The 1,139,647-nt window shown below is 30.3% G+C and overlaps 34 protein-coding genes and 5 long non-coding RNA genes across 92 annotated transcripts; 14 read left to right on the top strand and 25 right to left on the bottom strand.

Moving 5' to 3' along the window:
• The first annotated feature begins 1,250 nt into the window (after nucleotides 1–1,250).
• Nucleotides 1,251–20,270, top strand: Dnah3 (dynein heavy chain 3, axonemal). Its single transcript, XM_088185686.1, has 60 exons — nucleotides 1,251–1,615; nucleotides 1,672–2,204; nucleotides 2,263–2,477; nucleotides 3,150–3,340; nucleotides 3,409–3,593; nucleotides 3,653–3,915; nucleotides 3,986–4,143; nucleotides 4,202–4,394; nucleotides 4,573–4,799; nucleotides 4,919–5,096; nucleotides 5,358–5,620; nucleotides 5,803–6,004; nucleotides 6,082–6,252; nucleotides 6,316–6,463; nucleotides 6,536–6,734; nucleotides 6,798–6,966; nucleotides 7,028–7,221; nucleotides 7,282–7,410; nucleotides 7,485–7,686; nucleotides 7,754–7,906; nucleotides 8,231–8,308; nucleotides 8,367–8,512; nucleotides 8,571–8,739; nucleotides 8,819–8,924; nucleotides 8,991–9,160; nucleotides 9,224–9,338; nucleotides 9,399–9,613; nucleotides 9,706–9,912; nucleotides 9,985–10,056; nucleotides 10,125–10,268; nucleotides 10,329–10,514; nucleotides 11,500–11,726; nucleotides 11,786–11,960; nucleotides 12,027–12,174; nucleotides 12,235–12,323; nucleotides 12,386–12,625; nucleotides 12,692–12,849; nucleotides 12,908–13,051; nucleotides 13,119–13,238; nucleotides 13,299–13,717; nucleotides 13,791–13,917; nucleotides 13,982–14,189; nucleotides 14,244–14,439; nucleotides 14,504–14,608; nucleotides 14,667–14,828; nucleotides 14,886–15,193; nucleotides 15,261–15,428; nucleotides 15,486–15,721; nucleotides 15,784–15,967; nucleotides 16,045–16,181; nucleotides 16,240–16,377; nucleotides 17,370–17,607; nucleotides 17,677–17,884; nucleotides 17,949–18,199; nucleotides 18,263–18,420; nucleotides 18,683–18,842; nucleotides 18,902–19,093; nucleotides 19,168–19,376; nucleotides 19,438–19,648; nucleotides 19,904–20,270. Exons 1-60 carry the CDS (start codon nucleotides 1,368–1,370, stop codon nucleotides 20,198–20,200), a joined length of 11,442 nt encoding a protein of 3,813 aa, XP_088041812.1. The 5' UTR covers nucleotides 1,251–1,367; the 3' UTR covers nucleotides 20,201–20,270.
• A 471-nt stretch (nucleotides 20,271–20,741) lies between these two features.
• Nucleotides 20,742–27,611, bottom strand: Tbc1d15-17 (TBC1 domain family member 15/17). Its single transcript, XM_088185687.1, has 9 exons — nucleotides 27,555–27,611; nucleotides 27,028–27,214; nucleotides 26,551–26,961; nucleotides 26,312–26,471; nucleotides 23,851–23,947; nucleotides 23,138–23,554; nucleotides 22,876–23,063; nucleotides 22,681–22,807; nucleotides 20,742–22,614 (listed from the first exon to the last, which is right to left on the bottom strand). The coding sequence occupies exons 1-9, from the start codon at nucleotides 27,573–27,575 to the stop codon at nucleotides 22,315–22,317; spliced, it is 1,908 nt and encodes a 635-aa protein (XP_088041813.1). The 5' UTR covers nucleotides 27,576–27,611; the 3' UTR covers nucleotides 20,742–22,314.
• A 2,450-nt stretch (nucleotides 27,612–30,061) lies between these two features.
• LOC148234995 (gem-associated protein 8-like) lies at nucleotides 30,062–30,867 on the bottom strand. The gene has a single exon (XM_088185576.1). The coding sequence runs from the start codon at nucleotides 30,790–30,792 to the stop codon at nucleotides 30,136–30,138; it is 657 nt and encodes a 218-aa protein (XP_088041702.1). The 5' UTR covers nucleotides 30,793–30,867; the 3' UTR covers nucleotides 30,062–30,135.
• A 7,271-nt stretch (nucleotides 30,868–38,138) lies between these two features.
• ds (dachsous cadherin-related 1) lies at nucleotides 38,139–324,734 on the top strand. Its single transcript, XM_088186423.1, has 17 exons — nucleotides 38,139–38,254; nucleotides 47,420–49,206; nucleotides 270,217–270,397; nucleotides 276,631–277,113; nucleotides 299,500–299,678; nucleotides 301,085–301,317; nucleotides 301,385–301,571; nucleotides 302,392–302,806; nucleotides 308,721–309,068; nucleotides 309,765–309,919; nucleotides 309,990–311,073; nucleotides 311,150–311,482; nucleotides 311,548–311,917; nucleotides 314,640–315,769; nucleotides 317,802–318,095; nucleotides 321,547–321,841; nucleotides 321,906–324,734. Exons 2-17 carry the CDS (start codon nucleotides 47,443–47,445, stop codon nucleotides 324,589–324,591), a joined length of 10,137 nt encoding a protein of 3,378 aa, XP_088042549.1. The 5' UTR covers nucleotides 38,139–38,254; nucleotides 47,420–47,442; the 3' UTR covers nucleotides 324,592–324,734.
• LOC148234994 (uncharacterized) lies at nucleotides 132,603–134,382 on the bottom strand. The gene is made up of 2 exons (XR_015809684.1): nucleotides 132,960–134,382; nucleotides 132,603–132,654 (listed from the first exon to the last, which is right to left on the bottom strand). It is a non-coding gene; the product is annotated as an uncharacterized LOC148234994 (long non-coding RNA).
• A 1,322-nt stretch (nucleotides 324,735–326,056) lies between the features above and the next one.
• LOC148234992 (dipeptidase 1-like) lies at nucleotides 326,057–565,513 on the bottom strand. 5 transcript variants are annotated; one of them, XM_088186421.1, is made up of 11 exons: nucleotides 565,472–565,513; nucleotides 561,278–561,449; nucleotides 522,622–522,792; nucleotides 439,824–439,974; nucleotides 379,580–379,808; nucleotides 368,265–368,361; nucleotides 353,917–354,049; nucleotides 347,446–347,663; nucleotides 341,665–341,926; nucleotides 329,884–329,959; nucleotides 326,062–327,752 (listed from the first exon to the last, which is right to left on the bottom strand). In XM_088186421.1, the coding sequence occupies exons 3-11, from the start codon at nucleotides 522,667–522,669 to the stop codon at nucleotides 327,515–327,517; spliced, it is 1,452 nt and encodes a 483-aa protein (XP_088042547.1). In that variant the 5' UTR covers nucleotides 522,670–522,792; nucleotides 561,278–561,449; nucleotides 565,472–565,513; the 3' UTR covers nucleotides 326,062–327,514. The 5 variants fall into 5 exon arrangements, with proteins under 5 accessions (XP_088042544.1, XP_088042547.1, XP_088042546.1 ...); XM_088186420.1 differs by lacking the exon at nucleotides 565,472–565,513 and adding an exon at nucleotides 562,971–563,551; XM_088186419.1 differs by lacking the exon at nucleotides 565,472–565,513 and adding an exon at nucleotides 561,940–562,645.
• An 8,344-nt stretch (nucleotides 565,514–573,857) lies between these two features.
• Nucleotides 573,858–594,658, top strand: LOC148234991 (betaine-homocysteine S-methyltransferase-like). Of its 4 annotated transcripts, none has more exons than XR_015809724.1 (7): nucleotides 573,858–574,058; nucleotides 585,959–586,132; nucleotides 590,773–590,934; nucleotides 591,010–591,115; nucleotides 591,219–591,380; nucleotides 592,766–592,980; nucleotides 593,895–594,658. XR_015809724.1 is itself a non-coding variant. In XM_088186877.1 (7 exons), the coding sequence occupies exons 2-7, from the start codon at nucleotides 585,961–585,963 to the stop codon at nucleotides 594,079–594,081; spliced, it is 999 nt and encodes a 332-aa protein (XP_088043003.1). In that variant the 5' UTR covers nucleotides 573,979–574,058; nucleotides 585,959–585,960; the 3' UTR covers nucleotides 594,082–594,658. The 4 variants fall into 4 exon arrangements, 2 of the variants coding, with proteins under 2 accessions (XP_088043003.1, XP_088043004.1); XR_015809725.1 differs by having other exon boundaries at nucleotides 573,859–574,058; nucleotides 591,010–591,120; XM_088186877.1 differs by having other exon boundaries at nucleotides 573,979–574,058; nucleotides 591,010–591,110.
• Nucleotides 593,992–596,441, bottom strand: LOC148234990 (uncharacterized). The gene is made up of 2 exons (XM_088186885.1): nucleotides 596,274–596,441; nucleotides 593,992–596,211 (listed from the first exon to the last, which is right to left on the bottom strand). The coding sequence occupies exons 1-2, from the start codon at nucleotides 596,368–596,370 to the stop codon at nucleotides 596,111–596,113; spliced, it is 198 nt and encodes a 65-aa protein (XP_088043011.1). The 5' UTR covers nucleotides 596,371–596,441; the 3' UTR covers nucleotides 593,992–596,110.
• On the bottom strand, nucleotides 596,350–597,951 carry LOC148234989 (uncharacterized). Its single transcript, XM_088186882.1, has one exon. The coding sequence runs from the start codon at nucleotides 597,301–597,303 to the stop codon at nucleotides 596,470–596,472; it is 834 nt and encodes a 277-aa protein (XP_088043008.1). The 5' UTR covers nucleotides 597,304–597,951; the 3' UTR covers nucleotides 596,350–596,469.
• Nucleotides 597,952–603,053: 5,102 nt separating this feature from the next.
• On the bottom strand, nucleotides 603,054–605,086 carry LOC148234988 (uncharacterized). Its single transcript, XM_088186881.1, has one exon. It carries the CDS (start codon nucleotides 604,062–604,064, stop codon nucleotides 603,231–603,233), a length of 834 nt encoding a protein of 277 aa, XP_088043007.1. The 5' UTR covers nucleotides 604,065–605,086; the 3' UTR covers nucleotides 603,054–603,230.
• Nucleotides 605,087–608,038: 2,952 nt separating this feature from the next.
• On the bottom strand, nucleotides 608,039–609,557 carry LOC148234987 (4-vinylanisole receptor-like). Its single transcript, XM_088186044.1, has 5 exons — nucleotides 608,728–609,557; nucleotides 608,561–608,660; nucleotides 608,388–608,489; nucleotides 608,169–608,324; nucleotides 608,039–608,098 (listed from the first exon to the last, which is right to left on the bottom strand). The coding sequence occupies exons 1-5, from the start codon at nucleotides 609,555–609,557 to the stop codon at nucleotides 608,039–608,041; spliced, it is 1,248 nt and encodes a 415-aa protein (XP_088042170.1).
• Nucleotides 609,558–613,093: 3,536 nt separating this feature from the next.
• On the bottom strand, nucleotides 613,094–614,613 carry LOC148234986 (odorant receptor 70a-like). Its single transcript, XM_088186043.1, has 5 exons — nucleotides 613,784–614,613; nucleotides 613,617–613,716; nucleotides 613,443–613,544; nucleotides 613,224–613,379; nucleotides 613,094–613,153 (listed from the first exon to the last, which is right to left on the bottom strand). Exons 1-5 carry the CDS (start codon nucleotides 614,611–614,613, stop codon nucleotides 613,094–613,096), a joined length of 1,248 nt encoding a protein of 415 aa, XP_088042169.1.
• Nucleotides 614,614–618,552: 3,939 nt separating this feature from the next.
• LOC148234985 (odorant receptor 10-like) lies at nucleotides 618,553–619,350 on the bottom strand. Its single transcript, XM_088186886.1, has 4 exons — nucleotides 619,249–619,350; nucleotides 619,073–619,174; nucleotides 618,859–619,014; nucleotides 618,553–618,787 (listed from the first exon to the last, which is right to left on the bottom strand). The coding sequence occupies exons 1-4, from the start codon at nucleotides 619,309–619,311 to the stop codon at nucleotides 618,728–618,730; spliced, it is 381 nt and encodes a 126-aa protein (XP_088043012.1). The 5' UTR covers nucleotides 619,312–619,350; the 3' UTR covers nucleotides 618,553–618,727.
• LOC148234984 (uncharacterized) lies at nucleotides 619,255–620,145 on the bottom strand. The gene has a single exon (XM_088186884.1). It carries the CDS (start codon nucleotides 620,095–620,097, stop codon nucleotides 619,408–619,410), a length of 690 nt encoding a protein of 229 aa, XP_088043010.1. The 5' UTR covers nucleotides 620,098–620,145; the 3' UTR covers nucleotides 619,255–619,407.
• Nucleotides 620,146–622,435: 2,290 nt separating this feature from the next.
• LOC148234982 (odorant receptor 10-like) lies at nucleotides 622,436–631,550 on the bottom strand. The gene is made up of 7 exons (XM_088186042.1): nucleotides 631,546–631,550; nucleotides 630,660–630,707; nucleotides 623,169–623,861; nucleotides 623,011–623,110; nucleotides 622,844–622,942; nucleotides 622,619–622,774; nucleotides 622,436–622,545 (listed from the first exon to the last, which is right to left on the bottom strand). The coding sequence occupies exons 1-7, from the start codon at nucleotides 631,548–631,550 to the stop codon at nucleotides 622,486–622,488; spliced, it is 1,161 nt and encodes a 386-aa protein (XP_088042168.1). The 3' UTR covers nucleotides 622,436–622,485.
• Nucleotides 625,305–628,192, top strand: LOC148234983 (betaine-homocysteine S-methyltransferase-like). Of its 2 annotated transcripts, none has more exons than XM_088186880.1 (7): nucleotides 625,305–625,450; nucleotides 626,365–626,527; nucleotides 626,595–626,750; nucleotides 626,815–626,915; nucleotides 626,988–627,149; nucleotides 627,220–627,437; nucleotides 627,593–628,192. In XM_088186880.1, exons 2-7 carry the CDS (start codon nucleotides 626,377–626,379, stop codon nucleotides 627,738–627,740), a joined length of 936 nt encoding a protein of 311 aa, XP_088043006.1. In that variant the 5' UTR covers nucleotides 625,305–625,450; nucleotides 626,365–626,376; the 3' UTR covers nucleotides 627,741–628,192. The 2 variants fall into 2 exon arrangements, with proteins under 2 accessions (XP_088043006.1, XP_088043005.1); XM_088186879.1 differs by lacking the exon at nucleotides 625,305–625,450 and adding an exon at nucleotides 626,012–626,171.
• A 946-nt stretch (nucleotides 631,551–632,496) lies between the features above and the next one.
• Nucleotides 632,497–638,654, top strand: LOC148234981 (uncharacterized). The gene is made up of 12 exons (XM_088186036.1): nucleotides 632,497–632,728; nucleotides 632,809–632,984; nucleotides 633,435–633,590; nucleotides 633,655–633,917; nucleotides 633,992–634,209; nucleotides 634,277–634,423; nucleotides 635,218–635,402; nucleotides 635,467–635,622; nucleotides 635,927–636,027; nucleotides 636,145–636,306; nucleotides 638,108–638,325; nucleotides 638,385–638,654. Exons 1-12 carry the CDS (start codon nucleotides 632,718–632,720, stop codon nucleotides 638,542–638,544), a joined length of 1,953 nt encoding a protein of 650 aa, XP_088042162.1. The 5' UTR covers nucleotides 632,497–632,717; the 3' UTR covers nucleotides 638,545–638,654.
• On the bottom strand, nucleotides 638,535–650,160 carry Mnn1 (menin 1). The gene is made up of 6 exons (XM_088186876.1): nucleotides 649,689–650,160; nucleotides 642,798–643,417; nucleotides 642,413–642,638; nucleotides 642,106–642,352; nucleotides 641,887–642,036; nucleotides 638,535–641,815 (listed from the first exon to the last, which is right to left on the bottom strand). The coding sequence occupies exons 2-6, from the start codon at nucleotides 643,371–643,373 to the stop codon at nucleotides 641,290–641,292; spliced, it is 1,725 nt and encodes a 574-aa protein (XP_088043002.1). The 5' UTR covers nucleotides 643,374–643,417; nucleotides 649,689–650,160; the 3' UTR covers nucleotides 638,535–641,289.
• Nucleotides 650,161–652,554: 2,394 nt separating this feature from the next.
• Nucleotides 652,555–666,113, top strand: grp (serine/threonine-protein kinase grp). Of its 5 annotated transcripts, XM_088185787.1 has the most exons (8): nucleotides 652,600–652,779; nucleotides 659,794–659,993; nucleotides 662,038–662,261; nucleotides 662,336–662,536; nucleotides 662,611–662,753; nucleotides 664,492–664,701; nucleotides 665,036–665,346; nucleotides 665,409–666,113. In XM_088185787.1, exons 4-8 carry the CDS (start codon nucleotides 662,373–662,375, stop codon nucleotides 665,616–665,618), a joined length of 1,038 nt encoding a protein of 345 aa, XP_088041913.1. In that variant the 5' UTR covers nucleotides 652,600–652,779; nucleotides 659,794–659,993; nucleotides 662,038–662,261; nucleotides 662,336–662,372; the 3' UTR covers nucleotides 665,619–666,113. The 5 variants fall into 5 exon arrangements, with proteins under 5 accessions (XP_088041912.1, XP_088041914.1, XP_088041911.1 ...); XM_088185786.1 differs by lacking the exon at nucleotides 659,794–659,993 and having other exon boundaries at nucleotides 652,555–652,779; nucleotides 662,359–662,536; XM_088185785.1 differs by lacking the exon at nucleotides 659,794–659,993 and having other exon boundaries at nucleotides 652,568–652,779.
• Nucleotides 652,606–659,235, bottom strand: LOC148234979 (uncharacterized). The gene is made up of 2 exons (XR_015809555.1): nucleotides 656,417–659,235; nucleotides 652,606–653,731 (listed from the first exon to the last, which is right to left on the bottom strand). It is a non-coding gene; the product is annotated as an uncharacterized LOC148234979 (long non-coding RNA).
• A 5,599-nt stretch (nucleotides 666,114–671,712) lies between the features above and the next one.
• Nucleotides 671,713–677,625, bottom strand: LOC148234976 (gem-associated protein 6-like). The gene is made up of 3 exons (XM_088185983.1): nucleotides 677,435–677,625; nucleotides 672,202–672,365; nucleotides 671,713–672,136 (listed from the first exon to the last, which is right to left on the bottom strand). Exons 2-3 carry the CDS (start codon nucleotides 672,336–672,338, stop codon nucleotides 671,770–671,772), a joined length of 504 nt encoding a protein of 167 aa, XP_088042109.1. The 5' UTR covers nucleotides 672,339–672,365; nucleotides 677,435–677,625; the 3' UTR covers nucleotides 671,713–671,769.
• On the top strand, nucleotides 673,538–675,670 carry LOC148234977 (testis-expressed protein 10 homolog). The gene is made up of 2 exons (XM_088185982.1): nucleotides 673,538–673,964; nucleotides 674,029–675,670. Exons 1-2 carry the CDS (start codon nucleotides 673,605–673,607, stop codon nucleotides 675,637–675,639), a joined length of 1,971 nt encoding a protein of 656 aa, XP_088042108.1. The 5' UTR covers nucleotides 673,538–673,604; the 3' UTR covers nucleotides 675,640–675,670.
• A 230-nt stretch (nucleotides 677,626–677,855) lies between the features above and the next one.
• nompC (no mechanoreceptor potential C) lies at nucleotides 677,856–767,836 on the bottom strand. Of its 3 annotated transcripts, none has more exons than XM_088186367.1 (17): nucleotides 766,917–767,836; nucleotides 717,800–717,901; nucleotides 714,556–714,657; nucleotides 708,067–708,183; nucleotides 695,807–695,899; nucleotides 692,168–692,381; nucleotides 691,899–692,095; nucleotides 691,428–691,829; nucleotides 688,946–690,173; nucleotides 688,688–688,887; nucleotides 688,085–688,621; nucleotides 687,784–687,990; nucleotides 687,025–687,715; nucleotides 680,028–680,242; nucleotides 678,986–679,114; nucleotides 678,773–678,905; nucleotides 677,856–678,701 (listed from the first exon to the last, which is right to left on the bottom strand). In XM_088186367.1, exons 2-17 carry the CDS (start codon nucleotides 717,890–717,892, stop codon nucleotides 678,493–678,495), a joined length of 4,767 nt encoding a protein of 1,588 aa, XP_088042493.1. In that variant the 5' UTR covers nucleotides 717,893–717,901; nucleotides 766,917–767,836; the 3' UTR covers nucleotides 677,856–678,492. The 3 variants fall into 3 exon arrangements, with proteins under 3 accessions (XP_088042493.1, XP_088042491.1, XP_088042492.1); XM_088186365.1 differs by lacking the exon at nucleotides 766,917–767,836 and adding an exon at nucleotides 755,629–755,984; XM_088186366.1 differs by lacking the exon at nucleotides 766,917–767,836 and adding an exon at nucleotides 755,629–755,984 and having other exon boundaries at nucleotides 677,856–678,692.
• Acsf2 (Acyl-CoA synthetase family member 2) lies at nucleotides 762,339–777,708 on the top strand. 3 transcript variants are annotated; one of them, XM_088186399.1, is made up of 23 exons: nucleotides 762,339–762,556; nucleotides 764,059–764,275; nucleotides 764,342–764,470; nucleotides 764,535–764,755; nucleotides 764,824–764,945; nucleotides 767,866–767,972; nucleotides 768,039–768,166; nucleotides 768,370–768,538; nucleotides 768,620–768,733; nucleotides 768,798–768,940; nucleotides 769,679–769,820; nucleotides 769,883–770,016; nucleotides 771,405–771,567; nucleotides 771,637–771,765; nucleotides 772,522–772,742; nucleotides 772,808–772,929; nucleotides 772,996–773,102; nucleotides 773,222–773,346; nucleotides 773,409–773,577; nucleotides 773,854–773,964; nucleotides 775,898–776,040; nucleotides 776,103–776,244; nucleotides 776,301–777,708. In XM_088186399.1, the coding sequence occupies exons 1-23, from the start codon at nucleotides 762,486–762,488 to the stop codon at nucleotides 776,526–776,528; spliced, it is 3,357 nt and encodes a 1,118-aa protein (XP_088042525.1). In that variant the 5' UTR covers nucleotides 762,339–762,485; the 3' UTR covers nucleotides 776,529–777,708. The 3 variants fall into 3 exon arrangements, 2 of the variants coding, with proteins under 2 accessions (XP_088042525.1, XP_088042526.1); XR_015809678.1 differs by lacking the exons at nucleotides 773,409–773,577; nucleotides 773,854–773,964; nucleotides 775,898–776,040; nucleotides 776,103–776,244; nucleotides 776,301–777,708 and having other exon boundaries at nucleotides 772,988–773,102; XM_088186400.1 differs by lacking the exons at nucleotides 762,339–762,556; nucleotides 764,059–764,275; nucleotides 764,342–764,470; ... (7 more) ...; nucleotides 769,679–769,820; nucleotides 769,883–770,016 and adding an exon at nucleotides 770,302–771,323.
• Nucleotides 777,702–894,926, bottom strand: toc (toucan). Of its 2 annotated transcripts, XM_088186362.1 has the most exons (11): nucleotides 894,777–894,926; nucleotides 885,575–888,759; nucleotides 885,313–885,449; nucleotides 845,722–845,895; nucleotides 826,842–826,997; nucleotides 787,201–787,355; nucleotides 781,534–781,654; nucleotides 781,179–781,330; nucleotides 780,790–781,104; nucleotides 780,010–780,212; nucleotides 777,702–779,943 (listed from the first exon to the last, which is right to left on the bottom strand). In XM_088186362.1, exons 1-11 carry the CDS (start codon nucleotides 894,783–894,785, stop codon nucleotides 778,728–778,730), a joined length of 5,823 nt encoding a protein of 1,940 aa, XP_088042488.1. In that variant the 5' UTR covers nucleotides 894,786–894,926; the 3' UTR covers nucleotides 777,702–778,727. The 2 variants fall into 2 exon arrangements, with proteins under 2 accessions (XP_088042488.1, XP_088042489.1); XM_088186363.1 differs by lacking the exons at nucleotides 885,313–885,449; nucleotides 885,575–888,759; nucleotides 894,777–894,926 and adding exons at nucleotides 854,367–854,811; nucleotides 880,748–880,892.
• Nucleotides 894,927–896,736: 1,810 nt separating this feature from the next.
• Nucleotides 896,737–913,053, top strand: LOC148234972 (uncharacterized). The gene is made up of 2 exons (XR_015809681.1): nucleotides 896,737–896,812; nucleotides 912,797–913,053. It is a non-coding gene; the product is annotated as an uncharacterized LOC148234972 (long non-coding RNA).
• Mad (mothers against decapentaplegic homolog 1) lies at nucleotides 898,867–913,053 on the bottom strand. The gene is made up of 4 exons (XM_088186405.1): nucleotides 912,864–913,053; nucleotides 902,089–902,217; nucleotides 901,314–901,475; nucleotides 898,867–901,243 (listed from the first exon to the last, which is right to left on the bottom strand). The coding sequence occupies exons 2-4, from the start codon at nucleotides 902,200–902,202 to the stop codon at nucleotides 900,176–900,178; spliced, it is 1,344 nt and encodes a 447-aa protein (XP_088042531.1). The 5' UTR covers nucleotides 902,203–902,217; nucleotides 912,864–913,053; the 3' UTR covers nucleotides 898,867–900,175.
• Nucleotides 913,054–915,208: 2,155 nt separating this feature from the next.
• On the top strand, nucleotides 915,209–922,267 carry LOC148234970 (uncharacterized). Of its 2 annotated transcripts, none has more exons than XM_088186231.1 (14): nucleotides 915,209–915,274; nucleotides 915,347–915,521; nucleotides 915,680–915,828; nucleotides 915,894–916,108; nucleotides 916,168–916,288; nucleotides 916,359–916,490; nucleotides 916,890–917,797; nucleotides 918,217–918,376; nucleotides 918,442–918,813; nucleotides 919,771–920,096; nucleotides 920,171–920,350; nucleotides 920,505–920,643; nucleotides 921,294–921,384; nucleotides 921,454–922,267. In XM_088186231.1, the coding sequence occupies exons 2-14, from the start codon at nucleotides 915,436–915,438 to the stop codon at nucleotides 921,509–921,511; spliced, it is 2,937 nt and encodes a 978-aa protein (XP_088042357.1). In that variant the 5' UTR covers nucleotides 915,209–915,274; nucleotides 915,347–915,435; the 3' UTR covers nucleotides 921,512–922,267. The 2 variants fall into 2 exon arrangements, with proteins under 2 accessions (XP_088042357.1, XP_088042358.1); XM_088186232.1 differs by having other exon boundaries at nucleotides 920,171–920,233; nucleotides 921,454–921,878.
• Nucleotides 922,268–926,664: 4,397 nt separating this feature from the next.
• Nucleotides 926,665–933,478, bottom strand: LOC148234969 (trophoblast glycoprotein). Its single transcript, XM_088186407.1, has 2 exons — nucleotides 931,887–933,478; nucleotides 926,665–928,191 (listed from the first exon to the last, which is right to left on the bottom strand). Exon 2 carries the CDS (start codon nucleotides 928,188–928,190, stop codon nucleotides 927,006–927,008), a length of 1,185 nt encoding a protein of 394 aa, XP_088042533.1. The 5' UTR covers nucleotide 928,191; nucleotides 931,887–933,478; the 3' UTR covers nucleotides 926,665–927,005.
• Nucleotides 933,479–936,580: 3,102 nt separating this feature from the next.
• LOC148234968 (8-oxo-dGDP phosphatase NUDT18) lies at nucleotides 936,581–938,861 on the bottom strand. Its single transcript, XM_088185579.1, has one exon. It carries the CDS (start codon nucleotides 938,834–938,836, stop codon nucleotides 937,826–937,828), a length of 1,011 nt encoding a protein of 336 aa, XP_088041705.1. The 5' UTR covers nucleotides 938,837–938,861; the 3' UTR covers nucleotides 936,581–937,825.
• Nucleotides 938,862–939,810: 949 nt separating this feature from the next.
• Cul5 (cullin 5) lies at nucleotides 939,811–945,104 on the top strand. 2 transcript variants are annotated; one of them, XM_088186401.1, is made up of 4 exons: nucleotides 939,811–939,880; nucleotides 939,949–940,501; nucleotides 943,118–944,748; nucleotides 944,811–945,104. In XM_088186401.1, exons 1-4 carry the CDS (start codon nucleotides 939,872–939,874, stop codon nucleotides 944,946–944,948), a joined length of 2,331 nt encoding a protein of 776 aa, XP_088042527.1. In that variant the 5' UTR covers nucleotides 939,811–939,871; the 3' UTR covers nucleotides 944,949–945,104. The 2 variants fall into 2 exon arrangements, with proteins under 2 accessions (XP_088042527.1, XP_088042528.1); XM_088186402.1 differs by having other exon boundaries at nucleotides 939,949–942,905; nucleotides 942,962–944,748.
• Nucleotides 945,105–948,242: 3,138 nt separating this feature from the next.
• Nucleotides 948,243–958,526, top strand: LOC148234966 (histone-lysine N-methyltransferase Su(var)3-9-like). The gene is made up of 11 exons (XM_088186035.1): nucleotides 948,243–948,356; nucleotides 949,505–949,679; nucleotides 951,916–951,928; nucleotides 952,083–953,440; nucleotides 955,263–955,499; nucleotides 955,573–955,790; nucleotides 955,859–956,044; nucleotides 957,694–957,876; nucleotides 957,946–958,083; nucleotides 958,153–958,301; nucleotides 958,371–958,526. The coding sequence occupies exons 1-11, from the start codon at nucleotides 948,297–948,299 to the stop codon at nucleotides 958,426–958,428; spliced, it is 2,775 nt and encodes a 924-aa protein (XP_088042161.1). The 5' UTR covers nucleotides 948,243–948,296; the 3' UTR covers nucleotides 958,429–958,526.
• Nucleotides 958,527–958,603: 77 nt separating this feature from the next.
• LOC148234964 (uncharacterized) lies at nucleotides 958,604–1,086,557 on the bottom strand. 28 transcript variants are annotated; one of them, XM_088186373.1, is made up of 11 exons: nucleotides 1,086,279–1,086,557; nucleotides 1,060,173–1,060,481; nucleotides 1,044,205–1,044,289; nucleotides 1,043,965–1,044,136; nucleotides 1,041,950–1,042,067; nucleotides 1,008,225–1,008,320; nucleotides 970,988–971,168; nucleotides 966,743–966,864; nucleotides 965,918–966,011; nucleotides 961,941–965,602; nucleotides 958,604–959,877 (listed from the first exon to the last, which is right to left on the bottom strand). In XM_088186373.1, exons 3-10 carry the CDS (start codon nucleotides 1,044,275–1,044,277, stop codon nucleotides 961,941–961,943), a joined length of 4,518 nt encoding a protein of 1,505 aa, XP_088042499.1. In that variant the 5' UTR covers nucleotides 1,044,278–1,044,289; nucleotides 1,060,173–1,060,481; nucleotides 1,086,279–1,086,557; the 3' UTR covers nucleotides 958,604–959,877. The 28 variants fall into 28 exon arrangements, with proteins under 28 accessions (XP_088042499.1, XP_088042510.1, XP_088042494.1 ...); XM_088186384.1 differs by having other exon boundaries at nucleotides 961,941–964,051; XM_088186368.1 differs by having other exon boundaries at nucleotides 1,060,173–1,060,249.
• On the bottom strand, nucleotides 1,009,938–1,021,187 carry LOC148234965 (uncharacterized). 2 transcript variants are annotated; one of them, XR_015809679.1, is made up of 2 exons: nucleotides 1,021,003–1,021,187; nucleotides 1,009,938–1,010,924 (listed from the first exon to the last, which is right to left on the bottom strand). It is a non-coding gene; the product is annotated as an uncharacterized LOC148234965 (long non-coding RNA). The 2 variants fall into 2 exon arrangements; XR_015809680.1 differs by having other exon boundaries at nucleotides 1,009,938–1,010,927; nucleotides 1,021,003–1,021,169.
• Nucleotides 1,086,558–1,088,800: 2,243 nt separating the features above from the next.
• LOC148234963 (endoplasmic reticulum-Golgi intermediate compartment protein 2) lies at nucleotides 1,088,801–1,090,182 on the bottom strand. Its single transcript, XM_088186408.1, has one exon. It carries the CDS (start codon nucleotides 1,090,065–1,090,067, stop codon nucleotides 1,088,949–1,088,951), a length of 1,119 nt encoding a protein of 372 aa, XP_088042534.1. The 5' UTR covers nucleotides 1,090,068–1,090,182; the 3' UTR covers nucleotides 1,088,801–1,088,948.
• Nucleotides 1,090,183–1,091,949: 1,767 nt separating this feature from the next.
• On the top strand, nucleotides 1,091,950–1,099,300 carry Lamtor1 (Late endosomal/lysosomal adaptor, MAPK and MTOR activator 1). Of its 2 annotated transcripts, XM_088186411.1 has the most exons (5): nucleotides 1,091,950–1,093,452; nucleotides 1,094,337–1,094,406; nucleotides 1,098,246–1,098,391; nucleotides 1,098,456–1,098,690; nucleotides 1,098,758–1,099,300. In XM_088186411.1, the coding sequence occupies exons 2-5, from the start codon at nucleotides 1,094,365–1,094,367 to the stop codon at nucleotides 1,098,848–1,098,850; spliced, it is 516 nt and encodes a 171-aa protein (XP_088042537.1). In that variant the 5' UTR covers nucleotides 1,091,950–1,093,452; nucleotides 1,094,337–1,094,364; the 3' UTR covers nucleotides 1,098,851–1,099,300. The 2 variants fall into 2 exon arrangements, with proteins under 2 accessions (XP_088042537.1, XP_088042536.1); XM_088186410.1 differs by lacking the exon at nucleotides 1,094,337–1,094,406 and having other exon boundaries at nucleotides 1,091,950–1,092,040.
• On the bottom strand, nucleotides 1,099,295–1,102,007 carry LOC148234961 (protein arginine methyltransferase NDUFAF7 homolog, mitochondrial). The gene is made up of 6 exons (XM_088186406.1): nucleotides 1,101,529–1,102,007; nucleotides 1,101,337–1,101,474; nucleotides 1,101,157–1,101,276; nucleotides 1,100,815–1,101,087; nucleotides 1,100,584–1,100,754; nucleotides 1,099,295–1,099,511 (listed from the first exon to the last, which is right to left on the bottom strand). Exons 1-6 carry the CDS (start codon nucleotides 1,101,958–1,101,960, stop codon nucleotides 1,099,341–1,099,343), a joined length of 1,305 nt encoding a protein of 434 aa, XP_088042532.1. The 5' UTR covers nucleotides 1,101,961–1,102,007; the 3' UTR covers nucleotides 1,099,295–1,099,340.
• Nucleotides 1,102,008–1,103,044: 1,037 nt separating this feature from the next.
• On the top strand, nucleotides 1,103,045–1,126,538 carry REPTOR-BP (REPTOR-binding partner). Of its 6 annotated transcripts, none has more exons than XM_088186414.1 (4): nucleotides 1,103,045–1,103,146; nucleotides 1,125,409–1,125,508; nucleotides 1,125,579–1,125,700; nucleotides 1,125,773–1,126,538. In XM_088186414.1, exons 1-4 carry the CDS (start codon nucleotides 1,103,102–1,103,104, stop codon nucleotides 1,125,863–1,125,865), a joined length of 360 nt encoding a protein of 119 aa, XP_088042540.1. In that variant the 5' UTR covers nucleotides 1,103,045–1,103,101; the 3' UTR covers nucleotides 1,125,866–1,126,538. The 6 variants fall into 6 exon arrangements, with proteins under 6 accessions (XP_088042540.1, XP_088042542.1, XP_088042543.1 ...); XM_088186416.1 differs by lacking the exon at nucleotides 1,103,045–1,103,146 and adding an exon at nucleotides 1,115,390–1,115,509; XM_088186417.1 differs by lacking the exon at nucleotides 1,103,045–1,103,146 and adding an exon at nucleotides 1,115,487–1,115,653.
• Nucleotides 1,106,024–1,115,817, bottom strand: LOC148234960 (uncharacterized). The gene is made up of 2 exons (XR_015809682.1): nucleotides 1,113,198–1,115,817; nucleotides 1,106,024–1,112,872 (listed from the first exon to the last, which is right to left on the bottom strand). It is a non-coding gene; the product is annotated as an uncharacterized LOC148234960 (long non-coding RNA).
• Nucleotides 1,126,539–1,139,647: the final 13,109 nt, after the last annotated feature.

Genomic DNA, 1,139,647 nt, shown 5'->3' with positions numbered 1-1,139,647 from the left:
CAAAACATAAAAAATGAAGTCTTTGAAACGACCCACAGTTCAAAGAAAAGTGGCAACTAAGAGAAATAAACCAAACTTCTCGCCTAGTAATAATAACAAAACTATACATGAAGAAGAGTATCATGAATTCTCGTCAAATTTACATATTGATGATTTGGAAAATAAGTCATCGTTTCCACCCTTGTTTGTTGAGAAACCTTGGGCTCAAAAAATACTTTATAGAGATAAAACTAATCAAATTAACGATAATGGTATGTATTTCTTTTTAATCTAAGCATGTGTTAAATAATTTATTTTTTAGTGGTTAGATACTTCTTTACTTAGCGTTGTTTCTGAAACGTGGAATATTAAATTATTAGTTTATATCAATAAATTAATTGTTTCTATTAAAAGATGAAGGATTAATGGAGATTCGATATACTGTATGTCGGAAAAAAAGAAAGAAAAAACCCTATGGACCAATTGGGGAAGACGGCGAACTGAGATTTCCAAAAGCAAAAACTCAATCTGAAATTGAAAAGGAAAGACTTGAGCAAGAAAAATTACAGAGAAAAAAGAAAGAGGCCGAAATGAAAGGTCAGCATATGTATATGTTACCATTAGTTAATATTAATATTAGTAGAAATAACTAAAATATATATCAATACACCAATGGTTTATTTTTATTATAAAATATAGCAATTCATAAATATTTTAAATTATATTAATATTTTTCAAATTTATTTATGTGTAATAAATATATAAACCTTGCGGTTAATTTATACTACTTTTATGTATTGAGTGTAATAATAATAAATCAGTAACTAATACTTTTAGGATTTGTACCATTGATGGATTTATTGAACGGAGAGTATTTTAAACGCAAAGAAGAAGAAAAGAGAGCTAAACTAGAAAGATTAAAGAAGAAAAAGCAAGCGCTTGCTGAGCTCAAACGAAAACAACAGAACGAAGAAGCTATGTTAGTAGTTGATTCCCACTTATTTTATGTATATATATTTTTATTACGTAATATGTTTCATTATGTAATTTAGAAAGATGATGAGAATGCAAGCTGGCTTACCTAGCACACCTGAGGAACAGAAAGAACTCTTACTAAAAGAAGCCATTCTTGAGTGTTTGCATCAAATTGAAGATGATGAAATAGAAAGAATAACTTATTATACAAATTCAGTAATCACATATTCATTATTTTATATGTAATATAAATCAATATTTATTATATTTATAACGCAATTCTTTTTCAGAAGACAATCAATAGATTTGTTTCACCGTATCCGGTCAGATTATACAACAATGTGATCAAAAAGCTTGCAAACGAGTTCAAAAAAAAACATTTGGTTAAAAATTTTGATGATTTTGTAACATCAATGAAATTAGATGTTTATGATATGTTCTGTATGTCGATCAAAGAATCAATTTTACGATACATGCTAAAAAATCCATTGGAAAGAAAGAGATTGCTGATATCAAAGTATCCGGAAAACTGGCCAACGCTAACAATCCGTGCTCCAATGCCATGGCATAATCCTGTGATAGTTTCTAAGCAACAGATGTTCTATAAATTTTTTCAAGGAAACAACATCATTATTGAACTGAGAAATCTATGGGAACAAAAGTAAGATCATATTAAATATAATTATGTATAAATTACTTGTTATTGGCATTTTTTAGGTATGATAACATACTAATTTGTAATATAAACGAGATGCAAAAGGAATCATCATTGCCTTTGTATTTAGACGTATTTGAACAGCGCCTCATTGAGTTGTGTGAAAAAACTCGTTCTATATTATTAAATGAATGGCTGTGTGATGTTGCCGATATCATGGTTCGTTTACGCAATGATTGGGGCTGCTACGCACCAAAGAAAGTCACCGATCAAACATCTCGAGTTGAAGGATTCTTCAGAACCGTATGCGCCGTAATGTCGATACAGCTCAGAAGCCTTGTGATTAAAAGTCTAGGACATTTCTCTAAAGAGTTCTCTAACTTTGAAAATGGCAACAATTATGGATATGCTTATAAAGATTACATGTTTAATAAAAATCCTATATTTTTGGTGAAAGTGACATGGAATTCTAAAACACAAGAGAAAGAATTTTCCCCAACTCTAGACAACTTAAAACGTCTTCTTCATTCATGGCTGATTAAGATTATCAACGTTAATAAAAAAGTGCCAAGAATAGAGCTGTTATTATTTCCTGGTAATATCATACAAAATGGTTTTGTTTATAATATTTACTAAGAGCATATATTTTGCAGAATTTTCTAATCATGAACTTTATTTACACTCGGTCGACGAGACTGAAGAACTGGTCGAAGAAATTATGAATCAGACCTTGAATTATTACAACGAAAATTGCACTGGTCCGATCAATTACTTAATAACTTACAATCAATTCAATTTTGTACTTAACGGTGAAGCGAAAAAGGATCTGATGGAAATGTATGAAATGAAGCCGTTTCCTCTTTTGGATGTAAATATTACTTAAACGCTATTTACTTTTATCTTTCTTTATACATTATGTTATTGTTAACTACCATTGCTGCATGATTCAATTTCTTGACAATTCTTATTCAATTATCTTGATCTTGAAGACTAACACTAGGTTTATGGGTATTGACCTGGCAATTTGACGGGTGTCATTAAAAATATGTATATATTATAAGTATAAGTGAACAGGTTTTCAAAAATAAAAAGTTTCCGAAAATAAAAATAGTGTTAATATATTTGCATTGTTCAAATATAAAAAGTCGTAAAAAACCTAGCAAAAATACTGTCTGATACAAATCAAATCAGAAACCCATCAATTTGACGGCTACTGTAAATCTAGTGTTAAAAGTTAAACGAAAGGCCCGCAGGCTTGAACGGAGTGTTTTCATTAGGGATCTTACTCTTATTTTTCCGACGTTTGTGTGTCTGATATACCAGATAATGTTTCTCCATCATCACATTTTGCCACTTACAGACAATATTGTATTTTGGAAAAAATTATGAATTTTATTAGATATTTTTGATGTTATAGTTGCTTTCATCATACCGATGCTACTTTATATGAGTCAATTCAAATCCATGATTAAAAAGTCTAGTCATAAAAAATAGGCATTACTGCTTATAAATCAATATAAACTATCATTATTCTCAACAGGAATTTAGTAAGAAAATCTTGTACTACGAAAAGCTTCGCAATCAAATAACATTTTTACGGCGTTCCATACCGTTGAATATGATAATGCTGGATTGCTCGGAAATCAACAATTACATGTGGAATGAAGTGACAATGTTGAGACAACACATAGTGGATTACTTCACAAATTTGAATCAAGAGTACAACAAAGAGTACGTATACTTGGAAATAAAATTTTAGTTACAATATCCATATGATTTAGAATATTCTTTTTCTTTAGAATATGCCATGTATATCAAAACATGTCTCAGCGAGCATCGGAAATGCCTGAAACTACTGCACAATTAGTGGAATTATTAAATTATATAGTAGATTGTCGTGACATAACTACTTACGAATTAAAAGAAAAATCTAGAATTACTGCTGCTTATGTGTTATTTTTAATGGAACACGCTATCCTGACACGTAAGAAAATTTTGGAATTTTACAATAATATAATAGGGCTATATTTATATTTATTTTAGCTGAAGATATAGCTTTGAATAGTAGGGTTTTCGTATGGCCAAAAGACATGGAGACAATCATAGATCTTTCGTTAAAAACTCTAAGCACAAAGAGAAAGTTGGCCGACGAATCATTGACTACGAGAAGAATTGCTTTTGAAGAGAAGCTGAAGAGACACGAACGTTTGTTGGATGCATTTAAGAAGCTAGATCCACCTCTTATTAACATTGAACTAATGAAAGACTACGTGACAAGAATTGATGAAATTTATAACAAATTACAGGTAATAATAGATATTTTGTATCTGCCATATAAAAATAAACAATTTTACAACTATAATTTATATAAAACAGGAAGATAAACAAGAAGCTATAAATATAAAGGAAGAAGAAGAGCTTCTGGATCAGGTCATTTCCAATTTTTCTAATTTGGCTTCAATGTTGGTTTCTGTTGAGCCATTTTATAAATTGTGGCATACGTCTTTAGATTTCCACGTCGGATACGAGAAATGGTATAATGTATATAATCGTTAAATTTTTATGGTGTTTTAAAGTTTAAATTTAATCTAGGTATTATGGTCCATTTGCTGGATTGAATGCGGATGAAATAAAGGAAACGGTCGACGAGCAGTGGAAGCTTCTGCGGTCTTTGAATAAGCAACTGTTTGATTATCCAGGAGCTAAAAGTGTTGCATCTTTAGTGCATTCAAGAGTTGATAAATTCAAGATTTTGATTCCTGTGTTGCAAGCCATATGCAATGAAGTATGTTAATTATTATTATGACTATTATTGTATCATTAACTGGAAGATATTTATATTTAATACCAATGGAGAGTAGAATTTATTAAATTATTATTTTACCTGTGACTTACTTCAGTGCGTTCTACATATGTAGATATTGTAGTTTCTTACACTAATGGTATTAATGGAACTTGCTTAGGGCTTACAAGCACATCATTGGGAAAAAATATCTGAATTAATAGGAAGACCAATCGAGCTCACTCCCGAATCAAGTCTATCAGATATGATTGAAATTGGCTTACAAGATCATATTGAAAAATTGGAAGAAATTAGCTCTGGTGCGTCTATGGAGTATTCATTACAGAAAGCACTCAAAAATATGAAAGAAGATTGGATTGGTGTTAAATTTGAATGCATGTTATTCAGGTAATCTTAATAAATCCATCTCTCATATACTACAAATGACACATATGCTTAAGAAAGATTTTTACTTATGTTTTTTTTCCTTTTACACATAAATAATGAATGATATTATAATTTTACAGAGAGACAGGTGTTTCAGTACTAAGTGCAGTAGACGATATTCAATTGATGCTTGATGAGCATATTTTGAAGTCTCAAACTATGAGAGGCTCTCCATATGTGAAGCCATTTGAGGCTGAGACTCAAGAATGGGAAGAAAAACTCGTCTCAATGCAAGACATTCTTGATCAGTGGTTACAGGTATTTTATATCTGTTACATTTTTATTTATTTATATTAAATATTCACTGCTGCAATACATGGGTAATCTAAGATTGAATAAGTCTGGAAATTGGAGACAGATGTTTTTATTTATAATATATTTTCATATACTAGATGTCTCTGTGTAACACAAATCAGTATTTTTATGATAAAAATTCGATTCTGTAGCTGGGAATCGAACTTGGTATCTTCACATTATGATAAGCTTATGAATTATATTATTCTAATCTTTAAATTTTAGGTTCAAAGTATCTGGATGTATTTGGAACCGATATTTTCTTCCGAAGATATAATGCGTCAAATGCCAACGGAAGCTCGGAATTTTAAAGAAGTGGATAAAGAGTGGCGTGCGATCATGCTTGCGACTGTTAAAAATCCGGATGTACTAGAAGCCACCAGTTACCCTGGATTGTTAAATTCGTTGAAGTCGTCCAATAAGTTCCTCTCCGATATACAAAGAGGGTTGAATGACTATTTAGAGAAGAAGAGACTATTCTTTCCCAGGTGATATGTATTTTATCTTCTTATAAATTATTTGCAATGTTTGTCTATCTCACTATATACTCGTGATACAATATAACAAAATATTCTGATACGTATCCAAACTACTAATTTTCATTATTTTGTCGTTACTTCACATTTATGATCCTTTAATTAATTTAATATTGTCTTGTAATATTTTATAGATTCTTTTTCTTGTCGAACGACGAACTTTTAGAGATACTCTCCGAGACAAAAGATCCAATGAGAGTGCAACCTCATTTAAAAAAATGCTTTGAAGGTATCTTCACTCTGGAATTCAACGAAAATGATGAAATTACAGGAATAGTTGCTTTTGAGGGTGAAGTCATAATATTGGCAAATGCTGTAAATCCTGAGGACGCCAAAGTAATACAATTTTTTATTATATTATATGCTAAAAATAATTAAATCTTTATAGTTACTATTGAATTTATTATCAAAAGGGTATGGTTGAGCGGTGGTTGTCCCAATTGGAAGAGCAGATGCTGGTCAGTTTGAGGAATATTGGCCTTGAATCGACGACGGCTTACTTGAACGAAGTCAGAACTGAGTGGATCTTCAAGTGGCCCAGTCAAATAGTTCAAGTTACAAATTGTATACATTTCACGACAGATGTAAGTACACATTTTAATATATTAAATAAAAATCCATTTTAATCATCTCGCTTAAATAATTAGGTTACGGACGCTATCGAAAAAAATACCATAGCTAGTTACTATGAAAAGTGTAACAAGCAAATAGAAGATCTAGTTCTCGTGACTCAGGAGGAATTGGAACCAGGAAATAGAATTACACTCGAAGCTCTTATTGTGATTGACGTCCATGGTTAATATTATATCAATATGTGTAATATAAGAATTGTAATGATTTCTTAATTATGTATTTTTTATGTTATAGGACGAGATATAGTTAAACACTTGCTCGATTCGTGCATTCGAAATCCAACAGACTTTCAATGGATATCACAGCTTAGATATTATTGGCGCGATAATGCAATAGTGTGTTCTATGATAACTACGGATGTGATGTACGGTTTCGAGTATTTGGGAAATACAGGCCGCTTAGTTTCAACGCCTCTCACCGATAGATGTTTTAGGTTGATTAACTTATTGATGTATAATCTGTGTATATAATAAGTAATTTTGTGAATTTATTATAGAACATTGATGGGTGCATTTAAGCTTAATCTTGGAGGAGCTCCTGAAGGTCCGGCGGGTACTGGTAAAACAGAAACGTGTAAAGATTTGGCGAAAGCTGTTGCTAAAAAGTGCGTTGTGTTTAACTGCTCAGATAGCTTAGATTATAAAGCTCTAGGAAAATTCTTTAAGGTAATCATTTCCTTAGATTTTTGTCTCAAATATATTTTAATAAGAAATTCTTAATCTATAGGGTCTAGCTCAGTCCGGTGCTTGGGCATGCTTTGACGAGTTCAACAGAATCGAGTTGGAAGTGTTATCGGTGGTGGCTCAGCAAATTTTGAGTATACAAATGGCCGTTATGAAAAAAGTTACCAGATTCAATTTTGAAGGCACGGAAATATCTCTCAATCCGACTTGTACTGTGTTTATAACTATGAATCCTGGGTAAATCTCGAATAGTATAAGCTATAATTTCATATAAAATTAATATTTTAATATGTTCAGATATGCTGGTCGTCAAGAATTGCCCGATAATCTGAAAGTTTTGTTCAGAACTGTCGCAATGATGGTCCCTGATTATGCCATGATAGGAGAGATTACGCTTTACTCTAATGGATTTGTTAATGCTGGAGTGTAAGTGGATTATAAAATATATACAAGGAGCTTTAATATGTAGTTATTTATAAATACAAAAATGTTTTATACAGATTATCCGAAAAGATTGTTCAGACGTATAAACTGTGCTCGGAACAGTTGTCGTCTCAAAATCACTACGATTACGGAATGCGTGCGGTCAAATCAGTTCTACTTGCGGCAGGTTCTTTTAAGAAAAAGTATCCTGAACAAGACGAAGCTGAATTAGTATTACGAGCGATAGTCGATATTAATTTACCAAAGTTTCTGCAGCAAGTACGTATCATTTAAAATACATTTTACTTGTTTTTTTTTTTAGTTTTAATTATGAACATAATTACAGGATGTCTCACTTTTCAATGGAATATGCAACGATCTCTTCCCTGATACTGCTAATCTTGAACCGGAGAGAGAAGAGCTTAAAAACCACGTGATTGAGAATCTGATTAGTAAAAATTTACAAGCTACCGATTGGTTCATTGAAAAGATCTTCCAGGTTATATTGATTTACATTAGTTCATCCATATGCGATTTAGTTGGAAAGCATATGACTAGCTCGCAGGATTGTTATATATCTAAAAACCTATTTATATACTCTTATTTCCTTATTAAATGACTAAATTTGTAGTTCCATTCATCAGATAAAATTAACCATAGAAAAATATACATTCTAGAAAAAACCATAGAAAAATATACATACTAGTATGTCACATAAAAAACTAACAAATCACCGCATGATATCATATTACGATTTATAGTCGGATAAAATGTTGTCTTGTTCAAAAAGAAGAATATTTATAACTTATTATTATAATTATAGATTTATGAGATGATTTTGATTCGACATGGATTAATGATCGTCGGTGATCCAATGTCCGGAAAGACTTCGGCATATCAGGTAAATAGTGGTATCAAAACATAAGTTGTATACTATTGAAATTGTAATCAATTTTCAGACATTAGCTAAATCACTATATTCGCTACAAACGCAAAAGCCACTTGCAAAACATAAAGAATTTGGAGCAACCTATAAAGTAGTAAATCCAAAATCAATAACAATGGGGCAGTTGTATGGTCACGTTGATTTAGCATCTAACGAATGGTATGACTTAACCAAGTATATTATGATTACCATATTTATTTATGACTTAAAATTTTAGGCATGATGGCGTTCTTGCTGTAATATTCAGGGAATTCGCTTCGGCTACAACGTCGGATAGAAAGTGGATAATATTTGATGGACCCGTAGATGCTATTTGGATTGAAAATATGAACACAGTATTGGACGATAATAAGAAATTGTGTTTGATGTCAGGAGAGATAATACAAGTGCGCAAATATTTATTATATCTTTTGTATTTCATTTTCAGTCTAATTTTGAGCAAATTCTTTAATTAAATATTTATAGATGTCTTCTAAGATGAATCTGATAGTTGAAGCAGCTGATTTGGAACATGCATCGCCTGCTACAGTATCACGTTGCGGAATGATTTATTTTGAATCGACAAATTTAGGTATGGGGCTACATTTTTTATTTTGTAGTGTATATTTGTTTTTGTTAATATAAATTTGCCTTTTAGGTTGGAAAGCGTTGCTTGATTCATTTAATACTATATTCATCAAGAAAGTAACGACAGAAGATTACGAATTGATACAAGATTTGATCGAGTGGCTTTTCCCGGCTGTGTTTGATTACTTATCGGAAAATGGTATATTTTTCCTCAAAACCAATATGCAACACTTATTTAATGTATGGCATTATTATCTATCATATATGTTCAATTGATTTTATAATAATATTTTATATATTTAGTCTTTCAGTCGATTGTTTATGACTTTATTACAAAATGAAACGCAAATTGGAACAGTATGGTTGCAGTGTACATTTTTGTTTAGTATATTTTGGGGATTGTGCTGCGGCTTAAAAGGTATTTATTGTTAATTTTATTTTATATAAATATATAATAATTATTTTTAATGCTTTATAGTCGAAGGAAGGAAAATATTTGACGTATTTTTTAAAAAATTGATCGACGGCAATATAGATTCTCATCCGAAACCGAAAGTGTTCAAACTAGCTAAAAATCAACTATTTCCCGATAAGGGCACTGTGTTCGATTATGTATATGATAAGCAGAACGGAGGTACCTGGATACATTGGATGGAGCTCAATAAAGATATCGTTCTTCCCAAGCATGCAAAGGTATTTGTACACGTTTTATATATTTATATGTAACAGTGTGCTTTGAAAGTATTTTATATAAGAAATTTATCTTTCAATGTATATTATTGTAGGTCGGAGAATTGATAATAAGCAACTATGAAAACACATATATGAATTACTTTATGCAACATTTGGTATTGGAAAAAATACCAGTTTTGCTAGTAGGACCGACAGGCACAGGAAAATCGTGTGTTGTCAAGAATTTCTTCATGTCTCTAGCTCGGAACAAATTTATAACAAACACTATAAATTTCTCAGCTAGAACTAGCGCCAATCAGGTATTATTTTACTTTCTAATGTAATGAATATTTTATGGTATGTAATGTAATGATTATAATTACAATCGACAGACTCAAGAAGTAATAATGTCTAAGTTGGATAAGAGAAGAAAAGGAGTTTTCGGACCGGCAATGGGAAAACAAGTAATTTTAATTTTATTTTAATAAATAAATATTAATTTATTATATTTCATTTATAATATTATTTTTAGTGTATTCTGTTTGTCGATGATTTGAGTATGCCTCAAAAAGAAATTTATGATGCTCAACCGCCTTTAGAGTTGCTCAGGCAGTTAATCGATCATGGTCACTTGTATGATTTGAAAGATACTACTAAACAAGAATTGGTCGATGTCGTAAGTATATTATATATTTGCAGTATATGTGTGTATAGTATAATAAATAATATTTTATAGCAATTTCTCGGTGCCATGTTACCGCCCGGAGGAGGCTCCAACTCCATCACTAGCAGACTAGTCCGACATCTTCACATAATATCCGTAGATTCGTTTGAAGACATTACTCTCAGTAAAATATTTGGCACGATAATGGATTGGCATTTTCGTAAGGGATTTTCAGAGTCGTTAGCGGATAGATCTAAGGTATATATAATTTGTAGCTCCATATCTGTAAAAAAACAATGACTGACTTTAAATTATGTATGTAAAAGTAATACAAGCTAAAATAAAAGTATACACAATTTGAGAAACACTGGCGAATAAGCTTGTTTTTGAGCGATATCTATTGGTGTAAAGAATGACACATATTGACCAGCACATTATACCAATGGTATAAGTCAGTGACTAATACCTGAAAGACCTAGCTTGAATCATACATGGACTCTAGTATTTTTCAACTTCTATTGTATCTGAAAGATTAAAAAAATAAATTAGTAATTATTAAATAATTATAATTCCGATTAGGATCTGATATATAATTCCGATTGATATATAACTATATATAATTATTAAATACATGATACATGATATTAGAAACTACAGTGATATGACCATATTTTTATTGGTAATTGTAGCTATACTAGTCCAGGACTAATATTTAACGCGAATTATTATATTCTTAGTTTAAGAGAGGTATAATTGTTAAATTTACGTCAGAAGACAGTTCTTTAGAAATAAGATACAAATATAACCTTACTCGACGTCAATGTGTCAATAGAAAAATAACAGAATAATAAAAAACAAAAATACTTATGTGTTATGTTTCCTCGTTAATAAGGGATTTCCTAATTTTGTGCAAGTCATAAAGTAAGGATGTATGCACAATTTGGTACAGGTGCAACGAGGATATATTTTCCTTAGGGTCTTAGGTGCAACTGAGTAAAATTTGAAATAGATTTTGTTGAATATATTCAAGAAGCTATTTATCTTTTAATCAGGGTCTCAAAAAGTGACTATGAAATATTTTATTTGGATAGCTAAAGCATACAGGGTTATAGATAGTCGCTTTTATTTAAACAAAAATAAAGATTTATATTCCATTACCTATCTAAAATAATAATAATTTATATATAATTGCGGAAAAAAGTATTTGGTATATGTATATATTTTTATATTTATCAATTTTTAGGGAGTAGTATCAGCTACTTTGAATGTATATAAAAACACAATAAAAAACTTTTTACCAACCCCGGAAAAATCACACTATACATTTAATTTGAGAGATTTCTCGAGGGTCATCAAAGGTATTCTCTTAGTACCGGCGACACATATGAAGAACGTCGATAAATTGATTATGCTATGGGTTCATGAGATATACAGAGTGTTTTACGATAGATTAGTCGATAATAATGACAGGTATTATCTAATTTTATGCTAATTAAATATTTAGATCTATCAAATATGTCATATTACAGGATGAAATTCTTCGAAATAGTTACTAAATCAACATATAAAGGCTTTCAAATTCATTTGACTAAGCCCTTGAAAGATTATATCAAAGAAGGAGACACTTTGCAAGATAAGCATTTGCAAAATATAATTTTTGGAAATTATATGGAGCCTGACGCCGATCCCAAAATATATGATCAAGTAATTTTACTATTGTATAATATATAATATTAGATTTTAACTGATTTATAACTTGAATTGTTTTAGATTGTCGACATAAATTTGATGACGGAAAAAATGGAATATTATTTGAAGGAATATAATCTAGTGAATTCGTCTCCGCTGAATATGGTGATGTTTAGATATTGTCTCGAGCATATATCTAGAGCTTGCCGTGTTCTACTTCAAGATGATGGTTATTTATTTATAGTTATTAATTAAAGATTTTATTTTATTAATTATATTTTAACTTTAGGTCATTTGCTACTTGTTGGAGTTGGTGGTAGTGGTCGTAAGAGTGCTGTAAAATTAGCCGCTTTTATGTTGGATATGTATTGTTTCGAGGTATGGACTCTATTGACTTTATAAAATTGATTTTTACTACTTTTTTAATATATTTATTGTAGATCCAAATTACGAGGGCTTATAGTAGAATTGAGTGGAGCGAAGATTTAAAAAAGTTGCTTATGAAAGCCGGAATATCGGGAAAACCTGTCGTTTTCCTGTTCGTTGATAGCCAAATAAAATATGAAGATATGGTTGAAGATATCAATATGATCATGAACGCTGGTGATATACCTAATATATACTTACCGGAAGATAAGAATGAAATTATTGACAAGATGCTACCAATCGCTAGAGAGACAGTAATTTAAATGACTTTCATGAGATTTTTTAATGTAATTGATGTTTAATATAAAGTTGAATTTAAGGGTCAAGCTGAGACTACTCCATTTGCATTGTTTAATCTGTACATAGACCGTGTGAAAGCTAATCTACATGTTGCTTTTGCAACGTCTCCGATTGGTAATTCGTTCAGGGACAGATTAAGAATGTTTCCGTCTCTAGTGAATTGTTGCACTATTGATTGGTATGATTCAATCTGTACTGTATTATTTATGTATTATTAATTTAAATTAATAATTTAGGTATACCGAGTGGCCGGATGAAGCATTGGAGAAAGTTGCTAATTTTTATTTGAAGGATATAAATATAGGTTCAGATACCATTCGAGAAGCTTGTATTAATATCTGTAAATTATTCCACACTAGTGCCAATGATACAAGCATCAGGTAGATTTATTTATGTTTTATGTATAAAATTAAGCGATACAAAAACATAATATGTTTATATTTTTAGGTTTTATAAAGAACAGAAACGAATTAATTATGTGACACCAACTTCTTATTTAGAACTGATAAAGATGATTAAAGTTTTGTATAATATGAAAGTGGAACGTATAACATTGGCTAGGAATAGGTATACTGTTTTTAATTGTTAATTAAATAATGTCGACTTAATGTTTAATAATTTTTATAGATATATTTCTGGACTTGAGCAATTGGAGTTTGCGGCTGGTCAAGTGGCCGTGATGCAAGGGCAATTGACTGCTTTACATCCACAACTGCTGGAGACGTCTGATCTTACTGAAAAGCTTATGATCAAGATTGAGCAAGATACGGTGATTGTCGAAAAGCAGAAAGAGATTGTAGGAGCAGATGAAGCTTTAGCTAATGAAGCAGCAGCTGTAGCCCAGGCTATCAAAGATGATTGTGAGAGTGATTTGGCTGAAGCTGTGCCAGCTTTAGAAGATGCTGTTTCTGCTTTGAATACATTGAAGCCAGCCGATATAACGCTCGTAAAATCAATGAAGAATCCTCCCGGTGGAGTTAAATTAGTCATGGAAACTATATGTGTAATGAAAGGAATTAAGAGCGAAAGGAAACCGAATGCGGAAGGTTAGTATTAGTAGATAGTATCAATTATTAGATGAAACGAAGAAAATATTTATTCAAATATTACTTTTTAAAGGAATCATGTTTGAAGACTATTGGGGACCGTCTCAGAAACTTTTGGGTGATATGAAATTTTTAGAATCACTGAAAACTTATGATAAAGATAATATCAATCCGGCAATAATGAAGCGTATCAGGGAGAAGTAATGTTTTTTAATTTGCTTTGAAGATCTTGCAGTTATAAAATATTTGATTAATGTGTCTTAGGTATATACCGGATAGAGATTTTAATCCGAACGTTATCAAGAAAGTTTCGACGGCTTGCGAAGGTTTATGTAAATGGGTGCGCGCTATGGAAGTGTACGATAGGGTTATAAAAGTAGTCGCTCCGAAGAAGTTGGCTTTGGCTAAAGCAGAAACGGAACTTCAAGCGCAAATGTTTACTCTCAACCAAAAGAGAGCCCAACTGCAAGGGGTGAGATTGTATTGTGAATGAATCATAAGGTTTCATATTATTGGTTATTGCTAGGTTTTAGATAAATTACAAGCTTTGAACGATGAGTTTGCCGAGTATACAAGAAAGAAGAAGGGACTCGAAGATGAGATTTCTTTATGTACAGAAAAATTGGCGAGGGCCGAAAAGTTGATCGGTAGTCTTGGGGGTGAAAAATCACGTTGGTCTGAATTAGCTGTACAGCTACAAAGTTATCTTACGAATGTAGTCGGTTAGTGTTCGTTTGATTATAAAATCAATGATTTATCGGTTTTTAATTTGTGTTTATTTTTTAGGCGATGTTCTATTGTCAGCTGGTTTTATTGCATATCTTGGTGTGTTCACTATGAATTTTAGAAATGAACTAATTGCATTATGGAACGAAAGTTGTTTAAAATTGGGTATGGTATTAATTTGTATCATTCAATATAAAACATTGAAATAAATATTTAATTGTAGGCGTTGAATGCTCTAAGAATTTTTCTTTAATTGGTACACTCGGAGAGCCTGTCGTTATTAGAGAATGGAATATTGCTGGACTGCCAGTAGACAATTACTCAATAGAAAATGGTATAATTGTGAATAAATCAAGAAGATGGGCGCTCATGATTGATCCTCAAGGTATATCAAAATACTTATCATACAAATAAATACATATTAATTATTTTAATATTTTAGATCAAGCTAATAAATGGGTGAAGAAAATGGAAGATAAAAACAATGTGATTGCGGTTAAATTCTCCGATGGAAATTACTTAAACATCTTAGAAAATGCTATTCGAAAAGGCATTCCAGTGATTCTAGAAAATATTCTAGAAACTCTCGATGCTGTTTTAGAACCATTATTATTATTGAACTTTATAAAGTGTGCCGGTAAAGATTGTATAAAGTTGGTTGATAATCTCGTCGAATACAATCCAAACTTTAGACTGTACATCACAACGAGACTGAGAAATCCTCATTATTTACCAGAAACAGCTGTGAAGGTATGAATTATATATAGTAGATTTTATGTGCATTCAATGGTTTGATTAACAAATTCTTATTATTTAGGTTACAATTGTCAATTTTATGATCACTCCACAAGGTCTTCAAGATCAGCTCCTCGGAATTGTCGTCGCTAAAGATAAACCTGAGTTGCAGAGAAAAAAAAATGTGTTAATCGTCGAAGGAGCCAGCAATAAAAAAATGCTTAAAGAAATTGAAGATCAAATTTTGGAAGTAAGCTTTTTTATGAAATAAATTTGTGATGCGATAATAAATATTATGCATATTTAGGTATTATCATCGGAAGGGAATATATTAGAAGATGAATCGGCAAATAAGATTTTGACGTCCAGTAAGGAATTGTCAGAAGAAATTCAGGAAAAGCAGAAGGTTGCAATTGTGACAGAGAAAGAAATCGACGACGCTAGATCGGAATATATTCCAATTTCAAAGCACAGTTCTGTTTTATTCTTTTGCATATCTGATCTGGGTAATATAAATCCCATGTATCAATATTCTCTGGCTTGGTAGGTATTGAGTGATTTTTATTTTATGTTATGGAAAAGTATTATATATATTTTACTTTTAGGTTCATAAATTTATACATACTATCAATTCAGAACTCGCCCTTTAGTGAAGATCTTGAACAACGCTTGGAAGTGCTCAATAAATATTTTACAAAAAGCATCTACGAGAATGTTTGTCGTGGTTTGTTTGAAAAAGACAAACTGGTATTTTCGTTTGTGCTCACCATAGGAATTTTAAAATCACACGTGAGATTCACTTCTTTGGATTTGATCTAAATCATTTTGGCTAATCATAATATTGTATATTATTGTTATTAATATAGGGGAAAATAGACGAGGAGCTATTTTTCTTCTTGCTCACTGGTGGAATTAGCTTAGAAAATCCATATCCAAATCCATCACCAGAATGGCTTTCAGATAAATCGTGGTCTGAAATTGTGAGAGCTTCTGATTTGATCGGGTGAGTATCCGATCATCTACTTTGTACAGAATAGTCAATTTATAATTAAATATTTCAGGCTACAAAATCTTCGAACAGATTTTGAAGAAAATATTGCGGAATGGAAAAAGGTTTATGACTCTGCATCGCCACATACTATTTTACTTCCACCTCCATACGATGATGTTACAGATATGATAAAACTGGTGCTACTAAGGTATGCGTGTATTATTATAGCAACAATATTTTGATGTCAATTTTTCACTTGGTTGATATCTCTTTTTCTTGTTCATTTCTCAGAACCATATTTAAAATATGGCTTTAAAATTTCAAATTACTTAGTCCAAGACTATGAGCTATAGAATAATATAGTAGAAGACAAAGGAGAGTTGTCGTATTGAAATCAAACTGTCCCAAAATATTTTATCAAAAGAAATCCCTTTGAACATGAATACGATTCCTACCCACGCTGCTGCCATACAGTCTTAAACCACATTGCTTCCCCCTACATTTTTGCCTACCTTTGGGATTTAAGGGACTTGCTATGCAAAACAATAGGTTTTTTCTACACTTAATTTTTCTGAAGAGTCAGTGCACAGAAACAAATACACTCATAATTAATATAATTGCTGAGAACAGGGCTAAATAAAAAAAAATTGTAAATAAATAAAATTGGAAATAGTATGTAAAGCAAGGCAAAGATTATAATAAATAACACATAAATAACTTTGACAATAGTGAAAAGAGCGATATGATAATAATGTCGACAATTGTACTTTGAAAACAAGAAACCAATACTGTCCTGTGTACTTCCATATACCGGTACCGCCCCTCGAGGCGACCAACCAATTACAGGGCAGAAATTTAGGAGCACATAATGTTCCCGTGTTGAACAATGTCTTTAGGCACTGACTTTTTAAATTTAATAACATCTCAAACTTTTATCGTCAGAGGGTTATAACAGCTAATGTGGGTCAAATTAAATTGTTAATACGATACAAAAATGACTTTGTAAGATTATGATTCTTTTTAATCAATCAATAAGCAACAAATCAATTTGTATTATGTATTAGAATAGCAATTAAAAATAACTACTAAGAATATTTTGGTTAGACTATGTGAAGAATTATATCATATTTTAAGATTGAAGACTGCATGATTTTAATTAGACAAGGTTTAATGTATACTTATTATGTTCTTATTTTATAGATGTATTCGACCCGATAAATTAGTGCCAGCAATTCGACAGTATATAGTATCTCATCTTGGACAAATTTATATTGAACCGCCGCACTTCAATCTTGAAGAATCATTTGCAGACAGTAATTGTGGTGCTCCTTTAGTGTTCATACTATCTCAAGGCTCTGATCCAATGGCCGCATTGATGCAATTTGCAGCTGAAAAGGACAAAACAAATTTAAAATCTATCTCATTGGGACAAGGACAAGTATGTATTATAAAAATAATATTCAAAGAAGTTAATTTAAAATATAATGTATATATGAAAAAAATACAGGGACCATTAGCATCGGCGATGATAAATAATGCGTTGAAAAGTGGCGGATGGGTTGTACTCCAAAATTGCCATTTAATGGACAGTTGGATGCCAGAGTTGGATAGTATATGTTCTGAAGTGATGACGTCGAGTGTCACTCATCCGGAATTTAGATGCTGGCTGACGAGCTATCCTTCGAATGCGTTTCCAGTGTCAATACTACAGAATGGTAATGATGCACGATAATGTTGTCGATAAATGATGATATATTAACATTATTAAATCGATTTTAGGCATTAAAATGACAAACGAGGCGCCGAGCGGGTTGAAAAACAATATGTATCGATCTTACATGTCTGATCCGATATCAAATGATGAATTTTATACGGGGTGTCCTCAGAAACAAGCTTGGGAGTGTTTGTTGTACTCTTTATGTTTTTTTCATGCTGTCATATTGGAAAGAAAGAAATTTGGACCACTCGGTTGGAATATACCATACGAGTTCAACGAATCTGATCTTAATATTAGTATCATGCAGCTTCATGTAAGTGATTGTTTGAATATAGATTTATTATTTAACTTTATTTAAAATTATTTTTGATAACAGATGTTTTTGAGTGACTATGAAGAGATTCCGTTCGAAGCACTGAATTATTTGACTGGTGAATGCAATTACGGCGGGAGAGTCACAGATGATAAAGATCGAAGACTATTGAATTCTCTCTTATCAATGTTTTATATATCAGATGTTATTGAAGTGAAAGAGTGAGATTGAATAGATGAGGTGTGGTAATTTAATTCCCTGATTGTTCCAATAAAAATATCCACGATTTATTTAACATATGTTTTAATAAGTAATCTTTGTTTATTATATGCCGGTTACATTTTCCATAATATGTTATACGTTTATACTTTAGAGTAAAGCATATTTATTCTAGGCTACATTGTCAATCCAGGAATTAAATTACATCACCATATATTTTATAATATAATGTAAACTTTGAATAAATTTCTTGTTTATCTTCAGATATTCCTTTTCTTCGAGCGGATTATACAAAATGCCTAGTGTTTTCGATAAAACCTCCATTATAGATCATATAAATGGATTGCCAGCAATTCAACTTCCTGAAGTTTACGGTCTTCACGAAAATGCTGATATTACAAAAGATAACTTTGAAACATCAACGGTAAATCTTATGATTGCATATTATTAAAATTAAGTGGTATTAATAACGAATTTGTACAGCTTTTAGCAGAGACATTATTGACTCAGACTCAGATATCGGTAGCTCAAGCAGACGATGAGTCATCAGAAGGTGGTATGGTATATCTTATTAAAGATATAATGGAACGACTTCCGGAAGAGTTTAACGTAAAAGCAGTGTCTGAAAAATATCCAGTGATTTATTTGAATAGCATGAACACGGTTTTAAGACAAGTTAGTGTAAAGTGTGTTTATAATTATTGAAATCTAGTGCAGAATTATTTTTTGTCTTTATTTTCATCAATTAGGAATTGATCCGTTATAACAAATTATTACGAGTCGTAAAAGAATCGCTCAAAGAAGTCTATCTAGCGATCCAAGGTTTAGCGATAATGAGCGTCGATTTGGAGAAGTGTCTCAAATCTATTGAGAAAGGTGCCGTACCTGATTTGTGGATTGCCAAATCTTTTCCGTCTTTGAAACCTTTGGGTTCATACATAGCTGATTTTATACTGCGGTAAATAATGGAAGTTATATTGTATGTATATTTATCAGTTAATATATTTAATACTGTTTAGATTGAAGTTCTTTCAAGATTGGATCGATAATGGTCCACCGAAGATCTACTGGTTTTCTGGTTTCTTCTTCACACAATCATTTTTAACAGGAGTGCTGCAAAATTATTCAAGAAAATATAAGATACCCATCGATCAGTTGCATTTTGAGTTTGAAACATTGAAGCACGAAACGGAGGTTGCGGAAGATCCTGAATTCGGAGCTTATAGCAGGGTATGTGTGACTATTATTAAATATAAATTCAATTTAATCATTTTATTTTATAATTTATGTTTACTTTAATCGAATACATTTAATTTAATTTTAATGCAGCGTATAATGGAAAAATATGATGAAAGTGTATTTGTCGAGGTTTGTTATTAATTAATGTGGTATTTATTATTACTGAAAGACAATCACTATTAGTTTTTATTTGCACTATAGATAACTTATAAATAAAATAGTTGTTATAAATATATTTTTTATTAGGGATTATTCATGGAAGGTGCAAGATGGAACCGCAAAACACAAATGCTGGATGAGTCTTTACAAAAAATTCTATTCGATCCAATCCCCGTCATTTGGTTGAAACCATCCAAGAAGGAGAAATTTAACCCTTCACCGTGTTATCAGTGTCCAGTGTATAAGACGAGTCTGAGACGAGGAGTGCTGGCTACGACTGGTCATTCAAGCAATTTTGTTATAAATATAACGTTTAAAACAGATAAACCGGAAAAGCATTGGATAAATAGGGGAGTTGCATGTTTAACACAACTTGATGATTAAAATATATATATTTTTTGTCCATTTTTTACCTGAGTTTGAGTGTATTGTGTGAAATAAATACCTTATTTTTTACATATTGTTTTAATAATTTTAGATACAAGGTTAACTCGAGTTATTTGTTTATATTAACTATTTTTTTATAATTATACTATGGGCTGTATTGTAGCTTCATACGAGTCATAGAATATTTTTTATGTAATATATGACATAACTAGTTATTAGATATTTAAAAAATGTTTTACTAGGACATAATTATAATTTTTTATAGTTCACTAATGAATGGTACTTCTTAAGATCTACCTCTGTGGAGTGAAACGACGCGGGATAAACAGATATATTGGGTTTTGCTGCGTTTTTGTGTGCCAGCAATCGATTCATTTATAAAACAATCTGTGACATACTCTTCAACAGTTTTCAGTAATATTTTTATTTTGTCACACAGATAATTCTGGGACCTGCAGATAAAGCGTTAAAGGAAAAGCTGTGTATCCTAATCACAAGCTAGCATTGTTTTCAATCATAAAATTAAAATAAAAACATATTTCTTGAAAATTACTTTTATTGAAGATCCTGATTGTGTAAATTGTATATGAAATTTATAATATTAAAATACAAAATGTTTAAAGTGCAGTTTTTTAAATATAATTATTGATAGGTGTGATGTCTAGAATCCATTCAAGGCATTTCTCATACTTCTTCTTGAGTGAAAGGTATTTTTTCACTTTCATTATTTTTTGACAGAAATTAAATGAAAATCGCGAAATTGTGTTCTAAAATGATTTTAATTTGAATTTTAGTTTTGAACATGTCTTCATTTGATGTTAATCTAAGTAGATTATTTTGCAAAAAGATTTATAGAATGATATAGAGATATCAGTGAAACATTAAAGCACCCAAATTTTATACTACTGAATGGTTATTTTAATTTGTCTGGATTTAATATAAATATTTTTGGGATTAGTCTGCATTTGAATTATCACAACTTTCTGCATTTAAATTATCACAACTGATTTCTTGATTTTAAAACTAATATATGCTTACTTATGTATATACTTAAAATTGACGTGTTTAATATTGATTCTATATATCACATACTATTTGAACAGACAAATCATTTATTAAAAAATAATCGATGATATTTTTCAAGAAAAATATTATCAATTATTTACAGCATGATTAAGTCTATTATTTTGAAATTAAATTACGCATAGTTTTCACAATATAAACGAGTAACTAATTAATGTTATTTAATCAAATTAATAAAGAAAAAAATTACAATTTTCATATTGCCAAAATCATATATTCAATAGCTGCTCAAAATAAACATAAAAATATCAGCTATTTAGTTTACATTAACAAATTTGCATTTCGGTAGGAAATAATAAAAAAAAAAAATTATTATAAATTTACAGTTTTTAATATTAGATATTTAATTTGATTTCCAAATATATAAATTATTCGATATCTACTTTACATATAAGTAATAATAAAACGAAAGTGCGCAATGGAAAAATTTCTAAATATAATTTAAAAACCTACTAAAACGGTATGAAATAATGTTTAATATTGTGTATTTAATTTATTATAATATACTAATGCAATAATTTTCCAATACAAAAATATGAATCTTAAAAATATCTTAAGATTTTTTATTTTTACACTAAATTAAATCTATATACACAAATTCAATAATTCAAAATTATCTAGAAAAAACTGTAATATTTTACAAAAAAATGGACTTATGTCCTTAGACGTTTTATTGTATAAAATAAGTAATAATAATAGCAACATTACCTTTTCTTTGAAATTATCATTCGAGTTTCGCATATATACATATACATATACAAACAAAATAAATGCAAATTTTACATTGTTCACATATATACATTTCCGAAATTATTATGGCATTAAATTTTGACATTTTGACAAAACATTAAAATATTAGCGTAAAGTTTATTGTTTCAATACATAAGGCAAGTCTAAACATTACAACTAATATTTATAAATACATACATATGTGTATTTTATAATGTACGGTGTAAAATACAGGCATATTTAATTTCAGAATTAATACATATTTGGCAATATAGTGAATTATTTATTTTACTTTAGTATTATAAGTGATTCAACTCTAAGGATCTTTGAAAGGATACTTCATCTATGCCCGGTTGTAAATTAATACCGTTTTCACTTTTTATGCTGTTATCCAAGCAAACGCTTTCTTGCAATGAAATCATTTCGTTTGTAGCATCTGGAACTTCGTTCTGCGGCGTATCTTCAGGCAAGAGTTTGAATCCAAGAATGCTTCTGATGTTATTCGGAAGATGATTTGCATTATATAATTGTTGATAAATAGCTTCAGCTTTTATCAATACGTGTTCCAAATTTAACGACATTGATAAATCATTTATATGCTGAAAAAACATAATTTGTAAATTTATGCTGCTGTGCTCATATAATATAAAACAATAATGTATTACCTTCAATATTTTCGAGAATTCATAATCGCGTTCTATTATTACATTCTTTTCAGTGTCAAGTATTGAGATACATATTAACAAATGGAAATTTTCACAAGGAAGTCCAGTCCATATAACTTCCCAAAGTCTAAAATTAAAAAAAATGTTTATATCGTATATGTATTTTTAAACTTATAAATAATTTATAAATATTACCTCATAATATCAGTCTGTGAAAACTCTCTCTTAAATAACACTAAAAGCCATCTAAAGCAAAAATACATGTTTGCAGAATCGTTCTTAGAAAGATACTTAGTTAACTCTGGATTAATAAACGATAATAATTCGAATAGCTGCTGGAGTTGATGTTTCATTCCTGCTTGATCAATATCGAAGTTTGTGTGCTAAAAATATTACATAAATTAAAATAACATTGTTCTATTGATTCGTAATTAATTTTTGACTTAAAGCAACTAACCACTTTATCCATGAAGCCAGAGAAACACCAAAACGCGTCCACTTCGTTGTTCAAAAGGCAAAATATCGGCGACAACAAATCGCTCATTCCTTGTACGTATCCTAAGTCAAAGTTGTACATTATGTACGTCAGTAATATGTCAAACAACGTGTTCAAATTCGGATTGTTTTCGCCGGCATAAAACTGATATGACCGATCAGTCCTATTGACGTCTTTCTCGACTAAACTCTTGCGTTCGTGATAGTCGAAAAATCGACTCTCCTGCAATGGCGAAATGGTCTTCCACTGCTGTTTCATTGTGAAGTATTCCTGTGCGCGTTCTTTACATATAATTTTGCGCTCTTCGCTTGTCATATCCCACGGGTAATAATTCAACAAGTATTTCCACACTTCTCTGCGAATTGATGGATGTATTCCCTAAAGTTAAAAATGTTAATATAAAAAATATTAATATCTATAAAATATGGCAATTTAATTTCTGGATTGTTACTTTAGAACTGGAGTCGTGTGAAATTGAAATAAAAATAAAATATTGTTATATCAATAATGTTCAAATTGATGGCTTTAAAATCATGTAGTATAAATTTATTAGAAGTAAATACGATTACTGCGAATAAATATAAAATATCTTAATTACATAATTTGTGGTTCTTTCTATTGTACCTGTCCAAAAATTAAATCACCACACCTCGTATATACAAAAATAACATTACCCCACGAAATATAATTTTTTTGACAGCATCAACATCTGTGATCCTTCCAGTATTATCTTGATACATTATCCATTGAGTTTCATTTAAAGGTATGCCTCTAAAAAATAAACAAACATTTTTTATGACTAATATATGTAGGATAAAAGAAGTTACGTTTTCAATGCTGATATCCTATGAGTGACCTTTTTATCAATGTTATCGTTGGCAGCTGTTAAAAAACAGCACTACAAAAAGTACGTTGAAAAAAACCCACACAAAGACTGTCTGCATCCATGACATCTAATACAGTAATTTTAACATTTTATCTACGGGTCTCGGAATATTCCGTTTTTTTTTTAAATTTTATGCGTTAACAGCGGGTTTCGGAATAATTCGTCCGACAAAATTAAAATATTAGTAGCACATATACTATGAACGTCATAATTTTTTTATAAATGGATCACTTGTCGGCGCACAAAAAATTGAAGTGAAAACTGAAACATACTTGTATCCTGTGACGTTTTTCTCCAGAAAAAAACGTTTTAAGAAGTACCATTCATTGGTGAACTATTAAAAAACATATTTATGTTCCTGTAAAACAAAGTGTGCAAAAAGTTATAGCCAAAATATAAGTTTGGTTTGGACAAAACAGTTTTGTGATTTTAGAGCAGATTTACAGATTTTACAGAAACTGGTTAATAAAAATAACAAAAGGATAATCTGAATATCATGTAAATTGAAGATGCTAGAAATATTTTAACATAACACTATTAAAATTTTAAATGTGCTCAGCTTTTAGTAATTAAAACATGACATCTGTTGAAAAACTGACTCTTATAGCAGTCATAATAATTACAATTAGTTGACCTACTTCAGATAATAATTAAAGATATAAAATGGCTAAGTGCCATATACGTTTGAACAAAAGTACAAAAGCTAACATCGCTTAGAAGACTGACTCCTAAGACCTTTATTTATTCCAGTTTGGTGACCAAAAACAAATAAAGGGCAGAAGTAGTCTGTTTTAAATTGAATTAGTTGTTAAAAGTGCACTTTATTACCATTATATGACCTTTAAATTATTCATTGACAATAAGGACTTAAAAATTCCCTTTCCTCCACTTCCCCTATCCAACTCACGTCTCCATAAAGGATAGTAATGCCGGAAACCATCAGTAGCCAAATTGCGATGGTCAACCCGACCGCGGTCGTAACTCGGACGATCAAGGAAGGAGGCCTAGCCTTTCGCGCCTGTCCACGCAGCGTGCAGGCGCGAAAGCTAGGCTGGGTAATAACCGGTCGCCCATAGGCCGAAACTCCCGAGCCTAATGCGACCGTGGGCCCATTTAAAAATGAAAGACATGAAAATTGTCATAAAAAATATGCTTTGTCATTCTCTATATTAAGATACTATCCATTATCTAGTTTTATCAGATCGATACTACACATCCATCACGAAATAAATGATACAATCGGGAAATTCATGAATCATCTAATATTTGATAAAGTAAATAAATAAATTATTAACATCAATAATTTAGATACAATTAAAAATAATATGTTTTTACTTGTTCCGAGTAAATCATACTTTCCTAGATATCAATATTTATTTGCACCTTTAATATATAAACTATATTAAATTAAATATATGTAATATAACAATAAATTTAAAATCAATATCCGATTAAAAAACTATCCAGCTATTTGTATGAAATATATCTATCTCTGCAGATACTACATTGAGTAATCGGGTAGCTCTTAAGAGAAATTTATAAAGAGAAATTTAAAAGTGTGTTTGATTTCACAAATATATACTAAAACAGTGCCAAACATACAAGCATGTTTCAAATTTAATTTTGGTATGTATAAAACAATAAAAAATTTAAATAATCGGAAAGTAATGAAGATTTTCTTCTTTTGACATTGTGGTAAATTTCGCAGAGCTTCTTAGAATGGTTAATAATTTACCATCTCCACAATAAATATAAAGAAACTTGCCAAGGTGACGAAATATTAATGTTTTTAATTGATTTTAATATTTAAATCGTCAGCATATAATAAAATAAGCAAAAGAAACAGTTATGTACCAAAATGTAATCCTTACAGAACCTAATACAGAAATAAAAAATCGTTGACGATTGTCCAAATAGTTATGAAAGAATCTCGTTAGGTCACCGGAAAATTTTATCGATTAGGTTTGAACAGTTCACTTAATCTAAAGCTTTATTGAAATCTGTTTACATTACATCAATGAGATATCAGTTATTGCGATTTCGATTAAGAGTCAATTTTAAGCATTCCTAAACATCTGTGCATACAGAATTCTGTAATGATGGAGTATTTAAGACTTTTTCACAAGCCTTTATAACAAAATAAGGTGTAAGTCTGGACTAGATGATAGACTCGATAGATGCAACATATTTATGTAAATGTGTACTAAGCTAAGGTATGGTGTATATATAAAAAAAATAGGAGTACAAACCTTGAAATATCTGGACGAGGTGGTAAATTTTGTGGTTGTCGAATCACTTCATATTCTGCACTGGACTTATTGCAGGCTTCTTCGTTGTATTCATTGATTCCGTTTGGTTTTCCTTCCGTTTCCATTTCTACCATATATAAATTTGGTATTCCAAGAAGTGCTTTATTTATTATATCATTGTAAAACATTAATAAATAAAATAAAAAATAAAATCATACAATTAAAAATATAATTATTACCATCTAAAACTTTGGTACCGGCTTCCCACGCAGTTTCGACTGGTCTTTCTTTTAAATTTTTAACAATGCTTCCTACTGCTCTCCACGGATGATGGTATTCGATATCTTCGAACATATCGACGTTTCCCAAAGAAGCAGCAGGCATTTTTTTAATGTTAGCTCTGACTATCTGTAGCGAATCTCTACCTACTGCTTTTGTTTCGCAATACAAATTAATAAACCGCGTGAACCTGTCTACGTTTCCGTGTTGAAAATAAAATTTTGTCGATACATTGTCCGGTTTAGTAGTGAACGTGACCATTTTATTTTTGTTAATTACTTTGTCTACGTCTTCGAGCATTAAACTCAGAACTCGAACATTGTACAGGTCGTTATGATTTAATGATTCATTAGAGTCGGGTTTCTCTGTAACTAATCAATTCAATTTTATTGAATACAGCGACAATATTTGAAGAAATAAAAAAAAAAATATGTTACCATCGCTAACTAATGTCCATTCCTGGTCAAGCATAGTTTCAAACATTACAAAATTGTTCGGTTTCCAGTCGATCGATATCTTGAATTGTGGATGTTCGATAATCGATAGTGAACCGGCTGTGTCAATATAATTTGTGTATTTCGCATGCGCTGCCTTGAGTGTGACCCCATCTTGCAAATATATGAGCTAAAAAATAATTAATTATAAATTTTAAATCAATACAAACAATTATATTAATAAACAAAAATCCAAATAGATTCTGTTAAAGGGTAAAAAGAGCAAAAGCACTTTTATTCCATGCAGAATAACGAAAAACTATAGATTTTATGACTAACGTAGAGGAAAATTGACTATCTATTTACACCACAACATATGACTATTGCAATAATAAGGATATACGTCATAGTTAAAACGGGCCAAGATTGATATTCATTTTTTGCCAACTAAATATGGTCCATAACATTTTCAAGTATATTTTAAATATGAAAACATAATAAAAACTATATTTAAACATAATGCGCAATACCTTCGCCTCGTTTTCCTCCATGGCGAGATTGACAGTAGAAACACTCGGCCTTAATACATTCGATTCTGACCATTAATGCTATTATAAGAAAAACTTTTGGCCATAACAATTCAATTCTATACATGTAATGTGGATATATTTAATTATTTATTTTTAAAATAATTTATAAATATATATAAATATATATATATATATATAATCGATTATAAAAATTAAAATTATTCATACAATAAAATAATTATAGAACTTAACTATTATTTTATTCGAAAAATTATTAAACCTTATACTTATTTAAAAAAAATATTTATTATATTAATAAGTAGAAAATAAATATAAGAGTGAATAAATTAACATTACTGCAGAAATTTACCCGTCTACGTGAAAACATAGATTCACCCTCCTTGTACACTACTATCGGAGGCAAAATTATAAATATTAAGAAATATAAATATATATATATACACACACAAAAAAAATTATAAAAAATATTCTTAATTAAAAATATAATTCATAAATGAAAATTATATAGTATTTTAATTTTAAATATAATTTGATTTATTTTATAAGTGGATGATTCTATTTATCACTACAATTATCATTTCTTCCTGCTTCAAGTTTATTAATAGCAGACAAGCTGTAGATTATTAATGTTTTTATACTTTCCGAATAATTACTTTCGTACCAGTTAACATGTTATTGCCTTGTGTTTATAAATTAATATACTTTAAACAATATATATTGTATAACTTCTACCTTTAAGAAAAAGTTAGGGTTGTTTTTTATTTGCGTGCAACATTGACTCTCGCCGGAGTGCGGTCCTACGTGTATTTATTTTTATATTAGTGCAACTAAATGTATTTAGTAAAAATATATTGAGGTGCATGGTGCCTAATTTTCTTGGCTGAACATGCTATTTTAAAGTTGTAATAAAATGTATATAAGAATGATTTTTTAATATTGTGAAATTTACAAAATGTAATGAAATCAGTAACATTGTATTTTTTTTATTGCTGGTATTTCTCTTCGAATGGAATTATATAATTGTTTTTTCCTTGCAATTTTTTGCTTAATGCATTTACATACTCAAATATATCAGCTAACTATGTAATACGTGCAACCTGTGCAAGTGTTTGTGAACTTATGTGCGAGAACATTTTTTTGATCGACCAAGAAAATTTTAACTTCAGTCTTGAGATTTCACACTGGGTTCAGAACATTTTCTTGTGATGAGAGCCACCTCACTTCTGTATGATAATGTAGGTTTGTATATTCAGTTTCACCATCTGTACATAATTCACGAAATTGTCGCGTGCTTAATGCATGTCCTTCGGCAAAATTGACAGCCTTGATAACAGCATGCATGACGATTTCACAAGCAATGCCTGGCGATGAATCATAGTGATTGATATCAAATTATGGATTATTTTCTCTCGCCAAAGCCGAAAATCCACTAACATGACCCAACATAGGTAGTTACATCAACAGATACAGCAATGTAGGCTTTTCATTTTAAATTAACGTTATTAAAGAATTCATTAACTTTATTGTAGACATCAATTCCCTGAGATCGCAACTGGAGAGGAGAACAAAAAAAGAATATCTCTTTAATGGATGTAAACATTTTTTGTAGTTTGTTGTTTTGAATAAATTGAAGTGTACTGGCGATTGTTTTCAGGATTTGGACTTAAATAGGGATTCTTGGAGGCGTAAACAAAATTAAATAATCTTTAGAGTCCATAAGATTGGTCCAAAACGGCTATTTTAAAATGTCAGTGTTGTTTAAAGAAGATCCCGTACGGTTAGACAATGCAGTTTGGGATTGAATTGTCTGTTGCAAAAAAAAAAACAAGAGTTATTTGCATTATATTACCAGGAAAGACTCGTTACATGAATAGACCAAAACAAGTGTGAAAAAAATTACCCAAAAAATATTAACAATAGGGACGGCCCTTTGTGATTTAGGATGTCGCTAAAGAAAAAGTTTAATTACTCAGGAAATTGCACATTCGCAATAAAGAAACGCTCTTAGCGTTTCGAAATGTTAAAACATCTTTTGTTGATTTTGGGCCTAAAAAAATATTTCAGAAAATGTCAATTTTTAAATGAAATAATGCTTATAACTCTAAAAATTTCAGTTTTACTCCATTTGGGGTAATTTACTCCAAATAGCCGACCACTGACTTAAATGAAGGCACCGTGAGAAGGAACAATCAGTTACAGCCGATTCCACAATTGGGCATTAATTTGTAAGTTGGTTCTTTGTAATATTAGGTGGTAAATAAATATGTATACCATCCCTTCAGGCTTCTTCATTATTGGTCATCACTGTTTAAGTGTTTGAGGTAGCCATATAATCCATATGTATTATAAAAGTAGACATTACTCGTACATCAATCTAATATACTAGTTTTATATTACTGGTGATATTTTTATTTGAGAAACACATAGCAAATTGTAAGTTTTAGTTTTAATATTTCAACGATGATGATTATCATAAAAAAAGAATGTTTAGAAAATATTTTGTATTAGAAGGTATATTAGTACAATTAAATCAATATTAATAATATCATAACTCTATAAGTTAAAGATTCAAAGGTATATTCGGCCAATATCTGGGATTATATGAATCAACATATTTATTAACGTTAGCTTGAATTACAGCCTCCAAGTTTATAATTGTTTCAGCTTGTGAACCGTACAAAGCCCTCATTTTGGATAAATGAGTTACATGAGCTGGTATTTCTGGCGGTTCTGCGCTTTGTTCCTCTTTTTCCTTTTTGTTTTTCTCTTTCTCGCGCTGCATCCTGTGTTCAACGCTCTTTTGTAGGAAAGCCAACATCTCTTCGCTAATTACTACTTCATCATTTTCTTCCACTTCATTCTCTTCTAACTCTTCTTCTTCGCAATGTTCAGTCGGTGCAATATTTGCATGTAAGTTCTTTATGGGTATAGCTTTATTTTTATACAAATCAGCTATGATTGCGTGTAAAACTTTATTTTCGTACGATAGAGCCACAGCCTTAGACTTCCAATATGCGATTTGATGTTGAAGTTGCCACGATAGAATGTCTCCGTAGGGATTAGGCGTCCATGACGAAGGTTGGCCGGATTGGTCGTTATTAGTTGATGATTTATTCGATGACAATGATTCCTTTCTTGAATTTTGACTTTGCGAATTACCACGCCTCTTTTTTGCTTTTCTTTTACGCTTCTGTCTTGGTGAGCGAAAGTTATCCATTTCTTAACCTCAAAATGTAGCGGGGAACTGTCAAACAATGTATTTCCGTTGTTGGTTGAAGAAATAATTTATGTTGGCCATAAACCAGTGCTGCCAGAGAGCCCGTAAAATTAATTTATCCCGCAAAAAGGGCTGTATTACTAGTGCTGACAGGTGTTGAGAAAAAATAAAATATGTGAAAAATAATATTCATAGCAATTTTAATTTTCTAAAATAATTTTAAGATTTATAAACATAATAATTGCACATACAATTTAAGATGCGCTTAATAATTAAATGCAGTTAATTTAACTTTTTATTTGGGTTCTTTATTTTAATAACACAATTCTAAACCAGAAATATTTTTATTATCACAAACTACGTGCAAAATCTCTAATTGTAAAAATTTACTGTCTGCTGATTATTGACAACATTTTTATTATATATTGAAGACAAGAAATTAAAAACAAATAAAAGTTGGGATTGCTTTATAAATACATTTATATTGTAAAACTCATTAAAATACATTGCATAATTCACAACTTTGTTTTTAGAGGCAATTTATACTATCGAATTTTTAAAATATTCCTACCATTTTTTTAAGTCAATTCATGTAATTAAAATTAAAATGATTTATTTATGATCAAAAGATTATGATCCAAATAAAAGGGTAATGAATGTATATATTATTGTATGGACATATATAACATTTATTTTTACTTTAAAGTATTTGATTAAAAAGTGTATAACTAAAAATAAACTAAATTAGAAAATAATAATTTGAATAAAAGAAAAAACAATTAATTAACATAAACAAAATTTCTCCAAGTACTTGGAATGGGGCAGAAGCTGCTACTACTGTGAGTTTGCAATCAGCACTAATTTGGTTATAAATTACAACTCATTTGGTTATAAATTACAACTCATTTTATGGTGAAGTAGTGAAGAAGTGCATTAAAACAATTGCAATTTAATTTGTCCGAAGGAATATAATTTGTTTAGCAACATAATTTGTCAAGAATTATAGTTACACAAAAAATGATGAATTGACATTTGATTTGGAATTTACTTTATGGGCTAAATTATTTCAATACTAATTAATATGTATTATAAAATATATTGAATAAACAAGTTGTGGTTAATATGGTTTACATAAAAAAGTTGAGTGGCACTCAAATGTATAAAGCGGATTTCGCTCAGTAAATTTCAACGCTGTGCTTACTACACTGATTTATAAATCTATTGCTAATTCGATGGATTTAGTAAATATTATAAATTTTAGACAGATTATATAGTTTTTTTTCTATTGAACGCATTGCACTATAACGCAGTATATCGCGGCACAAAAGTGATGGATTCGCTATTCGGCGAATGTGTGGAGGAACCATTACAAGTCAGTGAAAACCGGGCTACGACTGCAAGTAATATTATTCAGTCGTGAATATATAGACCGTCAGATTTTAATGTGTTCAATATGGTCGCCCACACCCGTGGTTTTATTGGCCTGTTGTGTTCAGACCGACGTTATATTGCATTGTTTCCTTGGTATCGGATTGACCGTTAACCTTTTTGTGAGGTATCTCTCCCATCTTTATTTATCACCTCTGCGCTTTCTTCGAGAACCATCAAACGATAAAAATTAAATAAAAATGTACATAATCTAATCTAATCATCATAATTGTTGATTTTATTGATTTGAGGGAAGAAAATAGTATATGTTTGAGGTATTTCGAGATGCGTGATAATACTTAGGAGTAAATTGTTAAAATAATTTTAACGTCGTGAAAATTTGTTAGCTGTAATATAATAGGGCAATATTAAAAAAAGCAATTATTATATTATATATAGACTGTTTAAATATACACTTTTCTTAAAAGTTAGCTTCTTTTATATGTAGAAAATAAAAACTTTACATATGTTAAATTTATTGCATACTCTTCGTATTTGGATCTAAAAAATATATTTAATGGAAAGTTTTAAAGTTAACTAACAAAATTGCATAATTTTAATTGATTAAAAAGGCTACAATTTAATAATTAGTGTAAAACAGTGAAGCTTTAATAAGATTTGTGTCTAAAACGTCGTAAAAAAAAAATCATGTGTGTATGTTAATGTTTTTCATAAATGTGTGTATGTTAATGTTTTTCATAAATGTGTGTATGTATTTATATACATAAGTATATTAACATGAACATATCTTTTCTTTCCTGAAATGTGATTTGAAAATATCATGACAATTGAAAAATAATCAGAATTCTTTTTGGTTCAAGAATTAAGAAAATCGGTTAATTCATAATATTTTTTATTCTTAGTTGATTGCAAAAATACAAAATATTTAACCTTATTTTATTCGAATATAATAAACTGTCGTGTTAAATCAATAGCATTTGATAAAAAAATATCTGTTTCGTATAAAAATTAAGCAAATCACTATTTTATTAATTTTATTAAATTCTACTTATTATTTGTGGTATGTTAAAGTTGATATTAAATATGTATAAGGTTTAAGATATGTATATATGAATTATAGTTAGGAAAATTGATAGCAGATGGCAGCACATTCTTGTTCGTTCGACTATATACAGAGTTTTCCAATAGTAGGCGTTTTCGATAAAGCTTTTCAGTTTTAAACACAAATTCAATATAAACACACAATTTTGTTGCAAAATAGCAAATTGCTACAAACAAAACACCGTCTTCGTGTCTGACTTGTCGCAATTTGAAGTTGGACTTGTGCAAGAGCCTGAGAGTTTTAAAGCGACTCCTAACCGAGATACGAAGGCGTTGCAAGATTTATATTTTTTCACTACGTCGTGTATCAAAATGTGAACTGAATAACGCGATTCAAAGGACGTTATAATCGTAAATCATATATGACCACGTTATTATTGCTACGACAAAGAAGACAGAAAGGCTTCCGCGACCATAAAAACGTCCCGGATGATTTAAGCGTGCGTAAAGTTCATTTTAGAAAAGATAAAACTATTACGGTGTTTTTGTTCGGCGCAATAAAACCACGGACCGAAGAATAGCAAAGAATAATTAAAACTGATCATTAAATGTTTTATATGCTTAATTATAGAAACGATGGATTTTGTGATAGTGCAGTCAAAAAATATTAAGCGAAATAATTGTAAGTCTATCTAAACTGATATTTTTCAACTCGTTCTCGCTTAAAGTTTTAGCAAATTATTTATATATAACGAAGTAATAATTTTATAATTTAATTTAATTTGTTCATAAACTAATCTTTTATATGTTTATTTATTATTATTACAAATTTTGCTTACAATGTATTTACGACAGACTTTTGTATATTTATACAAAATTTTTATGAAACATTATCGTGGCTCGATTTTTACAACGGCCGGTTTTTAATGAAGATTCGTCATATTAAACAATAAAAGTGGTTTGGTTTTATTTTTAGTGCAATAAAACATAATTATGTCGGAGCATAATAAGAACCTCGGGCAAATACGCGTCGCATACAATGGTTTATATGTATAAAATTTGCATCGCCTACACCATTAGATGAGGTTTTGGTAAATCATTTTAAGTAATGTGCTATTTAGATAGAATATTAGGTATTATTAAGGTTCTTTGTATTGAAACAATGAACAACATGCATATTTTTAAAATTTATTTATGTAGTATATGATTATTTTAAATACGAAAATTCATGAGAAAAATTCTTTACAGGATCAATTCTGACGCAATAAGTCAGCACTTTCATCGTTCATTTTAATTAGTTGGATCAAGAATTTTCCAGTAAAATTACTCGATCAAGCATTTTTAATTAAAAATAATATACTATTTTAAGTAAATTAAAATGGAATTAAATTATCAAGGAAACATCATTTTAAGCGAACAAGATTAAAACACATCTTTATATTAGGTTTATTGTCTGTCCGCTCGTTGAAGTCTATTGAAAATCTGCGTACAATGTCGTATGTTGTAAATAGCATTCATATAATGAAATCTACGTATTTTAAAACTTGTTTGTCATTCTATTAATTGATGTGACTTTTATTTTTTTAGATTTAAAAAAAATTCTTAGTTCATATATTTCAGATTTTTCACCGCAATATTTCGAAGCATACTTTTTAATCGTTATCTGTATAAAGAAAACTATGCTTTTCTTTACATAAACACCATACTAAAATTGCGAATAATTATTTTTAAAAACAGAATAAATTATATTTGCTCTTAATTCGTTGATCACTATACAACACATTCTACATAATAGAAAATGGCAATATAATAAAAGAGTCAAGAAATATTTATTACTTTTTGTTGTAATATGTGAGTGATATATTGTTTTGACCTGAGTACTGGGATGTTTATTTTTATATAAGGCACACTTATTTAGTTATAAATTAATATTATTGTGCAACATTTTTGAGTCCATATTTAGTTTGCGCAATTATCTAAATATGTTTTGCCTGCGTTCTAGGAGTGGATCGGCAATATTTTAGGTTTGGCGGCCAGAAAGCAAAATGTAAGTGAGCTTAAAAAAGGATAAAAACAAATTAACTCATTAAAATAAACACAGCAATAAAGTAGTATATTTAATGCTCTTAGTTTCTAGAGTCAAAGTGCCTTCCTTTGAAGCACCGCTATTACTTTTTTTCTTAAGTTTATAATTTTCATTTCTAATTCAATAACTCACTTAGTAACTAATTGTTTGCATATACTTCTAAAAATAGTAATGTAATGTTACAAATTTTTACTATAATTTGAAATAGCGCGCCTTGGGAACACATGGATTAAGTAAAGGAGATAAGAGTCGATAAAGTTTGGAAACCAATATATAAACAAAAATCATTTGCTTTGCTATTAAATTGGCTATTGATGTTACCCACAATGTGCTCAACACTCTCCAAAAGCCTGATATATGGTTATAATGCTGCAAAAATCATACGACTTTATTATTTCGCCATCGGTATATAAATTTATTTTATTAGTTAATAAATCAGCTACTCGTAAACTGAATTTAGCTCATTTTCCTTATTTTATTATTGCATAAAAAGCAATGTGATAAAAAATTCGAATATGATGCGGTCCCGAGACGATTTTACAAAATATTTTAATTTTAAAATATATTAACTCCTTCAGCTCTGAATACAATTAAAGCTTTGAAAAAATATTTCAGGTCTTATAAAAGTCTGTTAATGATAGTGTTTTGGCACAGAGTTTTAGCACGTACAAAGATTTTAACAGAAAATGTGGTTATACAAAGTGAAGGAATATCCTTATCAATTTTATTAAGATTTAGTGCAAGAGATGCAGCATTCACGTGACTCATGGGAAAGTATTTTTCAAAAAGCAAAATTAGTTGCTGATGTAATAGGAATGCAACCTCACAAACTAGAATATTTTAATGTTTCCGTATTTTTACCAGTACATATTATATTTTATCAAGAACGATATAAAAACGATGTATTACTGTGAAAGCAATAAATCTTTTCAATATTTATTAGAAGAATTGATACAAGAAGATTTTTTATTAAAAAACTATTTACATGGCAACCTTACTTTCTGAAAAATGCATAAACAAACTTTTTAATATAATATTTGTCAAAATCTGTCTCACCATAAAATTATTTTGCGCAATACCTGTTACTGTTTTTTCAGCAGAACGATCGTTCAGTAAACTGGGAAATTCATTAAAAACTTGGCAAAGAAGCTCAATGACCCAATAATGACTTAGCTCTTTTGCGTATCTAGAATGATTCACCAAACAAATTATTTTAGCTATGTTATAGAAAGGTTTGCTTCAATAAAATTAAGAAGGCACAATTTTAAATAATTGTTATGTATGTTGTATACATTAAATAAATTTTATTTATTTTTCATGTATCGTTTTTTAATAAATATATTGCTGACGGTTTCGCGTAATATTTTCATTTTGTTCTCGAGAATTTTTTTTCGTCTCCTTCTTTATGTACGTGATTTTTAATACTGATCAAGGAAACTGAGAATTCAGATCTTAAATACGGCTTTGAGAAGTTGAATACTTGTTTTTCTGGACTTGATTTAGTTCCCGTTTTTTTATAGGGTTGCGAAGTCAGTCTCGCTACTTAAAAACGTATTTTTAATCTGACTCTCAAAACATCATCATTTCACGATCTTTGAAAATGCATAAAAGTCATTCCTATTCATACCAAGCGTGAAAAATTGTGCAAAAAAACTATAGACCAGTCACAGTGTTGTCAGCTCTTGTTAAATTGTTTGAAATAATTATCCATAGATACGTCTTCAATCAAAAGTTTCGTTGGCAATAACAGCACGAGTTTCGTCCCGCTCGTTCTACTGTTATTAATCTTCTGTCTTACACAAACCTCTCGATGTGGGAATTCAAGTAAACGTCGTATATTTAGATTTTGAGAAGGTCTTCGACAGGGTTTGTCAAGAGTTATTAAGAAGCAAATTTTCGGACCTCGGAGGCTCGAATGATTTAACTCGGCTATTTTAGAGTTATTTGAGTGATTGTTAATACTATACAATTTATAACAATGGCTGCCGATGGTCTTAATTTAATTTAAATAAATAAATTGCTTTACCAAGTATCATTTTACTTTACTGAAAAATACATATTTACTGTAACATTTATAAGTCGCATGTAAATATGTAATGATAAGTAATGAAAAGTTGAAATCATATAATTTTACTAGCACGTGCCAGATAAATTATATTTTCACTGGTAAAAATATATAGCTTCCGGTGAAAATGTATTCCGATATGATTTCACTGAAATAAGATTAAAAAAATATATTTTAGGGATAGATTCGCGACTATCATTAAGATTCATGGTATTTAATTAAATGATATGCATTTTTCTGCCCAAATTCAAAGGGAGCAACTGTAACCAGTTGCCGTCCCCCTCAAATGACGTACTTGTGTACAATATGTTTCTAAATAATACTACAGGAAAAGAATTGTTCAGTTTCTGAGCAACTTCTAAAATTTTTCACCAGTTTTGAATTTACAGAAAAATTCCTTTTATTTGATTTTTTCCACCATTAATTCAACGGCCTATATTGAAGTAAAATTAGTGATGTACATTAAAATGATATTAATATGTACAAGATGAAATTACATTTTCATTGAAAGAAATATTTTTTCATTTTTCATTAGTTCAAAAATTCGATTGTTTGATAACGTTCTTTTGTTTAGTTCGCTTTTATTATTCCGGATATAAGTGCGTTTATAACCACGTGGTCGTACACGTAAAAAAGTCTAGAGTCAGCACGTAGATTTGAAAAGTTCCCGCGCGGGCTCAGCACCAGCACCGATGGAGGCTTGCGAGGGGAGGGGGTCGGCGGGGCCTCGGAACCTGTTTGGCGTCGTCGGCTCTCGGCATCCTCAGTCTCGCTGGGATGGTCGAGCGCGGCGACCGTTCGCCCCGGGCGCTCACTTTCGCGGCCCCGTGGCCCCTTCTCCGCTAGAAGGACCGGCTGCCCGAAGGAAGCGTATCGCCAAGGTACACACCGTCAACTTGTCTTCTCGCATCTTCGTTCCGGGAGCCCCCAGAAGGGGCTCCGGGTCTCAGCGTCCCGCGGTGCCGGGCACGTTGAACTCGCGAGTCGCGATCCTTTTACTATTCCGCGAGGAAAAACGCGCGCGCGTGTGATCGTGCCTATATTTACTGTGTGTATGTGTGTGCTGAAAATTTTCCGCGAGAAAGCACAGCGGAGCTTTTTCATACAGATATAGATGTGATGAATCAAATAGTGTTGTGCCACGGAATGTTGTGTGTCGGATGAGGCTCTGGAGAGCCACGGCCGAAATGTTGATGTTGTACAAAAACTACGTTAAATAAACTTCACTATACTTTTAAATGCGTCTAAATTGACTTTTAAAAACTTCAAAGTATAAAGTACAGCTTAATTTTTTTAAGGATTTAAAATGCCCCAGCGTTAAACTTATATTTTTAGCAAATAGCTAATGATTAGTAAAAATAATCTCGAAATAATTAGAGCTACTTTTAAATGCATTAATAATGATCTTTTGAAACATGTAAAATTATAAAACCACGATCAAGCAAAATAAATAAAAGCCTTAAAATATCCCAGTTTTAAATTGCTATTTAAGCGACTGCCAAATGCTTAGATAATAAATTTTATCTTGCACATATAACACTGATTAATTCTAAATGCGCTATTAATGATTTTTGGTAACTTACATTATTAGAAAAACGCCGTTAATTAAACTCTTGAGTCAGTATTATCAAAATCTTTAAAATTCCTTAATAGTAAATTTTTATTTAAGCAACTGCTAAATGCTTAGATAGTAAATTTTATCTTGCATAAATCAAATTAATTTAAGCTACTTCTAAATGTGCTATTAATGATTTTTGGAAATTTGCACAATAAGAAAACCGCCACTAATCAAATTTTTGACTCCTTAAAAAGCCTAATAGTAAATTTAATTTTGTAGAAAGCAAATTAATTTGGGCTAATAATGATTTTTAGAAACTTGCACAATTAGAATACTGCCACCAATCAAACTTTTGGGTCAGTATTATCATAGTCCTTAAAAAGCCCCTATAGTAAATTGTCATTTAAATAATTGCCAGATGATTTAATAGTAAATTTAATCTTATAAATAGAAAATGATTATAGGCTACTTTTAAATGCCATATTCATAAATTTTGGAGACTTGCACAATTACAAAACTACCACAAATAAAAATCACCTTTAAGTCAATATCATCCTCAAAATGCCTCAATACTAAATTTCTATTTAATCGATAGCCAATTGTTTAGATAGTAAATTTTAGTCAGTCTATTTTTTAATGCTTTATTAATGAATTTTTAAAATCTTTCACAATTATAAAAGCACCATCAATTAAAGTCACTTTAAAATCAGTATTAAAAAAGTTTTTAAAATTTCCAAATACTAAATTGCTTTTTAAACAACTGCCAAATGCTTAGATAGTAAAATTTATCTTTACAGAAGCAATCTGAGCTTCTTTTAAATATGTTATTAGTGATTTTTAGCAACTTGCACAATTAGAAAACCGCTACTAAATTGTTATTTAATCAATTGCCAAATGCTTAGAAAGTAAATTTAATCTTATACAGAGCAAATTAATTTGGACTACATTTAAATGTCCGTTTAATGAATCTTAAAAACTTGCACAGTTACAGAACCACCATCAATTAAAGCCACTCTTAAATCAGTAATCATACTATAAAAGTCATTAAAATACCCAAATACTAAATTTCTATTTAAACAATTGCCAAATGCTAAGATAGTAAATTTAATATTGTACAAAGCAAATTAATTTGAGCTACTTCTAAATACACTTTTAATGATTTTTAGAATCTTGCACAATTGGTATTCGACTTCCAATTAAAATCCCTATTGAGTCAGTATTATTATAGTTCATAAAATGCCCCTAAACATATTTTAAATGCGCGATTAACATGTTTTAGAAACTTTCACAATTATAAAACCACCACTACCCAAAATCCTTCTTAAAATAATATTATAAAAGTCTAGTACTAAATCACGACTGCCAAATCTTTTCTTTTATATGCGCCATTAATGAATTGGAAACTTTAAAATATAATACAATATTTGCGCCAATATTACATAATGCTTTTAAATTTATATTAAATATGTAGTAAATAGTGAACTTTATCTTCTGTATTAATTTTAGCAATTTTGGGGCAAAACTATAAAACTAACGATTAAATGTTACACATAGTTTGAGGCTATTTCTAAGTGCACAATCAATGATTTTCTCTGACGAAATGATAAGGTTTTCAAACTTTATGATACGCAAAGATAAAGGCAGACAATCTCAGTACTCTTATTATGTAACGGATATTAAAGCAATAATATCTTTTCATTACTATTTTTTGCCGATTAAAATCAGTGCAATAAAGCTATATAAACGTATTAAAATGTTTAGTATGCTACTAATTAAACTTATGTAATAACACAGACTTCAATTGCATTAATAAAATGATACAGAATCACAGGTCAATAAATTACTGTTAAAAATAATAAAGAATCACGTAATGATTAGATAGTTAGATTTTAAGCTAAAATTTTTAAATAATTAAAAAAACGTTATGAAAGGATTTTTTTTAAATGAGGCACAATAACTGAACTTTTAGTTAAGTTCAGTTTTGGCAGCATTAAATGATTACGAATATGAATTTTATGACTCATACATAAATTGTAAATAATATTTATTATTTAAAATATTATTATATTAATGAAAAATTCTGCTTAATGGTGTATGTAGTATATATTATTAATACTGTGTCGGTATTAAAATGTGAAAAATGAAATGACATGGTCTACGTTTAAATGAGCCTTTTATAAGATTTTATCTTACCTTGAAAGCCTTAATTGAGAGTTGTGTTTATAATTAAATTTTGCCTTAAAGTAAAAGCTAAAAGCTATTCGTCGAGGACCATTTAAGTATTAATGTTATTATGTTATTGATTGATATGTTAACCTAGAGGGTTATTCTATTAATTGCTACCATAAAAAATAGTTAAATTTTTGCGCCAAATATTCAACTTTGAAAATATGAAGAATAGTAGGATTTAATTATGATTAAAAAAATATGGCAGTATTCGTCAAATTGCAAATAATATACGAATGCATATTTTATGTAGACAAAGGGAAAAAAGTTTGAGAAATACTTTATTGCCTGTTAAATATTCTTCTCAATCGAATACGAAATGAATCAAACTAGTTATTTATCCTTGAGTGAACTTAGTTTGTAAAGCCTTTCTGAAGTATTTTTTCTCACGGGAATTGAGAATATTCAGCATTAAAATAATATTGAAAATTGTGGAATTCTTTTATAAATTATGGACAACATGAATAAATATTTAATTTCAGTTAATATCTATATGTATATATGATTAAAATATAAATAATTTGTAAAAAACACATCAACGTATCTAATTACTTCTTAATGTTAGTATAAATGCATAAATATTTAGATATTGCCATAAACGACATTTCATGTGTATTATAAATAAATTTTCACCTTTGCATTCCGGTTGATTCGAGCGTGGGTTGCCCATATACATATATTGATACATTTTTACGCATACATTACATTACATTGTATTTTATAAGGTTATTTAAATAATATATGATTTATGATGTCCAATATTTGGGATATATTATACAATATAACCTTACAAATAAAATACAATTGGATTGCATCGAAAGCGGTCGCGTTTAACGAGATAAAGATTGTTCATTATTTTCATCGGTGAACAAGAGAAAAAAAAACACTAAGCCGGTCCTGTGTCGCTCTTTATTATGCGCGTATCGAAAAATAGTTAAGGTGAAAAGGCAGGTAAGAAATAATGGGCTCGGCTTATTTTTGTTTCGGGACCAAAACGGGGTTTGTCTTAGGTCATTATTTTCTGGGTGCCCGTTTTAAAAATGTTCAACGCGGATCCCTTTTTTTTTGGCTAAGCGCACACAACTTACGGACATCCTCTATGTGTGTATGTGAATAATATAATGGAAATGTGTATGTGTAGTAGGTGTATCTGGCCCGCTCCATAAATACGTCTAATAACCGCTTGGGAGATTACCTGTCCCAGGTAATTTGAAATCCTTCAAAACGACAGGTCGACGCGTATATCCATACGTTTTGCTTTTGTGTGTTTGTTGTACAAACTATACAAGTTTTCATAGATGTTAATGAACATTCTTTCGGTTAGTTAGTAATTTGTACAATGTATGTATAAGAATACCAGATTAGTATTGGTGCGGATGCTTTGTTTCGAGTTAATTGAACACATAATTTAACACCAATCGAAATCGACGTTAAATCGATATTAATATTTATTGAATACGCAGTTTATTATAATTTTAATTTATGTGTGTGAAAGTGCGTAACCATAAAATGCAACGCGACCCACGCTCATGTCCACAGGAATGCAAACAGTTATTGAAAGTGGTTTAAATGTTATAAACGAATATTGTGTGTGACGATGGCGAAATTTTTAGATGGTATAATATCAATATTAATATATTGTTAATTAGTCACTTTTTAAACAATTCGTCAGAAAAAATGCAATTATTAATTGTAGAAATAGTACTTCATCTGAATTTAATACGTTGTAAAAAAATTAATTAAAAGCAAAAGTTCAAATATGTATGTACATATGTATAAGTCATTTTTTGAATATTTAGTATTGCTTGTAATTATTTTTATTGCTTATTTTTATAAAGGGTTAATAGTCGAAATCAAGATTTTACTGACCATTGGTCAAAGAGTTACTGATTAAAAAAACTTTATAGGGGCAAGTAAAGACGGATTTGCAATAGTGCATTTATTGTGTTAGTAATTTATTAAAATCATCAGTTTTTTAATACATAAATGGTAATGGTAGTTACATTTTAAATAGTAAATTATATTTTACTTAAATGTTCTAATCGATGATATGTGTTTACATATTTTAAAATCGTTTCGTATTAATAAAATTAAAATATTTTATGCAAAATATCATAGAATCTTTATATTGAAAAATAAATAAGTTTTATTTATGTAGTATATACAAATGTTTCTGACCGTTAATCAAAAAGTTACTGATTAATAATTCTTAAAAAGAAAAATATTTTAAATTAACGTTAATTTTTATACGAAATATTTAAAAAAAAAGTATTTTTTTTATTTAATACCAATACAAAAAACTGATAATATTACAATTTTAATTATATGATGCTTGTGATAAAAATTATTTATTATATTTCCAAAACTCTTTAACCTATAATAAATTATATTTTTTTAATATATTTCGTTATATATAATATAATAATGCTTTTATTAAGAAAATTATTATGTATACAATTATTTTTTCGCATTATTGTAAGCCATTAATTATTAAATTTAAATGCAGTAAATAAGAAGAAGTAAAATTTGTGTAAGAAATGATATGGAAGTAATTTAATATTAACTATAATATATACGTAGTAAATTATATGTTTTATTTTTAATTTGATATGTTATTAAATATCTTAAAAAAATCATAATAGTTGATTTAGTGAAACAACAGTAAATTTAAGAATTATAGTAACCATTTAAATCAGAAAAGACGATCGTTTTCTATAAATACAAATTTATTATATTTTTAAAACGTATACATATATCATCGTGGAATGCTATAATTATATGACAGACCGTTAATATTACATTTTTCCGTATAAATTTGATATTCTTTAATAACGTATCAAAATATTTAAATCGATTAATATATCTGATCGATTCAACATAACGAGAAATTAATATTCAATAGTAATTTAATATTCAATAATTTATTTGTGTTTTTTACTACACACATAGAGCGCGGTGTGTCATTTACATTATTATATTCGACGAAAGTTTTGTTCGGGAGATAAAATCTCGAATAAAAAAAATAGAATGTAAAAACTTAATTTAATAAATAATAGTGAATAGCTTTGAGGATGACTCGTTTGCGTTAATTTAATTAACCGATTTCGCTTTTTATACAGTATTGTATCCGAGCGCGCGTAATAAATATGAAGAAATGTCTTTTTTCGAACATTTTAAAAATAATTTTCTGAACATATTCTAAAATTATTACATACGAACTGTTATGATCTATTGTGACCGCGGGCGACGCGTTTTGTGCAGTGTTTTCCAACTGTGCGATCGTAAATTTGAGTTTTTTCTTATTCGTCGTTATTACTGTGAATCGAAAACGGGAATGTGGATGGCATAGAATAAACGCGTATTGTGTATTAAAATATTCAGGACCAATTATCCGAGGGAAGGTGCGTTTATTATCGCGTGTACCTTTGCCGCATACTACCAGGATATCCAGCACTAAAAGCGGCGGCAAAGATCAAATGGAAACTGCAAATTGCGTCTAAACAACGGGCAGTATACTTTTATGGTTGACACTTTATGCATTTTTAGTTTCGGTGCGAGCGAGAGAAGAAATCGGTGAGCTGATGCACCTGCGGTTAAAATTAACAAATATCGCTTATTCGGCCAATTAAAATTTAACCGAATATTTAAGTATCCGATTGCAAGAATGAGCTTTTTCAAAAAATAATTGACGCGTCTAAAAATATCACGATTTTGATAAAGCATTTTTTTACTCAATGTAATATATGGAATGACCATTGCAAATGTGACACAATTATCCGGTACAAGTCGAACGGCAAATCTGCTAATAAGCAGGTAAAAGCCGTGGTACAGGTGTTCTGCGGCCTTTGTGTCATTCGTTACATTGAACGGAGATAAAAAAACGAATTTTGTCAGACAACGATAGTCTTCGCTATCTGTTTTATATATCTGCGGTTTATTTGTGGACCTTTCTGGTTATTCTTTACTCCTAATTGACTGGCTTTATGTGAGTTTAACACAACTCACCATTGGCCTTTCAGTGGCATTTTATTATATACTATGTGTAATATTTATTTATTTTATTATTTCTGAGGCATCTTGTTAAAAATAATTATTTTTTGAGCCAGTGTTAGTAATATTCTGCAGCAGTTAACGTCAATTGTGCGTAAAACTTGATCTTGTCGATGGTTTCATACTTTATTTATGGGGTTCGTATGAAAAGTTAGCTAGACGTAATTACAGTCCTATTATAAATTCGATTCGCCTCCATATACATCATCTCAGGTGTACCTGAAAATGCATTTCATTTAACGTTGCACACGTGATAAATTAATCTTTACGTTTGACGCACAATAATGTCAATTAAGATTTTTAAAATTAAAATAATATATTATTCACAACAACTACAATATTATTTATCAAAAAATATTAGCTGTTATAATTTAATAATTTAAATCATATATTATTTATATGATATATTTATTAATAAATAAATTGTACTTTTTCAATAATAAAAAAATAGGGAAAATTACGTGTTATGAAAAAAAAAAGTTTTTATGTTTGATGATGGACGATATTACATAATATAAGTTATAGCTGAGTTTTTGCCTTTATATTGCAGAAAAAATATACTCTGAATTATAGTTTTTGTTAATGTGGAGTTCAATAAAATCAATAGTCGTCCATATATATTTTATCTGCAAGCGCATTTTTTCTTATTAATTAAAATATAATAATATTAACGCATAATGTTACTATTGAAACTAAATCGCTAAAATCTTGAACTTCTATAAATATATAAGTATATTATATGTATTTTTTGTAACCTATATATCACTTCATGCTTACCAGATTTTAAATTAATATTTTCATAAAAGGGTTATAAAATATCTTATTGAACATGACCGAGCGCAGGGCTTTAATGCATATTACACCATATAAAATAAAATAATGAGATGATACTATATATTTAAAATTAAATTAATTACGACAAAAATAGATTCTTCATTAAGTAATCCAATAAATCTCATTATGGTCAAATTATAATTGCTTGTTTCTACAAATGGGTCGAAACAGTGTGCGAAATTGCAATGTACATGTTTATTCTAAGGGCAATAAATTAGAGTTGAGCAAGTATAAAAGGACAATGCGTTATGCCTCTTAGTGCCTTAATTGTTAAGTTAGTCATATTTGCTTTAATAATATAAATATTCATTACAATACAAATAATATAAAATAGTGTCATATAAAAAACATTGTTGTGATACATTTTGTATTTAAAAAATTTGTATTTTAGCTATTATTAGAATTATTAAACACGTGAAAGTATCAATTAAACAAAATGATAAAATCGTTGGAAAGTATTTTTCATACTTCAGTATAATTTATCAAAAATCGTAGGGTCTAAGTGCAGTTTTATAAAAAATATTCATTCATTGTAATTCTCATTTTCTCGAGAAGTGAGAAATTGATCATAATTTCTTCATAATTTTCGTGAAATTTAGACATTTAAAAACACAATGCAATATAATGCATCCATTTGAAAACCAAATACAATCATATATTACAGTATATATTTTTGTATGTGGATTTTTAACTGATTTGTTATATTATTTATGCATATTGCATTTTTAATTCATTTCAAATTCTTATATAAGATAGTATGTATTATAATACTAAATAAAATATTTAATGCATGTTTAAATATTTATCTTAAGATATCTTCCTATTTTGTAAAAAAATATTTAGAGCATTTACATAAAAAAAAAATTTAACCGGCGAATGAATCATTGCTAGAGACTTAATAAAATAATCATTTTTCAGTCATGGGTTCTTGTAATATAATTTTTGTGTTGACATTTTGTTTCGACTTCCTTGAATATTCAAGGAAGTTGAAACGAATATATAATCTTTAACTCTTTCACAAAAACTACAAATAAAAAAATCACAATAATATTATGTTTATATTTATTCACAATAGGAGTTGACGCAGATTATTTATTTTATTGCCTTTTTATGGTGATTAACTTATTTTAACATTATAATTTTGTACAATATCATTATGGCAACGAAACACACAAGCCGTGCTACTTTGGCGCATTGTTTGATTTGATTACGTCTCGCGGATTAATTGCAACATTGTTTTTTTTTCTTAATTGCATCCGATATCGGCGTCACGTTCGCCCCGCAGCCGTGTACGCCTAGTTGTCGCGCGTGATTTTTTCCTAACGATCTAATTACTATCAGGTCATGGTTATATCGATTGTTTTTTTTGTGATTTCAGTGAAAAGACCTTGAAAATGCTATATGAACAGAAGAAAAGGTGATAGGACGATGGATGCGAGGCGGTGGTGGTGCATCCTGGTGGTGGCCGCGTGCGCTTGCGCAGGCGCGCGTGCAGAGCAAGTGCGCGAGCTGGAGGTGTCGGAGGGTGCCCCTCAGGGTACTCGAGTTGGATACATCGGAGACGGAGAGTACCAGATCCTCAGTGGACCACCATATCTCATTGTGCCAGTGCCCGGCAGTGCTGTAGATGCCGATTTAGCCATCGATCAGATGACTGGAGAAATTCGCACCAAAGTACCTCTGGACAGGGAAACCAGGGCTTCGTATTCCCTGGTGGCCATACCTCTGAGCGGCGAGAACGTCAGGGTGATAGTTCGCGTCCTGGATGAGAACGACAACGCTCCTACGTTTCCGTCGCCCGTCATGCACATAGAGTTTCCCGAAAATACGCCTAGGGAAGTGAAGCGGACTTTGAACCCCGCTAGAGATTTGGATCTAGGATCGTATAACACGCAAAGATACAATATAGTATCAGGGAATACTAAGAACGCATTTAAATTGTCTTCTCATCGGGCGAGGGATGGCGTTCTTTATTTGGATCTGCAAATCAATGGGATTTTAGACAGGGAGACGACTGACGCGTATAGTTTAGTGATCGAAGCGCTCGATGGAGGCAGCCCTCCGTTGAGAGGACGAATGACAGTGAATATAACGATTCAAGACGTAAACGACAACCAGCCGATCTTCAATCAGAGCAGTTATTCAGCCACAATACCTGAAAACGCCACAATAGGAACTAGCGTGTTGCAGGTGTTCGCCACCGATGCGGACGCCGGCGAAAATGGGCAAGTCAATTATTTCATCAACAGGAGACAGAGCGACAAGGCTGAAATGTTTAAGATAGACCAAGAAACCGGATTGATCTCTGTGAACAAAACGCTCGATTTTGAAACGAAGGAGTTGCACGAGCTGGTAGTGGTGGCAGTCGATCGCGGCAATCAGCCGCTGGAGACTACGGCGTTTGTGTCGATCAGAGTGACTGACGTGAACGACAATCAGCCCACGATCAACGTGATATTCTTGAGCGACGACGCTACCCCTAAAATTTCAGAGTCGGCGCAACCGGGAGAGTTCGTGGCGCGAATATCTGTGAACGACCCAGATTCTAAAACGGAGTACTCGAACGTGAACGTGACGCTTTCCGGCGGAGACGGTCGGTTCGGGCTGACGACTCGGGATAACATAATTTATTTAGTGATAGTTTCTTTGTCTTTGGATCGCGAAGTGCAACCTACTTATACGTTGAACGTAGTGGCTACGGATACAGGGTCTCCGCCGTTGCACGCGTCACGTACCATCAAATTGCAAGTGACGGATGTTAACGATAATGCTCCGGAGTTCACCAGAAGTGTTTATCATGCTAGCGTGCCCGAAGTGGCCGAGCCGGGGACTTCTGTCGTCAGGGTCGACGCTTTGGATAGAGACGAAGGAGCCAACTCTGTATTGTCTTACTCTTTGGAGGAGACTGCGGGCGCTGCTACCCGCTGGTTTGCGATCGATTCTAAAACAGGGTTGGTAACGACGAAAGCTCGGGTCGATTGCGAGACTGACGCTGCTCCCCGGCTCACAGTTTTAGCTCGCGATGGAGGTCGCCCTCCCCTATCGTCTTCGGCTACCATTCTAGTCACCATCCACGACGTCAACGACAACGAACCGATCTTCGATCAATCGTTCTACAACGTGTCAGTTCCAGAAAACGAGGCAAAAGGACGCTGTATTTTAAAGGTGAGTCAAAATTTATTCATTCAACTACCCATCATAACAGATCTTGACAAAATACAATGTTTTCATCTGCAAGCATAATACTTAATTACTAGTACTTTACTAAAAAGATTTTTCATGTTGTTCCCTTAGTCTTTGCGTTTTTTAAGATGCGGGTTAAATGAGCTAAAATAAAAACATATAATACTTTATTGAATTATATATTCTTCACATGTTAATTATATTTTACATCTGTTTCGAAAAATAATGTATTTTTGGAAGCAATAAATGTAGTTTTTTATATCAGTTTTTATAAAATACTTTTTTCACCTAAAAAACGTTGCAGAAATATAAATAGATTAAAGTCGTTTGGAGCAATGTCTGAAGAGTACGATGAGTGAAAAAGAGTTCCCAAGAAAATCGATTAATTTTTTTGTCGTCTTCTTGGATAGGTTAAGCACTGTTTTAGTGTAAAATTTTCGTTCTTTAATTTATAAAGAAAGGTTTTAATTCCTGGTCTAAGTCGCTTTTAAATCATTTAGCTGAGCACACTAGTGTCTGTATTAATTGTCTGCTCTATGAATGATGGCCTTCATATCCTAGCAAATGCATAGCATTATCTTAATTTAAAACTTTATTTTTATAGTATGTTTACAGGCTATATTAGAGTACTGAAAACTATTTGTAACAATTAGCACAAAGCAAATAATGTGCATTTATTGTTAATAGAAACAAGAGCTTGTGAGATTAAATACTATTTTTGATCTGAAACTCAGTTTGTACTAGTTACTTAGAAAAGCATATAAATTAGGTTTTCTTTCTAGAGTCTATACTATATTATTGAAATTCAAATATATATTTAAGTATTGACTTACATACTTTTATTTGAAAACAGGTGCTTTGATCTATAAATTTTCAGCTTAACATTCTGTAAAAATGTAATTCGTAAGTTTTTGGCAAAACAAACAAATCTTAGAAAAATGCAGTACAGAATAGAATATCCGGAAACTGGGAGCTTGCAAACCATACAAACTTTTGTTGAGGCTCGCGTGTGTGTACTCGTGAAAAAAATCGATTCATCATCCGAGTCAGGCAAAGCCGAATGCGAGTTCCTTCATTCTTGACCCGTAACGCCGTGATCTGTCAATCAAACAGTAACGGAAGTCTGCTTCGTACCGAGGGTAAGGTTCTTTTATATCGGCAATTGATTGGCATTATTCGGATCATGTTCGAATCCTATTCGTTCATATCAAAAATGATATGCAGCAGATCGCTACCAGTGACTATATTATGTATGTACATATGCACTCACTGATGCAAATCTGTGGGAATTTAAACACAATTTCACTTTTGGCATGTTCCCAGACAATATAAAACTGCCTCAGTCTTTTTATGCATCATAATTACAAAGCTTAGACCATTGTTTCATATCTTATATACGTAACTTGTGTTTCAATATAATACTGTGTTCACGTAGGCATTGTTGCAACTGCAGATGAAGAAAATCTGTACCGTAAGATGCATGTTTTATCTTATATGTCATATTACTTTTATAATGTAGTAATATGCTATTTTTTAAAAGATTAGGTATTTAAATCAACTAAATAATATAAATTTTAGAAAGCGATGCTGTTTCTATATTATATTACATTGTATTGAATGAGCTATAATTAAAATACTATTTTATTGTAAGCATATGTAAAAAAATCTTGATCTTAAGTCACTAAAAAAACGATTGTAGTCCAATTTATTACAGGTATTTTTACCTGAAAAATCCATAAGTATAATATCATGCATGAAGTTCAGCTTATGTGCTATATAAATAAAAATATGTGTATTTAAAAAAAGTTGAATTTTCAAAGGAAAAAAATATTAAAATCCATGATGCTCTAAGAATAATTAATTAAATAGTTATACTGAGCACAAAGTTATAACCCTTTTTGTATTCTAAAATATAAAAATGTAATTTGCGAACACTATGATCCGTGTAATCCAACAAAGGTATGAACGCATCCGTGTCGAATTAATCTATCCTTTAGCCACGTCAGATAACTTGTCCGTCCATTTGTATATATATAAATGTATGTATATGTGTGTATGTATATAATAGTAATCCCGCGCTAAAGAATGCGTCTAACGAGATGTTGGCTGTCGATAGACGAGCATCGATCCGCGATTGAGATAGATGACACCCACGCGAGATAGGCACGTGAAATTTGTACACGATTTATGCGTTCCCCCAGCCCTTCGGTTGAGCAATTTACAGCCTCCGGTTAGGGTCACACAGGGACACATATCCGCGTGTTTAATTTTCAATTTAGATTGTAATTTGCGATTTATTCGTCTCTCGGACCGGCCGGAGCCGAGCACAACCAAATTGCGCCAGAGTCGATATTTAATTTGTTGCTTCGCGCTTCGTCTCTTGGGGCGATGGGGAAAAAAGATGGATGTGTCGTGGAGCAAATGAAAATGCCAATCCCGAAGCGTTCGGGCCGACCGAGCGCTGATAAATTCTATTAAGGCCGCGGATCCACCTCCCGAGGCTCCTGGTCACAGCGACGTTGATGTTTTTATAAGTGCCATCAGATGGTGTGCCACTTTCTGGTGAACTCACACCAAAAATAATGAGACATGATCTTTGAATTGGGAAGATACTGGAATTTTAATCAAGAAACATATGCTACTTACACTCACAATACATCTCAAAAAGTTGATAACTTACAATCAATACAGAAAATGTACGAACTTCCATTGTTCATATGTCACATTAAACATATATTATAGATTATGATAAGCATTAATTAACGGTACACATTAGATGTATTTAGGGCTTGGTGCATATGTTGGCTTTCTGAATTTTTAGTATATTAAAAGATACGCTCGTTACCGAGCGTTCCCACTGCGACAGCGCCGACACGGTTTTATTGCTTTTGACGTGAATTTTTGCCTTCTGAGAAGTGATGCGCCCTCCTATTGAGCAAAATTCGGTTTAAATATACTTTGATCAGCTTTCTTATATTATAAGTCTATAGAAATATCGGTAAACATAGCTATCATATTTTTAAAACATAGTGTAAAATCGACACGCAGACAAACTATGGAGCAATATGTGAGATACGATGTCTGTCTGTACTTTTTTCCCCTGAAAGTTGACTTAGTTTGTATTTTAGACTTGCCATAATAAAAGTTCTAAAACTATAATTAGTTTTAGAACTTTCAATAGGTTAGGTTTGGGTTTGAACAGCAAATGAACGTTTCGCAACTGTCAAATTGAGCTTCATACACATTTAGCACCTATCAGTTAAATTATATTTTACTAGTAGAAATATACATATAATGGTGAAAATGTATTTGGACTTTATTAGTGAAAATATAACTTTACCAAAAAATACACATTCACTGAACATTTATACATTGGATATAAATAAATAATGATAAGTATGTGAATATATATATATTATTACATAGTATAGAAATATTAAAATTACATAATTGTACTAGCACTTGCCAGGTAATTTATATTTTCACTGATAAAAATATATATCTACTGGTGAAAATGTATTCCGATATGATTTTACTGAAATGACATATTTTAAAAAATATTTTCTGGATAGATTTGAGACTGTTTTTTCTAGATTTTTTTTTAGAAATAACCACTTCTGCTTCTTCCTAAGGTATTCGATCTGAAAATTCAGATCGAATACCTAAATTAACTGCTACTAATTTACATTTGTTGAATATTTCCTCTCATGTCCAATACTTTTAGGCGTTCTAAAAGCAATAAAGTCAACAATAATTTTAGCACAAACGGAGCCGCTTTAAAGAATACAATTTGTCCTTTTGAATACGAATGTTTAGTGTGAAAGTACTACCTAGAAAGTGGGTGCTTTTGAAGGCAATGTTCCGCTGTTTTTATTAAATCAATAAAATTAAATACATCAGTACATACATCTCAATCAACTGTAGTTTAATTCAGATTCTTTATTTGAGAACATATGCTTCCAGAGTCGGGCCCCGCAATGAAAATGGGCCCCGGAAATTTGTCCCCTCTCCCCCCCCCCCCCTCTCGACAGGCTTGAGTATACTGACGGAGTTGAGGACTTTGAGAATGAAATTAAAAAAAGCTAATATAGAAATCCGACTGTACTTTCTTAAGAATTTTCAAGTAGTCCGCATATAATAAAAAAATAAGTGATTCATTGAACAATATAAGCAGTAGTAGACCCAAGTTAGATCCCTGCGGTACTCCATTAGAGATATTATATTGTTCTGAAAATGAGTCCATATTTCATGAACTGATATATATCGGTTAAGTAATTTAATAATAACTTCGTAAGACTTTGTGAGTAATTAACTTTGTCAAACGTCTTTTCAAAATATGTGTTTGTAACATCCACTTATACACCAGAGTCCAATAATTTCGAAACAAAGTATGAAAAAAAAACACTAGGTCAGTGACACATTGTTGTTCAATTTTGAAGTTCGGGATTTGTGATTTTTATTTTACTATCGATAATTACTGATTATGTAATTAAAATAAAATCGAGATAGCTGTTACAGGGACATTTATAGATTGTAAGCTGTAATAATACTAAATAAATAATATAATATATGTCTCACTACTTACTTAGTAGTTGTTGATTGTCGCTAAAGTCAATTGTTCAGTATCGGTTAATTATATGTTAATTTAAAGCAGTTAATCTTTTCGCAATACAAAGAAAACAATCGGCATTTAATGGTGATTTTAATCGTGTCCAGTGCGCATTTAATTGACTAAAAACTCCTTTGAGCGATGTTGAAATTCAATATTGCGCCTATATAGTCAAGTGTTTATGATCCGACGCATTACGTATATATGAAAAGATTTAGGGTAATTGCGCTGGCTTTAGATTCGACATAGTTTTATGATGATGGTAAAAAAATTCAATCCACATGCATGCACTAACACACACGCGTTTAATTATAATAGGCTCAACAATAAAGTCATATATACATCAAGTTTTACGAGCATTCCAGCTTGTTAGGCCCGAAGAGGCACAGAAGCTATACACTACACCTACTTTTGCTTACTGGAGAAAGCAGAGTGCGACACCTCGCTTCGCTGCACGATCGCTCATTTCAAATATCAGATAAACGCAGATTGATATTATCGTTACCTTGCCATGATATCGTGTTTTGATTTCACCGGACACGATTCGCTTATCTCGCTCCTTTGCTAACCGAACTCATTGTAGGTTAATTAGAATAAGTGTAAGTACACACTACTTCTTGTCTTGTATAAGTAATTAACACGGTACGTGATTTGCCAATTCTATTCCTGCATTGAAGCAACGTAAATAAACAATGTTTGATATTTATTTTTCAATATTTTTCTTAACTTTTTCTTTCCCTTTTAAAACAGTTTTCACTTTAAGTTAAGTCATGCATATAGGGTGGCTAATTGATCTGAACAATACCGTGTTTTATGAGATGTGATTTCACATCGGTGCATAATGAGCATTCATGCAACAATAATCTATTTTATTGGAATATATTTTCATTTAAATAATTATTAATGTTCGATTTATCTATTGTGTTATTCGGAAGATAGTTCGGCAAACTTTTGTCATCGAAAGTGCATTACAGTAAACTTTTATATTCATTCGCTGATTCATGATTTGTAACCGGAACAAAATATCATTTTTAATTTGAAACAATCTGTTTTTATAAAATAATCAGAAATTCAGAAATTCATAAATATTTAAGGTTAAATTAATACTTTTTAAATTTAACTGAACATATTTCGCATGTATGTTAATACTAATTTAATGTTTAATAATAAAACCCATATATGCTATATCTCTTTTATATAAATAATTTTATTGAAAACCATATAAACTAAATGTTGTTTTAAAACGTGGCACAAATCAATTAACACTCGTCTTTTGTGGACGATCGTAAAGCTCAACGCCTGGAGAGAAAAGGCTTCTCAAGCGCGCGGATAAAAAAGGTATCCGGCGTAAAAGCTTTAAATCCTCACAATAATTCGGAAAATATTTGCATAATGCGAAATCGCGTCCCGCAAAATCTCCATCGCGTCAATTCGCGACGCTCGCACAGCTCATAGTATTTATTTAATCGTCAATTTGTATGAACATCGCCCAGATTTTATCTCCTTTGGACTTGAAACCTTTTCGTTCAAAAAAAATCATACATCACTGCTTTTATGTGTATAAGCGACCGAGGAAAGGATTATATTTATTTATCAATATATACCTACACATATGTTTATTCATACTATATATTATACTTACTACATATTCATACAATGTATTTAATTATAACTTATGTTAATCATATCGTTCTTATACATACATATATAAATTAATGGATGATCAATCTTATTTATTAAAATTATTTCTAATCATATTTATATGATTATGAATATAGCTTATTTTGAGATCAAAGTTATGTTTGCAATTTAGTTCTCTTGATTTAAAAAATCGGAAAGTTTGAAGAACTCACGATTTGATTAGACCGATCCATCTCTTTAACTCCGACATTGTATAGCAAAATCTAATAAACATGCGCATATATTTTAGTATCTTAATTGGCATCATTACCAGTGTGGGTATGAGTACAACCATCTAACATGTACTCCGACTAGGTAACATGTGGTGGGTGCATCCACCGAGTCATGGGCGTCACCGTCAGAGACTTGTCTCGTAACCTGGCGAATTTGCGAGACAAATACTCTTAATCCGACGTCGTTTGGCCGGTGGACACGAGTCTGTGTGTTCGTTACGTTGAGCCATTGCGAAAAATTCGACACATAACCTCGCTTATGGCCATAAATACCGTTCGGATTATGTCCTTGCGTCGTTGAGCGCTAGAATCGCCCACGCTTCGCCACAACCTTATCTCGGGTTTATCTTTTGAGAATTTTCATGCAAAAACAATAACAAGTTTTGATTTTTTTGTATCACCTGCATCTGCGCTATGCAACGATACAGGGTGATTCCGCACGATACCGATAAGTGTGGCGTTGTGGTGAAAAAAACCGATCGGTGACAAGTGGCAGTCAATTACAGTGGCGCTGATGAACGATCAGACAATGGTTAACGGTATAAACCGGTTTTAATGAGTTATTGTTGTTTTTTGTAAGTGAGTTATCTATTACATTTTTATTTTTATTAAATTTAAGATTATTGGGATATTTCTAATCAAATACATAATTTGATTTACAGGTAAAAGTTTACGCTGATTAAAATAAATTATTATTTGCCAAAATGTACGTAATAATAAAAGTTATTGCATTCGTTTTTAGACATATAATGGCTTTTCAATGTTTGCATTAATTAAAGTAAAATAATTTTTAATTATGTAATGAATTTTTAAATAAAATATTGATTAATTTACAATGGGTATTTCATTACAGGTTATATAAACACTCGTGCGTTGAAATCACTTTTGCTCAATAAATTACAATCTACAACAATTTTGAACATTAGATCATTTGTATGTATTTTAACTTTTACAATTATTTAAGGTATTTAATAAAATGCTACAAAAATGATAGCAAGTTTTTTACTGGATAATAAAAGTTATGTTCTTATTGTCATGGTTAAGTTATTTTATGGCTTCTTGTGAGTATTTATTTGCATTATCACATAAATTACAACAGATTTTTTGCCACAAATATTCAATAAAATGATTTAAGGAACATGTAGCTTTTTGTTATAGACGATTACAGATTTTTGGTGTAATTATATGTTACTGTAACACAAATGTGTCGGCACCTTCAAAATCAGATTAATTTACTTTAAACTAAGTATTTTACTATCAGGCTACTTTAAAGCGCAACACTTGATATTCAACAACTGGGATAAAACTTGTTTACAATTTTTGCTATAGAGATTCAATAACCTGATATATATCTTATGTAAAATATGTGCTGATTTCAAATCTCACGGAACGTAGCCGTAAAAATGATAAAATCAGCAATAAAAAAACTAGACATACTAGCAAAAATTAATTACAGAAGTAGATTTAATACATCATTTCAGTAAAAATAATAAATTAAAAAAAATATATATTTAATTTCATAAATTATTATTTAAAAAGTAGGAATTAAACTTGGCTTTAAATTAATTAAATATGTATAATTCACTACATCACATGAATCATGATAAAAATGAAGGATATAAAAAACTGCTAATGAAAAATTTTAATAAAAATCGAGCATATACATATATTTATCCTATCTTTGTGGCAAAAAGTGCAATTTTTCTTTGCATTGTTATTTTTATAAAATATTTTTTTCGCTTTGAATGATTTTAACTTTAGATATGTCATTATATTTTATATTCAGATTTATTACAATTCCAAGTACTATTTATTTTACTTAGGAGAGTTAATGTGTTATTGTGATACTAATAAGTTTATATACATTTGTAATATTAATTTCGAAAACTTGTGATAAGCTTTGGCAAAAAGCTTACCAATAGCACTGATCCACGATTTTGTATTGGCCTGAAAAAATAAAAATTAATTGACTTTGCTTTGAGTAACAGCACTCACAAAAGTCATTAATGATTTTACGCTTTCCAAACGTACGTACGAATCGATCGAACGTGTGTGTGCTCATTTATAATTGTACGTTAGGGTACGAATTCGTGTCGAATATCTATCCACATTACGCAGTGTCCATATCCAAGTTTTAAATTACACATTTGGACGTACGTATACATATAATATATTTTTTACATCATCATAGTCGATACTCGAATTAATTTCGTAGAACAATTTTTAATTATTTGTAATCTATAATTAGCGACGTTTATCGGACGTTTTCAGATATGTGTGTTAAAAAACGTAATTAAAACGACGATAATATGTAATATTAAAAAAGCAGACACCGGTTGATTGATCTATCAGTGTCGTATATTATTTTTAGTCATTCCGCGTCTTTTTTTCGGGTGGTATCGCAATAAATAAGATTCCTATGATTAAAATATGATATAATGGCTCTTAACTGATAAAGCATCGGCGCGTTTTTTTACCTTCCTTTGTAATTAAAATTCTCTACTTATTACTGGGCCATACGGCCATTAAGCCACGCATGAAGTTATTATGTCTGGGAGGCGTACAGTCATGGTGAAATTAAAAAGAAGAACACAAGAAGAACGTCCTCGCGAGAGACGGGGAGAGCGAGAAGAAGCGGAGAAGAACTTGTTCGATCCGCAGAAATCGATATTTTTATTGGCCCCGGTGTACGAGGAGAGCACAATCGGAACCCGTTTTCCGCCCGTGATCACGGCAAGATTCAATTAATTCTAAATTATAGATTATCATTAGGAATTCCACGCCGAAACGGCGTTCTCCATATTGCAACGTTAACGGCGTTACCGAACGACTCCCGCCCAGTCGTCGTTCGGGGCCCAACGCAAATATTTTAATTATACACATAAAAGACGAGCGAAGAAATACACGTATTACGTACCCACACATGCATAGATGTATAAAATAATAAAAAATAAAATAAAAACGAAACCTTCTTGTTGGCGGAAAGCCGCAATGGTAGCCGATCTTTTATGTCTAAACGTTGTAGACGCACTTTAACGATTCGTTGTAACGTATGTCGAAAACGCTGCTTTACGACGTTGCGTTAAAAAATAATCCAGAAGTGACTTTAAGGTGTCTTATATATAATCTAACTTGATATCAGAAATATTACATATTAAGGATAATTTTATTTCGTAATTAAGTGTTTCTAAAATTAAAATCCAATTTAGTGTACTCGAAAGTAGAAAAATAAAAGTTAATTAATTTCATCCATAAAATAATAAATATGCTTTTATTGCCTTACATAAACTAAATTGCGTTATCATTCTTTATGTGAGGTCACACCCACCAGTCACCCCTACATCCATGATCGTTTGACCGTGTCTTGTATGTAGCTTAATTAAAATTCAAGACCCATCAGCAGCAAAACTCGCGACGTTTTACGTCGATATTGGCACATTATGCATTCCTGAATCACAATGAGACATTTAATTGTATGATAATTTGCAGATATACAATTGAGCTACCTTTAAAAACAGATTAAAATATATGTCTTATAAGAATAGATTTTTGGTTGCACTTTTAAAAGAAATTATATATAGTAATAATAAGTAACTTTTTATTATAAACAGTGAAAACTTAAATTTAGCATAACAATATTTTATATTTAGATTATTAAATGATGTTAAAATACACATAATATTAGTTTCTAAGAGAATAAAAAAATCTATTGCGTATAATTTTTAGTAACAATTGTTAAGCCTAAGATTTTTATTTGAATTTTTTCAAAAGTATCCTGAAATATATTTTTTTGTAACTAAAATATCTATGTAGCTTAGTATTGATGATTATTAAAAAAATATTATAAGTTTCATAAATACTAGTGCATTGAAATCACTTGAGTTAAAAAATAATTAATGTACGATTCATTACATCGTACATATTATTAATAATTCGATTTTCATGTAAAATTACACGTATAACTTTATTTGTATCAATACTTTTTTTAATCGATGTCTTATGTTGCTGTTCCTTAAATACTTATTAGATAATATTTTTCTCTTAGAAAATAAGAAAATTAACATTAAAAAAATTTGTACGTCAACATTTTTTTTTTAAAAGCAGAATATTAATTTTTATATATCTTTTTATTATTATTTATCACCTATATAATTATTGCGTATATTTAGTATTACTGATTAATTAAAAAAAAATGCTTTCGGTTTCATGAATACTAGTGCGTTGAAGTCACTTATATTGAAAACTTAAGTATGATTCATTATACAAAATATTCGATTTATATCTATAATTATTATTATTTTTTATTACAAATCAGGCTATTATGACCCAACAGGTTTTCCTAATATGACACATTGGGGAAATTTGTGCATTATACAAACAATAATAAACATTTTTTTTGATTTTTGTTAATGACATATATGCAGCAATTATTAACTCGAAATATTTATTATATGCTGATGACCTGAAAGTGTTTCAGAGTATTCGCACAGATATCCCCAATGCGTCATATTAGGAAAACCTATCAATGAATAAATAATAATAATAACTATAGATATAAATCGAATAGTGTGTGTGACTTCAACGCACAAGTGTTAATAAAATATATAGCATTTTTTTTAATTAATCGGTAATAATATTTTTAGCTGATTAAATATACTTAATAATTATACTACATTAAAATACAGGTATATATGTTATAAATAAAAATAATTTTGATGTACAAATTGTTATTTTCTGATAGAAAAATATTATCTAATCAGTATTTAAGGAACAGTAACATAGGACATCGATTAAAAAATAAAAAAAATGTACTGCAAAAAAATATTGATACAGATGTAGTGTGCTTATAATTTTACATGAAAATCAAGTTATTAATAATATGTAGAATGTAATGAATGATATAGTAATTATTTCTTAAATCTATAATATATTTTTTGTAAAGTTATTCCCCTTTATATATCGTTATATATAAACAATATACGTCACTAGATCCTACATAGTGACGTATATTGCTCAACAGTTGTAAAAATAGTATAAAATTAATATAATCCTGATATACAGACTTTGATTTTAGTTTGGTAACACACTTTTTATTGTGTAATTAACGATTGTTTTCACTTCGTTATTATAATATAATAAAAATTGAATTAAATTATTTTTAGTATTTTGATAAAAAATAGCATTTACTTTTTAGTTCTTGTTGCTTATATGTTATGACATCATATAGATCCTCTGATATTTTTATTTGTATTACATCTAGATTTTCTGGTATGCAATCAAGCATATGCAGTAAGTATTTTATTATGTAGGTTATGTTGTTCGTCTAATTATCCAAAGTTAAATACGCTCCATTCAGGTCTTCAGAGATTTGATGATTGATGCTCAGCGGTGTTTGACTCTCGAGCAAATTTGTCTAGCAAATCATCAGCCATTAGCCTATTCGTAATCCGGTAGATTGGAGTGATTGGAGTTGCGTAGTGCGAGTGGGCAGCCGTTTTATTGGAGTGAAAATATTTCGTCGCCTTCGGGACGGCGCAGACGGAGGCAAGTTTCAATAACATATTTTTTGTTTCTAATGGCCTCGCTCGGCTTCGCAGCCATCCCGAACCAGTTGTGGTTGTCCAACGGAGCTTCCAATTTAAGCTCTCGGTGATGTTCGGGCGGAGGGAGAGAGAGAGAGTTTTGAGAAGCGCACACACCGGTGGCATTAAGTCCATTTCGTGTTTTTAACGATCGCCATGCTTTGATTTTATAACGCTTAAATAGACTGCACGCGGCCGGTGTGAAATTTGTTACGTTCGTTCCTAATGCATTTATTAACATGTTATTAAAAAATGAAATAAATAACACAAACACGGCGCTCAAGTGAGGATGAAAATAAAAACACACATTGCACGGTTGAGCGTCGCTGTCACGGTCTCTTGATAAATGCGCGTTCGTTTTCTTTCTCGTACGCTTATCAAAGTGTGCGCCGCGCACTTTATTGCTGAAAAGGTTCCGCGAACGTCAGCTTCGATTAGCATATTTTTATATTTACATTTAAATTTTCATCTCATGTATTTACAGACGATTTAGGATAAAAACAATAAGAAATTAAGTCATTTTCAAACAGAAAATTAATAATGATTTTATGATGCGATATATAAACTCAATAAAACATTATTACTCTTGTAATTATTGTGATTATAATATAAATATCATTTTGATCAATAATTACAGATTCAGGCTTTCTAGATATAGTAACGTATATCTTTAAAATACTAATCTAGTCATTACAGCTATACATATAAAAATATAGCAAATAATATGTTTATTTGCATATAAATATAAAAATAAACATATGTTTATTTTCTCTACATTTTAAGCATATATAGTAAATAAAATATTGTTAAAGCACTTCTCAAAGCTATGTATAGTATATAAGTAGAAAAAATTAAATACATAAGCAACTTTGTAAGCACTTACTATCTTACAACTTTATTCTAATCGTACTAAAAGCTTTAATTTCAGACTAAATAATAAAAATAAGGCATAAGTATGTAACGTGTTTCTAAATTCCATAACAGAAAACTTGATAATTTAAAAAATAATTAACCATAGTTTATCATGATTCATCACTTTCTTATGTTACAAGCAGGATAGACACAATCAATGACTACTTAGTTATTAGTGAGACATTACACTAAAATCAAAGTATATTATTGACATATATTATTAATTATAAACTGAGAGTTTATAATTAATAATATATGTCAATATGTGCACGAATTTGAATAATAGCTATTTTGGTACATTTGGTAAATACTCGAAAGTACTCGAGTACTCGAGTATTTAAAAATTTTAATATTCGATACTCGAGTAGTTGATGGTTCGAGTAATTGGAGACTCTAGGTGACACAGAACAAACTAAGTTGAAAAAGCAATGACAGCTCATTTGATCACACGTTTAGCTCTGTTTGTTATAATTTGTCTGGATTTTTTTTAATACGAATATCCTTAGACTTTTTTTAAATAATAATTTGATTTATATTTTAGTATATTATACATATTTTACATTCATTGTAGAAACTTAATGTTAGCAATAAATTGAAAAAAATCATACAAATATTTATGAAGGTATAATAATATATTGTTATTTGATTGACTATTTAAATATCCTAGCTATTTTTAAATGCGATAATTTGTGAATATTGATATAGATTTTTCATATATATATAAAGCTTTGATAATATATATGTATTTTTATTAATAATATTTATAAAGCCTCGAAGAGTACAAACATAGAGTAAAATATGTCGCTAAAGATTTTTAAAATAAGAAGTAACCTTGAAATGCAGTAATCTTATGTTAAATAGTTATCAAAAGAATATTAAAATAAAATTCCCTTGTTTCTTAAAAAAATATTGAATAATTCGAAACATTCAATTGTTTTGCTACGTATATAGTATGTATTATTTCAATCTGTGTAATTGTTAAGTGTATAAAAGTGTTAAGTGTATAAAGTGTTAAGTGTATAAAAGTGTAAGTCTATTTTAATTGATTTTTATGTAGTGTATAAAATCAGCGTTGCAAGTAAAGTTTAATTGGTTCAATGTTACACTATTGATTTCCATGTCTTCAATGGAAAGTTATGGATTTGTCACGCGTTTTCGCTCAAAGCTCTCGAGCGTGCACCGATTTTTTCCGCCGCTTTCGGTCGCTCTCGCTGTTGTTGTTGTTGTGCGTTTTTTTTCTTGACCGTTGTGTCTTGAACGTCTTCATAAAGTCTAAGCACGCTGGGAATGCAAAGTGCGAAATGTGCTACATTCTCGCATTTTCTCGATTGCGTACGAACAACGGAATGTCAACGGAATCGCGCTTTCGACGTTCGACTCCCAAAAGTAACGACCGTTCTGGGATATGTTTTCGAAAATAATTATTTTGCGGAGGAAACGATTCCAATGGACCCAAATCGGACCGGTCTCGGTCCGACGTTTGATGACTTCGGTGCGATCATCGTAATGAATTCGAGCATTTTATTGCCACTAAGACTCCTTTGAGTCGAACGTTTCGAAATAATAACAACGTCCCATACATTGCCGTCGAATGTTATCCTCGTGCTTTTGCTAAATGCCATTGAACTATAAGCTATACGTGCGAAACACATAACTTGCAAGTGTAATTGTTTTACCGTAGCATCTTTGATGATGTTTATAGGCAATAGGCGACTTTGCCTATAAACGTTGGATTAGAATATTGAATTTTATGAGTGATATGATTATTATGTTATTATTTCAAATGATTGCACACAAAGTTTAGTGCAGTATTTACAAACATTTAAATTTATGTATAGAATTTATCTAAAGTGACTATATATTATGTTTAAGTTAGTTGTTCCAAAAAAATATGTTGCCATATTATTATATATGAAAATCGAGTAAAACTATTTGTGAGGGTAGAAAATAATAATTGAGTATTTTATTTTTCAAAACAGATCTAATTAGTTTTTAGACTTCTGATAAAGCAACAAATAAAAATTAAAGAAAATGATTCAATCGTATTTTTTAGTACATACATTTTCTTCAATTTTGAAATATATGATTTAAGGGATTTTTTAGGTAGGATTATTGATGATGTTATGTAGGGCCGTTAGATCTTCTTTCTCATAAATTTTCATAGAGCCTTTTTTGTTGAAAAATAAATTTGTAGACATATTTTGAAATGTTTTAGTACGGTTGCAATTTTTTAAACGACCGCACAAGAAAGGGTGGGTCCGTGCAAGATGTTTGAAAACATGCATGCTTTCTTGAAAGTATTTGAAAATTTAAAAAATATTCATGATTATCTAAATTACTTTAATTAGTCTTATATTACGAACCATATTAACAATCAGATAAGAAAAAATCGCTTCTCGTAAGAATTGGCAGATTGATAATATGTATAGGAGCTTTCCACAGAGTTTATTTTTTACTGAAAATTTCCTAATGTCTGAATCTATTTTAAATAGAATGTGCTAATTGAAAAAAATAAGAATAATATGTGATAGCTCACTTATCAATATGTTTTAATAAATTTATTTCACATGCTTAAATATTAGCAAAAATTATTGCAAAAATAAAAACAGTGAATATATTATATTATTATAATCACATAATATATATAAAATATATATTTTTATTTAGCAAAATTTTTTTGAGAATTCTCGAGAAAATCGAGAAGTAAAAATAAAAATTCTCATTTCTCGAGAAACTAGAATGCCTGGTTATTACTATCTCAAGCTTATTTAATTACTTTAATCTCAGTTGTTGAAGTGCAATAATCAATTATAACATTACTTTGTAACTGAATTATATTAAAATAATACGTTTAATCCTCAATAACAGAAACAAATTATGGCAAAATAATATTATTGAGTCGAAATCTAGTAATATTTAAACAGCTACGCGTCACGCGTTGCCGTAATAACATCAACACTTTTTTAATTACAATAGTAATTAATATTATTTAGTAAAAAAAAATACTTTTGAATAAAGTTATTCATTTATTCAGTCTATAATTAAAATCTGAAACCAAAATTCTTTAACAATGATGTATAATAGCCAAATAGAATTAAAAATAGCGTGTTTTTTGTGTATTATCCAAGCAAAATTATTTAATAATATGACTTTTCACGATTTTTTTATAAAAAATGTCGAAATTGTAAAAAAAAATTGTACGATCAAAGTGATTTCAACGCACGGGTATCTACATAACCTGACATTTAAAAATAATCGTTAATACCATTTTAAGCTTATTTAATTTCTTTAAGGAATATATTTAATTAAAAATAAAAAAAATTGTAATTTAATTAAATACTACCATACACTGCTTAATGCAAACCTTGAAACGCAAGCAGTTTCTCACATTGATTACCATTATATGTCAAAAAAAGAATGCAATAACTTTCATTATGACGTACCTTCGTATATGTCGGCGTTGATGACGCTTTTTCATACCAATGTACCAAAAAAATGTATGTACGTACATTCGTTGTTAACAAAATAGCAATACGTATTCTTGAATAAGATCGCTCTTCAGATATTACTCGAGTGGCGTTTTCATATTATACCCGTGTTCGCATTATCATCTGGGATGTGTACGTATGTATATATATATATATTTATATATAGTATGTACATATATACTATCACGCAGATTTATGACAAACTGGTTATGTCTTCCCTATTTGTTAGTCTGGTACCGTGCGCGGGTCGCTCGGATTACTCGGATAGTTGCATATAGACATATTGCAAATAATTGAGTTTTTTTATATGAAAAATCTATGGGAGGCATTTTTTTGCTCTCAAGTCCGAACTTAAGGGGCAATAATCCTTTTTCGCTTGATAAATAGCATGAATATATGTAGAGGATTTGTTTTAATGCAACTTTGTTGCTGTCCTCATGAGAACAGAATGACTGATTTGAAGGATCTCGATCCATGTCCTTTGCGGCATCGTAAACTGGTTTAATCTCGGTCGTAAACTTTCGATCATGATGCTTTAAGCGACCCGCGAAATTCGGGAGTCGCCAAAGATACGATTTTAGCTTTTTAAAATCTTTATGGAGGCTATATTGAATAGTAATTCAAATTTGTGCATACAAAATATATTGTATATTATATGAATTAAATTACACATATTTATGTTTATTGTATTTCTGAAGCATCACATACAGATTGATTAATTATCTTATTTTTCAATCGCATCTAAGATGGATGTTTTTTGCTCTAGTAAGCGCTGGCTGGATTGGAATTGCTTGAAGGTGTTCTTAGGACTGAGTGTTTAAAAACATTTTAAATACGTATATATTTGCTTTGCGTATTTAGTAGGAGCGGGGGTTTTTGAAGGTCTTCCGATAATCAATTATCTTCCACGGCTTTGCTTTACTATAATATGGATCCCAGGTAATATATACCTGTGTTTCGAATCTAATGCATGTCCATCCCTGCCTATTCATGGTTACTATTTGTGCGTGAAATCTTCGGCGCCGATGCATGCGTCTCCAGACGATACCGAAAGATCTGGAATTTATTGTGTAAAAAAGAGACGTGAGAAAATAACGCATTGTGTGCATCGCAACCCAAAAATACGGAGAATTCGTTACATATATATTTATATATATGATAAAGAAAAATCTGACCATCTTGTGTTGTGTATGCATTAATAATTCATAAGCTGAAATATTTGGGAGATTAGTGCGGGGGCCGTTAAGTAACATTTGATGACTGAAAAATGTCGAGGGTTAAAAAAAGACTCGCGCGGTGATTAGGCCTTGCTCCATGAATACACTTATTCCCACTTCCTTTAAACGTAACGACGTAACCATAAAAATTTATATATAATAATTTATATGGTTTTTGTATCGGAGTTTCGACGCGCAGCGAAATCGCTCGCTTATATCCGGGATACGCAACCTTTTCTACACCAAGCTCATTTATTAAAAGTGAGGGCATTGTAATACTGAACAGCATCTTTTAAAGATTATTTTTATGATTTTTACATAGCGCAAGATATAAATATTTTATGCTATTTAAGAGACAAGATTTAAAGAAATATTTCGAATATCTTAAACTCTCTTTTGTAAAACATTAATTTAAGTATGTTGATTATATGGTAAATTGTGTAGAATACAATTTAATAATAAAAAATAGAATAAATAGTACGTTTATTTATTATGTTTCGATAAATTAGAAAACTCATTTATTTTTAATTTAAACTATGTTATTTTTACTGTCACTATGAATTTCTTAAACGTGACCCAATAATTAAATGCAAGAACGTTATGATTGAATGACACTAACAATATGTTGCTTACCATAAGCCGGGATTTGCTCATTTTATGACTAGAGCTTTCTTAGATTTGTACTTCTTTAGTTCAAAATTATTTATAAAAGGTATGATGCGGATGCTTGTTTATCAAATTATTGTTAATTTATATCTGTGTTTATGGTTTTACCAACAATACGCAATTTAAATGTTTATTAACTAAGTAATGGATATGAATTGCTCTTCTCAGAGAATTTTTAGATTTTATAAATTATAAATAAGCAACCTTAAAAGGTTAATTTATAATATAAACATGAAAAAAACATAATTTGCATTTAATCTTCGCACCGTAGTGCTAACTATTGACATTGATTGTAGCACATTTTTACACGACCAAAAAAGTAAAACTACACAAAGAGCTTGGGAAATAAAAATCATTTTTAATGCGTGAATATTTGTTTAAGAATACAATATTATTTTCTGTTTGTATATATATATATATATATATGAATGCACACGCGCTTCGAATGCCACATTCTTGATTACAGTACTCACCACCACGCACAACCATAAATTACAATATGATTTTTATAGAACTTGTTGACAAACGATAAAATATACGACCGTGAGCTTTTCGTCCGTTATTGAAAACTTTATTGAATAATATATAAAAAATATTATATGCATCAACTCGGATCAGCGTTTCGACAGGTGGCGTTCTTTGCATTATTTTTTATTGGCGTTTTATTGTTGGGCGCGTGCGAAAATGTGTCGGTTAAGAATATAACTCATATCATAAATTTTAACCCGAAGTGTCGTGGTTCTAACAAACGCGAAAATATATGCAGACTTTCATTTATACACAGGGCCTTTCGCTGTATTTTTATTTTATAGATGCAATACAACCAATAATAATGGTTTATTTATATTATTCGAAACTATTTTTACCAATATAATAAAGCTCTATCTAGCACTGCAGACTTATATAACCCATTCTAAAGTTCGATTTTTATTATCATATTAAAGCTTTAATTATTGATTTGAAATATGCAAGTTTTACAACTGAGTTATCATGTGAATTTTAAATGTTATATATTATATATTATAAAAAATAGGGTGCGTAAATAAAATTAATCATGGGTTTTATAAAGCGGTTAGTATTTTATTTTAGTAATATTTCGTATATAAATTGTCATGGTTTCTTTAAAATATATATAAAAATATAGTATAAATAAATAAGCATTCAAAATACTTATATTTTAAAATCAAATTAATTGTAAATTTTACAAATATAAATTTATAATATTTACCAACACTATAGATTGATTCCCATATGTTTTTAAATATCTTCTATCGTGTTTAGTAGATCTAATTAGTAATTATTATATATTTATATTTCCGAATGATCATCACAGATTAGGTTTTCTTAGATTTTTCTAGTTTTACGGTTAAATATAAAGTAAAATTGAGTTAGTTTGTGCATAGTTTAGAATTAATAAAATAAATTACTGATTTTAAAAGATTCTTATTTATGTATAGTGTCTTACTACTTACTTAGTAATTTCTGATTGTGTTTATTTTTTAATTTGCTTAATCTCATCCATTCATTAATATGGATCAAGGCACTCTGCATGTCTTTGTATGTTTTATAATTATATATTTGCACTATATCATTAGCATATAGTTGAATCTTTTCTGCAAGTTTACGTAGAGTTAAATAATTTATGTATAGAATAAATAATAAAGGTCCTGAAATATAACTCTGTAGAACTTCACACTTTGAAAACATGCATGTTTTCTTGGAGGCTTTTGATTTAGGTAGTATTTGAATCCCAATTTTTTTTACGATTTTCTTAACTCTTCTAGTCGACCTTATCTTTATTTTAATATTTTAAAAACTACAATAATAATCAGATAGTCTCTTAATGAGAAAATCGGAAGATTGCAAAAATGTATGGGTGCTTTCTATAGAATTACGCCATAAAATTTGCATGTCGGCGAACTTTAATCTCGTTTTTATCCTGTTCGAAATATGAAAAATGTCAAGTAGCATTAGCTGTTATCGACAATTTTCTATACGATTTGGGTATAAATACGAAAGCCCAAAATTCATTCGTAGCTTGACGCTCTGTAATCAATCGAAGTAGATTGATCCGTTCTGATCCTTTATTTATTTCATTAAGTACATACTAATGTTTTAATAAATGATGATATTGGCCTCTCAAAGAATATTGGCAATAAATAAATAATGATATATAATGTGCAATTCAATTTGTATTTTTTATAAATATTAGTAAGTGTGGCATATCTGATTTTCGTTTTAGACGTAAAAATCTTATATTTAAATATTTATTATTATTATTACAAAAAAATAAGTAATCGGTGATTCGATTTTATGATTTATTAAAATTTAATTTTGTCGTTTGTGTTTACAGATTGATTGGTTAATATAACTTGTTATTATATTTTTATTTGTAAAAAAATTTGATTGGTATTATATTTAGTACAAAATATTTTAAAATATATCTTGTTGTATTGGATAGACCATTTTTTTTATAAAAATCTGTTCTAAAATTATAATTGTTGTACGCCAGCTGATATATTGTTATATATACATTTTATAATTTTATTGATGCATTATAAACGCTGTTCCAATGTCGAAATCGGCTGTTATATTGCTCCTGACCCCCTTCGTGGTTATTCGGTGGTCAACCGGTTGTGCACCATTATACGGAAATGTTATTTTTCTTCTTTCATTACTCTGCTCTACGGCCACGATACTATGTGGGCAATGGAGTTGGGCAGATAGAGAATGGTCGACCATCTGTCACGGTCAGTTAGATGCCGGAGCCGGGCCTGGAGATGGAATTGGATGATTGAAGTGTTGCGTTGATGATAACTGTCATAATGATTTATCTGGCGAAATCACGCCTGAAAGTCGCCGCGAATACTATGAGCTCATTGCCATAAACTATCCTAACGGCAATAGCACGTACGACGTTACCTATTGCCTATGAGCATGCACGATTTTTTCTTAAAAGTTAATTTTGTTTATTTACAACCGCCACTACGTTTAAAATTATTTTATTATATTATTAATATTAATTTATTTGATATAAATAAGGTGTCGAAAATTGTTTATGTTGAAATGTTAAAAGCGACACAGTTTCGGCACTGCGGATAATCGTCTCAAAACCATCGTAAACCGATTGTAAAACAAGGTGTATTGCAATGAGCCGAACACAAAAAAAACACGAGGCATAATCGGTTGTAAACATTTTTTTTGTTCTGAGGCCAAACAATTATAGATCTTTTGCATTCTGGCCGCAAGATAATGATATTTCTCCGGCATAAATTACGCCTGAAGATCGGACAGATAAAGACAACGAGACATTGAATAATTTTGATAAAGATACTGAGAGAGAGATCTCTAATAGCAAATGAGCTTTCGGCGTACAATCGTCGTTAATTAGTTAAAAAATCGACATTTTATTACATAGACAAACGCCGAAGGCGGCGCAGTATACTTTTTTATTGCATTTTATAGCGATGAGGGTATATGTGTGTGTGTATATATTATATAAACAATTACGTGCTTTATAAAATCATCAAATATCGATTGTGCAACGGATTTTTTTGTTCGTAAAGCGAGTCAATCGGTCGTTAGTTGGGCAATGGCTCACGTGTGAATGTAATGATAATTCGATTATTTTAATATATATTAAAAACTAATAGGTTTCAATCAGACAAAAGTAAAATGAAAGTTAGCTTTTTTTTGTAACAGTAAAAAATAAAAACTCTCGTGAATAAAATAATATAAATAATATTTTCGCTACAAAGATAGCTCAATTATTAGTCTTTTTTATAAATATTATTGAATCTTTCAATTATAAAATTCGTTTTAAGATCAATTTTGCAATGATTTATAAATCATTGTATACTTCAGTATCAGTATCAGACTTTGTAATCCGAGTTGTTTGATGTCATATAGCACATCTCTTATAATTAATATTATTTTTATTTTCAATAGCTTACAATATTGCCAGTGATTATTATATACTTTATCCAAATTTTAATATTATTATTCATTTTTATTATACTGATTTTTTAATATATATTTAGTAAAGTTTTCGTCAATTCGGTTTTCGTCAATTTTCCGCAGAGTTCAAGGCCGCCTATCTCCGATCGCTTCGGTCGCATCGCAATCGTATAATTCGATATTTATTAGTTCTCTAATCCGGCGGCAGAAACAAAGTATCGGTCGATTTTTTTGCAACAATCGTAAACCGATCGCAAAAACGCGAACAAAGAACGGTTCGGCGGTGAGTGCGTACCCTGTCGGTTTGAGTGTAAAAAAAGAACACATTCGTCCGCGGTGACTGGCATAAGCCCGCCATGTTTTTTTTTGTATTTTATTCTTGTGCGACTCTTTGTTGGGAATTTCAATCAGTGTAGGTAACCAATGTATGCCGTTGCTCTGATATTAATTGCTTCCCTAGTATTTGGAACGTCATAACGCCGAGAAGATGATGTTGCATCCGTTGCTCCTTTTTATCCAAGCTCCTAACAGTGCTTTTAAAAAACTCTCTGAGTAAAATAACATTAAAATTACTTAGTTATTCAAAATTAAGGCAATCGCATATGAAATTGATTAAAAAGATCTTTCATAATATGCTATTTAAGAACAACATTTTCTACCGAATTGATATAACCTTTTGCTCTATTTATATTATGCACGATTGTTCCTTAAAAACATTCTATATAAAATTAATTTAGAAACATACTTTTCTGTGGAATTAATCTTAACTTTATCAGCAAAGTTGAAGCATTTATACGCTCTTTGAATATACGCAAATAAACAGTATACTAAAAATTAATTATGTTTTATATGCTGCTCAGTGTTATCATATAGTGAATTTCCAATCCAGGTCAAAAGCAATAAAATCGTACGTATGTGAACTAATCGAGTTTTTAATTGAATAATAATTATTTTCTTATATTTTTATTACTTGTTAGCCTTTAGATCGATTAAGTTTTTAGAAACGTAGTATATATTTATTCTAATGCTATTTTAGAACGTTTTATATAAAGTTTATATTAGTCTCTTTTAGTTAAATGAGATGTTTTAAAAGCTTATTTATTATTATTAAAAATTATGTTTTGTTTCAAATCAGTTAATTAAAAATCACCTTATAAGGCCTATATTAGGTGCTATTTAATTTATAATTTAATTGTAGATACGTTATTTATTAATCCATTTAATTCGACCCTTACATACAAAAATATTTCATATATGTTTAAATTTATTGTTAAAGTAATTAGAAGTTAAATTACAATTACATATTGTGAAAAAGCATAAAGTATTGCTGACAATAATTGTCCAATACGAATACCATAATCCATTATTTTAAATGTTACGTAATACATAAATAGATGTTTGTCGTCTGTAAGGATTAAAATTTCTCTCTTCAGAGAGCGGCTTCTAAATGTCACCTTTTTAATTCCCGATGCATATATAATACATATTATAAACCCACATGCATACATTATAGAATAGGTACATATTGTAGCGATCTCACCAACACACGTCTTGGCGCTAATCTTGATTCTGTGATCCATTTGTTCTGACACTGCTTGATGAAGCAAAATAATCATTATGAAATAACAAACAGTTTTTGTGAAGCAAAGACGCTCGGTCACAATGTCGATTTGCATTTTATCGCGACTCTGATCTGAGATTACGAAAAATAATGTCACGAGATTTTTTCACATTCGACCACGTCTGGCGGCGTCTCCCATGCATGCCGGATTTTCATGGGTGTATTATTATAATATTATTTAATAAGTTCAGGAGTGGTCAACCGGTAATACACATACGCGTGAATATAGTATGTAATTCATCCTATGCTGAAAGGCTTTCTCGTTTTAAAACGGTAATTACGGAGTCAGCGTCTGACAATCAACGTGACGGAGAATTAATGACATGTCAGTTAAATCGCAGTATAGTGTATCAATTCTAAAATTGAAAATTGCAATAGGTAAATATGATCAGATAAAAGAGGATACGTATTAAAATGAGATAAACTACTGACACAGCTCATTTATATTTTCAATAGAAAATGATTTACTTGGGAAAATTGTGCCAAGCGATAAAGTAAATAGTTGTAAATTGTACAAATTGGCGTTAAAATATATTAACCAAATTAATTACCAAGTAATTTTTAATTTCGATTTGAAAATAAAAGCAATTCTATATTCAATACTATAAACTGTTGAGTTTTCGTATATTAACTATTTTAAACAGCATAGGACTATATTTATGATCTTTTTAATATCTCAGAAGATCATGGCTCATCTTTTCGGAAGACTTGAACTTCTTAAAAACTCCTTCTACAACTGACTCTTGCTTATACCAAGTTCATAATGAAGAACCCGTGTTTTATTATGTATAACACTTTTTGCTGTTTTGAAAGTCACTCAGCTCTGCCTGACCATTGAAAGTTGTTTCTTCCTTAGTCTGTCATATTCTCGTATTATTTTTTTTCAACTTGTGTTTTATTATAGTGTAGTTTGATTTTCATATTCAAACTACTCAATATGCTATTTGGTTAAATGGTTAATACCTTTTAGCAATTGTTCTAAACTTTTTAAATTTGATAAAGACAGATCTGATTGTTAAAAAATTGTGCTTTAAAAAAAATATCTTTAGCTTGGAGTTATTTATATTAAAATTTTTTTTTTCAGCGATGTATGTCAAATTTCAGCTGCATTTCTATATCAAGCTTATGAGCTCTCTGCATTTTAAATTATGCTAATTAAGTTAACGCTTACGTTTTCGTGCTACACATGCACGACTTCAAAAAATCAGTATTCCACACCGAGAGTCTATCATTAGATGAATCTGAACGCTTTTATAAAACGTTCGAAATATCAATTATTCATACGCAGATATCATCGTTTCGTGTCACGTTTTTCATATCTGCTCACGCACGCTTAGAACTCAGGCACGTAGGGGTTCGAACATGATTTTTGGCCAAATTGAAGGTTCGAATCAGAGCTTTTTACCGGATTCGGACATATAATTGCGGTTGGAATCGTACGCGAAACCGGAGTAGACTCCTCATATACATAGATATGATGTATGTATATATATGTATATACATATATAGATCGAACAACCGTTAGGACAGGTATGCAGATAACGTGTAAAGGCTGTAGGTAGGCTGTTGCGTACGAGCCTTCTCGCTTGACTCATAAAGTGTAATAAATAGTAAAACTATTTCGATACCACCAAAGCATCTTGGATGTTGCTTTTATGGCCGTTTATTGCCGGACGATTTGATTTATTCCGTTTAATGTGTGATTTTTTTGTATTGTAAATTTTTGGACATGCGCGCTCGTATAAATTGATTCCGTTCGAAAGCATCTGATTGTATCGGGATATATGGGAATAAGTACGATCGAGTTCGCACGGCATTGAATAGTTCATCTCGTTCGTAAAAGAACTAATCGTTTTTTTTCGTGCCTCTCTCTCTCATCTCCACCATCTAGCATGAGTTGTAATAAGACAAGCACCACCACCTGCCGATTCTAGGAAATGAGCAGTTTATTAATCTGCTTAAAAGTGATAACAGATATTCTTCCCTCCTGTGGTTAATGGCAAAAAATGGCTACCGCCTCTCTCGGACGTGAACTCTCGGTACGTCTTCGAACATCCGCGTGATGAGCGAATGTTTAATAATAATAAAAAAATAATAATATGTGCTTTGAAATATAAATACACAACGTTGCACTTTCCGAGCAATAAATGTACAAATTATTGGCTTGTCAATGGTTCTGTAACGATTCAGAGAGCGTTGCTCTATAATGCAGAGCGTCAATTCTTACCATTCCATCATTAATACTCGATTCGGACGGCTCATATATACATTTTTTTTACCTAAATAAATATAGTGTTTTGGGCAGTAATTCATCATGTATTTCTCGTCCGACCGATCGAAATAGAGATATTAGCCGGCATCGGCGACCTTCGAACGAGTGAGATGCAAAAAGTCTAATGGATTTCTTTGAACGGTCCAGGCCGGTGTAAAAAATCGGACTCGAAGAAAATGGACACATTTTTAAATGAGTCATTATTAAGTAATTAGCACGGCCGTTTCGGAGTGCTCCACCAATTCTCAACTCTTTAATTACCGAACAGCTTTCAGCACATCCCGTTCGGGTGAGGTTGTTGCTCTCGCGTCGTTCGAAAGCTTAGAATGGTATTTGGAACATGCACCGTATGCGAAATGACGGTGGCAAAAGCTGTCATCAATCAATTGGTTGTGTCGAGCGTTTAACCCTCGAATGACCCACGACAACCTTAAATGACTCATGCGGGATAATATTCACGACCGCAAATATGTCGATGGTATCGAGACAATAGTGTAATTATATATATATACGTGTGCGAATAAATAAGATGACACGAAGTTTTGATTGTTACGGATCGAAACTGGATGAGCTATTACATCGCGGTAACAATATCATATAAATTAATTACGTTGCATAATATTATATAGGGTTGGCGCGAGATTTTTATTATTTTTGATCTGTATCGCTAATTTAATTTCTATACGTAATTAATGTTATTCAATATGTAATAAAGTGTCTGAGCCAAAATGGAATATCGTAAATTAACGACGCGTTGCATTATGGACAATTTTATTTTTATTTTTTATTTAACAACATCCAAAGTCGTTTATAATGCTTGAACCATGCACTATAAATTATTATCGACGATAAGGGCGTAACCGTTCGGTAATTTCGTTTTTTAAGATCCGGTGCACAAAGAAATTAAACTGTTTGATTCGATGTTAATAACGATATTACTAAATCGATTAAAATACAAGTTCATGTATATATTATATAGATACATGTAGTGTGTATTCAAACATTTTTTTATAAATATACATATTATCTATTTCCGTTTATTCAATTTATAATGCACATCTATCTTATGTGTTCATAGTTCTTCTCAAACTTTATTGTAAAGGATGTGTTCCCAAAATTCTTAAATTAATTTTAAATAGAGGCTTTTGACTATTTATCACATAAATCTGCTTTATTATTTAATATGTGGATTAAACGCGCAAGTTCTTCCTAATTTTTATTTATATTTATTAATATATTGTACACATTTTTATTTATTTAATTAGTTGACAAGACTATATTTCATGCTACCTTACTTAATCTTTAATGTAAGATCTATGTACACCTTTAATGTCATTACCAGAGAATTAAGCTATCTTCTTTTTTGTATCATTTTAAAAACGAAAGCTTTTTATTTCATTAGATTTGCCTCATAAATCATTTTTTAAATATAAACATACTCAAAAATTGTCCAATGAGACCATAGGTTGCCATGTAAATATCAAATATATACATCAAGATAAAAATAAGCAATGAGATTATTAAAACGTTTTGAGAATAATTTGCTTTAATTTCTTTGTAGATATAAAATACATACTTGGTATTACTTATTAATATTACATACTTTTACTTATATATACATGCTATTACTATATACTGAATTATTAAATTAAAATTTACATTAAAACGTCAACATATGTATGATCAGATCCAATTATTTAGCCACAAGTATAGCTCGTCTAAAATCATTAATGCTGTATCTCCAACGAGATGTTGTCGATGCACCCGAGGTCATCCTGACGTCGCGGTTGAGGGGTTCAGATCACACGGGCAGCTGGTAACTTGCAACAGCATCCGAGAGAGTAATAACTGATCCGAGATAATGAAGCATAATAGATAGCATTAATCATGTGGCTTTCTGGCGTGTCGGGCGTTGTGTACGGATATGAGTTGGGTGCATAGAAGTTCCGTGATCGTGGCTATACGCTGGGGTCGTTCCTATTTACAAGTATTCGCTAGCCGAATAACGAACGATGGACCTATCTTTGCCGGGTCATAAGTTCCATCGGTAATCAATCTATACACACCGGTCGGACAATGGCCTCTAAAGTTCACGAAAGTGTGCCTTGACCACCACGCGTTCCGAAAAAATGGATCCTATTAAGTAACGAAATTTTATCTTTAACTACTTTCTTTATGACTACTTCTTGTATCGTAAATCCTTCATAAACAATACTTAACTATACGGCGATGATGTTTTTTGCCCTCTTTCATAAAATATGTAATCCAAAAATCATATTGGGAGACAGCCTCGTAAAAATATTTACTTTCGTAATAAAAACCTTAACGGCTATACATTGAGATTCGACCTTTATACTCTTAAGTGATTTTTAAAACAAAATTCGATAACATAGTGGCTGTATTTTTTTCTGGACGAGCTAATTTTGAATGCAATTTTAGCAATTTCGAAAGCATTTTAATGACATTCGATCACAATCGAAGATCGTTAACTGTTTGGTTGTAGGACTGGAGTTTGTTGCGGCCGCTTTTTGTACCGCGAGCCGTTATGACTGAAACGATAGCTCATCAGGCCTTCGGTCAAAATCGAAAACCGACATTAGAACCGCGATACGCCAGTGGGTGGACACACACTGGACCGGTTACTGGAACCAATCATTCACAGCCTCCGATCTCGCGAGATTACGAACAGCGTCTATTCCCCCCCGAGACAAAATCTGGGCGCAACAATTTTTGACATTTTAACGCCTCCGAAATCTTAGGATTGAAAAAATCGGATAAATTTTGAACATAAAGCTGCAATAGAACTGTCATTAATTATAAGACGTGCATGAATGTCGTTGGACTTAGATCAAAGAAGGGTCATATTTACATCGTTATCTCATTTAGCATAAGCACTTTATTTTTTATTTTCAGCAATTATAATGCTACAGAAAAAATTTTCTAGTGAATTCAAACATAAGATTTTTTAAAGAAATTCTGTATTGTAACCATTAAGAATGCTTTACTTTCATCCAAATTATTTTTTAATATGTTTTCTATAACAAAGTAAAAAATATATTTTTTTACATTTTTATTATTGATTTTGATATTCATACATGGTACTGAATAATAGGTTTCAGGGTATACACATGATTATATAAATGATTTTTATGATAATAGTTTGAGAAATCACTGTATTCAGTGTTTTGTTCGAATTTACAGTTTTATAATATAGATTTTATTATAAAAAAATAATAATATAGTCGATATTTCATATTTATGAATAGCGAAAAATATTAAAAATTACTTTTTGCCTTTATTAAATTCTCGTTAATATATATTTATGGTGATAGTGTGTTGTTATAATTAATTTTTTTGCTAAAATAAACAGTTTTTTATAATAATTTCAGTCATAAAGATTTAATAATATGGTCGATATTTAATTTTTAAGGTTAGTGTGAAGAATATGTAATTGTCTTATTAAATTTGATGTATGTTTTCTATACCTGTATTTTTATGCGGTAGATACGTTTTATAGAATACCGTATAAAAAACACAACTAACGTTTAAAAATTAGAGATGCTTTCCATAATTTTACAAAACCGCATAACTCTAAAACAATACAAAATCGTATAAACTAGTTTATTGAAAGGTTTAAAAAATCTTTATTAATTTAATTTTAATTAAAAGTAACATATTTAATCATATATATTCATCAGACTTATGGTCGCTATATAACATGTGTCGGTCTGGAAGAAAATTGTTCTTCACAATATTGAATATCGTTCTGTGTTGATTTTTTTCTTCTAACTTACCTTCTTGTAATCAATGATTAAACTTAGTAATGATTTTCTTTATTTGATATTTTTTTATGCAGTTCCTGATATCCGGACATTTCTTCTAAACCTCGCGTTGGAAATTGAAAGCTCGTTTAGAATTTGTGTCATACACAGAACATAATTTTCCAATTTACTGTAAAGTTGAAGACATGAATGGGTTTGGATTTTCTTCCGCTTCATTATTGTTTTCTGGTTCTTTGCATATATCTAAATTTATAATAATATTTTAGGCAATATTCGCAAATAATCGCCAAAGTAATAATTTTTGCCGTGATTTTCGATTATTCAATGGTTTCACTGGCTGTAATACTTTGGTGTTTTATTTTAGCGATTGTAGATAAAACATGATTTAAAGAGTCTAAAATAGAAAATGTTTTCCAAAGATCAGTTGATGTTGATATTAATACCTATTTTTTAGTTTATTTACAATACATTGATAGGTGCTCATAATTTATTTTTTAATTTGCATTTATGCTTTGATTTAATGGCTGAATAATGCTTGTTGTATTGTGTGGAACACTTTTTAAAATTTAGTTTAAATAAAAATGTATTGCGTTAAAAAACTAATTATTAGATTATAAATAGAGTTCCTAGAAATTTCAACTCTTAGTATCTTATAACTTGATTAATAACAGTACTCATATTAATATCTCTACAATATATACATACGCGCATCTTCAATTGTATTTTCTCATCACATACCCATACACAATCGATAAATATAATAATAATGTGTAACAAAAAACATATCGTCATCCAATAAATATTTCGCATCGTGGGACCGTCGCAAAAAATTAAGATTTTAATTAGTTTTTTCGCCGTACGTACTAACACACACGGACACACATGCTTTCTTGTTATAAATATTTTTTACGTTTCTTCCGTAATTGATATTGACATTCTAATCCCGCGTCGTCGAATGGAACGTTATCTCGTATAACTTTTTTTGGTGTCCATTATATTATTCTTGAACTTGATCGTCTCAATGACATGTGAGCAACGATAATAATTTGTGGGCGTAACCCTTTTGAGCGGTGATTCTTCCCATGACCGACAAGAAATGCAATTGCATCAGATGAAAACAATGCGAAAAGCATGATTAGTGCCAACACCTAGTCGACGGGCTTGTACTTCCTCAATGATATAACCAGCTAACTAATGGTAACAACGTCCACCCACGCATCTCGGATGACTGGCATACAATGGGATCGAACACATTACAATGGATATTATCATACAACATCGAATGAATCTGCAACCCTGTGTAGACGAAAGGTTAACGCGTCGCAATGGAGTCGAATTCAATTTGCGACGGCGAAATCAAAAGCTATTATACACACGTTGATTTCGAGTTATCTCAACGTGCATCGATAGCAATAACTTTATTTTAAGCATGAAATGTATTTCAAATATCCTTCAATCTTAAAAAAATATTAAGATAATTTATTTAATGTAAATATTATATTAATACAATTCAATAATTAGCCGTTGTTTCATTTCCTATAGTAGAGCAGCGCTCTGTCATTTGATTTAAGAATATTGTATAGTGATACATCAATACAATAAGAAATTTCGCACAAAACCTTCTGCGAAAATCAGCTTCGACCCACAATAAAATCAAAGTTACACCAATACAATATATGCATTTATTTTAAACAGGCCTTCTATGGAGGTCCGTATCTGATTATTACATACTTAAAATATCAGATGACTAATTCTCGTCATAGGCAGCCCACGTAGTCTAATGGGGTAGTTAATTTACAATAGTAGTAGAGCAATGTAGGGAAAGCAGTCACCCTATTTCTTCATTAGTGAGCGTATTAATCATAACTCGTGGCAATTTGTTACGTTTGTATGGACAGCGGGGCATTGTTCCGAGGCCGTCGAGAATGGCGCTGGCCGGTCAATGTATATAATATAATAACATAACGCACTCCGCCGGTGGTTGTATTGTTGTAGGCTATTGTAACTTTGTGTTGTGTGTCAAAATGTTGTTTCGAGCGCCGACATGCCGATGGTATAGTGGTGGCCTAGGTTCCGAAGTTTCGGCGCAGGTGCCACCGTCATTTACCTGTCACCCGAAACGGCGTCTTAGGATATGAAAAAATATACCCTTTTCATCTGTAATTATACACGTGGTAGTCATGACGTTGTCAAAAAAATATTATTATAATATGTAAGTAATGTAATTCAAACTTTGAATTTGTAGCTTTAAATAGGCAAAGCTTTATTCAGTGGATATTTGTTGCATGTAAATATAATAGCACTATGTGATTTACTTTAAATCGCTACTCAAGTAATGGTAATATCCTGTTGCTTTCAGTTATTTATTGTGACATGTTGTAGTGTAGCTTTCAGTGACAATATAGTTGTATCAGAATTGTTCCAGAAAATGGCACTTTTAAGTTATATTCAAGATCATGGTTTATTGAATCATTTCAATAATCTTATTTTTTTACCGATGTTCTAACTAATTTTATCAGCTCCATAGATATCGTTTTTAAAGTAATATTTAGGAAATCGCATAATTTGTATATCCTTGATTGTGTTTCTAAAAACGTATTATTACTTATATAGAGATATATCTATTTTATTTTTGAGTAGTTAATTAGGCATTTGACCATTAGATTTGGTGGTGAAAATGCGTATAAAAAATATAATACTAAATCGTCTACAATTTAAGTAAAAAAATCAATATTTAATTTATTTATTAATTAGGGTTTCAATTTGATAATTTTACAGTCTAGGTTAAAACCAATCATCCGTACAAAAAAAAAATAAAGTGTGTTAAATAAAATGATCTAATGGTAAAAATATCTATCCTTGGTGAAAAACAAGTAATAATATAAACGTACTTCCGTAATAGACGTAAATAAATGAGTAGTGTTTCTTTTCAAGAATTGTCATATCGATAGTACTTATTATTCGAGAAATTTTCTGATTTCTTAAAAATTTTCACTGAGCCTTAAAAATCAAGTCTATAAAAATATTGTTAAATGTTTCAATCGCTGTATAAAAAAGGGTGGGTCTGTACCAGATGTTTGAAAATAAGCATTCTTTGTTGTAAGATCTTAATAGAGGTCGGAAGTATTCGAATTGCAATTTTTTTCATGATTTTCTCAACTCTTAAATATTTTTTTTTTGCTTTGGTAATTTAAAAAACTCAATAATAATCGATTAAAAAGAAATCGGCAGATTGCAGAACTGTATGGGGGTTTTCCATTCCCTGTCGGTAAACTTGAACCATGTTTTTTATTGTTATCTTTTTCGAAATATGAAAAATGTAAATAAGATACAGTTGTAATTAACTTTTATTTATGATTCTGGTAAAAATAGGGGAGCCCAAAATTCCTTCGTAATTCGACGCTCTATTATCAATCGAAGAAAATCGATCCGTTTTGGTTCTTCGATTATTCGCGTCCATTATAACAAATCATCCACTCATTGAAGTTTGTTCTTTTCAATGATCACCCAATTCTCTATTCATCAATGGTTGTTATATTCACGTACTATATAGTACGTTTTCTTTTATACACATCGAGAAATTAAAAAACTCGATTAACTGATTGCCTATCAGTAAGTATTTGCAAATATTTATTAGATAAATACATTCAGACAACTCTTATATATGATTATGGAACAGGTAAATGAATTCGAATAACTTAAGAAATGCTCCTAGCACTTGGAAATAAGCCAATTGACACAAATTGTGGATTATTTTGTATTAAGCATTAATGATGCTCTCTGGTAAAAGTAAAATATATGTATAAAGTTAAATGGGTTCGCCAATTTCTTCAGGCAATGGTGCAAAATCCAGAGCCTAATGATCTAAGGGTGCTTCTTATGTTCCTAAATGAAAGGTGTACCTTAGGAGTCGCTTAGTTTTACTAACAAATTATCTTTATTTATCATCCAATGGCTTAATTTGCTAATAATGCTTATTAATTAATAATTTTACAACCTCTGCAATTTCATATTTATAGTATAATTTAAAGTGAAATATGGTGTATTTTTTTTATTAAATTGTTTTAATTAAAAAAAACTACTGCTTTAAATACATATTTAAAAATCATTGTTATTATTTTTTTGGTGCTTTTAATCCTGACCTTAGTGTAGTTGTGTTTTAATTTTTATTACTTCTGAGAAATCTAAATTTGTATCATTAATTATAGAAAAAATCAATCATTCTTAGATTTTAAAAATCTTGCAGTTGCACGTTGAGGTGGGAATTTTAATCGACCTAGGTGGGTTCTATATATATGCTATTAAATTCACAGTTGTACTTTTTTAGTTAGAAATTTGAGTAAATGTGTAAAATTAGATAGTTTATATTCATAGTAACAATCTAAAATTAGGATGTAATTGTATAATTTATATAAACATACAATAATATATACAATACTATGGTAGTAAATACAATAAAAATAATGGTAATAGCAATAAAAATCACTAAATAAAAAAATTTTGGCTTAGAAGTCAATTTACTATTACTCTATTTACATTTACATTACATTACATATTTGATTTGGTTAAAAATAGTTTCGGAGATCCCAACGCACGAGCGTATTTAAAGACAAAAACTGTAATTTGACAAAATATTTTATTATATAATATTTTTTTAGGAGCTTGGTAAATAATATTCAAGTGCTCTTAAGATCAATTTAATAGATATACATACATAAAATATTCATATTTTTTTAAAATATTCTTTGTATTTTTGTGGCAACCGTTCATATTTTTATATATTATTAATAGCTTTTATTTTAAAGAACATATCTATAGGTACTTATATAGAATGTAAATATAGATTTATGTTACATATAACCTACACATTAACTATTCATTTATATATATTTTTATAAACGTGTGATAATTCAATGATTTATAATGGTTGATTATATAAAAAAATCGCACATGTGGAATACATATCGCGTAACACTTGTATCAATTAAATCGTCTGAAAGCTCATCGATCGCAAAGTCGATTCGATTACACGCTCGGATATATCACCGTTGTTGTCGTTGCATTCTTATGCATGCCGACTTGATCCCGAAGGCCTGCAAGTTAAAATTGATTCTGGCATGGACCGTATGACAATAATTAACTGAGAATGTAAAATAATACATGGAAATGCATCGCTTTTAACAGCGACGTCATTAATTACACCTGCCCGAACTGCCCACACGAATTTCTCGCCACGACCGAGATCGAAGTGTTTGCTTTGTAAAGAAAACGCACGATGCCGTACGCGGATATTTATAATGTTTGAAAATATCGTTGTATATATATATATATATGTATGTACACACATAAGCGATATGTCACACAGGACCATTGCTTGTTAAATCGTAATTTGCGAGTGTTAAGAGATCGTGAATATATTCCAGGCAATCGCCTTCTTCGGCGACGTCAACGAAAGCTGGATTTAACTCGCATTGCAAAAGCGATTTATCTATGATATTTTGTTACGTATTTACATTTATTAGCCACTGCTGCACTATGACATTAGGAAAAACATGTTTTAAATAATTGGCAATAAAATGTTACCATTGCGTATTACATAATAAATAGTTGTGCATACAAGTTGGGAAATTTTAATTCCCGGATTCAATCCAAAAAAGTATAAGTTATCTGACACATAATATGTTAATGTACATGTACTTTAATATTGCAGTTTAAACGTTCTTAAATGTCTTGAAAGCAATAGGCAAATTAGTCTATAAACACTGCTTTTAATTTAACGTATCATCAACGTCTTTAATTGTTTATTGGATAATATTTTTAATTTTTGTTGATGATAAGGCATACAAATGATCTCAAAAATACTGTACTTTGCAAGAAGAGATCACAAACATTCATGCAAAATACAAAGAATATATCTAAAATATTTAACTGTTACTTTATTTCAATGAATACTTTCTCTAAAGTTAGTAACTATGAGGTTAGCTATTATTATCGATGCATAATTTATTTACGATGGTATATCTAAGAATAAATAAATTGCCACATCCATACCTTGTACTTATTTAATGATTGATTTATCTGTTAAATTTGCCATTAGACTTTATATTAAAATTTTAGTCACATCCCCTATTTTTACGTTTTAATAAAGTAATTTAAATTATTTTCTGTTTGTTGTTGTACGTTAGTAAGTAATTTAATTTTAAACACATGTAATATTAAAGACCTGAACTAATTATATGCTTAAATATATATTATTTTTATTAGCAATTTATAATTTATTTTTAATATAAGGTATAGGAATCGATGGTTGTAGGCTTAGCAATTCTAAATTGAAGTTAATCAGGCGTATGATATGTTTTATATCTGTGTTTAGTTGCACAGTAAAACTTAACTGCGTTAAAATTAAATAGTTAAAGCTGTGCAAATTTAATTTTAGCACTATAGAATTTAATTAAACACAACTAGAGTCGAGATAAAAGCCGGTCGCTATCTGTTCGGTTGCAATTTTTAATTGATTAATGAAACTTTAATAACAGTATAGATGTATCCAGATACATTATACACAACCGAGAAATAATTCATCATTGGCAGCCAATATTTCCGCAGATCTCCGAGAATGTTTCTCGGCTGGTCCGCGTTCCTCGATTAGTAATTAACGGCGTTTCCTTTAGCACGGCCCAGTCTCTGGTAATTTATCAGCTCTTTCCACTATGCCTACTGCGACCATGGAGCAGACGACTGGTTTTCCTCTGACGTCGAACCGAGACATTGGTCCTTTGTCAAATCGGACGTGGTTTATTAGATATAAGAAATCGCCGTTGACAAAGTGAAACGGGTAAGACACGGCACCGATGATTTATTTTATTGCTTTATTTATTATGTGCCATTTTGCATATTCAACACACGTGCACGTGCCTCTGTGTGTGTTTTTAAACTCATATTTTACATGTGTAGAAAAAGATACATTTGTATTCGCTGTAAAAGCTTGACCGAGAAACGTCTGGGGCGCTAAAAGCGAGACACATCTGCCGACCTAATGGCGGACTTAAGTATTGCAAATTATACAAATCGAACATCTTATTATTGAGCGATAAAATTATCATGCGGCTACTGCAAAATGACATCGTAAAACATCACACATAAGATCTTAATACATTATCAACACGTTATGTGACTTATGTATTTATTATGAAATTATATAATTACTCTGTACATAATTTCAATACGCTGATTTAAATTTTTTTTTATTCGAAAACCAAATAAATTACATATAGAAAAGCTTCAGCATAGAACAGCTAAAAACTTTTTACCGTTTTTTTAGAAAGCCCCGAATTTTCTATTAGTTAAATAAAAATTTGCAAATATTTCCTAATAAATTTGTTGTCTTTTTCCTCTCAGAAATCAAAAACCAAATTTCTCTACGTAGCATAAAAATTCCTATAAAGCCAAAATACTTTTTTCTTACTATTGATTGAAGGTAATAATTTAAATGTATGTTCCATAAATATACACAATGTTTAATAAATCTTATTAAATAAATTAAAAATAAGGTAATTAGTTGATTATTTTGTTTTAATAAAAGGCAATATAAATAAAAATCTTAATAAAAAACTTAACTATAAATTTAATCAGTACTACATATTCGTGAGTAAATTGTTAAAAAAATTGACAATGCGTTTGTAAAAAAAGACATTGCTTAAAAAATATCGTTATAATTAAAATCTTATCTTTATGGTAAAAATATTGATGGAAAGTGTAATTTTGTTGGATTTAATAAAAAAAAAATATGAGTAGTATTAATTACAGTACAGTTTAAATTACTTGAAAACTCTTAATAGACATCGACGCGTGGAGTTAAAACAGACGCGCAAATCCTAAACAAATATAATTAATATTTAATTGGTTAATGTATTATTTTTTTTCTTGTTTCAGGTATGTGCTATTTTTATACAACAATAAAAGCGATCAGTTAACAAGTAAGTAGTATTTTTTTAACCTAATACATAAGTTATGGTCATTAGCATAGCGCCTATTGTATATTACAAACTAGTATATGATATTATATCTATGTATAGTATAAGATCACGACTGAACTGACTAATAAGGCTAACGCGTGACTTTCATGACCGGTCACATCAGTGTATAACCACACTCATAAATTAGTTCAAAAAACTATTTAGACGACATGGGAAATTATTTATTTTTTTAATAATTAAATTGAAATAATTGACGTTTTTACTATGTATATAAATGGCAATAACGATTCAACACGTTCTCACAGTCAAACTGGCTAGCGGGCTTTATATTATACGAATTAGTTTATGGCGTTTCTTCTCCGACACTAATCAACTTATCAATGAAGTATGCGATAACCGTTAATCGAACGCACGCGTTTGTGTAAAAAATATTTTTTGAGTTAAATTTATATAAATGTTAATAATTTATTTGAATGTGTCTCAATTGCGTACCTTACAAGTATTGGTCTTCAGGGTCAACAAGGTGGAATGCTTTTTTATCTGGAATGTTGTCTGTCGACAACGTTTTCACGTCAGTTTGTGATGGACTACCGTCATCGCAAAAGCATGTGTTTCAGGCTAGTATTATGGGAAATTGTGTTCTAAATCTTGATCATAAAATAAATATGGATTCATATCGACCATATGGCTTTTTATATCTCTCTATTTTTTCTAGCCAATTAGCGATAGTAGAATTTTAAAGTAAAATATTATCATTAAATGTCTAACTACTCAAACGTTGCCAATACATCAATTATCCGCTGATAGAATTTATAAAGAAAATATGTAATAATTACGGTCATATTTGCGATTTGTACAGGAAGGAAAAAAATACGTAATTAATCACACATAGAGCAATAATCTATTGCCAATTTGAGCAGTCGGTAATTGCCTGTTACCCAATTAGTTTTGTACCGTTGCATAATGACTCTCGCACAACGCACTAATTAGAAACTCTAGAGGCGAATCACGCATTCGTCTACATCTGTCAACTGGGGATGGACGCTAAAAGCAGTAGAGACGAGATCAGCGCAGATACCTGTGTTTGTACACACAAATACACCTTGTTGTATGTATCGCACAGGTTGTTGTCTTCTCGTAAAGCTCTAGGTCTTGATTGTGGCCGGCGCAGGCTACCAGTTGTGGTGCAATAAATTAATGGCGCCGATCTTGAAGCGAAGCCTTCGAGCAGCTGAAGAAATGTGTTGCGCCCCGCTATAAGATGTTTATAGGCAATCGGAGATTTCTTTCTGGCCATCATGTCTAGTGTTTCCCGTCGAGAGACGTTGACGTCTAGGATTGATTCGAGCTCGAACGTTTGTGCGCACCGGGAACGAGTTGTAATGGCAGAATCTAATTAAGAGCTTAATGACGGGACAATAAATAAGTCATTTCGCTATAAACATCGCGTATTAAATATATATTTTATAATTGCGTACAGAATTTAAACATTTAATTTATTATATCAATCGCTAATAATTAAAGAAATTATATTACGATGTTAAAAAATACATAAATACCATTTTTGTCATGAGGCCTGGGTATAAGTCGCTGACTATTGACCTGACAGAGCTGGGTTAACATCCTTTTGTTTTTTTAATTTCTATCGTGTCTAGGAGATTAGAACTAGTAATTATATAATATAATTATGATTCCGATTGATCATCATAGATTAGATTTTCCTTACCCCATAAATGAATATCGTGATTATTAATTAAAATTGAGCTAGATCGTACTTGAATATTTTCTAATAATTAGCTACATCAGCTCATAGGGAATATCTTGTATGTGTTAAAAATAAAAAAAATAATTCGGACGTCATATATCAATATATCCAATTATTCACTCACTTTCATGATGATCTGAATTTCTTGAAACTTTTTCGGCACGCAAGAATGAAGTGCAAATATGCATATAGATGTTTTTAGATTAGCTCTAACAAAGTCTTTAATTGTTCTTAAACAATGACAATTAAGGTTCTGACTTTTTGTTCGTATTCAAAATTAATATCATTTAAAATATGATTGAACAAATATAAATCGTACAAAATATATTGAATTATACAAATAAGGTGACAATTACAGATAAAAACTCCCTTATTAGTTTTTAAAAGCAACCATATTATTTCTCAGTTGGTGTGAAAATATCTATTGTAGTTAAAATTTAATGGCTTTTTTTAATATTGTTATATAAAGTTAAAATAGTAGATTGAATTTCAGAATATTTATTTACACAGTTCAGCATATAAGTATAAAACTTTGTGGAAAGAAATAAATATGTAACAATTGAGAAATATCTCTATGCTTTTTAATTACATTATAATTATTATTTATGTACTTGTTGAAATGTAATATGTCACTTTTTAAAAAATGAATGAAAAATAACATATATATTTAAAAGCATGAGTTCAATACTTTATTTAAAAGCTTAAGCTAAATAATATTGATTTATGTAACTTCATGCGTACGATAAAATACTGTTATCTTTATTTAGGTTCTCACATCCTATTCACATGCAAATAAAATAAAAAGCTCGTCCTCAATTTTACGCCCGTCGAAACTTTAAAGTTATTTTAATTACTCAAAAAGGATTTGAAACGATTTTCTCTTTCACCGTCGTTAAAAATCACCAGATAATTTAAATTCGTAAATTTTACAATCTCAAAAGCTCAATCAAAGTGTACAAAAATAAAAATTCCTCGAGAGCAATAATAAAAAAAGACATTAACAATTGCTCGTTTCAATTAATGAATTTTCCGGTCGTGTTACGAATGTCGGACAAGTCTCATTAAATTCGAGTCTGTTTTATACAACATACGCACATCTTGCGCCATCGTTATCCACCAATATCAATGGTAGATACTACTATTATTATTTTTTTTATATTTAATTCGATACCAATCTAGACGAGGCAATCAAATCGGGTGGCGCAAGCGGTGAAATGATTGAGAAACAAGTGCATTGAATGAGCGTGCAATCCTCGCAAAGATAAGATAGGCGTTCTCTCTCTATATAATCTATCTGCGTGTAAAGCTTTATCTCAGTGGGTTATCGATTACGTTAACTCGCCGACAGGTGAAAGTGAAATTTTGCAAAAAGCGTGATTGACGTTAATTGAGCGAAAATGTGCATATGAAAATGCATTTAGTGTATAAATGAAAAGAGAATGCATAATTGCGTTTTTTTTATCTCAGAGTTTTGTTGCAGTGGTGGTTCTAGCTGGATCATGGGAGTTCCATACTTAGGTACTCGCTCCGGACAAGGTTCTAGAATGCGTACCTTAAATGGAGTTTTTCCTCACGACTCACTCTCCTTACAATATTATTAGAGTGGATTTAACGTGCTATTACCGGTGAACAATGAACGCCGGCTTAATTCTTATTTATATTTTTTTTTATATATTTTTTGCTGTCTTTGAAGGTTATTCGTACAAATGTTTGCGAAATAAAAATAAAAATTATTTTAATCCTATAATACGTATATGTATGACGATGAAACCGAGATTATATCAGTTATTTTTGCGGTATTTTACCTTCTGTTTATAAACGAAAATAAACATAATATTGTTATTTATTGTTAATTATATCTGAATTTGGACTTCAGAATTGGGATAATTCTATAATTTGTATAATTTTGTTAAATAACGTAAATTTTTTTAGTGAGATTAATTTTTTAAGACGGATTAAAAAAATGTAATAATTTTGATTTGAAATCATCATATATGTATTATAAGTTTTATGTGCAAATTTACAAAAAGCAAATTTAAATTATCTTTATTCTTAGATAAAGATTTTGTTGTTTGTAAGTAATCGGTTTTTCAATAAAGATTTTTCTTTAAAAAAATATGGTCCAATGATGCTACCATGCCAAAGAATATACAGTGATCTTTTGAATCTTCTGTAGATTATTTTCACAAGAAAAAAACAATAATTTTGTTTATTGACAAAGACATTTTACCAAAATAGAGCTTCATTAAAAAATATGTTTTTTTAATAAAGTTAGGATCAATTTTGAATTGCTTTAAAAATTAGTTCACTAACATTGGATGGTGTCGATGATCTAGTGGCTCAAGTTATTGGGTCAACACAATCTTATAAGGTTGTAAACTTAAGTTTTTCTTACAAAATACGCCAAGTTGTCATTATTGCAAAGCTTAATTTTCGATACATTGGCATATTCTCTTATAGGAAAAATATTCGCTTACATCTTATATTTCGATATCTTATTGCTGACTTAGTATCGTGAAAAGTAAAATGCTTAAAGAATTTTGCAACGATTTAGGTTAATTACGGGGATATTATTTTCATGAAGTGCTTGTTGAATATTCGCAAAAGGACAATTATATTATTAACATTTCTGGATAATTAGTAATCGTTGTAGACACGATGAATTGTCAGAATATATTAAAAATAAATGATAGCTACTGATATACTATTTATTTAAAAAAATTGTTGCAATGACATTTTAAAGTCTTATTGTCGGTATTGAAAAAACCCTCTACATATTTTTTTAATAGATTGATAGTTGTAAAACTATTTTTCTTTATTAGTGAAAATATACTTTACTTCAGTATATACATTAACTGTAACTTAAACATATATCTATTGATTTAATGGTTATTTCGAAATATGTCGTTATTACATTTCAACTCAACGTTAGGTTATTTAACTTTTTATTAAACTAAATTTGTAACTAAATAAATTTTAACAGGGTTTATGCTTGTCTTTTAAACGTTTGTGCTTGATTCAAAATTCTGCATAATTTACATGATTGCTCACCGTCTCTTTTGTGGCGGGCACCCTGATTAGCACAATAAATGTGCCGTTACTCAGGATGAGAAGAGACATAACAGTCCTTCTTTGGTGGTCAACTTCTCGCAGAGGTCACAGTGTCACGTCAAAGAGCAAGCACACCCAGAGAGCCATACCAGACATTAGCAACAACTCCGAATCGATCCGCACTTTTTTAATCGCATTCGCACAAACGTAATCGCTTTAATGCTTTGCCGTGGAATGTTTTCGTCGGCATTGTAAATTTATGCAAAAGTTTTCGGCTCGGCCCCGCGACACGGTGGCTGTAATATAAAAATCAATTAGGTACACCTGTTGGCGAGGTGGGGGCCCCCGAAGATCGAGCGAGAGAGCCGAAAACGAACAGAGAAAAAAACGTGTCCTATTGATTAATAAGTATGTTGAAGTATTCGATTCTAATGGGCCGCCGAGATAAAATGGATTAAGCTATCATCGGCACATTTGCGTCCGATGGCCCCTATCGCACCGGTGAAATGTCATTCATTATGGCGGCCCCGGTGCGTGTAAAGAGCGGGCCCTCAATGATAAATTGATTTAATTATTCTGGTGTAGTGGTAGTGGGGTCTCGGAGTGGATGCATGTTCGGAGACCTATTGAACTGAACGAGGGACCGTACAGTCGGATGTTAAAAAATCTTCCGAGGTCGACCGTATGATAAAATGGAAAATTCCTACTTCATTTGCCTTTAAATAACGTTATTTACCTACTTCGTTGCGTTATGAGCATTTATTCTCTCTTATTTAGGACATATTGTTTAGAGCTTTTATTTAATGTCTAGTGAGGAAAGTCAATACACAGGAATATGCAGCAATTTTTCAACAATCAAAAAGCGTTTTTTTATTTCCCTCTCTTTGTTCGAAATTTTATTCCTAATTTTATTCTGAATCAATTCAAAAGCTTCTATAAAAATGATCAGACATCTCTGGTGTTATAGTGTTTGAGTTAACTTAATAATGTTTGTACTTCATCACTTTTTGTCTAGTAGAATATAAATCTAAAAAGGTTTACCAATACAAAGTGTTGAACAGTTGACGTTTTAAATTTCATTAAAATTTTGCTTACTCACTTTTATCACTTAAAAAGCAGTGCAACTTTATTTTTTTTGTTATTATAAATACAATAAAAAGTAAAAGCTACATAACGACTTCCAGCAGAGAAACCAAATCATTCTTCACTCAATTAACTTTCTCTTAAAAAAATAAGAACGAAAACCATTCATTCTTGATATTTTTAATCCTGGTGCTTATTTCATTAGCGTTTTTAAAAATCCAATAACATCACACAAATATACCAATACACATACAACTGTTTTTAATTTCATCATTGGTAAAAATTACTACATGTAGTTTAGTACTGATTTAAAAGCATACAACTGAAACTAATAAAAAACATTAAGCACTCACATCAGCACATAATTAGTATACGTTAAATTATAACGTTATTTAAATAACTCATTACTAATAGCGACCTTCGTGTTTTATCAAATTGATTGACGTTTCCGACCCGACTAGATATCGGATTGCTTTTTCATATGGAACTTCTCTTCTAGCTTGTTGACACATTATTGTGTCAATCTGTGAACACGCTAATAACCTATCGAAAATTCCATCGATAAATGTTTATTTTTTATGCACAAAGCAATTTTTTATTAATGACGCATGCGTGAGAGGTTTTTAAATAATCAATGGCAATAATCTATAATCTAGTTACGAGGTGTGAAAAATAAATTAAGTTGGTTTAATAATTAGAAGCGCGTTTTTATGGTAATAATTAAAATATATTATATATATAATAATGGCTAGATCGAAATACGTCCAACTGCAAGTACCAGGATAAAAAAAAACAATAACTTTCTATCATATATATTTTTTCTTTTTTATGTATTGGAGTCACTTTTATAATTTTAAATTAATCATTAAAAAAATATTGTTTTCAATGAAAGATTTGATTTTCTCAAAACTAAACCATATAAATTGTAGTTCAGTTATATGTTAAGTACATTAAAAATTGAAGTCTAGTTATATAGTCTATACTCATATTTTTATAGGGTGTGTTAGATTTACAAATGATTTTATAATCATCCCTTTTTACCGTTGCTTTTCTTAATTTGTTGAGCAGATCATTCAAATCGGTCTTCGTATGCGCATATGTCAAACTTTTTCTTTCCATCTTCTAGGAACTGATCTCTTGCATGTCTCTTCTTTCGCGGAATCGTGAAAAAGCGGACATTGCCGAATAAATTAGCCGACATTATTGTATCGTTGAAAAGTGTGAATCGAGGCTCCCGTTGCCTCCGACACACAACTATGCGAAGGCGGATTGTTGGCCGCGTGCTGGGATGGATTGTTCCCTCCGAAACGGTGGCCGGAGAATGCCGAGCAATCATCACGTCAGAAATAGATATATGATGATGTGTAATTTTTACCTGCATTCATCTTGAGCAATAAAGAAATTAATTGAAATCGACGCCTCGTGATGCTGTAAGTACCTACGTATATACATATGTATGTATGTACTTACATAAGCAGGACTTTTCACATTTGCGCTGTGTTGTGCCGTATTGCGAATTCATCAAGCATGAAAGTCGTAAATGTTTGATTTGCGAAGATTGGTGTTATTTAACTTCATGTAAGGTATTCAATTATGAGACTTGTATTTTTTCATTTTGAATACTCTTCTTATATTATTGTAGAACCGACATCTCATTTGCTTCTTACGAGAACTTGTAAGCTTATGATAGTAAAAGTTATATCTAATAAATCGAAGTATATGGCTTTTTTGATTTAATTTAATTATTCATTGTGCTTTTTTTGTAATATTTTTGTTCAATTATACGCATATAATATGTTAACATAATTATATGCATATTGTTGCTATAATCATTATTGATTGAATGATCTTTTTTCATAGCCCCTAATTTGTGAAATAAAAAAAGTGATTAAAAAACCAAAGAACTCTCAGGAAAGAAACAGAGTAGTAATTTCCTGTTGCTATTTTCACCAGATTTGTTGATTGAATATGTGTGAAGAAAACATGTAAAATATATGTATTTTTCAAGAGCTATAGAATTTTTTTCAATTATAAATACTATTTTATATTAAAAATCAAACTAGAGATCACTTATACATTAAAAATAGTGTTTATCTTCTGTCCCATAAAAAATAAAACTTTTATTGATCTACCTCGATTTTATATTTTTTTTTTCACGACAATCCTTTGGAAAACATCCAGCTAACGAACGTTAATCCTTTGAGTAGCAAGTTAATTTATACCTGGGAGTGAGTTAATTTTAGGAATTTTTTCATAATTATTTTATGTTGCATTAATTATTCTATGTATGTACTTGCGGTTGTAACTTTTTTGGTTCTCTCATTTATATTATTTTCGTTATTCTTAGTATTATAGGTACATTATACAATAGAATCTTGAATTGCGATTAACTTAGTCTTCGAGTGTTTCGTAATACAAGCAATACATTTGATTTGATAAACGAGCAATATCTTGAAATAAAAGCAGTACGTATTGCGTAATTTTCTCTCTAACTGAGCCGGTGAATTTTATCGATGTTTATTTTGCAGTAACATATCTTTTGAAAAAATATTTGTCACTCAAAGTATTGTTGGTTATGAATAATGCTCCTGCTTATCCTGCAGACCTTGAAGACGGTTTACTGAAGAATTTTGAGTTCATTTATATCAAGTTTCTTTCTCACCACACCATTCCATGGATCAGCATTTCGAACTTTAAAAAGTTTTATACCAAATCACTATTTCGAAGTAATTTAAGGAACAAATCTTACCCTCAAAGACTTATTGATAAAGCATGGGGTGAAGTTACTAAGAGAACCCTCAATTTTGCTTGGAAAAAACTGTGGCCTTATCGCGTTGACAAGTATATTCGTGAAAAGAAGCCGCTAATTGTCAATGAGATTGTGTTCTTGGAGAAAAACATATTCAAGAGTTAGTAGAGGAATATGGCCAGGAGCTGGTTTAATATATCTGCTTCAAGATCAACAGCACATAAGATATTTCGTCTGAGAAGAGAAAGAGGATGAGAAACCTTTCATTTCAAATGTGATCTGTAAAATGTGGAAAACATTGCAATTTTTGGTGGAAAGGCACAACTCAAGCAGTGAATCTCAAATGAATAATTAATAAATTAAAATATTTTATTCAAAAAATAAATACTAATAAGATACTTTCATCAATTTGTAATGATTTATAATTTAAAATTTAATTAAACATTCAACTCTTCTAACAGACAGACATATTTTATTAGTACTCTTTCATCATAATATTTTAAAATTATTATCTTTATAATAAATTACGAAGCGTACGTGACACGATGTGTGTGGTTGTTATTTTTTTAACGCTCTTTTACATAAAGAAAAAATGAATATGCAACTTATTAGAACATGTTTAATAATTAAGAATGTAAATAAATCAAGCACAAAACTTTCACGGTAAAAAATGTAAGCATCTGTCATGAATAATATTAATCGAAATCTGTAATTTATTATTTTATATTATCAAAATATTCATTCGTGTTTTATTATTCGTATAGTCCTGCTCAATCCTCATATATAAAAAGTGTATTTTTTCTCTTACGTTTCATGTGTACAGAGAAGAAAGGCGTTCGATGTGCCCCGCGGCCGTTTGATTGACCAAACCAATTTTAAACATCATTAATCACTGCGAGTAACGCGTTAAGAAATTTCTACAAAAACAAAAGTGAACTCTCGGTACTGCCCCAAAATGCTTTGTTCCTCCACCATTGAATAGATAGATAGATATAAGGCTGCGTTCACAAGATAAGCTCGGGTCTGGCCCGGCGGATGGTAACTAGTTTTAGCCTCTTAGTTAATATCTCAGGCCGTAAAAGCTCCTGTTGGCATCGAGCGATCTCCAGCGCTTATCAAACTCGAACTCGCGATCAATAACGAGTTTATTGACACCTCAATTTGCAATTATGTACGAGGTCAGCGCGAAATTGACGGCCAGATCATATTTTATTACGTATTTTACGGCAGCGCAGCAGACGCACAAAAAGAAGACTACTATAATGATTGAAATTAAAAAAAATAATCATCTAAATTACAACTGACTGAGATAAATATGCAAAAATAAAAGAAACGAAAATTTCGTCCAGAAATACAATTGGATCAAAGTCCATAAATCTTACAGTAGAAAAATAATAACTATTTATACTGAAGATTTTTTGAAATTTTGAATGCTTACGCCATATTATGAAGAAAATCTGACTATAGGCGTTAAAATTGTCGCTCGCGTTGAATTCCAATTTATCCTTAATTGATTCGCCGTTTGCTTTCTCACACTTTGTTGGCGAGCGCTTAAAGGGTCGCGGGATTGTCCTCAGAATTGGATATCGGCGTAACGTTGACGGGTTATCTCAGAGTCTGCATCTATCGACTGGCGGCTAACTGTAAACTCCTTGTCAATTTGCGCGCACATTACAAATTCAGTGGCGGAGAACGTGGCTCCCAGGACAGATAATCTGACTCGACTGGACCGCTGTGTTTTAACAACGTACATACGAAGAGAAGACAAGAAATACCGGGTGCTCGATCGTTACGCGTATTTGAGTATAAATGAGGAATATCAAAGCAAATGGTACGCATCTGATTTAAGTGTGCTATTAAAAAAATCTCTGATTCACTGAGTGTATGTATATAATATTCCATATTTGTATATTATATGATCGATGACTTACATTAGTATCAATAATCATACGTGAGCAAACTAACATTTTGATTATAATATAATATATTTCTTGAGAGCTTAATTGATTTCAATACAGGATAATGGGAGAATGCTGCTGTTTGTAGCCCTAAAATATAAAATTCTTACTTGATTAACGCTTCTAAAAAATCTCAATCGGAAAGCAGTATATAATCTACGTTAATTTATTTTTTTGTGTGCGCGTCGGGTTATTTGGCTCCCGTGTATGATTCCTACCCTTTTTTGGGGTAGGACTGCCGCCCGAGGGTATTATCTTATACGCTTCTGAATCGAGCGGCCGCTGCCCTGGGTGGGCCCTTTCGTTTTACATTGCTCATTCGTAATTTATTTTTTCCCTCGTCCGTCTTAGAATGTACGAGCGGGTACTTATGATGTACGAAAGTTCAAAAGATCAATTTTCGAACCAAATGGAGCATTTCATCGAAAACGTCATTAAGGGTACGCTCTGCTATTTTTTCGAGGAACTCCTCGTCCAGCCAAGGGGCTTATGGTAATACAAACGAAGCTGGAGGTTCGAGTCGTGATGCTGCGTGTTGCTGCTATTTGCATTTTATCTGTATCGATTCTCGGAGCCTTGGACCTCGACTTTTTATGTGTGCATAAGCGCTCGTGTTCTAGTTTATCGGTAAAAAGCATTATCGTACGTAGGTACATACGCACGATCGTAACAAAACGTAAAATGCTAACGGTGCTAAATATAAAGTCTTATCTTGGACTTTTGTGTTTAAAATTAAAATTAATATACACAATTTATGTAAATTTTATATAATGCATTGTTTATGAATGTGACCGGTTTTCTTATATACCTGCGCGTTGATATCTATTATGTCTTAATATCAATTTCCTTTCTAAATGCAAAATGTTTGAGAACAGTCATTATCTACTTATTTTTCGTAACCATTCGTGATTATATACATACAATATTTTAATTAAATATTTATTAGCTTGCTATATACATTTACTTTAGAGTTAACATTGTGTAAAAATTAAGTGATGGTATAATTTGCAGACCTCGACCGACTTTGTAAAATTAGTTTAACGTTTCTTTTGGGCAATCAGAGAGAAGAACGGAGAAAATTTGTTTGAGAGATAATCAATCATAGATAGGATCTACCTGCCAAATTAAAATTGGTCAGACCGTGAAAAAACTCATATGGTCGGTGTTGGGATTCGAATTATCGATTCCGACCGCTACAACGGTTCGTATTTCAGCCCAGCATAACAAAAAAAAAATATTTCTACCCAAATTGAAAACAATGTTTTTATCAGTTTCACATTGTTTATATTCATATCATTCAAAAATATGTAAACATGTTAAAAATATCATATGACATACTTATATACTGTTTTATTTATAGTACAAAATTATTTTTGTGTTTTATAACGTTTCATTAAGTATTGAGTCTGGGTTTTACGCTACTCCGCGCGTCGATATCTTTTACAGTGTCAAATATTTGGGTCTTTATTATAAACTGATTTTCGCTTGTGTGCGTGTTTATGTTTCCATCGAATCCATAGATATTGTTGCAATATACTAATATCGTATCATATTAGTTTAAATTAAAATATTATATGATATATTTCGTTTCTTATAAAAATATATTTATTTTATTTTGTATTTTAAATAATAACTAAATGAATCTATTCTTATAATGAACTAAAATACTTTGGTCGTATAAACATATATCAAAAATATATTTTAAAACCATAAATAAGAGAGGAAAGGTATTATAGAAGTTTACTTATTCGTAGTTAATTATGAATGAATATTTCAAATTCGTGTTCTATTTTCAATAACAACTTTTGCTGTACATATCCGTATTTAGAAACTAAATGTTGAAGATATTTACGCAAATACATTCTTATCGTGTATAATAAAAATAAAAATGTAGAATTAGTTTCATCGAAGTAAAGCGAAAATTATCTCCACTTTAAAAACTTAATCTAAGATGATTGATTAGATTTATTATTATTTTATTAAATGATTGATAACGGTTAATTTTTTAATGTAATATATTTTTAGATTTATAAATATATAGGATTTGCAACTAGTTTTCAATCAATTACTTGTACCATTAATTTATTAAATATTATCTTGCTGTTTTATAGTTTACAAGGAGAAAACTTATATTGCTGTTCTGATATTATACACTAAATTTAAACAATATTTTTATTATTCTAATTAGCAAGGGAATATATTTTATAGACTACTTTTAACTGCGCGTTTTTCTAATAATGTAATATTAATTATTTTTTTATAATATTTTAATTAAAATAAAAATAATATAAAATGGTTTTAAATTATTTTTAATAGCAACATGACGTCATGAAAATATTTGAACGTGAGTCGTGAGTGTAAATTTTTCGAGCTTTCAATAATATTTTTTTAAATAAATACTTTTTTTAAGTAATAGTAAATGTTATAGAGCTTTCTAACCCATGTTTTATTTCATTTTGAAAAATTTTTTCAGTTTCTCAATACCTATCCGCACACATTATTTTTTAACATTGTAGACACTTTATAGGTAGATTTTGTTAAAAAACTATTTTTTCAAAGGATCTCTATTTGTATATGATGTGTATTAGAATGGTGGGATCGAAGTGGCACTGTCAAGTTATTTTCATTCAAAGCATTCGGGATTTATTTATGTCAATATTATCATTGCGCGTATGAGTCAGTCAATTGATTTAGCGAAAGACTTGTAGCGTGCTACTATTTGGTTTGTTTACATATAAAATTAAGTCCTTTGAGCCGTTCCACGCGGCCGTCCCGCTGTAACGAGTGACGGACGCTTCGCAGTAGCGAGCGCCAGCACGTGAGTAGTCCTCGCGGATAAGCCGAGTGTCCATCTTCATCGGCGGCCGTAGGAATCCGAGTACATTTGTCAGCGATAGAGCGAGAGGGCGCTATGCGCGCTCGCCTCAGTGGCGGCGCGACGAAAGCCTTTTGTTTTTTTATTTCGCGCACCTGAGACGGCCGCGACCGGGGCGCGCATGCGCGAGACGCAGACGCCAGATGCCGAATCGGGATTCCTGATGATGCGGAGAAAAACATGCGCTTATTTGAATACGAACCGCGGCGAGAACGGCCGAAAAGCGAGCGCCGCGGCGGGCGCTTGTTACGTTCTAACGCCGAGGAGCCGCGCGCCTCGCGAGCCCAGGGGCGAGGGGGGCGGAGGCCGGCTCGCGGCCATTGCCACATCCAGCGGTTGTCAACTGTTGTTGCATAACGCATTTTATGAATGAATGCCGATTTTTTACGCGAGACGACCTCGTATTTGTAACAGCGAGTGAATCGTATTTGTATCATGAGTCAATTCGCATGCAGTAATAGTTCGGCAATCGATGTGACATTAATGTGCGCCATTAAAAAATAATTAACGGGACATTACTGGATTTTAATCCTTTTGTTGCGGCTTAAAGCATTGTATTCTCCGTGAAGCATGTATTCAATGAAGCAATAAAATGGTGGTGTCGACAATCCAACGATACACATTTTAATCGCGTCCTATATTTCGATTTATAGAGTTTTATAGCACACATTTTATGCGTGTATATGTATGTATTTTATATATTATATCACTGCTAATTTTTGCGTAACGCACATTTTCTTCCTCTTTCATTTTGCCCTCTAATACTGGTACGTTAGACGTACGTTAACGTACTGAAGTACGTTAAATTAAAAAAATACGTTTTATTGTAATACACATATTCAGTATGAACAGTGTGTATAAATATTATGTGTACTATATAGATATAAACGTATATCAACAAAATATAAAAAATCATTAAAAAGTCTTAAGAAAGTATTACTGCTTTATGTATTAGATGAATCAGGGCTATGCAAATTTACGTCCAAACATTCTTTTGCACTGCACTCTATATACGCTTTATTTATTTTGCGTGCATCTTCTGTAAGCAGTTCAAATATTATCAGAAATGTTTGCACTCAAATATATATAAACTTTTTAACCAAATTTAATTTAATTAAATTAAATTATTAAAAAAGTTTCATCTGGATTTTGCCAAAAATATGTCAAAATCCCATAGAAACTGTTATGTGATTAAACCTGTAATATACGGGAAAAATAAAAAAACTGATAGAGAGAATGAGAGTTACCGATAATATTCTTTCTCGTTCTATGAGAGAATGAAATGAGAGAGAATTACATAATGTTTCACTATTTGATACTAGATTCTCAGTTATTTAAGTGAATTTAATTAAAATTTATTACATCATTTACAGGTTTAAATATATATAAAATACAATTTTATATTTACAATCTTTCATTTAACCTTCCTCATAGTTGCGTAAAGTGCGTAAATCTATTTGCTCTCAACTTGAATGTTACTTCAGCATTTATTTAGTATGGTCATAAGAGTTTTTTTATTCATATTTCTCACTAAAGATGTTAATATTAAATTTATTTAATTATTTTATTACAATTCTGGTAATTTTACAAACTTATTTATCATTTAACCTACATACATAAAAACATATACAAATATAACATTTACTCGGTATCGTAGATGATAACCAAAATACTTTTCGTTTTGTGTAAATAGTCTAAAGTATATGTAAATATTTTTATTTGCGTAATATTAAATGCTGTTTTTAATAGTATTGGAAAATAGCTATTTCTTATTTCATAATAATTGTAAAAAAATGATTTTAATCGGTCTCATCCATAAACATTTTGCATGTAATTAATGATTACAGTATACTGCAATATGGAAAATGTTGTATTATAGTAAAGGCCTGTATTTTTCTATTTTTTCTCCAATAGATAGTTCATGGTTAAGAAAAGTATAAAGCCGGTTTTAAAGCTATATAAATATTTTTTTGCTAATGAGCAATATTTAAAATAATTGTTCCATAAAACGATTTTTTTGTGCATTACTGTTGGACAGAATATCTTATAAATAAATCTCTGGAACGAATCCTTTTCATAAGAAAAAGATTTACGTTACATAAGTGCACAAACAATTTATTAATTAAAATTCACAAGTTTTAGACTAGGATGACTAGTGGTGTAGTCAATGGCTAATACCCAATATACTTAGGTTAGAATATCATATAAATCTTTGTGCTTAAAAAAAATCTATCGTGGCTGAAAGCTCAAAATTAGTGATTTATATATAATTAAAATTTCGATCAATTATCACAAATTTTGTTTACCTAGATTTACCTAATCTCACGGATGATTAATTCAAATCGAGCTGATCGAATTAAGTATAAAACATGATATATTTTTAGTTTTACTTCAAATAGTGATATCAGTCAAATTTGTCGCAGTGCAAACCTTATCAGTGTCTCATTTGTTGATAGTTTATTGGGTATAAACAGTTTTTTACCCCTGGCGCATGGTTGCCAGGTCTCTGGCGAGTGCGAGCGCGGGGCACTTCGCGCCGCTGCCGCCAGAATTGGACTCGTTGAAATTCCTGGCATGACACGCCGCTACAATTACACTTAGACAGTGCGCGGGACCCTTTCCATAATAATTGATTACGGACCGGACCTCTAACGCGCAGGACTCACGGCGATGACAACCCGACACCACGAAAACCGCTTCTGTGCGATGGCACACCGCCCGGAGATTCCTATCTCTTCCGGGCTCGGGGGAATGTGCTCTCATGGCTCCGTGACCGTGACCTTCCTCTTTGACGCGAGATATCGATCAAAACTAACCCCGGCCGAACCTGGCACAATTATGGATATTCAAATCCTGAAATTTGTGTGAAAAGAAAAATCTCAATTTTTAGATTTTCATTAGGGTTGAAAACCTCTTATATGTGTATTGGTACAAACAATCTATGTCAGGGATTAAGTTTTAAGTTTTGATAATAACACCCCTAATGGAATATAATATCGTTATTTTAATGCGATTTAATAGTCCTCCAAAAGCTAAACTTAATAGATATTACTATATTTCATTTTATAAGTTATTTATACATTTAGGAACTGTAATAGTACTTGAACCATTAAACAAGCAAATTATAAAGAATTTAGCAAATAAATAATCAAAAGAGAACTATATACTCTTTAATTGCACATTCCATAATTGTCAATACAATATATGATATTAACTTTACATCCATTTGAGCTATATATTTTTTTTGATAATTATGTTTTAGTGGATATTAAGTGCTGTCTTTTTTGTCTAGGTTTCTTGTTAAAAAATAAACTTATAACTAAATCTGGTTAATATGAAGAATTTTAAAGCAATAAAGATTCAAAGTAGCTCGATTTTTAAATCAAAAGTAACTTTTATTTTTTCTCTTTTTAATAATGTTATTTTCTTCTTGTATTATTACACGAAATTGTAACTAAATCTAATTATATTTAATCAAAAATGATAAAAATCTGAATAGTCTTATTAACTTCATAGTTGTGGTAATAATTATCATCATAACTCCTTATCGACGAGCAGCAATTAAAGTTCTCGAAATTGTTATTTTTATTGTATTGCGATAATATATATATAGTATATATATAAAAAAACACTTTTCCCACAAAATTATAATACTATAAAACAAATAAACACGCAACGTTAATTAATCCCACCTGAAATCTATTATATTTCAACTGTAAGCTCGAATTAAAAAATAATACAGTAATTATGAACGAGTTAATTACATGTACATATATCTTATAATAATATAAAAAGCGATAAAATAGATTCATATAAATATATATAATATATGTAATATATACTTCTGTATTTAAAACAAAAACAATGAATCTTGGGATTATTTCGTTAAACAAATCTCTCAGGATGTGTTATTTTTTATTCGCTTTTATTTTTCAACAAAGCTTTGCCGGTCTAAGCCTAGACAAAGGATTTATTTATCTGTTTCATTTGGCCACACTTTTATATTTCACCCTCTCCTGTCGGGATAAGATTTGTGTGTAAAGAATTTTCCATTAGGAACACGGATCTAATAGGCGAGTGTTTGTCTTGGAAAAGAAGAAAAAAAAAACAGATACAGTTGTGTGGCGTCCATTGAAGCCGTGCACCCAGGTGCAAATTGGTCGGTCAAATCAACACAATAAACATAACCTCACTAAAAAATATTGGTTTAAAATATATAAGAAGAAAAAGTATCAAATCTCTATAGAAGCTACCGTTCACGGAATAGTTGTCGAGGCTAGGGGGATCGTTTCACACGACCCACGTGACGTATGAATGGTTTTTATTGCGTTTCGGTCAAGAAAAACGATCGATTAAACGATGATTGAAGAGCAACCTTGTTTCTTCAGGTTATTTTTTGGTGAGGTTGCCGGGATTGGGTGTATGGAAGAGGCGTGTGCACAGTAGCACTGCCCGCGGGCTGCTATCAAATCTATCACGACGATATTACGCGTCGATATGAGCTTTCTCGAGAGCTTTACATAAGTTGAACGACTTGAAAAATATTCAAACATAATTTGTTTACGAGAAAAACATTTCAATATTGCTTTTAATATATTTTTGATACGATCCAATATTATTTTGGTTAATTGATAAAAAATACTATTACTATGTATTTATTATATATACTATTCTTATTAAAATATTTCAAGTTATTATTTTTTATGTTTTAAATTTTTGTCTAGCTGCTTTTTTTTAGCAATATAGTATACATGATATGTGAAAATAAATTTTGACTATATCGATATAGTTGCATTAGAATGCAATTATATCGAAATACATTTTCACCTGTAGATATGTATATATAAGTGTATGTGACAGTGAATTTATATTTTCACTAGTATAAATTAAATTCACTTACTCAGCCTATTAAAATATATTGCAGAGTATCAGTAATTGATTCACATAATTGTGCTGTCACATCGTTTGATAAAACACTAGAAAATTAAAAATATTTAAACTAAAACCAAACCTAACCAAAATTAATTATTCTAATAAAAGTTTTAAAACTATAATTAGTTTTAGATCCTTCATTAGGTCAAGTTGGGTTTGGTTAATCCGTTTAGGTTAGGTATGGGTTTGAACAGTAAATGGATGTTTCGCAACTGGCAAATTGAGTATAGTGGATATTTTAAAATAGCATTTAATTTCGCTAGCGACTATCTGTTATATTATATTTTTGGTAATATAAATATATGTATATTTATTACAGTTAATGAAATTATATTTATACTAGTGCATATATTAACATTACTATAGAATATATTAGGTAATACTGAAATGAATATTGTTTATTTAAAATTTCAGTGAATAAGCAGACAATTTGAGTACTTTTTTATTTAATCTGTGTTGGCTAATAATTTGACTACACATTTTGATATTTAAAAAATAAATTTGGCTGCAAAATTTATTATTACAAAAAAAATACTAAGTAAACATTTTATGCAAATTAATTTATTAGATGCCAGTAATTTTTTTTTATAGTTTCATTCATTTCAGAATTACCTAATATGTGCTACAGTGATTGTTAATTTTTTCATGAAGTTATATTTGGTAAATAAAAGTTTTTTTAATACATCTATGTAATTGTAATTATTTTGGAATGTAATCTGAATAATTATTTAGCTACCTTAAGTAATTGCTGTTAAAGCAAATAATACCCAATGTACTAATCAATATAAAAGTCGATTTAAAAGGTAATGGCATAAGTATAGTTGTTTTCTAATCCGATTTAAAGTAGCATAAACCGTTTTTCAAGGTTTGTAGTCAATTATTCTACAATGGAACTCGGTTATTTATAAAAGCATAATACATATGTGTTATAAATAATGATTCCAAGTTGCACATTAAATGGTGTGAATGCGTTAGTTAAATTTTTTGCTTTGCTTTTTGCGTTTCAATTGATAGTTATTTATTCTTGTATTTTATGACGCTTGAGAGATGAAAGCCCATATCATTAAAAATGAAAATACTTCAATAAAACACATCGTTTATGATTAAGTGAGGTAATATACGATATCACTAGGAATATACATATATATTATATATATATATTATAAATATGTAGGTTTTAATGAGTTTATAGCATCATACAAATTAAATTATATTTATTAAACTTATTAGTATTTAAAATCAATAGCTAGGTTTAAAGAGTACTGTTGTTTCTTTTTAACTAGCCTAGTTATATTATTGTATTAACGGTTCAATAATAAATCAATTGATTGAGATAGGCATGCCATTTCGTGATCTCGTTTATGGCACGTTCTTGTCATTGTCCTCCACGAATCGCTCGGTAAACATTCTGCGCAAACTCATCAAAATTCGCTGGACGCGTTTACACACAAAAAGCTCACTAATTATCGATTAACGCGCGAGATAGCGCTAAAAGCTTTTAATTTATAAACACGTGTTTGCATATATACATATGTACATATATATATATATATACATATATATGTGCGACGTCTGTATATTTTTTATACAGACGTCGCTTAAGCAGGGGCGAGCTTGAGACGTATGAAAAAAAACCTAATAGATGAGACATATGCAAACACATTACGGACAACATGAATGACACATATAAAAGACAGTCGACGTGTCGGAGATATGCATGAATGCAGGGGCCTGATCTTACAGATAGTAGTGATCGTGACGGCGAAAATGCAAATAGTTGTGGGGAAAAAAGGAAAAGTTAAAAGTGGGAAAGATAAGTGTTTTGCAGCTTTTCATTAGATCTTTTTTCATTTTCGACTGGATTAAAATTTCTCAGATTCTTATATTAGTTTTAAGGACATTTTTGTTGCAATTATTTATTAGATATGTTCATTTTGGATGAGAGCTTACTTTTCCTCCCTGTAACAAGCCTTTCATATTTTTTGTGTTAAACTGCTTCTTATGTTCAAAGACGAAAGAGCAATCCATATTCATCATTCCCTTAAGATATATATGAAGGGTTAGGAAAACAATGATTCTAAGCTTCAAGACAAAAATGGTATTTTATATGTTTTTTAATATCGTAATATAATTTATTGAATAATTAATAATAGGTACGAGTTAATTCTTTCTACGCTACAAATAAATATAAAAATTAGCCATCGTTGCGACATATTTTCTAAAATCATATTTTATGCAAATATTTTAATTAGTCATTAAAAATATGTACTCATTATATTTACCTGATAATTAGTCGTGTTTTATTTGCTGATCCATATTGCCATATAGTCAATTTCCGCTCCAGGTCAAAAGAAATAAAATCGTGATATCGCAGTGAAAACGCTTGATTATCAAGACTTTTTATAACAATATTACGTGTGAGAATCAAATAAAGTACAACTAAACCGAATTTTGTTTAATAGGAGAATGCAAAAAATAATTATCACTTCTCAGAAGGTAAAAAATTACGTCAAAAGCAATAAAATCGTGCCGTTGCCATCGCAGTGGGAACGCTCGTTACTGATGGTTCTCACTGCGACGGCGCCAACACGATTTTATTGCTTTTGGCGTGAATTTTTGCCTTCTGAGATGTGATAATTGTTTTTGCGCTCTTCTATTGGCTAAAATTCGGTTTGAATATACATTGATCAGCATTCTTAACTGTAGTTTAGTACAGATTCATTATTTGAGGTCGGTTTTTATTTTTTTTGTACATATATTTTTGCTATGATTCGGGCCCCGAAATTTTGTTCCTTCTCGACAGGCCGTATATACGAACTATATGTTTATTGACGTGTTGTATATGTGACACAATTCCATATTAAGAACGATGAGTCCAATAAAAAAATATACGTACATATATTTACCATAATGGTTGAATAATCTCGTGTACGCTACAGACCATAAGTTAGATGTATTTGACGATCTGCTTCGTGTACTCCCAGCAATGGGTTCTCTTTTCTCTCCAAGAAACATTGAGCATCCTTTTCTAATATCACGTTTCAAATGCATCTTACGTTTGATAATTAGACATTCTCTATTCTTTGATACCAGTTTCACAGTTACGTAAGACTTCAGAATAGCAAAGATTGAATCACTGTTAAGTGGAAAGTTTCGCATTTATGTTCAATTTCGAAGATGTTTTTCTGGATTTGATTGGCCACATTGAAGTCGATAATTGCAGAAAACACACTTTTACAGTTACCAGTCGCATTTCGCATGCGCAAACCGATCGGATCATTTCCGAAGAGCGCGTGTGGGACCGCAATCCGAAAAACCGGGCCCTCCACACCTAAAAGAACGCTGCCTTCTGCACGGCTGCCCGAGGTAATGATACCAACGAACGGCAATAATAACCAAGAGAGTCGAGATGTGCCCTATAGTTAGGCAATGGTAATAATCCAAATTTGATTCCGAAATGTAATTTCTACTCGCGGCTCTCTCTCTCTCTCTCTCTCTCTCTTCTTCGGCCGACATGTAATGTAATGATCGGCTGGGCACTGGTCGACCGCTTTCCGATCACACGTCGCTCATTATTTGATATCCATTAGAGATAAAGCATCCTTGTTGGGTGAAGCTTTTCCTTTTTTAACCTTTGGATAATACGCGAAGATCGTACAGAAAGAAACATTGCAATTAGAGCTTGCGAACGGAAATTCTCGAAAATAATATCCACAACCTTTTGAGATTTATTTTTATTTTTATATTATATATTTATTATTCTATAATTTTTGGCATATATTAATTTTGTGTTTATTTAACTTGTTTTATGCTGTGTATTTTATTTGATTAAAATTATATAAATTAAAAACGATTTTAGAACTTATATCTCCAAGTTTTAATACATTACAATTTTGTATAGTTTAAAGGTTAAAACAGCATTGTTGTTGAAACGTATTTATTTGTATTGAAACTGTTCGTAAGTACATGAAAAAAAATATAAATCTCAAAAAGAGATTGAAATTAAAATTTATATTATGTTTTTAATTTTAGCATGAATGTAATTTTCTATTTATTAAAAACAATTCGTATGAGTATTGCACATGAGATTTTAAAAGCTTATGTATGTGGGCAATATCAATATTTACTGTTTCATAAGTTCAGACAACTCACGCGTGACTTCATCATTGAGAGGGATGACAATCGCATCTCATTTTAAAAATTAAAAATGTCTAGTGTAATGTTTTAAATAAAATAAGTTGAAACAAAAAATAAATGTTGTATCTATATTTATATAAATAGGTATTAAAATTAATTGATAATATAATTATAAATTATTTGTAATTATATTATTATAAAAAATAATTACGAGCTTCAAAATATAAATAAAACATTTAACGCAATTTATATAATAATAGTTAAAATTAGGGTTTGTTTGTATACATAAGTTATAATAGTTTTTTTGTAAATAAATTATTTTCCACTTAGATGGGTAAAAAAGCTCGTTTTGATACTGTGGTAAATATATAAACTTTATATATTATTTGATATACTATGGATTTTGCAAAGTTCTACTTTAAGCTAAAAAGTAAGAGCATTATGTAAATTATTAGTTCAAATGATCTGTTCCTTTATTGTCAAAGTTTAATTCTATGCGCGTTTGGACGTTGGTAGAATTTTTTTCCACTGAGACTTCGAATACCCTGACACTTGTGACGTCACGACAAAGCTGAAGCTGAGCTGTTTGGCCTTTATATAAATGATATTGGTATTATTCATACGCGTGCAAGCATGCTTATCTCATTTTTAAATGAACGTAATATATTCGTCTAAAATTATGTTATTACTTCACTTTGTGTTTATATATGTATATATTATTTATATATATACACTTTATTCACAGTATGGTGTATTTATAATATTATGAAAATCAATTGTATATTAATATATTTTTTTTTATTTCAGGTAAATTTTGACTATCTATTCCGTGATAATAACAGTAAGTGAGATTATTTTTTATTCAAATTTACGGTTTTTGTACGTTAACAATTGTTATAAAAAATGTTTTTTTTTTAATTATAAAAAATTTCCTAAGCTATTTTATGTAACTTTTATATACATTCAATATACGTATTATATAGTAAGCCATATATGTACTATTAATTAAGAAGGAAAAACATGTTTCTTTTACCCAGTACTATAATTAAATTTTACGTAACACACTTCAAGAAAGTAGTGTAAAAAATGTTAATTTATAGATGACATTAACATAGTTTATTGATTATTTTATGCCACATATTTTTGTATAGAATACGTTCAACTACGAAATTATCGCGCTCGTTAGTGTTAATACTTCCAGGTTGTACATATTGAAAGAGCGAATTAACGACACATTACTTTATCGCATACTTTGTATTCTTGTATTTCTTCGAACACTTGGATGGAAAGTCGTTTTTAAATGATTCAATTATAAAAATGAACTCTTTCGTCCGGCGTATAATTACACGGCCATAAAAATATCTAAACCGTTATATAAGAAACCGACCCGGTGAACTATCATTTCGATCTCATTTGGTAGCGCTTATTAGAACGGCGGTGGTTATTTTTTCTCCTCGATGTGTATGTAATAAATCGCCTTTCAAACGCTGTTAGTTCACACAGCTTCAACTCTTCAACAGATCGTCTCCGAGGAAGTGGGTCGGTGAAATCTTCCCTACATTGTTCTTGCGACCCATTGAGAACGATCTCTGGCCGTTCTTTATTTCTCTCTCGTTCTGTGGTCGTGTGTCTATTTAAAATTGGACCTATTTTTCTTTCGAGTTTTCAAAGCAGGCGCCGTCTGTAAATTGCTAGCACAAAGAGACTCGGACCTGGTAAAAATTCTACTTGTCGCTTATATGGATGAATTAGATCTTGATTGCATTTGAAAAAGCCGACTCACATTCATCGAACTGTGACTTTTTGTCTACAAATGTATTAAAACAAAAGTCGAATTTATGCGTAGCGAAATTATGTCGTTGTTTATTCATTCATTCATTATTTATTGCAGAATTTAAATAAACAGTTACATAAATAAATAATTAGGAGTTTTATATATGATTATGGTATTATAGAAAGATACTAAGAATCTCTTGTATCAAATTTAGCTTCGCTTACATTTAATCTGATTTATCGTAAATTAAATAAGCAATTTTATTGTATATAGTAGACACAGTAAAATTACACACAAATTGCATCTGAAAATACAGTTTGTTGTTCATAATTATTTTAAAGCTCACTCATGATACAACAATAATGAAATTCCTAGCATTTTGTGGTTATTTTTACAGCAAAATTAAAAAATATAAGCATATTCTAAAATAAAAAAAAATATAATAAGTTTTACAATTTATCTTAATCAGTACTTCTTAAGCAAAAAAATCTGGACATTTAAAATAAAATTGACAATAACAAAAAACATAAGATCTTAAGTAGTTTAATAAATGACACAGATGAAAAATTAATGTGTGTTATTTTATATACAAATCTTTGTGGCAAAAAGTTAAATTATTGTATTAGCAAACTATAACGCTACATTGTACATGGACTTTTCTTAAAGATATTTTAATTTAACGCTTCGTTGCGCTTTTTTTGTAGCTGATTTATAAAATAATATCACTCGTTACTATGGTTATGGTTTTAGTGAATTTTTCATAAAGGCAACAGTAGCACCCCAGTTTGTTTTCGCGGCTCCACGCTTTGTTAGATTACAAACACAACCGTGTTATTGATACCAATTTGACAATGGAAAAATTAGTCACAGCGGGGCTTTAACCTTCCAATTTTTATCTGAGATCTGGCGGCGGCGGCAATAAAAATGTCATTGATCTTGATTTTGGTGATAAACCTGTGAAACAACACGAGGTCCGAACACGATTTGGCAGAGGCACAATCGTCATGCGGCCATATATCATCGTGACACGGACCGGTGGTCGACGAACCCGTCCCTCACATATGATATAATACACACTTGACCTATAATATATGGGGAATTGTGGCGGTCTTTTTTTTTCTCTCCTTCTACGTTTTAGACCGCCACTAGGTGGTTGACGAATAAATTCTCAAAGAATTTCGAATCAATTAACAGCGTCCAAGAACGATGTATCTTGTGTGAATTAAACGATCGTATATTACCACCGCCGCTGGGTCCTTTTGTTGCCGATGCGTTATAAAAATATTAATATCTCTATTTATATGCTTTTTCTCATTCTTCTCGTATGTGTCGTGCTTATTATGTTGTATGGTACAACTAGTTTGATCGTAAATTAACACGATCAAAACACGCACGGTTTGAAAATTCGCTACACAATGCATATTAATTCATTATTAGACAAACTACATAATGATGAAGATCCCAAAATATATAGATTATATTCTTATACGATTATCGATCTTGGATAACATCTTTCAACTAATCATTTTGGTTTTTTATTCTATCTTCAGTCAAATTCCTTCAATAATTTTCGTATCAATGACATGTGTTAATATTTATAGGTATAATATTGTCAAATATCCACAGGCTTCTTTGGTGACATTAGTGTTTTGGTACCAAATACTTTTTTCTCTTAGTTGATTGTATCACATGAAGCGTAATTTTATTAGTGTTGCATATTAAAAAATCTATAATTATAACTTAGATCCCAGAAGTGAAATATAATTGGCTTTAATATAATATATACTATACGAGTTGTGAATAAAATAAAAATAAAATGTAAATAATTTTATTATGAACAAAGTAATAAACTTACTTCAAATTTGGATTAATCTCCTTTAAAATACTCTCTTTGATTCCATGATTGAAAGCATTTCTGGAAGGCTTCAATTGAAGGGCTTTCAGTTGCTTCGTCATGACCCTCTCAATGTCGGGAATGGTGGAAAAATGTTTTCTTTTAGTACGATTTTTATTTTTGGGAAGAGCCAGAAATCACATGGTGCTAAATCAAGAGAGTAAGATGGTCGTGAACAGACAAGAACTTTTTTTTGGCCATAAAATCGTAGATCAGAAGCGAAGTGTGCCATGGCGCGTTGTCTTGATTAAGGAGGAAGCCATTTTTGTGGTCTCTTTCTTCGTACATCGTTTCTAATGCCTGCACTACACTCTCTGGAAGTTGTCCGAACCGAAATTACAACTGAAGTCGGCCGAGACCTACGACTTCGAGTAAGCGACCACACAGTCCCAAATTTCATATGCCGTCCGGACGGCGGCTTCTGTCACGTACAGCTGGCATATTTGCGCGCGATAGAAAAATGTACCAAATAATCGCAATTTTTAAATTGTCATTTTATTAAGTTTGTGTGGGCACTAACCAATACAATATCAGTGAAAACTTTTCGGTCGTAAATATTCAATTTACGCAAAATCTTTGTCGACTTTTGCAAAATGCCATAAGGCATAAAAATGATACTTCAGAATACAAGCACTACATCTGTGACTATCCTAGAATTTGTCTCCATCGATTCTAAATAAGAATTCGTTATGATGTGACATTTATATAAATCTATTCGAAACGATTTTTTTTAACAAAATCACTACTCATTATTTTTTAATTATTTAATTTTATATGATAAAAATATAATAACGACATCTGTTAGCAAAATATACTATCAAAAATATAGTTAATCCCTTTTGGTGTCCTAAAATATTCAAAGATGTCAGTAAGAGTCTGTTGAAGTCCCCGATAAGTATGTGGAATTATAGCTTGACCACATGATCACGATGCAACGCTCGACATGCGTGTTAACCATAGGACGCCTACGCGCATACTGAAATTGAACAGAGTTACTCGTTCTATCTCAGTTTGCGAAAAACCATATCATTAAGGCCGGTTTCACACGTGCCGGGTGGATTTGCCCGGCACCGGGCCGGCGCCGTTTACAAAGCTTTCACACGTAGCCGGTCTCTGGCCGGTTTCTGGCCGGTTTTTTCCCAACCCGACCTATACCCCGTCAACTGGTGCCAGTAATTTAGGATTAACGGCTTCACATAAGTCCTTCCACACATTTCGCGTTATTTTTTTATTTTTGTATGTATTCTACTAAGATAATTAAAAGAGATTACATTAAAATAATTAAAATTTCGAGGTCTATTTCTTCCGCTATTGCCTAAACACGAGGAATATATATTATATTTTATTACAAGATACCACAATCACTGTCAACGGCCCGGTTCATGTTTGAGTTTTACCCCCACCACACTCAATTCGGTACCCGGCGCCGGACAGTTTAGTGAGCGCGGCCGGCGACAACCCGGCAGCCAGCGCCGAGCCGGCGCCGGGTAGATTTGTCCGGCACGTCTGAAATGATAGGTACTAGCCCATACAACACCATCCCCACTACACGGCGCCGGCCCGGTGCCAGGAAAATCCACCCGGCACGTGTGAAACCGGCCTAACTCTCTCACTCTCGTCACTTAACACGCGAGAGAGCGAAATGGGAAGTATCTCACCGCTCGCGCTCGAAAGAACAGCTCCGATTTCGGTTACTTTGACTTCGGTCCGTTTGCCGACAATGTTCGGAAGCGCTCGAAGCTGGCCAAGTCGACTGAATTACCCCCACTTTACCTCCCGCTCTCGGTAGCCTCGGACAACTTCCGAGAGATTTTAGAGCGGGCAGAACCAAACTCAACCGAAGTAACCCACTATATTCTCCGTCCTTGGCCAACCTTGGCCAACTTCCAGAGAGTGTAGTGCAGGCAATAAACGTTGCAGTACGTTCTTGTAATGCTTGGAATTTACAGTAGTTTCCCTTGGAACGAACTCTGATCGCACTATGCCCTCATTATCAAACAAAGCAATTAGCATAATTTTGACGCGAGGAGAGCCACTCGTTTTTCATTAGAAACCCTACATTTTCATCTCAGGGTCATAGCCATACACCCAAATTTTATCTCCAGTTATAATTTTGCCCATAAAGTCCAGATCTGCATCATGACGGTCCTTCAATTCCGTGAAAACTAACACACGATTTTCCTTATGTTTGTCAGTCAACAAATTTTGCACTCACTCGTCTCATTTGCAAATTATCGGTTAAAATGGTTTGTATGGACTCGTACGAGATGTTCAGTTCTTCGGTAAGCTCTCGAATAGGCAATCGCATGTTCAACGAAGCATTTTTGAAACTTTTTGCATGTTTTTGTTTGTTTTTGAGGTCGAAGGACGTACCGACCGTTGCTCGTTTTCAACCGACTCATTTCTTCTTTTTAGCTAATAATTGTAGTTACAGCCGTTAAAGGTACATTTACAATTTATAAAATTTATTTTATAGATAATATTGATAACACCAAGAATATCATCAAATCGTATTTTATATATACATGTGTATTAAAAAAAATTTGACATGATCTAAAGGGCAATTTATAATAGGCTATCTCGCTCTCTTTGAGGATTTTTCAAAACGCTTTTCGTGTACGTCTATTGTCGACCTCAAACGTTTCGAACCGCATACTTGGCGCTTGTAAAATATATATAAAAACTTACGCCATCGTTTTACAATCCGGGCGCGCGTTTGGGTGTAAGAGTACAAGCGAGGCAGAAATTCGATACACCGGATCCGTATTCATAACTGTCGAGAAAAAACGTCTGGGGTATGCCTCTCGTGAAAGAAAATCATCAACAATCAATCATCATAACGATATGACTGTCCGCGGGTACGTGTGGAATATAAACAAATCACGTGACCGCGGAATAGAAACGAGTTTTTCGTCGTTGCAATTTGAAATTGAAAAAGCTTACGTACCCATTCGTGTACAAAATAAAATATAAGACGTGAATATAAGCTAGCTAGCTAGATTCGAACGTCTGACGCGTGGAAACGTGCGGATGTAATAAGAAATAATAAATTTTATGTACAAATTTATAATATCTGTCGGTTTATACGAGTATATACCTATCTATCTGACCTGCGATAAACTTGACTGTGGAAAGCAGAGCCGGTTGGTGATTAATTCGAATATTAAAATATATATTTTAATAGCGTAAGAAATGCAATAACAATCTACATATATAGCTAAAGTCATTCTATAAAAACACACTCATTTTAATAATGGCTTTGAAGAAATATTTCACTTTGAGCAATCACGGCAATCGTGATTCCATTAGCGAACTGTTTCACATATAATAGTGAAAAACTTGAGTGGGTTCATTAAAAAAGCTTTTATTGATAACTAAAAGTTTAACGAATGCATTATTAGAATATGTAATATATGTAACGATAGTAAGAGTACTTTTTTTGCTCGTTACGCATTTAATAAAATCCAATTATCGATCACGCAACGTTCGATTGTTGTGAGGCAAGGTGGTGCTTTTTTTCTTGTTGTTATTTTTCAAAGCAAAGTAATTAGGCTGTTTCAATTTTTCATCCGCTTCGGGGCTCATACCTGTGTTTTGGTCATATTACTAGGAGGTGCCTTCTTGATTAGGGTTAAGGAACGGCAACAGTGTCTGCCGGTTAACGCCGACGCTGACCCACTGTTACTATATCTAGGTTTAAATATTAAAAATAATATATATATACAATATACTCCTAATAATTATGAAGCATTAAAATTACGAGCGATTATAGAAAATCAATTACTTCGCGCCATTTTAACGAGATCTTGTGGGGTCCGTTAGTGATTCGCTACGATTATATCTCATTATACGATAAGAGAAGAAAGCTATATGCGCCGAGCCGGCGCTGACAAGTTAAACCGGCGTTATTGATTATAATGCGCGTGTAATTATCTATTTTCATCGAAAATCTAAAGATCGAAATTATTATTGCAAGCGCCGTTCATTCATGATGATGCGCATTGCGTGCAAGGGGTTAGATTTAATGGTTATGTTACATCGCTCTTTTCACTTCGGCCTCGGGCATCGAGAGGTATTTGGAGTAGTGCTATCTCAAACGAGAATAGTTCCTTAGCCGTTGCATGCGGAGGTTTTCTACTAAGCCTCTTGCGGCAATCACGTGATGTTATTCAATGGTGGGCGAGAACTCTAGATACCTATATCCCAACTGACTACCGCTTTTTTTTACTTAATTCGGGTCTTAAATTAATTTCACAGCAACATATGCATAAAACAATAATAGGAAGATAATTTATGTATGTCTATACACTTTTTAGTAGTATCAGTTGCTGACTAAGATAATATTTGATTATTGAAATGTATTAAAAAAACATTTAGAGCCCTTATTATGATTTTTATTTATTAGTAATAACTATTTTTGATAATTCATTATAGACAAACAATTATTCTAAAATATTTTTACAGTAACACTATTCAATAAAATGTTTTTATAACATTACACTGTTTTTGCTACAATAATAAAATAATCTACAGTAAACAAGCTATATTAAAAGTATATGTAGCAAATGCCTTAAGAAAGAATAACACGTGCGTTCGGGATTGTCATCTCAAACAGTCGTTTGTAATCTGCTCTAGTGGCCAACGGCAATCTAAAGTAAAATTAAAATTAACTAATGAAAAATATTATCCAATCTTTTGTAATTGGCCGTCCCTCCGAAAGATGCGGAAAATAAAATCTCGCATGACCGTAGATATAAATACAGAAACGCGGGAACCCAACGATCATTTCACATAAAGATATCCCCTTCGGAGCTTAAGGTATCATTACTCCAAGAGTTCTCTAACTCAGACTCACTATTTCAAGGATACAATTTAGGTCCATTACTGTTTCTATTGTTCATTAATGAGATAGAAACAGCAATGCATCACTTAAAAATTTTCAAGAAAGAGTAGTATCTTAATTTTTTATGGAAGTGGGCTTGCTATAACCAATTGCCTTTCAGTGTAAAGAAATGTCTCACAATTTCATTTTCAAGGTCGTCGATGCCGGCAAAATATTCCTACTTTCACGGCGTATATATTCTAGACAGGTCTTATTTTACCTAGAATTTAGATATGACTTTCGAAGAACGTTGGAAATTTAGCCAGCACATTGCAGACTCACAACAGATCATTAAAAATGCTCGGTTTTATCTTAAGGAATGCGTGCTACTTCAGGAATACTTTAGTATTGCGCACTCTTTATGATGCTCTAGTCCGTAACATACTAGCTATATTATTTGGAGTACAGGCGTAATGAGTCAATGTAATGAATTGAAGCTGGAAAAAGTACAGCGTAAACTCCTTCGATATTTATACTTGAAGGAATACGTTCTTGTTTCCCAGTGCTTTTATTTTGGGAGCGCTGGGATATGTTTATTTGTCAACTCGCAGAAGTGTTTATATAATTAAACACTTCTGGAAATTGCTCAAAGGCATCGTAGACAATTCTTTGGTGCTCGAGCATCTCCAAATGTGTGCTCAGGAAGGTGGTTATAGTTCTCGATCGCGTCCACTGTTCTTGCCTGTAAAGTCTAGAACTGGCAAAGGCCATTGGTCTGCTCAATACTGTGCATAGATATATTGACAATATCTGGAGGTATTGACACATGGGGTTTTGGTTCAATTCGTGTGGGACAATGTACATCTATTGGAGTGATTTGTGTCTGTTCTTTTATCTTGTTTTCATGTTTTTACTTATATGTGTATATGAATTTGTATGCATGCATACACTTATATTTTATACTTTTGGTAATCGTGATGCATTAGGTTATCCTTTCTGGTTACGATTATCCTAATTTTAATAAATAAATAAATATAAACTTCAACTAAGAGAAGGCCTTTAGACTATTGTAAATTAAAAGCTGTTGCTTTTTTCTTTGGATTCTCTAGATAAATTTGACGTCCAGAATCCAGAGTTGCATCTGCTTCAATGACGCTTGGAATATATGGACGCACCCATGGAAAACTTCACGTATCACTAACATATTCACTTGTACAAAAAATAAATAACAACAAACTTATTTAAAATAAAAATATACACCCCTGAAACGAAAGTCAGAAAATTACCTATCGTTTTTTAATGTTGGTTTTTGATTTCATCGATTCTACGATTGCTTTATGGATGTAGCAATCTATAGTACTGAAAGACATCGACGCGCGAAATTCGCAAAACCTGGCCGCTCTTTTGTTCACCGTTATTCAAAGCTGTTTTAATTAATTTTAATTCGGCCGGACATTACGGTTTAAAATTAATATACACAAACGGTCTATACTTAATCACGAATCTAAAAATTCCGACCGATCCGAGATTAAATCACGCGTCGTACTCGTTATTGCGTCACAACTATACAAGAGATAGGGCAGACGTTCCGGTGAGTTTTACAACGTTATTAACGAATCGGTAGGGCGTAACATCGATTTTTACTTCAGAATATAACAAACTAAGCCAAAGTGCCGATCTTAAGTTATTTATAATTGCTCAACGAAAACGTACGATCAAGTCTTAGAGTAAAAAAAGCTTTGTTTCTCATTAACATAAACGAAGGCGTGTGTGTGTGTGTGTGTGTGTGTGTGCATTATTTGTATTTATATGTATATGTATTTTTTTTTGATGTGTGAACAATTTGCTTTTGTGCGTTCGAATACGCTTTCAATGGCGATGATAAATGATTTTCGGTTATTATTTAAAGCGACCCGATAGAAATTATTCTCCACCGTGTATCTTAGATCAAAATACCATCAGGGAAACCGACGCTCTTTTTTAATATATTAGGTCATTTATATGCTTCAAAATATATTATTTAATTTGTGTACACACACGAATAGTCTTTTGAAAATATTCACACAGGCCAAAATAAAGCGTAGTAAAATCGATTCAGCGTAATTATTGCATAACGTGCCTCTATGTTGTTCTTTCTGCGTGTATGCTTACTGTTATAAGTAAATATACGTAATAAAAATATATCATCGCGTTGTGATATATCATTAAAGGCGATTTCGACGCTTCGGATTCAAACGCGAAAAATATTTTTTTTCGCGTACGTCCGTAGTTTCGTACGTTTTCTTTAGCAATTTACCACCCGTTTAAACCGTTTCGGTGGAACAACCGACAATCATTTGAATGCGATAAGGCAATAACCCGACTCGCATGGAAGGGTCAATACGTTTTAATACAGAGGTATCATAAATATAATTGCAGCGTTTACCCATGAGCCGGTCAGGCGAGCTTATTTCTTGGCTGAAAAGCCGACCGTGGTATATAACTACTAGAAGCGCTTCAAAAATAGTGTATTATACTACAAGATGTCCATGAAAAAAAATCGCGTTTGTCTCATTCCTCCTTTCTTCTCAGTGATGTTTGAAATGTGAATTGCGTGTACTTATTGACTATAATGGGCTGACTGAGTTATGCAATTTGTGTTTTAAACATTTTCTAAAAATATTATTTAATTTTATGGTAAATGCTTTTTCCGTGTCTTTGATATAAACCTATTAAATTAATTTATTATATATAGGGTTATAACATAAATAATATATTATTATTTTAGTGGAATTAAAGACGCGGTTGTGCGTTTTTGGAGATGTAGGGATGTGCAAGAATTTGGTTGATTTCTATGATTCCATGTAAATGGGAGTGTTAATACGATCTATAAATGCAAACATATTTTTTTCATTTAAAGTACTGTATATAGCTTATTTCTGTTATTAGTTTTTAGATAGCATATGTGTATTTTTTAATATATACACTTTAATATGCTTTTTTACGCTTTTACAGAATTAAATATGTAAAACATTAGCATATGCAATAATTTCTTCATCTGTCATTTCTTCTATACATTTCCTTTTGTAATATTGTTTTTTTTTTATATAAATACCAACTCCTCGCAATAATTGAGACATTAATTTAATCGAAGAATTATATCCTTCTTAAGAAATGTCAAAGATAAAAACTTCATTGCGTGATTGTTACGATTAATCAATTCGAATCGATAATTATGCAGAAAAGAGCATCGAAGATGTCTCTCTCACATGTCAATTAACTGTCAATGTCATTATTATAAATGCAATATTTTATAAAATGGGTTTAATACGTACATTATCCATAATATATATATATATGTTTAAATTAACACAAAAAAATCCTCTAACTCAAAGTTTACTTTGCACCTGATAAATGACTAACGAGAAGTCGTGTATTGATTACCAGCAATCTTTCCCGTTTAAAATTTATACGCAACTTATTCGTGTGGAGATTGGGGTCACCGCTTCTCACTCGAAAAAGGAAGTGTAGTGAGAGATTTTTTATTTTCAAAGAATATTCTGTTATAATCTGAAACTGGGTGACAGGGACATATCGCCGCACGCGGTTGGTGGTAGAAATCCACATTTTTCAAACTGCCCCCGATACGGACTTATTAATGATTCGCTCGTCGGAGAAAACGTGAAAAAAACAGACGAGTTGCATGTTTAAACGAACTTTGTGTGAGTTTCGTACAAACCCGGAACGAAACAGAAAATTCGTTATTTTATAATGATGATAACACAGTGGATCCCCCCTTGCGTAATAAATGCTCCCGATTAACAATTTTAGAAGTTATATTGTAAGTAACCGGAAAAAACACGAATTATCGCTGAATAAATTCACGGGCATTTAACACTACATTAATGACTTTACGAGGTTCGTTCAGAAGAAGCGACAAATATAAACATTCACGAATAAAGACAATCGTAAAACGCAATATGAGTATAAAAAAACACATAATTAAGTTGTAAAAATTTGATTGAAACACGCATTACAAAATCCATATATTTGATCTTTATACTGCATATTCATATTATTTAACGATCGTAAAAGATATTTTAAATTTTCATCAATGGATTGAAAATACTAAAGTGTTCCTATTATGGATATCTTACCGAGTTTTTATTCTTCGACTGTGATATGTTCTTATAATTTACAAACGCTATATAAAATTAACGTTTTACTGCTAAACAAGGCGTATTCAGACGTGGAAATATTACGATCGTAAAAAAGCAATGTATTAATTTATGCATAGAAATACATATGATCTTTTATATTATAAAACACATATAAAATATATGTAAGAAAATTGAAATTGGATTAATTTTATATGGTTTTCTACAATAAATCAGTTGTTATATTGGTAAAGTTTATTATTACCGTCTTTAAGTTATTAAAAAGCCGTTGACTTCGGTTTTATTATATTTTTGCTATGAAAGCCTTATATTATAAGTATTAATTTCAAATTATTTAGTACTCTTTTAACAAAACGATAGTTTTGTTATTTCAGTAAAAGCTTATTGCTTTAATAAGTCACTTTTATAGTTTTTTTTTTTTATGTGATTAGTAATACATTTGCTAATCATATCTAATTGACACTTATATATTTAAATGCATTGTTGGTTGATATAAATTATACTATATAATTTATAAACGTATAATAGTTTATGATTTATAATATTTTCAATCTTTTATTGTCTAATAGGGATTCTAACACGTATATTAAAATATTCGATTTGACCTCTTCTACTATTCGATACCCAAATATTATTATAGTTATAGTAAAACTTTGGTTTCTGGAAACGTCGCGTAATTTAAAACACCCGTATATCAAAGAAAAATTCCCTATATTAAATAATAGACACATAAATTGCTATGTTATACAGTAGACCCCCCGATAACACGGTAAATTGGGTGCCCGTTACTTTATGCATGAGCGAGCAAAATGGAGGATATCTCACCACACGCGCTTGATTACAGTATTTTTTAGTCTCCCCACTACACGCACCCAAATTGCACGTCCCAAATTTACCGTGTTATTGTGGGGTTTACTGTATATTATTTATTCATATCGGAATTACTGCTGCCTTTTCGGAGAAATGCTTCTGCCTCTTTTGAGGATTTATCAATAATGTGACATTTCATTGGCATTCACTAGATTCAGGTGTTTTTTGACTAAATTTTGCACTGTTCCCCACATTGTAGAGATATACTTAGATATAAGTGAGGGGTTTTTCAGACATTTTCTACTCTTTAGACGAGATCTCCTCTGTACTGTCAGCTACTGATCATGTTTCTTCATCAACCATGTGCTTTATTGATTATCTTTAGGCAGCTCACGACGTGAAAATATTTTTTTCTAGAATCTCTGAGATTTGATCCTTCGGAAAAAGTGATTTGGTGTAATGTTTTTGAGGTTTGAAATGACCTGCTGATATGAAAGACACACTTTTTGGTGTGATAAGTAATTTAATAATTTTTATATTGTTTCTCCCTTTGAGGTCTAGACCAAAAATTCTGTTTTTGCAAATAATTTATTTGGGTTATTTAGATAATTTCTAAAAAATACTGAAATGTTGGACTTCTATTTTAAATACTTCTAATAATTAAACTTCAACATCAAATGGTACTAAACATGTGTTTTTGACATCAGGAACAATTAAAATAAAGTAAAGAAATAATTTAAAATACAAAATATGCGATGGGTTGTTATTTTAAAAATATCCGTTTATTATAAAATTTTATTTTTCTTAGATATTCATATCTACTTATGTATAATGTGATTTATTTTAACTATTTAAAATGAAATGTTTTAATGCTTTTATACTTTAAAAATGTATTAAATATAGTTCTAGTTTATGATTTCGAATAGTTTCTTGAGTCTACTGAAATAGTTGTTCAATTAATACTCTTTATTTATTTGTATATAAATTTTAATAGTTACGTATTTTATTATTAACATGCTTAAGGCACACCACTAAAATTTTAAAATTTATATGATGAATACTATTTATTAGAAAATTTATATTACTGATTCAGGCATCTGAAAAATGTGCTTTTAAAGTCACATGAAGTACATAAATATCACATTTTTTTGTGTGGCTGAGAATTATATGTACACGTATAGTGTATGTATATATTTTTGTATTAATTTGATTTATTGTTTAACTGAAATAAATAAAATAACACGATTGTCAAAATCTAAGATTCGTGTCGTATCTATTTGTCCGTCAAACTTTAACACCGCTCGCGTTGCCCATTTACGGAATTTACACTTCCGTCGATGGAAAAATAAATAAAAGTCACATTTAACACGTCGCTCGTGATATCCCGATTAATTTGATTATGGCCCGAAGCGTTTGCCCAAGCCGCATGATCTCTTCATTCCGATTATAAATTACACCCTCGTTCGGAGCCCGAGTGCACCGCGGACCGTGAGGATGCGCTCTTTTTTGCGTTCGTTAAGAAGTTTAACTGGAAATTATCGCGAGGCTCGCGCTAATGACCCGTCGCCGAGATAAGCCGATACAATAACCCACCGGCTCGTATTTTATCGCCTTTTTATTGCTCAACTTATGGAAATTGTTCCATAACGAAAGAACAAGAAGAGCCGTCGTTGGATTAGTGAATCGCTACGAAACCAAAGGTTCAACTCCCGTTTGAACCGCCCGCGTCAGATTAATATTGTGCAATTTTATGGCGCAATAAAATGTGTTTTTTTTTTATTTTGTGATAATATATTGGTGCTGTATAAAACTGTATAAGTAAATTCGGGTAAAATATAGACGGGAATTAAAAACATGCATTATAATTGGCGAGAAGGCGTAGCTCATCTGTGGAGTCGTTGCTTTATGAGCAATAGTCAGCGACATTCGATATTATCATTTAATTGCGCTATTTATCATAAACAACGCCATTTATTTAATCACATTATTCGTTGCAAAAACACAGGTATTTCACCGTTTCCTGAATATAAATTTAATTATAATTTGAGGTATGCGTGTATAAATAAAACATCTCATTCACGCTTTTCAATCGTTTTTGTGATAAAAAATAGACAGTGTGCTACGGTTACGATTGTTGAGGTGTCAGCAAGTTTTAGCCGGAACGTTTTCACCGTAAAAAGATCGATCTTTTTTCAATACGGTTCGATTGAAACGGATAAAGGCAGAGGTCTCCTTTTAGATCATTTCATTGACTCCCCCACAATGAGAGCCGTTGTAGGGATCTGAACCTTCATCATGAAAAACATTCCAAATTGTATTCCCCGCAGACTGTGAATTGATTTTTTTTCAATTGAGAAGTTTATTAAATTATCATTTAATACGAAAATAAATCGATTATGTTATAATATCGGGTTATTTTATTCATGTTTTTAAATTTGTTGCTATTTTCAAAGCGGTTGCATGTTAACGATCAAAAAGGATCTCAGAAGATTGATGAATATATTAAGACAAAAAATCAAAATAAACGATCGTAAAAAAATAATATTTTTTTAATAAATATTATTTAATTAGACTAAATAATAATCAAAATTAATAAATCACTGGATTATTCAATTTTTTTTTAATAATCGATTTGACATTGATATTCAATATGATTGATGTTTTGCTACCGTTTGATGTAGATCTAATTACCTTGTCTTTGTGTTGGATTTGCTCAATCGTCTTATTATAAGCATGTTTTTTATCTGTCCATATTCGAATAATACCTTACAGGCTTACGAGTCTTCTACATCAGATATTATTATTATAACATACATACCTACATATTGAAATTTATTTAACCATTGCGCTGATCGTTCGCTATGATATATAAGCCAGACAATGGTAATGATACATCGGCGACTATACATAAAAGGCACTTTAACGGTTGAACGTGTTGCATATTCAAATTATGTAAACAAATTAAAGTTTGAATAGGCTAATAGAAGACAATGTGTCAAGCAGCGTTGACGACCGGCGCTAGGAGAGACCCTCTTGGTTACTACCATTCCTCGGTTGCCCTTTCATATGGTAATGAGGTGAAGAGCGGGACCACAAAGAAGCATCGTTGGTCCGACCCTTGAAATGGTTCTAAAAAACTAACTACTATACATTAATCCAGTAGGGAACAACTGCGTAAACAGTTGGTGAGACGACGACACGCACTATTTTAACTACTGTGAAAAATGCGTATAACACCTAATAATGAGATTGAACGACGCGATAGCAGTATAGAGACAGGTAGATAAATATAGAAATTATACTTTGAATGAATAAATTTACGTTATTTACAACTGCTTCGTATTTTGTAAACTGATTAAATTATAATAAAGAAATTTTAAACAAATAAACCATAAGATTAATTTAAAAAAATCTGTGTTTATTTTTAGCAATGTAATAATATTTGCTGCTCTCTGCAAAATTTTATTTTCTGCAGTTTGTCATTTTGTGTGTCTGTCTCACTGAAATTAACGATATGAATTTTATAATGCGTCTGGTTTAAGTGTATTGGTCATTTTAAAATAAAAAATCATAAATTACTAATATCTATAAATAAAACTATTTGTGCAAATCAAAATAAAAGTCTTAGAAATATTTTGAACTATTTTCAGTACGCATGTTTCACTCAATTAATGAGATAAACAAGCTATTTAATTGAGTAAATTATCATTGCGCAATTTAATATTTTATGTTGGTAGGCCCATTATGTATCTGATAATTTTGATTTACTAAAAATGTTCGATGTTAGGAATTAAACACAATGTAAGTAGACGATCCTGACTGCCCATTACCATTAAATTGAAATAATTCCCATAACCATATTGATAAAAATAGTCATATTTTTAGCTTAATTTTACCGTTAACATAACATAAATAAGTCACAAAGATAAGCACTAAATTTGTGGCACAAAATATCTGGATCATTGACCAAACCATCGTCCAGGTATAAAGCACTCAGTTGTTTGAGGTATTAGCTAAAAAAATGCTATTGTATTGCTTTGACAAGCACAGCAGATTGAATGCGAAATGACAAGTGCAACGTTGCCAAAAGTCCACATGCTTAAATTCTGAGAGATACGCAAATAATATAATAAGATAGAATATGGAAATCTGATGAAACTGTTGAGAGTATGAGTATAAGGAAACTTAGTCAGACAAAGTATATATAACTGCATACATAGCTCATAGTATTCACTTCCATTCGGAAGTAACTTCCAACAAGAATTTTCACGTGATAACATCACAAAATACAGTTCATACAAATTGCATTGCATCAAATAGAGCTATACTGATAAGACCGAGAAAACAGCTGCTTCTCTCTTCATGCTAACTCTGGTCCAGTTATGATTCGAAATTCAGAGGTAACTGATTTTTAGAGACAAATAAATTCCTCAAAAACAGACAAGGCAATGATCACACAAACTATACGTGGACTCAAAAATTGTTGAACAATAATAATAATTTATGTCTAAATAACTTTGCTTTATATAAAAATAATCTCGCTGATAGATGGATCAGGATAATGCCATATCATTAAATTTATATAAATAATACTCATTGTTTTATATATCGTCGCTTTGATTTTGGCAATTTTCGATAGTATATATATTGCATTTTGTGTTCTAAGTTCTAGTAATAATTTAATTTACATGATTTCTCAGGTTTATATAATTATATAATTATAAAATTATTATATTTTAATTGTAGTAGTCTGGAATACACCACTACTGTGAATGTATGTCACTAATGTGGTTTGTGTGCACACCGCGAAAATAAAACAAGCAAAAAAAAAAAACACGTGGGATATCAAATGTTGTGCACACTTCATTGCCGACCCATTGAAAAGCTTCTTGACAAGGCGTCCGCATTTCACACTCTGTCCGTAGAAGAAGGTTCTTTTTTATGCTTTTCATTCATTATAATTATTTTTTTGCGTTGTTTGTCCTTGCTGTCGACAATTCACAAACTGCTAAAGCAAACGATTTGTAAAAGGGATGTTTAAATTATAATTTCAACTGAATATATGTATATACATACATATATATGTATTCAATATAAATATAGTATATACACATGTGATGTTATATTGAAAAGCAAAGAATGTACATATCTTTTCTCATGATCTCTCTTGTCGACGTTTCGACCTTTAATGCCAGAGTCATAATTTGGGGCGAAGTGTCAATCTTATCTTATCAGACGAAGATTTTTGGATTGATTGTTTTTTGGCTGCTGTTTATCCTAAGCTTTACATTATTTATTCAAGTTTAACTAGACTTTTCATTACGAGGTGTAATCTAGACCTATGTTACATCATCAGATGTTGTTTCTTCGTAATATAGAATAAATAAAAAATATTATAAGCTATATGAAATAAATATACATAATATGAAAATGTAATTAGTGACTCGCCTAGTTACATAAAATTGTATTTTAATTTATATACAAAATAATTAATAACCCCTGATGAAATATACGCCTTTCATCCGGCGCATTCACGGATCGCTTTATTTAAGACGGCGAGCTTGATATTAATACCATTAAAAATATTTTATAAGCCTAGTGAAACGCGACGCAAATCGAATGATTCGAATCGGTATTAAGATTAATTACGGTGAGCGAAAATTAATTTTGCATTATATTCCCAAGTCTTGAGAGTATAACGCTTATTAGAATGCAAATAAAATGTTATTAACGCTATAATAAATTTTTATTTTTAATTAAAATAAAAAAAATGTACGCAGTAATACCACGCAATCGAATATGATACGTTACCGGATTTTTTCGACATGAGCAACATATTAAAAGCGCTATTTATAAACAATTCAATACTCTTAATTGTGCCATTATGCTGCCGATTTAATTTAATGTTTTTTTTTTATTCGCGTATTTTTACTGCTGTTAATATGTGTTATTATTGTAACGCGGAACGGATGTGACGTGTTATAGTTTTGGTTTTATGGTTGTTCGGTTGGATTAGGTTCGATTTTAGATCACGAAATTCAGTTTATAATCATATATTGTCTATGTATTTAAATCTAGTGTGTCAGCCCGTTGAATATAAACGGGATCCTGATCAAATTTAACCTAACCTAACATTATTTTTCTTAGAGTGCTGACACTTAACTGTCAAATATTTTAGTAACATATATTCAATTTTTTTAATACCAATTTAGCCCACACGACTTGCCAAATTTCTGCAATGTATCATGAATAGCCTTTAAACAAAAAAAATATTTTTACATATACATGTAATGCAATATAATACGTCTCCAAATATTCCCAATCATCTTAATGTGTCTATGCACTCGTTTAGTTTTTTTGCCATTTAATGGATAGTTTGAGAACAATTTGCTTCAATTTCTGCAGCCAGGATAACACTACCTCTAGTAACTTTAAAAGGTGCTTTATTTAATATACGTTATGCCGAAAATGCAATGAGTTGTAACTCAATGCTCATAAAAAAAATGTCACTAGGGTATAAATATAATGATAAAAAACAGCAGAGGACCCAAATGAGATCCCTGCGGTACTCCAGATGAGCTAAGACGATTACCATGGTTCACATACTGACAGTGGCCACCTAAGTAAACCGTAAAATCGAGGGACTTTCTCACCGTAATTGTAATGATACTATTTTATCGTAACATTCTACGCTAAATTTATAAAATCTGCAGGTAGTTTTTTTATTAAAATATATGTTTATTTTAAAATTTATATCTGACAAAAATTTTGGAAAATTTATTAGTTATAGTTTATCAACATGCTTTCTCTAAAAAAATACTGTAAAATTATTTTTATTATTGCCTATACATTATATAATTTAAATTTACTTAAAGCCACAATTTAGCTTAAGATTATTTTAGTTTCAGTAAAAGAAAGTTATTTAAAGCTAAATTTTGGTTAAAGTAAAAATTAAAACTATTGTTTATAAAATGCAATATAATATATATTAATTAATTTATTGTTTGTTGCAGGTATGTTCCAACATCATATCTTCATTAGAATTCGGTAAGATTTTTTTAATCATTAAAAGGACTAACGTCAGTCGAGCGTTACTAAGAAGGGATGAGCATATTAGCTCTTCGCGGCCTTTTCACTATCGCCGTTCGATTGGTTATAATTTAATATTTTATCTTCAATATTAAGTTACAATTTGGGTACGTTGAGTTTTTGCTGCCTCTATTTCTCATCTGGAGACATCGTGTGCGGTAAATTAGAAAATGACCCATGACAATTATGTACTGTTGTTGATAATGCGAAGTAACTCGAAGTATTCGAGTGAAACTCTCATTAGACGCATGCAACATGACGAAGAATTCCTTCTTTGATGCTGAAGAGAAAATTCATACAAAACCGCCGGATGGAGAGAACATTGCGATGAAAATAATTTATCACAATAAGTGTCGCAGATAAAAAAGAACCCCACAAATGATACCGTTCTTTTTCTGCAAACGACACAGTAACACAATTGCGTTAAATTAATAAGAGCGCAATATGTCTAATATTAAATTTAATAAAAATGAACTAGTTATTTTATGCATCGATATTGAATTAATTCACCATAAAAGTGGACGTTCTAATTTTTATTAAACCAACAACTTATTATTAGGCCGAAGTATATTTGCATAATGATCATGTGTAAAGTTTGCTCTTTGCATGCTGAGAAATAAAATTTGATATTCACGCATAAAATAATGATATTATTTTTTAAATAAATGTGTCAAGTGCTTATATGCTGTCATAAATGTATTAAATTGCTTATATTTTTTTAATAAATAAATGTTGTATTAGATAATTGTAATAATCACCGCTTTGCCTGTCATTAGTCGTAAATAGAAAAAAAGTTGGCGGTGGATTTCAGCAGCAGATTCTTATTTTAAATCTGTTTATATATTTTTTTAGTACCCGTTGCATAAAAAATTGATCATAAAGTCCATCGATTGTTAAACGAAGATTAAAGAGTTTTCATAATTTGTTTAAATAAGTTAATCATCATAAAAGTTACTTGCTCTTACTTTTTTTATTAACGCCATAAATATAAAAACTGGTGATGTATTTCTGCAGCACTTTTCATTTTCACACATAATCAGTTTTTGCCCTTTATTTATTTATTTTATTAAAATTGTCATTACAGCTTAAGATGAAATGAGCTTTGTTTGAACTACTTAACTACCGAAATTTATTTCATGTTCTAGAATTAGATTTGTATATATATTAACGTTGTATTATTTATCTTTAAAGCATGCGGTTTCTAAACTAGAAAAAACGTTTAATCGAATGCTTCGATAAAAAAATAGACGGCGATCGCAACCGGTATATCGAAACATCGGATAAGGTTGGTTTCTTACTATAGACGTTTTTCACACACATTTTTTTTTCGATTTTATTTTTTATAAATATTTTTCTCTGAGATATTTGGAAACGGGCACATCTTTGGCGAGCAGTCGTCGTTGGGCCAAAATTTACGATTTGCGATACAAATCTCAACTGTTTCGGAGCACTGTTGGCCGCGACGAAAGGAGGATGTCCTTTTCCTCTTCTTCTTCTTCTCCACCGCTTTTTGTCCTGTCCCGACGTCTTTCTCCTCGACATCCTCTCCCAATTTTCTCACGAGACGTACGCTCGCCGGCGACAGTACAATGATGCGGGTTTTAAATATTCCGATAAGATAATAATCCCCGAAATAACTGCCGAGACGACTGCTGAAAGCGACTGAAGAGCTCGTTAATCGATAAAGGATTTAATCGATATTGTTTTATGCGGCAAAGGTGGTGTCGACTAGGGATCGCGATGTCGGAATACCGGTATTTCGGGCTTTATTGCTGTGTATTTATTCACGTACAATGCCCCACTGCAAATTTTTTCAATAATGTGACACTACATTTAATTAACGAGATAGCAAGATAATATTTTATGTTGATGATGGTCATTAAACAAACAATAAGCATACTATTAAATATTTAAACAAAATAAAAAAGTTTCTCATAATAGCGTAGTCCGTAACGTCTCGGAGTAGTAACTCTGAGGTTGTGGGTTCAAGCCCCGGCAGCCGCACTTGAATTTTTATTTATAAATGCACTATTATAAAAAACAGACCCCAGCTGCAGCGACTTCTATTGGTTATAATTTAAATTACACATAATAATTTATAATTATTAATATAGATGTCACCGATTCCCAAACTTTCAATCTGGTGGTTAATACTTACTTGTAGGTATTAATTATATCTAATTGACTTACTCAGTTGGTGCAGATTTTTCTATTTGAAACGCATTGAGCTTACGCCTGTCAGGTTACAACCGAAGATTTAATAAACAAAATAAATAAGATAAAGCATAGTATTTTGTAAGATTTTTGTAGACGTCATTTACGTGTAGAGAGAATCACACCTGTTCTCAATAGTGATTTTAGTGAGTTTTTTTAAACAAAACGTTTCCAACGAGGTTGTAGGAATATTTTAATGGTGAAAAAGATCGGAAAAATTACATAATATGTCATTTTTTTACACTAAAAGGCAGACGGTTGTCGGAAGTCCATAACCAAAGAGAATCTATATCAGTTGGTACAGATTTACCCCGTTGTAACGCATTGGGCTTACGCGTGTCGGATTACAATTAAAGATTTAATAAAAAAATAAAATAAAATAAAGCCAAGTATTTTGTAAGATTTTTGATTTACGTGTAGAGAGAATCACCACTTGCTCTCAAAGGTGATTTTTAGCGAAATTTTCAAACAAAATATTTTAATGGTGAAAAAGATCGGAAAAATGGCATAATATGTCATTTTCTGACACTAAAAGGCAGACGGTTGACGAAAACCCATAACCAAAGAAATTCTATATCACAGAAAAATCTAAGCAATTTTAAGTTATAAGCATACATGAAAACCATTGCGTTGTTATACTAAAAATTGATTCAGTTTTTGATATGATCCTGGTTTATTGGTGATTGTAAAAGTTAAAAATTTACTTTCAAGGATATTATTTAAAAATAAAACAGTATTGCAAATTTATTTTGTTGCTAACCATTAAACTGCATCGCTTTGATACCCGTATTGTATTCGTGCCTATATTTGTATAGGTATTTACTTGTGAGTCAAGTCGAAATAAATGCAAAACGCTATGTTAGTGCATGTACTGTTTCGGCCGATCCTTTGCGGCTATCGACATTCGACGCTGATTAATGCTGACCCCCGTCCTGTCTCCTTTCCGCGACGAGCGCGAACGCCGCTCGTAATTTTCGTCCTGCCACCGCCGTGTGTGCGCCGTTTCGTTTTCGTGTCCCATTGTCTATAATTAATTCTTCAATTAAAGCGCCCTTTGCCTTTAGCGGCGGTATTGCTTTGCATACTCCTCGTTTAAATACCGCATCATTGGCGACCGCGCGGCATGCATCACAATTATCACAAATAAATTGTCAGCATTTACATTTCTGTTGCGGCCGGGCCGCCATTATTCGTCCGCGGCCCGAAATTTCGCGAAAGCACACCGAATTAAAAAACGGCTGACGTCTGAATACGTGTACGGCCCGTATAAAGGTAAAAGTTTCGTCCGGTGCGATTGTGTGCGGCGGCGTGGCGTGGTGTGCGCGGCTGTCACCCTCGGCTGTCCGCAGGAATGAGATCGGATTGTCGGACGGAGGGAAGCTTTTTTAAAAGAGGACTTTTTTGCGCATTCCCATGGCCTGGCCCAGCGGCGAATTCGGGCCCTGTCGCCGCCGGGGCCAAGGGCCAAATTCGCTCGGAGCCCTTTGCGACCGCGCGCCGCCGGCCGAGGACAACTCGCCGGGGCCCTCTTCCCTCCGCCTCACAGACCCGGGTACCGCATTCTTTGTTTTTATATGGACTACTATTATCATTTCGGAGATCGGGTTTTTTTCCGATTGTTTATATATTTTTTGGCGGACAAAAAGCCGAGCAGAAAATATTCGTTGCCCCCTTACAGCGCTAGTCGAATACTCGTATGTATGAATGTATGCGCTTACATCGACACCATCGGGTGATAAATAAATATAATTGATTTTTAAATCTACAAATTTTATATTGAAATATAGCTAAGAAAAACATAAAGAGCTGCTTTTAAACTAGCCAGTATCAATAGATAAAAAAAATAAAAAAAATGCAGTCTCAAATCCCTTGAAACATTATTTAAACCCTTGGTTACCATCACTTTTGTTGGTACATGTATTTTTACAAAAAAAAAAATTTTTTTTATTAATAGTATTCATTACATTGTAGTTCTTTTGTGGGTCATTCATCCTTATTGCTACATACAGTAGATTTTTAAGGCTTAAAAGATGTATTGTATATACAGCTTAGAATCTAAGTTGTTGACAAGGCAGATTAAAAAATGTGTGTATTTACTTTCGGTATCCTTCAATCATATTTTTTAAAATATAGTCTTATCGAAATTCTTTTTTTTATAAGTAATGTATGCATTGAAAACGATTATTTCGAATATTCGAAACACAATCCTTTCTATTTTTTTCAGTTTAACATTCATAAAAAAATGATGAGTGATATTTAAAATTGAAAACATAAAAACCTGCGGATAAATATGTACAAAGGCATGATAACCATGTCATATTTCATCATTTTATTTATGCAATTGAATGAATTTTCAGTATCCTCAAACACAACTGGGTTGATAACCCCTGCTTTAAAGGTTGACTGACTCAATATATTACATTTTACATATATTTAAATAATAAATATGTATATTGACGTTTGTTCTCATAAGAAAAAAATAATTTGCGGAATTTTTGCGTCTGGTATTTTCGGGACTTATTTTAGAAAGAATTTAAATTTAAAAAATCAGGATGTGACAATAATATATTAATTGATGAAAATTCTAATGATTTATATTTATAGAATTTACTTTACATTAAAATTACATGAGTCATGATTTTTTTTGAATAAAAATAGATGTACGTAATTACTAGTAAATAATAAAAGACGCAAAAGCGGTTCAATAGTAAGCAAAATATTAACTTATAAATTGCAAAATATTTTAATATCATCCAAACTCTTTAATTAATTGCAATATGGACTGGATAACAAAACGACATATAATAACTTAAATTTATTTAGTATTAAAGTAGTAAAAAATATTTACCTCAAAAGTGTAAAATAATATAATTTAACTTGAAACCCATTTTGATTGCCTTAGGCTAATGAACTTGATTTCATATATTATAAACTATAAAACACAATTCATTGATATGCTTTAATTACATCTTAATAACCTTTAGAGCATAACTAAAGTATCGATCTACATCCATTTATTTTTACAAAAATTAATCATTACGAAGTTGTTTTTGGTATTAAAAACAATTAAAACTTATTCATATATTTAATTGTACCTTCAAATACAATTAATTTTTTCAGATGGACTACCATTAGAACACTAAGCATTTACTTCAAAGCATATGGTGAGCCTTGTAAATATAAAAATATGTTTTTATCACTTTTCAGTATCAATTTATTTACATTATTTTTTATATATTAGCAAAAAAAATATTATAATAAATTAAATAAGTATCTAAGAATATGTATTGAGGGATTATAGTCAATAACTGATTTTTTTGTTGTAATAAACTCACAACTATATTAATCATAATAAAATAGATTTATTTAACTTAAGTTCTTCGTGTATTTTATTTTTATAATCAACTTTTACTGTACACATATCTCACACATACGTGTTACACCCTGGGCAATGCCGATGAATCGATTGCGATGATGCATGCTCACATTGTGCTGATAAAGAGTGCGATTATGTCTCACTTCAATAAATAATATCATTTTTAGTATTATTGCCCTGGCACCTTTCCATTGCTATTTTTATCGAAAGAACAATCATTTCGATTAAAGATATGTATTATATACAATAAACCAATTGTATATTAATCTTGTGTGATAATTGAAATATATATTCATTGCACTATAGCGAACGATCAACGTTAAATTCATTTGCATGCTAGTTAAAATGCAAAATAGTCCACATTCGTAAAAGTGAAAGGGCGCATTATTCCGCAATTAAGCAATAGGTATACAAGAGATTTCCATATTCTTGTATGTGCTATATACTCTCTAATATGCATTCGTTAAAGCTGAAATGTCAAATACGTAGGATTGCAGTTATTGGTTTATACATAAACAGGAAATAACAGTTTATTATACTTTAAGCAAATTAATATTTTTGAACTTACTTTACAGTCAATTAAATTTCGGTTTAAAAAAACAGTATATTTTAAAATTTGAGTCGTTAAAACACCTCTCAAATAATGAATATGCGTTTATTAATTTAAAAATGATTTATGTTTATTATTCAGGTGCAATGAAAGTTTTAATAGGTTGTCAAATAATTACTTATGGTATGGCTTAAAATTATGTTACAATTAGTTTATTAAAGTATATGTTAATTATTTTTTGTGCTATTGTACATATTGTATTTTAACCATTCTTAAATGTCTTTTATAATCGATATAGTTGGTCTATCAAAAATACCTTAATTCATATATTTAATAAGTCTAAGATTTTCAATCATATGTACAACATATCAACATCATAATACGCATTTGGTGGTTAATATATTCATGAGAGATATTGGATTCGGTAAAAAGTGATATTATTATATTTTTAGTTGGTTTAAATAAAGTGATTCGTCTTATATGCGATGATAAGCAAATACTTCTTGACTTATGTCTTATGTCTTTAAAGATGCTGTTTTGCATAACGAGCGTGGCTCGGTTTCGATTGCCGGCTTATCCCCCGGAATCTATGATTCACAAAGGACGAGAGATGGCGAGTGGCGAGCGCCGCCGCTGAGAGTCCTCTTTTTGTATTTTCGGGACTCCTTAATTTAATTTATTGCGGTATCAACGGCCACTTACCCGCCAGCCAGAAATTTATTTCTCAGCGCGTCGTCCGCGGTACCTCATCGCGACGGACTTTTCAATGGGCAAAAATCGAAACGTCCAATTAATTAAAGCTATTGATTTGTGGCTTATCGCGGATGCTGGATCTTTTTAAGAAAAAAAAAAACGACCCGATAAAGATCCGTAGAGTTTGTGTTGTCGTTGAGGTCCCGGACGATCCTCGAGGGGAGATTGCGTCGTTTGCCTAATTCATTGACGCGTGAGTGAGATCATCGCATTAGCGAAACGGATTTGTACGTAAGCTTTTCTCAGTTCAATGACCCGTTAAGAAATTAATAGAAAATTAGACAATAATGTGAAATTTACACGCTGGAGATTATTTTTTTGTGGAGATACTTCCTTAATCATCTAGATTTAGATTAAAAAAGACTTTATTAATAATTAACAGCTTAGTAAAATTTAACGAAAAATAAACTTCTGATCAGTCTGAGATAACCATTCATATATTTATGCTTACGCACTACATTGATGCGATTCTTTTATTATTTAAAAAAGTATTTTGACAATCTTTTTTTTAGTGACATAAGGTGCAATTAAGAAAATTTTGGAACGGATGGCATTTAATATAATACAAGGTCAAGGGGAGATAATGGTCCAAAAAATAAATATGATAAAAAGCGTAAGATTGCAAATTGTGAATTGCATACCAATAAAATAAAAATAAAAATTTAGTTTGAAAAAAATTATAAGCGACAGAACTTCGTAAAACCATCGAAATAAGTTAGGGGTTGATAAATGTGCATTGAAAGGCCGACAGATGGTGATAAGATGTAAGTAAAAAAGGGACTCGAAGTGTGTTTATTTTCTAGTCACAAGATCAGGATATCGGTTTTGTAAACAATTTAATTAACGTAGTTTAATATGTGTTTTTGTATGAAATTGAAATGATACATATTTTAAAGTCTTCAACATATGTTTTGCATTAAAAATATACTATGCTCATTTGGGCTCACATTTTTTTGGATATTTCGCCCCTATATCTATACACCATCAATACTTTATAATTAAAGATTTTGTAGTTAGATTTATATGCTGTATTTTTTTTAATATTGGGCATTGTTTAGTTGCTTACTCTGTATACGATGCAGAAAATAAAAATAAATAAATAATGTATGTTTCGGGTGAAAAGTTGGACAATCGTCGATATTTTGAAGGAAATAAATACCGTCTACGTTATTTCCCATTGAAATTCATTCGACATGTAAACGGCTTGCTTGCAATTTAGATATGTAAATATAAAGAAACCGAAACCTTTTGTATGTGTCCTTCGAAGACGCGGTGGATACCTTTGTTTCGGACTTATCGAGGGAAATTGGCATTTTTTTTATATGGACAATCCCGGTCGTCTGTGTGCGTTCGTTTGTGTTATATATACAATGTATGAATGTGCGTGTATATAGATTCGTACGCGTTTCGCCTTTATCCTTTTTATATACACATTTTTTATGTCCATTCATACGTCGCGCCGTAATTAATTGCCGTCAAAGGAGAAATTCGTTTATTAGCATAACGAGAATTTGATCGAAAATGATACATTAGCGGCGACAAGATGCGACCGGTTTTACGCCACACTCCGGTTCAATTATCGAATCGGTGATAGATTTTCATAATGAAAACTACAATATGGCTACTGAGCGTTTTATGGGCCGCCGACACGTAATCGATCATGGCGAAAACGACGGCAATAAATTAATACATAATGTGGACGAATTATTTTTTTAAATAAACATGCATACATATAAAGATTTATGATATAACCCTCTTGAGATTTTAACCGACACATATAAAGACCCCAAGAATATGTTTATTGGAAATTTTGTCGAAAATAAGTTTAATTTATCACAAGACAAAATTTATTGTATTGCTTTAAAGTTAAGTACACTAGACGCTAGTATATCTAGAAACAACAAATACAATTATTAACTACCCTTTCATATGTCATAAGTTTCTAAATTTCCTGAATATAAATTGATTATCTTGAGAAATGCGCGTTACTTTAGGAATACTTTAGTATTGCGCACTCTTTATGATACTCTAGTCCGCAGCATACTAGAAACTAGCTCCATCATTTGGATCCCAGGCGTAATGAGTCAATGTAATGAATTGAAGCTGGAAAAAGTACAACGTAAATTTCTTCGATATTTATACTTAAAGGAATACGGGTATTATCCGTTCTTGTTTCCCAGTGCTTTTATTTTGGGAGCCCTGGGATACGTTTCTTTGTCGACTCGCAGAAGTGTTTATGTAATTAAACACTTCTGGAAATTGCTCAAGGGCATTGTAGACAATCCTTCAGTGCTCGAGCAGCTTCAAATGTGGGCTCCTGAAGGTGGATATAGTTCTCGGTCGCGTCCACTATTCTTGCCTGTTAAGTGTAGAACTGGAGCACTTGCCAACTCTTCTCTGGCCAAGGCCATTTATCTGCTCAATTCTGTCCATAGTAATATTGACATTTTCTCTTGCACTTATGGAGTTTTGGTTCAATTCGTATGGGACAATGCACACCTGTTGAGGTGATTTGTGTCTGTTGTTTTGTCTTGTTTATATTTGTATGTATTATGATGTATTAGTACTTTTGACTATCGTGACGCATTAGGTTTGCCTGTCAGGTCACGATGGTTATAATTTTAATAAATAAATAAATAAATCTTGTTTATGCTACTAAGAAATTTGTGCAACGAGACGGAAAACGTTGAACCTAATTGGAAAATTTAAAATCGATTTTTTCATATCTTGCTGTTGAGTCATTAAATGTAACAAGGTTGCCTTGAGGGAAAAATGATTCGCTGTGTCACAATGTCACGAGCTGAGCTTCCAAAACACACATGTAAATAATGTTGCAAAGCACATTATCTACGATCAAGATGCGTTACAGAAAAATATAATTCTATATATAAGATAAATCAGATGTCAATATTACTAGCGGCATTATGAGAAAGGCATGACGTTAGGCGTTTCAGATTAAAATAATAATTATAGTATTATTTAGCCGGTTCGATGTGACGTCACAAAGGCGGCTCTTCTCTCAATGATTAATTAGATTCACTTCGCACAGTGATTACGGCGGTTTCCGCACAATGCCACTCACAAGTCAACAATGCTTGGTTCGAATCCCGTGCGACTAGGATTGATCCGCGGGAGTTCGGTTCACCGACCCCCAGCATCATCATCTCGCTCCTTCTGGTGGGCGTACAAACAATTAGACAATCGTTCCGAAACGTATCTATCTTCAATGTGCAATGACCGAAATAAATTCAGTTCGAATCCAAGCGACGTTCTCGTGTTCCAAATCCGACCGGGAAGAGCGCTAAGCCTCGTGGAATTAGATCTTAATAAGTCATAATGCCGTTCGAGCGACTTTCTAATGCGATCCGTTATGTCTCAATCCAGATTATTATTAAAAATATATACACAAATCAATGTACATTTTTACGGGGATTATCAATGCTTACTATCAAAGATGAATCACAATTTGATATACCTAAAACATTGCCTGTTTAAATTGAATCTCTCTTATTTAGATTCAAAAACCGTTGCTTTTTCAAAAATAATTGTAGTAGTTCTAATCACACGGAGGTTTACTTGGCATGATTTTATTGCTGTATTAAATCTTGTGAAATATTTCTAGTTAGTTTACGTCTTTTGCAGCGGCGTTGTTGTAATTAATCCCGATAGGTGCATAAGTTTCAAACGCAACAGTCTTGAGGTCCGGTACTCGCCATCCTGGCATTTTTTCTCTCAGGCAAATGGTCAACGCTCGGCTTGGAAATGTGGTCAAGATTTATGCAGATTATTTGAGGATTCTACTCGTTGATATGCGAATATATTCCCTTGTGCCGTTTGCGGTGCCCACTATTTTTTAAGTCACATTTTTCCCTTCGCCGCCGCACCGACGTTCGTTGCGGTGATCGCGGTTTAACGATGGTCGACAGGTATTCTTTCTGTGGATTTCGACGGTGGAGACAGCAATCGGCAACATTTAAAAAAATAAAAAATAAACCGAAGAGGGTAAAACATATCAAATAACGTTCGAGAGTACGCCGTCAGATGTTCGAATCGATTATAACGCGTTTATGTGTTTATTTATTGTGTTTAAACGAAACGTATGTTCCATCCAAGATGTACAGTTAACTTCAATTAATTCGTAATAAAATATCACACTTCAGTTGTTGATAAAGATATTTTTATCTTAGATTTTAAAGGACTCAACAAGTATTTAAAACTTCAATTCCAAATAAACCTAATATAGGCAACATTATATATTCGATAGTATTAATTTTCTAAGTATTTAATGAATCTAAAGAACGATTAATTGAATTTATTTAAATGTTGATATGAATTTAGAATTATATATATGTATATTTTATTTTTCTGGAATTTTAATTAGGAACCTAATCAATGACGCTTTTTACTCCTTTTAAGAATGTAGCGAAAATGTGACATTACATTGTCATTAAATAGATTCAGCCTTAATTACGTGGTGCTTTTTAACAAAATGTTGCACTGTCTTACACATTTTACAGATATCCTTAATTTAATTTGAAGTAAGAGCTTTCTCAGTCTCTTTCTCCTCCTCAGACGAGATCTCTTATGCAGCTTAATGCTGTTAATCTCGATGTCAATCAAAATATATAAAGAAACATATAAAGTCATGATTGGTAATCAAAAATAAATAAAATATACTTAAAAAAAATTTATATAATTATCAAGGAAATGTTAACACAATGCATATTTATTTAATTTAAAACTAACATTTTGGCCTTAAAACATTTTTTATGTATGATGGTTTTTATATGCTACGTTTATAAAAATAACTAAAAATAAATGTTTTCTTACAAAATAATTGTGAATTTTGTTATTAGCAATTGTTTTTATCGGATTTTATACGACGATATTTGAGCTGCAAGGATTAAATAATTTAATTTATAAGAATATTTAAATAATGAAAAAATAAGTGAATTACTTTGAATTATAGTAATTATAAAAACGTTCATTTGTTCATAAGTGAAGTGTTTTTTTATAAAATAGGTCTGTGTATAATTTTATAAATCAATAAATCAAGATAGCATATCTTTGTAACAAAATTATTGCTGTATAGTGAGCTCAAAAATACGCCGATTTGATAGGTAATTCAATGTAGTGGTTTATTAAAGAAAAATACATTTTAATGCCTTGTCTATTTATCTATTACATACGTTTACCGTTATAAGCAAGTATTTTATTAAAATATACAATATCTCCATGGTAACATTGTAACATATTAGCTCGAAAGTCACGATTTTCTAATGTATTGTATCGGTAGGCAAAACTGTTCATGAAAACAAACACGATAAATATTATAGAATTAAAATTAATTTTATTTAACATAATAAATATCGCCTTTTCGATTCCGGCATATATAACGAAACACAATTCGAGGCTTAACCTTAACAATAGGTGTAAAAGGATCTCTCGTTAATCTTCCGCAGTGCCGAAGAAATGTATGGAGGAAAGATAAATAAACTCTGCTTTTTCTCTTGCCTTGTTTCTTTTTCACTTCACGCTTTTTTTTTTGTTCTTAAATTCGGCGACTCTCGTATAAGTTGATACTTGACTCAATATTCAAGTCTTACTTGTGTATTTACATCCTTATTTTATTTACCAGTTTTCGCATAAATATTTAACCGGGTCTGATTTAAATCGAAGCGGAACGCTCCGGCAATAATTTAACATATTAAAGAATAAAAAATAAATAAAAAATGTATTTTCTTCAGCCTCGATACAATATATAAATATAATAAGCTTTCGAATCGTTACCAAAGTTAGGATTTTTATCGATCAAATTTTTTACCCTTTGCAAACCCGCGTAACGATCTTGCGGTAAACCCTAATCGGTAAGGCATCTCTCTTCTAAACAAGACTCGTGTATAAATTTTTATTGTATTCGAACGTGATTTTTATCGGATGGAATACATATAATAAAATTCATACTCGAGCAATGATCGATATTTCTATTGTATTGTGTAACCCATAAGGTTTAACGTGCGAGCGGTTTCGATTAAAGATACTCGTTCATCTCTCTGTTTTAATGATCTCGCTGCAACGAGTAACCGGCGGATACTTACTAACATGTCTACAAGTTATAGCGCTCTCTAGTTTATTGTTATGACTTTATGTTTAAGATAAAAACACTTTACGAACTGCATTCGGAACTGCGGTGCAAGAAAAGCATGAGCTATTCTCGCCTCGCATACTCATAATGAAATTATTATATTTTATATATTATATTACACTAATAAGTATGAAGTATTTATAGATGTATAATATATGCATATAAAATAATTACAGGAGCTCATATCGTTGGTCGAATTTAATACCAGAGACGAACCATAAACGTTATGTAGAACTATCGCGACAGGCTTTCGGCATTAGCAGGCCGCTTCTATAGTTGTAACCTACCCAAGAAAATTTACATGCCTTGCAATCTAGTGGTATACTTAGCAATAGAAAGCGCTTCGTGTTCTTCTACACTGCGTTCAGATCCAAGGTTTGAAATTTTAATATTTTTGTACTAGAATTAAGTTATAATTAAAAGAGACCAGCGATTGTTTACTTTGACGTTGTTATATATTTATATTGCTAAATATTTTGCTTCTATTATAATTAGACTAGACTAATAAATTTTCGTTATCATATGTAGGTTAATATAAAAAAAATATATTTAAAACTAAAACTATATCAAAATACTAATTTGGATTTTAAATTCAATTCAATAAATGTAGTAGTTTTTGATCTTGATTTTAGAATCAAATATATTATCACAGATTCAATTTTAATAAAAGATTTTAAAGACATAATTTGATGCAAATACAGAAATATCCATATTTTATAGATGCAAGTAATAAAGATTACTTACTAATATATTTATGTGAGATATTCTGTAGGACATTATAACGTCATTTATATGTTTGAGATTTAGATTATGATGCAAGATCTAATTAAGGCGCTTTTGACTTATATTAAAGTTGACATTCCATAACAGAAAAACGGGAAAATCCCACCTCGGTTTCGGATTGATATATTGGACAGGATTAAAAGGCCAACGACTCAATATTAAACGAATGCCGATTGAGGCTTATCTCGTGCATTGTATCTACTTATTCGCGTTAATGCCGCCTTTCCGCCTCTATTGCAAATTTCGTTCGAACACAGCACACCCGTGTGACGGCTGGCACATTGGTGGCGTGCAGAGTTACGCCGTGGCCCTTGACCTCCCCGCCTGCTGGTTTTCTAGCGAGTGTCGCGGCTCTCGGGGCATTCCTGCTGCTTATCGCGAAATGTTCTAGTTACTTAGATAATCGAATGCAATATACCATCATTAGCGACCGATAAATGCACCTGAGTCACGGTCTGACACCGCGCAAATATTTAAATAAACCCGGCGCAATCCTCCCGCGGGATCAGATTAAACCTTTTGTCGCTCATGGTCGTCGTCGTTGTCTCCGATTGACGATCACTGCGCATAAAATATGTCTGAGACTTTGTAGAGGAGACTACATACTAAGTTAATAGTCGAAGTAGATGCGTGAGTTATTCTCTTCATAGATCTGGCTTTAACTTTCCTGTGTTGAAAAATTAATTAATATATATTTTTGACACTCATAGCTTATTAATATTTGTAAATCAAGTGCAAATTGATTCTAATTAATGTTTTTTTTTTGTTTCAGGTATGTTATTTTCATGCTTAACCCTGATAAATTTATTCGGTAAGAATGTATAAAATTTATATTAATGTTTAAAATAACTGTATAATTAAAAATACATCAATGGTAAACTATTTTAGTGCTAAACAGAGAGATAATTTGATTCATAAATTTAATTCAGAATTGCACTTATTATTTATATAAATGATAATGATCGATAATAATACTGTAAATATACTTACTGATATAAATATACTGTTGATATCCGAGAACAGAAAATTTTAAAACACGGATAATCCAAACTATAAATTTTTATATTATTTTAAAATATGTATAACAGACTTAGGATATAAATTATAATTTTTTTTATTTATTAGTTATATATTAATTATTATCTTTTATGAATATCGGTACGAGTTTTTCTAAAGGCTCTTATATTGCTATATTCGAATCCTTTTTGGTTGATGTAGACCAGTACCGTTTTGAGACTAATATATGTAAATGTTAGTATCTTTTTAACTTATATTCTCACTATTTTATTTGAGAGACAATATAAACAATATTTGCATCATTTAAGCATTGAAAATCCAGATAATATGAATCAAGTTCAAACAACTCTTCGATGTTTTCCAATTGACATTTTCAAATGATTTTAAATTTTTCATTTATTTACATATTTCAGATATATTACTTGCTTCAGTCTCTTTAGAATCCCATACGTTTATTTCCACGTTATGAAAAATCTTTCTTTACTTTTGACCAAGATTGTGCTATTATATGTATAACAGTTTTAGAAAACCAGTACGGTAAAGCCGTTTCATTAGTACCTTGGTCTATGGGTCAAATTAAGGTTGTAAGATTAGGCGGTAAAATTTTGACAACCATAAGACCGTCGTCCGTTTTCAATATGATTTTATTTGGATAGGAAAATAATTCGGAAAGCGATCATTTGACGAGTGCCATTATTGCTACTTTTTGTCATCCTTCTGTTAATAAAATAATGAAAGGTAATTTAATTAATAATTTTAAATGATTATTACTGATCTCAAATTTTATTTTATTTATTAAATTTGTGAAAACTACTTTCTGTGGCAACTGCTTACATTTAAAAAAATTCTATTTAAAGGAACCCATTTGGTTTTGAATCAATTTTCCTTTTTGGTTAAAATAATTAACAGTGAAACTTTTTATTTCGGTCACCTTAAATATTGAAGGTTTTTTCTGTCCAATCACCAAAAGTTTCATTTTATGCATTCCGGATGCATTTCTGCAACACTTCTTTATGTGATTTCAAAATTTAGAATTAATTAGAAAAACTTGAATTTATTTCAAGAACGGATAATTCACATCCGGATAAGAAAAAGTACACTGTATAATATTTAATAACTATTAAATTTGTTTAACGTTTCGTTTAAGACTCTAGATTTGACTTATACAATTTGAATACAGTAAAATGTATATTTTAGCATTTTATTTTAATACAGTGTATTGCCATAAATATTAAAAACCATCATGTCTAAATTGTGTAGAACTAAACATTTAATGAAATATTCGATACATAAATAGACAAATCTCTGTGCCAGAAAGTGTATAATTGTTGTAGAAGTATTAACTCCCCCCTCGCTTTGATTTAATTTTTGTATAAGAATAATTTTTAATTGCATCACATTATCAAATTGGTTGTAAAGTATTTTAATAGGGTATAGTAATAAGCTTGGGAATAATCTATCAAATAAAATTAAGTAATAAATAGCAAAAGATATAGAATATAGATATATAAACGCAGAAAAGTAGAAAAATCAAATTGTATGTCTAAGATTTAGTAATGGCAAAAAAATTTAATTTACAATGTTTTTTAGGCCTTGAAAGTTTACATATTTTTTTAGTAAATTATATATTATAAGTTTTAAATATATAATAATATATATATACCAGTTTTTCGAATATTTTTTAACTAATATTTATGTGTAGTTTTACTGTCGAAATTATAATTTAACTGATTAATGAAAATATATGCAGCTCTAAAATATCTATAAAATTCAATTTGCCAGTTGTGAAACGTTCATTTACTATTTAAATCTAAATAAATTAATTTAATGAGAGTTAAACAAATTATTGTTTGGTTGAGTTTGATTAATTTGATTAGGTTAGGTTTGATTTTGAACATTAAGTGGATGTTTCGCAACTGTTACTGTGAAAGCTATATTTTTACTAGTATAAATATAATTACATTAACTAGGCCATTTAAAACGTTTTTTAACAAGTAACGTGTCGCACTACAATTATTTAAAAACAATTAAATTTGCTGGTGATGTATAGGAATTCACAAGTGGCGTTTATAAAGTTTACCATTAACGTCGCTTTTTTGTGCTTTTTTGTAGCATATAATTTCTATTTAGATAAATTAAATTTTAACTAGTAGAAATATTTATATATTTACATGTGAAAATGTATTCCAATGTGATTTTACTGAAATGCATGTAAAAATATATTTTCACTGATAATGTTTATTGTGCCTTAAGTGACTTCAACGCTTGGTGCCGCTGCAAGCCCAACTAATAATATGTATTATAATATTAATATTTTTTACATTATGGCATTTTTAAAAGTAGTTCAAAGATTAGTTTTATAGCATCATTATGGAGATACCGTATTTATATTTTTTTATTGCAATCACATATCGAAATATTAATCGGCGCAATTAAGCTTCGAAGTCGGTATTAGCTTATTAGCCACCAGGAAAGGTTATCTCCATCTGGATTTTGGTCAGCGTGAGCCGCTCGTCGGTTTTATGGCCGAGCTAGAGGAAAAAATCATGTTCAAAGACAGCGTAGGAGCAAATGCGAGCGCGCACCGTTATAATTTGTTTGGGATAGCAAAAATTATAACGAATCGGTCGTCGTATCTGAAAAGAAAAAAATCCAGTATATTATGAATATTCATATTTGATAAATTAACCTGGCGCTCAGATGGGTTAACGCGAGTTCGTATAAAAGAAATTAAGTCATTAGCGCAATAAAATTAACATAAACAAACCTAATGACTGGACAATAAATAAATTATGAAAATTATATTGAATTGTTAAGTGGATTTTGGTGTTTTTGGTATGAGCAAAAATAATTTATCCCGCGAGTATCTTGGCAAAATATGTTATTCGATGCGATTCAGAGTATTTTAATTTTTATGAAAAAGTATTTTAATTTGTATTGGACTTGTTTTTTTTTTTGTCAAAATCTAAACCTAATAGTTGAAATAACATTTGATAGCATTTGGCTCTCCAATAATTTTCTTGTGGTTCAACTGATAAATTTCTGAATCTTGTCTGAACCCGAACCATAAAGGATGATTCATTTAGTCGTTTGGTATTCTTCAGTTTGATCCAGTTCAGTAATTCAGCGCTGGATGGATCTATGACTAAGTGCTGCTTATTGATATAATGGAATATTTGAAACAATTGTATTTATTACTGCAAGGTAATGACAAGATTTCATAAATAAGGCAAAGAATCAGAAACATAAGTTTAGCCAGATGAATTTTAATGAAATCAAAATATTAAACCTTTGCCCTCTTACCCCCATGGAAAAATTTGAAATGACATCGCTAATTCTAAACCAAAATTTTCAGGTTTTCCTTTAAAGAAAATATAAAAACAAAACAGTCTCGAATTAATCTATTTTTTTTTAAATGTGTAATTTTAGTAAAATCATATCAGTATACATTTTGACTGGTAGATATATATTTTTACCAGTGAAAATATAATTTACCTGACATGTTTTAGTAATATTATATGATTTCATCTTTACCATACGTATTAATATATACGTTTACATACTTATCATTATTTATATTATTTATATACATATGTAAAAATTGTCAAAATATAAACATTATGTTTCAGAATCTTTTTAAATAAAGAAAAAAAAAATTAAAAATTTAAAAGTAAATGCAGGTCCCAATATTTTCAGATAGGTAACTCTTGCTGCAAAAAAATGTGGCCACTTCTGGTATTTACATTTAAACCATGGCTTTGCAAAAAGTTTGTTTGAGTACGATTTTTTTTAGGACACTTCTTTAATTGAGATGACGAAAATTTAAAATATTTTAAATGTTAGGGATTGACTTAAAATATCGTTAAAAACACTTTTATTTATTTGTTAACATATTCACCATAAACCTCTATAATTGTAACAATATATAATATAAGTGTTACGTATGTTCTCTTATTTGGCACATAGATTATAATATTTCGATAATCGTTTTATAAAGAACGATTTTAGATATTTAATATTGTTATTATAGTTCAGATCATTAAACGCGATTTTAAGCTTTTTCAGTGAAAATGGATCGGTTTTTATTATTTCTTCATTATAAAGGGACTTCTATAATAACAATTTCACACTTGAATTAGGAAGTTTAGTTTAATGTTGCTGAAACTATAGCTTGTTAAGCTTTACCATGAATCTTGTTCTTGAATACCTTGAGGATATTTAATATATACAAAGCACATACTTTTACTTTTATCGTAGATATATACATTGTATGTACACAACACATACTTATCATACTAGCATAAAACCTCTTTTAGTATTAAGAAGAATATTCTATCCGTATACATAGCAATCATTTACCTTAGTAACAATACATATTTTTAAAACAGTTGTACGGCAATTATAGAGCTTTGAACATTCCCCACAGTTTGTAAAGTACTAGGGTCTAAGTCAAAGAACATTTTAAACCCTTTGGTAGGTCGTCACGGAGCAGTGGCAAGAGCACTCACGGCGACCGGCGCAACATCTCCTTATTAGGTCTGAGCGACTTACCATCGCCGCTGCTAATGTGCCAATATTGTCACCGGGACGTGTGTTATTGTGCACAGCCGCGGGATGTCCTTCTGTATTGCACTTGCAATGAGACTGCGCAGCCTCCTTTAACCTTTTAGGGGACGCACACCTATGCTTATGCATGTTAAGTCCCGCCGCGAGCTTAAAGCTCTTCGTCGCTTCGCTAACTAGCCGGTACAAAAATTCACACATACGTAATACATTTTGTTCGAATACCTTTAGATTTATGTCTGCTAGAAATACACACTAGTTTTTCTTGTGTTGATTGAACTCAACACAGAAGATACAATAATTTAATATATACAGATTATTTCAGTATTGTAAATAATGATTCTTAGCTTTACTGTAAAATACACAAGGAAATTGAGAATCTTTTTTTTTGTATTTATTATAAGTATAGAGTAAAATTCACATGAATATAAAAAATATTTTATTATGATAATTAGAAACGCTGGAGTTAGTCACAATATGATTTATTGTCTGCTTTAGGACTTTTAACTTTAAGGTTTAGCTACAAAATATTGCTTAGTAAGATTATTGGTATTATAGTAATACATATATTATTCTGCTGCTGTAATATTTTTTTGCTTATATGTGTAGATTTTTGTTCTAGTCGATTTTGTAGAAGTTAAGTTTCAGAAAAATAATGTTATACATACTTTAATATTAAGACTTCAAAACTGATTTAAATGAAGTATTTTGTTGATTCAAAAATATTTAAATAAGTATTTTTTTAATTCAAAAGTGTGGAAGAGCAATGATTTTTTACCGATTTAAAAACAAACCAGACGATCAATAAATATAGCATCTTATATTTATAACAAGCTTGTTGTACACAGTAATTTTTATAGGTTTTGAACTATCGTACTGTATTATCATACATTTTTTTACCTTTGAGAAGATCTAAGCATTTCTTCTTAATTATCCTGATGTGCACCGTTCGATCGTTAACGCTAGAACCACGATTTAACAATCGGTCGTTAAATCTGCGCTTATATTATATTTAACGCGGGTAATTACGGTTGTAAAATATTTTATTTCAAAGCATTTTAATGAATTTTACGCTTTTATAATTTGCAAAAGATTAATTATTTTAAAATGTATTGTGTAAACGAAATGTATATATGTATACAATATATATATTGGTATGTGAATTGTGTTTCGACAAGTAAATAATTTATAAATACCTTAGTATGTATTTTCTATAGGTATATTCGAGGCGGGCATGGTGGTGTCATAATTTTCATCTGACCGTGTTCGTAAAATCATTACCAAGAGTGCAACGGTGCCTGTGTGTACCTTACGGAGCCTGCGCGCATTTTATCCGTTCTAGGATGCCCTTTTGACATTATTACCTGCTCTTCGCTTATTAGGCACTATTTCACGCTGGGTGTTGAGAGCATTAGAGTAACATTGTCTTGGTGCTTCGATGAGATGAAAATAAAGATTTTGTATTAATAAAATGATTTCTATCTATTAGTATAACATTTTAATGGTTTTAATCATTAATGTCTTTATAATGTGGTGCCATTGAGAGGGAGATTTTCATATGTGTAGAGTTACACCCGACTTGATATTACCTTAGACAAGACAAGATCTTCGAACCGTGTCATATTGTATAGCATGACCAGTCGAGTGGAATGCCAAAGCGTGTTCGGTTGTGCCATCTCGCCCTTTTTAGAAACTGTCGAACTTACTAGATTTCAATCGCATGACATGCATTCAATGATAGGAATTTCAATTACACACTCACTCCAGCTTCGGATAGATCCATCATCTATAATTTCAATCCTTACTATTATAAATAGCACTCGTGGGATATCCACGAAAACTTATTCATGACTATAAGAAACCATTAACATTTACCGGTGCGTAATTACGGCCTTGCGCTCAATACTGTAATAATAATGGTCCGAGGTGAAATCATTTGAACCGATTTAGTAGCCCTCTTCTTCTGCCATTTCCATATGATTGATGCGCATCGACAAAGAGTGAAAAAAAATCAGATGTAACGACCGTTTCATGAAGGCATTTTCTTATATATCAAATCGCAATCACCTTTTGTATAATTAATTTTCACTGTATGCGGCCGAATCGGAACCATTACGAACCGAATCAATCTTATATCGTTTAACTTGAACACTTTTTAAGTACTGTATGGGTGCATGTAATATAATAGAAATATTAAAAAAAAAAAAGATTTTTTCCAATATTTTCAAAAGCTTTCTTTCCGGATTTTCTATTCGAAATTGATCAATAAAATTTTCTATGTTTATAAAAATGTAAAATAAGGAAAAACATATCGCCATGCGCGCGCTTAATTAAAATATAATCAATATATCATAAATTCGTCGACAGAATTTTGATTCGGCATAATTAATATGACAAGTTTGTAATAATTTAATTTTTACGATCATATCCGAATAATGCGCGGTCGGATTTGCATTTTCATAGGAATCCAATTGAATGTTTAGCATTTAAATGGCCGTTTTTAGTCGTAGAAAGTCTAACGCGGACGCCCATGACATACGACCGTTTTCTGGTTGATTTCTTACGAAGTTGCTACAACTTTATACGCTTATGTATCTGCATACGGATGAAAATGTGTGTTTTCGTAATTAACATGAGATGTTTAGTCGTAAATTTTGTAATTAGTTGTTTTGTGTGATTGAAATAAATCGATTTTCTTATTTTTAATTATATAGTACTTCAATGAACTAGATTTAGTTATTTTGGCTTCAATTTTTATAGCGCTATATTTTTACATGATTTAAAAATCTATTAAACAGTACTACAAAACTATGTCGGCAATAAAAGTACGGGCGAGCTTTCTTTATATGTATATTAATAAATCTTTATAAAAAACTTAGATATTTTCGAAACTTTTTAATTTAATATTGAAGTACTGTGGTTATCTCTGTTTAATTCATTAATAAACCTGTAGTATCATTACTTCTTGTTATATAGAGCAAATTAAATACATATTTTATTACTTATCTTATTTTGTTACTGTTTCTCTCATTCTGTTTTAGTAAAAGTACAAAAATATATTAAAAAAGATATGCACAATATTTAATGGATCTAAAAAACTACTCATATAAATCTCGTAACAAATTGTGTGATCATAGATGTAATACATTTTTATATTTATTTAATAATAAAAAACACAATTTTGTAAATAATCATGATGTCATACTTTATTAGGAAATTCATAATCACTGCACTGAATGTTTGGTGAAAAGTTTTTCTCGTTAGATGTTTTATAAAATAGTAAAGGTATATGTGGAAATTCTAATTAAATAAGTATTTTAAATTTAGAAAAATGCAATCGTTACAAAAAGCATAAAGTAAGGGTAGACTATATGGGATTAAGTTATTTTTAGGATTTTATGATCTTGCTGGTAATCAGCAAAAAACGCCACTGAAGCAAAATATTTTATTTAAAGTGGTCGAACCAGAAAAGTCAATTTTTATTTTTAAAAATGCGCTATTATTAAGAACCGGACTTAGCTATAGTGACATTTATTATTAATTATATAGAAGTCACTTATTCCCAAACTTACAGTCTGTTGATTATTATTTGTAGGTATTTATTATGTCTGGTTGACTTAGCAAGTTTGTATTGTTATACCCCGTTGTAATGTATTGGGCTTATGCCTGTAAAGTTAAAATGGAGGTCGCATAAATTAAGGCCGTTATGGTGTTTCTTAGAGGCTTAAGTGCTGTGGTGTTATCCGTTCGTCTTCGATATATTTTCCTTTGCTGTCAGACACTTTTACTTCAAAAGTCGTACTAAAAAGCGTTGATTTATATTAATACATAGCTAATGTTGAGCTAGATTAATAATATTAACTAAATACAGCTGATTGGTGTAACATTACAATACCATTTATAATTGGCTCTTGTAATGTTTACATATAGAATTTTTATCAAATAGATCTTCTTATTTAAAGAAGATTTTTTGATTTACTTGTTTAAAAAAAGGAAAGCTTCTTGTTATTATTAAAGTATAAAAAAATCAGAGGTCAACGCGCGAATATATTCATTAAAATTCGTCGATTTTTTTCATCTTTCGATGAAAAAAAGCTCGAGTCGCTTAGACGCACGAAGCTCGACGCATTCGGTAAAAAAGGATCGAGTAATTAATCGATTAGGATCGAAAATTCGGTAGTCGCCTTTTTTGTTGCGGGCGCATGCGCGCCACCGTGCGGCTGGAGCGTGAACCGATCCGCGCATGCGCACCGCCGACCAGGGTACCGGTCCGAGCACCGAAATTCGTTACAAGACGAGCGACGCCCACTTGCGCGTATAAATAATAATCTTTTAAATTTATCTATTTAATTATACGGCGGGCGGGAGGGGGCGGAGGGGAGCGGGGAGGGTCGTCTCGGGGCCTCGCCCCGGTCGCGGCAAGGAAGAGACCGGCGTCGTGGGATAAATTTGCATTTTTTAATTATTTTTACCGGAGCGGGAGGCGTCATTTGAATATTCATACGGACAATGTCTCGCTGCAGATGTGGCTGCGCAACAAAAGATGTGTATGCTATACGCTGTCTACTGTTGGTGAGAGATGTGCAATGTTGTGCCGGCTTGACACGATGATCCACATATTGGCGAATGAGAGTTGGAAACCCCTGACTCCATTACGAAAATAATATACGAGATTAATATAAACATTCACATTACCGTTGACCTTGTTGATCAAAGAAGGAAAAGTGTGGGTGCTTTTCCAGAGAAAGTGTGGTAATAATTTAGGGGAGGTATTTTCTTTTAAATATTAAATCTTCAAAGCTTCCTCTGACACTGATTTATATTTCTTTAATTTTTCGTTTATTGATAGAGTGATAAAACATTGATAATGTTATATAAAATGGTAAAGATTTAGTGATCCATTATCTAAGGTTTTTTTTTAATCTGGTAGATTAACTTTATCATATTTATTACTTGTAAACAAGTAGATTCAATTTATACTGATTTCATTGAGGCTTTTGACAGTGTTAATTCCCAAATTTTGTCAATTACAATTTGTAGAGCACATAATACCAATAATAAAATTCTTAATCTTACGGATGCTAGTTGGAATAATTGATAGTAATGATATTTTGATTTCAGTCTGATGTCTCATTACCTAACTTTTATTTTTATATTGTGTTTACACCATTGTAGTGTTTCTTCATTATTTCTAAATGCAAAGTCAAGAATTCTCAATTCTTGATAAATTTTCAGAATTTTTATAGCGCCTTATATGCCTAGAAATTTTATGAAAATTCTTTTTTATGAAAGAGATTTCCGCAGAATTACGCCATAAAATTTGCTTGTCAGCGAACTCGAATCCCGTTTTTTCAATAACATGACAGTTTTTTAAGTATGCCTTATTTTAAAGCTATCCATTATTCTACATTGAAAAAATGACAATTAAATAAAAAAAAAAAAATATTTTTTTATTTAAAAATTAAATATGTTATGAATATCTTAAAATGTTTACTAATCACTTAATTTTTAATATCACTGCATAATAAAAGGTGGCTTCTTGCAAGATGTTAGAAAATATGCATACTTTTTTGCAAGCTTTAAATAAAAATCAGTAGTATTTAAATGGTAAAAATTTACTTACGACTTCTTCTACTTAAATTGGCATTGTATTTGCTTTGGTACTCTAAGAACTTTCATTAATAATTATTTGATAAAAAGGAATTGTTCGGAGCGGGAACCGGCATTTTGCAAAAATGTGTAGAGGCTTTCCACAGTAACACCAAAACAATTGACAGTCGGTGAACTTAAGTCTCCCTTTTTCAATATTTTTTTTTATCTTGATCAAAATCTGAAAAATGTAATGTAGCAAGACTGTGATTGGCAATATTCTCTAGGTTTTAAGTATTAAAACCAGAGCCATAAATTCGTCTGTAACACGAGGCTCTGTAACCAATCAAAGTAGATTGATTCGTTCTGGTCCTTTGGACCTTTTAATCTATTTAAGTTTTTTCTTCAACGATCATCCAGTTTTCTGTTTATCAAAAATATAAAAAATCTACGATAATATAGTGTATTATTAAATTCACATATATTATATATTACACATATTTCTCGATAAAATTGTGAAGTGAAAATTCGAAATTCTCATTTTTTGGGAAATGGAAAACATCGCGAAACCAGATTGCTTACTCCATTTTAATGCGATGGGCTAACGCCAAGCATGTTGCACTGAAAAATAATAATTATTAATTAAAATGAGATTAAAAGTTTTTTTTGGGTTAAAAAGTCAAAATATATTAAAATTAATATTATGCGGGTTAAAAAAATAATGCATATTGTGAAATACTGCTATTTTTAAATTATATCCTTTGCTGATGACCTCAATTTTTTTAAGTGATTAATAACATAAAGGATTGCTTGTGTTTCCATCAAAATCTAATTAGTTTTTTACAAAAAATAAATGTTAATATTGAATAGTAGTTTTTTTAGAATAAAAATTATTTTAGTAATATTCTTAGAATGGATTAGTTATATCTATAGCGAATATTTTTTTAAAAATGTTAGGTTCTCATTTTAAGAACATTAGAGCTATTTAAAAATGTTCAATAATTAAAAATGTTATATATATAACTAGTTTTCGCATTCTGTTTTTTTTTATCAATATCTGAATCAGTTTATTGTTGTAGTATATACTATATCTAGAAACTTTCTTAGAAAGCATTAAGATTTGACATTTTATAAACGTTGATAATAAAATAAAATTGTGAGGAGTTGCTATTATTATATGTAATGCAAAATATTTGAGCAATAGATTAAAATATAAACTAGCTAAATGTTTACTTAACTTCTAAATAATATATTTCTTTAATATTATCTGTTATGTTCTTGAGGTTTTTAGGTATTAGATGCAAAATTTGGATAAAGGGTGTATCTAAAGGTTTTTATTAAAGTGATTTTAATGTCATTTTAAAATGAAAAAAAAGAAACACAATTTTTATTTACCATTATGAAGCACAAACGATTAAATTATATTTTGTATATTATGCGAATTAAATTTCCACTTTGGCTTTATTTGATAAACCCAATATTTAATAACTTTTTAAAAGAAATCAAGCCTAATGTCATAAATGCAGTGTTCGATATTTAATTTTAAATTATCGAGTGTATGTGGTAATCTAAAAGGGTTATATCACAACTCCTTGAAGAGCAATTAATAGTAGTATTTTTTAAAACTATCGGCTCAATAAACTTTTTTGCAATAATTTTTTGCAGTATGACAACATGTCAACGAAATTAATTTCATCCAAGTTCGGAAATAACAATTCTGTTAGCATCGATCAATACCATTCACTGCATGTTCTGCATTATTTTGAATGTACATATATTCCATGATGCCACTATGCAAAAAAATACACCATGCAGTGATTTTTTGCGGAGATAAAGGCTTTTCTTAAATCTTTAGTGAATTCTTTTTACATTAAAAACGACAATTTTATTCAATGACAAAGTCATTAGACGAAAAACGAGCTTCACTCAAAAATATGCTTTTCACCATAATATATTGTTTTCAGTTCCTGGATCAACATAATCTCTTAAGGGAAGCCTAATTCTTGAGAACAACAATAAGTCGATAAATTTGTCTAATCTCTTATAGTAGGAATATTCGCTTCACTTTTTGTTTTTCGATGTCTTATTGCTGTTTTAGTATTGCGATGAATAAAATCCTTTTAGAATTTTCTAACGATTGACAAACGTTATGTGATCCATTATTTTCTCAATTTGCTCACAAAATTATAGACATGTTGAGTATTCTCAAAAAATTATATTTTAATGTAATTGTTAGACATATTGAGTTGTAAGTATATACTAAAAATAAATGACAGCTTTGCTTGTACCATTTTAAATATGTTTATATGACATTATTTTATTTTTATTCAAAATTAGATAGTATATATTACCACTACGAACAGCTGTAAGACTAAATATATAATAGATTAAGACGTTCTAGTTAAATATGTTTTTTTATATAAATATGTTTTTTAATACATTTTTCAATAAGAACAATGTTATGTTTTATGGGTTGTAGGTAGAAAAACACCATTCTTTATTCTCCATGATTTTGGAAAACTAAAAAGCCTACCTAGAAATACATAGTAACAAGCTTTTCAAACTAAATTAGATATTATAGTTTTAAAAATAGATTCGTGGATCTAACTCCCTTAGTTTGATAGGATAATATTGTATATACAATATATAATATATTAGGTTTTTCCAATTATTGCACGAATTGGCAATCAACTACAAAAGTATTTATTGTTTTGCTTCTTTATAAAAATGGCCATTCTAGTGTAAAATAAAATGCAATGCTAAGGTTTTTATACTTTATCTTATTTTTACGACGCCCATTGAGCAATCACTGTCAGTACTAGAGTTATTACAAATGCCGTGAACATTAAACATGACATTTTTATGTTGTTGCCATTTACTGATGTTTACAAAATTACTGTATTGAGTTGTATATCGACTCATAGATTATTATATTCTTGCACACATATCGAATGCTGAATCATTCACGTCTGATTAATATTCAAGCGCCATTTAATTGCATAGTTACGCAAATAGAGTCATGTATGTTTTTTTAGAACTTTCAGCTTTCAAATATTTATTCTTCGATTTAAACTGGACTCTCCATTAGATGGCGAGCGAATATCGCAAGTATTTGAGCGTGTAAATATTTGATTGATTGATCACCATCACGTCGTTATCTTTGAATCACCATACTTGAACGACTTCAAAGATATCCATAACGCGCATGTGTGGATACACGTACACGCACATGCACATTGTCGTCCTAATGAACGATTATCGATCTAAAAAGCGTCCAAGCAGAGGGAAATTGTGGAGATTCACACAGGTCTTGTCGAAAAAAGCCAAAAGACCGTGATAGTTTCCGCTGCAGATCGTAATCGACCACTTAGCGTACGTGTGATCTAACATTAAATAATGTTAATGTTGCCATAAAGCAACGCGCATGATTAAAAACTACACAAATAAAAATCATCAATTTAATTTTATCGGCCGGGAACTAATAACGAAAAATAAATTGGTTTCGTGTACAAAAATAAAAGCGCCCGCGATACCAGCTTTTATTGGTCGGTGCCGTTATTCAATCAAATTCTTCTGTGTTTAATCACATTATCTGTGGACTGATTACGCTCTTATGTGAGCTCACGTATCATCACGCTTGAATCCCGTTTCGTAGGCCGTTCTTTGACGGGCGTACCTATGCACGTACATATATATTAAAATACGTGATATGCTGTTGACATTTCGACGCAAAAAAGGACAACTGTACATAAAAAAATATCATCGACGATTATTTAAAGTTTAATCGCTAGAAATGATCTGATTAGAACGTAAAAAAATAAATTAATCAAGCTTTGGAGCAAATGTATTATATTCTATGTATTTAAACCAGATTAATACTATAGTTATTTGTAAAAAAATAATTAGGAAAGAAAAAAAAAATAGGTATTAAAATTGCTAAAAAAATTGCTCTGTATTTTTAAAAATAAAATTCTACTATTTTAATAATGAATAAGCTGATTAGTGTATGTTATAATAGGTAATTTATTTTAAAGTTTAAAAAAAAATCAAGTAGAAATAAATCAATAATTGCTAAAAAATTTTAGTATTTGCATTTTATTTTTTTTGTTAATAGTATATTTATGTAAAATCATTTTTTTAAATAATATATTTACTTTTTTTGGTTATAGTAGTTTTACGGCTGCGTATGATGTTTATTTTTTGTTTTTTCGTCAGGATTTCTGTGTTACATGTCCGGATTTCTTACCGTGTCCGTTTCTTCCGTGAAGGTTTTACTCTGCGACCTTTTTACCGTGTGGATGTTTTAACGTGCGACTTTCTTGCCGTGAAACATTTTACAGTGTGGGAAATATTTCAGTTAAAAGTTACTAACCCGTATAATAAAAATAGCCATGTACAGGAATATATTTAATTTCAGAATTAAGGATAAAATAATAATTTAAAATTTTGCATATGCAATATTTATATTTCTTATCAATATCTGATAACACGCGAATTTTAAAATAAATTTAAAAAAATAATAATGAAAACTTACTATACAAAACATAAGAGCGATTTAAATAAATCCACCGCTTTTAATAGGATACCTGATATAAATCAATTTTAAGATTTCACACGTTAACATAATAAATCTGAAAGTGATCGATTAAAAGAAAAAATATATACAAACATGTATTTAAAAACTGCACTCTCTATAAATTATCATCAAAGGCGGTACAGGTAGATATGTAGTGAGATGTCCGGTAGATAGTAGTTGTAAATTAAAGGGGGTAGAAGGGGGGAGTGTGGAAATTTTCTTACCAAATATTGACCGCTTGGTAAAACTCCATAGTAAAAAAATTCACAGTAAAAAGGTCGCACGATTAAATATACACGGAAAAATGACCGTAAATCACATTTTTTGCTAAAAAGCTACTTAAAATATTGCTTTTTTATATTATGTAGTACATACATATATATAAATTATATGGTTACGGTGATGATATATACGTTTTAATACTTCAAATAGACGTATTATAAATTAATTAATGGTAATGAATAGACTATCAGCTTATTATTATTAATCATAGTATCGATTTTTATATAATTTATTGAATTTATTTAGGAGTTACAGTAGCTGAAAAATACTATAATTATTCACCATTTCTATTTAAAAATCTTTGTAAGTTCTAACTGAAAAAATGTGGTACTTTGAAAATTAGTCTTGTGATAAACCTTTACCTGTAAAGCTAATTGACAAACAAAGAGGTCTTTTCTGCACTGCTTCACGATACCTAGATGGCATAGGAAAGATAAAAAAAATAGACAAATGGATATCGCACGAACTGACCGAAAGGCAAAAACAGCATATTTTCGAAGGTTATTATATATTATTAAAATTATTATTATTCATATTTCGTTTTTTAAAACAGACGAGACTATTACAGTGCAATAATATTGTAGTAAAATTAAAATCACAAATAAAAATAATCATCAAATATTCGATATTGATACACAGTTTTAAAGTTATATTATTGAATGGTAATGTGAAATATCTTACTTCTCTAATCAAACAAATTTGGATTGAAAATTACATCTCACCTATAAAAACATTTACACTTATTTCTGTGGTATTCACGTATCTTCACAGTCGTTGAAAGTATTTTTTATAAACAAGGGATTAATTGTAAAAACGTTGATAAGCCATTTCTGTAAATGAAGTATATTTTGAATAACATTGTAGAATTGTAATTAGAAAATTATAGCATTATATATCTCACTAAAACATCACCATTTCATGAAAATAGTATGTAATAAATTTCATTAGTACTTTGCAACGGCATTTGAAATATTTGGTAAAAGTTAAAAAGTACGTTGAAATTGCTCAAAATTTACCAAATCTAAAAAACATTATATTTTTTTAAACTAACGACAGAAATATAAATTTATTTAAGTTATTTTTGTAATTTATTAAAGTATTTCTATGCATCAATTATTCTTTTTTTAATAATAAATAGCTGATTATTCTTGTGGAGATAGGATGAGAGATCATAATATCTATACAGTATATCATCGATGTTTTCATGGTAAGAGGAAAGTAATAGGCTAATGTGACGTTTATTGCTGCATTCCACAGAAAAAACTCGATCGATGACGTCACGCACATAGTGGAAGGATGTGGCGTCGAGGGCCTGGAAGTGTTTTGTGGTGTAGAGACGCCACCATGTCGGTTCACAGCTCCGGGGAATGACACGGGCCTTGGAAACCTGTGATTATGGATCCCTCCTGGCCCCGCTCCCCACACCCTCTTTCCTGGGCCCGTCTAGTCCAAATTACACCGCATCGCATTAGCCACACTATTTGGACGCCATAAAAAACGGCAAAGGCCGAATATCTAAAACGCTCCTCAGACTTGTTACCGCCGTCAAACGCCAAACCGATGCTTCAATAACACCCAGTACGAAATATAACCTTTTTTATGCTACTGCCAGTAATGGCCCTGCGGTTCACCCTAATTGGTGCGACTATGCCTTCAAATGAAAAACGTTCGTGAAATTATGAGCAATAAAAATCTTTTCATCGAGAACCCACTGCTCATTAACCATAGATCATACCAGTCGATTGGCAAAATTAACTAATACAGTTTTTTATTGGTTTTAAGCCACAAGAATTTTAATTATATAATTCAACGTATATAGCAAGTAGCTACATATTCACTGCAAGCTTTTCGCGCATCATGTATGTGAATATAAGTATTCTGATTTATATTTTCCTCTCAACCTTCTAAGAGCTTTTATGATACGTAACATTGTATATAATCGATTTCACAGAAACCTTTTTATAATGCATTAAACCCAACAAAGGGAATTCGATAGCGTAAGAATGCTTCAATCCCGTGAATATATACGTGATCCTACCGAATTTTACCGAATTCCGAGCGGTTAAATCTAACGTCACAAACACTCAGAGTCATAAGAAATGATAGTTGTATAATGGCGGCGTGAAAAAAGGCGATATGGTCGAGAGCGTTTTTATCAATGATTACACGGCACTGAACAGAAGGCATCTGGCATTTGGTCCGGTGGATAAATTGAAGTGTTCGACGTTAGTACTTCTCTCTCTCTCAAATAATCCTCGCACATTGCAATGCCTCAATTATCCGCCATCAGCGACCACTTTGTTTTATTACCGGTGCGTCGATGGTGAACCCCTTCTGCGGTTGGATGCGGTTTCCGATTCGGCGTTTCCGAAGACGGAGAGACCCACAAACCGTGATGGGAACATAGACCATCTAAAAATATGACCAATCGTTTTTGTGCGCCCGAATCCTATGTATTATATGTATAGAGCTGGACGCGAATCTAGCTTAATTATCAAATAACACATTGCGAGCGATATAAATGCGAATTTAAAACCCAGCATTAAAAATTATTTGAAAATGATAGATTCGAAACACCTTTCGCTTTCATTAAGGCGGCCCATTACGTCAAATCGAAAACTAATGACATATTGCGGACGAACAGACGGGGAAAGATAAAAAATCATGCGGGATATAATTTCAATAATTTCGTAAAACCCAACGAAATGACACAGTCGATGGTTGAGTAGTGGGAATTCTGAGGAACTTATTTCGGTTGAAGGAATCTGAAGGTCTGACCCGCTGAGGCCTATTTCCACGCCCTCTATCTACCTGCCCTTCAACAACACGATTGTTTGTAGCCATTTTATACAACGGCAATAGACGATAGCTTGTTTTTTATTTGATAGAAGCCAAGGTATTTTTTTATTGTGATGTGTATGCAGCACCATCACATAAGATCACTTTACATATTGAATATGACAAGAAAAGTATTTGACAGAAATTAAAATTCAATGCATCTATATTAGGACATGATGTATCTTATTCTTTATAATGACGATCCTGATAGAAATTAAAAATAATATTTTTTATTGCCATGTTTTAGGATTGTTATAAAAAAAACTAACATGCTCTAAGATTTGTTTATTTTGCACATTTTGCAACACAGATAAGATATTAAAGCCATCTTTTAAGTAATCTATATATTAATGATCTTAAAAAATAGAAAAAGTGAGATTTCCGGCTTAAAAACTCTATAATAAATTGCTTTAAATATTATAAAAAAATATTAAAACTCGTATTTAAACGAGTTCAATATATATAAAGTATTATAGTTTATCAAAAATATACGAATTAAAATGTTTTTTTTAATACTTTAGCAATATAAAATTTTGTCAGATATTTTTAAGAAATAAATCAACAAAATTTAATATCTTTTTTTTTGTATTAAATAGTATAGGCAAAATCGCAGTGCATGAGTAAGTTTCTTGATTAAAAATTTAATTTCTTTATCTTGTAAATATATTTTTGTATGTGGTAATTAATTCACTTACAGTTTGAAAATAAATTACTTTAGTAGATGCATATGTATTTAAATACTGCCGAAAGTTGAAGTTACTAGTGTGTATTTTTTTATAAATACCAAACTACAGAATGTTGTAGATCTACTTTCAAAAGTAAATCATACGTTGTAAGAACGAAAATGATTCATTTCGCCCATAAAAAGTTTTCTCTATTTTGCAATACTGTCCAAATAGCAGCATGTTAACATTTTGAGCCAGGCTATATATCAATCGTCGATTGTATCTATTGTTGCATAAAGATATCAAATAAGAGACACGTTTTTTTACTCTTGAAGATATTCATGACGCACGATCAAAATATTATTTTTATATCACGATGCGTACAAACAAAATGGCTCCCCGATATCTAAAATAAACGAACTGTCGACACCGCCGAGATGGACATCAGTCGGATGTGGTCCGTACCTGTTTTATTGCGTACCTGTATTTTTTCTCGTGTTATTTCGGGACCCTATAAAAACAAGAGTCATGGGGCAACAAAGGTCCGCGATATGAACAGTCATTATATGCAGTTCAGAGTGCTTTTTGATCCCCTGATCGTATTTTGTGACTATAATAAAATAAATTGGGCTTCAAAATAGAATTTGACAAATTATGACGCATAAAATCAAACCATTGCTTATTTTATTCACCATAAAATATAAATATAATAGTGTCTCAGAAATGATTCAGTCGTATAGTTGATGATTAGAGTGAAACATCACTGTCATCTTGTTATTATGTGTCATATAATTTTAAAGTTTTCTCACATGCAACGGATGCAATCGAAACAATGTCTCGTGTGCTGCTGTAAAACACGAAAAAAGAATCGCTAATGATAGCTAAAGATTATCGCGTACTTCTGCGAATGTGTAATAAATATTTTATATACCTGCCTGCATATGTTATTTGTATTATATTATACACCCACAGTATTAAAGGTATGTTCTGAAATTTCCGAGAAGTCATCACGGTTCTGGCTTTTGATGATGAATCCATCTCGAAGGAGGCGATATGCAATTACAACGAAATTATTGTGTCCTTGTTTGTGTATAAGAAACGCGACGTTAAGACAATTTAAAAACGACGAAAATATTTTTTTATTTAATGCTATGTGATTAGTGGTTATCTTCCAAGTATTTCTCAGCCATCAGTTAATATGCTTATCCGTAAATTTATTGTTTCTTTGATAATGTTAGTTGGAAACATGTTTATTTTTATAATAATAATTAAAAAAATAAATTACAACAATAAAGTAATGATATACAGGATTAATAAAATAAAACGATCTCCTTGTTATATCCCATTGTTAATTTTATTTCGCCTCGTTTTATTGACAATTAAAATAATCTCAGAATCTCGGTTGCGAGAGACGCCGATTGAGAAACACAGATACGTATATATAATGTCATAATATTATGATATGTAACTGATGCAGTTTCTCACAGGCGTGCATAGTTTTGTTTCACGATCTTATCGAGTTGTTCACACAATGGCGTTATTATGAGATATGACACAGGTGAGTTGTCACCAAAAGTGGTACCTGCTCATTTGACGTGGGAGCACTCTATTCAATTTTTTCTTCACTATCAATCTGCTATTTTCGTATCGAGACTTCTCATAGTTGTATTACAACGTTACGCAAACGCTTTGGAAAGTGAAAGGATATTTTTAGCTAGAAAAGACGCTAATGTATAAATTTTATGCAAATCATGATCTTATTTATTAATTTTGTGCATTGAATGCAGGATAGTTAATTGAGTGCGTTTGATACTATAATGAGTCGTTAAGAAAATAATGGCGGGTATAAATCTGTCTAATTTGCCCTTTCTGGTAATACACGTAATTAAGAAATTGTAGTAAATGCATTATATAGATTGTTGATATTACAATTTTGAGAATAAATTTTAATATTTCCCTAATTAAATTAACTATTTCAATAACTGAAACGATTATGGTAGATTGCGTTTTAGGGCAGGTGTGACTTACAGGATCTTATAATGCAGACTTGTATTGCCAAAAACTGAGTTAGTAACTTAATAGATTCGATAAGGCTACACAGCAATTGTATTAAATTGGGTTACAAAACTTCTCTACAATATTTAATGTAAATACAATCAAACAAGTATTACAATTTTAAATTATTGGTAACAAATACAGTTTAAAAGAATCATTCATTTATCAACTACGATGAATAGTAATTTTATTTTCATATTTATCAAAGTGGGTAATTGATATTTCATTTGTAATATAAACAAATATATGCTAGTGATTCTTGGCAAGTTGGATGAAAAAAAAATCTAGGAATTTCTAGGTAACAAGATTGTTGCTTGCTTATTGGTAAAATCATAGCAAAAAATATTTTTATTAAATATTTGTATTTACTATATGTGTAAAAAGCATACATATTATTTAATATACAAATGAAAAGGAATATTTTTAATAATATTTATTTGGTATTATAATACTACAAAATATTAAATTTTAATATATATATATATATATATATATATATATATATATATATATATATATATATATATATATATATATATATATATATATATATATATATATATATATATATATATATATATATATATATATATATATATATATATATATATATATATATATATATATATATATATATATATATATATATATATATATATATATATATATATATATATATATATATATATATATATATATATATATATATATATATATATATATATATATATATATATATATATATATATATATATATATATATATATATATATATATATATATATATATATATATATATATATATATATATATAAAAGAGCAATTGTAAAATCATATCATAAAAATAGGAATATATATTTTTTTTTAACAAGTTTTTAGTAAAACCAAGTCGTTTAGCACTTGATCGCTTTCCGTTGATGTTGGCTTAATTGAGAGCAAATATTAAATTACAAAACTTAGATATTGAGTCCGTTTTTCGGCTATTTACAAAATCTTTAATTAATATCATTGACTACATTTAATTTTTTTTATCAAAAAAATGTTCTAAAGGTAGATTTTGTTTGCGTAAAAGTTATTTCATTAAAATCGTTATCATATTATCTTATATATAATTGTTCTAAGTTTTCAATAATTATTTTAGTATCCATTCTGAAATATTAAAATTAAAAAATATTGTTCTAATAAATCTTTCCCGTTATTCAAATATTTTTTTGAAACAACTTCAAAAATAGTTTTCACTAATAACCTAGTGGTAATTTTGTAAAATGTATTTAACTAATTAGTTGTTTATTTATTTTTTGTTTGATTTTTAATTTTAACGGTGCATGTTTTTTTAGTGATAACGTTGTATATCAAACAATTTTAAATAAAAAGAGCATAAAATCTCGAGTCTTGGTTAATTTTTATTAATTACCAGGACACGAGACGGTACAAAATCCAGGAATTTCTGGGTTGTCTCAAAATATCTATCCTTAGTATATACTCACTGTATTATAAATAATCAAGCAATAAAAAGCATCTACACTTTTCCAAAGTATCCAAATTTTTAATTGTTTAATTAAAAATTTGGAATTTGGAACAAATTAAACATTTAATAATTTAATTGTTTAATTTGTCAATTATGTGCAAACGAATCTGTATTCTAAAATTTTACTGATAACAAAAACTATTATGTTCTGTGTGATTTCTAACAGAAACACGATTTATATGACCGATGTTTGATCTTGGTACGTTTATTATCTATTTATTAAAAGTATACAAATTCACCCTTAAGTCAATTTGGATGTACGATATTCAACTATAGAGATCAGCAAGTAACTCAGACAGGTTCCAAATAAAATTTTAAGAGTGATGTTGCATGCTCTGTGGTATGACCCAAACTTTATTATTCAAAAATCTGAAATAGTCAAAGTAAAAAGACTAAAAATATTGGCCAATAAATTGATAGCGGAGAAATCAACTGAAAGTTTTATAGTTGTCTAAAAATGATTGATTTATAGTTGTCCTAATGAATGAAAGATTTGTTTTAGAAGTTTTGCAAAATTTCTGTATGAAAATTTAATTAATTGTGATCAACATGCTACTTTACTTTTAGTTTATTTTTTTAAGAGTAGGTCAAAGCTCATCGTTTCTGTTTAAATATTCAAACGGCAATGAATAAAAGACGAAAGCAGTTACCCCGCAGTTTGGGATTGCATGATCGATGGTAATAAAAATTCGAAAGGCCCAAATGAATCGGGAGCCCGGCGGTAGTAGCGCACGGCGAAAAAGAGGCCGAATTAGATGGGTTCGCGGAACGATAGGTCCGTAGGTTCGGAAGGGCCAGGATACCCTCTCAGAGGTCTAAATTGGCCAACAGGGCAATATTACCATTATTAGCCCCCCTCGCTTCTCTGCCGCCCCGCCCCGCTTGGGACTCCGGATGAGGCAACCATTAAATTTTTTATCGTGCCGCTGTAAAAACGGTCAGACTGTGGTAGGCTTTTGCGGATATTCAACTCTCGCACATTGTGACAATATATCCGGGCTATCGATATGTTTAAAAAATAAAAAATATACAGGAGTATATGAAACGTTTACTATAAAGCACTGTACAAATAATAAACGATCGTATACTTGCAGGTATGAGATTGTTTATTTACGAAATATTTTTTGTGCAACCATTAAGCAATGAACCATTTTTTTATAAAAGTAAACAACTTTTATCTTAAATCATATTTGATTTATATCAAAACGAATAAAACCATATGCTTATATATTTTTATCGATAGACATCGACGCGCGGTGCAACATCAAACCTATCTTAGTGCTTATGTATTTATACTAAAGTTAATATTTGAATATGAAAAATTAAAGCAAATACTATAAAACACAGTCCAGTTACATCATATGTTTAATAATAAATTAAAAAATATATTATAGCTTTATTGCTATATAAATACACAATTTGAGTTATTAAGTTTGATAATAATTTATTGATAATAACTGTGGAAGGTATTTTATGAATGAAGATATTTTATGTTCACATTATAATAAATAATAATATATTATTTTATTTGTTTCAGGTAAATCGTTATAAAAATGTGCAACACACATACAACTTGTTTACGATGCGTGAGTTTTAATTTTGCTTATTTAAATACATGTTCAAACCAATATTGGATAATTTTACAAAAGCTTAATTATAGGTTTAGAATTATTTACTACGCTTTATGAATATTTCATTTTAATTATCTATTCTTTAGTATTGCTACAATACCTAAAACACGATTTATTTAGTCATTTTCTTTGGGTTGTTAAAAGTTTCATTAAAGTAAAACAGCACAAAACTACTTACAGTTTAACAGTTATATTAAAAAAATATTTTTTAATTCCTAGATCGTATTAATTTAATTTTATTTTTTTATGAGAAACAGGAAAAGTTTTCTAGTGTAATATTAGTTTAATAGGTTGAGTAAGTGAACTCCATAACGCAGTGTTTTATTAGAATGGATTTATACACCGGTGTATAATAATCTCATCTATATTCCTTCTTTTAAATATTTATTAAAAGATTGTCTAAAATGCATAGTATGAAATCGATAAACTCTGATTCTAATATTTACAAAAACACGATATACACGTTAGCTTAATGCTCAAAGACATAGGCTCATATGTTAGATCTCTGCTCTTTTGATAAACTGTGATCTATTTTATGCTGCTATAGCGTCAATTAGAGAATTAAATTTCCTTTCTGTATAAGGCAATAATTTTTGTGCAATCGTAGCTTTAAACGATTATTACTTTATTATTAATTAAAACAAAATTGGGCAAGATTCCGCATATATAATAAATATATATTAAATTTTCTCTATACACGCTACGTGCAAAAGCGATCGTATCAGCAAATCGGCCTTGCGTATTTATAATAAAAATAATTTCGGCTTATAATAGTTATTGCCGCGTCCCCGCCTAACAATCTGTGGCGGCGTATCTCAAATTTAAATCGTCGGATAAAAAAAACACCGCCCGATTCGGCCCTGGGTCCGAGAAGTTTAATAATCGAACCGAGCGTTATCGCCGCAATTTAACGGGGGTTGAGTCAAGTAATCGACTCGATTTAAATTGCATCGCGATATGAATCCGCGAAATGTGCACTTGATTATTCGAATTATTATTAACACGTGCGCGATAATTTGCAACAATAATTCGCGTATGTGTTTTGGTCTCGGTGCGGTGTTAAGATAATGCGTGCGAGTTATTTTTTATTCGCTATACACCTGTCCGAGGTCGGGGTGGGATGGTTAGGATACTGGACGCGGTTGGCTGACGGTTCATCTTCAACGGATGAGATTTTTTTTGCTGTTGTTGATGTAAAGTTGTTCATCATTAGGACTGTATACTTAATAAATACGTATTTTTTGCTGGAAAAACATGGTTAAACTTATTTTTACTTATACATAGAATCAATATTGATATATCCAAATTTAATGGTTTCTTTACATATACATATATAAACAAATAAGATTTGATTTTTTGTCTGAAGAAGACAAAATTTTATAATCATTATAAGAAAAGTTTTTTTATGTATATATTATATCAATATTATGGAAAAATTCTGCTGGTTGAAATTACTCTAGTGCTTCCAATTTATCAAAAAGAAAATTATATCATATAAAACTTAATTACTAAATTGATACAGGATATGAAATATTTTGTCGTAGATATTGATACTGGAGTTTCTATATATCATTAAATTTCTCACATTATTTTAACTAAAGAACTCTATAAATATATATCTCATTGTTTAGCTACTAAAAAATATACTAGGGCGCAATTATGCTCTTGTTATTGAACTTTAAAATTAAACTATAAACATCAACTTCCGTATTATTATTTTTGACGGATGAAAATTATTACATTTATTTATGGACAATGATAGAATGCATACAATACATTCGCTGTATTTACGATAAAATTTAATACTTGGGCGAGTAAGTTGTACATTAAGACATTCTGGTTTTTTGGTGTTTTTTCTTTCTCAAGAAATGAGAATTCTCATTTTCACTACTCGATTTTCACGAGAAAATTTTTAATAAGTAAAAAATATACGTAATATATAGTGTATGTTTATAATAATAATTATTAATGTACATAGAATTGAATGATCGTTGAAGAGAAAAAACTTCAATGGGATGATGATTAGTTATAATGGACGCGAAGAATCTGGACCAGAACGGATCGATCTACTTCGATTGATTACAGAGCGTTGAGTTTTTGCGCTCCTGTATTTATACATAAATCGTAGATTTTACAATTTTCATATGTCGAATAAGATCATTTTTCGAAAAAATCCTTTTTATTTTATTGAAAAACGAGATTCAAATTCGCCGACATGCAAATTTTATGCCGTAGCTCTGTGGAAAAGCCTCATACATTTTTGCAATCTGTTAATGTCTACGCGGAGAGATTTCTTCTTATATGATTTTTTTGTATTTATTGTATTACAAAAATAAAGATAAGACCGATTAGAGTATTTGAGAAAATCGTAAACAATTTTTGGCTGTTCGAATACTTCTGGTCTCTATTAAAAGCTTCCATGAAACGATGAACATTTATCATGGATCCACATTTTTAAGCATTTAAAAATTGTACAAATTTAATTTTTAAGAAAAAAAGGCTCTGAAAATTTTTCCGTTTCCATTTGACAGTTTTCTCGCATAAATGGGGGTAGTTTCTTATTATTTGACAATTTTTTACCTTCTTAATGGCGTTCGGATGCCCTGAAGCTATCTGGGTTATTTAAGTGCTGTCAATTTATCAAGGCATACACATAATTGTTTGTTAATTAAGTGAAATAATTCACAAAAAATAATCCATTTCAGGGAGTCATTTTATTAATTCACTATTAATTTAAATATTAATAAAAAATATACAAAGCCAGCTAGTGATGTATATTGAGCGATAATATATTTCATGTTGAAATTTAATTAGAATCGCTATACAAAATTCGCGATACAATTTTCATATTTCGCATCACATCGGCTCAATTAATCTGATTTTGAATATTATAATTAAAACGTCGTGCATCGGGCATTAAGCCACTAATTTTTTAACCTCCTGCTACGGGATAGCGCTTAATAATCGCAAAAATGAATTACCGTGCACTGGAGATTATCTGAGTTATCAGCTGGGGAAGAAGAGTATTGGGGCGTAACGCAATGCGAAAACTCATTACAGATTATTGGCATCGAACACCGATGTATCGAAAACACCCTCTCGATGGCCCCTCATCGTCATCATCTCTCCACGTACTCCGGACGTTATTTGTATAAATCACGGAGATTTTTTTAATTAAATACGCAACGGGCGGAGACTTGGGAGCACATGGATAAGGGGTTTAATTAAGTGAAGACTAGTAAAAACGCAGTCGATTTTCGCGGTGATTTTATTTTTTTCTCACTCTTTACGATCGATCTTGACGATTGGGCGTGTTGTGAGAAAAATATCTCGAACAATGCTCGTTTCGATTAATTGAATGCATTTTTCATTATAAAATGTAACGTTAGTGATGGAATTATTTTCAGGACAACATAAATAATGACCCCATCAATCAAAATCATTCTATGATGACAGTTAATAATAGAAAATGCGTTACTATAAGTGTTTGCCGTTTGCAAAGGTAAAATTACTAAATAATGTGTATTATAAATAGAGTCACTAAAAGGAATCTTATTTATTTGACATTTTATGTGAATTTAAATATGACGTTTTAAAATGACATTATGGTAACGTTTACCGTTAAATTTATACATATTAGTTAGCAGTTCTATATTGTATACAAACAGATTTATCCATATATTATTATTGCTAATGTAGTAAACATACATACCAAGATATTTTTGCATAAAAAATTAGAAGTTAGTAAGTAGAAAATTAATAATTACTTGTATAAGAAACTGCTGTTTTTTGTATATTTCAATAGCGTTATTTTATTATTTGATATCATTTTAGTGTAATTTTAAGCATATACTATTTTTTTTTAATTTCATATAGATCTCTATAGGCTATATATATATATTTGTTATTTATTAATGGGCTCAAGTGTAAATTAGCTAATCCCATCATTGTCAATTTTGGAAAAAGAGTAAAAACAGTATCATTTATTTTGATGTATTGAAATAAAGTAATATTAAATTATCATGATTTATCTTCTCACATATGTACATACATCTTATTTCTTTTTAGTTATTTTTAGATATCTTATATTGCAATTTTTTCACTCATTTGCTATCTTGCAGATATGATTTTTATAGCATATATATTATTACGGTGGAAGCAAATGTGACGGTATTTTTTTATACATTCAAAGCCATTTATTTATGGTATTGTTACGAATAGTTTTATAACCAGCACGGTGATATAACGGTATTGTAGTGTTTTTCAATTTCGATCGTGTCTGGAAGATCAGAATTAATAATTATTATATAATTTTAATTCTGATCGATCATCACAAATTGGATTTTTATATATTTCACTAATCTTACGTGCATACTATGCATGTAAGATTAGAAAAATGCATAGTGAAAATAATTTAAAATAGATGTCACTAATTTATAGACTTTGATTTCAGTTTGTTATCTCACTACTTACTTAGCAGTTGTTAATTATGTTTACCTCATTGTAACGCAATTGATTAACACTTGTCAGAAATAAATATTCTTTTGGACAATTTTTAATTAGAATAGTATTTTTTAACTTATTTAGTAGGTGTCAGATTATAATTGAAAATTAATATAAGTGCTGTAAAAAGTAGCATAATTTATTTTATCCCAAAGTAAAGTTTTATTTATATTTAAAGTGTTAAATGCAATTTAATTAATCAAGCTTTCTTTAGTATCGATCAAAGACAACATTATTTTCCCATAATTAATATGAAAATTTGAGCTTCGGTGTCTCGATTCTCATCCTTTGAACAGCTTTTATTAAGGAAATAATCTAAAGTAAAGAATAGACTGATAGTTTCTAAGGCGAAGATGGAAAACGTTTGATTTGAGCCATAACATTTAAACATGACATATTGATCATTTGTATTTATATAATTATATAAAATGGATATGTATATATAACAAATTCATGACTAACTCTAAAATATCTCTTTCAACTATATTTTATAACAGAATAAATCATTTATGGAAATATTGGTGTGACAATTCAACTTTCAGATTGGCGCAATATAAAGGTCCACTTTGTAACACAAAATATATTTTGTGTTTATTTTAATAAATATTAAATCATGGGCTATTTATTACGCATTCTATATTCTATGCAAAATTATTGAAAATAAAACCAGTTTTACATTAGAAAATGCTATTATATATTGACATATTAAATCACCATGTTTTTATATGTATCAGAGAAAATGACAAAAAACTGCTTTCAATTTGTTTGTTACATTTTTTAATTCTAAAATCAACCCCTTTTGAGAGCAGTTTTTCCTTTAAGGAAAAAGCCTTTTTAACGATATTGTGTTTAATTAGTCAGTGCAGACATAAAGACAATACTATTTTCTCGTAATATTTCTTCTTAGAAAATATTAATATAAGATTTGTTACCAATCGATAATCAATCGATTCTAGATTCTTCATTTGCTGTAATTTTACGAAATTGTCTATTTATTTAGCATTTTAGTCATTTTATATGTCTTAATATTTGTGTGTTATCAGTAAAGTTATATTTTCACTGGCGTTTAAGTTAAATATCCAAATTCATTATCTCCGGTATATTTTGAATTTGCTTGTTGAAACTCAATTTACTAGTTTCATAACAATCATTTTAACATAATCTTTTCAAAATAACCAAATCCATATTGACCTAATGAAAGTTCTAAGTCTAACTACAATTTTAGATTTTTTTTTATAAGGTTAATTCGTTTTAGTTAGGTTTAGTTTAATTTATTTTGAATATTATAGTATTTTGTCGAATGATGTCTCTGATCATGTGAAAACACGCGAATGGGATTATCCGTTTGTAAACAAATACAGTATCATAGATACTGAGTTGTAAATCAATTGTCTGATACATTTTACCTGGCTGAGTGAGTAAAATTATACTTATACTAGTGAAAATATAAATTCACTGGTAATATGTTGTACTATATAATACATTAACTGTAATATGATTTTCGATGTATTTTTTTTAAATACTTATTTTATCTGAGATATTCCAATAAAGTAATATTAAAACTATTATTTTAGATGAGTGCGCATGAATTATTACTTTATAACATACTTAAAAAACATAATTGTATGACTCTTGAACACTAGTTAATATATTTTTACAAGCAAATTCTCGGTCGTGTGAAGTAAAGTTGACGACTCCTGTTCGTTTCCTCCCCCACCATGTATTAATGCGCTTGCGCAAGTAGTTTAATTAACATTGGCAGGCTCGATTATAATGTGGCGGGGGACGGGCGGAGCCCCCCTCGCACCCCGCGCCACCCCTGGCCCCACCCTCCGGCCAATCGCCTTGCGCAAAAGCAAAAAGAGATGGCAGGCGAACTTTTGTTGGTGCGAATTTGCACGAAATGCAAATTTAATAGACCACCTGTGTATTTTTTTGACCATGCGTTGCACTTTAGATAAATTGCTATCTCACCATCTTTGATCTTAAGATTTGACTCGATTCCTTATCTAGGATAAGTTTACAGCGCTACATGAGCAAGTGTTCTTTAAAAAAAAAATATATTCAATATTGTATTGCAATTAAGTCAAAATTAATAATAGCTAGTTTGCATTATGTGCCCAGCGTCCTACTTCCCATAGAATTGTTCTTAATTTTGTAATCGCTTTTTTCATTTTCTAAAATCATGTTGCCCGATTCTCAGAAACGTGAAATTGGATAAATCTACTGATTCGTTCAGTCCTTGACCCGAAACACTCTTGTCAATTTGTTGTGTCGTAAGTGATTGTTATTGATTGAAGATCGACGGTCTGAGAGTCAGATAACTCGATAGATTGATCTCACGGTGTCTTGGTATATCTATCGGCGTTTCAAATCGAACGGTATCCTTTCTAATGTATATACATATATATAAGACGTGAATGTCAATGTGTATCTATTGTGTCCTCCATGTGTAATATTTAATTCATCAATCGATTATTAGCATGCTACTATACGCGCGATATAATACATGGCGATTTTTAATTAAAATTGAAGTACGATTTTTAATTATGTTTTTTTTAGTCGTTTACGATCGAACGGTGGATGGATGGGTGAAAAAATTCGCAATTATTAAGTCGGTGCCGACAATGCGTTTGAGTAATGAGACGGACATTGTTGGCACAGACGTGTTGCTAAAAGACGCACCTGATTAGTCGGTCAGAATGACGTGACATATGGTTGACGAATTAATTGCGGATTTTCTGAAAAAATCTTGAATAAAATGTCTTATTATTTAGGATAATCTAATATTTGCAGTAAATTACAAGGATATTGACGTTAAGCATATTTATAGCTTAACGTATGGCTAAGAGGGGTTATTAATCAAAGCTATACAATGGACACAACAATGCGAGATACGTACCTGCATAGTGTGAATTCTCCACGTTTGAGCATTCCCAGCGTTCATAGAATGAAATAAAAAAATGAGAGATGAATATAAGGAATGTTAATAATTGTGATCACCCCCTCGATGAAAGAATGCCCGGAACGTCTAGAATGCAATTATAATTTATATTCTTGCATGTTTTTTAAAAAAAAAAGGGATCTGATAACGACAACCATTACAAGCGAATGACTAAATTATACGCCTAGTAGAAAATGTTAAAGCTTGTCGTCTTTGAGGATTTATGTTAGAAAAAATTAGCATTGTAACTAAATATAAAATTGTAGTATTAATTTAATAAGTATTTATATATAAAAAATACCATTTTTAAAAACTTTTGTGTTTAATGATAAATGATTCAAGTTTACTTACGATAAAGTTGCTAGTTTGCATATAATGTTATGATATATTATTACATAAAGAACTTCACAGCTGTTTGCGCTAACATGAACTTAGTAATAAATTCAGTTGTTAAATTTTATTATGATAGTAAAATATAAGGTAGTTCGATCATTAAAATTCAAAATATCACCACCAATTAGCCATTTGATTTACGAGTATTTATATGGGTTTTTAATTATAAGCAAATTTAAATAATATAAAAGATATTTGAAAACTTTAATACAATGTGTATTAATACAATTTAATATATTTTACAGTATTATCGTTTTACATAATACCTAGCTTTGGTACTAGGTTTCGTTTTGTTCCATAGATAAATTGTATACTACAATATTCGTATGTGTGTTTTAGATATTCACTTGTGAGAATAGAAGCATTCATTCACTCAAGTAAATTTATTATAGCACATTGAGCGACTGCCATTGTAAATTATATATTATCATGGCTAGTGTTTCTTCTCGAAAAATTTGCTTATTTCTCTTTTGATAAAAAATAAATTTGTATAAATATTTTAGAATATTTTACAACCACTGCATAAGAAAGATGCTTTTATCGAAGCTTTATTTAAATACGGTAATTTTAATAATATAAATAATTTTACAGACATACTAATTACATATAATATACATGTTGTTGGTTTATAACCATTTCCATGTTTATAATTATTTATTAGCTAAATTCAATAAAAAATAAGAATATAAAACCAAACGCGTGTGGTTTTAATTTAAGGGGAAAAAATATAAATATCTTTCCAATTTAAGCGAAGGAAAATACAAAATACAGAAAACAACCAATGAATTTACTGATAATTTGAGTACATATCATTGAAGAACTAGAAAATTGGTATGATGTCTTTAGCCTCTAAAACAATATGTGCTTTGGCATTTTGTGCTCGAATTGTAATTTAATATTGTTTTTATCGTAGTCACCTATACAAGAGATTAGTGGTTTCGCTCGATTTCGGTTTCGATAAGATATTTTTATAATATTTTTATATGGTATGAAAATTACAGTGTTCTTGAATTGTTAGTATTTTAAGGCTTATATGCAATTTTTTAAGGTTATTATAAAAAGGTGTATTATAAATTATTTTTATTTCTTTATTTAGAATGACAATGTAATTTAGAAAAAATAATATTAACGGACAGGCATATTTTAAATTGAGTTTAACCAATTGTTTATAGTTTAACATTTTATTTTTTATAGTTAGCGCTCATTTTCTAATAAATATTGGTCTAAGGGTTGCAATGGCGGCATGCCATTTAGAGCAAAGTTGTAAAATATGTTTACTAAATTTATGGTTTCTGTTTTGATTCGGTTGATTTTAATTTTCCAACTCTCTTATGAGGCTTTTGTTAGGAAGTATTTGAATGATAAAATATTGTTTACGATTTTCTCAAATAATCAGCCTCAGCGGTGCTTTGGTAATCTAAGAACTACATTAATTATCAAAAAGGAATAAACCATTCCGCGTGTAAATCGGCAGATTGCAAAAATGTATGGGGGCTCAGATTTGCTTGTCGGCAAACTTAAATATCATTTTTTCAATAATCCAAAGAGGCTTTTTATCTTTATCTTGTTCGAAATATAAAAACAGATGTTTTTGACAATTTTTTCTACGATTCGCGTATAAATTCTAAGCCCAATTCCTTTGTAATTCGACGTTCTGAAAATTAAACGAAGTATTTTCAATTATTCGCGTCCATTGTGATTGTTCTCTACAACGATTATTCAGTTTTCTGTAAATCAATAATATAAAGATATCTACAATAATATACCGTAGTATAATATTATAACAACATATTTTTATTATTTAACAAATTTCTTGAGAATTCTGGAAAAAATGAAAATGAAACACATTATGAAATCAAATTCCCTGAACACATAATTAAATAGCTAGGAATAAAAACCATTACAAATATGAATTTGTGCCTTTAAATCTGTCAGTTAGGATCTTTTCCTTAATCACATACGTGTTTAATACCTTCACAAATAGCAAAGTTTCTGTCAACAACTTTTATAGATCTAAATTCCGCAGGCACTTGGTATTAGTATGTGCTGTTTTAATTCATTTGGATTTAAAAAATTTTAAAAGTAAACTTGACTTATTCATTGATTGGTGCAAATATTGGTCGTTTTATTTACTTAAATAGTAAGTTATGTTAAAGCCAGATATTAAATATATTGTATTGTATGTTATATTATATATAAATAAGTACCAACCTACATAAATATATTTTTTTACAGTTGCGCGAAATAATATTTGATTTAATTTTATACCGCTGTAAGAACTTAATTTTTTAATGAAATTATTGTTTCTTGAAATGACATAGCTTCATTGCATTTCAGAGAAATTTTTACCTTGTAATACTGAAGTATATATCTCACCCGACAATATCGATACCAAGAAATATCGAACGTCATAGTATTATTCTTTGTACAGATAAAGTGCGTGACGTGTGAAGATTCACGCAAAAGTTTAGTCTCGCGCTTGCCCTCGTACAAAGGGCAAGAAAACTCACACATACAATAAGTAAATTTTCGATTATTCCGATGCGAATCAATTAAGAGGCGCACTTTATCGGCCTTGCACGATAATAATTAAATCATGGCCATGGTTCGACGTGGCCGGCCAGCGCCCCGTCACATTGCAGTTTTCGTATCTTATCTCTTTGACAATGTGCAATTATTGCTTCATTTAATTATAACACAGTGAGCATTCTGTAGGGGCCCTCGGTGCTGCGAGACCTTCGCCGATAGATTGAAAAACCAGCGCACGAGTGCCTCGATTAAAATATGCTTTCATCGTCACGCTTTCGTCCGAGCGCGCACAAAGATTATGTACAACAAAAGGTACGCGTACGCATAACGTCGAAATAATTACGAGGAGGACCGAAAAGTAATCGAAAAAATTATCAGATGTCTTGTTTTGAAATTGGTGTAAAATTGGCAGTGAGGCAATATTTATTTGAGAAAAGCTTTACCTTTGTAAAATAATATTTATAAAGTAACTTCATTAAGATTTTATATAATTCCTATCACTGCGATGATTTTTTTAGTTTGAAGAGGCGAACGACTTTATTATTACGCTTATTTTAGTGAATTCAATTTAAATCAGATTGGGGGAAGCAAATTTATTTTAAATTGAAGTGAGTGGTCATTTTTAAAAAAGGAATAACGGACGTTTCGTGTATCGCCAAAAACTTAATCTATGTCGACAATGTATCAATTTTGCTGTAATTAATTCAATGATATCTTCGAAACAGATTTAGGCAATTGGTTTAATAATAGAAAAGTGTCAAGTTAAATAGTTTTGCTTCTTTTTATCATTTCAAAAGACTACCATATAAAAATGTATTTGCGCTTTAATATTAGATTTACAAATAAAATAAATTGAGTATATATAATATTTAGGAACATATAATTTAGGCGTTTAATATTAAAAAAATAAGTAATTTACCAATACTCAATTTATTTATATTTCTTCTCGGTTTTCCTTGCCTTTTATCGCGGGTTTCTTTTATTCGATATAAATGATCATCTCTTATTAATAATCCAAGACCACCATACGCGAAACGTCCTTATGCATTGCGCACAAATTATTTTCACCTCAAGAGAAAAATATGATTTAAGCGTATATTAATTAAGCGCGAGTACCATTTAGCGGATTATTTAATTCTGACCTTTCCGCTTGACAGTTAATTATAATCACCTGCGATTCTCGTTCGGAAACAACGTGATTATTGTCTGCGATGAAGAAAAAAGCGCATGAAATGCTTTGCGTGCATCTAATTATTTCGTTCAATAGATCGTGCATGTCGCTAACGTAAACGAAAGTTCAAATGCATTGCATGTTGATCATTTTTAATTTTTTGAATACATTATGTACGTAATTAACCATCACCATGTGCATTTCATTTAATTTTCATGAAAATCATAACAGCAAAAATAATCTGAAATTATAGTGGAAAATAAATAATCAATAGTTTCATTTCAAAACAGATTTTTGTCGTACAATTATTATTAAATTTATAAACCGCGCGATCTGCCGTTCGATTAACGGTCGATTTTAATTAGTTTCGGTTAATTGTAGAATACAGTTTATCTGAGAGTATTTTTTCGATTATGATTATTATTTTTAATATAATAATTTTGTCAGTGTGTGTGTGAGTATATATACAGAAGAGGTCCAGTGGGTCCGGACCCGCAGTAGGAGGAGCTCGGAGGCCGGGTTACGCTCGCCCCGAATAATTACATTTGAGAGTTATGGGCCCGATCGGAATGCAATCTGCGTACAGCCACATCAGGATTACGAGAGGCCCATCGGGTTACTATTTAGCCAATAGTACATATATGGAAAATAAAGATCATGATTAAAAATCGCTATGGTTTTTGGCAGAAAGAAAATTGTATTCAATATAATTTAACACATACATTCAATGATGTTACTTCCTACATACGAAAATGGAACTAATCTATCAAGTTATTAAACCATGAAATGCGACGTCTTCCTGGATCTTGTATATTGGCTTTTAACTTCAGAAACCCATATATATGAAGATACATTGAATCTTATTGAATAGATAAGCAGTAGTTATACAATTTGACCTTTTAAATTACAGTCTAATTACGAGTAATGTTACCTAGAAAAGGGTCTGCAAATTCATATTTTTTGCTAAGACCATAAATTATTTCATGTAATAAATGTTCTGAGCAATTAAGTATTTTTATGTTAGTCAATAACGTTATTTTAATAACTTTATGCGGGTAGTTACTAAGATAATTATTTATATTACAACTACCAAGTATTACTTTATTAATTGGATTTTTAAGGACATAATATTTATTAATTTAATTTAAATATATTTTTATCTTTAGTACCTAAAACAAATTGCACCGAATAATAAATTTCTCAAACTAAAAGATGATGTTAGTTTTAGACTAGATAATGGATGAAAAAAAACTTTCAGTTATTTATTTCCTAAATTCTCAAAATCAATTTGGGTTGAGATAGTAATAACTAACCATGGATTTTGATCTATGCTTGATTTAATGAACGGTCCTATTTGGTGAGAACATGTTTATTACTTCGTTGATTTCTTTTTGTTTCAAACGGTTTTGATTTTCAATTACTCTTTCCATCTCTATGACTTAAAAGTCATATAATCGACATTGTAAAATACTAATGCATTTACTAGCATTTACATCATTATTGTATATGTTCAAGTAATTAGCAAACATAGTTTATTATGAATATTATAGATGAGAAAATTCCTCAGATTTTTTATCCTTACTTTCCAAAGTTTTTGCCATTTACACATTTGTTGTCTGTAGTACCTGGATTATAGTGATCATAAAAATATTTTGATAACATACACTTTTCGATTATCGTTTTTTGTAACAAAATCCGACATTTCGTACGCACCAAACTAATTAAAATAACAACGAGTTTAATTTATTTTTTATCTAAAATGACGCACATAATGATCGCGGGTAATAATCAGCGTTCGCAAAAATTGCATTCGCGTTTCGAAAAATCCAATTATTCGCGAGCGCTTATCTCGCTTTCATCATTGTATCATTTATGTTATTAGGCTTTTTACACAATTTTAATATTCTTCGAAACGAGAACGTCCCGAACGAAATTTTACAATAATGACTAATAATTATATAGCGTTGTGATAAGGTCGATCGGTACGAAATTAAACAACCGTCGTCCTCGATCGATCGATCCTCGAATTAATATCAAATTTCGAACGGTCCGCCATTTTTTTTATTATTTAACATTTTATTAATATATCGACGCTATCAACGACATTGATCATATATTATGTACTATAGCATCCGAGTTTACGATTTTATTTTATTTTCGATTCGCGTCTTGTTACTTTGGCAAAACACAATAAGTCCGTTTCGCGGGATCTTAATACTCTCGGCTCGGATGTTAACTGTCAAGGCGGGTTAAGTATCATCCGATGATTTAGTGTAATATGACTTTTAAAATTGCCACGAGAGGCCACATATCGCTTACCCGCGTCCGCCTTAATAAGAAATCCCAAGATGTAGTAGTGCGTGTATGAGGTTTATTATATTGCGAGAGAGAAAGAGGAGAGGATCATTAATGCGTGCAAGTTAGCGGATATTAAAAGACAGTGCAAAATTCAATACTCGGGGTACACGGCAAAAAGCAATAACCGATCTCGAGGGGCGGTACAAAAGATGTATGCATGAGGAGGCTAAAGATTTTCCAAGGACGATACCTTTAATTTTCTTCGAGGGCATTAGTGAGATCGTCACGCCATTACCATGTACCGCGGTGCTCAACGGCAATTTTTCCATTAACTGGACTAGAAAATAAAAAGTACATCAACATTCTTAATAACGCGAACATAGGTGTTCTTTGAGCTACAGGGTGATACTGTAGTTATCTTACTTTAATATTAAAACTAGGGAATATGGATAAAAAATTGAAAAAATATTGAATTTAATTATTTACTAATATAGTAAATTTAAAATATTTGCATTATTTAAAGTCTGGATCATGGAGACCAAATTTAGTTTCACCAAATCTTTTTCAGTAAGTTCGAAAGTCTTTGAAAGTACTTTAGTCTTACTTTTTAATTTATATTAATTTAATATATATTATGTTTTGATTTATTCTTTTTAATATTTTGTAAGATAGACACAGTAAATATAAATAAAATAATTTTAAATGTAAATAAGATAAAAAATATATAGAATAGATTGACTTCAAATAGTGTGCTAATTTTAAACATAATTATTTTATTTGGTTTTGTGTTTTCACTGGGGTATCGAAGTTTATAAATACAAATTAAGAATTACATTAGAACTTACGTGAGCAAATTATAGAATATACACAATAGTTTGTGATACAATTTATGTTTTATTTAGAAAAATGTTAATTTTATTAATAATCGTTTTAAAAAATATTAATAATTGAAATAGCATTGTGATCAGGCATTAAGATATTAGTAATTTTTACACTCGGTTAAATATATTTTGGAAATCGTCACCCACATTCGTCTTTGTTAACCCGTTTATAATTAATTTGCAACGCAGTCGGCGATGTCTCGCCCTTACCTCCATATTGATTCGAGTTAATTACTCTTTCCCAATGCTGTGTACGTGAGTGTACATACATAAAAAAACTCTCACATTCGCTCCGGATTCGCGAGATATCCACGTCAAAATAATAAAACAAAGGCGATATAAATAAGGCACTCCATTACAAGAACATATGAGAGCGTCGCAACTCTGACCCGTGGAAACAATGAATCAAAGCATGATCCCGTGCTGTACCTCTATCACGCGGTGAAGGATGATGATCTCAGTCAGGACTGGACCTCAGTCTTTCGTCAAGTGGCAGAAAGAATTTATTTCTGCATCACAAGAAAATTTAAGTAGACTCAAAACCATCGTCCCTTACTGTAAATATATTATTTTTAATTTATATTTATTTATTTCAACTACTTTAATATATGACGTAAAGTGTACTTGAAGAAGCAGTTGTGGGTCCGAATTGATATGTATAAATTGACTTAACTAAAGGTCAATGTCGCACTCTTCATTTGTCACTTTACAAATCCGACTGTGAGTAATGCCGAGGATTTAACAAAATCGTAATTTTTCGACGTGGTACACGCCATGATGATAACAATGAATCATAAGTGTTGTGAAACGCTCGATGGATCGGAGAAATTTGTGCATGGTATCCGTGAATAGGTTTATTGTGAGATTTTATCAGTATCGTGTATACTTTATAACAGATTTGAATTGTTATATTCTTTGTATCATTTACTACGTATTGTTAGAATAAAAATCTTCTTAAAAATAAATATGTATATACTTGTTGTATATTATCAATATTGCTCGTTGCAGAAGTAATATCGTTAGATTTAAACTATAGGTTCAATACTTATATATTTTTCAATAACTTGTAACCTTGATATGTATTGCTTCAGAGAAAATAGTTTTATGACAGACCGATTAAATAGTTATAAAACTAAAAGCTTCGTTTAATTGCAGCAAAACAGTCACTATGACAAAAAGTTATATTTATTAGTGAAATTAATATTTCTGGTATTAATAAAATTTATGTGATTTTTTAAAATTGAGTTAATATTAAGTATCATTCAGAAAAAAAATGTTTTTTATATAGACTACATTAAAGCAGTGATAAATAATTAGTTGGTGGGCAATGATACAAACAGTCATTGGAGCAGTTTTATTGAATTTCAAGAGAGCTTTTAAATACAGATTGATTATCTGGGATAACCCTAACTTAATATTATATTTGCAAACCATATTATATTTTTTTGTTATTTATTAAGAAAATCTGTGATTCTTGTTAGTTTTTGAGAACCCCTTAATTTTTTTTGAATATCAGTAGGAATTTTTCAAAGAGCTATTATATCGTCATATTCAAATCCCCTTTGGTCGATGTAATCCAGAAAAGTTTAAGCAGAAGTCAGTGCTGTCTTGTGACTAATGTAATTTGTTGTTAGTATCTTCTTTACTTGTATTTTCTGTTTGAGTGGCAATATATACATTATTGAAAACCCGGATCATTTAAATCGCGATGAAACTGAATGCATATATTTTCACTTGGAAAAAATCTTTTTCCACAATCACAAGTGCTGCTGGCTTTTCTTTTGAATAAGTAATTGTAATTGTATTCGGGAAATTTATATTCCTCAACAAAAGTTTTGAGAAGATCGGTACGGCTACTGACATTTAAATTGATGCCACTAAATCTATATATATATTTTTACATTTCTTATAAACTTTTAAAATTCGCCTTATCAACGAGGGAAAAAGATAATAGTTATATTTAATATGTATGTGTACATATATTAATTTATTTTAATTAAGTCCTGTTACTATTTATATATAATAATATACACATGTGCAGATATTTTAATTATATGAGAGTACCTCTATTAATAAACTCATTGATGATACTTCTGTCAATTGAAAATATTGCTGAAACAACAAATGTAACATAGATATATGGTATTTCTATTTATGAGCTTCCCACATATGACGAGAGGTAGAAAAACTTCTTGCATGCCACCTTCTCAGTCCGTAACAATCTATCCATCACCGCCGGCCGAAAAATAATAAAAATGTTTAATTATCTCCACTCTTTGTCTTGGCCAGATGATTATCGAGCTATGCGTTGTGTCAGCCCCTTGACGAGTATTGGATATTATTCAACGGTCAAAGACACACACGTACACTTTTTTAACTATCCGGAGCATTAACGGGAACTATTTACCTTTTAGTGCCTGCAGTGTAATTTAAAGTCGGCGCTCTGTAATCGAGTGCTTTGAATATATTCGAAGCATGACTTTTTTTCATTTCAGCTCGAGGTTATAGATAATTTCAGCTTCCGCGGGTGTTTTTGGGTTATTAGCGTTCTTTTTTTGCATCGACGGTGTTATAGGTAGCCATGGGAATTGCGCAAAAGGGACTTTGAGTGAGTTATGCGCTGCGCGAGGCGATCCGGTAAACGGTTTCGATTACATGCAAACTCTCGAATGTATCCATATATATTGATAACAAATGCTGGAAATTAACTTTAAACGAACGAATACGCCATCGAATAATTCAGCTCGAGCGCAATTAACAAGTCTTTGAGGTAGCCTTCGACGCAATTTATATGCATACATGTGGTGTACAATCTAGAAAATCTACTCGAATGTGCTTTGCCAACTGGACTTAAGTTTTTAATGATTCGTATATATGTACATCAAGTAGCACTGTAAAGACATTTTGAAAATCTCTAAGTTTCTTGTTAAAATTAGAGCTGAGCAAAGTTTTTTTTGTAGTCATTTATATATTTATTATTAAATACTTACTGAATATATTTTTAACAATTACTTTTATGGCTTCAAAAAAAATTTTTCTGCTTCGTCAACAAATCCTTCATATTTTTTATTTCATTTTAAACAGATGCTTATCTGTTGTCTTCGCAATGGGATATAACCTCTGACCCAAAATACATTAGTATTGAACACGTTCTTTCGTGACAACTGATTCATCTGTGCATCTAATCTTGTGGAATATCCGATACATGCAAATGCAAAGGAGTGTTTAGTCCAGCAAGGTGCTTGGTCTCATTTGCATGTGTCTCTTTGTCTAAAGACAAGTTTCTTTACTTTTTCTTATTATTTTATTTTGTACCGTACGTATTCTTAAAATGAACACATACATTGTGGCGAGTGTGCGCTTCTTGTACCTGAAATCATTATATAATATATACTTTTTGCATTATGTCTGTTTAACACGTTTTATGGCATTATTATTTACCATTTCGGCAAAGTTCTGAAAAAAAAAGTGTAGAGTGCACAAAAGAAACCACAAAGCAACGGCGCACTAACCGTTTCAATGAAAATTGTTATGAGACGACTGGGGATTTTTTCCGCCTTTGTGTCTGAAATAAAGCTGTGTGCGAAAGCTTCGCTTCCGTTTTAATAAATCACTTTATAAAAGTTAAGGTGAATATAAAAAATCAAGGTTTTATTGAGCAATACGCTAAGTGAGATATTACTGTCGAAATATTAAAAAAACCCCATCAAAATATGAATTTATTGTTACTGTCAACGATTTGATGCGAGTAATAAGTTATTTTCATAATTTCATTTTACATTTCTAATAAATATTAATGATTGTTTTTTTTGTTGTTGCAGGTATGTTACGGCTTTTCTCAGTTATTTGGTAAGAATTTCCTGTCAAACTTTTGGCTGAAATAATATTAGTAAAGAACTTAATATCTATGTTTTATGGTTTAAAGATGTTAAATTTAAAAAAATAGGGGTGTATTTAAAAATTTCTAAATACAATTTTTAATAGATAAGAATTTCGTTTGTGATTTTGGAGTAAGTTTCCGTTGCCATTTTAATTAATAAAAGCTGTTCTCTATTATACAATTTTATCTTGATGTAACAGCTATGCGCATCAAATATGTTATATTGATAATTTAAAATCTTCTATGCTTCATTACTCCGGTCGATTATTAAGGATCGTTAAAGCACTAGCAGCACGTTTCATCAATTTAGAGTATGTACACATCTACTCACATGCAGTGCAATTTTTTAGTGTTTAATAACCGTTGTTATGGGTATTTTTTACATAAATTCTAAACAATTTGCTGCTTAATCGACTTTTAATAATCTTAAATACTTTAAATTGTCAAGTACATTTGTTAGTAAAAATAATAAAAATAAATGTAAACACAGCAGCAGCATCCAGTGGTTTCCAAAGGTGGTACGGGTTCCGGTCACGACTAATGCTAATTTCGTAGCCGGAGTTAATCTGCTGGCGGGCAGCGGCGACACCTCACTCTCCCACAGAGGGTCTATGGGAGAGTTTATAAGAGCGGGTCTATAGGAGTCTCACTCGCAAGGTTAACAATTGCAGCCAAGGTCATCGCGGCAACAGCTCGCAGCACGAACTCGCCTCCGATGTTTGCTCTCGCACAGGTCCCTTTCAGGACCGATCGAGATTTATGCGAGACTATTTACAAATTGCCCAACATCTCTCGGCCGCTTATTGCCGATCGACTTACGTATGTGCATACGTATGTATGTACGCGAGGCGGAGGCTGTTTGTGTGAAATTATTGCACCCGAATAAAAAAGGAAATTTTATATATACGCATCGTTATTTTTTTCTCTGTATTAGGTGTATGTAATACCTAATTGGATGAGCCGTAATAAATATATATATATATATATATATATTATAGCTAAATGTTAACGTATTATATTCAATCTAAATGAGTTATAAAAATTTATATATTTTCATAATTTAAAGAAAATGCTCATTTTGCAATTTTCTTATATGTTTAATTTATTGGCTTTAATTAAAGCTCATTAATGACTTTATTTACTAAAGTGGTGCTAAGAAACCTTATACTTCAAAATCACAAATGGTATTTTGGATGAATGAATATTCGATCCAATTTTTGCCCGATTTTCAACTATACGAATATTCTAAGAATATTTTTTTATATTTCAAATAAAATTAGGGAAAAATCTTTTTGTATACTTGAGTGAAACAGGTAGTCGTTTTTTATTTTAATATACCCGAGTGACTAGTGCCTAGAGTCTCCAATTCGAGTAATCGAGTACTCGATACTCGAGTATTTTTGACTATTTTTCAAGTACTTGATAATCGAGTATTTTGAAAATTACTCGATTAATACTCGAAATTGAAAAATTTTGAAATATTTCAGAAACAAAAATAACTTTAGCTCGGTCCGGTAAAGGTTAACGTCTTGCTTTTATTTGGCGTTTATGCCGAAGTCCCGAGTTAGAGCGGTTACTATCAGGTATAATTTTTTCATAGTTCCATAGTTGCATAGTTCCGGTCGTCGGCTATGTTAGTGGGTACGACGGAGAAATTTCTTTTGTGTTTTCTGTTCGACAGTCCCGACTTATCTAATTTATGGCAATAAACAATATGAAATATCAACAAAAATTTTTTTTAGGTTTTATGACTATGCAGTTGTAGCGTAATTGTTGTAATTGTTTACTGATCCCTCAGCTTAAAATATAAATCAAAACAATTGTGTGTTTTAAAGGCATTTAAAGTAAAGTCAGTTCTTTGCGAACCGTTTAGCTCTAGAGTGAAAGGGATTCACCCAAATACATCTTCGAAGGATATAGATTTAAATTCTTCGCATTAATCAGAAGGAGTAGAATATTGTATATTGTTAAGAAAAAAAATCTATTCAAGAAGAATTATAAAATGCTATTTTGTCAATAGTCGAAGGAAATAAGAGAAAAGCAGAGAAGGGAATGAAAGAAGAGAATATAAAAAGAGAGTTCAAAAAATTTTATATCTATAAAAAGCGAACAGATATAAATTAGAAGCCTTATCCAACGCGTTAATGACAATAAGTCCAACATCAACAGCAACGGAAAGGGTTTATTCCATAACGGGAATATTAAAACCAAAGGTTAGCAGAAATATTAAATTCGAGACACTTTTTGCATTATTGTTTTTAAAAAGTATGTTCGTGAAGTTAAAATAATTGTGAAAATTAACATACTAAGTATTTTATTTATTTATTTATATGTGCACAAATTTGAATAATAGCTATTTTGGTACATTTGGTAAATACTCGAAAGTACTCGAGTACTCGAGTATTTTAAAATTTTAATATTCGATACTCGAGTAGTTGATGGTTCGAGTAATTGGAGACTCTACTAGTGCCGCTCTAAAATCCATAATCTTTTATGCACCTATATTTTGTTTCGAAATGCGAGACAATGAGACACTCCTACTCAACAAAAAAAAATTTCGAAAAACATTTTTGTTTGTGGCTGTATTTATTCCGAATTCGCAGAACTCTTTCGTTAAAAGAAAGAAAATGTTGAAAAGGCCCATTCTTTATTATCGTTTAACGTTTACCTCAAAAACAGGCGTGCGTCACAAATTTTTGTATATTTATAATTTATTTGTATTTATTGTTTCAAGACGCAAAGATTTTATTTCAATCAGTGCAATAATTCGATTGCGGTTTATTTATTTATATTTAATTAATTTACATGAAAATCCACACAAAACAAACGTGTTTATTAAATTCGTAATTGTATATACAATTAATTCACATTTAACATTTTTCTCGAATAATTCAGGCGAATTTTTTTTATTTAAAACGATTTTATAACTTACTTAAGTAGGCAACTGATAATAAAATCATAATTTACAATCATTTTTAGGCAGAGCATTTTTGAACCCAGCAAATATTTTAATAATTACATTCCTTATAGGGATGCTGAAAAATTTTCTGATTTAATTTAACAAAAATAAAAGATCATCATCAAACATAAAAGCTTTATTATAATAGGATAGCATAACGCAATTACGCGGTACCTACGATGATGATGGACTTAGTGGTGCGTGAAAGAGCTCCACGTCCGATTGCCACAGAGCAGCCACGGTACAGATGGGACGTGATGCTGCCATTATTGGCGTCATTATTAATATGCGAAATGATGACTGAAGCATTAGATTGGAATCCAACTACCACTTTTCTTCTCTCATAGATTCGAGCGCGTGTTTTAATTGCGGCCACTCATTAACCTTTGCTAATTGCGAAATTTTCTGCCAAATCATCCCGGCCGACAGCGGCTACTTATTGTATGGGAGTTGTTTTGGCATCAAGGACACGTCCGATCTGTTTGTTGTGCCGAGATTGATATCCCATCATCGACACAGAAGACCCGTCGACAAAACGCGGAACGTGACAATGTAATAATATTACATAGCCTAGTCAACTCCACCTTTAGTCGAAGAAAACTCCCCGTCTCCCTCTAACTCCAATGGAATGACATTAAAATTTATTGTTGTATCCGTGTATAACAACACTACAAGCACTTGTATCCGAATGTACGTGATCAAAATAAGCCGAGGTCAATATTGAACACCGCAGCATTTCGATCCAGATACGCGATCTTAAAAAAAGTGCGATCAATATAACAATAAAATTAGTTGTAAATCCATCAAAGAATTAAGAAGAACAAAAAAACACACCTCACTCATGTCTATAAATATAACGTAGGTTCTTAGTGGTGTTGAGTTTCATTTGCGTTGCTGTTAAATTATTGCATATTTTAATATTATTTTACAGTTTTCTCTGCTGTAAAGTATCGAGATTGGTGTGGTTTTAACTTTAAAAACTCGGTTATAACCACATAAAATATTATAAGTGTACAATCTCGATGTTTTAAACGTGCTTTTTATTGGATTCTTAATAACAGCTCTTATCGGTGGGTGCCATTAAAAAGACGATTTAAAAAAAATCGTTTTATACAATAATTTAAGTTAAAAATTTACATAAAAAATGTTTGTTTTTAACATATGCGTATTATTTAGTAAAATACTTAAGTTAATTTAAAATAATATTGCATACATACAATATTGTTAATTAGATTTACTACATGATTTCTATGATTGAAAAATTGCGTAGTTTTCGTAGAGTAAATGAAGTAAAAGTGAGATGTTCTGATCATTTTAGTTTGTCTTATTTGACACGTAACATAATTGTGGATTTATTTTTAGATATTTTCAATGTCGCTTTTAGTGACAATTGAGCTGTCATTTTATATGATTTCTTGAAAATTACCCAACTTACAGTCGTAAGATTTGTATATTGTATATATGGGAACGGAGGAAACCAATTAGGTATTTTTTTACACAGAATTGGTTAGCCTATCTACAGAAGACCATAAATAATGAAATTTATAAAGTTTTATCTATCAACATATTTACTTTTTGAGAACGCAACATTCATTATGATACCCATGCAATTATGAGTTGATTTGGAAATTCATGTGAATCTTATAAAATCTGATGAATAGTTAGAAACATTATTGTAATAACTACGTAAATTTATTTAAAAAAATACGCAATAGAAGTCTTGATTTTTAATTATTATAATTTGTAAAAATATCATTTTGTTATTCTTTAATTAAATAAAAAATATCTTTGAAGGAGTAAACAGGGAATTTTTCGGTGTGTTTTATCATTATTACTTAGTCCTCTATTTTTTTTAAATATTTATGTGAACTTGCTTTGAAAACATCTTAAGCCTTGCACTTAAACATTTAATTTATTTTGATTGAAAATGTTATACAAATATATGAAATATTGACTTGCCATTTTTTATTGAAATAGTCATTGCATGAGTCGACATTATCTTAAAATTATGGAATTATTTGCAAATATAGTTACCAGTAAAGGTTTTTTAATGGCGTTTCAGTGAAATCATATCGGAATATATTTTTACCGATAGATAAATATTTCCACTAGCGTAACTAATAGGCGTTAGTATAATTATATGAAACGTCTATTTACTGGGTTGAACCCAAATTTAACTTCAGGGCTGTCTGGGGATTTTGCAAAGTCAAAGGAGAATATTATATGCGGGACCCCTGAAACAAAGGTAGAAATAATTCAGGAACAAGATTTTATGTATGAGGCACCTCGTGAAAAATCTCGAATTTCCAACGTTTTTAACGAAAGTGCTAAACAATATTCTTAGAACTTTGATAAGGTTAATTTGTTTTAGTTAGGTATGGGTTAGATTTACTTTATTTTAAATATTCTAGTATTTTTGTGAATATTTGATTTCGGCTTGTAAACTGAAATAATGAAATTTAAATAACTTATTTAATACATTTATCTGGATCCTAGTAAATATATAAATTCACTGTGACATATACATTTTTGTGTATTTGTACCATATGTTTTAAGTTGACCCATCTACTTAGAATATCTTTATTATAATGGAAAGTTGTTTGTTATCAAAATAATCATTATATTGAGCTTTATTTTATTACTGATTATATTGTTCTTCTCAATTTTTCTATGAAACAAATCTATATAAATTAACTGTGTGACAGTTGAGCTTTTTTTAATTGCCCTAATCTTAACTTCGTTTTAAATTAATTTTATTACTTAATTTTGTATTAGAATTTTATTTCGATTTTCTTTTAAAATATATGTTACAGTTAATGTGTATTTGTCAGTGAAATTATATTTTTTACTTGTTGAAACAAAATTCCATCAATATTAAACAATTTTACATCAGTGAAACTGTATTATTATACGTATATTTGAAACATTTTGGCATTAACAGGTGATGTGCTGCCCTACTGTTGTAAAAACACAATTTGACAGTTGCGAAATGTCCATTTGCTGTTTAAACCCTGACTTAACCTAAACAAATAATAAAATGGTTAATTAATTTAGGTTCAGATATAATCAGAAAATTAACGTTTTACGGTTGTCAAATTGAGTGCAGCATTTATTTTCACTAGTGCATCATTGAAATTAAATTTTCGCTAGTTAATATATATACATATATATCTATAAATATGATTTCACTTAAATGCTACTGAACGTATATTTTCGCATCAGTAAGCTGTAATAAGTTATCATACAACGATACACCATCGCCATTGTAATGATAATTACGGTGTTCATAATCTACTTTATGCACTTACAATACTTCAAATTGTAAGAAAAAGTGCCGCGTCTAAACAGCAGTAAACCATAGAGGTATTCACGAACGATAAATACTGTGCCGCCAAGACAGTTGTTTGGACAGTTTTTCAGCACACGGCGTGATATGGCAGTACTATTTTGAATATGAAATTGAAAATTTATTTTTCACAAATGGCGAATATATCACTTAATGATTATCTTAGCGAACGTGCAAATTTAAAAATATAAATCTATTATTATTGAGTTTTCAAATGCGAATTACCGTGTAGGTTATTCTTATGGCAACTTCAAGTGTATCCCATAGTAAAAAATATAAAAAATATAACGATGATTGTTATCGCCGTGTCAGGGGCGCACGCTCGGCGCGTACACACGCATGCGTGTAAATAATTGAAATTATCATCGCCATTACTGCGTTCTGCGGTCTGCGACCGTCGGTTGGGCACCCCGCGCTTCTCGGACGGGTAGTAAACCGGCAGCGTGTGCAGGCGAGGAGCTCGCATAAAAGTAATTATCCGCGGGGCTAAATTATTCGGCGGCGGGGAGCGCGGAGGCCCCGCGGCTCGCGAGCCAATCGCGGCCCTGGAGGAGGGGCCTTAAGGGCGACAATTGCTGCGACGCTCTCGCGAGCCGCCAGCCAATCGCACCGCTTCGGCTCTAATTTCGCTCTTACCACCCGAAATTACACATCGCGGGAACCTCCGCGATAATCGCACAGTAACGAGTCTTCAGCGCGACTCCCGAATTGGCGGAAATGGCGGACGGCGAAGACGACATTTTCTCGTATGGTTTTGCCACATAAGCGCTACGGCGTAGTTTTTTTAATAACTCATACTATGGTGGATTCTCAATTATTTTTTTAAATTAGTAAGAATTTTACTTAGCGATATTATATCATTCATGACCAAAACATAATATAAGGGGGAAATCCCGCCTTTTCAAAAAATATGAGAAGTTGTTGTTGAAAAGTCGAGAAATCGATCAATTTACCACTACTTTAACGCTAGTTTTTACAGCGATAATATTCGTTTCACTATCAACACTTTTAAGTTTTATTGCTGGTTTAGTGTCTTGAATAATCAAATCCTTTTCAAATTTTGCAACGATTCGATAAAAAGCAAGCACAGAATATCCATTACGTGGACCATTATTTTCACGAAGTGCCCGTAGAGTATTTACAAAAATACGACTATATTTATAAACTTGTGGAAGCGTGTATTTGACATGGTGAATTGACTAAAAATAAATAGCATCTGGTAAAATCTGTACCAGACATTTTAAAAATCTTATTGAAAAAAACTAAGTTATTTATTTAGTTTGCTTAGACAATTATGTTGCTTTGTTTAGAACAAGTGTTTGTAATGGGGAAATGTTATTAAATTATCTTGTGGTACAAAAGTAAACAGATACCATCGCGGAAAAACCATTAGTTTTCTCTTTATATCTTTAGATAGCTATAATCGTATCACCTTTTACTATTTATTTGGTACATGTGCGTAAAAAGGTTATTATGTACAAATATATATAGCAATTATTTCCTTTAATAATGTTGAATATATGATACTAATGAAAGTCTAAATTGTAAATTAGCTTATTCCGTATTTATTAATTATATAAACAAGTAAATTAATATGATTTTTTATCTGATGTCATTTTTAAATCAAAATCATATCAGTATATTATGTTTTCTAATAGGTTCGCATATATAATATAATTACACATTTTACAGTCCTACTTTTAGTAAGAATTGCAGTAAAATTTTCTTAAAACACTAGGATTAGTCGAAATATGTGAGGATCAATGTGGCCTTATTAAATAAATTTCAGTTTATATTTCAGTCTATGATTACTCATTGACATTTCATTTATTAAGTAGCATTTTAGCTAAAGAAATTGACAATGATTATATGGACTGTGCTGCAATTTGGGAAAATATTATATAAACTGGTGTTTTTCTTAATTAAAAATGTGCTAAATTAGTATGTTTTAATAATATTTTCTAATTTTAAATGTCTGATCGATGTCAGAATAATATTAAATTATAACCATTGCCTGTAAATTTATTACATATACTAAGAATATAAAAGCTAATGAACAATTTCAATATGTAGCTTTTTATGGATTATGGATAATAAAATACTCTTTGTAATGTACATACATACATACAATCATATATTTTATCTTTGTTTATGTGAATTTTCATATAAATCAGGCAAGTCCAGCTTCTTACGGTTTTTAGAAATATATTAAAAATAAAGGTTTAGTTGACATGTTTACGACATATTGTCTTTCTTTGATTGCTGTTAAGTTGTTAAATAGTTTTGTAACGTTTCTTATTAAATAACGTTCATAACATTTGACGCCATCACCATATTTCAAAGCAGTACATGTACAATTTTTTTTTGCTATTTTAATTTAATAGTCTAAATATAGTGCAAAGAAGAGTATACAATTTTTTAAATCAAATTCTATAATTCTATATTTGTGAGCCCAATCATCGCGAATTTAGTTGTTTCAATTCTCTATATTAACCTTAATTTTATTATATAAATGTTTTATATATCTCTATAGGGCTCATAAAAGCAACGCAGTTTTTATCGTCGCAATATTAAACGATAATGATGGTATATTTTTCAGACTATTAAAATCACCCAATAAATTTGGTTAAGCCATTTATCTTTTCTTCGTTACATGTATTACATTTCAAAGAATTTTAATATAAAATAATGATTTACTTAGTATGTGCTATTTGTATATGTATTTATAATATTTATGGAATATTTTGATGCTGCAGCACTTGAAAGTAAAACCCTGTAAAACAGATTATTATTTAATGATCTGTTTTACAGGTGTCATTTTGATAACAGTCTGTTTGATTGGATTAAATTCGAAGATATATGTGTATATGAGTGTAGAGTGCCTATTTTGTGAAATTATAGTAGAATATAGTAATTATTATGAGCATGATAATGGATAATATAAAAAATAAAAATAAAAGAGTAACTGCTTCGTGTACCTGCATTCAAAATTAGCACAAAAAAAAATAGTCGAAAATCAAATAAATAAAATAGTTAAACCTCTTTAGTGGTGTATATGTGATCATCTTTGCTTTACTTTAAGACTTTAACTATTTTATTATAAAAGATCGTTTTGCTTATATAATATTATTAATAGTATACGAATATTGTGCTTACTTGATGATTTGTAGAATCGATTAAGCGCGTTGGTACTTTTTGTTAATAAAGCAAGATTTCTTATTTTGTCCATCAAATTAACACGATACACGACCTTTTCTCACTTCATTCATTCACTTATTCATGAATGAAATTTTTATGCCCACAAACATAGGTATTATAGTACGTCTTTGTCCTTAATTTTTTTCGTGTCGAAAACACAACGCCCGCATGATACGCCTCCGTCGTTCAAATGTCAAACGAATGTCAAAGGCGAACAATGGCCATTTTGTGAATACAAAAAATTGCTATCTGCGCAATGTGATTACAGGTGATTATCGCAATCTCAAAATTAGGGTTTTATGAAACTAAAAATACAGTGAAAAAAAACAATTCTCAGAAACGAGCCCGACAAAGGTAGCCAGCAATAATTGGTCGTCCGCAGATATTACAAATGTCGTCGTTTGCGCCGTTTTATCTTTATTTCGTTGGATTTTTTTATTCACTTACTAATAATATCTCGGAGGCATTTTCCCGTCTGGAAGGCCACAGTCGGTCGGTTTCGGTAATGGCGTCCACGGAGAATATAACCATTTCGGGTTTTACGTTTTGCGGTTGACACGCACGGTGTCCACCGGTAATGGCGGCACGTATATGCTGGCCGACGAAAAACCGAATCAAAATTGCCTTTACGTGGTTTATGCTTCCGTTCCTTATGTCTTTATCGGTCCAATTGATGGCCGGCCCTTGAGGAGTTTGAGGGTGTTACGGCCCACTCCTCGGATCCTTTGTTCCGTGTTCGAGGTTTCGAGATCACCTTATCGGAAATTTATGTTCCGTACGAACGGGCATCCTTTTTTTAGAACCGCTTTATCAATCGTCGCTGTTTATCTTACGATCGTGTATGCACTGCTTCATAAGCGTGGAATGTAAAAATTCAATATAAAATACTATAGTTTGAGAAGGCTGTCCTGCACAATCGTCACCTACTCGCACATATCATGATCTATGAATAGTGTTTATGACCGAATGTAAACAAACAACTCGCACTTTGTACGAATGTTGTTTCGAATGCGATTGTAATCTTTGAATTTATAAGCGAACACGACCGTAGATCATTTTTCTGCTCTCGTGAATCCATCGTTCTTTTTGTAGATCGCAAACCAATTACACAAATCTCATTAGCGTTATGCACGATTTTCATATATTATTTTTTTTTTGACGACAATGTGCGAAGACAGGCGCGTCTCGTCAAAGTACGACAGACGGATGCTGGCTTATCTGTTTGGAAATTGGCAACATTCCCGTTGGTGTGGTGTGTTTAAACCCGTTTATAATATGGTCGAACGGGACGGGCTTTATCTATAATATGATCGTTAATGACGAATCATCAGTTCTGCGCAACGAACCAATCTAATTAAATTACATAACAATCTCACGCGTGCAGCGAGCTTCATGGGAGAACCCATATAAAAATTGAAATATTATTTTGTAGTATCAATAAAGAATCAAAGCAGCATCGAACGAGCTTCTTTTCTTACTTAATATATATTGAGTTTAATAGAAATCCTCTAGAGTGCGTATTTTAATCACGTTTTGTATTTACTATCATCGCCTTTTTGAAGTATTCGATCTATATCCATATATGTGATAATCTCTGGTACAGATCTTTAAACATTGCGATGTTATCACTGATATAATCATGCCGTTACAGTAGTCATGTAGATTCAAAACTTTCTATTACAAGTTAAACATTAAATTGGTTCCAACTGACCAAAAACTGCTCCTACTTATCGCACGTAGGGATTGCAATACCAGTGGTACCTATACCAAAAATACCGGTATTGAGACAAAAATTGCCCTATGGTACTATCAGTATTACAAAATAAAATATCGGTAGTACTGAAAATATTTTTGTTTTTAAATCTGTACAATTTATTTGTTGAAAACGATATCTCCATGGCTTAGAACTATGAAAACGATAATGCATATATTGCTTTAAAGCAAAAGCGTAGAATAAAATGATGCTAATTGTATGGGTTCAACCAAAGTAAAATAATATTATCATTCTTAGCTCGAGGCCGAAATATCGACCCACCTTACTTATGCAAAATTTAAATTTAAAATGTTCGTGATTTTTATAAATGCATGATATTTCAATATAAAAGGAACACATTTGCTTTATCACAAGAAAATCTAACGGTACCTAGCAGTTTCCAATAATTCTGTTACGTAACAGAGAAATGACTGTGCCCTTTTATATGATAGGGATAGCTGGCGAAATGAAAACAAAATCAGGAATTGCAAACACGAATTTTCACAAACTTGCTTTATATAAAGTAAATAAATATGAAAAATATATGTTTAAGCTATTATTGTAACAACTAAATGTGATTGCTTTTTATTACCTAACGTCATTGAGAGTACACATTTTTTTAAATATACAAATTTTTCTTACATACATATGTATATTAGGCCAAATTGTCTAGGACTAAAAGGATTATGCAATACGTAGGTATTTTTTATTCTTTAATGTTTTCATAAACATTTGTAACTCAAATTTAATTAAAGTATATGAGTAGGGATTCCAATCCCGGGATCCCGAATCCCGGGATCCCGGGATCCCGAACGATTTTCAATACCCGATGAGTCCCGGGATTATAAAACATAATCCCGAATTTTTCGGATTGGTTGATTTATCAAGCACAATCGAATTATTATTGACAACATCGTTATATTTCGTGTACAAACTTGCGCGAGTTGCACGTGTCATCTGTGAATCTTTGAGGCTGTGAGTCTGAACGTGCTTTTTCAGCAGCAGGCTGCTTAGGAACCAAAATCAGATCAAGGCTAAATGATAAAACACTTGATGCTTTGATGTTACTTCGTGAGTTTTATTCAAAATAATGTTTTCAATTAATTGTGTATGAATGTACATACCTATGTGCATACATTGTCAAAAGTTCATTTTTTCTTTTCAAATAAATATATAAGACCTTCCCTTTTTTATTTTTATTATATTATTTTCTATTTTAAGTCCAAGACTAAAATTATACGTACTTTATACATTGTACGTTATAAAAAACAGATGTAAAAATTTATTGTATTATTCATTTTAAATTATTTTTATCGATAAAATAGCATGAAAATTATCCCGGGACTGGTCCCGGGATCCCGGGATCGACTAATTGCAATACCGAAATCCCGGGATCAAAATTTTGGCCCGGGATTGGAATCTCTATATATGAGAGATAAATATTTCGAAAATAAATATTATTGCGACATTCTATATGTGAAATATTTAATATAAAATAATAGAACGTTGTTTCGAAATCATTGGACTCTGGTGTGCAAGTAGACGTTATATTAATATATTTTGAACAGGCGTTTGATAAAGTCAATGACGATTTATTTATTAAAAATATCTAATTTTGGATTTTCTGATGATCTCACTAGGTTATTTTAAAATTACTTGCCAAGAAATATTTTAAGTTAATAACTGATTATTAATTTTACTACAAGGAGACTAGCCATACTGTGAATTTTTTTCCATAGTAAAATGTTGATAATTTAAATTAATAATAAAATAAAAACATAAAGTACATTTAGATACTCATTACAATATTCTACACAATAATGAATATTGGAAAGTGAAAAAATATTTTTAATTGCTGGTTTTAAAATTTACTTATTAATATAATAATTTCTTATACGTCTTAATTGATTCTGAACAGTTTATATAAAATAAATTTATATAACACACGATATTATTTCTTAAATATTTAGTTTTAAATAATGCATTTTACGAGTAGCTAATAAATACCAAGAAGAGAATATTGTAAAAGCAATAATAATATAGCTAAACAGATACTGATAAATTATTTCTATCTGATACTATAATAATGATTAAATAGCATGCATTTGATAGTATAAGACACAGAAAACACGTTTTATGCGATTCATCAGCTCGATGTACTTTATTATATAGAAAGTGAGCTTTTGAGTAGTAAGAGAAATTAGTTGTGTTCATAATATTTAAAACTTTTTTTATATGATTAATAATATTATAAAAATAGTTAAATATATTAAATTCTGATTATAAAATATAAGTACTGTATATATCTGTGTATGGGTGTAATTGTTATTACGTGCAAGTGCAGTGGAAGCGTTAGTTCAACTTTCTAATTCACCTGCTTATGAACGATCTTATAAATTTATATAGACACATATAAATACGCTAGCTCACTTTATGAATCCCACACGAGTGATTTCAAGAATTATTGTATTATAAATTCTATTACTACACGGCCGCGTAATAAATCGATATATTGTATAAATACATAATGTAAATATAGATCAGATTGTTGATGAAATTGAAATGGCTTGTCAAGCTGACGTTTATAGGGTTTAATTGACGTTTGTCTAACTGTGTGCATTGGCGCAGTTCCTTTTGATTTCATTACTCAATAATTATATGGAGTTTTACGCAACGTTACAATTATCTGGCGATGCTTCGTAGAATTCCTTAAAATTAATTCTAACGTTTATCAAGCCGTTGGTTTCGGCTCAAGTCATAAAACTTGATCACCTGAATCTCAATTAACGTTAAACGCAGTGGTGAACTGTTTTGGATTCTATGTACGACAATCGTTATGTATTTTTTTTTTATAAATCTTTTTCTTCATGAAAAAATACAAAAATTCTCACTATGTTACTACAACATTTCGTCACGTAGATGAGTGGGAATCTTAACACGTTCAACCCTGGCATTCTGTTTTATAAGAGGCGAGCTTGCTTGTTTATTGCCTCTGTACATTTTAATTGAGATTCATGCGTCGATAATGACTTAATACTTATATTAGACACTCATGAGTGTGACTTGTCGAAATGTCTGCATTACGACCTATTTTATATACTGCTCAGAATGTTAACAAATGCTTTGGCACTGTATAAAGCGGCAATAACAAAAGCTCGCCTTAGCCTTTGGAGACCTTTTGTCGGTGTTGGTGTTCGCGAATGAAATTATGCGATTGCCTTTCCCATTTCATCGCGTGTTTGCGTTGTGAAACAAGCTTTTATCTAGATAGCTCTTTGGAGTGAGCTTTATATAAAATGAATTACCGGTATAATTGTAATATTTTAAAGCTCTGAATCGGCGCTGCGGCTAACAATCGTTCGGAATTGGCGAAGGTTGTTTAATCATATCTCATGCCAGACGCAGCATGTGTATTAATCATTCGAAACGTTGTGTGATATTAAACGAAAGTGGAAATATAATATGCAAAATCGCATTGGAAATATCTTGCGATATTATTGAATATGAGAAATTGGTGTTCTTGGTGTATGTGTTATAAATGTACTTACAAACTTAACACCGAAGATATACTAGATAAACTGCTGAAGTTTATTCTATTTTATTGCTTTACTAAAACAGTGAAGATAATACAACTACGTTATATCTGTTTCGTGTAACACTTATTACTTGATCCAAAAATGGATCTGTATTTTACCAATGGAATCCATGAGTACGTAATTCACGCTTCTAATCTAATGTGCTTTTATATCTATATGTTTGCTTATTATGGCTGGTTAATTCACGCAAGGAATTTTCTTTAGGGTTTATTTAAACAATAAAAATATGTTGCTAGTCTTTATATATAGGTAGTCCCGAAATAAATGTCGGTTTTTATTCAACAAAAAATCACTTAAATATTGACTTCTTTTTTAATGATTAAAAATGTGATTTATTTTTAAATATATAATTTTAGAAACACCTCTCGATTATTTTTTTTAATTACGTTAGAAACTTTGGTTCAAAATATACCGATTTTTTTCCATCTAAGAAGTGTTAAATCGATCGAAATAAATTGTAGTCGGAAGCAGCAAAGTAGAGAATGAGGTGGATGAGATAAAACCTTTCAGACATGTTCCTTGATTTTATTAGGAGTTAATTTCGCCACATTCGAAAATATTCTACTTCTTTTTACAAATGCAGGTTTTATTTTATTTTCTCGTGCAAACAATTTAGATATTAACAATTAAATCATCATCGTCCAGAACTATTCTTGACATCTTCATTTTCCGTTCAATTTTCTTAAACTATATTTGATATTAAAGATTATATAACGTGCAATTTTGTGTAAATGATGTACTTAGTAAAATTTCTTCTGTCGTATTTTTTTTTTAATATCAGAATGTGAAGTCCAACTGTGCACCAAATTAGATATAACAAAATACACGACTAATTGGTAATACTTGAATTTGAAAAAACGACTTAGGATTATCAAATATATTGCTAGTTAGCGGACAAAATTATTTTGGTAGATAAACTTTGCCATTTTTTTAAATATTGAATCATTAAAAAACATTATTATATATTTTAGGAAAATGTCTGTGTTTCAAGCGTTTTGTTCGTTATTAAACTATTAGGGATATTTTTAAAAGTTCAGTAAATGTTCGTTGTGTAAATATACTATTTACTGTGTATATTTGTTTATATACCATATGGAAAATTAATTCATGGATTGGAGATGTGAAAATATTAATAATTTATCTGTATTTTATTAACTACATTATTTTCTAGAAATCTCTTTATTTTTATAATCTAAAGGTTTAAATATTTATATATAAATGATCTACCCTATATAAGACTTCTTTTATTTTAATTCAAGGGGCATCATTTGCCACAATTTATCATTTTTGCGATATAATCTGTATTTTGAGAGATTGATAAACAATTTATTTTAGCGTCAATATAAACATCTTATTTAACATTCATATACGAAAGAATATCTTAAGGTGTTCTCATCGTACATAGATTTCAATTGTATCTGTTACTAGAAAAACTTAATATTCAAACCTCATATTCGCCCTCTGTCGATAAATCTGTTATCTATATTGCTTCACTTTAGTTCTAATTTCCAGAAATTCAATTGCTACACTGTATATGTGCAATTTTATATAAATTTAATCAATTTTATTAATAAAAAATCTTGCTTGAGGTATTTAAATTTGCTGTAAATGTCAATAGTTTGATTTATAGTATCATTAAATATAGTAGGCGAATTGTTTCGAGTATGAAAAATGTCACAGGTGACATTTTCTCTTTGCCTCCACATTATATATTACACAGCCCATTGACAGATCCGAGAAAACAGCACATTGCGACACGGCCTTATTAATGAACATATCTCTCGTTGTATTTGCGAGAGTGGATTTTTCCTAGCTCACTTGTATTTAATGTCAGGCGTTTGGAAACGATTATCTTATATGGCGAAAAAGCTGGCAGCCAGTTTCATTCATAAAATCGCTTTTATTTATTTATTTATATATATGTATGTATACGTGTGTGTGTTTGAGAGACTCGTGACACAACACTTGTCGCACTTTATCTATATAAAGCGATTTTATGATGTCAAAATGGACAAGTGCGATTTCATAAAAGCAGACCCACCGCCACGTCGGTTAAATGCGGTGCGAATCGATCGAAGTTTTATTATGCGCGTGACAAAAGGCTTCATTTCGGTCATCTTATTTATTGTCGGCTACTCCGCTTTATGTCGAACACTGGGATCGGTACACACGCGTTGCCCATTGGATGGTTTTAATTAAAAACAGGCGTTTTAATAAGCAAAATAATATTTATATAAAATAAAAAAAATACTCGACACGTAATGATGCTGTAATGCTAATGCTACTGTAGTTTAAGTTAAAAATTACTTATTTTTGCTACGTTTTTCTTACTAACACGACAGATCAGTTGTTCAAGTCCGTGAATATTGACCTCAAATTCTGTATTATTATTGGTGTTAGGAAGACAGAAATTAGTGATTCATATATATTTACAATAACAATCAATCATCATATATTAGATTTTCCTAATAACGTTATGATCAATTATACTTGAGTTAGGTCATACTTATTTGGTAGACACAATTCTCTAATAATAAAGTACTTTAATTAATAAAGAATATCATATATGTATGCTATGCTATGAAAATATCACATCTCTAAAATAGCAAATAAAGTTATGAAGTGTCGTTTCGCGCCTTTTCCGTAAAATTTGCCAATTAAGGAGTTTACATTGGAGGCTATCGATCAGATAAATATATTTGTCACATACATATACTTACCTTTTTTGTTAAGCATACTATATATGTTACTATTTAATGATTTTTCTATAAATATATTAGTGATTTTTTTATAAGATAAGTCTTCGCTTAGAAACGATTACCTTATACTTATGTTAATGTTTGAGAATTAAAATAACTGTCTCCTTTTTTGATATAATATAGTTTTATTCTTAACAGAATCAAATTGTAAAATAATTTCTGATTATTGTGCAACGTCTTCATTTGAAGTAAGGTAGTGCAAGATAATGGCGTCTAAAACAACATTTTTTACAAAGACCGGCTTTTTATTTTAAATTTTGCATAAATGATAAAGCATCATTTTCATGCAATGGGTATTCCTTAAAATTTGTCTGATATTATGTGATGCTGTAAACTGCAAAATATTGTTATGATGAAATTGAGTTTATATCTGTCATTTATATAATTTGTATTTTAATGCTTTATTCAGAAAATAAGCTATTTGCTCATAATATATACTTCATTAATTGAATATGCGACGCGAATAACGTTATGAGTGATTTTGTGATTTCAATCAACTTCTTCAAAATATAAAAAAACTAGAATTTGAAAAATATCTACCGGCAAATGAAAAATAATTTAAAATAAAAAAATGTAACGTTTTTAATTTCTAGTTCGTTGTTTTCTAAAAAAAATTTCGTTTTTAAATGTTTTTGTCAATTTTTTTAATTAAATCTTTATAAATGACCACTATTATATTTAGTTTTAAATTATGTATTAGTGGATAGATTTTCGTCAAACGTTATAAATGAACCATAGGTACTTGCTGTCATACAATGGAACAACGTTACAACATCATAACTTACGTTATTCCACAATTGTAAATATTCGTTCTTGACAAAATACAATATCGTGTTATATATATACTAGTTAAGTATGAAAAAAGTTTTTGATGAATAAATTTTGCAATATAATATTATTAAAATCCAAAAATGAGCAAAAACGCAAACATTGTTACTTATCTTATTATCATAAACATGTTTTCAATAGCACTATATTTTATGACAGATGCTTGAATCTTTTACTTTATTAAGTGTAGGAGTAACACCAATTAATAATACATCAATTTAGCGCAAAAAATGAGCAAAATAAAGGCAAAAGAAACATATGAAGAAGAAAAAGAAGCTGGGAGCACCACCGAGAGTGGTTGGTCTGCGAGAGGCCGATCGATAAATAAACGGAAAACCAGTTCGCCGACAGTTCGACTGTCGCTGCTGCGGCGTTACCGTTACAGCATCACCACCGACGGTAATCTAACACACCTGATCTCCGTCATTACTTCCTCGCCTCGATAAGTCAACTTCGAAAGAGTCCCTCTAATTAAGCCACAGAGAAAGACCTACCCCGAGCACTCAGCCGGGCGACATTTCAATAGACGTCCACCGACAGCTTCAAGCTCACCATTGGCTCTTTTGATGGTTAAATTCTTTAGTTTCTCAAATTTGATCAATACTGCTTTATTGAAACATTCTCTCAAACAAGTATGATTCATGCCTTTGAATTGCGTTCTGCCCTTCTCGCATGCGCGTATCATGCAAATATGTAACAAAATTAAAACGTGAGCGTTTATTATATGCGCACAGTCGTCTTTTTATTGCCCGCGCGCATATATATTAATGCATGAAATACGCTAGAGATATTGTCATCTTTATGATTTATAGTACTGGAATAATTCCCCGCCAGAGATTCAGAGACACAGACATCCTATATAACACAAGTATGTTGTAGTCATTTGTTACAAGTGTGAATCGTACAAGGGGACGTTCGATATTCATGCCGATCTAAATCGCAATTATTATTACAATATGTTCAAAGTGACGATTTTATTAATAACACGCTTTGCCGGCTCAGTACTGTCGGGCTTTTTTAATTATTATTGCAAGCGTTCGCTTTTATTTATTCATAAGTAACATAAGGCGTGTGTTGAATGTGAAATTGGAACGTTGCGTAACGTTTGTTGGAAATGCATTGATTCGAATGAGATATATAAATGTTTTTTATAATTGCATGTAACATAAGTTACAATATTGCGGCGATATATCACAGTGACACAAATTAACGTATCAATTGGATTGATACGAAACAATAAATCAAATAGGTCCGTCCGGTTAATAGAGATTGCGATTCAAATCTCATAAAATTGCTGATTAAAAATATAATTGATCATTGTTAACAGTATCTAGGTTATTATTTTTAAATTTAAATAACTCATTAGTTTAATATAAGTAATAAAACCCAATCTGATTAATGTCAGATTATTTATAAATAAAATAGGCAATAAAAATATATTCTCACGATGTTCCAAAATTGTGAGAGTTTTTAGTCCATTTCTTTTTCCACGTCATTCATTCTAATGTTTTTTTTTTTTTGTAAATTTACGTTGTTTAAAAATTTCACTAAATTATTGTTATATTATATTTAAAAAAATATATTCATTGAATAATTTTATTGACATCTTCGTCTATTGAAGTATTTCTGACTTTAAACCGTATCTAATTTTCATGCGGATTTTGTATTTAAAAATATAAAATAGTATGTAGAAGCGAATAAAATATTTTTTAAGCTTATTTACCACCATTTTGATAAATTTACATAATTTTAATTATGCAGCGTTATTTGTAAATTTAAAAAAATACTGTTTATCGTGTTTATAAGTAGAAGTTAAGTCCTTATTATTCTCTGCATAATTTTTAGAAATAAATGTTTTTGTTGCACTCATAAAATTCCATGTAGACTATACATATAGTTACAAATATATTAGGTATTGTATTGACTGTTGGAAAAATAGAAAATAAAAAAGCTTTTAAGAAAGATAGGCAAGCGATCAGTACACTGATGATAAAAAAGCAATAACTATATTTTTAAGTTGAACTCAAAAATGACATCGTGTAACGAATAACGTCGTATGTGTTAAATAAATACATAAATAGTAAACTTTTGGATTTTTAAATTATTATATTTCACAATTTATTCATCAGTATATATAACACGAAATTGGATTTTGTCAAGAATGAACATTTTCAATTGTGTAAAAAAGTTATGATGTTGTAACGTTGTTCCACTGTATTACAGAAAGTACCTATGGATCATTTATAACGTTTGTCGAAAATTTATTTACTAGTACATAATTTTAAAATTAAATATAATAGTGGTCTTTTGAAAAAAATAATAAAAAAAATTCACAAAAAAATATTTAAAAACGATAAAATTTTCTTAAAAAACAACGAGGCTTAAATTAAAAACGTTACATTTTTTTAATTAAATATTTTTTCATTTGCCAGCCATTTTGCTAACTCTAGTTTTTTTATATAGGAAAAGCGGAAAGTAATAATAATTTTTTTTCACATACAAAAAATTTATTAAAAAAAATATATATACAATTTTAATCAGTAAAATAATTTCCATTGTTTTCTATTACTTTTCTCCAACGATCAGGCAGCTTTTCAATCCCTTTCTTATAGAACTCTGCAGGTTTTTCGTTAAAGAATGATTCTATGTGATTTTCGATACTGTCAAATGAAATAATTTTGTTATTTTTAAGGGAATGCTCTAAAGATCCGTAAAGATGATAGACAGAGGGTGCGATATCGGGGGAATATGGGGGATGATGTAAAACTTCAAAATCAAGCTCCCTGATTTTTTCCTGCGTGATCCGTGCCGCGTGTGGTCTGGCATTGTCGTGCTGCAAAATGCGCCTTTGATTGTTGACCAAAACTGAACGTTTTTTCAACAGCTCCGCTTTCATTCTGACTAATTGACCACAGTATACCTCTGCAGTAATTGTTTGACCAGGTTTTAATAACTCGTAATGGATGAGGCCAATCATGTCCCACCAAACACAAAGAAGGACCTTTTTTAAGGTCAATAAGGGTTTAGGGGTAGGTATGGGTACTTCGTTTTTAGAAAGCCATTGATTTTTTTCTTTGGATTGTTGTATAGGATCCACTTCTCATCGCTTGTAACGATCCTTCTCAAAAATGATGCCATTTCGTGCCTAGACAATAGCGACGAACAGATGGTAATTCGCTGCTTAATGGCCGTTTGTGAAAGTTCGTGCGGTACCCAAATTCCTTGCCTGTGTTTTTTTTCAATGCGCTTGAGATGGTCTTTAATGGTCGTCCAAGGGCAGCCAAGCTCCTCTGACAATTCTTTGATATTTTTTCTTGTATCCGCTTCCACTGCTGATTTTAACACGTCATCGTCTAATTTTGTAGGTCTTCCCGATTTGGGGGCATTTTTCAACCCCTATCACCACTTTTAAATTTTTTAAACCACCTGTGACATTTTTGAAGATGCAATACGTCTCCATAAATTTCACAGATGATCAGAGTGGCTTCTTTTGCTTTCTTTCCTTGATCGAAGAAAAATAGCATATAATAACGCAAATGGGTCTCCTCGATTTCTGGTCTTGACATTTTTTTCTATAGGGTAAAAAGAAAACCTTATGAGTATTAACAAAATTAGACTAACAGAGCTACAAAATAAGATCAAATCTTACATGTTAACTCGACGACAGCGGGCGGCAAACTAATTTTAAATCGTCCTTACCAACGTTATCCGCGTCGCATATTCAATTGATGATTAAAGATCGTTTTTATTTGTGTTGCATGTATAGGAAATTAGATTTGTTTGAATAGCTACTTATTGATTTTTGCTTTAAAAAAATAAGCAAGTGTATTTTATAATTGAATATTTACGATTCGAAAATTTTCGAGAAATTCCCAAATTGTAAAATTATGCCCTGATTATAACTATTTCATATCGTTTTTTATTACCGTAGTGCCGTAGTATAATAAATAGTACTGCACACCAACAGTTAAATGATAAAATTGACTATTACAGTGTTATTGCCGCATTACCTGATTTAAGTCAATTGTACTGCAAATATAAAATATTAGTTATGAAAAGGTACAGTTATAATTGCGGCATTTTTTACCGATTTTTTTTCGGACATTTTGATTTGTTTCTTTTCTCCTTTTCCTACTGGCGAGTTACAATCAATCACGGGCGCATTTATAATTCGTATTTAGTGTTTTATGAGTGCGTCGACGTGTTGGCGCGGAGAGAGAGAGAGAGAGAGAGAGAGAGAAAGAGACAAAACTTTACCCGCTCGGGGATATATAGAATTGAGCCGGTGCAATCAGCACAGTTCTCATGATAAATGCGAGCTGCTCAAATGAGCGCGCTATAGCTGCTAACACCACATCGGAGAATGCTAGAAATCTCTCCGAGAGATATAATTTATGTTCGGCCTGTGTAGCACGACTCATATCTGACCATGTTAGCATATTTCATGCGAGCCAACTCATACCCACGCTGTCTCTCCTCTGAATACACCCATGGCCCGATGAGCCAGGTGGACGCGAATTTACTATAGGCGACACTTTTTTTTATTGCTATAAACGTCATAAATGTATGCATGTGCTATCTCTCAAACAATATAAATTATTTAACAACTCGGACAAGATCAAACAGTGCTTAATAAAATAGCCTTTGTATATTTGTATTAAGTCCACTGGAGAATGAATTTATAATATGAGAGGCGAGATAAATTATTCATTTGCATTAAATTAGTAAAAGTGGCACACGACTGATTTATTTTTATACGTGTTCTTCATTGCGTTATTTATAAATCCTTCAGGGCTTATAAAGTACGTGAATTGTTCTAGAAAAAAATATATGCACATATTATTTTTGACTCGAAGAGGAAGTATGGCAAAAAGCTCATTTCTGAACTTTCTATTATCTTTTAATGAATTATATATATTCGCATCTTGCAGTGATTTCAAGCATAACTATATTGTTTTAATATTGTCCAAATTCTTAATTAACATTTAATTTTGCAAAATTTTCAGCTCCCAATAGTCGAGACATTTGTCCAAACTTTTTATTTTTAAACGTATTAAATAAGCGTTATTATATATAATCTAATTTAGTATGTACTCAAATGCATAGAATCATTATACATTTAGGATAGAATCACAATATGTTTTATATAATATAATTTTTCGATTAGTAACAACCATTTAATATATATGAATGTTTATAAAACAATTTGTATTTAAGTTAAAAAAATATAATTATACTTCTTTTTTAAATATGTAATTTGATGTATAATGGTGCATGCGGTAGATTCTCCTTGCATGAAGGTGAAGGAGTCACTCAATTCCTACCTTCAAGGTCGCTGAAAATTGCCCAATTGCTCTATTAAAGTTATAAAGTTTTTATCTATTGATGAAGATAAATTCAATAGTATGACGATACCAATGTTTCTAAAACATATATTGTTTTTAAAATAATGATATTTTTTTTATATCACAAAAAACGTTACATTTAAACAACAATGTAGTAAATAATCAATATTGATTTTTTGTTAAATATATAAAATTGTTATTAATGCATGTGTTATTAATGTCTTAATCAATAAACGAACGAAAACAGTTAAATATAAATATAAACACACCTAACCAATTTCAACATAGTCTGAGATTGAATTATACCGCATTATAGAAAGAAGATATGTTTTAATGCGATTGTGCCACTAAAAACAAATACGTCCTGTCGTGTCGTGACTATCTCGTTACGATTTCACCGATTTGTCAACTTATTAAGGCATTTTTAACGACACCTCTACTCGGTCGACATTCGGCTGTGTCATCAATAAAAATACACGAGTTTTAACACACATACACGCGTCGGGCAGTTAAAAATGTGTTGTACGAAACAACTATGAATTGCTTCCGCCACAGACGTTTGATTTTCGTTTTATGCACGCCCGTGAGATTTTTTTCACAAATTTTAATTGGACAAATTGAGCAACCAAATCGATCGAGTCGGTTCCAATTTATTATTGTGTATTATGCGAGCCCCAAAGTCGACTTCCTCATTCTTCGGTAAACTCGCGTGTGTTTCAGCTGGCATGCCGGCTTTAGTTTTAGCTTATACAGGACTTATTTTCTCACAAATGGAAGAGAATGTGGATGCTGCTGGTGGAGCGTGTAACTTGCGGAAAATAAAGACGCTTTGTTCCTGGCGAGGGCACACGAGTTTACCCTGTCGATACGTGACATAAGCACTGGATTGCGGCACTGCACATACTCTAATCTATTGTGGATTTAATCAGATATATTTATCTTTAAACGAATCATAGATACAGGTGGCCCAAAAATCAAACGATACTTTTATTATTTTATCAAAAATGTATTTTTTCAAGCTAAAGTAAATATACTAAGTCTAGAAAATATTTTATTGTAGTACCATTGATTTATGTTTCAACATAATAAATATTGTAAGGTATCGATTCTATTTTTATTTTGCCATCAAACATATGATGACAACCATTTCACAAAGAACAGAAATTATATTTTTATTACTATTTTTTTAAATGAGTTTTTTGATGACGAATATTTTTCACTATTAACGCTTTAAATTCACTACATTATTTTGCCTGTTACATGTTAAAGGGTATCAGTCAGAGGAATAGAGTTGATATGGGTATTTTAAACATACCTACACTTACCTAAAAATATGTTTACTTTTAAACTAGTCTTGTATCTTTATTTTCCGTTTATTCCTCGTATATCTCATAAATTATGTTGCCATATATTTAATTAGAATTAAATCCTAATGTTATTTTAATATCATTATTTAAATTAGTTAAAGTTTTCACATAATAAAATTTAAACAAGCGATATAAGTTATTCGTAAAACCGTAATAATACACTTCTTCGAATACGCAATTAAATTATATAATTCGCAATTAAGTCATTCAATAGATCTGATCGAGCAAACGGACTGAAAACCCGTTCCGTCCGTTCGATTCTATCCACTTATCTGCGCAAAATGATTATTAAGTTTGTATTCAATCTCAGGTAATTTAACTCAATTTCAGCACTTTTGTCTGATTTAATTCGTGAGAATTTTCATTAGCACAATGCAGCCGAAAAAATGGCATTGCAAAAAAGACAAATAAACTCTATGATTATGACATGCTCGGAGAGACCGTGAGATTTGACGAATATTATTGACAATAAGATCCATTATCTCTAATATATCATGTAATAATATTTGTGGCATATTTTCCCATACTGAAGATTTGGGAAATGTGAAAAAAATAACGAGCTTGCGTGTTTTCAAAGGCGGTGACTATAAAACACATCCGCACAACGATGTGGTTTTACAAGTAAATAATTTGACGAAATCTGTTGAAAGTAGCAATAATTCAGTTCTTGTTTTCATAGATGATGACGATTTCCTCTAAAATATAATAAACATATTTTAAATGAAACTCATCTTAAAAGCGTGCTTTTTTTAAATGCTTTATTTTATTATATTTAATCGTTTTATATAAAATTCTTCTACCTCTTTCTAATGAAATAATACTGCCCTTTTTGTAACTATTTTCTGATTTAGAAATCAAACAATCTAAAACAGAGGATTACACTTCATCTAGTTAATTGATATTTTTCTCTTAAGAATTTTTTTTATTCAATGAAACAAGTGGTAGGTTTTCAAAAGGTAAAATTAGCAGTTTGTTATTATGTTAGATAATATGTTTTTGCTTATTCTTTTTTTACCTAATGCAACACTCAGTCGAGTTAAAAGTTTATGATACAATTCTGCCATTACTGTATAACCATGTTTTAAAACATTAAATTTAATAATTATTTTGGAATCAACCATACACAGAGAAAGCATTTTTATTGTAGGATTCAATCCAGATGTATCTTTCTTCGTGAGATAGCCATTATTTTTCTTAGTCATGTTCAAGTAAAGGACATTTTTTGGGCTTCAGTGATCTGATATTAGAGACATGGCTGTAATTGTTATTTTTTACAAAAAAGTACATGTGTTGATTCTCGTTCTTCTGTAGTGATTGAAATCAGCTCTTGTCAATATTTCGACTATGAAGAACCGACCTTTTTGATAATTATTTGCGGTTCACTGTTGAATTTGCTTAAGAGGCAGCTCGTATCACTATTTAGTTAAGACTTATCCATAAAATCAATAACATTAATCTCTGACATTTAATATGTCGCCATAAAGCAGCTTTTCATATGAAATTCATAAAATTCGTAAGAAAATTTTTAAGGGCAAAATCTTTCACTATTCTTCGATTGGGTGAAAGAGTATTTTTTATTAATAAACAAAGGTCAACTGTTACAAATCACTAGTTAATTTGTAAGCTTTAATTTCTTTTATTTAAATGTTTATAATTGTGTAATCAAATTCATAAACCTGTCTCGGACGCGTCGTCTCAAAAAGCTCAGCTATAACAACGTTTCAATCATTCGAGTGACTCACGCGCGAGCTTTTAAGCTCCGCAGAGACAATGCGAAATTTAAATGATTGTCTCTCTGATGATGAATTTGGCTGTGGAGCCGTGGGCGCCTCTCTCTCACAAGCGAAGATCTCTTTGCGTTGTGTGCTAAGAGGTAGTTTGCAATTGAAATGGTGGTCGGAGACAAGGCTCGCGCCTCAAACACATTTCTCGCCGGTTGGCTCATTAGCATACAAAGTCGAGAGTCGTGACAACGTGTTTTGCTTGGACCGAAAAAAGCTCGGCTTTCGCAGCAGACCATCTAGCCGCGGACGTTATTTAACGCCGTTTCCATATTCAGCAATAGGCTTCGGCGGTGGTGGTGGCGGCATTGTCTTCGAAATGAACGCAAAGGTCGCCAGTGCATTAACCAATGAGCTACGGCTTCATCGGTCATGTGTATTCATGCTTGTAGAAGAGCAAACAAACACATTGCATGTTTTAATTAATTAGGGATTATCGCAAAACGTAATCGGAAACAAAGCCTGTTTTGTACGAGATTGAGACGACGCCAACGTCATTTGAAATGGTTCTAATATCAGACTATTATTATATATATAAGTTGTAATGATTCGTAAGATCTTACTGCGTGTTATTATATTTACAAATTTCTTTGTTTAGTCTTCTGCGCTTGAATGGCACATTTATGTGTTACTAAACTAAAAACCAAATAAGGAAGTTTAATTAATATGATTATGAGTTTATTTTACGTGGTTGATGTTTAAAGGTGAGCGATACTAAAAGCTTATTTCCATTAATCAATAAATCGTAAAGTTTTAAGAGAACTTTTAAATGGACTTGTTTTTCTGTTGCTATACATATTTAATTTAATAACTTATGACATCTTTTATATGAATTTATGCTCAGTGGTTGAAGAAATAACATACATTATTAAATTTAATTAGCTTACTGATCCCTGTTTTTTAATTCGTGTGCAAATCTGCAATCGCAATAAATCATTTTAACCGTCACATTTAAACTAACCTAGTTAAAAATTAATCGTCACCTACAATTATGATGTCGTTCAATTTCTTGTTTACGATCGAACATAACATGGATCGAAATTGAATGAATAATTAATTGAGCAAATATTAATTAAGAACACAGTTTCGTATCAAGCTTGCGAATACTTTTTCGTAATCGAAAAATATAGTACTCGCATGCATATGTGTCAGTCGGAAGAGATTGCACATACCATAATCGTCCACGATCATCGTGATGCCCTCTTTCCTGACAGGATGAAAAAGGGACCCCCGGAGGTGAAATCTGTCACAGGGGCGTCCAAATTTTGACATTTTGACATTCGTTTCGTTGCCCGTACGAAATTGTCAAAAGAAAGTCACAAACGCTCTGATATCATCCGGGAAATGACCGGTTTAGAACTTCATGATCACTATCTCTAATATGACGCATATAATCGTAAAGTTAAATTAGCAGTAGTATATATTACCTTTATTATGCTTCGAATCCCGTTACGATGCAATGTTTGTTAATGATGCGCTTTTTGTTGCAGGTATGTGTACAGCAATTTATTGTTAACAAAGGCAAAGGTTACGAATTCAATCAGCCGCAAGGTTAAAAGTGATGATGTGAGTTTATTATTTTATTTATTTGTATTATTTTTTGTGTGTAGAATATTATTAGAAAACGTTCGCTAGTAAAACACTTTCACTATGATATTACTATATATTATATATATGTAACCTTTATCCTTTCACACCTAGCAATTTGACGGGCATTATATGCAATTCTTCGAATGCATCGCCGTTTAATATAAAATTTATGGTGCAATTTGGTCGTATATTACCTGTAATGTGAATAGAAACTACAGAATTTATTGGTGTGATAAAGATTATTCTAACGCAAATTTGCGTGCAAATTTATTTTTAAATGTGTGCATCTAAATAATCAACTTACTTGTAGCGAGATAATGTTATAATCAATATATATATTTTTCTCAAGGAGTTCAAATAATGGCAAATATTTATTATGATGTATAAAATATGTAGATTTTATTAAAATAAATAGTAAATAGCTAAATATATAAAGTATTAGCTTAACATTTAAATTTAATATAATTGCATTACTTAAAATATTAAAATTTTGATTAAATTGAATAGGAAAATAATGCCCTGTATTTATTGTATGAATAATTTTATTAGCTTCTTGTTAGTTATTCAATAAAACAATCAGTATCATGAATATATGGTCAGTAACCATATTAAATCGATAGTAGTTATTTAATCAGTTTTACTTAAAGGGACTATTTTATAATATTATTTTTTCAATAAAATGGTAGTTCCTCTAATATTGATATGTAACAAAAATCGTCTTTAATCCTCTTAATAATATTATTTATTTTATTAATTAATTTAGCAAATAACTATTAAAAAAACATACACATGAAATTTAACCTAAATAGTATAAAAAAAGTATATAGATAATATTAAAATTTTGTTTCTTTTTCTTGTATCTATTTAATTTTTGTTGCAGTTTTATTATATCGATCTGCCATTAAATTAATAATATTTTTAGTAATAAATACTTGTACATGTTTATTTATAAGTAAATACTTTATTTACTACACCATAAATAAATATTACAACATTTATCTCTGAATATTACTTAAACATTCAACCATTTCAAACTTTCAATCATACTTTCACAATTGGTTATTCTGCAATTTGACATTTAATTTATTTTAATTAATTTATTGGACATTATATAACAATAGTATTTTTCTTAATTTACACTTAAAATATATCTTATTATATTGGTAGATAATGTATCATTTTTTATGTTTTGTGATATTAAAATGTTTTTTAAACATTTATCTTTTATATCACTCAAACATCCAATCATTGTAATCTTTAAATCTAACTAATTTTACTTAAAACTAGTACCATTGCCATATTTCGTAATTTTTGCAACATTGTCTTTTCTAATTTATGATTTTTAAAGTGTTATTTTTTAATTTAATATTATTGCAGATTTTTTTTTACAATTAACGTATTATTGTCCTAGATAACAAATCTATTTTTATATTATCTTTTCCATTAATAATTCTTCCTAAATATTTTTAATTATCTACTAGTAATTAGTTCTTTACAAATATGTTTAAATTATCACCTAACATATCTTTAGAATGAATAATAATAATATTCTTCAATTATCTTAATATTATACTCTATTCCCAATTTAAGTTATGAATCACGTTTGCATAATCCTAATAATTATGAATGTAATTAAAAGATAAATTAGTATCGTAATGTCGCTTTAACATCGTAGCTTTATTGACGATTTATCAAAAAAATACTGAAAATTTGTAATAAAACAGTATTGTAGTGATTTTAATCAATTATTTCATTCTGAAAATCTATTTATATAATCTGGAACGTAAAAATTAGATTTTAAATAAAATCTGTATGCATCTATTAAGTATATCTTTTTTTTTTAATAAAACACGAAATCACTTTTAAGTGTTTATTTTAATTTTATTGATTAAAAATAAGATATAACCTTCTACTATTTTACACATTTTACTGTATTTTAGAAGCTTTGATGCAAAATATTTCGATAGCCCTTTTCACATAGTCTGCATTTTGATTTTTTACATTTAAGAAATGTTACATAAATAAAAATAAATGTTAGTCGGAACGATAAAGAACTAAAAAATAAATAAGTTCCTTTATTTTATCGAGAGTTAATTTCGCCACGTAGAACTTTTCGAGTTCTGTTGAACTGTATGCCATTTTCTATTTCCTCATGTAAATGATCCAGCTGATCACAATAAAGGCCTACTGTTATTGTTTGGCTAGATAGAGAAGAATTTTGCTTTGCACAATCCCCTTGCAATTCCATTATATACGCAACATATTTTTTACAGTGACAATGGATTTTGATATAGTTTTTGCTACTTGACTTTTGGACGATCACTGTCTTCTACGAAGAATATTGCCACACAATACACATTTCTCATTATCGGTTATCTACTAATCGAGAAATGCAACCAGCTTCAAGACTCGGAAGCTCTTGGAATATGCAGATGCGAGTCGACTTCGTATGAATCCATACACCATGTCTCCCAACCTTCTCAATCTTTTGAATGTGTCTATTCCCTTTTAAATCAGACTGATTTAGTTACTCAAGTAGAGTTGATTCCATTTGCAACCAGGTCATATTTTCTTTAGGCATACAAAATAAAAATGAGTCTTACAATGCATTAAACTATAACAAACTTAGCACTCAATGAGTTTGTAGTCAATGATATTCTCATCGCTTCTTATAAGCTTTAATTTAATTAATCATACAATATAAGCAATCAGACATAATTTAAGTTATCCTAATAATAAAAATCTTCTTGTACAGTTTTACGTACATTAATAGTTGTATGTATTATTAATATCATCAGTATTAAACATTAACAACGTTAATTATATTTACTTATTGTTTATGATTCATATAAATATAATTAAAACCGCCAATCTACTAATTCATTCTTGCAGTAATCTTAAAGTCACATTGATAATCTGTTACTGTCAATTCCTCGTTCCGTAAGGATGCCTCAGCCTTCAACAAATTACGCGATGATGAGTTTTCTCGGCGCGTCCAACAGAATCGCATTACAAGCTACTATATATTTTTTTTCTGCCGCGCATGCGTACATCGTTTTTTTCCGCCTTTACCAGTCGCCATCTTCTTTCTCACCAGTTTCTGCGGCCATTTCGTCGACCGCAGACCACCCATTAAAATAGTTCACCAATGGGTAAATGATACACGATGCTACCACGTTTGCGTATCGACTTTTTTATATTTTACTTGATGGGGTGATTCGATGAAATTTTACAACTCTATATAATATAACCTATATGGGCGGAAGAGTCATTAAATTTTATATATTTATATTCATGCTAGAAAATACTAAAGAACTTAGCATATATATTATTATTTATCAGTGTAATTTAATAATAAAAAAAACAATTATAGTAAAACGTAGTATTTTTTAATACTGCAATCTTGAGAATCAATAATACAAAAACATGCACTAAAATATTATAAATTATTTTTATATCTACAATAATATTAAATATTATTTGTTAAGATATTCTAAAGTTGATACGTACAAAACTTACAAACATATAATTTGAAATTTTAAAAGTAATATTGAAAATCTTTTAAATTATGGCTTAAATTACTTTATTGGACATAAATATAACGATTATATGTGTTTTATTGCTCAATTACAATAATTGGCCGATTTTATTATAAGTGTTAACATTATTAATACTCGTATATCGCGGCATGAGGAGCACATCCGATATAAAATCAAAACTAAACTGTATATATGTATTTATATATTATTAAATAAAACTTTTTTCTTTCCAAGGTAATTCTAGATATTTTTATTTTTTTGGTTAATATACATATGTATATTTAGTCTATATAATAAACATAATATGACTTACTGTTAGATTTGCTATAAAATACGTGTATAATATATATTAAAATATTTTTGTACAATTGATAAATATTTAGGATTAGATAAGCTTGAACTGTTAAATATGAACCAATTATATTTTTCACGAGTAAAAAACATTCGAATCTTGCGGTCAATTAGTTTTTTTTATAGATAGAAAAATATCATAATCACGGTTTAACATCTTTGTAAATTATAAATTCATCTCCCATAGAATATTGTACATATTCTTTACATAAAATTAACTTAATTTAAAAAATATATGGTTTGTTTTAATTATGATTTTTTTATAATATTAGGTTATATAAATAACCAAACGTATAACCGTAAATTTCTGGATTGCTATTTAAACTTATTAATATCAATATTACCTATATGTAATGATTCTCATTTCGCGATGTGTTATTTGACATCCTTTTTATGTAATAGTTTCCAACTGTTGCATTATTGATAAGTGCACATAAGTGGAATATGCGCAATATATAAAGGCGAGGCGCGAAAACGAAAGTCATGCTTTTCCGTGGCATTTCAATTGAAATTACTTCGATAATAACACTTCTTCGAGCACATTTTGAATTCATCATTGTCGCTTATAATAAAATATATACACACACGTGAGTTGCAACACTTTCCGTGATTTAGATATATTGTAACGTTGAATATATCATCCTAGAGTGATTCTATAATGTAACGTATGACTATGTAGTGATTTCATTCATAATGTACTATGTCTATGTGGCGAATTCACACCTTTTAAAATTTGCAAAACAGGATAATAATATTGCAAGCTGCACAATTTTATTATCCTGTTTTAAAGCTCGTTTTAAAGCTCGCAAGATTTATGCGCGATATGGGCACGCAAAAATTATCGTAAAGTTGTCAGTCGAAGTAATTTTAATGCCTAATATGATGCTCCAAGCTTTATGACACCATTGTGCCACCAAGAGCAACAACCTTTTACAAAGCGCTTTTTTCGTCTCTGATAAGTATGCACACCTTAGACTTTATTACTTATACATTCACATTGTTCATTATTGTGGCCATCACAACATGCAAAGACGACAGTAGGCATTTTCATACATGCCAACATAATGTAAGGTATGATGTTTGTTTTTAATCCGCCGATGTTGAATAGTTACTGAGATGGTTTTCTTTTGGGATTTATAATCGGATGTATAGAAGGCATACGACACGATCGGAGACAAATCATTCTGGTTAAAAAGAAACGTTTCGCAACGCGATTGTCATCGCGGCCACGACGGCTATGAAAATGACAAAAAGTGAATCGTGACTATATTTCACGTAGTAGGTGTTTACATATGGGAAATCTCGGCTAAACACAATACGAGACAATGGAAGTCGGCGCAGGACTGTACCTACTACCAGCAAGTGTTTATTTTGAATATCAATCGTAGACACGGAGGACGCCATGTCCATAGCTAATAATATTATGTAATATGGCGGTGGTGGGAGTGAATAATAATTAAAGTGGTAACACGAAAGAGGACGACACATGCCACGGGCGGGGAATGCTTAACGGGCCTTGATAGTACTAAGAATATATGTGGATGTTACGAAAGTGTAGGATATGGAACTTGATGAATTATTGATCTGATCTAAAAATCTTGTGAGAATCGTTTCCTGTATATTTCCTGTAAAGCGTCACGCATTAGTGCATTCTTGGATTTACTGATAAAGTTTCTTACATATTTAAAAAAAAAACTTAAATATATTATAAGCATGTGTGTGCTAGGGATTTTGCGGGGCCTTGGGAAAATATAATATGCCCCCGAAACAAAGGTAGAAATAATGCAGGAACCTGATTTTATGTATGACATCTGAGTCAGACCTGACTACTGGTACTTAGGTTATGGATAAAGGAAGGTGAACATAAAATATAACAGCTTATATTATTGTAGTTTCTGAGCTACTGATTGCAGTGTAAAAGTCTATAGCACTATGTTTTATTTCTGTTTGATTGGTTATTTATTTTTGAAGACTATTGACTGTTTTGCATATATTTATCAAAAAGTATAGTGTAATTACACTATTTCATTTAATATTAATAGTTTGAGAGATAATGATGATTTGTTTAAATTGTATGCATTTGCATATTTTATGTTGCGCTTGTGTTTGTTTTTTAAATATTTTTATTTATAAACAGACATTAAAAATCACACAAAGTGGTCATGTTATATCAGAGTGTCCAAAAATATTCTCATTTGACACTTTTTACAACTCACAGCACTCCTCTTAATGCTGCCTTAATCTTAATTACACACATTCGCATTACATTACATTTCTGCCCCTTAGCCATAATCGAAAGATTCGACGAACTTTATTATAACACTTCAAATAAATTAACAATGCTTATAATAATAAACAAACGGCGCTTATCAAACTTAAGCACTGATTTAACGCCAATTTTTTACTCCAGAACCTTTTACGCGAGTCGATACAGATGTTTTACGTCCCTCGGGCTGTAATTAGTCTCGGTAAATATAACCGCTATTTTATCTCTTATCAGTCATCGTGGTATAAATGTACCTGTCGTCGACGATTGCTACCGCACTCTTATCTCAACTCAACTTTCATCCTATTACATAAACGCACTGTGAGATCTCAACAGATTCAATGAAACATCCTAGATGTACACACATACGTGTGTGCGCATATACACAGTGGCCGCAAGTCACGTCCATTTATATTTATTGAGCTTCGGTCAACTAATGTGGTCGGGTCAATAATTTATCTAAAAATTCTTCGTGGTCATATTTAAACTCGTGCTTCGGGGCGCCGTAAGTCATACTTATGCGAATACGTGGCTATGTCATTCGTAATATAAAGTAATTGATAAAAATAATGAGGATGATGACCCACAATCACTTTGCCTACTGTAAATGGAATGTCTCTTGTATTTTTCGCTTGTTCCGTTCATGTTAAGGAAGATCTTCGAACAGGAAAAATAGTCACCTGCATACCATAAATAAAATATTCATTATCTTACAATCGAAACACAATTTTTAATTTTCGAGTGCCTCATAATTTGTTATGATTCCTTTTTGTACAATGATATTGCTTATCCTCATTATATTGATACAGTGCATATAAGTTGAATTACATAAATATAGTCTATCATATACATTTTTCGCATCTTAAATAATATAACCTATTTAGTTTTTATGTTTATAGATAGAAATAAGAGCAAGCTATGTATGGCTGCAGTTAAATTTATGAAGAGGAAATAGTTATGAATTTTAATATTTCCTTTCATAAGCTTTGCGTGTATATATTTAATTAAGTTTAACAGTATTTATGAAAGCAATATAGCAATAACTTCTGTTTTACATAGCACGTATCAGAGTACTAGATGCTATAAAAATACTATCTGAAGTGTAACATAATTTAATTAAAGTCGATTTATTGGTTTGTTACAAAAGTTTATGTGTCCTTTCCGTTTTAGTATTGAATATTCACACAATAAAAATATTTATACCGTGAAACCCGCATGATAAGATTTACATTCATCATTCGCAGATAGCATCGGTCTAAATATAATAAAACTAGGTGAAAATTTTCGATTTTCTTACAAAACGTGAGCATATATCATTCATTGACTCCGCCGTAATTATACGCTGCCAACGAATTTATCAGCGCTATACAGTCTCTAACCGATGACTTATTAGCGAACGTGCAGACTTGTACGTTTTCTAATTAATTTTTCTAGAATTCAGGGTCAACACCACACACAATCCGCGAACCATAATGGCCGCATCTGTTCGCCCGTATCGTTTCGCGGTTCGTTAATAACGCTTTGGTCCAGTTTCGAGCAGATCAATCATTGGAAGCTGATCGCTGAGGTATTCCTCGCAGATCGATTAGGAGCTCGAGTTGTGATGTGTGCGAGAGAGATGTAATAAAAGAAAAAACAACAACATAAAAGCCGTTCTCCGATTGACTGACAAGTGATTTGGCTGTTTTTGGGCGGTCGGTGTGTTAGCATGTCGTACGTGTCCAATCCAATCACATGCGTTACATTGGTGTGGAAGATAGGAGGAAATTGCCATTAGATGGTGTTAAAAAACGCATTAGAGTGTTAGCGAAGCTCAAAAGACGATTGACGCCATAGAAAATTGCAGTTTAAGTGCAAAAAGCTGCGAAAATTTCTAATATAATTTTACGACTTATGTATGAATACAATAACCCATAATTTATATATTCGTGCTAAAAATATACACAATGAACTTAAAGAAAATACAAACGGTACAATATTTTACACTTTTTAAATATATAATTTATTTTTATTATATATATATCTTTATTATTATATAATGCTCGCGCGTTAGACGAATAATTGATTGTGCGAAGTGAAATTTTCTCGGCTTTTCTCTGAATTTTAAAAATATTTTTATCAAAAATAGATCCATTTCTTATACAGAGCTAAAAAATTGTTTAATCACAATGAGATTATATACATTTTCCCAATGGAAAGATTCTATAGGTGTTTCAAATATAATAAATCACTAATTAATAAATAATAATATGTTATTATTATTATTAAATAACTATTTAGAGCAATATTTTTTGTAAGGTTTCAAGGTTTTGCTAAAAATGTACCTATGTGTTTTTAGGGGACTTCCTGAAAAAATGTTAAAAATGCGCTTTAACTTCTCACATATTTTTTAAATATCTTTAATAAACTTACTTACATTTAAATGATAAATTTCTATAGCAAGTCATATATATGCGGAATAAAAATATTTTATTATTTATTTAATACAAATTAAGACCACAGGTAACCCTAATGCGTAATGATAGTCAAAAATAATAAACAATACATTTTATTATTACAATACAGAAGAAAATTATATTGAAATAATACACAAAAAAATCATCATAAAAGATTAAAATTCAATGTGTAATGCCAGTGTATTAAGGAATCAGATGGCAATACGGCTAGTTCGAACGTCCTTGTTGTAACGGACATTAGAAGAGGATGCGATCATGCTTCTCATAGACGGAATCCAAAACTAAAATTCCTCGAGAATAATTTGATTGTTAATAGCACCTTTCAGTATTTGGAAAAAATGCTTAGCGAATCGTATCACAACGCACCTAAAAAAGTGCTAGAATGATAACCAAACAGATAATAACCAAATATCTTATTATAAAAGTATCTTAATAACTTCTTCTGAAGTTATAAGAAATTATTGATCTACATTTTAAAATGCTGCATACTAAAGTGTCATTGAGGACACGGATAACTGATGGATCGACAACAAAGCCGAGCATCGTGGAAGATTTATGACAGAAGTCGTTTATGCGTAGAGAGAATCGCCACTTATTCTCAAAGGTGATTCCGGGATTTTTAGTGGAAGTTTCTTCAGCCAAAATGTTCGCACCGAGATCGTAAAAATAATATGATGGCGAACGGAATCAAGAAATTGATAGCATGGCACTTTCGTTTGAGATTGACGGAAGCCCATCTCCATAGAGAATCTAAATCATTCTGTAGAAAAAATAAGTTTAACAAGGAGCAATTTAAAATTATCTGCATACTTAAGAAAACTTGGATTTTAACTGCCGTATTTATGCTATTAATAAATAACGTGAAAAGCAGAAGGCCCAGGCTGGACGCTTGAGTAAATCCCGAAGGAAAAATCAAATAAGATTAAAAAAATTAAACATTGCTACTTATTGAATTTGGTTATTATTTTTGACTAATTATGATTTTTTAAATATAATCTATATATAAACATTATATTATATTTTTTTATTGTAAATTGATTAATTAGGGTGTTAATTTGCATAAAAATATGTTTGATAAATTATTGTTGAAAGAATATAATGTCACACGTAGTCGTAAATAAGATATAATCAATTATTAAACATATAGCAATAGTTTTTGTACATTAGTTCAGTAAAAAATATATTTTTTTATCTTAATCTAGAGCCAGCAATTTGCAATTTGCCGTCAATTATTAAATTAGTTTTTTATATATGACCTAATTTTTATTTTATAAAGTAGCATATTTAACTAATAAAATACAGTTTAGTTGTTTTCTACTTCGATATTCGTCTGCGCTTTTTTAATTAATAAATAAGAATTTTATTAAGATATAAAATCATGTCAGATTTTCATTAGGCAATTATTTTTTACCACAAATTTTATTCTGAATCTAAGCTAATTTAATCAATAATATAATAAAATAAAATTAATTGATCCAAAATAATAAAAAACATGACCAATTAAATATATTAATCCATTCAATAAATTTATAAAATAATTCATTATGTATTTCTTCTGAATGTCTCATTAAAAATATGAATGCTCATTATTTTGTATTTAGAAGTTTCTTTATATTTTATGTTAATCTATCGAAACTAAAATAAACATAAATTTTTATTCGAGGACTTTAATTAAACTCAAATAGATTTTTATCATTTATATATGAATGTTATAAAGCGATTGAATTTGTAATATTATAATAAATATTAAATCAGTTAATAGCTTAATTTAATCTCCAGTTGGATAAGAATCTGATATAGGTATTAAAATTTTATTACCCATCGAGATAAGCATTTAGCTCGCATAAAAACCGATTACTAATAATATCAATGTAAAAAGCTGGCGTTATTGTTGGCAATTACAATTTTAACGAAGCTCCCCTTGAGAAAGCTCGCCGGCTTGAAAGCCACCGATCGTTTCGTCTCCACCTCTTCAGATGAGATTACGATAAAGCTTGTTAATAAGCAATGTTGTTGTTATTTTTTTCATTCTCTTCGAAAACGATTCGATTATACATTATACGTTTGTTCGGATCTGAAGTGATGCCTTAAATATATAAAATTGGTAGAGGCGCGATACACACTCAAAAATGAAGTTGTCGCTCGAGTGAGCCTCCTTTACCTTATCTTCGGCGGACACGTTCGAGCACTTTCAAGAGGCAGATAAGCACTTCACGCCTTTGCCTCCTTTCTCACCACCGTTTTCTCTCTCTTTAGGGATCTACGATGCCGATGGTCGGTCGTGGCTTCCTCTAATGCCTCATCGTTGAATTACTGGATAGATTACGGCATATACGATCAGCTGGAAAGAGATAAGAGTATGAGATATGTGGCACGAAGCAGAGATAATTGTAACTAATCCACTCTCTATTTTTATCTTAAGTAAATATCAAATTACTTAAATTGCAATTCACCATTGTTCTAGTATTATAAAAAATATATAAAACAAACTAATATCAATCTATTTATTGCGTCCAGATTCGGCTTATAACTCACGCCATTTTGAACACGGCTCTAACTCGCAGCGCTGAGTGCTTGTACTTCTTATCGCCTAATTAGGTATTTTTTTGTTCCCTCCTTCTTATACACATATAGTATTTTTTCCTCTTTCGGCTCGCGTGAACTCGGATAGAGTCGTAATGGAGAACTTATCTACGAAATTTGTTGTTGGCTAATTCGTGATGAAGACCATTTTTTTGGTGGGTGTGTATATATTTTATTATTACACAATCGGTGAGAATTTGTTTACTTTAGCGGCTTGACCTTAGAGTGCAAAAACATTACGAGCCTCCAAGATGGATCGGGTGCCATCGCTTACAAGATAAACGAGGATTTAACCCATTAACCGCGACATATCTCACGGCGCGGCGTTAATTGCCGTAATGCTCTCGCGTCAGCCGAATAATTGATTGGCGAAGCGAAATTTTCTCGGTTTTCCTCTGAATTTTTAAAATCTTTTTATCAAAAATAAATCCATATCATATACAGAGCTAAAAATTTGTTTAATCACCATGATATTATATACATTTCTCAATGGAAAGATCCTATAGGTTTTTTAAATGTAATAAATCGTTGATTAACAAATAATAATATAATATGTTATTATTATTATATAACTATTTAAAGCTATATTTATTGTTAGGTTTAAAGGTCTTGCTAAAAATATACTAATATGTTTTTAGGGGACTTCCTGAAAAATGTTAAAAATGTTTAAATATTTAAAATCAATTTTTAGTTTCATTTTTATAATTCATTATAGTATATGTATATGAAGTGCTGGACCTTATTATGAAAATATATATCTTAATGTTAAATCGCTACACTTTATATTTTAAAGAAAAATTATAGTGATGTATATGGTATCCAGTTTTTGTTTGCAAATGCATTGTACTGTAATATACATTTAAAAATAAAAATTTATGTACTTTTCACAAGTATTTTCACAAATATCAATTGTAATAACAGTAAAAAATATGATAATTATTAAATTATTACTATCTTTCTACATTTGGGAAAAAATAGTATTTATTAGCCTGATACTAGATTAATGTAGAAAAATATAGAATAGCTTCTTCATGTTCCAAGAAAAGTCGGTTTAAATAATAATGGGTAACGCCATCGTCCTATTTCCCGTGTGCTAGTCGCTAACTTTCTGATTAGGTATTAGAAGAACTTTGTTACATGATAACCGCCTGACGTGTTTTCCCATTGGTTAATTGCCAGTCATTTTGTGTTGAATGCATGAATTATTGGTGGCAGATAACGTAGCGGTCTTCTATGACAGTGAACTTGTGAAGGACGTAATTACGTATGATCTGTCGGCGATTATGGCGTTTCGTATTAATTAATGTGCCGTAATAGGAGTTTAACGGTTTATTGTTGGTATGCACTTTGATTTTTTGCGTAATGAGCATTTGAGTAATTGATTGGGATGCTGCGCTCGTGACACGCAACGCTATGAGGTGATCCATTTAAATTCTATCGCTTTTCTTATTTGCTGTATGTTGCCAAGCTCAAAGCTATCATTATCAGTTTAAATGTATACACAATTAATTAAATAAGGTATTTTGTTTTGGGTTTCTCCGTCGAATTTTAGGTCAAGCCATTATATGATCTCCAAGATTAGCATTAATTTATATTCTAATTTATTAAATTGAAAAACTATACAAAACGACCTTATAATAATTTAAAATTTATAAGGTATGTGGGTTTAAATTTTGCAAATATGTTATATTTTTGGAATGTTTATAATATTTTAATACTTCTATATAATATTTTTTTCATGTCATGTATTTGATGAATGAAGGTAGAATTATATTCATTTTATGTAAAATTTCCTTAGTTTTTATTAAATAAAATTATAGCTTTTAAAAAAAACTTTTAATAAACTTCTGCTCTTTCTTCAAATTAAATATTGTATGCAAAAAATTGTATGTTTCACACAAAAAACACCTAAAACTGCAAATTTATTGTGACTCGATGAAGGCATATATCATAACTACAAGTATCATCTTGTAGCTATGATATATATGAAACAAAATTGATATTATCTTCTCAACATATATGTGAATTTTGAGTCCATTTTTTATTACTAACACATAGTGTTTCTTTTTGAAAATTATTTATCGATAATTTCTTTAAAAAATCCTAAAAATTTGCAGATTTCTTAAAAATTTTCTTGTTAAAAATTAATTTTTTAGGAATATTTTAGTCTAATTGGCTTTATGCTTTGGTAATAATTATATAAAAATAATCTTTTTTGTCTGGGAATCGGCAGATTGAAAAAATGTATGGGGCCTTTCAGAGTTACGCCATAAAATTTGCCTGTCGGCGAGGGTACCTCTCATTTTTTCAATAATCAAAAGAGTTTTTTTTATCTTGATCTGGTTTGAAATATTAACAAAATTAAAGTAGCAACAGCTGTAAATCACAACTTTTTCTATGATTCTAAAATTATTTTTAATTTGACGAAAATCAATCAAAATAGATCGATTCTGGTCCATTATAACAAAAAATCATCCTATTGAAGTTTGATCTCTAAGTCATTCAGCTCTATTTTCACTCATATTATAAATATATATATACAATAATATAATATATATTATATTATTAAATTTATTAAAATTTCTCGCGAAAATCGAGAAGTGAAATGAAAATTTTAATGTTTCGATCTTATAAGCTTAGAATAAGTTTTTAGCAATATGTATTATTGATAATAATACGGAAAATATAGCAAAATGTTCATAATAATAATAAAGTTGAAAAAAATATAAAATTGTCTAAAATAAAAACCGGATTATTTTACGTACCTATTTAAAATTTAAAGCGTACTAAAATGGTTAGAGAAACGTATATATTTAAAAAAAATATGATTTCTTAAAATTTATATAAACATACAAATAAAAATGATTTAACTATTACGTCTCTATATAATAGACGCAATAATTTGAGTAGCGGATTATATATAAATATGGCAATTATATTTTTTCTTAGTAATTTTGACTGGCAAAAAATTGCACGATAATTTGAATATCAATATATAGTTAACTTTTAGTGGAATATAACATATAAACACAATAAAATATGTTTAATTTGAAGCTTTTTTTATATGATAGCTATATTGTTTTAATGCCATGTCATGTAATTACAAAAGCATACAATAAAATGTAAAAAACATTGATATCTCTATTTTTACTTTTTAGTATATCTTACAGATGTTTAAACGCTTTACATGTTTGCGTTAATATCTTTAAAGAAACACTTTAAAATATTAATTTTAAAAATGTATCAATTTAGAATAAAATGTATTTTTAAGGTTTCTATAAATATATTAATGTAGACATGTAAATCGTTGAGCATATATTATAAATATTCAGAAAATAAAAATACAAAGACTAGTAAATACATTATCTAACAAATTTAATTTTTAGATTTTTCATCCCAATACATTGATTTTTTGCTCCCAAAGTTTGCGCCCATCTTTCGTTTCGCATTGTATAATGTACAGTTGAGGACACTTGCTTTTAAATATTTTAAATCCCTTCTTTATGCTTATAAACCACAATGCTACTTTTCTTGTTATTAACGTGAAAACCATAAAAATTACCAAATTGGCGGTGAATAGTTTCTCATTTTCTACAATCAAAATAGATCAGTGAATGCACCTTGCCTTTGCCAAGGTTATTTTATATATGTATAAACCGTAAGCATTATGCTGCTGCGATCTGCTTTGGCAAAAACCGCAGTGTTAATCGAGTAAAAAATTCACTTGTACTTCAAACCTTGTATCTCTACTTTTAGAATATCCTTATCTCACTTACATAAATTTTCCTTAATAGTGCGCATAATAGGATGAAATACCTCTAATGTTAACATCTCAAAAACAATCTAAATACACTCTTCTCAAAGTACCAAACCGTCTACATAGCGGCACATGTACACAAATCAACAATTTGAAAAACGTTCCCTGAGCACGGAGCACGTTTAGGCGCGTGCATTCGGCGAAGAGAGGCTGTATGTAGCCTGTTTTCCGAAGCGGCTCTCTCAGAGATTACTTACTGCGATGTTCGCCTAATGGGACCGTTGCTATTTGTTACCCACGTAGCACGCCGACAACTGGTATTCCAGCCCGTGGCAGGAGAATGGAGCGGATATCTGAGAGCATTTCACCTATCTCCGGCCAGAAGGGATATGCACACCAGATACCCGCAGCAGATATACAAATATGGACGTTCAATACGATGTGCTTAGACGAAAATAAAAATAAATCGCGGCAATGAAAAGTCGTCGTCTATGTGTAACAATTGGTCATTGAGCACATGCAACACGGTGGACCGTGTTCGAGTCATCCTGGTGGAATGTGCGTGTGACCGCCGCCGCCGCGCCGTACTAAATAACTCTTGTGTTGAGATGTTACGGTTCAACTCAAATTTGGATGTGTTTGAGTTTTGCTGTGCAATATAATGAAACCAGAGATTACAATTCAGATACAAATATATTCAAAAAGTCTGATTAATGGGAGAAAATAGCACTATTACAATTTTCAGGTGATTTGTAAAATAGTCTCGGGTTAAAAACTTAATAAAAATTTGTGATCAGCACAAATTAGTAAATAACTTTAAAAAAATTTTTATAAATAAATTATAGACAGGGTTATCAGATAATAAAATAAAAAATTTGGATAAAAGTATCTTAGTTCGATTTGAGTTCAAAAACATATTTTTAATTTGACTAAGTGAAATATTTAGTGTTGGATTTTTTCTGTTGTGATAATTTTAGTTATTGTGATTATATTGCTGTATTTATTTTTATGTATCATATATAATATTTGTATTAAATATAAACAATATTTTTATTTATTTTGCCTAATTTATGATTTTTTTATAAAGAATTTATCTGCTGTTTTATTAAAATTAAAACTAAAATTATTATTGCTGAAAAATCAACATTTTGTATTTATTTATGGATATAAAAAATAGCATAAGCAAAATACTATAAATTATTTTATCCTACGTATTTAAAGTCATTGTAGATATAAAAAAGATCATTGCCAAAATATTATAAATAATTTTATCCTACTTATTTAAAGTCATTGTTTATCCTGTTGCATTACTTTCACTGTTTTTTTAAATATAGAGAAAGTATAAACAAGCTTTAAAATTGCATCGACACTTTATAATTTATTATGTTTATATCATATTTTCAATGCATAGATAAGATCAATGACTGATTGTCTGTTCAACGATCGGCGTAACTTTCAAATATCGGCCTATTTTTATTTATTAATATATACTTTCAATAAATAATTTTGACATTTGCTCATTTCCAAATCTGTGAATACGCGCATATATATTTTTTATCAAACTTTCAACACTTTATATCTGCCATAAATAATTTTTATTAATCACGATCGGAAAGATTGTGTGATTGAAGGCATTGTCTTCGCGTCGATTCCGTACGAAATGTTTTTTTTTGTTAATGTTAATGTTGCGAAATGGTCCGAGAGTTCAGCACCCCGCGGGCCCATTTGCGATAACATCACAAATCGCGTCGTCGGAGTTACACAATTTTCACGCCGAAAAAAAAATCACGCGCTTAAAAGGTCCCCGATGTCCTCGGGTGAAGGTCCAAGATGTGATCTTCGGGGTGTGGTGCGAGGTGTCAGCAAAGTCTCGAGGTCTCCTTATCGAGATCGGTGGCGGTCTCATCCATCACAAGGTTGTCAACCCAACCAACGCGATCATCCTCGAGCTTTTCATGATATCAAATATTCGACCTTTCAGTACTTAACCCTTTGTTAAAAAAAAAAAAAAATAAGAGTCATCTAACCATAAAATAAATAATCTACTACATTAAAAAATGCTTTGAATGTTATATTGAATTACAAATAATACCCCATACACGTGTAAATCTATTTATTATGTTAACCTTGGTTTAAAATTATTAAAAAAACACGACACTCCCCAATGCTTCATCAAAGTGTTTGTTTCATGTACATAAGCGTTAATTACATATTTTCCGGATTTTCCCACGTTCCAATGCAATAGATACGATATCTGATTTTTATTATAATAAACAATAAATCAAGACGTGTCAGAATAAAGAGGAAGTTCTTGCGATGAACGATTTTTAATGATGTTTAATTAATAAAGGTTCTATAGAAAAAATATTCGCGACATGCATTTACGAAAGAAAAACACGGAATTTAAATTGATTCATTATTGTTTAATGTTTTTTTTTGGCTAATGTATACATAGATTTTCTTAATTAATTTAACACGAAAAATGCGTTTTCTTCGTAGGTTGTTTACTATATTTACGATGATACATCTATGAACATAATTTATTATGCACGTGATTATCTTATATGATTATATGTTTATTTTTTTTGTAATTTAAATATTAAATTATTACCACTAAAACATTGTTTTAACACAACTAGGTTTAATTATACATTAGCTTTATAAAAGACATTATTTATTTTTTATTTTAATTTAGTTTTTAAAAAAACTTTTCTTTGATAATCTAAATTATTTTTTATTGCATTGATATAATTGAATTTAAATTAAAATAAATATTTATTTATTTTTAAAATTAAAAGAGTATTAAAAATGTTCAAAGGTAATTGTCGGCATTAATTATTACTATTTCGTTGGAATTTGACAACAATTTTTACACACAGTAGTACACAACTTTTAGATGTTAATTAACCCAATAAGTATAATCGATCAATATCAACTATAAAAATTAGGTCACTGTAATAAAAATTTAATATAAAAATATTCCATGGAATAAATGGTGCATATAAATGACTGTTAAGTATGTTTACAATAATATAACGTAAAAACTATAGATACATATTTATAAATATATTATAATAATATACATAAAAAAATTAAGGGTATGAAGGTATTTATGTATTAGTTGTAATTGTACGTTATGATATAGCATATAGTAATATTATTTATATTTGTTATGAATTTTCTTTAATTACTTTCTAGGAGCATTGACTAGTAATAATATACAATAATTTGATCTTTATCTATATTATTTTAAGCTCGATCACATTAAATTATACAAAATCTAATAATCGTATTTATCGATCTAAATCGCTATGGTCATATAGCCTAATCGTTTAAAAATTCAAATCATTCTTTAAGCAAGCTCGTAAAGCGTTTCCAAGACATAATTTATGAGACACCTGCGCGAGGGATTGTTATGGCATGGCACACTCGGGCTAGACCGAGTGTCTTTGAGCAATGCAACCTTACGGAATGTGTTAATGATCACGAATTTAAGCCGCGACCATTGCACAAAACCATAACTATACGCTGTAAGCTTTATAAAACGCAACCACGTGAAAATTATACATCTTGTTTACCACCATAAATTGCCGTTGCTTTTTGAAATCGCCTTTTAACGCGCTGAGGGTAATCGATACGATCGCAAAAGTGAAATCCACTTCGAGTCACCTTCCTTACAAGTGTGTATACATGCAGTATATACGTTTGCAAACGAGCCTGTTGCCATTCGAATATTGTTTATGCATAATAAACGATTACGGCCGACATTATGGCTATTGAGCTCTTATAATGACGGGGGTATTTGCATGAGACGCTTCCACGTTACCCGGTCCGTCATGATCTTTCACTTAACCGCCTAGCTGACAGGTTGGCTATTTTGTTTTATTTGCATATATTGTTATGGATTGGAAGTGAATAACAAAATGTAGGTCTATCCCACTGGCCTTTTAAACGGACCCCGATCGTGTGATGAGGTCGCGTTTACGGGTTTAGCGCGTTACCGCTCGTCGATGTCGTTTGAATCAATTTACTTGCTAACCAGATAGAAAGCTCTTAACCAAGACTCTTGTTAACTGCGTAATCGATGAATATTAACTGTTTACAATGTGTAATTATTTTAATAAGACTTAAAATCATGGTGTGGGCATTTGCGTTATGTTGTTTATGGCTGCCGTGAGAAATAACTAATATTTTAATTTGCTTGCATATTTGCATATTGCAGAGTAAATATATATAATATATTATGTGTTGCTATTTAAAATTTATGTTAAGACTGTGACTTAGTTAGGCAGATATGTTTAAATATACTGTAAAATGAAATTTTGCATATATTTTATTTTTGTACAAATATAGGATAGATCGATTTGTAAGTATTAACTTTTTAGAATATGGTTTTGTTTTTCTTTTTAATAAAAACTATATAATTTAAATAAACAGCTACAAATAAATTTATTATATTCTATGTATCATAATCAAGTGGTTTTTCAATTTTCACATGGGGAAAATTAGAGAAAATACTGTTAAAAATATGTTTTTAAAAGTATCAGAAACAATTTACGAACTTAAATTTGATTGAGAATCAGCCACTTGTAGTACTATTAAAAGCGACAAAAATATGATCATCTAAAATATGAGATTAATAGAACTTATTTTTGCATTTACAACAGCGTAGTAAAATTATTTAATTAAATTCTGTAATGTTTACTGTAGTAACTATAGTATATTACATTAAAAAAATAGATTATCTCATCGCCAGTTAATAATTTATTTTATTATTATAAAGTACGCTGGCTTAGTCAAAAAAAATGTTAAGACCTTTTATTTTAGCTTTGAGATAAGATTTTAATATATGGGTTCGAAAAAATAAACATTCTGAATCTTGTTGGTGTTAGAATATTGCATTTTTAGCTTATAACTGAACATTAATTTATTTAGGAAATGGAAAACTTCCCCATGAAGTTTAGTTTGACATGAATTACACTCTCATTTAAATGATGTCTTTAAATTAATTTTATTAATTAAGTGACAAACATCGACCAAATAGTTGCAAGCAAAAAAAGCACATTAATCTTTGTTATAAATATAATTTTACTTTCTCAGATTTTTATTTACTATCTATATAAATATTAAAATGCATACATTTTATTTTTAATACCATTGTTAAATTTAATTATGTACTTATGTTAGATATAATTGTATACATGTCTTTAATTAAAAAAAAATATAGCATTGGTTATTTTATCTTATTTTATTATTATAGAACTGGGCCCTATAAGTGTATTATTAAAAAAAAATCCTATTTAGTCCTCGGCTGAAAAGTTTGAAAATCCCTGACTTAAACGATTGCTTTATCATGATAGTTATTATTTAATAAACTTTGTCTGACTCTTGCAATTTAAATTTACTGTATTAATTATTCAAAACGCTATTTGGGCTAATGTATGTTATGCTACAGAAGTAAATTTAAGTGTCTGGATGATTATTTTGTATTTTTTTAGTACATTTAAACTAAATATTAATTTGTCATTTTTTTGTTGCAGGTAAACCATTATTATACATGGATTAAGCATTATATAATATATAAAAAAACGATGGGGTGAGTTATTTGTAATTTAATTAAATATAATATGATGTCATTATTATCATACATGCCAAGTTTTATGATCAAGTAATGTAAAGCAGATAAGCATTAGAAATATTAATATTTATAATGGTGCGTTATTCTAAAAGTAAACATTTACCAAAATAAGTTATATTGAACTCCAAAAATAAATATAAACAACCAGCCATTACTTTATGTATTTTGCTTGTTTTTTTAACGTCTCTGCTTAACATAATTGATTTATTATATGGTTTTATTAAATTAGGATACGTCAAAAGCTAATAATTAAATAAGTAATCAAAATTTATATACTAGAAAGTAATAATTAATAAAGTACAATTTGTTTTGCATTTAATTCTATATTATTATCGTAATAAAGTAAAAGTGATATTTCATTCAATTAAATTGATTTGTAATCAACATAATTAATCATATATTTTCGATTAATTTTAAATTTTTAATAAACAAGTAGATCAATTAGTACTACCTTGTAATGATTTTTAATGTAAATGTGAATTGGTTTTTTAAGCTTATATTTTTTTATTAAATTTAATTAATGACCTGATATTACAAATTATAGATAATAATACAGCAATCCAAATCAATTAAATAAAATGCATTTGAAACTAGTTTTATGTAATTTACATAAAACATTTCAATATATGTACATATATGGCATTGAATTTTTTTAATAAGTATACTATCAATAATGCGTTCTAATAAACTAAAATTAGACTGTATCCAATTCTGCTACTGTATACACTCGTTATATTTCAATGAAACACTTTTTTTATATATAATAACTATCGAATTCAATTACGTTCGATGCAATTATATTTTATTTAATGCCTGCGCGTTGAAAGCATTAAGACAATTTCTCTTTTATTAATCGTTATTTTTTACATAATGTACATACGCTGTATAGAACGCGGTTCCGGTTGTATTTTTATTACCTACGAAGCGACCATCTGTATTTTATTGCCAAATTTGAATTTTTATTATATGTAATCTAGTTATGCAGAACGAATTTATAATTTAGAGCTTTTTAATGCGATCGTTTCCGCGCTAATATCAATCGTTTGTAAAGCACCGTCGCGGCGATGATTCATCTCGAAAGCTCGCGACTCTACTATAATGCAAACATAATAAATTTTATTTTTGTATGACAAGAGCGGAAACGTCGTTCCAAATAATGTTATCGGCGCTTATTAATTATTAATATTTATTTGGGTCGATTCCACTCAGATAGCGTATGAAATTCGATGTGTATTAATCAATTGCACATTAGATGATGGATGCGTTTTTAAACATTTTTATGCGATCAAAATATCTAGATATAACGGTATGCAAAATAATTTCTAATACGTGGTATATATTTTACCGCTTTTGGAATCGTACATCCGCGACCAGTTTCAATGCTCGGAAAGATACCGCCGCTGGAAATTGACATGCGTTATTTGTCTTCATAGAGACTGAAAACGAACCGGTACACTCAGTTTTTATTTTACGTACGTATCTACAACTCCTCTGTAGTATGTTTCTAGGCATTTACAGTCGACCTTCTTATTGCGCGTAATAAATTTTCACCGTTTTTCATTGCCTTATACCATAAAGCGAGCGACGTTTGATTTATGCCATCGACCCACATCTCATTCCACTGAGGTTTTACTTCCAACGAAATTCGTTTTGAATAAAACCGCATCCTCTCGGTTTGTATCAATTTCTTAGTAGTAGATCGTTGAAGGTAGTATAAAATAACATTCCATCGATGAACAAGACACGAGCAGCTTTCTTCGATCAGCATAATCGAGCGTTGATAGCAACAGAAGTTACTACGTATTTAGTTCTTCGACGACAGGATACTTAGCTTAGATATTTATTCAATTTTAAATAAAATAAAATTGTATTTAAATTGCTCTTTAAATCATATAAGACATTTATCAGCCGCACTAATGACGCGTGTTAAACGTCACCCGATTTTTTTTAATGGTATTTAACAATTTAAATATTACATGAATAATATGCAATATAAATTAAGCTCTAATGGCATCTAAATTAGTCAATAAATTAAAGCAATTACTACGCAAAATTTATTACTTTTATAATAGCTAGAGAAATTTCAATACCTTATATGTACGTATGATATTCATCCGTAAGATTAGGAAAATTAATCTGTGAAGATCGATTAGAATTATAATAATACTAATTCTGATCTCACAGATACGATAGAAATTGAAAATTCTTAGATTGGATCTTAACGCATGTCAAAAGCCAGCAACCACTCGTATTATAATTTATTTAAATTATATAAGAGAAGGGTGGAAAAAATGGTATTCATTCCCAATAGCAAATCTTATTAAAATAATGCATTTACAACGAAAAGCAAAATGGAAGTTCGTACTAAAAAATAAACTTTTTTACTTTTAAAATCCAAATGTAATAACATGTTTTTGTGTCTATTTGTAATATTAATTTTCTTTAAAACAGTAGTTAAGCTCCATTCTCCAATAATTCAATAAAGCAACTTAGCTATTTAGTAAATTAATATATTCTAAGACTTGCGTGATATAAGAACATTGTATTACTCGAGTTTATCAGAAATTACTATCGACATGAATGAGATATGTGTTCAAGAAAACATTCACTTTTGATAGTTTCATGTTAATGTCTATCAATTATGAATATATTTAGTTTTGTTTTATCAAATATGATACATAATAGCGTTGACAAATTGTCAGCTTCCACAAAATATATGTATTGCGTGTCGTTTATATTAACAAGCGCTCGTTGCCAATTAATCGCCGGGTGTGCGAATTAGAGTAATTAAAGCCATTCCAATAAAGTTGTCACTAGTGTTTATCGTTGCGATAAAGCCTTTTTCCACCCAAGTGGCTCGAGGGTCGCCGCTTTGCATAATTACTCGCTCCTTATCTATGTGGGCTCTGATTTTCTCCATTCATGCCCGCCCGCATAATAATAATTGCACGGATTCACTGTCTCATAATCGCCAATCCTACTACTATACACGTTTAATATATATAAGCTCGATTGTAGATTTTGACCTCGGGCTGTTTTACGCGAAACGTAACTGGGCCAACCAGAGCCGGCTTTGGATTGAAACGAACAACGAGATAACTGTAAGCGAAGGCGAACATAGACACAGTGTCTAGGTTCTACGATGAAGATTGAGCACTATAAAAATATAACGTATATGACTACCTTCCGGATATAATAATTAAATACAAAAACGTCACATACAATATTAGTAAATTATTATATAAAAATAAATTATAATGATTAAAAAATCGGTGATTTTGACAAATTTGTAAAAAATATTACGTTTGTAAAATAAATCTTGTACCATGCAATAAACAATGATTTGATTAATGGGACATGTTAAATTAGCTTTTTTAATTGTTATTATTGTTTATTGGAAAAGTTGTGTAAACTGTTATAATGACCATTTAACTCAGAGAAGTTTGATATTCTGTTCTTTTCATAGGAACAAAAATCATAAAAATTCAGAGATTTTATTAAATGGACTTGCCAAGATTACCACATATACTAAATTATTTTCATGTTATCTCGTAATACGTTTCTTGCAATTGTAATAGTATATTGCACATAATGTCGCTAAATTGATTCCATCACATGCCAAGGCATGCTTTGCTCGGACATTAACAATAATTGACTGTAGCGTTTGAGTATCGCGTTGCTTTTTTGCTTCTCCACTCATCCGTCTCAAGATTTCCTTACAGACCTCAGGGTCTAACGTTTATAATTTTTACGGAATACAAAGGAATGCAGCCATAAATGTAGGCCACCTTGCATCTAGAACAATTTTACATCAGATTTTATGCAAAATGCAACACATACCTTTGGAAATCATATTAACGGTGTATTTGATTCATATCACAATTAAAATTAAGCACGTGCATTTCAAAGAAGAATTTAATCTATTAGCGTTTTATTTTTAGACTGTTTTAAAAAATGTGACTCCATGCTAGAATAACGACATTTTAATAACGTTTCCGACAATCGAACCGGGTATCTCTCGTGGGTACTTTTTCACAATTAGGTGCCTAAATAGTTTTTTGAAAACCGGCTACGAGTGAAGAGACCGTGATGACAGGTATCATAATCATTATAATTACAAAGTGTCTCATGAGATCATTGCCGCTCGAGTGACCCGTGCTTGCGGACAAACAAATTCAAAAAATTGTTCTCTCGTTAGTAGAAAAAATGCCTCTCAGCGCTTGTCAAAGTGTTGATTATTAACATGTACATATGTATATTATATTTCACCACTATTTAAAATTATGGAATATTTGCTAGTGCGATCTAATAATTTGTCATAATTTGATTTGATGCTCATAATTATATCTTCCACATGATTTGCCTCTATCTACTGGTTGTTTGTTCCACATAACTTATTTTATATATTAATAAATAGACACAGATCCTTACTTAATAAAAACCCATGCAGATTATCGTCATCATCGTTGTTTAACGTAGATCTGATGTTAAAATTGGGATATGTTTATGGTATATTATTTTCATTTTTTTCTGAACAAACCACATGTTAAAATACAGACTATTTTTAAAACAACATCATAGGAATAACTGTCTGAGGTTGTTAAATTGAATAATATTGATTCTTAGTGCATGTAGTGATACACTACATAATTTCAAACCTGTTATTTAAATAAAATAGTTGCAATTTTGTGGTTTGTATTTGCTTATAATAAATGTTGTCCTCTACTACATGATTGTATAGAACAGGGTTTCCCAAACTTTTTCAGCGACGGAACACTTGGCAAAATCCGAAAACTTTGGCGGAACACTTAGCTTATTTTTAAGGTTGGGTAATTCATAATAGTTTAAATAAAAATAAAAAATGTTAAAAAATAAATATTATTTACTTAATAAACATAAAATTTAAATAAATAAAACTCCTAATGACTGATGATTTTGGGTTCTTAAATTACAATTTTTTTTATATCAGGCATAATATTGATCAGTTGTATTCTCAGTTTTTAGATTATTTTCTTCTTCGATGATAGATGTATCGGTAGAAGTATTTGGCCTTTCTTTCGTCAAATTTCCTGTTTTCAACCAAAGATCCATGGGTAGTTTTTGAATAATATGTAAATTCTGTAATTTTTTTTGTCAAAATGGAAAAAAATCTGTATTGTAAGCAACCAAACTTAATTAATGTACAAGAAAATCGATTCATTTTTATGCAAATTTTATTTAAATCATTTATATTTACAAAAGTATACACCCAATCCTGTTTTAACGCAATAAATTACAATATTTCCAAGCTTTTTTATCAGATTAATGAACAATTTTTATGTATTAGCAAGACTAACAATTTTTTTATTTTACTCCAAATTTTTGTGAAATATCTATTTAGGTTCCGCGGAACACTGGTGTTCCGCGGAACATACTTTGGGAAACCATGGTATAGAAAATATTGATACAAATGTTGGTCACTTGAAAACATAGATACATAAGTATTCCAAGAAAACTAAAATTAGGTATAATAGTTTCTTGACTATATAATAAAAAAAATTTAAGCAAATATAATATGTTTTATCATATAAATATACTTTTTTACCTATAAAATTACAACAAGAAACAATACAATAATGACATTTTTTAATCCATCAACCAGCTGCAAATTGACATCTATTGATTGTAAATTTTAATACATAATAATTTATAATTATTGCTATTATCGATTCCCAGACTTTTAGTCTTGTGTTTTAATATACTTAAGACATGTATTTTTGTCTCTGATCTACCCTGTTGTAACACATTAGGCTTACGCCTGTCAGGCTATAACGAAAGATTATAAAAAATAGTATTTTACACTATAAAAGCGTATTTATCTTTATAGATAATATTTATATTTTAAAATTACAAAGAAATCCTCTACCTGACTTTAATTCAATTCACTAACAAGAAATCTAGATATGTTACTAAAAAAAACTTAATTACATACTAGAACACTTACGTCACTATTTAAACTAGATGGATTATACTTGCAAAAAATACTTTTTTTTCAACAATTATATATCTAAAAAGTCCAGAATCTATCTCAAAATATTTTTTTATGTAATATGTATCTTATTATGTAATAAAAATTGCATGAAATACATTGTCTCAGAATTTTGTTTAAGCAAAAGATACAAAAAATCGTAGATTTTGCTGAAGATTTAAAAAAATATCAGTCATATATTTTATAACTAAAATCGGTGTTTAATATTGCATATTTATTTCGTTAAGCCATCTTTGTGTCAAAATATAATTTTATAGTTATATTATAATATTTTAATTTTCTATGCATTTTTCAGGTTGTGAAAGATTATTAATATAATAAAGTAATTTTCACTAACAACCGTGAATTGCATCCTAGGTCTTTCATACCATAAGTCTAACATAGATATCTTTTTGTCTTCTAAGATAATTTTAATATTTAATAATTGGTACAAGATTTAATAAATACCAATATCTAATGAGTTACATTAATACTATCACGATCGTTTTTTTGTCACTCTATATACGTTTATTCATTGTACGTGAAAATGATTATTCAATCAATTATTGTTGCGCCAGAGGCTGATACGAAAAACACAGGTTGTTTTACGTGCCTTAGATGGAATCTAGGTGTAATCTAGTCATTTTGCATAATTCGTAGTCAATGAATAAATTGCCGCTGTTACTGTAGTTGCTCGCTGTCGTTTTTAATAACATACGATTTTTCTGTAAACCGATACGTGTTATTATACGCAGTGTCGGCAGTAATGACTTTCGTGTCGAATTTATACTACACATATTCATGAATAGCGCACGTGAAAACCACATACGTACTTTCTAAAAAAAGTCATCATTCATTTCAATCACGCCACCAAAATATACATACATATGCATATGAATGACTGTGGATCATTACGCTCATTATGAACACCACAGTTTCATTTTTTTTTTTTTTTTTTTGAAACATTCGGTTATTATTTCCAAGCCGTGTAATGATACACCCATTAAATACGGATCTTAATGTGGCTGTGCTTAGAGAAGCGGTTTTGTTGTGTGATTGTTACTTAAAATGAATATTTCACTATCTGATCGTGAGTGAGATATCACATTCTTGGTATTGTCTTTTCTGAAGCTCTTCAAAAGTGGATAGTTTGGTTCGAGCGCCCATTCGAGCTAATGCGGTTTGAAGTTTTACAGATTGCTCTACTGATTGAGATGAGAGTGACAACGACACATCGCCGGTCAATTTAAATGCCTTTGAGCACTTATTATAATCGTGTTACCACTTTTTGTCGGTATGACGGGCTTAGAAGTGTCGCATGATTTCGTAAGAGATTAAAAAAAACATGTGTGCATTTTTTTACATTTTATTTATCAATTACATATTTATAGATATAAATCAACGATGGCCGATGTCGCATGTGTGGCACACTTTTATTGATTTATGAAAAATTCAATGAGGTTATAGAAAATCGAACGTTTTTTATCATAGCTGTTGTTCAGACAACCATGTATATAAAACAAATATACTCAAGTTTTATATACATCGTGACACATTTTTGATGCAAAAAATCTTTGGCGGATTCGGTAATAAATTATTTTATGCATTTACATTTCAATATCATAAACGTTTAGATGATTTATAGTGTATTTAATTAAATGGTTGTTTTATTGGCAAAATTGATTTTGTATTTATACATTAAAGATTAACCTAGATACAATTTATATTGATTTATATCGACGACATCGATTTTATTATTTATAGTTTTATTAAATTCAATTTGATATATTACTAACTTGATAATAATAGCAATGAATAAAACTATTTTTGCACATTTACGCTGATTTCTAATCTATCTATTTTTTAGTGAAATATCACTTTTTAAACATTAGACGTTTATTGTTTTAACACTGATTATAAAAATATATTAAATGATTGATAAAGGTAAAATATTACTGTAAAATGAAGCTTGATTCTCGGTATTTAATTTATTAAGCCTAAAATCTTGGCTTTATTTATTCTTGAAGTTATAAATAATAGATTGTCGTCTAAATATTTTACTAGATTTTGAGAAGAAGCGTTTTTAAATCCTTTATATTATTACAAATATATTTTTTGCGTATACTGTGGAATCTCGGGTTGCGAGTTATTTTGTTTATAGGTGTTTTGCAATACGAGCAAATTTTTAATCTAAGTAAATCTTACAATACGAGTAGTATTTATTGAGTCATAATCTGTAGTAATTCGAGTTAATTAAAATCGTTTTTTATTCCCAACACCATTCCATCATATGGATTAAAAAATCATTTCAAACTTCAAATAGATTTACAACAAATTAATATTTCAACAATGACTCGAAGTGACAGAAGGAATAAATTTAACGGGATGAGGTTACTCAGAGAACCCTTAATTCAGCTAGGATAAAACTGTGGCCTTATTTCGTTGACGAGCTAGCTCATGAACGGAATTCACCAATTGTAGATGAAATTGTGTACATGGGACTGGAGGTGAATAAAGATGATATTCAAGAGTTATATAACTTTTGAAGATCGTATATAAATCTATACGAATATATAAATCGGTATCTTGAAAAAAATTATGAAGCTATAGTGTAGAAATCCCACATTTCAAATTAGATTAGGGATATCTGCAAAATGTAGGAAACAGTGTAAAATTTTATGGGAAAATACCACCATAGTAATGTCACATTTTTGACAAATCTTCAAAAGAAGGCAAAAATAAATTAGATAGGTTCCCAGTTCTAGTTCCACGTATATGATTAATTACCAGTGATTTTGTAATGTATAATTAATATTCTTAATAATATATTAATAAATTTGTGTAATACAAATTATAAAAAATATACGTGGATTTTGTACTAATAAATTTTATATGATTATTGTTGTGTTTTGGTACGAATCAACTTAAGTTTCCAATATTGCTTATGTAACGAATCATGCTCGTAAACAAAGGTCCCACTGTACATATCGATAAGGTTAATTAGAAATTGGCAAATTCCAGAAATTTTCCACTAGTGGTATTTATTGAGGAATGGTGTATTCTAGGTTTTTTGTTTATTTTTATATCTGTTTTTACAAGCGAATTTTTCATTAAATAACCCATGTACAATTTATGTGTTTTTAATACATATTTTGAGGAATGCTTAAAGTGACAATATTGTGGTTAAATTTTTATGAGATGCTTTTATGATTATTTTATATTTTGAACACGTAAGATTTTCATAACATATGTTTTAAAATAATACATGTATCAGCATTGATTCATTATGAACTTAAAGTATTTGGAGTATTCTCTTATCATAAAATAGTCAAATCTGTTTTAAAATATTTTTTATCTGATTAACTTATGTAAGATCCGCGAATGTTTTTTTGGTTAAATGTTGTGTTTGCAAGAAAATAAGATATTCATTGTAAACTATTTTTAATTATTTTTTAATAAAAATAAAAACAATCACCTTCAACACAATAAATACGAAAGTTCAATGCGCCAGGCCAGTTCTGGTGCACATTCCCTACATCCTCTCGCATTTCCCCATTACGTGCACATACATACATACCGAGATTTTTACTCGCCATTATAAATTTATATTGCCGTTTCCGATTTATTTCACCGACGATAAATCGTCGATGCAATACGGCAAATTACCTATATACCTATGTACACATAAGTAAGCATATCACTACCATGTATATTACATAATTTATGTATATTTTAATGTCTCTTAGCCGTCTATCTAGTGGCGCGTTTCGAACGTGCGTCAATTGTAATTAATTGAGTTGTTAACGCGCGAGGGGTTAAAGGGTTATTTGACCGCGACCGCCCATTTATTATTATATGATAATATTATATAATACACGAAGAAAGAAAGGGACGGGGACGAGCGGTTCTGGTGCGTTCGTTGCATTGCTGCACCACTTTTTCGGTACAAAATCGTAACATTGGCGCATGAAATAACAACTTGAAGGTTAGCGTTCATTTTCATAACTGGTTTGCCTGGCCTGCGTACATACGTTATGACCGTAGCAGAAGAACCGAACTCCAAAGGCCCGAGGAGAATAAGTCATTGTATGCAATTCCGCGGCGTGTATCTATTATATCAACGTTAAAAACAATAGATTTTTAACATAAAAAATAATATAAGATCGCATTTATTTTATGCGATATGTTAATTTTATTAAAAACAACCACTGAAAATGTGAGTCAAATAATAAATATTTATTATCTAAAAAAAATATCATATTAATTTAGATAAAAAGCAGGGATGAGGACTCGTTGGAATATGACTCTGATTCCGAATTTTTAAAAATCGATAAGATAATTTTAAAATATTAAATTTATTTTATTTATTTATTTTCATGTGAATAACAACAAAGAAAAAATAATAAAAAAAGTGTAAAATTCAGAGAGCCAAATGATCTGAGTTTGCTTTTTACGTTCCAGAATGAAAAATATTCTTTTCATTATCGACCGTGAATTATCAAACTGTCCTAGATATTCTAAGTCCTTCGATGGAGAAACACATGAGCTTAAATTCTGATTGTAAGTTCTAAATAGATGTGTCTGCATCTTGTCATTAAGTAAAAATAATCAGTAATGCTTTTTCAATGCTGTAAAGACGAGATGATAAAATTATTATTTTATTAAAATATTTTAGAATATTAAATGATTATATAGATTAGAATATTAATTTCAAGTTGATAAATATTTATAATATATACTTACCTCTAAAATATATGATAAATAGTTATTGTAAAACTATTATTTGTACACTACATATACATATATTTAATTTAATGAAATATTTTTAGAATTTTATTTCAGGGTTTGTTTTAATTCGCTATTTGATAATATAAATGTCTTTTAATGTATACATTAGTAAAGTCATGACCTTAGTAACATCAGATTATATTACCAAACGCTAGCTTTAATTTGCTTAGGTTTGATATCAACTTTCTTGTGACACTGCATTTTAAGTGCTGTACAAATATTCTAAGTTTGAATACACATACAATTTATTTTAAATTTCTGTGTTTATTTTTTAATTTATTTGATGATGCTTTAAGAATATACATATGAATAATCAAAAAGGAAGGTGTTGCATTTAAATGTATTCCTGTAGACTTTAATTTGATAAAAATTGTTTATAAAAATATAAAATTGTCTTAATATGCTTTATTCTATTTTGCATATTTTTGTATAATAAATTTTCTGAATCCTGCCTAAAATATAGTTACAGTTTTAACTATATGTATTTCTTGTAACTTTATATTAATGTACCCTTTATGAAAAACCACATTCCGATATATTTATTAATGTATATATTGCCTTATTTGTGTTGATTTTAAATCTGGGAAAAGCTGGTTTCACATCACTGATTGTCATTGAAAAAAAATAATATAATAAAACTAGAGATTCTCCATATTTCTTTTATACTAAAAATGTATAGGAATGTAGCTTTATATCATCATGTGTAGATCAATGTGGAACTATTACATTTTTTCCGAGTATATAATACACATAAGTGACACACATTATTCCTCTAGAATAGGAGAATAGAAGAAAATAAGCGATAAAAACGGGTAATGAACAGTGCTTTGTATCGATCGAATTAAAACTGGGTGAAAGCACACATTAAGTCTTTATAAAATAACTTGAATGTTCTTTATAAAGAAAAAAAGCGCAACCAATGATAGTCAGACATGAAAATCTAGCAAAAAATAAATAATAATCGGCTCCGTCTAACTTCATGCAGATTGTATCTAAAGCGTTCGCATTTGCATGTGCATGTTTAACCGTGAATGCTCATTTCGAGATGAATGGTTCCGAGATCACGCCATCCCGGCCGTCTACCTGACGAAATCATTCTCCACCTGATAATGGCCACGCGTCGCGATTCAACATCATGTGAAGCGATCAAATTCTACCTGAGATCGCACCTGTGCCATGCGTATGAAGAACGCGCTCTCGTTTTGCATATCGATTCGATTGTGTTAGTTGACCGTCAAAGGTTTCAGCAGAGCAAAACGATTACAACAGCAAAAAAACAGTGGCGGTTTTAAATGTGGCTTTGTTGAAAGGCGTTATTCTGTTAACTTGATACGATTTGCTTTATGAGTCGTATTATGTAAATCTATACTATAATTGAGATTGTCTTGCTTATCTTTGCTGCTAAGAAGTCACAAATGGAAGCCTATAGCCTAGCAATATGATTTTTATATATCTATCTGCGCGAATTTAAGCAATATTATAGTTTTTGATTGTAGCTTTTTATCTTATTCTTTAAATTGCTTTATATTTGTTATTTTATTTGTACATATATATATATATATATATATATATATATATATATATATATATATATATATATATATATATATATATATATATATATATATATATATATATATATATATATATATATATATATATAATATGTAGTTATTAATTCTAGCTGGTAAAAAGAGCAATGTTAGATAACGATCTGTAATTGTGCACAAAGTGAAAATGTTCCTATTTTCACTCCAATATTCACTACTTTTCTGGCCTTTTTTTATCTTATGAGACCTTGTCATTCCTTTAACCTAGTCCATAGAATAATGCTTCAAAAAATATTCTTTTGGAGTATTGCTTTCTGGGCATTTTCCCCCCAACGAGATTTGTCTTAACTAGCATTTTAAAAATTGGGGCATTATTTTATGCCATATTGTTGAAAGCCTTTTTATAATGACTAGCTAGACCTGAAGTAATAGGAGTTAGTACCATTTTAAATTTACAGAATCGTAACATTGAATCAATGAAATATATTTTTCATATATTTTGCTTCAATGGTCCAATACTAAATATAGTATGATTTTTAATTTGAATAATTATTGATTTTTACAAGTGCTCTAGTCTGAGCTTTTCTGAGCTAATTTTTGGGATATTCTCAATGCAATCTCAATTTTCTAACGTCCTGAGTATCAATGTGTATCATCTGCAAATCTAAAAAAATTATATAATATATTATATATCACAATTGAAGTAGACTTTGTACACTATTTACCTATAGACACACATTTCTTTTAACCCGTGCGTGCGTTAACTAAAAAGGTGATTGATGTTTCGGTTAAGGGTTCCCTTCTGTTGTGCGATTACTGGCATTAATTCGGTAAGTGGCCACCGAACCGGGGCGCCCGGGTTTCAAGTCGCCCCGGGCGTCGCGGCGCAATCGTTTGGCGCAAATCGCTTTTCGGCTACCTCCGACGATTGTTTATTATTGTTAGAAAACACACTGGCCGGTCGTTGCGAGCAAGGTGCAATACGGTCTTATAATAACGGCTATTATTATGCGCCGGGGTGTAATTTCGCCGTTGCTCTCCGGCCCCGTAACCGCTTCCACATGATGACTGGCTGCGAAATGGATTGTTGGGAAACGATTTAGCGCGCCCTTAATTCATCTCAGACCGAACGAGATGAAATATTAAATTGTGTACGTATTAATGCAGCTCTAAATAACGGGCTGTGCTGACTGGCTTCAACGCCAGACATGCTACAATTGCATAAAACGATCGATCTGTTTATAATAGTTCTAATGCAGCTATTTAACTAGCTGCAGGCAGAAATATATATGAAACAATAATAAGTTATTACTTTTACCTTCAAATTAAAATAAAATTTAACTATAGGAAATGTGAATAAATAAAAAAATTCACAATAATTAGTGAGGCAGGTACAAAACTATCATTTGCATAACTTGTCAACAAGACAATATGCATTGAACACATCTGGCAATTAATGACGTATTTTAAATTTTATTTTATTTCTATTTAATACTAGACATGTATGTATTTAAATATATATATATATAGTAAAAAAAGCTTTTGTCGAAAACCATAGACTACTTGTCTATATTGCTTTCATAAGTCACATTTTAAGCCGTAGTAATATTAGTAGAAAATAAATGTTATATTTTTTATTGATTTATGTGCGGAATCTTATATTCAGTGGTTTATTTCTTTGAAAACATTGTTTAGATACTTAAAGTGATAATTTCTTTAGTTTATTCCGTTGCTCATTTTTGATTTTATTCTAATTAATATTTAACTACTTTGACGTTATATTTATATTGTATGTACACCTGTAAGTGGATAGAATCAGATTATTTGCTCTGTTCTAGTGTCAGGTTTGTACACAGCTATTATTTTTTATTTAAATTAATTAATAAATATTAAATTCCATTTAAATTATTTACTTCTTACGAATATATCAGTATACAACATTTAACAAATATTTTCGTGCTGATCCATTAATTTATATCGTTTCGATTGCTAAGCGTAAGTTTAAATAAAACATGTTTCACATATAAATCAGGTTGTTCGATTGTCCGTAACCTAAATTTAAAACTGATTGTCGAGATCAGGTTGTTGTTGTCTCGATGGGAGGTGTTCCCAGTCGGTAGCAGCGCTCGGGGGTGATCCACGCAATCAATGGCCGAGGCGCGCGTGCAGCCATTGTGGGCTTTTCACCACAAAACGAACACCTTGTAACCTTTGCCAACTTACGAGGTCATGATTTATCTGTTGAATAATTTTCGCCATCGGCGGCGATCTTATCGCCCAAGTATCACAGCGCGGATTTGTAATATGTCTTAATTATATAAACATTGATAATGCTTAGCGCTACACAGGGTTTATTATGGGCGATGACGAAACACATTTGTAATAATATAATTATGAATATATTGAGTACATACTAAGTTTTTGAGACAGTTGCGGCTTGCTATTGTGATTTTCTAGTATCATTATTTATGTTGGAGATAGGTTATTTCTATGGGAAGTTATATATTTATCTATTCCTCTGAAAAGATACTATCAAAGTCCTGAATAGGATTGGTTTAAAAACAAACATATATCTAGATAGCCCCAAAATGGGCATAGAAAATTATCATTAACAGGCAAACCACTTATTTGGGACAAAATTTGTCCCGTTTAAGCGGAATCGATTGTATTAAGATTCAGTAGTCACTTGAATGGATTTAAAAAAAATTAAATTAGCATATAATTAAACGTCTGAGTGAATATAGATAATTTCTATGTATAGTTTAAGGATAGAATTTTAATAACTGTTTTGAATATTAACTTTTTTCACATGAATTACCGTTGGACACTGGATCAAAAATAAAACTGACTGCGTTAAACGGTTGCCGGCCCTGCGGTTCACGTCAGACATGTGATAATTCCGGGTAATATTTGCATTTATTGTCAATAATGACGGCCAGGGTCGGGAGCGTTTTGCGAATTGACGCGAGACACGGGCGCAAGACCCGCGGGCGGCCATAACTCCTGATCGCCGAGCACGAGGCGCTTCTCATAAAAATGCGCGACCAGATGCGGATGGCGACTGATAGCCTTCAATAATGGCTGAAATACGATGCCCAGGCCAGGGGTGGCGGGTCCGGGATAATGCGGCCCGCGGGCGCCCCTAATGGAGGCCGCGAGACGGCCGCAACCCGCCCATCGGGAGCCCCCTCAATCAATCGGAGCGATGATGTATGGCCCGGGATCATGTATTAATCGCAAACTTTTTAGGCCCTTTTCGAGAAGACCGCAAGGCCAATACAGGTGGCCGATGTAGATCGCCGATCGATACTCTTATTGACGTATCGAAAACTTAATTCACAACAATGGGGCCGTAATGCGCGCCGACGGCGGCGCCTCTCGCCAGTGGTCGGCCACATTTTTCAGCTAATGGTAGCCGTTTAACGGCGCGTATGGACGTTATATGAACTTGAAGTGTCACATTTATTTTTTTATTTACTTTTCACTGTATAATATAGTAGGGAAACGTACACTTATTGATTTCATATATTTCTCCTCGGCTTATATTTATCCTCTTGTTTTCCAGAGTTGTGGGAATGCTCTAGCGTACCACAATTCATAGAAAGTCGCGCATTGATAATTACATGCCAGTAGCGTTGCTTTCAGTACATGCAAAAGTATTTGAAATTATATTATATAGATATATTTTTAATCATTGCAGACTTCATGGTTTCCGCCACTGTCACTAAACTAATAGTTTTTTTTTCTAACTATATTTCAAAATCATCAAAATCGATGTACAAGTGGACGTTACATGCATATATTTTGAAAAGGCGTTTGATAAAATCAATCACGATTTACTTGTAAAAAAACGATAAAATTTTGTATTTTCTGAATGTATCACAAAGTAATTCTCAAATATATAATATATAGATATAATACTTTTACTGGAATACCGAAAGGATCCATTGCTGTTTCTATTGTCCATCAATGACATAAAAATGGAAATGAATTGCTTGATTTTTTATTATATGCAGACTACTTGAATATTTTCAAAAGTTTTCAATCAGCTTCGGATTCCCTCGTCTTGTAGAAGGAACTCAATTTTTTTATGGAAGAAGGCTTTTGATAACTGATTGCTTTCAGTGTCGTAAAATATCACACAATTTTATTTTCGTGGTCCTTGATGCCGTCCAAATATTTCTATTATCTCATTAGATATATTCTATTCGGTTTGGTGATTATTGCGCAAATGAAAATTGCGCACAGCAAAAATTTAAAACATTAAATAATGTCTGTATATATGATTTTAATTTGAAAATATCATGTTTTAAAAATATTGTACATTTATATTAGTACTTTATATTGGTATAATATACTTAAATTTCCTATAATACATAATTTTTCACTTAAAAATAGAGTTAAATTTAAAAAGTAAAATATATTTGACAATCAATCAATCACCTATGTTCAAAAGTATCGTTGTGTAGAATTTTCGTGTGCGTAATTTTTGTTTACGCAATAATTTGGTCAGCATTCTATACAGGTCTAGCTTTTATAAGGATCTTGGTGTAACGTATATAGATTTTTAACGTTAGATTCAAGTTTCTACAATCTTCTGTAGAATCCTTTTAATTAAACATTTTAAGGTCATCGCTAAAAATATGGTCTTATGGGTTTTATCTAACTATAAAATTACTATCTAACTGTAAGAAACTATAGATTGACTGTGCTTACATATAGATTGCTGAGGATTGATAAACGTACTATTTAATTTATTTATTTTTAATACAGATGTACATGCATTTTATGCAATAATATAATAGTTTATGATATGTCGCAATATCGCTAGATGGAATTAGTTAATTACTAAAGGAATACTCATATAATTTATTCTGAAAGCCAAAAACTTTGGTATGCATCATCGATTTTTAGATACGAGCGACTTTTTGATCCCCGGCGAGATGCTGTCATTGACGAAATTGGATTAAGACTCAACTGACAAGTTTCGGATGTGTATGGCGATATCACTTTGACGATATTATCTTCTGTGGGTGGATCGAACAAATTCCGAACGGTACCCAAACTCTTGATACATCAATATTTAAAATATTGATTCTAAAAGAATATTTCGCTATTACTTTTAATTCATTAAAAAAAATACACGACTTTATTTTTAATGTAATATAATTTTATCATTCGAATCACGCATGACTTTTTGTCTAGTCATTTCCTGCATCGTGAAAATGCAATTTCACCGTTTTTATGTATATATATATATATATGTATATAAAAATTACTCTCAAAATTATCGGTTAAGGTCTAAAAAGCCCCCATTGTTTTCAAACTTAATTTCGTTAACAACAAGAACGAGGTCCATTATGCGTTTTAATTTTTTTCACCAGACACGACTTTTAATCCAAATAAAACTGCTCAACGAGCAATGTACCATTTTTTTTATTACCATCTTAAATATATAAAAAAAAACTATTATAATAAATCAATCTCAAAATTGTTACACGTCGCCGGCGTATTGTGTTACTATATTACATTAACGTAACAATTAAAAATTCACACGGAATAGCGTAAAAATATTTGATTAAAGCCACCGCCTTAAAAGAAAATATTAATAATACAAGTTTTAATTATTATTAAAGATTAATTGACTCAACTACAATTGTACCCTGTTGAGCTTCGATGCAAAAAGAAAAAAAAGGACATCCTCGCTCGGTCGGGTTTATATCACATTTGCAAGTTTGATAGGCAATTCTAGTTTTATATGAGAAATACAAGTTTTTTTATGTACATTATAAAGTACATAAAACAATTTTCAAATTAAAATTCTTTCCGCTTCTTCGTTGGTTGCTGATGTTTTTCTTGTACGCTATTGGTTTGCAAGCATTTTTTATTGCTGTATTGTTCCTGATATAATGACTATATCGATATGAAGAATATTATTTTTTTATCCTATCAGAAGTGCATTCGTATTGAAAATGCGACATTTATTTTGCAATTAGACATTGATATGAAACGAGAAACCGACGTGTGCTTTCAAGTGTAAGGAATGTGCGTGTTAGCTTTTATTTTGCGTAAAACATTCCGTGGGATTTAAATCTATTTGTTATTTTTAGCAATAATTATAATAAAGAAGACATCGTACAAATGTACGAAAAGACTTCAACGCGTGAGTATCTTTCAAACCTCACCAAAACTCATATTATATTTCTGGAGAAAGTGTTGTTTTATCAATTGATGTTATTCGCACATGTAATAATTTTCAGATCATCGGCAATTGTTCCTATCTATAGAGGAAAAAACTCTTTCTTTAGCTGGAAAATTAATTTTCTTACTCTCAATTCCATATTTTAACTTCAGCATAATTTTTTTTTTATTTGAGTCTAATCATATTTTAGCTTGTATTTGGTAGTGAAATAGTGTTTGTTTTTAATTATATATATGACGACACTCCGCCTCGAGATTCTGCTGACTTACATAGACGTAAATTATTTTTGTACTGCATAGTTTTAATCGCTGCTTATTTTTACCTCCCTCTACTATATTATATTATATACCTATCTTGTACCATTTACAATATGAACACATTAAAACGCTCTTCTTCGAATCGAAGCGACAATAAGTGGTCAAATCAAAAAGCGATAAGCCTCATACGGCGTCAAACGTATTAGGAGCTCTATCGAATATTTTCGATGGTCGTAAATTTCGAAATGAACGCTCGTTATCAGCGCGAACGTCTGCCGTTAATGACGCAGCTTCCGACGCGAGATGAACACCTTTGAAAATATTCCAATATACGTACAATGTAACTTTTATTGAGATAAAAAATTTCGCGCCGTGATTCATCATTTGATTGAGCTTGATATTAATCCTTTAAGCGGTGTGTCGAAGATCAGGCGCGATACGGGGCTTAAGGAGGAAAGAAATTAATATTTTATCTCTTGGAGTCTTTATTGCTGTATACGTTTTAATGTGTGTGCAAAATCTCATTTTTTAAAACCTTAAACATACGTATTAAAATTCCTGAACTGAATTTTTTTTATGGAGATTTATATTTACCAACTTTGTATTCATATTATGTACACATGGCGTTGCTTGCGATTAATATTCTTGTTGAATTTAACATAAATAGATTGGAAGGCGGTTCTTTAGATATAGAACACAAATATAACCTTGCATAACGTCAAAGCGCCAGCAGGAAATTAAAAAAGGATTAATGCAAAATTTAGTGCATGAAGATGAGAGTGATTATATTTTTCTCAGAGCCTTAGATGGCATTAAATGTAGTCTCAAATATTTTAATAATATAAATAGATAATATATTTATGTTATATGTAAGATTATGTATAGCCAAGTTTCAGTTCAATATGAAACTTTTTCTGACCAGTAATTGACCAGATGAGCGAAACACTTTAAGCTCACATAGTCAAAAATACTATACATTTAAAAGATACCATTAAGAAAATAAACACATTTAATACAGTCCGTCGATGTTATTTTTCACCATACTTTGTATATGTTTATGAGCGGGTTGTTTAAGATGTGGAGGAACAGCATCATTAGCGTCGCCAAATAAATCACACCCCGGCCGAATTGGACGAATGGCACATATGACACGGGTCAACGAGTGAATCATGCTACCAGCGAGTTAAGGATGATTAAGTTGTTATCTTCTCGTCCTCCGTTGAGCCGGGGACCAGTCTTGGAACGCGCACCGTCCTTTCGACACAACTGGAAAAGTGACACACACATACATATATACGAAATGGCTGAGGCAAGCTTGGCGAGTTTCTCCTATCTCGCCATCCTCCCGAGTATACCGTGCGACACATTTATTTGTATCCCTGGCATGTAGTTGCTTCTACCCACGCGTCCATGAATAAGTCCTCTGAATTCCTTTGGCGTATTTGCAGTGCGGTACCATCCGTAGATGTAGAGGCCAATAAAAATTAATGTTTGCTCACACACATACGTCTATATTACTTGCCGACGTGCACCGCGATGAAAAAATGTATTATCTTCGGTGAGTTTATACACAAACTTATATGATTTACAAGCGAATTCCGACTAAGCGCCAACATTGTGTGTCGTAAAGTCGAATAACGAAGGCGATATTAAATTATACGATCCCGAATTATGCGTTGATGGAAATTCGCGAGAGGTCGCGGTTACGAGATAATATATACTACATTTTAAAGTTTGACCGACAATGTGTTTGCTATATCTATAATGAATGTAAGTCGACTAGCGCCGTTGGAAGAAAACCGGCTCTATTTTTAACGCATGTCACATAACCGAGGTAGCTCACTTAATGCGCAATGGGCATTAACTTATACATATTTTACGTGATATATATATTATAATATATACATACACATTAATGTATGTAACAATGTGAAAAACTGAAATAAAAATTATAAATTTTACAATTTATTTCAGTTACATTATTAATTAAACATACAATGCAATTATAGTTTAATTTGTAAAACTATATTCACTACAACTAACGATTGCAGTTTATAAAAAAATTACAACTAGTATTATTTTTACGCATTCTATAGTTAAACATTTGTTTTTTTAACTCTAGATTTAAACTTTTAACCTATTTTTGAACAGAACGGTTCTTAAAAATATTTATTAGTGAAACAAATATTCACTTGACCCGAGAGATACCATCACTAGTGCATTTAGTTATGAGTATATCGAATAAATCAGAATTTCTTGAACTTTTTCACCCAAATCTGAGTAGTAATATGTGATATATTGGCAATACTGATATTTAGCATTGCTATATATTAAGCTTAATTTATATTAGCCTAGAAATTTGCCAACAATATAAGAATATTCTACTAAAAAGTTACAAATCTATCCAAAATGATTTTGTCTACTATGTTCAATGAAAGTTTTTTTAAACATAGATAATTTTCTCAATAAGCTATTTACTTACTATTTTGGTGTGATATTTTCATAGCTTATGTTTTTTTTATTTATTTATACCACTATGATATGCTTTATAAGCTTAATTAGCACATTATTAGAGGTTTTTCATACATAATATGTACGACCTAGCTTAAATTTCAATAATTAACATGATATTAATTCATTATTGTATAGTAATCATTAATTTAAATATTCCATAGATGATAGAAATTCATAAACACAAATGTTCATAGCATATTCGAACCAAGGTCTTTCAATTATTACTTATTGAATATGCTACTGGTCTTTGGAAAGCCCCCACACATTTTTGCAATCTGCCGATTCACACGTAAGGCGGTTTCTTCTTATCCAATTACTAATGTAAATAATAAATTAATATGTTTTAATAGCATTCAAGAAAGTATGCATATTTCTAAACATCTATCACGGACTCACCATTAAAAATGCAGTTATGTTATGAATATTTTTACAGTAGGTAAAAATTTTAAATTTTCATAACAGATTTAATTTTTATTAAAAATAAGACTTTATGTAAATATATAAAATTTTTGATTTGCCATTTTTCTCAAAAAGTAAGAGAATGTAAGTCATTTAACAGATTACCACTTTTTATTTAAATAAATCTCCTTTTATGATGTAAATAATAATCATTTTTTTAAATATGCTTTTGAATTTAAATTGTAATATTATTCAATTTTTTATTTGATTGTCATTTTTTTAACGTAGGATAATGGATAGCTGTAAAATAAATCATACTCAAAAATCTGTCATGTTTCATCGGTGAATTTCGCACTAACCTATCCATTCTTAAACGTTTGTAAAACATTAAAGAAAATCGTACAAAATATAATTTTTAGCAAATGAGACTATGAAAATTCTCGAGAAATCAGCAGATTTCTATAAAAAGAATAATTTTTGATATGGAATTTTTATTGAGAAATTCTCTAAAAGAAACAATTATACCTAAAGGACTTGGATTCGAATTCACTTAGACCCTAGTGTTTTTAAATTTATATCGTGTCTTGGAGATCGAAATTAGTGATTATTATATAATTATAATTTAATAATCAATCATCACAGATGAATATCGTGATAAAAAAATATGGATCGATTATTTAAAAACCAAGTTCCATGAAATAGTTCTTAATATTATTGCATACTAAGAAGATTATATTTAAAGAAATATGCAATATTTGTATATGATTCACTGCGCTCCCGTAAAAATGTAATTAAGTATATACAGAATGGCAGTTTTATGTCCTGGAAAACAGTTTTGTTTATTAACGATCTCACACACTGCTTTGACTCATCTTTTTAAAACCAATAACACTAGTAAAGTGTCCGGGAGTGATAGCAATCAATTTAGAATATTTTTTTTATAATATTTATATAAGAAATAAAAAAATAGAACTTAGGGCATTGTATAATTTTATGTTAATTTGCTTATAGTATATATGTATATAAATATATAATGCTCTATTTAAATTAAAAACTTTATTTTCAGTTAGATTAGTTAATTTAATATTGATTTTCTATCAAATCTAATTTTTATTTGTTTTTAGTTGTAGTTTATCATTTTTTTATCTATATAATATAATCGTTTATCGTAAGTGAAATACATGTGACATTGAAGTAAAATTCTTGTATTGGTATTATGTAGTCGAATAACTCAAAATCGCTAACAAGTTATCGACGGTGCGCAAAAAGCTCAGATTCATTATTTCTCCCCAAGCAACGACGTCTTATATGGTTTTGAAAACCTTTTGGAAATAGCCAACTCGCCGGCTTCCTCTCTTTCCTCGACTATCCTGCGTCTAGGGAGCAAGTTGCCTTTAACAGCGAGAGACCGGTGCGACGTGATATGAGAGATATCATTGAATAAAACATTCACAATCCATCATTAATACAAAGGACGATAGCGAAAAGTATTCGTATAGGAATTTATGACCGACCGCCCCAGCACATTGGCATATGGACGATTCGGAATATGTTGCTAATTGAAAGTCGACATTTTAACCATATATTTATAGGACACGTCCGGATAACAATTCAATTGAGGAAAAAAAAACCTGACTGACAATCGCATCGATTGTAAAACTAACTACAAAAAGCATTAAACGTTTGTACGTCAGTACGTTTGTATATGCGTGAGTTTTAAACCTGGTTACTCAATCGCAACCAATTATTATTCTACAATAATATTCGCTCGTCATATCATCACCACTATTCGCAATATGTCGGATGATTTATATGATTTTTTGTTCGGCTTCCTCTAAGAATACCATATAGATTTTTTTCGCGATAGCGGTGTGGTCTGTTGTGGATAAGAACCGCCATTGTCCTTTGGCTACCGGTCCCGGATAATATTATGCTAAGGCAAATACAATGCTTGCATGTCAAACAGCGTAAAGCAACACTATCTCATACGTGCATATGTACTATATTATGTGTGCAGTAACCTCTTATGGATTTTTATTTGCATTATAAAATGCAAAGCATTAGGCAGATAAAAAACATTTTCAATTAAATGTCTAGATTGAATTTAATTAATGCACATTTAAAATTAGTGAGCTACGAACAAATATATTAAATATTAATCAGTAGCTTATTTCTATTTACATAAACTAAAACACTCGTAACATAAATGCCATGGAAAAATAAGGCAGTTTCACGATGCAGAAGTAGGATTAATTTATTTGATATCCAATCTAAAGGACGATCGTCACATGCGATATAATGACGAATGAATATTTTTCTATTATGTCGACAAGTAGATTGTCTGCAGCAGGTGCATCATTGTTAATACTCGTAAACAGTCATAAGGGACGGACGTATCATATATATATTATATTATTATATATATAATATAATTGTTCTAAGCCGCTTCCGGACGCGCTTATTTTAAAATGAAACATTCTCTAATTCTCTACTCTATAAATTGCATTGCTTTGTTTGAACGGTGTATAATAAAACACGTAAACAAATGAAATATATTTAATTTTATTAATAAATATTAATAAAAATAAAAATTGAATTCGCTCCGATTGATTTTCGAGCCGCCGGTAATGCATTCGGTTGTTTCGACCAATGAAAAATAAGCATTCAAATATAAAACAAAATGGTAACGTAACAACAGAATTAAATAATTGTTATTTATATATAAAATTTTGCTACGCGACAATAATTTTCATTAATTCGTTATGTGCGTTGTTCCATTTGACTGAATATAAATAATCGGATTGCAAATTAACTAAGTGTGTTATAACTATGAAAGAGGCTCCGAGGTCAAAAAGTGAGTTTTTCCTTTTATAATACATAAACATTATCATTGCTTCCGATTTAATGCACATATACGTTAGATTTGACTGAACTTGGTACGTTTTAAACGTGAACATGTGATATATACTTAAATGTATGAGGTTAATGTCGATCAAACCGTATAAATGCTAATAAAACGTATTTTTCTATCTATTGATATTTGGGATTACTATCTTTAACGACGATCGCGTGATTGTGATGCAGTCGGTCATTTAGCTGAAGAAGCTTGGTTACTGCAAAATAAATTAAAACCATTATTTCAGCAAAAAAATCTACCTAGATCGTTCGTTCCGAGTGCCGACTCGCAATATACATATGTGTAGTTTCTTGTATAACATAATTGCAATATGCAATGCATTTTCTATTTTTCAGCACTACATATGTATATTACAATAATTTTTACATTTTCGCAATTTTAAATCGCTGATTTTTAAATATTTTTATAAGTACACTTAGTGCACATAACGTGCGTATTTTTTCCTCAGCGTAAAGAAAATGTTATTTCAATATAAAACAATAATATATTAAAAATAACCCAAAAGCTATTGTTAAAATATAATAAATGAATATATTATAACATTATAAAGAGTGGCTCAAAAGTCGCTAGACCATTTTAAAATGAAATATTTTTTTTATTTCTTCTTAATTCACATTTATTCTTTTATAAACAAAAGACACACTTCTTGGAAATAATTTTTATTTTGTTTTAAAAATTACATCATTACAATAATCATCGCCTGTCGTAATGTTTCTTGGCTTACTTTTTTAAATTTCTTCACGGATGTTAGTCTTCAATTGCTGAATGATTGTAGGATTGTTGGTTTGAATGGTTTTGTTCTTATCTGATTATCAATGAATTTCTTAGATTACCTAAGCAAAAATATTGCCGATTAAAGTAGAAAGCTTCCAATAAAATATGCATATCCATTAAAAATCTGGCAAGGGCCCACCCTTTCTTAAGCAGTGGTTGTCAAACATTTAAAAACATTCATAACATTAAATTTTTAATATAAAAAAATAGTTTTTGATTTAGCTTTTTCTCGAGAAGTAACAAAATAAAATGTAAGTAATTTAATAGATTACCTCTCTTTATATAAATAAATTTCTTTTATGATGTGAGTAATAATAATTTTAATTATATATATATATATACTTTTGTATTTATATTAAAATATTATTCAATTTTTTTAAATATTTTTTTATTAAATTGTCATTTTTTTAACGTAGGATAATGGATAGCTGTAAAATAAAGCATACTTAAAAAGCTGTCATGTTTCGTCGGTGTAATTAAACATGTAACTTTGTATACAGGGAGAGGCAACCGTTGGTTTAAACATATTTTTATGTATAACATAATGATAATAACGCAAAGTTAAGATGTGTACCATTAATATATTATTTTTAAGTAAAAGTACTAATATATTAATTGTTTGAGAAAATTTTATTATTTGTATAAATAGATAAGAAATAGCTTTAATTCATTATATTAAATTTTCAACAAAATTTGCTATTTATATATAATAGCTTTTTTTTAAGAACAAATCTATTTATTTTAAAAATAAATAATAAAATTATCATTTGATAGCACATCAATGATATAATTATACATATTTATTAAATTGTTTTACACATTGTCATTCTAGTATTTTTATATATTTTAATTTTATCTTAAAGGTTGACAATCCCACACATATAGCCCAATATACGCGTATGCGTGCAAGCGGAATAAAGAGGTACGATGTCGATATTGATGAATTTCTTGTCGGCGAATGTTAGGCGTGTCGTTAAAGGTGTACGCGGCCGATATTCGGAGTCGGGGCCATTTATTTAAGATAACACCTGTATATCATGTGTCAGTGTATCACCTTCGAAGAGAGTGGTAGAACCTTTGGAGGGTCCAGTGGGGCCCCCAAAGGACACCGAGGGGCCGTGGGCGACCCGGCCCGCGCGCCAACCCAACACGACGGTAATTAGTGGATTTTATGGCTAGTTGTTGATTGCTATCAGGCGGCCCAGCTCAGCTCTCTGTGGTATGCCTTTTTTGTCCTCTTCTCACGTCCTCTTTTTAGTTTCATTAACTACACAACAACAGACGATGGCACCCATCCGAGGACGTGCACGTCCCGAATGCCTCCGTGTCTGCGCAAGCGCCGGCGATTGCATTCTGACGATACCTACTGGCCGTAGTCATGATTCTAATTTTAATTAAACAGGACAATAGGCCAATGGGATAGAACTGGTCTGATTACGATGTTGTGGGAAAATATCTAAGATATTTATTAGAGCATTTCGAATCGAAGCTCATAAAGTTCATTTTTTGGTGCCATATATAATGTAACATATATAATGTAAAAGTGAAATTAATTTAAAAAAATTAGTCACAATTTTAAACCGAAAGCTCCATCTGCTATAACAGCTATATTTTTTTAGACATTACAATTTAATGTAAATAATATATACATACAAATTGTTAAAATATTTTACACATGCGAATAAATTTCAACGCTCATGTTTATATTCGTAGAACTAATTTGACTCTGTGTTTTCTCCCACATTTAAATAGTTTAATTGTGATTTTCCTGTCAGATTTACATATTTATGTGCGTTGTTATACGACGTTAAATATAATTGAATCAATTTTGTCATAAAAATAAACATTAATTTATGAATTGCCTGATATATATTTTTTAAGACGATTACATCGTAAATAAATGATAGCGGAAAATGATACGTTATAAACTAATGATAAACAATAAAAGTGCTGCATTAGGAATTAGTTTATATTATTTAACAATGAGTTTAAAACTACTTAAGTTTATTACAAATATTACTTTATGAAATTATTTTATTAAATTATTGTATATAGTATAGCAAAAATAATCTTCTTTACCATTTAATTTCAGTACAAATAATCTAAATATAATAAAAGGGGATAATACTATAAGTAGCATCATTAATTCTAATAACAAAAATATTTTAAAATAAACTAATAAAAATATGTGATTTTAAACGTAAAACCATTTAACCATATAAAGCTTTTATTACCTGTATGCTGATCAAAAGTTATTAAAAGTTTTTTTATATATATTTTTGATTCTCTAATAAATATACATTTCCAATTTTCAACTAAAATCAGTGTTTCTAATTTATTTTAGAATATTAATTTAAGTTTTAATATATTGTATTGTAAATTTATATAATAATTAAAACATATATTTTTTTCCATATTAATAGATTAATACATAAAATGTTTGAATTTCATATAGACCTTATTGTTTTTTAATTTATATCTTGTCCGGAAGATCAGAATTAGTGATTATTATTTAATTAGGATTTTGATAGATCATCATAAATTAGATTTTCCTAATCTCATGGATAAATATTGTAATGAATAATCAAAATAAAATCGAGCCAAGTCAAGTGTCATAATGTTCGATAAACAATAAAATTAATATTACTTATATGTGCTAATTTTATTAACCCGGTTGTAACGCGTTTGGTTAAAGTTTTTCATGTTATAACGATTGATTTATAATAAATAAATATATTCTTACCTATGAAGGCCACTTTTGAATCCCATGTCCCTTTGTATCTTCTACTTAATACGTGAAATGGCTAAATATTCCGATATCTCATGAGCCATGAATTATTTTAAAAGAAAATCTATAACAAATCCTTTATGTTGATATATGTTAACCCTTAAGGGCCAATATTATTTGTCAATAGCCACTTTAAAAAATAATACTGTAGTCCCTAAGTATAAATTAGCATTGTTCCTTAATAATTCAACTTTGCTTCTAACATTCTGATACAAATGCTACGTGAATTGCACATTACTAAAAAATCAATAAAATTTTGCTACTTAAAATCTATTGGTACTAAATTCAATAAAATAAGAAGATCTTACGCTTACATAATTTTAATGAATTAAAGTAAACCACTCATATTTTTGTCCTCCCTGCAAAGTTAACATTTATATAGTTAAGTCAATTCATACAGCTAAATGTCAGCATCTCGTGAACTTTTAAAGCTTTAATTTTGCTTAGGTTAACATAACTAGTATTAAGCAGTTTTCATCAAAAATTTTTGCGGATCCAAATTAAAATTAGCTCATTCCTCGCTATGCCTTACATTATTATTTTTTAATATGTATATATATATATATAGTAATAACAGTTTACCATATATTGTCGTTTAACATGTGGTTTATCATATAGCGTTGTCAATAAGCAATTTCGCGTGTTAATTGGTATTACTATAAATTAGTGAGCCGAGTCGAATTGTCACAAATTCAGAGATCACACAGATATTGATCGTGTTTTGTCTTGTTAAAATCATATTTATTTTATATATATATGATTTTAACAAGACAAAACAAAAATTGTCGAATAAATGCGATACATAATAAGTAGATTTAAGGATTATGTATTTTACTAAAGGGTTTAAAGAATCGTTCAAAATTCTGTCGAGACGGATTAGGCGTCGATCCGTGTCCACAATATTTAATCCTGATTAATCATCATCGGCGGGCCGTGTCGCGCGTTAATTGCGAAATAATTTAAAACACATTCGCTGATGGCCGAATCCCTTCTTCTCGGAATGTGTTAAAGGGCGATCGATAAGCGTTAAGATAGGGTTACCCAAGGCGGTCTGACACGCTCCCCGATGATGGATGACCAGCGCCAATCGAACGGACGTGTTCGAAACAAATGACGTCTCGTCTTGTAATCGAGCCCGTGTCGCCCGTGTGAATCGGCCCGTATATATATATATATTTATACGACCGCGACACCTCCGCAAACAAAGGTGACAAACCCCTGTAATTAAGGTCATCGCACGTAAGCGGGCGTGTATGGGCAAATTCTACTTTTTCTTACCACTTGACAAGCTACAGAATCTTTTGCGTGATTGATTTTGGATCGCTTTTATATTGTATCTGGATAAATGGATATGATACTAATTTTTAATGTATTTTTTATCCAATATTATTTGCTTAAAAAAATATATACATAATATATTTCTACAGATAAGAAATTGTTAGTGATTTTTAATCATTATTTGTTTTACTTCAGCAGTACATTTACTTTTTTTAGTACAGATTTTAATAATGTCTAGCACTAACACAATATGTTTATATATCAATATTTCGTTTATTAAATTGTCGAAATAAAATTTTTCAACATCCATTAATAGAAAATTTCAGTTGCTTTATAAATATTTTTTTACTTAGAAACTAAAAGCTTGTTATTGAAGTACAATTTAAAAAAATCAACACTTTTTATTATTTTTTAAAGTAAATGTTTATCTAAATTATTTTAAATCATATTTTCACGCATAGTGATTATTTTGCTATGTGGTAATTAATCAAATTTAACTTAACCTCTTAAAATAGTTTAGCGAGCTTTGGGGTCAAGATTGCAAGATGATTTTTCATGTAACCCATATCAGTTCGAGTTAAATTTGAAATTCTTCTTGATAACTGTGGCTCAAGTGTTGAAAATGTATCTATGTTTGACGTCAAAATATCTTTGAAGCAATGAATAATTTTATTTTTTTTTAACAAAATTTTAAGTTTGAAGTAATGAATATTTGATTCAAACCTTCCACAGTGAATAAAATAAATCTAGTATTTTTTTTTAGCAACATGTATTATTTTTCAATTTCTAATCAACTTTCGCTATTAAAATAATTTACAATATATACAAAGCTTCCTAGCGAACGATTACATAATAATTTATACAAATCAGCTTATTTAATTTATTCATACATTATACAAAAATGCAAGCCGCTTATCTTAAACGCAGCGAGTTAACAATGAGAAAAACGTCAGATATGAGAGATCTTATCTCGACGACGAATAATGAAGTTGTTTGACGAATATTTGACAAACTGGTCGGCCGTCGGAGATTTTATATTAAAATCGAACATAATCGAAATCGATTTCACAGAACCGGTATGCCGATTCAATTAGAAGACGAACGAAACCAAGAAGAGTTCAACGTATTCGGATTAATTAATTTGACTCCATGTCTAATTGGGACGATTCTGTTTTGTCCCCGCGTTGCTGTATTAGCATAATATATTTATGTGTGTGCGTATTATATCGATTACTTTGATATTTGCAATGTATTAGATCATGTATTTTTGCATACAATCAAATGCTGGGCGGAGCAAAATATCATGGTTTGAAAATTCTCAGAATTCTGAAACAGAACCTCCCTATTTTTCACTGCCGAGTCACAGGAAATGATTTTATTTGGACTCTGCCCACAAAGATTGCTTTTCACAGAAGTAGGGAGAGGAACAGCCTCTAAGGAGGATACTTACCCTTAATTGTTGCCACTGAGGTTTTAACTGCATTCGCTAATCGCCTCGGATGGAAAATGCATTCGTTAGTGAGTTAGTACGTTTCCTTTTCCAACGACGCAATCAAAACCACATTATCTACCTCACTTTTGATGCGATATCGTCGCTCTTCTTGGAAATCTCCGTAACAATCGCAAAATTGCATTAATAAAAGGCAATTAATGGCGCTCAAAAAAGTATAAGTGTACCACGCATATTTATTTACGTTATACTGGAGACTTTTAATGTTAAAAATTATATTCGCTTTCAAAGCGAATCCGACGTAGGAATCTTTGATATACAACGTAGATTTATCTCGAGTTTCTTAATAATATCCCTCTTGCGGTGGTCGGACCCTTCTCGTCGGGTTAATGCTATATTTTATTGCAAATGATCATAAAAAAATGCATGGACACACTCATAACCTTTCGCATTAGTATTTTATAACATGAAGAGAAATAAGTAATCCTTTCAATAGTATATGATTGATGAATTATACCAAGATTTTACTTGTATTTTAAACATATTCGATTGCACATGCAATTAATAATTTAATAATCATTAAAGTCAATAAAAATAGCGCTAAAGTAATAAAATATTTAAGCTTAGCTAAACCTATTTATCAATCATTTTTATAGAATAAGATATGTATACTTAAAAATTATTCTCACGCATTATAATTTTTTTTGCAATGAATAAATTACATTTATAAACAAAATTTTTGCTTAATTTAAACTACGTTTATGTGCTCTTTGCAAATGTTCTAGGTTAATATAAAGAATGACACATATTATACAGCTATATTTTTATTTAAATATATATATTGATAATAAATCCAGCAAAAAATATTATTTTCGAAATCATGTATATACGTATATAACAATGCTGATTTTAAAAAGATAAACATAGTATGTTAATATAAATCAACGATTATGCATTGCCTTATATGCACAGGTGTGACTAAAATGTTTTATTCAAATGATGATGTATGCGAATCGGTCTTATTGAATAGTCAAATAAATATTTTGTAATCCTATATACTGACACAGCATCCATTCAAAAACATATTTTTTTGCTATATTATTCAAGAAGATTATATATGACTACGTAAAACGTTTTCTACAGATTTAAATTATTAATTTAAAGGAACTTTTCCTCTATGCATAATGTAATTAGTTTATATTTGCTTTAAGCTTAATGCTTATTATAAAGAAGCATCCATCAACAACAATACAGCAAATTTAACGAAACATTCAAATAACTTTTATAGTCCTAATGTTTTTGTTTGTAATCTATAGCATCTTAAAAACGGAAATAATCTGTATTGTGGTGGTGTAATAATGAATATGTTTACACAGTGTCTCAAGCTTAATATTTATTGTAGAATGTAATCATAAGCTAAAGACTAATATTTTTCTCTATGACTATAAATATTTTCAATGCAAAAATAAATAAAAAAACATGAAATTCAATTGCATTATTGGCCTACCCTGTAGTCGTCATTGATTAAAAATTAGTACCAATATGTGATGGTGCCGTCACAATAACATTAATCTGAGCAAAATCATGTAGACAATTTATTACGTCGAGACGAATTAATTGTATTTCGCAATTCAAAATCGATTTTCAATAAGCCATCTCCGATTCACCACGGCCATCTTCGCTCAGAAGAAGATGGCGCAGCATCCCAGTGCAACGAATCAGCTGCCTCAGCGGGGTTCCGTTCGGATTGCGCAACAGCCTCGGGGTTTACGAGTTACGATCAAACGTTGCTCTCACTATCCTATTCACAATGCACGTGTGTTACATAATAATCGCAATGACCCACAAAAAATGTTTGACTGCAGATAAACCTTCCTATGGAAGTGAACAGTTTTTGTTACTCTTCTCGAATTATTGTCAAGCTTTACATTAAGATATGTTGGATCAAAACAACAAGAGAGCGAAAGATTGTATGCATTTGAACAAATTAATGAGCTTAATATTTCGGTGATTGTATCATAAGGAACGATTGTAAATACTTCCTGACATTGTTCTTAAAGTTCATCGATTGCGAAACGTCTATTGAAATTATGTGTTCTTTAATTTTAATAAATGGTTTAGCCTTCTACTCCTTTCTTAATCATAAACGTCACTTCGCAATATAAATTGGTACGACTATTTTAATCACACAATTCAAGAACAATAACGCCACGCAAACCCCAGCGGAAACCCTTTTTTTATTAGCCTTTCTTAATATTTGCTGTATTTAAAAGAATATTCAATTCACTACTTACGATATTTCCAAACTTTTCACGGTTTCACGGTTTATATGTACATATTTATGCTTATCTTAAAAATACCTTTAACCGCTCATTAATTTATAAATGTCAGGAAACCGAAAATGTGTCATCAGCTTATAACGTTTTTTATGCGCATTGATGGCAATCGACAATGACAACTTTTACTACCATTTTTTTGCTACACAAGCTGCAACTTTTACTATTTCGCAAATGTCACAAATGCATTTCAATCAGGACGATACGATAAGTGTTACGTTTGTTGTACGCTTTTTATCATGCACCTGGCGAATAATTTGCATTACCTGTTCGGGAATTAATTATTTGTTAATTCGTTTTCATGCATTTAGTGATAAATATTTTATGATCGTTTTTTAATAAATTTATCTTTATTATATTCACAGGTTTCTGCAACGGATCCAGATTGTGGCGTCAACGCAATGGTCAACTACACACTGGGCGAAGGATTTGGGAAGTTGCCCGAATTCGAGATCAAGTCAGGAAGCGGAGAAATTTGCATTGCGAACAACCTTGATTACGAGACCAGGAACGTGTATGAATTTCCCGTCATTGCTACTGACAGAGGTAAGCTTATCGTATTGTACGCTGCAATTTATTACCTACCATTCACATGATGACGTAAATAGTTGAGAAGTTTAACCCGCGTATTTGCATACGTCCTGACATGGTAACCGAACTAGACGCTCGTAGTAACCTTTAGTCACGATTGTTCTCTCTGCATAACCGGAAAGCGGAACGTCTCAATCGAATCAACAGTCGGAATTTGTCTTGGACATGCAAATATAGCGATTGATGTCCATCAATGATCTTGTTAATTTTATATGGCAGCCGAGAAGGCATATAAGGAAAGGTTTAAAGCGAGGTAAATCCAGATTCATAAGACTTGTTTCATAGGAGTTTTATATAATATATTTTACACTTGTTCATATATTATATTCGAATCTAAGCTGCAACACTAACATTCAAATCAAAGTTTTACTATCGCTCGTAAATGTTTAATGAAAAACTGCGAATTTTTTTCGCTTGGTTTTGTGGAAAATAGTACTTACAGTATTATCAGAATTTTTGGAAGTGACTACCCGTTGCTAATTATCCCAGATTTATTTTAATAAAGTGTATGGTTGTGTCTAAATACCCCTACTTTATTTGTTAAAATACACTTTAATTGTAAAGATATAAAAATCGGAATTCGGTTTATACTTTTGAATTTTTATTTATTTATTTAAATAAGACTTTCGTGATTTAATTTACAAAAATGTTTATTAAAAATCATAGATTTGAGGTTTTTCTGAAACAAGAAAACACTATGCTATATTTGCGTTAACACAGTCAGTTCGAGAGATATCCATTTTATCATTATTTATAATTGAAAAAGAGATGGTAAGCTTATATTTTAAACAAATTTATAGAAATTAAAGTCATTATTATATTTTTTATATTGATCAATCAATCGGAGTAATGATAAGTATCGTGTGCTGTAGAGCTAATAGTAGGGGAGTAAAACTTGCCATCTCTTTCTCAATAATGCTGAAATGGATATGTCTAGAACTGTTTGTGTTAGCGCAAATAAGGTATAGAATATATTCACCGGAATAATAGGAGTGTTCCGTTGACATCAAGGACCTTGAGAAGGAAATTATGTAACAGTTTTTGACACTAAAAAGCAGTCAGTTATTGAAAATCCACTTTCATAAATAATTGAGATTCTCCTGCACGTCGAGGGAATCCCAAATCGGTTGAACTCATCTGCATATAATAAAAAATTTGAGTGATTTTTATGTCATTAATGAACAGTAAAAACAGCAATGAACCTTCCGGTAATCGAGCAGAGGTTGCCAAACTATTTGTTAAGTAGTTTGAGAATAACATGAGATAATTATTTGTACAAGTATATTGTGATTGACTTAATCAAACCCTTATTGTGCAGCTTATTATATTTTAAAATAATTTTCTTTCCACTCCAAGAAAAGCAAGCAATGAATAATTTGTCATTAATAAATAACGGAGTAGTCACTTCCATGAAAATCCGACATTTCATGTGCGCCGTACAATGTTTTCGCACGATTTTCCCTTTTAAAGTTCGATTCCCTCGGTGCAAAAAAGCAGAGTCAATCCTTAATCGTGGCACAGTCGGGTCCGATACGTAAAATATATGATTTTTGCGGTTGGGCCGTCACGATTGTCGTGAGAGATCGTCTTCTCCCGTGACCCTGGGTGCGTCCGTCGCATTCGCACCTCGCACCTCCGGTGTCGTCGTCCTTTTCTCACCTCTCTGAGATAACTTCATAAATACGGCGACACATTCCGGTCTTGGAAGCCTCCCTCGCTCCTTTCCGTCCCGTCTCGTCTCTCGCCTTCGTCCACCACCTACCACCATCCCACCTACCGCTGATTTATCGAGTGAGAAATGTCAACTACTATTTTCGCCTTTTTTCGCGAGCCGCCGCGCCGCCTCAGTGCTCGCTTGCTCCCTTCCATTTGCACTCGGCACCGTCTATTCGACGAAAACGAAAAGCCTTAAATCAAAATCCACATTCGGCATTCCCGAAAGTCACTTGAGGCCTTTCGCCAGTAGCGGAGTATGACTGGTCACTTCCTTATATGAATTTTTCATATTCCATACAGTATACGTATTATTTAGCATCGACAGTGAGCATTCGATAAATGATAATGGCAAATAAGACTGCAGATTTGGCATCTGGTTTTTTAATGCTCAATAAAATAAAATATTTAGTTTCAATAAACAATATATTAATTTTATAAGTAATAAAATAGAGGTATTAGTTATACATATACATCGTAAAATAACCAAGTGTAGAAAATAGTGTAAATTGGCCAACAGCAAAACTATTAACTTAATAAGAAAATCAAAAAGCTTAGTTTTTTATTTAAATTTAATAAAATATAAAATTAGATCTTGTTGATTTGTCTCTTTTACATAGTTTATCCGTGTATACCTTATTTTTTGACAGGACCGCGAACCGTTTTGTTAATATTAATTTTCAAGGCAAAATAATATATATCAAAATAATAGTAACACAAAGGTGTCAACTAACTAAATTATTTGACACATAATAATATTAGAGTAAGAGAATCACGGTTTTTTGCTCTTATCGATTAAATAGTAGGTACAAAAATGATTATGTTCTCAGCATATTATGAAATACGATTTACTTTGTATGATATCAATATTATATGATTCAGCATCGAAAATAAGCAATTACTTTTTTTATCGCCTTTGATTAATTATACTTTATCTAGAGAGTCAAACTTTTTTACGTATTTCAACATAATAATAGTATTTTAATTTTTTAATTAAATATAAAATTCCAAAAAAATATTTATAGCCTTCTATGCGTTAAGTAAGACAGTACGTATAGTAATATAATTCGAATGACCTTTATTTATTATTTTTTAATTTAACAATTTATAGTTATTTAATAATCGTTTCTTAATATCATAAAGGTATAACTTTTCTTTGATTTAAATGTGTTAACCGTTAATTTAATGTAATTCACAAACAACTACATAAACTATTGTTTCAAAATATACATTCATAACAAAATAAAGGTCAGAATGATGGTTTGATATTAAATGATAGTTAACCTAATTTAGCTATCAGTAATACTTATTAAGTAGGTCATCATTAATAATTATAAATGATCAGTAAAGCCAATTCTAATTATATTTTATATAATAGTAACAATTGCAAAAATTAAAATCCTATTCCAATAATTAAATATGATGTTCATGTAAACAATGTTTTTTAAAGCAAAATATCTAGCAATTAATATTGACGATCTCTGGTGAATTATCAATATTCAAGAAAAATAAATATCCATATAATTTTAAAAGCATAGCATTCAGTATAAAAAACAGAACCCTAATTAATTACTTAACACGTATTTTTACACTTAAAAAGTATACTTCTTTATATTATTTATTGTTACATAAATTTTTAATATATTTAGTATATACTTTGATTGTTCCAAGATTGTATTACTAACCACGCACTGTAACAAATTGTTGCTGGAATAAAATATTTTTATTCCAATTGATACATTCTGAGATTAACCAGATTTAAAAAATCTGTATCGTAATTTGACAAAAAATAAAGCATTGAATAGTTCGTATATTATTTTTCTATAAAAAATCATATGTACATATATATAACTAAATTATAATTTTATATTTATTATTTTATAATTAAATTATAAAGAGCTTTATAACTTAAAATATCTGCAATGAGTCTAATAGTTTATTTTTTTTAAAAAGCAAACATTGAGTAATTGGTCATATTTCCAGCAGAAATAAATTTATTTTACGATGTATCCTAAATTAGTTTAATTTAGGGATTCAAAAGGCTCAACCCTAACTTGCTTTTATTGTTCACGTCTTTTTTATAATAACAACGGTTCATAAGATTTGTGTACTCTTATTTAACCTGTAAAATATGTAATAATTTTATGCATATTAAAATATATTTTTAAGTCATAATAATTTTTGAAAGAAATATATTTTATTTAATATCTAAAATATTTATAACAAAAATAGCATTAATTTTACGTTGTATTATGTAAATTATCTATTTTCAAAATTAAAAAAAAATTAGGGGTTAAAAGAGCTCAAACATAACTTTCTACGGATTTTATAGAATTAACGGTTCGTATGATTAGTCTGTGTTTAGCCAAACTTGTAGATTATTTAATTATTTTAATTAATATTTTTAAGAGAAAGAGATCTTTTAAAATAATTAAATGAATCATTTATTATATTGTATATAGAATAATGAGAACAGAAATATCATTTAGTTTTAGTTGTATCCGGTAAATTTTTGCTTCTAAGACAATAAGAAATAAAGTTTTAAAATAATTAAGGGATCGAAAAGGCTCAAATCTACCTTTATACTATTGATCATTTTTTCTAAAGCATTAACGGTTTATAAGATTAGTAAATTTTCAGCCATTTTGTAAATTATTTAAATATTTTAATCATAGTTTTAATTTCTTTAACTTTTAAAAAAGAGATATTTTGAGAGGGTTTAATATAATTTAAAGAAAAATTATACCAAAAATATCATTTATTTTACGTTGTACTCTGTAAATTCTTGATTTCGAAAATAAAAGAGAAGGGTTTAAAATAAAATTAAGGGATTAAAAGTCTCGAACCTATCTGCATATCATTATTTACGTTTTTTTCAATAGCATTAACGGTTGATAAGATTAGTTTATTTTTAGCTAACCTTTAATATTTTAAGCATAAAAATTAAAAATATTTTTTATTCTCATACATTTAAAAAAGAGATCTTTCAAAAGGATTAAAAGACTCAATATAATATCTAGAACAATTATAACAAAAGTATTATTTTTTTACGGTAAAAATAAAATAAATGGTTTTAAAATAATTTAATACCTAATTTTCTTTAATCATTCACGTTTACTGTTTAGCATTCAGTTTATTTACAGCCAACTTGTAAATATATTAATTTATATATTGCATTTTAATCATATATAATTTTAAAGAATTTTCTTGAAAGATATCCATTTAAGAAAAAGAGATCAAGAATTATGTTTTTTTTTTACTATTATAGATTAAATAGTAGGTACAAGAAATAGTTATGCATTTTGATTACCATCCTCAGTATATTATGAAATACGATGTACTTTGTATGATATCGATACTATAATATTTAGCATCGAGAATGCGCAATCAACAATCCCTTCATCGCCTTTGATTAATTAACCTTTACCTACAGAGTCAAACTATTTTACGCAATTCAACATAAGCAAACCCTTCCGGGTAATATAATACGTATTGCAAAGACACATGTTTGCCGTTTCGCTGCCATAAATTTACATAAAATATCCTGCGATTCACAAGACGTAATAAATATCCTATTGCTTTTTTTATCCTTTTTCTCCTCATAATTAATATTAAATTGAAAACCTCCGAATCCCTCCCTGTGTGTCGAAATCTGTCGCTCACGCCAAAGCCCGTACATAAATCAAGGCGGTGTCGCCTGAGGAATCCGGCCCCGACTGCGACTTCGGGACCCAACATTGTATGCACTGCCTTTATTAAATTACTCGCAGAAATCATTAGAAACATATCATTAATTTAGTCAATAATATTTGCAATAAATTATCGAACGCCCCTTTTATAATTAATTAAAATTAAAAAACGAAAAATCCGATTTTAAATTGCCATAAAACGAGTTACTACGCACATGTGTGTGTAGTTATTCGTTAAATACGAATGCTGTTATGTTCGTAAGTGATTTGATAATAAAATTTAATGTAATAATTAATTAATAAATATATTAAAATCCCAGATATAGTCAATCAAAAATCAAGTAACGATTATGAACATAAATGCATACGTATGAGATGTGGCAATTTAGTTTTTTGGGTAGACACTGCAGGTTATTTACATGACATTTAATAAAATTATAAATAAATATAAAAGCGATTTTATACTTTACAAAAAAAAATTAGAAATAATAAGAAATAGTTTGAAAATATGTATAAATAAATATGTTTTAGAAAATGTTGAATCAATAGAGATGGCGTCTAAGCGAATCTAGTAAATCAAACAAAGATTTGCGAAAAAAACGTTGCAATGTTTATTTTTCATCAGTTTTTTGTAAATTGTCGTTTGAACATTGGACAATACTACTACTGAAAACTAGACAAAAAAAAATAAACGAAGTTAAAATACATATTAAAGGAAAAAAATAGGGGACTTTTGCTAGCGACTATATTACTATGATTAATATTGATTAAATATTTTTATTTCAGGTGGCCTTTCGACGACAGCCATGGTCAAAATCCAACTGACGGACGTCAATGATAACCGTCCGATTTTCTACCCTCGGGAGTACAACGTGTCCTTGCGAGAGAGCGGAGGTGCTTCAGCCACATCTCCCATTCTGGCGGTCGCAGCATCTGACGCAGACGCAGGACGTCTCGGCGCCATCTCCTACCGCCTGGTTTCGGGAAACGACGCAGGACTCTTCCGCATCGACAGGACTTCCGGAGAACTCTTTGTCACCAGGCCTGGCGCCCTTTCGGCGAGGACCCAGCCCTTCCATCGCCTGAACGTTTCTGCCACTGACGGTGGCGGTTTGCGTTCAGAGGAGGACGCCCAAGTGTTTGTGAGTGTTGTGGATTCAGCTCAAAGACCGCCGATCTTTGAGTGGCCCCGTTATCATTATAAAGTGCGTGAAGATGTGAAACAGGGTACCGTCGTGGGAACGGTCAAAGCGACCAGCGTCGACACAGGTATGCGCCAATATTTACTTACATAGATATATAATTAACCAGGTGGGTTTTCTTTGAGTGCTCTCGAGAGAGAGGGACGTGACAATAGTAAAAGCAGTTAAGGTTTAGCATTATAATTTTAAATAATTATTCTTGAAGAATTTCCTTTCCGTTATAAAATGGCAATTATGTTGTAAAATTTTAACATATAAAAAAACATATTCAAACAGAATACAGATTAATATATACATTCCCCTACAAACCGATAATCTATTCGTAAAACATAGAAACAAGTTCTCGAATAACTGTTTTATGCTACAATGTTTTTTGTTACATTACTTCCATTTGCCAGTACATACATACGTGTTTCAAATGCTCCGTTCATGTAATTTTGACAAAATTTACTATGAGCAAATATCCTATTGAGCAACTGTATTCGTTACTTATTTATTATCATGGCGAAAGAAAAGTTATTTGCAGATTAAGCTGATTTAAATATCAATTACAGGTATTAATCACATGCATTTAATTCGTCACATTTTGTATTTCTAGAAAACGCCACTGTGAAAATATATGGTTAAAAATTGACATTAAATAATAACAGATATGTGTCTGAATATAAAAATATTTTATTAGCTTTATACTATAAGCGTCCTTACATATTAAATTATATACAGAATTAAATTTTATCAACTTTAAAGTAATGTTTTACGCAATATTAAGTCATTTTAAAACAAAGCTACATAATCATTCGTTACTTGTTGTAAATTTGCTGTCTTTTTACGAGTCGTTTCGAAAACATAAAATTAGTTTACTACTGTCCGATATTAATATTCATTATTTCCGGATTTTAATTACTTACTTTTTTATAGATAAATTGATCTCCAATTGAATTGGCATTTTCTTCATAAAATGTCTGCTTAACTATTAATATACAATCAGTTATTAAATACTGGATCGATAAAATTTATGCAATAGAAAAATAATAGCAGAGTATAATTTAGTAATATATTAGTATTTTTGTTTCTTTTTCTTAAGAAAAATCGCTATTAACCTTTGGCTGTTGCATATTCTCAGTGGATTAAAATTATTAAACCCGGAAGGTTAATTTGTGCTAGAAATATAAAAATCTAATTGCGTAACTAGTAGTCTTCTTTATCCATTATGTTATCAAATGCATAAAATTAAATCTAAAAGAAGCAAATTTATGTGTTATTGAATATATATATAATATTTTTTGATATAAAGTACTCTCTTGTAATATTAAAAAAAAGCACGTTGCAGAAAATCAAGCTTTTAATAAGAAGGATAAACTTTGATAATTTAAAATATCACTCCCATAATCTCAAGTGTCACACATCCCTTGCACGATGATTTGACACATTCCTGGTTCTTTATTAGGTATTTAGTCAGCCAAATCGCAAGGTTTCCCAGTGACGACTGCGACATTGTGTTGTCGTACTCGGTTGCCATAATGTGTTTCTTTATGAGCGTACAGCCGACCTCCGATGAGAGGTCCGAACAGATGTTCCCATCGGCATCTCGTACCACCATTGTGGACCGCAGCATCCGACATAGCTCCGCTTTATACGAGGCCTATACGCCCACCTGTAATTTATTATAGTTCGCTCGCCCCGAAGTAAAAGATACGTTAATTAAAAATCTGAATTGATATCCGTGTACAACTCAGAAATAAATTGATTTCGAATTGATCTTTGCTTGTCTTATTGCGGCGCCGATTTAAATACATAAATAAACCTGAAACGAATTTACGAGAGATTATATTATTATTTTTGGAAAATTAAATTAAAAATAATTTTCTTATAATAAAACCTTATTCACAATACTTCGATATGTAAACCAATAACATGACCAAACGCTGCTCTCTGATCAGTGGTTTGATTTTAATTTTTGACACATATCTGAATTTAATTTAATTGTACTAGTTTAGGTAAATCTTAATTTTCTTGCACACGTATAAAGATGTAACTTAATATCTTTTCGTTAGTAAATATCGTATATAAAATTACAATTATTATTAAGATAAACTACGGAAAAAATTAATTTAAAACATTTCATTTTGATTTCATAACTATTGTTATGTATTGCACTAAATTAAATTTTCGGTAGTGATGTAAGGATACTTTTTTTTATAAAGAAATGACAGCTTTAAAATCAGAATATAATTTTTACATATAAATTAAAATATATTATTCGTATTCTTTTTTGAGTTCTAAATTACTAAATAATATTAACCTGACCAAATATTACGTAATCCTAAAATAAATTTCGTTTTTTATGAATTTAAGGTTTAACAGTTAGTCATGCTTTGGCTGCTGGTAACTTAGTACTTATTTTTGTTAAATGTGTGTTGGTTGGCACATCTTGAATATTGTGAATATATAATGATAATGGAAGTAAAAAAAATATATTTTGAGTCATTAAAATAATAAAAAATATATTTAAAAGTAATTTTTAGTTTCGTTAAAAAACGATATTCATTTCGGGATTGAGACATTCAATACTTAATTACACTAATCTAATAATAATTAAAGTGATAAATAATATTTTTTATTTATTAAAAAAACCTTGTTAAACGTTTTAATTGTCTAAAATTATGCATACATTTACATGTCATTGAGCCAAGATGCCTTGAGTCCCTGCAGGGGGTCGCGCATCCAAAGCTCCCGTTACTATTCGAGTACGATACGTGACTGTTGACAAGTAGCATAGTTTCTCAACCATTTCCCATTTTAAATATCGTTAATTTCGCAAATGCAATAATATTTTTTCATAAATTAACACTGATGATTATATAAAAATACGTTAACCGGTTCTTATCTTAGCACATTATCTAATAGGATGTTGTGTTGTTTATGGAACGATCTGAAGACTTGCCAAATTTTTAGTTTTGCACCAAAAGAAATTAATATAAATTAATAAGATAAATTTAGCGCAATGGTCGTGCGTGTGCGGAATGTGTTTAATATATAAAGCAACTCGGCAAATTATATAAATTTACTATTTAATGATCGCATTCGATTTTATACATTATGGTGCTATATTAAGCATTCGAAAACGAGTTTACGCGATCTTTTTGTTAAAAATTCATTAATTATGTTAAGCATATACTAATGTTTGCAAAATACTTCTCGTTTTAACTACGGAACTTATTTTAAGATATTTTTGGGTTATTGTAGCAGATAAACCATAACTATACGAAGCTAGATATGATTTATACTACTTTTATAACTTATGAAAAAAAATAGAAAATTTTCATTGTTCACAATAATTTTACTATTTTTCTAAAATCTCTTATTGTCAAATTTTTTATATGTTAGAATCATCATCTATAGTATTTATATGAAAGCCAATATATTATATATTCTTAGAGACACCCATGTTTACTTATTTTATGCTTTATAAAAAATATATACCTTCAGTTAAATTAATTTGATATGTTTACAATATCAATTATATAAATTTACTAGCATATGTACCAATTCATAGAAAATTTATAAAAGAAACGAGACTCAATGCTATTTGACATATTAAGCTATATAGGGGATTTATATTATTGTACTGCAACCTTTATTTAATGTCTTACATTTTTGCCTTTAACCCTTGAAGTGCTGAATTATTTTTATAATTAGTCAATTATACAGTAAAAAATATATTTTAAGATTTAATCACGATTTTTTTATATGTTTATATTCATTCTATGCTGCATCTATATTCACCTTTAGGATTAAATATTTAATTTCATTTTTAATGTATAATTAAAAAATTACGTAATATTTATGAAAATAAATTTCAGCTCTTATAAAAATAATATTTTTTATTGAGCGTGGGATAAATCCGAATTTAACCCTTAAAATCACACGTTGATTTGCATATAAATATTTTAGATTTTTAAATACACCATGTGATGAAATAAAAAAAATAAAAATTTAATAATATCATGGAATATTTTTAACTGAAAGGATAGATTATTTGGTTTTTCCAGGCCTCTAACATATACATATATTTGATTCTTATCGATTGTAGCATGTTCCCTAGATTTTTAGATGTTATAATATTTAAGGTGAATAATTGCTCTTGTTTGTAAGAATTTTTATGAATGATGACTCGGCCTTTCTGTACCATAAAAACTATTTAAGTGGCAAGTTTTTTAAGTCTAATAAATTTTAGTAACCCATTTTTTTACTAAGCATGGTTTTCACTTTATTCTGCTTGTATGTATATTGTCCTCATTTTGTGTATGGCCAGTTATGAAGCATTATACTATATTCTATTCTAATTTGTCACTATAAAAAACAACATCTATCATTGCTTTCTGATCTATGAGTCACTTTATTTCTCATATATTATCTTATCATTTAAACAGATAATTCCACACGAAAGAGTCATTCCCTTTTCTTATTTATTGTGCTTCATTTCAAACATAACGATCAACTTCGATACTTTGTAGCTGATATATGATAGGTAAAAAAATAAAAGGATTCCCCGTTGGACCTAACACTGCGTGTAAATTTTAAATGGCAACTTCACCTTGAAGCTTACCTTCTTATTATCTACCGTAAAAGCACTTTCTACGTCCGATTTTTTGCCATAAAATGGTAGTACAAATTGCAACTCTCTTCATACAAAAATCTTTAAAAATATTTTTTTTGAGCTGTGGCGGCTTTATTACAAACCGAATATATATACATACATTTTCGTATTTATATAGTCTGATTTCGGTAACCAATCTTCACGTCCGCGCCAATATACACATATATGCTTATGTTTTATTACACGTGTATCGAATTTCGTTTGTTTGTCGTTTTCTTTGTGCCTTTTTTTGGCAAAGCAGTCAACAGGTCGGCAGTGAAACCAAACGAACGGTGTCGGCTGTTCATGAGCCGTGAATAACAACATTGACCCGAGCGACTCCCATGCGAACAAATTAATATTATGGTAATTCGTGTATATAGTGGCCGGTCCCTCCCGGTTGTGAACGGACCTTCCCGGGACTCCACGATCTCAACCGGCGCGTGAAAAGAATTACCACAGCGCTGATTTAATGCGAGGCACATGTGCTACGTGCACATCGACTCTACGTTTAATCGAAGGTGAAAAAAGTGAGAGGGTAGGCGTACATTGATATCAAGTCACGAGAGGTCAAGGTAGAACTTGTGATTTTGATCGTTATAGACATAGTATATAGAAGGAGAGGCAAAGAATCCATGCCTCAGGATATTTTAATGTTGGTGGAGAGTTAAACAACAGACAACCGTCAAACATCGCAATGACAGGCGGTCAAAAATTCTGTATGATAAATGCCTAAAGACTCGAATGCGAATTAGGTATCTAATACAATACCGATGTACACATAATGATAACGATGACAAAGAATTCAGCAAATCGTTGTATATTGTCATGATGTACAATTTTCAATCATTACTTCTAGTTTGGACAAAAAGTTTCAAATGCTAATACATACATTTGTGGAATAATGAAGAGAACGCAATGATAAATTTAAAGTTCCTTAAAAAAATAAATACTGTACTGAATTAAAAATACTATAAAATGTTCGATATTCGAACAATTCATATGATTTAAGATCCTCACGAGAAAAGGTTAAATTTAACTTGATATCGGGGACAAATTTACATGAATTGATATCGCTATTCTAATAGGTACTAGTATTGATGCAAAGGCAAAATATAGTATTGATACATCTATGAATGTCAGTAAGAATATTGAAAGCTTTTATCGTTAATTGATTGATTGATTTTTAATATGTAGGATCTCCTATTATAAAATAGCTATTTTTATTATCCAATTATCTGGTATTTCTGAGTTTCTATGCAATGTTTATTGTTATGACACAGAAGCAAAGAGAAACTAAAATTAAATTATTCGCAAATTCAATGACAACACTGCGACAGTTAGGATAAAAGTGCGTGATGTATAGTCACGATTATGGTAGTCGTTTGATGATTTGGCATGGACATCAATAAGGGCTTATAAGGGCCATTTCTCACCGAAAGCTGTTGGTCGTTTAAATGGCAGTTTTCGGCTTGTGTGCAGTCGGATCATTAAAGTGTGCTGGAGCCAGTTGACAGGCAGAGCAGAGGACAAAGAGGCAACGTTGAATAGCCCAACTTTTATCCCAGGGACCTCTCATGGATAAAATTCAGCCTCCGCTGTATCCGTCCCCGAATCATGAATCCCATTACGCAAATGAGCATCGAACCGTTCGGCCGGATACACGCCCGCCACAATTTATTTTGTCCTCTCTTGTGTTTTTGGCCATGGAGACCATGGACTGGCATTCAAATAACACTCAAAGATACATACATACGAAATACATTTTTTCTGTAGAATAATATAAAATATTATTTTATCAAAACAATGATACCAAACTTTAATTAAAGTTTACTACTGTAGAAAAGTAAGATTAACAAATATTTAAGTAAATGCAAAACCTTAATGTACTAAAATATTTATTGGTCGTTACCGTTAAGCAGAAATCATTTCGATTATGTGTGGTTATAAATCATAACTGCTTCTATTTAACTGTATCATTTTAACGATCGTTTGTATATATTACCTTCTTGCACTTTCTAGTAATTCAAAGGTTCAAAGGAAGTCATATACAAATTTAAATAATATTATTGCTAAAAAAGCTATAAGTTTATAGCATAAATGCTATAAAATGAATCGTGGAAATCAACAATTTTCTTTGTACTAAAGATATATTTATAATTTAATCAAATAATAGGCAAGCAATATATACCATTTAAAATAAATTCAATATAAATAAAAATAAAATATTTATTCACAAACACATGTATATGATTTATATAAATAAAAATATGTTTCATTTTAGTAAATCAATTAAAACATCTATTGCAACGTTGAAAATATTTTGTAAATATTAGACTAGTAATTTTTACATTTTTATTTTTTATATATTTATAAAAAAATATTTGTCTAGTAAACTTATACAGCTAGGATATTTGCATTTGTGATAAAGCAATTTGTGCGTTTACATTAAAACTCCACTTTTGTCAATAACCTTTTCCCTTATTTCAACACAAATTTTCATATGCTTAACTTAAATACGATTTTAAAAATACATTAGTTTTCAAATATAATTACATTACAAAACGAATTAGATAATAAAATTATAGCATATTTTATATATATACACATACATATAAATTGCAGAAACATTTCTTGATTTTGAAAATAAAAATGTTATATTAACGAGCATTAATCCTTAGTAATACATATTACAGATTATATCTAAAATATATAAAAAAAAATAATAAAACTAGGGATTTTTTTATATGTAACATTCCGCTGGAGTTATACATTTTTCATTTAATCCTTTTGGGTTTAATATGAGATTTTACTTTTAAATTTATGAAATCCTGTACCATAACAATAACCTTTTTAGTAATTGCTTTGCTATTATTATTTATTTAAAATGCATACATATTTACTACAGATATATAAATGATCATATTATCGTTATTCTGTTTATATATTTAATTAATATAATATAAAATTGCATACATTAAATAAAACAGTACAGGTCTACACACTAAATTGCCGAAAATGCTAACCGCCTCCCTTGTGTTGCGCTGTCACGCTGAAAATGTCGCCAACTTGTTAATGTCATCGATCCACGCCATTAAAATTTATTCTTATTTCTCTCTCCTCCTCTTCTTCTTTAAAAAAGTTATGCAGTTGGAAAGAAAAAATGCCGCGCTCATTATTTACCCTGTAAGATAATCTGGCCGTGATGCAGTCGAATCACAAACGCATTTTTCATCATTACCGGCGACCGAAACGGTCGCCACGATCAAAATCGCTATAATTTTATTTTTATCACATATGCGACTTCGGCGTACGTCATCAAATGACGTCATTGTATTCATTTTTTGATTTAATAAAAATAGCAGCTGCGAAATAGTTTTGATTCATGACTAACTTGCTGCAATATTTTTGTTTTATATTAGACATGAAAAAGCACTTCCTATATTTTTTATTCTGTAGAATTATTTTTTATAAAGTAAATACTTTATTTAAAACCATGATGAGCTACATTTACATAGCTTGAGTTTGATATATAATGAAGTACTAACAATAGTAATGACGAACGTCATTTTTAATTTAATTATAATATACGTAAAAGCTTGAGAGCACCATAATTCAAGGTCGATTCCAGAATATACATATATCTAAAAGCTTATAGAATAAAAAAACTGAATATTGGTAAATTGCCCAAAATCCTTATCGTAGAAAATGTGAACTTAAAACTCTTTTATATCTATCTTAAATGTACTGTAATGAGAAACAAGGTTTCGATGGATTTTATTAAATAAAAAATCCACTTAAATTATTTTATAATCAATTATCTCGAAAAATATAATCACCATCTCATAAACCTTAAAATATTGAACTAGATATTTATTTTGATGTCTCTCACATATATTAATGTAATTATTATCTAACCTCAACGCGGTGAACCGCAGGTAAAATTGTGATATGTTTTTCTTTAAGTTAAGCTCGTTTTATTGCATAGTTTAGATTTGTATTTTTATTACAATAACATTATGAATAAAAGGCAAGAGCAAGAACCAAAGATGTGCATAATTCATAAATTTATATTTTACCGAAAAAAATGATTCAAGTCTTCTAAAATTAAATGACTTGCTAGTTAAAACGAAAATCTTAGTATTGTGTTTTAAAACTATTAAATCTGTTTGATTTTTTTTAAATTACAAGGTTTCTTATCTAAAACTATTTAAAACATATATGTATAAATAAGTCTTATTATTTTTTTATTTGCACATAGCTCAAGTACACATGTGACTACACCAAACCAAAGCAAAATAAAAAAATATATTCCTTTTGGATTTACTATTAAGTACTTTTTTTTAATTGCGAATATATTATTTGTCGCAAGCTCTAATGAGTAGCAATGTATGAAAAAACTTAATAAAGGAAAAGGGCGAGACGTGGAAAGGGACTATATGTTCCTCAGTGTCCTAAAGTGCAACTGAGTAATTTTTTTTTTATATATAAATACATTTGAGAGCAATTGAGCAAAATTTAGATCAGATGACTTTTAATATAATACACGTGTTAATTAAAAAGTTTTAAAAATGCCTAATAATGTAAAATACTAGTTACAAAGAAGGAAATAACTTTGATTTCCCACATAAAAATTAGTATTAACCAACAGACAAAGTCTGTGAATCGGTGACAACTTATTATAAACTATTATGCATTACATAATTTACAATCAATATATATGTCACAATACAGCTAGGCCAGTTTTATTTAAAAATTCAAGTCTGTCGTGGAGACCCGAGCCCGTGTCTTCTTAATAGTCAGTCTACCTTAGGCCTTACGTACTTTCATTAGTAAATATTATTAGTGTGATAAATATCGGTTAAGGTGTTTAGAATTTTATACAATATTTTCTTAGTATTTTATTCAATAAAATGATACTCCTATGATCTTTCTTAACATTAAATTACAAAAATTTAATTAAAGAAAGTGAGCTATATACAAAAAACGTATTTATTTAGTGCTTTAGCTTTAAATGGTATTTATATCATATTAAGCAAATTAGTTTAAAAAAACGCTATTCTCCTCTTCACCTTCATTGTGTCATTAGGTAATAAACGCATTTTAAATCCTTTTTTTAATTACTTATATTCTATTCGCGTTAACACAGTCAGTTCGAGAGCTATCCATTTCATCATTATTTATAATTGAGAAAGAGTATATCGAACGTATATTAGAGCTAATAGTAGAAAGTAAAATGTTTTTGATTTTATCAACTTTTTTAATCCGCCTTATCTTTGTTTTCGTTATTCAATAACTATATTAATAATTAGATAAAAAGAAATGACTTTACCTGGGAATCAGCAGATTGCTAAAATGTATGGAGACTTTCTGCAGAGTTACACCATAAAATTTGTTTGGCGAACTTAAATCTCGTTTTCTTTAAAAATCAAGGAAGTTTTTTAACAAATTCATATTCGAAAATTTTGCAATTGTTATTATTAACAATTTTCTCTACAATTCGGATAGCGATACAAGAACACAAAATTTCTTTATAGCTCGACGCTCTGTAATCAATTAAAGTAGAATATTCACGTTCATTATAACAAATCATAATCATATTGAAGATTGTTCTATTAAACCATCATCCAGTTCTCTGTTTATCAATAATACAAAAATACCTACAATATATTACTGTATTAATATAATTACATATATCTTTTATTTATCAACGAAAATCGAGAATTCTTTTTTCTCGAGAAATAAAAAATATCAAGAAGGAAATATATTTTTTACATACATTCCGTTACAATCTTTTGGTCTTCCTACGCACATTCAGCAACCTCTAACTTATCTTTGTTTCGCCGCTAATATTTGGTATTTAAATCGTGTAAAATTGTATGAAGTAGGTTAAGCTTCCAACATTATCTCAAACACCATTTATTTTATTTCATTAGTATGAAAATAATGGCTTGCCATTTAAAAACTCATTTTAATAGTATTTATTATTAAAAAAAAATAGCTTTATAAAATAGTTGTTAGAATAAAATTAATCTAAAAAATATTGGTGAAACTTTATAAGTAAAACATTTTAATTTAACTTATCACTGGGTAGCCAATAAATCCTAGACATCTTATTAGCAAAAATTGTGATGCGCACTTAATTTTCTGTAACAAAAATACGTTGTTATAGATAATATAGTTATTAGATAATTTTATGTAGTATGTAAATATATTATGTTGTAAAATATGTTTATAAGAATGAGCTATTCGTGTCAAGCTCGCGCGTGCATAATGCACTGTAGGTAGCCGATACACGTTAAATTTCACACGAAGATTCGTCGTGGGGTGTTTTTGTGAGGTTGTTGAAGTTGACCGTGAAAGCCTGCACGGTGTTGTGGTTTGAAGACGAGGCTGTGGCAATATGATCCGGGTGTGTCGGGATGCTTGGTCTTTTTGATCTCGACTTGATATGAATACGGTTGGGGTGACAGGGAAGTAAGAAGAAGAAGTATGGGAAGACGAAGAAGAAGGGAAGAGGTCCGAGGAGGAGACGGGATGTCGATCGTCAGGTTTTCGGCAACGCAATAAATTGAACGGCCAACTGTTGTCGGCAAGGGAGTGATGTTGAGGCCGATAACGGCTACGACAGGGACCACTCGTGAGCTCTGCCCTCTGTGACATTTCAGCAGCGTTTTATGTATAAAAGTAAAATATTTACATTATAATGTTTCGAATGTCGATTCGAGAGTTTGTTAAATCGCAATGTGTAAAAGTGGATAAAAAAATTTACTTTAATTCGTATTTTCATTATTCATGTAATATTCATCATCGGGTATATTAGTAAATTAATTATAACCGCATTATAACCTCCTCGTTTTGGATCTACTAACTTTCTTTCGTCTATCAATTTTACCTAAGAAGATAACAAACTTTCCAAACGCACAACGTATGGATAGGATATAGTCTATAATATATAATGGAGCTAGTGTTTGTAATGCGATCTCTATTCACCTGTATTATATACATGTCACGCGCATCTAAAAATATCGACCTAATACAGTGCAAACTTTTCATTATTTTTAAAGCGAAGAAATACTATATAGTATTCATTTAAATGATTCAAAGTTAATTACTTTAAATCTGAAATCATCTGATTATCAATCAGTTTTTTATAATATGTTCTACCTTGTTTATCAATAGTCATCGCTTTCCATAACATTTGTATGTAAACATTAAATCAAGGATTTAAAATTGTGAGTCATAAATGCTATGCGATTTTTGAAAAGTATCACCTTCACCTCTAGAATTCTTAATTTGGTATGCTGACTTGAATCGTATGCTAGTTTCCGATCTTTATTGCTCAGTTTAACACGATAACTCAAGATTAGTATTATTTATACGAACATTATACATGCACAATATTTTTTTATTATTTAAATAGGAAATAATCATATTTATTTATATTATGTTATCAAAAAACGTCAACTTTTATGTAAATGTTCTTTATATAAATGTAAGAATTATCATATATTACGAATGAATAATATTACATTAAATCAAATATAAACATACAAGTTGTTGATTTGATACATAAATCTTTAAATAATTCAACATTTACCGTTTTCGCGCTAGCGATTGTGACTTGAATCACTATTTTATGCTTTTGTGTTTGTAAATATAAACATGCGTAAGAGAGGAGTTGTTTTGATATTTTTTTATTAAAAATCGCATCTACTATTATCAGAATATTTGTGACATTAATATTTCGGTCATGCATGAAAAAAATCAAGAGCAATATGTATGCGCGTCGCGAGTTTCATTTAATGTCGAACGTGACTCTGAAAACGACCAAAAATTTGTCCTTAAAAATCCCTTATGAGCTCTTTATATGCAGAATCACTTTTTTTGTTGCTGTATGTAGTTTATAGAAATTGCTCATACAAAATTACAAAGCGTCTTATATAGCGTCACTATTCTTAAACGATCAATCTTGGTGGTATCGCGTGAGAATTGGTATCCTTCAGCGGGATACCGTCGGTCATATTTATGGTATCCTAACAGGACGACATTCGAGATATTAACCCCCTGTCAGGATTCAGGCTATTATCGCCCTTTTTATTAATGCGACCTTCTTCGCCAGTTACTTTTTTGTTGTGTAATTAATTTCAAATGTTCAACGCTAAGCGCTATCCGACACGAAAATCGTTTGTAACGAAGATTTAGCTCCGATTAAGTAATATGAATTTACAAGTCGAGGGATGCTTCTGTATTGGCACGTAACATAATTATATATAAAAAATAATTTAACCTCTAATTGTAATGATACATAACAATTATTATTGCTACAGGATAAACACTCAAATCTGTATACAAAATCAATCGCAAGTAAAATAATACATATTTTATGTATATAGATTTTTACAAATTTAATTATTTACATATCGTTATATTTTTTAAAATACAACTTATTTTTTATTAAACAAAGTAAAATTCAGCATTAAAATTATACTTTTAAATTAAATTAAGTTCAGTGAATAAATAATATTTTCCATTGGTAAAAAATATATAAAATTTCTGTTAAATTATATTTTTAACAAGTTTAATATCTTCGATAAAAAACTTAAAAAGTTTTTATACTCTTAAAATATGTTTCTGTACATCTTCTTAATAAAATCTCATCTAATTCGCTTTCAATAAATAAGACTGAGATAAACTTAAGCTAAAGTACAAACTTAGTATATAGCTAGTGAAACTCTTAATTATGGTTTTCTCTCGATTTCACAGTTTTTTTATGAAAATTTGGAAAAGAGAAGTTTTGGAAAATGATTTTTTATTTACTGTTGCATGTCTGATTATGCAAATATTTTTTACCTAACTGGATGTTAGTAAAAAAATTAAATGAAACTGCTTACAAGAAACATATAGAAAAAATATAAAAATATAAATTTTAGGCTTTTTTTGAAGACCACCGACTATTAAAAATTCTATTTTATGTTTATTTTCATGAAACATATACAAAATTATTATAGGCTATCATATTACATTTAAAAGTATCTTATAATTTAATATTTATTTATTATTAATTCACGATTCATTAGAATAAACAATATAAATATTTTTCACGTTACTATTTTTTGCGTTATCCGGAAATTAAATTACTACACCTCGTATATCAAATAATTATGCTTAGATTTGCTTAATATTTTCTTATTAATAGTATTTTTTAAGATTGTAGTAAATAATCATATTTTTATTATATTATATTTGCCTCACTGAGCCCTTTGCTCTTCGCGTTATTTATAATGAGATAAATACGACATTTTCTGCTGTATGCATATGATTTTAAATTGTTTAAATGTATTCGATCTGTTGTGTGTATTTATTCTCTCTACAGAGTGTTTTAGATTATCTATGGATATGGGTTTCAGTCAATAGTCTGTCCTTTAATCTTGAAAAGTGCCATACTGTGTCATTTTCTCGGTCCCAATCGCTATCAGATTTTTCCTAAGATTTCGTTGAGGACATTTTGACTAGAGGAACTTTCACTAAATAGTAGTGATTTTTTCGTTAATGATTTCTTAAACATAATTTGCACATTTGCTTTGCAAAAAATATATATTCAAGTGTATTTTTTCACCTTCTTTACATCACATTCATATTTTCATCTCGAACTTTTATATCGACTTTTTTATAAAAGCAATCTACAACTGCTTAATGTAACACATGAACCATTGTCATATTTAATGGCAATTAAAATATTGCCAACTTATTTTTTTATCATTTTGATGATCGAAAAGTTTGTATTAATAGCAACTAGCTTAGGTATACATAGGCAAATAATTAGGTATTCGAATATTCGACTCGGAGTCCACCATCGACCCACTTTATACTGGTTCGTTCGCAAAGTTTATACGGCTGGACCGAGACGTACACAGTAATGAATTCCGAATACAATAGCAGCTTTTCGACAGAAATATTCCTCGAAATGAAGCAGCTTTGGGACCCTGTACGGCCGTTGGACCCGCAGAGACAGAGGCAATAGCTTACTCGTCTCTCGGTCCTTCGTTAAACCGAACAACGTTCACCGGTGTGTACCTGAGATATTTTTGCGTAGGAATAAGTTTAATTAAAAATAAAACAAGAAAGAAACGCTAAACTCACAATCGTCGACTTTAAAACATGTGCCCTGCGAGATGGTGACAAAATATCGTTCTGCAAATTGACCGACCCACGAAGTCGCAATCTTTGCTTTGGGATCTCATGTGTGTATAAAAAAACTTTTTTTGTTCGGTGATTCACAATTTTATATTTGTATGTGTGATTGTGTGAGGTTCATATACTTCACAATATATATATACAAATATAAAATCGTGGTATAAGCATCCATATTATTCAGTACGACAATAATTCTTATGGCATGCAGCTCGAAATCTGATCTTAATGAATTGCGTTGAAATACATGATAATATGTACAGTTTCTTATAAATTATATAAATAAATGGAATCATTGGAGAGTTTCGGAATTCGATCCCAAGTAAAAATGGAATAAATCCACAAAGATTTATCTGATCGATTCAAATGTATTCGATAATTAAACGTCAGATGCGGTCGAAACCTTCGATAAATTCGCTCCGATGCCAATTTGCTATTTTTGTTTACGTTGTGTGTAACATTTATGCAAATGCTTGTCATTCGCGCACGACCACTATAAATAAGAGCTTTTACGATCAAGATTGACCTTGCGGCAAATAATGAACAATTTTCGGTATGCAGACGACTAATATTGATTAATAATTTATTTAATTTCATTGCAAATTCCGAAACGCTTGCTATCGGACGCGAAACGATTCTAACCGTCCTTAATTTTCTCGTATAATAAACTAAGAATTTATTTTCGATACTTTCCCTGCATTAGTCGATGGACATTAAAGTCGCAATAAAGGCTCCGTTATATGCGAGTTAATATTTCAACCTGTCGATGAAACGATCTCAGTACCAATGGTTTAGGCGCATGTACAGGACATCCCATAAAAATATAAGCACGTATTAATGGCGATTCGCCATGGATATTGTCAGAGTATAAATTTAATGTAATGCTCGGTGAATTAGCATCATAGCATCGTATCGTATGATTTAGACATTTCATAAATGATTCTTTTAAGCTAAATTACTTTTATCTTATTTTATTATCATTAATTTTAGAATGTTTAGAATTTTGCGGTTTCTTTAATACATATGTATGCTTATTTTTTTTACTACGCTACTAATTTTAATCTCAATTAGTTTCATTAACATTTCAAGACGTTTCAAAATGTTACTTTTTTAATAATACTATTTATTATTTTTAATTTAAATTATATGACATAAAATTATTTTTTATTTAACCAAGTATATCATTGTTTAACTTCTAAGCTAAACATATATTTAAAAGCTCACGTTTTCTTTCGAACGAATGTTTTCAACTTTTTATTTTATTTTACGATTGTTTGCTGCTCATTGACGGAAATATCAGAATCCGGTTCAAAGTTAAACAATGATGCGATTTTTAGTGAGGGAAGATTGAAAACTGTCTAACACTCAAAGATATATTATAATATTTTTTAACATATTTGCTCTGCTCTGTAAAATACTGCGTTACGGCAGCTACTCTTTTGTGAACGAAAATATTTACGCTTCTAGGTATTCTTCATGGTTCAAAAATCAATGAAAGACTGATAAGTAATGGGGTACAAATACAATACCACACTTTTAAATTTGCTTATGTATTTGCTAAAGCGTTTTTCTGATAATAAAGCACACAGAATTCCATTGTTATTTATTTTTATTTATTCACGAAGTTGTGTTGTAAAATTATAGTTGGACCCCTAAGAGTAAATCAACAATCAGTATTTTCTTCACGTCCTAAAAAATATTTCGGAAACTTAAGTTTTTTGTAAGACGCTAAACTCATGTTCTTTCGCTGTTTTAGTTGTATACTTTGGTTCATACTAATAGTGGTAAGCTATATCTCAAATCAGAAGTTGTTAGTAGGAGAAAATTTGACATTCTTACGCATTGCTTCAAATATTATGAGCCAGTACATAGGACATGAGCACAAGCTTTTTACTATTTACAAAAGCTTGATTTGCTAAATTTCCATCATCATATCTTTAATCAAATTTATGTTTTCTTTAGTGGTTGTAGATGCGTGCCTTCCACTTCGATTATAATATTTTCAATGCTTTCCCTCCCCTGTTCCTAAAGGGTTTGAAATGCTATGGAGTTCTATTTTGTAAAAATTTTATGTACTGCTTAAATAAAATCATATAATAGTAACAAATTAATGGCTTAAAAAAAACTTCGCAAAGACTTTAGTGGCAGTTTAAATGACCTTAAAACATATGTGCGTCTAGTTTGTAATCTCAACTCGTATATTAGATTATTTTTGATGTGGTGCTTTCATGTATCTACTCATACATCAGATAAGCAACCTTATCAATAATTTATTATATTGATCCAAAGTTTATTCAGCAGTGATTTTAATATAATTAGGTTCCATGCAGGTTCTTTGATTATATCTAGTAGGTCCAAGTTCGAACACACTTCCACGATAGCCACACGCAGCGATCTGCAACAAAGTTGCCCCATACAATAACATCCGTAGAAAGTACGAGGACATCTTAATGAACACCGGCTCAATTACGATCATCCTCTGCGCATGTTTAATTCTTCTCTCCTCAGAGGGAGAGGGAGATGCTCTCTGGACCGGAGGCCGCTGCTGCGTCCCTACGAAACGCACCGGCCCTGTATCGGCTTGTCTCGTTTCGCCCATTGTCTTGTCCGTTCGTTTGGCCAATGTCACATGCCCGATTCACTCCCCCTATTGTTTTCGTTTTGTATTCTCTGTTTGTTTTCTCTCTCTCCTGTGTGTGTGTGTGTGCGTTGGTCTGTTTTCGTTTCAGTCGTTTTTCGCTTTTTCGCCGGCGATATATTTATTATAAACATTTAGCATGGTAGCGTTCATTAGCCGCCACCGGGGTCGGACATTAAGAGGCCGTTTGTATGTATATATGCGCCGGTACAAAAATGCATTTCAATGCATAATTGTTGGTTCGGATGCCGATCGTATCTGCGGAATAAATCGGACGAACGAGGCCGTCCCTTTGCCCATTTTGAACGTCGACTCTTTATGTGTGTGCAACGTATAGTACTTACGTAGTACGTACTTGCTTTTCGACCGGTGAAATTGTCTAATTTGTTATATGCGTGTACATCGTAAAAATGCAAGGGGCTTAAATGGCACGCAATTGCCTTTTAAAGCTTTTAAAGTGAAATATATAGACGGCGAATGTCCATTGTGTGCGTTTCATTAGCTACGTATAATATGGTCAAATGTATGCAAATTTTATATTTAGATAAATCAGGCCATATACTATTTAATGATGCTCGAGAGTTTTGAACAAACATATTCGTTAGCATTGATAAAAAGTACAAACAGTACTAGGCTACATTTTTATACCATCACACTGTATATTTTTAAATTATCCGATATATTTGTGTTATTGAGAAGACTTTGTTTTAAACTTTGATGTAAACAATTTATTTAACAATAGATTTTAATTTACAATATTTAATTATAAGAAAAAACGAGGTAAATGATAATCAAATCAAACTATAGAGTTATTCTGTAACAATTTACATGATCGAATCATGAAATATTAGCATTAATGAGGTCTTACTAACGCTTAATAAATGTATAATGTAGATAAAATTATACATAATTATAACCTAATTTTAATCAATTTTTTAGTATTATTTAATAAGATCTCTTTGTATAAAAATATTGTTTATTAATTATTTCACTATATTTATAGCATTTTTATGATTGCTAATGATAGACTATGATACGAGGTATATGTTGCGCACAATTGAAGTTGAGTGTTATGTGTTTTAAATCAGTGGTCATCAAATGTTTTGTATGATTAATTTTGTTGTTCGCGGCCAATTAAAATCGATTTGCGTCCATTTTCCGAATACATATTCACGTTTTCTTAAGAAAGTATCTTAAAAGTTTACATATAAAAAATTGAGCTTTTTTCAATAACATAATAAAGATTAAAATCTCGATTCACAAATTCACAATTTATTTAATCTTTTTGAGTATGGATTTTTTTCTGCGAGTTGAATTTTACTGTTCTTGAATCTAAATATCGATTTGAGAGAATGTTTTGGATATAATTTCACTAAAATATTTCGGCTAACAGTAAATAAAATCGAAATCGCTAATATGATAGATTTTCTTTGATAGAAGATAGTATAAAAAAATAATCGAAATAAATTCTTAAAACAATAAAATCTCAATACGTTGGAAAAAAACGAATAATTTTAATGAATATATTATATGCTTAAAAATAGCTCATATTATATAACCAATAATTATGTAAATCACTGCTCTATATTTTTACTTTATTATATTTAGTTAAAAAAGTTAGATTTTGATAAAAAAAGTATTTTTATTGTAGCAAGTATTTATTTATTCTATTAAGTATTTTTTTTGGCAAAATTATACGTAAATTGCTTTATAACATTTGTATTTTTCGGGTTTTGAGGTTAATTTGTTAACCCTTTGAGCGGAAACAATTCACAATTCTTATTTAAATTTTGTATTTGATCACACATACTTTATTGTTAATTTTTTTTATGTATTGGGATGATTCTTGGTTCCGTAATCTAATACAATACTTAAAAGTAAGTGCATATTTTAAATTCTAAAAATATGTATTCACTGATCTTAATGCATATGTAACGTTGATATCACAAAAGCACAATTTTTCTTTCGTATGAACTTTTAATTGTACTTACTAGTAAAACACTAAACAGCGCTAAGGTCATTGTATCGCATTGGCATTAGTCGGAAAAGGTTAGCGCTAATCGTTCACGGCGCGGCCTTGTACAAAGGATTATTGTCTAGCGCTCTGAGTTTTTTCTCAAATTCTTGAATAACTAATCGATCTCCCAGCAAATCAGCCGAAGCTTCATTAGCATCAGAGCGGCTGGCTGACCAATTAAACAAAAAAAGCGAAAGTTTTTCGTGCGCCCGCTTAATTTATTTTCCAATATGAACGTCTGGTTTCATTATCCGGTAAGGTTCATCGGTGGCAATCAAACTGTCCCGTGCACCGGTCATTCCGAGCTGCTAAACTTGTTTTAATTGAACCCGGGTCTGAGTCCGGCCCTCGTGAGTCCGATAATCTCCGTGTGGAGCCCATTGAACACTTAATAGACCAAAGAGGAGGTGGGTTTTATGCAAATACCCGCCGACCTCTTATCGACAGCCGACATCTTCCAATGTCGCTCTTCCCTCCGCTGCTGCTGCTTCTGTTTGCATTCAATTCCAATTGATTACCTCAAGCTGGCCTCATTACGACCAGAACGTAGGACGAGCCTTATGATATGGCCGTATTTACTGGGTCATAATGATAAATATGTCCTGGGAGAAACAGGTCTCGGATTCTAATGAAAAATTTGCGACGATTTGCGTCCAGAATCTTAATTATCGTGGAACGTGTTCGGTTTAACAAACGCAGATTTGATTTATTTGTGCGTTCACGAAGGTACATCTACCTATAGATGCCCACGACAAAAATAAAAATCAAAGATCGAATCGATCTGGAATACTGAACAAAGAGTCAGTAATTAAAATGAACCTTGCGAGGCCACATGTGGGGAGGATTTTTGCTCGTCATCGTCTTACACCTACCTATGCATTGTGTATGTATATTGATGTTGTGTTACAAGAACATAACAATCGCTTCAGAGGTGTCGCTCACATGATATACACACTAGTCCTTTCATTTGCGTGGCTAAACTGCTCAACAAAAGTAACATAAATTAAAATCACTTGAAATAGGTAAACGGCTACTTTCTTAACTCTGACTTGAAATATCTCTATCATTATTTATACACATGCTTTATTTTAAACATATTTTGATATTATTTACATTGAGAGCCGAGAAAATGGAGATTAACATGATTAGGGAAAGCTATAGATTTTATACAACAGTATTATATGTGTGTGCTCATGATATCTTTATATCGACTATTTCAACATTTTATACTTGTCTGTCAAATGATGGTTAACACTAGGCACCTATATAAATATATCATTCAATACATCCTCATACAAATCCTCGTCGTTGTATAGAAGTGTAATTTTCTTTCTGATATAGCAATATAAGTCAATTACGCCTTTTGAAGTAGCCGATGGATGGGTATTAATGCCAACCGGTAACATATTACGTTCAAATCTCTTATGCATAATCTGCTATCTGGCATTTTATTGTCCATTCACGTATTGAATTCTTTCCTTTGTCGCGCCAATTTAGTTCAACTGTCGTAAGGTCACACATAGTACATACATTATGCGTAGAATCGTTAAAGTTCAACGATTTGCACCGACTCTAACTCTGAATTCTTCGTTGAACAATTTCCTCGAGTATTTTCGCTACAGTTAAATATCGTACTTAACGAGACATTTGCACATTCTAGCAAAGGGCGTGGGCAATTCCACGTATACTTTATAACTTCTCTGCTACGTATATTTGTATGTTCAAATCTAATAAATGCCTTGAATTATGAAATGTCATCATCACTGATTTTTTTTTGAGTTATACCCTATTATATAACACAATCAGGCGAATCTATTTATAATACGCACGTATTTACGTATAATATTTGCACACAGAAATATGTGGAATATATATAGAGGTTTCTCTGCCACGCCAGTAACATTAATTGGGATCGTCATGCCGCTAGACCGGTTCGAATAGCTCTTACTTATATTTATATGTTTCGCCTACAAATATCACAGGTACACAGGGAGAATCTGCGTACTCTGTGCGAACAACCGTTATACGCCTAGATGTGCAACGATCTTGGTTAGGATATATCGAACGTTTGAAGGCCACTGGAATATAATACAATGTTGCGTGGGGCAATCGGCTTTGTTGCTTCCAGATGATAGATACAAGAGCGGCTTCGGATGCTGAGGTCAGCCATATATCAGATACCGTAAAGATTTTAGATGAATTGTGCGTATCAATGAGCATATATTTTTTATTAAATCACTTTGTGCAATTAGATTAATGGCGTACTATACGCTCTTGTGTAAAGATATGGTTGCCATAAAATAAATACTCCTATATAAATTTTATAAATGCTGCGAAGATACTCTGAGGCAATAAGGAAGGACAACATAAGAAATTTAAATGATCCTTATATATAGATGGTTAGATTAATACACCAATCAGTGCTTTTATCTATCCTATAACTAAAAGTATATCTGCTTCTTATATATTTATATACATATATATAGTCGAGTTAATTAACTGTTCGATAGTGGTATTTTAGAACGTTTACTTTTTTTTCTTAATACTAAATACAGATTTCATTATCATGGTGCCGCCACTGCAACTCGTGTTTTTGTTTCATATGCTTAGATTTTCCCGCAGCCTATGAGGCTGATGGCCGCAAAAGATACTGTGTATGAATATATTATTATACACTAACAGCACAGTCTTTATTACAATATGTAAAAGAGGAGTGTTTTTTTTTTAAATTCAGAACTAAATTGCGTTCTGCCTTTTCCGGTATTTCGAGGCATAACTATAAAAATTCTTGGCATTTCTATCATACGAATTAGAACACCTACCGATCAATAACGTATTCCAGTCGCGTCTCTTTGTAGCTTATTTTAACACTGCATTACTGATCGCGTTTCCAACTGGTTAATTGTATATTATGTGATAAAAATCGATTATGACATGATTTTAATCATATTTATTATATTTATAGGAAGTAGACATTACATAAAATACTCAATCTACTCCGGCGATCCTGATGGATACTTCAGCATCGATTTGGAATCTGGCTCAATAAGAACGGCGTCAATCTTAGATCATGAATCACGCTCAAGTGTTCTTCTCAATATTCAAGCATCAAGTGGGAATCCGCCAACGTATGGACACACACAGGTAAAATATAATCATTATGTAACAATCCACTTCATGAGAGTTTTGTTTTATTTATTAAAATGTATTTCTTTTTTGTCATTTTTTTTTTGATTTTTCGATCTTTCTTTGACGAAATATTAATGTTACATTTTTATTATTATTGTTTATTGAATTTTAATAATTTATTCAGCTAATATAGCTAATTGTTTATGCACTAAACAATTCATAGCAAAACATTTGTATATATAAGAAAGACTTTAATAATACAATTTATTTTTTAATGTACCAAGGTGTTTCTTTTGCGGATTGTCTTAGAAATATTATTATAAAATTCACATATCCGTACAATATTTTCTCGTTTTTTTATACCCAACTATCCTCAAATTATCAGAGCTTTTAAATGCTTATCAAAATACTCTGACACCATATTATTTTTTAACATTCCAATCTATCAATCATACTTATACAACTAGTACTATTTTATTTAAAACTACTCTCATTGCCCTATTTTTTAATTTTTGCAACATCATTTTACTTAATTTATTTTTTAATATTTATACTTAACATACTTTTCAGATTATTGTAGATAATATTTGATACATATTTTTCTACTATTTTTTTAAATATGTAATTATAATGTTCCTTCAATTTTTTTCGATCTACAATTATGATAAATATTTTTTATTATCAAATATTTTTAATATAGTAGTTTTAAACTATTTTTATATTAATATCTAACATATATTTATAATTATTAAAAATACATTATTTTTTAACCATATTCTATTATACTTAATTCATTATTTTAGTTATCTACTACTTCTTTAACATTTTAACCTATGCAATAAATTAAATTGTCGTCCTCACACTGATGTATTTTATATTTTTATATTATTATTTAAATTAATAATATATGTTATAAACAACAATGGTCATAATTTCAACCCCTGTAATACACTTTTTTTTTCATTATTGAATATGCGACACGAATAACATTTTAAGTCTTAAATACGTAAAAAGTCAACTTTACAGGGGGTAAAAAATTAATTTACAGATTTAATTTATTGGTATTATTTTTAATAAAAATCTTTTATATTGAATCAAATTAAAAATATAAATACATACATATAAAAAAATATTTTATAATTTTTCAGTACTATATGTAAAAATATAACTATTTAGGGTACATTTATGGCAATAGCTCTCAAAGGGTTAATATAATGATCATAGCGATAAATTCCATACTCACTACAATAACAGTAGTTATTAGTATTTGAGGAAGGGGGGGGGGAAAGTGTCGATAAATATTTTTAAACACATTTAAAGATAATTGATGCTATGTGTAAAAATATTTTATGCTATTTTTAGTTTTGGTAAATATTATTGACTTGTTTTTTCGACTTCCTTGACATTTTATATATTTTTAGGTTAACATTGCCGTCGAAGATGTAAACGATAATGCTCCTGAATTTGAATCTTCAACTGTGAGAATATCAGTAGCTGAAAATTTAGAATTAGGTACTCCTTTATATGCGGCTCATGCTAGAGATAAAGACAGTGGTGCTTTTGGATTAGTAAAATATCGACTAGCTGGTGGTAATGGAGCAGCTTCAGGACCGTTTGCTGTAGATTCATCTCAAGGACATATCACATTGACTAGGTATGTTTATATTTTAAAAATAAATTAATATAATAATTATCAATATTGATTATTTTTTTACCTTTAGGCACTTGGATTATGAAGCAGCCCAACGACACGCTTTGACTGTAATTGCTTTCGATGGCGGAAAACCTCCGTTGACCGCTAATCTGACCTTATTGGTCGACGTCCAGGATGTGAACGACAATCCACCAGTTTTTGAGCGTCCAGAATATGCAGTCAACGTCATAGAATCCGCTCCGTTAGATACACAGGTATGCGTTTTATTAAGCAAATTATGGTTACTTCAAAGTGAAACTCGCGGTCAATCGCAATGGATCTATGTGTGTTGCTTGTTAGAATGAATTAGTATTATATTCACACCTTTGCTCACGAAGTGTTGACCGTTACTCATCACAGAATCTCACTCGTGCATCTCTTCATCCTGTGTGTGGGTACAACCACGACCCAATCAGGTGTCAAAGTTCACTTGGCGAACGGCTAACAATTCATACTTTCTCTCTCGCGTGCAGCCTTAGAAGCCGATGGAGATGGAGGCTCGACGCTTGATTGATTGCTCATTACCCCTCGGGGGCTACGCCCCCGTGCGGCCCCCAGGTCGTTGCCAAAACGTCAAAGGAATTCCTTCGGACGGACGGACGTCGACCAAAAATAATTGGCTTTTCATCTATTTGCGGTCGTGATTAATAGAATGCCTTTGTTATGCGCTTCGCGTGGGCGTGTTCATCTGAAATAAGATCTTCACGGCTCGGATGCGTTTTTTAATAACATTTCGGACGTATCAATATTTAAAATGTATACTTCGTACAATGTTATCGATGCGAATTAAGGTTCTCGCTGGGTTCCAGAAAAAATACACGATAGATAAAATTAAATGACCGCCCTAACGAAAATTTATATTATTAATTTCTATAATAGCAAAGACCATTCAAGTTTTATTCTAAAAAGCACGATCTCGTTGACTATCATATTTAGAGTTTGTGATGAAATTCAGCTCCAGATATATTTTCAGGAGTTTTTTTAGTCATTTAAATAAATTTGTTTGTCTCTGCTTAATCTAGTTTTTCTTTTTAGGTTATCCAAGTAACAGCAGTCGATTTGGACACGGGAAACAACGCTCGCATTACCTATCGCTTAGTGGGCGGTGCTCAAGCGCCTTTCTCCGTGGAGTCACATTCAGGAAAAGTCACTCTCCGAGGACCTTTAGACAGAGAGCGGAGAAACTCATATAGTTTGGTCATAGCTGCTAGCGATCATGGCACTCCACCTTCCACCGCCACCACTCGTCTTCAAATCAACGTCCTCGATGCCAACGACAATGATCCCATCTTCGGTGCTTCGGCCTATGAGTTTTCCGTGGAAGAAAACCTACCCAGAGGCGCACTCGTGGGAACTCTACAAGCATCGGACGCAGACGTAGGTGACAACGCTGCCGTGAGATACAGCCTCATACCCGCCAACACTAGCTTCCACATCGATCCGGTAACAGGTGAGGAAAATCTTTTAAGAAACAGTCACGAACGTATTCACACGATAAAACAATATTGAACTAAATTCAATTGCCGCACCGGTGCGACGACGGCTCGTGTATTGTAATTTATGTGGGCATTATTGTCAGTGGAACAAAACTTGTAAATCTCGTTGTCGGAGACACCTGCAGACTAATGCACTCCTACTATTGCGTTGAAATACAAATAATATAGTACATTAAAGACTTTTAAAAATTAATAAAAATATAATAATTGAGTTTTGCAAGAATCTAATCCTACATAGTCATAAAATTTTAAACAAAGTTCATCTGAGTTCACACAAAAATCCACGGTTTGCTTTTATTAATTTAGTTTATAAATAAACTTCCTAATAAAGTATGTTCCGATGCATTAAATAATAGTTTAAAAGCATTTAGTCTCTTAGATTCAGTGATACAAAAGGAAGCAAATCACCTACCGGAAGCATTAACACATGATAAAATGGAAACATTGCATAAAAACAAAGTTTTTTATAGCTTTATCAAATATTATTTATGATTTTATCTGGTATTTGAAACCATGTGTTACCTTTTTACATATTTTCAACATCTTCTACCAGTAAAAATTATAGAAACTGGATCATTTTTTATATAGATTCTTATATAATATTTATTACAATTCATAAAATATTTTTAATTAAAACTGAAGATAGCTCATTTACACTTGAGAGTATCGATTTAAGAAATAATTGAGTGATCTTTCGATTTCAAAATATATTTTCAAAATCTGCATGAGTTCAAGCATGGGAAAGTAAAGACCGTCGAGAGCTTCACGTCCGTGTTCCGTCTTTGTGAAAGCACTACGGAACAGCGGCGACGTTTCGGAATTGCGGCCACAGCCCTTTTTCCCGACTGCGGGGACTTTTCGACAAGGTAAACCGTCTTGTTTGTCGTGGCCAAACACGCTGAGGGTCCGCATTAACATTAATAACACCATTTGCGTTTTAACGCACCAGACGTGAGCACACAAAGGTCCGAGCCGGCGAGCGGAATCGGAGGACCAAATAAAAAAAACATGCGGAAGAGCCGAGAATCTCACTCCAAACAGGAATAACTCATTTAACTAATCAAACAGCCCATTTGCATACCCTGCATAGCCCTGCGAGACCTCTAAGGATTCCGACACGTGGAATGCATTCATTGTTGCGGATGCGGCATCTTAAACAAGCGAGTACGAAATCAAATGTTTGTTATATTCCAATAGGTATTTCATAGAATATATACACTCAGACTTAAAAGTTTCTTAAACATATTTAATATAACTTTTAATCAGTTGAATACTTCAAATAGTCATTTTGTCATAAAAACGTATTTAGAACAATCTAAAAATAAATCGGATATACATACATATTATACATGTAGAGTGGAACCTCGGTTTGCGAGAATAATTTGTTCTGGAAACGTGCTCATATTTCAAAACACTCGTATATCAAAGCACATTTCTTCATAATAAATAATGTATACTCTAATTATTTCATTCCAAAACACAAAAATATTTATATAAAAATACGATGGTGCTATTGCTCACGATGCAGTTATATTAGTTCTTCGCTAGTCAGCTCCTGACCATGTTCATCCACCAATTATTGAATATCGTCAGGATTAGAATATCAGGAACACAATTGTATTAATAATTGCCGGCTCCGTTTCAGAATTAAGGATTCTCTTGATAACCACAACCCATACTAATTACGATGTAAAAATAAGTCTCTAAGTGTAAGATTTGTTTCTTCGGTCACATATGAAACATCGCTGAAAAATATAATTGTTATTTACCCCCACATATTGATTAAAATTCGGTTTAGATGTGCTTCATTAAATTCTCACATATTGTAAGTCGTAATTTTGTTATAAAAAGTCTTAGTATGAATGACAGCTAATGGATAACCGAGAGTTTCCACAGCACGATTTCATTGCTTTTGACGTGGATTTTAAACCCCCTTGAAGTTGGCCAGAAAAATGCATGTCATTTAATAAAATACTATGAAACTTGATGGAATGGAATTATTAAAAAAATTACCACACATCTTTTTAAATATGTTTCTATTATTATTTATTAAAAAAATATATTACGACGATAAAAAATACATAAAATGCATTTTTGCCATGTGGCCTAGAATAAATATTTTCTCAATACTGGGTTCGCTTTCGGCGGCCCTGCACATATTGCTCGTATTGCAAGACATCGCTCGCTTATCAAAGCAAAATATATTTTTTTAAATGCTCGTTTTGAGAACTACTCAAAGTAATCAAAGCAATCAAAGCTTAAAATCCGAAGCTCCATATGTTTAAAGTTTCTATAAAATTTTAGTATATTATATTTTACATATGTATAGACAATACGACTTATTTTTTTGTAACTACATTAAACTTTGTATGTATTTACGGCAAGATTCTTGATACAAAGATAAGATACACGCATATAACATTAGGTCGACGATTAACCTTGTTTTTTGTTTCAAAATACTTAAAAAAAAGTTTTGTTAATTGGTCTTAATACATCTTTTTCATATAATATTTTGCTTTTGTGGATTTTTTTATTATAATTCAAAGGCTCTCAATACTTTTTATAAAATATATATAAAATACTTTTTGTTATGTTTATTTATTTAGTACTCTTTAATTTATCCGATTTATTTTATAAAGAAATCATTTACATTAAAACAAATTTAAAAAAATATTATATTTATATAATGATTTTAAATATATAAATATATATGATAGTTAAATATATAAATATATAATAATCTGAAGTACTTTAAAACACTGAAAGATTGACAACCGTACGTGTACAGGATTACCGCTCAAAGGGTTAAGCCATAAACCTATCTTTGATAATGCTTATTTAATATAAATGATTCATATAACGTGAGCATATTTTAAAAAATCGAAATAATGCTGGAAAAGAACACATAAAAACTACTGATTTTTTTAAAGCTTCAATAAAACAATAAGCAAAAGCTCAATTGAAGCTTTTTACATATACATGTGTTTTTTTTAACATCATTACGTAAATATTTAATTTTTTGTGTAATCGAGAAGCTTAAAGATATATAATGTTAAATTATTTTAAAATACGTTGATACAAATCTATATTTAAATATATTTTGGTGCTTTTATGTTATTTTCTGTAGCACAAATATTTTATTAAAGATTAGATTTAAAGAAATTAGAGTAAGAAAATAGTGTAGTTATTTCAAGCCTTCGTATTTATTGTGTTCGTAAATATATTTATAGTACTGATACAGTTACCTTTTTTAAGGATATTGTTTACTAAAAATGTAGAATTTGTACGCTACAAAATTGCGTGCAAAACGAAAAATAACAGGAAACTCGGTATGATTTTCTATCTTAATGCCATTTATGTTAATAATGGATTTGTTATTTGTTTGAGTCTATTTCCGTCTCCTGTAAAATAACATTAATTTAAAGAACGTTCAATTAAGTTCTACCAGATCAATCTCGATTATAATCAAGGCATAAATAGCATAGAAATGACTACTATTAGAGAGGTGCCATTAAAAAACTTAAGAAACTCCAAACTCAGCAATTAAAAATCGACAATAGACAATTTGCATTCAAATTTTAACATTCAGAGCCCATTTTTAGCTAGCGCCCGCCTTCGTACACTTTATATTTACATAGTTCCGATTTACGGCAATAAAACCCGTCGATGCTATTGCAAAATTATGCATCAGAATATGTATTATATTAAACGCCGGGGGAATGCTGAGGTCAATTGATATGTATCCTAGTAATGTCTATATTGTACTACATGCTTTATCTTGGTAGATCGACCTGCGTCCGCGGAAATGTCGGCCATTCTAAGTCAAGCTAAAGCCCACTTTTGTGTTATGGTTATATACCTGATACTCGCTTGACTATATTGTTCTAGAGATGATATCTTACTGTACGTTCGTCGTCTGCGATCAATCATCCCCATCTTATCGCCGCAATCTTTCAACATTATACATATTTTGCAATCGGTTACTGCGATTTAATAAACACGAATTGGCGTTGAAGGATTCGCGTTCAAGAGCATTGTAACGGTATAGACGAGCTTCATAATCATGAAGGTTTCATTATATTATATTATTAAAAAAATAACTTCATTACAAAACTCGCTACTTCAAAATAAAATTATCAAAATCTTCGATCGTCAATATTTTATTGCCGTTCGAAATACAAACTTTGCATATTTTCATATACATAATCACGTATTGAAATTGTTAACGTTAATGGAGTCGTTAATGCTGGGCGAAATGGTCATATTTTGACAACCCACGCGATGACACCGCCGTGACACACTTGAACGACTGTCATATAAATTTATCTAATATTCACGATATTTATTCGTAAAACCATTAACTCGGCACCACACTGTGAAGCGAATTTAATGAAAATTTCCAATCGATAAGATGCGTGGGTGGGTGTCAATTCATTTTTATACGCGTATAGATATTTCGATAATACTATACTTAAATTGTTGCAAATTGTTTCTGATGAAATTTTTGTATTTCGGTAGTGTTTTCCTTAACCCAAGGCTGTAGCGGTTATCCAGAAAAGAATCCATCAATTCAATCTCGATTTCCTTCCTCAATCTAGTTCAATGTAAATTTTTATCCAGATCAACATTCAATTAGTAATGAAAATCAGGGGGCTAATTAACGATACAGATAACATTTTCTAAGATTGTAGTGTCATTCACACCATGATTTATCGATTAGTCTCAATTAACGAGCAGTTAAGAGTGATATATTATTTTATAAACTAGTTGACTTTCTCGTATTGCAACTGTTATCTTCGATGCCATACTTTATGCACAATTAATGTTTAAACCGAGCGATTTACTTTTATGTACGAATCATATGAAAATCCTGTTGCATAGACTTTGTTTCATTTCAATATAATGGATAGTAGTTTGTCCTAAAAATGCTTTTAAACAGTCTTTATTATAACATATATTTGAGTTTTTCGTTATTAACGATTTTTATTAAAAGACAAAATTTATCATTTATAATAAATAAAAAACTGATTATAAAAAAACTATTCATCGGAAAGTATTTTAACATATTTTACACACATTTGGCATTTATAACTATTATATAACAAAATCTTGCTAGAAAAAAACTAATAACGGCAGAAGAATTAAAAAATATGCATCAGAAAGCAAATCAATGTTTTTTTTTAAGTTTGCCAAAATCAGAAAGTCAATCAAACAGCAATTCGTAATTATTACAATGCTCATAAAATTTTAAAATTTATTCAAGACGCTCATTATCTACTGACCATAAATTATCATTCATAAAATTAATCTCAGCCCATCGAAATAACTATGATTATCCGGTGGAAAAAGTCCAACTGCTCGTATCCCATCCATGGCTACCTGAGTCCATCCCGGGACAATCCGCCATCACAATTTAGCGCCGCGCTGATTACGTCGGCCATCTTGGTGCCATGGAGATTGGAAGTACGTGACAGCCGCTGAAACAACGGCGTTTAATAACGACTCTCATAATTAAACACTATCCAAAAATATGCTGCATTATATGCGTGCGCCATAAAGAGGCGCGAGAGACGAAATTAAAAATTCCATACCCGGTGAATATCTTCGATTTTCTTTTTACCGATCTTCGGACGAGAGATAAGAAGCAAAAAATCTTACCGATTTCCAAAAGTTAATCACAGTGTACGAAAAATGATTTTCCGCCGCCGTGCGCCAAATTGTCGTCTTGCCTCGATCCCAACCCCACCGGTTAAGTTTTAATCGAAATAACCTTTAATATGACGTTGCGCCGGAGCTTAAATGGACTTTTTATCTTTCGAAATGCACAGGAAGTGTATACTGAAATACTTAAATATTCTTTTATTTCAGGAGCGATCATCACCAAAGAAGCCCTGGATAGAGAGACCAGAGCCAAATACGAGCTAGTGGCTGAAGCTAGAGATCAAGGCACACCTGCCAGAACTGCTCGCGTTCCAGTCCACGTTTCTGTCACGGACGTCAACGATAATGCACCAGAAATGGTAGATCCCAGAGAAGATGTCGTTAGCGCCAGAGAAGAACAACCACCTGGCACCGAAGTAGCGCGAGTCAGAGCCGTTGATAGAGATATGGGATATAACGCCACAGTTACATATTCGGTACTAAAAGGAAGAGATTCAGACGGATATGGAGTATTTACGATAGATCCAATTTCAGGCGTTATAAGAACAACAGTTGGTAAGTGTTTGTTTAAGTAATACATATTTGTTTATAAATATAGCTTTGGCTAAAACAGTGATGCATCAAAATTAATGTAATTCCAGAAAATAAAAAATATATTTTTTAATATATGTTAGACTCTTATGTGATCTTAATATCAAGTGCAAACATTTTTTCAACACCGTGCTAAATTTCTATAAAAAAATATTCCACAAACTTTAAATTGGATTAAGGTCTAATAATTGCGCAGACAGAATACTGGAAAATCTATCGAAATATTTTCTAAAATATATCCATTAGATCTTCAATTTTTATTTATTTTATTTCAAGATAAAGTTTTCAGCAGTATTTGAGCTTGGCATATAAACATAATTTTAAGTCTCTTCGGCACAAAAATTTTTTTTACATGACCATTATAATGCTTTATTTTTTTCAATCAGAGTTTTTTATGAAATGCTCTTTTTTCGCATATGTTTTTATTTTTCAGATATTGGTATAATTCAGTTTTTAACTATCCAAGCTCCACTCTATAAAATTATTGATCTTTTGTATATATAAATTTTATTTCGTTTCTATTATATCGGAATATCAGTAAAAAATATCAAATTATGCATTTCTCAAAGTTATGCAGTATTTAGATGTTCCATTATTATTATGGCCAAAGTTGTATCAAAATATACAAAAGTAACTGTGAAACTATATTATATTTAACAGTTTTAGACCACGAAGAACGAGCTATCTACAGATTGGCTGTTGCCGCAACAGACGCAGGAAAACCTCCTAAACAAACCGTTCGACTCTTGCGCGTTGAAGTATTAGATCTCAATGATAACAGACCTACGTTTACAAGTTCTAGTCTAGCTTTTTTGGTAATATATAATATATTTTAATAATGTATATATTTTGTATATATACTTTAATGAATATCTGATTTTTTAGATCAAAGAAAGCGTTAAAGTTGGCCATGTAGTGGGATCAATCGCTTGCACTGAGCAATCTGATCAAGAGAATCTTATATCTGGACGTTTGAGTCGCCACATCACTTACACATTGATCAATCTAGGCGGTGAGCATGCATCAGGAGCGTTTGACATCGATAGAAGTACTGGTTCTTTAGTCGTGGCTAGGCAGCTGGACAGGGAGCGATTGGGAGAGTATAGATTGGAAGTGAGAGCCTTGGACACATCGGCTTCGAACAATCCTCAAAGCAGTGCCGTCACTATCAAAGTGGACGTGGTCGACGTCAACGACAACGCTCCTAAATGGCCAGTGGATCCGATTATCATCCAAATATCTGAAGATGCCAAGATAGGTGCTGCTTTATACAACTTTTCAGCGACTGACGCTGATTCTGGACTCAACGGCGAAATTCATTACAGTCTTGCGTCTCAGTCGCCCAATATAACTCCGGTGTTTGCTGTCGATTCATTGAGAGGCACTCTTACATTATTAGAAGCGCTTGATTTTGAAAATTTAACAGAGTATACCTTAATCATAAAAGCAACCGATCAAGCAGTTAATGTTTCTGAAAGATTAAGTTCGGCAGCTACAGTTCGTATTATAGTAACGGACGCTAATGATAACCTCCCATCGTTCGTTGCTCCTACTCACAATAGTGTCAAAATCAGTGATGGGTCTTCAATTGGAACTGCTATTTGTCGAGTGATTGCTGTTGATGCAGATTCAGGAGATAATGGCAAAGTTTCTTATGTTATATCCAGTGGCAATGAAAATGGTAGATTCAATATCGGATATGATTCAGGAATAGTGACTCTTTCTAGGCCATTGATGGCTTTTGATGGAAGTTCATCGAATGGGAAATATACTTTAAATATAACAGCCAGCGATCACGGATCACCCATTGCGCATCAAAGTCACATGGTTTTAGAATTGGTCGTGAAAGGATCTTCAGATTATCCACCTAGATTTTTAGATTCAGTTTACCATGTCAATGTTAGTGAAGATCTCCCTATTGGCAGCTTTTTGGCTAAGGTTGCAGCAAAGCCATCTCCTAGTAATTCAGGTATGTTTATAAATATTTTGTTTTATTATATATAGTTATGATGTTTGTATTGAATAATTCACTACTGGTATTTCAGGCGGAAACATCACTTATTCGATCCCAGCTGGGGTCGGCGATGACAAGTTCACAGTGGATGCACATGGCGTGGTACGACTGCGAAGTGCATTGGACCGAGAAGAGTGCGACCAGTACACTGTGCCAATATACGCTGCAGAAGGAGATGAACGTTTTGATACGGCTCTTTTGGAAGTCACAGTTGTGGATGTCAACGATCACGCTCCTGAATTCAAACCGGGAACGTGTTACCCATTGGCCATACCAGAGAATAGCGAATTTGCTGTAATACACACAGTCGTAGCTCATGATCCTGATATTGGATTAAACGGTGACATCACATATTCTATAACAGGTAAATATATAAATAATAAATTATGCATGTTATAAAAAAAAATATTTAATTAAATATTAATTTAGGAGGAAATTTAGGCAACATATTCAGCGTTGAAGCTAAAACGGGAGCTCTAGCAGCAAGACCTTTGGATCGCGAAGCTCGTTCGAAGCATTGGGTCGTAGTGACAGCTCAAGACGGAGGCTCTCCTCCACGTCACGGATCTTGTAATATATCTGTCACAGTAGAAGATCAAAATGACAATGCTCCGAGGTTTGAGTTGGGAGCTTATGCTGCGATTGTTAGAGAAGATGCTCCACCTGATACAAGTGTTTTGAGGGTACATGCCTTTGATTCTGACCTTGGCTTCAACGCTCGCATATTATACTCCTTGGCTAACGAGAGTCAATGGCTGTTCAGGATAGACAACAGATCCGGAGTAATCACTACAGCTGGGTAAGTTAATTATAAATGTAATATATGATTTGCATTTTCTTAACATTTCTGAAATTAAAAATACATCATTAACCACTACTTCATTATTTATCACTTATGAAAACTATGACCAACACTGACCGTTTGCAATAATTCGCTTTTACTGACGTGTTATTGATCTCTAAAATAAAAACATAATGAAATCTGTCAAATGGTTAGAGCTGCTTTCTAATAACTTAAATAGGTTTTAAATTAAATTGTTTTTAATGATATGTAAATTAAATATACCGTTATATTGTTTCAAAAAATCGTAGTTTAGATATAATCATTGCAATAAATGATGCAGGGAAAAATCTGAAAACCAGTTTCATGAGATGATATTTATACAAAACTCAAGTCGATTTGTGTCTAATCAGTTAAATTCTATATGGAAACAATTCAAATGTTAGCGGAAGTTACTATTTTTAGTAACAGTTGTATTCAACGTCAATTGCTATGATATTATCAGCTGTATGCTGTATGATTTATACGTAAAATAATGCTTTGGCTTTAAATTAACATGTTTTATATTTTTGTTAAGTTTTTACCGGATTTATTTAACATGTTACATAGTGTGAGTTCTTTCATATCGTGAATTTTCTACTCGCATCTCGTTTGCCGATGTTTCAACACCAATGTTGGGGTCATCATCATTACAAAAATATTTGTAAATAGCTCGTATTTTAATACGGAAGCGGTCAGAAATTATATTACATAGATCATATCAGTCAGAATAAATATTAGATGCTCAGAATTTATATTTAATGGTCAGACTTTAAATTGGACTGGTTAGAATTTATATTAAATATTAAGAATTATTTTAACAGATGGTCAGAATTTTTTTTTTTTAGTTAAAAATAGTGTTATGTATAGTGTTTTTATTGCTGTAACGCTGAAGATTGTCATTCGCATGTCGGCAGTTTAATATCCTTATCATTACCAAGGTGTTTTAGGGCCAACTTGTTTGGTTGGGCTCGAAACATAACAAACTAAGCGTGCTCTTCGTCGCCGTTCTGTCGTTATTCCCGCTTCGTTCGTAAAACCTTCGCGTTCTACATACCTAACCTAACCTATCGAAACAGTTTTAGTGCTAGCGAGATATTTTATAAAATATTTTTAAAATAAATAATTTATTGCTTATTTAAATTTATAAATGTTATATTATTTTTTTAATTCACATGATCATCCTATGTTTTTATTCTGACTGTGTGCTATTTTTATTCTAACCTTTGATATTTATTATGACTCAAAGTTGATTCAAATTCTGTATTTTTAGCGCAACTTAAACATAAACTTTTATTTTCTTACGTTAAAAGCCTACTGCTCAAATTTGACTACCAAATAATTTCAATACGTAATAGTCAATCAATCAATATTGATTTTATGAATACAATTAAAAAATTGTTTGTTAAATGAGTGTATTTAAAAAATCGCTCATTTTAAATCAGTTAAAGAATCTAAAGTTATTTTATTTTTGAGGTGAAACAGTCGAAAGTTTTATTGTAAAACAAACAAATGCTGTAATATAAACATATGCGTTTGTAGCATAGCAACGGAAAGTAACTCGACAATAAAAAAGAACAGTGATTAACGATGATATACTCGCAGTAGTTTTAAACGCGCCGATTCTTATTTCGAATTCCGAATATCAAAGGCCGTTGCCTCGTCGACTGACAACACGTTCGATAAAGCTTTTCGAAGCTTTCAAGAAGCTCTCTCGGACGAGGGCACGACAGCGAGAGTGGGTCCGAAAGGCCCAATATGCAAAATATGTGTCTTCGTCTGGTGCCCCGTGTAAGTCCACCAGACGTACCGTAACTCAAATCTTAACAATGCCAACGCCATTTCAACCTGCGTCCGCCAGAATGTGACGTCGGTGGCCATTGTTGCTCAGCATCCCAGCTCCACTCTGTAAACAAATAAGATATCACTAATAAGAAGCTGAGTTTACCGGCCATTGTGTTCAGAACTCAGCTTTCGCGTAAATCGTCAACCGCCGCTCATCTTTTTGCAATGAAAAAAATAGGCAAGTTCGAGGGACTCGTTAACGTGTCGCATAAAACGTTTAACGTACGTCCGAAGGGAAATTAAATCATCACTAAAAGGCATTATTGGTTTGGCACCTTTAATTCGAACGTCTTGCACTCGCAATGTTTACGAGGCATTCTCCAATCTTAGAATTTATTATCATTGGCTTTCGACATAAGCACGAAGATCGTATATTAAAAAAGATTGTAAAAAAATAACCCCTTTCTCTGTTAACAAAATCATAGCGATTCTGCTTATAATACTTATTAATTCCGCAACTATCATACTTTAAAATACAACTAAGTACATTTTGTGTCGAAACATATATTGAAGGTTACTCAAATGTATTGAAGTTTAATGGCGAATCAAATTTAGCACACGTAATTTTGATTTAATTATAAAATGATAGCTTTAACGAATAAAATAATGCAATATTGTAAATTGTTATTTATATAATAAATTATATTTAAAAAGCATTGCCTTGCTATCCTTTAAAAAATAAGATAATTAATTACAATATTAGTTTTACGCTTAATGGATGATTTTATTAGATTGCCATTTTAAATACGAATAATTATTTTTATTAATTTTGCCCAGAAATTTAGCTTAGTGTTCCACTACTAATATCAGAGTATGAGTTAGCTATAATTTAACTTTGAATTTTTTTTATTTGCAGAACATTCGACAGGGAAAGTCAGAGCGTTTACGACTTTTTAGTCGTGGCGACAGACGGCGGCAAATACGACGCTAAATCACAAACTGTCCCCGTTCAGATATCCATAGGCGACGTCAACGATAACAAACCGGTGTTCACCAAATATCCTTTCACGGGACAAGTGGCAGCTTTGACGCAGCCAGGACAGAGCTTACTGAGGGTTACCGCCACTGACGCGGATGATGGAACGAACGCCGAAATATTATACAGCCTCATCAACGATTCGGCCAAATCTAAATTTCGGATAAACCCTAACACGGGCATATTGAGGGCGTCTCAAAGCCTAGCCAGCGAAAACGGTAAAATAATACATCTAGAAGTGCTGGCTAGAGACAAAGGGAATCCGCCGCAGAGTGCTACGGGTCTTATAGAGCTGAGAGTCGGAGATATGCCCGAAGGCGTTCCTAGCCTTAATTTTCAAAATTCTTCATATCACGTGAGCTTGATGGAGAATGCGCCGGAAGGTAAAGAGATTTTGCAAGTTTCGGCTGTTAGGAGCGACGGTAGACGACAGCGGATAACATATAGCTTCGGCAGCGGGAATGAAGATTCCACTTTCGAGATTGATACGGATTTAGGCATAATTAGGGTCGTTAACTCTGAAGGTTTGGATTATGAACAGCCGCCTGGTCCTCGGAGACGTCTCGTGGTCGTAGCTCGCGCAGAAGGCACGCCGACTTTGTATGGTTATTGCGAGGTGTGGTTGCAGTTACAAGACCGGAATGACAATGCACCCCGATTCACGCAACAGCAGTACACGTCCAACGTTTGGGAAGGGAATTCCAAAGGCACTTTTGTCATGCAACTCTCAGCCAAAGACGCCGACGAAGGAGCCAACGCTAGGTTGCTGTACCACATCGTCGACGGAAACCACGATAATGCTTTCATCATCGAGCCGGCCTTTTCTGGGTCGGTCAAGACCAACATCGTGCTAGACAGAGAAATCAGGGACAACTACAGATTGACAGTGATTGCTACAGACGGAGGTGCTCCACAGCTGACTGGAACGGCGACCCTGCAAGTCCACGTGGTTGACATCAACGACAACCAACCGACATTCCCGCCACGTTCTCCAGTCTTCATTTCTGAAAGTAAGTGCCGTTTTAACTTTATATGCCATTAATATCATAATTCTAAAGAAATGTATCTCATCCTTCGTATGCAAACATGCGCTTACATAAATATCATGTTTTATATAGATAATTTACATAAAACGTAACTGTGTATATTGTAGGTGGTCTAAATTCTAAAGAGCTGTTCCGGAAATGTTAACATTTTACGGTCGAAACTCGTATATTTATGTCTCATATAAACACGCAAATTAAAAATAAAATAAATAATTAACAGTATGTTAAGTTTCATAGTTCGTAACTATTTGACTGTTTCTAGAATATATGAAAAACCTATAAATTGTTTCGTCAAAATATCATACAATATGGTATAGCAATTTAATTCTCAGATTACCGCTGTAGCTTATGGGAAAACAATGATTCCGGGCCTCATAACAAAAATGGCATTTTTTATATTTTTTAACATCGTAATATAATTTCTTGAATAAATAATAATAGGTACGAATTAACCTTTTCTATGCTACAAATAAATATAAAAATTAGCCGATGTTGCATCATATTTTATGGAAAATATTTTAATTAGGTGTTAAATTTTTTTTAAATATCTGCTCATAATATTTACATGATTTTTTGCTGCTCAGTGTTGCCATATACTGAATTTCCAGTCCAGGTCATAAAAAATAAAATCGTACCATCGCGGTGAAAACCCTCGATTATCAAGCGTTTATATTTAGACTTTTTAAAACAATATTACGAGTGAGAATCGAATAAAGCACATCTAAACCGAATTTTGACCAATAGGAGAGCGCAAAAAACAATTATCACTTCTCAAAAGGCAAAAATTCACGTCAAAAGCAATAAAATTATGTCGGCGCCGGCGCAGTGGGAACGCTCGGTAACGAGCGTTTCCACTGCGACGGCGACGGCACGATTTTATTGCTTTTGACGTGGATTTTTGACTTCTGAGAAGTGATAATTGTTTTTTGCGCTCTTCTATTGCCCAAAAATCGGTTTTAAAATAATTTTATCAGCCCTATTATATTAAAAGTCCATAGTAATATTGGTAAGGATAGCTATCATATTTTTAAAACATAGTGTAATAGCCCTATGTAAAACATAGGGCTAAACCATTACTTTTGTCGGAACAAAAACCGGAGCTGAATTAAAAAAAAATTCGGTTCGTCTATATTTAAATACGCAGTTACAAAAAATGCAAAAAAATATATGGAACAAATTTTTTTTTTTTATATAAACCAATTTCAACTAAAAATGAACAAACACAATGATTTTTTAAGAAGTACAGAATTGGAAATAGAAACACATAGATTACGTATTTTTATTGATTGACTTACTGTGTAAATCTGTACCAATGTAACGTATTGGGATTACACCGGTAGATATTTCAAAGCTATTTTAAGAAATAATTTCTCTTCTATGTTATTTAAAAAATTAAGCATGAGTTAGATTAATTTAAAATATTTTTTATTGTATATTTTAATAATCGTTACTATAAATTAACGTTTATTTCTGATGAATTCCAGATTTTTTTTAAATGTATTTATGAATATCACTATACAACATACAATTTTAGGATAAGAAGTGAGGACTCTATTTATAAAATTTCCTGCTACATTAAGATGATCTTCAAATAGGTATTGTTGTGTTGTATAATACATGGGATATCTTTGAAAAAATATCACATTACCGTTTCAATACAAAGATTTTGATAACGTCCCATCCGACCCATCGTGGATTTAAGCCTTATAAATATATATCGCTGTATAAACACACTCACGGACCGAATATTTGTATCGTAAACAGATGAAATATCTTAAAAGCAAAATCACATTGTCGCCGGGTCTCGACAAACAGTATTTGACTCTTGTTTGTACTTCCCCAGGGCTTATTGACGTACTTAAGCGCACTACCTGCGGACACTTGAAAGCTCCCCGAAAGAAAGGGCCACGTGTTTTTCTTATCCGCCTATTTACCTATTCCGATCTTTCAATGTTGATCTTTGATCTTTTTCTAATGTATCGATATCTGTTTTCAGACACAGCCGTGGGCACGGTCGTCACTACGGTTACCGCCAACGACGTGGACACCAATCCGGCCCTGACTTATTCGGTGATCGATCAAGAGACGAATACTTTCAGCGTGGATCGTTACAGCGGTAGGGTGGTTCTGAAGAAGGCTTTGGATGCGGAAGACAGGCAAGAGTATCTGCTACACGTGGCAGCTTCTGATGCGGCCCACGTGGCACGGACAACGCTCGTTTTGAAAGTTACCGACGACAACGACAATTCGCCGGTGTTCGAGCAGCCATCTTACACGGCCGTTCTTCCTGGTGAGTCATATGTGGTAATATAAGTCGTGTAAATATATAAATTTTACGATTTCGAATATGAGATTATTGATTTACACCGCGGTTAAAAATATAGATTACCATTTATTGAATCAAATAAATTGGATGTTATTCAAATTCATATTTGAAATAGTCTACTTTGAAGCATTATGAAAAAATCACATTAATTATTATACTGACTATATCAGCAGCAAAAGACAGAACATAAAGTAACATTAAAAAAAAAACATTTTTATAGTAATTTTTGTACTAAAAATTTGCTTTTTTCATTTTTAAATAAATTAAAAAAGGTTTATAAATTATTTTAAGCTATTGTATAATGCTTAAAATACAGATAAACAATTTGTGCTATAGATATATGTATAAGATAGATACATGTTTCGTTATGTTGCGTCATAAGAGTCTTCTCGAAGATTCATGATTAAATTCTTGAAGATTCATGATTAAAGTAGAAGCAGCTGTTTTTTTCGAATGTTGAAGTATTTTTTTTCTTATGATAGCGTTTTGGCTTACAAAGAGTGGGGTTTAAATATCTCCCATATTTTTATATTATATTATAAACAATAAACAAAGCTATCTATAACATTTTTTTTATGTTTCTGAAAAGTACATATTATCAGTTTTGCTTTGATAGGTTTTATCACACAAATGATGGCCGGTTTTGGCAAAACATTCTGTAAGCGGTACTGAAATTGTACCATCACTCTGGCGTAGATTTTTTGTTTGATCCTTCTTTCTAAAATCATTAAAATTGAGGCCGAAGTTTAAAAAAAACTTCGGCCTCAATTTTTAAAAACCTTTTCCTTTAAGTACCCCCCAAAAAATCACATCGGCTTTAATATGGCGACCGTTCCGCCACCCCTCATCTTCACTATCTCAGTTAATTCTTGAGTCAACATAATTTGTAGAGATGCAGTTTTAAATCGGCATGCATAATCCTAAAAAGTTAGATCCATTGTATGCGTGGAACACATTGTCGATTTCTTAATGGATGCTCTTACTAATTAAGTGTGCCAGGTGATTATCTTTTCACTGTGGGTCCAATTCCTCGTAGTATAGAAATCCATAACAAAATTATTTTTTAGTCTGGTAAATAAGCATTTCGACATTCTCTCTGCGTAGTTATCATAATACGCTTGAACAACGAAGCCCGATTCACCAGTATAATTCATGACAGGTGCTGAAAACGGCAGAGCTTAAATTACCAAATCAAATTTACCTCACCTCTCTACCCGACTACAGCTTACACAGTGACCGCACGAAATATGGAAAATATTTATGCCCCACAAAAAAAAAAATTTACTGATTTTTTTTAAAGAAAAATGAAGTAAATGCTTGCTTTTTGTTTTAAAGTCGTTTAGTTTATGTATAACGTATATTTTATAGTCTACTGCCTTAATTTATATGTTGATACATCATAACAGTTTATTATAAAATACTAAATAATTTTTGTAGTGATAAATTATATATAGAAAAATAAAACTTTTTATAACTGAACTCTTGAGAATGAACGATTTCTCACAGTTCATCCTCCCAATAACCCGATCTTGATAGGGAATAGTTAGACCCGTGAGCTTAGTGTATTTTAATATAATAGTTAAATAATGTTTTAGTCAATTATTTCAAAATGAGCATTTGTTGAGTTTGTCCTTAATATTCTCAAAGTCTCATATACATCGAATTATCTTTGTGATCAAAAACAGCACACGTCATTTTTTCCCTTAAATAAAAAATAGAGTGGTTTGTACGCACAATTTAATTTAAAGAAAGTCTACAGTTTTTATCTACAGTTTATCTCACTTTTTGTGAAAAAAAAAAATCTCCTGGGATGCGAAAAGCCAAAGAGCTTTTGTCCGCCAATTTCGCGTCGTCCGTATCTCCGATCTGCTCTTTCCGCGAGATGACGCGCTTTTTGAACATTGCTAAACTTGACCGGTTCCCGTTTGAGTTACAATGGCGCACCGAAATTCAATTTGGACCCCAAGAAGAGCCAGCCTCCGCCTTCGTCTCTCCTTCCTTTCCCTCCCCCCATCCTCCGGTCCTCCTCCGACTTTGATCCCGAACCTCCCGCTCCTCTGCCGTCCCTCCCCCGGCCGCGGCCCTTTGCCGGATCAGTCTCTTTATCTTTGTGGTGTCAATTCCAGTTTGGAAAGCGGGGACAACATGTCTACTAAAAACCAGTTTTATAAAGCTCCTTCGTCCAAATTATAAAATCGTCCAATTTTGTTTGTTCTTTTGGCGTGTTGAAATGTTTATTTCTGCTCTTTTTTTTTCGCTCGTCATTATTATTACGTTCTTTTTTCTACCCATCTCCGATGCTTCGACACCTCTTTTTTTCGCTTTGCTCTACCGCGAGGTTAAGTATCAATATTCAGCTGAGAGATGATGACCTCTCTCTTTGGTCGTCTCTTTGGGCGCGGGCGACCATTGTTCGTCGGCGGTATGGTTTTGAATTCGAATTGAAAATTTGCATCGGTAGCTGAATTCTTTCCAAATTACAATAGTTAGATCGACTCCTCAGCACAATGGCTATTTGTAAGCTTTTATAGCGGTCAAACACGGACAAAGTTGCCTTTGATTTTTTTATTTAGCATTGATTTAATAATCCGTAATAAATAAATTTATGTTTCAACTCTTCAAAAATTAACTAAGCACACGTTTTATATAAAGCAGAGAATTTTTAATAAATATTATATATGAGAATACAGTTAATCTAATAGTTCAAAACTAAAATAAAGACTTCTAGGATTAATTCGTAGAGATAGATGTTCATATGAGAACAAACCCTTTCGACGCTTTTTAACCATGAAAAATAATATATTTGGGTAATACTGATGTTCCAGTATATATCAACTCTCGGTATCAAATAATAATTCAATATATTTTGCATTATTAAAGTATAATATTGAGAATCACCGAATCACAGTTTTTATAAAAACATATCTGCAGACACTTACTACTTAGATTGACTTCTATCCCTACTTTACTATTGCTTATACGCAAACATAAAAAAGTGGCCTTAACAACTCATTGGTAAAGATATGGTCTTTTGAAAGCCACAATACTGTGTAAGATTAAATTATATTAATTAATAATTCCCAGTCTGTAAAAACTTATGCTATTTCCAAGCATGTATAAAATATTTCTATACACAAGTTTAACGCCTTAAGTTTCAGTAGTAGATTTACAACAATAAATATATAATAAAATGTTGCATCAAACATATATCAATATAAATACTTTTAAATTATGATTAGTATATGATACTTAAAGGCTTTACCTGAAATTGGATTGCATATTTTTTAATGAGAAAAAATATGTGTATGCTTATAATATATGTACATATGTATGTATGTATGTATGTATGTATATGTATAATATATATTTAATTAATTAATATTTATATATTAATGTGTTTTTTATCTAATTGCAGATGTAGACAGCGGTGCCGAGATAGAAATTTTACGAGTGAACGCCTCGGATGCTGACAGTGAAGAAAACGCTCGTATCTCTTACTCGTTGGTCAACGGAACACCAGGCGTTCGCGTTGTGGCTGAAACTGGTGCTGTAATGGCAACGGCCAGCGCTGCTAAAGGACGATCCGATCTCAAATTGGCTGTTCTCGCCCAAGATGGTGGTAAACCACCCAGGAGAGCAGTTAGCGCTCTACGACTACGAGCACCAGCCCCTACACAAACGAGGCACATATTTGCAAAAAGCGGATACAAGTGAGTTTCTATTATATACTCAGATAATTATTGAATTTTATCTAACGTTGCTACATTATTTCAGAGTCACACTACCAGAAAACACGCCTAAAGGAAAGATCGTGCTTCACATGGGAACTCTGCGAGGCGATTTCGAAAGAACAGACGTAGACTTCACAATCATCAGCGGTAACAACGAAGGAGTGTTTGAAATCGCAAATCCAGATGGAGTGATCCTTCTTGTGAAGAACTTAGATCGAGAAGTGATTGATTCGTATGAATTGGTCATTGGTGCTAGAGAAAGGGGTAAAACGACCGGCGCAGAAGGAACTGTTTCTTCGATTCTCATCAGAATTACAGTGGAAGATTATAACGACAACGCTCCAGTGTTCGCTCCTGGTGATTATGAATTGACTATCAGTGAAGGCACAGCCATCGGTAGCTCTATTATGAAGATTATCGCTACAGACGCAGATTTTCCCGGTAGTCCTAATTCTGAAATATCTTACGATATCACATCTGGCAACGACGGAGGACTTTTCACAGTCGATAAATCATCAGGTCTTATAACCATAAATAATACTTTGGAATACGATGATGGAATCAATGAATACGTATTAGTGTTGCGCGCTTGTGATAACGGTATACCGCCACTGTGCAGTTTGAATAATCTGCAAATCATCTTAACCGATGAGAATGACAATGCTCCTAGATTTCCAGTGTCTGAATACTTTGAATTTGTTGGAGAGAATGAGCCGATTGGGACAGTCGTATTTACTGCAAGAGCTACTGATCTAGATAAAGGAGTATTTGGATCTCTAAACTACTCAATTCTATCATCAGCTTCGAATGGCTATGTGAACAGCGATGACTCTTGGAAATTGTTCAAAATTGATCCTATAACAGGACAAGTCAACACCAATGCCGTATTTGATTATGAAGTTAGAAACCGCTATGCTTTTACTTTGAAAGCGAGTGATGCTGGAGGTAAAAGTGCAAGTGTCAGAGTGCGAATTGAAATAGAAAGTAGAGATGAATTCCATCCGCAATTCACAGAGCAAACGTATAGATTTATATTGGCAACTCCAAAATCTGGCGCATTGCCTGTTGGTTATATAGTCGGTCATGTAATTGCTACTGATAGAGATAAAGGAGCCGATGGAAGAGTTGTATATCAATTAACCACTCAACATCCATATTTTAAAATTAATAGAACCACCGGTGCAGTTATTGTGAAAAAGAAGTTAGATAATGCGGCTGCGACTTTAGAAGCTGGACGGGATATCATATTAGTAGTAACCGCAAGCTCTGGAAGACAAGGGTCTTTGACCAATATGACTGTTGTGGAAATAGCTCTTGATCCGTTAGCCGATCCAAACACTAATATTGTATTAGGAAGTTCGAACAAAACAGGATTAGCACCAGCTGCTGCTGGATTGCCAGATTGGGTGTTAGGATTACTAATTGCATTGATTCTGATAATCGCATCGTTTGGAGCTATATTCTTATTCTTTAGAATGCGAAATAGACGACATAAGAAAGGAAATAAGCCAGGACTCAATACGGATGCAGTCGGTAGTTCTAATAGTTATGTCGATCCGAGCGCTTTTGATACAATAGCTATTAGAGGAAGTACTGTTACCGGCGCTGGAGGACAATTTGCTCCACCGAAATATGATGAAATCCCTCCGTATGGACCTCATACTGCTAGTTCAAATTCTGGTGCAGCGACAACTTCTGAATTATCTGGCTCTGAACAATCCGGTTCTAGCGGAAGAGGTTCAGCAGAAGACGGAGAAGACGGCGAAGATGAAGAGATACGAATGATCAATGAAGGCCCATTACAAAGAGATTCTGGAATTCATCGACAGACTGATGACGTCGATGATGATAATCTTTCTGATGTCTCTGTACATAATACTCAAGAATATTTAGCGAGATTAGGAATAGTAGATACTGCAACTACAGGCGGTGCTTCAACGTCTTCGCGAAGATGTTCGGAAAGTGTGGGTGTTGGTAGTACAAAAGAGGGACTGTTACATCACGGAGGAGTGCCTCTAGATCAGCTTCACATGTTCGACGAAGACGCCGCAAACGAAAACGATATAACTAATTTAATTTATGCAAAGCTCAACGACGTAGCAAGTAGTGATAGAGGAAGTAGCACTGGAGAAGTGGGTGCCGCAGTGGAACGTGCCATGGTTTTAGGTGCTTTTGGTGTGCCGAGTGGAGATCCTAATGTAGGGCCTCCAACTCAAGGACCTTCAATGAACGGTAGTTTAAGTTCTATAGTGCATTCCGAAGAAGAACTCACCGGAAGTTACAATTGGGACTATTTGTTGGACTGGGGACCTCAGTATCAACCGTTAGCGCATGTGTTTTCTGAAATAGCTAGATTAAAAGATGACACTGCATCAGTGCAAAGTGGTAATAGTGGAACGTCTAGTGCTAAGGGAAAAATACCACCCCATGCGGCCGGGGTTAAAAATGCACCGCCTCCGTTGTTAACAAGTGTTGCGCCTCGTAGTATACCAGCACCATCTTTATCGGGGCGTGCTGGTGCTTTACTTTTACCTAGATCACCAATTAGTCACGATGCAACAACGGGTGGATTTCCTACGTCCGCTGCCATGTCACCGTCGTTTTCACCATCATTATCTCCACTAGCCACGCGATCGCCTTCCATATCACCACTTGTACCACCTGGTTTACATCATGCGAGAGGTCACAAACCACATCACACACTGCAAGATACGACGCTACGGATATAACGTTTAATAATGGACAATTAGGAAACAAATTATTATTATTCAATGGTGCATAAAAGATACTCTTATATAATTTAATTGTGTACATAGCGAAGCCGTGTTAGTATTATTAAGTAACGTGTAAATATTTTTCGAGACGTTAAGAGGACAGTGAAACGAAAAAGTATTCCTTTTAGTTAATTAAATGAAAAAACTGTGAATATTAACGTATAGAATGATCTGTGAATGTAAATATTGTTTATTCTTTTTTAATTTGTTAGTAGAATAGTAAATATAAATTTAACTCAAAAGACTGCCATGTTTTGTAAAGTGTATCGATTCTATTTTTACTATTGTGATTGTGTATTCTAATGACACTGTAAAATACTAAGAAAATCTATCGCCACTTGACTTTCCATATGATGTATTATGTAAATGTTATTAGCGATTGGCAAACTTGAAAACGCACATAAACTTTCCAATGTATTGAATGAAAAAAATAATTAACTACTCGTTTTAACGCAAGAAATGAACAAAACCATACTTGTAGTGTTATTTTATTTCATTTATTCAATATTGATGAAAGTAAATGAGCTTGTAATAGTTGTATATAACAGTCACATTTCTCAAGAGCAAATTGTCAATTCATGGAATCTATTTTATTTATAATATTTATTTTTATTATGAATAATACTCATGAGAATTAGACAATTAATAAATTTATATGAATTTTTCCTAATATTTTTTTATTAAATCAAAATTGTGAAATTACACATGTACTATATAATATAATAAACAACTCATATGATTTTTAATGAAATATTAAAGGATACGATTGATACTTTTAAGGCACATATATTATATATGTGTGCAAAATCACTTTACCACCAATTCATAAGGTAAAATATTTAATTGCTTTTAATTATTATTATCGAAAATTGTAAATTTAGAATCTGTTAATAATACCCGTTTGCCATATGATAAAAACTCAATATACGATGGATGAAGTAGATTTGTGTACAAATTTTTCTACTGTAGCTAATTTTACAGAAGAAAAAATAAATAAATAAATTCATTAATAAAAAAATAATTGTTTTATTTGTAACTTAAATTCTAAGATTATTTAAAAGGTAAATAAAGAACGGTAATAAAATATAATTATTGTTAAAATATTGATTTTATTTATTAATGGCTAATTCCTTTTTTTATATTATAATATTATTTTGTCACGACATCTGTTGGCTTTATGATTAAGCTATTTGTAATGACTATTACAAAATTGGTTTGAAACTTTACTATATATATTTTTAGTTAATGCAGATGGTATATAAAATTTTGATATATTTTAGCATTTACTAAATAAAACTACATTAACAGTGTTCAGTCATTTAATTATTCATATCGTCATAATACATTTTGCATTATATTAATACATATTGAAAGAACATTGTGGAAATGGAACTAAAATATGAAATAATTAATTAATTTACGAAGCAATCAATTTATTACCTTGATAGATCCAATTTTATAGAAATCTGATATAGTTTTTCCCCTAAAAGTATTGTTATTGTATTTATTTGTAAGATTAGTAATTTTAACAACATTAAATTAAAATAATGTAAAGCAATCTAACGAGCATCAAATAATTTTTTCAACAGTGATTTTTTTACAAATACCAGAAGCCATAAATGATTTATTAAATTATCTTCAATATAAATATCAACATCTTTTCTTTAAATAAACCTCATATGTGCTTTTCTAATAATTGCCATTTAAAATGTACTTATTTAGAGTCAATATGTAATTATTTAATTTTCTATGAAAACTATAACATAAATATAATATATAATGTAACTATAATATTTTAACTTTTAGTTAATAAATTTTGCCAAATATTGGCTACCTTTGACACATCTATACATTCAAAAAAATGAATAAATCACACTATAAGCTACAAACGTATATATTAAATAAAAACACAGTATTTTTATCATTTAGATTGCGAAATATTAGGCATCATAACTTTTTTGGATCATTGAGCCATATGATTCAGAAAACAAAAACGCCATAATATTCCACAATTGTGAATGATTAAAATACAATACATGAAAAATAATCTAAAGAACCGAAGCACGTTACAATTAACTCTATTGGTCCAATTATAATTGTTATTAAATAATCGAAATTGATATGTTAATAAATATACAATATTTATTTTATACATTTCAAACTTTTAAACATTATTATAAATGTATAAGGCTTAGTAACTTAAAAGTTAATTATAATACAAATTTATTATCGCTATATTAACAACAATGTTACGCAGTTATGATTACGATGTAAGCAACTTTTTTGTTTTTATATATGTACATCCAGTATAAGCTTTTTTATGATATGTTATAGGAGTTATATTTTTTTATTGTCGTTATGACAAAATTAATAATTAGTTGAATATTGGTCGAAAATTTATTATGAAAGAGAAGAACGCTATTATTTATTAAAAATCAACTATAAGTAAGTAATGTATTGATTAGTTTAGAAGTTTATAAAGTTGAACTTATCATAGTTAGTAGATATTGTTAAAAAATATACGTTTGTTACGATTTTATTTAAACTAATCAGATTCTACATAATACTAGAAATTTATTTACCAAGATAGGTATTATATTTCCGAATTGATAAATAATGAAATAAATTAATTTATGCCATCTATTACAATATTAAAATGTATATCATTGAAAATCAGTTATTGTTTTGTGGTACCATAACCTTATTTTATACGTTAGGTCCCATCACATACATACATGCGTATCATTGCTTAGACATATTAAATTCGTTAATTTGACTATTAATTCGTTAATATATACTATTTTTTTTATTTCAAAAGCGAAGGTTGGGTAAAAAATACGTACAATTGATCCCATGCTGTTATAACGCGAAACCCATTTTAAAACAAGTCTTGACTAGAACAATTGTACGGATCGGGGGGCTTAGGTTGTATGATGTCTTCGTAAGGCGTGAGTCCTGCTGCTTTTTGCTCATCGCTAACTTTTTCAACGGCTTCCATTACTCTCAGCAAGTTGAGGCCTGCTAATTTCTTTAGGTCGTCGACTGTCCATCCGTTAGCCATCAGCTCGGCGAAGAGCAGAGGGTAAGAAGAGACGTCGTCAAGGCCCCTCGGTGTACTGAAAAAATAATATATATTTTAATTCTTGATATTAGAATTTGCTTAAAACAGTTCAGGAGCCTACCAAATTAGCATGAACTATAGTTGTATACAAGTCTTCTTTGCTCTTAATGAATATCAATATTGTAAAAGATAATAGAATAATATTTGACAGTTTGAAATAACTATTGTAACTACAAATCTGCCAAATTATGTAAAAAAATTGACTCTAATAGAAGCTCCTTGCTTTGATTTGTTCTAAGGATCAAAACAATACAACATAATACAGCAAAGAAGACTATACTCTTAATCATTGAAGAGAAAAGTAAACTGTATACAAATTTATATGTGAAAGAAGAATTTTTGTATGGATTTCAGAATTTGCTTTGAAGCAAAATTTTAGAATATTTCAGAATATAATTTATATCGATGACCTTTATTGTGTAAATTGGCTAACTCCATAATTCACAGTACACAAGAATGACAAAAAACTGTGTGGCTCATAGTAATAACATGATCTTATGGATTTATTTGCTTCATTAATTTTTTTTGTTTTTTTACAGGTTTATTTACTTATACTTAAGATATTTTTTATGATAACTTGCTATTTTGGAGATGTGAGATTTTTAAAGCATATGTTTTATATTGGTAGGAGCAAAGTGCCTTTATTGAGTAATTTGTATCTAATTTAAACAACTTTACCATGTGATTTGTCATTACTTCAAGAAGTTTGGTTGATTCCATAGCACCATTGGTTGTTATCTCGATTGTTTTGTATTTTATTTTGTGAAATATGAAATGCAGACATATTTTAAATTGCAATCATTTGAGAGTACATAATCCATCATAATAGGGACGTCCATCATAATAGGGACAAACTCAAAAAGGTGTTAATATTAATTAATGAAACAAAAAATCAAATATGAAATATAAATATAATGCCTCATATAGAAATAAAATAAACAAAATAGTCTTAATGAAAGTTAGTAATTAAACTTTTCGGGATATTGGGTAACCGTCGGAGGCACTTAGCGATGCGGTAGCAGATTTCATGATCGTCTAAGGACTTCGCTACATAGACTCAGCTCAAATGGCTGGCATATATGTGGCGCTGTTTCCTAGCTAACACTCTGTGTATGCAGCGGGAATATTGCAGTCTCAGAGGGTCTCGGTCAAAGTGATTGGCTATAGCGAATGGTAACCAGCCACGATGAGTTTTGATATGAGGCCTGAAATTACTGCCCGACAAGCTAAACATTTAAAGAGACCACAGCGTCAGGTCAATAAGAAGCTTGCTGCCCCTTCTGCTCTGATTGACGACCTAAGATCAACTATACGATGAGGCTCAAAACTATTGATATCCCTGGTGCTTTAAAAAGCTACAGGGGTTTCTCGGCAGCAATCAAAAACTTGTATCAAATAGAAATTTCAATTGATAGGTACACGCTTCCTATATATTTTAGAAAGGTCGTATCACGATCTATCTATGGTTCCAAGAGACATCGTTATCACCTTAGTGTGTCAAAGGAGATGGCAAACGGTTGCCACAAACTTGCGTTTAATTGCCCATTAATGATCTAAGCCACGTAAATAACTGTATAGTCGATTTCTCGAAACAGGCATTAGTTGTTAATGAAATTTATGTTATAAATAATTACCGTAAGTATTGCAACATATACACTATTAACGCTTTACACTTACATCATAAAATATAATTTTTAAGAAAACAATATGAAAAATACAAATATTTATTAATAAGATATGCACTTTTATGCATTTTACTGAAAAGTGACACGCCTTTTATTGATTCTTAAAACATACTATATAGTCCACTAATTAAATAATATAGTAGGCAATCGCTAATATTTTTTTTTAATTATTATGAAAATTATAAAGATTAATAGTATGCTTTAGAATACATATTCTGACTTGTTTTTTGAATGCATTAGTTAACAGAAAGTTTAATTTTAGATCAAAATATCACAGCAAAGTGTTGTATATCTATATATAATAGTTTATTAAAAAGCCATTAATGCTGTTAAATAAAGAACGTTCAAAAATCTTTATAAAGCTTATCCAAGCACCGTAACAGGGTGCCGAGCATTAAAATTTTCGATTTAAAGAAGACAATTTATATTCAGCTTACGTACTAGTTAATCCCGTCGTAGCCGGCCCCCAATCCGACGTTGTCGACCCCTGCCACCTCCCTGATATGGTTGATGTGCGCTGAAAAATAGAACAAGTCACCCGTGAATTTCTTCCAATCGAATAATATTTATTCTTCGGGGCATTATTGCCAAGGATTACATTCATCACGGACCTAATCTCATTCAATCACTCAAGTGTCCGACGAGCGTTCGCACACAAAACCAATTATTGCTTTTTCGTTATTGCGCGATTGACACAGGAACAAGAACAATCCCATACGGGGAGATTTAATCAACCAGTCGATGCGCGAGAGAAATCTGTGAAACGACGATAGATCATTGCGTAAAAACAACAGGTATGCTAATTGGATCTGTTAGAGATTCGAGTAAGTTAAAATTAGTTATTTCATTACATTTAATTTTTCTCACAATAAATATATAATATTAATATCTTATACTGTAAGAATTATAATAATATTTAATTATTGGCTTATGTTATTTAGAAATAGTATAAAACTGTATTTAACTAATTATTTTTAAGGCTTTAGCTGGTCAAACGTTTGTTTAAATAGAATTTTTTAATTAAAAATAAAAAATGTGTAAATAAATTAAGCTTGGATTTTTAATAGCACATCACCCATAAGTACAGCTAAAAAACTACTCTTTGCTTGGAAAAGATGCGCGATAGACAATACGTTATATCCTGTATATATTAATATTGTGCTTCTACTCGTTGAATACCGATTTCCTAAGAGTTTTCAAGCGTAACACATTTCTTGAATGTGTCCAAGAAGCGATACAATTAGCTCGCAAACTTCCTTATCTGCGATTCGCTAGATTAATTTTGAACCAGCATTATAAAAAATGGATATGAGAATCATTAGCGGATCGTCCAGCATCATTATGATAACACATCACGACAGATCACAGCGACTCCGCGAAATCACAACCGACAATAATACAACTCAACACGCCAGCGTAGATTTTCAGACTTCCAATCCAAAACCTGACATTTTAACTTAACCGCCTGATAGCATTATCTATATTTCCCTATATATGTAATAATTTATATACTTTTATGAAATAAACTTTTAATATATTTTCCGGCGTCTTTTTGACTGTAAAATCACACCCCTTTGCCTGAAAAAATTATGTAAATATAATTTTGATCATTAATAACAGATTATATTTTTCTAAATGTTCTTAATTTGGCGCACAAATATCCTAATGAATAATTAAAATGAAATCGAGCTACGTCGTACATTTTATTTCAGTCTAATAATTTATTATTTACTTAGGTAAATGTTGATAACTACATTTAATAACTAAGCTAAATATTATTTAACTAATTTGGCCAATAGACTATATCACTTTAATCTTATCTACAAAATATTATTTTGTGATAATTTTTAAATAAATATTAAATATACAATGTGTCACTTTTTCTGCTTTTAAAATTCATACTTATAATATATACGTTTTTAAATTCAGTTTAAAATTATTTAATAAGTTCTACGTTTCATAATATATGATAATTAATGATTAAAATGTAATTATTTTTTTATTATGAAATACGATGAATTTTGCCTAAAAAACTTATATAAACCGAGCTTATGTTAAATAAAAATAATAATAAAAATCAAAGTACTATATATAATATTTTTATTTACAAGTGGAGTTATTATATTTTTGTTGAAATAATTTCGTTGTTAAATGTATTCATAACAGAATAAATAATCATTATTATTTACTTGCTTTTTGATTTTTTTCTAATTTTTAATATTTATTACCTCATATGGGACCAAAATTAAAAGCGTTCCGTCACGCGCCCGACCTAATTTTCTCTTTGTTGATAAAAAAAATACGTGGCGAAACGTACAACGTAACTTTTAGAAAATCCCGTGCAACATTTTAATTAAAAATAAAGTAATTATTATCCTATCAGATTCGTTTCACTTTAGTGTCGACGTAACATTTCAGAATCAGTTCAACTCATATCGAGCAAATGACACAGTTAATTTTACGACAGACACGTCTGTCGGTCATCGTTTGAATCGCTCAATGTAAAGTTTGCGGATAACAATGGGAAAATTTGATAATGTCGGCTCGGTTTGGTGGAATTTCATATTTTAATCGGATTTTCCGATTTAATATTCAATTAAATTATATCTCTCAGGTTTAATTAACATAAATCAATATGAAATAGAACGCGGATTAGCATTATTTAGCACGACTGCGTATCGGAAACCTATGGGTTTTGTATTGTGTAATTCTGTTTTTTTTCGTGTAATAACTCCTGTTATGGCGTCGGTTTTTTTAGCATTCGCTGTTGGCCACAAATAAATAGACGCTTTTTTACCAACGCTCCCTTAATTAGGTTGCGGATTTTCCCTTTTCGACCTCGCTTTGCTTTTTTCTTTAAATTTGAACCAATGTTTTTAACATTAGTTTACAATGTTTTCAGTGAAAATTGTGTGGGTGAGATATATATATCTTTGTATTACAAGATTTTAAATATAAAAAAACTCACATGAATATTCGCAATATTTTAAATAATAAATAAACTGCTTTTTTATAAAATAAATATCACTAATATTTTAGATACATATTAATAAATAACTGTAACAGAGACTATAGATAATAATAGCTCTAATGTATATTCCATGTATTTGTTTGGATGGAAACCTTTATTCGGATCCCTTGACAAAGAGATTTCTTGAAGGTAGTCGCAAAGTTTAGAAGTTATTAATTAAAGAAAATATATTATTTTAATAGTAATTAAGAAAGATATTTATTTTTGAATAACAATACATTTTATATTGTATATTAAAATATTATTGAGAAATTAAAACCTGATGGAAAACTTTATATATATATATATAAAGCTACCAGATTTTGCTATGACAAGAATATTATACACATTCATGTATATTACCCATGTGCGGATTTAGATTTGTTATTATTGCTTTTAAAGCTGGTATCACATTAAAAATGTTGCGTGACATTCTCGCCTAAAAAAGTACTTATATAAATGTGAAATTTTAATTAACTACTTAAAAACTCAATCCATTTTATATGTCAAACAAAAATTAGCATATCATCGCGCATAAGGACAGATAATCCTAATTAGTTGAGCTTATTATATATATTTATAAAAATTAATATAAATATATATTAAAAATTAAGCTTAAAACTCAGCTAGATGAAAATCTTGCAACTTTAGAATAAAAACTGCACAATCATAACGGCAGTCGAAATTTTCTATACACAACTCTAACGATTTATATTACCTGAAAAGATACCTATTATTAAACAGAATTACCATACATAAACACAAAACTACTAAAAAGTACTCGCACTTACCACAACAAACTATTATTAATAATAAGCTTAGGAAATTAAGATAAAACATCACTAAAGTTTAAATATAAATATATGATGCTTAAAACACATATTGCTCTAATATATTATCAGCCTCAGTTCAACAGGTATATATAGAGTAATATGACTATGAATATATTTAATTTAATGTATCTTAGTTTATTAGTTTATTAGCTTAATCAATTTACTAACATATTTATTAGCACTGTTTCATTATTTTTATATTAAAGATTATACACCAAAACTAATTGTGTTCTACCATAGCTAATTATGTTCACTGTTACAGCAAATTTATGATTTTAAAATATTTTTTTGTATTTAATTCTAAAATATATCGACAAAATTTTTAAGACTATTTATTAAATAATACTATTAACATTAGTATTAATTTATTTGTAAACATCTGCTTAAGGACTTATATTATCTTTGAGTATATTTTTATTGCATTATAATTTTCAAGACGATGTTAACTCTTCAATATTACCTTATGAGTAGCTATCAAACCTTTTTATATAATTTACTTATCCCCTGTAATAAGGTAAGTGGAGATGCGTAGATAAGATTGAAAAATACTGTAAATATACCGTATATATATTTTAGAAAAATTCACCCGAAACGAGGAAAATTGACTGAAGTTTCAATCAGGACGATGAGAAAATAATCACTCTGTTTTTATATTTTAGATAAAAAAAAATTCAAATTAGAATTTTTAACAATGAAATTCATATTTTCTCTCATCAAATATCACAATACTGCCAAAAAGCTTCTAAAACATCGATTCGAATGCATTTCAGGCAGCGTTGATTAAATTTCCCGATGTTTTGCAGTAGCGGAAAATTCCCGCCACACAGCCGTTCCGCTTGTTAAAATAGCGTTCGTACCGATTCGAATTAAATGCCGTCATTTTTTCTCTTTTTACCATTCTTTTTTCTTTATTCCTCCGCTATTTTCTCTCGGTCGTTCATCCGTTCGTTCGTTCGCTTTCGCGGTCGCGAAACAATGATAAATAATGACGGCCGGGCGCGATTTTAATTTATGGCCAATTAAAAGCCGGGGAAAAGGTACGCAGAGCGCGGAAAATTTTCGCCCTGATTTTAACCGTTGATAAAATTTTCCGATTTAATCAACAAATAGCCGATTTGAAGCGAGTAATTGATGTCAAAACCGCACCCGCGAAACGCCTTTTGTCTGCGACAACCAAACGGTCTGTGTGCAATTCAATTTAATTTTATTCAGCTTGATTGATAATCAATGCATGTACTATGAACTTCGGAAGCATTCAGTTTTGATTACTTGCAAAAAATACCACATTTTTACATTTGCACTCTACAGAAAATTTTTACCCGAATAAATATATAACAACATAGTAAACAACAGTATAGCCCAGGAGTCACAATATTTTTGTAAAGGGTCAGATAGAAAATATGTGAGGCTTAGAGTAATTAAGTGAGCATAATTTATTTATTAAAATTTATTATTAATTTTGACATCTATCGCAAATTGCTCAAATATCTATAGCTTTACTTATAAACATAATGTAATTCCTTTTTTTCTGAAATAACATTTTATCAAATTGGGGCTAGAACTTTGTGACTTCTTATCGTCAAAATTTATTGCAAATTATCATATGTTCATACTGACCTGAACTAATGATTTTAAATACTTTATCTTTAAAGATGTTTTTTTTTGCAAATTATACCTACATAAGAGTATAGCTTAATAACTACAAATAATAAAGTCGGGCTTAATATACTATAGATTTTTTAATAATTTGAAGCAGTGCCATTGACAAAAATTCTGATTACTCACACTCTCAGATTAACTGTTGATATATATAATATAATTAACAAGACACTGTCTGAACTTCACATATTTCATCTATAAAGGGGATTTCTATAAACAAATGGAAGGAGCGCCTATGGGTTCACCACTATCAGCAGTAATAGCTAATTTATTTATTGAATACTTTGAAACAACAGCCCTAGAAAAATCGATTAAAAAACCAAAAATCTGGTTAAGATATGTAGATGACATATTTGCAGTGTGGCCCCACGGAAGAGAGGACTTGGATGTGTTCCTTAATTTTCTCAACACCCAACATCCGAAAATAAAATTTACTATAGAAATTGAAGAAAATTGCCAATTACCCTTCCTGGACACACTAATCATAAAAAAAGAAGACGGCTATCTAGGACACACAGTATTCAGAAAAAGTACACACACCAATAGGTATCTACATGCAAATTCCCACCACCATCCGGCACAGATCAAATCGGTAGCAACCTCTCTATTCAATAGAGCTAAAGTATTATCCGACAAAGAACATATTGACGATGAACTCAAAACCGTGAAAATAGAATTACAATCAAATGGTTTTAAAAAGAAAAACTTGAAAGAAGAAAACAAAGAAAATTCAAAAAAAATTGCATAGGACATGCTCGTCTTCCATACATCTAAGGGGTAACAGAAAGGATCGGAAGAGCCCTAACGAAGCACAATATCAAAAATATTTTTCAGTCCAAAAACAAAATTAGTTCATTGCTTTCTAACGGGAAAGATCATCTGAAAAATGAATCCCAAGGGGTATACAAAATCTCATGTGCAGATTACGATAAAATCTACATTGGACAGTCTAACAGACGCATCGCACACAGAGAAAACGAGCATAAAAATGATGTAAAAAAATTCAAAAGCAGTTCTACTTTAGCCGAACATAGTTTTACTGAAGACCACAAGATTGATTTTGACAGTACAACAACTATAGCTAATATAAAAAATCCTTTTGTTCGTACGAAACGAGAAGCACTCGAAATAGAGATCCACAAAAAATTGCTATGAACAAACGAGATGAGTCATTACGAAAAATAAAATCACAAAAAAATGTCACCAGCCAAATTGCCACACCATTAGACAAAAACATTAACACAGACACAAATGACCCATCCAAGACAAATGGACAATTAATTAATATAATTAATAATGCCCCACCGGAAAAAGTATATATGACAAGGTCAAGAACAAGAGCGGCAGTCGCAAGCAATTCGTGATCATGGCCGGAAAATCACGGCCGAAATATAGAATACAACAAGTAAGCATAAATCGCGATGAATCCCGAGATTTAAAAAATAATTATACTAAAATAAAATCTAAAAATCCATATATATATAAATATATATGTGAAAAATGCGTTGAAATAAAAGAAGGCTATGTTAAAAGATATTACATTTTTTGAACCAAATTTCATCCTTACTTGTATATATTTTGGAGCTACCCGCATAGCTTACCCGTACTTACCATGTTTAAATAACTTTTAAACGAATTTGCTTAAGTTCAACTTATTTTTTTTGATCAAATGATGGAGTACATGTATTCTTTAGGAATATTTATTATATTTTTATGTAAAATAAAAGGCATGCGAAGACCACTAAATCATTCTTAAATACTAATATACCTACATTGAGTACATAGATAAAGACAATGTTATAATAAAATTAGTAAAAGTTATAAGTATAGATAAAATAACTAAGCGGGGTTTGGCATAACTTAATTTTCTTTCCTGTGTTATAATCAGTAACTAAAACTAACAAATGATTTTTAAGGTTTTTTATTCCTGACATAAATCAGTATTTTCGATAATTTCTTTAATACTTTTTGCGCTCATCTATTATCATTTTAAATATAATACAAATAAACTTTCTTATTCTCTTGCAATATACTTAAACCCATTTACGTACAAGTTTTTACAATACATAATATCCATCTCTATCGAACACGTCTCTGAAATATTCCAATTTTCCCACGTACAAGATTTATATTGTATGTGAAGGTTTTGGTTATTTTTATATGACCCATCCCATACACTTCTTTGAAAACATGCTATCTATATTTTTACTGGCACATAACGAGGCGTTGAAGAAAACCGATCGATTTGTATATAATACAGCAAAATAAGTGTAATAATCATAACCTTAAAACAAGCCTGTATTTACATTTTTAAACATAATAATAAAAATAAATATGAATTTGGCTACATTGACACATTTAATAGTATATTGACTTCAAGAAAACACTGTATATTCAGATTTTATTTTAGTAGGAACGTCACATGCAGCTTGTGATATTATTGTTGACAGAAAATAGAAAAATGTTTCAGAGGCTACGCGAAGCCACATATTCGCTTTCGAAGAATATATCCCATGTTACGATTGAATGTTATTATTTAAAATACATAGATATATTCGTTGAATCTCAGATATATCGAATATAAATTTAATTAAAATAAACTGATACCAATCACAACATTAAATTATTATATATATCACACAAAATATACAATAAATATGCATTTTCGCTAAAGCGTTTAATCTACATATTCAATAATTGTTTTAGGTTGAAATTTAACAGTAAACGTTTACCTTTAATGTGTGCGGATAAAATAACTCAAGAGATAACGCGCTGATTCGTTGAACCAAAACCGGTGATCAAAGAAGGTAAAGGCTATTATTTTTTTTAATATAACCGCATATGAAAAATAAAAGGCTGCATATAAGTAGAATGGGAAAAAATGAGAAGGTTTTATGTGGAAATCGTAATAACGAGCCTCAGTGGTCATTTGCGAACCACTGAAGCACTGAAGCGTTCATCGTGCGATACTTCGCCGGAGAATATTGTTCTTTCGAAAAAAAAATATAAAAATATTATGTATACATTAAAAGTTACATTTTTATACAAAAATTAAATTTTGAAAAGAAATTAATATTCCAGGAAATCTGGGGACTTATCACAATACTTACCTTAGAATCGTAAAAGCAAAATAATACTAGAGAAAATCTAATTTATGTATTCATAAATATATTTATATTATATACATAAATTCATCACAAAATTTTTTAACTTTTTATAAGCCATATTATAATGATAAGTTAATTTAAAAGTATATTTTATATTATATTTTTCATTACCATGTTAAATAAATAGCCGGAAAAGACATTCGCCGTCACAATTCACAAAAGAGTTTTTTAGCTGTATTCTATAAAAAAACAATGATATTAAAAAAATTAACCTATTCATTTTAAAGCAGAAAATTTATTTAAAATCACAATAAAAATGGCAGTAGTTTTGTGTAAAAAATAATGGCGCGACACCTAGGGACTGTATGTAATGGGGGCGTTTTAATGTCATCGATTCTTTAGAGGGCGTAGACATAGTAGCACAGACCAACTGGTTAATGTGGTTCATTTCTAGGGACTGCAGCATCTGGGGTCTCCGATAGAAACCCGTCCGGCCCAAGAGCAGAGCCCTGGCGGCGGGCCCTTTGCAAAGTTGAGATTTCTGTGGGAGTTCTAGGGTGTCAAACGTATCTGAGGGCACATGCCCTATGTTAGGCAGGCGCTTAAATAGCTGTCTGTGTGCTATCTAAGGGCTTCTCAACAGGCCGATCTCAACCGATTTCTACATCCTTTTTAGAGAGTGACTCAATTGCAACTGCAACTTGAATTGCTTGTGATACATATTGACCGCTATAACTTTGATACTATACTAAGATATACTAACATTTTGTAAAATAAATAATATTAATTTTAGTAACGATAGCATACCATAATATCACTTTTCTACTTTTATAATTAAATGACATTTAAAATGAAATTAAAATGAATTAATAAAACAGTAGAAAACCTAAGAACTTTAGCTTTAAAATACAGCTAGAACCACTGATATTTTATATTTAAACCATGCATGGAAGTTTCAGATTAAAATATTTTGGCAAAATATTTTTTACTTTTTTGTTATATTCAGAACCAAGTTAGCGACCGATTTCAGTGGCATCAACATTAAAATTTTATCCATCCCTCATTTGAAAGTTTATATAAAAGTTAACTTACAGTTTTCGATTAAACAGCAAAATGATTTAAAAGAAGGTGAAGATACAATATAAATATATAAAACCATTTTTAAACGGATATTATAAAATAAACGAAGAAATTATATTATCCATTGTCTTTTATCCGCTACATCAACAAAAATAGCCTAAAAGGGAGTTTATACTATATTATTTTTTAATGCGCAAAAGTCGTAAGCGATAACGTATCCTACACGTAACCCACAAAAACACACGTTAATTGGCTAATTTATATAACGATCAGAAGGAAACGCGGCGTCGGCCAACGTAATAATTTGATTTCATGGGTCAGCTGGCTCTAATTGTCTTTTTGTTTCGCACTAAAACGCCAAGTCAAACTTTGACCGAATCGTGTGCAGACTTTTAGGGTTCCGTTGATACTTTTGTTTGAGGGATTTCGGCCGAGAGCTGTAGTTTTGATGGACTAATTAAGAGGGCCGAACGAACGAAGGGTCCCACATAATCCATCAATTTTAATTTGAAACGTAGCTTTTTTGCACCCTCCCTTCCACTCTTAGACGATCCCTATTGAAGCCATTAAATATTTAGGAACGCGTTTTTCTGACTTTTCACTATTCGCCTGTACGGGTAAAAAGTGTATTAAAGATTCAACGGGCACTTGTGTACAAAATGAATTGACCACTTGTAAAGGTAAAGGCCCAGAGAGTTTGATGTGTGGCTGAAGTGTGTGTATATACACAAAATAATAATATATCGCCTGTACTTGTTAATTGTAGAGTGGGGTATTGTGATCGAATCTCGTTTTTAATTATGCAATATCAATATTGGACTAAAATAATTTAAGTCTTTATAATAAATAACGATGAAATCCAATACTGAATGAAAAATAAAACTGATTTTATAATTTTTTATTCAGGAATATTTTCGAATAATAGAATACAAAAAATTAATTTAGGCAATTAATTTACGTATTTTTATTATGTCATGAATTTTAATTTAAAGGAAAACATATTTAAATGCCACCTTATTTGAATAGCGGCGAATTTGTAACATGACGGTTACAATTTAAATATGATCATATTTTAATGGTATTCCTACATTAAAGTTTCGTTTACTTTTTAATAAAAACCACTTAATGATAAATTTGCAAGTTTTTGTAAATATATTCAAAGCTTCAATTTTATATAAGAATATGTATTTATATTCATCCATAAACGATTTTTTTAGATTGATTATGAATAAATAATTAAGTCTAAAAATGACAGATTTTTTAAATTTAATTTCTATAGTGAATTTAATTTTTTCATGTTAACTTTTTGAAAGATTCAGAAAAACATTTAATTATCAAATCTATGTAAAAATATTACATATACGTCATCTAATTATCGTAGCCAAATTTTTGCTTCGAAGTCAGAATTTATTAATATTCGAAATAGTGAGACAAACCGTAGGATTCTACAAGAAAAATCAGACATAGAAACGCGATATAATGCTTTGGTGAATAAAAATCACCATATAAACTATGGTACAACTAAAATTAAAAACCCAACTGTAAAAAATTGTACAGAAGCAATTGAAATCGAAATTAAAAATAAAATAGCATTAAATAAAAAATATTTTCCAAATTATATTATTATTAATATAGTATTTAATGTCATAACTATTAAATAGCTAGATGTGTGTGAATATGTGAAATTTTTATTCTAACCCTAATAAGAAAAAACCTTATTTGAACATTCAATTTAATTTAATTTTTTTAATGCTCATTTTATTTAATTAAAATGTTAATATCATTAATTATTTTACAGCACGTTCCATATCATTTAATATTAAAAACATTAATTTAATCAAGAGCCTAAAGCAGCCTGTGTATCAATTATGAGTTTTTTTATTTTGATAAAATAAAGTGGCTATATATTAAGTTGAAATAAAATAATAATATTTATAAATAAAATAATTTCTAAAAGACAAGTCCTTTTGTCAAAATTATTTTAAAATATTTGTAATGATTATCTAATTAAAATAAAATCTATATATTAAATTTCATTATCATTTAAACACCGTTACAGATTTAAATTTCATTCAAAGAAACGATGTTTAACTGTGAAAGATAATATTATTTCCCAAAAAATAAAATAAAACATATTATAAAGGAGCGATAAACCATCGAAGATGTTATTTCAAACGATTCGCCGAGTGCTTTTGTGCAAACACTAGTATCTGTGATAACAAGCTTATTTATATCTAGCAATGTAACGTATATATTTTACATGTAAAAAAATACAGGAAATGTTTTTTGAATAATACATTTCTTGGAAACAAAGAGAAAAAGAGTAATTATGTTTAATTTCCCCTGAAGCAATATTAACCCGTATAATAAAGTGAATCTCACAAAAACTCGACCAACTTAAGGGGAAGAAATTTAATTAGAATTAGCTACCTTATCTGATACAAATTTACCACTTATGTATTTTATTTTATTTGGGTCTGAAATGATAGTTGAACGTATATACATAGTATATATAATATATAATATAACTTACCGATCGCATCTTGGACTGTGGCCACAGTGTTGCATGTGAGAAACTTGGAATAGAAATTCACCATAACCAACCCTCTGTTGGTGGCAACTCTTCTCAGCATCGAGTCAGGAACATTTCTTGTCGAATTACACAGGGCGTGAGCTGACGAATGAGAGAATATGACCGGAGCTTTCGATACTGCAATGGCGTCCTTCATTGTTTTTATTGACACGTGAGACAGGTCGACGATGATTCCAAGGCGATTCATCTCCTTCACGATTAGCTGTAAAATAAAAATATTTATATTATGTATTTATTAATAATAATGTGTTGATATTTACTAATTATTCTATTACTTTATCTTTTAAAGTATTAAATATTTTTTTAGATTATTTTAAATAATTATAATAATTAATAATTATTAAATTAAGTATAACAAGAATATTGTTAAAGTATTTAACACAATTTTCATTTAGGCATTGTGATTAATAATTCTGTCGTCTTAGACAATTTCTCATAAAGAAATATTTACTTCCGAGAGTAAATTTACTTTAAATTAAAATATAAAAAAACGTCAACAGCAAAACTTTGTATTATTATAGTACGTATCTCGCTGTATCTCCTACAATATAATATTATAAATCGGATGTCATATAATATATTTATTAATAAATATAATCCTAATGTTTATAAAAATACACATTTTAAATACATGTTTTTATTCAATTTAAATTGTAAAACTATACAAACACTTTAAAAGTAATTAACAAGGTTTTCAAAACAAGTAACCGTTGTTTTAGTTTAACAACTCAAGTCGTTCTAGTTCTCGCGACGGAAATTTAATTTCCTTAACAAAATAATTAACAGCACGTTAGTAACACTAAGAAAACCTTCACAATAATGAATTGTTTCTCAAATAAACGAATCAATAAATACGCTGTAGGAAAACATTATTTATTAACAATTATTCTTTTGAATCACTACAATTAATAATAATAAGTATCGTCTAAATTCGTCCAGCGTTCCTTAAATTTACATCAAGTCATTGCGCCCCAAAAAAAGTTTAAAAGACTTTTGAATGATTATTCGGCAATTATTTAATGTCACAGCTCCCCGAATAACTTTAACAATAGCCTATCTATACTTTTAAGTGTATCGTCGAATTATTTAAATTAAACATTCGTGTTTACAATTACTCGTACTTTTCAGAAAATTTATCCCCAATCATCCGGCCCGCCTGTCATTATCTCGCTTTTGCAACGCGTCCGAATTTGTATCTTTTTCGTCGATTGCGAAACTTTCGCCGTAAAATATTCATTGCAAACACGGTGGATGGATGTGCGCGAATTTGAAATTCAAATGAATTTCACCAATTTAAAGTTCGGCCCTGGTAATCAATATTTGATATATACTCGCGAGGGACACAACAGGCGCGAGTACCGCACGACTTTGACGTGAACACATCTGATTTTTACGACGGACTCCGAAAAGCTAAAATATATATATATATATATATATATATATATATATATATATATATATATATATATATATATATATATAAATATAAAATATATAAATATATATATATATATAAATATAAAATATATATATATATATATATATATATATATATATATATATATATATATATATATATATTTATATCATTTAATAACCAGCTTTAAGTAATTGAAATATGTACCTACGTATCAGGCGCGTACGGTGAGATACATTCCCTTTTACTCGCTCGCGTGTTAAGTGACGGGAGTGAGTGAATAGGGCGTGCGTTCCATGCTTCTTGCAATTAAAAACTCATACATTTTTTAAATTGCAAGTATAATTAATTAACCACAAAAATTATCTCCCAATATAATAACGCGTTAACTTTATTATTTATTACTATTATTTAAAAAAAAATAAAAAATTATGATTGATAATGGATCTGATTTTTCTTTATATGTGTTTTTCGTCTAGTATATGCATTAGATACTAATCAATTATTATTCTCCAGAATGTCTTAGTAAGATTCAACACTCCGTAGGAAACATAGAAAACACTTTCGTGACTCATGGAGCAAATATTTGCGCGATTTTGTGACGAGCCCTGAATAAGTAAACGATAAACGGTATTTTCACTCTTAATTAATGGTCCGGCTGGATAAAGGCAATGTATATTTATAATTCATCGAAGGCTTCTACATGAGGTCCCTCCATTCACTGCGACCGCGTTGATAATTCGCTCGTACAAATGTCGGCTTTGATTTTGAACGTTGAAGGACAACGGAGGGTACATATTTTACATCACATATACGTTTAGTTTATATCGGTTTTTTAATCAACCTACCCTTTGTGGTCTCCCATGGTTGTTTTGTAGTTGAAAAAGGAAAATTCGCGTGGGTTTCGGCAAACGGCTCACGTCAACATTTCTAACATAGATTTAGACATTTAAATGTGTACGGTTGATCATTTCACGAAAGGGATTACATTTATGTGATATACTTATAACACAATACATTGATTTGTATATACACAGAGCCGCATTATTTATCGATCTCATATTTAACCACTTGATATTTTTATAAAAAAAAACAAATTGTCACCTAAATTGATAAATAGCAATATTTTTCAACGGATTGGTAAAATTTGCAAATCATAGGTTGGTTTTAGATGATAAAATTTAATATGTTTTTTATATTTCAAATAAAATGTATTATATGTGCCATTACGTTATCCATAGCAATGTTTTAATGCGAGATGACAACATCGTCCTATATCCCATGGGTTTCGTTCCGACATTAAATGTGTACCAGTATCCCACGTGGTATTTAATATCGCAGTCTGGCCACACCGCAGTAAATCTGAATCCAATCTGGTAAAACAAAAAGCATCCCCAGGGCCAGACCGAGGTCTGGTGGAAAACAGTGACCCGCGGGTAATGCGATGACCAACATTTTTGGACCCCCGATAAAAATGCGAGGCCCAATGAATACCATCAATCTACCCATATCTGACGCGGGGTCAGCCGGACCCCCGGCTCGATTTCAAAGACTTCGCCTGCCCCTAGGCCATTTTACGCAAGATAAGTTCGCGGGTCCGGTCATAATTTCGAAACTGATAGCCCCCACTCGAAGTAAGGGGCAATCTTATCTGATTTGACAGGTTTTTAATCGGCAATTACACGACAAGAGAAAGGTGGTGCGCCGTGAATTATTTCCGAGTCTCGTATAAGGAACGGTCGTAAAACAACACTTTTACTGCGTTATAGACAGGTTAAACTTTGAACTCAGAAGCTGCGATAACCGGCGTTTCCGGCTTAAGAACAACGTGATTAACTGTAACGTCCCTAGATATAATATCGTATATCAGCGCAAACATTTTAAGGGATAAAAATATTATATTTCACAAATGAGTTTTGTATCTCGGCTGCTGGCGAAATCTGATTTCGTGCTATGTGCTGGCTTTGTTTTGTAACAACGTAGCAGAAAATGAAATGTCAGAATTGTCACCTCGATACATTTATACAGGATGAATCGAAAGACGCGCATCTTAGGCAACTCATTTAGATGAAAAATTATCACCATCAACCACAATACACCACACCGTTTTTAATACATTATTATTTGCTATATTCGTAAAAGTAAATAATAATTTAAATATTATAAATAAAGGCAAAACTTCATAATGGGTTAACAAAATAAATCTATATTTACAACGTAATTATAAAATCCGTCAGTAAAAGAAATCTGTCTAAAATTGTAATCATTTTGGACATTCATTTCTATGTTTTTGTTACATCAAACACTAGCAGGTTTTTTAAAAAGCCTGTTTCGAGTCACTAAGACATACTATGTATTTTACAACGATTTAAGTATCTTTAAAGTGTATAATAATTTTATTTTATTTTTAAATTAGTTCAGTACTTTAAAGATTCATTCAATGTACAATTCATGATAAACCTTATTTTTTTATATAATAAATAAATTTATTTATTTATTCAAATTTAATTAAAACTATTGCAACCTAACAGATTACCCCAATGCGTCACAATAGTTAAAAAAAATACATTGTATTATTTCAGTACACAAAAATATGTATAACATGATACATATTTTTATCAAAATTTTACAATCAACTGACACGAGCCGGACCAGCTCCTCGTAGCTGACATTAAACATATCAATATGCAATGCCAGCATATGAAGGACCCGGATGACGACAGCCTATGACGACTCGGCAAGTGCAGAAGTCTTAGCCCTAATGGGCATAAAAAAAAACAATCGTGATTCTCGAACACATTTCGGAACCCAAATCTTCTATAATAATCTGTGCCCATATTAAAATAAATTCTGCGATATTAATGTTGGCAAAAAGCAAGTTACTATAATGTTTGATTTATTTAAATATTTTTCAGTATGTTTCTTATAACAGATTAAAATTAAAAAAATAAGGGAGTCGACATTTAACTACTATCTAATTCTCAAATCGCAGATACAGTTATTACAGTGAGAAATAATAGCAGCATACAAACTTTATTTAGAATTTTTAATAATTATAAATACCTTGGATAGATTTTAAATGAAAACAAAAGTTTGTCGATTTGAAAAATAACTTAATGACTAATTATTAGACGTAATTAAAAATATTGCAGAAGAAGAAATTATGAGAAGTTAAAGTAGCAGTCCTAAAACTTTAGTTGTTTAAAAAATCTAACAACTGTTATATTGACAGCGTTTCTCAAGATCGTTTAAATATGTTGAAGAGTTACATATTTTCTTGACAAAAAAATAATAAATTTAAAAAATATAAATTTCTGAAATAATAACACGATTTTCGTTCACATCGTTCCATGGTCTCTAATGCCTTTCGAATGCGATGACAAATTTCCTTGATTCTAGAATCGAGGTCAATGTAGTCTATGCCGGCTTTTAAGAAGCATTTGACAAAGTATGACATAAACTTATCCTTCGGAATTTAAGCAAGTTCCGTTTCTTGAACGGTTATCGTTATACCAGCGAGTATTTTACTCAATATGGAGTACCATATAAAATAATCTATAAACAAGCAATTTTTCATATATTGAAAATAAAAAGCTACAATTTATAGTACAATGCTACTATGTATATGTAAATACATTACTTGACTCTCTCAAGCTCTGATAATTTTAATATATGCCCGAAATATTAATTATTTCATAATAATTTCGACCTCGGTTCAACTGACATTCGCGAGACCTCTGAATAATTGTTTAAATTTTCAGATCGATAAACATTAGACTAGACCTTGAAAATCAACGTTATCAAGCAGAACGCAAACATAAAACATCAGAAAAAAAATACATTGTTAAATCAGATTTTCTTTATAGTTTTCTAGCAATATAATTTTAAAGCTATTTATTTATATTTTTCAGATTAAACCAAATATTCTGTATTATATGATAACATATACCAAAACAATGAAATCTAAATGTATGTTTTGTAGTTTTACTGTATTTAATATTTAATTTTATATTAATTATATTAAATATTCATATAATAGAACACACATGCGTTTGGCTGCTTAATTTAGTCAGATAAAGTATTCATTCACACGTTGTTGGGTTTCCTCCATTTCCACTAAGTGCTCGGCGCAGAAGAAAAATATTTACGCGATTAAGTGCTGCGTTATATATGAAACAAAATGTTTTTCCTGCTCAGCTATGTTCGAAATGTTTTCGCAAGCATGGTAAGGGCTTTTTTCGTTGCAATATTTATAAACGACATTTATTATTCATTGTATTAGATAAACTGTGATATCATCTAACCTTTCCAAAGTGCGTTAGTCCTCCGTGTTCCGGCTTGGTTCTTGCGTCCGCCATGGCGCAGTCGGCCCAGGGGGTGTTGCAAGTGGATGTCAAGGTCAGATACCTGACACCGAGGGTGTGTAAAGCTCTCAGAACCCCTAAGGATCCTCCCAAAGCGTGCCCTCCTTCCACTCCCACCAATGAGCACAATCTGTGACTGCTGTGAGCTTCTCTGATTTCTGAAAAAATGAGAAAAATATTAATAACTGATAAAATACAATTTGAATTGAACGTATAGTTGTCGGAATAGTTTTAATTAAACAACTTTTAAAAACCATTAAGAGTAGCGGTCCTTTCAACATGGCGTTTGGCAAAGTAACTTTTTAATCAGACCAATTTGGACCGCATCCAATTTAATCTGATAACGAGATGAAAGTCTTCAACTTTGAGTTACAAATGCAGTTTTGGCATAAAGATGCGTAAATACATTACGAATAATATTTGCAATTGTAGCAACATTTTAATTAAAAATAATAATGGAAGAGTATTTTTTATAATCAAATCTGTGTACACATAATAACATATTGTTTCTTCTTAATAATAATTGATTAAACGTGTAATTCCTAGTACGTTCTTTTTATCATTTTGTATAAATTATTTGCCCCAATAAATTTTATTTAACCATATAAAAATCAAGAGATATTTGCGTTTAATTTTGGATTTTTGCAAATTAACTTTTATTATATGCATATTACATAAATATTGAAGTAAACTTCAAAACTAAAGTAAAAAAAGATATATAATTAAAATACTGTTCAATTACCGCTTTAAAATGTTAATAATATAATAACAATGCAAATAAAAGTAACAAAATTCTTTAATTAAGTATTTTAAGTTTACATTATTTTGCTACAATATATGTTTTTAACTATAATTCATACATTGAATTATATTGTACATTTTGAAAAACCATTAATGAGTGTATCGGGATTAATAGTTTAACTATTCTTCTATCCATAAATCTAGGGATTGCATAGAAAGGTCAGTTCAACTTGTGATAAAACGTTTTAGCTGTTCAAAAAAAAAAATTATGGGTTAAAATGAGATACCACTGTGGGAAACATTTCAATAGCTTAAGTACGCGCCATTAATTATAAAGTATTGAAGATATCCGTCACCTTGAGCAAAGATAACGCGTGCATTTGAGTTTGCCCTCGAAACGGACGTTTATAATCTTTCTGTAATTGGTCGTCCTATCAATTTTATTTTATAGATATAAACACGAAAACTTAGGCAACCGATAATCACTTTCCCTTTGACACTTTTACAGAGACATCTTCTACTAGCATTTATCTTCAAAGCATCAGATGTTTTAGAGCTCTCAAATTTAAACAAACGAAGATCGCAAAATCTGCCGCTTCTCTCTTCGTATCCCTTGGTCCAACTCAACGGAATACAGAGCAAACCCACTTCAGGGACGCCAGACGCTTACGGATGCACTCACAAAAACTGACAAAACCCTCATTTGTTGCATAACGAATTAAATATTAACAAAAAAAACTTTGTCTTTACAACAACAAAAAAACTTTTCCGATTCTAAAACCAACACAAGTGCATAAAAGTAATATGATTAAGCAATAATCATTGAAAAATATAATTTATTCTTATTACATAATTTGATATTTTGAAGCGCATATTTAATAGTATGATATTATTTCTACAAATATCTGTACTAATAATATATTTTTTTTTACATATACATACGCGACTATATACACATCAGGGTATTTTTTTTATAATAATTCATGTAATATCATTATTTTAATTAGTATATTAGATCTGAGATTAAAGTGTTTGTTCATCCTTAAAAATACTGTAAGCTCAAATATTTGAGATAATAAAAATAATTATTACTTATATAATATAAATCTAGAAGATGAGAAAAAAATATTCTTGCATAGCTCAATGTAATAAATAAGAAACTGTATGTAAATAAATATAAATAAATGAAACTGATATAAATAGTCAAGTTAATAATAAATATACGACAAGATCTTTAAATAAGGGTTAATTCTTAGACATTGGCTTTTAATTACATCACTTTATTAAGGGTCAAACATTGTTCAATCCTTTGAAACTTGACAAGTAAGAATTCGCAAATACAATTCGTCCTTATTATAGTATATGATATATACCTAAGCTAATTTAGTTTTTAATATTAAAATCTCAATTAAATGATTTTTACGTCTCATATACGTTGTTATAAAAGTATTGGAGGAATTAACACTACATGAATAATGTTATATAACATACATTTAAAATGTCTAGAAAAGATTCAGTCCAGAAAACTAATATTCAGAGAAAGCACGTATTTATTTTACATTCGTTCTTCAAATTTAAACTATAAACATAGAATTGCACTTGCTCGAGTGACAAACGTCAGGCAAAGAGTGTGTACATTTTTACACCCAACAAACTATCCAACGAAAAAGGCATTGGCTGAAAGTGTTTTTTTCCAGTGCATTAACCACACTGCGTGCTTTCTTCTTACAGCTCGTTTTTGCAATGGAAACTTTGCAGACTAATGAAAATAAAAACGATCGCACCCCGTGGCGCTTTCTCTGGAAAGCTGCGACATTATTTTTCAGATTGAATTCGATTCAAAAACGACACGGCAACAAACGTTTCGGCACTTAAATCGAGCGCGAATTCCCATTAACGACTTACGAAGAAAAATATATAGTAGAAATAGAATGGAATGTAAATAAGAAGGCGAATATATATTTATTTTTTGAATAATGTGATCTTTTTGCAAATTATCCTGGCGGGTGTCAAAAAATAGTTTTCTCGGAAGGTACGTATTATGTCAGAAAACATATATTTTTGCTTTAGCAATGAAATGTTCTGTAAACGAATTTTGTTATCATATATAAATAAAAATATAGTAATATATATATTATAGTATATATGCCAATAATAATATTTTAATTTACATTATTGTATTATAATAGTTATATTATACATATGTATATGTTTATTAATGCAGTAAATCATATATGAGTATTATTGCAAATAAAAATGTTTTCAACGTATTAATATGATAACATTTAGACATGAACATATTTAATGTTGTCATACGAGACATATACTAATGCATGTTGTCAGTTTCAAATCAATAAGCAGTAAATTTATCAACATCAAATAACATATTTCATTGACTTTTTGAAATATTACATTGGAAATGAGAAAGCAAAATTATAATATTACATTTTAAGGGGAGAAAGAGAAAAAAAATTGTATTATTGCTGTATCTTTAACATTTAGACTGACATGAATATTTTATATTTAATAATATAATAAAAATATTCTCTGTCGTGACACGACAACGAACGCTTAATAAAAAATTCTAGACATATGTAGTACATGTATGTATTAACGAAAGATCATAAATTTATATTTTAGTAATAAGAACGTTTTTTAGTTACACCATAAGTTACTTTATAATTAAAAAAATTGTTTATATATTGTATGTGTAAATATAAAAGCCAGTTTTTAATTACATTTACTAATTAGAAAAAAGCAATAAACTAAAAATATCAACCACCTAATCTGTTACTTTAGACCAAAAGTTCGCTTTAAAAATATAAATAATTTTGTCTATTTTTATTAAAAAATATTTTGATTTATATATTTTTTAAAGTAAATGTTTTTTCTGCGCAGCATTATATATTTTAATAAAAAATAGGTGCAAAAAGTTTCACTTCATTTAAAATTAATAATAAACAAAAGATATTTAAGATCTATAATGAAATAAAAAATATTTTTAAGGTTGAAAACAATATTTTGAATAAATCTTGAAATTTTATTCTTAAACATTATAATTTAAAAAATAAGTCATAGTGAGATATTTTTAACACTATGTCTTTAGTAGTTGGATGGTAATGAATAGAATTATTTTGAAACTTTTCCCCTTTTTGTTGAAAATGTTTTTTCAAGCGAAATTTAAAATCTTTTTATGTTGAAGTCACTGTCAGCAAGTATTATCTTTTTATAAAGAACATACTACATAAGTTTAATGTGACTGAATATCTTGAATTTGGCTATTCCGAAAGAGGAATGATGGCACATAACAAAAAATTAATAAAAACCATGACGTATACATATTTTGCCACATCGGAATTAAAAATAACCCACTCTTAGATATTTTGGCTATCGATTATATCAGGTATGCAATCACATATTTACATCATTGAAAAAAGTCGTTTATTAGATAACATTCAAGTAACTACACATTTATAAGCTGTCCGTTGGCTAATATATATAGCATTCCCACTGCGACAGCGCCGATTTGATCGCTTTCAATCCTCATACATACTAAGAATATATTACACGTTCGCGTTGAAAACATACCTGGTTTATTTGCAATCCTTAAAATCTAACGTATATGTGCATTAAATCGGACTTTTCGGCCTCGGAGTCCGGCGACGGGAATTCAAAATTTGAAGATTTTTTAACGATTGTTTATCTAATTTAATCAATGTATTCTTCCTATCCTAAACACATTATGTATATACTTAATTTTCATAGTTATAACACATCTAGTTAATTTGCAATCCGATTATTTATAAAAGTAAAAACTCACTTTTCGGCCTCGGAGCCCGTCGCCAAGAATTCAAAATTTGAAGATTTCATTACGAAGATTGTTTATGATTGTTTATCTAGTTTAATCAATGTATTCTTCGAATCCTTAACACATTATGTATATATTAAATTTTTATGGTTATAACACACCTAGTTAATTTGCAATCCGATTATTTATATTCAGATGACGAAATAATGAAAATTATTGTCGCCTAACAAAATTTTATTATTAAATAATAATTATTTAAAACGGTTGTCACGGTACTGTCCGCCATTTTGTTTTATATTTGAATGCTTATTTTTCATTGGTCGAAACAACAGAACGCATAACCGGTGCCACGGAAAGCAACGAAGCAAATTCAATTTTTATTTTTATTATTAATTATTATTATAATTAAATATATTTCTTTTGTTTACGTATATTATTATACACCGGTAATACAAGGAAGCAAAAGCGATGGCTTAGAACAATTATATATAAAAATATGTATTTAATAAATATTAGATCAATTGGAATATAGAGATCTTTGCGAAATATTAATATCACAAAGTAAAAGAGATAAAAGTTTCGCAATCAGTTAGTTAAATTATCCTGAATTTTGTGTCAGAGGTGTTTATTTTTATTTTAAGGAAAAAAAATATATATATATATATATATATTAAATAAGATCGTCACGCACAGTTTGTATATGTTAGTTGTAAATGAAGCTTTCTTTCTGTGGGAATGTTTAAGTGATTCAGTCGTCTCCAAGTAGAGTTCGACCAGGGGATGCGAAGAGAGAAGCGGTGATTTCTGCGATCTTCGATGATCTGAAATTGGGGTTTGGTCAAAGAACGTACGAACTTAGTAAATCCAAGTTAGAGTGTCTTAAAGTACAAAGTAGATATTTCAAGTATGAGTGTCAAGGAAAATGATTGTCCGCGTACTTGATTTACGTTGATTTTGCTTTGGCGCCCTTTTAGTGAAAAGGCCAATTACAAAGGCTTAAAGGCGTATTGAGATATAAACATTGGCAACTCCCGATGGGATGAAATATTATTATGACAATTGGCCGCTATAGGACCGCTCAAATATCTTAAGAATAACCGAGTTAAATCATCAGAGCAACCGAGGTCCAACAATGTTTTTAATAATAATTCATGGCAAACCTTGTAGAAGGCCTTCTCAATATCCACATATACGACATCTACTTGAATTCTTGCATCGAGAGATTTTATTTTTTTGAGTAGAAAATCATGACGTCTTGAGAATCAAATAAAAAATATGTTTTAGATTAGCAGCGAGGCTGACTTCTTAACCTTTCAAAATGAAATTGGGAACCATATTAGGCCCAGAAAAATCCCCCCTCCTGTCTTCAACTTCTTAAAGTCGTATTTATGATCAGAGCGTTGCGTTTTCTTTATGGTTAGTTCTAAGAACGGAAATATTGCGCAAACGATAATTCTATTTCATTCGGAATAAACTTTCGTCGGATCCTTTATTTAATACTTTGAGACTTGGGTCACACGAAAACACGTACGGGTACGAGTACGGGTTTTTACGACTGTCGTAAAAACCCGTACCAAAGCAATAGAGCAAGCAGCCGCTTCTCTCTTCACTGGTCCAGCTAAGATGTCCGAAATATAATGTTTAATCCGATATTCTAAGACTAAATTTCTACAGATACTGTTCATGACTCAAAAATGTCAACAATAATAATAATTCATTGCTAATAACTTCGCATTCTACAAATAGATAAACAGACTGGCAAATATATCAGTACAATACATTGAACAAATTTATCTTTGTGGCAATAAACCTTTTATAATACATATTAATATTCAAATAATATAATAAATATTTATAATTACCTTCAGCAGAGGTGCACAACGTAAGCGTCGGTTGATATTGCTCTGTCAGTCTTCTTATAATGTCTATCTGCTCGAAGGCCAATTGTACAGCATCCCTGTGCTGGGCGTCACACGGTACGTAAGCTGCCCAAAACTGCAAACAAAAACGTACCAAAACTCAAAAACAAACTAAAACTCGCCTCTGTTAACCTTTTTCACTTGGCACTGCATAATTTTAAACTATTATTAAAGTTCATTTATCCCCGTTGGCTCGTTACGTTATAATACTACTCATACACCCCCAAACCATTTATTACGCGAGTGCGTAAAGTTGCGGTAAAAGCTCAAGCGCATACATGAAATTAGCCGTTTTATAGCCTAAATAATTAAATGTATTAATAATACTGAGTTAAAGCTCCTGAGCGCCACACGAGATGTATCTTATGTATCTCAATTATAATTTACGTCTGGTAGAATGCTGGAAATAACTATCGATTAGGTTAACAAATACAAATAGCATGGTTGAATAATTGATCCCTTTGATACAAAACGATGGCACTTGGCACTCTAATTGCTTAGAAAACGTATGGGATGAATTCAATATGCGAGGGATAGAGATAAAACCGCAATTATACCTTCTAATACTGGTATTCCGGTAAACCGGGCAATATAGCCGTAACTTGTAGGTGCAACAGGTTCATAGGCATAGGGCTTAGAACTAAAGGAGACGTAGATTAAGAAATTACTTACACAAAATACAATATAAGCTTACATGGTCAACGAATTAATTGACAATTTTACGAACTTAAATATTATTTAAAGCTGAATGAATATTACACGTGTGGATATAAAAAGCTTTAGCAACTCTAAATTGCTTATTAAAAAATTTGTATGGATTAAAAATAGATATGACTGTGAGAGAGAATATCTAAATTAATGATTATATAATAAAGAAGTCTTTTTGTATATGTAAAAAAAAATAAAAAAATGTTTTTTTATTTATTAATTGATTATTTAACATATAAGATTGCCTTCATACTTTTGTATTCACACTTTACTTTTAATATACTGACTTTCGCGTATTTGGGCGTAAAACGAATATTTTCATTTTACTGATTACGAAATTTCTTTTTTATTATACTTGCTTAATTAAAAGTTACATTGTGTTAAAATTGATTTAATTAAAGACTGAGCGATTCGCCCCTCAACGGATCCTTACACAAAAGAAACAAATTTAATTTAATTGCGTGTAACAGATTGGAATTAAAACCTGAAATTAAATTCTTTCGTCATTAAGTAAAGTAAAAGTTTTTCACTTTTTAGAAGCGATACTATTTGAATCGCGCTTTTGTATATTTATTTAATTATCGTTATATACATATTTTTAGATCAGCCTATATAATATACAAGATTCACGTGATGTGTTAAATTTTAATCTCAACCACTTGATTGACTTAAAAGGGTTATGATAAGTATTTTATTATAACCCTGCTGTTCAAATAAAAGCACACCCACATGAACTTCACATCAAAACACGATTATGACCCAAAGATACTTACCCTTTTAAGGAAAATTAATTTATCTCTTGTACGTAAATATTTGATGCGAAAACTAAAAACATGTAATATTTATGTTGCTGAGCCGTAAATAAAATGTTGGTTCATGATATAAAATAAAATAACATTATGGAGACCCAGTTTGACTTTAATTATTATGTCATTGGCGCCGACAGAATATATGCTTGAATAAATATTGATACTCTATTTAGCTAAAACAACTTTTCATCTTTCAAATAAATTTTGTCTTATGGATGTAACATGCGTGGATATTTATATTATTTAATATAAACACTAATATTTATGTGTTAAGATATATTCAGATTATTATTGTATAATATACTAGCGTTTATATTATATTTAGTTGACAGCACATATAGGTGTTTTATATGATACACTTGTAAAGAACAACAAAGAATTGACCACGAGAGAAGCATTAACATATATATGGAGTTAGGCAGCCGGTCAAAAGAGCGTGCGTCAAATGAGCGCCGTCATATAAGCGCTGCATTATAAGCGCTGCGTCATAAGAGCGTTGACCAAAGTAGCGCTGTAACAAAATAGCGTGCGTCAAATGCGCAGAGAGTCATATGAGCGCTTTAAAAAAGAGCGCACGTCATAAGAGCGCAAAAATATCAAGTAATGAATATTTTAGGAATTAGGTATATAAAATATAAGTAAATTGTGAGAAATTTACAAAGAATTAAAATTCACAAGATATAGGCGGTAAAATTAGTATTTTATGTGCCAGAGCGTAATGACGATTAAAATGATTAGTCAATGAAAACATTATTATTTATTAATTATTACGTACATTCGAAAGTATGGCTTCCCATCCCCATACGTACGATATACATATATTTTGTACTAAAATTAAACGCTGATTTTAAATCTATCATTAGTTTTGTTCGGTAGTGTTTCATTAAATTGACAAATATATATCTACTCTACCTGCAATGAATGCATAAAATTTAGGGCAGGTATAGACCTTTTTTTTGCTATTTGACGCCATACATTTTTTTGCTATTTGACGATAAACAGTTGGTTGGTTTTTGGGTATATATTTTATACGACTACACTCTATCTCGAATAACGACTGAGTACGAATATTATATAATATATTTCAGTTAATTAAACGATTATTGTTTTATATATTAAACTGTAAGAACATTAATCTATCATTAATCATACACATATGACATATGTTTGTATATCGAAAATTTAGGTTAATTTAGTATTTTAATGAATTATTGTGTTTAGTATACATACATACTATAGAGACAATTCAATCGGTCAAAATGGGCGATGGTCTTTTGGGCGATACAATAAAAATGCATTACAAATAAATGTGATGCAAATCATAATCTTATAATTAATTAACATAATTTAATACATATTAAAATATATATATAAATACATATACGTACATACGAAAATATAAGTAATATTTTTTAGAAAAGAATTGAAAGATGAAAACATTATTCGGTCTAAACAAAATATAATATACATACATAAGATATATGTAAATATTTACTTTTCATTTGTGCATATTTAATCATAAAATATTACTTAAACAGTATGATTTTTTTATTCAAGAATTTAAGAGAGTTACCCGATATCATAAAACACTTAGGCTTAAGTCGGTAATTTTATTATAAATACCTACCTGATAAATGTTTATAGCGGGCCCTTACGCGATTTTTTTTTATGTTTTGAGCCTTGGAAACTACTGTGAGAACAAACTTTTGGAATTTCTAAAAATCGGATATTTTACAGTTATCTATTTTAAATTAGATAGGATAGTTATATATAAATATAATAATACAGAACTAGCGCTGATAAGTGTTTATCGTGGAGTTTGCCCTTTACGCGATTTTTTTATATTTTGCGACTTATAAATTACTGTGAGAACAATCTTTTGGAATTTCCAAAAATCGCATATTTTACCGTTATCTATTTTAAACTGGATAAGGTAGTTATATATAAATATAATAACCAAGAAATAGCGCTGATAAATGTTTATCGTGGATTTGGCCCTTATCGCGAAATTGTTTTATGTTTTGAGCCTTGGAAATTAGTGTGAGAATAAACTTTAGTAATTCACAAAAATTGCATTTTACTGTTATCTATTTAAATCTAAATAGGCTAGTTATATATAAATATAATAGCGCTCAGTATACTTTTGAATTTTGACTGAAAACGTTTGCAAAAAGTTTCGTTGCGTCTTTGAAAAGTATAAAAAAAAATACCACGAATGACTTACAACTATCTATAAGGATTAATCTTCTTAATAGATAACAATTTAATCTATAACAGTTTCTAAATGTGCGTGCCGCCAAATAGTTTTTGTAGCTTAACAAATATGTAACATAAGGGAAAAAAATATGATATCGATAGCCAGGTAAAAAGGCAAGGACCCGGACAAAGTATTAGAATATTAGACAGATTACTATTTTTTTCTAACTGTTCTATTTGTATAAATACTACACGTTTTGAAATGGACAAAGCACGAAATTCACAAAAAATACTTTTATCGTAATCGCGAAAAATTAAAGTCTCTAGGAATAACACATTAAAACTAAATATCAGACTAAAAAAGTATTTAAAAAAAATCATACTGATTCACCAATTACTACTTTAGATTTAATATCGTAAAAATAATTTTAAACAATTGCGTATCGTCCGTGTCATTCACCAATGTCATGCATTGTTATGCACCTGGACAGCGGTGATTTTTTTTTGTAAAGTGTTACAATTAGGTATTTAAAATATCATAGGTAACTTCCTTTTTGATAATTATATAATATGATTAAAATGAATTTAGCAAAATTAATGTTTTACCCCTTTGCAATCACATTTATTTTCAGATTATTTTTTTTATCTTACACTTAGCTCTTAAAATTTATATTGTGCTTGTTTTCGACTTTCACGATAAAATGTAGTTGTCTAAAATAAATGAAAAAAAAGGTCCGACGACCTTTGTATACCTGCCAAGTCGAGTTGATAATTATTTGTCAATTTAATGATACATTACAGAACAAATGTAATGATAAATTCAAAATCAGTGTTTCATTTTAGTAAAAATATATGTATATCGTACGTATGAGGATGGGGAGCCATACTCGAGTATGTACGTAATAATTAATAAATAATAATGTTTTCATTGACTAATTATTTTAATCGTCATTACGCTCTGGCACACAAAATACTAATTTTACCACCTATATCTCGTGAATTTTTATTTTTTGAAATTTCTCACAATTTACATATATTTTGTATACCTAATTCCTAAAATATTCATTACTTGATTTTCTCCAAGTATTTTTGCGCTCTTATGACGTGCTCTCTTTTGTCAAACGCTCATATGGCTGTCTGCGCATTTGACGCACGCTATTTTGTTACAGCGCTACTTTGGTAAACGCTCTTATGACGCAGCGCTTATAAGGCAGCGCTCTTTTGACGCACGCCCATTTGTCCGCGCTCATTAGTGACGTTGCCATGGAGTTAATATCACATTTTTATGCCGATGGCAAGTCATGTTAAGGATTAAATCGATGAAAATCAATGCTATAGAATAATATGGCTACACGAATATACTGATTTAGATTTAGATGGTAGCTTTTTTTCATCCATTATTTTGTCAACTGAATAAAATAAATGTATTTAAATCGAGAATTGCTTTTATCGAAATTCACAGACCTTTGCCTTAACATATAAATTTGTAGCAGAACGTTATATTTAAAGTCATAGCACTATTATCAAATTATATAAATATACTTATGTATATATATCTATTTTCCTCCTAGATCCAATAATATTATACATGGGCTTATAATTATAACAGACAGTTTTGCTAATACACATTATACATTCTCTTGAGCTGAAGTAACTCATTATAGGAAAATTATAATATAATTAAATACATACATAATATGTACGACTTAGATAATATGTACGATCATTATAAGAAAAACATAGGTTAACCTTATCTGTGATGATCGATTGTAATTATAATTATATAATAATCACTAATACCGATTATAAGTTCATATATATTTTTTAATACATATAACATATGAGCTGTATTAGCTCATTATTAGAGAATTTTGGATATCAGATATATACGACCTAGCTCAATTTTAATTAATCTGTGAGATTAGAAAAAATCTGGGTAAATCCAATCTGTGATAATCAATCGGAATTATAATTATATAATAATCACTAATTCCGATCTCCCAGACACGATTGAAATTTATAAAAATATTTATGGGATTTGAACTCATGTCTTTTAAGGCAATAGTCAGAAAATAATACCTTGTCTATCGTGCTGGTTCAGAAATCACAGATTTGTGTGCTTGTAAACCATTGATGCTACGTTAAAAAAATGTTAATATTGATTTATATTCAACTGAACTTCTTTAACTGAAAAAATTGGCCAGACACAAATTTATAAAAATATTTATGGGATTCGAACTCGGGTTTTTCAAGTCAATAGTCAGCGACTAATACCTCATCTTTCTTGTTGGTTTTAAAAAAAACACAAATTTGTGTGCTCGTAAACCATTAATGCTAGGTTAAATTTTTTTTATTAATTTATATTTAACTGAAAAAAAAATGCCACAGTATATATTATTCTTGAACATAGTTTTTTGATAGTATTTGTCATCTTATTATCTCCATTCTCTCTCAAATTTCGTTTGAAGGCATGATAGTACAATTCGTACAATCATTCTACATCCCTGCGTGGGAACTTTTCAAGATACAGGCACACGCCGCGGGCGTGTCGAAACCTCCATCTTCATTTTATCGCTTAAGGCAATGGTCTCGGATCCAATTAAGTGTCACACCCCCGAAATGTTTCTGGCCGGAACTATTTCACTTTAGCCCTCGACCCTCAAACGAAACAAGAGACGAAAGCCCCTCGACGGCGAAAGAAGAGTAAATGCTTCAATTTAAAAGTTTCGCCCCCTAGAAGCCGAGGGCCACTCGACACGTTTGCGTATCATAAACGCAAAGTGCCCCATCTAAAAGCCGGTTCACACGCAACGATCTTTACAGCCAAGTGTACTCTATATTTCCTCCACATCATCTTATTATCCGGACATTGTTAAGGCTTGCTGGTTGACTATAAATTATCCCAAACTTGCCTAAGATCAAAGAAGATTGCGGATAGTCACTAACATCAGCACATATACAACTCAACTTTTTGCTGAACTTTGTAATGTAACTATGCTAAAAATTTTATACTAATAAATTCTTAATGAAATTGAGAATTAATTTCGAAGCATTCATACAGATCTTTAAATGTAAAGTTAAAAATAATTGTGTTAGCCAATTTACAATACGTATTCAAAATATTAACAAAAATGGGATCAGATATTTAAAAAAACATTCTAAATTATAATAACAACTTGTTTCCAGAAAAGGTAAAAATTTACTGGTACGTCTATTTTGGACGTTTTTCATTTTCCATGAATTACGATCGGATAACGAACAATACGTACTATCCGTATAAAATACGGACGTGTGGTGTATACATAAATGTTTATTTTGTGTATTCATATATGTATACATTATATATTAAATCAATCCAAGTTTCTCGATTTTTTTTATAAAGAAAAAAAATACTTTTTTCCTCTTTCTACTAACTTATTTATTGCATTCATTTTTTATTTGTAAATAGTTACGTGAAAAATTATTGAATTTTCTTAACATAAAAGTATTTGTAATGACCTGTATAATATATTGAATGAATAAATTTATACTCTATTTGCGTTAACTATGTATAAATGATGATTTGAAAATTTCTTTCTATACTTGTGAGCTGATCGTTTTACATAGATAATATAATTTGTTTCCAAAAATTAGCAATGTTTTGAAGCAAACAGAAAAAAATTCTAGGGAGTTAAATATACATTTAATTTTATAAATTGTTATTAAAATATGTTTTTTATTAAAAATAGTATTGTATATATACCCATACCTCGCTATACGGCCGCTCTTTATACGGCCTTTCGCTATAACGGCCCTCTTCAACTAAGGCACGTTTTCGATTTACGGCCTAAAATGTTTCGCTATAACAGCAAAAAAACATTTTTTCGATGTCGATTTTTTAAAAAATTTAAAAATAGATTTAATTTGCATAATTTTAAAATAAAAGGTGAAGCAGCTAGCGCTGATGAGGCTGCATCTAAGGAATATCCCAACATTTTAAAGGGAATCATTGAAAGAGGTGGTCATAAACCTGAACAAGTGTTTAACGTAGACGAAACAGGGCTTTATTGGAAGCAAATGCCTGATTGTACGTACATTTCAAAAACCGAAAAATCTGCGCCTGGTTATAAGGTGTCTAAAGAACGATTAACTTTGCTACTTGGTGCAAATGCTGCGGGTGATTTTAAGCTAAAACCACTTTTAATATATTTGTCCGAAAATCCAAGGCCTCTTAAAGAACTTAATAAAAAGCCGTCATATGGAGATCCAACAAGAAAGCTTGGATGACTAAAGCTACTTTAGAGGATTGGTTCAAAAATCACTTTTGCACAGAAGTGAAAAAATATTTGCGAGACAATAACTTAAGCAACAAGGCTTTGCTAATTTTGATAATGCACCAGGGCATCCTAATAATTTATCCGAACTATCTGAAGATGTCATGATTGAAGACCTTCCGAAAAATACAACAGCTCTGATCCAACCAATGGATTAGGGTGCAATAGCCACTTTTAAGGCATATTACCTACGCCGAACTTTCCGACAACTTATAAGGGAAACCGATGGCAAATCTTCAATTAAAACATTTTGGAAAAACTATAACATCAAGGATGCTGTTGACACCATCAGTGAATCATGGAAGGAATTAAAATTAACAACAATGAACCATGTTTGGAAAAAAATATGGCCAGAATGTGTAAAAAGTGCTGATGCAGAAGTTAATTGCCTTCCTGAAATTAGGCAAAACATTTTGGATCTAGCACATGATCTCGGCTTTGAAGGTTTGAACGAACGTGATGTGCTTGATCTACTTGAAGCTGATAGGAAACCCCTTTTATATAAGGAACTCATTCAGTTGCAAGCAGAACCGGCATTTGATGAAGAGACAGAGCCTATTGTATTCAAACAGCTAACATAAAAAAAATTGTCAAAAGCTTTTTCCTATTTCGAACAAGGAATAAACATCTTCCTTGAAAACGATCCTGACGTCGAACGTAGCGCTAAAGTTTCTCGAGGAATTAACTCAGCCATTAGTTGTTTATTAATCACTTAAGAACGAAAGAGACAAAAAGGCAAGACAAACAACGTTGGGCAATTTTTTAAAGCCAGGCCCATCCTTACTAGAGAAAAATGAGAACGACAGTGATCTGCAGGTTACCATTTCTTCGTTGTCTTCAGATTAAAGCCATTTTAAAAAAAATATGTATGTATTCATACACATATTTTATGTAACATGAAGTTGTTTCATTTTTGTTAATGGATTATTGTTGGTTTTTGGAATCTGTTATTATTTTATGTACAAATGTATGTACTTGTTATGTATGTATTTATGATTTAAATGAAATAAAAAGATAAAATGCATTTTAAATGATAAACCATGCTACCTATTTAACAAATTTGGAACCGATCCCATTGAATTTGTATGAGTTTGTATTAGAATAATTGATTCGTTATACGGCTTTTCGCTTTGCGGCCAAGTTTTGTGGAACGTATCTAGGCCGTAAAGCGAGGTATGGGTGTATTTATTTCATAAATAAATTATATTTTGTAATTTAGTCCACAGAACCAAACTAGTTTGACATAATAATTCTTAATCTCCTGTTACCAATCGATATGGGTTTCTGTTTGTCTTGCACGTATGTACTTAGAAACATGTTGAAACACGATCCATTAAATTTGCAGCCGACAAATAATGAGAAACCTGAACGTCGTATCTAGATGTTTCACCACGTATTATTGGTTCATTCCTAATTTTAACGTTTATTAATCAGTCCTCAGATCTGAATTTTTAAAACTACTAATGACTTTCTACCGTCGCCACAGTCATATCATTGCCTTTACAAAATTTGAGTATAATACAATTATATATACAATAGTAATACACAAATATTTTATATAGTAAATAAGTTCAAAAACACATCAAATAACAAAACTTATAGAGGACATTAAATCCAGCTCGTCCTTCCATGAGTTAAATTCATTTTGAATAAAACTAATCTTGGAAGTATGTATTATTTTCAAATTTATTAATTCCCTGGATAAGCATTTTAGTAGCACTAATAAATTTGACCTAGAGCAAATCCATATTTTGTGTCCAGTGACTGAAACCCCCGGATCGTGTGAACCGGCCTTAAGACCAGGCGGGACGGAACGTAGCTCAAACAACACAGAATTTGAATTACAAATTGGCCGAGTCGTAAACGGGACACAAAGAACGCGAAATGTGTCCCGACGGTCCCGCCATTGTCTCATCCACCTTCCAGCGAAGAGATAACGATTCAATAAATGGAAATCCGCGTACAGGCGAATGATGAACGCGATTCCATACGGGATTAATTCGAGACACTCGACCCTTTTCTTTGCACCCTATTGTGGAGCGAGTAATGGCGCCGTTTTTCTTCTGGCCCTTTTGTCTGAAGAATTCGGCCGAGTGGCACTGCGGAAATGATCATCGAGGTGGTAAAAAAGAAAAGAGTGTGGATGTAACGTTAATTCTACTGGTCATAATCATTACATTGATAGAGGTTCTTAAGAGAGAAACTGCTAATAGCTTATAGCTTTTAATCACATACGAAATCTGTGTCCGTTCTGAATAATATTTTAATCTGTATAGACAAATGTAATTCTTACTCGACGATTCCTAATCAATGACTTTTTGTAAATGTATTATTAAAACATAAGTGCAAATATATACATATTAATTATATTCAGTCTCTCTTTTTTGATTGTATGAATAATAATAAAAATTAATTTATGTACATATGTACATATAGTAAATACATAAAAACTGTATTAGTAATAAAAAAGTTTATTATTCATTTTATTTTACAGTTTATTATACTTGTTATTTAAAATACCTTGTTCATATTATATACATTTATACGGTACAAATTAATTTTGATTGTGCCAAAAATATCATGAAAATATATTATGTATTCCTAAAGCATAACGTACGTGATATATACTAAATCGAAAAAAAAGTTGTTAGTACAAGGTAATTAATGTAAATTTTATTATGTAATCAAACGCTGAGTTACATCTGTATTTTATATTATTATTGTTTATGTTATAGATATTAAAAAAACGGTATTATGGTTCGTCATAAAACAGTTAAGGTATACCGTATACGTTATTTTTATATGTCTTAAAATTAATGAATTAAATTAAGGATAATAAACTCTCTTGCAAAGTCATTAATATTTCAAATCAGAATTGAACGCGTTTGTATTATTTTATTATTAGTATTATTGTATTATCAATAAAATGTATACGCAAACAGCGCTTTTGTGGGTATACAACTTTTCTTCCCGATGGCATTCGTCGAAGTACCAAGTTTGCCCCACAAAGGTCTGAATGAACATTGTTATTACTATGTACCGGATTTTCGTTTCTCTGTGTTCATTCGACGCGAATAAAAAGCATATAAGAAGCACTTCAAAGAAATTTTCCGATGGAAAATTCGCAGATTCATTTCCAAGTTGTGGTAATAAAAGGGTATTCGACCTTGTCGCACTAAATCAACACTGGGTGTGTTTTAATTTAAAACCCCACTTTAAGCGTGCAAAACTTTTATAGACAGAGGATCTAAACCATCGCCTTGATGGAAAGGGTAGAACCTTGTATTTTTTCTTTAATTAAAAAAAAAGTTGACTAACTTTTCTGAAATTAATCCCAACGATGTAAGAAAGCGCAGTATTATTATTGTTTCGAAAAATTATGATATTAAAGTCTGGACGGATAAAAAGTTTTATAATTAAATAACGAGTTTTGAGTTTCAGGATTTTTTCGTTGCAAAAAAAAGTGGTTGCCGATCGCTCTTTGTGTCACCGTAACATGAGGAATGTCTGGTCGACATTGTTTGAACAAAGTGAGATTCGGAGAGACTTATTTGACGGCGAAACTTCGATTTCCCAGGTCCAGATATTTGATCGTCATAGAATGATAAACTTTCTTAATAAATTACTTGGGATTTATTTTCGTTGACTGTGTTATTTATAAATTCGATGCTCAATATTTGCTAGACCATTTGCGATATTACTACAATATATTAATGTAAACATACATATATATGTAACTTTACATGATAATTTATTAGTAAAAATATCTGGTATCGCCTGAGTATCAACACAAAAAATAATCTGTGATGAAAATCAATGTTTAAATTTATAAAAGACTCGTAAGGGACCGTATCTAGAAGATAAACAAATTGTAATTATTCCTAACCTTGACCTATTTAAGTATCAAAAAACTTAGGTCACTCATAAATTTATTTTTGTAGCTAGCTTATAATCGTTGCGTTAAGCAAGTCATAAAAACTAATGGATTTTGTGTTCAGATGCACGTGGAAAAAACGACGTTTTAGCGTCCCCCGAAAAAAGTATGTAGTATATATTTTTTATTTTTTAAATTAAATTAAGACCATCGTGGCCTAACAGGTTACCCCAATGCGCCACGATGGTCGAAAACAAATTTTAAATTTATAAAATATAAAAAAACGTATATATACATAAATATAACAATACTTTAACATGACAAAAAAATATAAAATATTAAAATGAAATAATACAAACTGAATCAGATCCTCGTAGCTAACATTAAATAAATCAATATGTAATGCCAGCGTATTAAGGAGCCGGATGGCCACAGCTATAGGCGATTCTCGAAAATGTTCCGGAACCCAAAACTGGAATTCCTCGAGAATAGCTGGATTGTCGAGAGCGCCTTTTAGTAATTTTAAAAATGCTTGGCGACATACAGCTTTCTACGAGAACTCAGCGAATCATATCCCAACGCTTCTAAAAGAAAGGCGCTGGGATATGAGTACGGATAATAACCAAATGTTCTTTTGTAAAGGTATATTAAATACCTTTTTTGAATTTTTACCACTAAAAGGGAATATTTGGCTATTCGGGGATTCCAAATTATAGATCCCGATTCAAGAATGCTACGAACTAAGGTGTCATAGAATATGCGAATAACTGACGGATCGTCAAAGTGAAAGGCATTCCTCATAACAAAGCCGAGCATCTTGGAAGATTTATCACAGACGTCGTGTTTGTGTAGAGAGAACCTCCATTTGCTCTCGAAAGTGATTCCGAGATCTTTAGTGGAAGTTTCTCTATTCAAAATGTTACCACCGAGATGGTAGAAATAAGCTGATGGCGAACGGGATCGAGAAAATGACAAAGTATGGCACTTTCCGACACTAAAGGGCAGACGGCTAATGGAAGCCCATCTCCACAGAGAGTCTAAATCACGTTGTAGAGAGAAGGAGTCCACAACAGACCGAATGCATTTATATAATTTTAAATCATCCGCGTACAGAAGAAAACTTGAATTTTTAATTTCTGTATTTATGTCATTAATAAATAACACAAAAAGCAGAGGTCCTAGATTGGATCCTTGAGGAACGCCCGAAGAGGTAAAATATTCTTTTGACAATCGTCCACCATAGATTACAAACTGTCTACGATTGCTTAAATAACTCGAGAATAACCGAGTTAAATTATCTGAGCAACCGAGGTTCGACAATTTTTTTAATAATAACGTATGACAAACTTTGTCAAAGGCTTTCTCAAAATCTGTGTACATGACGTCTACTTGAATTCCGGCATCGAGAGAAGTTGTCACCGTTTTGGTGAACGACAGAAGATTAGTAACAGTGGAACGGGCAGGACGAAACCCGTGCTGTTGGTCTAATAAAACTTGCCGAAAGTGATTGTAGAGATATTTATGAATAATTATTTCAAATAATTTAGCAGGAGCTGACAACACTGCGACTGGTCTATAATTCTTTATATATAATTTGTCACCCTTTTTATGAATAGGGCTGACTTTTGTGCATTTCCATAGATCAGGAAATGATGATGTTTTGAGAATCAGATCATAAATACATTTTAGAGGAGCAGCGAGACTGACTTCGCAACCCTTCAAAATAAAATCGGGAATTAAATCAGGTCCAGAAGAACGCCCTGTCTTTAATTTATTAAATTCGTATTTAAGATCTGTTTTAAGGTAATAAATATGTAAGCAAAAATCATACAGTTTGAGGTAATGTTGAAAAGGGTTGCTCAGACAAATTAAAAACTGTCACTGAGAGACTGCTTTGGAATATATACTAGTTTGAGAATAAACTATTAGAGTAAAAAATCAGAGGAAGCAATAAAAAAAGATACTTCTGAAACAGGATATCAAAAAAATATAAACTACTCTTTAGTGCTATCGCATTATATATAGTGCATCTAAGGCAGAAAAGGTTCTAAAAATACGAACATGTGCATACGTGCCTATACATATGTATGTACTATATGATACACACATACGACGGATGAAGAGAGGTAATAAAAATATTTCATGACTGCGAACAAGTGAAACTTTAGTGAAATCTCTCAGGCGAAAGAGTATTATATGTGATTTATTCGATGAGGGAAATATTTCTTTGGCCTAACGAAAAATATTACTCTCGTTGTTACCATATAAAATAATAATGATACTTTATTACCGCCGAAGTGTGCAAAGTTTATATATAGATATATGCTAACCACCCAAATGGACAATTTATTAAGTCATTAAATAAATTAGCGTACGACAAAGGAAACTTACTTGAGCCGAAACCCTTCCTTGTTTCAGTCTAGGCAGATCTGTGTGACTCCATGGACTTGTAGACCAAGGGGGTATTGTTCTGAGGTCTTCGTCGAATCTGAAAATTAAATACAATATTATAATATATGTAATATAATCATGGCGTAAAACACATTGTATGCATAATACAATACATATGTATGTATATAGAACATGTTGCATTCAATAATTTGCATTTCAACCCCAGTGCTACAATTAATGGGAATTTAATTACACCAATAAATCTATCATTAAATAAGCTTTTTGTGCAAATTTGTGCGTTTGACTTGTAAATGAGGTGGAAATTAAAAAGTACCGACGCCAGAACTGTCGAAAGCAGAAATTAATATCAAAATCGGTAAAACCACATTAACTTTTATGTATAAATGTAGAGTTTCACTAATGAAGATTTTTTACTATTTTTTTATTTTAACTAAATAAATTTCATTTATTTATAATAATAAAGAAAGGCAACGTGATGCAATTGAAGAGAATGTTCCACTAAGATGACTACAGGACGATTGAGAATTTAATAAAATTGTTATATTTTGTATATTCTAATATAATACAAACATATTTAAATGCTATTCTGGTCTAAATAAAATGGTTTTGGTAATAATCTATATTTTAATTATGTGTACACTCTAAACAAATTTTATTTTTATTTGCCATTATTGTTATTTTTGTACTTATAAGGTTGTTTTATAACTCTGTTACGCTCAAGCTAGAGCTTTATATTAGAAAACGCATCACGTAAGTATATAAGGGTTGATGAATGAGCGCTACAAGACGGACTAGATACAAACCTAGTTGTACATGTTTTTAAAATTATATTTTCAAATAGATTTCAGTTTATAATTGTGAATGCTAGAATAACAATGATTTATGATTAACTACACTAAATTATTAAACAACTGTGTAAAATAAAATCTGTAGAAACAAAATTTCTCATTGGGGTCTTAAAAGTCATTATTTTGGGAGCTCTATTCATCTCCATTATTTGTACATGACCCACCCACCGAAGTCTATGGTATTTATAGAACTGCAGAAAAGTTTCTTGACTGATTCTAGTTCATTTTTTTTTTATAGGAGCCATCTTATAATTTTGTATCTATATTTTTTTATTAGTTCTGTCATTATTGTGCTAATTTCTGCGACTTTAAATATTTTATTATATATAAAATATAAAATATTTAATAATTATTTAACAAAAATTGGCTTAAATTAGATTGCCTTAATTTAAATATATTTTACATTACCGAAATCCCTTATAGCGTCAAAGTGTAATTTAAGCCACTCTAGCATTAATCTGTGGTTTAATTTAAGAATAATATTTATCAATGATATAATACAAAAATACACAAACATATAAATTTTAATAAGGCAATTTGAACGAAAATAGAATTAATAAAGCAATCATGAAAACGAATCGGGATTATATTATAATAACTTTTTAATAATTCCATAATCACCCTGTATTATATTTTTCTCCAACATTTACATAAATGTCAAAAATAACTGTGCCAACAGCTTGGCGGAATTATTTTGCTTACCGTCCTGGATACTGTATTTGAGACGGAATGTCGCTTGGACCATCCCCGCTGAAAAATTGTAATACTTTTCTTTATACGCAGTAGTACACATTTTTTTAATTCGCATTTTTTTATTTCTTGTACTTTTGTATATTTCAAGCTTTACAGTCGTTTGACATCTGCCCGAAACGATTGTATAATATTAACCCTTTGCAATTTAAGCTCGCCCTAATGTGTACCATTTGTTAATGAGTTACTTCAAGTTATATACCGCATAAAAATAAATACTCACATTAACCGACCCCAGAGATCGGCTAAATATACGCTTTTTTAATATACTCGGCACTCAAAAGAATTTGATGTTACGCAATCAAAAATATATAATTTTATATCAAAATTTGTAAACCCTTACACTCTCGCGTTTGCATAAGATTGATGGCATTAATCCTATATGTAACAGTATAATATCAGTTGGAAATGATTTACGATTTTTTAATGGCGTTACTATGCGTTATAATTAATAAATAATATTATTATATAAGGATATATACTATACTACAAGATTTTTATCAAAACGGCAAGATAACTAATAGATATATTATAATACTTATTTACTATTGATTTTTTTTGACATTTTTAAAGGATAATAAACTCGATATTTATTATCAATGTTTTTATTGTATATATACATATATATATTTTTATTTTTTTTTTTGAAAAGTGAAAAATTCAGAGGATGTGAGTCGAATATTGCGACTCACCGAGGGTTAAAAAATATATACTCTGTAAAGTAAATATTTATGTATATTTAATTACATCCCACATTTTCAAACGTATGGAACCTTAACGAGTGACAGATTTAAAAAGCTAAACTTTATCTCTTATAAAAATATTAATACAGTATCAAAGAGCAAGTAATAATATTACATAAATATTTACAACTCCTAAACAATTCATCGTTGGATGAAGTCAACAAGCAAAATCCATTTGGATCATTGTTACAATTCGGCACTATATTTATACTGCATTGTATTGTATTGTATATTACATGTAACGCTGAACCTTTTCGATTATCGGCATGCTGGCACAATCGAAAGTGTCCCTTTTGTGTTTGTGTATGTGCGTGTGTGTCCATATAATATATTTCGTGAAATTTTTCCATCGCAAAAAAGGGATCGTAAAACGACAATACCTTTATGTGATTCGATCCATTACAGCGGGGAACAGATGTCGGCTACAAAGACGAATGCAACTAAGATGACATCTGTATCCGGAACGCTTTGAATCCGAAGGCGACCCACCTACTGCTTGAATAAGCCTTGAAAACCCTTTCGGTGTGATAAGAATTTAATATCGGAATTTACCGTCATACGGACCGTTTTTACTGCGCGCGACCCTCGTTCGGACGGCAATAATGTGCGCGTTACATGGCAATTTGCAAAAGTGTACGTCTACAAATAAATAAATATCTTGTGTTTAAAAAAAATAAAAAACAGCGGTCGAAGGTATGTTAAATTACAAATTAAATGCAAGAACTTAGGCAATGAAGAGCTTAAAGTTCAAATGCGTTCGCTACAGTTCGGTAAGAATCCAGAAAATTCATTAAATTTTCAGTCTTAATTTGAAACGAAAAATTTATACCTAATTTGTTGTATTAAAAAAATACATTTCCCAGTGATATAACTGTGCAATATCAACATAAAGTAGTACTATAATCTTTATAATTTAAGATGTGAAAAATAAAAAAGATTTTAATATGACAGAAACAGAGAAAAAGTTTTACAAAAACATTAATATCTATGTAAAGATAACAATGAAAATTCAATAAAAAAAATCAGAAGGCATTCACATACATATATCACTTATATCCGAACACAGTTAGCAAAACGTGAGTATCTTTAATGTCTGTACTACACTCTCAAGAAGTTGGCCAAGGTTGGCCAAGGATGGAGAATATAGTGGGTTACTTCAGTCGAGTTCGGTTCTGCCCGCTCTAAAATCTCTCGGAAGTTGTCCGAGACTACCGAAAACGGGAAGTAAAGTAAAGGTAAAGTAAATTCAGGTCGACTTGGCTAGCTTCGAGCGCTTCCGAACATTGTCGGCATAAGGACCGGAGTCAAAGGGACCGAAGTCGGAGCTGCTCTTTCGAGCGCGAGCGGTGAGATACTTCCACTTTTACTCTCTCGCGTGTTAAGTGACGAGAGTGAGAGAGATAATGATATGGTGCTTCGCAAATTGAGATAGAACGAGTAGCTCGGTTCAATTTCAATATGCGCGTAAGCGTCCTATGGTTAACACGCATGTCGAGCGCTTCATCGTAGTCACATGGTCAAGTTATAATACCACATGCTTATCGGGGACTTCAACAGACTCATACTGACATCTTTGAATATTTTAGGGTGCCAAAAAAGATTAATTATATTTTTGATAGTATATTTTTTTAACAGATATCAATAATATATTTTTTTCATATAAAATTAAATAATTAAAAAATAATTAGTGGTACTTGATTTTGTTACTAAAAAATTGTTTCGAATATCTCTATGTATTTTCCTAGATCGGTTTATATAAATGTCACACTATAACGAATTCTTATTTAGAATCTATGGCGACAAATTCTAGGATAGTCACAGATGTGGTGTTCGTATTCTGAAGTATCATTTTTATGCCTTATGGCATTTTGAAAAAGCCGACAAAGATTTTGCGTAAATTGAATATTTACGACCGAAAAGTTTTCACTAATATTGTTTTGGTGAGTGCCCACACAAACTTTTATAGTTATCAGTAGCGTAATTTTAATAATATGACAATTTAAAAATTGCGATTATTTGACACATTTTTCGATCGCACGCAAATATGTAGGCTGTACGTGACAGAAGCCGCCGTCCGGACGGTCGCCTACTCGAAGTCGTAGGTCTTCACTTCAGTTGTAACTTCGGTTTGGACAACTTCCAGAGAGTGTAGTGCAGACATAAGAATATGTGAGTATCGTAAGAATTTGTAGTGGAGGGGCTGCAGTAATAAAAGTTGAAAGATTAAACAAAATTTCCTTGATGAAACTAAAATATGTACTATATAGAATATTACATACATAAAAATATTCAAAACAGAAACAATTATTTTATATTAGGAATGCTGCAGCCCGAAGCCAATTTGAACTATAAGTTAGTATTATATTATAAGTTAGTTATTTTATTAGAATAATTAGTAACCTACTCATAAATTTTAATACTTCAATGACATATTTGGTACTATAATATATGTGTAATTTGCCATAATATAATAACAATTTAATTTTACATATACAGTCTAAATACTTGAATAAAATATTTTAAATTAGGTGGAAAGTATTACTTTATAAATCAAAGCACAAAATCTCGTTATAATATTTAAGGTAGCCATTTAATATATTGTATAATTTAATACGCAGTTATTTATTTGCCCGCGGGTAAGTTGTTCATAACATAGCAATGAAACAATGCTAAGTCATTTATTTTTTTTAATTATTGTCAAAAAAAATGATTTTTTAATAATAACTTATTTCATGAAATGTTTAAATATTTCAAGGTAATGTAGCGCGATTGTAATTGTTCTAAGAAGTATATATTTTTCTTTCTAGAAAAACATATATTTTAATTCAAAAGACATTTAAAAAAAAAGTATTGAAAAATAAATATATACAAAAGTAAATAACGCATAAACATATCATTAAATATTATTAAAAAAATTAAATACAGTTAGAGTTTGATTGAAATATATTGTAATATACATAAATATGTGTTGTAATATATAAAAAGCACAATAAATATATTGTACTATACAATTATACAAAATAATAAAAATGAGATGTTATTTATTGTTTATACGTATACTAATAATAGTTTATATGACATTAGGGTTCCTAAAATGTTTTAAATAACGGCGGTACTTTATTCATTTTAAGTTTACTTTCATAGAATATAATAAATATTATATCAATAACACATATTTTTTGGATTTATATATGTTCATATATAAATAATAGTATATTGTAGAAATAAATAAATATTACAATATATAATTTATAATTGATTCGGTGAATTTGAATCAATCAACAACTATATTTTCTGATATTATATACATGTTTTTTAAATAACTTATATTTGTTTCGGTTAAGATTTTAGTTTAACTTATACAACTTTCGCAATAGAAGCAATATTATCCTACAAACTAAAAAAAAAGGTAGAACATCTTTTATAAAATATATTAAAATTCTAACTCAAATATTTTATTTTCTGTTTTTATTGGAAAAATATTACGTATGTTTGTATGAAATAGGATATTCTATTATTGTGGGAAATTTATGTTTTTCCGACGTGTTTTTTTGTTTATTTTTGCATTGTCAGCAAAAAACTGTCAAATATATGGAACATGTCTATGAAGTATATTTATTATAATAAATAATACAAGGAAATGCGACAAATATGTGAATGATATATGTTTGCCGTAAAACATTTTATAACAATAAAGTAAATTATTGCTGACCCTTCACAACCTTGGATACCATCAATAACGTAATCGCTATTATTTACATGTACATCTACTATTTCTCATAATGCCTTCTAAACCCTGTTTTGCAAAATCACTCCAGCTTTATCTGCAAAGGGTCGAGGATTTCGTCCCGAATCGTACTTTGATACAAGCCCAAAAATACTTATGTAGATTAGCAAAACTCGTATCCTTTCGCATACTTTCCTCATACAATACTGGACCTTTTGTAAGACAATTGTTCAACTTCATATAAAAACTAGAAATATATTATTTTTAATTTGCATGTGGAAAAGAGTGATTAACGATCGAATATTATGCTGCAGTTTTTTACAAAATCGAATTTGTAAACTTTTTATGAGGGTCATTTGTATACAAAGTACCACGCTTTTCAATTTCTTTCACGTCGAAACTTTTAGTGAAATCGATCATTGTCACAATTTACGTTTTCGGGTATGGTTGAGTTAGTTTGACGTCTGAGAGCTTGCAAGTTTAAATATTATTGTTACTTTAATAAATGTATCATATTCAAAAATACATAAAGATATAATGAAAATATAATGTTTGTAAAAAGTATAATGATCGAAAAATGGAGGCAAATCCTAATTTTCGCTTTTGAATAAAAAGCTAATAAAACACTATCTAAAATTGCACAATACATTATAATTCAAAAAGCTATTTACTTTAATTTTACTTATTATTTAATAATAACTTATGTATATATCTATAAATTTACAATCCACAATAATATTTTCGAACAATCCAAATGCAGAACAATTAGTGACGTCATAAAAGTTAAATGTCTTCAAAAATAAAAATTTTCTTTTGCTTTTTTTCAATTTTAAAACACATGTCTTATAGATATTTGTATTATTGCCATTGTTATATATTTATATTTAAGAATAAGCTCGAAACGGCCTGGTTCTTAGCATCGCATAATTTTATAAGTTGTTGCATATGTATATAAGTTGTTTATCCACAGTGCTTTTATCGTATTAAAACAATATTGGCTTAGAACATTTCACTCATGAGAAGCTTTTTTACACTGTAAATTTTACACATGTGTACAATGAAGAGAACATACACATACTTTTGTATGTCTGTTATTAATTACAGGCGTCACTTATATACTTAATTTTAATTATATACATAATTTATATACATAAACTAGAACGGGCCTTTGTGTACAAGTCACTATTATTTATTATATTATTATGATGTAATCGTAGCTTTTAAATACAGAATTCGATTTAGCAGCCAAAGTGAAAATTGTACCTTAAACCTCTAGTACCATAAATAAGCGCATTTTATCCACTATGCTATTGCCAGCCCATTATTGCTAGCCATTAAACGCAAATATATGATAAAATAAATCCATAGGATTTTAAGCAAATATCTAACGGATAAGATAGTGGTAGTTTAACGTAGTAAAACCGCTTTAGAATGAACCATACTTGAGACATGGGGTTTCTGTGAATAATGACGGTTTCAAAACTACAGGAGAAGAAGATAAACTTCCTGTGACTTTGCAACTACAATAGAATCGGTCTCTGCCATGAAACTGTATTTCGTTAAATACAAATAGTAAAGTGAAAAACAGTGTTTGAGTCAATACCATTTCGGCCAACTTATAAAACAGACCCTTTTCCTTACCAAATATTTACGTTTGGTCATGCAGGCTAACAATTCACATTTTGGAGCACGCATTGACGAATGAATATTTTAATAAATAAATAATGAAAGCTACATTATGCCATTAATGATTCTCGTTATTGTAATTTTTCACTGTGAATATTTTTTTTTAAATATCGACCGTATTTAAAAAATCTTATCTTGTTTATGTTATTAAGAAGCGAATCCTTTAAAGCCTGAAAACCAGTTAGAGTGTCACTCGCGCTCAATTGTGTTCTGTTTTTTGCTCGGTTTACAACGCTGAAAAAGAGCTTTTTGCACATCCTGTAGTTGTGTGCGATAACATCGGCGAAGCTGCTCTCGCTTATATCGAGGATTAGGTTTTTGAAAGCTCGGCATAAGCCGCGTAATAATAGTGGTTACATTCTGCAGCTACGCTTCAAAAAGCCTCCCCATCTTTTGCTTATACATTGTCTAACTTTCTACACAATCGAGAAAATTATTAAACGCCAATTTTCTTTACCTTACTGGGGCTAAAACGCGTTATTATTATTAATAGGAGGCGAACGGGTTTATTGTTTGGCGAATAATCGTTTTTCGGCGCAAATGCCGAAAATAATTCGATTTAATTCAATTAAAGGCATTATATACGAATGGATCGAATGCCTAATGCGATTTTAATGATTCGTTCACCTTCGCGTTTTATCTATAATAATATTTTATAATTGGTATTAAAAATATTTTGATAATAAATTATAACGCATCGAATATTTTACTGCAGTTTTGACCACATAGAAATACATATTTTTATGATTTTTTCAACTTATATATTGTAACTATTCATATACATATATAGTATTTATAGAAACCTGTATTTAATATTAAAACTGGATTTTAATAATTGTAATTGAAATATTTTAAAACTCTTGTAATGGCATTTTTACATTTTAAATACATATATTATAACATTACAAATATATTATATAAATGGTCATGGGGAATTAAGACATAAATATAAATGTGAATTATTTCGCAGCATTATTAAATCATTGCTAAGTATATTATATTAATGCTAATGAGCAAATATGCTAATGTAGCATTCATAAGCATACAAAAGTATTTTAATATTTTTTGTTGTATAAGTTTAATATTATTATACTTTTCCTATGACACAAATTTATCAAGAGTTTTCAAAATAGAAAATGTATAACTTGTCTAATAGTAATAAACTAACTTTCTTTGTTATAATTTAGAGGCAATTCTGGCGATTATTTCGAACAAACAAAAACATGTCTCAAAGTATGGCCACAACAATGGAAGAGAGATCTCGTGAGCAAACAATTTCGATAATAATTGTTAATATTGCGCGAACCATTTAATAGCACATCCAATTCGAAACGATAATTATTCATAAATAACCACAAGTTTATATATTCTTTATGATCATAAAATTATTGTCATTTTATCCTATGGATGCCAGTCGCCTGTGTGGCCATGTTTCTCTGTAGGCGTGAACACATTTTGAATGTGTGTCCAAGAAGCGATGCAATTTACTCGCAAACCGCCTCATCTGTACAATATAAAATATATCACACTCGATCCTAAAGGATGAGATGCCAGGGAAACGACATCATCAGATCGTTGAGATTGCATCACGAATCTCGGCTACTTTATAGATATAACAGCCGACAATATTACAACTTGACACGCCAGCGAAGACTCTGATTTCCAAGACCTGGCATTTTAACTCTAGCATTTGATAGCGGCATTTACATTTTAATTTATATATGGTTATTTGTGCATGCTTATAAAATAAATTGTTACTGGCTTTTCTGGTGTCTATTTTGGTTGCAAAATCACACTTCTTTATCCTCAAAACAAATCCTAGTCTTTAAAATATCTCAGGTAAGCTCGTTAGCTATAATAATAATCAAATTTCTATATAACATTTTTGAAAAATTAGGTTTATAAATATTTCGATTATTTTTATTAGAATTTTAGGTAGAAAATATCTGTCAGTAAAAATATAAAAAGAATATCTTTAAAATAGATAATAAATAACTTAAATAATATTTTAACGAATAGCCTTTTTAATCACCTAATCTTAATCTTAAATTCAGAAATCTATCTTATTTAAGCGTCTTTTGACAGATAAAATTATTACATTAATAATTATTTTTCAGCAAAAAAAGGTTATTTAAAATTACACGTTAAAATCTCTTTTCAAGATATTGTCAAAATTTTTTTCTTTAATTAAATGCTAAAATATAAGTTTTTAACTACATTTTTACATTTTTTTAAGCTGATTTTTCATACACTTCATGTAAAATATTCACATATTAAATCTTTTAGTAATTCGTCACATTTCACATTTTTTTCCACACACACTTAGTATAAATTTAATGCTCCTAAATTATGCTTTTTCCTTATTATAAATGTAACAAATTTGTGAAGTATCTTCTTTGAAGACTGAAGGTAAAGGGCCATTTAAAAAGTCATACATAATGCATGTGAAGTCTTTTGCGGGATTATCGATTATACACCTTCTCCGAATTCCTTTTCGCGTTACCTTTTGCGTACAATAGGATAAAGCACGGCAAAGGGTTTTACCGAAAAAATACAAATTATTCCCCCTATTCGGATAAACACATATGTTTTCAAAGAACTCGCTTGGAACGAAATCTATGACAAATGACTCGCTTCAAATACGAATCATTTCGCGTGCCGTTTTGTCTCCAACACATAAAAAAGCTACTTTATGGAGCAAATAGAAAATATGGAACTCTCCTTTGCGGCAATGTCTTGCTCTTCCGTATCCCAGAAGTGTCCGTCAAGGCGCGGGCCTTAAGAAAATGGCTTTTTCCCCAACGCTAAAATTACCGCTTTCTCCGCAAAAAAAAACGTATGTGTAATGGTAAAACTTCAGCGAAACGCTGATGTCGAATATTTTTTTACTGCCTTGGTGCTTTTCAAGACTTCCGGTTGTGTGTACAGAATCAAAATATTGATTGCGTTCGACAGGTTTATGTAAATTTTATCACCGGAGTATAAACTATAAAAGTAGCTTATTGAAAACATATTCCAAACTCTAGTCGTTCAATTTCAAATAAAGTTTCGTTACGGTTTTATCAATATACGAGTATTAGATAATAAGCTTTAAAAATTTAACTAAAGCTTATTTTTATGCAAATCGATTTTACGTAAGTCAAATTATCATATATGAACCTTTCATGAATATGCATATAAAAAGCTTCCACAAAACATAAATAATAACGACGGGCATTTCCCCTTTGTACATAATGATAAGTTACAAAACTGTGTAAAACAAGATATATAACACTTACTTTTCCACATATGAGCATACAAAAATAATATCAAAACCTATACTTTCTTGATAATATTAATTAAATAAAATTCAGAATATCATATTTTAAAACATTTTAGCAAAAATGCTTTATTTTGTAGTAATTTTTATAAGAATAAATCATATTTAATAAAATCAGTACATAATAAATTAAATTAACTTTTAATTTAGATTTATATTATTTGATTTCCAAAGGGGCCCATTCTGAGTACCTAATGTACTATAATAATAATTAATCTTACTTGAAATCCTTGATCCTGTTGTGGAGAAACTTCCTTATGTTCCAAGGTAGGTCGTTGTGTCCATCTATTAAGGGTGTCTCGTGAAGCAACCTCGCGGCCAGCTCTAACCTTTCAGCCAAGGGGGCTCCAGCCGAAGCCCTCAAAGCCAGGGGGCCCGCGACACCCGCAGCCCCTGCCACCAGCACCAGCGCGATTATTAATGACCATTGTCTGCTTCGCACGTTCAACCCTGGGAAACAACAAAACCGCTGTTAAAATAACAACAAAAAATGAGTAAACCCGATTATACATTCATCAAATCATATTAAATAATTACCATATTATGTGTGATATTATATTGTGAGTAATATGTTTTTTTAATTAATATATATGTACACGCTTTTTTTTAACCTCCATAAGGTCAATGATTTGATCAAAAAAAAGACTAGTCACTATGCAACAACTAATTTCTTACTATGATTATTTAAAAATCTACTTAAAATAGAAGATCTTATCCTTAACATAGTCAGAGTAAGAAACACAAGTTTTTAAAGAAAATTAGTATACGGCGATAGTTCAGTAACAATTTTATATTCAGGTGAAAAAAAATAATGAAGAGAAATGTAAATATACCATTTTAGAGAAAAGTAGCGTATTTATACATGAATCATGATTTATATCTTTGACTAATGCTTGTTTTCTTTGAGAAAGCAGCAGCTTACTTCTTCATGTTAACTTTGATTAAGCTACAAAGTTCAAAATCTAGAGATCAAATTATTTAGTCAAGAGAACATCAATAATAAATACATTTGCCTTATATATATAAATAAATATGCTGTAACTCAGGTCAGTACATTATTAAAAAACGAGAGCTTAATTAGGCCTATAAAAAATATTGCTTATGAATGAGTAAAATTTTTGCTAGTATAAATATAATTTCACTATCTCAGCCAGTTCAAGTGTATCAAAAATTTATTTACAACTTTACTGCTCAATATAATTCACAAATAGAGTATCTGATGCGTGTTTTCCCACATGAGATTTACAGAATCTGGGGTTTTCAAATATTCGTAGTTTTCAACCATTCGAATATTGGAACATACTTAACCGATATTAATGAGAGCGTCAAGAGAAATATGTTTAATTTATTATTACATACTTTTTAATCAGTGACGTAGTTTTAGTCTTTTTAAAATCACCAGAATTAATATCAGCTGCGATTGAATTAATTCATGAAAATTTATGGAAAATTTTTAATTCACCATTTTATCAAATTTATTGTATATACAATAGCTAATAATGTTTGGAACGAATTTGATATACATACAAACATAAAGATCGGATCCGTATCGGTGTTTGTTTTGTGTGGATTTGCATATAAATGAAATAACTAGAAATAAATTAACCGTGAAAATTGATTTTTAATATTTATTTAACATTCATTTTCATTTACGTTATCTTTTATTTAATATTGGCCCTAAACTTAAGGGTATCAATATATTTGTTATTAACTAAATAAATATTTTGATTTATATAAAAAAATAATGTAATAGTTATAAAATATAAAAGTTGAAACCTTTCCAAATAAATTTCTCTAGTGTAAAAAATTATATAAGTAAACAAAGAGTAATTTTTCATATATTTAATGGTCTAAATTTTTGGGTATCATAAAATAAAAGTAAGTGCACACTTTGGTCAAAGCTGCGCCATATTGTGGCTGAGCAGTAATCAATCAAAAAAATAATTTAACAACCTATATATAGGTATATATAATACTAATAAAAAATGATAGAATATAACAAAGGAAATATGTATTGACGAGCTCGATTCGTTCAATATTTATTTTTTCAACATAAGTTTTATAAAATAATAATATTAAATATAAAAATCATACCAAATCAACTTTTGTAATGTTATTTCAGCTTTTATTTTCCAGCAAAGTTTTATTATTATAGTATAAAATTATATCCTTATAATATATAAAAAATAGTATTAAAAAGACATTAAAATATTATTATTGTATAATATACAGATTTTATAATAAATTAATAAAAGGTACCTGTTTTAAATTAATATAATTAACGTAAATAACTAGTTAGTCAAATTATAATTTAGAGATAAAATATATTTTTTAGTGTATCAACTCTGAAGTGAGGAAATTATTCGTGTTGAACCTATTTTTTAAAGTCACGATTGTCATGTTCTATTACTACACTTCTAAGAAATACAAAGAGCGAGAAATCATTGCCATCAAGTTTATGTAAAAACGAATCAATACATTTAATTTAAAAATTAGTTTTTATTTTTAAGTGTAAGTCTCTACCAATATATTATTAAATAAATACAAGCACATTTCATGGGGAAAAGCTCATCTGTGTTTTTCTCTATATATGCTTATGAAATGGATAGATTCATGCGTCACAAGATGTAATAAATTACGCATTCGAATTGTATACGGATACCTTTTTTTAACATTCACGAGAATCTCTTCTCAGTAAGTGGATATAGGATAACGCATGAATTTTCCACTCAAATTTATATACGCCTATGAATATATAAGAAAAAAAATCCGAGGATCATCGATGTATGGTCATGGAGCTGACACATTTCTCCGAAGAAAATGGAAATATTTCGCGCGAATAAAAAAAATTCCTCCCGCCATTGTGCGGCTCTAAAAAGATTCCACTTTTGCAAAAGCACAATGGGTACGTGTTTTAATGTTTTTTTTGAAAATACTTTAAAACGTCCTTTCAGCGAGCGTTCATCTCGAAGGACGATTGTTGAGAATGACGTGTCGGTATTGTTATTTTTTATAGCCACTTTTCAGCATGTGCACAGTATTATTACCTTTTATACAGGTAAATAAGATATTAAAAAAGTCATCTTAGTTTATTTATTAAAATGTATATGTACAATATACTTTTAATAGAAAAAATATAAAGATTGATGGTTTCATGACAGGCCGAAATAGAGGAAACGAGCTTCAAGATTTTTTTATCCATCAAATTTATTTTATGTTATGCCTATGTGAGCATAATATATAGAACAACGAAAACGTTTCTGAGAATAATCAAATAATAAGGCAGTACCTAAGGGAGAAATTGCGACTTAATCAAGACATACTAATACATATGAAGCTGGTAAGGCATTCACATACTGAAAACATCTTTACACATTTATGGAAGACATATATTTTTATTAAATGTCTGCGTATTCTATGGGAATTGATTATTTGAATCGTTCATCATAAAGTGCTATAGCAATAATAAATATACCTATTATATACCACCATCTCTTATGAATTCTGAACGCTGTGACACTAATGATTTTCTTTATAAAAAGTGGGAGAAAAATATCATACATATTTAATGGATAAAGCACATTTACTCGCAAAATCCGCTCTTTTGATTTTTTCAGAAGTACTTTTTTATTATATATACATAGCATGTATCATAACTTAAATACTTAATTTTTATTTAATAATATCTTTCACCGTATAGGGAGCAATAAGTAAAAAAATATCCAGTAAAAGGCAATTATAAATTAATAAAGAACCTTTTTCCATATTTTATATTCAATATCATAAGGCATAAATAATAACTTATAATAGATAAATATTAATTAAAAACGAATAGTATGTCTTAAAAAATTATATTACTTCAATATAAATAATAATAATAATTTTACGCTTTAAATAAATGAATAATCATCACATATATACAAATTAGTAAAATTAATAATAAATACATAGAACCAGTAAAAAGTAACTGAGTGTTTGTATATTACGCATAAAAATATAATTTTTAATTTAAAATGTGTGTTTCTGAATTTACAGATTGAATATTGTAGTTTTTTTAGATTATTTTTTTCCTATTCGTAGCGAAATATTTTTAAATTTTCAATCTATATGTTTGGGATGTTTATTCGATTCATACAAAATTAATTGATATTTAATTTTATCGCGCAATGATGGAGCCAGCTACAAGAACTAATATCCAACAAATAAAATAATAACGAAAAAACTTTGTAATTGCCGAAATTCCATAAATTACTCGTATTTATAAGAGAATAATGTGCAGTATGTACATTTTCTCCTTTAAATAAATACGAATAATGTCTGAGTTTATGTATGCTTAAATAAATTAACCTTAGAAATATTTTTTAAGCATACCGAGCTATATTTTTTCGCAACAGGTATATTTAAAATTAACTTAAGTAAAAAATAAATAATCCTGATACTTTTTTATTGTTTTTTCATTACATTAAATCATGTTTATGAACATGTTTTTATTATTTAAGCTGTATTATTTTTATTAATCATAACCCAACGTACATATACGAATAGTTTAATGTTTGGTCGTTTACTATTCAATATTCATATAAATAAAAATAACTATTTATTAGTCTTTAACACATAATATTGCACTAGAGATTCGCGATCGCGTTCCTAATTCATGCCCGTTGCGGCTATGACGCCAGCGCTTGAAAACACACCTCTTGCACGAGCAATCCAGCTTCTCAACGAGCTTGTTAAGCACAAAATTTTTTCAGTAATAGCTACGAGGGGCTGGATAAATGCATATGAAATGGTACTCATTTTTTTAGGTATGCGCCATAACTGTTTTTTTTAATTATATAACTATTGTTTTTATAATGACCATCATGATGCAATATGGCAACCAGTCTAGTCATGATGGTCAGATTTGTAATAAAAAATAAAAATAAAATAAATAACAATAAAGAACAGAACCATTTATTATTTGTGTGTTTTTAATATGATTTTTTATGATCAATAACAGCATTTTCAATGCATTTTCATATAAATAATCAAATGTGACAGTTAAATTCAATAAATTTAATTTTATAAATGCTAAAGCTTAGACTCATATTTTTAATAATACTGTAAATAAGAAAAAGTAAAACTTGAATCGACTGTAATACTTAGTTTGACACATACGTTTATTATTATATAGTTAATACTAAGGTTTATTGATATTATTATTTATTTTGTATTTTTTTGTTCAGATTTTCAACCTCTGACATAATAATAAATACAATAATATGGTTTTATATTACTAATAAATTACCATGAAACATATTTTGGAATTTTAAATATATTTTATATTTAATTTTGGAGAAAATATTGCCACTGTTTAACTGTTGCTTTATACTACTATGGTAAACTAATTACAAAATTTACAAGACAGTACTATTAGTGCAAAATATATACAAATAAACTCTTTGTTCTAAGTCAACCTATCGATAATAATAGGTAACCCCTTTTAAAATTTCCAAGGTGCAAAATTGATGGGTTGGGATCCGCAACGTTCCGAATTGAAAGTCGAAGCGCTCCTTTGTAAGCATGACTGACAAAGTGAATTAGGCCAAGGAATAATTTGGGCACAAGTCCAATAACTTAAGCTTTCGACCCTACACAGTGTACTGATTAATGGCTGAGCAGTGAGGGCTGTTACCACCCGTTCAACTCGTTCTGCCTTATTGATTGGACTACGGAAGAGGACCTTTCGGGATCCTCTGAGGGATATTTCCTAAAAAATTCGCGACAAAACTTCAGTCATGCCCCACAAAGTCATATTTCAACGTAAAGTTTTTACTCTTGGATATCAATTAAAACTTCCGTTTGCATTGCCAGCTTCGTGTCTGTCATTCTCTTCGAAAGATTGCTCTCACTTTCCCCTCTTGCCGTATTTTATAAACGGTGTCTTAAATCAGCAAAGATTTGCTTAATAAAACGTGATGTTTGGCATAAAACTTTTTAAGCCTTTCAGACTGAAACAATCTGTTTTAATGCCATGCTATTTTTATGCGATAAAAACCTTTAAAGCTCTTATGATACTTAATGATTAAATTCGTTTTGTATATTCTAAAACAATACATATTATTAAATTTAATAAACATTGACTTTCGATATTATGCTACCGAGAATTACGAACCAATCAAAAATATATGTAATTTGAAATAACATCAATTATAAAACGTGATTTCCATTTATTTATTCATACTTAAATTGTTTAAACATAATTTATTATTATTTAGGTTATAAATATACGTTAGATAATGTTGCTATCTAGTTTCATAAACTTACTTACTCCAATCACATATGATTTAATTTTATAAATAACTTATTATAAACGCTTTTATTTTTATACATACAAAACATAGTACAAAAGAAAGCTTTATCGATGGAATTAATTTTGCAATAGCAGAATTGTGAATTGTATAAAACAAGACAATTTGGAGAATTATACCTCAAATTGAATATCAAAGAAAGATTGTGAATTTCAATTCGCTGAATATCATGGAATGGAATGTTTCATTTGCATTCTCCGCTCAAGTAAATGTATGTCAGTTAATTATTTTTCACTCCTCCTTTTGATTAGCAAACATGGATATTTCAACTAAGTCTTTCTCCAAACTTACACAGAAAAATATCAGTGTATTTTATGAAAAGAATTTCTTTAAGATTGAAATCTTTGATTGGAATAAAAGTTTCATTATGCTTTTTAACTCTATTTAAATACGATAAAAAGATATGTATACTAAGAAAGTTTTTCTTCATGAGAAATTTTCATAGTTATTGCACGGTCAACCGTAAAATGTATTATGTGAAAGGTTTTGGTTTCGAATAGTTTTGAAGAGCGTTCATAGTTACTTGGACAGCTATTCGAACTTAAAACTTGCCGAGCGTCTTGTTGAGAAGCATTACTCTTTGGTTTCGCTCTAAACTTTTAACTTTATCACTCGTGCATACATGTGAATATGTACGTAACCCGCTAATTCATCGATTAATAACTAGAACAACATTTAACTGGGAGAAGTATTATATAATACAAACATAATCATAAATTCATTCAACAAGAGCGAAACGCCGCAATTGCGGTAATAAAGAAGGCGAGTAGTCGGCGTGCGAATGTCATCATTCTCAGTTGAAATGTCTAGAGCAGATCTCTAGAAATCGTCTCGTTTTGTGTTATCCACCCCCTAAATGATAAAACACCTCACACGTGGATGAAGAATAGAGAGCTAAGTACCTCCTACAAATAGACCGAGGATCAACAATAACTCAGATAAACGATGTAATTACTTCCAGCGTTATAACTCCTCCTATATTTTACTTTTTCAATCGTCAATTACATCAAATTATTGGCATATTAATTATTTACGGTGGAGATAAATACATTTTTCGGTCTGAAAAATTATCCGCATGAATTTCTTATCGATTTTTTAACCATAACAAAAATTATACGACGGATCAACTTTGAAAAAGTTTGCTGCGTATGAGTTTTAATGAACCCGAATGTATGTTATACGTATATGGTAATATAACTTAGTATATGTGCTCGTTGAAATACGACCCTCAATTTTTCCCTTAAACTTTTCAAATTATGCGGACAATGTTATTTAAGTTATAAAAAGTAATCTTTAAATAATAATAAAATATTCACATTGAAAGAATTGTGATTTTTTATAATACACAAATGTTATATGGAATCTCAAAATAACACTAGGTATGACAATTTTTTACAAAGATGAGATAACTCGGTTTGTATGTAAAATTATAAGCTGACTTTCAGCAAAGTTCACGATTTTTCAAACTTTGTCAAAATATAAACAGTGATCTCTTAATTTGTAGAAATTGCTATACATGTACCCAAAGAAATGTTTGAAAAGTATGTAATAACTTTTAGTGAATCAGATTACTAGAAAAATTTGTAATAATGTAAATATTTTAATAATAATATTTAGTAATAATAATTGCTTTTTTTTCTTAAAATTTAAATTGTTTTTATATTCCATGAAAAAATGATATAATCAATTATACTAATCTTTAATATGAATGACATTAAAAAATAAATATAATTTAGTAAATTAAAATTCTAGAATAATACACGGATTCATCAGTAAATCTTAATTACTATTTATATAGTAATTATTTTATTCCTCATCGATTAATGTTGCTGCTTTTATATATTTAGAATTTTAAACCTACTAGGTTTTAAATATAGTATATTTTGGTCCATATTCCAGAATTAAACGACTCTTTATATTTTAAACATTTCTGTTTTAAATATGAAAGCGAAATATGTTTTAGTAAAAAACATAGGCAATTTTTAAGGTCGTGCTACTACTTTTATATACGCAATTTATATTTCAAAGTATTAAAAAATATTAATATGCTGTCGTAAAAAATATAAAGAAAATCTTTTTATAATATTTTTAACATATTTTCATTGATAAATTCATCACATTTAATTCTTAAGACTCGCTGTTTGTATTATTATATTTTATTAATCAAAATCTATTCTTAGTTGTAAGATATTTTCAACGAGCATTATTACAAAACTTCCTTTCACAATACATTGAATTAGCAAGGTCGATATTATCCACACGTCACTTACATTCCACCTTTTGTCCAAGCACACAAGCTAACATACGACCAAGGGCAAGATAAATTGTTTCATCGAGATTCAATAGAGATTGTTGAATGAGCGTAACCCTCGAGTGTATATTCAAATTAAGCTTTGCATAAAATCAAATATCGATTGATCCAACGTCGTATTTCATCCGAGGTCCGTCGCTCGCCATCTTGAGGTCTGACCCTTTTTCGTGAGGGCAACTGAGAGCTTTCGCTTTCAACGGAAATTGAACCTGTATACTTAAATACCCCTGAGGGATGAATCTCCCTCCGTAAATTATGCTAATCAAAACGTGTTAGCCCCCCGGTACGCGTGCTCACGTTTCACAAAGGCATTCTGCGTGGAGCCCGAAAATGATTCAATTGTTGCATTATTGGTGTTATTAGTTTGGACTTTGGCGAACTTTGCGGGCGCGGCGTTATGGGCTTAGTAATTATTGTTGTTTATAACGCATTGTCGCTGTAACAATATGAGATGCGAAGACCTCTTGCCGACCCTGTGCTGTGTCCGTGATAGTCTTACGATGGGGCCGCTTTGCTTGCTTACTAACCAAGTGACCCTCAGAATCTGAGACCCAGCCCATCCCATAAGCCTAAAGTTATATAAAACACTTACATATACTACATGAGTATACTTTCATATACGATAATTATTCAGTGGGTAAGTGTAGAAAATAGAGAATGTGTTTGACTTACATAAATACTTTTATTACTGTGCTGTGAAATACGTAATGGAAATTTTGAATTTGCTTATTTTTTGCCACGAATCTCAAGTATTTAGTTTAAAATAGGTTATCATTTCACAAAGAACAGTTATGGAAGCTTTTTGACATTGTTTGTAAAATGCTTTTTAAAACGAGTTATTCAGTGACAATGGATTGCATTTCACTTATATCTGTACTAAACTAATAATCTACTTTATTTGCACGCAAATTTTAAATATTATTAGTTATATTGTTAACACAATGTTTTTTTTAAGACAAACAATATTTAAAAGAAGATCCGCAAATTCAACAAAATCTATCTTTTTGTATGCAACTTTATGACTTGTGTATGACAAATTGTATATGCCAGTAGTTTAAAACTGATGGCAATAGTCAATTAAAAGCAAGGAATGGTTAAATACAGAATGCTAAGAAACAACCAGAGAAAAAGACTTGGCATGTAAAATAATGCAGCAAAGAAATTTTATGCCTTTAGAACCCTAGGGGGTGTGACTTCGTACCCAGTAATACGCTTGATGGAATCAATATAGAGTTTAATCAGATTATATTAAAATTGACAGACGATACATGGTGATATGTTTTTTCCGAGCGGTGGTGGAGAAGCTTGCGCAGGGATGATGTCTGTGAGAGGTCTTCAAAAGTATTGTAGGGGGCGTGGCAGCGACGATCCTTCTTTGCTGCAGTGGTGCTCATATGAAAAAGTCCCTCTTATATAGCATGTTATCCGCGGGCGGCGAGCGTCTGCTGGTCTCTTCGGGTATCTGCCTGAGTCATCGAATGACTGCTCTTCAAGCTTAAGTATCTTGCTTGCGATCATCCAGCCAATAGATGTACTCGTTTCTTAGAATAGCGAAATATGTATACGTTGAAAGCTACATTAGCTTGATGGACATTGTCCAAGGTCGTATACTACAACGGGAATCCAGTGATTTATTACATCCATAACCGTTTCGCAATAAAAAATTATTCTTTCAATGCACCGGAGAATATTTACAGTAAGAACACTTGCGTGTTATTTATGTGATTTTCTGGTCGTAACGAGGGCTTTTGTGTGTGATCCCATCTTTTACGCCATTGTCTTGTTTCCTTGTTGATGGATAATCATGTCGCTTAAGAATAAGACCCCATAAAATGATTTGTTGGAAACTACAAATTACTGTGCAGAGAGGAAAAATTAATCCACAGCGACAAAAAACGACAAAGCGAAAAACACTCACTAATCTAGATCAAACAACTCAGAGAAAGTTCAATCCAAAGAACTCCATGTGTAAGGATAAAGAAGTAACTAAAAAAGCACTCCAATGAGGATAACTCAGAACAAGAAACTTACTACATTTAAGAGACAAACAAATATCGTAATCGGCGATGAACCCTCTTTGGAGAAAGTAAACATAGTGTTAATGCACCTTAAAAATAATAAATCACCAGATACAGAAACCATTCTGCTGATGTGCTAAAAAGAGGTTAAGATACTCTTCAACAACACACTACAAAATAATTGTCAAAATGAAAACATACCCTCTGAATGAAATAGACCAATAACTAAGAGAAAAATGGAGCTAACACTGGAAAAACCTGGCGCAAAATTATGTAGGAGAAAGTGGAGAACATTCCTAGAGAAGGCGAAGATCCATCTTAGGTTGTCTGGCCAATAACTATGATGAGTAATAGTTTAAATTATTAACCTACATCTTGGGAAGCTACATGTTTTATAAATAATTACAAGATCCATAGAAAGTATTTATATAAAAATAATTTACATTATATTTTATATAGTTATCACAATACTGCGTTTCTCTAAAGCATCCACTAAATGAGTAACTACGGGTCGGAACGACATATTGCCCTTGTAAATAATTGGGCCCAATTTTCTAAGGGTCATCGTTATTGAAGATTTTCGTAGTATGTATAATAAATAATAATAACAACGCGTTGTTGAATCTTCGAGTGCCATATCAAATTTGTCACGTCTAAACTATTCGACGGTCAAATATAAACTCTTTAAAGCGTATTTTTGTCTACCTGATATGCACATAATCAATTACATATCTAAAAAAATCCATTCATTTTTAATTAATTTATATATTAGTATTTATTAAAATTTTGATTTATACTTTGACTTAGATTAATAATACTGAGAGTAAACGTAATACACATATTGAAATGCAAAATTAAATATGTACATACATAAATATTGTATTATAGAAACATTCCTTTAAAGCTGAAGGTAAAGATAAAAGCAATTTATTCACCTAAATAAAAATATGATTTAATTTAAAATATCATATATGTATTCCCATTAACGTTAAAACATATTTTAATATTTTAATTCACTACTGCGCATATATTTTAGCCTTGACTTTAATTTTAAGCAAATAAAAATAAAAATTTAATTTAATTTTTGTTATATGACTAAAGTTGACATTAGCATACTTTACATATTTTTTTTTTTTTTTATAGTTAATCGATTAGGTAAATAAATAATTTAACTAAAATTAATTTAAGCATAACTACTAAAATAGTCGATTTAGGCAATCGGCTGTTCATTTATGAAAAATGCTATAGAACTTAACACAAAGTTCCAACGACAAAATGAATTCGTTAAAAGATTACGTTTGATAATGAAAACTACTTTTTTAAATTTCACGTACTGAAGAAGACCTAAAAATTGCTTCAAAAAATGCTACTTGCAGATAAGAAAGAGGAACGAGAAATATAATAATAAAACCAATATTCAATTCTGTATATATGGAAAGAAACGGCTTATGTCTACTGCAGGTAGAAATAAGCTTTATCCGCTTAGAAGCAATACATTCACGCGGTCATTTAACTGATAATATGCGCTTTTAGGTACATTTATTTAGAAATATATCTATTGCAGAGGTACTCATGATGCAACTGTCAAAAAATGGTAATGCAGTAGCATTGACTATTAATAAGAGAAAAATTTCGTTAGATAGCCTATTTTGCCATATTGTTTCTAAATAGCAGCTATTAATTAAAGGACACGATAACTGTCGTAGTTCTATTTATATCGACATGAATATCTTAGCTGAGGTCGTTTCAAAATGATATAGCTATTCAAAATATTAAGCAATCATAACTTTGCTAAGAAAAACTTAGGAAGTAAGGAAGTAAAAATTGTTTAGAAAAAGAATTTAAAATCAAAAAATATACAAAAGAAAAATAAAAAGTCTTTATTTAATTTAAATAAATAAAAATATTTTTAACCTGTCCAACTGCTTTATTTTTTAATATATGAAAACAATTGTAATGTTCGAAACCTGGGGTGGGTAAAACGTTAATCTCGGTTTATTCGTAGAACGCCTACGCATTTTGAGGTGACCGTCTTTGAGATTACATAACTTAAGAAATATATTTAGAACCAATTGTTACCTTTATGTGGTACCCGTTCGGAGCGACACTTTCTTTATGTGACCGCGTCATTTAAAATATATCGGAAGTAGCCTTCACATTTCAAAAGTCTGCCCACCCCTACCCTAACCAAATGTTAATCAGAAGGAACAAGTTCTGCAAAGAATGGTGGGTAAAATAATTTCATTAATTTTTTTTTAAATTGTCATAGTAAAAAAAACCCTTACTGTTTGACAATTGAGATCTTACATTTTTAAGATCAACGTTTAATTTTGTTAATTGACCACAAAGTACATAATACACCATGCAATTTAACCATACACAAAGCGTTACATTTTTCCATGGACTTCTTTTGGAGTCGTTAATGGGGCTTGCTAAGGTATAGCTTAATGTCTTTTCATGTCCTATCTTGAGTGCAATCAAAATATTATGGCTATCTACTGTTTGCTAGCTAATTCAAAAATGGGCAGAAGTGTCACTTATTCAATCGAAAAGTTAGAATATAATAATAAATATATATTATTTATCAATAGGTTAGCATCACAAAAAATGGCAAAACTTTTGCATCAACGCAATAAATACTCGTAAAATTTTGTATGGCTGAAAATTGTGAACTGAACATTTAACAAAGTTCATACTTTACATAATATCATTCATTACTTATTTTTTCATTAAAATATCTTCAAAAAATCCATTTAATTAAAATATGTTAAGATAAGCAGATCAGCAATTAAAATAATATTAAACAGATTATAAGGTATTCTGTCACGTGCCACCCTTAAGGTCATATATCATACTGTAATGTGTGTGGATATTTACGTAAAATTCAAATTAGTGCAGGTGATGAACAATTTTAAATGTAAGATAGGTAATTGATACTGTGGCGACCACACACAGTATTATCAAAACTCACGTTAACTTACTGTGACATCAATAATAAAATAAGACAATAGCATGACAGATGGGATCACACCCAAAAACTCTCGTTACGACCAGAAAATCACATAAATAACACGCAAGTGTTCTTACTGTAAATATTTTCCGGCGCATTGGAGAATATTTTTTTGTTGTAAAACGGTCACGGATATAATAAATCACCGGATCCACAAGATTCCTGTTAGAACCAAACTCTGAGAATCGTCCACTGACATCATCCCTCCCCCAACTTCTCCACCACCACTCGGAGAAAACATCTCGCCATATATTGACCGTCGCAACATATGTAAATATAATATAATGTAATAAAACTCTAACTAGATTTCACGAAGCGTCTCAATGGCTACAAGGTTACACACCTTATGATTCTCTAGCCTTAAAATACTTAATCAATGTTAGTAGTCCCAAACCTACATACGTTTATGGTTTTGAACTTAACATATTAAAAAATACATTGAGTAATAAGGAATAATGAAATAATGAATGAAATTTATAAGCAAGTATTACTTTTTCTGTTTATTTCATATTAATTGCCGATATAAAAAGAATTGAATATAATAATTCATAGCATATTAATATCAACTAGCGTGTATGATTCTTAATAGCATTCCATTAAATATGCCAAGTTCCCTATTCCACGAACGATTCATCGTTACACAAGAACATTAATCTTCTAACTATTCTTTAGACCAATACTTCCAGTAACATCTGCTAGTTTTGACATAAGAACACGATTATGAATCGCCCTTTAAGGTTCACGTAAAAGTATGGAAATTAGTTCGACGACGAACAATGGATGATATAACGTTTTCCCAGGGCAATTTTCAACGACGTGCCTTGCATATAATTCACGTTTTCACATCAAAATGATGAGATGTGTGCTCTAGAAAAAAATATTCCTCATAACATCGAAAGGAAATTGATGTTATTTGACCCGCGCCTCGTTATAAATCAGGCGTACGCGTGCCATATTTTATATTACCGCATCGGATATTTCGCTCTAGTTGTTATCCTCGAGGACCTCATAATGCGGACCACAAAGGAGTGTCTTCTCTGGCTCAGGATCAATATTACATAAAAAGAAATTTTCGCGGTTTGCCCTTTTTTTGCTTTAGACCGACTGAGGAAAAATATGAGATGTTACATATTCGGGCGTTTCAACCCCTGGGGAGCTAGGGGTAGTGTTTCGGGCGTGAAATCTATCGAAAATTAGAGTAGGATTTTGTGTGAGACCCGAAACGCGACCATGACTTATAGCCAAAGTCCTGACACGTCCATTGATTCATATTGGACGCGAGCGGATACGAATTTACATATATTTACGTTAAGATTTGGGAGAGAGAAGTGATTTAAGACAGAATTTATATTCCAGGCCTTTGCGAATGAAGTCATATTTTTAAACATTCATACATCAGGGGTTCCCAATCGAGGAACGTCAAAGGATTGAAAGAAACAATCTCTCAAATTTTCCTTTACGATGTTGAATTTATAAATCGTCATATGTGTAAAGAAATTGCGACATTGCAATATTTTGACAAATATGAATAATGATCTATTTTAATAGACGATAAGAGCTGAATCTCAAAAATTTTCGGACAAATAACAGTTTTTTACAATCACACCTGTATATATCCGGATTTAGTTAAGACAAATATAAAATTATAAAAACGACCTGCGGTTCATTAATCCAAAAAAATAAAAATTGCACTACACTCACCATCAAATATAATGGACATAGAAATGCTTACAAAATATTATCATTTATTAAATGTTACAAAAATATTATTACCGAAATTATGGTATATGTAAAAACACAGGATCGAAACTGTTCTTTTTTTATAAAAAATTATGAAATAAATGAGCACTTCAATTAGAATACACAGTTTAGTAATTCAGAATAAAACTTGATATATCAATACTAAGAGTTTTATAAAGAAGGCATTTTGCCAAAAAAAATAATAATTGATTTATTGTTTTTTCAATAAAAATATTACATCGTAAATAAATATAAGATAGGCAAAGAAAAATTGAATTATACTAATATAGAATAGTTTTATATAATATTTTTGTACATAGTTTGTGAACACTCAACCGCAATACAATAAATAAATTAAACGTATTCGGAGCTTTATTTTTGACATGGAAATTTTCATTTATTAATAAAATTGTATGATGTAAATAGATATGTAATATATATGACTCGGCAAACAACTGTGTGCTCTAACTGAAAGATGCCAAATTACATTGTTTGGCGAAACGTAATCAAACAACCAACGCCAAGAAAATCAATAAGTTAGTATTAAACGAATTTTATTAAGTTATTATCAGATTTCGATCAAACTTTTCTGCAAAATTGTAAATATCTTTGAAAAGTTCGTTAGCCAGTAAAATCAGGCGTTTTGTTTTAAAACTAACTCCGTTAACACTGAACCGAAAAAAATATTTTTTCGTTAACAGAGACAAAATCTACGTGATTCATTCGACCAGTGCCTCAAAAAACTTTTTCTTATCTTTAAGCTATTCTATTATAAATGCGTATAATAATCAATAAATAAATTATGCTACAAAAATAAGTATACATTGAATTTGCTTAGATTCCAGTGCTTGTTACAATATTTAAAATATAGAATTTATTGTAGCATGTATTTTTATACAGAATCTAATTTTGTAATGTATTTTACCATTAATTTATTTATTTTACCATTAATATATTAGCAATATCTCTATGTGATCAACTTAAGCAATTTATTGTTTTGCAGTGAAATACCAATAATTTGCTTTATACGGAAAATTGTGTATTAACTAAAAATTTGTAGTCAACAGGATACAATTTTTTTTATATGATTATCTAGTGATGATTGTTATTAAAATAATATTTGTTTTTATTGTTGCGTCCTGCTAAAGGATTTCAATATTTACATGTAAGTTCATGAAATTTAGAATTAATATTTATTTTAAACTACTAGACATGTTTTAGGAACATCTGAGATTCAAAACCATTAATTTAAAGTGAAGTAACTTATACGTATTTCTTTCTATCGTTACAAGACTTACTTTCTTAATTAAGTAGTAAGAAAATGTGAGTGGTTCAATCATTTAACCATTTAGCTATTCCATTAGACTTCATGCAGGTTTTAAAATGCTGATAATTTTACACAAAATTTGATTTTAATATGGGTTGTATTCAATATTCATAATATTAATATTGATTAGAAAACCCTTCATGAATACTAAATGGATTATTTTAGTATTAGTAGGTTTATGGGGTTCTATTTCAAGTTGGTAAAATATTAATTATAACTTTAGCCTTTTGAGGAAACTTGCTTAACCAGCGTGTCTAAATTTAATACGTTTCTATATAATTTTAGAGCCTTTCAATAACTCCAGCTTAAAACAGGTTAGTTGAGCTGATGTCTATAATGCTGATACAGTTTCTTTGAATAGCGACCCTTAACAAAAGCGTCTTGATGTGCAACGTTGAGTTTGCTTCTTGTACTTAAATGCCTAGATAATTACGGTTTGTGAAGAACCATCAAACGTGTATAATTTCCGGATTAGACGCTTTACAGGCGTTTATATAATAAACGTACGAGTTTACAAGCGCTCATTCATTCAAGAGAAAACTTAACCACAAAATTGCTTAAGCCCAAGCGCTTACACTTTTACTTTTTTCCCCCTGTACCATATTCATAATATCGCATATGACATATGAGCGAAATGTTACGAAACCACTTTTATACGTGACGTAAAGTAAAAACGCATATGTAATATTTTTTTGAGACTTCATAAAACAAGTATAAATCTCTAGTGTTCTTTTTTTGTCTCGCATTTTTGTCCACGTCGTAAATTTCATGCGACTCTTATGGCAATGTTGCAGAGTCGATGTTTTCGTAAATATATGTATGTTCAGGGGAAAAAATGTCGCCTCTCTTATAATGATCGCGTTCGTCGTTCGACGTCTGCAATATATTTATATAGATGGAAAATGAGGCGATAATAATTTTCGATATTTTTTTAGCATCATCGACGCTAAACGATTCGTTTGAAAAAAAGTACGGCGAAAACGGTCGGCGATAAAAAAGTTTGAGCACTACTGCACAAGCAATATGAATACAAATTATCACATTATAAAATCCATAACTTTTTTAACCTGCCATAAAATATTTTAATAAAAACTGTATTTAATTATAAACTGGAGAACCTTGAGAGAAAACCGTATTTTTAACACCCCCCTAACCGTGAATTTATGGGAATATTTCCACGGTTAAGAGTTGTAAGTTAAAAGGGTTTAATATTATTTTATTTTTAAAGCGGTCTTTATTAAAATCATCTGCTTTATATTTATATAATACATAGGTTGTCTTTTATTTTTGCTTTTATTTATCTTTGCCATTAAAAAGCTTATGTCTAGTGAACAGTTAATAATGTAGACAAATAAAACACGCCAACGATAAAAATCAATGGAGAGTATTTCATAAGATTTTCTTATACTTTTGTAGCAGCATAGAATTAATGAACATTACTGCACATTCTGCATTGATTTTAAATAAATTACTTACAAAAGTGTGATTTACTAAATTAAGACACCAGTAAACTTTTATCTATGCTATAAAATGAAAATGTTTTAAGACGTTGAATAAATTCGCCAAATTGATATAATTTCCTAAATCTTATAATTATGAATCTAAGGTGCCACATTTTTTCAAAAGCCTGGATTATATCTAAGAATACGGCTGAGCAATATTTTTAATTTACAAAGTTTTCATTGAAATATTTTTGCAACGTTTTTACTTGATCTATCGTAGAATGGTTATTTATAAAGCCAAATTGATGATTTAGTAAGATTTTAAGCTTCTGTATTACCGGTTTGATTCTTCTTAATATAATCTTCTCTATAAATCTAGTAAGATACCTATCGATCTGTATATGTTTTTTTTCTGGTTTCAGTAAAATTGAAAATAAGCTTAATCTAATTATGAGTTCAATTGGTCTTATGACTTCCACTGGCAATTCTTGTATCATGTTCCCACTTATTATGTCATATCCAGGTGTCTTCTTTATTTCTATATTATGTAATTCACTTTTTTTAATTAAGAATTTTTCTTTTTTTTTAATAGTAATTGTTTTCCTGTTTAGTGCTTCTAAAAATTCGAAAATTTCATTTCTACTATTCTGATCATGTTCATATATGTCTTTCTTGGTAAACGATTTTAATTTATTAGGTAAGTGATTGTCGAAGGCTTCAGTTTTTTCTCTATCGTCACTGACCTATTTGATTAGTTTTTTTATTTATTTTGTTGATTTATATTATTTGGCTTTGTTGTGATATATTAACATTTTTTTTCAGCCTTCTCTTTTCAGTAATTTAGTTTTTAATATTTTTTGCGTAATTTATATTTTTTGATTTTACAAAAGAGACGATCTTCGTGCTAGATCTTTTATATTTTTTTTAGTGATATATTACAACTCATTTTTTCATTTAGTGTTTTTATGAAGTCACCTGTCGTTTTTTGTTTTTATATAGATTTGTGGGTTTTTTATTTATTTTTATTCAACTTTACTATCAATTGTGACAATTATAAGAGAATGTTAAGAGTACTATCTAGCTCTGATATATTCAATAATATTTCTTTTACTATGCAGAAACCTATGGGATCATTTTTATCAACCCGTACGTAGGTTATCTTGTTGAAATTGCTACAAGATTATTTTCTTGCATAGCTAAGTATAATTGCCGATAGGATAAGGTATTTGAGAACGAGTTCATTTTGCGTTATAGTCTTTTCTTGCAAAGAATTTGTTTCTTGATACTTTAAAGAATTATTTGTATTTAAATTGTTTAACCCTGTATTTTGTAGGACTATATATAGTTCTTAAGGTTATTAGCTCTATCTGATTTTACTTTGATGCTGGTTGCTTGCAAAAAGCCTTTGTGGGTGCCTCTGTGGGTGTTACCATCTGAATGCTCAGTACGATATACTAGTTATTACAATTATGATTTTTTTTATACTATTTGCAGTGAAATGTGTTTCAGAGATTAACATTATATCTATGTTATGATTTAACAAAAAATATTTTAATTTCTTGGGTTCTTTGCTCTAGTCCGTTAGCGTTCCAAATTGCTATTTTTTTAATTTTGGTCATTATTCCATTTTAAATATAAGTGCCTTGAGCAGATTTAAAATGATATAAATTTTACATATTCAGTTAAATATTACCTCTTTCATTTTTTTGTTGAATTATTGATATTTTTCGTATTTTCAATTTCTGTGTTTTGTGAATGAGGAATTGTTTAACAGTTTTTTTTAAGTATTTTTGGTTCAATATTTTCTGCATTCGCTCATAGCGGGGGAAATTTTTTAAGAGTTCTTTGTGAACTGTCCAGCCTTTATTGTTAGCCGGATGGTTTTCACCGCAGTTACAGCATTTTATATTTTTATTTGTGCCTTTTATTAGACCCTTTTGAGTTAAATGCTCTTCCGCGCATTACACGCATTTTAGGGTTTTATAACAGCATTTTTTTTGTGTCCGTAATTTTCCCACCTCATACATTGGGCGATCTGCCTTTTTCATACGGTTGTCCAATTTTGATTTTTTTATAAATATTTTTGATTGAATTTTGATATATTTGTTACTCTGGTTACTTTATGTTCAAATTTTTCAATGTTCTTATCGATTTCTTTGATATCTATATACGTATATTTTTTAATACCAATCTGAAGCTTTTTTCAGTTTAATTTGATATGTGTAACATAACGTATTTTTTGCTTTTAGCGCTTCCATTACAGGGAGGTACTTTTTGGATTGCGTTAGCTGATTTTTGTATACATTTTTTATCAAGAAGAGCTTTTAGTGAAATATATTTTGCACCCATCGATATATATTAGAGGGCGTTTTTTCATTCATCTTTTTTTTTGTTTTGAAGAGAGTTGTCAGAACATATGTATTTCTGTGACCTCTTCAAGAACTTAAAACGAGTTTGATGTAGATTCTGGGTTATTCAGGTATGACGAGATATAAGCTTGTCTGTTTTATTGACATTTGCTTCGGTTAACGAACTTTTTTGCCTTTTTAAATTATACTTCTTCATATTATTGTATTGCAACGGCAATTGCTAACTCTAAGCTAGCAATCGGCAAATTAATTTTAATAAACACTAAAATTTATTATATTATACATCGAAAACACTACACAAAATAAGTATAGATTTCATATTTAACGCATCTATAATATGATAACAAATTTCATCCCAATAAAATAACAAAAACCAATATGCGAGCAAGGGATAGTTTTTCCCATAAAAAAATCGCGTCGTATTATTTTTGAATAACCCTCGAATTTTACAATAAATAAGCTGGTGACAGCAGGTATATGTTATATTCCAAATCATTGTTATTATATATTATTAATTTTAACAAAATTTATGGTTCAGCTTTTACGTTATTTAATTAATATCTAATTAAAAAATACGTACCAATAAAGAATTTTAATTATACTTCATAAACAAAGCTTAATTACTAAATTGATAGTAAGCTCTTTAATATATTTTGTGTTCGATATTAATTCCCAGAATTTGTAATAAAGTATTACAACTTAACTTTAAATTAAATTGTATAGTAAAATGCAATATAATTAAGAAATTTAATATTTGTAAGATCATGAAGTCTCCAACTTCAAACCTCTTGATATTAATTATTATTAATTTATTATTCATGTTTATATGTCAAATATTTGATATAGATAAACGAAGCTCGTGGCATATTATACCACACTAACAACATTCAACTTCAAATTTAACTAAGACACTGATAATATCAAACGCGATAAATGTTACCAACTAAATTAATTTAATAGAATCACATTAATTTCATGCTTGAGATGCTAAAATGTTTTAAGTGGCAAGTTGATGACCGAGCAACATTCGATTCAAGCTCGCCGGGCAAAATTTCATATTGTATTTTACGGTTTACGGATTTACTTAGTAAGTACTATATACGTATAATGTACTACACATACGCTATAAGTTTTGACTAAAAAGGATCTGACAGCATACCTATGAGATAAAACTTAACTCAATATACATATTATACTACATACGTAACGTACAGATATAATACATCATACAATACCGTTGGCCTTTATGCAAATTTGATCGTAGATTAACGCAGCTTTATCTAGTTGTGCTCTTTGCCTATTTGAATTTAGTGGTTTAGAAGGGTATCGGGCTGTTGATAACTAGATCATTTATAAGCATTGATTTTTAGCGACCTATGTACGTTAATGTATCAAAATAAATTAATAAGACTAAAAGATTGTTAGCATCGGAGAATCCTTTTTAGAAATAACTGCAGACGTACAGCAAAGGATAATAGTTGTGATCGTAATATATTAATAATTAATTATTTATTGTAGCATTGTGATTGAGATAAGTCGTGAATTAAATTTTAAATATTTAATGTTTCAGGTTGATTACATGAAAATAATTGACGAAATTCGCAAGCTAAAGGTTTGAGGCGTGTAATTAAAGCACTTACTACTATTAATGATAGTTTCAAATTATGTACATGCAAAGCAAGAAGTTTAACATTACAACACATGATTTGCTAAAGTTAGGTTTAAATCACACCATACAAAGTAGTCTAAATCGAAACTTTTAAAATACACAAACATAAAAAATCAACTGTTTTTACAGCGACATCAATATGAAAAAGTTTGCTTATATAAAATACATATATATATATATGTATTATTTGAACTGCTGTAGTGTAGAATATGCAATGTATAATTCTCGTACGAGCTTTACATACATAGTTTTGATATTTAAAAATAAAATCAAATATAAAAATCTTATTGTTTCCCGCAAGCCCCGCTCACGACCTTTGAATAATGTTGCTTACTAGCACTAACGCATGTGATCATTAATTTTTGATAGGATTTCCTAATAGCTCATTATGGCTTTTAAACTAAATTTAATTGTACAGCTTATATTGCAACATGAATGGCGTTACCCCAATGTGTTACAACGGCGATAACAAAAACAACACATACAAGTAATTATTAAGACGCCAGATTAAAGTCAGTCTGTAAATTACTATTATATATAATTAATAATTATAAATTATTAATTCAGCTTATAATTATTTTGTTATCTGATTAGCTTACAACTTGACTTGACAATGCATTACAAAAATTTGATAAACAAAATTAGCCAATACTATCCTAGAGAGAGCAAAGACTAAAAATAAGCGATAAATATTTTGTTAGTTAAAAACTATTGATCGAAAAATCGGAAAAATATATTTATCAAAAAATCTGATCTGTGATTTATTGATTATAATAATAATTATATATTTATCACTAATTCCTATCTCACAAATACGATCGAAATTTAAAAATACTGGGGTCCATATGGGATTCAAATCCTGGTTTTTCAGATATTAGTTACCGATTTATACAACCGTTTTATTGTGCTGGTATTACACATATATACTTCAACACACTTAGTTTTATTAAAAATACATATGAAATGTACACTAATAAATATTTAAAAAATAATTGTGGGGCACTGATAAAAAATATGTGATAGTTCCAGTACCTTGTAGCTATCATCGAATATATTTATAGTGTCTGTTAAAAAGCTAATTGCTTCGTTTGTGGAGAGAATTTTTGAGCTTTGGCATTCTGCCTGCAATCACAACATCTAAAATTGTTTCATTCAATACACACTACATCCAGAATACGATAAGGTGCATCCAAAATGCCCATAGGAAAAGTTAACTAGGATAAAAATACATTTCTCCCGAACTAATATTGTACCGAATGTGAATTGCCAATAAAATGTTAAACTAAGACGCGCTTCGCATAACAAAACTGAGCATCTTCGACACCTTATCTCAGACTCTCGCGATGTGCATACTAAAGCTATATCCTTTTTTGACGTCACTCCAAAGTCCTCGTACTTAAACGGGAATATAGAAAATGTAAGAATCTGAAATTTGGCAATACAATAAAAGGTAATCGGTTGTCAATCAACTAACCCCATAGCGACTTCAAATAGTTTCGTAAAGAAAGTGAATCCACATTTGTTCCAATATTATAAAATACTAAAAGGGCATTAGCATACATCTATAATGATTAATATTTTAAGTTTTTAATTGTAATGTGTATGTCATTGATAAAAATTAAAAAGAACAGAGTATCTAAATTAGACCCTTGCGGTACTAAAGAGAATATTAAACTTATGCTTATAATTAATTTTGTTGATTGCTTATTTATTGTTAATATGGACAACAATCGCCTTCAAGAGACATGGCCATGAAACAATGTGGACAAAAACCATGTTGCTGGTCTACTAAAGCTGGCTTACAGTGCTACGGATTTGTTGTAAATATTTATATAAAAACAACTAAGCAGAAGCCAAAGAAACGGCGATTTACGATACATACTAAATTATATTTTATCTATAGGGATGACTTTCGTACATCTCTATTAATCAAGAAACAATGAAGTTTAAAATGACAAATTAAAAATGTAGGGTTCTCAATTATTCCTAGTTTTTAACTATTCGAATATTGAATAAAAAATGGATCAAGTAATCGAATATTCAATTAAATTTGTATTTTTTTTTCGGTTTTAACCGCGATTAATCTATTTAACCAATTAGTACAAAAAATCAATTAATTTTCTGTAAAATATTATTTTAATAAAAATCATTATTGGTTAATAATAGTATATCCAATTATTTTTTAATTACTTTTATAATCGCTATTTATTTAATTTTATAAAATATGCATAACACAATACCGTGCGAATTACTGATTAACTAATAAATATTATTGTGTTATAAAACTATTTTCCTATCATTAATTTATTACAACCATATTACTTAAAATATTTAAAGGCAATCAGCAGCTTCTTCTAGGAAAAATGGGCTGCTTAAAATAAATATAGATATAAATAATTAATTGTATAATTATAGATATAAATTCAAACTCTTATTATTTGCGTTTAAACTCATATCGAAACCATCCCTTATCACTTTAAAAGTTATCGACAAACACCAAGATTGATCGACTCGCGCTCTCCTTGAATAATTCATCAATGGCAAACAAAGAGAGCACATGTTCAATATCCTGAACAAACTTAATCAGACTGCATCATAAGAGAACATAGAAAGAAATGGCTCGAATCTGACATTTGTATTCCGCTGGCATGACGAGGCAGATGTCTAAACAACGAAAACCCATCAATCCGCTCGCTCGACTTGCGACTCCTTACGCGCGCGCCCTATACGTTTCCCTTTGGTTTTATTTTCGGAAATTTTGTGGATACGCATAAAAATTTCCACAAACGATGCCATAACGCCGGCTGTGTAAAGGCACGCGCGGAACATCAATGCAAATTTGATTTGACGATAAAATAATTGTCCTCCTCCCGAATCCAGCTAGGCCGACCTCAGATTGAAAATCGGTGTGTCCTTCGACAAATTTTCCTCGTACGTGCATTACTTCTTAGTATACTATAATGTTGTGTTTGGAAATGTATGCTGTGTATGTACTCATGGCAAAGACGTGCTTTGGCATCAATTCAGCCCTTATGATTGATGGTAATAGGATTTGGTTTTGTGTAAAACGGAATTGCAGGAACGCAATCTGAAGATACAAATGCTCCATATACTCATATTTGAGTAGGAAAGTATTGTACGTATGAACATATATACATATATCATCATCGTATTCAACCCGTCATCGAGCACAGCTGTTCGAAAGCTTTCTACATGGCATTACGAAGCATTCCTATTCCTATGACGCGAAGCAAATTTAATTTGTTTGCGTCGATAAGGTAAGAAGCCTAAGTTCTATTGAAATGAAATGCTTATGTGGAATTGACGACACAGTGATTCCATTGATTATTTACTGTTTAAATTTGTAAAATCCTTAAAATATCAAATAATGTATAACACATACATTCGTTATTGTCCGACTGTCAATCATAGATAAATATTAATAATCTTTGATTTGCTTAATATTATATTATTCTACGCAAAGCAGTGAAAATACAAGAAATGAGAAATATTTAGGGAGCAAGATTTATATTCAGTTATCACTCAATTACTTCAAACTCTTAAATAGCCTGTAGAAAGTCAAGCGGAGTTGCAGTTTCTATTAGTGTCGAGGCTTCAAGCATACAGCTTTACAATTTACATCTACGTCAGTACATATTTAAATTTGTTCCGTTTAGTAATACTTATAGAATTTTAAAACGAACCTTAGAAAAATAAATTTTAGTATTTCCGGTGGGTAATTAAATAATCTTTAAAAAAATACAATTATAAAATTTACTGTTCTAACCAATTACGATATTTTGATTCAAGCCTGTTTTTCATAATTGAATATATCGGAAAGTGATAAACTTCATGGAAAAACTTTGGACGGTTCACAAAATATTACTGATGGTTTCGCACAATTTCGCGTTCCGCTCAGTCATTTCTATTGTAGGTACTTAGTCTTAGTACTAACCATCAAAAAAACTGAGCACTTAGATATTAAACACTGCTTTGAGAAATTAAGATTTATTAAGAATATATTCCCGATTTTATTTTAACGGGTTCCGAATTACTACTCTTCTAAAATGCATTTTTAGTCTGATCCTCAAGTCGTCATCATTTTCTGATCTATGGAAATGCACAAAAGTCATTTCTATTTACAAAAAGAATGCAAAATTGTGCATTAAGAACTATAGACCAGTCGCAGTGTATAATTATTCGAAATAATTATTCATAAATACGTCTTCACGGACTCACCCTTTCTGATGAGCGGTATAAAATATTGCAGCGGTTGTAAAACATTTAAAATTATTCGTACAAATTTAATTCTTATCAAAAATAGAAATTATAAAAATTCTCAACAAATCAGAAATTTTCTCAAGAGATGAAATTTTTGTTCAATTTGCCATCGAAAAATAATTGTCAAAAAAAACATTATATATATACTAGCTGTCGGTACCTCACTATCGTGAGGTACCGATAGCTAGCGAGTGTGCGTATACCGGACCCTCAACTTTTTGGGTTTTAAATATAATTTTTGCTTCGTTCTGATTTTTAAAAATATTTTTTAAAATTAAATGGTTCAAATTGGACATTACTATTTAGAATTTTCAATGATAGACAAAATAGTTCAATCTATAAAAAACTACTTAGCATTTTCAATTCATTTGAAAATAGGTTTACAACTTGACTAAATATTTCCAGAAGAAAACATTTTATATTATTTATTAGATTTACAACGTTAGGTTTTATCGTTATATTGAAACTTAGATATTTAATGATAAATCTAAATATTGTATATCATTTATGAATAGGTTTAAAACTTGGCTAGATAATAATATAAATTAAAAATTGTACTATGAAATTTCAATACAGCGAAGCTCACGGAACCAATGAATAAATTTTGGTATACTGAAAATTCGTTATATTGAACGTAAGGAAGATGATATATTTTATTTTTAATTATCACATTACTACAACATCAAAATAACCTCTTATAAGGTTGACAGATAGTTTTTTGCCCATTTTTAAGGATACTGTATGAAACAATAAAATTTGTGAAAAAAATGTTTTATAAAAAAAGTTTGAGGGTCAGCGAAACACCTGTAATGTCGCTTTTGAACACATCTGTCACACACCACGTCAAGAACGAACTGAATTTGGAGAAATATTGTGTAAAGTTGCAACGTCATTCTTAAATTCGGATCAAAATATTTCGTTATACTGAGATCAGTCTTCGTTATAATGAAAACATTTTGTATGCAAGTTTTTCGGGGACAAATTAAAGATTCGTTATACTGGGAATTTTGTTATTTCGGTATTCGTTACAAAGAGATTCGTTGTAATATTTTTTAAAATAGGTTTGTAACTTTACTAAATATTTTTAAAACTAAAAATATCAAAATGTTTTCAACATAAAAAATATTATTGAAACGTAACATTTTGTATCATTTAAAAGTAGGTTTACAGTTTAATAAATAATAATAATAATAAATAGCATCGGTTACACATCCGCTCAAAAATATTACTGATATGAAAAAATATTTTGTTACACCTTACTAACGCTACAACACAATCGATCATATATAGTTAGTGCAATGTGAGTGATTATAAGTCATTGATTGTGTTTTAGCGTATTTTATGTGTTTGAGTGCCAGTTTTAACGCTGCATAACACAATTATATCATAAATTTAAATTTTCGTAATAAAAAAGTTTTTTGGTGACACCATAAGTTACTTTATAATTTTAAAAAAATATTTCTATGTTTTATGTGTAAATATAAAAGTCAGTTTTTAATTACATTTACTAATAAGAAAGAAACAATAAACTAAAGATATCAAGCACCTAATCTGTTACTTTAGACCAAAAGTGCGTTTTAAAAATATTAATAATTTTGAAACCTTTGTCTTTTTTGATTAAAAAATATTTTGATTTACATATTTTTTAAAGTAAATGTTTTTCTGCGCAGCATTATATATTTTAATAATTAATGAGTGTAAAAAGTTTTCACTATATTTAAAATTAATAATAAACTAATGATATTTAAAATCTATAATAAATTATTAATATTTAAAATCCATAATAAAATAAAAAATATTTTTAATGTTGAAAAAAATATTTTGAATAAATCTTGAAATTTTATTCTGAAACTTTTAATTTAAAAAATATTTAAATTAGTGTTATACATTTTTGTGTAGTTTACTTTCAAAGGCGTCAGTAAGAGGGATTTTTGCAATACTGTGCGCTTAGTAGTTGGTTGGTAATGAATAGTACTTATTTTGAAACTTTGCCCCTTTTTGTTTAAAATATTTTTTAAAGCAAAGTTTTAAAAATTCTCTAAAAACTAAAACTTTAAATTGCCAACGTTCGCCAAAATTCAGGTACATATTTTTTCTGTATAGAGAAGCTAATACATATCCACATTATTTATATTATATTTTAAATCTATAAACTAAAAAAATATTTTAAAAAACATTTTTTTTTGTATTTGATGATTTTTATACATATTTTAATAAATTTTATACAATTTAAATCGTTAAAATAAATTTTGCTCGTTAAAATCAATTTAGTTCGTTCTCAAGCGCGGGACTTCCCAAATTTGCTTTGACAGTTCTTCTGTCATCTGGCAAGAAATATGTTATAATCGCGGCATTTTTGTTACAAAGTGACAATTGAAGATGATTCAAGTGATGCAGCATTTGAAATTATAGACAAAACTATAAATTGCGGGTGTGCCAGTAAGTGTTTAGTTATAAATGAATAATATAACACGGTTATTCTAACAAAATTACTATTGACTTTCCAGGATCTAATATTAAAAGACAAACAGCGGTGATTTGGCAATTAAAGGTATACATACCGAAGTTAATTAAACATATTACAATGCTAGTAATAATAAAAAATATATGACATATTGTGACAATTTTGTAGAAGATGAAAAGATGCCAATCTACGTGTTTAATCCTCTACAGTACATCCATCAATTGTGTTCTTTGGTTGTCGTTTAAATTTAATTTATGGATTATATTAGTAGTAATAATGTGTTCAATGTTTACTCTTGATAGGAGTCTTATTGTTTTTTAATTATTTTTCAGAAGCAATGATGGAACAATTTGATGACCTATATGGCTACAACGTAGAATTGGTATATATAAACTAAGAGTTAATCTTCTCATGTTGAAGTCACTGTCAGCAAGTATTATCTTTTTATAAAGAACATACTACATAAGTTTGATGTAACTGAATATCTTAAATTTGGCTATTCAGAAAGAGGAATGATGGCACAGAACAAAAATTGTACATATTTTGCCACATCGGAATTAAAAATAACCCACTCTTAGATATTTTGGCTATCGATTATTCCAGGTATGCAATCACATATTTATAATCATTGTAAAATGTCGTTTATTAGATAACATCCAAGAAACTACACATTTATAAGCTGTCCGACAGCGCCGATTTGATCGACATTAACTTTCAATCCTCACATACTAAGGATATATTACACGTTCATGTTTAAAACATAACTGGTTAATTTAAAATTCTTAAAATCTAACGTATATATGTATTAAATCGGAAAGCAATGATAATGTTTATGTAAAATAAAAGTAAAACTCACTTTTCGGCCTCGGAGCCCGGCGACGGGATTTCAAAATTTGAAGATTTCATTACAAAGATTGTTTTATGATTGTTTATCTAATTTAATCAATGTATTCTTCTTATCCTCAACACATTATGTATATATTTAATTTTCATAGTTATAACACACCTAGTTAATTTGCAATCCGATTATTTATAAAAGTAAAAACTCACTTTTAGGCCTCGGAGCCCGTCGCCGGGAATTCAAAATTTGAAAATTTCATTACGAAGATTATTTTATGATTGTTTATCTAGTTTAATCAATGTATTCTTCTAATCCTCAACACATTATGTATATATTTCATTTTTATTCAGTCAAATGACGAATTAATGAAAATTATTGTCGCGTAACAAAATTTTATTATTAAATAATAATTATTTAAAAGTGTTGTCACGGTACTGTCTATTTGAATTTGAATGCTTATTTTTCATTGGTCGACGCTATTTGAATATTTGAATGCTTATTTTTGATTGGTCGAAACAACAGAACGCATTACCGGCGGCTTGAAAATCAATCAGAAAAAATTCAATTTTAATTTTTATTATTATTTATTATTATAATTAAATATATTTCCTTTGTTTACGTGTATTGTTACACACTGTTAATACAAAGCGATACGATTTACAGAGTATAGAATTGAACGGAGAATGTTTCATTGAAAGTTATGCGCGTCCGGAAGCGACGACGGCTTAGAACAATTATATATAAGATGTACATATAAAATTTCATATTAATCGCTATATTTATGTACATATGGAAATATGTTTGAAAGGTGGGTTAATTGTTATTTATTTTATGGCCAATTTTTGACAAATAGCTTTTGCCATTTTGCCTTTTGAGAGCATTTGAGCGCATCAGTTGTTCATTGATCGCTCAACCGGGTATTTGTTCCGAGCAATATCTGCGTCGACGAAAGCGGATTATTAATCAGTAGACACACTATAGCACAAAAGCGCATGGTTACTATAAAAATGATTAAAAAAACACTCGAATATACATATATAATATATATATACATGAAACTTACTAATTAGATTTTGTTAAATTAAAAGTAAGAATTCACAAAAAATGATATTTCATGCGATAAATGTGAGCTGTTTTTTTAAGAATGAAATCCACTCGAGTGACATAATATTTAAAATTGTTACAAACGCATCTATCAATAGAATCTAAGAAAACTTTTTTAAACGATCAATCTAATAGCACTACTTGTTATGGCGTAATTACCAGTTAAATTAACTTGTTTTATAATAGTAACAAAAACCCTTAAAAAAGAATTCTGTATATAACATAATATTGCGGTATAATTACACTTTTGATTTATTTGTTGAAAATAATTAATTAAATTAATTTTAAAACCGGTCTTTTTGCAGCTACACTGTATATGCAGACAATTTTTTTTATGAAAATGCAATTTTATTAAATAAGTTTTAATTTATTGCTGAATCGCACTATTTGCATACTATTATACTAGTGAATATAATAAAATCTGGGGTGATCTTTAAGAACTGCAACAATATTCGATAACTTAATTTTTATCTAGTAAGAATATTTTTTTAAATAAATATGATGTAGATTAAAAAAACTTAGATCAAATTTTATTCTAAATTAAGTACATACCAACAAATTTTTTTTTATATTTTACTTTAATATTTTTGTGCGATTTTTATTCTGAAAATTGTTGTTATTATCAAAATAAATCTCTCAGTCCCGAAAGAATTTTTTGAATAATCTGAGTTCATTTAGGAGTTGTGACTTTTCAATTAGTAAGCAATTACTCATACCACTCATATACCGTGCTGACAGTATTAAAATAAATATAATTTTCCTTTTTAAAACAATACAAATATAACACCATATAAAATTATTGTCTGTATAGCATTTTTAATGTTTTATATCCAGACTTTTCATATTTTTATCCACAGCGTCAAATATAGGCCAAGCCATTGCAATAGTCATATCAATGAATGCACTACTGAATACAAAGAATAATGGTTCAAGTTTCTCTTGTTATTTCGCCAGAACCATTACACAGGCTGCAAACAACAATCGTTAAAAAACATTTTATGGTGTTACATAAGGAGATAAAAAAAGTTTTAAAATTATAACGTTAAGTGAGATAACTAAAAAGTATAGTCACGTATACTCTTGCGTGTTTACGTTGAATATAGAATACAAATGTAAATTTATATACAATACCTCACGGTTAGCCGCGAGGTTAAACTCGCAGATTTACATATAGGGTCCTGGAGACACGCAAGATACTGGATTTATGAAGATTTCCAGGAGGAGCTTTTCCGAATTCAAACAACCGCATCCCACACTTATCTGCAACATTCAGAAAAACAAAGGGAGACTCGCCAGAGAATAGCTTGGTTAGCACCGAAGCAATATAGAAAATAGTATTCCATACATCAATAGGCATTATTTATGTGAGTCAAATATATATATATATTTGGCAAATAAAATACAGAGCTTATGTATATACATACATACATACTGTTGAAGGGACATAAATATATTAACGACTCATGTGAGAGTCGTAGATAAATTAAATTTTCTAAGCGAAATTAACTATGCTTTTAAGGCCGTAGTTAGAAAATACGCGGTTAGATCTTATATTAAAACAATTTTTTAATAAAAATTTTAAATTGTTACACTATGATTTTTTTATTGCTTCATATATTTCTAAAAACAAATTGCTTTGACATGTTGCGAAATTAAATTTTTCTACCGTATCATGGGCATGATACATTTCTACCCTAATATGCTGAAGTGACCTAAAATTTCGTACAATGTTAATATGGAGCATTCCCTCGTTAATTGCACGAAACTTTGATGTTGCAAACCGTATTAAATTAATAAAGGACGAGCGTGCTCGTAACAATGCCTTTAATCCTTTACAACTATGCAGCGGTCAATCATAAGAATATTATAGATGAAGTCAAAATTTTCGCACACTACAATATATTATAATATTCATTTTATATTAATAATATTTCTTAATATTTATTTAGCTGAATAATGTTTTGTATTGTTAATTAATTAAACGCAAATTATAAATCATTTAAGATCATCCTTTCAATAGAATTTACCATTAAATAGGTTAAGTTTTCGCTAGACAAAAGTACATAAAAAATATGTTACAATTAGAAATACTGCTTGAATCTGTATTTAATTTGCTTTAAATTGATGTACATCAGCTTATAGAATTGATGATATTTTTTTATATTCAGCATATTGTTTGCGTGTTTACTTATATTAGCATTTTATTAGTCAAAAACGTTCGAATGGAACAATATTTTTTTATTCTATTAGTATTTCCTGTATGATATTTTGATAATTGATTGATTTTATAACATTTACCGCTAAAAATATAGCAACGAGATAATTATTCGCCTCAATCTCAACACATTGAATCAGGAGAATCTAATATTTAAATCATTTTCATTATACTTCCGTTTTGGTCTATTCATATACGACACATGTTATTTTATATTAGATTTTGATAGACGCTTGTTCTTTAATATGAGAAGAAACCACAGCTTATATATCCTTTTATTCTTCAATCGTATATGTATCAGTTGAATTTCCACGTCTCTATTATATTATATTAAAGTTCATGTCCTTTACAAAAAATCTATTTATAGTTTTTAAATATTGTCAAAATTCTGTATTAAGTTAAACATGTGGTTTCTTATTCATAAAAATTGAGACAGGGTGTTTTTGAATCGAGTAAATAAATTTATTCAATAATAAGAAATTGGTTTAAGCCTAAATTATATTTCAGGTTTAAAGTATCGCGCTTTACACTCGTAATTTTGCGCTTTTATTTAACTAATAGTTGAATGAATTATATAATTTAGTATTTGGATTACTTTTAAAGTCAAAACACATACGTTTATATGATCGTCATAACTTATTTATATAAAAATATTGGAATGATTTATTTTTTTAATATGATAAAAATCATCAGTTATCAAATTAAATTTAATGGTTATTTTTTATTTATATAAAAGCTTTAGGGTTAAAGTATGGGTATAGGGTATAGTGTATAGTAAAATTGTTTTTTTCGAAAACCTTTTATCCCTATCATTGTGAAAATGTACAAATATGTGAAAGTACAGATGTGTACAATATTTTATTATCAGTGCCATACATAAAATGGAATATATGATATATAAAATCGAAATATAAACCATATGATAATAACGGAAGTACTTGATATGCTATAAAAATATATTATCTATTCAAGAACTATTTAATAATTCATTATCAGTACATATACAATTTAAGTTCTAAATGGGTAAAAAATCTATAGTAATTTCTAGTTTAATAGAAACTAAAATAAGGGCGAAATAAATCACGCTTTTTTATGTCAAATTTTTTTGAGATCAATCTGAAAATATTGCATAGATCAGCCAAATGAATCATTATTCTTAATAAAAATATGAATATTTTAAGAAGTTCATCTTACGATGTGAATATTGTTAAGCGAAAGAAGACTGATAAAATGCTTATTTAAGTATTTTAAATACATTCAAAGAGTGTGTCATATTACATACGTATATAAAGCGTATTGTACACGTTTACTTATGCATGTATTGAATGACCGCTAAGTTCTAAAACTGACCGTCAACTATTAACCGGCTTTGCATTCGCGAGTTTGTAACTATTTTCAACCCGTGCTCCTTTCCCGATTCCCGCTGGTTAACTATTCCCAATATGCTAAATGCATAACGAGATAATGCTTCACACTCCACCAACTTTTCCCACTTCATACACCATTGCGCTGTAATAACACATAAGGCAGTTGAATCGACGCGAGCGGAGCCGAGCGGTGCGAGGTCTTTACAATTTACGGGGCCCGGGCGCCGCGCCGGCCCTGGCAATATATCCGGGCGTTTGCGCCGTGAATCGACTAATTAAAGCTACGTAATACAGAAGCACGAAAACTCTCCGAGTTGTTATTAATAATTATTTATTTGCGCCGGAGCTGAATTAATTTATGGGGCTACGAGACGCTAACGACGGCGCTAACGCTCCCGCGGCCCTGGCGCGGGAATAGTTTAGCGCCCGGGGGAAAGTTTAAAAGTTCAACAGGGCCGTTAATCGCCTAAATAAACTATCGCCATATCCCAGCTCGGCTACGCTACCAGAAGACAAACGAGCCGTCGCTAGATCGGATTTAATACCCCTTTTTTCTCCTCTATTCAGCGTATCCTAAATCTATTTCAAATTTATTATTGCGACACTGACGAGCGCTACAGTAAGTTTGAGATCGCGATCGATTGGCGAAGAAGATTAGAAGAATAATGGATATTGTATTTATGTCGTTTTGTATGGACATATATTATAGTCAATATTTATCGAGCGACTATTGATGTTACATAATTATATGAATTATTGCGATAGTACGAATTTGAAGTTTTAGTTTTCATTTTGTGATGGGTTGTAACATACGTACATACAGGTGGCCCTCGACTTTCGAACGTTCGACTTTCGCACAATTAGCTATTTCGCACATTTAAAAAAAAAAACAATTTTTTTAATTTTCGCACATTTAAAAAAACAATTTTGGTGAATCTTTTGCTTTAATCGGACGTTCGTATTATACAAACAGGTCTACTATATGTTCAATTTTGTAAAAAAAAAATATAATTTAAGAATACGTTCAAAATTGTGGAAAATAAAGATATTTTTTCACAATCTTTATTGATATGTTTCCAAAAAAACACAGCAAAAAAAAACATGGATGAAATGGAAAATCTTTGTCATCGTAGATCGATGACTAACATCAAAAAGATGTCCCTCTGAGTATTTCAATTATTCAAGCAAAAGCTTTTAGTTTGCACAAAGATAGGAAGGATAGTTAAAAAAAATATTTTAACACGGTTTTTAAAGCAAGTAACGGTTGGTTTTACAATTTTAAAATGAGGTATTCTTTTCATAATATTAAATTAATTGGAGAATCGGCTGATGCGGATAAAGATTCTGCAAAAGAATTTATTTCCTAATTATCCAAAATTATTGAAGATGTAGAATATTTCTCTGGCCAAATATTTAATGTAGACGAGACAGGTTTATTTTGGAAAACTCTTTAATAATGAAAAATATGAATGAAGCCTTCACGCACCTTGACAAATTTTTAAATATTATGGAAGATTGTGATCCCAGTGGAGAACGCATATCTCAAGTGCGTGGGGCGATCAATTAAAACATAGCATGTTATAAAATACTATATGAAGAAAAGAAAAAGAATAGTGGATAACAGTTAGCTCTTGATAACTTTTCAAAGGAAACACCCACAAACCCCACTTAAACGTGTCTCTTAAGCGCCTTTTAAACATCTTATATTTACTTGATAAATAAATATTTTAAAATACACACAATTTCAATTTTTTTAACTTCCCTCGACTTTCGTACATTCAACATTTGCACACATTTTCAGGAAACAATTATGTGCGAAAGTCGAGGGCCGCCTGTATTTCCATTTCTGGTTCTATCGATTTATTTCGATATCAAAGATGCACTTGTCATAGATATGAACACAATTATATTTGATAGTGATCGTCATTTGCCCAAGCGGATATTGATTTGTCACTCAACATAACTGCAACTACAACTATTGTTTTAAAATATTTAATAGAGCTTAAGATGATCAAGAACAAAAAAATAAGTAAAAACGTTCTACTTGCGCTCAATTTCATTACTTACACGTAATGAAAATGAGCTATATCTCAAGCAATTAATCACTAATGAAGCAGTTTAATTCTACTAAAAAAATGAGCTTTTTATAGACATCATATGGGCTAGATTGTACTTAAAAAATGTCTAATTGTGTATCAGCTAAGATTGGAAACAAACCAAACTATTGATTTTATTCATAATTGACCAAACTAAAAAAAGTAATCGACATGAAAAGGTCAGTTTACAAATAAAAAAACATTGAAGATCACCGCGACAATACAACAAAAACTGCATTTGATATTTTAGTATATGCATTATACAATTATATATTTAAGACTTAAGAGCTTCATAGTACTCTCTTAATAGTATATTTTTTTCAGATTTGAGCTTCTACTAATAACACATACTTTTTATCTAATTAATTAAATTTTTATATTTTATAAATGAATGATTCTAGATAAACTTAATAAAACAGGAAGAATAGATCATATTACAATTATTTTAAGCCGAGGAAATTAGTAAGTAGTGCTTTTTATACTACTACAATACCAGCTTTGGGAGCCCACGTTCAATACACTGCACAGACTGAGGCTAGGCTCGACCTCCTACCTAGAGTGTCGCGAGTGAAAGCCGCGATTGGGTTAACCCTAGTATGTGATATTACAAAGAAATGTTTTATATACTATTACAATACCTAATACTTGGTGAAAATCTTTATGCGATAAGTCTTCGTTTGGAATTGCAATAGCGGTAGTACATATAATAATATCGGTATTAGAGCAAAAATCGTCTTTTTTCCATTTTTTTTAAAGCCGTATATTTTGTTTGTTAAAACCGAAATACCCATGTCTTAGAACAATGAAAACGACAATGGTTATGTTGCTTGAAAACAGAGGCTGAGAAAAAAATAATGTTCATTGTAGGGAGTAATCTAAGTAGTGCTATCGGTTATGGCAGGGGTCGGCAAAGTGCGGCTCCGGAGCCGCATGCGGCTCTTTGGCTCCTTGAGTGCGGCTCTGGCACAAATATCCACGGGCCCGGGCGCTAATTCTGATCGAGTGTCCTTATGTACTGATCTTCTGCTTCATAACGAGGTTCGATGGTTATCAAGAGGAAACGTTTTAAAACGTTTCGCGTCCCTATTGCCAGAAATTGAAGCATTTCTCCATGAGAAGGGTGTTCACTATCCTGAACTTACAGACAATCAGGATCCAAAACTTTCATTTCATGGTAGACGTTACGTCTCATCTAAAGCAGCATACCGTAAACTACAAGGGAGAGGAAACACAATTTTTTCGATGTTAGAAGAAGACATTTCATTCGAAAACAAATTATCCCTTTTTGCTCAAGATTTTGAAAGGGAAACATTGTTTCACTTTCTGAGCCTGCTGAAGCATCGCCAAGAAAATAATTCCTCTATTGACAAACACCATTTCAAAACAACTATTTTAAATATGAGGGAAGCATTTCTCAGCAGATTTCAGGAGTTTAAAAACAGCAAAGCGACCTTAGCATTCGTCAAAAATCCTCTTAATGCTACAATAACTGAATTGAAATTTTCTCCTTTTGGCATTGACATTGGTAACATTGAAATATAATTGCAGGATTTAAAAAACAAGGAAATATGGAGCTCTAAATTTCAACGTCTTTGTATTGATTTGGAAATATTGGAGAAGAACGAATGTGATCTTAGTTCACAACACTAGTGGTCTGCTTTGAAAGACCTGGAGAATGAAGACATGATCATTTTCAACGTCTGGAATAGTATTCCTGACTTACGATCAGCTGAAAAAACTTGCGTTTGCTGTTCTTTTCCTTTTTGGTTCTACATATTTATGCGAACAATCCTTTTCAAGCATGAACTTCATCAAGAGTAAACTGAGAAGTCTTCTTATTGACGAGAACCTGGAATCATGCCTAAAATTAAAAACAACAACATATAAACCTGACTTACTGAAACTTTCCAAGGAGATCCAAGGACATTGTTAGCATTAAGTGTTTGTTAGTCATTGTCATGATTTAAATTTATGGATACCTTACTTTAATTATTGTTTATCAACTAAAATTATAATAAAGGTTTACTAAATTAAAAAACAGATTTGGCTCTCATAACTTTTTTAAATCATTGTAATGTACATATTTGGCTCTTCGACCAATAAGTTTGCCGACCACTGGGTTATGGTATTATTATGCAGTTTTTATTTATTTTTTTTCAATAATATATACAAATTTATAACTTAAATTAAATTTATGTTACGTTTAAAATGAGTAGAAATAAATTAATACATAAAAAATAAATCTTTCGAAAAAAAAAATTATCGATATATTCTAAATTAAATATTAAATATGCAATAATTCAATCACATACATAAATATGTGTCGCATTTTAAAAACAGTTTTATAATTTTTTATGCACTTCTTTCTCATAAGGTTCTTACTAATAAGCATGGTAACTGAAAATAATGAGTAATATAGAAATATATTTTATTGCACTGGCCCCTGGTAAAAAAATATAGGAGACATCCAGAAATCGTCGATCACAAACGATATTCTGGCAATAACAATGTTTTTCTATATTTATTGTGCTCGTATTTTTGAAAATATTTTTTCCGACATGAATGAAAGTGAATAAATAAATAGAACAAAAAGGTTTTTGCACACAGTCGTCTAATTGATTTTTATTTATACTCGTAGACAACACAATTAAGCGTCAGCGTATAAAGTATTCTTAAAAGTACCTGAATGTAAAATAAATTATTTAGAAGCGTCCCAATGCTTGGAACAGGAAATATTTCTAAATTTACAGCTGGATAATTGGTCATACATATTGGCAATTAAAGTCGAAGTTCGACCTGCTTGTTAATTATATTTACCCAAAAAAAGCACGGAGACGACAATAATTAATACATGTCTTCTAGAAAATGTTATATAAATCAATCTTTAATGTAGCTTTATGAATTTAAAAAATTTGAATATTTACAAGTCCGTTTATTTTTATTGCTTAAGAAGAGAATAAAAAAAAACAGCCACTTTAAACACAAATATTTTTTGACACACAAAAAAAATAGCAGCGTTACCAAAAAAGTAAGAAATCATTTTTTTCGGGCCCTAATCTTTTTATTCTAAGTATTTCTATGTATTATTAATAATATTTATAATATAGTACCCATTTTAAAATATAAGTAGTTTATATATACAGAAATTTAAATAATATGATAATTAGTATTGAAAAATATAATTTATACAAAATTAATCTACCATGAATATTTATGAACTGATAAATATTGTTATATTATTTTATTATTAAAGGTCAGATCATTTTCTCAGAACGCGGATAAATTTTTGGTACTAGAGGTGCATAGACCTGCCATAATTATTCGTTCACTTTATTGTTATTTTACCAACAAATACAGGGTTATACAATATAAACCATTAGAACCTAAAAGCACCTGAGTTCTAAGAAAAATAATTTGCTATCAGACCCTTAGATATTAAATATATGGATCTAAAAACAATATAAAATAAATTATTTTTAGATAAAATATATATATATAATAATAAATTTATCATATTTTTTTACCGGTAACTGAAAAGCAATATAACCCTAATAATATACACAATTACAGGATTTTTATTAATAGATTGATTATTTTAATATATTCTAGGGACCGAAACAAGGCATGGACTAGTCTAAAAATACGGCTTTAAGTTATTCCCTTTTATGGCGGAGCGATGATAATTTATTACAAGATTAGCATTATCGATAAATAAAAAAGATCATAAGTTTAAGCGACAATCATTATTATGGAAAAATGACGTATAAATTTCGAGACTAAAGCCACTTAATCCGCAGAAGTGTCGTTACTTTGTTTTATGTATATACAATATAATAATAATTTAAAATGAATAATCATGTTTAACGAAAAAGGACAAGACAATGTTATAAAGCGAAACATAAACAAAGTGACGTTATCTGAAGAGGTAAAGGCCTAATTTAATGAGTGACATTTATCAGTCAAAAGGACGACTTAACGACTCAAGGGGATTTGCATGACAGCAAAGCTTGAATGGAATTTTCAAAAATGTTTTAATTGAAATAATTTGCTTTTTTAATTAATAAGATAATAAATAAAACTTTGTAAATGTGGTAACAATAAATATAGTTGACTGATTAAAAAAATCATATATAATAGTTTTTAATTAACCATACATAATGTTTTTAAAATTTGAAACATGCGAGTTGGTTGATATATTAAATGTGGTCAACAAGAAGATTTTATGTGATTTGCGTCAGAAATTGAGGGTCGTATATATTCGTGCGGCCCGCGAGAGGATTAGAAAGCTTTCCTTGCGGTCCGTGAGAGGATTGGAAGTTTGTGTGCCCTTATATTATAAATAATTATCATATCAGGACTATTTTTACTTATAAGAAGTATAATCAAATATGTTTTTATTTGATTATACAACACATCTAACGTAACCACAATAACATATCAATTGCAAATTATTTATTAATTAAATATGATCATTATTTACAATGTATACAAACCCCTAATTTATTACATAAATTTACATTTCAGGCGTCTGCAATTAATTTATATGTATCATGTTTATAAGATATTTTTCGCCTGAAAATGTTGATTTATTATAATACTCTTATATTTATTATGTCATCAGTGAAAGCTCACATGTATTTCATAATGTATTAAATTATCCGCAAAATATTTTTTCAGTATAATTTCACTGAGTATGAGAGTATTTCACTGCTTAAAATCAAAGCCATAAATCTAGACCTCATCTAAAAGTATAATATTATAACCGTTGTTATTTATTACGTTGAGTCGCATTATACAACAAAAACAACGATTTCAGAATTATGCTCACTTCATATAAACGACATTATAACCAAAAGCGTATCGTGAAAATATAATACAACAAATATAATGTAATAATCATTACTTACTATCGGAACATATTAAAATAAACGTCTTTGTGATATGATGTTATAGTTTTGTTTACAATATAGTATATCTGAAATGGTATCTAAATTCCGCTTTCAACTTATAACATCCTCGCAATTCGTTCCTCGAAGAGTCCTTAAATCAATACCCTTCAGAATCCGATTGTTATCGAGTTCGATTTAGCGGTTTAGCCCCGTGCTGTAACTTCTTCGGCAACAGTTTACCAAAGTCATAAATAGTACGCAAGCGATTAACCTCCATTCAGCGATACTACAACCGGGCTATTTACTACGTTAAACTGCAATAAATCAACGCCCCTCGTACAAATTAGCGGCGCATTTTTCGCCACATTAGGACTACATAATATGCAAATACTCGCCGTATAATTTTATAACGTTTATTTTTTCAACCCTGGGGTCGAGGGGCGTGAACCGAATTAATGAACGGTCAGAGATGGTTATTATCCACAGACCGTTAAAAGTAAGTGATACAGTTGTTGAAATAATCCACAGAGTTGGTTTTAAAATAGTTTGAAAATCACCATAATTAGCATAAAAGCTTCACTCGAACTCACTATATATAGTTTATAACCAAATAGCCGCATTGACTTAACCTTAAATCTGCGGTTTTAATCAGAGCTTTGCAAATTGCGACCTCAGACTCGTTTGTTTGTAATTTAACGTGTCTAAATATGTTTAATATGAATCGATGTTTTTAAGCAAATATTTATAACAAAAAAGTTCATTGATTAATCAACGCTATAGTATATATACATATGTATATACAAATCATTAATTTTATCAATTTACATTTTACCTCGCATACTACTTATAATATATGTTTGCCAATTCATAAAACTTTTATTTAAAAAAAACAATTAAGAAGGTTAAAAAAAGATATGTTTGTTAATGGAAAGATATAAATTATAAATGAATGGTAATAAAATACCTGTTGGTTAGTTATCGTTACTTTTTAAACTAAAATAAATACAAGTTTATATTTTAGGTAAATCCCTACTATTTAAAAATGTGCAAAAATTAAAAAAAATGATCTGCAAAAAAATAAAAAATGATGCCTGCACTACAGTCTCTAGAAGTTGTCCTCACCGAAGTTACAATTGGAGTCAACCGAGACCTACGACTTCGAGTAAGTGACCACACTGTCGCAAATTTCATATGCCGTCCGGACGGCGGCCGCGAATGACGTCCGGACGGCCGCTTCTGTCACGTACAGCCGGCATATTTGCGCGCAATTTTTAAATTGTCATATATTTTAAAATTACGCGACTAATAATTATAAAAGACTTTTGCAAAATGCCATAAGGCATAAAAATGATACTTCAAAATACGAACACCACATCTGTGACTATCCTAGAATTTGTCACCATCGATTCTAAATAAGAATTCGTTATGGTGTGACATTTATATAAACCGATCTAGGAAAATATATAAGGATATTGAAAACGATTTTTTTAGCAAAATCAAGTGCCACTAATTATTTTTTAAATATATTATTTTATATGAAAAAAAATATAATAACGGTATCTGCTAGAAGAATATACTATCAAAAATATAATTAATGTCTTTTGGCGCCCTAAAATATTCAAAGATGTCAGTAAAATCTGTTGAAGTCCCCGATAAGCATATGGTATTATAACTTGACCACGTGACTACGATGCAGCGCTCGACATGCGTGTTAACCATAGGACGCCTACGCGCATATTGAAATTGAACCGAGATACTCGTTCTATCTTAGTTTATGAAACACCATATCATAATCTCTCTCACACGCGAGAAAGCAAAAGGGGAAGTATCTCTCCGCTCGCGCTCGAAAGAGCAGCTCCGACTTCGGTCCCTTTGACTTAGGTCCTTTTGCCGACAATGTTCAGAAGCGCTCGAAGCTAGCCAAGTCAACTGAATTCCCCCTATTTTACCTCTCGTTCTCGGTAACATCGGACAGCTTCCGACAGATTTTAAAGCAGGCAGAACCGAACTCGACCGAAGTAGCCCCGAAGTAACCCACTATATTCTCCGTCCTTGGCCAGCTTCCAGAGAGTGTAGTGTAGGCATTACAATTACTTTTTACAAGAACAAAAGCACACAACTATTTATTAACTCAATAGACAGTACACATTACTAGTTAAAATATATAAAACGCACGGTTTTTTTCATGATTGATATAGAGAAAGCTTTCGACAAGGTGTAGTACGATTATTATTTAAATATAAACCTCATTAAATAATGATCTATCAGTATCGCGTATTTTTTAGCTTGAGATTCTCGTAATACCTGTATTCATTTCTTTAGCTAATGATAATAATAAATCATAGCTATATTAACTAGTGAATTTGTATTATAATGGTGCTTACTAGAAACTTATATTGAAAATTACTCGAGATAAACAGAAGCCATAACATGTTAAATATATAAGAAACTATTTTTACACATTTTCTAAGTGAACAGAATAGTTTTTAAAAATGAATAGATAGCGTTTAATATCTATGTATTGTTAAAATTAAACTTTAAATTGACTAAATATACTAAGGAGCTAAAGGACTGGTGATAAAAGTTAAATTAAAATAGTAACATAGCATAAGTACATGTTATCTAATATATTTAATGATATATGCGAATTGAAACTTAATTATGTATCTGTTTCTCTTTTTACATTGCAAGGTTTTGAGTATTTTAGTCACTTGCTAAGCTAGTAGTGCTATTTGAAAAACATCTCAATTTTAGATTTAAAAATGAAAAGAGTTTTTTTCTCATAATATGTATTATTACAGAGTTGAATTTTTTAGGTAAGTATTATTCAATAAGCACGCTGCGAGATTTTTTGTTAAAATCATCGAAACCCTTACATTTACTCGCTTTATAAGTATCGACAGTTTGACATATTTATTAGTATGACCTTTATATATATTAACTGTTCAATGATATATATTTATTTGCAAATTTAAACCCTCTCAATTGCAAGATATTTTAACTATTATTTTTAACGTAACTTCTCAAAGGCATAAATATTTTGTCTTTTATTTTTAAGAAAAGCAATGAATAAAAATCAAAATTAAAATATGTCAGTCCTCGTTAATGTGACAATATTTTGACTATTTGATGTATTCGATATCTTTCATATTTAAAGTTTACCTAAAATATATAAAATCATATGTACACGAGCTTTAGACAATATATTATAAGCGAAGTTTTTAAATGTTTTAAGATTCAAAAAGCAAAATTTATGAAAACGTGTCACGTTTTTTATGTTAGACATTATTTTTTAATTAATAAAGATTTTTATGCTGCATGGCAAGTTAATTAATAAAGTAACAGCACTTAGCTTAATATAATTATTTTCCGCATTGCGTTGTCAAATAAGACTTGTGGTTTTCTTTAATTATAATTTCATTTTGTAAAAAAATTCGCACTTAATGATCATACTATATTTACTAAATTACTTAGGAAATAATAAACGATTCTATACTGCATTGTAAAATATGTCTAAAATTTGACTTACAAAATTCGTTTTACTTGGAAATTATTCATAAAAATTTACTTAGCACAGATGTACAGGCATTTAAAGTAAACTTGATAAACAAGCAAATATATATCATTAAAATGTCAGATATAGGCATTGCATTATTTAATATTATTTGCATAGTTATAATTTTTCTGAGATCAAAAATATTTAGAGCTATTAAGGTAAACAGGTCATTTTTTTTAAATATGTTTTCAATAAAAGTATTATCTACATTACAATTTTAAAACGTTTTATTTAAGAAATTTATTAACAAGTGCAATGGGTTAAACAATAATCTAGTTTCAAAAAGTAAAACAAGAGCAATCGTTATTTTAAGAAATTCAATTACAAAGGCATAATGTAATGTTTTAGTAATTAGGTTAGATTGTAAAGATCGAATAAAGAGATAAATTTCAGATCGTATGAGCAACAAGTCGTCATACATTGCTTATTTTGATAGTATGTACATACATATATGGGTATAAAAATTCTAAATTTTAACGATTAGATGATTTTACGAAAGCATGGGTTAATTTTGAACTAATTTTTTTTTTTCAACTAATAAAAAACACATTTTGTTGCTTAAGTTTATCATTAAATACTTTGTTCCGTACATATCTAACATTATATTTAGCCCTTGAATATTACACAGTTTTATTTTAACAAAACGTATGTCAAAAAGAATAATATAATTATATTAAGTTGTTGTATAAACGAATATTTTCTTACTAAGGCAATAAAAGCTAATTAAGTATAGGGTATTTTATCGCAAAATTAAAAAACAATATTTTATGTTTTTATGTCATACGTTGAATTACGAAATTTTAATAAAGGTTTTTATTATATTATAAAAATAAAATAGATATGGCTTTAAATTATAAAACAAACTTTAGTATATGTGTATAACCCAAAATCGCAAATAATCATAAATGTACTATAGCACTTTTAATTATCACTGATGTATTAGGTTTATGCATTTTATGTGTTTGTATAATTATTTTTTATAACACAAAAATTTAATTAAAATATTTTTATATAAAAATTAGTGGAGAGTACTATATAAATAAAATGTATGTCACAAGCTTTGTTAATGTGCTACAATACGAATGATTAGTACAAAACTGAGATACTTATATATCTCGAGATTATTTTTTTCAATATACTACGTATGAAATTGATGTAAGCTGGTACGAAATTAAGATTTAAATATCTATAAGCAAAACCGCCACTAGAAATAAGCTTTCAATTTGTAATCTAAAAGGGACTATTTTTTACGGTTACGCTTTGTTACAAACCAACATTGGGCTTTTATTATAATAATATGGTTTTCTTTGTGTACGCATAAATATATACATATTTGTACTCTAATTATAATTGTCTGCCTTTTCGCATTCCTACATACATCTTTCGTTTACTACATAATCTCAGCGATTCGCTTAGCGCCTAACAAATTTATATCCCAGCTTAATGTATCGTATTATTTGCCCGGAAAAATCATTAATTGCAAATGGCAATAATCGATAGGTTTACATAAAACTGCTTATGTAGAGATTGCATTACGTTGCTTTTAAATATCAATCTTGCACTGAAATAAACGATTCGTCATTCGACAGTATGTGATTTTTTTATAAATTGAAAAATTTAAGTAAAAATGCTCTGACCCGTAGCAAAGCAATATCTATTCAAAATTGACGTTGTGTATATTTCCACGGGGAACTTTGACGTTTCAATGAAAAAAGCGTATGTCCGAAAGGCATTCGAGTAACTCGTTAATCAAAATTAGCACGATATGGAAATTCACTGCAAGAAAACTGGTGCGAACGATTTTTCGGAGCCGCGGAAAAGGTATTTCCCGCGACTGATTAATTTTCAGGCAATTTGAAAAGGACTGTTTTTCAGTCCAGACTCTTATAACCCTTATCAGAATTACTTTTTCATGTTTGAATATTTACATACATATATAAGAAAGCGAACCGTAATTCTTTGTTTTTTGTGGCTATATTTTTTTAAACATATATACATATTAAGTTAAAATGTTACAAATAGAATATATAAGACCTGCCTCAATTTTAGCTAATCACCTGATATTTATCTATGAGAATATGATAAGCTAGAAAAACATTATCTGACGTGATAAAATTAATGAGGGTTAAAAAGATATATGTAGATATGCATATAACAAAATATAGTTGAAAAGTAATTGTAACAACACTAAAGTTTCTGTTTAATATTCAAATAAACGTGAGCTCTCTTAAAGTTACACGTTTTCAAAATACTAAGCATAAGGATTATTTAAATTTAAAATTAAAATAAGAAAAGCAAACTTGAATAATAACAAAAAATATTGTTACTATACAAATATTTCTACACCGTTACATGGACAAATATGTATATATTATTTTATAATAAATTATTTTATATTTCATTGTATTAGATCAAACTAAGCATATTAATATATAATCTCTGTACAATCAAATATTCATCAGCAGTTGTGCTGATTAAAATTTAATACTCCCAAAATATTCATACAAACTCATTTTTGAAATACTTGAATATAAATCTCTTTAGTAATCGATTTTTTGTTATAAAAAAAATCTACAAAGCACTAAACAGAAACACGCATTGCTGCTTAATTTAATAAATTGATAGCTCGAGTATCTGCTCCTGAACCCATTCGTACGCTACGAACTGGTTTCGACCGATTCAAACACTTCTAAATTATTGAGAAATAAAAATTTTCATTTAAATATCATTTTCGAAGAATTTTGAAAAATAAAAAAAATATATGTAATATATAGTAAGTGAATAAAATAATACTGTAGGTATATTAAAGATCACAAAATTGGAAAGAATGAATTTTGGGCTCCTGTCCTTAAACCAGAATTTTTCAAACAGATAAAAATAACAGCTGTTGCTACTTTACATTTTTCATGTTTCAAACAAGATAAAGATTAGAAAAACTAGATTTATGTTTACCGACAGAAAAATTATATGGCGAAAATATAGTTTTTCAATCTGCCGATTATTATTATCTAATTTTTAAAATACAAAGCATGATAACGCTGATTAAAATAGTTGAGAAAATGGTAAACAAATCTTAGACAATTTTTTTTAAATATCCACGACCTTTATATTATTTAAAAAGCTCCTAAAAATCTTACTTAAAAATAAAAAATTAAGGGTTCAAAATAACACATTTATTAATTTTGAAAAAAAAATTGAAAATAAAATACCCAGTAATATATAGAAACTTTCTAATAAAACATATAAAAATCTACTTAATTCTTGGGACCTTTACCAGCTAGAATTTTTTTTTTGGTCTTATATAGACATTTTATTTTTATTAAAAATAGGTATTGCCACATACAGAATGGTAAAAAAACTTTATTATATTAAGATATTAAATTCTGCAAACTTATTTTTTACTACTTTTACTATATTTGAGGCATTTTCTTTTCACAAACTGTTAAATTCAAATATCTTGCAAAAACACAATTAGTCTATTCATTAAATGCAATTATCTTTGATTACGAATGTACAAAGTTCAATACTTTTTTATTAAAAATATTAAGTTATAATAATTTTAATTGATTTAACCTCTCTTTTGAATTTCACATACAATTTTAATATAATTGTTTAGTGTATTGCAAATAAAAAAAAATATAGAAATACGTACTAACCTAAAAATAAAGTGCAGAATACCCATTTTTCAATCCTCTATTTATTTTAAATATTATAGTTTTAAGTGACATACTTTTTAATTTGCCTGTTCATAATATTTTGATTTTCTATAATATTTTTAATTTAGTATTTTTACGGATATTTTGTGTAATTTAAAATGATTTATCAATGCCGATATTGTTGATTTTACACCCTGTATAAAAACTAGTAAATTTTACACTATTATTCAGTACACCAAATCGCTTTATTGAATTTATGAGTTATAAAATAATAATGTACATTTATATAAAACGATAAAAAATAAATTGAATTGCTGCTATGTTATAGGATTCCTATACTTTCTATGACTAATTGAGTCTTAAAAAATATATTTACTACTATTTAGTATGCATATAAGCATTTTACAAAGATAAATCATTTAAACAGACTTAAAAATAAGTCCATAATATAAGCTCAGAAATATTTAGTTCATCGGTAAGTTTAACGTATACGTTCAATATTTTGTATATGTCAGTTGTTTGTTATAAGCTATTATTAATCAATTTTATTTGAAGGATGTAATAAAAAAAAAACACTATATTGTGCATAATATTATTTTAGAGAAATATCGAGATTTGTGTTTGAATGCAATATTCATTTAAAAATTTTAATTTGCAAAATATTTATAATGACGATGTACATGTCATACATAATGAGTAGGGATTCCAATCCCGGGCCAAAATTTTGATCCCGGGATTTCGGTATTGCAATTAGTCGATCCCGGGATCCCGGGACCGGTCCCGGGATAATTTTCATGTTATTTTATCGATAAAAATAATTTAAAATGAATAATACAATATATTTTTACATCTGTTTTTTATAACGTACAATGTATAAAGTACGTATAATTTTAGTATTGGACTTAAAATAGAAAATAATATAATAAAAATAAAAAAATGAAGGTCCTATATATTTATTTGAGAAGAAAAAAATGAACTTTTGACAATGTATGTACATACCTATGTACATTCATAGACACAATTAATTGAAAACACTATTTTGAACAAAACTCACGGAGTAACATCAAAGCATCAAGTGTTTTATCATTTAGCCTTGGTCTGATTTTGATTCCTAAGCAGCCTGCTGCTGAAAAAGCACGTTCAGACTCACAGCCTCAAAGATTCACAGATGACACGTGCAACTCACGCAAGTTTGTACACGAAATATAACGATGTTGTCAATAATAATTCGATTGTGCTTGATAAATCAACCAATCCGAAAAATTCGGGATTATGTTTTATAATCCCGGGACTCATCGGTTATTGAAAATCGTTCGGGATCCCGGGATCCCGGTATTCGGGATCCCGGGATTGGAATCCCTATTAATGAGTATATCTGATCAGTTTTAAAAACGTTTAATTCTTTCTGGTGAGCTGATAAAATTATAATAAAAAATTGATAAATGTAGTATTGAGAGCAGAAAACATTTGTTTTTTTTCTAGTGCTTTTAATGCAATTTATTATTTATATTTAGGCAAAAGTTTAAGAAATGCAAAAGTTATAAATACAAAATTTTATCTTTTAAGCATTTTTTGTACGGAGAAAAAATATTAAAATATACAGCTTATATTGAAATACATTTTTATATAGCAAAACATCGTTGCTTCCATTTTTTCAAGTAATCCGCTATTGTTCCTTAAAAATGTAAATCCGATTAGGTAAATGTAAAATCCATCAATGAAAGCCAAAAAGTTTGTTTATCAAAAATATATAAAGTCAAGAAAAATATTTATTATTTAAACATAAATATGCGTTAAAATTTAATAAATATTTCAGTGATATTAAAAAAAAATTATGCATTTAGTCTCAAATTGAATCAAAATAATCTTATCTCTATACCAGCCGCATTTTTCAATGAAATTCGCATAATTTTAACTTAAGAAAATCAATGACAGCTTTAACCGTGAAAGCCAGAGCTCAATCTTGCATGAATGTAAATTTATATATCTTGCCGTCTCAAGGACGCAAAAATTTAACCAATTTGTGAAATTGACACAACCTTCGATATCAAAAATCTAGCATGAAATGGCGTTTGAGGCGATATTTTATATAATATTTCCAAGAGAAAAATTTCGCCAGTGTGATAAAAATTTAAGTATAACGCCTTAGATATATATAATCATTTTTGAGCATAAATTGTACATAGGTTGTTCAAAAAGTTTATGATTAAAAAAAAATATATTGGTTTTGCACTGCACCGTTTTATTTAAAAATTATTTTCTATATACTTAAATATTGTTAAAATTATATGTTTATATTTTTTGGTAAAATATCTTGCACTCTACCACGAAAGTTTTCAAATAAATAAAAATAAAAATAGTTCGGAAAATTTTTGAGCAACCCTCTAATGCGATGTCAATAAAAAATATAATAATTTGCACACATTTCTCACAACAGACGTTTCAATTTACGCCCCAATCGTTAAAGACGAGTGGTTCGCTTTTATGACACGCGAGTCCCTTCATAATAAATTCTTTAAAAGCCTGTTTGATCTGATGAAAGGTTCTTTGATGTCGTAATTTTTGGGATCACTTTTTTTTAGCCGTTATTCGCAACGTGAACTATTTTTTTTCTTTACAATAAATAAAACAATACATCTCTGCAAATATAATTTATTATCTAACAATAGATGATAGATAATTATTTTGCCTTATTGAGCAAAAAAAATATTTGTACTTATACATTTTTTCAATAGTAATATTGCACATTGAAGCGCTATTAAATTACATTGAACGATCGTATAAATAAGTGGACGATATTTGAAAAGTTTTAGACACAAAGTTATGTAAAGAGCTTAACTTGAAAAATAGTCAGGCAATTACGGTAAATTTAAGAACTACACTGGACGTAGATATGTCTTATTTTGCTGCGATATTTCATACAAATAATATTATGTGGATAATTTTTAAGTAATAAAATTTATTATCATTATTTTGTCGTACAAACTACAACTAGTAACTTTTATAAAAACAAGTTTTACATTATTAAAAAAGTTGTAGCATGTTAATTTTAATTCATTGTTACAATAATGAATCAAGAGGAAAACAGATTAATTTTTTTTACTCTAAATGAATTACTACAATAGCAACTGACACTCAAAAATGGTAGTGCTATTAAGCTATTGATACATCTGAATCCTGTGCAATGGAATGTAATTGAGACAATAATCCTGCGATCAATTATATATTTAAGGACCAAAATTTGTTTAGTACCAGTATCTCATTGATTGAAGGAGCATGAATTTTAAAATACATATTACAATTGCAGAGATAGTCACACAACGACAGAAATTTTATTTTTGCCGCAATGTTAAGAACATTGTGCTTCCAGATGAAAAATACGATGGCTTTTCATTTAATACAATACAAATAAACTTAATGTATCGGGTAGTGGGTTAAACTAGTACAACGATATTGTAAAGTAAAAGTAAGAGCTTTCGATCTTAAATTGTCCATTTACGTCAACCTGTGCACAAAAGAAACCGGTCGTTACTTTAATTGGGTTTTCCGCAGTGGTCCAAAGACATTTGTGTAATGGAGATGGATGTTGGCGTTACACTTGTCTTACTTAGGTATACCTCATGGTCTTTTTATTATTATTGTCTAAAGCACCTTCATCAGCTTGACAATAATTTTAATGCAAGACCGAGCGGAACTTTCGCGGGAGTTTATGCGATTGTTATCGCTTTAATAACTTGACAAAGAAAACAGAAACGAGACAGACCACTAATTAATAATGTATATACATCCATTTGTAAGGATTTCGGACTAATTCGGTTAAAGCACGTATTCGCAACCTTATTACGGAAAGAGCTCGTTAAGGCTCCTAGGGATCGATCAGATGTTCAAACAAGGAAGAGAAGTGAAAATAAATACGCTTTCTTTTCTTCGTTTAAAGAATATAAATCAGGGTGCAAATATAAAGAAACGTTTAAATATTTGATCTGTCATTCAAATCATATATGTATATACATGGTGTAAGTGGGTCGTCATTATCCTATACCTTTAGTTATATAAGTTATTCTAGACTCGTGAGAAATGTAAATGTAGTTTATATTTATTGTGTTAGTTGCTTTAAAATAAATTCATAAATTTTAAAATACAAACACATAATCTTTGTAATGCACACAAGGGACTCTATTATACGAACTTCGCGTGCGTAATTCTCACATAAAGTGATTGTTAAGTGTTGTTTCAAACTCGCCAGACTCATACGTCACAAACTGATTTTAAAAGTTTATTTAAAAAAAAATGTTTACTAAGCATTGCGCCAGCTACGTTATTATTTAGAGAAGCTTTAAAGCACTTTAAATTTTGTAATGGCAAAGTATTGAGTTATCGATTTTAAACCGAAGTTTGCAAACTCTAAATGCAAAAGCAATATATGTATATACAAACATATTTAAAAATAATACTGATAAACACAATCAAGTCGAAAATGGTTAAGAATGGTTTTACTGGTTATAAGAAAAATAAAAATATTTTTAAAACCTATCATAACATAATAAAAAAAATACCATATAATATTTTTCAAAAGTATGTAAGCAGTGTCTTAAAAAATATTTATAAACTCTAACAAAATAGCAACAATTCTATTCAGTAAAAAAAAAATATCTAATGAATCTCAGAGTTTTATCTAATTTTACATGATAATTGCGACAGAATATATTTCGGACTGACAAACCGTATTTTTTTTTCCAAAATAAATATAACATAAAAACGCAATTGTAATTTTTGATAAAAATCAGCATTTAGCGTTTGCTTAACAAATGTATATTTTGTCGCGATTGCCACATGATATAAAATAAAATAAACTCTTCGAGATTTATTAAAGATTTTGTCTTTATATTTCGGTAAAAATATAGTTATGACACTATCTTTGGAAAGTACTTGTACTATTATTTAGAGATTCCTCGTAAGCTATTATTTATATTTTTCCGATATTTTATTAATATTTTCTTAGTCTACATAATCAATGACGCTCTCCACAGTATATTTCCTCCTGAAGCACAATATTAAAAAATAAAATATCAAACTCTTTTTTAATAAACTTAGAAATAAATTCATTGCTAGTGGCGATTACAATGCCGAGAATATAGCATAAGAATCAAGACTGAAACAGTAAAGAACTGTACCAAGTAGCAGTGAGAAATTACTTGAGGTGGATCTCCACAGGACAACAGACGAGAAAATTACCTGAATTGATTGACTTTCGTATCATCAAATGCATAATGTTTCAAATTATCATTAGATCACTACAGGTATTTTACAATTATAAAATGACTATGATATGTTCAGAGAAAACTTAGAACAAATTATATGTACCTCTAAAAGGTAATGAAAAATTAGATCAGGCAATTGAGCAAATAACAAAAACAATTAAAACGGCAGCTTGGAATGCTACTCTTAATTAAAAACACAACTGAAAAAAAATCGCATGACTGTCGTAACTAAAAAAATAGCAGAAAAATGAAAACAATAGATCAAAAAGCGACACAACAAAATTTAGCAAAGCCGTTTAGGAGCTTTAGGCTACAAAAACCGATTACATACTATATAAAGTCACGAAAAACATTAAACCAACTTATACAATACTCGGAAAATGGACAAAAATCTTTGCTGCTTAAGACATTTTTTGTGTTAAAAAATTTACTTATTATTAATTCATTAATAAATTGTAAATAGATAAATAATTATAATGAAAAAAATTCTCCACAATGTTTCGCCCAAAATACTTTATGCATCATCTTAAGTGACACTTAATTAATTGAATTGATGCGTTTTAGTTGTTCTTAATGTTGAAAATACATATAGTTTAGGACTATAAAAAGATTTACCATGAGTAAAGTAGCGACATGAAACACGAGATAAAATTCACATATGTTACAATAGAATGCGAATTCTAATATGTAGAATCGAACTGCGCGATTTTTGTGACAATTTGGTCGGCCAACTTTTTTCAACAATAAACCATTAATTTTATTTGCAAACATGTCGAGAACTCAAGCGCCACAATGTAGTCAGATTGAAATGCGAATTTTTAACTGCAGCAATAATGGCGACGGTACAGTTTCCCGTTGTAATATATAGGGCGCGTTATTGCGGGCCTAGTGGGCACCGCTAATGCACCACTCGCTTCCTTGCACACATACGTATAATATTATGATTCTTTCGTTTCAGTGCCCTTTCACGTGCAGATCACCTTTGTTAAGTATCATTTCATCTGGCTTTCGCCCGTACAACGTTTCGGTCCTTCAGAGGCTCCGCGGCCTTAAGCCCTTTCGCTGAAACCCCAGGACCAGAGAGCCATTTGCAGCGCGTGAAACAAGCGAAAATGATTTAGAGGCCCGCCGGATTAAATCGAGGGCCCTTATTTCAAGAAGCGTGCAATCTGTTTGCAGGCACATCTTAAATTGGAAGCCTTTTTAAAGCGGATTCAGTTTCAATGTGCGCTCGCCGGAGAGAAAATGGCTGCAGCTTTGCCATTATATTATATATTTCAAGTGTCCGTTTATTGCGAGGGTAATTGTATAGAGACGGGACTTTAATATAATGCTTATTAATTTTCGTAATATTCAACGGTCAACGTGAAAGCTTTCATCAGATGTAATTTCAACGTAATGTATTGAAGTGGCGCCTTTTATCAACGAGATTATCAAAAAATTAAATAGTTTAAATCATTTTTTTTTTAATTTTTACCACAAATATCTCAATGAATTACATAAAATACTCAAAAGTGATTTAGAATTACATGTTTAATATTGATTAATATATACTACATAGTTTTGTGATTTTTTATAATTATTTCTATTCAAATTTAATTTAGATATAATATAAATAGTTACATATTTTACAACTGTTTATTTTATTAGTATTTTATATATATTTTTTCAAGTGAAATATTCATCATATTTTTTATACAAATACAAATAAACAGTATGGTAAAATAATATAGTAATTTAGCAAATCATATACCTATAAAATGTTACTATTAAATCCATTTACACGATAACTTCTGACCAAAGAGATGACAACAATTTAATAGCGGTAATTTGTATCATAACTCTTCAAGATAAGCTATTCATTGCTTTTACATTATACGTATTATATGTATGCATTACATAATATTAACATTTATTATACAAATATTATTAGGTAATCCCAAAATAAATGTCACTTTTTAAAAAAGCAAAAAATCAATTTTTGATATTTATTTTAGTTTTATTGATTTAAAACATAATTTTCATCTAAAATTTTTACCCTCCCCCATCTATTGGTCAATTTTTAAATTTTATGAGCATTAAACATTGCATGTTTTGATGCAAGTGTTGCATCAATATAAATAAATGGTTGTCGGAAGGAGCAGGGTCTGAAAAATAAGGTAGATGAGATTAAACCTTACAGCGAATTTTTATAGTGTTGTAGAACTATTTGACATATGCTTAGAAATTGTAATGCCGTTATTGGGGCAAAAATCGATCTTTGGTGGCGAATTTTTCAATACCGTAGATTTTATTTGTTGAAAACGATATCTCCATAGCTTAAAACTACAAAAATGACAATCCCTCCATTGTTTGAAAACAAAATGGAAAATAAAACAATGCTCATTGTAGGGGATTTACCTGATATTATTTAGTATTTACTTTTTTTAAATCAATATTATATAAACATTGATTAAATGCTACTTTTAAAATAAGTAGAAATAAATAAGTATACGAAAGATAAATTTTTCAAAAATAAATAAAATATTATTATATAAATAAATCACATTTTATTCGCAATAATCTGTTTTTTTAAATATATTGCATCTTAAACAAACAAAATTATAATTTTCTGCGTAATATTTTCTCATAAGGTTCTTTCGGATAATCGTAACTGACAAGAAGTAATGAGTAATATAGGGATATATTTTATTGATATAAATTAGCGAGTGGTGCTCTAAATTCTGATATAAAAATTTAGGAGGCATCCAGAAGCTGTCCATCAAAAATGATATTATGTCAAAAATGATGTTTTTTGATATTTATTGTTCAAAAAAAAGATTAAGTACTCGTATTTTAAAAAATATATTTTCCGACAGTGTAATAAATTAAAAGTAAAGAATTTTTTTATACAATGTTATACTATTGATTTTATTTGTAGTCATACAAAACACAATAAATGATTTTTTAAAAGTATTTTTAGAAGTAACTGAATGTAAGGAAAGTTGTTTAAGAGCTGCTTAGTGTTTGAAACACAAAATATATTATACATAAATAGACAGACAGAGAAGTCGCCATTAATTTCTGCAACTTATGTTAAAATTTAATTATATTTACTAAAAAAGACGACCATAATTACTATATTTTAATTCAATATCTTTAAAGAAAATAATTTTTTTTGCAAAACTCGCAAGCATGTATCAACATTTAACAATATATCACAGCATAAACTTAGCAGTAAAGCATTCAGTTCGACATTAAATAAATGTACATTTATTATATTTGCTGACTAAACAACATTTAAAAATTCTAAATACATTATGACAATTAAGTAAAGTTGTAATGTAATAAAACAATTCATAATTTAACAAAAAATATACAAATCACAAATTTCTACAAAACATAATCACCTATGCTGAATCGTAGTAGGCATTGAAAAGGGTAATGATAAAATTAGAACATTTGCTATATCAAAACTATAATTTCTAATGTATTAAAATGTTTAGGTTTTGCTAATCTCTAAGCATAAAATATTCGAGCGGTACTCGGATTATTTTTCGTTTTTTTTTAAATAGATATATGGCAATACCGATATTGAAAATTCTGGTATTATTACAATTCCTAATCTATTGACAATTGCAGGCCTTTTTTCCCTTTCTCGTGCACAACAATCCATCACACAGATATAACAAGAGACTTACTCAGGTGTGGCCAAAGTGAGACTTACTGTTAAAAAAGACATTCATTTCGGTACTACCTAATACAATACAATATAATTTTAAAAGATCTTATTTTCTATGTAGCATATAATATTGTGAAACACTTCACTATTGTCAGAAATATTTAATGTATTTATAGATGAAAATTATATGTTATTTATCTTTTAAACGATATCATTGTTACAATATCATCCATACCTTCGGGCACAATTAAAGCCACAGAACATACAATGTATTGAAATGAAATTTGATATTGCTATGAATCTAATACATTTATCGCTACTGATGTTTATCAAGTAATAATTATTTCATTTAATTGAATTTCGTAGTAGTTTAAGTGTGTAATGAATTGAGTTACTCTAAATAAATATACAAGGAACGTCAAAGCTTCGGCGAATCCATTAGGTTAAAAACTCGATTTAACATTTATGTACCAATGTACATATATACGTACATATATTGAATAAAAAATAATAAGAAATTACCTTTCGTTTCATGCATTTCCACTGTATGATTTAAGAAACAAATTTGTTTTTAAGATTAATATTTAGCATATAAAAAACGCGAGCTAAAAGAAAAGCTTGACTCGCGTTTAACTGGCGGCATAATACGCAAATTGAAATATTCAATAGGCTATCGTGATTATTTCGGCCGTTCGAGTTTATTACTTAACTTAATTTCAAATGAATAAGAAATTATGTTTCGAAAACAACAACAACCTACCCAAAGATTCAAGAACAAAGTTATAAATATTGCCGCCGGTGAAGAGTTTCTTTGTGTAGCCCAGGATTGCTTTTTTGCCGATGCGCATTCATTTTATTTACACTCTGTTTTGGAGTACAATAAAAATGGTAGAAGATAAACTTTTTCAATTACATGACCGTTGTAAAGGATAAAGACCGATGGTGGTCATATAAAATTTACAGCCCGACAATGACCGACCACGTCTATCGTAGTAAATAAAAATATGTACTACATTTAAAAAAATCAAATAAAAAATATTTTGTGACAGCAACATAATAATAAATATATTATATAAAATATACAAATAAGCCACAAGCTTTTTCATATCGTTCAAGCATAAATTTTTAACAAATTCATCTTGTATTCCTTATTCAAAAATCAATAATAAATATGGATATATCTATTATCTTATTTAATGAAAAAAATATATACGGATCATCGTGTATTATTAATACATAAATCAATTATAAATAAATACTTTGAAATTTTATAAATGTTAACCCAACAAACAATTTATTATATTATATTATATAATAATATGATAAAACAGAGTTTAATTACTAATTAACATAAGAAATTTGCATATAAATTTCATTATAAACAATTTTAACTGATATTCATCTTCGCTACCAATAATATCGTTAATTAATTTTTGTAACAAGATAATACTAATATAATTTTAATATAATGTTTTATCAAAATAATTAACGTACAATTTTACTTAAATTGTTGTAGCAATAAGCTTATAATTTATTTTCTAAAAATTCTAGTATTTAAGAGACATTGAATAAATTTAACAGCTGTTCGATTCTAAGATGAAGTACTGATTTATTTGATGATTTTATTTAGTGAAAATATTATTTAAAATAATTATATTTTAAATAGAAAATCGTTACCAAAAATAAGTTTTAATAAGTCATAAAATTATCTGGATGTTCTTAATATAATTTATTAAATATTATTTGTTTTATTCATAACAATATTAAGATTTAATAATTTGCCATTTAAATTGCAATGCATACGATTTCTTACAGCCTAATTTTTTTTAATTAAACACTTCATAGTTAGTAAAAAATAATATATTCTAGCATTAAGTGCCATGATCTTAAACTTATCGCTAGTAATTTTCAGAAAATTAAATAAGTATTTTAAAAAAAAATATTTAAAAAAAATGATATATCCAACTTTATTAAATAACAACAGATTATAGATTAAAAATCGATTGTGAATATCTATAAAATAACTTTGCGACCTATATTAGATAGATGTTTCATTTAAATGAGACTTAAATTAAATTAAGGTGAGGAGCTAAAAATAAAAAAGTATGGAAGCTAGTCTTATAACATTATATTAATATATATATATATATATATATATATATATATATATATATATATATATATATATATATATATATATATATATATATATATATATATATATATATATATATATATATATATATATATATATATATATATATATATATATATATATATATATATATATATATATATATATATATATATATATATATATATATATATATATATATATATATATATATATATATATATATATATATATATAATACAATTATATTAAGATGCTACGAAAAAATGGACAAATAGTGAGAAAGGTATGAATATTTATTTAATACAATTTAATAGTAAGTGCTTATAACTTAATGTAGCTCTAAATATATTTAAAAATATCAAAAATAAGTATATTCCAAAATGAATCTGGATTTAGGATCCCCAGTATATACCCTAGTCAAAATACGCAATAAGCTATCGACTTTTATCGGTTCAAATATTCATTTTTAAAGGTTTTCACACGAAGTAAAATTCGTTTAGAAACAAAAAAATAAACGTGTTTTCACAAGCGCCCTCTCTGTCGGAATCGGAGAGGCAGATTGGTTTTTTGGGGAGGAAAACCAATTTTTTTCGGTTAATCTCCTCCACTTTTCGGCGTCAAAAGTGTCGAAAGCACACTTAAAAATCGAGTTGTACAAAGTAAACAGTGAAAGAAATTGAGTTTAATTGGCAAAGACTTACTGGACGAGCTGGCCGTGGCGCTGGAACTCTGGCTGATGGGCACGGGCCAGGGTGGCGCCCCCTTCGAAGGCGTCCCCCTGGAAGCCCCCTGGCCGGAGACCACGGTAGTCCACCCCGTCACATCCGGCGCCGGTGGAAACATCTTCTCCTCCTGTCCAAAATGACAATAATCAACAATCTGGTTAAACTTGTCGATCAACTTTCGAAAGGAGCTGATACTGAATTATCTTTGAATATTTAGTTTAAATATAATAATAATAATAATTATTATTAAATACCAAATAATACAACCAAATTTATTTATAACATAACAAGCAACATTTGAAATAGAAAATATGCCGAAAAAGATTATTTTTAACATTTGTCAAAGATATTTTAGAGCTTAAAATATCTTTACATTACAGATACCAAAAATATATTTTGGTAAATTTCAGTAACCTTGATTAATATTTTTTTTACTCTTTAGAACTATATTCTTTAATTTTATTTTCATAATTTGTATGCTTTTTATTTTGTGCACTATCTATTCAATTGAATTTTGCTTTGTTAAACTTTTTTTTTAAATATTTCTTTACAGAACCCCAAAAATGTAATCATGACTGTAAAAATACGTGTATCTGCTTCACTAGCAGATTTTTTTGGAACTATTGCAGGTGATTTCGTTACAGAATTTAATGTCATGCAACTATTGTTGCATGACATTAAAATCGAGTATTTCAACATCGAGAATATTCAACACGGAGTACTTTGCTTGACTGTGATTTAGCGCATCGTACAGAACGCAAATCAACAATAAATTGTTAAAGTGACACGCGCTCCGCATAAAAAAGTAGAGCATCATCAGTGCCTTACACGTACAGAATTCATCGTCTGTATTTTAAACATAAATACTTTTTAAAACACATCGCCTAAATCTGCCGGTCAATGAGATCTGGAAAATGTAAGAGCGTAAAACATGGACAATGCTAGCTATCGATTGATATCTCAACAGTGACTCTAAATATTTTTTTAAAGGCAATGAAATCGCATGTGTTCGAATACTTTTAGATCCACAGCATATAAAGCCTATTTTAAGTTCTTAATTGCCAAGCATATGTCGCTAATAAATGAATAAAATAGTATAAAACCCAAATTTTATCTCTGCGGTACTCCAGATTTGGCGAAATATTTTTTGGAGCGACGATTACCAAATTTTCAATCTTTCAATTCAAGTTGCTCAGTTTTTGATCAATTCGACTTGGATTTTAGAATCAATAAACTTTTTCACTGCCTTCGAAACACATAAGAGATTAGTTACAGAAGAATGATACGGAAAAAAACCGTGTTGTTGGTCCACTAGCGCCTACCGACAGTGATTATGTATATATTAGTAAATTATATCAAAATTATTTAAAACTATTTATATGGATATTTGAAATAATTTTACAAAAACAGGTCAAACTATCGCAAACGATTTATCAGTAGCTTTTATCTAAATGTGTTTGCAATAGTGTGATAATAAATTTGCTCTTTGCGGTTACAAATAAAGTAAAATCAAATATTTAAGAATTATCTTAAAGGAACTGTTACACAAACAATTGAGGCTAATAATGAAAACATTTTTTTCTATATATTTAATAAATAATATACATACAAATTGTAATGCATATCTATAAATACAGCTATGCGATATTAAATAAAAATATTCTATACATTTTGTAAATCTGAAATATAATTGTTTCAATTAATTTGAAACATAGTTTAAGCTTAAATTATTTTTCTCAAGTTACAGTAAAAATAACAATTTCTCTTTAAGATATTATTACACAAACTTGTTACTTATAATAATATTAAAAATATAACAACACTGTTACAATACTACAACATTATTTTGCCATATTAACTTGAGTGAAATGCCATTGGCAAACTTCGACGATTGGCCTAGTTTAGTTACTTTAGTTCTATCTAGTTATCATATCAAAAGCTACCATCCACAAATACAAAGTTTATATAATAAAAAATAATTAATTATACACTATAAGTGATAATTAAGTATGCCATTCTTAATTATTATATAATAATTTAATAAATAGTATTGCCAAAATTTAATAAATAGCAAAAGTTTTTTTCAATATCTTAATTCCAAATTAATGTATGCATTAGTTAATTAAAAATATTATTTAAGTATAAAAATATATTATATACCTGATACTAAGATTAAGATATATAAAATGTATTGATCTATATAACGGATATTTAACTTATAAATTAAACAAATATAAGGGTTATTTATTTAATAAATTAATTAATAATAAAAAATCAACAACCTCTTATAGTATTTATAAACATATACGTATGTATTAAATGTATATTTAGGTTTGTAAACAAGACAAAATATACGCCCAAAGATATTTTTAATATTGTATATTAGAGATCTAGTAGAAAATCTCATTACATAGTGCCCCTGGCAGCATCAAATAAAAGCTGTAGCATATTTCTTAAATTGTATGAGAATTTTTTTTTATGAAATAATAAATGTAACAAATAAACAATCTGATACATTTTTATGTATAAAATAATCATTCTTTTTTGTATCATAGTTGATCATTTGTATACTATATTACATTTTTTAATACTTAAACTTGATCAATTATCGCATGTTACGACTTATCTTTTAAAATCAGTGGTTCATATATCATATAATAAAATACGATATATACTTGAGAACAAATATGAATATGTTATGATATACGTTTCTGGATAGCCATAATTCGACAGCTAGTCTGGATCAATGAGCTTTGCACATTATCAATGCACATGGCAACAATTTGAAATGCTGCCAACATATATCTTACTTCAGCTTTACGACACCAGATATTAGCATTTTCAAAATCCTTTCTCGTTGTAACAAATGGCACCCCATATAATTCTTGTGCTCAACAATGCGAGTCTGAAGCGCAAGATTGCACATGCTCAAACACTAAAACTTTGTCGAAAACTAATGTTGCCCATTTCGAACGCCAATATAACAACGTCTGCTCTATGTTGTAAATTTATGTATGCACGCGAATGTGCATAAATGAAAATTATGCGGAAAGCCTCCGCCATTATTTCCATGATACGTATTCGAGATTCGACGTCGTTTAAAGTCGTTAAACATAATATATTATAATATACACATTCGATAGGTCCTTTGACCCTCGTCTCGGCAAAACAAAGGTCACCGCGTGGAAGATAAAGTTGACAAAGAAGAAGAAAAATTACAGCAATGACTTTCAAAACGTACCTAAATGGTAATGTTAGCTTCGATAAGGATATTGAACGGCATGTATAAATAACAAAAATGCCTAAACTTTAAAGCTCCATTAAGCACAAATCGCAACTTAAAATCATTTAAAAACCCATCTCGAAAAATATATAATAGAGATAAGATAAGTATTTAAGGCATGTATTATTGATGTTTAAATTAATTAACATATTTTAATTAGAAAATATTTCTTAGTTTTATAAGAGTAGATCAATATACAACTACAAGGAGAAGCAAAGAATACGACGCGATACTAATCTATTTTAAAATATCCATTTATTTCACAAAACTTATGTAATCAAAAAAAAAAAAATTTGGAAAACTAATGACATTTGATATCAATGTGTATTTTTTCACCAATAGTTATAATTCAAACTAAAGCAAAAGCTTTTGAAATAATAAACTGACAGATTAATGATATTTGTTGATTTGATAGTGATTCTGTAACCAAAGAGTCTATTTAAAAGACATTTACGTTCACACCCCTAACCGAAATATAAGATTGATTGCTATTTTTATGGGGACAGCGTCTAGTTTTGTAGCTTTAAGGTGTCATAAAACGTTGAGAGAGTGAAAGTAACGGTCATTAGGAATCCTTGTAGTTCTGCTAGGCTAATTTCGTGTCTATAGCTAGTCTTAGTTTCATACATTGTGCAGTATTTGTATTGTATTATGTTTATATTCTAAAGAATATAAATATATTTAAATATTTGTTTTTCTGAGCGAGCAAATATGATTCTAAGTTTTCTTTATTCGTATGTATTTTAGTTTAAAATATCGTATGCTAAGATTCATAAGAGTGGTACGCTCGTCTTTGACGTCGCTCTTGCCCTGTCTACACCCTTAATGCTTTTAGAGCTTATTTATACATTTTTTAAACAAATAACTTACAAAGGGTCAAAGCACTCAACGCACTTACATTGTGAAATAGAGTTTATTGTTAGTTTGCATAAATTATCTGAGCAACTTGCATATAAAAATATAATCAAGAGGTTGTGCTGTATGAAAATCAGCCACAATTTATAAGCATATATTCTTAATAATAAAATATAATATAAAACATCATGGTATAAATTCTATTTTAATATGTGTTTAAATATAACTGTGACATTTAATATAAAATATAATATAAATCACATATTACGTGGGGAATTTAATAGTAGAACAATACTCAGAATCATTACAATAATGTCAACGTTTAACATACACAATTGACGTTCTGACATACCATGTTGTTAATGAGCGCGATAGGCGAAACTTTAAGCATTATGATCGTTAAATTGCTTTAGAGTGAATTCGCAATTTGGCATACAAGTATAGATGCTTCATATGTATAGAATCATACATATGCATATATTATAAATTGCGTTGCATATGCATGAGGTGTGTAAAACAATTAGAGAAACACAAGTGGCCATACTAGTTAAGTTGACTGAATGCATGCAAAACGGCACGCGTGTAATTTCAGATTTGATGGCTATATTATACGCGATTATATAATATGCATATAGCACTATGGATATGTGTACATTTATAAAAATATATAGAGGGATTTATACACAGTCACGTTGTGTCATTCGTATTATGACGGAAAGGCGCAGAGATTAAATTTCACCAAAAAAAGGTTAACGTGTAAATATCATATTCTGCGTGTTGGGACTATAATTAAATTTTAACGAAATAAAGTATACTTGTACGCGTATGAATGTGTTTTTCCTCTTTTGAATATAAAACGTACACGTCTGAAAGCGTGCAGAAAAATTAAAATGTATGAATTTTGCGAAATTTCTGACTTTAGTGCAAACGCGCTTGCACGCACAAACAAATAAATAATTTTAAATTAATTTTTAATTTTCTATTTTTGAACGAATATAAAATATAAAAAAATATTTAAAAATAAATTCACTATAATTTTATAAATACGTGGTGTTTTTAATTTTTGAAAAAATAGCTAATGAAGAATTTTTATTGAAGACAATTTAAATGAGCAATATAAAAAATAATTGTTCCATAAAACGAATTGTTTGTGCATTAATGTTGGACAGATTAGATGCGAGCGACCGGTACCGAGCGAGCAAACACTTCATGAATAAGTCTCCAATTCGAGTAATCGAGTACTCGATACTCGAGTATTTTTGTCTATTTTTCAAGTACTTGATAATCGAGTATTTTGAAAATTACTCGATTAATACTCGAAATTAAAAAATTTTGAAATATTTCAGAAACAAAAATAGCTTTAACTCGGTCCGGTAAAGGTTAACGTCTTGCTTTTATTTGGCGTTTATGCCCGAAGTCCCAAGTTAGAGCGGTTACTATCAGGTATAATTTTTTAATAGTTCCATAGTTGCATAGTTCCGGTCGTCGGCTATGTTAGTGGGTACGACGGAGAAATTTCTTTTGTGTTTTCTGTTCGACAGTCCCGACTTATCTAATTTATGGCAATGAACAATATGAAATATCAACAAAAAAAAATTTAGGTTTTATGACTATGCAGTTGTAGCGTAAAGTGTTGTAAATTGTTTATACTGATCCCTCAGCTTAAAATATAAATCAAAACAATTGTGTGTTTTAAAGGCATTTAAAGTAAAGTCAATTCTTTGCGAACCGTTTAGCTCTAGAGTGAAAGGGATTCACCCAAATACATCTTCGAAGGATATAGATTTAAATTCTTCGCATTAATCAGAAGAAGTAGAATATTGTATATTGTTAAGAAAAAAAATATATTCAAGAAGAATTACAAAATGCTATTTTGTCAAAAGTCGAAGGAAATAAGAGAAAAGCAGAGAAGGGAATGAAAGAAGAGAACATAAAAAGAGAGTTCAAAAAATGTTATAACTATAAAAAGCGAACAGATATAAATTAGAAGCCTTATCCAACGCGTTAATGACAATAAGACCAACATCAACAGCAACGGAAAGGGTTTTTTCCATAACGGGTATAATAAAACCAAAGGTTAGCAGTAATAATAAATTCGAGACACTTTTTGCATTATTGTTTTTAAAAAGTATGTTCGTGAAGTTAAAATAATTGTAAAAATTAACATACTAAGTATTTTATTTATTTATTTATATGTGCACAAATTTGAATAATATCTATTTTGGTACATTTGGTAAATACTCGAAAGTACTCGAGTACTCGAGTATTTTAAAATTTTAATATTCGATACTCGAGTAGTTGATGGTTCGAGTAATTGGACACTATCTGCAACGAATACATATCCGAAAAAATCACAAAAATAAGTTGTATGAAACTAAGTATAATATTAATTTAAATGCAAATAATTCCTGGTTAAATAGCACCCATTTTTATTTTTCGACAAAATTTACTGATTTCTCAAAAACTTTCATAGAACATTTTTCTTATAATATTTTGTACGATTTTTTTAATTATATTATAACCACTCTATTTTTCATACCACTGCATAAGAAATTATGGATCCGTGCCAGATGTTTGTATATATATGCTTTTATTAGAGATTGGAAGTATTTGAATGACAAAAAAATATTTACAATTTTCTTAACTATTGTTATTGGCTTTATCTTTGCTTTGGTAATCTAAGAACTAGAATAAAAGAAAACTGCCCTGTGTGAGAATCCGTAGATTTCAAAAATGTATGAGAAAATGAAAAATCTCATTTCGCAAGAAATGGAAATTATTGAAAACCAGAATGCAAACTTATACGTTAGTATCATTTTCATCAACCAACCAAAGTTTGATTCCATTTCTATTGTTCTCTTATTAAACAGTCGAAGCTTTTTGTAGTTAATAGAACAAAAGCAACTTAGAACTCGTAAGTTTTTATAGTTAATAATGATTTATTTTATTGTAAAATGTGTAAATACTATAATACATTTTTATGTATTTACACAAAAGTAAAACTCAGACTATTCTACGCTGCTCCATTTTTATATTATTTAACAAAATCCTAACGCCTTTCTCTCCTATTTATTCTAGAAGTTCCGCAGTTATATTGTCACTGCCCAAGGATTTATTAGATTGTAGTTTGTTTATAACTTCTATCTTTATTTTCGCTAATTAAGATATTATATATTTTTATGTTAGCTCAGAATCTTATTTATTATTGGCATTCTAAAACAACCCTTTGAACTATTATATACCTTAATCAATTTAAGACATCAGTATGTCTTTAAATTTATTATTCAAAGCAAATATATTATTTGGTTGCAATTATTTAACATCCAGATATTTATTTTTATTTTACTATTGTTATATATCATAGTAGAATAATATAGCGTTTTGAATTCGCATCGAATAACTCATGTGTGTTTTTTTTTATAATATATATATTTTTAGGTGAGAGATTTCGTGAGTACTTTGTGAAATTGGATAGGGCGTGAAACGAAAACTTTTCTCTCTACTTGGAAAGAGTATCCTTATGTGATACAATAAGAAACGACTCGACTTAATCAGATTCCTCCAAAGGTTACATTATGCTAGTCACTTGTACATTGTGTAACTTTGCCGAAGAGAAATAACGACCAATGAGTAACATAAAGAAGAACGAAAGAACGAAAAAGTGCGATGAAATAACTTCTAATAGTGTCATTAACAGATAATTCATTTTCATTCAAAAGAATTAACTGAATAGACTATAATTACGACATCTTTATTTTGCTCGTGTAATTATTATTTATCCGACGATTTAGCAATTGAACACGTAGACCAAAAAAAGCGAATAAAATTACCATATTTCACAGTTAAGCTATAAATATACAACTGGTTCTAATAAAAAATATTAGATCAAGTTATTATGACACTTAATGTGACATTTGAAACATTAAAGTTTCAATGTGAAAATTCTCTAAAAAGATGTCTCTAAATTTATCCAAAACAATGCATGTTATTCTCATACGGTTTCAATTATTAATTGTATTTTAAATATATAAAAAATAACAAAAAACAAGACTAAGCGTTTAAATTTAACTATGCGCTTATAAAGTTAACTAAATCTCGGAAATTAACACACAAGGTAGACGTGTTTATTCGCATGAAAACGTTGACAACCTTTGCCTGGAAGTAATTTGTAAGTTTGACGTATGTATTTTCCGCGAACTTTCAGTTTGTTCTCGTTACGCCTGTAAAGTTGCCTAAGGATTAAGCGTTCTTACATAAATTTTCGTACACGTGTGTAATTTGAAACTGTGCACTGAGAAATTATTATGTATATAATAATAAACGCGAACGAATCATTGACATACATATGATTTAAAAATACATACGTAAGTCTTTGCCAAAAAAATATCAGTAATAATAAGGCTTAAGCTTTAATGCTTAAATGAAAACAGTTATATCATTGTCAGTCTTTACCAATATTAATAATTATAAATAGTAAATATGATTTATTTAAAGTCAAAATACTAATATATAAATCATACTTATTTTAAGTTTATTTTGTTTACATTTTAGAAGACGTTTCGTTTAAGGTAATTTATGTTTAATACAAAGCGGCTAAGGCGATCAGATATAAGTTAATGGCATTGTTGATACTATAAAATCGAGAAAGGAATAGTTTGTGTTTAATGAACAGATATAGTACATAGATAATTTAGTTAGATAAAAATCGTGTCGTTTATTTAAAACGAGAAGAAATGACGTTTACACAATAGCTTAACTAATTCTATGTACAATGTAAGGAATTGTATTTTAATTAACAAATATAGAGTATTAAAGAGTATTAAAAAAAAGGAGAGCGAGTCTTGTATGACGTTGGAGTCAAAAAACTTTGAAATATAAATAATGTTTTGAAGATATTGTAAATCAATATTAAAATAAATATCATATTTATATTTTCTGTGCTTTGTATTTTTATTAGTGGAATACTCCTCGTATATGTAGTGTGCTTCTAAATATGCTGGCATTTTAGTAAGCAGAATAATTAAATGGAAAAGGAATATCGTTTATTTGAAACTCGATCTAACTAAACCGTAAATACTAACATAGGTGTATTTTACAAACAATTAGTTTTGTTAAGCATTACTGGCATTAGTAAACCGCAATGTAGTTAAATAAAGCGAAAAACAATGTGGGTTGTTACTCAAACCAATTGTAGCTAAAAAAATAATTAATTAGATTAAATCAATAAATTATATTGACGAAATAATAACAGGACTACCAACGAATAAAAAACATTGCTATTTTCTCCCAAGATTATACCATAAAAATATTTCGCGTAACCACACTATTCCACTCATCTCAAGTATCAGAAACTACGGTACTACGATACTACGTATTGCTTTAGAGGCAGACGATTTTTAACTAAATATATCCTAATTGCTCTTACTTTTTTTCATTACATTGTAACCACTTATGTTGTGCTTTTCTCTTCGAAAATTAATATCAAAAATACCACAATTTCAAACTTTAGCATAAGTTGAATTTATTAATCATAGTGAAATAAATATTTTATAAAAAAATTCTCAACATTATATAAATGTTACTTATGATTACTATATTATCTTAGAGCCGAAATGTTAGAAATTTACTTTTGCTGCTGCGGAGAAAAGTTTTCTTTGGTTTGGCGATATACTTTTTTTCTTTGAGGAAAGCTGTAAAGCGGTTTAAAATTTTCGCTAAAGGTCACAAAGGAGCAATGACAGTTTGGAGTTGTCATTATGCGTATACTATATTATGTATATATAAACGTATGTGGTAACTCGAGAGGGGTTAAATAACCGAGTGGCGTTAACAAAATCAACTTTGTTTTGGACATTTTGTGGGTATGTGTCTCGTATTCGGTTATAATTAGTGTCACGACATAATATCTGCACATAAATGTTAAAATAATGTATTTAAAAAGCTTTCAATTATTAATGATGTTAATATCGAACTTTGGTAAAAGTTTAAATTTCACATTAATACAACTTATAAGTAATACAGCAATATTAATTAATTTTAAAATTAAGGTATTCACTAAATTAATTTAAGCTCTTGTTTTTGATACAAAAGATTGTATTAAAAACAAATAAAATAATTTCATACAATCATATAATAGTATAAAAAACTCTCTTCTCCCAAAATAAACTGAAATATTGTAAACATATTTTTTATCGTATATTTGTCTTTACTCTCTGTAATCTAAGCATATGATTTTACAATTTATAAAACAAATATGATTTCCTTTTAATAAAATCAGCAGATACAAATACATATACTTTAATTAAAATTTAATCAAATTCTATAAAAAAGCAATTAAACAAATATGCTATAAATACCGATATGTCTATTTTTAACAAAAAAAATATCAATATAGTTTTTTAGAATTCTATTTTGTTATTAATACGTCGACAAATTTTGTAAATATTTTGCTCTTAATTTAAGTTATAATATTTTTTACAGCCATTCTTTTTTAGAAATAAAAAAATATTTATTGAATCATATTATACATTATGTATGTATATAGAAATCTAAGCAAATGTATGATTTTAATGATATATCAGAAGCACCTGTTATAACACATATTATTATTGAATTAAGAACCAAACTAAATGTATTAAGTAACTGTAACTTAAAATATGTTATTAAATAATTGTTAATAATACGGTCACAACTAAATATACAATAATAATAATTTCTTAAAAATTACAAATATTGATTAAAAATATAAAATTGCAAGCTAATCCCATTTCACATATGAAATGTAATCGACAAACCGGCACCGTTTATATAACTTAATTTAGTTATATAATGAAATTACAGAAGAAAAAATAAGCAGCAAAAATTACAAACATAAACATTGCAGAAAATACACAAGAAAGAAAAAACACGTGAAAAAGATTACACACCCCATAAATTTCACATTAAACTACTTTCACATTCTCCAGTAATATTTTTTTTTATAAATATAATTTCTTGCTAAAAAAAAGTGTGATTTAAAATAAAAAAAAAATATTTTCAAAATATCATAAAATAGAATTTGTAATTTACATTAGTTTGGGACACTTTTTCATTAGTTTTTTTATAAATATTTGTTTATTTTCATACTTAATTAAGAACGAATTTAAATTTTATTTCAAACTCTTTTGTATTTTATTTTTCAAGATATTTTTTTTATAATTAAAAAACTAAACCATACAAATGTTAATTAGTAATATAATTGTAAAATACCTTTCTTTCTGAAATAGAATCAATTTTTTAATCGTTACCTCAAAGCAATAGAAAATATTAAAATAAAATAATACACCTTGTTAATTCTGCTTTAATTATATTATATGCAGACCGAAAAGAAACATTCTACAAGAAAATGTGAAATTACTTCAGTGTGAATTTTATTGCGAGTGTATTTTTTCTTTGCGTAATTCTTTTCATGCGTTATTTTCTCCTTGTTTATTTTTTTTTTGTATAATTAATCTTGACACAATTAAATCGCACCTTTCTTAAATAGATTAAATTTAGATGCAATACTTATATTCCCAAAATTCCATTTACTTTATACATAATATATATTTTTTAATTAAAATTAAATGACTTCAATTTTTACTTCTTTGATAATTTCTTTTTTTTTCTCGTACTTTTGATATTACAATCAATTTGAGTTGAAAATGACACAAAATAATGTAAAATAACTCAAATATAAAATATATTAAGCATGTAATTTTCTTTATTTGTAATTTATCCCTTGCATAATTTACGATCTGTAATTTTTGCTTAATGTTTATTTCTATGTGCTTAAATAATTTCATTACGTTTAATTTTTTTTCCGTGTAATTCCACCCCGGCACTTTCAAATTGTACCTTTGTAAATTAAAGTAAGTTTATATTGGAGACATATCCTTAAAATTACGCTTAAGCACTTTTTTTTAAATATATAAATATATTTTAATATATACTAAACTTTAATTTTTTCGTACATTCGACATTACAACCGATTTAATTACAAATTTAGAAAACTAAAAAATAGCATGGTTTCTATTTACTATATAGCTAGTAATTTCATATATATTATTTTAGTGAGTAACTAATATTTATTCTGTATATTATTATCTTAAAGTTTAAGTTAAGATGTTTTGACATTAAAAGCTCTTGCAATTGTGGTTACGTATATTTCCGACAACCATCTAGATTTTATTTCTATTTCAGTTTGGTGTTCATCCATTCTCATGAATATGACTACGCTAATATTCACAAAGGATAAAGAATATTTATTTCTAGTAGTCTATATTTAAATGCTTTTTTGCTAAGATGCAATTGAGCTATTTTACCTTTATTCTGATTTTAACTTCTTTAATTTGATTTTTATCTCTATAGATATGTTGTACTACATTATTTACTTTTCATTTTAATACATACTGATTTTAGTATGCATAAATTAAACGTAATATAAACAAGGGACAAATTTAAAGACCATTGCAGCGAAACAATCATTGTATGATTACATACTATCAAAATCGGCAACTTGATTCGAAACATCATAAAGGTATAGTATTTTTTAATAATGTGTCTTGTATAATTCTTTGTTGTTTTAATATATTAACGCTTCATATATAACATAATTGAAGCTAGTAAACTTATGTCTCATACCTTTTACTGAAGCATTTTATCCTGTTTTTTAATATGCCCAATTCATGACAAAGGGTGCGTCGAACTTTTAGGATACGCCAAGATACTCGAGCACAAGAAAATAAGAAAAATAATAGAACTGTCCTGGTTTACGAATATTGAAAAACTGTTGCGCGGGTAAATAGGACAAATAACACAAAAAGATAACCAAAGAAAACCCTAAAGCGCCGTATTACTTCGCATAAGCCAAGGAGAAAAAATTCGACCCGCCGCAATTCAGAGTATGGGTTTATTTTATTTAATTTTTTCACTTCACTCCCTTTCGTCCATTTTTGCACGGACTTGTTCCTTTTTAATCTGTTTTTCTTACCACACATTATGCTATGAATTCGTAATGAACTGCCTCGGTTCGGTTTCGAGCGGGCCGAGTGGCATTTTTCACTATTTTCTTATTATGCCTCTTCGTTCTTGGGTCTAAGGCTCTCTCGGGAACAGGCTTATGTAAATAATTTAGAGCGCGAAGGGCATGCTTTGCCGAATTTACATACAAGCCCACAGCCACGTGAGGGTTTACTTATTGATATCTCGGATTTATCGTATGACGAAAGCTCGGATCGGTCGTGATGTTAGATAATACTCGGAAAGACATTATACAGATTATAATCAGTGAAGCAATATAAGCTATCACTTTTTGTATCATATTATATTATATCAAATATTAAATTTAATTATTTTCATATGCATATAATATTACGAGTACGAAGTTAGTTATATAAAACCATAAAATTAAATATTCACACTAAAACCATTTTTTAATAAATTTGCCCTGTTAATGTAGTAATATGTGAATTTAATTAAAAGCTTCTCAATTATTGCAAATTAGTTTAAATATATGTTTGAAAAAGAAAAATGCTTAAGATATCTTTTATTTTAGTAGTTTTATAACAAAGTTTTATTTCAATAACTTAAAATATGATATAAGTTGCAATATATTAATGCAAAGCGCGAAAGACAAAAACAGAAAAAACGTTTTACCTATAATTGAAATTCTGTAAAACAACAATATAAATATTTTAAGTAAACTACTAGCCTACGACAGATTCGTCTATTTTTGATGCCATTGGGCCCATTTCGCTATTTATTTACACGACCCAATAAAATGCAGTTTTCAAGACTATCTTTAAGTAAAAGCTTAGAAATTCCCAAAACCGAATTATAAATAAAATATCAGCATGCCATAATCAAATAAAAATAAGACATTTCTACGCGACAGATAGTGATATATATTTCTGTTTATATTGTACTTACATATATACATAAAACTGTGATATCTTAAACTATAGGCCATAACTAAAAGTTACACAACATAGATTTGCATTCAAAAGTGCACACTTAGGTATTAAAAAATAAGTAATAATATAAGCCTATACTCCATACTTTTTGTATAAACTCCATATTTTATATATTATATAGAGCCGAAGTATAGATAGATGTTATCCTTTGCGTGCGCCACTACCGTTACGAGTACTAGGGCCCTTCGAATCCAAACCTTATGGGCGGATACCCAGCTTTTGACGGCCGAATGAGCGGGACATACCCCCGTAGTACTAAATATTTTATTGGAATTGAATTAGTATTTCTCTAGAGCGCACGAGAAGACGTGCATGCATTGCGTATCATTCTTGTTGCAAATTATATAGAGCAGGTGCGTGCACTGAGATACTTTTCTTTTCGCTCGCTCGCGTGTTAATTGACGAGAGTGAGAGATAAGAGCGTGCGGCCCGCACGCCCTTATTTCTCACTCACTCTTGTCACTTAACACGCGAGCGAGCGAAAGGGAAAGTATCTCACAGTACGCGCCTGATTATAGAACAGTGTTTCTTAACCTTTTTACTACTGCGGACCACTGATATTATAAGAAACGTTTTGCGGACCACCAAAGAATATTATTTATATAGTACGTTCTGAATCTCAAGAATGAAGTGCACATGAAATTATGTCTTTACAAAAATCCTCTTAAAAAATGTAATAGTGATTAAAGTTTTGAATTAAAACTCTGAAGTGTTAAACAACTGTGTTTATAATGAATTTAAGGTTCACGTCAGCAACAATTAAAAATTATTAATTATTACATATTCTATGAAAATTTCATTAAATGGTATGCATTTTTCTGACCAAATTCAAGTTTAGAATTCACGTTAAAAGCAATAAAATCGTGCCGTTGCCATCACAGTGGAAACGCTCGGTTATATAGCGTTCATATTAATAAGACTTTTTCAACAATATTACGACTTAAAATAAGTGATAATCAAATAAGGCATAGCCAAATAAAATTTTGACCAATAGGAGAAGTCACGAATCCACGTCAAAAGCAATAAAATCGTGCCGTCGCTGTCGCAGTGTTAACGCTCAGTAACGAGCGTTTTCACGGTGGAAAACTCTCAATGGATCATGGAAAGAAATGTACTTACTGTGGAGTCAGTGAAAGCGATAATACTCACACAATACAATTTTAAAATTTAAAATACATAGCACGGAAAAGTATGCTTAAATGCATGATTAGTGTTAACAGTATTTTTTGTAAACAATGGAAATGGTTATGAATCAGTATTGTGTCTGTATGCTATTGTACCTATGTATATTTTTGGAATAAATAAGTATTAACAGATATTATTTTATTATTGAAGTGATTGTTTTATCTAACAAGAAATGTTTATATCTTAAGTTTAGTTTTATTTTGAAATGTCCTTCTTTTTTACTTTTGCATATGACAACCCTAAATTAAGAGTACTCGCATAAACACGGAAATAGAATTCGAAGAAGAAAATATATATACAAGATTGTTAGTAATGGCATTAAATTGGTTCAATGTGATTTTATTGCGATTTTGCTATACATAGCTATGATACATTATTCAGAATGATAAATGTACCTAATTTATCCAACAGATTATTTTAACATAACGTATTACGTTTTCTCCGTAATATGTGATAGCTAACGCGTAATCCCTTTATTTACATGATGTATAAAAAAACATGGTAAATGCGTATATTTTGCAAACGACCGACGATACATTTCTCGTTTCGTCCATTTGGACAGGCGAAATATGGCGTTGGACAAAGAAAAAAAACTTCATTCAAAATTTATAGCCTATAGAATAGAAGGATGCAATAAACTACCCAGAAATGTTATTATTATAACGTTTTATTCCCGTCAAAGAAAGCTCTCCGCGTTAAATACGCAATGAACTGGCGGATTTCAGGCGCGGCCAACCATCGACAGTAAATAATTTAACCGACGCCGACATTAACGTTATGACCGCACATATCCAGCGAAAAATAAAAACGTACTATAAGTAAAATTTTTATGAATGCATAAAAGCATATCGAATATATTTTCGTGCATTATTAAACCGACGCTGAATATGCAGCATGTTGCCACTAGTGCACTACGTAAACCCATTCGAATTCGCAGCAAAATGGCTTTTGTAGTTTTTGCTATACACAAATATAAAACAGTGCTTGACTTAGAAGACGTAAGAGGAAATATACAAAGTTTCAATTGTAGAAACAGCTCGCTGAATGCATACAGTAGACGAACGCTGCTTTTATTATGATTTTACGAGGAAAAGTATAATTTTCAATATACGACATCGTTAGTTACATGCCATGTAATAATTTGTATGCTACATTTTAATTATAATATTTTTATTGTAAATATTTAAATTATAATGAATTTAATAATGACAATGTAATTCCTAAATTATCATAGTATGTAATTTATTTAATAATTTATTTAAAATTGTAATATTTCATAAATTAATTTTTTAATCAATAATTTTTTGCTTAATTAAAAATTTTGATTGATTATTGAGAAAATATTTGATTTTTATAGGCATTATATTTGGTTTCTAAAAATGTGCAGTATACACAAAACAACAGATCAATAAAAATCCTACATCTTGGCAATAATTAATTTAAAAAATGACTTCTCATTCATTAGTCACAGCAAGTTATCTAGTAACAAATTTTATTTCTAGTGAATGAATTCAATATATAAGCGTAGCAGAAATATTTTGCAATAAAAATGCTAATTCCTCAACTTAGGAAAAAAGCACTAGACCCATTGGTGATATTTATTACACTGTAGTCAAAAATAAAAATTAAATGCGGCCCTTGACAGTTTTTTGTCGGACGATGCAGCCCAAAAGATCACCCCTAGTATAAATCATATGCAGCTTTCATAAGTGGACTCCATGGGATAAACTAACAAACTAACAAAAGTATATTAAGCAATAAGAAGATTTTGAAACATATGTTCCATCATAAAATATTTAAATAAAACCCCTCCCCTATTCATTTGCTTAGGCATACTGATTTCTCGATGATTTTTATTTCTCGGGAAATTTTTATAAATGAAAAAATAAATGTAATACAGCATTACATATTATTTTTATAATAACCCTTTAAGAAACACATGCCATCAAAGTAGAATCAAAAGTTCTTTTTTTTGTTAAAAAAACTTCGGTCGTGCAAAAATTCCTCCCGTTTTAAGTTGATGTTAGTTTAATCGAAATTCTTTCCACATTATTCCATAAGATATTGCTTTTAAGACATCACTCTCTGTAAGGCTGAAAGATATTTCTTTCTCTAATGTTGCGCCAAAAATAAATTGATGGGATGAGTTCTAATGATTAAATGAAGTCACGAGGGTCCATAAAATTCGTGGAGCCATTAAATCTGCGAATAATTTCTTTCCCTATTTTACATATTTCTGTCTTTGCAAAATAACTAAAGATGTTTTTTTTGACATGTGAAAGATTCTGGATTTTACAAATATCAATTAATGACATCGATTTCTGGTTTATTCGATTATATAATTTCTCTTTATTTTCCCCTTGAAATTTCGATCTTAGCTCAGAATTTATATTTTCTAGTTGTTTGTACAAATAAATTATGGCCCCTTCGGCTGTCAATAATAATCGTGAGACAATTGTCAATAACAGGTGTTACTACTTTACAAAAACTATATAAAAAACACTTCTCTGGATTATCGAAAACTAAAAATAGCCCTAAATCGTTTGCATTTTTCCGATTCCCATATGTATTTTTTTTATCGGAACGGGTTCTTAGATCATCAAAGCAAAGATAAAACCGCCAGCCGATTAGAATAATAGAAAATCACAAAAAAAATGTTACTCATTCAAAAACTTCCGATCTTCCGAGAAAGTATGCATCTTTTCAAATAACTGGCACAAACACCTTCGAAAGGTTTTTTAACTGAGTATCTTAATTTATAAAAAATAAGTGTTAAAAATTTGGAAACCATTTTTTGTCATACCCAGACCCCTATTAAAACCTTCCAAGAAGTATGCATATTAAGCATAAACCAGCCTTTAGATATGCAGCGTTATAAAAAGAGCAGTGGTTGTAAATATTTTGAAAACATTTGTACAAATTTAATTTAATATAATAAAAAATGCTTCATAAAATTTCTCGAGAAATTCTCGATAAGAAACACTACACTTTCCTATACTTGTATAATATAACGCAATTGTAAGAATTATACGTTGTAGAGGAAGACAGACCCAACCTATCGGTTGAAAAACAAGGGTACATGTAAAGAAGACAAATATAAAGATATATCTTACTTTAAAATCCTCAAAAAAATATTTTTAAATATATTTTAAAATAAACATCAACAAAAAGTATGATTTGCTAAAAATTTGTATGATATAAATAAATAAAGTAGAAGCAATTTTTCATGTATTAAAGGTTTCTCTGAATTATTATGTGGCGTCACCACGGGTTCTAATCTGTTTTGGGTCAAATCTGACATTAAAACTGTACCAACTGAGTTAGAGTTAAGACAATTAGACATAATACATAGCTACAAGTATGTATTAACCACGGAATTGATGACATATATAATATTTTGGACGATACAGTTTATAATAAATATGTCACTTTACAGCTGGTGCTGATTTTTAATAATAGTGAATTTTAATAAATACAATTTTGAGTCTGCTGCCGGGGCTCGAATCTGCAACATCAGGTTAATAGTCTGAGACGTTACGGACGGCGCTATTCCGACACTGTATTGTGAAAAAACACATTAGTAATTGCCTAATTATAATATGTAATTACAGCACTTATCAAAAACAAAAACCATGTATTGAGCTACATAGAGTGATTTAGCTGTCAAGGGGCTCATATTTAAATCGACAATTTTTTTTAAATCAATAAAATAACAATGAAGTTAAAATGTCATATAACAATTTTTAATTATTATTTTTAACAATCGATTTAAAGATAATTTACAAGGAAAACTCACGATTGAGTTTCAGAACCATTATTAACAACCAAATAATTAGAGTATGTTACAATAATAATTAACTATGAAATTGACAAGCAAAAAATACTAATTCAACTTTAAAAACGTACCAAGTTCTGTTTTTCAGTCATCCTATCAAATTTGCGTTGAATTTAATGCGGTCACAGCTGTTTTTTACTGAACAAATGAACTTATTAAAAATAACTGACAACGGAGATTTAAAGCGTCTGTTTATACACAAATATAATATATTCAAATTACTTATTTAATTATTTTACTAATTTGTTTATTATTGATTCATACTAATAGTGACAATTCTAGTTTATTCTTTAATTAAAGATCAATATTTAACGTTTAAGTAATTTAATTTACATCATTTTGATGGACGAATTTTGATAAATTTGATATATGAATATTAAATAAGGTTTGTAATTTATATATTTAAGTTAGCAAATAAACTTAAAGTAACCTTTTAATAAATAACTTTATAATTAGTTACATACATTTTTTGTCGAAATACAAAAATTATAATCATATAGTTCTTCCTCTCATATAAGATACTGCTATTTTACCAAATTAAATAATTGAGATGGATATAAATATTATCATAATGGAGTCACCAGAAAAATTGTCTTCAAATAGGCTATTGATTCAAAAAAGTTTAAAAAACCATGCTTTTAAGAATTTATGTTTAAAAACCTGTAAAAAATAAAAATATATTTTTATTTTAATTAAATATTAAATTTTATTTTAATTCAAACATTTTTTGTTATGTTTAATTATGATATATTAATATTACTATAGCATGTATATTTTTTTTGTTATATTTGCTTTTATAATTTTTAAGATTGTTGGTAAAGCAATAGAATTTTTTTTTTCGCATTTTAAAAATAGAAACGGCAGTCGTATTAAAATAATATACCACAAAAAGGTGGACTTACAGTATATATTGTGAATTCACGATGCTACAAATAAAAGGAAATCATTAAAAGCAAGCTCATTTAAAGCTCTTAACATTGCGTTATTGCGTAAAAATACATGAAAAGTTATACTTCCTTTACAATGGTGAATTTACAATAATATAAAAAATAACGATAATTTGAAAAATTATATTTTTATCATATTTGTATCAATAATATTAATGTTATATATAAATGGCACCGTAAAAATATTAATATAAAACTAATATTGTCATATAAATATAATTCTATTATATTAACTTGCATCAGAAAAAAATTGTAATATAAGTAAGTATACACAGTTGAAGAATTTACTTATGTAATATTAATAATATTGAAGAGTATGTTCTTATTGCCATGGTGTATTCAAAATAATATTAAATATATTAAATATAGATCATTAGAAAATATATATAAAACAATACTGCTTATAGTGTAACCAATTTATTTTTAGCCAATAATATTTTAGAAGTTACATAACATGAAAAAAGTTATAAATAAAATAAATATATATGTCTCGACTTTTAAATTATTGCCATTTAAAAATCGTGTGCTATTAAATTAATTATAAAAAAATTACTTAGGAATATTTCAAGAATCATAGAACTTTGTACCACAAACACCGTAAGACGATTAATATTGACAATGTAAAATTAATACTTAAATTCTGCTCGTAAAACAACAACCTGTTAATTTTACCCTATGTTTTGAACTTTCGAATTGTATACGCGTATCTCAACTCTAGATAAACAGATACAAGAAGTTTATTTTTCTTCACTACACGTTTACGCTGTATGCTTAAATATTATGTAGATATTGAATCCTTGAAAATCAAATCATAAATTGATATAGCATAATTAATTCCGATCAAAGTTAAATTAATCCCTTACCCAATCAATCCCTACTAATCGCCAGAGTTTAATTGGACTCAAACGATACGATCAAAAGCGATCCGTTCTCACCTGTCCATGGAAGAAGGTCGTAGGTCTTGTCTTATCAAGGGTTATCGTGTGTGTGTCGCACAGGCAGTGGTGATAACCGGCCAAGTTCTGTTTCGTCTCCAGCATTATCATATCTCGTTCTGAGTCGTCGCCCCGTTTGAATACGTGTACCTCGGGTCTTCCTGCTCTGCATATATAAGACCCGTCTATTGTCTCCACCGTTGGCTCTCTCCCTTCGAAGCCAGTATAAATAAACGGTTCGTTTGACCCCGCATAGCCGGATAACATCTCATTATAAGACATTATTCTGCGGGGATTCTTTTGAGTCTCGGATCGATCCTTCCTCTCGTCCACCGTCGTGTGTTTAACTTCTTCGCTCTGGGGCTGCTTGTGCACCTCCGGGGGATACTCGAAATTGCTGGATATGTTGACAAAGTCCGACGAAGAAAATATATGCGGCTGGTTCTGGTATCGCCGGGACTGGGAATACTCCAAAGGGATATCACCGATCGGAGCCTCGCTCTTCCTAGCCGCTCCATCGCCTCCGATCCTCTTCAAAGACGACAAATTCCTCTTAATCTTTTTTACTATTGATGTATTAGTCTCATTATATGTTGTATGTCTAGGCAGAAAACTGACAACGCTCGCACTTTTCGTCTTGACGTGTTTACGATCCAAACTTCTATGGTATGAATTATTTGTTTTCAAATAAGAATGAGGATTTAGATGTTCTCGCCTCGTATGCAGTTGATTAGAATTGATCGAATTACAATTGCATAGTAGATCTATATTCGTAAAAGATGGAAAGTTTTTAGACCAATGCTCTTGATAGCCATATCTAGGCGACGGTGGATGTCCACAAGCATCGCATCCAACTCCCAAAAGCAATTCTTCGCTACTGTTCCGTATAAAACCATCCGAGAAAGTCCTCGGTCTGAAAGGTGCTGGTAAATCGTCCTCTGGAGTCCAAGATAGATCACCACTAGTACTCTCTTTCACATCCTTCTGTTGAGATACTTCATCGACCATAGTAGCAACATCTCGATTCACGTGTATCACTTTCGGTGGATGTCTCGTTTGTTTACCATGATCTTTAGATTTTTTTAATGAAGTGGGTGAAGGCTTTTTAGTCTGATGCATGATTATATTATTTTAACTATACTTAAAAATGACATTGTTTTTTTAATTTTATTTACACTGAGTTTGTTCGCAAAGTTTCGCGCGAGCTTTCGCGAAAGCTCTCCAGAACGCGCAGCGTCCGCTCCGTACGGGCGCCTGTTCGCTACTAATCAAATCCATACGGCGTCGGAGCCAAGCCGGAACGCCGTTCCGCCTCGATCGAGTCGCGAACGAAAATATTGTCACGTTCGCATAAATGGAAATTCGCTTAGAAAAACAAAATGAAATTTTACAATATCGTGTTTGTCTGGCTGCACGTGTGTATGTGTGTGCGTGTGCTAGCTTTTGAGTATGACTTTTTTTGGTTCAACAAGCAAATTCGTGGAGGGGAATCGAATGACATTTTTATTTAGGGATGAACTCGACGTTAATGCCAAAAAAGCCCAGCAAAATCGACTTATTGACTTTCAATTTGCAGGCGAGCGGTGTGACTGATGGGCTGATTTTAAAACGGTCGTAAAATTTAATTATCGTCGGAAAATTTCGAAATTCTGTTAATAAAATCATCTTAAATATTCAGATTGATGATTTTGTAATTAATTTCATAATACATTTTAGAACGAATAATAACAAAAAATTAAAGACAATGTTGTAAAATTATGTTTGTAATAATTATCTTAAAAACATAATTCGCTCATACGAGAAAGAGCAAAGCTATGTTTTTTCACTAAAAAATGAGCTTTTTATAGTGCGTGAAATTTCAGTTGTAGACCTATGTAGCAGTTTGATTGTACAAGAATTGTGGCGTCTTGTGTACCGGTTATTTCAAAAAATTAATAAACTAATTTTATACTGAAAAAGTTGTCTAAAATCAATACAACTGTATCACTAGAAATTAAGATAGTAATGAATCGAATACTGAAATAAACAATAAAAAAAATACTTATGACGATTTTATTAATATGAAGTTAATTAAACAAACAACTAATAAACCACAATAATATATCTTCGGTAAAAAATAATAAATAGTGAATTTAAAATTTTGCAACCAGCCAAATAATAGACCTAAAAATCTAAATATTTAATATAAGCATTTGCTCACAATTTAGGCAGCATCAACGGAAAGCTAGCTGGTATTCTAAATGAAAAAAATATTCAAAACAACACCAATAAATATAGTATCTTATTCGTGCCTAAATGCCTCGGTCTATCTAAAAATTTATTTTTCCCAGCGAAAATAAAATATATGTTCTCAACTTTATAATATAATTTCACAATTACTGCAAAAATAAATATATTAAAAAATAATAAAAAAAAACTAAATTTATTAAAATAAAATTGACAATATCTAAAAATTAGGATTAAAAATTAATATAAATTTTAACATCTTTGTGTTTAAATTGACATATATTTTTTATATCAAAACCATTAATCACGTCAGAAGTTTATCGACTTCCAATTACTTATTAAATTATTTATTTAACCAAGTTTTATGTAAAAAAAATAATGTGAAGGTAATAAAAATTAACTATTTAAATATTTAAAGTAATTTGCAACTTTATTTTATAATAAAGATCGTTATAAAAAGTTAATTTCCATAGTTAAAAAAACAGCAACTTTTTTATTGTTCCAAAGAACTTACTTCTTAATTAAGCGTAATTTCATAGCGTGATAGTGGTTGAAATTTAAAAGTGTAATAAGCACAATGAAAATTGCGCTATTGTGTTTTTATCCACATTGAAACGACTCGTATATGCTAAAACACAGAAAAGCTAACATTTAAATACCACGCATCATGCTTTATAATTACCTGGAGCCTTTGAGCATTACAAATTTGGCACATTAATAAATCACGTTGTTTAACTTTTTATGCTCTGTTTAAAATAGAACAAGTATTTCGGTTGTTTCACTGAAAAATTGATGTAGTTTCGATTAAGATAGGAAAAGAAGGGTCTGGCCGATATAAGTACATGTACGTGCTTGTAAATCTGCTTCCTAGAATTCGTTACTAAATCGCGACTAGTACTAAAGTTTCTACGGGTCCACGAAATAATCCATCCGGTGATTTATTACTACATCTTCCCGATCCATTATTTTGCCAGGTTCGCTTTTCTGAAGAAAAGAAAAGATTTTGGTGCAAGAAACGCCCCTCTTTTATAGTCTTTTGTCGCGAATGATTTAAAATAACAATAAAACCCCGATTGAAATTTCGTTTCTTTCGTTACGTAATACTTTCACGTGTCTTATTCGGAGTATAAAATTCGCTTTTGACCTCTAAACACTCGAGCGACGAAAATATTATGATAAATTTCCTTTCTCAAATTTCGTTCCGTTTCAAATATTATACGTTTGGTGCAAATAAAGAGGAGGAGTTGCGCTAAAGTTTATTAATGAAGAAAAGTTTCATTCGTTTTAGGGCAATGTGAGAAAATTTTAACTGATGTTTTCCCCGAAGATTTTTCGGTTTAGTACACATTGAAAAAAGGGGAAAGCAAATACGTTCGGCTTTTGGTTAAGCGTGTTCTTTTTCTCTCGTTTCTTAAAAAAATAGTTAGTGATAAATATAGCGTAATTTAGCAATACAATTTTGGCAAATTTTATAACATATACTATTTTTATTTGACCTCTAGTAGCATCACAAAGTTTTGCCAGAATGTAATTAAAAACTCCTAACATACTCCAAATTACGTTTATAAAACAGAAAATAAATATTTTTTATAATCTTCTTCTAAAAATAATATATGTATCTATTTCAGTGAATATGTATTACTTGTGATAGTATATTTTGCTGGTGTTTCAGTGAAATCATATTGAAATTTATTTTCACCGTTAAATATATTATTTATTTACAGAAGTAAAAGTTCTAATACTTAACACGACCTATAGTTTTTCACATCATTTGGTTAAGTTATATTTGGTATAATATATATTGCGACATAATATACGTATCAAATATGTATCCATTTCGTACGAATACGGGCATTTCTTATTTATTTAATTAATTCCGTGGCTTTTTAATGACTTGTTTTGATGTTACTCTTTGAGTATATATTCGGTCGAAAAATTTGGTCCGAGGGAAACGCTTTTAAACAGAACGCAAACACCCACGACATTGCAGGCAAACATAATGCCCTCGTACATAATTTACATAATAGACTATATATAGACTTAATTCGTCCATTAGGATCCGTTGTCTTTTGAATTTAATTAATATCTTAAAAATTCGCCACCGCCGCCGCAGCGCTAAGTGTTTTGTGCGTATTGCGAAAAGAGGAAATAATTAAACGTCAGGATAATGAGCGCCTCAAGATTTTTGCGCGACGCCCTTTTTGTTTTCGCCCCCGCGGCCCTGCTAACAAATAGTCTGTGGGGGCCTTTTCAAACAAAGCGCCCTCGACAGACGTTCAGTTTGCGACTCTGCACGTCGCTTGCTTATGTTCGGGCGAGACCTTTCGAGTGTCCTCCGACCTCGGAGTGTTCACACGAGCGATTCGACTTGAATTTATCGCTTGTTGACAGTCTCTCTAAATTTGGTATTTTTTATAATTGTTTTATAAAAAAAAATTGGGTGAATGTAGCCCTAGACTCTAAATGTACATTGAAAAACATGTTACGTAATACTGAATAAAGGTCACATACTAATATAGAATTATTAGTATTATATACACAAAATAAAATCAATATTTCTTTGTTTCATTGCTTGTTAATATAAAAAAATTGTTTCGAAACATTATAATTTATAAGTAATTTAATGTTTAGATCACGCATAATTTTTTTTACAAACATGAACTAAGCTAAATCAATCTTTTAATTCAACCGTTTCTTTCTTTTTTAGTTTGACGAGAGTTAAAAGTTAAACAGTAAAATTGATTTATGACGCTTTTAACACTATAAAAGAGTTGTTCTTACGCTCATTTCAATGAAAGCTTTTAACTTAATTTAATCAGCAATCGTTGCTGATCGCGACAATACTATAGAAAAAGTATTAAAAAACATATACAGTTATACCTTGCTTTGGGTTGTATATAGGTTTTAAAAAATATAGCGGTAATCGATTCAGATAACGCATAAAATATAAGTACAGTATAGATTGAATTATTATTAATTTATCTGAAGCTGTGTACATCATTTTTAATTTATTTTATATTTTTAGAGATTTTTAAAAACAGTGTTTTCATCAAGAACATGATGATTATAAAGTCATTGAAATAAATTTAATGACACCTATTAAACTTAATAGTTATCTGTAAAAAAAGTAATTTAGAATAACCTTTTCTAGGTTATAAATCATGATTGTAATATTATCAAATCGATAGACCACTGATATGAGTTAGAGACTACTACCTGAAAAATTTGGGTTCAAATCCTATATATGTCTAAGTGCTTTTTAATTTGTATTGTATTAAATAAATCGGAATCAATGTACATTAAATGACTATAATTCCGATTCCGGTTTTTTTAGATTTTTTATTCTCACAAATAAGTTATTAAAATAAAATCAATGCGCATAGTGAGATATATGACTTATTTTAACTACTTACTCACTACTTACTTAGTAGTTTACTGTGTTAACCCTATTGTAACACATGTGAAATTGCAACGATAGAAATAGTTTCTAAAACACGATAGAAATAAATTGATAAACCTTTGACATGTACCTTGATAAGCATTACTTATACTTGAAATATCACAATTAAGTAGTGATACATATATTAAGAAATATACATATGTATTATACAATGTTAAATTTTTGTCAATATTGGTTTAGTCGATCGTTTTTTAAATTATCGCGTACGTAATTGTAATTTACTTATTATATTGACATGAAAATTATAAAATATATATTTACATAAAATGTGAATAAATTATTATTTTTTAGGTCGGCCTATTTGAAGTTGATTATTAAAATATCTGCATATTTAAATATAAACTAATAAATAGGTTATTGTTCTTATTAATAATATATGCCATATAATATCATTCTTTTTAAGTAATTAAATGATTAAAAATTATAAAAGAATTCTAGATTATATGTAGAGTATTAAATAAACAAAGCTTATTAATTTGTTGTTGGAGTTGGGCATCTAAGATTTTTATACAATTTTCTGCAATATAACAATATAATGAAGAAGCTTTGTGTCGCTTGTCTTGAAGATTATTTATATTTTATAAAGTGGGTAATATGTTTTTTTTATAATAAATAAATACATTTTACTGTAGCGAATTAAATGGAAAAGACGTAGACTTATTTTTCTAAGATTCCGGCTATAAAAACAGACTAAATAGAGCATCCGCATTAAAAATGTCAAAAAACATCTTAAGCACCCGTCAAAAAGCTTAGAAAAATAAAAATGTAAAAAACTTACGTGCTTTTTAAATCATGAATTTCCACAAAATGAATAAAAACGCATTATTGCAAAAGCACCGATTTACATGGGTATTACTTAAATTAAAATTATATTTGATAGCAAACATAATAAAAAAAAGTTCATTAAAAAGCTTTAACGATGTATGTACTTTAATCCTGTTGAAATAATTATGGTATGATTTTTCCTGTCTCGTTATAAAAATCAATTATATTTTATAATAATAAATATACATTAAACTTCAATTAATATTGTCCTAATTTGTGTTTATTATAACTGCTTTATTTTATAAATAAATATTACTAAATATCATAGTTATATATACCTAATATTTATCGTATATTTCAAAACTAATTTTAAGATATTTGAGTAAAACGTTTTACTTTATAGCTTTCATCAGACGTTACCAACCGCTTTTGCGGCGATATTATTTTTTCCTTCACCACTCGTACGAGACCAGGATATGATCATATATCTTCTCATACAATACGCGTTTATACTTCTTGCGGCTTATATTGTTTCGCACCCTCGAGAATTTCTCGAGTTTTCAAATGCACGTGCCATATAGTTTATTACCGCTGATCGGCCAATAAGTATATACAACGTTTAGGTGTAATATAAGAAGGAATATCGCTTATGTTTCAAATTTATTAGATTGAGATAGAATTACTTTTTTTTATTTTCTACTACTTGAGCTAAAATAATTAAGCAAATAAATAAAACCATGCCCCAAATTTCAATTATGACACTAATTCGCACATCTAAAACTAAGTTTCTCCGCCCGTGTATACATTTAAGATTTAATATGTTCCTGGCACATAGGTGAGTGATTAAATTTTGCCCGCAGTACAAACACAACCCCCTCGAACGACAGAATCCTATGTCTTTGTATGAATGAGCATCGGATATAATAACGATGGGGCTCTAAACATTGCTGTTGGCGTGCACTATCGGCTCGGATTGAATTTTCCTAATTGATTTTGCCAACACCGATGCGATACGGTTTGATTAAATAATTATAACCGGTTTGACAATGGCGACATGTGCTCATATATATTATTACATATGTAAATTAGCTGTGAGAGAATATAGTAATTAGAGACGAACGCGAAATTTAGAAACGTTGATCGTGATGAGTTGAGGTACCTGTATTAAACAATACAATTAAATTAATCATAGTTATTACCGTCTTTAATAATAACAACGTACAATAATTTAACAGTTTTATCGTATGCTTTTCCCTATAAATTTATTTTTTAATAAAAAAAAAGTTAAAGGCGGTACTTGAATACTAGAATTTTAACTCTTAATTGTATATTTTTGTAAAATATATACACGCCTCTAAAATTTGGTATAACATCAATTACATTCCACAATTTATATGTTTAATTTAAACTTAAATTACAATAATTTGTATCAAGTACAATTATAATACATTCAAGGCTATATAATATAATATATTATTGTTATAGTCTACTTATATTTGTGGATGCAGATCAAGCCTAAAATTTATAATCGAGTCATTAAAAACATATTATATTTATTCCGTTTAATATTTCATTGTCTGAAGGAAGAAACATGAATATGCATTAATTTAAAATTTTATGCATATTCATATTTTCTTCTTATTCGTCGTCTATGTAATTTTCATCAGGTTATTAAATTTTGCCACCTTGGTACGTGTTCTTAAACGAATGACAATTTTAATGGACGCTATACAATTAAATTATATTTATTCATGGCGAACCTTAGCATTATTGGTATATAAAATTATTGCCTAGCTTCTCTTAATCTAAACAGAATTTCAAATATTAATCTATCTCTGCTTTTTATAATAATAATAATGAAATTATAAAGTTTTCGTACACCAAAGTTAATGATAATAAATGATTTTTAAATTTTAGTAACAAATCTCATTATCTGAAATTGTTTATTAAAATAATATTTTTTCCCAAACAGTATTTAACACATTTAACACAAATAATACAATTGATTAAATAGTCTGAAATCTGTGACTATTGGAGTAATCATACATATTTTCGCAAAAAAGCGACATTTAATCAAAATTCAATATGAGAACATTGAGAAATATAAATTGCTACGGAGTTTCGAAAGCGTAAATAATGGACGTTATAAAAAACCTCCGAAAATAGCAATCATTGTAGACAATGTTACATTAACAATATAATTGTCCTCATTCAAACGCGTTTTTGAAAAAGTGCTTAAAATAAATACTTTTGTATTTTTAAATATTTAAAATAATTGTAAAGCCACTGAATTATTAAACTGAGAGGCGGGAATTTTTATCGAAACAAACACGTTCACCATCTGTCAAAGCCGACCACAAAAACATTTTTTTTATGTATTTATTGTAAATCTTCCGTTGCAAGATGACAAGTACTATCGCGTTACAACACGGTAAACACAAACAACTACTAAATACATAGTGAGACACAATGCTAAAACTTGGTCTTTAAATGAGTGTCATCCATTTTATTAATTTTAATTGCGATGGATTCAATCTGCAAAAAAATCTTAATTTTTTCGTAGACGTTTAAAACACATATTTGTATATCGCAAGTTAATTTGAACTAGTGCTTATGATTTGATAGTATAATATATAAATTTTCACGCCTTTTTTGCACCTTCTGATAAAATCCCTTCATTGAGGCGTACAATTGAAAGTTAAAGGGTTGCTCAATTGATGAACACGACAGGGTCGTGTTGATCTCCCAGACACGATATATATTAAAAAACACTAGGGTCCATATGGGATTCGAACCCAAGACTTCCAGCTATTTGTCACAGACTTAGTATATCATGCTGGTAATATAAATGATACATATATGTACAATATATAGTGGAATTTTTATACATATGTACATACATCAATTGTAAAATAAAAACAGAAACCAAGCTTTTCGATCTTTAAGATTCGAAAGCATTAATACAATACATAAGAATTTTATATTTGAAAACAGGGAATTATTAATTTAATCAATGTTGGATGAAATCTTGCATTTGCATAGTTTTTTTGTATACACGTCTTTGCGATCTTATGAATTCATAACTTAGTATACATGTAATTTATTTCATATAAAAAAATTAAATTGATTGTATTTGGATTTCTTTCTAATTAAGAATTGAACTTTTTGTTTTTCTCTAATGAATGTTTTTTAAAACAACCTATTGATGTATGTATGTATATTTTAAGATTTAATATAAATTGCTATTTTGAACTAATAACATGTTTATTTGCATTTAAATGTTGGTTATGGAACGCTACAGCACAATACATTTTCAATGCAATTGCGATATCATCAAACAATCATATTTCTATCCCAGTAAAATATATATTACCATGATTTAGAGCACTTATTTTCACAAGGAAAATGGCTTACCTTATGAATAGTTCATAGGACTCCAAGATGAAGTTTTTATTTATGCCTTTAAATTAGCGGACGAGCGAAAGGCATTTGCGCCGCTTTTATTGCACATTTCACTCGAGCTTTCTCTTTGCCGACAAAAGTAAAGCTCCATAGCAATGTTTACTGCTGACAACGTTTTATGGTTTATTTATTTAATTTATTCGCGCGTTAAACTTTGCAAACCGCACACCATCAATCCTTGTTGGCGTCAAATTAAACGCGCTAAACGAGACATTCCCAACAGACGATCTAATCATTTATCCAAGACAACAACTTCACGGCATCGAATATAATTATATTATAATAATACACACTATATAAACACTTTTTGTCGTTAAATTCTGATACTTAAATAATTACTACATGTTTACACTATGCCCATGATTTTTACCCTAAACTTCCCGGAAAGCAAAAGCAAGAACTCTCGTTTGATTTATGCTTCCATTAAGAACCTATTTATTCGCGCTTCTCTTCCGTAATAGGCGCATAACGCAAAAACATACGCAACATTACTTATAATATGGCGATCGTATATAACTAATTATATCAAAGTTAAGATTAATTTGACACTGACGCAAATGACAATCTTGAAAATGAAAAACAATTATCTGGTTCAGTAATAACATTATAAAAATAAATATTACTTTAATTTTTTTATAAAATTCAGGACATAAAAATTAGTATTGAATTAATATTATCAATAAGCGCTCAAGTTGTATATATTTTTCACGATAATTTTTATATATTATCTAAAGTTTAAATATATTATAAAACTTTTTACTTTTTACTTTGATCATCGATTCCAAAAATCCAATCCCGCTACTCCGGTAATTAATTTTTAAAATGCCGGTAATGAAAATATGCTATGGTATTATAAGTTCTAGTTACGATTGTTGGATGCCTTACTTATAGCTTAGTTAAAGGCGTTTTGCTTCTATTTTTATTTTTAACGAGCAGGTTTATTTTTAAAATAATTGAATGAACCATACTAATTAAACCGCTACCAAGAAGTAAACTAATTGAACCGTTTGCAGTCAACAAAACTACAAAACTGTGAATTTTTTAATGAATTAAAGCATGTTTCCAGAACGAAGAAAACATATTTTTTAACATTCTATAATAAAATTTAATTAAAAAGTTACGCAAAGTATCTACATCTCTTTATATATACTGCTAGGGTTCGGGCGAAAGTTGAGCGATAAACACATTAGCAATGCTTTAACAAATGTAGATGAATATGTAAAGAAAAATCTAAAAAATCGTTCGTCTTGATTTATGTTTCTATTTAACACGAGCAAGCTTCGGACAATATGTGTTTCTTCTCTTTTTACTGAAAATTTGACAAGAGATATTTTTACGCACTTTTCATTCCACTCTTTTTCGTTGTATAAATCATAGCTAAATGGTGTGTAATCTCTTCTTTTGCTTCCGAAGTTAAAAAAGTGTCAAAAAGCACTCAAGGGTGTTGTTTTTGTGATTATATAAAATATCCATATGCATGTGAAATATATTATATAATGCACACTCAGAAAACGGGAGATTAATATTAGATCTCACTCTAATTGAGACTTATTTCCTAAAACTTCGTCATATAAATACTAACCTAATATATATGATTATGATTAGATATTGTACATTATTATTAATATGTATTATATATGTACATATATAAAATAAAAACAATAATTATTATCACAGACACAGAAACAATAAATAATTTACCAAATTTTTATTTTTAAGTTTGATACAACATTTTTGAGTCAAGCATTTAAACTTATAAATATATTTTAAAAATAAAATTTTTAATATTAATAATTTTAATAAATACTCATATAGAGACTCATTAAATAACTATGTATTTTAATAAATAATAGTTAACATAATAAATGCACATATCTTTTAAACATAGCTTACTTTAAAAATCTCTAAATTTTTTTATCTATTTGATTTATACATCTACAACATATATGTAATTTAAAATTTGCAGTTAAGATCCAACTATGTATTATTCATACCGATGTTTAGTTTACAAAATATTTTAATTGACTAAAATTATAATGTAAGTAATAGTTTTTATACAATAATTTTTAAAATGGGTTTAAAAATGCCGGCAAAAAAAAACACTATTTTGCTAATGAATAATATATAAAATAAAAAATATTAGTACTTATTTTTTTTTAAATTTATTAAATGATTTTAGTAATAGTTCAAAAATTTATAAATTATGGAATAGAATTACAGTAGTGAGAGATAAAGGCACGCGGACTGCATGCCCTTATCTCTCAATCACTCTCATCACTTAACACGCGAGGGAGCGAAAGGGAAAGTATCTCACCGCACGCGCCTGGTATAGATATATAAATTCGATTTTTTTATATATTTTTAAAGTCATTCAACAGTATCCATACCATTATTTTTTAGTATTGCTTGTCAAAATCAGATATATTACCACTTAAATTTATAACAAATACTAGGTAGTTGTTGTACTTGTGATTATTATTTAACGTCAATATACCTGTGATTTGTCGAAATAGTTCAAAGGGTGATTTTTCAGAAAGAGAACACAAATATAATATGACTACGTCAAAGCATCAACGGAAAATAAAATTAAAGAATTAAATGTTTGAATTAAGTACAGGCGAAGGATGCTTTTATATTATGTATGCCCTTAAATATATCAATGTTTGCTAAATTTTGTCCAGGATGATTGTGATAGAAATAAGTAACTATATGATTTTATAGATTTTAGTAAAAATAGGTAGCGAATGACATTTAATATAATTTACATTCATATCCAAGAGAAGGATAAGGTGTCTGAAAGAAATATACTAAAAATGTATTTTAAATATTGATGCTTACGGATTATTAACAATTTTATCAGGATCCTCAAGTGTAACTGATGTAATACATTTTAAAATGTAATACATATTATATGAGAGTGGTGCGAGTTACATTAAGTGAATAACTATGCACAATAATTTAAAGATCAGATGAAATATCAAAGATTAAATAAGAAAAGCAAATAACAAACATATTAGTTTATTTTGTATTAAAAATCGGTTTTTCATATTAGTCCTGTACATCTTTTTTTATGATTTAAACCATGCTAGGCCAAAATAAATGTAGTTTAAAAAACCGAAGTTGTGCTAAAAATATATTTTTAGCGTCATATCGCTATTTGAAGTATTAAAAATAATAATTGTTTATATATACTACATATGAACAAATATTATAACAATTTAACAAGCTATTAACTTAAATTAATATATAAACTATTATTTTTAATTAAACTGTTTATTTTTAATATTTGTACAAATTAATTAAATTATAAGATAAAATATGCAGATAATTACTTTAGATTAACTCGACTATCAGGAGTTATAAAACTTACAAATTTCGTGTATACTTAATTTCTATGACATCTTAAGCTCTGACAACGCTGGGCTTATCTCTTATATAGTACACGCGTATTTTCATATACCAAGCATATCTTACATGTTTTAAACCTTAGCATTGCTATCCGTTTATATACTTTCATGTACACGTCATTCAATGTAACTATCTAAAAAAAAGTTGCCAGAGCTATAAAAATTCGCAACTCAAGAGCGAATATCTGTACGTAAATATCTTAAAGTCTCACTATTACCGTTGCGCGAAACCCTTTTTTCGCCGGAACAAAGTTGTAAAAAAAAGTTGCTTCGATTCTCCTTCGTGGTGGGTGGATGGGTGTACTGCCTTACTTGTTACGTGTGTTTTGCATTTCAAAAGAGATAGTTGCGGCTTCGAGTGTGTTCTCTCTTATCGCTGCATAAACACCAAAACCGCCCTGAGATTTGAACCCCCACCGGTGAGCTAATAGGTATGCGGCAAAAGTTTTGTTTTACATCCCTGCACCGTCGGGCCGCATCTGGAAAATTGATAAATAATTCACGCCAAATCCACAAAGCCACAGCCGAGGACGTATCAATTCTCCATGCATAATTCAGCATACGTCATAGTGATCAAACATAGCAATCGAATTAGTCTCGCCGAGGTATGGAGCGGTCCATCCCATTTCAGAACATCCCAACGGGACGATATGTTCATCCTTGAACGCCGCAGCCTTGGGGGATTTTATTTATAAGTCTGTATCTGCAATGACCTTAATTTTATCCAGAGTGACCGATAGATAAATTGTGATGTTTAATCTATTATGTTTTTATGTAACGTCAGAGACCGTACGTATAGTATCGTCACCTACAGCTACAGAGTCGCGGGAATTTATGGTGTATGCTCTACTCCAATAGTGGAATATCGTAAAAAAATATCATCAATACCCCAAGAGGGATGCTGTGATCTGCAACGAGAAAATATTTCTCACGGCCACGACATTCCCGTCGAGCAATATTTACGACCGTACAAAGTCATTATACGCTATACGTATAATACATTGTATTTACTTGTACAAGCGTATCGAAAGTAACTTTAACTTTATTTAAAGATTTTATATAAATTAAATTAATTGAGTAAATTATATTATTCACATTATAAACAAATATAAAGAATATTATATTGAGATTATAAATATCAATTATTAATTTTCTAGCAATTGATTTTATACAAGTTTAAATGATTTTGTAAATGTATATGGAAAAACATAAAACTTAACTTTTTGAGAATTCATGTATTAGGGTACACAATGTTTTTTAGATATCTATAATCAAATATAATATGTATGTCTGAAAGAAATTAATAATAAAAAAGCCATTATACTTAATTTAAGATGTGCACCAACGGACATTAAAAACTTTTTTAAACCAATTTAATAAGATGATTATAATTGGTATATTTATTTATTAACGCCAAATTACAGAAAATTAAATTAATTCCTTAGAAAAAAATAGTTGAAATTCTAGCCATATAAAATTTTGCAGTATATTTGTCGGTTGGCTCTGTGCCAAAAAAAAGTATATCTCATCTCGAAGCTTAAGCTAACTCTTAGACATACAAGACGATGATTTCATTGGACCAAATACTGCGATCGAAGTGAATAGAATAAGTAATGAGTGAGTAAGCCAAAAAGTCAGAAGAGATTCGTATCACAAAAACAACTTCATTACCTAAAAGGGCTCGGCCCCTTAGAGGTGACCGAGGCTGCGGCTGAGGCAGCATATACACCCTTCCAAAGAGGAGGGTGGTTCTGTTACTAGGATGATCTGCAAATGCACGCAATTGCAATGCAATCTAGGTTACCAGCGAGAGCGCTAGAGGCCGACCTCACGCTCAGGAGAAATACTATTGAAACTCCATTAATAAATATATAGCACTACGTAAGGTGGGTCCCTGCTCATCCAGCCGTCAAAAACTGGATGCCCACCCGCAAGGGTTGGACTCGTAGGTCCCTAGTACTGGTAACGGTAGTGGCGCACGCAAATTATACCAAAGTAGCATACTCTAGTATGTGCAAATAAAAACGGCTTACGCAAGGTTTTTTATCTGTTTTAACGAAATAATTATCTCAATGGAACGCAAATTTTCGTTATTTAAATAATGCCAGATCACTATAAATTATATATTAAAAGCGGTAATTGTGCCGAAAAGGAAATTTTAGCGTCATATCGCTATTCTTCTGCCTAAAAGGCCGGAATTTATAAATGAATTTATAAATAGAGATTGTAAAACAGTACAGTTAAAACTATGAGTTACACGCAGTCAATACATAAGAATGAAAATAAAACGCGTATTAGTACACATTTTTAATTTCACAAAGGAAATAATTATGATATATGGATTATGTTGTTAGTACAAATTATTATACGATAATTTTAAAATCAGTTATATATCTTATAAAATTTTTTTTTTTCTATAAACAATGCTTTATACATAATCTACAATATTATTTAGAAGATATGTACTTACAAGTCTTATATGATTTATCAAAAATGGGGCGAAGAATATTTCGAACGTCAACTAAAATTTGTATTTTATTATATTTTTAAGCAATTACCTTAAAATAATTATTTGCTGTTTTTTATATAATAAATCACTTTGATTTTCTCTGCAAAATGATCAATCAACCATGCCATAAAAAACATTGTCTTATTCTTAACGATATCATCCCCGCAATATCGAGTTTTTCAACCTTGTCTCCAGCCGCTACACTTTCGTATACTTAATCAAATATACTTGTTGACGAACTTCAGATCACAGAAGTCTCGAAATTGCTCAAATTCACTTAGCAAATCAACGTCGCCCACTCGAAATAAACCGCAACCGAACCAAAAAAGTAAGTAGAAGATCGAAGGAAGCAATTCTTATAAAGAGCCGCACTTAGGCCGGAAATCAGCGAGCGGCCGGCGCGAACAACGACCCCCGAATGGAAACACATCCTTTACTCAAAAAAAAAGAAGAAAAAAACATTGGGGGTCACGCTCTCGGGCTACGTGAATAATTGAATAAGAAAAGGTTCACCAAAAAAGAGTTCAGCTGCATCGCGGTGGGATGAGAGAGTGCTAGTCTAAGGGTGCTCCGCAGTGGCGGAGCGTTAAATTTTGATTCATCCCACAACAAAAATATTTCATTAGTTTGCTTAATAAATATAAGATATTCTCTATGAACTCAAGTAGCTTATTATTAGAAAAAAATCAGTACCTAATATGTACTACCTAGCGCGATTTTAATTAATCATAACGAGATTGGAAAAATCTAAGTAACCCATGGTAACATGGTAAATCGACCAACGCAAACTTCAGAAAATCTGTAAGGAAAAATACAACATTTCACTGGAACATGTCAGACTTTAATTCCTAAAATATAGATGCATTTAGCTGCATAATACTAAAACTGTATATTTTCTTTGAAGAACATGTAGAGTAACAAATTTATCTAAATTTAAATTTTTACAACCGTAATGTTTTTTAGTATCAGATTGTCTCGATTTGCAAAAGTGTGTAACTCTTTATAAATTACCGACAATCTCTTTTTTTAAATCTTTCGTTGTAATCTGACAAACGTTAGCATAATACATTACAACAGGCTAAGTCTGTATCAACTGGATAAGTAAATCAAGCATAATAAATACCTATATCAATAGATATCACTGCAGCTGGAGCCGGTTTTAAATAAAATATATCAAATAATATGTACTATATTAGAGTTAAGTTAGTAAACAGCCAGTTAAATTTGATTGTAACATTTTCTTAATTCTTTGAATGCACTTTTATACACATTTAAATATTGGCAATAAGTAATGGGCTGGTTTATATTGTTTGTCGCAAAATTGTTATTTTTTTCTTAGTATGTCGCAGCAAAAAAAATGTTGGAAAGCACTAGGGATACACATAGAATATACATATATGTAATTATGTTGGATTAATAGCCTTGGCGATTCTACTCTGATTCCAGATTCAAGTTTCCCTAGAAGGTTTCGAGAAGGGTTCGAGGTTTTCTAATTTAAACCCTCGTTGACTCTTATCAGCTTTCGAGTTTATTAAACAACTTGAGTGACACAAGATAAAATAATTATTTCTCGGAGAGATCTGGGAAGATTGAGGTGGTATCAAGTGCTGATTATCTAATATTTACTAATACAGATTATGTAACAAAGTATAATAGAATTCAGTTGTATTACTTTCTTATATGACTAAGATATTGTGCAATATAGCATGTTTAAGTTTAACAATGTTACACCTATAGTACATTCAACAAATAACAGATTATTTTTTATTTCAATAATATAAATAATTTTACAGACATACTAATCACATACAATATAATATATGTACATGTTTCTGGATTTAACTATTTTCGTGTTTACAATTAGTTATTAGCTATATTCAATATAAAATAATAATATAAATCAAAATGCTTGTGGTTTTAATTTAAGAGAAAAAAATAAGAACTTTTTTTAATTCAAGCCAGAGAAAAATAAAAATACTGGAAAAAAGGTGTGTTATATATTTTTTTATAGCTTTTAATGACTTGTAATTTAGTTTTTAATGACTTATAATTTAGAAAAAAATATTACCGGTGTTACATCACACTGGACAGGCATATGTTAAAATGTGTTTAATTAATATTATTTTTTATAGTTAGCACGCTTTTTTTATTAAGCGCCGCAATGGCGGCAAGTCCTTTAAAGCGAATTTCAAAAATATGTGTCCAGGTGTAAGCCCAGGTATTTAACGCTTGTAAAGAGGTGGTGGCAAAGTTTGTCTACGCTCTGTTTTAATTTTGGTTCATTTTAATTTTTTCCTAAAATATTTATTTAGATTTCGAATCATTTTTGTAATTTATTCGCGATTGGTTTAAGACCATAAGCACAAGTTAAAATTGCTGTATCGTTAACGTACATAAATATACGCGTTTAATTATTTTTGGAACATCATTCATATACAAGGAGGTACGGCCCGAGAAAACTTGCCTGAGGAACTCCAGCTGGAATTGTACGCGGATTTGACTGTTCGTTATTTAGCGAAACAAACTTTTACTTTTCAAGTATAAGCGTATAAAGCATAACAGATAGTCAATGGTTTTGTTTTTGAATAATTTATTAATCAAACCTTCATGACATACTGTGTCGAAAGCTTTTTCTATATCTAACATTAAAAGTCCCGCACTCTTTTATATAAAAATTAGCGCATATACATATGCTCAGAATAACACATTTTGAATTAAAAAGAGACACGTATTCATGGCGCTACTTATAATTGTAAATATATATTAGAATTTTAAAATTGACAACTTTATAAGTCCCAACCCCCACCCTGCATTGCGGGGTCTTACGCCATGTAGTTCCGCCACTGGTGCTCCGTGAAGTGGGTCGGCGCTATAGCAACGCTATTACCGAGATTGGAAATTGAAACAGCCTGCACCAAATGTCTGCAACAACGGGACGCGTGCATAAAATTTCAATATCCACGTGTTCCAATCCCATTTGCCGGCGGCGGCGCGGGACTTACGCCGTTTGTAACTTATTCAACCGTGGGGTCTGTGCGGTGAGCCCAATTCTCCTTGTCGAATATAATAAGCCGTGGAATAGCCCGCGAAACGAGGTGACTCTCTCTCTCTCTCTCCTCAGACGGACATTTGAGAATTCACAAATGCAATGTATACAAATATATGAACGCAAATATGTAGTCTAGCAATCGTCGTAAGTTTTATATCTATGAACATATGTAGTATATATACGCAAAATAGAATTTTAGGATAATTTATATCAATACTATTCAAATGATAATCTGAGGAGCATTCATCTAGATACTAAGAAAACCCGAAACATTAACAAATAATTTGAAAACTAATAACTCTGCAGCTTTAATAGCGGAAAATTTAAATCGTAAAATTCGATTTTGCTATGGGAATCGAACGTAGTCCCTTGGGTTATATAGTCCAAAATTGTAGCAGTGCGCTTTAACAGCCACCTGATACCTAGTACATTTTTAACTCAATTAAAGCTGTTTTTGTGCTCTAGATCAGTGATGTCCATCCCGAGTCAATAATTTTGTGCGGCCCACTTTACAGCCTAGTCATTACACATAAATAGCACAAAGTAAATACTCAAAAAAAAACTTTAAATTAGAGTGAAATTAAAAATACAATTCTGATTGCCCAACAAAACGTATTTCATAAGTAAATAGCAATATCACACGCAAATATTACAAATTATTGTAGAAAATATGAAGCCATTTTTGGATGGTGAACACCGGGGACCCGACAAAGCCGCGCCGGACAATCCCGCGCAATACAACCCCGACATTGCCGCGACGATAAAGCCGCGCCGACATTGCCGCGCAAATAAAAATTATAAAATTGAATAAAATGAAAGAAAATGATTTTTTTAATTCTAATTATTTTGTTTTGTGGACAGCTCTATCACTAGTTATTCGCTTTTTGAACAGTTAGTCATAGATTGGATGATGCTGGACAGTTAAAAAATATACCGAAATGAAAATAAATCAATACAATATCATTAAAAAAAGGTTAGGTTGTTTGGTTCTACAGTGAAAGTCGGCGCGAGCGGTAGCGAGACGCCTCCCTTTTCCTATATATATTTGTAATTATTAATAAATAAAAACCATGTTATAAAATGAATGTTATTTTGACTTTGCGCGGCTATGACGGCGCGGCTTAGTCGGCGCGGGATTGTCGGGGTGCCGTGAATACCTCAAGGAATACACTCTCGCTGCAGTAGAAGAAATTGCTCCAGAAAAAGTTAAGATTTTCAGTCTAATTACATCACATCAGACGATAGCGCGAAGAATTGATAAGATTTTAAATGAAGTTTGTTTAATGCTGAACATGGTTTCTGAGAAGTTTGTGTATTTCTCACTGATTTTGGACGAAACAACAAACTTAATTTGCCATTTTTACTCGAGACATGGATAGTGAAATAAAAAAGACCGAATTTTTTTCGATAATATGGGTTTGAAAGATAACAACTACAATATAAAAAAAAGGGAATAAAATAATAAAAAATTAAAAATAGCGGTTCAAAATGTATTATTCGGAGCACATATGCACTAATTTTAATATCAAAAAGCACTTTTATGTTAGATAAAGATAAAGCATTTGACACAGTATGGCACGATGGTTTGATTCATAAATTAAACAAAAACAAAATACCTGACTATATGTTACTTTTAATACGCTCATACCTAAAAATAATAAAACAATTTAATTTTGCTTTAATAATGTTTACGTAGATGGATTTTTGTAAATTTATATTAAGTTTAAAAACCTTATCCCTATTTTTCTTTTTTCATAGTGATAGTTATTTATTTGGAAACTCAAATTTAAATTCTTAAAACCATTGACCAATGTCCAATTCTAGTGTTTTTAAATTTCTATTGTGTCTAATAAATTTGAATTAATCATTACACATTAAATTTCATAGATCTTTATAATCTCATAGATGAATGATAAAAGTTATTTAAAGTAGATCAAGCATAGTGTAAGCTGTAAAATAGTTTATAATAAATTAAATAAATGACCGTATCGAGTTTATTGATTAAACCATTCTTCAATTCTCAATTGTACTCTTCAGTGAAAGGATTCAACAAGCAAGTCTAAAAACGGTCAACAAGTTATTATCAAATTACCGGCAAAAAATATTTTTCCAGATTTAGTCAAAGTACCCGCTATGAATCAGAAAGATACAAAATATCCATCGTAAATGCTTTTAAAAAAATTACGATACAAACGTTGGGTGGTTATTTGTTACAGAACTCCCGAATATTTTGTAATTGGCCGTTCCACCGAAAGAGGCGGAAAACAATATTTTATATAAAAGGGGCCATAGTTCATAAAATCTCGGCATAGGCTCTGTAAAAATCAGAATTGGCAAATGCTAAGAATAAAAAATCATCACAAGACACGTTTAACAACAAAAAAAAGAATAAAATGAGCGAAGCAAACTAACTTTGCTACAAAAATTTGCAACATTTAATTGTGTTAAAATAATATTTATATAGATAGATTTTTGTTCAAAAACCTTATCCCCATTTTGCTCTTTTCATTGTGATAGTTATCTATTTGGAAACTCAAAAGGATCATTTGCATGAAAATAGTGATTTGTTAATAATTTGTAATAAGCATATCTTCTTATTAAAAGACATTTTTGAATGATGATATTTCATACCATTTAGGGATCAATTCAATATCAATACTTAATTTAATTTTTATTATATGGCGTTATTACACAAAATTATTAGAAAGCTAAAATATGTTTTACTAAAAATGCATAAAAATAAATTAATAAACTGTTTTATAATTAAAACAATGAAATTATAATAATATTAACCAAAAGATCTTAAAGCATAGATGATCAATACTGAAACTTTGCTATTAAAAAATCGCGAGTATCATAGGTTAATTAGTCAATTTGCTATGTATGTACAAATATATTATCATACATACACACAGATATATAAAATATTACCTAAAATATAATAACACTGTTTCTTATATAACTATAATGCTACGCAAAAAAAACAATAAATAAAAAGTATTATGTAAAAACAGCAGAAACTTTTTATAATTTATATTATCCTTTTGTACTTTATAAATTGTCCTTTCCAACGATATTTTGATTGACTTTCCTATTAGCAGTCAAAAAACAATGTTGATTGATTGTTGATTGACTGGCGAATTAGCAGTATAATAATTTTTTAGATTAATCTTAAGATCTAAGCAGAGCAATACAAAATCTAGTGGTTTCAATTTTAAGTGTAATTATATTTTGCTCGAGAAATAAATATATACATATACGTATAAAAAATAATTGACACTATTTAATATAATTTATTCAAGATTTTTTTTAGATTATCGTAGATTAATTAAAGTAGATCAGTCAAACTTCACACGCTTTTATTTATTACTTAGAATTTATTTTTAAAGTTATGTATGAAATATATCCACAAATTTCAAACGACTTTGTATGTATTTGCTTAGCAAACATACTATTAAAATTATTTTTTTATTTATTAAAAATAACATGGTAATTTATTTTCAAAACGTCAAGAAAACACATTAAATTTAAGCACAAAACAGAGTTATAATACAATAACGTGTTGCGTTTCAAATACCTACAAACGTAAGTATACATTAAGGCTCTCCGGTTGCATTATAGTGTTTCACGTTTTTCTTTTGGTCAGACAAAAAGCATTTTAAGGCGCATAATCCCCTTTGGCGTAGAAAAAACCTAAAAACATACCACTTTCGTACATAAAATGTAACATACACACACACAACAGAAGCAGGAGAAACTCGAGGGTATGGGAGGCTCTGTACAACTTTAAAACGTTTGCTCGCGTTACACGTCATTTAAAACGTGAACGTCAAAAACAGCTAACTTGGATTTTTCCTATTTCAGAATGCAATTCAACAGAAATATGTCCATCCGATCATATTTCCAATTCAGAATTACGTCTGGAACTGTACGTACTCCACTGGGTATTTTCCATTATTTATTATGTTTGAGCATAAATATTCTAGTTTATTATTTATCGACATGCACTACTAAATGTTTGCACAGAAAGATAGCTGATTTTTTGCTTTTGCTTTTACATAACCTTAGTATTTTATTACAATTATATTTACTATGCTAAAAACGCTGTAAATTGAGGCATAATTTTATATATTCGTAGATTTATTTCAGATTATAAAATACAAATTGATTGATTAACATCATGGTAATGTTGCTCTGTTATTCCAATATTGTGAAAAAAGTTTTGATAAAAGCACACATTAAATTGATTTTGAAAAAGCTTTTGTTAAAGTTTGTGATGCCTAATATTAAAAAATGGGTTAGTATTCTCTTTAAATATGATTACATTTTTTTAATAATATTTTTCATATCGTTCGATATGAAAATAAATAGATTGCCACATTAAGAATTCCTTAAGGTACTAATTTTGGCCTATTATTTTAGCTTATTATTGATGGTAATAAAATTATTCATAATTAAAAAAATGAACATTTTTCTAATGACCTTAAAATATTCTTTAAAATAGTTTCCATTAAGGATTGCAAAAAAAATGATATTGAAAAGCTATGTGCATGGTCTTCCGCTTATTTATTGTCACAAATGTCATTCAATGACCAATTATAGAGCAAGATATTATGAAATGTATAACAACGTGCTACATCGCACTAAAATGCCAATCGATTCGGGGTGTCCTATTTCAAGAGGAAGACATATTATGATAATATATGTATATGCACAAAGCCCATAAGATGTTGAGATTTCTCTTTCTTAGTGCTGGAAATGAGGAGCTCATGGACACAGTGTGATTTTTATAATTATCTTGTGCGAAGTACACACTAATATAATTCTCTGATCTGATACCAAACAATTAAATCGACTTTTTTTTAATAGAAACGAAAAAATGTTTCTCAGATGCCTGTATAGATCAATCAGTCTAAAATCTGAATTAGTGATAAATATTAATTTATTCATTTACATGTCATATCAACTTAGCGTCCACTAATTGTTAATAAAAGAGCAATTCGTAACTATTTGAGAATTTATGTGTATTGTTTTCTTCTGTGCTGGGTGCATTAGTGTAAGTTTATTATGCCCTGCTTATGTATTTAAATTTAAAAAATAATGAATAAATTTTATCTTTGTGGTAAAAATATTATTACGGAAAAATGTTATACTAATCAATTAAAAAGAGCCGCGTATAAGTTTTTATTAAAATTGACGCACTGAGCGTAAGAAACAAAACCTATGATGCATTAAGAGCGTCATAAATCAGATTTGTGATCCTCCGGTACATTTCATATGTCAACTGACCATAACTTTATGATATACTCGATATATTATAGCTATGTATATAATGTAAATATGATCAGGTGAGTATTCCAAAGATGATTTTGCTTTGAGGTAATTTTTTGCAATTTATTTAACAGCGCAGAAGTCCGAATTTTTATTCTATTCATCACTTTTAAGAGTTTTGCTACATAGTTGTACATATTTTGACAAATAAATACTTGAAGTATAAGCAAAAATAAATTTGTTAATTCTTAAGTAAATATATTACCTAATTATTTACGTAAAAATATCTATGTACTTTAGGAAATTGAAATGATAAACTTAGTGGAACGTATGAGTTATATCGAACACAAATTTGTCTTTAATTATGTTTCTCCTTAAATACGATATTGATTTTAATATTTTCGTCAATTTTCTAACTTGAGATGTTTGCCTGTTATATAAATAAGTGGTATCCAAAGTGGAGTAAGCAAGTCGATACTTGTGAATACGCCGAGTAATAAAAAAGTTGAATGAATATTAACTCGTATTTTTGCATCACAAGATCATAACATCAATTTGATGAGTTTGGTACTCACAGAAGAGGTAAACAACAAATCTTTGTACATAGTTGAATTTGCTTTATTTTACTAATATGTATATATTCAGAGGTACGCACTATATTTTTTGTCTTAAATTTATGCGAGCAAAACATTTTGGAGACTTCTGCTATATATTCGTTTCACAAATCCAGTGAACCTAATTTTCTCTTTTATAAAATATGACAATTTACTTCAAATTTTTAACATCATAAGGGACGCTTAGTAGAGTCAAAGTCCACTAATGATAAAAATGTTTATATTGCATTACTATCTGCCAGTTAAATAAATTTTGCATTGAATGCATAAAAAACATCTTTTGCAATTTATTTAGCATTTATTATTAAAAATTCATATATGCAAACAAGCATATAGCCCCACGGTACACACTTTAATACTGCCTTATTGAACGTAGTACACAGAGATAGATTCGTACATGTGCGTAGGTATAGTTATCGAAAACCGTCGATGCGAATCACCCGCGGGAATACGTTTCTAGTCGGAACCGAGAGAAAAAATCGGTAATTCGAAGGCTTTCGCGGCGAAGGTCTGAAAGGTCCCCGGCGACTCCACATTACCGAGACCTGCGAAAATTGTTTTCGCGAACGCCGAAGGTATATACCTACACGGGGTGAGCGTCATTTTTTATTCCGCTCTTATTACATCTGTCACTCTGGATGTCGAGTCCAAAGAGCATCCCCTTGTTAGGAATTGTCGGGGGTGTCAACGCAAATCTTCCCTTGATGTAACGTCGCAGGTATCACTGCCTCATTTTAATAATATGTTGGCAACAATTAAACTGCCTTGTCATCCGCCGAGCCTTTCACCTGCGAACAATGATATGATAGTAACAATATGTATATATTGCTAGGTGCGTATGTAGGTGACAAGAAATTATATATGGGACTTATATTGCCGCTCGGGGTAGTAATGCCTCTTTTTCACAGCCGAAAACTCGACAATGGTGCTCCAAGTACACTCACTAAATTTATTAGGTGCTTAAAAAATATTTTATGGGACGTTATTAGCACAAAACGTGATGCGCAAACAGAGGGACGTTAAAGATAAAATATTGCGAATATACGTCAGGTAGGCGAAATATAAATTGGATCTGATTCAGATCTAATATTGTGATATTTAAAATATATTAACTGACACTTAAATTGATAAAAAAAACGTCATTGAATTTTTAATAAGAGATTAGACGGTACAAATCCTTCAAATGTTCAAGTGCCTTTTATTTAAAAGTCTTTGAATTTCGTTTTTCGATTTTATATATAAATATCCCTATTTTAAGGTAACCTTCGAAGCTTTTTTATAATTTAAAATCAACTTAATTTTAACAAATGTCCTTAACAAAGTAATATAATAATTTATTTTTATTTATTAAATTAATATTTTAATTAAACGTACATATATCGTATTCGGTGAAAATAAAAAAAATATTGCATGTATAATAAACCATTAGATTCACATGGGAATCTTGAAATTAATCAATATAGGTTATGTTAATTGATTTTAACTTTTAAAAATGTACATACCTATTTTTGTATAATTTTATAAATATATTATAATATAATATATAATTTAAAACATAATAAAATCATTCCTATAAAATCCTTAACTTTTATTTAATAAATCAATAACCAAAATATTGATCTATAGAAAGCTCTATGCGTGTTGAACCTCATATTGCATGTTACTTAACTTATAAGTGGTTTGTCAAACGATCAAATTTGTCTTGATAAACGAGCGATATCTTACAAGCACTTTGCATTGCATCTCTTTCTCCCTAATTGAGTCAATGATTCATCTCGACAATCAAAGAAATTTCCACTCAAAGTATTGTTGTTTATAGATAATGCTCCTGCTCATCCTACAGAACTTGAGGACGACTTCATTAAGATCAAGTATCAACACCACTACGTTACTTTAGCACATGGATCAGTAAGTAATTTCGAACTTCAAAAATCTTTACCAAATCACTATTTCAGCGATGCTAAAAAATGAACAAATTTTACCCTCAGAAACTATTTGGAATTTTTTTTTCCACATCGTGAGCTGCCTCAAGATCATCCATAAAGCATGGAGTATATTACCAAGAGAATCTTCTATTCTATTTGGAAAAAACTGTGACTTAATTGCGTTGTCGGATTTGCTCATGAACGTATGTCACTAGTTGGCAATGAAATTGTGTCTTTGAGAAATAGCATGGGACTGATTTTCAAGAGCTGGTGAATGAGCTAACCACCAAAGAACTAATAGATCTGTCTCGTGAACAACAGCACGAAGCTACGGAGAAGAAAATAAAAAGATTTCATTGAGCTATTAGTGATAGCAGTGATTTATATATATTTGGAACGAATAAACTTCATTGTTTCTTATGGGGAAATTTGCTTTGATACAAGAGTGTTCTGAAATACGATCACGTTTCCGAAACAAATTACACTCGTAAACCGAGGTTCCACTATATGATCTCTGAATCAAGATATTTGCTTCCAGACTCACCAAATGCTGAAATTTAAAAAATAAATAAATAGGAGTCCTGACATTATATTCCAAGATATGTCCGGACTACTACTTTTCGAATATCCCTCGCATTGTGAATATCATAATATTATTTGCATATGCTTGAAATGCGACCATCGCTTATTTATATAATAATGTAACCACAGCTAGACACGATCTTTTTGGCAAAGATACTGTTTATTTAAATCGAGTAATAAATACAAAACATTGAAAATGAAACTAGCTAATAATTTAGATTTAAATCATAATAAAAGGTCTTCATAAACATCGTCAATATAACCTTAAAATAAGAGCATTTTTGATATTTTAAAATATCACAGTACTTATTTAAATTTACTACAATAAAGTTCATTAAAAAAATTAACGGATAAATAAACCAACCAATATTGAAACTTGTGATATAACTTGACAACTAACCTGATCGATAAAGACCTGAACAACACCTATTTGGCTTATATTTAAGACCAAGAGTCAGATTAAAAATAAATAAAACGCTATTATTAAAAATTGTGTACAAAAAAGTCATATACGATCATTAAGTTCAACAAAAAAGTACAACATAAACAGCAAGTTAAATCTATATGTTCTATTTACATTCATTATTCTGTGAATCGCCAGACATTTCTTAAGCATCGTATTATTTATAGTATATGAAATATTGGTTTAATATTTATCACAAATATATACGAAGAGAGAGCTCGGAATTCTGGGATGCTTTTTTCCGATTTTCCTCTCAGCCGAAAAAAACTACCAGCTTTCCATCTTTTCCAACCAAATCTGTAAACGAGATCTAAATTGAAAATATACATATTATGAAAAAACTCAACACCGTTTTATTCGTTTTATTTTATCGCGATTTCAATATTGAAAGGGGATCTATCCGATCCATTGTAATATAAACCAATTTAATCTGGAATACGTGATATATTTTCTATTTAAAATATACATATTTCACGGTAACAGTATGATATTTTTTGTCTTTCCAGGTGATTGCACAGGTGTACTCGTATTTTAACAGGTAACTGAACACATTACATCTGAACGAAGCACATGCGCCAAGTTTGTAATTTAAATGACACAGTGAACATAATGAACAATTAAAATGCATTGCAGCACTTTCAGTCAAATAAATTCGACGCGAAGTTCAGTTTTAATGCTATTAATTTTTCCCCTCTATATATTCTAGCGTTCAACATTGAATATTTATTATATATAGAATTTATTCATTACATTCCAATTAAAGCGCTTTTATAACTGTGTAAAACATTGTATTGTATTTCAATATTTTTTATTAATAATATATAGTAACTTAAATTTATTTTTTTGTACTCGTGACTAAATTATTTTTATCGCATCAAACTCACAAAATACATTTACATTTCTAATTTATTTCCCAAAACAGTAAAGTTTTATTGATCAAAGTCAATCTTGCTGGCATTAAAAGTTTTAGTGACTAAAAGTCTATTAAACTCAAATGACTTATGAAATGTCTTTCTCTCGCTTTCTTGAGTTAATTATAAGAAAACATAAGTAAATGAAATCAATTAAAAGCATATAATTCGATTTTATCATTAGCTTAAATTTTAATATAATAATAACCACCGAATTTTTTTAAAATAAAAAATAATAGCGCATAGTTTATAGTCAAACAAAATAAAAACACCGACAAACAATAGTGGATTTAAACAGTCACTGTTAAATTTACAGCACAGATATTATAAACACTCACACATGACTGCGATAACTGAACCTTTCAATTTACACATAAACAAATAATTAGTCTCTCTCTATCTTTCATTGTTAGCTAGTAGCTAATAATAATTTAATTGAATAGTCAAATATTCTTTAGCATATGTACATGTATAAATCTTAAAACAGAAATCTTTTAAAAACTAAAATGAATATTTCGAGAGGGGAAAAATTAGATTTCACTAAAAAAAACAGCTTGCCAAAATGCTTGCTGCCATTGTGCTCTCTAGACCAATATTAAATATATAGAGCGTGCTTATAACATATGCTTACCCGGTGTGGAGTAACACCAGTAATACTATATTTTATTAATTGCAAGTCATCCCAAATATAGCTATAAAAAAAATGTATAGCACACCTATTTATATTAATCTTAAAAGATATATTATAGCCTTCAAATACCAACACTTAAAGAGCATTTATTTCCATGCCAGAAAATTCTTAATAAAATATTTTGCCTAACCACACAAACTTACATTAAAACTCATATTTCTTTAGAGACTAAAGAACATATTTTAATGCTTCCAAATCTTTAGCAAAATATACTTAAATAAACATTTAATCCATTGCTTTTGTTCCACCCAAATTGTATAACGTTTTTACTTTTTTCCTGTCAAATTGTAACCACCAGCGTTTTATTTTATATTTGTATTATATTGTAGCTAATAACAATTTTTAATTATTAAATTGTATAAAAATCAGTATATAATAGTATAACTGTAAATTATAAAATAAAGTATTGAAATAAAAGTTTTGAATAAAAATAAAAACAATGAGCAATTTACATGGATATGTAAATTGCTCATTGTTATCCTGCTGTTGTGTGGAATTTATAGAATTTACCTCTAAAAGCATTCGTTTTTCGCAAAATTTAGGAAAACATATTCGTCGCAAAATACTGCGGCAAAGATAGAAATCTGCTAATCTGTGCGAGCCCTGCTCTCGACTGCTATGGAAAGCTCACTTACTTGCGCGTTTGAATGTAATAAAAGTGTTTTTCAAAAAACAATTTTTAACGATTGTTAAAAAAATATAATAAAATTTAATAGCTAAAATGTTAATATAAACAAAAATATTAATATAAGGAAGCTGCGCTTCCGCAGCATTATATATAAATATATATATAAAAACTACTTCAAGATTAAATTATTGCCATTCTTCTTAGAAATTTCTGCACTGCAATCTTACCGTAACGTTCATATTTTTTTTAACAAAAAACTTTAAGTTCGTTTACAATGCATTAAGCGCATTTACTTTAAATTTATGTTGTAAAACAGCAATTTTTCAAACAACTTATTTTAATAAATTACTATTTGATCACCTTTCGTATAGATTGAAATATAAATTAATATGATAAACGATCGCTTCCAACTATTTCTCATGAATATCAATTACTTGGAACGAGCATCGTTAATAAACTGCTTGTAATGCGATCTCGCTGGGCATTTCTCTGCAGCACCGCATCCAAGAGTAAATAATTGAGCATAATGCGGCCAGGAAATAATAGAGAGGATAAGGAAAGAGTGAGAAGAAAAAAAAGTTTTTTCAGATGGAGTGCAGTATTAGTCGTGTGCGAAGGGAAAAAGTTCCATTCTTTATTTATGGTGCTGTTTCACCATTTATCTCAATTGCTGGTCGATTATTCCGGTCGGCCTTCCCCGGAAGCCTTCTTTACGATGCTCGCCAATCCGGAGGGACCACCTGTAAATTATACTTCCGGTTACCGTTTCCGTTTCCTAATCGGTACGAATGTACCACTCCAATGACATACACGTCGGTTAAATTGATACCCCGTGTTGCAACTCGTGTAAGTTGTCCGCTTCCTTGCACGCATAAACCCTTAGCTAGATATGAGGGTAGGACTTTAATGAGCACGTGTGTATACAGTGTGGAGTAAATTTCGTATTTATATCTCTTTTAAATAAAGCTTACATATATGTAAACATTTTTTTTTATTTACAAGAGATGTATATTTCGTATTTATATTTATTTTAAATAAAGCTTACATATATGTTAACATTTTTTTTATTTACAAGAGATGTACGAGGAGATGTTCAGCCGCCTCAGTCCTACTTGAAACACACATTGTAAGAAATGTTGTTCAAATGATACACAAAATAAATAGCAAAAAATTAAACTGCTGATGGAAATAATAAACGGCTAGTTTTTACGACAATGTAGTTATTTATTTAGATTAAATTAAGACCATCGTAACCTAACGTCACGACGCGTCGAAAAAAATAAAATATGAACAGATAGAAGTTTCAAATTGGTGGCATTTAACTAAAAAAAATGATTCCAAAAGCAATAAGTTTTCACTTCTGACCATCTGTTGTTACAGAAGAACTCATCAAAAAATTTAAGATAATGATTAATAGGCGATCGATGGAGATGAAACAGTTACCAAAATAACGTCATAAAATCAACGCAAACAACTTCTTATTAATCGCAGAAATATAGATGGACCTTAATGACAGAATAAGTCAAAATGGTAAGTCAATTCCTGAATGAATTTACATTACAATTTTCGAACATTACAAAAAAAGTGGAGGAGTATATATAATCCTCTTCATATAGATATTATTTTGTTATGTTGTACCTTTTCCATCTTCCCATCTAATCAATCGACTGATTTACTGATCGTAAATTTTTCAGAGATAGTATACAATATTGTCTAACACCTTAACGAAAGAAAAAATAAAAAAATCCTTAACTTTTAAATAAAATGTTGTGTTAATCACCCTGTTTCTAAGTAAAAAGATAACGTTTCTCATAACCACTACTAGAAATATCATTTATATCACTTTAATATGTATGTATCTTTTTTCAATTATATTTAACAACTTTTAAAAATATATTATTCGTTTAAAGTAACAGAAATATCATGTATTAAAATAATGACGACATTATTATTCATGAAGAAAATTTTATTAAAGAAAACAAAATCGCTTCGCTTACAAAATATAAACTTGATTCTAAATTAATATATTAATGAAAAACAAACACAAGCACACCTGAGGGAAAACCGATACGGGAAAACACGCACTACTTTGGTGAAGCTAAAAAAATCGCTAGAGTAATGGACGAAAGTATGTTAATTTAAAGTTGGGTCCATTTTAATGAGACGGTGTAATCAAGATATATGTATGTACATATGCATAGTTCTATAATGCCAAGTCGTTAATGAAACTCAACGTGTGGAAAACGTTATCGTCGTGTAAAGTATCAAGTTAATACAACGCTGTAGATAATATATTTTAAAATTCATTTTAATAATAATAATAATTTAGATTTAATAAAATTTGTAATTTTATAAATCACACACTTTTAATATTATAAAAAATAGTGTATGATAAATATTATTAAAGGAAAACTATTAGTTTTTAATAAAATAGGTAGAAATGACCGCACATTGAACAAAGGTGTAATTGTACATACGTACGTCCATATAAATGTTATTGGTTAAAGTTCTAATCCAAAAACTAAATAACACATTAGTAGCAAATGGCTGCGAAAGGTAACAAAGAGCCTTTAACGACACTTGATAATTAGTTACAGGTAACGTATAGTTAGTAACCAACACCAAACCCTATCCCTCAGTATCAATCAAAAGCGTTTACTAATAATTAATTTATTTTATCAACCTACATATATATGTATGTGTGTATTGATTCTAAGCATCAAATTGAGATCGATATAATCCCGAAAGCGTCCAATTTTCCATGTAAAATCATATTTTGCATAACTAGACATTTGCGAGATTTTCAACGACATAATACGTAATTTCACGTCATATATAATATGAGCAACTTATACATATAACTAGTTTAAGCCTCGTGCAACACAAAGCTATATTCAAGCGCATGAAATGCAATCTTGAATACCTCAGACTTATTAATGTCATTCAAAATAGCGAATCTAATTTACTCGAAATATTCTATTATAACTTCATATCGGAGCCTTTTCCGTGGAGCTTAATACCAAACTCGGTCAACTCATGCATATTAATCATTTCGTAAATAACCCAGCATAGATGCAAGCCATTCTCAAATTTTTAATTTCAGTCAAAGAGATTAAGCTTTGAGATAGACTCCAATTTTCATAATAAAAATGGATGTTTTCTAATAAAAATCTGTTAAATTAAAAATACATTATAATCTATTTTGTTTTTGCGCAAAACATAAACAATAAATTATCGATAATTCTCCAAGACATTGTCGATTTTATATTTTTTCCCTCGTGTCAGAACGTCACTAATAATAATTTAAGATACATAAGCAAGAAAATAATGACTGAAAAATGCTTTTTAAAAATTGTTATTCAGTATTTCGATTTTTAACAAGTAAGTAAGTCAGTGCATGTGAATATTACCAATCGACACATCAAGTACATATATTTCGACATACCTCAACTTCAATCATTCATAGTATCTAGGAATAACATGAGATGCGAAACTTAACTGAAACGAACACGTCAAAAAAATAAAATACCTTAGTATACAATTCAGAAAACAAGTTAATGCTATACAAACAGGTCATGAAACCCATATGGACCTACAGTATCCAGCTCAGGGACCATATCAAATCGTAAAATCAAAAAATTAAACAAAGATTCTAAAATATTGAACTTTGGCATGTTTTTAATCTACTATGATACGTAAAAATATCTTTATCAAGACCTTGCGATGAAGACAATACCAAAAGTAATCTAAAATTTACCATATCACATCAACAAAGGCTCAAGAATCACGACAATGTTCAGGTCGTTCATCTTCTGAACGTAGAAAATCTAACCAGATCAAATAATTAAAAGCAATTCGTGTGGTTTGATTTTTTAAGACTGAAAAGAAGCAAATCACACGAATTGATTCAATCGTACTTAGGTTAAGTCAAATGGCAAAAAAAAAATAAGTGGGAAAACTATACGAAAGTCGCGAGTAGAAGTTTAAGTGTTACTTGGTAAATTTTTTATGGCAATGTTCCAGAATAAATATTGTATGATATATGACACTTATTTTTATTGCGTCGATCTGTGAAACTTGCCATATATTGGCGTTATGTTTCCTCATTATGTCCTCAAAATATGAACTAAATATATTAAAATCAACGATTCACCTTTTCCTCTATTCCTTGATCAATTAATGTGTTTTGGGTCAAAACTGGAATCTCTGTTTTTACATGCGTCTTGGGCTGCGTAAGTCCGTCAACAATAGAATTCATAATTTCCGATATCTGATTAAAAAACAAATTTTTCTAGCCTTTCTGTATATTTTTAATGCGTTATATTACCACAAACATTGTTCGTAGATTCGTTCGTTTTGTTCTTACCTTCAGATCAAGAGGTAATATTCTGTTAAGGTAAATGTTGTCGGGTGAGTAATAGATTCCAGACGTTTTGTGTACGGATTGAACTATAGATACCGGACGTCGAGCTGAATCAGTGGACGCAAAGAGAGAAGCGGCGGCTTTCTGGAGTTGGGTTAGTTGAGTTGAAGTTAGAGATATCTTTAAATTCCGTTTATTTGAATTTCATGACGCGGATGTTAAAGTATAAATGGCAGTAAAAGTTTCAGAATAGTTCTTAGACAAAGTGTCTGAGAGGAAGTGCTATAAGAAAATCTTCAGACAAAGTTTCCGAGAGTTGGTTCTTAGATAAAGTATTTGAGGAGAAGTGATTCCTGTATTTATGCTCTTTTCTGTGTTTTTTAAACAAACTACTTTTAGACGATAAACAGATATTCTAAAGGCAAACCAGAATGAAGCATTAAATTTTACTAATTGCATCTTTTTTGATTTGTAGTGTGTAACTTGTGACTAGGACCGTTAAAATGTATATCGCGGTGCGATCCCATTTTAATGAAGAAACTTATTTATTTATTTAACGGTTAAAACGCTTTATCACGTGCCGAATTGTTTTTTTTTTAATTAAACAGCATGAGTTAATCCCCCCAATTATAAATAGAAGAGTGGCTCAATTGACTAACCCGACAGTTTAACGTAGGGCTTCGAAACCGATTAACCAGTCTTTCAATAATTTTCTAAAAAAAACGAAAACTGTTTTTTTATCATTATTTTATAATTTAATAAATAATAATATTTAAAATTACATTTAACGAATAAAACGATAAGACTTTTTGCCTCAGTGCCTCAGCTCAGAAAAATAAATTACTTAATTATGGAAATGCATAAGAATATATCATATTATATATAATTGTTCTATCCATTATGACTGTTTCAAAAGTTAAAGACGTTTCCGAGGAATACCTTTAAGCACAAAAATATTTTAATTATTTAAATACTATATTAAGCAGCGTATTGCAAATCTCTAAAAAGTATACATAACTTCTCATTAACAATTAAACAAACGTGTTTTTAGCGTTCCAAATAATTTTTCTACAAAAATTTTCTACAAATCTCAATGCATAATGATACACTTGATGCATTAGTTTTAGCAAAATATTTTTTTTAAATAAATAAACTGCAAAACATAACCTTATAATTTATAATTTTAATGTCGTTTAATTGTTTGATATTTTTGTGTTATAATATATTGAATATATTTTCTCAAAATTTTGGATATGTACAAAATAATAATCCATTTGTATTTTTTTTGCCAATAATCTTTATGTCTATTATAAACAATTTTATAACAAATAATTTACTTTGTACAGCTAATATGCAAACAAAAATTAAAAAATAATTAGTGCATGTTTTAATTAATGTATATTCTCAAATAGAATACATATTATTTTTGTGATTATATGTATCTATATCTGTGAATAAGCAATAAAATATAGATTTTTTGCAAAATTTTTATTTTCTTAAATAAAAATATTTTACGTTTTAAGTACAAAATATTTTAATTTCTCGAGGACTATAAAAACCGGTAAACCAGTTTTTGACTTATTAAAAAACCTAAAACTAGTTTTCTTAACGGATCGCGTATCTATAAATTAATTGCAACACACAGATCTTATGTTATACCCATACAGCGGGGTAGCTATGGTGGGGCGGAGGGGGCGGGCCGCCCCGGGCGGCACTTACTTGGGGGCGGCATATTCACGATGGGATCGTCTAGTGTGGTTCTGAACTCTAATTACACTAAAACATGTATAAATCCACGAATAACGACAGCTTAATAATAACTAATTTATTATTTTAAGAAATACTGATTTTATGACCCTACAAAAAGTGTATGAGGGGGGGGGCAATTTTAGGGAACGCCCTGGGCGAAACATACCTTAGTTACGCCACTGCACTCATAGCATATCACAAGAAGACTAAGTAAAAATACTTTTTTAAATTTAATATGTAGGAAATATTCGGTATTATTAATTTGCAATCAGGATCTTTTTTAAATACTAACTATAAAAGCTTAAAACGCATAAACTGCTTTGTATGTTTAATATATTCTAATAAAGCATAAATACATTTTTTGGTTAATTTAATTAAACTAAAATAAATCTTTGTTGCATTTTTTTGATATTAATATTACTTTTATTATTAAATATTATTTTAATATAGATAATTGCTTTATAAAGTTAGAAATGAATAAAAAAGCGTTGCTATAGTAAAGTCATTATATGTATTTAAATTTTCAAAAAACACTATCTTTATAAAATTTAAGAGATTAAATTAGGAATGCATTATTTGTAAATTGCGTTAATTTAATTAGGTCTTAATAAAAACATTTACGCCAACTTTTGATAGCGTGCTATATAATTTAAATTAAATAAAAACATTATTTATTTATTAATTAACATTTAACACTAGTTATATGTGATTAAGCAGTTCTAAAAAACTACTTTATAAAAAAAATTGTTGGCGAACACTCGAAGCCTAACACCGATAGTTGAAGTTTCACTTTTCAAGGTGATAATTAAGAAGTTACAGCTTTATAAACTTAATAAATCAATTTTCTACACAAAGAAGTCATGTTTATGAAGTTTAAAGCAAGCACCCATGTGAATAATTAAATTGTATTAATCGAATTGATTCGAGCGCTTCAAGCAATAAGTTTACCTTAGACTTTTATTGAGTAAAGGGTGTCAATTTTTTTTATTATTATTTTTAACATATCTTAAGAGATCGACCCTCTTAAGAAACCACAAGCGCGGGGGTTGAAATAATAGAGCAGAAAAATAAGTTCCGTTATCGTCGCCGAAAGCTTACATTGTCATAGAACTTGGTCAATTATTCATCTTGAAATCGTACAAAAGCCAAACAATGGCTGCGTGAGAGCACCAACAGCTTGACTCGTTTGTTTCACATAACAGCCTATGTACGTGTTACAAACCACGACTTTTATATATAGTAGTGTATAGTCAACAACACAGCCTCAGAGACAGCCAACCTTTTACGCAAACGACAGCGGTAGCATTGTGCGAATTAATGCGGCAATATATTTGGCTCGCGAGAGCTGCAAAAGATTTACTTTTTATTGCATAATATAAACCATAAGGTAATTAACGCGGTTAACTGAAACTCGCTCGAAACCATACGAACGCGTAAACAACCCCAGCAAAATAAGAATTGTGTATTCTAGAAAAAAGTTAAATAAATTCACATTTTCTTCATATTTAAGACTTAAGATTATTTTACGATAGAAAAATATGTTATGTGTACATTTTTTAATTTTTTTTTATTTAAAAGGACATCCACTGTATAATAATATTGTTTCAGCCAATTATTTTGCTTCCTGGAAATTTAGTTCGAAACCTGTCTCTCGTAATCCTTACATAGTACAATGTAGTATATATATATATGTATATTAGTGCATTGTCTATCTAGTATCTGCACATCTCTTCGTAATGCTTTATTTGCTCGTTTAATGCACTATAGTGTGCGTTACATATGCACGATACACACTTTATTATTTTAATGTTTACAATTATTTATATCAGATGTACAAGTTTTGTAAATATTTAATATATTGGAGCAATGCTGTACTTAGATCGTCTTTGACATAGCTCTGCATTGTAAAGTCACCGGTCGTCACAAATTTCGAGTTAAATTCCTAGCTGCTCTCTGAGTAGAATCCAAATATTGAAGCTAAACTGATGAACGGTTGCCAAAGTCAGAATCAGAACATTGGATATTAATTTTCATTTAAGCACATTACTTCCGCTGTTGATAGAGATTATAAAACTTTACTTGTTTTACTAATATGAGCTAATATATCGTAAATATAATTTGCACAAAATTCCATGTATTGAAAAGCGGCTTTCTGCTTCGCCTCAAACAGGTTTCTTTGCACTGTTTGTGCTCTAAGGTTTCTCTATCTGCTTGTCCGTCGATTTTTGTTATAGTATGGCAGTGATTCCCAATTTTTTTGCCAATCTGTACCATTGCTGAATCCAGATATTCCAAAAGCGCTCTATGTCAAATTATATCAAGAATGTTTTGCTAAAAGCTTCTGCATTCAACATTGATTTCTAAGTGATTTACTGGTTTTTCACACATTGAATTGATAATTGAAATGAGTGGCATTTTTCATGAAGCAATTTTTAGATCATAACGTATCGAAAAATCGTTATTTAAATAGGCATTAATCGTTGTTGTTGTTGTGCGTTTTTTATACTTGTCGAATATGATGTTATCTTGGAGCGAATTTCTTTCGACAGTCCCGAAAAAAATAATTGTTTCTTTGATAAAATTATTTTTATATATTCCTCGATCAATGTTTAATGAACTATTAATATGGCGGTTCATTTAATAAAATGATTTTATTTGTGATTACGTAAATTTTAATTAGCTGTACTATCTTGTGTACGATATCCTTTGATGTCAGCGTATTATATTGGCGGATATCTTGTCGATGTTTTATTGACTTCACAATATAATTGTATTTTACACAAAAAAAAATCTATGTAAAAATATAATTAATTTGCAGCAGAAATATTTCAAAATTTATTACAGCTTCCATATGATGAATTTTTAAAATTGGTTACGATTATATATTTACTTCAAATAACTGTATGTAACAACCTCATTTCTTTGATATTAGATAGCTGCATTGTGCCAGATAGCCTTTTTAGCTACAATTTTAGACTCTTTTCTCATTTTTGTTAATGACAACAAAACAACTAAATCGCCTCTTTTATCACCTCTCTAAATCAGCAAAAATATTGTAAACAGCAAAAAAATAATAATATAAGGCAAATTTATTAGTAAAAATGTGCATTTTTGTTATATTTTTAAGTTGTTTAATTTTTAAACTAAAGTTGCACAAGCTACAATAATAGGGTGAATTTAAAAAAATATATGAGAATTTCTATATGCTACGTTCACAATTTATTATGAAATGAGATAGAAATAGAGTTTTTCAAAGCAGGCGATAAAAAATTTTGTCATTGACAAGTGAGCGATGAGTCAATTAAGTTTGAGAATCTATTCTTTAGGCCATCGAAGACCGAAGAATCCGCCGATATTCTCTTCGCATCTCATAGTTCAGGTCAACGTCTGAGATACTTATTTGATATATAAATACATATATAGCTAAGAAATTTATCTTTAGATAAGAAAATTACAGCAATAAATTATTTTTAAATAAAAATGAAGTGAGTTCGTGTGTACACATTGATATATATATATAGCTACCTAAACATATAGGTTTTCGTTGTTACACAACGCACTTATGCACCGTAACCATTTATACGACCACACCACTTTTATGGACACCCTACTTCCTATCCCACGAGGATGACCTACAAACGGCATATATATATACACAGCGGCGAACTAATGGAAGGTTAACAGCCCTTACAAGAACAATACACCAGGCAACTTAACACTGCGGAATGTGATCGCAAAGCGAATCGACCATAAGAACGGGGTACCACTCGGCACCCCCAAAACTCAAACCCAACCCCATACATCCATACAAAACCCTCCTAAGGGAAAAAAAACTTCACAAAAGCCTGTCAACGGCTCCGCACTCACACTTCATTTTTTTCGCGTCACTAAATCGTTTTTCCCAATGCGTTTGAAAAATATAACCGAGTGAAAATATTTTTCAACGTCTACCCAACCCGATGATAAGTCCTACGCAATTTACAAAATCCACCCAAATCAATATGCGATATATAAAAAACGCGTATTCCGCATTTTTATATGCAAATCTACATGGACTATTTTAAACAATGCAAATTTAACAGATGTTGTGTGTGCTTTAATTTAATCGATAGCACTTAACTTATATAAAAAATAATATTAACATGTTAATTTCTAAATATTTTGACATCGCAGTTATAAATTTTGTAATTAAAATATTAAACTATATTAATATTTCATGACATATTGAGGTCACCAACACAAAAACAAACTTTTTGCTACCAAAGATAAAAAAATTATTTATTATTAAATTTAAAAAATCATTTACGTTTTAAATTTAATAAAGATATAAGTAACGACACAGTATAACGGTTGTCTTGAAAAAATATATTAAATTAAATTTAAAATAAGAAGCTAACGAAACCGAGTATTCGCTATATTTCCGTAATTACATGATAATGAAGAAAATCCGTACAGTAAAGGGATTACGTTTCTAGTTACGCCGCCAAAGCAAAAGCAAATAATGTAGAACTGTACTGCTGAATATGCACGTTTACCATGCATAATATACAACGATGTACAAGTTATTAAAGGAAGACTTTCAATTAACTACATAGAATCGTATTTGTTCAAAATAAATAAATAATTCAAGTAAAAGATTTTTATATGTATTACATATGAAAAATATAATTAAATAATAATTCCTAGTATTTACATATATTAATTTATTTTTAATAAAGTTATGCAAGCAGATAGATATTGTTGAGGTTTGTAAGACGTGGCAGTTTTTCCCAGACCTCAGTATTAACAATGATGTATTTTTAGTGTGTTTAAAATGTCAGTGACAATTTCCAATATCGTGGTTATACAAGGGTAGTTATATGATTTTTTTTCTGTAAAAGGAGAGCTACTATTTCTGAGAGTCATTACTGATTTTTATAGCTAATTATTATCAGTAATTTAAAGCAAGAAAAAGTGAACCTTACGATCAAGATATGAGTAGAAAGTTGTCACTGATAAACTCATTGAAAATAATAAAGCAATATCAAGATAACTTGTTTGATGGCAAAAGGGACAGTATCGAGATCTTTATGTTATTGAATTAATAATCTCATTTACAAGTTCGCAAAATGCTTTGATGTCCAATGTAACTAATGCTTTTTATTTAGAATTTCTTTCTATAATTTTAAAGAATGAATTTTTAAATGATTTTTTTTTAATTTAGAACGTATGGTAATAATAAATACTTTTTTTTTAAATTATAGTGTATCTGTTACGTGTGATGATACTTCTGTTTTAAAAAACTCTTTAGAACACATCATCTACTTTTATACAATCATGGGCTGCATTTAGCAGTTTTCCAAATACTAAAGGTGATTTATCATAATAATTAGATAATAAAAACGAATACCACTTTAGAATAAAAAATATATGGCGCATTTCCAAATTAGGGAAACATATTACATATATTCTAAAAATTGTAAGAGTGTATATCATTTTCTAATACAATAATAAATATACGTATTGTAAAATGAGAAAATGCTGATTTCAGCCTGCAAATCAAAATCGAATACTGTAAATATAATAGATAAATTATTTTTATATAAAAATTCTGCTAATGTAAATTTTGCAACTCATTTTTTTATTAGTATTAAAATAAGAAGTCCATATGTGCACCAACACAGATATAACAAAAAAAGTTGTAACGGCTAAGTACGACTAACTGTTACAACTGTGTTAACAATATTTTTTACTACCTAAATAATTATATTTTAATTACTCGTTTTATATATATGTATACAGAGAGAGCTACTCAATGTTTTAATTAAATATCTGACCATTTTAATTAATAATTGATGGGTGATATTCAACTTTGGTCGACATTTCCTTTCATTATATTAAATTTTCGTTCGACACTGATGTGACAATGTTCGGTCATTTAAACGTTTCGATAAGCAATTTTGATTGTTTTATCAGAATATATCAGTATATAAAGTATTGGCTCGGAACGAAATCGATAAATTTAATTTCCCGAATTGTATATTTACATACATACATATACAATTATAATTTATATTTCTCTCTGGAGACTGCAGTACAATTTGCTTCATATTCACCTGAATAATCTGAGATATGCATTCGCTTATCGAATTAAGACTGAGGCAATTTAGCCACGTGTATATTCTGAAATTAACAGTGACCTTTATGCATGCAAATGTCACTAAATTCACAGTACAGTGGCGCACAATGCGCATTTAAAATTGACACGTGAGCGTCCACTGTTAGAATGTTAATAAGCTTTAACAACCGATTTTGCATTTTACTATTAACTTTAAATATAAATGCAAAGTTTATATAAAGTAAAATTTTAAATTAAACAGAGGTTGAATATATCTGAATATATTATATTTAAAGTGTGAATAATAATCCGTATTTAAGAGACAAATATAAACTAATTCAATTGGAACGGGTTGATTCAAGAATCTTTATTTCTACGTAAACGTAGAAATAAAATCTAATTAAGCATTATATTAGTATACTTATATACACATTTACATATATGTATACTCTTTCATATCCGTATTTAATATGCATATATATATATAAGTAAGTAAAAAGTATTTTTTGTTATATTATAGTATCCAGTTACATAAAAAATCTGTTACTAGTTTTCAGAATTAATGTTTTTAGTTATTAATTAATAAATAAATATATGCATACAACAAACTTTCCTATCATTAATAATATGATGTGAATAATACAAATTAATTAAAAATACTTTTATAAGTATTCCTACAAATGCTGAAAATCGATAAAATAAAATATGGACCAAAGAATTTCTAAGCTTGTCTATCTCATTACCCAAAAATATGAAACAAATATGCAACGTCATGTTTCTTTAATTTACGCTTCGCAAATTGCTATTTAACACACTTCTTTGAATTGGCAGCTAATTTTCTTAGGTTCACGAAAGGTCTTTCTATATCTCGTATACACTACGTACAAAGTAAATAACCTAAACAGTCATTTTTGTATTAGTGATTGTCTTTTTTATATGCACGTATGTTTGCGTAAATGTCTCAAACGCTTCATGAGAATAATTTAATTTTTCACAGCCACCGCAGAAATATATCTAACCAATGGACGGAAAATAAAGCGAGGTAAAAAGAGTAATGATTTATATTTAATCACAGTTCCTCTAGAGGCGTCGCAGTACCTTTAGTTACTGGCGGTGGTATTAAAATTTCAGAGTTGCGCTAAAAAATATAAGTAAACCACAAACGACTGAATTATTTTTCAGATTAAAAACCTCACACCGTTAAATATGTTTACTAAAGATAATATTTTAATAAAATATTTTTAATGGTATTATTTGAATGCTATTAAATATAACTACATATACTTTGTACTCAATTAACTTTTATATACTTTTTTAACTAAAAAATCGTAAAATCAACCTATATCAAGACTAAAATGGATATTTTAATATTATTAACTTATTACACCCTATTTTCGTTAACACAGTCAGTTAGTTGTACGCCACTACTCCTGTTTATATTTAAAACAAATTTTAAAAAATCATTACTGTTTTTTTTTATTTATCAATCAATCGGAGTAATGATAAGTATGTCAAACATATATCCGTATTATGCGCTTTACAGATAATAATAAAGGCTTAAACCCAAACTTGCCATCTCTTTCTCAATTATGAATAATGATGAAATGGTAGCTCTCGAACTGACTGTGTTAACGCAAATATAGTATAGCTCTACGTCAGAAATATGTGTTTCGATTTTAAAATAATCGAAACATATGGTTTTTCACATAGTTAAGGATTTAAAAAGTCAATGTTACCACGTAAAATATATTTTTCACTGTAAAATCTAAATAATAAATGTAAGTTTAAACTCTTTTTCTTACATAAAAAAACACTTAAAAATGATTTTATATCTTCTTTTACTATTAACTTAATATACTTCAGTGTATATTACAAACAACTATTTAACATATAAAAATATATTCGAGTTCGATAGACTAAGACCAAGTAAGATAAAAAAGTAACTCACTCACCCTAAAAAATAATAGAAACCAAATTATATTCCAATTACCGGTTAAACAACCAATTTAATATTAAAAATACGTTTATGCTAAAACCTCAAATCTCAGTAAAAAATATTACGTTCAAAGTATTAGATACAATACAAAATGTGTAGTTAACTTTAAACCGAAACCATTTATAAATTTAAAATTATTAAATACACATTAATATACTACAGTTTTTGATTCTAAATGTTCATTGTAATAAGCCACATGTATGTATATATCAGTTTAATTGAACTATATATGTTAATTTTATTACATAGCTTTAATATTTTACAGACATTATTTGCAGGAAGTAGTGTTTGGGTATTTTTTCAGTAATTAACGTTTTTCAAGTAAAATGCGATAAATTCCAAAAAGCAGAAATACTTTCAAAACTTGGATTTGCAACTTGACTGAAACATTGCATAAATGATCATATATAGTTGCTTACTATATTTTTAAACAAATAAAGCCCTACACACTTTTGAAAAGTCTAAGTAATGCAATTTGCATAATATTAAATAAATCATATTTTACTTCAAATTTTTGTGAGAAGAGTCGTATTATCTGCAATGAGATTTTTTATGAAATGTTTAAATTTAATTATTTATTTCATATAAAAAATTAAATTTTATGTTACACTTCTCGAACGGAAATAAATTTCAGGATCAAAACATGTGGCTGGGTGAACATAAAATCAACCCAATCAAAAGAAATCGAAGCATCTGCGGATGTTAGTAGGTATATCAATTAATAAAATTTTCAACTTCAAATTCTGTATATTATTGCAAAATTTAAAATTAGGAGCGTTACGGTATATGTTGATAAATTAGATAACATAGTAACAAATAAAAATTTTAAAATGCCATCTATTAATTTACGAACGTTTTTACTTGGTGTTCGCTTGAAAAATCTCAATGATACACAGATTAAGGAATCAGAGAAAATAACAATTCAGGTAAATTATCGCCGTATTAGTTTAATGCCGTCATTAAGTAAAATATTTGGAAAAAAAACATATTTTTGTGCTTAAAAGAATCACTGAGGAATAAAATCATAAACAAATAAATATGTTTATTTACTCCCTAATATTTCGTGTAAATTTAAAATAGTTGCAATGGCTATAATTTAATAAAATGTATGTTTAAATGCTTTTATAATTTTTTGTTAAAAACGACTTATAAAAAAAATCCGTTTAAAATATAATATAATATAATTTGCACTCACCAAATTTTTCAGCGTCCATTCTCTGCGTACAACTGTCACGGACACATTAATTTTATTAATTACACTTATAAACCGCACTATATTTTTATTTATATTTATTTTTATTATCTACACTTTTTTATGTATTTATAATATAATATAATTTGCATACGTAAAATTTTTCGGCGTATATTTTCTGCGTACAACTATCACGGACACATTTATTTTATTAATTACACTTATAAACCACACTGTATGCTTATTTATATTTATTTTTATTATTCACACTTTTTTTATCTACTTCAATATATTTTGATACGTATAAAAACATTCGTTAATATGAAGAGGAATTTCACAACTCTGCACATGTAAGCTGTATCTTTCCTTATTCTATATACAAAACAAACACGACAATTTCTTCTCACATATTTTTCACCACTATTTATTTTTATTAACTGATGATTTTTGAGCTTATCCGAAAGCATTTCTGGTGGACCATTAGCACTGGCACGGCAAGGTGTTGTAGAAACCGATGAAATGTCTTCAGCATCGATAGATTCCACTGAATTATGCATCCATCATTTAGCCTTACTCAAAAGAAAATCTTTGAGTTTAATTTTGCTGTTTGAATTCAGATTTTGATAGACACGGAACGAATTAAACAATACGCGTTGAAATAAATAAAAAACTACCTTGTTTATTCATTCCATTGTTTCTTGAAAAATTAGGTAACTAGGCATTGATCGGTGAGATCAACAACTTTCAAATATATATTATAGTCCATTATACATTGAGGCTTACATATTGTAAGGCTTCTGGTTTCTTCTCCGTGTCTATCATCCAGCTGCTAAGAAAAGTAGATATCATTCTGAAATATGTTCTCTTATTTGTATTTTAAATTTAGATACGCGGTGTACCTTTTCTGCCATATTTCATCTGTAGGGACCATAATTTTATATTTTTGAGGGATTCTGGCAGACCCTTATTTTCCCGGATTGTTTCACAAAGTCCTGTGTTTTGCAATTATAAAAATTATCAGCATAAACACGGTGCATTTATTAATCTTTCTGCATTTCCAGTGTATAATTTGAAATTACAAATATAACCGACATCTGATTCGCACAACATTCTATATTTGGTTAAGAAATAAATATCCAAAAAATAAGTCTACCTAACCATGAAATCATTCCCTCATCCAGGAAAAGGTTTTGCTTTGGCTTGTAAACATTATTGAATTTGCCTAAAAAGTAATCTAAAATTGGTTTCACTTTCGCCAATCTATCTGTACTATTTGAAATTGTTGCATTATTAACAAGTACAAAAATTTTTTTATTTCTCTAAATCTATTTCTTGATATCTTTTTTCGAAATATTGGCTTCTCAATTAGAGGATTCGTTAAGCAAAAATTATTTAAATCCCTTTATGAAATACACCATTATCGAGGTGTCTTCAAAATTTTGACCATTTTGGGGAGATTAAAAATATTTTTTTTAATTAAAATCACAATCATAAAAGATCACTGAGAGAAGAGCAATTTTTGTCGTACGTTTCAATTAATAGTTTATAAAAGACTAAATATACTGCATTCCTTCGATTATAAAAAGCATTTTTATCTGTGTGGAATTCCCGAATCTGGAGTGCGTTATATACTCTCAATGTATTTATGCAAAAAATCATAAAGAAGCTACATTATTAAATTTCAATAAAATATCTTAATTAATTTACAAGTTATAGGGAATTTACTAAAAAATAATTGTTTTCCATTATTCCGCGAAATCGCCCGGCCACCAAGCAAAGTTTGGCAAAAAAAAACCCGGGCGGTAAGCTGTTAATAGTTGTAAAGTCAATTCAATTAAAATATTACAATCTTTCCAATTAAGTTGCCAATATGAAAATTACAGTGGCCTTCATTATTGCATACTTTACAATGCTAGAAAGAGTTCATGATCAAAATGGAGTATAGATACAAAATTCTCCATATTTTTTTCAGAAAAAATATCTGTTAATACTTTTTTTGTTAAATATTTTAATATGATAAAAATTTAACAATGGATTTGCAATTATTTTCATTCTGATATACTCATTGCTCTTGGGATAAAAAGCTTACTATAGGGGAAGTTTTGCTCAAAAAATATTAGAAAATTCTGATGTTCCTTGAGAGTAGCCTAACCTTATCTAGTAAAGCGAGTTATGCCAGTTTCAATCATGTTTGTATAAACATTTTTTTAAAACCTGTATCAATAAAAACATTGATTAGATATCCGTTGCTTTTATCTGCTGGGTCTAATTCTCCGAACAAAAAAAGTTTGAAAACCAAGTTTTAGGGGCCAAAAATTCAAATTTCTGTAACGCTAGGATTTCTAGTGAATTGTTAAATAACACAATTTTTCATATTAACTATAAAACAATATGTTTGTATTTTTTAAGATTTCTTATCATCAAAATAAATTTATCTTGTAAAATAAAAAATGCTAATAAACTAGTAGTTTGCTTAAACTATAATGTTCATATAATATGTATTTATCTGTAGAATAACTATTGTTATTTAACATTTCACAAACAAGCTACAAATATATATTCTTGGTATTCTAAATACATAATTTATAACTCGGATATATGTACATGTATATATCAGTAATATTTACAAAGTTCTAAGAATTATGTTTTCTGCTAAATCAACCTGCGCAATCGAATAAAATACGCATTTCAACAACTATTAATATGCCTTCGTTATTAAAAAAACTAGGAGATAAATATAATATAAAAGTAGGAAATTTAAAGAAACCAAAAATAAAAATAATTGGAATTTCTGAAGAATTAAAATATGATCAACTAAAAAAGTGTATAATGAAACAAAACACATGTGTAGAAGAAAACAAATGTTATTTAGAAGTAAAACATATTAAAAAAAACAAATTTAATAAGTATGATGCTATTATTGAAGTAGATGTTACGACATTTAAAAATATAATGGATGTAGGCAAATTAAATATTGAATGGGATAGGTGTAAAGTATATGAAGACATATTCATATACCGTTGTTATAACTGTTATGGTTATAATCACAAAGCCAGTGAATGTAAAAATAAAAAAAATTGTATAAAATGTGGTTCGGAAGAACATTTAATAAATCAATGCAACAAAAAAGAAAACTGTGTGAATTGCTGTAGAGCAAATAAATTACTAAATCTTAATTTGAATGTGGAACACAACTCCATGGATAGAAATTGTTCAATTTATAAAAGATACGAGCAAAATTACTATAATAAAATACAATATAATATAGTATAGCAATTAAAAAAATCAAGTTCATATGGGAAACAAGAATCAGTAACTGGGATATTAATCAATGCACAAGGTTATTTAAAACATAAAGAGGAAATAGAATTAATTACTGAAAAGGAATATCCAATATTTTTAGGGTTAACTGAAACCCATATCACAAATGACATTGAAGAATTTGAACTAAATATTGGCAATTATAATATAATTAGATGTGATTCTAATTCCAGACATACAGGAGGTGTTATACTGTATATTAGAAATGATATAAAATTCAATACTATATTTAAAAATAATCAAGATAAGACATACTGGTCTATCACAGTTAAGATTTTTATTGAAAAAATTCCCATAATATTATGTATAGCATACAGATCTCCAAATAGTAATCCGAATATATTCATAGAATTTATAAATAATATTGCAGAATGGAGTTTTGATCAAATTTTGGATACTGTTTTAATTGGAGATTGGAATTTTAATTGGAACAAATGTGAAGATTTTTACACAGCAAAATTAGAAAAAATATCAAATATATTTGGTTTAAGACAATGTGTCAAAGAAAATACAAGGACTAATAATAGATCGAGCACATTAATAGATTTAGTATTTACCAACAACAAAAAAATTTATTGTGAAGTAAAATCAACTCCAAGAATAACTGACCATTCAATTGTATATATTTATATAGAAAAACATAATGAACTTAAGTTTAAAAAAACAAAAAAAATTGATATAATTAAAAAAATTAATTTTAATAAATTAAGATTAGAATTACAAAAATGTGACTGGAATGTAGATGATATGGATGTTAATAGGATATGGAACAAAATTTATAAGAATATAGTAGATTGTAAAACAAAAAGTCAATATAATTTTAAAAAGGAATATCGTTACAACCCAAAACCGTGGTTTAATGATGATGTTAAAAATGCTATAAAGAAAAGAGATGAGTCATACAAAATTTTTCAAATATTAAAAACAGAACAAATAGAATATAAAGTCTTTAATGAAAAATGGAAAACATACACACAATGTAGAAATATGGCAGTCAAAGTATTAAGAATGGCTAAAAAGAAATGGTATGAAAAATTGATAGATGAAATACAAAATGATCCAAATAAGATGTGGAAATCAATAAAACAATTAATTAATCCAACTCAGAAAAACGACATAATAAAAATGGAAATTAATGGAAATATATATCAAGATCCTTATATAATGGCAGAAAAGATGAATACATATTACATTGAGAGCATAGAAGAAATTGTAAATTCAATACCAAGGATTAGTAATTTAGTACAATATAATAATAAAACATTAATTGTAAAATTTAGTAAATTTAAATCAGTATCATTAGATGAAATTCATAACATAATATGTAAATTTAAAAAAGGAACTAGTACTGATGAACTAGATATAAATATAATTAAAGAAACATGGGAAATAATAGGAACTAAATTAAATTATTTAATAAATAAAGCACTCTCATTAGGAGAAATGCCTGAAAATTTAAAGATTGCTACTATTGTACCTATACCTAAAATAAAAAATAGTAAAAAAGTTGAAGAAATGAGACCAATCAACATGCTACCGTGTATAGAAAAAATAATAGAAGAAGTAGTAATCAAACAATTAAAGGAATTTATTACTTCTCAAAACATAATATGTGAACAACAATCGGGATTCAGAGAAAAGCATTCCACTGAAACTGCATTACAAGTAGTGATAAATGATTGGCTGTTGGCTAAGGATACAAACAAAATCATTGGAGCAGTTTTCTTGGATTTCAAGAGAGCCTTCGAAACAATAGACAGAGAAATAATGTTGAAGAAATTGGAGAGTATAGGTATAAGTGATATAGTTTTGAGATGGTTTAATAATTACTTATATAAAAGAAAACAAAAAGTTAAGATAAATAATGTATGTTCTGAAGAGAGGTTAGTGTATTATGGAGTACCACAAGGGTCTAAATTGGGACCATTGTTGTTTGTTTTATATATAAATGATATAGTTAATAACGTAAGAAAATGTAAAGTTCATCTATTTGCGGATGACACATTGATCTATTGCATGGGTGATAACATTGAAGAAGTTGTGAGTAATTTGAATGATGAATTAGGTGTGTTAGAGATATGGTTAAAGAATAATGTACTTAAATTAAATGAGAATAAAACTAAATGTATGTTTATTAATTATAAAAATGTGTTAGATGATAGTACCAAAATAGTAATAAATAACTCTAATATAGAAATAGTGGATAATATAAAATATTTAGGAGTAATTGTTGATACAAAATTAAACTTTAAAGAACATTGTAATTACATATTAAAAAAAATTAGTAGAAAAATAGGTTTATTATCTAGATTAAGAAATATATTAAGTATAAATACAAAAAAAATAATTTACAATAGTATAATATTGCCCCATTTTAATTATTGTGCAACACTATTAAATATGTTGAATAAATTAGATAAACAAATGTTGCAAAAATTACAAAATAGGGCAATGAGAGTAATCTTAAATAAAAATAGATTAACTAATTGTAAAAGTATGATTGATAGATTAGAATGGTTGAATGTTCAAGAAATATTGAGTATGAATGTTTTAGTATTTATATATAAGTTAGAAAATAATATGTTACCACACTATTTTAATAAGTATTTAATAAGAAATAAAGATGTACATAAATATAATACTAGAAATAGAGAAAATTTAAAGATAATTAAGTATAAGAAAACGAGTACGGCTAGGGGAATTATGTACGGAGGTTTTAATTTATATAATAGTCTTCCAAGAGAAATCCGAAACAGCAAAAATATAACGGGTTTTATAAATGGAATAAAAAAACACCTTCGTACATATAGAAATAAAATATTATAATATTAAGTCTTTATTATTGTATATTTTTTCTTTCTGTTATGTATTTTTTATATATTTTTATATATGTTTACTAAATTTGTTAGATGTAAAGATTAGCTATTAAGCTAAATAAATTAATAAAATAATAATATTGATAACGAATATTGGTCATTTATGTACTCTACTTATTTGCTAAATATATTTCTGCAAATTTATTTTAATTATAAAGTCATATAATACGTAGTTAATTAAAATATAAATCAGAATCAAATTGCTCAGATTTTCACTCTTTTTAATGAATAATAAAAGTAGTATTAAAGAATTTTACTGTCGATTAAAAAATAGCTGTTGAAGAAAAAATTGTGATGGATAAGTTAATGTATAATATTGATATCTTTAATGAAGTTGGCATTATAATTTTCTATTCTATTACAAACAAAATTAATAAACACGATTAATAAAACCTAGGTGATCCTTTTTTAACCAGTACTAACAAAAACTTATAAGTGAAAAACACTTTCCAGTTTCATTTTCTACAACATTGATTCAAAAGCAAAATTATAAAATATCAGAATCGTTGAAAGTAAAAAGTGTTGTATATTTTCTGGTGTATTTTACAATTATAAAATTTTACAAAAAATACTTTCAGCCTCTCAATGAAGTGAAAAGAATAATAAGTGGATAAACAGTACTTCACGCAAAGCTTCGAATATGGTTTACAAAATCTCTCGTTAAAAAAGTTTATAGCCCTTAATGGGATTACGTTTAAAAGTGTAATATTTATTTCATAGAAATATAAATAAGCGTCCCTCGTTCATATAAAAATTTCATTTTTCAAAACCAAATTGGCATTCCCTTCGTTCGTATACATTCATAAATTAATACGTTCTTTCAGTAACGCGGGATTTAGATTAAAAATAAATAATCGAATATTGTCGAACAACAAAGGCACCTTTTTCGCGAATCACTGTGCGATTGTCGAAACATTGACGCGCGCTCGGTCAGGGTTCATTACAGGTTAATTGAAAAGAGTGAGAAAGGGAATAAAATATCTCTGTTCAGCATCTCGATTCGGAAATTGAAAAATCTGATTTATATTTTTTTTTTAATTTTGACTCGCGGGGGTAGGGCTTTGCCCCTTTTCTCGTCGGGTGGCAGTCCGCGCACACTCGATTGACTGAGTCGTGTCCATTAGCATTACGCTAAAACGAAAACCGATAGAGTTTTGGGTCGAAATTATTATTATTATGTAGTCGAGCAACCTCTGAAGGATTTTAATCTCGAAAAAATATTAGCCTTTGTGGTGCAGCCCTTTTTACACCATAGTATATATGCGCAAACTTATATTATAGAGACGTGCATTGTGATCGTTCAAGAAAGGATTCTCACAAATATTTATCATACCGGAACAGTTTGTAATAAATATATATTTGCTTAGTATGTGTATTTTTAGAATTATTTATAGAATATATATATTTATGGATTAGTATAGAAATGTATAAATGTATTGCTTCATACTATATTTTATTTGAATATTAACTAAACATTATGAAACAAATTATCTTTTAAGAATCAACAGTAGATTAATTTTGTTAGCAAGTATTGCAATAATAAGTAATATTCATGAGCACATGGAAATTTTATTCGGCATTTAAATTTGATAATAATAATCAAATTTCACTGACCATCAATTAACCAAATTAAAACAATTTTGTATGAGTGTATGCATATTTAATTATGAATACAAATTTGTGAAATAACGATAATTTCAATAACGAAATACACAACGATTTTTGGGTAGTATATTATATATTTTATAATGATACAAATGAAATTGAATAAAATATATTTTTTTTAATACGTTATCTGAGAGCGCAGACCTTCAACGACGCGCCATTTAAGGGCTTTTGTCTGTAAGGAGCGATATGGCATCCCCGCTCTCAGGAAAATTCGAAGTGGTGCAGACTCCTGGATTACCCTTATAAGAATATCTCACTCTGTGCGTGAATAATGAAAGCTGCAGTCTCGGTGGAGAGTATCGTTAGACGCCCTCTCCAGAAAATTCTAAAAATGTGCCTTACGTTATAAGAATAACCTTGCTATGTGGATGCAAAGTGAAAGCTGCAGACTTAGGGATGATCTTAAAAGGATACCTTTAATAAAGCCCGATTGGTCAAAGTCGAAAGTTCGGCATTGAGCCATCTGCAGCGAATTCTTCAATTGTCAAAGGGTTAAAAAACTCAGGCTAAGAAGAAAAAATGCGGTATATTCTTTGCTCTAGTAATGATTCATAACTTTTAATATCCCTGCCACTTGACAACGGAAGTGATTTTCTCGGAAAGCTTAAGAAATGTGCGGTAAGATTAAAAAATCTATATTTTTTAAAACAGACCTAAATAACGCTATCTTATCATTCTCAAAAAGCAAGTTTAAAATGATTTCAAGAAACATTATAAAACAGTTCAAAATTTAGTGTTAAGGAAACTTTGCTTGCCTTATACTAAATTAAGACAAACAGTACGATAGACAAGAAGTATAAGTCGCTGACTATTGACCTGAAAGACCTGGGTTCGAATCCTATATGGACCTTAGTATTTATTTTAAATTTTCTATCTTGTTTTAGAGATCGGAATTAGTGAATATTATATAAATATAATTTCAAATGATCATTACAGATTAAGTTCATCTAAATCATAGCTTCTTAACCAGTGGTCCGCGAAGATTATTGGGTGGGCCGCAAGTAATTGCAAAATAAGAAAAATATATATTTATATTTCTTGTTACTGAATGTTTTAATATACTTAAATATGGTTATATCAGCATACTGTGTTGCAAAATTATTTATTTTGAATAAAAAATCAATTATATAAATATTTATTATTTTTTTCCAATGTTGATGGTCCGCAAAACATTTTTTGATTTTTTTGGTGGTCCGTGAATGTAAAAAGGTTAAGAAACTATGATCTAGATTAACCTAACCTCACCGATAAATATAGTAAAAAAATCAAGCTAGGTCTTTACTATTAGGTATTTAAATGTTTTTTTAATAATAAGCTACTAATAAACTCAAATGTTATTGATATATTTCAAAAGTTTCAATTAATTTTGGTAAATAACTTCAAAATTTTTTTTTTCAATAATCAAAAAATACTTTTAAATCGATTTCTGAAAATGTTAGAATTTTATTATATATTTTTCAATAATCGATAATTATATAATATTGTTAATATTATATGTTACACTAAACACCCCTACCTATCTGTCTGCAAATAACACATAATATATATTTCCCCTTTTTGGGCAACTTTTAATATATATTATAATTAAATAATAATGTAGTATTTTGATTTAAAAAAATATTATAAATATTATATTCCTTTAACCTGTTTAAATTTATTTTAAGGATTAAAAAATCTTACAGTCTGTTAAACTAAATATTATAATTTAATAATATCTTTATTTAGGCGTTCATGTATTTCGCATGTTGAATAAATATCGTTTATCTTATTCTGTATATATGTTTTTACAATTTGAAAAAAAATTGACCAACGTGCGCTTCATAACTCGGTAAATTAGAGCTTAACCTGGGGCGGACAAGTTGGTCACGGGGGTGAAAAAAGACAAAGGTACACGACCGTTCCGCTTGATTTATACTCATAAGGGCAGAAAATCCATTACGCACTGGAAAAATGGTCACACACACGCGCGTGAGTTATGAAACGCTCGTCTTCGTATATATATTTTTTTAAGAGTAATTGAATGGCCCGAATCATGGGCAATGGGAGTCGATCTTGAACGAGCACTACTGTTCCTTACAATAAAGACATCTCAATTTATTACGGCAATAAATCATACAAAAAAATATTTACGGATTTGGAATATTTTATATGTACAAGGGACATTCGAAAGGTGAGAAAAAGTCATCACCATAATTCTCTAATTCGCTCTATCCTCAGTCGCTATTTACGACCATTTATGTTTATAGATCGTTCATGGAATTTAAAGTCGTATATGCAGGACAAATATACTTAAATATACTTTTTATACGACTCTGGATGTATTAAGAGTCGCTATTGCTTAGTATCATCCAAACATGTTTACTATTTAGCTTTTATAAAATTGTGATTGTGTCATGTAACTGCTGTTTAATTGTCATTTGCAAAATTAACAAGGATTTCGAAGGTTCAGAATGAGAAGACTGAAACAAATAGTGGTTCGAGTTACATAAAAGAATTAATTAGGCTTGTAAATATATGAAATGGTTTATTACTCGGTTGTTGTTTTCACTACAGTGTACAAGTTTTAGTAAGATATTGGAGGCTCAATTTTAACATGATTAAATATGTGAATTATTTAAATACTTTCTTAAGCATACTTTTAAACCGCCCACCAACAAAATGTATTATATGAACAAATGGTTAAATATTCAACACAAGGGCCACCAACGTAAAGCAGTCCCTTGCCCTAACGAGCAACATGGCCATTGCAAATATTTTAAGACCACAATTTTCAATGATTTAAGGCAACATCAGCTCGTTTGCTCGACTGAACACACATATACATATATTTAGGGTTCTTTTGAAATAATAAATATGGAAGAGTACTACATGGCAATATAATACAAGCTTTCCACTCACGGTTAAGTAGCATTATACAAATATTATTATTGCCGCTCGTCCTGACAATAATTGTACAAACGAAACCGCAGCACGACGATAAAGCTTTGATTTAGCTAAATATAACACTACGAGCTCATATACATTTTGACAATATGTTTAGACAAGAATATACAAACTGAATTAAATATATAAAATGTCTAATAAAAATATAATAATAATATATCATTAACGATGTCGCTTAATCAAATAGATTTACGCTTAATTGAATTCGCACATTTGTTCATGTGTTTGATTAGAGAGCACTGAAAAAAGTGCGAAGAAAATTGCGCCTTTCATATACGATTTTTCACTTAAGTAGACTTGAATATGGCGAATAAACATTCGTTCATTCAGCCTCATTATTTCATCGGAAGTGAACATAAATAATAAATTGTGTAAAGAAAAATCGCAGTTTTTCTCTGTAATAAACTAGTGATATTATATGTATCATATATATAAAATTACGATATCTATATATGTATATATAAATATAAAAAATATTTATAATGAATCCAAAGCAAGTACAATTTAAATATATAATGCTTTGAAGTATACATTTTTTATTATCGCACTTAATTTTATATTTGGTGTTATAAAACATATTTTAATGTATTCACGGGTTTTGAGTCATGTAACGAGTTTTCTAAAAATAAATTACACATTTTATTCATTATTTTATCAAACGAAAATAAAAAATCATTATTTCATTCCAAGAAATTACTAATTTAAAATATTGTTTTGTAATATATAATCTACATATATTTTATTAGATATTTCAACGTAATTTTATTTTAATTGTGTATTTTAGTAGCCTTTTTTTACAATTAACATAGTAAAATATAAGCCTTAGATTTTCATTCAATAAAAATATAATTTATTATTTTTTTTCTTTTTGACTGATTTTATTTTTTGTTAAAATAAAATCAGTAATTAATACATAATAATTCATTGTATGTTCAAAATTTGGATAAATATTTAATATTGCTCATGTAATAATTGCCATATAAAAATTATATTATTTATTTAATACAATAAATATTTTATCCTATTTTTTTTCCTTTTATTGTACTAATACTACAAATGAAACATTGCAGAAAAGTTACAACGCTCATCTAAATTTAGAAAACAAATAAAAATAGATATTTGAGAATGATATATGAATACGTACTTTTCATAACAGCCAGATGATAGACAAAAAAAAACAAATAAAACGGCCAGCCTCAAAAGTGTTGATAACGCCGATCGTTGCCTAGTTACATAATATTTTAAAAAACAATGGAATGGATAAAAAGGTAGTTTTTTATTTATTTCTATGCGCGTTGTTTAATTCGTTCCGTGTCTCTCAAAATCTGAATTCTAACTGCAAAATTAAACTCTAAGATTTTCTTTTGAGTAAGGCTAAATGATGGATTCATAATTTAGTGGAATCTATCGATGCTGAAGACATTTCATCGATTTCTACCACACCTTGCCGTGCCCGTGCTATCGGTTCACCAGCGAGGCTTTCGGATAAGCCCAAAAATCATCAGTCAATAAAAATAAATTATGGTGATAAATATGTGAGAAGAAAATGACGTGTTTGTTTTGCATATAGAATAAGCAAGGATACAGCTTACATGTGCAGAGTTGTGAAATTCCTCTTCATATTGACGAATGTTTTTATACGTATCAAAATATATTGAAATAAATAAAAAAAGTGTAAATAATAAAAATAAATATGAATTAGCGTACAGTGTGGTTTATAATTGTTATTAATAAAATAAATGTGTCCGTGACTTTTTGATGTGTGATGTGTGCAAATTATAATATATTTTAAATAGATAAAGAAGTGTAAATAATAAAAATAAATATAAATAAAGATATAGTGTAGTGTATAAGTGTAATTCTTAAAATGTCTGTGACAGTTGTACGCAGAAAATGGACGCCGAAAAATTTGGTGAGTGCAAATTATATTATATTATAAACCGATATTTTTTATAAATCGTTTTTAACAAAAATGTATAAAAGCATTTAAAGATATATATTATTAAATTATAAATAACTGGTTTGTAACCACCGCAACCTTAGATCCGTTTAAGCGCAATAATATTTTTTTTTTCAAATATTTCACTTAATGACGGCAATAAATTTATCCGAATTGTAATTTTTCCCTGGTTCCTTAATTTGTGAGTCATTAGGGTTTTTTAAATGGTGATAAAATAGCAAAATAACAAACACCCGGTGAAAATGTTCGTAAATTAATGGATGATTACTATGTTATCTAATTTATCTACATATACTGTAACGTTTTCAATTTTAATTATGCAATAATATACAGAAATTTAGGTTGAAAAACTTTGCTAATTAATTTTCTATCAACCGCGGATCTTTGATATTTCTTTTGATTGGATTGATTTTATGTTTACTTAGCCAAATAATTTTGCTCCTGAAGATTATTTCGGCACCCCGACAAAGCCACGCAGGACAATACCGACATAGGAAGTCAAAACAAAATTAATTTTATAACATGGTTATTATTTATTAATAATTACAAATATATATAGGAAAAGGGAGGCGTCTCGCTACCGCTGGCGCCAACTTTCACTGTAGAACCAAACAACCTAACCTTTTTTTAATGATATTGTATTGATTTATTTTCATTTCGGTATATTTTGTTACTGTCCAGCATCATCCAATCTATGACTACCTGTTCAAAAAGCAAATCACTAGTGATAGAGCTGTCCACAAAACAAAATAATTAGAATTAAAAAAATCATTTTCTTTCATTTTATTCAATTTTATAATTTTGATTTGCGCGGCAATGTCGGCGCGGCTTTATTATCGTGGCAATGTCGGGGTTGTATTGCGCGGGATTGTCTTGCGCGGCTATATCGGGGCGGCTTAGTCGGCGCGGGATTGTCCGGCGCGGCATTGTCGGGTCCCCGATTATTTCTGTTCAAGGAGTGTAACATAAAATATTATTTCTTAGATGAAATAAATAATTTTGATTCATACATTTCATTAAAAAATTCACGTGCCCGAAAAAGGCGACGACTCATTGCATTGCGACGAAATGGGATAAGACGGCTCTTTTTACAAAAAATTGAAGTAAAATATAATTTATTTTTGATTTGATATTATGTAAAAAATAGTATACTACCATCCCTTTTTATCATATAGAGGCAAACTTTATGGTATTCAAGTATTTTTCAAACCCAAACCTTAATTCACTGCCACCAAACAATGTTCTTTCAAGACTCGTACACGAGTCCACGGGAGTTAAGCTGTTTATTTATATTATTCGTTAGATAAAATGTATTTTAAATCAACTTATAGATAAAATTCGTTTTGTTAAAATGAACTAAAAGTGAACATTTTTTTCTTTTACAAAAGACTTTACTTTTTCCATGGTTTAATTAACCGTTTCAAAACTTCAAACCTAGTGAACTTTCGTGTCATAGAGAATAACTTTATATTTTGGTCCTATTTCTTAATAAAAGGTCTACGATGATTCAGAGAACTGCTTATAAAAAATATATAATCAGTGAAAAGATTCGTTTAAAAAAACTTGCTTACCTTTTGTAAATAGTCGTGATTAAAAGGACGGAATAGCTTAGTCCGTAACGTTTCAGACTAGTTATTCTGAGGTTTCGGGTTCGAGCATCGGAACTTTATTTATATTTATAAAAAAATGCGCTATAATTTAAAATATAGGCTCCAGCTTTAATGACATATATTGGTTATATATTATAAAACACATAATAATTAATAATTATTAATATATATATGTCACCGATTCTTAGACTTTCAGTCTAGTGGTTAATACTTACTTGTAGGTATTCATTATATTTGATTGGCTTACTCAGTTGGTATGGATTTACCCCGTTGTAACGCATTCGGCTTACGCCTGTTAGGTTACAACGTGAGATTTCATCTGAGGACGTCTTCTCAAATATTTTCCTGACACTTGAACATTCACACCAGATTGCAATAAATCTTTTCTTCAAAACCGCTCCAATTTGGACTTTAAGCAAGAGAAAGCCGACTTAACTTCAGACCAGCGAATATCGCAAAAAATGGCAAAAGCTACCGCTTCTCTCTTCGCATCTAGCTTGACGCACGGAATTCTTTTTGAACAATTGCGCCTTTACGCCTTTATTGCACAACAAATTAAAAAACAACTTTCTGTTTATTTTGTCTTAACAAAATAAGCACCTCTGACTCCAGAACTGAAAAAAGCAGTTCCGAGAAACGTTTCGTTCGTTACGTTTCCTGCGCTCATTGATGCGGTGTGCAACACGCCACAATTAACCAATCACGGCAAACTTCGTAGAGCGTTTTTTATTTTATATAATTTAATTATTCAAAATGACAATCTTCAAAGTTTAACAATCAGCGGTTTATATATTTCCCAAATATATTAAATTTATTTACGAACTATATAAAAGCTCAGTCTTAATTGCCACGTAGAAAAATCTGGCTACGGCGGATTACGTGAGAGGTAAAAACCAGACGACGCACGACGAATCGTTAAGCGGGGGTAAAAAATAATAAATACACAAAACGCAAACCGGCCATGAATTTTGCAGGTGTATTAATTGGCGATACGGACCGGGATTACGGGCCCGGAGTGCGCAGGATTAAACTCGGGTTTCGTTCGGAATTACCCCCGTTGTTTGGTTTTACGGATGAAAATAATAAAAAAAAATACGTTGGAAAACTGATAAATGCAGACTGGCAGACCAGTTGAGGTTGTACGAGATGAAAGCCTGGTGAGCTTTTTTTTCAATTTTTCTCGAGCGGTTATTTTTGTTACATAATTGTGTGGATATTTGCGATAGTAGAAATGTGGGGCTTTAGGTATTGCTTTGTACTGTTTTTTTTTTTTAAATAAAGCAGTAGATATAAAATCAGGAAAAGCTTACACAATTATAAGGCAATGTTTTTCATACAACTTCAATATATATTATATTTTAAGTTAACTTATTATATAAATTCCAAATCAAATCAATACCATTTATTCATGTTTAATTCACTTTCTTCAAATACATGCCAAAGCCTTGTCGTCATTGTCATAAACAGAATCAAATTGCTGATGATTTTTTTGCTGATGAGCAGTTCTCATTCCTCACAAAATAAATATATCCTCAAAGAAACAAATCACTTGGTATAATAAATTATAAAATTAGAAGTCTCGACTTTTCTTTTTATTTTTTGTGTATACATATATGATATTTTCTATGAGCTGAAGTAGCTTATAATTAGATAATTTTTTATATCCCATATGCACGATCTAACTTGGTATTATTTAATCATCACCATATTTATCAGTGCAATTAGAAAAATTTAAGAAAACCTCTGTGATGATCGTTTGAAATTAAAATTATATAATAATAAGTAATTTAGATCTCACAAATACGATAAAAATTAAATAATCTATATGGAATTCGAACCCACGACTTTTGTTTATTAGTCACTGATTTATTCTTACAATGCTAGTTTATTCGCTATTAATTTAAAATATCCACAAATATATTAATTTATTTATATTTATGTGAACATCTAATCATATGGGATGAAAATAATCGGGACAATAGTCTAAAAAAATATCTTTGTTACTTGATCTGATTTCCAAGTATATCCTGACAAATCCAGATGTTTCGTCATTGTCCTTATTGGTCCAACTCTCCAAGAATGTCTTCGCTCTGATCCTGCGCCGGGTCACTCCATTTGTTGGCTTCGCCTGCACTGGGATCTTTTGTCACATCGTCCAACCACCAAAGCTTTGATCTATACGGATATTTTTCTGTGAGATTTTTTATTGAAGCTTTTTTAATATGATTTTTGTTGGGTTTTTTTATTCACATAATCATTAAAATAAAATATAAATTTTGACGTACGTAATAATCTCCATCTGGTTTATGGCATTTTTTAATCTAATAGTTATTTCTTAACCTACATCTTTAAAGTAGCTTTGTAATTAGGATGCTACAGTATTTTATAAAAAAAGTTAAAAAAATATATTAATACTGTAACAAATACCATTGTTTTTCTGCATTAAGTGCAAAATTATAAATTATTAGACAAGAATACATGCCTTAAAAATAAAAGAAAAGTAAAGTAGATATTTAAGATTTTTATTTTGTGCTAAAATAACATCAAAAGCTTTGTCAATACTTAACACCTTTTAGTGCGTTTGTAATTTTATCTATATTTTTGGGTGATTTTTAACAATATATCACCATATAACTATATTATACGGTAATACTGGCATTAAAGATATTATAGAATATTGTAAGATCTAAGACAGGGGTCTCTAACAGTTTTAATCATTGGTCGCCATAAATTTTTCATAGACCGGCATACCACTATCCGTTATTAATTACAATAATGAAAAAAACTATTACTTAAATGGAATTTCATTATGCATATAATTTTTCGTAAATTGTATTAATACTATATCTTGCATTTTATTTTTTAAATGCGAAATAAAAGTTCTCCTGACATCACTTTAGTTGGAAATAATTAATTTACAATATAATGATATTTTAAAAGATATTTTACAAAAATTGTTACTATTGGATTTTTATGAAAATATTTCAAATGGCCGACTTCAAAAATTTGTTCAGGAAATCATTTTTAAATTTGGCACTACTTTTTCTAAAAATAAATATAGATTTAATTTGAGCGATTCCCATCTTAAATAACTTTGGATAATTATCATTATCAGCGGAAGAAAATTAACTATTAATTAATGAATTAACTATTCTCATTTAACGATATTTTTATTAAGCATATGTATATTTTTGATTTATATTATTTATTTATGTAAATATATTTTTTAGTAAATATCAGTTTTTAGTCAGTTGTAAGCGAGTTATATTTTTGGTAAATTTGTATTAGTGTTTTATTATTAATTTAAACTAAGTGAAGTTAAGAATAAAATAAAAGGGCCGCGGGTCGGATTCAATGTAAATCCGGCGGCAGGCTACGGGCCGGATTGTATGTACTCGAGGGACATAAGTTGGAGAGCCCTGTTCTAAGAATTACATATCGTAAAATCACTAATACAGTCTTAAAATTGAAAAAATATTTTTAAATATATAGAATTATATATAAATGTTAAATTATATTAAGATTGAAAAATACTTAATTCATTTTTTGAAATAAAAATTATTAAGCGAAGCTATGTTTAATGTTCCTTGTTAGAGTGTAAAAAAATATCACCCCCTAGTTTTTTGTATGCCAAATAACGATTAAATCAATATTTTTAAGTTATTGACATTACCAGAGGTGGCTTTTTATATTGTTTGATATTTATAAATTGAGTGTAATATAAATCAAATAAAACTCTTTTCCGAAATTATTTTTTATAATTAACAAACACAAATGAAGTTTAGATGAAAAGTTTATTTATATAAACAACTTTGATCTTTCATTTAAAATGTAATTTTAATTATTTTTGCTTAGATTCAATGATTATGAAAGGTGTATTAAAATTCGTGAGGTTACTAATTATTATTTAAATGATTAAGGTTTATACGCGTATTTAACATCAGATTTCTTTCATTCATACCTTTGAACTAATCGACCCTTCTTTAAAATGTTACCCTAATTGGCAATTAAACCCGCGTTGTATATTTGCGTCGACTTTCCGCCAACTAATCTACATTATCTCGGTTTATCGTATACGGAACGCGGTGAAATAATGTGATAGCCCCCGGCGAACTCGGCTTCCCCGTACAAGAATAACAATATTAATTTTATTAATTTATTACAAGCTTGATTATGATTCCAATTAAGATCCCTGTACTAAGGCGATTCGCGTTTAATATTTTATATGAAAACTTTAACGCGAGGCACTAACGCGCCAGCTTCTAATGCGGTTAAAGTTAAACGCGACTTGTATGTGAGTTTTTTTTCGCTAACTCACGCCAGAGCGGGTTAAAAATTCAATTTTAAACTTTTCGACTAAATTTACGATAACATTGATACTTTCACGCTTCGCCCAAGGAGTGTTGCAAAATATGAAAAAACTCGATTTAGTTTTGCATGTGTTAAGTCAAACTTTTCTTTACTTACATACTTCAATAAATATGATTAAGCAATCTATAAGAAATGTAATAATATACGAAAAAGTTTTTTGTTAAATAAGGATCAAGTCTCAAACAATCGTGAAAGAGACTATTTGGAAAACACCAGAAAGATACCTTAAAAAAATAAATAACTTGAAACGATCAATACGGAATTTGGCTTTGTTTAACTGTATATTCTGTAAGAACATATTTGAATAACAAAAGCTCAATGTAAGAACCTGTAATACTCAAAATGTTAATTGGCTTTATTTTCTCAATCTTTTAACTATTTTTATTTTAGGTAACGGTAAATAGTAGCAATCTTTAAGGTATCAGGTATTTTTCATTTAGAGTGCTTAATTTACTAAATATTGTAATTTAGCCACAAATGTTTCCGATGATTCTTTAATTATATTTACATCCAATTCACAAGTGTTAGTTCTTTTTTTTTAGTTTACAAATTATGATGTCAATCTCTTCTAAGGATACTGATTTAAATTCCCTAAATTTTACATTAAATGTTTCATTATTGTATTGTCCTATTTTATTGAATTGTTGTACTCTCAATGTTGTATGTAATATTTTTTTCTGCTATCATATGATGATATATAAATATATTTCTATAAATTTCCATATTTATTGTGTCATAATATCTCTGACTGTGACATTTTTTATTTCATCCATCGACTTTTTATATCATTTTTTTGCTATTCCTAATGCTTTGACTGCCATATTTTTACATTGATGGTATGATTTCCATTTTTCATTTAAAACTTTTTATTTTACTAGTTTTGTATTTATTAATAAAAATATTTTATATGATTCATCTTTTCTCTTTAAAGAATTTTTAATAATATCATTGAACCACGGTTTTGGGTTAAATTACATTGACTTTTTGTTTTACTATCCATAATATTTTTATAAATATTATTTCATATTATATCAACATTTATTTTATCTACATTCCAGTCACATTTTTGTAATTATATTCTTAATTTGGTAAAATCTATTTTCTTAATTATTTTATTATCGTTTTTTGCCGTAATTACATAATTTGCTTTTATCTACATAAATGATGAGAAATTGGAATTATTATTATGTACTTTACATTTTACTCTTTAACTATTGGTAAAAAATAAACCTATTAATTTGCTCGTGTTATTAGTTTTCCTTATATAATATTAATGTGAACACATTGTCGTAATCCAAATATATGTCCCTATTTGTCTATTTTTGAAGTACAAAAATCATCCATTTAAAATAGTATCAATTATTTAATTTAAACTCCATTCCGGAATATTGGGTTTTAAGATTTTGACTTAACCTAAACCTGCCTATTTCGTACTTAAAAATTAAATAAAAAATGTTATTGAGTAAAAAACGTGATAAGTTAAAAACAGGGATTTTTTATATTATTAAAAAATAATAATTGTATATTATTTTTAATATTGTATAATATAATATCATATCTTACTCTTAGGTAAAATATGCGTTTTAAAAAAATATAATTTAAATTATCAGCAAACACTTGATAATATAATTAATTTTATATTTAAGGTGTTCGATTTCTATCGTTGAATCAGTAGCATTTAAAACCATTACGAACTAAATTTATGAGCTCACGGTCGTGCGCAGTTAACCGCAAACCGAACCAAAAACCACACGAACAAAACTTGTTAAAACGAAAAAGGTTTTCACTCTTCGGTTGATTTTACTTTATATGTTAAACAAGCTTTTAATACACAAATATGTGAACTATAGTATTATTTATGGCAAATTGTCAATTTGATATTTTGGTTAAAAAAATAATTATATTTATTTATAAATATAATTATTAAATATAATAATTATATTTATAAATCAAATACTTTGTAATTACCATACAATATTTCCACTATTAATTTTATTTTCTTTTCAATATTAATCCTATTTAAGTACACATAAATTTAACAAAGTATCAAATTCAAACGCATCATATATATATATATATATCTATAATACGTATACTGTTCTAAAATAATTGTCCTGTTTATCGTACTAAGCTGACTAAAACACTGTGTGGATTACTACCCCCAGTGAGCCACAAAATTTGCCACGTCCAGGATGTTAAATTCGTATCTAAGATTAGAGATTTTTATAAAGTCAGTAATGTGTTAAAGTGCTTAATTTAGCCATGCATGAAATTAATTTCAGCAGTAAAAGCTCCTTACCAAAATATGTGCTTGATAAAGTCGTTGAAAGAATATGAAAATATTGACAAAATTATCTCAAAAGCAACGTTAAAAGTTTAGCCAGCATATATGGTATTTAAGTGACGAATTAGCTTTATTGTCACTATTTGACGAGGAGATTAGGCAAAAAAGAAAAAAAATGGTTTCGATTTGCACAAAACAATATTTCGAGTTTTGTGCATCAATACATACCATCAAATAAATAACTGAGAGAATAAATAACTCGATATACGATGAGGTTAATAATAAATTAGAAGTTGTTACTATTTACATATCCATTTTATTTACAAAATTATTTTTATTGCACACTAAAATTTGTCACGACGTATGGAATAAATATCTGATTTATTACAAACATAATTTATCAATCAAAAATTTAAAATAGCGTGTTCCATGTTCCTCAGTTTCATACGTTAGCAAGTAAATTAATGTCACCCGGGGGTCCATGGAGGCGGAGGCTCAAGGAGAGGTGCGAAGCCCCAATTTTTTTTCTTTGTCAATAATTCGGCACGGATTAACTTTATCTTAGAAAGGTAATATTTAACTAATGAATGTTTATGGGTAAATATAATAAATTTAGATTGTATGCGTATCGAATTTCAGAATATATTTGTCCTTTATAAGGGACACCCTAATGTACATATTTACATACATACGCCGCAGCGTGTGTTTTTGATTTTTATGTACACTGTCTTAATTATCTGGTCTTATCTCTATAGCCCTAACAAGTCTCAGTCTTATAAAAAGGTAATCGTATCGTAAACGAAGCGTATTCATATAAACTTAAATAAAATATGCTAGAGAGAAAAAAATTGGAAATATTTTTATATTATTCTATTTTTTATTTTTTTATCAGCCAAGTAAAAAGTCACTATACATTAAACATTTTATGATCATAGTGCTACAATTCACCGACGAAGCTCGTGAGTCATTTGACAAAGTTGAAATTCAACACTTAACAGAGTTGTAAATGTTTACGGGGCCTCATCATCATATAAAGCGGTTTGTTTCTTATTTTTTCGACTCCGCTGATAAAAATTAGAAGCGACTTGCAGGGGGCTTCTTATCGACGGCCCCATTGTGCGCGACTACGCCCTCGCCGCGAAGGGACAACGAGGCCCCACTATCATTAGGCACCGAATTTACGATTACGACCTCAAAGAAACTCATTACTTGGTCGTTCGTTTTCAACGGCGCTTTAATGTGGTCAAAGTGAGAACACCTCTGCGCCTTTCTAGGCAAAATTATTATAATAATCAACGGTGGACCTGGACGCTTTTTTACGATCTACACAAAAGCTAGTTTGACGTTTTACCGCTTTTTGATGCGTCTATGAATAAATTATTGTTGCGCTGTTAGCATTTGAGTGCAACCGTTTGCGATACAATATATGACTTCAAAAAAATAGTATGTATTTTTACTTTCAATATAATTTTAAATTTTTATTTTTTTTAATTTTCTGTAAATATATTTTCACAATTAAAAAAATATTTTTAATGGTGAAAGTATATTAACATATATTTCAAATATATCACTATTTAAAAAAAAATATTTTTAGTTCTTAAAATGCATTTTTTAAGCAAATACATGTAACATTGCTATCGACCTCCACTAAACTCCCAAAATTATTTCGATACGCTGCAATTTACCGACAATAACCGATATTACAGCGCAGGTAGTTCTATTGTTCATTATGAACATTGAATCGCTTATTTCTTTAACGTTTAGATCGATAGTTTATCATTTATAAAAAGGTGCTCTAAAGATATTCATTGCAAACTAATCTTAAAACAAATTGCTTTTAAAATACATTGTGGACCTTCACATCTTTCGTATGTTATTACTAATATTACTTTTTTATGTTTCCTATTTTTTTTTTGAAAGCTAAAATCTACAATTTTGATCAAAAAGTATTAAAAAATGATTAATTTCGATATGCCTATAATCGAATAACTATACGTTAGTTATTTTAAATGCTCTTCGATTATAATTAAGCAGTTATTATTTATTTTAAATTAATAAAATAATTTATTTTTATATGAACTATTAAATACCATATATGTAGTATAAAATAATACGTGCAATTCAGAACAATGGAAACGCTTTCACGTTTCAACTCTGAAATATTATACCTTGTGATTCACTTAACCACCCACAAATTATTAAATATGATGTCTGCTATAAAAGCATTATATAGAATTTATTGTATCTAATACGTGGCGTGGTAAAATTGTTAAGAAAAAATAAAAATATTTCAGAATTGTAAGAGATTTTATATTAAACTTTACATTTGAACTACGTTTTGCTTAAATAATACCATTACACAATGATAAATGTATTATACGCCCGAAGCATTGACGACAGCAATGAAATATCTTGTGAATAACGTTAGAGCTTTGCGAGGCGACGAATGGTGGTCGTTTAAAAAGCATTATTTATCATAAAATGTATAACAATGGAATTTCACGTGAATGAAGTGCATTTGCGCTCTTACGTTTTAGTATTCAAATAAAGAGGTAATGATATTAATAATTCAGAGTTATTATTGATATACACGCAATACTTAAAAGACAGAAGCACACGTAATTACTTCTATGTGACTTTGTAAAAGTAGTGTAAGATTGTTGCAAAGTATAATTAATCCTATATCGAAATGTATGTATATTTAACTACATTATAACGACAATGCACCGGCTCACACCGTAGCATGCTAGTTGGAATTTTGCATATAACTTTTGCTTTATTTTATTAGTAGAAAAACATTTTCTACAGTTTTACTTATTTATACTTTTAAAATGATCTCTGTATTTTACAAAAAATATTATAACATAAAAAAGTATTATGACAGCAAATATTCTTACAAATAACGTTTAATACAATTGCAGCAAAATTATTGGCGAAGGTTTCCATTGATTATTTTTTGTAGCACTAACGATATATTATGTAATATATTTCATCATAAGTGGTTTCTTCTGCTAACGAGCCGAGTTTTAATGCCACCGTCGTGTGATGTACGTTGCACGGTGTCAAGTGCTGGAGAATGTGGTTCAATTACAGGGGTTGTATTTGAAATGAAATGTGAAAGCGAGGGTGGATTTGCGCGTATAGCACTCGACGACTCGTTCCAGCAAATTATTATGCTAGAATATTGCAATGGAGATTGTTTATTAACAAATTATTACGAATAGCGCGAGTGGCGAGTGCATAAAATCAAGAACTTTAAGAAGCGTCAAAATGAACTTTGACTGCAAGGCGGGAGTTCGGATTAAGTTTGTAATGTCAAGCGCAAACTTATCAAAGGACGTATTATAACTTTAGGTACACATAAACGATATTTATATTATATGTACGAGGCCTGATCAAAAAGTTCACAAACTTACACAACAACCCATATCAAATCAAAAATTGACTTATACGACTATAGTCCTACATACATCTTTTCTAAAAAAAATATATGTTTTCATAAATTCAATTTTCTCAAAAATAATATGACTTTCGGAAAAGATCCAATATATAATGCTTAATCTTATAAATAGTTATTTATGGACAAAGCTTAAATACATCTCACTACAACTTCTGTACAACTGTTGGGCACTGTTCTTGAAATCTAAAGTAAAGTAAACTTTAGCCCTCCATAAATCAACTGGATTCTATAGATAGCTGGAAACAATAAAATAAATCTGGTGTAAAACACTCGTTGTAAAAATGTTCTGTATATAACATAATTACAAACCCTTTTCAGTTATGTTACTCGAATTTAGTGAATGTAAAGCTGTTTATATATAATATATTGACAACTGTTTATTGTCCGAGAAATTAAATTTATATCGTCATATTTCAGCATGATCCCATTTAATTCGAAGTGTATAAATATTGATATTTTACTTACATTAATCACAAAATATTAACTGGCCCAGGTTCGCTCTCGGGGGCCTTAGCGATAGATAAATAAAAATAGAAAAAATCGTAAAGCCAAATAATCGCTTTATCGCGTAATTATTTGAATATGTTGTATTCTCAGAAAATATAATTATTAATGCGTATAGCATACTAAAAACACTTTTTGAATTTTTAAACTACTGAGATTTAAACTACTGAGATTTTCATAAAAGCAGAACTTTCAGAGAGCTTCGGAAAATTGTCTATATTGCAAGCAGCTTAGAAACGTTATTTCTATTTAAGTCAACAATGAAGCGCGCAAAAAAGTTAAGAAAAAGCACTTTGCAAATTGCGACTATGGCTCAGAAAATCATTTTTCTTTTCGTAGTGCTCCTAATATTTTAATTGCTCATTCAATTTTTCTAGATGAGTCATTCCTTATCTCGCCTTGCAATTGTATTTCGTTATTAATTCCACAACGTAAAAATATTTCAAATAAAAGTTTATAAATGAGACTTGAATTAAATTTTCGCGATAATGTTATCACGTTATATCTTATAAGTTTTCAAATTGAGCTTCATAGACATTTTAGAGCACCATATTAATGCCTACTAATTAAGTTATATTTTCGTTAGTAGAAATATATATCTACTAGTGAAAATGTATTTGGACCTGACTAGTGAAAATATACTTTATCAAAAAATACACATTCACTGTAACATTTAAACATCGGATGTAGATTAATACTGATAAGTATGTATATAATATATATATATATATATATATATATATATATATATATATATATATATATATATAGATAAGTATGTATATAAATATATATATATATATATATATATATATATATATATATATATATATATATATATATATATATATATATAATTATATACATACTTATCAGTATTAATCTATATATATATATATATATATATATATATATATATATATATATATATATATATATTACTACATATAGAAAAGATAAAATAATATAATTGTTCTAGCACCTGCCAGATAATTTATATTTTCACTGCTAAAAATGTATATCAACTGATTATATGATTTTACTGAAATGGCTTATTTTAAATAATATTTTCGGGACAGATTCGAGACTGTTTTATCTAGATTTTTTTTTTAAGAATAAGCACATGAAACTAAGGGTATTATTTATTTATTTCGCTGCATTAAATCTAGTTGTCAAATTACCGATATCACAATCGATAAAAACATTGAATATATATAATTCAGCTGGTTTCTTTGCTTCTTTCTTAGGTATTCAGATCGAATACCTAAATTATCTGCTACTAATTTACATTTATTGAATATTTCCTCCTATGTCAAATATTTTTTAAATGTTCAAAAAGCAATAAGGTCAAAAATTTTTTGCAAACAAATTTTAACACAAACGGAGCCGCGTCAAAAAACTTCTATCTGTTCATTTGAATAATAATGTTTATTGTTAAAGTACTACCTAGAAAGCGGGTGCTTTTGAAGGCAATGTTCCTCTGCTTTTATTTCTTGTACACATTAGTATATAGGTACATCTCAATGATCTCAATGATTTTTCCAGAATCAGACCCGGGAATTTGCCCCCTCCCTCCCCCTGGGTATCACACAGCTTTAATAGCTAGTTGATTACGGAAAATAGCTAGTGAGTTTTTTCACCGCAAGCCAGTATAGTTTAACATAAAGTCTGCTTATTGTCCTCGCTAGAGACAGAATGCAGATAAAAAGGGAGTAAAATATTTATTAAGATTTGCGCTCTTTATTTCATATTATTATTAATTAATATTTTTATTTATTAAATATATATATATACAAACAGTAAAATTATCGGAAAATATAGTTACTGATCTATGCGGTAATTATTGTATACAAATATATTTTTCATTAATAACTAAAAAAATCCCTGAATACACGGTTTTACGCGTCCTTAAATCAACACCTCGCAGATAATTGTCGCATAATATAATTAATATATTTATGTTTATGTATATGATAGAACAAATTTACAATATTAGTAATAATCATATCATTAGCAGACGTGTCACAGACACCAGTGTGTCCGGACGCTAATTAGTAGGTATATTTGTGTTCGACTCCACGCTTTCGCGCAAAGACCGCCTGTTCAATCACATTAGATGAATTAAACGCAGTTAGACAGAACAAAACGTAACAAAGGGAGGTAATTAAACGAGATAATGAAGCCTGTTGTTGAATTTGGTTGTGGAGAATGAATGATTTACAATTTGTTTTGAAGCAACGCCGAGAGAATGATAAGGGCGGCGCTTTAAGCAGCGCCAAATTATTTTCATACGTATGTATATTCGTATACATAGTATAATAATTATTATAAATCCGCCAAAAGTAATTTCGCAACTTTCCAAAATCGGTCGTAACATCGTTATTAGCTCCTCGGTCTCGGGGTTCGGCGCGTTCCAGCTGAAAAATTACGAAGATTCATTAGAACAATTTTAATATAACAAAGGCCGAAGGCAATAACCGAGTCTTAGCACGGCATCAAATTAGTCTGGCGAGGGAAATCTATGCGTCTAAAACAGGGGGGCATATTTAATTAGAAGGCGGCAAATCTACCCGAACAACACAAACCGACGCGGAAGACAGCCTAGTGGGATTAATCTGCGAGCAGAAATGTCTCGGCCACATTGATTATCCCGAAAATGTACTTGAATTTGCATAATACAACCTGACGATAAAAATACACCACGCCTGTATTAATGCAGTCTCGCCCTCGAGTCTCATGTTTGTGCCAAATTGCCTTTTGCTTACGGTTGGTTACGTTATGTAAGTGTTCTAATATAATTTCCAATATATAATACATATGAGTGACGGTTGATAAATATAAATCAATACAACAAATTGACTGTATCGTAAAAAAATATATAAACTATTAGTACATGAGTAAGGAAACTGCGTTTTTTACCTCTCCATATTTTTTTTGATTTTGCTACAAAAATAAATTACACCTTAATCAATAAAAGATAAATTTAAGAAAAATAATATTTGTTTTAAATCAATTTATTTAACATTTCACTAGATTGTTTATTAAGCTAGTAGAATATAGATAGATTTTCACTTTAAAAAATAATGTACATTTTGAAGTGAACCAAATAGAATTTTTTTAATGCGCCCTTATTAGGATACTGGTTATGTAGTCACCAAGTTTTAATTATTGAAATATCTAAAAATATCTATAAAATCACATAGACTTAGTAGTAGAGTATTTTATTATAGGGGGAAAAGAGAATGGAGATTTACTTGCCATAATAAGCAATGCTGAATGGTGACCGTTTGTATAAGTCAGTGGTTTTTAAATGTTTAGCCATTTTATAATAACGGAACCCTTATCAAGATAATTTATTTTCACGAAACCCCTCCTACATTTTCTTATTCATTACATGTATTTTGCTACATTGTCTAACTATAGGAGGAATATTTATATAATATTAGAACAAGCATAAATATATCAAGTGATTTTTTTTCTTATAAATATAATACATAGTAGGTATATGTAATATTCTCAATGAACTTAATTAGCTCATTATTAAAGAATTTTTTCTCATTTATACACGACTAGCTCTATTTAAATTTATTCTTACAATATTAATCCGTGAGATTAGGATTTGTCAAGAATATCTAATCTGTGATGATTTATATCTCTCTAAAAAAATACTAGGCTTCATAATGGATTCGAAGCAAATCTTTCATGTATATTTCTGTGACTTATATATACCACAAATTTATTTTGCTGATCTTAATAACAATGCAGAAAAAATAACATATAATTTTTTAGCTTCTTTAAAAATATATTCATATTTATTCCCTGAGCAATTTTATTTTTTCTATTTTAAACAAAAAACCTTAATACTTAATATTAAGTTTAGCATTTTAAATGTCGAAGTCACCATAAGAAAAAATGTGCTTACAGCGTAATAAAACATATTTGCAACTTGCCTAGTAATTGTATTTTTAAGTTAGCATACTTAGCAATCAGAGATTCAAATGCATTACTAAATAAACAAAGTTTCTAAATCAGTGGAATTTGCTGTAAGTGCCAAATAGATTACAGATAATAACAAATCTGTTTCCACCCCCAAATTTTTGCATTAGTCTGTAAGTAGTAGTCGAGTGTAAGCTAAGTAAAAAACTTTTCATAAGAGCACCTAATAGCACATATGTTCCAAGAGGTTAATGACCCATAAGTACTGCTGAAAATATTACTCGTTGAAATGCACTTGTGCTAAAAAATACATTCTACCCTACGCACGTTACTATTGTTCTTTCAATTCATGGTTACCAATCGCCATAATTACCATCTAGACTGCTTTTCATAAAGGTGTATCCAAGAAGCGATGCAATTGTCCCGCAAACTTTCTCATTTGGAATTCGCTAGAACTGATTTAAACCAGCATTATAAAATATGTGACACTTGATCACAAAAGGCGAGAGACGCCACGGAATCACAGTAGCAAAGAGGAGCCATGAGACTGCATTGATACGACAAACATCAGTGGATAGATATCAGTCGACAATAATACAACTTGTTACGCCAGCGAAGACTCTTACTACCAAGACTTGCTATTTCATATCTACCAACCGATAGCGGCATCTATATATGTGTTAATTTATATACGTGATTTAACACTTAAAACTTTTATTAACTTCTATCAGAAGCTTCCACCTGGAACTTTCGTCTCATAGTTCCGATTTTGGTCATACGAGAGCTTATCTAGACTTGTATCAAGCGAAACTACGCAGAACAACGATCTAAACTGGTTTTAACTAAGTTTAGTCTGTTTTACGAAGACCACTGGAATACATTCTAATATCAAGATATTTTATTTAAATTTTTTTAATTAATTTAACCGGTAATGTTTGACTTAAACATTTTGCAATTTAATAACCAATTATAATCAACAGCACTTAAGTCAATAATAAAAAAATTCTCTTGTTTTTACTATCTCGAATGATATTTAAAAAATCTTAAAATAAAACAGCTAGCTTTTTTCAATATACCCGAATAACTAGTGCCGCTCTAAAATGCAAGCTAATGATCCATTTCTTTTTAACAAAAAAAAAATTTACGCTTTTGAAAAACATTTGTGAATATAATATTAATCGGTGTCTACTATGACCAAAATTCACAGAATTCGTTCGTTGAACGGAACGAGATGTTGGGAAATCCCACCCTTTATTATCTCAAAAACAGGTGTACGTCGCAAACTTTTGTGAAGTTAGTGTTACGCTTTTGTATTTGTTGTTTTAAGATGCAAAGATTTAATTGTAGTCGATTTAATAATCTGAGTGTGATTAAATTATTTCTAGTAATTTAATTAATATACAAATCCGATACAGATCTTAATGTATATCAAATTCGTTGTATGTACAAAAAGTTCGTTAAAATTATGTATTTAAAATATTCCATCAATTATTTCAATCACAGCTGATCTTAATTCTGATGATTTTAAAAAGCTGAAATGACGTCTCTGATCAAACAGTATGTAATTTTAAATTTAGCATTTTTGTTTTCAGTCAGGAATTCGCACAGCATATTTTAGAAAAATTAACAATTTTAACGATTATGAAAGTAATTTATGATTAATTAAAATAATTATTAATAATCAATAATTATATTTTACAGCCAATTAATTGTTTTTTTACACTAATTGGTTAAATAAAAAAATACTTGTAAAACCGAGAAAAAAATTACGAATATATTCGAATATTCAAATACTTCACCCATTTTTTTTTTCAATATCTTAATAGTTAAAAACTACGAATAGTTTATAGCTCTAATCGAAACTCATTTGAATGCACAGCACATTTTTTGCAATTCTACATATAAATTTCCATAAACCCTACAAAAATCTATTTTTAAGGGTAAATATAACAAAATTTCTCAGCACGTGCAGCTTAAATTTGTTTAAGGCCGAGTCGGGCCCGCGGGCCGTCTGTTTCCTATTTGCGTATGAAGAGCTGTATATATTTATTTTAAGGAAATGATATTGTCTATAGAATGCTTACAGTGCAAATATAATATTATCTGAAAAAAATTATATGCCATTTAAAATTAGAATATATTACAATAATATATATAGTAAGCAGCGTATCGATTTTTAATAAAAAAATAAGCCTATTAAAATAGGTCATACAATGTCCTTTAAAATATGTTTCCTTAGTGTTTTTTAGCAGGAATTATTTTTCTCAAGAACTAGAATATACGTCATTGTATTTGTTCACGCAAATTTCTTGCGTTCTGGTATTTCTCAAACACATGATGCGTTAAATGAAATTTAAAAAAATATTATACAAACAATTTTTTATTGCCTCTTTTTCTTATACTCCTTCATATATTATATATATTTTAAGTACTTATTTTAAATCGCTCCCTTGCCGCTAAGCATCGTGAGCATAATATATTATAAAATATAATTTATATCAAGTATTATACTAATATTTTATAAAATCACCGACATTTGTATCTATTTCGGAGGTGAATTTTCAGCCCCGTGAGCCACATTCAACTTTTAGTTTTAATCGCGGGCCAAATTAGCTACTTTACATTAACCTTTGGCAGTACCCGGAATCTTGGAGAAAGGAAATTAAATATTTCTATACCGGTCGATCCAAGTCGAAAGGTTAAAAATAGATAATTCCCGTACAAAATCTCTTCGTGAGCTGTAGTATAGCTTACTTATTCTTATCTTAATTTATTATAATATAAATAAACCCTAACCTAACTACATATTTGATAAAATTATACATTAGATTCCTGCAAAATATTTCAAGTATAAATTATTAATATAAATGCCAAAGCTAGCTGCATAAATTATTCTCTAATAAAAAAACACTCGCACTATTAATTCCATGTCTTTACGCCAGACATATATTTTTACTGACATTGCAACACATATTTGTCGCATTAAAATAAGTTAAAACAACCCTTAATTTATTTGTGCTCCTCAAATTTACTAAAATCTTAGTGGGTTTCAGAATTCTAGAATGCAACACACGATAATAGAACACCAATTATGCATATTTTTTCCGAAAGTGCGACGCAAATAACGAAACAATGGCCACCTAAATCATCATCACTAAAAAAAATTAGCTTCATTTTCCCTATTGCAAAACTTATACAATCTCAAGCAAAGCTCACTAATAAATATCGCTGAAAAAGTTTACTATGATTTTAGTTTACCCAAAACCGTGTGTATTGAGAAAATAATCGAGGGAACGTTGGTCTCCTTTCATTTCTGCCTCGGATCTTTACTTATATTCAGAACTTCCACTTCGCTTCTTAATTGTTATATGAGCTCAACCCGAACTTGTTCAAGCTGAGTAAATGCTGAATCGACACAAATCAAAAAAAGTAGCCACTTTCATTTCAATTTGGTCCAGCCACGCAGTAACTTTAAATCTGGGGTATGACTTGACGGCAACCATGCCGAGAACTGTTTTACTCGAGAAAAATTCCAAATCAAAAATTCTCATTAATAAAAAATATTTTATAAAATTTTTTGATAAATTGAAATATGTAAAATTAAATTTGTACGAATATTTTTAAGAAGTTCACAACCACTGCCTTTTTTATAACGCTGCATAGGTGGGTTTATGTCAAATATGCATACTTCTTGGAAGGTTTTAATAGGGGTCTGGAAATGACAAAATTTTATTTACATTTTTTAACACTCGCATTCGCCTTATTTTTGCTTAAGCAATAAAATAAGATACTCAGATAAGAAATCTTACGAGAGGTGTTCGTGCCAGATGTTTGAAAATATGTATACTTTTTCGGAAGATCAGAAGTAGTTGAATGACTAGCATTTTTTGCGATTTTCTATTACTCTAACCGGCCGGGGTTTTATCTTTGCTTTGGTGATCTAAGCACCCGCTCCAATAAGAATATATTACGCATGAGAATCGTTTTTAGAGAATCATTTTTTTTTTCGATAACCCAAAAGGGTTTTTAATATTATTTTTATAAAGTAGCAACAGCTGTTATTGACAATTGTCCCACGATTATTATTGACAGCTGAAGAGGCCTTAAAATTTTTGTTAAAACAATCGGAGAATATCAATTCTGAGCTAAGCTCGAAATTTTAACATGCAATTAAAGAAAAATTATACAATCAAATAAACCAGACATTGATGTCATTAATTAAATATTTGTCAAAAAAATATTGACTTCTTTAGTTATTCTTCAATGGCAGAAATATGTAAAATAGGGAAAGAAATTATTTGCAGACTATTTAATGGATCGACGAATTCTAAGGACCCTCGCGAATCCATTAAATCATTATAATCTATTGAAGAAATTAAAAAATTATCATTGCCGCAACCTAATATCTTTCAGCCTACATAAAGTAGTGTAAGAAAACCAACATCTCACAGATTACTAGAGAAAGTTACAGTGCCTATTTGTAGCCTTGTTGTTGATTAAACTAATATTTTTTCACGGCCGAAATATTTTTAACAAAAAAAAAAAAGAACGAGGATATTTGATTCTACTTTAAATGGCATAACTTTTTTTAAAGGATTATTTTAGGAATAATATGTAACAATGTATCTGCAATACTTTACTGTGTTACATACACTTTTTCATTGATTAAAATTTCTCGAGAAATTTGAGAAATGAAATCAAGAATTCTCATCGAGAAATCAGAATACCTAGCGAGAACAGATCCACTTATTGCACAAATCGTACGGCTATATAACTCTTATAACTTGAAATAGTTTAATAAACTAAGATCTCATATAATTAATAATATTCAATATTAAAAGCGTCTACAAAAATATATTTATTAAGATAAGGAATTACTGACGGTGATGCCGATGTAAAAGACAGTTCGAGTAATGTATGAATGATACAAAATATTTCTGATATATTTTAATGACATTTTCATTTCCGAATAACAAAATTCGTGGAAGTCTCGTGTGAAACATTGTGTATGAGTAAATTTCATTTTCATTCAAAATTATACGCATATGAGTCAACCGACTTTACCATAGAATTTCCCGAACAGATTTTTCGTACATATGCCTACATAATTCAGTGACTTTAATCATGCGTAAATCTTTTGTCTTAACGCTGTTGCGACCAATCGAGTGAGAAATTTTACTGAAAATAATGAGAAAAGCTTCTTTCCGCTCAAAGCTCGTGTACGTCGTTTGTTTTGTGCGCCTTTATCAAACGTTAAATATACACGCGTACGTTCAGCATGTAATATGTGTTTACAATAGATTTTCTTTAATATCCTGCAAAACGCGATAAAGTATCACATTACCGCGCGAGAGAATTGTACAAAGAGATTATTACATTACAGCATCGAAGTACATAATAATACGTTTCGGTCATAAAAGCTGTGATATGAAAAATATCATACGTATCCATCGCTGAGTAGAAACGTACGTACATAAAAGGGTTTTGTGTCCCTTTGTCATACGACATATACACACGTATGGCAAAAGCACACAATCGTTGCCGCCGACGGATAGAGGTTCGCCAGTTCGCAGGGCAGCGATATTAAAGTGGTCACAAAGACTCGTTGCTATCTTCTCTTGTCTTAGATGCGATGTTTGTCATCTTTCAGACGAAGCTCGCAAGATGTTGACAGCGGAGCTCTTTGTATTGAAAACATGTGTGGGTGTATCACTTATGCATGTATGGACGATTCGAGAGTAACTCTTAAGTGACGTTGCGGTTAAATAGTAATGTAATTTACAAAGCGTTTACAATGTCTTACAAACGACTGAATAAATATAACACATGTAGCATGTTTTACTTCAAAAGTTGAGTACCCGCTTATAGTTGTTAACAGCGTGCTGAAATTACATCGATTCTGCTAAATTTCTCGATAATATTAATCACAAATTAAGTATATTTAAATAAAAAGGTAAATTCTAGTTGTAATCGTAAACCCTTCAGCCATAGGATGAAAGAATTCTTACAATAAGGAAACGTTCACAATATCATTTTCGAAGTTATTAAGCATTATTTTGTTCTGATTTTTCAACATTCTCGATTGTTATTATGTCATTTAATTTGAATAAGTCATTAGGTCATTTAATTTTTTAATCAAAACAGATCCTTGAATGACTTTAAACACATATTGGTCATATTAAACAGTTATGTGTTTGTGGTTTTGCGATTTTCCGGATCTGAACAATACCACATGATTATAGGCATGTGTGTATATATTTACTATAATACATACTACATTTTGCAACTGCAGGAATATATTAAATAGGATATAAATTATATTGAATTTCAATTAAGTAGCGTAACTGGGTATTTTTGCGCTTGCGGTAATAAATCAAAATGTTTAATTTATGTAATTTCTAAATTAAACATTTAGAATACATTTTTTATTTTTTACATCAAATACTATTTTTTTTAATTTATATGCATTATTTGATTTTTTTTAAATTTAAAGTTGAAAACAATAAATTTGATTTTTTGTGATTTTAATGCACAAAAATTCTTTTGCGATATTTTAATTAGTTGAGAACGTCTCAATAATATAAATTAAATGTACTAACACAAATCGTTATTTTAATATTTATTAAAAATTATATGTATTGTATAATTATATTTATTTTAAGTACTACATATAGACTTTTGGGGCTTTATTTGTATTTATATAAACTGTAATACAATAAAAAATTTACAGTCACACTACAAATTTCTATAGCTTTATTTGTATATTTAACTACGTGACACAGTTATTTCCAATATAATATTAGTTTTTCTAGCGCTACAATTCTTTATTTTTCAGATAAAAATGTAATTGTTTTCTAAATTTTACTCAAAATATTTATTAACACTTTATTATTAAATGTATGTTAAGCTTTTTTTTGGAGACTGTATTTTAAATTAAAGGTGTGATATACTACATATACAAATCACCCAAATAAAATGCTTGTGATAAATAATTTTAGGTAATTAGTTATATTTTTTTACAAAAATATGGTGTGTATACACTTTGTAAATTATGTTGAATTTTTATTAGACTAAAAATAACGAATTTTTTTTATCCATCCTTTGAGGTGTATATTATCAAAATTTATGGTAGGAGTGGTAGTGAAATCATTTAAATACATCTAATAAATATTAGACGCATATGGGATGAATTTTTATAAATATTATCGGGGAATAGCTGAGAAAAGAAAAAACTTAATCTTGTGCCAAATATAATATTTGTAAAAATTAATCGTTTTATTCGAGAATTTGTAACGTTATGTTTAGCAATACTTTGAAATTGTTGTAAATTAAAAATATATACTAACTTAAAAATATTTTGTTAAAAATAATTTCTTTTAGTGGTTTAATGTTTTTACTGCTGTAATATATTTATTCTTAATTTAAATAATATTATGAACTAGATATTTGTTGTTGACGACTTTATCACATTTAATACACAATATATGTAGTGTAATAATAACATATTCTTTAACCCTTAAATGCATGGTGTTGCAAATCTGCAACAGTTTATTTAAGCGCTTATATCTCAGTATACGTTCAATAAAGGAACTCTATTGCATAGTGTTACATATGTGTAACAAACGCCGAGACATTGCGTTTTCAAATTATTCCGAAAAATGTCTCTGTACGCGTGACAATGCCATTTTAAAAAATATTCATTGGGTGTAGATGTGTCACGTTTTTATGAATTTCAACATTTGTTTTCATTAGTGCTAGTGGATATAAAACGAAATAAAATTAATTTTTATATTCCAAAAAAATTAGTCTACCATTGTTTATTTACTTTTGATTTCTCTTTTTTGTAATAGTTGCATAAAATAAACAAAACATGCAGTTGTAGACACTGGCCCATATTGACTAAGAGGAACAGATGCAAAATGCCGAAATACACAAACAATGTGTGAAAAGTGTGGTGTGGTCTTATGTTTTAGTAAGAAGAAAAATTGCTTAAAGATTTCCACTTGTAAATATTTTTGTATGTTTTTAATTTTAATATATTTGGTCACGTTCTGGATGATGTTGCATACTATCCACAAATAAGCCTAAATATTTTTTTATTTATTTTTGTCGTCATTTTTAGCTTAATTTTAGTATAAAATTTTTTATTTTTGAATTTGAATTTGGAAAAATCATGCATTTAAGGGTTAAATAAGTAAAAGAAATTATAAGAAACTAATTATGTTTAAGCTAGTTTTTATTTTTATTTTAAAAGAATTTTAAAGTATTGCTAAACATAACGTTTCAAGTTTTCGAATATAAAATTTTTTTTTATTTTATTTTGCTTCTTATAAAAAATATTTATGTTCTTAGAAAAATATTTATGTTCTTAGAAAAAATATTTAAACAGATTATAATAGTTTTCTTGTATCAAAAATTTAAATTTAAGTTTTTTTTCTTCTTAAGCGTTAATTGACTGTGTCAGTTCTGCGTCCAACATTTATTAGATGTATTTACATGCTTCCACTTCTACTCCTACTACAAATTATATAAATATACACCTCACAGGATAGATTAAAAAATTTTCGTTATTATTTTTTATATAATTTCAGCTAGTTTTATTAAAATCCTATATAAATCAATGTTAGAAATCGTCATTTGTATAATGTTGCTTGATGAATTAACCACCGAAAGTAATTGCATTCTAGAGTTTTATTGCACAGGATAACCTAAAATCAGGAATCGTTTCAGTCTTTTACAAGATATCTAAAAATACACTTTTACGAGACTCTCGTAAAAATCACGCATCCAACCTTTAAAATCATAAATATTTAACTAGACGGTCAATATTTTCACGCCTGAACAATAAATTTATTATTATTTAAACACATTGTTAAAAAAAATATCTTTAGTCTATATAGTCATTAATACGCAATAGTCCAAAAACCTATTAGAGTTTTTGAAAACACATAAAAATTCTTAAATACATAAAAATGCCAAGCTGCTGTGCAAACTATTTCTCAAAAATAAATGCATTTATTGTAAATTCTATCTAACATTTTTTTTAAACAAAGCTTGTTAAGATGTGCGCTACAGCGATTTTTAATAAAAACGTTTAAATGCAATTGTTATCATAAATAATACTACTAGATATTTTACCAAAATATAGTACACCTTTTAATTTATATCGACGATGAAGTGTATTGTTATTAAATGATATGCAATGCTAAAATATATGCAATAAAATTGTGGCATTATTTATGTAAAAGTTTAATCTTTAGAAAACAATGAGGTTTATTTATGTAGTATATAAACAACATACTACATCTAATTAAAATTTCACATTCGGAATCAGGTGTTTTTCTCAATTCGAATATGCGCATTTAAAGCCGCGGGGCTTTGCGCGAACGAATGCATTTTTAATCCGCGGTTAACTACAATTTATGACCACACTCTATCCCAGCTTTGCATCGTGCAATCAAAACCAATTTAATTATAAATGAACTATTCGCACGATTCCGTTTGGTGCACGCGTCGGATTTTAACTGTACCATAAAAACGGATTCTTTACTGCGCCGCGTCCCCTTGTATAACGGACCTTTAAACGCAAATATACGCATATGTATAAATATAAAATACACAAAATATTCGAGTACATAAAATAATAACACGCGGTTTCATATTCGGGGTAAAAAATGAGTATTAAACAATACAAAACGGTCGAGCAAGGTGCTAAACAAGGGCGGTACATAATCGAATTTCGCTCCGAATTAAGCTTTCGCGTATTTCGTTTGCGAAAACAATTTTTACCGCGCTCGTGTAATATTTAAGCGAATTTATTTTACGTCTGGAAGCTGCCTTTCCTGGCCTCGGAGACCTTATGGCCCAATTATGCGCTACAGGGCCACAACATTGGAAAAATGCACTTTACCGCCGAGCGTCCGGTGCTATTCGCAAAAATAATACAACACAATTCCTATTGTTTTAATAAATAATTAAAATTTATATAAAATACGTTTTACCGATTGTACATGACAGTTCAGGTAAAATTCTGTTTATGGTATAAGTCCATGGCTAGTCATTAACGTGTGGTATATATCGTACTGCCAATGGACGATCCCAGTAGTAAATGGTAGATGCCGTAGTAGTTCAATCTCGTAAAAGCAGCAAACGAATATTAAATACTATCGTGAATTGCATGTTACATATACATACATATAAAAAGTAATCCAACTTCAGTTTCCGAACACACACAAATTTAAGGATTTTGATTTCGGGTGGTATCTAGATTATAACTTTCCGGATGTTGGTTTTTAGCTGCTCCAACGATTTGTATTTGTTGGCATGGACACGACTCTTAGCGTAACTCCACAAAAAAATCCAACGGCGTAAAATGTCAAGATCTTGGCGGCCAATTAACGTCACCAAAATGTGAAATAATACGCCGTCTTGTTAAAACCATGTGTCTTCCACATCAATATCTTTGATTACGTGTCAAAAATCATTGATTATCATGTGCCCATAGCGCTCACCATTGACTGTTACAGTCCGACCTTCATTGTTTTCAAAAAAGAAAGACTCAATGACGCTGCCTGACCACAATATGCACCACAACAGGCACCTTTTTGGGCGTGTAATAATCTCTCGCAAATCACATGAAGATTTTTTTCGCACTATATGCCGCAATTTTGCTTATTAACATACCCAGAGAGGTAGTAACGTACCTCATCAGAGAAGATTTTGCTTGAAAAATCAGCACGTAAACTGCATAAATTCTTCGCTGCCCATGGTATCTGCGTTTCAGTTCTTGTGTTACCTGAATTTTATACGGGCGTAGGTGCAAGTCCAGATGGAAAATGGTCCAAAGAGAACCATAAGAATAGGCCAAAAAATGCGAACGCCACACTTTCACTTATAGCAGCAATATTCTCGGCTGAACGGATGCTACGATATTTCATTAGGTTTTACGCTATCCATAGCGTCTTAAACTAGTAACTCTGAGGTTTCGGGTTCGAGCCCGGCAGCGGCACTCAAATTTTTATTTATAAAAAATACGCCATTAATAAAAAAAACGGCTGCAGCTGCAGTGACATCTATTGCTTATAAATTATATTACACATAATAATTTATAATTATTAATACAGATGTCACTGATTCCCAGACTTTCAGTCTCGTGATTAATAATTAGAAATTAATTTAATCTGAATGACTTACTCAGTTGGAACAGATTTGTCATGTTACAACGGAATATTTAATAATAAAAAAAATACGTTACGAATTTTTTTCTCAGTAACATGATGAAATTTACCATAATCTTTGATTAAATTTTAATACACAGTTCTTACAGAATTGTTATTTCTGCAGAACAATTGAACAATTTGAACGCGTTGAGCGGTGCTTCAGTGAACACGCGTGATTATTGACAGCTGTCTGATTTACAGTACATAATAAACTCGAATTGGATCAACCTGTATTATCGTAGTATTATGTTTCATGCTTTTCTTACACACAAATAAATTTACTTAAATTTATAAATTTCGTATGTACTTACACACTAAATTTATTTAAAACTTATTGCGATCTAAATAATTTTTGGCTTTAAAATAGCTAATGCACTTTTATCCCTTGCAAAGAAATGTCGTTTAAGTGGCTTGCCTGGAAAAAATGAGGAACAGCAGAAAACCACTGAAAGCAATTAATACAAGGCAAATAACAAATGTATTTGCACGGCTTAAAATCAACCATTATGCAAATGCCTGTCAAATACTATCTCTGAGAAATATTAGGAAGTGAAACAAATTTCATTGATGCAGAACTTATGCAACTCTGCACAAAAATATCTGCTTATCAATTAGAATTTATTAGAGAGTAATAGTGATTTTAGTTCAGCTTAAATCATCAATTCTAGATCAACTGGTAAATTAATGAGTTTTTAAAATAATCTATTTATTCATTCAATTAATATAAAGTTTTAAAGATTTTTCATACATATAAATGTGTTTCGCTCAAAAATATACTATGGTACTGGATTGTTTCGCTCAAAAGTAAACTATGGTACTGGATTTTGCATTCCAATATAAAACTGCATCCTTATAAAATGATTTGACTCAAGAATTAAATGATATAAATTATGCCAATCGTAGAGTCCAATTGTGGAAATTCCTTAAAATTTAGCTGTTCTTTTAAAAAACGATAGTGTGACTTTTTCGTTTAGTGTTATCAAAAAACAAGGTATTAAAACATTATCCTAGATCATTGCTGATTTGATGATTAAAACCTGAAACAGCTATTATTATACAATAATCATTGCAGCAATAAAAATTATAACTGAATTTTTTCTTTCTATATAACAAATAAAAATAATTGTAATGTAGAAAGTTAATTTAAAAACTAGGAAATAAAAAAATATATTAAACGTATATAAATAATTGCTGATTAATTTATAGGCCTGATTTTAAATTTTGACTATAGCCTTGAAATAGTTTATTTCTAAAATATGATAATTACAGTTATATTTGTTATGTTTTGCGGTCAGCTTTATATGTTTTATCGCTAAATATTACGCATATGTAAACTTAATTTGTTTACCATAAAGTTTTTAATTAGAAATTATACGTTGATTGTAAAGCCAGTTTAATTTTTTTTAATTAATTATTATATCATTTACATAATTATCAATAGCAATAAAAATAGAATAACTAATATCAATTTCTATAATAAAAACAAAATTATACTAGATATTATCTTAATAGACACAGATTTTAACTTACATATATTAAATATTAATAGCAACCCTAGATATATAAAACACATCTGCACTCGATTCGTGCTTGTGCTTGATCAGCTTCTAAGCCTCAAATTCTAACTTAACTGACACGAGCTTCGGGAAGGATGCAAATTTTAAATGAGTAATCTTATCTAACTTTAACTGTAAACTTTTTGCTAATATGGAATAATTGTCGTATGTCACGATAATTAAATAACGTATATAAATATTATTATACAATAATGTGAGTGAAAGTAATTCGGCAAAACCTTTGTGAGCCCATATATTATTTACACAAATTTATTGTGTTTTCGCGAGTGGAGACGAGGAATAGGCTCCTAAAGCGAGGTCTTATAGTCCAATTATACACCACAGGACCCCTTAACATTGGACAAATGTATTTTGTGTCTAAATTCTCACGAAACGTTGCAAAAGCGTAAAAAAGGGCGCCTTAGATAAAAAAAATACCGAAACACCCGGTGGGATCGTTAAGGTCTTCTGCAGGAAAAGTCGTGAGATTTTCGCGTTTTTTTACACACTGACGCAAACACTCCGCGGATAAGATGCACCCGCTTTCCGGAGCCAGTAACCGAGCTGTAATATGATTTTTTATGCATTTTTAATTTGAGAAGTTTTTTTTAAAACGAGTTTAATCTTGTCTTATGTTGCGTTATGAGCACAATGCTTGCGGTGTGGTTTATGATTCGTTTCAAGGATTTATATAATTTTTTTATACACAGTACTTGAGTTACTGTTGTCCGTGGATGTAAGAAAATTAAAATGTTTATTTCTCTTTTTTTATTCGGTATGTTTTTATTAAAATTTAAAATATAAATGTTTTTATTTAGTAAGGAAACAATCTTTATAAAGAATCGTGAGAATGTAAAAAGTTAATATACTAACCATCGAATAAAAAAATTAAACTAAAAGATAAAATTTTATATTTTATAATAATGCACCATCTGCACTAAATATTAAGTGAAGATGTTTTTGCATATTTCATTAAAATAATTACAGTATCTATTATCCGGGTTAATGTTGGATAGGAAGGACACGGATAATCTAAACTATAATTTTTATTTGCTTTTAAAATATATTTACAACACAAATTATCATATTTTTTTTAGTTAATATGAAAATTTGCGATTCTCGTTTGCATTTGAAAATCACTCAATAATTTTAGAATATCAGTACAAACTTTTCTAAGACCTATTATAACATTATAAACGAATCCCCTTTTAACAGAAGTTAGGTAGTGCCGTCTTGTGATTAATGTAATTGTTAGTATCTTCCTCAGTTGTATTCTCACTATCACTTCCTTCTTTCTGTTCGTTTCTATTGTTATTCAAAAATGATCCCCGATATTTTTATGTTCGACATTTTCAAAACATTTCAATTTTTTTATTAATGTGCATATTTCAGATATATTACTTGCCTCTGTAAGAATCTTTCTCTACGATAAAACAAGTGTTACTGACTGTACTTTTAACCATTTTTTTTTCCATAAATTGATCAAGCCATCATATTTCTCAGCAAAAGTTTTGAGAAGCCGTTTCATTTATGATATATCACCTTGGTCCATGAGTTGATTTTAACATGTTACTATAGGCGGTAAAAATTTTGCAACCATAAGACCATTATTTGTTTTCAATACACTAACATTTGGATGAGAATGAACATTATCTATTAACAATACTACTTTCTGTAGCAAACCTTTTCTTTTTAAAATATCTCTCACATCAGGAGCCCATTTAGTTTTGAATCAATCTTCGAAGAACCATCCATGCTTTCTTTTGGTTATAATAATCAGCAAGAAGATATTTTATTTCTATTTAAATGATCTGGGTTTGTTTGTTTTTCCATTCAAGTTCAATTTTATGAATTTCAGATGCATTCTCGCAAAACATCAATTTAATACGCTTTTCAGACAATTAATTAAAAATTAAAAATTAAATTTATGATGAACATTGTTAATTTCCAAACTAGATAATACGCATACGATTAATTGAGAGTATCACAAAAAAAATATCAAAGGACTTTAATAGTTATAACATATTTTTACTTCTTAAGCACATAATAAATGTGTTCTGTAAATGCCTATAGTTCATATTTTGCAAAAAATATTATGTTCCAATTAAGCTAACGGTATTAATACATCTATCTTTTACATTTTATAAAAAATATTACAATTTTTATAGCGCGTTAATTCGTTCAAAAAACTGTTTTCCGAAGTCCATTGTCTGCAAATGCCATTTTAAAAATGATGGAACGTTTTCGGGACACGTATGAGCGCTTATGGGGGAAAACACAAGTCATCTCCCGACCATGGATTGCCCCATAAATCATCGACGGTGGGATATGGCGTCTCTGAATGTGTCATAGCACAAAGCCCGTGGCTCAGGTGTTAAGGATTACATGCAAAGCATTCGAACGGATCTTAATGCGCCCCTGGACCATTCATGGTATTAGTTGTGCCCATACTCGAGCTTGCATCATATTGCACTTACACCGAACCGTAATACAAAACAAATCTTGCGTAAAATCTAGTGTTATTTAAATAATAAAAATAATGCTTAGGCTTAAATAAATACGTTTATCTAATTTATTATATACATAAAAACGTATTTATTGACTATTGATTGACGTTACTATACTCTCAATGAACGATATAATAAATCATGTTATCGTTATTGCTCTATATTTAAATTTATTTCAAGTTAAATTATGTATGTTTAGGTTGCATTTTTGTATTCCAGTGCCTTTCTCTTAGAAGCGTTGGTTTACGACTCGCAGAAAGTTCTATGTCGCTAAGCATTTATTTTAGTGACTCGTTCATTTGACGCCCATCCTTTGTATGTCGCCTGCCTTTCCTTGGCTAGCAGGTTGACGAGTGGAATTGCGATAACAATCCTTTTATGGGCGTCGATGACTTCTTTTAAGGTCACCTCCTCATCAAGTCTCGTATCTCGACATCTCGGTTTAGAAACACTCGATGGATCTTGGCGAGAGGTCCGGCTGCTTCTACGATCTGCTCCCTTCCTTCCCATTCGGAAGAGCATTCCACGTTCTGCGTCCTGCGCACTGTGTTGACGTCCAGGTTCCTGCTTTTGGCAGTGGCGTGGATGCTACGTAGTATTTCTGCTTAGGACGAAGCTCCTGCACCATCAGCTTTCGTTAAGATTATGATATCATTAGGCACTCTCCCTCCTTTGGGATGCCTCTTCTTGGTGGTAGGGCCTGTTGGGCACTCTGATGCATTAAGACGGAATTCTCCACCCGGGATCAGGTGCTTTGCGTGATATATAAATATACCACTCGTGGCTTTGGTAGAGTACGCTTGGGATAAGGATGCCGGTTTGTTATTGTATGCGTGTACATGTATATGAGAGGGAGAATCAATGTAACGTGTACTTCGTTTTCTCGCTTTCTCTTTTAAGGACAGTCGCTGATTCGTCAACGCTGGTATTCATCATTAAAGTGCAGTGTGGCACAGAAGTTATATCTTCTCTAGTGATTTATTTTAAATAATTTTGTGTTGATATTCGTTTAACCCAGATATGCCCACTGTCCCATGGGTAGGTCACTAAGCTCGTGTCACTATTTTTTATTTATAAATTAAATTTTAAGAGAACAAAATTTTTTGGGCATATCTGGGTTAATTGATATCAAGGCTTCAAATATACACTGTAAGTTATACGTTCTCTTACCCGTGGATTAAAATATTTTAATTATTTTTTCATTAATCCGTACGTTGTTGATTTTTTTACACTATATTTTTTTACACTATTATTTTTTACACTCTGTAAGGCTTAAAAAAGTTATTATTCTTATCGTTGCGCCAATGATAATTTTTTTATTTATTCAATGAATTCTAATGATTTAATAGAGTCATCGAGCCATTAAACAATCTGCGAATAATTTCTTTCCCCATTTTATATCTTTTTGCTTTTGAAGAATAGCTAAAGACTTCATTATTTTTTTGACTAGTGAAAGATTTTGAATTTTGCAAATAATTAATGACATCAATGTCTGGTTTCTTCGATTATATAATATATTTTTAATTGTCCGTTGAAATTTCCAACTTAGCTCAGATGTATGTATATTAAATAAACATATATTTTATTTTAAAATAAAAAAATTAAATATTCTAAGCGAAATTTTTTTGAACCACACAGTTCACGCACACAATAACAAACCGGAATCCTTATCCCGAGCGTACTCTATTAAGGAAACTTTTGATTGTGCCTTTAAAAATGTTTCTAACGATAAGGTTAAAAGTGTAGCCACTGATGAAGCAGCAGCAATGGTAGGGTAAAAAGGATTAATTGATCTTTTGAAAAATGATCAATTAAGAATAATTGATCTTTTGAAAAAAGATCAATTATTTTTTTTACATCAAATATATTTTTTCTTTTCCGTAAAATTTAGCTTTTGTACAATCGAAACTTTTAACCAATCGAATATGTTATTTAAGTATAAAATTTATATATTTGTCAATGTATCACAAGAAATATAATAAATTTGCTGGTTAAGCTAGGATCTTTATTAATGAAACTCGTAAAAGAATATTTACTTGTTTCCGATGCATTAAGATTTATGACCAAATTTAAATCATAAATGTAATAATCTTCACAAAATTGTTTTTGGGGAAAATAATGTCTTATGAAATTTACACACACAAATAATTTATTTTGGACCTCATTTTATTTTGCATACAAAAAAAGAAATAAATTATAAAATCCATTAAATTACACTATTCCAACATTTTGATTTATTGTAAAAGACAAACTTTTTTATAAACGCGCTTTGTATTTACAAAGCTTTCTAAGGTACGAAAACAATTTTACACGTTTTCGCTTTCAGTGCAAAATGCTTATATTTTTCTCTCGACATAATTTTATTACTGAAACTTTATGTGAAATGCACAATTTTTATTTTACAATTATTCGTTTAATTAATTGTACTTTACGCGTCACTTAAAAGGAAAATCCGTAACACCGCATTTCCAAAATAGGATTGTAAAATCAATTGTTTATTGTATTTAGGTCATATTTTCAAGGATATAACCGGCTGTTATTGAAATTACGTTGCCTTAATAATAATATTTTACAAATATATTACGCCTTATTATTACACAATAGTTTTATGGCAAAATGACACGATGATTCAAATTAAGATTATTGATCTGAATTATAAATATATTTTTTAATAACTGTTATGTTAATCTCTATAAACTTTAGAATACATTTACTGATTAAGGAGATGTGTATAAATACAACCCTTTTTCTATTACTGGTTCGTTGTCTTATAATCTAGTTAATGATTCTAAAAACCATAAATAATTTTAGGTATTCCTTATTGTTAGTGATATAATATATATTGTCTATGTTTAAATGCGTAAATTTTATATATTTGTAAATGTAAATAAGTCAACACATATACATACTTTGCTTCGTATATACATTTATTTGACATCATTAACTAAATTTGGCAAATAATCAAAATTCCTTATCGGAATAATGTCACATCAATGAAGCGATACTTTTATGAAATATTAAAATGTATTATATCTACGCTTTATTAAAATGTATTTAATAAATAAATATTATGTAAAACATTTGCTTTATTTATCTTGTAGCAAATCTTATTAAGTTCAAACTTGATTCTAAAAGAACTGGAAATTTTGCATGCATCGAATTTTAATAATTTTTTTTTAAATAACCAAATTGAATCTATCGAGCAGTTTGTGGCATACTTTGCGCTGGTTTGTTCCGAACAACCAATTAGAATTTCAGAAGGTATGGCCAAATTCCATAGCCGCAGAATGAGGCAATTTCAGGGGGTGGCAGGGGGCAATGCAGCCCGTGAGATGTTCCACCGGGATAGTAATGACATAGTGCAGCTATTAGCAAAACAATCATACAAGAACCGTCTTGAAAGCCTCTTAGCGGTAATAATTCAAGTCTTTGTTTAATTCGGACAAATGCTGGTGGTTTGCATTTCGACATGATTAATATACGCTTATTGTCTGGATATAGATTGATTTATATTATATTGTTTATCGATTATGGACTAATTGAATACTGCTTATATGGGGAACATTGCCTGTTTATATTCTTATCGGAAACTGCCATAGTATTCTTTTTAGTAGCAAGCTTAGGTCGAATCCCACCGGTGTGACAGTGAACGCGATAGAAAGCTTACAAAAGCGGCTTGGGCGTGTGACCAAAGCCAGATTCGATTTGCTTTCGCATTATTTACTTCATTGGATAAAAGTTAATTTAAACTATTTATCATGTGAATCTTTATACAATATGTGCGCGGCATTTTAAAATGTTTTTTTTATTTTTATATTGATTATACTCAAAACAATTTAACCGAAGCTAAAATTGCAAAATAGACGTTTATCGCTATGTATCGATTATCTCTATAAAAAACCATCAAAGAGCAATATCCTCACTGTATCATATAAAACGAAAGACATAGTCTTTTCTGGCACATTAATTAAATTTATTGTAAATATAAGTTTTTGAGCTCTAATTATCTATAAGAGACCAAAAATTTGTTATCAGAAAAAAACTTTTTTTTGATAAATTTCAGCATTGATTATATTTTTTAGAAAATTCATTTATTAAAATAAAACAGATTCTTGATAAATTCAGAGCCTGTTTTAGATGTTTTAAATCATTCCATTTAGTCTTTTACGTGTGCTTTGAGCTCAAAAACTTTTTTTTATTTTTCTGAATTTGGGTGTATTCCAAACAACTACATTCTAACGACCATTTCGAACAAACGAAAATAAATACTAACTCGCATCAAAATTCAGGCCTTAACAATGAAAGGGGACGAAACAGTTACGTTAATAATTGTTAATATTTTACAGACCATCCATAAGCACATTCGTCCTAAAACATTAATCACTCTTAATCGCACATAAGTACTAAAAAAACTACTCCACTTTTGTGTGAAAAGGATGTGCGATAAAAAATGCGTTCTACCTTGTGTTAAAAGTCCTATTGTCATTTTAACCCCTTGTAAACGATCGCCCAAAGCGGCCAACTGGAAGTTGCACTTTTAAGGCATATTTTTTTTATGGGTGAGTCAATAAAATTATGCAATTGCCCCATTAACGTAATCATCTGCAATTTGCCAGAGCTGTCTCGTATCTGCAATATAAAATATGTGACATATGGTCGCAAAAAAACAGATCGCTGGAGAAAAACGCTCCTACGACTCACAGCATTAGACATATCACCTGATTATTCAGCATCATTACGACAGATCACAGTTGACGATAATTCAACTCAACACTTTGTCGAAGACTCTCCAGATATTTCGACTACCTTATAACCGCAGCTACATTTCTATTTATTCATGTTTATAAAAAAAATTATTTTGGCGTCTATTTTGGTTGCAAATTCACACCCTTTCGAATTAAAAACCCGATAGTGGTGACTCAACCCCCGAAAAATTTATAAATATTAGAATGTCTACATTTTAGAATTTTATATAAGCTTAAATACCTGTAAAACGCTGAAATTTTTGGACTAAAATAATAATAAAATTATAAATTTTTATCTTGTTTTACATAAAAATTTAGCCTTTTACATAAGTTTTTGTGCTTTAAATTTTTGAAGATGAAGAATGATAAAATTAAGTTAGCTGAACTCCAATCGATGATATTTTGATTAGCAAAAACAGCTGTTAAGACAACTAAAATTGTAGAAAAATGAAATTAAAATATATAGGAGTTTAAAATGTCTAATTGACTATATTTTACAAAGAAAGGTTTTAAGGTTTATAAATAGAAATGATAAAAAAGTTTAATTTATTGATGATTTTTATTGCTTATGTATAAACATTGATCAATTTTTGTGCCCCTTTGATATTTTTAATAAAAAAATTAGCAGAAAAAGCTATTTTCTAATGTTGTAAATTTTATCTTGTAAATATTTAACGTTCAAAAAATAATAAGGTATCTACTTTTAATACTATAGTTATAAAAATATCAAATTCGTATATGGTTTCAGTTGCTTGTATGTCGAATATATCAAACTTTATCTCTATTTTTCTGTAAATAATAATTATTAATTCAGAATTTCAGTTTTTTACGAATAAAATATACGCTAAGTAAAAAAACATTATTAGTTTTCTATATTTCAAAACAGAAAATACATGTGTCTTTCTGTCTGGCACAAGAACTTCTCCCAAATTGTGAATAGTAGCGACGTGACATTTGCACATGTAATTCTGAAAAATTCCTTGACTATATGTTTTACCAAATCTCGATCAATATCATATTTTACAGTTGACCAGAGACAGCTAAGTTCTACTAATAAATATTTAATGGTTTTACGAGGATCTGATTTGAATAACAACTTTAAAACCGGATCATCTAAATTGAGAGGTCTTTTTGATTTAAGGTTATCCTTTAACTCTCAATCACCACTTTTAATTTTAAATAAACTATAAAATATTTGAAGCATTGTAAAGTCTCCAAAAAATCGCAATAGTCTGTGTAGCTTCTTTTTCTTTCAATCCCTTGTTATGCAAAAACAGAATTAAATACTGCAAATGCGTCTCTATAGTTTTTCGCCTTGACTTTTTTTTATTATACTTAGCAAAAAATATATATAAGAACAGTATAATGACTAAACAAGCTTCAAAATAAAACCATCTATGTAGTGTTGACTCGACGGTAGTTAGCAACAAAAAGTTTAAAGGATCTAATTTTAAAAAATCGTTTCTTTTTGCTTTATGGGTTGTTTGGGATAGGATATTCATTTAAACTGTGAGAACCTTATCAATCTAATGTAGATATATTAATGCAGGTATATGGTCATATTCAGTTAATATGTTTAATTCTTTTTATTTTTCCCTACTTAAAACATCATATGCAAGAATTAATATATTATAATTACTTAATGTCTAAGAAAATTGTTCTTATTCAAATTTTTAAAGAAATAAAGCAACCTTCTCACAATAATTATGTTAAAAATTACATTATAATCTACGCAACTTAAAATGTGTAATGCAATATAAAACTTAATTAAAACGTGCGTTTCGCACGTGCTTTCACGTCCTTAAACAGCTATAACTGTAACGTTGAATTATTTTTAATCCCGCTCTCTTAACGAATTGCGGCTATAAACATACTTCAAATGTTTTTATAATGAGTTTTCATAATCGCCGTAATATTCTGTGTGTCGGCCGAAAATTTACTATGAAAAATTTGCCTTCCAAAAGTTAACGTTTGTACGAGGGACAAATTGTAATTTGATAAGGTTCGGACTTCGGATACGTTCCTGGAAAAATATGGTTAGTAAAAGTTTTGACGTGGCCATTTTTGATAACTCTTTAAATTAATTTATCATAAACAATTTTAATTAATCACGATTTGCTTCATTTGTAAAAAATGTCGAATATAAACAAACTTCAGTCAGTTGATGGATGCTATATATTTTTTATTATTACATTAAAAATGTTCTGTTTTGCGAAATTGTCACTAATGGTTATTATTTAAATAAATTATTATCTTTAGATATCAATAAAATATTATGATTTACCTTTTTTTTTGATAGGTTGTTTGGGATTGGATATTATAGCGATTTACATTACTTTTTTCCAACACGTGGCAAACACCAAATATCTGCTGCATATTTGTATAAGTGTCATAATGTTTAAAGCAAATCATGTCGTATTTTAAGCACGAGTTCGTGTTTAAAATTTGTTAGCAAAATCTCTCTGAAAGTACACCGTTTTTTGAAATATAAAGACGTGGGTCAGATGGGATTTGCAGATAGACGATGCAAAGACCGGCCTTTGTACAATCATTAACCCACACGGAAGTGGATATATAGATGAGAGAGGGCTTTTGCCCTTCTGTCTGTCCCCAAACTATTCCTCTTGTGGGTGCGTGTGGATATTTTAACTCATTACCATCGCTAGCTTCATTACGGAGAAGCGAGAACACAGTCGAAGAAACAGGAATCCCATTTTGATAGACGAGTGATTTTGCCGCTTTGAGCGCTTGAACTTTCTATTAATATGTGCCTTAATGGCAAAGTCTGATTCCTTTGCATTAGCGAAATCGACTATAATGCTGATATGGAAACTTTGTTAAAATCCAACGTTTCAAACGTTGAATAACTCGAACGTAATCGAACGTGAATTGTGGCTATGTATGTCGTTTGAGGTCATATCGAGACTAATATGTAATAACTAATATTAATATACACCTGATCTAAAAATACATAATATCATAAACACTTAATCTACCTCGTTTTGATAAAGCTTGCGATTATGAGATTAGGATAGATAATATTTTAGTACTCATTTTAGTTTCAAATTCAGATCAGTGTTTCGTAATGGAAAATTGTGTATAATCCAGTTTAATTATAGTATTTAACATGTACTTGAGATTACGATAAAACTAATTTTATATAATATATTTATAGTAATAAAATGATATCATTTTACGTTATATTTAATCTTTCGGGTTTTGAGGTCGAAGAAGTGCGACTTTACAGCCAAAATTGACGCAGAAAAAGCTGGAGAAAATAAATAAAGTTTACCACAGTAAAGAAATAGTGTCAGAAGCTGGGATTGTCTACGTGATATCTTTAATGTCAATGCAAATCTCTCTCGGTTTGCCTCAAATGCTTTCTGTCTGTCTGAGCTCGTCTCTAACCGTTTGCCGTTTTCAATCGTCTTTGATTCTCTTATCTCAAATCGTTTCATCGTCTGTCGATATGACTGTCTGCTATATTCATGATTCGAAACATCTCTTGAGAATCACAGATGCGGATGTTGATTGTCCAATTGCATCGTTTGATGATCCAACTAACGTAATATATGCACGCCTTAAAATTAATCTGCAAGGTGTAACTTTTTAACATCGGTAATACAAGGGGTAGATGACAATAGTGGTTTTTACGCATCATAGACGCTTTGTCTAACGTGCATTCTTTAAGTACAAAGGGGTAGTTTTTCTAATGCTTACTAGGGTTTGTTCTTAGACGATTTTACTAACAAATGGTTCCATGAAATCTTTATATTATTATGCAATTGTTTAGTATTGAGTTATCTTCTCTATTGTTATACCTTTTGTCAAAACAAGTTGTTATTTCCTATTCCTAAGTTTAACGTGGTCGTTTGAATGACCTTAGAGTTAACGGTACAGCTGGTTGGGCACCCTATAAATCTATTCATATTATTAATGGTCACGATGCTTATTGTTATTCTATTATTTCAGTCAATAGTAAATTTAATTGCTTAAATATAATAATATTTTTTTCTTATTGTTTGAATATGAACAATTTATAATATATTTGTGGGGTCTTATTCATGAAAATGGCATTAATGACCGACCAAGAGTGATCATTCGTAATAATATGGATGAATTAGATAGTATAATGTTAAGGATGGGACCACACAAAAGCCCTCGTTAGGTCTAGAAAAAAAAGGATTCACATAAATAATTATTCTCCTATGTAATGAAAGAATATTTGTTTGTTGCGAAACAGTAGCAGACAAAAAGCACCGTAAAATCAGGTTATTCTCATTGTACAATTCAACTTCGAAAATATGTCCATTAAACTAATGTCACTTTCTAGAGACATACATATTTCGTTGTTCTAAGGAACAAGTTTAACAATTGGGTGGATGATCGCTGCATGATTGTAATTCGTCAAATAGCTTTACAACCCTTAATACTTAAGGCTAGTCTCCAATGAGGAGAGGGCAGATACGGCAGACATGCAGACACAGCCCAACAGAAGATATTCTGAGATACAGCCCATAGGCGAGGATCATACGGTCAAGGATAGTCATCACCAGAGAGGGACCAACCTTCACTATACTGTTGCACCTCTGAAGATCTTTCACGGACATCATCCCTCCGCCAGATTCTCCACCACTGCTCGGAAAAAACGATCTCGCCTATCATAGTAACTCGCAATACGTAAATTTAACTAATACATTATTACCAGTTTTCACCAGCGTCTTTTTGGCTGCGAAGTCACACCCCTTAAGCTCAGAAAACCTTAAAAATTATAATTTGTAATTTATCAAAAATACTTCAAAATGAGAATAGTATAAAAACGTTAGTTAACATTTAAAATGAATTTAATAGTAATTAAAATATTTATTATGAAGCACCTCTAGCTGCACAATTATAATTATATATTTTTTTGCACTATACCATAATTTATAAAATCACACATTAAAAAAACTTTCCATCTTGATAACCAGTTTTTGTTTGTTATTTTGTAAGATGAATCCCTTTTCTAATTGTGTTATTACTATTGTAATATAAATTAATACTTGAATCTATTAATTGTTGATTAATTAAAATTAATTTAATGTAGTTTACAGCATTACACGAATTGGGAAAGATTTCCCTTGCCACAGCGATAAACTCATCCATAAAACGCTATTTATCCTATCTCTCCAGCGTTTATTTATATTTTGATTACTTAAATACACATTAAACGTTGATCATACGCGCGTATTTTTATGACGTTTCAATTCCCCTAAATACACCGTATTCGACTCCAGGTTATGGCTCGCGTGTGCGTGTATTTAGCCGGAGCGTGTAAACACGTCGCGGTTAAATGCGACCCCGGGTCTAGACCTCTAGACCTTAAAAAGGGTCTCCGGCATAAAAGCATACACATGTGCATGTGTATGTGTGTAATCAAAGCGTGGATGTTGAACTTTTCAGCTGCAGACTCTCGCAAGTACGTGACCTACATGTTTGTAATCTTATCGATAAGTCTGTGTGTGTGTGTATGTGTATCGCGCCCTATCTAAAGACGATGTGTCTGCTGCGGACTGGCCTGCTTCGGTCTGTTGGGCCTTGTCCAAAGATTTGTACTTTGGATCTGTATACACAGAATATCGTGCCATGTTAATGTAATATTTTTAATGTTCGATACAACGCTGCATTTGATCGAGGGTATGATGAACTCGGATACTAGGATTGTGGATAGATTTTCCGATTAGGCTTGACATATTTTTTCACAGTGTACCCTTAAGAATATCGTATGACTTTGAATACATAGTATAAATCAATAAAAAGTAAAGTAAAATAAGAAAAAAATGCATTAAATTCAAATTATTATAATGCATTATTTTCTTATCAAATAATTTGGAAAAACAGCCAATGTAAAAAATGCTCAAAAAACGACCAATGTCTAAGTTGGTTTTTATTTTTTATCTTTTTTGTATGTATTATTTTATTTCTACTATAAATTTATTATGTTTAATTAGTTTAAAAAAGTATTTTTGTTTAAAAAAGTATTTTTGTGGCAATGGTTGTTTTTCAAATAAGATTTTTAATTGGTTATCAAAAGCTTACTTCTAAAAAGAATTGAGCACCTCCTGCAGGTCGAGGTAATCCAAAATCGACTGCACTCTCTTGAAAATTTTCTTGAAAGTCGTCCTCATTGCTATTTCTATGTCATTAATGAACAATAGAAACAGCAATGACCCCAAGTTAGATGCTTGCGGTACTCTAGTCTTATATCGTTCTGAAAATAAGTATTCATAGATAAGTATTCGCACTGATATCTTTCGGTCAAGTTGAGAATATCTTTATGAGATTCTAAGAAAACCCAAAATTAGTTCATTTTTTCCTATGTAAATCGTGAATCACTTTATCGAACGCCTTTTCAATCTATTATATGTGAATATAACGTCCACTTGTACACTCGAGTCTAATGATCTCGAAACATTAAGTTACTGACAGTGGATCGAGATCGACGGAAACAATTTTGCTATTCGAAAAGCATACATCTGCAATGATTAAAAATGTATTTATATAATATAATTTCAATCATTGATAGAGATCAATGCAAGACTTGTCACCCTTTTTATGAATTGGGGTGACCTTACAGCATTTCGACAACTCTGGAAAACAGGAGTATTTTAAATGTAAAAAATAAATAAACCGAAGCGGTTTTAAAACATCAGACTCGCATTCTATCTGTAATAAAATATGATCCTAAAGAAAAAATTTACTTCAGCTTTCTAAATCCATAGTCCAGATCAACCAAACTGAAGTTTTTGATTAACAACAAGTATGACCGTGAACGCTGTGTCTCATGATCATATTAAAAGTTTAATGGCCGGAATAACGTAGTCCGTAAGGCCGGTTTCACACGTGCCGGGTGGATTTGCCCGGCACCGGGCCGGCACCGTGTAGTGGGGATGGTGTTGTATGGGCTAGTACCTATCATTTCAGACGTGCCAGACAAATCTACCCGGCGCCGGCCCGACGCTGACTGCCGGGTTGTCGCCGGCCGCGCTCACTAAACTGTCCGGCGCCGGGTACCGAGTTGAGTGTGGTGGGGGTAAAACTCAAACATGAACCGGGCCGTTGACAGTGATTGTGGTATCTTGTAATAAAATAATTAAATATATTCCTCGTGTTTAGGCAATAGCGGAAGAAATAGACCTCGAAATTTTAATTATATTAATGTAATCTCTTTTAATTATCTTAGTAGAATACATACAAAAATAAAAAAATAACGCGAAATGTGTGGAAGGACTTATGTGAAGCCGTTAATCCTAAATTACTGGCACCAGTTGACGGGGTATAGGTCGGGTTGGGAAGAAACCGGCCAGAAACCGGCCAGAGACCGGCCACGTGTGAAAGCTTTGTAAACGGCGCCGACCCGGTGCCGGGTGAATCCATCCGGCACGTGTGAAACCGTCCTCGGACATAAAATAATTTAGGTTTGGGGTCCCTGCAGCAGACTCAATTTTTTATTTATTGCAAAGCAACCGCAAATTTATATACATTTTATAATCAATTATATAGATGTCACTTTCAGTTTAGTGGTTAATTCTTACTAGACGGTGTTGCTTGTGTAATTCTTACTAGACCACAAAGCATTCGTAAATCGATCATGATAGTACGATAAGTACAAATATTATTATTATTACAACTATAATAATCCAATTGAAATACAGATAAATAATATAATTCCTAAAATTTGTATGTTTATTTGACTAAAAAGCTATTTTATTCAAAACATTATATTTCATACTTTTGAGTATTGTTGCAATGCCGACTGACTCGCGACTGCACGTCAAATTCGCCGCATTTTCGCCATGTAGAAAATCTGTGTTCGCGAACACATAGCATATGAATCTGTGTTCGCGAACACATAGCATAACACAAAGCCTCTCGATTGTTTATAATAAGTAGCATTGAACGGAATAGCTGTCAAACTATGACGACTATCGGACGTTGCTAGGTCACCTCTGTCGTTATTTGGCCATAATGAACTTGTTGGCCATGCTCAAATAAATTCTAACACTAACCCTTGTATTTCTTCTGAGGTTTGAGGTTTTTTTTTAGTTTTGAGCCAACAAAACTATGCCATGGAACACAATTGGTTATGCATTATCACATACTATGTATTTAAGCAACGATATTGATTGACGCATTTAATGTCGAGAATGATACTATTCACAGAATCCTATTGGTTTATAGCAACTTTATGGCTTTTTGTTTCAAATTTACTTTATCTTTGCCATAATAATAAAGTGTGTGTTAAATCCACTAGATAAGTAATAATTGTATTTAGCGGCGGCTGGTGAAACGTTGTGTCTCAGTCGCACGATCGTAAAACACTGAGTGACGCAGAACGTTTCACCGGCAGCCGCTAGTTATATTTATTACAAACTCTGATTTCTAACTAGATGCAAACTTAAGTTGAATACGTTCTTTTATTTTTTTTAGTATGTGTCATGTTATAATGTATATGAAAGGGCAAACAATACTTACATGATGACTTTTTAGGAATTTCAGAAGAAAAATCTGATCGTCTATGAATTTATAAGGCCAGTTAAGCGTATACGAATATAGACATTCAGGGTGATTTTAAAAAGTCAATACTTCTGCGGACGTATAGCGTCAAGTGGCAATTAGACACAGATTGAGCCGCTACAATAAATTTTTTTATGATAGTTTCATATTTGATTATATGTCTTATATACGCGCCGGCCGTCATACTAACGTCGTGGTCAGCCAATAAATGTTGCCCTCGCCACAGTGTTGCCAGAGTTCCGCCTAGTTTTGTAGCCAAAATAAATCGGGCCCCCACAATCTATGCTACAATAGATATCAAAAAAATCTGTTATTCAAATGTTCTTTATATTTGTATTCGTTCATATTTGTAAGGAAATATTATGAAAATTGTGGTCTCTTTTTGTTTATCCACAGCCTGACCGTGGTCTTTTTTATTTATAAAAGCCATGGCCATAATAAATAATAGCTAACAAATAAAATAAAAATGAAAACATCTTTTAATTGCCGAAATTCCATAAATTACTCATTTTTACGTGTTAATATTATGCAACTGTGGACTTTTAAAATAATCAATATTAAAAATGGTAAATTTTAAGTCTGTCTATAATTATTTATTTCAATAAGATTTTCTTAGCATACCGGATTCTAGTCTTTCAGCAACAGTTATAATTAAACAAGCTTGGTACAGAAGTTTAAAATGCTACTATTTTTTCGAATTTAATGCACTACTATTTGTTTAACTAAAATTAATATTCTTGATGCTTTTTATTGTTTTTTATAACATTAATTATATTTTGTTATACAAAAACATTAAAATTATTTTGTATAACAGAATTATATGTATATGAGGTAGTAATCGTTGTTCAAACTGAATTTTTTGATTCTTTATAAATTCACGAATTTATTAAAATATTTGATTATATTACCGTTTACTAATCTATATGCAAATAGTTGAAATTTATTAATTTTATGAGTAGCAAGGTGCATAGAAATTCTTTGTTCAATTATCATATCATGTGTAAGAAACTATTTAACTAATACGGCAGAACTGAATTTGTAAAATACAGTCTGGTTCATGAAAACTTACACGCATTTTTATTCATTTTAATTTTGATTAAAACATATTATATATTACAAAAGTTGTATTTAAAACTTAGATAAAAACTTGAGATTGATGATTTTTTTTGTATTGCTGATAGCTAGTCTAATTTTTATATAAAAATATTTGTAACAATAGTTTTTTTAGCATAAAATAGACCAAATATTGGTTATATTGACTTACTACTTAATATGTTATCTTTATTTATATAAAGATAAATTATTTATCAATACAATCCACTGATACATATTACTTATTCTTTACTAATATAATTGAATACAAATTTTATTACATTATTTTTCATTGTTAATACATAAATATTTATTTTTAAAATGCAAATTGTATCGATTGTATATTTAAATTATCTTAACACACGATAAATCAATTAGGTAATGCCTTAGTTTTATCTGACATATTAAAATAAAGGCGATACAGATCAAACAACAGTCCATTGTTATATATTTTTTATATGTTTGAGATAATATAAATTTAATTATAACTCGTAGTTTTAAATTCACCAGAATTTAACTCATTTCGAGTTGCGAATATAATTCATATTACAAATTTTACATAAAATTAAGTACAAACAACCGTAATTTACCTATCGTGCCTGCGAAATTATAAATTAATAATACTTTCCGAACTGTTGGTGCGCCAAAATCCGGCAAAACTTTCCATGGATCTAACCGCAATCTTTGAGAAGCATTGATAAACTAATTATCAACACAAAACGTCGGAATTTAATGATATTTTATAATCATTATTATTATTACCCAAATGTCATGTATAAAAACATACGTCATACTATAATTACTTATTTTAATGACGAAGGTAATTTTTATTTTTGTAATTAAATATTGTTATTATTATTTCTGTTTATAAACTCTTAATAATATAAGGTTATATTTATTAATTCAGAGGGAATGATTCAATTACTTTTTCAGTCCTTTAATCTTTAATTTATATACTGATCTTACAATTTTGTATCTTGAATTCAAAGTTCCTTTCATCTTACCCAATTATTTCTTAAACATTATGTCTATCTGAATCAGTTAACATCCTCTTACCCCTTTCCATATTAATTTAGGTTTACCATACAGCACATTATCTACCAAATATGCGTTATACAAATCGCTACACAAAAGATTTGCAACACGCTGCTGACACTTCATTACCCTCAGACACGAAGGCCTTTGTGACCTTGCGACGTTGATATTAATTTATCCCAACGCGTGTTTCCGCAACGTAAATTATTCACAAAAATTCTCATAGTGAAATTCGTGTGCAGATTCTTTTTTTATATATATATATATATTCTCGAAAACTCGTACGTTCGTGCACTTGCGCGAATGTCCTGCTATGATTTACAACGCACAACGTCGTGAAATATTTAGTCTACTAAATTGAATTTCTAAAGATTTCCTTCTTTTTGGCGTCGGGCATTTAAAGAAAAGGCAACAAAAGGGTCGCTGATAAATGTAGCGGGGGAAATCTTTTTCAGGTGCTGTGCCAAAGTTATTTCGCGGCTTCTTCGCCCGTTAAACTTTTCGTATTAGTCACGGCGAGAGATGAAAAAGAGGGAAGTCTTTTTAACTCCAAGATTTTGCGTGTCGGGAGGGTTGATATTTTCTACAAGAACGTATGTGCGTTTAGAGAAAATGTGATATATCTTTTACAGCATTTGTTGGTTTCGGATATATGACAGTTTAGTCATATTAAATTTGACGATTTTCCATGTAAACTAAGCTAAAAGAGCTATTTAATTGATTCGAAAGAAAATTGGTTTATAAAAAATGTTGGTGTTTAGAGGCAAAAGGAATGTGACTTAGCAGACAAAATAGACGCCGGAAAAGCTTATAGCATATTATTTTATAAACATATATAAATAAATGTAGATGTTCACATAACGGATCTTGAAAGTTGAAGAGTCTTCGCTGGCGTGTCGAGTTATATTATTGTCGGCTGTGATTTGTCGTGATGTGGTAATGTGATTGCTGCTGATGTATCTCGTGTACCTGGTTTATCTCCGCTCGTCTTTGCTACTGTGACTCCGTGACATCCCTCACCACGTCTGTCGGGTTTTCTTGCTGTAATCAAGTGTCACATATTTTATAATGCTGGTTCAAGACAGCTCTGGCAAATCGCAGATTATGATATTTGTGAGAAAATTGCATCGATTTTTTGACACAGCAACTAAATGCGTTTACGCCTTAAAAAAACACTCCGGCGATCGTTAACCAAAGGGTAGAAAAACAATACTATTATACGCAGTATTGCTAATCGTGTACCACAATAGTACTACATATTTTATCGGAGTTTCATTAGTATTTCTCCCGAGTTTTCTCGTTGCTGGCCTGCATTGCCTTGCACTGCATGCATTGCGTATCATCCTTGTCACAACACCACCCCCCTGATCTTCGAGGTGTGTATATGTTGCCTCAATCGCAGTCTTGGTCTTCGGTTTCTCTCAAAACCGAGTCCTTTGGCCCTGCTTGCGTTACTCTGCTTTGCTTTGTTCGTTATAAGTAGTGCCTCACACTCTATCTCGGACGGCCAGCCCGAGAGGTCACTTCCCCTCATGGGTTTGGGTTTTAACCTCAAGAAGGGTCTTCCTTGCTTTCCCACACTATAATCGGCGAACTTCAGCGTGTGGTTCATTGGCGCCGAGGGGTATGACCAAATAGATGCTGTAAAATATAATAATAGTTTATTCGATAGATACAATTTGAGTATTTCTGATGTCTCTCCAGACTTTTTCTTGTCGCTGAAGTCTCCTTAATCACTGTCGTCTGCCGTCTTCTGATATGAATAAGTGGCACATATTTTATAATGATCGTTTGATACAGCTTTAGTAAATTGTAAATCGCAACAATTGCATCGTTTCTTGAACACACCTCCAAAGTGTGTCCACGCCTTAAGAGAAAGCACTTCGGTGATCGTTTACCAGTGATTTCGAAAAACAGTATATTGTATAGTACGCTTCTTTTCATACAAAGAGATTATTGCAGCGGTGATAATGGATGTTTACCATCTCGTGATAGATAGTGCCGTTAGGTGGTCCATGCAATATTTTCTATTGTTGACGCTCTTCTTTTATGGTAACAAAGTCGCTCTCCCTTTGTCTTGTATGGTTTAACTTTTGAATGTGTTTTAGTTTGTTCAAATGGTCGTTAGGGTATCCTTTAAATTGTAAATAATGGCACAGATAGTTGAAACCCCCCAGAGAACCCTTGCTGCTAGATTTATACAAATTCGATGAAATCCATTTGCTTCATATGGCAACAAAACTAATAAGATATGTTTTAGAGAACACAAAGATTTAAGTCTTACCCAAAATCAGCCCCAATGTGGACGATTCCTCGTGCATCCCAAAAAATCGTGCCTATCACCATGTCGATCGATTTAACCGTCTTCGCCTTCTTTGGAATTTGAGAGCTTGTAGTGTAGTAGTGGACCCGTGTTTAATCAACGGATATGTATCAACACAGAAACTCGTTATAATTGCAACGGAAAAGCACCAAACCAGCCATTGACAACACAATTGCGTTTATTCTGCACTGTGAGCAAACGCGGCACATCTCTTTCATGCCCAATTTTTTGTGCATACTTGAAACCACTGAGCCTGTGATATGCCTTTGGCCTCAATAAGTTCACGCAGTTCGACTCGATCACTCAAAACCATATCGTGGATTTTGTCGATCATTTCTGGCGTAGTCACCTCAAGTGGACATCCCGCACGATATTCATCACTTGTGGATGTCTTACCTCATTTAACCCTTTGAACCCTGAGGCGTTCATTGTATTATCACCATATCCCTGACTAATTTTTGACCAATATATACATGTAAAAATTAAATATATTGTTTATCTTCAGAATTCTACTTTGGAATGATAAACATCCAAATAGTTTCAGATCCAGATCCAATGCAAAGGAAGATCTCGTATGATTTGCACCAGTATCGTTTTTTTGCGTTTTGGCAAATCCTTCTCTTTTGTATTAGGATTTTCATTTTTTGCCCGCTTGTATTTTTCGGCACATACAACACATCTATTATTTGATGTAGCTTCTACTGGTCGGTGAATTTTGTTGATAAAAAATATATTGATTTCTTATCAACCCATACGATGGCAGCTACTTTTCCATTATATAGTAATGAGTGAGTGGCACGCTCCATTTTATTTTTTGCCATCAGTTCTTTTGGGAACCTTTTTTTGTTTGACATTGTGGTTCCACATAACATAGTGCCATGCTTCTATTGCAAATATTCTGCAATATTCACAGAAGAATTAAATCTATCTGTGTAAATGCAATCGTATCGTTTTTTTTCGCAGGCCGGTATTCCGGGCCGTAGGGAAATAAAGATAGATGTCGAGGCCGGTAAACCGGCCATTAAGGTATATGCCTCACCAAATCAGGCCGGTTTATCGGCCTTAGGGGTCAAAGGGTTAAACTCATTCACCCAATTTTAAACAGCCGGTGCAGATGTGCCATGAACTTCATTAAACTTGGCCTTGATTTCTTTCGGTGTTTTTCCTTTCGAATGAAAGTGTTTAATTACTACACGAAACTCATTTTTCCCATTATTCGAAAATAAAAAAGGTTGTTTGCTTCAATCGATTGTAAAAATAAATGGTTTTACGGGCAAACTTTGAGAATTTTAGTGTTTAATATTATAATCTATCAGCTTAACTTTGAATAATGTCAAAATACTCATTCATAATTTAAACAATAGGAGATCAGATATATATGTATAATATATAAAGACACCATATAAATTGATATTCTCAATAAATTTTAAGTTAATTAATTAACTAACCATAACCCAATTGAAAGCTCTTTGTTTATTATCAAAATATAAATGATATCTATAGAACAATAGGCAAATAATCCGGACAAGCGTATAGTGGCATTATATTATATTATAATGCAATTTTAATAATGTATTTTTATACATAAATATTTTTGATATACGAATGTTTTTAATTATCTAATTGAACCAGCGCGTCGGGTTATCATTTTTTATAAATGTATATTATATACAGACACAAAAAAACAATGATAATCTCGTAAAAATATGTGGATATACATACAAAAATAATAAAATACGTATGCATATTGATAAAGCGGGCTTTGTTTAAGGATTCAATTCTGTATATTGAAATATTTATATAGCGTGGGTACTATGAAAATTTTATTTGCAAATATATGTATTTTTATGATCATATTATTTCGAAATATTACAAAATAAATTATTTATGATGTTATATTTATAGATATAATTATTTTTAATCAACAGATATTTTCAGAAATGGGTACATTGTAAAATACGTTATTGTATTATATATACAAGGTGACAATTAAGCACACAAAAACAACTGGTTAATAAAGAGGTCGATGGCATTTTGGTCAACATGAATAAAGACAGTTCAGGTTACTAAATACATAATACTGTACAACAGAGGTTTTGAAATAAATTTTTAATTTTCATTTTTATGATTGATCGTTTCGAGTGTGATTTTTACAGCCAGTAAGAATTTAGAACACACAGTTAATTGTACAAAATATATATTTCAAAATGGCAAGTGCTTGGCGCATAATTAGTATCCGTCGAGTGTTTGCTAGTAATTTGTAATTAAAATGAAAGCCAATCGCATTGAGCCCAAATTTACTCTTACACTTAGTGCACTTCTTAAAAGTTTTAATTTTTAAGACGACCGTCTAATAATTACAAAGTATATTTATACAGTGCGAATTCAATGTGAGGCCATTAGTGTTTTTTTCTAGACGTGTTTCGAAGTTTATGAATAAAAAAAACTTAATGTGATAATTGACGGCTTTCCATAAAGTGCCTACTGCCTAGTTATTGGGCAATTCATGCTGTTAATTTTTTAAGCAAAAGCATTTTAGTTTTGTAATTTATAATCGTTATTGTTTCCTCACAATTCTAAAAGACTAAAAATTCAATCGTCGTTACAAAATAATTGTAATAAATTTTTATCGTAAAAATATAGGTAAAAAACTAAAATTAGCATTATTTGTATTTACAAATAAAATAGATTGCAAATCGTCGTAAACTTAAATTAATATATAAAAATATAACAAGTATAGAAAAATATATTTATAACGCAAATTTTCCTTTCCATATATTATTTACATCATTCAGTTAACAAGCCATAAAACTGAATTGGTTAGCAAAACATCACTATAGAACATACAGGAAACTCTGCCTATCAAACGAATCTAAAAATATGTTTATCGTTTTTTTCTTAAGCGAAAGCCCATTGAATTATCTCATCTAATGTCTTTCAAATTCAAGACATTTTTAAAAAATATTTTAGGCTTAGGAATTCTTTAAGATATTTATAATACGTTCTGAAATATTCCCGTCCATTTCCGCTATTTTTAAAGCCATAAAAATTACCAATAACATCGCGAAAGTATAATATAAATTCTGAATATAATACCAATGGTTATGGATGACTCATAAAAAATATTGTATTTAATTTATAAACTCACAAACATATGTGTTAACCAAAATTAACATATGGAAGTCGTTCGAGTGCTATGCATATTTGTAATAAACATGTCAGATACTTGATGACAAAAGTTAAAATTATGCGTTTGGAAAGCAGTTTATTAACTGGTTATATATAAAAGATATTCGAAGGCGTTAATTATTTTTTTTAATAAAATAATTTATTAGGCAAATAACTTAGTTATTGCATTATATGTATTGTACATCAAATATTTTTTTAATAAATATACGAACATTCAAGTAAAATCTTTTCAAATGGCATAAATTATCGCTTAACGTTTCCGGCTAAAGTGGTTAAGGAGCTCTAAATGTTTGGAGATAAACTATAAATAGATTTAAGTCGAATGTATAATCTAAATATTTTTAAATCGACACATTGTTGACTTGATAAACTCAGAAGGTAACAAATCTGGATTAAAAAGTGTCAGACATATTTCCTTATCGACATTATTTTCTTATCGACTTAGTATATTATCAGATAAATTTGACATGATCACCATAAACCAAATTATGCTAAACAAATACCAGATTTTCTAAAACCCAGTCTTTTTTACATAACCGAGAATGACGTATGTGTTAGAAGAATAGTGAAAGACTCCAAGAACAATCATGGCTTTATATTTAGTAATATATGTAATACATAGACAGTTATATCTCTGCATTCACATCAATTAGGGTTGCCAAATGTCCAAATTACAGTAAAAATTTCTAGATTTGTAGTTTTTGCAGGCTTACTTATTTATATCAAGATATTGTGTACAAAATATATTGGCGTTTAACATATACTTATTTAATCTACCAGCAAAATATATAAGTATTGTATGACATTGCGAACTACAATTTCACTCTATTATGATATTGAGCGACTGTCATTGCGAAGCAAAACACATTGATAATTGGGACTACCGAAATAGTATTTTGAGAATTAATACTTTATCGTATTTTAATGCGTCTATATCAGGTATGTATGATGAGATACGTTCCCTTTCGCTCGCTCGCATGTTAAGTGACGAGAGTGAGTGAGAGAGAAGGGCGTGCGTTACATGGGTTCCCACGCTCACTTCTTTTCACTCACTCTCGTTACTTAGCACGCGAGCAAGCGAAATGGAATGCATCTCACCGTACGCGCCTGGACTCTATATGCTATATTTTTAATACAATCACAACTAGCCGCGTTCCATTTCCTAAATCCTCGGCAGTTTAAACGTTATCCATGGACTGAGTTAACAGAGAACTACAATTTTGTTTTTGTACGCTAGTTATTAGATTTGTTTTTAACACAAATCTGTCGTAATAAACGCATAAGCAAAGCCTAAAGACATCTAGCTTAACATACTTAAAGGTAATTGGAATAGATGTGAATATATATCACACTATATACATAATGGGCCAAAAGTCACAAATGAGTTTCAATATCAAATCACTTTTTATTAGAACTTCTCAAAATAGTTTATACGCTGATCCTTTATTGTGTCATCTACAAGTACCAATAAAAATCAATAAGAGGACTGCGTAAAAAATTTTTTTGGTCCCATTTATTTCTTCATTACATTATCATAAAAAAAATATTTTTAAAAATGCGAGCGGCAAATCTTTCTGCATTTGGAACATAAAGTCTGGTAAAACATTATCTTTGACAAATTATCCTCTTTGTCTACCGCTTTTGGATGTCTCCTAAGTTTCTATACCAGGAGCCAGAACAGCAATAGCTAATGTATTCCAATAAAATATATTTCTATACTACTCATGTTTTTTGTCAGTTACGAGTATGAGGAAGGAAAGCGTACAAAATTTTATTTCTGTTTGTTCAAAATGCGACATATTTTTTTTTCTAAAAACAGATTTTTGTGATATTTATGCGATTTAGATGTCGTTTATTTTAATTCTTTCACATTTAATATTAATTTTACAATATCTTAACAATATTTATTTATTTATTTCTACTTATGTTAAACGTTAATTAAATTTAGGTTATAAATGTTTATATGAATATCATAGAAAAAAATACGTAAACACTGCAATACAATAAAAATATATACATATATTCACAGCTGATATATAAATTAAACAAGACTTTGTTAGAATAAAAACTAAGGTATTTATGTAGCAAAATGTTATTGGCCGCTTTCATAGCCGTTAGGGCCACACTCAGAAACTAACGTTTATAAACTCTACTGCGTCACATTTCTGGTTTGGCCCTAACGGCTATGAAAGCGGCCAATAACGTTTTGCTACATAAATACATTTCAAAATTTAAGCTGAATTTGTGTGAGCGAGTAACATTTAAACCATATACAATGTAAGGTAAATCTTGTTTCCAGTATATTTAATTCTCCTTTCAATTAGATTTGTTATTTTAACCGTCATGAGATGTTCACTCTTCTGACCAACGCTCATTATTCAGCGCGGATATTCTAAACAAGTACCAAAACTAATGTTACATCTGATATCAGCATGCAATTTTAGATACAAATCGAGTTGTTCTATGTCCATAGCAACATTCTTGTTGGTATGTATTATTATAAAAAATCAACAAGTGGTAGTGGCAACCCTGGCACGCGCGCAACAACAAGTCCGGCTTGGCAACAAGCCGCTGGTAACTCGACAGTCAAGCAGACGCTGTCGTCCGGTCAACCACTCACTCATCAGCGCCTCTGGCACCTGTGTGCACAAGACTACACAAACGGTGAGTCTATTAAACAAACACCGTATGCTAATTCTTGGCAACCACGTGCCGCCGGCGACAGTTGCTCTATTTCCGTTCCCCCGAGGAAGCAATTGACCGCTCTGATGCAATATTTACTCACAAAACATAAATTCTGACGTTTATTTTCGAAACAAACACAGTTAAGAGTATTTCGGTCCCATGTAATTAAAAAGTCGTAAAACCACGCGTGTGGTGTGTGGTTGAATCTTCATAATAAATTTAAAATGCATCATAAACACGTGTAAATATTATGTAACCAAGTCGGTGATTCCCAAGCAGAATTTGCTGGAAGAAAAACAAGTTTGACATACAATATATTAATGAAAATAATATTGTAATACAATATATATAATGATACGTCTTAGTAATGGCTTAATGCACGATTTTTCATAATATTTGTCTTTATCAAATATATTTTTTTAAAATATGTTTACGAATAATGTTATTAAGTAAACATGAAGCAGTAGTGCAGAACTGTTGACCATCGTCGTGTGTTAGAATCTCAGATATTTTTTAATTTTCTATCATGGCCAAGAGATTAGCGTTAATGATTATTATTTTTTATTATCCCGATCGATCGCTTCTGATTAAGTTACCTAGTCATTTACTAAACAGTTAACGTAGCTCGTCAAAGAGTTTACGAGACCTAAGAAAAACAACTGCTGGTATCAATCAGCAACTTGTCAAGAAAATAAAGCAAAAATAAATAGCGTTCAAGATAAATAAATTAATGGAATGCCATCCGTTGTCACTGATAAATTTATTCAAATGAATAAAGCAATATTTGCTTTCATAAGTTTTTAACGATTGGTGAATATCGTATATTTTTATGAACGGTTATTATTTAGGTGTAGAAAAAAACAGCTCTTATGAGGTTGTAATTATTAACGCCATTTCCGAGTTCGTAAAATACACTGAGGTCCATACTGACTATTTTTTTAAATAATTAGTGTTTTAAAATAGCATATGTCATTCTATAAATATATTGATTATGCATTTAAGGGTTAATGATGTATTATAGCTCGTTAGGTATGTCTATGTCGGCAGCTTTAGTGGGCCAGCAACATGGTTTTCGTCCGCATTGTTATCCGGTCATTGACCTCTGTAACTGCGGCGAGTCCTACTATGCTATAATGCAAGTCGGCGTTGGTTATTTCAACTTTCAAAAATCATTCGAATATGCTATGAACATTTATATCTGCTCTTCATTTTCTTTATCAATGACATGTTAAGGTGACTAGTCCTTTGTCCTTTTTGAACAAAAAATCATAAAGGATCTTTTTTGAGCTTCCGTAGCAATTTCTTTTCTAAAAAATAACCTTTGAACAAAATTTTCAAAATTATTTTTTTTATTTTGTTTTTCTTTCATATTTTTAAAATCTATACATATGTATTATGCAGTAGAGAACTGGTAATGAGAATAATGTATGAAACGAGCCGAGTGTCGTAGATGCTCGACTCCGTTACGCGGAGCGCGTGTCACTTTAACATTGTATTGCTTATGTATACGATTCTTTGGCTCATATTGTTCTTAAATATAGTTTCATTGTCTGTAATCCTAGTGTATCATTACAACTAGTACACCTAATTGCTATAAAAGATGAGACGAAATTTTCTTAGATGACTGCACAGAATGGGTTCGGATCGTTTTATTCTATTTTTGTACTGTCGCAATGTTGATATTATTACTAGAGTTGCGATTACGTCCCTTATTCTTCACTGTTGCTCAGTGTTATTTTCGCAGAAATAATTTATTATTATTTTACAATATATATTTCGTGGTGCGTTATGTCGCGTTAACGGTTTGTCAGTTAGCCTTTTATCGTGTAATCATTGAACACTCAGCGGGAAATTAAGGTAACTAGCAATGAACACTGATTATAAATAATTATAATACAATATAATACTGATCCAAACTAGACAAAAATATATTAAAAGTGTTATGGAAACACATGCAAAACTTAAAGAACACTGATTCTTGCTTAATTTTTTTGCGTTAATAAAACATATTCCCATACATATTATATATAACTATTTAGACTTTTAAAGTTATATTATTATAATTCCAATTGAATTTTGCTTTCCTAACTATTTCCAAAGCTAAGATTTACATGTATGCTTATAGTATACTATAATAATATAATATATTTTCGCACAGCGTTCGCACAGCGATATTGTTTTTACTTTTTATGATAATTATTTATTTATATAAAGACAATCTCTAAAGTAGGATATGTACGTTTGAGCTCTCTGCCAGTATTTAAATGGTTCCACCAAAACGGTTTGATATCACTAAAATACTACTTATGTATTTAAAACAAAAAAACGAAACAAGACCGCTACAGTTAAAATTTCACAGATGCTCTCTATGCTAGTTTCTCATAAATATGCTTTAATATTGATTTATTCCAGACACACAATATGACGCTGTGCTTGAACAAATATTTAATAATGTTGACACTTTTTATTATTGTCCTTTATGCATACATTGCTCGCGAGACTTGAATACAAACTGACTGTTTGAACCATTGGCCTTTTGACGAAAATTTCATTCGTGTTGAGTGCCGAATTTCACAGGATTGTATTAATTATTTATTAAAAAATGTGTCCGAAAATATCATTTCTACATTTTCAACTGTCCCGATTTATTTTATTTTTCAACACAAATCTTCTATATACTTTTGTATGTATGTATGTACCTACATACATACAAAAGTTATAAAAGTTTAATTTTGGTGGCGTCCGAAGGCAGACAATATATTGCTTTTATTTTTTTAAATAATAAATTATGAAGTATTAAAATAATAATTCATTTAACTAAGAGACATTTCTGCTTATTTAGATTCAATATAGTTCAAATGTCTTATTTATCTATATATTTTAATTTTTATGACTAGAGCTTTCATCATTTCAGATGTTACGGTAATTCTAAGCTCTTTCGTCTTTATTAAGTAATGTTACGATGAATATTCAAACACTTACAGAAGCCTTGATTAACTTTGCATGTGTTGTACTCATAATAATCAATTGTGTATAAGCAAAGGGTCAATTAAATCACGCTCAAAGTGCAGCGATTTGTTTTGAACGGTCATTTATGTAATCAACCCAAAAAAACGCAAGTTTATTTATATTTCTTACACATAAAAGGAAAATTTTATCCGACTGTCACTTAAAATAGATAAACCGTTTTTGACTGTTTTTCTTCACCATATAGAACATATTTAAAGATTCTCTTGATTGAAAAAAGCATTGTTTTACTTACCAAGTTAAAACAATTTCTTGTAACGTTTGCTAATGTTTTTTATCGCCCTGTTGCTTAGCAATCATTTCGTTGTGCAATTTTCACTAAACGATTCAATTGTTCGTTACTGATTTTTACACACCCGCGCATGCGCACTCGTATTTCGTTTATGGTGTTTATCAACAGCCATGATTAATAATTCTCGTGCGGACCGATAAGCCGCTGTTGCCATGGAGCCGTCGAGAGGCAACCAAAATATTACGTTAATTTATGCGCGTGTAAAAAATATGTTTACACAACACGAAGTTGTAAAGTGAGAATAATTTATCCTTGATGATCCACCATTGTTGCTAGATTGCTACCGTTGTAATAGAACGATTTTCTATTTCGTCATTGGCAACACCGGTTGTAATGTGTTTATAATGCTCTTGACAGTTGACGTTTGTTTTTTTTTAATTAGGCCACAATCGCTTATTCATCGGGCAACAATGAAAAAATGTAATCTGAATAAAATAATACGATACGATAGACAAGAACGCGACGATGTGTCACTAATTTGACCGTTTATGAAGTCTGTATTGTTATATATTTTTATGTTTTGATTATCTTCATTGTCATACGAAACGAATAATTAATTATGAAATAGCCCTATTGAAACAACAAATATAGTATAATATTGTAGCAGTTTATATATAATATAAGGACGGAATAGTGTAGTCCGTAACATCTCAGTAATTCTGAGGTTGCGGGTTCGAATTTTTATTTATAAAAAATGCGCTGTTTTTTTAAAAAAAAAACGGCTAAAGCTGCAGTGACATCTATTGATTATAGCTTTTGTTTATAGGACTTGTCACTATTGCTGTTCAAAGATTAATATTTACTGAAGAAGTTAATTTAAAAATAAAATAAATATTTGTTAAATTGCTTGAAATTTATCCTTGCAATCCTTTTAATATGTTTTGTGCGAGCAGCTTAAACAAATAGAAAAAATGCTTATTTATACATACATATGTATATGCATAAATTAAAAAAAACGAATTTCGACGTGTAAAATACATTATTTAGTGGTGAGATACGTTTTTGCGGTTATGGCCATAGTGATTATTTTTTCATTAGTTTAATTTTCGAATTGCAATCTTGATTCATAAATCGCCTTTGTTTAAATGCCGCTTTATAATGTGACACACTACATTTATTTATTCATGACAAGTTTCTACGATACGTTACATACATATACAATACTAAACATAAGCAAATATTTAGTCATACACTTCTACACATCCATCATATGAAATCATATCCGAATAAATTTTCACCAGTAAATATATTTGTTTACTAGCGATAATACAATTTAACTGATAGGCGCTAGTGGAATTATATGCAACTCAATGTAAATCAATAAATAGTTACGAGGAGTTCATTTGCTGTTGGTAACAAATATAGTTTTAGAACTTTTATCAGACTAATTGCTTTTGGATAGTTTAGGGTTTGGTTTTATTTATTTAAAATAATATAATATTCTGTCGAACGATGTGACTCTGATCATCTAGAAATGCGTATACTGGATTATAACAAATATAGTTTTACTGACACTAAGCAGGTGAAATTTTACATCAATTGCTTGATACATTTTAACTTACTGGGGAAGTGAAATTATTTTTACACTAGTGAAAATATAAATTCACTAGTAATATACATTCACCGTTACACATAACGAATTTGTTGTATAAAATGTAAGAATAGTGATGCACTATCCTACATTTATTGTACCAACTCCTTATGAATGATTCGAATATCAATCGATGGATTGTCGACACCACCTTTCAACATCTTTAGAAAGTGTAATTTTATTTCTGCAATTTAAAATAAAGTAGTATTCCAGTTATTTATATATTGTATATTAAATCTACTTGGACTAATTTATTATATTGCAAAATGAGTATTCACGCCTATTGTAAAATAACGACTATTTATACAATGTGAGATATGCTTATAAGCAAATAGTTGGAATATTTATTTGCTAAACATTGACTCAGATAAACTTATGTCATATGTACATAAACACTTTATTTTTATCATATCTGAGGTATAAAATCAATCATAATTTTTTTTAATATCATTATCAGTAGTGTTATATCATTTATCACTTATGTACTCTATTTTTGCCCAAATTTGTTTACACGGAAAAAGCGTGACATGTGTGTGTATGTGTGCATGTATACAGATTCTATGTTGAAAGCAGTCATTGCTATCATGTTGTCACGGCACGAGGTTGTTGACACTGTATGTCTGTAATTATTTGATATCGGTCAAGGCAACAGTGCGTAGCTCAGTTGCAAACGATAAAAATATTCCAAGTTTTCAGCGACGCAGTTGCTTGGAATTTTAACTTCAGGTGCCAAACTCTGAAATTTCGTTAAACAGACAACAGTAAATATAACCGAGTTAAATTAAACCGAATTCATTGTAAATGTAAAAGAGTTTAATTAAAATTAAACGGCATTATACAAAATGAATTAAAATATTAAACTTCTGTTTAATAAATACAAATAATAAAGCAAATTAATATTAGTATTAATTAATATTAATACAATATGTTATTAAAGTGATTATTAATAAAAAAAAATAGATTATAAAAAGCACATATTTTACCCCAATATGTGCTTTTCTAAAGTCACTTTCTATTATGTATTTATTTTTTAATTGTTACTTTACTAACTTTAGAAGACTGTATCAGTCAATCTTTTGCATGTTCTCTTACAATAGCTTGGACGATTGAAAAAAAATGTTTGAACCAATTTAAACGTTTGGTCAAACCCCTACTCTCTATGTACGCTCCTATAGAGTATTTATATATATTTCTATAAATTATTATAACTATTTACTGAACTAAAAAATGCTTTTTTCGACGATAGTGCAATACATTATCTAGCGTTAATAAACTGTAATTAATGTCATTGGTTTTCGGTCTATGTTAATTATTGTTTAAATCTGACTCTTATATCATTTAATATGCCGATGTTTCTCAAATGTTTGTATATAAATAACATTTGTATAAATTCTGTTTTTAACGAGAAAGTATGTATGATCTCCTATAATAAGAAATCATGTATTATCTCCTGACGTTTACATTGACTTTGATTTTCGTTCAGTAAAGAAGAGTTTTCATGGAATAGGTCGTTGTAAGAATATACAATATATATTAGGAATATTTTGAGAAAAAAATATTAAGCAATGCTTTTCGTAAACAAAATCGTGTGTTTTATTATGTTTATGTATGTAAACATAATGCATATTAAGAGTATAATGGTATGAGGTAATAGGTAGTATAGTTTTAACAGCATTAACGTTTCGCTAAACGCATGACAAAGTATTTATGAATAGGTTTGCCAGTATAACCTATTTTATGACAAAAAATAACGACTTTCACTGTTTTTCCTGCTTTTGATAATGAACAAAATGAATGTGTATAATATTGCATATGCCCTATTTATTTCTAGTATATTTAAAAGAACTAACCTAAAAAACAATATATTACCAATTTTAAATATGAAATAATCATGTTTTAAATACATACTAAATAAAATGTGTAATACATAAAAATACAATTCATAATTATTGGAAAAAAGTGTAGCACCGTGTCTTCGATAGACGAAGGTTAAGGATTCTCCGTGAATAATACGGCTGTATGATTCTGTAGTTCTAGGGACTGATTAATTTAAATATTCCGTTTTTATAGTTAAAACGCAACAGTATAATTAATGCGTTACACGTGTAGATAATATATTTGATAAAAACATATGATTTGATTGATACATTACACGTGTGTATAATGAAAATTTGATTATTGTGTTACACGTGTATGTAATGTGTTATGGTGGGTTTGATACAATACTGAGATAAACCTATAATAATCTTCTTATCAACTTAATACATCGCACAAATTATGAGTTTTAGAGACGCGATTTAATAATTTGCTTTTTAATGTAAAAAACGCGCTATTTAAATGCGATCTTATTTCATATTTTAAGTACCAAAAAATATTCGAACGCTTAAAAATTTAACACGAGCACATAGTTTTAAGCAGCACTTAACTGATATTATCCTTTATTGTGTGAGTTATGCATTATTTTATTATAAAAATGTCACAAAATTTATCTGGTTAATAATACTTATTTATGGATGTTCATTATGTTTGATTATCATACCCAGGTAAATATTTACCTATTTGTAACGCATTGGGCTTATGCATGTCAGGTTACAAGGAAAGAATAATTTAAAAAATAATTGATCTAAATTTTATAATATAGATTTGAGACTGACGACTACATAACACTAACGAGTATAAAAATTTTTTTTTTAATTTAACAGTCCTACTTAATAAGTGTTGGTTAATAAAGTAGTGCATGTATTTTTTATATATTTAATTATACTATTAAAATATTTAATAATTATAAAGATAATTAAATATCATTTCTTAATTAATAAATAGTTTTGCAGTATATATTTTTATTTGAAACTATTACTTAAAAAAACTGTGACTAAAATGATCATCCATCAACAAGGAAACAATATAATAACATAAATGATTTAGACCACACAAAAGCCCTCGTTACGACCACATTAATAACACGAGTTTTGTTCTTATTGTAAATATTCTCCGTTATTGAGAGTCCACTGACATCATCCGTCCGCCAGCTTCTCCACCACCGCTCGGAGAAAATTAGCCATTTATTGTCTATCGCAACATATCTATATATAATGTAATAAAACTATATTCCACTCTGAGTCTCGCTGACTACGAAGTCATCACTCCCTAGGATTCTCAAACCCTAAAATTGTATAATTAAAAATTCATTTTTTTATCATTGCTCTCTTAACTTTAAATAAACGATAGTTAATTGTATATTGTAAGTAATCATGCATACTAACAATAAACAGTTTCAAGTATAGTTTCATCAATTTGCATATATGAAGCAATTTAGAAATTATTCGAAGCATATTCGATTAGTCACGCATTTATTAAAAGGCTATCGGACGTGTTTTGAGTTCATAAATGTTTTAAAAATAATCCTATTATAGTTATATTGTTATTTATGACCGAGTGAGTGGTATTGATATACATATAAATAGCAAAGCTATGTTTCAAATGTGAATTTTGATATATTACAATATTAATCGTTCTTTATTAACCTCAAGCAAAGCTGTGGTACACATTCAAATGGAAAGCCAGACTCAAAGGTTCATATTAGGTACTAAAATTATATCTAATGCATTTATCTAAACTATAATTTTCAAAGCTTATACTACTGCTTGGCTGTCTCTGTAAAAACTCATCCAAGCGATTTGAAAATTACACAAAACTTCTAGTTTAACGCAACTTTTAAAAATATTATTGTGTTTGACTAATTTTTTTTAATATTTTATTAAAGACATAAATTTCTTTGAAATCTTGAATCAATGTTTAAGTAACGATATTAGATCATTAAACTCTTGATAATAAAAAATACCAGTAATTTATTGAGATTTTTAATTATTTGTAGTACTAATGGTCCATCAATGTTGATAGCCTTTTTATGCTTTTGATGAATTTGTGATTGAGGCAACGACTCTAACTGACATTTAACGTAAGAATATAATAATAATTTTAGTGTTTTAAATTTTTAATTAAATTTTATATCAGTTATGTTTTCTTAATGTCAGTCAGTTACGAGGACAATCGCCAAAGGCTCTCTTAGATATGATTTAATTGACACAAAACGTAGGCGAAGCTATATTTTATAATTAGTTATTTTATATAATATATAGAGAGAAGTAATTTATTATGATTATTTACTGTTGTCTAACGACGAAATATTTAATTATATCTATAGTAGATTATATCTTAAACAAATATTTCACAAAATTAAACCATTTGGGACAACTAATATTAATCAAATATTGAATTTGCAAAATATTGACATTGCACATATTAATATCCTATATATAATATTATACTTATATGTAGACTATAAATATTATTTTTTTAAATGAAATCAAAGGTAATCAAGATACTAAAAATATTGTTAACTTTTACTAATTAATTTAATAATAAAAACAATGACTTATTAAATAACAACCCTAAATAAATAGTAGTATCTACTAAGTGGTTTGCAACCTAACAACTGACCCATGAGACCTCCTTTAGTTGGCCTTTTAAGCTCCCAAGTTCAACCGAGAAACTTACGACTTTTTTTTAATATTATGAATATATGTTATAAAAATGAAGCCCACTAATCTATTAGCAATCGTTAACAATACCACAATTGAACATATGTATGTACAAAATTTAGGGATAGTCACCATAACTGATAATGCCTAATGATAATATTAAATTTAAAAATTAAAAACTAAAAACACATATATTTTAACACTAGAATCAATCTCAATACTCAAATAAAATCGTACTAATCAATTTAAAAAAAAAAGTATATGATATTATTAACCAATTAATGTATATGTTAAGTTATTTATTTATTATTTCCATGTGTTCTTGATGTCTGACTTAAGTTATGTATTTACATTCAAATTTTCGGTTGTAACGTAAATCAAGTCATTTAACGACGTTATCCGAACGGATTAAGGTTAATGTTCTCAGATTGTAGGTCGAAAGAAATACAAAAATAAGTTGGTGTTATATTATTATCTTGTTTAGAGTTGTTCAGGTTAAATAGGTAAAATTTTGTGATCCAACCTTGCGTGGGAAAAATCGAGGGGGTGGGAAAATGTTCATTCGAGATTAATGACCGGCCGAAACTTTTCACCGAGGGGTTAAATTAATCAAAATCTAGTTACTCTAATCAAGATTAATTTATCAACAACGCTTTAGGGCCAAACCGCAGAATACGCGAATGGCATATGTTTTCGTTCGTTGGGCAATATATTACATAACGAATGTCCAACTTTTTCTCTCCCTCTCCTTCCGGAAAGCCAAAGAAACATTCGCTCCGGGAATTGCCAACATTTTATGACAAAGTACGTGTGTTGCGTAAATCGAGAAAATAAAATATATAATAATACATTAAAAGTAGCCTGCTGCTTTGCTAATAAATAATGTACATTCTTTACTGCTGCGCTAATAAATATTAATAATAAAACTTTTTTTAAATTTAATTCTTGCTCTTTGACTCAAACAGTTAATCTAAATTCACACGAAAATTTGACTCAAACAGTTAGTCAAAAATATGTTACGTTCCCTTGCGTCGAGCTATTTAAAAGAGTGGGTGTAAAATAAAGTTAAAATGCAAATATCCGCCTTTTAACCGAGACCAATGAAAGCAAACAAACTTATTTTAAACGGCTAAAATTCTTATCATTCTCTTTAAACCTCTCCAATGCGTTATATATACCTAGTTGTGTTTATGTTAGCTTTTAATAATCAATTTTCTATTAAATAATATGTTAAAATGTTATTGCATTATAATAAATTGTGCTTAATATCAAAGGGTCGTGACTCAAAATAAAGAAGCATTATTTTGATTGATTGGAACATTAGATAACAAAAAGGTAATTTTGATACATATTTATATTCTTTACTACGCTCACATACATACATATGTGAGCGTTGTAAAAATATAAATAAAGGATACAACCATATTTCAAGCACTTCATATTTTATTTTTTTCAAATTAATACATTTTTTAAATTTAATTACTTGTTACAACTATCCATAATTGTTGACAAGACCCGTTAAAAGGGGTCATAAAACCAAATGGATTCGTGTCCTTCGAAGGCACTAAGAATAAGAGCGACTTCTCGGCTTTCAGCGCAGCTTTGCATTTTCATCCATTATTGGAATCAATAGTGCGCATGCAAATAAGGAAAGAATGTGTACTAGGTTTATTTATCAAGAAATAAATAAAAATCTTTTTTTTTAATTGGTTTTTGCGTGAAGAGATGAAAAATGAATCGAGTAACTTTAGTCGATTTTCGCGATTAACTATTTACCGTTATTGTCAGACTTCTTCAACAAAAAACACATATTCTAATGGGAGTGATAGCTTAATAATATGTTTAATAGACAAAAACAGAGATGTAGGTACCGCCCCAATTTATTTGGATTGGTTCTTCGCTTCCGTTCGATGCTCTGAGGCATCATATATTTGGAACTTTGACTTGGAGTATCACTTCGCTTCCGACTTGGAACATACGAGTGTTCAAATCGAGCCCGGTAAATCCTTATAATGGCTCTGAAAATGTATCCCTCTGCTTGTCAGCTTGCAGCGTTGTTTATTTGTTTAACTGTCCAACAGTTCAACAAATAACAAGTTTTTTGTGTAACTGCTGGACAGGTTAGGTGCTCGCCAGCGTTGGTCATAGTAGTGAACACACCATGAATAACTCTGCAATTAATCATATATATTCACTGGGTATTCACTGTTTTAACCGTCTGAAATACCTGGTAATAAAATTTATATGTCGTCACTTTTATAGTTCTAGACTTTTTTAGCATTAGTTACGATAAACACCACCAGAGAATTAGGCAAATTTTTGCCCATTTTACGCAATAAGCGATTTCACCGATTCGGTGTAATATGTATATACTATGAAAAATCAAATAATAGTTATGAAATAATTTTATGTTTTAATTTATTTGCAGATATGAAACCACGTCAAGACCTAGAGGGCCGCGTAGCGGTCATAGATGGAGGGTTTTCATCTCAGATGTGCTGCCATTTGGGCGAAGTAGTTGATGGAGATCCTCTTTGGACAGCTCGTTTTCTTGCCACGAATCCTGAAGCTGTAATTGAAACTCATCTTGATTTCCTAAGAGGCAAGTTAATATACAATATCAAATAAATACGTAAACCACACAATAACTATTATTAAACTCAAGTCATACATTCAACACTTATTATTTACTTGCTTATCCTTATTTTAACCATTCAACATTATTTTCACTCACTTTTGTAGCAAAACAAACTTTCTACCGCTTCGCCGACAATTTCGTCGTGACCTCTTTTCCTAATCACCAAATTTGGTTACAGATATCACCGCGTGGTATTTTGTGCAAACACATGATAACTCTTTGAATCAACATCCAAAATTAAACCTTGTTCGTAAACACCGATATTGTGCCGCTACGCCTAAAAGTTATATCACACAGAAACCACATGAAAACGATACAGATTCGTAACAGTAGTAGTAGCGGCAGAGTAAAAAACTGTTTTCACGCTGAAAACACGTTTTTTGTGCGTTGCTATTTTTAAAATACCATGACAACACACATGTTAAGAACACTTCGTTGCATAAATTTACTAAAAAAAAAGCATATGCTTCTTTAAAATGTAAAGATGCTGCCTTATTGTTTTATTTCCTACAAAAACACAATGGATAGTTTTTATATTTGTATTTGATGTATAAAATCAGTATTAGACATTATCATTATTTATTACTATATATATAAAGAAACATAAAGAGCTTTTATAGGACTGGTCTTTTAAAATCAGATTATTTTACATTTACTTTACAAAATAAATATGTTCAGTTTTATATTGCATAAAATGCAGACGCTTCCTAAGAAAATTTATATCAAACCTAGATAAATAAAAATAACTAATCATAGATCAGCTAAACTAATAAATTAATATTCAACTTATCACTTTTGACTCTTATTATATTAATGACATAATAATATCTATCAAAAATAATAAAATAGATTATTTTTTAAGCAGAAATCTACAATATTTGCATTTAACCAAAAAATAAGTAAACGTATAACGTCTTATTTTTCTTCTAGACGTCACATACGTTCATACAAATAAAGAACATATGTAAACATAGTTTCGATATATTCAGACATTTGAAAACTGACCTGTTTTTATAATTTATTTATAACAAAACTACATAATATATTTGTATGGTTAAAATTATGAATCAAATGTTAAAAACAGAGGTATATTAATTTGATAATTTAATTTTTAACATACGTTTTTTATTTTAGTCACAATTCCAACATGTCCAAAATGTCCAAACAAATGTCTTCTACTGAATCATGCAACATTTTTATTCTTAATTATTACTAATAAAACAACACATTTACAGCAACAACATCTGAAGTATCTATGTAGTTTAATACATAAAAATGTAAAAAGGATATTTCTCATCTCATTTTTAACAATTATGTTTCTCAATTAACTTCATATATAAATATAACATATTTTTGCGTACATAGAATTTTTTTGTGTTAAAAAATATCTAAAGTTAATTAAATGCATTTTATAATATCATCAGTTTTTTTTATAAAATACAACAATTTAATAAATATTATTTTTTATACTTTTTTTTTGTGAATATATATGGATATTTTCCGGTTTATATTATATGGTCAGTTGATTTTTCAACTGGTACAAGTAACAAATAGACTCATAGACAAATAGATTTAGATACAACGGATTTTAAAATCTTCTTTAATTTAATTTGAGCTATTGACCCATCAATTAACATTATAACAATTACGTATATCACTGATCTTTAGTTCAAATTAATGTAATACGCCAATGACCGAGACAACAACATGATTTATTATCGCTTGAACTTGAGTCGTTCAATTAATGTCCAAGCTCAATAAAGATTACCGTCGATTGATATATAAATATGTTACAGGGCGTGGCAGATGAATCTGACGATTATAAAATAATAATAACAATTTTACAAATATAATTAATTTTATGATAATCAAGTCTTTTGACATAATTAACCCTTTAGACGCCAGTGACGTGCCTGCACGCCAAAGCTGTCGGACCGTCAAACGCCAGCGCGTGCAGGCACGCAAATGTTATTACGGACACATTTATTAATAAAATTGATTTTTTTTTCGTTAATTTAATACAGAGACATCTATTAAATGGAATGTGATCGTTAAAATGTGCAATTTTTGAACCATTCTTTTATTATTTACGATCGAGCATACAGACGTTGTTAGGGCTGCTACAATATTTTTTTTAAATGATAAAAAAAACACAATTTTTTGTAAAAAAAAAACATTTTTTGAATTTGAATTTTGTTTTTGTTTATATTATTCCATTATAGCCATATTTACTTTTTTTTAATTTTTTTTGACAAAGTTGAAATTTTTTAAATACATGAAGTAGCCGCCATTTTGATAAAAGATTTTGATTAAAATAACGGAAATTATCTAGTCCCATACAAATATTAAAAACAACCAAAAACATATAATATAAACCACATACAATATAAATTACATATAATATTTGTGTGTGGCAGCCCTGACAGTGGTTTTTAAAACTTGTTATTTCTGTGCTTTTTTTTCACTTTTATGTTAAAATTAATAAAAAGGAAAGTAAACAGTGATTTTCCAGGTAAATAATGTTCCTCTTTCATAATAATTTAAAGGGTTGAAAATGGTGGCCTACAGAGCAAATTCATAGAAATTTGCTTGGCGTTGAACTGGTTAAGCGACTTTGGTTTCTCAAAAAGTATTGTAAACTTTTTATTAAAGCTACTTAAGTTGGCGTCATCAGTGTTTAAGCAGTAATATTCATCGCTCCGATGAGTATTTCGCTCTCTGGAGTACCGCAGGGATCCAATATGGGTCCTTTGCTCTCCCTTGCATTCATCAATGCTATACAGGCAATTTTGTCGCACAAATGCGGTTTTCACAAAAAAAACCTGATCGATCGACAATCATCATCACATTTTCCGGACCTTCTTACCTGGCGAAATACCTTTATAGTTTAGGCAGAAGTGTTTTAACCAGAAATACTTCGATTGTAGATTTGGGAGTGATGGAGATTTAATATGCACCATTCGCTCGCTCACGTGTTAAGTGACGAGAATGAGTGAGAGATAAGAGCGTGCGGAATGCATGTAACACACGCTCTTATATCTCGCTCACTCTCCTCACTTAACACGCGAGTAATGTATCTCACTGTACGCGCCTGATATGCACATCGCTAAAGTTTTCGATAAGTCATCGAAGACGCTCGGTTTCGTCACGCGGAGCGCGTGTCACTTCAACAATTTATTGCCTACTTGCATTTTGCACATTACGCTAGTTTGTAGTATTTTTTAATATAGCTCAAATGCCAGCATAATATCACAGCGAGAAACCCTTGTTATAGAAGTTTCAGTCTCTAAAACTAGTACGGATCGTATTTGTATCCTAGTGTCTTTTTTCTAGGAGAGTTGGTATACAATTCATTATATTTTCGATGTTTTATATCTTAAAGCCATTTTCAAGCGTTCGAAAGGTCACAAAAAATAGTCTTAATATCAATAAATTCAAGAACATCTTCAGTTAAATTGTTCATTAGTACACAATCAATGAAGTCACGTATCCTTTTATTCACTCTCTCTGGTTTCTGTGCTGCGCAATTTTTTTCATGCCATTAAAAATGTGGTGACAAATTATCAAATTAAAAATAAATTAAAGTTTATATTCAACTTATAGGGCGAGTGAGTCAATTACGTATGTATTGCGTTCTGCGAATAATTAATCAGTAAAAAATACGATACGTGCAGTGAAATGTCAACAGACATTTGATTGATAATTGAAATGTTTTTATTTTTAAACGACGCTCTAATCGAATGAAACTGAAACGAACCGGCTATTGCTGGTTGAGTGATTGCTATTTTAAATTATAAAAAAAACTAATCGCTAAACTTGGTTCGAGTTATAGTGTTCATAATATGACTTTTTCACATGCGTCACAAAAAAAATATGTGTTCAATTGTAGCATATGATAATATTAGGGATTTTTCGCAGCAAATATTATATATTATACACTCTGAAGCGACCGCACATCAATCTTGAATAAAGCTGCAATGCAGATACACGTTGGGCAAACCACTGACATTTTAACTTGGAAATTAGTTCCAATCAACCATAATGCATCCTATCATATCCATAATTAACATTCCTAAGAATGAATATTTTACGTTAATATATTAAAAAAGTAACAAAACTTCAAACAAATGGTAAATTTATAAAAAAACTTTTACTTTTAATTTAATGATCGTTAACCAAATATTAGAAAAAAGTTGATAAAATATATAGATTAAAATATGTTTTTTTATCGCTTAACTGCAATATTAACTTTAACTTACATTTTTTATAATAGTCATAGTCATAGAAAAATTTATTCATATATCAAAAATAATTTATTTCTTACTCCATTTTTTCAAAACTGTTATGAGTAATTTATAATTTTTATTATTTGATGCAAAATAATAAGAACAAGCGTTTATTAATGATTTCAGAAAAATCGCATTTAAAATACACAATTAAATCTTCTGATCAATGCATGCGTGCTACGGCTCGCACACACTTAATCTGTCCAATTGTACAAAAATGTACAAAAAATATGTTCTATGTAACAGTTATGTTATATATTACTCATTTAAATTGTGCTCTGTTTTATTTAATATTATTTTTTGCAATTACATATGTAGCTGGTGCAGACATGATCCTCACAAACACGTATCAAGCTTCAATTGAAGGCTTCGTTCGTTATCTCAATGTGACACCAGAAGAAGGCATGTCTTACATATACAAATCAGTTGATCTAGCTAAACAAGCCAGAGACATTTTCTTAGACGAGTATCCTGACGCTGGTAAGAATTACATAAATTTAAAATTTGAGCAATTTTCTTAGATATTGGTATATAAGAATTTCGCAACTTTTACAGAGACAACACCTTTAGTCGTCGGTTCGATAGGTCCGTACGGAGCACACCTTCATGACGCTTCAGAATTCGATGGTCATTACGCCGACACAACTTCAGTAGAGGTGAGGTGAGGTACGAATTGTAAATACCTGATGTTCAACACTTAATGATATATTTTTCATAAATATGAGAAAAAAATAAATGTTAATAATATTTTTATAATTATTAAGACAATGAAAAAATGGCACGAACCACGTATATCAGCGCTCGTTGACGCCGGGGTGGATTTACTCGCTTTGGAAACGATACCTTGTCAAGAAGAAGCTGAGATGCTGGTGGAGCTCATTAAGAAATATCCTAACATAAAAGCTTGGCTCTCGTTCAGTTGTAAAGTATGTATTTATATTAATATATTTAATTTGACGTCTAGAATCAATATCACATTGATATTTATGACACTCAAAGTGCAAATCTTGTTGCAACAAAGTTTTGATTCGATTGCGGCTCAAAAATTACTTATAAAAACGTTGTTCAAAAGTGTTTTCCATGAACTCTAAAATGATACTTTGCTCATCACAAAAGACACTCAGCACAATCTTTCGTGAGGAGTTAACAAACACATGTATCAACAATTCTTCTTAGAAAACCATTGCCTTCAGTTTTAAAGCGCTGAAAATAAACCTAACAGGCATTAAAATCAGTGTGTAACCCACATTTGCCCACTTTGTAATACTGCAGAGCATCATAAATAAACAATAAAAGTGTTTCGCTGGTCCTTCGATCATCAATAAAACGGCTTTTTCATGTAGGTTAAGGACACGACTTCTTGAGGGTAGAAGTTTAATTAGCTAATATTAGGCGATATCTCTTCATGATCGCTTCGACTACGTCACTGACGTGCCTGACATGTTCGAGTCTCCTTTAGAATTATTATACAGTGACTAATACTTTATTTCCCAGTAACTTGGCATAAAGCCATTTACCTGGTTATCGATTTCTTCTTTCCTTTTCTCTTTATTTCCTTTCCCTTTATTTTATTAGGGAAAGAAAAAGAAAAAAAGAAAGAAAAAAACATTCTTTTTTCCTTTCATATTATTTATTTAATAATCATTTGTTATTATTGCCGTTAGCATTTAACTAGTAGTTGTTTATTAACGGATTCGAGTGACATTTTATTCTGCTGCGATGTTTGCTTTTTAGTTTATCGAAGTATTCAGTTAGAGTGTATATTTTTAAGTCCCGATGGATAATCGAGTTGCAGACAAACCAATGCGCATTTGTCGCCATTCGTAATGAGATGTTTTGTTGGATTTGTAGCGTTTTTACATATTTTCTATGATTGAGTATGTAACACCAAATGGGGGAGAAATATGAAATTACAGGTCGGATGATCGATTTGTAGAGGAGCAGTTTATTTTTAATATTTAATTTACTTTTTTTATTTAACAATGGATAGAGAATTATTATATACACTCACTTGCTAAAATAAAATGGTGTCATATATAAAACAAAATTATTTTATTTTTTAATAAATATAGACATCTATGAATAACGTAGAATATTAAAATAATTTATACATAAATTTAGCCAAGTTTTGAATCTTTATTAAAATATTTACTAATTCCCTCGCAACTAAATAACAGAGATGTTTCAAGCCGATCTCGTTATTTCTATTATGATTCTCCTATAAATAAAGCATAAAAATTGACATTATTGATTAGACGTCATATATAATATTTTTAACAAAATGATTAACTTAAATGCAACTTATTTACAGGATGATCAAAGCATCGCACATGGTGAAAGCTTTCAAAAGGTGGCGAGAAAATGTTGGGATAGCAATCCACAACAGCTAGTTGCAGTCGGTGTGAACTGTTTGAGGCCTAGTTACGTCAAAAACTTAATCAAGGGCATCAACAAGGGAAGGGATAACAACAAAATACCATTAATTGTATATCCTAACAGTGGTGAAAAGTATAATCCAAAACTTGGGTAAGTGAATCATGTTTATATATTTTTGTAACTCAATTCTTCTGAATATTACATTCCATTATTTATATTCCATAATACATCATAAAATATAATGACAATGAGATCAATAGACGAATCGTACTCCCTAGCAGGCGAAACTTTGACTCCTTCTAATTCCGGTACCAAACAAAAAAATCAAATGTATATGAAATCAACCACAGGTTAAATCAGTATTGACATACAAAGTAAAATGAGTTTGTGTTTTTGACGTTATTGAACACTAAGTCTATTGAAGAATAATTGGCCCTAGTCTGTAAAAAACTAAAAGCTAGTTATTAGGACTAAAAATAAATAAAGCCAAACTAAAAGCTATGATATTAGATACAAACAATAATATATCAACTATACACAGAATTTAGAAGTCGTTCATAATTTTGCATTCTGATGTATGGCAAGATTTGTGGTAATACAAAATTTGTATTACCACAAATCAATGTATCACAGAATAGCAAAGTATGTCAAAGGAAATCCTTGATTTTATTGTTATTTCTATATGATTCAGAATCCTGGCTTATTACAGAGAATGTAACACACTTAAAATATGCTGCAGAATAGAGATAATCAGTATATGTTGGAGATAAAAATTACTAAAATCTTCCAAATGTAAGAACTGGGTTACAAATAAAGACTATTGAGAAGTCGGAGGTTACTAATTCAAAACAAGGTCTTAAATAGTAGCATTTTTATGAATTAATGTGTCCAAAGGAATTATGTGTGTTTTCCTTTTCTTGTCTCATTATTTGTATTAATAAGTTCAGACAATTTTACTTCTTGAGATTAAAACAATCATAGACATCTCTTATCAATTGTAAATTTACCGTGTCTCATTATTTTGCTCTTTCATATATACTTAAATAAGATATTTTATATTTCAGATGGATAGATCGCGATAAGTGTGAACCCGTTGAAGAATTCGTCCACGAATGGCTTGATTTAGGCGTTAAATACGTTGGTGGATGTTGCAGGACATATGCTGCTGACGTATCTCGTATAAAACACGAAGTCCTCAAATGGTCCGCAATCCGGTACAACAGTACGTTAGAAAATGGTTACTATAAATGATCTCAGGGAGAGAAAATTATGATTGAAAAGCATTTATATACGATACGAGCTTATATTAATTTAATAATATACATATATTTTATGTGTATTATATGATATTATGATACACAAAATATCCAAAGATTCTATTCATAAATATGATGGATCCTCATTGCAGCCATATTTTTGTACAAATGTTGTGTTAATAAAAAGAATTAATGTTATTTAATACAACATTGTTATTAAAAGAAGTTTATATTTTTTAAAACCATGACAATTTGGTGTAATTATATCACATCAGAAAGGCATATTTTTATCTTTGAATATAATAGAGATTATGTTGCTGGTCATATGTATAAATCAGTCGTAACTGACTACAAAAAATATTTTGTAAGGGAACTCTTCAAGGGTTCAAATTTTAAACTCTAGTCAAAGTGTATGAAAAATATTTTCTAATACATTTTTGCCGTAGTTTTATTTGTTTGAAAATAATACATTTGTGTATTCAAGAATACAGAAAGTATATTTTACCACATTTTATTTTATTTTATCCTGTATAATTACATAAAAATTGTAAAAAAATAAAACAATGAACAAAGTAATTATTTTATTGAATTATATACATATATATATATATATATGTTTATTTATATTTTTATTTACCTATACTATGAAGGCTTTACACTACATATTTTTGCTTTCTGCATGATAAAGAATTAATTTAAAGAAACATACTAAAACATATACTTATTATATATTGTACCTTAAGCATCAAACTATTAAAACAACTAGTACTGTTACCATTGAAAAATCTATGGAAAGTACATAAATTTAATTAGTATAAAACAAATCCTTCCATATTTTATCATAGGAATTTAACCATTAAAAACATATCTGGTTAAATTTTGCTTAAATTGACAGTAGTCTAGTTAAATTTTGCTTAAATTGTAGGCTCTCAGGTGACGCAGCATCTGGGGATAGAGTCCTCTGTGTGTAGACAAGCACTCCGAGAACCTCAATTCTGTCTCTGGGTGTACAAATGAGGATCCCTTTGCTGAATGTGTCTTTGTGGTAGGCTCGACCAATCAAAAGCAGAGCACATAACGATCCTTTGTATGTAGCTTTGATGACCGTTATCGCTTCTGTCACTTATCAGAGGAAGGTTCTAAGATTTAAATGACTCACTGACGAGTCATCTCTCATACCACCGTGTTGTTGGAGTTTCAGTTTTTGGTATCCACTACAATAAAATCATTTTAATTTAATATTTACATTTCTTCTTACACATTTTTAAATGTACAGAAAAATCTTATTAAACTAGAACTTATTGATTTACTATTATTAATATTTTCATTACAATATTATGCAATAGTAAGGATCTAAAGGGGTAGAAAATATTTAAAAAGAATTATACAATAGTAATACTAGACAATAATAAAATAAAATACCTCCAATAACATTGGCAGTGAAATCGTATAAACTACATACAGCTTAAATAACTATGTAAGTTTATATATAAATCTAGTTAATGATCCTTAATATTTATACAATATTGAAAATAAATACAATATTGTAAAAAAAACTTCTCTTGCACACTGCTCAATTTCACTTATACAATAGTTATTTTAAATATAAATAACATTAAAATAATTCTCACCAAATTATAAATAAGTATTGTTTTCATAAGTATTTATTTATTACTTTACTAAATACACAGATTTTAGTTATTAGCCTTTTTCTTGCACTCTTCTTAATAATGTGAAGTAACTGTAGGTAGCTCGAAGGATCTAAAAAACAAAAAAGTATTTAAAAAGTCAAATATGTTATCCAAAAAAATATAAAATTCATAAATTAGATACAGTCAGAAACGTAGGCACAGAAATTGTATAAAATTGGCCAACTGTAAATTTTATCGGTATTTTCACGCCCTCCCTTATAATCCAAAGGCTCTTTTTGAAACGTTCACTCTCGTTAAACCATTTACAGCTATAAGTCGCCATTATCAGTTTTTCCTTCTAAAATTATATTTTAAATCATTGTTAACAAAACACTATGCTATAATACAAATACAAAAACGCACCTCAATTAACACTTCGTTTGCATGCCAATAAAATAAAAAAAGTTGAACCATCAAGGCAACCAAATATTCCAACATTAAGCACATGTGAAAGCTTATACCATGCTGAAACAGGATTTTTTAATTAAACCATAAACCAACCAGAAATTTGTATAATAAAAGAAGCTTACCGATGTTGCTTGGAATAAGATAGTACACAACATAAACGAACATATCATAAAATACAGTATCATTACAGGACTAATAATATCGTTCAATGTTCGAGTATACCTATAACATATACTTAAAATAGTAATAAATAAATGGATATATGAACTTAAAATAATAGTATATTACTTTATTATATAGCGATGATGGTTGACACAATCAACAAGTCTCATGTGCCTAATTTTATCCACTCTCCGTTTTGAGACATTCCAAATCTCTTCATTTTTTGTTGAACTTATAAAGTTGTTTTGTAGTATCTGTAATTGTCCAATACTGTGTATCATCATGCTAACTATGGTCATATCCCAAGTGCCTTGATAAGCAGCTCCTAACAACCCCATTGTCATTTGATAGAAAAATGCAATCACAAAGTTCGGATAAGCATGTTTATCAAACGGAAACCAAGAACTAAATATCATGGGTTTTGTGTACGACCAATATTCAGTTCCGTTATCAAAATGATTGTGATAAGTAGAAGAAAGTACATATTCAACCGGTGGAATTATAATAAATACCCATATCGTAAAACCTGTTAGAAACCAGAAATTATAAGTAACTCTCCTAGCTCTCTTTACATACGTAGCTAATATTATTTTATTCTCGTCACATTGATTTAGCAGAATTCTATTTTCTACCAAAGATATTTCATGCACCAGTCTCTTCAACTTTGCTCTGTGGCCAAAAAAGGCATATATTTTAAAAATTCCGAGAGTAGTCAGAAAAGTGACCATCATATTTACAGTCATAGCTTCCAAATTACCCCAAACGTTTACTAATTCTATATATTCTGATATAAGGAATATGCATAACAGTATGTAGAATAATAAGCCAAGTCTATAATGCAAGGAGCGATATAATCTTTTTTGAAGAAATTTGGACGACTGGAAAGGCCAAAGTCCGAATAAGGCTAAAGACGTAAGATTTGCGCTGAGTAAAGGATTTATATTATTGAAAGCCATTTATTAATATATTTATTAATAGTTTCGTGTCAATTTAATCTATTAGGTACACTCTAAACTTTTAACTGGCACTTGAGTAACGTTAGAATGAAATGAGGTTTTATCACGCTTTAACCCTTTTTAGAACAATCGATTAAGCAAATTATCAATACTGAATAAACACACGTCTTTTCTAAAAACAGTGGCATGGCATAGTCAAATGTGTTTCATACATCAAATAATAAAGATGAATTATTAGTGTTGTAACTTTTAACACTAACCGAAAACAATACGATAAAAAGAAACTAGATATGCTCATTAGTAATATTCGGAAATTGAAAAGTAATGCTATAAAAAGTGTATGCTGCTAATTTTCAGCCGATACTAAATTACAGTTATAGAAATTAATATATAAAGACTTTATCAATAGCATTTAATTGTATAGTAATTATATGTTTTGTGATGACATGTTTGGAGAATGCCCATCAAGCCAACGTCGCTTTCTAAAGGCGTATACATATTTCGCTGTACTGCAGCGATTGGCTGGATGATCGCTACATAATTGTGAATGGTCAGTAAGCTTTGCAGCCATCGATACTTAAGCCTAGACTCCGATGAGAATAGGGCAGTCACCAGCAGCCACTCGAATAGACTAGCAGATTTACTTTACTTGGCATACACGCCCCTACCGACAGACGTGAAAATACGACCTGAGATCATCGCAGCAAGAGAAACTACCTCCAGACACAAGACCTTTTAAAACCCCCCACGGACATCATCCTTGCGCCAGCTTTTTCACCACCGCTCGGAGAAAACATCTCGCCATTTATCGTCTGTCGCAACATTTTTAAATATAATCTAATGAAAACTCTAACTAGATTCCACCTTGACTCTAACTGGCTACGATTTCACACGCCCTAGGGTTCCCAAACTCTAAAGTTTTAAAAATTATAAAGCACAAACAAGTTACAAACATACACATACACTATTGTAAATCATATAACATATAATTACTATCCATTTCTTCCAAAAGACTTTGGTTGCTCAATTCTTGTGCTCGGACATAATTCACTAAAATTATGACGGTTTTCATCGTCGGTAGATTGGTTTTTGCATCTTCTTCGCCGATGGAAAGCTGCATTTTCTTAATTTCCGATAATATTTTATTATTACTGCTAAATTTATCAAATAATATTTTGAACGCATTATTAAAACATTCCTTCACATGTTTAATGAATACATTGCAATACGATTAATCTTAATCATTTATGAATTATGGGATGTACATAATCCGTTAAGTGGTCTCCCAATGGTGTTTCTTTTTAAATGCAAATCCCATTTTTCTTCAACGGTAAAAAATTATATTATCGTGAGTGGAACTGGCCCTTTTTATGATGGTATGCGTTTATCCTTTCGTTCAATTATAGATAGAGTAGTGGTTCAGTTGATGAACCCGACACGATATTTTAAGTTAAGTAAGGGAATATATTAGAACCAGCGGTGGTAGAGTTATCCCTACTCGTCCAAGTCAGCGATTGTTCCAGTGCAACACAAAGTTTTGAAAACATTTCTACATGCTTGGAAATATTTTGTAAAGTTATGAGAGTTGGGCCGCGCATAAAAGCTTGGCGGGCCGCAGGTTGAGTATCGCTGCTTAAGAGGTTAATAACCTTAATATAATAATATACAATTATAAGAGCGGTTGTTATTTACGGTTCTGAGACATGAGCAATCACTCAAAGATAAGTATATAAACTGGCATAAAATAATCTTTGAACGCAAAATCCTTATAATTAGTATATTTCAAACTATCAAGAAGAATAGGAACTCATTACCTAGAAACAAGGCAGAAAGATTCAGAACACAGAGAGAATAAATTATCAAACTTAATATAAAGTACATACTTAAATTGCCGGTCCAATAATATATGGAGAGATTTGCCCAGAAAGATCAATAAAATAGTGCGGAAGGATAAAATTGTTATTACCAATGAAATACTCGAACCGATCAACGGCTGTAATCCTAAAAATTGTAACACTAAAGGACGTAAAAGATGTTTATAATTTATTTTTAACATATACATATGTAGGTGTAAAACAATACTGCATATAGAACCATTTGAGCAATAAGTTTGTGGTTTATATGAAATATTAGCCACGAGTCGCCTATGAACAGTAGTCAAATAAAATGTTAGAGCATTCAAAAGTGTAATTAAGTTTTAAAACTTAAAGTTTAGAGTATTTATTCAAACTAACTTAAATTGCACTGGCCTCCAGAACTGGGTTACTTTTTTGTAAGTGAAATAATAAAGATATATATTGATAATAGGTATTTAAATTTTTTCAGAACAATTTTGTAATGTGCCAATGCTTCGTATACGCGTTTATTTTTAAGTTAAGACAGTTAAAATTCAAGTTATACATTTGTGCAATAAATTTACATTCAAGTCGTCTCAAAGTTCGACTTTAAATCTTAACGATTAATGAAGGTACGTGACTGCTTGACTGGACCAGATGTGATGATCGAAGTGGAAGCAGTTGCTTTTTCTTAACTTTGATGGTTTCGTTTATGTCGCTTTTGCAGAGCTCCACAGAAGTCCAAGTGAATGTGGAAATGGTTTTTTTACGACGGAGTTCTGACTAATAAATGATCGGGAAAATCAAAGGAAATCAACGACCCTCTATAATTTAGGTAATTTTATTTTTTATTTTATAACATCTTACAGCCATTAATAGCTGCATTGTTTTAGAATTTTGCGTAAACGACAATAATAAGTTTTGTAGGTCCTGCTATTTTGTCGAAAAAGCTATTTACTAACTTTGTATTTGTTTGTGAATCGATCTGTTATCTTAGATGCGATGCATTCCAAAAAATAAAATATATCGCTGATCCTTTTTCTTGGCATATTTTTTGGATAGCCTTTCAAAGGTTCATAAGACAAATTGTTTTTTATATATACAAGCTAATTACAACATGATTATTTCAAATTCCTTAACAGTCACAATTTTAAAGCAATATGATAATTAACATATGGACTTGGCTGACATATTTACCCGAAAAGTCAAATCTAAACAGAAATACGGAAGGGATCGTGTTCACTAATCTTTAGCTTGATAAAATTACAAACAATATATATATATATATATATATATATATATATATATATATATATATATATATATATATATATATATATATATATATATATATATATATATATATATATATATATATATATATATATATATATATATATATATATATATATATATATATATATATATATATATATATATATGTGTGTGTGGTTGCATGTGGTTGTTCAGATCTGAACAACCACATGCTGGGCTTTGCCCACACCGGATGTTCATATTCTCAATTTTCCCCTGAGGATGGCTGGGCGAATCTGGCCGAAACGTAGGGACCATGATTCCACACGGAATCAAAAAAGTACGCGGAGTAATCCGACTCCTAGAAATAAATATATATATATATATATATATATATATATATATATATATATATATATATATATATATATATATATATATATATATATATATATATATATAATCTATTCTTGAGTCATTTGATTTATTACTTTACTGACATACAAGCAAATATATTACACAAAGTCAATTAATTCGATAAGAAATTTATTGAAAATATATATAGCATTACTCAAGTATCTAATCTATTTGTATTTTAGCATTTCTAAATAAATTTTTAAGCCGCAATATATGTTCAATAATCAAATCTTCCTTTGAAGTAAAACATATTAATGAATTAGTTTATTTTATTTAGTCTGTATCGCTTGATTGTAGTAGGTGGGTGGTGACAGGTGGCAATTAGACACAGATTGGGTCGCTACAGTAGTATTTATTGACATGTCTAAGTAATAGTTACATATTTATTTAATGTTATGAATTAGATAGGTGTCGACGTCGTGCTCAACTAATGAATAGTGTTGCACTCGCCACCGCCCGTCAGTGTTACCAGAGTTCCACCTAGTTTGTGCCAAATAAATTGGCCCCCACATAACTATTATAAATAAAGTTTTAATATATTTAGTAAACTAGAAATCGTGTGCCGTTTTGCTCCTATTTATTAAGAATATTAGTCCATTTAATATTTATTTTTAATTTCATAAAAATAATTTCTAACACATTGAAAAGTAGACTTTCATTGATTTCAGACCAAAAAATATCTCAACATAAGAAAATAAAAATATGCTTGTTGATCCGAAATCAAGATAGTAACGTTTAATATTTAATCACTTGTATTTAAACAATCCTCAATTTAAAATTTTAGCCAAAAAATATATATGACGATTTACAAAAAGGATTTTATTTTTGCCATTACGATACATAGATAAATTCTGGATTATTGACTTAACTTATAATTTTATATTAAATTAGAAATACAGAAAATTTTCAGATAGTTAATTCAACAAATTTTGCGTTCAAAATATTTAGAACAAAAATAGTTAGATTTATAACTCAGTATAACTATATTTAGTTTTTAATTATAACGTCTCATTATATTGATATAGTCAATTATGATTTCAAAAAACAATTTTAAAAGTATATTGTGTTATAACACTTCAGAAATGGAATTGCTTCATTTCTGTTGTAAAGAAGTGCAAAATTATTGCATGGTTATTTATTGATTTCCCATAATTTAATTTTAGTGTAAAAACCTTGATATTTAAAAATAAACTTTCGCTAAAGGGGTGTGGTTTGCAGCGAAATAAATGCCGGAAAAAATGGTGTGTTGTTATTTTATAAACATATTTAAATTACCACATAAATATATAGATATTGTTATGCCGCTATCAGTCGGTGTAGTTGAAATGGCAGGTCTTGGAAGTCGGAGTCTTTGCTGGCGTGTCGAGTTGTATTATTGTAGGCTCTGATTTCGGTTAAGCGGCTAAGATTATCGTGATGTGTTCTCGTGTGTTCTAAACAATCTACTGGTGACTCTCATTTCGATGCGATCTCTTTTGTTTTGACTCCGTGGCGTCTCTCTTTGCCTATCTTCTGTATCTTTACAGATCTATGATCTCTCTTTTCGTTTGTTCAAATAGTTGTTGAGTTTTCTTTAAATTATAACAAATTATGCAGGTGGTTGAAAACCCCACAAAACTATAAAAATATGTAATATGTTTAAATGTTTTAATAACGTGTATTTTAATGGAATACTTATTGTGAAAGGTTTTCGTAAAAACCTATTTTTTTACATACATATATTCAAGTTATGAGCCTTTTTCTTGAAATTTTCTCAATAATGTAAAGTAACTGTAGGAAGCTCGCAAAATCTACAAAAACACAAATTATTAAAAATTATTATATAATACAAAAACATATGCTTAAGAAAATTAGATACAGCCAAAAACGTCGGCAAGGAAATTGTGTAAAATTGGCCAACTGTAAATCTAATCGGTATTTTTACGCCCTCTCTTATGATCCAAAGGCTCTTCTTGAAACGTTCGTTCTCGTTAAACCATTCGCTGTTATAAGTGGCCATTATCAGTTTTTCTTTCTATAATTACAATTTTTGATTAATGTCAGAAAATCACAATATCATAATAAAACAATATACGCACCTCAATCAACACTTCGTTTGCATGCCAATAAAATAAAAATAATTGAACCATTAGAGCAAACAAATATTCCAACATTAAACACGTTCGAAAACTTATTCCATGCTAAAACATCAATTTATCACTTATTTTTTTAATTAAATCATAAATCAACTAGAAATATTTAAAAAATAGATTACACACCAAAGATGCTTGGAATAAAATAGTACATAACATAAATGAACATAATAAGAAATACAGTATCATTACAGGGCTTATAATTTCATTCAGTGTTTTAGTATACCTATAAACATATATTTAATACAGTATTAAATAAATAGATATATGAACTTAAAATGATAATATATTACTTTATTATATATCGATGATGGTTGACACAATCAACAAGTCTCATGTGCTTAATTTTATCGACCAATATGTTTGAGGTCTTCTCTACTTCTACATGTTTAGTTGAATTTATAAAATTGTTTTGTAAAATCTGTAATTGTCCAATGCTATGTATCATCATACTAACTATGGTCATGTCCCAAATACCCTGATAAGAAGCTCCTACTAACCCCATCACCATTTGATATAGAAAAGCAAAGATAAAATTGGGATAGGCATGTTTATCAAATGGAAACCAAGAACTAAATATCATGGGTTTTGTGTAAGTCCAATATTCAGTTCCGTTATCAAAACGCTTGTGATAAGTCGAAGAAAATAAATATTCTGCCGGTGGAATTATTATAAACACTACCATTGTAAAACCTGCTAGAAACCAAAAGGAATAAGTAATCCGTCTAGCCCTCTTTACGTACATAGCCAAGATTGTTTTATTCTCGTCGCTTTGATTTTGTAGTATTCTATTTTCTATTAAATATATATCTTGCACCAATCTCTTTAGCTTAGTTCTTTGGCCGAAAAAGGAGTATATCTTTAAAAATCCGAGAGTAGTCAAAAATGTGACTGTCATGTTGATGGTCATGGCTTCTAAGCTACCCCAAACGTTAATTAACTCTATATATCCTGTTATGATGAATATTAAAAATAGAACATATAGCAATAGTCCTAGTCTGTAATGCAAGGAGCGATAAAATTTATTTTGTAAAAATTTGGAGGACTGGAAAGGCCAAAGTCCAAATATGGCTAAAGACGTCAGGTTTGCACTAAGCAGAGGATTTCTCACGTCGAGTTTCATTTTTATTTTATCTATTATTACTCAAAATTATCGCTTAAATATTTTTATTATGAATTTACTTATACAATTGTATTCGACTAGGCTCTTATCTAGTCCTTAGGTTACGTGCGATTGAATTAACGTATCGTCTAGCAAATCCAACACGCTATGACTATTTTAAAATAATCAATGGAACAAATTATCAATACTGAATAAGTGCACATTTTTCTAATACCAGTGGCATGACATATAAAAGCAATTTAATAATAAAAAAATACTATTATATTAAAACATGTAAACGTTTTATTAGGAGTTGATTTGTTAGACCTAGAAAAATAAATAGTAGGGATTATTTTTACTGTATGCATAAGTGTGTGAGAATGTGTACAACTAGTTGTGCCTGTAACGCTGAGGTCATTCAAACGAAAATTTCAAATATTATGAAAAGGATATAGCAACTCAATTTGACAGAAAGTCTAACTAACAATAATAGAATATTTAATACCACAATTGCGTAATTTCCACTTGCTATCACATTAACCCTTTGTAAGCATGAGAAAAAACTATCCTTTTTTTGCGTAAAGAATGCGATAGACAATGTAACTTTTTGTTGCGCCGGATAGACACATGTAATAGCGTTGGACAGTTGCAAATTCTTTAATTGGTTTCAGTGAGACGCTTCTCTTCAACAAAGAAAATGCTTTTATAAGCTGTAGCTACTAAGACCGAAATTCGCAGAATTCGTTCGTTAACGAAACAAAATATTGGAAAGGCCCACCCTTTATTATCGTTTAACGCCTATCTTAAAAACAGGTGAGCCTCACATTTTTTTTGTTAAGTTCGTGTTACGTTTTTGTATTTGTTGTTTCAAGCTGCAAAGATTTTCAATAATTTATTTCTAGTTATTTCATTTATATGCAAATCCGCACGAAATAAAAGGATCAAACATTATTAGCTATTGTATATACAATAAATTCTATAAAATGATGTATTAAAAATGTTTCATTAATTTTGCTCAATTAATTTAATCGCAGCTGATATGAAATCGCGATAATGACGTTCGTAATCAAAAAGTATTTAATAATAAATTAATCATTGCTGTTTTGACATCCTCGCTGATCAGTAAATATTGAACCTTAATGTGAAAGTAATTAATGCTTAATTAAAATAATTATTATTAACCAATATTTTTTTAATTAAATAATATTTTATAGACAATTAATTTTCTTTTTGCACTAATTGGTAAAATAAATTAACATCACTAAAAATCGACAAAAAATTTACGAATATGTTCGAATACTTATACCATTTCTTTATTAAATATTCGAATAGTTGAAAAATACAAATAATTTAGAACATTAATTAGCACCTATAATAATAAATTCACCACTAGATTTTAATGATTAAACTAAACAATATATTGGAATATTAGTAGTATTTAATTAAATTAAGTTTAGTATCAAAAACAATGTATGTAATATTAAAATACATCCTAAGATAACAAAAAAATAACTTGGTACCTAATATAAAATATCAGCCACGTGTCGTATATGAACACTTTGAAACTTTACCTATAAACAGGTCATAAAGTTTTGAGTATTTGTTCAAACTTCAATTGTCGATTATAAATACCAAGCAAACATAATTATTGTATAAGCTATTAAATACATATGCATTGTTTAGTAATTATATTTATTGTAGACATTACCAAACATGACGCATTATTAATTCTAGAAGACTTAAGACTTTTTTTGACAATAAAACGACTAGTAAGCTATGCTACTTTGCGTCAGTCAATAATCTATTATTTAGTAGCACATTCTTCCTACATAATAACACGTAGAAAGGTACATGAAAAATACCAGGTAACACACTATCCAATTAAATAAAACATTTACTGATATTTAAAAGAAGAGAAAATTCCATACACTGTGTCAAATTATTTGGTAAAAGTCAAACAAATATATATAGCATTCTACAAAAAGAAGAACAAAGGAGAAAAAAGTGGCGAACTGAAAAACTAAAAGACAAAGGTACGATGAATAAAAAGAAAGACATCAATGTAACCTGAGAAAGAATTAAGAAAAGCACAGTAGTCAGCGCGGAAGAAACCATAGAACATATGAATACAAAAGAAATAAGGAAGAGTTTGACGAAAAATTAAGAGCCACAATCACTGAGAAAACCGAAACAGGAAAGAGATGCCTACAAAACTACTAAAAATAATTTAAACAGACATACCATTAGAGTAGTGCAATATAATTGATATTAAATTGAGTAGTTGTCACCTTTGTAAATTAAACCAACTATTATATATATACAACTTTATAGCAATATAAAAAACTGTTTATTTTGTTATAATTTGATTTATTCAATGAAAATACAATAAAATCAAATCAAGTGAAGTTTTTTTACAATCTTCACTTGATTAAAACAAGTGAAGTTTTAATTTATATTCTTGGTCTAAAAAAAATATTTTAAAATTATTTCACCTACCTAAAAAATACACTAATGACACATTTAATAATAGCTCGACGATCATCGACATTGGAATTATTTTGTAATGGTTACAAAAAATAAAAATATTTTTATTATTATGCACATCTGCTTGTAATATAATACATTTAAAAAAAATTAAATTGACAAAATATTTTTTTCTCAACATACAGATTGTTAAATGCATCTTGAAATGCAATCAAATATTAAATGAAAAATCTTTTTAAAAAACCTTAAAAATTATTTTAATAGTTTGAAGTATACAATTTTATTCATTTCCAAGCCTTCAAATGTTATTAATTGTGAAGATTTCGGGGGCCTTTTATAAAGATATGCTTTTTAATAAGCTTTGGACTAAGAAAATTGTGACGATTTCTAAGGTTTTTGAGGATTTTTAGGGGTCATTTAAAAGGTTATATATACTAGAATATTTTCTTCGCACTGATATTAAATATATATTTATAAATAATAATTCATATATATTTTTTTATAATTCTATTTATATGATTTAAGTACACGTAAATATTTTTATTTTTAACGCGCACTTTTATCGATATTAAGCCTATAAAATAAAAGATTCAATAAAATTAGTCAGACAGATAACTTTAAAACGACTCCACAGCCCTATTTGTATTTCAAAATTCTTTGAAACTCTTTTAAAAATGCAAAGGATAGATTTTTATTAAACAGTAAAAAAAATATATTATTTTTTATTATAAAACTTACCACCATGACAAATAAAAAATGGTTATGCTGCACATCTAAATAGATTAGCAGCATCACGCATTTTTTTTTCCAGCTCCTCATATCTATCACCGAAAACATCTTTGTGTTTGGCAACATATTATGTAACATACAGCTTAAGAAGCTGTATGTTACACGCAAGAGAAGCGTTTTCAAGCGCTGACGTTCTAGCCGCAACGATCAATAATGAGGGACGCAATCGCGACTCTCTTTGGCACTCTAGCTCGTAGCCGAAAGTCGACGAGCATTGACGGACTGTCGACAACGCCCCTTAGCAACTTTAAAAAGTACTTCTTTGGGTAGACGCTATACCAAAAGTGCGATAAATTGTATTACAACGCTCTTAGCGAAAAATACGTTATACGTTAATATACGTTATACGCTCTTATACGTTAAGCATATTAATGTCACGAACCGTACTCCGCTTAACGTATCGTACAGAACGCGAATCGCCAATAAATTATTGAAGTGACTTTTAAAATTAAATTTTATTAAACAATTTTTACTAATTCGTTACGAAATAACATATTTATTATATTACAGTGTTTTTATAATTAAATATTTCTATAAATTAATTACAATGGGATCAAAAGTAAGTAAATTTAACTTTTCAATGTTTTTGCAAGTCAGAATGCTTTATTTTATATTTTCCCAAAAAATCTTTAGATTCAAACATATTTATTAAAGTTCATCTTAGAATTATACAATTACATTTTTCATTATTATAGAGCTTTCAAAATTTTCGTTATGTGAAATTATACATTTTCTTGCATTCTTCTCAATAATGTGAAGTAGCTGTACGATGCCCGAAGGATCTACAAAAGCATACAAATATTAAATTTATATTTATATTTATAAATACATTAACGTATATAAATAAAATACAGCTAAAAATGTTGGAAGAGAAATTGTATAAAATTGGCCAACTGTAAATTTTATCGGTACTTTCACTCCCTCCCTTATAATCCAAAGGCTCTTTTTAAAACGTTCATTTTCATTAAACCATTCGCAACTGTAAGTAGCTATAACCAGATTTTCCTTCTGAAATAATATTTTTTATTAATGTTAACAAATTGCTATAATATATAATAGAAAAATACGCACCTCGACCAACACTTCGTTTGCATGCCAATAAAATACAAACAATTGGATCATCAGAGCAAGTAAGTACTCTAACATTAAGCACATTTGAAAGCTTATACCGTGCTAAAATACATTATTAATTTGTAAAATAAATCATAAAGCAACTACAAGTAAATATATTAATAATTACTTACCAGAGTTGCTTGGAATAAGATAGTACACAACATGAATGAACATATCATAAAATACAATATCATTACAGGACTTATAATTTCGTTCAATGTTCGAGTATATCTAAAATCATATGTTTTATTGTGTGATAAATTTATATTTGTATGTACTTGAAATAATAATAACTTACTTCATTATATATCGATGATGATTAACACAATCTACAAGCCTCTTGTGTTTGACTTTATCGACTGTCCTTTTTGTCGCCCTCTCGATTTCTACTTTTTTAGTTGAATTTATAAAGTTGTTTTGTAGAATTTGCAACTGCCCAACGCTGTGTATCATCATGGTAACTATGGTCATATCCCAAATGCCTTGATAAGCAGCTCCTACTAACCCCATCGCCATTTGATAGAAAAAAGCAAACAAAAAGTTTGGATATGCATTTTTATCAAAAGGGAACCAAGAACTAAATATCATCGGTTTTTCGTATGACCAATATTCAGTTCCGTTATCAAAACGCTTGTGATAAATTGAAGAAAATACGTATTCAGTCGGAGGTATTATAAAAAAAACAAAAATCGTAAAAGCTGCTAAAAACCAGAATGAATAAGTAACTTTCCTAGCTCTTTTTACGTACGTAGCTAATATTATTTTATTCTCATCGCATTGATTTTGCAAAATTCTATTTTCTATTAAAGCTAAATTTTGGACTAAACTTTTCAACTTAGTTCTATGGCCAAAAAAGGCGTATATCTTAAAAATTCCAACAGTGTACAGAAAAGTAACCGTCATGTTAGTAGTCATAGCTTCCAAGCTCCCCCAAACGTTAATTAATTCTATATATTCCGTAATGAGAAATACAAAGAAGAGTATATAGGTAATTAAACCTAATCTGTAATGCCATGAGCGATAGAATTTGTTTTGAAGAAATTTTGTTGACTGGAATGGCCATAGACCAAATATTGCTAAAGATTTTAAATTCACACTTAGCAATGGATTCCTCTTGTCGAGTGGCATTATGAATTAATTGAATAATACTAAGAACTAGCAAAATTATAATTTGGTTAATATTTGATAAAATTAATAAAATAATGACAGGTATACAACTCGAAACTTTCATCTGACCCCGAGTTATAGTTTGAGTGAAATGAAATATCACCTAGCATAGCCAGCACGCTATGGTCCTTTAAAAATAATTAGTGACAAATTATAAATACTGTATAAACACACGGCTTTTCTGAAAGCAGTGGCATGACAATTTCAATACTTTTTATACCTTGATAGTAAATTCAATCAAATAAATTAAAATGTTAGTCTTTTTTGCAAAACTCTTTAATGAGATTTATGATACTGATGCTTACGCACTGTACGGAAAAACAAATGGTTATTTATATTTTTGCTTAGACCAATAGCTTGGTCAGTAAGTATCAGTTAAATAATTTTATTGTTTGAATTTATCAGTTTCATTAAAGAAAATATTGAGCATATAGTAAATTATTAGAAAAAATATTCTGGATTTTTTAAATTTAGTACATTCTTAAACGCTTCCTTAAAATTTTAACTAGCCAAATTCATATATAGTATTTTAAACATAAAAACGTGAAGATTATAAAATGCAAAAAATGGAATATCTTCCTTTCATTAAGAATCATTAAATTGACAATCGAATTTGCCTTCAAGTTTAAAAATGACATAGCTCAATTGTGGTCAAGTAAAACTTTAAATGTTTATTGGTAATTATCTTTAAAATGATGTTTCTGATTTGTAGTTTTATTATATATTTAAATCAAAGAAGTGAGCAACACCACAAACTAGCCAAACATGAAAGTGAGCCTAACCAAGCAATTAGCATAAATATAGAGAATTGAAATTTACCCATATTGTCACAACTAGTATAGTTTAAAATACATTAAATGCCTATTTAATATATAAATAGTTAAATTTTGAATACTTTGACAATAATCACACATTTAGAGCATACAATAACTAGTTACATTGCTTATAAATTTCTTTGTGTGTACTATAACAAAAGTGATTTTCCAGTGCATACATTGACTAGTTATTGTTTGCATTTTTTAAATTCACACTTTGCCTTCGCCAATTATAGTTCGAACCTCATTCTTTTTTATGTTGAATCTGTATAACTTTCATTTTCATGATAATAATTTATATAAATCAATCAAAAATTTGTACACAATAATAAATTTTCCATACCTGTGATACTAAAGGCTGGTCTCCAAGACGAACAGCGAGAGAAGAGTGAAGATCTACAGAGAGAGGAACAGACATCGAAGGACTTCAGCAGACAGAAAAAGGAACATCGCCAGACTACGAGACCTCAGATGACCATCCAATAGACATCATCCCTCCGCCAACTTTCCCGCCAGCACTTGGAGAAAAGCGATACTCGCTCATCATAATTTGTTGCAATATACATATGTAATGCAAAAAAATATTACAAGTTTCCGGCGACTTTCTTTTTCGTTAAATTATTTTAAAATATTTGATAAATTTCACGAAGTACACCGACAAAAAATACAAACTTTATAAAAATTGAACTATTAATGGATATTATATTTATTTTACTTTTAAATTGATTTATTTTACGCTATAATCATGTGTAATATATGTAAATAAATATTTCGACATTGTTTGTATTCGTATTTAACCCTTAAATGCATGGTGTTGCAAATCTGCAACAATTTATTTAAACGTTTATAACTCAGTCTACGTTCAATAAAGAAACTCTATTTCATAGTGTTACATATGTGTAACAAACGCCGAGCCATTGTGTTTTCAAATTATTCCGATAGATGTCTCTGTACGCGTGATAATGTCATTTTTTTTAAAAATCGTTATGTGCAGATTTGTCACATTTTTGTTTCATTGGTGCTAGTGGGTATAAAACGAAATAAAATTAATTTATATACTTCAAAAAGGTTAGTCTGTCATTGTTTATTTATTTTTGATTTCTATTTTTTGTAATAGTTGCATAAAATAAACAAAACATGCAGTTGTAGATACTGGCCCATAAAACTAATTTTAAATATTTAAATTAATGCTCGAACATACTGAACGAAAAAATTAGAAAACATATTCGGGTGTGAATATATATTTATGATATAATTAATAACACAGAAAAATATAAAATACATCTTTTTGCAGAAGACACTTTAATTGATTGCATAATTGACTATAAAGCTTTTTAAATCTTTAAAATAATTTAAAGTCTACAATTTTACTCACTTTCATAGTCTTTAAATATAAATATTTGTGAAAATTTCAGAGGTCTTTTATCAACATATTATATGCTCTTTAACTGAATTTGGACTAAAAATATTGTGACGATTTCCAAACAATTTTTTGATGATTCTTCAGAATTTATATATACTTTTTCTTCGCACTACTAAAAATTAATATATATTTCTAAATTATATTTCATATATTTTTTTATAGTTTTATTTTTGCGATTTGAGCACATCTTTTTAACATCTTTTTTTTTTAATTTCTAGTCTCTTTTATGAATGTTTTAAGCCTAGAAATTAAAATATTCAATAAAATTAGTCAAAGTCAAAGTAAATTTTAAAACGACTCCACAGCCCTGTTTTCCTTTCTTCAAGATTCTTTTAAACCCTTTTAAAATTGCAAAGGATGGATTTTTATTAAAAAGTAAATTTAATTATAACATTTATTATATTTTTTTATAAAACGTATCACAATGACAAATAAATTAAACATTAAAAATATGGTTATGCTGCAAACCTAAATAGATTAACACCATCACACATATTCTTTCCAGCTCCTAATAACTATCGCCGAATACATCCTTGTTATTGCCATGCTCGTTGAGAACCTATATAACATGCAAGAGAAGCGTTTACAAACGCTGACGTTTTAGCCGCAACGGTCAAGAATGAGGGACACAATCGCGACTTTCTATAACACTCTAAAGCTCGTAGCTGAAAGTCACCGAACATTGACGAGCTGTTGACAACGCCTCTTAGCAACTTTAAAAATTACTTCTTTGAGTAGAAGCTACACCAAAAGAGCGATGAGTTGTATACCAACGCTCCTAGCGAAAATGCAATATAATACAAATACAGTGACGAACCGTACTCCGCTTAACGTATCGTACAGAACGCGAATCGCCAATAAATTATTCAAGTGACACGCACTCCGCATAACAAAGACGAGCATCCTCGACGCCTTTTCGCAAATTTTCGTGCAAATTAATATATAATTAATATTTAAATACAACTTTTAAAATTTTTATACTATTTCAACAATTTTTACTAATTCGTTATAAAATACATATTTATTATAAATATAACAGAGTTTTTATACTTAAATATTTCTGTAAATTGATTATAATGGGATTTAATTTAGAATAGCAATTTAACTTTTCGATGTTTTTGCAAGTGGGAATATTTATTTTTTTGTTTTCCTAAAAAAAATCTTCAGAATCAAACATATTATTTATTTAAATTTAACTTAGAAATGTACAATTGCATTTTTGATTAAAACAAAGCTTTCAAAATTTTCGTTGAGTAAAATTATACATTTTCTTGCATTCTTCTCAATAATGTGAAGTAGCTGTACGATGCCCGAAGGATCTACAAAAGCATACAAATATTAAATGTATGTTAATATTTATAAATACATAAACGTATATAAATAAAATACAGCTAAGAATGTTTGAAGAGAAATTGTATAAAATTGGCCAACTGTAAATTTTATCGGTACTTTCACTCCCTCCCTTATAATCCAAAGGCTCTTTTTAAAACGTTCATTTTCGTTAAACCATTCGCAACTATAAGTAGCTATAATCAGATTTTCCTTCTAAAATAATATATTTTATTAATGTTAACAAATCACTATATTATATACAAGAAAAATATGCACCTCGACCAACACTTCGTTAGCATGCCAATAATATAAAAATAGTTGGGTCATCAGGGCAAGTAAGTACACTAACATTAAGCACATTTGTAAGCTTATACCGTGCTAAAATATATTATTAATTTGTAAAATGAAAAACCATAAAGCAACTTTAAGTAAAAAATAATAATAACTTACTAGAGTTGCTTGGAATAGGATAGTACATATCATGATTGAACATATCATAAAATACATTATCATTACAGGACTTATAATTTCGTTCAATGTTCGAGTATATCTAAAATAATATGTTTTATTCTGTGATAAATTTTTATTTGTTTGTACTTGAAATAATAATAATTTACTTCATTATGTATCGATGATGATTAACACAATCTACAAGCCTCTTGTGTTTGACTTTATCGACTGTCCTTTTTGATGCCCTCTCGATTTCTACTTTTTTAGTTGAATTTATAAAGTTGTTTTGTAGAATTTGCAACTGCCCAGCGCTGTGTATCATCATGCTAACTATGGTCATATCCCAAATGCATTGATAAGAAGCTCCTATTATCCCCATCGCCATTTGATAGAAAAAAACAAACAGAAAGTTTGGATATGCATTTTTATCAAAAGGGAACCAAGAACTAAATATCATTGGTTTTGCGTATGACCAATATTCAGTTCCATTATCAAAACGTTTGTGATAAACTGAAGAAAATATGTATTTAGTCGGAGGTATTATAAAAAACAACACCATCGTAAAAACTGATAAAATCCAGAATGAATAAGTAATTCTCTTAGCTCTTTTTACGTACGTAACTAATATTATTTTATTCTCATCGCTTTGATCTTCCAAAATTCTATTTTCTATTAAAGCTATAGTTTGCACTAAACTTTTCAACTTAGTTCTATGGCCAAAAAAGGCGTATATCTTTATAATTCCGACAGTATACATAAAAGTAACCGTAATGTTTGAAGTCACAGCTTCCAAGCTCCCCCGGACGTTAATTAATTCTATATATTCCGTTATGTGAAATATAAAAAAGATTATTAAGGTAAAGAAACCTAATCTGTAATGCAAGGAGCGATAGAATTTGTTTTGAAGAAATTTAGTTGTCTGGAATGGCCATAGACCAAATATTGCTAAAGATTTTAGATTCACACTTAGCAATGGATTCCTCTTGTCAAGTGGCATTATGAATTAATTTAATAATACTAAGAACTAGCAAAATTATAATTTGTTAAATATTTGATAAAATTAATAAAATAGTGACTGGTATACAACTCGAAACTTTCATCTGACCCCGAGTTATAGTTTGAGTGAAATGAAGTATCGCCTAGCTTAACTAGCACGCTATGGTCCTTTAAAAATAATTAGTCACAAATTATAAATGCTGTATAAACACACAACTTTTATGAAAGCAGTGGCATGACAAATCAAAATACTTTTAATATCTTGAATGAATCATTTTAAATTACAACTTTAAATAGTAAACCCAATCAATTAAAGTCCTAAGAGTTAAAAAAATTACCGTTTTTTGCTTTTTATGCTTATAAAATCTTGACTTATATTAGTCAAGCGAACAAACATATATTTTTACATTTTGAAAGTAGCTAATATGCATTAACCTATACCTGTTTTATAAAAAAATATTTATTACTATTAATAATTTTAACTTTGATTTTTTTCCCCATTGTCTACATTTTTTTAGTTCCCTTGAATGTGTTGGTGGAAGAAACGATAATAAAAATCACAACCTAAATTGTTTGAAGTCGTTTTTATACCACACTCGCGGGACTCGACGGAATCGTATAAAGTAACACACGAATATTTCTAAGCACCTTAAAATTAAACCCACGATGAAGATTGTTTAAAATTAAAGAAAAAAATCAGCAACATAAAAAGATAAAAGCTTAAAAGAAGCTCTACAGGAAAATTAATAATGGTACTTAAGAAATGTGTGACATTTATTACATATATATTTAATGCTATGCATGGTATACCGCTTTGTCAGAGAATTTTGAAAGAGAGAAATGGGTGAGTATATCCCTTTTCTCTCGCACAGATTCGCTTCTACATGTGTGAGTAATATGCACAAGTACGTGTGAGAGAGGTAGGGCAAGTTGCCACATGCTCTGACTCGCTATGACGTACGCATCAGACGGCGTTTCAATCGTGCGTCAGTATTTGTTTGCCTGTCTTCGGGAGATCTACGTCAAAGCGCAGAACATTCCTGCGCTTCTCAATTATTTTTCGCCCTAATAAGTATATTCAATATTTTTATTTCGTTTAATGATTTTAATATAAACTAACTTTAGTTTAAATAATTTTTTTAGCGATGGCCAAAATGTATAGTAATTTCGATGAATTGGATCTCGAATTTGAAGTAGTAGAATTTCTCTCAGATAATTAAAACATAATTGAAATGTTCGAAATTATTACAATTACGAAGTAAGTAGTTTCACGTTTACATTTAAAATTATTATTTATTATAAAAGCAGTGAGAACAAATTTTCATTACTTATAGTATGTTTTATTTTAAGTAATTTTGGTTCAATTTTTTTAGATATGTTTTTTTTCCAAGTATTTTTATAATATTAATTTTTGTAAAGAAAAAATGAAAAAAAATACATTGTGTTTCATTGCTAAAGTTTGAGAAGCCACGCGTGCTTGACATCATCGGGAGTGATAAGGAAATGCGTTTGTGTGCGTGCATAAACAATAACAAAAAAGCATAGTATGGCTTCGTTCTATGCTCTATTAAAAATATTTCGATCTCTCGACAGTTAAGAATAGCATATTACCCAGAATGATAGATGATTGCAGAAATAATATTATTAGCGACACCTGGAAAATATATTAACAAACAAAGTCTTATAGACCAATTAGGCTTCTCGCGATATCATCAAAAGTCTTTAAAAATCTGTTCCTTAAAAGACAGAAACCAATATTAAAACAAAATAATATTATTCCTAATTATCAATTTAACTTTAAGAAAGAATACTTAATGACCTAACAATTACATATAATTGTTAAAAAAATATCTAGAAGAAAAAACATACTGTTCTGGACATTTGAAATGTAATACAATAGATTTGTATTAATATATTAAATAAAAATGAACTTTCCTCATCACTTTTTCATGATAATAAAGTCTTATACCACTAACTGCCATTTCTTAATAAAGCATGAGATCTTTTTTTCTATGTATGCTAAATATAGCGTGATTGGACCAATAGTATACCTTCTATATACTGCACAAAACACTTGGTAACATATGCATCAAATGACAATACATTAATCGCTTTAAAAATATATTTTAATTTAAGAAACATATATTTTATAATAATATAATTTTTACGTGCCGCATATGAAAGTAATCAAAAAAAATCATCAACGAAATTTGTAATGAAGTTTTTAAAGCTCAAATTTTTGTATATTGATTACAAACATTTTTTTTTATAACGAACTCTAATAACAATATAAAACTATATTCGCGTCTAATCCTGATTATATTTATTGTTCGATTTAATACAAATTGTAATAACACTCAACTTATAATCTCTACTTAAATTAAACCGATGCAGCCAAAAATCTGCATCGAAGGAGTCAAATCAATATTTTGTCCCAGATGATGCTCCTAATATAAGAGGTCAAAATGACGGCGATAAAGATGATAATACAGACTTGACACACAAGCTCTCAATCTTTCTCTTTCTTCCAAGTTTATTTTCCATACTAATTGACGCTAATAACTATTTAATTTATTTGGGATATTCTCACTAAAAATATTGTTATGGCCAAGTGCTTTGAACAATCCGAACGGAAAACACCCGCCGCTGATCTCTGACAGGTATGCATATCAAATCAACCTAAATATTATTAAGTACGTAGAAATATGAATATACAGAGATCTTAACTGTTTTCGCTGGGCCTTCGATGCCCGATAAGATGGCCTTCCCGCAAAGGGCAAAGTCGCACGCGAAAAACGAAAAACGCCGACCTCTCCTTAAGGGGAGAAGTTACTCAAAAACAATTACGGGAGAGTTTGCGAATCGTACCTTTACTATCTCTCTTGTCCCTTGTCAACGTATTGATTTCCGATGTTGGGGTCATCATCTTTGGCAAAATCTTGAAATCTCTACCGACTAAATATTATTATTTTTTATATTCTTTTGTTATTTTTTGTGTATGTATATTCATATTTACAATTAGAAAAATTTAATCAACGTTTAATTTAGCTGTATTTAATAGTGTTTGAAATTGATTTTGTGTCGTCTTTTGCTTTCGTATTATTATTTACTACTGGATTTTTTGGTACGTTACTGTAATCAGATGCCATTTATTTGATTTATGTTGGTTAGTTTTTTTCAAATTCAATGTCGTAAAAATCACTTGTAAAGATCTGATTTCAATACGATGTATAATAATTTAAATAAGAATAAAAGAAGAAGTTAAAAACAAAAAAACCTAAATAGCTTTATTTTTTCTGGATGAAGAATAAATAAAATAGTAATAATTGTAGTACATATGATTAAGATTTCAGTTTAAAAATACATACAAATTTGATTTTACGAAAAATCTATTTTAAAGCAGCGATTATAATAGTATTTAAACATTTATATTAAAACTATTCTATGGCTGGCTAATCTATAAATAATACATATTTAATTAATAGTTTCAAACTTAACTTAATTAAATAATATATTTTTTATTCATTATACCTACATAAATAAAATAATTTATTTTAAGATTTAAAGCATTTCTATGTCAAGTTAAATTAATCAATACAAAAACAGTTCACAATATCTTTGAATAAGAATAATAAGTTACATAGATACTATGGATAAATTATTTGTTTAATCAATAATAAATATAAAAGATAATACAACATACAGTAGACCCCTCAATAGCACGATAAATTGAAGACGTGCTATTTGGGTGCTCGTTACTTTATGTGTGAGGGAGCCAAAGAGATGAAATTTTACTATACGCGTCTAATTCATACGTACGTATTTTCTAGTCCCCCAACTACACGGACCCAAATAGCACGTCCGCAATTTACCGTGTTATTGGGGTTCTACTGTACTATTATGTACTCTATGTTGATTTTAACGTGTATTATACTAGTTAAATAATAACTTGTACAAATCCCGTCTACTTCTAAAAGTGTGCATTATAAAATATCTGCTTACTAGTATAATTAAAATGAACGTGTTTTACATGGTGTTTCATTTTTGACATGATTTAGATTTTATATAGTGGTTGGATTTTATGTTATGTTTTATTATTTTATATGTTTTATATATTAGCCTTTTTCTTGCACTTTTCTTAATAGTGTGAAGTAGCTATAAGATGCTCGAAGGATCTATAAAAAAACAAAAATATTTTTTTAAATTCTTATACAAAAGTAAAAATATATAAATATTTAATAAATACAGTTAAAAACGTTGGCAGTGAAATTGTATAAAATTGGCCAACTGTAAATCTTATCGGTACTGTTACGCCCTCGCGTATAATCCAAAGGCTCTTTTTGAAACGTTCATTTTCATTAAACCATTCGCAGCTGTAAGTAGCCAATCTCAGTTTTTCCTTCTAAAATTTTGATAAATCTTAATATCAATATAGCACTATATTTAAGACAAATACGCACCTCAACTAGCACTTCGTTTGCATGCCAATAAAATAAAAACAATTGGATCATTAGAGCAACCAAGTATTCCAACATTAAACACATTCGAAAGCTTATACCATGCTGGAACATTAAAACAGTATTAATCATTAATAGTAAAACACAACAAAAAAACAAAAATAATTGCGATTACTTACTGAAGTTGCTTGGAATAAAATAGTACATAGCATAAATGAACATATCATAAAATACAGTATCATTACAGGACTTATAATTTCGTTCAATGTTCGAGTATATCTGAAAATATGTTTAAAATATAATAAATATGATTTTTATGCATTTACAAATTCATTATACTACTTCATTATATATCGATGATGATTAACACAGTCTACAAGTCTCATGTGCTTAATTTTATCAATCGTCTTCCTTGATGCTTTCTCCATTTCCACATTTTTTGTTGAATTTATGAAGTTGTTTTGTAGTATCTGCAATTGTCCAACACTATGTATCATCATGCTTACTATGGTCATGTCCCAAACGCCTTGATAAATTGAACCAATGGTCCCTATAGTAATGTGGTATACATAAGCGATAACATAGTTGGGATAAGCGTGTTTGTCAAAGGGGAACCAAGAGCTGAATATCGTGGGCTTCGTGTATGACCAATATTCAGTTCCGTTATCAAAACGCTTGTGATAATTTGATGAAAATATATATTCAACCGGTGGAATGACAATAAACACACTCATAGTAAAACCTGCTAAGAACCAGAACGGATAAGTAACTCTCCTTGCCCTCTTTACGTATGTAGCTAAGATTATTTTATTTTCATCACTTTGACTTTGTAGTATTTTACTCTCAATTAAAGATACATCTTGCACCAAAATTTTAAGCTTGCTTCTGTGGCCGAAAAATGCGTATATCTTCAATATTCCGACAGTATATAGAAAAGTGACGGTCATGTTGATAGTCATAGCTTCCAAGTTACCCCAAACATTGAGTAGTTCTAAATACTCCGATATGACAAACAAAACGAACATCATATAGGCGAAAAAGCCATATCTGTAATGCCATGAGCGAATGAATACGTTTTTAAGGAACTTAGATGACTGAAACGGCCAAAGACCAACTACGGCTAAAGACGTTAGATTTACACTGAGCAACGGATTCCTCTCGTCTAGTGCTAGTATTGTTTTTTTCATTGCTACTTAAAACAATCACTTATTAAAAATAACTGATACAATTTTGTGTATAATGTAACAATTCGGAACACAATTCTTCTAGTCCTTGGGTACTGTTCGATTGAATGAGTTGGTACCCATTAAATCCATCACGCTATGACCATTTAAAATAATTATTAGTCAAACAAATTATCTATACTAAATACGCTGCTCACATTCTTTCAAAAAGCAGTGGCATGACATACTTTTCGTACATTTGGTCAATCAGTCTAAATATTATATTTTTTTAATTTAATATTGTTAATATATTTTTTCATAAATGAATGGTTTGCAAAGAAAGCAAAATTTATAATAAATAAAAATTAGTAAATGTATTTTATAACCCCTTATAAACATTTTGTCAAACCAAATTTTCATTCATGCAAGTCAACGATCTGTGTTTGGTGGTAGAAACAGTTTGTCAAAGAAAACAAAATTGCTAATATCATATAATCCTACACCACGACATAGTTCACCATAACATTGTATTCTCACAAGAATAGTTATAAAAACCAAGTTGGCTGGTGCTTGTCACTTGCTTTAATATGTTATTTATGATATTGAATTTAATGATGATTATAAAATGAAGATCCAACAATTAAGTTAATTATAGTCAAAAGAACTACGAGTTTATTAGTAATGAATTAAAAAAAAATTAAATAATAATATGAAATATATTATATTAGTGTATTTATATAAATAATTATTATATCAATAAAAATATTTTGGTTAGATAATATGTATAATATTAAAACAAAAAATATATATAGATGACAAAACGTGGCGTCTATGAACACTACACATTACAGTTTACAAATAGAAAAGTTCATCACCCAAAGTTTAAAAACATTACCTTTCAAGTATCAATTAAAACTTTCGTTAACCGCAGATTAAAAATTCTAAACTCAAACATAGTTTTAACTTTAATACACAAAGATAATTATATTTATTTTGTCATACTTAGTACAGTAAAGAATAAATAAATTATCTTTCGATAATAATTTACAAGAAAATATTTAAAAACTATTAAGACAATTTTTTCAACTAATATAAGCTAATGACGTAAACTGACTCTCAAAGATACACTCTTAAAATTGCCATGGCAAATTCTTCATCTATAATTACATTTACTATATGTGATGTGGAATAAACTAAAAACAAGTTATAAAGTAAAAGTTATTAATCTTCCAAAAATCCACAGATGGATCACAGATATTTTGGATTTGTCGATCTACTGTGAACAGTAGATCGACAAATCCAAAATAATGGAATTATAAGAGCTTTTAATGAAATTTACGCACTGACCGTGAGAAACAAAATCTCAATAAAACGTATTAAAGCGGATTATGTCATATGCCGTTAGAGTTTAAAGTTTTTGTAATAAAACAAAGGATAAGTTCTTGGTGCAGACCGTACGTGACAATAGACGTATGCATCAAAATAACTATTTCTTCTTCTCCAAGTTTCATTTATCGAACAATGATTTTTTTATATTTTATGGTCTTAACCTTAATCTTACCAATATTTATTACACTTTTTAAAGTATATAAATATTTGTTGTTTTGTTACATATAATTAAAAATGTTATAACGATCAATTACTTTATTTTGCATCTTAATTTCATCTGTTCTTTGACTTGTTTACATTCACTACCAAGTATTGGAGCTTTTTATTTATATAAAATGTATTTTACCTGTACGAGACGTTACAATATTTTACCCACAGCTTCTTCTACACACCGCAACAAGCAAGTTAAAGCTTATAACAATATGTTCGTAATTTAATTTGTTTACAATATATTTATTTTTAATTTAAAAAGTATGGTAAACTATTATAAAATGTTTAAGGTAATACGAAACTACTAAAGTAAATATGTAGTAAAAAATAAAATTTCTGCAAACTTCAATGAGAACAATCTATGTATAATTTAATATGCTCATAACTAGTAAACTGTAATTCTTATCCCATTTTATCATTTTTTTGTACTTTTTACGCATGAATAGATTGAAGCGAAGTGGTTTTCAATTAATGGCTTTCTACGAAAGAAGGAATAAATTTTAGGTTGATGTAAAGGATGTTTTATTTATAGCTCTGGATTGATAAATAAAAAAAAATATTTATAAACATTTTTTGTATTTAAAAAAAAAAAAATTTAAAATAGTATGGTTGATAATTAATAATAATAATAATATCTTTAAATATGTCTTTATATTAGCTCGTTTCTTGCAGTTTTCTTAATAATGTAAAGTAACTGTAGGAAGTTCTAATGATCTACAACATAAACATTAATTAAATCTTTATATTTAAATAAAATATATATTGTAGATATATGCAATTTATATACAGCAAAAAACGTTGGCAGAGAAATTATATAGAATTTGCCAACTGTAAATTTTATCGGTACTTTTACGCCCTCCCTTATAATCCAAAGGCTCTTTTTAAAACGTTCATTTTCGTTAAACCACTCGCAGCTGTAAGTGGCCATTCTAAGTTTTTCCTTCTAGAATAAAATTTTTGACCAATATATAGACAATATAGACATTCGATCATATTAAAACAAAAAACAAACCTCGACTAACACTTCGTTTGCATGCCAATAGAATAACAACAGTTGAGTCAGGACGGCCAAGCATTCCAATATTAAGAACATCTGATAACTTAAACTTTGCTAGAACATCATTAAAGTATTAATAATAAACGTCAATCATAAATCAACTAATTATAAAGATTACTTACCAAAGTTACTTGAAATAATATTGTGCACAAAATTAATGAACATATCAAAAAATATAGTATCATTACAGGACTTATAATTTCATTCAATGTGCGAATATATCTATAAAAATATTTTATAGTTAGTCATAAATATACTTACTAAAATATCAATATCTTACTTTATGATGTATCGATGATGATTGACACAGTCTACAAGTCTCATGTGTTTGATTTTGTCAGCAGTATTTTTTGCGACTTTCTGTTTTCCCACACTTCTTGTTGAATTTATAAAGGAGTTTTGAAGGATCTGTAATTGGCCAACGCTGTGTATCATCATGCTAATTATCATCATATCCCAAACGCCTTGATAAGCAGAACCAATGATCCCCACAGTAATGTGGTACAAATATGCAATAATATAGTTGGGATAAGTGTGTTTATCAAAAGGGAACCAGGAGCTGAAGATCGTAGGTTTTTTGTGGGACCAATATTCAGTTCCGTTACTGAAGCGCTTATGATAATTTGAAGAAAATACGTATTCAGTCGGTGGAATGATAATAAACACCGCCATCATAAAACCTACTAGAAACCAGAAGGGATAAGTAACTCTCCTAGCCCTCTTTACATACATAGTTAAAATTGATTTATTCTCATCACTTTGACTCTGTAGTATTCTATTTTCAATTAAAGATACATCTTGCACTAAGCTTTTCAACTTTTTTGTGTTGCTTAGAAAGACGTATATCTTTAAAATTCCGACAGTATAGAGAAAGGTCACAGTCATGTTTGTAGTCATGGCTTTCAAGTTACCCCAAACATTGATTAATTCTAAATACTCTGATATGACAAATATAACGAACACAATATATATTGTAAATCCATATATGTAATGCCATGTGCGAATGAATTTATTTTTTGTAAACTTGAACGACTGTAATGGCCAAAGCCCAATTATAACTAATGACCCTAGATTTATACTAAGCAAAGGATGCTTCTCGTCAAGTGCAAATATTGATTTATCCATTACTACTTAAAACTGCTTTATTTAATTTATTGTATAGTAACTGTTAAATTGATTATACAATGCAACGACTTCTATCGCAATCCTTGAATGAAATGAATTATCACCTACTAATTCCATCACGCTATAGCTATCATAGAGTAAACAATCAATCAAATTATCTACATTAAATAGTTACCCCTCAGTGGCGTAACTTTCAATTACTTACGAACAGCTTTTTATTATTTTATATATTAGAATAAAATAATTCAATAAACTACATAAAACATTTAAATACAAAACAGCGAAAAACTCATGTTGGAGATAATTCAAAGAAAAATTCTTTAGATTCTCTGCAAGAGGGAGTAAATGTTGTACAGAAGCGTAGGTAGGAGGCTTAGAGTGGGCATATGTCCCTAGGCGGCACTTGAGAGAACCAAAAAAATAATGTAATTTAGAGAAATGCAAGTATTTGTTCTGATTTCTTCGTTTTTGGTATTAGTTTATTAATATTTATGCTCTACATATATAATTTTAATTTTTAAAAAGAATTTAACATTTTTTATGTTTTCCGAGCTGGCGACATACCTAGTACGAAAACGATTACGAGTGCAAAGGAGAGTAAATTATAATATAGATAAATATATATATTATAATTTATAATAATACTTAAGGTAATCTTGTCTATTCCGCTGGAATATGATAAACGTTTAATTTCGTAAATATCTACATTACGTATATGTGTTTTGATTGTGTGGGGTGCATGGCCTCCCATGACATAGCTTGCTGATTATAACCCACGCAAGGTTAGGAAGTGGGAAACTTGAAGCTACGCGAAATAATCTTAAACACTAAGGTGACCAATCGTCCTCCTTTAGGGAGGACAGTCCTTCTTTTGTAAGTCTGACCTCCCTCGAAAAGTGTCAACGTGTGAACTAATGCAGCAGTTGAAAGAGTTTGTTCAATTGCTAATGATTTTTGGACAAATGAGAAATCAAGATTGAATGTTGATACTCTAGTTGCAGCACGTTCCATAAAATTCAATATAAAGGATATTTCTTGTTCAAATATTTTCAACATATTGTTAGAAGATGATACGTTGACAAAAAATATTCATTTAATGGAAAAGTACACATTTAAATAATAATTATTAGGCATGTGAGCATAATTAGAATATAGAAGTTTACAAGTGTTTTTATTATGCATTTATCATATTGTAGTGTATTATTGTTGCAATGAATAAAATGTTTCTTTTATTAACATTTTTTTTTTCTTCAGTTTATTCGTGTCCTCATTTTCATTGCGAAAAAGCTGGTCACCTTATAAACACTAACTTTGAAAGCTGACACTCACCGCAGAACTTCGACGTAGAACTGGTCCCCTGATCTTCCCATATTACCGTTCTGTCCTTCAACCACGACACTACGACAGGACTTCGACTTCCTTACGACGAGCAAAACAGTGCGTAATATTGTGGCAAAGCCCTAAAACGTATTTAATATAAAAAATATTTTCCCCAAAGTTCATGTCAAGATAACCTATTGACACGTTCGTAGACTTGTTATTATATTATGCGATAAAAATGAATATATGATGCTGTTACTAAGCGTATAATAACATAAAAAAATTGACGCTATACATGTTACAAGACATCTGTAAGACCGTCTACATGGTTACGAATAAAGTCAAACAATTTACAAATATTTAAAAGCATAATTATTTGATAAATATGTATTATTATCAGTTTTTATTAATAATATGTACACTTTTAATATTTTCAGATATATTTTAGTTTATTGGATCTCTTAAGAAAAGTTATAATGTATAATAATAAAACATATTTAATTTTGTTTATGGTCAATTTTTTTGGTGCTTAGACCAATAATACAGTAAATTGTTATATGATAAACATAGTAATTTATAATTTTGTATGTTTTTATTGATTTTAAATGATACTTCGATTCTTAAAAATCCGTGAATAATATAGTAATCTAATAAAAAATAAAAGTATTTATTCAGTGTACGGTCAATTATATTGGTGTTAAGACCAACAATACGGTCGAAGCTATCTTTGACAGATGGCGGGCAGGAATATTAATTTAAACTATACGTCGCTTTCTGTGTAAAAAAACACACCGATACCAATCTCAAGTTTGCCTAAATATAAATCGATAAAAACTGGGTAAGTTTCCAAAATGAAAATCGAAGACAGTTAAATCTATTACGCGTTAATGCTTTTGTAAACGTCATTTATCATTTACAACACAAATATTTTGCTTTTCCATATGTTACATTTATAAATAAAACAGTATCTGCGTCAATTATGTAACACCTCAATATTGATCGTGTCTTTTAATGCTTCTTTCATTCAACAGAAACATTGCGCAATGTCACCCAATATCAAATTAATCGATGGAGGTTTTTCGTCACAGCTAAGCAAATATGTGGGAAATATGGACGGAGACCCATTGTGGACCGCTAGGTTTATTTCGACAAACCCAAACGCTATCATTCAAACACATTTAGATTTTTTAAATGGTAAAAATCAATAATTTATATTTATGTATGGTTGATGATATTTCACTACATACCGCTTAAATTGTAGCTGGCGCTGATATGATAGAGACGTGCACATATCAAGCTTCTGTAGAAGGCTTTAAGAAGCATCTAAACTTATCCGAAGAAGAAGCCCTCAATCTGATCAAAAGTGCCGGCGACTTAGCATTAAAAGCTAAAACTCAATATCAAAAATCTCATCGAAGTATGTTACTCAAATAAAATATGTTTTTCTTATTGATACATCGTTTTAAAATGAAAAATTTTAGATTCCACCATTGAAATCGTCGGATCGATCGGTCCATTCGGTGCTTTGCTTCACGACGGTTCAGAATACACCGGAAATTACACCGATAAAGTCACATCTGAGGTTATGAATTTATTATTATTGACATCTTTATTATGATTATTTATTAAGTAACACCATTTTATATGAATTTAGGATATTAAAAACTTTCAAAGACCAAAAATCATTGAACTTATGAAGTCTGGTATTACGATGTTTGCCTTTGAAACGATCCCCTCAAAAAAGGAAGCCTTATCTGTGATAGATTTATTGAAAGAATTTCCAGATATAACAGCATGGCTATCATTTTCGTGCAAGGTATGATATTTTTTATATAACTATGATATGAATAAACATTTTTTTATATATAAATGCAATTATTATGTAGGACAATGAAAGCATAGCATGCGGAGACAACTTCAAAGAGACTGCTATACAATGTTACGAATTAAATCGCTATCAAATTGTAGCCGTGGGAGTCAATTGCCTTAATCCGTTATACGTTAACGATTTATTTAAAGGTATTAACGAAGGACGCAGAGGAAAAGAGATCATACCGCTTATAGCGTATCCAAATAGCGGTGAAAAATACGATGCTGAATCTGGGTAAATATATTTAGTTTTTACTTACGGAAATACTCTTCAAAAATAATTTTAATATATGTATCAATTTTCAAAAAAATCATTTATTCCTAGGAACTACACGATGAAAAGTATTATTATTAATATGTTTGATATAAATTGTCTTTTTTATTATTTAGATGGAATGAACAGTCTGCGATTAAGCCATTGCATACATTCATGGAAGATTGGGTTAAACTTGGCGCTCGATACATCGGCGGTTGTTGCAGGACTAAATCCGAAGATATTGAACTCATGAGGAAGACATTAGACAATATGCATTATTAATAAACTTATAGACAAATTTGGAAAATATAATATATTTTATTATATATTATATACAAATTTTGATTTACATTTACGGTAATTGATAATAAAAATTAGAATCGCCTTTGAAAGCAATAAAAGCTTGTAATTTTGTCACTCAATTCGATCGATCACAATAAATATTATACTTATCATTATATATATTCTCTATCACGTTCCACTTAATAAATTAATAATGCTTGGTTAATAAAAAAAATTGCCCTAATATTTACCTTCCTCTGTATTTTGTTCAATTCAATTTTGAAAAGTGAAGATAGACATACTAATAATGATACAAGCTTTATAAGATGTTTTTGAAAAATATTATAATGTTACCTTTTACATACAAGAGTATGTAGAAATTCTAAGCTAATTATACATTTCCTTTCTGCATTTCAATATGTTCAATAAATAAATATATTTAGAAGGAAAAATGTTTATTTTTTTACGACCTTGCTGTAATAGTAATTAAACTTTTTATATTCTAATATAAATTAACATAAACAATTTTATTATTCAATTACAGTCATACTACACATATATATGTATAAATATCAGACATCAACATTTTTATTGCTTTTTTACAACTGGCTTTTAAAGTCAGACAAGTCTTACGTTTTCCATTAAAAAGCAGTAAAGTTGTATATTAGTTCAAACACAGACATAATTAAAAATAAGTAATAAGACAGCGCCATCATATTAAATCATTTACATGATTTTTTGAAGCTTCTTAAACATAAATGCCTAAATAAAAGCATTGACGCAATCCAGATCATTGCAGATTATTTTGACACTGACAAAACTAAATATGCTGTAGTTTTTTTTTAAGATCCTGTTATAAAAGAACATTTGTCAAATAACAAATAAAGAAACCGATGCTTATTACCTGAACAAAGAAATTCAAAATGAATTGATTGAATTATTAAGTCAAAATTATTGATATCAATCACAAAGAACTACTGACTTAGTATTTGATCAGAAAATATAGATTTCAATAATTGACATCTAATATAGGACTATTTCATATTATTTATAGAAGTTGTTAACACATCAGTATCTAAACAGGTATCTAAATTTCTGAACTAAATAAAATATTTAGGATTGTACATTAAAATCGCAGAGAAAAATAATAGATTAAATAAAGTAAAATATTTATTAGGGATTAACCCATTACTATCCGAATCATAAAATGTACTATTAAAAAGATACAACACCAAGAACGAGATTCTTAAAAATTAAAATAATAATCGCTTTATTTATTGCTATTTTTTAGTGTTACCTACGAATTATGTTTCGTAACTTGCAAATTGAATACCATGAGTTCAAATCTTACATGGGCCCACCATTTTGTTAATTTTATTTATTCTCTGTGGAATCACAGTTAATGTTTATCATCAATTTTATTAAATCTGATCGATTACCTTAAATGGCTATTAAAGAACAATGGTGATTTATCTATACGTAAGAAGTAGGAAAAGATTGTACATCTCAATTCGAGCCTACTGCATTCAACATGACAATACAACTACTTATACTACTAAAATGACCAGACGTCCCGGATTATGCGGGACCGTCCCGGAAATCGTCCCGCATTTTTACAAATTTTTGTATCTCCTGCAGCATACCTAAATGAATAAAAATTTCCAACATGACTTTTTTTTGTGTGTCCTGCACTCCAATCTAGTAAATCTGGTCACTTTATATACTACCCAACCATAAAGCATCTCTATGGTAAGGGGTTAGCAAGTTAACAGGCCATCACTGAAATGCCATGAGATTATTTCTTTAGCGAAAACAGTGTCAACGTCAATTACCTAAAAATCAAAACTGACAAAATTATTAAATACGTCAATAAATGGCGCTAATAAAAAATAATAATTAATTATTAAAAAAATGATATTAATTTATGAGATCTGAGTTTATCTATCGAGATTATAAGTAATAATAGTCAATTACTCTAACAAAAACAAAATAAAAAACTTTTAATTTGAAAGCAAACTTTCTAACCTCTGCTTTGCTAAGCACTTTTCGCTAATTGGCCAAAATATTTTGTGGGCCGAGGAAAAACAAAAAACAACAGTTTATCGCGCTTAACCGGGGGCGTCATTTTCTCTTTTATCATGGGGGAGGGGGCAAAAATTGTCTAGTCAGTGGTCGTTTTTTAATAATTCGATTTCATTAAGATTCGTGGTATTTTATTAAATGCATTTTTCTGCCCCAATTAAAGAGATCCTTGTTTAGAATCCAAAATTCGATGGTTTATATGTACGCAGCAAGCAGGCGTACAACAAGCGTATAATGACGAATACACGTCTATGCAGCGACGTCTCCGTTGACAGTGGGCCTTATTGACCATAATTCGGTATGAATATATTTTGACGAATATTCTCATATCAGAAGTCCGTAGTAATATCGATAAGGATAGCATATCATATTTTTAAAACATAGTGTAATATCGAAGTGCAGACAAACTATAGAGCAAAATGCGAGGTTTGTCTGTACTTTTTCTTCCACTTATTTTCCCCTGAGAGATAAATTGACTTAGTTTGTATTTTGAACTTGACCTAATGAAAGTTCTAAAACGATGATTAGTTTTAGAACTTTTATTACGTTAGGTTTGGGTTTGAACACCAAATAGACGTATAAATAATGTTAAGTTTGTCAATGTATATATTACTACTTATGGAAGAGTTGAAATGATTTTACTAGTTCCTTATATATATTCACTGGTAAAATTATGCATTTACTAGTGAAAATTCCGATATGATTTACTGAAATTACATATTTTAAAAAATATTTTCAGGATTTTCTTTAGATTTATTTTGAGGGATAACCCTAGAATAGTGATGCTAATTCTAAGAAAAAAAAATGTGAAAAAAATATTTTTAGCGTTTTTATAAAAATATGAATAAATACTTTAGAAGGAATATGGTAAGACTAATTATTTTTCTGAAATTTAATAAACTTTTTTTATGCGATTTTCGGTATATTGTAACTCATTGATTTAGTTATATGCGGTTTTAAAAAATTATGGAACGTATCTTTATTTTTATACGTGTGTCTATATAGTCTTTTTTTGTACGATTCTTTTATGCGTTTTCTTGTGAACCGTTTCTACCGCATAAAAAAAGAACCGAGTGTATTTGGCTCCCATAGAAAAGTGCTCTTCATATACTGGCTCTACATTTAACAGTCATTTTAGAGCAATATGAGTGTTTTCATTTGAAGAAACACAACTTTATCAATTAATTAGTATTTTCTCATAATTTTTTTTCTCAAACATAAATAAAAATATACTGAAATAAAACCATTTTTATGTATTTTTAGCGAATGTGAGGTAACGGATTATCAATGAGACATGTGTTAGACTATATATACATATATTATTTCACCGTTTAATGTAATTATAAGCTATGAAATGTTTATACATGCAAATCAGCGAGGTGCCGACCGGCGGAAGGCATATTTCTGTGGCGTCGCCAACAGAGTAAGTCCTCTGCCGCTCCCTTTGGTGTTGCGACCATAACTCCAAGTTTGTCAACCGTATCGGTTCCCACATATTCATATACAATAAATAATAACATTAATATATTATTTATATACATATCCATGACTAGATTCTAGTAAAATATCGTACATCTGCATTTCAGCTGAAATCTCGCCTTGAAAAAATCAGCTGCTTATCTCATATATAAAATTGTCTTGAAAAGTTTTTCTTATATCACTGATTTTATGCTATTAGATATTATTTGACATTCGCCAGAATATTATTAATTTGCTTTCTTACTCCATCATGCACATCTAAATAACTCCATTTTTGAAGTTTAATTTCATTTAAATGGTATGAAAACAAAGATATTCTAAACAAAAAAACTCTTACGAGTGTTTAGTAAATTAAATATAAGTGACTTTATAATACTCGTTTAGAATGATGGTGTAAATTGACTGGCAAAACGAACACTATCCAAAAATTTATATATAAAATTTAACTCTCTTCAAATTAAAATACTGCCTGCCTAAAAACCTCAAAAATTACTAATTTTTAATTGTGACGTTCAAAATATATTACTATATATTTTTGTAGAGATTATGACTAGTATCATATAGTATACAGTGTAGTTTGATTGTATTAATAAAAATTTTGTTTAGGATATGACTAATACGATCAATTGGGAGAGCAGCGTTACAAAATTATACTGTTGGTAAATTGTATTGCCACATCACTCCAGTATACTGTCAGTGTGCACGTCTACACTTAACGCTACCATTTACCAGGTAGTTCCAACACTCCATTATGTAAATCTGTCAAAACAAATTAATATTAATAAAATTCAATTACATGTAAATGTATGTAGGTATGCAAATTATTTCATTTTTATCAATCTAATAAATTCTCATTTAGATATAGTTAACAGTAAGAGCATAATATTATTTCTGTCAACGCTGCATGGTAACAAAAAAAAACGTTCGATAAACACATGTAAAAAAACAGTTCTTCACAACTACAAACATAAAAATAAACTGAGATTACTGTTTATTATTCACACAGTCGTACGTACATAGCCACGTTACTTGCACTCAATATCAAAGTAAGCCATTTTAATTTATTTATGCTGTTATAAATTTCCATTCTGATTAATATTTATTTGTTAAGAAATTTTTTTAGGGAAAATAGGGAACTTTTCCTTGATTATGAAACACTAATATATAATAATAACTGTAATGTATATATTACATCATTATGTGACGTCTAAAATCTCAGATATGAATGCGAAAAATAAATTATACATAAACATTGATCATTAAATATTTATCTTTTTAAAAGCAGTTAAAATATCAACCAGTTGTGGTACAAAAACAACAAAGCTGTATAAATCATGTAACCAAATGCTAGCCTCCAATTGTTTAACCTAAAAGATTTTTATAGTTGATCTGAAATTTATTAGATGTCTTCTAAAAATGATCATGTTGTATGTACATGTTTCTAGACGTCACATAATATATTCATGCACGTTTAAAAAAAAAATGTATGTATAATAAAAATAGAAAGACGTTTACTCGTTACAGAAATAAACATGCCATTGAACATCAAAGTTTTGGACGCTGGACTCGGAACGAGACTAACTAAATATGTTGGAAACATCGATGGTGATCCATTATGGACGTCTAGATTTTTGGTGACAAATCATGAAGCTATAATTAGAACGCACTTAGATTTTTTTGAAGGTATTTTATTTAGGCGCTCTTTAATGATTTTTTATTACTTAGTTAATATTTACAATCTATTTAGCATATATGTATTATTATTGCTATTTAGTAAATGTATTAAAGATAAATACACAACCCGTTGGTTGTATATTAATATTTCCTGTCCGATAAATCACTGTCTCTATAACAATCTGCCGTCTAGAATTCAGTTTCATTTGGATATATATTTATGTCGAGGTATATCTTGCTGATTTTTTTTAATCTTTTATTGTACGAAGATCGTAATAAGATGTCTTGTTTGTTATAAATTATGTTATGCACCTCAATGTTATTAACTGAAATCTTTGGATTATTTTCGTTATAAAATACAAAAATATTTTAAAACAGTACACAAATAAGCTAAAATTTATGCTTTTCTAATTTAATTATGATACTAGTGTGTATATTAAATAATAAAATATATTTTAGCTGGTGCTGACATAATTGAATCGTTCACCTATCAAGCTACAGTTGGAGCTTACATGGAACACTTGAACGTTTCTGAAGAACAAGCTCAAAAATACATCGAAGAAGGAGGAAGGCTCGCATTAAAAGCGAAAGAGTTGTATCTGAAAGATCATCCCGGTAAATTATTATATTATTTTAATCTACTGTACGATTGATAAATAACATATTTGTGATAAATTAGATGCTAACGTTGAAGTATTTGGTTCGATTGGACCTTACGGTGTAACTTTACATGACGGTTCTGAATACACTGGAAGTTACACTGACAAAATATCTAAAGAGGAGATCCTAAATTTGCAAAGACCTCGTATGCAAGCCTTGATGAAAGCTGGTATCAAACAATTTGCATTTGAGACAATTCCATCCAAGAAAGAAGCAGAGGCAGTCGTTGAACTGTTGAAGGAGTATCCTGATGTTAAGGCTTGGATCTCATTCTCATGTAAAGTAAGTATAATATAAATCTTTTTTATACTTAAATGTTATAATATTCAATCACATTTTATATAATTTATAATTAGGATAAAGATTGTATATCATACGGAGACAATTTCAAAGATACTGCCATTCATATTTACAATCAAAATCCAAAACAAATTGTAGCTGTTGGGATAAACTGTCTCGATCCCTTGTTCGTTGATAACTTACTTAAAGATGTCAATAAGGGTAGAACTGGAAAAGATTTCATTCCACTCGTCGTGTATCCAAACAAAGGTGATATTTTTGTCCCTGGATTAGGGTAAGTAAATTAAATTTAAATTATTAATTTTCTATTTACAATTGTTATAATATTTATATATGTTTAGGTATACTAAGCAAGAAGGAGTGCCACCACTTCATACAATGATGAAGCATTGGGTAGAACTTGGAGCTCGTTTTGTTGGGGGATGTTGCACTACGCTTGTAGAAGATATACCGTTGTGGAAAGCTGAACTTGAAAAATGTAAAGATATGTAATGCAAAGATCATGTAATTCTCATATGTTATTATTATATAAATAAAAGACATTACTAGTAAAACACTGTTTTACACCTAACTTTGCCTATCATATTATATCCTTAGATAATGTTTTAAGGAGGACACTAAAAATAAAGAGGTCATTATTGCTGTAGGAACTAAAAAAATGTATTTTTGGAAGAAGGACAAAAGAAGACAACAGTTTTGAGGAGGATGTCCGGTCACCAGCCGATATTTGATCGTCAAGTCCGTTGTCCAGGAGTTGAGTAATACATACATTTGAGCAATGTGGTCTGCCAACCAAAGATAAGAAACTTTTCTTTTTTTTGTCAATACACGTCAGACCAATATTTTATACGTTAGTAGTTTTATACGAAAAGATTATTTTTTTCATATCTTTATTAAAATCGTTGGTGCTCCTTACCATATTACCCAGGTATATGAAGCTATTGATAAATTCGAATTATTATTATAAATCTACCGGTTATTATAAATCTACCGTTATAACTTGACCGACTATTCCGATGCATATACATGATAAGAATTAACACATACAAGTAGCTATTGTAACAACACCAGACTAAAACTGAAGTCAGGAAATCAGTGATATCTATTTTATCGTTCAAAAATGTTTTTAAATGCTAATATATATTAATGTAAATGTCAATGACATGTACATTCATCTATCTATATATCAAAAGGTCATCACCATTGTAACAAAATATTAAATTTTTTCAATAATGTAGCAAATAAAGAGAGAGAGAGACTTTGGCTCGCATTTCAATATCAGTTACGTTGTATCAATTGCCCTATTTGGTGGTATAAAAATGCCTGAAGTTAAGATCTTAGACGCTGGTCATGGAACTAGGCTAGCAAAATATGTTGGAGATGTCGATGGACATCCATTGTGGGTTTCGAGATTTATCGTTGATAATCCTGAAGCGGTTATTCAATCGCATTTAGATTTCATGGAAGGTAAAAACTTTCTTTATAAACCAAACATATTTTGATTGTGATTTATAATTTATTTTATATATAGCCGGTTCAGATGTATTTCAATCATTTACGTATCAAGCAACAGTGGAAGGTTTTGTGAAATATTTTAAAGTTACCGAAGATGTGGCTAAACAATACATTGAAAATGGCGGTAGACTAGCACTCAAAGCGAGAGATATATATCTCAAGAATCATCCTGGTTTGTATAAGATATTATATTATTAATTATATGGTTTCATAACTATATATGCAGAAATATAGAGTAAATGAGCTCAAGGCTACATTTTCTTTTTAAAATAATAAGTTACGTCAAAAGCAGATGTATTCCAAAAAAGTTATAATATATCAAATAAAAGCAATCAATCAAAAGCGTTAGATTATACAATCAGTTGATATTTTTTAGAATTTGATTGATGATATTTCGAATGTTTTCTATTTTGGTCTAGTAATGCAATTAATATAATATTATATAATACATTAGATATTTAACTATGTTATTACAGATGCTATTATTGAAGTATTTGGATCAATTGGACCGTATGGTGTGATTTTTCACGATGGATCAGAATATACTGGCAGTTACACCGACAATGTTACAATTGAGGTATTTTATTTAATATTATTATTTTAATAAATCAGACTCATCTTGAAAGTGAGTTAACTATGAAATTCCTAATGAATAATTTTAACTAATAACTAACATATTATTTTATTTTATTAGGAAATTAAACATTTACATAGACCATGTATGCAAGCTTTAATTAGAGCTGGACTTAAAAGATTTTCGTTCGAAACAATTCCTTCCAGAAAAGAAGCTCAAGCTATCATCGAATTGTTGGAGGAGTTTCCAAATGTTAAAGCTTGGATTTCTTTCGTATGCAAGGTATGCCTCAAATATTAAATAATACATTAATAAGAATAGTATAATAATAATTCATTAATAAGAATAGTTCTATACATTTTTGTTAATAAGTCATGAAATGATTTTTTATCAAAATTTTGGAGATTGTTATTAAGAGTTTTTACAACCACATAATTTTCATTATGTTGTCTTCGATAAAGTACTTACAACGAATGGCTTCAAAAACTTCCAATACACTAATCAATTTTAAAGTTGATGAAATATTTTTTTGTTCAAGTAAAGATGTCAAGTGCAACACGTTATTTTTACTTAATTGAAAAGACAATGAACTTAAAAGAAGCTACCAGTTATTCAGTTCAATTCTTAAATTCCCTGAATATGAGTGGATAAACATTTCACAAACTAGCACTCAGGGTTAGTAGCCCTATTATGATGCATTTTGATCCACCAAAACTGAGCAATGGAAACAGTTGATTAAAGCATGTGATAATGAGACATCGACATTTAAAGGCGAAAATGTGTTTATTCACAGAATCCCATTGATTCATATTGATTTACTTATTTGAAAAAGATAGATTCAAGAGAAAAAATAATTTATTTATTATTAAAGGCGTTAGCCCAATGCGTTAGAAGGGGGTAAACATAATCAACAACTACTAAGTAAGTAGTTAGACACCAGACTGAAATCATAGTCTGTAAATCAGTGACATATATTTTATTAGTTATAAAAAATATTATTACAGCTTAGCCAGTAGAGTTCATAAGGGATTCAAGCCAACTGGTCCATTGTGCTGGTGAATTTTTCTCTTATAGTTAATTTTGTACTGCAGTGTCACAAGCAGAAGATTTAAATATAACTATATATCCACATAGATAAAAACAATTAAACAAAATATATTTTCCATGGTTTGAAGAATACGATAAACTTAAATTTTTTAGTCAGCTAAGTTTTTACATATTACACAGGCCTGCGAAAACTACTTTTTGAAAATTGTTTTAGTTTTGTTAACTGATTTTTATGAAATTATTAGTTCTGATTATAAAAATGACATCGATTTTTTCTATCACTTTTAATTATTTCACAAAAAGATAATAAAACATTAAAAAATCACACAAATTGCAATTTTAAGATATTTATGTTTTAATGTCGACACTTAATATATACCAGAAATACACAAATATAAAAACTAAAATCATTACGAAAGTTTCTAATAGATACAAAAAAAAATACAAATCCTTATAGCAACGTTATTTTCTACTTTTCTTTTTATAAACTTGCGGAGGATCATCCCCTTCCAACATCCAGCAATAGTCCACTATCATTTCTCGCATTTCTATTATCTTTATGTCCTGATGAACTTTACTCTTGGCTTATTGCGTCAAAATTTTCATGAAAGTAGTCCAGACGTGAATGGTGGAAATGTACTTTTAAACTCATGTTACAGCCCAAGATCTTGAATATTTTCTACTTATCTTGAACGATATACGTACTTGTAGTTTGACTCTTTTTTATTTCCAAGAAAGTTGGTTACTATAGTTATTTAATACACCATAAATATGTATGTATTGTACATAAAAACGGTTTCATTGTACTTTTTATTCTACTAAATGTCAAAATTATAAGTATGATTTGTGAAGACACTATGTGGTGGACTTTTTCATCATTTTCCAATAATCAGCACGGGAAAACTATAGAAATCACTATTTACATTCAAGACAACTTTTACATTGCATGCCTGTGTTATTATAGATATCTTACTGTTAATTTTTCAATAGGTAATAATAGTAATATTGTCAACTGATTCAAAATATATTTATTTAGGATAATAAGCACACAGCGTATGGTGATAATTTCAAGGAAACTGCTATATCTATTTACGAACAAAACCCAACACAAATCATCGCAATTGGGGTCAACTGTCTTGATCCTAAGCACGTCAATAATCTTTTCAAAGATATCAATAAAGACCGTAACAACGAGAGCTTTATTCCATTGATTGTATATCCGAATAAAGGTGTTGTGTACACAGCTGAAAACGGGTAATTAAATTGATCTTGAATATATTATATGACGTTAATTATGCTAATTTTTTAAATAGTTACGTTGAACAGAAAGATGCGCCGCCTCTTCAGACTATGATCAAGGATTGGATCGATCTAGGAGCTCGTTACATAGGCGGTTGTTGCACAACTTCTATTGATGACATTCCATTGTGGAAGGAAGAAGTCAATAAGTGGAAAGATCCATATCAGGAATGATTGTTTTATTTCTTATTACGTGTACATTCAATATGTCAGCCTTATATTATACATTTTATATAATCTTAACTCGAAAAATAATTAAACTCTTTTCTCTATTAACATCAAAGTAGAGCTAAGGTTTTAATGCTAAGATACAAAGATAATTTATTTAGATCATGTTTTTAAAAAAAAATAACATTACATCGATAATCATTAATCACGACATGAAACTGCTTCTAACAACATTATTTAAATATTACAACATCAAACTCGCTTACAAACTGACTAACGTTTTCATTACGATTCGAAAACACATTAAGTTTTTAACCGGATGAATGTTGGAAGAAGAAAAATTGATCAACTACAAACAAATATTTTATACAAACACAACAAAACTCTCAAAGCTGTTTTACAGCAGATGTTTGTAAATAATGTACATATTTGATTATATCAAATTGAAAAAATTTCAACAATCACATATTAAAATTAATCACATCAAATTTGCACACTGCAAAGATCTCTAAAATCACAGACTTGAAGTTATTGAAAGATTCGCATAAATCATATGTGTCATGAATAAACCTTCGTAATTAGCTTGGAAAGTAATAAGGCACAATACGACATGCATTGAAAGGCAAATCTCACCCGCATTTTCAAGGAAAGCTAATAATAAAACAATATTATCGTTATATACACACATAAACATATTCCGATTATTATGCAAATTAAATAATATTTTTATATATTAAATAAGTAAATGCAAGAAATTTTCGCAGCTTTACAAATTTGATTCAAGATAAAATCAAATTTAAAAAACTATAAAATTACATGTAACATTATTTACATGTGTTAACTAGTATCTATAGGAATATATGGCACTTTGCGGTTAGATTAAAATTAACCTTACATTTTATTCAACTTTATAGATTCATTTAAATTAATGCAGCATATTTGCATTTGACTCTTAATATATTGGAAATTATCAAGATGTTAAGTCCACAAATAAAAAATAATATAATTACAATAGAAAACAAAAATATTGCTTATAAGAGAATAAATCGAGCATAATTTATTATTGGGAATATCTAAAATTTGTACAATAAATTTTGTATAATTTCATACAAAAAATGATTTTGTACTTTAACTTTGTTATTATTAAATTTATCAAAATATCCCATTTTTGTACACAAATTTTAATCTTTATCACTACATGAGATCATAAGGTCAAATTTTTCATTACTTATATTAATGTAGAACAATTTTTAATGGTCATTATTTTTATATTGCATTTTTATTCGGCTGAGTTATGTCATCGCAATTTTCTTAACTCCGTTACGGTTTGTCAAAGCTGGTCTATTCTCAATGAACTAGTATCTTAAACATTGAAAAACTAATGAAGAATACATAAAAATATTAAAAATGATTAGAAAATCTTCTATATTCATTAACCTAATTTAAAATATTGTTGTATTTTATAGAAACAGATAGTATGTATTAAAAACTCATATACATAAACAATACTATCAATGTAAAATTTAATTAATTTACTTTTTTACAAATATACTTGTTAAATCTATGAACAAAACTTCATACTTCGCTAAATTCATGCGTAAGAAAACTTTCAACTATTGTGTATTATATTTTTCTATCTTACTTAGGATTAAATAATTCTCAAAAACTCACACAAAAAAGAGGTAAAACTCATTATCAAATAGCACACGTGTTTTCACACTGAAACGAAACAGTCTAAAATTGTGACTCAACTCAAAAACGACATAAATTGAAGAAAAATGTTTGTTTACGATCAGCATATAAACTGATCTGCAACTATTTGAAAAATCTATAATTTACACGGGAGATTTAAATTCAGGAAACTTATGGTTACTCTCATATGTTACATGTTCAATAAAAAAAATTGCGATGACATAGAATCAAACCACGAAGGTGGGTCAAATAAAAACCTTAAGAGTGGTGATGCATGTCTGACACTCCTGCAAGTGTACATATGGATAAGAAAGTTCTGAAACATCCTAAATTCTGTAGCAGATTCTCCTCAACTAGATCAACAACCAAGTGAATTGGAGCGAAAAAAAATAACTTCATTTATCCATAAATAATGGATCAACACACCACATTGTCCTTATTATTCTACGTTTCCACCAAGTATCGGAGGTAGGAGCCACATATTAATATCTAAGAGCAAGGTCATGCTAACTTTCTTTTGGGACGATTGAAGGGATAATTTTTGAACACTACATGCCCAACGAAAACACTCAGTATTAGGTACTCCTCAAGAAGAGGTTCAGGTCTGCCAAAAAAGTGCAACAGGCGATGCACTAGTGACTGCAAACTAGGCGAAAAAAATGTTATAGAAATATCCAGCTCTTTCTAAGCACAGAGAAAGTTATATTGAATGCAGCGAAAACTACATAAAAAATTGATGTCCTTTTCCTTCAATATATATTTAAGGTTTTCATTTGACTCCCCCTCGTATTATAACTGAAGTTTATTTATCGAGGTGATTCTAAGTGCTAGAACTTAAAAAGGCAAAAATTATGTCATCAGCGTGCTACAAGTAATTATAATTTTGCTAAAAATATATAAATAGCAAAGAAATAGATCATCGATTTTCGACATAGATAATATAAAAGATTCAATTATAAAATTAACTTCATGAAACCACAAAGTGTCATTGGAAGAGCAGGTACATAGTTTTTTAAGTATCATATACATGTACTAATCTTAGATTAATTCGCAATAAATCTACTCGCGGCGGACTCGCTTCGGTCTGATACTGCAATGTACATTCGGATCGCTATCGCTATTGGGCCTCTGTTTTTTACTTACAAACACCTGACTCTGGGCGGTTAAATGAAGAGATATGGCATGGGTGTTCAGCTTTTCGGACAACAGAAGGTTCTTCAAGCCGATCATCTTGTGGCTGTACAGAACGGTCGTCGGATGACTGTTCGCTACGGCTTCCATCTCTTCGCCGAGCTCCCTCGGCGCTTCCGTCGATGGCTTGTGCAAATTTCTCTTTTCTTCGAGCTCGTTAATGCTCTTGTTATCATTGGCATCGTTTTTATCGTTCGAATCTTTCTTCGAATCGTTTGAAGAAACTTCTTCGTGCGAAACTTTATTGTCATTTTCTTCGTGACAAATAATATTGACTTGAGCTCTCACGTCGGCTTCGAATTTAGATATCGTATTCACTAACGGTTTGGCCCAACCGATATGTAAAATCGGCGTTTGACTTTCTTCTTCCCATTTACAAATACCATCATAGAATCTAAATTAATAATCATAAAAAAAACGATCAGCTTAATATCAAATATACAAATAAAAAATATATTAACTTACCTTAATAAATGGGCGAAACACTGCGGATCTTTTAAGATGGAACGAGCAGAATGCCCTGAGCTTTCCGACTTCATAATCTGAGGAATCAACTCATTGGCGATTTCCAAAAATTCTTTATAAATCTCTTCATCGTCTCGTGAATAGTTATAACTAAAAATCGACAGCAATCATATTTTTTTCGGAATGGATAACACTGTTTTCATAAATCGATTAACTAACGCTCTAATAACGTCACCAGCGTCCGCCCAGCTTCCAAATGCTTCCTTATACATCTTATTCCTAAAGTAATACCCGCCTTGATATGTATAAGGATACACGTGTCTGTTGGAATAGTTCTTGCGAGCACAAATAATCGCCTCGAGGAACAATTCAGTCGAGTCTGGCCGATCTTTCCCATCGATATAACGACTCGCTTCTTCTAATTCTCCTAAATTTCCCAAAGCCATGGGATATGTACTTAGATATCCTAAAATCACAACATACAATAACGCCAAAGTTTATTACAAATATTTATAGAGAAATATACCTTGATCGTATAAAAACCACAAAAGGTGCTGCTGCATCATTGCTACTTCATATGCGTCTGTCGTTGACGATAATGAAGGATTTATTGAAGATACTAAAGCGGCGACTTCCATATGTCTTGAACAAATAACGGGATATCCAGCTACATATAACCAAGATGTGGATATTGTGCCGGTTCCGATCGGTTGACCTCTCTTATCTTCATTTCCTTTACCATGCCATGTTACCTATCATAATTTATTCAATAAATAAAATTTTATGCAATTGTATTATATATATAAAAACACAGTTAAACAAATTTATGTACTCTCTGTGGATCCTTCAACAGTTATAATTAATTATAAATTATTATGTGTAATATAATATTAATATAATATAATAATTACCTCAGCAGTATCAGTTCCATCAGGACCGAATATGACCCAAGCGTGATCTTCAGATAGAGCCAAATGAACGTCAGAAAATCCCAATACTTGACACGCCGCCACTACGGCGAAGGCGACTCCGAAACAGTCCAATTTCCTACCGGTCAAATAACTATACAAGCTTTGTAGATGAGCCCTATCCTTATAATAACTTCGAGTCAAAGAGTTCCAAATAACATCCGAAACACGCTTAATTAGACTCCGAGTAGCATATTGTATTGGCTCTCCGGGCGGAGTATCGACTCTCGCCTCACTTCCGATAGCGTTCTTCAAAATACCGACAAACTTATCATACAGAGATTTCACTTCGTCGTACGTTATCTCCGGGAATCCGACTTTGACGAGCTTGTCAGACTTGTCGGCGCCTTTCTCGGAAGACTGAGTCCTCTGCTCGGTCAGATTGTTTTCGATCGCTCCGACTACGATGGAGAGTAAGGCGAGATCCGGCTCGCCGCTCACTTGCAGTCGGAACAGTTCCAAGAGCTTGTCGACTCCGGTGATCGGGAAACTACCCTTTTCTGGGCCGCGTGCCCACATTTTTAATGACAAGATTTATCCGATTCAGTGTAAACTTTCACATTCTGAAAAGAAAAATATAATTTGATCTTAGAAATTGTATTTAATAAATAAAATAAAGGGTATCTCCAAAAGCTTCGAAAATTTAACTAAACAATTCTTGTAACTTTAAGGTAATTAAAGATTTTTTTTGAAGCTTTTGGGTATTTCTTGTATGTAATCAATGGTTTGTTTTAATAACTGATATATTATATATAATCTTTCCGAGGAATTCAATACCGACACTTAATATGCCAAATACTTTTTAATAAGTGTTTCATGGGTCGATCCTAATCAACCCCACAAGTGATTATTTGAATACGTTGTTTAAGTTAATTGTGTTAAAATATGTAAAAAAAGATTTGGAAATATAGCTCAAAGCAGTTGTTTGTATCCATACTCCAGAAAACTCAACATGTCATCATAAATTATCTTTAACTGCTTAAGGACGGTGTCCCGCACATGTGCGGGATTTCGCTTGGCGTTACACCAGTGGATCGCATATGTGCGAATTTTTTATGACCCATTAGGTGTTTTTTATTTTTCTTTCTTTGCGTTTAGTAATTTATTGCGTTTAGTAATTTATTGCGTTTAGTAATTTATTTTTATTTATTTTTAAGTAATGTGCATTTAAATATATACTTTGTTCCATAAAACGAATGCTTTTTGAATTTATGTAAGGTAAATTTTTAGGATTTAGGATTTATTGCAAACAGTTATTCATGAGGTGTTCACTGTTCTGACTAATCTGTCCAACAGTAATGCACAAACAATTCGTTTTATAGAACAATTATTTTATATATATTGCTCATTCTAATTGTCCTCTAAAAAAACGTGTTTTTTCGAATAAATATTCTAAAAAAAAAATTTTCTATTGTATATTTTTAATTTATTTAAAAAAAGATTGAAGAAAATAATATCGGTTTTTTTAACAACTTTTAAAATATATTTCAGGCAAGAAGTGTATAATGCTTGAGAAAGATGTAAAAATCCATAAATTTTATCCTAAAAACAATTTGACTTTTTATTTATATTGATCCTCATATTTTGGGGCAATTTTTCAATAAAATACCTGTTCTGTGTATGTTTCGGATATTTTTTGTACCGCATTCAAGATTAATAAGTTTTGAAATCAAGAATTATGGAGAATACTATTTTCTAACTAAAAAATACATTTTTGAAAATATGTCGGATTTGCTTTTAGGACAGTCAGTGTAGAAGAAATATCCATTTGTAAAAAATACATGTAAATATTACTACTACGCTACTATTATTTGTCACGTATAAGAAAAAATTATGTTTTTTAGATAAGATCGATTTTTTTTCGGACTACTTTAGACTATAATTGGTAGAAAAAAAATTGTCCATATTTTTTTTAACAAAATGATATTTTTTTGTAATTATAATTTGTAGTATGTATACAGCAGGTCTGTCAAACTCGATCACTGGTATGGGCCAAAAAATAAGATTTAATTTTATTTGGGCAGCAAAAAAATCCCTTTCTTGTACTTTTTGTTTATTTTGTAAAATACAATATCTGATGAAAATTAAAAATAAAGAAAAGTTTGATCAATTTATCTATACAATTAATATTCTCCTTTTCTCCGATACTTATTTTCCTATTTCAGGAAAAGTGTCGATTGCAGTTATTACTTTTAAAACTGATTCAATGTGAATATCGTTAATGCTGGATCTGATAGATTTACTTTAATAAGTAAAAATAACTCTTCGAACCGATAAAAACTCCCAAACATCGAAATAATTTCATATGTATTTTCAAATCTAGTTGGTAGATAAATATTTGTATCAATTAGGTAAGCCAACCTCATTGTATTTTGCCTTCAAATCTGAATCACACTGGATCTCAATTACTTCCATTTGCATATGGATTGGCACAGATTCTATATCTATTGAGAAAATAGAAGAAAATAAATTGCATTAAAATCTCCAAATCTAGTTTCAAACTCAGATCTTAGGTTTGAAATTTGTTCTACATATTTTTGATATGATGAAATTTCGCCTAAATTTATTCTGTTTATATTGCATGTCGAAAAGTGCGTTAATTCTTTACGTAGTTGTAATTTTGTAAAGCTTTTAAACACATTTAAATATATCTTGTCCTGTAGTAGTACCACACACTGGAACCAGCTCAAATAATTTCTCATAAATGTGGAAATTAATATAGCACCCGATAAATCACAGCTAATTGAGCTGTGCCCTCATACTATCGTCACAAACAATAGAGAAAGCTTCAAAACTATACGATCTGCTCACTTAAATTGCTGGCCAAATGTATTTCGAGACAGATATTTTTTGAAAAGCTTTCACACTTCCAGGACAAACAATTTCTGCAGCTTTAATAAGACATTCTTTGATTAAATCTCCTTTTTCGAGTATTTGGCTATCAACTCAGATAAGGCGTAGCCTGCAACCACGGCCGCTTCATTTTCTTGATACTTTAGTGAACATTAACTATTGCTTTTTCAGTCCCAACTTGAGTTTTTTTAACTTTTTTTTGTTTTATTAATCCTTTGTAATTGTCATATTTTGATTTATGCTGTTCAGTGTTTGGCACACCAAAATTATTATTACATATTAGACAAATTATTGTCTTTTACTTCATTGAAAAAAGACTTATTACCCATTTTTCTTGAAAACTCCTATGTTCATCAATTTTTCTTTTAGTATTACTTCTACTTTATTTCGATATAGACATACCGAATACACAGCGTAAGAGAGAGAGAGATAAGAAAAGAAGGTTAGAGAGAGAAGACACTACGTGCAATGGAATGTGCATGTTTGTAGCTATAGTTTCTGTATACATAAGTATGGAATGATTCACTAGCCATTTCGTAAATTCAAAAGTAAAATAATCGAGTGTAAGTGTGAGATGCAATGAAAAATGACGCGAGATGCGTTTTCGTATAGTGCAGGAGCAAGGACATGAGAATGACTTGGGATTGTTTGGGCTGTAAAAAAGTTTACTATGAGTCACATGCCCGTAAGCTGGAGTTTGACATAAAGCATCCAGAATAATAAATATTTATTTCTCTTCACTTCCCAAGCTGAGTAAAATGAGTAACATAACATTTTAAAGCTCTTACTTGTAAATGTATACAGATAGAAGTACGACAGACTGACACGGAATACTAAAAAAAATTACTTGTAAGCACACAAAGATGAATCTAATTTTTTATAAAAGCAGAACTATTCTGTAAAAATCTTACAAGAAGTACCTTAGATATAATTCTATTTAGTTGAGTAGAATAATATAAGGTTTCTGTATGGATTCCCATTCTTCAGTAATTGTATGTCTACACTTTTTTACATAGCTGTGTGTAATTTGTGAATATAATAAAACAGATTGAAACTTCAATTTTGCCATTTATTAACAGTATACAGGTCACTGTAAATACATATATTAATGTTCGACTGGATGCTGTTTTTTTTATATAAATATATCAGATGTTTTTACTCAATGTTTATATTGGTGAACGGAATATTACTCACATGGCAACTGGTCACACAAACATTGGTCATAGGAAGATTGCTCATAATTAATCACAATGCAACTTCTCACACGAAAAATGGTCACAAATCGATCGGAACATCACTCAGATGGTTTAAGGAAAGGTAAGTTTTTAAAGTAAATTATTTAATTTTAATACGTGTTCAATGCGAACAAATTATTGAGACATTCATAAGGAGCTGACGTATTTTGCAATTTATAAATACATAAAAAAAAAGCTACAAAAATGAAAAATAGTTTAGGATTTGTTTATGTCTGACTCACTTCCAGCGGCTTGAGTATGTGCAGGCAAATATCTAATTATAGGTATGGCAAATCACGACATCAAGGGCACTAAAGGCCGGCTTAAATATGGTGACCAGATTGTTAAAATATCACCTCGGAAATTTGAGGATAAAAAAGTCATTTCGGAAATTTTTGATCATGAAGGACAAAGAAGAACAAAATTTTGGAACCTAACAAAATCTTAAAACGTTTGCTTGGTTGTTTATTATAAAGTTGGACAAATTATTTATTTACTTACGCATATGAACAATACAAATAGAACGGTATGCGCGTGAGCAATATTGGGAATGCGCTGAAACAATTTTCAGAGTAGTTACGAATTATGGTGGGAGCTAAAAAAGCATATTTCCTGCATAATATTTAAATACATTGCATCAATTTACTTTTATTTATTCTTTAAACGATCAGCTATTATATAATTATATTTATAACTATCACTGTTCATTTATATATTTTGTTTAACAAATCAGCAGCTTTCATAACGTTTTAATAAATAAAATTATCCATATGCTTCCGATTTTTAAATAAAAATTTATTGCCATTTATTATTTAACGGGAGATTTTTATTGTGAAACTGGATAAAATTATTTAAAAAATAGTGTATGAATATTTCAATCAATAGTTTTTTTTTAACTTTGTCTTATTAATATTTCAATTAAATAACTTAACTTAAAAAACTTACGTTTCCTTAAACCATGTGAGTGATTTTCAATATGACCAATGTTCGTGTAAGCAATAGTCCACCAAATCGAAAAATCCCATCTTTTTAAGGAATCGCTCTAGATTGAAAAAAAATGTCAGCAAATCAATGTTTTTGTTTATTATGAAATTGTTTTTATTATCATTATTTGAATTGTAACGGTTGTTCGCCTAATGAGATAACGATGTTTCTTGGAACAACTTAAAAACTGCTTTCTAAGACATATAGAAAAGTTTGATTTATTGAAAGAAATTTCGATGATCAATTAATTTGTGTGAAACCCCTTCACTCCGCCAGGCGCCAGCGATATAGGACAGTAGATCTTGAGTCGACAACTAGGACAGACAGCAGAAACTTTTTTGGATGTGGGTCTACACCTCGGGTCCAAGTCCGGGGCCTGCGCCCTTGACTTGTCAGACCTCCACTGAAGACCTGCATAGCACCCAGCCGCCATTCACCATGCTTTCGTCCCTGACTGGCACTTCAGCCATTTTAAGACTAGGCACAGATGGCCCGACACCAAGCTTTAGATTTCTACAGCTTTTACGAGGTGTGCGTGCACACTGGCCCAGACCAAAAAAATATATAATTTTGTACTACTAGATGTTAGTAAAAGATTCATCACAAATATATGTTTGTTCGAGATGTAGAATAACCATAGTTATGAAAGAAACCAAAATATATATAAAATTATCTATATATAATATTTTTTCCGATATTGAATGACACATAAGGCTCTAAACGATATTTTTGCAAATGGTGCATAAGTCAACGACATATAGTGTTTACCACAGTACATTTTTAAGAATGACATTTATATGATATAAAAATGAAATTTAATTTTTAACAAAAAAGGCTAAGACCATTTTCTCGAAAAGTTGGTGATTTTTGAGATGAGAATTCACAAAATATAAATTTTCGAGTTAACTCGGGCATGATCAGAAAAGCGTTAAATGAAATAGCAAAAAATCACCCATCAGACTATTACAAACTAGACTGTTGACGACTGACTGAATTAGCGTTTAACATTAATCAAGTCAATAAAATTGAAAGTAATAGTGAAGTCAGTTTGACTTTATAAGTCTGTATTTGTGTCGTCAGCGGCAGCAGTTGGTTTCTCTAGTAAAGTCTTGTGGCCAAAGTAAATCTACATTTAGCTAAATAATATAACAGAAGTGTAAAATATAGTGTATCTGCTTAATGCTTTTACATGTTAAATTTGAAAAATTGTTTACTACTTGAAAATGGATCCAAACAATTGAAACGATTTTCTTTATAAAATCGATCGAATTGTTGGATCTCTAAAAGCAAGCTAGACTATCGTCGAGTACATGAGTTTATGCATTAAATCTAAACAGAATTTGGATTAAATGTCAAATGGCCATTTTGAGTTCAAACGACTCGATCGCTGTTTGCATTTATAACCTTGAAATGTTTGAAGGTCAGAGCGAGATATCATTTTTTAGATGACAACACTGCGCCGTATAAAATTAACCCATTTCGTAAAAAATGTGCATATGTTTTTATTAAACAAAGGTTTACGACCACTGGCATAGTGCGTATTACGTATTGCGTAAAGACACATGCGATAGTGAATACCTAGAACGCAATTTTATCTCGTATGTTCGAAAACACCGCAAAACAAATCTCCGAGCTGTGAACGATGTTTGCGATTGGATAATTTTGGTTCGAAGCGAAGCTCAGACAACTAAACAAACATTCGAGGCGAGAAAACATCTGACCGAATCGGTAAAATCAGAGAAAATAACATGGCGTTACTAACCTCGGACGTGTCTGCCGAAGCGGGCGCCGATAAAGCAGTTCACTGCTGCCGGCGCGCATTTCCTGTCGGATCGATGACGCAATTTTGGCGGGACGCCGGCCGGCTTTGCCGTCGTGCGCGACGTTTACGCGATTACGCATCGACTAATGACGTTCGATCCGATCGTTTCGCTCTTTTCGTTCTTATTGATTTTTTGACGCACGCTAACGCGCGCTAATCCTTTGTTTTCGTGCATGCACACAACACACATACACACAAACACACACAACGCATACAGACGGATGTTGCGTGCGAGAATGCTAGGTATAAACAACATCAAAGGCGGCCATTTAATTATCAGCTAACACATATTTAATAAACATTTATATAAATAACTATGAGGCGTAACAAACATTAACTGATTTCTAACTTAACGTGTATTACATGTGCACAGATTATTCAAAACATCATTTATTTTTATATTACACAGGATTCATCGCATTCTGTTTGCGTTTTATATTTATCTCCTTATCTTTTTACTAAAACATAATAACATATATAAAATTTAACTTCCTTTAGCCTCATTAACGCTCGTTTGGACAAATGCCGAGAACTGGGAATTCAACTTATCTGCCACAATACAACTACAATAGTTGGCTGCAGATTTGCAATGAAAAACATTGCATTAATGACCACCCTAGCCTAGATTTTCGGCTAAGGTGATCAAGCAATTTTCATTTTGTTTGGCTTTCGTAAGGTGAATAAACGTCCTCCTTAAAAAAATTGTCCTCGAACAAAAATTTCCGAAATGACTATCTTTTAGGGATATTTTCAAAATCTGGTCAGCTTAATCTATAATAATATATTTTTATATAATATATTTTATAGATTAAGCTGACCGGAATATATTTTTTTTAAATTGATTGGAATATATTTTTTTTAAATTGAGTCAATACAAATCTACAAAGTAAATTATGATTGCTGACTAATAATAATTTATTAACATAATATGAATTAAGCTTATAAAAAATTAAAAAATGAACGATGGAAATTGGTTTAAATGCGTAAACTAGAATTGCAAATATATCATCAACTAATTGATTTAATAAAAACATGGCAACAATTTTATAGAGACAACATGTATATATAGTTCACCCAAAAAAAATCATTACATAGTTAACAAATTTATAATTTATTATTGACCCTTTACTATATATTCACCAAGAATTAACAACGAATTAACAAAATCTTTACAGGAGCTTACAATTTAAGCCAAAATATTTAATGGTAATAAAGAAATTTCCCAAAAATAATTTATTTTACTATTAATACAGTTAAGGCAAATCTTGATACGAACAACAAATATATTTGTGATACAAATATTAAAAAATATCAAATCATGGAATATAAAAAAAATGAAAAACACAGCTTAATGCTAGATGAAAAAATATTATAATTAAAATTTGTAGGAAATTGGGAAAAAAAATCAACTGACCACTGTTTGTAGGTATTATTACACCAACCAGATAAAAAATGTTATGATTTTATATTTTATTTTATGTTTAAATAAATAAAAAGATTTATTGCTAAGAGTTACGGTGTTTGCTGCTTTGATCAATGGTTGCTCGCACCTAATTTGCCCAACGGTAATGCACAAACAATTCGTTTTATGAAATAAATATTTTATATATTGTTCATTTGAATTATCCTCATATAAAACTGTTACAACCAAGGGTGGCCTCATCAAAGATTATCATTTATCTCTCCCTATCCTGAGTCATGTAGTGCCAGTCGCTGAAGTCAAGCGTTCGGAGATCCTTCACTTTACCATATATTCGTCGTAGTTACGGTATATTATCGATCATTTTACATTCAGGCTTATAAAAGTTAGTTCTTTGCAGGTTTTACGTCTTCCATACGCGGAAAATATATGGCTTTTAAGACGTTGGATTTTAATATACGCATCCTTGCAATATATGGCTTTTAGGAGCAGAAATCGGGATTATTCGCTCGAAAGCTTACAGTCGCTGTTGCTCAATTTTCGTGTAGTACCGGAGTCTTATACTATGTATGTGTTTTAGTTATTGTGGATAAACGAGTGCTTTTGAAGTGTAGAGCAAAAACAACTGTTTGCAGAAAAAGCATTAAACACCGAAGCGAATTCATAAAGATATGAAGACGAAACTCGCAGTGAAAGGCCATTCTCGATAGGGTCTTGATTTTTCATTGTGCATTGCTAACGAAGCATTTCATAAGACCAGAATAGTAGCATTAGGTGTAGATAGTTAAAATGGGAATATGCTTAAAAAATATAATAGTATTTTTTTAGGCTGCGAAGTAAACTTTGTATGAACGTAAAACGACTAGAAGCTCTGCTCAAAACTGTTCTCTGTTTTGAACAAAAATCCAAAAAGACCTTTTTTGTAACTCTCGTAGCAATTTCTCCCCCTCAAAGAATGTTCGGAGATAGCCTTTGAGCAAAAGTTTTCGAAATGGCCTATTTTTAAGCTTGTGCAGCAATTTTTCTTTCTAAAACAAAAACTCTGAGAAGGTTTTTAAGCAAAAATTTTCGAAATGACCTATTTTTGGTTCTTTTCGAACAAAAATGTCCGAGATGGCATTTTTATTTTTAGTGTTCTCCTTTGATATTTTCAAAATCTGGTCAACTTAATAAACGAATTTAATAATTAGCTTTTAGTTATAGTATATAATAAGCTTTTTAAATAACATTTTGAGGTAATTTCCAATTGAAGTAAACACGAATTTAAATGTACATAAAAGCGACAGAAAAGCAAATTTAGAATAGTAGACGTCCAAGTATTTAGTTAATAATTAGCATAAATTAGCTTAGAGAGGGGGAGCTCGAGTCGGCGTTGCGAAAAGCGTCGCACTGGCGAATCGATCGATCGCCTCTCAACAGGTCTGGTTGTCTATGGTCGATTGATCCTGCGGCGGCGCGGCTGGCGGCGGCATCGGCGCACCGTCGCACCGGCAAGGCGACCGGCAGCCGTTGTCGGTGACACCGCCGAAGCCCCACTCGGCCCGCGATGTGTTCTTCTTTCGTCGAGGGCTGGCTAATGGCGCACACGCTCGGCGAGGGCGCTTACGGAGAGTCAGTATCCGACGCGACACGTGGTGCGGGGCGGGGGCTCGTCGAGGATTCGACGGCGCGAGGACGAGCCTCCGCCCCGATCTCGCCGCCACTTAGCATATTGTCTGCTGCGCGCGTGGCCATTTTTTTCGGCGCCGGAAACGCCGGCAGACATTTTTCGAAACCGTTACTCGCCGGTGTTTTCACTTTCGGCATCGAATCAGTGCTGCCAACCTACATTTTGACGCTGTTCGTACTCTATGGAAATGTTTCGATAGATCACACTGAGGTCTTAATAGCGACTTTTGCGACCATTGCCACAGTTTCCATCACCCTCTCTTTCGAAAGGACGCCATATGTCTTATCTTTTCTTTTCACTGATATTTCGGCGTGAAATTAATGTCAAGATTGCATTGTGCGCTACGCCAAAAACTTTCTAGTTGTATTTGGTTTATGGTAATATTTTTTGACACAAAAAATAAACCCAACGCTAAATATGTTTTTATTGCAAGAATGTGTAACTAAGAAATCTACGAGTTTCGATTCAAAAAACATACTATATTTTATGAATCTTATTCTTTAGCGCTTGTTTTTAGAATTTTGATGTAAAATAAATCTTTCAATTATTATGAAGTGCCTCCAAGTGCTGATAATAATTCAGGATGTCGTAAACGCATTTTTCTCAATACTAGTTCTGCAGAATTCATTAATTTTAGCGTCATTTAATATCAGAAAAAAATATATCAAAAATGTTAAATGTCAAATTTATAATATTTTTGTAAAATCATACTCTTGTCACATATTCGTTGGTTCATGCTGCACAACAATCAAAACCTTTTTGAGTATTTTGCCACCAACAACGATCGTCATTAGAATTTATTAGATGTTGTCACAAAAAGCAATATTACAATTAATTCCTCCGTTGGTGTTCTCGGAGATCTTCTGATGTAGTTGCATTAAATTTGTCTTAACACTAGATTTACTGACATTAGATATATACCTTTTTTTACTGAAATCCGTCATTTTGACGGGTTTATTAAAACTACATTTATTATAATGAAACTATTTAATTTAATTTTAAAACAACGTATTTTTATTATAATAATTTTATTTCTTACATTTTTTACATATAATATCAATTTTCAACGTACATTTTCCACATACATATTTTTTACATTTATTACAAGTATTGTTAGATCTATTTTTTTTACAAAACCCTATTTGGCAAGACTTACGATTACGGACATTTGAAATTTTGGACGGTAGGTTGGCACTAGTACCGGGGGCATCTCTGTTGTCATCTGCTAGCTCTTCGGCCAATTGAAAAATAAAATTTTTTCTTGATATGTTTACTCCAGTAACCTCTTTATATAGAATCCATGCATTTATCGCCGCTAAATCTAAGATGTTATAAAAAACTTGTAGAGGCCATCTACGAGATCCTGCTTTCACACTATATTTCCGCGCCATTTGATCCACAACATCCACTCCACATTTGGTTTTATTGTAATATGCTACCGTTTCTGGGAGAAATTTATTACTGTTTTCTATTTTTACTGTTTTGTGCCTTGAACTTAGCAATAATACTTTTTTTTTAGGTTTGCTTTTATAAATTGTGAGAACATAGTTTTCAGTTTTATACAGTTTTGATGAAAATCGAATCATATCATCATTTTTAGCTTTTGCAATTTTCGGCAATTCTTTTTTATTTCCACGTATAGTTCCTACTAAAGTAGTTTTTTTCATAAGTAATTTTTTTGCTAGTGAAAGACTAGTAAAAAAATTGTCAGTCGTAATATTTCGCCCACAACCTAAATATGGGTCAGCAAGTTTGAGCACAACATGTTCACCTAAAGGTATATTGGTAGTTCGCGTTTCATCTTTACCCAAATATGGGAAACCATTTATGAGATATTTACTTTTTACATCAGATGCTAACCAGAATTTTATGCCAAATTTGTCTGGTTTATTTGGCATGTACTGCAGAAATCGGCATCTAGCTTTTGTTGGAAATAATTGCTCATCTACTGTAATATTTGCATCAGGTTTGTAACAATTTTGACTGTTTTCAATGAATCTATTCCAGATTGTGGAAACTAAAGCAAATTTATCCGTTTTCAAGCGTTGGCTTCGTTCATTTCTTTTATCAAAACGGATAAATCTAAGAATCTCCATAAATTTGTCCCTGGGCATTGTTTGCGAAAAGAAGGCAGGTCCCCATTTCTTAGACCATAAATAAGAAGCTTTCAAAGCCTTTGCTTCATATGCTCCCCGGGCATATAAAAGTGCCAGAAAAGCCCGTAATTGAGAGTTTGTAATAGTCCAATCCTTTTTCAAAACTTTGCATGCTTCAGTTTCAGTGCAAGTTTTGATATAATCCATTATATTATGATCAATTATGAGCTGGAATGCACTACTTACATTTCCAAGCATGATGTTTCTTTTAGCATAGGCAGTGGGACCAGAGACATCGTTGAATATAGTGTAAGCTGATGGTCTACCACTTTCTCCACCTGCTTCTAATATTTGCCATACAGTCCCATCAGAAGATTTTTCTGTCAAATTGTTCTCATTATAAGATCTCTCAGCAATATCCATATTACTTTCGCTTTCAGAGTCTGAAGGAATACGCATAGTTGTCTTGCTACGACATATATTACGAAAATGTTCATCTTCGCTATCGGAAAGTTCACTTTCAGTGTTTTCTTCCGCAATTTCATCATCGCTTTCACATAGTTCAGTAACTTGTGCATCTGATTCAGTATCAGATACGTCTTCGTTTATACGAATTCTTTTTTGTAGTAGTTCATTTTTTTTTTAGATGTTTGTCCATAACAGCTAACCTTTACAAAATAAATGAACATATATTTTTTATTATAATAAAAATAAATATATTGTAGATTTTCAAATTACCCACCTGGGAAATTTCGATTTCAGTTAGAAAGTAAAGCTCTATCACTCAATAAAAATAAAACTCAATTCACACAAAAATAGGTCGAATCAGAATCTTTTTGATACGTAGTAGATATAATGTGTACTCTAAAAAGTAAATATAAATTTATATTCATAATAAATATAAGTATATGAAAATGTTTTCGAAAAACATACCTCAGGATTTTCAATTAGAAAGTAAAACGTAAATCACAAAAATATATATCACAAATCGAATAACAGTACATATATTTCACACGCGATACACACAGCAAACGAGTTTTTTCAAATAAAATTCACTTCAAAATTCACTTTCGTGTTCGATGTTCAACAGTCGCTTGCTAGGCCAGGACTGATGACATATTTTATTTTTTATATGTTGTCCTATTTCAGTCAAATTTAGAAAGCAATGACCTAATAATGTGCATACAAGTCTGAGGGTAACAGTGCATCGCTGCACATAATCGGAGCAAGGGAAGGGAGGAAAACAATGGGTCTTTTCATAACACGTCAATTTGATGGGTGTCAGTAAAAATAGGTATATACAACACATTACTACTAAATTAAAAGGGCAATAAAAAAAAGGGCTAGTGATATATATGCGTATGATTGTATTGTTAATAACCAACACATTTTGATTGGGGTATAAAAAAAATCTTTTTTGTATTTTTAATCTTAAAAGTCAAATCCGTCAAATTGACGGGTTTCGTAAATCTAGTGTTAATACAATTTCATCAATTGTTTAAAATTGCGATGTCCTGATTTAACCAACATAGTAAATATAAAATTACGAAACAAATTATCAAGCTGATTAAACGATTGGCTTTTAAAAATGCATAGAATGTTGATTTAATAGAAAATGGAGATATACAAGTTATTAGCCCAGAGAAATCGTTAATTACTGAAGTATTAATGAACGGTGATTTTCAGCAAATTATAAACCAAAAAGTAATAAAAAGTCAAATCACTAATAATATATTATAATTTAACAATATGGCAAAGGCAGTTAGAACAATTAAGCCAACTTAAGAATTTGAACTAAGACTAGATCTAGCCTAAATGTTGTTCAACGTGTTATATTTTTTTTCTTGTAGCAATAGCTGATTGCCTTAAAAACAAAAAATATAATAGCAATAGCTCTGAAATTTAAAACGAAAACGGAATTTTGACTTGTATCGGATATAAATTAAAATGATTGTATCAGTGAGTCACTTAAAATATGAATATACATTACAAAGTGCTAATTTTGACGATTGTGGTAGTTAAACGCTGCTGACGAAAGCCACTTCTTTTGTTTCTGGGAACTATGCGGAAAGTTAAAAAAGACCGCTAGTTCCCATAAATCATATCTGAGACAACCCTGTACAAAGTACCAAATATTCGTACTTTATAGGTATTTTCAACATTTAAAAATAATGAAATCTCCCTTATATATTTGCCATTTATAAGTAAAACGTAAAATACATAAATGTCAATTTTTGTGTATATTTTACAATATTTCATTTAAATTACTCATAGTATTTTAACATTTCTGGTATGGTATATATGTGCTCAACGTAAATAGTAAATATGACCTTGATTTATATTTTTTCAATGTCATGTGAAACTTGAGGAAATTTCTTTTGTATTTATGTGATTTTGGACTGGCGGATGCTGTTACTTTTATTACTTTATTGCATGCGATTTTGTCTAAAAGACATGCATACAGAATTGTAGAAAGCGTCAGTTTAAATATGCCCTACTATAAAAGAGTGATATAGAATCAAAGCTGCATTTGTAATTTTGTGATTAAAGTAAACTTGACTTTTTGCAAATGCTCTATACCAGGAGTTCCCAAATTGCGCCGCAACTTTGCTACAGGGGCGCTGTGAAAATTTTCCTATACAAAATATTAATATTATTACTTTAGAAAATATTACTTGGGCCAACATAAATTTGACTGGCATTTTATGTTCATGTAGGCTGCGCTGGAGTGAACAATTTGGCAACAGCGCTTCCCATATCTCAACTTGCATAGACCCCAGTATAACCAGTAGTCCAACTCGGTGAATTTCGTGGTCGGATCTGAGTGACTGAATCATGCGCCCAGCAAATATGCCATTACGTTGTGAGTTGGATATCCATTCATTCGCTGTCACCGTTTGTCATAAACGTAAGGCGTTATCAGTGTGAATTTAAAACAAAATTGTACTTGTATTTGTTTATCTGTCATTTTCGGTACTCGGTGCTCGTATTATTTTTTGTTTGTTGAACTAACCTAATAGTGTGGTGATTAAGTTGATTCTCAAAAGTTATTAATCTAAGCACCCTAAAAATGGATAAATATTTATTAAACTTGAATGATAAAGATAGTACTGACGCTCCACAAATTAATGGCAGGGGTTCCGGGAAGCGATAATATCGTAAATATGACGACAGTTACTTGGATTTTGGCTTTACATCAACAAATGATAATGATAAAAAGAAACAGTGCATAGTGTATATTGTGTATGAAAGTTTTGGCACCAGAGTGTATGTCAAGTAAGTTAAAACGACATTTAGAAACCAACTATTCAAACTTTGTCGGTAAATCTCGCAACTTTTTACTAGAAAGTTAAAAGAATTAAAACAACAAAAAGGCACCATTTATAAACATATGTCAAAACCAAATAATGCTTTGCTAGCATCATACAAAGTTGCATATAGAATTGCTAAGTGTAAAAAGCCCCGTACCTTCGCAGAGCAACTCATTCTACCAGCATGCTGTAAATTTAGTGAACATTATGATAGACGAGTTGGCGGGGAAACTGACTTCAAACGTGCCTTTGTTTAACAATACCATTAGTCGCAGAATTCAGCACATGGCGGAGGGACTCAATACACAATTGAAAAATTAAAAGGAAGTGAATTTGGATTCCAGCTCAATGAGGCCACAGACAATAATAAGGATGCACACTTGATTTGTTACGTATGGTTCTTAGATGGTAATTCAATCGTGGAGGACCTTCTCTTTTGTAAAAGTATTACTGAAAGTACAAGGGCTCAGAACTTGTTCGAGATCCTGAATGTATTTATGTTTGAAAATAATTTGGAATGGACAAAGTGCGTTGGTGTTCGTTCAATGTCCGGCTCTTATGGAGGATTCAGTTTGGACCCATTGCATCATTCACAGAGAGAAGCACTTGCATCAAAAAATAATAAATATACTTTTAGAATGTGTCCTAAATATAGTAAACTATATAAAAACTCGGCCACTGAAAGTAATTTTTCAAAAAATTGTGTAAGGATATGGGAGCTGAATACACATCTTTGTTGTACTACTGTCACTCACGATGGCTCTCTTGTGGGAGTGTATTGCCTCGTACGTTCCAATTACAGTGAGAAATATACACTCATTGAAAAAGAAAAACATGAGCATGCCAAACTCTTAGTGGAAACTGATTTTTTTATTAAACTCGCATACCTATGTGATATCAATGAAAAGTTAAATGGGTTGAATCTCTCCCTGCAAGGATGCAATATGCACATTTTAAAATTAACAGAAAAGATTTCAGCTTTCAAAAAAAATTAATGAAGATGGTATCAATGATTGTTTTCCCTTGTTGCACCAGTTTGTAATCTCCAATGAAGTTGATTTGTCTTGAAATATAAATCTGTTTTTGAAGATCACCTAACACAGCTTATCAAATGGTTCGAAAAATACTTTCAAGCAGATAATATCGATAAATTCACATGGATTCAAGATCCATTTAGAGCCAAAGCTCCATCCGAATTTACTTCTTAAGAAGAAGAATCTCTTATTAAGTTGTCCTGCTATAATACATTGAAGACAAAATTTGGTAGCATGGAATTTTCTGATTTCTGGATATCAGTAAAAGAAGAATATTCACTGCTTAGTGGTAAAGCTCTACGAATAGTAATTCCATTTGCGACGTCTTATTTGTGCAAAGCTGGGTTTTTGGCGGTTGCGGTAATAAAAAGTAAATATCGTTCGAAAATTAACGTGAAACAGGAAATGAGGAAATTTACTCCGAGATTTGAGAAGTTGTGTTGTGAACAACAAGCCCATCCATCCCATTAATTATTTTAATAATGTCTTCAATAAATTGTTTAATTTATTTTTAGACTAACCTAACAACATCAACTGTGTCGTTGCCGTATTGAATCCGTTCGGACAAGTGGCCATTCGCTGCAACTATGACCCTGGTCCAGTCTCAGTATAGATGTTTCCGAAACAGCTGAAATTGTGTATTTTATACTATTGCAAAGTAGTTAATATTCGCTTATAAATATTCGCCATTAATTGCGTAATAACTTTTCAAAAGGTAAGTTTTTCAATTACACAAGAAAGTCGGGACTTTTGATTATTTATTAAATAAAATTCAGATAACATAAGAGGTATAGATACATCAATGCGTTTCTGAATTGGAAATGAAGAAAACCTATCAGTAACATGAAGTTTGCCCAGTGATAGACCAATGTTTTGACTTAAAACGCCACGGAAAAATCTGATATTTTAAGGCCGCCGGTAACCGAAAAAGTTTGGGAACCCCTGCCCTATACAAAAACAGCACGTTAAATATATTGTTGGACATGTTGATATTTTTCTTGTAATATATCTATTTAACTTATATTGAATAATATGATAATAATTAACAAGTTAGCCAAGTTATTTGAGACACTGACAATTTTGTTATTAGCATAGTCTTTTGATCATTAATACTTATAAATCAGTTTAATCGGTAAAAAACAATATGTATTTATGTGCTCAATAATTTCGCAACTATTAAATTAATTACGCTTAAAAAATACAGTAGTAATTAATCGCTACCAATAAATAGCTCATCCAAGTTTGGAACGTCTTTAATTTAGTTACAACGCTATTGCTTTTGATATAATTGAACAAATTTTATCTATAAAACAAATAATATACAGTCCAATGTACATATGTTACAGGAAAAGTGTGAAATTCGAAAATGCACACATACATCAATCATCCTGTGCATTATTTTTTTAAAAATGGCTAAAAATAAACACCTTTTATTGCGTTTTACTTGTATGAAAATTGATAAAAAAAATAGTTGAAAATTATTTGTGTAATTATTATTATTGAAATTTTAAAAATAACGAAAACTTGGAATCAAGCAAATATCAACGCATGTAAATGTATATAGATACTAATAATCGTTAGAATTAAAATCCGATGATTATGTAAGAATAAACCAAAGTTTTGTTGTAGTTTTTGTGGATTTTATACGAAAATATTTTACCATCTGGATATAATATGCAATTATGAATGAATAGATTCTATGAAAAAAAAAATTAAAGCCCACGGCTTCTGTTTTGTTCCATAAATTATGAAAACACACACCAGTAATAAAGCAAATATAATTTGTGCAGTCCATTGAAGTAGGTGCATTCTGAATAGAAAGATGTAAAAATATACTAGGACTGTCAAGTTTCAGCTTTATTACTTGATTTATGTGGGTCAAGTGTCTCATTTAAAACACATGCGAGAATGCATAGTAAAACAAGGTATTCTGTGGAATAGTTTCTTTCTATAGAGTTCACACACCCATGCTGACAAACGTATATGCCTACATTCAGGCGAATCATATCGATGATGTTATTTAGTAACAGGATATTTTTTGTTTCGATATTTTCAATCCTAAATCAACGATAGCAGTGGAGATAAAATAATTTCAGTAAGCTATATTATGCTTTATGAGTTTCAATAAGGCCATAACGTAACAATTTCAGTTAAAAAGCTGTAATGCAATGGCCAGGGATGCCGTTAAATTTAAGTGTCAAATGTGCTTCTAAAAATTCCGTTCTGGGAATTTTGACATTAGGGTTGTTAGTGAGGATATTAGGGTTGTCATCAAAGCAGGTCCGAGAAGATACAGAAACTACCACAAAGCTAGCTTCATTATCTTTGATCAATTATAATATTTTTTACTATTCATTCATTGATTTTTCAACCTTTATCAATGAACATATTGTCATCAGGGCGATTTGCTGGGACAAAATATAATTAAAAAAAATATGTTTTTAGAAAACTGACTTAGTTTCATGCAATTGGCTAAAGTAACAGCGGAATGCTCAGTTTCTATTCTAAACTATATATTATGTGCAATTATCAGCTATCAAACAAATGTCGTTTGTTTTACCAAATATGTTGACTTACAGTATAGCAATAAAAATAATCACTATTAATAATAATATCATGATGACCCTTGTCAACCAACAAAAGCATATCTTGTTATGAAGTCATATTTTAAAATTATTTTAAATAACTTTACCACCACATTGACTAATATTTACCAAATGAATCAATTTGAATTAATCATCATGTTTACATCTTTCCAGAGTGAAACTTGTCATAAACCAAACAACCTGTGAGGCGGTCGCCATGAAAATGATAGACCTACGGAAACACGCCGATGCGGCTTTATCTGTCAAGAAAGAAACTGCCATACAAAAATCTTTGAAGCATCCCAATTTATTACAATTTTACGGGAAAAGATCTCACGCCAATTACGAGTACATATTCTTAGAATATTGTTCGGGCGGTGAACTGTTTGATAAAATAGGTACGTAACGACTTACGAAAAGCATATTTTATCCTCAATGTGCATGTTCTCAGAACCGTTTTCGTAATTTGTAGTTCATAATTGTCAATATATTCAGAGCCAGACGTCGGCATGCCGGTGAAAAATGCTCGTCGATATTTCCGACAATTGTTAAACGGAGTAGAATATTTGCACGGAAGGGGAATAGCGCACCGAGATTTGAAACCTGAAAACGTATTGCTGGATCAATATGATAACGTTAAAATATCAGATTTTGGAATGGCGACTTGGTTCAGGTATTTATCTTACTTAAATAATATATAATATTTGAATCAATGAATAATTAGATTCACTCGTATAATTTCAATAGAATGAAGAATGTCGAGAGAATGCTCGATAGGAAATGTGGCACTTTACCTTATGTGGCACCGGAAGTCTTAACAGGACCTTATCATGCAACTCCTGCCGATTTATGGTCCTGCGGAATAATTCTAGTAGCCATGCTTGTCGGAGGTTCGTTGAGTTATTTTTTAATCATAATATGATACATCAATGATACATAAAAGCACGATTTTGTGAACACGTGATCAAATAATAATACAGATTTGTATGATTTTTATAGCTTTTCAATGATATTGAAGTAACATTTCAAAGTTTTCGCGAATGTATTTATTATCAAATTGTTGCTATTGTGTTTATTTATAATAGTTATTAAATCAGTATGAAGAAATTACTACACTTTATTTGATGTTTTACTGTCACTTGTTAGGATTATTAGTATTTTTATTGTTTTAAATGTTGCATGTTGATCGACTTATCATTTTATTTTGTATTAATTAAATTATAGTGACTAAATAATCAATGCGATAACACTTAAATTAAAATGAGATGTTATTCATACGGCATGGTTTTTTGATATTCATTTTTATATATGTCGATTTAACAGGGTTCTAACGATAATGGAATTGATACACATGCTGATGAGAAGATACTACTCTTTCGATGAATCTAATACATCTCTGTATTACGTTTATAAGTAGTAAAAAAACTAGCTTACCCAGTCAGTATAAAGCTATCCCTCATCAATATTCGTTAAATAATGACAGATTTTGGGTTACACTACTCATCATTCCGCTTTGCAAATTAAGACTAAACTATTAATGCTCAATATTATTGTAATCACATATATTTGTGTACATTTATCACAATAAATATTTATATAATTTGCATTTCAATATGAAGAAATTTATCATTCTATCTGAAGTGTATTGTGTATATCTTTAGAATTCAACTGACCAATTGTTACGTACTGCTGAATGCGTAATGGACACGGCTTTTTATTTCAGCAGTGCTTCCATTATATAAAGCATTTTTTGGGATCTTGATCAGTTTTTCACTCTCTATTTTATACTTTTTGATCATATTTTTAAGTTAATATGCATTAGAAAATCATGCGATAGACACGGGTTCGAAACCCATGTATACCCTAGTGTCTTCCAATTTTTATTATGCCTGGAAGATTGGAATTAGTTAATTAGTTATTATTCCGACATCACAGATTAGGTTTTCACAGATTTTCCTAATCTCTTGATGAGTAATTAAAATAAAATCGAGTTAAGTCGTGCATAGTGCATCTATTGCTAGTGAGCTGTAATCGTTTATAATTAATGAAGTAGATGTCACTGATTTCCAGTCAGGTATCTCACTATTTACTTAGTGGTTGATTGTTTTTACTTCGGTGTAACGCATTAGGCTAATGCTTGTCATGTTACAATAAATAGAATAGTACACGTGTCATTATAAACATAACGCATTGAACATATTGGTATTATACTCGTATGCTTAATACTTTGATAAAATGTTAATCAAAATTCAATATCAATTATGCTTGTTATATCATTTTTTAATTGTGAATTATGAACTATTATTATTTCATTATTTTTGTGATGTCGTTTTAACTACGATTTGGCGGTAAGTGTTTTTTGCTGATGCTGCATGGATGTCTTACATGAGTCGGTTGTATCTTTGGTATCCTAGCTGTAGGATATTATATGAAAATTTCCTGAAGTTACGGTACCGAAGTTACAAACGTTCTTGATCGCATCGCACTTGTTTTGTTGTTGTTTTTATTTTTTGCACTTTGTGTTTTGAATTTGGTAAGTTGCATTGTTTTTTTAGCATTTAAATATAGCTTATTATCAAAATGATTTCATAATAAAGATGTTCACTATGATTGTTTTCGTATGTGTAGAATTACCGTGGGATCAGCCCTCTTCGAAATGCCCTGAGTTTAATACGTGGTGTGCTGGTAGCGTGGCGGGAGTCGGAGGTCCATGGCGAAACATATCGGCTGGTCCCTTAGGATTATTAAGGAATCTCTTAGCTACAGAGCCCAGATTGCGTTCCACTATGAAACGATTAAAAGAGAACCGTTGGTTTTCAGAGAAATGCATCGACGATGGTGAGCATTTCAATTTTTATTTAATCTCACAGATTATTTTGATACGTTCTGTCTCAGGTACTAGGTGACTCTGAGCTGTTTTGATTCTCAGGGACGCCTGTGCCCTGGGACAGCGCGTATCGTATTGCATCTCAATGTTTATTTTATAATCTATATAAATCGACAATAATTAGTGTCTTTGCTTTGGCGATTTAGCTGTGTGATTGATTTTATAACTCATAAAGCTAGATTACCAAAGCATGGCTGCTAAATATAACTACAGCTGCGTTTTGTAAGTATATTAATTAATCATTACCTAGATCAATTTGTGAATGTTTTCGTTTGTATTTGATAGATCAACATGTGCGAGAGTCCAATGGAATTTGCCTATCGCAACCCTTACCGTCCGGTGATCATACAGCTGCATTGATCGAGTGCAATAACGATTTATTGTGCTTCTCTCAACCGGTTATAACAGACGATTTGCTACTATCGACTCAATTCAATCCGACTCAGACGTGTGCAGCATCACAAGGTGTATTCCGAAAGTTTGTTAAGAGGATGACGCGTTTCTTTGTAAATTGTGAATGGACTGTTGCTTTGGAAAAGCTAGGAAATGTTCTTAATAGTATGCAATGCCAGTGGAAAGTGGCACAAAATAAAGGCGTAAGTTAAATTGTTTTATTTATTTAAAATTATGACGTATTAATCATTTTTTTAATTTATAGATCACTATTACGACGATTGATAGTAGAAAAATGCAACTTGTGTTCAAAGCCAACTTTATTGAAATGGACGGTAAATTGTTGGTTGATTTTCGATTGTCCAAAGGATGCGGTTTGGAGTTCAAAAGGCGTTTTGTTAAAATCAAGAAAGGGCTCTCTGATATTACAATAAAAGGAACCGCAGATCCCATCATTCCTGAAATACCTCTTTGATGATGAATATGTACATATATTGTCTTCCATTTTTATTATTCAGTGTTTGTGTGCCATTAACATGTCAACTGCCAACCATAATTTACAGTGCCTTTAAAAAAGTTTTTTTTTATTATATCTAAAAAGTATTATTTTCTTATATCTAAAAAATAGTTTTTTTTATTAAATCTAAAATTATTAAATTGTTTTATATGCACCAACTGAAAGAATCATATGTCACATTTTGCGTTAAATTTCGATTTGGCATTGAAGTGAACTGATAAGTGTTAAACTGCTCTAGCACCGGTACCTACCATGGCAGTTCACAGGCTCCTGTACTTTTCAGTATTAATGATGAGTTACATTTTTTTTATAAAACTATATTTGCCATATTAATAATAAGACATATGTTAGGGAAATATCCAATGTGGTTTTAATATTTTTTCTTGATAATTGTTTAAGTTTCTGTATAATTTTTTATATTAAATTGAATAAAAAAAATATTTTCAAAGTTTTTATTTTTGTTAGTTTCTTTATCATCCCAAAAGAAAATATCGAGCGATTCAACTCAGTGGATACCATCACCCAATTACACTGAATATCGATCTGCTATAGGTTTTTATTACACTAGTCATTTGAGTCTGAACCAAAATAGCCATAGAAATAGCAGTCTTTTGTGTTAACGTCTTGTATTAAAAACTTATTTAAATCATTTAGGTTATAATGTCAAACAAGATTATTTCGCCAGGTACCGCAGCTAGTGAGTGTGTTTAGTACCGGACGCTCAACTTTTATTCATATTTTTATAGTTATTATTTTAGTAATTTTCAATTTTATTGTTTAGGAAGTATATTTGCGAAGAAATTGGTGGTTATATATTAGTAAAAATATTGAGATTGTGAAAGGAAAACAAAAAGATTGTTTGGTAAATGAAACTTTTATTTTAAATCCGCCAATTCTACAATAGCCATCAGAAAGAATTAGCAAAGAAAACTGATGACATAGGAAACATGGGACATGTATAAAAAAGTGATTAAGGATACAAACAGCAGAATACGAATACAAAAGTAAGCATGTGACCTAGTCAAGGTCGTGATAGAGCAAGAAGATAATAGAAAAAATAAATGGATATTAGTAATATTAAATAAAAAATACTTATTTTGGTGACAGTATAGAATTCTTAAGCATCCTGTATATGTTCGTTAGCAAAATCTAATGTGTCAATTTTTTGCAAAATGGCGACAAGTATAAAAATTCGTAACTCATTAGGTTTAAATTTTAACGAAAAGATCGCTATATATGAAGCGTTAAAAAGCCTAAACTTCATCTAAATAAAATATAAAAAAATAGTTTTTTGCTTCAAAACAAGCGATGTATCAGTTCGATCGGAACCCCATACGAGCCATTTTGAGACTTTCAGAAGAGTTAACGCTCTAACTGCTTGGTTTTAAAGATTAAAAATTAAATTTTTAGTATCGTATAGAACTACCGAGCACTATACGTTCTGTATGAAAAAAAAATATATTTTTTTTTTACAAAATGGCAGCCAGTGTAAAAATTGATAATTCGCTTGTTCGTCGAAATCTAAATCACAATTTTCATTAATTATAATACTATCTATTGAGCTATAGGTATGCAATTTTGTTTAATCACTAAACAGGGGAACATCTGAAACAGAATGCATTTCTTTATATATACTATTTACAACATTTTCACATATTGATTCAACAGGAATAAGCACGGATAACTCAGATTTTTCTTTCATCAGTGGAAGTTTACCGTTGCCCAAATCTAATAACCATTTGGCGAATAATATCTCGCTTTCTAATACTAGTTTTTAATTTAAAATTTTAGAAAAATGGCCTAAGTCTACTATTTTCAATACATAATAAAACTAAATGCCCTCTAGAGGTTTGTTTACAAACTGGAGGAACAGTTTTACCAAAAAAAAATTAATTATTCCCCATAATGTCCCTTATTGTACGATCGATCATATATAATGTTATAGGAGCCATCGGTGCTTCATCCCATACAATGACAGCTGTTTCTTTAATATTTATTTTTATTTTTAATTGATTAATTACACGTTGAATCTGAAAAATAAATAAGTGAGGTGTGGCATGTTACTCCACCAGGATGCAACAATGCCGCTATACCTGTCCAAGTCATCTCAACGTGTGAATGACAGTTTTATATAGACAAGTTTTACCTGTTCCTCCAGGACCATCTATGAAAAAACAATTATTATTATCCAATACAGCACTCATCACTATTGCATCAAATGCAAATGTTGTTCTGCGTTCAAATTTTTCGTCATCTGTTCACCCAGAACTAATTCTATATTAATGTCGATCGTATTTAAATCGACGTTGCCATTAGGTTCTGGCAAGCTCTGCATTCTGCAAGAATTTTCTTTCATTAGTAGATGCTATAAATTATTTGCAGCTTCTTCCAGAACATCCCTAAAATCTGCGGACATTCGATTTTTAAAATCTGCTGGAAAACAATCTATTAAAATAAGAACAAAAAGTTCACGTATGTACGTCCCCGCCTCTGACAAACAATGATGGCACTCCCTGTTGTCGTCGATGAGTTTCAGTTCTCGTGCTGCATCCCTAAATGTAGGAAACGCAATTTCATCGACTGTTCTCAATGATTCAAACGAAGTTGCACCAGTTATGTGTAATAGTATTAACTGCGTGACTGCAACTGTGAAGAAGTGAACTGCTCTGCAGTGTTCTATTGTGCACTCTTTGTCCATCATACCTACAATAAATTGTGCCGGTTCGGACATATAAAATTATACGAATTAGCTTCAGCACATTTATACAAAGTGTATCTTAGCGGTCTCTGCAATCTGTTGTGTAGACAAATTAGTTATTCTTCGTCTGGAATATTCTCTTGCTGTTCCGAGGACAAATTTCCTAGTCGTCATCTGGAATTTCGACGATTGCGTTGTTCTTGTGTTAAATTCACGATTCATCCGCTGGTTCTTTGATCATCTAGTTGTTCACCTTCCACCTGATTATCTATTTGTTTACCTATATCTATAGGATTTAAATTATAGGTTTCCATCATGCATTGGAAAAATGTAACTTAAAACAATTAAATTATTTGAGACTATTATCTACATATTAATTATATATGGCTAAGAAACCTTGTTTGTACTTTCGTCAGTCGCAGAAACGTTATAATTCAAGAAATGCAATACAATCGAATCAACGTTAACGAAAAGTTCAATCAAAGTAAACCGTCAAATATGTTGCCAGTATAAAAAAAATCATATCTAGAGATGAATTTTAATTTGAAGACATCTAAAATAATTTTATAATAAAATTTCTCTCCAATAGATTTTGTGTCTTATTTTATCTTTGAGATAAATCTGACATCATCTAAAATATTTATAGATTTCTAGCAACGTGACCTAAAAATATTAAAACATTTAAAAAATGCATGTTTTGTATATTTAAAAAAAAATGTTATTTATAGAATTTTTAAGAAATATTTTAGTCGTTCATATTCCACAATTTTTGAAACGTTTATGGTCAATTATTTAGCTCTTAAGGTTATAATAAGTTTGACAGTTACACAATCGTATGAAACGCTGTTTAAAAGTTCTTATTGAATACTTATATTACTGGCTAATTTATAAAATACCACTGTTCAAGTGAAAGTGCACAGTTGCAAAATAGTAGATTCGTCAAATTATTCATATCAGATCACTAATATTTATTAACAGAAAGTATTTTTTTACGTCGGTTTAAGGATTAAATGTTCGTATTTATGTTTAAAATTTTTGACAATAGAGATGCTATACTGTATTTATTTTCAATTTAGCAATATTTAATTTTCATAGAAAAATAATATATATGTAATACATATCCAAACCAAACTTTATTTATAGCCTAAACCTATTGTTCGTATTTGTTTTGGCTCTTTGCTGTAATCTAAATATTTATCTTATGCCAATATATGATATTTACAAACTATTTACTTTATCATATTAACAGCAAGTATTTTGTTTTATAAGAAGCATATTAAGTTATAGCTTGATTTTGGTCATTCTTTAAAAAAAAATATATTTATGATATTGAGCTTTATTAATTTAAATTATGTATGCAATTGTATACTATTTTCTAATGACATATTATTTGCTTACAACGCTTTGTCACTATAGGCACATACGACGTTAGTACGAGCAAGTCATATCCTCACATTCAACATCTTATGACAATTATATAACGTATATAAGAATATTATAATGTTATTAACTATTGTATAAGGCTCTTACTATTTTAAATTAATTTTTAAAAGCAATGACAATTTTCATGTATTGCAAATACAAATGAAAAAAACTCACTTTTCGGCCTTGGAAGCCGTCGACGGAACTAAAAATTTGAAGATTTCATCATGCTATGTATAAATTTCATTTTCAGAGTTATAACATACCTAATTAATTTGCAATCTGATTATTTATATTCAGTCAAATCAACGCACATGACCAATTAATGAAAATTATTGAAAACTATTGCCACGTTGAATATTTAAATGCTTATTTTTCATTGGTCGAAACAACAGAATTCATTACTATTGGCTCATAAATCAACTGGAGCAAACTCAATTTTTAATTTTATTATTATAATTAAATATATTTCCTTTATTTATAAGAATTATTATATACACCGTTCATAAAAAGAGATACGATTTACAGAGTAGAAAATTAAACGGAGAATGTTTCATTTTAAAATTTGCGTGTCCAGAAGCGGCTTAGAACAATTATATATAAGATATGGCTATCCATAAACGGATCTATTGTGATTTCACAGTCTTTTGTGCGAATGAACAGGATTTACTTGTCAAGCTATTGTGTTGACGAGTACAATACATTGTTTAGTGGTAACAAACAGTTATAAATATAACTTTGACCCCAGTAATGTTTATGGTTTATAAAGGTCTTTATTGTTTGTCTTATGATGATACAGCGATTCTTCTCGAGGGTATATTTATAAACCTCCTTTGTTTAAATAACGATTTCTAATGGTAAAGTATAAAATCGTCCTATATATGCCTAACAACTCAACGTAGTTGGCCTAAAGCGGAACATGCACATATTAGGTTGTCCCATAAGTTAATAAATGAGTTAAAAATTAAAACGTAATACTTTTACTAAATTATATATTCTCTATATGTTATCATTTTTTTTTATATGAATCGAAAAATAATATGTTTTTGGAAACAATAAGTTCTTGAATGTCGTTTTTATATTCGTTTTTGTAAAATATTTTATACCATTTAAAAACTGTTACAAGGATCTAAATAGATAATAGTTGTTTAGAGCAACGTCTGAAGAATTCGGTGGGTAAGAAAGGAGTTCCCAAGAAAATTCATTGATTTTTTATCATCTTGGATATATGAGGGCGAGCGCAGTCTTGGTGTAGTTATTCTACTTTCATTCATAAGGGAAGGTCTTTTTATGGTCTTGTCGCTATTAAACGTATTAACTGAGCACACTATGTGTCTGTTGTAATTGTCTGCCTATAATACAATAACTCATAATGCATTATGCCCTTTATATCCCACCAAATGCATAACATTATCTTATTAAGGTTTGATCCTGTTCTCGAGGTTGGATTTGAGGATCGATTGGCGTCCTATCACTGCCTTTTACATCGCATGTTAGAGTAAATGATCCACTTCTCATCTTCAGTAACAATTTGACTCAAAAATAAATTTTTGTTCTAGAATAATTAATTATTGGCATATTGAGGTTTGCTGCGTGAGGTTTTTCTCAGACAATTTATAAGATACACATATTCTGCAAATTAAAACCTTTCCTATATTTTTAAATACATATGTGAACTTATGTTGGCAACATGCTGAGCTTTTGTGCTAGCTTCTGTATCACTAATCTCGGACCTGCTTTGTTGGCCGCCCTAATTTCCTCACTATCAACCCCTAAAGATTATCACCCTTACATAGATATTCAATGGCAAAATTTCTGGAACGAAATTTTTAGAACCACAGTGACACATTTGGTACTTTCTAAATTTAATGGCATCTCTGCTATTGTCGCATTATAAACCGAATTGAAACTTATAAAGCATAACACAGCTTAATTTATTTTATATTTTAAATTTACAAATATGAAAAGTAATACTATGGCAAAATACAATTAAATCGGATTATTTTCTAAATCATCATTTGGCATATTATTCATCAAATGTTGCACTCTGGACAAAACGATAGGATTACTAGTGACGCAATCTTCGATCCTGTATGGCGGTTGGATAGACACAGCTCCATCGTGTACTATTAAAACTCCATTAGTATCTTTAACGGGAATCAAATTTCTTAAAAGCCAATTGTGAACTCTGTTTTTCTTCATTTCGACATCGAAGTCTAATGGCAATTCGTTCTTGGTTACTATTTCATGTTTTATATGATCGGCTGGTGCATCACAAATATTAATCTCTTTAATAGAACTTCCTATGACGAAAGATATGTCGATCTGATTGTTTACGTTCGTAGATAAGACGACGCTGAAAATATTATTTGGACGTTATAGTTGTTACATATTTCTAAGCTGTATATAGGTTGTACTTACGTTTCGCTGTACGGATCGATGGAATGTACAAATCCGTGATATAATTTATTAGGCGTAGTTACGCAGACGTATTTATTTATTAGTTCATTTGCTTGTTTGATGTCTTTTAAATAGGAAGAACACGTATCCCGCGCCATTGTCGCAGAATATATGAAGCAATGTTGCTAGTTAAAAGTGACATTTGACAGTTGATACAATAAAAATTAAAATAATATAAATTAGGCAAAAATATGTTTTTATATACATTCGTATATATAGCATAATTTTTAAAATAAAAAATATTTTTAATAATTAAATATAATCCTATTTTTATACAAATGTTAATATAACTATACAATGTAAATGAAGCATTGCTTATAGTTGATAAAGAGAAGAAATTAAAATATTTTTAGTAATTTATCCGTCGATGCTCGTAGACTTTTAATAAAGATAAAGAGTCATGACTGCGCTCATTTTCCTGGCCGTAACGATAAAGCAAGCCAGACACAATAATTATTTTGGCGATAACTACAGGGATCTGGAACAATTGATGTAAGATCGATCATACATTTTTTCTTAAATACTATTCTCCGTATGTGGAATAAATTGGGGTAGTATGTTGTTGCGACCTCTCCCCTTTGGAGATGGCCGTCTTTTCTTCTCGAAAGACCACCGTCTCTCGACGGAATTAAACGCCTCTAACCATAGAAATGCTTTATTATCAGAGTTTACATCCTCAGAATCCTTGCTGACGCACGACCATACGCCGTGACAGCTGAGGCGTCTTCAGGTTATTTATACACAAAAAACCACGCACGGCCATAACACACTTTTATTCGGCCATGCATAAATATATGTAAAATTGTCGGAACATTGTTTATATAACGTTTTCCAACCAATTTAATAGAGTATTCCAATTTATCTGTTTAATATAAAATCACAAGCATCTTTTTTTTCAGCATATTAAAAAACCAACATCCGCCAAAAATGATCCAGTAATATAAAAATCCGAAGATATCCTTAAATTTATGTGTTCTTTTTCAAAAGTTCGAAAACTTAAGATGGATCATTCTTTGTCTACGTATCTTTGTAAAATAAATAATATATGTTTATAGGCAATCATGATGCATGGGAAAACTTTTCAAGTCATGGTGGTCTGATTTTTGTTAAATAAATATAATAAATACAGTTATTTAGAAGAACTGCTTGTAAATTTTACGGTGAAAATTATATTTTGCATAAGATCTATGTGTTCTTTCTATGATCTATTTTTGTTCTAAAACATAAATATTATTTCAATAAGAAAAAATGTCGATAGACATATATAATGTTGTTATGGCCAAAATTAAAAAGTATTATTTCCATGCGGCCATCCGTCAGATTGACAACCCATAACCACAATCTGTGAGTAAAGCACTGCAAAAATGGGTAAAATAAAAGCCACCCGTCACCAAAAATTTCTAAAATCTGAGAAAGCTAAAGTAAAATTGAAAGCCAAGAAAGAACTTCCAAAAGGAACCAACGATACGAAGACAAACTTCAAAGTTAAGAAAATAATAATAAAGGAGCACGCCAAGCCGGCTGCGGGAGAAGTAGTAATAAAAAATAAACTGGGCCTTAAAGAACTATTGTCGAGACTGCGACATTTTAATACTAATTCAAGAGTTGACGCTTTGATTGGTATCAAAGAGTTGGTCAAGGTTCATTCTGACCAAACGATTTTCTTGAACGTGGGAGTGTTACTACATGGAGTTTGTCCGCTTGTTTTGGATAAAGAGCGCTCGGTAAGAATAATAGTTGCCTTGATATATAAATAAACGATTTTTTTTAAATTGTATTGGTTTTTAGGTCAGGCGAGAGGCTTATCACACTCTTCATTGTATTTTGGAACCGCAAACCTCTGTAAAGATACTACCGTTCTTTGATATTCTCTGTTCGTATCTTCGATGTGCGATGACTCACATAGACACTAATATTCATGAAGATTCGCTCTTCTACTTTGACGTTTTGTTGTCATGCGTTCCTAATTTGGTAGTTGTGAATTATCATAAAATTTTTCCTAGCTTTTTGGATATGATTTCTAAGCTAAAGATTGATTCTAAACCGGGTAGAACTTTAACAATGAACCTGGGAAGTAAAATGACTAGCGTAAAGTGGAGGACAAAGGTTTTATTGAGACTTTTACAATTTTTGAGGACGTTGATTAATTTAAAATTAAACATAAAAGATGTTAATTCTGTACAAAATTATATTACTTACAGTTTGAAGATGTCTAGTAAGGAAATTTTGAAAGGCTGTACTTTTCATTACGATAAGAGTAAGTGTGATTATTTTTCGTTATATAAAGGCATCAAAATAAGTAAAATATCGTGTTTTTCGAAAGATAAAAATATTATGGCAAAGTGTAACGAGAGCGATAACGATAAATTACAACAATATGTCGAGGTTTTGATGCCGCTATTGTTCGATACTTGGTTAGAAGTGAGACCCGGAGCTTCTAACGAGAAGAAAGTCGAGTCGATTGTTTCTGATGAAGGATTCCTCATTCTGCAAAATATATTAGAGATTATTATATTGCTTTGGCAAATGTTGAAGATTATGGACGAAGAATTACACAATAACGACTTGAGCAAATGGTTTGTCGATAAATTTGGTAAACCGTTCTCGAATTTCATATCGGATTCGTTTCCATATTCTCAAAGCAGTACAAGCGGCAAGAAAAATGTTACAATTGAAAACAACGGATTGTGTCTTCAAGAAAATTTGAGAATATGTTACATTTATCTGATTTTTAATACGAATTTTAAAAATAAACCGCAAGAAACTGAAGTTGATAAGATATTAGAATATGTAAGATATGTTTTGGATTATGTTTCGCATAATTCTCAATGTCAAATGGAAATAATAGCGATATTATCGACAGCATTAGCGAGCGATAATCTGGTGTGCAGACCCAATATGGAATTGTTCATAAACAAATTGATATCAATTGCAATGTTGAAGACCAATCTGAATCCTGAATTTGAACATAACATATTCGAATGCTTGTGTAGCATATTGCTTAACGAAAAATTGAAAAACCTTCAATCGCTCATCAGCTTCCAGACTTGGTTGAAATTCCTGCCTAATATGTTGTGGGAAAACGTAAACATTACATCGAAATCTTTTGATATAATCGTTAGATTTGCTATTCAGAATAATGCGCTATTCAATAGCAGCGTGAAAGAAAAGTTACATTCAATCGTTACAAATTTGCCCAAAATTAAAATTATCGATATGCCGAATAGATTAGAAGCCGATAAGAAAGTTATAAATCTTTTGTATTGGGTCAATTGTTGGGATACGGAATCATTGAACGTTCTACAGGATCAACTCGCCGATAATAAATATTCTAACAAATCCAGGGAATATTTAGTTGACATTTTGAAGTTGAAAACTGAAGGTTTATATCCGATGTAAATTATATGAAATAAACGAATATGATAAGAAACCGTTTTTCATTTATCTATTAAATTTATTTAAAATCATCTTTGCTAATATAAAATAGATCTTCACGTATTTTTATACTTAGCTTGTATTAATATTGCTTAATACATATCTTGCTACTTTCACACATTAACTTTGAATACTGTGCCGTACTGATCACCCGTGACTGTCAATATTTATTTAGAATTGACGCTGGAGTGCCGGTGGTCACCGAAACATCGAGTTTTAACATTGAATATGACCGACGTGGCGCCTTTGAATCAAATGTACAGCAAAATGTTCGAGAATTTTATTTAAAAATTGAATTATTTAAGAAAAACGTGTAATATAATAAATTATAGATTTTTCATATTATCTTTGTGCGTATATGAGCTATATAATGAAATATTAAGTTTATAGTAAAGAATATCAAAGCTAATTTGGGTCAAGTATTTGTTTATTCGTTGGTCAAATAAACAAGCGCAACAATTGATTTAATGATCTCTGTATTGTTTATGATTTGTCGGAGAGCTTCCCAACCTTTGATATATAAGGCCGGTCTCAAAAGCACCGATCAGACAGACATGAAGAGATTTTAAGACATCGACAGACTGCAGAGCGGCAGACTTTGATACATCTGTATAGTGGCACACTAGAGACACTAGACGATCGAGCACGACTACGTTTTGCTACCAGAGACCTCAGAGGACCATCCTGAGGACATAATTCAGTGGCGTAGCTAGGGTATGTGCCGCCCCCCCCTATCCTTTTTTTGCAGGGTCATAAAATCAGCATTTCTTAAGATAATAAATTGGTTATTATTAAGCTCTTGTTATTCGTGGATTTATATATGTTTTAGTGCATTCAGAGTTAAGAACAACACTAGATGATCCCATCGCGAATATGCCGCCTCCAAGCAAGTGCCGCCCGGGGCGGCCCGCCCCCTCCGCCCTCTCATAGCTACGCCACTGACATAATTTCACCGCCAGCTTCTCCACCAGCGCTCGAGGAGGAGAATACTCTTTCACAATAGTTTGTTGCAACATATTTTATACTAAATAAATTGTTACCAGCTTTCCACGTCTATTTCACACCCCTAAGGGCTAGTAACCTTAAATATATTTTTCAATCGCTATTACGCTATTTTTAGGCTAATAGATTAAGTCAATTACATACAATAGAGAAGCATCTAATTTAAAAAATTTAAGGTTAGTTTTTCTAGTGTATATAAATATTTCATAATAATTTTGTATATTCATCATTGCATTATTTGGCTAATTTGAATACTGTACATATGTACGTAATATATTTATAAGTGAATTTCTTATCATGCAAAACTTAATCAGTATCACCGCATCGCTCATCGGTGACCAACGCCATGAGTATGGTTTTATATAAATATTAAAAAAAACATATTTATCATACCTACATATACATATCATATGTATACAGTATATCCATATTAAACAATTACATTTTTAAATTGTCGCAGTAGGTCTTTAATTAAAATATACTGTGGCAGGATACGTGTTAAATCATACTCAAAATCTTTCAATTTTTGGGGTATTTTGTACTGAAGTATCCAAACATAGAATGACTAATAGACTGAAAGGAGAGAACATGCAACTTATATTTTTGTCGAATGATTGTTGATTATTCTCTTAAATTAACATAGTTTTATTTATCCAAAATCACTAGAATGTGCGGAACCAAAAGAGGAAATGTCCTGATCTCATAGTCACAAGAATATTTTTATATAGAAAGCAAAGTTATTTGTATTGAAACGTACAGGTCGTAGTCGCTTCGATAGTAGGTCTTCGGTTGGATCGATAGTTATCCTTCTTGAAGTTGATACTGTTTATGATCTTGTGTGTTGGAGGTGATGCTTAACAAGAGGCGAGACCGATGTCTGTGGTAGAAGAAGTCCTTGAGCGAAGTAGTGGTTTGAGCGTTGAGGCGTAGTGAAGTCGAGTGTAAACTAAAATTTATAGTAGATCTATATGTTTGTACATTTGCACGGTGTCACACTGTTTGTACATTTGCTCGGTGAGTCGGCATGAAACATAATGTTGTTTCAAATAGCAAACTCAGTCTAAAATATATTTTCTTCTTGATTTTTTTATATTGTGTGTTAGGAGTAATACAAATAATTATATATACGATAGTAATAAAATAATTAATTGATATTATTTTATAAACATTTATTTTAAAACAAAAGAAACATAATTTAACTGTAAGGCACATACATTATATGATTATTTATTGCAAATTTCCATTTAATGATATATAAAAAATGTTCTAGCACATTTATGATTATTAATTACTTATATGAATAAATCAGTAATTCACTTGAACTTTTAATTTAATTTTACTGATAGTATTGTGTTTTTAAAGTTATTAAGTAGATGACTTTTACAAAGCGACCTTTTTGTATCCAAATGAACTGAACAGTAAACTTAAAACATTTGTTCAATAATAATGATATGATTTTATAGATAACTATACATTATGTATGTAATAAGGAACAGTGGATTTTATATTTTGGCAAGTCATACTTTTTTAGTATGTTAGAAAACATATCTTAATTATAATATAATTACATTCTTGTACATTACCAAAACATGATTATTTTCTTATTTAAATATTATGTTATAACAATGGCTATGTACACAAATACATGTTATAAGAAAAATACTTAAGTAATAATTAGGATATGTGATCAGAATATAAATCTACATTATTGCATTCTATGATATTTACAGTATATAATACAAAACAAAATCGTTTAGCTTTGTGAACTAATTAGTTATAAAAATAATTTTATATGATATGTAGTTTACTCGAGTATTAATTTGTTGCGCCTGGAAGCTCGGAAACCGTAGAAGCCACATCTTCGGATTCTGTTTTGGACGGAGCCTCAGGGGTGTCCCTCCACAACGCTCTGTAGCGCTTAGCAATTGCTTCCCAATCCGCAACGTTCTCAATTCGGGTTGTACTTGTGAAGCTTTGTTGAGAACCAAGAGGACTCAAATGTACTACGGACAATGCTACAGACTCTGTAATTGTTTTGTATAATAAAAGTTAAGATCTATTCATATTGCAGAAATTATATGGATAGGAGCATTACCTTTGGGAGCAATCTGTGTCTTTTTGACTTTTGATAACCATTTGGCACCTGCCTTTGTTCTTGCACTCATTTGACTCCTTTGAAGGCCGACTAAATGCACTAAACTAGGTCGTTTCCGTTTTGCCATCTTAGCCTGTATGGTATAATATTAATTTTAATATAAACTATGAGTACTTAATACATAAATATACATAAATATAATAGAGAAGTTACCTTGCAAAGTGCTATCAACCACATCAACCAAGTTGTTACTAAGTTCAACGGTGATGGTGCCGTTGTTGTACGGTGCATGTTTCTGATGAGCTTCGATAAACCATACTTCCATTCAATATCAGATTGTGCCTATATAAACATACAATTTTTTTATATAAAATATATTTTAATGAAGTGGATTAGATTCATATTTATATTTTATTTTACTATACATTTTATTAATATATAGGCATGTAAATGTTAAATTAAAACTTCGCTTTATACTGAGTGCAGCAGAGAAACCAGATGTGTGTGGTTCATTTGGTTGTTTATACGATACGATTCTAGTAGTCATGGAGTAGTTAAGAGAGCAACACCGAGCGTTTATTTGAATCTTCCACGATCCATTTTCAGGAGACTCGGTGTAAAATTTTCACATCTAGTATTTGTGCTTTTCTTCATCAATCGTCGACCATTCTTACATACTTGATTATTTTATTTACATTACACTATACAACAAGATTTTTGCCACAAAGATAGTATAACTAAATTTTTATGTAAAATTTCTTGTTTTTCAATACTCTTGCTGTGATAAAATACTCAATAATCATTTTTATAATGGATTATGATATAATATCATATAAAATGTGGTACAATTTTAACTAACGAGACTTGCTAAAAGCTTAATAAACTATTTGCTATTTTTATTTTCACTTCTCAAATAAACCTGTAATTTTACATACAAATTGAGTTATTTTGTGGCAAAAGAGTACATAAGTGTTGTAGTTGTAGAGGCATCCTTTTGCATTACCACATTTCAACTGTGTCTATGTTTATCTGTATAGTCAGGACTTAATTGCTCTTGATTGTCTTTACTTCAGACTCACGTTCACAACAAAATTGGAGCCTAGATACATCTGTCTGGTTCCTCTGCAGCAACACGTATGTATATCCTAGATTTGTTTATAATTTCTTATTATTTATTCAACTTTGGATTTGGGCTTTGGATTTTTGATATGAAGGATTGGAATCGGTCGGTGGGCTCTCGGCTGCGTCTCATTACCTGAATCCTCTGGTACGTGTCTGACATCATAGCAATGAGTAAATTGATCAGAACAACCACCGAGACCAACATATAAATGCCGAAGACAATTTTGTATAGATATCCGGTCCATTGAGGCTGTTGCACCGGAGGCGTGGCCTTCGTCTGATCGGTGGTCGTCTGTCCGAATACGGCGAAGAAGAGCAGCTCGAACGACAGAATCGGATTCATTTTCACTGTAACCAAACCGCAAGAACACTCGATGTTGAGTTTGCCACCAATTACCTGGATGCGTTGATAAGTGTCTGACATCATAGCAATGAGCAGGTTAATTAGCACGACCACGGAAACCAACATGTACACTCCGAATACGATCTTGAAGAGGCTCTCGGTCCATTCTGGTCGGGACTCGGGTACGTAGTTGAGGTCGTCGGGAGTCGTCTGACCGAACACAGCGAAGAACAACTTCTCGAAAGCGTCCACCGGCGTCATTCTAACTAGGGAAATGAACACCCACAAGGAGCCATGAGTTCCTCTTTCTTGAGGAGAAAACGTTGCATTCTCAGAACACAGACAGAGATAAGCCAGTCAATGCGCTAAACACTGATGCTTCCAAACAAACCAAACATAACAAAAGACAAAACATAAAAGTATCGGGCTATTGCATATGAAATGTCGCTTAGTAATTAATAATACGATTTTAGATTTTGATGTAGCTTAGCAATTTCTGTACATTACAAAATAAATAACAGGATATATTGTTGAGTTACTTTTACTATTTTATTTAAAATAATGTGAAGTACTAAATTTAAAAGTCCTTGGGCGCTTGTTATTTTGGTTGACCTTAGAACCACCATCCCCCTATATATTTACTTCAGAACTTTTCCAAGACAACTTAAATAGCATAATTATGTTCCTTAGTTTCGATTCAGTGAAACTTACTCCATGAACTAAAATTGTATAAAGACATGAAAAATGTACTGCGGCGGCGCCCCGATACGCCCCGGCCAGACTTCACTACTGGCGAAGATACATTAAAAACTTTTTCTGTTTTAAAATACATTTTTCGTAAGCTCTTTACTAAGCATTTAATCAAAAATGAGTCGCAAAAAATATATTGATCTTTTGATTACGTTACACTTTTTAAGTCAGAAATTGATAAAAGTGTTATATATATATTCTTAAAATCATCTCATTATATATATATTCTAAAAATCATCTCGTCATTTTCATTGCTATAGCAATGAAAATGACGAGATGATTTTAAGAACAATTGCTTTTTATAACTATTAAAGTTTTTTGCCAATTTATGATTAAAATATCGGAAAAATCAATTTTCTTAATAATACTTATAGCATTTTCTTTATTAATTTCCGATATTCATAGATAATACAGTAACTGATTATTTTATTATTTTTTTAATTATTCCGTTGTAATGAATATTGCAACAAAAAGTTTTGTTTAACTTAACTCTATTATTTTATATAATATATTACAAAGAGATTCGATATAAAAATACTACGATAGAAATTATATACCTATATCAATATTAATCAAGTTGTCATATTTGATTTATTTGATATATCTGATTAATTTGAAAAATTTTTTTTTTATTTATTTGAGACATATCCAAGAAAACTACTGTTATGGCCAAGTTGCAAAAGGTTAAGCCGTGCGCTCGTAAACGCTCAGACTTATACCGTTGGCGTACGTGACGTACGGACGCGGGATGTAGAAAAGTAAAGTAGGTAGAAAAACGGAATAGAAGATTTTAAGTGTTTTACAGGTCCTTCAATCTCAATAAGATATCAGAGAGCAATCAATCTCAATAAGAGTTTGATTAGCTCAGTAAAAAAATACTCTATTTAAATATAACATACAAACTTATTATGCTTTGCCATTAGAGTCTCCAATTCGAGTAATCGAGTACTCGATACTCGAGTATACTTGTCTATTTTTCAAGTACTTGATAATCGAGTATTTTGAAAATTACTCGATTAATACTCGAAATTAAAAAATTTTGAAATATTTCAGAAACAAAAATAACTTAGTTGCATAGTTCCGGTCGTCGGCTATGTTAGTGGGTACGACGGAAAAATTTCTTTTGTGTTTTCTGTTCGACAGTCCCGACTTATCTAATTTATGGCAATGAACAATATAAAATATCAACAAAAAAAAATTTTAGGTTTTATGACTATGCAGTTGTAGCGTAAAGTGTTGTAAATTGTTTATACTGATCCCTCAGCTTAAAATATAAATCAAAACAATTGTGTGTTTTAAAGGCATTTAAAGTAAAGTCAGTTCTTTGCGAACCGTTTAGCTCTAGAGTGAAAGGGATTCACCCAAATACATCTTCGAAGGATATAGATTTAAATTCTTCGCATTAATCAGAAGGAGTAGTATATTATATATTGTTAAGAAAAATAATCTATTCAAGAAGAATTACAAAATGCTATTTTGTCAATAGTCGAAGGAAATAAGAGAAAAGCAGAGAAGGGAATGAAAGAAGAGAACATAAAAAGAGAGTTAAAAAAATGTTATATCTATAAAAAGCGAACAGATATAAATTAGAAGCCTTATCCAACGCGTTAATGACAATAAGACCAACATCAACAGCAACGGAAAGGGTTTTTTCCATAACGGGAATAATAAAACCAAAGGTTAGCAGTAATATTAAATTCGAGACACTTTTTGCATTATTGTTTTTAAAAAGTATGTTCGTGAAGTTAAAATAATTGTAAAAATTAACATACTAAGTATTTTATTTATTTATTTATATGTGCACGAATTTGAATAATAGCTATTTTGGTACATTTGGTAAATACTCGAAAGTACTCGAGTACTCGAGTATTTTAAAATTTTAATATTCGATACTCGAGTAGTTGATGGTTCGAGTAATTGGAGACTCTATTTGCCATCCAGGTTTAAAATATAAAACTAAAAATAAGTGTTTAGTATTATTTTAAACCTGGATAGTAAAGCATAATCGTTACCGAGCGTTCCCACTGCTACGGTTCCGACACGATTTTATTGCTTTTGACGTGAATTTTTTGAAAATGCCACCTGCCCTCCCCCCAATTGACGTCCTTGGTGAAAACTAAGCGCAAATAATTATATTACTTTTGAGACAACTTGTAATTGCCAATATATATTAAACTTATGATTTTAAACAAATTTTAAAGCATACCTGGTCATATGGTATTCAGTTGTGGGAACGTGTAAAAACGCATATTCTGATTATCCATAAATTCCAGAACAAAGTTTTGGGTTGTGTGATGAAGGTGCTATGATGCTATAGGTGACCGAATTATTGCGCAAACTAAAATTGCGCACACGAAAATTCTTAGCATAGGTGATCATTTGATTGTCAAATAAATTTTACTTTTAATTCCTACTGCTTCATATTTTTCTCTATTTTTAAGTAAAAATTGTGTAATTATAGGAAATGTAAGTGTATCATACTAACGTAAATTAACGTAAAATATTTTTAAAACATGATGTTTCAAAATTAAAATTATATTAACATCTGTTATATATACAGACATTATTTTTTTATATATTATATATTGACGTATTCCTAAACATATTAATTAGAATTTTTCTGTGCGCAATTTTTGTTTGCGCTAAAATCACCAAAACATAGATCTTATAGCCTTTTTCTGGATTAGAAATTAAAGAAGAAGAAATCAAGAATCATGCGCACAGCTTAGGAATGTAGAGGCAGCAATACAGTGAAATCTCAGTTCATGGGACCGAAGAAAAAAATTCGTTATATTGAATGTAAGGAAGATGATATATTTTTATTTTATTTTTAATTATCATATTACTACAGTAGCAAAATAGCCTCTTACAAGATTGAAAGATCGTTTTTTGTCCATTTTTAAGGATACTGTAAGGAACAAAATAAAATTTGTTAAAAAATGTTTTATAAAAAAGTTTGAGGTTCGGCGAAACACCTTAAATATCGATTGTGAACACATCTGGTACAAGTCAAGGACAAACTGAATTTGGAGAAATATTGTGTCAAGTTGTAACGTCATTCTTAAATTCGCATCAAAATAATTCGTTATTCAGAGATCAGTCTTCGTTACAATGAAAACATTTTGTATGAAAGTATTTCGGGGACAAATTGAAGATTCGTTATACTGGGAATTTTGTTATTTCGGTATTCGTTACAAAGAGATTTCACTGTATTGATAAATGTTGCTGGAGCACGAAACGACTGTGAGATGCTACTCGTTAAGTCTTCATGTAATTGAGGGTCATCTATAGAAAATATTTTCGTAATTAGATAACATACTATCTAAATCCGTATTTCATAGAAAATATTGCTATTACTGCGGAGTTTATTAATAAATATAATGATATCGGTCAAACTGCGCCACAAGAAAATATTCGATTTCGTATTTGACATTTCATATGCATTTACCTAATATGATAAAACAAACTTAAAACTAAACAAAAAATCCCATCCAACTAAGGTCATTCCGAAAAAGCCAAAGAACAAACAAAACAAACAAACAAACAACGAAAACAATAATAATGCCAGAACATTGTAAAAAAATAAAATTAAAACATACTGACGGCATCCTCGTGCTGCGGCCGCGCCTCTAATCAATCAGCCTAAAACTGAACATTGCCTAAATCGTACCAGTGCGACCTGAAACATGACAAAAATCGGGAAAAAGAAAAAGAAACACATATAAAAGTGCTACCGCATTCCGTTGGTCATTCGTATTCGAGATAGTGTTGGTATGTTTGGTCAATATCAAAGCACACATTCAATAAGAAAAAAATCAAAACAAAAACCATCTAAGTAAAAACACATCGAACGGGTATAAGACCAGATTTTCGTTTATGAGACAAACAAAAGGCAAACTCCATGCTATGATGTACATTCCTTATACATAATAATAATAATAATAAACACACACATGTTATGCATAAATATAATATAATATAGTATGTATTATATGTGTTGATATCATTCTGGAAGAAAAATAATAAAGCATTCGTAGGATAACAGTCCATAATGATAAGGATAGTGATTTTAGTGAGCGGGAGGCATTCCAACACCGACTATTTTATTGCGAGTGGAGCCCTTTTGAGGCGCGGCTGTACATGAAAGGCGCCCCAAGACGCCCTTGTTGTGGTCCAAAGAGCGTCGCAGGGCGCCGGTCTTTACTTATCCCTCACTTACGCCCTCCCCTGTGCTTCTTTCTGTAGTTATCTGTATGATGCCTTTTGGGCGACGGATCGATCCATTCCACATCTTCTAGAATCCCACGCTTTTCTCGTGTGGTTTCGGGGGTATCGGGATTATCATCTAATTTTGCATAATTAGGTTATATAAATCCGTATTTAGAAGACATAATAAAACATACACACTTTAACATATTAAAAACAATACTTCAATTTTTTTAATCTGAAAAGATGATGCTATTTTACAGAACGTTCTACTCCGATGTAGGTTGACGCACATTTAGCCAAGAATTTTGCTGTTGTAAGTGAAAGTATGACCAAAGACCCGAAATTGTCGATTCGTCGGCGTTCGCAGCTTTTGGGCTCCCTTTGACACATTTTTCATGTGGACGTATAAAATTCAGATAACACAATAACTGAAGCCCTGACAAGGAAGAATTTACGTAGATTAGTTGTTAGAGCAGGAAGTTGAAGCTGATTTTTTTTTAAAAAAAAAAAATCTTCTCTGATGAGGTACATTTCTATCTCTCTGGGTATGTTAATAAGAAAAATTGACACAAATTGGGCAAGGAACATCTTTATGTGAATCACGAGGGACCATTAAATGCCCAAACGTGACTGTTTCGTGCGCATTGTGGTCAGGCGGCGTCATTGGGCTTTACTTTATTGAAAAATATGAATGTTGGACTGTTAACAATCAACGACAACAACGGTGAAACAATTATCTATTAAATATTGAATTAGATAATAATTAGAGAGGGCTCTTAACCCTTTCACGTCCATACGCAGCTCTTTTTTTTTGAATAAATTAAAAATTTACTTTGTTAAAGGGTATAAACATGTTAATTTAAATCTGTAGTATATTTTATATTAATAAAAATTAAAGTATTTGTTGAACATTCGGTGTAAATCATAAGCCATTTGCAAGCGTTGCTCGCCATGGCATGCATAAATCCGCGGTGAAAAGGTTAATAATAAAAAAAACGTGACGAATAGCTTAATAAAGATATTATAAAACGTCTTATATTTGAGAATAGCTTTTGGGATTAAGATATCTAATTTACGTACGATCAATGTATGTATAATACGTACACTCCAACTCAGTATTGCACTTTTACGCACGTTAAATCAAAACAGGTTTGAATACAGAACGTCGTGTCTACTCTATAAGTGACCAGCGATCAAATACATAATTAGTTAACGACTGTTTTACGACTGTAACTAGGTTAATGACGGTATTCAAAGATCCGCAAGAGCATATCCGCATTCCATTTATATCAGAGATACATCAGCACAGTAAATACTTCCATACATATATTTACAGTATATATCTTCAGAGTCCTAGGGATATTCCTTTTGCTTCGAATGACTTTGTAGGAACAAAGAACAAATAACTCTAACAAAACATACATTTGTTAAAATTGAATATATCTGAGAAAAGAACATTAAGAGTTAACGAATAAATTAACTGTGTCACAGAAGCATAAATTATCCAAACAGCACTGGATATTTAGGAGGATTAGCAAGATAAAATTAAATCGACAGTTGGCCGGTGTACGGAGTAATTTACGCCGGCCTAACATCATGAGACATGCAACATCGCTCAGCTCAGCATAAGCCAGCGTTCAAACACATTTATAAGTTACTCAGATTAAAATAATTCAACAAAAAATACGTACAATTATTTAAGCTTAAATGTTTTTAATCATGTTAAAGTGTGCAAATATTTATCTTATCATTTTTGAATACTCAAACCATGCATACTGCATTTTTCTTATATTATATTGTATTTCAACAAGCTAGAAATATATATTACCGTCTGAAAAGTATTCCCTGGGTCTCGGCCTCGAAAGTCTCCTGACTTCTTCTGGCGTGAAGTTCTTAAACGGCTGATTCAAAGCCACTATGTGCATGGAGAATCCAAAAACGAATATAGCCAGCACGGCCAAGAACCTCGCCAAGTCCTTCATGAGATCTCCGATGATGATAGCCCACGGTCCAAATAGATGATGGAAAGATAAGAAGTCCAAGATCTGCACGCAGGCCAGCAGAAACGACAGGGCGAAGAACTGATTTCTGCAGTACATGAGCGTAGGCCAGTAAGGCTTGTCGATGAAGAGCATTCCGCAAACGTGAGCACCGACACCGCACATGCCGAAGAGCAGCACGAACAGTTTGATCCATCCCAATCCGGATTTTTCACTGGGGTTCGTTAGCTCGAAGAGCAGGAGACCACTGAGCCAGATCAATAAGCCCCATTCGTACCAGTAAGGCACCATACTATTTCGCACCACTGGATATATAGGCGTTATACCGGACACCATCAAGAGCAGCATGAGATGTATGTGCGAGGTTAGGTAAGACATGAATTTTATAATTGGCACTTTATTGTACTTGTGTCCGAGAGGCAGAGTGAAGACTACCCAAATGGGCGGACAAATCACAAACCCAACGAACAGGACCATCGTCCTCCAGGGAGCCCATGTTAAACTACCTCTCCAGAGTTCCTAAAAAAAAATAGATTCAAGTATAAGAAGAATAGAAATTAACTAAAATATTAAATACAACAACTCACTTGAAGATATCTTTGTACTACTGTATGCGCGATAACTTCTTTTTGCTCATTCTCAATAAGCACGTCTAAAAACTCGACGTTTCTCCTATCAGTTGCTGTTAAAATACGACCTGCTGAATCTGAACCAGCTGCTAGGGCCAATAGTTCAGTAGCCATAGCTTCGCATTGTTTTCCAGCAGCTATCAGATCTTTAGCTCTTTCTTTTTCCTAAAAATATATATGAATAATCATTAATAAATTGAATCGGTCAATACCAGTATTTATTCAAGGAAAATAAATATATTATTAATCTGAAGCTTACCTTAGATGATAAATTTATATAAATATTTGATAATTTGGCAGCTGCGTCTACTGGAGCTGGTGATACTAGGATGAATTCTTCTATTGGTCTATTGTTGTAGTTCTTAGAGCAAACCATTAGATTGTAAATAAACCTTTTATCCTCCATCAACGAATATGTGTCGTGTTCTTTATGCAAAAGGTACTCCAAAACATCGTTATGTCCTTCCGAAGCAGCGAACCATATAGGAGAGCAGTTAAAATTTGTTTCGCTCTTCGGAGAAGCTCCTGATTCACACAATAGCTTGACAACGTCCAAGTGTCCAGCTTTCGAAGCGCAATGCAAAGGCGTCCATCCGTTTTTATCAGTCGCGTTGATTTCAGCACCTTGACCCAATAACACCTCGACCATTTGATAATGCCCATGAGTTGAAGCAATGTGAAGACCAGTCTTTCCGTGTCTGTCTATACTTTGAAGCAATTCAGCTGATCTACTGAGAAGTAAACCAACGATCGACATATGACCTCCGAAGCATGCCAAATGTAACGGATTATAACCCTAGAATATATAAAAATATTGATATAAATATCTACACCCACATCTTAAAGAATGAATAAGACATACATTTTCAGTTGTTGCAGCATCGACTTGCACCCCCGCAGAATTCAACAGTAATCGTACAACATTTTCATTGCCAGAATACGCCGCTAAATGTAAAGGTGTCATTCCAGATTCAGAACCCAACTCTCCAACCAACGAAGAACCGGTTGGAGTATCTGATTTTACAGTTCCAGGAACATGTACTAACAATTCTCTTACAGTATCTAAAATAATCAGTATTTTATTTTAAATATTTTTTTATTTATATTATAGATTACATACCCGCTTGTCCATAAAATGCTGCTACATGTAATGGTGTAAGTCCCAGCTTTTTACTGAAAATCTTCAACGAATTTGATGTCCTCATGACGTCCAAGACATGTCCGTGGCCGTTTTGAGCTGCCAGATGAACAGCCGTGAATCCAGCTTTGTTTTCATCTGTGATTGAAGCACCAGCTCTTACCAATGCCTTTACAACATCTGCGTGTCCTCCTTCAGCTGCCAGTTGCAGAGGAGTTGAATCATTAACTTTATTTCTAGCGGCTATCACACCATTCCTATCGAATTTCATTAGTTCCTCAATCACTTTAACAGATCCTTGCATCGCAGCAATGTGAGCACAAGTATTCCCCTCTCTATTGGTAGCCAATACTAAATTTGGATTGGTCTGTAGAAACAGTTGAGCTACTTCTGAAAAATTATTCAAAGCGGCCGCGTGGATAGGTTTCTGTCCACTTTCATCCGTAGCATCTATATTTGCGTCTAATTCCAATAATAAACGGCACACTTCTATCTGTCCACTAGCTGCTGCTAAATACAAAGGAGTCTGTTTCTTCAAAGTCAATACGTCTATAACAGCGTTGTGATCCTTGATCAAAAACTTCACAAGATGTGTGTAGCCGTTCATGGCTGCTAAATGCAAAGCTGTTCGACCGTTTCTTGATTTGGAATTAATAAAAGCTTTACTGGTCAAAAGAGCATCGCATACTTCTAGATATCCTCTTTCAGCAGCCAAGTGCAAGGCAGATCGACCTTCCGTATCAAACACATCCACCCTAGCATGATTAGTCAGAAGCGTATTTACAAATGACATGTGTCCTCTATGGCAAGCTATCAATAAAGGAGTCCATCCGACTGTAGATTGCTTGTTCATTGCTTTCTGTACATCAGTTGCAGCCATATGCTCTAACATCTCGCTCAATACGTCGTTGTTACCAGCGACAGCACAGTAGTGAAACGCCGTTTCTCTGAATTGCTTAGTCTCCTGTGGCACATTAGCACCATTTTGAATCAGCAGCCGTACAACTTCACGATCGCTTCCTTCTTGTTCGACTTCTTCTTTACTGATGCGACAAGCGTTATGTAAAGCACTAGCTCCATCTTCGTTCACCATATTGATATAAGTGGTCACTGCTTCGTCTCCTTGCATTTCTCTTGTGTAATCAATCAAATGCTTAACAATATCTGGTCTACACCCTCTGCATGCCAGATGAAGTGGAGTTTCACCGCTCTAAAAATCAATAAAATATATTTAGCACACTGTAAAGAATTTTTATTTCATTGACACAAATATATAATAGAGGGTGTTCCAATGCACACTGTAAATCAAACAGCTGTCAATAATCACGCAGGTTCAAAGTGTGAAATGCTAGTTTAAGACAACACATTTATGATATGGATCATTTAACCATCGCTCAAAGCGTTAGAATTGTTCCACAGAAATAACAATTCTGTACGAACTGTGTATCGAAATTTACAAGAACATCAATTTCATCGTACTACTAAACAAACAATTCGAAATTTTGCGAAAAAATTGAAAAGACTGAAGGCATTGGAGTTATGGTAAGATCTGTGCTTCATAGTGACGCCCATTCAGCTGAGAATGTTGTTGCTATAAGTGAAAGTTTGACCGAAGATCCGGAATTGTCAATTAGTCAGCGTTCGCAGATTTTGGGCTTTTTCTATGGCTTTCTTTGGCGCATTTTACATTTGGACTTGCACTTAATAATACCGTAAAATTCAGTAAGCATAATAACTAAAGCCCAGAGACTATGAACAGCGAAGAATTTACGCAGATTAGGTGTTAGAGCATCAGGAATTTGATCATATCTTCTCTGATGAGGCACATTTCCATCTCTCTATGTACGTTAATATTAAAAAATACCACATATGAGGCGAAAAAAATCTTCATGTAATTCAGAAGAGAACATTACATGCCCAAAACGTGACTGTTTGGTGCGCATTGTGGCCAGGTGGCATTATTGGGTTTTACTTTTTTGAAAAGGTCGGACTGTAACACTCAATGGTGAGCTAGCCGATTATTTTTGACACGAAATCAAAGATAATGATGTAGAAAACACGTTGTTCCAATAAGATGATGGAACTTTCCACACAGCAAATGCAACGTTGGATGTTTTGCGTAAAAAGTTTTCAGGTCACATTATTTTATGTTTTGTTTGGCCGCCAAGATTATGCAATTTAACGCCGGTGAAATTTTTTGGAGGGCTACGCTAAGAGTCATGTCTACGCCGACAAATCCAAAACGTTTGAGCACCTAAAAACCAACATCGCAATATACGAAGAAGTCATCGAAAGGATCGGCAACTGCAAAAAGTTTAGAGACGGCCATTTATTTGATATTATTTTTCATATTTAAGGCAATTCATCAAATGTTCGACTAACAAAAAAATCCAAAGATATCCTTAAATTTTTGTTTTTTAAGAAACTAAATAGAAAAATATAATATGTGAATATATATGCATACCTTCGATTTGTATAGAGGATCTCCACCGTCTTGCAACAGCAACAACAGCGTAGATAAGTTTCCATGTTGAGCTGCAACATGAACTGGAGTCTGGCCATCTTCAGTTGGAATGTTAGTACCAGCTCCCGACTTCAGCAACATTAAAGCGCATCTATCACCACCAGGAACTCTTGAAGCTAAATGCAATGGAGTGTAGCGTTGTTGGCCGCCTCTAATATGTACATCAGCACCATAACCTAGTAATGTTTCTACAACAGACGGTTTACACGATTCTACAGCTATATGAAGAGCGGTATAATTATCGTTCGTTGTCACGTCTACTTTTTCGCCTTTTTGCAATAAAGTGTTGATGATACCAACGTGTCCGTATTTGGCTGCTGTGTGAATACTCCTAGCTCCACCCTAAAAGTGTTGTATTGTTATAAATTTACATGCAACCCAGTAGATTAAATATTTTGGTATGCTACTAACCTTATTAGGCATGTGTAAGTACACGCCCTTTTTGAACAGCATCATAGCGCAATCGGCGTGGCCGTTCAAAGAGGCGATATGCATCAAAGTGCTGCCGTCTTTGGTTCTCTCAAATATACTAGCTTTGAACTTATCGGCGAGCAGCTCTATAATTCCTGCATGTCCGTTTTCCGCAGCCAAGTGCATTGGCGTGCGATCTGAACCAAGAAGGAAGAAATTCACGTGACACTATTTAATCTATTGCATAAGCAAAGAGTTTGAAGTCATACCTTGATGGTCCGTTATGGCAGCGGATGCCCTGACTCCATAGAAGTATTTTACTAGTGTTTCGTCTCCTTCTGCTGATGCGATGTGAAGAGGCGTTTGACCATCGCCATTCTGCGCGTCCACGCTACTGCCGTAGTCGACAAGGATCCTGACCATGTCCACGTCACGTCTCCTTGCTGCCAGGTGAAGGGCGCAATCTCCATTGGTACTCGTTGCCTAAGTATAAATGAGTATGAAATCATGCGATGGCAAAATACAAGATTTCTCTTATAGCTTCGAAAAATATACAATAATATTGTAGATTAACGGATTCTCATGTTTTGGTTATAAATTATTTTTATAAATATTGGAACAAATATAAATTTAATAATATGTTCTCAAATTATTACTTTCAACTAATTTTTTATCTTAGTAGTTAAAATATTGAAAATTATATGTGTGATTTATTTTTATTAAATCTTTCATTATAACCTGACGGACGTAAGCCCAATGCGTTATAGTGGGGGTGAATCTGTATCAAATGAGTAAGTTAATCAAGTGATTTTATTTTATGTGAAAAATAATTTATCTCTCAGAGGTACGCAAAAAACTATTGGTGAACATAGTTCAGGATTTTTTAAATATCTAATATAATTAATAAGCCGATACAATGACGATTGAGGAACACGTCGTCTGTTTATTATTTTTATAATAAAATTCAAGACGAATTTTTCTCACTCTTAGGGAATCATGTTTGAAAGGAAATTATTTATAGAGTTCAAGAATCGAAAAACTTTTTTTTAATGTTTGAATATACACCCGATGTATCGCATCACGAACAAATGTGGAAAATTAATCGATATGTTGCTATTAATGGAAAATCTATTACGATTGAAGAAAGCCTTATAGATTTCATTGCAACTAAAAAAATATCGATAAATTATAATTATCAGAGATCAAGCATTTAATAATCTGGTGTTTAAAATTGTGTACAAGGCATAATTCATCGAAAAAAAAAAACTTCAAAAAGTAATAAAGATCCTTGATGGGCCTCAAGAGCAAATGCCATCAAGGAATTGGTTCAGCAAATACCATTTGTATATAACGTGTTGATGGATTTAAACAATAAAATTAATAATCCTTTCATCGTATCGAAATTTGATGCCTATTGAAATAGATACATTTTTCTGTACACTATGCATAGAATTTAATATTGCAAGAAATTAAAAGAGTAAACTAAACTTTGCAGTCGAAAACGATGACTATAATTAAAGCTACACGTGTAATACAAGGATTATCTAATTTCTTGCAGCAATGAAAGAACACAATATGGAAAAATATTTTTTTCGAAAAGTGAGAAATTTGCTTCAAAAATGAAATTATATATAGAAGTACAAAATGAACGATGTACAATTTTAAAATAAGATGATCGATCAATATGTTTTTTATGATGTTAGAAATGTATTTTAATAACATAACTTAGATAACTATTCTAAATCTATATGAAATTTCATCACATTTCGAATTTTTAACAGGAGGAAAATTATTGTCGATGAACGAAGAAAATTAACAAATAGCATAAATATTCTAATGAATTATTATCATAAATAATTAAAATTACACAATGGCATTACTTCTAAATCTCTCATTAAAACATTCAACACACAACGTGTGATTGAGAAAACGATGTATGTATTTATTAACACATTTCTACAGGTTTCAATACGTAACAAGAATCGCTCAATGAGACACGAATTGACTTTTGGAGTCACAAACATAGTACATAATAAATCCATAAGTACTGTAATGTTACGATACAACTGAAAGCTAGTATCTATGTATATATATATATATATATATATCTATAGTATGAAGAGCGTATATATATTTTGACTGCAACACTAAAAGGAATGCCAAATCTTTTTTTTAGCTATCAAGAAAATAATTTTATCATCTTATCAATAAAAAAATATTTGTCTATGTAAAGAAAATTATAGGTTCTTTAATATATAACATAAAAATATAAAGTGAATACACGTGCTTATGTAGTATATAGCTTTTAGTTTCAGCCATGCGTGATCGTTCTCGTTCGTCCCCAGATCGAAATTTCAATTGTAACCGAATAGGAAAAGTCGTTCAGCGATTCGCTTTGGTCGCAACGCGGAAACTTTCACACGGGAATAACATGAAATAATAATACGAAATAATAAAAAAGCAGGAAACAACAAAAGTGCCAAAGACAAACGTCACGGAACGAATGTAAAGGTGATTGATTGACGCTAAACGCTCTGGCGTTATTTCATGATAAACAATTCTTATGTAGGACAGCTCAGTGATTTATAAACTATAGATATGTGTTATCATTTTATGCATAATGTGGGTATTTAAAATAAATATATCGCATACAGAAAGGAAAGGAGGGGTGCGCCCCGGGCGGCACATGCTTGGGGGCGGTATTTTCGCGATAAAAGGACCGTTCGTGTAGTGTGGTTCTTAAACTGAATGCGCTAAAAATATATATCCACGAATAGCTAAGTTCATCAACTGCCAGTTGTATGACATGAAATACCGCCATCGTAGATGAAAATATTTTTTGCCAGTTTCTTAAAATAGAAAGTTACAGCAGTTGTTCGAGTCGAGCACGTGCTAAAATAGTGAAATGGCTGATAACATTTCATTAAACTTGTTTTGCACATTTCTTTATATGCCTATAATATGTGAAGGGTGTGTAGCGTAGCTGGGGGGAGTAGGATCAAAAAGGGCCGCCTATCACGGAAAGTTTAAGCATATAAAAGATATGCATTAAGTTACAGATTTTTAATTCGATATTTGTATAAGAGGAGGGGACAAAGTTAAAAATCGCACCGGGCGGCACAAACCCTAGCTACATCACTGAAAGTATGTACTCTATGCATCAGTTTTAAGAAGAAATTCATTTATTTATGAATTGGTTAGGGCATTTCAATCACAATCATTTGGCTGACATTTTTACTTATATGATTAGGTGTTTCTTTTTATAGAACGAATCATTTGAATAATGGAATTCATATAAAGAAAAGTTTAGTCAAGTTTGGCGGTTAGTTACGCTTTAGGACCCTACTAAAAAAGCAGATATTTATATATTGAATGGAATTCGTTTGCTTATTTGTACTCTAAGGACTTAGAAGAAAATTTATTCCATCATCCTCTTTCTACTTTCTTCTTGCCTGATCAATTTAAATTTGGTTTACCGCCTTTTAATATATATATTTATGTAAAATTAACAATAATGCATATTAAAAAAGTTTAGATTTAAATTAATATATTTTTTAAAACTCTCTTGAATTTAATTAGAATGAAATTTGTGCTCTTTATCTTTATTTTTTACCAGTACATTGACTTCAATTTAGTTGATATATAAATTCAATAAATAGCAGTCTCGTTACAAAAAAAACTTTTGGAAGCATTCCACTAGCGTTTTATGTGAGTGTATCTGAATATACGAATGTGCTATATAATACGTATAGCATTTTTATGACTGAATAGAATCGATAAGCAAGTCGACGTCTCCGACTCATTTGCTAACGCATGAGATCCGAATCTTTATCGTTCTAGGGGGCGGCTACGCAAAAGTTTACCACCGATAAAACAACTTAACATTAGATAAATAACTGTATAAATACCTTGAGTTGTTCCGATGTCTGAGCTGAGAGCAGCTCCCGGCACATAGACTGGTTTCCAGCTTCCACTGCAAGCAGCAGGGGAATCTTTCCTCTCTGACAACACAAAACATCTTCCATGAGCTTCTTCCATGGCAGCAGCTCCTTCAGCTTGTTCTTGTGCTTGTTTAGCTCTATATAAGAGAGGTCGTTCGATTTAAGGAAAGCGCATAGCTTCTCCCAAACGTTGGTGCTCTCTTTGATATCTTCGGCGTCTTCGGACGAGGAGCTAGACCGCCTCGAGCGGCCCCTCTTCGACATTCTACACATTTATCAAAATGTGTTTCACGATCACAAATTATTTATTAAATTGTTTTTGGAGCACCTGCAATGTCGTGTCGGCTTTTCAAAGTTGTTTGATCATATTTCGTGACTATGGTTAGACACTATCGTGTTTTGCATGTTGTATTTATAAATAAATCACATTTTTTTAATTAATCCAACTTATCTGTTCTGTATTAAATGTATTATTTAAACAACAATTTAGTATTTGACTGACATAATTATCGTCAATGCTGCCATTTTAAATGAAATATGATTTCATAATGTCATAATTATTTTGAAAGCTATTTAATAATCACTTAAAACATAATTATAAGTATAATACTTATATTATTTATTTTTATAATTACATGTATATTATACAAAAATTGTAAACAACCGTAATTATTTCATAGTTTTTTAATTGAGGAAATTAAATGCTAGTGAGCTACAAAATTATTTTATTTTTTAATATTTATTTCACAATAGAGTCAAATAATTATTGTATTGTATATATGAATATTTCACTGACTCTTAACATAGTCAAATTTTTATCCAGATATACCGCTACCTATTTTTCGTTCTTTTTTTGCAAAATTTCTCTTTTTATTTATAAGTTACTTATAACAGTCATGGGCAAGTTAAATGCTGAAGAACATACAGTTATACAAATAATGGAAAATCACGGTAATTACCGAAATTAAAATAATATCCAGATATCTGCAATGTAATTTAATGCAGTTTTGATTTTTTTCAATGACTGAAATGAACGTAATTTTTTTAAGCACGCTCACTTGTATTTGCTGCTTTTCATTGACAATAAAGCCCAAATCAATATATATTTCCTTTACTTTCAGACTTTTCATAAGCATTTATAATGAAAATGCTAGTACTAATATAAAGTTTGAAATTTTTAATGATATATGTATGTCACTTTTGATGTATGTAAATATAAACATTGTTTTTATTGTTTCTTTATAACCTGATGCTTATCATTCCCTATTCGATACTCGAAAAGTTGAAAATAATGAATTTTTGGAATCTCTAATTGCAGTGTTGTTTTAAAAAAAAGCGTTTCAATAAAAACACTTGAGTTATTGGATCTTAGTATATTAACCAAAATGGTGGGAATAAAATTGTTTTATACATTAGATTTATATTTAAAGCATCGATTAATCTGTTATTTGCAGACAAAATATATACTAATAAAAAATAACACCAATCCTATCTGATAATTTACAAAGAAATCAAAATAACTGCTAATAAAAATATTAGTAAAAAAAATATGTGAGACTTATGTTACGTTAATTTGATAATGATTTTACTCTATCATCAAATATATTTATTATAAAATAAATAAACTTATATTGATTTAAGTTATGTTCAATTAAATATATACAACGATCTGTTGTATGAAAACAAATTTAATTTTTTAAGTGAAACACAACATTAATCTAAAAATAAATAATAGTAACTTTAATTCGATAAAAAGATTAGTAGAAAAATAATAAGAGAAATTTATGTTAGGTTGATTTGTTTTTAATAATTAATTTTATTCATGTTAGATTATTTATAATACAAACTAACTTAAACTCATTAGATTTGATTAATTAATATATATTATATATATATAATATATACATATTCATAATATAAATATTATTAGGCGTTGTTTCATAAATTTTAGATAGTTTTGTTTTATTAGAATTTATGATACATTTTAACTATTTCAAATATTGGATTGATTTAAAAAATCTTATTTTAATCCCTGTACCCTTATTTAATTTTTATTTATATTATTTATTATGTGATAATTTTATTATACATATTTAATAATAAATTTAATATTTCCAATACAAAAATATTAACATTAAAAAAAATTGTTTGTCCCCAACGTTAAAAGAAACAATTTTTTCAATTTATTTAATTAGATTCATTAATTAAAAAAAATAACTATTCAGTATATTGACCTACAAGAGAACGTACTATTTTTTTAGTGCTATATTTAATTATTATTAACTACTAATCTACATAGTTATTATTTGATTATTAGTTAAATTTTAGTGCTTTAAAACTGTCTGTAAAAGATAAATAATTAAATGAAAACCTTTAAGTAAATAAAACACATTTTACATACCAAGTTAAAATTCGTTTTGGAGAAACATACCACAAATTGGTAAACATACATTACTGTTCTGGATATTTGTATTCAGAAATATATTTATATGATCAATAAAAATATTTCGATTTTAAACAGAATATGGTATCTAAAAGTATCATGATTTTATAGTAAATAGTTTTATTATTTATTGTATTGTCAATATATTAAAATCTCATTTCATAATTTATTTTATATTTTTTTTTTGGTTAGAAAATATTTTTTAATTAATTAGAAAAACACTTTTTTTAAAAAATCACTTTTATAAACACGGTTGTCACACAGTGCACCGTTACCGATTGTAACACTATCCAAAATGAGGATATTTCCACCCCAAATTATCACATCGTCAACGCATCTCGCCTCCGCCGTGTTGCTCTGGCAACTGGCAACCGACTGGCAACAAACACCGAAATTGCCTATTTAATCCCCAAAAGTAGTACCCATAAATATCGATGTATCGACTTCACTGTCGTGTCGTGTAGGTACTACGACACAATAGAGGTTCGAAAAATTTCGGCCCGCGGTGCTATAAATCCGTTGCGCTCTCTACTGGCGTGCTCCGCCAATATAAAATACCCCACTTTGGACGTTTTAATTCGTTTACTAGTCAACATTAATATAATCTTTTAGCCATGAGCATCTTGTTTGTGTCGAGCGAAAAATATCGGCAAAACATGATCGGCACTAGGGTGAAAAAAGTTTAACGTCGCATGCGACGCCCTTCTGCAACACGACACGCCACATATGTGTGGAAAAATTTCGATGGCCCTCGAAGTGATGGATCAAAGTAGAATTTGACACGTGATAATCTTGTGTAATTTATATTTTTGACTCGAAAACATAAATTTCGTATCGTGATTGATTGCGTCGTTAAAGGATGTCTGACGAAAATGAGCGACACGAACTGACTTCATATATCTAAGGAGTCTCAGTATGACACCTATGGCGTTTTTCACTTGTGAGGTGGAACGGAAAAATGTAAAAAACATTTGTGAAATAATATGTGATTCATTAGATGCAAGATTAAAACATTTCAAACGGGAAATCACGATACCAAGAATAGCCCTGGATATGGGAGACAGGAAAATATAGACGATGGTGTCCTAGCTACTAGAGTCTCCAATTCGAGTAATCGAGTACTCGATACTCGAGTATTTTTGTCTATTTTTCAAATACTTGATAATCGAGTATTTTGAAAATTACTCAATTAATACTCGAAATTAAAAAATTTTGAAATATTTCAGAAACAAAAATAACTTTAACTCGGTCCGGTAAAAGTTAACGTTTGCTTTTATTTGGCGTTTATGCCCGAAGTCCCGAGTTAGAGCGGTTACTATCAGGTATAATTTTTTCATAGTTCCATAGTTGCATAGTTCCGGTCGTCGGCTATGTTAGTGGGTACGACGGAGAAATTTCTTTTGTGTTTTCTGTTCGACAGTCCCGACTTATCTAATTTATGGCAATGAACAATATGAAATATCAACAAAAATTTTTTTTAGGTTTTATGACTATGCAGTTGTAGCGTTAAGTGTTGTAAATTGTTTATACTGATCCCTCGGCTTAAAATATAAATCAAAACAATTGTGTGTTTTAAAGGCATTTAAAGTAAAGTCAGTTCTTTGCGAACCGTTTAGCTCTAGAGTGAAAGGGATTCACCCAAATACATCTTCGAAGGATATAGATTTAAATTCTTCGCATTAATCAGAAGGAGTAGAATATTGTATATTGTTAAGAAAAAAAATCTATTCAAGAAGAATTACAAAATGCTATTTTGTCAATAGTCGAAGGAAATAAGAGAAAAGCAGAGAAGGGAATGAAAGAAGAGAACATAAAAAGAGAGTTCAAAAATTTTTATATCTATAAAAAGCGAACAGATATAAATTAGAAGCCTTATCCAACGCGTTAATGACAATAAGACCAACATCAACAGCAACGGAAAGGGTTTATTCCATAACGGGAATATAAAACCAAAGGTTAGCAGTAATATTAAATTCGAGACACTTTTTGCATTATTGTTTTTAAAAAGTATGTTCGTGAAGTTAAAATAATTGTAAAAATTAACATACTAAGTATTTTATTTATTTATTTATATGTGCACGAATTTGAATAATAGCTATTTTGGTACATTTGGTAAATACTCGAAAGTACTCGAGTACTCGAGTATTTTAAAATTTTAATATTCGATACTCGAGTAGTTGATGGTTCGAGTAATTGGAGACTCTAGTAGCTACAAAAATTCAAATTATTCATCAGCTGGCCGAGAAACTAAACCAGTCCGATTCATCAGTGCATAGACACATTCAAAATATTGGGAAGGCTTGGAGACAAGGCGTATGAGTTCCACGCGAAATAATAAAGAAAACAGACTGACGGTAAAAAAAAATATTTTGTGTATATGGCGGTATTGTAAAGGGACTACATATTACGAAACACTTAAATCTGGCCAAATAATAACAAAAAACTTATATTGTGATCAGCTGGATTGTTTGCACGAAGAAGAAAAAAATACATGCATTTGTCAATAGAATAGAAGTCCAAATGTGGCGAAATTGATTCTTGATAAAATCAAGGAACTTGGGTGAAAGATTTTATTTCATCCATCTTATTATTCAAACCTTGCTCCTTCCGATTAGCATTTACTTCGACACTTTATAGATGAAAAAAATATGAAAAATGCAGATGAATTGAAAATGGGCTATCGGAATATTATCAAAGCCTAATGGAATTAAAAAAGGTATAATCTTTAGAAGGAAATTATATTTTGTATCATTAAAATAAAAAAAAAAATTAAAAGTGATTTTTTAGTCTCATTAAAAAAACGACATTCATTTCAGAGTTATCTAATAAAAATATTTCTATTGCCAAATATTTACCAATATATTTTTATTTTAATACTAATATGATCTTTTTAATTATATATCACCTAAAAATATATTCTCAAAGTATAATACATTTAAAATAAATTTAAATTGAATATAAAAAAATAATTTACTATATCGAAAGTCGAACTTTTGAATGAAATTTATTTCGCATGAATGAAATTTACGCATATATTATATATGTAAAATATATTACCCAAAATCTTAATAAACTTTAAATGCCTATTATCTCATGCAATAATAATTTCACAGAAAATATTGATTATATCGTGACTTAAAAAAATTGTTATCAGATAAAGCATCGAGCTTTATTTAAAAAAATACATTCTAATTTATCAAATGTTAGTTAACAATGCTACATAGATAAAATTTATGCGTGTGTTTACAGTGTTTTATAGGACACTTTGTGTATTTATTGATAAGCAATATCATTAAATATTACTATAGTTCGCTAATGTATTTTAGAAACGTTAAAACTTTCGACGGCACTGAATCAAATCTATCAATAAGTAAATTGAACTGGGCGAAGCCATTAATTCTTTAATGCCGTGTTTTGTCAATGAGAGTTTAGTAACATAAATCGTTTTGTGAATCTAATTAATGATAATAATAATAATAATAATAATCTATACATTTCTTCTATGAAATATATACAATATCATGTTTGATATTTTTATATTATATATTAGTACTCACATTAAATAAAAATTGTTAAATATTTTTTTATATATAATAAGTATCACATAATTCACTATAAGTTTAAATAATTATTAAACATTTAATTTTATTATTTTATAATAAGTTTTTAATTACTTTAAACACTTAATGTATAAATTAAATTATTATTAAAACATTGTTTCTTTATTTAAAATCATAGTTTTAATTTCTTTATTCACGGCATACTTAATACGAGCAGAGACAGTGACACACTAAAATTGTTGTCTTAGCTCACCACTGAATACGCCAGTGTGAATTCAACCCTTGAATTGCCAGATTTATACTACAAAATAAAATATTTCATCAAAGAGTTATAATCAAAATTATTTAATGCGATATATTATTTAAAAAAATTGCTTCAATAATAAATTAATATAATTATTATTATATAATAATACTAATATGAAGCGGAATATTTTGACAGAAAAATCTATATTAATATTTATATTGAAAATAAATGTTAAATAGATAATAAATGGTTAATCTATCATCATTTATTATAAAACTATATGTAAGTTAAATGTATCAAAGGTTATTTTTATAATTGACAGAACAATTAAAATATGTAATTCTTAATAAAATAAAATAAATTTATTATACAATTTTTTTAAATATGTTTCAGAAGTGAAAACTAATATTTTACTAATGAATTAAAATACAGTACATCTGTTTTAGAAATCATAAGAATTTAAGATTGATGGTATGTTTATATTGTTTTTGAGACAACTTTCCATATTTATGGAATTTTTTATGCCAAATCGTTCATAGCAGAGTTTGAGTAAAAAATACGTTATTTTTATGTATTTGTCAATCGTTATCGACAATACAAATTTTATAGTTAGTTGGTTATAATCAGTGCATTTTTGTCATAGAAAGCAAATTTTGGAACATTAATGTTTGGTTCACATCCTGTTAACAAAATCGCCAGCATATTCACAGACACAATGACAGAACACAACAAAATATCGACGATCATTATTTTATTGTCAGTATTTTATTACTAATTATCAACCATTTAACATAAAATTACTATAGAAAACTTATATTGACATATTCTACATTTATTTGCTTTTAAATCGTTGGGTTTTGGAGGGTTAAGTGAGACCTGTCGCGTGACATTATGGTATAGGAATAAAGCGCTAGTCGTACTATTTTTCGATAAATATTTTCACAATTACTTCGCAGATAAATAAATACTTGAATTGCAAATAATAAAAGTATTATCAATTTATCAATATTACACAATATAATACTAATCTCAAAAAAATACAATCCCTTAATCGCGTGTGTTCATTAATCTAGAAAGGAAAGCACAGAAAATTTTCGCTTCGTGTGTGATTATCGTCTATTCTACCGTTTTTATGTCACTCGAGTATGTCGTTATGAGGAAGAAAATTATGTTAATACCTCGATAAATTTTCTTTAATGATGCACGACAAAATGGTGATCGTTTTTGATGTTGGCTAATTTCGAAACGTTATTGGAAAAGCTCATAACGGCCGCTTTCTCTATGAATAGCGTATGCTGTTTATGTCAATTTTTATATTGCTTCAAAATGTCCATGTAGACAATCGATTAAGGCTATCAAATCCATCTGAATGAATGGGCAAATTTCCAATTTTGTATTCATTGAAAATACAACGAACAATCTGTGCAAAAGCAATAATCCGATACGGACCGAGAAAATTACATGCTCGCGACATAGACTAAACAAGACAGGGGTGCAAATCTTTAAACAGAATAAATATTTATACGTTAATTCATTATTAAATCAAAAATATTTTGTAATTAATCACTGGTTAAAATATTGTTGACAAAACTAGTATTAAAAAACTTTTTTCTCTTACAATTTCACCAGTCAAAAACTATTTGCCACACAGCTGATATTTTACAAGAATAGATTTCTTTTGAACATCAGCAACATCATTCAAAAGATCATAAACAATGAAGAGATTTTAAATTTTATAGATAATTTAAATTCAGTTTCATTAATATATTGTTGTGCTCTGTTTTTGTGATTATTTGGACAGCATTTGTAAGTAATTAAATTGAGACATTTTTAAAATTTGCCTTAAGAGTTTTCAATCATTTTTAATCTACAATGGAAAATCATTCACAAGTCACTTCTTTGTTATATTGAAAAATGTGGCAATAAGGAAGTGACTAGTGTCTACAATAATACCGGTATTACTGGTATTATTGTAATCACAAATTTTTATAAATTAAGTAATAATACAAGACCGAAAAAAATAAGCATTTATTCAAAGTCGAACTGAATGTTTTATTCATTAGTTTATGCTATAATATATTGTTAAATGTAAGTAAAATGTACGTATTTGGTGAAAAAATTGTGAAAAATCATTTTGAAATGTCAGTAGTACCGAAAGTTGATTTTTGCCCCAATACCGGTATTATCGGTATTGGTACTACCAATATTTTAATCCCTATAAGTGTCTCATTGTAATTATATCTTAGTAAACAATTCGTGTAAAATGTCAACTATTAATAAAAGACCTTTGAAGAGATTCTAATGGTGAAACTGTTACTTGTACATGGAATATAAATATTATATATTTACAATATATGCTGAGATATGATTCGTTAGAGTCGCATCAACGAATGTACTTGGAAAAGCACTGCTTAAAGTTGCATTTAAGGAATAAATACATTTCTAGAAAATCAGTGTTTGAAGCACTGCATACAAGAAAAATAATATTGGACAGCTTCTCATTAAGCAAAGCTATTCGACTTGTTAACTATGAATCAGATAGTACTTATTTATTTTCATCCACGTACTCGTAATTGGTGGACACACTGTGGTCTAGCCATTATTATATATTCATATATAATATAATCTAATATTTGCTGTGAATATTTTTTTATATATTTTCTGTACATAAAGCTGTTATGCCCTGCACATGCATTTAAATAAGTAAATAAATACATAAATATATGTAGAACATACATTTTATTATGTTATAAATACAAACGTTTTACATACACGTGTTTGTAATTATAGTTGATTAAATCCATACGCAAATGGTTGATAATTTGTATATAAATAAAATTATTATTATTAATTATTAAAAAAACATTAAATCAAGTCTTTTCTTACTCTGTCGACTCTTTAGCGAAATTTCTACGTTGTAATTTATTTTGATTTGATTTATTAACGAGATTAGTGATTAGTATTATGGGAAAAGTATCTGCAGCGAAAATTTTCCATAAAATATGCAGTGAGGGGTGTAGCGCAGAAATCGGTTAGTAGGGGTGGAACAGGGCGGTGCCTTTTGGCACCAGGCACCGCCCCAACCCCTCCCAATCACCACAAACAAACCAAGAGACACCTACATTGAACACGTATCGGAAAATGTTGACAATATCTGACCGTTTCAAGAGCTTTTGAGATTTTTTCAATATTTAAAATCACGGGAGTTTATTTATTTTAACATTGAAAGTAAATTAAGACCATCATGACCCAATGCGTATTGCAAAAATATTAAATTATGTTTATTATTATACATAATTTTTATTTAATGTGAATAAAAATTATGTATAATAATAATTACTACTATACAGCCCCTGCATTTACATGGCTAAAGTTTATTAAAAATATTGAGTTAATATTTTTGTTAAGAAGGTTAGGGTCTCTATATTTTAACAAACAATAATACATGGGTTGTACCATGATAATATTTGACGAAAACGTGATACAGGGGTTGTGTCACCGGACAGTAACTGTTGGCGGAAAAATGGCACACACGCTGTGCCATCGGCCGTGAACGATTATCCAGGCCATAGCACACATGTTATGCCATTGGAATAAAGCAATAAAAAATCGTATTACGGCTAGTTTAATGCAGATAAAGCACTGATTTAATTTTTTTTAAATGTTGTAAATATTATTATTACATAATATTGAAAACATTTTTAGATAATATTATTAGCATTGTTATTTCATAACCCACATTATTTTAAATAAAAATAATATATTGTAATGATAAATGTCATATCTTATAAGAGAAATTTTATTACAAAACATTAAAATTACTTGATTTTAATGAGGTATTTTAATATAAATTTAGTAATTTTAAAATTCTAATTTTTCTTTGTATGAGAAAAGAATTAACAAGTTAAAATAAAAAGGTATTTATTAATCATATTCCATCTGATAATAAACTTTCTTACACAAAACAGAACTGCATTGCCTTGATTAGGTCATATTCGAATATCAATCTACAATAGTTCTCCGAAAATTATAATCTCTCTCTTTCTACGGTTTTGAATGATAATAGTATAAGGTAAAATAAATAAGAATTTATTTACAATCTACTATCTCATAATAAAGTTATTAATACAAAATATTAAATCTGTATGACTATATTGCTTTGATTAGGTTATATTCGAATATAAATCTAGTTCTCCGAAACTTCTGTTTTTTTCCTTTTTACTACTTAGTATTAGAAAAGTGTTAGTCATATCCGAATATCAATCAATTTTATTCTTTCTAAATTTAGTAATAATACAAAGTATTAAAACTGCAAATATAATCTAGCTCTCCAAAAATTGCAGGCATTCCCTTTTCTGAACTTATTGGAAAAGTATACGTACACACAAAACAGAACTGCATAACATTTTTGCCTTGACTGGGTCATATCTGAATATAAATTTACAATAATTCTCTGAAAATCTCCCTTTCTACTATTTTGTATGATATATTAGTATGGATTTATCTACAATCTACTATCTGATAATAAGGTTACTAATACAAAATAATAAAAATGTACTTTAATTGGGTTATATTTCAATATCAATTAAGTTCTCCTATAATATAATCTATCATTTTCTACTACTTTTTAAGAGAAACGTATAAGCAAGCTTATTTATCTGATGAAAAGTTAATAATATATAATATGAAAACTGAATGAATTTCCTCGATTGAGTCATAGCTGAATAACAATCTCTCAGGAAATTTGATTCTAATTTAAAAATAAATAAACTATTATCAAATATTTCTATAGGTTTGTTCAATATTAATATATAGTCTAACAATATAATTTTGACAATGTAAAAAATATAATCTAGAAAATATAATAAATATTATCATTGTTGTAATAATTTAATTTTAAGATTCTTCACAATTGTAGCAGATAAATTATAATTTTTTAATACAGTTAAGATTTAAAAAAAATGGTTTCAGATCTCTTATCTAAGATATAATAATAAACTTTTGAATATCATTTACAAGAACTCCTCTCAAACGGTATACAGTAGCGCCGTGACATTTGCACATTTTAAATCTATTTTGGGCGCAGCCAGTTAATTAAAAAGCAAAGAGCTCAAATGATAAATACTAAGCTTTCATATCAATGCCTCAATAATAATACAAAACATTAAAATCTCAACACCTCTAAACAATCTATAGGTTTTGGATTAATTAAATCATATATGAATATGTTAATTGCAGCTTTAACAAGCTTAAATTAATTAAGTATTATTTACGATTGACTATAATATATTAATTTTGATTATGTAATTAATGAATTTGCTTAAATTAAAGCAAGAAAAGTTATATTTTTACAACTTAATAATTTTATATGTTCATTACTTAGAAATATATTTTTAAACGATAATTGCACAATATTATTTATGAAAATCTAATAGCGCACTATATTTTTATCCATAACAACTTGTAGTTTTATGTATTAAATCAAAACAAATGTCAAAGCAGAATATATTTATCAATAGAACTCGATGTAACAAACTTATTGATAAATTTCTATCTTTCATAAATTATTATTAATGATATAATTTAGTTGCAGGTCTGAGTTTGTAACTGTGTAATTAATAATTTATTTACTTTATATTAATTACACATTATTAGAATTGTTATACCTAATAATGAATAATTATAAGCGTGTCACATTAAATTTAAATACGAAATCAATCAATTTAGATTAGAACCTGAGACACATTAGCATGCACACACATAATCGTTTTAAATTTGAATACCACTTGTTGCACGACATTCAAGTATGAAATGCTTTTGAACTCACCCCAGACGGACCGTCCACCTCACCATGTTTTGTTAATTGATTCAATTTCGGCACGAACCTCGACTTATATAGAGCTTTTGCTTAACTGCGTTGTTTTGAGCACACAAATGATTGATTAGTAAACAAATAATAATCATGTTGAATATATACCCCGTCGGCTTTGATCCGTATGTCCTTTCCGGCAGCTGTCAGGAGTGCTCTCAGGATACTCGTCGCAGTTCCTGTTTGTCTACTTGCTACCAAATGTACTGCAGTTTGTTGACGACTCTGAAAAAATAATTTGTTTTTAATATTTTTTTATTATTATTTGACTTATTTCTTGTTTATTGACAATGATTGCAGACGAGGGTGCGTATCGTAAAGCTTTCTCGATTTGACTGAAGTTCGGGCTAAGTATCATCGTCACAAAGCCATTGACGATCACAAAAGCAACAATTTATACAGCGCTTTTGAAAATGTGCGCCGCATCACGCAACATAGAAAGAAATATATATTTTAATAAATTTCTTGTTTGGTATGTTGTCATGACTAACATATAAAACACATGAATAAAAAGTCGGTAGAGTGAAAATATATTAAAATATTTATTTAAATTCATAAAAAATATATTTAAATAAAATTATTAAAATGTTGTACATTATTTTGTTGGAAATATTTGATACCTTAATATTTATACAACCGTTCAATATTTTTTTAAAGTTCCTACAGTTTTTCTATACAGTCGATTTTTTTATTAATTACAACTTTGCGTATTCTTACAATACATCTTCTCGACGAAATACTCGATTATTTTTACATTAACATTGTATATTTGTATTTTTACTATTATTCTTGAAGTATTATATTGCCATTAAAATATAAAAAATGTATTATAATTATTTTTTTCTCTCAAACATTGTAATGTAATGTTTGCATAAAGTTTTATTTAGAATCAGTTTTTTATATATATGTGTGTATTTGGAGTATATATTAGAATTCATATAGTATATATTTCATTAAACGCAATACGGCAATAAAAATATGTTATGTTATACGTTTTAAAATCAGTTATGCTTAACCATGTTTTTCTTTAGAACTTTAAAACAAATGCTTATAAAAAATACAATATTAATATTTTAATGTTTTTTAAAATAAAATATAATATTTATTTGTCCAATAGTTTTATCATAATATATTTAACATTCATGAAATTTTATTTTAATATTTTGTATATGTTATCCAAATCATATTAATGTATTTCAGCATTTTTTTATATACAGATATACTATATTTAAATTGTATATTAACAGTAAATACAGACAACTAATGAAACTGTTTAATTTAATATTTTCACAGTTTATAACTAATTAGAATTAGACCATTTTTAGTTTTTAGTATCCATGGATGAAATATATATATATATATTTTTTGGGTAATTTATATTAATTTTTATAAACCGTATGAAAAGCTAATTTAGAAAAAGAAAACATTATAACTTATTCAGAGCATTTATACGCATAGTAGACCCCCCAATAACACGGTAAACTGGTTGCCCCTTACTGCAAAAGGAGGATATCCCACTACACTCGCCTGTTTCGCACGTACGTATTGCAAAAAAAAATATTTTCTAGTTACCCAACTACACGCCCCCAAATAGCACGTCCCCAATTTACCGTGTCATTGGTATATCTACTGTATATGTTGCAGTGAATACGAATTTTTCAGTGAAATTATATTTTCACTAATAGACATATATCAAACAATTGAATTATAATTTTAACTAGTCAATATCAGTAAAACTGTATTGTCACCCTACAATCGTCAAAACTCAATTTTACATTTTTGAAACGTCCATTTGCTGTTTAAATCCGAACCCAACCTTAACAAATTGACCAAACCCATCTTGACCCAATGAAGTTAAAAAAATACAGTTTGTTTTAAGTATAATTTGGGTTTAATATTTCAACATTAACAGGTCTACAATTATTTTTTAAACTGAATTTGCTGTTTTTAATTATTTATTTTATTTATTTTTGTTATTTATTAAAAAAAAAAACAAATGGACGTTTTACGTATACCAAATGACAGCTTAGAGAAGTATATAAATTTACTGGTAGAAATATACATCTACCGATGAAAATATATTCCGATATGATTTCACTGAAAATGTATTTTTATTGGAGAAAAATTCACTGTTTAATTCTGTAATATATGTAATAAAAATAATGATCCCATATAGAATACAAAAATTAGTGAAATATATAAATATCAAAATTAATATTCACAATATTTTTTACAATAAAATATTTAATATCAAAAATAAAAGTTCAATAATAATAAATTATAACAATATATTTAAAGGTTTGAGAATCCTTGAGTTGTGACTTCATAGCCAGTGAGATACAAGGTGGAATCTAGTTAGAGGTTTATTAGATTATATTACAATTGCGACAGACGATAAACGGCGAGATGTTTTTTCCGAACGGTGGTGGAGAAGCTGGCGCAAAGATGATGTCCGTGGGAGGTCCTCAAAGGTCTTGTAGGTGCCGTGGCAGCGACAGTATCCCTCGCTGTTACGGCGGTAACCGTATGGAGGAGTGACAGTATGTTGTCCGCGGGCGTCGGGCGTTTGCTGGTCTCTTCTAATGGCTGCTTGTGACTACCTTCTCCTCATCAGAGTTCAAGCTTAAGTATCCAGGCTGCAAAGTTTGCTGACCAATCAAAATTATGCAGCGATCATCCTCCTAATAGATGTACTTGTTTCTTAGAACAGCGAAATATGTATAAGCCTTTATAAAGCCACATTTTCTTGATGGGCATTGTCCAAAGTCGTATACTGCAACGGAAATCTTGTGGATCCGGCGATTTATTATATCCGTGACCGTTTTGAAACAAAACAATATTCTATAAAAAAGCGAGAATATTTACAATAAGAACACTTGCGTGATATTTATGTGTTTTTTTTTCTGGTCGTATCAAGGGCTTTTGTGTGTGATCCCATCCTTTTTGCTTCCTTGTTGCTGGATGATCATTTTTGTCACAGTAAATTAACGTGAGTTTTAAAAATAAGACCCCAAAACACGGTCTTATAAAATAATAATAGAGCTGACACCAAGGTCAAAATCAATCTGTTACTTTTTGATATAATATTAAAATTACTTTGGAAAGTAGATATAAAATGCATTTAGTGAGTGGGTATTTCTTAACTTCATTATCATATATAATATGTAAGCGCCTTCACTTTTTGGCACCCAACGCGCGCATATTTCCTGATATTTAGTGCCTAATATTTCGATTAACATTTCATAAATAGCAATTTGTACCACTTATCGATAAAGTTATTCGATCGTTAATTGTTACTTAGAACGATTTTTTATGCTAATTTTTGAACGATTCTAATTAGTGGTAATGAATGTGTTTTTACTCATAAACGTCGGTTCTTTCTAATTTAAATTCTCGATTGCAGTTTTATGTCACATAAAGAGTTGATACGGCTTTTTTAATCACAACATTGCTGCTATCGATAACTTGAAAGTTTTCCACGTCACGCAGAGCCCAATAGCTCGAAATTTTCGAACTCTAGATCCTAATATTGATTTTAAAGATTAATGATGGCTCGAACTTTTGTATTTGTTATTATTATAAATTGTTATTTTTCATACTATTGATGTGTTAAGAAATATAGAATTGACCTATAAAATGTCGATTTTCTATATTGAATTTAAATTATATAAAAGTAATGCACAGTTTGACATGCTCTAAAATATGAAACATCATATAGCACGATAGTTTTTTTTTGCTATTACATGTGAGCAAATCGAGATAGCACTGGGCGGCGTACGTGTCTAGGGTCTAGTGTGAAAATTGGAATTTTCTACCGAAAGTTACACAAACACTAAAAGCGTGGGAATTTCCGTACCACGAAGTGTCAGCTGCACAAGACCCCCTGCGACTTTACGAGACTTTAATTTTGATAACTTACACCGAATGTCATATAATTCTCGCGAAAACGTCGGCCTTCGTGCGGCCTCGGTGCGTATCGTTTGATAAACTTTTATGGGCTTTGCTACTTTCCAACTTTTATTGGACTATTGCTGGGTTTTCAGCTCCGATGCTTTTTCCTTTATTCTGCCTTTATATCTTCATCTATGAATTTTTCCGAGCCCAAAATATACAGTCGAAGACTTAATAGTTTTGCCGTTTACCAATAGATGGCAGTAGCACATTTTGATGATAAATTCATAATAATTGTAATATTATGATTTTAATAATAATTAAAATATTTATTTTCAAAGCATTAAATTATTTATTAAAAACAACATTAGATTTTTTGTCGTATAATTTGTATTATAAATAAAATAGATGCGGAATAAATTTCGCCGTTTGATAAATAAAAAAAACAAGAGTTTTTATCTTATTATTTACGATAACTGTTATATAATGATGGCCTTGAATTATAGTAGATATGATTATATATGTAAAAGATTTACTTAAATTTTAAATTATTTTCCGAAACATAATCATACAATAGTATTATATACTTTATAAATTAATTTGCTTACTCTTTGGCACAGCGTTTAATTTAATTCAATTTTATTGTTTTAAAAAGATTATTTACTTGACTTACTAAACAGTTAAATATATTAGTTATGATTTCATAAATAAGTTTAGAACTATATATGCTATTAAACGACGATCTTTTCACATTAAATGGTTCTTTGTTGATATTTTATATAACAGATCGTTGATAGTTTAACAGTGAACTTACATTGTTAAAAAATATAAAACATTTGTTTTAAAGAATACATGTACTGATTAGAATATTACTAGCAATTTATAAATTTACTGATCGTTTAAGGAAAAGTTATGTAGCATGTATAATTATTATAGAACGACTTAAATATTAATTTTATAAAATTATTGTTTTGAACAATTATTATAAAAATTTATTTTTAAGCAATTATTAAACTGATGATTATATTATGATAAATTAACATTGTTAAATTTATGAAATATTGAACAAATGGATAAATACGAAAGAGAGTTAGTAAAGAAAAACAATTTAAACTAATGTCATATAGAAACATTTTTTTAGACACTATAACGTATGTATAATAACTTTTGAATTTTATATAATTAGGGACACGTATAATATATTAAGCATATTTTTTTAATTTTCTCATTTTCATATAAATTTTTAGTAAATTATCACATATATATATTACATTTTAGCATTTAAAAAAATATATTTTTTAATGTAAAATCAAAGTATTTTCTTTTTAAAAAAAATTAGGCAAAAATCTATAAATCCAAAAAATGTATTTTTTCCAAATATATATTAAATAAAAAAATGCCTAAAGTATATATTTCTAGTAATAACACAAATTTATATATAAAATAATATTATTTATATTTTTAATTTAATACTTTCGAGAAATATGTGTTATTTAAGAAAAATATTTTTCCATTGTAAAAAATGAAACTGCATTTTTAACATTAAAAAATGCAGTTAAAGCTATATTAACACTATTTTTTATAAATTAAAATATATCTTTAAGAAAGATTAGCTGTGTTTGTTTTTTTGTGTTAAAAAATATAGGGGTTAACTCATAAAAAGGCGACTAACGATAAAGCGTTTTAATTGTTGAAGATAAAATAGGTCTCTTTGGTAAAATAAAACACCGTGGGAGACCCCTTAGCAAATTAAGATACGCGACATAAATCAAAAGGTACTAAATATCTGCCGTCTTGAGAAGAGATAATCCATGAATTCAGGGTTTATTCTCAAAATGACCGTTTCTGACCTTCCTTAGCGTTTTCTTCCTTTTAAAAAAACACTCGCGACCCATTTGTAATTGGTCGTCCTATCGAAAAAGGGGCGGTCAAAAAAAATCTAGTACGATTTAAATACTAAAACGTGGGCAAGTAGGAATAATTTCCCTTCAGAAATTTTATCTAGGACTTTCACTTTAGACAGTTTGCTTAACTCTTTGACCGCGGATGACACCTACAAGAAAATCGCACATATATTTGAGCCGTGTAATATTTTTTTGTGTAATTTAAGGTTGAAAAATAGTTTAATTTATTGATATAATATTTCAATAACTTATGGTATAAATAGGTGCTCCCCCACATATTGGCAAATTAGCACGCAAAAATATTAACCGCGGTGAAAGGGTTAAAGATCACCACACAGAGATTTACTCTGACATTACTGGCATCTACACTTCTTTAAGAATCAGATCTTTAAGTCCTCCAACTTGGAATACAAGCGAGAGGAGGCCGATTCAACTTCAGAACAGCAAAGATCGTAGAAGTCGCCGATTCTCTCTTCGCACCCACCGTCTGAATCAATTTGAAGACACAGGATCACAGAGACCACAGAAAACACATCTGTGGAAAAAAAACCCGGACACCAACACTCGGAAAAGTTGAGATATGTAAAAATAAAATATTTATAAAAAAAACTTATTAGTTTAAAAAAACTATTATCTAAATTACTGATTGTTTTAATTTTATTATGCTATTTAATTTATTGTTTCGTCTCTTTTGATTTTTCTAAACACAACATAAAAATGATACATAAAAATATATTTTTTATGAATTTTCCGACATTTCATATGCGCCAATCTAGTATTTTATATAAAAATTAATACTCACACCACCAGTTGAAAATGGATCGACGCCTTTTTTTGATAGCAATAATTTAACAACGTCTTCTCTGGAGTACATAGCCGATATGTGCAACACATTGTAGTTGTCCTGAAAACATAAAATAAGAAATTAAACATTAGCTTGAAAAAAAATCAAACTTTTACTTATTATTATAATATAAGCTACGAAATTGGGAATTTTTTTCGTTTGTGCCATATAAAATATTACACAATTATGCTCCATAATTGCATGGGTTAAAACTTTGCCAATCGCTCGGCAATGTGTGACGAGACATTAAATTATTTTTATTGCCTAAATAATGGCGAGCGCGATTATATAACCGTATCGAATTAAAAAAATATTTTACCCCAATGTGAAGGTCAAACGTAACCTCGGGAGTAATCGACTGACCCTAATCATCTACTTGTGTGATTGTATTAAAATACATGCGTGTGTAGGTCAAACGCGAGTATATCTGATTACCAGATTAAATACACAAATGTTACAGGTCAACAAAAATTGAAAACACCTGTTTTGTACCACTGACTTAAGGAATAATTTGCCCCTCTAAATCCGTTACGTGAGTTTCGTTGTTTAATTGGTCTTACATGTTTTTGTTTTTGATAATACATTCAAACAAATTTTTAAGCAAATTTCCTTGTTTCTCGTTCTTGGAATTGGATATTTCCCATGATCCAGTGTTTCCCTTATCACTTTGAGGTCAAATTCTTTGTTCTAGGTCGCATGGAGAATGAATAAGTGCTTCTAATTAGCGTTCGTGATGTATTATGTTTATTTAAATTTTAAAAATATTTTATATCTCTGACAACAATGCTGGTATCACGTTTTTATTTAATACGCTTACATATTTAGAAATAAAATAGTTTTCTAGATGTTACAAGTACAGCTTAAAGTATAAATGTTGATAATATAGTACATGTTTAGAACGTGACATTATTTACTCATATAGATAGAAAAAAAATTAATGGTTTATCTCAAAAGGTAAAAAGTACTAATCAATAGAAAATACTTTACTTAAAGTACGATGGATGGATTTACATAAATTATAGTTTAATAATTTATATACATTATAATCGTTTATATTAATTTGGTTCTATAGTAAGCTTATGACTTATAAATTTCAAGTATATAATTCGCTTAAAACGATAGAAATATTAAAATATTTAATATATATTATTGCTCTAAGTTAAAGGCTCAAGTAATATAAATATTAAGTCATGTATTGTACATTACTTGACGTTTTTGTTAATTTTATATTACGATGGTACTAAGAAAGCAATATAATACTTCTAATTTAAATAAATAAATTACTTTTCAATACAAAAATATTTATAAATAAGTTTTTATAAATATGTAATAATTACATTTTTATATTAAAAACTATTTAAATATTACACTCATCCTTCGATTTACACGGTAGATACGTTCCATCGCGTAAATCAAAGTATAAAACGATCGAATAGTATTATATTCACGTGTACTATATAACGTTTTTTAAATTATAAAGTAAATGAAAAAATCTTCTGTAACTAAGAACACACCGAATGGGCAGTGTGAGAGGTTCCAGAGGTAGGTTAGGAGCAAAAAGTGAGAGTTCTAAAAATCATTAGCACATTCGTTTGTATATCGCCACGCTATATGCTTGGAAACAAATATGTTTGGTTTGAAGTATTAAAAATAATACAAACGAATTTATTACTGTTTTTATAACATAAAATCACGTAAAAATATGTAGCATGTCATGCGTGAAAAATATTAATGTCCACGTGTTCTTAGAATGAAAAATAACAATAATATAAACGTTATCAATAACAGTATTAGTTGTGACCGAATGAAAGTTTCCGTGAAATTCGCGATATAAAAAATACGCGAAACGTTATGCGGTAGGGCCGTAGAAAAATTATATTAATTACTTTTCAATTATACGTTGACCACGTCAGATTTTCACGGTCACTACGGATTGATCACGTTACTCGAGTGTGTAGAATAAACACAAACATGCGACCAATGGTAAAAATATAAATTCCCGCATACCATGTGGTCATGGAGAATTAGCGGAGAAAAATCAACATTTTTATTATATGCTACATAAATACATACTTACGAGCTTTCGACAATTTAAAATAGAACGATCGATTTCAAGGTTGAACCAATGCGAATGCTCAATCGGGTCCTACGCAGAGGAATTTGACAAAAAAGAGAATCGATTTGTATTTAAATAGCCATTAATTTACAAATGCGGTTAAATGTAATCTTACGTTATACACACCGGTTTAAAAATCGATCTTTTTAACCATTAATACTAATATTTAATAATCTTAAGATTATATCACTGCTAAAATGAACTAAACAAAGTTTTAAAAATAGCACCATGTGAACTATTAATATAGTTTTTCTTTTTATGATCAACACATTTGGAAATTTAATCTCATCGCGTCGTATATTGTTGGAAGATTTCGATCCAACATCGGCCATAGAATTGTAATAAATTCAGAGATGAACTAGCATATTAGGTTTATATTATTTTTTAATAATACATTAAATGTTTTACGTTTTTTATTTAACAATGGATGGAAATTCAGGAGCTTATGGTATATACATAAATGGTTTACAAAGAGTCACGCACATTCCTGTTTTCATAAATTAAATCTAAAAAGTTAAATTAAACCAGATTTCCGGTACTCTAAATATTTTATTTTTTTTAATATATAGCAATCTAGATTTTAGAGCTCTGGAGTTTTGAAGAAATATCTTTAAGCAAAGTAACTAAAATCATTGAAAGATTTTATTATATTAAATTGGTTTGTTAATATAAACAAAGAAAAAACATCCCCCAAAACAATGATATTACGTATAACAGTATAGAAGTCCTACAGGTTTCATATTAGTAATAAACACCAAGGTAATCTCAACCTTGCGGTCGAGCCTCGGACCTTCACCCCTCGCGGCCAACAGCTTTGGACCTTATCAGGGTCTTTCATCTCGCCTGTTTGCACACCTAACCTCACCGTCGATTTTGGAATCAACCATTTCCTCTATGAAAACATAGTATGATACATACAGGCAAAGAACTACGTTCACAAGTATGTGGAGTAATCTGTTACATTCAGATTTGCACTTATGATTTTATAATAGAGTAACAATAATGCAATTATCAAGAGAATAATACTAAAATAAAAATTGAAAGGTTACGGTTCAATTTAAAGTAACATTAGGTATGATTACTCACATTATTTCTAGCTCCCACATCAGCTCCTAATTCGATCATTCTGTCCAAAACTGATGTTTTGTTGTCCTTGACGCCGTACATCAAAGGTGTCATCCCTGTTGCCTGAAATAAAAGATATAATATTATTAACATTATTCAATTTGACAGTATAATTGCGAAGATAAGATAATAATAATTAAAGTTTAAAAAAAGTGTTTAATAATTAATTACAGCAACTTTCACTAGTATTAATATGCAAAGTTATGATAGATAAAGTTCTGTCAATTAAAATAATTTACTACCAAGATAGTATTACGTAAATTAGTACAGTATTAATAATTTTACTAATATCAACAATTGTTAACAAATGAATGATGATATTTTAATACAAAACATTCAATTAGTTGCATAATATAATAGAATACAATAAAGACTATTCAGATGTTCGTACTTATATTTATTTTAAAATCGATGATTAAATACAAATAACGAAAATTTAACCTAATGATTAAAAATATACGCGAGGGAATTTTATCACATTTATTTAATAAAATTATTAGTAGTTTACAAATAATTTTTATAAATATCTACTTTATTAAAAAAAAATCTATCAGCCCATTTATAAAATTAGTTGATTATTTAATTATTTATTTTGCTATAAATACTAAAAACAGTTGTAGTTCATAAACAGAAACCAGACAATAAACGATAAGTATTTTTTTAAAAGGGTTCAAATTGTTGTGTGAAGGGAAGTGAAGTGATATATTATATAATATGTGTTTCTCTCTAGACCAGGGATCATTAAAGTGTGTTTTTTTTGTATTATTTGTTAGTTTGTCATATTTTAATATATAGGCATAAAATATATTTTTTTACAAATTTGATGTATATTATTTATTTACTCTAAATTAAACAGTTCTTCCTGTTTTTCACATTATTTTCAAGTTATTTATATTTATTTAGATTAAATTAAGATCATCCTAACCTAAGAGGTTATCCCAATGCGTCACGATAGTTGAAAACAATAATTGTATTATTTCATTACATAAAAAAGAATAAAATCACTCAACGACACATAAACTTAATAGTTTGACGAATTATGTGTTTTAATACTAGATCATAAACTATACAAATATTAGAGCATTGTCTGAGAGTAGCTGAAGTAGCTCATTATTAGATAATTTCATACCTAGTATGTACGAACTAGCTCGATTTTAATTAATAAACACGATATTCGTTCGTGAGATAAGGAAATCTAGGGAGACATAATCTGTGATTTAATAGAAAGCACGCGTTAACCACAAAACATAAGTCAACCAAAATAAAGCCATAAAAATAATAAACAAATGTATACAAGCTAACATATACATACACGATTAAAAAAAATGCTATAGAAATATTTCGTGTAATCATAAGTATCTGATAGTACGATAAAAATATACTAAATATAAACACACACTGCCAAAGCACATTAGCATTAGTTTAAATGATTCCATATCTTTAGATAGATACATCTTAATGAGTCTTTATTACTTTGTTTTATATTTTTAATATTTAAAGTAGTAACCAGAAGTATTATATTTTTATATTTATTCAAAATACCACTATTGTAAGCATGAACATTGTTTTCATTTAAGTTTATTTACAGAAATTAACTTTTTAATATATAAAAAAACGCATTAAGTTAATTTTATAAAATAATAAAATTAGTACGTAACTAAAATATTATATTAAGATCCAATTCTTCAACCGTAACAAGTCATACGGCAATAATTGATTTGTAATTGTATGCTAACACAATGACTCCTGTTGAGGTCTTCAGGGTCGAAATTTCCACTTGAGACTTGTTAGTTTACACGTTGCGTGTCGTAGTTGCATGCATTCATTCTACAAATAACATTCCAAGCGCTACAACCAAAGAATTCGCCCCAATCGCGACCTTTGGAGCGTGACCGCAGCGAGAAGGCTAATCGCGGTGCAGCGAGATTTTTTTTATTTTTAATTACACCAAATTAAAACTAGATTAACGTTCGGGATGGATGCAGGTGTGGGGGTTTCAACCAGCTGCAGAATTTAGAAGTTATTACTTATGGGTGAAAAAGTTTCGGAATGAACGGTGGTTACGAGATCTTTCTTCTATTGTGTGAATGAATATACTGTGTGACTACACTCTCGAGACGGGTTGATTTCTCTTGTTCGAATGATCGTGAATTGCTAGAATTAAGAGTGATTTTTATTAAATTTTTGTTTTGTTTTGGAACCTTAATATTTTATTCAGGTCAAGTCAGTATTATATTTAATTTCGTATAAGCCGAGAAACGTGTGAAATCATTAAAAATCAATTTTGAGTGAAATAATAAATAGTTTATTCATATGTGTTATAAATGTGTGTTATTAATAGTGTATGAATGATCCACAAAATTGCATATTTTTTACTTTACCAATAATCAATTTGACTGATATTATTGTTTCTGTTTTTATAAAATACAACATTAAATAATTTTAAAATTAAATAGATGTGTAAGATTACTTGTGTACTATTTATTAAGTTAGATGTTATGACCAAGTCATGTGTTCAACTGTTAAGGCCAAGGCTTTGGTAGTTGAATGACGTAACGAGAGATGTCAGTGAGACTCTAGCAGAGTCTACAATTTAAAAATCATGGCGTAGACTTTTCTAACATTAAGTTACGATAATTTATTTAAAATATTTTTAGTGGATTTTTTTATAATAATTCAGAGGCTTCCAATATTTTTTTATAAGATTAATATAACATTATTTTTGTTATATTCATTTACGTACTCTTTAATTTATTGGTATTATTTTCTATAAAAATCATTTACATTAAAATAAATTTTAAAAAATATTATGTTTTTTATTTATTATTTATTCAGCTATATATGTAAATATATAACTATATGGGGTACCTGAAAACAGCGAAAGATCGACCGCCGTACATGTACGGCGATACCGCTCAAAGGGGTAATATATATTAAATATGTTACAGTGAATAAATAATAAATATGTGTATTACCAGTAAAATTATCTGATCTTTCAATATTTTATTTATATGTTTAAGCATTAAATAAAATATTTAAATCATAATTTAAGCTTAGCATAAATAGTTTTAAATCATAATATTAATCTCTTATTTAATCATTAAGTTATAATTTATTGAAAGAAGGCTGAATTCTTTTCGAAATTATAAAAATGCCCATTTTAATGACCTTTATTTTTAAAATCATATAAATTGGTATCAATATAAAATTATATCTATTTTTTAGTCAAATTATTATTTCACATAACTGAAAGTACATTTATTGGCGATTAAATGTGAAATAAATTTTACAGTATTTATTATATAGCAACATTTGTGTAATTTTAACTCTTGTAAAGTATTATCTCGATTATCATAAATAATCTTGTAACAATTACTATATATATATATATATATATATATATATATATATATATATATATATATATATATATATATATATATATATATATATATATATATATATATATATATATATATATATATATAATATTATGATATAATGCCTTTTAGCCATGAAATGGTTTAAATTATACATAATTAATAACATAATATTTTTAATCTACTGATCGGTAAGATATATTGAACATAAATCATTTTTATATAAATCGTTAACTGTATAATACTCACTTAACAAGTATTTTTTTATTGTTGTTTCTTATTTTATTAAGAGAAATTAAGAGTCTCTCTTATATTGATTTACATTTATTACAATATTATTATAACGATAATATGTCTTTATACATTTGAAGTGATTGCCTAATATTTAAGTTTGAGTATTATGATATAAATTCACTTTTAAAGGATATATGAAAAAACGATGTTAACAATGATTTATATGAAAATATAGCAAATAAAAAATGTTTATATTATAATATAGTAATTTATTAAATTATTAAAAAATCTTATATTGAGAACTAATTTACTTTGGTGATAAGTGTTATACTATACTTTAAATATAAATATTAAATATAACATCCTTCAATGAAACTCTTTTCTATCGATATTTTCAAGGTCATACTATCATTGTTAAGAGCACTACAACTAACTTATATTAAGATCAAGCGTTTTATATTTGAATAATTTTCTGTTTATGTTTTTTATAGTTAATTTTAAAAAGTATTGCTATTTACTAAATGTATATCATACCAAAATATGAATTGAATATAGACCATAGTATTTTAATAATTCTATGATTATAGTTTTTGAAAGGTCTAGTTAACTAATAAACCTTATTGTAACATTGAAAGTAATGGCACGCGTTCGAATTATAACCAATCACGGAAAACGCTTGTGAATAAAATAAAATTTTCCGCACACACAAAAAAAATAAAAACTGTTTTCACGCTTCCTACAACCGCATTGGAATATTAATATTTTTGTGTTAAAACCAAGGACGCCCACAAATTTGGTATGCGATTTACAAAAGCGAATACGTAATATTTTAACGTGGTGTATAATCACTTTCATGTCACCAGACATTTCGACTAGATAAGGTTTGTTTCGTGATGTAAAAAAACACAACATTAATTAACAAATTAAAGGATATTTCATATGTCAAAACATGGCGATGATTTATTTTCCCCTATAAATTTCATTTGTGAGAAATATCACGTATTATATATTTATGTAAAATATTCCACGTATTGATAATATAATATCTAACCAGAAACATAATAGTCATGCCAAAATCGAATATTTCACACGTGTTGACTGCTGAATCTTATCGGAACAAAATGGAAATATCGTGCTAGTAAAAATCGCTACTAATTAAACATCTATCTGTGTCCTCAATTTTGAGCTCTACTTTCAAAGGATGAAGTTGTTTTTTTTTTATTTTTATGTTTTTCGACGGCAATCTAAATTACGTAGTCATAAATAGGTCTAAATGTATCGGAACATAGCGATAAAACGAGATTGCCGAGTTTGATGTTTGATATTTAGTGCGTTAACTTGAATTATGTAAAGTTAAAGTTGCGTGATTACTAAATAATTTTTATAATTAAATAAGGCGAATTGTTTCGATTTTAATAAAAAAAATATTCTGTTTTACACGAAGGTCTTGTTTCACGTTGACACATTACCGACAATAACTTGAAAAATGTAATTAAATATTAAAAATATTGTCTTTTCTTCTCTATATCAATAAGTATTATTTACATTGTAAATGTTTTGAAGAACATTAAAAATATATATATATTTTTAATTTATTCTTTTAACGGAAAATATGTTATCTGTTTTACTTATCAATCATCGGATTTACTTCAAATCAATCTTCTGTAAAGTTTGTTTTTGCAGTTGCTTTAGTTTAAGTATGGAACAGAGATATGCTTGTTTTATGTAAACTATTATTCTGCTTATATGTTATGTACTATTCTCCTTTGTATTGTACCTAAATACACTATTGCCAACAAATATTTTAGAGGCATTAATTTTTTTAATATGGGCTAGACAATATTTATTTATTTCATAAAAGCTTTGCGCGCTTTTCTGTTAGCGAATTCGGATATAATTTACGAATCATCAAAAATAAATCTGGTTGACTCATTGTCAATCGTAGTTTTAAATTCTTTTCAGAACACTAAATACTCTTTCACAATCTGATGCACACACAAAGTTAAAAAAATCAAAGCACAATCATTGTGTTCAGTAATATGCTTAAGAGTCCCATATCGATAATTTTTTATGCTGTCGGTTTTGTGTTTAGTTTAAAATTTAATTTGTAAATAAGCTTCAGAGGTATCATGTCACTTAGTTAATTTTCATCTTTTTCTAGCAATACTTTTGCCTTAAAAATTACAATACTCTTGATTCATTTAATGCATTGAATTAACAATTTTGTCAAAAACGTTTAAATAAAAATATTTTACAGCAGATTTTTTGATCTTTTAGTCAATGATTTATTTCAAATTCTGTAGTGATTTCATTTCCACTTGTAATTTTTATACGCTCATCAAGAACTGACTTACATGTTGTTATATTTCTTTAATTAAGTTCCCAATATGATACTTTATTCAATAATAAAATTTATTTGACGTAATGACATAGTATTTTCAGGCAAAATATAGACATTCAAATTTTGACAAATATTTTTTAAAAGCAGGAATCTGTATTTATGCATCAATGGAAAAGCTTCTTAAGTCGTTTCATTTAAAGCATATCGCAACGACTTTAAATATAGAGCCACAGGTTTTAGTGTTTCTAACCTTGTCAATAATCTTGTGTATTGAGAGCTAAATGTTGTTTTAAAATCTTCTATTTATATTGACTTCCGCTAGATAAATTATAAATTTGCTGAACAGTACCAAAGAAAGTTATTGCTTCTTTGCAGAGACCGCATCGATAAGATTTAAAGTATGGTTTCCACGATTAGAAAATGCACGCATGGATTCAAGATCAAGCGAACTTGCCTTTTTAATAAATGAGTGCATATGCGCTACAAAAATATGATAATGTAGAGGTCAATTAAACGACACTTTAAAACGTAAGAAAAGAAAATAACAACTTGTTTGGACAAAAGACTGAACTAACAATAGGATAATTATAAATATCACAGTTGCGTAACTGAACAGACTCCCATTAACACGCTCGATAAACGCTCATTATGTAAAAAAACTACCCCTTTGTATATAAATATGCAATAGACAATGCGTCCTCTAGCGTAAAAACCACCATTGTGATATATCCTCTTTATAATAACAACCTTAATGTGTTTATCTTTAAAATATCACTTATTCAAAGCGTGAACATATTTCGTTGGTTGAATAAACAAGCGATGAAATTAGACAACAGATTTTTACATTTTCAAGATTCGCTGGAGACGTTTAGAATCAATATTATAAAAGGTCTGACATTTTATCAGATCAGCCATGAATTTGGGCCACACACAGTATATTGATAACAATGGAAAAGAGATTTCGTGACTAAGCAATTGCGGTAATAATTAAAAATATTGTATCATAACACATCCATTTCGAGACCGTTGATCACCCATGCGCACAGTCGAAAAATTACTCTTTGTGTAAAAAGGGGGCCAGTTAGACAATTAATTCTACTCTGCGCATAATATTATTGTTCTTTTAACCTATGGCTGGCAATCGCCGGATTAAGAATCTGGAATGTTTGTATTTTAAGTCAAAAACACAGTTCGTGGGTGTACCCAAAAAACGATGCAATTGGCTCATAAAATATGTCATTTTGTCACAGAGACAGAGACGCAGAAGATAGACGAGGATATACGCCACGGAGTCAAAGCAGCAGAGACGAGTCAAGAGACTGCATCTACACGAGACAACATCGGATCGTCCCGAGACAACCCCAGTGGCTCCAGCAAAATCACAGACGACAATAATACAACTCGACATGCCAACAAAGACTCCGACTTATAAAACTAGCCATTTCAACTTCAACTTCTAATAGTACAATACATATATATACAAGTACACATATGTATTAATTTATATATGTTTCTAAAAAATCTTTTTGGTGTCTATTTAACTGCAAAGTCGTACCCCTTCGTCATCAAAACCCAAAATAATTAAATATTTTTGTTTTGAGCGTCACATTCTTAGATACATTTTAGTTACTGTTAAATAAGTATGTTATCGTATATATACAGTATTAGTAGTGACCAGCCGACGCAATCTAAACATCGAAAGCATACAATCTTTTTCGCTTTTAAAAATTGTATATCGCCTTCAGTTCACCCTGTATATAAGGGCGATATTTTTAACCCAAGTGTGCGTATTTTTAACCGGCAAGTGGTCAGATGAGCGGCAATGAATGCAGGCTAAAAAGGGGGGCGATTGTTTTTGGCGTGAAGAACGTCAAGGGCGGCTGGACTTGGTAAGTATGCCAGCGCCCCCGCCCCAGCCCCTAGGGTCGACCCGATCGGGTCACGCGCCTTCCACTCCACACTTCCGGACGAGGAGCGTGTGAGAAATTTGGCCCACATTCACCTAAAAATCTATATTACTTGCAGCCGTACCCTATTTTCTTTTTAATTTCTCGCTACTTACTTACTCACCGGCTAATCGGAACGGAAATCATGAAGCCGCGCAAAAATAAGTCTTGGGATTGGTTATTTAATGGACTCATGCGTCACTTATGTAGAATCTTGCAGAACATTGCAGTTAAACAGATTTCACAAGTATAAATTGTAGCTTATATTGGAATTTTGAGTAAGAGTGGGAGTGAGAATGGTAGCGAAATTTTTTTTTTCTACCCAATAATCTACTTATCCTATGTGATCCGTGGCAACATTTATGTCAAGATTTTTAGCCATTTTTTCTTCAGTGTTTTTTTGAATAAGCATTAAATTGAAGATAAATACATACAGAACCACTTGTTTTAAGTTACATATTAATCATTTAACCGCTGCCTTCCCAACCTCATTTATTCATCTTTTTCGTCTTCGACAAACATATTGATGCCAAAATATCCTACCGCGGTTGTCTCTATCGAAAGCCCACGTACAGTCCGTCCATGATGTGAACGCTCATCGGTATAGTATTGGTATAAAATATTTAAGGGTTAACATGTAAAATTATACGTTCAATTACTTTTTCCTTTTTTAGTTTAATTTGTTTAGGAAAATGTAAAATATTACTTTCCTGCTTATTTTGTTTATTTAAATACATATTTAACTCAAAAACATGAGATAAGTTTTGGAATCACTCTCCAGGTTAAATATCTGTTTAATATATTATTTTTAAAAATACCAATAGAATATTACAGAAATTGTTTTAATGATTACAAAATACCACAACATGACAAAAATTTATAATAAAAATATAACACATTATAATTTTTAATTAAATTTCTAACGTATGGTCCCTACCCTTAAAACAGCCCTAATTTAGTATTGGTAACGTTCTCCTATCGGTGTTAACAAATTCGCGGAAAACTGTATATGTATGCATGCATGCGTAAACGCACCCTTATTTCCAACACAATTATGATGAGCGTTAGCATCTTGGAAGTGTTACAATTTAACTTAAGGAAATATTTGTTAAAATTCATTAATTTTTTCGTAAACAATGTTTCAAAAATATTTTTAATTGCATATATATTATTGATTTTTATCTAATGCATAAATTAAAACGACATGTTTTTATTAAATTGATAATTTTGTATATATTTGGTTAGTAATTGAATTTGTTAGCACGCTATAAGTCGCTGACTATTAATCTGAAAGACTTAGATTTTAATCTTCTAAATCTTTTTAAATTTAGTGTTATTTTAATTTATATTATATCTGGGAGATAAGTATTGGTGATTATTATGTAACTATAATTCCGATCCATCATCATAGATTGGGTTAACCTAGATTTTCCTAATCTCACGGATGAATATCATGATCAATAATTAAAATTGAGCTAGATCGTACCTATCGGGTTTCTGTAATAATGAGCTACTTCAACTAGTAGAAAATATCCTATATGAATTTAACAAAAATACATTGTCTGTATGTATGAAAGATTATCAGTAGTTATAAAAGGTTTTTTTATTAAGAGTCTGTCTTTTGTGTTAAAATTAAATAGTTAAATATATCTTAATTCAATTTTGATATTTATCAAAGTACGATATTATGCATTTCTGGGTGGGATATGAAATGGCTTAGTAAAAATCAATTATTAAAATATTTTTATAGAAAATTATATGTAATACTTCGAATGGATTATATGTATGTTTATAATATTTTCACATAATTAATTACTAATATTATAATATAATGTATTCTCTCATAAGGAAAAATACTGGATAATTTTAAGATTGCTACAAATTGCTATAAAAATAGTAAAAAGGTTAGGGAAATAAGAGCAATTAACATGTTGCCTTGTATAGAAAAGTTTTTATAAATTCTCAAAACATTCTATGTGATCAACAATCGGGATTCAGAGAAAAACATTCCACTGAGACTGCATTACAAGTAGTTATAAAAGATTGGTTGTTAGCTATGGATACAAGCAAAATCATTGGAGCACTATGCCTGGATTTCAAAAGAGCTTTTGAAACAATAAACAGAATAATAATATTGTAGAGAATTTATGTATAGTCAGGTATAAGAAAACGAGTACAGCCAGGGGAATGGTGTACGCAGGTGTGAATTTGTATAATAATATTTCTAGAGCAATCTGAAAAAATCAAAATGTAGCAGGATTCCTAAATGAAATAAAGAAACACTTTCGTGCATTTTATTTTCTGTTTATATTACGTATTATTATATATGTACGTATGTTTGTTTCGGGTTAAAATTAGCTATATTAGCTTAATAAATTAATAATATAAAAATATGAATTAATTAGTACTAATACTATAAGCCTCGTTCTGAGCTTCAATTTGTCAAAAATCTACGAACTGTTTATACTATTATTAACTGACAATTTTATTTAAATGTAACCGACATGAATCCCTAATAAAATCTGCTAAATAATTGTTGATTTTAAAGACGTAAAGTAGCATGATATCTTTTTTTCTAAGAATGTAAATTTCTTTTCTGTAAATATAATTTAATATTATTTACAATATCTAATGCAATAAGTCAATAAGTTAACGAAAAGCTTTTTAAATAATATTTAAACTTGGGTACTGCTCCTTAGTCCATTGGTAAATTTAAAACTTATTTAGCGAAATTTTGTTAACAAAGACGTCTTTAAAGCAAAAAATATGTATAATATATAATGAATCATAGTGAAACATTCCTAGGAGTTACTTATATAATACGTGGTCATTAAATCGACTATAATTACATTCAATATACTTTATTGGATCACTATGATAATACATTATCAAAGGTTAATCTCTCTACAGAAAATTTGACAACTTAATTGAAGTGTCTGTCATATTAAAAAGTGTAGGTGGATGAAAAGAATATGAGAAAATATAACTATTACTTATTTTCTGTGCGTTTAAGCATACTAAATACTTTCTTGTTCTTCCTGCATTGTTAATAATTAAGGTGTTAAATAATCATTAAGTATTTAATAATTCTGTATTATTTTTATTTTTTACAAATTTATAAGTACCCAGTACTGTTGCAGATTTAATTCATTCCACAGCTCATTTACATGAGTCATTTACCGCAAATGCAGAGGCGATTGCAACACGTTTGTTTTTGTTCTTTGACTACTAAGCTGGAACTGTTCCAACTATCACATCCAAAAGGAATTATGATATGGGTGTTCGTTAGCGGCGTGGCTGTAAATTCTGCCTCTTTACTCGATTAACGCTTTTGTGCATCGCTCTAGTGTCGTAATCAAAAGGGCGTAACCGAAGGTAAATAACGCGATGCTAAAAATATTGCAAGCGAGCTTTTTAAGCTTTCAGGGAAATTACAATAGCCGGAAGTGATTTTTATTTAGCAAAAAAAAACTAATACACATTCTATTCAGGAAACTGGTTCGAGCAATTTTCGCGATGGATAATATTTTTGGATACGGTGGTGTATCGTGATTTTTAAATAATGCCTAGCGAAATGCTGCACGTAAGCTTGCAGTTAAGATAAAGAAACGTCCATTAAACCGACATTGAAATATGACATAAACGAATTTTTTAAAATCGAACGTTTTTCACAGAAATTTATTATAAGTTTGCGTGCATAAAAATGTAATGAAAAATGCAGTTCGTTTCGGTATTATATTTTTTGCATGTACGAACGTATTTCGCTTTAAACTTGATAATGCGATTCGATTAAAAATCAAACTAAACTAATAATTCATCTTGTAATGCACAAAATATTTATTGATTTGTTTTTTCTAAACGTATAAAAAAATGTGTAGATCATAATCATATTTGACATATCAACGATTAATTAATGTAATATGATATGATCAATTTTCGTTCAAATATCAACAGGTAATATTTACATTGTATCAATTTATATTACATATTAAGATGATAATAAATTATAAAAAAATATACCGCATATAAATAGAAAAGCAATCAGTTACTAAAATTTGCATACGATTACAATAAAAACTATGAAATCGATAATGAAACGAGAAAACGAAACATTTCAAGGGCAATTTTAATGTATGGTCACGTAATTATGGTAAACTCAAGTAAACAAACTAATGTGAGGCTTGAGTAAAATTTTTTACGAAACGAAGCAAATATATTAATGTATTTTAGAAGAGAAATATTTTTTATTAAGAAAGTACTACATATAATTTTGATTAATTATAATATTGTAGCCACGACAACTTTTAGAAAAAAAGAATGACATGAAGTTATATTAAATACCCAGATCCAAATGTAACTCGTGAAGTTAATCGTGAGTGAAATTATACATACTTGAATAATGGTTTCGAGCAAAGCTAAAATCATTGACATTGTTTAATTATATTTTTGCTCTTTAAAGTAGATAATAAAATAATTATTTTATATATTGATTGATGTTGTCAATATTTGACAGTTGTATTAGAATAAATAATTAGTCAATATTTATGTATATTTTATTTTTACTGGTTTCTAAAATATCCATTTTAATTTCTAATAAAGACAGTATAAATATTTTTAATTAAATCTTAGAAAAAACGTAAACACATATGACATCATTGCTATCCACCACTTTAGTAATATATAAATTTACTAATGCTTTACAAATTTCTAACAAGTAATTGTGGTATACTTAGGTTTAAGCTCAAGAGATAGTAGCAACAATTATAATCACTATTTTAATATTAGGGTTAGGTTAAAACATTTATGGAATGGTGAAGTGTCGGTTTGGTTTACTGTTTAATTATATTACTTTTATATACATGGTTTATGTTCAGTTAGACCATGTATATGTTTTTATTCTAGTATTATAAACAAATTATAAATACCTATATATGTTTTTTTTATTATGACGTAATATTAAGTAATAAAAAATATAGGCGAAACCATAGAATTTAATCATCAAAAGTGGAGCAAAATCTAATTGATCAATTTTAATTTCGCTAATGTTGCAAATTTGTTTGGTTTTTTACAAAGGCGAACAGCAATTTTCTTTATGGTTCAAGCAAAAAATACAGAAATCACGATTACTTGTAAAAAATACATATCGAAACCTAATTGGCAATAGATCAAAAAAGCTTCGTCCATTACAGGAAATTAACGTTTTTCCACCGACAACCATTAGTGGATTTTCGTCCTTAGCGATCATGCAACGCCATGTTAACATTATGGTATATAAAGAGTGCGAATCGGTGGCATTCAACAGGGCCGGACTTTGCGTATTAATATAGTATCAATTCGACCTGAGCCCATTTCTGAGCGCCGATTATGCTTTGGCGCCCGCGATCAAGATTAATCCGTTTCGGTTTCGGTGGCCTGTCCCACTTTCGGACTAAACATAGAAAAGAGACCCTAAAGAGGTTTGTTCCAATTTTTTGAGAAAGCCACCACGCGGGCGGTTCAAGGTCGTGCGTGCGAAAACATAGCCTATGTCAAAAATGGTTTTGATCTTACGGAGGAGATTCGTCCTTGGCTTTTTATCAGAATCGATCTGTTTCTGTGAAAACACATAATTAGCATGCGTTTGACGGCCGAAAAAAATATAAAAAGATTTGGGTTATATCGAAATGGATTTTTATATGTGTGTAACTCGTAAAGTTTCACGCGTGGGTTGCTTAATTTATGAGTAACAGTTTTGTTCATAAATTGTTATTGTTAAAGTTTTCTTATAATAATCCAATTATAGCACAACCATACCAATACCGGTTACATTTAACCTATATAAAAATATAAAAAAACAATAACAATAACTTTATTAAATGTATTATTAATATTTTTACTACAGTTATATAAAACTTAACACATAATTTGCTTTATTTTGACTTCTTGCTACCTATGTTTCAGTACTATATATTTTCAGGATGTTTTGATAAACTTGTTTTTATTATGATCATAATGAAATACATATTTTAAATTGGTTTTCATAGACGATTAAAAAATAATATACCACGGAATAAATATTGGTTTAAATCTGTCTATACATATACTATTCTATAAAAAAATGTACAAGTGTACATCATCTTAGGCAGTTTTCTCAAACTTCTTGCCCACAAAATTGTAAAAAAATTAAGGCATTCTAATTTTTTTCAACACTCCATTAACATGTTTATAATACATTAAAGTAATAAATAAAATAAACTACTGCTTAAGCTTACACAATAAGGGGTGGGATTGCATATTTCAACAATATTTGGTATAAGGATCAATATACTAAGGGCTTTTGTTTAAACAAAAAAGGTGCCGGAACTCATTTTTTTAAAGAAAATTATATTAAATATCATTTAAATTAAATTTTAGGCAACTTTTCCTATATCACGAAGGGCATAAAAATATTTATTTATTTCAATATTTATTGATATATGTATTGGTCAAAGTGTAATCAAATCAACTTATGGTCAATAGGAGGGCGCAAAAACAATTATCACTTCTCAGAAGTCAAAAATTCACGTCAAAAGCAATAAAATTATGTCACTGTGGGAACGCTCACCCTTTCTTATGCAGCAGTAAAGATGCTGTTTAAAGAGCGGTAAAATGCAGCGGTTGTACAACATTTAAAAATAAGGTTGTGGTTTTTTCTTACTATTTTAAAAACCCTGGATTTTTAAATTTAATTAAAATTTTGTTAAATGGTATATAAATAACTTTCATCAATGTTTAAAATTGCTTTGCGGGAATTTCACACTGAATAGAGAACTCATTTTTTATCGAAACAACACAGCTTCAATCTTTCAGGTTGCTTATTATGAGGATTTAATATTCAGAGACTTTCTATTTAAATAATTTTCCTCCTATTTCACATAGAAGGCTTTTAGATATTGTTCATAAATGATCCTGTGATTTTTTAATATGAAAACCGAATTGTGTTTTATATTTTCATAACCCAAAGGTTTCTTGAAACGCAATATAATTATTTATTATTTATTTGTCAATATGATGAAGTATAACAATTTTAATTACAGCTGAGAATGCTATTTCATTGTTCATGCTTCTTTGATTTATATATTTTGACCACGAAGAAAGCTTTTGTTGAAAAGTTTGAAGTTTGGTACTTAGAATTAAAATGTTAATATATTTTCCCTGAAGAGAAAGAAAAGTCTAATTAATATACTTTGTTGCATAAAAAATCCATCAAATATAAAACAATACGCATCTATTATTCATAACTCAATAAGAAAAATGAATAAAAAAAAAAAAAAAAAAAAAAAAAAAAAAAAAAAAAAAAAAAAAAAAATAAGAAAAATGCTATTTTTTTATTGTTGTAATTTTTAATACAATATCGCGGCCACCTATAGACGATTTTGCTTTATTGTTGCGCTGGTGTAAACTAAAACAATATTGACTATTTATTGATTAAAAAGCCTAAGATATGTGTGTGTTGTCTGTAAGAGGGTTATCTACTAGCGTTCACTTTTTGTTTCTAAAGGCTTCAGCTTCATGGCTTATTGGAATATTCTTTTATCTCCCACATCACCACAAAAACTCACTCCTACAGGCTTTAAAAAACATATCATGTATAATTGTAAAATATACAAAACCTCACACAATCAGTGAGTTAAGGTTATTCTTAAGTACCAACAGAGGAAATAAAATTCCGAAATAGCCCTGACAAATGACGTCATAAACTTGAGAAAGTAACATTTGAATAAAAGTATTAATGAAGGTCAAGGTAGTCAACTCTTATTTTTAATTATAAATAAGAGTTGGCTTTTAAACGTCTAATTAGGCGTTTAAAAGTTTAGTGAATTTAAGAAAAGCATTGGATGTATTTTTCAGCGAATTGTTTCGAAAAAAATAATTTTGTGGTTCTGAATATACCATGCTAAAAAGGAAATCAAGCTATAAAGCTTAAGTAAAGGTCAAGGATTTAAAAATTGTGCTATTGCAATGTTTTCCACATCGTCAAACATTTGCACCTAAAACTTTTTCTATGAAATTTATTTCATAGAAAAAGTCCACTGTTATTGAAGTTATAAAATTTATAGGTTTTCTAGTTTTAAATTATAATCTGCTAAGAAATTAGATAAGAACATTACATTTTTATGCTTAACATTAAAGTGCATTCGCTCTTTCCAAGAACATATTAACTTGTGTTTTGTAATTAAAATTTTTTTGTGAATAACTTATTACATTTTTAGTGAAGGGTCTAAAAAACTAACTAACCAAGTTAAGCTACATACTCCTAAAATGTAAGGTCTCATAGTCAAATACATATATATGTATATAAACTTAATAAAATTACTAAACTAAAAAATTAAATCACTATACCTGATAAATAAAAAGAGTTCTTTATAAAAATTCATATGCGATTTAATATATAGCAATTTATATAAAATTATTTCTTGAGAATATTAAACATTTAATATTTATGTATGTATGTATTGTATAATATAATATAATATATATGCTTATTTATAATATTATTTGTTCCATAATAATACAATTTAAATTGCTTTTTCTAATGTGTTTTTTTTTATTGCGTTCTATGATTCAAAAGGAAAATAATCTTGGCTGAAAATGCATTTAATGCATGAAAAATATAAGGTCTATTTATTTATTAAATTAAACATAAATTTATGTGTCATATAATAAAAATAATTTTGGTAATATTATATTTCACTTTGTGTATAATTTAAGTCAATAATATATTCATATAAAATTTAGAAAATCTTTCCTTATTATCAATAGCAAATTATGTATTATACATATGTTTTATATTAAATAAAACTATTTTTTTATTCGTGGTACAAACTTTCAAAGACTTTTCAAAATCATAAAGAGCTTTCATAAAACGTAATAAACAATTTGAACTGGAAATGGTTGAATAATTTGTACTGTTTCCAGTTTAAAAGTTAAAATAGTGTTATGTGCATGTACATAAGGCATTAATTATACCACTCAGTTATGCTAAAGCATGTTTTACATATTATTATAATATGAGTGTTATAATTGAATATATTTATTGTCTAATGTAAAACAAACAAGGTTGCAAGTATTGATTATGTTTGTAGCGCAGTAATGCATCTATGATTTTTTAACATAATAATATTTAATCTCCTTCAATTTCACTAGTTATCAAATAAAATTTTATTTCTACTTATTATTTTTGGATAAAAATAATGAGTTAAAATTATCTTCAATTTTTACTCATTATTTTTGGATAAAAATAATGAGATGAAATTATCCATGAAAACCGTTGATTTTGTTTGATAACTAGTGAAATTGAAGGAGATTAAATATTACTATGTTAAAAAAGCATAGATGCATTACTGAAGTCCTTAAATTACGGTCCGCGGGCTGTGCTTTTTATCTGGCCCAAGAAGAATCTGCCCAGATATCAACAAAATTATAAAATTGATCTTTACAAAATGTATAAGCGATAAACATAACTGTTAGATTCCTAGAATTTCCGATGCAAAGAAACCGAACACGTGCAATTTTACCTCTAAAAATTAAAACTGCTGTTTTCTTTAACTGAAACAAAACTTTTTCGCAAAATTGTCTTGAATTTAAAAGAAAAGTAGATAAAGCTTTTATTATATAAACTGAAAAATTTTAAAAACGCGCAATGTTACTTCCAATAATTTAGCTGACGTGCTTTCTTTGCCGGAAACAAAGATATTTGCTCACAAAATTGACAAAATATAAGACAAGGATAGATAGAAAAACATGTTCAGTTACGAATTATCCTTCGAAGGAGTAACTATCTGCCAAAATCCATCACTCATCTCCGCTCAAAACCAGAATTGTTACTCTTTGATCATCTGAATTTTCACATAGCTGACAGGTAACAAATTTTCGAATATTTTTTTTAAATTTAAATTTTATATTTTCAGATTTAAAAGAAATGTCTAATAAAATAAAAATAATGGACTGTTATTTTTTTTATACCTTGAGGATGTAAATATATCTGTGTAATATATAATTAAGCTGTTGCTGTAGTCAAAGAAAACATTTTAAAATTAATGAGCATCGTAAATAATTTAATGAACTTTGAGAAAAATTGACTAAAAAAAATTCAAGAAATTAAAGAAACCTTAACAAGTCAACAAAATATTTAAAAAATACAATCGTACTGTTGCCGAAGCTAGAGCCAGTTACTGTGTTGCCCAAATTATTGGCAATCGACGAAAATAAAGACATAAGTGATACTGCTTAAATGCTTATTTTTAATCCTGGAATTAATTATAATTTTGAAGTAATTGAAGAACTAGTAACCTTAAAGAGCTTAAAAGACTATTGCTGGTGAAAATATATTTTTAAAAGTATCAGAATCAATTATTGAACTTGAATTGAATTGGGGATCACTCACTTGTATTAGGTACTATAGTCGGCGTTCAAATTAATAAAAAAAATTGCCAGGATTTTTTAAAATAAAAATAAGCAAAAACAACAGTCATTCTAGTAATCACAGCAAATTACATTAAGCAAATTAGATTATCTCATCGCCAATTTAAAAGTTTTCTTAAATCAATTGATACCAAATATGGTGATTTATTTTTGCAAAGTACACTGGCTTAGTCGCGGAAAATTGTTATGATTTTTTAGTTTAGAGATGAAATTTAAATAGTTATGATGGAAAAACATTAATATGTCACAGAACTGTCTGAATACACGATAGTTACATTTTCAGCTGATATAACTAAATAATTAAATTTCTTTTAAAATGAAAACTTGCCCATGCACTTTAATTAAAATAATCATTTTAATAAAAATTAGAATTTTTCATTTTGAATGTTGTAAAACTTTATGGAAAAATAAGTATTTTGTGTTAAAGTGTTTTGTTGATAATATTGATATTTTACAAAAATAATTTGAAAAACGGTTTATGGACTGATATAAATATGCTAATAAAATTACTAAGCAAACTATAAATTAAAATCATTACATAAGAATTAGCAGATAATTAACTTTTATTCGCTCTAACCGGAAACTAGCGATACAAATATAAAGAATTTTGTTCGAAGAATAATTTCAGTTTTTGGAAGTACATACATACATATGTGAACAAGTACTAACCAAAATGATGATCAGAGATACGCTCGCGAATCACAGACTCTCATTGTCATTCTTATTCTTAAAAAATAATTCTACTTATTAAGTAGCAAACATCGACCATATGGTTACAACCAAAAAAATAAACGCATTGTTAGCGTTCATTTTTGTTAAAAAAAATTCTCTGATTTTTTTTAAATATGTGTATATTTTATTTTTAATAACATTTACTTGACTTACTTTTAGATTTAATTGTGTACTAATGTTAAATTTAATTGTATATATGTAAGTATGTATTCAAATATCTTAAATAAAATGTACCAAAATATGTAAAAATGTTTACTTTGGCCCGAACTGACCTTATTATTCTTTGAAAAAAATATATTTAGCCCTCAGCTTAAAAAAAATAATGACCCCTTGCTTAAATTGTAATGATTTTTCACAATATTATTCAGTTAGGTATTTGACCAAATTCATTCACCCTTCTTACAATTTTTATGAAGTACGCTTAAAAGCTCAATGAATGTGCCGTCATCTTTCGGTATTAAGCAAAAAGCACACTGTTACTTGTATTTTGCCGTTGCTACTTTTTACCCCTTTAAAGTTTACAGTACATTTTTGTTTGTATAGCTCGTGCTTGTGAGCACTGTATACAAAATAACTCTTAAAAATACGCGTGTTGATTCATAGTAAAAACCCTATGTCGCCTAGAAAGCACGTGGTCTGACTTTTCTTACACCTGATGACCAGTTAAGATCCAGGTCAAGGTCTTTTGCATTAATTGCCGGGCGGCCGGGGTTAGTGTTGTGGAAATACTTGATAAGATTTAACGGTACCTTAATTGAGCGCTACACATTCGGAAATGACCCCAACACTAATTTATGCACAAGGGGAGCGAAAAAAATATCGAAGGGAACAGAAAAAACATATTGTACTAGGCCACATGAAATCATTATGCTAAACGGTCGTTTTTCTACATTTCTCTGGCACGCGTGTGGTTTAGAAGAGGATCTCGAGCACCTCAAACAATCTGGGTCGTGGAATTTAGCTTTCTGAGAATAAAGGTGCAATTAAAACTAGTTTAAAGTAGATTTTCCACTATAAATTGAAACGCATTTAAACGTCATCACAACGATAATCATTTAACGTCAACATGGTCTTGTTGATAGTCACCTTTTCAATTAAAAAGTCTTATCGTTTGACTCTCGTCAACCTTTCAAAGATAAACATTGAATTAGTTAACATAATTATTTATTTTAAAAAAGAAAACAATTTTATTAAAAAATCTATAAACAAGATTTTTTGAGTAAATTTTGAAAATGTTGGAGATTTAGATTTAAGAATCAGTTGAGCTATATTAAAAAAAATATATTTAAATTGCCTAAAACGTGGATATTTTATGGATAGCAAAAAACCGATAAAATAAATTGTATGTATAGTATAACAATAACTTTTAATTTTTTTTTCTTAAATGTAAGCTTGGTTCTAAATTATTTTTATATATGTATTTATGATACAGTCTATTTCATTTAAGTTAAAACTACGATATTTTAAAAACGAGATATATTGATTTAAAATAACGATACAGCTAAAATTGTGTAATTTTATACTATATCGAAATAATTTATTCTTGTGGAAAAAAAATATGGAAAGAAAATTAACTAAATGCTACTATGGTTCGCAAAAATATTGGCGATAGACTTGAATTAAAATAATAAATTAAATTATTAGCACCTCATGGGTGTTACGTGTTATATTAGATTTGATATAGACAGGTAAGGGATGACAGAAGAATTAGACGGAGATTTCAGTTTACTATTAATGGTAAGAAAGCCTTGAGCCATTAAATAAGAAATATTTTCTGTATATTTTTCAAACCTCCAAGGACTACTAAAATAAAAGCTAAACTCCAGTAGACTGTTCAATAAATGCTGTTATTGGGAAACTGAACCGAAGAAAAGATAAAACTCAAGACCGCAGAAGCAACGACCTTTTAAATATGTGGATATTATGGTGTCCAAATGCGTCAAGAGAGTCATTAAGGTTACTTTGCGAAGAAAATTTTGCATAATGCCCTCATGAGTCACATACTTCAAAGAATCGTGATAAAATTCCAAAAAAATATATACGTAGAATATATATCAACGTGAATCACCGTGAACTTTCTACGGTTAGACTCATACATGACATCATCTTTTCGCGTACAAAGTATCAGATTTCATGGTAGATAGAGTAAATCCATGAGTAGATTAAAATTAATTCAGAAAGAAAATAAATATAGTGATTTTAATAATTACAACTTTAAGACAATCTTTTTATTGCTTAATATTCTAATTATTTTAAGATTTAAACTCACAATATATATATATATATATATATATATATATATATATATATATATATATATATATATATATAACCAGAAAAAAAGTATAGACGTTTAGTGAGCTCAATGATTACACCAGGTAATTTATTACCGAAATTAATAAAATCAGATATTAACGGAATTTTTAATACATAAATTTATTGTATTTTTTATTGCTATATTTTAGATATTGCACAATAATAGCTTAACTGAAATTATACGATTTACATTTAAAATTACACGCTAAATTCCGCTGTATTGTCAGCTTTATTCATTTAAGAAAAATACTAAAACTAATCTAGACTAACGGGATTCAACTTTGGGGTAGAACGAAAATCTCAAATAAAATGAACTTGATCGATACTGTGGTGTATTACAAATGCCCCTTAAATAATTAGGCATACTTTTGATTGTGTTCATAGCTTTATTTTAATGACTTATATTTTAGAAAAAAAAATAGTGGTGTTACTCCACACCGAGCAAGCGAATGTCAAAATGAGTTTATATTTGATAAAATACTAAAAAATCGTTTTAAGTTACTGATTGAATATAATATATTAAAATACATTTCAAATTTAAATGTTTAAAATAACAGGCTAAAATCAGATTTTAAGCTCTATATTATAGATATAAATTTAAAAATGTAGATGTTTTTACTAGAATATTTTATAATAGAATAAAAAAATTGTTACCAGCGTGATTTTTTTGCAGTTGTCTTCATAATTTTTATAGACTAGTGTGACTATTTGCATTTTATCTAGGTTTAAACTTAATATCAATGGTTTTCCAGAAAGCATATATATAATATATCCTTATTTTCTAAATAATTATAGGTTTTATTTAATATTTTTTGTTAGATTTTGTAATTAATGTAGTTGTTGATATCAAAATTTGATCTTTGTCGCAAACGTATATTATGTAACAAAAACAGCGAAATAATTTATAGAAGTAAGTTTCACAAAAAGCCGTAAAAATAAATAAATGGACTATAAAAAGCAATAAATCAAAACTAATTACATTAATATATTACATACATTATTATGATAAAAAATTATATTTTTGAAAAAGCAACTCAACATTTTTATATAGCATAAAAAATGTAATAATAAATATTTTTTCAGAATTTTGTCTTAGTAAGAGAACAAAATTTAGCTACTAAGCAACTAATAATACGGCTGAAATCAGTGTGAAATTTTTACATTGTGGCAAAAAGTGGCAACTTAAACGTTCACAAAAATATATGTTAGATTACTAATACATATATGATATTATTTTTATTTAAGAAAACTTTATACGTACATACTAATTAAATAAAATAAACTATTTATTCATTGTATAAATATTGAATTTTTTGATTTTACGATAGACGACCCACAAACGACGTGTTTCTTTTGATGAAACGTATTGCGTGATCTTTATATTTTAAAACGACATGGTTGCTAAGATATTATGTTAATTCAAGGGGGAATACGGAAAGAGTATAATATAATCAATAAAATATGCACAAATTAAAAATATATCCACGATAATAAAAATATATACACATATACAAATAGACGTTAACTGTTCTTTAGCATACCGTATATTTTTATATAATATACAGAGCGAACCATTTAAAGTTTAGATTAAATAAATATTACTATAAATAATCAACCTTTGCAACATGTTTGAGAAACGATAATAAAAAATATGTAGTTAGCACGTCAATTTTTTTATAACGTACGCGAATAATAGGACAAGAACATATTACAAAAAAAATTTGGGCTCCCGTATGTATATCTGAATCGTAGAGAAAATTGTCAATAATAGCTGTTGCTACTTTACATTTCTTAAATTTATAATAATATAAAGATAAAAATCCTCTTTGGATCATTGAAAATACGAGATTTAAATTCGCCGACAGACAAATTTTTTGGCGTAACTCTTTGGAAAATTACTACACATTTTTGCAATCTGCCGATTCCCGCGCGAAGCGGTTTCTTTTTATCTGATTATTAATGTGATTCTTAAATTACCAATGCAACGATAAGACTAATTGTAGTATTTTAGAAAAATGCCATTTAAATACTTCCGACTTATATTAAAAGCTTTCAAGAAAAAAAAGCATATTTTCAAACATATGGCACTGACATGCATTTTTTAAGCAGCGGCTTAAAAAAATTGTAATATTATAAGTATTTTTAAAAAATTCTAAAAGCCGTTGTAGTAATTTAAAAATTTATGTAATAATATAAGTAAGTATTTTTAAAAAAAAGCCGTTGTAATTATTTACAAAAATATGTAATAATATAAGTATTTTTTTTTAAATTTATGAGAAATCAGCAATTTAATATTCTTTTGGCATCTTTTTTGAGAAATAATTCTCGAGAAAAATCATTACTAATAACTAATCAACGAATATGTAAAGTCTTTTAGACTTAAAAGTAAAATTTTCTAGAATCATCTGCTTCTTTTATATCTAGAATTGTTTTAGTTGTTTCACGTATACTTTCAGTGAGATTTTGTAGTGTTACTTTTAGTGTCAATGAAGGGGTCAAAAATTTTTTTTATCATTACTTGCATTATTAAGTACTTTTGACCTAAAAGTTAAATTAGGTAATATACATTTATGGTAACGTATATACAAAAATGATATTAAAAGAAGAAAATTACTAATTATTTAATTATACAAAATATAATATAACGTTAAATAAAAATTAAATAGGAAAATAAAGTAGAAACTTAAAAACATTCAACATGCAAAAAAATCCTAAGAAATTACACTAAAATAGTATATTAAAATATTTAGGTAATTATTTTTAGCAAAAAAACTTTTACAAGAACAAATTAACCAGTAATTATTCTTAAAGATAACATAACAACAAAATAAAAAACTATACACATCTAAATTCACTTCGATGTGAGCAAGTGACAGTGATCTTTACTGCTATAGGAAATGAAATTTCTTATAGCAATTTTAGAATTTTGGTTTCCTTAAAACAAAATTCTAAATAATTACCATAATGGAAATAAAACTAGATAACAACCTATAAAAATGTTTGACAGTATGTTTAGCAATACTTTCTATGTATTTATGTATGTTTTAACATACACAAAAGAAACTTAGTTGGGTAAGATCAAAGATAATAAACATACTTAATAAAACACATATATTAGGTAATCCCGGAATTAATGTCGTTTTTTATTAAAACTCAAATTTTTTTTTTTTTTCAATTATTTAATATTTTTTTAATACAAAGTAATTTCTAGTGTTATCTACGACTCTTTGCCATCTTGTTACTAGATCTAAAATTCCTTTCTCATAAAAGGCTTTTGGTTTAGATTCGAAGAACTCCGAAAGACCCGATTTCAGTTTTTGTCGAATTGTCGAATTTTTTGTTCCTTAATTGCGTTTCTAAAAAGCGAAATAAGTGAAAGTTGCTCGGTACCAAGTCCAGAGAATAGGGTGGATGCAATAAAACATCCCAGCTAAGGTCCTGGATTTTTTTACGGGTAATATCGGCAACATGCGGCTGGGCGTTATCATGTTGAAGAATGACATTACTTTTATTCACAAGAGCAGGTCTAATTTTTTGTAACGTCGTATTTAATTTGTCCATCTGTTCACAATAGAGGGCTGCAGTAACAGTTTGCCCTTGTTTTAAAACATCATAATAAATTACACCTTTCGAATCCCACCACACACACAATAATGCTTTCCGAGGATGTAGTCCTGGTTTTGGTGTTGGAATTGGGGTTTGACCTCGATTTAATCATTGTTTCTATTTTTTTATATCATGATAAAGAACCCATTTTTCGTCTCTGGTGATAAGGTCATGGAGAAACGGGGTAAAATGTTGCTTTTCTTGCAGTATTTTGCATGTGTTGAGGCGTTGAGCTTTGTTGCGTCGGTGAGCGCGTGAGGAACCGAGATACCTTATTTTTTAACTTTTCGCAGTTTCTCAAGATAACGATGGGTGTTCGACCGTGATGTGCCGACTTTCTTCGATAATTCATCAATGGTCATAATCGGATTTGCTTCGATTTCCGCCTTTAGAGCTGGACTATCCACTAGACTGGGCCGTCCACTTCGAAGCTCGTCCTTCAAATCGAGATTGCCCGTTGGAAATTTTTTGAACCCACTTTGGCACTTTCTTTTGTCCAGTATATCATCGTAAATGTCATAAATGCATTCTGTTGCTTCTGTCGCAGTTTTTTTTTAATGAAACGAAAACAGCATACAGCTTCTTAAATGTGTTTCCAAGGGACACGTCTCTGCCATTGTTTGTAAATGGGGTAGAAAAGATTTTTTTTGTTTAAAAGAAAGGCAAAGGATCACAGAAAAGAAAAAAATTACAACGCACGTCTTCACTGCTCATCGGACCCAAAAATACTAAGCCAAAGTTGCCTATTAAAAAAACGACATTAATTCCGGGATTACCTAATAATTAAAAGATTTTTTTTAATTTTCTTTTTTTTTTTAATTTTTCTGAACTTTGTTTCTACTATAAAGCCTTCAGACGCGGAACAACCTTTATTAAATTAGATATTAATCCTATTACGTGTTTTGCAAAGTTATCTTTAATCTTATGAGCGTTGACGATTGACATTTATTTTCGTAATTAAACTTCCTGAATGTTTTATTTCTATTTATATATCATAATCTACATTTCGATTACCAAGCAATCGATTAGGCTCATTTCAGTTGTGTTTACGTGAAAAGCGTCAATTTTACCGGTAACTATCTGCGATTTTCCAACTTTTCGATCACTATTAACGATTTTCAAGTCGAATGCGACGCGTTTTCCCATCGGCGAGAATTACCTAATTTCGTGAAAACTTTGCATGCTTATAACGACATAGTCATGCTTTATTGGCCGGTCCCAATTTAAATTTAGGCGCGGAGCCCATTAGGCAAATATATTTTCTATATATCTATACAAGCAAATGCGTGTATTTGGCAAATCTATCGCAGGAAAAAATCATTTTGTTCAATTACCAGGATTTGTTTTATAAATAATTGGTAACGATCCTATGTACAATACGCCGAACAATAGTTCGACACGTTCCAAGTGAGCAAGCCTTTATGTTCTCTTATCACGAACTCGAATTTTTATAAGAAAGCTCAAAGCGATCTCGCGTTCATGTATAATATGTAGATATAATAAAATATTTGATCGATCGTCGGCATGTAATAAAAACAAACGGGCTGCTTTCGGTAGGAAACCGAAGACGAGCGACATTCGGAAATTAATATAGGGTCTTCCAGGGCCGAAAAAATGGTACAGTCTTGCCCGGGGTGGTGGTTGGTGGTGGTTGAGAGGAATTGTTATGTCGATGCGATAGCGTGTGGAATAGGTTGGCCCAATAGGCAATCGCTGCTGGCTGGAATCAAGATAAAGTTATCGTATGTATGAAAAGTACCGTGTGGTGCAAAACGTTCTTTAGGCCCTTTGTCGCCAAAGTCACGCGCGTGAGATGACGAAGATTTGCACAAGGTTAGGGCTTGTTTTATTTTTTTTATTGTTTTTTTATTACTAGCAATCGTGAAATATCGACTGCGATCTGATATCGCGGAAATTGCTCTGACAAGGGCAAAGGGCTTTTCGTTAGGCTTTAAAATAATTCGTGGTGATCACATCTCAAAGATTTATTTATATGTGATTTATATGGCAATTTAATAAATTAAGATTCGAAAATTGAAAGACTATACAATGTTGAAAAATGTTTATACAGTGACACAAAATTATTGAAGATAATGCTTAATAAATATTCAATATTTAATTTTGAGATGAATCATATTAAAAAAAATAAGAAAAATTAACAAAAACATGTTATCTGTATGATGGTCTAATATTATTTCATTCATATTTTTATTGCATTAATTAATGTGTACAATACGAGTATGTTGATTTTTATTTATAATGATAAATATTAATATTATTATTTGCTTAAAATATTTACGATTAAAAATGATATACGCTATATTATAATGTATAATTATAGTAATAAAAGTTGTCTTAACTGAATTGCCCATTGTATGATTCAAATAAACACTTATCAACTTTATGCTTCTAGATTATTATTCAAGTGGAAAAATAAATACAACTGTTTTTTTAACTTAACAGTAATTAAATGATAAAACTGGTGTAATTTACGTTTTTTGTAAATAACTCATATTAAAGATTAATTCAGAAAAACACTAGAATTACTACTTAATTTACTGTCACTAGTAAAAATATTAATCATAACTAATATTTATTATATGTGTATTGGTAAATTTATATTAATAAATATAGTTAGCCAAAAATAAAAACGCACAACGCTATATCCATATGTTAACTATTAGTGATTATTTTATATTCACGTACAATTTGTAATCGTGTTTTTGCGTAACGAAATTTCCAAGTCGTCAAGAACTCTAGATTCCGGTAATACCATAGTTGGAGGTGGCTTAACAAGAAGTGGAAAGCAGCTGCTTTCTTGGTCTTCTACGGCAGGGAGTTATTGTTGGGATCGACTTTTTAAATAAAAAAATCGAATGTCCGTAATATTAAGCATACTTATACCCTCTGGGTTAACAGATAACATAAAGGGGAGGGTATTAAAAATTAATAGATAGTAAAATCGAAACACTTATCATGAAAAACAATAAATTTGCTTTTGTTGATTTTGATCATTTTATCGATTCTGTGTTTAGTGAAATTTGTACTTTAATTTATTTTGCCAAATTAATAAAATCAGGAGATTTATTTTCAATGGTTATTTTATACCATTCTACTAAATAATTATTAATTAATATCACCGACATCTGATCCAATTGTAAAGAAAATAAAACACATCGATAATTATCTTTTATAAAGTGTCCGTTTACTTTTTGCATTTTTTTTTCTATACTTCTTATATATAACTGTATTTATATATACTTGTATATATTGAATAGTGTTTCTTCTATTTTGCTTTGGTTTTTAAAATTTACAATGGATCAAATAACGACTTTAATAAATGTTTTCTTAACAATTTTGTCATCAAAAAGTTTTGCATTTTTTAGCTATTTAATAATTTGCTTGGAAAGTATGCTCAATTGAATTTAAAATAATCTTTTGCTAACTAATTAAACTAAATTTTAGTCATTGTAACTTCTTCTTCCTTATTTCAAAATAAATAAGAAAATCAGGTTAAATTTTAATATGCGACTTTTTAAAATGGCGTTTCAAATTTTTTTTGTTGGTTATTGCAACAAAAACTACACATAAAAATATCACATTTTTTCTTTTTTGTATTATTTATGATCCACTACAAATTATTATAAATAAAAAACACCATAAATATCTAACAAAATAATTTTAATACGCGTTATGTAAATTTATCCGCGACAGCGTGACACACACATACAAACACACACATAGCTACTAGGCCGTAGCGGGCAAAGCAAACTGGCAACAAGCTGATTCTCTTCTCACTTTTCACACGAACACTGTTACCCTCCACCTTCTTGCTAAACTCGCTACTAGGGTCAAAAACAAGATTTCCTTAGCCAGATAGTATAATATTGCCCCATTTTAATTATTGTGCAACACTATTAAATATATTAAATAAATTAGATAAACAAATGTTGCAAAAATTACAAAATAGGGCAATGAGAGTAATCTTAAACAAAAATAGATTAACTAATTGTAAAAGTATGATTGATAGATTAGAATGGTTGAATGTTCAAGAAATATTGATTATGAATGTTTTAGTATTTATATATAAGTTAGAAAATAATATGTTACCAGAATATTTTAATAAGTATTTAATAAGAAATAAAGATGTACATAAATATAATACTAGAAATAGAGAAAATTTAAAGATAATTAAGTATAAGAAAACGAGTACGGCTAGGGGAATTATGTACGGAGGTTTTGATTTATATAATAGTCTTCCAAGAGATATCCGAAACAGCAAAAATATAACGGGTTTCATAAATGGAATAAAAAAACACCTTCGTACATATAGAAATAAATTATAATATTAAGTCTTTATTATTGTATATTTTTATTTTTTCTTTCTGTTATGTATTTTTTATATATTTTTATATATGTTTACTAAATTTGTTAGATGTAAAGATTAGCTATTAAGCTAAATAAATTAATAAAATAAATAAATAAATAGATATTCACTATAGGAGATATTATTAGGAAAATCAGATTAAAATGTCACAATTGAACCATTACATCAAATAAATTAATCCCAATTCCTAATGGAAATAATAAGTTTTTGTCTTTTTTAGATTACTCATAATCTACAAAAAATATTATTAAAAAAATATTTGTTTGAAAAAAAAACAATAAATATTTATAAGCGTTATGCAAATTCAACCGCGTTAAAATAAATAACAACGTACTTAGAACGATTATCAACTGTGAATATTTTGATACGTTGTTTCATGATCGATCTGCAATCGACTTCTTGGCCGGGCCTGTTCTACGGGTTGTCTCGGTTGATACTCGGCTTAGCTCTGCTTAGTACGAGTTCGGCTGCCACTACGCTTTCTATTTGTTCAAAATAAAAAGCATAGTGGCAGGAGTGTTCTAAAGTGAGTTTAGAACGCTCATATATACTCTAATTACTCGAGTTAGGGGAAATCCTTTGTTCGTCTTATTATGAAATGCTATGAATTAGGGCGAAAACAAACTATTAGATACTGTCGATTAATATCTAAATAAAATATATTTTGTGTAGTGGCTATAATACACAAAGCAATTCTAAAATTTGTATGAAGTGTATAATTTCGGGTTCGTGTAACTGCCGCAAATTTGATTAACATAGCATACAATGCATTCCATTGTATTTGTAATGGCACTAAGTGTATCGTTTGTTTAGGTCCTTTCATGTATGCTTAGTATATTTCCGTTCATAAAATGCATTTTTGTTCCGGTCAAATGCATAAAAAATCCGAGAATCTTTAATACCTTATTGCAAACTTTTTGAATGACACTTCCAAGTTCTCTAAAGAAAGATTTCTAAATAAAACACCTCCGTATAAACTGTAATGGAATTTTGTCAGACAAGAGTTCTGATATAATATGTTCTATAAGAATGTGACACTTGCCTTCAGGTCTTTTTGCAATGACAGCGGATTCGCATTTGTGTAAATACTATGAAACACATTCATTCAATCAGCATATAATAAATAATCTAACTTTTAAATTCCCGCATGTATATTATACGAAACATGATGTTGAACCAAACTCTGTAACTATTTGTATTAACGTTTGCTATGTCACACCAAAAATTACAATAAATACTAATATTATATATTTTGTTTGAATGTTAAAAGAACATTGATCTCTACAGAAAATATCAACTTGAAAGCAATTTGAATAATATGAATTGCTTGAAAAGCGCTATATTATACAAATAAAATACATATTAATATTTTTCCCGTCTGCGTTTACGACTGCCTTAACAATCAACGAAATGGCGGATGAGAAATGGGAGCGAAAGACGAGGATGGAACTAAACAGGGGGAAGTTTCGCTGGCACGATTCGCTCCGTAGTAAAATAGGTATAAAATACCTCCACGTGTACCAAGACACGGAAAGTTTTCATCAAAAATAATCAATTAACGTCATCATCAACGCAACACGCACGAATGCAACTCGTTTCTGTTTACCATCAATTTGCAACGATTAAACAGCGCCGCCGATCCGAATGGGTTCTATCGCCAACTTTAAATTAACTATCATAGTTATGCCGTGTTATATTTAGTTACGTACGTTTACATAGCCGATGATACAGTATCAAAGCTCGAACAATTTATAAATGACGAGCTAAATTATATTATGAAACTGTATCATAAGAGTTGAGCCTCGGACGGATGACTACGTGAAACACTTTTTGATCAAAATAAATTATGGGGAAATATATTTGTTCTAGTTATTTAGTAGAGAACTGAAAATGCAAACCATGATAACTATTTCTGTGAATCTAAATAAAATTTATTTAATTAAGTTAAATGATACCATTAATTTAAGGGAACTTAACAAGAAGTAGTATACACATACTCAGGCCTGCCGAGAGGGAGGGGGAGACTTTGGAAAAAAAATATAGCAAGAATATATGTATAAAAAAAAGTAAAAACTGACCTTAAATAATGAATCTGAACTTAATTACAGTTGTTTAAGATGTACCTATATACTGATATATTTTAGGTATATGTTCCTTTAGCCCTTTTTATATATATATATATATATATATATATATATATATATATATATATATTGTATAATAAATAAAAGGAGTGGAACATTGCCTTCAAAAATACCCACTTTATAGGTAGTACTTTTACAAAAAATATGTTTGCAAATTTATTTGCTTTTTGAACGTTTAAAAAATATTAGGCATGAGAGAAAAGATTTAGGTATTTGATCTGAAAATTCTGATCGAATACCGAAGGAAGAGGTAAAGAAATAAAGAAAAATCATCGACAACACCAGCCGAATTATATAAATTTAATGTTTTTACAAATTGAATTATCGGTTATTTGGCAACCAGATTTAAGCAGCAAAAAAATAAATAACACATTTTTCACGTGTTTATTAATATTTAAAAAAATATGTTATTTCATTAAAATCATATTGGAATACATTTTTACCAGTAGATATATATTTTTACCAGCGAAAATATAAATTATCTGATAGGTGCAAGTACAATTATATGATTTAAACTTTTCTATATGTAGTAATATGTATTTACATATTTATCATTATTTATTGAGAAATCGATCTATAAATGTTACAGTGAATGTGTATTTTTTAGTTAAGTTAGATTTTCAATATATGCTGTTCTAAAATATCTATGAAGCTCTATTTGACATTACCATAACTTCGATAATCTGTTCAAACCCAAACCTAACCTAATGAAAGCTCTTAAACAAATTAGAGTTTTAGAATTTTCATTAGGTAAAGTCCAAAATCAAACTAGGTCAACTCATCTCTCAGGGAAAAATAAGCACAGACAGATATTGCATTTCACATATTGCTCCATAATTTGTCTGCATTTCGATATTACACTATGTTTTAAAAATATGATAGCTATCCTTACCGATATAACTATGGACTTCTAATATAAGAGGGCTGATCAAAATATTTTCAAACTGAATTTTGGTCAATAGGAGAGCGCAAAAACAATTATCACTTCTCAGAAGGCAAAAATTCACGGCAAAAGCAATAAAAACGTGTCGGCGCCTTCACAGTGGGAACGCTCGGTAACGAGCGTTCCCACTGCGACGGCGACGGCACGATTTTATTGCTTTTGACGTGGATTTTTGACTTCTGAGAAGGGATAATTGTTTTTTGCGATCTTCTATTGGGCAAAATTCGGTTTAGATGTACTTTATTTGATTCTCACTCGTAATATTGTTATAAAAAGTTTTAATATAAACGCTTGATAATCGAGCGTTTTCACTGTGATGGCACGACTTTATTGCTTTTGACCTGGATTGCAAATTCACTATATGGCAACACTGAGCAGAAGAGAAGACAGGATTAATTATCAATAAAATATTTTTAGTAATTTTTAATGGCTAATTAAAATATTTCGCACAAAATATTATATCAGAAAATATGTCGCAACGGTGGTATTTTTTTATATTTATTTGTAGCATAGAAAGGGTTAACTTGTACTTATTATTATTTATTCAAGAAATATTATTACGATGTTAAAAAAATATGAGAGCCGAAATTGTTGTAGTCGAAACACATAAAACAATAATACATTAATAATACCGTACAACAGATTTTTGACACAACTTTAAGACTCAATTTATATATAGAAAATTTCAACACGTTTAATATTTTAATATTCATTATATTTTCCCCCAAAATAATCCCTTTTAAGATATTGTCAATTTTTCAAAAAAAAAAATCTAAAATACTTAAAATAATATAATTTTAAAATGTAACTTGATTTATTAATATATAACAGGAAGTGTAAAAAATTCAAGGTTAGTTAAGAGATATTTAAAAAAAAATTATTAACAAAAAGGGAAATTTGTGTATTATTTTGTGTTTTAATTGTAATATATGTATCATCTTTTTACTTTGTTTCGAATATTTTTACTATATTTTAACAGTAAAATGTAACAGGTAAATATGATAAGTTTATAAAAAGTCATAGCTATGATAAATTCGATTTAATGACTATTGAGTAAATACATAAATCGCAATGATAACAAAATTGTAAAAAAAACTGCTCTCATTATTTGTAGAGATTTATTTTAATTTATTTTTTATTACATATCTGACCATTATGACTTAATAGGTTATCCCAGTGCGACATGATGATTACTGTACAAACAATAATAACCATTCAAAAAACAATATCGGACTCAAATTTGATCCCTGTTGTACTCCAGAATGAGCGAAATACTGATCGGAGTGCTAGTTGCCACAGCTCACACACTGACTGCAGTGATATATTATTTATCTCAAATAAGCTAATAAGACCAATCAAAAAACCAAAGTTGCTTAACTTTTGAAAAAGTAGCTCATTACAAACATTGTCGAATGCCTTTTAAAAGTCGGTATAGACTACATCGATCTAGATTTGAGAATCGGGATATTTTGTCATGGCCTTCGAAAGACACAAGAGGTTAGTGCCCTGTGAAACCCGTGTTGTTGGTCTACTAGCGCTTGTAGATAATAAATATATTTTTTTAAATGACAATTAATTTTTAGTCCTAACATTTCAATAGGAAAATTTTTCAATAGGAAAAAAAAGACATTTTGATTTGGCACTACAAGATCAAATGTATTTATAAAAAATATTTTTAAAAATCACACTAAAACCCATATAAAATATAAGAAATTATATCAATTATTTTATAAATAAAATTTACACTCTTTTTTAAAAATCAAAAATAAAAATGTTTTGTTTGAAAAAAAAACTAAACTACAGTTTTTCTTCACATATGTATATATGTACAATTAAGTTTATCTTTCATTTTTATATCAACAATTATTTCAAGAATAGATTGTCTGATTTTCACGATACTTTCTCAATTAATGGTAATTTATTTCAATAAATTTTTAACAATAGTATCAGCATCTGCGTACTAAATAACTAAATAAAAAAAATGAGTTTAGAAGCGAAATTTGAAATAATAAAAAATACGGTTATTATGATTTTCTCCGTATGATAATACAGTGAAATACTGCATTATTTTATAAAATACAATAATATTATTCTCACGCACCATAATTATTTTTTTTTAATTACAACAATATTTGAATAAATTTACAATATTTAATTTAAAATAAATGGTTTAAAACTAATAAAATAGTATAGATACTAGATTTATGTACTCTCCGTTAATTTTTAAGCAAATACGATACTAGTAATTAAAAAATATTAATTGAGCATAACGAGCACAAAATAACAATATCTGCCACCAAAATATTTACGTTAGATTACTAAAGTTGTTAGCCTCAATAGTACGGTATGACAAAACGGATATAAAGATTTCTTACGACGACGATAAAATTCACGTTTTTGATGCACTTCCATAGTGATTTATATCTTCGAATCACGTTAAAACAAACAAAACTGATTCAGAATTGCACGTCAAAATGTAAATTATATATCCACAATTTTTTATAGCAAAAAATAGAATATATCGAATCTAAAACTATTTCCATCACATGATGATACGTCTTCAAGGCAACGTGGAATTTACGTAGAAAACGTAGACGTGAACGAGGTTTATGCATTATAGACATTTATATCTAATGTGCCTAATGTGATACTGTATATAAATATATGTATAGTTTAGACACAAATTAGGTTTAATTCGCTCATATCACGATATCTATTTTTTTCAATAATAAAATGCAAAAAAAAATGTATTAAGAAGATGTAACAAGTAACAAGTATTTATTTTATATTATTTACGACTTTTTTAATTGCTATCCATCAAACGCAAGCTATTAATTATCTAAATTATATACTAACTCACAACAGAAACGGTGGGACGATATAGCTAGCTTCTAAAAGCAATAAATATATCAGAATATAAAACATTAACGTCACTGGCACAGTTAACGTTTGGGTGATTTTGTTATTCAAATTTTAATTTATATATATATAAATATTATTGAATAAATTATTTGGTTCACATAAAAGGGGGCAAAGTTTTGCAAATTGGATTCGATCGTGAGGTTATTTAGAATTGAGGGTATCTCTAATGACTATTAAATCTATGTTTCGTACTCATAAACTCATATCTGTGAGTTCGCCTATAAATAATCATAAAATACGTGTTTGTGTTTTGTGTATGATAAAGGAAGTTATGAAAACAAAAATATTTTTATTATTTTATAATAACACCATATCCATTGAAAAATCAACGAAACGTTCATTCAAGTAATATATGTAAGTAAGCTTTTTTTTATAGTTTTTAATGACTATTAAAAATATAATGTATTCATAACACATACTTTAATTTAAATATATAAATACAATCCATAATATATTGTATCTGTTCAAATGTTATTAAATTTATTAATATTTTATAATGCTTTAGAAAAATAATATTATGATACATCTAAATAAATTTTGATATTTTTATTTAAATTAATTTACCCTTATTTAAAACCACTAATCAAATATTTTTTACAATATACTCGTGACTAGCTTCATGCGGTATATCTATATGTGTTTATTAAGTTAACATTATTTTTTAAAAATATGCACCTTAATTTATTAATACATAAAAATAAATTAATCTTTTACGTGTCGGCATTTTCGGACAACCCTACATCTATTTAATATAATATATTTAAATTATGTGTTTTTTTTATAATTTTAGTAACATTTAGTGTTTGATAGCTTAAATATTTGCATATTATTTTGATTTATAGTACGCATATTTAATTCTTATCTATAAAAAAACATACTAAACTAACAGATACTACATAATAATATGAATATAATATTTTAGTTTATAAACAACAATTAAAAATACTATTCTTCACAACCCATCGAATTTATATTTTTATCAATATAGCGATGGTTCATGAATTTATCTTAGATTAAAATTTACCAAAAATTGTACACTGAACTGATATTGTATTAGCATTTAAAAACATTGTTTGTAATATAACAACAGCGATTTAAAAATATAACCTTAACTTTGTAATAATTTTTTTTTTATAAAACTAATCATAAAACAGTTTTTTTAAACTATTTCTGTTTACTAGAATCTTGTTTTAAAACAGTGTTAATTTTAACTATGTATTTTTAAATTTCATTATTGAAATATAATATTGTTTGTAAAATTACTACAATATTAATATTTATAAAGTTTATGGCCTGAATTTATCCTATAATGGATGTAAATAATTATTAAAATTTTAATTTACAACAAGATTTTTGCCACAAAGATAAGATAATTAATATTTTAGACAATGGAGCCATTATCAGATAATTTAGATAATTTTTAGTGAATGTGTATCAACAGTATCGTTGTTTTTTGTATGTTTTTTGATTTTATTTTTCAAAATATTTACAATAGTTTTTGATCAAATGCTAATAATTAAAAATATTTATAAAAATATATTAATTATAGATACTTATTAAAAAAAAAAATTGTGTTTATAATTATGTACTAGAAAATTGTAAGTAATATTTTTTGTAAAAAAAAAAATTATGGATTTATTTATTGTGTTTGCTGGCTAATTGTGGCAAGTTATGTAAAAAAATCTTCGAAATACAAAACTACTAATATTAATTTTTATCGTTTAATAAAATCGTTGTTAATAAGAAACTACACATAATAGCTCATAACTGTTGATAAAATATATATTAGATTATTTAATGTTTATGGCTAATAAAATTATGTAGTGTATTTCTCAAAATTGAATCAAAGTAATCCATACAGCAATGCGTCACAAATAAAAAAATATTTCTATAAAAAAAACGATAGCAACAATAGCACCTATTTATTTGTACTTTTTCTACTTTAAAGATTTATAATTATAATATAGAACCTATAACTTAGTTTTAAATTGGTTTATTTCGTACATAATTTCAAAACAATCCAAGTTACAGAATTAATCTAAACGGAATTATACACATGAAACAATCTTCGTGGCAAAATTTATTATGAATTTTTTACATACCTTTTAGGTTAAAAAATTGTAGCCCTATTTACATAGGATTACAAGCGTTTGCAAGATTATTATGACGATAGTTTAACACATAAACAATCAGCATATTTTCAGAAACAGAAAAACAAAACATAATTCTACACTATGATCTCCTAATTGCATACATCAAACATACTTAAACACCGGTTTATAAGTAATTCATGAGCTTCAATACTAATGGTATAAAAATAATGGGCAGTTCCTTCTCAGATTTAGATAGAAACATCATCCGAAGAAGAATAAGATAAATACTCAATCATTTCTTACCACATCCAGCACACCAGCTAACGGCACACTGCTGACATCGTCGCCTCCGTTAGCCACAGTTTTCTCCATGTTTTTGAGGGTTTGCTCCACAGCAGCCCATTCTCCTTTCTGCGCCAACGTGAGTATCCTCTGAGCGGTGTCTCTGGTGCTGGCACCAGCGCTCTGAGGTTTTGGCACAAAATCGTCATTCTTGGCAGCATCCTTCTTATCTCCATTGCTCGAACCGTCATCTTTCACGTCCGGTTCCTTCTCCGCCACTGCCTTCGAAGCCGAAGAACCCTTGTCTTCTTCGGCCGCCTTCTTGGGCGGGCCTTTGCCCGTGCCCTTTTTCCCACCCGAAGTGGACATGGTCGCACATCAACCTCTACTAATCAACAATGCTATCTCACAAGAGTCATTTTAATACCAGTTTCGTACAGTCGCATTTTAGGTTATGCTACTCTGCATTTTAATGTTGGTAAATAAATATTTATTTTTAATTAATTAATTAATATAATACAAACACCACTTTAACATTGATTCAGTATATATGGAATATTTTTGTAAAGGAAAAGAAAAGAGGTTTCGTGACACGTTTAGTTGGTATAATATTGTATAAGACCAAGGGGAATGCCGCTCGTGCGGAGTAGGCGGCCAGACTGGCTGCGGTTGGGATTTCTTAGGCGGCCAAGGGCTACAGGGTGGGTCGGTCGGGGGTCGGAACGTTGGGGGTGGCTAGCACGCTCTCTCAAACCCAGATTTTCGCCACTACCTCCCCATTTGCATCTAAGCAAAGCCTTAGCACATGGCAGACGTGTACGTACGCCTGTAAAACACATTGTAGGCCACCAGCATAAATACAAAAATTAAATTTTCAATCACTGTATATGTGCTCATTTTTAGAATTTGCATAACTGTATGTATATCAAAACTTGACTAAAACAACACAAAAACTTATGTAGAAACATATACGAATAATGAATATATATTATTTGTACGCGATTGACATATTTCATGTACATTTCTTTATCAGAATATTCCGAACTAGTACTAGTATTTACTAATGCATAAAGTAAAGTATTGTTTACTAAATTTTAGAAATATAATTTGAATGTAATGTCAAGTTAATGTTGGAAGTCAAAGCATCCAGTGCGTTCGCAAAAAGCCTTTTTATATGATTTAAGACCAGCAGCTTTGATGAATCCTGGGCAGGTATATATTGAACAATAAGGCTAAAGGAAAGATCTATCCTCTTAAGCACTAAAATCCAGTGAGCATATTCTAAAAAAAATATTGTCATTGAGATGACGGTATTATTAGGTTTTCGTTCATTCGAAGTTTAATAACAAGTGTCTTAAAAAGTCTATAAACTAATTGTTTTAAAAATAAAGATTCCTCTATATATAATTGTACTGTATGATTTTTTGCTTTTACCAATGTTTTTAACTAAAGGGGAAACCCAGCATATTTTTATATGCTTTACAGTCCTAGACTAAACATATTTATTTATTTTTTATTAAATCTTCCGTTGTAACCTGACATGTATAAACCCAATGCGTTACAAAGGACAAAATCTGTACCAACTAAATAAGTCAATCAGATATAATGCATACCTACCAAGTAAGTATTAACTACCAGACTGAAAGCCTGGGAATCGGTGACATCTATATTAATAATTGTAAATTATAAAAAAGCAATAGATGTTACTACAGCTGTATCCGATTTTTTAATAATAGTGCATTTTTTATAAAAAAAAGAGTGCTACTGCCGGGGCTCGAACCCGAAACCTTAGAGTTACTAGTCTGAGACATTATGAACTACACTATTTAGTCCTCATATAAATAAAACTAATCTATTTATTATTTTTTTATTGTAAATCTTCTGCCGTAACATAACAGACGTGAACATAAGCAAAGCCTACAAATATATATTATGACACACTAGACTGAAATGAAATTTTAAAATTAGCTAAATCAATTTTACTAATTATATACCATTATTAATATAATATATATAATAATAAATGGTGGGCCTTTTCAACAATTTCTTTCGTTCAACGAACGAATTCTGCGAATTTAGGTCATAATAGACACAAATGTTTTTCGAAAAAAAATTGTTGTTATGTAGAAGCGTCTCATTGTCTCGCCTTTCAAAACAAAATAAAGGCGCATAGACTTTGGAGCGACACTAGTCGCTAATTATTTGTAATTGTTTCATTACAAGATTTTTTTTAAATTTCATTCAAGATAATACAGATGAATATTATATCAATTATTCGAACATTTATATAGTTGAAAATCGAACGAATAATTCAAATATTCGATTAAAAATCCTAATCGCAACGCACGGGCGTGTTTCAGGGCATAAAACTGGACTTCGGCAAGTATAAAGGATAATGCTTAACACCCTTTAGTACACTGTAGAAATATTTATTGAGGCATATTCGAGTGCTTCTAATATGAATTTACTCCTATATACATAATTAAAATATGTATATTTTTTTTAATACAAATATCTTAGATACTGGGCTTCTAGATAATATATTAATATAAGTTATTATTTAGAATCATGTACATTTACAAAAAAAGTAGCAAAAAAATGATTCTTCTCCTGTTAAAATGTTATCGATTTTAGCTTTTACACATTATTAATTTTTTTATGTATTATACTTTATGTTACCTTTATTATTATTTGTGAATAATTCGTTAAAAATAAAAAGTGGTAATCGGTTATTTTCCACGAGATTATCGATAACTGTAACGTTTTTAATTCAAAACAATTTAATTAGATGTCAATTGCTGAATAAATAGCAATTGTTGAATAAATTCGGAATATAGATACTGTTACTTTTACCTTTGAACTACTCGAATGATCTATATATGTATATAATACTATACTTTTTTCCATACTAAAAGCTCTTGAATGAATCACCCTAGAAATTTGATTTTTTAAAGAACAGTTTCGCTGAAAATTTTTAGGTCAACACAATGTTTTAAAAATAGAATTTTATATAAGTAGTAGTATTTTCTAGATTCAGATTCTTATTTCAAAGCATATATTTATATTATTTGATCTTCGGAATTTTATCAATGGCTTCATGGCTTCAAAGACAAACAATATTTCGCAAATATAATATTTTTTTTATTTATAAAGACGATTATTTAACTTTTGAGTTCTTAAAAGATAAGTACAACGACACAAACAAACCTTCATTGTCAAGATCCACATAAACTTTACAAAGGAATACAGTTAGTTGTGAAACAACACATGTGATTAGAGAAAATATTATTTAAACGTGAGTTTATTTTTAGAAGAAGGAGCCGACTTAAAAGATGAATGATTTAAGAAACAAGATTGGAAACTAATACTAATAATAATCAATATTTGGTTATGCTAAGCTATTTTTATATACAGCTAAATATGTGTTCTTTCGAGAAAACAAATAAAAAAATATGAATTGATGCTGTAAAATCTGATATAAGTAAAAAAGTATATAATACATACAATAATATCAAATCATTAAATGAAACTTGACCTCAAAGTCGTTAGCACCATTGATCTCCGAACGAGTTATATTTAACTGGCAAAAAGAACAATAAGGTCATGACAAAATGGCGAAAAAATTAATACTGGCGTGTTAATAACATTTTTTTTAAATAAAAACACTTATGCTTTGACATTAACAAATGAGCCAATTTCGGACAATTTGCTTTTTGAATTGAAATCGTTACAAGCTGAATTAAAAACATGCATATGCATTATTACTCAGTAAATGCGATTGTATCGTTTATGTGTATCATGCTTTAATATTCATGGGAATTTTTAAATATATAATATTAAATAATATGGATTTATTTGGTTATTTTGAAGCATCGCTGAAATAGCGATTTGTGTAAACCTTTTTTTAAAGTTCAAAATAACCTGCTGATCCATAGGCTGGAGTAATAAATTGGCGATGGAAGGAAGAAACCTGATCTTAATGAACTCGAATTCCTTCATTAAGTCATTCTCAAAGTCTGAAGGATGAGCTAAAGATTCATAACTAACAAGATTTTGAGTGGCAAATTATATTCCAAAGAGTATGTCATCACCGACTTTAGAGAGTAATTATCGTCTCAGTTAGGAAGAAAGTGACACAATGCGTACCTAAAATTGCGTTAAAAAATTGCAACATTCGTAAACAAAGTTACCTGCAAATCGAGGTTTGACTGTAGCAGTAAATACTTAGAATAATAATAAATATTATATAGTTCATATATAAAAGCTTTTATCTGTTTACAAAACTCGTGAGCGTTTCAATAGCTTTCACTCGCGTAATTAATCAAAGCACATAATTTCAAGCTATACATCTTTATCGTATGTATAATTACTGACCTACATTGCGTCATCCTACCCTTTGATAATAAACTTCCAAAAAATCTTGATTTGCACAAAGTCACGCAAATAATGGATTATTTATATTACAAAAAATACAATAATAACCACATGATTACGCGCGTAAATAAATAATTTATTTAATATAAAAAATAATAATAAATCATATTATTAAATAAATAAGATTTAAATCGCACTTAAGTGAATGTATTTAAATTAATTTTCCTTTTCATTGCAGCACTAAATCAGTTTGATAAATATATTTCACGAAAATTCAATCAGTTAAAGCGGTGTGTAATTATTGTGTTGCTGCAGTTATTTTTTGTATTAATATATTATTTTTTAATGATTATACATAGGGAGATTTTTAGATTAGACGCAGACACATTTATTGCCGCAGCGAGAATTCTGCAAAAAGCAATGTGTTTGCATTGAAAATATGAACGTAGAAAGCGGACAGTCCACGTGAGCACGCTATATCCGTTACCATTACAGACGACAACAGGTTCAACACTCTAATAATATATTCTTATTGCTATAGGAATTCCACATACATGCTACCTATAAATTGTTCAGAAAAACCTAAAATCTTTAATAGTCTAAATTATATGAAAATTTTATCTTTTATTATGGAATGTGTCTTAGTGATTATTTTGTAAAGTCTAACGCAAAAATAACTATGATGAGGAAGTGGAATTCTCGTGGAATCAGATATAAAATTGGAGAACTGGAACTACTGATTATTGAGAGCAAAATTGATATTATCGTAGTCATCAAAACTTTTACATCCCCAAATTTGCATGTCTTCAAAGGAATTATCTCATAAAACCGGGCGGAGGAGTCACGATATTTTTAAATAAATCAATAAAACACGCGCCCATAAACACTAACACAACTAACCTAGAAAACGTCGCGATGCAAATCAAACATAAAAATAGGATAATAATAATTGTATAGTTTCCCAGGATGCGAATGGACCTGTATTGATCTCGAGATCTCAACGCTAGATACGTGCATTGGAACTCTTCCGGTGTGACGCTTTTCAACTACTTGCACGACACGGATACGATTTTAAATTTTACAAAATCACTGACGCACTACCCTACCAACCGTTATACTGCGTTAGTTAAGAGTAATGCTCAAATCTCAGATATGCAGTGCAACGAGGCTGCCCTCGGACCACCTTTCTGTTTTTTTTTACACTGGAAGGTGAGGCTAAGGTTATTCATAAAATTCTCTTTGATTATAACAATGCTGATTGGAAGGATTTCAAGAGTATTGTCGAGTCCCATATATTGGTTAGGCGACATAACTATGCCCCAATGGACACTAAAACATATTAATTATGTGGGATCCTATTCTTAAAACCCGCGTTAATTTACTGTGACCAAAATGATCATCCATCAACAAACTAACAAGACAATAATGTAAAGGAATGGACCACGCACAATCACTCAATTCTTACTGTAGATATTTTCCGTCATAAAAAAATATTTCTTTGTTGCGAAATGCTCACGGAAACAATAAATCACCGGATCCACAAGATCCCCGTTGCAATATACGACCTTGGATAATGCCCATCAAGCAAATGTTGCTTTCTAAAGGCGTATATCTATTTCGCTAGTTCTAAGAAACGAGTACATCTATTGGATGTACGATCGCTGCTGCCCTGGAAACTTAAGTCTGGATTCCGTTGAGGAGAAGACAGTCAAAAACAAACACTCAAAAGCAAACACTCGCGGACTACATACTGTCACGGGTGTTCACTTCCCGAAAGGGACTTCATACGAGCACCACCGTAGCAGATAGGGATCATCCTTCGCTACACTGTCGCTCCCACGACACTTACAAGACCTATGAGGATCTTGCACGGACATAAACCAATATTATTTACCAGGATCCACAAATAATACATTGTACGTTTACACAAATTTATATATAACTCTATTGATACGTTGTCCCAAATATTTTTTTTGTAACGCCTTGAGAACGTAATGCATTTTTTTTATTTTAACAAATAGCACGATTATATCTCACTGTATAAAAAATAAGATATTAAATCTTATTCCAATCTACAATATATGTAGCAATTTTTGTATTAATTATCAATTTAATATATCCACATTTTTATTGTATATTTTTTCATAAAAAATAAATAGCTACTTAAATATTACAATTATTACGGTTAGAATAAAAAATATAATCAAACATTGTTTTCAACTAATGAACGAAACAAATATCGTGATTTTCAGTTAAGAAAAGATTATGATATCAGTTTTTAATGACATCATGAAGATAAATATTTCCTGTTTGTATAAACTATACGTATACTGATAAATGTCAGTTGCTCTCGGCAAGCCAAAGGCTCAACGTGTTGATATGCCGATATGAATAATAAAAAAACAGTGATTGTGATAATATAATAATATAATTCAGTTTGTTTAATGTTTTTTACCTTTTACTTGTATTATTAATATTATATTAATAATATAATATTTGCAACAATGAGTATATTACAAAGTGGAAACGTAAAAAAAATATTTACATTGTGTTCAAAAGTAAAAAGACGTAAAGTGTAAGTGCTTTAATTACAAATATAATACAACGAAAAATATTATGTTTGCACTAAGATAAGATAACTCGATTTATATAAAACAAATAACACTCAATTCTGTCATGAAAAATATTTTTACATTTACTTTTTATTCTAGATACTATAGATTACGATACATTGTACATATTCAATCTTTTTTTCACTCATTACACAATATATGTGGCTTGAAATAACAACTACCAGTGTAATAACATTTCAAATGCCATTCAACTAAAACATTAGATTATTCATAGTAAGTCAGCATAAAATTACAGTCAATGCCAAATGGTCAACCAATGTTTTACTTACTTATTCAGATATTTAAAATAAGCAAAATCGACACATATGTTTACATAATTTTATGCTTAAAGTTGATATATTAATACATGGCAGCAGAAATCATACAAGCGGCAATAAAATAACATCTTAAATAAATGTGTCCATAAATAAACAAATTTAATAAGTTTTATTCTTATTAATCTCCCTATACATAATCGCGTTGCAGTTAGTTTGTGCAAGATCTGTTAAAAGAGTCATACAAACTAATGAATTTTTGTCACTCTCATTTAAAAAGAAACGGCGTTTTAGCGGTCATCTTAAGAGGAATGTGTAGGACAATTGATAATATTATACTTGCCAAAAGCAATAAACGCACAAACTGGATATATTTGTAATCGACACGAGTAATGAAATATTGTGAAAATTTTAATCCAAAAATATAATAAAAAAACGCCTATCCATCCAGATGAATCTCAAGTCGATGGAGAATATGGTAATTTATTGCTCTCCTCTCTAATCGTTTATAAGCCATATAACGATGCTGTCATTATCACCTAATCGCTGCGTTAATGACAATAAAGCAAAAGTGTGCCAAGCCTGACTACCTCATACACTTATTTATGGGTGCCATTTTATTTTAGAAGTTTATTTACAAAATCGTGAACACTTAAGGCAATTCACTGTATTGTAATTATCTTATAAACAAGAAAAAAATTATAAATAACGTTTTAATCCAGATGTGTTAAGGACTGGGATGAAATAATAATATATAAAAATGTATCTCATTCAACTATATAACTATTAAAAATAAAGACTTTTACAGACAAAATATCGTTGAATCATTTTAAGAACAACTAAATAGCAACTATTTAATGCACCTACAGTTCAAGGAATAAATATGTTAATGAATTTAAATAATCGCCCTAAGTACTAAGTACTGTATCAATGCTCGAATGAATTCGCATCTCAAAAAAATACTACCAGGAATAGTCACACTCTCTCAATTTTAAAAGTAATATATAAAAAAAAATATGTACGGTTAACCATAAGCATAAAATTAAAAATATTTTTCAAACATCTTAAACTTTTCCAACCATCAATTTTTCTGACATTGGTTGTTTTTGTATCAAGCCACAGATATGCTATGTGTATAATTGATATTACATACACATAAATTAATTTGTCAATGTTTCTTTTTTGATTAGATTCAATTGGCCTTGTCCTTCTAGACATTTTTGTGAGTCTAAGTATGCCTTATCAAGTAATAAACTCAGTTACATACACAATTTGGGCGAACAGCCTCTCAAATATCAAACGATCGGCAGCTGTCTGGAAGAATCTGCTAATAAATGGCCCGATAGGCCTTGGATAACATCTTACCATGAAAACAAAAGTTTAACGTTTTCTCAAATGCTTCAGCAGGTAAGTTTTACAAGAAAAAAATAATAATCATAAAATAAATCCATAAAATTGAAAACAAATCAACAGGCTGATAAACTAGCTTCTGGATTAATCGAAAGCGGATTGCAAATCGGTGATCGAATTGGAATTTGTTCACCAAACACTACACAATGGGTGATTGCAATGATGGCAGCAGCTAGGGCTGGCCTGATTCTGGTATGTAACTCCCAATTAATATAATATAATACATTATTTTAATAAATTTAATTAAAATATTTAGGCGACTATCAATCCGGCATATCAAGGGCCCGAACTAGAGTATTGTTTAAAAACAGTTCAAATTAAATGTCTGCTAATCCCCAGTGAGTTCAGAAAGCAAAAGTATTATGAAATGCTTGTAAATATATTGCCAGCTATTGTTAAGAGCAAACCTGGAAGTATCAAATGTGATAGACTACCCAGTCTGTCTACAATTATAATGTTAGATAACAAAGCGCTACCGTAAGTATTTATTTATCTTAGTTCCAATTAAAAGTGATTTATTTTGATGTTCTCTTAATGATTTATAGAGGTGTTTACACGTTTGATGACATGTTAGGGATCAGCTCGAATGAACAGGCGGTAATAAAGTTGCAGAAAATAATACAACCCGATAATGCATGTAATTTACAATTTACATCAGGAACTACAGGTTAATAATAAATTCATTACCATTGCGTTCATAATATTATTAATTTATCCGAAGCTTTTCGGTTAAAGAGTTATTTGCAGTATTTATAAATCAATGTCTGATTTATTTATTTTTATGGTTTCTTTACTATACGCATATGCAGAAATATAAAGTAAATAAAAACCTTTACTCTTGTAATTTATTAAAAAAAAATTTGTGAATATAAGCTTTCGATTTGACTATTTTAAGTCGCTCCTTCGCAAGTAGACTAGCCACGAAAGCCTAGAAGGGATACCATCTCTAGTTTCCTTTGCATCGGCAGCCAAGAGTGGCGGCCGTTGCTAATCTGAACTAGGGTTCTCAGTCGAATTCGCCAGATTTTAACTATATGAATATTATAATAATTGCTCGAATATTCGTAATATATTAATTCATACTATCTCGAATGAAATTTAAAAAAATCTTAGAATGAAACAATTTTTTAAGTCATTTTTTTCCTCAATTTTACCGAATGACTAGTGCCGCTTAGAAATCCATAGCCATCTATGCGTCTTTATTTTGTTTCGAAAATCGAGACAATGGGACACTTCTTTTCAACGAAAAAATGCTTTTACGTCTTCGAAAAACTTTTGTGAATAAGATGTTTATCGGCGGTGTCTACTATGACCAAAATTCGCAGAATTAGTTGTTCATTACATTTTGAACGAAACAAAATTTGATTTTAATCAGTTCAAAAATTCGATCAAGTGTAATTTATTTATAGTTATTTAACTTATTAGCAAATTCACACAAAGCAAGCGCCGATACGGATCTGATCTTTATGTACATCGAATTCGTTCCAAACATTATTAGCTATTGTATATACAATAAATTCAGTTTTGCTAAATTAATTCAATCGTAGGTGATCTAAATTATGGTGAAAAGCTGCTCAAAAAGTATGTAATTATAAATAAGCCATTTATCGTTTGCCGCCCTGACTTATCAGTAATCGCATAACATTGTGAAGGTGATTAATGAATAATTAAAATATTTAATTAAAGAACATTTTACAGGCAATTAATTATTTGTTTCCATTAATTAGTTAAATAAATTAATATCGGTATAAACCGAGTAAAAAAAGTACGAATATATTCGAATACTTCATCCATTTTTTATTCAATATTCGAATAGTTGAAAACTACGAATAATTAGGAGCTCTAATCTGAACCTTGAATGGAGAGCGGGGTTAGTCTCTTCGTGAAAGGCTCGACATAAAACAACCAAGTCAACCAGGGGCGGTATTTGGGGGGGGGGGCATGTATCTAGTAGGTGCTAGTAAAATTTTATGATTGCAAGTTTTCCATACGTAGTAATATATACATTTACATACCTATTGTTATTTATTTACGTGCGATGTATAAATGTTACAGTGAATGTATGTATTTTATATTCTCCCTAGTGAAGTCTAAATACTTTTTCACTAGTTTAATTAATAGGCGATAGTGACATTATATGCTACTCTAAAATGTTTATGAATCTTTGACAGTTGTGAAACGTACATTTTCTGTTCAAACCCATAACCTAATGAAAGTTCTAAAACTAGTTATAATTTTAAAACTTTCATTAGGGCAAGTTCAAAATACAAACTAAGCCAACTCATCTCTAAGGGGAAAATAAACGGATGAAGAAGTACAGACAGACGTTGCATCTCGCGTATTGCTCCATAGTTTGTCTGTACTTCGATATTACATTATGTTTTAAAAATATAATAACTATCCCTACCAATATTACTATGCACTTCTGATATGAGAATATTGGTCAAAGTATATTCAAACCGAATTTCGGTCAATAGATGAGTGCAAAAATAATTATCACTTCTCAGAAGTCAAATATTCACGTCAAAAGCAATAAAATCGTATCGGCGCCGTCGTAGTGGGAACGCTCGGTAGCGAGCGCTCCCACTGCGACGGCTCCGTCCCTAACTCCCCCCTGGATAAAGTTGAAATTACGTACCTTGGGCTAACGCCTTCTCTACTGCTACCACAAATCTGGTCCTTAGTCAAGATCGCCTTAGTCAAAGCCGATGCTGCGCCCCTTCAACCACCACATACTAAAGGCGAAGCTGAGCCCCTCCCCTCAGTCTAGCTGAGGACCGGTCGTTAACGAAACTACAAATTGAAAAACGATTAGTTCTATAGACATTGTAGACTAAATCTTATCATACAACTGAAATAAATTTAAATTACAATATATTAAATTTGAATAATTTCATCTTTATGACAAAAAAGTGCAAAAGTGTAACTTTGTCGGGGCCACGTATCTGAACAAAGCCGAAAAGTCGGTGCATAATGCGATGGAATGCGCCCGCAGGTACCAAGTATCCATCGGACATGCATTCCGTCGAATTACATCATTGCCAAATTTGCCAATTTTTTGATCATAGTACGCAGATAGTCTAACAATATAAACAACCAATTCCATGGACTGTCGTAAATTCACCTAATTCTCATGTGTAAATAAGAGCAAACATAGCCATCACTTCCACCAGGAACACACTTTTATTAAGATGTTCCATCAGAAATATACCTTCTTCAGGAACATCCAAATATATCACTTCATCTCCAACTTGGAATAAGCAGGAGTTATTTTTTTGACAAAACTAAAATAATAATCATACAATACTGGATAAAGTAATGACCACATGATGTTTGTTGTTGTTTATGATTGTTTGTTTTCATTCATCTGTGTTTAATATAACTTAATGGAAAACATCTGTATGTGAAATGACACAACACTAAAAAAGATAATTAGTCTATTAGATTCTCAATATTTCTATACACATTTCTGCATATATAGTAAAAAAATATATAAAAAATGAACATTATGTAAATTATGTTATAATGTGCTCATATTATCAATTCATGTTTCTAAACTATGTATATATTTAATGTTAATATTATAGGAAAACCGAAAGCGGCATGTTTATCACATTTTAATTTTGTTAACAACGGCTACATGATTGGTAAACGTAATCATCTCTCCGAAAAGCACCATTTGATATGTACCCAGGTATTTTTGTTTATAATATCTTATCATACAATAATATTAACAATACCAACTTCACTTAACTTAAAGGTACCATTATTCCACGCGTACGGTGCAGTAATCATACTAATGGGCTCTTTACAACATGGAGCCACTGTAGTACTGCCAGCTCCAACCCATGATCCACAAGAATCACTGAAAGCAATACAAAGCAAAAAGTATGGCTATCTCTAATTGAACTATTGTGCGAGAAAGAAGTGTGAGTCACCGCAGTTGAACACAGTAGAAATTTATTACAAAAGTAATTTTATACTAGGATATGTTATGATGCCGGTATACTCAAATGACATTTTTTACCGCACACGGGTTCAATTATTTTATGATATTTAAATCCAGTTAATCAAATTGAATGTTTGATTAGATGTACAGTTTTGACTGGGACTCCAACGATGTACGTAGATTTAGTCAATAAACGACGGAGTATGAATATGGAATTGACGTATCCGGAAATAGCAGTCGTTGGAGGATCTCCTTGTTCTCCGGAGTTGTTCAAGCAGATGAAGAATGAGTTAAATGTTAAATTTGTGAAGGTTCATTATAATTTATATGATAATATTAATATGATACTAAAGTGCTTATTATATAGATATATATTATAATTTAACTTCTAGAGTATATACGGATTGACTGAAACATCAGCGTCTGTTTTTCAGTCATTGCGAAATGAAAACCTCTACCAGACGACTGAAACTGTTGGTTATGTACAAGAACATGTTGAAGTTAAGGTTGATATTTTTAATGATTAATTTGATTTATATTGAAATGCTTATTAATAATTGTTATCAATAGGTAATAGATTCTAATGGTAATACTGTTCCATTTGGCACACCAGGAGAACTATGCACAAGAGGATATAATAATATGTTGGGGTATTGGAACGATCATGCAAAGACAAACGAAATTATCGATTCTGCAAAATGGCTCAAAACCGGGTATGTTATATTGTGTTTATATCTATGTCATCAACGTCATCCAAGATTTGCTCTTCTGTATTCCGTCTAATCAATACAGTTGCTGTCTAATTAAACTCCTATTGGCCTCAAGCCTATTGAAAGTTAACCACTTTGCAGGCTTTTTGGTAAATTAAAAGTTAAAGAGAACCTAAAACAACCAACACATGATTAGTACAGGTCTTGATCAAACCGAGTATAAGAGGCCTGCAATTAAAACCATAATAAATTAATCTACTACTTTAGACTAAGCATTCTAATTTATGCTAACCTGAGCTAAGTCTCACTTTTCCTACTGTCAGTGATTTAGTTCTTAAAAATAAAAGTATCAGAACGCTACTCCCCTTTGGGGTGATCAATGAGATGTCAATTTATGTGAACCCGGAGATGATTACTCTAATTATTTTGTTTGTGTTGAAGAAAATATTCTACTTTGTTCATTATACTATTGCCAAGGTTGATATTCGAAACTCTAAACTACTCTATGACTTTGTAATATATGTCCCAGAAAATGTAGTTGGTCAAATGCAGAGATCTCTCACACTGAGTAGTCTATCGTTGAGCATGTACATATCATATTTAGTAATGTAAACCGTTGATAGTTCTCACACAGAACGCTTACTGGAATGATCGCTTGCCTGAACGGATTGTTGTTCAAACTTAATATAAGTGCGCTATAACACTGCATATGTATTATAATATGAACATTTTTAATTAAAGAGACCAATTTATACTTCAAGAAGATGGTTATGGAAAAATCGTTGGACGTTTGAAGGATATGATAATACGAGGCGGAGAAAATATCTTTCCAAAAGAAATAGAAGACTTTTTAAACACACATCCTGGAATTTTAGAGTCTCAGGTATGTGTCTAATGAATTATATACATATGTATTTAGTTATATATTATAATAACATTTTAAAGGTATTCGGTGTCGATGATAAGCGACTAGGTGAAGAGATTTGCGCTGCAGTTAGACTAAAAGACAACAATAATCTGAACCATGATGATTTAAAAGAGTTCTGTAGCGGAAAGATTGCTAATTTTAAAGTGCCAAGGTATCTGAAAGTAACTAAAAGTTTCCCTAAAACTGCATCAGGGAAAATACAAAAGTTTAAATTAAAAGATATGTTTCATAATGGGTTATTGTGATTGTCGAGCATGATTTGCATAATGTTATGCTTTTTTCAATAATAACATGTTTTTATTACAATTATATTACTTTTCAGAGTGTAAAAAGTGAGTTTTATCAATAATGTTGGTTTAACACATTGAGTTTTTTTTATTGAAATACTATAACCGTGACACAAATAATTTCGTTTATAAGGTTTTATCATACTAATAACTCAAAAGGTACTCATAATAACACATATTATATTTAATCTAAGAAATAATTAGTAATTAACGTCAACATGTTATTAATTGAATGTAATCTTACGAAGTTTGTATGCATATTTAGTATATCCATCATTTAATATCAAGCAATTACAAAGCCGTTATTTTATTATTTTTAAACCTTAAGTAGAAGTGATTTTAGGAACAAAATGGTAAAGATCATAAACACATTTATAATTGATATTACAGTACAATGTGTTATGTACATTGTTATGCAGTTTGCGGAGTAAGAATTAGGTTTTTAAGAAGCTTAAACTAATTTGGTTATTTTTTTACATCTTCATCTAAACAAATGTATGATATAAACTTTCGTTCTTTAAATAACAGATTATTTGGAAACATTTGCATAAAAATTAATGAATTCATACACAATCCTATTTATTGATCCTTGTGTGTATTGGATTGTATGTATGCTTTTAGTCACATACAATCTAAGTAAGAAAAAGCTCTCTATGGATTTAATATAATATTCACTAACCAAATTCTACTATTTCTATTTGTATTTATATATTTTTATATAAATACAAATAACAATGGTTCAAGTCATTAGAGAATTTCACTAAAATTATGTACAATCGTATTAAAACTTTCATCGTTTCGTTACTTACTCAGTTGGGCGGAGAGCGTGCGCTGGTCTTCGCGGTCAAGCGTTACGGTTTTTTAGAAAACTATTGATGTAGAATAGTTTTCTTCCAGCATATAGCTTTTTAATATTTGTTTATGTTTTGCACATTATGGTCAAATTTATCTATTTTTAGTATAGATTATGTTAATATCTTAAGGATAAAAAGTTTGTGTTAACAAATAAATTTAATTTTTTCAAAATTTGAAGAATTCATTGAATACCTCATATCCACATAAAATTGTTTTTATCACATTCATGGGAAATATAACATAAACACATTGATATGCATATTAGCACGTTTTGGAGTGTTTATTTGCTATTGAATTTAAACATGGCTTTTATATGGTAAGCAAATTATTTTATTAAAATAACATCAATATGCCTACTGAAATCAAATCAGTGATTAATTGATCCTTATGATAACAGAGACATTAAACCTGGCTCCAGTTATTTTCATAACAACGGCAAAAGACCATTTGAGATGAGCACTATTGGTGCAACTCTGGAAAGAGTGGCTAACATTTGGCCTGATCGACCGTTTATTATATCTGAAACTAATATGTTAACGTACAGTCAACTGCTTGAAGAGGTTCGTTTATTGTGTCGTAATAAATAACTTTCTAATGTCAGAATGACAAGGAATGTTTTGTTTTCTTAGGCTGATAAGTTTGCATCTGGATTATTAGAATGTGGCATGAAGCCGGGGGACAGACTTGGAATCTGTGCTCCAAATTCTACGAGGTGGTTCATTGCAATGATGGCCGCTTCCAGGATTGGAGTTATAACGGTAAATATTTATTATATTTATACCATGAATTATATAAATACTTCTTAATATCATCTATCAGTGCATATAATTGTTTTAAATGCTCCGCTCGGACATTGCGATCTAAGATTGTTCATGAGAAAAGCATTCACATCTTAAGTCAATTCCTGTCATATTGAGCGATTGTCTTTGTGAGTTACTTATTGACATGGCGAATTGGGAATTAAAGTCAGATTGTTGGCTCAATCACTTATGAGTTTAACTCCTTAAAAACTAACTGTATTTCATTACACAGTTTTGATGTATACAAATACATCAAAACCTTACAGGTTAGTCTGTTATGGTAATTACAATGGATTCAGCAAATACACAACTATTAGTTTATTTTTCGTATATTATCTTGTTAATTTAGTAATATTAACATGCTGCGACTGTTTCTTGGTCATTGTCAAATGTTTCCATTTACGGAGAAAAAATTGAATGGCTAGAATTTCTTAACACATTGTTTGAAACAAGTTTATCAAAATGACTCTTGATTATCTAGTTATGAAATAAAATTTGAAAGAAATTACAATATTATATAAGGAAAATGAAACATTAATCTTACATTATAGTTTCATTGATATACACTTAAGCCTGCTATAACTTTATCTGACGGTATTCCGGCACAATATCTTGATTGTCCATGACAACAATTATATCTGTAATGTGTACTTATATCACACTCCATTTCAATTTAAAATGGTTTTAATTAAAATAATATGTACATTTATAAAGGTATCCATAAATCCAGCCAATACAGTGAAAGAAATAGAACATTGTCTGAGAACAGCAGAAGTTAAAACGCTAGTAATACCCTCACAATTTAAAACTATGAACTATTACAAGACACTCACTGAAATAATACCTGAACTGAGCAATAGTAGACTAGGAGAATTGCACTACTATAAACTTCCTAATCTCAAGAACATCATTATGATGGATGATAAAGCATTAGAGTAAATATTGATCAATTAATAATTATGTAAATCTAATGCTATACTTAATTATATTTATATTGTAGTGGAGTCGTCACATTTGATAGTGTATTAAAAATGGGCGGCAATCATCAAAAGATATCGTCTTTCCAATCGTTGGTCAACCCGGAGTCTGAATTTTCAATATTGTTTACTTCGGGTACTACAGGTAAGCTTATTAAACGAATACAATATAGTCTTATAACAAAATAAATGAGAAATGATAGTATTTCAGGATTGCCAAAAGCCGCAACTCACACTCACTTTGCATACTTGAACAATAGCAAAGAAGTTGGATGCAGATGTGAAATGGATCAGCAATATCATAAAATTTGCCTTCAAGTAAATATTTAACACGTCATCCCATGCTTTTTGCCTTAATATATACATTCTCCTATATATCTGTTTACCTTAAAACCTAGACAGTATTCAGATAATGTAACTTATAATATTTATTTTAGATACCTTTCTTCCACGCGTTTGCTCTCTTGATGATCTTAGGCTCACTTCAATTTGGATCGACAATAGTAGTACCGTTCACAAAATATGATCCAAGTTTATCAATGAATGCTATAATTAAAAACAAGTAAGATTTGCTAATCTATATACTTTTTATCGTGCAATATTAATGTATTTATATATTTTTAGATGTACTATATTAACAGGAACACCGACAATGTACGTAGATTTGATTAAACAAAAGAGAGAGAGAAACATAGATTTGATAGATACACAGATAGCAGTAACGGGTGGAGCTCCGTGTTCTCCTCAGTTGTTCAATCATATGAAAACTTATCTCGGAGTCAGTGTTAATAAGGTTAGGATATGTGATTTTTTCCTAATAAAAATAGCTTAATTTGATTTATTACAATGGGAATTGTTCTACTTACATCTAAAGATAGTTTAAGTACATATTGTAATAAACAAAATTTCTCCACCAATAATGACGTTACATAATATTTAAAAAAGGAAGATGGCATTCTCTGATTTATATTTAAAATAATGATTCCCATGGTTTTAGTTTGCTCTCTTTGATATTTTTTTATTTTCAATTAATTACTTACAAATAAACTATTCTTCAACACTTCAACAGTCACTATATGGCATGACAGAAGCGTGTGGCATATTTCAATCTATACCACATGAAGATTCTGACAAGTCAATTGAAACAGTGGGCAAATTGATGGATCATTTGGAAGCAAAGGTAAAATTATTTTATTTTATATTGTATAATACTAGCAGTCGCAAAATGAAACTTAAATATTTTTTTGTTATATTTACTTGCATACAAAGATTGGTTCTTTAGAAGTACAGAGACATTAGCTTACTCAACGAGAAATAAATATATAAAATACGATCTATATATTTTTGGGTGCCTTTGAATAAATAGTAACAATATATGAAAAAATGGTCCGGGGTTTCTTAGAGTGAAACTGAGCATTTTTGGAATGGATGGTATTCAATTAACCAGCACGATAGACTAATGGTATAATCGATGGATAATACCTGGAAAACCTGGGTTTGAATCCCAAGTGAACTCTGTTTTTTTTTATTAAGAAACAAATTTAAATTGACGGCGTTTAATATAATATACTTTTGTAACAGACGGGGAAGATGTCTGGGAGGTGGGGGTCATTTTTTGGAGTCCCTTAGTACAACCGAGCAAATTTTAAATGGGTAGCATTGAATATAATATAAATATTAATATAGTATTACTTTTCCCGATATTCTAAATATCAACTGAAATTATTTGAAAGGAATGAATTTTTATTTATTTTTTAAAATTAATACCATAGTAACCTAACAGTTCATACGTCACGAAAGGCGATACTACAGATCTCGGCAACCTTTTTTGGCTGCGGGTCAAAATAATTAAAATGTGACTATTAAAAAGACTATTCGTGTCAATGAATATTTTTGGTCCTAACAACCGTGTATGTGGTCTAGTCGTGACATTGTAACGCGTTAAAAAAATGATATTTGCAGAATTGAAATGGGTCACTTCAAACCATGAAACGGGTCACTTGGTGACCCGCGGGTCATAGGTTACCGAGCCCTGCAATACAATGTATAATATGTGATAAGGTAATAGCTGGCCATACACGACGGGCACATCTGACAGATCTGACCATCGTGGGTGCCTGGCGGACAAATTCGATCGTGTGTGGTGAGAAAAGACACATATTTGTCTGTCCGTCGTATATCCGCTGTCCGTGCTCAAAGCGAACGGATCGGACACGGACAGGCAGATCCGAGCACCACGTTTGCACGTATGTGCGCTTTTTGTTTGTCTATTCTTAAGATTTTTTTCCAAACAGATAAAATCACCACATATTATAGCAAGTTTTTGCTCTTTTGAAAAAGATAGCAGAGAACCGTTTTTTTATATATATTTTTTTTTAATATGTATTGAGACTAATGTTCGAGTTCAGCCAGTTTACGTGTGTGGCGAAGCTCGAACAGATCTGTCCTGGTGTCCGTTGGACATATCTGTGCGTCTGTGCTTAGCTAATGGGTATCTAAGAAAGGTGGTAGGGTGACTATTATAAAAACGTTTAAGCAGATTCCAAAATAGAATTTGTAAAATTTGATTAGAGAAATGTGATTTAAATACAATGAACACAATATCCTTAAGCTCTTTAATTGAGAAAAATATCTACATTTTAGATGCTTACTTCCTATATTTTTAATATGCTCATATAATGTGTAACCAACTTGATGTATAATACCAGATTGAACGGTAAAAGGAAAAGCAGATGCTGTTCTCAGGATTCTAAGAGTCATCTCGGTCGATTCGGCCTAGCTCCGCTTACTACAAATTTGACTGAATTATTGTATATTCCAAGTCGGAAACGAAGTGGTCTTCCAAGTGAAAGTTCTGATGTTTGTTTTAATGGAAGTATGGCAGCGTTCATGCTTATAAAACTTTGAGAAATGGGAGGAGTCCAACGTCCCTGCTATTTTTTTTACTCTTTGACTAATGCAGATGATACAGGGTGAAATTGGAATATTTGTTTTTTGTTCTGAAATGTTGCAATTCGGAATGCTCGCCACATGTTTTCAGTGGCAATATTCGAGTTTGACCATATTTTGGTAACAATATAAAACAAAAATAAATTAATGATTTATGAATATAGGTAGTTGACGATAACGGTATCGTGGTCCCATATGGTATTCCTGGTGAACTATTAGTAAGAGGATACTCAAACATGACATGCTATTGGGGTAACCCGCAAAAGACGTCTGAAATCATTGATCGAGACAATTGGATGAAAACAGGGTAATGCATAAGTAATATTGTTCTTGTTTTAATATTTATTTTAATTATTTTTTTAATCATAGTGATCAATTTTTATTGTACGAGGATGGATACGCAAAGATATCGGGTCGCTTGAAAGACATGATCATAAGAGGTGGCGAAAATGTTTTCCCAAAAGAGATAGAAGATCATATCAACACTCATCCTGATGTTATGGAAACTCATGTATGTCTTATATTGTATTTTGGCTTATAAAGATACTAATATTTATTTCTTTTTAGGTTTTTGCCGTTAAAGATGATAGATTAGGTGAAGAAATATGCGCTGGAGTCAGAGTGAGAAATGGGTCGTCGTTTGATATAGAAAAACTGAAGCAATTTTGCCGTGGAACTTTGGCAAACTTTAAAATTCCTAAATATTTAAAAATTATTGATGAATTTCCCAAAACTACTTCAGGCAAAGTGCAGAAGTATAAATTAAGAGAAATGATGGAGAACGGAAAATTGTAATTTTTAATATACACATTAATTTTATCAGTATTTATTATTATAATAAGATATTATCATTAAGAAATATTTTCTTAATAAAAAAATATATTAAATTATAAACATAAAATAGTTTTTGTCTTTTACTTTTCCCATGTAGTCCATTTTAACGGCCCTTATGTATTTATATTGTGTGGATTTGATTTGTGTACCTCTTGATATCCATTTAAATTAACAGTAAAAGTTAGATACAACGGCGATCTGTGTTTGGAGAGATGATTTGAGAAAGATCATTTTTTTCTTTTAATATACAACATAATATAATTGGTGTAACTAGTATTCTGGATTAAGTAGCTTATTATAATTTAATCTTCTAGGGAATTGTGTTGACAAGCTGGAAATGTAATTAATTTCTGCATTCACTGACGTGATATTGTTTGGTTCTTGCATTGTTGAGTGTATTAAAAACACAGTTAGCTTATATAATTCACTGATTTGTGATTTGTTATATTCTCTACAGCAATTGGAGACATGTATATTATTTGATTTCTGTAAAATATGTATAATAGCTTTCGAACACATTTTCACCTGCGGATTGTTCATTTACAATATTTTTTGTTTATGTATTTCCATCTACTAAAGCATATATTTTTTTAGTACAATGTAGCATAAAATTGACTGAGAGAGAATTAATCTCTTAAGTCAAGTTTCAAGTTTCACATTGTGTGACTTGTTTCCTTGTGGCTTATTTATAGTTATTATAAAGGAAAGATGAATTAGTTTTGGCGGTTAATTAAAATTTGACTTGAAGGTTTATTTTGTGCGCGGTAATTCTATTGCATTCAAGGAATTCAAGTACTCAATTTAATAACGGAGAGATTATTTAGAATCTAATTTCTTGTCAATTGAGTATAAGAATGTGCTGCAACTGAGTGTAAAAATTTATTTCATTGACTTTTACGTAGATTGATGCAAGAATTACTCGTTTTTAAAACCATTCCAAGAAAATAATTATCAAAGCGGCTACCTACAATTTTAAGAGTAGTTTGTTGCAGATGTTTCATAAAAATCATATTGCTGAAATGTTTCATTTATGAATTTTTAGTAAGACAGATTTGTATTTATATGTTGCTTTTTATGTAAGGAATAATTATGTGTATGTGGATATAATGTAATGTTGAAATAAAATTGCATTGGTTATTTATAACATTTCTATATTATTTTTTTACCCTTCTAAAATTAGATCTTTTCAGACAAGAAAATACACAATGATATAAGTTTAAATGTAACAAATTTTCAATCATAACAAATAAGTGGAATGGAATCAATATTTATACATTATACATAATCATTAGAAATGTTGAAGACTATCACCGACCGACGTTCTACAAGACGACAAAAGTAATGCGTACATAAAAATAATTAAAATTCAACTCTATTCATTCATTAATCATTATCAACATTAATAATCGAGATTATATAAATTCGACATAAAAAAATTCTCCTCATACATGCACAAAAATATCATTAATACTGTGACATTATTACAAAATCAAATTTATACAAATTGTTCTTATAGATTATTGTTAATAACGCTTTGCGATACTTTTTATTTTATAATATAAATTTTTATATACGAAAACACTAGTAAACAAAATTTTTATACAAGACAGCAAAACTTCGGTAAATGTATTATAACGTTAAAAAATTGTATCACGACATTAAATTCGTTAAATAAATAATATCATATCATTAACGTACATGCTTATCCTACAATAAGATACATTGCGATTTCAATATGAAAATCCACAAGAGAAACGAAATTTACACGCTTATTATTAAATATTACACATCTTGACTATACATTCAATACTTGAATTATAAAAATCTGTTATACAAACATAGTTACAAATTTTATGCTTAACGTAACTATGACTGAATCTTAATTCGTTTGCATAATCAAAGATCACTTTTAGTTTTTTATACGTCCCGTTACAATTTTATTATTTACAATGACGTCCACAAAAAATAATACACGAAATACAAAAATAAAAAAGCAATAGCCACTTTTGTACAATACGAATTAGCACTGAGCTAATTAATAAATATCATTCAAAACCCACGACAAATTAAAAGTTACACATCACAGCCCTAAAAAATAAAGTTCACTCGAATCCCGACTATCTTCAAATGGGACATTTAAGCCCATTAAAAGTCCCAATTTCACATATCGCTCTCTGAAACGACCACAACGCCGTCTTCGGACCAACTCACGTCCATCGGCGTAGCCGATAAACTTTGATCCATGGTCTCGGCTATTTTTTGCAACACAGGATCCGCCAATCGCTCACCGGCGCCGTTCAAATCGATATACTTATCGCAATCTGAACAACTCTCGGTATCACTAGAACTATGCGATCTCTCATCTAACGAAGAATCGTCTTCCGAATTGGCTCCAGATATCAGCGCTTCACCCGCCGACTCTTTAGGTACAGATTCGCACTCCAATATCAACAAATCTCCGTTATCAATAACAGGATCGTCCTCCACATCACAAGACTTATCGATTGGTAATACTTTATCGCTTGTGTCGGCGACGTTAACTTCTATTTTATTTTCATTAAATCCTAAATTGGCGATAGCCGATTTACTCATCGGCCGTAATTCTCTCCGTCCGTTCATTTTGCTGGGCGTACTTGTCCTGATCGGCCTGTGCTCGAATTGATTGTGTTCGTTCGAGTTAGATCTAAATAGCTTGCAATGCGATTTCAAATTTGACGGTTCGATGCATGAAGTAGATGCAGACTGAGCTAATGAATGAGGCGACGTAGATAAAACAACTTTTGGTCTTGAACGCTGCCGTTTAATAGCCTCACGGGTGGGTTGAGACGTCGGAGACCGGAATGAACCAGCTCGCTTCACTAACCTAGAAGCCATTTCTTCGGGTGTTTCTTCTATTTCTAAGACGTAACTAACAGAGTCGCTCTTTTCTACAACGCCTTTGATCTTAGGCGAATTAGGAGGCGATAGTCCGTCCGTAATATTGAAGCTATTAGTCTTCTCTAACGTAATGCTGGATTTATCACTCGATTCCGATAGAGTCGTTCTTCTGAATCCAGCTCGCCATTCGCTTCTTCTATCTTGAATGTTGATTGCATTGAGATATTTCTCATTGAAGCTGGCCGTTGTTCTGGAATGGCCTCTGATGAAGTTTTCGCCAGGGAATGTGTGATTACCTGGTGACGAATCGGCATTCATTGAAGTAGATAAACGATGAGCTTCAGCTTTTAATCCAGTGTAAGAGACTAAATAATTAACGACTTCCGTGTTATGCCTTAATTTATATTTCAACTCTTCGTTGTGTTGACTTAATCTATTCTTTGCGGCAGTTTCCCTCGAGAAAGACTCTTCCAACAATTTACATTTTTGTTTCAGATTTCTGTAAAAATATATATAAATGAATTAAAACATGCTATTTTGATTGAATTATTTTAAATGAACGTACAATTCTTCCTCAGATTTGTGAGTAAGTTGAGAGCGAAGATCTTCAACTTTCGCCGAAAGAGAAAGAACCTTTTGTGACAAGGAAGGCAATTGATCAGCAGCGTATTGGCTTTCTTCACATTTCTTACGTAGCTCGCCAAGTTCACTCATCTTCATATCGAGCACAGTTTTAAGAGATTCAATTTCAGCTGCCATCTTGTTTTCCTATAAAAATTCATTAAAAAATTATAATCTAATATAATTAACAATAATTTTTAAACTATTTATATCATCCAAAGTCCAACCAAATGAAAACCTTAAAAGTGTCCTGTAAATTAACATCAGTGTTGCACATAGTTCGAAGGGTACTTGCAACATTATTAGAGTAGTGAAGGGTGAAACCCATATAAATTCATAGAAGAATGAAAGTTCAGTATGATGATGCATGTCTGTCCCCCCGGCAAGTGTACGAATGAACTAGAAAGTTTCAAAATCATGCGAGTTATGTAGTTTCATCGACCAGGTCATTGCAATAGTTGAAAGCAGCGTAAAAGAAAATCGCCGGGTATTGAATGAAATAGCCTCATTTCCGGAGTCATAGATCAGTCCATCATATCCTTTGTGATGTTCTGAAGTTCCACACAGAAGTGATGTATTCCTAGGAAGAATTATCACTAGATGTAAAACCTGAGTTCACTACAACTTTTGGCACCCTTTCAATAAATAAATTACAAAATAAAATGTATTTAAGGTTTTCATTTGACTCACCCTCATAATTTAAACAAATAATATAATAAACTACCTTGCTCTTTTGACTTTTATACGGCGTATCGTCGGCGTCTTTAGATTTCGCTGGTGATACCGGTACATCGGCATCATACTGAGCCGATAGTTTGTCCTTAGCTAACCTAATGACTTCGTTCTCTCTCATTTGTTCAGCGAGAGCCTTTTCAGTTTGCGACTTTGACACCTTGAGCTTCTCTAACTCTACATTAGCATAGTTCAACTCTTTCATTAAAGCTATTCTTTCCGCTTCTCTTCTTTTATTGGCATTCTCAGCTTCCACGACACGTGCTTTACTTTCTTTGACATCATTCTTCAATTCACACAGGGTAAGCTATAAAATATAAAATAATTATTATAGCCCAATTCAGTTTAACACACAATTATATGTATAATAATTAATCTTACTTTAAGATTTTTTAATTCATCAACCAATAATGAACTTTCTTCTAAAGCTGCCTTATATTTATTTTCTGCCTCGGCCGTCGTAGATAAAATATGTGCATCCTTCACCCTCAAAAGATTTTCTAATTCGGATATCCTATTCAAATTTTGAGTGACTGAAATATTAAGATAATATATTAATAAATATATTGTAATGGGAGTGGAAGAAATGGAGTGACCGATTACTATGGAGTCGAAACATGGACCATTAAAAAGGAGAGACAAAGAATCAATGTCTTTGAGATGTAAAGTTGGAGAAGAATAATCTGCATAAATATTGCTATATGGCGATAAGACACGATGAATAAAACATAATTACTTGTATTATTGTCAGCTCTTTGCGTGGCTATGGCTCTCTGAAGTCTTTTAGCTGCCTCAGACAATTGCGTCTTTGCCTCACTAGCCTGAGCTTTCCATCGCGGAGCGTTCAGTGCATCAAGCTGAAATATAATAAATAAAATATTAATTAACTAAAATATAATAATGTTAAAATAATAAAAAAATATATACCGGATGGAATATATCCATGACGAATTTATATTATTATATTATGCAACACAGGCTTTATGAAAAATATGTTTTTCCAGAATCAAGGTCGATAAGATATTATCTTCTCACACAAAATATTGGTTCAATAATATGTGTTAATACGGCCAGAAACGTGTCCACCCCTTCACGTCCGAAAACAGACTGCGCCCCCTGGGCGACCGGCGCGTGAAAACGCGTGCCTCTTGATCGTCAGAGGCTGTCAATCTTTTTTTTAAAGGGCAAACATCTATAATACTATCACTACTGTATTGTGAAAATATATTCGAATGATTACTATTTTTTGTGAGCAATTTTTATCGATAATTTATCAATTAATATATAGTAATTAATTTTCCAATAATAACTTGAATATTTGTATATTAATATAATAGAAAAAACAACAGAAGTTTTACTTTTGAATATTTTATTTGAAGATAACTACATATGTAGATAATCTTGTATGTGTATATATTATATTATATTATATTTCAAGCTTTGATTAATCTCAATTAAGGAACTGGAGGGAATTTTGTTCCTTGTATCTAAATCGAATTTTACTCCTTGATCTAAATCTAATTTTGTATAGTTACTCTTTAAGACCTTTTTCAAAACATACAAATAAATCTCCACCTCTTCTCTCATATATAAGTGAGAATTATGATTCAGTACTAAAATATTAATAAAAAGTGCATTAATACACAACAAAATTTCCAAATGTTTTACTACACCTGCACTAATAATATATTTCTTTAAATTTTTTGTTACTTTTACTTTTGTAAAAGAGGCTTACCAATAAAAAATGATTGATTTTTACAATAGCTTTCACTTGCAGTTGTATTGCTAAAATTAATAGATAACATAAAATATCACAATCGTGTTTTTTCAAACATATTTATTTAAAAAAGAGAGTTATTTTTTACGACCCTTAAAACAATATAAACAATAAGATAATAGTAAAAATCATTTGTTTCAGTCAATATTTATTACTGTTCATTGGTCAGTATTTATACGGAATAGCCAGTATTTATATTATATGATCTGTATTTTAACCTCAAGGTCAGTTTTATGTTGACAGATGATCAGCATAATAATCAAGGTGGTTTAGGGTCAAATTAATTGTCTAGTTGGGCTCGCAACATTGTCAGATGGCAACATAACCAGACAAGCGTACTATCCGCTGCCGCTGTGTCGTTATTCCCGCTTCGTTCGTCATATATACAATTAAATAGATTCGTTGCAGATTCATTGTGAGTTATTCATGTGATATTCACTGTTCTGACCAACGCTCGCTTGCTCCCACTGCTCCCACCTAACCAGTCTAACAGTTTAGGTGCATGCAAGATATTTTATAATATACTTTTAAAATAAATAATTTATTGCCTATTTATATTTATAAACGTTATAATTTTTAATTCACAAGACCGTCCTTTATTTTAATTCCGTATGCTATTTTTTTCTCACCATTTGATTATTTTTACTCTAAATAATATAAATAAAATTCTAAATGAGATTTGATTTTTATTCTGATCCAAAGTTGATTTAAATTCTGACTATTTAATTTGTTGCCTTTTTATTGACTCCCAAAAACACTTGTACTGTGTTAATAATACGTTGATTATTACTATTGTACTTAAAGAGTGATTTTTTACCAATAAAAAAAACAATCGTCTTTATGAAAGAAATTTTTTTTTTATAAAAGGCGGGTTTTAAAGTAAGTTTTTAGAATTTTTCGGAATAATTAGTTCAAACACTCACTTGTAACTGTGTAGCATTTATATTAAAAAAAAAAAATTATACTCCTTACTATTGACCCCAATCGACCCATAAAAACATCATATCGACCATTTTGGGGTTCCCCGCTTTATACCATTAATTTAAAAAAATTATGTAATTAAATAAATATATGTTTAATCTTAGCGATGAAAGCAAAAATAAAAATACAACAATATCACAAAAACCCAAGTCAGCAAAAAATCTTGAAATTAGTTCTTGGTATGAATTAAAAATATAAAAATCGATGAATATATTATTTAAAAAAATAATGATGTCAATTGTTAGTGGGTTCATTTTTGTGAATCAAAGGCAGGTCATGTAAGTGGAAAACGGAGACCGCCACCCATTCATTGCCAGCTCTCACACCCTTTCCTAAACGGTGGTGCGCACGCATCGAATCCATGAAATGGGACAATCCACCACCCAGAAACCCACCCACTTCTGCAGAAATCGCGTGCCGCCATTACTGACCCACTACACAGAACGAATCAAAAGAATCTAATGGTGTCAAAATTTCGTCGAATTCAATACCACATAATGGAGAGAGGTGAATATATAAATGAATATGTCGCCAAAATGCTTAGGTAATATTACCATATTTATATAAAATTGTTTCAAAAATTATAACGATCGTTATGAATGAAATCAAATAATTACCGGTTTCATTCATAATTATATATTACTTAACATCCTGTTAGAAAATCAAATAAGAATTCAGAAATTTAGCGTAACATTAAAATTGTGACCTCTTATCGTATATTTGATCCGCCTTCTCTAATATTTCATCAACTAAGTACATATTTATTTTTTATGTTTGATTAATTAAGTAGGTAATTTATATATGCATTTAAATAAATATATAAAATTGAATGTATGTATATTATCTATATTGTCCGATCTGCAGCAAATTTTTCATAGTTATGCTTTATGGCCCTGCTCAAAACATATGCGCACATTCTATATCACACTTCAACTCTAATATAGACATATATTACAAATGCAATCAATTTAAAATGTATTATATTAAGTTGCAATTAAGAATATTAGTGAAAATATAGTAACACAAACCCATCCACTATCCATCGAATATAAATACGAATATCACCCGAATATATCTCCCCGATAGTTCTAGTTCTAATGCACAGTTGTACTCTAAGATTTTTTATGTAATAAACACATTTCTAGTCTTTTTTCAATACTTACATCACGTCGCGTCGACCATACGTCGGCCTTTCTACGCACGTTCATCTATCCCAAACTAATCATAATATTTTCCCAAAGTTTTGCCGCTAATATTTGGCACTGAAATCGTCCCGATTTCTTTTAAGTAGATCAGTGGTTCCTAAATTTTTTTAAACATGACTTTCAATTTTATTTTATTAATACGCAATACCCAGAATTTACTTAGTTTATTGAATTATTAAAAAAATGTTTACCAAATTTTACTTTTAAATTTGATTATTAAAAAAGTAATGATTATTAAAAAAATATTTTAATATTTAAGTTGCCAATTAAACGAAAAACGATTATGCTTAACATTGTATTATGATCGCACGCCACGCGAAGAGTAATATTAAATTATTGATTTTATTTATTTCGGCTTCGCCTATTTACCGCGTGAAATCGACCAAATAAATCAAAAAGTATACAGTGGATTAACAGTAGAACTTGCGGTTCACTATGTTGTTAGCCCACCCGAGCAATATTAGGGGCACTTGATATATAGAAGTGCGCGTAGCGCAAATTTTGATGCGAGTAGAAAAAATGGATCGTGATTCTTTGCGTGGACATAAAATATTGTATTTGGGGTAATATCGTTTTACTTTGCACCTACTTATATTTTGGTACACTACATTAAAAAAGTTCCTAACTCTTGTTTTATGGCATATGCAAAAATAAGACATCCTTTATAAATCAGGTCACATAATACGCAATTTAAACTTATTTTTTAAATTCATACAAAGGGATGTTTTAGTATATATTATATTGTTATAATACGTTGACTAATTTACTTTATTTATATGCTATATTTGAGTACTGTTTCTGTAGAGCCTTCTATCTATATATATATACAATGTATGTATGTACGCAAATATCACAAGAATATCTATATCGATTTACAGTTTCATGAACGACGAATATGGACTACTAGACTACATAAATTTGAAGTATTAAAATTATTAAGATTGAAAATATTATTTTTTTAATATAGAAGTATTTTGATTTTTTTTAGAAATTGATTCGGTGATTTTTCCAAATCCAATGAATCAATATTTTCACTTCGTGAAAAAACGCAAAAAATACAATCTTGAGCTCGTCTTAATTACTTTTTTCCATTATTGTCTGTTCAAAAGGATCTTTATAAAACATAATAGTAGTGACCTGTAATAAAATTAATCCCTTGCGTAACTTCAAAGAACTTTTTCTATTGTCTTGCCTAAATGGCCCATTTTCATTACTACATAGTCTTGCGTTACTTTGATGAAATTTACTTTTCATGAATTTATTTTTTTATTATTTTATTATTTAAAGTAAAATGACATAAGCTTAGCAATAAGCAACATGTAAAGGATTATGATGTATTTCAATATATCAATGAGTGAAATTATTATGAAGCAAATTACTATACCACTAAAAAAATGATATAATATTGGTTTTTAACCAAATAATATTTAGCTGTTTTTTCACGAAGCAAAATTATTGATTTATTGGATTTAATACAACTTGATTGCTACATTGAACTCTGTAGTTAAAAATTCAACAATCCAAATGTTTGCCTTAATTTTTTTAATATAATTTTAAAATATATTTATGCCCGGAAAGTTTCTGTCCGGAATAATCATGTACGGAAAAATCCGAGCAACTAAGAAATTATATGATTTAATTTTAAGGATATTGATGGTTTGAGTTAAAAATAAACCCTAAACTGATAACGATTATGATTACAATGAATAACGGCAGAGGTGACAGTGAGGTTGATAAAAAATCAGTTTTTTTAAAATACACAATAATACAAGTCTTTCTGATATAAAAATAGATTTTAGGTATATTGTTTGAAATTGTGCTGTATTATTATTTTCCGCTAATTGTCCGAATATTGTTTATGTAGTTAAGATCGCTTTTATCTAAAGTGTAAGTAAGTTAATTGAATTAGTATTCTATTAAATGTAATAATTTCACAAAATTAATTCGAATATCGTATTATTATTATGTATATAACATTTTCTAGATAAAATAATATTGTATAGGGATTACAGCACTGAAAGCTCGTATACGTGACCTTTATCGAAATACTCCTTTGGGAGCTTTCGAAGACCCTTGGAGTCAGAAGTTCGTTTACTTTACCAAATAACTAAAATCGTTTATGGCAACGAACAGAATATTCAAACAAAATTATTTTTAATGAACTCTCATAGGTATATTTTGTATATGAATTGTAAATACAAAATATGTAAGAGGGGTAATGAGAGCATTTTTGTTACTCGATTGGCAAAAATGTTTCTTTTGTGCGAAAGGAGAAATTGCTTTAAAAATAAATCATTAAAATAGCTATGAAGTTATAAACAACCAAAACATTCAGATGAAAAAATAAGTCACATCATTTTCAAGGACGTTTAATGATTGATGATTTCAATTAGCAATATTGAACTGGGTATTCTAATATTTATATTAAATTATAAATTACCTGAAACACTAAGTATTGAACTAAAACAGCCAAAGCTTCGACATCCCTCGTGGGTGGCGCAGGAGCTGGCGCCGCGGCTGGTGGCGCCGAGGACGTAATTCCCGATCTATTCGTAGATTTCAGGACATTCACGGGACTAGATGCTCGATTTTGTTCTGAAAAAGAAAAAAAAACACAGAAAATCAGTAATGTGCTAAAGTTAAACACATCAAAAGGTCGCACGTCTATTTTATATTCAAAGCGAATCTCTAACGATAGATCAATCATCGATCCCTATTATATAATAGTAGACAGTGTGTAACAATATAACGGATTCAAACAGGTGTAAACATCACCTGGTCATGATTTAAAATAGACATCTAGAACGGTTCATCTTATTTTAATCCAGACTCGATAGATAACCATTACTGACGCAAATCACGTTAGGCGTATCGAATAAAAAAAATAAACAAGCAAGCAGATTTGATCTATATTTGAAAGCGTGGGAATGACTCAGAGTTGTGCACAAATTTGGCAAATATTCAAGGGCGTCTAATCTTAGAGTAGCTTAGAACGTCCGGATCTTGTAAGTGATACTAAATTAAAATCAAAGAGTTTTTTTCCATTAGATTGAGTAGGTCAATTGTATTTCGTAAATTATATATGTAGAAAATATTTTTTTTCCATAATAATTTTATAGCAATCAAAGCGTTGAAATCTAATCAGAGCGCTTTCTATCTACATCTATAGATGACCGTTAAATAATTCTGGTGTGTTTATATAAAATTGAGTGTGAATATATATATTATATGTACATGTGGGTTTACCGTCAAATTAATATTATTCGCGGCACGTGCTTTTCACAGTTAATAATATTCGCACATCCCACATGAGTTTTAGAATATACAAATGTAGGCATAAATTGGAAGCACATATGCGTATTTTTTTATTATTCAGACAGAGTATGCTTTATACAGATATGTATGTATTATAAATCAGTATCAACCATATAAATCTGAGTCGTTCCAGTTATATTTATATATTATATAATTATAACTGGAACGTCTGAGATGAATTTATGGAAAGAAAAATTATTAAATTAAATAATAGCATGTGAAAGAAGCTCACTGGATACCCAAATATTAGTGAAGATTATATTCTAGTGAAATAATAAGCTTCGAAATGAGTGAAGTGAGTATATCTTAATTCAAGAGAGATAAAATACAGTTTCTCATTATCGTTGAGAAGGAAAAATCTTTTTAAGGAAAATATGTAAGACGCGTGAGAATAATACTGTTGTTTTTAAATGGGTTAAACCAGTAAATATGACATATTTTGGCCTTAGCATATCCAGAAGCTATACGATAGGACGATTATATTACATACTATTTTTTTTACTTCTTTGGTATCTAAATAATATTTAAAACATGTAAGACTGCAAAAATTGTAAATTAACTAACATAGCATGCTTTTTCATTTTTATTAATATTATTTTATTTAAGTGGACTTGACTCATTTTCAAAATCATTGACTAAAATAAATTACTAGTAAAAAATTACACTGTTATTTATAGATATGATTATGAATTGATTAAAAAACAGAAATTTTAAGATAATTTCTAATGAAAATTAGCTCAAACTCTTTTTTTGAACAAAATGGACTTGTCCCACTTTCAAAATCAACGGCTCAAATGTTAATTTTTATACTTGCGGCCTAAATACTAAAACTCTATTTATTAAAAAATCAATATTGCGCAAATTATTTATTGGAAAAATACAAATGTAAAAGGGTGATGTTTTTTTTTTGATAATTTATGAGCTATTTTCGTAGCACTATAGAGTTAATATGTCAGCACCCTATATACTCAGATATTGGTTTAAGCATATAAAAACAGCGCACTAAAGAAGCGTCGATAGTTTCATAGTTTTTTTTAAATTCAATAGAAATTATAGCGTTTCAAATCTATTTCAATATACATGAACATACTCTAGTTTATAATATATACGCGCTCTTATCAATTTCACGGTATCATAAATATTTCGCATACGAACATCTACAGGTATCATTATCATTGTGAATAGCAGAGGCGTATGTAATTTAAATCGCATGCGGGCGAAAAATCGATCAGATTTGATTCGAGTAGAACGGATTTCATCCGACAATTAACTTTGACATATAATATTATTTATATACAGTATTATATCCTTATTTTTATTCTTATAAACAAGACGCTACTGTCTTTAATCAATCAATCTTGATTTTTACTTCCTTAAAATTGATTAAATTATATAATATAATATATGAATAAGAATAACCATATATTACAAAAAAGCTACGATAATTAATATTTTTAAATATAGATCATGATCATAAACTTACTGCATCGCTTACAATTGTCGTCAATTTTTTTTATCAACATTCAACTGGAAGTTAGGCAATATATCTACCACATTTTGATCAACAATTTAACACGATCAAGTTTAATTTAAACAACTATCATAATATTTCAACATAAGTTGTACACATATCAAAATTTTGGGTGTGTGATTTCACAAAAACTTTCATATGCAACAAGCTTTCGTACAGGTTTCAGTCATTCCGCTACTTCATCCAGAACTATTACCTTATTTCTGACTTGGAATAAACAAACTACCCCGAATCAAGTCCAGCTGTAGCAGTCACCCGAATTTCCAAGAGCTCAACCCGATTCTACATTCAACTTGGAAACTATTTTTTGTATGAAATTGTGTTTGAAGAACTTGTTATATATATTTTTTTTAATAATATTTATAATCATGAGTTACTCTTTATGCAATAAATAATCTTGCTTAGGTATATATAATATAATATTGCAATAAAATTGCAAATGCTTTATAATATTATATAATTCTTAAATAGACAGATTAGAGAGAAGAGTTATTCTTCACACGGTCTTAGGGTCCTAATCATTTAAAACAGAGACATAAAACCGATCGTGTATAGCAGTCACGACTTCGATTCATAATTAAATAGTCTTTATAAGCAATAATTATGAACTATAGAAGAGGTATGCTATTGCGAAAAGGCGAGTGTGACGTCACGTAGTACGATTAAAAGGCGTCGTAAATTGTCGGTTAACGATTCACGTATGTACTTACTTTCATCCGTATTTTTAGATTCAACCGTTAATAATCGGGATTTCTGGATAATCAACAGTACACGCCGTATGTTGTACATGTTGAGCATTTAAAAAGAAAGCACATAAAAGCTTAAAAAAAGCTTCTGGTGGTGCACGTGCAACCGACATTTATCAGAGAATGAGAGACTTGAGAGTAATAAAAGTCACACCATAACAACGATGACAATCGTTATTTATGCATGAAAGTAAAAAATGTTATGCTTGAACATGTTTGCCATTTTAACACGCCATTAACGATACAAAATAAATATGCAATGTAATATTTCATTTGCGTGTCATATTGCTCTAATATGATTTATGTACTTAAGAAAGGTTGAGAACAACTCAATGTCACTTTCCATACCATGACAAATGGCAACAATTTGGTGTCATTTGTCGCGTATTCATTAACAGGAGACGCTGCACATCCGTTGGATGGGAGATTTTGAAATATGAACTGATCCCAAAATATAAATTTGAGGAATATGATAAAAACGTAAAAGTTCATTCTACTCATTTAAAACAAATCTGATATAATTTTTTTTATCATTAATTAATATTACATATTTTGGTGATAGTGGTTCGAAACAATAAGAAAATTTAGTGGTTTCAATACTTCTATATCCGAGAGATATTAAAATGGATTTCAACCACCTGCACAATTTATAAATATTTAGAAGTCATTCTAACGACCGTTACAAATAATTAAAAAGTAAGATTAAAAGTCTAAAAAGTATCGCTGAAAAACTAAACAATACGTTTTACCCTGCAAATAATACTATTATTCTTCTACTCTTTGGCTACCAATCGCCGGAGTCTATCTTTTAAAGAGTAAACACATTTCATGGATGTATCCAAGAAGCGATGCAATTGTCTCGCAAGCATCCTCATCTCTGATTCACCACATCTGTCTCGAATCAGCATTATAAAAAATATGGTGCTTGGTGATAGAGTCTCCAATTCGAGTAATCGAGTACTCGATACTCGAGTATTTTTGTCTATTTTTCAAGTACTTGATAATCGAGTATTTTGAAAATTACTCGATTAATACTCGAAATTAAAAAATTTTGAAATATTTCAGAAACAAAAATAACTTTAACTCGGTCCGGCAAAGGTTAACGTCTTGCTTTTATTTTGCGTTTATGCCCGAAGTCCCGAGTTAGAGCGGTTACTATCAGGTATAATTTTTTCATAGTCCCATAGTTGCATAGTTCCGGTCGTCGGCTATGTTAGTGGGTACGACGGAGAAATTTCTTTTGTGTTTTCTGTTCGACAGTCCCAACTTATCTAATTTATGGCAATGAACAATATGAAATATCAACAAAATTTTTTTTTAGGTTTTATGACTATGCAGTTGTAGCGAAAAGTGTTGTAAATTGTTTATACTGATCCCTCAGCTTAAAATATAAATCAAAACAATTGTGTGTTTTAAAGGCATTTAAAGTAAAGTCAGTTCTTTGCGAACCGTTTAGCTCTAGAGTGAAAGGGATTCACCCAAATACATCTTCGAAGGATATAGATTTAAATTCTTCGCATTAATCAGAAGAAGTAGAATATTGTATTTTGTTAAGAAAAAAAATCTATTCAAGAAGAATTACAAAATGCTATTTTGTCAATAGTCGAAGGAAATAAGAGAAAAGCAGAGAAGGGAATGAAATAAGAGAATATAAAAAGAGAGTTAAAAAAATTTAATATCTATAAAAAGCGAACAGATATAAATTAGAAGCCTTATCCAACGCGTTAATGACAATAAGACCAACATCAACAGCAAGGGAAAGGGTTTTTTCCATAACGGGAATAATAAAACCAAAGGTTAGCAGTAATATTAAATTCGAGACACTTTTTGCATTATTGTTTTTAAAAAGTATGCTCGTGAAGTTAAAATAATTGTAAAAATGAACATACTAAGTATTTTATTTATTTATTTATATGTGCACGAATTTGAAAAATAGCTATTTTGGTACATTTGGTAAATACTCGAAAGTACTCGAGTACTCGAGTATTTTAAAATTTTAATATTCGATACTCGAGTAGTTGATGGTTCGAGTAATTGGAGACTCTACTTGGTGACAAGACGTGGCGAGAGATGCAAAAGATAGACAATAAGTAACGCCAGGAAATCACAGCCGACAATAATACAACTCGACACTCTGAAATCCGAAAGTTCAGAGTTTAATTTTGGAATTAATTTATAATACCTGTATTTATTTTTCAATCGACACTTTGAATCAAGAACAAGATTTTTTTTGATAACCGTTCTATAAAGAACAGTTCTGGATTATTTTAGAAATACAAGAAAGATTAAATATTTTATTTTTAAACATAAATTGTTAAACAATATATTTAAAATATAAAATTATTATAATTATTTACATAGAAAAAGCACATTTTTTTAATTGTTCAAGGCTATTAACCCTCTAAACGCCAGCGACATTTTATTGAGTCGCCTGTTATTTCTCTCCACGCGTCAGTGTCTCTTTTTAAAAATAAATATAAAATACTTGGTTTACTGATAAATAAAGCTAGTACAATAATATTTATTAATTAAAAAAATTGTTTTAAAAACTAAATTTGTTTAAAATAAATAATCAACAAGTGACTCACCTGTGAGTCGCTGGATTTTCAGAAGTTAAGCACTTTATACAGTCAAAATATAAAGTGTAAATAGGGTTTTACGTTATACAACTTAGACTAGCATATACTATATATTGTTTACGTTTTATCTTTTAAATCTAAATATAACATTAAAATACAATATTCAAAAACAAAATTTCAGATTACGTTCACACTTTTCAGTTACTAAAACATAAATTTCAGTTAAGACTTGTATACGCGTTTTTTCAATAAGTTCACCTGCTTTAAATTCTTGACATAAAGTCCAGAAAACAATTGGGAATGCCTTAAAATATATTCATAATATTATATTAGATAAATAACAGTTTCAAAGACATATTTACATTACTTATGGAATTAATCGATTTTTCAACATCTATTAAATTTGCTTTTGAGTAAGTTTTATTTCTGCTTTCACTAATTTGTCACATTTTTCCGGTTAATAACGGTACAAACTAAAATAAAACTGCGATGAATTTTAGTAGCAGTTTCTCCTTACATTAAGCGAAGATTGCACTTAGTGAAATTAGACATTGACATAGACATTGTAGCATTTTTAAAAATCACTGTAAACACTTTTATGTATAATAATAAAATATTTTTCTTTTAGAATACTACTAGTAAATTTAAGATCATAAATATAAAAAAATCTATCGGTTTAATTAATGCGTAAAAAGAACGATTCTCTAAAATAAAAATGCGTCTAATGCTATTTTCTTGGTATTCCTATATGGTTCATGGAATTAAAGAGCTAGAGAGAGATCAATGATAATTTATTTCGAAATATTGTGCTAGATGATTATAAATCTTGCCTCTGGATGTCCAAGATCGGTTATGCACAAAGAGAATTCAATGGGTGTCAGGAGAAAATTATAAAGAAATAACAATTAAATAATCCAGTACAAAACTTTCGCTACATATTCCACAAGGAAAACGACAATTAAATCAAATCAATCATATGTACATCGTTCAACTACGACCCGAACACAATAATAACACTCTCTAACAACAGCTCATAATTTGTACTCATGCTTTTGACGTGTGTGCAATTTGCACTAAACTCGTGCTTTTCCTGATTTCCATTCACCGGACTAAACACACACATCATGCGATACACAATCACTTTCCTAAAGAGCCGTCTACTATATAATATATTATAATATAATATGTACACGAACGCACAGTGGGCGTGATAATTCGACATGAAATCGCGTTAAAGCACCAAAAGGGAGCATCCGGACCATAGAAGAATAAGAAGTAAAGAGTAGAAAGCAATAAGAAGTGTAGAGTAGACAGACGACACCGGCCGGAAGGGTAAACCGACCGTAATTAACCTCGACGGTGGTCCTCCTATTCGGAAAACTAACAGGATACTCGGATTATTTTGGGCAAAGGTCCCCGTTTTGGATGTCAAGGGCCTGATATGTGGAGCGACACGCCAATGCGGAACTGTATGTAGTATGTTATTAGGATACTTTTAAGGCTATAGTGATTGATTATATGATTGACGGAGCAGAAAAGGTATGAGAGGTTTTAGGGATAGGCGACTTCATTATGAATATTGAAAAATTGCATAGATATTACAGGAATAATGTAGTACAAAATCAATGTTTTTTATTACATAAACATATTTAACTTTGCTTAGTGATCAGATACGTAAGATAGTGTTCCATTGAATCAAAATTTAAATATTTAGTCTATATGTATCTACGAAAAATAAATAGCCATTTTTTTGAGTCAGTTAATATATATCATATTAAAGTCGTTATCATTTCTCGTTAAATTATATATAAGACAGATTAAATATTTTTAAGCATAATTAAAAATTATATTTTAATTTTCCTAAGCGTCCTAAAAATGTGATCTTGGATGTGCAAATATGAAATTAATAACAGTTGATATTTTTAATAACACTTTTATAGACGCGGTGAAAATGAAATAAAATACATATTAATTATGTATTTTACAGCAAAAAAAAAACGGTAAAGATTGTTATGCATTTCATATAGTAAAAATTAAACATTAAATAAGATTTTACAATGGTTAAAAACCAAATTTCAAGTTAATTTCACTATTTTCAAACTCTCGGATCAAATCTATTTATTCAGCAGCTGAAAAATAAGTTTTAGTTCAGACTTGTGAATACGCATTCTATCGCATTTTTAGAGAAACTAAAAAATAAAATAAAAAATCGTTGGCGTCAAATCAAAAACCTAATGACAGATTCAATAATACGTAAATAAACTGTTGCAAATCAAAATTTAATTAAAAATAAAGTGGTGCATTTAAAAGTAGCTCAACTAAATATTTTATCAGCTTATTATATATTTAATATCCTAATACTATCTTGGATATTTTCTTAGCATTAACATTTTTTTTCTAGTTATATCTTAAAATTCATAATATATTAATAAAAAAATAAAAAATTAATTAAAAAAATATATTTTATATTTTTAAATTAATATAATAATATTTATATAATTAATATAGAATTTAACTTTCAAAGTTAATTTTGCAAATGCAAAATTTATTTTATATAATCTACATACACAAAGAAAGATATAATATATTGTAAAGAAAATAGTTTTTTCTTTTTATTATATTTAATGATAAATAAATTATTGAATTGAATATATTTATTCAAAATAGTTTGAACTTGGGGTGACACTTATTATAAAAACTTTGGACTACAAAGGGTTAAGGTCAAAAAATCTAACTATTGTAGAATCAAGTATTTTATGTACATCCAGAGTTTTTTTTCTCATGTAAACTTTTTTTACGTAAATATGTTTAAAAATCGATTGATAATCTGCGTAACGTTCTATTTTTTTATTTTTACGTATATATGACGTCATTATTTTTATTTTATTTACCTCAAGTTTTAAGATAAACGAAAATTTCGGTTACTTCTTAATCGCCGGAAAATATAACAATATTGTTATGATAAGAAGCTATGTAAAGGATAGACGAAAAATAAGAAAAGATATCAATTTTATTCACGGTTTTTAATGAATGATAATTAAATTAAGAGTATCTAAATCGAATTTTGACCAATAGGAGAGCGCAAAAAACAATTATCACTTCTCAGAAGTCAAAAATTCACGTCAAAAGCAATAAAATCGTGCCGTCGCCGTCGCAGTGGGAACGCTCGTTACCGAGCGTTCCCACTGTGACAGCTCCGTCACGATTTTATTGCTTTTGACGTGAATTTTTGACTTCTGAGAAGTGATAATTGTTTTTGCGCCCTCCTAGTGACCAAAATTCGGTTTGAATATACTTTGACCAATACTTTCACAGCAATAAAATTGTTTATTTTTTATGCGCTTCGTAGCATAGAAAAAGCTACTTTAAATGATATTTCAATATAATTTTCTTTAGTAAAATGCTTGACAAGAAGTACATTGCGGCACCTTTTTTGTATAAAAAAATGCCCTGTGTACATCTATTTATAAAAATAATATAAGAAACATCTAGATTCATACGAAACGCTTATTTTTAGTAATAATGGTTTTTAAGTTAACCGAAATATAAAATATATTTAGAATAAATTTAGAATTTAATTAAATTTTACGTTAGAAATACTCAATGTGTTATAAAAAAGAAATCAAAATATCTTAGGCCATAGGCCATAAGATTTTTGTGAGTAAAATATAATCTTATTTTACAATGCTTATAGGGAAGCTGTATTGTTCATTATTATATACATACTGGAGTGTTGAAAGAGACTAAGCTTATTTTTTTTACCTGTATACATAAATCAGTTGATTCAAAAGCATATGTTTACTATTATTCTAACGGAAAATTATTCAGATTGACCTTTGATCAGTTCCAGCTTCATGGCCGAGGCCTTCGCTGCCTTGGTAGGAGCGCCGCACTTCTTGCAGTACAGCTGTATTATGTAAACACGCATGTTCATCACTCACGGGCCGCAGCTAATTAGCCACGGATCACTCATTATGCTGAGATTGTCCCGGCACGGTGCCGGATTTGGACATAGGGTCGTTTGCATTATCGGGTCAGGCGAGCGGTTAAAATAGACGCCGGCGTGTGCCGGCGTCGGCTGTCCGACGCGGACCGAACGGCACTGGCAGACCAGGCCAGGCCATGATTTGGCTATAGGACTGCTACTTCCGTCGGCTGTGTTCGATGGCGCAACAGGAAGTGGACGATGTATTGGAAAAAATCGATCGATGATCTATCTATGGTTGTTGAATATCGAGACGTTGCGTTGGTTCAATAAGTCGCCAACGTATCGGTGGTGTTGGGTATGATTTTAATAAAGCATTTGACATAGTCTATTCATGTAATTCGAAAATCCCAATAATTATTATGTTTCATTATAAAAAAAACAATACACTAAAAATGAGTGTATTTTATTATATAATAATAAATCTAAATTGAGTAATATGGGAATAAAATGGCAATGTATAGTTCGGAAATTTATATTTAATGCTATCAATGCTTATCTATTCCTTGACGTACTTCCGATTTTACTATAAAGGGTAAATGAAAGTTTTTCTTAGATTTGCTCATTACTTATTGAACCAAATATACATCATACGCCTGACGAAAATCTATACGTGATGACTGCTAATGTCATATTACCAAGTTTCTTAAATAAAACCTGGTCAAGTTCAGTTTAAACCAACTTATGTACTACACACACAAGAGTTTGTAAATGAACATTCGAATAATAATCGAGAGCGTAAGAAAATATCCATTAAGATCCATAGCGTCAACCGATGCAATTTTAGCCTAGGTAAAATCCTGATGAGTAAAATATTATAGATAAGGACTTTCGGGCATTTTCATTTAGAACGAACGATTGAGGATTGATATGCTAAGCATATCAGGGATCAGAGTAGCGGCTGTTACACCATCACTGTGCTGCTACTCAACAAGTTGAGTGCCAGCATCAAGATCAGATCCTTTGAGGAGGATTTTTTCTCAAAAATATTTTCCTCATTTTTTTTGTCATTCTTTGTTTAAAAAAAATATAAAATTCCTCTCATCAAAAAAAAAAAAAAAATCGGAGCTGACATTTTAATAATAAATTTCGAAATGAACTTTATTTTGGGTCCCATAACAATTAATCCATCTTTGTCCACCTCGAAAAAAATTTCCAAAATATGGTCATCTTATGTATGTATATTAAACATAAAAAAGTCCTTAGATATATTGTACAATAAATGGTAAGATAAACTAAAATATTGGTAACTGTTTGTTTATTCTGCTTCCTTCAAAGCTTAACTTTAACACAGTTTTAAACAGTAAATTATTAAAAAATATCACATCGCTTATGGGTCGAGTTTCCAAATATGTTTAGCTATTCGATTATCAAATACAGGCGGCCCTCAACTTTCGAACGTTCGACTTTCGCACAATTCGCTATTTCGCACATTAAAAAAAAATATTTTTTAATTAAATTTTTTTTTAAAAACTTTCTGATAGTGGTGAATCTTTTGCTTCAATCGGACGTTCGTATGATACAAACAGGTCTACGATATGATCAATTTTGCAAAATAAAAGTATAATTAAAAAATACGTTCAAAATTGTGAAAAATAAAGATATATTTCCACAATCTTTAATGATACGTTTCCAAGAAAACACAGCATAAAAAAAACATGGATGAAATGGAAAATCTTTGTCATCGTAGATCGATGACCAACATCAAAAAGATGTCCCTCTGAGTATTTCAATTATTCAAGCAAAAGCTCTTAGTTTGCACAAAGATTGGAAGGATAGATTAAAAAAATATTTTTACACGGTTTTTCAAGCAAGTAACGGTTGGTTTTACAATTTTAAAATGAGGAATTCTTTCCATAATATTAAATTTACTGGAGAATCGGCTGATGCGGATAAAGATGCTGCAAAAGAATTTATTTCCTAATTATCCAAAATTATTGAAGATGTAGAATATTCCTCTAGCCAAGTATTTAATGTATATGAGACAGGTTTATTTTGGAAAACTCTTTAACAATGAAAAATATGAATGAAGCATTTACGCACCTTGACAAATTTTTAAATATTATGGAAGATTGTGATCCCAATGGAGAACGCATATCTTAAGTGCGTAGGGCGATCAATAAAAACATAGCATGATATAAAATACTATATGAAGAAAAGAAAAAGAATAGTGGAAAACAGTTAAAATACATACAATTTAAATTTTTTTACTTTCCTCGACTTTCGTACATTCAACATTCGCACACATTTTCAGGAACCAATTATGTGCGAAAGTCGAAGGCTGCCTGTAGTAGACTATATTACAATATATTCATATTGCCCCATTTTAATTATTGTGCAACACTATTAAATATGTTAAATAAATTAGACAAACAAATGTTGCAAAAATTACAAAATAGGGCAATGAGAGTAATCTTAAATAAAAATAGATTAACTAATTGTAAAAGTATGATTGATAGATTAGAATGGTTGAATGTTCAAGAAATATTGAGTATGAATGTTTTAGTATTTATATATAAGTTAGAAAATAATATGTTACCAGAATATTTTAATAAGTATTTAATAAGAAATAATACATAAATATAATACTAGAAATAGAGAAAATTTAAAGATAATTAAGTATAAGAAAACGAGTACGGCTAGGGGAATTATGTACGGAGGTTTTGATTTATATAATAGTCTTCCAAGAGAAATCCGAAACAGCAAAAATATAACGGGTTTCATAAATGGAATAAAAAAACACCTTCGTACATATAGAAATAAATTATAATATTAAGTCTTTATTATTGTATATTTTTATTTTTTATTTTTGTTATGTGTTTTTTATATATTTTTTATATATGTTTACTAAATTTGTTAGATGTAAAGATTAGCTATTAAGCTAAATAAATTATTAAAATAAAATAAAATAAAATAAAATAAAATAAAGGTATGTCATAAGCTGTAGAATCTTAAAATAAAAATTGAACATTAAATACAGGTTTGTACATTATAAAAAAAAAACAATAAAAAGTATCAAGAACATTAATTTTAATTAAAAAAAAATGGAGTATTAGTTTAAAATTTTAAATCAGTACGAGAGTAAATTTTATTTATTCTTAAAAAATATTACTATAATAATTTATTTAATTTAGACTCATCAATAAATATTATGCGTATAAAATAATTTAAATCAGCCATTGAGAAAGTCCACAGTTGCACAATACTAACTCGAAATATGAGGAACTTCTGGAATTTCAGCAATAACAAAGTGTTCTTTTCTTAAATTTTGTTTGTCAGCTATTAGTTGTCATTGCCATGACTGTTATAAATATCTAATTTCGCTTAATAAACAGAAGCACAATTAGGCTGTAAATACTGTATCAATACGCCGAATAAAAATGACTTAAGCACACAAATACTTAAATCTAATTAAAAATATATAGTAATAACAATTGGAAATAAACGAATATTTTACGAATAGATGGACAAATATTTAAATAACGACTAGTTAAAAAAATTGATGAAATAAACCAATCAAGACAAGAGTTAGCTAATTCATTTAGATTTTTATTCAACTATATTTATTCAATAAGCATAATGTACAACCAGGTTGCAAATTGCGTGTCACTGAGGTCCAACCAGTCAGTCTATCTTAATTAAAATGGTTGCTGATATACTTTACGTTTAAAATGATCTCTAATAATCTCATAGATTAGAATCTCACCCATATAAATACTACAAAAGGTCAAAATGAGACAAAATAATGGATGTTTCACGTTCTTAAGCTATCGACAAGATTTTTTTTGTATAATAGTTACAATAATACACAGTTGCCAACTCCTGGCTAGACGAAAAGATCATCTAAATATACAATTCGATTGTGTAACATATAAAATTTATGAATCTGGAAAAGCGTATTAACCTTTAATCTCCCATCGAAGATTTACGACTAAACATTCTAAACTACTAGATTAATTTCAGGCGTAAACAAATATAATAGTTTTTATTGACTTGAAAGGAAAAGCTATACACAGTGTGTAATTAATTTTAATAATGCATACAAATTTAATACCATATATACCATGATTAAACTTTCATAATATTATAATAAAAAATAATTAAAATGAATAACCGATCGTGAAAGTATCGACGGTAGAAGCAAAAAATTCTCTCTAACCATCATTATATTAAATCCTACGTAATTTTGTAAAAGTAAAAATATTAAGTAATACAGAAAACACCTTCTAAGCGTTATTTTTATTGCACGCGCGTAATCCCCGGGATTTGGTATGTTTTGACTATCAAACCAATATAGACCTCACGCATATAAAAAAAACGTCGAAAGCTAGACTAGAAGACCGTTTCGAAACGTTCAAACAACGGAATAGGCAATCTGGATTTTAGAGGCCGATTTTTGCATGAATTTATCCCCATTGTGTATTGTTTTTCCCGCAGTTGTTACGAAATCGGAACTGCGGATTTTTTTGAAATGAAATGCAATATTGCGGTCACCCGGTGGCATGTAACAATTTAATAATAATTTAATTGATATACTTTAAAAATCAATCGTATGATTATTGTTTGACTATAAATCGTTCGTTAAAAGCTTTCGCTTTTGCGTTTAGCAGATTGCCGCCCACTTGATGAGTTAATTTCGAATCGGATCACAATATGAGGAACTATTGGAATGTTTTCAATTAAGCTGTTAAATGTATATATTTAAGTATTGTCCGATTTTTATGAAGTATTTAATATTTTAGAACTAAGCGATTTGAGATTCTTAAAACAGTATTTCATGTCTTAAATATAAATTTCTTTTATAAATAAATTTCAAATATGCTTAAATATTTTATCCGGTATTTTTTATACAATTATTGTTAATTATAGAAAATATTTTAAACATAGCAGTATTTTTGCAGAATTATTAAAACTGTTATTTATAATAATGCGGATATTATTTCTATCAACTTGAACTAATAATGTGATCCTCATTGATTTAAAATCAATCGATACAATAAATACAAACACGTCGAGAGCAAACGCATTATAGCACTTGAAAGACTAACATCAAAGTAATATATCAAATGAAATGCACGAAACACTATTAAAATTTCATAAGCGAATCTTAAACTGTAATTAGACCTAAATCTACATATAGTTATTTGAAAATAGTCAATATTGATTATAGTTTTGAAGATTCGAATTATTTGCATGACCTTTAACGGCTCAGCGAGCAATAGGTAAAGTACCAAGAAGTGGCTCAAAATTCGATGATCTCATTGTGTTAACGATACTTGAAAAAAAGTTAACCACACCTAAACCGTATGAATCATGAGTTTACGAGCAGCGCAAATACCGTGCGTCCAATATTTCAGCAAAATTACGATTAAGCTTTCGTCGCGCGCGATGGCCATTTTCATCGGCTACGGCACAATGACTCAATACAGTATGTACTGAAAAAATCGGTATGAAAATATTTAACCGGCCGTTAAGCGAAAATATTTTTAAACGATAAACACATGCGTGTATCGAAGAAAGGCAAAGTAAACATGCGCAAAATTTAAATGATAATAAACATACTTTACGAGCGAGTTTAAAATAGACGCCAGGACGTCGTTAAGACAAATATTAACTTAACTAGCGAAGGTCAGTCTTAGTAACATAAATAATACCTATATTGAAAATGCGATCCTTGCGCATCCTCTCCGATTCTTCGAACCTTGTATATATATATTTTAAATAAAGACGTTGTTAAGACAACATCAAAGTTGAGGAAACCTGGTATATTTTCTTGGTAATAATATATTACATAAAAAAAAAGTATTCGTGCACTGTATGCGAGCACTTTTATGGGCGTTACTAACTCGCTAGCTAGACTTTCACTCGTTTTGGAAAATTTCGATGGTAAATATTTTCAAACAATCATCACGCTCTGTCGATCGTGTGGTTTACGGTGCAAAATCATCTAACCGTACGTTTGCGATTTTACAATACGTATGCAAATATTTTTTTTAATATTGAAAACTGTGTCGTTGAAAGTGGAATTGTTGCTCATTATTTCGCAAAAATATTTTTTAATAAAAATCGTATTATAAAATGGTAAATGTTATTTTTTGAGATTATATAAAAAGTAGATTTTAAAATCGTCATTTGAAGATTTATTGATATAATGAAAGTCGCTATACAATGGTCAAATATAATAAAATAATTAGAAACAAATTAAAATGATGCATCAAATCAGAAAGCATTTTAATTAGTTTGTCACAGCAGAGATATATAATATAACTACGAGAAACAGGTTTTACGCAAATTTACTGGAAGCACAAAAATATGAAACAATAGATATACTTTTCCAAATAAATTGATTATAAGAATTGAGAAAATTAAAACATATAAATCAAACGACGAAAATCGTAGAGTAACATCCGATTTTTAATACAATTTAATAACGTTTTTACTACCGTATATAAATAATAGGCGTTATGAGCAACTAAAAACTATCTCTGGTTATTTTCTCTTTCTCTATAGCTTTAGAATCTACAATACAAAACAAAACCGACTGCATATTTCGCTATAATGAATATTTTAATAAATACTTAAGCTGTGTAAAGAAAAAATTTTAAACTCGAATTGAAACCTCGCAATGTGGTTTTTATATTATTTTTTGTGTCCATTAAATATTTAGTAAGATATTAATTATGACAAATAGTTTTATTTTAATTTAAAACCTTAACACTATTATATTAGATATTTTATAAGCTCCGAACATCTACTACAACATGTGAGAGAAAATTCAGTAACTTAAAATTTACCTAAAATTATTCAACTCCGGGACTCTAGATTTTAAAATTATTTAGCCTTTCCTTAAATTTAACATTATATCGTGATTACGTAAGCAATACATTACCTAGAAAAGAAATCAAAATAAGTACAAATATAAAATAATAAAATCTTGTACATTTAATGTGTACACAAATAATATTTATATACAATATTGTCATATCGTTTTTATTTTATTATAAAATTAAGCGACGCAAAAATAAAATCTTGCTCAAGGAGCATAAAAAGTTAGTTATGGCACTGGTCATATGTCATAATAAATGTCAAAAAGGTCACATGAAAAAAGGGTTACACAAATTTTTCGTAAATAAAGATATCATTGCAAAAAAATATACTGAATGTTTTAATAAAAAAACATATATTTGCGTTTTATATTATGTTATATACATAAGTGTAACTGTTTTATAAACATCGAATGCAGATTTCACTATTAATTATAGTAAAGATAAAGAAGATTTACATTTTTTATTTGATTAAAAATCAAATATCGTCTTATAATTTAAATTTGATATACTATAGAAGTTCAATAAAGCAAAGGTTTGACTAAACAAAACACGAGTTAAATATAATTTCAGAACATCAAAGAATTACCGAAGGATTAAAGCTATGTTGTTTTGCTAAATAATACATTTTTGTACCAGCTGGTGTACCTCAGGGAAATAAACTTTAATCGTTTTTCTTAATTTTATATACTAATTATATTCCAATCCTAAAAATACTATCAATGAACGCCGATGACACTGCAATTAAAATTACATATTTTAGTTAAAGTATAAAAATCACTGGAAAAGTTTAAAAAAAAATTCATGAAATAGAGAAATAAAATTAATTAAAACAAAACAGAAGCAATAATATTTACAAAACGTACACAGCCCTTCCCTGCGCCCATTAAGAGTAAACAAGGGCATAACATTCAATGAAGAGTAAGCGTTAAATACCTGGGTACACACTTGGACTTCAGACTTAAATTCAGCAAGCATATATCTGAACTTCGGTCAAAAAGGCTTGGCGCCATTGAGACTCTAAAATCAATATTTAATAATAAAAAAATCGCACTAACTATAATAAATAAAATTTTAGTCTATAAACAATTAATCAGACCTGTTGTAATTTACGCTTTTCCAGTGTGAAGTAAATCGAGTAATACTAATTTTAATAAAGTTTTCCAAAATAAAGCCATAAAAATATTATATAATACACCGTTTTATACTAACTTTAAACATTTACTACATTGTTATTATCAAACTGAAAAATACTATAAAAATATCGCGAGACCATGCAAATCCACTAATCTCTAGAGTTGGTGATTACGACAAAATTAAACTTAAATTTAAATATAAAATGGGTAAGCACATATTGCTTTGATGCAGTTAAACCTATTATAATATCATTAGTTTGAGGTCTACGTGCTTAGGTTTCTAATTATATCATTTTGTGCTATATTTTATATATTGTATATTATTATTTTTTTTAATTTGTTAGGCGACGGGGGGTGACAGGTGGCAATTATACACAGATTGAGCCGCTGCAGTATTATTTTATTGACGATTTGAAAAAGTTACATGGTGTTTATAAAGTTTAACGGGGCGCGGACCCGCAACGGCGGCGTACGAACGCGCCAAAAGTTGCCAGTAGAGAGTAAAGTGAAAAAAACCGCAAATGGTGAGATATCCTCCATTTGGCTCGCTCACACATAAAGTAACGGGTACCCAAATAGCACGTCCCCAATTTACCGTGTTATTGGGGGGTGTACTGTATGTATATTTTTGAAATAAACTAACATAAAAAAATCAAGCTTATTTATTTTGTATAGTACTTTTATTGCTACGTGTAATTTAAAAAACGCGCAATGAAAAAATATATAAATATAATAATTCATACACAGATTAATATTTCAAAATTATATTTACATTTAAAGCAATACAGAGGATGCAGTGTTGTAATTATTGAATATATTATAGTTAAAAAAACGATATTTCACGCTAAATTAATTACAGATATCTATTTCACTATACATCCTTTCATATGGAAATCTTAATAACAAGCTATCGAAACCATGCAATTATGCGTGTAATATACGTATACAATTTCAGCGTAAAATTACATACATAAGGTCATCGTTTTGGTGTCAGTTTATAGTGATTTATACCACTGCGAGGAAGGTGTGCGACATAAATTTCAATGTAATGAATTTATGACTTTCTTTAATTTGCAACGATAATTCGTCATAAACGATAATTTAAAATGACCTAGAATTGCGACTTATTTTAAAATATTTATATATTTATAAATATATGTATCATCTCAGGTCCCAAGTCGTAATACATATATTTACATCATATACTATACATAAAAAATGGCAAACTTGGAAAAAATCCAAAACGATTTGAGAAGCAATAAATCAATTTATTTTCAATGATACACTTTTGATCTAAATTAATGCTTACGGGATCTGAAAATATAAGCTTCAAGTAGCAAATAAACATGTGATATATGTATGTATTACAATTAACTGCGACTTTTAACCGTTAATCGCGAAAGGCTTATCCTTATTAATTAGCGATAAGTGCGTTCTGGTGTTTTCTTTCTAGCGAGAATGTTTTTTAAGGTATTAAAAAAATATGTTTACAGTAAAGCCCAGATTGGCAAAGGAAAACATCCATTAAGAAAATAATTAATTATAGTGAACGCATTTATAGCGGTTATGTTTGTAGAGTAGACGGTTTTAGTTAGAAGTGTGTATAATATATAGGTATGTTCGAAAGTAATTAGTTCCAAAATAAGATCTTATGAAATATAACACACAATTAAGTAAAAAATAAACATGTCTGCTACAATCTATTTTTTTCGAAACTGTATACATCAAATATGTTTGTATATTATAATATAAAAATAATCTGGAAAATAAATCAAATATTGCATTATCGTTTCTTTAGAAGCAAAATAAAATTTAATTATACTGTCGATCTATTACATATAAATTATTTTCCTAATCTTAATAACTAATAAGTCGCAATTAAACATATGGTATACTATTTGCAATTCGACATCAAATTATACAAAAATATTTTTATATAATCATGAGATTAAAATTTATTCAATGTGAATTATATATTATAAACAGTCATAAAAGTATAGTAAAAAATAATGATGCAGCTCATGATTTTTTCTCTGTGGCAAAAAAGTGCAGTGTAATTAATCTACCTACAAGTTATCGTACTGATACGTGCATATAATCGAATTGCTTCAATTCTTATATCACACATATGAGAAAGTTCCTTACTCTCAAGTTTTTTGAACTCAACAACTTTAACAACCCACAATCTCCGATTTTGTATAGCCACTTCCATCAATGCCAAGGGCGATTTTTCGTAAATCGTCCGCCATTGTTGCCAAACACTGCACGAGAAGGCTATTCGCGATTATGGCATTCTTAACTGCATAGCGTTCGACAATGGCGGCGTTCGCCATTTACGCTTTTGATTGATGAAAGTCGGGGCACGACGTAGGCGTCGGATTCTGTGTGTATCCATCCGTAGCACGGCGTCACGTTCTTTGGGATGACGCGAATGGACCGATCCGACAGTCGGCAATTAATCGTGTCGCATTGCCGCATGACAGATATTATGATGCACGACAGCACGAAGGAGCTATTGTGTCAGTCTATATTCGGTTCCCAAGGCCCAAATTGGGCCCTTAATGATTTGACCTTTGGAGATTATGACATTATTCTGAAGCGCATCGTTGATGCTATCCCATTTGTTTGTTAACAGTAGTCGTATCGACTACTGCTAACGAACACCGATGCTATTTAGTAACGGGATAATTTTTGTTTCGATATTTCCAACCATAAATCAACAAGGCAGTAGAGTTAAATAATCTCAGTTAAGTGAGTTTTAACTCAGTAATAATGCAACAATAGCGGTTAAAAACATCTGTAATGCAATCGTAAATGATGCCAATAAATTAAAAAAGTGTCAAATGTTGTCCTTAAAATTTCGTAAAGTATCTACGTAAAGGCGGGTTGTCCTTAAGGGTTGTTAGTGAGGATATTAGGGCTGCCATTAAAATAGGTCCGAGATTAACAATACAGAAACGAGCACAAAAGCTTAACATATCAAACACATCAGTTCACAGACATTTAAAAAGTTAGAAAATTTGCAGAATATGTTCATCTCATAAATTGTCTAAAGAAAACTTCAGCGCGCAGCGCAGCGAATCTCAGTGTATCAACAATTAATGATTCTAGAACCAAAAGATTTATTTTTGAGCCAAATTGTTATTGAAGATAAGAAGTGGATGCTTTACTTTACCACACGCAGTGGTTGGATGCCTATCAACCCCCAATTTCAACCCCAAGAACAGGAACTAGGGTTCTCAATTATTCGTAGTTTTTAACTATTCGAATATTGAATTAAAAATATATGTAAAGTATTCGAATATATTCGTATTTTTTACCGATTAGTGTAAAAACCCAATTAAAAGCTATATATATTATTTAATTACAAAATAATTATTTTAATTAATCAATAATTAGTTTCAAAATCGTTAAACTTTTCGAATTTTATATTTATTTTTATTAAATCTTCTATTGTAAACTGACAAGTTTGCCCAATGCGTTACAACGGGAAAATCTGTACCAACTGAGTAAGCCAATCAGACATAATGAATAACTACAAGTATAAGCCAAAATTCAGACATAATGAATAACTACAAGTATAAGCCGGAACCGTCATTTAAAAATCACTTCCGACTTGGAAATATACTCGAGTCGAACCCTGTGCGCGCTACCAATGGAGCTTACATCAAATCAACACCGACGACTAGTACATCCATAGTAAAGCAGCTTTCAATCATTAGATTTGGTGCAACCTAAGCAAATACATCGCGTATGGTATTTATACTACATTAACCCTTCTTCACATGAAGGTATAGTTATGTTATCAAGAAAAATACCTTTTATGTATTTTTCGTTATTGGAACTTAACTGCGGATTTTCGCTTAAAACTCAATCCCAAATCTTTCATCTGGAGTAATAAAAAAAAATGAATCTCAGATTATTATTTGCGTCTGTGCGATCCCAAGGCATCGTGTTTCGTACATTTAAAAATATATTCATATTAAATTGCACAAATTTGAACGGTCAGAATATTAAAAATTAAAATATTAGTGTTCTTATGTTAAAAGGTGCAACTTATTAAACCAGTAAGAGCTGTTTAAGTTATAGTTTATTATACAAATGTAAGATTATATTGATATACAATAAAGCTCGAGTCAGTTTAGAATGAAAAAAAATCACAGGGCTTTACAGTTGTGAAATTATTTTATACTGCTACTTGGACGAATGGGGAAAAAACACACTTCCAGGTGGTCAATTGTAGGCGACCATCCGATTATGACTATGGATACGTACAACAATGCTATCAAAGAGAGGCCATGAACGTTTTTTAAAATAGGAATCGTAATTTCCAGGTGGCCATTTGTAAGGCGATCATCTGATTATTGCTAAGAATACTTAGAACAATGATATTTAATACGAGACCATGAGGTTTCAAGCTAATAAATAAAGGGTTAAAGAGTTTTAATTGCTTTTGAAAGTCTAATTAGCTATTGCGAGGTTACTCTGTGTGAGCAAATTTTGGCTTTTCTTCATTACAATTTCTCATGTTTTGTTTTTCTCACAAAAACATCGCGTTTTAATTATCACCTACAAATTTCACAAACTGTGATATGGTACGGCTTATGCTCCAAGTCTAAGTGTACACATAAATAGTGTAGTGTGATATAATAATTATTTATAGCTATTTCAGAATACAACTTAAAATAATTATACAATTGCACTTTTATCGATTACATCATTTAATGATTTGTATTACCGTAGAAGCTATAAAACACATATTTAAGTCTTTGCTATACTTAATAGCAAAATCTGCAGCTGATCTTTGTAAATCAGCAACGTTCATAGATTCTAAAAATTAACCATTAATATTTAAAAAATCTACACAGTTAGTTCACAGTTGCTCATAAAGATACAAAAGACTCAATAACACTCTAAATTTGTATTTAAAAAATTCTTTAAGTGTTCCTCCACTTTCTTTGTCGAAATTTGCTCAATGTTGTTTGCTCTTTCAACATATATCATCGTTGCAATGCACATTGTGTAATTTATTACACCCAGATAATTACATATTGTGCATAACAACAGACATTTTGCATTTGATACAGCTTCTTGATTTGATAGATCATTTACAATTATTTTCCTATTATTTTTGACTTAAGATAATCGTGCAATTAGAAGCAAATTTTTTTGTCCATTCCCTCTGAGTATGCACCTGCCTTATTTAGACATTGTATATATTATACATATAGTATAATACATCACTGTTATATTTAAGTTTTAAATGGGTTAAAACATATTTTACAGGTTATAGATGTAACACAATCTGAAGCGAAAGCACACTCTCGTCAAAAGCCGACCTCGAAACGGAAGCTGCGCCGAGACGAAAGAAAATAGAAAAGTGGAAGATGACACGCATCAAACGCAAGAGATCATTTGTTCCGCAGATGCTGTGAATTGGTCGATGCGTCTGCCTTTGCATGAATGCAACACTTCTCAAACTTCATTTGCTCACTCACTGACAAGTCACGCGATCGGCTGAAGTTCAACCCTTTGTTAGGAAATTATGAAAAATTTATTCGACGCGAGCAACAGATTCTAATCGCACGTAGGAGAATATATATAATTCAATTGAATACGTTTCCTCGGTCACGCATGGCAAAGTTTATTCTACGCGCAAAGTGTGTCGAGTGAATTCTTAGCATAATTGAAACATTGTATGCTGTGAAAACACTGATTTGGTGATATGATGAATGAAAATAGAATAAAATGATATGAAATAAAATATGAAAATTTACTATAAAATTAATTAGAAAGTAGATCTTTAAATATTTCATACAATAGATAAAATGTGAAAATGATTTCTAGAAATCAATTGAATAAGCCTCTTACTATAATGCAACTATAGAAAAATGATGTGCTGAAATATTATTGTTAAGAAATCTACGAAAGAAAAGTAGGCTAAACTCAAGCTTTGTTCTTTATTATACGTTTTATAATCCAACATAGATTGCCATTGAATAAAAATCTGCATAAAATGTCTTTCAATAAAGAAATATTTTTTCCTATATATCCTATCAACAAATTCAGTGTAATAATAGTTAATCTTTTATCAAAATGCAGACCTAATTTATAGTATATTTTTTAAAATCGATTAGGCGAATTTTATAATTTACAGCAATACTCTTGAGCGGTTTATAAAGATTTTTAAGTTAATGTATTGAATAAATTATATTTATATGGGTAGTAAAGATAAAAACAATTGTTTCAATATGTATTATAAAATAATCAATAAAAATTATTAAATTAAATAAAAATATGCTAAAAGCACGAATCAAAATCAGTGGCTCGTGAGCCGCATGCGGCTCTTAAACGTTGTATATATGTACATCATTAAATTAGTATGATAAGATAATGTTTATGGCAATAACTTAAACTTATAAATAATTTAAAAACACTTATTCATAATATATTTAAAAAGCTCAATAAAATATAGTTATAAATACATGTATAAAAATATGATCTAGTAGCACGATATATCCATGGTATGTGTCACTGAAATGTGATTATGTATTATAAAAATAATTCAGAACATTCATATCAGATTAAGTGTTCCTGACACTCTGAAACCTTATCACTAATAAATTCAAAATCACCTTTCTTCTTGTAGGGACGCCTCAAGGAAGCCCAAGGGTAGTGCTTCTTCAGCTTCTCAGGATCTCCATATAAATTCAAATCACTCGTATAGTTCTTCTGGCAGTGCAGAGTTTTCTTGGGGCCATTGTTGTTACCATCCCCGTGAAAGAACGACACAAACTTGTTCAATGGACCCATGGTAGAGTACCGCGGCACTAACGGACTCATCTCCGAGTCAACGGAGCGTTGAACCACCAGTGACAATGCGAGTGACAATCCATGGTCTGATCCGATCAGATCATCCTACGACTAGCCCGTAACGAATGTCGACCGGCACTGAATGAAGTAAGCGAAGCAATTGGTGTTTTTTCCCTGCCATAACAGTACGTTCGCTGAACTTTCTTTTTGGTCGACTTTCGGTTCTGCAGCGCACCTCCGCTCCGCAACGAACGTTTGCTCTATGAATCTTAGAAACTGCTCAAACATGCACTTTGTCGGCGCTTCGGCATGAAATTGATAATTGATCTTAGTGAGACCGAGCGTGTCGAATCGATTAACGAGTGGCGTTGGTTGTTATGCACTTGGAAGACTGTTAAGTCGCGACCGATTAGCGTAACAACGATCGATGTGTCATCCCGATGTCAAAACAATACTGTGAGAATCTGTCCATGTATAAAATACAGGCATATATAAAAAAGCAATTAAAACCTTCCAAAAATGCTTTCACAATGAAAATATGCAAACAGCCAAATTCCCACGTATTAATCTACGCTCTCTACTTTTACTTCAAACGTGGTCCGTTTAAGTATAATTTTTAATTCGCTGATATTAGAAAATGTACCATTGTTTTTTTATAAATAGTTCAATCAATCATATTTACGTAATTTGTAATTCAATACCGTACTCAGTTTAATATAGTTTTTATATTAACATATTGTGATGTTAAGAATTAATATAAAAGCAACATTAGGTATGTAACATCAATAATAAAGACGCGAATTTTAACATATATTTCAGTATATTAAAATTGAAATTGAATATGCTGCAATAAAATCTGTTTTTTACTCCTAATCATAATTAAAAAAAGTTTTATCAAGTGATTCTAATTTGTTCATAAATGATATAAGTTATATTACAATATATTGTATTTATATATTTAAATTTTTTATCTCTAAATTTCTAAAAATCATTTATAATATAGATTGTATGTAAACATTTTTCAATTTCTGTTTAATATTAAGGTAAAATAGTATAATAATGTCATTATGTACAGTACTATAAAAAACCATAGACAAAAGCTTTGAAGATATATTTAAGATTTATAAATAAAGAGAACAATGATAAAAGAACTGGACAATTCCTAATGATTTTGTGATAAATTTGTAAAGAAAAGCAGCTGTCAAAACAAAAAATATTTATGTACATGTATAATATGATTTTTAAATAAAAAAATATTTATTGAACATAACTATTATATTACGTAAAATAAATTGTCAGTTTTACCACCAATATAAAAATGCAAAAATATAATGTTTGAAGTATAGATACATTTAAAAAAAAATTCCGTTGTAATTTGACAGGCGTAACGCCAATGCGTTACAACGTGCAAATCTGTACTAACTGAGTGAGGCAATCAAACATAATGAATACCTACAAATAAGTGTTAGGAATCGGTGACATCTATATTAATAAATATAAATTATTATGTGTAATATAATTTACAACCAGCAGAAGTCATTGAAGCTGCTGCCGTTTTTTTTTAATAATAGCGCATTTTCTACAAATAAAAATTCGAGTGCCGCTGCTGGGGCTCGAACCCGCAACCACAAAGTTACTAATCTGATGCTTGCACTAGACTCTCTGGAAGTTGTCCGAACCGAAGCCCAACTAAAGTCGGCCGAGGTCGCCGACTTCCGAGTAGCAGCCACACTGCCACAAATTTCATATACCGTCCGGACGGCGGCTTCTGTCACGTACTGCTGACATATTTGAGCGCGATCGAAAAATGTGCCAAATAATCGCAATTTTTAAATTGTCATAATATTAAAATTACGCTACTGATAATTATAAAAGTTTGTGTGGGCACTCACCAATACTACATCAGTGAAAACTTTTCGGTCGTAAATATTCAATTTACGCAAAATCTTTGTCGGCTTTTGCAAAATGCCTTAAGACATAAAAATGATACTTCAGAATACGAACACTACATCAGTGACTATCCTAGAATTTGTCGCCATCGATTCTAAATAAGAATTCGTTACGGTGTGCCATTTATATAAATACATAAGGATATTCGAAACGATTTTTAAAAAAAAAATCAAGTAGCAATAATTTTTTTTTAATTATTTAATTTTATATGAAAAAAAATATAATAACGATATCAGTTAGAAGAATATACTAGCAAAAATAGAATTAATACCTTTTGGTGCCCTAAAATATTCAAAGATGTCAGTAAGAGTCTGTTTAAGTCCCCGATAAGCATATGGTATTATAACTTGACCACGTGACCACGATGCAGCGCTCGACATGCGTGTTGACCATAGGACACCTACGCGCATACTGAAATTGAACCGAGTTACTCGTTCTATCTCAGTTTGCAAAAAACCATATCATTATCTCTTTCACTCTCGTCACTTACACGCGAAAGAGCGAAAAGGAAAGTATCTCACCGCTCGCGCTCGAAAGAGCGGCTCCGACTTTGGTTCCTTTGACTTCGGTCCGTTTGCCGACAATGTTCGGAAGCGCTCGAAGCTGGTCAAGTCGACTTTACCTCCCGTTCTCAGTAACCTCGGACAACTTCCGAGAAATTTTAGAGCGGGCAGAACCGAACTCGACCAAAGTAACCCACTATATTCTTCGTCCTTGGCCAACCTTGGCCAACTCCCAGAGAGTGTAGTGCAGGCATTAGGTTTAAGAAAAAGCGTTCCAAGTAGAGTTTTCAATTATTCGAATAAAAAATGGATGAAAACTTTAGAATATTCGAATATATTCGTATTTTTTTCGTTTTTAGATCGTTTTTAAATTAGCGTTTTTTGAATCGATTTTTACCCATCTGACGAAAAGTCAGCATGTAGAAATTACAATCAAATGCAGCAAAAAAGCACATTAAAATAATATTATTTATTGTATATGAGCTTGCCATTGAGAATATGAAGTACAGTGTATTCGCTTAAAATACATAGATAAATATCGTATCTATTAAAATGTACTATACGTATAAAAATAACAGCAACTCTAATTAATAATATATAACTAGCGATTTTCTAGTAAAAAAATACAATGATATATTACACAATAAACAATTATTGCATGTAGAAAAATACATGCGATTTACATATTCTTAGTTAATGAATCAGCATCGTCTTTCATTATTCAAGATCGGCTGTCTTATTTGATCACCCAAATAAATATCCACAAGTACTATTCGAAGCTATGATAACTGTAACCTTTATCATCTTTAATCAATCGATAACCACTAAATTCCAATCAAGATAGTAATTAAAACTCATTGATTTCATGAAGTAAAACAGTACAGAATATTTTTACATTCAGTAAAGAGTACGGAATACTTCTTCGTCATAAGACTCAATTGTAATTAGCTATTGAAATAAACTTTTTTAAATCAATCCACCTTAGAAATACTAATGCGCTCTCATGACCTCACAATCACCTCCGATGTAAGAATCCTTGAATTGTCCCATTACGATTGCATTATTGTATACTAACTACTTCTAACATAACGGAAGCTAAGCATCGCATAGCAATATATATTAACACAACTGTCAACATATGGGAAATAAAATTAATATTTAATTTATTTTAATGTAATTGTATACATTTGAACTATTAAAAAATAGATAAAAAATGTGTAAAAATCCTTTAATAATAAATGTATATATATAATTTTAAATACAATATATTCTCACACAAAAAATAACCATAACAACAATCCATCATACTTAACCGCTTCATTGAAAAAGCCACTGTAATACATTTAACGTCTCCGTCGCTAACAATTCATTAATCATCCATCGTTTCACACGGCGTAAAAGTTCAGCACTCGAGAGTGCTGCTGCAACTCTCTTTCGCCGAAAGATTTCAATCTTATCGGACATCCTCACTTTCGATACGCAAACTCGAACATATCCACGTACGCAGTTAGCGCGTTATGATAGCGCAATAAAACTGGCAGTTTCCAACGATGCGTTTTGCAAAAAGCGACCACTTTCCAACAGCGCTCTCTAGAGTCCGACTCTACGTAGATGGCTTAATTAATTGAGATTAATGGAAGAGAAGGAACAAAAAAAAGAAATCTCGACAATTAATTAACAGCGCAGCGCCACTTATGATAAAAAAAGTAACTTCGTTAATTGTGTAGGAAAACATGTATCAACACGTAAATAGCAGCACACTATATATTGCACAAATTACGGTTTAATCTGCGTGCTAACTCCTTCCGGTCCATTGAGCACGGCGAGCATTGGAAATGAATTGGATTTGGCCAATATATAATCAACTGATTCAAAATTAGTCCGAGTTGGAATGAAAATGCCCATTCGGTTGTACTGGATTAAACGGAATTAAGTGGCTTAGTTGGAAACGATATTTAAATAAATCGTGCTGTGTGGATTAATATGAAATAGGCAGAGTTGATAATGTATAACTTGTCTTTGTATGTGAAATATATAAAAGTATTGTATTTATTTATCATAATTGACCTGCTTACTTGTTTATATTCTAACAATAGCGAACATTACTAGACGATCAATAAAAAATATATTGAGTCATCTAACCGCCTCAATAGGGTTTCTTATGGCGCAACCACCAGGGCTCCGCCCTTGGGCAATTACACCTCAATTACGCAGAGCGCCATTAAGGATATAAATTGGGGACGCAACGGTGACCGAATATCAACAGATTATTAACGCAACGCAATGAAACTTCAGAAAGTGCTTCATTTAGCATACAATGGATTGTATTCCTATGCTTCAAATAAAAATCATTAAGATGCAAAAGCGATAATGATCCATACGTTGTGGATACATTTGAAAAATAACAGCTGATATTTTATATATTATAGACAATATAAGCTATGAATGAGTATAGTTATAAGTAAGAATCAAGAACTGTTTTTCATCTAAAAAAAGGTTTCCATTTATTTTTTTAAGTAGTGCTGAGAAAAAGTATGTATTGCCTAAGTAATCTCATCTAAAACGGTTGTTAAGAAACGGAAACTAATTGTTAAGTGTTTTTTTAAAGGAAATATAAAAAAATAGTAAAAGTGTATAAATAAAATAGCGATTACAAAGGCACTAATTTATAAATTTTATTTTTAGCAAATTCTTACATTTCATAAGAGTTTTTTTAGGTCAGTAATCTGCCCCTGATTATTACAAATACATGCAAGCATTTGTGGCATATAACATTAACTATAAGAGTTTGGTGTAATGTGTATTTTTATATATATAGTAATATAATTATAATTTTAAATATTATTATGCAAATATTAAATATATGCATATTAGTCGTCGCGATTCAATAAGGGCTCGATTATATAATATATGAACCCAATGCATTACAACTGAAAAAATACATTTAACTACTATTTAAGTAAGGAGACAGCAGACTGAAATCAAAGTCTGTAAATCAGTGATATATATTTTGTATAAATTATAACCTATTGTTACAATCAATGAACATTACAATGCACGAGCTAACTAGATTATTTTTCAATAATTCATTTCAATATTTATTCATGAGATTAAGAAAATTTGAGAAAACGTAATCTGTGATGATCTATTTGAATTATAATTACATAATAATCACTCAGACATTATACAAATTTAAAAACAAGGTATTTCAGGTATTAATCAATGACTTATACCACTTATGTTATACGTTACTTATATATAGTCGTACATATCATCAATATAAAATTATATAGATTGGTAATAATGAGATAAAATGGGTCTAAATATTTTTTTATAATCATATCCACAGTGGATAATCTTGTTTATATGTTGCAAATTGTAAGGCAGCGTTTAGCATAAATCTATGAAATAAATCAATATGATGATGTAAATACAGGATTATACAAAATTTTGGAGTGATGTTAAGTTATATATTATAGTAGGTATTCCTAAATGACAGCACTAGATGACTACTAAGAATGATTTTTAATTAAACGGTTTAATATCTTCGAAGTTATTTAATTAAGTCAATGACTATTTATAAAGAATTTTAAGCGTTGGAGCTAAATGTGTAATGAAATTTTATAAAAAACGGTGTAGAACGAACATGGGGTTTACTTACGTGACTTTTCATAATCACGTATAATTTATATTAAAATATTAATTAAAATTTTATATGTTAAAAAAAATTAAAGTGGATATTCAATTTTCTATAAATTACACAATCACGTCTAGTATAGTACTAATACGTTTATGTCGTAACGTTAATTTTCATAACGAGAACGTAAAAAATCGCACCTATATGGAACACAGAAATCGTTACGAAAAATGCGTAGTCACGATCGAGTTTATCGAACTTATATGTATCGTATGTGCTGTGATACAAAAGAAAATTCCTGGAAAATGTTGGCGTAATGCGTAACATACCCGAAATTACATATTCCAGACTGGCTAAGTATTTATGTATTGCAAATAATATACGCTTGATTTACGCGTACGCTGCGAAAACAATACAGGATATTTGGATTAATATAATATACAAATTTATTTATGAACATATCAACTTAATTAATTTATAAATATATGATTTAAAAATAGATATAACTGAAAAAAAATTACGCATATATCAGATTTCACCGTTGGTGACAAACGTATGTAACTAACTACGTAGTTAAAAGTGAAAGCCTAATCCGTCTTAAAATTGGATTCAGATAATTTTGCGACAGTCTGTATTACAGCAAAAAATATGTAAATTGCTGTTAAATCAGATATATATAACCTTACTGTATTTAAGCTCAAGGGACTGAAAAAGCTCCATTAACCATTTCTTAAGCCTAATCTAATTATTTAAAGCTTTTGTGATTTTAATGTACGAGAAATACGATAAAGGCAAAGCTAGTGTCGTCAAAAGTTTGACAGTGCGATAAGGTCCACGACAGTTTCTAAAACTGAAACCTATTCATATATAATATAATGCATAGTACCTAATAATATATTAATAAATTTACTGTTTAAAAAATATTATAAAAATATGTATAACGCGGTATTTTAAATACATATGGCAAAAAAATAATCAGGTGAGCACAAAAGCGCAATTGAGCTCTACACTTCGTAAAATGATTCGTTATTTTTATAAAATTTAAGATAATAAAACTTTCCAACATTTTGTTTCTGTAAACAAACGAATTCTGAGAATTTCGATCATAGTAGATACCACCGATAAACATTATATTCACAAATGTTTTTCGAATGTCTCATTGTCTCGCATTTCGAAACAAAATAAAGATGAATAAAGAATCATGGATTTCGGAGTGCCACTAGTCACTCGGGTACATTTAGAGAGAAAACGACTACCTGTGCTGCTCAAGTATACAAATTGTTAGCTTTGTGCGGATTTGCATATAAATAAAATAACTATAAATAAATTACCCGTAATCAAATTATTGAACTGATTAAAATCAAATCTTGTTTTCGTTCAAAATGTTTTGAACCAAGCAACGAGTTCTGCAAATTTCGGTCATAGTAGGCACAGCCTATAAACATGTTATTCACAAAAGTTTTTCTAAAGTGTAAAAACAGTTTTTCGTTGAAAAAAGTGTCTCATTGTCTCGACTTAGTGCGCATAAAAGATTATGGATTTTGGAGCGAGATTTTATATTGAGAGAAAAAAGCGATAAACCTGACAGCCCTTCAATATAAATTCAGGAATGAACAATAAAAAAATATGTCGAAATTCTCCTCTACTTATGCACTATAGAGAATATTGCATTAACCAGATTAGTTTTTGTTTTTAACCCGATTCTTACAAATTTACCTGATTAGCGCAATAAACAGGTTAGTTAACTTATAATACCTTTAAAGTAGTATTATATAAAAAATAAATAAGAGAATGCACCGCAATAATTACGCGCATCGCTTCTAATAATAATCAAATTCAACGCAATATGCATTGTCGTCGGTTGACTTTCACACAATTTAGATTAAATTGCATAAATTACTAAAATTAAGCGATCTATTATATACTATAGTAAGCGTATTGTTGTTGTTGTGGTACGTACAGTTTATTTCGGCTTTCCCATAACCGGTTATTATACTAATATATCGGTTCCGGCGCCGGTTTTACGTAACCGTTCTTTGACTCGATCGGTTTTTTGGCAACGAGCCCGCAATAGTTAATAGTAACTTTTTTTCGTAACCGAAACGATCTTTTTTACATCGTGCGAAAATTAAAACGTATTGTTTTTTTTTTGATTACGCGGAAAAGTCTTTAATTGAAATTTTCGCGAAAAGTCGATGAGAGTCGACGACCGAAAAGCAATTCAATTTCACGCCGTGTTAAATAAATAATTTCACTTAATTTGCATTTTCTTAATAAATATTAATATTATATTTAATTATTATTATGTAATGATTAATTAAGCATATGAACGTGAATGAGCTAATTTGAATAGATCAAAATAGACGTGCGTAGAGTTCTAAGAACGGTTCTAATCTTAGATTACTGGAATGAGGTTGAATTATTCCTGAAAAACAATTTATATACATATGTATATAAAAAAAATATACAGAAAATTAATTTACCATACAGTAAAAGTGTTTTAAAACGACTCAATTAAAATTACAGATAGAGAAAAACAATCTAATTAACACACATAGAAGATAACATCCTCACCACTGCTAGATTCACAATTTAAATTCATGACACACTCGTTTAATTCGTCACACGAATTGAAACAATCACACTTTCCATCTCGTGAAAATTCTCATCAAATATTTTTATATTGCCTTTTGTATTTTAGACTAATTTTTTTTTAATTTAAAGACTATTCCCACGGACAATAATAAGACACATCAAGGTCGAGGGTCCGGCACCTGTCTCAAATAGAAAGCTACAGATTCGTGATTGATATGAGAAATTTGCAAAGCCACGATATAACTTAAGTCTAGTAAATTGCGAAGAAAGCTGACAACCTCATCTCGTAATAAAAATATAACAATAATATAAAAAATAGCAATTCACATCCACAGATGGCGCTATAAGAGAGCAGTGAAAACTTTTCATTTACACCGCTAGAGCGCAGCACTGTAACCAATCTGAAAATTAAGCCCACCTATCATCAAACTATAAAACTAATATGTTTATTTATTTTTATTATTTCACCGGTACAACCAAATTTTAAAATACACACATATCAACAGTAAAAGTAATAATTAGGCATGATAATTATAATTCTGAGACAAAGAAGATAGGATATAGATAAGATATTTATTTAATCACTCCCTCATGGTAATGAGTAAAAATAATAATTAAATGAGCACTAGAATAAAAATTCTGAACAGAAACACATTGAAAATATATAAGATAAAATAGTGATTTTTACACAAAGTTGTACAGTTTTATATATTGATTGGTTTCCCGTTGCCTTTTATAGTCAGATTTTTTTAATTAGAGACATCTCTTGTACAACATTGTCATTATATTATTTTTTATAATAAATTATTATTATAAAAGTCCTTTAATTGTTGCATTTAGAATATGACTCTCTATTTGTAGAATATATCAACTAAAATATGAAATATTATTTCAATAATAATTCAGACATTAAGTTATTTATCCCATAGCGAGAAAATATATTATAGAAGGTGGAGAAAGAATTTTATATAATACATATATTAAGCTTAAGCAAATTATTGAGCTCGATTCGTTCGTTCTTCGGTCGTGTAACAGCAAAAAATTAAAAAATATGATCAAGGAATTTAATAAAATTAATCTATAACAATAAATATTATATTAATTTGAAAAGGAAGTAGTGAAACTACAGTGACTAATCTAATGCTCATGAATAATATACCAGGCCTGTGGAGTCGTTAAAAAAAAACACGACTCCGACTCCGATTCCGATATTTACCAACAACACGACTCTACTTCGACTCCGACTCCGACTTCGACTCCGACTCAAAAAAGTTTAATTTTATCAGGTATTTTTGGTGTTTCTCTACACGTTTATTATTCATACGCTATATACATTCATTATTACGCAATTAAAAATTCATAAATTTCATAATTTAAAAAATGCTCGGAGTCGCTCATTTTTCACAACTCCGACTCCGACTCCAACTCCGGCCAAAACACCACGACTCCATGACTCCAACTCCGATTCCGACTCCGACTCCACAGCCCTGTAATATACGGTAAATGTGTCGTTTTTGGTTTAAGTTTCGTTCCAGAATTTACCCTTAAAATCGCTAAACAAGAATATATACATAGATTTTTCTGACAGTATGAAACAAAAATATACAGTACCAGAGAGACGTAAAGGAATTCTATATTATTTCATTCCGTTTGATGCGAAAGTTATTCTCGATTTGTCTTCAGTCGTGTAACAACCCCAAATAAATAAAATATGGCCGAGAATTTTAATATTTATAATTAATCTAAAACGGGGCATTTTATGTACATTTAAAAACTACAGCGACTAAAAACACATGTTTAGTATATGGTTAAGGTGTTTTTGGCTTAGCAACATTTGTGTTTTCGATAATGTATATTTAATAGTGTGTATAATAATGCCTGGTAAATGCAGAACCTTGAATAGGCTAGAAATAACTTGAATAAATATTGAATAATGACCAATAAAACGATATATATCCTCTCATAAAAAAGAAAGTGTTAAAGCTTAAAATTTGGGTGCCGCGTGATTTGTTAAAGTTAATAGATTGACTCTATACGTGTAGGTCGATTATGTGTGTTATGATCCAGTGTATTATGAGGTTTTATAAAATACATGTCAGCAATCTAATTATTTCAACCTAATATTGATTAAAAAACTCACATTTAGTTAGCATACAATACACTACTTTCCACCACGATAATGCCAAACCACTAAACAACAAAAACAACATTCTTCATACATTCCAGATTTCATCAAAATATCCCCAAATGAGTTTTTTGCATTTAGCTGAAGGATGATTTAAAAAATACAATATATGGGCAAAGGCAAAGATAAAATATTATTTAATAGATATTGTTAATATCTAAAAAAATATATTTTAGGTTTAAAAAACACAAAAAGAGCTGAAAATGTATATTAAAAATAACTCAGCATGACAAAAAAAATAAGCAAATTAAAAAAAAACGCAGTTTATTTGCCTTATTTGTAGAAAAATATATAATTTGTTTTTTAAAACATGCAACCGAACTAAAGTAGCTAAAAACCGCTTCTCGAAACTAGATTAGAACTGCTTTTGGAGAAAGAGGGAAAGTGCAACATTTCAGTGAAAATTTTGGTGTTTTAGTTCCGAGAACCGCTTCTCTCCGGCAAACACTAGAGAAACTAGAGATTTGAATCGCGGAGTTGTGATAGTTTAGTCTTCGCTTAGGTAAGAAGTAAGCACGAATCACAGAGAGAGACTCGCCTTTCATCCGATCATCTCCTACCGTAGTAGATGGCCTGACGTTGGGGCTTCGCCCTTGACTGAATAAGCTCATACAAAAATAATACTCCAGAAATTAGCCACTATAGGCGCTCTTAGAGATTGCAGCCTCTAGATCTGCATCCACATAGAAAGGCCCCTTTTCGAGGGCCAGCCACGTGTCCTCCAGATAACAAAATACAACAGAGAGCGTCTTACTGACCGTAGCTCTAGTCTGCGTTCCCAAACACCGTGTACTCGTTTCTTTTTGTAAAATATATATTATATAATGTAATTTTAAACTAAATATATCTGAATGTGATAAGACTTTATGTTTTTCTCAAACCAACATAAGATCCCGAAACTACTTTACTTTTCATTTGATCACGAAAAGAAAAAGGTTAGAAATATATTTTTAAAAGCCGATACATTTCCTAAATAATTGTCGCGAAGCCTTCGAATTATTAAATAAATTTAAGCGTTATTTACAAAAACTGCTGTTTACTTGATAAAAATGATAAGTAACATTACAAATATCTTGTAAGAAGTAAGAAATAATTACAATGATAATCGTTGTAATAGTTAAAATTCTTTAAAAAATATATATTTGTGTTTTCTCTCCTATATAACATCTAAAGTTAAACACATTTTTTTAAGCAATGCCTTCTCACGATTCTCACATCATTCCTCACATCTACTTACATTGAATAAATACCTATATATGCGGATGGTTTAACGACTTAGAAAGTTAACTGTCTAATATGGTCAAACAATCTATACTTTAATATAACAAAATAAACGTACGTGGGCGTTTGAGTGTTAAAACAATTACCACACTCGTCTATTGAATTAGTAAATTAGGCAATATTTTCCTAAAATAAATAAATATACACTATAAAATCGAAAAATTCTCAGGTATGTTATATAATGCGACGATCATAAAAATATTTATATCGGTCACGTTGACACGCGTGTTTATTCAATATGTTGAGAAATCATAGTAGTGTTTTAATCTGGCACATGTTATTAGACATATAAACAGCATTAGCACATTGAACATGGAGTCGAATTATGCAATGATTTTGAAAAAGTATCAAAATTGTCATCCCATATTACAAGGCGACCTTAACGGAAGGTTAACGCGTAGATGATTTAAGTAGGTGAAAGGAAACAGGATATTGCAGAATCTGCATCCACGTTGTCTCATTTTTTGCGCTCAAAAGTCACGCTCTATATATAAAAATAGATGGGCAACTATAAAAGACCTTGGTTGTGATGATGGTGATGATGAAGAAGGGCAACGTTTTCGTTTTCGCTTGAGGTCACGAAAAAGCGCATACCGGTTAGCCATTGATCGCTGACCAGATTTTGCGGTCGGTCGTTAACTTGTTAACTACAGCCTTCGAACACGAAAGTGTTAAGTGCGCTTTTTAACGTGAAACTGAAATTTATATTCGTAAATACATAATAAAAAAAATCAGGCTAGAAGCGGTTCAAAATAATAATTAAAAAATGACTGGGTGTGTGCTTGGCTTTCAGCAAGTTTAAACGTTGGTGTATATTATAAAAAGAAATTCGTTTAAACTCAAAAATATTTAATGAAGTCATAAATTAACATCGAATGGTCTCCGTTCCGTGTTTGGGGTCATAGTTAATTATTAAATTGCCCTTCGTGACACGTCTCTTATTTAACTCGCCATTACGTACGTATCACACGCGGTTCGTCATACTTTCGTGTGCTTTATTAAAAGAAAATTACACAATCACACACGACTGCGGAACTACACGAAATTATACATCAAGGCAGATAGAACTTTGACAAAACACAACATTGAGAAACAATATACAACAATTAAATAATGACCATCACAAAAATGTTTAGCAATTTTGTATGAAAGGAATAACTTAACTGAACATTGTAACCATGGAATTAATAATAATAAAATAAATATGTGACGTCTTGATTAAAATATATGTATAAATTATATATTGTACATCTTCTGTTGAAACATGACAGGTGTTAGTCCAATGCGTTATGCCTGCACTACACTCTCTGAAAGTTGTCCGAACCGAAGTTACAACTGAAGTCGGCCGAAACCTACGACTTCGAGTAAGCGACCACACCGCCGCAAATTTCATATGCCGTCCGGACGGCGGCTTCTGTCACGTACAGCTGGCATATTTGCGCGCGATCGAAAAATGTGCCAAATAATCGCAATTTTTAAATTATCATATTATTAAAATTACGCTAATGATAATTATAAAACTTTGTGTGGGCACTTACCAATACAATATCAGTAAAAACTTTTCTGTCGTAAATATTCAATTTTGTCGGCTTTTGCAAAATGCCATAAGGCATAAAAATGATACTTCAGAATACGAACACCACATCTGTGACTATCCTAGAATTTGTCGCCATCGATTCTAAATAAGAATTCGTTATGGTGTGACATTTATATAAACCGATCTAGGAAAATACATAAGGATATTCGAAACGTTTTTTTTTAACAAAATCTAGTACCACTAACTATTATTTAATTATTTAATTTTATATGAAAACAAATATAATAACGATATCCGTTAGAATAACATACTATCAAAAATATAATTATCCCTTTTGGTACCCTAAAATATTCAAAGATGTCAGTAAGAGTCTGTTGAAGTCCCAGATAAGCATGTGGTATTATAACTTGACACACGTGACCACGATGCAGCGCTCGACATGCGTGTTGACCATAGGACGCCTACGCGCATACTGAAATTGAACCGAGTTACTCGTTCTATCTCAGTTTGCGAAAAAACATATCATTATCTCTCTCACTATCGTCACTTAACACGCTAGAGAGCGAAAGGGGAAGTATCTCACCGCTCGCGCTCGAAAGAGCAGCTCCGACTTCAGTTCGTTTGCCGACAATGTTCGGAAGCGCTCGAAGCTGGCCAAGTCGACTGAATTACCTCCACTTTACCTTCGGTTCTCGGTAACCTCGGACAACTTCCGATAGATTTTAGAGCGGACAGAACCGAACTCGACCGAAGTAACCCACTAGGATTGAGACTTTTATAAAGTTGTATCAAAAGACTTTTAATGTTATATATGTTTGGTAAAAAAATAAATAAAGGGTGCTTCAAAGGTGCTTTAAATATTTTTGAACTAGACTTTTGAGTTAAAAATATGGATCAATATCATAATATAACTGCTATCAAATATATTTCAATTTCAGTACCTTCCTAATTTAATGATTAAATTGGGTCGCTTCTTTATGCGCAGTTCTAATATTATGCAAACTAAACAAAAATAAAACCGTGTGATCTAACCACACACTCGACCTATTCACGCTTCATTACCTTTTCTTTATGTATTTTACATGAAGCGCTTGATTTCAGTGAAGCTGAACGGAGATGTAAATATGAGGTAAATTAAATTCATATAGAGGCAAAGAATATTTTTACAAAACTCCGTCTGTCATCTTAAGTCATTCCTCAAATTAGGCAACGTAGAAAGCAGCGTGGGTCGTCACGACTTACGGGCAATTTACTTTAACGATTATTAAGACAATTGATTTTTTCTCACACATAAAAAGTATAAGTAATTGATTGAAAAAGTAATATATTTTTAGGCACTAACCAAATAGAACGTTGCCAAAAAAGTTCGATAATAAATAATGGCAGCCATAAATTTTCGTTCGGTTAAGGCTTGCCTATTTGTCAGATGAGTTTTTTTCTATTTAACAAAGATGAAAAACTTACCCTTGAGAGGTTGTACCCTGGGAGATAGCTGAGTGGCTGATCTCCTAGGTATCGGTTTTCTCGGAGGAGTCGGATTTTTCGTAAGTGCGTTGTTGACTGTTACTGGATTCGGCGGTGTTCCTCCTGCCAACGAAGAAATCACTCCAGGCTTCTTCACTGTGGAACAAAAAATATTTGTAAATTACCTTGAGCTATAATTGTGTTGACTAGCGCTTTGAACTTATTAAAATTGGGGTCAAAAAAGTTGGCGTAATGACATTTAACTGCAAATGCTAGCAGGTGAGTTAAACAATTATATTGTCATGTATATTATGTTATATGCTATATTTTCATGATAATAAATGTGTGTGTTGTTCATAATTTAACTCCTAAAATTAAATTAAATTTTATTAATTCTTATATAATTTTTTTTTGATTCAGTGAAATAAACACATACCAGATTTTAAATACTCGATTAATATATAATAGTTTCCATACGTACTCTAATGTTAGTACCGTATAATACGTAAAATACATGGAATCGGTCATTATTGACAATTAACATAAATTACCGGATGGTCGATAATAACAACAAATAATCGATCTATCGCATGTATGAAATAACAACCGATTTAATGAAGAACCAATTAACAGTATACCTACAGTAAAAAAATAGTCAACCGGAAACCGACGTTTGTTACGCGAATTTGCAATTTGGTGGATTATTCGCAGCAGATCGAGCGTGGACCGGTAAAAATAGATAATAAAAAACAGTACTACAACATAATGTGACGACGTTGATAAATTAAAATATTGCTTAATGCGACATGAGAAAGAACGCCGGTGTAAATAACGGAGCCGCCAAACCGTATCGACGGTCATTTTTTTATATTGTGCCAATAAACCAGTGACGGTGTCTAAGGTGTTGTTAAGTGTTAAATTTCATAATGAAGATGTAATTACCTATATTCATAGAAGACAAAGTATTTCTCTATGTACTGCAGATAGCGGTTAAAAAAGCGTTTTAAACGGGAAATGCTAAAAGCGACTTATTTATATGCGGGTCATTCGATCGTACTGTGGAAAATTGTATCTATTAGCAATTTCACTATAATACATATTTTAAAAGTATATCCGTTAACTGTTTCACTTTGCGTATACTTTTAGGTCGATATGTAAACTTGTATATATTTTTTTAGAAATTTTTCAACACATTACAATCTGAGCTTAATATTGACAGTAGATATGTGTATGTACGATCATTTAATTTTCTTAACAGTTTAAATTTATTATAACAGAATAGGGTTGTATTAACCTATTTATTAACAGACAATTCTGGACAAGATCTGACGAAAAGAGTAACATATGTATATGAAAAAATAACTTAACCAACAAAATGTTCCATAAATTAAATACGTAAAGTAGAATTAATCGTTTTTATAAATGTGAAAACCCGTCCCATTATAATAAAAGCCATAATTATGACAATAAAACAATAAATAAGTACTTTCTTATACTATAACTATACCGCTAACATCTTAAGGGATAGAAGATCCGTAGTGAATGAAGTAATTACAATGTTATTTTAATTCAACAGTAGTTTCTTCTAAATCAAGAAGTCCAATTTTCAAAGAACCTTTTTTTGATCAAAAATAAATATGTAGAAATATTTTTTAAATTCACAACCAACCGCTGCATTCTTTAAGCTACTGCATAAAAGAGAGTGGGTCTGTGCCAGATGTTTGTACTATAGATATAAATGCTTTCTTGGAAACTGTTCTCAACTACTCTAAACAGCCTTCGGTAATCTAAAAAATACAATAATAAACAGTCTTAAATATAAATAAAAGTTTACATATTTTTTTAGATGCTGATTACTGAAAAAATAATAAAAAAATTCGATCACATAGTTTCTTCACAATTCATCATACTTTTAGTATAATGAAAAGTACAGTGAAACCGTTTTTATGTAAAATACATACATACATATTTATGTTATATTAAATAATTATTTTAAGTCTGTTAACATTACGAATCACAATCATAAGCATTTCCCCCCAAACAAATTAAAACTAGCATAATTACAACAATAAAACTAGTGAAAACAAGTTTAAGCCAGTTCACTATCCTGTTTCCTCAGTGCCCACACATTTCCCCTTCTGTATCTCTCCGGTCCCTTCGTCCACCTACAGTGTGTATTTAGTATAATACACGTGTCATAGTGCTTTAAACTTTGTGAAACTATTTTTTAGTTACACAGTGTCACTTAATAGTTATTATAATTGTTTTATCACGAGGATATATTTGTGGCAATTATATTGTAAAAACAACAAAGAAACATTTCAGATTTTGTGGAAAAATTGTACTTTCTTTATTTTGGTATTAAGTTGGGGGATGAGGACAAGCCTCTCATAACTTTTGTTCAACTTGCGTGGAAAAACTGAAGCAGTGGTTTCAAAGTAAAAAGCATTTTGTGAATAGCCTTATGTGATAAAAAAAGTAATTTTTAGTAGTAGTAATTTTTAGTATCAGTAACAAAAATTGCATAAAAATCCGTTTTCAAATATAAAACGATTTTCAAAAAAAAGTTTTTTGCAGGCCTGTGTAATCAGATAAGAAAAAACCGCACCGCGTGCGAATCGGCAGATTGCAAAAATGTATGGGAGCTATCCACGGAGTTTGTCTGTCGGCGTTTTTTCAATAATCCAAAAATATTTTTATCTTTATCTTGTTTGAAATATAAAAAATTTAAAGTAGCAACAGCAATTATAGACAATTTTCTCTACGATTCGGGTATAAATACGGGAGCCCGAAATTCTTTCGTAACTCGAAGCTCTGTAAATCAATAGTTAATCGATCCGTTCTGGTCTTTTGAGTATTAGCGTACATTATAACAAATCTTCTCCTATTGAAGTTTGTTCTCACAATAATTTACAGTATTATTAAAATCTCATACTACATATTACATATATTCTTTTTATCAAAAATCGAAAAGTTAAAATTAGAACTTTCATTGTCTAATCATAAGCATACAGTTCATCTTATATTAGCTTATTCCACAATATAATTTAGTTCACTTAATCTTTAATAGTCCATATTAGCTTAATCAGACTGCGAGAAACACAGTGATGATTATGTTCCATCCTTAATGGAGTCATTATGTCTGTGATATGGAGTTAGGCACGATATTGTGTGATTATAAGGTATCGGTTGAAGGTTAATGCATTGCCGACAAAGGGTTATCGACACACTTGCATTATGTGTGCTCAGGGAGTAGAAATGGAGCGTTTAGCATGTCGGTGAATTTGCTGCATCACTTCACGGTTGATGCACCGGGACAGGAGACGCACTCAGTGAACACAGCCAACTGACGTCTAATAGAATACGCCTAGAGTGCTATCTATGCACTTGAATGTATCAATTAAAGCAAACATGGAAAGCAACTTATGTTATGATTTGTAGCAGATAATATTTTGTCTGCCATATACTAATGAAATAAACACTAAACAATACTTTTGTGGTGAAAGTATTATTTAATTAAAAAAATCAAACTTGCAATGAGAATAGGTCGTACACAGTTAGCCTTCAAGTTAGTATAAGTAACCTTTATGATATGTAAGTCATAACAAACACCATTGTTGAAAGACCTTCAGTGCTGCAGCATGGTAAGGTTCGTTAATCGCGATGACCATGATCAAGGATTTCGCCAGCAGAAGTCTATACAAGTTTGAACTAAATTTTGGGGATTTATAGTAATATATCCACATTAAGGTACTACAGATAATAATAATTATAAAGAATATCAGGTTGTCCTGTTAGTAGTTAATAGTAGTAGTAGTATTAATGATGCTATTTAGTTAATTTTCGATATTTTCAACCCTAAATCAAAAATGGCAGTGGAGATAAAATAATCTTAGTTCAGCTATATGAATTTCAACTCGGTCATAATGCGACAATAGCAGTTAAAAACATCTGCAACGCTATACATTTTTTATGCGATCAATTGACGCGGCGGTAAACTGCTAGCGATTAATTGCTGGCGGTAAATTGCGGACGATAAATTTTACTATACTCCTCTTTTTTCAATGAACTACTTGCTATACTTGAAACAAATTTAATATTCTCTGATTTTTGTTTTTAAAAGAGACAGGGTGTATTAACTAGACATTTTTGATATTATCGTGTATGCTGACTACCTTATTTTGCTACCATCTGCACATACGTCAGGATAGGTAAAATACCAGAAATGCTATGTGCAAGTTGGTGCGATTTGGTGGCAAGCATTGGATTTTGAGCTTTAGAAAATATAATTATTGTAATGATTTATTTATATGGAAATAATTAAAGTGCATCCATTTTTTTAATTATTTTCAGCGCTATTAATTATATTGAACAAAGTTCATGATATGCTAAATGACTTTGTTTTCAGGTCTATCTGACTGCTACCTATCTTTTCTCATTCATCCCTAATATCCCACATCCACATCCTTAAAATGATAAGTGACGCTGGATTTACTCAATCTCGGCTGTCACTCGTGACAGCCCAAGTAGGAGGTCGAGCTTAGTTTTGCGTCGGCCGAAACTTCTGGCTGTATGACTCGTTGCTCGGGGTCTCAAACGCACAGCCAAAGCGAAAGCAGAGCTTGTTTGTATTTAACCCAACTACTTACATACTTTATAGTCTAATTTAATGGTCCCTAACTTATTAGTTTTTAAAGGAGCGGGTGTGTATTAACAAGTCTTTATATTTATTAAATGCTTCAGTTAAATCAAAAAATGATCAGCACACAAATGCTCTTAGAATGTCTTATTTTTTTAGAATTTTACACAGCATTAACTTTAGTAGCAAAATTATTAATAAAATATGAGGTTAATAAGGGAATAGCATAAACCCCCAACTATTATCATGTGAGTTGATTATTAAAGAACAGACTCATATTAAAACTTCTATGGCAAGATCTACTAAAGGATAAAAAATTTGAAGTCAAATTAGACTACGTGAATCATCATGATGACATAAATTTTAGTAATAGTTCTAAATAAAAAACTTAAGCTCAAATGTCACCCAAAATATTAAAATAGCTGTAGCACAGTGGAAATGACAGATCAGCTCAGAAAAACAAAATAAAATTGTATAAAAAGTTTTAACGAAAGAATTAATTATATTTCTATTGACTATATATTACATAATTTAATTGAAAAGTTAATTCAATTCTGGAATTTATATAGGAAACTGTTATAGCGAAGTAATCCAACGTAGCTTAGCGTTCCACCAAGTTATTCAGTTTCAATTTGTATCCAAGGTTTATCCACGAAATTGTATTGCATAATCCTAACATCAACACAAATGTTATTAGATATACTTATATAATACAAACATACGTCTAAAATAATTTTATGTTGAAAAATGTAGACGTTACTTGGTCTTATATGTATGTATGTTTCTGCATTAAATCTAATAGCAAGATAAGGCACGTTGCCTACACAAAAAAACGACTAAGGAGAGATACATTTTTCTAAAGATTACTTTTGCGATATGTTTTCTGCTAAAAAGCAAATTTTGTTGACCTATGCCCACGTTATTTTTTATTGCCTATTATTATGAATAGGCTTAGTGGTAATACTTAAAAAAATACTATATGCAAACACTGCTATGATAAATTATACACACACATATATAATCGATACGATACTGACCTTTCGACGCCATGGAAATAACATGGCACGCCAATTGTTTCTCATTGTTACGAATTGACACACTTCAATTATTCAACCATTGCACTGTAAATTATTCGATTGAACTATACACATACACCAAAGTTTAAAAAAACTCAGTGAAAGTAATAAAATTATAAGCAAAATTCATGACGAAAATGTGTTTATAATTTAGTTGTAAATCGTTATCTTATCGGAGAAAAACATTTGGTTCAAGTTGCATGTATAATTTATTTATATGTGTTTTTTAATAACATATATTATATTGTGCTTATAGTAATTTTTAAACTTTCTAATAATAGTAAATCGTAAAAAAAGGAAATAGAACAACGCGTGTGTTCATATGGATGGCCGATGGCTCATTTTGATAAACTCGAATGTTTTCTATGATACTTGTTTTATATTATATAAATATTTATGTGTGTGTTTTGACCTGTATTATCACTACTATTATTATAGAAAATGACCTCAAATGAATGATCTTGAAGTATTCCATAATAACAATAAAATTACACGCCAATTAACTCATTGTCAGTGCTAATATAATATCATGAGAATCTCGATAGTTAAAAATAACTGTTAAATTAAATCGAGCAATAACAACTGTATAGTAATAATATTATATAAAACATAGCCCCAAAAATATTTTTTAAATACATATTTTATAAACTAAATCCGCAACTCGCTCCATTAAATGATTAAAACAATGTAACCCTTTTCCACATCACCCACGTATAATAGCCCATAAACTCTGTTTATTACAGTATTAAAAAAATTCAACGAATAAGCACTCTTTCATATACATACAATAAAACACACATTTACAAAACATCACACATCCAGAGTAATTAGACTTATGAAGCAAAACTAATTATTTCGCCGATGATACTGAAAATATAACGGCGACCGACAACAATTAAGCGATCAAAATCAAAGAAGTTAAGCGAAACAAACAATTACGGTTCACGTTTCGCATCCTAGTACGTAATGGACAAACCGTGAGCCTGTAAACGAATATATGTACATTTACGTGAAAAACCTCGACGTGTGTAGAATTAATAATACACAATGTATTATTTAATTTCGCAATGCTTTATAATTTGCAGTTATCTTTTAATCGCATTTTTGTTAAAAACAACCTTTTGTTATATAATTACTGGTATTATGTATGAGATTTTTAAGTTTACTCACACATGAAGGTTGTGATTAATGAATATGTATAAATTAAATCTGATTAAAAAACTTCCTAAGTAAAACGATCTATCAACAAACAAAAGTCAAAAGTTAACCAAAACTTTCATTCGTTAGGTTAATTAAATTTGTTTAAATATATACACGAAGTTAAGAGTTATTATAATTACAGGTTATCAAAACTTTTTTAGCGTATCACAACAATATGTTTTTCACGTTTTCTTATCCTTTTAGAAAAAAATATTTTATACTGATAAAACAATTTGAACAGATTTTTTTATGACTGCTTTTAAATGTATTATACTAATACTTCGATGAGTTATATTATCGCTTTATATATCAATTTTAATCATATCAACTACGACTGATTGATCATTTCGATATTAATCGAAGGAATCAGAAAAGTATTTATAATGGCAATTTCCAAAAAAACAATATGGGTTTATGTGATGTTCAATCTTTAATACATAAGCAATTATTTATATTAAATCGCTGCTTCGTTGTGCTAGTTTTTAGATCACTATTTGCTGTTTTGATTATTCAAGTATCGTTCAAATCAATTTATATGTTATTATTACTGTATAAGAATAGAATCTGAGAGTAGCCAAGTGAAAAACATTCATATAAAAAACTTTTCAATTGCCTCAATTTGTATTGTATAAATTAATCATTATAATCAATAGATTTGACTATAAATTAAAAAGACAGTAATTTCGCATGTGAAATGTACAGATTGAGATTGGAAAAATATTGCTGTAAGTATCTCACAGTACATCTCTAACTACATACGTTGCACATTCATATAGGTTCGGTATTTGTCAATAGATGCGTAACTAAAAACTAACTTGACAATTTCTTTATCTACCATTTTATTTTTTACGAGTCCTATTGATATATGATAATTGAGCTTAAGTGTATCTACAATACTTGAACTTAAACTACTTTCTTAATTGCGTAAATGTACACTTAATATTAATGTTTTTGATTAATGCTATCTGTATTTGAGTGGAGGAAAAGCAAGCAAAAACTTCTTAAGAGATGCGTAACTAAAAACCTGCGTAACAAGATATACAATTTTTGCATTGTGTGCCTAAATGTTGCGTTACTTTTAGAAATCATATTTTTTTAAAAAGCAAAATTAATCCAAACCGATTTAATCAGTATAATATTAAACAATATGGTATTGCGTGACCTTATCAAGTTGGACAACTTCTTTAAATTAAATTGAATTTTGTGAAAAAAATCGCGTGTGCTGTCAAATACGTCTTTTATAAATAAAATGCTAGTTTATCTGACAAATATATTAACTTTTTAAAGAAAAAGATTCATTTTAATTTTTATATTACTGTAATATCTACTATGTATAATAGAACATTTATGATCTTATATATTTATTTTGAAAAAAAGCGGATCAGACTGGCTATCAAACTATTTACATGATATATTATTACGGCATGGTTAATCGTAATTTAGCTTAAAAAAACTGCTACTAAAACAATGAAACATTAATTGGGAAGTGTAATACAAAAATTTGGCCCATAATGACTTCTGGCCGAAGCCTTATGCTTGCACTACACTCTTTGTAAATTGGCTAAGGTTGGCCAAGGACGGAGAATATAGTAGGTTACTTCGGTCGAGTTCGGTTCTGTCCGCTCTAAAATCTCTCGGAAGTTGTCCGAGGTTACCGAGAACGGAAGGTAAAGTGGGGGTAATTAGCCAGCTTCGAGCGCTTCCGAACATTGTCGGAATTATTTTCCGAGTCAAAGGGACCGAAGTCGGAGCTGCTCTTTCGAGCGCAAGCGGTGAGATACTTCCCCTAACGCTCTCTCGCGTGTTAAGTGACGAGAGTAAGAGAGATAATGATATGGTGTTTCGCAAACTGAGATAGAACGAGTAACTCGGTACAAGTTCAGTATGCGCGTAGGCATCCTATGGTTAACACGCATGTCGAACGCTGCATCGTGATCACGTGGTCAATTTATAATACCACATGCTTATCGAGGACTTCAACAGACTCTCAATGACATATTCGAATATGTTTGGGCACCAAAAAGGATTAATTATATTTTTGATAGTATATTCTTCTAACAGATATCGTTATTATATATTTTTTTCATATAAAATTAAATAATTAAAAAATAATTAGTGGTACTTGAATTTGTTGAAAAAAATTTTCCAATATCCTTATGTATTTTCCTAAATCGGTTTATGTAAATGTCACACCATAACGAATTCTTATTTAAAATCGATGGCGACAAATTCTAGGATAGTCACAGATGTGGTGTTCGTATTCTGAAGTATCATTTTTATGCCTTATGGCATTTTGCAAAAGCTGACAAAGATTTTGCGTAAATTGAATATTTACGACCGAAAAGTTTTCACTGATATTGTATTAGTGAGTGCCCACATAATTTTTTTAAATTATCAGTAGCGTAATTTTAATAATTAAACAATTTAAAAATTGCGATTATTTGGCACATTTTTCGATCGCACGCAAATATGCCAGCTGTACGTGTCAGAAGCCGCCGTCCGGACGGATGAAATTTGCGGCAGTATGGTCGCTTACTTGAAGTCGTAGGTCTCGGCCGACTTCGGACAACTTCCAAAGAGTGTAGTGCAGGCATTATGGTGTGCGCCCGATTTTTTTTATTAAACTGCGATATAAATAAAGTAAAGTTCAAAACTGATATCATTTTAGATAGTAAATATTATAAATTCCAACTATTTGCATCGTAAAATATAGTAAAACTAAAAATATTAGAATAGTTTTCAAAGTATAAAAACAGTGGGAAAAAATAATTCTTTAAGAAATAATTTTAAAAATAACAATGCATTAAGCGTATTTTAAATGAATTCCTAACTTTGTCTTGATACTGTTAAAAATAACTGCTTAGTAGAGACCGATGTAGAATTGTTTTTCACGGTTACACTACAAAACGTTAACCGACATAATGTTAAGTACAAAACGTTAATCGACATAATGTTAACAACAAAACGTTAACGCCATATAACGCTGTCCGACAAAATGTTAATACACCGCTTGAAACACATATAGTATAGATCAGTGGCTTTACAGATCATCTATATTTATCTCCAGTTTTTTTACGGACAAAATCATCATCAGTCCATTTACGTACACTTTTTTTGCCAATCAAACTCTCAAGAAAATAAAGTGTATGTAAATGTTTTATTTTTTGCCATGTTTTATATATGATTACTTTCTATTGAGATTTTCATAGCAGAATAGTGGATTCAATCAAAGTTGGAGTTATAAATTATGGAGTAAAGAGTACGTTTGTATTATCTTTTGCTCACCTATACGAATGCTGAACAATCGTGTAAAAACAACACTAATAAAGTATAAAAAATATTAAACCATAAAATTGAATACATTGCTTTATTCTAACCATAAAAATAGATAACTACATCGACAGTAAAAATTACTTCTCATCTAGGAAAATTAAAACAAAAAAAATAATATGATATTATGTGTATCACTTCATTGAATTCTTAATCAATCTGATAAACATCAGTCATTGACACACCTAGTAAGATAATTTTTAATATGTGTATATTCATAATAAAATAATAAAAATAACTCTTTGAGGAAGACAATATCTTAACTAAAAGTCACTAAATTAGTATGACAACGCACTTATTCACAGTATCCACAACGTGTTGCCTCAGTGACCAAAATCGATTCAATCACTAATCAGATCGCACAAACAACCGACTTGGATACACAACGGAAGCACTTGAAAGACTGGCCAAAAAGTCTACAATACCATACCTAGCACACTCCGGGTTCGCATCCCGGCCACCGATGCGTGAACACGCCCAACCATCGTGAAGATGTACGAGGGAGATTTTGCGTCTTCCAACAACACACCATATTATAAATTGCACTTATCCACTGTAAATTGAATGGCCGCACGGTTCGCCGCACAGCGTACAGTTAAATAACGCAGTTAACGCGCACTACTGTGCGAGAGAAGAGAAGAGGCAATAATGTCGAAGAGCTGACACGGGGAAGCGCGTAAGCGTGCAACACGCGCGGAAACGTCAAATAGCGGGAAAAATCAGACAGATCAGGTGTCGCCAACCTTGGTGGCGACCGGGTGCAATGGCGAATTCTTCAATACTGTCGGTTCGAAGAACTGGGCCGGTTATTGGGACTCATTTGGAGCTAATGATGCGGAAAACTTTGAATTGATCATGTTTGACGTGTGCTAGCATGGGTTTGGTATCGTTTGATTCCACTTTAAAACATCAGAAGAAAATCATAATGAAAATGGTTCAATATCACTGAGAATTAGTAACATGATTCTATTACTATTTTAATGTATAATGGTAAGGGTTTGATCTCAGTTATAATTATTCAGAACGCGGATGGTTTTTTGTGTTTGCTCTTATTAGATCCTCTGATATTTTTAAATTTTAACTCCTATTTTTTAAATAATAATTTCGCTTCGTTATGTTAAGTTTAACATAACTTATTAAGTGCACTTTTCAATCTGAATTTTATAATCATAAATTTTAGTTTTACTTTGCTTCAAATTGGGCTAGAAATTAAAAAAAAGCATGTCGTAAAGTAGCAAAATCTACTCATAGACTAGAAAATATGGTTTGGGTACTATAAGAACGCACGGGGAAATAGTTGCACCAAAATTCTAAGGACAACAGCTTTGAATATGAAGAAAGTTATGGACGAATTTTTCTTAAGGTATCGAGTATAAATATATAAGTAAAATCAAAACAACGCACAACGATTCGAGAGTTTGTAAAAAAAATTAGCCGTTAATAATTCAATACTTCTTGACCTCTTAAAACAGCTAATAAGATTAAAAAATCGTTAATGGGTGCCGCCCAAGCTAAGTGAAAAGCAAAAAATGTGCTTGTGCTAGCAAGCAAAAAATGTGCCTTCTAGCAGAAAAGAAAAAATAAAAGAATATTATGGCGATTGTTTGAGAACTGCGCTGAGAGTTTTATCGTATGTGGAGATTGAGCTTTAGAAGTCCAAAGGCATATATGTCATAACTAAAATAAAGCCATTTTAAATGATTTGATGATCAATTTTCAATACTTTATTTTATTACTAACTCAGATATATCAATATATGTATATGTCTGAGTAAATAATAAAATTTACCTGGAATTGTCAAATTACTAAAATTCGTCAGAAAACTTGTTAATCCATTGATAGATTTTGGAAACAATTTTTTACCTAGCCAGTGCTAACCGCTCAAAACGTGTGATTTGGTTCATGGTTCTCAATTTGAAATTTTTTTTTTCAAATGAATTAAATAGCTATTTTTAATTCAACTCAATATTTAGACAATATATATTGAAAGCATTAAATTCTGAATCGTGAATTAATTAGGCTGAATGTTTTATTTTAATTGAGAGTAGTCCTTCAGATGTACGATAGATTTATGTGAAATATTGTTCATGTTGAAGGATATTATATATAAAGGATGATCCAACTTCAATTTCCGAACATTTAAAAAAACATCACAATTTTAAAGATCCGATATTTTTATATTTCATTAATTATGAAAAATAAAATCAATTAAATGGCAGCTTCTGAACCTTTTGCAGCAGCCGATTCTTTCGATGACTTTTTTGTACATTTCGAGCAAATTGGTGGATGTTGGGTTTTAGGTGCTCCACGGCGTTAAATCGCATGATTGGCCAAAAAAATGCATGTTATTTAATGAAATACTATGAATTTTTATGAAATAAAAATATTAAAAAACGACCTCTGAAAAAACTGAAATGGCGTCCCTGATTCTAAACCAAAAATTTTCGGGTTATCGTGTGGGCGCCGTCGCCGTAGGAACGCTCGTTAACGCTCATTATCAAGCGTTTCCACCGCGACGGCGTCGACAAGATTTTATTGCTTTCGACGCTGATTCTTAACAGATACTGAACTTGAACTTGGCCAGAAAAATGCATATCATTTAGTGAATAATACTATGAATTTTCATTAAAACGATCACTGACTGTCCAACCTTTGCCGCCCCCCCCTCCCTGAAAAAAATTAAAGCGACGTTTTGAACACGCGTGATTATTGACAGCTGTCTGATTTACAGTACTGCTAACGTATGAAACTCGAATTAGATCACCCTGAGATTTCTACACGATTATATTACTTGCTGATAATTCACTTTTCCAAAAAATATATTTAACTAGTACACTAGCAAGAAGGAAGAAGTTATAACATATAAATGAACGAACAATAATATTATAGTATTTGCATCAAAGGACAAAAAAATCGCCACGATGTGGACTAGAGATGGCTTATTAAATATATACTATTCCCATATAGTAAATTCCTATATTATCTAAAATAAACTGATCCAATGAAAAATCCAATTTAAAATCATATCTTCATATGAAAGATTGCTTAGAGAAATATCATACGAAGGGCAAATATGACGAATCATCAAATACAGAAATATATTTAGTGTTAAATATATCAAAGTAATAAAAATACAGCAAAGGTGTTAAGTAAATTACAATAGTGAACCATTAACTAAAAGTGGGTTATTTGTCAGTTAGTTGTCCCAACATCAGTAGCGGGTACAGGGTTTACCCTAAATATATGATATATAATATAAATAATATGTAAGAAGCTTAATTTTTGTAATTTAGTAAAATGGACCGCTGTTGATCCAATAAAAAATGTTTTTGTCCAGTTAATGATTGACAATCGCTGTCGCTAAAGTCGCCCCAATGTCATATTCACAAAATACATTCTCCCATAACAAATCGACCTTTGATCCACGTGCGCACTTGCTAATAATGCGTGACCAACAGAGTCCCACGGGAACAGGACAATTAAAAATTGATATATTCCTGAGTTAAATAAAATATATTAACCCTTAGAAGTCCAATGGCATGTATGTCATACCCAAAATGATTTGCCCATTGCAGTCCAATGGTGCCCAATATTCTATTTTTACTACCTTTTTGAGTGACTTGATGGTAAAATTTCCACTATTTGGTAATTCCCAAACATTTTACCCGAAATAATAAAAATACTAAAATTCGTCGTAAAAATTTTTTGACAGCTTTTTGAAAATTGCTAAATTTTACAGCTCTGGAAAAAAATCTTTTTGAGTGAGTCTTGATTGTCAGTAAAGTAGCAAAATCAGATTTATTTATGATCTTGTGAGACAAAATTAATGTAGACTTATTTTTAAGTATATAGAAAAATTCTATATTTTAGTACAAGTTGATTTGCAAGAAAGATAATAAGTTGCTTTTTTTAAATCACTTTGAAATATTTGCACGGAACCCCTAAAAGGTTAAAAAAATCTTGCTTCAATAAATTTGCACAGAAAAGGTTTTTCATATGCTTGACAGACCAGAATTGCTTTTTTCTGTAAGCTTCGGAAAGTAGCGTTAAAATTGTTTTTGAAGACAATTTTTCAAACACGACAATACATATTGAAGATTCAGATTCAGATCGAAAATGTCTGAAAATTGAAACAACTCTTAATCAAAGCACCTGATTTATTTTTTAAGCTTATTTAACAATCTACAGATATGAGTATAAAAATTTAAAAAATCGTAATCAAAATTCATATCTATAGCTATTTGAACAGACGGATGTTAAGCACTCCAGTCGAATTTGAACATTGAATAATGGTAGACATCTAGCGACGATTTATATTTTTTATAATTGAATTATTATTTGTTTACTTAATTGAAATTGAATTATTATAATATATATTTATTTTAATTAAAATAACACTCTCCTTAATAATTATATTGAATATTCAACTATACATTTTCGAGTTGAAGGAGTTTATAATTAACATATTTAAACTGGTAAAAGGCTTTGATTAGATACTGTAAAATGTATATATTTTTATACAACGCCAACTGTTGTACAATATAATTAAATCTATCTCAAATCGCTTGAGCATTGTAAAAGCATATCCGGCGCTTCAAACACGATTAAAAGTTAACAATTAAAGTATCATTCGCGCCGTGACACTTGTCGACAATTACATTACGCGTCGTACGTTAACTTTCTCCGTTAACTTTAACCGCGCCGTTCGGCAAAATGTTAAATAGGGAAAAAGGCACATCCGGATAGCGGTCCGTTTTCTAAACATTTCTATTCACACTTTACGATAAGGAAGTCATATTTGCATTTCGTACTACATTATTATGAAAAACAGTATAAATTATCATAATAGCACGATGGCGCCGTTAAAAGTAGCTCGGAAGCAAATAAGACCTTTACGAATTGGATATTTTAATCAACAATTATTAATATCAAGAAAATTAATTGGTTGACTAATTTGTTTTAATAGCATACAGGCACGAAATCGTCAAATAAAATTTTAACCATTAGTGTACAATTTTTTTGCCTTTTTTTGGCAAATATTTATATTAGCAGTGAAATAAGTCATTACTTATAAAATTAAATGTCAAGGGCACAAAAAATAAATATCTGTCTTATCAAACATTCCTACATTATTCTTAATATTATGTGTGTTTTTTTCTTATTAAGATGCTGCAATTAAGTGCAACTGCTTTAACTGCAAAATATAATATGAACAACAATAATTACGTAAAATAAATTAAAGATGTACTTATAACAAAAGTAAAAGGTACAATAAAATAGTGAGAAATTGCAGCATATAATTAATTATATATTATAATTTATAACTTCAGACGGCGTCTTCATATGAAATGAGAACAAAATCTATTGTAGTATATAAACAAGTAGCAAAACAAGCAAGCAAAGCGTCACAATTTTATCATTTAAAAATAAAACGTTAATGCTACTCACTCTCACTGATCTAACTGAATTGCAAGAATCACGCTCGTTAACTATTTTATAAAAAACACACATCTAACGCTCTAATCTTATCTTTTAAAATGTCTACAATAAACTAAAACTGAGTACACACATAATGTAATTTTCATACATTCCCTTATTAAACGTTTTCATCGTCTAATAAAGATTTCCCCGGAGATAACCTCGTCGAATAAGTCAAGCATACAAATTACTTTATTGCGCCTTTATCATAACTTCCTTACACAGCCTTTTTAATAAACGAACTCTGAAAAAAGTCAATATCAAAGCCCTTGACAACGCGACGTTCAAGGTTTTCGAAATCGTTTCCAACGATGAAAAATTAACGAGCGATCGATCTTATCGTTATGGGATGTCCGATTCATTTATATAATATGAAAAATATATTTATATGTAAGCGATCGATATCCTGCACAAACCTTGAATTTTCGCATAATGGGATAGCCGAAAGGTTTATCGACCTTTATATTCTTATTTTGTATTACATAAAACATGAAAAGTAGCTGTATTAAAGTCAGCATTGAAATATATGAGATACTGCTTGATAATAGATATAATATCGGAAGAAATAATTTATTAGTCTTCTAACAATGCTATGACAAGGTACACTGCACACAATTGATACGAGCTTTCAGCAATTTCCAATCATAAATAATTTATGAAGCTGTATGGCTCTAGATAGCATCATTAATTTAAAACGGTTAACGTTATAAATTTGATTAAATTAATAACAGCATTTATTGGTACAATGTATTGTCTTTAAAAATAAAACGTTACAATATATGATATTTTAATAAGTAATGTATTACATTTTTCATTTTAGATTAATTGTATTCTGAATTTGCTTATAAAAAAATCATAAAACCCTGTACCATATATTAAGAATCATATTTCGTATTACATATACATTTTTCTACGTATTTTTTTATTTGGCATAAAATCGAATAATTTTAAAGTCGAATAATAATATAAATTATGTATTCTAAAATATGTTTTTGTATTTTTATAATAATAAATAATAAAATACCAGGAACTCCATTATAAATTAAACTAAACTTTTTAATACAATAAGTTAGATTAAAATAAGTTTAATAATTTTATAAACCATTTTATTATTAAAGGTTTATACGTTAAAAAATCAACTTTCTATTTATTTTCTGGCGCACGGGCTTTGAATATAAAATTTTAAAATGCTTAAAAATATGACAAGAAACTGATATAAAAATGGCACACATCGCTTAACTATCCGTGCAACGCAAAAATTGTCAGTTCTGTGGCGTCTATCGCTAATTAATAACTAATAAAAATATCACTAATTAATAAAATTAGCTAATTATATTTCCACTTTTCAAAAATCAGAACATCATGCAAATGCATTTCACATAAAGATTTTGTATTTACGGGAGATATGATAAATACTAAAAAGTACAATAACGAAAACCAATTAACAAAGCAGCGTCGACAAAAGGTTTTCGCTAAAAGTTAACGTCATATTCGACACGAAGGCAACCACCGATCAAATGCATAGAAAATTCATATAAACACCGACGAAAAATTGCATCGATGATATAGGAAAAAAGAACGAGCAAATACAATAAAAAAAGCCGCCTTGGTGAATTTTACAGCGAAACACTATTATACAACAGGTGATAAAAAATATTTTTTATACATGGAATTTCGTTAACAATTTAATTTACCCTCTATCACCCGGTTTAAAAAAAAACACGAATAGGCAGATTTTGATAATAAAAATCATACTTTGCGTTTAAAAACATATTCAGATCAGACAGCAGCTACAAGATTTGAGACGAACAATAAGTTTAACCCAAGATTTGAGACGACTATCGACTCTATGAAACTATCGTCTTAAATTAATATTAATATAATACATATACTATTCGCGAAATTTTGTACGACTTATATAAATTGTAAACCAACCAATAATACGGTTGATTTGGCGGTGCAGTGCAAAAATTATTATTTTATTGAAAAAGTTAATAATAGTTTGCAATCGACCACTTGCACACTACGTTATTATGGTATTTTATGTTCTTAACTGTAAAAATCAACGATTAACAACCATTGTTTTATATTACCATAATTGAAACTAGTGGAGAAGACATTATTCTATATACATATAATTATCCATTCATACACGCACCTGCTAAAAACATGTGTAAACAAGAAGCATAGTCTAAGTAAAAGTAAGTAATGGAAATCAAATCCGGTTTTTAATGAATCGCAGAATAGTTTACTATAAAATTCATCTAAAATCTTTCACTTTACAAAGGAACCAAATGACGAGACTGCGCAATAATATTAACATAAGTCCACTATATAATAACAGTGATGTTTGCATAATCTGCAGCTCACGATCTGTAAGATCTACTTATTATTACACTCTATTTTGGACCTACACAACAAAGACCTATAGTTTGTATTGGTAATAGGAGAGCTGATGAGAGAATCATCTTCTCGTCGACCAACCCAAGAGTTAGCTGATCCAAATACAACTTTACTAATATGCCGCTTACTGACTTCAGGGATTTGTAGCGGACGATCTTGGGTTAGGGTTCGATGCTAATTCCGACCCAACCAACAAAAGACACTGATGTCAACGCAGACAGTTCGGCATACAAGCTATTACCAATACAAACTATCCTAGGTTAGGTATACTATTTTTATAAATAGCAATTCAGTGACGTCTAACATACCAAATCCAAATCAAGAGAAGATCAAAGTCTGTTTAGCTGAACCATTTTAATGGTATATTTATAAATAACCACCAACGTCAGACTAACAACCTGAGCAATTTCTTTCACCCGAACCTAATCTGATCCAACACACGAATAATTAATCTGAATAATTCATCAACAGCGGTTCTTGAACTTTCAAAAGTAGCGTCGACCCGTCTGACGCACATAGGGTCAAATTAGAAAATAACCCATTTTATACAACCATATAAATAAATCGTGTTTTGGGTCGTATACAAATCACCCGCTGATCGCATATTCAGCGGTCGTTTTACCTCTAAGTAATTCCTAAACACCCTATACCTGAGCAAATTTATTCACATACCCATATACTTCGTGATCGATTGCTAACATTTAAAAAATTGGGTAGTATCGATCGTCTATAATATTTTATGGTCAGTACTCACCGAGCACAGCCGGTCTGCCGTTGGTGGCCGGTGGCGTGCGATTTCTAGAGGGGGCGTAGGCGGACGGGGGCGCCCCAGATTGGGGCTGAGCGCCCACCAAGGTCGGAGGTGTCTGAGTGTGAGGGCTGAGCGGTCGACCTGGACCTGTGACACCATCGCGCTTCTTCGCCGCTCCTGAAATTGAAAGTTGCGTTTTGATTTAATGTTTTCGAATTATGGTTGTCAGACCCTTTTCAAAATGTAACATGTCAAATACGCGAATCTAGAAAGATTTTCATGTAACTCAAAAGCAATTCGGTATTTATCAGGTAAATGAGGTTCGCTAGAATTTTTTTTTGTGGATTGCGACCAAATTTTAGTTTGTCTATATTTGTACTGACATAGAGATGAGGAACCAAACATATAATGATTTCTTTTGAAGCTCCGGCTTATGACCTAAAACTAGTATGTTATGACAGGTTTATATTTGTATATGGCAGGTTAACGTGATACAAAAATAAAATATATTTTAATTGATTAGCGAATACAGGCAAGAACGATAATTGATCAATAAAACGTTTTTAATGTAATACTAATAATTATAAATTTTCAATGTAAAGATATAAAGTCCAGATAATATTTTTTTCTTTCGTTAGCCTGGGAACGAATTTTATGATTCCAACGACATAAAAGTCTCTCATTTGCTCTCATTATAAGCGGTCATCACCTATAAATTCCGATAGTCTATTACAATATTGTAGTAACTGTTTCATAAATAGCAGTTTTGTCATTTTTAATTATATTCTTTGATCATTGAACGCATATCAAAACGATTTTTTAATGTGTTAATCAGTAATATTATAAAACAAATGTCTATGGTGACCATCGAATCGATAAAGCTTTTATCAAAATTGCCGCGTTGACCGTGAGAAATTAGCTTACCGCATATGTGTTAAAAGTGCAATGAACAAAAATGCTTTTAGTCTTTACAACCCGAGGAAAAATGCCATTATGTTATATCATATATCGTTATTGTTAGAGATCCGAAAGATTAGCTAAAATTATCCCCAACACAGAAGAGAATTTTTAAATACAAACGCGATTATATTACTTTAACAAATATAGCATGTTGGAATGCAAAATAACAAGTGCGAGGCTGCCAAATCTACAAATATTAAAATTCTGAAAATTACGTGAATATTCTTATGTAAAAGCAGATGGAAACAAAAAAATCGCGTTGGGAGTGATCAGTTAGATCAAACGTATATAAGCGCAAACAATGCGCATATACTTTACTTCTATTTTTAATTCACTTCAGTACGCAGAAAAGCACTTTAATCAGTTACTTACTAGTTAGGACACATGAGAGTGCATCCTAAATAGCACCAAGTGAGACCGAGAAAACAGCTGCTTCCCTGTTCACGTAAATCCTAGTTCAGTAACAACAGAGTTCAACCCGATCTTTGCAAACGACTGATTTTTTCAAACGCAGACAATGCTACAATAATTGTTTTTATAGTGATTAGACAAACTGTACCATAATAATAATTTATAGCTAAATAACTTTGCCTCATGTCAAAATAAACACGCTGACACTCGGATCAGCGCAGAACTTTGCATATATTTTTTTAAATACGTTAATTTAAATAATATAAATACAAACATACAAATTATATATAATATACATGTTACTGGTTTATAACCATTTTCATGTTTACGATTAGTTATTAGCTTAATTTAATCAAAAATTAAGAATACATATAAAACAAAACGTTTGTGGTTATAATATACTATAAAAAATAAAAAAAATTGCACAACGATGCAATGATTAAGGCTTAATTAAATTGCCCGTCACGAGGACCCTAGCGGAATTTTAGTTGTTGAAAAAACGCAAAATATTTTTTTGGAAAAAAATTAGATTAAAAAATATTTAACTTTGCTGTGAAAAGCGATATTTTGAAGAAAATGTAAAGTTCTGTTAAATGACTCGAATTATTGTATAACAATATAAATTAAGAAAACTTATAAAAATTGTTTTGCACAAATACAAGGTATGTAAAATTCTACATTTCTAAAAAATATACTACATATCATTGATTGTAATTTTTTATCTTGTAATCAAATACATTCAATATACTATTCTATATTGGTATATTATGCTTGTATTAAAATCTTTGTAGTTCATCCCAATAAAATAACGCTCAACACAAAAAAAAAACACTGCGAATGCCGCCTATCGCTGTCGTTGTTTATAAAATATAAATATTATATAGCAACGTGTCACATTCAGTCGTAAAATAAAAAATAGCTATAACAACTTACTACAACAACAGTTGAATATGCTAGCAAAAAATACTTATGTTAATATATACAAGTATATTACCGTAAGTATTTTTACACTATTATTTGATTTAAAAAAATCACTTTTTTAATTAGAAATTTTATATAAATAAACTTATTTATATAATAATACATGCGAAAATCTCTATAAAAAATATACATTATTTGAACAAAATATTATCTGTATTCGTAAGTGCATGATCCTCAACTACAGAGTAATTATCAACATTAAAAATATTTAACATATTCATAGAATCAAAGAGTCAATATTATTATTAAAAAAAACTATTGGTTTAACGTAATAATATAAATATTATATTATCAATCACGATCGTTTAGATTAGATAAGTATAATTGCGTCAATATTTAAAAGCAAATTTTTTAAAAGGTTCATACATTAGTTATGAACCATTACGATGCAGAACTAAGCGTGTTTTAGCATTTTATCAATTAAAGTATCGTGTTTATATAGTTTTAACTGATCGTATCAGTTTTCAAAATTTATGCAGCGAACTCATTTAAAATATGATACTGTTGTTTATACAACCTTTGAACATATTCAATATTCCACTAAATCCATTTTGTATATGATAACAATAAATAATTATGATAATGTTGATTAATAACTTTATTAAAAATTAAACAATAATAAAACATCTCTATTATGGATATAGGATGTTTTCATAGTAATTATTGGAATGTATGCTTATAATATAAGTCGTGGGTGGCATTCATAAAAACAAGTATACAAATCCTTTCGGAAAAATATACTACAATACAATAGATTTATTTTAATAAAATGGCATTTCGACCTTCTAAATCAATATTAGGCTTGACGACCATAGAAAAAATAATCTGTTTTCAAGACTGTTACGAAAATACTTTTATTATTATGTAAATTGACAGAGACGACACCTACAGAATATTTATATTGAGTGTGAACATAATAAATATTAAACTTCACAAAATATATTTTAATAATACAAGTTATGCAAATTTAATTGACTTAAAATTGCTATTGAGTTATTTTATAATACATACAAAACATTTTTCATCGCGGTTTTGAAGCGAGCTACTCTCGGGGGTTAAATAAAAACTAGATAAAACCTCAAGATTCTACTACCATAATACAAGCATAAAGTTCGGGCATAACGTAAACCATCCAGTTTTGAGGTGCTTCTTTATATAAATTTTTACAGACGCTCTTGGATGCAGGGCGTTGATCTTGTGAGTGCCTAGGGATAAAGGCGTCTCGGCGTCGGTCGACGGGGTGGAATCGGTGGGTGGCGAAAGGGGGTGAAGGAGCCGGCGCCGAACAAGGCCACTATGAGTCATCCTAGGGGAAAGACTAGAATTACGTCACACAAACCCACCCCCGAGTTACTAGCCCACTCACTCACTATGTTACCGGTTTTAATAATAAGCGTGTATCGATTCCACTGGACGGAAGCTTTTTAGTATAAGTTTTGTAACTCTATATCTCGAAAACCAAGAAGGGGAGAAAATAAAAGTCATATTTAAGATTAAATCTTCTTATATCTTCAATACAAAATAAAATTAACCTTACTACGCCATACTTTTAAGTATATCTTAACAGTCAGTGTTAATTTAAAACTTTTCGGTGCAACCAGCGAATCACCGGCAACTACAGAAACATGAGCGACGCACAAGGAATGACTAGATTGCATACGTTTTAATATAAATTAAAAGCGCATACAAGTTATGCGCTTCTTTGTGTCGAAACTTATTACTTGTATGGTACAAATAAGTTTCAACAAAAAGAAGCGAATCATTTGCTATCCATGTTTCATAAAATAAAAGATAAATATGTCAAACAGATAAGAGTTTTCCGGAATACTTGCAATAACATCCATGAAACTCTCCCCGCGTTTTTACCAAAACATGTCACATTATAATTACTCTACATTTACTCATAAATCTATTGGATTTTTTATATTTATTGTAAGTCTACCGTTGCAACATGACAGGCGTTAACCCAATGCATTACAACGGCGTAAAAAGAATTGATGTTACAAAAGTGAGTAATATGAGTAATTTAATACACAACCTAGCTCAATTTTTTTTATAATTAATTTATGAGATTATGAATATCTAAGAAAATCGTACATGTAATAATGCTCGATTGAATTTATAATTATATGATAATCACTAAATGATAAAATGTTAAAAACCAGGTCTTTCAGGTGTATATATGTGTAAATCACACATACATATTATCAATATAATCTGACTGATAAAGCAAAATTTGAAGCATATGGCATTTTGATGACATAAATATATTTTATAAATTTCAAGCTATACGTTTTACGGTGATTTTAATTTAATTATTAATCCGTGAGATTAGGAAAATCTAGGAAAACGTAATCTGTAATCTGATCTCTCTATCATGAAAAAAATTGGATCCATATGAAATTTTAACCCAAGTTATTTGGGTATTAGTTACAAACGTATACTGCTAATATATCATTATAGAAAATTGATTAAAAAGCAATGTATATATAAATCAAAATTTTTGATAGTAAGGTATAAAAGTATAGTGAATATTAATGTTTTAAATAATTATATATTTAGTAGTAGAAGTAATAGATTTATAATTAAATTTAAAAGATCGCTGTTTTATATATTAAAAAAAATGTCTATACCTAGTTAGAAATATATATTATAAAAAGTACAATATACAATAATATTAAAGTAATAAAAGTAGTATTAAATAGGTTTACTAATTGCAAAAGTATGCAAAAAGAATAGATAATAAATAAGTAATGCTTATGTATTTTTATAAAAATTGTATATAAATTTAATACCAAAAATAAAACTAATTAACAGTTAAGAATAATAAGAAAATGAGTACGGAATATAGTTTTTTTGGATGTTCTATTTTTAATTTACAAGTATTTCTAATACTATGCAATTAAAAATAAGCATAATAAAACAGTAATGAGCTTTCAGTACAGAAACGAGCTTAATACATAATTAAAATCAAATAAAAATACGCATATTCCCAGTCGACGAATATTCTTGTTACTTCAGGTATTATTTATACCTTTTATAAGTAAAATATCCGCAATACAAATTGCACCGCAATGCGCGAACACCCAAACAGCATTATTTCATTCCTGAAATGCAATTCTTGGAATACGAACGATGACTACCGCAATCTGTAGCGACTGACGCAAAGCTCCTAACATCAATTTCCTACTTAACGACCTGCGACTGTGTGCAACTCAAAATAATTAATAAGCAATTAAATCCCAGGTAATGTTCCGAGACTTTACGGTCCGCTCGTTTTGTAATCTATAAAAGGACATCTTTACAAAACGCAACACACGCTCGCGTATCAACATTGTAATCAAGCTTGTATACAAATGTAAAATAATATAATACTAATATAAAAAAACTGAGGTTTAGCCACATCACGGTATCTCAAGGTAAACTGGGATGGCGAACTCGTACTTCCCGACAAACATACTTTCAAGTCTAGCTGGATATATTATAAAAATATGTTTTTTTTTCCTGTATGTGAATATTATTTTATGTACATAGCACATTCATATGAGAAATGGATAAAACCGGCGACGCTAAAAAAATGAGATTTATTGAAGTGGATGCCTTAAGCGTAAAAAATATAAAAAAATAACATTCGACGATATGCGTCAATTCACATACATACTATTAAAGAATTGCAGTTATTTTATTTTACTTTTGGAATCACACAAAATATAATAAATCTAGTATTAAATGTCATAAATATTATAAAATTTTTGTCATGAGATTCGTTCTTGTCTGAAAAACAATCTTATTAGAATAAATGGCAAAAATTATGAGAGAGGAAATAAGCAGCTCATTGATTGAATACATTTTTAACAAAAGCCTGACTAAGTTACAAATGAAAACTTTCTTCGAAGTTGCTGTGAAAAAATATATTTAAATAATAAGGAAGATTTATTGGAGAGACATTTTTCTAATTTAGATTGCTTGGAATTGGAAATTAAAATAAGTAATAAAAATAATACGATGTTATTAATATGACGTTGCCAATCGATAACTAATTAATCAAACGTCCAATAAACCACCAGAATGACCGAAATGAACTTAAGATTTTGCAACAACCATTTAACATACTCTTCAATCTTAATGTTCATTATTATCGTTTGCTCACAATTAAGCCAACATCAACAGAAAGCGAGCGACTATTCTCAACGGCAAAACTAATCACTACGAAATTTATAAATAGACTATCTGATTCGTCCATAAATGCCTTGATCATTCTAAAACCTTATTTTATCCAGCAAAATAATTGATCTATTTTAATTTTCAAAACAAAATTAAATAAATTGCGTTTTTTGTATGGTTTATAATTAATAAATATTTTTTTTAAATGTGGCTTTTATTCTTTTAAAAAAATCAATATTTATGCTTTTTTACAAACATGTAGAGTGGCGACACCTAAATAAGACAAAATGTGATGTAAAGTGCAAATTTAACATAAAATTTATGGAATTTTTATGTAGATAATTTAAATAAAATTAAGTAAAACTATGTCATTATATTTATTTTCAATTTAAAATTAAATTTATACAATAAAATAGATACTCGGATTTGTATATATGCGAGATACTGCATAAAAGTATATTTTTAATATACAAAAAAATGTGCAAGAAAAAAATTTATTGTTAATATTTTCTACATTTTGGCATTTTGCGGCAGGAATCAGTTCTCACTCATTTTTCACAATTGAATATAAATTATTTTATATTTGTAGCAAATATATTTTTAATTTTAAGTTATGAATGTCAATAGACAAATATTTTTACCTATGATTTTGCCGAAAAACAAAAAAAGTCACTAATTACTGTTTGTGTTAACCCCATTGAAACGCATTGGGCTGCTGTAACACCTGGAATGTTGCAACAAATATTTTCCAATAAAATTTTAATTAATTCAAGATGTCATATACGTGTTTTAATATAACTATTACGCAAACGAAAATTCTAAACATAGGTGATTGTTTAATTGTCAAATATATTGTACTTTTAATTTCAAATGCTTTATATTTGTCTCTATTTTTAAGTAAAAATATGTGTAATTATAGGAAATGACATTATTTTTTTGTACGTTTTCTTAAATATACATATATGTGTATATTGAATATCTATGACTTTTAATTATTTAAAATATTCGCTGAGCGCAATTTTCGTTTGCGCAATAATCACCGAGCCAACTTTTTCCATAGCTTAAACGCCTATATGTTATTTAACTACAATAGTTTCAATACCTGTGCAGAATTTTTATTTTATTTTTTTTTGCATTATTTAAGTCGATTTGTTTCTAATAAAATATATTATAAATAACATAACGATTGAGTCAATTGAATTTTTAGCCAGTAGCTTACTGATTATAAACCGTAAAAAATATCTAATATTTGATCTTATAAATCACGAGAACTTATTTCTATTTACTAAAATAATAAACAGAGCTTTCACGCCATGTATTGAATTAGATGTCGAATCAGACTCGACATAGGACTGGAAAGGGGTTTAGTATCGTTTCTTATATTGATGAAACAAATATGTCAAATGTCAATGTCGATCAATAAATACAAATATTGTGTTTAAATTGTTACGAATCAATTTAAACATCTAACTAATATTTTATCGAATATTTATGTAATTTTTAAATAAAAAATATATACTTTAAAACGTCATGCAACTGATGGTTATACGTTTTATATTAAATAATAGCTAACAAATTATATATATAATATATACTATATACATAAATAATAAAGAAATAACATAAGCTAACCTATACATATATAATTTAATTTTAGTTATAATATTTATGAGTCTAAACGATCGCAAAAATGCTATAGAGTTATTCTGTATATCGGCTTTTTTAATCTATTATTATTTCAATTTTAACTCTGAAAAGTAGAAAGTGAGTAATTCAAATAGCCTTCATCTATCGATTGCAATAGCGAGCTTACTGCAACGCTTGGCTTTGTCACAAAAAAACAGCACAAGAAGACGAAAAACCCTCCACGCGTTCATTCAAATATATCGTATCTAGGAATGATGTTTATTTTAAGCATTTTTTTAATATACAATAGAATTTTTCCAAGGCTCATAATGAAGTTGAATTTAACGACCCCTGTTAAATCCATACGCAGCATCCGTCCGCATTGGACGAATCCATAAAAACCGCATTTTCTGCAGACTTACATACATACACACTTAAACCGCGGTACATACACATTATATTCCAGACACGTAAATCGGTCCGCGATCGATGCAAACAACTCATACCTCTGACTCCGAAGCTGCCGAAGCGCTCCCTGTTCACGGCCGCCTTGTACTTCTTGTCTCCGGGCAGCTGGATCTTGGACTGAAACTTGTCCTGGTACTTCTCGGGAAATTTCTCGGACCCGGTCCGATACAGTCTCTCCTTGGAGCCGTGCGCACCCATCGCGCTACGCCGAGTCAACTGACCCAATTCGCACTCAGTTAGCACTACTACGGTGCACTCAGACCGTCTGCCAATAACTCACATGGTCATGATCGAGAGGTGTCTCAAGAACTACTATCACTGCCAAAATGTCACTGTGTCTGTCCATCTGTCACTATCGAACGTCACGTGCCGCTGTGATAACGCGCATCGTGGCACGAGTTGAAATGTCTAATCGATTTCCACAGATTGCTTGAATCAACACGTGCTTACGTTCATCTGAACTTATGGTATACATTGAAGTCACTACAAAAACATTTTTTTATTACTAATCAAATAAGCGATTAAGGTTTTGTTTTTATTATGAATTAGCTCCAAATTAACTTTTAAGTAAAAGTTAAGGATACACAATACCATATTTTGATAACAAAGTGTATTTATTGGATTAAAGACATTTTGTCAACAAGTTTAATATAATATATGTAAGTATAGTAAGTACTGTGTACACTCTGACTTAATGCGAAGTGGCAAAACTAACTCAAATTTTAATCCAATAATACGGAAGTAGATATATATTCAATATAGTCATTCGGTTAAGTAACCTTTTTATGATTATACAAAGCTGAGTTCTTTATTGTTATTATGATAATTTAAACAGGTATTGTACCAAAGGGCACACAGCGTAAAAAGGTACCTGTTGACTGATAAAAAATCTGCAAAACGGATTGGAGTAAAAAACCATATTTTTTAATGATGTTATCGATTATTGCACGTTAGGATAAACATATGTATAAAAATGATTGGAAAAAATGGCAAAAGTTGAAATATCAACTATTAATTATGTGTAAAATAAATTCGAATTTTAGCTTCATATTGCCTTTTTAGCGATAACGAATCAGGGACGTCATTTGAGGGAGCAGATGGCTTTTGCCCTCCTTGAATTTGACCAAAAATATACATGTCATTTAATGAAATACTGTGAATCTTAATGAAATCGAAATATTAAAAAAACTATCACTGACTGTCCAACTTCCACCCCTCCCCCCCTTTCCAGGAAAAATCTGAAATGGGGTCCCTGGTTCTAAACTAGAAATTCTAGGTTATCCCTCAAAGAAAATCTATCCAGAAAAGTAAGAATATATATCTATGGATAAAATTATATCGGAATACATTTTCACCCGTAGATATACATATATTCTAACCAGTGAAAATATAATTTATCTGACAGATGCTAGTAAAATTATATGATTTCAACTTTTCCATACGTAGTAATATATATATATTTACATATTTATGATTTTTTTATTTACACGCGATGAATAAATTTTCCAAAAAGTCCAAATACATTTTCACCAGTAGATAAATATATATTTTTACTAGCGAAAATATAACTAATTATAGTTTTAGAACTTTCATTAAATCAAGTCAAAAATATAAACTAAATGAACTCATCTCTCAGTGGAAAATAAGCAGAAGAAACACTACAAAGAGATTGCATCTTTAAAATGTCTATTAAACTCTATTTGACAGTTGCGAAACGTACATTTTCTGTTCAAACCCAAACCTAACCTAATGTAAAATCTAAAACTAATTACAGTTTAAGAACTTTTATTAGTTCGAATCCAAAATACAAACTAAGCCAACTAATCTCTCATGGAAAAATAAGCGGAAGAAAAAGTACAGACAGCTCGTATTTCACTGTTTTGCGGAACACCAGATAGTTATATATTTACATATGTATATAACTGAAGAAATAATAAATAAAAAAACATTATAATAATACAGTATTTATATATTTATAATACCAATAAATTAAAACTTAATATAACAAAAAATATTTTATAATAATTTTATAAAATATATTGAGAGCCTCTGAACTGATATAAAAAATTCCGCAAAAACCGAATAATAATAAAAAGTAGTAAAATAAATCAAAGCAATAAAAAAAATTATAAATCACTATAAATGCAATATAAAATAATAATAAAAAAATTACAACAGAAACAATTATGAAAAATACGTAAAGTTAACTCACTACTCAAAGGGTTAAATTGAAATAGTAGTTTTATCCGTTTAAAAAGCAATGCCGAGGCCACATAGAGTTTAACCTAATAAACTATCTTTAATTCTTACAGCAAAATCAAACCATATAAATATATAGATGTCGGCTTACAACAATGCTATAGTAATATTATTTATCGTCGTCCGTCAACGACGATATGCGACACGCAAAGGCGTAAAAAACGCGAAAATGTTGGATAGTAACATATTGCAACTTTCTATCGATCGCCTGAAATAAACGACTTGTTCCTATTCACCAAAAGATAAATATGTGTTATTTATTTGATTTATTTATAAACTATTTAAACTAAAAGTTAAAAAAATACAAGTATGTAAACCACTATCTGTACAAGTAAAATTTATTATTAAAACTTTTTTTGATTCAGTAAATTTAATGTTATAGTTACATTTATGACAGATTTTATATCCATTGTGTATTTATATTCACTCACAAAATCGCTTCTTACGAAATCGTTAAATAATAATATGTATGTAACAAAATTTTACGAGCGGTCATTGTCCGTCGTGAAAATCGGCCTATTTTCGTGCAATGGAAAATAATAGTTATTACCAGTTGCATGCGAAACGCCACGAAAACACCCAGCAACAGCAACTAAACTTTGAACATCACCCGAAACTCTAAATAATTACAAAAGCATCACGACCGTTCGTGACTAAGTTACGCGACACTGCCAAGTTCAGGACAATAAGCCTAAGCGCGTTGAAGTTAGGATTGGATTTAATAATAAATAATCGTCGAAATTAGGACGACGACACACGAAACGACTTCCTAGAAGCAGAAGAAAGAAGCCTCTCTGGTGGAGAGTGAGCGCGCGTATGCGTCATCTCGATTTATTTCTAACGTTTAAGACTGTTACTTTCTTCTTTCTCTCTGGAGCAGCACGTGAGCTAATCTAAAACTGTGCTTAAAAACGATCGACGTTGATCTTGTGCGTGTGTTATAATTACACTGCGCAAATAAGAAGATGTAAACAAGAGATGGAACAAGTAGTTCATATAAACACATGCTTAGATACAATCTATAATTTGCTATTATGATTAAACAATCGTTATTGTGGTATACACATTATTAAGACATTAATAGAAAAGTTAGCTCATATTTGCAACATTACTGCGATATACTATTGAAAAGATAAATTTATTATGAAATGCCACTGGCGAAATGGAAATAGTTTTATCGCATTACTTTTGGCATTTTCTTTATAAAGCGGACATCGCTCAAGATATATTCTTGGAGCTTAGTTTAGGATGAAGCAATTTATTTTACTTTTTTACAACAGCACCTTATTATAAGGTTTTGTATATATATATAATTGTTATGTATGTAAGCGTATTATATTTATGTGTATATGTATATATAAAATATATAATAACTAAATATATTTATTCAATCAATCATAATAATAAGCATAAATATACATGGAAATGTTCCTCTTTTAAAGTTTGCTCCTGTAAAGTTAAACTTTATTACAGCTATGAAATTGGTAGAAAATAATAAGTCAAAACTGAAAATACTTAATTGTATTTTAGTGATTTTTATAATTATTATTAGTAGTTGTCTATGTTATGGCTATAGTTATACAATAATAATATAAAAAAAATATTCGTCGTTCAGCGACGACAAAACGCGGCACGTATTATCGCCTATTGATCACCAAGTTGCTTAACTAGAAATTGATAGATTATAACGGGTATTTATCTATAAATACTCCAATCAAACTTTTCTAAGAAAAAAAATTTTTTTTGCAAATGTTATAAATTATTGAAAGTGAAAAAAGAAATAGGACTAAAATGTTTTCATACATAGTCCTAATGATTTTTATTAGTACTCGTAGACAATGCAATTAAGGAGCAGCGTATAAAGTATTTTTAGAAGTACCTGAATGTAAGGAAGATTGTTTAAAAGTCACGAAATATGAATAAACATACGAATAATTGATCATAAATGTTAACAATTTGAGTCGAAATTTGACATGCTTGTTAATTATATTTTCCAAAAAATCATGAAGACGACAATAGTTACTACATTTTTATTGAATATACGTATTAATAGAAAATTTTCCTACTACTGTAATAAAAAACAATTTTAAATCAAGCAAAAATCTAGGTTTTCTTAGATTTTCGTAATCTAAGTGGATGAATCAAATTGTAATAAATGAGTTTTTTAAATCGAGCTAGGTCTTGCATAGTGATTTTAAGCTTTAATAATAGTTTTTAATTATTAAAATTGATTACACTGATCTTAGTCTATTTAGTTGTTGATTTTGCTTAAGAGAAGGTTTTATAATAAATTGAGGAAATTTTAACAATGTGTTTTTTTTATTTCGTATTAATGTTTGTTGAACTTCAAAGAGTAACGTAGTAAATAAAATGAACAGGCTTATAAAATAAGAAACAGTTTTTTATTGCCTTTACACTATGCTATAAAAATACCATTATCTTAAATCATACATTTCTTGAATTGGCCCATAATATATTACCATTCCAGTATTTTTATCAATTGGTTCAAGAGCAATAATCACACACTTAATACACACGTTTGTTCGCAACATTAGACGCCATTAAAAATCAAGCTGAAATTCGGTTGAAACCGGGAAAACTTGGCAAGCTAACCAAAGAAATCTGTACCTTAATAATTTATTTTTTTAACATTTTCCCATCTTCCGGACAACAAAGGCAAAATGTTTCCGACAACCGTGAAGAAGAGCGATATGCGTCTGAGTGACGAATCGATTCTCTCAATCTGTTCTCAAATCATAACGCCATGATTTTTTTGGCCTAAATCCAACAATGCGTTTCACAACGCGATCGGAGAAATTGCTTCCAGAAATATGAGTCTTTCGACCCATTTCTCATCGGTTACGCCCTCCGGCGCATACATTATAATATTTATTATCCGCACAAAGCAGAGATTTCAAAATAGTTTCTCGTTAACTGTTCTCGTCAACTTCCTAGTCAATAAATAAAATAGATTCGATCGAGCCTTATAAGTCCGACAAAGCAATCATCAATGACACTCTAATCATGCTAAATTATACGTTCGAAATAATATAACAAAAAAATATGCTTCTGACAGGATACATGCGCTAATGGTCAAATGTGCCGTGAGCTAATAACTCCTCCTGTTTTAGATTTAGTGTGTGTGTGTCAAGAAAGAGTTTCGCAAGACAAATATTTCTTATTCACAAATTAAATCGAGCATGAGGGAGGAAAAATGGTTTATTGGCACGCCAAAAGTACGTCGACTTATGAGGCCATACGTGTGCGACGTTTCACAGTTCCGCAGTGGCGATAAACCTATACGAAGCCCTAATTGTGCGCAATATATTTCGTTTGAAAAAAAGTCAATAAGGTTGTTTCTAGGCGTCTAAGTAAAAATATAAAACAACAAAGTAATTTGATTTCAGATTAAGAAATATTTGTTAAACCATTAAATGAAATATGGGACGGTGTTGATAAGAAATGTAATACTAATAAAATGTTTAGTCTATTTTTACTGATAATAGATATCTATTACCTAATATAAAAGAAAATATCGCGGGCTACACGTGTACTTTTATTTAAATAAAACCTGCCTCTTTTGATAATTACTACGCGTACAAACCTATGTACTATGTATGTATATTATTCTTTGAAAATAATATAATATGAAACGAAAGACCGATAAAATAAAATAAAATTGTTTCCAAGCCTTCCAAATTTTTTTAGGGTATACGTAATATACACCAATATCAATATCATCAAAATATATATTTCGCTTCAAACTAAACATTGTATTAATATTTTTTCCAAAATGTTACGTTTACTTCATGATCGAGATGCGTGTCTCGAATGCGCTTCGAAGCGCAGCGAGGCAAAGAATACGATTACGTACTTGCAGTATGTAATTTAATAGATTGCACATACACACGTTCGTCATTAAATGTTACATCATCCAAGAAAAAAAAGATCACTATCAATCTAATCGTAAAACATGAGATTATTCTGAATTATAATAAAGCGTATGTTAAGGTGAGGAAAAAACCGAATTCATTATATAGTCACGAACTAATGTAAGACTACGCAAACAACTAAAAAAAACAACTTCTAAGTAGTACAATGAGTTTGAAAAATTAATGGGAATAAACAGTGATGATGTTTATTTTTCGATGTGAGTACTTAATTATAGAGCACATTAATAATTGAATAGCTAAATGATTCTTAATGCGAATTCGTTCAAGTGTTATTTAACTTGAGCACGTTTATTTGTATTTAATAAATAAGTTAAATATGCACTTGAAAGACAAAGGTTACGTGGTTTAATTACTGAAGTTTTTAAAAGTAAAATTGAGTTTTTGTAAAATTCAACGAAATGAGAGGAGGCCGCATTGCGGGATTTTACACTTTGACCTCCACAAGGATCTTCTCACGTTGCTATGCGGAGTAATTAAGGAGAACTATGGTATAAGTACAACAATAAGCCTAAATATAGTTTGAAAGTTTACGTAGATTTTACAAACTTATAGAATAATATTAAAACCCTTGTATGCCCCAACCTTTTTGACATACTATCAACTCGTTGTTTATATGTTGAAAAAGCAGCTATTAAATCATATGCAGCTGATAACGATTCGTCACAGATACTACGTTGATAGTTTGATTAATCAAAACACATGATTTAAAGCGATTACGCGATTACTTATAAAATTTAAAACAAGGACCGTCCTGTCTAATTTATTAATTTAATGGAAAATCCTGAACATGTGTTTTACAAAATGCGTTTAAAATAAAGTTTCTGTTGTGCAAAAATGAGCCACATTTCTACGAGATATCTCTTATTTTTTTCGCAATTCGTCCTGAAAGTAATGATGATGATTATTTACGCTCCTTAAGAAAGTGATGTTCGTGATAGTTGAATGAATAAATTCGGAAAAAACGATCATTAGCTTTAGTTTTCACAAGAGGTGGCACAATCCCTTCAATGATAGAAAAGAAAGCCGTTGAAGATAAACCAATGAAAATGTAGTCGTTAACAAAACTGTTCTGGATCGGGGCTGACGTTTAAGTGTCATAATAATCGCAGATGATGTAAGAATTCTAAAACCGATCGATCTCTGTCTTAAGTTATCTCACTTATTTTTTTATAATTAATCAGTGTTTTAATTAAAATATTTAATACATCGAAACAATATTTGCTCGGGTTAATGCTTTAGTTTTGCTAATCAATAAATATGGTGAATCATGCGAGTGGTACTCAAATTACTTTTTTGGTAATACATTACTAATTGCATGTCATTGGACACTTAATTGAAAATATTATACAGTAATTTATATATGATTTATTTTCATCAGAGTCTAATTAAATAGTCTAGTTTGAGAATCTATTTTTTGTAAAATAAAATATATTACAGATGTCTGGTTTATAAACAAAATCTTCAATTACTATATCGCGCACATCGTATAAAGAGTCTCAGCCGTTGACTCATTCTCTACACAAAAAATTAGGTCAATATATAGTAAGATCTAATCTTTACTATTAATATTAATACACGCCACATATGTACATATTATATTACTTAAAATATAAATACATGTTATATTTTATAGTTGTACATCAATTCTAATTTGTTTTTTTTTCCAAAGATGCTAAATACTTTTAAACTAATACTCTCTTAAGCTGTAACATAAACACTAAGGTATTCTTATTATTTATATGACTGTTGACGTACAAATTTTATAAAGGAAAACCAAACAATTTTACGACTGAACCAAGCAAATCATCATAACACTTAATCCCCAATTTGCATGCGAGCTTTCATGTAGCAACTCTAATTGGCGACGTTGACGTCACCGCACACTTAAGTTTTACAGCGTATGCGCGAAAGAGGAAAAAAGGAAGAACACACATCTCATCTCATCATCTCCAACAGGAGGACTCGTAACCCTAGCTCCCGCGAATTTTATCCTCTTTCCATCCCATACCGTGAGGTCAGCTCTCGTCCGAAAATAGAACAGACGATGAGCAACAAAGGAGGAGTGGTGAGTAATGTAAACACGCTTTGATGCGCCGTTTTCGAAAATTCGCAAACAGCACTGGGGTGGCGGCTGTGTGCGAATTGATGACCGTCCGTAAAGTGACAGGACTGCGGGAAAATAACTTTTAATCATCTTGTATCTAGTACCGGGATTCTCAAACAATTGACGGTGCCTCCCTATGGGAGTTATGGACAGATTCTAGTGGAATATAAATATAAATATAAGACAATGATGACAAAGAAAGTGATTTTGGTTCAAAATCACTTTCATCAAAAAAATCATTTTTATATAGACTAAACTATAAAACCTATTTCCAAAAATATATTCAGACTGCTGAATCAAAATAAAGCTATGTTTTAATTATTAATTTTGGGTTTTAAAACTGTGGCTATTATTCATAACGCTAAACGAGATAAGAACTGCTCCCTATAAAAAGAGAAAATCGTGATTTGGCGATATACTTTTTGGCATTTTGGTTCCATGAATCTTTTTTTATGATAAATTTCATTCAGAAAGGAATAATGCCCACTAGCCCGACACCATGGCTATATATTTAATAATTATTTCAAAACTATTTACGTAAGGGAAATCTTGTTACCAATTTATATAATTCTCTTTTAAATAGTTTCGTTGCAGATAGTTATTTATGGGGTGTTCACGGTTCTGAGCAACGCTCGCTCGCTACCGCTCGTTGGAACCTAACCTGTTCTTTTTTATTGGCTCTACAATTTTTTTAAAACGGAAAGGAGATTAACGTTTTATCATTATGGCTTACGACACTTAATGTGTCATTTTTATTTTTAAATTCTATTGTTACATTTAACCCTTTCACCGCGGCTGATATTTTTGCGCACCATTTCAAAATTTGCTAATATGTGGGGAGCACTAATTTATGCCATAAGTTATTTCAATATAAAAGTGTTTTTCAACCTTAAATTATACAAAAAAAAACATATAAAAGGTTTATGACACATTTAGGTGCCCAATGCATACTGACTATTTTCTTAACGACTTCTATATGTGTCATCCGCGGACAATAGGTTAAAGCAAATTTTTATCATATAATATAAACAAAATAATTTCTAGCATATTTATTTATTTATTTAATCTTTCTAACAAAAAACCCCTAGTTGGTTGCTTAAAATCCCTGCCCCAGACGACTGATACCTACAAATTTTCGAAACATACATGTATATGTTTTTTATGCAATAGTACAGGTCAAAGTGATTTTAAACAGAATTTTAGTCAATAGTAGTGCGCAAAAAACAATTATCACTTCTCAGAAGTCAAAAATTCACGTCAAAAGCAATAAAATCATGTCGGTGACGGCACGATTTTATTGCTTTTGAATAAAAGCTAGTGGTTGGCAAACTAAAAGGCCAGAAAAAATAAAATATTTTTTTCTATACTTTTATGGTGGTTACGTAAAAAGGGATAAGGGAATGCTCATCGGTATAAAATTCGACGAGTCACCTAAATATCCGTAATTTCAGCCATAAGCAAGCAATAATCGTCAGCTGAATCAAGATCACAAACAGGCGCAGCTTAGTCGCCTTCAAGGAGCTTAGTACTAAGGATTTGCCCTTGCCTAGTAGGACTCACAACAGAAAGTACACATATCAACACCGCAGAGAATAGGTCCCCAGAGTCTGCCCATACACAGAATTAACATGTGTCACTAAGTCTACGTCATCTAGACGTCACTAGACTCACAAGACACGACACATTTCGACCTCTAAGTTTTCGTATAAATTAGTATTTTATTTAAACAAAACGTCAAAGTGTATTGCCTATTTTTTTATTAAATTTTACTTTCGATGATAAAAAAATTTAATTCAACCACGCAGTGCAAAATTTTAAATATTCAAATCATAAACTTTTATCTGGGTATATATTATAGTAAGTCATTTTTAAAACAAATATAATTTTGGGGAACCAGAAAAAAGTACTTTAAAATATAAAAATTTACTTGCTGCTACATATGTAACAACTAGTAACTACAGTATAAATATCGCATTTAAATTTTGTATTATTGATACCGCGGACCGAGTAAATGATATTAATTCGCTTGGGGACTAAGGTCCTTAAAAATGTATATCAGTGTGCTGACCCATGTTTCAAAGTAAATAAAATACAAATTAAAATAAATATGGATTAAATGGATCACTTTTATATTAAAAGCAACAGAAAAAAAATATTTAAATGAAAATATGGTATTTTTATTTGTATACTTCTGTAGAGCGACGCACACGTATCCCAAGAGCCGCATTCGGCTCGAAAGCCTCATTTTACCGACCCCTGGTAAAATTCAGGGCTTTAAGAATAGTTATATTACAAAGTTGTTTTATATTATCATTCATTAGTATTACAAACTGCTCGTATAAAACCTTTAATGTCCAGCGATATTTAATAATAAAAAAATACCAAACAGACTTCTAGCAAGAAATTGGATCATATTTCTTATTAAAAAATTGGGACTAAAAAATACAAACTCATCCTACATATTGTACTAATGAATCAGTGATCTGTTGTTCGTTCACTTACGTTCACTTACATCGTTCCTTTGATTTGGAACCCTGATGCAGGTCATTGCGACCGATGAACCTTACTAATGTCACCGCACTAAAAGCCCCCTGACATGATCAAAGTTCATCCATGAAAATCTAAATCATATTTATTAAAGAATTTTATATAACAATACGATGTTCTAGATTACGTATTTTTCCGGAAATGAAAAATAGTAATAGAGAACACTGCACGTTCAATAGTAACGATTTTTCTATCGTATTTCAAAGCTAATAACACATTGGCGTGACTCACGACCGTCGATCCTTCACAGCGAATTAATAAAATATAATAATGTGTGTCGTTCAAAGCGACACACGAGGATTTGTGTATGAGAAATGCCAACATGGCGTGCAAACATACCATACACCATTTTTTTATGATTCCTTTTTTCTACTGTCATTTTAACGCGTCGAGTTCAACAAGAATTCTGGCATATTGTTGTGGTAATTGGAGCCTGTGCTTCAAAATAAAATTTTAAACATTTTTTTTCGAAAGTGTTGAAAGCCACTTTTACAGATGACAACAAAAAATTAATAAAACGAGTAATTAACTGCTGCAAAAAAGACTAGACAATATACTATAATCATCACAACATGTAATTTTATTCATCTACTATATTATGTTATATTATTTGTATAGAAAAATCAATAAAAAAAATCAATGCCTAATAAAAACCATTATTTAAATAATTATAAATGATGGCTTCAAAATCGAGTAATACTTCTCTTAAAAACTGATGTCAGTTGCATAAATTATTTTATTCAAAAGACAAAATAATCTAACAGTAAAAGCTACCATTTATTAAGGAATGTTTTTAAAAATATTGAATTAAAGTGAATTGTCAAGTTTTGTGTTAATTCTTAAAATTAACACATTAAGCTCCTTTAATTCCTAATTTATCTCTTCTTTGACGTGACAATAAATGAGTTACAAAGCATGTTAAAGTAATTTGCTTGGTAGATGAATGCTTCTCTCATTTTCAAGTGCTAAATAATACAATACAATTGAGAACAAATGCTATTTTATAAAAGAGCCTGAGAAGATTATTTTGAAACTCTTTTAGTAGCAAAAAGTACTGATTATAAATCATAAACTAATTCATATGTATGCAATAGTCATCAAGACTATTGATACGACAACTATAAAAATCTAGCATACCATTCAGAAGAAGTCGATAGGACGATCAAGCTCATAATTGAAAATGACTCAGATTTAGATACATCAGTCACACTACACTTAATGGAAAATGTTTTTTTTACTTTTTATTTTTCTTATTTAGTCTTTCAAAATTTAATAATAAATATTTTAAGTGTACTTTTTTTAAATATATACGTAATACATGTATAATTTAAATGTATAAAATTGTAACCGCAAAATGAGTTAATTTTTACTCGTCAGAACTACGTGAATAAATAAATAATAAAAAAATCTTAAAATATCAACGTTTTAAAAACTGGCAAAAAATCAAATTAGTTTAGTTTTTAGTAAACGTACAAGTAAAATTGACATTCAACCGCAAATAAATTTTATATAAGGAAAATACCGTTTAAATGAGCTCACGAGTTATTAATTTAGCACATAGCAAATTTAGCTCCTCTGTTAATGCATGAGTTAATATCCCAAATATTTTACGATATATATATATATACATAGTATTTATTGGGTAATCCCAAAAACTATGTATTTTTTTTAATTTAAGTTTGGAGCACATCTACATTTTGATACTTAAAAAAATTAGGCAATAAAATTTACGGAGGCAGAAGTTTCACCAAGTGAACAATTTATACCAAATTGCATGATCATTTCTTTTAAAAAATGACAACTATGGCCACTAAAAATATTTGTGTTAAAGACCATGAGTCCATGACTATTAAAACTGGTTGGTCATTCATTAGATATCCGCAAATTTCAAAGATGGTTTAAAAATAAATTAACGGGAAATTACGATATCAAGAATTGTCCTAAACGTGTTAGATCAGCATAAATAGACGATGATGTCTTGGCTGCAGAAAAGGAAGAAAATCCTACTCACACTATTCATCAGCTAGCCGAGAAACTAAATCAGACCAATTCAATTGTGCATAGACACATAAAGAGGAGTGGGAAAGGTTGGAAAATATGTGTATGGGTTTTACACGAGCTGAGCAAAAAAACAAGTCCAACAAAAAAAACATATGCCAAGAACTTCTGCATCTTAAAGCTCGATGCCTTTTCTCCATCATTTGATAATCCTGGCAGACTCCGGCGGAAACACAAAAAGATTAGCAGATTCGCCTAGCAGACAACATACGGTCATGAAGGTTCACGTCCTAAGAGAGGGATCGCAACAGAGAGGGATCAACCACCGCTATACTGTCGCTGCCACGCTACCTACAAGACCTTTGAGAATCTTCCAGCGACATCATCTCTCCGCCAGCTTCTCCACCACTGCTTGGATAAAACATCTCGCCCGTCATAGTTTGTCACAATATGTAATATAATCTAATAAAATTCACACTAGTTTACAACTGCATCTTACTGGCTACAAAGTCACACCCCAAAGGATACAAAACCCTAAAATTTAAAACGTATTTGTATTACTAAACTAATAAACAATTATATAACAAGCTAAAAATCAATAATTTTTATAACATTTTACATCAGTGTTACAAACAACAGATGCAATTTATATAAAATAATGATAAATTATTATACATTATTTATATACCTACACTTATTTTAATATAAACATAATTAATTGTTTATTCGAAGGTTAGATCTTATTAAAAAATACGTACAATAACACGATCTGGCTTATAATACTTGATCAACTACAAATGAACGCTTAATATTAAATAGAATGATTCATTTTCATCATTCCTAATAAACGTTACATTCACTGATATAACAGATAAGATCGTATTATGTCAGATTGCGATAATTCAACTAGAGTTAACGTATCATTATCATAAACCCAAAAGCGTAAATTACAGATAAAATCTAACACATAATAGAGCAAAATTCCCCAAATTTATTCAGACGGTAGACAGATATTTTATGCAATATTTAATAATAAAATTCTAAATATGTATTTACATATTTACAAGAGATTCTGCGGCATTTGGTAATAATAATATTATGTTTGAATACATATGTCAATCTGACATACAAATAACAGTAAAATATTCAGATTTTTTTAAAAAAATAACCGTTGATAAAAAGTGTGTCTCTAAGTTCCTATTATTTTATAAAAAAAACTTATACAAAGTCGCACTATAGACTATAGTTTGAGTATCGCTGTAAAAGCGTTATAATTAATTGATTTTTCTTAATTTTCGATTAACGATTAACAGGTCATGGGCACGTACAAACCACCATTATAAATTATATTATACATTGTATTTCGCGTTCAACAGAGCGTGTTGTATATATTGTAGATGTAGATGGAAAAATCAGATCTACCGATTCTACTCCCACAGTGGTCGTAAATTTATATTGCACATTACGTAATATCAAAAAAATATATATATTTTATATAGAGAATATAATACATAACGAGCGCTATAAAAGCGTCCGTTAATGAACTTGGTCAGGTGTACGAAACACTCGGCCCACGAACGATAATGAAAGTGACCTAAAATGGTCATAATTTAACATGGTGACTACCATACGTTGCATGTTAACGTGACTGACAGCTGACTTGTGCTCGACTTACGTAGAGCAGCAGCGCATCCATCAGTAGAGTAGAAAGTGTTGTTTTTTAATATCGTTTCCGTCGTGATTTAATTTTTTTTTATTGATGCGTTAAACGTTTTTAGTAATAAATTATATTTATTTTTAATTGAATTAAATTGATTTATTATATAATTTATAGTCTTTCTATATATGAACATATAGATGCAAACCTACTTTTAACCTTGAATATACATAGTTGATGTCAGTACCGTTGTGTAAGGTCAATAGTGTATTGTGGATACATATGTGAATGTTTACATTATAATAAACACATGTGGTGAATTCTTCAGAGTAACATTCAATTATAGAAGATGATTCGATGTATTTGAGAATTTTGAGCACATAATTAACTAAAAAATATCAAGTAAGAATATAATTATAGCGTTATTTCATCTTCATAATATCAAACGATTGTATATAAATATGATCAGGTGTGTTAACATTTTTTGTAAATAAAATATACAGCTTGTACATATTTTAAATACTTTTGATTTTAGTCATTACATAAATACATTTTTCTTTAATTTCTTTAAGAAAAAGTAACGCAGTAATGGATTGAATTTATTGTTATATTTGCATACAAAGATCAAAAGATCAAAAAATCAAATATAAAATTATTCAATATAAAGCGATTATTTTTTTTGTTGAAATATTTCTTATGAAAGCAAACTCCTAAAATACAAAAGTATTTTATAATAATTTAAATACGAGGTGAGGACACTTATATTTTCTTTAGAGAGCTAGAATGCAAATTAGAAACTTTCAGGCCGAATGATGCACAATTCTGAACCTTCCGCAATCGTTACTGGCAAGGACTTGCTAAAAGCTTATAATACTAATTGATTCAGTGTCCCTCCGATTTTCTAAATACTAACTTTTTTTGTTTTTGTCGACAGATAAACATAAACAGTATTAAAATACTATATACAAAACCGAAAAATTAGTACATGATGCAAAGAAAGAAAAACATTTAAAAAAAGATTTTATCTTAAATATATATTTCACCGTTAGATGAGATAAATCTTTCAATTTAAGATAGTTAATTAATCACTCATATTACAAGCTTCTTTTACCTAATCCATAAATCTGAAAGAAAGAGTGAAAACACAAAATTCTCAATTTTCCAACAGAGATACTGTTAAAACACATTACATAACTTATTAAAATGTTATTTCTATCTTGATAAAATAAAAGCTAAAACATAGATCCACAATCCTATTAATTTGGTATAAACTGTAAGATAGTGACCTAACCAATGATGAAATCATTGATCTTAGATCAAAAGTTTACTAGAATCTAACTCAAAAAATGTTTTAATTATATTTGCAGCAACACATCAACGCAAATTGAGTTTTTAACAATGAAAAGAAAATCTTAAAATTGCTAAAATGTGCAACATGACAAAGTCTTGTCAAATACTACACCACAGTTTAATGTACTTATTCAAGATAAATAAAAGTAGCTTTATTTTGAAAATTCGTTGCTTACATTTTAATGAAAAAGAAGTTCACAGAAATCCTATGCTACGCAATAATCTGAGTCCCGAGAATTCAACCTGACATCAGAGAAGAATTGGAGACCGCGTAACGCAGTACTAAACATATCTATATATCGTTATTTCACAAATTTTACGTCAAACTTCGAAACGTTTTGTGGGGTCTTATTTTAGAATCTATCGTTAATGACCGCGACAAAGGGTGATCATTCTTAATAATATAGATGAATTAGACGATAGAATGTAAAGGATGTGACCACACAAAGGCCCTCGTTACGTCTAAAAAAAGGATTCACATAAATAACACGCAATTCTTCTCCGACGCATTAAGAATATTTTGCACGGGAAACATATCACCGAAAGAAAAAAGGTCACAATATTCCCGTTACACAATTCGACCTCGGAAAGATTTCCATCAAACAAATGTCACTTTCTAGAGGGGTAAGTGCAACATTTGGCTGGATGATCGCTGCATGGTTGTGATTCGTCAGCGAGCTTTGCAATTCTTAATACTTAAGACTGGTCTCCAATGAGGAGAGGACAGAGACAGAGCCCGACAGGAAATACGGCCCGAGGCGAAGACCATAGGTCAAAAACGGCCATCTATCAGACATGACTGCAGCAGAGGGACCAACCTCCACTCACCTACAAGGCCTCTGAGGATCTTCCACTAACATCATCCTTCGGCCAGCTTTTCCACCACCGCTCAAAAAATAGCAATCTCGCCCATCATAATTGGTTTCAATATGTAAATTTAACTTATAAATTATTACCAGGTTTAGAAAACTTTAAAGTTTGATTTAAAAATAATTTATATAAAAAACTTGTACTTTTAAATGCAAGACATTTTTCTCAAAGAATGTAAAAAATTATTATATAATATTATATTCAATGTTTATGATTTACTAAATATATTTTAATACGCAATTATTGCTATTTCTAATAGTTTTGTTAATTTTAGCAACTACCTTTTTAATGCATATTTTGTGTAAAAAATCAGATCTAGGACTTTTAATAGAATAAGAAGAACAAATAAATCATATTTAGTTACACAAATAAAAATAATTATATAGCAAATCACAAAACTAACAAATCAAACTTCTCAAATTGGTCAGAACAGTCACATATCTGAATTTTAAAATATACTAAAAATATCATCATTTAAGACATTTTAACTGAAATATATAGGTTAATTAATTGAATATATCAGAGGTGAGAAATAACCATAAGAAAAAAAAAACTTTGCTTAAACATTTTTTGTGATTTGTTTCACATATTTTTTGTATAATCTTTAGAAATATAATGGTCTGATTTCTGATAAAATTAAACTTTAAACTCAAAACATTTTCTTAAGACTTTTTGATTTTCTTTGAATATACTTAAATAAATATATATGACCTTTTAATATTGAATTTACTATTGCTATAAGAATAGGCACAAAACTGACAATTAATATTTTCTAGTTCTTGGTTATACTGTTGCTAAATAATATTTTATTCCTACAATAAATTCTGCGGATGTATATAGTATATTTGAATGCCTAATAAGGTATTTCAATTTTCTACATATTCAACTAGGATGACAATTCTGTGCCGAGTCCACAATTTATTACAAACGCAATACATAGATTATTATCCAATGCGTTCTAAATAGCCTGCAGCGAATGCTTTGAAACTGGTCGAATGACCCAAATTCCCATATTCGAGCTAATCTACACATCTGTAGAATTTCCAGCGTACGCGAAAAAAGCCAAGTTGTCGACCTCTGCATTCTCAATTTCCTCACAGATTTTTACGCTCTGGTGGACAAAGAAGATAAAAAAGATTCACGTTGCGTAACACAGTCAAACTTTACACTGCCGAATTTGCTTTACTCTCGTATCGGTGGTCAGGTGTGAAAAATCACTAATACTACGCCAATATCATCATGGACAAAAGCTATTATTAAAAACATAACATTTGACAGGTATTCACTGTCACGGATATTAATCGACTGCACATAAATTCGCTACGCCTCCGAGGCTATTAAATATTTTTTACAATATGTAATAATATTATATATGATAGTTATTAGCATCGAAAACGCATTCAAATTTATTTGTACTGCTTGTTAGATTTGTGTTATTTTTTGCGATAACAATAAAAAACGTACGTGCAAAATACATGGAAATATTACAAACAATACACGCTTATTAATTATTCAATGTTGCTTCAAACACTTTGAATTGCAAATACACTGGCGTTAGGATTGACTAGTGTTTTAAATATTGCTTTTGTATTTGTAAATTCATGGTAAGGTTGCCATTTACTGATTTTTTAACAACAAATTTAATAAAATTATATATTTAAAATATGCATATATATTTTTTATATATAATAATATAGACACTCGAGCATTCTCGAACCGACATAGGCAAATACATCAATGATTCATAAGCGCCATTTCCCATTTTTTTTTATAAAAAAAGTAATGTTGTAATTTTCATAATTGACTATCTGCTCTTTTCTCCATTTATACTTATCAATGTTACTTTCGAAGACTTAAATTGTCAAATATAATATAGAACTTGCATAAAATATGTATTATATCAGAATGTTGAGAACAAAGTGTCATTAATAAGTAATTTTCACTTAAAAGGGAGATTAACCATCGATATTATAGTGTTAAATTCCAGGATCCTGAACGATTTACGATACATATAAATCTTTGGATTAGTAAACTTAATCTCAAAAATTTCAGAATTTTTTTTTTTAAAGTCTAATACACCTGCACTTGTCACATGCTAGTCGCCGGATATTGCCATGTAATAAAAAACCTTTAATGGTGCAAAACGCAATTATAACAATGTGAGATTAGTGAATTTACTTATAAAAATAATTAAAAGTGAATTACTTAGCGCATATTATTCAAAATAAATTATTTAACCATTACAATATGATTTGTAAATCTCATAACAATATGAACTCTTTTGTGTATTCAGAGATTATTTACGTGCATATGCATATTTTTTGGGTCAGAATTCATATTAAAAGGTCAGAATATAAGTGGCCAGAATAAATATTGGATGGTCATAATTCATATAAATCGGTCAGAATTTATATTAAATAGTTATGATTTAAATTGAACTGGTCAAAGTGGTAAGAATTATTTTGACAGATGGTCAGAATCATTTTTTTCGGTTGACGCCGAAGATCGTTTAATTTGTTGCCACTAAAAATAAATGTTTTACATAAAAAACATGTAATTTTCGGCCTATTTATAGTATACATATTATAATGTATGTATAGAAAAATAGTGTTTAATGTTACATCAGCTTTATTTTATCAAGTGACATTCATAGTTTATTATGATTTAGATCATAGGTTCTCAAAGTGGGCAATATCGCCCACCAGTGAGCGAACGAATCGCGCTGGCTCCGGGCGAATATTGTGGGCGATGGAGGAGCCATGAAGGGCAACGGAGAAAGTGGGCAAAAAAATTTTGTCCAAAAAATAATGTGTCAATACATATAATGCGTTTTAATATTTTGCATAAAATATAATGCGTTTTAGAATATTTTGAAAGTAAATAAGTAACAAATATTTAATATAGGTAGCAAATATTTAACATAAATAGCAAATATATACATATATTATTTTTTTAAATATATGTATTTAAATAGCAAAAAAAATATTATTTTTTTAACAAATTAGCTACATGAATATTTTTGTAAAATTGCTACGTTCACAATTTATTATTAAATTAAATAGAAATAGAGTTTACAAAAGAAGGGCGATGAAAAGTTTTGTCGTTGAAAAGTGGGTGATGAGTCATTTATCAGTCAATATTTTGCTTGTGTATATACATATCTTTCAATCTATCTAAAAGGTTATGAGAATTCACTATCCTTGATTCGTTTTCGTAAACAATCGATAATTATGGCATTTTTTACACTATGTTTAGAAAAGAATGACAAATATTATTAGGAGTTTGAGAATAATTTGGATAATATGAAAAAGGATTTATATATCATACATATAATAATACTAAAGATGTTTCCATTCTAAAATTGTTTCAGGCATACATAGCAATAAACCAAACCCAAACTTAAAATATCTCATTACTAAGGGATTAAAACAAATTTCAAAGAAAATCAATATGCAAATTCCCTTTATTTAGCCTATGGTAAAACCATTTAAGAGTTGAACGATATTTACATTTATTATCTGTAATTATATATAAGTTAAATCTCATTATCTGTCTTTCTAACTTGAGATGAGAATATTGAATATTTTTGCAGTAAAATACAGTATTGTGCCACAAAAATATTTAATATCTTTATCGCAATTTAAGAAGACAGATAATCAGAGTTGTCTTATATTCTATATCATTTAATATAATAAATATGAATATAGTTCAGATCTATTTAGAATGGGTTTACCTTATTTGCACATTGGTCCTCTTTGAAATTTCTTTTGATTCTTTAGTAATGAGTTATTTTAAATTTTGATTTACTTTATTGATATTAATTGAGATCAACCAATACGATAATATGATATAACACAAAATTATTCGAATAAAATCTTAGCGTTTCATCATAAGTTTGAGGAAAATATGACTAATCTATAAAAATCATTTCGATGGCTTTGGATAATAATTGCCTAAATATTTATAATGCTGAATATGTTTAATAGTCATGGAAAACTTTTTTTTTCGCAGATGAACTAATGAAAATTTTATCTGTGAAACAAACAAACAATACATAAAAGAACCAGATAAATCTAAAATAACATATTATTACTAGTAAACCACACAGTTAACTATCTATAAGAACGACTTTAACTAAAAGAAACAAAACATCTGTAACATCCGCAGCTTAATGTACTATATGTAATGTACAAGATAAGTGGTAGAAGAATACAGAATATCATTAGTCAACAATCATCACAAGTGATTGTTGACTAATGATATTCTGTTAAAATTAATCATCTAAATTTAAATATAAAATAACACTCCATATGGTTATATTGATGTTTACTTTGCTTCTTGAAATACTAGATTGTAAATTTATATTCTATCTCTAACCCTAAATATGCAAATTAAACGGTTGTTATTCCTATCTTTCCTTGACTGCGAAAGAGATCAATATTTTTCGTTAGCCCTATATGTTTGACTCCCTGGTGCATAACCACCCTTTGACCTTGCTTTATTTTCTCCCTCTGAGTTGACTCACGCACAAAACAACTTTAGCATAATTTTCACGTGGCATTGAACGTCAAAAACTACCAAACCAAATCACAACATACTACAAACGGCGCGTGCTCGTATCTCTCGTAACTGGTTTATTGTCGGTATCCATATATTGATACAAGCCATCTACGGGGATACCATTCATGCGTCGAGTATCGCGTGGGTATCGACGGATGGTAGTGGAACAAAAACAGATCCATACAGACTAGTATTTTATGTGCTCAAGGAAGGGAGTACCCCTAGTTCATTAATGCGGTAGCACGATATTGAACTGGAGCACAAACTCAACCGATGGCGATGCAGCATCTTAGGCAGGAAAAGTATTTGTGTTACGACATCGATGCACCATTATATAATTTAGGGATAAAAGCGGCTAGCTTGTATGTATTATACATATGTAGTTCGTACAGGAAGTGCAGTAAGAAAAGGTTAAAGGGGGGTCATGCGTGAGTAACGATTCGAATATGTTATCCTTTAGCACTAGTGTTTGTCCTACAATCTACATAATAAAAAATGTATTGAATTTAACTACATGAAAATATTGTCAGACTTATCTTATTACATTATTAAAGTACATGTGTATTGCTTCGCAGTTAGTTTCAGAGTACTACCGTACTAGAACCAAAGAGAAACAGAATCTGTTTTTTTAATGAAATATTATACATATCTTTGACTCTAATAAATATGCGAGTGAAATAGGAAATTCCGAAACAGTGTAAGTTCTGCGACGGACTTTCCATGGACATCTTTGAGTCTCTATTAAAGTCTCAAAAATACGATGTGTCGCTGAATGAATTGTATTCAACGCAATGGAGTAAATTATCCTGTGATCTACGTACACAAAAAAATATGTATGCACTCTTAAAAATATGGTAAATAAATTGTTACTGCGAATATATTATACATATACACATAATAAACCCAAATACTATTACTTACAGATAAATTATAATACATAAATAAAAACTAAGTTCATATATTATACAATTATATCACAAAAGCTCAGATCACTAAGCACAACGCGTCTAAACACCTCGGAGAGTAATGTTGTACTGAAACTATGTTTCATAAAAGAATTCGTAATGCGACCTCCATTACGCCAGGTGCAAATGGGGGCCCAAAAGCGGGGGCGGAGGCTCAATCACTGGGTTCCCCTCTTAACGCCACTGATCACACGCAAGATAGATAACTCCAAAGGACACGCGTGGGAAAATCACAGACGCACTACAATTTAATAGATAAAAGCTTCCGGAATGTCTCAAACAATGTGTTTGAATGCTTTTTAGACTCTAATCTTATATTTATAAGATTTGTAAGTACAACTTCTTATCTTTTAATTTGACAAAATATTTTCAATTAAATTATAATTAACGTGTTTTAACTGAAAATTTCTAAAAAATTGTTGTAGTGTTTTGAGTCGAATAGTATAGTTAGTAGTAGACAGTCGTTTTATCATATTTTAAGTGTGTCATATTATTTCATTTTTCATGACACAAAGATTTAATAACTTTTTTAATAGCTTATAGTCAATCATATAATGTTAAATAACCATATTTGCTAGCAAAAACTCTAATTACAGAAATATTATATAATACTTTTACTCAACTATATAGCGTATTAGCTATGTTTAACAGCCCGTATCGCATCGAAATTAATTGTTAAAATGGTCGTAACACATTTTTACTGAAAACGTGTTCTCGTCAAGCCATGAAGGTACTTAACACACATTCCAAAATTCACATTAAAATGATAAGCACGTAGTTAAATGTACCAATTTTGATTCTACCATACGCCAAAGAGGAAAGGCACATTAAACTTCCCTCCGTTTTTCAATGGTATATAAAAGCCAGAACACTTCCGTTGGGACTTTGCTCAATTCTTCCCACAGAAGTATAGAATTCACACTAAGCGGAGCTACACCGAATTTACCGAAACGACCATTCTGCTCAAAACTAGCAGCCACCCTAATCTTCAAATGTGCAACTCTTCGATACGACTTTGAGACTATATCATACAGTACTGGCATATTTATTATGTATACAAAACATAGTATTTAATTTATAATTGCTATTGTGCAACAATTTGAGCCATATTATCTGAGCTCAGTGAGTCAAAATTGGAGATTTGTCCAGTTTTATACACATAAACAGCCTGAGGGAAGTTTAGTGCTCGCCCACTTTTTACTGCCACGATCAATTACAACAATTTAGGCGTGTTTTATTATATTTTTAGATTATATTACGTTGGAATTTAAACATACATTAAACATAAACATGTTTGAAATGGCCGTTAAATATTTTAAAACAAGTGTGATATCTGACAATTGGTAACTTGTTGTTAGAGATCTTTGAGTGCTGTCCTATATTATGTGATAATAACACTCTGCTTATTGTCACGTACGGTCTGCACCGATCGGCAAGAAAAATATATATATATATCGCTCTTAATGCGTAAGAGGTTTTGTTACTCAAAATTATTTCAATGAAAGCATTCTTTAATCAATGGTGACTGTGGACTTGTAATATGATTTAAAAATGATGTATTTTTTGGCAGATGGTTGTAACCAGTGGCAATGTATGCAAACTAAATGTATGATTATTAATTATAAAAATATATTAGATAATAATATAAAAATAATTATTGATAACTCTATTATAGAAATAGTTAGGAATAATTGTAGATACTTAATTAAATTTTAGGGAACATTGTAATTACATATTAAAAAAATAATATAAAAATAGGTATATTATCCAGAATGAAAAATATGTTAATTGAATATATTTACAATTGAAAAATGATACGAGAGATCAGCGTACGAGGCGTCGCCGGTCATCGTCTTCCAGTCAAAGTCCACCAAAAAATGTGTATTTCTACGCCACCATCGGTGTTATCAAAGTGCTGTCTAGTTTTTGGCCCTGTTAAATGAATTGACCCCCATTGCTTTCTACAATTATTGTTGATAGGATATGTGAGAATTTTTACTGATTAATCAACTTATTTCACACTTAGGAAATTGTATAATATTAACCAATTACAGTATGTATTAAAACAGCTTAACATAAGATGCAATGATGAACTATTCCATCATAGATCATGCAAGCACCGAAATATGCTCACGTATCACAGAACGCGTAGGGGTCACACAATTGTGGCAAACTTGGACGTTTCGCACTCAAGATCACACGGGAAATGTGCAGACAATGGGTTACACGCGGTTCACGCAAATATACAGCGTGCGAAGAAGAGGAAAAGGCATCAGAAACAATATTAAAAAGAAGTAAAGGGTCGAGATCAAAAGCTCGCTTTTATATGCAGATGCTTAGCAAACCGTTATTTTCGTGTAGGCCCGCGGCGATTTTAGATTTAGACATTCTTTGGTGTCTAAAATTTAACGTGAATATGGGATAATTAATGCGTATGGAACTGAATGGTTGAATTATTCGTTTTGGCATCGAATCAAAGGTGGCACAATGGAGGAATGTCCTCAAAACAGGCACATTAAAGTTTGACGTAGATTTATATTAAAAAAATCTGACGAGGATGAAGAGTATCATATTATATGTATTCTTATTTCGGTTGAAAATTTGTATTTATGCGACAATGACGAGCGTTACAGTAAATGCGTGATCGCGATCAACAGTAAAATAAATACATAATAAAATTTTATTTAATAAAAAAATGAACTTAAGGGGTGAAAATTAAGAGATTTGAAAGAAAACATTTTGCCGTAGTTTTACTTGGACATTATACACCATTAGACTATTGTATTCAATCGAGAACAGTGAACGCGTGCTATAAATTTCAATGTAGCAAACCACGCAACCAATTTCATACCAATCGGAAGTTCAATTTCAGCTACCGACTCAACCGTTTAAATTCTATGTTCGATCTCACAAAGGATCAAAATCTATAAAAAAATCTCATAATACACTCAGCTTGTGTATGATATGAATTTGATTGGATAATTCGGCGTAACGCATTCGTTTCGGATGATAACAATCTTGATCGTTTGTGGGCGTAACGGAATTGATAACAACGGCTCGTTAAGACCGCCTCGAAATGATTCTATTATATTATTGTATACGTATGTAGCTATTTGCATAGAGAATCGTGTGAGAAGCATATAATTGCACAATATTGATGATTTGCATTTGTGTCAAAGCAATATTGACAATAATTACCTAAGAGAGAAACTAATTATAAGGTTAACAATTATTAGCGTTACTAAAATATATTCTATATACATATATGTATTTATGTCAAGTTTTTAAAGTTATTGTGAGTGTATGTGTATTTACTTAAATTTAACATACTAACCCTACTTTACAATAACTGATGACTAGTACGGAATTATGTGTCAAATTCAATAGAATAAAATCATGACAATTGACAGTTTTTTAGCATGTTTATATCTACTGATTGTTTGAAAATACTTTTCATGCAGTTGAAATATTTTCATGTATATAAAAACATCCAATGTCAGCACGCAATTTTTTAAATGCTTGAAAGCGCATTTTCGCGTTGCATATATACATATGTACATGTCACCGAGCAGTTTCTAAACGTGCAACCTAAGACTATATATAGAAAATACCTGCTGAATAATTTATGCATGATCAGCACGATCTGAGTGTCGTGAAAGAACCTACAAAACTACATATTTGCGAAAATCCTCGAAAAAACGAGTTTACGCACAATCCATAGACTTAACTCTCAACACACTTACCGAATTAACCAATATATCGGTCACCGGTAATCAAATGGCGCCGGAATGCGGCGAGATGATCGAACCCAACCGACAGGTTACATCTCTCTAATAATAATTAGCGGTAAAGTTGAGAAGAAAACTACTTCGTATCTCTAGCCAGCAGCATGGCTCTCTACAAGCACAAGAAATGGCGGGGTCAACGTACATATTCCAACAGCACACGAAAATACCCGGAGGTGATAGTGTTTACGGGAATGAGAAACACGCCTAAGCAACATAAAATCAATAAACCATAATGATTGACCCTCGAACAATTTGGGAACAAAACAAAATCGTCGAGCAGATCGCAAAAGAGACTGGAATGCAATCCTCGCGAGTCTAGTTAAATTGACATTCGAATAACGCAAAACCTTAATCGCTTAAAAGGTTACCGAAAGGTTTCTTTTTTTGTGTCTCTGTGAAAGTTTTGGAGTCGGAGCGCAGCGGTTGAACTTGTCACTGTTATCACTGTTATCACTGGTCTATACTGAAGGAGAGTGTGAGGACCGACGCGACGGGGTTCAGGTGAGGGACTGCAAAAATAAGAGTGCCGCAGCGCGAGTAACGGGGCTTCAGTTGTGCGGAGCGGGGGCACGCGGGCCGCAGACTGCGACCGACGGCATCTATTTTGATACCGGAGAGGGACGCAGCATCTCGTCTGGTGTGTCGCTGGACCCCAAGAGTTATTGCGGAATATGATAGACGTCCGAGCTATTGTGATGAACGAGTGATTGGATTGATATAATCGAGATCAAACTCCAGTTGAGAAAAATATGATGACGCGTACTGAAGTACCTAATCAAATTCACCAGATCTAATTTATTAACATGAAAGGAGTTGCTACAAAAAATATATAGATAAAGGGATACAAATGGCAATGTTCCGATGGATTAAATACAAATTGTGTAAAGGCTTGTTAAGTACACGAAGACTCCGAAAAAATAATTTTGTATGAAATGAATTACAATTGCCACTAGATCATAGATTCTTAAAGTGGGCGCTACCGCCATGTTATTCTGCGGTGATGGGCTAAAGCTAAGTAAGAAGAGTTGTCAATAAAAAAAATTCTAAAAAAATATTGATGACAAATTTATTCGCTGTGCACTGTGTGATTCATTCATATATAGCATTACGTTGCAAAAAAAATGTAATTAAAGATCACCTGGATCACTAATTATAATACGTAATTATATAATAACAGCTAATAAAATCATAAATTCTCGAGCAGCAATATGGTTTCTGTCACTAATATTATGGTTTTGTCTAACTTTGTTTCAAGATCATTGGACTCTGGTGAACAAGTGGACGTCATATACACAGATTTTCAAAAAGCATTCGATAAAGTTAATCATGCTTTACTTGTGAAAAAATGATCAAATTTCGGGTTTTCTAAAGGTCTTATAAACTTATTCTCAAATTACTTGACCAATAGATATCAGTTCGTCAAGAACAAAAACTCTTTTTCAGAATGATATAAGACCTCTACCGGGATACCTCAACGATCGAATTTGAGTCCATTACTGTGTCTATTGCTCATTAATGATATAGAAAAAGCAATGCATCATTCAAAGTTTTTGTTATATGCAGATGACAATTACAACCGCTGCAATTTTAAATACAAATAGTAGTTTTAATTTGCTAAATTCACAGCAGGTAGTTAAAAAAGTGCCAAGGATTTCCGATTAGCACTCGGAAAACATTATGTGTATAATAATATCAGTTTTAGTTCTGACTCTAGGAATTACGGTTACAAAAAAAAATTTTCGACAGACTTGAATATTTTTAAATAATAAAATTTTATATTTCCTAAAGATAAATAGCAAATTAAATAAAATAATATATGTAATATTTTATTGCAGTAAATAAATTTAGTATATGTATTATTTATAAAATAACCTTCAAATAAATTGCTTTACAATTTCAGTTGCTTAGTTTCCAAACCATTTTTTTGAAAAGTAAAAATTATACGCATTTCCTAAATAGGGGAAATCCATAATAAGACATTAGATTAATATTCTTAATTAAATAAAATTATTAAATCTAAGATATTGCAAGCATTTTCTTCTGTCTCTGTGAAAGAACATTGTATAACCATCAAGTGAAAAACCTCTTAAACATTGTATAACCATCAAGTGAAAAACATTCTAAGAACCGAAAAAATACATACGCATGCTTTGTAACACCCTTGAAAGAATTAGGTAAGATCTTCCCCTTTGATACTTTATCTTACAGTTCAAAGATCAAACACGAATAATGCAGTTGCAGCAGCAATTGATATAAATTTCAGCTCTTCAGTAAGTCAATTGACGTTAAATACAACTTTCATGTAAATATTTATTCTGCATATAATGCAGAAATATTTAATATTGAATCAAGACCTACCATTTTAATTATACCAATATTAAAAAATAGTTACAAATCATGTATGGCCCCCAAAGTAGCCATAACTCACCGCTATTGACTTTTATTAATTGGTATATTGCAAAGATGTGTATAAATCAAAGCCACGCAATAAAACAACTAAAGCAGACATAAAGCCCATTAAAGTAAAACCCAGTATCACATTAATAACCACAATGAACGACTATTTGATCAGATGCAGGCTCGCTTAAATGATAATTAAGGATATTTAATATATATTTTCATCAATATTATACAATAAAACATATTCTTATTTTTGTAGCACCTACTTTATACTAATTTTATTTATAAATGGAATATCTGTCATGGTTTCTAATTAATCTTTATGTGAGAATAGAGTTGTAAATATACAATGATTTTTTATTTACTCGTAAAGCAGTGAAAGGCAATCTTTTCTGGTTATTTCCTATAATATATTTGTGTTATACGTTATTGTTGAGGTTTCAACAATGTCATTTAGAAATCATGCATTATTAATTAAAATTAGTTAAATTTAAACTGAAGAAAATAATAATTTATTGGCCGCGCATCGAATATTTAAATGCTATTTTCTAAGAAAATGTTTATAAATGTAAGAACAACAAGGAAACATGATAATAACGTAAAGGATTTGGACCATACAGTCCTCGTTACGACCACATAAATAACACGAGTTTTGTTCTTACTGTAAATATTATCTGTCATTGAGAGAATATTTATTTTTTGCGAAACCGAAAAAATAAATCATCGGATCCACAAGATTCTCGTTGCAATGCAATATGATCTTGGACAATGCCCATCAAGCAAATGTCGCTTTCTAATATACACCTATTTTGCCGTTCTAAGAAGCGACTGCAGCGATTGGGTATGATGATCGCTGCATAATTGCGATTCTGATGAGGTGAGGAGTCACGAGCAGCTACTCGCAGACTCCGGCGGACACCGCCCGCGGACAACATACGATTATGGACTCACACATCCCACCGCCAGCTTCTCCACCACCGCTCGGAGAATAAACTGTCGCTACCACACCAATCAGGAATCTAAGGATCGTCCACTGACATCATCCCTCCGCCAGCTTCTCCACCACCGCTCCGAGAAAACATCTCGCAATTTATAGTCTGTCGCAACATATGTAAATATAATGTAATAAAACTTTAATTATATTACACACTGAGTCTCACTGGCTACAAAATCACACCTCTGGGGTTCTCATACCTTAATATTTTTAATTTTCAGGACTGTTATCAACAGCAGAGTCCCAATTCGCTATTGGATCAGAAACATAACAAATGCATTTATTGTATTAACTGCGTCATTTTGGGTTAAAATATCTGCATTAATACAGTGACCCTGAAAAATAGCTATAAGAATTTATACAATATCAGCTTTAGATACAAATACAGCAGTTAAGTAACATATTATAATTAAAAATTGTATAATAATACGTATTACTTTGCTTGTAAATTATCCTTATATTAATTCTATAATTAACCATTTAATATGCAACAAACAGTTCCGATGCTTAAATGCGAATTAATATATGCAAAACAGGCTTGATAAATTCGAAACATAAGCTACGTACAACAGGTTGCATATAGTACAACCGATGTATGTACAAATACAAATTATGTGCTTTATGTACAAAGTGTTTAAAAATATATTAAATTTCAACTATTCTATAATTGCGATGCATCGAACATTAAATATTGATGCACATACACGTCTATAAGATACAATCTTAATAGCCCATTGTTAAAAATAATAACCTTGATGGATCAAAAATTTAATCTAATTCAAGATTACCATTTGAGTGCATCCTATTGTATCGATTCAACAGTATAATTATAGAAGATTTAAAGTATTGCATAATTAGTCTCGATTTAAATAAAAGCAAAAAAATGACAGATATCTTCATATACTGCCCCATTTTTAAAGAATGAACGTCCTACTTTTCTGAAATTAGGGCAAAAAGTAGGTTATAGCGACATTTTCAATTACGTCATATATAATTTTATATTGCAAGAAAATGATCATTATTAGATCAGATTTATGGCTTCGCTAAATTTAATACGTTTTGAGATTTTTCCAAATAAGGCTATGTTTTAACGTAATAAATATTGTGTCATAAATTATCTTTTTTTAATAGTGCAATTTAATATTCGCCTTACACATACATACGTGAGAAACGTTAAACATCCACATTTAAACAAAACACTTACATTCGTAAATACGTCTATTAAATGATATGGAAAAGAATGGCGTATACATTATTTTTTTTAAAAATGCTACGATGCTAATGGTCAGTTATTAGCTATTGTTCGTAGTCAGAATAATAATTCACTTGAGAAAAATAGCGAATGTAGTGTCTAATCTTTTTTACTACCATACAGCCACAACAATAACCTTGAACTTATATAATTTCCTCACGGAGCCATGTTTACTGTTAAGCATCTGTGTTTTAGTCTATACATTGGTCATAGTAGCAATTTTCACGATGTTGACTCAACAAGAAAATAGCGTTCTCTCGGTTAGATCAAAGGATTTCTATACTTACTTGAAGCCGTGTGTTTAGCGGAAGTAATCTTGGGTGGAGCACTACAGCTGACGCTGAGGTCACTTTGAGAGCTGTGAGGAGTACTCCGACTACTGCTGACTGGCATATTAATCGGCATCCTGCTCTTCCCTCGACGACTGAGAAGGAAGCGAATTTACATTTAAAACGTCAACAAATGTAAATTACACAAACAATGACTCCATCTATGGCTGCGACATTAAAAATCGCGCCTCAATGGAGCCAATAAAGAAATGAGACTCACCTCTTAGTGATTTTCGCCTTGGGTTTGTTCGGCGAAATGGAATCATCAAACCCGCCTTTCTCTGAAGATTGTGAAGAGTTAACTTTAGGCTTGATGTCTTTGAGTGAGCTTTTCAGCTTAGATTCGCTCTTGTTCACCGAAATCTTGTTCATCACAGCGTCCCATCTTCCTTCTTTTTTGGGAACAGTTTGCTTCTCTTGATTATCTGTCTTGTTAGTCAACATCAACATCGTCTTCACCTTGCTCGCTACGTCTCGACGCGGCATCTTATACTTCTTGATCGCCATATTCTTGTCTTCTTTGTTGATTTTCTCGTTCGATCTATTAGGAGACACAAAGCCTTCGTTTTTACTTTGGTTCAAATCCAACTGCAGCGCCTTCTGCTCTCCAATACTTCGATTTTCTTGTCTGGTTTCCAAATTACAATCGCTACCCGTCAGGGTTTTATCGTTAAATCCGCAATGATACATCTCAGAATTGTTATTTTGACTCAGATCCGATCTCGTGGATGTGGTGCATGCTTCTGGCGAAAGATCGTCGATTACGTTCAAAAGCATAGGGGAGCATCTGTGAGTTTCCATATCTGTAAACACCCCACTTGATTCCATGCACGAATCGTCATTCGAATTTCCGTTTCTGCTCACTAGCACTGGAGGATTGCAGTTTTTACCACCGCCGTAAAGAGCGCCGTCGATCACCTGAGCTTTTCTATCACCGCGATGCACCTGTTCGTCGTGACCATCTGCGTCGCTCTCCGTAAAGAAGTCCGAATCTGTCATAGGATCCGGTCTTCTATTTATTGGTATATTTTGCCAATTTTGTATATTATTCACTCCTCTATGTCCAATCGTCGGCGACTGATCAGCGCCTCTGCTGACCGGCCTCGACATCTCTCCATCTCCTTGGTATCCATCCAAACTAGTGATGCTCGTGATACTGTACGTGACAGATTTCGAAGGATCAGTTTTAGGATCCGTCGACAAAGCTGACAGCTCCGATTTTATGTCGACAGGGTCCAAAGGCAGTTCTTCCGGAGAAGGTGTTTGATCCATACGAACCCCATGCGTAATATTATCGAATCTCGTGGGATCGGCTATGGAGCTGAGAGCGTCCAATATGCTGCTGTGTACCGACGGTAGCAATTCGTCGTCGATTGTGTGACTGACCACTGAAAGACAAAGTTCGTTGCCGTTATTCAAGTTTTCCACCGTGCTCGTTTTGAACGGCCGTTGAATAAATAATTCATATGTGTCGTTGTGCGTGTTTATTTCGTTGGTCACGTTCCCTAGGCTGTCGGAAACTAACGACTTTTCCGATTGAGACACCTTGGCCTGGTCCGAATTGTCGTTTTGCTGAAGTGGGTCAAAATCTTCCGTCGACAAGTTCCTGTCGGATTTGGTGAGCGATTGAATGCCGTCCGGAGTTAACGACTTCATGATTTCGGTGGGCGTCTGAGGCGTGCTCGAGTTAGTTCTTTCCGTGGTTTTGTCGCTATTTTGTAAACCAATAAAATCGTCAGTCGCAGGCGAAAGAACGTTTTCTAAGAACGACAAAGAGTCCATCTGCTCGGGCGTTAAAATACCCAAGCTTTCATCGAACGAGTTTTGTTTGCTCATTTCTTGGATCGAATTATCCGATACAGGGCTCAGCAAATTTGACATGGACCTAGCTTCTCTTATATCGTTCTTTTCTAATGTTTTATTAGCTGCGTTAGAAAAGCACTGCGGGTTTTGTTTGCGTGTCAACGGCTGCAACACAAAATTTTTGTTATCGTAATCCTTCGAAATACTCAGTACCTTTTTACTCGTTGGCAACTTGTATTCCGTCACTTCCATTTGCTTATTGTCTTTGACGTCTACTCTATTGTGTTGTACAATAGTAACGACACGCTCGGATTTGGGTGATTTCTTCAGACTCATATCGCGATTCAAAGACAGCTTTTGCATGTCTAATTGTAAAGAACCTAAAGTTGAATCGGCCGTCAAGCTCAGCATGCTTTCGTTTCCGATGAAATCTATGGAAGCATATGTGTCGCGATTGTCTTTAACTTCATCTCTGAAAGGAGTAGACGTAATAGCATCGTCTAATTTAACTTCAGACAAAGGAGATGAACGAAACTCTTCGCATGTCTTCCTTTCGCTAACTATCGACGATTTCTTTTCAGCTCGACCTGCATGCAACATTTGCGTATCGATCTGAATTGAATCTAAATTAGCATTAGTATTAATGCTAGAAAAATCTGGCATGCTCTCATCTTCGATTAACGAAATAGGAAATTGTGGCTCTTTCGTATGAGTTCGATCGAATTTTTCGTTCGTTTTCAAAGCATCGATCGTCATTTGCGCGTCGTTCGCGGATTTGCTTCTTTTAAGAGGTTCAGTTTGATTAGAATCTAGAGCCGTCTCGACGACTAGACTAGTGAATTCCGGCATAGTTTCGTCTTCGATTAAAGACGACGGTTGATTCGTCGTAGTAAACACATTCGGAATATCAATTGTTAAGTCGATTACTGCACATTGTCGATCGTGTCCAGTATTTTCCATGACTACATTATCGTCTAAGTGACGATCGGATTTAACAAGGTTATCATCCAACCCAACTAATAAGCTGTATGGTCCAGAATCGCACTGATCGTCCTGTGAAATTAGAAACCGATCGTCGACTCGCTCCGGTTTTGACTTACAAGTCTTATTCTTCATATCCTGCAGCTTTTTCCGAAACTCGATAATTTTCCCGGATACTGTAAAAGATTGATTCTGATTTGTAGCACTCCTGTTTTCGATCAAGGCTTCCACGTTACTCCTCTCCTTCGCTTCTTTCGTATTGACTACATCGATAGATTCGATCGTCTTGTTGGCAAGATCCGGAAGAACATCGAACGTCTTTTCCTGATCGATCTTATCGCAGTATACGAAAGTGGAATCTTTTTCGTCGCCATCGTTTTTCGCATAAATCGCCGGTATTTTATCGAACGTTGTATCTGAAAGAGTTTTTTTCTCGTTAATGTTATATTCCTCGATTTGCTTATTGTTATCGATCGTTCTCTTTGTTGGTTTGATAATAGGTAGCTTCTTTTTTGACGGAAATACCCGAATTCCACTCTCGACGGTTCTGCGTACAGCGCCTTTTGTAGATCTCAAAATTGGAATACCTCCGCCGACCGGAATCTTACTCTCACTAGGTGCCTAAAAAAATAAAAAAAAATTGATTCGATAAAGCAATTATTAAGTCGTTTCTAATAATAGCGGTGCACTAGCTTATGAAGTGAAATTATTGCTTCGAAGTTTTTGAGGTCCAGACAATGCGTACAAATGAAGAACTTCCTTTGACCGAACGCGTTATTCAATTACACAAAATTAACCTTTTTTTAACGTTCATATCAGCAATCTGCAACCTTTTTCAAATTAAATTGTGATTTTTGAACAGATCAAATCAAAGGTTGCCTGTTACTGATACATGTAATACAATAGTAATAACATCAAAACCGATACTAAATGTGACAGTGTTAAATACGCAACGCTTCAATAATTGACTACATTGCATAAAAACGAGTCTATCGAAAAACTAGAAATGGAAAGTTGTCCGATAGTTATTTTTTTCGACCAAAACTTTCGTCTAGTAAACATTTCTTAAAATACGTCAACGCGCGCTCAATATCATTCGTCAAGTCGACGACTGAATATTATGACATTTATAAAGCAAAAATATGTATAGAAGTAAGTTATTCAATTCAATGACATATTCTCATATTGTATAAAATAAAAATATTATTATAATAAAAATATAAACCATTACAAAAGGCAACAAATTAAATAGTCAGAATTTAAATCAACTTCGGGTCATAATTAAAATCAATTCTCGGTCAGAATTTTATTAACAGTCTGGTTATGATTATAAATACTAAATTTAAAATTATAAAACAGCTACATAATCATGAAATTTGATCTACCAGTGATTTACACATCTCTCAAGCATTTTCTACGAAGTTTAGCACGATTTTTTTTAAATATTTGCACTTAAAACGATTCACTAAAATCAACCAAGATGAATTGATGCAACTTTAATCGATAAAAACTATAGCAATATATAATTGTTATTTTTGTTTTTCTGTAACTATGCTTCTTAATTTTCTCATTTGTTCTTTTAAAATTTGATAATAAATATTTTAAATGTAATTATTTTATTATTCTAAATGTATGTATTATATGTGTAATTTTAATGTATCAAATTGTAACCGCAGAATGAGTTCTTTCTTACTTATGCGGAATTACGTAAGTAAATTCTTAAAAAATAATATTATTGAGGGTAACAGTTAGAATAAAAAATCATACGGTCAAAATAAAAATATAGGACGATTAAAAAATATTAAAATATTTATAAATATAAATAAGCAATAAATTATTTATTTTAGAAATATCATAAAATATATACAGTAAGCGGCAGCGAGCTAGTGTTGCTCAGAAAAGTGAAAACCCCACCCTATAAATCTATTTAATTGTATGTAGGACGCGAAGGTTTACAGAGCGACGAACGAAGCGGGAATAACGACAGAGCGGCGGCGAGGAGCACGCTTAGCTTGTTGTGTTTACATCTCACATTGCTGCGAGCTAGCTCTAAAACACTCTGCTAATGATAATGATAATGAGCTGCCGATATGCAAATGACAAATCAACCAGTTGTACCAATCTTCAGCGCTACAGCAAAAACAACACTATTGTCAACTGAAAAAATGATTCTGAACATCTATCAAAATAATTCTTACCAATTAATATAAATGATGAACATTACAGTTTAAATTTTAACCATTTAATATAAATTCCATTCAAATAATATAAATTCTGACCCGAAGAATACGAGCCATTCCAAAATATGATACATCAGAAATGATATAATGAATATTAACGGCAAATTTAACACGTAACGCATAACATCCCATACTCCCACTTTACAAACGGTGACTAGACACATGCGTTAGATTGGCCGTCAAATTAATATTCTCACACACCTATCTCGAAACATGCGTTTGTTGAGTTGGCTCTTAATATTCTCAACGCAGTATAGCATAACAGTATTAGATATATAAGATAAGCATGCGCGTTAAAGTTTATTTACGCATTCAAGGTTTTGAGTTTGCAATATACAACATACAATTTCAATTGACTTACAAAGTATCACCGATTTTGCTATTTCCCTAAATTTGTAATGTGAGCCACAATTGGGCTTCAGGGAGAAACTTTTTACGGAGACTGCATTGCAGATAGTAATAAATGATTGGTTATTGGTCAAATATGTAAAGAAAAACAGTGAAGTTCATGGATTTCAAGAGAGCTTCTGAAATATAGAATATATGTATGAGATAGTGTTATTAAAAATATAAATTATTAAAAGTAAAAATAAATTATTACATTTTGAGACGGTGTACCGCAAGGATCCATAATAAGACCATTAATGTTTATAAAGTATATAACGTAAAAGAATAAATGTAAAATACACATTTTTGTATGTGTTTTATACTGTATTTTACTATTATATATTTGCTAATAAAAAATATTAAATTTATAAATTTGCTGATGATTATCGTTATACGATAATTTGGATTCATTGTGAGAATATGCTTCAGTAAATCGTTCAAGATTCAGCTATGATAAATGTCATGTTAGAAGTAGATTACCTTACGTTCTCAAAAGGGAACATCTACAAACGATTTAGCTTGAATTGGGCCATAAACAATATAGTCTCACTTAAATGCTGGTCACTAAATGAAGAATATGTATAGATACATTCATATTTTATACAGGAAGTTAGAGAATTTTGGTTTCGCTCATTTTATGTATCTTTATTATATATGAACATGTTTTTTCTCTGTATGTTTATGTCATTGAAAAATTAAAAAAAATAATAGCATAATACAAGTTTTATATTTTTATTTTCATTATATATTTTCCCCCTCGTAGCATATTTTTTACTCTTTTTTCAAGATTCATCATAATTTCTCAAGAAAACTTGTATCTATACCTCAGAAAATGGGCAAAATTATTTCGAATAATATATTACTTTTAGGTTCTGCACATGTATTGACAGATAAATTAATAAATTAACAATAAAAAATATGTTTTTATATGTATAGTTAATTAATCTGAATTATGAAATATTAAAAAATACTTTTACTGTTAACGTGATTAGGTAATTTCTAAAGAACTAGTTTAATTATCAAATATACACCTTTTCAAAGTATATATTATTATCCACATATTGCTTCTTTAGAAGAAAAATGCAAAATGCTAAATTCTTATTTATCGAGAATTTTTTAATTTTTCGAGAATTCTCATAAAATGTTTTTTAGTTAAAAATTTAATTGACATGAATATTTTTAACGATTTACAACTGCAATTGTGAAAACAAGTAGTAGTTTTAGATCCTCAAAATTCACAGCTTCGTTTAGAGCAGGTAGTTGAAGTAGGGACAGCGATTTTATGATCGATTCTAGGAATTATGAATAGCAAATATTTCATTTTAACTTTTCAGGATAATAAAATATAAAGAATGCAAGGATCAATGACTATGGGAGAAATTCGTTCGCCGGCTAAATGAAACATGAGTCAATGTAGTATTTTTTGCATCTGTAATTAAACATTAATCAAATATTTTAGTAAGAATAATAATAATACCTCATATAAGAATTTAAAATAAATTAATAAAGTAACATTTATAATATAAATTACATACATAAATATTAACCCTAATTGTTGAAAATATATATAAAGAGACATATACTGTAATAATATAAATACATACTGTATATTACATATATTTTCTCATATGTCCAAATTTCTCGAAAACTCTCGAAAAAATTTAATTAATTATTCATTTCTAGAAATAGAAAACATTAAAAATGATGAGCAAACTGTAATATTAGTGTAATAAATCACGTTTATTGCATTTCAGCTTTTTTTAAAGGCAGACAGAGCAATAAAATACATCTGGAGACAAATGTATTGTTCGGTCAAAGGAATCGGTATTGTCAAATGTGCATAATTTTAGACAGATATCCGTACGTTATGAGAATCGAAAAAACAATGAAATAGTTTAATAGTGTATGATGGGCTTATTCGGCAATAGCGTGTTAATAAAATGATGTTGTTAAATGCTACCTACTGACTGTAATTTCTGAACAGAATTTAGTAGAAAATCACTAGTAATTTTATAATAAAAGTCTAAATATATTAATTCTATATTTTTAAATATTAGACCTAAATTATAATTATATATTTTTGCTAATTGTATTTTTTACGATTAGCTAATAATTCATATAAAATACTAAATATGAGTCGTTCAAAACCAAAATTTGCTATCAGTTGTAACATATTATGTATATATAAAAAATATGGTAAAACCTTTTGATATCAAGTTTAGCCCAGATGAAAAACAATACATTTTTTTTATTTTTTTTTTAAAATATTTTCAAATACTAAATTCAGGGGAGTAAAACTATTTTTCCAAAAGTGGTCTGTTAGATCGCATCTTTGGCCAAATTGTAAAAGACGCGTAAAGAAAAAAAAACATAATTTACGAATATATAATTAAAATAATGCTATAGAGAAGAGGTGAGAGGTGTATTTAAGGTTTCAGTTTGATGATATTTTAAATATAAACAAGGCAAATATTATCATTTAAAGAACAACCTTGTCAAAAAGCAGATAAAGGTAAATTCAAATTGGTTGTAAGAAAACGCCTATAGGAATCAAAGTAAAAATGAGAAGTGGTAACAATGAAGATCTTAAATATCATAGATACTAATATAGATTTGCCTGAAATATTTTAAGAATCTATTTATGTGAAAACGCTGAAGATATAAGCATATTTTTTTGTTAGGTAATAATAAATTTTACTTTAATTTTAAAATATACGTTTGCATTATTTATACAATAGTTATTTTTAATTAACGTAATACTGCATAAATTATATCATTTTGTCTGATTCATTGTAATGTAAAAAATAGTAAGAATAAATATAAAATAATAGTTAAGAAAATATATTAATACTGAGATGCAAAACGAGATATTTAAAAATGTCAATGCTTATTATTTTATTAAACAATGAAAATATATTTTTTTTAATTTTCACATATATATAATATATTTATTTTAGCCAACAACAAATTAATAAATTCATTCACTTTATACATAAATATTATAATTAATTTATATTTAGATCTAATTAAGACGGACTTCATAAATATATCTAAAAAAAAAAGTTGTTTATATAGTTTATTTTACTTTTCAACCTCTCTTATACTAATCTCTACCGTTTGATAATCTTAACATAATATTTTTAGTTCTTTACGTGTGTGCATTTATTCCTCGTTATAAATAATTTAAAAAATATTTTAGCAATAATTTATTATCTTATTTAAATAAGAGGACTAATAGATTTATATGTAGCTCTTCCCCTTTACTAAACAATTTAATGCTTCTACTTCTTTATGAAATCGCACATTTTATTTGTATTTGAAATAAAATACATCTCATCCTTTTTTATCTAAATTTTAAATGTGGCCGAATAATACTATTATATAAATATTTATTTTTGCTTTCTTATATAAAAATCTTATTTTTAGTCTAAATAACCTCTTTTGCACTTGGACGACCCATGTATACAACCCAAATATTTATAGTAATTCTGTGTGTGATTCCAGCCAGATATACGTGTTTTTAACTTTTGCAAATTATTGCGAACCAACAGTTGGAGATCACTGGAAATTTTTAATAATAAAATACATTACATACAATTTGTAACTCCGAGCAAAGAACTGTCCGCACGTTCGATATCGATCTGCGAAATTAAATTACAAACGAGCGTATGTATTCGCAAGCGCGCATTTCAATTTAAATAGAATAAAAAGATGATGGTCGATCTTATTATTCTTGCGGTCTAGCACAAAAAAATAACAAGCGAGAGTTCGCGCATGCGCGCTTTTGTCTTCCGTCCAAAAATCCGGCGTGCGATTTTGACTTTGCGATATTATTGAGCACAATTTTACGTTATCAGTGACACAAACTAGACAGGTAAAGAATAAAGATATTGTTGCAAATAACGTTGGAACGAATTTATTCAGAATCGAATTCGACTCGCGAATTTTCGCGCGAAAAACGCAGGAAAACAGTGCGAAAAGCTGTAACTGGGTAATTTTAAGGCGCAGTACCTTGGCCATAGCGGATTCGAATGTTTGCGTTTTCACAGGGGTGTTTATTGTAGGGTTCGCGGTCGTGCGTTCAGCGGGGCGTCACGGTGTGCGGCCGCGCACGCGAGACTCGCGAACACGTCCATCCGCGCGCGTTCGCAATCAATAACTGCCCGATAAGGTAGCGATTCCCAGTGCGCATGCCGTAGTGGCGCACAAGGAAATTACACACTGGATAGCGACGGCGAACCTTTTACCGCAATTACACGAGCGTTCAAAAACCTATCAACTTAATACGGCGGTCGACCAACTTTTTGCTAATTTGATTTTTGAACGAAAAATTGCTTTTTCGACATATTTAATTTAATGGCAAAGAGACAAAACAAAAAAGGTTAAATGCTTCTGGGGTAAATAATGTATACATTTCGTAATATATGTATATATTTACACAGTTATGTTAAAGAACTGTGTAAATACATGTTATTATTTTATATAATGATTAATGACGTACGCTGGTCGCTAAAAATAAATTTCGTAGTATTATTCGTATTTTTCCAATTTTAGATCATACTTATACATTTTAACATGTACACTGAGTGTACATCACAGGAACACGTGGATTTTTGTACACAGTAAATGTAAAATTTGTCGCACGCGTGCAAACACATCTTTTCTCCCTTGCTGCAATAATTACTACAAAATTTAAAAAGCAACAAAAATGCTTGCCATGAAATTAAAATGTCAAAGTATATAGTTAAGAATACACCAGTGTTTATTTTTTTACCAGTGCATTGTTATTGTTATAAATATTAACAGAGTCTGTATACGGGTTCTTTAAGCAAAACAACTGCTCTATTTTTCGGCAGCCATGTCGTGCAAAGTTTTCGACAGCTTAAATGATATTGTTGGGAAAGTATTTAAATGGGTTTATCAGTGATAACGAATAACCTTCCATATTTTTTTTCTAGATATTGCTTTACTACCACTAATACTAACAAAAATCGTGACTTATGACTTACAATATTTTTTAAGACGACAATTTTATTTACTTCTTCTTAGCCTAAATATGTGAGGAGAAAGCATAATTGATCATTAATAAGTGTAAAATATTGACATTTAAACAATTTAGTCTTATGTGTAAGTTAGATTTCTAAGACAAAATTGACATCTTTCTTTTTCTGCTGAATTGAATAAATTTCTCACGCGTTCTACGCTTGATCTCTCTGAATTCCAATAATACATTATTTGCAATTATTAATGCATCGTTTTCGTGATTTAGATTGTGGCAAATTATTTAGCGTAATAGCGTTTTCTATTTCAATCTTTTCCGGCTACACTAAAAATTAAATGCTTTACATACGCAAAACAACGTCTACAAAAACTGTTTTAGAAACTGATATTTTAATCGCTAATGACTTGTAACTTGTAACCATCCCTGTTTTATTTCTTTATGACCCTAGATAATAAGCTCCCTTCCCTTCCTGCGATATGATACGCATTGATTATTCGAGGGTTGAAAATTGTTACGCTTCCCGAACGTTCTAGTACACACGTTTACTTTTTACCCTTTAAATATACTTTTTTCAATTAAAGCTAGGGTACGACGTTAGCAAAAACGGTTGGCAACCGCTCAAAATAGGTTTTCGTGCTGCAACGTTACGGTGGTAAACAATCGCGACTGCGTTTTTTATGCGACACATGATAGCCGCACTTGCTGTCTGTGGGATTCGTTTTGTTGTGTTCAGGGCTGCCAAACGTTTCGCTACCCATAGAACAAGTTGATCGAAACATATTGGCACCATTAGTTTATTTAGCTCCCAACTCTCATATCCAACAATTACTCAAACTTTTTTTAGGCCAACATGGGCCAACATTTTAATTTATTATCTATATTTTTATGTGTATCTGGCAGCCCTGGTTGTGTTTCATCATGGAACGGAAGATAGTTATGTAATTTCATTTATTTATCGGTTCGTCAAGCTCGACGGACATCCATAAACTGACCTGTTTAGAAAATTTCACCATGCACCTGTCATACAGGACCGTCTTTTGCTAATGTGAGTGACGGGGTAAAACTTATGTTTATTGCTATACGAGGGAGATTTTAAACTTCGCGGTTTAACACAGGGAAAGTAGCACTAGATGCACAATATTTTTTGAGAGGTTATGCGTAGTATTATTAGTGCCTGCACAATTTTACGTCGAAAATTAGCTATTCATATATGATAGTGGAGTTTTAATGTAAATGCACAAATAGCTTTTTGGCGGACTGTAGCAATTACACACAAATCGAACTGCTGCAATAGTATTTTTATTAAAAGTTGATAATCGTTAGCATGTTTGTTATTAAAATATAATATATGCGAGTGAACGGTGGACGAGACACTACCGTCCGTTGTCTTCCTGTCGAGGTCCACCAAAATAAAGCCCTACCTCCGCCTCGGTCACATCAGTGTTACCAGAGTATGTGTATTTTATAACCAAATTCAGGGGGTAGGCCAAGTGCTCCTTCCTGCCCCGCCCCCCATACTATATGACGTCCCTGTTTAGAATCCTCGTCAAAAGCAATAAAATCGTGTCGTCTCTGTGGAAACGTTTGGTTATCTAGCGTTCAAATTAATACTTTTTATAACAATATTACGACTTACAATAAGTGAGAATCGAATAAAGATAGTGCAAAAAGCAATTATCACTTCTCAGAAGTCAAAAATCCACGTCTAAAGCAATAAAATCGTTATTATCGTATTTTAGAATTGACCTAATTAAAGTTCTAAAACTGTAATTAATTTCAGAACTATGATTAGGTTTAGTTAGGTTTGGTTAATTCGTGTAGATTAGGTTTGGGTTTGACAGCAAATGTACGTTTCGCAACAGGCAAATTGAGTTTCATAGACATTTTAAAGCAGAATTGTGAAATTGTATTAGATTTTTCATATTTCACCTAAAAATATACATTCACTGTAACATTTATACATCGTATGTAAATAAATAATAATATATATGTAAATTTATATATTCCTACGTATGGAAAAGTTGAAATCATATAATTTTACTAGCACCTGCCAAATAAATTATATTTTCACTGGTAAAAATATATGTGCTATATACCTACGGGTAAAAATGTATTCCTACATGATTTTATGGAAATGACACATATAAAAATGAATTAATGATAGTTTTAGCCAGATAGTAATATCCTCTTTTTTATATTTATAATCACAGTCAATGAGGTACAATATCCTCATAAGTTAATCAAAAGAAGTTATACTGTAAAATGTTATTGCAGGAATGTTTTTGTTGAAAGTGGAATAAGTCCACTCATAACAATCATAATTGATAAGTTTAATGCATTAAATATCCCTAATTCGCCATAATTACTTCACTGTGCTAAATATAAAGGAGAAATAATATGTTAATATTATTAGTAATTTTAATGAAGCAATTTACTTTTCATTATAATATAACTGCAATAATTTCTTAATAAACTAATATTATTCGTTTGCTTACATGTCTTTATTTTAATTATTATTTTTTACATTAAAAAATACATTTTAGAAAAGCCAATTTCAATTAAAATTGCTATTGTTACATTTTTATAATATGCAATTATTGAAAGTGGTATAAGTAGCTAAAAAATCGTTTCATTTCTTTAAAAATATTATTGCATAAAAAATTGAACAGGTTTATAGTTTTAAAAATACTACCCAAATTGATTAAGGATAGGTTGACACAAACCCTTGAATATATCAATGGACTCATACCACTTTTAAAAACAACGGCTCAATTAATAGCTAACATAGGACATAAATAATGTACACAATATCTGAATACTGCCATCGTTATAAGCTACCTAAAATTAGATTTAGACCCTGAAGGGCACTTAAATTTTTTTCATACAAATTTCCAGACACCATTCATATTTTCACCATTATCGTAGGATTTGTCTCGATAATCATTCAAGTCAAGTTAGGATCAAGTACTTCAAACAAATTAAGCCCAATATTTTTGTCTTTTTGATTTTGGCATAGTTCCACAATCCTTATTATTAATGTCATTGTTATAAATTACTCGTTTTACTTGGATTAATTTGATAAATAAATACACATATTAATTTGTTTTAATATTTAATTTGTCGAAATCATAACAATGGCGTGGAAATCTTTTAAAAATATAATATGCAAACATTTCATATAAAGGGGATGGGGTGTAAAAATTAAAAACCAACAAAAATATTATTTATAATGTTCTTATTTAACATTTTAAGCTTCCATAAAAAAATTACAATATGCAATTGTATATATATGTATATATATAAAGTAAATAAAAATATGTAGATGAATATTCATGGCATGTATTTATGGCTCCATTCAATATATGTTACACTTAAACTAAGAGCCTCGAAAAATAGTCAACTATAAAAATTCTGCAGTTACAATCTTTTTGACTACTTACTATAAGGCTTACATGTGTCCACATAATTCAACGGCATAACATATATTAGAAAAATGTATAATAATTATTTATCTTTGATGCAATTATCACATGCACAAAAATGTTATACCTTTTTAATCTAAAATATGACCAGGCGGTCGATCGATCGCACATTGACAATTATCCAACAAATTCATCTAATAAAAAAGATAAGGCAGCAAACGACCACCAAAACGTTACACAAGGCAAACACACCTCCGTAGTACAAACAAATTAAAAACAGATCAACAAATTTTGTAAAAATTCTATGCATTTCAAACACAGCGCGTGCGAAAAATAACGCACGCATTTAATTGTATACTTATCTCGGTGGCATATATGGTATTTATTTTTTTAATTAATAATAATCTTAATTTCAACAATATAGTGATTCGAGTTGCATATAACGGTAAAAATATTAAGATACTGCATAAGTTCTCTCCCCTTTGTTTAAATAAACTTAATTAAAACATAGTTTACATATTTTCTATAATACATGTAGGATTGCTTAGAACAAGATCCAATGTACTATTTACACAAAGCATATTTTTGTCTTAATCATATTTGAGATGAGAGATCAGTGCCATTTAATTGTGTAATTGAGCAATACAGCAGATGATGGAAATTATTTCTCATGACATTAACTGATAAAAAATTCGTTAAAAGTTCATATTATAATAATAAATAGAACCGAGCGAGAAAAATATACAATAATTTATTTGTCATTATTGAGTAAGAGGCACATAGTATTCTATCAAGATAACAGAACTTCCATTGACAAATTTTCAATATCCACCTTGTAAAACTTGTTGAATTAGTTTGATTACTATCAATATAACTAACAGTAACATAAAATCATGGAAAATTTGTAAACTTTGTTTATATATAAAAAAAAGTTCATGTGTAAATAACTTATGCAGTAAACCAATATATAAAAAAAATAGTAACATTCATGAAACGGAACTAATGGCGTTGTGCGGAGAGCCCATCTGCGTGAGTACTTTATCAAGCCATTGCAGCGGTCCGTGCAGATGGATCTCTATCCAACAAGGAGTAGAAGTCACATCTTGACGGTGGTACTCCGCCCCCCATCCTTTGACGAACGACATCCTAATAGTGCACATCTTCGTCAGCTCGTACACGGCTTCGAATCCATGATTGACGCTCTGACTCAACAGCTGAGCGAACTCTTGGTTGTTGAATATCTTCAGCGAGCATGCAGGAGGAATCTTGCAAACGGTCGACGGATGGAACATATGGTGGTGATTGCAGTTGCGACTCTGTACGAAGATCGCCGAGTCGGAAAGGCACTCTGCGTATACCTCGCCGCCGACGTAATACAAGTGAACGCCCTTGCCGATGTGACGCCGAGTATTTTCAATTGTACTATTGCGATTCACGTTGCTCAACTGACCGAGGCAAAAACGATCACTGTTATTTGACGGGTTGGTGAAACCGTCGACAATCACAGAATGGGAATTGCAATGAAATACTTCGCCGACGCGACAGTTTAGTTCGTAATATGCGATCGACGCCCAGTACGGCGGCTCTTGATAGCTGACGGGAGCGACTTCACCGGGACCGTCGGCGTCGTCGGGGGCAGCCGGCGGACTATACGCCGGGGGAGGAGTCTCGGCTAGAGCGCCGAAGGGACTGACGGGGCTCGGCGATGAGCCGGCCGGGGAGGACGCGCCCGACATAGAGACAGACGGCGACGACAGATTGAATCCGGATCCAGAATAGCTAACATTGTGAGGCATAGTGGGCTCAGCCACTTGTTGAAAAGGCAACAGGGAATGCCCGGGGGCAAACTCTGAATGACGAGGCACTAAAACTGGGGGTAGCACTGGACTCTCTACTCGTTTGTAATGATAAGGATTGATGCACACTTCTTTCTGTTTAGCACTAAATGGATATTGACACAGCTCAAGTGGCTTCAGCTCGTGGTGGCTTTGGAGATCCGGCCATCGCCAGACTCTACAGTAAATAACATGCGGCAATCCTTTTCGGTGAGAGACCTAAAACATAAACAATCATTTTAACGAGGCGTTATTTTAAGAATATCATAAATAGGTATAATTTTCATACTTGTAATCGTCCATCTAGAGATCTGGGAATGGTAACACATTTAGATGGAGTTCCTGGACAAGACAACGCCCGTTCCAGTTCTTCAATGGCACCTTTCCTTTTTTTTAATTTTTTAACCAAACTATCAACAGCCTTTTCAGCCCATTTTTCTTCTTCATCGCCCTATATTGCAATATAAATAAAATATTTTTTTCTTTAAAAAGCGTAACATAAAAAAGGCAGATGTCACATGAAAATAGACAAAAAGTAAAACAGCATATAATATTAAAATCAGTCTTGTTTAGATTACCACAGACTACAAACAAACTTTTTTCTCTTTTCTATAATATATTGAAAACAATTTTAGTAGATATTAGCAAAGATATAACCACCGAATTGAAAGCAGTTTCTTTAAACCGTTTCGTTAACTATATTCGAAAACCTTAAAACCTTACAATACGTGTAAATGCAGATTGCCATTATTTTATTTTACCAATCCCGGAAGTAATTTGCCACATCTCAAATGTCAAGATTTTAATATTATTTAGATACAAAAAATATTCTACTACTTCATTTTATAACGGCAATACAGAACAATTTTGAAAGAAAACTTTTAGCAAAATAAAACATCTGTTAGTCATTTATAGTATTTCACTTTCAAGAGTAAGCACATAAAAACAATATACAATGTGTGATTATCACATGCTCTTAAAATTCGGGTTGAAATATTGTTTTTTTTTTGTATATCTGACTCTTGAAAGTGAACAGAATATAGATCTAAGCTAAGTTTGTTTACCTGTTTCCAGCCCAGTAATTTCTTCACAGCGGGACTTGTGAATGAAAATAAGCTATTAAGGCTGGACATAGGTCCACTGCTGGAGGACTCGACATCATCCGTATCCATATCCATTGATGCGGTTGTATTCTATAAGCAAAAAATGTATTTAAAATAACGACTTCTTATTTATAAGGTTAGATATATAGTATGAAGCAAATTAAGAGTTAAAGAAACCTTCATAAACGTATTGATTAACCTTAAAACCATATATGTATTTATGCTTATAAACTTGAATCGAGTAATTGTGCAATACAGATTGACCTTCATGCATTTTTCTCCCTTATAGATAAACAATTTTTTTGTTTACAACTTCATTATTATACTACATGAAATACAGGTAACCTTAGGTATGTATACTTATAATCATAATCCTTCTTTTGTAAAAAAAATAGTCAACAAAATAGGTATAGTCCAGAGATAATACAAATACACAATATGCAACTATAACAAGTTAAATTCATTACATTATTCTTTTAAATACAACAATAATAATAATTTAATTATAAAACTAAACATTAAAATTGTATCGATATTGTCGGTTAATATTTATTTCGAAACAAGTTATTCTGTCTACAAATATTTATTTTTCCGCATTTCCTCGTTAGCTCAAATATAAATCTAATATTTTTTTCCCTTTCATTAGCAGCTAAGGGATTCTTAATTCGCAATGAATCGAAACACTATACCAATAACAAAATTGCTAAAATGGCTTGGATTATTTAGCACTCTTTTATTGTAAAAATATATATTTAAAGGAATATTTAACCGTTTGGCCGCTAAACAATGATACATTGTTTTTCTTTAAAAAATCAAAAAAATGCTTCACGTGTGAGATTTTATGTAGTTATCATTTATTAGTTTATGTAGTTATTCATAATTTGACACATTGTTGAAATCGTGACGGGCAACATACTGTACTATGAGAATTGTGAAGTGATTTATAGCTGGTATTGTATTTATTCAGTGTGATTTTAGCAATTAGATAATTTGGACTAAGGGAATCCTTTGGACTGAGGAATTACAAATTGTAATCCATTATTATGGTTTGATGATCCCGGGATGCTGTGATCATTTCCATAGAAGTCCAGGAGGTTCAGAATAAAAATCAAATCTCTATCAGATAATTATATTATTTAGGATCAGATCAAATTTTATTTTATTTTTTAGATTAAATTAATACCATCGTGGCCTAACAGGTTACCCCAATTAGCCACGATGGTCGAAAACAAATTTTAAATTTACAAAACAAAAAAAAACGTATATATCTTATATCTTATATATAATTGTTCTAATCCGCTTCCGCCGTCGCTTCCGGACGCGCATAACTTTAAACGAAACATTCTCCGTTCAATTATCTACTCTGTAAATCGTATCGCTTTGTATTAACGGTGTGTAACAATACACGTAAACAAAGGAAATATATTTAATTATAATAATAAATAATAATAAAAATTAAAATTGAATTTGTTCCGATTGATTTTCGAGCCGCCGGTAATGCGTTCTGTTGTTTCGACCAATCAAAAATAAGCATTCAAATATTCAAATAGCGTCGACCAATGAAAAATAAGCATTCAAATTCAAATAGATAGTACCGTGACAACACTTTTAAATAATTATTATTTAATAATAAAATTTTGCTACGCGACAATAATTTTCATTAATTCGTCATTTGACTGAATAAAAATTAAATATATACATAATGTGTTGAGGATTAGAAGAATACATTGATTAAACTAGATAAACAATCATAAAATAATCTTCGTAATGAAATTTTCAAATTTTGAATTCCCGGCGACGGGCTCCGAGGCCTAAAAGTGAGTTTTTGCTTTTATAAATAATCGGATTGCAAATTAACTAGGTGTGTTATATAACTATGAAAATTAAATATATACATAATGTGTTTAGGATAAGAAGAATACATTGATTAAATTAGATAAACAATCATAAAACAATCTTTGTAATGAAATCTTCAAATTTTGAAATCCCGTCGCCGGGCTCCGAGGCCGAAAAGTGAGTTTTTATAATAATATCACATAAACATTATCATTGCTTTCCGATTTTATACACATATACGTTAGATTTTAAGAATTTTAAATTAACCAGTTATGTTTTAAACATGAACGTGTAATATATCCTTAGTATGTGAGGATTGAAAGTTAATGTCGATCAAATCGGCGCTGTCGGACAGCTTATAAATGTGTAGTTTCTTGGATGTTATCTAATAAACGACATTTTACAATGATTATAAATATGTGATTGCATACCTGGAATAATCGATAGCCAAAATATCTAAGAGTGGGTTATTTTTAATTCCGATGTGGCAAAATATGTACAATTTTTGTTCTGTGCCATCATTCCTCTTTCTGAATAGCCAAATTTAAGATATTCAGTTACATCAAACTTATGTAGTATGTTCTTTATAAAAAGATAATACTTGCTGACAGTGACTTCAACACGAGAAGATTAACTCTTTGTTTATATATACCAATTCTACGTTGTAGCCATATAGGTCATCAAATTGTTCCATCATTGCTTCTGAAAAATAATTAAAAAACAATAAGACTCCTATCAAGAGTAAACATTGAACACATTATTACTACTAATATAATCCATAAATTAAATTTAAACGACAACCAAAGAACACAATTGATGGATGTACTGTAGAGGATTAAACACGTAGATTGGCATCTTTTCATCTTCTACAAAATTGTCACAATATGTCATATATTTTTTATTATTACTAGCATTGTAATATGTTTAATTAACTTCGGTATGTATACCTTTAATTGCCAAATCACCGCTGTTTGTCTTTTAATATTAGATCCTGGAAAGTCAATAGTAATTTTGTTAGAATAACCGTGTTATATTATTCATTTATAACTAAACACTTACTGGCACACCCGCAATTTATAGTTTTGTCTATAATTTCAAATGCTGCATCACTTGAATCATCTTCAATTGTCACTTTGTAACAAAAATCCCGCGATTATAACATATTTCTTGCCAGATCTGACAGAAGAACTGTCAAAGCAAATTTGGGAAGTCCCGCGCTTGAGAACGAACTAAATTGATTTTAACGAGCGAAATTGATTTTAACGAGCGAAATTTATTTTAACGATTTAAATTGTATAAAATTTATTAAAATATGTATAAAAATCATCAAATACAAAAAAAAATGTTTTTTAAAATATTTTTTTAGTTTATAGATTTAAAATATAATATAAATAATGTGGATATGTATTAGCTTCTCTATACAGAAAAAATATGTACCTAAATTTTGGCGAACGTTGGCAATTTAAAGTTTTAGTTTTTAGAGAATTTTTAAAACTTTGCTTTAAAAAGTATTTTAAACAAAAAGGGGCAAAGTTTCAAAATAAGTACTATTCATTACCAACCAACTACTAAGCGCACAGTATTGCAAAAATCCATCTTACTGACGCCTTTGAAACTAAACTACACAAAAATGTATAACACTAATTTAAATATTTTTTAAATTAAAAGTTTCAGAATAAAATTTCAACATTAATTTTTTTCAACATTAAAAATATTTTTTATTTTATTATGGATTTTAAATATTAATCATTTATTATAGATTTTAAATATCATTAGTTCATTATTAATTTTAAATATAGTGAAAACTTTTTACACTCATTAATTATTAAAATATATAATGCTGCGCAGAAAAACATTTACTTTAAAAAATATGTAAATCAAAATATTTTTTAATCAAAAAAGACAAAGGTTTCAAAATTATTAATATTTTTAAAACGCACAAATGTAATTAAAAACTGACTTTTATATTTACACATAAAACATAGAAATATTTTTTTTAAATTATAAAGTAACTTATGATGTCACCAAAAAACTTTTTTATTACGAAAATTTAAATTTATGATATAATTGTGTTATGCAGCGTTAAAACTGGCACTCAAACACATAAAATACCCTAAAACACAATCAATGACTTATAATCACTCACATTGCACTAACTATATATGATCGATTGTGTTGTAGCGTTAGTAAGGTGTAACAAAATATTTTTTCATATCAGTAATATTTTTGAGCGGATGTGTAACTGATGCTATTTATTATTATTATTATTTATTAAACTGTAAACCTACTTTTAAATGATACAAAATGTTACGTTTTAATATTATTTTTTATGTTGAAAACATTTTGATATTTTTTGTTTCAATAATATTTAGTAAAGTTACAAACCTATTTTAAAAAATATTACAACGAAATCTCTTTGTAACGAATACCGAAATAACAAAATTCCCAGTATAACGAATCTTTAATTTGTCCCCGAAAAACTTGCATACAAAATGTTTTCATTATAACGAAGACTGATCTCAGTATAACGAAATATTTTGATCCGAATTTAAGAATGACGTTGCAACTTTACACAATATTTCTCCAAATTCAGTTCATTCTTGACGTGGTGTGTGACAGATGTGTTCAAAAGCGACATTACAGGTGTTTCGCTGACCCTCAAACTTTTTTTATAAAACATTTTTTTCACAAATTTTATTGTTTCATACGGTATCCTTAAAAATGGGCAAAAAACTATCTGTCAACCTTATAAGAGGTTATTTCGATGTTGTAGTAATGTGATAATTAAAAATAAAATATATCATCTTCCTTACGTTCAATATAACGAATTTTCAGTATACCAAAATTTATTCATTGGTTCCGTGAGCTTCGCTGTATTGAAATTTAATAGTACAATTTTTAATTTATTATTATCTAGCCAAGTTTTAAACCTATTCATAAATGATATACAATATTTAGATTTATCATTAAATATCTAAGTTTCAATATAACGATAAAATCTAACGTTGTAAATCTAATAAATAATATAAAATGTTTTCTTCTGGAAATACTTAGTCAAGTTGTAAACCTATTTTCAAATGAATTGAAAATGTTAAGTACTTTTTTATAGATTGAACTATTTTGTCTATCATTGAAAATCCTAAATAGTAATGTCCAATTTGAACCATTAAATTTTAAAAAATGTTTAAAAAAATCAGAACGAAGCAAAAATTATATTTAAAACCCAAAAAGTTGAGGGTCCGGTATTCGCACACTCGCTAGCTATCGGTACCTCACGATAGTGAGGTACCGACAGCTAGTCTTATATATAATTGTTCTAAGCCGTCGCTTCCGGACGCGCATAACTTTAAACGAAACATTCTCCGTTCAAATCTATACTCTGTAAATGGTATCGCTTTGTATGAACGGTGTGTAACAATACACGTAAACAAAGGAATTATTAATAATATATAATAATAAAAATAAAAATTGAATTTGCTCCGATTGATTTTCGAGCCGCCGGCAATGTGTTCTGTTGTTTCGACCAATCAAAAATAAGCATTCAAATATTCAAATAGCTTCGACCAATGAAAAATAAGCATTCAAATTCAAATAGACAGTACCGTGACAACGCTTTTATTTAATAATAAAATTTTGCTACGCGACAATAATTTTCATTAATTCGTCATTTGACTGAATATAAATAATCGGATTGCAAATTAACTAGGTGTGTTATAACTATGTTAACTTAAATATATACATAATGTGTTGAGGATTAGAAGAATACATTGATTAAACTAGATAAACAATCTTCGTAATAAAATCTTCAAATTTTGAATTCCCGGCGACGGGCTCCGAGGCCGAAAAGTGAGTTTTTCCTTTTATAAATAATCAGATTGCAATTTAACTAGGTGTGTTATGACTATGAAAATTAAATATATACATAATGTGTATAGGATAAAAAGAATACATTGATTAAATTAGATAAAGAATGATAAAACTATCTTCGTAACGAAATCTTCAATTTTGAATTCCCGTCACCGGGCTCCGAGGCCGAAAAATGAGTTTTTCCTTTTACAATACATAAAAATGATCGTTGTTTCTGATTTAATGCACATATTCGTCAGATTTTACGAATTGCAAATAAATCCTTAGTATGTATGAGGATTGAAAGTTAATGTCGATCAAATCGGCGCTGTCGGAACGCTATATCAGCCAACGAACAGCTTATAAATGTGTAGTTTCTTGGATGTTATCTAATAAACAACATTTTACAATGATTATAAATATGTGATTGCATACCTGGAATAATCGATAGCCAAAATATCTAAGAGTGGGTTATTTTTAATTCCGATGTGGCAAAATATGTGCAATTTTTGTTCTGTGCCTTTATTCCTCTTTCGGAATAGCCAAATTCAAGATATTCAGTTACATCAAACTTATGTAGTATGTTCTTTATAAAAAGATAATACTTGCTGACAGTGACTTCAACATGAGAAGATTCACTCTTTGTTTATATATACCAATTCTACGTTATAGGCATATAGGTCATCAAATTGCTCCATCATTGCTTCTGAAAAGTAATTAAAAAACAATAAGAGTAAACATTAAACACATTATTACTACTAATATAATCCATAAATTAAATTTGAACGATAACCGAAGAACAAAATTAACGGAAATTACTGTAGAGGATTAAACACGTAGATTGACATATCTTCATCTTCTTCAAAATAGTCGCAATATGTCATACATTAATTGTTTGCCATACGTAAATGTTATTAGATCTCTCATTGATTCTGGAAATTGACTGTAAACGATACTATATATGGGTAAAAAGTAACTTTTTGTTTACACTAATATGAGATTTTTCATTATTACTACCATTGTAATATGTTTAATTAACTTTGGCATGTATATCTTAAATTGCCAAATCACTGCTGTTTGTCGTTTAATATTAGATCCTAGAAAGTCAATAGTAATTTTGTTAGAATAACCGTGATATAGTATTCATATAACCAAACACTTACTGGCACTCATAATTTATATTTCGATATAGTCTATAATTCCAATGGTAAATCACTTTGAATCATCTTCAATTGTAACTTAGTAAGAAAAATGCTTTGTTTAATTAACATATTTTACTGTTTATTGAATCGCACTAAGCTGTATCCCGGCGCGCGCTTGACTGATGACAGAACTGTCAAATGTAAGCAACTGAGGGGATATCCCGATACATGATCGGGATATCACCGCGCGCTTAAGAACGAACTACGAAATTGATTTTAACGATTTAAATTGTAAAACACTTATCAATATATGTTTAAAAATCATCAAATTCTAAAAAAAATATTTTTTAAAATATTTTTAGTTTATACGGTATTTAAAATATAATATAAATAATGTGGATTTTTATTAGCTTCTCTTAACAAAAAAAAATATGTACTTGAATTTTGGCGAACGTTGACAATTTAAATTAATAGTTTTTGAAGAATTTTTAAAATTTCGCTTGAAAAAACATTTTAAAAAAAAGGGGGAAAATTTCAAAATAAGTACTATTCATTACCAACCAACTACTAAACACATAGTGTTGCAAAAATCTCTCTTACTGACCCCTTTGAAAGGAAACTACACAAAATTGTAAAATATTTTATAACTAATTTAATTTTTTTAACTTATTTAAATATTTTTTAAATTATAAAGTTTTAGAATAAATTTTCAAGATTTATTCAAAATATTTTTTTCAACCTTAAAAATATTTTTTATTTTATTATGGATTTTAAATATTCTTAATTTATTATAGATTTTAAATATGTTTAGTTTATTATTAATTTTAAATAATGTGAAAATTTTTTGCACTGATTAATTATTAAAATTAATAATGCTGCGCAGATAAATCATTTACTTTAAAAAATATATAAATATAAATATTTTTTAATAAAAATTGACAAAGGTCTCAAAATTATTATTATTTTTAAAGCGCACTTTTGGTCTAAAGTAACAGATTAAGTGCTTGATATTTTCAGTTTATTATTTCTTTCTAATTGGCTTTTATATTTACACATAAAACATATAAACAACTTTTTTAAATTATAAATCAACTTATGGTGTAACTAAAAAAAGTTCTTATTGCTAAGATTTAAATTTATGATAAAATTGTGTTATATGCAATTTATTCATTGGTTCCGTAAGCTTCGCTGTATTGAGATTTCACTGTACAATTTTTAATTTATTAATATCTAGCCAAGTTCTAAACCTATTTATAAATGATATGCAATATTTAGATTTATCATTAAATATCTAATTTTCAAATATAACGATAAAATTTAACGTTTCAAATCTAATAAATAATATAAAATGTTTTCTTCTGGAAATATTTAGTCAAGTTGTAAACCTATTTTCAAATGAATTGAAAATGTTAGTAGTTTTTTATAGATTTAACCATTTTGTCTATTATTGAAAATCCTAAATAATAATGTCCAATTTGAACCATTAATTTTTTTTTAAATATTTAAAAAAATCAGAACGAAGCAAAAATTATATTTAAAACCCAAAAAGTTGAGGGTCCGGTATACGCACACTCGCTAGCTTTCGGTACCTCACGATAGTGAGGTACCGACAGCTAGTATATACATAAATGGAACAGTACTTGAAAATAGTTGGAATAAAAATAGCATACTGTCAGATTAAAAATATAGGACGATCAGAATTAAAATATAGGACGATCAAATTTAAGAATTAAAATAATGAATAGTCATATTTAAAATTATTCAGTCAGAATAAATAGCAAATGGTTAAAATAAAAATAGCATGCGGCCAGAATAAAAATATAGGATGATCAGAATTAAAAGTCATACCTTGATTTGTGCGGTAGATAGATTCCGCAAAACTTCAGGATTAAGAACTCTATACAAAATTGGAAGATAGGTTATAAAAAATTTGCTTAAAGCGAACACATACAATTATATACGTACATGTATATTCTCGTATATCAATACAAAAAATGTCAGTGTGGTAAAAATATGATTCATTATTACTTTACAATAACAATAGGCACTAGAAAATATTACTTAACAATTTTTTATAATATGTACATAACTTAAAACGGGATAAAAAATTGAATAATTCTCTGTATTCTAATCTAACCTGTTGTTCCCTTAGAATTGTTTAACAATCATTATTATCGGTCACTAAATTTCTTGATACTGCCCACAAATGATTTTTAAATCTTGCTGAAATTTAACAGCATATTCTTGACCGCGTAAAACAATACAAAAATTAAAAATTATCATGGCCCTATATTTATTTGTATTGTATGTTAGTGTTGGCTTAGTGTGAATGTTTTTGTACTTAATATTTTTTTGATGCTTTTCTATAAGACAATTAGCACGCATTGCTGGTTTTTCTGGACAATGTGAACAACATGTTGATACATATATGAACAAAATGATAATCACTATTGTAAATATTTTTATTTAAACGACTATATATTTATTAAATTAAATATTATACATATATCAAATCCTGTATTAATTTTTTTTATAAAATAATAAATTACCATGCTATTTACTTTGGCCTCTAGATTTTCGAGCAATCAATGTACGCATGGCAGTCAAAGTGTTAAAATTCTGGACCAAAAAATACGAGCCGTTTAAAAATACTGTAGACCACTAAAGTCGTAGGCATAATGCAATTTGATTATCGATTAGAGTGCAAGTTTAAATTTTGACATATTTTAGTCTGTCCTTAGTAACAATATTTTGTACTACAAATAAAATAAATAATAAATTACATTAACTATTCAAATTAAACTGTAATTTGCAGAACTGTATTTTATTAAGCATTTAGAATGTGATTAAAGAATCATTAGAGTTGACAGAAAGGATATATATTATTTGGTTGCACGCAGTTGGAACATAATTGCAGTTTTTGTATCTCGAATCGTTTACTTTTGATTTTTTTCAATGAAAAATATAATGAAAATATTACATGGTGAAGATAACTGCACATTTGAGTTGATAACGACCAAGTGAATGCGTTAATTGAATCAGATCCATGCACAACAATTCGAGAGCTAGTACAAAAGTTAGGCAGTGTAATTCCACGTTCTGAAATAATTAAAACAGCTAAAAGAAAGCTTGAGAAATGGGTGCCACACAAACTGAACAAAAGTTTGTTCCGTGCTTCTTATACACAAAAGAAACGATCAATTGCTCGATTGGATTGTAACGTGCCGCATGATCTGCACATTACAATGTGATCCATTTTATTTTCATCACTATTTTTTGAATTCACTAAGAAATGCAACATTTGGTCAAACAAATGGTCTAAATTTTTGCACAACAATGCACAACTGCACACTGCACGATTGACCCTCAAACGAGTTGGACTGTGTGAAATATTGCCCCATTCACAGACCATCACTTGTTAAAGCATTTGAACAACTTAAGTCGAAGAGTAAGATTTTCATCTAGCAAAAGCTGCTACCAAAATTGGAGCTCCAATTATACTACTTGATAACGCTTATTAAATCAATTTTCATTTTATTAGTACCGACAAGCGTGCCTTTTAACTTTAAAATATTGTAATTTTCAGTAATGTACTGAGCATTGTAGTTTTTACATCCCAACTTATAATTTGAAAGCATTGAGTAAATAATAAATGATTTAGGAACTAATCTTCCGTTTTAGGACATTAAAAAGTTAACGGAAACAAATGAATTAGATAACAAATCGCATTGTTATGCAAAAGTTGGTTGCTTTGTTTGCTTTTCCCATATAAACAATCGTTTCTGTCGAATTTGACAATTGCAATTATATATCGTTTTGATATATTTTGTTTTATTCTATTGAAGATTTGTGAAAAAGCGCGAGAGGATATCGAAACGAAAGCATAGTCGGCGAGCGAAGTAAAGATAGTACCTGCGCTGGGCGCCGGGCGTCGCTCGAAGGGCTCGGTGCAGAAGGGCGGGGGCATGGACCGCCGCGGCGACTGTTCGGCTAGGGGCGAAGGCGAAGAGCTACGGGCGGCGCTAAAGGGGCGCCGATGAGACAGCGCTGCCGGCCGCGGACGGGTGTTGGCGCGCGCCCGCGTTGGCACCACTGACCGATTGCCGCGAGGTTGTCGACCCTGCCGGCCCCAAACCATCGATCCGGACGCCGCGTGGCCATGACCGCGACCACGCTATCTTATCCGTTCGTTACAAATTTATGAAAATATTTATACTTAAAATTAAAATAGTACCTGAACATAAGAATATTAAAATATAATTTAAAGATGAAAAAATATACATTTTATAGTATTTTATAGATACTTGCTCTCAATAAATGCGAATTTAACACAATGTCTATTCTCGATATAACCAAACAGGTGCATGTCATACACATTGATTTTGAAAAGGCTTTAAATACAGTTTGACATTTTTTTATTTTCAAAATATATATAGAATGAATGAGTTGTTTAATAAGTTTATTTTATGTCAAAAATCTATGTTAATTTAGTATTAAAAATGTAATTTCATGACTTATTCTAGAACAAGAACGCCACTTAATATTGTTTATGAAATGGGTCACAGTGTGCTACATCGCTTCAAAGATGTTACAATGTTTCTTGCGGTAGCGAATTAATTAAGAATCTCGAAAGAAATCTTTATAGCGCAGTGTACGCCAAGGCTTCCAATTTTAACGCACATACATTCGCGCGCGCTAGAGCCGAGTCACAAGAAGAAAGTAGTATACGTTTGTTTTTGTTTCTACCTGCGCTGCAATAACAGTTATTATCGGAAACTGCAGCGTATTGGCATACTTTGGCAAGTTTAGCAGAGGTTAATAATAATATTACACGTATGATATGTTTTTTAAGAAATGCAATTAATAATATTTTCCTCCTAGATAGCCATATAATTTCAGTGTAATACGAAATATCATTGTGTTTAGAGCCCGTACTATTACATTTATTCTTGAATAACCTACTATTAGTAGGTTTTTTCTTATAAAATTTACAATTTTAGTACAATTATTTAAAATTTCTAGGAGTTCGGGAGGAATTACTTTTGACGCCAGTACACCACGATGGATTTCACAGTGATTGGTTAAAAAATCAGCATTTGTAATTGCTCGAATCTTTGAGCTTACTCCAAAATGTACTCTTGTTATCGATGTGGCAACGAATGTGCAAAGATCAATAGCCCACTTCCAATCTAAACCGTGTTTTATAAAATATTCGTTTATGACTCGAAATATTTCTGAGCTGGTTGCACTTTTTGGTAAATTTCACAAATTTAAAATTTCCTTATCAAATTGCCCATCATATGTATATTTGAATACAGTACCATTAGATATATAAAGTCACTCGTCAATTTGATGGACAAATAATCGACTTGCATTTAATTTATAGATTAATTGACTTTCAACGTCAAATGAAAGAGTTTTAACACGACGTGAAACTGTTGAAGCCGGAAGGGCAAGACAAGAAAATTTCTGTGCTAAAGAAGGTTCACCAAAACCTACATCGACAGTGTCTGAAATTGAAAGTTTTACTAAATCTAATCCTATTCGGTATGATATTTGACATTTAGTAATTCTGTTCAAAAGAATATAGGATAATTTAATTACATTATATTCACTTATATTCAAATTATTCATAATTGAAATAGATTCCTGTTGCATAAAAAAATTGGTGTCTTCGTTTGCTGATTCAGGATGAAATGATAACAGGTGTTTTTTTAAATAATGAAGGTTTCATCGAATTATATGAGAACATTCGATGACATTTGACGCATTTAGAAAGAGATATTTCATAACGTATGATATTGGTAAATCCATATATTATAAAAGCCGAATTATATCTTAAAATTAATAAAAAAAAAATTTTAGCTAATAAGAAGAAAATAATCCTAGCAAATTATAATAACATAATATGAAACAAACCTCCTTTGGGTCATTTTCTATGGTTTCATTCCAACAAGATTATCACTTTCTAATGATGTAAAAGAAAAAGATTAGCAGTTCATTTTCAATTTTAAAAAAAGTCACTATAAAAAATTGTGAGAGTACCGAATCTAAAGACAGTTTGCTGTTAACTGATACATTAAAAATTCGTATTGCAATAATTTTGCATATATAAATAGGCCCCTTATACTTTTTAAAGTTTTTCTTAATATGTTTTTAAGTTTTCATCTTTTCGAACATCATTTCCTATTTTATAATTTATATTAGCCATATATTTCGTGATTTATTACATATATTAATTTATTTTTTCGACTTGCAACACAAAATGTGGAATGACAGTTGATGTGATTGTGGCTCGTAGAGGGGGCACTGCCTTACGACTGGTAATTTCAATAATAATACCTTTCATTTTTATCGCTTTGCACTTTTACGATCTTTCTTCGGTTTGTTGCCAGTACTGAGGTAGACGTCAGCTTTTGCCAAAACGAAGGCGAAGGCTTAGAAGAGTTTTTCACCGACAAATGTCAACCAATTCGGCGACGAGATGACCAATCTTTTAGAACAGTTTGGATCCAGAGAATTGGGCATTATCGACCTGCACCAAATCAACTTGGACGACGAACAAATATGGTACGTCTTCTAAGTTCTATAGTGAACATGAAAAATAAATATTTTATCACTTAAATCACATAAAAATTATATCACATTGAATTAATATTGAAGATAATATATTATGTTTGAATAATAAAATGATAAGATTAATGACACGTACCATTGTTTTTGTTAAGGCTATATCAAACTGAGAATTCTCAATGCGGTGATTACGACCAAGATATCGATGATTTTTTAAATAAATTCAAATGCGTCGATACGGATACAGATGAATACCATAACAAGCAGAAAGAATTAATTGACTTTTTGGATCAAAATGCTTCTGGTAAATAAATTTAAATTTTATTATTCGATCCAAATACATTTAATCTTAAATGTTATTATTCTTAGGTGCACAAAAGCAAAAATTCGATTCTAGGACATTCACGCGTCCTAAAAAACGAATGACCAGGCCGACTCTACCCGACAATATGATACAAGGCAAAATTAACAATTACAGTCTATCAGGAACTAAAACGATAACTAAACATAGATTTCCATCAAATTCTGATAGCGATTATGATCGTAATGATCTCAATAGTACTTTTGAAGTTGCAACACATGATGTTAGTATTTTTATTTGTTATTTATAAAAAGCCTTATTTTAAATATACAATATTTTTAGTCATTTGAAGAGATGGAAAATAACGATGTACTGGAAGCCACCAGCTATATTATATCAAAACCGATAGATTTCAAATTATCAGAGCCATCTAATTACCATACATTCAATAATAGATATATCGGTACATTTTTATCTTATTTTATTATATAATATAATATTTATGAAATTATTACTTATTTTTATAACTTTAGGGTCCATAGGTAGTCAAAGTGATTCTTTCACTAACATTTCGCCGCCAAGTCTAGTTAGTTCAATAACTATGGATGGATCTGGAACATTTTCTCGTCAAGGATCTCTTTCGACTAAAAGAGGAACCGGCAAAGGTTTGTATATCGTCACTACACATTAAATGTGATTCATGTGACCTTATGAGAAATTTTAACACAATTAAATAAAATTGTATAAGAATACATGGTTCATCTTATTTACATGCATTTTCTTTTAAGAACCATATATTGTAGATTCCTAAATCTAAACTTTAATGTCACAATATTTGCCATTAACCTTTAGAAGTCCAGAGGCATGACATGCCCAGTATATTTTCTATTTTCTGAAGCCATTTTAAATGATTTATGATATATTCTCGATCAAATATTTCGATATATTTTAAGTCGGAGAAAAATAATTCGTTTTTATTAAAATCGTTATGTGGATTATATTTAATATGCACGATATATTGATAAAACATTTTAAAATTACTAATCGATTGATTTATGTTACAGAAAGAAACGATTCTGTAAATGAAGACGGAGCATTGTCAAACTCGATATATTCCAGCATGACCACGAGCATTTTAGACGATAAAGAAATGAGCACAAGTTTTCTATCGCAAGCTGAAAACCTTGACAATCAATCTTCGCATATGATAGACTCGGTCGATTTTAATCTGATCAATTCGTCAATGTACGAATCTGTGAATCGTCTATCGCAACATAGAGAAATGGAGAGTAGTTTAATTAATTCTGGTACATTCAACAATATGGTTGACTCGATAGATGATAAATCGCTGAGTAATAGGTCTATATTTAATTTGAGACGATCGTTCTTGAACAGCGATTCTGATGATAATAAAACTAATAAATACAATAAATTGAGCAAATGCAATACGGACGATCTGCAAAATTTAGCTTCTGATCTTTTAACGGCGTCCGAGAAACAAGAAAATCTCAACAACACTTTCCAGATTAACGATAAAGAAAACGTGCCTGAAGACGATTCTTTCTTACTGAACGATGGAATGAGCGATTCGTTCGTTAAATCCACGGGTCGTGAAAGCTTGAATATAACATTCAATAAAAGGCTGTCTATGAACAAAGCCGAAAGAAATTTGAAAAAGTTGAACGAATTAGACGAGACTGTTTTACTGCCCAATCAGATACAAAACCAATATCAAAGTAATCTGCTGACACAAAGAAAATCAAATGGTTCGTATTCACCAAAAAACACTCCCAAAAGGAATGCCACATTTAGGAAACATTCACCAGATAAGAATATTGATGCGGATATGATGAAATCGGATGAATACGACGATATTGATAGTAATAAAGAATATTACGATGATTCAAATCAAAATGATACTACAAACGTTATTATTGAAAATAATTATACTTCTTCTCTTCATAATAAAAAGGTATGTATTATAAAAAAATATAGATACTACTCGATCCAATATTCGTGAATAATTTACAATAAATTATTGTCTGATTAAAATTTCTCAAGTTTATATACATATGTAACTTGATTGTTATAATCATTTCCATTAAAAAATGCCGTAAAAGGAAAAAATCCTTATATAGTATGATTCTTTTGCAAAAGTATGAGGAAATTATTCTGATTTGACTAATAATGATTATAAAAGGTTTATCTTGAGACATAAAATTATTTATTTAAATTAATGTAGGATCTTTGTCAGTATATGAATATCATTTTGTGTCACTATAATTTGTACTAAATTTTTGTTTACTCATTTAAAAATATATGGCAAATTATGACGAAGATGTAAACATTCTTGATAGGTCTGTATAATACATATTTAATGTATATTTTAAGGATATCGATGAAAAGCAAATGTTAGAAGGTAGAGCCATGGTTGGCAGCTCAAGCGATAGTCTGGAAGGTAGCAGTAGTTCCGAACGGAGTCCGCCACAACCAACCACAGTTCCTCTCAACATGGAAGATTTAGAATATCTAGCGTATCAACAGCAACAAAGTATATTATATTTACACATAAACATAGACAGTAAATTATGTACTTATTCCTGATTTATTTAACAGGCCTATATACGGACATCTCAACTCCGCTCCCATCCAAAGTCAAGTCGAAAACAGAAGTCTTTCAATCGAGCGACTTGTCTCCCATTCAAAGCTATCACAGAGAAGCTCTGTCATCGTCTACATACAGCAACAAGAGTAATTCTTCACTTGAAAATAAAAAATATGGAACGTATCGATTGAACAGTTCCAGCACAGGAAGCTTAAACAAGTCGATCGGCACCGGAAGCACTCCGACTCGAAGAGCATCGTATGTTAAGAGGGAATCATCAGCACCTGAAATTGCTCCAGATTTATATCACACCAATATATATAACACAATTGCTAAAAAACTTAGTCCTAGATCACCGACAAAGATGTTTGGATCAGACAGCGGTTAGTACTACATATATATAACCTTAACCAAAATAACTGCAATGGCACCGTAATAAATATGTTACATCTTGATTCTCAAAAAATATTGAGTCCAACATTGAGTGTCTTAGATACCATTATTGCGACTCTCGCATATAAACATGATTCCTACCCTTGCTGCTGCTATGCAACCTTAAACCACAACTCTTCCAGCCCTATTTTTGATCACATCTATGATGCAATCGACGAAACATGCTTCTCTGTCTCCAACACGCATACTAGGGTTCTCAATCGAATATTCGATTCATTCGCCTGATTTTCAACTATACGAATACTCAAATAATTGATAGAATATTCGTTTATACTATCTCAAATGAAACAATTTGTATACTTGAGCAACATATGTACTCGTTTTTTAGCGCTGCTCTAAAATCCATGATCCTTTATTTGCTTTTATTTTGTTTTGAAATGCGAGACAATGAGACGTTCCTTCTCAACAAAAAAAATGCTTTTACACATTCGAAAAACATTTGTGAATATAATATTTATTAGCGTGTCTAATATGACCGGAATTCGCAGAATTTGTTTGTTTACAGAAACAAAATGTTGGAAAGGCCTACCCTTTATTTACCGCTTATCTCAAAAACAGGTGTGCATAGTAAATGTTTATGAAGTTATTTGTATTTGTTGTTTCAAGATGCAAAGATTTTATTCCAATCAGTTCAATAATTCGAATAATTGAGAACTCTAACACAGCACTAGGTTTCGCAAAAACTTGAAAAAGCATTTATGTAAAAGACTATGGTCATTTTATTTTCATCAATTTTCATAAACAAAAATAATAATAAATGAAAAAAAATATTTTCTGAGAATTGCTAATTTTCATCACATTGAAATATAAATGCTTCATACTGGCATATAATAGATAGAGAACAGTTTATGTATAATAAACTTTGTCAATATTTTTTGTAATTGCAGGTTTGAACACCACTAGATCAGTTACAAACAGTCCAGCGAAAACTCTATACGGTTCAAGATTGAATCAAATGTCTGGCCTCAATCGTCCCATAAAGTTGCTACAAAACTCCGGCTCTACTAACGAACTTAGACAACTTAAAAGCGGACTGCCGGCCTCTAAACTAAGACAATATAGCTCACACAAGGAATTGAATAGGATTCCGGGTCCGCAATGGACTGCGCCAACTATATTGCGTCCTTCTTCACGCGGAGGCTTTCACTCTTCAAACCCGAGCTTGAATCCCAAACCACTGGTACGCACCGATAGTTACACCATCACTGGAAAAGTTTGTCGATCATTATTATTTTGTTATATATTATTTTGAGTCACTCGGTAAAGTGAATCGTTTTGTGAATACAGGATGGTATACTGAACAATCTCCCGGTGAGAAATTTCGTTAATACGTCATTGGTTTCGAAAGAGGTAAATGTAAATTACAGAAGCGACGAGCTAACGAGTAAACTAACCAATATTCATATTAACAATCGGGGTATGGTACAATATGGTGAACCGGTGAAAATCAGATCAATCGTACCGTCTGTAAGTATTAAAGCTCTTCACTTTCAGTAACAATCGAGTGTGGTTTACTTTCAATGTGACTAATTAAAATGTGTTTCATATTCATTTAAAATAATCATCAGTGCTTTTTATTGCGTATGTTATAAAGGTGCTAAGCTAAAGTTTGATTGTATAGCTTTTAGTGCAACCGACACGGAGCAGTTTAATGCAACCGCCGGCGAGTAACATTCAGTCAAATTTTAAAGTGCCATCTTCACGACAGACAATTACAACAAGCAACTCAAATCTTGCAAAACCAACCGTCAATGTGCCAGGTAAATATGACTATATTATAATGTGTTGTGCTATATCATGGACCACTTGCAAAGCTTATTCATTATCTGATCATATTTTACTGAACCTCTAGTTATTTTCCCCTAAATACATGTCTCGCTGGACTCGAATTTTGGGAATTAATGAGGGTGGTATGCTGAAAAGGACCCAATTGTAGCCTAATCAAAACATATTTATTTACAGTTATGATACTTTCATACATATAAAAAATATAATTGTTATTAAACGCAGCCACTAAGCTTTAATAAATTAAGCGCAGGCACTCTGTGGTGCGGATTTTCCACATACATCCTAAACGGCGACTAATCTGCGATTGTTGCAACCAGCTCAGAAGCGTTATCCTATCATTTGGCGAAAGGAAGGAGATTCTCAGAATCCAAACTTCATGAGTGACTTATCGATGAGTCATCCCTTATCTCGCATTGCCTGAAATTTAGGTTTGACATGGCGCATGTGATTGCAACAAGACTGATATATTTATAATATCTTCTGGTTCTCTGTCCATTGAGGTTTACGGCTATTCAGTCTTTTTGTACACACTAACACAGCATAATATTCTGTAAAAAATCATATTGTTAAGTGGTCCAGTGTAACAGAAGAGCAAACTTTGAGAATTATACTTTTTTTGTAGCTCAACCTACGGCTAATTCTCAACAACGCTTGCCAAAACCAAGCGGATTACCGAGACCGTCTTCAGGCATCCCACGTAAACCATCACTCAGGTATGATCTCATTGATAATTGTTTTTTCTTATATTTTATGTATTTATTTTGATCTAATGACAATTTTAGGCCCCCAAGTACATATTCATTAGCACCAAGACCAAACGACCAAGCCGATTACTATTGAATACACTCAAAATACTACGGTATACTCTTATAGCTAAGTTGCTTCTCGTTTAAGACTGCAATCTATCTGATCTGTTATAATTTGTACGTTCTTTAAAATTGTTGGTAGATGTAAATTTGTCATTTATGTGATTTATATTTTAAAATCAAATTTATTTAAAAGATAATAATTTTTATAGTACCGGACTGAAGATACACTTGTGATATAAGAATTTATTTTTCTCTCTTGATCTTGGCATAATTATTGAGAATTTTTGACTTGCTTTGGATTTAATATAATAAAATATACCTCTATAGAACATATCAATATTTTGTAACATTTAAAATTATTGTAAAATTCAATCAATAATACGATTTATAATTAAATAATCTTAGCTCTCATTTATTATGACTTTACACCCAAATTTAGTATGTATTTTTGATGCTATAATAACCAAATTATTATTTTCAAAACACTGATGAAAGCTCATTTTATAAACTGTCGTCTTCCAATAAGTTTTGACCAATTTTAATCACTATTCTATATTTTAACTTTTGGGTGCAATGTCGTGTGAAGTTATTTTATTAACAAAATTTACACAAATTAACCTTACCGAATATTTTGTTAACTATTCTCTCTTGTATCTTGTTATTTATTATAGTCATTCCTCATTCAATCTTATGAACTTATGAAATTAACATTAAGTAATCATTGTCTAGGAATGGCTTTATACGTCTTAAATTATATTGTAAATATAACATTACGCTTTGATTAAAATATTTGCTTTAATTATTCGAAAAAGACAATTTTTATCGGAAAAATATTTATTTAGAGCATTGTTAAATGACAAAACTGGGGCGATGGAAGGGCTATAATAAGTATAATCGAAGGTAATGGGCGTAAATAATATATATATCGTTACTATTATATTTAGTTAATATATGTATAAGAATAATTTTATATTTTAATTGTTAATTTAATAATTACTTATTGCTTTATATAAGTAAAGTATAATACTTTGATCTGATTTGTAATGATTTGTGCTCGTAAAGTTTATTATAGCATAATATTGCATATGAAACGTATAGTGCCTTACAGTGGTGGAAATGTTCGTATTGTCATTGGAATGAAAAATGTCATTATGCAAATACTTTGTTGGTTTAATGTGACGCTTGTTTATTAGAAATATTTTGTGTGTTAGTAAATTGAATATATTGGTTTTCTCAGAATAAATCAATTATAGTGTTTGTTATAAAATTTTGTGAAAGTAATTAAAAAAATACTATTTTTGGCCCACTTTATCATTACTGTCATATGATGGAAAAGATCATAACATTCCCAGGACGTTGTATTAATTTTTGCATTGATAACATAGTTTAAATATTATTTAAATTGCATTTTAATTGTAACAATTCTCATAAAAATATTTTATAGTTAGTGAAATTTGTACGTTATGATAATCATATTAACTAGTATACTTGTGCCGTGTGATTATATTGTTATACACAACTGTACTGCATTACAAGGAGACCAAAATCAACAATTTGTGATTTTAAAGATTGTCAGGGTTATACAATACTGCAATGACTTTTGATCAGCAGTGTATTAGCTTTTTTATATTATTATATACTTTAATTCAAATAACACTTTTAAGTAATCTCAGCACAATTAGAGTTCATATATTCAGTATTAAAATTCATTTCACATCATCATTATCATCTAAAAATCATCGTCATTGCGGAGTTATGATGTTTTCATATTCATTCATATAAATGTAATTAATATAAAACCTTTAGGGTAAGCAACATGCAGTATTTTTATATATTTGCAACTTTCGCTCACGAATATAAATGTATCATGCTTACAATTATTATGAATATTTTGCTATTGTATTTTACAGTTTATATAAGCGTTCAAAAATATATGTATATAAATATTTGTTTTTAAAAAAATAAGCCTTAACTGAAAGCTTCTTATGATGAAAACATTTTTGTGCCTTATAAATTTTGTATTTGTTTTGTCAATGTCTTTTTATGTTCAAGTAGTAATTTTATAAATGTTTGTCCGTTTTTCTTAAATGTATTTATAATTTTTGTATAATTTTCTTAAAATAACAATCACTACTATTGAACGTGTTTTATTTATTACTAATAATTTAATAATAATATTCTGATAGTAACATTAATATAAATTTAACGTAATTATATATTAATCTGCTAACATATTATTTCGTGTTTTTAATTGACTAACAACATAATAATATATTACATAGACAGTTTGAAAAAAGTCATGGAGAATGCGCAAGTTCTGATGAACTTGCTTTATAAAGAATAATACATACTCATCTAGGCAAATATAGATATTATTAGTAAATATATATGATTTTGAGGTATTATAAGAGATTGGTTTTAATCTATTTTTACTTTTTATATATCCGGTAATGAAAGTAACTTCACTTTTAACCAAACATTCAAATTTACTTCTACATTTATATTTATTGTGTCGGAAAATTGGAATTAGTTTTTATTATATTATTATAATTCCGATCGATCATCATAGATATGGTTTTCCTAATCTGATGAATAATTAAATATAATTGAATTATCCATGCAATGTGACATCTATTGATTGGAAGTTGTAATAATAGTTTATAATTAATAAAACATACTGACTTCAGTCTGGCTTACTACTTACTTATTAGTTGTTGGTTGTGTTTACCCTGTTAAAACGCATTGAGCTGATGTTTGTCATATTGCAACGGAATATTTACAAAAAAAAATTTTACATATAATTTGTATGTAATTTTTATATGTAACCAATAAAAGATATTTAATTTTTAAATAGTAAAGTGACTTTTGGCCCACCCTGTTTAATGGCGAATATATGAGTAGGGGTGATCATATCAAAGGGACAGAATTTATTTTAATCTCAGTGGCGGCTGGCGACAATAGAAACAGGTGAGGCCAGCAGCCAAAAATTTTTTTTATTTTTGTTTAAACTAAACAATTTGTATTATACATATAGTGACAAATTATAATAAGATTTTAATAAATATTGATACGGAAAAAACAAAGATAAAGACAAGACTAAGAGAATAAATAACATATAAATCCAGAAAAAATATAAAATACAGTTTAAGACAGAATTAATAATAATAAATTGATGCTTGAACTCTTTAGTCTCTATGATATTATTCTTAGAAATGCTACCATTTATATTTTAATTAAAGATATTTTATTATTTTTATACTCACTACGTTTTTTACCCAATAATAGAAATTAAATATAATACACATATATATATCGGGCGCGGGTGGTGAGATAATTTCCCTCTCGATCGCTCGCATGTTAAATGACGAGAGTGAATGAGAGATAAGAGCATGCGGTAAGCATGCCCTTATCTCTTATGTATTTATATAATGTATTTCGTTACTTGCCCATATACAATATTTGTGGTCTTATGTCTTCGCCTATTGCAGTAGCACATAATCTATCGTCGGCACGTCGCTGTTCAGCTTAACTTTCAACTTAAAAGTTGAAAATAACATAGTCGACATAAAAATGACATGTGCAAATGTCACGTTGGTACTGTTTACCGTTTGGGAGTTCTTTTGACAGACACGTATCTTTTGTTTTATATTATAGATTCCACTCTTCTTTGTTTCATATGAATAAATGTTGGATTTCTTGTGAAAAATACTTATGAATAGATAGTTTGCCTAGAGCACCCGACCGATCTTAACCAGCCGAAGTTTTTTATATGCTTTAGAGTGCTACAACGTTTGGTATCAGCTGTGGATACATGTGACACTAAAATAATTTTGGAAAAGCTACCAATTTACTGACTTGTATAAATCTGGAAACATTTAATTCGGATATCGACATGTCTTTACTTAGCAGTAAATAATTTCCTTTAATATTTTTTATGTGTTCTCTAAGATAACGTCTATTAAAATTTTAATTTTTAGGGTTTACAGTATTAAATTATTTAAATATTTTAAAACTGCTGAATCTGTCACAAATTTCAGTAATTATTTTTAGAATCTTCTATCAGTAATCACTGTCGTGTTTTGTGTGCCTCAGGAATAAAATCAGAGCTACGATTCTATACGAGATTAAGGGATGATTCAAATGTATAGAATGCTTCTTCGGTAGTGATATTGCTGCTGCTTTTATTTTATTGAAATGTGTTGTAAAGTACATTAACGTGTTTTAAAATTGAATTAAAAAGATAAGATGTTGGACTCAAAATCTTTTTGAATCCAACTGATTTCTATATGCTTTTGTCGTCTCATCCTTCTTCGATAATGATTTTAGTAAAACATTCCAAAAGTTATATTTTGTTATCTTTTATACAATTCACTATCTTAGAACGAAAGTTCCAGTGTTTCACAAACACTCGGTTCTTGTGTCTGATTAATTTGCATAGCATGTCATTTTGTTTTGAGAGGATGTGAAGAACACGCCAAATGCATTTATGTGGAAAATATATTCTTATCCGCTAATTTGATGAACATACTTTCTTTAAAATTAAATTCAGTTGATGGCATAACAGTGAACATAATAGGGATCAGGGTAAACTTCTTTCATTAGATTTTGTAGTCCATTTCGTAATAGATGCTATTTTACAGGGAATTATTTTGAGAGATATGTGCATTTAAATAAATATTATGTGCCGTAAAACGAATTGTTTGTGTATTTATTTATGGTAAATCTTCGGATTTTTTCTTCGGAAAAGGATTCATTACAGAAAGTTATTCATAAGGTGTTCACTGTTCTGACCAATGTCCGCTCAATCGCACCTAATCTATTTAACAATAATTCACAAACAATTCGTTTCATGGAACAATTATTTTATATATTGCTCATATAAATTGTCCTCTTTCGTAATCCACTAATTACTGCTGCACTATCATAGGCCCGTGCAATCAATTTTTCATTAAGATTAAAAGATTTCAGTTCTTTTTTTAACAGATTCCAAAGTTTCACAACAGTCCTATCATGAACATCAAAAACGCCTAACTTTGTGTTATGACAGACTTACTCAGAACTTTAATATATGTATAAAATAAATATGTTTTTATGAAGTATTGGGCCTATATCGGAATAGCAGTATATTAATCACATTAAATTACTAATATTTCCTTAAAACCAAATTAAATAATAGCGAAAATGTTTGTTTTTTACATTGTATATTTTTATAAAAAGTTCAAAAAAATACATATCACAAATACTTTAATTATAAAAAATATTATAAATGTAAGATTTTTCTATTTTGAATGAAAATTTTTATTAAAAAAAACATTATTTTTTAGTTTACGTTTAATTAAAAAATATATTTATTTTTAACATGACTAGAGTGATATGGAAAATTTAAAAATATCTTCCACATAAAATATCTAAATACCATTTTAAATACATATAAACTCTGAATATAAAATTACAGCGATTATGGCAAATATTTTAATAATTAAAATCTAACCAAAAAACACCGCAGACAGGTTGATAATTAAAAATTAAATATCTTCAATGTTATCTCTATTTTTAATAGTAGTGTATTGAACTTTCTTAGATATGGCTTCGATCAAAGGCGTCAATCTCGTTCTAAATCTTTGTCTGTTCACGTGTACAATAAAAACGATCAGACCTAATACCATTATGGCTACAAAAACCAAGATTCCTATCGTAACCCTTTGCCTTCTTGAATAACCAGCAGTTTTAACGGTAGGTTTACAAATGTTGAGTTTCAACTTTAAAAGCTGCGTACCCGGCTCTTTGCGATTAGGGTTCACGCATCTCAATTCATCTACATTTCTTACAGTTATATTCGTAGACTTCAACCACGACACAAAGTCTAAAATGCCGCAATCGCAAGTAAAAGGGTTTCTTCTTAAATCGACAGCCAATTGCTGTTCATTCTTCACTTTGCTATATAATTTATCCATCGCTTCCACTTCATGTTTAGTCAGCGTGCTAAACAAATTCTTCTGAAGATCTAAAAATCTCAAATGCTTCAAACAAGACACGTTGAAACTTAAATAAGACAATTGATTATCTCCTAAATGCAAATCGTGCAATTGAGGTAGATCGCAAAAAACCTTATGATCCCTAAAAGTTACAATTTCGTTTTGTTCCAAATGTAACTTATATAATTTCGTCAGATTGCTATTAACAAATATATCATGCAAATCATTCGCTAAAGTTGCATCGGTATTATCAGCAAAAGCATTCGTTAAATGTAACTCGTGTAAATTTATAAAATTAGAGAATACTCTAGGATGATGATAATTGACATCAGCGTCATCGTTCATCGATATTACAATCTCGTTATGGTTCAAAATCAGTCGTTCTACATTTGGTACATGGTGATAAGTCTTTCCTTTAATATCCTTGATGTGATTGTTGCTCATGTCTACGACTCTTAAATTTTCTAAAGTGTTCAACGTGCCGAATATGTTCCATGGTACTTCTGGTATGTTGTTGCCAACGAAGATTAACACTTGGGTTTCAGCCGGTAGATTTTTTAGTATATCGGTAGTTGTGTAACCTTCATTAGTACAATTCACGACGTATTGAGGAATGCCATCATATTCTTTATTACCGCAGCTGCATTTTCCTTTGAATTTTGGTCCACAGTCTTTAGTCTCAGATGTGGCGATGATCAATGTGAATATAATGAAGTTTATTCCTTTGCAGTACATCCTGAAAAAAATAAAACACAATTATTTAAAATTTACAAGAATGTGAGTGCACAATACAAAAATAAATCGATCTCTATAAACTGATTTATGCATATGAACTATAAAATATAAGGTGAGTCAAATGAAAACCTTTATTCAAATTATTGTTCTATAAATTGACAACAGTATTGCATAGTTTTGTCTGGTATATGATTTTACCACACAAGTTATTATAGATACACATAATCAGGTGTCAGTACCAGGCGGTGGTGTCCAATGCGGAAAAATCCAGATTAATTAAAATGGTCTGTAGCAGTTCATACAGTTCAAAATAAAGTAGTCATGGAAGTGGCAGTCATTACAGAGCTGTTGTTGCTGCCTCTCAAAATTCATGAGTGTATATTGTGTAAGTGAGTCTTCGTCTAAATGACGAAAAACCATGAAGGAGTAAGAATTATTATTCTGTGAAATTTTTTTTATGATTTAATCTTATGTTTCTAAATAAAGCACTTTAAATAGTATGTATTTGCATAAAAATGTTCAAAAATTTATATTGAATTCAATATTTAATTATTTATAGTTGAAAATATAAAATCATTGATAAAAAAATCTATGTATTTATCATAGTAAATGTTTAAAATTTAACAATTAAAATCTTGATCAAATTAATTAGTTTTCTATGAATAATTTTGAACATCTTTTTCTTGGAAATTTGTTACATAAAAAAGCAATTTATATACCTAAACATGCTAAAATAAATACGTAGTAAAATATCAACACAAACTTTAAGTAAACAACATTATGTATTGAGTCAATTTCTCATATTTGAATACTTGTGCTAATATGTGATAAACTGATGAACTCATGATATGTGAATAGATAACTTTAAAATACGACATAAACGTTTTAGCAATAATATTAATATCATTGGTTACCAGCACGTTTTAAAAATAATATTAATATAAGTGGGCGATACCGCCCCCTGGGGGGCGGTAGGCGATCCAAGGGGAGGGGGTGCAATAGCCTCAGATGCAATTGGGGAGCGGTCAATGTGAATAAGAAAAGGCAGAAGAAAACTTTCATTCATATAATAAATTTATCATATTTTTTTATTGCAATGTTTTTGAAAATTTTATACATACAAAAAATAATTGTTTTTTAATATCAACAACAATCAGCCAATAAAAATCCTGTCCCTCATCTTTCTCCACTTTTATTAAACTACAATGTCGGAAAAATGCTAACGAGCAATGTATTTTTTAGCAAATAATATCATGACTAAACTTTAAAAAAATGTAGACATCAATGTCTGATTTGCTACAAAGTTTTATCAAATGAAGCTTACAAAACTACATGAACATTTATTATAAGTTTATGATGATGAAAAAGATAATATATTTAATATTCAAGCACTTAAAAACTAAAAATGAAAAGAAACGATATTGGCAAAACGCTTTTCAACAACATCCAAATAAAATAACGATGGTTGCGCACTTATTATAATATTTCGTTACTAGTTACAAATTCGAGAATATCGCGTACTATTAACAAATAAATAATCTGCCAGCTATAAAAGGGTAATAAGCACTATTCTACACAAGCTGGCGTCTTATATTATCAAGAAATTTCCTTTAAGCAATAATACAGTGCAAACAAAATCTATGAAATGGCTCTTGATGTAAAAAATACAATTTTGTGAGACATCACAGAACATATGCATGATTTACAAAAGAAACAAAAAAAATGCTAAGAACTATTGTATATGATATAAATTTGAAACTGATCATAAAGAAAAATCACTATTTCATAGATTGGACAAGTTTTTTTTTAAAAAAATCCTTTGAATAATATATTGTCAGTTCCTACTAATGGTGCTCCAACGATGGTAGAGATTCAATCGCTCTCTGTTTCATTCAGAAGTTCGTTGGTTTTTAAAAGGCGCCTGTTTGGATCGAGGGGTCCGGAAAATTTGTCGCCCGCAATTCACCGCTAGCAGTTTACCACCAGCAATTAATCGCTAGCAGTTTAACGCTGCGTCAATCGATCGCTTAAACAATTTATAGCCTACAAATGATCGCTATTTTATCGCCAGGCAATACATATAATTCACATAAATTTATTGATCATTTTAAATTTAAAATAAGATTTTTTCGATTCGTTGTAGAGAGTTATTCATAAGGTGTTCACGGTTCTGATCAATGCTCGCTCGCTACCGCTCGCTCGCACCTAACCTGTTCAACAGTAATACACATACAAATCGTTTTATAGAACAATTATATTATTTATTGCTCATTTAAATTATCTTCGTTCTCATTTATTAAGATTGAATGGTTCACTTTAACAAAACTTAATAATATTACACGTTGTATCACCCCTTTCGTATATGTCAAACGATTGGTGACAGTAGAAAATTTAGATCTAAATCCGTGTTGTTAATGTTTTAAAATGTGAAGTGGTGTAAGCGTGAAGACATTTTAATGATTGTTTTCAATTTGTTTATCAAAGCAGATTTTATTTATCGGTGAGTAAACTTTATTTTAATTAAGAAATAATTGTTCTCTCACTTGTAACATAAATGTACATAAGCTTATAAATAGATTTGCCATAAGTTGGATTTATGAAAAAAATATGCTAACTGAAAAATACAGTTTCGAAATATTTAGACTGTATTTTTATAATATATTACAAAAATATTATTTATGAGTATTTTAATTGTATGTTAAATAGCTATCGATATTTTTATGAAAGGCATGTATGATATAACCTCAAATATTTGTATAATATACTTTCGGTAAATTAAGATTTAATATAAATAAAATCGTGCCTCGTCTAATTATTCCACAGATTCATGAAACAAAACAACATTTTTTTTCTCCACTTGAAATCATGATGATAAACACGTGTTATCCTATAAAGTATATGTTAACTATGTAGTTTAAAGCAATATTCCCGAAAATTATATATTTGGCTTTTCCCGAAAATTATAAGTATTATAAATGTGTTCTTCACTTGCTAATTTAACCGTGTTTATTTAAAAAGTTAATTTTTACCAAAATGTAAATTGATATGTTTTGTAATGATGTTTTCTAATATTAAATAATAATCTATTTAGCAAATATGCAATTTATTATTTAATATTATTTCTACTAATTTGTTAGCATGCTACTATAAGACTAGGCAATCCATTAATAATAAAGTGTGCGAACCACCCAAATAACGAACGTCGTCGTTCAGCGAATATTAATATTATAATAAATAATTTATATCTTAATATATTGGCTATGAGTAGCATCAATCACTTTGTCTAGAATTTGTTATTGTTCATTATTTTATAAATAATTTTAAATAATATAATAAACCTTAATTTAAAAACATAATATTTATCATATGTTTGCTACACATCAATCAACAAATATTATTTTATATAAATAAATGAACAAAAACAATCATCGTCATCGCAACACATATTCAAAGGGACCACTCCCAAAAGCGTGTATGTGAGTACTTTTTTATTTATATATTATTGTATATACACATTCGTTTAGCAACAGGAAGCGATAAACGCATGTATTGACTTCGTAATGAAACGTTCACGATCCGAAGATACAATTCACAAAACGATTATCGACAGCAATCATTTCTATTGCATTTATGCGATTATCCAAGTGACCCAACCGCACGGGTAAGCGCCGAACTTTCTTTGTTTTGTTAACACACCTTTGTTTGGTCGATTCGCCGTATATTGGAGATGGATTTTGGAATGCTCAACAAGTTCTAGCACGTGCTTCTGCGACGAATGAAGTTGAAGACGGTGTCATCACAGCGACTAGCTTCCTTTTGTGGGCGTGTTGCTGGGCTGCCTCCACTACGCTCGACCGTGTTCGCATTACTGACACAGGTATAACTGCATAGCCAGTGATACTCAACAAGTGTGGGTGTCGTAACTCAGCTTAAATTTATTATTCTCGTATCGTTGTAGTCAGTAAAGAAATTATGTAATAATAAAGTACATATAAAGGCATTCTCTAGTAACTTGAAGCAAAACTCGATGCCTTATCACAACGATTTTTTTTTTCGGAAATCTTACTTTTTCGTTATTTATTAATAAGTTTTTAAACAGAAAAATATTGACAAAACATTTTTAATGTGAACACTGGCGCTGTTTTTTTCGATAACATTCCATCTGTCCATTATACATATGTATATCTGATTTAATAAAAGTATTAGTGACACAAAGATAATTTTCAAGATGCTGGTCTGAAATTGTTGTTCTAATTTTACTCCCAAAAAAAGAAACAATGCAAATTTTCAAAGTTCTGAGACAAAATATCATATTTTCTCTGCTTACGTAGATTTGTTCAAACAGTATTTCAAAGTGAATCAAATTCAAAAGTTCATTCATAGTCGATCACAATATGTGATATTTGTTATTTTCTTACAAAACATTTGAACATGTGGAGATTTTGCAACGCAATAATGGAATAGCGCAATCCACTGGCTGTACATATTAATGGAATACATTTTTTGTATCCTTAAATGAACCTAACGGCGGTTATTAATGCATATGGGAATACTGATTCTCTGCACTTGTCGGCAAGTCGTAGATTTATAACATTTTGATTTATTGCACTTTCAAGTCCTTTTCTCATGGTCAATGCACGTTTGCTACATGTTATTTTTGCATCGTCGTCTACTAGTAGCTTCAGTGCTTTCATCCAAGTCTATGTGATAAAACTTGAAAATAGTGTGGCAACCAAGTCGACGCATAGCAAATATTTGACACATTAAATAAAGTTATTAAACAAGAAATTAGCCTATCAAGAAACCGATAAAAGACTAATACATTTTCATCCACATATATTAGATTGAACAATATTGTATTTGTAGTGTGCACTAAAACGAATGATTTGTGCATTAACATATTAAAAATGAGCATTCTTTTATTATTTGAATGCACGAACAATTCGTTTTATGGAACTAAATATGTATTTAAATGCACATGAGAATATATCTTAATATATTTCCCTGTTAAATCGAACCCATTTTTATAAAAAATTATTGCTTTAATTTATTTAACATTTTTTTTATATTTTGGGGGTTCTTCTTGAAACTCTAAATCACCATAACCACGGTAATTATAAGGATGAACGTCACAAAATACTGTAACTGAACGGACCACCACAATAACTCTCGTTATGTCCAAAGGAAAAAAGGATAACAAATAAATAACATGCCGTAATTGCCCTCCGATGCAGAGAAAACATATCTTTGTTGCGTAACGGTTGCGGAAACAACACGCCATCGGATGAAAAAAAGCACCAGTTAGCCATATTTAACTCTTTCCACAATTCGACTTTCGAAAAAAGCAAATGTCACTTTTTAGAGGCGTGAACATGTTTCGTTGGTCGAATAAACGAGTGCAACGTCGCTTCAGAAATTAATTCAAGCTTTGATAACACCCTGAATATTATACGACGCAGAGCCACGACATAGAGATTCATCCACGTATATATATCTAAATATAATTTAATTGCACAAAATTTGTACGGAGCTGTTGTAGCGTAATAATAAATCATATATATGCTATTTATTATTGCACATAACTTGCTGATTTGATATATTTTGCACATGACCAATTAAATTGTTATGGCCAAAGGCCAAAGCTAACCTGAATCACCTCGTGCGCCAGTGTCGTCGTCCGACAGTCGTAGTTGTTCTAAGACATCAGGTGGCAAATGTAAATAAACGTGTTTACAAATATACGTTGAGTTTCAATAGCCCTTCGAAGTCACGTTAAGACGGTCTTCCCAATAGGGTCAAGGTTGCAGCTGAACAGGAAGAACGGCACTTTTTCTTTTAGGGAAAATTCAAAACATTTGGACCTTTGAACCGGATCTACCGCCAGCATCGAATTCTCCTTGATGAGAAAAGTCAAAACATTTTCCTTGTCAATGAATCAGACTGAGTAGTTATTTTTTTAAATCGTTGTTACTAAGATTAAATATTTTTTTGCTTTACAACACTGCTTGTAATTTATTTTAATACATTAAAAAATAATGTCCTTATAAGTACTACTATTTATATTTTTCATAAAGCGCTCGTTTATATATTTTTCTTTTCATTTTACCAGTTTTAGAAGGATAATTTAGAAGCAATACAGTAAAAATAATTAGTAATGAAACTAGTAGATGAAACCCTTTTTAGTCCAGCACTCTTAATATTTAATTATTTACTTACAAAGGCATTTATTCTGATGAATTTTATAAATTCAAAATGCTATACAAATATGTTTTCAATTATGACGGTTTTTTAATTAAATTAATAGAATTTTTTTTGCTTATTACATTTAACTGGGTAAAACCTATTTTGATACAAAAAAATATTTTCGCATATCTTGAAATTAAATTAGGGTATGACTTTCACATTGTTAGCTTGTAGTATTGTGTTGTTCTCTTATTTGACTTTCAGATAATAGTTCTAAATCTCGTCATTAGTAAAAATCCAAAACAACACACAATATATTTTCTACAAAATATATCTTTGAAGTCCTAATCCTGAATACATTTTGCGGGGATGTTTACTATTTATGTATTGGCGTTAGGGCAAACGATATTTACCGAACACATTAATTGAAGCATAAATTGCAAATTAATGTATTCTCCAAACATGGAATATATACGTATATTAAACTTCAGATTTACTAGAATTAGAATTAGCACCAAAAAGCATCCACATTCCATGAAAAAAAAGGTTTACCAATTCTTCAAAATTTCCTCTTTTTTCGTTTATCTAGAATATTATTATTTTAAAATAAATAGTCATTACTTAAAAAATGAAAAAAATTCGCTACACGACTTAAATATTTATAGTAATTGTTAATTTAAATTTCTACATATTAAAATATATTTGTAAGGCCCACAAATACATAAATCGTTTATGAATTCTATAAAGCAAATATTACGATCATTACAATGTCTCTCCTCTGATGCTTTAGTTTAGTTTGAATAACTGCAGATAAAAATGCAACAATGTTATCATTTAAATAAACAAGCATCGTCTCTAGATAAATAAGAACACACCCACATTACTGATATTTTAATCATAAATTCGCATCGCATAACCAAAGCTGGGTCCACACTTGATAACAGAACGGTTGAAAAAGCCTTTTCACACGAATATGTTGTCGAAAATGCAGATTAAATTTTTATAGCTTTACAACTTAAAGTTGGATATTCTTCTTTTAGGGAAATCCAAAATTGAGAAAAAGATTTTGTTTTATGTCTCGACACTAGAGTGGCATCAGATGACAAATCGATAAGCTTTTCCTTTTCTTGATTACTAAGTGAGCATACGTGAACGTCTTCTATAAAAGGGTTATGAATCCACAAATTTCCTTTACGAGGATCTTCTTTATCGGGGTAATAATGATTAAAATGTTTGATTAATTCCATTAAATGTTCATCAATTATAGTTAAAATAAACTTTTAGTGTACATCAATACCTTTCAAAAATTCTTCCAAAAGCGGAAACATTTCAATGTTTTCATTTGGTATGCAACTTCTCCAATAAATGTTTTTTTTAAATCCATCTATTTTATTTCTTAATGTGAATATATTTGTAGAAAATCCTTGGAGAGAAAGATTAAGTTCATTAAGAAGACCAAACATGTTCGCCATATATGCAAGTTTAGCCATCCATTTTTGATCCTCCAAAAAATTTAATAAATTCGAATTTCGCTCTATAGGAAACAATTTTATTTCTTCTCTCAGCTCAATAAATCGTGTAAGAACTATTCCTCTTGAAAGCCAACGAATTTCAGTATGGAGAAGGAGATGTTGATGTTGCGAATCCATACTCTCACACAATGTCGCGAATAACCTCGAATGCAAGGCTCGACTACGAATTTCATTGATGATCTTAACCGCGTCATTCATCATTGCACTTAGTTAAGCAGAAAGCCTCTTTGCAGCTAGTTTATAAATAGCCCTATGCAAATACAAGCGAATACAGAACAGATGTGAAATTAATTTTATTACTTGCGGCCCACCCAAAAATCTTCGCGGACCACCGGTGTAGACCTATCTATTCACGTTTTAGTTGAAGAATTTAAAAAAATACGTACTATATTGGTATTTAAAAAAAAAAGGAACCACAAGGTAAGACTACTAATTTCTTAATATTATATATACAAAAATAAAACTTTTTCTAAGTATAAGACAAATTTGAATAATATGATGATAAGTGCTAATTGCATTAATTTAGCAGCAAACAATCAGTGATATAACTAGTTACATGTAATATGTACATAGCATATTAGTACTATAAGATAAGACAACGCAAATCTATGATGTTTTTGTAATATATTTTATAAATATTATATAATTTATTTTGGATAGAATAAAAAAAGTTCATAGATATAAAAAAAACATGATTATATATTTAAAAATAAAATTTACAGCACCATTTGTAAATAAAATAAAAATATTGATACATCAACAATAATACTGAAAGAAATGCATTAATACAGAATTTTTAACATCAATTTATTGATAACGAAAAAACAAGTCCTTCAATTTCAACAGTCGTTCGTTGCGTATTAAAGTCAAAGCATTAGTCATCAGTCGTTGACTATTAAAATTAAAGGATTTAAATATTTGTATCGGCCGAATGTAAAGAACAACATTTCTTTAAATCTAATAAAATATCAAATCAAGAAAAAACAACTTAAATCTAATCTTAAACTAACGGACGTATAAAAAATAAGTACTTTATTGAATCACTTTTAGCACAATTGTGTCGATTTGAATCATGATAATAAATCGATTCACGTGAAATTCGCAATTGAACATCATCATTGATGCCGATTTCATCTCACAAAATATTTCAGGAATGATTCTCAGCAATTATTATGGGTATGTTACATTTTAAAATTATACAAACTATTTGCATTGAATATGGTAACATGTCTGCTTTTACATTATGTATAATATTATTTCGATATATAAATTTATATTTATAGATTAATAACATTAACGTCCCGTCACCTCATGAGTATTATTTAATTTGAGTATTGGTAAACAACTACAGATATGGCTACACAATATAATATTCGAATATTGCGTTATGATACATCAATCACTCCAAAATAATTATTATTAGCCAATATGTAGAAGTTTCATTAAAATTTTGAAAAAATATTCTAGCTTACAATTACTAGCTTTTTGTCTTTTAAGGCACCTAATGTTGTACAGAACACAATATAGGAATGATACAATCATAGACAGCATATAAAAATTAACATTGAATAAGAAACAAACATAATAACAATTATTATTATATTATAAATTAAATTATTCAGGTATGGTCTTTTTTGTTTATTGTATTCGTTTGCTGTTTTAGCAAAAGATAAAATTATTTTTATTAAAAGTAATTTAAAAATATAGCCAGTTACATTTTGGATAAGCCATTCTTGGTATAATATTACTATCAAAAAACCACATTACTTATCAAACGATCTAATATTTTATATTAAACAGGTCATGGATGTGATTAATTAGAGTTTGGTATAGTTTAAAATTGATAGAAAGTCAATACAGTATTAGATGGAAAAGCTTCAATCGTTGATAATTGCACATTTTCTTATTTTAACTGATGGACTAACGGACAACGTGAAATTGAACAGTGGCAGTTTTGGAGGTCAGTTTAGCTAGCAGCTCGTTTCCTAGCTCTTTAGAGACTTCGTGCCACACGTACTTTCCGATGATGGGGACTTCCTCTAGAGGCGGTCTGAAGGCGACGAGTAACGTGAGACACACGCCATCTGTAGGTTCGCCCGCTTCGCTCGGACAATGCTCTACGGATAGTAAACCGTGCGGTCTATGCTGAGGCAGATCGGCGCCGAAAACGTCCACTAAAAATTTGCGTAATGTAGAATGGACGCTCTTGTTTTGATCGATTTCAGCAACCGGAAGATGCAGGCGAGTCTTTTCGCCTAATAAAACATGCACGCGATTATTAGACCGGCGCTTTATTACAACCACGAGTCTCAATAAGTTGCGTTTGTGAGGTTTGGCAGCTGGTAGAATATCCGGGTGCCATTGATTATCCGCTTTAGCAACTCTAGCTCTAGCTCGCTCGACTAGAGGAGCTATATCGTCGGCTCTCAATGATACTTCGCCGAGATCGCCGACCCATTTAGCCTGTAAAGATTCTGCGTCGGCCTTAGCCGGCGTTTTGAGCTCTCCGCCGGTGGGCGTGGAAGCGAATACGAATCTAAACCAACTGCCAGCCGCACTCTCGACGGCCAATAACGTTTGAGGCTCTCCTTCGAGACCGGTTTCTTCTTTGAATTCCCTGGTGGCGGCCCGAGCGAGGGTCTCGCCGGGCTCTGCGCGCCCCGCCGGTAGGTACCACTTGCCGGCGCACGCTCTCTTCGCCTCCTGTACCATCAACAATTCGCCCCGAGGGCCCACGGCCACGTTGGCCACTACGAGAGTGAGGGACTCGCCCAGTTTCGGACGTACCACGGGCCCCAAGGGCGGTCCGCCGGCCGCTTCGACCGCAGCGCGCTGGTCCTCGAGAGAAAAGTCACATAGCACCTCTTCTTCGTCGAGGGAAGCGAGTCCTTTCGATATTGCGCGGATCTCATTCTCCACGCCCGTTGCCATCGCGAACGTCGAGCTGTCAAACGGAGGTGGGGTAATAGCGAACTTTTTTTGTATCAATAAATTATGTACATATTCATATGTGGTTTTATCGAAAATAAAAATATTTTATTAAATAATACTGCTTTATTTTTATACTCTATTGTACCTATTTAAATATAAAACAATAATTTTATTTTATTTATTACACAAAATTAAATAAAAATCAATAATATAAGAAATCACAATTTAGTTATACATAGACATAGTAACTCGAGTTGGGGCTAAATCAAAACATTCATAATGTGATATTTGACCGTTATCTCCAACTCGACGTTGCCGTCTTTGCGAGGTTTCTGAAATCTTTAAATCTATTCTCAGTCTTGTGACAAAATGGTAATTAATGTCGCACATTTTTTAAAGTAATTTGTGTTATTATTCTGAATCTGAGATTGTCACAATTTCAGTTTAAGTTTAAATTCCGTCACTATTTGAAACATATTTTGGTGACGGGAGGTGATTCGTGGTAATTATATACAGATTGAGACGCTGCACTAGTATTCTATTGGCAATTTCAGGAATGACGACGAAAACTGACTGTGTGAGCATCGCGTTTAGTGTAAATAAATTACTCAGTCAAGTTGGGTTCCCATCAATGCTATGCTATGATGTATTCCTTTTCGCTCGCGTGTCAAGTGACGGGAGCGAGTGAGAGATAAAGACGTGCGGACTGCATACAACGCACGCACTTATCTCTCACTCACGTCATTTAGCATGCGAGCGAGCGAAAGGGAATGTATCTCACTACGCGCGTGGCAGCTACGCCACAGCTGTGACTGTACAGACGCGGAGGGGGCTAAGCGAGAGGTTATTTATTTTTTTAAATGTAATAAATGAAAGTCGAAATATTAAATTTGCGCGTGTGGCTGTATTCGTATGTAGGTATTGTATATAGTTTTATTCGTATGCGCGAGATCAGTGCATGGCCGAGATTCGGTGCGTCTGCGCCAGGTTGATCGAGGCGCCGGTCGGTGTTGCTGATATGGTCTCGGAGGGGAAATGTTGAAGGTAGAGATGGTAGAGATATTGAAGAGAGAGATAGTGCGGCGATTACAGCGTGGGTCGTTGTTTCGCAGGACAAGGGCCAGCCGAACTTCGAGGAGCTATGGCCCTGCATGCGGCCGATCGTGCTGAAGCTGCTCGAGCAGGAGGCCGTCACCCAGAAGGAATGGCAGGACCTGTTCTACTCCGTGCACACGGTGTGCCTGTGGGACGAGAAGGGCTCGACCAAGGTGCGCGACGCCCTGCAGGACGACATCGTGGCGTTCATCAAGCGGGCGCAGTCGCGGGTGCTCGCCCACCGCGAGGACCAGGCGCTGCTCAAGGCGTACATCGCCGAGTGGCGCAAGTTCTTCACGCAGTGCAACTACCTGCCCACGCCCTTCCGCCAGCTCGAGGTCACGCTGCTCAACAAGAACCCCGGCGGCGCGCAGAGCTACGGCTCCGGCAAGAAGGCGGCCGCCGCCGAGGAGAGTCTCGTGCGCAAGCTCATGCTCGACTCCTGGAACGCCTCCATCTTCGCCGACATCAAGCAGCGCTTGCAGGATTCCGCTATGAAGCTGGTGCAGGCCGAGCGCAACGGTGAGACTTTCGACTCGCAGCTCGTCATCGGAGTCCGAGAATCCTACGGTGAGATTCTTCTACTTTCTATTTAATGTAGTGCACAATCCTATAATGAGTGACAACATTCTTTTGCACAATTCTGACAAAGTAGGTTAAAACTAAGCACGAAATAAAACTATGAGCTCTTCTTGCAAATGGATGTAGTATGCTTATTTCATTTATTTAACGTTAATAAATTTCTTGCATTTATTGATTGAATTGAAGCAATGTTTGAAATGGCTAGTGAGTCTGAGCCAATGTCATAGATAGTTCAAAGGAGTGACATTATATCCTGGAGAAATTAAGCATTCGTCAAATTCTCAGATAGGACATTGTGTTCTTGTAAATCATATATTTGATTCCCGAGAGTATTAAATTATAAGTAACTAATTTCATTTCATTCATAATTTTGAAATATTCTCCATATAAAGATTAAATTGTTATTTTTTTATTATTATCTCGCAGGTATATATTTGATTTTTGTAATTTATAATATGATTTTGTTGCACAAACGCTTTCAATCGTAATGTGGCGATCATCTGCAGGTACTGAATCGAATGGAATGTTTATTTTTTTCGTAGCAGCAATCCTAGTCCATCCTCGCAAAAAACATTGCTCACGATGTTGTTGACAAGTTCTTGCAAAAATATATGATGATTATTGAAACAAGAACTGCGATTTAATCCTCATTATTAAAAATCAAATTTGCTGTTTATTACTATTGAAAAATCGATTTCTTTACATTACTGACAAAGAGAAGTTATTTTCATCTGAAAAAAATAGTAGATGTAGATTTACACCAAATAATTCATATAATGGTACATTTGAAATACCAATATTTTGGAGTATTTTACAACTGAACTCCTTTTAGTTTTATTTTCGTTTATACTATTACGTGAAAATTTAAATTATTTTTTGGTATTCAATCGAAATTTTTATTGGATTAAATGCAGGTGAAATAAACAATTATTGTATTCATTTTTTTCTCACTGATTGTTTTACTTAATTGGAGTTTTAAAATCCCATGTGGTGCTGATTTAGTATTTTTATATGTTAATTTGAAATTTAAAAATGAAAGTACCGTCGTTAAATGATTAAGTGTTTATATAATATATGTTCGATTGTGAACTTGTTTTCAAAGTTGTAATTGTCGAAAATAATTTTAAAACATTCATATAAATTTCATTTTTAACAAAAAATATATGAATTTTCTGATTTCAAACAAGAGGTTTCCAGAACCCTATGGAAACCTTAGGGTGACACCACTGTGTGTGATGCATTTTTGGACTTTTTAGTTGTGTAGCAATATAGCCGATTTGTCTCAGCACCTATGAATGAAATAATATCATTGTCCCATGTATATTTTATATAAACTGACGTATTGTGCATCCTCAATGTCCAGAATTACTAGAATTAAACGAATAAAGATTAGTCGAAAATTCATCTTCTTTTCAATTAAATTCATGTCCGTACAACAGTCACGGTATAACTGTTTGAAGATTTGTTAAAAACCAGAAGATCATTATGCTTGCTATCATATCTTTTGTCACTGTTATATCCAGAAAATACAATTAACTCACTCCCATCTTCACGTCTGACAAAACCGCTATTTTAAAAAAAAATAGCAATTAAGATATTGTGTGGTTAACCAACTTTAATTGCTTATACACATCTTTGAAACTTATGTTGAATTATAATTTAAGAATTTGCACAAAAGTTTGCTATGTTTTTCGGATACTGTTCCAAAATAAAGTTAAATTGCAAATGAAATTTAACAAAAAAAAATGTGTGGGATATTACTTTATCAGGTAAATACAAATATTTTCAAAGTTTCACTTTTTGGTTCACGGAAATTTCAATCAAATAAGCTGGAGAAGAAATCCACTCTTTTGCATTAGAATAGCATCGCCCCTTATAAAAAAATTAATTCATTTCTTAATCTCTTAACCGGGCAGTTTCTTGTGGCTCATATTATTTTAGGTCTTAATTTATATTAAAAGGTCAGAATATAAGCGGCCAGAATTAATATTAGATAGTCAGAGTTTATATTAAATGGTTAGAATTTAAATTGGACTGGTCGAATTTATATAATGGTAAAAATTATGTTGCCAGATTAATTTTCATTTTTAAAATACATGTGTTTACCTATAAATTCACTGCAGAGCATTATGTAAAAACTAATATCGCTATTGTTTGTCACAAAAAAGTTTTGGGAAGACAAACTAATTGAGAAACATAATATCGATTAAGGGTGGCCAACTTTTTTGCATTCGTGTTCAAATGTTATAATTATACTATACTCATTTTTCTATTTCTTATAAAAATAACTTATTATTTTTGGCAGGTTGGCCATTCCTAATTTAGAAAACCATTAAAATACATTATTTGATTATTTATGTACATGTCATTTCAAAAATATTGCAACTTTATAGTAGATATATGTAATTTATTCTCTATTTCGTTAATATGTCATCAAAAGAACAATAGTTCAAACCTATTTAATAGGTTATATTGTAGAAGTTGTATGTTAGTTCACAGTTCTATCAGAATCTGCAGCTATTAAAAATCGGTTGAAACGAATATTTGCATGATAACTTTACTTTAGAAGTTGCAACTCAAAAACTAAATATTTTATAATTTTAGTGAATCTCTGCTCGAATCCCGAAGATAAGCTGCAGATATATAAAGAAAACTTCGAAGCGGCTTACATTGAAACCACCGACGCCTTTTATCAATCAAAAGCCAACGATCAGCTTCAGAGCAACGGCGTGCTATGCTATATGAAATATGCTGACAATAAACTTCGCGAAGAAGAGATCAGAGCACATCGATACTTGGAACCCGGCAGCGGAAGCGTGGCCGCGCTCGTAAAATGCTGCGAGAAAGTCTTAATCGGAAAACCCTTAACGACCGTTTTAGCCGAATGCGCACCGCTCATCAAAGCCGGAGAAACGCAGCAGTTACAATTAATGTTTCGTTTAGTAGACAGAGTCGAGGGCGGCGTCAACCCGATGCTCAAAGATCTCCACGATCATATTGTGAGTGCCGGTTTAGAAGACATGATGGCAGCTGCCGATATAATTACGCAAGATTCCGAAAAATATGTAGAACGGTTGTTAGAATTGTTTAGGAAGTTCAGTACTCTCATTAAAGATGCGTTTCAGGACGATACTCGGTTTTTAACCGTTCGCGATCAGGCGTATCAGAGCGTCGTCGACGATACGACCGTTTTTAAAATAGATTTACCGACGTCGGCGAACAGCAGGGGGATAAAAGCTACCGCTCCAGAGAGCAAATGCCCCGAGCTGTTGGCCAACTATTGTGATACTCTATTGAGAAAGACTGCGTTGAGTAAGAGGTTGACGAGCGAACAGATAGAAGCTAGACTTAAGGACGTATTGTTGGTGCTAAAATACGTAAAGAACAAGGACGTGTTTATGCGGTATCATAAAGTGTTCCTCTCTAGACGTCTCATATTAGACTCGAGCGCCGATTCCGAAAAAGAAGAAGAGATGGTCGAATGGTTGAGAGAAGTCGGCATGCCCGCCGATTACGTTAATAAATTAGGTCGCATGTTCCAAGACATCAAAGTCAGCGAAGATCTGAATTTTGATTTTAAGAAAGACACCACAAGGCACGACGCTATCAATATTAAGATTTTGAACGCCGGCGCGTGGGCCAGGGGATCGGAGAGAGTCACCGTGAGTCTGCCCGTCGAGTTGGAAGATTACATTCCAGAAGTAGAAGAGTTTTATAAGAAGACACATAACGGTAGAAAGCTTCAGTGGTACCACCACATGAGCAACGGTACTATAACCTTCGTGAATGCAGTTGGAAAATTCGATCTAGACGTTACTACGTTTCAAATGGCCGTTTTATTTGCTTGGAATCAACGTCCTCAAGAGAAGATCGCTTACGAAAACCTCAGACTAGCGACAGAACTGCCCGATTTCGAATTGAGAAAAACATTATGGTCTCTAGTCGCATCGCCTAAGATCAAACGGCAACTACTTTTATACACTCCCATCGTTCAGGGTCCCAAGGATTTTACGGAAAATACTCAATTTTGGATTAACCAAGAATTTGCTCTCGTCAAAAATGGAAAAACTCAAAAGAGAGGTAAAATCAATTTGATCGGTCGTCTTCTTTGGAACACTGAGCGATCGCAAATCGAAGACAACAATTCAATCGTTCAATTGAGAATATTGCGCACTCAAGAAGCTATAATAAAAATCTTAAAGATGAGAAAGCGAATATCAAACTCAGCCTTACAGGTATTTTATTAATTTATTTATCGATTCAAATTTTATCTTGAAATAATCTTTTATTTTTGCAGACGGAACTGATCGACATATTGAAGAACATGTTCCTGCCGTCGAAGAAAATGATCAAAGAACAATTAGAATGGTTAATAGATAACAAATATATGAAAAGGGACGATGATGATATTAATACTTTTATATATATGGCGTAATCTCGTTGAGGGTTGTAAAAATTAAAAAAATTAAATTTTACAAGATGAACTTATGTATAGACCATCTATTTAATTAAATCACCTGAAAGATAAGTTAATTAAAGTGCAGTATTTCTTTTTTTTTGAGCGAAGAAATATATCAACTTTCGTTACAAATGTTCTTTTTCCATTCCTTAGTTATTAGATTCGATCCTATTATTTCAAGAATGAAATCTTATTTTGATAAATATTTTTGTAGTAATTTATTCCTATGAAAGACAATATGCTGGAATGTCTGTTCACCGATAAAAGTGAATTAAGTCTTGCACAAAACGGTAAGATGCTGATGGACGTCTTGAATTAATTATAAGCATATTCAACTACATAAAATACCACACATCATAAAATAAGATTTATATTTACCAATAGAGAACTATCTTATAACAAGATTTAACACCAAACAAAGCTAAGATTATAAGGAAATTGTTACGATGTTCGATTGGCGAAGTTCATCAGATTATTTATCAACCTCTTAATACAAACATATTTTTAGGCGAATAGTTTAAACAGTAACTTGCTACAGTTTTTAGTCTTGCATTTAAAAATAATCTTTTGACAAACTTGATCGGGAATGATCAAAAACGATTGATAAAAGTTCAAACAAATTTTGCAAGAAATATATTTTGAATCCATAAATTGTCATTAACGAATCAGATGTCTACATTATATACAATTCTTCAAAACCACATAAATAAATAATCCTATTTGGCTGATTCTTTTATATCTACACTTAAATTATTATTTATATTTTAATTTTGCATATTTTTACCAAATGCGCTGAACAACATAAGTACAGTGAGAATCGTATCATTTATACTTGATCAAGAATTATATTTAAATTTGGTGGCTTTAGACATAATGGCAGGTAGTTCCTCAACGATATATTGTATTAAATAGTTCTTTTTTATGGGTACTGAAGGAAGTATTCATGGAGGATTTAATAATACCGGCTACAATCGAGTTTTTAAAAATATACTTGTATTGGTAAAAAAAATTACAAATAAGAATTACATCCGACTTCTGAACTTCTGAACGGCTGCATAAATGGTAAGTTGAATGTCTTAAGTTTTTCTATCAGCTCGTCGGCGATAGGTTTGTCGAATCCATATATATCCGTCTCCAAGTAACATATGTAACTGATAGCAGACAAATTGAAAAAGTCACAGTAGTTGAGCACTGAAAAAGCATTAATATAATTAGATATATTTTTAACTAAATAAAATGTCAATGTATACCTCCGGCTGTGATTCCAGTTGCAACGTTAGGTATTTCTAAAGAAGTTGTTCTTTTTTCTAATTGAAAGTTTGGCGTACGAAGGGCACGAATCGTGCTGTAACTCTTACGCTCGCTGGTTCTGTAATGAGCCAACGCTGACGATTGCACGATAACTCTGTTTACAGCGTTTTTGAGCCAAGGTTGCAGAATTTCAACGATTTCTCCGTAAGTTTTATCGCTGCGGCATAAAGACGTACAAACGTAGATATCCGCATCGAAAAACTTGTACAATGTTACTCCGGCAGCAGTAATACTGTCTATTTTGTGAGCCTTTGTGATAATACATTTATGAGCAAATTCAATGGCAGATTCTCTTTCGAATAAAAGGAACAGCTCGAACTTCTCCGGCGTTGGAATATTATTGCTCCATTTCAATCTAAAAATATTATTTGTGTTAAAGAATTAAGTTTACCCGATTAAACGAGCATAAGAGATACTCACGTTTCTAACTTTTCGTCTTCTTTATCGCTGTCCTCGGGAGGAGGTGGAGGAATGCAGGAAAAATCTTCGTACATACTTACAATTTGCAGTTTATATGTTAAACAGAATAGAATGTATATTTAGTACGGGAAACACTACCGAGATGACTATTCGATTGTACTGTCAAAGTAAGCGTTCATTGCCAGATGCAAAAAAGCAATAAAAGAATCGGTTTTGATTTTATTTTAAATTATTTCAATTATAATAAAAAGTGACCACATTTCGCAAAATCTACAAGGTATTGTTATACAAATTTCTATAAATGCCTTCAAAGAAAATTTCTACCTTCAAATGACGGTTACCTCCCACAGATATGTTCGATTGTATTGAGCCAAAAAAAAAAGCAATTTATTGTCAACAATATTTGAAGTCAAATCACAGAAATACCGTAATCACAATAAGAATAACTACATCTTTTTAATCTTATAAGTACAAATAAAGCAAAAGTTTATTATTTTAGTATGTAAGTAACATGTTAGTATTCTCACGCATCGTCATTATATTCATAAATTTGCATGCTCAGTGGCAAAGTCAAAGTTCTCTCTGTTTGGATAAATAAAACATATTATTTTAATTCAGTAAGCTAATTGCTAAATATGCGGTGGAGAAAGCTGGCTGCATCGCCACTTGAGTCATAATTTCAAAATCTTATTGTACAAACGAATGTAACTGAAAGTATTTAATAAATAGAATGGCAAATTGATAGTATAATATGTAAAAAAATAAGTAATTTCCGAAAGTGGAAGAAAATAATATTCGTCAACAAAATCGAGAATCACTTCACTTATAACCATGGTTCTCAATATTTTAAGTTGGGAAACATTAAACTCTGACATTGTTTTGCGCAGGACACTTACAATACAACATAAGCTTTAAATCAAAGATAGCCTACCTTTTTTGAAATCAAAAACGCAATGAAAAAAATGATATTACTCACAAAAATAATTATTATTGAAGAGCAAAGACCACCTCTGCTTTAAAGTGTTACTTTTATAAAATAATAAAATACTGATTTTGTTTAATGTAAACACGTTTATTTAAAAAACGTGTTTCAGCTTGATTTTTTAATATTACTTTTGTAACAAAATATTTTTTATGTTGACTTTTTATACGCGCAGTTTCTGCGTTTATATAGAATAATTGAGATATTCAGTGTTTATTTACAATTATAGCAATAGCTGGATTACATCCAAAGAAGATAATAGAATTGAAAGTTGACGAGTTGCTACCAACGAATTATTTGATAAGCATTACTCAGCAAAACCATTGATTCCACTGAGTGCTGCTCACAATTGACCAAACTGAAAGAAGCGATCGATCGGAAAGGGAATGACGCAATGCATTTGATCAAATTTGCACATATGTGTTTGTTTAAATGATTTTAAAAACGACCTAATATAGTTAAATAATTTCGAAGCTCTAGATTTTATGTAGCGCAATGATGGTAAATATTTTCCACATCATGTGCAACATGGCCGCAATTAAAGTTGTCAGGGCCTCATTCGGCGCGGTCGCAGTTTAGTGTAGTGTCAGCGGCGAAAGGACTGGCGCGAGATGTCGGCTGCCGAGGCGCGCGCGGCTAGCTGCCTGCAGCAGCAGGACCTTTCCAAGCTCGTGAGCATCATATGAACTCGGCCCCCCGCCGTTTTAATTGAAGGCGCCCGCTCCGAGCGGCGTCGGACACGTGGCGAAGAGCGGTTATGTCGCCGTTGACAGCCGGCGCGTCCTTTCCGCCCATTCGCCTTTTCGACACGTTAATATCCATATATCGCTATTTGGTTCTGTTCAGATTGAACGACCGCATTCGAACGATTTGCACAATTGTACCAAACATATGTCATCGCTCTGGGGATAACATTATAAATGGCGGACTATCAATGATGAAAGAAATAGAGAATATACGCCATTTTGTTCCGTTTACGAACTTAATTTTATTTTTATTTCTAACAATATAAATAATATGTATATATAGTTTGAACCAAAATTTTAACCCACTTAGACACAGGAGGTCGCTTGGAGGACCATAGTTCTCAATTTTATTTTTTTATATTATTTTACTCAATACTAAAACTCGTGTATAACATTTGCATTTATGTCGCAAATATTCAGCATAAAAAAATAATGCGAACAAAGCTGGTCCATCAAATCCACCCAAATTTTATTATGTGTAGTGCTACATTGCTTTTTCTTTCGTAATAAGTACAAGAGTAGCATTTGGTGTGATGATGTGATTTTATCTTTCTCTAAAATAAAACTCCATTGTATTCTTCTGTCATTACGTCCAGTTTTTTCGGAGTCATTGTCGTCAGGTTCATCACAAGTTTTCATTTTCTAGGGCAACACATGCCAGACGCGATAGTACTATAATTTACTGATCCATGTACAAAAATTCTGATGGAATTTGAACAAAAATTTCGTTATAACCTTTTTATTTTTAGTATCCTTTAATATTTTTAAAATATGGTCACTTTACATGTGTCACATCCAAATAATCCTTCAAAGAAGCCTGGATGAATGGGAGAGAAGACTAATTTAGAACCAATCGTGTTCTTGTTTAGCTCTGTCGAGTGAAAACAATCGACGTAATTTGAAGCTAGCTTGTCAAATGATATTCTGAGCGGTTTATTCTCGAAGGAATTCTTACATCCGATGGATTAATAATGTGTCATTATCTCAATATTCAACTTTTAAATTATATGTGCAAAATACATATTTTATAATATTATGACAATAGATAATCCATCGTCTTGATTTGCTTACAGGATGTCACGAAACTGACTGCCGTATCGCCCGAAGTAATATCCCGTCAGGCCACCATCAACATCGGAACGATCGGTCATGTAGCTCACGGCAAATCAACGGTCGTCAAAGCCATCTCGGGGGTCCAGACTGTCAGATTTAAAAATGAGCTCGAGAGAAACATCACCATTAAGCTTGGTAAGCTAAACGTGTGCTATATACGTAAACCTTTCCTTCCATACTAACTCAAAGGGTTATTACTCGAATGCTCAGGCTTATGAGTTTTCATATAGTGGTTTCTTGTTACGTAATGTAATACAGGAATACATTGTTACTAATAATTACATTAATTAAATATAAGTTAAGATGTAAGGATATGTGTATTTACAATAATTAACTTTAGGAGTATATATTAATTATTTTTGTGTATTTTTTATTACGATCAGACTGCCATGTTAAAGAGATTAAAAATTATTATGTCAAGTTGTGTATATTATATTATATAAGAGATATTTGGAAAGTAAAGCGATTTTTTACTGGCATTATTGAAAGTATATTTGAGGCCTCAATTGCAGCAACAAACTGCCACTGAAATTTCAAAAAAAAAAATTAAATATCAACCGATACTACTCGTTTTATATCATTATTTTCCCTAGTAAAGTTACTTATTCAATTTTTATGCTATTTCTACATAAATTAGCTACTTTTTACATTTACATGTTAGCTACAAAATTGTATCGTATAATATTCACGGGGACATTGAATTTTATTTGATATTATTTATACTTTCCGGATATCCCTCATATATGATACATATTTCTTAGCTAATTTAGAATGCTTTTCTATAAATATCTTAAAGATGAGAAACAAATTGAATAATAATTGGCGTTTAACTAGTAATGGTTCAGATGAAAAGCGTTATTATATTTGGGTGAATCTTTTCTTTTGGCAAACTATTTTATAAGATTTTAAGATAAATATCGTTGTATTTATCTTTTCTCCAATTTGGAGCAAACATTTTTATGTATGTTCTTTGGTTCAGTAAAACTATTTATATAAATTACTGAATAATATATACATAATTTCTTATATTGGCTATCGGATTGTAGAGAATTGTTAATACGATAGTGTCACATTTTATTTAAGATTACAAGCTTTTTGTACCTGATTTATGCGTTTTGTTATCATTCAACGCTTGTAGTCGATGTTTTTTGTTGCAACATAAAATTGCCCATGTGGTATGCATTCATCCCTCAAATAAATTCTTGTGTTCTTGCAATTACCTATTGCTTTATTTCGATGATGCTAATAGTAATGGTTTTATAAAAATAAGGGTATTCGGTACTGGTCGATTTTATGCCAGCCACTGCCGCACTTGCACTCATAGTGAAGTAATTTGCCGCATGCGCAAAAGCTGTCTCAACTTTTTAATTGCTTGATGTGTGAAAAAGGTTATTTCCCGAGAAATTTGCACAACACAGTTATAACAAAAACATGACTATTGAATTAAAAAGAATTAAAAAAAAATTTATCAAAGGTTTCAACTTGTACTGCTACATATGTTAAAATTATTTTATCAATTGTTTTCAACTGTGGTTCGCATAAGATCAAACTTAAAATCATAAAAAAAGTATTTCTAGTTTAAAAATTTTTTTTTACAAAAAAACTCAATATAAATAAAATAAACAAAATGCTGATTTTAAGGATTAGTAGACGAAATACCTTGATTTTGTTTGGTACTTGTTTATTATCATGGCGCTACACTCAAATGTAACAGTTGCGAAATGTCCATTTGCTATTGAAACCCAAACCCAACCTAAATTAATACAATAACAATATAATAGTTAATTTGCTTAGATTTGGTTTTGGTTTGAACAGCAAATGGACGTTTCGCAACTATCCAAAATTTGAGCATGATGCCATCGTAATAAACAAACGCCAAAATTTGGCTTGAGTAAAATAATTATTATGTTAATTTTTAAAGTTACTTTCCTGTAATCGTGGGTCAAATTTATTTTAAAAATATATTTGTTCATTTGTTTAAGCATTTTATTTATTTATATACAATTATAAATTACAGTTTTCAAGTAAATTCGTTGCAGAGAGTTATTAATGGGGTGTTCACTTTCTGACATATGTAGCAAAACGTTGTTTTGCTACATAAATACGTTTTAGAATTTGAACTAGTTAGGTGCGAATGAGCGGCAGCGAGTGAGCGTTGTCAGAATAGTGAACACCCCATGAATGCAGCAAAACAGGTGGTTTGAACACGTTCATTTTCAATGAAAATATAATCGTATATAAATATATAACAAATAAATAAATATTTTTTTTAGAATAAATTTGTCTCCCTAACCATATGAAAGTACCGAAATATTAACATTTTATTGAAGTTTAAATTTATTTAAATTTAAATATCAATTTTTTCCTTTAGAATGCAAAGCATCGTTTACAATTCAATTCAATATAAGTTTGTTGTAACTTTTTTTATAATCAGAGCTTTAAATAAAAGTAAAGTAGACTTATTAAAATGTGACATTATTAGTATTCTTGTTATATTTTACTATATATCACAGCAACAATCATGTAATGATTTCGCAGGTTAATTTATTTTGCAGAGAGACTGTCTGAAGACATAATTAAAATGTATACGAAAAAAGGGAATCGGAAGAGACAGCGTGTTCAAAAGGAGTACGTCGTGGAGAAAGTTATGGACATGAAAGTGTGTGGTGTGCCTTATTTTTTCGTGAAATGGAAGGGCTACCCGGACACGGAAAACACTTGGGAGCCTGTAGACAATTTGCAGAACTGTTTTAATATAGTGAACAACTTTTTTAAAAGCGAATACGCCGCTAACGAAGAACAGTTGGAAAAATTGAAAGCTGAGCTGCTGGCAGATTTCGTTTTGACCGATGCTATATTAGAGAAGCATTGGAAAATGAAGAGTTTGCTGCCGCCGGATCAAGAGCTTCTATTGTATTTGTTCAATTGTTACAAGTGCGAAGATCCCGAAGATGCCCCAGTGCATAAAGCTAATTTTTTAGAAGGCTACGCGGCAGTGGAATCATATAAAGCTCGTGAAAATCAGTTAAAGGTGCTGTCCGCATGGGAAAAGAACATCAACGAGATAGACGGTTTAAATTCTTTAATAGTTGAAAATACAGTCGATCTTGCCGGACCACCCGAGAACTTCACTTATGTGAACGATATCAAACCAATCGGCATCGTCGTACCGAACGATCCTCCAATCGGATGCGATTGTAAACAATGCTCTTGCAAGTCAAACTGCTCGTGCGGAAAATCGGGCGGATTTTTCGCTTACACCCATAAGGGTCGCATAAGAGTTGATCTCGGCACTCCTATCTTCGAATGCAACAAAGCTTGCAAATGTTCGGCAGACTGCGTAAACAGAGTCGTTCAGAAAGGCAGATCGATTAAATTGTGCATTTTTAAAACGTCCAACGGGAGAGGATGGGGCGTTAAAGCCCTAACTCGAATCCCTAAAGATAAATTTGTGTGTCAATACATCGGCGAGCTGATCACGGCTGAAGAGGCCAATAAACGAGGCAAAGTGTACGATGCTCAGAATCGCACGTATTTATTCGACCTCGATTTCGACTGTAACGAATCACAGTATACATTAGACGCGGCTCGTTTCGGAAACGTGTCCCATTTTATAAACCATTCTTGCGATCCAAATTTGGGCGTGTGGGCTGTCTGGTCGGATTGCTTGGATCCGAACATTCATATGCTCGCGTTGTTCACCGTGAAGGAAGTAGCCGCCGGAGAAGAACTGTGTTTCGATTACTTGCAGAAGAGCGATCAGGTGGAGGAGGGAGATGAGACGAGTTGCAACGGAACACCTAAAAAACTGAAATCACCGACGAAAACCTCAGTGTTAACCGAGTGCAAGTGCAATGCGAAGAACTGCAGAAAATTTGTGTTTGACTGCATTCTGTAACATTCACCTAATTTTTCATTGATTTGCTTGAGAATGTTTTAATGTATCGATCCAATTTGTTATGGTTCAAATGTTACACTGACGAATGCTGTTTAAAATGTAACCTAAGTTTAATTATATTCGATGAGTAATTTAAATAAGTTCATATGATAACAACTTTATATAATATTATAAAAGAGAAGCTGGTGTTCGAAACGCTAATTAATAATTAAATAATACACTCATAGATAGAGTATTTGTTGGCGTTGCCTTCAAATGTATGGTAAAAAAATTTAGATATAGTTGTATGAGTAAATATTTTTGAAATTCGCAAAAGTAATTTTAACTTGTTAAGAAAAAAAAATATTTTTTGTTTAAATGCATCAAATGCAATCGAAAAGTTGCTCTTATGTGTATTAATAAGCTAATGGATAACGAAAACATATTAAAAGCTTTAATATAGATCTACAATAATATTGTCTGTGTAATCTCAAAATCTTTAATCGTATCATATTTTATTATAAGAAAAATTGTAATTTGAGTTACTAAAAATGTTATGTATGAAAATTTTTTTATCATTGCAATTTCAAACGGCGTTGTCACAATACAATAAAATACTCGAAGGTGCCAATTATGTCAGCTGATGTGTTGGAACTTTTTAGTCCACTCATACATTTGTTGTAATGACAGACATGCATCACCATACTGAATTTTCATTCATTGGTAAAATTATAATAAGTATACTCTACTATCAAAAATCAAATGAGAGCGCTGCTGTCGATGCATGTTACAAGTGCAGCAGCTACTTCTACTTCTGCCAATTTATAAAGAGAGGCATTTTGCATTTTTTTTTAATGTTTTCACTTGACCTTTTCGTTTGACTGAGTGATTTTTTTAAAAATATTGATTGTATTGTTTAAATTTAATCACTATAAAAATAACTAGAACATACATTTAGGTTGAAATATTTGTATATTGAAATTTTATCAAATATGTTTTATTTAATTTATAAAGTAAAGTAATATATATTGTCGTCATATAAGCAAAGCAAATTACAGAGAAATTAAGATGCATGATTAACTATTTAGTCATACATTTATAATGTATAAATATTTTTTCGCTTCAGACATGAGTTTATTTTCAACCCAAGACATTTGAGATAATTCTGAACAATAAAAATGACTTCTGGTGATTACTTAGAAGCAGATTAATTTTGCTTGTGTGGTGACAATATTGGATTTTATGGCGAAACGCATCTTGAAGTGCAAGTAGTATCACTATATATGCATAGTTAACTAATTAAAAATAGTGATAACCTAAAATTTGTATACAACTGGAATAAACAAAAATTTGCTCATTTACAAGGGTAGGTTGTTCGAACATATTCAGTCATTTTGTTAGTTTTTTAATTTTTACAATGTATGGTGAATATTTTAAAAGCAATATCCCTTATTATTGTATTTAGGTATTTAGTAAGTTTTCTTTGCTCTTCGCTTTGATTTCCTACATAAATCGACTGCATCATGCAAACAGTGAAAAATTCTTCGTTGCCAAACGATGCATTTAGGGACTTAATTATTATTTAGGTTAGAGTATTTTTGATTAACGGGTTCTTGCTGTGTTAGAAGAACAATTTATTATATTATTTTGATTTATATATTATAATATATATATATATATATATATACAAAAAGTTAATGTGAAATTAAAAAAGTGTATTTTCAAATCGTATAAATAAATTTTGTTTTGAAATTATTTTATCAATTTTTTTAAATAAAATAAATCACCAAATCATCGATTGGAGAAAGTGTAAAAAAGCATATAAATCTCGTTATTTTTAGGTTACGCTAACGCTAAAATTTACAAGTGCGACAATCCCAAGTGTCCTAGACCAGCTAGCTATATATCCGGCGGCTCGTCAAAGGACGACAGCTTCGTGTGTCTGCGACCCGCGTGCAACGGTCGCTTTCAACTGGTGCGACATGTCAGCTTTGTGGACTGCCCCGGTCACGACATCCTCATGGCCACCATGCTCAACGGAGCCGCCGTGATGGACGCGGCGCTCTTACTGATTGCGGGTATACTGACGACGTGATGTCTAGATATATACATATATATTACTATGATTCATAAACATTTCTCACATTGCAGGCAACGAGTCGTGTCCCCAGCCGCAGACGAGTGAACATTTAGCCGCTATTGAAATTATGAAATTGAAGCATATAATTATTTTACAGAACAAAATAGATCTTGTCAAGGAAGGTCAGGCTAAGGAGCAACACGAACAAATTTTAAAGTTCGTTCAAGGCACTGTCGCCGAGGGTGCTCCAATTATTCCTATTTCGGCTCAGCTGAAGTATAACATTGAGGTGACTGATTCTCTATTTGATTTTTAAATAAACCTAAATAGATCAATTTTTAATTGTATTATGAATAGGTATTGTGCGAATATATTACAAAGAAAATTCCGATTCCGCTGAGGGACTTTACGTCGCCGCCGCGAATGATCGTGATCCGATCATTTGATGTAAATAAGCCGGGATGCGAAGTCGCCGATCTTAAGGGAGGCGTCGCTGGCGGTTCAATTTTACAAGGCGTGCTCAAAGTCGGCATGGAAATTGAAGTAAGCTATTTTTTTTATACTACAATTTTGAATCTTTTTGCTACAAAGATTGATTTATATCATCACCGCATTATAAATATGATATAAATATAAATATACATTCTGATATAATCAAATAAAATTATATTAAAATACTGATATTATTTTGATCAGATAATATAATTAATAGCAGTCCTTTTTGGTGAAAATCATAAATCATGGTTTGATAGTAGTACATTTATTTAAACCTACGCAGATATATGGAATGGAAGTTTTTCAGCCTTGAAAATATGAAAACTAGAAGCATGTGTTGAGTTAAAAAATTAAGTTTTAATGTTTCACTTATTGATTATATATTTGAGATAAATAAAAAAAATCCAAAAACAGAATATAAATTTTGGTGGAAGTTTACAACTTTATTTAACCCTTTTGATGCCGGATGATTTTGCCTCATATATGCAAAAACTGCCTAGCGTTTTTTATAAAAAAAATCATCTTACTATTTTTTGAAAAAAATTATATAATTTTTTTAATTTAAAAAAACTGCTTTCCATGATGTGTATATTAATAAAAATATTTTATAATAAATAGCCCTTTTGTCATCTTACAAAGAAACAGATTTTTTTTAATCGTTGAAATTTTTCAAAACATTTTATGTTTTAAATCGTTAATTTCGATGATATGAATAATTTTACAAACATACTAATTATATATCATACACGTTACTGGTTTAAAACCATTTTAATGTTTACAATTTGTTATTAGCTATAATTTGATAAAAAAAATAAGAATATAAAATAAAATGCTGGTGATTATAATTTGTAAAAATATGAAATATCTGTTTAGGGTAAATATCTAAACGGGGACTAGAATGTGTAAATAGCTGAAAGATATACATCTCTGCGATGCCTGCTATTTAGTTTTGCTTCATCTGGCATCCCATTGCAAACAAATGCCCAGCGGCAACTTGCTTTGTCACATACTAAAAAATACTAGGAAAGTCCTAAAATATATTAGATTTATCTGTTTTGTATTCCTTTTACTTTGAAAAAAAAATGGATAGTTATAAATTTGTTTTTAAAATTACGAAAAATCGGCCCACACTAACGATTTTTCCGCTCTCTGGCATTAAAAGGGTTAATATAGTAAAATATATTGTAATTCAAGTGTCAGTATCAGTGGTGTCGAATATGAAAAAGTAAAATTATCTAAAAAGTCCTTTCAGTGACAATAATAGTGTAAATGCTTATTTAGGCCAATTAGGCTGTATTGTCAAACTTCGCTTCTCTAATGTACGCACCTTCTATTGTGGTGATGCAATACTTAGTTCTTAGTGGTAACAAATGGTTGAGAAGTTTTTGTTAGTGATTATTATTTATGTTATTCGAAAGTATGTCATGCTCATTGTTTACGTTGTTCTTGAGTGTTCCAAATATGATTTCTTCTGGGTGTTTGTAAAACATCATTGTTTCAATTGGGCTGTGTGACTTAATTTGCGATTAAAAATAATTTTATTTTGTATTAAATAATGAGTTAAACACATTATATTGGATATCTATAAAATGAGAAAAATAATATAAATCTAGTTATCTTTGTGGCAAAAATCTTGTGCAGTGCTATTCGTTATTTTACCTAGAGATGATATTTTGATTGTTTGTTATATTTTGCAGGTTCGTCCGGGTCTTGTTAGTAAAGACGCAGAAGGCAAATTGACATGCAAGCCAATCTTCTCGAGGATCGTGTCGCTCTATACTGAGCAAAACGAACTGCAATTTGCCGTCCCCGGTGGTTTGATCGGTGTAGGAACCAAAATTGAGCCCACTCTTTGCAGAGCCGATCGTCTTGTGGGACAAGTAAATAATATCTTAATCCATCTAATATTATGTTATTAGAGTTCTTTTAAAGTTTGTTTTATTGTTTAGGTTTTGGGTGCTGTAGGTGCTCTTCCTGGAATTTTCGTCGTTTTGGAAGTGTCTTATTATCTGCTGAAAAGATTGCTCGGCGTTCGCACGGAAGGTGATAAGAAAGCGGCTAAGGTTCAAAAATTGACCAAGAATGAGGTACGCATATTGCTTTTATAAATACATATATAATTCAAATTGTGGTTCGTCTAATATTTTTATTTATAGGTATTATTAGTGAATATTGGATCTTTGAGTACCGGCGGACGAGTAATTGCTGCTAAAGCTGATTTAGCCAAAATCGCCTTAACCAATCCTGTATGTACCGAAGTCGGTGAAAAGATCGCTCTTAGCAGAAGAGTTGAAAAACATTGGAGGTATGTTATAGTGTTATACTTGTACCTTATGTTGTTTTGAGTTTACGTTTATGTTTTTGTAATGTTTAGATTGATCGGGTGGGGACAAATTCGTAGCGGAGAAACTATCGAACCCACTAAGATCTAACTGGCCAATATAACGACATTAAAAATAAATAATTTTAACAACTTTTTTATCGGATTATATGTGGTGTTATTTATAGTGAATAAAAGATATGGCTATAATATTTTCATTGTGATTTTTAAAACCTGTGTGATCCGTAAATAAAGGAAGAAACGAAGAAGAAAATGAAATTCGTTAATTAATTCAACGTTTTATTTTTGTATGCTACATACAATATTATAAAAATTATGTTTTTAATAATACATATCTATTATTGTTTATTATTACGTTAAACAATTTATAAATTTTGGAAATCGTTAAAATTCCATCGATAAGATAGTTCTTTACAAAAATATCTAGTATAGTAATAATAAAAGTTAAATACATCGTTAAGCGACAGTAATAATAATTCATATATATAGTAATAAGACTATATTTCACTTGAGAAATGCACGCTAATTTATAGAAACAGTTTCAATGGTGCATCTGGGAACTTTTTGATCTTTTACATGTTAAATAGGAAACATTCCTGATGATTCCGTTTTGCTTAATTATGGATGTGGATTAACATATGTATACGTTATTAATTATTAATAATTTTAATATACAATCACATTCATAAGTGAGAAGCAATAAACATAATACAATAAGAAACATATGATATCACATTAAATATTTGATTAAAATTCATGTTTTTACATAAAAAAATGATGTGACTTCTCGTTGCTACAATATTAAAATGCAATTAAATCATAATATAAAAAGGAAAGATACACAAAATCATATATTAAATAAATAAAAATCATTTTTATGAAACTTTTTTTGAAATGAACAGTCAAATCATGTAAATTAAATTTAGTTATAATTTGATTATGATATTATGACCTACATACTTGTCAACATTTAATTTACTACTTTTATATAATAGAATTCGTAATCTCAAGTGTGGTTGCAATTTTTATGAATATTTATAATTTAACAAATCAAATCCTGCTTTCGTCAATTAATCCTTTGGTCCCGAATCCCAACTTTGTCGAGATTGAAATTAATTTTGAGGATACAATAAATGCACTTGAACCAAATTATATTACATATTAAAACATAAAATATTTCTCACTCCGAACAACTGTACATTTGCAACAAATCTATACAGTAAGGCGTACACAAACAACACCACACTAAAAGCACCCTTCGTAATTAATATTTGCATATATAATATTATATTTAAAATAAACGAAAAATATACAACAACAATTTAAATAGAATGACATGATCAATACCACATTGTATTTTTTATATAGAAAATAAACATTCAGTTCTATAGTATATTTTTAACAATTCATCATCGCGTTATTATACAATTGTTTGCAATTACGTCAGATATGTTTTTAAACATATTTTTTTTTAATTTTCAGGTGTTCCAACAGCTCCATATGTTCAATCCTTTCTTCTTTCTTTTCGCTTTTGATACATCTGAAACATAATAATATGATATTAAAATACAAGAAAATTATATAAGTCATTATCCAAAACCCTAAGTAAACTAGTGTAACGATGTAATTAAATTAACATTCGAAACACAACGGGTAAGTCTGAAAAAGCTATGGTATAAAGAATAAATCTTTATTTTATTTTTCAATTAGATAAGCAATTTGAAAAAAAATAAAGCAAACTAAACCATATATAATATAATAAGTATTTATAATTCCTTACATACAGAAGTTCCTAACCTTTTTGGCAGCTTATTTTCCTTGTATTAAAAAATATTTTTTGTAATTCGTATTATTGCTGGTTATTTCATACATAATATATAAAAATCTATACATAGTATATTATATACACATGTTACAATGTTAAATTTCTATAAAGTATACAGTGACTAAACAATGCTACAATTATTGTATACTTTCATTAGGTAATGTATGCTTTAACTAGCGAGTGTGTGAAGTTACATCATCAACAAATGAACGTGAGGGCGACAACCAACCAATAGCAAGCGACTAATCATAGAGCCAATAAAAAAATTGCGTTGGTCAGAAGTGAGCACCCCATGAATTACTCAGTAACGAATCTAATTAAAAAGAGAAATATATAAATTGTCAACAATTTTTATCTTACATAAATGGTTTAAAATACCTATTTATTACATAAATTATTTAATTTTTAGAGAAAGCATATAATAACTAAATACCTTGTTCATAAATTATGTTTTGTGTACTGTAACTGAAGTGATTTGACAGTGCATACATTGCCTAGTTAAAGTGTTTATTTTTTAAATTCAAACTTTGCCTGTAACATATAGATAAACAAAGTAGAGCCCTTCAATATGCGCTTCATTTGGTGGGTGTCATAAAGATTTAAACTATTTTTTATTATTAATAGTATTGCTTTGAAATTATTTAATAATAAACTGCATATCTACTGGCATAGTTTTTAGACAGGTTACTAAATATAATTGTTTTTTTTTTTAATTCTTGCAGATGTGTTCGGTGTTTTATTAAATTGAGGGTATTTGTAAGTAGAAACATTACAATTAATGTTGGGCATTGTGTTTCGTACATTTTAGAATACAATTATTAGATATTTTATTGAATACAGCTTTAAAGTTCACTCAATTTTTTCCTTGAATGTTAATTTATTGGCCTTTCATCTCCAGATTTGGATTTTTAGACCTTTCAAATGAAAATTTACTTTTTCGCTTATTTTTCAGAAGGGACTAAGTTTGTTATTAGATAATTAGCACGATAGACCTGTGGTATAAGTCAGTGATTAATACCTAAAAGATCTGGATTCGAATCGCATATGAACCCTAGTGTTTTTCAATTTCTATAATTTAAAACTTAATCGCTTCTAACAGTATACCGCACAATTCATACGAGAGTTTAGCGAAACTACGCTGAAGTGACTAAGACGACATTTATAAAGCAGCAGCTTTCACTTCGACCCTCCAACGGTCACCTAAATTACAAGAGTTCAACCTGAACATTGAGACGACTTAAATGCTATTTATTTTTGTACAAAGTATAACCAATTTCAAGGATGGATAAGGACTTGACTACTAGAATGTCACCTTACTTACATACGAAGATGCAATATATTTTTAAACAATACCTTCATAACATGACTTGAACATTTATGGGTTCAAGTCAAAAGATAATAATATAAAATAATATCCCATCACTCTAATAGCATAAAATTGTATATATTAAGCCAATTATAAATATAGTCATATAATATACAATATGATAAAATTAGATAAAGAAATTTATGTGAAACATGAATGATTAATATTTTCGCTCATATATTTTATTTATAAGTAGCATTTTATATATTTAATATATATCTATATACCGCAACCAGTTATATTATATTTATATAATTATATAATAAAAATAAAATAGGCATTATTAATTAAAATTGTTAGTCAAGCGATGAAGTGTTTAAAAAACAATCGTTAAAATTAAGTTAATACACAAGTGATAGAGAAGCGATCATGATGCATTAATTATAATTGAATAATATAATACAAGGCTTACCTATTTAGTCATAGCTTGCTGCGCCCTTCTCTCCCATTCGGCTCTCATCTGCAGGATGCCTTTAAATTGCGGAGATCCGTCTGTTTCACCTTCCGTTCCTCCATTATCCGAATCAGCCGAAATATTCGCATCGGTAGACTTCTCAGACTCTTTCGCATCGATCACTTGCTTCTCTTTGGGTTGTTGCTTCTCCGACATTGATACGAACGAAGATTTTCTAAAAGGCGTTCTTGACTCTTTGTTCAAAGTGTTGTTCTCAGATTCGCTCTTAATCGTACTCCAGATTCTTTTAGTGAGAGAAGACGTATTTACAGGTGTCGGTGTCTCTTCTTTGTTATCGTTGTTTGAATCCGGAAATGTTCTATTTCTGATTCTCTTCTCTGGCGTATTATCGCTGACGTCTTTCTTGAATTCTGTTTTGGTCTCTGTTTTAGAATGCGGCAACAATGGAATGTTAGCACTGATGCTTCTTTGATAGTTATTTACAATGAAAGAAGCGCTGTGTCTGGTAGATGCAGTAATGGGGTTCGAGTCCAAGAGTTTTTTGTTGTTCTTTACTTTACTGCTATCGGTATCGAGCGATATTTTCTTACGCTCCTCTTTCGGAGAATCGACTTCGTTTTCTTTATCGCTATCCCTCGATTTAGTCATGACGTTAAAATGCTTAGATTTCCTTTTCGATTCTTCTCCGTCTTCGTTCTCTAGATTGGATATGAGCAAAATGTCTTGAGCTATAGCTTCACTTTCGACGTCTTTCAACTTCAAAGATCGTCTAGCGAAGACTTTCATCAGTTCTGGCTCGTCGTCTTTTTTATTATTATTTCTAGAAGACGCTAAAGACTTTTTGCGGAAGACTACCGTCGAATCAAGATTTGTGTCATCAGACGACGACGAAGATCTATCGCTCCTCATTGTTTGTTCGGATAGTTCTTGAGAAGATCTATTTGATTGATCATCGAGATTCCATCCGCTGTGTCTTTTCAACGAATCGGATTCAATTTCAGATTTTTTCCTAACGAAATTTTTAGGAGCAGTTGGACTCACAGGCGGCAACGAACTGACAGGAGTAGATTTTCTATAATTAACATTCGGAACAGATAACTTTTCTGTTTGATTTTTATTATCAGAATTGAGCATCTCCGTGCTTCTGTTCAACAAACTTTGCGAACCGTTCTTCCTAAGAGCTACGTTGAACGTGTTATTATTCAAGTTATTTACATCCGACTTTTCTAAAATTTCTACGTCTTCCGAACTAAACTTTCGTTGTGGTTTAACAATATCTTTAACTTCTATTGGTTCGGATTTTCGAAGTTCAACATTAACAGACTTCTCTACTTTATCTACTTTAATCTCATGATTAGTGTCTTTAGTGGGAGTTTTAGCTCCGGTGGTGAGAACTACGTTAGACGGTTTTTGATCGACTTTATTCAACTGAATCTTCATGAATTCTGGTACGGACGAATCTACGGTCTGAACCTCTGGACTTTTAGATTCTTTAATCTTAGACTTATCGGGAATATTATGATCTGATTCTGGCGTTTTATTAGGCATACTCGAATTTAAAACGGTGACTGAAACGTGACTTTCGAAAGCTTCGGATTGTTTCGGACTTTGAAGAGGCGAGGAGTTCAACTTTTGATTGAAGCTCACGCTGCCGACCATATCTGGAATACCAGGTTGATTTATGTACACTTTACTGTGCGAGATGCTCTCGTTTGATATAGCCTTTCTATTTGGCTCTGGAGATTTTTCCGATAAGCTTTTAACGCTATCCAAAGAGTTGGACTTTAAAGCGATACAATTCAAGGGTTTGGGGGAACCTATTATGCTATCAATGTTAGCCTCTATTCTAGATATATCATTATCCCTAACGTTAGGCTTCAAATCTCTATCGAACACGTTGAGATCTATATTTTCTTTAGCGTTTTTATTCAGTCCTTCTATATTAGGAATGATAAAGACGTTCCTATCCGGAAATACTGTATTCGGCACGGGAGTTTTATGCGGATAGTTTAATAGCGAATCGCTTCCTAGTTCTAAAGACGTCGGAGCCTCCAAAGATTCCTTCAGATTTTTTCTGTAAGTGGATTCCCAACTGTCCATGGACGATTCTGAAATACCAAATGTCGGCGGTAAGCTAGGCATATCTTGTGATGCGTTTATGGATGATGTGTCTGAATTGTGACGGAAACTATGAGACTTAACGACTGGGTTTCTGGGATTTTCAGAGTATGAAATGAAACTGTCCGGCTCTATTTGACTACCGACGACCTTCTGCTGATACGAGCTCAATCCGGCGATTTTTAACTTTGGCTCGAAAGAATGATGATCAAGAGATCCTTGCGACGAGGATTTAACGTTTGAGGCGTCGCTCTTTTGCGGCCATACGCTTCTCGGCGGAGAAACGGAATATGACAACGGCTTCGTATTCACCTCGTAAGCCAGCGAAGACAGGTGCATGTTTTGAGAGTTAAAATTAAATACTTCCGGATTGACTTTGAATTTGGGCGATATACCGTGACTATGATATTCATCATATTTAGATCCGTTAGTATTTTTAATGAATCTAGATCCGTTGATTGTTTCATGAGACGGATACACTTTACTTTGATTGATAATGGGAAAGAAGCTTTTGGATTCTAATGATGTTCTGGGTGTAACGGCTGGTTTTTTGCTGATCTCGGTACCGATTGGAATATCGTGCGGATCTACTCTTTGACGGGATTTAGGCAGTGGATTGCTTTTCGTTTGTATTTCAATTTTCTCTCGCTCTGCGAAATGTTTCAGATCTTGCTGCATCGGATCATTGACGTATCCGCCTTTAGAGTCGATTCTTTTATGATTTTGATTCGAGAAGACCTTCTGTCCTATCGATTTATGAATCTGCTCAGAACAAGTAACTTTTTGATGCCTCATCATTCCTTGATTCACACTATAGCTTTCAGTGTTTAGACTCTTATACATTTGAGTCTGCGTCTGAGTCTTTTTACTGTCAACATCGTCCTTTTCATTTTGATTCTCTTTTTTATTCTTCTTACCACTTTTACGTAGCAGTAAACGTCCAAAAAACGACTCTTCTTTTTTGCTTATATGTTTCTCATGCACTTCCTCGACTTCTTTGATATTTTTAGATTTATGAGAATGTACAATGTTCACGTAATGCGGTTCTTTATCAATTTTTTCATTATTCTTGCGATACTTGTTTGTTTTAGTTTCGCTCTTCAATAGCTCTTCGTCTTCGCTCACACAATCGAATTTTTTCTCCGCATGCACCGTCTTCGAGTGATGATGCAATATGTTTCGCTCTGAAACAGATTGTTGTTGCTCGCTCAACATCAGATTATCGCACTCCTTCTTCTGAGCATTCGACTTACTCCTGGCTACTTTATTCGATTGATTCGCCAGCTCGTCGTTGCTGGACAAGCTGAACTTGATCGGCGACGCCCCGGTTTGACCGATCATCTGACTTAAAGCTAACCCCGAGGGTAACGACGAAGACTTTAATCTAGTTTCTTTTGGCACTTGACTTGAATGGTTCTCATCGGCGGCTATGGAAATCTCGGACGACTGAGACAACACTTCCGTCTTTTGATAATGATGATGGCTTGTGGTGGAGGTGGTTATGATTTGACGGGTGTTCGAAGTCATAGACGTCGTTGTCTCTGTAAACACGTAACGTAAAAAAGCAAACGTTTCAGAAAAGCATGGCAATATTCTTATTAATAATAAGGCGATGCACGAAAGCTCTATATAAATAAATTTGACGACACAAATTTTTGAATATTTTAAATTCAATCGAAAGTGGCTTTAGTTATGTTAACATGACGTTTATAACATTAGTTTTATCATACTGACATTTTAAATAGTCCATTAATGATTTATGATCTGATCAAGTTAAGATGTTAGTCATGAGTATGAAAATGATAATGCCAATGTATATATATCATATATCATGTATAAATGAAAATCATGTGTACCTGTTTTTCCGACAGATATAACTTCAGGCGTCGTACTTCTGGTAACTTCTTCGTTGACTTCTGGTGTTGTTGGTAATGTTGTACTAGGTGACATCTGAGAGATAAAAAAACAATTAAAAACTAGTTTTTACATTTTAATAATGGTAATCTAAAAGCTTTAGTTAAAAGGAATAAATATATATGTAAGTAACTACAACGAAATACTCGTATCAATAAATATAAAACTCAATGAAATTAATTTCTCGATTCAAAAGATAATGCCAGTTGCAGCATGTTCGTTTTATTCAATTAACAAGATAATGAACAAAGATTACCACAGCAGAAACTAGTGATTAAGGAAAATACATATGCGATTAAGGCAACGATTCTGACTGGAATAATTAAAGGCGGGAACATGTTTATTTTCAGAATCTCACTGATTTGCTTTTTTGCTTCAATTTGCTTCAATTCATAATAATGGGACATAAATTGACTTGAGAGATGAGTGATTAAAACAATTCAAAAATTTCCAAATGTTAAAAGATATTATATAATTAAAGTTATAAAATTGCAAAATACTAAGTGAGACTGAGGATAGACATATATGAAATGTTTTATTGAAGAAGGATGCTCGGTGTTTTAGAGAGAAAAAATGACCAATATTTGTTAGCATTTTTCCAGTTCTTTGAGCATATACTGCAGAGAGTTTATAGTCTTATTCATTCGAGTGAGAATGCAGAATGCAAAGTAAATACATGAATTCTGTTGAATAAATTTAGTTGTGCGTCAAAATCCATATGAAGTATTACTTATTATCGTCCTGAATATAATAAAAAAAATACAAACTTGATTTGGTCTAATACGCCGAGGTGGACCGTGAGTTTTTCTAGGTCGCACTTCCATTTTGTGACGCGCTGCCAAGTGACTGAGGGGAAGCAGCCCGCTCGGAGGTTCTTCGGCGTCATGATCTGAAAATAACATTATTTTTCATTAATATTAAATTGTTAATAAACGCTAGATATGAACAACCTATAATTTTCTCATTGTTCGTAGTGGTAGTAGTCGTAGTTGTTTTATTTACAAATAATTGTTTAAAGAAAACTTTCAAAAAGTTCATTATGAGTGACTGCTTTATAAACAAAGAGTTACGACAGACTGAATGGATATTCTAACATAAAAGTGTGATAAGATCCATCCGGCGATGACAAAATGTGGGGTGATTAACATTTGTGGTTTTGTTCTTTGAAAAGTATTTATAATTTCCGTTGACTATTATCATAATACTCAAAAAGTGGATGTGTAATCAAATAATTTATTATTAATTAAATTTAATTATATTATTACTATAATATTGTAACCTTTACACTTTATTGATCATATGAATGAAGTGTAAAGAATTCATATGATCTTATAGAACAAAGCAACAACAAAAAACGGTCAGCCCCAGATATATTCACTGAGCAGGTGCCAAGCTCTTAAATAATTACATAATTAAGAATTCCATCTGTTACAATAAGCCAAAAAGTCTGATACAAAATATATTAAAAAAAATATATTTCTACTACAAATAATCTGCATTAGTCAAAGGATCAATGAATAAAGTGACACTGTACTCTTCCATTTCCTAATGGTATGTGGGGACTACCCGGCCAAGTAGAAAGCACTCGTTGCGCATACCCGTTAAAATCGCAATAAACTATATTTATAATTGGTGGAATGCGTAACGACAAGTGTAGTGTTGCCAAATCTACACATGCTCAAATTCCAACCATCAGAACCTCCACCAGTTACTGCGGAATTAAACAGAGACTTAAAATAGCAGCCGCTTCCCTCTTCACGTCAACTCTATCGCGAGATATTCTGGTAAACATATTCGTAACGTACGAGAAAATATAAGAAATTTTCAAATGTATCATCTGTAACATGTTTATTGTTACAGCGTAGCGAAAAAAATATCTGTAAGATTAATAAGTAACTCGGTTTTTCTCTTTCTAAAAATACATTTTGTAAATCCAATTACCGATTCTTAACTATTAAATTAAAAATGATATTATTTTGGGGTTTTTAAGATTCACTATTGTTCTAAGGTTTGCCATAATCAATTGCAAGCCCAGATATATAATTTGCAAGCCATTTTATGAAAGTCGCCACTCGTTAAATCAGATTGTTCCATAATTCTTTGCATTTTTTAATGTGTGGACGTCATTTCAGTTTTTTACAGGAGGGTCAAAATTTGTCAGTGGTCGTTTTTTTTAATTTTTCGAATTCATTAAATTATTTTTTCTGGGCAAATTCAAGGGAGAGAATACCCCACCTCTAAATAACGTACTTGTTTAGAATTCACGTCAAAAGCAATAAAATCGTGCCGTCGCTGTAGAAATTCTCGTTTATTTAGCGTTCATATTAATACTTTTTATAACAATATTACGACTTACAATAAGTTAGAATTGAATGAAGCACATCTAAACCGAATTTTGACCAATAGGTGAGCGCAAAAAATAATAATCACTTCTCAGAAGTCTAAAATCCACTTTAAAAGCAATAAGCTCGTGTCAGTGCCTTTGCAGTGGGAACGCTCATTACCGAGCGTTCCCACTGCAACCCACAATTTTTGACTTCTGAGAAGTGATAATAACCAAAATTCGGTTTGAATATACTTTGATCAGCCCTCTTATATTAGAAGTCCATAGTAATATCGGTAAGGATAGATATTATATTTTTTAAATATAGTGTAATATAGAAATATGCGAGATTCAATGTCTGTTTGTACTTATTCTTCCACTTATTTTCCCTTAAGAGATGAATTGGCTTAGTTTGTATTTTGGACTTGATCTAATAAAAATTCTAAAACTATAATTGGTTTTAGAACTTTCATTAGGTTAAGTTTGGGTTTGAACAGCAAATGGACGTTTCGCACTTTCATAGACATTTTAGAGCAGCATATTAGCGCCTATCAGTTAAATTATATTTTCGCTAATAGAAATATAAATCTACTGGTGAAAATGTATTTGGAATTTACTAGTGAAAATATGACTTCACCAAAAATACACATGTAAATAAATAATGATAAGTATGTAAATATATATAATATAATATATTATTACATATAGAAAAGTTGAAATCGTATACTTTTACTAGCATCTGACAGATAATTTATATTTTCACTGGTAAAAATATGTATCTACCAGTGAAAATAGATTCCGATATGATTTTACTGAAATGACATATTTTTAAAAATATTTTCGGGATAGATTCGAGACTGTTTTTTCTAGATTTTATTTTAGAAATAACCACATGAAACTGAATGTATTATTTATTTATTTTGCTGCATTAAATCCTGTTTTCACACAAACAAGCTGGTGCTGTTGTTGAGTTGTCATTATTTCTTTGCTTCTTCCTTAGGTATTCGATCTAAATTTACTGCTACTAATTTACATTCGTTGAATATTTCCTTTCATGTCTAATAATTTTTAAACGTTCACAAAGCAATAAAGTCGGCAATAATTTGCAAACAGATTTTAACATAAACGGAGCCACGCAAAAAACTACAATCTGTCGCTTTGAATAATAATGTTTATTATGAAAGTACTACCTAGAAAATTGGTGCTTTTGAAGGCAATGTTCCTCTCCTTTTATTTCTTGAATAATATGTATAAAAAAAGGCTAAAGGAGCTTATACCTGAAATACATCAGTATATAGGTACATCTAAAACAACTGTAGTTTAGTTCAGATTCATTATTTGAGATCAGTTTTTACTTTTTTTATAAATATATTTTTGCTATGATTTTTTCCAGAGTCGGGCCCCAGGAATTTGTCCCCTCTCCTCCCCCTCTCGGCAGGCCTGCTGATAGCACATACAATAAGCATTATTTTATTTTCCGCTTCTGCTTTCAAGCAATTTGGGAATCGTCGTTTTTGTAGTTCTAAGCCATGGAGGTATATTTTCAGAAAATAATATGCACGGATTTGAAAAATAATTTTTTTTGGTAGTACCGGTATTTTATTTTGTAATATCGATAGTACCGAAGATCGATTTTTGCTCTAATACCGGTATTACCAGTATTGCAATCTCTATAATCTAATAACTAATAATGAATTATGCTCTTCATATCCCACCAAATGTATAACATTATCTTATTGGGGTGTAATCCTGTTCTCGGGGTTGGAATTTGGGGTGGATTAGGATCCAATCACTGCCTTTTACGTTGCGTTATAAAAGTAAAGGATCCACTTCTCATCTTCAGTAGCAATTCGACTCAAAAATGAATCTTTTTGTTCTAGAATCATTAATTATCGGCATTTTGAGATTCACTGCGAGAGGTTTTCCTCAGATAATTTATGAGATTCTGCAAATAAACCTCTTTCCTAATTTTTTAAATGTCTGTGAACCGATGTAGGCGACACGTTGAGCTTTTGTGCTAGCTTCTGTATCGTTAATCTCGGACCTGCTTTGTTGGCAGCCCTAATATCCTCACTAACAACCCCTAATAACTATCCGCCCTTACATTATGACCGAGTTGAAGCTCATCAAGCATAATATAGCTTAACTGAGATTATGTTATCTTCCCTACCATTGTTGATTTAGGGTTGAAAATATCGAAACAAAAAATATCCTGTTATTAAATCGCATCATTGATACGACTACTGTTAACAAATACCGAAAAAATGGTGAAATTATCGTTAATTTATAAATAGTAATACATTTTTGCAAATGTAAGAAAAAACGCAGACTAATGGGGCAACCTGATATACGAATGAATATAACAGTAAAAATTAATAGAAATCGAACTAGGGACTACGTTTACTACTATACAATTTCACTACATATGATGATTCTGTCAAAACTGGAACCATTATCTCGACTTTTGCTCGATGGAAAAGCAGCATAAGAGAGTCCACTCCGAATTTAATAGGCGTCGTAAAAACCATATCAAATTTTAGGCAATTCTCAGATTCTACAAGTCATAATTTCACTTTTATTCACGCTCAATCTAATTAGACAAGAGTATGACCGTCTCGTTGTAGAGCCTAATAGTCTGTCGAGACTTTCACCAGATTGTGACGATGAAAAATGATCTAGAGCAGCTCACCTGACGAGTCGGCTATCGAGGACACCGAGGGCACCGTCGTCGGAGGTATCGAGTCTAAGTCTCCTCTAGAAGATCTGAACTCGTCGTCGGGGTCCGAACTTCCGGCGCTCAGCAGGGACCCTTCGCTGCAAGAGCTCTGCTCCGCCCCAGATTGGGTGACTCTGCTTCGTCCGGGTCCTCTCTGAAAATCGAATAAAACAATAAGAATCAGTCTAATTAGATAATTTGCTCAGATGCTCGAAGAGTGGTGAACCTTTCTCCTGATGATTATGGGAGGTCCCGCCGAGCTCACCGGCAATTCACTGTTGTAATTTTGCAAGCACAGCATTTTTGAACTACAAGTCAGTCGATAAGGCACGAAAGCAATTTCATTGTGGTTTCGCAGCACTCAATCACTCATATTTTTAGAAACTTTTTAGAAATTTGTAGTTGTTTTTATATTTTTTAAGAACCTGTTTGTTGTGAAACAATAGGTATTATAAAATAGTGCTCTAAGTCACATTTTTTGGCGGAAATGAACTATTATCGTCTTATGGAATATAACAAAAAGTTGTATTCAATCTATTGTAGCATTAAATTATAATAGTACAAATTTCCGGGTCGTTAGTATACATTTATTAAATAAAGAATTATACTAAAAAAATACATAAAATCTGCTTATTTTAATCGCATTTAAATTAGTTACATTTTTAAAACCTAACTGAATACATTTTATTTGATAATATATTTAAAAAAAAACTAGCAGTTATAAACAAGAGGCATTGTGATACACGTTATTGAGGATGATATAGTGAAAATTTACTTCAATAAATAATAGTTTCATTTTCGATGGTCACAAAATCAATGTGTTTGTTCAAAGACAGAAATTATACCAAGATAAATTTTGTAGCATCTATTTACTAGATGCTACAAAATTTGCAATTTTAAAATAAAAAATAGTTTACTTTATGTGTGGATTGCGGCTAATTAAAAAATCATATTAATATAACTACTAGTCCAAGAAATTCGAAGCAAAAATTGTTCATCAAATTAATTTATTATTATTTTAATGAATAGTCTGAATCCTGCTCTAAATAGTACAGATGGGCGTAGTTGAACGAAATCTCAACATCGCAGTACAAAAAAAGTTTCATTCTTATGTCCCGTTTTCAACCGATAAGCGTCGTGAAATGCAGATTATAGTCTCCCGCATACAAAGTGTACTACTAGTTAAATACTGAAAATATTAATTATATTATATGTACGGGTACCATATACATATAATAAAATAAATATTAATGCACCTTAATATATTTTACAAATAAAATAACGACTTTGAGAAAATGTAGTAAAATTTCTCACTGCACTGCCAAATACGTATCGATTTTTTTTAAATCTTACATATTTTTTTGCTTAAAAAATATGCGAGTTTTTATTTCACACCCGGAATTTTATTTAAAACCTATGGATTAATTTATTTAGGACAATTTTTTATAGGATCTTAAGATATTGCGTACATATTTTTTGAGACGTCTATCTAAACTTGCAAATTTGTTATTTATAACAATATTTTTTTTAATAGGCAAAATTTTGATTTGCCTGAACCTTTTTCTTTGTTAATTATACATGTGACATACGCATAGCCACTAAGCCGCAGCGAGCAAAGCGAACTGGCAACAGGCCGATTTTCTTTCCAAGCATTTTTTCCGTCCACCTCCCCGCTAAACTCACTACTAGCGTCAGAAACAATACCTATTTACCCAGATATTTTACTACTAATATGAAAATCAGATTAAAATTAAGTATGAAATGTGTTGAAGTGGCGATTTCTAAATTTTCTTTTACAGGCGGCCCTCGACTTTCGCACAATTCGCTATTTCGCACATTTAAAAAAAAACAACTCTTTTAAATTTTTTTTTAAAAAAACGTTCTGATAGCGGTGAATCTTAGGCTTCAATCGGACATTCGTATGATACAAACAGGTCTACGATATGTTCAATTTTGCAAAAAAAAATATAATTAAAGAATACGTTCAAAATTGTAGAAAATAAAGATATATTTCCACAATCTTTAATGATATGTTTCCAAAAAAACACAGCAAAAAAAAAACATGGATGAAATGGAAAATCTTTGTCATGGTAGATCGATGAGCAACATCAAAAAGATATCCCTCTGAGTATTTCAATTATTCAAGCAAAAGCTCTTAATTTGCACAAAGATTGGAAGGATAGATTAAAAAAATATTTTAACACGGTTTTTCAAGCAAGTAACGGTTGGTTTTACAATTTTAAAATGAGGTATTCTTTTCATAATATTAAATTTACTGGAGAATCGGCTAATGCAGATAAAGATGCTGCAAAAGAATTTATTTCCTAATTATCCAAAATTATTGAAGATGTAGAATATTCCTCTAGCTAAACATTTAATGTAGATGAGACAGGTTTATTTTGAAAAACTCTTTAACAATGAAAAATATTAATGAAGCCTTCACGCACCTTGAAAAATTTTTTAATATTATGGAAGATTGTGATCCCAATGGAGAACGCATATCTTAAGTGCGTGGGGCGATCAATAAAAACATAGCATGTTATAAAATACTATATGAAGAAAAGAAAAAGAATAGTGGAAAACAGTTAACTCTTGATAACTTTTCAAAGGAAACACCCGCAAACCCCACTTAAACGTGTCTCTTAAACGCCTCTTAAACATCTTATATTTACTTGATAAATAAATATTTTAAAATACACACAATTTCAACTTTTTTTACTTCCCTCGACTTTCGTACATTCAACATTCGCACACATTTTCAGGAACCAATTATGTGCGAAAGTCGAGGGCCGCCTGTAATAAAAATCCGTTTGAGAAAAACACACTAAATATCTATCAATGTAATGTTTATACGCGTTATGCAAATTCAACCGCAATAAAATCTTGTGTTTAGATAATATCAATCAATCTTGTGTTTAGATAATAATTTATATAGATGGCAAACCCAATTATCAACTGTGAATATTTTGATACATTGTTTCGCGATCTACTTGTTGGCCGGGCCTTTTATGGAACGATGAGAATATTATGGAAAGACTCAACAAGGAGTATTTTATATTTAATAATAATATTAGTTTTGCAGTGTGATTATACAAAGCAGGATAGATAAAATTTAGCAAAATAAATAACTCAACACGCAATGAGTGATCTCTCATACTCCCACCATCTGAACTTGACGGAGAACCGTGCGTTCGGTTGACCCTTAACCTCAAAACATGCACATGTGGAGTTAGCCCTTCATATTCTTAACACCTTAATTTAAATTTAAGCATTATCTGTAGAGTATGATATTGAGTTCAGAAGTGTTTTGAAAAAGAATGTTAATAGTTTTGCTTACAATATAATAATGTAATGCAACTTTTGGAATTAATATGCAACAAATTGGTTAACCCGGTCACGTGAAAAAAGCGTTGCATTCTCGAACCGGGGTTCGTGCACAGTCGTTACGGACAGTGGTTAGTCGTTGTGAAACAATACTACAGTCGCATTGCCCAATGGAGAAGATCGTTCGAAAGCAGAAGAACAAGTGCTAAAAAAGCAAAACATAATAAAAGAAACAAAGCCGAATGAATAAAATATTTTAAACACGGTTCAGCGGTTTCAACACGGACTGTTACACATTCGACTCTTTGTTTATCGATGTAACAGTTTGATTGCGGCGCGGGTTGCCAACGAGCGAATTTTGCGATACTCCGAGAAAGTAGACCCTCGATGATTAGAAATCGCCTATCGGATTTTAGGAAATAATGACGATGATACAACACACACGAGAACCGAATTTTAAACGAAAGCGATAGGATAACTGATAAGTGGATACAACTATGAATCAATATTATAGTTACATTAAAAGCTCGCGACATCAAACGAATGACTGACTCCAAAACAAGCAATATTTGCAGCAGTCGATGAAATAATTCAATAGGTAATATCAGTTGCAGTATGTTCATTCTACTTAATTGATACGATAATGATTAAGTGGATTATCACATAATAAATTAACCTTCGAACCTGTCAGTCCTATCATGCTGCTGAGGAATTTGCTTAAATCAAAGCTGTGCAATGGAATGCAGTTGATTGTGAAGGCTTTGAACACACATGTAATCTAGGCAACGATTCTCAAAGACAGGAATTGACTAGAAATTAGTGCATTCTTCATGTATATCGTAGTGTTGGTGTCTGAGTCGATGAAAAATCAACAAAAAACAAAAGATATATGTTTCGGAACGTAATTTAAATTATTATAACCGTAGATGTTTTAACTGCTATTGTCGCATTATAACCGCGTTGAAACTCATAAAGCATAGTATAGCTTAACTGAGATTATTTTATATCTACTGCTATTGTTGATTTAGGGTTAAAAATATCGAAACAAAAAAATATTCCGTTACTAAATGGCAGTTAAGCAGTTAACAAACACCAAAATAATAGTGAAATTATCGTTAATTTATAAAAAATTATACATTTTTGCAAATTTAAGAAAAAAAACGCAACTTGATACACTCAGGTTGGTAGTCCTATAGTACTGAATAATTGTGCAAATAAATTAGATTAATTGTATATGATCGAGGTAGCGTTTTACAATGACAGGAATTGACTTTATATATTAATGCAGAGCACTCAAAACACGTGTGTGTGTGCTGGTCGATGAAAATAATTTAAAAAAAAATCATTTAGTATTGAATGTTGAAGAATACTATATTTTTAGAAACGTAATGTGAATATTTATAAATGTACCTAAAATTACATTATTAGTGCCAATCAAAGTAAAAGTTAAAATAATATTTTTTTATTCAAGAAATATGGCAGTTGTACTCAATTAAGATAATATATGCAAGTACTAGTTAATTATTTTAACCGTTCTATTGCCACGCGCCACATACGGGGCTCAGTCGCTACGCGACCATAATGCTAAAAACCACATGCGGACATTTACAGATCTGTTAATTACGCTACGAAATAATATTACAAGAATATTTAGGTATATAGTCATATATGGAGAAACCTTTAAAAGTATTACTGCTTAAATAGCTGTATTAAAAATGGTTAAGATTAATGTGCTTCTTTTCAATGTCGCGTCTTTTATATATGAAACGCAAATTTAATAACAAATGATAATTGGTGTAAATCTGGACTAAAACTATGTTTGTTCTCAAACTGTGGGGTGTACTTTTTGTTCGCGCCTTTGTAATAAAATACTTCTCGACCAATGATGGGTTGACTCACAAAAGTGTTTTTTTTTACTCTGTATAAAATTGTTAGTTTGCTAATAAAGCTAAAAATATTTCAATATTTTTTGTTATGACAACACTTGAATTTTTAACAGCTGCAAATGGTGTCCAAATGCACTGGAGACTCTTTTTGTGTTATAAGAGTTCTTGGCAAGTCGTTAATACTTAAAAAATAGTTGGCATTGGGGTCGTGTAATACCAAATATACCGTGGCACTAAAACAGTACAGAGATATATGCATTTAAATAAATACTTTGTTTCATAAAACTTATTGTTTGTGCATTTATATAAGGTAAATCTTCAGAAAAGAATTCGTTGCAATGTTATTCATGAGGTGTTCACTATTCTGACCAATGCTTGCTCGCACCTAATCTGTTCAAGAGTTATGCACAAACAATCATTTTATAAATTGCTCTAAAATTACTTTCAATGTTAGTAGCATATTATGCTGAATTATATGTGCAGTTTAACCTAGTCAATTGTGAGCGCATTAAAGACAGTATGTAATTGGGACAAGGATTCGGATTATATTTACGGAATCTCATTTTTTCGAATTAATTACAATAGAACAATCACTCAATACAACAATAATTAATTTGAAAGATGAATGCTTCTCTCTATATAATGCTAGAAGCGGAGCACCCAAAACACTTGTATGTGCTGGCAAACGTGAATAATTGAAAGAGCTAAAAGATTCATTGTATAGTAAAAACCAACTTTAAGTTGGTAGCTCTATTATGCTGCTGAATAATTTAGATCCATCAAAACTTTTAATGAAACGCGGGTGGATGGACATAAATTGTGATTGAGTCAAAAAGCGAAAGCGTGTTTATTCTCAGAATCCCATTAATATCTAGCGTTTAGTTTTTTTTTTACTTCAATACAATAAATAAATCTAGCTAATATATACAATAAAATTATATTTACCATCAAATGATTTATGAGTCATTGAGAAAAAATCGCGTTTTTCTCAATATTTTATTTATTTTAATGAACCAAGTATAGTTTATGTATTCATAAATATAATATTAGTAGTGATAAGATAAGCATAGTCGAGGATGAGAGCTCATGGGCTTTTTCATTGATCATTATATGTGATAAATTTAAAAGCGCATGATCACCAGTATATGTGAGACAGCAATCTACACTAAAATTTAAATATTCGCAATAATTGGTCCTAATTAGGGACTTTAAAAAAAAGCTTGATTGAAGAACATTTTAGTATCATACATTTTTTACGTAAGCCTAATACGTTACGACGGGGTAAATCTGTATCAACTGGGTAAGTCAATTAAAAATAATAAATACCTACAAGTATGTATTAACCACCACTTTTCAGTCTGGGAATCGGTGCTACGTGAATTTTAATTCATAATCAATAGATTTCATTTTGCAGTTGAGGCTGATTATAATAAAAAATCGAGTCTGCTGGCGTGGCTTGAACCCGCAACCTCTGGGTTACCAATCTAGATCTCATGTAAAGTAACAGGTCGCCCGCGAATGTTTGTAAAGAGCGTGAAAATGTTATAAATGATGTCATTATATTAATAAAACGCATCTAGCGAAATTCCTGCGTTGATGTGAGCACCGCATTATGATTGTTAAGATAAATAGATAATAAATATATTTTTATTAAATAACTGTGCTGTTAGAACTCTAACAACATAATATTATTTTTAATAAATAATTGCTTTTTTATATTTCTCAAGTGCCTCTAAAGATACAAACTAAATCAAAAACGTTAATAAAAAAATCTGATACAGCGTCTTTTTAACAATGAGCTTGCGCTGGCTTTTTTCTCTCTCACGATTTCACCTAACACATTTTTTTCCTCTAATTTGTATTAAATTCGTCCGCGCTCTATCATTATTCGGCATTGATGACCGATCGTCTTCGATTCATCCGTTGTAGTGATGGTAGTAACAAGGCATTTTAAAATTATTGCGGAGAAACTTTTCCAATCGGCGCGCGTTTCGGAGCAAAAACCACTTATTGACATTATTGTCAGAAATCGATTATGCGTGTTAATGAAACTGAATCAACAATGCATTACAATTATTATTAAACAATGGCATTACGAGATTTTCTTCAGTAAGATAAACATTTAATTGAATATTTTATCACCGATTCGTTCGTAGTCATAGATATGTATATTTAATGTTTACAAGGGTGTGTCTTTTATTACCCCACGAAGCCAATAATAGTAATATATTTTCATCAAAGCAAAAATCCTTGACAATGAAATTCAATGTCGTGACCAAGCGAAACCTTTCAGTTATGTATGTGTATGTCACATTGGTTTTCAGTGTTATTTGTTTTCTCTTTATATATTTACAGAATAATCCATACTTAGACAATTGGATTATGTCGCTTTCGAAAGCGGTCACGTTTTTCACTATGGGATGTGTCACGTAAACGTAAATGTGCAGTCGATAACGAGACGACTTTGTATGTTTTTATTTTGTATTTGAGAGAAAATTGCAAACGGTGACGTCAAAACTAGTCCGAATCGATAGAAGGGAATGAAAGAAAAGAGAAAAATTAAAACACAGCATGAATCGATCGCGCGTTTTGTTTGCGAACGTTGTCACGGCGACAAGTTAAGGTCTGAAGCGAAAAAAGAAAAAGTACTGAAGCACTATGAATACAAAAGACTATTTTAGAATTATTATTATTTTTATAGATTTTTTAAAAAGAGGCATTGTATTTATAGAAATTTGGCACTTTCAACTTATTTATATGTCTGAATTTTTCCTACAATAATTATAGAGTAGTGATTTTCAAACTTTTTAACATCACGTCACATCAATGAATTTTATATACCAACTACTTTTCTCCAATTCTTAAGTTTACCAAAAAAATAACTAACAGGTATTTGTAAAATTTCTCGATGCGCGACCTACTTTTTTATACAGATTCTATTCAATAAATCACGATTTAAGAACTCATTATATTTGCATTCCATTAATATAATTTTAGCAGCGACAAATCAAACAAGCACTTTTTCATTTAACACTATAAATAATTATAATTGTGTAGGTCAGTGAATGTGACTCATAATGAAATATTTCATTTATTTATATTAAAATAATTATTTGTATAACCATAATAAAAAAAAATATTCTGATTTTCGTTTAAAAATATATTTACGTACGATATTAAAAAAAATGTGAAAATATTTCTTGAATAAAAAAATAATAAGACACAATATTCAATGCCATTTTTTTTTACCATAAAATATTTTTATATATAGTTTCAATCCCGTCCGTTAAACCTCCAGCCGCAGATTTAACCCATCGGCTCTACTATGTTTCAGACCTTCCAGATCCGCAATTAGTGACCAAATAGACCCACCTCTTCCGCGCTAGTCTGATTTTTATAAAATTATTATTTGCGTATGTATCACAAAATATATATTTTTCAGGCAATCCTATTAAAATAAGGTCGGAATAGCGTAGTCCGTGTAGTCTAGACTGATAATCTACGAGTTCAGGCCCTCGCAGCAGACTTTATTTTAATTATATAAATATCACCGATTACCAGAATTTCAGTCTAGTGGTTAATATTTAATGTATTATTTAATTCTGATTGGTACAGATTTACAACGGAAAATTAAGAAAAAATAGAAACACGATAGACCATAAGTCAGTGACTAATACTTGAAAGTCCTGCGTTCCAATCCCATATGAATCCAAGTGTTTTTTAATTTCTATCGTATCTGGAAGATCAGAATTAGTGATTAATATATAATTATAATACCCATTGATTATTACAGTGTAAGTTTGTAAGCTTAAAATAAACGTAAACTTTGATTTTAGTCTGATGACTCTTATTAAGTCTGTCATGTTGCAACGGGAGATTTTAAGTAAATATAATCTAATAATGAATCAATATTTAGTAGTGACGTTTCTTAATAAAACAACAGACGTGCTGTTTATTCCAAAGTGAGTACATATTTGAACATAAATATTTAATATTCCTTTTAGTATCCAATACTAGTTATGATTTTTTAACTGATCCAAATAATTCAATATAATAAATAATCAGAAAAACTTTCAATTATAGATGAAAACCTATAATCAATTCATCAAAGCCCAACCTTGACTCTGCCACGTAGATAAATCGACCTGAAAAAAACAGGTGTTACTATTTGGAGCACCGCCATCATTATAGAGAGACACGCCTTTACTTTTCTATAATAATCTGTCTATATTTATAAATATGCTGCGCTTTCGTTTCGATCTGAATCCTCAATATATGAAACAAAAAAAAATCGCGCCAAACTCTCGTCGAGTTTACAACTACGTGTCCCGTTAATCGAATTACGCGAAGCGGGAAGACACAAAAAAACGTAAATTACGTTTACGTAACGCATCGTAACGTTTCGACACAAGTGTCAATAAAGCGATTATACGAGTTTGTGAAAGCACACAAATGTTCAATTTATTCATATTTGTCGTCATTTAGTATAATTTATTGTAAATAAATGTTTGTATTATGCGTTTCATTGTCATAGTTAAAAATATAATATATATTTTGTGCGAATTAAAATTAATCACGTAAGAGGTTTTTTACATTACGTTTATTTATTTTCAAACGTGAGCATAATGTGTGTAGTATATACGTAGATGTTTCTATTAGCTTTTGTGATGTAATATGGGTTGTTATTTTTTATCTCTATGCTCTTTGTCTGCTTGCTTTTGAAGCAAAACACACCTGAGCATTAGTTAAATATTTTGAATTAATCGTGACGTATCTGTGTTTGAGCAATACATATTTAAGAAGTGTATATAACATTTTAATGAATGAAATATAAGCTTTAACGATTTTTTATAAAGAAAATAAATATGTATGAATAGAGTAAGAACTCATCTGACAGATAACTTTGTATTATATTTTTAACTGCAGAAAAATATAAATTAATACATTTGAAAAGATTGGAAATGCGTATCCAAATTTTTGGAGTGGAATAATCAACGATCTAATTACTAAAAATATATGGCGGACTATGAAAGTATTTTTTGATTTGCGTAAAAATACATCAAAAATATTTTCATTGATAGCAAAATATAATCTTATAATGCTAATACTGATAACCCAAATCGAATTATCAGTGCTATTCTAATAATATTTTAACAATATTTAAAATAGTGTTTATTACAGTTTTTCATGCAGATGTAATGCAAATACTGTCATAACTAGTTAAGAAACTAGTAACAATGCAAGCTACTTTAACTAAATACTATTAGACTATTTGAGTTCGATCTTGAATAGAATTTTACAAAAAATAATGAATCCACTTTTAAACCAATATTGCGAGATATATAAAATTTAATTTTTGTATATATATATGTTTACTCTCTTTACAATACTAGACTCTTAGATCAATATAAATTGTGCATAAATACTCTTAAGGAACTGCATTGTCTCACTCGCATTTGCCTTAATAATGTCACGCCAACCCTTGTATCTAATATAAATCAGGCGCGTACGATGATATACACTCCCTCTCACTCATTCCCGTCACTTAACACGCGAGCGAGCGAAAGGGAACGTATCTCATCGTACGCGCCTGATAAATATGTATTTTATTGTATCCCATTACTCAGTTACACTAAGAAGTCTCATATTCTTCCTCTAATATGTGATTCATTTCAAATAAGTATGATGCGCAAATTTTAATGCATCATTAATTTGCAAACATCTATTTAAAATTCAAGTAAAGATATTTTTATTTATTATCTTGTTGTACTCTCTTTGAAGAACCGACTGATGTTTGTACACTCTTAGCCAGCCGCATTTTTATATACATATATATGTATTTATTTACTTTTATTGAAGAGTTGCCTTTATATCTATGTAAATATAACAATGTGGCTTCCTTTAATTACATATATTTTTGCCTTAAATCGAAATCACGGTCAGAAACGGATATAGCAGCTCGAGTTTATTATAATTTTCAAGGCTTGAGAAAGGTTATATTTGTGTACTCTTACTGAAGATCAGCCTTCTGATCTAAGTATGTAAATAAACAATAATAGCTATATCATCAAATGAGAAATAAAACATTCATTGTATATACAAATAATGTGAATTTCGATTTAACTATGAGTAATCTGAGAGATGATTAAAAAAATTATTGTTTTAAAAGAACAATTTTTTAATACCATGTTTTACAGAAATTTACTATAACACATTTAGATTAATAGCAAGAGAGCATTAATTTTTAAAAAATATTACCGCAAAGTTTGTTCACGTGGCTGTTTCTATAGTTATAAAAAGTCATAGAAAGTTTTGGTAGTTTTTTTTATCATTAAGCGGTTTCTGTATTTGAGGTTACCTTATAAATATATACACAAAGATAGTTGAACAAATGTTTCATCGCAATAAAGTATTTCCTTGAATGCAAAAAGCAAGCAAAGAAGAGCATTGTTCGTTTTATTAGATTATGCGCACAGTTGCTATAACAAGCGAAGATAAAAACACTATACATAAGTATGTATGTGAAATGCATTCAGCGTCTTCACAACAACTATTCTATTATTGTGTTTTGTAGAAATATATTATAGTAACGGTGCAAAATTTGCCTTCGGGTCGTGTTAGATGTTAGAATAACTAGAGAAGTGTTTTTGTCGCGACCCACATTTCTAGAACGTCCGCGTATTGAAGAAACACAGATCTAAACATTTTTATATATATTATAGGTATGTATATATAAGTTTATGCCATTGTTTTTGAGAGACAAAAGTCAAAATTGCGCAACACGTGAAAGCAGCAGTCAATAGAAAGATTAGCTCGCTTTAGATAAGCAATGAAATTTTTACGTTCACGCTTCCGTAAAAAAACGTTTACTTATTGTTTGAATAAGACAATCGTCGTGTTCGTTATTTAAATACGAATACAGTATTCATAATCATTGAATATACACAGAGGCACTAAACCATAGATAAGAAATTCCTAAGCAATAATCTGCTTTATCATTCGATTTCGATAAGACGTTCGAACGATTTTGAAACTGTTCTGTCACCGACGCTAATTAATTAGACGTCAAGCTGACCGTAAATGGTTAACCGTAACTATTTTTTATACGCACATAACCGCGGACACGTGAAAAGGTATTCGATCGGTAAGTATGTATAGAGGTCAAAAATCGTAATCACAAAATAACCGAAAAGTTTTTTTATTATTGCCATTAAGCGGCGGAGAGGCGATTTGTTTAACGGTTTAGTTTGAAATATTCTTACGGTGAATGAAATATGCGTACTAATGGTCATATCGAGATGAATTAGTTGATTTTTTTTAGTTAAAAGCTTTTCTTTGTTAGTAAAACTATTTATCACTTGAATGTTTAATTGATAAAATATATTAATAACGGTATATATTAAGATTTTAACTTGATATGTTTTCACTTTTGACCGAATTATTGATGTTAAATATTAGGCATGTTACTTGATACGTTTTTACTTCTGACCGAAATTTAATGGTGTCATGTATAAGGCGATCACAATATTCGTAGCTATTGGGCATCCGCTAAACGCTTTAAAAAGCAACGAATAACAAATATGTTGCATGTCATTTTATTATGTTCAAAAAATATACATGAAAATTGTCGCTAATTTATTTTTAATAGGTAGGTACTTTTTAGGAGAAAAACATATATATTTATCTCTCGATTTACGCAGAATATATGATCCATAAAATATCGCGTAAATCTAAACCACGTAAATTGAAGCAGAGAAAGAAATTTGTACTCAAGTGATCTAATAACATTCACAAATATATTTTACCGTTTTTAAATTATTAAGTAAACGAGCAAAATCATCAGCAAAAAGCAACCGAAGATGCAGTGGGAGAGGTTCCAGGTGTAGGGCAAGTACAATATGTGTGAGTGTACACCGCCGCACTACAATTGTGAAACAAAATATGTTTGCCACGTAAATTGGACAACACTAAGGACAAATGCTACATAAAAGCATTTTTAAAACTATTTATTTAAAAAAAAATGAATTCTCACAGCACGGTCTAGTGACTCAAGATATGATTTCATTCAAACTAATAATCAGTTTTAAAGAAATAATATAAGAAATATATGCTACGTGGTTTAATTTTATTAAGTATGTACTTTTAAAAGTCATATAAAAAGTCACTGTATAGCAGCATTTAACAAACATACAGTAGAAAATTGGGAACGTGCTATTTGGGTGCGTGTAGTTGGGGGTCTAGAAAATACTCATACATTTTTTGCATTACGTATGTACGAATCAGGAGCGTATGGTGAGATATCCTTCGGCTCGCTCACACATAAAGTGACGAGACACGGTATATTGGGGACGTGTTATTTGTGGGTCTACTGTAGTTAAATGTTGTAAATCAAATAAGGTAATTTATTTAATGAAACATATTTATTCATTTATAATTCTCATTAACCAGTTTTGTGTAATATAGAAGTACCATTAAAAATTAGACAGTTTTACGAAAAAAAAAACAGAAAAATTATCATTGCTCGACATGTAAATAAAATTGATCAACTAGATATAAATTTAAATATTTTTGCCAGCGGTTATAAGAAAAATATGTACGAATGCGTTTTTATTTTTAGTTTATAGCTTTGTATCTCAATTTCCAACATTAAAATACATATTTAGATATTAATAACACTGTTATAAATATATAAATTATGAAAAAGTACTTTTAAAAAATAAAATATAAAATAATGAACGAAAAAAATAATTTATTTTTAAATAAATACAATAAAGCTCCAGATTTATGTAGAACGTTGTGAAATAGATCGCAAGTTAAATAATGAATAAATGCCTTCAACCCTTTCACCGCGAATGGTATCTATAGATGGCATCAAAAAAATTTTTGGGCACCTAAGGTGCCATAAAACGTTGAGTCTAATAATATGGTTATTTAATATAGTTAAAAATCACATGAATTTATTACACCATAATATTTTTTAAAAATATGGCATGAATAGGTGCTCCACACATATTAAGTAAGTTCGAAATGGCGCGCGAAAATATCAGCCGATTTGATAGGGTTAAAGCTGGCTAAATAAATATATTCAAATTATGTCAAATAAAGACCATCAACTCGAATCATGGCTTTGGTCGAGAACGGAGGTAGTGCAATTCATTGGCGCACTGCTAACTACATACATATGATATTAAAGCTACGGGTCGATAAAGGGCCGGTGGGTAAGGGCCTATGCTCGGCCAGAACATCCAGAGTATCTTTCATCAAGCAATTTATAAATATTTAGATATATTCTTCTTATGAATATTATAAATGTACAAATAATGAATGAATTCCTTTGTAAAATAACGAATGTCATAAAATAAAATAAAACCCCAGATCAATGTGGAACATTGGCCCCGAGTAAAATAATAAATATTTTTTATATGCTAAATAAATATATTTTAATATTTTTTATATCTACGTGTAAATTATCACGGATTGGACGGACTTTAAACTGACTTTTATAAATATTTAGATGTAATAAACATCTTATAAAGGGATAAAAAATGATTGCTTAAAATAATGAAAACATAGAATATAGGTGAACTTTTCTTGTTTTTACGAAAGAAACGAATGTGTACAAAAAAATCGTTTTCAGTGAATTCTATGCATAATTTAATGCTAATATATGTAATCATAAATTAGTGCTTAAACAAATAACAAAATAGCAGCCCTTATTCTAAATGCCTTGTAAGAACAAGTAGGAACGATAAAACCATATTATTGCTTTTCAATGGAAGCCTTAAAGTATATTTTTATAATTTAAATATTAGAAACATATATACATTATATACATAATGACATTAAAAACACTGACATACAATATAATCTTAATCACTCAAAAATTCAGTACCCCACTGTATACAACACAACTTATCAGATAACAAATCTACGGACGAAACTAACGATTTTTTACATAATAATCCCATGTATTATATATATAACACAGCACTATAGCGGACGCGTCGTAACGTGAACGAGTCGCGACGGTGACTGAATGGTGACTGAACAGGTACCCATAGTCAGAACAGCAGTTCCGATTCCGAAACGGCAGGTGAAACAAAGCCTAGATCTATAGAATTACACTGGGTCACCAGTAAACGCGAGTCAATCATTTCGTCACGGATACGAGAGATGTATTACCATAATAATGCACAATGTCAATGAGTTTTTCGTCACTTACCAAAACGAGGGCCAACTCGTTCATCACTTCGTTTGACACCATACTTAAAATTAAATAAATGGATTAAAGTTGTCAGTAAAATCTGACAACCGGTTCATGCGTATTGCGAAGAGGTACTGCTGTTTTTTGTTGAAAAACTAAGGATAATCTAGCAGATAAGACAGATTTTTAGCATGCAATCGCTATCAGCGAACAATATAAAATATTTATAAATAAAATAAATTGGTCGGATTCGTTATTCATTCGTTATCAGAGGATTTTGAAATGTATTGTTTTAAAGCAGTGAAATTAAATCACAGTATCTCAGGTTTGTATAATAAAATATCATAACAAGCAACAGTCATATAAAGGTATCATAAATTCATATACACTATTTAACAACCAGACATATGTATGCGTGTTTAAAAATATTTCATATTGAATGATTGAAGGTATGCAATGCATATTGAAAGTTTCACTGTTTTTGTATTTTATGAATATATCATACATAGAATATTTAGAAATAAAAATTGATCTATAAATATTATCAATTAAAGATAAATATGAATGTATCGAGTTTAGATCCTTTAAAATTCTCTAAAATAGCAATGAGAGATATTATTTATTAAAAAATGAAAATGCAAGTTTATCATTTTTTTTTTGTATAAAGACATAAATACTTTGTTAAAAGTATTATATATTCAAAATCAATGAAGATAACATCTACATAATACACGAAAAAAAAGTTGTTATAAAACCAAATATTCATTAATATATTATTTCATAAGAATACAAATTACTAAATTTTCTATATTAATACAGCATAAAAAAATATTTAGTTAAATAATATTGAGATATGTATAAGTTTAATTTAATTTGAATAGCTATCAATATTTCAACTAACAATTAAATTGTAAATTAGAGATATTTGGAAAGCTGTTTATTAAAAACTAATCTTACTCCATAATTTTTACCTCATATATTATGAAAATTGGAAAAAATACTAATACCTCAAAATATTTTTATAGGATGTTATTAAATCGACAATACTAAATAATATATATTTGGAAGGTGAAGATTTGGAGTCAAGCACAAATAAAGAGATTAAATTATAAATACATTTAGAAAACTTCGTATTTATTTTACAACTTCCAACCACCAGCACAATTACTTTAGAGGTATTTTTATCGACCATTTCGATCGAATGAAAATAAATACCAGCTCGTCTCTAAAGTTAAGCTTAACAATGGAAGAGAAATCTCGGGGCTAAACAAATACGTTAATAGTTATTAATATTTCACGGACCACCTATTAGCAAACCTGTCCCGAGGGGTTTATCACTCATAAGCACCCGGAAAAACTACTTTTTGTATGGAAAGAAAGATGCGCGATAGACAATGCGTTCTACCTTGCGTCTTGCAGTGATATATTGTTTCCCGTGACCGTTTCATAACAAAGAAATATCTATTCAATGCACCGGAAATCTTTTTTTTCTAGTCGTAACGAGGACTTTTGTGGTCCCATCCTTTAAACTATTGTCTAGTTTATCATTAACGCGAGTTTCAAGAATAATATCCCTTACAATAACACAAAAAACAAATTTAAAGTATAAGTTGAAAAAAAAATGAGGACCATTAAGCCGCGTAGCGCAATTTTTTTGTATAGTGATCATATCAACTACGTCACTTAAGCATTTACGATATTTTACAGAAAATATCAGGGTTTAAATGTGAAAACAGTGCAAAAATTTGACACGTTTTGTTAATAAATTCAGCATTTATAATATAATATATAAATAGTATTATCTATACTATAAAGCAGAAAATATACGTGACTAAATGTCTATATCAATAACTCCTTCTAAACGGTGATCAATCAGTAGCGACGTGATATTTACACATGTCATTCTGTGCTATTTCAATTTTAAGTTAAAAGTTGAGATGAACGGAGACGTGCTGACGACTGATTAATTGCTACTGCAATAAAAATATTGTATATATCAGGCGCGTACGGTGAGATTCATTCCCTTTCGCTCGCTCGCGTGTTAAGTGACGAGATTGATTGATTGCGTTAAATGTGTTCCGCACGCCCTTATCTTTCACTCACTAAAAGGGAATGTATCTCACAGTACGCGCCTGGTATATAGTCAAGTATTGAAAAAAATGTAATACACGATTACTAAAATGAATTATACTGAATAAAGAATGAGTTTGAATATCTCCCGGGCGAAGCCAGGTCATAAAGCTAGTTTTTTTACAAAATAATATTGGAGATTAACAGAAGCTAAGATTTTGAATATAGTAATAAACTGCTGTGTGTTTAATTTAGTTACGGATTTTTTATCTTAGCCATTAAGACTCCATTTCCTGATATAAAATTGAATTATATTCATTGCAAATTTTGCTCAGTTTCACTATGGGACCCTGAGCAAAATATATTCACGCCCTTCCCCGAGATATAATTCTTTCCTTATAAATTATGTCCCGTTAGGAGTAAAAGCACGTCTCTATTTTCATAGCTTATCTTTATTTCGGAATATTGCTCGTAGGTAATGTAAAAATGTGACGCATGAGATTGATTTTACATAGTAACGTAAGCTCATCTTTACCGCAAGTGATTGTTGAGTCTTTTGTTATGACTATACAAGTATATAGATTGTAAATAGATAGCAATAAAAACATCGCTACAGCTTATTAATAATGTATTTTATTTTTCTACAATCGCCAAAGCAACCAAAAGGTTAAAGATTGGCTTAAAACATTTACCGCTAAATTTCAGGTGCCAAGTGACATTCGTCTATGTGAGAACATAACGGAGAAGCAGCTGTTTCAAGATATCAGCGCCTCTCAATGAGCGTATTACCATTAACGAGCAGCACTCCATTGTGCAATTCTATAATTGGGTGCAAGTTTTTTAAAGGATGGATGAGATTATAATGAGTTAAGGCTCATACAGCCATTTTTACAACAATTGATTCCAATAATAGCAAAAATTAATATTATTTGTTCATCTTCACCTCAATTTAACATTTTTTTAATAAAATACTGACGTTTAATTAGGATACATAAAGTCATATATAGCTATAAGCATTATTGATAAAATATATGAACAACTAATTTTATGAATTACACTCTTAATGCATTCTGAGAACCATATCTATAATGCAAAAATGTGACGCGTGAGATCGATTTCACGCTCGCACGGAAACGAGGTTGCGTAAATAGATACGCAAAAGCGCGAAAATTACTAGTAATTGTATAACTATCGTGTTTTCTTGAGTTTCACCCGAGTGACCCAAGGGGATATTAGCCAGTCGTAGTAGCTCGTGCGGTATACTATAGTAATCCAATTAACAGCGCGAAATGTTGTAATGACACGTCATTATTAAGTGTAAATTTATAAATATACTAATTAGTGCGATTACGTTATATTGACACAATAACAAAAAAATAGTTAAAATGTTTTATTATTTATTTTGTAAATATATGTGTAAAGCCTAAGACCACCTCCCGTTTACAATGCATATAAAATAATATAACAATCAGAATAATAATGATAACAATATATAGTAATAGTTTGACGCATAAAAAATGTACAAGATAAACATATACTTTCGATTATAGGAAGGAACACTGATAATCAAAACTTTCAATTTTATTATTATAGATTACTATAATATATTTTTAATACAGGCAATTTTTTAAGTGTTTAATACGTAGCCTGTTATTTATGTTTTGATTTTAAGAATCTTTAAGCTTTATATGTATTTGAATACCCATTGTTGATGTATATTTTAATACTTTTTAGCTCGGAAGGATCTGAATATTACAATCTCTAGGTCATGCCTTTGTTAGAAGCTGCTAAAAATTCAAACATACATTTAGATCATAGTCATGAGTCGTATTTCATGAAATTTTAGTTGCAAAATATGACATTGTCTTGAAACAAAAACGGTTGTAAAATTCTGAATGGTTCTCGCGATTTTTTTGGCATATTTTTCCAAATCTAGGTCATAGCATTCTTTTGTGATAATCTTGTCACAGTTGAAAATACTAAAACGGCTAATAAGAACCTCAAATCACTATGCGTTAACCGTAACCTTCAGATCTGCTTCTATGAAATTATTTTGAGCTCATCACGAACTACCTATTATGCAGGTCATTAATAAGCATTAAGGATACTATTTTTATAAAGAAAATCTAACTGTGATAAATGCGTGAATAAGCTCAGAATTAAGGCGTAAACTGTACTATATATTATATACATATATAGACATGAAAAAGGAGATAATTCATAATTCAAATAATTATAAATAGCTGTGCTTATTTTGCAAGCAATGAAACGAAAATATTGATCTGAGAGTATCTTTAATTATTAAAGAAAATAATAAAAGAGTTTGAGTGCAATTTTAGTCATTTTAAATTGAGCATTATTTGTATATATTATACATATCTCTCAAAATATATCTTTCTAGTCCACAAACAACACGTTTCAAATTAAATTTACATTACTATATCAGTTATTATAAATACGCTTGTTTCGATTATATAGAGCAGTAAACTTTAAAATTGCAATATCGTGATCAGATTTCCAAAACATTTTATTTATACAAAGTAAGTTTAATTAAGCAATTAAGAGCAATGATTTTTAAAAATTAAAAATATCAGACAAAAAAATCAGATTTAAAGTTGTTGTGGAAATATCTTAAGATTTTCTTTAAAAAATACTAAAATAGAAAATTATATTTTTTGGGGGTCTGTGAAACACATAATGCGCCTACTCCTGCTTTATAGAGTCCAACGCGCCTCATTATCCTAATATAAATGTAGATATTAATGTTCCAGTAGAAAGCGACAATCGAACAAAGAACAAAAACAAAAATATTTTTATGTTTGTGCAACAAAACTATATTTCAAATAGATCTTCTGGGTTCTGAAAGCAAAGTCACACCACTAAAAACTACCAATCGAAAATTTTGCCCAGATTCACCATAAGACCCTGAGAAAAATATTGTCTCTACAATAATTTTGGACAAGGAGGAAATCTTTATCTGCATCAGCCGATTCCTTAGTAAATATATGCATGAAAGCGAACAATTTTTGCATTATCGACAAAAATCTTAAAAAATTGAATCTTAAAAAATGTAAATAATGGCGAATTGTGCAAAAGTCAAGGGCCGCCTGTATTTCTATGACTTGTGCACATTCAAACCAAATTTTAGCGTTGTTGTAGTGGCGTCGTTGCAGTGGGTAACAAGCGTTTCCACTATAACGGCGACGGCACGATTTTATTGCTTTTGACGTGGATTTTTGACTTCTGAGAAAAAATAATTGTTTTTTTCGGTCTCATATTGGGCAAAATTTGGTTTAGATATGCTTCATTTAACTCTAAGAATATTTCTGTTATTAAAAGTCTTAATATGAACGCTAGATAACCGAGCGTTTAAACTGCGACGGCACAATTTTATTGCTTTTGACGTGGATTCTAAAAGAGGACGTCATATTTAGGGGTATTTGCTTAGAAAAATGCATTTAATGAAATACTATACATCGAAATATGTAAGGTAAATCCAAAGATTTACCTTACATAAATGCAAAAATAATTCATTTTTGCATTATTGCATTTGCATTGCGAAAATCAAGGGCCGCCTGTATTTACACACTTTAATACATTATTTATTAATAAATTACACAATATAATAAAGTCATTTTTCTCTACAATTTTCAGTGCAGATGTCTGTGAATATTATCACATATTTGTTTTTAAGCAACTTTATAGTAAATAAGATTTGCATTAATCGAAGACAACATAAATGTCGTAAATGAAAACTATGCTATCGATTTTGTATCTAGTAAATTTATGATATATCCTTGTTTTTTATTATATTCCAAAATTCTTTACATATTTAATAAAGATAATAGATAATTAATCCATCAGTTGTCAATACTGATAATCTATTTAAAATATATTATACTAAATGTATTATAATATACATTTTAACCTCATTTTTTCTTTTATAAATTACTGAAAGAAAAACTTTCAATAACCCCTCATTCTCACGCAATTATTTTTCAATTAACATGGTATTCGTGTATCTTAAGGAAGACGAACGACTCTAATGACAATGCTGAAAGGTACGGTAGTGTTGTATAATCGAGAGTTGCGAAATAATTGCACTTTTGTTTCAAACGCGGTCGTTCCGGTAGAAAAGAAGACAAACCACTACCGATGTAGTAGTATGTCACAGTTGCATTTCTTACAAAGATATCTTTACGTAAACGTAAAAGATAAGATTAATATATTAATCCTATAATACAAAATCTACGTAATTATTTTATATTGAATGAGATTACATTGTTTTAAAGTTAAATATTTGAAATGTGAGGTTTAACGATGGAAGCAAAACAAAACTCGCTATCTCCGCGACTTTCATTATCGCATCAGAACGCGCGGAAGCGCACTCCCATTGTCGCTTCGGACCCTTTTTTTATTATTAGCGATATGAAAAATATTTTTTCCAAGTTGTATTGTATGTAATTGAGTTCTTTTGTTGTGTTGATGAATTTCCACTAACAATGAATGGCGTTAACGGAAGTTTTTTCCCAATTATTAATTAACCACGCAGCAGCGGTCCACGCAACTGTATCGTCGGATGAAGTAGATTTTTTAACGCCATGCACGTGTGAGACAGAGGTGCTCAACAATTAATAAGTATGTACAGTGGATAATAAGCAACGTAAATAAATAATATAAACTACTTATGTAGCCTTGTAGCCTTAAATAAATAAAGCTGGTGTACAATGAGGACTAGCCACCGGCACACTCGAAAGAGCAGATTCGGCCCGACCGCGGAAAACATACGGTCATGGAATCTTACATTCTGAGAGGAGCTCCACCACGCGAGAACCGAGAGTGATCACACCAATCAGAACTCTAAGGATCTTCCACTGAGTTCATCCCTCCGCCAGCTTCTCCACCACCGCTCGGAGAATATCGATTTCGTTAATCTTAGTTTGTTGCAATATGTAAATATAACTAATAAAATTCTCACTAGTTTCTAATTGGCTGCGAAGTCACACCCCAAAGAGTTAGAATCCCGAAAAGGGTATGCTTTGAGCAGGGCCCTAAAGAGTAACTATGCAAAAATTATATCTGTCAATGGGTGTAGGATTTTATTATAGAAATTTATATTTCGTAATTATTCCGCGTGAATTAAAAAAAGTAGTACGTTTTTTCATTGACAATGTTTTTTTAGTTTTGCGTATGTCCTAAAAAGTAGCAGTGCGTGCAAAAGGCGGAGTAAAGAGATGGTAGATTTTCTAAGGAGTGCAATTAAAAAGAATAACTAACATTTTTAGAGCATTTAAATAATGTACGATTTATTTTAAAATTCACAAAAATATTTTTGCGCGACGAATTAAAGAGCATTTTTTTTAATAAATAAAATGCTTTAATAATATTGACGTATATTAATTAAATTTGCTATGTCCGTTTTATTAATAAATTATAAAAACACGCACTCATATTAAAAAAATGGCATTGATGTCATTAAACGTATTGTATAATTTGCCACTGGGTCATAAATTGTTTATTGTTTTTTATACAACCATTTCTAGCAAACCTCTCATGTTCCCACTATTTGGATAGAACATAAGTAGCCTGCTGACAACTTCATGGACACTTCTGCATTGTAATATTTTGTCCCATTTCGATTTCATCAACAAGAAAATACGAAACCTTTCCTGTTTCACTATTTTTACAATGGGTATCCTGCTGGCAACCTCACGGCCACCTCTGCTGATATAATTGTTTGTATTAATATGATGTTTTTCATCCCATCTCAATTTTATTAATAGAATAATACGAAACCTGTTCCACTATTTTTATAATAAGTATCCTGCTGACCTCTGCGACCAGGGATACCGCTATCTAAAGTTTTTTTATTAATTCAGTAACAAATTCGTCTACGTTAACTAGAATGTGTGTTCCTTTCCGTTAGCTCGTCTACGTTATTCTACATAGTAGTTATTATAAGTTATCTGAGTGAGATAAGATCGTGACATTGCTCCGGCGGTCCACCAAGTGTAATAATAATACAACCACAGTTAGAGCCCCACTATACGGACTTTCGCTTTTCACTGTTACATTGACGCTTTGCCATATATGGTAATATTTACGGACGGAGACAAGACGTGTGTATTGTAATTATATAATAATTAGCAATTACACAGCTCCACACAGATTGATTCCGAACAATAAAATTGTCGTACGCATCTTTAAAAGAAGAAAAAACGAAAGGAGACTATTAAAGTTTATTATTTGGGATAGTTTCTTTTTTGCAAAATGTGTTCGGTAATGTTATGCAAAAAACAATGGCATTACAAATGCGCTTCATGTTTTCCCATCAAAATCGTTTTTTCGTGCGATTATTTTGTACGTCAAAACGAAATTATTACGAGAGGTTCCAATGTTGAATTTATTATAATATTAATAATATAATAATAGATAAATTCTCAGAGCCTAAATTCGCTAATTCATGCAAACAATATAATTATATAATCCCAGCGGTTTGTGTAACGCGAAATTTGACAGCGATTGTTACAGTTTGACGGAAACCAAATCGCTTGAATATTTATGAGGAAAAATTAGGATTATAGTGTATTTTTTATTATTTATTTATTTAAATACTAGTTTGCGCTGTCGTGTAAATGCAAATTTATTGATTGTTAAACATTATCTAACACAATGACTTTTCAACTTATTTATGTTATAGTCAAAGGTTTTGTAATAAATTATTATATATTTTTTTTTGAAACAGTATATTTTATAAAACCATAATAGCAAAAGGAAATTAATAATAAAATAAGAAAAACAATGCTTCCATCACTTTAATAGACGCAGCAGTGTTATCAACGAATGCGTTTCGATATAATTGACTTCCAAGTGACTGACATATACTATAAATAAATATAGTTTAACATCAAAGCAGGATCATTTTTTATTGTACATACTATAAGGAATTAGGGATATATTATGGAATCGATTTTTTACCATCTTATTAATCCTTAATATTTTTTTATAAATACATAAAAAAATCTGTCGTATATATAATTAGAACTTGCTATAAAAGCCTATCCAATAAATTGCTTTATATATATGTGACTCGAAGTTTTTCTTTGTCGGCTTGATATAAACGCACGGGCCGATTGCATAATTGAGCGGATTAGAAGCACTCGTAGGAAGCACTTTGTAAAAGAACGGTCGGTGAAATGAGCTTACAGGTACCTGAACCAGCATTATAACTCGGTGGTGAAAAACATAGTTTCGAATCCCATATGAACTATTTTATTTATTTTCTATCATGTCTGGGATATTGGAATTAATAATTATAATTCCGATTATCACAGATTAGCTTTTTCTAGCTTTCTCCATACATGGTATAAAAAAATAATTATGGGCTGAATTAGCTACTTATACATATGTATGTAAATGTATGTATTAGGTAATCCCGGAATTAATGTCGTTTTTTAATAGGCAACTTTGGCTTAGTATTTTTGGGTCCGATGAGCAGTGAAGACGTGCGTTGTAATTTTTTTCTTCTCTGTGATCCTTTGCCTTTCTTTTAAACAAAAAAAATCTTTTCTACCCCATTTACAAACAATGGCAGAGACGTGTCCTTCGGAAACACATTTAAGAAGCTGTATGCTGTTTTCGTTTCATTAAAAAAAAACTGCGACAGAAGCAACAGAATGCATTTATGACATTAACGATGATATACTGGACAAAAGAAAGTGCCAAAGTGGGTTCAAAAAATTTCTAACGGGTAATCTCGATTTGAAGGACGAGCTTCAAAGTGGACGGCCCAGTATAGTGGATAGTCCAGCTCTAAAGGCGGAAATCGAAGCAAATCCGATTATGACTATTGATGAATTATTGAAGAAAGTCGGCACATCACGGTCGAACACCCATCGTTATCTTGAGAAACTGCGAAAAGTTAAAAAATAAGGTATCTCGGTTCCTCACGCGCTCACCGACGCAACAAAGTTCAACGCCTCAACACATGCAAAATACTGCAAGAAAAGCAACATTTTACCCCGTTTCTCCATGGCCTTATCAGCAGAGACGAAAAATGGGTTCTTTATCATGATATAAAAAAATAGAAACAATGGTTAAATCGAGGTCAAACCCCAATTCCAACACCAAAACCAGGACTACATCCTCGGAAAGCATTATTGTGTGTGTGGTGGGATTCGAAAGGTGTAATTTATTATGATGTTTTAAAACAAGGGTAAACTGTTACTGCAGCCCTCTATTGTGAACAGATGGACAAATTAAATACGACGTTACAAAAAATTAGAGCTGCTCTTGTGAATAAAAGTAATGTCATTCTTCAACATGATAACGCCCAGCCGCATGTTGCCGATATTACCCGTAAAAAAATCCAGGACCTTAGCTGGGATGTTTTATTGCATCCACCCTATTCTCTGGACTTAGTACCGAGCAACTTTCACTTATTTCGCTTTTTAGAAACGCAATTAGGGAACAAAAAATTCGACAATTCGACAAAAACTGAAATCGGGTCTTTCGGAGTTCTTCGAATCTAAACCAAAAGCCTTTTATGAGAAAGGAATTTTAGATCTAGTAACAAGATGGCAAAGAGTCGTAGATAACACTAGAAATTACATTGTATTAAAAAAATATTAAATAATTGAAAAAAAAAAATAAGTTTGAGTTTTAATAAAAAACGACATTAATTCCGGGATTACCTAATATATAATTCTATTAAAAACTAAGATATTGCAGTTCACTGAAATTGCATCATTGCCGAGTCTATCGATTTTTAAATCATCGCCGTTGCGCAAAGACAATTTTAGCTAGATATTAAGTGGATAATAACAAGTAGTCTATTAGTAACTCTAAGCGAGTAAATAAGCGCAAACATGGCGTACTAAGTTCACTTCTGCCAGAAACTTCATCCAAAACCACCACTTCGCTTCCGACTTGAAACAAACGACCGATACGACCAGGACTGCCGAAAACAATGATTCCGGACCTCATGACAAAAATTACATTTTATATATTTTTAACATCGTAATATAATTTCTTGAATAAATAATAATAGGTGCGAATTAAACCTTTTCATGCTACATATAAATATAAAAACTAATCTAACATATAAATATAAAAAATAATTTTGAAGGCAATGTTCCGCTCCTTTTATTTATTGTATAATATGCATAAAAAGGGATAAAGGAACGTATACCTGAAATACATCAGTATATACACATTTGATATAACTGTAGTTTTTTGGAAATATATTCTTTCGATGATTTTTTCCAGAATCGTACCCTTCAAGGTGAACAGGAGAATAGGATTTGTCCCCTCCCCCCCCCCTCTATGCAGGTCTGGATACGACTCTTAAAAGACCGAAAATTCACGAAATCGTTTTTCATCAGCTCCAGTTAAAAAATCACCGGATACAAAGAGTTCAACCAGATCATCTGGACGACTTAAAGACTAGATGGGGACTTTTATAATCATAATTGCACAAATTTTATGTGAATTTTAAAACAATGTATATATTTAAAATATATAAAAATAAGCTCACCGTATAATATTTTTGCCATAAACATAAGATAATTGAAATATAACACCAGGAAATAAAAAATAGCTACGCGTCACACGTACCCGTAAAGAATAAAAGTGAAAATATTTTTTTGGCCCATGAAGGAAATCATATTTTCACTTTAAATATTTAATTTATTAGTAGTTATTTTAAACAAAATGTTTGCAAAATAAAAAATAAATAAAAAAACTGAATAATTTCAATATTATAATTAATAATAAAAAGTATCAAAAAACACTATTTACTTTATAAATTAAAAATACATGCCCGTATTTTATCTTTGAGGATAAAATGTTAATAAATAAACTATAATCAATTACAATAAATATTGATATTATTATTACAAACTAGAATATGATATTGTTATTTTAAATAAATATGTATATTTGAATAATCTAACAAAATATTTAATGCTGTATTATCTATAGACATCTATTGACAATTTAAAATAGTTTTTTATAAAAAAAAAAGGTTCTGAACTTGGCTAAATGTAAGAAAATTTTATGAAAATTCAGTTTATCTTGAAATAATAAATTTTATATGTAATAAAAATATGCAATCAAAATAATACAAATTAAAATAATTTTAATTTACGATAAAAATTACATTACTTTTTTAATTTTATATTTAAATATTTTTTAATAGAAATTTACTAGCTTCCGAAGATCTTTGAAACATGTATGAATTATATTCAAGTCTATTGTGAATATACTATTTTTTTTATTAGAAAGAGCAAACTAATTTATACAGACTATATATAGCATATTTTACGACGCTTAGTATTTTGGAGTATAGTCTGAACATTTAGATATTTATTTTACTTAAAAATTTATAAGAAAAAACACTATAGAGCAAATATTTAATTTATTGCTTTCGCTTATATACATTAAAATATTACTAGTTTTGTTATTCATACAAATAAAGCAAAAGTAAATAAAAATTTCACCATGAAATGAAAATAATTTTTAATATTTTCTATGCAATTGAAATTCAGACCGTGCAGCGATCGGTCATTATTCATTAATTTCGTTTGAATATTCAAAAATCTTAAAATTACTTCTTTGCGATTTTTTAACGTTTAGCCACGTTTCGCTGAATGTGAAATACTTCTCAAAGAATTCCACATTTTTTCAGCTTTCCTCTTTTCGCTTCTACTCCTTTTTTCCGTTTTCCGCGCACATGCAGCGCACAATGCGGACATGGTGTTGCAGTTTTTCTCGTTTCGTCCGCAAACTACAACACACACATGTACATATATGTAGATAGCTGATGGGTTTATATATTTCTCAGTCTCGCAACGACAGCTGTTTCCTCTTATCTTTCATTGGCATTTTGTTGTTTTTACCGAAGCGTGATGTATATAAATATGTGTGCAAGTGCGGCCGCCCATTAAACGGGAAAAACGAGAGAGGCCGAATAACTTGATACGTTTCCAGCAGCGTAAAATGATTTTTAAAGTCTCTTTTAAAAGTCGGCCGGCTGAAAGATTGACTTTCGAGTGGTCTCCTTCTCTTTCCATTGTGTAAACAGTTTACTTGTAGCTCAATAATGGCCGTTGAAAAGAGCGAAAGATTAAAGACTGATACAATGAAACGATTGTACTTGTACCTAACTTTTAAACAGCACTGGTTATATCATTTAAAATGTTATGTTTTTTAAACAGGATCTATTTTTTTTAGTAATTAGTTGAAAAGTATTATGTTTACTTTTTGCTGTTGTAGTGTTCTATTTGCATGACTCTACAGTCTAATATAATTTAATCTGGCTAACAAAAGTTATTTAGTACATATAAAGATTGATAACTACATAATGCATAGCAATTTTATCAGTGAAATAAACTTTAATTTATGCAACCAAATTCATGTATTCAATAAAAGATTTTTAGCGCTATATTTCGTATGTTTCTCAGAATTCGTCGGTCTGATATAATTTAATCTGGCATACAATAGTTTTTTAGTACATATAAAGACTGATAACTACATAATGCATAGCATAAACTTTAAGGTTAACAACCAAATTCATGTATTTAATACGAGATTTTTAGCGCTATGTAGACCAAGCGCTTATGGTGAGATACATTACCTTTCGCTCGCTCGCGTGCTAAGTGACGAGAGTGAGTGAAAGATAAGGGCGTTCGTTACATGCGTTCCGCATGCCCTTATCTCTCACTTTGCACGCGAGCGAGCGAAAGGGAACGTATCTCACCGTACGCGCCTGTAGACTACATTCAAGAGAAGATATATATATATATATATATATATATATATATATATATATATATATATATATATATATATATATATTGTTTGTAATTCCAAATTTATATTTAGTTTTGATAGTTTATATATTACTTTATTTGATGTTTTACTCATATTCCTTCACGTTTTTCTTTTTAATTAATACTAATTTTTATATACTAATAATTTTAATTAAAAAATGGTCGAGATCACCCGAAATCGTTGTGATAATTTAGTAATGAAGGACTTGCAAAAGGGTCGCATAAAACTTATTGAATTATTTGTTTCCTTTGGATCTTCTCAAAAAGTATTTTAGCGGTCAACCATTAAACGTATTCCATTAACATTTAAAATCATTTTACAAAGGAGAAGGTTGGTGGCAAAGTATTTCCGGAGAACAAGTGCACTAAAACATGTATCGAAGCTTGAATTATATATTACATAAAATAAAGAATAGTCTGGTGCCACCCCGAATAGTCAACATTAGACCGAATGAGACATTGGACTTCTTCCAATCCGCAAGAATATATGAGACAAAATACGGCCATACTTTATCACTTAATAATCAAGTACTTGTTTAACGTGAAACAAACGAGAGTTCAGCCGAATTCGCATCAAGCAAAGCTATGCTGATACGATCTTTAACGTAACGAGAAAATCAGCCGCTTTCTACTTCGACCAGGTCCAGTTGTTGGACTGTCACCTGAATCATAAGAGTTCAACCCGATCTTCGAGACGACTTGGAGACTACGTGACTACTTATAGGGCCAATTTAAAAAATGTTGTGATTTAAAAATAATTTATATATAAAAACTTTATGCTTAAAAAATAAATGCATACACCGCTAGCTTCCGAAAAAAATAGTAATGATTTTAAATGACCTAGAATTTTTTTTATTTTAATATAAACTATTTTTTTTATTATTAAATAATTATACAGAATTATAATAATTTAATAATAAAAAGAACGAGCAATCAGTGTAAGTCGATGGAATCAATTAATCGATTCAAGAGGTGATGCCAGTTGCAGTACGTTCATTTTACGTTACAAGTTATTCAATTCCCTGGATTAAAGTGGAGCAAACGAATATTAATAATAACGCTACTGAAGAATTCGGATTCAATAAAATATTCGGGGAAACTATTATATAATATACGTTTATGTTAAGATATAGCATATGAATATGTTTATTCATATTTAATCTACAAATTCGCTATTTCATCTCCACAACAATAATAAGCTATTTAATTTGAGATAAATTGACTTGAGAGGCGAATGCTTCTTAGGTGGTTTATTTTACGTAGCAGTGACATGAGTGGAGCATTCAAAATATATACTTGTGCTGCCAGACGATACTGTTAAAGAATACAATATAAATGAGCAAACATATATGATACAAGATTAATGCAAATCTATTTGTTTATTAATATTTTTTACGTCCAAACAACTCATTATGTTTTTTATATTTTTTCTTATCATTATATATGCTAATGTAAACGAATCCTAAATGTCGAGGATTGATTTACTCAATAATAATTAATAACAATATTACATCTTGAGTGTAGGCACTCAAAGATAAAATATTTAACACTGGTTTAACCCAAATGCGTTATCATATCGATATTATTATGTAAATACAGAATGCAAGTTCGTTAAATAACAACGCGTTCAATGTGGGAACAGTACAAAAATTAACACTGCCGATCTTATCGTCGGACATGCAAACAATTTTAATGACCCATAGGAGAGAAAAAATCATGCGAAGGCGTAGTCAAAGAGAATGCAGACAAAATTGCTAACACAACAACTAAAAAAGTGGTCGCGTATAAACCTCATCCAAAACTGATATGGATGTCTATAATTGATCGATTCGCGGATGACTTCATCGAGCTGATTGTATCTATGTAGGCGGTATATTGTACACATTATTACCCCTCGTTGTACAGACGAATGGATGTAGTAATAATAAACATATCACGAAAAAACAGAATGCTTTTAATTAAATATACCTTAGATATAATGTATCAGGAACGGCTGTTGGCGATATGCATTTAGTTATACTATATTATGTTTATATAAATATGTATAAGCATTTGCTATCAATTTTTTTATACCAGTTAAGACTACTGCTGTGTAAATGTCAAAAAGCAGCTTTTTTTATTCTCTCCGTGGGCAAATCAAACATAAGAATAACAGGCAATCTATAGGAGACATTTGACGACCACTGCAATTAAAAAAAATATTCTCACTGCGCGACCAAATGTAAATAATCTACCTATATGCTTCCTTATACAAAAAACAATGTATAAATATAACAATTGATTAACACTCGAAATTATGATTAAGGATATTATTTTTTTAAATGGATCTCATTTTTTCCATAAATTAAAATATCTGCAGTCAATCGGTCTTAAAGTTACCGACTAAAAATATGTCATGATTATATTGATAAAACCTATGTACTTATATAGTAATGTTTTCTTAAGTTTGTATTAGTTTTATCTCATGATATTTTATGGTTTTAATATTACGAGTATTATTAATCAAAAATATTCGGAGACAGAGGGGATTGAAGTATTACAATTCAATTATTGCTATCACTAACAAAGTGAGTGTTTGAGAATCATAAATAAATCCATTTGGTCACATCCAGACCTTCCAAGAAATGAGTCAAATTCCCGAGGTAATTATGGAAAAAATTATAGCAAGAATATATTTATAAAAAAAGTAAAATCCGACCTCAAATAATGAATCTGAACTAAACTACAGTTATTTGAGATGTACCTATATACTGATGTATTTCAGATATAAGTTCCTTTAGCCCTTTTTTATACATTATACTATAAATAAAATGAGCGGAACATTGCCTTCAAAAACACCCACTTTATATGTAGTACTTTCACAATAAACATTATTATTCAAAGGGACATATGTTTGTATTAAAATTTGTTTGCAAATTATTGTTGACTATTGCTTTTTGAACGTTTAATGATATTGGACATGAGAGAAAATATTCAACGAATGTAAATTAGTAGCAGTAAATTTAGGTATTCGATCTAAAAATTTAGATCGAATACTCAAGGATGAAGCAAAGTAATAACGAAAAATCAACAACAGCACCAGCTGAATTATATAAATTTAATGTTTTTATGGATTTTATTATCGGAAATTTGACAACTAGATTTAATGCAGCAAAATAAATAAATAATACATTTAGTTTGATGTGTTTATTACTAAAAGAAAATCAAGAAAAACAATCTCGAATCTATCCCAAAAATATTTTTAAAAATATGTCATTTCAGTAAAATCATTTCTGAATACATTTTCGCCAGTAGATATATATTTTTACTAGTGAAAATATAAATTGTCTGGCAGGTGCTAGTAAAATTATATCATTTCAACTTTTTATATGTAGCAATATATATATTTACATACTTATCAATATTTATTTACATCCGTTGTATAAATGTTACAGCGAATGTGTATTTTTTGGTAAAGTTATATTTTCAATAGTTAAATCCAAATGCATTTTCACTAGTAGATATATATTTCTACTAGCAAAAATATAATTTAATTGATAGGCGCTAATATGCTGCTCTAAAATGTCTATGAAACTCAATTCGACAGTTGCGAAACACCCATTTGCTGTTCAAACCCAAACCTAACCTAATGAAAGTTATAAAACTAATTATAGTTTTAGAATTTTTATTAGGTCAAGTCCAAAATATAAAGTAAGCCCAACTCATCTCAAGGGAAAATAAGCAGAAGAATAAGTACAGACAGACATCGCATCTCACATATTGCTTCATAGTTTGTCTGCATTTCGATATTACACTATGTTTTATAAATATGATAGCTATCATTACCAATATTACTATGGACTACTAATATAAGAGGGCTGATCAAAGTATTTTCAAACCGAATTTTGGTCAATAGGAGAGCGCAAAAAACAATTATCAAACAATGCAGTGGGAACGCTCGTTACCGAGCGTTCCCACTGCGACGGCGCCGACACGTTTTTATTGCTTTTGACGTGAATTTTTGTCTTCTAAGAAGGGATAATTGTTTTTTGCGCTCTCCTATTGGTCAAAAGTTGTAAAATTCTTAATATAAACGCTTGATAATCGAGCGTTTTCACCGCAACTGAAATGGACTAGAAATTCACTATATGACAACACTGAGCAGCAAAGAAAACACGACTAATTATCAGGTAAATATTATGAGTAAATATTTTTAATGCCTAATTAAAATATTTCGCATAAATATGATTTCAGAAAATATGTCGCAACGGTGGCTAATTTTTATATTTATTTGTAGCATAGAAAAGGAGTAACTCGTACCTATTATTATTTATTTAAGAAATTATATTACGATGTTAAAAATATATAAAATACCATTTTTGTCATGAGGCCCGGAATCATTGTTTTCCCAGGGCTCAGGTTTATCACATATAATAATAACTACAAGATTTAAATTCGGGCTGATGGTTAATCGCTTTGGAACAATATCTATATTGCTGGTAAAACAAATCATCTTTATACTTCGCTCAAAGATGAAATCAAATTAATTTGTTCCATTAACCGTGTGAGAAGAGCCGTTAATTCGGCTAGGGTCTCTTACCCCTGAAGCGGTAGTTGTTCTCGCTAGGAAGTCAGGCTCGGCTTGGTAACCAGAGCGCTTTTATCGCCGGTAACCAACCGTCGGCTGGTGAGCGGGTTAACGTGTTTATGTAACACGGCTAATTAGTATGTATTATTAATACGTATATGCAAATATTGATGTAATGTGCTAATAATTAGGATAAATTAATAAATTAACATAATTGTCAGTATACAATTCGTAACTAAAAAAAATAATAAAATGGACCAAATAATACAAAGCATTGAACTAAGACAAAAACTATATATATTTAAATGATATATTTTTCAGGAGAAGATCTAGTGTATATATGTAAGTAAATTTTGTTTATAAACTCAAATGTGATTTGGATATAATATGTATAATAAGAAAAAAATAGATGGCTAAAAGCTATTGAGTATCGGATGAATGCGATGGCTAGTTTATGTTTGACAGCCAAGTATTGACAATGGGTTTTCAGAAGGACAGAACAAAGAATTCGCATTAAATTGAGAGTAAAGTGCAGCGAAGTGTCCTAAAATAGAGTTTACGAATTGAGAGTCGTGAGGATGTCGAAATTGTAAAAAAACACAGGCAATGCTGAATAACTAACAGTAAAGGAGACTGTGAAAGTAGTTGGTAATACGTACAGATCATGCAAATAAACTGTATCTGACATTAAACGAACAGCAGAAAAAAAATGTTTTAAATTTCAACAAAAACGGCATAGAAAAAACTGCTTGAACAAATTGTTAAATGAAGTCGATGACGACTTAAAAATGCTCCAATGCGCCATAAAAAGTGTCAAATAATGTGTGCATGGTTATGACATCGAAGCAAAGGTCCAATATCGTAAATATAAACATCCTGAAAAACCAATACAAAAATTCACGTCAAGTTCGATCTAATTTCAAGGTTCTCCTCACTGTTTTATTTTATTATAACGGTATAGATAGGCATTTTAGTGTCTCAGATGTGCTTCATTTCTCGAGAGATGAGAGTTCTTATTTCGATTTTCTCAATAATTCTAGAGAAATTTTGATAACTAAAAAAATACATGTAATATATAGCATGTGGTTATAATAATACAGTATATTATTGTAGGCATCTATATATTATTGATGAACAGAAAAATGAATGATCGTTAAAGAGTACAAACTATTATATGATGATGATTTATTTTATGATGGGAAAAAAACAGATTGATCTACTTCGATTAATTACAGAGCATCAAGTAACGAAGGAAGTTTAGTTTTCCGAATGTATTATATATATGAATCATAAAGAAAATTGTCAATAACAGCTATTGTTACTATACATTTTTCATATTTACATACGTTCGCCGACAGGCAAATTTATGGCCTAGCTCTGTGATAAGCCCCCATATTTTATTATAATTTTCCGATTCCCACGCGAAGCGATTTTTATCGGTTAATAAACGTAGTTTTTAGATTATCAAAGCCTAGATAAGGCCAATTAAAGTAGTTAAGAAAATCGTAAATATTTTAATGTCATTCAAGTACTATATTAAGAGCTTCAAAGAAACCATGCATATTTTTAAGCATCTGGCACGGATCTACCCTTTCTTATGCAGCAAAAATATTAATATAAATTCAATATCAACAAAAATAGGCCCAATAGATCAGCGGTGGCCAACCCAAATGATCTTGCGGGCCACTTTAGAAATGCATCATAACTCCGCGGGCCATATATAAAAATATATATCCTCATATTAGATTTAGATACACTATAAACATTTTTTGGAGTGAAAAATTGTCTATAGTGTATTGGCGATTATAAAATAAATATATTTTGTAAAAGTGTGATGAATGTCGCTGGCCGGAAAAATGTTTAGGACGGCCTTGCGAAATTGCGGGCTGCGGGTTTGCCACCCCAGCAATAGATAGTAAATATAGATAATTAAAAAAAAAATTAATTCTCAATTTGGCATTTTCACGAAAAATATTCGAGAATAAGTATGCACTGTAGATTCTTACGATGAGGTCGTATAATTAATAAGGAGTATTAATTTGCAGTTTTACACCGTTTTTATTTTGAAGCAATTACAATGTTTTTTTTTTGAAGCAATCCGAATAAGACTATTCTTGGATTCTACACCACGATAACGACACTTTACTACTAATTCGTAATTTTTTTTGTCAAAAAACGTCAGCAATATGATGCTTCAACAACCGTATTTATGATGCCACTGATGCCTTCTACGGGTGTTGCGACCATAGAGAAAATAAAAACAAAATTGCTGAATAATTTAAAACTAAAATAAATTGTGCGAATTAAAACTAAAGTGACAAAAATAAATTAACCAAGAAATTTTAACATATGTTCTGATTATATTGAAAAATAAATATGAAAAACTAAGTTTATATTTGCTTCTCTTTGAAATATATGTAATAAAGCTGTTTTGCCACAAAGATAGGATGGATTAACTAGAATAGTAAACATATTTGATGTCGTTTTCTCCATGATAACGATAAGTACGTACCACTTATCGTCGTCGTCGATATGCAAAAAATATAACTATTAGAAATATCAATACGATAGTTTTGTGAGAAAATTTTGTAGCGATTTGTACGTATTTTAAAATCTATAAATAATTCTAGGATTCGATGAATTTTATTGAAATTAATCATAAATAAACTAACGACATGTTAACAATCAGGGAATTGCAAGGAAAAACTAACGATACAGACGATTCAAATTATTTTATCATTGTAGCAAAAAAGCGCAAAATTAAAGTAGTTATTAACAATATTGTTAATCATACTCACTATGATGATGTGTTTTAAGTATATAACTATTTAGCATATCCTTAACATATGTAGTAGTTAATACTAGTAGTATATTTTTAATCTGAGTTTAAAATTGTAGGTAAATACATACATCTTTATCTAATTGATCTGTAAATGTAATGAATATACATAAAATATGGACATCTTTAATTTTCATTCTAGACGTCACAAGGGGTGGATATATTATTTTATATTGTGAACTATTTTGATTGTTTTTATACCATACGCAAATTCAAAGAGAATTTAATGGGGCTCACAAGCCCTCTAAATTTCACTATTAACAATACCATCGAACTTAAAACGGGCACCTTTCATTCTTCTAATTACTCGAATATATTAGCGAGGGCGATTTGAATGCTTTTCAGTTCAATCGATCGTGACTGCTTTGTGAACCACGCACACACAGAAACAACAAATTGCTTTCGAACTAAACAATCGCGTGTACACAAACATATATGGGTCAGAGCAGAATTACGTATATACACATATTATAAATCCAAGCAAATTACCTTGTGCGGTGATGGGCTCCTGGGTAAACCGAGATCTTCATCTTCTTCGCTGGTGTCGCCTCGGGCTCTTCTCCTTACGGCCGCCGCAAGTTCCGCCTGCGAAAAACAAAAATATTTAGAAACGCATATACTAGTTTTATAAATCGAAAACGATCGAACTTGACTAGCTAGTCATTGTGCCGTGGGAACGTTTCGATATGGTGCTGTGGTAGTACGTTCAAAAAACGACCGGAAGACGCGCGTGTTGCAAACGTTACACCCACTATGTGTGCATTGAATCTTGCGGTTTAATGATATGTGTTTACCAAAATCGATAAGAATCGCGGTAAGTATGGTATTGAAGAATTATGTATGTATTGAATAGAGAAGAGACTCGCTTGTGTTATGAAATATCGTCGGTTTGCTGCAAGAAATCACCTTCTAATACTTTTTAATATTTCTTGCAATGTATTTAAAAAAAAAATTGCAGCTTTCTAGCTACTTGTTATTTTAAAGAAACAGCGAGATTCATTGCTAAGTATTTGCGGAACAACTGGTCTCCAACCTGTGACTAAGACTGCGAAAATATCTTTCTTTTCATACAGCGCACAGTGAGAAGGTTATTAATCGTATTGTTTTCGTAATCATGTTATAAAATATAAGGTCCTTTAGAAGTTACATATTGAATATATTGTATATAAATAATATAAACAATAAGTAAAGGCTTCTGCTGAAACATTACTAAGCTCGTTTTTCGTACATTTATTAATCAATGACAATCAGGTAATAAAGAAGAAACAATTATTACCATTTTTGATCGTGTTGTAACACATAATACATCTGACTAAATTTAGAAGTAAATATATTATTTGACCTTTGATTATAATAACCCGACCATATTGTATTTCATATTTGGGACAAAATAGCGTTATACAACTAGGTGTTCCAATCATTTTTTTATTTAAAAATAATACTGACTAGCGGTCCATAACAAGCGTTGTCCGAAATTAAAACATAAAAACAAATAAACATTGTATTGAGAAAGCCATTGTTGCTATATTTACATACATAAATCAAAAGACGATTCGTCAGAAAGAGTACACAAATAGAACATCACTAAACGTCAAACCCACAATACAAATTAGTTTCAAATATATGCTTCCTTTGTTATAATGTGTGATTCAGTTTTGCAAATGAAAAATAATATCAATTTATGCAAAATTCAGTTTTGAGATGGTAAAGATATGGAAACTATAATGGGCGAGTATTATTATTCTCCGAGCGGTGGTGGAGAAGCTGGCGGAGGGATGATGTCCAGTGGATGGTCTTATAGTTGTGGTAGCGACAGTATAGTGGAGGTTGATTCTTCTCTGCTGCGGCGCTCGTATGATTGAGTCCCTACGGTATCTCCTCTCGGGCCGTGTCTTAAGTATCAAAGGTTGCAAAGCTCGCTGACAAATCACAACCATGCAGCGACCATCCAGCCAATTGTTGCACTCGTTTCTTTAACCATCGAAATATGTATACGCCTCTAGAAAGTGACATTTGCTTAATGGACATCGTTCCGAGGTCGAATGGTACAGCGGAAATATTGTGACTTTACGGTGCTTTTTGAATATTCTTTCAATGCACCGGAGAATAATTGCGTGTTATTTATGTGAAACACTATTTTTTCTAGACGTAACGAAGGCTTTTGTGTGGTCCCATCCTTTACATTCTATTGTCTGATGATTATTTTTGGTTACTATAATTACTGCGCAAGTTTCAAAAATAAGATCATGAAATATTGATTGAAGAAAAATGCTTTCTTTATAAACTACAAAATTAAGAATACAGAAAAACACATTTTTAAAAATTGGGTATAAATATCTTCCTCAAGACGTTACGTTCGAAGACCATCAGCCTGTTCTTAACCATCAGGAACTCGCATCAATATGTAATGACTGGTATTTTAATATTTTCAGACTGGTCTCTTAATATATAATTAGATAAATAGATTATTAGGTCCATTTTTTAGTATCCTAGACCTCATAATATGTTTAGTAGAAAGGTATAATTTATTACCAGCTAGCAACCGTTTAATATTATTTGGTTTGGATAGTATGGGATTCGAACCCAGGTCTTTCTCATCTCTGTCGTCGATTGACCGAATGCAGATTATGCAGATAGAAGTATGAAAGATACCTGATGCAATGGTTTTAGATACATTTTGTTCATTTGAGTGAGTTGGAATTCGGTATAAAATTAATTCAAAAAGTATTGGTAAAAGGTTTGAGAGAAAGTAACACGATAATGTGTATAAAATATCCTTATATCGATATTTGTCAGAGCTCAGTGAGCAGAACATGTAGTTAGAATCGAGAATAATTGATCGTGTAAAACGCTACTGAAATGGAAAACAAGTTCTAATTGACTGGTAAATAGTCACGTCAGAGGATGAGAGTATGAAGCTTATGACTAGAAGGTTTAAACGGCACTTGTCGATCAGATACATATTTCAGTTCAAATGTTACTAATACGTATAAATTATATCTAACAATTCCAATTAATCGACTCACCCATATCTTCCGAGATAAAAGCCTCCCCCAACACCGTCGTTGTTTACCACCGTTCTTAATCTTCATGGCACTGGGTATTAAAAAACTTGAATCACTTCATACCGTTCAAACTTTCAACAACACTCTAATGTCTGCTAATATACACAAGGTACATTTCGTTCGTCTGCTGATGCGAAAATAAAATATTCGTTAGGCTAGCGGTAAACGGTATCGAAAACAAGAACGATTTCCATCACGACTCTCAACAGTCCGATTTGGGAGAGGCCCAATATGGTGTGTTTTGTGAACCGGTAACCTTTGGTTCTTTATGCTGCACAATGCCGTTAATCAGGGACCCATTTATAAAAATTTTATGCTTTTGAAAAAAAAACGAAGCTTCACTTTCACTGACGCAATATACAAATTGGACTATGGCATTTGAGAGCAAATCTATGGTTTAGATTTCACGACGACATATTGCACAAGAGCGTAATTTGTCATTAGTTCGCCGAGGCACGATCTGAATGCATTTTTCGAAACGGCTTGTCACCGGTTGGTGAGAGGAAATAGACTGATGATCTTTTGCTTTTTGAACGGTTGTTTATGTGAAAGTTCTATTGTCATAATATCAAGACTGTTTACATAATAGGGATTTATTGTTTTGCGAATGCGCATAATGATTGCTATGATTTTCATTTGGAAAAAATCAAAACAGTGAATATCAACATAGCAATCAATCAAAACATTAAATATGTACTATTTTTTATACTGAAGCTTTTAAACGCCCCTCGTATTGAACAACTTACGCGTAAAATATGTTAAGGTGTATTTGAATTTGCTTAAGGTATTAATTTGGACATATGGAAATCTTTAAAGGCATTACATAACAGTATTGATTAAGAACTGATAATATTATTATAATATGGAATAACATATAATAATTTTACAATAGTCAATATCAACATATAATGTTTAGATTAGGATAACTAGATGAATATTAAAGATGTTTGTAACGTAGCCTTTTTATAAAAAAATATGTCGAGATCCCTTTGACATTTAAAAAAACTTTTAATATCGCTTCTTTAGAAGTGTCACATATGTAATTCTAATAATGCACTTCAACCAACTCGCCACCCATCTTCAATAAATTCTCACTTTCACCCTATTTTAATTTTTTTAACATAAAATAAGTGAATATTTTCACTTGAAAACTTAAAGTAAATACTAAGACAAGCACATGAACCAAACCTAACATACTCCCCACCACGAAAATGTTCTTAAAACTAAGAAAAATTATTAAAATAATTAATAGGATTATTTTTTCTTTTAAAATATACATTCGTAAAATTATTTTACTGCTACATTAAGCTGCGTAGCAAATTATTTAAGTACTACATATTTAAACAAAAATAAATTGTGAGAATATGTTTTAATTTTGCAGTCCCCCCCTCTCCCCTTTCGGGTTGTTGAACTTGTTTTCTGCTGCAAATATTATTTTTCTTATGGCAAAGCAAACTGTAAAATATATTATTTTTATCGCATAAACCAAGTATAAGCTTTACAGTTTAATAAATAATTCTAACGCTTCATAATTCATATTAATGTTATCTACATATATCTGAAGATACTACGCTAAATCCACGAGTGTCCTTGCATTTATTGATTGGAACACAGCGCAATGCAAAGGAACATTGCGAACAATGAGTTTGGCAAGGTTTCTCAGTAATGTCATAAATCAAAAGTGAAATTAAAAACACATAGTCTTGCTGCATTTTGTGGTTTAATTATCGGTTTCAATACATGCACCATGTCGTTAATTAAAACAATTTAAAACGCTCACAATTTACAACCGCACGATAGGAACTCTGATAGTAGAACTTAGTGAGTCAGATTTTCAGTTGGTGATTAAAAATTTAGTATCACTAGTTACTATTATAATTGGAAAAAATATGCAATTTAAAACAGTTGCAAAATTGTGCATATTAACAAAAAAATAATGAGTGCAACTATTTTTTTAATATATTATTATCTATGGCAGAATCTGATCGTGAAGGTGTATATGCAAATAACGTTAGCACAGAGCCTTAGCTATTTCGCAAACACAATTTGAGTTTAACAATCTCTGGAAGCTCGACTCAAATATATTTATTTAGAATGGAAATAACGTGGAAGAAACTGAAAATTGGATTTCGGAGAAAGCATAACATGTGTTTCGAAACCATGCGAGTTCAAATTTTACTGCCATGTGTGCAAATCCCATGTTTCTGGAAAACAATCAAGTATAATTATCTATTTAGTTCATATGCTAAAATAAAATAAATATCCTTAATATCCGTATTCATACATTAATAAAAATATAGCTTTTATTATGATTTGATTAAAACATTTAATTTTAACAGTCAATATAATCCTTTGCATTATTAAAATTCATTATGGCTGCCTATAAATAATACACGTATCATGAAATAAAAGCATAATATCCAATAAAAACATACTGTTTCAAATATTAACTAAGTTTATTACTAAACTATTAACCCATATAACGGTATTCAACCGATCGGAAAATTGGCATTATAAAATTGTAACCGTAGGTAAGAAACCCGATATGATGAAATTAACGGGTGATTAATAATATAATATTACATAAATATTCAATTGGGCATACGTTTGAGAACCGCTTCAGTATTAAAATTAGATCGATGCAATGAGAACAACACATCACTGGAGACGATTTCGCAATTTTAGCATTGTCGCTTGGGGCGAGAATCCATTGCAATATTTTACCGCATGCATTTTGAAACACCGTGTACAATAGAAGCACGAAAGAGGTTAGCCATTTAATATATTATATAAAAATATTATAAAAAAGAACGTAGAACAATTATCATTGGCAACATACTATTTATTATAAAATTAATTAGCTTAACAGTCGATTAACTAACGGTTAAAAAAAGCATGACTATGAAACTGGACAAAAATAGAAAAACTTAATCTGAATTGTTCGATCAGAATTATATTTGCAATATTTTAGTTACTACTAAACTATATTAATAAGCATATACTACTATTTAAGAAAATTTGCATTCCACTATTTTTAAGTATATATAATTCAATAATGTATATTGCATACATATTTAAAAACATATTTTAATATGTGCCTTTAACCTTTTACGTATATTTATGCTACATAAAATAAAATTATGATCTATAAATGGTTTAAGGTAAGGAACTTGAATCATGTTTTAAGCAAGAAAAGTTAATTAATTAAAACCACGCCAGGAGCACTGACGTTAAATTCCAACAAGGTTTAAAATGTTAGTTTAGCTATAATGCGAAAATTTGCAGTAAAACTTGAAATTTAATTTTATTTCCACATAAAATAAAATGTACTGTTTATTAATTAAATATACGATTTAAAGTAAGATTTCTCACTATATAAAATCGATTTTTACTTATTAGTGTTTCATATGAAGTGGGCGATTATAACTCAATATACTACAAAACATTTGTAGTATATTGCATTTAAGAGGTTCTTTAATTTTTTTTGCAATCTTGTGTTTTATATTCAGACAGAAATTTGACGCGTATGAGTTCAACATCAGTTTGTGATTTGGCGAGGGTACTATTAGTCAGAAAACCGTAAGACGTTTGTTCGAGTATTTTTTAGGAGCGATAATGAACCCCGTGTAAGATCCCGATTTGATTGAGAAAAAATGTTAAAGCTAATCCACAAACAACTGTTCGGAGACTCGCATCAGACTTAAAGGTTTTTTCTGCAATCGTTGCATTACATCTGGTTACTATTGAAAAGATAAAAAAATGGACAAATGGGTACCGCACGAACTAATAGAAAAAAAAGTCTCAATGAAAAAATCTCGAGAATTTTCATTGAACTTTTTTTCTATTCTCGATTTGGCATTTTTCTTAATGAATTCTCGAGAAATAATTTTTGAAAAGAAACACTATTAATTAACATTAAACTATGATACTGTTAATTAAAATAATAAAATATATTTAAAATGAGTCAATAATTTATACTGACCAAATATTAATATTTATATGATTTTGGTATGTGTGAATTTTATAAAAGATTCAAAAATAAATAAATAAAAATATATATAATCTTTCCAAAGACGTAGATATTTTTATATGAATATTCTTATCATGCTGTAACTACAAATAAGATCATTTGATATTTCGATTAATTTTTCTAATCAAACATCCTTCAACTTCTCGCCTAAACTAACTTCTTATAGCGAGAGCGTCGCTCTCATATTTGTAAATCATATTTGCACAAGTTCAGAGCGTGTGCCTATAAGAGGCAAAGTTGCTAATTGGGAAGCCGTGTAGTACCACAATCGAGAATCACATTAATCTCCAAATTATGGAGTTAGTGGAGCAGTGGAAAGCGACATTGCGATGTATTGAGAGCGATGCGTGCTCGAGAGCATCATCCACCATGCGAAACGTTTTTCCGACTCTTAGACTACTTCTTCTTGACGATGAACTCAAGACTATAACAAAAAGACCATAAAATCTCTAAAGTTGGACATCGCTGATTCATACGCGAGTTTTAATTAAGACAAATCGTCCGAGAAACCGGTCAAACGAGCAAGTTAACAATCGATCTGTATCGCTATCGAAACACCACACACATACACCGTTATGTTTTTTATATATACACATATATAGTTCATTGTAATTAATCTGGTGCCATTTTGTTATTTATAACAACAACAAAAAAAATTAAAACGGTGAACTGTAATGATAGATTGAATGTTAATAAAAAAACGTGTAACATGAGCTTTAATGATGGATTAATATGAGAGCGTCGGTCACGGGCATAGACGTAACGATTACATATAAGATTATGAAGAAATGTCTATGTATAGATACTTATGCACTTAATAAGGTATGCCGGACGTGGACGCGTTGTAAACGTTGATTTCAAACGAAAGTATGGGAAGAAAATGAAATTAAAAGCGAAGATAAATACAGTTGAAAATGCTATATTTTCGATGTCAAGCTGAATTGTGATTTATAACATTTAATTATGTATGAGAAATTCGCTTTATGAATAAGACAATAAAAAATACGAATCTCTCATGACCGCTATTAAATATTTATAAACATTAAACCAATCGAGCGCACCTTTTATTTAATTCAATCGGTCGTTCAATTACGATACAATGCATCAAATATGTTAACAGTGGTATTTATATCTAAATGGATACGTCCATTGTCAACATTGGTAAATGTGATCACAATTTATCAAGCATTAGACATTTGTAATCACACTTGATTTGATTAATGTTAGGAAAGTCAAACTAGTGCATCCATATGTCGTCATTTATCTATTTCTTAATATTAAAACTATTTCTCATCGCTTCTTCCAATCATCAGTAAATAATCAAATAACCCAACATCCGAGAAAAAGGAAATGAAATACCGTTTAACTGATGTGTTTTGAAAATAATTTAAATAATGAAACCTTAAGATTAAAAGCTCATACATTTAATGCAACTCGATTACACAAATTTTTAAGTATACTTGAATGGTTGATATTTATTATCTATAAAGACTTTCCCAATCTTCATAGATCACGTAACCTTTGTAATGGACATGGTCTTGGACAGTCTTTAAAAAAAAAACCCCAACGCCTGTGTCAAACTGCGTTTAAATCTGTAACAGCACTCCTACAAAACTAAAATAAAATAATTTTCGTTGCGCGGCCTAATAAAATGCTTAACTTTTAGTAAGTATTTAAACTTCGCTTCATATTAGTGCTAAATCACTACACAACTGATATAAATTAATTAGACAACCTTTAAAGTAGATAATTTTTATTTAAGATCATCTATATAACTTAAAGTAACTAAATTTTCAGTTAAATTAATGGATATTTATTATTTACACATATTTTTAAATAAAAGAAGATGATATTTATTACGTGTATTTGATTATTAAAGTTCGTTTAAAAATGTTCAGTGTGTCAGTCCTTAGATTAAGAATCGTAGATTTATTAATTGGGAGATCCGGGAAATTGATAGTACGCCATCCACCGCCAGCAATTAATCGCTAGTAGTTTACCGCCGCGACAATTGATCGCATAAGCAATTTATAGTCTACAAATAATCGCTAGAATAATTTATTGGTTATTTTAAATTGAAAATAATGTATTTCTATAAATATAAATGTATTACTTTAATTATCCTAACATGACTGATTCTAAAGATTGCATAAAAATCCATTTTGAATTTTTGAACGCGTATGACATTAATTTAATTTAAAATTAACCTATTGCTATATTGTATTATTTGATATCTACTAATTGTTTTTTTACTATTTTGGTGAAACATGTAACTATAAAAATACAAAATCTACCAATTAAATATTTATGTATTATTCTCTCATAGTTCATAAGATTCTAAAAATATGCTAATTAAAGCTTAATAAAAAATAATTTTTTATTATTTGACTTTACACATCACATTGCTTCTAGACTGTAAAATATGCTAGCGGCTATAAATTGTTTATATGATCAATTGACGCGGCGGTAAACTGTTAGCGATTAATTGCTGGTGGTAAATTGCTGGCGGTGAATTGCAGACGATAACTTTTTTCTCGTTATTTGGATATTAGTTCATTATCAAAAAGACGCAGAAAGTTTATTAAACAGTTCAGTATCATTAATTTGTATTGAAGTAATGTCATCTTTGAAATAAGACGTTTAAAGTAAAGTATAGCATGATTATGTTATGATCCTACACAGGGTCAGCGATAAGAAACGCAAGACATGGGGCAAGAATCAGGGCAATCCCTTTATTTCAAAAAAGTTTGTTAAAATTAGTACCAGATGATTTATAATTTTTTTATAATACATATAAAGGCGTTTTTTAATATTGTGTATTTTGCGCAGCCCGGAACTCGAGATAAAACACAAAAAATTAAAAAAATCATACTTATTTATCTCCAGAACGGGTAGAGGCAGAATCATTTCGTAATATTAAAAAACAGCAAGTTTTATTTTTCAAAAATAGTATATAAAAAAATGAAACTTAAAAATATGAATTAGTGATTTTCAATTATATTAAATAAAATACATTAGCCATTATTAAAAATATAATTATGTATGATTTAATTACTATAATCTACAAAAAGTGTCATTTCAGTTTAAGTAAATAACATACTTGAATTTATCGTTATTTTGAAAAGTGCACTTAATTCAGTCTAAGAACGGTTATGTGTATCTATTAGCATTTCAGAGCAAATACATTAAAAAAATTGTGTCAAAATGCAAAGCCTGTATAAAAACCCCAGACTAATCATTCCAAAAAATAAATCTACCATTCACTGTTATACTTGCGAAAGACACTAATAACACACTTATTTAATAGCAACAACGAGTCTGGTTCCGCCCTGAATCATCGATATTGCTAAGAAGATCAAGGACTGAAAAGTGTCATTAAACTATCCTAATTTCTCAACGGTATATAAGTTTATTCAAACGAGAGTTTATTCTAACTCATCGAATCGACCGAGAAGAACTTTAGAATATCGAGAAAAGCAGCCGCTTTCCACTCAGCTAAAAAAAGACATAGTATATATTAAGAGTTTAACTTAATCTCATATACATGCATAGCTTAAAAGTCCTACAATACATCTCCAAAGAAGACGTAGCATTTAATGACAATATTTTAAGGGGATGGTAGATACCTTTACATAGTTTTAATACCATTACAAAGTTATCAAATCCGAAAGGAGAGGTATTGGTCAAAATCTGTAGAGGTCAAGATTCAGACCCATCACAATATACCTTCGTGCTATCGCCGAGGAGCAATTAGCTTCGAAATGGAGAATGGCGCTTCGTCAATGGCGCATAAACAACAACCGGCACCGGGACAGCGGTGGCGGCTGGTAGAATAATACACCGCCGTGCTTGACCGTTCAAGATCAAGGTTGAGGTTTTGCAGTGCAAACAGCGAAATTCCTGATGCGAAAGTAGCCACAATTACATAGGCGGACGAGTCTCTCAAAAACGAGCACGCGATCACGCACGGCGAACAACGCACGCACGTAATCAATGATGCAGTCTGCGAGAGATGCATCAAAGTGCCGACATGCAAACTGTACTACTCTCAGTGTAGGACTTGGAAATTGATAGGTTGGTTGAGGTTATGGTATTATGAAATGTGGTATACGCAAAACGATATGTGTAACAGACGATCGTGCTCACGAGATCACACCTCTCAAAGATATATCGAGATTAGCAAATTTAATTACTGACATTGAGTGCATCCTTCTTCTTTGGAATATTGTAAAAAGGCATTACAGATAGACGAAAAGGACGAAATATATCAATTTCTTGCAGGATCAGATGGTACATTCGATGCAAGGGTTTTATATTTGTGGCAAGTAACACTCGATAGTTCGTTCGTCTAAAATACAAATTTTGTCACACGAGTTATTTTTTAAAACAACACATCTACTATGTCGTTTTTTACACCAAAATTTGACATTTGAAAGTTTGGACCGAGAAACGGGAAAATAAAAAAAATACACAATAAAAATATTCGTATTATTTTTAAGTTAAGATTTATTCCTCAAAAACTTAATTTATACTATTTCACTGTACAGTGAAATCTCTTTGTAACAAATACAAAAATAATGAAATTCCCAGTATAACGAATCTTCAATTTGTACCCGAAAAACTTTCATACAAAATGTTTTCATTGTAAATATAAATATTTTGATCAAAATTTAAGAATGACGTTACAACTTGATACGCAAACTTTTTTTAACAAATTTTATTGTGTGCAGTATCCCTAAAAATAGACAATAAACGATCTGTCAATTTTGAAAGAGGTTATTTTGATGCTGTAGTAATATGGTAATAAAAATAAAAAATAAATATAGCATCTTCCTTACATTAAATATAACGAATTTTCAGTATAACGAATTTTTTATTCGGTCCTGTGAGCTTCGCTATACTGAGATTTCACTTAGACGGCGCGGCGAGATATTTATGAATTGTATATGAGATTAGATTTTTTTCTGTTAAAGAAATGCAAATTTTTGAAAATTATGTATCATGTAATCAACTCATTGAAACATTGATTAATTTTTTAAACTTTAAACGATCCACGACTTTAAGAACCACTGGTTAATCTAATGAATTGAGGAAAAATACTTGTATATTGTGAATCTGACATAAAGGAATTCTCAATAAAGTGACATAAAGGAATTCTTAATAAAGAAATAATTATAAGAGGGTTTTTGTCTCAATCAATTGGAAATTCAAGACACGCTATTGGGTTGAAAATGTTACGCAAATAAATATACTTGAATTATTAAATATCCAATTATTTGTTGTATATTATTCAAATAGTGGAAACGTAAGTTCTACGACATTTGACACGTGTCATATTCATACAAGCGACTATGATAATAAAACCATTTCGAAAATTAAAATTTGAGTATCCTAAAGTACGCCTCTGGCGATATTTAGTATTTTATTGTGTGTTATTTACTGAACACAATTGTATATGAGATAATGTTGCTCTTCCAGTGAAAAACACCCTACTATTATATACAGGGATTTAAAACTGAAACAATACAAGAAATTATAAACGGCGCTACAAAGCTTGGATTAAGTCTCGGGATTATTCTAATCGCCAGGATGGCAGTTCTGAGACCGGATGAAGATTTTTTTGAGCTTATTCTTTAAATACAAAATTTGCGACTGACGCTAAGCTGCAAAATTATAAAAATATTAAATATCGATCCTCTCGACACACTTTCTACATAATTGAATGTACTATACAAATAACGGGATATTTAAGATGTATTTATGTTTTTTTATATTCGTATAATTTAATTCATTTAACACGTTAATTGCCAATAACAACGAAACACGTAGAAAGTCGTATATGTATGTAATACACATAAAACATATTGGATCGTACGTGGGTGAAGAAACAGTTACTGGAGAGAAAGAGAGATATCTTTATGGAAGCAAATCGATCGACGACAAAGAGAAATATTTTAAGACTACGCGCGCATTCGTGTGCCACTTAATGACATGACAGTATCGAATTACTGCTTGTAGATTATTAACTATTCAGTATTTATAGCGTCGTGTGTGCAGTTTTATGGTCCATCTGTAGGTCTGAATGTGATTGGAATCGAGATGTTTTCAATACGAGCGACAATTTGCGCCGTTTTAACAAACTAGTGATTTGAAAGCATTTGAATTTAATCACCGTTATCACTGATAATGCACTTAAGGATTCACTTCACTTTGGATCGGTATGGATAAGAGGGTAGCACAGTGATTCACCGAATGAGGAAAGTCGAACTATAAACCGGAGGATAGCACACGAGGCGCACAGATCACCAAACCGAGTGAAGGCTTGAACTAAACTGTTGCGCCCGGCCGGCCTGAGTCAGAGCTTTGCCCACTTGGCCAGGGGTCGTCAAGCGAAACAGCACGCGAGAATGCATATTTGAATTACAAATGCGAATAAATTGTCAATGCGATCGGTGCTCGGGAGAATCACGGAGAGAGGGAGAGAGAGAGAAAAGGTTGACGACCGGCACCTTAATTGATCGCGTTAATAATTTAGCGAATTTCTAATTGATACATTAGATATTAATTATATTTTTGAGTCAACGCTCTATTTAACCTGCATACTACACCCAGTCACCCATTAGATACACACTGAGATTTGGTCAAAAATATCAACTAATGACTTATTTATTCTACTGCCTTATCCGTTATCAGTATCTTGCCATGATATTTTTTGGTTAACGCATCACGTGACTTATTATTGTCTGTGTTATCGATCTTTCTTCATCTGTCAATACAACTGATACGAAGCATGAGTCTGTAAATCCACATTTTAAGGGTTCTAGACACTTGATCGCATTTTCAGTAAGCGTCCTCCCAGAAGGAGAGATAACACAAGCTCTTCTTCATTTGGGCGAATGTTGTCCTGGGTTTCCTGATCCACAATTTTATCTCTAGTGTGATGTGCAAGTCTTCGTCTAGAGTGCAGCGCAAATAATTTTTTTGCACTCTCTATTAGAATTCCGTCTACATGGCAAGGCCAGTCGCCTATCTTGTGTCTAGGTCGTTTTTTTTATAGACTTCACTCACTATCCTTTTTTAATCAATCAATAAGAAAAAATTGTTGGTATGCATCTGTAGTTTTTAAAAAATATAAATAAATTGCTTACAATTTCAGAACCTTAAATTATTAATTAAAACATCTCAAGCATCTAGATTATCAGTCTCTAGACGATTAAGTGCTTAGAAGGCGTAAAAGCGCAAAGAAGATTAATTATTTTCTCCGACTACAATCTAAAACGAGTGTAAAATCGAGTAAAGTGGCGTCATCTTCACAGTCGTTAATTTGCATTTTATTTGGTCGAATCGTTGACGACACCTGACCACGACTTTGGGCCGGTGTAAAAAAAATAATACGCTATAAATACGCAGACGGCCATCCATCCGGTTATATAGCGAATCTTGCATTCGCGAAAATTGCTCGGATGCATCATATGCAGATGATGCAGAAAGTGGATTAGATTGAGATGCGTCTTGAAGCGACAGATGGCCATTATCATAAATACTTTCTCTGATCAATTAGGCAATCTTGAGAGTATCAAATCCAATTCTTCAAATGGAACGGGGAGGAAATCGTCTCAAATACTGAACAAAAGAAGAACTTTCCTTTCTCTCTAAAGGTGTGTTTTATTTTGATGATCAAAGTGCGAAATTTCTTTAGAGTAATTAGTGTATGAAACGCTTCTCTTTGATCATCAATCATTGGAGTGTATTGAAAAATGTATTATATTGCAAAAGTTACAGTGACACTTGCTACTAATTGGACGTCACTGTCGACCGTGTCGTATCGCGTTCACGGGATGTAAATATACTTGAATTTAATAATTATAACGGAAAAACTATTAAGTAACAACAAAAAATAAAACTAGAACTATTCATATATAAATCTGGTTTTCTAAATTATTATATGTATACGTTTTAATGTCGATGCTGACCTCAATTTGTCTATAAAAATCAATATCAAACTTTTTTATGTTTGCACAGTTCATTCTTTAAATGGATGTGGATTTAAATATAAAAAAAATACAAAAGTTTAATTTGTAAAAACATATTTAAACAAAAAGGTTATTAACATCATAATTATTGGATATATTTGTATTATAGAAAAAAAGTGATTCAAAATAAAATTTGATTTTGACGTAAGATTCGTTTAAAAACAATTACTTTAGTTCTAACATAAAGAATATAGTTATTGATATATGGTTAAAAATATCAGTAATAAAATACATATTTCTGATTTAACCCTAATATACATATGTATTTATAACCGCTTTTATAATCATTACGTTTGCACTGTCTTGTAATTAATATAACTTTAAATTTACATTTTTAATTTATGTAAATTAAATAAAGTATTTAAGTAAATATAAACATTACATTTTAACTTTAAATAATTTGTTTCATTTATTTAAAAAAAAGTATCTTCTAATTCATGATCTTGGAAAAATAATAAATTTACATATGTATACATATATGTATGTACTGACAGCATAACCGAATATTATTAACCTAACCTAACCATAATAATAGTAATTATATAAGGTTTCTAACCCTAAGGGGTGTGACTTCGCAGTCAGAAATACGACGTTGGAAACTAGTAGTAATATTACATATATTGCGACAAACTATGGTGGGCGAGTATCGTTATTCTCCGAGCGGTGCTGGAGAAGCTGGCGGAGGGATGCCGTCCAGTGGATGGTTCTCATTCTTGTAGTTGTGGCAGCGACTGTGTAGTGGAGGTTTGTTCCTTTCTGCTGCGGTGATCGTCTTTTGGAGTCACTCTCTGGCCTTGACCGTATGGTCCACCATCTCAGACCGTCTCTGACCTTTCCTCACTGGAGACCAGCCTTAAGTATCAAGGGTTGCAAAGCCCGCTAATGAATCACAATCATACAGCGACCATCCAATACTCGTTTCTTTAACCAACGAGAGTGAAAGTGAGATTTGCTTGATGGACATCCTTCTAAGGTCGAATGGTGCAACGTGAATATTGTAGCTTTACAGTGCTTTTTGTCTTCCAGTGATATATTGTTTTCCGTGACCGTTTCGCAAAAAAGCAACATTGTTTCAAAGAATCGAAGAGTAATTACGTGTTATTTATATGAAACCCTTTTTTCTGGACGTAACAAGGGCTTTTGTGTGGTCCCTTCCTTTATACTCTATTATCAAGTTCATCCTTATTATATCGTGGTTACGCGAGTTTTAAGAATAAGAACCCCCACAATTATATATATGCAAAAGTTAAAGGAACACTGTTATGTAATGTGTTTACGACTGAAAGTAGCGATGGGCGTTCGCTGTAATAGCATTCCGAGTATGTATACATGATGCCAATCTGTGATTACGTTCTTTTGAACTCTCTATCTCTTGAGCGTAAGACGAAATTAATCACAATGATTTGTAATAGCATATTAAATATTTTTTTTTATTGGCAGGTATTATATCATACAAACGCGCGTGCCGATCACATAATTTAGTGGATCAGAAATGTACTTTTTAAATGCGCATTTTATTATTGTCAATTGCGGTTACGTAAGGGGGATTCTAACTAGATATTTAGTGAACAATAACAAATAGTCTGTTTTCACCCTGAATCGTCATATTGACCAGATGAGAATAGAAATGGAAAAGGACTTGCTCTAACTCTGAAAGAGAAATAGTGCACACGTCACATTATTACTCATTTTTATCAGAAACTTAAGTCAGAACTTGAAATTTCTACAACTTCGCTTGCTACTTGGAACAAAGACCGAGAAAAGGACAGCTTTCGACTTCAACAGACCAAGTCTAGCTCAGAAATTACCGGTATCCAAGAGTTCAACAAGATTTTCTAAGCGACTTGATGATGATATTACGCAAGATTAATTGTACATACATTTTAAAACTACTGCGAATTAAAGAAAAAAATAATACATATAAAAAATAAACAAAATACCTAAAAAATAAAATGCAGTACCGTATAGTATCGAGAGCATATATTAATAGATTTTGGGTTCGTCATCGCCTGTTTTCAAATAAACGGAAGAACTCTTTGCGAGCGGGTAATTGCGTTTTGACGCCCATCTTTACTACCTATCGACGTCGTCGTTCAACGACGCGGCATATTATAATTATATTAGTTATAATACTTATAATTTTTTTCTGCACTGCTTAATTTTATAATAATGAACTGCTTAAATTATTAATCAATAATTGTTACATTTTGTAAAATAAGACAAAATGATATTATTTCATTATAAAATTATTTTTAACAATTCAAATTATTATTACACATAGTATGTTAACATCTCTGAATAGCATAACATTATAATAATTAGTAAATTATTATTTTTGTTGAATTAATATTAAATCCGATATAGTTATTAACATACTACAATAATTATGTTGTTCAAATAAAAATTTAAAAGATTATTTTATAACATATGCATAAATAGAAAGTCAATTTACATTATAATTATTAAATCTAAAAAATATGTATTTGAATCAAGAAAATGAAATAAAAATCAAAATAAATATATTAAAGACTATTCACTGTTCGTGAAGTTTAAAAATTGCAGTTTTTTGAACCTGCATCTACCTCAGTAACGCTTCAGGTATCAATCAAGTGGAACCTTTCACCTTCCCACGTTTTTGACGGACAGTATCCTGCGGCAACCTCACGGTCACCTCTGGCGTCAGAGCCCTTGGATGTGAAAATACAAATAATTGCATCTATTGCAATTACACCTTGAAGAGAGGAATCTTATGTTAGACACATTTTATGTATTATACATATGTATGTCGCAGATTAAAAATCACTAATGTAAACAAATTATATTAGAAGCTCACGTCTTACAGAAAATAAATTAAATAAAATAGTTTATAAAATTTAAACTCAATCTTGGCTGTAATTATACGTCACGCCAAGTTAAACATTTTAAAGCACCAATTTACTGTGTGAAAGACTTTCAACGAATAACCCCAGTTTAACTAGAGTTCAACTTGAAAAATTACGGTCAAGTCGAAAGCTCGCTGAAAGAACTTGCATATATAATAATATAAAGTGTTTCAATTAAAAAGTTAAGCTCATAAATCAAATGCACTCATGTTGTGAGGTCATATATGTAATAAATCACGAGCGAACAATACAAACGTAAATTGGTTCACTTTTAACTTATAAGTGCGAGTGATATCGGTATGTATTCTGAGTCATACGCTGAAAAGAGTTAGTCATCCAAAGAGCGACAAGTGTACAAGTAAGCGTAAAAATCAATAAGACACACATACACATTCACACTTTATACATGTATACATTTTCGTACAAGTGCCTACGTACTTTTTGTATATGTATATAATGAAATTATAAGAATTTATAAGAAACGAGCGCGTCGCAAATATTTAATTCGCGCGGAAGTGCGTGATTGTGTCCCGTCACGCCATCACATTATGGTCATCCAACAATCTGAGAATGGGGCGTCTCATGTTTTATAGAAATTTGAACTGTGTTGTCTTTTTGAGATTTGGAATCAGATTACACATATATATAAAATATGACAGGAATGTACTATTATTACATACATAAAAAAGATGATGGACATTCAATTATCGAGTTTATATTATTATATATGGAGACTATTGATTTTTATGATACTCGATAATCCTTTAAATGTCATATGATATAGAAAATCATAAATGTCCAAGTACGTGATCAATAACTAGGCCAGTGCAAAACCAGGCTATTAATATGTTATCAATAGTATGAGTCAATGAAATAGAAAATTGTGATGTAATATATTATAAAATTGATTTCATATCGTATCGTTAAATATGGAATATTAAACTTTATACAAATTAATTTTCAATTATTAAGTCAATGATTCATGAATTTACTTTTTAATAATAATATTTTTTAAACTCAGTTTTAGTTGTTTTAAGAGGAGTTGTTTCTAAAAAATAAATGAAGAGGCGTTTATTTAAAATATTTTAAATTGCATTCAGTTTAAAGGTTAATATTAACATTAATTAAGCAATTTCTTTATATAAAATTTAATCGTTTCAATACATATGTTTTTTTTTTAATTTTATTATTAATATATAAAATATATTGCGTAGTATTCGCAAGCTGGATATTGTTGCGAAATACTCAAATTTACATATTTCCGTGCATTGTTTATGCATACAAAATATATTTACGAATAAATTTATTTATTTCGCATATAAAACTTTAAGTCGATAATTTTAACCAGCACGATAGACCGAGGTGTCGGTGAATAATACCTGAAAGACCTGAACTCCAATCTCATATGAACGCTATTTAAGGTTCTCAATTATTCGTAGCTTATTCGAATATTAAATATAAAATAAACGAAGTATTCGATATTCGAATATATTCGTATTTTTTTCTTGGTTTATACCGATATTAATTCGTTAAATAAAATTGATTAAGTTTTATACAAACTTGCATATGAATTTAATAACTAAAAACCGCGATCGAATTATTAAACTGATACTGATAACATATTTGCGTCTTGAAACAACAAATACAAAAATGTAACACGGACTTCATATAAATTTGCAACGCACACCTGTTTTTGAGATAAGCGTTAAACTATAAAAAGAGTAGGCTTTTTAACAATTTTGTTTCGTTTTACGAACTAATATAAAATATAAACATTCTACATTAAATGATGTTTTTCGAAGACATGAAACCATTTTTTTGTTCAGAAGAAGCGCCTCATTTTCTCGCATTTCGAAACAAAATAAAGGCGCATAAAGGACCATGGATTTTGAAAAAACGACTACCTGTGTTGCTTAAAAGATTTTTCAAATTTCATTCGAGATAATATAAGCGAATATTGGATCAACTATTCGAATATTCATATAGTTAAAAGTCGGACGAATAATTCGAACATTCGTTTGAGAACCCTAACCCTAGTGTTTTTCAATTTCTATTGTGTCTGTCAAATCGAAAGTAGTGATTATTACATAATTATATTCTGGTCAGATGTTACAGATTGGGTTTTCTTAATCACGCGAATTAATATAGTGATGAATAATTAAAATTAAAATATATTGATTTTAAGCGGTAATAATAGCTTATAAATATTTAAAAAAATGTATCACTGAATTTAGTCTGATGTCTCACAACTTACTTGTTTTACCCCGTTGTAACGCATTGGGCTTACGCTTGCCATGTTACAACGGAAGATTAGCAATAAATTAAATGTGATTCTAAAATTCAAAGGCAGCAGACTCGAATTAGTAGATAAAAATGCGCTATTATTAAAAACCTATTGATTATAAAAAAGCAGCTATTGCTTATATTACACAAAATAATTTAAAATTAATTTAATAGATGTTGCTGATTCAAAGACTTTCAGTCTTATGGTTAATATTTACTTGTAGGTATTCATTACGTCTGATTGATTTACAAAGTTGGTACAGATTTACCCCGTTGTAACGCATTGAGCTTACGCCAGTTAGGTTGCAACAAAATATAAAAAAAAACTTTGAAACCATTAAATGATAAATGGAGCTATCAAATACATAATCGATTTTTTCCAGATCAAAACATTCATAACATATTTAAAAAAACTGTTTACCATATAACAACGTTTCTTGGAACGTAATTTTAAACTGCTTTACAATGTTTTTCAGAATCAGAGCGTGATTAAAGAACTTCTAAAAAATATATAGGAAACTTCCGAGAAATTCCATTCCTTCGTCAGGCGCCAGGGATATAGAGTTTTAAGTAACGCTAAACAGTTGAACTTGGGTCGTCAATCAAAGCAGAAAGTACAACGCACTTCCTTTTTCATGGAATGACGCCGGGGTTACAACTTTGCATATTCGGGTCCAATTTAAGGTATCATCCAGAGTCCTCTGAGATTACAGTTTTTATGCTGCAACCTCAAAACAAAGCTCTCCTCGGAGAGTCAGCCAGGAATCTATGTCCCATTTATGACATCTTCTGAAGATGACATTTATGACAAAGAGACTGCAGCTTTTACGCTGCACCCACGGAGCGAGGCCTTTTTTAGAGTCAGTCAGGATTTGAGCCCCGTTTATCCGTTCTATAGAGTGCATCGATACTAGAACACCCCCGGGTAATGCGTTCAATAAACTGTGTCTAGTGTCATATTTTATTAGTGTTTTTATAAATTATTTTAATGTAATTTTGTGACAAGATAGTGTGTTTCAAATTGAAAATGCTTTGAATTGCATATGCTTCAGCGAATCTAAGATCCTTTAGAAAATTATATTGCTGAATTAATATAGCAGCATTTGTCACTAATGTTAAATTTACATGATAGTACCGTATAATAAGCTTGTGCTATAGAGTGGTGTTGTGCTGATAAATTAAGCAGCTGCGAATCTAAAGACTTTGCATCAACGATGCGATTAAAATTCTCGGATTGCATAAAACGTCCCATTTACATTTCATAAACGGGTTTTTGCTTACCGTTGTGTTCTTTCAGCTGAAACGAGAGCCAACGACCGATCTGAGCTATGTGTTCGAATGCGAAGCAAACAAAAAAGTAAATAGATAAGTAGTACATAGCAAATCGATAAGCAAAGCTCATCCTATTAAAACCAAATTGGTACAAAACCACTTACAGAATAATTGTATCGCATTACAGTCATGCCTATTCCTAGTCTTTAATTAATCAACTATTCCCAGTTTGACCGTAGACAGTTAAATAAATTACCGAAAAACACCTACGCAAATCCGTTCCACGGTTAAAATTAATTAATCAGAAGCAGCAACTCTCTGCACGTGTGTTTAATTCAGTTTCAAAACACAGGAAAGTTTGGTACGAGGTCTAAGCATACATAAAATAGGTCGACCGTCGGTTAAGGGTTGTTTGCGTTATCAGACCGTCGGATAAACTCTGATCTAGTGACCCGATTTTTATTTTATTTCTTTGACGTATGTGGAGAACCGGAGAATCTTTCTTAATCTCAGCCGAGCGTGAAAAATGGTGTGCGGATTGAGATAAAATTCAATTTCGTATATTTGCACTGCACAGCTTTGAAATTTTCATCTAAAAATGTGAGCGGATCGTTGCGGTTTAATATTATATCATTTCTCTTTTAATAAAATATTAATATATAATATCTTATATAATTTGAGTTTATATTAAAATATACATATAAACACATTTTTTAAGCAATTGTTCAGGCGTCCATAAATTTATGTTTTTGTTCGAGTGTTTTATAATATAATACATAGCTATGTAAGGAACCCAGAAGTTTTCAAAGTAAATACCGGCATTGTACTGTATATCGCAATTTCCCAAAAAGCCGCCTTGCAATATCATTTAAGCCTAATCCGGATATACATGAAATACACGTAGCGGAGATGAATACGGCGGAATACGAATATTCCTGTTCTTTAAATATTCGTTTTTATAAGTTTTTTTATCATTCATAAATTTAACCAGGACTGAGCAAATGAAAAAGTATCCTACTCTCACATTGTTATATAAAAAGGATAAAAGCAGTTTTCTGTGTAAAATATTAAAAGTAAATGATACGAACAGGACCAGCTCCTCTTATCTGACATCGATTCAGAAGGTGAAATATTCTTTCGACAATCGACCGCCATAGGTTTCAAACTATCTACGATCGCTCAAATATCTCGAGAATAATCGAGGTAAATCATTCGAGCAACGAGGTTCCACAATTTTTTTAATAATAACCATGACAAACCATGTCGAAGGCCTTCTCAAAATCTGTAAATTCGACGTCTACTTGAATTTATGCATAATTTGTCATCTTATGACTTTTGTGCATTCAGGAAATGATAACGTTTTAATGATCAGATCGAAAATACGTCTTAAAGGAGCAGCAAGAGTGACTTCGAAACCCCTCAATTTAAAATCTGGAACCAAATCAGGCCCTGTATGTTTGAAGGTACGTTAATGAATCGCTACATTATGGGTTAGTTTCGTGTGATTTTTTGGAACAATTGTTGATATTCTTGTAGCAATCTCATATTTCACACTTTCAGCATTTTTTTGTCATTGCAATTTGAGCATTTCACATTATTTTGAATAAAAAAATAACGATACTCGCCATTAATGGGCGACTCACGATTTCACATACTTTGTACAAGTAGACGATCAAATACGGTGTAATCACTATGATATTACTAGCATCTTTCAGCTGACGATTGCTCAATTTTTTGGACTTAATTTTTTATTTGCAATTTATTTCTTAGTTCTATAATTTTGAAACGTTCCGCACGACACAATTAAGAGCCAGATAAATTCTGCCGTCTTATTTACATGGATGAAAATACAGGTGATTGTTGATCGGCGATACATTTTAGTGACTATGTCTTAAGATCACGATTGCGATCGATAGATGGAGGAATCAATATAAAATTCGGTGAGATGAAAGGATTTTGCTTTGCTCATTAGTCCAATTTAAGAAAAACACGTACGAGTTCAGCATAAATGTATGTATTTATATACACTGATCTGATATGATATAAACGAGCAAGTGAAACCGTTTACATTAGATCTATTTTCGTTCGCTGAGAATAAGATGACCGCAGCTTGGTCCAGTTTATCTCCAGTATGGTAGGTTAGTTGCCGGTTTTCTTCTCTCGGATTTAATTACAGGTGTGATTCTCGACAATAATTATTACGCGGCGTTCCGTAATCGTCCATTGCATCGACCGACTCCATGAGCACCTAACTATAATACACGGGTATGTATGAATACATACCTCACGCGGTTATTATTACTCGGTCACCGAGTGGTCGTGTGTATGTACTCTCACCTCGCTCGACTGAACCGTAATGCGCGAGCTTTTACCAATTTTCTCACCTCTTGTGTACAAAGTACTATTTTTAGACGGAACGGTGTAAAATGAGAGCGGTTTTTATATCTGGTAGATCTGATGATAAATGAGCTCATCGAGACCCCTTGTGGTGATAAAACTCATATACTGAGTGAACTAGTGTCGCACTTCGGTCTTCTTACCCTTAACGTACATAATTAACGTGTGTAAGCGCAACGGGGTACAAATTAACCCCCTTTAGATTTTTGTATTAACGAAATATAGTAGTACAAATCATGTTTTTAATCATGTTTATTGACATTCAAAAAATATTTTCGTGTGAAGTTTGATAATAGTACGAAAAAGCAATGTTCTGTCACTGATTTGAGAAAACGGAAAGAAAATATATGTAGGAATTTATTAATCAGCACGAAAATATATCAATGGTTTAGTGGTAAGGACCTAAGTTTGAATCCCATATGAGTCCTTACCGTTTTACGAGAAAGACAAACCCAAAATCATAAAGAGATCAAAAAAAACGTCGATGACGGTAAAATCTAAAATAATAGCATATATTGAAGAAAAGGTTTCAATTCAAGAGATAGCGCAAAGAGTAGGGTTTAGTGGTTCTGCTATTCGAAAATTTATTAAAAAATATCACGAAACAGGAATTCCAGAGGGTGCAAGGGGGTGGTCGGAAGCGTATGACGTCTGCTCGAGAAGACCGCAGAATAAAGGATATCATAGAAAAATATCGATTCAAAACTGCTGTTGAAATACAGACAGAATTGCAATCTACTTCAAACTCGAATATTTCAAGACATTTAGTTGAAGCTGGAAATAGAAGAAAAAAAAGGGTCGCGCGCACGTGTTAAGTTGGAGACTCACCATTATACACTTGCTGGGACGACGAAAAAAATGCACCTTTCCCAGAATTATACCTTCATAATTTTATAATACTCGTATTTTTTAACGGTATTAACGGAAAACAAAAGTTAATAATTATAATTATATATTATAAATTCAAAAACGTGTAAAAAATGCATCAAAGTTGATAAAATAATCAAAATACGTATAAGAACCGCCATGTCAACTTTTAATTGGCCACAGCTGAATGTATTTATTTTTTTATTTTTGTTGTGTGTATTATCGTAATGATTAATTATCCCCATTTTTTAAATAAACTTGGTCATTTATCCTTCAGTTTATGTTTTATTCTTTCATATATGCCTCTGCAGTAACCGTTTAACCGGGTTTTGATAATTCATAATGAATAATTCGGCGAATATCCCATCAAATGCACAGAAAAACCTATATATAGGTATTTGATTTAGAGAAAGTCTTTATTTTTCCTGACTTACATTGTCGTCGTAAAAAACTAACTTCTCATCCCCGGTTAAAATTTGATAAAAAATGGCAAATTCTTTGTATTAACAATAACGAATTACACGCGAGTCTCCTCTACTCGCCCTTGTCTACTTTCATATAGTTCATGTGGGGACTAAATACCCCACACTGTACTGTGGACCATGGACATGAGTTTCTGCGATACTTCTTCCATGGTTAGCCGAAGATCAAATTAAACCAAAATAGTTTATAAATACGCGAAATCTTTCCATCATTCCTAATGCAATCAATCATACTTCCGATCAATCATTAAAGCTTTTTGATAATTAAAAATTAGCTATGTCGTGCATGTATGGTATAATTACATTGCACAGTCATTGAGTACGAGATAATAATATACAATTAAAGTATTTTCGACTTTTTTTGTCTATGAAGAATGCAATAATATACAATATTTTAAGAAGAGAGAATGCACCCATTTGTAATTTTGACATAAATGAATGTATTTACTATATATTGTTACAAAAGTTAACAACTACGCGAAATATTTTAGGATTAGGATTTAATTTGACGTTGATAATAACCGTGCTGTTTTGAAAGTAATTAGCAAAAACGATATTTTTACAAATAGTGTGATATCGAACTGTTACATAAAGGTGAATAATTCCTCTATAAGCTAGCAATAAATTTGCCATTGAGATATGATTTTTTAAAGCGTACGCTTAAATGTAGCATTGCATTATTTTATTTATTTAAATTAAGACCACCATATATTCGTAATTTTTTTCTCGGATTTTACCGATATTAATTTATTTAACTAATTAGTGCAAAAAATCAATTATTAACCTGTCAAATATTATTTAATTAAAAAAATATTGGTCAATAACAATTATTTTAATTATTTATTAATTATAATACTATCATACTCATTAAACTTTTTGCATTTTATAAATATGCATTACACAATGGCATCAAAAGGAAAATGCTTAATTTATTATTTTAATGATCATAGACGTCATTTCAGTTTTTTCCAGGGTGGAGCAAAACTAAGCCAGTTTGTAAATTTGTACATAAAATTACAACCCCTCATGTTAAAAATCGTCTATGTTTTTTATCTAATTCCATAACCAAAAAAATATCATATGTATATTATATGAATATTATTATCAAGTGATGTATGTTTCTTCAAAAATAAACCGTAAATTTGTAAAACGATGCGCACTCGAAAAAAATTGCTTAAAGATTCAAACACTTGAACTGGAGATGACTATGACTGGAGATTCACTCTGCACGTACACTAGACGTCGTGTACGTGTAGAGTGAATCTCCATTTTCTCTCAAAATTGATTCCGAGATCTTTAGTTAATGTTTCCCTAGCCATATGTTTTCACTGAGGTCGTAGGAATAAACTGATGGCGAACGGGATCGAGAAAATGACACAGTATGGCACTTTCAGAAACTAAAGGGCAGACGATAAACTTCTCAACTGGGGTCAGTTTTTAACAATAGCGCATTTTATAAAAATTAAAATATGCTGCCGGGGTGCGAACCCGTGATCTCTGGGTTATTAGTCTAGACCTTACGAACTACGTTATTCTGACCATAAATTATAACTTAGAAATTAGGAACAACAGAAAATTACTGAAATGTTCATGGTGCTAAGCCAAAAAAGTTTAAGAGCATTTCTGAGTTTTTCATAACCTTATTGGAGTTTAAATAGAATTATTATCATTTAGAAAATTTAGTGTTAAAATCTCCAACCATGTTAATTTTAATTAACCAAGATAAAACAAAAGCATTCACCCCTAAAAATCGAAAACAACAATTTAAACAAAGCTTGATAGTGTGACTGATTAGGTAAAGAAGATCGCAATGCACGAGCGCGTTCTAGGGTAAAAAACCAGAAAATTCTAAATGCTGTAGAACTGTTTAATTACATGAAAATTCGTGTGGATGTGAATTACATGAAAATATATGTATATTATTAACATTAAAATAATATATCAATGATTAAAAAGATGTTTTAAAAAAAGGCACGACTGAACACATAAATATCCAATTTTATTTTGATGTATTTTATGGAAGTTTGAGTGACATTATGAAATTGCTGTTTTATCGGCAATGTTTTTATGTCATATGATGTAGCTTGAGTACCGAGTTGAGCACCACCGCTTTGCGATTAGACGAAAGTGCGTTTTAATAATATTCGTTTATGTATGGATTGATACATAAATGGGTTTTCAATGGCAATTCAAAGAAATTGAATAAATAACTACCCTCACATGTATCATTTTAGTATAAAAAATACCACAAAATCATAACAGGATAAAATATGTACTCTTAAAACACACTGAATTCCATCATAACAACTTGATGCCGTTTTATTCCTCTTGAATCGTTTTAAGGCACATTTAAAGTATGCGTCACGACTTTCTCGTGAGATCGTCTCAATTGAAACAATTCAATAAGGCTCGTTTGCGATCAGACATGATTACAGTCGTATTAACATACGAGAACAAGACGCTACCCATCAATCGGTATCTTTTCTCCTTGTGCCCTTTGTTTTGCTGCGCGTGTCTTATGGCCAATTTATTACATGTGCTCTCGCCGGTGGACCCCAGGCTCGTCTCGGTCACCAGAAACACCTTGTATTATGCAAGACCTGTCCGGCATACAGGTTTGTATGCGAGACCCCTCCTCCGCCTCTCTACTCGAGTTGCTCTCTTCGCCAGGTTGTACCGTTATTCTTGGCTGCTCGATGCTTGCCCACCTCCCTTCACCTCTCCGCCAAACTGGATTCGCGGCCTGACCGCGGCTTGTCACCGTTTTTTAATTATCGCCGCATGCACGCTCAAATCGCATGTCATGGCCAAAAATTTGGACTTAATTGGAGATCGACTAGGGGCGTATGATATCGCTTTTGTCGTGAAGCGATACGCCAATATTAAAATGAGATTGAAAACCAACGCTCGATTCGATTGATTCTTGGCGCGGTTTCTATCATCACTTCAATATTCGAGATGCTTCTATTACTCCCACAACATTTATCGTATGGCGTAATCTTAGAGAGGACCATTCCTCATTAACAATTGGCTATAAAGATTATGATGATCAAATTTCACGGAGACTTTCTTTATTTTTTTCGACACTATATGTTTCATTACATGCACTGCTATTACCGACATTTTTTGTTCATTTACTACCTACCCCAAGCAAAATTTGCATTTTGCATGAAAGGGATTTTGTAATATGTTATTATTATTAGTATTATTATATTGGTAAACTATATAAACTCAAATCCTCAATTACATGAATATGTTTATATTTAAAACAACAATAACCAAAATAATTACAGTAATAAAATAGTACTTTTGTGAAGATTTTTTTATAGCGACTTAAAATAGACTATCGAACAAGTGATACTGGCATTACTTTTGACCAAGATTGTGCTATTCCGCGTGTAGCATCCAATGTCATTTTTTCCAGAAATTAATTAAGCCATCATCTTCCTCGGCAAGAGTTTTAAGAAGGCCGGCACGGTTAATAATATTCCACATCCATAATGATCGAGAGAACGTAGTATGTTAAAAAATAACTAATTTTGCAGATTTTTAAAACACGATATTATACTCATAAACAAGTTATCTTATCAAAGAAATAGGAAGTGTCAAAAAAATAATAAATGATAACGATTTTTTTGCCTATTTATCGCTGCATTCCAGAAAGTTGTTTGATGACTCGTGAGATTAAACTTATCATCTGGAATTTTTCGAAGAATTGAAAAAAATATGTTCAATGGTAAACAACAAACAGGATTAAGAAGAACGGAAATAAGAGAATGAAAGATAAGAGAAAACATTTTTAGAGAGATTTTGTGATAAATAAAAGTAAAACTAATGAGCGACTAATTGTGCACAATATGAAACTTTCAAAAGTCGATGAGATTTTAATTCAATTAAAATCATAATTCATAAATAATAATTTCCGTATACTTAGCGCGTTATCTCGCGCATCTTTTGAAAGCATCAATGAACAATCACAAAACCTTGCGATACAAAAACGCCCACAACTTCCCTCTCAGCATACGGCACCTACAGTCCTCAGTTTCACACCAGTCTCTTTTGTCTCGCGACGCTGTTTTGAAATTTTTCACATCGCTTTTTTAATTTTTCTCCTCCGATGGTGGCATCGCCATCACTCATCCAGCGCGTATACAATTTCGCTTTAATAAACCGCACTCCTTATACGGGCGGCGGATACATCATCGGGTCGGACATGCGCACATCGAAAGACAGTAAATAAAGCGGCAAAGTCTAACTTTATCGGCTTTTTGTTTACAGTCCGCTGGGCAGTAAAGCCGTGTTTATGGTACCGGAGCACGGAACGTCTCATCTCAATAATTGAATCCTATTCTTGTAGCTGAATTATTAATAGGCCAGACACGCACTCGCCGAAACTTGTCGTTGCATTTTTTTTTGCAAATTAAAAGCATTGCCTTTAGGAATTATAATTCTAGGCACTTTTTGAATCTCAGAAATTGAGATTGTTATTTAAATTCGTGAATTACTGGAATTTAGTTCTAGGCACTTTTTGAATCTCAGAAATTGAGATTGTTATTTAAATTCGTGAATTACTGGAATTTAAGTTTTTTTTTATTTAATTTCAGTGCAAAATTGATATGGTCTACATTTTATATTTGTTGTTATAAATTAAGGAAGAACAAGACTTGGACAGCGGTCGACTGGTCGATAGCAGTCAATTCCTAAAAGTCCACCTGTCACTTTCTAAAAAAAATATTATAGTTTTATCATCCGTGACCTCAGTTAAAATGCTGCATTGTAATAAGAAAAAGAAAAATTACAAAGAAACAATTTTCGCTACCAATTGACCCTTGACTTCTGCATTAAAAAAATATTATTGGCACTAAAATGGACGCACTGAACGGCTATTATTTAGTTTAGAAAATCACATAAAAATTATTATGGCTTACGATAAATGCTAATATGCAACACCTAATTAAATTGTATTAAAATTATTGATTATGATCCGTGAAATCAAGGAAATCTAGGAAATCGAAAAAAAATGATTAGACGGAAACATAATTATATAATAATCCGTAATCTTACAGACACGATAGACATCATCAGACAATCTCATAACATATTTGCGACTTTAATAGCAATAATTTAAATGGATTGAGAACTACCAAAATATTTCACTTCGTCTATTTGTCCCTCATTTTCATTATCATTTAAAACTACGCAGTTCTTCAATTTTACTAATCAATCGATCACCACCAAAGCTTGTCCAGGCAATAAAATGTATATTCAATGCTATATTTACATTTATTTTTTACAACGCTTTTTTCTAATGTTTATTTAAAAAAATTGTATAACATATTTTCGAAACTATGATGAGAAATAGCAGCAACCGTGTAGTGGACGGTTAATAAGAATATTTACTTGAATTTAAAATATCGCATCTCGATCGAGAATTACCGGGACAGAGTTACTAATTCCCATGAACATAAAACAGTCGTGAAACGCATTATTGAAATGACACTGAAGCCAAATTACAAGGTTGATGCAATAGAGTCACTGTCACCGGGGGGTCATTTTGTCATTAATGCAGCAGTTTAAACAATCCTGTGTGGAAGCACTAATTGAGAGTTAAATCAGTGTGGCTTATCAAAAAATAAGATTATTAAAAAACAATCTAAGGATTACACGTAAAGCTTAGGATGCCATATTTTCTATATAAACATATAAGAAGGCTTAAAGTAATCCTTTAATTAAAAAGTATACGTAAGAGCTTAACGAACGTCAAACTGTCATGCGTGCACGCTGGGATAATTACAAAAGGTTTTAACATGAAATATGCATACGTAAACACATGTATGAAAATTGTTCATAAAGTTCTTGAACGAGAATATCGTGTTTGATCAAAAACACCTTATACGATAAGGTGATAAGGTCTACTACAAAATGACAGCTGTCAATTGTCATATTTATTTTCTATGGACTTTGATATTTAATTCATTACTAATCAATAGCTGCTATAATGAATTATTTCATAAGGATTTAATTTGGCACATATATTTACAATTAACATTCCTTTACCACGGCATTGATTATGATTTGGTATTTTGGTTTAATATACATCAAATTTTGTAACAAACGTAGCAAAATATAGTTATTATATTTTTTACAAGACAAACTTAGCGAGACTGAAATGATAAAGTGAAAAAATCGCAATTTGAAAGACGTGTTGACATTATTTTGAAGTGAAAAAATTGCAATTTGAAAGACGTGTTGACATTATTTTGCGTTGATAACGTAATACAGAGGTCTACAAACTTAGTTTCGCTTTGTATAGAATAATATATTTTATAATAGAAAATAAATAAGTTCTGCAAATAAAAATATGTCTTACACAGCGCGAGGGGTAGAGTAGAACCGTGTTTAAAAATTTTGATATGTGTATTAAAAATTAAGTAGTGTTTTAACAATTATACATTTTTCCCTACACAGAGTATTAAACTTTTAATAAGTTAAAAAGTCTTATGTTTTTTTACGTTATGTCATGTTTTTTTATAATTAAAAAAATTGGTTGTTTTTATTTTTTGACAATAAATCAAATCACATGTAATCTATTAAGAAAACGAAATAATGTACAATAGACTGAACATTTACTGAAATTTTTGATTGATGAAAAAAAACAATGCATTAAAAGTTTTATATTTTAAATTGGTTCCTAATTTTACTCTGATTGTTACTGCTGCTGGAAACACTCATTGAGGTTGCCTTAATTGTTAGAAGTGCTTTAAAACAGCGTCCTAAGTTTCTGTTATTTTTGTGATTATTAAATCTTTAAATTATTTGAACAAATTTTATTAAAAAAAAAAATCCTAAAATATAATGATTTTTACGTCTCATTGATAAATCTATGTAGTATTTATAAAAAAATAAGTAATATTATTTTATTTGGAATTAAGCGCATGGCATTTAAAATAAGGCGCAAGGACGTACATGTACGTCCATACTAATTAAATGGTTAAAGCATATAATTGTATTTAAAAAATAAGCGATTTTTTTATTTAAAAAAACTGTCACTTTTATGATAGACAAAAGACGAGTAACTAATACGATAAAATGGTATAAGTCGCTGACTTATACCCAAGAACGACGTAAACAATAACATATTTACAAAATCCATAAACATTAATCACTGTAACCAAAACTTCTTAACCACTTATTACCACTGAATAGTAAGTATTGTGATCGTCAACACTGATATTCTAATAATTATTCGTTATTCTTTGTTACCAGGAAGTGACTACAACGGTTTTGTTTATAAAGATACACCCGGGAGACTTTCTTGTGTTTCATTAGAGGGAGGGATTTAAGAAAGGCCAAGTTTGATAATACGACCTAATTGGTCAAAATAAGCCTTTTTTGTGTTAACATATAAGAGGATTTGAACTTGCTCACTTAAATAGATCAGAGAGAGAGAGAGCACACGCTCACCAATAAGAACCACTTTAAGGATTCTGGCAATTTTACAACATCACTACTCTAATGACTACTATCCTATATCGGACCCGACCACCTGCTAAAATATTTTTGATAAGCCTAGATTCTTCTGCATTCGACACTGCCGTCCGATACTAGCACCTGAATTACATCTGCATATTGGTGTAAATAATTTATTATTAACTGACTGTTACACCACTCCACTTTTTCATTAAATTTAAAAAATCACAGAGAACTTTGAGAAGTTTATTTCCATAAAATAGTAGTGCATAAATAAAATTCGAATATATTAAACCGGTCTAAACACTGCAAGATTACAATGCACGAGCGGGTTCCGGTACAAAAAACTAAGGTTTGGAATTATTTGAATAAAAATGTACAATGCACTCTGTACTTTGTAAAACATGTTTAATTACATAAAAAAAATATATTTAAATTCAGTACATCATATCCAAGTGCTGATAATATTAACCTACTTGGATATTCAGACGGATAATCAGTTACTAGATGTATTATACATACAAATAAGTTGTAGATCAAAGTCATAGGCATTTCAAAATGTAGTGTACTAATATGCAGAAATGATACATTTTATTTTCCCCATGAATCTTCATATTAGTAATGGATAACACAATCTATTTATATGTTGGATTACATGTACATTTCTTCGAGAATTCGAAAAACGTGAATCATGTCTCACTGAAAAATAACTTATTCAAAAGGAGTCAGATATGCTTGCTTACTCTGGAGATTGAAGTTAAATTAATTCAATGTTTTTTAATCTTTAATAAGAAACAGTATTTATTTTCTCTTACAACTTTCATAATTGCTCTTCAGTCGTATCATTTTAACGACAATTGAGAAGGTGCTGTAATAGCTCCAGACAAAAAACGCATCCGAGTCGTAATTAACCTTTTGTCGGACGGTCATAAATATCGCAAAGCAAATAACAGGGGTATAGTATGATTCTGAAATCAGTTCGCACATACGTTATGCCGCGTGACGTAACACCAGCGGAGAGAGAGCAAACAAAGAAAACACTACAAATGGCAAGGTAAGCGTGTCAAACAACGGTACCTGGGTCACAGGTCACCTGTCGTCACGCTGCGACCTGATATCCCCTGTCTGAATAATCTCATTGACTTCTTGAAGAGCCGTCCGAAAATCCTTTTAAAAAACGACCTCATTTCTCTTCGCGTCGTTATCATCATTAGAACTCAATGAACGCCTAGTTTAAACTAAAAAGCTTGCGTCATTAAAATTTTGTAGTACATTTGTACGGCACTTTGCTTAGGCAGGTGTGAAACAAAAGTTTAATTAGGGACGTATTTTTAACTCAAGTAGGTCCACAGGTGTGCTTCGGTGAGGCTAATGCGAAAACCGATACAACACTTTGCGCTGTTTATTATGTATGGATTTTAAAGAAAACTTACGGATACGGCGGGCAGCTGGCGAGGATGAGATCTGGTTCTATCTTCATCTGAGTCAGCTCCTGAAGCTTCGGCGGTGAAGACAGAGTCATGGGACACACTCAACCCGGATTGCTGTCTTCTGAAAGTAAAACAAAGTAATTAAGTGGGCTTATAAATAAAACACGTACTGTAAGTAAAACATGTAATGTTGGAAGTTTCAGCTATTGATAGTAGATATGCATATAATTAAATACTCGTCTATAACTGTCCTTATATGGACATTAAACCTTAAAATGCAATTTAATTTATATTTGGGTGAAAATAATTAAAAAAAGAACTAACATTATGATTTATGCGCTATGATAAACTCACAACTATAATAACAAGTAATTATAAAAAGCCTCTAAGAAAAATTTGACAACTATAAATATGGAAAAAAATATATTGGAATTTACAATTATAGGGTTGACCAAATTACACTTCATTAATGCAATCTATTTATATTAGTTTCTGCTATATTTATTTTTAATACTGTGAATAAATTGTATATCTTGCACTTATTCTGCAGTCCGTTTTCTAATTGCTTTGTTATAGTTAGATTTGAAAACCCTGACTTACCTGTGTTATATATGTATATAAAGGGCAATAGTCAATAATGGCAAATCACTTCCAAAAGTGCTTCCAATGGTTTACTAATATTGAATTTTTATTTTTTTTTATTTATTTTAATTGTTAAATCATATATATGTATGTATGAATTGTATGATTTATATATTTTATTTTTTTATTAAATCCTCCATTGTAATCTGACAGGCGTAAGCCCAATGCGTTACAATGGAATAAATATGTACCAACTGAGTAAGTCAATCAGATATAATGAATACCTACAAGTAAGTATTAACTACCAGAATGATGTCACTGCAGCTGGGTTCGGATTTTTTAAAAATAGCGTATTTTTTTATAATTAAAAAGTCGTTGAAAAGTGCGCGATGAGTTAATTAAGTTTGAGAATCTTTGCCATACGGCAATAAAAAGTTTTTTTGCAAAATTACTATTACTTTTCAATTCTTTTAATAAAATCGTTTTATTTTGCATGTTATTTATTAAAACAACTATATTATTTCTAACTGTTTCGAAATTTGTATACTAAACAAATTATAATGAATTATGTCGTTATGTCTAATATATTTATAGTTTATATACAATCGTTAATATCAACATATTGTTGCTTATGACGCATAAATGAGTCAGCGGCTTCTAACGATAGAATATAACACAAATATGTTCAGCGGTCTGTAATGTGTTAACGAGCGGTTGCTATTAGACTTACGCCATTTTTTAAAAGTATATACGATTCCGATGCACAATTCACTTTCTTTTGAGAACAATATCTTATTGATAATATTTATTTTTACCTAATTAATTAGATTGGTTTACGAATTAAGAACGTTTTACAAACAATTGAACTAGAACTCCGTCAATTTTATATATATATATATATATATTAAAACAATTGAAAAGAGTTATTTAAAAACATATTTATAATCCTGTGATTTTTTGGGACATTTTTAAAACAATCTGAATTTTATATTTAAAAAATATTTTATTAGAGAAAATTTTTTTCTACAAAATAATTTGCTCAAACAAGTATAAATTTAGGCACAGAAACTCAAAAAGGTAATTGTCAATATTTTTTTTAATTTAAATAATTATTTTCATACATAAGATAAAAATATCAATAGGAAAACAAGAGAACCTTGAGTCTAATTATAAGCTGTGACCTACTGCGAGCGAAAAGAGCAAAGGAGAGTCCCCTTAAATATTCAATAAACATTGACAAGGATTGAGGTGAGTGGGGGCAAGGATGCACGAATTTCCAGGCACAGTATAATATTGAACCTTAATCGAATGTTATCTTCTGCAATTTGAATATTATATAAACATACATATATCAGTCCAAAAGTTCGTATGGCAATCAAATAAGTAACCCTAGGTTCAATAGTTAATTTACATAATTTATGTTTAAGTTAACTCACTTCCGCTTTGGCGATTCGTCATCCGTCAACAGATGATCTGAAGACCGACCCCTGAGCGTTGGTGGTCCAGGGGTACCGGAAGTTTCCCGAACTTCTGGTTCGCTCCTGGCACCCTTCCTTCTAAATAGTCGCAAACGACGCAACCCCCATAGGAAGCGACGTTTTTTAGTGTCTATAAAAACAACAACAATTTAAAATCTTGTAACACTACATAGCACACTTGGAGAAAGGATGTATTACCATTTTTTTCTGTGTCTACCGAGTCTAACGTTAATGGAACACCTTCTCCGCTCCCTTGCACCATGGCAGCCATCTATCTGCTCATCTGAAAGTAAAAAAATAATAATTTAGACGAGGGCGCAAATACAGAAATGATTTGATTAATTGGAGTTCATAATACACATCTCTAAGTATATTAAAGCACTTAGAAATAAAGGGAATAAATTAGAATTTTTCCATAAAGTTGGAAACTTGACAAAGACATTATCTCGACGACGGCTTTGTAAGTTTCGCTAGCATAATAACTGCTTTATTCAATTATTTGTTTGCTCTCTCTCTCTCTCTCTCTCGAGCATTTTCATGGTAACCTGTATTCATGGAGTAATGTGACTGTACATACTTAATGGGTGTAAATATTTAAAGTTCTGTTGCTGTATGGTACATATATACAGCGTCTCTTGGGTGAAATAGTGACCCTGGCGGGATACGATTTGGCAATAGCCCTCGTTTTATTCTGCCATGCGCTTTTATTCCGTGACCTTTCGCCATATTCCAAAGCATGTTACTACTACCAAGGTTCAATAATTCATAACTATTCTACATAGTACAATTTCTACTCTCTTCGGGAGAGCGTATGACAAGACACGAGAATAATATTGTGATCGTGAGATTTTTTCATCATGTTTCGTTTAGAAACATGTGTATGTATATTTTCTTTGACGCGTCAACCATAAACCATAGTTATCTTTATCTGATATTCTATTTCTGTGATGAATATACAATAGAATCATAATAAAGATACTTACAAAATAACAACCTGGAAGTACAAATACTCTATTAGGTAATGAGTTATTCAAGCTGCATAAAAATAATATACAATAAAAGAGATTTATCCTAAATTTCGGTTGTTTCATATGCAGTGGCCGATTATTTTAGTGCGATATATTTTTATACTACAATTTTATTCAAAATATGCTTCATTTACAGAAATATTTTTTTGACGATTTAAACATGATCTTCATTTTTAGGGGTTGTGAATTCATTAATGGCTTGTATATTATCACTCGTTAAATAAGTCTACATGTTTAAAAATTCTGCAGTGGAAGGGTCGGGGAATACGAGGGATGGGTCAAAATTTCCAATCCTAGTTCGTTTACTTTTGCAACGGTAAGTGTCAGTTCTCACAATAGATTCTATGCATGGTTTCAAATTTCCTTCAATATAATGCTTGTTTAATAATCAATCGATGAATAATTAGAGTACTATTCTGACACCATATTTTATTCGGGTGGAAAATCGTCTTTGAAGCATGTTTTAGAGCTTTTTTTCTGTCTAACTATAGTCCTGATTTCTTATGGTTATCGTAAAAAATCCATTTTCCATCGCTGGTTATGATTCTATGTTACCAAGAACTAGCGAATGTGCGTACCCATTTGTGCATTTTTTCACATTTCCAATCGCATCCAATATTGTAGTTGAGTGTCCGAATAGTTATTTGTAGACATAGCAATGTTTCTCAATCTTCCTTCATCGTTAGCAAATTGATGTCCTCCGTGGGGTTCATTTTCAAGATATTATCGCCAGTAAGAAATTTCTCATATTAACGCTTTACAGTTTTCGGACTAACAGTACTTTCACCGAATCACAAATTATTTTACAATAGAATCCCCCATAAACGCAGTAAATTGGGGACGTGCTATTTGGGTGCGTGTAGTTGGGGGACTAGAAAATATTTTTGCAATACGTACGAATCAGGCGCGTGTGGTGGGATATCCTCGCCTTGGCTCGTTCACATATAAATAGCACATCCCCAATTTACCATGTTATTGGGGGGGTCTACTATACATAAAAACAAAAAAGTCTGACCGCAAATAAGAAAAAAAAACACCACGAAAAAAAATTTTTTTTTAATCAGTCCGTTTTTGAATTAGTAAACATCGGTCACTTGATATGAAACAACCTTATAATTTCATTAAAAAAGAATATCAACAGGATTGTCACTTCTTCTAGCTGAAGTTTTTAAGATACAAAATTTAGTAAATTTTGCTGCTTTTATAATCACTTATAATGCGCAGAATTTTATAAGAAAATTTTAAAAATCTGATACTTTAGATAGACTGTTAAAAAAATACATAGTACATTTTAAAGTAAGGCTGAGTTTTAGATTCAACATAATAATTATGATTTTTAAAGTATTAATGATATTTTTGGCATTTAAATCCATTAGACAATATCAAAATTTTGTATAGATTTTAATGCTTTAGTTATTTTAATGCTAAAATTTGAAAACATAAGTTAGAGTAGGTTTTTTTAATTTAAATAAATAGGTAGTATGTTTGACTAAAATTATTTTTTACCACAAAAAATCAGAAACCGGTTTAAATATATAATTATAAGGTAATATGAGATCAATGTTATTTTGTGACAGGAAATTTTAGCATTTAAATTATTGTTGTTGTGGGCTATTTAAAAATAATTAAATATAATTAAAAACGCAATTTTATTTCAATGTACTCAATATGTTTTATGTGTAGTCAGTCATGAAAATGTAAGTATTTCGGTTTCTTATATTTATAATTTCTCGTTATATTTTTAGGTGCAAAAATTAAAATGTAGCAATTTGAAAAAAAATGTCAGAAGTATTTTGTCAGTGCTATTTATATATTACAACATCGACAGCTTATTTATGGTTGAGAAAGTCGGTCTTCCACGTATCAAATACTTTTATGGTATTATAATTCAATTCAATTCAAATAAATTGACAAAACGTTAGCTATCCATAAATTTTGCTGCCTCATTATCATATTTATAGCCTGTCAATACACTATTAGCCATAAAGTCGTCAACGAGTTTGCTATATGGGTAAATTGGTCATCTGATTACAAAATTATGGTCGTTTGCCTTTCAAATCGCAACATAAACTTACGTTTACGACCAATTCGTTAAGTTAAAAAAATCTAATTCTGCACGACTTCATTTGCTCTAATCGTCCGATAAGATAAAGAGCGGAACACAACACACAATTTGGCAAAGATAACGATAACTGCCAGCTCATTAATTAGACCATAATTTGATAATTAGCTCAAAGGAGCGTGTCGCTCTTTATTTATACGAGGAATTGTGTGTAACTGTGCCATGAGACTCGCATTGTCCATGTTCCGAATTTTCACTATCGTTCCAGATTTTTTTACACACTTCTTATTAATTAAAAAATGAGATATCGTGACTGTAATTTATGTATGTGCACACAATGTGTATGGCGATTTTTTAACGCCATGATCACAAAACACAATTATGCGTGTTACCGATTTATGTTGCCAAAGGAGATATTGCTCGTTGGAGTGGAGATAATAAAAAACAATATTGAGGCGCAGTGTGCTGGAAAACAAAGAAAACACACTTGTATGAGAAAGGGGAGTGACTAGTGTGGAACCTTGAAAAGGTATCTACAAGCTTTCCTTGAAGGGTCGAACGAAATTTGGTCACGAGCGATTGGCTGCAGGCCCAACTGGGTCACGGTGGCTAAAACCGTAACTGGTTTTACGTGACAAACATTTGTTGGGTGGTTGGATTGTTTACCCACAACATTTGGATACCAAATGCATTAATATATTTTTATATCAAAGCGATAATCCATCTAGTCCGTTTACTTTTAATTGTGATTTGAACATTTAAATACATAAAAACTTAGAAACCACTCGATCATAAAATTAATTATGTTAAATAGATTTATTGACATATTTAGCTAGACCAGGTCTCATGTGTAGATCTCGGTCTTTTTAAATGTCGTCTCGCTCCGCTTGGTGCGAATTCGGATCTTTAATGAGTTCCGAGACGAAAGCGAAGTGGTAGAAAAGTCACGTGTCACCCGTGGAAGTTGTTTATTATAATATTTGAGAATAAATCATTGGATGTTTTTTGGATCAAAATGGATGATAATGAGGAATACACGAAATTGAGTGAAAGAGCTATTTAAAGATTACTAACATTCAAAATAACCTATCTTTGTGAACAAACATTCTCGAAAATGGTGTCAATAAAAATCAAAAATAGAAATCGCATTAAATTATTGCCTCTTCGAGTTGCATCATCTACAGATATGCCTAGAATTGACGAACTAGTTATTAATGATAAAATAATGTATCTGATGTGTTAAGAGGATATTGATTGATATTGTAAAAAATAAGTTGATCGTTTAATATTTATTTGAAGATTTTTATAAATATAGTACTTTTACTTCAAACTTAACCGTGATTTGATTTTGAATTTTTAAATGTAATATATTGTATTTTTAAATATGTATATTTTCTGTGTAAATATATTTTTAATGTATGTACATTTATATCTATTGTATGTACTATATATTATGTATCACTACATAAAAAAAATATTTTATTAATTTTTAAAATGTTTTTAATTACATTTTTTTAATAATATATCATACGTGTAACATTATCGACCTCTGCATAAACTCGTCGAAGTATGCCGATACGCTGCAGTTTACCAATAATAACCGTTATTGCAGCGCAGGTAGAATCAAAAACGGCACACAATCGTATTTTCATGCGAAGTATACGACTTTCTTATTGTGACTCGGCCCTAGCAAGCGCGAATGTATGTGTAAAAAATTGGAAGCCGTGGCGTACGCGGTTTTAGCTACATTACTATAATTAAATTAAGTTATTGGGATTTTTTATGTCTGTAAAAAACCTTTAAAATTAAATAATGTTTTTTTTTGGATTTATTTAAAGCAAGTGTTCAAAAGTTCGACCACCACACATGATACACAAACAGCATCTCTTTAAGAAATTTAATTTTAATGATCTGAGAGCATGACGTTTATTTTGGACAGTCGCTGCTGCAGCATGCAGATTTTGTCGAACCTCTTGTTCAGTTGCGTTCTCCTTCTCATATACCAATGATTTGAAGTAGCTACAAACAAAAAGCAAGTACTTGTGTACTTGCTTTTTGTTTAGTACTTGTGCAAGTACTTTTTGCTAGCATATGCTATATTTTTAAAGTAGTTTCTATCATTTTTCATGGTTTGACACATATTCAATATATACATTTGATTTTATATTTTGCCACAAAAATTATATAACCTTTAGTTTATGTAGGTATTTTCTTTAATTCATACTATTTAGCTAGTAATTTAATACAACCTTGTTAACGAAAAAAAAATACTTTCATAAATATATTTAAGTATTTGCGACAAATAAAAGTTTTGAAGTGTATTTCCTGTAAAATTTACAAAAAAAAAACTTGGTAGTTTTTTTTTAATTTATTCAATATATACCAATAAGTTATTTTTATCAATTAGATAATTTTAATTTTAACATTCTTCCAATTATTATAAGTCAATTTATTAATCCCATCCCAATAAAAATATTACTTTGTATTATGTGATAAATTCCACATGTGATCTGACATTATCGTGGTGGAAAAAATGCCCTTTCAGTTCAATCAATACCATGACATAATTATCCAAATGTTGACCGTATTTTCGATTTTTAAAGTTCACACAAAGCGCACAAACTATTTTCTGGTGCTCATCCGGTTTATGTTTGGGTTGCTGTTCCAAGGGCTAAATTTATGAGATAAATTTCCGGAATGAAACTTGTCGAACCAAAAACGACACATTCGAGTTTTTACCACATTTTACATATACAAAACACATTCAACTTTATTACATATATATTAATTGAAATATCGTTCATGGTTATTAATAATTTTTAATTTGGGGTTGTTGCACGACCGAAAACAAAATGAAACTGACCTGAAGTTGTTTAGAGAGTGTACCTTTTGTTATGACTAAAAACCGACTATGAAGCAAGATACCACCATTTACACTTTCTGCGAAAAATAGCCGTTTTAACAGCGATATTTCGTATCATAGTATATCGTAATCAATCATGAAATTAGAGCACAATTTTAAAGCGATTCTAGCGTCTATTTTTTTTTTAAATATACTACTTATCATGAGAATAATATTTTGAATATTTTGTCAGAGCAAAAATGTTAAAATGTATTTTATCGTTGTGAAAACAATGTTAAAATAAATAGTAATCATTAGAAGCTCAACAACTTATCAAGTCTAAACCGTCTCAGTTCGTATCTCCATGGTCCGGCGATGGCAAATTAAGCAGTTCTTTGTGAAATTCGGTACGGAATGAATGAGAATCGTGTAGTTTCGACGCGTAAAATCGAGATACGCACGAAGTGCGATCAGATTGTGCTAAAATTCGATGGAAATTACCATTTTTGTGTTCCTTAATCGCTATGGACGCAGTGGGTACACAGCGTTGAAATTTTGCGTGAATCGTGTAAAAATAAACACATAAAATTTTTATAGAATGACGGATAAAACAAGTTTAGGGTTAACGTACACGTGTAGTAAAATTACGTCACGGACGAGCGTTTATGTGTAGCTTTTTCAGGATCGGTATGTTTAGGAGCGATTTGGTTTTTCGACCCTCTGTGTATTTCGATATAAACGTTTAGCGAGGAGCGGACAGAATTCCAAACGATCCGTTCAATCGTTTTAGAATCTGGGTGCAGATAAAATAAATGAATGGCTTTGGAGTCTTGTAAATCAACATTATATATTATTAATAGAACAGGGGACAAATGGGAATTATTGAGATATATGTATTTAAATAATGATTGAAATCCGTATTAATTCCTGAACTATTGAAACAGGCTTTCGCTAAAGTAGATGCTTTAAAGGTGCGATTGTTTTTTAATCTACCTCGTGTGCCCATCATTATTCGATGGAGACGAATCACCGAATCAACGGACTGCAATTACTCATCACCAATCGAATCATTGACGACTACAGTGAAGACTCTCGAGCTGATGATCGCCCAACGGACTCTCAAGACTTTCTAATGCGACACCGCCGCATTAGCATTAAATTATATATTTTGTATAATAAATTGTTATCAGCTCTTCTGGCGTCTAACTGGCTGCAAAAGTAACACATTATTATTAAGTGTTAAATAACAGAGAACATACATATATGAAAAAAATACAGCAAATTTGATATACAAATCTAGTTATCTATTCTTTGTGGGGAAAATCACAGAAGCTTTCAAAATACGTATAGTGAATAGTGGCTTTGTGGGTGAAAGACTCAATCTAGACTGCTTTTTATCTCGCAAACAGTCGTATTATTGGATATATATATTCTTTGATTTAATTTTCAAAAAAATTGTTAAAATGTTAATGACCTATATTTGTTAGTTTATAAATAGTATTCATGATAACGCGATTTATTAGAATTATAAATATATAATGTAAATATGTACTTTGCTTAATAAATTCATAGCAAATAAATGTTATGTCAGTTAATAGATGTTTGTTATTGTCATTGATTAAATAAACATATGTATTTTGATTGCACTTAGCTTGGCATCAACGTTTGTACTATCAAAATAAATTTACACTGATAATATTATACAAATAAATTTCATTGATATATTATATAAATAAATATTAAATCAAATTTTATTTGAATCAATTAAATTTATGTTCGCTTTCACTAGCTCGGAAGCCGTAAAACTATTTGCCAAGTTTGAAGGCAACTGATGAAACAATGTTTTATTAGATAACTACTGTGAGATTTAATGATTTAACTTAATTACGCTATTATGAGAATTGTTATAGATTGTATGTTTCAAAATATCAATATTAAATATTTTATTATTATTATTTTAGATTCATGCATTAACAGTTATTTAAATTCACATCCGCATATAAGCTACATATGGCACACCAGTGCCACATATGATAATAAATCATACACAATGATTTTATATATATTTTTTTCAAAATACATAATTGCATTCGCAACATGAATGAGCGTAATAATTATTACGCGGGAAAATCTCGGCGCATTGTAAATTGTACCGTTAAGCCATTGACAATGAACCACTACAGTTGATGTCAGTATAGAACCGAAAAAAACCACAGCAAATATAGCGAATTTCACATCCACGACGAGATGAGGTCAAATACTTCGGCCTTTACCTTGACAGAAGATTAACGTAGATCAAAGACATGAGGAGCAAGCTACTTCACTTCAATTAGACCACGTCTATTGTATCAATTAGGTCACATCTTTAATCTATTGTCTATAAAATACTATGGTTTGCTCTATATTAGTAAAAGCAAATAAGATTAAATCCGTCCTACATGACGTTTTTATATATATATATATATATATATATATATATATATATATATATATATATATATATATATATATATATATATATATATATATATATATATATATATATATATATATATATATATATATATATATATATATATATATATATATATATATATATATATATATATATATATATATATATATATATATATATATATATATATATATATATATATATATATATATATATATATATATATATATATATATATATATATATATATATATATATATATATATATATATATATATATATATATATATATATATATATATATATATATATATATATATATATATATATATATATATATATATATATATATATATATATATATATATATATATATATATATATATATATATATATATATATATATATATATATATATATATATATATATATATATATATATATATATATATATATATATATATATATATATATATATATATATATATATATATATATATATATATATATATATATATATATATATATATATATATATATATATATATATATATATATATATATATATATATATATATATATATATATATATATATATATATATATATATATATATATATATATATATATATATATATATATATATATATATATATATATATATATATATATATATATATATATATATATATATATATATATATATATATATATATATATATATATATATATATATATATATATATATATATATATATATATATATATATATATATATATATATATATATATATATATATATATATATATATATATATATATATATATATATATATATATATATATATATATATATATATATATATATATATATATATATATATATATATATATATATATATATATATATATATATATATATATATATATATATATATATATATATATATATATATATATATATATATATATATATATATATATATATATATATATATATATATATATATATATATATATATATATATATATATATATATATATATATATATATATATATATATATATATATATATATATATATATATATATATATATATATATATATATATATATATATATATATATATATATATATATATATATATATATATATATATATATATATATATATATATATATATATATATATATATATATATATATATATATATATATATATATATATATATATATATATATATATATATATATATATATATATATATATATATATATATATATATATATATATATATATATATATATATATATATATATATATATATATATATATATATATATATATATATATATATATATATATATATATATATATATATATATATATATATATATATATATATATATATGTATAACTAAGTTTGTACCAGGCCTGTGTTGTAACTCAATATTGCATTTTTTAACCATCAGTCTTGCGAAGCGAAGAATAAAATATTCAGTTGGAAAAAATATAAAACTATCTCCAAGAAAAAGAGCTTTCACATTGATAAAGAAAAACATAACAGCTTATGATTTACCAGCAATGTTGTCAAAGCAAAGTAAATGAATTGTTACATATAATTAGGCATAAGGAACAAGCAAATGTAAGGAAATAAAATTGTTTTTTATCCGTGGCAATATTTTTAGGTTTAAGAAAAAGCGTTCCAAGTAGGGTTTTCAATTATTCCTAGTTTGTAACTATTCAAGTACTGAATAAAAAATGGATGAAAACTTTAGAATATTCGAATATATTCGTATATTTTTCTCGGTTCTTATCGAAATTAATTTATTTAACTAATTAGTGCAAAAATAAATTATTTGCCTGTAAAATAATATTTCATTTAAAAAAAATATCAGTTGATAATAATTATTTTAATTAATCAGTAATTACTTTCATGATCGTTACCTTTTGAATTTTATAAAATATGCACTATACAATGCTGTGCTGGCGTAAAGGTAAATTTATTATTTTACATACTTTTTGATCAGGGAGTATTTCCGAAAATGGCAATAGCAAATTTACACCGGATATATTAGGAGTGACTTTCGGCAAATATAAAGAATGATTTGCTTCTGTATGTCGATCAATTATTAAAAATGGATAATAAATATAGATAAAAAGTCAATTTTTTCGAAACAAAATAAAGGCGCATAAAGGATCATGGATTTTGGAGCGGAACTAGTCACTCGGGTATATTGAGAGAAAAAACGACTACTTGTATTGAACAAACATACAATTTGTTTTATTCTAAGATTTTTTCAACTTTAATTTAAGATAATATAAACGTATATTCCATTGAGAATCCTAGTTCCAAGCTTTCCAAACTAATCAGAAATTATACAACTCACCATATACGTAAGCTTATTTCCATAACTTATAACTAGCGTAAGTAAGTTCACAATTGACCGTCAAAGTTGAATATAAATCTCATTTTATAACATAATAATTTTTATATTATTAATTTGTATTTTTTAATATAAAAACCAATATTATGAGAAATAAATATTAATCTATTAATGAAATTACATTGAATTAAATAAATATTTTACAAAGTAGGAAAATTTAATTATTTACTAAAATAAGAATATAATTTTTTTCTAATCTCAATTCTTATTTGCCATACTATTATTTTTATGCAAAAATAAAAGTTACATCTAGATTTGATATTGTTGTCTTTGCCGAAAACCATTATTTGTCATATTATTTTAATATTCCAGGGGGGAGGGGGGCAAAAGTTGACAAGTAGTCGTTTTTTTATATTTCCATTTCATTATGATTCATAGTATTTCATTACATGATATACATTTTTCTGGTCAAATTCTAGGGGCCTTGATTAGAATCCACGTCAAAAGCAATAAAAGCGTGCCGTAGCCGTCGCAGTAGAAAAGCTCGGTTATCTAGCGTTCATATTAAAACTTTTAAACACTATTACGACATGCAATAAGTGAGAATCGAATGAAGCACTTTTTAAACCAAATGTTGACATTTTACATATATATTTCCTCATTTTACATAACTAAAGAAATCATTATTTTTTTGACTACTGAAAGATTTTGAATTTTGAAAATATTTTAGTAATGACATTAATGTCGGTTTCTTCGTTTATATAATTTATATTTAATTGCCCATTGATATTTTACGATTGTTTAAATAACAAATTTAAGGCCCCTTCGGTTGTCAATAATAAACGTGAGACAATTGTCAATAACCTTTTTGGATTATCGAAAAATAAAATATCCCTAAATCGTTTTGCATTTTGCCGATTCCCATGCGAAATTTATTATTATCGGAGCGGGTTTTTAGATCACCAAAGCAAAGATAAATCCGCCGGCCGGTTAATATAATAGCATCGCAAACAAATTGTTGGTAATCCAAATACTTTCGATCTTCCGAGAAAGTATGCATATTTTCAAGCACCTGGCATGAACACCTTCAGAAAGGTTTTTTATCTGAGTCTTATTTTATTACTTAAGCAAAAATAAAACTAAAAATTTGTAAACAATATATTCCCAGACCCTTATTAAAACTTTTCAATAAGTATGAATATTAGGCATGAACCCGCCTTTACTTATGCAGCGTTATAAAAATAACAGGCACTTTTTAAAAATATTCGTATAATTTTAATTTATGTAATAGAAAATGCTTCTTAAAATTTTTCAAAAAATGATAATTTTCGAATTTATTTTTTTCGAGAAGTTCTCGAGAAATAATTCTAGAGAAGAAACACTAATTAGTGGTAACAAAGAGAAAATACTAAAAGCATTTAAAGTTAGAAATTTAAATACACTCAGTTAAAGCTTTGGAAATATTTGCATGTGGCTCTAAATCAATACGAGCTTTGCCATTTTGTGTTTATATAATACTTGAATTTGTGGTTGTTCTTATTCATAGTATCTAATATTTTACATTATTGGGATAATGTATTGTAGTTAAGCGGAATGTTTCACGGTATGATTATGTTTTATATAACAACCAAAGTTACAGCATATGTTTTTATTTTGTGTTAAATATTTTTTTATAGTTTATGTTTATCATAATACCGTAAAATAGTGAGTTTGTCACTTAAAGGTTGAAAATGGCGGTTGCAGTAAAAATTTCATGAGCCCAATATAGCTTATTCATTAACTGTCAATGATGTTTAACGATTATACCCAATACTTTGTTGTTATTGCTTTTGATGTAAACACAGGACTTCTGAGAAGTGAGTGATCTTTTTATAGTGATAGAAAGTATAACAAAATTATCTAATAATACATTTTCGCGTGGGTTTATAATATAATATATAACCTAATAAAAGGCTACGGCATAGCTATTAACTTACTATTTTTAAACAGTTTTGGCTTGTTTGTCCGTCATAGTGAAAGACAGCCTCTCGTCCATATTATTTATTCCAATCAAGATGTGGATGTTTTATTTCAATGCATATTTAATTGTGTTACAATAATTATTATATATAATATTTAGTCTCAAAACTCAATGTGTAATGAACACGGGACAATCGTGTATGTACACAACAAAAATTACTGCCTCCGTGTGGGTTAAAATTGCAACATTGTAATACATTTACAGCATTATTCGCACACATGATACTAATGGATTGAATCTAAGATTAGGCTATATTAGAGAGTATTGATGGGGTGCAAACTACAATGGGATACTACAACATTTAAATCCTTTATCCAGTGTTAACATTCCTTCGTTCTCTGACACACATTCACTGCCAAAAATCTTCCCGAGTTCATGGCAAACTCGGTGCAGTGTAACAATGAACTCTGCGAAAACGCAGATCCATCTCAATCGGCCTCGGTTTGCGCTTGTGACCTTGGGACCCGCGAATCGATACCAAAGCGGGCGGGGGTCCACAGGGTGGGACCCACAGGGATGCTGCAAAGATGTGGCGCGCGAGCCTGGGAAAAACGACTTCGCTGCTATATAGAATGGATGTTGTGATTTGTGACCGGTGTCTTACCGGTTTTAGTTTGACTGCCGCATAGAGATTTACCCTAAACGAAAGGTGAAATGTGAGGTGGATTAGTGGCGACAATGGAGTAAAATGTCATTCCCACAACATAATGGTTTCTCACTATTCGAAGAGTAATATAATATAGTTATTAAAAATCAAAATAAATTACACCGGATATTATAAATATATTATTTCTTATATAGTGTTAATACGCCATAACCTTGCAAGTTCAATAACTCTAACTATGTAATAGCATAACTAGGATTATATATTTCTTCCGGGGCCTTGACAATCCGTTGATAGTTTCATTTACTATTGAATTTTTTTACTTTAATTTGTACGATGCTCCAGGGTCAAGCTTACAGTTTTTTGTTATGTATCTATTTCCTCTTGTGCAAAAATATTCTATGGTATTTTTTTAAATTTTATTAAATATATAATAATAAATTGACGATCTCTTGATAAAAATAATATAAGCATATCCAATTAAATTTAGCGTTTTTTAAGATCTGATTAAAATCAAATAAAACTATGTAGAACGGATTCATTCATATAATAAACCGAGAGTTAATTCGGCATAATGAAACAAAAATAAAGCGTGTAAAAAATATTAAATTACACACACGAAAGTGTTAAAAATTGATAATGGTCTTACACAGCATACGGCAGACGAGATCGATAATAATAAATCATCGATACGTCCAATCATAATCATCATCATAATGATAATTATATACAAGATCTCGATTATGTGAGTTTCACTCAAATTACACACAAATATTTTAAATTATAACAAAGCCTCAGATTTACAACATTACAATTTATTATATTGCAGCGAATACAATAATAATATATTACTATACTTATGTCTAATTACTTTATATGTAGTCTCAAAACTTATAACTCAATCTGTAATGAACACATGACATCGAATCTCTATTTATTTACACATTTAATTAAAAAAAAACAATTTGTTTCAGTTACTTCCGTACGTCCCTATCCCGACCGCAGGAGCATGGTTTCTTACTCCATCTAACGATAAAAAAACAGTTTTTGGGCTTAACACTATTATCTGATTTATAGTATAAACCATAATTACTATTAATTAGATGAAAATATAGTATTCAATTTTAGTTTTATATTAACTGTTATTAATTATAACGTCATCTATGCTGATTATATATAAGTTACAGTTGAAAATTTATCGCAGTTTTAACATTGAACTGTGAATACTGCAAGGAAATGGCCCTGACCCGTATAATGGCATTTTCAATGCATCTCTATAAGTACTCTGCATTAATATATTATTTATTAGTTACTTAAAAGTTAATTTATTGACATTTATTAGTCGCAACTATTTCCTTCAGCCGCCTATTAAAAAAAAGGAACGCTAATCCGGTGAAATTCGGTCGTAAAATTAAGTTGAAAATAAAATCACTCGTTACACTAATTAAACTTAGGCGTTAGCCAACGGCGTATTTGAATTTTTAACAATCTAGTTGATAATGACCTAAAAACTTGGACAATCAGGCCATTATTCATATAATAATTAAAGATAAAAGTCTACGTAATATGGGATTAAATACTTTATTAACTGTTTTAATGTTCTTACGTAAATGACCATTTCAATATTAATAAACACCGATATTGAAAATTCCGCTATTATTGCAATCCCTATTAATAACAATGAAAATACTCATCGGAGCGATGAGTATCATAGTTTACAAATAGCGCTCACTTAACTAACTCGAGTAAAAGCTAATCAGACCCTTCGAAAAAAGATGTTTAATTTCTGAATAATAAGTTTATGCTAAGCTTTGTTGAATGCTTTTTTAAAGTCGGTATAAACTACATCAATCTGGATTTTAAAATCGAGCGACTTTATCACATCCTTTAAGAGTGACCATAGAACGATGCGGACGAAAACCGTGTTCCACTTAAATCTGCCGATAATGATTATTTATATAATTGTAAAGAATAATATAAAATTTATTAGATAAATATATATTTTACGTGCAGGTTTTAATATATTTAAAAAAAATAAGATATAATTATGCAAAAAATAAAAATATATAATATAGTAAAATTTCTGAAAGTGGGAAATACTGTGTTTATATTATTTATAAATAGAAGAAATAGCAGATCAAGATTTGAACCATGTGAGACTCAAAAGGTTAAGTATTTTTTGATTATTGCCATTATTAAACATACCATAGTTCACATTAGTCTTTATATAATTTGTATATCTTTGAGTATTCGATACAAAATATGTGATTGCCTCTTTTATAACAGTAGAACACAGTAGTGATCTAGTCATGTTGTTAATCAACGTACATACATATATCAAAACTGTGATATTTAACATCAAGTTATAAAATATAGTAACATCAAATCAATTGTAGAATTAATATAAGGTTAAAAATTATTCTCCATATACATATTATCTTACGTATTCTTGCGTATAATTAATATTTCCACTTGAATTGCTTTTCAATTTGAAGGAAGAACGGTCCGATTATTGTGAATTATTATCATAAGCACTTTTCACTCATCGATAGCTACTTTCCAAATGAGTTCGAAACACAATTTGAATAGAAATTGAAATGAAGGCGCTTTGTAACAACGCGTATTATAATATAATAGACACGTGCGCATCTTACAGAAATTTTAGAAAGAAAATATTGTAACTATTTTTACATTGCGTTGCAATTATCATTGTTATGATACGTTAACCATACAATGCAGTATTGTATGATTAAATAATAATACCAACCAGTTAAACGCCTGTGCGAAGAAAACTTGGCCGATTGCCCTATCGCCATCTTCTAGCGATGATCATCGTTGCAGTATCTGTAACGAGAGAAAAACGACGTATTAATGTTGGGTCGAATGAAAATTCATCGGGAAAAACATTGAACGTATGGTTTTTAGGCCGTGACGCAGCAGCATCCCTCTGATCTCATGGGAAAACCCGATGAGATAGGAAAAGTGTGGCCCTTTCATCTCACTTCGCGTGGGACGTGCGTCTCATTGTTGTTATTTTCTTCGGCGAAAATGAGTTTCCAATTCCATCGAAGGGATTCTGTGAAAATACAGCCGAAATTTCGTAAATTTTTCAGAAAAAAATATAATGATTCTATGCCCTTAAATAACTGCATTTTTTTGGAACGTTGTAAATGATATTAATTATGAAACATTTAGCATTAGATTAAAATTATAAAATCCCATCATTTATAATGCTTTATTATCATACGAATATGATATGAATAAAAATGTAGATATTTGTATCAGTTAATTATAATAGTCATATTTGTCTGAATGTAATTGTATGTGATTCTCGCTTTAAATGTGCAACAAAATAAATCATTTTTTTTATTAAAACTTTGGGCATATGATTTAAAATGCTTTACAGAAATAACTTTACATACAGTGTACACAAATAAACATGGTCATAAAGTTTTTGATTAGATACAGTGACGTAGCTAGGGTTTGTGTCGCCCGGGGCGATGTTTAACATTGCACCCTCTCACATACAATTATCTAATACAAAATCTGACCATCCTAAAAATCTGTAACTTAATACATGATTTTATTTGCCAAAAGTTTCCGGGGCATGCGGCCCATTTTAAACCCCCCCCCCTCCACTCTCCCCAGCTACGCTATTTATAATACTTCGACTTTTACTGATTCTAGAACCAAGAAACTGGCAAAAATTTCAGGCCAGCAAAAAATATTTTTATCTAGAGGGGCGGCATTTTATGAGCGGCCGGGTCATCAAATCAGCATTTGTTAAGCTGTTGTTTTCACATATTAAACTTTGTGGATACATATTTTTAAACGCTTCAAACATGAAAATGCCGGCCCTAAGCAGGTGCCGCCCAGGGCGGTCCGCCCCTCCTAGCTACGTTACTGATTAGATATATTTATAGAAATATAAATTAAATATTTTAAATTAGATATTTGCTCCAAAAGCAACTAATATTTATTTATTTATTGTAAATCTTCTGGTGCAACATAACAGGCGTTAGTCCAATTTGTTACAAAGGTGTATACACAATCAACAATTGTGATACTAGATTCAAATCAACATCTGTAAATTAGCTGAACTATTATTACACCATTAATAAGTTTCAGACCTAGCTCGATTTTCTTTTTTAATTATTCATCACGATATTAATTCGTAATAACATATAAATCTAGGAAACCCTAATCTGTGATGATCGTGCAAAATTAAATTATATCATAATATATTAATCACTAATTCCGAGCTCCTAGACATGATACAAATTGAAAAGCACAAGTCTTTCAGGTATTAGTCACCAGCTAATACAAGTGGTTTATCATGTTGGTAATATTATTTATTTACTGATAAGTGATATATCACCATATTATGGCATATGTTTACTGAAAATTTAAATTAATGGGAATTTAAAAAAATCAGTTTCAAGTAAACAAATCTAGATCAAAATTATTTATAAGGCCGCCGACAAATATTATTAGCTCATCCGTTAGTAATTGGTCGCTTTCGTTTGCAAATGACACGAAGATCACGATAAGTCCACGCTTGGTTTGCAACGGTGTTACATATGCATGGTATTAATTCAGTACCGGCTTTCCGGTCAATGAAAATTTTCGAAATGCCAAAAAAACTAGTAAAAGTATTGTACAACAATTGTACGAAATCGCTTGTTCTATACCGGGTGAATCGTAAATTTTAACGAGTTAACGCAATATCACAGATGGTTGCATAGTTAAAAATCGATAATTTTAAATACATAATTTGCTATAAATGCAATCGTGTTACATCATTATAATCGTACCATTCAGTAATATATTATATTCACATATTTGTAATAAACTGTGCTAATGCGCTGACTCTGAATCAATATGTTTTGATGCGCGTTGCTTCAAGAACCCAGAAATATTACAGAATGAAAAATACATAAATTATATTATTATAAATAGTATAAGGTGACATCTAAATTTGCTATTAATAATACTTTTTTATTACTCAGAACTCGATACTACTGATTCTAACGCTTCCGGGAATTCTAGTGAAATAAGACTTTACTACATTTATATGCGACGCAATTTTAACTACAATCCAATAGATTTCATTTGATTGGGCAATAACTTGATTATATCTTGATTGTCCAGAACTAATGTCGTTATAATTCCATGAAGATTGACAATCATCCAATCAAATCAGAACTACTTTTTGAAATGAGACATCACGGGGTTTGCCCCATGCCTCATAACGAGGAGAAATGTAATTTTAAAACTTAGATAATATAGAAATATACAGCGTTGCACGATGACATGCACTCAATTCCCTATTACAATCAAACTCAATCTAATCTCTGAGCCAGTGACGTAAAATCGCTTGAGCAGCTGCCGAAGAGTAATATAGCTAAAAAATATTGTTTTTTCGCTGCACGGCTAAATGCATTTTTTTGTGTGTTAAATATAGTTTTCAATTTTTTGAAAATTTTCCTGTTCATACACATTATAATGTTTAAAATAGTTACGTATCCTTTTTTGTACAAGTTTTGCAGAACTGAAACATATTGTGGCGCAGGTCACGAGAAATATAAATTTTGGATTTGGCGAAAGTACTGTTAGTCAAAGAACTGTAATGTCTTGGATCTAGAAATTTCATACTAGTGTTATTATGAAAAATATTGAAAAACATTGTTGAGACTAAACAATAATAAACATATGTTTGAAAATCTTCAGCAGACACTTTAGCTGACTGTTTTGCATCAAAATTTCATAAGAAAGGTGAAAAAAATGAACAAATGGGTACCGCACGAACTGATGAAATGACAAAAATAGTACATTTTGAAGCCTTTCATTAGTTCTCAGAACCATTATTGAAGTGCAGCATTACTGCAATAAGAAACTGATTATCTTCGATAGTCAGAAGAGATCAGAATAATTACACTGGCAAACCAAGATTTTGTAACTGGGATTTTGATGACTGATTTGGATCAAGTTTATCATACATATTCAGAGTCTCTACGGTGACCATGATGTATCACGTCAAGTTTTGATGTTAGCATCAAATTTTCTTCAATTGAAAACGTGCCATTTAAATTGCCACGTTGGAAAATTCAAGGGCGCCAAAGACATTTTTCATTGCAGTGTAAAATAAAGTACAAGAACAAAACAAGTTCTGGTTACAACTACCGTAAGCATATCTCACAATTTCCCAATTTTAACTACATGTAGTTAGCGAAACCTTTTGAAACCATGCAAAAAACAATGGCTCACAGCCAAATCATTTTTTAATTGCGGTTATGGAAGGACGACGGCGAGGTCACGCAGTGTTCATTCACCGGCAGCTGATTGTCCATCTGAACAGCAGTGGTCCAAGTGACGGACATTGTCACAAGATGAAGACAATGGGAGCACAAGAGATCGAGGACACGGCCGCCAGTGGAGCACGTCGCCCAAGGTGAGGCTTTAACTGTTACTCCGCGCTTCACTGCCAAATTGCTCACCTGTGAATCTGCCCGCGAGAAGATGCTACTCAAGATCCGCTGGGAAATTGGATTTCTTTCATATCCCCATCTCGTGTTTCCTACATATCCCAACTTTACAATAAATTATTATCGATATATTGATGCACGAGCAATACAAAGGGTCTGCACGAAACCAGCTTATAATATACTACCTTACAACAGCTGATAATAAATTGTCAAAGTCCATAGTTAATTAGTAAATTCAGTGATTTTAAGAATTTATAAAAATATAATTACTTCGTCGCTTTTTATAAGCGTATTTTTATATGGATCATTTAGTCATATAAAATAGATAAATATATGTACTCTTTTTTGCATAAGATATAATATCATAGACTTCAACTGCGTCATTAGTTTTATTTTTAAAGTATTGTCAAGTCGAGTTATCGTATCTCTATAGCAAAATATTGTATTATAATTGTGTAACTAATAAGTTGTATTATTGTATATTAGTTATGTCTATCTTAATCACTATTATTACTATTACTTTGCAAATTAACATGATTCCACAGCAATGCGTGGAATTGAGAAGGTCGAGGTTAATAACTGGAGAGGTGCAGAGAAACGTCGTGTTTGATTACAGTGTGAGAATGACGCTTGTCCCGTTAGTCATGTCACGATGACCGAAGAGAATTGCGTCAAAATGTTATTGTAATATTTGCAATTAGTACTTTTTGGCTTTTGTTAATATTATTCTCAGAAGCGAACAAAGACGTTTGGATTAATTGAATTCAATAACGAAAAATTGCACACACATGCAAAACTTTGAACCTAACAAAACATTTTTTGTTGTGAATGCACATATGTATGTGTGATTCAGTAGTATTTATAAAGCAACAGATTTATGCATAATGTGCAAATAACATATGTTCTATTCTAACAACAAAAAAGTCCACAGTATAAGAAAATAAGTGTTGTCGGATGAGTGTGGATTGTTACAAAATAAATAAATCCATGGTTTACACGCTGTACACTTAATAAATGTAAACCAATATTGATAAATAAAAGCATCCGTTTAACCCATTGAGTACAGAGTTAATTTAAACAAATTTGTTAATTTGTTAGTTTACTCCTGGGAGTGAGTAAATTTTACGTAATTTCCCATAATAAATTTAATGGTTATTTATTTATTATTATTTATATTGCATTTATAGTAAAAAATTAGTGTTTCTCAAAGTGTAATTGCTTTGATTTATTTTACTACATTTTTGTATTAGTGTGTTTTAATAATTTATTTTAACACCTTTTTAATATTAAATTACTTTAAATTATTTTACATATTTTTCTGCTTATGTGAATTTTTTTTATATTTTTTTGTAATGTTCAATTACGTACTCTTTAATATATTAGTGATATTTTCTGTACAAATCATTTATTTTGAATAAATTAAATAAAACCATTATATAAATATGTTTTTATTTAGTATTTCTTTATATGTAAATATCTGGGGTACCTCAAAACAGTTAAAGATCTGGCGCCGTACATGTACGGCCATACCGCTCAAAGGGTTAATAACAATAATATCCCTGATTCTAAACCAGAAATTATCGGGTTATACCGCAAAGAATTTAATTTCAGTAAAATCATATCGGAAAACATTTTACTAGAGAAAATACAATTTATTTGGGAGGTGCTACTAAAATTATATGATTTTAACTTTTTCATATGTAGTGATACCTATATAAGTTTACATACTTATCATTATTTTTTTACAAGCGATGTATAAATTATATTTTGACTAGAGAAAACATAATTTAACTGATAGGCGCTAGTGAAATTATATGCTGCTCTAAAATGTATATGAAACTCAGTTTGACAGTTGCGAAACGTCATTTGCTGTTCTAACCCAAACCTAACCTAATAAAAGTTCTAAAACTAAAACTTTCATTAGGTTAAGTTCAAAATACATACATAATCTCATCTCTCAGGGGGAAATAAGCAGAAGAAAATATTACACATTGCTCCATAGTTTGTCTGCACTTCGATATTACACTGTTTTAAAAATATGATAGCTATCCTTACCGATATTACTACGGACTTCTGACATAAGAGCATTTGTCAAAGTATATTCAAACCGATTTTTGATCAATAAGGCGACGGCACGATTTTATTGCTTTTGACGTGAATTTTTTACTTTTGAGAAGAGATAATTGTTTTTGAGCTCTCCTATTGGTCATAATTCGGTTTAGGTAAGCTTCATTTAATTCTCACTTAACGTAATATTGTTATAAAAAGACCTAATATGAACGCTAGATAACGAATGTTTTTACTGCGACAGCACGATTTTATTGCTTTTGACTTGAATTCTAAACAGGGACCCCCTTGAATTTGTCCAAAAAAACAATGTTTGAAATATTTTTTTATATTCCTGTTGAAGAAATAATACAGAATTTTAATAGTTTTATTTTGTAATGACTAATCAAATTTTCTAAAACAAATAATTCTATAAATTCACCATAATTTTGTACATCATTAAAAATGATAAAATATTATATCAATATAAAACAAATTACTTCATCTAAAAAATTCGTATAAAATGGCCAGACTTTTTAGTCATATTTTTTTTATATAAAACCCTATTTGTTTAAAATACAGAAAGAGTCTTTCACCAACGATTTAACTATGAATGAATTTATTGTGTAAAAAAGGTTGTGAAGTCGGCAAAGTATTTTAGAATATCATTCTAATTATTATTTTAACAATTGCTGTTTGGTATACACAATTAAAATTGCGGTTTTTTAATTGTTATAATTATTGAATAAACATACACACATGCACATACACATATTTATCAAAAATATTTTTTCGCTATGATTTTTATTACCAATAAGCAAAAGTCTCGATTCCCGGGACATCAAAAAAGCCTAGCACAAAATAAATTCTCATAATATGCCAGAAGCAATAAAATCGTGCCATCGCCGTCATAGTGTGAACGATCGGTTATGTGTATTGGTTTTCATTTGATTATATGGAAAATAACTTTTACTATATTTATATGCTTATTTAGAAGCGCACGAAATTTTACAGGCCGTATGTGATGTAATTTAACTACTCGTGGGCTTCAGATTGCTGATCATTGGACAAATTAATGCGCTTCAATCATGTGAGGTAGCTTGCGGGAGTTTGGATGCGGGCAGCTAATAAAGTTGCATGTTGAAAACTTTCATGTTTGATTCTCGATACTGTTTTTTTTTCAATAAAGTAAAGTGTTTTAAAATAGGATAGATTTTGTTTTTAATAATTTTCAACACTTTTGCTTTTCATTTCATAAAACATGATTCATTTAAGTATTTTTTGATATTTCAGCGTTGTATTTAGTCAATATTTCTTATGAACATATTTTTACCACAAACAGTATATATGTATGATTAAATCGACTAATAATTTTTTTTTTATCTTAGCGATTATTATGATATTTAATTATATTGAGAATTTAATATTTAGCTATTTAATTATTAAAAATTGTTTGGTTTTCAAGAAAAACGCTCAGATAATTAACATTTGCGTCTCACCACAATGCCACATTGACCAACCGCAATAAAATTGCTTATCGAATAACAAACACATATTTACCTTATGTAAATACTCAACATATATGTATGTACATATGTACATAGGAATCGAATTAAATTCTGTGCAAATACAAGAAATCACATTGGAAATACTCCAATCAAACTTCTAAGCTTTCAATCACCCACCCTCAAACCACTATAAATTACCAGGGTTAGATTAATCGCCATTGAATAAAGATATATTCGATAGTACATACTATTTTTCATCCTATACACATCACATTTGACTGATCGGGATAGGGATGAATGTTTGGATAGTCGAAGGTCAAATAATGTTTGTATAACAAGATGGAGCGTTTATGTGTGTTAATATCACAAATAGCGTGATGTGTACACAAGCTAACAAGGTTAAATAATCCCACAAATAGCGCATAATCTGCGCTGGGTATTTATAACTGATATATCGCTAATTAAAGATTTTACCCCCACGTAAATTTGATTATTACGTGTTATTACGTAGAGCGAAAAAAATATAATTGCAAGCGTTATTCAACGATGACATACTTTTCTCTTGTGGCAAAAGATAACATTCGAGTAAATGTCACGAATGAGGTACGTATAATGCGATATGATATTATATCCCGTAGAGTTGATGTAACATTCTAATATACTTTATATGTCAACGTTTATGCTATATGTGTGTGTATGTAGTATGTGTGTAGGTGGGTGGTAAGCATACGCATGCCTCATTGCAAGAACAGGTGAGACAGGTATGCAATTTTACTTTTAAATGAACGTTGGACGCAGCCGTAATACGCGAGATAACGAATTCGTCGATAATTTATTGCAAAATAAAAAATATTATTTATAAAAATAACGATTATTATGTTTTTTATGGACTTGCGTATGTGTGGACGTAGTGAACTTTCGACTGCATTTTTGTAGACGCATCGAAAAGGATATAAGAAAGTATTTTTATATTACGGAAATAAAGAAGATGAAAATTAAATCTTCGCAATTATAATATAATATGTCACTAAAGGCATTATATAAAATTACAAGAACGGAGGATATAACATACATTTGATTTTGACTTCAATAAGTGGATTTGCTAGTTGCAAAATATCACTTTTCAAAATATTACTATCAAAGATGATTCAGCTACACGAAACCTTCACTTATTGATAAGAAAGATAAGCTATTAAGAAATTATTTTTATTTTACGGAAAATAAATAACACCAACGATGTTTAAACAGACACTATGATGAAAGTGCAATAACTGAAAGTCTAACGAATCATGTAGACATAATACTACTGACTAAGTTATCTAGAAACAATAAATCGCATTGCTTTCAAAGAAAAAATAGACGTCGCCATTTACATACTTCAAAACGATTTTAGAAAAAATACAATAATATTTTTTTAAGCAAATTTTAAACGTAAGTTATTGAAAAAAACAACTATTTTATTCAAAGAAAACGAATTTTTCAGACGAAATTTTAAGTTCTTTTTTCGAAAAAAATTAAATATAAAAATATTTCATAGACATTTTAGAGCAGCCTATATTTTCACTGGCGCTTATCAGTTAAATTATATTTTCGATAGTAAACTATATATTTACTGTTAAAAATGTATTTGGACTACAAGTGAAAATATAACTTTGCTGAAAAATACATTCACTGTAACATTTAAATAAATAATGATATATATTACTATACTTCATTTCATTTAACAGAGTCACTTTAAGGAATATCTTCTATTTCACAGTGGTATTTTATTAAACCGTTTGCGCCAAGCAGTTGTCTTATACGTTCCATCTACTTCATTGTTATTCCGACACCAGCAGCGCACGGACGTCTTCAAATTGTTATCGGTATACATACGTAAATGATAAATTGTTGATTTTGATAGATTATAAATTTCATTATTTCAACATAAAAAAATATAGTAACATTTCTAATTTTTATAAAATAGTTTAAAATATAGAAAGGAGTAATGATAAGTATATCGCAAGTATATCTGTATCTTGTACTTTAGAGCAAATTGATGGGACGGCGTACATTCAAATATGTCTCTCTTTTTCACTTATGAATAATGACGAAATGGATAGACCTCAAGGTGACTCTGTTAAAAGAAACGGGCTATAGTTTTTGATTAAAATAATTAAAAATTTTAGTGAAAAATATTTTTAAAACATATCGGTGTATTATACAATAGAAAGTAAAATAAGTATTCTGTCCTCTAAAAACATAATAAAATTAAGGTCAATTCAATCTAACCTTCTCATAAAATAAATTAACAAATATATTATCCATACAATTTACTAGTCTCCTTTAATTAGTTTATTTATGGTAAGCTCTCGGTTATGTTAACTGATAATTACCCACATTTTAAGAGGAAAAAACATTGTAACAAACATTCATTAGATTAAAAACGTGACATTAATAAAATTCACGAGCGAATTGTATTCCCTTTTATGCGATATTTTCACACTGTGGGGTTGAAATTACACAAACGGGAGCTCGTGTATTTATAACTCAATTTAAAATATTTTTCGCCAAAATATCAACGAACACTTGAACACATGACGCATAAATTGCGATATAAAGTTATTTCGGGAACTGCCCTTTCGGCGTTAAAAGGTGTTTATCTTATAAATTATAATAATGGCGTTTGATAACAGGTTGACGTTTTGATATACAATAGTTAAACGCGTGTCAAGATAGCATATTTATTTATGTACAGAGCGCAAAAAAATGACTAAACTGGTGATTTTTATATACTAAGCCATAAAAGAGTACCGTTCCAATTTCGCGTGTGATGCAATCCTGTCTTATCCAATTTATTTTATCCGAACAATATATCACGTGCTTCAAAACGTACCATTATTAGACAAAGTCACATGTATCACCGCACAGATCTTATTATAGTGGGCCTATTTTGAGGTTGTATTGCTATTGGCCAGTGTAGCGGAATACGTGAGGTTATTTTTACTCCACTCCAAAAGGATACACATCTACATGGAGATTATATGGAGGTAAATTCCGAGCTCGAAGCAAAACTTGACCTTAGCAATGAGGATCGAAAGCGATCGCATGAAAACATTCAGTCCACGCCCACGTCCATTTTATTGGTACAATCGTCATAATTCACAATTTACTGAAATTGACACGTTGACCTTAGGTGGTTAACAATAATTAATAAGGATCAGGGCGTATAATACATACATAATACGGTATCGCCTACAGGGGTTCTAAAATCGATTTAGTACAAACGTAAGTAACATCAGTCATAAATAATATTGTGACTGTTTCAATACCTTATCACTTAAATCGAATAAATATGATTCGAAACTTATAAAAGTATACAGTGCTATCTTAATGGTAACATAGAATACTTTGAAAATATAATGATAAGACTATTTTTATCGCTATATACATGGCTTTGGTTAAAAAATGGTGTCCATCACAAATTTGCCATCCACTATCCAACTTGATTTTATTCGAAATTCGTTTCCTAATAAAATGATTTGTTGTTAGTCAATAGTTAAAAACATTAAATACGACTTCGCTCGGCTTTTTTAAAATAAAATTGCATTAAAAACCTATCTTTGTGTCATCTAAATGTACAAAAAACGCAACGCTTCTCGAAATCATAAAAAATAAATCCGTAATCCTTGGTCAGGCTTATCACTAAATTGTTTATTGAAGTGGTTTAATAGCCAATTGACTTGGCTTTCGTGGTGAAAATATTTTTAGAAATTATAATGCCAAATCGTCCACAAATTTAGTTTGAGTTTAAAATTCGATATTATTGTGTATTCGTCACTCAGGTTATGAACTAAATAAATTTTAAAGTTTATCGGTTATAATCGATCATCACTTCAAAGACTTTTTTAAAACACGTAGAAATAGGTGCAAAAAATAAGTACCCTTGGTGAAAATCGATACATTACTTGCGAGAAACATTATATGTGGCTTAGGAAAACAGATGTATGCAGTCGTATACCTGCCAAAAAAACGTTATTCATAGAATAAATGCGTCTAGCACGCATAATATGAGCCAATCGATACAAAAGCTCCACTGTTTCGAATTAAAGAAGAGTGGCGCTCTATGATGAGAGTAAAATAAATGTATACTGGTCATATGAGTACATTACTACGTTCGTCGTTAAGGCGACAAAATATACAGATATAAATGACTCCAAGCAACTGTAAACTCCAGAAGGCAAAATTATATGGGGGTGCTTCTTATATTCCAGAATGGAAGGTATTTCTTTTCATCCTTACGATGGAAAAGCATGTGACTAAAAATTTGGACTGCAATTTGATGGATGTTTCTGCACACTGTTATTTGGTAAAAAATATTTAGTAATGTTTTTTTTATCAATAAGTAAAAACCGAAACAGTTTACAACGACGAAATAGACCACACAAATTATTCTCTATCTTCTTTCAAGATGGTCTTCGTATTTGGATTAGACCTATCAACGTTTCATCGCGTCAATCTCTGTATAAAATTTAAAAAGTTACTGAGAAAATCTGAATACCACATAAAGCAACCATGAACTATTTATTTACAAATCTGGGAATTGTGCTCTTCGTATCTTCGCACGGAAAGATTTCAGCAAATAATATAACCAGACGCCATTTAGTAATTTACTTTTGACTGTAACGCTGATCATTGTCGACATCGACGCGCAAGAAGAACTAAAATCTGCGTAAATACTGCATGTGATTGATAGATTTTCATATGGATCACGAATTTTATGATCGAATATTATCAGAATGTGGATACAAGTGTATAATTTAAGAGAAATGGCATGTTACAAGAACAATGTTTACAAAACGAGTAAAACCCGTTTATCAGGCGAACGACATTTACGTTTCGTTTTCCTGAATGCTAAGCGACTAGCCATTACAAAAAGTTTATAATCCCTGATCTAAGTCATCGTAGGTATATTAAAAATAACGTATCAAATCGCACTTGATTGTAGATTGGCCTCGGAAGGCACAAAATGGGTCAAAACGTTATGATGGCGTTGACCTTTTTTCTTTACCTAAATTGGCTCAAATGGCAACAGTCTCGTAAATCTATCGTTAAGCAATCTACACTTATCGACGAAATTAATGGGTTATTGAGGCACTTATATGGACAACTTTGCTCTGGCAAGTGTCTTTGTATTGCCATAAATGTTTGATTCAAAATGCACGATCCACATTTTGAAATTTAGCAATGCTCCATTGTCACGCGTGACATTTTCAGTGTCGTGGAATATTCACACCAGACAAGGAATGTCTGGTGTTTTTTTTTTTTTGAACGTGTATTCTTCCAGTGATGGTTTAATAGTATCTATCCTGCCATTCTCCACAATACGAAATACGAATTCTTTGCATTGGAAGTGGCGATTTAAAAATAGAGATTCTTGGATTAGGAATGCAAAGCATTCTCAACTGTGGATGCTATCACTCAGCGAAGCACCGTCGGCGGCATTATACGTGTCAAGGTCTAAAATTGAATCTAGACTTATGCATCTGGTATGCAATAAAATATGGCGGTGAATCTGTGATTTATACGATATTAATAGACTTTAAAAAATATAAACCTCAATTCTGTTGGTACAAATATCCAGTATTGTATTATATATAAACAGATAAGTATATTGAACGTATATCCGTATTGTGTGCTTAAGAGCTAATAGTAAGGGCGTAAACCCAAACTTGACATCATTCTCAATTATGAATAATGATGAAATGGATAGCTCTCGAACTGACTGTGTTAACGCAAATATAGTACAGAACTTTTCTCAAATAACAAATATTTTTTGTATAAATTCTGTTTTAAAACGCGGAGTAGTGCAATTCGTCTGATTTGATTCTCGGTAGTTAAATTTTATTTTAATTGAAAATTTATTGTTCATTATTGCGTTTCATTATAATTTTTTCACTTTTACCTCTCATCTAAATACCATATTTATATTGATTTTTGTATTTGAGCGAAGTAGTTATAAACCAGTAAATGGTGTTTATGTTATTTCGATAATCAACTATTTTTCAATATCAATCATGATTGAGAATATTTTAACAATATTTACATTTAAAATAGTAGCTTTAACAACATTTGTTATATTTTAATTAATTGGATAACTTTATAGATTTTAATGCGGTAGCTACTAAGAAAGATAGTTTAAATTTAAAAAATACTACATGTTGTAAAAATAAGTAGCCTTTACTATCATTACAAAACTGATATATCCGTTCGTAATATTTATTATAATTTATACTGCAAAGATGCAGATTTTTCCCGCGAGTCTTGCTCCCGACCGCTGGAGTCAGGTCGCTCACTCGCGCCATTGTACGAGATAAAAGCAAAACAATTTTCGAAGGTTATACAAAAAATGCGCTCGTACGCACAGGCATTAAAAGATAAAACATGAAGTTTGATGCATGATAGTAATAGACTTTATAACCCACATAAAATATTTTCCAGAAATGCTCTCCACGGTACTCCTTCTCTAGCCAATCTCAATCAACTTCCTTCATTGATACATAATCCTTTTTAACTGTTCGGCTCTTTTGGTATCCCTGTTGTTACGACATTATAATCTTTGGCATTCTAGTCTCTAATATGCTCAATAGAAAATTATTATTTTAGCGATTTAGAATCATTGAGTGTACTGTTACACAAAAATTCATACTAATTTTAACCTTTTATAACCAATATTTGCCATTTTCAATACATAAATAAAGGCCTCCATCAACGACAGAATTAAGATTTTTTTTATATTCCTAATAAGCTTTTTGATCGACGTTTGGTAAGGATGTGGTGAGCATAACGGATATACTGTTTTTTTTTATATATATATATATTATAAACCGGTTAAATTCTAAATAGGAAGCTAAAGTCGCCAAGAGGAAAAGTTCACCAATACATTAAAGATTATACCATAAAATTGATCAATTCAACATTGCTTCAATGCGATTAAATTAGCCACATGAGCAGTAATTGCAAAAATATCTTGGTACTATGTAATTGCAGATATGTATTATCATATGATACAAATCGAAGGCACGTTTTCAGTATTAATTACTTTGTAGATGTTCTAGATGCAATTTGAATAAACAAAAAAAATATGCAATTCGAACTTGACTGGGCAGTCTTCGACGTGACTAGAAAACTCAATGCGATCACGTATCGAATGAAGGTCGATTTAAAGGTACTGAACCTGTCCATCGATATACTGAGAGAAGTGTACGTAGAACATGTCTACTTCTATTTCGGTTATGCTAGGTTCAAAAACCATCGTTGAGAGTTTGCGAAAGTTGCAGTGCGCAAATACCGGTAGCGATTCTCCGTCAGATATGATGAAATAATAAAAAATAGTTGCTAACACTTAATAGTATGCAACGTGGGAAATGTGGACATGGCTTCTGTCAAATGGCGCAATGTGTATGTGTGCCTTCATTTTGTAGAGAACGATGATTCGTGGTAAGCGGAAACTCTAACCGCGTTGAGGGTTTGCACTATGTGTAGTTAAAAATGTGGTTACATTAATACCACTGTTGCTGCAATATGCTAAAACGTGCACATTTTTAATAATGGAATGTGCAAGCGAGTGGCTTGCAGGTCTTGGAACTCCCAAGAGTGTGCGAAGGAATGCAACGCGTCACAAAACTCCCAGAATTTATTTACACAAGTGTCCCGATAGTTGCATCGTAAAAACTATAAAAAAATATTTGTATAAATTTACGTTGAAGGAAGGAAAACACGTACATAATAAACATGTTTTTTTATAAAATAATTTTATTGATATTATAATATAATTCACACAGCTGCCGAGAAAAATAAAGATTCCAGCAACTCATGATACATTATCACTAAAACCTAATGGATAATTTCTTGTGAATTTAATTTCGAATATTCATTTTGATTTATACATAATTCATTTTGATTTATGCGGTAAAATTATGGAATAATAAAAACATTGTTTTACATAAATTTCCACTTCATCATTTTTTGCAATTTGTCATCATCATACTATAAAAAAATGGCGTTTCACTAATTAGTAATTGCTTAATTAATATTATCATTATATGTAGTGGATTCTTAGATTAAAACGTCAAATTTATTTTTGTGTTTCAAAAGTGACAAGCATTACAGTAAATACACGATTGCGATCGTTTGACTCAAAAATTATTAAAAAGACAATTTGTTAACAGGTAAAACGCTTGCTATTTGAAGACCCCAAAGAAAAACATGTTAACTAACATACACATAGCTTCGAGATATTTAAAGATTTTTCCGTTTTTTTTTAAATTACTAAAATAATAATTTATTTTTAAATTATTTATACTTTTTAGAATTGAAATTATTATTATTAAAATTAATCATTTGTCAAGCAAATGTTTTAATATTTCAAGAATACGACATCTAAAATACAATATGTGAGTTATCATTTCTCACATGTTCTCGAAAACACCTTGTTCTCATCATCCCACAAATATGATTCGCAATATGCAAATTGATATGCCTAAATTATTAAAACACGATGCAAAAACGTGCGATTTATATATTTAAATATAAGCGAAAAACTTTTCGTTCACTATGTGTACAATTGTACACACCAACTTCGTACGTTAATATTTCGGCTTTTTGGATATTTTTGAATAATTCGGTAAAATGGTCACACGGTAAGAAAGTTGCACGATAAAAATGTCATACAGTGCGATAAGAAGTCGAAACACGATTCATGAATCTGTGGGGGTTCTTCCTGAAACTCTCGCAATAATTACCGTAACCACCACACAATAAGGCTGAACTTGACAATAGTGTAAATGAAGGGGCCACACAAAAGGCCTTGTTACGTCCAGAAAAAAGCGTTTCACATAAAAAAACACGTAATTATTCTCTGATGCATTGAAAGAATATTTCTTTGTTGCGAAACGGGCATGAAAACAATATATCACCAGATGACAAAAAGCACCGTCACAATATTCCCGTTGCACCATTCGATCTCGGTAGGATGTCCATCAAGCAAATGTCACATTCTAGAGGCTTCAACATATTTTGTTGTTTGAAGAAACGAGTGCAACGGCTTGAAGAAACGAGTCAGCGAGCTTTGCAACTCTTGATACTTAAAGCTGGTCTCCAATGAGGAGAGGCCAGACGGCTTGAGATGGTGAAGTATACGGTCGTAGAGAAGAACGAACCTCTAATATACCGGCAGGACCATCCACTGGACATCATCCCTCCGCCAGCTTCTCCACCATTGCTCGGAGAAAAACGATACTCGCCCACCATAGTTTTTCCCGATATTTGTAATATTATATAATAAAGTATTACTAGTTTCCAACGGCGTTCTTCTGGTTGTGAAGTCACACCCCTTAAGATTAGAAACCTTAAAAAGCAAAACAACATATTTTCTCATCCTAAAGTCATTTTCGATAAAAAAAAAAAGCACAGAATCAGATGGCAAAATATATATTCACTGGGTAATTAGCACATTTTTATCGTATATGGTATATTTGCAGTTGACATGTTCTACATCTTCTAGCCGCTTTAAAGCAGTATTTCATTTGATAGAGTACACGAAGCTTATGGTAGTGAATATTATTGTTTATATTCGACAAAAATGCCATTTAAAAAGTTCTTGCCTAAAAAAGTGCTAAAAGTTGTTTTGAAGCAACTGCTTAAAAACAACTGCATTTTTCTCAATACCATCTACATATGTTTAAAATCGATTAACTTTGGGAATAGCATTATACTAAAGATGATGAAAAAAATATATCCTAGGTATGCATCTGCCAAAATCAGGAACACCGAGAGATCAAAGAAATCGGGGACAGTAGGGTCGTTGATCTCGTGCCTTACCCTCTTATGGTATATAAACCGTAAGCATCATAAGATTCCCTATCGAGCTCGACGGTTTACCGTTACATTCTAATTAGAATCCACTACTATTTGCCTCTCAGCCATACACCGTGGGGGTGTTACCCTGCGCTTCTAAAGAAATATTCACCATTTTATTTTTATTATATAATAATACTCTTTTCTTATAATAAATACAAATATTTTATTGCTTTTGGAAACAACAATAGTAGGAACACATTTAATAATGTCTATAATAATTATATTTATTTAAAAAATCTTTGAAATTCTGCTCAAAATTAAAAAAAATCAGATACATAAGTAGCAAAATTATGAAATAAAGTTAATGGTATTGTAGGTTAATCAAATTTATTCATTTAACAATCCAAAACTGATGCTGATCCCCTAGAAATAGAAGTGGGAGGGGTGTCGCACGCAACGAAGAAAGAGATCAAGCATGCTATTTCGTGTAACGGTACTTCGTCCAGACGACATGGGAATCTTATGAAGCAAACCGTAACGCTGCCATAGAAAAGGGACTTTATTAATCAAGATTGATCAAAGACTCAAAAAATAGTAAGGATGATGGTCTTCAACTACTTTCCCCGAAAGCTGCTATACTTTGGAGCAAGATAAATAAGTGTTTTTAAGAAAATAATTGCCGATTCAAATTTCAGTAAGTCATATAAATCTGAGACATATTGGTTCCGAAAAACCCCTTCTCTCCGCCTAACGCCAGAGACACCAGGTTTTTAAGCCACGGCCTGGTAATGATAGTTTATTCGTCACCGAGAGGGACTACATTTCTGAACTACACTTTGAACTTCTACTTGGACTTTGCTACTGAGCTCGAATCCAATCGTAGCTTTCACTGAATTAACACAGATAACATTTCGAAGTCTAAAGAAAGCTGCTACTTCTACTTCGATCGTCCGTTTTGGTCCAGCCAAGCAGTCGTCTTGAACCTCCAAGAGTTCAACTCAACGATATAAAACATATCTATACAAAAACATCTCTAACTGTTGAAATTTAAAAATAATTTATTAAACTCTTGCAATTTTAAGGTTTACAAGTACGAAATACCCAATAGGTTTTCACTGAATTCTCATGGTAGCAAAATACCATTCTATATTTCGTAAACGAGATGTAATAAATAAAAATCGAAGGTACTCAAAACACACTTAATTGTAAGAACGATTTAAAATGAATTTTTGTTCATTAGCTATCGTAATGTGAATGGTACATTACACACAAAAAATGTAATAATCGGTTTATATATACATACAATTGTATATATTTGTATGTATATACACAGCACGCAATGCGTAAATTTGAGTTTCACCAAAAACAAATCAATTTCCATTGGCGTTGTTTTTCCACTTCGCAACCATTCCGAACGCACGAAAATCGTTCAAAATCACCGTGAAGTATCAAACCCATCGCTGGCATTACGGACCGATTGCTTCCTGGGTATCATAAGAAACGCTTGATGCATGACACAACAACGGCATGGAAGTTATTGAATCAAGAGGCACAAAAATCCGCGACGAAATGCAGCAGATTATATAACCGGACGATGATCGAAAGTCAAATCGTGCTTTGGGCCATTGTTTCGCTGTTGTGAAATTTGGTTAATGGCGAATAGGAGCATACACCGCTAGTTATAAAAGTCGGTTAAATAACTCATCATTGTTACCGAATGTGGTCATGGCTGGTCGGTTTGACGATCGCGTTTGACGAAACTCGGCAACATCACGAATGACTTGCTACCCGCTACATATGTAGATAAAACCGTTTGTAAGGTTTATTAGAAACTGATGAAATGACTGATGTGAAAGATGATCGTAACATCTTTGATAATCATTGATAATCCATATAATAGTTATAGGAGAGAACAATAATTTAGACCGACTTAAGTGAGATTACAATAAACCCGATTGATTTGAGTATAATAGAGAATTCTATGGTTGAAGAACATGGACAATGATAAGAGGTACAGTAAGTTCGAGATCGCGATCGATATTATTATGAATTGTTTTTTTATATAATAATGTTATAGTTCCTAAATTAAAATCTCCAGATTAAACACCGAGATATGTTAAAAATCACTGCATATAAACATCAACAATAGAAGATCTAAAATAGTAGTATTCTCTACACTAAATTTCCAGCTCGAAAGAAAACTTATTATTTGTACTCTTAACATAACTTCACACAAATATTCAGTACAGTAGTAATTTGATCAACTAAATCTGCCACAAAAAATCGGCACGAAAACTTTCTTAATGCACTTTGCAAAGATGCTACATTCGATACGAATAAAACATACATTAGCTACAAAATAAAAGGAAATTCGCTCGCTGCGAAAGAGTTGCTCAATTTTCAACGAGTCTGGTTGCTATGTGTGCCAGCGTTTATTCGACAAAAAAAACGCTTAATCAAGATGATACCTGCGCACATGTCTAGTTACAATTCAAACCAATGTTGACACAAGTATGTACCAACTTTTAAGGACAATGCCATAACGGTACATAGGCGCAGCGAAGGACGTTGATTTATATGCATGAGAGTGATTCACTTTATTGTCATTCGATACATACACTTGATGTAGATAGATATAATACATGTGTGCGACTCGGTGACGTTTTCGCTAATCATCATAAACTCACAGTGAATGTTAAATTGTAGTATATGTGATGGAGTTAAATGAAATCTCCGGAAGCATTAGTAGTAATGCACGAAGGACAAGATTGTGCATGGTTGAATTAATTGGATAGCTAGTGGACAATGATGATTGGATTGGAACAATCATACGATGTCTACATTGAATGATCTTTCAGACAATGAAAAATTATCTTTCAGAAAAACTCTGGAATAGCAAAATAAAGTAATTTTGGGTAAAGTAGAAAAAATTGCACTCGAAGATTCATTTAAAATTCAAGATATTCATATAGTTTGAAATTAATAAATTGCTGGACTATTTTACCATAAATTGAATCAGAATACCAGATAAGAAATCTCCACACGACACTGACCGCAAAATAATAATATTTATAAGACACAAGGCCGTAAGATTAACAAGACATTTTTATAAATCTTAATATCATTATTATTGTATGTTTGTAAATTATTGACTATAACACAAGTGAAGACTACTACCGTGTGAATGTAAACAACCAGCAAAATAACGAATGAAGTTGTAATTATATAATCTTTTCGCCCGCCGGCGAATTGAGCTTAATAGTGTAATACTTGTGACAATCCATTTAATCAGGGGTTGTTTGCAGACCACTATATGAAATTGTCATTTATCAAAAACTCTAAGATATTCATACTGCGCGACCAATTACCAATTTTTTTTAATAAAATGGACAATAATGGGTGAAACACAAAAACGCTACGCGGCTTAATGCACCTTTATACTTATATAACAATATATCAACTCTTTTCAATTTTTTTTCAAAGAACAATTTATTAATAAAACATATTTACAGAAAAAGTAAAAATTGAAAAACAAGTCAGTTCGAGAGCTATTCATTTCATCATTATTCATAATTGAGAAGGAGATGGCAAGTAAATAAAATCGCACGATACGGATATACGTCTTTGCTTGTATTGGGTATGTCAAAAAAACATTTGTGTCAAGAAAAATTGTTTGGATTCATTTTACACAAAAATAAAGAATATTGCATATAGTGCCATATATGGCCATACATATTTATAGCACTCAATGCATGGAGTACCAGATATTGCTGTATCATCATAATATTTACGTACCAGTATTTAATGTTTCTCGATATATGTATGTACTTACACATTTAACGAAAAATGAATATTCAAAAACGTAGCAATGTGTCATTACCAGCTGACGCACTTCAAATGACTACCAACTGTTAACGTATTTCTGATTTCGGTACCTGATGGCAAAGTGGTCGCAATTATGTTACTAAAGATGTCACTGTATGGAGCAAGGCAAAAAATAATCAGAAGAAAGAGATTTTTTAAATTAGCTTGTGAGGCCATATATGGCACTGTATGTTGTAAGGGGTTAAAGAATAATTTAAGTAATGAAAGTAAAAGTGAGGCTAAAGGCAAAATTGGTACTTTGTTTGGAATCCAAAATTACATACGTATGTACATATAAGTCAATCACGTGAGTCGAGTATTCTAAAACAAAACGAGCGAATGAGCGAGCACCGAAAGTTCTGGGTCAGAGGTTTTTATGGAACGAATTGCATCCGTCCGCTGCCTTCTAAGAACTATTTATTATTTTGCGCTTTACAGCTAATGCTATTTTGTTTTATGTGAAAGTTTCCTTAATTTAGATTTTTAGACCAACTGACCAAAATATGTATTGATTACTATAGATTTGTTATTTTTGGGTACTGTCCAAAAATGTGGCATGTACTACAATTATGTGCGTTCGCGGTAAAATATAGCGATATTTTCTATGATATAAATATTTAATATGTATGCGCAAATAATACTGAACAGAAATTAAATTACAATAAAATAGTTCACAAGATCCATTATAATGAATGGATTTGTGTCCCTTTAATTTATAACGGACCAGAGCGGCCAACATAAAACAATAGAACACCAATAATGCTAAAATGGGATCTATTGTGCCGACACACAATAACGAAAGAATATGCACATTTAAAAGATGCTTCAAAATGTACTTCAAAAAACGACCAGCAAAAATATTGTCTCTAAGCGAGCAGTACAACTTCACTGTTGCCGATTTTATGCTTTTTAGAAGATGTTACTTGGCAATGAAAATTTCTGTGAGTAATATAAATCTGAGAATTTTTGGTTCTGAGTAACACCTTCTCTCTGCTAGAAACCAGAGACACTATTTTGATCGCGCTATGGAATACATGAGAGTTCAGCATGAATAGACGTAGGCAAACCTTCGGAATAGAAGAACAGCAGCTGCTTTCATTTTGATCGACAAGTTTGGTTAAGCCAATGAATAACATATAAGAGTAAGTATTGTTACAACAGGCAGAACAAACTGATATTTGGTGATACTTGATTCTATAATAATTTATATTCAAAAAGGTAAGAAGTATTTTGCAAAATAATATCCCATAAGCGTTAGATAAACTGGTAAAATAAAAATGAATAAATAAGTATTCAGATAGAACACCGTAAATATCGTAAAGACGTATAACAAATTATTTTATATTCTACTTTGTATAATATAATCTCTACTAAAATCAAGACTATCGCTTATGCCTTCACAGCACGAGTTAAGATTGGGCAATCTCAAGTTTGAGAAATCTCTTAATGCGCCTATTTGGCTACACACAATATGGTTAACTCTTTACGTTTGAATACGTCGATTATTGTGGTACATTTCCGTTATTGGTTCTTAGGCGTTTAGCTCCGCACATAAAAAAATCACCTATTTGACTTCGTGACGAACTCAAAATGCAAATGCAGCTTCAATATGATGCAAGAATAGTGAAAAAAATGCGTTCCATTTAAGGCGACTCTTTCGGTGACATTTCGCCTCTTTCCGAAAACAAAGACACAAGGGGCACCAATATAGACAAGGAATGAATCGCTTTTAGGTGAAAATACTCTCAAGGTTATTTATAATAAAACAGCTTTGAAAAACTGCAAACATGCATTAGCTAGTAATAAATTAGTAATGGTACATCTCGAGGATATCTGCTAGTTTGATGTATGTACTTGCACTATTGAATCGAACGCTGATCGACAAGAGTGCCTTCCGCACGGAATAGAAGATGCTAATGAACGGTTTCAAGATATACAGAACAGCACGAGATGCTGAGTTGTCGGCGAGAAGAATGTATAAATTGAACGTATCTAGAAAGCGTGAAATCAACACTAAATTATGAGACATCTTTAGATAAGTCGAGCAAAGCTTCTTCTATTACATTATACGATGTATGTTAATAATATGTAATTTAACCTTTCTTTAATTTGTTGGTGGAACGTTGAAAATCTCTGATATCTAGTATCAAGATAAGCAAATAGAATAACTATTACCGGGAAAATAATGCGGAAGAAATAATAGCCGAGTGCTGATCGTAATTTTACAACGGTCATGATTTTTTTGATTAAAAATCTCATTACATCAAAATTAGCATTAATTGAAATTCATTTTATACTTTTTTAATTAAAGAATTTTAATTAATAAATATAAATAAGTATTAGGTATTAGGTTTTATGAATATCAAAACTTGCATGAACGAAAACAGAAGCTTAAGATTGTGTCAAAAATTCACTTTGCAAGCTGAGACATTTCTAACTGACTTTACCGCTATGGGTTGTGTGGGACATAGAACATCTTTATTTAGCGATATGTGATGATATTGTTAAAAAACATATTGAGTCAATAATGAGAAAAAATGCTTAAAAGTTGTAGGTCATTTTAAATAACGAGCAAGCAAATAGTATTGAAGTGCTAAGAAGTTGCGCTATATCAAATAATTATAGAACTATAAAATAGTATTTAACTTATGCTGGACAAAATAACGCTAAGAATCTCAGTTCAGTTTGAATACAGTCATGTCAAAAACTAACGTAGTTTTTTTTTTTTTTGAAGAAAAATATTAAATTAAAAATATTATTATAAGAAGTTTAAGTCATGGTTCAATCATATGTTCTCAAAGTGGCCAATATCGCCTACCGGGGGGCGATGGACGTATCTCGGTGGGCAATGCTGGCTCCGGAGAAATTTGGTGGAAGAGCCACGGAGAGGACGTAGATAGAAGTGGGCAAAAAAATTACTATTAAAAAAAAATGTGCGAAATTGTCTTAGGCATTTTATATTTATGATAAAATAAATATCTTTTGCATAAAATATTTAAATGCCGCTGTAATTGTTTTTTACAGGTACTTGTGGGTTTACCCCGAACCGTTAGGGTACTTACTTACATAGCAAATATTTAATATAAATAGCGATATTATTATAAAAAGCAAATAGTACTTTAATTTTATAAATAGCAAAAAAAAATATTTTAATTTTTGACATTGGTCAATAATATTTGTGAAAATCTTGTTTTATTTTATTTCATAATTTTATTTTCAAACTTGCTGTTTATTACTAAAATTGCACAAGCTACATAATTATTTAGGTGAAATTTAAAAAATATATGGGCATTGATACGTTTACAATCTATAATTAAATGAGGTAGAAATAGAGTTTTTCAAAGGTAGACGATGAAAATTTTTGTCGTTGAAAAGTGGGCGATAAGTCGATTAAGTTTGAGAATATATGTCATAGATTATTTGGTTTTGTAGAACCCGGAATAGCATTAAAAGATAAGCAAAATATAAATCAAAGTCAGAATTAAACATTTCCATTCGACACGTGAAACAGATCAAATGAGCTGAAACACATGTATCGATTCTGCATTCAACGATGGTTGAAGAAAACACTTGAGTAAGGAATGTGCACACAATCTGCCGTGCAGCATCCTGTTCTCTCAAACTAACAGACCATTAGTTCGAACGCCAGGATATTGTCCCCGTGTGCACATGTAGATTGTATGTGAAAGTATATACGATTACTGATTAAAAATAAATGCGATTGCTCACGATTGAAGGCTAAAATAGTAAATAACACGTACGACAAAATTGTCTGATTAAGTAGCGAAAATGTTCATTATAATTACATATGTACATACTACATATATTATATAAAAAACGCAAATATTTTTAAAAATTAAAATAAACATTCAATTAAGGGATAATGATAACTTTAAGTGAATCTGGCGTAATTTATTTATTTATTAAGGGGGAGGGGGAGTCGTATCGTCTGAAAGCGAATGTATTACCCACTAGACCGCTTAGTAATAATGGCCGTGCATTTTTTAATACATTTAAATACGCTCAAAACATTTTATTTCGTTCGATTTGCATAAAATGCACGTTTTATACGCATCTTCGAACACGCTGTTTATGCATTACATATTTGCATTATGGCAACATTTTTTGTTTGTAAATTACAAATGGCGTCATCCGCTGTATCCAAATAAATAATTAACCAATGTTTTATTAAATTATATGAAGAAAAAAAATTAATCGCAATACTGAGTGTTACGACCTTCAAATTTTGTCCATCAGCAAGACCGTTAAAAAATAAAGCTAATGATTCGGATAGTTTTACTTTTTGATAATCGATATTATTCAAATTAATAACCAACACAATCGTTAGAAAACATTTATAAATATGATTATTTCTACAGATACACATAAAAGTAGGTAACTTGTCCTAATGGGCTGCAGTTTAGTTAAATTTAGATAAAAGAAAGACGTTAGTTTTTTCGTATTTGATTACACTCCACAAGATTTCTATTTTGTTTACACTATCACAATTCCCTGACCCTCCTCCACTGTGACATAATGTATGGTAGCTGCCTATGTAAAAATATAATAAATAAAAACTTTCCATATTTACTTCCACGCCACTAGAAGCAATATTAACTGTTCTGTGATCTGTGAATTAATTATTATGTGAAGTTGTAAATTGGTACCTATGATTGATTGATAAATAAATGGCTTTTTATTTGTTTGGTAGTTAAATTAAATGTGACGTCGCGGTAATAATATATGTATATACTATATATATTTATATAAGGCAAATTTAATTCATTTAAATATGGTCGAAATCAATACGTAAGATATACTTTAAAATCATGATATTTTATGTTGAGAATAGATCATAAAAATTTCATCAAGTATATGCACAGCATCAAAAGACAAATACATTTAAATAAAATATTTAAAATTACTTGTATTCGTAACACGTGTCAGCTTAATTAAATAATAATAATAATTAAAAGTACTCGAAGACATGGTCGTTATCCTTGCTATTATGGTCGGTTTGACAGCCGTTTGTTTTTTTAAAAGAACTTTTGTTTATTCACGTTGGCAGCCCTGATTAATATTTACTATACATTTTACTATGAGATGATTTTGTTCTAGTAAAAAGCTCACCTGGAGGTCCCGGAGCCTCCGCCCTCGCCGTGCAACAGGTGCAAGCGTCGCCGGTTTGTTTTGTAAACTTGCACACCACCGCGGTGCCGCCTGATCGAACTTTTTTCGCCTCGTTTTAAATCGCTCCAACGTTCGTTTCGGTATCAAAACTTGGCTCTTAGCACCACACAAAACACACTTAAACTTTGAATTCGATGGTCACAAAAGTAATTTTGAAGAATTCGCGCCGCGAGGTCAACGACGAAGAGAAACACCTCAGGCGGCGTGCGGCACGCCACTGGTGGGTCTTCGGCGATCGGACCGACCGGAGTGGGGAACCGGCGCGCGACCCATACACTATCCGCATTTTACTCCAGTACAAGTTCAAATGCCAAAATATTTTTATTTATTTATTAAAAATATGACCATCATGATTTAACAGGTTTACCCAATGCGTAATATCCACAATATTTACACAAACAATTCATAGACATGTATGTATGTACATAAATATACATATATAATATGTACAGGTGCTACACATACATTAACATTTAATCTTACCACACACACGAACGAAAAAGTGGTGTAAAATAAAAGTAATAAAAATGTATATATCGCAAACCAAAAAGAGAACATAAAGATATACATAAAAGTACCATACATAACGAGTGGTTTCAGCCCCTCGTAGTTATCGCCGAAAACATTATTGTAGATCAGTGAGCGTCACGTCTTCCACATTTTATCCAAAAACACTCATACGATTTACTCACACAATCATATTGTTGGAGTTGACATCCACTTACTGTGATATTATATATATTTTATTTTGTGTGAAATAGACCGATATGCTTATTTTTATAACCGGATATGACACGAAATCCTTGAAATGAACATTACCGATTCAACAAGAACAAGCGAGACAACGAATATTCTTACGCGCATGTATCGCTTTTCTCTCGCATACGTCTGAATACGTGGACAACGCATTGACAAAATTATTGCATTACGACTTTTTGACGTATCTGTTACCAGCACTGTTTTTGGATTCGGTACTCACAATTTTTCATAGTGAATTTTTAAAAATTGAAAATGAACTACCAATCTTCTTCTACATCATTAGAAAGTGATAGTATTGTTGGAACGAAACCAAAGAAAACTGATTTCCAACTTAACCGTGATTTTATTTTTTAAATGTAATTAATTTTATTTTTAAATATGTATATTTTCTATGTAAATTTTCTGTAAATATGTTTTCTATGTATGTAAATTTATATCTATTATATATATATATATATATATATATATATATATATATATATATATATATATATATATATATAATTTGTATCACTATATAACAAAAATATTTTAATAATTTTTGAAATGTTTTTAATTGCGTTTTTTAAATAATATATCATACGTGTAAAAGTTTACGATCTCTTTTACAAAGCACAAATTGGAAGCTGTGATATTCACTGTTGTAGATATTTGTAAGCACGCTTATATCTTTCCCGCAACCATAGAGTAAAGAATATATATATATATATATATATATATATATATGTGTATGTGTGTGTGTGTGTGTGTGTGTGTGTGTGTGTATATACATTCTTCACTCTATGCCCGCAACAGACGAAAAGCAAGCAAGACTTTAAAATCTGCATGTGTAAAACCTCCTTTATAGGTGGCAATATTATTCGAATTGAAATAACAATATTGAGATAAATCTCTTGTCTAGATGTTGACTATAAATTAGTTTTAATACATCTCGTAAAGTTCTTTGCTTTACCAGTCTGCGCGTAATTTTAAGTATTGAAACTATTATGTTATAGCTTTTATTTTTAAAGCTACATCAACATCTGAGAATTTTTTTTCTGCAAGTTTCAGTTAAGGAAATTAAATATACATTTTATTTATCAAATAATAATAAATCTCATCTCTAATTGATATTGCCTATTTATAAGAAGTATTGTTATACATTGGTAGATAACATTATTTTTACTGAGTCTTTTATTATAAACCACGTAACTAGACTTTTTAATGAAGTAAATCAATATTTTTTATGTAAAATAAACAACTTTTTACCCATACAACTTATTTATTTTAGTAATAAAAAATTAGAGAAATTAATTAATATTAAAAATTTAATATCCAAAGTGTATGGGCTTCAAAGTTCAGCTGAGCAGCCTCTTTGAAATAGCGCTACAAACGTCCGAACATATTATCAAGGTCATTAACTTTATAAATCTTGTATTTTAAATATTTTGATTAAAAATAAAATAAAACATTTTAATTTATTGTATTCAATTTTAATATTTTTATTTAATTAAATATCGATGGAGTTCACAATGTACATACCTATTTTAATAATTATAAAGAGCAAGAATATTTTTATACTTTAGTTTACTATATAATTGTTTTAGAAATTTCAATTAAAACAAGAAATGTACATATGTACATACATAGTAAAAATTTAATTTATTATAAGAAAATTATTGCATAATTAATTTATTACATACTATAAGTAAATATTATTTGCATTTTGTTTTTATTATCATATCATTTATTATTTATAATTTTTGTTACAGTATTGAACATCAAACTTATTGCTGAAGTTTGCTGATAGAGATTATTGCGATCAACTTTTGTAATAAACTTGCGAGAGCAATGTATTACAATAAAACATATTCATTCTGCAAACTGATGTTGATACACTGCTGCATATCCATCTGTAAGTGTTTCAGATTCGTATTCGAGTCTTTCTTCCGTTAATTTCTTATTTATCCATTGTATAATACTATTCACAAAACCGGTAATAATATAGATACCACCAAACACTGAAAACAATCTGATTGTGAACTGCAAAATATTGTCTCTCTCTTGCGAAACCTTTAATTTCAAAGGTGCGATGTCGTATTTGAAGAATATTCCCGGCATTCCGTGTGAACCTTTATGATGATTGATCGGTCGAGCGAGCTCTTTGACCGAATACTGATAAGTTTTGACTTTTGAGAACGCAGTATCGACTTCAGTCGGTACCACATCTATAAAATATTGGTACAACATTGTAGCGGTTTCGGTTATTCGTTCATCACCTTCTAATGGATATATAATTCCCGGTGCCGAGTCACCAAAACTGAACTGATTGATCCTATGACTAAAATTATATGATTCTTCTCCGTATAACATACTTAAATGTATATGTCCGACGGGCAAATGTAAACTTTTACCCATCGTTATATGAAAATTACCACCGACTTTATTCAACGTTAGAGATCCTCGCACTCTACACGCGTCGTGGGCCGTATTAGGCTCGCTGGTTCTAGGAGGCATTTCGCCTTGAATAGCCGCTTGTCCCGATTTCCATAGTAACTCTGATACTGCATGATATTCTTCTCTTAGGTAAGTGTTTATGTATCGAACGGAATCAAAATGAGTTTTTTGGTTGTGTGTCAGTTCAAACCACGTATCTTCTTCTTTGAGTTCGCCAAACGCTAAGACGTTTTGTGAAGTCGAATCCAAAATATCAGCTCCTATTAGACTGCACGGCATCGCTACTGTCAGATCTATGTTGATTTTTAATTTAGAGTCTAGGTCGGTATCTGGTGAGAATTTAAATACCATTTTGCTTTCCATGTAATATATTACCTCTGATACGAATAGGGTGACGATTATTATGAAGGCGATGATGGAGAGAGTTCCTCCAACTGGAGTCGTTTCAACGCAAGCATCTTGAACGCGACTGAAGGCATCCAATTCTTTAATTTGTTTTAAAGCGCGTTGTCTGGGTCCTCGATAACGCAACATTTTGAAATTTGCGTTAAAAAAGTTAGATGCAACGTCACAAACGTTAAATTTACCGGCAAAAGGCGAACGTCATACATTTGACGTATGCCATTTGATTAGTACCGGCTGGTGTTGCTATCGCAAAAATATGTGCTTAAATGTAATTGAAATAAAATAATATTTAAAGCAATTGAAATTCAAATTTATCAAATATTTTACTTATGTTTATTTATAATTCTTTTTAAAAAATGACACGCAATTAAACTCAAAGCAAAACATGAAAGCAAAAATATATATTTTTAATATTGTAATAAACTATGTAGCTTACTTTATGAAATAAAACATTTTACCATCATTCAATAATATTAAAGGTAATATTTTTTCAATGATATCTACTATATATTCAATTGAGATCGCTAGCTCATTTAGTAGCTTTCATTACTTTTTAAAACATTATATGATTTTTCTTATTTACCAGCACTTACAGACTATATATTTATAATCGACATAGATAAATTCTATAAATTATTCTACTAGTTTTGTCATTAGTTGGTTTTTAAATAAAATTTGATTTGTAAACATGCTTCAGCAGTATTAATTATTTTGCAAAGTATCATTTCATTTAATTTTCACATAATAAATTCAAATCCATTTCAAATGATTTTTATAAAATTAAAAAAATATTCTGAAATCTACATTATTATTAGTCAATGATTATATAAAGAATACTATAATTTTATTTAGCTGGTGTTAAATTCTTAATTCAGAAAATTATTTAACATCCTGCAATGATTACACTGTCGGTTGCAAGTGTTTTATACTCATAGGAACTATATTTTAAGTTTTTTTATCTTGTTTTATATTTTTAAAGCAGATCAAGTCTTTACAATGTTGTGCAAAGACTAGGTGTACACTGTGAAAGAAAAAATAAAACGCTTTTAAATCCTCCCATAATAATAATTGCTTAATAAAACCTTTAGAATTCCGTAGCTCTTTCATAATGTTATGTTACAGCTTCTTTGCAAAAGGAAGTACTACATTTCTATTTATTATATATGCAGTGACCCACGATTTTTACGTTACTGGTACGCACAACTTGAATTTTTTCTGCTTAAGTTAAATTTATATTTTATTATGTGCTGAAATAGTGCAGAAAATAGTATTGAAGACAGACAGCTTCGATTGTATGCTGATATACGTTGGTTATCAAGAGTTTTTAAATTATGAATGAAGCTTATCTTATTTTTGGGCATGTAATTCTCAATTGTGAATTACATGAGGATTTTCCTCGCCATGTATGCGACATTTTTTCTTTTTTCATACACAGAGAGGTGGAAACATGCCTGATCAGAAAATAAGATTTTCTTGGAAAAACTCGCAATTAAGCGGTTATTAATGTTGTCCTGTTTTATTCAGTGTTGTCGACGAAACTGATAAATTGTTAATTACGATTTTTAACCGATTTTTGTAGACTTAACACGCGCACGGCGATAAAAATCCATGTTTTAAATTTTCAAACGTATCCATGTTGTAAAGCGTTGTTGGTCACTTTCGCAGACGTTAGTGCCAAAAGTAGAACAAATGTTTTTAACCATTGGTTTCTGAGCGTGGCGCCGATATTCTTAACAAGTATCAAAATATCTATATTACCTATAAAGTCTAAGAATTAACCATTTAAAAATTTAAATATTTAACCTTAATATAATATTTAAATTTTGATAACGAATGGCCGTCAAATCGACGGCCTTCGGACCCGCAGATCAAACAGGAGCGTATTGCGCATGCCTGACATTCGAAGGACTTTATTCCCCATTCCAATGTGAATAGTCGTTGCGTTGTTGTGATAAGGCAAAGTTGGCACGACTGCCGGCTGACAGATGTCAGCGGAGTGGGGCGCAGGGGCACACGACGGGTGGTGGGGCAGATGTGCCGACGCTCTCCGCAGGGCCATGGGTTGCTGCTCCAGCATCTGCGGCAAAAGCCCGGACAGACAGGTATATTCGCAACCTAGGACAATGCTCGCTTTGCTCCGACATAAAACAAACCAATTACTTATTCCACACTCAAATCTGACGTCATTGACGTTTGTTTGTGTCGCAGTCTATTGTACATCAACAGGTTATTATACGCTCGGTTGTCATTTAACGACAGCTGTTGTAATATGCTATAGCATATCATTTTTTGATTAGACATTGCAAACAATTCACCCCTAGTGAAAATTATAATGTTAAAATGCTTAAACGCATTTGTGGACTTATTCTCGTATTAATGCTATTCCTATATTATTGATGAAACGTATAAATAAAACAGTTTTAAAAATTCATAGACATCAACGTTGAGTTCAGCTTATTTACAAATACTATCAAACAATTAATGTAACTAGAACCCCTACCGACTGAAATTAAAGACTCAAACAAGATGCATATAGCTAAATTATCGCAATAAACTAGTGAAAACAATTTATTGTGATTTACAACCCTCCGTAATTGAAAAATCATCACTCAACCGAAAAATATGGTTTATATTGTTCGGATGAAGGCTGAAGCTACAACTGACAATATTAAAAATCAATTCAAAACCGATTCTAAATAGTAAACCTAAAATTAAAATTTAAGACTGTAACAACTCACGAACTACAAATTTATATTAAGAGACTTCTCAATTACGAAGCTCCCAGAAATGACTCCATTCCTAATAAAGCTTTTAAAATCCTTCTATCGATTGCCATTGAGTGTGTATAATTTTCAACATCGTAGAAGCAAGCAGACTTAAAAATGTATTTTGTCATACCCTGGGACACTAAAAATAAAAAAACATTATTTCTTGTCAAAAAACTTATATTTGATAACTTTTTTATGCGAAATAATATCCAATAATTAAATACAGACATGTTAAATAAATAGAATATTATTTTTTGTACAATATTTCGTGTATTCTGCAATTTCGATTTGCGTACTTTTAGGATTTCCGTGCCGTGCCTATTTGTTACTTCAATTAGTTTTCGTTATCCCTAGTATTATATATACATATATAAAACATCTGGAAACATATAGTATACTATTTTTCCGCAACCAAATATGTTAACCTTTTTTAATTTTCTTATTTACTATTCATACGAAATTTTATTTTTAATGGCACAGCATCTGGCAAAGTAAATTGAGATAGAACATTAAGTTCGAATTTGCATACGGATGAATTAACACACTGCAAGAGTAGACATGTCCCGTGCAAAATATAAAAGTGTGCAATTGCATACGTGTCCACGAAAGTGTTAATAGTATAGTTACTCATAAATCTGATACAGACTTTTCGCTTCCTTTCGATTACCGCTCTGTTCCCGTTTAAACCATATTGATCAAATAATACAAATAATCAAAACAACTAGAGTATAATTTATCCTGTAAAAGTAAGTTAAATATTAAAAATAATTACTTATTTATATATCGTTAATTAGATTTGCAATTTTGAAGTGTAACGTTCAAAGGATATATTATACATATGTACATATATGTAGGTAGGCCCACATAAATATCCTTTGAATATTACGGTTCATTGTATGCTTCACTTTGGCATAACCTTTTTCCCTGTTAATGGATATATACATTACACTAGTATAATAATTTCAATGTATAAACAATAACCGATAAAACAATTACAGAACAATTCTCGGCGATATAGTGTAAAGTTCATTGACATAAATGTGCTTGTACTTGTATCTAATAATAAACTATACACACATTCAGTATCACTTTTAGCCAATGGAAACATCTTCATTCCAAATCTATATCGTTTAAAAGTTATATTCTATTTTCGGAAAAGTCTCTCTTTCTTTTTAATAATTGATTCATCAATACTAATATTTTTTTCTTATGTGTAGATAGACATATTTCTTTCTAATATAAACTAAAATTGCTCGTATCTTGTATAAATTACGACTTGAAGTGTGATCTTATTTCTTGCGTTATAATTTGCGAAAAATTTTTGATTGCGCGCAAGTGCTAAATAAAAGCTAGTGATTTTTTGCACATATAAAAAATTAAATGTTTCGTTAAAATATCTCTACCGTCTTCAAATTACATTGGATTAAAATTAATATTCTTTATTTTTATTCTCCATTTACTATAGAAACCGTATATGTAAAAATCTTCTCAAAAATCACAACAATATTTTTTTAAATTTATAATTTTATTATAATTTTTTTTCACACTTCATTATGAAAAACAAAAAAATTTACCAGGACATAAAGATTGTTTTTATTGATTCACCAATAAATTGTATTTCTTAAAACAGGTGCCTCTTTGGAGGGGAACGTAACAGGATGCATAGATGTTTCGGGTTTCGCTGTTTTTTTTGTGTGCCGGCAAGTGATCCGTTTATAATTAAAACTTCAATGTCCATATATTATTTTTATTAAATTTGTCATATATATATTGCATATATTATTTTTATTAATTATGTATGTACTTATGTGGGAAGCATATGCTACTAATAACTAGATTATTGGATGCCGTCGTTCATTTCATCGTTTACTATTTTCATTGATACTTTCGTGTTTACTATATAGTCCTGTCACTTCTCTAAATATATCTTCCTTATCTACTTTGGCATTGCAGCCTACTAAAATTACTAATGCATCATGTTTGAGGATTTTTTCACACTGCTTTTGAAGTTCTTCTTAAAATCTATCTTTATTTTCTTCTTTTGTCGGAGCATATTCATTGATGAAAGTTGTATTGAATAAGGGACCTTTAAGTCTTAATTTTGATAGTGTGTTGTGATTGGTTCGAATCCTATTTAATTTACTAGTGACTATGAACCCTGTACTTTGTTGTGCCCCATTAGTTGACCTACTAGTAAAGGGTATAATTTCGTTTGTTTATTTGTCCACTTTTTTCCACCTGATATTTTGCAGGGCTACTGTATCTATCTTGAGTTTTAGTATTTCTTCCGCTATTATTTGCATCTTTCCTGGTTGTAACATTGTTTGCATATTCCTGGTGCCAAAATTTAAGTTCAGTCTTTTATCCAGATTTTATTTACCTAGATCAGCAGTTCTTAAATTGGGGTATGCGAAACAATTTTTTTAGCAATATAAAACAAGCTAGATAACTCCCATAATATAGCAGAACAACTACGAAAGTAATAAGGAATACAATGTTGGGGGCTAAAACAACAAAATACATGTTTGATTACATTATCGAATGATATGATCAAGAATAAGATTGAATATATGTTGTATAAAATAAAAGAGCAGTTACTTTCAAGAGTGCTCAAAAATCACTATTACTTACTACAATTGAATGAGAGTACCGTCGTCTCTAATAATGCTAATTTGTAGCATTTATTAGATATGAATTTGAATATAAAATACAAGAGGAATTGTTATTTTGTGATTCAGTTACTTTGCATACTACAGCGGAGGCCATATTTAATAGTTTAAATCATTTTATAACAAGAAATAAAATCGAGTGGTCAAAATGTATTGGAATTTGCACTGATGGAGCTCGTGCAATGTCAAGAAAAATAAATATTAATAGTATAGCATATCAATTCACTTGGAACCATTGCTGCATACACAAGGAATTGTTAATATCCAAAAATATGTCAACATATTTAGTAAAATCATTGGATAAAGTTCGATTTAATTAAGGCTCGTCCACTTAACTTAGTGAGAAAAGATAAGAAGTCTATATGCACATCTATTATTTATTATACATAGGCAGTGGCGTAGCTAGGGTAGGGTAAAATTGCCGCCCTCCCCCATACATTTTTTGCAGGGTCATAAAATCAGCATTTCTTAGTATAATAAATTGGTTATTATTAAACTTGTTATTCATAGATTTATATATGTTTTAGTGCATTCAGGGTTAAGAACCACATTAGACGATCCCATCGCGAATATGCCGTCTATATATATAACTAGATTATTGATCCACTTTACATGAAAGTTTCTAATGCTAAACATTTACTTCTATTTGAACAATATATTCTCGTGGAATTGTCATGTGATTCATCTTTGAAACTACAATTCAACAAAACTGACACTCCAATTTTTGGTTACTTCTCAGATCTGATTATCCTGCACTTGCACTCCAACATTTGATTCCGTTCTGCGCAATATATTTATGTGAATAGACTTTTTCGGTATTGTTATATATAAAATTACAGTATAGAAAGAAACTCAATATAGAGCAGACCTCAGAATAAAACTTCCCAACATCAAGTCCAATATTGCGGTTCTGGTTTCAAGGAAACAACTACATTCATCTCATTAAGTAAAAAAATATTTGCAAAAAACATATTATAATATGAACTATTTTAACCAATATTTGAATAAAAAATATTTTATGTGAGTTAAATTTGTAGGTTTTTTTTATTCATGTTTTTATATTCTATACGATAATAAAAATGTTAATATCTATACATACTATTTATTTAAATAATAAGCGATACACTTTTACCAATATTTATTAAATCGTAGTGCCTATGAGATTATTGAGCCAAAAATTAAGTCTCAAGAACAACGTAGTCAGGGTTGGGTTAGCATAATTCACATACTACATACATTTAAGAACCAGTGACCTAGGTTAATATGAATCGGGCCGGGTTTATTATTTATTTGACTTTTTCGTAACCATTTGCATTTCTCCATGTTGGGTGGTTAGCCCCACAATAGAGACCCTCCTCTTTTATCCGGGCTTGGGTCTGGCAATCTACACTCCAGGCGGAGTTGGTTTTTAGAGTTTTACATTGTTATCTTCCAAAAACTTGTTAAATCTATCAGTTCATCAGAAAAAATAGCTTTTAAGAAACTAGAACTAAAATTCTAATATTATTTATAGAATTTTTCCCTTTTCAGAGGAATTACTTCGAGATTGTAGAGAAATATACCATTCTATGAAATGCTACAATCACATTACTTGACATTTATCAATGTATTCAAATCATATTGATGAAGAATCAGTAGTCAGTTTATCCTTGCGACATTTCAGTGCATGTAAAGTACTTTTGACATTTATTTACTTTTACTTCTTGACATTTTGAATCAGATCAATACTTCTTGGCTTTGGCCCCATTGATTTTTTTGAACTTTAAAATGGTAATGATATCTTATGAATCGGTAAAGCTAAAGAAATAATAAAAAATTTTTCTGGTTTGTATGCTTTTAATTTATATTTTTATTGCAAAAATGTAAATTATATCGATATACAGATAAAATGTGTAATAGTATCTGATAGCAGTGTCAAATGAGGACGAGTCCAGGTTTCTTTGAAAGGGTTGTAACAGGCAGTTAGGATCGATGTGGAGTCCTCGTTGATGCATTTCGAAATGCATGAGTTTCTCTGGTCTCTGCGGGTCGGCTTGTAGCGCTAGTCTGAGTTGATCGCTCTCTTTAAATGAGTTCTAAGTCGAATGCTGATGTAAGTAAGTGTCGAGTCTTTTATGTGTTTCCGTGGACGAATCAGGGGAAAAGTTTATTTCGATCAACGGCTGTACAGTTAAAACCCCTTGTTAATTTACAATCCTTCTAATGAGGTACGAGTATGTCTTTTGGGTGGTACTCTTTAAGCGAAATCATTGTGGTCGTTATATTATGTATAATATGTGGTCATTATAGCAATATTTGGTGCATGAGATATTGTGTATTGTTTCTAGACACGTGTCTTGATGATCATAGAAAAATATAGGTACTTTGTGGAGTTGTTTGGAGTTAAATTAAATTAATAAAATATTTTTAATGTAGTGCTATTTTACCCTTTTATAGCGTGCAAATTTTTTGCTTCTTGCTATTAAACTGCTATTTTATGCTGAATATTTTGTCAAAGAATATAAATCCTAATCAAGATAATTTAGGGAAAATATATATGGCTCTGAAAACTCTGTTTTTATTTTGATCCTAAGCAAAGTGAAGTTGCAAATAAATTCAACTCTTCAACTATCATATTATTAGTGTCTTTTCAAAGTATTTTAAACTGTTCTAAAGAATCTCAAATATCATCAAAAATAATATTTTTAGATTTGAAAATCATTATAAAAAAATGTAATTACAATTATTTATGAAATAAAATCTTGACATTGTTGTATAAACAAAGATAATAATTACTACATTATTTCCGCCTTGAATACTGATATTCATATCAAATTAAAACATTCTCTATAAATAGAATCACTAATCTATAAATTAAATTATCGTTTTAGGAAGAAAATATTAACGAACGAACACATCTACTAGTGGATCCGGTTAGAAATGAGCCGGCACCATCGAAACCGGCTCGCGCAGCTCAGACTCCTCGCAAATCTGACGAACAATCGGCGTTGAGCCGAATCCTCCAAGAAACAGCAACGTAATAATTCTCATATATATTTATTTATCAAGATTATTTTTTATAATAAAAAATCTATTTTTAGTAACGTTATCGACGTTGGAGCTCTGGGCACGCACGCTTTGGAGCCTCACGAGTATAATGAGCGGGTTAAACTATATCAAACACGGCTAACAAGTAGTGGCGGTATTGGTGTTTTACCCGGATCTAACGCATCCAAGACAACTTTGCCACAACCGTTACTCTTGAGGGATGTATCTAATGCTGAAAAAGCTGCCATCTTAGCACAAGAGCCGATAGCTCCCCAAGATAAACTATTAGTAAGTTAACATCTCAAGTATGCATTATTGTAATTGATTATGTATCTAATTGACTCTGTTTTTTCAGATAGGAAATATTTTGAAAACAGCCGTCGGGGCAATGTCCAAGATAAAAGTAGAACACCGCGAAGACTTAGTCGTGCCGTTTAGGATACCGTAAATATTTGATGCATCACAAAATAAATAATCTAATCACATTTTCAGATCTATAGCTTGTTATTTAGTGGGTTAACATTAAAACGTAATTGACGTACAGGGTTAATTTTGAGGAAGATTTCGACATTTATAAATTTGTAGTAACAGCTATTTAAAATATGTTTTATATAGCTGTCTCAAATTTTATAAAAGTATACTTTTAAAAAACACATTAAATGAGCGTACAATAAAACTGGTTAATGTTTATTAAACACTAAAAAAAGCTCAATAACTTTAATAATATTCTCATTTATTCCTTTATTTCTAAATTGTATTTTTATTGTTTTTCCTTATTATTATCATATTGTCTAATCTACATATATGTGTAATTGTATACCAAACGTTTCTTTTTATTATATATAGGCTATAAATATTGTAAAATAATTATATTTTAATAAAAAGTCTGACAAATAAATATTTCTTTCTATTTTTTTGTCTACATAATGATAATACAATTATTTTGCATCAAAACCAAACACGGGTAACTTTTCATAATGTTCGTCGTTGACTGTGGGAAACAGTGCCATAAATTTGAAACAATCTCCCATTTTATCTGGACTGGTGAGCATATCGTATCCGGATTGCAAACTTTCCTGTTGTTCTTTAGTAGCGTTTTCCAGTAAAATCTGTAATTAACATTTTATTAAATTCAATGTATTTTTAATAAAAAAAACACTTCTTAATGAAAATAACGTTCTACAAAATGACAACCTATAAAATTATTGTGAAACCAAGATAAAATTAACTCAAACAAAGAAGGGTATTATTGATTGAAATTAAGGATGTAAATCTCGGGTCAAGTGGAAAAGGAAACTCAAAATATGTCTCTGAGGCAGAAATTATCTAAGCAATAAACATGGGATGAAATAAAATTGGAGTCGCAAAAGACATAAATCTTCATAACACAAAATCAGTTGAATCCGAATAACACCTTTGAACATAAAGGCTTGTTGTAGCGACTATTGGCATAAGATTAGAAAATTCACGGAGTGACATTTGTGGTGATTTAGTTACTCTACAGATGGTACATGGCAACAATTTTTGATAATAATAAATCACAACTGATAAAATCTACTTCAATACAATATAAGTCATAGGAATTGCAGCGAGTAAAAAAAGTGATTAATTGGAAAGGTGATGATCACAGTATTTTGGGTTTATGAAAGGATAATTCTTGCGTATATATTTCAAGAGTGCACAGATAACACTGAGAGTTTAAGTGGTTGTTAGTAGTGATTTTATACATGCCTAAAAAGATGATAAAGTAATAGAGCAACTACTATTGTAAATGTGGTGTGGGGACCACTTGACCAGGTAGAATACAACTTATCACAAATACACACAAGACACAAAAATGGGTTAAAAGCGCAATTCAAAACGTGTTTTTATGACTTGCATTTGTCGTGCCGACAAGTGCATTTGGTATATGATAAGTGTTTTGAAAATATGCTGTAGTGTCTGAAGGGTTTAAAATATGAATTCGTATCCAAAACAAAGGTAAATAGTAACAATGGGCTTTCTGAGAGTTTTAAGATAAAATACGCGATTGTAGGTATTTTACAAAGAACTGTCCAGGATGAGACAAGCTGGAGATTGGAAGTGACTATACAAGGACAGATCGAAGTGTTTCAAGTCTCTAGTAGTAACAAGAAGAACAATGATTCAAATAATATTGCTGATCTTTTATGTAAATATTACTTTTAAACGAATGTCAGCGCGTATGGATTGAAGGAAATTCCTCTGTGATACAGGACCAAAGACTCGAGCTTCTTTAGCAACTTCTTTCAATAGTTTAAAGTTAACATCAGCGGTTAGATCAGCGTGTCCGAGATTTTCGAGAGGATCCACTTGCTGATGGTTCTTGAACGCCTAAATTAGAATTAAATCCATTAATATAGTAACATTGATAAATATTATAATAGATTATACCCTAAAAGTATCTCCTTTAGATCCATCATGTCCATAATCGACCAACAGTGCTATCCCTCCATTTTTATTGACTCGTGACGCTAATTCTTGCACAATTTTTAAAGCCTGCGGGCAAATTTCACATTGATCTAACTCATTATTGAATACATTTGCGAATAATTTTGTAGCTGTAGTATCGTCCGGTGCGATAACGTAACGAAACTTAGTATCAGTTTCACTAGATTTTTCACGGTCAATATCAATGAGTAATTCGCGCCATCCTTTATCAGTTTTCTATATTTATAAACAAATTAATACAATAAAATTAAAGTATTGTATTTTTATAATAAACATATATACTACCTGAAACTTGTGTATTGGTAGGGAATCTAAAAATTCATGTGCTATTATAAAAGTGAAGCCTTTAGGTACTTTTTCTAAATCTTCGTACCATAACATTTCATTACCGAAAATTCCTTCACCCTTAAAATATATATTTAATCAAAGTAATGCATCAATATGAACACAATAATAAGATATTACCTCATACGTGTGCTCAGCGCTTGTGGATGACTTGTGTGATAAACATAATCGATCTACTTGTAACTGCCGAAGGGTTGGCGATACTTCAACAAGATGAACGCTACACTCTTCTGATTTTATACCTAGTTTTCTAAAAACCTATTTTAAATTAAAAATTAATATTCCAAGCTCAAATATAATAATTCAACTCACCCTAAGAATATCAGCCATTAACGAACCTTTACCAGGCCCTAGTTCGACTATTTGAAATGGCGTAGGTGATCCCAATTTTTGCCATTCCATTACCAACCAAATGGCCAACATTTCACCGAAGAGTTGTGTAAGTTCAGGACTGGTTATAAAATCGCCGCGTTCTCCGAAAACATCTTTGTTCATGTAATAACCACCACAAGGATTTGTAAGAACGTTTTTCATATATTCCGCTACGGTTATAGCTCCTGTCATTTTTATTCTGTGACTTATTTGCACAGACATATCAAGTTGTTTAGACGCATCGATATTTTTCATATTTTCAAATTTAGGTCTGCTGACAGATTTGAATGTTCCTCTTTTTGGCAAAATAAGGAAAGCACATCTTGACAGTAGTTTGTTTTGTTGCACAATCCACGTTGATCGGGAGAACATGATTAAATAATTGAGAAAATTGTGTGGTTAAATTCCTAACCTGTAGTGACAGCTGTCATTTTGGTAGGCCTTAAGAAAAAAATTTTCGACCAGTAAATTATATAAGAACTATGGATTAAATATATTTTTTAAAACTATTACATTTATTTCACTTACCATAGATAACCAATACTAAGTTTTACTAGTTGTATCCATTTCATGACTCTTTGAATTATTTTTCTTTTATATTTACTAAAAAATACGTATTTATTTAAATGAAAAAAATATGCTAACAAATAAAATAAAGTAAAGCAACATGCATAAATAATCTCATATATTTAGAAGAGGAAGGTCAGCGAAATTGTGATAGTGTGAAACAAACAGGTGATATTATTTTTAAAAGATGCTTAAGGAAAGTGAAGTTAATTTTATGCAGTAAGTATTATATTGCAAAAAAATCATAGACGTACTGCCAGGTTAATCAATTTTGAATTACCTTTATAGCACGTAAGTTATAAAACATCTTTCAGATTATCGTTCACTGGTTGATGATATTAGATTTATAACTTATAATGTAAATGAAAATTTGTAGTTTATCTGTAAATATTGTTTATTGTTATTTCATTGTTGAAAATATTTTTAAATATAAAATGATGATATTTAACTTCTAAAATATTAGACAATGAACAGTTTATTGATTTAGCGAAAAAATTTAAATTTAGCCCCCAAAAAAGTCAATCATTTAATTGGTTTAAGACTATGATTGTGTCTTTATTTATAAAACAGTGCATTTAAAAACAAGCAAAATAATAAAAAAATCCTTAAAAATATATTTTTAAAAAAATTCGAGAAAGTATTTATGTTATTTTTAATAAAATGTATTAAAAACGAAATATAAAATAAATTGTATTTTTCGACACATAAAATATATCGATTTTTAAAAATTATTATATCATAAAAATAAACAATTTAAGAATTGCTATATTTGAGAATTTTATTCTATTCTAATTGGATTTTTTCTTTGTATTTGAAAGTGGTTTAGCAGCTGTTCGCGAATCATAGACAATACACAATAGACTAGTGACGTCAAAGGCATGACCTTGCTAGTTTGTAAACAGACACACGTTGGGTTGGGTTCGCGTCGTCGTTGCTGCTGCAAAACATGGATTATCAAGTGCTGACTATTCTCGAGGAGGACATCGCAATGGTAAGCTTCGATTTTTGATATTTTCCGACCCGATCGACGCCTATTTTGAGCTCACGCGAACGGGTTTCGTCCTCGATGGTGGAAATTCCTTTCATGTCGATCCTCTTCCGCACGAGCGAACGTCAAAAGCTCGTGCGTTCGCTAGTGGTAGATTGTAAATCTCGAAAATATGCTTATCATGCTGAATTCCTTTGTATTTGTTTATGTGTCCGTATTGACAATCTGCGCGCAGGTAAAGCAGTGCTCTGTTTTACCGCTATTTTGATTGTATAACCGTGTGACGTTTGTCGCCAAGATGGCGGACTGTTTTGACCGTCACGTGATTCTTTTAGGTTATGCCATACGATTTCTTTGTTTATAATGCTTTGATTTATTTTTTCAAATATATTATTGGTAATTAGTTGTTCAATTACGGTGCTTTGTAATGAGAAAATCATATCAACTTTATACATTATAATTATATATAATAATAATTGTATATTGCTGAATATATATAATATTGATCAACATGTCAGTGGTTGTAAACCACAAGTATATATGATGAATATTTCTTAAATCAAAATATTGTATATTATCACCATTATTAACATGAATCTTAAAACTAGAAGATATTATATTCACATAAAATAACTATAAATAGGCTTACCATATTTATGAAACTTTAAACCGGGACAGCTACAAAAAAAGGTTATTCCGGAAATTTTTACATTTTGAGATGCTGAGATGATGTGCTAGGCTGGAACGCTAGTGAGAACTAAAAAATAGGTTGTCATAATGTTTTATTTTAGGATATTGAGATGTGTAAACTGGATGGCAGGATGCTAAAAAAAGGTCATCATAGAAATTTTGTGAAACCGGGACCGATGTGTGTAACCGGGACCGAAAGTGTGAAACTGGGAGGTATGGTTGAATGAATTCTTAAATCCATATTACGTAAAAATAATATAGATGGCATATTAAATCGTGATAAAATATAATTTCTTTTATTATTATATTAGGGCCGATATTTATGTGGTAAATATACTGTTAAAACTACATGCATATTGTAAATATAATTATCGTTTTAACATTTAATTCAATTATATATTTTTTTAAAGTAATTAATTATTTTAATTTAAAAAAAAAATACAAATAAAAAAATGTTGGCTAATAAATTTTATATTTTACTGAATCGCTAGATGGCGTGTTTAGTAAATATTATTTTGTATAAAAATCAATTTAATTTTTTTTATACCATAAATTGGTTAAAACTATTGCACCTATTCAAACTTGATTTCCTATTTTTATTATTTTAAACCATTTTACCATAAATTTTTATAATCGGTGCTTTAATAAGTCTACCTTTGCTTTTTCTGTTATTTATGCAATAATTAATAATGGTAAGATAGCTATTTTGAGATTATGTATTTTTTATTTGTATTGATTAAAATTCTTTAAATACGTTTATTTACATCGATTAAAATATCTCAATTGAAATAAGACATTGTAGAGGTTTTCTCTTATCACTAGGAGAATGTAAAAGCACCACCAGTAAAATAGTTTGTTCAGTGATTATTGCGTAAACGAAAATTGCACATGGCGAAAATTTTGAACAAAAATTCTGTTCATAAATGATCAATATACACATAAAATGTCTATATATAACAGACGTTAATATTAATTTAATTTTAAAATATTATGTTTTAAAAATATTTTTAAATTAAATTGGTATGATATTTACACAATTTTTTACTTAAAAATAGAGAAAAATATAAAGCATGTAAAATTAAAAATAAAATATATTTGACAATAAACAATCATCTATGTTCAGAATTTTCGTTTGCGCATAAATCCAGTCACCAAAAAGTTTGTATCAAATCAATATAGATTATATGATAATATAAAACAAATAAGATGAAGTTTAGTTTGCCAGATTTATATGCTTAAGAAAAAACATAAAAAAGCTAAAGTTACAGCTCGCACTGCATTTAGGCTTGCTGGCATTTGTTTTGTGCAATGCACTAATGCCTTGTATCTAAACACAATAATAATTTTTAGGGTATTGATACCGAGTGTTGTGATCTATTTAGCCATTTAGACGTCATAATATTTATTATTATACCAACATACATATGTAATTTTGGTGTCAGTATTGACCGGTGTTGTTGAAAGGGTAGTTCTTGAAGTAGTGATGTTGTAAAATTGAACCCTTGTTTGTGCCTCGAAATACGTGTGTTAAAGTAAGTCTGACGATTTGCCCTCTTTGATATTTTCTTTTGCTGATTAAACTGTGAATACAGAAATTTGAAAAATAGGAAAAAGTATCATTTATACCGATTAGGCCGTGTGTAAAATTCCGCCTATATTGCCCCCCCTCTCCCATTAATGAAGCATTACGATGTTTTCTGGGTGGCTCTTTATGAACGAGACCACTGTAGTAGCTTCCTCATGACAGTAAAAAATATTCTTTAAAATTTTAATGTTTATAGTTTTTGCGGTTCTTTTATCACAAAAAGTATCAGCGTTCGAAATTATAATCAAAAACTAGGTAGGTTTCTGTATATAAAAGGGTGTACAAAAAAGTTTCTTTCTGTCATTTCAATAACTTATATAACTATTATAAAACAAAGCTACGAACTATTATTTTTAATATATCTATTTAAAAAAAATATAATTTTAGTTTGTGACCTGCTTACTTTTTTCTCTACGGTTTTTTAAATTTAGCTACGTTTTTTTTCAATTTTTGGATAAGTCCCTATTTGCAACAAAATGGTCTGGCTAACAAACTCAATCGAGATATTTACAAAATATATTTTTAAAATAAGTCATGTCGATATAATTAAAAGTACGTCGTTATCGTTTCTTTGAAGTTCGTTATATTCCACGTAAGTGACAACATTTTTTTAGTTTTTATGTTATTTATTTTTCGATTTTAAAACGTTTTTGACCTCTTTACTGTTTTCCTAATATATTTTACGAATGTTTTGTATAGCCGCGTTTTTAAAACAAGATGACGGATGAAACTTAACGAGGATATTAACAATATCTATTTTTAGAACAAGGTAGTTATCTTGTCCTCAAAAATCAACATAAATGACGAGAAATTTAAAAATAACATTTTGTTTTTAATTTATATTTTAAAACGTTTTTTTGCTTCCTTACTAAGTTACGAATTTAATTTTTTTTGTTTAGTCGCCATTTTGAAATAATATGATGGTTCAGAGTGGCTAGTGATTTTTACAAGGTCTATTCTTAGAAAAAGTTAAAACACACATGGTGTTATATGAAAATGGGGTATTGATTACAATTTTTGAGATAATACTTAAAGCAAATTTTACCACTACTAATGATAATAATCGATGAATTATAAGAATTGTAATTTTATAATAATTCGCTTATTATCAAAAGTTGAAACTAAAATGGCGTTAACTTTGCGATTTTAAAGATGCGAACAAATGCGTCAAAGAGTTTGTATATTTCATTTTCTTTGTCTTTATTTTCAACGTATTTCTAAATATATGTACTGTTTTTGTAAAATAGACATCATTTAAAAAAATAACGTTCGTATTCATATAAATTAAAATATATGAATGACGCATATATGCGTTATCCGCATCTGCGCAAGAAATTTAAATAACGCATGTATACGTGCCCCGATGATAAAAAATAATAAGGCTATGTGAGTTGTGACATATTGTTCCAAAATTAGAGCCGTTTAAAAGTTTGGGAAGCACTGTTGTAGATTATTACAACAGCGCATATGAAAACCAACAGGCGAAATTTGGCCCTAGCAACAAAAATTAATAACACCGGCGCGTAATATCTGTCTCCGTGCGTAAATAAACGTTCTATGCGAGAAGCGTGAGCCACGTTGAATTAACAGTTCATTTATTGTTTTTTTAAAGACGCCGAACCAAAGGTCGTCGACCCTTCACACTGTTTCGAATTTGGTCGTAGGGCGCTCTGCGTCGACCATGTCCATTCAAAGAGTATTCAAACACCCGATATATATATATATATATGTTTATGTATATATAATTAAATATCGGAACGTCGCAGTTTTTGGCCCATAGTACGCGCGCACACTGTCGCACTTGCTTACTGCGCAGCGAGCGTACGAATATCAGGCGGTCGAATAAAGTTACGTCGGTGTATGCGTAACGTGTATGTATTTATCGGTGTGTGTGTCACGTCCAGACAACAGACAGAAAAACGGCGTTTTGCGTCGCAACTTTGTAAAGTTGCTGTTTGAAACTTGGGAGTCGCCGGAATGACCTCTAATTCAGACAATTGCAAATAGAGAGAAAAAATCGAAAGAGTGCGTCCCACGCGTAGCATTAATGTTTTTTTGTACGAGATGTTGTAGAAGTTTGTCAATGTATATGTGTAAAAGGTTTCAAGTAGGGGTTTTGAGGTATTCTAATAAAAACTCTCGGAGAATCCCTCTTTACAACATTCTAATGAAATTTAGATTTGTCGCAATTGCACCTGATGTTCAACTGTGGGTCGTATAGTTCGAGTTTAAATTGGTTAGTACTTATTTGGTCGATGTTTTAATCTACTTTTGGTTAGTATAATTAAATTTGTTAAATTTTTAGTTATTTTTTAATATTTTTTTTAATAGTTATAGCTTCATTATTATTTTTTAATTATTCTACATATACTACAATTGATTGATAAATATAAAAAAAATATAGTAATGATTTTAATTTCTATAAATTTGCTTAAAATAAAAACAGGAGTAATGATAAGTATATCGAATGTATATCCGTATCATGTGATTTAAAAGAGCTAATAGTAGGGGCGCGTAAACCCCAACGTGCCATCATTCTCCGTTATGAATAATAATTAAATGGATAGCTGTCGAACTGACTCTGTTAACGCAAATAGGGTATAGATATATTTGATCAACAACACGATGAACTTAAACGATATACAAACTTTTTAAATTCACGACAGATGTAATAAAATCTCTCGAAGTGAATGCCCTAATTTATGTAATATATACAGATATAGAGAAGGCTTTTGATAAAGCGAATGTTTTTTTCAAGACCTAGTAAGGTACTTTAATAATTTGCTGATTATTAGTAATACTCAGAAGAGTATTTTAGTTATGCCCAGGAGGGTCCGCAAGGATCTAATTCTGGTCCACTACTTTTTCACTCGAAATTTGTATTATATGCTGACGATTAAAAATGTTTAAATTCATTATGGCCATTACTGATGCTTGATCTCTACTATATGATCTGGATTCTTTGTTGAGATATGTTTCGATAAATCGTTTAAAGTTCAGCATGAATAAATGTCATGTAAAATCTTCAAAAATAAAAATATAGGACGATCATCTTATTTAAAAAATAATATAACATTTATAAATATGCAATAAATTATTTATTTTAGAAATATCTTATAAAATATCTCGCTCGCACATAAATTATTGCACAGGTTAGGTGCGAGCTAGCGTTGGTCAGAACTGTGAACACCCCATGAATAACTCTAAAAAATTATTCTGACCGTCTGTCAAAATAATTCTTACCATTTTATATATATAGATTCTAACAATATTTATTCTGGTCGCTTATATTCTGATTGATATATTCTGACTTTTTAATATTAATTCTGATTCGTGTAATATAAATTCTGAGAACAACCGTATTAAAATTCTGACCAGAAAAATATAAGCCAGATTCTTTTCTAATATGGCATCAAATGTGAGCTGAAAAATGTAGTTCCATGTATATAACATATGATCCTTAACATATTAAGATAAGGATTGTTAATATGGAATCCGAGTACCATGAAGTATTACTATTCTAAGATATATATATATATATATCTATAATATAACAATTAATTGTTGGTCTTGGCTTAGAAGCAAAAAAGGTTTCTAATAGTAAATTTAGGACAATTGTTGGCCTATAGGTAAATGGGAAGTACGAAACAGAGAACTCATAGAAGTGACGAGAGGGTAACATAAATTCCAATTAAAGAACACTCTTATAATAAAATTCCAATTTTAATTCAATTCTAATATGGCACAATTAATTCAATGGACTTAAACTCCATATATACATATATTATATAAATATGTAGCAAAGCAAGGCAAATCATAAATTATAAAAGTTACCAAGTGTAGGTCGAGAGATACGGAAAGGTATATCTTTGTAATTATAAATTAATACAGTTAATATGTAATTTGCTAAATTAATGTAATCGTTAATGCCACAGATGGTTTGCATCACATATACACAAAGCCTAAATAATGATCTAAGACACATTATCTTAATGTCATTTGTAAAAATAAATAAAACGTATCTATGACTATTAAAATGATTATTTTTCTTGTAATATTTTTTTAAAAGCGCTACAAACACTTCCTGCAATGTATAGATGAGAGGCAAACAGCAATGGATTCCAATACAAATTATTTATTTAGTGGCGCTTACCCTTACTGTTTTTCTTATTATGTATACAAACTTTGCTCCAAAATACGCTCTTTTTGGTGCTGTGTGGCCAAAGAAACTTCAACGTACTGCGCGGCCAAACGTTGAACTAAAATAATGGTTTAAAAGTCAAATTCGCGCTGCGAAACTTTTTCTTTAGGCATTGTAGGTATTGCTACTTTTAAGTCTGACTGTTTTTTCCCCCCAACTCATTCTACACAGTATAAATTTGGCGTTTAAATATTGAAACGCTAATATTTTCGATGACATGTTGCCTACCCTGCGTTGCGCACATTGATTTTTATGTATAAAAAGTTTTTAATTTCAAATTATTCATAAATTCACGTATATAAATAAATAAAGCAATGAGTTTTTCGCTTCTTTGAACAACGAAATATGTAGACGCCTCTAGAAAGTGACATTAGCTTGATGGACGTCTTTCTGAGGTCAAATTGTGCAACGGGAATATTGTAGCCTTACTGTGCTTTTTGTCTTCTGGTGATATATTGTTTCCCGTGACCGTTTCGCAACATAGAAATATTCTTTCAATGCATCGGAGAATAATTGCGTATTATTTATGACGTAGCGAGGACTGTGGCGTGGTCCCATCCTTTACATTCTATTGTCTTATTCATTCTATTGATGAATGATCATCCTTGGTTACGGCAATTTACTGCGTGAGTTTCTAAAATGAGAACTCCCACATTATTTTCTATTGTATTTCAAATCGAATAATTTTGGCTCTATTCTACCCCTTTATACTAGCCATAATAATAACTGAAGCTTATATGTTTCTCAGATTACAGTCTGCATTCAAATATTATACGCAACATTCGTCACGAGTTTTACTGTATTAAACTGTTTATAGATAGTCGAGCCAATTTGTTGATTCAAGCCGTATAGTTTAACCGTGAGCTCAAAACGGAGCGGTAGTAAAAATAGTTTCAATATTGAATTTTCGAAACAGTTGACATCACCCTTTTTTCTGTTCGTTTCGAGTTATTTTTTAAAATTCATTTGCGCTTCGCTGATTATTTGTGCTATAAGCCAATTTTACGATCTAGAAATTTTACAAATTTTAGTCCAGGTGTCAAAATTACAAAAACTAAATAGTCTTAAATGGACAGTTCTTCAAGCACAATAAGTATAATAACTAAAACCTTCAAATAACAACATATTCTATAGAACGCATTTCATAAGAAACAACTCAGCCGTAAAAATAGTAATCAATACATATTTAACACCTAGGTCGAATTTAGAATTCTCCTAATAGTATATTGTATATTCTTTAAATTGTATACACATATTTACGTATGTTTAGAATAATAACTTGTATTGTTCTTTCAAGGGTCCTTTATAATATCGAAAGCTTTTCATTATAATAGGTGTCGAAAAATATATTTTTACATAGAGCCAAATATGAATATCACAACAATTTTGATATTTAGAGAGCCATAAATATATTTTTACAAGTCTGGCATAGGTTGACGATCATTATTGCTTTACAGGATTTTTCATTTTTTTTTCTCTAAAACTTGGATTTAATTTAAAGCAAATAACGAGGTATATTATTTATATTCAGTAGTGCAGCGAGAAATGTTAAAGTATTTCATGAATAAACGTTCTTAATGACTTACAAATCCTAGACGCTCAGTGCCAAATTTTTGGATATTTTTTTGTAATCTGTGTAATGATTTTTGAGATATATTATATGCACCGTCAGCTAATCTATAGCTAAGAATAATATTTTTTTTTAGTATGTGTTTAAATTCTATTCTATAATATTTAAAGGTTCTATTGTACTTTTTTGATGCTTTAGATATGTATAAGGTACGTTTAAGCACGTTTTTATATCTAAAACTAGAAAATGACTTAGTAAAGAGAAGAGTAGATATGTATCGTATAAAAACTCTTTTATACTTTTTTATAATCTCGATATTTTTATGGACACGCAAGCTGAAGTTTATGTGCCACACAACCCATTGCAGTGAAGTCAGTAATATGTATATCGCTATATATATTTTAGAATTGTGCTCGAATTGATCAGTTAAACAAGCTTCCTTTCAATTAGGCTTAATGGTTGGTTGTTCAATTTTCAAGTTCGTTACAACATATAATTTACCGTAATCTATTGTTTTTGACAAAACTCAACGTTCGACCGGTTTCTTTATTTTATCTAACAAAAGCTAATTTGGACATAGCGATCCTTTTCATGACCTTTCCATCGGACCTGACCGTCGCTTATCCCTTGTATCAGTATGTTTATTACCCACGCAAAAAACATTTTTTCATAATACATACTTAATTCAAATTTGGATGCGTAGCCCGATGTTGTTTGATATTTAATTAATAAATTGCTGTTTTACCCATCTGAAGCCCATCTAATCGTGCAGCGCAAAATAATCACAAAATATTATTTTACTTGGCCATTGCGCAAAATTACCAAAAAAATATATGTAAATGTCAATATAGAAAATATGGTAGTTTTAAAAAGCCAAATGCTGCGCGTATATAAAGGGCCGCATGCGGCTCGTGAGCCACACTGCATAGTTTTTTTTATTATCCATTAGTTAATTATATATTTACAGTTTTGTGTATACTGATGTTGCACTTCTTCAATGATAATATTTAGAAAATCAGGCAACAACAAAGCCATGTAAATGCATTGCTAATATTAATATGCACCTGCAAAAGTGAATTGAACTGTTGCGTTCAAATTTATCGATTGGAATGTGCATTATAAAATTTTATCTCTGTAAAGAAGTGAGTAGTAAATCACATTTTTTTCTTATTCTTGTAAATGACGTAACCGTTGATAATAGATAGATTCTCAACAAACATATGTATCGAGATTACGGAATATTCTATGTCGGTTCAATTTACTATTTTACATTCGCCCCTCGATTAATGAGGTCGTTTTATTTAATTTTCTGCTGGCACGGCCCTGACCTGATTCATGATATATTTTCCCAGTCCTAAGCTTTATCTACCCCTGTTCGTATTCGCCGTATGAATTTGCCCCTGCTACTTATGTATGTATGTACGAGCACGTCGGTTGAATATCAACCAATGTACAGATATAAAGCTAGTTACATATTCACTATTACCTCAGCGAATTCAATATCAATACCCGTGGGATATTTGCGGGGGTGTATCTATGATATTAACGATTATACATAATATTTTCTTTATAAAATAAATGTTGGGGGTCTATTCTATGAGACGTCCAGCGTGGGGCCCATCTTCCAAAAATACATTTTTGGAACAAAACTAGTTGAACCATAAATGACACTTACCACCAGGGCTGTGGAGTCGGAGTCGGAGTCGGAGTTGGAGTCGTGGAGTCGTGGTGTTTTGGCCGGAGTTGGAGTCGGAGTCGGAGTCGTGAAAAATGAGCGACTCCGAGCATTTTTTTAAATTATGAAATTTAAGAATTTTTAATTGCGTAATAATGAATGTGTGTAGTGTATGAATATTAAACGTGTATAAAAACACTAAAAATACCTGATAAAATAAAACTTTTTGAGTCGGAGTCGAAGTCGGAGTCGGAGTCGGAGTGGAGTCGTGTTGTTGGTAAATATCGGAATCGGAGTCGGAGTCGGAGTCGTGTTTTTTTTTAACGACTCCACAGCCCTGCTTACCACACTACACATATGTTTTTAGTCGCTGTGGTACTTCTAATTTAAAATTCATATAATATACAATGTGATATATTAATTTAATACTCTTATATTGATACATTTAAATTAGGGGTTGTTACACGACCTAAAACAGAACGAAGACACTAAAGATCAATCCATAAACAATAATGTATTTATAAACACATTCACAGCGTTTTTGAACCCTGCATATACAATAATGTATTATAAATATTTTATATAAAAATAAATACACAAATTGTATTTCAGGTTATAAAGATGAAAATATTTACAAACTTCGCCGTATTCTTTATGTCGTAAATAATTTAGAAGATAAAACTTGATTATAGAAAAATAAATTATTAGGCAAAAATTTTAGTTGTTTGCTATGTCGATATTTGCAAAAAAAAAGTCATGTTGTCGTACTTATTTTTATACCTAATTTTTGTTGTCTTAGATTTAGGTTATCCCATATTAATCAGAATCTTCGTTATTTTAAATAGTAGATTTAGTTGGAAATAATTAATTTTCAATATTTCCACATTTTTTGCATCATGCAGAGTGTACTCGATTCAGAAATCACTCGTAGTGGAGCGCTATCTTTTGCGTCTATTTTCATAAGTAAGAATAATATGATAATATTTAGGCTACACCCCTATAATATATTTCGCACGCCAAGATACGTATATATGTATATACAGCGTGTGCAAAAGTTTTGGGCTACTTGATCCAGTAACATTATTTGAATAATAACATCTCAGTATCTCGGGTTTTTATTACCAAACGATTTATTTTATTGTTGTCGAACAATTAACACACTTGTTTAAAACATAAGAGCAGTAATTCTTCGTTGGGGGACTTTCTTCTAAATTATACGAAAAAATGCATTTTAAGACCGACCGACCCCAAACTTTTAATTGTTTGTTATTAAAAAATAAAAATCTTGTAGAAAATAAAGGTAGTTTGACGAAAACTTTTTATTTTATAATTTTTAAATTCGTTGTATGATTTTGTGCATTTTTGTAGAAAAATGGGAAGAATATCAATATTACAATGATAATTCATACATTTTTTACGGTCGTTATTTTTAAATACTTGGCTGCATCGTTATCAATATTTTTTGGCCTTCTACTCTTTTTTGTCTTCAAATGAACTTGTTCCTGATTTTTTTTAGACAATATGTTGATAGTTTCGAGTTTCCTTTTCCTTGATAACCTGAGATTTTCTGGTTTAGAATCGGGGTCGTTAATTTATATTTTTCCACGAGGGGAGGAGGGGGGCAAATGTTGGCCAGTCAATGGTTGATTTTTTAATTATTCGATTTCATTAAGATTCATAGTATTTCATTAAATGGCATGCATTTTTTATGGCCAAATTCAAAGGAGGGCATATGCCTCTACCTACCCCCTCCCCAAATTACGTCTCTGGCCAAGAGGACGTGGAAAATATATGAGGGATAGTGTACATTTTAAAAATCTTGATTATTTATAATTTAACATTTCGTGTGTAGTTTATATAACAAGAATATGTGTTTTTTAGATGTACGTATATGCGTTGGAGAAACCTTCAAGTCATAATAGTAAGATTTCGATTTCTGACTGTTTTACATTTCAATATCTTCTATCGATAAGTCTCGTATGTTCTGAAAATAACTCAATATGATGAAGAAACACAATCTTATTTCTCAGTTTTAATAATACCCTCACTAATTATAAAATATTACTTTGTTGCTTCTCCAGAATTTTAAATAACTTTGGAATTAAAAATTACCTCAAAAAACACTTTTTTACGTTGCCGAATGTTTAACTGTTATCATTGTATTAATTAAGCATATTACCAATCAATAAGATTGAATCATAATCATTGCATAATTAAAATGCATCGAAGTATTTGGCCTGCCTAGGCAGTAAAAAGTAAAAGTTTGTCGAGAAACTAATGACAGTTCACATAACCTCTCTGTGTCAATCTTCCCTTTTAGGATTATAAAATTTTTACAACTGACTTTTCTGGTAAGGTCGCACTCTAATACTGGCTTTTGCCCTTATGAAATAATTGCGGGCGGCTCTTTAAGTCTTAAATACCGTTAATATTTGAAAAGGGAGCCGCCTGTCACATTGCGAATTTTCCCGCGAAGAAATGCATCGTATTTGGAGTCGCGCGCAACAGTCGCTTTTCTCCCGTCTCGTTCACACTCGCGCCGCTGTCGCACGCGTGCGAGTGAGAGGGTGTTCGTGGCGGGCGGGGCCCGGCGCGATACGCACACATCGTCGCTTTCAGGTCACTCTGCTCCGGACCGTCGCACGGTGAGTTTTGCGTTCCTTTTATCGCCGCTCGCGCCGGCACCCCGAACGGTTTCGTCACACAAAAAGTGCGTCTGGACCTCGGAAGGTCCACTCTGTTGCACAATTGCGAGTTTACGGCCCTCCGTGCGGGCGTTTTCATTGAAGGTTTGCTGCCGGCGCGCGTACGTGATCCCGTCGCTTTCGCCGCTACTGCGCAGTTGGGACGCGCCGGTTCTTTTTTCGCTCATTCAAGTCGAGCTTTATGTGTGTGCGAGCGCACTTAGCGACCGGAAAGTGCACCTTCTTCTTTTCTCCGCGTCGTCAACTGCGTCGTACGGCCGTCGCTAACTGCGCCGCGTGCTTCGCTGCTCTAGCGGTATCGTGCGTCCGCGTACGTACTCGCGAGAGAAGGGGCGCTCAACCGGCGAGCTGCGTACGGCATTTATATACATTGAATACGGTGATATTCATACGATAGAAAGTTGGTGGTGGCAAAGCGCATCCATTTTTTTAAATCAATAAATAAACGAGTTATTATTGTGAATTTGATGATTGTCTCGAAGGATTGTCTTCATAAAAAAGTTATTCTTTTTTGCCCTTTGTCTTAATTGAACAGATATTTCTGTAATTCCTTTTCCGTAGCAATTTCTCTTCCTCAAAAAAATCTGAGATTGCCTTAAAACAAAAATTTTAGCCCTCGCAGAAATTTATCCTCCTCGAACGAAAACAAATCAATATGGCCTTTTTATTTTTAGTATCCTCATTTTTATTTTCAAAATATGGTCATCTTAGTAATGGGGACATAATAGCAATCGACTAATAATTCAGTTTTGAATCGGTGGGTTAAAATATTTGTAGTTTATATTTAGTGTACCAACAACACGGTTTTCGTTCGCGTCGTTCTAAAGTTTCTCTATACTAAAAATCATTTTAGTGAAAAATGAACTTCTTTTGAATTGAAGTAACCTCTTTGGTCAAATGGTTTCGTTACTTAAAAGCCTGCCGTCAGTATGTGAGCTATGGCACTCGTCGCATTGCTGCTCTTTCTCCTATGTATTAATGCCATACATACGCCAATTGAAAGTATGTAATAGGTGTCCCAACAAGAGCAAAAAAATTAAATTTTAAATAAAACAATTTTTTTGAATAAATACTGAAATTTTGAAATACTGTAACTCTTTCTCCTCGACTTTTCTGGCACATTGCTTTCTTTTGACGAAATTTTTAATCAAAGCTTCGCATAACTAGATAAATTTCAGTGATATAATATCTAATCTCTTTCGTTCAAGGCGTTGTTGGTCGTGGGCTTGTTGACGTAAACTTTTGACTTCAAAAAGCCTCAGAGAAAGAAGTGCAAAGGCTTCAAATCGCACGATCTAAACAGCCAACTCTGGTCGCCTAAACGGGAGATTACACGACCAGGGAATGTCTTTTGCAATAATGCCATTGTTTCACGTGATGTGTGACAAGTGGAACCACATTTCTTCGAGATCCATATCATCCATTTGAGGCTCTAATAAACTGGGTTATCATGTCCCGGATACCGTTCGCCATAAACTGTTTGTGCATTCCAGGCAGCGAAGAAAAATTGTCCATTGATGTCTCAATTCCAAATCCACACCAAACTGAGACGTTTGCAATGGATTTCCTACGCATTTCGTCACTCCAAATGCGGCAATTTTGTTTGTTGATCAACATGAAAATGGGCCTCGTCGCTGGAGACGATCTTGTTGGAAAACTTACCGTTCGCCTATTCCAGAAGTTGGCAAAGTCGGCTCCGGAGCCGCATGCGGCTCTTTGGCCCCTTAAGTGCGGCTCTGGCACAAATATCCACGGGCATTCGCCCCAGATTTAAAAAAACAAGGAAATATGGAGCTCTAAATTCGAACGTCTTTGTGTTGATTTGGAAAATTATAGTAAAGTTTTGCTAAATTAATAAATAGATTTGGCTCTCAATTTTTTTTTAATCGTTGTGATGTGCATATTTGGCTCTTTGGCTAATAAGTTTGCCGACCACTGGCCTATTCTATGACCCGATTGACGAACTCTTCGCTGTGTATGTTCTGTAAGCTTGAGTTGTTGAATTATTTGGATTTTTTACGCACGAAGAAGCAAATTTTTTCGTAAGAATACGCTTTATAGTGTTTCTTAAAATGTTCCATTCTTGAGCATGATGCCGAATGGATGTTTCCCGTTTTCGGTCACATTCTGGCGAACAGCCGTGATGTTTTCTGATAAACGATCTGGACGAACACGTGTCTATGGTCTGACATCTGTAATCGAATCAGTGCCAGTTGGCTAAAAAGTGAAATCATCGACTATTGTATCATTACTATTTCATTATTAAGGGTTTTGTCATTATTATTTATCTGATCTAATATTGTCTTTCCTCATTTATTTTCAATAATAATGTAATAAATAGATTAATTAGAAAATCCGATGGTTAACAAATATTCCTGTTGTTAATTTGTGTAATATTTAAGTACTCTAATAATTTAAGGTTTGGAAGAACTATCAAGTTTTTTACGGTTACACGCTTGAAATCAAGTATTAATTGAATTAATCAACAACGGTGTATATTTTTTTATTGCTGGAAGTAGGGTTAATTTTTTGTTTCCCTCGTCTGTGTTATCGAATTCGTGCGTTATTGTTTCTGTAAAAACATAACGACAAAAGCAATAAAACCGATCGTAAACGGATAGTGTGTACGCTCAGTTAAAACGGTTTGGACGAACGTTTTCAATCATTTTCAGTTTATTCGTTCAGTGTTAATATATCACAAAATATGTTATTTACGAATAGTTTTTTTAATACTAGACTTATATTACTAGACTTCTGCGGAGATATCGTAAAATGTAGGTGTACTAAAATTAAAAACAGACATTTGCAGAAATTACTATTCCATGCGATATGTGTCATCACTGGAATGGTTAAAGTGTCGACTACATATTTTTTCCATTTAAACTTCTTGAATAATTCATATTACGAGTATATACCCCTCAAACGTTCACCACCAAGAGCGCGACCTAATTCACAATATTTTAAGGACTGTTATAGGGGGCAATCAGTAAGCCGCGAAAGGCTGCTATGGGCAACTGCTTTATGCTATTACCAGAGATGCGTGTTTTTGTCTGGTGAGTTCGTTTAGGAGCTAAGTGACAATTGGCGCTGAAAAGGCGAGTCTATGGGCTCAGCATTATTTATGTTTCCGTGACTTCAATAGCATTTGAATCGTCGTTGAATTTAACCGCAATTGATACTGACCTATCGCAAACTCTGCCACCCTAGCTATTACCACCCTGACCTATCACAATTTTTGGCCGTTGCGCAAATTTCCATGTACATACATGTACATCATAATCCTGTTCTCTTGACTGTTTTCGATTTTCTGTTTATTATTTGCAAGCGCTATCGCACCCGGGGTTGCGATCTTTGTGTCCAAATAGCAACAGTACTATGTACTGCGATTATGAGGTCAAAACCGCAGTATAGCGGTGATGCGTTATTTTATTATTATCTTTTCGATGTTTGTTCGTTCTAGATAAACATGCAGCGTAAAAAATAATGAGAATAAAGAACAGGCTTCACTGAGGCGATAGCATGGAAGTAAAAATCGTATTATTTATGAGACTATTTTAAAACAATATGCATATAATTCGTGACAACTAATATAAAAAATGTTCAAAATAAAATATTTAAAGTAAAAATCTGATTTTCTTAGCGGGCCGCTAGTTAAACAGCGCTACCTTTAAGTGTTAATTGAGCAACTCCATAGTTGTCAAGTTTACATAATGGATAACATGCTTTTTTCCTATTTTTTCGCTGACAAACTCTGTTATTGATACTTTTTAAAAGTTTTATCAAATATTGAAATCAATCAATTAAGGCGCAATACCATCGATATGATTTATATTCATGACATCCGTATCTGTGTGTATCCATATAATTTCCTGCCGTGTGTAATGTTTTATATGTATCACTCACGTGCGTGCCGTTTAGTTGGCGCTTGTGGCTCCGGTGTGTTCGAGCCTTAAAGCGTAAAGGGCAGATGACAGGCCTCGTCGCCGGTAAATAAACAGGACGTGACATAATTTGCATAGCGATAATATTTTATCGGTCTATATAACGCCTTTCACGAAGTAAAACTTATTGCTCGAAATCTAAAAGAAAAACATTTATTAAAAAATTACAGTTAGAAACATATAAAGGTGGTATAGAATTTTAAAATTATATAAAAAAAACATAAAGCTCGTGGTAATGGATGGCTATGGATCATTGGCTGTTATTTTATGGCATATGGACTCGCTCGAATAAAGCGCAATCTGGAAGTACAATTTTCCACCACTTTTTAGAGCAGCTGGGGCCGTATATCGGTAATAATGCGGCGAATGTTGGCTTCTAAGTCGTCCATAGCAACTTCACATATCCCCACAGAAATAATCCAAAGGTGTTAAATCACACGATCTTGAAGGCCAATTCACATTACGTGAAATTATGCGCTCATCGAATGTTTCCTTCAGTTAATTGATCGTAGCGTGTTGCGCCGTCTTGTCGAAACCAAAGCTCTTCCACATTAATGCCATTCAATTGGGGAGCGAAAAAGTCAGTAATCATGGATCTATAGCGCTTTTCATTGACTGTAACGTGCGCACTGTACGACGTCTCTGCGGATGCGTATTATCAATTAGAGTATACGTAGTGCGAAAATGATCCATGGTTATTCGAATTATTTGAATTTTCGAAATAAATTTGCACTATTTGCAAGCGTTGTTCTGGCGTAATTTATGGTGAAATGGCAAACCAAACTGAGCACAAATCAGCTGTCAAATTGGCTGTCGCTGGAAAAAGTGTTGCTAATTCGAAAAATACAATTTTATTCAGAAAAATAAAACAAATAATGCGACATCTAGGGCTACGGTCGGCTAAGCGCGTTTGACGTCATTTATTCTTAGTGGAGGACATAGTGGGACTGTATCCTGTCTAGAGATCAGAGAAGATATGGGTTCCTCTCGGGAAGATATCTTCTATATGGACCCTTCCTCATTTTCGTTGAAGGCAGTTCTTATCGTGTTATGAGAAGCGTTGTTTATCTCCTTTGGCGTGACAACCGGTCGCCACATTTAATTCATTTGACAAATAATGATACATATATTTCATTGAATCCAAGTGATTTACTACAGCATTCACTAGCCCTATTTTTATGATGAAGATTTGAACGTGTTTTTTCACTTTCAACGGCTTCAATCCATGAGAGAAGCATTCATTTTTCAAATCGATATGACGGGGATTGATTTGAGAGATGGGTACTTCTATTATGGTCAAATATCAAAACAAAAAATATAATATACTGAATCGTGTCTTTGTTTTTTTTTATTGGACATCATAAAATAAATATTCATATCATTTCAAAATGTACACATACATGATATATAAACATACGTGTAGTTTTGCAATTATTTCCATTCACAAGACTCGATTATCACTGCCGCTATCAATCTTACCACACGCAGGTGATTAGTATCGTGTATTTATACACACGCCGAGGAACGTCGCAATTCAAATTCGAATTGAATCGCCGATAAGAATCGCCAGACGATGCGTCGAGACTGAACAATATACAACGCAACTGGTGGCTTCGTTTTAATATTGAGAAATATCGCTATTACGATCTTAGAAATTTAAGAGTCGTAATTGGCGAAAGTCGAACGGCAATCGATCGGTCGTGTGTCGTTTTGTATTTTTTGCGTCTCGTTTTTTTAAACTACGCATCCATAAATAATTATTAAGGCTCGAACACACCAGCGCGAGCTTTATACTGTTCACGGTATAACCGATCTCATATTTTTCATTTCTGAGGAGGCTTATTTTCTCATCGATTGATTTTCTTATTAAACCTTTGACAGGCTTACGTTATATTTGTTAGTGTGTGTGTGTTAATGGTGATCATTGAAATATAATCTCTGCTTGAATATAATAGAAGAACGTCGAATGAAAAAACGTCTCGACAGAAATATTAGTAGACTACTCTCGAAGAGTCTTTATTTTTGCTTTTAATTTGCAGAATATTTCATTATGGATTTTTAAAATTAAATCGGACTTATCGCACGGTAATTTGCCAGATTGAGTCGCAATAACTCTCCTGAGTATAAAAAGAGGCTCGGTAATCATTTTGCGTTGCACTTTCGTCTTGTTTTGTTTTATTATACCGCAAATTATGACAGGACTGTTTTATTTATATCCTACTCTTGTGGTTGTCTTTATAACCAATCAATAGATTCCGTAGCGTAGCGATGGGGGGGGGGGGTCTGGGGGGTCTAGACCCCCCTTGGCGGTGTTTTATGTTAATTAATATAAATTACAAAAATTATCTTGCCTTTTTTGTTGACAAACCCCCCCCCCCTTGAACAAATCCTGACTACGCCACTGAATAAATTACAGTAAAACACAAATTATTTAAACGGTTAAAAAATCTGTTGAAATATCAACCATTTCGGTTCTAAGCTCTTCAAATCAACGATGTGTTTTTATTGGTTTGCAGTAATGTTTTGTTCTTGGTAATATCAGATGAAGCAACGGATTTTCCGCCATATTTATTTAAAAAAAATCAGGGGTACAACTCCAACTTGTTTTAACAACAGTGCAACGTGTTTTAGGGGTCGCGAAGACCGAGTTTTCAAAAAATAATTTATTGTGGGATTATCTTAGTGCCATAAAAAGCAGGATTCCAAGGAATTGTCGATATTTTAACGATTTAGTTATTATTTTTTAAATGTGTTATGTTGCCGACCGCGCTGGTAATGCGATTTGTTAGGCGACGCTACAGTGCAAGTAGCCTTTACCTCATTTCCTCAGACTGCGCCATAAATATGCCCTTCTAGCTTGTTGACCTCAAGCGAGCTGCTCTTGGTACATTCAAATACGCACGTCCGATTGTTTGCTTGCATGTCCGATGTCAGTTTGCCTGCGCTTACTCGTCTGCTGCAATTACGCTTCGTTGCGAAACCTCGTTCTGGCCAAAATAAGAACTATACTATACACATTGCAGCACCTTTTCAAGGTTAATGAACTCGCCAGATCGACGCAGTAAGGCGCAATACAAATCCAAAGCTCATTCATAAGAGCAAACCTTTGGACTGACTCATTGGGTCTGTAAATTTTCGTGTTGTAAAAATGCAAGTTTTATTTACATTTTTTAAATAATGAAAGCTTTACATTTATTCTCAAAAAATAAGTAAATGATATGTTGAAAAAGTTTTGATTGTTTTGAAGATGCAAAGACTTTTAAAACACGCACAATCTTTGCAAATAAGAATTTTTCACACTCACTAATTTTGATTTGGTATATTCTTGTCGACCGACCAAGTTGTAAAATTTCTCATAGGTTCGCGAGTTAAAAAATAAGAAACGAACCTCACATTTTCTGAGCACCAGAATGAAAGATCTTTACACGTATATAGTGAATATTCTTTCGAGATTTTGGCACCAAAGCATGTGTAAGATTCCGAATTTTATAGTGTTCCCATGATTTTGGATTTCCTGTAAACTGCACTAATATACTATTCCACGAAAAATTGCCACTTTTTAGCCCATTTGAAATCACCAGACTTTATTTGGCTGACCAATTAGAGTGCAATAGGCTGGGTGGAATTTTCGACGCTTAATTAAGTCTCCGTCGTAGACTAATTGGCTCTGAAATCGAGCTAATCCAAGGATCTTTGAAGTCCGTCTGAGAGCCTAGATACTTCCGTCTGCCGATGTGAAAAAAAGTCAAGGGAGGCAACCCCATTTATTCCCTTTCGAGGCTTTTCGACTGGTCTGTTTCATGAAGGATATGATTTTCACACTCCAGATATAAAAAATCCAAGGAAAAGTAACCCCATTCCGTTTCGAGGATTATGATGTTTTAATAAAGAGATTGTATTCCCATGCTTATTTCAGATTAAATATGCTATCTCAGGCAGTCTGGCGTTGTTTGGCCACAAAGGCATTTATGTACAATCTCCCAAAAAAATACGGGGATACTTTCTGGGTTGTAGAATAGTAGGGAATGTTAGAGCATGCTGGAGATGGGTTCAAAATCCGTTTGCGCGTACAACAGCAGGAGAAAGAATGACCAAAGTGACGAAGCGTGAAATTATTAAAAACACATTTTATTGCCTTTGATGTGGATATTTGACTTCTGAGAAGAGATAATTGTTTTTTGAATCTTAATGAAATGGAAATATTAAATAACGACCACTGATTCTATTCGAGCTAAAGTTAACTCTATTAAATAATTGCTTATACCATATATGATCCCCCTAGCTTGATTTTAATTAATTATCACAATATTCATCGAGTGTATTAATAAAAGACTAGCAAAACTTAAACCATGCTGATCGATTGAATCATAATTATAGTTCCGACCTACCAGTCACGATAAGAAAAAATATTAGGGTTCATATGAGATTCAAAAACAGTATTTTATTTTATGTATCCATCTCTCGTCTCCGAAATCTTGCTGTATTACAGTATTTTCTTCTTTTTATGTTTAAACAATCTTCTCTCATTGTTTTCTATCTTACTTTATTGTCATTTAGTTTCATTTCGATGCACTAGTCTTATCAAGCAATTTTCCATCTTCTTGAGAACTGCCTAATGTTGCCAAAGAACGACACACAACTATGTGGATCAGCTGAAACACGACGACCTCTAGAACTCGAAGATATGCTATAAATAATCACATTTATCAAGAATCCTGATTTGGAACATTACTAACGCATGCATGTCAACAATGTTCCACAAACATGTAATAATCATTAAATACACCTTGTTCTTACTCTACTGCCAGGCAGCTCATCTCTACCCAAATGTTTCATCAGCATTTCTTCAGTGTTATTTAAGAGTTTTTTTTTTATACAGTTGAGCTATTCAACTCATTTATGAATTGTATAGCTACTTTGTTAATATTATATATAATATGATTAAATATAAAATATTAGGTACAGCAAAAAGAAATGTCGTTTTTTTAGTGATAAAAAATTATTTACTAAAAAAATATACAATATTTATTCCGAATGATAATTTTCATTGTTATTTATGATATTTTGCCACAATTTGGGTAATTTTTCGATGCCTTTTTTGTTAAATTCTTGCAGTTTTTGGACATTATTCAGATCCAGTTCCTTTATTTTGTGCTGCTTACGGCATTGTCGTGTTGTTTAGATGCGCAGTTGATTATTAACTAGGACTGATGTTTTTTTTAATTCCGCCTCTAATCTCTCCAATTGAGTACAATAAATTCTGGCTGTGATGAATTGACCAGGTTTTAATAATTTATAATGAAGAACACCCGAAATATTCCAAAATACATACCAGAAAAAATAAATTTTTAAGGTCAAAGATAGCGACGTGCTGAAACTGGCATTTGGCCTTTAGAAAACCATTGTTTTTTATTTGGATTGCTTTAAAGGATCCGTTTATCGTCTCCAGTAATAAATTGTCTCAGAAATTAGTCGCTTTTATATTTGTTTTGCAGGAAAAGAACAAATTGTCACATGCTGCTCAAAATGTGGAACCCAAACTCCTTGCCTATGTTATTTGTCGAGCCTTTTCAAATAATCTTATACTGTCTTTTATTAATTTGTTGATGGTTTTGCACAGAACTGTTTTTATTGGTGAAAAAATTGACTTTAAAAATACATTTCTTTTCGCTTTACCAAGTTAATATATGCGTAGTGAGTGTTAAGTGCTAAGAGGAGCAACATACACCAACTTTTTATATAGTTATAATTTATAAGATGAAGCAGCCCACTTTGAAATATTATTAATATAATTTGTTATGGTTCCTTTTCGTAGAAGAGACAAATGTTGTATTATATTATACTTTTGACTTGACTTATTTTTATAATTTATTCTAAACATTGTTTTTCTTTTTTCAGGAAGAGCCTCGCGGTGAAGGTCGTAAGGAAGGAGGCAAAAGGGGCCGAAAGCCAGGCAGGAAAGTCGCCCCTGATAGGGTAGATATGAAGGCGAAGCTTGGTATGTTTGCTTCATATAATTTATATTAAAAATACTTAATTTTGTATCTAATATTGAGTTTCATTTATAGAGCGTAGTAGGCAAAGTGCGCGGGAGTGTCGCGCGAGGAAGAAGCTTCGCTATCAATATCTAGAGGAGCTAGTCACTGATAGAGAAAAGGCTGTTTTTGCATTAAGAAAGGAGTTGGAAAAGGTTTGATATTTTTTAACAATAATTTTTATTGTTTATATAGTAATATAATATAATGTTTTTGTTGAATTACAGTATCAAAACTTGGCAAAGGAGCTCGATGAAGGACACTTTTCTGAAGAAATTCAGCAACTTCTCGAAGAACTAGGCGTTTTGAAGAAAGAATAAACATCATATTTTTTACTTCCTTGCCGTCAGAGTTATAATATATGATATATTATTTTCTGCAGAATTATTTTATATTCGGTTTTCGATAAGTTTATGGCAATGCTTTGAATATGCTTACTTAGATTGGTATGTTATGTTTGTGCGAAATAAAATCTAATATAATGATTTGTGTTAATTTTGCTGATATGGTTTCACAATACAATGAGTTAAAAAGGTGATAATCAATTTTTAAGAGAGAGCAAATTTTGTTCTTTCTTTTTACTTCTCATACAGTATAAGAGAGGTATTTGATTTTTTGTTTTTTTCTCATATATAATCGTTAACAAGATATTTGAATAAACTTCAAATTACTTATACAACCTGCGTGGAAACCACCTCATTATGTTTTAAGTCATAGTTTTATATAATTTATAGTTATGTTGTGAAGAACATTTTTTTTGCAAGGAGGTATTATATTTTTTTATCTAGAGTTATATTTTAAAATTCTTATAACATTTTAGTTTGTAATATTAAGTCTCATTGTGATAATTGTAATTGCGTATTGTAAATATAAAAGTGAAAAGGTACCTGTTTCTTTGAATCTGAACTTGTGTGATTGTTGGTTTATTTTTGTAAGAGACCAAATAAAAAATTGTAATATTCAAGTTATGAATAAAAAAAATATGAATATAAATTTGTTTTTTAACTTCAATAGCATGAATTTGATTTTACTGAATTTTAGGGGCACAGTAACACTTAACTAAAGTAAAATTATGGTTCATATCTTCGCTAAGTGGTTTTTCAGCAAAGATTTGAACCATTTCGAATAATATGAAATTAAGTTTTATAAAAAATAGATTAGGATGATTCTGTACTTCGGTAAAAAGGTCTTGTAAACAAAAACAAAAATTTTTGTAACCACTTATTTGTATATTAGTAGTAACAGCACTTTTTTAAAAATGTTGGTGCTACCTTTTTTAGCCCTAACTAGAAAAATGACCGACTAGCTACATTTTTAACATTGCAAAAATCTAAGCAGCTGAAAATTGTTTATGTAATGAGTTCTATATAATTTGGATAGCTATAAAAATTAGTCTTCCAGTGAAACTTGTGAAATTAACAAATATTAACAGCTGACTCTAAAATTCTAGCGAAGTTTTGTAAACAATACACAGTCTTGGGCGTTCTAAAATAATAGATAGTGAAAGTTGAGCCATCACAACGTATATTGTCACGGCAGGCTCGAAAAATAACAAAGCAAAACTTGTCAATGGAGGCGTGTAGGACTCTTTATGAATGACAAACAACTTAGTGATATGTTGTAAAAGATCAAACTCTGCTTTGGGACTCCACTTCGGGCGTTATTTCAATCACGGACGTCACATCTTCACCTTTTGGCTCTGGACTTCGCCACTTATTTGACACCTATACATTAAGCGTCTCATTTGGTTGTCGATCCATACTAACCCGGCATCTACAACCCTTATTGATTTATTGTACAAAATAGATATTTTTATATCGACTCATATTTACTAAATTATTAATTTTTAATAGTATATTTTAAAGCAAAACAATATCACAATTTTTGGAGAAACAATTTACTATAAAAGTACAGATTGTATACAAAAACAATTATCCTTTCTCAGAAGTCAAAAATCCACGTCAAAAGCAATACAATAGTTACTCAGTTCTCACGAATTTACGTCAAAAACCGTTTAAACTTCAGTGAAGGAACTCATTTGAAAATGTTTTTTTCTGATTGCACGAAGTTAGAGCAACAAATGCTGGGCGGTGTTGAAAATAAGTGTTGTTATTGCAATGAAGTTTATAGCTACATTGCGGAATATTAAATATAATACTTACCTACGTACTCATAAATTATACTTGTTTGAACTTCTTTATTTGTTATACTGGAAATCTTAAGTATCGAGGCTATTTATGACTCTTCAGTTATACAGAAAATCATAAGAAATCTGCGAACAAGGATGTTGTTAAAATACACTTCTCAGGATGCCACAAATAATCATTAATACATAGCAGTGGAGACAGGGAAAATCAGCTATAAATAGAAACTGAAAGTTGTAGAGTTATTTTTGGATACTGTTGTAAAGGACAATGCATCATCATTAAGAACCACAGTGACGTGACTCGGAATTTTCTATTAAGCACTCGAAAACCCATTCATACTTTTCGCATTTGCTGAATGGTCTGCGGTGTCATAACAAAAACCTAATGTGTTTTTGATCGCGTCTCGTTGAGATTGGCACAGGTTGACAAAATGTTATCTAAAATTATTTAATTCCTCCAATGAAATTCTATAGTGATTTCATATGGCTGGCTTGATTCAATTGATCAATGATGCAAACTCCAATCAAAGAGAATAAGATGAAGATGAAAATTTACAAGAATTTCGAGTAATCAAGATGAAAAATGTGTCGATACACGTGATGTTTCACACTGTGTACTTTCGATGTATGAATTATTCATTGGCGAAAGGGGAATAACGAAATACGAGACTTATGTTTGATTTGGCGGAATTAGGTACGTCAATATTGTTCAGCAAATATTTTTCGCGAATCTACATATGTATGTATTTTGTGAATGTCATATGAGACGAGAGAACGTCAAGATTTTTCGCGTCAATATGATCTGAATTTGGTTAACGAAACGTAACGCGCGACAATAATGTAATTATGCTTAGATGGTACGCGAAAATTTGAGAATGTCGAGAGCGTAAGGGTTGATTAATAAAATTTGTATGAAAACACACGTTCAATATGGGAGACATTCGTTGTGTGGATGTGGAAATTTGATATATCTAGCAAATTGATGTTCGACGAGAAATATCTATGTTTGGGAGTTGCTGGCGAAAATTATCTATAAATACAGTACATAATTAGATCACCTTAAAACAACATTGTATAACAAATTTCCATATTTTTGCAACAAAGTCGTTAGTACTTTAATCTAAGGCTTTTTTCTTTACGGTTATGTGTGACGCATAGTTATATGCAATATTTCGCTGGAATTTTTTTAATACAAAATACCATAAACTTATTTGAATATAAAATTATATTCAGATTATAAATTTCTCGTTAACTTTTATATCTCTTTTCTTATAGTAATATATAGGTTAAAAATATCTATAAATAACAAATTTGCATTTTTGCCTCTAAGATAACACTCATTTCATTAGTTTCTTTCTATAAAGATTGTTTTATATTAAAAAAATATGAGTACGAGTGAAATAATTTGTGTTTTCTACAAATTAATAAAATTAAAATAATTTAAAAATATGCACTATTGTATTTTTTTATTGTAAGCGACAAATAGAAATACCTTTGACATAGGTAGGAAATTTGTATTATTAATCAAGCTGTTATTTGATTTATACATTGAAGTTGAATAGAATACTAAATGGAGGTAGAATAGTAATTATAAAAGTTTTCGGCATGTCTGTTAAATCCATTATCACCCTTCGGCACAATAATGTGTTTCGTTAAAAAACTTTATAATTAGAACATTTACTTTCCGAAGCGTAGCGTGGTAAGTACCAAATAGCTTCGTTATATTCGCTAGAAATTATAAAATTTACCACACACACAATAATAAATATCTTTCGATGGCGATTATATATTATATTTCTCGATAAGGATTTTTTCTCGATTTTCCTGTGGCTTCTAGTTATAATTATGTTTTAGTACGTAGCTCGGTTAAAATTTGCAACGGTAGATAAAATTTTACTTTGTCGCGTTTTATAGGAAATAACATTATGCCGCTCTGCGATGAAGATCTGAGGGCTTTTTTCACAAAGGAGAAATTTTGTAAATTAGACACTTATTCTCAAAGGAAATATCTATTATTTAATTTATAATATTATATTATAAAACTGATATCGTTGAAAAAATCAATAGAGTACAGTAGCATAAATTAATCAATCGGTTATGATTCGTAAGAATAATATAATCGTGAATCAAATTAAAACACATATTAAAGTACGATACAAATTAAAATCACCGCTTTCATGTTCTATATTAACAGAAGTGGCATTTTGGTCCATTAGTAACTAGTAGTCGGGTTTTCAATTCAGTAAACTCGAATCCGACCTCCTACCTGGGCTGTCGCTAGTAACATTACATCAATAGATCCATTTACTTGTGGTGGACTATAAAGAATAAATATTTTAGGTTTTAATTTCACTCCTTCAGCATCAAAATAAAACTAAATTATTTTAATATTTTCCTATCTAAACACAAAAACAATTAATAACGTAATTTATTATTTACCTTTGAATAAATAGAGAAGAGTCTTTCTAATAAAACAATTATTTATCAACAGATTAATTAAAATCAATTATTTATCATACTTAATTAAATTATAATTTAATCAAACTGTCTACGCAGCGAGACTATAGTGAGGTCAGTCAGGGTCATATCTCGCTTATAATTTTTTGATATTAAAAAAATATTTACAATATTTTCATAGAAAGTTTATAAATTTAATTATTTTACATATTTATACAGTATTGAATATTCTTGGTAGTTTAAAATTATTGGAATTGACAACTAGGTCATTTATAGTAACTCAATTTTACCTTGGACGTGACTTGTGCTTCAATTACAGAATGCCGTACCATAGAAAATAATAGTATGAATTTATTTTTAAACGCAATTAATCCAGCACCTTGATAAAAGTCTTTGCTTTGAATTGAAAATGCGAGGGTTTAATTAAATTTTTCAGATAAATATACATTTTTCTCAGGATTAAGAGATTGATAATGATGATTAGTATTATATACTAGTTGCTATTGGTCGCAATGAAATTTTTTTTTTATTCATTAGTCTTTCAGTGGAAATATAATTTAAATTTAAGCCAACCTAGCAATTTATTATAACAATGAATATCGATGCTATATATTTATTTTATTTATTATACAGGCAAATGTTGGGATAATAAAAGAAGATTTATTTTTTATAGTGAAAAGATTTAGGGCATAAAACAGATTTTATGGCATATAAAAGAATTTTAGCGATTCGCTCCCGAATTTTTGGCGTTAAGGCTTTTCTTTTACAATGTGAGAGATTTCTTACGGCTTTGATAGTTTGTTATGATCCGAAAATGTCGCTCAACCCTTTTTTTGTGTACTTTTTTCAATGTACATATGTACATTCAATTTATATTTTATTTATATTTTTGATCTGTAATATATTAAAACATAATAACTATTAATAGTTAATATGATTTAATTTACATATATTTATTTATATAATAATATTCCTAAGGCAATCAAGAAAACTTAATGAAATTAAGAAACACATTCGTGCATTAAGAAATAAATTATATTATAATATTAGGTCTTTTTTATGTTTTGTATTGTATTTTATATGCTTGTTTCGATTAACTTTGTTTAGTGTTTTAACAATTAGCGATATAAGCTAAATAAATTATTAAAAAACATAAAAAATTAAACCAGATTTGACGATTGAAGTCATGATTGGATGCTATAATCCAAGTCATAAATGATGTACGAAGTTCCAGTGGAAGTTTAGAGCAAAGGCGAAAGTGCAAAATATATTTAGGAAGTGCTTTTTTTATGGCAGCGTTCCAGCTTATGTACGATCAGGGAAATGGGAGAAGATCAACAATATCTAGCCATACACGCGCGGATCTGTCCATATCGGGTGTCTGGCGGACAAATCCGATCGTGTGTGGTGAGAAAAGACACAGATTTTTCTGTCCGCTGTCTGTGCTCAAAACAAATGGATCAGACACGTACACGCAGATCCGAGCACCCAAACCCGATGGTTTCCAGTTTTTTTTTTGTTAAAATTTGTCTCTTAAGTGATTTTATGACCCTGGCCAATAAGCCAACGGTAAACGTCTAAAATAAGATTTTGTTGATAAGGTTTTATTACTTCATAACCTATCGGTTACTCAATATTTTTACCGTTGAAAAAGTATTTTTTTTACATTTTTTTTTATCAAAGACAGTGAGACATCATATATTGTAATATAAATTCGCGTGTTAAAAATAATTGTTTTGAAACCAATCGCCATTAATTATTATTTTTGTACCGTAAGGATAGGGCTTTCAAATATGCTTGTATAGTTAAAATGCAGAATCACTTAAAAACATGTAAATCTGATATCCGAGTTCAGACAGTTTGCGTGTGTGGCGAAACTCGAACAGATCTGTCCTGATATCTGTGCATGTGTGCTTAGCTATTCTTCTTAATTGACTGTTTGACCAATCATTAATGTTTTGTGGTGGAACTGAAGTTTTTTTATACGATTCAATCTTATTAAAAAAATGGCTATTTTACAGGTAAATTGGCGTTGCATTAATCCGGAAGCGATGAGACTACTAGCTCAGAGAAACGGTATTTAGTTGTTCATTTTTGTTTTAGCGTTATTTGCGTAGGAAATATATAAAATTTATAAAAAATATATGTACATCTATGTTTTATCGTCCAATATTCCTTTTAGCTAGGCTGCTAAAACGTTGTTTTATCTGTACTCAAATCGAAAAAAAATCATTAGTTCTTATTACACATGTAACGAATTTTGTACAAATTTATTGCTTCTCTACGATCTTGAATGGTCGTTGCAACTTAAAAATTTCATAATAAAATCAGTTTTCAATATTTTTTCAAATCGATTATATAAAATATAATTTAAAATATACTGATTTGGAATACATAAGCGATTATGTATTTAAATTATATATTTTTGTACAATATTACCAGAATTGATTAATTTCAGAAAATTGATTTGCAATTATAAATCGATTATTCTGCAAACTTGACATTTTATATGGGATTAATGCCTCCTGTTTTAACAATTTTAGTCGTGGTTTTACTCGATATTACGAGTATCGAGTAAATTTGGGATATGGTACTCATAGCATATTGTGGTTTACATCAGCTCCGTTTGTTAATTATTTAAGCATTAATTTGTTATTAGCAGTCGTGAGAGCCTACGCATGGAATTATAATTGGAAAACAAATAAAAAGACTCTTTAAAGGTCCCTGTATTAAAATTAAGTTGATTTATTTTGGCAGGCCACAACATTTTAAATAAATATTCATAGAAAATTTTTACTATAAAAATTAGATTATGCACATAGGTTATGATATGTAAATTTAAAGTTGGTATAAATTATTATATAAACACGTGTCAAGCTTCCCTATAAAATATTGACATAGTAATTTTTATTTATTATTAACCTATTAAAGATTCTCACCTACAACTTAGATTTGGTATAGTAATTGCTTAATATTTTTAATACAAAATTTGCTTCCATTCATTTAAAAAAATTATACATATGATATATATCTACTATAATTATTAAATTAATGCAAATTTTAATTTAAATATAATTATGTATTATATAAAGCAAATTATTATTTGCCCTTCGCGATAGAAAAAAGTCTGGGGAGTAATAAAATAATGAAACTATTATCGAAATTCAATTTGGAGGTTATTATCGTAGCAGATGCCTGAAAAGCAGATGGTGAGTTAATTATCGCAATACATGTAAGGGATATCTTTAATCGAGCCAGTTCCATTATCAACTTAATAGGACATTCCAGAAATAAGTATAAACGACTACTTAATTTTTGTTCTATAATATATGAATTTTAAAAGCAATTGTTGCGTCCATTGATATGTAAGTAAGTAATTGATTAATATTTAATACTGCTTGCTATTTTTGCAGGGTATCAGGTTAAACGATCTAGTAAAGGTTCAAGAGTTAAGGCGACATATATTTATTATATTATTTTTTCTGATGAGACGAAGATATGTGTGTTGAATAGATCGACAATCGGAAGCTTCAACTGCCGACATTCAACCTTATTTATTCGACAGAATAAAATAATATTATTTATTTACTGTAGGTAAGATTGCATTATTAATCTCCACATCTGCTACGTTAAAAAATTATGCAGTGAATTTAATGCCATGACAATGCGCCATTTCACACCACAGAACGCTCTATGTATTTTTACATTTTTTTTTTATATTCTTATTATCTTATGGATCTATTCTTTGTGAATTTAATTTTCCTTGAAAGTAAATAACAAACACTTCAATTATTAAGGCGATAGCATCTTATAATGAAGTAATTTCGTAGCCTCCAAAAGACAAATTAGTTTTATTATGTGTATAGCAAAAATGTTTATTTAGTACAATGTCAATGCTAGAAAAGTTATGGAGTTTGAAGAAAATAAAAATATTCTTAATAATTATATATTAGTTAATAAGTAATTATTTACTGTAATGCACGTAATATATAATACATAATATTATTCTTGCAGTAACATATTTTCTTGATAATTATTATTGGTTCTACACCACTGTACTGAGTATTCATATTAGTCGTTATTTTTAGTTTTCTTATTTCTAATATACTTATTAATATTTTTTAGAATTAATGACAATAACTTATATTATCAATTAATGTATTAGTGTTTATTTTTATCTATTTATAAATAAACACTAATACATTAAATTCCACTTTCAGTCTCTCCTACTCGCTTAATTGAATTATTCTAACATCCATCTCACTTTAGTATATTATTATGGTTAAATACTTATTAATAGCATATATTTATAAATTTACATTGTCCATATCACTTATTAGTATTGTTAATAATAATAACCTTTGTTTATTTCTGCGTTTAATAAAAGCATATTTAAAGAATAATAACATTTTAGTTAATATTATAAACTAATTATTTTTATAATTAAATATATTATTAAAACAGCTTCTTCATAGTCTTGTACTAAATACACTGAGCAGAGCCTTATAGTTTTTTAAAGTTTATACACACATTTTTTTTTAAGTAGTTTAAATGTATATATAATAATTATTTATATTTTACGAAGCTTATTTTTATAAAAGTTTCAACAGTTTATAGTTTAGCTGCACAATTTAAGTAATATTGATAAGTAGGGATCAACGTTGTTTTAAAGTATCATAACATAATAATCTTGAATCGAACGGAGAAGACATTTTACTATATCGTATTGACCCTTCGTTAACGCGCACACCTGCTAAATCTCATCTTGTAGAAACTGTGCAAGCAAAAATAAATATCTCCCTTGGTACAATTAAATTAAACTAATCTGAACCGACATTCTCACGCCAATTTATTTAAATCACGGATTATTTTATGGATGTAAAATATTTTACCTACAGGAGAAACGTAAACACGAGAACACTAGAATGTTGTTGGTGAGAATGAGCCAAATTAGTAAAAAAAAGTTAGGATTGCGGAATAATATTAAAGATAGTAACTATATAAGGGTTCGAATTTATCTTACAAAATCACTAAATAGAGGTCCATATATTCTTTAACTATAAGATAAACTACTACACTAGACATCTATAACTTAACGAGAGAATACTATTCTCGTCGACCGACCTCGAAAGTTAGCTAAATAGCTGATGCATACGGATCACAATTTTAATAAAATATGAACAGCTGATATATGTAGACCACTTACCAAGTACAGAGTGAAACTTTTAAGCTGTTGATACGTGGATGCCAATAAGCAATTTTGGTTTTGATTTTATCTTTGCGACTCATTAGATTTATCTGAAACTTTATTATCCATTTGAATAAAATTCGCAAAAAGAAAAAAATAGTTATAGCTGATTCTGCGATTATAATTTTTTGTGACAATAATTTATTTGATAGTCATCAACTTAACCTATATGACGCTAATATTAAAATTTGTCTGTTTGTCGAAACCAATATGAAGGCTACGCATGGCTGAACTTTCCGAACCGAACGAAGTTAGAAGCCAAATTATAGTTATGTATTGGCGGGAGTAGCGAAACTGATTTAATATAGCAGTGTTCTGACTTATATAACCATTAATAATATAGGAAGAATTCAAACTGCCCTTCCAGTCGTTGTTCTTCTGATCAATGCTGACAATTTGGAGTGGAACCAGACTTTTTGTTATTATCTAATATATATATTTTATTAAGCATTGGCCGATGTTTTCATATTATGTATAGGCGTATTCGAGGTTTCTGTGAAAATATTATATGCTTATACACTTATACTTGTTTGGAAATGCTACCTTTTAATGAACGCCTAGTCGGATACGTAGAGTAGCCTTTTGTTTGTCTCCCTGACGAAAATAAACCCAAAGGACAAAGGTTTTATGACTAATTAAGTGCATCTTATAATTTCGAAGCAACGATTATGAGTGTGAACGCGATAAACTTAATGAAAAAGATATATGATAAGAAGAATATTACTGAAACTGTAATATTTTTGTTTTTTAATTTATTGTAGAGACAATTAATTTTTCTTTAATTTAGATAAATATTGTTTTAAACCATAATTTTGTAGAAAAAATACGTTTAAATATAAAAATAACAGTATAGTAAGGAATAAAGTTAAAACTATTGTCATATTTTATAATATTGGCAAAAAATATTTTAGAATGTAATTGTTTAGGAATATTTAAGGGTCATCACTTTTTTCTATAAATTATTATTTGTGCCTTGCAAACTAACTTGTAAATAATTGTTAAGTTTAATTTTTAATTTTAAAACTTGGTTTAAGTAAATTTTGTGATACTATTGTTTTTTTTGTAAAATATCCTAAGCTATTATTTGTGTTGTTATAACTAGGGAATAACACCTTGAGACATAATTACTATTCCGTGATTTTGAGTTTGCAATTTGATGATCCTGGGAGTAAAACAATATTTTATATATGTATACTAAACAACATTTACAATATATGTCAAAAATTACATGTACAATTTATTGTATATAAGACATTTATTTTAAATTAAGTACATACGCGTAGAATTTAAGGTAATAGAGCAGCGGTTGTCAACCCTTTGGACCTTACAAACCATTAAACTCAAAATTTTGTATCTCATGTTTTTTTCATACAAGTTCTAAATATAAAATGCTACTTGTTTTGCACTGTATTTGCAAAAAAATGATATCATTATTCGATATATAATAAATGATTTAATAACCATTTTATAATAAATAATTACAGTTTTATTCATTGTGAAAAATTAAAAATTGTAAATTTTATATTGTGGCAAGAATGTTATTTTTGTAAATAATTGATATTTGTTGCAACAATTTGTGTCAGAATGTTTTTTTTATACAATCAGTCATTATCTTTATAATCGATATTTATGTACATTCACGTCCACCTAAACTTGTATAATTATGTTAACTTATACGCAAAGTCCTGTAAAGTAGGTCGAAATTTGGATTCTGGAAGTCAAGCTGGGCCAGGATTGACGTGAAGAGGGAAGCGACTGCTATCTCGATCTCGACTGTTGATCGGCGGCTCCTCTTGGTTAAATTTCGCACGAACATTGTATGTCAAGTTATTGATGTTTATCGGAAGCAACTCTCAAACGATAGTTGTCGATTAGGACGCTATGTGTCCAATTTTATACACATGGCCAGCCCGAGAGAGGTAAATTGCTCACCGACTTTTTGCTGCCACAACCAATTACGACGAGCTAGGAGTATAATTAGATTAGCATATTCATTTACTAGACTTTTATGACCGTTGCGCTAAAGTTTAAACGGGTTGAAACATGTCATCTGAATAGGTTTGAAACATCCGTTAAATATTTTGCGTAAGTGTGGCGTAATGACAGCGTCACGACCCGTCTTTTGGACCTTTAAGTACTACACTAGAAATACAATATAGAAAGCTATATTGGCTCTAAATTAGCAATATATAATAAAATAAATATATACAAGCAAATCCTAAAACCAGTTTGGGTCTACGGCATACTACTCTGGGGATGTGCCAAACAGTGCCATGTTAAAATGATTAAAAAGTTTCAAAATAAAGTGCTACGTAACATTGTCAATGCTCAATGATATGTTCGCGATAGAGACATACATCGTCACCAGTGCTATAAAACGTCTTGCTGCTAAACATTGAATGAGGCTCTAGCAGCACGTCAACATCGATACATCAAACTCCTCAACGTAGACAACTTGAATAGACGGCAACTGGTCTAGTTGTCATTTAATGAAACTCATTTACTATTAGTGATTGTGTGGTGTAGAACAGAATACTTTTGGAAGCCAAAGGGTAAACAGTGTTTAAAAACATAAATTATTAAACATAGAGAAAAATTAATCTTTGCTCATAAACAAGACCAGTTTTAATATAAATAATAAATAAAAAAATCTATTATTCATGATGATTCAATTTATGTTGATTGCACTGTAAATCAGACAGCTGTCAATAATTAAGCCTGTTCAAAGTTCCAAATGTTAGTTTGCAACAATAAATTTACGAAATGGATTGATTAACCATCGCTCAGTGGGTTCAAATTATTCTATTGCTTTACAGAAATAACAATTCTGATTTATATTTATAAGAAGATTATGGAAAATTTCATTGTTCTACAGAGCAAATAATTCGTAACGTAGTGAGAAAAATAAAAGAGACTATAAGCGACGAAGATAGTCTAAGGCAGTCTCTGGCGCGGATCTACCCTTTCTTATGCAAAAAAATATTAATATAAATTTAATTTCAACAAAATTAGGCTCAATAGATCAGGGGTGGCCAACCCAAATGATTTTGCGGGCCACTTTGGAAATGCATCATAACTCCGCGGGCCATTTATAAAATTACATATCCCCATAAAATCTCCTTCTCTGATGATGCATATTTTCACCTTTCTGTGTATGTTATTAAGCAAAATTTTCGCATACGGGGTGAAAAAAATTGTTAAGTGATTCATGAGAGAGCATTACCAAAGAATAACTGTTTGGTGCGTATGTAGTCAGACGGCGTCATTGGGCCTTACTTTTTAAAAAATATGAATTGTAACAGTACATGGTGAGCGCTATAGACGCATGATAACCAACTATTTTTGGCACGAAATCGAAGATAATGATGTGGAAGACATGTTCCAACAAGACGGCGTAACTTGCCAGACACGGGTGCAACGTGGGATGTTTTTGAGGATGAAAAGTATTATTTCACGTTTTAGAGACGTCAACTGGCTACCAAGATCATGTGATTTAACGCCGATGATTTTTTTTGCAGGGTGTGGCTAAGAGTCGTGCTTACGTCGGCAAACCCGAAATGTTGGAGCGCATAAAAACCAATATCCGCCAAGTTATAGCAGAGATACCACCAGAAATGTACGAAAAATTAATCGAAAATGACATTTGTTTTTTTTAATATTAAATTTAATCATATGTATACTTTGACTGATATTTTTCCAAAAAATATATATAAAATGATGCTATATATTATGACATATAATCCTCTGATAGTATTAAGAATTTAAGTATGTACGTAATGAAAAAAATAATTACTTTTTGTATTGTCGCTATCACGGGTTGATAGCCGCAATTTAAGTTGAGCGTCTAGCGAACAGTTAATAGCCGTTTATGACAAAGCTATTATAATTATTTACTAATAATTTGTCAATAGTACTAGTGATAGTACATGTAAAAGGTATTGAACATTAGTTCTTTAAAAACTAACTAATTGTTTAATACTCTTGATAAAATACATTCACGTGAAATTGTGAATTATCGTATTGCTGACATTTCAGTTAGAGATAAGTATTTATCCTGAAGATAAGATGCGATTTAGGTACATATGAACAATTTTCAATGATTTTGGCAGACTTTGACGTATTTTGAATGTGACTGGATACCAATGTTAAATGGCAATATGAAAAATATCTTCTGACTGTTATTTAAGAATATATTTATCAGGACATTGAAAAGGAAAAGCAACGTCAACAAAAAGTTTTTAATGCCTAAGA

The sequence above is a fragment of the Plectrocnemia conspersa genome, unplaced genomic scaffold (assembly GCF_051122295.1).
Source record: "Plectrocnemia conspersa isolate PC_06_02 unplaced genomic scaffold, ASM5112229v1 ptg000005l, whole genome shotgun sequence".
Lineage (NCBI taxonomy): Eukaryota > Metazoa > Arthropoda > Insecta > Trichoptera > Polycentropodidae > Plectrocnemia > Plectrocnemia conspersa.
The sequence above is the reverse complement of the archived record's forward strand: the minus strand, read 5'-3'. Positions and strand labels throughout refer to the sequence as shown.

What these genes read in the sequence shown, in the direction of transcription:
- Dnah3 (XM_088185686.1), top strand. Translation starts at nt 1,368, where the DNA reads ATGAAATTAGATGTTTATGATATGTTCTGTATGTCGATCAAAGAATCA. An exon ending in TATCAATATTCTCTGGCTTG is followed by an intron (nt 15,722 to 15,783) that starts GTAGGTATTGAG and finishes TTTTACTTTTAG; the next exon opens with GTTCATAAATTTATACATAC. An exon ending in AATTCGGAGCTTATAGCAGG is followed by an intron (nt 19,649 to 19,903) that starts GTATGTGTGACT and finishes ATTTTTTATTAG; the next exon opens with GGATTATTCATGGAAGGTGC.
- Tbc1d15-17 (XM_088185687.1), bottom strand. Translation starts at nt 27,575, where the DNA reads ATGGAGGAAAACGAGGCGAAG. An exon ending in CCTCGTCCAGATATTTCAAG is followed by an intron (nt 23,948 to 26,311) that starts GTTTGTACTCCT and finishes TTTATTTTTTAG; the next exon opens with AGGCATACCTTTAAATGAAA. An exon ending in AAAAAATTATATTTCGTGGG is followed by an intron (nt 23,555 to 23,850) that starts GTAATGTTATTT and finishes TTTTAACTTTAG; the next exon opens with GGAATACATCCATCAATTCG.
- LOC148234995 (XM_088185576.1), bottom strand. Translation starts at nt 30,792, where the DNA reads ATGGATAACTTTCGCTCACCAAGACAGAAGCGTAAAAGAAAAGCAAAA.
- ds (XM_088186423.1), top strand. Translation starts at nt 47,443, where the DNA reads ATGAACAGAAGAAAAGGTGATAGGACGATGGATGCGAGGCGGTGGTGG. An exon ending in CCACATCGATCCGGTAACAG is followed by an intron (nt 302,807 to 308,720) that starts GTGAGGAAAATC and finishes CTTTTATTTCAG; the next exon opens with GAGCGATCATCACCAAAGAA. An exon ending in TCCAGTCTTCATTTCTGAAA is followed by an intron (nt 315,770 to 317,801) that starts GTAAGTGCCGTT and finishes ATCTGTTTTCAG; the next exon opens with ACACAGCCGTGGGCACGGTC.
- LOC148234992 (XM_088186418.1), bottom strand. Translation starts at nt 461,998, where the DNA reads ATGCATCAGACTAAAAAGCCTTCACCCACTTCATTAAAAAAATCTAAA. An exon ending in GTTGTGCACCTCTGCTGAAG is followed by an intron (nt 347,664 to 353,916) that starts GTAATTATAAAT and finishes TCATTTTTTCAG; the next exon opens with AAATCAGAGAAGCTCACAGC. An exon ending in GGCTACGACGGGATTAACTA is followed by an intron (nt 327,753 to 329,883) that starts GTACGTAAGCTG and finishes TTATTTTTTCAG; the next exon opens with TACACCGAGGGGCCTTGACG.
- LOC148234991 (XM_088186877.1), top strand. Translation starts at nt 585,961, where the DNA reads ATGAAACCACGTCAAGACCTAGAGGGCCGCGTAGCGGTCATAGATGGA. An exon ending in AGACGAGTATCCTGACGCTG is followed by an intron (nt 590,935 to 591,009) that starts GTAAGAATTACA and finishes CAACTTTTACAG; the next exon opens with AGACAACACCTTTAGTCGTC. An exon ending in CCGACACAACTTCAGTAGAG is followed by an intron (nt 591,111 to 591,218) that starts GTGAGGTGAGGT and finishes ATAATTATTAAG; the next exon opens with ACAATGAAAAAATGGCACGA.
- LOC148234990 (XM_088186885.1), bottom strand. Translation starts at nt 596,370, where the DNA reads ATGATACTGTATTTTATGATATGTTCGTTTATGTTGTGTACTATCTTA. An exon ending in TTATACAAATTTCTGGTTGG is followed by an intron (nt 596,212 to 596,273) that starts TTTATGGTTTAA and finishes TGTGCTTAATGT; the next exon opens with TGGAATATTTGGTTGCCTTG.
- LOC148234989 (XM_088186882.1), bottom strand. Translation starts at nt 597,303, where the DNA reads ATGGCTTTCAATAATATAAATCCTTTACTCAGCGCAAATCTTACGTCT.
- LOC148234988 (XM_088186881.1), bottom strand. Translation starts at nt 604,064, where the DNA reads ATGAAACTCGACGTGAGAAATCCTCTGCTTAGTGCAAACCTGACGTCT.
- LOC148234987 (XM_088186044.1), bottom strand. Translation starts at nt 609,557, where the DNA reads ATGCCACTCGACAAGAGGAATCCATTGCTAAGTGTGAATTTAAAATCT. An exon ending in CAAACGAAGTGTTGGTCGAG is followed by an intron (nt 608,325 to 608,387) that starts GTGCGTATTTTT and finishes ATATTATTTCAG; the next exon opens with AAGGAAAATCTGGTTATAGC. An exon ending in CTCTTCCAACATTTTTAGCT is followed by an intron (nt 608,099 to 608,168) that starts GTATTTTATTTA and finishes ATGCTTTTGTAG; the next exon opens with ATCCTTCGGGCATCGTACAG.
- LOC148234986 (XM_088186043.1), bottom strand. Translation starts at nt 614,613, where the DNA reads ATGCCACTTGACAAGAGGAATCCATTGCTAAGTGTGAATCTAAAATCT. An exon ending in CATCATCGATACATAATGAA is followed by an intron (nt 613,717 to 613,783) that starts GTAAATTATTAT and finishes ATATTATTTTAG; the next exon opens with ATATACTCGAACATTGAACG. An exon ending in CTCTTCAAACATTCTTAGCT is followed by an intron (nt 613,154 to 613,223) that starts GTATTTTATTTA and finishes ATGCTTTTGTAG; the next exon opens with ATCCTTCGGGCATCGTACAG.
- LOC148234985 (XM_088186886.1), bottom strand. Translation starts at nt 619,311, where the DNA reads ATGATACTGTATTTTATGATATGTTCATTTATGCTATGTACTATTTTA. An exon ending in TTTTATTCCAAGCAACTTCA is followed by an intron (nt 619,175 to 619,248) that starts GTAAGTAATCGC and finishes TTAATGTTCCAG; the next exon opens with CATGGTATAAGCTTTCGAAT. An exon ending in CAAACGAAGTGCTAGTTGAG is followed by an intron (nt 619,015 to 619,072) that starts GTGCGTATTTGT and finishes TCAAAATTTTAG; the next exon opens with AAGGAAAAACTGAGATTGGC.
- LOC148234984 (XM_088186884.1), bottom strand. Translation starts at nt 620,097, where the DNA reads ATGATGTTCGTTTTGTTTGTCATATCGGAGTATTTAGAACTACTCAAT.
- LOC148234983 (XM_088186880.1), top strand. Translation starts at nt 626,377, where the DNA reads ATGTCACCCAATATCAAATTAATCGATGGAGGTTTTTCGTCACAGCTA. An exon ending in CCGATAAAGTCACATCTGAG is followed by an intron (nt 626,916 to 626,987) that starts GTTATGAATTTA and finishes ATATGAATTTAG; the next exon opens with GATATTAAAAACTTTCAAAG. An exon ending in AAATACGATGCTGAATCTGG is followed by an intron (nt 627,438 to 627,592) that starts GTAAATATATTT and finishes TTTATTATTTAG; the next exon opens with ATGGAATGAACAGTCTGCGA.
- LOC148234982 (XM_088186042.1), bottom strand. An exon ending in CTAAAGTATTTATTCATATT is followed by an intron (nt 623,862 to 630,659) that starts TTTATAAAAACG and finishes ATATGGATTTAC; the next exon opens with AATATATATTGTGTTCGTTA. An exon ending in CTCTGCCAACGTTTTTTGCT is followed by an intron (nt 622,546 to 622,618) that starts GTATATAAATTG and finishes TTTATGTTGTAG; the next exon opens with ATCATTAGAACTTCCTACAG.
- LOC148234981 (XM_088186036.1), top strand. An exon ending in GCACTTAGATTTTTTTGAAG is followed by an intron (nt 632,985 to 633,434) that starts GTATTTTATTTA and finishes AATATATTTTAG; the next exon opens with CTGGTGCTGACATAATTGAA. An exon ending in GTGTACACAGCTGAAAACGG is followed by an intron (nt 638,326 to 638,384) that starts GTAATTAAATTG and finishes TTTTTTAAATAG; the next exon opens with TTACGTTGAACAGAAAGATG.
- Mnn1 (XM_088186876.1), bottom strand. Translation starts at nt 643,373, where the DNA reads ATGTGGGCACGCGGCCCAGAAAAGGGTAGTTTCCCGATCACCGGAGTC. An exon ending in GTGGTTTTTATACGATCAAG is followed by an intron (nt 642,353 to 642,412) that starts GTATATTTCTCT and finishes TTGTGATTTTAG; the next exon opens with GATATCTAAGTACATATCCC. An exon ending in GCTGGTGACGTTATTAGAGC is followed by an intron (nt 642,037 to 642,105) that starts GTTAGTTAATCG and finishes GTCGATTTTTAG; the next exon opens with TTATAACTATTCACGAGACG.
- grp (XM_088185786.1), top strand. Translation starts at nt 652,715, where the DNA reads ATGTGTTCTTCTTTCGTCGAGGGCTGGCTAATGGCGCACACGCTCGGC. An exon ending in GGCGAGGGCGCTTACGGAGA is followed by an intron (nt 652,780 to 662,037) that starts GTCAGTATCCGA and finishes ACATCTTTCCAG; the next exon opens with AGTGAAACTTGTCATAAACC. An exon ending in GGAATGGCGACTTGGTTCAG is followed by an intron (nt 662,537 to 662,610) that starts GTATTTATCTTA and finishes TAATTTCAATAG; the next exon opens with AATGAAGAATGTCGAGAGAA.
- LOC148234976 (XM_088185983.1), bottom strand. Translation starts at nt 672,338, where the DNA reads ATGGCGCGGGATACGTGTTCTTCCTATTTAAAAGACATCAAACAAGCA. An exon ending in ATCGATCCGTACAGCGAAAC is followed by an intron (nt 672,137 to 672,201) that starts GTAAGTACAACC and finishes TAATATTTTCAG; the next exon opens with CGTCGTCTTATCTACGAACG.
- LOC148234977 (XM_088185982.1), top strand. Translation starts at nt 673,605, where the DNA reads ATGGGTAAAATAAAAGCCACCCGTCACCAAAAATTTCTAAAATCTGAG. An exon ending in TTTTGGATAAAGAGCGCTCG is followed by an intron (nt 673,965 to 674,028) that starts GTAAGAATAATA and finishes ATTGGTTTTTAG; the next exon opens with GTCAGGCGAGAGGCTTATCA.
- nompC (XM_088186365.1), bottom strand. Translation starts at nt 755,976, where the DNA reads ATGTCCACTTCGGGTGGGAAAAAGGGCACGGGCAAAGGCCCGCCCAAG. An exon ending in TAGCTGGTGTGCTGGATGTG is followed by an intron (nt 717,902 to 755,628) that starts GTAAGAAATGAT and finishes CTTTTATTTCAG; the next exon opens with GCAACAGGGATGACACCTTT. An exon ending in TGCCATAACGGACCATCAAG is followed by an intron (nt 692,096 to 692,167) that starts GTATGACTTCAA and finishes TTCTTGGTTCAG; the next exon opens with ATCGCACGCCAATGCACTTG.
- Acsf2 (XM_088186399.1), top strand. Translation starts at nt 762,486, where the DNA reads ATGAGTATATTACAAAGTGGAAACGTAAAAAAAATATTTACATTGTGT. An exon ending in TAAATGTTAAATTTGTGAAG is followed by an intron (nt 768,539 to 768,619) that starts GTTCATTATAAT and finishes TTTAACTTCTAG; the next exon opens with AGTATATACGGATTGACTGA. An exon ending in TCGGAGTCAGTGTTAATAAG is followed by an intron (nt 773,578 to 773,853) that starts GTTAGGATATGT and finishes ACACTTCAACAG; the next exon opens with TCACTATATGGCATGACAGA.
- toc (XM_088186362.1), bottom strand. An exon ending in ATAAAAGTCAAAAGAGCAAG is followed by an intron (nt 780,213 to 780,789) that starts GTAGTTTATTAT and finishes GAATTTTTATAG; the next exon opens with GAAAACAAGATGGCAGCTGA. An exon ending in CACAAATCTGAGGAAGAATT is followed by an intron (nt 779,944 to 780,009) that starts GTACGTTCATTT and finishes ATATTTTTACAG; the next exon opens with AAATCTGAAACAAAAATGTA.
- Mad (XM_088186405.1), bottom strand. Translation starts at nt 902,202, where the DNA reads ATGGATATGGATACGGATGATGTCGAGTCCTCCAGCAGTGGACCTATG. An exon ending in AATTACTGGGCTGGAAACAG is followed by an intron (nt 901,476 to 902,088) that starts GTAAACAAACTT and finishes ATTGCAATATAG; the next exon opens with GGCGATGAAGAAGAAAAATG. An exon ending in CTCTAGATGGACGATTACAA is followed by an intron (nt 901,244 to 901,313) that starts GTATGAAAATTA and finishes TTTATGTTTTAG; the next exon opens with GTCTCTCACCGAAAAGGATT.
- LOC148234970 (XM_088186231.1), top strand. Translation starts at nt 915,436, where the DNA reads ATGACCAATCTTTTAGAACAGTTTGGATCCAGAGAATTGGGCATTATC. An exon ending in ATTCAATAATAGATATATCG is followed by an intron (nt 916,289 to 916,358) that starts GTACATTTTTAT and finishes TTATAACTTTAG; the next exon opens with GGTCCATAGGTAGTCAAAGT. An exon ending in CCACGTAAACCATCACTCAG is followed by an intron (nt 921,385 to 921,453) that starts GTATGATCTCAT and finishes TGACAATTTTAG; the next exon opens with GCCCCCAAGTACATATTCAT.
- LOC148234969 (XM_088186407.1), bottom strand. Translation starts at nt 928,190, where the DNA reads ATGTACTGCAAAGGAATAAACTTCATTATATTCACATTGATCATCGCC.
- LOC148234968 (XM_088185579.1), bottom strand. Translation starts at nt 938,836, where the DNA reads ATGGCAACGGGCGTGGAGAATGAGATCCGCGCAATATCGAAAGGACTC.
- Cul5 (XM_088186401.1), top strand. An exon ending in CGGAGTCCGAGAATCCTACG is followed by an intron (nt 940,502 to 943,117) that starts GTGAGATTCTTC and finishes TTATAATTTTAG; the next exon opens with TGAATCTCTGCTCGAATCCC. An exon ending in TATCAAACTCAGCCTTACAG is followed by an intron (nt 944,749 to 944,810) that starts GTATTTTATTAA and finishes TTATTTTTGCAG; the next exon opens with ACGGAACTGATCGACATATT.
- LOC148234966 (XM_088186035.1), top strand. Translation starts at nt 948,297, where the DNA reads ATGTCGGCTGCCGAGGCGCGCGCGGCTAGCTGCCTGCAGCAGCAGGAC. An exon ending in AGCAGGACCTTTCCAAGCTC is followed by an intron (nt 948,357 to 949,504) that starts GTGAGCATCATA and finishes ATTTGCTTACAG; the next exon opens with GATGTCACGAAACTGACTGC. An exon ending in AGCTGAAGTATAACATTGAG is followed by an intron (nt 955,791 to 955,858) that starts GTGACTGATTCT and finishes TATTATGAATAG; the next exon opens with GTATTGTGCGAATATATTAC.
- LOC148234964 (XM_088186373.1), bottom strand. Translation starts at nt 1,044,277, where the DNA reads ATGGCTGCCATGGTGCAAGGGAGCGGAGAAGGTGTTCCATTAACGTTA. An exon ending in GACGAATCGCCAAAGCGGAA is followed by an intron (nt 1,042,068 to 1,043,964) that starts GTGAGTTAACTT and finishes TTTTACTTTCAG; the next exon opens with AAGACAGCAATCCGGGTTGA. An exon ending in CTCGATAGCCGACTCGTCAG is followed by an intron (nt 966,865 to 970,987) that starts GTGAGCTGCTCT and finishes TGTTATTTTCAG; the next exon opens with ATCATGACGCCGAAGAACCT.
- LOC148234963 (XM_088186408.1), bottom strand. Translation starts at nt 1,090,067, where the DNA reads ATGTTGCGTTATCGAGGACCCAGACAACGCGCTTTAAAACAAATTAAA.
- Lamtor1 (XM_088186410.1), top strand. Translation starts at nt 1,091,996, where the DNA reads ATGGGTTGCTGCTCCAGCATCTGCGGCAAAAGCCCGGACAGACAG. An exon ending in GCAAAAGCCCGGACAGACAG is followed by an intron (nt 1,092,041 to 1,098,245) that starts GTATATTCGCAA and finishes TTATCGTTTTAG; the next exon opens with GAAGAAAATATTAACGAACG. An exon ending in CTCCCCAAGATAAACTATTA is followed by an intron (nt 1,098,691 to 1,098,757) that starts GTAAGTTAACAT and finishes CTGTTTTTTCAG; the next exon opens with ATAGGAAATATTTTGAAAAC.
- LOC148234961 (XM_088186406.1), bottom strand. Translation starts at nt 1,101,960, where the DNA reads ATGTTCTCCCGATCAACGTGGATTGTGCAACAAAACAAACTACTGTCA. An exon ending in GCGCTGAGCACACGTATGAG is followed by an intron (nt 1,101,277 to 1,101,336) that starts GTAATATCTTAT and finishes ATATATTTTAAG; the next exon opens with GGTGAAGGAATTTTCGGTAA. An exon ending in GCGCTGACATTCGTTTAAAA is followed by an intron (nt 1,099,512 to 1,100,583) that starts GTAATATTTACA and finishes TGTTAATTACAG; the next exon opens with ATTTTACTGGAAAACGCTAC.
- REPTOR-BP (XM_088186412.1), top strand. Translation starts at nt 1,115,751, where the DNA reads ATGTGTGTGCGAGCGCACTTAGCGACCGGAAAGTGCACCTTCTTCTTT. An exon ending in GCGCTCAACCGGCGAGCTGC is followed by an intron (nt 1,115,922 to 1,125,408) that starts GTACGGCATTTA and finishes TTCTTTTTTCAG; the next exon opens with GAAGAGCCTCGCGGTGAAGG. An exon ending in AGATATGAAGGCGAAGCTTG is followed by an intron (nt 1,125,509 to 1,125,578) that starts GTATGTTTGCTT and finishes TTTCATTTATAG; the next exon opens with AGCGTAGTAGGCAAAGTGCG.